Genomic DNA, 1,153,433 nt, shown 5'->3' with positions numbered 1-1,153,433 from the left:
TCTGAACAATGGCGGGCAAGGGATCTAGCACTCTGGACAGAGGCAGGGAGATCTAGTACTCTGGCCAATGGTGTGCATGGGATCCTGCACTCTGGGCAAATGCAGTGAAGGGGTCCAGTACTCTGGACAATGTCAGGGAAGGGATCTATTGCTCTGGACAATGGAAGGGAATGGATCTAGCACTCTGGGCAATGGTGAGCAAGGAATCTAGCACTCTGGAAAATGTCAGGGAAGGGATCTGGTACTCTGGACAGTGCTGGGCAAGGGATCTAGAACTCTGAACAATGTCAGGGAAGGGATCTAGTACTCTGGGCAATGGTGGGTAAGGGATCTACCACTCTGGGCAATGGTGGGCAAGGGAACCAGTACTCTGGGCAATGGCAGGGAAGGGATCTAGTACTCTGGACAATGGCATGCAAGGGATCTAAAACTCTGAACAATGTCATGGAAGGGATCTAGTACTCTGAACTTTAGTGGGCAAGGGTTCTAGCACTCCAGACAATGAAGAGCAAGTGATCAGGCACACTGAACTAAGGTGGGCAAGGGGTCTAGCACTCTGGACTAAGGCAGGGGGATCTAGTACTCTGGACAACGGTGTCCATGGGATCTAGCATTCGGGGCAAATGCAGTGAAGGGGTCTAGTACTCTGGACAATGTCAGGGAAGGGATCTAGTACTCTGGATAATGGCAGTGAAGGGAGTTGGCCCTCTGGACAATGCTGGTCAAGGGATCTAGTGCTTTAGTTAAAGGCAGGGGGATCTAGTACTCTGGACAATGGTGTGCATGTGATCTAGCACTCTGGGCAAATGCAGTGAAGGGGTCTAGTACTCTGGAGAATGTCAGGGAAGGGATCTGGCACTCGGGACAATGACAGGGAAGGGATCTAGCAATCTGAACAATGGAAGGGAAGGGATCTAGCACTCTGGACAATGGTGAGCAGGGAATCTAGCACTCTGGACAATGTCAGGGAAAGGATCTGGTACTATGGACAATAGCAGGGAAGGGATCTGATACTCTGGACAATGGCAGGCAAGGGATCTTGCACTCTGGACAGTGCTGGGCGAGGGATCTTGAACTCTGAACAATGTCAGGGAAGGGATCTAGTGCTCTGAATAATGTCAGGGAAGGGATCTAGTACTCCAGGCAATGGCAGGGGATGGATCAAGTACTCTGGGCAATGTCAGGTTAGGGATCAGGTATGCTGGACAATATCACAGAACGGAGCTAGTACTCTGGAAAATGGTTGGTAAGCCATCAAACACTCTAGGCAATGGCAGGCAAGGGATCTAGTACTCTGGGCAAATGCAGTGAAGGGGTTTAGTACTCTGGAGAATGTCAGGAAAGGGATCTGGCACTCTGTACAATGGCAGGGAAGGGATATAGAACTCTGGACAATAGCGGGCAAGTAGTCTAGCACTCTGGACAATGTCAGGGAAGGGATCTGGTACTCTGGACAGTGCTGGGTGAGGGATCTTGAACTCTGAACAATATCAGGGAAGGGATCTAGTGCTCTTAATAATGTTAGGGAAGGGATCTAGTGCTCCAGGCAATGTCAGGGAAGGGATCTAGTACTCTGGCCAATGGCAGGGAAGGGATCTAGCAATATATACTATGGCAGGGAAGGGATCTAGTACTCTGGATATTGGTATGCAAGGGATCTACATATCTTAACAATGTCATGGAAGGGATCTAGTACTCTGGACAATGGTGGGCAAGAGATCCAGCACTCTAGACAATGGTGGGGAAGGGATCTATCATTCTGGACAATGGTGGGAAGGGATATAGCACTCTGGACAATAGCAGGCAAGGAATCTAGCACTCTGGACAATGTCAAGGAAGGGATCAGGTATTCTGGACAATGGCGGGCATGGTTACTTGCACTCTGGACAATGTCAGTGAAGTGATCTAGTGGTCCAAACAATGTTGGGCACAGGATCTAGCACTCTGGGCAATGTCAGGGAAGGAATCTAGTATGCTGAACAATAGCAGCCACTGGGTCTAGCACTCTGGGCAATGGGAGGCAAGGGATCTAGTATGCTGGATAATGTGTGCAAGGGATATAGTACTCTGGACAATGTAAGGGAAGGGATCTAGTGCTCTGAACAATGTCAGAGAAGGGATCTAGTACTCTGGGCAATGTCAGGGATGGGATCTTGTGCTCTGGACAATGGCAGGTAAGGGATCTTGCACTCTGGACAATGTCATGGAAGGGATCTAGTGCTCCAAACAATGGTGGGCAAGGGATACAGCACTCTGGTCAATGTCAGGGAAGGGGTCTAGTACTATGGACAATGGCATGCAAGGGATCTAGAACTCTGGACAATGTCAAGGAAGGGGTCTGATACTCTGAATAATGGTAGGCAAGGGATCTAGTATACTATGGATAATGTGTGCAAGGGATCTAGTAATCTGCATAATGTAAGGGAAGGGATCTAGTGTTCAGTACTATGTCAGGGAAGGGATCTAGTACTCTGGGCAATGATGTGCAAGTGATCTAGCACTCTGGGCAAATGCAGTGAAGGGGTCTAGTACTCTGGAGAATGTCAGGGAGGGGATCTGGCACTCTGGGCAATGTCAGGGAAGGGATATAGTACTCTGGACAAAGCTGTGCAAGTGATCTAGCACTCTGGGCAAATGCAGTGAAGGGGTCTAGTACTCTGGAGAATGTCAGGGAGGGGATCTGGCACTCTGGACAATGGTGAGCAAGGAATCTAGCACTCTGGACAATGTCAGGGAAGGGATCTGGTACTCTGGACAGTGCTGGGCAAGGGATCTAGAACTCTGAACAATGTCAGGGGAGGGATCTAGTACTCTGGGCAATGGTGGGCAAGGGAACCAGTACTCTGGGCAATGGCAGGGAAGGGATCTAATACTCTGGACAATGGCATGCAAGGGATCTAGAACTCTGAACAATGTCATGGAAGGGATCTAGTACTCTGGGCAATGCTGGGCAAGGGATCTAGTGCTCTAGTTAAAGGCAGGGGGATCTAGTACTCTGGACAATGGTGTGCATGTGATCTAGCACTCTGGGCAAATGCAGTGAAGGGGTCTAGTACTCTGGAGAATGTCAGGGAAGGGATCTGGCACTCTGGACAATGAGAGGGAAGGGATCTTGCAATCTGAACAATGGAAGGGAAGGGATCTAGCACTCTGGACAATGGTGAGCAGGGAATCTAGCACTCTGGACAATGAAGGGAAAGTGATCAGGCACACTGAACTAAGGTGGGCAAGGGATCTAGCACTCTGGACAAAGGCAGGGGGATCTAGTACTCTGGACAATGGTGTGCATGGGATCTAGCATTCTGGGCAAAAGCAGTGAAGGGGTCTAGTACTCTGGACAATGTCAGGGAAGGGATCTAGTACTCTGGACAATGGCAGTGAAGGGAGCTAGCACTCTGGGCAATGCTGGGCAAGGGATCTAGTGCTCTAGTTAAAGGCAGGGGGATCTAGTACTCTGGACAATGGTGTGCATGTGATCTAGCACTCTGGGCAAATGCAGTGATGGGGTCTAGTACTCTGGAGAATGTCAGGGAAGGGATCTGGCACTCTGGACAATGACAGGGAAGGGATCTAGCAATCTGAACAATGGAAGGGAAGGGATCTAGCACTCTGGACAATGATGAGCAGGGAATCTAGCACTCTGGACAATGTCAGGGAAAGGATCTGGTACTCTGGACAATAGCAGGGAAGGGATCTGGTACTCTGGACAATGGCAGGCAAGGGATCTTGCATTCTGGACAATAGCGGGCAAGTAATCTAGCACTCTGGACAATGTCAGGGAAGGGATCTGGTACTCTGGACAGTGCTGGGCGAGGGATCTTGAACTCTGAACAATGTCAGGGAAGGGATCTAGTGTTCTGAATAATGTCTGGGAAGGGATCTAGTACTCCAGGCAATGGCAGGGGATGGATCAAGTACTCTGGGCAATGTCAGGTTAGGGATCAGGTATGCTGGACAATATCACAGAACGGATCTAGTGCTCTGGACAATGGTTGGCAAGCCATCAAACACTCTAAGCAATGGCAGGCAAGGGATCTAGTACTCTGGGCAAATGCAGTGAAGGGGTCTAGTACTCGAAGAATGTCAGGAAAGGGATCTGGCACTCTGTACAATGGCAGGGAAGGGATATAGCACTCTGGACAATAGCGGGCAAGTAATCTAGCACTCTGGACAATGTCAGGGAAGGGATCTGGTACTCTAGCCAATGGCAGGGAAGGGATCTAGCAATTTAGACTATGGCAGGGAAGGGATCTAGTACTCTGGACATTGGTATGCAAGGGATCTACATATCTTGATAATGTCATGGAAGGGATCAAGTACTCTGGACAATGGTGGGCAAGAGATCCAGAACTCCAGACAATGGTGGAGAAGGGATCTATCATTCTGGACAAGAGCGGGCAAGGAATCTAGCACTCTGGACAATGTCAAGGAAGGGATCTGGTATTCTGGACAATGGCGGGCATGGGATCTTGCACTCTGGACAATGTCAGTGAAGGGATCTAGTGCTCCAAACAATAGCAGCCACTGGGTCTAGCACTCTGGGCAATGGCAGGCAAGGGATATAGTATGCTGGATAATGTGTGCAAGGGATATAGTACTCTGGAAAATGTAAGAGAATGGATCTAGTGCTCTGAACAATGTCAGGGAAGGGATCTAGTACTCTGGGCAATGTCAGGGATGGGATCTTGTGCTCCGGACAATGGCGGGCAAGGGATCTTGCACTCTGGTCAATGTCATGGAAGGGATCTAGTACTATGGACAATGGCATGCAAGGGATCTAGAACTCTGGACAATGTCAAGGAAGGGGTCTGATACTCTGAACAATAGTAGGCAAGGGATCTAGTATACTATGGATAATGTGTGCAAGGGATCTAGTAATCTGCATAATGTAAGGGAAGGGATCTAGTGCTCAGAACTATGTCAGGGAAGGGATGTAGTACTCTGGGCAATGCTGTGCAAGTGATCTAGCACTCTGGGCAAATGCAGTGAAGGGGTCTAGTACTCTGGAGAATGTCAGGGAGGGGATCTTTCACTCTGGGCAATGTCAGGGAAGGGATTGGGTACTCTGGACAATGACACAGAAGGGATCTAATACTCTGGACAGTGGTGGGCAAGGGATCTAGCACTCTGGGCAATGGTTGGCATAGGATCTAGCACTCTGGACAATAGCAGAGAAGGGATCTGCCACTCTGGACAATGGCATGGAGGGGATCTAGCAATCTGGACAATGGAAGGGAAGGGATCTAGCACTCTGGACAAAGGTGAGCATGGAATTTAGCACTCTGGACAATGTCAGGGAAGTGATCTGGTACTCTGGACAGTGCTGGGCAAGGGATCTTGCACTCTGGACAATGTCAGGGAAGGGATCTGGTACTCTGGACAATTTCTGTCAAGGGATCTTGTACTCTGGACAGTATCAGGGAAGGGATCTAGTGCTCCAAACAATGGCAGGGAATGGATCACGTACTCTGGGCAATGTCAGGGAAGGGATCTGGTACTCTGGACAATGTCACAGAAGGGATCTAGTGCTCTGGACAATGGTTGGCAAGCCATCTAGCACTCTGGGCAATGGCAGGCAAGGGATCTAGCACTCTGGGTAAATGCAGTGAAGGGGTCCAGTACTCTGGAGAATGTCAGGGAAGGTATCTGGCACTCTGGACAATGCCAGGGAAGGGATCTAGCAATATGGACAATGGTGAAGAAGGGATCTAGCTTTCTAGACAATGATGGGAAGGAATATAGAACTCTGGACAATAGCGGGCAAGGTATCTAGCACTCTGGACAATGTCAGGGAAGGGATCTGGTACTCTGGACAATGGCAGGCAAGGGATCTTGCACTTTGGACAATGTCAGGCAAGGGATCTAGTACTCTGGACAATGCTGTGCAAGTTATCTAGCACTCTGGGCAAATGCAGTGAAGGGGTCTAGTACTCTGGTGAATGTCAGGGAGGGGATCTGGCACTCTGGACAATGGCGGGGAAGGGATCTAGCAATATAGACTATGGCAGGGAAGGGATCTAGTTCTCTGGATATTGGTATGCAAGGGATCTATATATCTTGACAATGTCATGGAAGGGATCTAGTACTCTGGACAATGGTAGGCAAGAGATCCAGCACTCTAGACAATGGTGGGGAAGGGATCTATCATTCTGGACAATGGTGGGAAGGGATATAGCACTCTGGACAATAGCGGGTAAGGAATCTAGCACTCTGGACAATGTCAAGGAAGGGATCTGGTACTCTGGACAATGGCGGGAAAGGGATCTTGAACTCTGAACAATGTCAGGGAAGGGATCTAGTACTCTGGATAATGGCAGGGAAGGGAACTGGAACTCTGGACAATGTCAAGGAAGGGATCTGGTACTCTGGACAGTGCCGGGCAAGGGATGTTGAACTCTGAACAATGTCAAGGAAGGGATCTGGTACTCTGGACAATGCTAGGCAAGGGATCTTGAACTATGAACAATGTCAGAGAAGAGATCCAGTACTCTGGAAACTGGTGTGCAAGGGATCTAGAACTCTGGACAATGTCAGGGATGGGATCTAGTACTCTGGACAATGATAGGGAAGGGATCTGGTACTCTGGTCAATGGTAGGCAAGGGATCCTGCAATCTGTACAATGGCAGGCAAGGGATCTAGTGCTCCAAACAATGGCAAGGGATGGATCAAGTACTCTGGGCAATGTCAGAGAAGTGATCTTGTACTCTGGACAATGTCACAGAAGGGATCTAGTACTCTGGACAATGGTGGGCAAGGGATCTAGCACTCTGGGCAATGGTTGGCATAGGATCTAGCACTCTGGACAATAGCAGGGAAGGGATCTGCCACTCCGTACAATGGCAGGAAGGGACAATGGAAGGGAACCGATCTAGCACTCTGGACAATAATGAGTGAATGAATGAATGAATGAATGAATGAATTTTTATTGTTTGGTTACTCAAAACCATTACATTAAAACCAAGGTACAAAATTGCAAAAGTTAAAAGAACAGAGAGGTCATCTTATTTAAGGAAAGTCTGTGTAATTAACATCTAAATACTTGTGGGCTGAGAGGAGTAATGTCCATAGTCTTACGGCCCAACATGCCTCGGCTAAGTCTCTGGTCGTTTAGCCCAAGATGGCCATCAGCTTTGTGCGAGTCTGTTGAATGAATTTACCAAATGTGGCCATCTGTTTTACTGAGTTCAATGTGTATAATTGATGAACTGCCTCCTTTGCAGTGCGCGTCCCCAGTTGTAGGATGATGGGCCTAAGATAAAGGCTGCGAGCTGTGCGCAGGGCCGGGCAGCAAAATAGGAGGTGGGCCAGAGACTCCCGTTTATATTTACAGAGCCTGCATTCCTTGGTCGCTGAACCTGTCCGTTCAGTGATGTATAATTCTTTAAGGGGCAGGGGATGTAATCTGTATGCTAAAATCCTATGTAAGGCTGGGCGGCCCACTGCCTGTGTGAGATGGTATTTAGAATTATGCACTGTATGCGGCAGACTTTGAGACTCGTGGAGGCCTCTTTTTGCCAGTGACTCCAAATCCGATGCACGAGGACAGATGCGGACTTGTTTTTTAATAGCGTTTTTAATGGCAGAGTAATTAATTAGCTCAGAGTCCCAGTTCTCTGTGGCTAAGTTAAGGAGAACCATGGCCGCGGTAAGGGTCACTGACCAAGGGTTCCCAGGTTCCAGGAAAATGTTTTTTAGGACTGCCTTCAATGTTTTCTCATGTGCCGCTATTGTGTGGTAGAAATATTTGCTCAAGGCAGCCATCTCTTCCAGCTTTTGTTGGTTCAGAGAAAATTATAGTCGCACAAGAGTGTTTCTGGTGCATGCGGGTAGGTGGAATAGTCTCTTATATGCACTACAATCGATTTTTTCCAGGTCCTTGTTTAGTTTTCCAGGGAACGCTTGTTGGGCGTAATTAAGGGCTGGCATTAGTTTTGCCCTTAAGACTCTTTGGATGGCCATCGTAGTAGGGCTGTGTAGGGTGGCTTGTAATTTGCAAAGGGCGTAGATGATAGCTTTCCCTTTGCATTGAATTTTCCTTAGATGAGAACCAGACACCCAAATAGTTGTACTGCTGCGTGCATCCCAGAATCAAGTGACCAAGGCTCTATTTAGCTAGTTTTTCGGATAGTGCCTGAAGATTACAATTTTTGATTTGGATGGGTTGGCCACCAACCTGTTTTTATCATTGTAAATTGCCAGGGCCGACAGCGCCTTTTGTAGGCCTATTTTGGTGTGATCCAAAAGTACCAAGTCATCGGCATATTGCATAAATTGGATTTTGGTACCTCCGATCCTTGGTGTGGCTAAAGCCGCTCCAGTCAAGGCTTGGTCCATGGCTGCTGTGTATAGATTGAACAGCAGCGGTGCTAGAATGCACCCTTGCTTTAAGCCACGGTCCGTTTCAATTTTCTCTGAAGCGGAGTCGCTCGAAAGTTTAATTCTGACCCACGTTCTTTGATACAGAGACTGGATTGCTTTCAGCAAAGCTGGGTTGATGTTCCAGAGTGCCAACTTCTTCCAAAGAATTGCACGGTCTACCCCATCGAACGCTGCAGAGTAGTCTATAAGGCAAGCGAAGAGGGGAAGACTTTTGCGCGAACATGCTTGGTGGTCTAGATAAGAAAGAGCTGTTATGTTGTCCATGGTTGAAGCCCCGGGTCTAAATCCTGTTTGGAAGAGGGGCAAAAGTCCTTCCGTGCTTGCCCAGTTTGCTAGATCCACCAGAGTGGTACTCGCGTAGGCCTTGCCCTCGATGTCCAAGAGGGCAATCATGCGGTAGTTGGACGGGTCTGATTTCAGCCCTTTCTTGTGTGTTGGGTGCAGAAGCGACCCTCTCCAGGAGTCTGGGACATCCCCCAGGAACCAGCATTCAGTGTATAGATGGGTCAGATTCTCAGTCCAAAATTCTATTTTCGCCTTGAACAAGGAGCCCGGGAGGCCGTTGTCTGATGTTTTTTAGGATTTTAGATACTAAGAATTTTCCAGGAGCGGCCATTGTATGGGCAGTGAGATCTAACTCTTCCCTTGCTGCGACGGCTTTATTTAAGTAAGATCTACTTTGATCCTCTTTGTATAAACCTTTAACGTGGGAGACCCAGGTATGTGCGTTGAGGGAGTTCTCTCTGTGGTTTTTTCCTTGAGTTAAGTTGTTTAAATAGCTCCAAAACTCTTGTGATTCACAAGGTCTAGGCAAGTCAAAGATTTTCAGCCATTGTCCCTCGGAATATTCGCATTTCGCGGCACACACTTTCTTTGAATGGCTTTTTGCTGTTTCTTTTAGTAGTTTTTTTTCGGATACTGTGCCGTCTTTCCGGTATGCTTTACGTTTTGCGTTCAGCTGTCTGGCGCTTTCTTTGATTGCCGGAATAAATCCAAGTGTAAGTGGTGGATGCCATCGGTTTATGCTTGCCGTATCTCCTCAAAGTAGAGATGCTAAGTTCCCGGCAGTTCTGTCCCATTCTTCTATTGCGGGTGCTCGGTGGCCAGCCTGGCCAAGTGTTTGTCCATTCGTTGAACTTGGTGATTGATACCGGCCCCCATTTGATTCTTCTAGGTTGCTTTTGCAATTCATCACCATTTGGGGCCCCAATGCATTGTATCCTGTGAGGAGTTTCCACTGTCAAGTTCAGTGTGAGAGTTAATGCGGCATGATCGCTTTCATTTCGCTGGTGCACTATATAGTTTGACATCAAAGGTTGTAATTTATCACTTAATATGATGTAGTCAATCGTTGTTTGATTGTTATATGTGGGGGAAACAAAAACCCCATGTTTGTTCTTTAAGAGAACAGAGTGAGCTGTTGCCAGGTTATAAGATTTTATTAAAACGTTCAATGCGTTGCTGGGCCCAGGGTGGTGGCTTTGTGTCACCATGACCCCTATGTTTTGTGTATTGAGATCCCCAAGGATAATACAGTCCAATACAGGGTATTGTAGTAGCAGGGCTTCTAGCTGGCTTGTTAGCATGAGCAAGTTGTCCTTAGCTATAGACCCATGCGGATTGTAATAAATGTTGATTACCAGTATTGAAAGTGGCCCGTTGATCGAATGAAGGCCTTTCAAAATACCCGCCAAGAACATATTTGATAAGGTTTTTATTTCCATTAATTCAAGGTTCAGTGAGTGCTTGATGTAAATAGATATCCCACCTGAAGGTCTTCCAAATATATTAGTCTTTGTGGCTGGTTTACCGTATTCTGCATACCCTCTTATTAATATGGGTTTTGTCACCCAAGTTTCTTGTATGCAGATTATGTCAGCCTCTTCCAGAAATGTCACTGCAGTTTGGTTTTGAACCAGCTTTGTAATTCCTGCGACGTTCCAGGTCATGATGTTCAATCTGCTGGTAGTCGGTGTCCGGTTTGTTTGATTTTCTTGGCCATTTATCGTCCGATGATGGTTACGGTCCTATCCGATAAACATTCAATTCCAACTTAGTGAAGTTGTTAAAGCAATCAAGGCATCGAAATCAGGCAAAGCCCCGGGCCCCGATGGAGTTCCAATGGACATCTTCCTCCATAACATAGAATTTTGGTCACCGATAATCACCCGGGTTATGTCAGCAGTAACCTCGGTTGGGCTCTTTCAGTCATGGTCGACATCAACTCTCTTACCCATCTTTAAAAAAGGCGACCGCAACGACCCAGCCTGCTACAGGCCAATTTCCCTTCTGGATTCCATGGGCAAAATTGCAGGTTGAGTGCTCCTGGACCGTCTACAATCTTGGGCCCAGGAAAACAACATCATAACCGATCTGCAATACGGTTTCCAGAAGGGGCTTGGGACCGTGGAACAGGCTCTCAATCTAGCCCTCCTGACCGGGAAATATGTCGGCGCCAAAGGAGGTAACATCTTCCTCGTCTATGTTGACCTTAGTGCGGCATTTGACTGCGTCCAACATGGGAACTCTGGGAAATACTCAGCAACCTTGGAGTGGACCCTCCATTAATAGTTTTCCTACGAGAACTCTATTCAAATGCCTCGGGGCGAGTAAGATTTGGTACCAGCGGTGAGTTGTCCCGCTCTTTTCCAATTACAAAGGGAGTAAGACAGGGTTGCGTACTGGCTCCCTTCCTGTTCAACCTTTACACCAATGGACTAGAGCAGGCCATGCTGGAAGGGATGAAACACAAGAAAGAGCAGAACAGGTCGGGGAGTGGTGTATGACTAAACCAGTCACTAAGGGCCAGTAGGGTATGAACGCAAACTAGTGTCGTTGAGAGTTATTGGGAAACAGAACGCTAGAACAATTCCCATCAGACCACCCATTCGGTGGAATTCACGTCATGTGGGAATTGCTGATCAATCCAGAGCACATCCAGCCATATAGTGCCGGTGTAGAACTAGACGTCAGAAAACTAGCATGATGTTTTCCATCAAGTGGACTAACATTAATGTGCAGTGCGAAAATAAAAATAGTGGTGAAGGATAAAATTAACTACACAGATTCAAAGAGAACGGACATATAGAAAGCTGTGTGTCAGAGATTAAAACCACGCCTGGTAGAAAGACTACCTTTTGGCGCCGTGCAAAAAATGGTCAACATGTTTCAGCTCTAGGGGCATTGCCCCAGCTTTCTTCAGGACCTACAAAATAGACCAGCTACTGCAACTATAACTACAATTAGTATGTTAGATGAAAATTTAATTAATTCAACAAAAGTTTACTGTTAGACTGATACATATCTACCAGCAACTTCAAAGTTTGAACGTCCACTGGGGAGGAAGCATGTCTTCTTCCTGTCAACAAACAAAAATTATTGTACAAACAACACCAATATTACAAACACAACCACCTGAATACAAAGAGGCCGTCTAGTCAAGAACACCTGCATGAATAAATGACATTCTGCATATATATACAAGAAGCATAGTAGCTTAATCACTCAGAGGCATTTCCTCGCAGTGATACTCACCCAGCTTTGTGTGGGTGAAGGCCTCACCTCACCCGGCAACCGCTCGGGATTCTGAGGCCCCGCTCTGCGGTGTAGAAAAAAAAAGGGATACAGTGAGCACAAAACTCTACTATTCCCAAGCCAAATGCTCTACACACATAACCCAACAAACTTGTGATATGTAACCCGTCCTCCAGAGAACAACCACCTAGACCATCCCCTGTGACACCTTCAGAAACCGCATGTGCTGCGCTGTCAACATGCTGCTAAATAATCTTATGTTAAAGGTGAGATCACCTCTTATGAACATTAAAAAGTACTCTTTAATATTCAATGCGGTGTAGGATCTCATCACTTGGTCACAAATGTGAACTGCTATAAAACCCAGTCAGAAAAATGATGAACTGGATTAATAAGTATCAAAAGTAATGGGCAACCAAGTCCCCCTTTACTTTATTAAAAAGGCAGTTTATGTAAATAGTTGTACCATCAAGGCTAGATATTATCTAATATTGCCTATAAGTACTAGCAGGAAATGTTTCCCCTGCATGAAAATACTCAGGGAAGAAAAGTGCCTGCGACCTCACCTGTCCGTCGGTGCCCCCATCTGTATGCCAAGCGGTCGTGGAGGTGACTACCAAGACGCCCCTCGCCCTTATATAAACGCTGATCGAGTGGACACGGGGCATAAAGGGCGTGCCCACAATCTCGGAGCAAGCGCGAAGTTAGACACTACTCCTTCGCGCATGCGCGTATAATGAAAAATGCCGAGAGTCACTTGAAATGTAGGCAAACGAGATCGTTTCTAAAAGCGGTGAGGATGTTAGATCACCTATGTTAGATCACCTATGTAAACTACATTATTCTGAGCTCTCTACGTGAAGGCTGTAACATATATGAAAGAGCTGGAATCAACCCCCAAATCCACACGCATGCCCAGAGCGGAAGACGCTGCTCACTCGGGCCTGCGCCTGACAGCAAACAATTTGTTTAACATCAGTGTGAACTGCAAAATATTGCGTGTGTTACAGAGCCTGATGTACTAAAAAAGAAGTACCCATTTCAGGATGTGAGTATGTTCTGCATTATAGTGGTTGGAAACCTGACCAATTCATAATGCTGAGGTAGCTTTAATTCTAGATAAAAATTAAGTTATCCAATTGGCAAAAACTGATGGAGGCGAAGGTACAGGGTATGCCTAGATGTATATTCCAAAGTAGAGACCGACAAACTCAGAGGAGTGTAAGCCCTTTCAGGATACATTCTGTAGTAGAACGTCATTCACCCTAATGGTGGGTTGACACAAAGTTTTGAGCGCAGAATAATATTGCGCAAATGCAGACTAGAAGTGATATTGCTGCCATCAGGTGTCACAGAAGGAGGGGGATAGTGGTAACTAGGAGGACAAGGGCAACGCACACACTTAAGTTGGGTGAGCTAGAGAGATGCAAACCATTATTGTTCGCATTCATATGAATAGACCCGCAACTAAAAAGTTGCTCAAAATACTAAGAAACAAAGGTATGGAGGGTCAAGGGGAATATTTAATGACCTGTCTGCTCGCACCCCTATTGTTAAGACATGAAACACAAGAAAGAGCAGAACAGGTCGGGGAGTGGTGTATGACTAAACCAGTCACTAAGGGCCAGTAGGGTATGAACGCAAACTAGTGTCGTTGAGAGTTATTGGGAAACAGAACGCTAGAACAATTCCCATCAGACCACCCATTCGGTGGAATTCACGTCATGTGGGAATTGCTGATCAATCCAGAGCACATCCAGCCATATAGTGCCGGTGTAGAACTAGACGTCAGAAAACTAGCATGATGTTTTCCATCAAGTGGACTAACATTAATGTGCAGTGCGAAAATAAAAATAGTGGTGAAGGATAAAATTAACTACACAGATTCAAAGAGAACGGACATATAGAAAGCTGTGTGTCAGAGATTAAAACCACGCCTGGTAGAAAGACTACCTTTTGGCGCCGTGCAAAAAATGGTCAACATGTTTCAGCTCTAGGGGCATTGCCCCAGCTTTCTTCAGGACCTACAAAATAGACCAGCTACTGCAACTATAACTACAATTAGTATGTTAGATGAAAATTTAATTAATTCAACAAAAGTTTACTGTTAGACTGATACATATCTACCAGCAACTTCAAAGTTTGAACGTCCACTGGGGAGGAAGCATGTCTTCTTCCTGTCAACAAACAAAAATTATTGTACAAACAACACCAATATTACAAACACAACCACCTGAATACAAAGAGGCCGTCTAGTCAAGAACACCTGCATGAATAAATGACATTCTGCATATATATACAAGAAGCATAGTAGCTTAATCACTCAGAGGCATTTCCTCGCAGTGATACTCACCCAGCTTTGTGTGGGTGAAGGCCTCACCTCACCCGGCAACCGCTCGGGATTCTGAGGCCCCGCTCTGCGGTGTAGAAAAAAAAAAAGGGATACAGTGAGCACAAAACTCTACTATTCCCAAGCCAAATGCTCTACACACATAACCCAACAAACTTGTGATATGTAACCCGTCCTCCAGAGAACAACCACATAGACCATCCCCTGTGACACCTTCAGAAACCGCATGTGCTGCGCTGTCAACATGCTGCTAAATAATCTTATGTTAAAGGTGAGATCACCTCTTATGAACATTAAAAAGTACTCTTTAATATTCAATGCGGTGTAGGATCTCATCACTTGGTCACAAATGTGAACTGCTATAAAACCCAGTCAGAAAAATGATGAACTGGATTAATAAGTATCAAAAGTAATGGGCAACCAAGTCCCCCTTTACTTTATTAAAAAGGCAGTTTATGTAAATAGTTGTACCATCAAGGCTAGATATTATCTAATATTGCCTATAAGTACTAGCAGGAAATGTTTCCCCTGCATGAAAATACTCAGGGAAGAAAAGTGCCTGCGACCTCACCTGTCCGTCGGTGCCCCCATCTGTATGCCAAGCGGTCGTGGAGGTGACTACCAAGACGCCCCTCGCCCTTATATAAACGCTGATCGAGTGGACACGGGGCATAAAGGGCGTGCCCACAATCTCGGAGCAAGCGGCTTGGGAATAGTAGAGTTTTGTGCTCACTGTATCCCTTTTTTTTTCTACACCGCAGAGCGGGGCCTCAGAATCCCGAGCGGTTGCCGGGTGAGGTGAGGCCTTCACCCACACAAAGCTGGGTGAGTATCACTGCGAGGAAATGCCTCTGAGTGATTAAGCTACTATGCTTCTTGTATATATATGCAGAATGTCATTTATTCATGCAGGTGTTCTTGACTAGACGGCCTCTTTGTATTCAGGTGGTTGTGTTTGTAATATTGGTGTTGTTTGTACAATAATTTTTGTTTGTTGACAGGAAGAAGACATGCTTCCTCCCCAGTGGACGTTCAAACTTTGAAGTTGCTGGTAGATATGTATCAGTCTAACAGTAAACTTTTGTTGAATTAATTAAATTTTCATCTAACATACTAATTGTAGTTATAGTTGCAGTAGCTGGTCTATTTTGTAGGTCCTGAAGAAAGCTGGGGCAATGCCCCTAGAGCTGAAACATGTTGACCATTTTTTGCACGGCGCCAAAAGGTAGTCTTTCTACCAGGCGTGGTTTTAATCTCTGACACACAGCTTTCTATATGTCCGTTCTCTTTGAATCTGTGTAGTTAATTTTATCCTTCACCACTATTTTTATTTTCGCACTGCACATTAATGTTAGTCCACTTGATGGAAAACATCATGCTAGTTTTCTGACGTCTAGTTCTACACCGGCACTATATGGCTGGATGTGCTCTGGATTGATCAGCAATTCCCACATGACGTGAATTCCACCGAATGGGTGGTCTGATGGGAATTGTTCTAGCGTTCTGTTTCCCAATAACTCTCAACGACACTAGTTTGCGTTCATACCCTACTGGCCCTTAGTGACTGGTTTAGTCATACACCACTCCCCGACCTGTTCTGCTCTTTCTTGTGTTTCATGTCTTAACAATAGGGGTGCGAGCAGACAGGTCATTAAATATTCCCCTTGACCCTCCATACCTTTGTTTCTTAGCATGCTGGAAGGGAGCCAGGATCTACCCCAGATAAACCACCGTCCGATACCCACACTGTTATATGCCGATGAGTCAGTCATCTTAGCCCGTACTTTGAATCAACTTCAGATCCAAATAGACAAATACGGCAGCTTCATGGACTCACTTGGCCTCAAAATAAACATAAAGAAAACTTTTACTATGTACATTGGCCCCAGGGTCAAAAACCATAGACCGATAACTGTGGACAAGACGAAACTGGAAAAAACCTCAATTTACCCCTATCTGGGAATTCTGGTGGATGACACGTTAACCTGGCGTCAAGCCATTGCCGCCAGAAACCTTCATTTTCGACGTGCAACATCGGCCCTGATCTCTTTTTTGAGAAAATTGGGGAAACCCACGCCACCTGAACTCTTGAAAATATATTACGCCAAGTGCCATAGTGTGGCCACCTACGGAGCAGGCGTATGGGGATATGGCCACATAGACCACCTTCAAGTAACTGAGAATGGCTTTATTAAATACGTTCTAGCCCTCCCGCAAAGTTCCCCGATCCTCGCTTCGCACTGTGAGCTCGGTATGGAATATATTTCTGACACTATTCGCTCTCAACCCATCCTACTGTGGCAACGTATATGGACTAGACCTGAATGTCACTTGACACGCTCCCTTATCACAGACTGTTTAGCCTTATGTAACTGGCATAAGATTCCATGGTTGACTTATGTATGGAACTTTTTCAACGACCTTGGTTGCACCTCTTACTTTGAAGATCCTGCTACAATCGAAGACATCTCCAGGAAACGCCTAAAATCATTGTGTTTGACACACCTGAGAGAGCTCCGAAATCAAGTTGAGATCATAAAACCATCAAACGAACAAATCTGTGCAATACAACTTATCAAAGGCATGCAACCATACCTGTCCTGCTTTTTGTCTAATCATGAGAAATTCTTACTAACAAGATTTCGTTTTAATACTTTTTTTCGCTTAGTCTCTTTTCCGGAACCTCAAAACTGGTCTCGTAACTTGATGAACTGTCCGTGTGATGGAATCTCCCCACAGACAACGATCCACGTTACATTGTTTTGCAAATATTACAAACTTCCACGCAAAACATGGATCATTCCGCTACTTCGAACCAGTGGCCATAGACAGTGCTATTCTGCATTTCTTTTTTTGCAGTCTTTAAACACACCACATGAAGCTAAATTCATAGTGACTTTCCTTAAAGCAACCATTACACTACGCCAAAAACTATATCTTTTTAAACTTATGTTTGTGACGAAAATTTTTCTATGTACTTTTTATGATTATACAATTGATAATCGAATAAAAGTTATTGAACTGAACTGAACTGTAAATAGATATCCCACCTGAAGGTCTTCCAAATATATTAGTCTTTGTGGCTGGTTTACCGTATTCTGCATACCCTCTTATTGATATGGGTTTTGTCACCCAAGTTTCTTGTATGCAGATTATGTCAGCCTCTTCCAGAAATGTCACTGCAGTTTGGTTTTGAACCAGCTTTGTAATTCCTGCGACGTTCCAGGTCATGATGTTCAATCTGCTGGTAGTCGGTGTCCGGTTTGTTTGATTTTCTTGGCCATTTATCGTCCGATGATGGTTACGGTCCTTGTTTTCAGGAGGATGAATGTTAGGAGCTGGGATTTAAAGCTTTGCGGCAGCCAAGACCAGTCTTTGCTTGAGCAGGAGCGTTTACCCTGACCCAGATTTGTTGTTATTTTAATGAGGGTTTCATTAGTTAGACCTATGCTCATGCCGCCTTTAGTCCCCTGGATAATGGACCCTACATGTGGTACGCGGTCAAGCGGAGAATTCATGCCTAAGTTCCTCCCAATGGTCCGTTCCTGGGTGTCCGGGCGTTTCTTTGGGTAGCAGATTTTTAAAATCGATGGATATTTTGGTGCAGGCTGAATCTTTATTTTTATGCCCCACCTTTCCAATAGGGTAAAGTTTCTCTTCAGGGCCTCTGCCATGGGTAAGCTGGTAAAGGTTAGCTCTGTGGTCTCATTTGTCTCATTAGGATCTGGAGTAAGGAAGGAAACACTCTCAATGTCCATAGTTTTTATCCCTTCCAGACCAGGAATATGTGCGCAAAGAGTTAAAAGATTGCTGCGATTAAGAATGTCCCACTTGCCCTGTGAGGCGTATTCAGGATACAACAATATTTTCCGGTCCTGGAGAGTTGCGAGAGTTAAATTGTGAGCGGAATGTGCATCCTTCGTGTCTTTGGCCTGCGTGGAGATGGTAGGTGCCGTACCGGGCTGGCCAAGCGGACTTGGCCCTGGTTTGATAAGGCTGTTGTCTGCTGTGATGTCGTCTGAGAGGATGGACTAGGTGGCCTGGGGTTCAAGACCCAATTCCTGGTGGGCTCAGAGTTAGGCTCGAGGATGCCTTGGCGTGCCCTAGGGCCTTGTTCCGACATTGTGAGAGGAGTAATTGTTTTTTGGGTGTCTTGAGGTGCTTGGGTCGCTCCACTCATTATTGTCTTCAATTTTTCGCAAGGCTGATAGCTTTTAAGACAGACTTCACGGTCTCTTGGTGGAGCCTGAGTTACTTCCCCAATTTGTTGTCCTTGTAGATCCTGGGCTTGTTTTTGTTCTTTCAATGCCGAGGCTAGCTGGCGGGCTGCCAGATGGTCCGCTATGCTCAGGCTGGTGTCAAAGTTAATTGCGTGTAAGGCTTCTGGAACTGCCGGGGTTTTTCCTGTCATTTTGGTAGTGGCTAAGGGACAGGTCACATTTTGAATGTCGGTGTGAACGGTGGTCATCTGGTTTTCAGGCAGCAACTATTGCCGGATTGAGCTGTTGGTATAAGATTTATTTTTTCTCTGCTTGTTAAGTTTTCTTAGTTTTTTTCTTATTTTTTCTAGATAGATGAAGAATTTCTGGGCTAACCGGTTTGAGGGTGTGGTAGAGTTCTCGATTGTTATCGCGGCTAAGGCTGGGTTTTGTTCCAGTCACGTTGACCTTCGCCGGGGGCTCAGTGCCCAAGATCTTCTCTTCTTGGAGGCAATCTGTATTGCTGATTTGTGAGTTTATTGTGTCTTTTATATTAAAAGGCACGTTGGTGTTTTGTTGTGCAGGTAAGTTGTTCTGATGCCTACTAACTTCATTCTTGAGATCATCAATTAATGTATTCATTATATTTGGTAATTTTTCTAAGCTGAGCAATATAGGGCTGCAACCACATGTCTCTGAGTTGGCTATTAAGGTTGTGCTGTCCTGGGCTCTATGTATTAAGGAGTTCAAGTGATTCAGTTTGGAATCTATCCCAGAGATTAGCCCCGCGACTGCTTGTAAGATATTGATTTGAGCGTCAAGTTTATCTGCGTGCATTATTGCCGCGTTGCCATTGAGATAAGGGCCTCATTAATCAATGTTAAGTGGTTTGTGATCAATGGAGGCTTCTCGTCCTTATCCGCTCCTCTGCTCCCGGAGCTTGGAAACTGCACCTCTTTGTCTTGTTTCGGGTCGCAGCATTTTGACAGATTTGTGGGCTGGATTTGTGGAATGTCGGAGAGTATAGGTGTATTGGCTCCATTAGCTTCATGGATCCTGTTAGGTTCATAGGCTGTGATCGTTCCATATGTTGTAAGACTCAAATTTGGGTCCTCTGGCTGTTGAGTGGTCAGAATAAATGAACTTGTGTGAGTAAGTCTTGTTGGATCCATGTTTGATGTCAGAAGTTCGGATGGTCTTCCCCCTTGAAGCGTAAATATTTTAGGTGAGAGTGGAATAACTGGCTGCCAAGGAGCTGTAGGGATTGGAGTTTTCCCATCCTCTGTTAACGTATCAATGAATCCGTGGAGTTTTCCCGAGCGTGGAGTGGATAGAAGATTCAAGGCCCACTGGATTCAATTGGTGTGGGTGCTTTGGGGCACATAAATTCTCTTATGTCTCTATTCCCGCCTGTCTCAGTTGTTGTTTTTGTAGCACTGGGGTTAAGCTTGTGGGCCGTGGCATTGTCTGGGCTAGAAGTCTTTCCTAGTGGAAATACTGATGCCGGTGCCGGTGATGCCGGTGATACCGGTATGGCTCCGGTTGCTCCCGTTTGTTCGCCATCCTTGGGCCCTGGCCCTAGGTTAGAGCTCCCTCTTCCAGGTGGATAAAATAGCTTTGCCTTTTGTCTCCTTGCTGATTTGTGAGGGCGGGGCTTCTCCTGGTGTTGAGTCAAATTTGAATTTCTAGTCCTCATGGTTAAGGATGCGCTGTGTACACAGGTAAAAGGGTTAAAGTGGAAACTGGGGTTCGAAGCGCCCGACTGTCTCACCTGGCTGCCTCCAAAACGGCTACTGTTGCCGCTACTCAACTATACAACACTATTTGACCCTTCCTGGCAGTCCTGGCAGCCTTGACAATGGCAATAGGAATTATTACAGAGTATAGTGTGTGGTCTAACTATGTTAGTTCGGTGGCGCTCTAACAAGCACAAACACTAATCGGCACTAATGGCGCACTGGTGAGCTTGATTGATTTTGGGCTATATATATATATATATTTTTTTTATCCAGTTGTTTGTATTCCTTGTTCCTCGTGGCTGCTTGCTGCCGAACAGAGGAATTGTTGTTCTTCTTTTTTTCGCCCAAAAGGCGCGCAGCTCGTTGCTCGTCAATTACTGCTCTCCTTTGAGCACATTCCTGCCCCCCCGTGCTCACCGCACTTTTCCCTCCTTCCCCCAGACAAGGGGTCAAGCGGTGGCGTCTGGTCGGGTCGGGTAAAATTTCGGCTGGCTTTTGAACTGCACTCAAGCGCTTGGTTTTCAGCGCTTCTGATTTTCTGATCTAAGATTTCTTGGTTTGATAAGTGCTTAATGCGCAGGTGGTGAGTGGGTAATGAATAGGTAGAGCGACAGGGGGGAGGGAGGATATTGCGGGGTAGTGCAGTAGGCTGGTGGAGTAGCTCACCTCAGCTGCCTGCACACACCAGCGGCTCTCTGCTCTCGGCTCTCTGCTCACATGGAGTGGCGCTCCTCCTCCGCTGCTCCGCTCCACCATGCATCTGCCCCAGTCCTCCTCCGGCACTCTACCAGGTGCTGCTCCGCTCTACACACTATGCACTACGCGGGACCGGCCCCCAAGGCCGAGGCTGAGGCCAAGCTGAGCCTGTGCTTCTTGCTTCTTGCGTGCTTTTCCCGTGTGGCCGTATTGCCAATTGCCTGTTGTCCTCTGTTGCTGGTGCGGAGGAGTATGCCGACGCCGAGGCCCGTGCCTGATTTCACCTGCACCCGCAGGGTTTGTCGGCTTTGTCGGCTTTTCACGGCTTTCTCGGCGTTCTCGGCGTTCTCGCTGTTCTCGGCTCGCTCAGCACGGTCTTCGCTGCTCTGCTCCTCGCTCCTCCCTCCTCGCTCCTCGCTCCTCCAATCACAAAAAAACACCACAGACAATGTGTGCGCCAGCTGCCGTGAAGACAAGGCAAATTCGACCTGCTCACCAGTATCATTCTAAACACGCCTAAGTGAACTCTGGACAATAGCGAGCAATGAATCTAACCCTCTGGACAATGTCAGGGAAGGGATCTGATACTCTGGACAGCGCCGGGCAAGAGATCGCAAACACTGATCAATGTCGGGAAGGTATCTAATACTCTGGACAATGGCAGGGAAGGGATCTGGTACTCTGGAAACTGGTGTGCAAGGGATCTAGAACTCTAGAAAATGTCAGGAAGGGATCTAGTACTCTGGACAATGGTGGGAATGGGATCTAGCACCCTAGGCAATGGTGGGCAAGGGATCCAGCACTGTGGACAATGGCAGGGAAGGGATCTGTCATCTGGAAAATGGCAGGGAAGGGATCTAGCAATCTGGACAATGGCAGGGAAGGGATCTAGCACTCTGGACAAATGAATGCAAGGGATCTACATATCTGGACAATGTCAGGGAAGGGATCTAATACTCTGGACAATAGTGGGCAAGGGATCTAGCACCCTGGGCAATGGTGGGCAAGGGATCCAGCACTGTGGACAATGGCAGGGAAGGGATCTGGCACTCTGGACAATGGCAGGAAAGGGATCTAGAACTCTGGACAATTGCATGCAAGGGATCTACATATCTGGACAATGTCAGGGAAGAGATCTAGTATTCTAGACAATGGTGGGCAAGGGATCTAGCACTCTGGACAAAGGCAGGGGATCTAGTACTCTGGACAATGGTGTGCATGGGATCCTGCACTCTGGGCTAATGCAGTGAAGGGGTCTAGTACTCTGGACAATGTCAGGGAAGGGATCTATTACTCTGGACAATGGAAGGGAATGTATCTAGCACTCTGGACAATGGTGAGCAAGGAATCTAGCACTCTGGACAATGTCAGGGAAGGGATCTGGTACTCTGAGCAGTGCTGGGCAAGGGATCGAGAACTCTGAACAATGTCAGGGAAGGGATCTAGTACTCTGGGCAATGGTGGGTAAGGGATCTACCACTCTGGGCAATGGTGGGCAAGGGGACCAGCACTCTGGGCAATGGCAGGGAAGGGATCTAGTACTCTGGACAATGGCATGCAAGGGATCTAGAACTCTGAACAATGTCAGGGAAGGGATCTAGTACTCTCGACCTTGGTGGGCAAGGGTTCTAGCACTCTGGACAATGAAGGGCAAGGGATCAGGCACTCTGAGCTAAGGTGGGCAAGGGATATAGCACTCTGGACAAAGGCAGGGGATCTAGTACTCTGGACAATGGTGTGCATGTGATCTAGCACTCTGGGCAAATGCAGTGAAGGGGTCTAGTACTTTGGAGAATGTCAGGGAAGGGATCTAGTACTCTGGACAATGGCAGGGAAGGGAACACGCACTCTGGACAATGGTGGGCAAGGGATCTAGCACTCTAGACATAGGCAGGGGGATCTAGTACTCTGGACAATGGTGTGCATGTGATCTAGCACTCTGGGCAAATGCAGTGAAGGGGTCTAGTACTTTGGAGAATGTCAGGGAAGGGATCAGGCACTCTGGACAATGACAGGGAAGGGATCTAGTAATCTGAACAATGGAAGGGAAGGGATCTAGCACTCTGGACAATGGCGAGCAGGGAATCTAGCACTCTGGACAATGTCAGGGAAAGGATCTGGTAATCTGGAAAATGGCAGGGAAGGGATCTGGTATTCTGGACAATGGCAGGCAATGGATCTTGCACTCTGGACAATGTCAGGGAAGGGATCTAGTGCTCCAAACAATGGCCGGGGATGGATCAAGTACTCTGGGCAATGTCAGGGAAGGGATCAGGTATGCTGGACAATGTCGCAGAAGGGATCTAGTACTCTGGACCATGGTTGGCAAGCTATCAAACACTCTAGGCAATGTCAGGCAAGGGATCTAGTACTCTGGGCAAATGCAGTGAAGGGGTCTAGTACTCTGGAGAATGACAGGGAAGGATCTGGCACTCTGGACAATGACAGGGAAGGGATGTAGCACTCTGGACAATAGCGTGCAAGTAATCTAGCACTCTGGACAATGTCAGGGAAGGGATCTGGTACTCTGGACAGTGCTGGGCAAGGGATCTTGAACTTTGAACAATGTCAGGGAAGGGATCTAGTGCTCTAAACAATGTCAGGGAGGGATCTAGTACTCTAGGCAATGTCAGGGAAGGGATCTGGTTCTCTGGACAATGACAGGAATGGGATCTTGCACTCTGGCCAATGTCAGGGAAGGGCTCTAGTACTCTGACCAATGATGTGCAAGGGATCTAGCAATCTGGGCAATATCAAGGAATGGATCTAGTATGCTGAACAATGACAGCCAGTGGGTCTAGCACTCTGGGCAATGGCAGGCAAGGGATGTAGTACTCTGGATAATGTGTGCAAGGGATCTAGTACTCTGGACAATATAAGGGAAGGGATCTAGTGCTTTTCACAATGTCAGGGAAGGGATCTAGTACTCTTGGCAATGCCAGGGAAGGGATCTGGGACTCTGGACAATGGCGGATGAGGGATCTTGAACTTTGGACAATGCCAGGGAAGGGATCTAGTATGCTAAACAATAGCGGCTAGTGGGTCTAGCACTCTGGGCAATGGCAGGCAAGGGATCAAGTACTCCGGATAACATGTGCAAGGGATTTAGTACTCTGGGCAATGTAAGGGAAGGGATCTAGTTCTCGGAACAATGTCAGGGATGGGATCTATTACTCCGGGCAATGTCAGGGAATAGATCTGTTACTCTGTACAATGACGAGCAAGGGATCTTGCACTTTGGACAATGTCAGGGAAGGGATCTAGTGCTCTAAACAATGTCAGGGAGGGATCTAGTACTCCAGGCAATGTCAGGGAAGGGATATGGTTCTCTGGACAATGACAGGAATGGGATCTTGCACTCTGGCCAATGTCAGGGAAGGGCTCTAGTACTCTGACCAATGACGTGCAAGGGATCTAGCAATCTGGGCAATATCAAGGAATGGATCTAGTATGCTGAACAATGACAGCCAGTGGGTCTAGCACTCTGGGCAATGGCAGGTAAGGGATGTAGTACTCTGAATAATGTGTGCAATGGATCTAGTACTCTGGACAATATAAGGGGAGGGATCTAGTGCTTTGAACAATGTCAGGGAAGGGATCTAGTACTCTTGGCAATGCCAGGGAAGGGATCTGGGACTCTGGACAATGGCGGATGAGGGATCTTGAACTTTGGACAATGCCAGGGAAGGGATCTAGTATGCTGAACAATAGCGTCCAGTGGGTCTAGCACTCTGGGCAATGGCAGGCAAGGGATCAAGTACTCCGGATAACATGTGCAAGGGATTTAGTACTCTGGGCAATGTAAGGGAAGGGATCTAGTTCTCGGAACAATGTAAGGGATGGGATCTAGTACTCCGGGCAATGTCAGGGAATGGATCTGTTACTCTGTACAATGACGAGCAAGGGATCTTGCACTTTGGACAATGTCAGGGAAGGGATCTAGTGCTCTAAACAATGTCAGGGAGGGATCTAGTACACCAGGCAATGTCAGGGAAGGGATCTGGTTCTCTGGACCAGGACAGGAATGGGATCTTGCACTCTGGCCAATGTCAGGGAAGGGCTCTAGTACTCTGACCAATGACGTGCAAGGGATCTAGCAATCTGGGCAATATCAAGGCATGGATCTAGTATGCTGAACAATGACAGCCAGTGGGTCTAGCACTCTGGGCAATGGCAGGCAAGGGATGTAGTACTCTGGATAATGTGTGCAAGGGATCTAGTACTCTGGACAATATAAGGGAAGGGATCTAGTGCTTTGAACAATGTCAGGGAAGGGATCTAGTACTCTTGGCAATGCCAGGGAAGGGATCTGGGACTCTGGACAATGGCGGACGAGGGATCTTGAACTTTGGACAATGCCAGGGAATGGATCTAGTATGCTGAACAATACCGGCCAGTGGGTCTAGCACTCTATGCAATGGCAGGCAAGGGATCAAGTACTCCGGATAACATGTGCAAGGGATTTAGTACTCTGGGCAATGTAAGGGAAGGGATCTAGTTCTCAGAACAATGTCAGGGATGGGATCTAGTACTCCGGGCAATGTCAGGGAATGGATCTGTTACTCTGTACAATGATGAGCAAGGGATCTTGCACTTTGGACAATGTCAGGGAAGGGATCTAGTACTCTGGACAATGGCATGCAAGTGAACTAGTGCTGATAAATGATGGACAAGGGATCTAGCACTCAGGGCAGTGGTGGACAAGGGATCTAGAACTCTGAACAATAGCAGGGAAAGGATCCAGTACTATGGACCATGACAGGCAAGGGATTTAGTACTCTGGACAATGCTGTGCAAGTGATATAACACTGTGGGCAAATGCAGTGAAGGGGTCTCGTACTCTGGAGGATGTCAGGGAGGGGATCTGGCACTCTGGACAATGGTGGGGAAGGGATCTAGCAATATAGACAATGGCAGGGAAGGGATATAGTACTCTGGATATTGGAATTCAAGGGCTCTATATAGCTTGACAATGTCATGGAAGGGATCTGGTACTCTGGACAATGGTGGGCAAGAGATCCAGCACCCTAGACAATGGTGGGAAGGGATCTATCATTCTGGACAATGGTGGGAAGGGATATAGCACTCTGGACAATAGCAGGCAAGGAATCTAGCACTCTGGACAATGTCAATTAAGGGATCTGGTACTCTGGACAGTGCTGGGCAAGGGATCTTGAATGTTGAACAATATCAGGGAAGGGATCTAGTACTCTGGACAATGGCAGGGAAGGGAACTGGTACTCTGGACAATGTCAAGGAAGGGATCTATTACTCTGGACAATGGAAGGGAATGGTGTTGTGTTCTATTTAATTACTATGTCCTATGGTATAACACTGTGTTTACCTCGTGCCACTGTCAGTATCACGAGCCATGCCTTGAGCTTTATGACGTCCCAGTGTTCTATGTTAGAACCTGGCAGGGATGACCGTTGACAGCGGCATTTGCTGCGAGGAACGACTGTAGGAAGACGTACCTTGGTGTCAGGGACTTATGTTAATAAAATACATGGAATTTACTTCTGGCTCAGCTCCTCCCTTACAATTTGGCAACGTTGGGAGCCCTGACACCACCACGAACTACGGCATGCTCCGGGTTCCTTCAACTGCCTATTTTCTCCTAAGGGTCGTCTTCATCGAACCGTTCTGAGGGTTCCCTTGCCATTCTACTGTTTCTTGCCGGCGTGTATATGACCTGCGGTTCCACGATCTGTCTGAGAGCACCCGACCGTCCTACTGTTCCTGCTGGGTGCCTACTTTCGTGTGATTCGCAGTCCGTCTGATGACTTCTGGCCATCCTGCTGTCCCAGGTGAGCACTCACGTGTGAGCTGGTTTAGGATGCAGTGACCTTCACCTGGGACATCGAGGCTTTTTCAGTTGCCTTCGTGCTGCCGTTGAGATCTATTCCTTCTGCCTGTTTTGTCCTTGGTGGATATATATATTCTTTGAGAGGAGTTCTCCTCAGGTAATTCGCCTGCGCTGTTCCTGCCGTTAGCGTTCTCCTCAGTGCTTCTCCCCTGCGGGATGACGTCACTGGAATGCACACGTTAGGGATGCTCTGCAGCCATTTTACTACAGCTTTCGGCAGATTCTCCGCGATTCACACTTACTAGTGACTCGCACACCTTCAACGATCATTTGTAATGGGAAGCACTCCAGCATGTTACTAAACGGTGACACGCACACCTTATACAAATATTTACATATTTTATAATTTGATTCACCCCACTGGCAGCTTTCAGCAGATTCCAAGCGTGCCTTGCCTACCGGTGACATGCGCACCGGAATTGTATATATTTATTTATTTTTAAGATATCCATTTTGATTATTAACGTGAAACAACTGTCTACTGGAGCCCACACAGCTGGAACTTGTGTGTTACTTGACGGTGACACGCACACCTGACTATTCTATACGTGGTTTTTACATGTGTGTCTTTCATTACGGTGACACGCACACCTGTGATTTTTTTTTAAGACCATTCCTTGTCTTCCTGTAACCCATTTTATAGCAAGTGGATTTTCTAGCACCTGTGGTATTCACCCCTATTTCCTTCCCTCTTCCACTGTACTATATTCCTCAACTCCTTCTGGCCACAATTTTTATTAGTCAATTTAATATTCTCCATGGATTCGGGCACCATATTGAACCTTTCACATCCACAGCCTTTCATTCCATCTACAAGTGATGAGGCTATCAAATGGGAAGATTGGCAAGAATATTTTGAAAATTATATCTCAACCATTGAGGAGGAAGAAGAACTCACTCCGGAAAGAAAGAAAAAAATACTCCTCCATTGCTGAGGTGCTAAAGCTATGAAAATTTACAATTGCATCAATAAAAAAAACCAGAGCAGGAGATATATACATAATTGCATTGGACGATTAACTATGTATTTCAAACCTACTATTTCAATTTCTGTTAACAGATACAAATTCTTCCAACGCAAACAGGCTCCTGAAGAATCAGTAGAGGATTTTGTTGCTGCGTTGAAGAATTTGGCACTCACTTGCAGGTTTGGCACATTACATGACAAATTTATTTGTGACCAAATTGTTATGAGATCTTCTAATAAGCATATTCAGGAGAAATTGTGGGTGAATGAAGAATTACAACTAGAAGAGGTCATTGAAATTGTAAAATGTGCAGTATTAACTGGTAGATGTGCCAAAGCTGTTTTGCAAGAAGAGAACTCCACCACTGATGACAAATCCAGCATAGCAAAAATCATTCCTTCTAAAAATTCTTACAATAAACCTTGTTCTAGCAATGTACAAAAGAAAGATACTTGCTCTAAGGCTAAATTGTCAGACGATAAGAAATGTTTCAGATGCGGTAGTAGATACCATTTAGCTAATGACAAAATGTGTCCGGCATTGAAACAAAAATGTTCAAGATGTGGGTTGATTGGGCATTTTTCAGCGGTGTGTAATAGGAAACAGAGAGGTGTGAAGAACTTAAAGATGGTTGTACCAGAGGAACATGATGATGCAGGTTCTGCGGTTGAGGAAGATATGAATTTATTTGTATTGAACATCGATGATACGTCAAACAAAAAGAAGAAACCATTATGTCATTTAAATATTGGAGGTGTGGATCTCTCGATAGTTGCTGATTCGGGGTCTCCCTACACCATTGTGAATGAGAAGATGTGGTTGGATAAATTTGTTCCTGTTATAGGCAGAGAATTATTGAGTTCTGATATATCTCCCAAAACATTCACAGGAGAACCTATTGAAATGCTAGGTTTCAGGGAGTTGCAGTTTCAATTTAAATTACGCCAAACGTTAGGGAAGTTGTATATCTCTAAGGTTGGTACCTCTGTTTTAGGGTGGATCGGCCAAGGTGAGCTAGGGATAATTCTAGATCCTAACAGTCCTGATCCTGTTTTGGTACTGCAAACTGAAGATGAATATAACAGTTTCATTGTAAAAATTTTCTCTGAAGGAATAGGAAAACTTAAAGGATTTGTTCATGAGATTAAGCTCAAAGAAAATGCTGTCCCTTGCATACATAAAACGTTCCAGGTCATGATGTTCAATCTGCTGGTAGTCGGTGTCCGGTTTGTTTGATTTTCTTGGCCATTTATCGTCCGATGATGGTTACGGTCCTATCCGATAAACATTCAATTCCAACTTAGTGAAGTTGTTAAAGCAATCAAGGCATCGAAATCAGGCAAAGCCCCGGGCCCCGATGGAGTTCCAATGGACATCTTCCTCCATAACATAGAATTTTGGTCACCGATAATCACCCGGGTTATGTCAGCAGTAACCTCGGTTGGGCTCTTTCAGTCATGGTCGACATCAACTCTCTTACCCATCTTTAAAAAAGGCGACCGCAACGACCCAGCCTGCTACAGGCCAATTTCCCTTCTGGATTCCATGGGCAAAATTGCAGGTTGAGTGCTCCTGGACCGTCTACAATCTTGGGCCCAGGAAAACAACATCATAACCGATCTGCAATACGGTTTCCAGAAGGGGCTTGGGACCGTGGAACAGGCTCTCAATCTAGCCCTCCTGACCGGGAAATATGTCGGCGCCAAAGGAGGTAACATCTTCCTCGTCTATGTTGACCTTAGTGCGGCATTTGACTGCGTCCAACATGGGAAACTCTGGGAAATACTCAGCAACCTTGGAGTGGACCCTCCATTAATAGTTTTCCTACGAGAACTCTATTCAAATGCCTCGGGGCGAGTAAGATTTGGTACCAGCAGTGAGTTGTCCCGCTCTTTTCCAATTACAAAGGGAGTAAGACAGGGTTGCGTACTGGCTCCCTTCCTGTACAACCTTTACACCAATGGACTAGAGCAGGCCATGCTGGAAGGGAGCCAGGATCTACCCCAGATAAACCACCGTCCGATACCCACACTGTTATATGCCGATGATTCAGTCATCTTAGCCCGTACTTTGAATCAACTTCAGATCCAAATAGACAAATACGGCAGCTTCATGGACTCACTTGGCCTCAAAATAAACATAAAGAAAACTTTTACTATGTACATTGGCCCCAGGGTCAAAAACCATAGACCGATAACTGTGGACAAGACGAAACTGGAAAAAACCTCAATTTACCCCTATCTGGGAATTCTGGTGGATGACACGTTAACCTGGCGTCAAGCCATTGCCGCCAGAAACCTTCATTTTTGACGTGCAACATCGGCCCTGATCTCTTTTTCGAGAAAATTGGGGAAACCCGCGCCACCTGAACTCTTGAAAATATATTACGCCAAGTGCCATAGTGTGGCCACCTACGGAGCAGGCGTATGGGGATATGGCCACATAGACCACCTTCAAGTAACTGAGAATGGCTTTATTAAATACGTTCTAGCCCTCCCGCAAAGTTCCCCGATCCTCGCTTCGCACTGTGAGCTCGGTATGGAATATATTTCTGACACTATTCGCTCTCAACCCATCCTACTGTGGCAACGTATATGGACTAGACCTGAATGTCACTTAACACGCTCCCTTATCACAGACTGTTTAGCCTTATGTAACTGGCATAAGATTCCATGGTTGACTTATGTATGGAACTTTTTCAACGACCTTGGTTGCACCTCTTACTTTGAAGATCCTGCTACAATCGAAGACATCTCCAGGAAACGCCTAAAATCATTGTGTTTGACACACCTGAGAGAGCTCCGAAATCAAGTTGAGATCATAAAACCATCAAACGAACAAATCTGTGCAATACAACTTATCAAAGGCATGCAACCATACCTGTCCTACTTTTTGTCTAATCATGAGAAATTCTTACTAACAAGATTTCGTTTTAATACTTTTTTTCGCTTAGTCTCTTTTCCGGAACCTCAAAACTGGTCTCGTAACTTGATGAACTGTCCGTGTGATGGAATCTCCCCACAGACAATGATCCACGTTACATTGTTTTGCAAATATTACAAACTTCCACGCAAAACATGGATCATTCCGCTACTTCGAACCAGTGGCCATAGACAGTGCTATTCTGCATTTCTTTTTTTGCAGTCTTTAAACACACCACATGAAGCTAAATTCATAGTGACTTTCCTTAAAGCAACCATTACACTACGCCAAAAACTTTTAAATTAATCAGAAACACTTAAATTCTAAACCTTTGTTAAGTATGTTTCTTAACCTTGTATATCTTTTTAAACTTATGTTTGTGCCGAAAATTTTTCTATGTACTTTTTATGATTATACAATTGATAATCGAATAAAAGTTATTGAACTGAACTGAACTGTAAATAGATATCCCACCTGAAGGTCTTCCAAATATATTAGTCTTTGTGGCTGGTTTACCGTATTCTGCATACCCTCTTATTGATATGGGTTTTGTCACCCAAGTTTCTTGTATGCAGATTATGTCAGCCTCTTCCAGAAATGTCACTGCAGTTTGGTTTTGAACCAGCTTTGTAATTCCTGCGACGTTCCAGGTCATGATGTTCAATCTGCTGGTAGTCGGTGTCCGGTTTGATTGATTTTCTTGGCCATTTATCGTCCGATGATGGTTACGGTCCTTGTTTTCAGGAGGATGAATGTTAGGAGCTGGGATTTAAAGCTTTGCGGCAGCCAAGACCAGTCTTTGCTTGAGCAGGAGCGTTTACCCTGACCCAGATTTGTTGTTATTTTAATGAGGGTTTCATTAGTTAGACCTATGCTCATGCCGCCTTTAGTCCCCTGGATAATGGACCCTACATGTGGTACGCGGTCAAGCGGAGAATTCATGCCTAAGTTCCTCCCAATGGTCCGTTCCTGGGTGTCCGGGTGGTTCTTTGGGTAGCAGATTTTTAAAATCAATGGATATTTTGGTGCAGGTTGAATCTTTATTTTTATGCCCCACCTTTCCAATAGGGTAAAGTTTCTCTTCAGGGCCTCTGCCATGGGTAAGCTGGTAAAGGTTAGCTCTGTGGTCTCATTTGTCTCATTAGGATCTGGAGTAAGGAAGGAAACACTCTCAATGTCCATAGTTTGTATCCCTTCCAGACCAGGAATATGTGCGCAAAGAGTTAAAAGATTGCTGCGATTAAGAATGTCCCACTTGCCCTGTGAGGCGTATTCAGGATACAACAATATTTTCCGGTCCTGGAGAGTTGCGAGAGTTAAATTGTGAGCGGAATGTGCATCCTTCATGTCTTTGGCCTGCGTGGAGATGGTAGGTGCCGTACCGGGCTGGCCAAGCGGACTTGGCCCTGGTTTGATAAGGCTGTTGTCTGCTGTGATGTCGTCTGAGAGGATGGACTAGGTGGCCTGGGGTTCAAGACCCAATTCCTGGTGGGCTCAGAGTTAGGCTCGAGGATGCCCTGGGGTGCCCTTGGGCCTTGTTCCGACATTGTGAGAGGAGTAATTGTTTTTTGGGTGTCTTGAGGTGTTTGGGTCGCTCCACTCATTATTGTCTTCAATTTTTCGCAAGGCTGATAGCTTTTAAGACAGACTTCACGGTCTCTTGGTGGAGCCTGAGTTACTTCCCCAATTTGTTGTCCTTGTAGATCCTGGGCTTGTTTTTGTTCTTTCAATGCCGAGGCTAGCTGGCGGGCTGCCAGATGGTCCGCTATGCTCAGGCTGGTGTCAAAGTTAATTGCGTGTAAGGCTTCTGGAACTGCCGGGGTTTTTCCTGTCGTTTTGGTAGTGGCTAAGGGACAGGTCACATTTTGAATGTCGGTGTGAACGGTGGTCATCTGGTTTTCAGGCAGCAACTATTGCCGGATTGAGCTGTTGGTATAAGATTTATTTTTTCTCTGCTTCTTAAGTTTTCTTAGTTTTTTTCTTATTTTTTCTAGATAGATGAAGAATTTCTGGGCTAACCGGTTTGAGGGTGTGGTAGAGTTCTCGATTGTTATCGCGGCTAAGGCTGGGTTTTGTTCCAGTCACGTTGACCTTCGCCGGGGGCTCAGTGCCCAAGATCTTCTCTTCTTGGAGGCAATCTGTATAGCTGATTTGTGAGTTTATTGTGTCTTTTATATTAAAAGGCACGTTGGTGTTTTGTTGTGCAGGTAAGTTGTTCTGATGCCTACTAACTTCATTCTTGAGATCATCAATTAATGTATTCATTATATTTGGTAATTTTTCTAAGCTGAGCAATATAGGGCTGCAACCACATGTCTCTGAGTTGGCTATTAAGGTTGTGCTGTCCTGGGCTCTATGTATTAAGGAGTTCAAGTGATCCAGTTTGGAATCTATCCCAGAGATTAGCCCCGCGACTGCTTGTAAGATATTGATTTGAGCGTCAAGTTTATCTGCGTGCATTATTGCCGCGTTGCCATTGAGATAAGGGCCTCATTAATCAATGTTAAGTGGTTTGTGATCAATGGAGGCTTCTCGTCCTTATCCGCTCCTCTGCTCCCGGAGCTTGGAAACTGCACCTCTTTGTCTTGTTTCGGGTCGCAGCATTTTGACAGATTTGTGGGCTGGATTTGTGAAATGTCGGAGAGTATAGGTGTATTGGCTCCATTAGCTTCATGGATCCTGTTAGGTTCATAGGCTGTGATCGTTCCATATGTTGTAAGACTCAAATTTGGGTCCTCTGGCTGTTGAGTGGTCAGAATAAATGAACTTGTGTGAGTAAGTCTTGTTGGATCCATGTTTGATGTCAGAAGTTCGGATGGTCTTCCCCCTTGAAGCGTAATTATTTTAGGTGAGAGTGGAATAACTGGCTGCCAAGGAGCTGTAGGGATTGGAGTTTTCCCATCCTCTGTTAACGTATCAATGAATCCGTGGAGTTTTCCCGAGCGTGGAGTGGATAGAAGATTCAAGGCCCACTGGATTCAATTGGTGTGGGTGCTTTGGGGCACATAAATTCTCTTATGTCTCTATTCCCGCCTGTCTCAGTTGTTGTTTTTGTAGCACTGGGGTTAAGCTTGTGGGCCGTGGCATTGTCTGGGCTAGAAGTCTTTCCTAGTGGAAATACTGATGCCGGTGCCGGTGATGCCGGTGATACCGGTATGGCTCCGGTTGCTCCCGTTTGTTCGCCATCCTTGGGCCCTGGCCCTAGGTTAGAGCTCCCTCTCCCAGGTGGATAAAATAGCTTTGCCTTTTGTCTCCTTGCTGATTTGTGAGGGCGGGGCTTCTCCTGGTGTTGAGTCAAATTTGAATTTCTAGTCCTCATGGTTAAGGATGCGCTGTGTACACAGGTAAAAGGGTTAAAGTGGAAACTGGGGTTCGAAGCGCCCGACTGTCTCACCTGGCTGCCTCCAAAACGGCTACTGTTGCCGCTACTCAACTATACAACACTATTTGACCCTTCCTGGCAGTCCTGGCAGCCTTGACAATGGCAATAGGAATTATTACAGAGTATAGTGTGTGGTCTAACTATGTTAGTTCGGTGGCGCTCTAACAAGCACAAACACTAATCGGCACTAATGGCGCACTGGTGAGCTTGATTGATTTTGGGCTATATATATATATATTTTTTTTTTATCCAGTTGTTTGTATTCCTTGTTCCTCGTGGCTGCTTGCTGCCGAACAGAGGAATTGTTGTTCTTCTTTTTTTCGCCCAAAAGGTGCGCAGCTCGTCGCTCGTCAATTACTGCTCTCCTTTGAGCACATTCCTGCCCCCCCCGTGCTCACCGCACTTTTCCCTCCTTCCCCCAGACAAGGGGTCAAGCGGTGGCGTCTGGTCGGGTCGGGTAACATTTCGGCTGGCTTTTGAACTGCACTCAAGCGCTTGGTTTTCAGCGCTTCTGATTTTCTGATCTAAGATTTCTTGGTTTGATAAGTGCTTAATGCGCAGGTGGTGAGTGGGTAATGAATAGGTAGAGCGACAGGGGGGAGGGAGGATATTGCGGGGTAGTGCAGTAGGCTGGTGGAGTAGCTCACCTCAGCTGCCTGCACACACCAGCGGCTCTCTGCTCTCGGCTCTCTGCTCACATGGAGTGGCGCTCCTCCTCCGCTGCTCCGCTCCACCATGCATCTGCCCCAGTCCTCCTCCGGCACTCTACCAGGTGCTGCTCCGCTCTACACACTATGCACTACGCGGGACCGGCCCCCAAGGCCGAGGCTGAGGCCAAGCTGAGCCTGTGCTTCTTGCTTCTTGCGTGCTTTTCCCGTGTGGCCGTATTGCCAATTGCCTGTTGTCCTCTGTTGCTGGTGCGGAGGAGTATGCCGACGCCGAGGCCGATGCCTGATTTCACCTGCACCCGCAGGGTTTGTCGGCTTTGTCGGCTTTTCACGGCTTTCTCGGCGTTCTCGGCGTTCTCGCTGTTCTCGGCTCGCTCAGCACGGTCTTCGCTGCTCTGCTCCTCGCTCCTCCCTCCTCGCTCCTCCAATCACAAAAAAACACCACATACAATGTGTGCGCCAGCTGCCGTGAAGACAAGGCAAATTCGACCAGCTCACCAGTATCATTCTAAACACGCCTAAGTGAACTCTGGACAATAGCGAGCAATGAATCTAACCCTCTGGACAATGTCAGGGAAGGGATCTGATACTCTGGACAGCGCCGGGCAAGAGATCGCAAACACTGTTCAATGTCGGGAAGGTATCTAATACTCTGGACAATGGCAGGGAAGGGATCTGGTACTCTGGAAACTGGTGTGCAAGGGATCTAGAACTCTAGAAAATGTCAGGAAGGGATCTAGTACTCTGGACAATGGTGGGAATGGGATCTGGCACCCTAGGCAATGGTGGGCAAGGGATCCAGCACTGTGGACAATGGCAGGGAAGGGATCTGTCATCTGGAAAATGGCAGGGAAGGGATCTAGCAATCTGGACAAGGGCAGGGAAGGGATCTAGCACTCTGGACAAATGAATGCAAGGGATCTACATATCTGGACAATGTCAGGGAAGGGATCTAATACTCTGGACAATAGTGGGCAAGGGATCTAGCACCCTGGGCAATGGTGGGCAAGGGATCCAGCACTGTGGACAATGGCAGGGAAGGGATCTGGCACTCTGGACAATGGCAGGAAAGGGATCTAGAACTCTGGACAATTGCATGCAAGGGATCTACATATCTGGACAATGTCAGGGAAGAGATCTAGTATTCTAGACAATGGTGGGCAAGGGATCAAGCACTCTGGACAAAGGCAGGGGATCTAGTACTCTGGACAATGGTGTGCATGGGATCCTGCACTCTGGGCTAATGCAGTGAAGGGGTCTAGTACTCTGGACAATGTCAGGGAAGGGATCTATTACTCTGGACAATGGAAGGGAATGTATCTAGCACTCTGGACAATGGTGAGCAAGGAATCTAGCACTCTGGACAATGTCAGGGAAGGGATCTGGTACTCTGAGCAGTGCTGGGCAAGGGATCGAGAACTCTGAACAATGTCAGGGAAGGGATCTAGTACTCTGGGCAATGGTGGGTAAGGGATCTACCACTCTGGGCAATGGTGGGCAAGGGAACCAGCACTCTGGGCAAATGCAGTGAAGGGGTCTAGTACTTTGGAGAATGTCAGGGAAGGGATCAGGCACTCTGGACAATGACAGGGAAGGGATCTAGTAATCTGAACAATGGAAGGGAAGGGATCTAGCACTCTGGAAAATGGCGAGCAGGGAATCTAGCACTCTGGACAATGTCAGGGAAAGGATCTGGTAATCTGGAAAATGGCAGGGAAGGGATCTGGTATTCTGGACAATGGCAGGCAATGGATCTTGCACTCTGGACAATGTCAGGGAAGGGATCTAGTGCTCCAAACAATGGCCGGGGATGGATCAAGTACTCTGGGCAATGTCAGGGAAGGGATCAGGTATGCTGGACAATGTCGCAGAAGGGATCTAGTACTCTGGACCATGGTTGGCAAGCTATCAAACACTCTAGGCAATGTCAGGCAAGGGATCTAGTACTCTGGGCAAATGCAGTGAAGGGGTCTAGTACTCTGGAGAATGACAGGGAAGGATCTGGCACTCTGGACAATGACAGGGAAGGGATGTAGCACTCTGGACAATAGCGTGCAAGTAATCTAGCACTCTGGACAATGTCAGGGAAGGGATCTGGTACTCTGGACAGTGCTGGGCAAGGGATCTTGAACTTTGAACAATGTCAGGGAAGGGATCTAGTGCTCTAAACAATGTCAGGGAGGGATCTAGTACTCTAGGCAATGTCAGGGAAGGGATCTGGTTCTCTGGACAATGACAGGAATGGGATCTTGCACTCTGGCCAATGTCAGGGAAGGGCTCTAGTACTCTGACCAATGACATGCAAGGGATCTAGCAATCTGGGCAATATCAAGGAATGGATCTAGTATGCTGAACAATGACAGCCAGTGGGTCTAGCACTCTGGGCAATGGCAGGCAAGGGATGTAGTACTCTGGATAATGTGTGCAAGGGATCTAGTACTCTGGACAATATAAGGGAAGGGATCTAGTGCTTTCAACAATGTCAGGGAAGGGATCTAGTACTCTTGGCAATGCCAGGGAAGGGATCTGGGACTCTGGACAATGGCGGACGAGGGATCTTGAACTTTGGACAATGCCAGGGAAGGGATCTAGTATGCTGAACAATAGCGGCCAGTGGGTCTAGCACTCTGGGCAATGGCAGGCAAGGGATCAAGTACTCCGGATAACATGTGCAAGGGATTTAGTACTCTGGGCAATGTAAGGGAAGGGATCTAGTTCTCGGAACAATGTAAGGGATGGGATCTAGTACTCCGGGCAATGTCAGGGAATGGATCTGTTACTCTGTACAATGACGAGCAAGGGATCTTACACTTTGGACAATGTCAGGTAAGGGATCTAGTGCTCTAAACAATGTCAGGGAGGGATCTAGTATACCAGGCAATGTCAGGGAATGGATCTGTTACTCTGTACAATGACGAGCAAGGGATCTTGCACTTTGGACAATGTCAGGGAAGGGATCTAGTGCTCTAAACAATGTCAGGGAGGGATCTAGTACTCCAGGCAATGTCAGGGAAGGGATCTGGTTCTCTGGACAATGACAGGAATGGGATCTTGCACTCTGGCCAATGTCAGGGAAGGGCTCTAGTACTCTGACCAATGACGTGCAAGGGATCTAGCAATATGGGCAATATCAAGGAATGGATCTAGTATGCTGAACAATGACAGCCAGTGGGTCTAGCACTCTGGGCAATGGCAGGCAAGGGATGTAGTACTCTGAATAATGTGTGCAATGGATCTAGTACTCTGGACAATATAAGGGGAGGGATCTAGTGCTTTGAACAATGTCAGGGAAGGGATCTAGTACTCTTGGCAATGCCAGGGAAGGGATCTGGGACTCTGGACAATGGCGGATGAGGGATCTTGAACTTTGGACAATGCCAGGGAAGGGATCTAGTATGCTGAACAATAGCGGCCAGTGGGTCTAGCACTCTGGGCAATGGCAGGCAAGGGATCAAGTACTCCGGATAACATGTGCAAGGGATTTAGTACTCTGGGCAATGTAAGGGAAGGGATCTAGTTCTCGGAACAATGTAAGGGATGGGATCTTGTACTCCGGGCAATGTCAGGGAATGGATCTGTTACTCTGTACAATGACGAGCAAGGGATCTTGCACTTTGGACAATGTCAGGTAAGGGATCTAGTGCTCTAAACAATGTCAGGGAGGGATCTAGTACACCAGGCAATGTCAGGGAAGGGATCTGGTTCTCTGGACCATGACAGGAATGGGATCTTGCACTCTGGCCAATGTCAGGGAAGGGCTCTAGTACTCTGACCAATGACGTGCAAGGGATCTAGCAATCTGGGCAATATCAAGGAATGGATCTAGTATGCTGAACAATGACAGCCAGTGGGTCTAGCACTCTGGGCAATGGCAGGCAAGGGATGTAGTACTCTGGATAATGTGTGCAAGGGATCTAGTACTCTGGACAATATAAGGGAAGGGATCTAGTGCTTTGAACAATGTCAGGGAAGGGATCTAGTACTCTTGGCAATGCCAGGGAAGGGATCTGGGACTCTGGACAATGGCGGACGAGGGATCTTGAACTTTGGACAATGCCAAGGAAGGGATCTAGTATGCTGAACAATACCGGCCAGTGGGTCTAGCACTCTGGGCAATGGCAGGCAAGGGATCAAGTACTCCGGATAACATGTGCAAGGGATTTAGTACTCTGGGCAATGTAAGGGAAGGGATCTAGTTCTCGGAACAATGTCAGGGATGGGATCTAGTACTCCGGGCAATGTCAGGGAATGGATCTGTTACTCTGTACAATGACGAGCAAGGGATCTTGCACTTTGGACAATGTCAGGGAAGGGATCTAGTACTCTGGACAATGGCATGCAAGTGAACTAATGCTGATAAATGATGGACAAGGGATCTAGCACTCAGGGCAGTGGTGGACAAGGGATCTAGAACTCTGAACAATAGCAGGGAAAGGATCCAGTACTATGGACATGACAGGCAAGGGATTTAGTACTCTGGACAATGCTGTGCAAGTGATATAACACTGTGGGCAAATGCAGTGAAGGGGTCTAGTACTCTGGAGGATGTCAGGGAGGGGATCTGGCACTCTGGACAATGGTGGGGAAGGGATCTAGCAATATAGACAATGGCAGGGAAGGGATCTAGTACTCTGGATATTGGAATTCAAGGGCTCTATATAGCTTGACAATGTCATGGAAGGGATCTGGTACTCTGGACAATGGTGGGCAAGAGATCCAGCACCCTAGACAATGGTGGGAAGGGATCTATCATTCTGGACAATGGTGGGAAGGGATATTGAACTCTGGACAATAGCAGGCAAGGAATCTAGCACTCTGGACAATGTCAATTAAGGGATCTGGTACTCTGGACAGTGCTGGGCAAGGGATCTTGAATGTTGAACAATATCAGGGAAGGGATCTAGTACTCTGGACAATGGCAGGGAAGGGAACTGGTACTCTGGACAATGTCAAGGAAGGGATCTATTACTCTGGACAATGGAAGGGAATGGTGTTGTGTTCTATTTAATTACTATGTCCTATGATATAACACTGTGTTTACCTCGTGCCACTGTCAGTATCACGAGCCATGCCTTGAGCTTTATGACGTCCCAGTGTTCTATGTTAGAACCTGGCAGGGATGACCGTTGACAGCGGCATTTGCTGCGAGGAACGACTGTAGGAAGGCGATACCTTGGTGTCAGGGACTTATGTTAATAAAATACATGGAATTTACTTCTGGCTCAGCTCCTCCCTTACAATTTGGCAACGTTGGGAGCCCTGACACCACCACGAACTACGGCATGCTCCGGGTTCCTTCAACTGCCTATTTTCTCTTAAGGGTCGTCTTCATCGAACCGTTCTGAGGGTTCCCTTGCCATTCTACTGTTTCTTGCCGGCGTGTATATGACCTGCGGTTCCACGATCTGTCTGAGAGCACCCGACCGTCCTACTGTTCCTGCTGGGTGCCTACTTTCGTGTGATTCGCAGTCTGTCTGATGACTTCTGGCCATCCTGCTGTCCCAGGTGAGCACTCACGTGTGAGCTGGTTGAGGATGCAGTGACCTTCACCTGGGACATCGAGGCTTTTTCAGTTGCCTTCATGCTGCCGTTGAGATCTATTCCTTCTGCCTGTTTTGTCCTTGGTGGATATATATATTCTTTGAGAGGAGTTCTCCTCAGGTAATTCGCCTGCGCTGTTCCTGCCGTTAGCGTTCTCCTCAGTGCTTCTCCCCTGCGGGATGACGTCACTGGAATGCACACGTTAGGGATGCTCTGCAGCCATTTTACTACAGCTTTCGGCAGATTCTACGCGATTCACACTTACTAGTGACTCGCACACCTTCAACGATCATTTGTAATGGGAAGCACTCCAGCATGTTACTAAACGGTGACACGCACACCTTATACAAATATTTACATATTTTATAATTTGATTCACCCCACTGGCAGCTTTCAGCAGATTCCAAGCGTGCCTTGCCTACCGGTGACATGCGCACCGGAATTGTATATATTTATTTATTTTTAAGATATCCATTTTGATTATTAACGTGAAACAACTGTCTACTGGAGCCCACACAGCTGGAACTTGTGTGTTACTTGACGGTGACACGCACACCTGACTATTCTATACGTGGTTTTTACATGTGTGTCTTTCATTACGGTGACACGCACATCTGTGATTTTTTTTTAAGACCATTCCTTGTCTTGCTGTAACCCATTTTATAGCAAGTGGATTTTCTAGCACCTGTGGTATTCACCCCTATTTCCTTCCCTCTTCCACTGTACTATATTCCTCAACTCCTTCTGGCCACAATTTTTATTAGTCAATTTAATATTCTCCATGGATTCGGGCACCATATTGAACCTTTCACATCCACAGCCTTTCATTCCATCTACAAGTGATGAGGCTATCAAATGGGAAGATTGGCAAGAATATTTTGAAAATTATATCTCAACCATTGAGGAGGAAGAAGAACTCACTCCGGAAAGAAAGAAAAAATACTCCTCCATTGCTGAGGTGCCTAAGCTATGAAAATTTACAATTGCATCAATAAAAAAAACCAGAGCAGGAGATATATACATAATTGCATTGGACGATTAACTATGTATTTCAAACCTACTATTTCAATTTCTGTTAACAGATACAAATTCTTCCAACGCAAACAGGCTCCTGAAGAATCAGTAGAGGATTTTGTTGCTGCGTTGAAGAATTTGGCACTCACTTGCAGGTTTGGCACATTACATGACAAATTTATTTGTGACCAAATTGTTATGAGATCTTCTAATAAGCATATTCAGGAGAAATTGTGGGTGAATGAAGAATTACAACTAGAAGAGGTCATTGAAATTGTAAAATGTGCAGTATTAACTGGTAGATGTGCCAAAGCTGTTTTGCAAGAAGAGAACTCCACCACTGATGACAAATCCAGCATAGCAAAAATCATTCCTTCTAAAAATTCTTACAATAAACCTTGTTCTAGCAATGTACAAAAGAAAGATACTTGCTCTAAGGCTAAATTGTCAGACGATAAGAAATGTTTCAGATGCGGTAGTAGATACCATTTAGCTAATGACAAAATGTGTCCGGCATTGAAACAAAAATGTTCAAGATGTGGGTTGATTGGGCATTTTTCAGCGGTGTGTAATAGGAAACAGAGAGGTGTGAAGAACTTAAAGATGGTTGTACCAGAGGAACATGATGATGCAGGTTCTGCGGTTGAGGAAGATATGAATTTATTTGTATTGAACATCGATGATACGTCAAACAAAAAGAAGAAACCATTATGTCATTTAAATATTGGAGGTGTGGATCTCTCGATAGTTGCTGATTCGGGGTCTCCCTACACCATTGTGAATGAGAAGATGTGGTTGGATAAATTTGTTCCTGTTATAGGCAGAGAATTATTGAGTTCTGATATATCTCCCAAAACATTCACAGGAGAACCTATTGAAATGCTAGGTTTCAGGGAGTTGCAGTTTCAATTTAAATTACGCCAAACGTTAGGGAAGTTGTATATCTCTAGGGTTGGTACCTCTGTTTTAGGGTGGATCGGCCAAGGTGAGCTAGGGATAATTCTAGATCCTAACAGTCCTGATCCTGTTTTGGTACTGCAAACTGAAGATGAATATAACAGTTTCATTGTAAAAAGGTATCCCAACATTTTCTCTGAAGGAATAGGAAAACTTAAAGGATTTGTTCATGAGATTAAGCTCAAAGAAAATGCTGTCCCTTGCATACATAAATCTAGGAACATCCCTTTTTCTATCATGGGCGAAGTAGAAGAAGAACTTATGAGACTACAAAAGTCTGGTATCATCGAACCTGTAGAGTCTGCCGAGTGGGTTTCCCCCTTGGTCATGGCCAAGAAATCCAATGGCAAACTCCGTCTTTGTGTGGACCTTCGTGACCTAAATAAAAACATCTTGATAGACCAATTTCCCCTGCCAAGAATTAGTGAAATGCTGTCCTACACTAATGATGCCAAGTGGTTCTCCACAATTGATTTAAGATCGGCCTACCACCAAGTAGCGCTTCATCCTAAGTGCAGATGTCTCACCACTTTCGTAACGCCTTTGGGGTGTTTTAGATTTAAGAGAGTACCATTTGGACTAGCCTCGGCTGTGGCTATGTTCCAAAGATTGATGCACACACTCTTTAAAGATGAAAACAATCTCCTCATTTTTCAGGATGATATTATGGTAACGGGCACCAACAGGAAGGAACGTGATGAGAAATTGAACAGAGTTTTGAGTATACTGGATCACCATGGTCTCACTGCAGATGTTCGTAAATGTAAATTTGCCTCCAACGAGGTCACATACTTAGGGCATGAGATTAATAGTAGTGGTATAAAACCCCAAAAAGAGCTCTTATCTGCTATTAGAGATGCCCCCCACCAAAAAACAAGGAGGAAGTTAGAACCTTCCAAGGCCTTTCAGAATTGTATGCAAAGTTTGTACAAAACTTCTCTTCAAAAACTTTTCCTTTAAGAGAACTTATTAAACAAAACAACAAATTTGAATGGAGTACTGCTTGTGAGGAGTCTTTTGAAAGAATTAAAAATGACATCTGTAAAACCCCACCTCTCCAAGGATTCAATCCCTCACTCCACAGCATTGTAACCACTGATGCAAGTGGAACAGGTTTAGGGGCAGTACTTAACCAAATTAAAGAGGAAGGCAAAGAAGTGACTGTAGCTTTTGCCTCTCGTCGATCACAACTACTGAAGGAAGGTACTCTGTGATAGAGCGTGAGGCACTAGGATGCGCCTGGGGTCTAGAGCACTTTAGGCAGTATATATGGGGGGATCAAATTACTCTCAGGAGTGACCATAAACCTTTGATCAAGGTGCTTTCCACCAAAGGTTTACAAAGTGCCTATCCCCGACTTGCACGCATCTCAATGAGAATGCTGGATTTTAATTACAAGGTTGAGTACCTTCCTGGTATAAAGAATCGAGTGGCAGACTGTTTGAGTCGGTTACCTTTAACCAACACTAATGAGCTGACATCAGACATAGAATCATTTTGCATTGCTAACATTATTGATGAGGTACCCTGCATATCACATTCTGATTGGACTTCTGCCATGGAGGGAGATGCCACCCTACTTGAAGTAAAGAAATATATAAGAGCGTGATGGCCTGTAAAAAGAAGTATTCCTAAACAATTGTATACTTTTTGGGAACTCGAGGATGAATTATCCATTGAAGGAGAATTGATACTTAGGAATGGTAAGGTCATTCCCCCTACCTGTTTACGCACTAAACTGTTAGAGATCTGTCATGAAGGCCACCTGGGCATTGGGAAAACCAAAAGTAGAGTTAGGAACTCGTATTGGTGGCCTGGTGTTGATATTGAAATTATAAGGACTGTCAGGAACTGTGTAGCATGTGAGAATTCTGACAAGTCTCAATACACTCTGAGACCACCCCTTCAGCCACTTTCTTGCCCGTCCATGCCATGGGTCAGACTAGGCATTGACATTTGTGGTCCCATTTGGGAACATGGGGAACAATTGTATCTCATTGTCCTAGTGGACCATTTTTCTAAATGGCCTGAAGTGGAAGTTGTTCAGAACGCGGACGATAAGACCATTGTCAGTTTCTTACGGAAATTGTTCCTCGGAGAAGGTCTCCCAATTTGTTTAGTCTCAGACAATGGCCCACAATATGTATCCACCATTTTCAAGACATTCCTTAAAGAAAATGGCATCTCTCATAAGACTACTTCTGTATACCATCCTGCTGGGAAGGGGTCCGTTGAGAGATTTAATCGGGTAAATGTAAATGTGTTTGTATTTATATAGCGCACTTCTACCCAGAGGTCTCGTAGCGCTGTATTCATACTGCTGTGGAACCCATCCTGGCTTTCCAGTGAAATGTCCACTCCTGGGCACCCCCAAGGTGAAGCCAGGCATCCAAGCGCTGCTGGGGCTGTTGTGGAGATTAAGCAAGCTATTGCCCAGAGTCACAGAGTGGGACCCATGATTAGACTAGGCACCGAGGCGAGAATTATTAGGTCTGGGGAAATTGAGTCCAAGAGCCGCCGAGGCGGATCTTGAACCCTGGTCCCGGGCCAGACCTCTGCATCAGGGTCTGCCGCTCTAACCATTGAGCCACGCTTCTCCACGCTTCATTGGGTGATTAAAGGTGTAGTTCAATTAGCCAACCAAAATGACCTCTCATGGAGAAAACAACTTATCCACAATCTATGGGCTTTTCGTGTGACTCCATGTGAGTCCACAGGTACGAGTCCCTTTGTACTTTTAAGTGGTAGAACCCCCATTACAAAAGATAGCGTGGGTTGGGCCACTCCTAAAAGAATTTATTGGACCCCGGGTAAAGTGAAAAATAATCTACTACATTCACAAATGATCAGCAAGAAATACTATGACTCTAAACATGCATGTAAAGAAGCTCACATTCAAGTGGGAGACAAAGTCAGAGTAAAGAATTCCAAGTTCACTAGCAAAGGTCAGAGTCGTTATTCACAACCCATGGAGGTTAGGAAGGTTTTCTGTAACTCAGCCCTCTTAAGTGATGGCAAAACTTGGCATTTTTCATCTTTATCATTGTGTAAGGATGGTGTTGTTGCTCCACCTCGTCATTGCAGTTCTGACAACAAAGATCTTTCCTCTTCTCCAAACTACGATTGGATTCTGGATGGTGATGCTAGTAGGGGTTCTTACCCACAGGGAACAAGTAATGCTCCTTCTGATAGTGAGAGTGCTCCTGGTGGTACACCCATTCTAGGGAACAGTTGTAGTTGCTCGAGTGAGGAATTATCGGGAGTCGATAAAGATAATCAGAGTACCAGTAATACCAACTATGAAATTGATTGTCCTATTGAAGATGATGCAATGTCTCAAATCAGCATGTTTCGGAGTGAACCCAGGGTGAGCAGGTATGGGAGGGGGGTGAAGCCACCAGCTAAATTACAGGATTTCTGAGTGTGATAAGTTCTCTGTCTTTTCCCCCTTCTTATCTGCCGTTTTTGGTACATCCTTTTGTCTTTTTCTATTATTATTGAGAAGGAGATGTGTTGTGTTCTATTTAATTACTATGTCCTATGGTATAACACTGCGTTTACCTCGCGCCACTGTCAGTGTCACGAGCCATGCCCTGAGCTTTATGACGTCCCAGTGTTCTATGTTAGAACCTGGCAAGGATGACCGTTGACAGCGGCAGTTGCTGCAAATAACTGTATGAAGACGTACCTTGGTGTCAGGGACTTATGTGAATAAACTACGTGGAACTTACGTCTGGTTCCACTCCTCCCTTACAAATGGATCTAGCACTCTGAAAAATGGTAAGCAAGGAATCTAGCACTCTGGACAATGTCAGGGAACAGATCTGGTACTCTGGACAGTGCTGGGCAAGGGATCTAGAACTCTGAACAATGTCAGGGAAGGGATCTAGTACTCTGGATAATGTGTGCAAGGGATCTAGTACTCTGGATAATGTAAGGGAAGGGATCTAGTGCTCTGAAAAATGTCAGGGAAGGGATCTGGTACTCTGGACAATGGCGGGCAAGGGATCTTGTACTTTGGACAATGTCAGGCAAGGGATCTAGTACTCTGGACAATGCTGTGCAAGTGATCTAGCACTCTGGGCAAATGCAGTGAAGGGGTCTAGTATTCTGGAGAATGTCAGGGAGGAGATCTGACACTATGGGCAATGTCATGGAAGGGATCTGGTACTCTGGGCAATACCACCGAAGGGATCTAGTACTCTGGACAATGGTGGGTAAGGGATCTAGCACTCTGGACAATGGTCGGCATAGGATATAGCACTCTGGACAATAGCAGGGGAGGGATCTGCCACACTGGACAATGGCATGGAAGGGATCTAGCACTCTGGACAAAGGTGAGCAAGGAATCTAGCACTCTGGACGATGTCAGGGAAGTGATCTGGTACACTGGACAGTGCTGGTCAATGGATCTTGCACACTGGACAATGTCAGGGAAGGGATATAGTACTCTGGACAATTTCGGTCAAGGGATCTTGCATCCTGGACAATATCAGGGAAGGGATCTACAGCCTGATTCATGTAGGTAAATTGCACTCGCAAAGGGCCAGATTCTGAGAATCTGGCCCTTTGCGAGTGCGATTTTTGCATTTGGTATTCATGATACCAAATGCAAAAATCGCTATGTAAGAATTCGCATATTTGCGTGGAATGGCATTTAAGGAATCTCTAATAGAGATTCCTCAAATGCTATTCATGACACAAAACAAAATAGCGATTTTGGACTTTTGGGGCCGCTATTTACCGACAGGTCAGACCTGTCGGTAAATAGCAAAAACTCAGAAAAATGCTTTTAAAAACATTTTTCAAAGTTGCATGTAGCACACACACATGTCCTTTGGACATGTGTGTGCGCAACACCTGTCCAAAAGTGCATTTTAGGGGTGCTACAGGGCGTCCTTTGGACACCCCTGGCACCCTTAAAATCGCTATCTTAGTTGCGAGTAGCAATTTGCTACTCGCAAATCCCCATTCATTCCTATGGGCCTCTTGGCCCATAGGAATGAATGGGGAGTATTTGCGAGTAGCAAATTGCTACTCGCAAATAAAGAACATGTAGGAATCGCTATTTAAGTAGCAATTCCTACATGAATGCCGTTTTGCGTGTCCTCAATAGCGATTCGCTATGATTTGCTATTAGGGACACGCAAAACGGCATGTACATGAATCAGGCTGCTAGTGCTCAAAACAATGGCAGGGAATAGATCAAGTACTCTGGGCAATGTCAGGGAAGGGATCTGGTACTCTGGACAATGTCGCAGAAGGGATCTAGTACTCTGGGCAATGGCAGGCAAGGGATCTAGCACTCTGGGCAAATGCAGTGAAGGGGTCTAGTACTCTGGACAATGGCAGGGAAGGGATCTAGCAATATGGACAACGGTGGGGAAGGGATCTTGTACCCTGAACAATAGCAGAAAGTAGGTCTAGCACTCTGGGCAATGGCTGGCAAGGGATATAGTACTCTGGATAATGCGTGCAAAGGGATCTAGTACTCTGGATAATATAAGGCAAGGGATCTAGTGCTCTGAACAATGCCAGGGAAGGGATCTAGTACTCTGGGCAATGTCAGGGAAGGGATCTGGTACTCTGGACAATGCTGTGCAAGTGATCTAGCACTCCAGGCAAATGCAGTGAAGGGGTCTAGTACTCTGGAGAATGTCAGGGAGGGGATCTGGCACTCTGGACATTGGCTGGGAAGGGATCTAGCAATATAGACTATGGCAGGGAAGGGATCTAGTACTCTGGATATTGGTATGCAAGGGATCTACATATCTTGACAATGCCATGGAAGGGATCTAGTACTCTGGACAATGGTGGGCAAGAGATCCAGCACTCTAGACAATGGTGGGGAAGGGATATAACATTCTGGACAATAGCGGGCAAGGAATCTAGCACTCTGGACAATCTCAAGGAAGGGATCTGGTACTCTGGACAGTGCCGGGCAAGGGATCTTGAATTCTGAACAATGTCAGGGAAGGGATCTAGTACTCTGGACAATGGCAGGGAAGGGAACTGGTACTCTGGACAATGTCAAGGAAGGGATCTGGTACTCTGGACAGTGCCGGGCAAGGGATCTTGACCTCTGAACAATGTCAAGGAAGGGATCTGGTACTCTGGACAGTGCCGAGCAAGGGATCTTGAACTCTGAACAATGTCAGGGAAGGGATCCAGTACTCTGGAAACTGGTGTGCAAGGGATCTAGAACTCTAGACAGTGTCAGGCAAGGGACCCAGTACTCTGGACAATGATAGGGAAGGGATATGGTACTCTGGACAATGTTAGACAAGGGATCCTGCAATCTGGACAATGACAGGCAAGGGATCTAGTGCTCCAACCAATGGCAAGGGATGGATCAAGTACTCTGGGCAATGTCAGAGAGGGGATCTTGTACTCTGGACAATGTCACAGAAGGGATCTGGTACTCTGGACAATGGTGGGCAAGGGATCTAGCACTCTGGGCAATGGTTGGCATAGGATCTAGCACTCTGGACAATAGCAGGGAAGGGATCTGCAACTCTAAGCAATGGCAGGGAGGGGATCTAGCAATCTGGACAATGGAAGGTAAGGGATCTAGCACTCTGGGCAATAGCAAGCAAGGAATCTAGCCCTCTGGACAATGTCAGGGAAGGGATCTGCTACTCTGGACAGAGCCGGGCAAGGGATCTCAAACTCTGATCAATGTCAGGGAAGGTATCTAATACTCAGGAGAATGGCAGGGAAGGGATCTGGTACTCTGGACAATGTCAGGGAAGGGATCCAGTACTCTGAACACTGGTGTGCAAGAGATCTAGAACTCTAGACAATGCCAGGGAAGGGATCTAGTACTCTGGACAAAGGTGGGCAAGGGATCTAGCACCCTGGCCAATGGTGGGCAAGGGATCCAGCACTGTGGACAATGGCAGGGAAGGGATCTGTCATCTGGAAAATGGCAGGGAAGGGATCTAGCAATCTGGACAATGGCAGGGATGGGATCTAGAACTCTGGACAAATGTATGCAAGGGATCTACATATCTGGACAATGTCAGGGAAGGGATCTAGTACTCTGGACAATGGTGGGCAAGGGATCTAGCACCCTGGGCAATGGTAGGCAAGGAATCCAGCACTATGGACAATGGCAGGGAAGGGATCTGGCACTCTGGACAATGGCAGGGAAGGGATCTAGAACTCTGGACAATTGCATGCAAGGGATCTATATATCTGGTTAATGTCAGGGAAGGGGTCTAGTATTCTGGACAATGGTGGGCAAGGGATCTAGCACTCTGGACAGAAGCAGTGGGATCTAGTACTCTGGACAATGGTTTGCATGGGATCCTGCACTCTGGGCAAATGCAGTGAAGGGGTCTAGTACTCTGGATAATGTCAGGGAAGGGATCTATTACTCTGGACAATGGAAGGGAATGGATCTAGCACTCTGGACAATGGTGAGCAAGGAATCTAGCACTCTGGACAATGGCAGGGAAGCGATCTGGTACTCTGGACACTGCTGGTTAAGGGATCTAGAACTCTGAACAATGTCAGGGAAGGTATCTAGTACTCTGGACAATGGAGGGTAAGGGATCTACCACTCTGGGCAATGTTGGGCAAGAGAACCAGCACTCTGGGCAATGGCAGGGAAGGGATCTAGTACTCTGGACAATGGCATGCAAGGGATCTAGAACTCTGAACAATGTCAGGGAAGCGATCTAGTACTCTGGACTTTGGTGGGCAAGGGATCTAGCACTCTGGACAAAGGCATGGGGATCTAGTACTCTGGACAACGGTGTGCATGGGATCTAGCATTCTGGGCAAATGCAGTGAAGGGGTCTAGTTTTCTGGACAATGTCAGGGAAGGGATCTAGTACTCTGGACAATGGCAGGGAAGGGAGCTAGCACTCTGGACAATGGTGTGCAAGGGATCTAGCACTCTAGACAAAGGCAGGGGGATCTAGTACTCTGGACAATGGTGTGCATGTGATCTAGCACTCTGGGCAAATGCAGTGAAGGGGTCTAGTACTCTGGAGAATGTCAGGGAAGGGATCTGGCACTCTGGACAATGACAGGGAAGGGATCTAGCAATCTGAACAATGGAAGGAAAAGGATCTAGCACTCTGGACAATGGTGAGCAGGGAATCTAGCAATTTGGACAATGTCAGGGAAAGGATCTGGTAATCTGGACAATGGCAGGGAAGGGATCCGGTACTCTGGTCAATGGCGGGCAAGGGATCTCACACTCTGGACAATGTCAGGGAAGGGATCTAGTGCTTCAAATAATGGCAGGGGATGGATCAAGTACTCTGGGCAATGTCAGGGAAGGGATCAGGTATGCTGGACAATGTCACAGAAGGGATCTAGTACTCTGGACAATGGTTGGCAAGCCATCAAACACTCTAGGCAATGGCAGGCAAGGGATCTGGTACTCTGGGCAAATGCAGTGAAGGGGTGTAGTACTCTGGACAATAGCGGGCAAGTAATCTAGCACTCTGGACAATGTCAGGGAAGGGATCTGGTACTCTGGACAGTGCTGGGCGAGGGATCTTGAACTCTGAACAATATCAGGGAAGGGATCTAGTGCTCTGTACAATGTCAGGGAATGGATCTAGTACTCCAGGCAATGTCAGGGAAGGGATCTGGTTCTCTGGACAATGACATGAAAGGGATCTTGCACTCTGGCCAATGTCATTGAAGGGATCTAGTTCTCTGACCAATGGCATGCAAGGGATCTAGCAATCTGGGCAATATCAGAGAATGGATCTAGTATGCTGAACAATAACAGCTAGTGGGTCTAGCACTCTGGGCAATGGCAGGCAAGGGATCTAAAACTCTGGATAATGTGTGCAAGGGATCAAGTACTCTGGACAATGCAAGGGAAGGGATCTTGTACTTTGAACAATGTCAGTGAAGTGTTCTAGTACTCTGGGCAATGCCAGGGAAGGGATCTGGTACTCTGGACAATGGCGGGTGAGGGATCTTGCACTTTGGACAGTGCCAGTGAAGGGATCTAGTATGCTGAACAATAGCGGCTAGTGGGTCTAGCACTCTGGGCAATGACAGGCAAGGGATTGAGTACTCCGGATAATGTGTGCAAGGGATCTAGTACTCTGGGCAATGTAAGGGAAGGGATCTAGTTCTCTGAACAATGTCAGGGAAGAGATCGAGTACTCTGGACAATGTCAGGGAATGGATCTGGTACTCTGGACAATAGCAGGTAAGGGATCTTGCACTTTGGACAATGTCAGGGAAGGGATCTAGTACTCTGGACAATAGCGTGCAAGTGATCTAGTACTCTGGTAAATGGTGGGCAAGGGATCTGGCACTCAGGGCAGTGGTGGGCAAGGGATCTAGAATTCTGAACAATGGCAGGGAAGGGATCCAGTACCCTGGACCATGACAGACAAGGGATCTAGTACTCTGGATACTGTGTGCAAGGTATCTAGTACTCAGGATAGTATAAGGGAAGGGATCTAGTGCTCCGAACAATGCCAGGGAAGGGATCTAGTACTCTGGGCAATGTCAGGGAAGGGATCTGGTACCCCGGACAATGGCTGGCAAGGGATTTTGCACTTTGGACAATGTCATGCAAGGGATCTACTACTCTGGACAATGCTGTGCAAGTGATCTAGCACTCTGGGCAAATGCAGTGAAGGGGTCTAGTACTCTGGAGAATGTCAGGGAGGGCATCTGGCACTCTGGACAATGGCGGGGAAGGGATCTAACAATATAGACTATGGCAGGGAAGTGATCTAGTACTCTGGATATTGGTATGCAAGGGCTCTACATATCTTGACAATGTCATGGAAGGGATCTAGTACTCTGGACATTGGTGGGCAAGAGATCCAGCACTCTAGACAATGGCAGGGAAGGGATCTAGAACTCTGGACAATTGCATGCAAGGGACCTAGCACTCTGGACAATGTCAAGGAAGGGATCTGGTACTCTAGACAGTGCCAGGCAAGGGATCTTGAACTCTGAACAATGTCAGGGAAGGGATCTAGTACTCTGGACAATGGCAAGGAAGGGATCTGGTACTCTGGACAATGTCAGGGAAGGGATCTAGTGCTCCAAACAATGGCAGGGAATGGATCTATTACTCTGGGCAATGTCAGGGAAGGTATCTGGTACTCTGGACAATGATGGGCAAGTGATCTTGCAATCTAGACAATGTCAGGGAAGGGATCCACTACTCTTGAAATGGGTGTGCAAGGGATCTAGAACTCTAGACAATGTCAGGGAAGGGATCTGGTACTCTGGACAATGGCAGGCAAGGGTTCCTGCAATCTGGACAATGGTGGGCAAGGGATCTAGTGTTCCAAACAATGGCAGGGGATGGATCAAGTACTCTGGGCAATGTCAGGGAAGGGATCTGGTACTCTGGACAATAACACAGAAGGGATCTGGTACTCTGGACAATGGTGGGCAAGGGATATAGCACTCTGGGCAATGGTTGGCATAGGATCTAGCACTCTGGACAATAGCAGGGAAGGGATCTGCCACTCTGGACAGTGCTGGGCAAGGGATCTTGCACTCTGGACAATGTCAGAGAAGGATTCAAGTACTCTAGACAATGGCAGGGAAGGGTACTAGTGCTCCAAACAATGGCAGGGAATGGATCAAGTACTCTGGACAATGTCAGGGAAGGGATCCGGTACTCTGGACAATGTTACAGAAGGGATCTAGTACTCTGGACAATGGTTTGCAAGCCATCTAGCACTCTGGGCAATGGCAGGCAATGGTTTCTAGCACTCTAGGCAAATGCAGTGAAGGGGTCTAGTACTCTGGAGAATGTGAGGGAAGGTATTTGGCACTCTGGACAATGGCAGGGAAGGATCTAGCAATATAGACAAAGGTGGGGAAGGGATCTAGCATTCTGGACATTGGTGGAAAGGGATATAGCACTCTGGACAATAGCGGGCAAGGAATCTAGCACTCTGGACAATGTCAGGGAAGGGAGCTGGTACTTCAGACAGTGCTGGGCAAGGGATCTTGAATGTTGAACAATATCAGGGAAGTGATCTGGTACTCTGGACAATTTCAGTCAAGGGATCTTGCACTCTGGACAATGTCAGGGAAGGGAACTAGTGCTCCAAACAATGGCAGGGAATGGATCAAGTACTCTGGACAATGTCAGGGAAGGGATCTGGTACTCTGGACAATGTCACAGAAGGGATCTAGTACTCTGGACAATGGTTGGCACGCCATCTAGCACTCTGGGCAATGGCAGGCAATGGTTTCTAGCACTCTAGGCAAATGCAGTGAAGGGGTCTAGTACTCTGGAGAATGTCAGGGAAGGTATTTGGCACTCTGGACAATAGCAGGGAAGGGATCTAGCAATATAGACAAAGGTGGGGAAGGGATCTAGCATTCTGGACAATGGTGGGAAGGGATATAGCACTCTGGACAATAGCGGGCAAGGAATCTAGCACTCTGGACAATGTCAGGGAAGGGATCTGGTACTCCAGACAGTGCTGGGCAAGGGATCTTGAATGTTGAACAATATCAGGGAAGTGATCTAGTACTCTGGACAACAGCAGAGAAGGGATCTGGTAGTCTGGACAATGGTGGGCATGGGAGCTCACACTCTAGACAATGTCAGGGAAGGGATCTAGTGTTCTGAAAAATGTCAGGGAAGGGATCTAGTACTCTGGACAATGTCAGGGAAGGGATCTGGTACTCTGGACAATGGCAGGAAAGGGATCTTGCTCTCTGGTCAATGTCAGGGAAGGGATCTAGTGCTCTGGACAATGGCATGCAAGGGATCTAGAACTCTGGACACTGTCAGGAAAGGGGTCTAGTACTCTAGACGATGGTAGGCAAGGGATCTAGTGCTCTGGGCAATGTCAGGGATGGAATCTAGTATGCTGAACAATGGTAGGCAACGGATCTAGCACTCTGGGCAATGTCAGGGAAGGTATATAGTATGCTGAACAATGGCATCCAGTGAGTCTAGCACTCTGGACAATGACAGGCAAGGGATCTAGTACTCTGGATAATCTGTGCAAGGGATCTAGTACTCTAGACAATGTAAGGGAAGGGATCTAGTGCTCTGAACAATGTCAGGGAATGGATCTAGTACTCTGGACAATGTCAGGGAAGGGATCTGTTGAGGGGAGGTCCCGGCGGGGCAGGGGGAAGGCGCGGGTGGCTGGCAAGGGGGAATACGGGGTCTGATGAGGGGGGGTGGGGGTTGGGGGGCTGTCGTGGAGTGATGACAAGGAGGAGGTGGTAGGGCAGACGGGGGAGGAGGGGGGACATGGGGTAGGGGGGCGGCAGGGTGAGTCAGGGGTCAGGTGAAATGAGCGACCCAGCACACCAGTCTGGCCATTTTAATTGCAGGTGGAAGAGCGCCAAGGAGTTCCCGAATTGGCAGGGCTGAGGGTGGCTCAGCGGTGCCAAGGAGAAGGGAGGGTGGAGCCTCCCGTGGCAAACCTGGTACCGGCGGGGGATCCCGTCATGGCTGGCATAAGAAGGCCTGAGGCGGGCTCGCCGACCCCAGCGCCTACGGGGCACCAGCGGTCTGGGGAGTCTCAGCACTGGAGGGGCGGCGCACGTTTTTCACTTAATGTGTCCGGCAGTGGGCAGTCGGCTCTGCCGATGGGTCAAGGTGTGGAGCTGGTGTTGTGCAAGTGGTAGAGGAGGAGGATAGCCTGGAAGAAGGCAAGTTAAGGGATGGCGAGGGCGGAGGGGGGGCAATAATGTTGTCAATAGTGTTTTGCAGAGGTCACAGGGCCAGCGGTAGCAAACAGCCCGGACATCTTGTTGGCAGCCGAGAGCGGCATCGACGGAAAGGCGTCCCGGAGGTCGGACGGAGGATGCATTGGTGACAGGTACGGGTGAGGCAGCGGCAGCGTGTTTGGTGTCCGTGGGGGTGGGGGGGAGGGGGAGGTGGGGGTTGTGTGGCTTCACAAAGGAAAGTATGTGACGGACAAAGGAGGGGGCGGATGCGGCGCTCCAGGAGCCGCCGTGCGTAGGTGCACAGGAGGGGGCAAAAGGGGCGACCGGGGCTTCAGGCGTGGCGGCGGCGGGCGATGCGGGCGCGGCCAGGTAAGACGGCACTAAGCTAGAGAGTAAAGAGCTAAAAATAAAGAAGCTTTCGTATATGGGGATCACCAAGCCACTGGGGGTGCACTTGATGCTGGCTACGAAGGAACGGATTTGGAAGGGGGAGTATGTAGAGATTCTCAAGTTACTCCATAGGGAAGTGTGGGCAAAGGAGGGTTCAAAGGAGGAGGAGTACAAACTCCAGAAGAGGCCAAAAGTGTCCCTCACAATAGAAAATTGGACAGCTGCTTTTAAAATTTTTGCGAGCGTGTACTGCGAGAAATTTCCAGAGCGGTCAGTGTCCTTGTTTAAATACATGGACGTGGTCAGGACGGCCCAGATCACGGGGGGCGGGTTCGCCTGGGTGCAGTATGATGAGGAATTCAGAGCGAGGATGGCCTGAGACCCGGAGGCGAAATGGGGCGAACTGGATACGGATCTTTGGCAACACACGATGGGATTGGCGGGTTCCGGGAAGACTATTTTTACGGTGAGCGGACTGCCTATAATTTACTAGCCCTTTCAGGGCCGCCCCACCCGAGGAGGGGTGGGGGCAGGGGCGAAAGGCCAGCCCGGCATGGCAGGCCCATGTTGGCACTACAACAAGGGTTTGTGTACGCGGGAGCACTGCCGGTTCTGGCATGAGTGTTCCGGCTGCAGGAAGTATGGACACCCCCTGGTCAGGTGCTGGGACGCGGCGGGCACATCACGAGGGGGGCAGCGAGGGGCAGCCGGTGGTCAGCGAGCGAATACACAGCCGTCGCCAGTTAGGGTAGATCTGCTAGTGGCGGCGCTACGCGATTACCCTGACGGGGGGCCGCCAAACGTTTGCGGGCAGGGTTCCAGGACGGGTTTCGCTTGGGGTACGAGGGTCACAGGCGGCGAAGGTGGGCCGACAACTTGAAGTCCGCCAGGGAACACCCTGAAGTGGTGTGAAACAAACTGGAGAAGGAGGTTTGCGAGGGCTGCATGGTAGGTCCTTTTGAGGATTGGCCGTTAGAGGAGCTCAATGTCTCCCCGATAGGGGTCGTGCCAAAGAAAGAGAGAGGACAGTTTTGGCTGATACAGCACTTGTCCTGGCCCGAAGGGGCCTCAGTGAACGATTTAATCGACGAACAGGAGACTACGGTCTCATATTCCTCCGTTGATGCGGCCATGGCCTTGGTGGTGGCGGCGGGCGCAACGGCGAGGATGGCAAAGTGCGACATTAAGTCGGCTTTCTGGCTGCTCCCAGTCCATCTAGAAGATTGGGCCTTACTGGGAATTCAGTTTGACGGCCGCTGGTACGTGGACAAAGCATTGCCGATGGGCTGCTCAATGTCATGCGCACTTTTCGAATGCTTCAGTACGTTCCTGCAGGGGCTGTTTACGGCATTGACGGGTCACCAAGGAGTTACCCACTACTTGGATGACTTCTTTCCTGTCGGCTCCCCAGTTCTGCGGACTGCCAGGAGGCACTGGACAGGTTTAAAGAGCTAATGGGGGAGCTGGGGGTGCCGCTGGCACCGGAGAAAACAGTGGGGCCAAACACGGCGCTGTCCTTTTTAGGGATCGAACTGGACTGGGTGGCAACGGAGGCCTGGTTACCAGCAGACAAAAAAACAGCACATGCTGGAGTTGCTAGAAGGAATGTTGGCACGACCCAAGGTGGCGATTGTGGAAATTCAAGTGTTGCTGGGCCACCTCAATTTCGCGTGCAGAGTGGTGCGAGTTGGAAGGACTTTTTGTAGGAGGCCGGCCAGGGCCCTGGCGGGACGGCACCCGCTGCATCACCACGTCCGGCTCCCGGCGGGGGTCAAAGAGGATTTGCAGATGTGGCGTTTTTTTCATGCATCATTTCAATGGAATTCCCCTGCAGTTGGAGGAGGCGCTGGTGTGGGGCGTGCAGATCTTCTCGGACGCGACGGGCAGTGACGGGTGCGGGTTGTACTGGCAGGGACGGTGGTGCGCGGAGAAGTGGGGCAGGAGTATCGCCTTCCTAGAGCTTTTTCCCTTGGTGACGTTGTGGGTGGAGGTCCTGGCGCACAGGAGGGTCACTTTTCACATGGACAACATGGCGGTGGTGGAAGTGGTCAATCGGCAGTCGGCAAGAGATGTGCAGGTGGTGAAGCTGCTGCGTGTGTTTGTGCTGGGGTGCTTGCGCTATGACATTGCGTTTCGCGCGGTACATGTGCCCGGGGTCGACAATGACATTGCGGATGCTTTGTCTCGTTCGCAGTGGGGGAAATTCTGTGGCTTAGCCAAGGATGCAGACCGGGAGCCGACCAGCATTCCCCCTCAGATATGGTACGTAGGCAACACCGGATGTTTGCAGCTGGTTCTAGAGTCCTTGGCGGTGTCGACGAAGGTGACGTACTTGACTGCTTGGGGGGACTTCTTGGGGTCCGGGCCGCGGAGGCGGGACGTGACAAAGGAAAGGCAGGAGGATGTGTACTATTCATATTGGATTTGATTGACAAGGGTCTCTCGCGGGTCACGTTTGCAGGGAAATTAGCGGGAATAGCCTTTGTGGGCAAGTTGCTGTGGGGGTATGCGCCGTTGGCGGGAGAACTCGGGTCTCGCATGCTGGAGGGGTGGGCCAGCATGGGTGGGCCTCCCGGGTGCAGGGTCCAACAGCCGTTGTCGCCTGGGTTGCTGGTGCAGGTCATCGATGCTTTGCCGAGTGTGTGTTTCTCCGCTGGGGAGGTCTGTTTGTTTGCGACCCTGATGTCATGGCTGTTTGCAGGTGCCTTTAGGGTTTTGGAGCTGCTGGGGGTGAGGAAGGACACGGGGCTGCATTGGTCGGAGGTGTCGTTCGGGAGGAGTGAGGTCAGCGTGTGGTTGAGGGGTGCGAAGACGGATTAGAGGAGGGAAGGCCATTGGGTTTCCCTGTCGGCGGAGGCATCGGGGGGAGGGGGGTGCCCGGTGAGGTGGGGCTTGCACCTGAGGGCAGCAGAAGGGGCCGATGGGGCAGGTTTTTGACACGCGGACGGCCGTCGGGTGTTGGAGGCTCAGCTCTTGGCAGTTCTGCGTAAGGCATTGGGTACCTGGGGCTGGATGGGAAGCGCTTTGGGACTCATTCTTTCAGAATCGGGGCGGCGTCGAAGGCACATCGTCAGGGGCAGGGGCGAGGGGACATCATACAGTTGGGCAGGTGGTTGTCAGACTGCTATCGGCCGTACATTCGGGAAGCACACAGCATTTGAAGCGCGCGGTGCATATGGGGAACATGGTATTTACTGTTTGTTTCTTTCTTAGGTTCTGTTGCAGGTCCCCTCGCCAGAGAGATGGCGTTCTGGATCGTGGGGCATTCTTTTGTTAGGAGGGCCCAGGTGCAGGCGCAATCCATTTATTTCGGCGACAATTTGGGATTCAACCCGAATGTTTTTTCTATTGTGTGGAAAGGAAAAGGGGGCATGTTGTGGCGGGAACTGGTCTCCACACTCAATTTTATGGTAGTGGGGGGTAGGTGTCCGGATGTCCTGGTGTTGCACTTGGGAGAAAGCAACATGGTGATGGAGACTGGCCTGTTGCTGATGAGGGCCATGATGCGGGATCTGGGGGAGATTAAAAGGAGGTGGGCAGGATGTATGGTGGTGTGGATGCAGTTCGTTCCGCGTCTGGTGTGGAGGGGCGCGGTGCATCCTCAGGCGATTGACAAGGCACGGAGGAAGGTCAATGTGGAGATGGTGAGGTTCTGTAGGCACTTGGGTTTCTCTAGGATTTGGCACAAGGACATAAAGTACAACGCACCGGAACTGTTTAGGGGAGACAGGATACATTTGTCCCATATGGGCATGGATCTGTACCTGCTGGAGCTGCGCAAGGTGTTGGCTCAGTTGTTGGGTGCTCGTTAGAGGCGGGATGGTTTTTGGCAGGTGTTGGGAGGGGAGCGGGGTGGGGTGAGGGTGGGGGGGCAGGATAAGTGGGGAGGCGATGTAGACACCTATCCTCCCAATGTATCCTGGGTGGCGGTGTTGGTTTTGGAAGTTGGCAAAGTTTGGCTGTAGTTTTTTGGTACTTAGCGTAAAGTTGGGGAGTTGGTTTCAGGATCGGGGAAAGGTTTAAACAGGTTGGAGGTTTTACATTGGGGCTCATTAGTTACAGTTGCAGGAAGAAGGATAGGAGGTTAGGTTTCGGGGTCAAGAAGGTCAAAGGTTAGGGGATAGGATTGGGTATTATGGTATTTATGTAATGTATTTGCATTTTATGTATTGTGTTTTTGCAGGGTGGGGGATGTTTTATCATGTGGGGATTGTAGGGGCGAGGGGAAAGAACCCAAGGGGTCAGGTAACTCGATGTTTAGAGAGGTTTAAGTTTTGTAAGGCGAGGAGCCAGTAAATAAAGTTTGTGATGTGCACCTGTTTCAATAAAGCGGCCTTTTACACACACAATACAGTTGTCAGTCTGGCTTGCCCCCCTCCTCCCTCCCAAGGGGGTTTTGGGGGGCAGCCGAGCCTCAAGGTCTGCCCCCCGGGCACATTTGGAGGGGGAGGGGGTTTGGGAGATGGCGACGGCCATTTTAGGAGATTGGGCTGCTTTGGGTTAGCCCAAAAGCAGCCCAAAATTAAAACGTAGCCCAAGGGAATTTAGGGGTTTTTGGCGCCTGCCCAGCCACCATTTTAGGTTTGGTAACATGGTGGCTGGGAGCACGTCAGGAGAGGTTTTTTGTCCCCGCCCACCCTCCCTGGGTTTCAGAGATTTTATTTTGGGAGGTCGATTGAGCTTCATTAGGTTTTTATGGCCTTTTTTGGAACAGGTGCGCAGGAGGTTTTATGAATTGTAGTTGTCGCTTGGAACAGGTGCTGGCGGTGTTGGTTTTGGAAGTTGGCCAAGTTTGGCTGGAGTTTTTTGGCACTTAGCGTAAAGTTGGGGAGTTGGTTTCAGGATCGGGGTAAGGTTTAAACAGGTTGGAGGTTTTACATTGGGGCTCATTAGTTACAGTTGCAGGAAGAAGGATAGGAGGTTAGGTTTGGGGGTCAAGAAGGTCAAAGGTTAGGGGATAGGATTGGGTATTATGGTATTTATGTAATATATTTGCATTTCATGTATTGTGTTTTTGCAGGGTGTGGGATGTTTTATCATGTGGGGATCGTAGGGGCGGGGGGAAGGAACCCAAGGGGTCAGGTAACTCAATGTTTAGAGAGGTTTTAGTTTTGTAAGGCGAGGAGCCAGTAAATAAAGTTTGTGATGTGTACCTGTTTCAATAAAGCGGCCTTTTACACACACAATACAGTTGTCAGTCTGGCTTGCCCCCTTCCTCCCTCCCAAAAGTTACAAGAACTGCACTAAAGCAATAGTCAAAGAGATATTTTACAAATGGTGAGAAGAGAGCCGCTCCTCAGCAAGTTTGGAGTTTTATTTGTCTTTTATTCAAAACTAGACATATAGATGTTATATTCTTAGGCTGCATTTTAATAGTATTAATTTCCTTGTTGCTTACCCTGCACAGGGCATCTGGTTTGCTAATCTACCCAAATGTCCCTATGCCTGTGTTACAAAGAAAAGCATATTGCTCTCTATGTTGTTTTGCAACTTGTATTCTTCACATAGAACGTGATTTCTGGTCCGGGTGCTCTATGCTGTCAATATTAGACGTTTTAAGGCAGATTTTGTCTTTCTGCAAATGTTAGATACTCTCCACATTTGCTATGCAGTGATTAATTGCTTTAGAAGCAATACAGCAATACTTAGCACCCTGGCTTCATTTATCTAAATGCTTGTTCATCAACTTACACCTTCACTCTCCAATCCACTATCATTCATTAGTCTTTCATCGATTCATGCTCTCACTTAGCCATTCATTATTATTTGCAGTCATCAGTTCACTCAACCAACAATTAATCTACTCACCCTTTCATTCATGTACACATCCATCTACTTTTTAACTCTTTCTGGCACTGACCTATTCACATTCTGAACAGCAGCTTATTCTGTTAGGCTACTCCCGGTAATCCGGGCTGTGAGGTGCATTATAAAAGGTGTTTATAAATTCCTTTTTTTGACTATACATGTCATTGACCCTTGTTTTGTTTTCTATAAATCATATGAAATGTACTGAGTCTCCATTTCATAATTACAATACTTTCGTTTTTATAGTAGTAAAACGGCAGTGCACGAGCACAAAACAACAATGTAATTAATCATTCATTTAAATAGGTTAATCTTTCGAATACAAATTTGGTAATTTCAGTGATCAACCAATGTCAAAATGACTTTCAATAATTTACAAACAAAACAAATGTAATGCCATCAACTTCTTCACTTCTGAAAAAGCAACAATATCAGATCCAACATAGCCAACACATTGACATCCCCACCACAATGTACCCTTCATTGTTCCACTATTGAATAGAATTTCTTCACCAAAGTCTATTACATGAACCTCTACTGACCCCTGAGCCAACTCAAGGCTACCTCCTATGAAGATGATATGCTTCCTTTTCTCATCATCAAGTTTCTCCAAGGAAAAGCACTCTTACACTTTCTCCATATTGTCAATGCCGCCATGAGGCAGAACACCTTCCTGGAAAGCCTCAAGATGAAACAATTCTTCCCTGTCTACTAAGGTAACCAACAAAAGACTGAGCTAATTTCACCAAATTCCACCCTGTAAACCAGCTCCCATTCGTCAGCAAAGTCATTGAGAAAACAGTCACCACCCAGATAAAAGACCACGTCAATAAGAACAATCTTGTGTAAGAGTGCAAATCGGGCTTCAGACAGCAGCATAGTACTGAAAGAGCACACTCCAAGTGGTTAAGAACACCGTCCCCCGTTCAACAAAAAGAACCCCTGCCTAAAATTCTTGCTCAATCTCTACAGAGTCTGCAACTCATTTGACTATCAAGTGCTAATTCACACCCTGAAAAGATGAATGCACCTTCTGGACGCTAACTTCCAGTGATTCATATCCTAACTTGGCAACTGTCAGCATCTGTTACAGATAGGAACCAAAAGATCTTAGACACTCACCGTCACCTGAGGAGTTCTCCAGGAATCCTCCTTCTCATCAATGATTTTTGTCCTTCATATGGAACCCCTTTGAACAGTTCTGGTGACAGCAACATAAAGATGCTCTCTATGCCCCTAATCCAGCATCCTGGATGACTGGAAAGATAATATGCTAAAACATCTCTCAAAGAAACCTCAAATAACTTTTGGCCAATTTCTTTTCGACCATTTCTCGTAAAAGTGCTTGAAATGATGATCATTAAGCAATTTCAACCTCGTGTTAATGCCAATAACCTTCTTCATCCATTGCAAGGCAAGTTCAGAGCTGGACAAGTACATACATTGTCATGATGTTAGTTCTAGATGATCTTATATGTAGCATGAATAAGGTAAATATGAACATTGTAATTCTACGAGCCCTACGAGAAGCTTTCAATGCCCTTGACAATGCCATCCTACGTTGCAGATTAAAGTACTTGGGCTGTGACAATTTGTCGGTAATCTGATTTGAGGCATTTCTCATTTGTCGTACACAAACCATTTTCCTTCCACCCTTAACCGCTTAACCGCGTCACGAATTCTGCTGCAGTGCGGCGGCTTTAACGAGTGGGCGAGGCCGTGTCAGCATACGGACGTGCGCAGCAGAAGCCAGGTAGTGCTCGCGATGGCCGTTGGCCAACGGGAGCACGGACGGGGTTAAAATTAAATCTGACTTAACTTGGCATCCTGTGGGGTATCACAGAGTATCAATATTTTCACTGTTACTTTTCAAAATCTATTTGGTGATCCCCCAAACACAACTCTTACATGCTGTGGATATACATTTATATAAATATGCTTATAATATGCAGCTTATGTGTTAGCCTTCAGTGGTCAAATCACCTCTGTTTCTGCTCACTCTTACCCGGCAACCATTCTGATTAGTGTTCATAGCTAAAAGGGCAACAATTTCTTGAAGTTCAAACCATCAAAAACCAAAATATTGATCACCAGGAATGTTATACACAAATGGCAGCCCTCCATCTCAGCCAACAATTTAGGTCCTTGTCTTGAATCTTCTCATGTGGTACTTAATCAGGACATATGCCTAAACTTAGTCCTCACTCTAGATCATCAGGTATCTAAAATAACCATCACCAATTTCTGGCAACTCCAATTTTTGAGAAAGATTTGCCTTATATAGATAACAGACTACATATGTTTAATTTTGCTGTCATTCGTTCTATCTAGCCTAAATTACAGAAATGCCTTTAATTAGGGCTTCCAGATAACCTCTTGCAGCATTTGTGGTCAGTTCAAAATTCAGCTGTGTGTCTGATCACCAATACACTTCATCAAAAAGAACAGCTCTCCAGCTTTTAAATGTTTGCATTGACTTCCCATCAAGAATTGTTTTTAAGACAATGCTAGTGTACATCGGGTCACACATGGTACTTCCTCTCATTTTCTAGCTTCAAAGTTCAGCATTTACCTGCGAGCCAGGTGTTTCAATCCCTTTTTACTAGACATTCTCAAAACTCAGACCAAATGTTACATTCTGGTCACATTATCTTTATTCTTCTTCTCCTTTAAGTGCATGCGACTTGTTATGTTTCCTCATGTATTCTATGCTCTGAACAGAGCTTTGCTCATGTAACATTCTGCTTTGAATTGTCAGTTGTATCCTGATGCTGCTGTACTAAGTCCTTATGCTCTGCTGTTAAATAAATCTCTTTATGGACATACTTTTTACTGGATTATTACAAAATTTGGCGACGAGGCTCATTTACTCCTGCCATTATCAGCAGAGGAGCGGAGTTTGGACCCATTTTATTCATTTTCTACTATCCTGGGAACAGATTTGGATTAATCTACTCTATTCATTTTTTTAACCTTGGAACCGGCTTATCTGCTTTACTACGACGTTTTCAACCTGCTACCTGGATGTGGATGTGGATTTTATTATATTTTAATTTTCTTCGTGATTCTTACCGTGTTGCATCTTTCAAAAGCTGCAAGTCCGCTTTCAAACGGAGCCGCGCTGCCGATACGAACATTCTTCCTGGAATTGCCACACGTCATAAATCTCTGCTGACGTGTTTTCACAAGAGACTCTCCGTCGGAAACAAAACGCTTTGAGTCTGCGTCCTTACGCAAGTGCGTCTGTTGTTGCTTGACAACGGAAGCTTACAAACGGCAGAGAGCGGCATTACGTGTTGCTCATCTCTTAGCAACGACCATTTGCATCGGAAGCATTTATTTCAGCAGCGGCGCTTGCGAGCATTTATATCGGAAATATATTTTCCAACAATGACGCCCACATCGGATGTGAAAATACAAACAAAGTAGTTTTCCTGTTAATTTTGTGCCAACCATCTCGGCATTTTGAAGCTGTTTGCTCTAGAAATGTGCAGAATTGAAACTATGAAAGTGACAATTTGAAGTATTTATAAAAACCTGGGTATTTGAGAGATTTCTATTTATTTATTAAGTTTATTGTTCCTTTCTTTTATTTCAAAACATTGCAAATATTTTCTATAATGCAATTTGACCCTCCATCTAAATTTCTTCAAACCAAGGGTGATCCTCCTGTACCTTGGTCTAGATGGAAGGAAGAATTTTTTAATTACATGCGTGCTATAGATGGGGAGCGCAAGGGTGCTGAGAGGAAGAAGAGTATTCTTTTACACTGCATTGGCTCTGAGGGGCAAGAAATTTTCAGAAATTTACCGCAATTGACAGTTCCTACTGGAAGTGGAGATACTTTGAATGTTTATGTTGAGGCCCTTAATAGACTTGAAAAAAGATTCAAACCTACTGCTAATATTGCTCTGAATCGTTTTAAATTTTATACTAGGGCGCAAAAACAGGATGAGTCTTTTGATGATTTTTTGACTGCGTTAAGGGCATTATCCATACACTGCAATTTTGGAGCAATGACTGATGAGATGATTCGAGACCAAATTATTGTTCATGTTAAGAACAAAAAGATTCAAGATAAGCTGTGGTGCTTGGGTGATCCTAATTTAGAAGAAACAATTGCAATTGCTAAATCTACAGAGTTATCTGAAAAATGGATGAATATTGTTGTCAAACAAAGTTCTTCTTCTAATAAGACTACTACGGAAGAAGAAGTATGCGTTATCAGGCCAAAAGGAGACAACAAAAATGTTCCTTCTGCACAGAGAGGGAATAGAAATTTCTATATGGGGAACAATAAGAAAACAGAATTTAATAGTAATTTGGTTTGTTTTAGATGTGGGAGCAAATCTCATATTGCTTCATTTCAGGGGTGTCCTGCCATTAATAAAGAATGTAATGTTTGTGGGAGGATTGGACATTTTGGCAATGTTTGCAGGGAAAAACGCTTCAATAGTCATTCTCGAGTGGGACAATCACGACCATCTACTAGTAACTTTACTCCTGCAAAAGTCTCCTCTATCACAAATACAGAAGAAGATACATAAGTTTTAGATAAAGGTTATGTTGTTTCTATAGTACGTTCAGGCCGTGTAATGCTTACTTGTAAGAAGTCACCTAAATGTATCTTTGATATCTTTTCTATTCAAGTAGAACTTATGGTGGATTCAGGGTGCCCTTGGACCATTATTACCAAGGAATATTTTAAAGAGAAATTACTTGGTGTATGTGATATGGCAAATATGCAACAACCGGATATTTTTGCAGATGATTTTAATGGTGTCAGGATTGATATAGAAGGGTATTTTAGGGTTCCGTTAATATTCAGGGGCAGAATGGCTCATATCAAATTATACATTGCTATCAAGGGTGTAAATGTTCTTGGGTGGCATGATCAATGGGAGCTTGGCATCACGCTAAATCCACGTGCTAAAGATCCAGTGTCACTATGTAGTGAACAAGATATGTTAAATAGTGAGCACGAGATGATTAGTGTTATCTCTTCTGGTTTTGAAGAAAAGAAAAATATGTCCTTTTGGAGCAAGAAATTTGACAAAGTGTTTTGTGATCAGTTAGGGAAGTTGAAGAATTTCACACATAAAATTGTGCTTAAGGATGGAGCACTTCCAGTTAAACAGAAATTAAGAGGTGTTCCTCTTAATGTGAGAGATGAGTTGAAAGAAATGTTGAATGATTTATTGAGAGAGAATATTATAGAAGCTATTGAGTCCTCTGAATGGGTTTCGCCCATAGTTCTTGTGCGGAAACCTGACCAAAAATTGAGGGTCTGCATTGATTTGAGAGCGCTTAATGCTAACATTGTTATTTACTGTCACCCTCTTCCTAACATTAATGAACTGGTTTCTCTTTTTGATGGTGCGCAAATATTTTCTACTTTAGATCTTAGGTCGGCGTACCATCAAATTGAGCTTGCAGAAGAATCAAAAAAATATACAGCTTTCATTACTCCCATGGGTTTATTCCAGTACAGAAGAATGCCTTTTGGGCTAGCTTCTGCTGCTTCTGTATTTCAGCGAATAATGTTCCAGATTTTCAGGGACCTTGATTGTTTTGGCAAATGTTTTCAAGATGACATATTAATTTTCTCTAAGAATGATCTTGAGCATATAGTGCATTTGGATACAGTCTGTAGAAGGCTTGAACAGTATGGCCTTACTCTTAAAGGACATAAATGCAAATTGTTTCAGAAATCTGTAGAGTATTTGGGCCATACGTTATCGGGGGAAGGTCTTATTCCAAAAAAATCGAATGTTGAGGCCATTCTTAATGCCCCAGCTCCAGTAAATAAGATCAACTTCTTTCCTTTTCAGGAATGTGTGAGTACTATAGTAAATTCGTGGTGAATTTTGCTACTAAAATGGAGCCATTAAGAAAATTACTGAGGCAAAACAATGTATTTAAATGGGAAGATGAACAGGAAAAGGCTTTCATGGAGATTAAAAAAGATATTGTGGAATCGCCAACGTTAAAGCCTTTTAGGATTGGCAGGAAATGCATCATCACCACGGATGCAAGTATGTATGGTTTGGGCTGTGTGTTATCTCAAACGGATGGTATGTTGGAATGGAATGTTGCTTTTTCCTCTAGAACTTTGAATGAGACTGAGCGCAGATATGCGGTCATTGAGCGTGAGTTACTTTCATGTGTGTGGGCTATTGAGCACTATAGAATTTACATTTGGGGTAGCAAATTCATTTTGCGAACAGATCATAAACCTCTTTTGAACATTCTTTCAGCTGACGGGGGCTGGAACTCCACAGCAAGGATCGCACGCCTTGCATCTAGATTACAGGAATACAGTTTCACAGTTGAATACATACCTGGAAAAAAAAATGTTACTGCGGATTGTCTGTCACGACTTCCTTGTATGGATAGTCAGAATAGTGTAAATGGACTTGTAGAGGTTGATTGTGTTTTAAGTCTTTCTGATGTTGTTTCTCCTCATTATCAGGATATTTCTGAAGAATTTTGGTTGAAGTGTCAGAATGAGGATGAAAAACTTGTTTTGCTGAAAAAATTCATTCTAGAAGGTTGGCCTAACAAAGACTGTATCAAGGATGATTTGCTTCCATTTTATAAGGTTATGGAGGAATTAGGTTGTGAAGGCGATTTGATTTTTAAGGCTGGTAAGTGTGTTCCACCTAGTGGGGTACAGGAGTTGATACTGAAACTGACACTGTTGCATCAAGAGTTAAAAATGATGTACGTGTCAGAAGAAAACCTAACTCTTTGCAAGATTATGTTTAACTTTTATTTCCAATGTTTTGTTTTTCTTTTTTTTATATATAAGGGAGATGTGTTACATTCTGGTCACATTATCTTTATTCTTCTTCTCCTTTAAGTGCATGCGACTTGTTATGTTTCCTCATGTATTCTATGTTCTGAACAGAGCTTTGCTCATGTAACATTCTGCTTTGAATTGTCAGTTGTATCCTGATGCTGCTGTACTAAGTCCTAATGCTCTGCTGTTAAATAAATCTCTTTATGGACATACTTTTTACTGGATTATTACACCAAAACATTTGGAGACATAACGTTTTCAGTGGCGGCAGGAAACGAGTGGTATTAGTTTTTTGTTTTTAGCTTTTCGCTCCCTTTCTTCAGCACTAAGCAGCTGTTGTGCCCATACATTTAATAAATACAAATATGCTGATTAACCCCAGCTGTAGCTCAATCCCACCTCAGTCAATGTGTTGTATCTATGTCTTTAATTATGTGCATTCTTTCTTGAGAATGCAGCCATGTCATCTCGGAATTTCATATGCCTGGTCAGTTGTTCTCCAGGTCTTGGATGTAGATGACTTGCCTCCCTGTTGGGCTAATAAACCTCTATCAAATAGTTTCCTGTGTATTGCATCATTACAATACTGGCGACGATGAACCCAGCAGGCGATCATGAACCCAGCGCTACGAGGATTTTCCTGTGACTAAGACTTTCAATTTAAAAAAAAAAAAAAAAAAAAAACTCTTGTTCTCCCTATCTACGTTTTCACGTGCCCTACTGGATTCCTACGTGGTGAATTTCATTGGCAGCACTCAACGGAAGGTACAATTTTGTTATTTTTGTGAAAATTTGGATTATTTATTGAAGTACCCCTACCTCCGTTACTCGGCATCTTTTGAATTCTGCACGAGCTACTCAGATTCTATTAGAGCGAGCCTGAAACGTGCCTGCCATTGTTTAATACGCGTCTTCTTTGCAACGTACATTCGTCATCCTTCAGCCACACGTCACACGCTACGTGTTGCCTTGGTGATAAACAAACGCGTTCCTGTTGTTTAACGCGTAATTCTATCACCTAGCAACCGCGTGTTTGCCGGCGCAACGCTTTTGTTCTGCAGACGCTTATGGAAACGCGTTGAACATTTTCCTAAATACGTTGTTGATACGATTTCACATGCTGTCGTTTCTTCATATTAACTGATGTTACCACGTTCACGTTCACAATTTGGATCGAGGCAAGTCATAACATTTTTGTTTAATGCAGTTTGACCTTTGGATGTTTATACCAAACTGAAGCAATCAAAAAATCTATTTTTAATAGTTGAACTTACCGTTTGGAGATTCCAAGCAATCCAAGCTGTAAAAGCTGTACGCAGTGTGGAGTAGCTGCAGTGAAGACAGTACGCAGTGTGAGCAACTGCAGTAAAGTACCCCAGTAAAGAAGTATTCCTGTGAAGAAATATTCAAGTAAAACAGGCATAGCACACTGAAGAGAAACTGTGGAATCTCTTTTGTTGTTATTTTAACTATTTATTTTGAATTGTTATTTTAGATTGTTGTGTTAGCTTATTTAGTTAACTTATTGTTTTAGTTTATTTAGTTATTTCCTTTCAGCATGTCGTCTTCTACTAGTGGAATGAATCAACCTCCCCAGTTTTTAAGTGAGCAAGGAGAACCTATTTTACCGTAGAAGAAATGGAAACCTATTTTTGACTCTTACTTACTTGCAATTGGTGAAGAGAAGTTTTCTGCTGTCAGGAAACAGGCTGTTTTACTAAACAATCTTGGTATCGAGGGAAGAAATATTTATGACAGTCTAGATCCGATACCTATTGGCAGGGGAGCTGGTGAACCTTCGGATGTGTATGAAATGAGTGTACTTCTTCTTAAAAATCATTTTGGCGCACGCATTAACGTAGTTATGGAGAGACACAAATTTTTCATGCGTGTCCAAGCTAAAAATGAGAGAGTTGGGAACTACGTTGCAGCACTCAAGTCCCTTGCACAAACTTGTGAATTTGAACTTTTAACTGACTCCCTCATTCGAGATCAGCTCGTTCGTTGCACTAATGACCTCAAAATACAAGAGAAATTACTGTCTAAAAATCCCAATTTAAAAGAGGCTATACTTATTGTTGAGAGTGTTGAACATACCTCTACTTGGGTCAAGGAGATCAGGAAGGGTCCTTCTCAGAATGATCCTGTTTCCAGTGTCGGTCATGAGAATCGACAAATTCTTCAACCGGAGTGTAGCGTTGCTGTTGTTAGTAAAGCTTCTCCCAAACAAGAGAAAACCACATTTAAAATTGAAAAGCCTAAACAAAACTATAGTGGTAATAGTTTTAATAGAGAAAATAAGTTCAGATGTCCCAGGTGTGGTAGTGAGAAACATGGACCGAATTATCCAAATTGTTTTGCTAAAAGTACTGTTTGTAGAAATTGTGGGAGGAAGGGTCACTATGCAAGGATGTGTAAGAGTAACAAAGTTAATTGTATCGATGATGATGAAACTTATCCCCAGGAATCCATTCATTGCATTACGGATGATGTTATTAATGGTGTGAGTCAAGTTGATGATGATGTAGTATTTATGCCCTCTTGTAACATTCAAATTGCCAACAAAGTTGTTCCTGTGTTAGCTGACTCTGGTTCTCTGTTTACCCTTATCAGTGACAAGTTTTGGTTTGCAAATTTTGACGGAGACAAAATTAAGCTTATAGCCTCTGATATCAATCCTGTAGGGTATGCCAAACAGAAGATAGAGGTATTAGGATATTCCATCCAAACCATTGCATTCAAAGGCAGGGAAACTGTCGGTAAAGTTTATATTGCAAAAAGGGGAGATAATCTCCTTGGATGGCGTCATCAAAGAAATCTAGGGATCACGTTGAATCCTAATGCACCCGAACAAGTTATGTTAGTATCTGATATGGGGAACTTTTCAGACATTACTGAAAAATTTCCCGAAGTATTTACTGAAGATCTAGGCTTACTCAAAGGATTCAAACACAAAATAATTTTGAAAAGTAATGCTAAGCCTATGGTACATAAGGTTCGGAAAGTGCCCAACCTCATGTTAAAACCTCTGCAAGTTGAGATTGACAGGTTATTGAAACTTGGTGTTGTTGAGGAGATAGAATCCTCAGAATGGCTTGCGCCAATTGTTTTGGCACCTAAGGACTAAGCATGGGCGGATCTAGCGGATCTCGCGTACGCGAACTTGCGGATTTATGGATTCGCAATCCGCGAAGATCCGCGAACTCTAGCGGATTTGCGGATTTTCCCATTTTTTGTGTTGGCGCGCGTTCGCGCCAATTTTGGGACAAGTTCGCAATTGCGAACTTACTTTTCGGCTCGCAACGGCCGCGACTATGTTGTTTCTACGTCTGGTTTATCATCACAGGTTCACAGCACCCTTTGTTTCACCACTGCCACCCTCTGGGACACCCATGCCACCCTCTGGTACATCCTCACTGCCACCCATTAGGTTTATTTATCACTGTAGATTATGGTGGTTGAAAAAAGCAAGCACACCTGCCCTTCTTCAACTGCCATCAATTAATTTGTGTTTCATTAATGTGTCAGTAATTTTGAAAGTTCCAGTCTGGCTGGCACCTGTTTCCTTCCTTATCTGTAATTTGCTTTTTGTTGCAGTGAATTTTTTTTTTCACAGGACCTTTATGGTGTACTTGTAGCTATTCTATGAGCCTGCTGTTTGGGTCATAGCAGGGTCATCGAATAGTTGCAAACTCTGGAGGGGCCCATCAGGAAGCACTACCTTGAATGTTACTAATGTTAAGTTTGAACTTTTGCACCTGCTCATTGCTTTCAGTTTAGCTAAAATCGTTTTTTTCTGCAATTTCGCGCGTTTTTTGGGGCGCGAATCCGTGCGAGATCGATTTCGGAAGCCGCGAATACGTGCGAATACAAAATTACTTTTTTTGCGACGTGTATGTTCGCGTGATCTTGCGCGTGTTCGCGAGGCGCTTCTAGCTATACGTTTGCCAAGTTACCCTATCGGTCGTACACGGGCGCGGCCATCTTGTTGGCGTGACGTAATTCCGTTTCCGCCCGCTATGTGTAATCTCGCAAAGTGTGCTGCTCGCTAGTACAATTTCGCGCGTACTCGCAAGGAAAATCTCGCGCGAACTTACCCACGCGGTCGTGAACGGGCGCGGCCATCTTGTTTCTCATTCATTGCTATGGTTCTGGGCATGCTTTCTCTATCCTCTCTCAATCTCTGCCATCCTTTGCTTGTTTGAAGTTTTTTTGATCTAATTTTACTTATTATCTATCCCTCTATTTTTCTAGCTCTATATTTTTGTGTTTTCTGCAGCTTTTAGTTACTTTTAAACTACTTTTTTAAACTCTTTTCTTTTCTTCTTCACTATTCTATTTCTTGTTTATCATTTAACTCTATTTCTGCCCAGACCATGGTAAAGGGAGCCGGGAAGCACCCTGAGAAGGGGAAGGGTCCCGCACCCCGTGCCCGGCTCCCGTGCGGGCGTTTAAGGGGGGAGCAAGTGGTCCCGAGGGAGATCTTCAGCGCGGAGGAAGTGGCGGCACTGATCTTCCACGTCCAGCGCCGCCTCCCCAAGACGATCCTGGGAGGCGGCAAGATCGCGACTGGCTATGGCATCCGGGAGCGTCGCAAGCGGTGGGAGAAGGTGTGCCGGGCCATGTACAAGATCTCTGGGGTCCGGCGCACATATAACCAGGCCACCCACCGCTGGACCGATGTCATGGACCGGGAGCGGGACTTGCTGGACGCGCTCGGCGTAGAGGTCCCCGGGCTTGGTGAGTAGTAGTAGTAGTACATTTACTACTCTGTTTTATCCTGCTCTGTTATTTGCAAATCTTTGTTCTTTACCAAGAGCAATAATGCTGCCGATTACATTGAGGTAAATTATATTTCAAAATCTTCTATGCATTTCAGGTGCACTGCTCTCCTTCTCAGTAGCCTTGCTTGCTACTATGCTTCTTTGTTTTGTATGTTGTGTTCAGAAGCATTTCATTGGCCTGAGAAATTATGTATGAGTGTAGTGTAAAGAAAAGAACTGCGTAATGCTAGACAGTAAGGGTCATATTTTCAATTACCGGCGCATCCCTGTAAAGTAGCAGGGATGCGGCAGTAATTGTGTGCCATGCCACCACCACCCATTGGCCCAAAACGTCACAGAAGCCTTACGCATCTGTGCCGTAAAGGCAGCGCATTGCTGGAGTTGCGTGCCAACGATGGCGCAGCTCCAGCAATGCTCTGGGGTACCCTATCTCCCCAATGCTGCATCAAGCCGTACGTCGGCTTCAAGCGCGCAGGGTTTGAGTCATGCATCATTGTCCTAAAAGTGACTGATTGGCATCTTGTAGATTTCCCTCAGCCACTTTTAGGATTCGTTCCTGCGCAGGTACGCCCTCCCTTGCGCCGGAACGCCCCCTGATGGCGCAGGGCTTTACAACGTGATGCATCGCCCATATGCCCATATGTGTTTTTTTTTAATATATACGCCGCACCAACACCATGGCGAGTCTTTTGTTCTGCCGCTGCGTCACAAAAGGCACGCAACAATGGAGGAAAATGAGCCGCAACTTCCGCAAGGGACTTCTAAATCAGCCCCAACAGACTGAAGTCCAATCCTTCCTTTAGACACATGGCTATAAGAAGAAATAGTGGCGGTGGTGGCGGGTGGATTGATAGTTTGAGTATTCACTGATCTGCAAGCAGGATGGACTTTGTCTGTCACTTCGCGTGCTGCGCACTGCTGCCTGCAGTGCCAGGCCTAGGCAAACCTCTTTAGTAGTCTGTTTATTGAGTTACATAGGAACTTTCTAAGTCAACGTTCCGCAAATCAGGCAATACGAATAACGTAGTATACCACATGAGATAGATCCCGTGGAATAGTGGTCTATCTATTTGCTATTTTTCCAAAATATTTTGTTATTGTTCTTTTGAAATGTTTGATTTGGTTGAAAAATCTCATCCATGTTTTCTGGTTTTTCTTTCTTTCATGTTGTACATCAGCTCCCCCCAAGGGCAAGAGGACACAGGAGGAGGGTGCTGAGGATGCAGGCCAGGATCGGGCAGGCGAGGGCTCCTTTGCTGGCCCCAGTAAGTTTACATTTTAATAAACAGTACCTATTTTTTCCTAGCGTTCCTCATTCGATTTTTTCTAAATCGTCTTTGATCTTCTTGTAGACTGGATATAAATTCTTATCCTGCATCGAATATGACTCCCTGTGGTATTACTAGACTATTCTTATTAGTCTGTCTGTGTAGCTAACTAAGATTGGACATTTGGCAATTCCATTGGACTCCCATTATATTCAGCAATACCTCTATGCACTGTCTCCTTACTGACTAGATAGTGTGGCAGAGTCATTCAGCTCCTGAAGTCACCGATTATAGATCCCCAATGATCTCTAGATTATCGTACGCAGGACAAGAGAGTAGTACGGAGTCACAGCACAGTCAAGAAGTGTCAGAGGCACTCATGCTTGCAAAAATTCCAAAACCTTTAGCTCATCCACTCTAGTCTAGAGGAACAAAAACCACAGAGTCTATTTAAGTTTAAAAGCTTTATTAAAAGTAAACACATTTATTAAAATCTACTTTGTCATAAAACTATTTAACTGAAAACGGGAAAGTGGTTAGTGCTGACGATTAATTGGACACATTTCTTGTGGTCGAGCCGAGCTCTCACCTTGTTTGAACTTGATCCTGGTCGTGTTCTTAGGAGTCAAGCTTCTGTCTGTTAGGAGAAAAAGTGGTGCGTGTTAAAAATCAAAAGCAAGCATTCATCAGTTGTGCATAAAAGTGCAGCAAGACAACAGCCTTCCCTGGAAAATGGGACATTTTTACTATGGAGTAGACAGTCACAAATTATTACATTGTATTCTGTTTTTTTAACATTTCTCCTAGACCAAATATTATATAGTAGTGAGTGGTGTATTCTAACATTCTTAAATGTACTTTGTAGGTGTAACATCTGGTGACGGGGCCAGCGCGGAGGTGGCTGTGTTGGGCGAGGACTCGGAGGCCTCTGGGGAGGAGGCGGTGCAAGAGCCGGCGGACGGTCCTGTGGGGGATCAAACGGTGGTGGCGGAAACAGGTAAGCTATATATTCCTTACTTATTGAGATTGAAGACTGCATAGTGTGCTTTCTGCACGGGTGTATTACAAATCAACCAGGTAGTAGCCTCCTCGAAATGTACTCCGACTTAGCTGTGAAGTTTTTGGTGAGAAGAATCCCAATAAGTTCTTAGACGAACGTGATGGATGGGATGAACGAAAAGCGAAAGAAGGGTGTAAGTAAGTGGGACGCGAACTTGTATGATGGCTGGCAAAGAAGAACGATATGTGTTTGCTTGGCCCCCGAGGTGGCTGGGAAGGAAAGAATATGGTATGGTGCATGGCTGGGTCAATGATGAAGCAAGGATGGGTGGAAGGACAGCAGCCTGGGTGGGTGAAACAGAAACTGTATGTGTGCGTATACTTTGACTGAATGGATGCCTGGAGCATGGTATTCTCTGACTCTTAGATAGCACATGTGTATCTAGAGAGAGTAGATGGTCACCAGGTGAAGTAAGTGTTACCTTGAAGAGCATGTACCACCGCACCCGCACGTCCGTTCCAGTGCAGGGAAGGCAAGGAAAAGAAATTGTAAATGTGTCCAATACTACCATGAATAGTAGCAGTACTTTGTATTGCGTTTGCAATCACAGCATATATCTGGTTATTACGGTGGACACTCCGTACCTCTCTTAATAACTTTAGTTTTCTTGTAGTACGTCATTCATGTGTGGGTGTATCACTGTTCACTCAATATTAAGCAAAGCACCTAAAGTCATCTCATCTGTCATTAAATACGTCCCATGTGAAGTGATAGATAATCAAATTAGTTAGCTTCTTCATTTTCCTTTTCTAGTACTCATTTGCACTGTAGGGTGAAAGGTAAATTAATTAAGCAGTAGCCCTTGTAACAGAGTATTCTCAGTGCCACCCGTAATAGAAAAGTAATAGCTTCACCACCTGCATGTACTGGACCGGTACAGTAACGCAAGTCTGTCTCACTCATCATGGTGTGCAACTTTTTTTCTCGGGTGCAAGTTCACTGTGCTGTCCATGTCATTCTGCCGGCTTGCATAAGATAACGTACCAATTTCCCTAAACAAGAGAGAAGAAGAAGAATAAGACTGGTGTACTGTCATAGTCGACTGTAATGGAAGTCCATAGTGGTCGTAGAATTTGTTCATTAAACTACCACTAATGTTAGAGCAAGGATGCAGAAGTGGGAGGTTACATAGATACTGTCCTCAATAGTTATGTACTGTGCTTTCAATTTGCTACTTGTACTCTGTGACCCAACTTTCGGCTCAATCACTTTGTGTTATTAATAAGGAGCATTGGTTACAGACTATGTCTTTCTTTCTTCATATAGTTGCTCCTTCCAAATCAACAACAAGGAGGGAGCAGGCTAGATTGGCCCGGCAACGGAGGCTGGAGGCCACTGTCGCCGAATATCGGCTGCTGGTGGCCCTGGAGGAGGAGGAGGACACGCAGTCGAGCGGGGCAACAACGACATCCTCGACTGTGACCACTGCATCCTCCTCCGTGACTAAGCCAGCGGGACCGAGCCGGGCTAAGAAAGACGACCGCCACCGCCAAGCAACCGAAATACCAGCTGCCCCCCACAGGAGCTGCAAGGACCGCCAACGCCGCCTACGAGTCCGCATGTCCAACCTGGAGCAGGAGGTCCTGAGGTATAAGAACTTGGTTAAGGGCCTCCGCTCCGAGCTTGCCACCCTCCGCAAGGAGTATGATGCCCATGCCGCATCATGCACCAGCACCAGCACCCTCCAGTAGTGGAGTGTCCCTTGCCCTTTTTTTATAGACTTTTGGGGGGTGGGATTTGGGAGTTGGGATCGTTTTGGCCTTTGGGACGTTTCAAAGACAATCGTTGGGGTTAGGGTGGGTGAGGGAGATTATTTTGTTAGGGCTAAATAAATATATTTTTAAACTTTATCTGACCATACCTGTTTTTTACTGCTTTTCAGTCTGGTGGGTGGGGGGCGGGGGTGTAACAGTAACTTTGTTTTCCTGAACAGTCGTAGGACTTTAGTAGTACAACCGTCAATCTCTTGTCTACTCCAAAATAATACTCCATTATACTACCTCCCACCAAACGCTTATCTTACCTGTAATTTGTGTTAGAAATTAGGGCTAGGCCCAGGGCTGGCTCCAGGTGAAATGGGGATTAACGTTGTCAATCCTGGGCGGGTGACATTTCCTCATTGCGGTGGTACTAGTGGTGTGACACAGTGGCAGTTGCATGCCTATGGAAAAAAAGAAAACGAAACCTTGTTTGTCCTCCTTACTGTAGCATTACAACGGTTACGGTACGATCGAGAAAATAGCAGGTGACAGTACACTAGAACAGTGCCATAATGTAGCCTAACAAATGGTAAAGTATTTGCTTGCAAGTATAACTAGTACTTGCGTTGAATTTATTTGACATTGGCTACTACTACTAGAAGATATAGTACTGAAGCTGAGTAAGTCTAGAAGATATCCTCGTATTCCTTCACCAGCCTGTTGCTATGACCTTATCCTCCCCAGCAAGTGTGTGGAATTATTGATGTCATTTTAGTCAGACATCAAGCAAAACAACACAGCCCGGGGGAAGAGGGTTAGGGTTTGTAAAATGGATGAGAATGGGGGTTTCTTTTTGGGTAGGTTTTGTTGAGAGAAGAAAAAAAAAGCAGAGCATGGACAAACAATAATTGAAGATACAGACAATCTTTGGTTACAAACTAAAGGTAAGCACATGCAGTCACACTCATAGAATAAAAGACAACAATGGATACTGTATCTGTATTGCGTATGTTGTTGGAGTTGTCCTGTTGAATTTGGTAAGTAAGTTGCATGCAGCAAACAATTCCTCTTATTGGCGGCACTCCTCCATTCCAGCTGACGCTTCGTCCATTAATGTGGTGACCACTGACAGAAGACACCCTGTCCACTGCCTGCCTGGCGGATGTTGACTGAAACCCGGCCTGTAATTATTGAACGGAAAACAGGAAGTGCTATTACAATACCACTGATAAATAAATAAAAGGTATGTACGCTGTGTGGTTCAAAAAGTGACACTTTGATTTCCCTAATAGACAGTACAATATTTTTGAAATTGCGTGCTCTGTCGGAGTCACCTTTTTAAGGATCAATAAGTATGGCCAAAATATTATAGCGGATCTTTCCCCTCAAGGTAGGTGTACTACTGTGTTTTAGAACAAAATTTGACCTTCCCAGCAATGCTCCCACCAAGACCCTTACTAAAGCCAGTCGCAAAAATGTAGAAGAACCCCAATCATATCTCCAAAAACGATGCCTAGCAGAAAAATGGTTACAAAACGTACTTTGAAAGTAACAGTAGGCCCAAATACAGACCGTGGATTGTATTCAAACCACTTGCAAGCAAGCAAAAGTATCCATAGCCAGCATCGCTCCAACAGTGCTCTACAACAACAGAACTGCGTTGCAATAGAACCCCCCGAAACACATGCAATCCTGCTGCTAGGGCTAACCCTAACGAACCCTAACTTACAAAACGTGCCAAAACTGGTGTTTCCTTATGGATTTTGTCCAACAAACTTCTAGCCGGTATTAGACCTTCCCAGGAATGCCACAGGCAAGACCCGCCAACCCACCCGCAAAAAAACACCCGACACAACACCCCCAAACAGCGAAAAAGCTAAATCTCATACTTACAATGTCTCTCGGCCTTCGGTCCAAACGCGGCGCTGTGCAGCTAGGTCATCATCATCATCAATCATCATAACTCCTGTTTTCCACCACGGATTTCCTGAAAAGCAAATGCAATCAAGATTAGACTGTCGCAGCAGTGCTTCGACAGAGACCCCGGCCGCAACCCACCCACGAACAGCAGGAAGCCCCCCAAAACGCTACATTGAGCAAGATGTCAGAAGAAATAGCAAAAAAAAGGCTGTTCCTTATGGATTTTGTCCAAAACACTTCTATCCGGTATTAGACCTTCCCAGGAATGCCCCAGGCAAGACCCGCCAACCCACCCGCAAAAAAACACCCGACAACACCCCCAAACAGCGAAAAAGCTAAATCTCATACTTACAATGTCTCTCGGCCTTCGGTCCAAACGCGGCGCTGTGCAGCTAGGTCATCATCATCATCAATCATCATAACTCCTGTTTTCCACCACGGATTTCCTGAAAAGCAAATGCAATCAAGATTAGACTGTCGCAGCAGTGCTTCGACAGACACCAAAAATTACCCACAAACACCCGGAACCCCGCCAAAGATCACCTCAAAGGCAAGCAAGTCAGCAAAAACGGCAAGAAATTTCCACCTCATTTTTGGTCCAAAACACTTTTGTCCATTATTAGAGCTTCACAGCAATGGGCCCAAATCCGTCAACTCACCCGCAAAGAAGTACAACACCCCCACAAGTGCTGAGTCTTTCTTCATTGGGCGTAATCCAGCACTCTGCTTGGAGGGAAATCGCAGTCTGGAGGAGGAGGATAGAGGAGCATGTTCTTCAGAACTTGTGAACCTGAGGAATGTAGACTGCGGCACCTTCAAATCAATAAGCAAACAAGTGAAGACAGTTCTGATGATGGTCTTGTTTTTGGGATTAGGTGATTAAAGTTTGAATTAAATTAACTGTGCAAAACAAAGAAAGAGAGACACAAAGCACTCAGGAATAAAAGTGAATAAGGACGAAAAAGAAAGTTCTTGATTGATTGTCTCATTTTCAGGGCTCGGTGTCAGGGAATAAGAACAAGATTTCGTCATCATACTCTGCGAATTCAGGCTGGATGAGGTCAGTGGCACCGAACAGAGAAAAAATCCCCTCATCTACGTTGCTGTCCTCCTCGTCTTCATGCGGCGTGCTTTCTCGTACTTTGTAATCTGGTGGTATGAGGTGCTGATTCATCTTGATCATTGTCAGCCGCTCCACATTTTTGGGCGAGAGGCGGCTCCGTTTGGGAGTTACAATGCCACCAGCAGCACTGAAAACACGTTCAGAAGACACACTTGCGAGTGGGCAAGACAAATAGTTTATAGCCAGGTTGAAGAGCTGTGGCCACAATTGTTTTTTGCCATGCCAATACTGCAATGGCTCATCATTAAGGAAGACCTCTGTTGAGTCATTCAGATAGTCCTGCACCATCGACTCAAGGTCATCAACTGTTGCTCCACTTTGCTTACTTTTTGCTGTGCCTGTGACATTTTTTCGAGAACCATACCCCATCAAACTTAGCCAATCCTCCTCCGCAGCCACTGTTAGTGTTGTCATTGTGTGTGGTGCAGATGATCCAGTTGCCGGTGTCTTTAACGGCTGAGAGGTCACTTGTGCCCCAGCCACAGGTGCAGAAGTGGATTCTTGTGACTGCGGATGGCCTGCTGATGCTGATGCTGATGTACTGGCTTCTCCTTCAATAACCTGCCGTTCTTTTTCAAACCTCTTGGCTGACCAGGCTAACCAATGTTTGTACTTTTGAACATCTGCATCAGCAAAAGGAAAGAATGCTTCGCCTGCCAGCGCCTTTTTGTAGCGTGGATCCAGAATAGTAGCACAAATGTAATGCTGATCTGACTTGATGTTTTGAAGACGTTCATCACCACGTAGGCGATCTAATAATTTCTCAGACAAAATGAAATGTTTTTTTTTTTTTCATCTTTTTCAAACTCAGAAGACACCGCCATCAGTTGGTGCTCCAGCATGCACAACAATAGGATAGCTTTTCCCAAATTACAGTCCTCCTGGCTGACTGCACGCGTGAAGAACTCAAAAGGACGAAGCATGTCTGTCAGGCTTTTAACTATGTCCCATTACGCCGCACTCATCCGCAGGTCCTCCTTCTGAGATGTAGCCTCTGTGAAGAAATAGTGATCGAGTACCGTATACTGCTCATACAGACGCTCAAGCATGTAGAAGGTTGAGTTCCAACGTGTTGCCACCTCCTGGATGAGTGCTTTCACTGGCATTCTACGTTGAAGTAGCAGTCTCCGCAGATGCTTCCGGGCCTTAAAAGAATGGCTGAAATGGTTGCACATTTTGCGGCAGGTGGCCATTACCTCGAACGCTGGACTCTGTTTATCACTCAAGAATTTTTGAACTACCAGGTTGATACAGTGCGCCAAACACGGCACTCTAACATGGTCACCCATGAACATGGCCTTAACTACATTGGCGCCATTATCCGTGGAAACATAACCAATCTTGCGTTTTAGGGGGGATAGCATTGTCAAGACCTTTTTGTTAAACTCTTCCAAAAGGTTTTCTGCTGTGTGACTTTTCTCCAAGCCAAACATGGCTAGTGTTGCATGTTTCAGAGCAGCTTTGAAAACTTGGTCCGGGTCAACACCTGCGTTTAGCTTTGCTTTAACACCTGAAAAAGAGACCCAGTGTGCAGTGATGCACATGTAATCATCGCCTGGGCCACTGGTCCACATGTCTGTTGTCAGATGTATTGTGTGAACAGCACTCTTCTGCAAAGCTGCCCCAATCGCCTGCAGCACATCTTCATGTAGTGCTGGAACCGCAACTCTGGCAAAATAGAACCGGCTCGGAACCTTCCATTTAGGGCAGAGCGTTGCCACTAATTCAAGAAAACCTACCGCTTCTACAAAAGAAAAAGGTAGAAGGTCCACAGCTAGCATTTTAGCCAGCTTAGTGTTATACAGACGCGTCAGTGGGTGGTTGCGTTCATATGGCACGTCTGAAGTAAGCATTGTTCTAATGTTGCCCTGGACCAAGCATTTACGGGCTGATAATGACTTCGTTGACCCAATTTTGCTCGCTGGTGAACTTTTGTGCGTTGGTGTCTCACTCGCTCCAACACTCTTAGTGTGCCTCACATTGGGTGTGCTGCTGACAGGGGTACTGGGTGTAAGGGAAGTCTTTGACACGTCTTCTTCCTCCTCGTCATCATCAGATGAAACATCAACGTTTCCTTGAATTTGCCCTTTCTTGATCGCATCTAGGTGCGCAAACCATCTGACAGTGTGCTTTCTCTCAAGATGACCTCTCTGGCCGCCGGTACCATAGTTGGTACCTGACTTACCACGACTAACTGCAAGCTTACAAAGGGTACAAATGGCAAACTTTGGATTTTTTGGACAAACAGTAAAGAAGTCCCAAACTGGGGACTTGAAGTGTCTGTGGGACCTGGAGGAGGCGGCGATACTGGTGGTGGTGGTCATGAAGCTAATGCCAGATGAAGTGGAGGATCTGGATTGCCCAACTTTTGTACGTTTTGCACTTTCACCGCCACTAATTAAGGTCGAGGTTGACGGAGGTCTCTTCTTGCCAGAAAGAAATATGGAAGCGGGACGAGTTGGTGTACTACTTAACTCCAATGATTGTGGTGTTTCCACTGCCTCCTCATCGACAACATCATCATCATCATCACGCTGAGCAGCTCTTCGGGCTAGGGTCAAAATGTCTGTTTGCTGCATGCCCGCTGGGGCTGCAGTGACCTTTATGATGACTGGGTCGTCGTTGGCAGAGTCTTCATCAGCAGCAGTATCCGCCACTTCTTGTTGAGCCTCATCACACTCCATAACTCTGAGACTTTGGACGAGCTTCCTTTTACGCTTAACTACCTTTGTTGGATCATGGTGTGCCTCACTCTCAGACGGCTGTGGTGCTGGTTCCCAAGTTTGATCCGTATCATCAGAAGGAGGTGTGCTTGAAGAGGATGTAGACACCACCCTTGATCTCTTCCTTGCTAGGGGTGCGGAAGACAATGAAGGATCATCAGGAGGAGTGGCTTCCTCAAATGATACCTCGCCTTGATTGTCGATTTCCTGATGTGCCCCTACTTCGGGAGGAACAACTATTGTGGGCACTTGTGACCCTCCATGCACCTCTGCTTGCGCATCTCCTTGCGCTGCCTCTCCTTCCACATGTACTTGGGCTTGTACTTGCACATGTGATTGTTGTTGCGGCTGTGGTTGTTCAACACTCGTCAGATGAGCTACAACAACCTGTGTTGATTGAGGGACATTGCTGCTGCTTTCTTGCGATGAGCCAACATCACTGGTTGATGGTGATTGAAGAACTATACTGGCTGCCTCTGCAGCACTCAAGGGCTTGGACTTCAGTTGGCATGGTGGTGGTGGTGGTGGCACTGAGCCCAATGGAGCGGGGGTGCTGCTGCCAGCTTGGTCCCCAGCAGATCCCGCTGCTGCTGCTGCAGGCATACTTTTTTTTTTTACTCCCAAAAAAAGGGGCGGGCCGCACACCAGTGTCCTTGGTAACTTGCTTCTTCTGCTCCTTACTGGCACCTTTCTTGCTAGAGGAGCTACGGGTTACTTTTTTTGGGGCCATCTTCTTCAGAGCAGGTCAGCAGGCAGCAGTTGCACGAGTTGCAGAGGGTTCTGTGTCCAGACGTGACGTCGCGTGACGTTATGCTGCACACACCGCTGCAGGACTTCTTCCTGGCACTGGTGGTTCTCTTGAGTCTTCTTGTGCACCTAAAAGCAATGGAAGACAGAGGAACATCAGTTCAGTTATACACCCCAAAAAATCGACAAAACACAGAAAAATTAGCACAATCCCATGCCATCCATGATGTTTACATTGAAGACACCCCACAGAAAGACTAGGGACATGCAAGTATGCAACACTCACTACCCCTGGGCATAATGGATGAAAAGTAGGCAAAATAGGTGCAGGCCTCAGACACTGCCTCTCCTCAAAATGGCCCCTTACACCCCAAGCACATGTTGCCTGTTCCAGCCAGCACTCAAGATGGCCACCACCACCACCCACATGGCCAGTCCACATCAACAGTACACCCCCAAAAAACAGAAAAACAGCCAGAAATCACCACAATCCAATGCCATCCATGATGTTTACATTAAAGAGAGTGAGACCACACCACAGGCACACTCAGTCCATGCACCACCACCCGTGGGCAAAAGGCCACACCAGCAGCCCCCCAAAAACGACAAAAAACAATACAATAAGCATAATCCCAGCCCATCCATGGCCTCAATTATGTTTAAATTCAAGAAGACACCCCACAGAAAGACTAGGCCCATGCAACACTCACCACCCCTGGGCAAAGGGCCCCACCAGCAGGCCCAAAAAAACGACAAAAAACAATAAAATCAGCACAATCCCAGGCCATCCATGGCCTCAATGGTGTTTAAATTCAAGAAGACACCCCTCAGAAACACTAGGCCCATGCAACACTCACTACCCCTGGGCATAATGGATGAAAAGTAGGCAAAATAAGTGCAGGCCTCAGACACTGCCTCTCCTCAAAATGGCCCCTTACACCCCAAGCACATGTTGCCTGTACCAGCCAGCACTCAAGATGGCCACCACCACCACCCACATGGCCAGTCCACATCAACAGAACACCCCCAAAAAACAGAAAAACAGCCAGTAATCACCACAATCCAATGCCATCCATGATGTTTACATCAAAGAGAGTGAGACCACACCACAGGCACACTCAGTCCATGCACCACCACCACCCCTGGGCAAGCAAAAGGCCACACCAGCAGCCCCCAAAAACGACAAAAAACAATAAAATAAGCACAATCCCAGCCCATCCATGGCCTCAATTATGTTTAAATTCAAGAAGACACCCCACAGAAAGACTAGGCCCATGCAACACTCACCACCCCTGGGCAAAGGGCCACACCAGCAGGCCCAAAAAAACGACAAAAAACAATAAAATCTGCACAATCCCAGCCCATCCATGGCCTCAATGGTGTTTAAATTCAAGAAGACACCCCTCAGAAACACTAGGCCCATGCAACACTCACTACCCCTGGGCATAAGGGATGAAAAGTAGGCAAAATAAGTGCAGGCCTCAGACACTGCCTCTCCTCAAAATGGCCCCCTTACACCCCAAGCACATGTTGCCTGTACCAGCCAGCACTCAAGATGGCCACCACCACCACCCACATGGCCAGTCCACATCAACAGTACACCCCCAAAAAACAGAAAAACAGCCAGAAATCACCACAATCCAATGCCATCCATGATGTTTACATCAAAGAGAGTGAGACCACACCACAGGCACACTCAGTCCATGCACCACCATCACCCCTGGGCAAGCAAAAGGCCACACCAGCAGCCCCCCAAAAACGACAAAAAACAATAAAATAAGCACAATCCCAGCCCATCCATGGCCTCAATTATGTTTAAATTCAAGAAGACACCCCACAGAAAGACTAGGCCCATGCAACACTCACCACCCCTGGGCAAAGGGCCACACCAGCAGGCCCCAAAAAACGACAAAAAACAATAAAATCTGCACAATCCCAGCCCATCCATGGCCTCAATGGTGTTTAAATTCAAGAAGACACCCCTCAGAAACACTAGGCCCATGCAACACTCACTACCCCTGGGCATAAGGGATGAAAAGTAGGCAAAATAAGTGCAGGCCTCAGACACTGCCTCTCCTCAAAATGGCCCCCTTACACCCCAAGCACATGTTGCCTGTACCAGCCAGCACTCAAGATGGCCACCACCACCACCCACATGGCCAGTCCACATCAACAGTACACCCCCAAAAAACAGAAAAACAGCCAGAAATCACCACAATCCAATGCCATCCATGATGTTTACATCAAAGAGAGTGAGACCACACCACAGGCACACTCAGTCCATGCACCACCACCACCCCTGGGCAAGCAAAAGGCCACACCAGCAGCCCCCCAAAAACGACAAAAAACAATAAAATAAGCACAATCCCAGCCCATCCATGGCCTCAATTATGTTTAAATTCAAGAAGACACCCCACAGAAAGACTAGGCCCATGCAACACTCACCACCCCTGGGCAAAGGGCCACACCAGCAGGCCCAAAAAAACGACAAAAAACAATAAAATCTGCACAATCCCAGCCCATCCATGGCCTCAATGGTGTTTAAATTCAAGAAGACACCCCTCAGAAACACTAGGCCCATGCAACACTCACTACCCCTGGGCATAAGGGATGAAAAGTAGGCAAAATAAGTGCAGGCCTCAGACACTGCCTCTCCTCAAAATGGCCCCCTTACACCCCAACCACATGTTGCCTGTACCAGCCAGCACTCAAGATGGCCACCACCACCACCCACATGGCCAGTCCACATCAACAGTACACCCACAAAAAACAGAAAAACAGCCAGAAATCACCACAATCCAATGCCATCCATGATGTTTACATCAAAGAGAGTGAGACCACACCACAGGCACACTCAGTCCATGCACCACCACCACCCCATGGCAAGCAAAAGGCCACACCAGCAGCCCCCCAAAAACGACAAAAAACAATAAAATAAGCACAATCCCAGCCCATCCATGGCCTCAATTATGTTTAAATTCAAGAAGACACCCCACAGAAAGACTAGGCCCATGCAACACTCACCACCCCTGGGCAAAGGGCCACACCAGCAGGCCCAAAAAAACGACAAAAAACAATAAAATCTGCACAATCCCAGCCCATCCATGGCCTCAATGGTGTTTAAATTCAACAAAACAGTTGTATCATGCACCCATAACCAACCCTGGTCCTACTGGATACTGTGGCTACCCACAATATAATTTATTTAATTTTCTGAAAAAGTTCAAAAATTGTACTTGCAGCAACTGTAATGCCCCAAACAAACTTACTTGTGAAAGTTGATTTCTAATCCAAAAGTGATCCAAAGACAGTCAAAAAGGCCTCAAATCCAAATATCCAGCAGCACCCACAAAAAGTAATCCTTCCAGCTCCAGATCCAAATGAAAGTGACCAGGAGATGGACAAAGCACTGGGAGGAGCCTGCTGGACAGGAACAGGAAGTTGGAGACTGTGGGGCACTTCCTTCCTCCCCCCCCCAAAATGGACTCCTTGCAAAAAAAAAGGCCATGCAAATGTCAACCTGAGGAGTGATTCTGATAAAAATCATAATTTTCTGAAGGTTTATCCTGTTTGCTGGTGATTTTCTTGTGCGAAATTGCAAAATCTCTATTTCGCAAGTGCGAGATTGTTCCTTTCCGCCGCAACTACGTGTTCGCAATTGCGAACTCTCGTGAGGTGTGCTGTGCAAGGTGGCAAGCCGCGAGTACGTATTCGCGGGCGACAAACTCCCGCGGGAACACGCAGCAAGATCTAAAATGGCGCGTCACTCGCAAAGAAAAACAACTCGGCAAACGCTAAAATGACGGAAAGTGAACGCCGTGCACCACGCCGCGCGCCGCAACCAAGCAAAAAATCCGCCGCAAGCGGATTCACGGATTTTCGACAAATTCGCGAGCGTTCGCGGATTGCGAATTTGCCGAAAATCCGAAAAATCCGCGAGCGGAGCGGATTTTACGCCCATGCTTACTAAGGACAAGGGTACCAAAATTAGGATGTGTGTGGACCTCAGGAGTCTAAAGAGTTCAATTTGGGTAGACAGGCAGCCTTTGCCTAATATCAATGAGATTTTGACCAAGTTAGGTGGTGCTACTTTGTTTAGCGTTATGGATTTGTCAGCAGCTTACCACCAGGTTCTTTTGCACGAGGAGTCAAGACATTTGACTTCCTTTGTTACTCCTATAGGTGCATACAGGTTCATCAGAATGCCTTTCGGTTTAGCCAGCGCTGCTGCCTGTTTTCAGAGAATCATAAAAAATGTCCTTTCAGGTATTGATAGTGTCCTCTTTTTCCAGGATGACATTTTGGTCCACGGTGTTGACGTTAGCAGGCATGATGTTATCCTTTTTGCTGTTTTGACCAGACTCAAGGATGCTGGTTTGACTTTGAAACGAGAGAAATGAAAATTTAGGGTCAGATCTGTGTCTTATTTGGGGCACAATATATCTGGTGAGGGCATCAGTCCTAAGATTGACCTTGCAGAGGCCATTCTTCAAGCTCAACCTCCTTCTAACAAGGATCACGTAAAGTCTTTTAATGGATTGTCGGAGTATTATTCCAAGTTTATCCCTAATTTTGCTAGTGTTATGCAACCTATCAGACTTCTCCTCAAGAAGGGTGCTGTTTTTGATTGGAACAAAGAGTGTTCTGTTGCCTTCGATACGGTCAAGTCTGAGATTGCCAAGATGCCAACCTTGGGGCACTTTGATGTACACAAGAAAACCATCTTATCCACAGATGCCAGCTTACGGGGTTTGGGGGCTGTGTTGGCACAACTTGTGGATGGTTCGGAAAAAGTTATAGGTTTCGCATCCCGTTCCTTAAAGGGCGCAGAAGAACGATATTCGGTCATTGAGCGCGAAGCTTTAGCTTGTTTTTGGGCCATCAAACATTTCAGATTCTATTTGTGGGGTTTACCTTTTGTAGTAAGATCTGACCACAAACCCCTTGTGCAGCTTTTCTCTTGTAGGAATGTCGAATGTACAACTCCCAGAATTAAGAGATGGGTTGAAGGACTCATGGAGTAGAATTTCTGTGTTGAGTATTTACCTGGTCCCAAGAATGTTCCCGCTGATTTCCTTTCTAGGCTACCTGTTGATAAGTTAGTCACGTATGATCCAGATTCTTCCACTGTTTCATGGGTAAGAGAGTCTGCTTTAAATGAAGTAGAATGGAAAGGTTGTTTTCCTGATGATCCAGCTAGGAATTTTATTTTGGAAGCAACGGTCAATGGTTGGCCTATTTTGAAGGAAGTACCTGATCCTGCTAAAGGCTATTGGAATGTAAGAGACGAGATGAACATTGTTCAGGGTGAATTGTTTAGAGGCGACAGACTGATTCCCCCTTTTGGTATGAGGGAAAAGATAATCAACCTAGCTCACGAGGGACATCTAGGTCGTAGCCTCACCAAAGCAAGGGTTAGAGAATCCTATTGGTGGCCGGAGTTGGACCGTGAAGTTGAATTTATTGTCAAAGATTGCCACATTTGTGCTGGTAATGACAAATCAAGAAAGGTAAACACCGCACCTCTTTCTCCTGTTGCCGTTCCTGAACGTCCTTGGTCCAAAGTTGCGGTTGATATTATTGGACCTTTTATGAACATTGGACCCTCTGAGAGATTCGTTGTCGTCCTTGTAGATTACACCTCTAAGTGGTTGTCAGCTTCCTGCATGGGAACTGTTTTAAGTAGGAATGTTATTGAGTTTTTAAAGGATGCTTTTACCTGTGAAGGGGTTCCGGACACTTTAGTTTCTGATAATGGTGTCCAGTTCACCTCCCAGGAAATATCTGATTTTCTTAAGGATCTAACTATCACCCATCATAGGACTGCCCTCTATTCTCCACAAGCGAATGGTTTGGTGGAAAGCATGAATAGATTGATCAGGGCGTGTGCCCAGACTGCATTGGAGAGAAAACTTCCTTTGAAACCTATTCTCAGAGAAAAACTGTGGGCGCACAGGAACACTCCCAATAGTGTGACTGGTATTTCACCGTTCGAGAAACTCAAGGGTAGAGTTGCTGGTTCAAAGCTCAATCCTTTATGGTTATCTGTTAAAGATAGAGGCGCTGTACTCAACGATTCCAAGTTAAGAAATTATCAGGATAAATACAAGAGCAGATATGATGTAATGAAAGGTGCGAAAGACCCTTTTTGGAAAGTAGGTGATCTTGTTTTTGTCAAGAAGGGTGTCTGGTCCCCAAAGGATGAGTCAAAGTTCTTTGGACCAAGGCGTATTGTGAAAGTTATGAAGAATGTAGTTATGCTTGCAGGGGGAGATGTCTGGAGCATGTCACGTTTGTCAAGATGTATGGAGGGGGGTAATGGTATTATGGAACCTGCTGCTCCTGTGAGATCAGCCGCTGGTAAATGTATTGTGAAGCCTGTTCCAATGGTTTGCCCATACCCTTCACCTCCTCAAGATGGGTGTACCTTTTCTCGTGGAACGAACTCTAGAATTAAGAGACCTCCTTTGTATCTCCAAGACTACTATTCAGAATAATGTCATTCTCTCTCAGGTCCTTTGTTTATTGTTCCTTTTTTCCTTTTCATTTTCCTGCTTGTTTTATTTCATTATTATTATAAGGGAGATGTGTTGTATCTATGTCTTTAATTATGTGCATTCTTTCTTGAGAATGCAGCCATGTCATCTCGAAATTTCATATGCCTGGTCAGTTGTTCTCCAGGTCTTGGATGTAGATGACTTGCCTCCCTGTTGGGCTAATAAACCTCTATCAAATAGTTTCCTGTGTATTGCATCATTACAATACAATGACATAGAGATAATCAAAGTCTGCCTCCAATACAGCAAATCCTAAATGTCAAAACACTGCCTGGGGCTGTATTCAGCAGCAGTCGGCAGTAGGAGTTCCTGCAGGGCGGTGACCTGGGGAGGAGGAGGGGCAGGGTGGGGGGTAGTAATGTATGGATTACGGAGTTTAACAGGTAAGTAAACATATAAATAAATAAAACAAATTTCGTTACGTGCACTGCATCACCAAATACGATGCAGTGCGCGCAATGAAATTCGTTTTATTTATTTATATGTTTACTTACCTGTTAAACTCCGTGATCCATACATTACTACCCCCCACCCTGCCCCTCCCCACGTCTCCACCCTGCAGGAACTCCTACTGCCGACCGCTGCTGCCTGTATTACATAAAGTGCCCTGGGGGCACATTTGGGCATGTGTGCCCACTTTGTATGACCCCAGGGCACTTTGTTATTACAGAAGGGGGTCACAGACACTTGACACCATGCAAATGAGGGAAACAATTTGCTTCTCCACCTAAGCTTTATTATGGATACAGGTGCAGAGGCAAATATTCTGTCAGGAGGCGGACTGACACTAATCCAGAAAGAAGTGGCACACATTCAGTGCCCCCCTGAGTGCACACCCAAGTGTGATGTGAGGGGGTCCAAGGTACTCCCCAGACACCTCTATGTAAGCAGATGCAGACACTCACTACATCTGCGTTCACAGGCATCTCTGACCCTCTTTGTAAAGCAGATTGAGTTGCCCTCTGCACTGTGAAAGACAGAGTGGTTGCTTGAAATACCCAATCTGCATCTCACTAACATGGGTTCACAGCTGCGTTGGGGACAGCAAATTAATTGTAATTGAGTGCTCAGTCCTTGTTTGCGCCCAGAGCTGCTAGTTAAAGGTGCATCATGAGCAAACAGGCAAAGGGTGTCCCTTGTATAATACGGCACCTAATGTTCAATTCACTAAAGAATCATTTCCTCCAATTTGCCAATAGTGCTCAACATTCTCAGATTCAAACATGGCTCATCAATCTAAATTAGCAGGTTTTGAACCACAATTGATAGAGCAGGTCAAATTACTTTGATTCTCCCTTCACATTGACATCTGATGGTACACCAAGAAAACCCAGTTCCAACTCTCCCTCCTGAAGAAAGTAAGACTTTTTTTCTCCGATGAAGATTACAAAATGAAACCCCACATACTAATACACTCCCTTCTAGAAGTAGGCAATAGGCTGCTCATTGTTCTTCCTGATCTTGGCCCTCCTGAGAAACATACTTCATGCATCAGCACAAAGCTGCATGATTTTTAAGGAGTTCAAACATATCACCCCTACGCTAAAGTTTCTATACTGAACCCCGTGCAACTATAGATCATCTTCAATGCCTGCTACATCACATACAAGCCATCCATAGCAAGACCCCAACCTTCTTAAAGAGAAAATGAAACATATCACAAGGATAATCTAGATTATCAGCATAGTGCCGCTCGAAGCTGCGGACTGTTGTGGGGCTATTCTTGTTTGCTTTCCTGTGGGACTACAACGACCAGGACCCTTTGAATTTCCCACACCTGTGCCTCCTGTAGCTCTGCCTCCCCCGCTACATAGCGGCTCGCGCCCCCTGCTTTGCGGGAGACGCTCGAAGCTGCGGACTGTTGTGGGGCTATTCTTGTTTGCTTTCTGGTGGGACTACAATGACCAGGACCCTTTGAATCTACCGCACCTGTGCCTTCTGTAGCTCCCCCTTCCCGCCGCTACATAGCAGCTCGCTGCCCCCGCTTTGCTGGAGCCGCTCGAAGCCGTGGACTGTTGTGGGGCTATTCTTGTTTGCTTTCCGGTGGGACTAGAATGAACAGCACCCTTTGAATATCCCGCACCTGTGACTCCTGTAGCTCCGCCTTCCCGTGCTACATAGCGGCTCGCAGCCCCCGCTTTGCGGGAGCTGCTCGAAGCTGCGGACTGTTGTGGGGCTATTCTTGTTGGCTTTTACGGTGGGACTACAACGACCAGGACCCTTTGAATCTCCCACACCTGTCCCTCCTGTAGCTCTGCCTTCCCGCGCTACATAGAGGCTCGCGGCCCCCGCTTCGCGGGACGCACGTGGGCGTGTGCCGGGCCCGGCCCAGGCCAAGGGCGGGCCCGTCTGTGCCTGTCAGGGCCAGTAAGGGACAGGGCAGGGCCACCCCCCTTGGTTTTGAGTTCCCCCCTCGAGGATTTGGTTGTAATTTGTGTGGCACAGAGCAATCCCAGGTGTTCATATTAAGTGATCCCCGCCAATACTAGCAAGGAACGATGGAAAAACGAAAGAGTACTGTGGGTACCCTGGATGCTTTCTTGGTTAGAGCTGAATCCCTCCTTACCCACGAGATTGAATTATCGGAACGAAGGCTCTCCCTTGACCCCACAATGTTCCCGCTAACTAGGGAGGAAGAAATTACCAGATCATTAACTCCAAGGGTCATTATCCGACAAAAAAACACTACTCCTAACCGGTCCCCTCAACCTCATCCCCCCACGACCCATCACAGAGAGTCTGAACAACTCCCAACAGTAGGGGCAGGCCCACTAACCCGGAATAAATCAAAATCAAAGAAAGGGACGACAATAAGTGCAAAGAAAACGGGAACAAAGGGGGATAAGGATGGGAGAAAAAAGGAGCATCAAGGCTTAAACCTTATTGGAATACAATCAGTAGAATCTCAAGCAGAGATAGTTGATAGCCACCACTTAGAAACTCCGACTACAAAGGGCCCTCTAAAATGCACCAACGACTCTAACACAGCTATTGAAGAGCTCATCAGAGGTCTTTTAGAAGCACACTCCAAGACCTTGACGACCCTAGTGAGCTCCCTTATCAATGAAAGATTCGCTAGCTTAGAGCAAAAGTTAGACTCACTAAAAGAGGAGCTAGAGTCATTTAAATCACCCATAAAAATCCAAATTTCATCCATGATGTCGGGGATGGTACCTTCACGCGAAAAGAAGGCCTCACGCAGAGCTCTCGGGAGATTATGTCAGCCCCATTAATGGAACCACATGTAGAAATCCCAACAAGCCACGACCCAGTGCCCAGTAAGTTAATGACCATCTCTAGGATGCAGTATAACAACAGACAAGGGCTATCAAATAGGGAAAAATAATTCAACTCCACAACCCGACCAAACCCAGTAAATCTGGATCTACCACCAGCTTCCTCTCCATACGTTTAAATTCTTATGGGGGTTCTGGCCTTAAAACAAGCACAGATTGAATCCTGGTCATCTCTTCGAAATAAAGTAGTAGGTTGGCTGACCAAAAATAAGCGCTTTGACTCCAGCAGTACTAACTAAATACTTATGGTTCGCAGGGTGGGTTGGTCGGGTTCCTCGCCTAAAACAATACAGGGTGATTGCATTGTTGTTAATTTCAGGTCCCCTCGAATGGTCTGTTCTATTCTAAATAACAAAGAGCTTCTCTCCTCACTTGATCCAAGTATTATGGCCCTTCCTCTGGGTTTATTTTACAATCCCCCCAGTAAGTTTTGGGAGAGAAGGGAATGGCTCAGTCATAACTTCAAATAGGTTCAAGCAGTTATCCTCTCTCTCTCAAGGAAATAGACTGACAGCTAACTCGTGGCCATGGGTTTATTTTAGGAGTAAATGAGGTAAACAGTAGGGTCTATTCTCCCATTCTACCTTCTATATCTCCTTTGATAGCAGATAGGGTGGCAAATCATTCATCCATGTTTCTTGACCCTATCTTGATTCCATCAGTACAGGAGCATAGTTTCCCGTTAGTTAAATATCCTATTGATTCCACTCTTCAGGTTCAATCACTAAATGTTCCATCAGAACAGGAACATATTTTCCTGTTAGTTAAATTCCCCATTGATTCCATTCCTCAGGTACAATCCCTAAATGTTAGTCCTATTTCTAGCCCTGGCATCCATCTTGATGTCAATTCAGGAAATGAAAGTAGTGAACACTTAACAGCCCCCTTAGCAGATGCACCCACTATGAGAGGGGTCCCGCTAAAAATTATCTTTTGGAATATTGCCGGCCTTCTTTCAAAGGCCAACTTGGGTGAGTGGCTTATTTTTGCCCGGGACTTTGACATTATATGTCTACAAAAAACTTGGGCTGTCTTACCCGTTCACCTAAATGGCTATAAAACGTTTTTCTCCCCCGCAACACCTTCCCCATCGGGACATGCAAAGGGAGGCCTAGTGGTGTACATTACCAACTTAATCCAAGTCCGGGTAATCACTGCCTTAAAAATCGAGCCTAATTATCAGATCATTTTAATCGCTATAAACAAAATGGACCTCCTTTGTGTTAGTTAACTTTTATAACAATTTAACTCAGCTGCAGCTGATTGTTATTCTAAAGGAAATCCTTACTTTTCTTTTACATTTTGATATTAAACAACAAGGAAAAAACTTATTTTTATTTGGAGAGGCGATTTTAATTTGACTCTTTACCCACATAACGATAACATCATATGTGGCCTTTTAGATGAGAATGATATAAGTATCACTCATTTTACTCATTCCCAAAGCGGGGTCTGTCTAAATGACATGATCTTGAGCCTTCAATTAACCTTGGCTAACGAATTGATATCGCCCATAGTCCCTCTGACATCAATCTTTTATGGAAAAGGTGCATCTACCTGCATCGACTTTATACTCCTAACAAGCACTGCCTCTTCCCTTATTTCAAACTTTAACACCCATGACTGCGTATTTAGTGATCACTTCCCCATATCAGTCACTCTTTTCCTCCCGATGAAAGGAGGAAGGAACAAACAGAGAAATCTTTAAAGGGAGGAAGACATACTTATGGTTAGGTTGAACGGCTATGCCCTAAAGTGGGCAAAAGTCGACCCGTTAAAGGTCACAGAAAAAGTTGTTAAGAACTCCTTGGAAAAAATAAACATCTGTTTGGCAGACCTTTCGTCTCCACAGGAGATTATTGGCAACGTTTTGCTTGTGACCAACTCCATCCAAAAAGCTCTAACTTCTAAATCCAAAGGAGCAAAAAATAATCAGGTTGGCTGGTTTAATTCCACCTGCACCAAAGCCTATTCAAACCTCAAAAAAGCCCTTGACGCACCAGTCAGGGATAAAAAAGAGATTGCTGAACTTAGGAAAACTTATAATAAAGCTATAAGGTTAAGAAAACTAGAATTAAAAGAGGAACTTTGGGCAAAATTACACAAAAGTTGCCGATTAAATAACAGTGCCGCTTTCTTGGAAGTGATAAACACCCCTTTCCTGTCAGGTCCCAGAGATACAAACAAAATAGAGGTAACAATAGATGAACCATCCTGGCTTTCCCATTTTTCCAACATATTTGGGGCTGCAGCTAACTCTATTACAGATCAGTGCCTCCCAGGGACGAACTCTGACAGAACTAGCCCCTTGTCCTTTCCGCTTCCGCTGAACTTCACCCTAAATGAAGTCGAGAAAGCACTAATAGCTAGTAAAGGGGGAAAGGCCCCGGGGTCCGACGGGGTTCCTGTAGACCTCTATAAATTTAATTTAAACCTTTGGGCCCCAATTTCACTAAGGGTATTAGGTACAACCTGTAAAATTGGCCTGTTGGACTCGTGGTCAAAATCCATTCTGATTCCAGTATTCAAAAAGGGCGACGCCTAAATCCAATCTGCTATCGTCCTATTTCCTTACTGGACTCTTTCAGAAAAACTGTGGGCCGTTTCATTTTAGAACGACTACATCTATGGTCCAAAGATAATAAGATCATATCCGATATTCAATATGGATTTAGGGAAGGTTTGGGCACTGTCGAGCAAGTTTTAATTCTGTCCCTAATTAAGGGTAAATATGTGGATGCAAAAAGTGGGAGTCTTCATCTGGCCGACGTAGATCTTACAGCAGCGTTCGACTGCGTGGGCCACTCGAAGTTATGGACCATTTTAACAGCAATGGGAGTTGATCAACAGCTGGTAATATTTCTTCGAGAAATGTATTCAAATGCCACTGCTAGAGTGAGATTTGGCACGGGGTGTGCTGACAGAATCATTTAGGGTGGAGCGGGGAGTCAGACAGGGTTGTGTCCTGGCCCCTTTCCTTTTCATCTTGTACACAAATGGCTTAGAAGAAGCCATGTTGGAGGGGGCAAAGGACCTACCCTTAATTCAGCATCGTCAGATTCCCGCTCTCCTCTACGAGGATGACGCGGTGATCATCGCCCACACCCCTGTTGAACTTCAGCGTTCACTGTCCCGATACAATCTATTCATGTCTAATCTAGATCTAAAAATTAACATCAGAAAAACTTTTATTATGAACTGTGGTCATAAACGAAGAAAAGGGAGGACTATCTATATTAACAATTCTATCGTACAACATACCCCCACTTATCCATACCTTGGAGTACTAATAGATGAAAAGGGCACCTGGAAAAAAGCAATCGAGGCTAGAAAATTGCAGTTCTTAAAATCAACCATGGCCTTGGTAAAATGTACTCAGAGATTGGGAAGAAGAGCGCCTGAGGAACTGATTCGCATTTACCAGGCTAAATGTATCAGCACTGCTATCTATGGGGCTGGGGTGTGGGGCTACGTTCAGGCAGAATCCCTTCAAAAAGTGAAAAACAGCTTTCTGAGGTTCCTTATTGCGGTTCCCCAGAGCACTTCAACGTTTAGTTGCCATTTAGAGTTGGGCCTGCCCTATATTACTGACATCATAAAGGCTGAGCCTATGCTCTTATGGCTACAATACACAATTAACAGAGGGTCCAAGGGGAAAAGAAGGATTAGAGACCAAGTAGTATCCTATCCCCCAACCTTAGTATGAAATAACACAAATGGGTACTACTGGTCTGATAGAATGCAGCCAAAAAACTGGGTCCGTAGTAGCTAAACGTGTACTGTAACACCTGGATGTGTTGTTATGCAGAGAAAGGAAAGAAACCCATCAGCCCACCCAATGGCGGAGCATCATTATCTGGGATTTTAGAACTGGTATCTGATAGGTATCTCACTCGGTATTATCGTGAGATGTCCTAATATAGATTCACCAGTGATGGAAAGGCCATGAATATACATTCAGTGGTGCTGAAAAATAGTTTGCAGTGATAAGTTGAATGTGAAAGTAAATCATAAGTTAAAGGTTAAGATTGACTATTATGATGCCGAAGAAAAATGTATTAAGGGGTCATCATAATGCCAAGGTTAAAAACAGCCTGTTGATAGAATGAAAAAATGGTAACTATCGTCTGTTGTCTAAGGAGGTCCACATGTTTCAGCCAAATGAGGTCGACAGATAGACCGATGGCTTTCTTCAGGACCAAATTGTACACTACGGCAAAAAAAGGGAGTGAAGAAAAAGTAAACAAAATAATAATACGTCCTACCATGTATCAAATTCCAATATGTAGGAGTAATATCTCTGGAAATGGATTCTTTCCCAAAATTTCTTGGGACTAGACCTCACCTCTCTTGGCAACCGCTTAGGTGATGAGGCCCCACTTTGTCCGTCAGTACCCCAAGCTAATCCTAAACTGAGGGGGAGCTGAAAAAATCCATCGGTCTATCTGTCGACCTCATTTGGCTGAAACATGTCGACCTGCTTAGTCAACAGACGATAGTTACCATTTTTTCATACTATCAACACGCTGTTTTTAACCTTGGCATTATGATGAACCCTTAATAAATTTGTCTTCGGCGTCATAATAGTCAATCTTAACCTTTCACTTATGATTTACTTTCACATTCAACTTATCACTGCAAACTATTTTTCAGCACCACTGAATGTACATTCATGGCCTTTCCATCACTGGTGGATCTATATTAGGACATCTCAAGATAATACCGAGTGAGATACCTATCAGATACCAGTTCTAAAATCCCAGATGATGATGCTCCGCCATTGGGTGGGCTGATGGGTTTCTTTCCTTTCTCTGCATAACAACACATCCAGGTGTTACAGTACACGTTTAGCTACTACGGACCCAGTTTTCTGGCTGCATTCTATCAGACCAGTAGTACCCATTTGTGTTATTTTATACTCTTATGGCACCATCTGTGGACATCGGATAAGCTGGTCTTCTCTCAAAGCATTGTGAGGGATTCTCTTCTGCTGGAAAATGTTACAAAGATTGTCTGGCTTCGTTATGTTAAGGGGTTCCTCTATGATATGGGCCTAGAGAATTTCTATCTTAATCCACTAGACATGGATCAGATCTCTAGGAAAGCGTTAAAAATTCAATGTTTAACCCATCTGGCGGAGCTTCGTTTGCCTGTCGAAGCCAGCAAATCTTCGGCTCAGCATGCTTTATTGATCCAAACTTCCATGCTAATTCAGCCTTATTTAACCTGGAACCTAAGCAGTTACGACAGATTCCTGCTGACCCGGTTTAGGCTAAATACTTTTTTCCGGTTAGCCACATTTCCTAATGTAACAACTGGTCGCAGCAGCCTTGTCAATGCCCCTGTGACGCCATCTCTTCCCATTCCACTTTACATTTGACCCTTTTTTGTAAATGTTATTTAGAACCTAGAAAGAGATATCTTGTTTCAATTTTAAAAAGTCTTGGTTTACATCAGTGTTGCCCGCCCTTTTGGTTCTCCAACTTCTTGAGTCTGAATCCTTAGCCCTAAACATTGCCAGGTTTTTAGAATTTTGTATTCGACACAGAAGGAACCTATAATTGAAGTCTGGAGTTTCTTTTTTCCCTTTTTAAGTCCTTTACTGTATATTTTAATTAAATGGCATTTTAACGTAAATACGTAATGTTCTTTTTCCTTGATGAATGTATTGAGATTTTATGTATGTACTTTTATGTTTTTTTATGAATCGAAACCAAATAAAGTAATTATTACATTACATTACAATACAAGGATAATCTAGATGATCAGCCTAGTATATGAGAGCAAAATCTGACCCTTAAACTCAACTGGGTCCAGGGTAGGTAGAACACTTCAACAAAATATAGACATGAGCTTCTCTTTTGTAATATAATAAAAGTGTTTTATTTTCATAAATTGCAGTGTTTTGCAAATACGTTGATATTAGTGCAGACAGAACAGTGCTCAAATAAAGCACATATATACAATTGAACATAAAAGCACTTATTCTCCTTAGGTTGTCATATCCTTTGTAATCATGGAGAACTAGCCTATATCTGAACAGATTTTGATGTAAAGCAAATAAGATTACAAACTAATGCAAGTTGTCAACTTTTCAAGCCAATGTTTACTCAACAGCTCTGATCAGGACTTATGCCATCTTTCTAACTACAGACCTGTGAATTGAATAAAAAGAGGGCCCTTCGTTCTACATATAGAATATGTCTCATTGATTGATTGTCATGGGTGAAGCACAGAGAATTCACAGACCTCTAGTCACCTATATAACAACATTTTACTCAAAGTACAGTGTCGGGTAATTCAGTTTCTCCATTGTCATCAATATTCACATCTCCATGTAAAAAATCACCAAGTACATATCTGTGAGTGTAATGCATCCAAGTATCTCTATATAGTGTTGAATACTCTATCACTCACTTTCTCCTACCCATAACGGATGCAATAATCTCAAATTAACTGTCAATCTGCACACATTCAGTGTCTTCAAAATATGTCCACTGCATGTGTTCTTTTGTTACTGAAAAATAGAATAAATCACTTGCTATAGTATATCCTTCCACACCTCACATTGGGCCCGATTCACAAAGGTAAAGTTAGACCTAAGTCTAACTTTACTACTTTTCGCTATTCACAAAGGTAAGTTACAACTAGTAAAGTTAGGCCCCGATTCACAAAAGTAAACTTATACCAAAAGTCTAAGTTTATGACATTTGGTATTCACAAAGGTAAACTTAGACCAAAAGTCTAAGTTTATGACTTTTGGTATTCACAAAGGTAAGTTTCGAGTAGTATCTCTACCTCTGCACTGAGGCGGCATTTCAGCAAACTCCGCCCTGATTGAGTACGAAACAGATACTACTCGAAATTACCTTTGTGAATGCCAAAAGTTGTAATCTTAAAAAATTTTAGTCTAAGTTTACCTTTGTGAATTCCGAAAGTTATAAACTGAGACTTTTGGTCTAAGTTAGACTTTTGTGAATTGCTCCTAACACTTTTCGTCTAACTTTATCTTTACAAATACCAAAAAGTAGTGAAGTTAGACTTTTTGTCTTACTTTACCTTTGTGAATCCCAAAAAGTAGTAAAATTAGACTTTTATCTAACTTTACCTTTGAGAATACAAAAAAAAAGTAAAGTTAGACTTTTGGTCTAAGTTAGACTTTTGGTCTAACTTTACCTTTAGGAATCGGGCCCAGTGTTTTCTTTATTAATATTTGCTACGATAGTAACATAAGCTGAAATGCACTTGTCAAGTTTCATGCAAATTTTGACTCCCATTTGGGGGTGAACAGCAATCACGTGCTACTTGGCACGAAAATGTATACATTGAATCCACACTGGCATTTCACAAGAACAGTGCTGGGCAAGGAGTTAGGCTCACTTGGATCAGTGTATGACACTAGACCACTCACCTCAAATGCCAAGTAGCTATGTTTATGGTCTAAAATAATTTGTGTAATACTCTAGGTGGGAGAGATCTCAACCACAATAAGGTGTCTACTAACTAGATATGCATATCATTGGTCAGTAGGAGAGGTGTATGTAGCAGTATTACAGTGCTAAAGAAGGGTTTATGTGTGGCGCATGTGCATGTTTTGTATGTCCGAGTCGGGCTGTAATAGCTCTAGAACATTCAGATTTTATCTGTCCAATCCATTAATAAAACAGACAAATATTATTTATGCTTGGGTGTACCTCGTTCTGCTACACTGTAACAGCAACCTCGCTTGAATAGGTAGTACATTATTCTGCTACACCGAAGCAACGAACCTGCATGTGGAATGAGAGGTATTGTACTTTGTGGTACATCCATATTTTTTTGTAAGGGATCTATCCATTTACATTACCTAGTAGAGAGTATTGAAATAATGTTACATCCTCTTGAATCAAGTTTTATTACTTTCACCACTTGCCGTTTAATATCATCGTCGGTATGTCTGGCTTCCAAGTAGTGTTTTACCAGTGAATTACCTTCCACCTTATATCTTATGCAGTTTCGATGCTGTCATATCCTCTGTTCAACATTCGTTGTTGTTTGCCCCACATACATTAAGTTTCAGGACCAGTTGATGACATAATGTATATTCTTGGTTTACAATTTGAGCATGCAATACATTATATTTCTGCATACCAACTTCTAAGACATATGTTTTAATACTAAATGTATACACCAGGCATTTCCCAGACTTAAAGTGAATTGTAAAAGGTTAAAGGAGGTAGGTCCAAGCTCGTTGTGAAACCCTGTAGACCCACACCATATAATCCTCCGCACTCATGTTTCATTTGAATGCAAAAGGGGGGTGGGCTGTTATTAGTCTCCTCTATCAGGTTCCTCACAATCTTTTGGATGAGGTTACTCATAATATTAAATGAGGTCATTATTACTGTGAGAAATTGGGTTATTAGTTGACTAGGCATTAGCCCTGGTCAAGCACCAGCTACAATCCCTGGCAGTGTGAATCACAAAAGACACAAATTAACCTGTGCTTATCCCTGGGTAGTTCATCACAAAAAGCAGTCACACTTAACTTAGAGGCAAAGTGTAAAGTATTTATGTAGCACACAAACAGTAATAAAGTGGCAAAACAACACAAGAAAAATCTCACACCCACTTATACAAATAGAGTCAATTGTATTAATTTATTTGACAACAAAACAGCAGACATCCAATCAGTAGGAACAGAGTTATGATTTTTTAAACGTTTTTAGTAAATACTAGTGATTAAAAGATCAAAGTACCATCCACAGACTTCTAGTCAAGTGTAATTAAAAACAAGACAAGAAATGCCTATCTGTCCCCAATCAAAAGTTAGTACGTATTAAATGTAATACAGCAATCAATGTTATCTTTTGGAGCAAGTAGGTCTCAAGTAGTGAAAAGCTAATTTAGCACTTGTTCAATACCAGCACATAAAAAATACAAATACATGCCCAATCGTATATTTACAATGCACCCTGCCCGATCGGTTACCTAGGGTCTACCTTAGGTGGTGACGTATATGTAATAAAAGGGGAGTGTAAGGCTTGGTAAAAGGCTTATATCGTCAAGTCAAATTGGCCGTTTAAAACTGCATTCAGATTGCAATGACAGGCCTAGGAAATGTTTAAATTGGCTACTCAAGTGCGTGGCACAAAACATGCTGCAGGTCCACCAGTTGCATTTAATTAAGAGACCCTGGGTATTTGGTATATTACCCTATAAGGGACTTATTAGTAAACTAAATATTTAGTATAAAACAGCCTTTTCAAGTTTAGGGGAGTGAGCACGATTACTTTAGCACTGTCCATTGGGCCAACAAATATAAATTTGATGTACAAAATGGAGGGAAACTGCGCAAAACATTTGGGAGAAGACCACCCTAAGGCTGACTTGTTTAACAATGGCTATCCATTCATTTTGGGCCTTCTTAATCTTCGGGTGTCAATAGAGATTCTCAGGAGATGTACCAAGCACAATTGAGCACCTCAGGCACATTCCTTCAAGGATATCGTCCCCGTCTATTAGCTAAATTGATATGACTTTTGCCTCTCAGAAATAATCATATGTGTAGATGCTTTAATATCTAATCTGGAGAAATCTCTGAGGATATATGAATGCTGCGTTGAATGAAAGAAAAGAAAATACTCTCCGACATTAGGATTTGTTTAATTTTCAAATATATTATCACATGAAGATTTGAGTAACTGGGTCTTGAAAATATCATTAATTTAAGGTCAGGAAATGCTGAAGTAATTTACCCCATGCTTCCATAGTGAACCCAGAAGTGACTGTTCCTTAAACCTCCTCTTACCCGTTGACCCGGAAATCATTATTGCTAACTGCAAAATAAGCAATAACTCACCATGTTGGACCTGTTCTCTTAAAGACATTCATTTTTTTTTAGGACTTGCATCCAGTAATGGGGGCTGACACAGAATTTTCTCTATTGTGGCTACCCAATCAGAATCTTTTGGGAAACAAACTAAGCTTCAGATTGACCCAAAATGGAGGATGTGGAAGAAAGCTCCCTCGTCCAATCAGATGTAATTATCTTTCTAGATGTTGGTCCACTAATTATCTGTGAAACTGAGTTTCTGGACAATGGGCCACCCAATACAATTCTAGAACACGAATGTCTCGTAAATTACTGAATGGATTCACAACAAACCAAGCAAAGACACTCATTCCAAGTTTGGTGTAATACCATTCAACCAAAGGAAGCTAAAATGGCAAAAGCGTGTGAGAGAGCGTGTGTGTGTGTGTAAATGTTTTTTAATGCTATTGTTGAATGCTGAGAGGAGACAGACAAAATCTGGCCAATCTTTCAGCACTGGTGCAGATGGGTGAACCACCCCATTATGTCTCTGTGTATTGCAAACAATTCCTGCATCATCATGATGGATTCAGCTCACTAGGTATTAAATAACATCAATGTTCACTTCATTTTGTAGACATAGGAACTTGTCTCTCTGCTTCACCAAACCATTTTAACAACAACACAAAATAAATTAAAAGTCGTTTTCATAATCTCCAGAGTTATGTACCGTTTTAGAATTTGTTTTAATTGCATTGCAAATGCCACCTTCCATGTTAGTACCATAGTTCTCCTAAACTGACTTGAAAACATGATGCGTATTGTCTCACTGATTACTTTCCAGAATCAGATGAGAGGAAAAAACAAGACTGTATTCCCAAAGCACACCCATTGAGCATCAATTTAACCCTGTGCATTCTTGTTTTTGCCATTGCTTCTCATACGCACATTAGTCAAATCGGCAAAGTTGCAGGATTTCATAGCTGTTTAGTACCATTGTTGGGGGCAGGTAGGGCAAAATGACTCACTCGAGGCTTCGTCTCTCATTAATAATAGTCGCTCCCTACACTTAATACTAGTGCTATGGTGGTCAATAGCATATTAATTTGAACATCTGCATAGATAATATATTTATGACGTGACAGTGAAAATACATGCAGCTTAATTAAGCATGTCATTTGGCTCACGTGCAATATTAAACACATACTCAAACATTTATTAATAAAAGGCAAAATTCAAATCCCATTTTTTTTTATCAAAGTACACCGGAGACTCTCCATTTCATTTTCACTCCATCATACAATGACATTGTGTTCTGCATCTGCTTTAATACTTGTTTTTTACCTAGTGCTCAAATAAATATAGCATGGCATAAACAATGCAGGCAGATGCACAGTGACCATTGTTAATTCGATGAATATTGTAGACGGAGGGGAGGAGCAGCATGACCCAGCCAAGGCTTCCTCTCTTGTGAGTCATAACCCCTGCCTAGATTCACCATTGGTAATAAATAGTCTAGTGTGTGTGTGTGTGTGTGTGTGTCAGCCGCGGCCCTGTGCTGGTAAGAGTTGTGGGGCGGTGGGGCTGGGTTGGGGGGAGATTCGACAGACGACAACGAGGGAAAATTAAATAAATAATTAATTCTCCCTTCTCGCCCTCTGTCGAAATCCAACCCACCCGGTCCAGCCACCGCGCCACCGCTTCTACCTGTACGGCCGCGACTGGCGTGTGTGTGTGCCTGTGTGGTTTGTGTGTGTGTGTGTGTGTGTGTGCATGGGTGGGTGTGTGTGTGTGTGTGTGTCACCCATTACTGTAAAACTGACCAATTTCCATTAAGCTGCAGGTTTGATGGAGTGTTAAACCACCTAATACTGAATCATGGTGTATACTTCTGTGAATTAGCCTCCTCCTCACTGCAGTATTTTTTGGTATGTGAGCGCTGGCCAGTCTAATGAAATCAACAATATAATTGGCCTGAACTAAAGTTTGTCAGATGGGTACTCCACCACACATGTGACAAATATCTCCCTGGCCTTATTACAAGAACATTTGTGACAGAGTAGTAATCAACCAAACTCGAAATCAGGCCCAAAAACATTGTGATATTTTGTTTTTTCATTTCATCTTGACTGCACAGCATTGATTCCATATCATTAAAATGAAAGATGGCTTTTTTCACTGTATGTTTTTTGTTATCGCTTTTTTTCCTTTAATCTAAAGTTGATTGGCTTTTCGGCTCTTTTCTCTCTGACAGGAATGCTAGCCTAAGACGCCTCGACAAACGTGAGCTTTAAAACAAACTAGTAACAACAAAGAAGGAGTACCCCCTAAGGGAGAGGAAAACAGCAATTAGCTATTTCTAGGTTAGCACAATGTGCCCCAAACCGTTTGTCGGACAGTACTAGTCCTTTAAGAAGATCCCTCACTCACCAACTAGGTTGGTCTGAACAGATGTTGATGTAAAGCAAATCAGGTTACAAACTAATGCAAGTTGTCAACTTTTCAAGCCAATGTTTACTCAACAGGTCTGATCAGGACTTATGCCATCTTTATATCTACAGACCTGTGAAATGATTAAAAAGAGGGCCCTTCGTTCTAGATATAGAGGATGTCTCATTGATTGATTGTCATGGGTGAAGCACAGAGAATTCACATACCTCTAGTCAAATACATAACAACATTTTACTCAAGGTACAGTGTCGGGTAATTCAATTTCTCCATTGTCATCAATATTCACATCTCCATGTAACAAATCACCATATAAATATCTGTGAGTGTAATGAATCCTAGTATCTCTATATAGTATTGAATACTCTATCACTCACTTTCTCCTACCCATAACGGATGCAATAATCTCAAATTAATTGCCAATCAGCACACATTCAGAGTTTTTAAAATATATCCACCGCATGTGTTCTTTTGTAACTGAAAAATAGAATAAACCACTTGTTATAGTATATCCTTACACACCTCACATTGGTCCCGATTCACAAAGGTAAGTTAGACCAAAGTCTAACTTTACTACTTGTAGCTATTCACAAAGGTAAGTTACAACTAATAAAGTTAGGGCCTGATTCACAAAAGTAAACTTAGACCAAAAGTGTAAGTTTATGACATTTGCTGTTCACAAAGGTAAACTTACACCAAAAGTTTAAGTTTATGACTTTTGTTATTCACAAAGGTAAGTTAAGAGTAGTATCTCTACCTAGGCACTCGGGCGGCGTTTCAACAAGCTCCGCCCCGATTGCGGACGAAACAGATACTACTCGTAAATTACCTTTGTGAATGCCAACAGTTGTAAACTTAGACTTTTAGTCTAAGTTTACCTTTGTGAATACTGAAAGTTATAAACTTAGACTTTTGGTCTAAGTTAGACTTTTGTGAATTGCTCCTAACACTTTTGGTCTAACTTTACCTTTGCGAATACCAAAAAGTAGTGAAGTTAGACTTTCTGTCTTACTTTACCTTTGTGAATACCAAAAAGTATTAAAATTAGACTTTTGTCTAACTGTACCTTTGTGAATACCAAAAAGTTGTAAAGTTAGACTTTTGGTCTAACTTTACCTTTGTGAATCGAACCCATTGTTTTCTTTATTATTATTTACTACAATAGTAGTATAAGCTGAAATGCACTTGTTAAGTTTCATGCAAATAGTGAGTCACATTTGGGAGTGAACAGCAATCGTGCTACTTGGCATGAAAATGAATACATTGAATCCACTGGCATTTCACAAGAACAGTGCTGGGCGAGTAGTTAGGCTCACTTGGATCAGTGTATGATGCTAAACCACTCACCTCAAATGCCAAGTAGCCATGTTTATGGTCTAAAATCATTTGTAATACTCTAGGTGGGAGAGAGCTCAACCACAATAAGGTGTCTACCAACTGGATCTGCATATCATTGGTCAGTAGGAGAGGTGTATGTAGTAGTATAACAGTGCTAATGAAGGGTGTTTGTGTGGAACATGTGCATGTTTTGTATGTCCGAGTCTGATTGTAATATCTCTAGAACATTTGGATTTTATCTGTCCAATCCATTAATAAAACAGATAAATATTACTTATGTATAGGTGTACCTCATTGAATAGGTAGTACATTATTCTGCTACACAGAAACAACAAATCTGCATGTGGATTGAGACGTATTGTACTTTGTGGTATATCCATATTTTTTTGTAAGGAATCCATCCATTTAAATTCCCTAGTAGAGAGTATTGAAATAATGTTACATCCTCTTGAATCAAGTTTTATTACTTTCACCACTTGCCATTTAATATTATCGTCAGTATGTCTGGCTTCCAAATAGTGTTTTATCAGTGGATCACCTTCTACCTTATATCTTATGCAGTTTAGATGCTGGCATATCCTCTGTTCAACAATCTGTGTTGTTTGCCCCACATACATTAAGTTGCAAGAACAGTTGATGACACAAATTATATTCATGGTTTTACAATTTGAGCGAGCAATACATTTTATTTCTGCATACCAACTTACACACCGGGCATTTCCCAGACTTAAAGTGAATTGTTAAAGGTTAAAGGAGGTAGGTCTCAGATCGTTGTGATACCCTGTGGACCCAAACCCTATAATCCTCGGCACTCATGTTTCATTTGAATGCAAAAGGGGTGGGCTGTTATTAGTCCCCTCTATCAGTTACCTCACAATATTTCGGATGGAGTTACTCATAATAATAAATGTGGTCATTATTACTGTGAGAAATTGGGTTAATAGTTGACTGGGTATTAGCCCTGGTCAAGCACCGGCTACAATCCCTGGCAGTGTGAAACACAAAAGACACAAAATTAACCTGTGCTTATCCCTGGGTAGCTCGGCACAAAAAGCAGTCATGCACAACTTAGAGGAAATGTGCAAAGTATTTATGTAACACACAGACAGTAATAAAGTGGCAAAACAACACAAGAAAAATTTCACACCAACTTATACATATAGAGTCAATTTCAATTTTAATTCACGTTTATTTGGACCATTGGTCCACAAACAATACATATATTAGTAAAAATACATCTAAAAGAACATTTAGAGTCAATTTTATTAAATTATTTGACAACAAAACAGCAGAAATCCAATCAGTAGGAACAGAGTTATGAATTTTTAAAGTTTTAAGTAAATACCAGTGGCTAAAAGATCAAAGTACCATCCGCAGACTTCTAGTCAATTGTAATTTAAAACAAGACATGAAATGCCTATCTGTCCCCAATCAAAAGTTAGTACTTAGTAAATGTAATAAGGCAATCAATGTTATCTTTTGGAGCAAGTAGGCCTGAAATAATGAAAAATTAATTTAGGGCTTGTTCAATACCAGCACATAAAAAATAAAAATGCATGCCCAATCGTCTATTTACAGTGCACCCTGCCCAATGGGTTACCTAGGGTCTACCTTAGGGGTGACGTATATGTAATAAAAGGGGAGTGTAAGGCTTGGTAAAAGGGTTAAATCGCCATGTCAAATTGGCTGTTTAAAACTGCATTCAGACTGCAATGACCGGCCTAGGACATGTTTAAATTGGCTATTCAAGTGCGTGGCACAAATTGTGCTGCAGGTCCACCAGTTGCCTTTAATTAAGAGACCCTGGGTATTTGCTATATTACCCACGATGGGACTTATAAGTAAATTAAATATTTAGTATAAAACAGCCTTTCCAAGTTTAGGGGAGTGAGAACAGTTACTTTAGCACTGGCTATAAGGCCAACAAATATGAATTTTAGAACAACATGGAGGGAAACAGCAAAATCATTTGGGAGAAGACCATCCTAAGGCTAACAATTGCTATCTGTTCATTTTGGGCCTTCTTAATCTTTGGGTGTCAATAGAGATTCTCAGGATATGTACCAAGCACAATTGAGCACCTGAGGCAAATTCCTTCTAGGACATCCTCCCCTTCTATTAGCTAAATTGATATGACTTTTGCCTCTCAGAAATAATCATATGTGTAGATGCTTTAATGTCTAATCTGGAGAAATCTCTGAGGATATATGAATGCTGCGTTGAATGAAAGAAAAGAAAATACACTCCGACATTAGGATTTGTTTAATTTTCAAATATATTATCACATGAAGATTTGAGTAACTGGGTCTTGAAAATATAATTAATTTAAGGTCAGGAAATGCTGAAGTAATTTACCCCATGCTTCCATAGTGAACCCAGAAGTGACTGTTCCTTAAACGTCCACTTACCTGTTGACCCGGAAATCATTATTGCTAACTGCAAAATAAGCAATAACTCACCATGTTGGACCTGTTCTCTTAAAGACTTTCATTTTTTTTTTAGGACTTACATCCAGTAATGGGGGCTGACACAGAATTTTCTCTATTGTGGCTACCCAATCAGAATCTTTTGGGAAACAAACTAAGCTTCAGATTGACCCAAAATGGAGGATGTGGAAGAAAGCTCCCTCGTCCAATCAGATGTAATTATCTTTCTAGATGTTGGTCCACTAATTATCTGTGAAACTGAGTTTCTGGACAATGGGCCACCCAATACAATTCTAGAACACGAATGTCTCGTAAATTACTGAATGGATTCACAACAAACCAAGCAAAGACACTCATTCCAAGTTTGGTGTAATACCATTCAACCTAAGGAAGCTAAAATGGCAAAAGCGTGTGAGAGAGCGTGTGTGTGTGTAAATGTTTTTTAATGCTATTGTTGAATGCTGACAGGAGACAGACAAAATCTGGCCAATCTTTCAGCACTGGTGCAGATGGGTGAACCACCCCATTATGTCTCTGTGTATTGCAAACAATTCCTGCATCATCATGATGGATTCAGCTCACTAGGTATTAAATAACATCAATGTTCACTTCATTTTGTAGACATAGGAACTTGTCTCTCTGCTTCACCAAACCATTTTAACAACAACACAAAATAAATTAAAAGTCGTTTTCATAATCTCCAGAGTTATGTACCGTTTTAGAATTTGTTTTAATTGCATTGCAAATGCCACCTTCCATGTTAGTACCATAGTTCTCCTAAACTGACCTGAAAACATGATGCGTATTGTCTCACTGATTAATTTCCAGAATCAGATGAGAGGAAAAACAAGACTGTATTCCCAAAGCACACCCATTGAGCATCAATTTAACCCTGTGCATTCTTGTTTTTGCCATTGCTTCTCAAACGCACATTAGTCAAATCGGCAAAGTTGCAGGATTTCATAGCTGTTTAGTACCATTGTTGGGGGCAGGTAGGGCAAAATGACTCACTCGAGGCTTCGTTTCTCATTAATAATAGTCGCTCCCTACACTTAATTCTAGTGCTATGGTGGTCAATAGCATATTAATTTGAACATCTGAATAGATAATATATTTATGATATGACAGTGAAAATAAATGCAGCTTAATTAAGCATGTCATTTGGCTCACGTGTAATATTAAACACATACTCAAACATTTATTAATAAAAGGCAAAATTCAAATCCCATTTTTTTTAATCAAAGTACACTGGAGATTCTCCGCTTCATTTTCACTCCGTCATACAATGACATTGTGTTCTGCATCTGCTTTAATACTTGTTTTTTATCTAGTGTTCAAAAAAGAACAGCATGGCATAAACAATACAGGCAGATGCACAGTGACCATTGTTACTTGGATGAATATTGTAGAGGGAGGGGAGGAGCAGCATGACCCAGTCAAGGCTTCCTCTCTTGTGAGTCATAACCCCTGCCTAGATTCACCATTGGTAATAAATAGTCTAGTGTGTGTGTGTGTGTGTGTGTCAGCCGCGGCCCTGTGCTGGTAAGAGTTGTGGGGCGGTGGGGCTGGGTTGGGGGGAGATTCGACAGACGACAACGAGGGAAAATTAAATAAATAATGAATTCTCCCTTCTCGCCATCTGTCGAAATCCAACCCACCCGGTCCAGCCACCGTGCCACCGCTTCTACCTGTACGGCCGCGATTGGCGTGTGTGTGTGCCTGTGTGGTTTGTGTGTGTGTGTGTGTGTGGTGTGTGTGTGTGTGCATGGGTGTGTGTGTGTGTGTGTGTGTGTCACCCATTACTGTAAAACTGACCAATTTCCATTAAGCTGCAGGTTTGATGGAGTGTTAAACCACCTAATACTGAATCATGGTGTATACTTCAGTGAATTAGCCTCCTCCTCACTTCAGTATTTTTTGGTATGTGAGCGCTGGCCATTCTAACGAAATCAACAATATAATTGGCCTGAACTAAAGTTTGTCAGATGGATACTCCACCACACATGTGACAAATATCTCCCTGGCCTTATTACAAGAACATTTGTGACAGAGTAGTAATCAAGCAAACTCGAAATCAGGCCCAAAAACATTGTGATATTTAGTTTTTTCATTTCATCTTGACTGCACAGCATTGAATCCATATCATTAAAATGAAAGATGGCTTTTTTCACTGTATGTTTTTTGTTATCGCTTTTTTTCCTTTAATCTAAAGTTGATTGGCTTTTCGGCTCTTTTCTCTCTGACAGAAATGCTACCCTAAGACGCCTCGACAAACGTGAGCTTTAAAACAAACTCACTAACTTACTCTACTGATCCAAAACGATGTTGAACCTTTTATCTAGGCATGGGTTCTACTTCCAGCAGCATTAGTTTACAAATTATTATTAATATTTTTTTTTTTTGCAGAGTTTTATATAGCGCGAACTAGACCCGAACTGAATCAGGTATCAGAGCGCTTTACATATTTTCCAGTTACGTCACATGATTCAAAGACTGAACGTGTAAAACAATTGCCAAATTTCATGGATTCATCAAAGAATGCCTCAGCTATTGAAAATAAACACTTTTGAACCTAAAAAAACCCTTTTAACTGTGCCCAACTTGACGGATTTGAATGAAACTATCAAGAGTAACCTAAACAAGATGGCTGCCAAGGGCCATGCAGATCTGTGAAACTGTACCAAAGTTACTAGCAAATTAATGATTTTATGACCCCACTCTTTGTTTTACAACGTTGCCCACCCTTGTCCGATCTGAATTACTAAGATTCTTACCTGGTGCTTAGATTAGGCACCTGCAACATTCCAAACAGATTCAATGAACTGCACCAAAGTGATTAGCAAATTAATTGCCCCTGTTCCCCCATTAACTGTGTCCCCCCAGTGATGAAGGAGCACAAAAAGTCCCCTACCTTCAGAAGATTTAACATGCTGAAAGTCTGACAGAATTTCACTTGGATTGATAACAAAATGCCACTATTATTAGCAAATGAATAATTGTTTTACCTTTATCGACACCCACCACCCCCTCAACAAACATGCACAAATTTAAACCTGCTAAGTGGAAGTAAATCATGTCAAGTCTGACAACCATTGCAGAAATTCAGCAAAAAGTTCTAAATACAAATCTTTTGTAATGTAAGTCGCTATGTTAGATTTACATCTGCAGAGTCTAAACTTTCCTACCTTGGAGACAATAAATCCGTCTCTGTATGCAAGCAGCTGCTCTGGATACTGGAGGTCGTCTGAGGAGTCCATGCCATCCCTTTACACGCTGGCACTTGGCTGACCTTTTTATACAACGAATAAGCGCTACTTCATTACTCATTGGCCAGGACTGGGAATGAAAAGCTCAAGATGTTCTCGTAATGCCCGGGGCTTGAGACAAACCCTGTCTAGTTTTAACAGAGCCAGACATGAGCCTGCTCCACAAATAAAATATGTTTATTAAAAACACAGCAAGGGGCAGATTTATGAGTTCTGGTGCATCTCTGCAAATCAGCAGGGATGCGCCAGAACTGATGCGTCACGCAATTCCCCCCTTGCGGCACCACAGATGCGCCACATTTACAATGCAGGAAGGGCAGATGCGTGACGCATCTTGTGGTGTACGGGTGGCGCATTGGTGGAGTAGCGTCGCAAGTGCGACACAACTCCTGCAATGTACAGAGGCCACCCATACATAACGTGTTGCGTCACTCCTTACGACTGCTTCAAGCAGGCGTAAGGATTTGACCCAGCAGCGTCGTAAAACTGACTCAGTGAAATCTCTTAGATTTCACTGCGTCAGTTTTACGGGGCTTTCCTACGAGGGAACGCCCACCCTGCGACAGAACGCCCACATGAAACCTGACGCAGGTTTCATGTGGCGCAGGGCTTTACAACGTGACGCATCTGCCTAGATGCATCACGTTGTAAATAGGTTACAGGGATGCGCCACATTTCCGCGCCGTTGCGTGATGCAATGGCGGCGTAAACGTGGAGCAAGTCCGACATAAATCTGCCCCCAAGTATTTATTTTCTCCTGGATTCAGTGACCTTTTAAGTGCAAATAACTGGATCCCTGTTTTACCATCATGCTCTGTCAGAATACCACTGATGGAAGTTGTTGTGCGAGTTGGCAAACTGTGAGGGACAAGGTGAAAGGAACGTTTGGAGGCATAAGCCAAATGGTCACTTGTCAAGGACCTCACTTTTCAAGGAGTCCTTTTGAGTAGGGGTGCATCACGTATCTCCTTCTGCCTGCTGTGACCTCCTGCCAGCAGTGCCATTTTAAGGATTTCTGATGTTCTTGGTAGGACCTATTTTTGGGGCACCATGATCGAACTTTTTTAATGTATTACCCATTTTCAGCTCATTTAAGCCTCAATGATGTGCACAATATTGCATTTTATGTTAAACTTTTTTAGAAACTGAGGCATGCAAAATGGCTGATGACTAAAGATGTCCTACTTCCCGAATTCAGAAAGTACCAAACGAGAGCTTGAACACGCAAAAATAATGTAATTTCTTGTTGTGCCTGGACCCTGATTTTTTGGGTTTACAGCACCAATATTTTGAGAGAAGCTAGGATGTTCCTTAAATTATAGGTAAGGGACAGTAAGGGCCAGTCGGTGGATGTTATTTAGACTAGTGCATAATAATAAAATAAGACATTTGATCATAGTGCCAGGAACTTTTCCTTAAATTGTCAGTTATTTGTATTCATGAGTAAAATGTCCCTATCCTAGCGGTGTTGACAGAAGGTGTGTTCACAAGTGCCGAAAAAATAAAAGTAATTGGCTAAAAGGATCGAATGCACACAACTTATCGATGCAATGATAGTTGTAATCTGGGGTGGGGGTAAAAAACCCCAGATATTCTTGCTACAAAACCACATCCCATACATACCTCTCAAAAACACCTTCAGGCACATGCCCTTTAAATAAGTAGATGTTTTGGTTTCTTTACACCTACTCTTTCATACATCTACTCTTTCAAGTAGATTGGTTGGCTTCTACTGGGGCTGTAGTCATTGCAAGTGTAGCGAGTCAATGACATTTCTGGATGTCCCAAAAGCAGTACAAATATGACTTTGGACTCTGCAGAATATTCCTTCTCACTTCCGTTACAGCGGACTTTAGTGCGTGTCTGGAATCTGTAGGCCTTAGGAAAGTAAAACTAGCACATGGGCTCCCTATCCCCATAAGAGAATAATGGAATACACACTTTAAAGCACACTGACTTTCCCTGGCATGTTTCTTCCCACTGTATAAAGCCTATTCCTTGTCACCACCTCATTCTGTATAAGTCGGTATAAGTCCTGCCACATCATTCACTTTGTAGCTGCTCCTGGACTGCGCCCGCCAGGAATCTCTCCTGCGCAGCACTTACACGTGTGAACACGCTTGTACACCTGTGTCTGCATGTCCCTTACTCCAGCTGATGCGCAGTGGCCTGGTCAAGCCAGGGTGACACCAGTAAAATCCCCATGCAGTCTCTTTCATCCTGAGTTCACTGTGGGTGAGTCCGAACTTATGAGGCGCTCCCACAGTAAAAGCTCAACAATTAGGTGCTCAAAACGTGAAAAATCTGAGTGGTCCATAGTGTCAGAACCACCTTCTAACACCATTAATCTGGCTCAGCCTAAAAAAAAACAGCTAACACACCCCAATGACACATCCCCATGGCTAGTAAAAAATACAAATCCCAGGTCAACCCACCTGACGTGAATACTCCATTCTGACCCACCAATATAGCTGAGCAAGAGCGCAATCCCTGTGCTGTTCCTGTGCCCACGAGCTTCTGTATCTTCATCTGCTGCTCTGATCGGTCTCTGACCTTATATACACACAAGAGGCATGTTCACTCGCATGGTGAAACCAGCCCCTTCCCTGACAAGAATCCTCAGTACAACTCCACAACTGAAGGGTCCAACCCCACAGCACAAAGGAGAGGCAAATCAGCACATATCACACCCTCACAACCACACACACACCACACACATCACCGCCACCACCTTCAATTAATCAATCAATCAATCAATCAATCAATCAAATACATTGTAAAGCACACTAGATATCCGCAAGGGTTTCAAGGCGCTGGAGGGAGGGGAGGAGGGGGGTGCTGCTGCTATTGGTCGAACAGCCAGTCTTGAGTTGTCTCCTGAAGGTTAGAAGGTCTTCCGTTTGTCGTAGGATGAGAGGGAGGGTGTTCCAGGTCTAGGCGGCGTGATGGGAGAAGGATTTGCCTCCAGCTGTGGTTTTACAGATGCGTGGGAATGTAGCCAGGGAGAGGTCTGTGGAGCGGAGTTTCCTGTTGGGTACGTAAAAGGAGAGTCGACTGTTGAGATAGGCTGGGCCGGTCTTGTGGAGTGCCTTGTGTGCGTGGATCAGGAGCTTGAAGGAGATTCTTTTGTCGACAGGGAGAAAGTGCAGGTTCCTCAGGTGGGGGGTGATGTGGTCCCGGCACGGGACGTTGAGGATCAGGCGTGCAGATGGGAGAAGGATTTGCCTCCAGCTGTGGTTTTACAGATGCGTGGGACGGTAGCCAGGGAGAGGTCTGTGGAGCGGAGTTTCCTGTTGGGTATGTAAAAGGAGAGTCGACTGTTGAGATAGGCTGGGCCGGTCTTGTGGAGTGCCTTGTGTGCGTGGATCAGGAGCTTGAAGGAAATTCTTTTGTCGACAGGGAGAAAGTGCAGGTTCCTCAGGTGGGGGGTGATGTGGTCCCGGCACGGGACGTTGAGGATCAGGCGTGCAGAGGCATTCTGGATTCTTTGCAGTCTGTTGATGAGCTTGGTCGGGGCTCCGGCGTATAGGGCATTTCCGTAGTCGAGCCTGCTGCTGACTAGGGCCTGTGTGACTGTTTTACTTGTGTCTGTCGGGATCCAACTGTAGATCTTGCGGAGCATGCGGAGCGTATTGAAATAAGTGGAGGAGACAGCGTTGACTTGTTTCGTCATGGTGAGTTTCGAGTCGAGGATGACTCCCAGATTGCGTGTGTGGGTGGTGGGTGTGGGGGGTGTCCCCAGTGATGCGGGCCACCAGGCGTCGTCCCATGCTGAGGGGTTGGGCCCGAGGCTGAGGATCTCTGTCTTGTCTGTTTTCAGTTTGAGCCGGCTATGCTCCATCCATTCGGCGGCGGCCTTCATTCCTTGGTGGAGGTTGGATTTGGCGGTGAGGGGGTCCTTGGTGAGGGAGAGGATCAGTTGTGTGTCATCAACGTAGGAGATTATGTTGAGGTCATGCTGTCAGGCGATGTATGCGAGAGGCGCCATGTAGACGTTGAACAGCGTCGGGCTGAGGGAGGATCACTGCGGTACACCGCAAATGATCTTGAAGGCTTGGGATCGGAATGGGGGAGGCGGATTCTCTGGGTTCTGCCGGAGAGGAAGGAGGAGGTCCACTCCAAGGCCTTGTCTCGGATCCCTGCATCGTGGAGTCGTGTGTGTAGTGTGCTGTGGCAGACGGCGTCGAAGGTGGTGGAGAGGTCTAGGAGGATGAAGGCCGCCGTCTCGCCGTTGTCCAACAGGATCCTGATGTCGTCTGTGGCAGCGATGAGGGCAGTCTCAGTGCTGTGGTTGCTGTGGAAACCTGACTGGGAAGGGTCCAGGATGCTGTTGTCTTCGAGGTAGCGGGTGAGCTGGATGTTGACTGTCTTCTCGATGACCTTAGCTGGGAACGGAAGCAAGGAGATGGACCGGAAGTTTTTCAGTTTGCTCGGGTCCGCCCTGGGTTTCTTCAATAGGGCGTTGATCTCTGCGTGTTTCCAGCACTCAGGGAAGGTCGCGGTCTCGAAGGAGAGGTTGATGATGTAGCGTAGGTGGGGGGGAAATGGAGCTGCCGGCTTTGTTGAAGATGTGGTGTGGAAAAGGGTCAGACGGCGAGCGGGATGTCTTTGGCATTGGAGCTGCGGTTGGAGAGTTCATTCACGCCGTTGAAAAGCTCCTTGCTTTGGTGTGCGTTGTTGTTGAGGGGGTCTGTGAAGGAGGTCCTCTTGGCAGTCCTGATGAGGTGGTGGTGGTTGCGAATGGCGTCTTTGTGGGCTGCGCGGCTGCCGAGCGACTTCTTGCTGTGCCATATGTTCTCCATCTTCCGGCAGGTGCGCTTAGGCGCTAGGAGTTCTGGGGTGAACCAGTTTGCTCTTTTGCTGGTTTCTTTGAGGGTTTGTTTTTTCAGCGAGGCTAAGGTTTTGGCGCAGTCATCCATCCATCGTCTGAGGGTGCGTGCGCCATCGTTGGGGTTGGAGGGGTTGGTCAGTGGGTTGAGTGCGAGTTTTGTCTGTAATTCTACTTCGGTGATTTTGCCCCAGCAGCGGCGGGGGATCTGTAGGGTGCGGTGATGTGCGACTTGTTTCTGGAAGGTGAAGTGAATGTAGTGGTGGTCGGTCCAGGTGGGTTCCGAGACGTGGCTGAAGGAGACGTGTGGGCTTGAGGAGAAGATGGCTTTGAGCGTGTGTCCGGCAATGTGGGTCGGCGTCGTGACGAGCTGTTCCAGTCTGAGGTTGGCGAGCTTGTCTATCAGCGTGGAGGAGTTGCTGTCGTTGTTGTTCTCCAGATGGAAGTTCAGGTCTCCTAGGAGGATGTAGTTGGTGGAGGTCAGTGCGTGCATGCTGATGAAGTGAGCGATGGTGTCGGGGTCCGGGTGGTCTGTAGACAAGGGTGCCTTTTAGGGTTGTCTTGGGGTCTGTGTGGATCTGGAAGTGCATGTGTTTGGCAGTGCTGAGAGTGTCATCAGTGTTTGTTGAGTCCCTGATGGTCTTCTTGTGGACGATGGCGATTCCTTCTCTGACTCATTTAGTGCGGTCTCTCCGGGCGATCTTGTATCCGTGGGGATGGCTATTGCGATGTCTGGGGAGGAGGCTTCGTTCATTCAGGTCTCGGTCAGGAAGGCGACGTCTGGAGATGCGGTGTCGAGTAGGTCCCAGAGCTTGACGGCGTGTTTGCGTGCGGAGTGGGTGTTAATCAGGATGCAATGGAGCTGGTTGTGTTTTGTCGTGGCTGGTGTGTCTGCGTCTTAGATGCAGGAGAAGCTGCAGTTCTGGCAGGCCCTGCAGCAGGCGGAGGTTCGTCCTGGGTTGAGAGCGATGAGGGTGCTGGCGTCGCATCAGAGGTGGTCATAACGGCTGGTGCGGGGGCCAAGGGTTCTGGCGCTTGGCGTGGTCCAGGCGCGGACGGGCGCAGACAGGCTTGCTTAGGCGCGCCTTTGGCGTGCCAGCGGCGTGCCCGCTACGCGCAGCCGTGCAACGGCCACCATTTTATGGGGAGGTGGGAGGGAGGAGCAGCTGGGAGGTGGGAGGCGGGTGGCAGGGGTAAGCGAATGGGCACGGGCGGGGCTGCAGGGGCAGCAGCGGCAGGTATGTGGGAAGCCAGCACTACAACCCCCACCAGTCCCTTGTCCCACAGCTCAGCAGGATGGAACATTCCCCACACCCACAACCATGTGGCAGGCATTGCATTGCTCTCTTCAAACTTACAGGTAGATAGCCATCTCATGCTCTCTTGTCCCCCCATGAGCAGGATGGAACACTCCCCCATCTAAGAGCCATGTGTAACCTATTCCCTGCCTGTGCTCCACTTCAGAGGGAGGTAGCCATATTAACAGGGAGGGGTGTTTGTGGTTGGGAAGGCAGCACTACAACTCCCATCAGGCCCCCTTGTCCCACAGTTCAGCAGGGTGGAGTACTCCCTACACCCACAACCATGTAGCAGCTATTACATTGCTCTCTTCAAACTTACAGGTAGGTAGCCATATTAATAGGAAGGGTGTTTGTGTGCAGGAAGCCAGCACTACAACTCCCACTAGGCACCCTTGTCCCACAGCCCAGCAGGAAGGTACACCCCTCCCACTCATTGTCAGTGAAATTTCTCTCCCACCCTTGCAGCTCCACCATTAAGTGAGGCCTCTCCCGAGCCCCTGCCCTCTCGAGTGTTGGTGTCCAAGGCCCTCCTGCACCTGCAGGTTATACCTGCGCCTCTTCCCTGGTGGTCAAGCGGACAACTGTCTCCTTTCTCTCGCTCCACTTTTCCTCGCCGTTTTCACTCGTTTTTACCCACATTTCAATCTCCCCCTTTCACTCCCCTTCTAGCTCTTTCCTCCACTTTTCTTGCACCTTTTCTGCTTTATTCCACTTTTATTCCTCTCTTTTCCCTTTTCTGCCTGTGGTTTCCATGGCTGCTGCCCCCAAGGCCTCACCCTCCCAGCACAACAGTCCAATCCAGTTCCCCTACCCGCACCCGCCTCCCAGCTGTCCAGCCCTCCCCGACCCCTACTTAATGGTGGCAGCTGTGCGCCAAAGGCAAGCCTGCCTGCCCAACGCTACGAACAAGTGGCACTCTACGCACTCAACCCAGGCTGCAATAGCAAATTCAAGCTAGCATCACAAGCCGACACCCATGGACCCTTCAGCTGTCATCACTGCCAGCACACCTACAGCACCGCCAGGAACATGAACCCAGCACAACCCACCCACAAGAAAACACCTGAACCGAAGACCCTACAATGCATCCTCCTCAACGTCAGATCACAACCACAAAACACGACACCAAAATCTGGGACCACCTCGACAGCATCACCCCAGATGTAGCCTTCTTCACAGAATCCTGGACCAACACCACCTCAGGACCAGACATCGCCATCCCCATTCTCCTAGGATACAAGATCTCCAGGAAGGACCGCCCCGCCAGCCCTCGAGGAGGAATCGCCATTGTGCACAAATCCACCCTCCGCCTGAGCACATTCCCAGACAAGCCCTTAGACCTGATGGAACACCTGCACTTCAAGATACTGGCCAGCCCTACCACCACCTTCCGAGGAACCCTCATCTACCAACCCCCTGGACCCCAGAGACCATTTGCCAACTCCATCACGGACATCATCTCCCCGCATGCCATCGCATCCACCAACTACACCCTGCTGGGAGACATCAACTTCCACATCGACAACCAACTAGACCCCAACACCACATCCCTCCTGGACAACCTCCACAACATTGGACTTTGCCAGATCGTGAACGGACCCATGCACCCACAAACCCTCTTCACAACAGGAAACTCTATCACTTTCAGCCACACCACAGAACTGCCGTGGACAGACAATCGATGCATCCACTTCACCTTCAGAACACCCAACATCCACAGGCACCAGCACCCGCTCCCATGAAGCAACCGAACCTAAATCACTGATGACCAACTCACCTCCTCACTCAGCAACTCCACCCTGACCACTGGAAAAAACGACGCCCCCAACACCGCCGCCCGAACTCTACACAGATGGATCACCGACAGCGTCAACACCATAGCCCCCCTCAATAAGAACAACAACGCACACGCCAAGAAGGCCAGATGGTTTACCCCCGAACCTGCACCTCCCCTCCCACAATACAAACCTGCAATGAGCAGAAAGAGGCAAAAGAGAGATCAGAAACAAGCCAGAAGAGGCAAAATCGAGGTCAGAAATGAGCAGATACAGGCAAAATAAAGGCCAGAAACTACCAGAAAGAGGCAAAAGATACATCAGAAATAAGCCAAAAGAGCCAAAATAGAGGTCAGAAATGAGTACATAGAGGAAAAATAAAGACCAGCAATGAGCAGAAAGAGGGAAAATAGAGATCAGAAATTAGGAGAAAGAGGCAAAATAGTGTCCATCCGTGAGCAGAAAGAGGTAAAATAGAGGACAGAAACAAGCCGAAAGCGGAAAAACAGAGAATATAAACAAACAGATGAGGAAAAATAAAGCTCAGCAACGAACAGAAAGAGGCAAAATATCACTCGGAAAAGAGCAAAAAGAGGTACAATTGATGTCAGAACCTGCCAGAAAGATCAAATACAGGCTGCCAACGAGCAGAAAGAGGCAAAATAAAGATCAGAATCGAGCAGAATGAGGCAAAATAGACGTAAGAAACTAGCAGTAAAAGGCTAAATAAAGGCCAGAAACTAGCACAAAGATGCCACAAAGAGGTCAGAAATAAGCAGAATTAGGCAAAATAAAGGCCAGCAATAACCGGAAAGGCAAGATAGAGATCATAAACAATCCAAAGGAGGCAAAATAGAGGCCAGCAACAAGCAGAAAGAAGCAAAAAAAGGGCAACAACAAGCAGAATGAGACAAAAATAGAGGTCACACACAAGTAGTAAGAGGCAAAATAGGGGTTAGAAATTAGAAGAAAGAGATAAAATAGATGTCAGAACCTAGCAGAAAGAGGCAAAATAAAGGCTGGCAATCAGCAGGAAGAGGCAAAATAGAATATCAGAAACTAGCAGAAAGAGACAAAATAGAATATCAGAAACAAGCAGAAAGAGGCGAAATTAAAGGCCACAAACATGCAGAAAGGGCCAAATAAAGGTTAGCAATCAGCAGAAAGGCAAAATAAAGATCAGAAACAAACAGAAAGAGGCAAAACAAAGGCCAGCAAAGAGCTTAAAATATGCTAAATAAAGATCAGACACATGCAGCGAATTTTAAACTAAAGGTCAGAAATAAGCAGAAAGAGGCAAAACTAAGATCAGATATGAGCAGAATGAGGCAAGATAAAAGTCTGCAATGAGTCGGAGGCAAAATAGAGACCTGTAGCAAGTAGAAATAGGGAAAATAAAGGCCAGCAATGACAACAGATATTATCAGAAAAAGGCAAAATAGAGGTCAGAAATTAGCAGAGGAGGCCAAATGAAGGCTAGAGGCGAGCAGAAAAAGGCAAAATAGAGGTCATAAACGAGCCGAAAGAGGCAAAATAAAGGCAAGAAGTGAGCAGAATGGTGAAAAATAAAGGTCAGAAATGAGCAGGAAGAGGAAAAATAAAGGCCAGCAACAAGCATGAAGACAAAATAGGGATCAGAAAGATGCAGAAACAAGCAAAATAAAGGCCAGCAACAAGCAAAAAGAGGCAAAATAGAGATCAATGATGAACAAAAAGAGGTAAAATAGAGGTCAGAAACAAGCAGATAGAGGCAAATTTGTGGTCAGCAACGAGCACAAAGAGGTACAATAGAGGCCAGCAATGAGCAGAAAGAGGCAAAATAGAGATCAAAAACAAGTAAAAAGAGGCAAAATAAAGGTCATAAACTAGCGGAAAGTGGCAAAATAAAGGTTAGCAACCAGTAGAAGAGGCAAAATAGAGATCAGAAATGAGGAGAAAGAGACAAAATAGTGGTCAGCAAAAAGAAGAATGAGGTATAATAGAGGACTGCAAAGAACAGACAGAAGCAAAAACAGAGACCAGAAACAAGTAGAATGAGGCAAAAATAGAGGTCAGAAACAAGCACTAAGAGGTAAAATAGAGGTTTAGAAACTAGCAGAAAGAGTCCAAATAAAGGCCTGCAACAAGGAGAAAGAGGCAGAATAGCAGTACTTAATTTGTGCCGGAGCTTTCCGGTGCTTAGCACTGGCACTTATTGCTCAGGGCCGGGTCTATGACACACCTGCGAAGTAGGGGTGAGGAGGAAAAACAAGGCTGGAAAATCAGCTGCAGAACCGACTGCGAAAAAGACAAACAAGCAACCCATGTATGTGGTGGTTGTATGTTAATACAACGAATTCCGTTGCAACGCATGCCTTTACCACGCATGCGTTACAACGGAATACTATTTCAACGAATAACCTTTTCCCCTCTTTGTTCGTGATGACGTCATACGTCGTTAAGAGGAAACGGGTTTCTTTCCGTTTCCTCTTAAACTACGCCGAGTGACTTTAGGTGAGTTTCTTTTTTTGGGGGGGGAGACCCCCCCAAGCCCCCTTTTTAAATGTTAACCTTTACCACACATGCCTTTACTACGTACCTCGTAGTAAAGGTATGCGTGGTAAAGGCTTTCGTGGTAACCACGCATGCGTTGTAATGCATGCGTGGTTAATGTATTCGTGGAAACGGACGCGTTGTAGTGGCCGTTTCCCGTATGTGGTAAGCAATACATTCTGACATGCTGGCATCTGTCACGATGTGGTAGGCTAAAAGAAACAATGGAAAGAGATACCCCGGGGAAAGCGATGTTAGAAAGCAACGCATTCGTTGAAAGGTGACTCTGGAACTTGGGGACGTGGGTTTGAGCCGCTTCGCGCCATTTGAATTCCAACATGCAGTGAAGAAAGGGCTGCTCGCTGCTGAAGGTGACCGTGTCCTTTGAAAATGAGTGATCAGCAGCATTTTTCCGGCCTTCTGCAAAACTCGTGCTCGGATGCGCTGGGCATGGACTGCCATTTTCGAAAGAGCTCCAATGTGTGCCAGCTTCCAGCAACTGCACACCTTGAACGGTTTACAACCTTTACAACGCAACTTTTACCACGCAGTGCCTTTACGCCGCAACTTTTACACCGCAAACCATTACAACGCATTGCGCTGGGGGGGCGCTCTAGGATAGGGAATACGTTTAATTTACTGTCCAACACCTTCCCTAGTGTCCACGGGGACTGGAGTTGGAATAGTAAATTAAACTATTCACTATCCAGCACCCCAAAGCGCTATGCGTTGTAAAGGTATTTGTTGTAAATACCGCGTTGTAAAGGCATGCGTGGTAAAAGTATGCGTTGTAACGTCATACATTCCCTTGAACAGTGGGACAATTTTTTAATGTTCAGTAAACAGAGTCACGGCTATGTACTGTTTGTGTAATTATCATAACAAGCTAGACTACAGTCCGTGCCTTTGAGACACACTGCTTCTCAGTCCCAGCACTTTTCCTTCAGTGTAAACACTGCCCCTAACCAGATTCTGCTGCAGTGCCCACAATAATGGTGCTGTTAACGGTCGCCTTTTTACTCGGGCACGGTTGTGAAGCATCAGGATACAGAAGGGCAAAACACAGTTCGATTGGGTCCTCTGCAAAATGGGGCAAAAGGACCACAGGGTTCCAATTAACTGATGTAAAACTGCTAGCAATGAGAACTCAGTAACACACTTAGCAGATATGGAACTGCCTCGAGGCAGTCAGTGTCCTTTCCTCAATGTGAAACGCCCCTAATACTTGTGAGCCTGAAGAGGGTCGTGTTTAGGATCCTACACAATTGGCATCTTTAATTTCTGTGTGCCCCATTACTTTGCCAGCTGTGGTTACCCTTCTGCGGATCCCGGGCACTCATAATAGGTTCCCACCAGCCTCATGTTTTCATCCAGTTGCACATACATCTCAGGACAGGCATGGGTGAGGACCCTCCCAAGGCGAGGCCCTTGAAAACCCCTTCGCCACCTCTCAATCTGGCCTCATGCATTTAACACCCTCCCGGGAGAAAAAAAAGGGCATGGGGATAGAAAATGCCAATTTTTCACCAACTGGGCTTGATAAAAATAAACACAAACAGCTGTTAATTCATACACGGGTAAAGTGTTGGTGTCATCACAGTGATAATGTGGAAGAATTCTCACAAAGTGAGTCCCTCAGTATAAACGAGGAGTGTCTTAGAACAACGTTGCTTTCAATGTCATATCCCTGAAATCACCATACGTTTGCTGTGCAAACTAATTAAAAAGGATATATATTTGAACTTTGAGTATCATATACTTTCGAAACTTGTAAAGTAAATGCCAACTCACATGGCGTGGTGGCAAAGTGTGTCACACGATATATATATTGGCACTTCACACTGTCTCTCGGTGAAGAGCTGAGATCATCATCACACAGTAAACCCATCCCTGGTTAATCAGTATTCCCTGCAAGTTAGGTGATATTCCACACAAATAGGCAATATTTTTTCTCATATGTGCGGTAAAAATCACCACTGGCGAGTCACTGATTAATAGGGCTGGTATTGGTCGTCCGACTCCTGTGTGTGCGTAACCCTTTTTGGGTTTCGCCTGCCGAAGGCTGCGCTCTGCGCAGCTCTTCAGCGCAGGTGAAATCCTATGTCGTCAATAAGGACTCCTGGAACGTCCCCCGGCTCTCATTGGTTAGCTCCATAAATGGAGGCTAGCCATTGGGTGCCGGATCTGTCCATCAAGGCTGGACCAGATTCGGGGGCGTTCCGGAGATTTTTTCACAGGGCGGAGTTACGTTTTTTGCCGTTCCCTCCCCTTTCACTGAAAGTGAATTCAGATGCGCTGTCCATTCCCGCCCCCTCCGTGTGCCTTTCCGCCCCCCTTGCTGTCCTGTGCACGTTTCCCGCCGTCCGTGTCCTCTCCCGCCCCCTCCCGCCGTCCGTGTCCACTCCCGCCCCCTCCCGCCCCCTCCCGCCGTCTGTGTCTTCTCCCGCCCCCTCCCGCCCCCTCCCGCCGTCCGTGTCTTCTCCCGCCCCCTCCCGCCGTTCGTGTCCTATCCCGCCCCCTCCCGCCCCCTCCCGCCGTCCGTGGATCGGCAAGGCACGGGCGCTGTGGCCGTGTGACCCATCGCCAGGTAGGTCGACGCCGCAGCTTGGGTGGGCGTCTGTGGGGGCGGCGGATGTCCTTTGCCGGGCGGGGGTCGCCCCTCTCCTCTGAAGCCGAGCCGCGTTGCATCCACCCGGACATCTGTGGCCGGGCGGCTCCGCTTCCGTCGCCGTTGTTTACTTCCAGTTGGCTCCGGAGTAAAAGTCCCGTCCCAGGCTCGGAGTCGGGGTCCCGGGTCAGCAGCTTCACTTTGGGCTGTTTTCGTCGACTTCTGACTTGTAAATGTTTGAATAGCACGTTATGTAAAGATAGCTCTGCCAGTAAAGCATCTGTCGCTCAGATCTGTGTGCCACCCAGTGAGCACAGGCCACGTTCAAATCTTAGCAGAGCCTGCTAAGCCGCGTTTCGGGTTGACCAAATGTGTTCCGTTGTGTTTGTGTAAAAAAAAATGACACCTGTTTGATAGAAAAGTGCTAAACGGAAAGTCTGTGGGTACAAGTACTGCGTAAGAATAGCGTTTTCCGTGTTTTGCATTGCTGCCAGTTTTCCTATGTGAGTATTTGAATGAAGCTTTGTCGGAAGTAGAATAGTTCTTTCCATTTTGTAATAAACATCAAAAATTATTTTTTTGTTTGGTGTAATGGTCTAGAAAAATGACTTGGAACAGCTTAAAACCTAAAATATACCGGGTCACAGTTATGCTATGGGATTTGCTCCATCTCGGGTCTCGAGACCCAAAAGGCCCCTAGCTAATTCGGAATAAATAAGTCTCCTTTAAGAGACAATCGCATCCCATAGCATGTATTGCTGCATTCAATCTCTGATTCTACCAGCTGAACTGAACCAGAGGTACGGGAAGCGACAGGTCAGTGAGATCCAGATGCAGTCTATGGCTCTGTCAAAGGCACACTGCTAGATGCCGGGCCAGATTCAGTATTGTTCACTGCAGAATCTGCCTATCTGACCTGGCATCACCATGTGCACGAGTGATGATACTGGATGGCAGTGCTACCCTTCAGTCGTGTGCCAGCAACTGAAGAGACAGCTAACTACGCCAATAATGGGTCTTAGAGAATGGGCCTTTATTATCTATTGCAGGAAAGTGCGCATGTGGTAGCTAACATCTCCTGTGACTGGCGCAGAAAACGTGGGGGTGGCACACAGTCTCTTCAACACCACAAGACTGAAATTCATCAAGAACATACTGTTTAATCTCACCTGATTTGTGTAACAAATGTAAGATCTTGTGTGGGGGATTTTTCAGGAGTCCCAGGGCGGGAGGAGTAGGGGTGTGTGACTGAGCTCAGATTTTGACAACGTTGCTTAGCCTTACTATAGATCTAAACACCGAGCGCCAAGTACAACGCTGTAGAGCATGGCCCCCAGGCTGCAGAAGTTGTGTAGTCCAAAGTTTAGGTGGTGTGGGGCTATACTCTAGACTTCATAAGTATCAAATTACTGTCCACGCAGTACTTTAGTTTATGAAAACGTTTTGTAATACTACTTTGCACACAACTCAAAATACTACACCATAATATACAGAGGGCATTTAAAGTTGGTGCTGGTGGATAAAAAAATACCTGTGGTAATTTTTGAGCCAGTGTTTAGTCGTAAAGTCTATTAGGTTATTAAAGAGTCTATTGGTAGAAAGCAGCTTGCTGTGCATTGTTGCTCACAGATTTGCGTTTGAATGCTGCCACCGTCCCCCTTCTGTTTGATGTAGAATGGCACAATACCTGGCTGTCCGTGCTGTCATGTAGGCATGGAGTGCCTGCCAACATAGCTGATCTGTGGTGAATGTGCATACTGCATGTCCTACCATGCAGGGCTGTTAGTCGTTGCCTCAGTTGAGATCGTGCTTCAAAAAGAGCCGAGCTGGCAACCTAGGGTAAGTCAGAGCAGTACCAGCACAGAGGAGGTTGCTTAGTGGCAGTGGTGCTCTCTTTCCTGGCGATGCTGCTGTTGAGTTCTTCCTTGGGTCTAGTCTTGAACCCTCGCCAACACCTCCGCCCCCTACACACACCTAAACAAGCTAGCTGCTCACCCCTGATTGGAGTGGTGCACATTTCTCAGAGGTTGGTGATCTTATTTTGGTACTTGCAACTGTTCGCTTATCTTGGGGCAGTTGGATCTTAGTGCTTTGAATGCTTCTTGGTGCTGTATGATACAGTTGAATGCCTTTCTCTAAGGATTTTGCGACAGCCTGTGGTGTCTATGTAGCTGCTTCTGTGGTGGAGACACGTCCGGACCTCCCCCTTGGCACAAGAATGCAGGTCTTACTCCATATTGTAGTGAGAACGCTAATCTGCCTCACTTGGTCTTCTACGCAGCCTGTGTCATTTAGAGCGGCTCCTTCCTTGTGCAAGGGAACCTCCAGTGTCCTGTAAGCAGTAGGCTAGCTCTGACTAAAAGTGGGGTCCATTCGGCAGCAGCCCCTCCTGGAATACTGATCAGTTTTCCCCAGGTTATAAGTACTAGTCCAGAGGATGCAAGATAGGAGGAGGCTGGGCAGTGATTCCACAGGACAAGATTCTAGGAAATGACATGGAGAATTTCTCTAGCTTCAAAGGGACCTGCTTTCTCTTCTCCTTAATACTCTTCAGTCTGATCCATTACAAAGATCCTTCGGAATATGCAAGAAGAGTCCTGCACTTCACACTTGAAAGCCTGGGCCCTTCCTACACTCCTACCTAAATCCCACTTTGATTTTATAGCATACGTAAAAGAAAACCCAGCACTTAGGATATCACAAAAGTCTAGCATGCCTTTAATGCAAAAATATTCTACTACCATTCAAAATAAGGAAGCCAGTTGCTGTTTTAACAGGCCAGAGCTTCACCCATAATCAGTAGGCGCATGTAATTCTAAATTCCATGTATTATGATTACATTTATAAAAAAAAATCTCCATATAATTCAATGGAATTGGGGACATGACACTACTAGATAGTTGCTAATAAACAGGCGCCAAGATCACCTTAGAAGAATGCGTGTGTGTGTGTGTGTGTGTGTGTGGGTCTGTGTGTTTTTGTCTGGCATTTGCCAGATATTAAACTATTGGCATTGTAAATGACAATGCCATTTATTTATCTGTTTTCAAAACCAGTACATAAATACAAATTTTGTCATTTACAATGCCAATAGCTTAAACTTTTCAAAAGGCGAAACCATTGCATTGAAAATGCTTGTTTAATTTGCTGCTACACGGCCAAGCCCGCCTTATCATGAGGAACTGGCACACACACGCTGCCAGAAACTGCCTGGGCTGGGACACGTCCATCAATCATAGTAGGAAGCCCGTCTCTCATTGGCCAGAGTGGGGCCAATGCAGAGATTAGTATCCCCACTGTTTGCCCGCCCCTTCGCCCCAGCATATTGCGCAGGTACTAGCCAGTTATTTCAAAGACGAAGAAACTGAAAGCAGCGTTTCTGACTCGTGACTCAAGCATTGCAGAAGCAGGCCTCAGATTAATAATGGCGGCGCATTAAGTAATGATGTTGCCTTACCTAAGCCACTGGAAATCAGAATGGTATGCAAGTAGTACGAGTTGCTAGTAAACTCCAAGTTTGCAAACTACAAAACATTAACTTATATTTGGAAATAAATGTACTCACATATAGCTTTACATTGTGTCAAGCGAGTTCATCTGGCCCAGAGTTGCGGGGAGTGTGCAAAATGTAAAAAGTGAGTTTGTGGATGTTCACAATCGTTTGCAAGAACATTCCTAACCTGAATCTGATCATAGATTGACTTATGATCGGTGGGCTTTACAGGAAGTGTGTCTGCATAGTAAAAATATTTTGTCTGTGGAAGAAAGTGTGTAGGTTTAAATACACGTTTGCTAAGCATTAATACATATGTGAATAAACACCAGTTGTGCTCTTATGCATAAGAGTACTATCGCAGCCTTCCCGAAATACTCCTGGAACTATTTGAGAATTCAAATAAATAATCAAATCTACTCCAAACGAAGGTGTAAACCTATGAAAGTAGATTTAATTTTTGTTAATGCAAATTAGCCCAAAAATTTGTCTATGGCCAATCTGCTCACAACGGGCCCGATTCACCGAACTAACTTAAGACAAAATCTAAAACGTACTACTTTTGGTATTCACAGAAGTTAGGATTTTGTCGGATTTTGTCTTAAATTTGTCTTAAGACAAACTTAAGACAGACTTAAGACAGATTTAAGACAAACTTAAGACAGACTTAAGACAGACTTAAGTTAGGATTTTGTCTTAAGTGTGTCTTAAGTCTGTCATAAGTCTGTCTTAAGTTTGTCTTAAGTTTGTCTTACCTCTGTCTTAATTCTGTCTTAAGTCTGTCTTAAGTTTGTTTTAAGACAAACTTAAGACAAAATCCTAACTTCTGTGAATACCAAACTTAATAAGTTTAGGATTTTGTCTTAAGTTAGTTCTGTGAATCAGGCCCAAAGTGTTTATCTCTAAGGCAGATTTTGTCCTCTGCATTTACTAACAATACTAGACACTGATGAGATATTTATTTATTTATGAACTCAAAATCACTCTTCGGACCAGGGAGACCAAAAGACAAGATTCAAGTCCTGGCCCTTCCATTTTCACAAACATTTCTTAGATGAATGCTCTAGCCCACTTAGCTCGGCTATTCCTGGGCTACGTCAGTGGTTGCTTGGTAGATGGTTCTGAGTTCTGAGTGTAGGTTGACTTCTTTGCAGGAAACTTGCACGATTACAGGTACAAGGCTGAGGCTATTCTCATCATTGCCTAGTCCCACAAAATAGACCTTCAACTCATCCTAACAGGAGATGTAAAAAGGTGTATTTTTATGCCTCCTTTATTGAGTTATTTAGATGGGGCGTCACAGTCATCTACAGCTACAGCTGTCAGCATATAAAAACAAATACAAAAATAATATATACACATAACACTGACAGCAGCAGTTTCAAGTGTCGCTCCAACCTAGTGCACCTCCTCTCAAACAAGCCTCCATTTGATTCCCAGAACTGCTGCCTGACTGGTGTTAAATATTGCTGAGAGTTTTCCCGCTCATGACACACCGTGACCAGCCCAAACCATGACATCTAGGGCCTGACATGCACTTTTAAAGGGATTTAGGCACTAGATAGACCCTTGATTTCAATGTACGGTCCCTTGAGCTGTCCCTGTTATTTATGAACACACCAAGATATATCAAGTGGAAGATGTAGACTTTCCACTCTGAGGGTCAGTGGTAGTTGGGCCCTCCAAACCCTACTCAGCCCCAGGGGGTCACTGGTGCACCTGCTCTGAAATCCACCCCCACCCCCCTCCAAAAAGAACTTTTGTTTTTGAAAACTCATAAACTTCCTTGTTCATCCAGTAGTTTCAGGCAGCAATACAAATGTTGATTTAACTAATGTTCCTACTGGTGAAAGATTGGAATTGTATTTAGTGGCAGTTTTTGCTCATCATAAAGCAGCGTTGATGGTTAATGTGCTTGCTGCAAAGAGTGTGTACTATGTAGACCCCAGAACTGAGTGTGGGTGAACTATGAGTAGCACTATAAAATATGGAATGCATGTCAGAGAGAGGTTATGGAGAGAGGAGGAGCACTGTTGGAGAGTGGTAATGAAGGAGTTCATGGAGATGATGTTATAGGGGGGCGCCAAGAGAGACTGTAACACCCGGTGCCACCAGCGTAAAAGCTGGACCTCCTTATAATTACAGACCGCATGCCACCCGTAAAGCTGAGAGCAATACCCCACTTGACTCCATTCAGCAAACTGTTACAGTCTGGACCTTGCACGTCAAATAGGACAAAAGATCAGCTGCAAGGCACCTTCTGAAAGCCACAGCTAGAATGATCTTAAATTGAGATGTAAACCTATGGGGAACTGGGACTATAGCGTTTATTGAGCAGCCACTCAACGAAGACCCACATGAAGTGCTGAAATCCAGTAAAACAAAGAGATAGACCTTTCAAGTGGGGATATGGGATAGCTTGTAATCCTGACGTAAAAACGTAAAAAGGCCTCTCCTTTTCAACACTGGCTCTCTTACAGTCCTTTGGTATAGGTACTGTAGAACACCCACTACTTGCTACTCTCCTGCTGCTTCACTTTAGCCATCATATATCATATTGTTTCTGCCTATGGTCCACTAAATGAACCCTTGACAATGGTACCTGTGCTATTCTTCTGGTACTTGAGACCTCCATCCAGGCATTTGCAAATTCCACTTGCATTCCCACACATGTGTTGCACTCATCTCCTTGAGATAGTGATAGCACTATTTTCTGAAGCTTACCGGAGGAACAAAATTGTACTACGAGAGACGCTATCTAATAGGTTACTGCTTAACATGGTGGAACCGGGGTTTGATTTTGCACGGCATCACTAATATTGTGGTTGTCTCGTATCGGTGATGGCATTGGAACAGGAGTAGCCAGCGACTATTACTGGTGTACTTTACTGATTGGATTTGAAGAAGAGGAGAGATTTATTTCTCCTGTTGAATGGTCTGCGACTGCGCATCACAATAGGTGTGGTCAGCCACCTATATTGTATAGGTAAATTCCATCGTTTGAACTTGAAGGAAAGGAACGATAATATCTTTATTGGACGTTTACCACTGTCAATTTCTGGTTATTCATTACTGCCAACTTTATTGGTTCGACACCCAAGGCAGTGGGACTAATCTTTTGCCTCCAAACTGGATACCAATATTGGGCCATCAATTTATTAGGAGATCTGTTAACTTACATTCTAATTGTGGTGTGACCAGATTTGGCCCTCATTTGGTTCCAGATTTCTGTAGCACGTCATTTGGTCCTGTTTCTTGTGATATGCGCTAGTTTTATGCTTTGAAAAAATCTTTTGTAAGATGAAACACGTGTCGGCAAGTCGTGTGCTGGGCATTTTATAATGTAGAAACCGATTTTGGAATACAGGCTAATGAACAGCAAGATCATTATTTGTTCTGGATTTTCTACTTTGGAATAGTGTTGTTGACAATGTCCCTATTGCTGAATCTATGAGAGTGTACAAACACATGGACGCTATTTGAATAGATATGACTTAATAATTGATATCAGGTGTGCTGGTAAAACCCCACAATTTTCCTTGTATTGTTGCACATCAAGGTGTGCGAATAACACCTTTAGGTAGTAGGTGTTTTGGGCGAACTCAGCACCCACACTAAATACTCCAGAAAACTAGATACTTATATTGCACGCTTTTACTGTTTTACATCACAATTGGGTAAAGAATGTGCAGACGTTTCCCAGTTAGGGAACACTACTACCTAGTTCTACTTATCTTTTGCATTACTTTCTGAAACTTAGCCTGCCTTGTGTAATGTAACTGTTGGTACTCATTGAAAGCGCTCCAGTACCTTCGGGTTGGAATCGAGTTTTAGTTTCCAAAAAGGTTTTCTCCATTTGACCCTCATCTGAGCAATTGCATCTCATGCGAAGAAATTCGCCGTAGGGGATACTTCTGTTTAATTGTGGAGGATGGAAACTAGTCCCTTGTAAGATGCTGTTTGTTGAGGTGGGTTCCCTTTATGTTATGTTATGTTATGTTATTTCGGTTCTTCTATAGCGCAACAGCTACTCCAGAAGGAGTGTCCCGGCGCTTTGGCGAAGGAAGCCCTCAAGGCGGCAACACAACACAACAGCTGAGGAAAGTGGCAAGCCTATCTGGTAAAGAGCCAAGTTTTTAAAGCCTTTCTAAAGGACATAAGACAGGGAATCTGTCTGAGAAAAAGCGGAAGCTCATTCCAAGCACGAGGAGCCAAATGATGAAAAGAGCGACCGCCCTGTCTAGCTCGTTTAATGGCCGGGACTACCATTTTAGACAGGGAGGCAGACCGTAAGGCTCTGTTGGGTTTATACAGAGCCAGACGTTTCCTAATATATCTGGGACCGATGGCGTGAAGAGCTTTAAAGGTCAACGTCAGGCTCTTAAACTGAACTCTCTTGGTTATGGGAAGCCAATGCAGCTCTTTAAGCAGCACGAAGGCACTTGCACGTCTAGGGAGCCCGTAGATGGCACGGGCAGCTGAATTTTGGACTACTTGAAGCCGCCTCACCAGGTATTTGGGAAGCCCTAGATAGAGGGCGTTCGCGTAGTCCAATCTGGACCCTACAAGTGCCTGAACAATGATCCGTCTGTGTTTGATAGATATCAGGGGCAAAAATGTTCTAAGCATCCAGAGGATGCCGAAGCATTTCCCCGAAAGGCTAGATATTTGGGGCCCATAAGAAAGATCATTATCAATAATGATTCCCAAGTTTTTGGCTTTTGCGCTTGCCTTAACAGGTGGAAACAAATCCTGAGGCCACCAGCTTTTCCAGACTGGCTCAGAAACAAATCCAAAAAAAAGCAGCTCCGATTTATCGGAGTTGCATTTTAGACCATGCTCCCTGAACCAGCCGAAAACCGCCTCTAAACAGCTTCTGATGCGGCTCCCATCAAACACCTCGTTCTTGTTATGGTTAACAAGAGTTGGGTGTCGTCGGCATAGGACACGATCTGGGCGCCGAAGGACTCCGCTACCTCTGCAAGGGGGGCCAAAAAGATGTTGAAAAGCAGGGGGCTAAGAATAGACCCCTGAGGGACCCCTACTTCCCGAGGTGCTATAACTGCGGAATGAGGAGGCGCCCAGATCGTTTGTCGGCGGTCGGCTAAGAAGGATTTAAGCCAGTTCCACACCGTCCCCCGAAGACCACATTCCCAGAGACGTATTAGGAGGGTTTCATGGGGAACGGTGTCGAACGCCGCCGACAGGTCCAACATGACCAACATGGCCTTTCCTCCCGCATCCAACACCTCTCTGATGGCGACAGTGACTTCCAGCAACGCGGTCTCCGTGCTGTAGTTTGCACGAAAACCGGATTGGGTGTTGTGCAACAGATCGTTCTCTTCGATGAAGTCAGAGATCGCTCTGTGCACATGTCTTTCTGCCACCTTCGCCAAGGCAGGAAGGAGAGATATAGGCCGATAATTGGCATGAACAGTGGAGTCTAAAGCTGGGTTTTTTAGGAGTGGCAGAATAAGCGCACACTTCCACGCCGGGGGAACCACGCCAGAAGACAGAGAGGAATTAAGAATGGAGTTAATGAGACCATTTAAGGCTGGGGCTATTTTCTTGAGACAGGAGACCGGGCAAGGGTCCAAAGGTGAACCAGACTTCAGCCCGGTAAGAAGGACTAACGAAGAATCAAGACTTATCGGGGGAAATTCCCAGAGAGTGGGAGCCACAGCTAGGTTGGGGAGGGAAAGAGCACCCGATAGATCCACCTTAGTACCATTGGAGTAACTGGCCAAGGAATCTTGAATAGTCGTTATTTTTTTGACAAAATAGTGTGCCAGTTCAGTCAACCAAGATTTTGAATGGGATTGAGCCAGGGTACTCAGGGACGGCGCAGTAAAGTCCTTAACAATTTTGAAGATTTCCCTGCATGTGTTTCCCGCGTCGTCAATACGACGTTCCAGATGAAGTTTTTTTTCATTCCATATCAATTTGTGGTAGGATCTAGTCAAAGTTTTAAGTTTGGCTTTAGCCGAAGGGTTGTAGTCCTTCCGCCAAACTCTTTCGGCTCTCTTGCAATTTTGGCGAGCTTCCCTAAGCTGAGAAGTGAACCAAGGAGCAGAAGGCCTCTTATTTCCCACCTTGTCCATTTTCTCAGGAACCAGAGCTGCCAATCTTGCCGTGAGCCAGTCGATAAAATAGACTAGATCATCTTCTACGTTACCCGATAAAATACAGGGTGCAGCTTCCATCGCCTGTAGTAGACTCTCATTTGAGAGAAGATGAAAAGGTCGGGACGCACGCTTGGAAGGACTAGTAAGTTTCCTTCTGGGGGGTGAAACACAGGAGAGGAAAAAAGTAATCAGATAATGATCTGACCACAACACCGGCTGCGGCGCTTGAGAATCAATAGGACTTTAGACTTTAGTTTTCAGTTCCTCATTCTCAATGTACACAGTTACATCTAAAAATTTAATTTCTTTGTTACTGATGTTATATATAAATTGTAGGCCGATCTCATTGCTGTTCAGAATGTTCATATTTTCAACAAATTCCCTCTGGCTGCCACTCCAGATGAGGAATAAGTCATCTATGAATCTTAGCCAGATCTCCGTTTTGGCAGTGTACTCTTCATTTTCGTCTCTCCAAGCTACCCGTTTTTCCCACCACCTCATGGTGAGGTTGGCGTAGCTTGGAGAGAACGAAACTCCAATTGCGGTTCCGCACATCTGGGAGTAGATCTAGCCATTGAAGATAAATATGTTATTGTAAAGCCACAGTTCAACCATCTCTAGAAGCATCCTTGTGTGTTTTAATTGATGGATGTTTCGTTGTATTAGGAAATATCCCAAGGCTTGTAATCCCACCTCATGTCTGATCGAGGTATATAAAGAAACTACATCAATTGTAGCTAAAAAGAACCCCTTTTGCCAACCAGTGTTGGAAAGGATTCTTAAAAAATCTCCTGTATCTTGTATTTACGAGGTTAGGTTTGTGACAATCGGTGCCAAAAAGTAATCCACATAATCCGATAAATTCTTGTACAGAGAATTACAACTTAACATGATAGGTCTTGCTGGAGGATTAATTAATGTCTTGTGTACCTTCGGCAGAAAGTACATCGTAGGCATCAATGGGCTATCATTTTTCAAGAATGTAGCTTCTTCATCTGTGAGTAGCCCTTCATTTTTTTTTCCCATTTTTTTTATTAAGGTTTTACATATCACGCCCCCCGGGGGGGGGTAAGGCAGAAGGTGATTACACATTATTACACACATTAGAGGGTTACATTGCAATGAGGAGAAGTACATTTAGCAAACTGCTAGGGATACATAGTCCCAACCTCGCCTGATTGTGCTGCATATGATGGATCTGTCTGCATGTAGAGTGGAGGTTTAGGTGTCTTGTACTAGGGCCCTCGACTTCGATACCATGACACTGCGCGTCAATGGATGCGTGTGTGGGTCTAGTCCCCGCGTGTGTCGTTGTAACTTGTAATCTCGTGATCAATTCTGGTGAGGGTAATGTGCGCCCGTCTCGAAACCGCCGGCCTGTAACTTGAAGAAAAACACGGAACCATGGGGGGAAACTTTTCCTAGTGTAGCATATGGTGTTGGACTTGTGCGGTACGCTAGTCGGGGTCAGTGGGCATAGTGCGCCAGCGGGCGGTAAGTTTAGCCGGGGTCAGCGCCTCCCAACTGTGTCAGGGGCTCTATAGTCGGTCCGTCTCGTTGTGCGTGTGTGCGGGGGGCTCAGGTGTCAGGCAATTGAGTGGGGTGTCGCGGGGAGGCCTGGATGTGTGGGGGCGATGGACCTGGTGCAACTTCTGGGGTTGTTTCGTGTTTTTAATTGGATGAGCAACTGTGCCCATTCTAGAGAGATGGGGTTCTTTTGTATTGCCTTGACTTCCTCGTCCCACAAGAGCTCTTCCTCTGCCGCCCCCCATTTGTTCACAGCTCCTATCCAGGCTACTTCCGGGGGGCCCAAAGGGGCCCTCCAGTGCATTACAATAGCTCTTTTTGCCAGTAGTAGGGCAAAGGATGCAAATTTTTACTGTAGTTTATCCGATTTCTTCCAATGATAGGTTACCAATGCGCTAACTTCCCAGGAGTCTATTTGCGGGAGGTTAACTAATGTGCGAAGGGTTTGATGTATCATGGTCCAGTATGGGCCGAGGGAGGGGCAGTCCCAAAATATATGTTTAAAGTGCGCTGCGGGCATATTGCATCGCGGGCAATGGAATGGTATGTCCGGGAAGTAACGTTGCAGTTTATCTGGTGTGATGTAGGCCCGGTGAAGAATGTTGAATTGAATATTCTTAAATCTCGTGTTTCTGGAGACCTTTTTGGTATACTCCAGGACGCGTTTCCATTCCGAGTCATGGAACACCCTGCCTATGTCGTCCTCCCAAGCCTGTCTCAGGGTGTCTAAAGAGACGTTTGTTAGTTCCCTTATGGCTTTATAGTGGCACGTTACGAGATGTCTGCTAGATCCCATACGAAGAATGGTATGAAGTACCGGGTGTGTTGGCGGTTCCCCGTTTCTCAGGTCCCAGTGTTGTTGAGTATTCTCTAGGAGTTGTCTATACGTGAGAAATTGGTCCCGTGGGAGGTCATACCACTCGACCATCTGGTCATAGGTGCGCAGTTGACCATCCTGGATCAGCTCCGCTACCTCAGTTACGTCATGTTCAGTCCAGGTTTGTAAGCTCCTGGTGGTGAAGTAGTGTTCCCCGCGAGGGAGACCTACCAACGGTAATAATGGGGAGTAGAGCAGCATGTCCTTAGAGAGTCGGTGAATACGCATCATACATTTACGTGCTATGGATACTTGGAGCGGGTGGGTGCGGGACGGCCTAGTACCCGGCAGTAGCAGACGCCTAATGACCGGAAGAGGTATCTTACCGGCTACCGTTGTGGTTTCCACTACAAAGCGCTCCGCCGTCCAGTGGGACAACCACTGTAGCTGCGCCGCCAAGAAGTATGATTCGAAGGACGGGGCCCCCAGGCCTCCCTCTGTGGTGGGCAACTGCAGTTTACAGAGCGCTACTCTATGCCGGCCAGTGCCCCATATGAGTGTTGTGAGCAATGTATCCAGTTCTCTAAAAAAGGACCTGGGTGGAATCACCGGGAGATTGGAGAAATGGTAAAGCCAATCCAATCCAAAAATTCTTTATTTCGGTCTTTTTAGACCATAAAAGATACATAAAAGGTACATTAAAACAGCACGTAAAAACGATTACATTAGTATAATACAATAATTAAAAACAAAGCCAAATTGTTACAGACATGATAAAGATAGCAAATAATTCATAGTTAGGAAAAGCATTTCAAATCCTGATTAAGAGCACAATTCATACTTTTAAGAAACAGATTCATATTGTCAACATTTGTGCCTTTAACAGTTTTTTCCTAATCAACCACATAGCCATAATGCATTTTTTGGATTGTAAAAAGCGTTCAGTTAGGGTGCCGTTGTTAGTTGCGGTCAGGATAAGTTCTAGGCTTTTTTCCTTGTGAATTTGGACTAGACGTTTACGAGAAACCCTCTGGCATCCTTGTTCTGGAGCCTCCCAAAGCTCAGGCAAATCTAAGCGATAGAATTCCTTCTTGACAAATGCCAGCCAGGGAATTCTGTCCGGCTTGTTCAGATCCATTACATGGGTAAGTTCACTCCTGTATTGTGTAAGCTCACTGGTGGACCAGAGCCTATGCCAGGATCTTAATGGCTTGGACTCTAGCTCAGCAGCGATGGACGGTAAACCCATGTCCAATCTTAAGGGAAGCAAAGGAGTGCCACGTGGGAGGTGCCAGCAGACGTCTAAGAAAAGTGTTTTCCACTAGCGCGAGATCTTTCCCCGCTTTATGCCCCCACAGCTCGCTGCCATAAGATGCTGCCGCTTTTGCTTGTGTCTTAAACATTTCCAGTGCAGGACTTATGGGTTTGAAGGTGGAAGTATTTACGACCTTCAAAATTGCACCAGATAGTTGCGACAACTTTAGCCTAGATCTGGCTATTTGGGGGTCCCAGGATAAATTCTCATGCAGTGTTACCCCCAGATATTGGAAAGTTGTAACCCTTTCCAAAATGGCTGAGCCCAGAGTGGGATTGGGTCTGGCTTTTGGGGATGGATTAAAGATCATGAACTTGGTCTTCTCTGAGTTGATCTCTAGACCGTGTTGACTACAGAAAAGACAGAATCCATCTAAAATCCGTTGGATCCCCATTGGGGATTTGGAAAGCAGGAGCGTGTCGTCAGCAAACATAATAGCTGGCACCCTCCTGCCTGCCAAAAACGGGGCGTCATTGTCCTCAACATTATCAAGATGGGATATAACGCTGTTAACAAAGAGGCAAAACAGGGTCGGCGCCAAGACGCAGCCCTGCCTTACCCCTCTGAGAACAGGAAACTTTGAAGACAATGCGCCATCCCTCCCACACCTGACCTGCGCATAATTGCCATCATGGAGTCTAATTATGGCATGGAGCAGCTGGGATGGAACACCCAACTCCTTTAGGACCTCCCATAGTTTTTTCCACGGGACCAGGTCGAAGGCTGACCTCAGATCCACGAACACCATGTAAAGTCTCCCGCCCTCAATCCTCACCGTTTTCCAATACAGGAGGATGAGGCGGAAGATCTGTTCTTTCTGAAGCCAGCCTGGAGGGGACTCAGGATTTCATTTACCTCCATCCATTCGAGGAGATGGTCCAGAAGGAGCCGAGAGAAGAGTTTTTGGGGGACATCTATGAGGCTGATCGGCCTGTAGTTGGCTGGGAGGAGAGGAGAGCCCTTTTTGTAAATTGGCACTATCTCTGCTCCCAGCCAAGTACAGGGGATTTTCATACCTCCCAGAATGGCATTAAAGATAATAAGGAGGTACGGGGCCCAGATTTCAGGTTGATGTCTAAAAAGGTCACCAGGCAATCTGTCCAAACCCGGGGCCTTCCCCATTGCCAGTCTCTCTACTGCACTGACCACCTCTCCGAGTGAAAATTCCAAGCCAACTGCAGGGGTGGATGTATCATCACAGGCCACTACATGGGCGGGCTGATGAGTATCCTGATACAATTTGCCATAATGGGCTTCCCAGGCAGATGGTGCAATATTAGGCTCCACTGCGGGTTTAGCATCTCCCGTGCCATTATTTACCAGGGACCAGAATTTTTTCGAGTCCCTGGTTTCCAATGCAGAGGAGAGATCCCGCCAGTGGTTCCAATCCCACTCCGACTTTGCCAGAGCCAAGGCTTCCTTATAGCTACGTCTAAGATTGGCGACCTTGCCCTTATCTGTTCCTGCTTTAATTGTGGCAATTAGCTCTGTCTTCACCTTTTTACAGGAGGAATTGTACCATGTTGGAGTTCGGGTCTGTTTTCGCCGAGGTACTACCGCTGGATGAAAAACCTTAGCTAGAGATCCCACAAGGTTTGCATGTATATGGCCAAGTTGGTCGCCAAAATCAGATGATCTAGGTTGATTAATTAGTTCATGTATTTCTGCAAACCTTGGGAGCGCTATATCAAAGATCTTTCTTATATTTTCCTCTGAGCTAATTATTTTCGCCCATTTTACCCTTCTCCTATTAGAACTAAGAACCAGATTTCCTGGGTCGTCACTGGGATTGGTAGATAGAGACTCAGGAGCGGGAGCAGGATGTTTCATATCTAACATGAGTGCATTATGGTCGCTATCTATTCTCAAGGAAACTCTGAAGTCCTGGACCTTTGACCATAAGCTAATATCAACAAGGATATAATCCAGCCTGGATTCATGATCCCTCCTGTTAAAGGTACACACAGAGGGGCTGTCTGACGCAGTACGACCATTACAGGCCCTCAATGCGTAATTCAAAGTGAGGGACATGATTTGCAACGCAAGGGGTGACCAGGATTTGGGGTGGGGAGATGAGCAGGGTGGAACACCCCAGAAATCATCTTCGGAGGTAAGGGCACCCTCCTTTAGACCTTCAAGAGGCTCGAAATGACAATTAAAATCTCCCCCCATCACAATTTTGTATTCGCTTGGCAGTGAGCCCAGAAAGGATGAGAGGTCTTCCAGAGTGGGCGATTCCTTAGCTGCACTGACTGGACGGGAGTATACATTTATAATCGCGAATTTAACTGCGTTGGGCCAACTAAGAAGTACACATTGGATGTCCCGCGAGAACATAGAAACGTTTTCCGCAACACATCCAATGTGACTAGCCACCCAAATCGCCAGACCCCCCGAAGGTCTCCCCCTTCCGCTCCAGCTTGCCTTAATTTCAAAAACTGTGAAACCCACTCTAGTCACATGGTCCCTTGACAACGTCTCCTGGAAGAGGCAGATGTCGCTGGAGCCTACAAGAAGATCCCATTCTGCCCCATGAATTTTGTTTGCGATACCTGCCACATTCCAAGAGAGGATCTTTAGGGTTTCAGTCACATGTTTGGAAAGGGGCCCCTCAGTTGTTCCAGATACAGTGCCCATGGCAAGGTATGCGGGCAACCGTTCATGTAATTCCATGTTGCGGTCAGCAGTAGATGTTGTAATTGAGACACCTGGGGCCGGGGGAATTAGGATGGTGCCCAATTGGCTCAATGGTAGTGTACCTTCAAGGCCCCTGGGGCTAGGGGATTTCAGACTACCATCTTGGAATGAGCCCAAGTCTCTGATAGCGATGTCAGCTGCCCCGATTCCAATCCCCTGGTCAGCAGATTCAGCTGCGGTGACCTGGGAGGACTGAGCGGGAGAACCCCTTCGGAGTCAATCCACCTCATCAAGGCAATTGAATCTGTTGGAATGTACATAATTTACAGTGACAGGATGAGCGTTATACCTGGGCCTATATCTGGTCCCATCCACAGCAAAACCCACCCGAGTCCAGCCATCGTCCCTCCTCATAGGTGGCTTACTTAAGTTAGGATAGAAATATGAGAGAGGGACCAGCTCAATGGATGAGTTACCCACATTTCCCAGCCAATTACATACATAGGTGACAACCTGGGGGCTCTTGAAGCTAACAATTATACAGTCCCCATCGCTTTTCTTGGCAGTATAGCCCACCCACGAGACCCTTCTAACCATAAGAACATCGCCTTTTAGATTGGATGGTAGTGGCCTTTGGATGTTTAGCCAGCTAATTACCTTGTTACGTAATGAATCATAAGACTCAGTGACGCCGCTGGCCTGCTCTGGGACCCCCATTAATATCACAGTATAACTCGCCGCCTCGGGGGGCAGGTTAACTACCTTATGCCTGGATTTGGGGTTAACCTGCTGGTTAGAAGTGAGGACTGGTGCTTTCGGTAGTTTACCCTGAGTAGATGGACTGGCCGGGGCTGTTTGCATAGGTCTCCTGGTGGGAGGAATGGGGGGCACTGACCTGGGAAGTGGTATAGGAGCGGTTTGAGGGACAGGAACTGTACTCATGTTACTAAGATCCCCCTTAGTGGTAGAAGGAGGTATTGGAGCAAGAACCATACTAATTTGGGGGCGGTGTTGAGATCCACCAACACCCCCATACAATCCCTCTGGGCTTACTTCTGTCCCCGGGTGTCCACTATTGCCCACACTTAATTTCTCAATCGCTAGAAGTCTCGATTCTATTGAATCCAGTTTAAGAAAAAGAGGATCCAAAAGAATTTTGAAGGCAGCGGTAAGTGAGGCAGTGAGAAGATCTCTGGAGTTAGGGATAGCCCCACCAAAAATAAATGGCTGAGTGAGCACAGGTACAGATGTAGTGGGTGAAATACTTGACAATACCCTGCCATTTTCCGAGCTTTGAGAGTCTGGTACACCCAAGTTTTCTTCCAAAGTTGGTGTGATGGAATCAATTTGAGCCCTTTTGGCGCCTTTACCCGATCTGGTTATTTTCCTTTTCGCTATAGGGTCCTCTTTGTGACCCGTATGCACCAAGATATTTTCAGCCCCACCCTGCTTTCCCATCAATGTAGGCTCCACAACGGGGGAGAGCTCTATATCACTAATAATGAGCGATGTGTCTCTATCCCTTGGCAATGCTACCGGTGTCCGTAATTGTTGTAGAACAGACTCAATGGTTTGATCTATACTGTCTAATAAGGATATGTGGGTAGCATCAAGCAAGAGCGGTGTACTAGTATTTGTTGATGGACCTGGCGATAACAAGCAAGAATCTCCTGCGCCCTCTTCATTCAGGCCATCAAGCACAGACATACCCTTACCCTTACTGGTTACAGAATTAGTTTTCAGGAGAAATTTATCCAAGGTACCTGACAATGCTGATACAGCCTTACTTCTAGTTTCCCTGCTGGCCATTGTGTAGCAACCTGCAATGGTACAACCGACACAAACAATGCACCTGGCCGGGGAGATGGGGCGTTAGGGAGGGGGCCCGACCCGGTCTCTGCCGTTCTCTAACGGCCTCAAACGGCCCGCCCTTTGCCCGGGCTTAGCCCGGCGCCAGCCCGCGCGCGTCCCGCGATGCGCGTCCCGCGATGCGCGTCCCGCGATGCGCGTCAAAGGGCGTAGTTCTATAGCCAATGGACTGTGAGGGCGTGGCCAGCCGGGAAGAGTCACCAGGTGCGGCGTGTCAGCAGCCGCTTGGATTCCTGGGACTCGCAGTCCCGCTGGTGCGCCGATGGTATACTTTGCGCCCTTTCAGGTCCCCCCGCAGCCTCCTGACAGATGAGGGCCAAGTCCAGGGCAGAACAGCTTCGTCCCAACTTCGAGCGGCAATGGTAAAGCAGTCTGGGTAGCATTATCATTTTCGCCAGCGCCACCCGGCCTATGGGCGCTAGGGGCAGAGTTTTTCGGAAGGCCACCGCCGATCATAGACCCGCCAGCACCTTGTGGTGATTGCCTTCGTATAAGTCTATCGGGGATTGATACAGTCATACTCCCAGGTATCGGGGGCTGCTCCTTTCCAATGTAGCGATTGTGTGCCCAGCGTTACCACATGTGGTGCCAAGTGGGGGTGGAGTGAGTAGACAGTCGACTTTTCCCAATTGACTTTGAGTCCAGAGATAGTGCCAAAGGCTTGCAGGGTGTCCCATATTGGGGTAAGATCCTCTGTGACGTCACGGACGTAGATCAGTAGGTCATCAGCATATAGGGAGACACAGTGCGTTGTCTCCACTATTGGTATCCCCCAGGTTTTACCTTCTCTGCGTAGCTGTATGGCCAATGGTTTGACCGCCAGTGCGAACAGAAGAGGAGAGAGTGGGCATCCCTGCCTGGTACCTCTCTCGATAGGGAAGGGGTCAGAAATTAGTTTACCAATTCTCACCCTAGTGGTGAGCCCCTTGTATAGGAGCCGTGTGTATGCCAACAGGGTCTGGCCATATTGCAGGGACTGGAGGACCGCGAACAGATGTGACCACCACAGTGTGTTGAACGCCTTTTCTATGTCGAATATCAGGCATGCTACTCGGGGGCACCTGTCGCGCACACTGTCCTGGATGTGGAAAAGCCTCCATAAATTGTGTGAGGTGCTGTGTCTGGGCACGAATCCGCACTGGTCGGGGTGAATTAGTGTGGGTATGAGTGGACTGTAACGGTCGACTAGTATTTTGCCCAGGATTTTACAATCCGCGTTGTGGAGCGTGATGGGTCTGTATGAGGAAGGGATGTGGGGTCTCGTGGGGTTTTAAAAACGTTACCATAATGGATTCCCGAAACAATGTGGGTAGGCTCCCCGTTGTCAGGGCCTCCTTGAGTGTGAGTGCAAGGCGGGGCACTAACTGGGCTTGAAATTTTCTATAGTATTCTAGTGGGAACCCATCCATCCCCGGTGACTTCTTGCGAGCGAGGGACCCTATGGCATGTTTGATAAATCTCGTTGGTCTTCTGGGGATATGGTGGGAAGTCTGTGCTTGCCTAGGAATCGTTGTAACGCATCCTGTGGCGCTGGCGCAGGGTCGCGGTAAATTTCTGTGTAGTAGGTGCGAAATGTGTTAAGGATACCAGGTTGGGAGTAGTGTATCTGGCCATCTATGAGCTACGTGATGGGTTGCGAAGCTGTGTCTTGTTTGGCCATCCATGCTAGTAGGGCACCCGCCCTGTTGCCCTCCCTGTGTGTGTGGGTTGCATATTTGCGGAAGTTATATTTCCGCAGGTCCCGGAGTGTCACTGCATAAGTCTGCTTTGCCGCTCCTATTCATTCTGGGGAGACCCCGCCTTGGTTCGAGGCTTGGGATATCTCGGCCAGTGCCAGCTCCGCGTCGCTCAATGCCTTTTCTAATGTCCTTCTCACCCCCACTACCTGTTGGATGCAGTGTCCGCGTGCTGTAACTTTGTACGCGTCCCATTCTAAGCCTCTAGTGGAAGCAGAGCCCGCGTTGCGTTGGAAATGTGCCTCGATGAAGTCCCTGTGAGTGTGGCAAAAAACCTGATCAGTAAGGCACTCCTGTGGGAGTCGCCATGTGGGGACCGGTGGGCGGGGTGGTCGCCAGCGCAAGGTTACCATCCCTGATTGTAGGTACTAGGCGGGGAGTCGCATGTGCAGAAATTTGACACCGCGTGAAGATATCCCGCGCCGTCTCAACCCAGGGAGAGAGCACTTTTCTCTCGATATGTATTTTTTGTTCCTGTGAATTTCAGTGAGCTGCCACGGGGAATAACCGTGAGTAACACTGTCATGAAAATTTCCTTTTCACACTATCAGCCTGATGTACGGGCCGTTTTGCGTGGCCCTAATAGCGAATCATAGCGACTCGCTATTGAGGACACGCAAAACGGCATTCATGTAGGAATTGCTAAATCAATAGCGATTCCTACATGTTCTCTATTTGCGAGTAGCAATTTGCTACTCGCAAAAAAAGGAATAACTCCCCATTCATTCCTATGGGCCAAAAGGCCCATAGGAATGAATGGGGAGTATCCCTTATTTGCGAGTAGCAATTTGCTACTCGCAAATCAGATAGCGATTTTAAGGGTGCCAGGGGTGTCCAAAGGACACCCTGTAGCACCCCTAAAATGCACATTTGAACAGGTGTTGCGCACACACATGTCCAAAGGACATGTGTGTGTGCAACATGCAACTTAGAAAAATGCTTTTAAAAGCATTTTTCTATGTTTTTGCTATTTACCGAGAGGTCTGACCTCTCGGTAAATAGCGGCCCAATTTTGCTAAATCGCAATTTTTGCAAGTGTCATGAATAGCATTTAAGGAATCTCTAATAGAGATTCCTTAAATGCTAATCCTCGCATATTTGCTAATTCCTCATTAGCGATTTTTGCATTTGGGATTGTGAATCCCAAATGCCAAAATTGCACTCGCAAAAGGCAAGATTCTGAGAATCTTGCCCTTTGCGAGTGCAATTTTGCTTCATGAATCAGGCTGTAAGAGCCTCACGGGAGGGTACGACTTAGCGCGCGCACACCACCGGAGTGCCATCTGTAAAGGTCCTGACGAATGCTGAGCGATTTTGCGTAACTAACAGCAGAAACATGTTGACCGACTATTTTACTTAAGGACACAGGTTTCCTAATATAGAACCTAGTTTTGTCCGTTTACACTGTTTTTAATCTCAATACGGGTTGGCCTTTATTAAAAATGTTGTATAGGCCTCAATCTTGTATTTTTTAACTTTGCACTCACAGTTATACTCACATTTCAGTTAGAGCACTGTTACACACATCACCATCCCGCTCCGCTGTAATTCAGGCGTTGTAGCACGCTGGTGGGGCACTCGGCCACCCCGGCGGGGACCCAATGATGGAGCATGTCACCAACTAGTGGTGAGTGAGGGTCCTTTTACAAAGAGAAAGACTTGTCTTTCTCTTTTCCTTTAAACACACAAGGGCAAAGGTTGCCCATTGTGGGTGTTTCCTTAAGCTGGTTCACCTTTTTATGGTGGGGGGCAAAATAGATTAACACATATTTAAATATATTTTCTTTCTCACTGAGTCACTCCTAAGTTGTTTATGATATACTGACAGGGGTATAGGAGTGTCCACTCATGCCCTCTCTCTCTTGTTGATATTTTTTGTATATTGAGCATAGGAAACTGTCTAAGCGCACCCTAAGGTCGTGAGGGATAGAGTGGAAGGAATATAATCTGGTCGTTGGGTGTCGCAACCTCCAGACGTCAATTAGTGCCCCAATTAGTGACCCAGTTGTGGAAACGCTCTATTTGTTTGTGTGCTGGGGAGCTTCGTGGGGGGGTGTGACCTGTCAAGGAGCAGATCCAACACACAGTCGTAGTCTCCTCCCAGGAGCCAGGGGATCTCAGTATAGCGGGCCAAGATTCCAGTCAGTTCCTCCCAAAATCGGTCCTGCTCTGTGTTCGGGGCATAGATGCTACCAAGCAATATCGGTTGACCCTATAGTAGGCCACTAATGAAGGCATACCGACCACAATTGTCTACCAAATGGGTGTGTTCTTTGAAAGGCACCCCAGGTCTAATCCATACCAGCGCGCCTCTCGCGAAGGCTGAATATTTAGTGGCACATACGATTCCCTGCCATTTCCGGTGGAGACGGCCTATCTCTTGATTTGTCAAGTGAGTCTCCTGGAGAAGGGCCACTTGTGCCTGTTGTCGTTTTATGTAGGCATATATGGAGTATTGTTTGGTGGCTGTGTGCATCTCCCTGACGTTTAACGTTATGACTTTAAGATCTGAGTGTGGTGACAAGGATGACATGATATGGTTGCGTCATGCAAGGAGCTTGTGGGCTCCCCATTTCCATCCCCCATCCCCCGAGCCCCCCCTCGGTCCTCCCGCCCCCCGTCGACCCAAAAACCCCTGCTCAGATTCTACATAGCTGTGTCCGCTGGTTGCAATATTACTAGGAAAATGATAACGTTCGGGGGGAATAAAGTTCAACTTTGGGAAACAATCCCAACTAGCGGGACCTATAGCGCGGGGTAATATGTCCAAACTGCAGTACATGGAAGTTTGTTAGTCCGTTACTGAGGGGGTGGTGGCCAGGTTTCTTCTCTGGCGCTGCTGGCTCCACAACCAAAATGTGTTTGGTTTAGAAAATGGCTCCATAGGTCACCAGGGTGCTGTCAGATATTTCCGGAGGAGTGCGATGTCGACCCGGTTGCGCTCTGGATTCAGCCGTCTGACTCGATCTCAGTCCTGTTGACCTGGGCCGGTCTGGCCTTACGAGGATGGACTGTCTCGGGTCTGGTCACTGTGGTGGGTGTCTTCCGTATATCCGTCCTTTGTTACATCAGAAAGTCGGAAGTCTGGGGTGTCACCCTCGGGGGTGTTTGAGATCCTTCTCGGGAGATCCAGGCGTCGCTGGTTTCTTCTTCTGAGCTGAACAAGTGTGGTCCGTTGTCTAAGTCCGATGTTTCCTCAGGTGGGCCGAGCGCAGCCACTGCTTTGAGTGCTTTTCTTTGTTCCGCCAGGATCTGAGTGAGGTCCGGGGAGCTTTTCCCCGGCGGGGTGGAGTGAGTGCTGAGTTGCGTTAGGGTGACTCTGTGCCTCTGGCCACGGGGCCATCGCTCTGGTGGACTGTGTTGCGAGTTCGCCGGTGTCGGGTAACGCAGAGTGTGCTGTTCTACCCAGGTGTCTGCTGCTCTCGGGTCGGTAAAGAAGTGTGTGGCGCCCTCGTGGATTATCTTGAGTTTGGCTGGGAACAGGAGGGCATACTGGATGTTTTTGTGTCGAAGTGTTCGTTTCACCGCTTGGAAAGTGGCTCTCTGCTGTTGCACCGCCCGGGAGTAGTCGGGGAAGAGCATGACATGCTTATCCTCCACTTGTATTTTACCGTGTGTTCTGGTCGCACTTAGGATTGCTTCCCTATCTCGGAAGTGGAGAAGTTTTAACAGGAACGGTCTCGGGGGAGACCCGGCTTTGGCTTGCGTGCTGGGACTCTGTGCGCCTATTCCACAGAGAAGAAGGGGGTCAGGTCCGTGGACGGCGTAAAGATGTTGATCCAGTCAGTGATGAATTGTATGGGGTCGGCCCCCTCAGCCCCCTCCGGTAAGTTCATGACTCGGATGTTGCTCCTACGAGAGCACCCTTCCAAGTCGTCCGTCTTGTGTTCCAGGGTCTTGAGTCTAGATTGGAGATCAGCAATTTCGCAGTGATGTTGTCGCATCTGTGGGTGCAGCGTTTGTAGCTCCTGTTCTCCCTGGGACACTTTATCAGCCAATTTTCTATGGTCGTGCCGGAGAAGATTAAGGTCCGTAGCTAAAGAGTCAAATTTCTGCTCCATTTCCACCCTGGAGTTCTCTATTGCTGCGAGCACTTGGTCTAGTTTTCTAGATGTGAGGTCCTTTGTGTCCTGTTCGTCTCGCTGTGCTGTCTGGGTAGGCGCTTGTCATTGTGATTTCTGTGGGTCCGTGCCTGGCAGAGTTGGCGCCGTCCGGCGACCCATTTCAATGGGTGAAGGGGCCCCTTGGGAGATGTCCCTGTGGTGGCGGTCACCTGCTGGGGCCGAGCGTCAGGATGTTTAGGGCCGGGTGTACTTTGCTGTTGCTCGACTTTGCTCCTGGCGTCAAGTTATTAGGACCCTGCAGATGAAGGGAGGGGGGTAGCCCGGCAGCGGGGGCGCTCTGAGATCCGTGGAGCCGGGGGCCGATGATGTTCCGCCTCCGTGCATGGTGGGCCAACGGCAGTGGCGGTGTGGCTGCCCCGGGGACTCAGTGGGGGTTGTCACAATTCTCAGATCCCTCAACCCCTCTGCGGCTCGTGGTCTTCCAGCTGGTAGCCTCTTGCGGTAGCCCAGCTGTCTGGTGCTGTCTGGCGCTTGTGTTGTACGGAGAGCGGGGGGCCAAGAAGACACAGTCCATGTCTCCTCTGGGCACCATTTAGGACCCACGTTGACGTCGGGGTGGCTCACTTTCCGTCCGCACCCTGTAGGCCGAAGTTGTAGGGGGGCGAGGGACTCCTCCAGTGGGGGACGGTCGCGCAGGCCGTCTGGACCTTGCACAGCTTACGGACTAGCAGTGCCTATGGTGCCTGCTCATCTCTCCCGGCAGTCCGCCTCCTCACCCGTTGATTATCTGCAGGTGCATCGCCGGGGGATCCGTTGTCCCCGTCCCTGGGAAACGCTGCACCAGTTTCCCGGGTCAGGAGCAGCTTCCGATGATGCAGACGGGAGCCCCTTATCTGTGCAGTATCCCGGGGCAGAATAGGTTTTTATTAGGGCCAGCAGCCTGTGCCTCACTAGCGGCAGCGTTGCCTGCATGGAGGGTCGTTGGAGTGAGTGACCCGCTCGGCTGGGGATGGGCCTCCCCCAAGCACCGGCCGTCCCCACTCTGCTCCTCTCGCTCACACTGCAAGCCCTCGGCGGCTCCTCACCTCCTCTCAGCCGAGCCTTTCTTCAGCAGCTACCATGCATACGCCGGCATCTCGGCAGGGCTCATCAGTCGCTTTGGTGTTCTTGGTGTGCTCGGCGCTCTATCGCTGCCATTGCAGCCTGCGGCTGACATTTTGCCCGGTGAGCGCCCGGGGAGCTCATCGTGGCGTCTCAGGCTCGCTCTGGGTCGCTATTCACATCAGTGAGCACCTCCGGTCCGGCTATGGGGGTTCCGACAGCGATATCTGCCCGTCGATCTGTGGCTACACCATGGGGGATCTCGTGTCAGGCCTTTGAGGTGGGCCGGCTGCGGGAGCTTCAGGAAGATCTGTCCGCCATCTAAGGCGGCTAAGCCACCCTGTGAGTAGCCCTTCATTGTGGCAATCTTTAATTCTTCTTTCCAAGTCTATGGTAAGATCATTGATCAGATTTCCAGCCATTTTCATGTAGTTATTTTTATCATCAAGTTGTCTCATGGCCTCTTTTATGTAGTCCGATTTATTCTGAATGACTAAATTGCCGCCCTTGTCTGCGAGCTTTATAATCAGTTTGTCATTGTTCATGAGTGTGTCGATTGCTTATCTTTCTTTCTGGCTTCGATTTTCTTTCGTGTTGTGGTGGTCTGTTCTTTGTACTGTTTCTAGATCACTTACCATCAAATCATGGAATATATCGATCTTATTTCCCGGACTTAGCGTCGGGTAAAACTTAGACTTGGGCTTGAAACCACTTGGTTCCCTGGCCTTCATGGTCATGTCCAGTTTTTCCATAGTTTGGGATTCTGTAATTTCCTCATTTTCTGTTGATAGCCACTGTATAGCTGTCAGGGCAGATGAGTCCTTCAATGTCAGTTCTGATCTTCCTGGTGTATCTTTTGCTTTTATGGTTTTCCTATTGTCATTTTTGCTGAAGAATTTAGCCAGTTTCAACTTTTTGACAAATTTGTATATTTCAATTTGAGTGTCTACATGTTTGTGGTGCTGTTCCGGACAAAATGTTACTCCTTTATTTAAGACGGTCATGGAGATTGAGTTCATAGTCTGACAGATGTATTATTAGATTCTGTTTGGCTTTCTTTGTTTTTGAGACTCTCACTTCTTCAATCGGTTTCGCAAAGGGTAGCTTTTTACTTGTGCCACCCCCTCTTTGTGTTTTTCTCCTTCTTTCGAACTTGATTGATAGTCTCTGCCTTTGCCTCTCCCTCGACCTCGCCCATGTCCTTGATTTCTTAGTGTTTTTTAATCGATATACATCAATTTCATCTCGTCTAAAAAAGACAACTGTCCGATTCTCACACTCCTCTCCTCTTCACTGAGATCTGGCTCTGATTCACTTGTCACTGTTATGTTTGTTTCTGTTCTTTTCATCTTGCCCATGTGATCCTTGAGAATCTCAAACCTTCTTGCAAATGTATATAAGGCTCCCGTAGCATAGTCTACCTCATCCCTTCTAAATTTCCGTTGTTTGCGCTGTTCCACTACATTCGCGTGTCTGTCCAGGTTCTTTTCCATGTCCTTTCTCAATTGTTTGCATTCCTCTTCTTTATTAAGATCAGCAATTTGTAACTCAATATTGCCTATGGTTGTATGCAGTTCCTCAATATCTTTTTTCGCATACTTGATAATAATTAGTACCATATTCCTGGAACACTCCATATTGTTTTTACCCCACTCTTCCAACATTTCGGGCTTGCTATGGAAAGGTACCCAGACAAATTGGTGAACAGCCATTTGACATCAACAAAATCTGAGAAAACAAACTGGTTACCGAATCAACAAACTGGATTGGTGCATTGCAATAAATGCAAAGCATGTAAATGTGGAATGTATATGAAAGAGGTAAAGGATTTCGTGGGAAGAACATTCAAAATCACAGAGAGAATAACCTGTGAATCAATGTATGTGGTCTATATAATTGTGTGCTACTGCGGGCTTTGGTACATATGGAGTACCATTTGCCCCTTGAAAAAGAGATTACTGGAACATCTACGCGCTATTCAGAATGAAGACACAAACTATGCCATTGTGAAACATCTAAAAACCCACGAAGACAAGGATAGAAAAGACATCAAATACCTTGGCTTGAAAACAGTAGCCAAGAATGAACTAGGAGGTAACAGAACTCTGAAACTGCAGAGACTAGAATCACGGATGATTATAAGGTTCAGGACTATGATTCCCTTTGGGATGAATGGGGACGAAGAATTGTACAGTAATTTCTAAAGTACCAGAAGGATGAAAAGAATACATGTAAATACTGTAGATAGCGATGATTCCAGAAGACCATCATAAGGGACAAACAAATAATAAGAGCACTGAGCTATATATAATTTGAAGCAGCAACACAGGGATATGAAACAACCAAAAAAGATGCACTGAGCAGTAATATGTTGAAAGAATCAATTCATCAAGGGAGTGACATTCCAGAATGCTGAGGAATGTCAACGTTCCATTGTTGTTAATAAAGTTGGAACTATGTTGAATAATTATAAAAGGCCAAAAATCAAATTGTGATTAACGCAAAATGGAATCATTTGGGACATAAGTAATGAACCATCAAATGTTAAAAGCTACTAACCAAACAGAACTGATGAAGTAATCAGCCCTTTTTAGGTCTCGCACCAGCGACACAGGGCGAAGCCCTGTCGCAGCGAGACCTATAGTCGGCGGCCCTGCTTTCAAGGAGACAAGAGATGGGCACAGGCAGCATGCCTGAATCGGATCAGGTCGCGCGCGCATTCACCATCTCCTATCTCCCTTGAAAGCCTCATGCACTTCTTGCATACACACACAGCCACACCCCCTGCTTTTGCTTCGCACAAGCACGCACACACACACACATGAGCGCACACACAGAGAGACACACGCACGCACACGCACACACGAGCGCACACACAGAGACACACGCACGCACACACTCGAGCGCACATACACACACACGCACACAAGCACACACATACAGAGACACACACCACACCACCCACCCCCTCGCCCCTGCTGCCACCCCCCAGTACAACTAAGTCCCACTCACCGCATCGGCGCCACTCCGGACTTCTGCAGCCTCCGTGGGGGTCTCCCTCGGGCATGGGATCCCCGCGTCACCACTGCTCCTCTGGTTATTCTTTCTCTTTCCTAGGGCGGGTGCTGGTCGTTCCAGGCTTTACACGTCCTCTTTCTCTGTTCATAGAGGCGGCGATTGCGTCTTCTGTCCGCTATTTGAGCATGTGACACAAACGGAGGAGGTAGGGCTACACTATTGAGCCGCTATTTGAGCACGTGACCTGGCAGGCGTGGTATTGCATTGAGTGACAGTTACCAGAGGGTCGCGCGCACCCCCTATGTGCACAACTCGAATGGAGCGAGACCGGCGGCGTCAGAAGCTGCGACCGGAGTGAGAGGCCGACAGCGGCCCGAACCGCCTGCCATGGAGCCCACCCGTGTCGGGCCCTGAGGAAGCTGAAGAGGAGGTTAGGTTCGCAGGGAGGGAGGGCGTTCAGTTGTCCAGGATGTTTTTTGGTTTTTTTGCGCCCCACCTGTGATACCCCATCATGATCTAGGGGTCGGGAATGTAAGTAGGAGAAAGGAGCGGACAGTGGCATTTAGCCTACCCACTTCCGAGACTCACTCTCGTGGCCCGTCATCACAAATCTAATGCCCCCGGCCGAGGCGAGCTAGTTGAGGACGAATGATATCCGGACTACGCGGGGCGCTCGCCAACGAGTAGAAAGGTGGGATAGGGTGGGGGGTCGCAGTCGTTTCAGGGCGGTGTGGCAGAGGGCAGGCCTTGATACTGGTACGCTGGCGCAGAAAAAGAGCGGTGTGGGGGAGGAGGTAACAATGGTTATAGAGTATAATGGAGGGGTACTCCAGGGAATATGATTGTGGATGGACAGAGAAAATGGGAGATGCCTCTTGGCCTGAAAGGTGAGAGGCACCGGGGCGGCTGAGGAGAGCAGACCTTGAGTGGCGAAAGGCGGTGCTGCATAGAGAACTAGCGCAAGATTAAATAAAGGAACTCTTATGCCACTTGTGTAGCGTTTGTGATGCTAAAGGCTTGCCTCGAAACGCTCAGTATGACCAAATTTTTTAAGCCGGGACAGAGCATAGACAAAGGCGTAGGACTACAATTTGCCTGCGATTATTGTCACAGTAACACAATAACAAAACCTACTGGTTGAGGACTTCCAGTGACGTATGGATATGGTTACCAGATAGAAACACAAAGCGCCAGTTCATGATTTTTCTTTTAGATACTTTTATAGTCTGCTAGTTTAGTCCAGTTGGTTTTAAGTATGAGCAAACTGAGTTTGGCTGTAACATTTGCAGTAGGTACACCGCTAAACGTATTAGCATATTGTAAGCTAACAAAACTGTTCCAGCATGTGTGTGCGCTACAGTTTCATATTTGAATAGTGCTTTTCTTAACATTAGAATGGACTAGCTTTGGGCAAACCTGGGAGTCATGGCATATCACTGCAGAAATCAAGTTCATTTTAATTTTGTCTGTTCCGCACTTGGCTTTGATCTGCTGACTGTTGAAATAGCACACATTTGGAGTGAAACTTTGTAGAGTAACAACTTTTTGGCCTCGGTTGGAAATAATAGTTGACTAGTGTAATGAAGGAGGCAGAGCACAGCCGGAGACCGTGTGCAGGCCATGGGTCACGTAGGAGCAGCGATGAGGTGAATGGATAACCCTCGCACTGTGCCCATTCCGTGGGAGAGATCCCCTCCCAAACCCGCCTCCCTGGTATCCCAAAAAAATTAGCCAACAAGTGTTGTAGATGTTGTGGTCGTTGTTGGTCGCAGTTTTTATTAGGAAGAAACATGGAATGGTTATCTGATCATGATTAGCATGATATGAATTGCCATATGTTGCTCATAAATCATATATGTCATCATCATATTGTGCAGATTATATTGTGGTACATTCACTTCGTAAATGGCCCGCCAAAACAGTTCCTTTGTTAGTCCTTGGTAGTCCTCTTTGTCATGTTACTTCTGGGACCCCCATTTGGTTGGTCACCCACTCCCTCCGCGTGTAGGGAGGGGTAGCTTCTTCCCGAAGTTAGGCCCCCAACTCACTATCTTTTGTGCCCTGCGTCTGGACTGCGAGCGCTGTCTCCTTTTGCTACTCTTCTCCTTGGCCCAGCCACCTCACCCTGCCGTGCGGCATCCAAAAGTGAGTGGCCCTCCTTCTAGACACCGCTCTACCGGTTTGTCTCCTTAGCCAACCATTGTACCAATTTCCGCTAACGCTTTTGTTGCTGTCCAGCACTGCGACACTGCATATTCTTAGGTGTGGGCCCAAAATCAGCTACGGTGCGCCACTCTCCCCGCTCCACGAGGTTAGGAGCTACCTGGGAGAGAGGTGGCTTATACCCCCCTCCCCCTACCCCTTGCCCTAACTGTTGCTCAGGTGCTGAACCCCCATTGGGGGGTTCATACCTAGCCCTGTCACCCCATTGGCTGGGGTTTGGCGCCACCTGGCACTACTGCGAGGGGGGGTTGCTTCTCTTGGGGCTTCTGGGTGCTTTTGGGCACCCAGAACCGGTTCTCCCACTGGGGCTCGGTGTGGGTTATGGCACAGGCCCCTGAGCCGCCCCCCTTCGGGGGGGGAGCGACAGCCTCTGCAATACACAGGATCTGTCAGTCAAATGTTGAGTCTCCCCTGCACCATATAACAATGACCACAAAATATAATTTATGATTTGTCCCTACACACATGAACTGGCAGAGCTCAGACGTCTGTAAATAGGTCACAGCGGGTGGTGGATTGAAGTCTTCCTGTGAAAAGGACACATGCTATATTTCCGCTTTCTTCAAGAGAAAACTTCCCCGTATTAATGACTTTCCACAGTTAGTTGAGGAGCTGGGCTATGGGGTGGGGATGAGGGAGTGTGGGAGTAGGGGCAGGGCGGGAGATGCTGAAACTTCTTGCAGGCAGAGGTACTGCTGTCATGGGAAGTTCTCACCGATATTCTCGGTTACATGATCATTCCCATCGTATAGGCTGTTCATGCTAGATGCTGGGCACACACATCTGCTAGTGAATATAGCTGTCAAGACAGCCCGGTGGGTAAATGTACCTGACGCAAAGAAGCCTGGTGTGTGTGCTGTGTTTTTCGATTGTCAGCAAGACACTCAGTGAATTAATGTGCCTGCAATGGAGATCTGTGTGTAATCATCCAGCAGGTTCACTAAGACAGCTCAGTGGGTTAACGTATCTGTCACAATCATTTGTGTGTAGCCCTCAAGTCACAGATTCAAAATCCAGGAAGGCACCTTGGAGGGATAATGTGCCTGTCAGCAGTGCTTACTTTGTAAACTAATACGTTTTTTTACGCGCTTTCTCAGAAGCTTTTCTCACAGGCTTGCGGCAGGTGCTGTTAAAGATCGGGGTATAGGATAACATGGCGGCATGGTCTTGATTCCACCAGTGGCGTAACGAAACTTGAGGGGGCCCCCCTGCAAACTACATGGAAGGGGCCCCCCTCCCATTCTCCGTGCCAGTTTAGAGCTCTCAGGCCAGCGACCCGCCATACTGCAGGGGATGCGGGGCTATTGTTACGCCACTGTCACCAATCCAGCCGTTATAAGTAACACTGGATGGTGGAGTTAAAGGTTGGGCTTAGTCTGCCAGCAGGCTATCATAGGTGGTGGTTCATTCATTACAGGGTCCCTGCCATCGTTAGACCGGGGACGTTTGCCCATTTTTAGGTGGGTTTCCTGATGCAGATTCCTGTCAATATATACAACATCGGGCCCACTCACCGTTCAGTTTTGACAAAAGTGCATCCACTGCTCCTTCTTGTTTCCATCTTAAAACATTAGACAATGCGACAATGCAGTATTTCAAAAGCAGATGTAACTACAAAGAGCACATTTTGATAATACATTATTGCTAGTAGACAATAGCAATCTCAAGAAGCATTCCATAGCTTCATTCCATCACATTCTCTCTCTCTCTCTCTCTCTCTCTCTCTCTCTCTCAGTGAGTCAGTCTCTCTCTCTCTCTGTCACTGTCATTCAGTCTCTCTCAGTCAGTCAGTCTGTCAGTCAGTCAGTCTGTCAGTCTCTCTCTCTTTCTCTGTCAGTCTGTCAGTCAGTCGGTCTCTCTCTCTCTCTCTGTCTCTCTCTGTCAGTCTCTCTATCTCTCTCTTTCTGTCAGTCTGTCAGTCAGTCAGTCTCCCTCTCTCAATCAGTCAGTCTCTCTCTCTCTCTCAGTCAGGTTCTCAGCCATTCAGTCTCTCGGCCAGTCAGTATTCAGTCTCTGAGTCAGTCAGTCTCTACTCTCTCTCTACTCTTCTCTCTCTCTCTCTCTCTCTCCATTCTCTCTCTCAACTCTGCCCACTCTATCTCCACTGTCTCTCTCCCCACTCTCTCTCCACTGTCTCTCCACTGTCTCTTTCTCCACTGTCTCTCTCTCCATTTTCTCTCTCTCTACTCTCTCTTTCTCTACTCTCTCTCCTCTCTCTCTCTCCACTCTCTGTCCACTGTCTCCATCCACTGTCTCCCTCCACTCTCTCTCTTTCTCCCTTCTCTCTCTACTCTCTCTCCACTCTCTCTCTCTTTCCACTCTCTCTCTCCACTCTCTGTCCTCACTCTCTCCACTCTCTCTCCACTCTCTCCCCACTCTCTCTCTCCACTCTCTCTCTCCACTCACTCTCTCTCTCCACTCACTCTCTCTCTCTCCACTCTCCCTCTTCTCTCTCTCTCTCTCTCTCTACTCTCTCTCCACTCCCTCTCTCTCCAATCTCTCCACTCTCTCTCTCTCCACTCTCTCTCTCTCCCCTCTCTCTCTCTCCACTCTCTCTCTCCACTCTCTCTCGCTCACTCTCTCCACTGTCCCTCTATGCTCCCTCCACTCTCTCTCTCTCTCTACTGTCTATCTCCACTCTCTCTCCACTCCCTCTCTCTCTCTACTCTCTCTCCACTCTGTCTCTCTCCACTGTCTCTCTCCACTGTCTCTCTCCACCCTCTCTACTCTCTCTCCACTCTCTCTCCACTCTCTCTGCACTCTCTCTCCACTCTCTCCACTCTCCCTCTCCACTCTCTCTCCACTGCTCCCTCCACTATTACTCCACTCTCTCTCCACTCTCTCTCTACTCTCTCTCTCTCTACTCTCTTTCTCTACTCTCTCTCTCCACTGTCTCTCTCTCCACTGTCTCTCTCTCCACTGTCTCTCCACTGTCTCCCTCCACTCTCTCTCTCCACTCTCTCTCCACTCTCTCTCCACTGTCTCTGTCGCCACTCTCTCTCTCCACCCTCTCTTTCTCTCTACTCTCTCTCTCTACTCTCTCTCGCCACTGGCTCTCTCTCCACTGGCTCTCTCTCCACTCTCTCTCTCACTCCACTATCTGTCCACTCTCTCCCACTCTCACTCACAAAGTAGTGTGCATTGCCATGGGAGTCCGCAGAAATGTTTCCAGGGGCGGCACATCTTTAACTTCATCACCATCCCCCTTGCACCCTTCTTCCCTCTGCCTTGCACCCTTCTCGCCCTCCCCCTTGCACCCTTCTCCCCCTCTCCCCCTCTCCCTTGCACCCTTCTCCCCCTCCGCCTTGCACCCTTTTCTACCTTGCACCATTCTCTCCTCTGCCTTGCACCATTCTACCCTCTGCCTTGCACCCTTCTCCCCTCTGCCTTGCACCCTTCTCCTCTCTGCCTTGCACCCTTCTCCTCTCTGCCTTGCACCCTTCTCTCCTCTGCCTTGCACCCTTCTCTCCTCTGCCTTGCACCCTTCTCCCCCTCTGCCTTGCACCCTTCTCTACCTTGCACACTTCTCTCCTCTGCCTTGCACCCTTCTCCCCACTGCCTTCCACCCTTCTCCTCTCTACCTTGCACCCTTCTCCCCTCTGCCTTGCACGCTTCTACCCTCTGCCTTGCACCATTCTCCCCTCTGCCTTGCACCCTTCTCCTCTCTGCCTTGAACCCTTCTCCCCTCTGCCTTGCACCCTTCCCTACCTTGCACCCTTCTCCCCTCTACCTTGCACCCATCTCCCCTCTGCCTTGCACCCTTCTCCCCTCTACCTTGCACCCTTCTCCCCTCTGCCTTGCACCCATCTCCTCTCTGCCTTGCACCCTTCTCCTCTCTGCCTTGCACCCTTCTCCTCTCTGCCTTGCACCCTTCTCTCCTCTGCCTTGCACCCTTCTCTCCTCTGCCTTGCACCCTTCTCCCCCTCCGCCTTGCACCCTTCTCTACCTTGCACCCTTCTCTACCTTGCACCCTTCTCTCCTCTGCCTTGCACCCATCTCCCCACTGCCTTCCACCCTTCCCCTCTCTACCTTGCACCCTTCTCCCCTCTGCCTTGCACCCTTCTCCCCTCTGCCTTGCACCCTTCTCCTCTCTGCCTTGAACCCTTCTCCCCTCTGCCTTGCACCCTTCCCTACCTTGCACCCTTCTCCCCTCTGCCTTACACCCTTCTCCCCTCTGCCGTGCACCCTTCTCCTCTCTACCTTGAACCCTTCTCCCCTCTGCCTTGCACCCTTCCCTACCTTGCACCCTTTTCCCCTCTACCTTGCACCCTTCTCCCCTCTGCCTTGCACCCTTCTCCCCTCTGCCTTGCACCCTTCTCCTCTCTGCCTTGCACCCTTCTCCTCTCTGCCTTGCACCCTTCTCCTCTCTGCCTTGCACCCTTCTCTCCTCTGCCTTGCACCCTTCTCTCCTCTGCCTTGCACCCTTCTCCCCCTCCGCCTTGCACCCTTCTCTACCTTGCACCCTTCTCTCCTCTGCCTTGCACCCTTCTCCCCACTGCCTTCCACCCTTCTCCTGTCTACCTTGCACCCTTCTCCCCTCTGCCTTGCACCCTTCTCGCCTCTGCCTTGCACCCTTCTCCTCTCTGCCTTGAACCCTTCTCCCCTCTGCCTTGCACCCTTCCCTACCTTGCACCCTTCTCCCCTCTGCCTTGCACCCGTCTCCTCTCTGCCTTGCACCCTTCTCCTCTCTGCCTTGAACCCTTCTCCCCTCCGCCTTGCACCCTTCCCTACCTTGCACCCTTCTCCCCTCTGCCTTGCACCCTTCTCCCCTCTGCCTTGCACCCTTCTCCCCTCTACCTTGCACCCTACTCCACCCCTGCCTTACACCCATTTCTATCTTGCACCATTCTCCCGACATTTTTATTGCTGCCTGAAATCTGGTCGCACAAGGAACTCTGCATCAAATGCTTTTACATTCTAAGTTATTGCTAAACACTGCGCCCCACCTTCCAAGTTGGCGCCCAGGGCGGCCGCACTGGTCGCACTGACCTAAAACCAGTCCTGACTTTAAAAGAGAGTTGAAATCTTTTCTGTTCCAACGTCACTTCCTCTGGGGACCCGTTTCAAAATTCCGGGTTCTTTCCACAATGTACTTATTCTACAGGTACTACATCTGTTGGGAGGAACACTCTGCATTTCTGTATATAAATAGCTTTTCTTGCCAGTTATATATATACTTTTTGTACAATTCATACAATTAATTCGTTTTGTAATGCCTTTGTATATTCAGCATACATTTTCCTCTCTTATAAAAGCGCTCTGCCACTCGCTGCGTTAAGTCCAAGTTATAAAATCGCAAATAAATGAATATATCTGACTGAGAATACAGTCAAAGTAGTTGCCTGCCAGTGGCGGTGGAATTGAATCAAGTTCCTGAGGGATATGTGTGTGTGTGGGGGGGTGGGGGTCCTTGCACTGAAGAGCTGGCGATAAAGCCTGCATTACTCTCTGATTGGAGTGAGTACCTTAGGTGAATGTACAAGCAGGCACTCAGGAGTGAGGGATGTGCCAGTGACAGTCCAAGGGGCGGGGGAAGGGGGGATGACCCCAGTGTGTTCCAGGCAGAAATGACAGCGCCAAACCAAAAGGAGGTGTTTTTAATACTGTTTGCATGACATCACCCTCTGCAGGGAGAGGGGCTGACTCCTCCCTCTTGAAAGAGATGGCCAGAGAAGAAAGTCATCCCCTCCTGGACGGGTACAACTACCATCTACATACCAAATAGAGCACATATTGAATTATCTGCGAGTGCCTCACTGATATTTGATGATTCTGCAAGTCAGTAGTGCTCGTTTTACCTACTTCACTCGAAACTGTCACTTACAAGGGTTAGGCATGGAACTCTGCAGCAGGCACTTTAGCAGCTGAGCTATCTTTCTTTAATCTCCTAGCCGCTATACTGAATACTGATTCATAATAGATCTGGGAGAGGGAGTGCTCTTGTCCGTTTCCTGTGTGTGCTTTGTCATTCCCAGTGCCTCCTGCTCTCCGGGGCCCCTACCCCATCCTCTTCCCGGCCTCGAGCGCTCTGACTGAAGAGAAACAATTTAATTTGATACATTGTTTCTCTTCAGTCAGCGGGAGGGGCTCAGAGCAGGCTGCAGACGGCCTGCACCTGCTTTGGAGGGAGAGAGGCTTGCTTCAGCGCAAGCCTCTCTCACTGAATAGCTGAGGGGGGCCGGGGGGGCCCCCTTAATTATCTGTAGATAGTGGGTCCCCCCCGCACTGTGGGGCCTGCGGGGGCATTTGTTAAGCCCCTGGATTCCACCTCATGCCTCTCGCTCCTATAGAGATCTGTCGCTTGAGATTGGTAGCTTTCAGATAATCAGATAGTGCCACTGGAATTATCTGATTTTGTGACTGCCACGTTTTTTGCTTGATTATGAATGTGCTCCATAATCCATCAACATCACATGCTGCATTTTTTACCCCCCCAAAAAAGTTTTGGTTAAAAAAATGAATAAAAACACAACAACGTGTGTTGCTGCAATTGGCAAAAGTTGACAGGTCCCTGTTGCTTATTCTGCATGTAGGTGTTAAACTGGTACTAATGATGTGAAGCTTGTTCCCAGACAGAGTTAACCTGTGCCAAAATGAAAAATAGGGTTAGTTATACTATCACAAAATGTGCAGCAATGCACCGCATAATTAGCATTTTCTTACTGCAGAATTTAGTCAATCACGCTGCATAATTTGGCCCTTGAATGCGAGATAGTTCTAGTAGCCCTGGTCCCAGGCTTAATTTCTAGATTCTAGTCAGCTCAGTAGGTGGATGTGGATGTTGCGGAGACCAGAGTGGGCTGAAAACCACAGCTGCAGATCTGAGTAACATATCTCAGTGGGTTTATGCTCATGCAACAGAATCTCCAACCAATCTGCAAGCCACAAGTTGGAATCTAATGTTGAAGTTTCAAATAATGCTTCTGCTGCTAAGAGCCATGTGTAATCTGCAGCTCGTATAATGTTAATCCTTTTAAAATAGTGCATTTGTATTTGCAGTAGAATAGAAAGTGTGACCTCAGAAGCGCAACACCCATTGGGCTCACGGGGCTTCAGCCACCCCCCCCCCCCGTCGTGTGTGTCAGCATAGCCTGACACGTCTTCGCGGGCTGACGACCGTCTGATTGCAGCCGCACCCGAGTAACTAACAGGTCTTTAAAAGACCATTAATTGTAAATGAGGGTTTTGTTGTGTGTTCACGCCTTCTTACAGCCACTCTGTCTGTGGTTGGAAGAATTAGCCCCCCCCCCCGAAAAAAAATTCAGCCCCACCCCGAAATTTGGCTCTAGTTGCCCGCCTGCTTCAAGTCGTGTTTACATCCGAGTGAGAAATGTCAGTGGGTTAATGCAACTATTGCGGCGGTTTTGTTGTGACCAAACTGCGAGCCACATGGTAAATCTTAGCTAGGTAACTCAGCGGACTAATACCCCTGCGACTGAGATCTGCCTTGCAAAAACAGGCAACAGAGCTTTGGAACCTTTCAGACCATACGCCTTTCATCCCGACAAAGTCCTTTAAAAAGCGCACAAATGTATGCTAATAACACATGCTAGTTACAAAGGTCTAAATAATAGAATTACATTTTTAAAAAGAAGGGGTTCCTAAAGCGCGGAGGGAAGAAAACGTACCTGGTGAGAGTCGGGATGTCACCGGATGTGCTCTCCAAGATTATATGAGAAATATTTTGAATAAAGAATAAAAATGCGTGTGTGCAAAGCCGGGGCAAAACCTTTTAACAAGTGCTGAAAAGTTTGGGACTGATTCACCCTTTCCCTCCGCACATAGACAGAAGCAGAAACAGAACATCTGAACAGTGCTGTACACAGCAGCTTATTGGCATGACAAGTCAGGCAAGCATTGCCAAGGTTGCATGGAATACATCCACAGAATATAAATTATATTTTATTTATTAGACTGACATGCCAAATTCCAGATTTTTTCACGTCCTGTGTACTGGTAAAGTGAGGTTGTGAAAGGCAGTCACGCTCCTGGGGTCTGATGGAGCGAGGTTCAGAATAATATTTTGTTCTCACTCGCAAAGTTAAACTTCGATAATATAACTGTATGAATCAGAGTATGTTGAAATTTACTAATCAACCTCGTTTAAAATGCATTACACGACACAAGGGATTAACATATGTGCTCTATGTTGCAACTGCAAGTTCTTAAAAAATAATAAACTAACTTTGTCTATTGTCTTTGTCAGTTTTAAATGTGGCTGTTTAATTAATAGCATTAGCTTATTTGTGTGTGCTTATGTTATGTCTTTTCGTCTTTATGTGGCATTGGCTCATGGAGGATTCTTTGCAGCCTAAAAGAAGAAAAGTAAATATAAATGCTGCTCTATGTGCTTCAGCATTAGCTAGGTAACATTGATTAATGGGTTAATAATTAGCAAAGGGGGTGGGAAACAGAATACGTTTTAATTCTTTAATTAATTATTATCTTGTGTTTGTTTCAATATTAGTTTTCGAATGGGCCTAAGAAATGGCTGGCAGTGCTGGAAAGAATGAGAAAACTTGACCAGAGTGAAGGTTTCTCTCATGCGCAGAAAAGAAGAGCTTTTTGCTGAACAAACAACATTTAATGCAGAAGTCGTTTTGGTCGAGTTGAATATGTTCTTGGAGAAAAATCCAAGGACAGGATAGTTCGAATTGCCTGCCAAGATTAGGAAGTAAAGTTTTGTGCCTGAGCGAATGTAACATTTTCGAGGAAGCCAAAAGGATGGAGAATCTAAGAACAATAGGGGCTTATGATGAGGCCCGGACTTGGTCAGGAGAGAATAACCTATTGGTGGACTGACAGGGCTCAGCCAATGGCAAGTTTGGATTTTCAGAAAAGAATGCAAGAATTAGTTACTTTAGCTAGTCAGAAAGGTATAAAAATGGCCCCCATGGGCAGGAGGGCGCTTCTCGCTTTCCGAATCCTGAAGGGCGTGATGTGCTGACGGACATTTGGCGCACGTAAGGATAATAGGCCTTAATGACTATTTCTTTTTAGATGAAGCGAGTTTTAGACAGGGAAAATAGAACTTAGGGTTTGGAAAACTGATTATTTGCCTTAATTCATGCTAATTGATGTTTCTTTGAAATGTCAGTCTAATATGCCTATTTCACATTAATGTTGCTTAATTGCCAATAAAATAATGATTTAATAAAGATCCTTTTTCTTTGAAGAATAAAATTAATAAATTAGATTTTGAAACAACAAGCTGGTCTTGTTTATTCATGGTCTAGTTACCATCAGTTGATCCATTTACCTAAGTGACTTAATTAAAATATTGTTTGCATAAAAACCATGGTAAGAGATGATAAACTGCAGATGTATATAAATGTGTAAATAGCTTATGAATAGGTTCTGTTTAATTAGGTCACATGATTCAGCTGCCCAAAATTTGTCTCGGTAGTTTATGGGCCTTATGAGAGATTTATAATTAATGGTGAGTATCATGGTGAAGGGTAGCGTTGTTGAGACAGATTTTCTATAGGGGCGCTGCATCAATTTCTTGGTAGCAGAGGATGGTTACTATGGTAACAGACATGCTACATGGTAGTTACATAGGATCGATGTTTAACATATGTTAAGTTTGTCAAGTTGTTATATGTAGTTGAAAGGTTTTTTCCAGCAGTGTGAAAATTCCTGGTTTTGTACCCGTACAAGAGTAGTGTAACAGGTGAAGTTGCACAGTGCATTTGTTCTGTTTCAAAATAGTGGTATTGACATATATCACTAGTGTTGTGGACGTACAGCACAAGTTTAGGGACTCTAGGTGTGCTAGGTAGAATGTACAGTGAGGATTGTCTATGAAATCGTAGCTTTTGAGTATAGGGACTTGGAGCCTGTTTTAAAACTCACTGTGAAAAGAGTAGTAGAATTTATCCAAGTTTGAGTGAAAGGTAAGGAAGCGTCGTCTATCTTACTGGCGAGTGTGGGTATTCAATGGTTGGTTAAAGTCCTACCAAGATTCATGTATGCATGGTTAGGTTTTCTTCCGTTTGAAAGTGCGAAAATGATTTTGTAATTACGTTTGAGTTAAACTTTGAATTGTCACTTTATGTGCATTTAGAGAGAAACAAGTTCGTTATTACCTGTTAGAAGGGTAGAGTAGTCTTACTTTATCAACGAATGAATATTCTGTGAGAATAGCGTCGTCTATTCCACGCAAAGAATACTTGAATGATTGTAAAAACGATCACTTTATTTTAGCGAAACAGACAAATGGTTTGTTTTCCTGTAGTTATTAACTGAATTTCATTGAAAAGTTTTGTTTAAAATGGCGCTGTGAAAATATTTTGTGAAGCAGGTGTGAGCTCTAGCAGCGAGAGACGAGAAGCTGCAGCGGCAGTGTACGTCACAGGGTCCGCGCTGTGATTGGCTAACATACGTCACAGCAAGCGTGCTGATTGGTTCACATGACTAAGACGAGCTGATAGCTGATTGGCTTATTCTGAAAGCAGTGATTCTATTGGTTGAGCAAGGTGGTGACGTAGCTTAACCTGATTGGCTTGTTGGTGAGTTTCGCGCACGGATTGGTTGGGTTTTCGGAACCACAAGAAAACACTTACGATCGTTTAGAAATAAGTGGATTTGATTAAAAGCATGAGTTATTACTACAAGAAATAGGAAAAGAAGCTTTCATGGCTTCAGAAATTGAAAAATAGAGGAGGAGCTTCGCGCGCAACCGTTATGGCCGCGTGAGCACAGGGCTCCCAGACCTTCGCCACTTCCTGTACTTATCCTGAATACTATCCTGGTTATGATGACGGGTCATTGAAGATGCAACCCAGCTGATATAATAGCTGTTTTCAGAAATCGATTTGGACTCCGGAAACCGATCTTACGATACTCTGAACTTTTGTGGCATGCTCCACGGAACTGCCCCGGGCTCTAGTCAATGGCCTGCCCGGGCAGTACTTGAACAACATCGGCCTGCCTGATCCGGCTCTCTACCCAGGTCTTAGCTTTCGGTTTTGCTTTTGGCCTTGGGCCCTCTCCCGCCTCGGTCCCGCTCCTGATACCCATGGCGTAATCAACTCTGCAACTTCGCTCCAGTATTGTGATCTAATGTCACTGGTCGTCGTATGGCAAGTTGTGACCTGTTCTTCTAGCGACCCCTTTGGGTGCACTGAACGGAGCCATTTTCACCAGGTCTCAAGGACCCATCGGGGGCGCAGCTTCCAAGATGGTCGGCAAACCGGAGATCGAGATTCGAAAGACCAAGTCCGTCCACCGTGGGGGTACCATACAATCGAACGTTATGGACCGATGCACACATCCTAAGGGATCCCCCGGTGGTGTGAGTAAGTCCCTGGGAGATGCGGGAGATGACTCGACGGCGGGGGACGATTTGACCTAACGTGATGTCATGGGCGCCATTGCCAGCATGAAGACCTCTATTGGCCAACAATATGAGACTTTGGCCCAAAAACTTGACACTGTGGCAATCAATGTCAACCTGATCAGGGCGGATTTAGCTAAGACCAATGAAAAAGTTAAATCTCTGGATTTTAAGACCTCCAGCCTCATGACTGATGTCTCCGACCTACAAACGGAGGTCCGCAATCTACGGTCCTCCAATGATTTGTTTTCTCGCCGACTGGAGGATTTTGAAAGTCGAGCAAGACGAAACAACGTTCGTATTGCCGGTGTCCCTGAAAAACCAGAAAGCCCAACTGTTGATTAACACTGGGCGAAGAACTACGCTCCGTTCGCGGAGCTTGCGGAGTTTCGGCAACTCCGCGTTCCGCGGAGAACGCGTAGCTGTCAATTACTCCGCGATCCGGTGCGTAGCGTAGTTCTCGCGCGCTGAATAACATTATCGCGTGCGCGGCAATGGCTTACCTTGGTTCTGCGTTCGCTTTTTCCCGGTCGCGTGTGCCACTATGTTTGTAAACCCTCCCGCACAATCCTGTGCGACTGTGCGAACGCGATAACGTCATTTGGATGCGCGATAGCGTCATAAGGACGCGCGAGGATGCTTGTTGGTAAGATCGAGTTGCCGAACACGCAGAAACTGCAATCTTGCACAGAATAACTCGCGAGCATGTTAAAACCATAATAAATTACCATTTTGGTTAGCAAAAAAAGTGAAAAACCCCTTAAAGTTGTACCTTTGGCTGTATTTTTTGGGGGGAAGGAGTCCTCTTTTTGTTTCTACTCTTTTTTGAAGAGTAAGGAGGAAGGGCCCTTGAGTTTACAACTTCCTGTTCCTGTCCACCAGGCTCCTCCCAGTGCTTTGTCCATGTGGTGCTCACTTTCATTTGGATTTTGAGCTGGAAGGATCACTTTCTGTGTGTGTTGGCTGCATTACTGCTTTTTCTTGGATTTATTGAGGACTTTTGGATTTGGAATTCTCTTTTTCAAGTAAGTTTGAGTAATGTATGAGTGAGTATGATGTAGACTTGTTTTTGTTTGATTTGAGATTTTTTTTAACTACAGTATTCAATCCTGGATTTAAATTATTGATAAAGGCCTGTACTTTTATGAGGTCCCAACTTGTATTTTTTTTTTATTTCATCCAGGCTACATAGAGAGGTACCCATGGGTCCAATCATGCTTCTGTGGTCTGTGTTTAAATTTGTATTCCAGTTTGTAAACAAACATCATGGATGGCATTGGATTATGGTCATTATGCAATAGCAATGTCTGTTGTGGAATTTCTGTTTGTGTAATTTAAATGTTTTTATTTTTTTTAAGCCAATAGCTGACCCTAGTACTCCATGTAGTTAGTGTGTAGGCATGCTTGAGTTCATTGTATTAACTTTCTGTGGTTGGCCTGGCCATGTGTTGGCGGCCATTTTATGTTTCCAGCCACTTTGCTCTTGCCATAGGCCTCCAACCTTGTGGCCTACTCTGCCAGTAGGCCAGAGGTACTACTCATAGGGTCATGAAAGTTAATCAACTGTTTTTGTGGTGTACCCTTAATTTTAAAATCATGGATGGCTGGGATTGATTTAGAAAATCTTATTTTTATGTGTGGGGTATTTCAGGTTTTGGGTGTGTTTAACTAATCTGTCAATTTCTGCCATTAGGTAACCCTAGGAATACAGCTTGGGTAGTTTTGGTAACTTCGCACAGTGTGAGAACGTGACCTTACATTTTTTGTCTTGTTCGCGCGCTCAATGTACTTGCTCGGGAACGCGATAACGACGTTTTATTCAATTCGCGCTGCCGAACACGCCGATTTTGCAATCTCGCGAACAATATGTCCCGAGTTGCATAAAAGTTTCTCGAAAATGTTTAATGTGTTTCTTGTGCTACAAAAAGTCCTCATTTATGTTGTCATTTGGTTGTAGTTTTCTCTTTTTGGAGCATGGACCACTTCCAGTTTCTGTCCTCTATGTAATGATTTCTTGTTTATGGGTGGGGTGACCAATTTGGGCGGTGGTGTGTCCATTTTGTGAAGCAAAGCATTGTCCCTTTGCCATAGGCATTTATTGTCTGTCTTCTCTTTCTTTTCATGTTGTTGTGGGTGGCCAGGCCATGTGGTGGGGACCATTTTGTGTGTACTTCCTTTGTGATGATTTTGCCATGTTGTTGTTGGTGGCCAGGCCATGTGGTGGCGGCCATTTTGTGTATGCTTCCTTTGTGATTTTGCCATGTTGTTGTTGGTGGCCAGGCCATGTGGTGGAGGCCATTTTGTGTATACATCCTTTGTGATTTTTCCATGTTGTTGTTGGTGGCCAGGCCCTATGGTGGCGGCCATTTTGTGTGTACTTCCTTTGTGCTTTTGCCATAGGCATCCAAGGTTTTTGACTATTCTGGTAGTAGGGCAGAGGTACTACTACTCATAGCCATAGGTGCATTAAAGTTAATCAACTCTTTTTGTGGTGTATCTTTAATTTGTACATCGTGTATGGCTTTGGATTGCTTCAAATTTTTTTTTTATGTGGGTACTTTTCAGCTTTTGGGTGTGTGTAACTAATATGGCACTCCCTGCCAGTAGGTAACCTTAGGAATACAGCTCGCGTACTTTTGGTAACTTCGCACAGTGTGGACACGCGACATTACATTTTTTGTCTTGTTCGCGCGCTCAATGTACTTGCTCGGGAACGCGATAACGACGTTTTATTCCATTCGCGCTGCCGAACACGCCGATTTTGCAATCTCGCGAACAATATGTCCCGAGTTGCATAAAAGTTTCTCGAAAATTTTGAATGTGTTTCTTGTGCACCCAAAAAAACGTAAGTTGTCATTTGGTTGTAGTTTTTGGAGCATGGAACAATTCCTGTGTCTGTCTTCTGGGTGGGCTGACCACGTGGGCAGCGGTGCAGCTACTTTGTGAAGCAAAGCAAAGCATTGTCCCTTTCCCATAGGCATTTATTGTCTGTCTTCTCTTTTCTCTTTCTTTTCATGTTGCTGTGGGTGGTCAGGCCATGTGGTGGCGGCCATTTTGTAGGTACTTCCTTTGTGCATTTATCATTGGCCTCCCAGCTTTTGGTCTGATCTGACAGTAGGCCAGAGTCCCAGAGGTAGTAGTTAGCGGGGGTGCTTTATGTAGCTGTTTCCATTCGGTCTATTCAATTAACATCATTAGGGCATGTGTGTATGGCATTGCATTCCCAAATGTGTTGTCTGGGCAGGGGTGTAGGTAACTTTTTGTGTGTTTAATAATTTTATGCCTTTGGATGTGTTTTTGCGGTGTAGGTTTACAACCTCTTAGCCATGGGGTATTTTTATTCCTTGCATTAACCTGTCATGTGTAGCAGGCATCCTCTTTTTTCTGTCCATATTGGTATATATATAGGCCTGCTTGACTTTATTGGTTCTTTCTGGACTTCATGTGGCTGGGAGCTGTGGTGCTGGTAGTATTAGTCTTCTGTTTTGTCTTTTATACATTGGCCTGTGTGTCTTTCAATTGTTAATGTTGGCTTACTGCTTGTTTGACTGATGTTGTTCTGCCTTCTTTGCTTGTAGGTGCACAAAAAAAGACTGAGGAGGTGCTGGTTGTTTCCATCCATCGCCCGTTCTACTGCCAGACGGACGTCCTTCAGTTGTACGCCACGTGTGGTGTGTGACTCATCTGACCAGACATCTCTGCAATTTCGCTGCTGTGTGCTGACATCAGAAGAAGATGGGCCCTAAGAAAGCAGGTACCAGGTCCTCCACCACCAAGAAAGTTGCTGAGAAGAAGGAACAGAAGAAGGAAGTGTCACTTAAGTCTGGTATGGACCCCAAAACCTTTTTTGGGACCCCAAAAGTCAATTTCTGCCATTAGGTAACCCTAGGAATACAGCTTGGGTAGTTTTGGTAACTTCGCACAGTGTGAGAACGTGACCTTACATTTTTTGTCTTGTTCGCGCGCTCAATGTACTTGCTCGGGAACGCGATAACGACGTTTTATTCAATTCGCGCTGCCGAACACGCCGATTTTGCAATCTCGCGAACAATATGTCCCGAGTTGCATAAAAGTTTCTCGAAAATGTTTAATGTGTTTCTTGTGCTACAAAAAGTCCTCATTTATGTTGTCATTTGGTTGTAGTTTTCTCTTTTTGGAGCATGGACCACTTCCAGTTTCTCTCCTCTATGTAATGATTTCTTGTTTATGGGTGGGGTGACCAATTTGGGCGGTGGTGGGTCCATTTTGTGAAGCAAAGCATTGTCCCTTTGCCATAGGCATTTATTGTCTGTCTTCTCTTTCTTTTCATGTTGTTGTGGGTGGCCAGGCCATGTGGTGGGGGCCATTTTGTGTGTACTTCCTTTGTGATGATTTTGCCATGTTGTTGTTGGTGGCCAGGCCATGTGGTGGCGGCTATTTTGTGTATGCTTCCTTTGTGATTTTGCCATGTTGTTGTTGGTGGCCAGGCCATGTGGTGGAGGCCATTTTGTGTATACATCCTTTGTGATTTTTCCATGTTGTTGTTGGTGGCCAGGCCCTATGGTGGCGGCCATTTTGTGTGTACTTCCTTTGTGCTTTTGCCATAGGCATCCAAGGTTTTTGACTATTCTGGTAGTAGGGCAGAGGTACTACTACTCATAGCCATAGGTGCATTAAAGTTAATCAACTCTTTTTGTGGTGTATCTTTAATTTGTACATCGTGTATGGCTTTGGATTGCTTCAAATTTTTTTTCTATGTGGGTACTTTTCAGCTTTTGGGTGTGTGTAACTAATATGGCCCTCCCTGCCAGTAGGTAACCTTAGGAATACAGCTCGCGTACTTTTGGTAACTTCGCACAGTGTGGACACGCGACATTACATTTTTTGTCTTGTTCGCGCGCTCAATGTACTTGCTCGGGAACGCGATAATGACGTTTTATTCCATTCGCGCTGCCGAACACGCCGATTTTGCAATCTCGCGAACAATATGTCCCGAGTTGCATAAAAGTTTCTCGAAAATTTTGAATGTGTTTCTTGTGCACCCAAAAAAACTTAAGTTGTCATTTGGTTGTAGTTTTTGGAGCATGGAACAATTCCTGTGTCTGTCTTCTGGGTGGGCTGACCACGTGGGCAGCGGTGCAGCTACTTTGTGAAGCAAAGCAAAGCATTGTCCCTTTCCCATAGGCATTTATTGTCTGTCTTCTCTTTTCTCTTTCTTTTCATGTTGCTGTGGGTGGTCAGGCCATGTGGTGGCGGCCATTTTGTAGGTACTTCCTTTGTGCATTTATCATTGGCCTCCCAGCTTTTGGTCTGATCTGACAGTAGGCCAGAGTCCCAGAGGTAGTAGTTAGCGGGGGTGCTTTATGTAGCTGTTTCCATTCGGTCTATTCAATTAACATCATTAGGGCATGTGTGTATGGCATTGCATTCCCAAATGTGTTGTCTGGGCAGGGGTGTAGGTAACTTTTTGTGTGTTTAATAATTTTATGCCTTTGGATGTGTTTTTGCGGTGTAGGTTTACAACCTCTTAGCCATGGGGTATTTTTATTCCTTGCATTAACCTGTCATGTGTAGCAGGCATCCTCTTTTTTCTGTCCATATTGGTATATATATAGGCCTGCTTGACTTTATTGGTTCTTTCTGGACTTCATGTGGCTGGGAGCTGTGGTGCTGGTAGTATTAGTCTTCTGTTTTGTCTTTTATACATTGGCCTGTGTGTCTTTCAATTGTTAATGTTGGCTTACTGCTTGTTTGACTGATGTTGTTCTGCCTTCTTTGCTTGTAGGTGCACAAAAAAAGACTGAGGAGGTGCTGGTTGTTTCCATCCATCGCCCGTTCTACTGCCAGACGGACGTCCTTCAGTTGTACGCCACGTGTGGTGTGTGACTCATCTGACCAGACATCTCTGCAATTTCGCTGCTGTGTGCTGACATCAGAAGAAGATGGGCCCTAAGAAAGCAGGTACCAGGTCCTCCACCACCAAGAAAGTTGCTGAGAAGAAGGAACAGAAGAAGGAAGTGTCACTTAAGTCTGGTATGGACCCCAAAACCTTTTTTGGGACCCCAAAAGGTACGCCTGCAGCAGCGGTGTCCGGGGTGCAAGCTGGGACCAGCACATCCGCATTAGTGGGGCAAGCCACCAACCCAGGGCCAAGCACATGATGAGGGTCGAAGAGGTAGCCAGCCTAATGTTTGGAAGCAGTGATACTGAGCCTGAACGAAACTTATCGCTGTCTCAAAGTAGTACACAATCCACGCAAGATGGAAGTGCTCAACAACCACCGCCAGCAGTAGATGTTCAACAACCACAACCACCACCCACAATAGGAGTTGTTCAACCACAACCACTTCCCGCAACAGTTGTTGAAAAACCACAACCACCGCCCGCAATTGGAGTTGTTCAACAACAACAACAACCAAATCCCACAATAGTAGTTGTTGAAGAACCACAGCCCGCAATAGTACTTCCTCAAGAACAACAACTACCATCTCTGCACGCAATAGTAGTAGTTGTTCCTCCCGAAGTCGGGGCAGTTCAGGAAGTAGAGTCTCATTCTGAGCAAGAAGAAGAGGAAGCCACTTCTGGAGGTGATCTATTGTCTTTCAATTCACCAAGGGAAAGGAGGGTTAGTGCATCGAGTTCTTCGCCAAGCATCCCTTCCGATGACCTTGATAAGGATTGGCAGCCACAACTATCTGAGCATTCAAAGGAGAGACATCCCAAGACCAGGCTAGGAAAAAGGAAGTTTCCAGCAAGGCTTGAACTTATGGAGGCCGATGTAGGTGAGCAGGATACTGCTGGTGATAAAGACGGGTCTGACACTGTCATCATCACGAGTGTTATTCCTGGTGCAGAGGATGTAGAGACCAACATTTTCACCCTATCCAGAAAGGCTGTGATTAGTGATGAGCAGGTAGCACGCATAACTCCTACACACTCAACACCCAAAGTAACACCAGCTCCCATTTTTTCATCAGCGAAGGCCCGGCAGCATCCGACATCCAGCACAAGCGCCACTTCAACAGAAGGAGGTAGTGGCAGTACTAGGACTGAGCTGTCACATAGGGAAATTCAACAAAAATCCTCCAGTCCATCCGGCATTGGAAGTGGGTCCTCCTCTTCCTATGGCAGGAGACAAAAGTTTACCTCCCCAGTGTGGGACTTCTTTATGGTTCACCCAGGTCAGGAGAACATTGCTATATGCACCATTTGTCATGTCAATGTTAGTCGTGGTAAGATTGGTACAAACTATGGTACTGGAGGCCAAACGACCCATTTGAAAAAAACACACTTAATCAGGTGGGAGAACCACCTTGCAAGCTTAAAAAATGTAAGCACTGGTGTTGGTGGGGATACAGTACTACAAGGTCCACTCATGGTTGACCAGGAGGTAGAAGAAGAGGGAGACGATGACCTTCTATCTGGGAGTGGTACACAAATGAGCCCTGTCGCCAGCACTGGAGTGGTAAAGTCCACATCCTCCGCATCAGCAACTTCTCAGTGGCACCAGAGTCAGCCGGAGACACCAAGGAGTGCAAAGTCTGCGATGCAAGGTGGTCCGTCTAGCATAACTGAAAGAAATACAAAGCAGCGTACCATTACTAGCATGTTTAGGCAGGAGGGAACGTACGAGCGGAACCACCCAATAGCACGTTTGTACAATGCGAAACTTGCAAAAATGTTGGCACTGGACCTTCTCCCATTTTCATTTGTTGAGGCTGTGGGATTTCGGGAATTAGTGGCAACCCTCTGCCCAAAATGGAACGTTCCCAGTCGCTACTATTTTGCCAGAGTTGCTGTTCCAGCACTACACCACGACGTGCTGGAATTGATTGGGAAAGCCTTGCAACAGAGTGTTGTCCATTGTATCCACCTGACAACAGACATGTGGAGCAGTTGCGATGCTACAGATTACATGTGCATCACCGCACACTGGATCTCTTTTGCAGGTGTTAAAGACAAGTTAACTTCAGGCCTTGACGTTGCTGGGATTTTTAATGATACTCGCAGACATGCAACTGTAGCCATGTTTGCTATGGAGAAAAGTCATACTGCTGAAAACCTTCTGTCTGAGTTTAACAGCAAGGTCTTTGAATGGCTGCAACCAAGAGGCCTTAAGATTGGTTTTGTTGCCACCGACAATGGCAGTAATGTAGTGAAGGCAATGAGAGAAGGACATTATTTCAGGGTACCCTGTTTGGCACACTGCATTAACTTAGTCGTGCAAGACTTTCTGAAAACTGAAGCCAAAGTCAGCAACATACTGACCATCTGCAGAAGAATATGCACGCATTTTAACCATTCTTTTAAAGCACGGAAGCTGCTACGGGTCATTCAGCGTGAGCATAAATTGCCAGTCAAAGCACTGATCCAGGAGGTCCCAACACGTTGGAACTCTACTTATTTCATGCTTGAGCGTCTCTTTGAGCAGTACATACCACTGAATGCTTATGTCATGTCAAGAAGATTAGGGGATCCTACTGTTAATCTTAAAGCCCTGACCGTTGAGATGTGGCAGTGGGACCTCATTAAATGCTTCACAGAGATGCTACTACCTTTTGAGGTCTTCACACGTGCAGTTAGCAGGGAGGACTGTACTATGGGCCAAGCCATCCCATTGTTGTACATGCTTGAGCAACAGCTGAAGGAGGTCTGTGAAACATACGAAGAAAAAGTTGATGCATATACCTTGGCCAAGGCCTTAGCCAACCGCTTATCTCTAAATGCAAGGCTTCAAATGATTGTGTCAGGTCAACATTACATAACTGCAACAATGTTGGATCCACGGTACAAATTATTTGTCAGCAGTAGCGCAGTAATTGCTTTTTCAGATGGGGATGTTGCCAAGTACAAAACTTCCATAGCTGCAGAAGCTAATGATTTAGAAACTGAACAGCTGTTACTTAAAGGCCTGCCAGTGCCAGCCCAGGCCAGTCAAAGTACTCCAGGCCATCCTCCTGAGGCAAGTTCTTCAGAGCATGAGAGCAGTGCGTCTGCTTCCCAGCAGGCACCAACAGTACCAAAAGCAGCACCTACACGATCTGATTCAGCAGACACAACCAAAAGCATAACTGCTTTTTTTCTACAGAAAGGGATGGGTAAGTCCGTTGCTGTTGCAAAGGGGAAAGAGGACCAGCAAAGCCGAGCCCCAATGAACACTGAGCGGATGGTTCAGGCCTATCTGGATGACACAACCGAGGTGTTCATGGAGCAAAGCCCATTGGTCTATTGGTATGAAAGAAGGAGACAGTGGCCAGTGCTGAGCAGGCTGGCGATAAAGTATCTGGCTTGTCCTGTAGCCAGTGTCTCTTCTGAGCGGGTTTTCAGTGCTGCTGGTGCCATTGTGACAGCGAAAAGGACCAGTCTCTCCCCCAAAAGCGTGGAGAGGCTGACAATGATAAAAATGAATCAACACTTCATACCACCAGACTATAAAGTACGTGAATCAGAGCAGGATGAAGAAAGCGAGTCCGAAGACATCATCACTACTGGGTTACATGACCTACTTCTGTCCGAACCCCCAGAGTTTGAGGACGAGCTCCTCTTCCCTGACAACTAGGCTTTTAAATTGTTACTTTCTCCCTTCCTTTATTTGTGTTATTTTCTTATTAACAATGGCTTTCTGGTGCAAAACTGCAAATAAAAACCACAACCAAATCCATCCCCACCACTGATTCTTTTTATGTACCTACTGGAGTTGCACGCCTGTGCATTTATTTTCACTGTATCTTTTTATTTACCTACTGGAGTTGCACGCCTGTGCATTTGTTGACTGCACTCCTCAGAGTCTTGCTCCATCTTCTTGACTCCCACTCAAGTCAATACAATTCCATCTTGCCAGCCATACATTGGATGTTGTAGATGGAGTATAGTACAATAATGTAGCCTCTAACAGTCCCTCCATAACAAGTGAACCGTACAGTCATGACTACAGCCATCCTCTATTTCATTTGAAATCTGCAACTCATCACTGTCTTACTCTTAAGGCTACCACCTCTGTCTGCAGGCATTCGTAGACGACTCTTCAGTGTCAAAAGGAGCAGGCATCCACAACTGAAGTCAACTTGTTGTGACTCGTCATTACTTTTAAAAGGCTCGGCAGCATCTGTGATCAATCATCTGACAGTGAAAGACAAGAGCAAGACAGGTATATTAAATGAATGATGCTATGCATTGCATTGGATGTTTTGCTGACTCTGAGCAAATGTGCATGGAATTGAAGTATACTAGTAACTTCAGACTCACGTGATAGCCAATTTTTCCATGTTATTTAATAATATAAATTATTTACGCACTTGTGTTCCACTTCCTACTACTGCAGGTGCAGTCAGGACTTAATTTATCGTAGTCACTCACTACAGACTGAGTTGCTGTTGCTGTTGGACTAGACATGCCACACCTGATAATGATGGTGACACCACCGTATCTTTGCACGCTGTCAGGCAGTTGGATCTGAGCTGATTGATGTACGATGTTTCTTGGAGTGGAATACAAGGTAAATACAAATAAGAGGCACAGCACAGTAGACCCAGGCTACTACATGTGTGTGCACTGTGCAGTGGTAGAGTACAATAGTGGTATGATTGATGACTGAGAATGACGCATTGATTTTGTTGATTAATTTTGAAAATGCTAGGTTGCTTTTTTATGCCCCTTTCTCTGGCTCCGTCAATTTTTTAGGGAAATGCAGTTTGTGTTACGGGCGACCCTGTGTCGTGGGTCTGTTCTGTGCTGGCTCCTGTCTTTTCTTGTACTTCTAGATTAATAATGATGTGCAACTAGTAGACTTATACATATTGTATCGAAGCCGCCTCAGTCTGAAAGTCCTCTCTTACGACTACTCCGCTTGTATTATTTTTTTGATCTTCACTGTATTACAAATACAATTTGTTTAGGTCATTCACATTCTTTTGTATTTGCCTTTTCTTTTTCAATCCACACAGGCTGGACGTTTTTCACCCACTGCTATTATACTATGAGCATCAACTCACCCTTACCACTAATCCTCATCATCAAGCAATTGGATGGCGGGAAACCAAGAATGATATTCAACGTGTCCTTTTCCTACGTTTATTCCTTACATTCATTGGCTAGTGGATCATCAACATCATAAATCATCGTCTTCATTGTTTTGCTTTTGTTGTCTCCATGCATACTGTTTTTCTTTCTCAAACCTTTCCCAAAACCCCCGTACCCATCCATTCAACAAACCCTAACCCTCTTCCCACGGGCTGCATGGTTTCATTGAGGTGTGATGTTTGTTACATTAAATATACACCAACAATTTGATCACGCGCTTGCTGGGGCAGATGTGGTGAAAGCAACAATAGTGAAATTTCAACAAGGCATGGCCAGGATCTTCTTCTGCTTCCCAACTCAAGCTCTGTGTATAATGCCAAATAATTTACCATTACCATCAAACAACGAATACATCTAATGAATTGGCGTCATTGTTTGGGTTTAAGTTTACAGCATTATGATTTAGAAAAGTTTGACGTTGACGTGAGTACTACAACTACAGTTGAACTTCTTATCTTCTCTTGCACTTAGTTTCCAGTCCCCAAAACCGTTGTTTTGTTTCAGTTTAGCAGTTGCAATATTGTTTTGGGTCAGTCGTGTAATGTACTGTACTTAATACTTATACTACCCCCACATTGTCTATCACGCAAATGACTGCCTCTTTCTTTTTGTCTCAAAATGCTACTGGCAGGGTCTGTCTACTACTACTATCACAGAAGTTCAGAACCACAGATTCTTCTCCATTGTCTTGGGAAACAAATGCAGCCCTTGCAGTGCCACACTTCATCATCAATCATCATCAGCAATCACAGGTAAGATAAGTTTGCTGTGAGGTGTATAACGCAAGACAGACTGGTAGTTCTTCTAATACTACAAATATAACTCGGTGAGGGTTGACCGCATCTATCTGTCTGCATGTTAAAGATGTGGCCAATATATTTTTTTATTCGAAAGCACTGTCCGCTGACCTGCATGGCCAATTAAACCTTGCGATGTTGCACAACGTACATTATTTGGTGAAACAGTCCCCCCTCCACCCCCCCCAACAAACACAAATGAACTTCAAATGTTTTCTTTTGAAAATAACTTTGTGTCTCATTTATTTTACCATAATATAAAGAAAGATGATACAAAAATAAAATATATATGAAATCTTACCCCACAGCTGTCCCTACCCTCCCCTAACCCCAACCAAATTTCCAAGTTCAATGTAAACCCCAACACCCAATTCCCACCCACCAACAAAAGGATTGAAAAAGGGGCAAACAAACAGGGTCCATCTCAAAGCCGGCGGGCTTTCAAGTGTTTGTCCACAATGAGCTTCACCCGCTCCTCTATTTCATCTTCGAGCCTCGCTACCCGGAGGAGAATCTTTTTTTGAAATTCACGGCACCTACATTGGCATGCATGTTGTGGGGGGGCAGCCGATGATGAAAAAATCCGGCGGCGGGCGGCTGCCTGACCACGGCGACGTACTCCTGCAGGCTTGGGGGCCGGGGCATTGGAAGAGGCAGCAGCTGCTGCCGCCGCATCCTCCTCCTCCTCCTCGGCCTGAGCCACCAGCCGGCGGTAGGCCTCAACGATGGCCTGCAGTTTCCGCTGCCGGGCCCAGACTGCCAACTCCTTTCTTGTTGGTTTTGAAGGAGTAACTATAAAGAAAGAGACAGAATTGTTGTAATCCAAAATCCCAGCAAATCAAGAACACAAAATGTATTCAACACATAGTGGCACAGTAGCACTAGCAAGCAAGCTGAGTACAAAAAATTGTGTTGCATCTATCTTGAACATTCTACGGCCTATATAATTAATTTGTTGGACTTTTTGGCACGGCATTATGCCTGCCCTAGTAGCATGGGTGTACTTCAACGGTCACACACATACGAACACCTGTCTTTTTCATATCTCGTTTTATATCATATACTCTGCTTCCGGGAACAGTCTCAAACTAACATTAATTAACAGGGGCCAGCTAGTAGTAAATGTCTAGTAGAGACTATCATTCTTTATATCGCGCAACAAACCTTAGGTGGTTTGTGTTTCACCAGCAACGACCCATGCATCCAGTTGTCCCCTCCTTCCCTTGCCTTTGGGTTTGACCAAAACACCGCTGCTGAGACTATCCTACCCACCGATATTGGGTGTGTCTCCCAACCACGCAGGCAGCTGTGTTTTCCCCTTTCCATGCTTCCACAACAACCCATGCATCCGACTGCTATCAGCCACCTGCATTGCTGATTCCAAAGTATCCTTCTATATTAGATGATTGGTGCTTTTTCCTTGCTCCTTTCATCATACTTAAAATCGACTTCCTTAGTGTTATTAATCCATCGCGCTCATGTTGTGGATAAGACTTTTAGTCTGCCACCAACCTTTCACAGCTGAGTTGTAGTCAGATAGAAGAGGCCTGTTATTTTATCAATTCTCGCCGGTGGTAATGCTAAGCATGGTAAATTTGGTAATGACAAATAAAGGTGGCGTCATATATTGTCCAGTACAACTGCAAGTTCATTATAAATCTCAGAGTACAGTGAGGAAGTTTTCCCCTCCCACCAAGTAATGCGGATCACTATTGAATGTAACTTACCATCGCCTACCGCTGTTGGCTCCTCCCCCACTGCTGCTGGTGCTGGTGTAGGTGCCTCTGGTCCTGTCCCCTCCGGGATCGCCTCTGCTGACGCTGCGCCGCTGTCCCCGTCGGCACTGGTGGATGGTACCGGTTCTGCACCTATAAAAATAGGTACACCTTTTTAGATGGATGCACAGCCCCCATTGTACTTGTTCACCAAGAATGGAGTTCTGCAAAACAGTTAAGCACAACGTAATCAGTAGTAGTCCACATTGCATAGTACAGCAGAGTCACTACTCATATTAGCATTCATTTGTTATGGTATGGTACCCAAGCTCATCTCATCTCTACTGCTACTCTAGTCCTTGGAAATTTGAACTGAACCATGTAACCTTTGTACATCAATGTATACAGTTTTGCGCATGCTACCTCGCAGCTTGTTGCGCAGTACGAGAAGACGCCTTTGAGGCCACATGATTGTTCCATGCATACACCTGAAGAGGTTGGGAAATAAAAAGGCCCGTATTTACTTTTTGTATGTGGATTATGGAATCGAGTTTGCTTACAGGTTACACCTTTTTTTTAGCATGACTGCAAAAAACTTGCATAAATGTATTTCATACTGTCTAACGTGCACCACTTTTGTCATTATTTTTCGGCAGATGAGAACATTTCCTTCTACGAAGCAGAGATTTCCAGAGCTTACCAAAAAGAGGCATATGTAACCAGTATACGTTCAATGGTGAGGCGTCTCCGACATTTCCCACATTTCCAAAGTATCCTTCTATATTAGATGATTGGTGCTTTTTCCTTGCTCCTTTCATCATACTTAAAATCGATCTCCTTAGTTTTGTTAATCCATCGCGGTCATGTTGTGGATAAGACTTTTAGTCTGCCACCAACCTTTCACAGCTGAGTTGTAGTCAGATAGAAGAGGCCTGTTATTTTATCAATTCTCGCCGGTGGTAATGCTAAGCATGGTAAATTTGGTAATGACAAATAAAGGTGGCCTCATATATTGTCCAGTACAACTTCAAGTTCATTATAAATCTCAGAGTACAGTGAGGAAGTTTTCCCCTCCCACCAAGTAATGCGGATCACTATTGAATGTAACTTACCATCGCCCACCGCTGTTGGCTCCTCCCCCACTGCTGCTGGTGCTGGTGTAGGTGCCTCTGGTCCTGTCCACTCCGGGATCGCCTCTGCTGACGCTGCGCCGCTGTCCCCGTCGGCACTGGTGGATGGTACCGGTTCTGCACCTATACAAATAGGTACACCTTTTTAGATGGATGCACAGCCCCCATTGTAATTGTTCACCAAGAATGGAGTTCTGCAAAACAGTTAAGTACAACGTAATCAGTAGTAGTCCACATTGCATAGTACAGCAGAGTCACTACACATATTAGCATTCATTTGTTATGGTATGGTACCCAAGCTCATCTCATCTCTACTGCTACTCTAGTCCTTGGAAATTTGAACTGAACCATGTAACCTTTGTACATCAATGTATACAGTTTTGCGCATGCTACCTCGCAGCTTGTTGCGCAGTACGAGAAGACGCCTTTTGAGGCCACATGATTGTTCAATGCATACACCTGAAGAGGTTGGAAAATAAAAAGGCCCGTATTTACTTTTTGTATGTGGATTGTGGAATCGAGTTTGCTTACAGGTTACACCTTTTTTTTAGCATGACTGCAAAAAACTTGCATAAATGTATTTCATACTGTCTAACGTGCACCACTTTTGCCATTATTTTTCAGCAGATGAGAAGATTTCCTTCTACGAAGCAGAGATTTCCAGAGCTTACCAAAAAGAGGCATATGTAACCAGTATACGTTCAATGGTGAGGGGTCTCCGACATTTCCCACATTTCCCTATCGTGCACTAGTAGCTGTACAAATGTAGATTACTTTATTCAGCCTTTTTTAACTCTGGATTTTTTCTGGTGGGCCCCTTGATGTATTTCATGGAACAACTTAAAAACATTGATGTTACTTACTTATTTCTAACAAAATAAAGCTTTTGAAGTACCACATTGACTCTGAACTATATTTTCAGTGTCTGTTGTCTTGTAGACTTACACGAGTGAGTGAGCAAAAGGGGGTTACTTAGGTTATGGATTGTGTAATAAAAGCATTGGGCATCTTGGTATTGGGGTTCAGGAGTGGGATAATTGAATAATTGACCAATGACTGAGCCCATATAGGTTGTCGTTCAGTGAATTGTGGGTTCCTCAGAGTTCTGTGACTGAGGTGTAAGTAAGGTCCAACCTGCCTATCACCAACATCCAATTTTCTGGTGCATGCATAGTTATGTATGTGACTGCATAGAAGAATACCCACAAGAGTAGTAGTGGTATACTAACGTTTACAAAATACTAGACCAACATCTGGATGTATACTTGGTTGGTGTCAATTGGCAAAGCAGAGACATTACAGAGGAAAAAGCATAAGACAGGAGTGGACCCTGTGCCTACAGCTATTCTATCACAGATTTTTTAAAAAGATTACTACCTTAACTAAAGAGTGGGCAACAGGGCAAGCTTACCTACAGACAGTCTAATACTAGTAGTAGCACAGAGAGTCATAGCAGAGGCTCTTTGAAAGAACAGAAAGGCAGGGATACCCAAAATTTTGAAAACATAATGAAAATCAAAAAAGCATTTGTCAAAATGTATTTAGGAAGGAAATGTCATTAATCGGTTGGAAAAAAAAGCTCCGTTAGAAAGTTAGGGAAATATCATTGTTCCAAAAGAAAGCACTGTTGGACTTACTGGGGACAGCAGCAGGATCCTCAGTAGAGGAGCTCTGTGCCTGTGGTTCACCCGCCGACTCGGTCCCAGCCTTCTGCTTGCCCCTGGGTTCTGTGGTTCATGTAAGAAATAATAAAGAAAGAGAAAAACATCGAGTGCTGTGAAACATAGACATCATTTCAAAAACCACTGCTAGAATATTAAAAGAAACAAACATTGATCTACCAAATGACTACTGCCTTGCAGGATTCACTGACTGTATACTTGGAGAAAACAAATCAAATGTTCCATAAACATTCTGATTGCAGATTACTAAGTAACACAGAGGCAGTAACACCTGAACAACACCACCGATTCAAGAATGGGGTAATCAATTATCTGTAAGTAGGCATTTCTTTTTTATTTTTCCCAGCAAAATGCATAGATCACAAGGAGGAGACATGCTTAACTTTGTGCATACACGAAATTGTACGTTTGTTGCATCATATTTTGTTCTGCTACTGACTGAATGCTACTGCTGCTAAGCCTACCCACTCACTAAACAAACTACATCAGTTCTATGGAGGGCTGAGGCAGGGGCAGCTCTAGGCTCATGGTGGTCCTGGGCAGGGAGCGTAGGTAGGGGGCCCCGGAAGAGGAGGTCGGGGCGGAGCACGGAGGCCAGTGAAGTGGGGGGAGTCAGGGTGTTTGGAAGTGGAACAGAGCCGGAGGCACCAAATCCCTGCCAGAGGATTATTAAATTAAGGATATATATTGGTGTGGTGGCCCCTGGCGTTTGGTGGCCCTGTGCAGTTGCACAGCTTGCATATGCGAAAGCCGGCCCTGGCTGAGGTAAGAAGAACAAAGTAACTTTAGCATTCATTGCCAGAGGAGGATTCATGCAGAAGAGAAGGCCGTGAAAAAAATGATACAATATGCAAACTACGTACAATTATCCATCCACCGCTATTTCACTGACGGACAAAGGAAGGACAAGACTCTATTATTAGCATTAACTAACTTCAGTTCTCTACAACAAAGAAAATCTCACATCAATAAACAGCAAAAGCTAGCGGCAAGTTGAAACAACACGCAAGAGTCAGTGAAGAAGAGCAGCACAGACCAGTGTCATACAATTACAGTAGATATAACGGAATACATCGGAAATGTAACTAGGAGCACCAGTCATCGCGTTACTTATTCAGCCAAGATTTGGAAAGATACAAAAACAATACTTATACTACGATATATATATATATATATATATATATATATATATATATATACACTTTTTTTTTTTGGGTAGCCACTCACCAAGACCCACGACATCGACACCAAGCAGGTCCAACAGGTCCTGCTCCCGGTCCAAAATGTCTGCCCAGCGGTAGGTCAGCTGATGGTGGGTACGCCGGATACCGGAGCAGCGGAAGACTGCCCGGCGCACCTTCGCCCACCGCCGGAGACGCTCTTCAATCTGGTAGACGGAGCCGGGCCTGCCGCCTGCTGCCAAGGTCAAGGGGAGGTGGCGCTAGAGAAAAAAGACCAGGGCAGCCACCTCCTCCTCCTCCCCAAAAAGTTGGCGGGCCGTCACCCCTGAGGGGCGCATTCTGCCGCAAGGCAGCCGGGTTTTTTTGGGCACAGGCGCCTTGCCCTTTGAGCCGCCGATGCTGCTGGCGCCCGTCACCATGGTTCTGGGTGGAGGGGAGAAGAAAAGTTCAAGACAAAAAGGTAGGGGAAAGAAGAAGCAAGGTAAAAGAAGGAAGTAAAATAAAACAATAGAAAAGTTGAAAAAAAGTTGTAAAAGTAGAAATAAAATGAAAAATATAAACCTAGGCACAGAGAGAGATAGGTAATAACTAAAGAAAGATTGAAAAAGTGGGTAAAAAGACCAGGATTGAAGAGATATGAGCTAGATGCTAAAGTAGGCCCAAAACCATAGCCAGAGTGTGAAATCCAAGATGGCTGCGCCCGTCGCGACCGCGTTGGTAGGTTTGCGCGATATTTAGCGCGATCACGTACTTTTGTAGTGCGAACGAGAAGATGAGTTCCCGAACATGTCTTGCACAACCCAAACACGTGACTTGTGACCCGGAACAGGAAATAAGGGAACGCAAGCGGGCGGGACAAACCTCTTGGGTAACTTAGCGCGCTAGCCATCCCGAGCATGCAGGCAGCGCCCGAACACGCGCACCGCGCTCCCGAAGACGAAAAACGGTGCACGAACGGGTCTAGCAAGCAACTACGCATGTCCGCGGAGCTACGCGTAGGTCGCGGAGTGCAAGTGCGTCTTCGCGTAGCTCCGCGGAGTGCGGCTCCGCAAACTACACCCAGGGTTAATTCTGGGTAACAAAACCTGGTGGTAGGCAGTCGAGTCACCCCATCCTGAATTCCCCTGGGTGTCTACTTTTCAAAAATGTATAGGTTTGCTAGGTTTCCCTAGGTGCTGGCAGAGCTAGGGCTCAAAAACAAAAGATAGTCTCTTTGTCCAAAAAGCACAAGATTTCACTGTGAAATTGAGGTGCAACCACGTTGCGTTTTGCGCTGTTTTATGTCGCAGCCACTATGCCTAACAACGCAAGTGAGGTACCATTTTTTTCGGGAGACCTGGGAGAATGCTGGTTGGGTGGAAATTTGTTGATCCACGCAGATTCCAGAACTTTCCACCACAGAAATGTGAGGAAAATGTGTTTTTTTTGTCAAATTTTAAGGTTTGCAAGGGATTCTGGGTAACAAAACCTGGGGCTAGGCAGACGAGTCACCCCATCCTGAATTTCCCTGGGTGTCTAGTTTTCAAAAATTTATAGGTTTGCTAGGTTTCCCCAGGTGCTGGCAGAGCTAGGGCTCAAAAACAAAAGGTAGTCTTTTTGTCCAAATAGGACAAGATTTCACTGGGAAATTGAGGTGCGACCATGTTGCGTTTTGCGCTGTTTCATGTCGCAGCCACTATGCCTACCCACGCAAGTGAGGTACCATTTTTTTCGGGAGACCTTGGGGAACGCTGGGTGGGTGGAAATTTGTTGATCCATGCAGATTCCAGAACTTTCCACCACAGAAATGTGAGGAAAATGTGTTTTTTGTGTCAAATTTTTAGGTTTGCAAGGGATTCTGGGTAACAAAACCTGGTGGTAGGCAGTCGAGTCACCCCATCCTGAATTTCCCTGAGTGTCTACTTTTTAAAAATGTATAGGTTTGCTACGTTTCCCTAGGTGCTGGCAGAGCTAGGGCTCAAAAACAAAAGGTAGTCTGTTTGTCCAAAAAGCACAAGATTTCACTGGGAAATTGAGGTGCCACCACGTTGCGTTTTGCACTGTTTCGTGTCGCAGCCACTATGCCTACCCACGCAAGTGAGGTACCATTTTTTTCGGGAGACCTGGGGGAACGCTGGGTGGGTAGAAATTTGTTGATCCACGCAGATTCCAGAACTTTCCACCACAGAAATGTGAGGAAAATGTGTTTTTTTCTCAAATTTTTAGCTTTGCAAGGGATTCTGGGTAACAAAACCTGGGGGTAGGCAGACGAGTCACACATCCTGAATTCCCCTGGGTGTCTAGTTTTCAAAAATGTATAGGTTTGCTAGGTTTCCCTAGGTGCTGGCAGAGCTAGTGCTCAAAAACAAAAGGTAGTCTGTTTGTCCAAAAAGCACAAGATTTCACTGGGAAATTGAGGTGCCACAACGTTGCGTTTTGCGCTGTTTCGTGTCGCAGCCACTATGCCTACCCACGCAAGTGAGGTACCATTTTTTTCGGGAGACCTGGGGGAATGCTGGGTGGGTGTAAATTTGTTGATCCACGCAGATTCCAGAACTTTCCACCACAGAAATGTGAGGAAAATGTGTTTTTTTGACAAATTGTTAGCTTTGCAAGGGATTATGGGTAACAAAACCTGGTGGTAGGCAGTCGAGTCGCCCCATCCTAAATTCCCCTGGGTATCTACTTTTCAAAAATGTATAGGTTTGCTAGGTTTCCGTAGGTGCTGGCAGAGCTAGGACTCAAAAACAAAAGGTAGTCTCTTTGTCCAAAAAGCACAAGATTTCACTGGGAAATTGAGGTGCGACCACGTTGCATTTTGCGCTGTTTCATGTCACAGCCACTATGCCTACCCACGCAAGAGAGGTACCATTTTTTTTGGGAAACCCGGGGGAACACTGGGTGGGTGGAAATTTGTTGATCCACGCAGATTCCATTACTTTCCACCACAGAAATGTGAGGAAAATTTGTTTTTTTTGACAAATTGTTAGCTTCGCATGGGATTCTGGGTAACAAAACATGGTGGTAGGCAGTCGTGTCACCCCATCCTGAATTCCCCTTGGTGTCTATTTTTCAAAAATGTATAGGTTTGCTAGGTTTCCCTAGGTGATGGCAGAGCTAGGGCTCAAAAACAAAAGGTAGTCTCTTTGTCCAAATAGCACAAGATTTCACTGGGAAATTGAGGTGCGACCACGTTGCGTTTTGCACTTTTTCGTGTCGCAGCCACTATGCCTACCCACGCAAGTGAGGTACCATTTTTTTCGGGAGACCTGGGGGAACGCTGGGTGGGTAGAAATTTGTTGATCCACGCAGATTCCAGAACTTTCCACCACAGAAATGTGAGGAAAATGTGTTTTTTTCTCAAATTTTTAGCTTTGCAAGGGATTCTGGGTAACAAAACCTGGGGGTAGGCAGACGAGTCACACATCCTGAATTCCCCTGGGTGTCTAGTTTTAAAAAATGTATAGGTTTGCTAGGTTTCCCTAGGTGCTGGCAGAGCTAGTGCTCAAAAACAAAAGGTAGTCTGTTTGTCCAAAAAGCACAAGATTTCACTGGGAAATTGAGGTGCCACAACGTTGCGTTTTGCGCTGTTTCGTGTCGCAGCCACTATGCCTACCCACGCAAGTGAGGTACCATTTTTTTCGGGAGACCTGGGGGAATGCTGGGTGGGTGGAAATTTGTTGATCCACGCAGATTCCAGAACTTTCCACCACAGAAATGTGAGGAAAATGTGTTTTTTTGACAAATTGTTAGCTTTGCAAGGGATTATGGGTAACAAAACCTGGTGGTAGGCAGTCGAGTCGCCCCATCCTAAATTCCCCTGGGTATCTACTTTTCAAAAATGTATAGGTTTGCTAGGTTTCCGTAGGTGCTGGCAGAGCTAGGACTCAAAAACAAAAGGTAGTCTCTTTGTCCAAAAAGCACAAGATTTCACTGGGAAATTGAGGTGCGACCACGTTGCGTTTTGCGCTGTTTCATGTCACAGCCACTATGCCTACCCACGCAAGAGAGGTACCATTTTTTTTGGGAAACCCGGGGGAACACTGGGTGGGTGGAAATTTGTTGATCCACGCAGATTCCATTACTTTCCACCACAGAAATGTGAGGAAAATTTGTTTTTTTTGACAAATTGTTAGCTTCGCATGGGATTCTGGGTAACAAAACATGGTGGTAGGCAGTCGTGTCACCCCATCCTGAATTCCCCTTGGTGTCTATTTTTCAAAAATGTATAGGTTTGCTAGGTTTCCCTAGGTGATGGCAGAGCTAGGGCTCAAAAACAAAAGGTAGTCTCTTTGTCCAAATAGCACAAGATTTCACTGGGAAATTGAGGTGCGACCACGTTGCGTTTTGCACTTTTTCGTGTTGCAGCCACTATGCCTACCCACGCAAGTGAGGTACCATTTTTTTTGGGAGACCTGGGGGAACGCCAGGTGGGTGGAAATTTGTTGTTCCACGCAGATTCCAGAACTTTCAACCACAGAAATGTGAGGAAAATGTGTTTTTTTTCTCAAATTGTTAGCTTTGCAAGGGATTCTGGGTAACAAAACCTGCGGGTAAGCAGACGAGTCACCCCATTCTGGATTCCCCTGTGTGTCTAGTTTTCATAAATGTATAGGTTTGCTAGGTTTCCCTAGGTGCTGGCAGAGCTAGGGCTCAAAAACAAAAGGTAGTCTCTTTGTCCAGAAAGCACAAGATTTCACTGGGAAATTAAGGTGCGACGACGTTGCGTTTTGCGCTGTTTCGTGTCGCAGCCACTATGCCTACCCACGCAAGTGAGGTACAATTTTTTTGGGGAGACCTGGGGAAACCCTGGGTGGGTGGAATTTTGTTGATCCACGCAGATTCCAGAACTTTCCACCACAGAAATGTGAGGAAATTATTTTTTTTGGGTCAAATTTTTAGGTTTGCAAGGGATTCTGGGTAACAAAACCTGGGGGTAGGAAGACGAGTCACCCCATCCTGAATTCCCCTGGGTGTCTATTTTTCAAAAATGTATAGGTTTGCTAGGTTTCCCTAGGTGCTGGCAGAGCTAGGGCTCAAAAACAAAAGGTAGTCTTTTTGTCCAAAAAGGGCAAGATTTCACTGGGAAATTGAGGTGCGACCATGTTGCGTTTTGCGCTGTTTCATGTCGCAGCCACTATGTCTACCCACGCAAGTGAGGTACCATTTTTTTCGGGAGACCTGGGGGAAAGCTGAGTGGGTGGAAATTTGTTGATCCACGCAGATTCCAGAACTGTCCACCACAGAAATGTGAGGAAAATGTGTTTATTTTGACAAATTGTTAGCTTCGCAAGGGATTCTGGGTAACAAAACCTGGATGTATGCAGTCGTGTCACCCCATCCTGAATTTCCCTGGGTGTCTATTTTTCAAAAATGTATAGATTTGCTATGTTTCCCTAGGTGCTGGCAGAGCTAGGGCTCAAAACCAAAAGGTAGTCTCTTTGTCCAAAAAGCACAAGATTTCACTGGGAAATTGAGGTGCGACCACGTTGCGTTTTGTGCTGTTTCGTGTCGCAGCCACTATGCCTACCCACGCAAGTGAGGTACCATTTTTTTCGGGAGACCTGGGGAAACGCGGGGTGGGTGGAAATTTGTTGATCCACGCAGATTCCAGAACTTTCCACCACAGAAATGTGAGGAAAATGTGTTTTTTGTGTCAAATTTTTAGGTTTGCAAGGGATTCTGGGTAACAAAACCTGCGGGTAAGCAGACGAGTCACCCATCCTGAATTCCCCTGGGTGTTTAGTTTTCAAAAATGTATAGGTTTGCTAGGTTTCCCTAGGTGCTGGCAGAGCTAGTGCTCAAAAACAAAAGGTAGTCTCTTTGTCCAAAAAGCGCAAGATTTCACTGTGAAATTGAGGTGCGACCACGTTGCGTTTTACGCTGTTTCATGTCGCAGCCACTATGCCTACCCACGCAAGTGAGGTACCATTTTTTTCGGTAGACCTGGGGGAATGCTGGGTGGGTGGAAATTTGTTGATTCACGCAGATTCCAGAACTTTCCACCACAGAAATGTGAGGAAAATGTGTTTTTGTGACAAATTGTTAGCTTTGCAAGGGATTATGGGTAACAAAACCTGGTGGTAGGAAGTCGAGTCGCCCCATCCTAAATTCCCTGGGTATCTACTTTTCAAAAATGTATAGGTTTGCTAGGTTTCCATAGGTGCTGGCAGAGCTAGGACTCAAAAACAAAAGGTAGTCTCTTTGTCCAAAAAGCACAAGATTTCACTGGGAAATTGCGGTGCGACCACGTTGCGTTTTGCGCTGTTTCGTGTCACAGCCACTATGCCTACCCACGCAAGAGAGGTACCATTTTTTTGGGGAGACCCGGGGGAACGCCAGGTGGGTGGAAATTTGTTGATCCACAAAGATTCCAGAACTTTCAACCACAGAAATGTGAGGAAAATGTGTTTTTTTTCTCAAATTGTTAGCTTTGCAAGGGATTTCGGGTAACAAAACCTGGGGGTAGGCAGACGAGTCACCCCATTCTGGATTCCCCTGGGTGTCTAGTTTTCATAAATGTATAGGTTTGCTAGGTTTCCCTAGGTGCTGGCAGAGCTAGGGCTCAAAAACAAAAGGTAGTCTCTTTGTCCAAAAAGCGCAGGATTTCACTGTGAAATTGAGGTGCGACTACGTTGCGTTTTGCGCTGTTTCATGTCGCAGCCACTATGCCTACCCACGCAAGTGAGGTACCATTTCTTTGGGGAGACCTAGGGGAACGCTGGGTGGGTGGAAATTTGTTGATCCATGCAGATTTCAGAACTTTCCACCACAGAAATATGAGGAAAATGTGGTTTTTTTGACAAACTGTTAGCTTTGCAAGGGATTCTGGGTAACAAAACCTGGTGGTAGGCAGTTGAGTCACCCCATCCTGAATTTCCCCGGTGTCTACTTTTCAGAAATGTATAGGTTTGCTAGGTTTCCCTAGGTGCTGGCAGAGCTAGGACTCAAAAACAAAAGGTAGTCTCTTTGTCCAAAAAGCACAAGATTTCACTGGGAAATTAAGGTGCGACGACGTTGCGTTTTGCGCTGTTTTGTGTCGCAGCCACTATGCCTACCCACGCAAGTGAGGTACAATTTTTTGGGGTAGACCTGGGGAAACACTGGGTGGGTGGAATTTTGTTGATCCACGCAGATTCCAGAACTTTCCACCACAGAAATGTGAGGAAAATTTGTTTTTTTTGGTCAAATGTTTAGGTTTGCAAGGGATTCTGGGTAACAAAACCTGGGGGTAGGCAGACGAGTCACCCCATCCTGAATTCCCCTGGGTGTCTATTTTTCAAAAATGTATAGGTTTGCTAGGTTTCCCTAGGTGCTGGCAGAGCTAGGGCTCAAAAACAAAAGGTAGTCTTTTTGTCCAAAAGGGCAAGATTTCACTGGGAAATTGAGGTGCGACCATGTTGCGTTTTGCGCTGTTTCATGTCGCAGCCACTATGTCTACCCACGCAAGTGACGTACCATTTTTTTCGGGAGACCTGGGGGAACGCTGAGTGGGTGGAAATTTGTTGATCCACGCAGATTCCAGAACTTTCCACCACAGAAATGTGAGGAAAATATGTTTATTTTGACAAATTGTTAGCTTCACAAGGGATTCTGGGTAACAAAACCTGGATGTATGCAGTCGTGTCACCCCATCCTGAATTTCCCTGGGTGTCTATTTTTCAAAAATGTATAGATTTGCTAGGTTTCCCTAGGTGCTGGCAGAGCTAGGGCTCAAAAACAAAAGGTAGTCTCTTTGTCCAAAAAGCACAAGATTTCACTGGGAAATTGAGGTGCGACCACGTTGCGTTTTGCGCTGTTTCGTGTCGCAGCCACTATGCCTACCCACGCAAGTGAGGTACAATTTTTTTCGGGAGACCTGGAGAAACGCGGGGTGGGTGGAAATTTGTTGATCCACGCAGATTCCAGAACTTTCCACCACAGAAATGTGAGGAAAATGTGGTTTTTTTGACAAATTGTTAGCTTTGCAAGGGATTCTGGGTAACAAAACCTGGTGGTAGGCAGTCGAGTCACCCCATCCTGAATTCCCCAGGGTGTCTAGTTTTCATAAATGTATAGGTTTGCTAGGTTTCCCTAGGTGCTGGCAGAGCTAGGACTCAAAAACAAAAGGTAGTCTCTTTGTCCAAAAAGCACAAGATTTCACTGGGAAATTAAGGTGCGACGACGTTGCGTTTTGCGCTGTTTCGTGTCGCAGCCACTATGCCTACCCACGCAAGTGAGGTACAATTTTTTTGGGGAGACCTTGGGAAACACTGGGTGGGTGGAAATTTGTTGATCCACGCAGATTCCAGAACTTTCCACCACAGAAATGTGAGGAAAATTAGTTTTTTTGTCAAATTTTTAGGTTTGCAAGGGATTCTGGGTAACAAAACCTGGGGGTAGGCAGACGAGTCACCCCATCCTGAATTCCCCTGGGTGTCTATTTTTCAAAAATGTATCGGTTTGCTAGGTTTCCCTAGGTGCTGGCAGAGCTAGGGCTCAAAAACAAAAGGTAGTCTTTTTGTCCAAAAAGGGCAAGATTTCACTGGGAAATTGAGGTGCGACCATGTTGCGCTTTGCGCTGTTTCATGTCGCAGCCACTATGTCTACCCACGCAAGTGAGGTACCATTTTTTTTGAGAGACCTGAGGGAACGCTGAGTGGGTGGAAATTTGTTGATCCACGCAGATTCCAGAACTTTCCACCACAGAAATGTGAGTTAAATGTGTTTATTTTGACAAATTGTTAGCTTCGCAAGGGATTCTGGGTAACAAAACCTGGATGTATGCAGTCGTGTCACCCCATCCTGAATTTCCCTGGGTGTCTATTTTTCAAAAATGTATAGATTTGCTAGGTTTCCCTAGGTGCTGGCAGAGCTAGGGCTCAAAAACAAAAGGTAGTCTCTTTGTCCAAAAAGCACAAGATTTCACTGGGAAATTGAGGTGCGACCATGTTGCGTTTTGCGCTGTTTCGTGTCGCAGCCACTATGCCTACCCACGCAAGTGAGGTACCATTTTTTTCGGGAGACCTGCCGGAACACTGGGTGGGTTGAAATTTGTTGATCCACGCAGATTCCAGAACTTTCCACCACAGAAATGTGAGGAAAATGTGTTTTTTTTGTCAAATTCTTAGCTTTGCAAGGGATTCTGGGTAACAAAACCTGGTGGTAGACAGTCGAGTCACCCCATCCTGAATTTCCCTGGGTGTCTAGTTTTCAAAAATGTATAGGTTTGCTAGGTTTCCCTAGGTGCTGGCAGAGCTAGGGCTCAAAAACAAAAGGTAGTCTCTTTCTCCAAAAGGGCAAGATTTCACTGGGAAATTGAGGTGCGACCACGTTGTGTTTTGCGCTGTTTCATGTCGCAGCCACTATGCCTAACCACGCAAGTGAGGTACCATTTTTTTCGGGAGACCTGGGGGAATGCTGGGTGGGTGGAAATTTGTTGATCCACGCCGATTCCAGAACTTTCTACCACAGAAATGTGAGGAAAATGTGTTTTTTTGTCAAATTCTTAGCTTTGCAAGGGATTCTGGGTAACACAACCTGGGGGTAGGCAGACGAGTCAGACCATCCTGAATTCCCCTGGGTGTCTATTTTTCAAACATTTATAGGTTTGCTAGGTTTCCCTAGGTGCTGGCAGAGCTAGGGCTCAAAAACAAAAGGTAGTCTTTTTGTCCAAAAAGGGCAAGATTTCACTGGGAAATTGAGGTGCGACCACGTTGCGTTTTGCGCTGTTTCGTGTCGCAGCCACTATGCCTACCCACGCAAGTGAGGTACCATTTTTTTCGGGAGACCTGCCGGAACACGGTGGGTAGAAATTTGTTGATCCACGCAGATTCCAGAACTTTCCACCACAGAAATGTGAGGAAAATGTTTTTTTTTTGTCAAATTCTTAGCTTTGCAAGGGATTCTGGGTAACAAAACCTGGTGGTAGACAGTCGAGTCACCCCATCCTGAATTTCCCTGGGTGTCTAGTTTTCAAAAATGTATAGGTTTGCTAGGTTTCCCTAGGTGCTGGCAGAGCTAGGGCTCAAAAACAAAAGGTAGTCTTTTTGTCCAAAAAGGGCAAGATTTCACTGGGAAATTGAGGTGCGACCATGTTGCGTTTTGCGCTGTTTCATGTCGCAGCCACTATGTCTACCCACGCAAGTGAGGTACCATTTTTTTCGGGAGACCTGGGGGAACGCTGAGTGGGTGGAAATTTGTTGATCCACGCAGATTCCAGAACTTTCCACCACAGAAATGTGAGGAAAATGTGTTTATTTTGACAAATTGTTAGATTCGCAAGGGATTCTGGGTAACAAAACCTGGATGTATGCAGTCGTGTCACCCCATCCTGAATTTCCCTGGGTGTCTATTTTTCAAAAATGTATAGATTTGCTAGGTTTCCCTAGGTGCTGGCAGAGCTAGGGCTCAAAAACAAAAGGTAGTCTCTTTGTCCAAAAAGCACAAGATTTCACTGGGAAATTGAGGTGCGACCACGTTGCGTTTTGCGCTGTTTCGTGTCGCAGCCACTATGCCTACCCACGCAAGTGAGGTACCATTTTTTTTGGGAGACCTGCCGGAATACTGGGTGGGTCGGAATTTGTTGATCCACGCAGATTACAGAACTTTCTACCACAGAAATGTGAGGAAAATGTGGTTTTTTTGACAAACTGTTAGCTTTGCAAGGGATTCTGGGTAACAAAACCTGGTGGTAGGCAGTCGAGTCACCCCATCCTGAATTTCCCTGGGTGTCTAGTTTTCAAAAATGTATAGGTTTGCTAGGTTTCCCTAGGTGCTGGCAGAGCTAGGGCTCAAAAACAAAAGGTAGTCTTTTTGTCCAAAAAGGGCAAGATTTCACTGGGAAATTGAGGTGCGACCATGTTGCGTTTTGCGCTGTTTCATGTCGCAGCCACTATGTCTACCCACGCAAGTGAGGTACCATTTTTTTCGGGAGACCTGGGGGAACGCTGAGTGGGTGGAAATTTGTTGATCCACGCAGATTCCAGAACTTTCCACCACAGAAATGTGAGGAAAATGTGTTTATTTTGACAAATTGTTAGATTCGCAAGGGATTCTGGGTAACAAAACCTGGATGTATGCAGTCGTGTCACCCCATCCTGAATTTCCCTGGGTGTCTATTTTTCAAAAATGTATAGATTTGCTAGGTTTCCCTAGGTGCTGGCAGAGCTAGGGCTCAAAAACAAAAGGTAGTCTCTTTGTCCAAAAAGCACAAGATTTCACTGGGAAATTGAGGTGCGACCACGTTGCGCTTTGCGCTGTTTCGTGTCGCAGCCACTATGCCTACCCACGCAAGTGAGGTACCATTTTTTTCGGGAGACCTGCCGGAACACTGGGTGGGTCGGAATTTGTTGATCCACGCAGATTCCAGAACTTTCTACCACAGAAATGTGAGGAAAATGTGGTTTTTTTTGACAAACTGTTAGCTTTGCAAGGGATTCTGGGTAACAAAACCTGGTGGTAGGCAGTCGAGTCACCCCATCCTGAATTTCCCTGGGTGTCTACTTTTCAAAAATGTATAGGTTTGCTAGGTTTCCCTAGGTGCTGGTAGAGCTAGTACTCAAAAACAAAAATTAGTCTCTTTGTCCAAAAAGCACAAGATTTCACTGGGAAATTAAGGTGCGACGACGTTGCGTTTTGCGCTGTTTCGTGTCGCAGCCACTATGCCTACCCACGCAAGTGAGGTACAATTTTTTGGGGGAGACCTTGGGAAACACTGGGTGGGTGGAAATTTGTTGATCCACGCAGATTCCAGAACTTTACACCACAGAAATGTGAGGAAAATTAGTTTTTTGTCAAATTGTTAGGTTTGCAAGGGATTCTGGGTAACAAAACCTGGGGGTAGGCAGACGAGTCACCCCATCCTGAATTTCCCTGGGTGTCTATTTTTCAAAAATGTATCGGTTTGCTAGGTTTCCGTAGGTGCTGGCAGAGCTAGGGCTCAAAAACAAAAGGTAGTCTTTTTGTCCAAAAAGGGCAAGATTTCACTGGGAAATTGAGGTGCGACCATGTTGCGTTTTGCGCTGTTTCATGTCGCAGCCACTATGTCTACCCACGCAAGTGAGGTACCATTTTTTTTGAGAGACCTGGGGGAACGCTGGGTGGGTGGAAATTTGTTGATCCACGCAGATTCCAGAACTTTCCACCACAGAAATGTGAGGAAAATGTGTTTATTTTGACAAATTGTTAGCTTCGCAAGGGATTCTGGGTAACAAAACCTGGATGTATGCAGTTGTGTCACCCCATCCTGAATTTCCCTGGGTGTCTATTTTTCAAAAATGTATAGATTTGCTAGGTTTCCCTAGGTGCTGGCAGAGCTAGGGCTCAAAAACAAAAGGTAGTCTCTTTTTTCAAAAAGCACAAGATTTCACTGGGAAATTGAGGTGCGACCACATTGCGTTTTGCACTGTTTCGTGTCGCAGCCACTATGCCTACCCACGCAAGTGAGGTACCATTTTTTTCGGGAGACCTGCCGGAATACTGGGTGGGTCGAAATTTGTTGATCCACGCAGATTCCAGAACTTTCCACCACAGAAATGTGAGGAAAATGTAGTTTTTTTGTCAAATTCTTAGCTTTGCAAGGGATTCTGGGTAACAAAACCTGGTGGTAGACAGTCGAGTCACCCCATCCTGAATTTCCCTGGGTGTCTAGTTTTCAAAAATGTATAGGTTTGCTAGGTTTCCCTAGGTGCTGGCAGAGCTAGGGCTCAAAAACAAAAGGTAGTCTTTTTGTCCAAAAAGGGCAAGATTTCACTGGGAAATTGAGGTGCGACCATGTTGCGTTTTGCGCTGTTTCATGTCGCAGCCACTATGTCTACCCACGCAAGTGAGGTACCATTTTTTTCGAGAGACCTGGGGGAACGCTGGGTGGGTGGAAATATGTTGATCCACGCAGATTCCAGAACTTTCCACCACAGAAATGTGAGGAAAATGTGTTTATTTTGACAAATAGTTAGCTTCGCAAGGGATTCTGGGTAACAAAACCTGGATGTATGCAGTCGTGTCACCCCATCCTGAATTTCCCTGGGTGTCTATTTTTCAAAAATGTATAGATTTGCTAGGTTTCCCTAGGTGCTGGCAGAGCTAGGGCTCAAAAACAAAAGGTAGTCTCTTTTTTCAAAAAGCGCAAGATTTCACTGGGAAATTAAGGTGCGACCACATTGCGTTTTGCACTGTTTCGTGTCGCAGCCACTATGCCTACCCATGCAAGTGAGGTACCATTTTTTTCGGGAGACCTGCCGGAACACTGGGTGGGTCGAAATTTGTTGATCCACGCAGATTCCAGAACTTTCCACCACAGAAATGTGAGGAAAATTTGTTTTTTTTGTCAAATTCTTAGCTTTGCAAGGGATTCTGGGTAACAAAACCTGGTGGTAGACAGTCGAGTCACCCCATCCTGAATTCCCCAGGGTGTCTACTTTTTAAAAATGTATAGGTTTGCTAGGTTTCCATAGGTGCTGGCAGAGCTAGGGCTCAAAAACAAAAGGTAGTCTCTTCGTCCAAAAAGCGCAAGATTTCACTGTGAAATTGAGGTGCGACCACGTTGCGTTTTGCACTGTTTCGTGTCGCAGCCACTATGCCTACCCACGCAAGTGAGGTACCATTTTTTTGGGGAGACCTGGGGGAACGCTGGGTGGGTGGACATTTGTTGATCCACGCAGATTCCAGAACTTTCCACCACAGGAATGTGAGGAAAATGTGTTTTTTTCTCAAATTTCTAGCTTTGCAAGGGAGTCTGGGTAACAAAACCTGGAGGTAGGCAGACGAGTCACCCCATCCTGAATTCCCCAGGGTGTCTACTTTTTAAAAATGTATAGGTTTGCTAGGTTTCCATAGGTGCTGGCAGAGCTAGGGCTCAAAAACAAAAGGTAGTCTCTTTGTCCAAAAAGCACAAGATTTCACTAGGAAATTGAGGTGCGACCACGTTGCGTTTTGCGCTGTTTCGTGTCGCAGCCACTATGCCTACCCACGCAAGTGAGGTACCATTTTTTTCGGGAGACCTGCCGGAACACTGGGTGGGTCGAAATTTGTTGATCCACGCAGATTCCAGAACTTTCCACCACAGAAATGTGAGGAAAATTTGTTTTTTTTGTCAAATTCTTAGCTTTGCAAGGGATTCTGGGTAACAAAACCTGGTGGTAGACAAACGAGTCACCCCATCCTGAATTTCCCTGGGTGTCTAGTTTTCAAAAATGTATAGGTTTGCTAGGTTTCCCTAGGTGCTGGCAGAGCTAGGGCTCAAAAACAAAAGGTAGTCTCTTTCTCCAAAAGGGCAAGATTTCACTGGGAAATTGAGGTGCGACCACGTTGTGTTTTGCGCTGTTTCTTGTCGCAGCCACTATGCCTACCCACGCAAGTGAGGTACCATTTTTTTGGGGAGACCTGGGGGGACGCTGGGTGGGTGAATATTTGTTGATCCACGCAGATTCCAGAACTTTCCACCACAGAAATGTGAGGAAAATGTGTTTTTTTTCTCAAATTTCTAGCTTTGCAAGGGAGTCTGGGTAACAAAACCTGGAGGTAGGCAGATGAGTCACCCCATCCTGAATTCCCCAGGGTGTCTACTTTTTAAAAATGTATAGGTTTGCTAGGTTTCCATAGGTGCTGGCAGAGCTAGGGCTCAAAAACAAAAGGTAGTCTCTTCGTCCAAAAAGCGCAAGATTTCACTGTGAAATTGAGGTGCGACCACGTTGCGTTTTGCACTGTTTCGTGTCGCAGCCACTATGCCTACCCACGCAAGTGAGGTACCATTTTTTGGGGGAGACCTGGGGGAACGCTGGGTGGGTGGAAATTTGTTGATCCACGCAGATTCCAGAACTTTCCACCACAGGAATGTGAGGAAAATGTGTTTTTTTCTCAAATTTCTAGCTTTGCAAGGGAGTCTGGGTAACAAAACCTGGAGGTAGGCAGACGAGTCACCCCATCCTGAATTCCCCAGGGTGTCTACTTTTTAAAAATGTATAGGTTTGCTAGGTTTCCATAGGTGCTGGCAGAGCTAGGGCTCAAAAACAAAAGGTAGTCTCTTTGTCCAAAAAGCACAAGATTTCACTAGGAAATTGAGGTGCGACCACGTTGCGTTTTACGCTGTTTCGTGTCGCAGCCACTATGCCTACCCACGCAAGTGAGGTACCATTTTTTTCGGGAGACGTGCCGGAACACTGGGTGGGTCGAAATTTGTTGATCCACGCAGATTCCAGAACTTTCCACCACAGAAATGTGAGGAAAATGTGTTTTTTTTCTCAAATTCTTAGCTTTGCAAGGGATTCTGGGTAACAAAACCTGGTGGTAGACAGTCGAGTCACCCCATCCTGAATTTCCCTGGGTGTCTAGTTTTCAAAAATGTATAGGTTTGCTAGATTTCCCTAGGTGCTGGCAGAGCTAGGGCTCAAAAACAAAAGGTAGTCTCTTTCTCCAAAAGGGCAAGATTTCACTGGGAAATTGAGGTGCGACCACGTTGTGTTTTGCGCTGTTTCATGTCTCAGCCACTATGCCTAACCACGCAAGTGAGGTACCATTTTTTTCGGGAGACCTGGGGGAACGCTGGGTGGGTGAAAATTTGTTGATCCACGCCGATTCCAGAACTTTCTACCACAGAAATGTGAGGAAAATGTGTTTTTTTTGTCAAATTCTTAGCTTTGCAAGGGATTCTGGGTAACACAACCTGGGGGTAGGCAGACGAGTCACACCATCCAGAATTCCCCTGGGTGTCTATTTTTCAAAAATGTATAGGTTTGCTAGGTTTCCCTAGGTGCTGGCAGAGCTAGGGCTCAAAAACAAAAGGTAGTCTCTTCGTTCAAAAAGCGCAAGATTTCACTGTGAAATTGAGGTGCGACCACGTTGCGTTTTGCACTGTTTCGTGTCGCAGCCACTATGCCTACCCACGCAAGTGAGGTACCATTTTTTTTGGGAGACCTGGGGGAACGCTGGGTGGGTGGAAATTTGTTGATCCACGCAGATTCCAGAACTTTCTACCACAGAAATGTGAGGAAAATGTGGTTTTTTTGACAAACTGTTAGCTTTGAAAGGGATTCTGGGTAACAAAACCTGGTGGTAGGCAGTCGAGTCACCCCATCCTGAATTTCCCTGGGTGTCTACTTTTCAAAAATGTATAGATTTGCTAGGTTTCCCTAGGTGCTGACAGAGCTAGGACTCAAAAACAAAAGGTAGTCTCTTTGTCCAAAAAGCACAAGATTTCACTGGGAAATTAAGGTGCGACGACGTTGCGTTTTGCGCTGTTTCGTGTCGCAGCCACTATGCCTACCCACGCAAGTGAGGTACAATTTTTTGCGGGAGACCTGGGGGAACGCTGGGTGGGTGGAAATTTGTTGATCCACGCCGATTCCAGAACTTTCCACCACAGAAATGTGAGGAAAATGTGTTTTTTTGTCAAATTCTTAGCTTTGCAAGGGATTCTGGGTAACAAAACCTGGTGGTAGACAGTCGAGTCACCCCATCCTGAATTTCCCTGGGTGTCTAGTTTTCAAAAATGTATAGGTTTGCTAGGTTTCCCTAGGTGCTGGCAGAGCTAGGGCTCAAAAACAAAAGGTAGTCTCTTTCTCCAAAAGGGCAAGATTTCACTGGGAAATTGAGGTGCGACCACGTTGTGTTTTGCGCTGTTTCATGTCGCAGCTACTATGTCTAACCACGCAAGTGAGGTACCATTTTTTTGGGGAGACCTGGGGGAACGCTGGGTGGGTGGACATTTGTTGATCCACGCAGATTCCAGAACTTTCCACCACAGGAATGTGAGGAAAATGTGTTTTTTTCTCAAATTTCTAGCTTTGCAAGGGAGTCTGGGTAACAAAACCTGGAGGTAGGCAGACGAGTCACCCCATCCTGAATTCCCCAGGGTGTCTACTTTTTAAAAATGTATAGGTTTGCTAGGTTTCCATAGGTGCTGGCAGAGCTAGGGCTCAAAAACAAAAGGTAGTCTCTTTGTCCAAAAAGCACAAGATTTCACTAGGAAATTGAGGTGCGACCACGTTGCGTTTTGCGCTGTTTCGTGTCGCAGCCACTATGCCTACCCACGCAAGTGAGGTACCATTTTTTTCGGGAGACCTGCCGGAACACTGGGTGGGTCGAAATTTGTTGATCCACGCAGATTCCAGAACTTTCCACCACAGAAATGTGAGGAAAATTTGTTTTTTTTGTCAAATTCTTAGCTTTGCAAGGGATTCTGGGTAACAAAACCTGGTGGTAGACAGTCGAGTCACCCCATCCTGAATTTCCCTGGGTGTCTAGTTTTCAAAAATGTATAGGTTTGCTAGGTTTCCCTAGGTGCTGGCAGAGCTAGGGCTCAAAAACAAAAGGTAGTCTCTTTCTCCAAAAGGGCAAGATTTCACTGGGAAATTGAGGTGCGACCACGTTGTGTTTTGCGCTGTTTCTTGTCGCAGCCACTATGCCTACCCACGCAAGTGAGGTACCATTTTTTTGGGGAGACCTGGGGGGACGCTGGGTGGGTGAATATTTGTTGATCCACGCAGATTCCAGAACTTTCCACCACAGAAATGTGAGGAAAATGTGTTTTTTTTCTCAAATTTCTAGCTTTGCAAGGGAGTCTGGGTAACAAAACCTGGAGGTAGGCAGATGAGTCACCCCATCCTGAATTCCCCAGGGTGTCTACTTTTTAAAAATGTATAGGTTTGCTAGGTTTCCATAGGTGCTGGCAGAGCTAGGGCTCAAAAACAAAAGGTAGTCTCTTCGTCCAAAAAGCGCAAGATTTCACTGTGAAATTGAGGTGCGACCACGTTGCGTTTTGCACTGTTTCGTGTCGCAGCCACTATGCCTACCCACGCAAGTGAGGTACCATTTTTTGGGGGAGACCTGGGGGAACGCTGGGTGGGTGGAAATTTGTTGATCCACGCAGATTCCAGAACTTTCCACCACAGGAATGTGAGGAAAATGTGTTTTTTTCTCAAATTTCTAGCTTTGCAAGGGAGTCTGGGTAACAAAACCTGGAGGTAGGCAGACGAGTCACCCCATCCTGAATTCCCCAGGGTGTCTACTTTTTAAAAATGTATAGGTTTGCTAGGTTTCCATAGGTGCTGGCAGAGCTAGGGCTCAAAAACAAAAGGTAGTCTCTTTGTCCAAAAAGCACAAGATTTCACTAGGAAATTGAGGTGCGACCACGTTGCGTTTTGCGCTGTTTCGTGTCGCAGCCACTATGCCTACCCACGCAAGTGAGGTACCATTTTTTTCGGGAGACGTGCCGGAACACTGGGTGGGTCGAAATTTGTTGATCCACGCAGATTCCAGAACTTTCCACCACAGAAATGTGAGGAAAATGTGTTTTTTTTCTCAAATTCTTAGCTTTGCAAGGGATTCTGGGTAACAAAACCTGGTGGTAGACAGTCGAGTCACCCCATCCTGAATTTCCCTGGGTGTCTAGTTTTCAAAAATGTATAGGTTTGCTAGATTTCCCTAGGTGCTGGCAGAGCTAGGGCTCAAAAACAAAAGGTAGTCTCTTTCTCCAAAAGGGCAAGATTTCACTGGGAAATTGAGGTGCGACCACGTTGTGTTTTGCGCTGTTTCATGTCTCAGCCACTATGCCTAACCACGCAAGTGAGGTACCATTTTTTTCGGGAGACCTGGGGGAACGCTGGGTGGGTGAAAATTTGTTGATCCACGCCGATTCCAGAACTTTCTACCACAGAAATGTGAGGAAAATGTGTTTTTTTTGTCAAATTCTTAGCTTTGCAAGGGATTCTGGGTAACACAACCTGGGGGTAGGCAGACGAGTCACACCATCCAGAATTCCCCTGGGTGTCTATTTTTCAAAAATGTATAGGTTTGCTAGGTTTCCCTAGGTGCTGGCAGAGCTAGGGCTCAAAAACAAAAGGTAGTCTCTTCGTTCAAAAAGCGCAAGATTTCACTGTGAAATTGAGGTGCGACCACGTTGCGTTTTGCACTGTTTCGTGTCGCAGCCACTATGCCTACCCACGCAAGTGAGGTACCATTTTTTTTGGGAGACCTGGGGGAACGCTGGGTGGGTGGAAATTTGTTGATCCACGCAGATTCCAGAACTTTCTACCACAGAAATGTGAGGAAAATGTGGTTTTTTTGACAAACTGTTAGCTTTGAAAGGGATTCTGGGTAACAAAACCTGGTGGTAGGCAGTCGAGTCACCCCATCCTGAATTTCCCTGGGTGTCTACTTTTCAAAAATGTATAGATTTGCTAGGTTTCCCTAGGTGCTGACAGAGCTAGGACTCAAAAACAAAAGGTAGTCTCTTTGTCCAAAAAGCACAAGATTTCACTGGGAAATTAAGGTGCGACGACGTTGCGTTTTGCGCTGTTTCGTGTCGCAGCCACTATGCCTACCCACGCAAGTGAGGTACAATTTTTTGCGGGAGACCTGGGAGAACGCTGGGTGGGTGGAAATTTGTTGATCCACGCCGATTCCAGAACTTTCCACCACAGAAATGTGAGGAAAATGTGTTTTTTTGTCAAATTCTTAGCTTTGCAAGGGATTCTGGGTAACAAAACCTGGTGGTAGACAGTCGAGTCACCCCATCCTGAATTTCCCTGGGTGTCTAGTTTTCAAAAATGTATAGGTTTGCTAGGTTTCCCTAGGTGCTGGCAGAGCTAGGGCTCAAAAACAAAAGGTAGTCTCTTTCTCCAAAAGGGCAAGATTTCACTGGGAAATTGAGGTGCGACCACGTTGTGTTTTGCGCTGTTTCATGTCGCAGCTACTATGCCTAACCACGCAAGTGAGGTACCATTTTTTTTGGGAGACCTGGGGGAACGCTGGGTGGGTGGAAATTCGTTGATCCACGCCGATTCCAGAACTTTCTACCACAGAAATGTGAGGAAAATGTGTTTTTTTGTCAAAATCTTAGCTTTGCAAGGGATTCTGGGTAACACAACCTGGGGGTAGGCAGACGAGTCACACCATCCTGAATTCCCCTGGGTGTCTATTTTTCAAAAATGTATAGGTTTGCTAGGTTTCCCTAGGTGCTGGCAGAGCTAGGGCTCAAAAACAAAAGGTAGTCTTTTTGTCCAAAAAGGGCAAGATTTCACTGGGAAATTGAGGTGCGACCACGTTGCGTTTTGCGCTGTTTCGTGTCGCAGCCACTATGCCCACCCATGCAAGTGAAATACAATTTTTTTGGGGAGACCTAGGGGAACGCTGGGTGGGTGGAAATTTGTTGATCCACGCAGATTCCAGAACTTTCCACCACAGAAAATGTGAGGAAAATGTGTTTTATGGACAAATTGTTAGCTTTGCAAGGGATTCTGGGTAACAAAACCTGGTGGTAGGCAGTCGAGTCACCCCATCCTGAATTCCCCTGGGTGTCTACTTTTCAAAAATGTATAGGTTTGCTAGGTTTCCCTAGGTGCTGGCAGAGGTAGGACTCAAAAACAAAAGGTAGTCTCTTTGTCCAAAAAGCACAAGATTTCACTGGGAAACTGAGGTGCGACCACGTTGCGTTTTGCGCTGTTTCGTGTCGCAGCCACTATACCCACCCATGCAAGTGAGGTACCATTTTTTTGGGGAGACCTGGGTGAACGCCGGGTGGGTGGAAATTTGTTGATCCACGCAGATTCCAGAACTTTCCCCCACAGAAATGTGAGGAAAATGTGTTTTTTTTCTCAAATTTTAAGCTTTGCAAGGGATTCTGGGTAACAAAACCTGGGGGTAGGCAGACGAGTCACCCCATTCTGAATTTTCCTGGGTGTCTAGTTTTCAAAAATGTATAGGTTTGCTAGGTTTCCCTAGGTGCTGGCAGAGCTAGGGCTCAAAAACAAAAGGTAGTCTCTTTGTCCAAAAAGCGCAGGATTTCACTGTGAAATTGAGGTGCGACCATGTTGCGTTTTGCGCTGTTTCATGTCGCAGCCACTCTGCCTACCCACGCAAGTGAGGTACCATTTTTTTGGGGAGACCTAGGGGAACGCTGGGTGGGTGGAAATTTGTTGATCCACGCAGATTCCAGAACTTTCCACCACAGAAATGTGAGGAAAATTTGGTTTTTTCGACAAACTGTTAGCTTTGCAAGGGGTTCTGGGTAACACAACCTGGTGGTAGGCAGTCGAGTCACCCCATCCTGAATTTCCCTGGGTGTCTACTTTTCAAAAATGTATAGGTTTGCTAGGTTTCCCTATGTGCTGGCAGAGCTAGGACTCAAAAACAAAAGGTAGTCTCTTTGTCCAAAAAGCACAAGATTTCACTGGGAAATTAAGGTGCGATGACGTTGCGTTTTGCGCTGTTTCGTTTCGCAGTCACTATGCCTACCCACGCAAGTGAGGTACAATTTTTTTGGGGAGACCTGGGGAAACACTGGGTGGGTGGAAATTTGTTGATCCACGCAGATTCCAGAACTTTCCACCACAGAAATGTGTGGAAAATTTGTTTTTTTGTCAAATGTTTAGGTTTGCAAGGGATTCTGGGTAACAAAACCTGGGGGTAGGCAGACGAGTCACCCCATCCTGAATTTTCCTGGGTGTCTATTTTTAAAAAATGTATAGGTTTGCTAGGTTTCCCTAGGTGCTGGCAGAGCTAGGGCTCAAAAACAAAAGGTAGTCTTTTTGTCCAAAAAGGGCAAGATTTCACTGGGAAATTGAGGTGCGACCATGTTGCGTTTTGCGCTGTTTCATGTCGCAGCCACTATGTCTACCCACGCAAGTGAGGTACCATTTTTTTCCGAGAGACCTGGGGGAACGCTGGGTGGGTGGAAATATGTTGATCCACGCAGATTCCAGAACTTTCCACCACAGAAATGTGAGGAAAATGTGTTTATTTTGACAAATTGTTAGCTTCACAAGGGATTATGGGTAATAAAACCTGGATGTATGCAGTCGTGTCACCCCATCCTGAATTTCCCTGGGTGTCTATTTTTCAAAAATGTATAGATTTGCTAGGTTTCCCTAGGTGCTGGCAGAGCTAGGGCTCAAAAACAAAAGGTAGTCTCTTTGTCCAAAAAGCACAAGATTTCACTAGGAAATTGAGGTGCGACCACGTTGCGTTTTGCGCTGTTTCGTGTCGCAGCCACTATGCCTACCCACGCAAGTGAGGCACCATTTTTTGCGGGAGACCTGCCGGAACACTGGGTGGGTCGAAATTTGTTGATCCACGCAGATTCCAGAACTTTCCACCACAGAAATGTGAGGAAAATGTGTTTTTTTTGTCAAATTCTTAGCTTTGCAAGGGATTCTGGGTAACAAAACCTGGTGGTAGACAGTCGAGTCACCCCATCCTGAATTTCCCTGGGTGTCTAGTTTTCAAAAATGTATAGGTTTGCTAGGTTTCCCTAGGTGCTGGCAGAGCTAGAGCTCAAAAACAAAAGGTAGTCTCTTTCTCCAAAAGGGCAAGATTTCACTGGGAAATTGAGGTGCGACCACGTTGTGTTTTGCGCTGTTTCATGTCTCAGCCACTATGCCTAACCACGCAAGTGAGGTACCATTTTTTTCGGGAGACCTGGGGGAACGCTGGGTGGGTGGAAATTTGTTGATCCACGCCGATTCCAGAACTTTCTACCACAGAAATGTGAGGAAAATGTGTTTTTTTTGTCAAATTCTTAGCTTTGCAAGGGATTCTGGGTAACACAACCTGGGGGTAGGCAGACGAGTCACACCATCCTGAATTCCCCTGGGTGTCTATTTTTCAAAAATGTATAGGTTTGCTAGGTTTCCCTAGGTGCTGGCAGAGCTAGGGCTCAAAAACAAAAGGTAGTCTTTTTGTCCAGAAAGGGCAAGATTTCACTGGGAAATTGAGGTGCGACCACGTTGCGTTTTGCGCTGTTTTGTGTCGCAGCCACTATGTCTACCCATGCAAGTGAGGTACCAATTTTTTTTGGGAGACCTGGGGGAACGCTTGGTGGGTAGAAATTTGTTGATCCACGCAGATTCCAGAACTTTCCACCACAGAAATATGAGGAAAATGTGTTTTTTTTGACAAATTGTTAGCTTCGCAAGGGATTCTGGGTAACAAAACCTGGATGTATGCAGTCGTGTCACCCCATCCTGAATTTCCCTGGGTGTCTATTTTTCAAAAATGCATAGGTTTGCTAGGTTTCCCTAGGTGCTGGCAGAGCTAGGGCTCAAAAACAAAAGGTAGTCTCTTTGTCCAAAAAGCACAAGATTTCACTGGGAAATTGAGGTGCGACCACGTTGCGTTTTGCGCTGTTTCGTGTCGCAGCCACTATGCCTACCCACGCAAGTGAGGTACCATTTTTTTGGGGAGACCTGGGGGGACGCTGGGTGGGTGAATATTTGTTTATCCACGTAGATTCCAGAACTTTCCACCACAGAAATGTGAGGAAAATGTGGTTTTTTTCTCAAATTTCTAGCTTTGCAAGGGAGTCTGGGTAACAAAACCTGGAGGTAGGCAGACGAGTCACCCCATCCTGAATTCCCCAGGGTGTCTACTTTTTAAAAATGTATAGGTTTGCTAGGTTTCCATAGGTGCTGGCAGAGCTAGGGCTCAAAAACAAAAGGTAGTCTCTTCGTCCAAAAAGCGCAAGATTTCACTGTGAAATTGAGGTACGACCACGTTGCGTTTTGCACTGTTTCGTGTCGCAGCCACTATGCCTACCCACGCAAATGAGGTACCATTTTTTTGGGGAGACCTGGGGGAACGCTGGGTGGGTGGAAATTTGTTGATCCACGCAGATTCCAGAACTTTCCACCACAGAAATTTGAGGAAAATGTGTTTTTCTTCTCAAATTTCTAGCTTTGCAAGGGAGTCTGGGTAACAAAACCTGGAGGTAGGGAGACGAGTCACCCCATCCTGAATTCCCCAGGGTGTCTACTTTTTAAAAATGTATAGGTTTGCTAGGTTTCCATAGGTGCTGGCCGAGCTAGGGCTCAAAAACAAAAGGTAGTCTCTTCGTCCAAAAAGTGCAAGATTTCACTGTGAAATTGAGGTGCGACCACATTGCGTTTTGCACTGTTTCGTGTCGCAGCCACTATGCCTAACCACGCAAGTGAGGTACCGATTTTTTTGGGAGACCTTGGGGAACGCTGGGTGGGTGGAAATTTGTTGATCCACGCAGATTCCAGAACTTTCCACCACAGAAATGTGAGGAAAATGTGTTTTCTTTCTCAAATTTCTAGCTTTGCAAGGGAGTCTGGGTAACAAAACCTGGAGGTAGGCAGACGAGTCACCCCATCCTGAATTCCCCAGGGTGTCTACTTTTTAAAAATGTATAGGTTTGCTAGGTTTCCATAGGTGCTGGCAGAGCTAGGGCTCAAAAACTAAAGGTAGTCTCTTCGTCCAAAAAGCGCAAGATTTCACTGTGAAATTGAGGTGCGACCACGTTGCGTTTTGCGCTGTTTCATGTCGCAGCCACTATGCCTACCCACGCAAGTGAGGTACCATTTTTTTCGGGAGACCTGGGGAAACGCGGGGTGGGTGGAAATTTGTTGATCCACGCAGATTCCAGAACTTTCCACCACAGAAATATGAGGAAAATGTGTTTTTTTTGACAAATTGTTAGCTTTGCAAGGGATTCTGGGTAACAAAACCTGGTGGTAGGCAGTCGAGTCACCCCATCCTGAATTCCCCAGGGTGTCTACTTTTCAAAAATGTATAGGTTTGCTAGGTTTCCCTAGGTGCTGGCAGAGCTAGGACTCAAAAACAAAAGGTAGTCTCTTTGTCCAAAAAGCACAAGATTTCGCTGGGAAATTGAGGTGCGACCACGTTGCGTTTTGCGCTGTTTCGTGTCGCAGCCACTATGCCTACCCACGCAAGTGAGGTACCATTTTTTTCGGGAGACCTGCCAGAACACTGGGTGGGTCGAAATTTGTTGATCCACGCAGATTCCAGCACTTTCCACCACAGAAATGTGAGGAAAATGTGTTTTTTTTGGTCAAATTCTTAGCTTTGCAAGGGATTCTGGGTAACAAAACCTGGTGGTAGACAGTCGAGTCACCCCATCCTGAATTTCCCTGGGTGTCTTGTTTTCAAAAATGTATAGGTTTGCTAGGTTTCCCTAGGTGCTGGCAGAGCTAGGGCTCAAAAACAAAAGGTAGTCTCTTTCTCCAAAAAGGGCAAGATTTCACTGGGAAATTGAGGTGCGACCACGTTGTGTTTTGCGCTGTTTCATGTCGGAGCCACTATGCCTAACCACGCAAGTGAGGTACCATTTTTTTCGGGAGACCTGGGGGAACGCTGGGTGAGTGGAAATTTGTTGATCCACGCCGATTCCAGAACTTTCTACCACAGAAATGTGAGGAAAATGTGTTTTTTTGTCAAATTCTTAGATTTGCAAGGGATTCTGGGTAACACAACCTGGGGGTAGGCAGACGAGTCACCCCATTCTGAATTCCCCTGGGTGTCTAGTTTTCAAAAATGTATAGGTTTGCTAGGTTTCCCTAGGTGCTGGCAGAGCTAGGGCTCAAACACAAAAGGTAGTCTTTTTGTCCAAAAAGGTCAAGATTTCACTGGGAAATTGAGGTGCGACCACGGTGCGTTTTGCGCTGTTTCGTGTCGCAGCCACTATGCCTACCCACGCAAGTGAGGTACCATTTTTTTGGGGAGACCTAGGGGAACGCTGGGTGGGTGGAAATTTGTTGATCCACGCAGATTCCAGAACTTTCCACCACAGAAATGTGAGGAAAATGTGTTTTTTTGGACAAATTGTTAGCTTTGCAAGAGATTCTGGGTAACAAAACCTGGTGGTAGGCAGTCGAGTCACCTCATCCTGAATTCCCCTGGGTGTCTACTTTTCAAAAATTATAGGTTTGCTAGGTTTCCCTAGGTGCTGGCAGAGCTAGGACTCAAAAACAAAAGGTAGTCTCTTTGTCCAAAAAGCACAAGATTTCACTGGGAAATTGAGGTGCGACCACGTTGCGTTTTGCGCTGTTTGTGTCGCAGCCACTATGCCTACCCACACAAGTGAGGTACCATTTTTTTTGGGAGACCTGGGGAAACACTGGGTGCATCGAAATTTGTTGATCCACGCAGATTCCAGAACTTTCCACCACAGAAATGTGAGGAAAATGTGTTTTTTTGGTCAAATTGTTAGGTTTGCAAGGGATTCTGGGTAACAAAACCTGGGGGTAGGCAGACGAGTCACCCCATCCTGAATACCCCTGGGTGTCTACCTTTCATAAATGTATAGGTTTGCCAGGTTTCCCTAGGTGCCGGCAGAGCTAGGGTGCAAAAACTACAGGTAGGCACTTTGCCATAAAAGGGTCAATTTGTAACTGCAAAATTGAGGTGTGACCACTTTGCATTTTGCGCCGTTTCCTGTCGCAGGCACAAGGCCGACCCACACAAGTGAGGTACCGTTTTTATTGGGAGACTTGGGGTAATTCAGATTTGTAAATCAACTGTTATTACCAATTGAGCTTTCATGCATTTTCAATGAAAGACATTGTGCAAAAAAAAATCTTTTTGAAAAATGACCAATAATTCTCATGCTAGTATGAGTATTCCCAATTTTGAAAATGTGCAATTATATACTGTTTCTGAACTCTATAATTTGTACCCAATTCAGAAATACATAGGTGTCTTTCATACATATTTTTCCATGTATACATTTTCCAAGACAAAGTGCTCTATACCCAGTAAATGAAAAAATACCATTGCAAGTTGCTGCTCAGTTTTTAGATCTGGGTTCATCGGGTTCTTGGTGAAACTACAAGTCCTATATATCCCCACAACCAGGAAGGTCTAACAGATGTAACGGTATATTGCTTTCCAAGAGTTGTCAAAATTAGAAAAAGTTATAGGTGAAAACGTTGAGACAAAAGGCTGTTTTTTTCAACAAATTTTCAATTATTCCAATATTTAACTGTTAGTTTCTCTAAAGAAACCTTCATGGATTTAGACAAATGACCCCTTTCTGAATTTTAGAATTTTGTCTACTTTTCGAAAATGTACAGCTTTTCAGGATCCATTATTGCTTTCAAACTCATTTCTACCATTAACTGGAAGGAGGTGGAAAGCTCTAAAAATAGCAAAAATAGGCTATGTCCCAGAAAAATGCCAAAACTGTGTGAAAAATGTCGGTTCTCTGACAAAAGACTGTCATTCCCTAAAAGCTGTGAAAATGGAGATTTCAGCCCCATAAACCCTTTTTTGATAACATTTTCAGGGAAAAACTTAGAGGCTTTCATTTGCAGCCCTTTTTTCCCATTTTTCTGAAAAAAACTAAAATTTCACTATATTTTGGTTAATTTCTGGGACCCCTCCAAGGGAATCCACAAACCCTGGGCGCCTTTAGAATCCACATGATGTTGGAAGAAAAGGACGCAAATTTGGCGTGGATACCTTATGTGGTCAAAAAGTTACAGGGGCCTAAGTGCGCACTACCCCAAAACGCCAAAAAAAGGCTTAGCACAGGAGGGAAAAAGGCCTAGCAGCGAAGGGGTTAAATAAATAAAAGGTCTTAGTATATTCCCTGCGTATTATGGGGCAGATTTACAAGCCTCTTGTGCCACTATTGCGTCACTTTTAACATGAGAAAAGTGACGCATAAGTGGCGCAGGGGGCTTGTAAATCTTCCCCTACATGTTTAACTTGTTTCGCACTTGGCTATGCGTAATGAGACGTTGTCACAGCAATACTATTATGCATTCAAAATATAATAAAAACAATTACAACACAAAATTTGTAAAACATCGAAACATGCTCAATGTATGAATGAGTATGTGGCACAATAATGGCACACGTTCAAGTAGATCTAAATTTACAGACACGAAAACTAAATTTAATGACCCAGTTAAGAATACATGTTCAAGCATGTTGAAGGTTAAACCATAATATGTTACGGAGTCAAACTTACCGTACTTGGTGATCCATCTATTCATGTAAAAGGTTAACTCGTAGTCAACTCACTGAATAAAAAGGTCAGAGATGTGCCAGTGTGTCACCAGACAACATGAGTTCATCAGAGGATCTGCAATATCCCAGGCAACTACTTGAATACAGAGATGGATTTCTTGTTTCTAAGGTATGAAACTCATGTTTGTGTAGAAATAATTCAGACATAACGATTTATCATATACATGATTCCAAATTGAAGTGCATTAGAAAGTAGATGATTAATCAGCACAGCAAAATGTACAATATCTTTAAGACCAGCAACTGAGAACTATAAACGCAGGGAACTCAAAAGTGTATGAGATTGAATAGGTAAGTAGAATAATGTTTTTTTTCTTCACATTATTTGTTTATGTCGACTGATCTAGGCACTAGTCCTAAAAAATGGTATGTGCATTGATGATAGCATGAGTGATCTAGTTTGTGATGTTATCAATGTAGCCATATATTTAAGGATGTAATCGGGAATTTATAATATAGTAATTGGTTTAGACCAGTTGTTTAAAGTGTTTACTTTGTTTTGAATTCCTGCCTCGAGGAAGGAAAAAAATCACAGAATTCATATAACCTGGCTGAACGAACTATATAATAAATGAAGCTTGGAACTAAAGTGAGATATCTTATTGAGTGATACATTGGAGCAAAGATTGTGGGCCTCATTTATGAAAAGTGACGCATTGCTGCATGAAAACAGCGATGAGTCACTTTTCATTGCACCCTCCTTGCAATATTCTAGATGCGTCATATTTATAGTATGACGCATCATGTCGCAAGGAGTAACAGATACGCCAGTATTTCTAATGTATCTGTAGGCGCAAAAATGGCGCATTGCTGGAGTGTGTCACAAAAGTGACGCAACTCCAGCAATGGGTCATTTCAGATGGGCAAGTCTCATTTCAAATGTGCCTGCGTCAGTCTTATGCCTGCTTTGAGGCAGGCGTAAGATATTGACGTATTTGCGTCCTAGAAGTGGTGCAGTGAAATCTCATATATTGCACTGCTGACTTCTACAAGGCTTACTTGCATCAATACGCCCCCCTTGCATACATTATACCTGACGCAGGTATAATGTGGTGCAAGGGTTTACAAAGTGACGCATCTACCTAGATGCGTCACTTTGTAAATATGACGCAGCATTGCACAGTTTTTACGCCGCTGGTGCGTCACAAAAAGCGATGCACCGGCAATGCAAAGTGACGCAATGGTTCATAAATAAGCCACTTTGTGTCTCCTTTGCCCCTTCCAGTTAATTGCTGATGTGATAAAAAAAAACGTCAGTGTGACGCTGGTGTCGCATTGCAGTGAACTGTGACCACTTGACAGATTCTCCTTCATCCAATGTTTACTGCACGTATAAAAGGTGCTGCAGAATCCCCAGATAACATTTGAGGGGTTAAGTAGGTGACTAAGACATTAAGGGATATTTGAAGAATTCTTTTTACTGTAGGCTTGCTGTTTGTTTTAAAACAGAGGGTCAAGTGGCAGCCAACTTCATAAAACAAAATGCTGCTAATTCTTCTAACTTTGAAACCTGTCTTTACCTTTTATTTCTCTGACTGAAAAATGAGTGTGTTTTAAAACTTAAAAGTTAAACTCCGACACCTCTATATCTGGGTCTTATTGTCCAGGGGAACAAATGTTTCCAATCTCAGGTTTTATTTACCTGTTTAGCGTGAGGTATAAATGAGCATCGTTGTGCTTCCTTTAACTTTGGCACGCTCGTCAATTTTTCAGTTTATTCTTTGCTGTAATACTTTTTCAGGTATGGTATTCATTCAACTTACCTTCAGAACACACAAAATGTTTCAGTGTTGCCAACAGAATCTTTAACACACAGTACCATAGTACCATTATTAGCCATCAACTGCTGGGTAAGATTGGTCTCTTGGTCATTCAATTCCATCCGTTAAGAGCTTGAATCCTTTGTTAGCAGCGTGTCCAGGGTGTGTCCAGGGCCGGACTGGGAACCAAAACCGGCCCTGGCAAAGTGGCCCAACCCCCTTGGGGGTGCCGCCGAGCTCTTTTCTAGGGCCGGTTTTCGGCTGATTTTGTTACAGGGCCGATTTTGCGGCGCACCGGGGGATTGCCCTGTGCCCGCTACGGCCAGTCAGGCCCTGAGCATGTCAGAGACATAACAGTTCTTACCAAACTCTGGGGTATATATATCAAGAGTTTTGCATCACCCTTGTGCCACTCACGGGGGCCACAGGGTGATGCAAAAGACATGCAAGACCACCTTCTGTGGCCCTGCATTGCTTGTTAAATCTGGAGAAACGCAAAGCAGTGCAAGCCATTGCCTTATGTTACTCTGCCCAGGGAGGTGTTCTATGACTGAGTGTGTTTTTTCTCACAAATCCATGCGTGGATTCTAAAGCATTCCTCGATTCAAGAATACTGGTAGACCTGGGAAAGCCTCAGGGTGCCATGCGTTCCAGAGGAAGTGCAACATGGAGAAATATCTAGATTTCTCCTTGTTTTTCCTCTTTCTGTGTGTGCTGAATTCTGCAGCACACATAGAAAGAGAAAAACGCCTTACAGGATTGTTTTTGTGCAGGAAGGTGTCCGTTCCTGTGAAAAAACAATCCTGCCTGTAATGCAGGCTCCCTTGCCCCATGGTGCAAGGGTACCTGCGTTAGCGCTAGGCAGCAGTTTGTTCACCAGCACAAAGCAGGGAGCAGGAATGCTCCATTTCGTGATATATATGATGCATTCTGGTCCTCTATATTGCTGCATTGCATGCAATAATGATAAATAGGGGCCCTCTCTGTTTACCAATATCTGTAATGAAAAATAAAATACATGTTCAAATAAGTTAGGTTAGAAGGAGTGTGGGAGCACCGTGCCTCACATCCCAGAATTCAATTTTCCCCAGTGCACTATGGTAAATGTGGTACAAGTTTATGTTTACTTCAGTTGGTCTGTAGTTTTTCACCTTTGTCGTTGCAGCCAGTGCTGTATATCTCTAGACACATGTTTCTAGATTTAGTCCTTCATCAGTAGAAAGCAGCAGGTTTTTATCAGGGTGTTAGTAATGGTGGTCTCAAGTTAGCAATGGTTGCCACCTTTATCCAAGTAGGGACCCTTCTTCCCTGTCAGGGTAAGGGAGAAATACTTCTAAAATAACTCCTGCTCACCCCCTTGATAGCTTGGCATGAGCAGACAGGCTTATCTCAGAGGCAGTGTGTAAATCGTGTGTGCAAACATACTGTAATACAGTGAAAACACTACAAATGGACACCACACCAGTTTAGAAAAATACATAATCTTTTTCTAAACCAAACAAGACCAAAGAAACAAAAATCCACAATACAGTAATCAAAATGTAATCTTTCGAAGGAAAAAATAGTTCTGTCCATAGCAAACTATAGATGCAACACTTTCAACACAAAGTACCTTGGATGCATCAACATCATAAACAAAAACAGCTGCAGGGATGGGGAGGTGTTGGTTCTTTAGGCACAGGGAAGGTGATGCATTGGTTCCTTACTCCAGAGGAGGTGATGCGTCGGTTCCTTACTGACATGCTGGGGAAATGATACATCAGTTCCTTACTGAAGGGGATGTGATGTGTCGGTTTCTTATTGCGTGGGGAGGGTGTGCGTTGGTTCCTTACTGTGGCCCCGGCATTGATGTAGACTTGCCACCCTGGTGCGATGCGTGGGGATCGGGATGCATCGGTTTGCGATGCGACTGCAGCAACAGTGCTGCATTGATCTCACCAGCTGCGGTCCTACGATGCGTAAGTTCCTGCAGCCGCACAGCAGGGCTGCGTCGATATTAGTGCGGTGATCTCGGACTACGGAGATCAGTGCATGGGATTCTGTGTGCGGCGATTTCTCCAGCCGCGGACAGGTGCTGCTTAGTTTTTTTCAGCAGCACAACAGTGATGCGTCAGAAATGGGTATGGATGCCTTGCACTTCTTGCAGTTGCGTCTCTTTTCAAGTTCCCAACAGCAGGAACAACCTCCAGAGGCCCACCTCATCATCAGGCACCTCTTGGCAGGTCAGAACTCCCAGCAAGGAAGTTATGGGAAGCTTTTGGTGAAGTCTTTGTGTCTCTGAGACTTCAGAATGGGAGGCAAGGTCTACTCCAAGCCCTTGGAGAGCTTCTTAAAATAGAGTGCACAGAAAATAGCAAAGTATTGGTCCTCTCCTTGGCAGAAAAGCCACTGCAGGGTAAACCCAGACAGCACACAGCAAAGGAGCAGTACTTCTCCTTCAGTGTTCCCAGCTTCTCTCCTTGGCAGAGATTCCTCTTGAGCCCAGAAGTATTCTAAAGTTCTGCGGCCTGGGACCCCATATTTATCAGCATTGGCTAGGGTGCAGTTGGGACAGTTAATCAAAGTGCTTCTCACTATGTGATCTGTTCAACTAAGTATCTGCTCAGCAATACGTTTGCCTCAGTTTCACAGTGTTAATGATAGGGTTTTCAGGATCCTTCATGTCAGCGGTTACACTCGGCATTCCATCATATTCTACATTGCTTCAAATATACTGATTTTTTAAAGAAAGAAGTGTGATCCTGGCACCTTGCCTGAATGCAAGAATTGGGAAACCGTAGTTATAGACCATGGCATGACGTAGGCCACAAAACTGATAATGTGGCTTCAGCCTCTGGAACAAGTTTCAAGTTTATTTATTTTTGTGTGATTAATTAAAATCATACAAAAAAATAGCTAAAGTACCAACAAGTTAAAAAAAGTTATAAAACAATCAATCATTTCGGTTTATGTCCAAAAACATGATTATATAAAATACATATTAGCACAATCCAATAGTAAATCAAATGAAAAGCTCCAACTTTTTCCCTACAGCACATAGAAATTTCACAAATGCAGAATTCTTTCATAAGTCTTCAGAATTTAAACATGCTATCAGGGCTTGCCTACATGTCCTTACTCCACGAATATTGAGCAGTCTCTTAAGGGTACGTTTTCTTTCACATTCCAAATCCAGGCAAAGACACAATAAATGTTTAATGTTTTCTTGTCCAGATTTACAGATCCTGCATAATTTGTCATTTGTCTTCCATGTAAGTGACTTACCGCTATATGTATCAACAAACCATTTTGCATTTCCTAAATAGCGAATTTTAAGGAATCGCTATTTAGGAAATGCAAAACGGTATGTATGTACAAAATCGCTTTCCAATAGCGATTCCTTAGCATTCCTTAATTTGAGATTAGCAAATTGTCAATCGCAAATTACCCCTTCATTTCCATGGGCCAGGAGGCCCATAGGAATGAAAGTGCAATTTGCAATTAGCAATTTGCTGATCGCAAATTAGGGATGTTTCCAAGGGTGCAGGGGTGTCTCAAGAACACCCTGCTGCACCCCTGAAAAAGACATTTGGGGGCATATGGCGCACATACATGCCCTAAGGGCATGTATGGGCGTCATATGGCACCTTTGTTTTTTATCAAAAAAGATTTTTGATAAGAATTCGCAAATTACCACCAACTAGAAGTTGGTGGTAATTTGCTAATCCTTAATGGCATTTTTTGCATTTTATTTGTTTGATACATTGCATTTAAGGAATCGCAAAATTTGCAATTCCTTGAGTGCAATCGCAAAATAAGGATTAGCAAATTTTGCTATTCCTTATTTTGCATCAAACTAGTTTGATACATTCCATTTGTCTAATTAGCATTCGCAAAGGCCGAAATTCGCAGAATTTCGGCCTTTGCGAATGCTAAATAGCTTGATACATATAGCGGATAATCCGGGCAAACAACCAAATCTAACATTGATAACGATGCGTTTGTTTTTCTTAGACCATGATGTTTCCAGATATTCTTGCACCTTTTTTCCCTTAAACCATTTATGATTGGCCATGCATGATTTCTTTTTACAAGAATATCGTTATCTTTTATCAAGGAGAGATGGTTAGTAAGTTTATTAATTGTTTTTTTGAAGCTTTCCTGTATGATTGTGTTGTTCCAAATCGATGTTATGCCGAATTCTTCTATCAATGTATTTAGATAGGACCAGACATGTAATTTTCTGTTATATTTTACTTCATGCCACAATAGCCGAGACATTTCCTTATCTTGCTCATTTTTATTTTATTCCATACTTTAAGTGCTTACCCTTTCCTTGCATATAGCTGAATATTTAGTCCAAATTCCAACCTCACCTGTGCTTGTGATGCATTCTTTGGCAGGGAGAATAACATTTTGTAAGTTTTAGCCACCGCACTATTAATGATCTCCGCATCTTTCCCGTTTATTGCCTCGCTACCGTATGTTAAAGTTGATAGTAGTTTTGCAGCGATTACGTTTAAAAAAGGGGGATAAGACAAATCACTTATAGCTTTCTGAATAGTCCTCAATGCCGCAGCAAGGGTATTTGCTTTCCTTGTGATATCCAATTTTTGTGGTAGGAAGTTTGTATTGTCATTAAAAATAACACCAAGATATTTATAGGAAACAATTTGTTCTAATTCATTGTCTTCCAAGAACCATTTATATTTATGTTTAAGTCGCATGTTTTTTGTAATAACCAGTACTTTGGTCTTAGCTTCATTTATTACCATAACATTTGTCTTTGAATTCTTTAAAATGCCATTGATTAATCGTTGCAATCCAATTTTGGTATGACTTAAGAGTATACCATCATCTGCATACAAGAAGTTGGATATCTGATTGTCTGCTAACTTTGGAGGATGTGCATTAATTTCATTCAAAACCGTAGAAAGCTAAAATAAAGCTAAAAATAAATTAAAAGTAAGAGGGCCAGGACGCACCCTTGTTTAAGTCCGCTAGACGTGGGGATTTTGTTTGTTAGTGTGCGTCCATCGCCAATCCTCACCCTGACCAAAGTCAGGAACAGTAATCTGCATCCTTGGTCACCAAGAAGCACCTTTCTGTACAGCATATAGAGGCTTTATTTCATTTATTTAGGCTTTTATTTCATTTCCGCAATTGCTTCTCCTAGGCACACAGTTGTACCGATGGCATAATATATCTACTACAGTAGGCTTTCCTGTGGTTTATCATTTCCTAAAACTCTGCATTCTTGATGGACTACTTTTCATGGAAAAGTACTTTAGATGTCCATTGCTTCTGATGTGGCTCAATATATCATGAAATGGCAAGTTTCAAAATTACACTAACCAGGCAAACAATATTTCATTGTCGCTATTGGAAAATCATTTGAAAAATAATCACAGTGTTTTTGTGGAAGCTACCAGTTCTATCTGTTTTCAAGTTTTGGAGTATTTGTTCTCATTGGAAAGGGGCAGAATACCCAATCTGGATAGGTCTTGTACCATCAACAACAGAATTATGCAATGTTTTCCACCTTCCTGGTGCCAATACCAGAAAGAGTGTGGGAGACCGAAAGAGAGTGAGCAGTGAGAAAGACTCCCCTTCGAGCCACAATCAATTTTCTAGTGGTACCAAACTATTTCGTCATGAGCAACCAAGAAGCAAAGGACTGCAACTGCACTCAGATTGGAACCTTTTCTTAATTCACATATTTGGGGGGACCAATGTCTGGTTGAGGTTGAACTAGAACCTTTTGACTTTATGGAAGTCCCCAAAGCATAATATGAATTTGTGTTCAGACACCACAGCTGCCCACGCCTGTCAATAATACATGCCATTGTAAGGTGAGAACAGTGATTAAGAGCATACTTGTCTCCTGTGACAACCGTTAGTGGTCAATTGTCACTAGTTAGCTCTCGCAATTTTTTTTGCACAATGAGATTATTTTGCCGAAGACTGGCCACTTTATAAATCGCAATATTACAATATTATATTGCACCCTATTTTTGCAATATATTGTTGAGATGTGTTCCAAAATCCACTAGTGGATACCACATCTTTCAAAGGCTTTACTGATGCTGGGCATCATTGCATTTGGGACACTTGGTTTTTAAGTAGCTCTTGGATTATTCCCAACACTTAATACTTTAGTGAGGCGAGGAAGCTAACCAGCACCCTGACTCTAAAAACTATTCCAGCACCACGGTAGATGCATGCATGTGTGTGTGTGTCTATGTGTGGTAGTTTGTATATTCATTTATGGTACCAAAACAACTCTGATATGGTTTATATTGCAGTACTGGGACATTGATGTGCCTTACACAACACATCACAATACTGCAACATGGCCCATGAGTGAGACATCCAGAGAGGTCTTTGTGCTGTCCATGTTCACTACTGTCATGCACTGACACTTAGGCAGGGCTCTACTAATGAACATATATTTTGACCTACAACTTAAACAGCTATCTCTCTACTGAGACATCAAGAGTTCATTAAAAAAAACTTCACCATCCACTGATATCCCAGTTCTGAAAAAGTTGCAGTGCTGGACTGGTATGCAGCACTGGTATATCAGTGCTGAAACGTTTACATGGCTTGCATGTTGCACCACAATTTTGTAATGTGCGTAATCCACTATGTAAGCGAGCTGGCTGTTTCATAATGCATATAATATGCATATAGGTTCCTGTACTTTTCATATTCTGTTCCTTTAAATCACTCTATTTTCCAGTAATTCCTTCTTCTTCTGAATAACTGATGGCATAGTAAATAAAAACAGTGAAAAGGCAATACCAAATTTACTGACAGAGAATAACAATAGAATGAGAGTGGCATCAGCTCTCAAACTTTCATTCACCCATTCACACAGCTCAGTGTATATTTAGCACTCGCTGCAGAGATCAGTATGTATGTATCCTACATACTACTCATTCCTGAGCTATACATATTCTATGCGCAATGGAAGTTTTGTTCGTACTGCTCTCACGATGCTGTACCAGTTCTGGAAGGAAGAGAAGCTTGCACTGTTGCCTTGTAAAATACACCTATTCTGTAAAAGAGCGTCATGTGCACTGCTGCTGCCTTGCTACACATTTTCCACCAGGAAGAGAAGCGTGCACTGTTGCCCCTGGTCTGTTCTTGCTCTAGGAAGAAGAGAAGCTTCCCTTTCTGATTCCTTGGCCTAGTGATACTGTAGTGCCGCCATTAAAAAAGCAGACAGCTCCTCACAACAGCCAAAGCAAAGTACTATACCAAAGCCACTTATGAAGCCTCCAACAGAAGCAGAATCATCTTGAAGCCATTCAAGCACTGCATCAATACTCTGCCTGACCCTCCAGTCCCACATTCCATATACAAGTGCAGTGGACCACCCTACCCATAGTCTGGTAGTAAAAGATAGACATAATTAGGGTCCGAGTAGCCCTCAACCTCCTGGGCCTCACTGTCACTGCAACTGCTGCACTATATCGTAGCTGTGCCACAGGCAGAGGGTGGACAGAGGGCCTTTAAAGCATACAGAAACACATCATATCGCTAATGGGAGGTATTTACTCCTATTTAAAAACTGGGGAGACCCATAATAAGATCCCCTTGGGTGTTTGGCACCTAAGTAAATGCACAGCCCCTACAATCTAACACCGCCTTAGAAAAGGCAAATAGCAAAGAAGCAGAATGTGTCTGCAGACACACTGGCTCCTATTTCTGTGACTGACTGGCCACACAGACAGCACCTTTGTGCCATGCACTTGAACAGCTCCAACACAGATTGGCAGTGGACAGAGTACAATCATTCTAGACTGAAGAGCAATAGTCCTAAATCTCTCTGTCTCAGGTTAAGGTGGCGGGAGTGCTTATCTATAAATAGTGTGAGGTGCTGTCTGCTCATGTCCATCCTCGAATTTTGACCAGTGGATATTGTTTACTGTTGACTATGATTTTACAGTCCTAGTATTGTCTGACACATGGGGTGGCTCAGCGATAGGGGTACATATGAGGCAATCTGCTTCTTTACAAGTAAGCAAACAAAACATTTCAGACTTAAATTTGCAAATAATTGCAAGTTATGGTCTGTCATGACAGCGCAGCTCTCTGCAAAACTATTGTTACCAAGCTGTTAACATCTATCTATCTATCTATCTATCTATCTATCTATCTATCTATCTATCTATCTATCTATCTATCTATCTATCTATCTATCTATCTATCTATCTATCTATCTATCTATCTATCTATCTATCTATCTATCTATCTATCTATCTATCTATCTATCTATCTATCTATCTATCTATCTATCTATCTATCTATCTATCTATCTATCTATCTATACATATATATAAATATATATATTGGGCGCCAGCTCCACACCACAGCAGTAATACGCTTTCACCTGTTGCTGTTGGCTATTTGGTGTATCATTCCCCTTTTAAGGGGCGCCAAGAATGTAATACACAAGGGACAGGAGTTGGCCTAATGGCTAGGGCAGTCAACCTTGAATCTGGGGAACCTGGTTCTAGTCTCGACAATGACGCAGAATATCCTGTGATTCTGGGCACATCACTTAATCTCCCCGTGCCTAACAAAAATAAATGTGTCCTCATGTAACACAACTAGTGCTATGTAAGTTGCTCCGATACCAGGTCAAGTTTGCGCTATATAAAAATCAGTACAAAAAAAAGGGACTATTTTACATTTAATTTTACACTAAGTCATCAAACATCAACATTTTCTATCTAACAGACACACTGTGTACAAAAAGCATTTTCTTCTACTGCAGCAGACTTTCAAAAACATTTTAGTTTGGATTCCAAAGGCAAGTCAGACCTATTGGCCTTGCCAATGCTTGTGTATACCATGTTTCATGCACAAATTTGTTTTTTCTAAGTACTGCAAAAATAACTTGTTTTGATAAAGCAATTTATGATGCACTTATGCCACTTCTTAACGTTGTATTTATAATGTTTATTATTTATTATTTACAAGCCCCTTGCACTGCTGGTGAGTCACTATTTTTGATGCACCAGCAGCATAGTGTGATGGCCCATAGGCCACACAAAGCCACCCTGCATGGCTTTTCATGGCCTTGAATAAATTGCCTTCTTTCACACATTACTCTGTGTGAAAGGGGCGTTCCATGGGTGTTGCTGTGGATGTTCCCACATAACAACCATGGATTTTGATGCATTCCCATATTTACAAGTTTTTGTAAACCTGGGAATGTGTCAGAACCGTATGCCTCCGTAGGGGAGGTGTAAGAGTGGCACAACAACAATAAATACCTTTATTTCTCCTCATTTTCTGCTCTTTCTAAGTGTGCTACATCCTGCAGCACACATATAAAGAGGAAATCGCCATGCACAACTGTTTTTCTTCAGGAAGGTGTCCCTTCCTGCACAAAAACAATCATCCCTGCAACGCAGGCACCCATGGTGCAAAGGTGCCTGCGTTGGTTCATGGCAGATCATTGTGTGCCAGCCCAGAGGAAAGCACAGGTATGTGTCGTATTGCTGTAAATATGATGCCTCTCTGTGCTTTTAAATTGATGCACATCAGCACAGCAAGATGGCTTGCAGCGCTACACTGCTTCATTTCCTAGTAAATGAGGCCCTAAGTTTAGAACAAAAGTCCAACTCTAATACTTTCAGCATTTACAAAGGAACTTACGAGTAGTATCCTTTTGACTTTTGAGGTTCCACACTTGGGGCGGAATCTCCGCACTTGGTGCAGAGACTCCGCCTTTGGGACAGAACATAATACAATGAAAGAAGAGGGCATTTATTGGTGAATGCCCCAACACATAGGTCTAGATATACACATCATGAGATGTATGGCATCTAGTTGTACAGTCAACACAGCACTAAATATCTCAATTCAAATAGAAAAGAGCCACATGCAGGCACTGGTCTCGTACATATGTGTATGTTTAGGGAGGTATAGGACGGGTAAATATGTTGGCAAAAATAAATATTCATACAACAGTCTAGAAATATCATGTAAGACCCACCAATACCAGAAGCCTATATCTGTGACTCTTCAAATAGCACCCGGAACATCACAAGTTATAATAATAAAACATTCCTATTACAGTTTCACATTTAACTATTAATTATGTGTCATGTAATGTCTTCCACAAAATAGCCCAAATGTAAATGTAGTACATAAGTCAAAACCTTTGATAAAACCTCAGATTTCAGACTACGCCACACACCTGTGTCAGAGTTTACCATCCCCCCGCCCAGCTGTACATTGTTAGCCCAACAGCCAAACCCAGTCTGGCTGCATACTTAAGATCAGAGCTAACACACACAAACCCTTTAAGATCTTATAACATGTTGCTGAATGTGATTGTTGGTTTGCCACTTATGATGCAACTGAATTATATAAGGTGAAGGATGAGGAGAGCAGAGAGGATCCTCAGACAAGGGATTAACCTCTTTGGGATGTCCAGTCAAGATTTCACCTCCATATTCTGTTTTTCCCCTGATGCCATCTTGGGCATGGCTTCAGAGTGGGTCTTGACCCTGAAACATGCTGCTCCTATGCCATTCCAACTTATGTTAAGATCCTAGCAGCTCTCCATTTCTTTGCTACTGGGTCTTTTTCAGAGGGTGAATAAGTCCCAATGCTTGCATCAGGTACTGAGGTGCCTAAATAGGAGAGTGCATCTCTACATATTTATGCCACATACGTTGGCTGGAAGGCAAAGGGTCGCAAGGGATTTCAACCTCTGATCTTGCTTACCAGATGTTAGACCTGACAGCCTTAGAGTAGTCTTACCCCCAATGTTTTGCCTAGCTCGTCCACTTTTCTGGCCTAATTTTTGCTGGCTTTAGGACTCTCTGCACTTTACCACTGCTAACCAGTGCTAAGGTGCTTGTGCTCTCTCCCCTAAACATGGTAACATTGGCTCATCTCCAATTGGCATATTTAATTTACTTATAAGTCACTAGTAAAATGCACTACATGTGCCCATGGACTGCAAATGTAATGCTACTAGTGGGACTGGGGCACTTATTGTGCCATCCGCTTAAGTAGCCATCTAACCTAGGCTCAGGCCTGCCATTGTAGAGCCTGTGTGTGCAGTTTGCACTGCCATTTCGATCTGACAAGATAAACCTCGTGCCAGGCCATAACCCTCCCTTTTTGTACATATAGGTAAGTGCGGGCAGTCAACTGGTGTGGACCCCCTCTTTTCAGCCATACCCTGAGCAGGTCTTTTGTTGTTTCTCGGTGGCATGAACTGATGTCCCCTGTAGAGCGGTGCCTGGGATAGTGCCTCTGGGACAGTGCCACAGGTGTGCATGCCTGGAATAGTGGGTGGCAGTGCATGCCCGTACAACACCTAGGTCTCCTTCTTACAGTCAGTGTGCATGTCAGGGTGGCATAAACACTCACCAACACATCAAGAACAGAGCAGTTTCTCTGGCTCCCACAGCAGTGATACGGGGGCTCTGCATAGATCCCACATGGGACTAAAATCATGGAGCCACTCTCAGCTTGAGCCTCCAGGGATGAAAGGAGAGGGAGTGGCCATTCCAGAGGATGAGGTGGGGCTAGCGCCAGAACTCTAGTCTCACCTGCGACTACTGCTGCGCAGGTAAGGGGATACCCCACTGTATGCGAGTTACCCACCCCTTCTCACTCCGCGTCACACATTGACTATGCGTCTACCCTTCCTGCACCCATTTCAGGAGGCAGGTAATTACTGGTGATTACAAGGATCTATACTGATGCAGCATGGTGGAGCGGTGTGTCACTGAGCCCAGACCATGTTGGCAGTGGTGGCAGGCGCAGCAGAAGTGGGATCCTGTTGGCTGTGGCCTCTGCTGCTTCCGGGGAAGAGCAACCTCGATTAGCTGCACTGCAGAGGACAGCGGGTAGCAGTGCAGTATTCTGTAGGAGACAGGAACCCATATGGAGGTAGGGGATGTGGTGGCCAGTGAAATCTTTTTTTTAATGTTTTTTCAATACTAACTAAGGCATTATGTAAACTGAATACAGTGAGTGGGGCGTCGCAGGACTCTGCGGAATTCCACAGAGTTTCATTGCAACTCTGCAGAATTCTGCTTAGTGCAGCTCCGTGAACTCCACCAATCCTTACATATAGGTCACCCCTAAACTAGGCCCTGTGCATTTCACTGGGCAAGGTGCAATGTATTTAAAAGGCAGGAGGAGTACTTTACTGTTTTACGTGTCCTGGTAGTGAAAAGTCTAATTTGTTTTTCACTACTGCAAGGGCTATCTCTCCTATAGGATACAATTGGGATTACCTTATTACATTTTTAAGTGTATTTCCCAAATGCGAAGAGATAGACTTTTCAAATTTGGTGTCTCTGGAATCACAACTTTTGGTGAAGTCATATTTTAAATTGCAATTCTGAAAATGCCACTTTTAGTAAGTTAAAAGGTCAGATGATGGAGGGAACGCTGAAAAAATCAAACATTCACTCCCAGTCACTGATCTGGGTTCAATCTATCTTTTTTTCGCTTATCATGCTACCCCAGTTTGGGCCTAGCCATACGCAAATCAATCTTGACCCTGCTCTCCATGGGAATAGTCCAGCCCGAACTCAGGAAGTTGGCATTTCTTTCTTTAGCCATTTGGTGCCTGCTGCCTGTTTCTGATGCACAACTGGAAATGATGACAGTTGAGCTGTGTGTATTCCTCCTAGACAGACACAGACAATGGGAGCGCAGGTGTGACTTGTTGGGCCATCCTGGCAGGATGGGAGGGAGGTGCTTGGCCCAGCCTCACTTACATCTGAATAGGCTGTGCCTTGTCTCCATGCAAAGAGCTGAATACCCCCTGTTTTGAGTCTACAGTCAGGGATAACCTCTGTACATTTTAAAAAACAGTCTTTGAAGTCACCCCCACTTCAACGGCACAGCTAGGTATCAATACTAGGCCTGGGGTTAGTTTGCGGAGTTTTGCTACGTGGAACTCTGCAAAGTTACAAAAAAACTCTACGAAGTTTCACGAGTGGCGGAGTGCAGTGCGTACTGCAGTTTGTGCTGGTATTCCTGCCGCTCGGGTAGAAATTCTACTTGAACGGCAACTTGCACTCGCAAACTTACCGTTCGTGATCGCGACAGGTAAGTTCGCATTCGTGAGCGGGGAACAAACTCCGCTGCAAATCACGAAGCAGAGTTTTCTGCACTTTGCGAGCTCCGTGGATTGCAGAAAACTCTGCAAACTCCGCGAACGGAGTGAATTTCAAAGCCCAGGCCTAAATAAGTATTGGACCTTGGACACCACCACTTCAGTACACTTCTCGACCTGTGAAGACTCTGCCAGGAAGAAAGCAACTGCTGTGCCGCTGAAGGACTGCCACTCTGCTGTACTGCTCCTTTGTTGTACTCCTGCATTGCCATGCTGCCCTGCTACCTGCTGTTCCCCTGCCTAGGTGTGAAGGACTGGACCTGCATCACTTGAACTCAGAGTGACTGCAATGGCTAGTTGACTGGCCTTCTAATATGACGTCCCAGGGACATAAAAGACTTCCAACTTACCTGCTTCTGTACTTGAACATCTGTGAGTCTGCCCTTCAAAGTGGTGCCAGCACAAACCTGGACCCATGGAAATGAGGACTAAGGTGCTTGCTTCAGCGAAAACTATGCATCCTCTATCGAAACAATGCATCGGCGCTGTTGTGTGGGTCAGAACTGGTGCATCTCCCCTGTCGCGTGGATTGGAACTGGTGCATTACTCCAGTTACATGGTTTGGAGCCAATGAATCACACCTGTTGCCTGACCAGAACTGTGCATCACCTCTGCTGCATGAATCCACCATGACAAATCTTCTTTTGAACCACCACTGCACAAGGTCCCCGAATCTCTATCGACGCCATCTTCAACGATGGCATAAAACTGGCACATCGCAGCCCTACGATCATCAGAGCTGACGCATCGTTGATGCTGCATGGAGAAGGACTGGCGCATCATCACCACTGCATGGATCAGCACTGACATATTGTTTCAGCTGCACCCACATCTTTGACATTGACGCAGCCAGGATCAAGGTACTTTTGCCACTGGATCCATGTATCCAGCCCGTGCTCCATCGCAGTAAGCCTGAACTTTTGACTTGTACTAGCCCGACACGACCAGATTTCCCAAATAAGTGCTTATTTATTCTAAGCTCTATTTCACAGTTTGTTCTTGAAAAAAATCATATTTCAAGTTCTGCTTATGTGATGTTTGTTTTTGTCTTCTTTTAGAGTACTATTTTTGTAACTTGGTGTAAAATCATTGTGTGTGGTGCTTCTACTGTTTGAAGTGTGGCTCAAATACTTTACACATTCTCTCTAAGTTAAGCCTCACTGCTCTGAGCCATGCTACCGGAGGGTGAGCACAGGTTAATGTAGGGTTGCCTGCTTCTTTCCCTGAGTAGAATTGTGGTTGCTGTCTGATTTGGGCTCATACCCAAGTCAATCAACAACTCCATTTCTTACACTACGTGTGGTAGGTGCATTGATTGCACGCATGTGGCACTTTAGCCACGTCACCACAATGCACACATCTTCTGCAACAGACACTGATTGCAAACCATCAGTGTGCAAGATGTGTCTGATATCAGTAGCTGCTTTACTGATGTGCATGCAGTGTTCCTAGGCAGTACAAATGACAGCTACATATTCTTCAGGTCTCCTCTTGCCCAGTGGCTGGCAGCAGGAGATTTTTGCAATATGTGTCTTCTGAGGAAGTACTCAAGCACCAGCCAAATATACACACCCATTATAAATTAAACATTATTTTGACACGCATGACCCTGACAGACCCTGTAAGTAGCATATCATACAAATATATGAACTCTACAGATGCCAGGGGGACATGTACAAATATTTCCGAATTTTCCTCCTCAAGTGGTGCTGCTTACGCATGCTCCTCTCATTGCGTCACACCATACAGACGTGCAATCACTGTAACTTAGCATAGGTACAATAGGACACATATACATACACAAGCCATCACAGAGGTCACTTTTGGTCTCCTAAAGTTGTGATTCAGATGTCTTGACGATACGAGGGGGGCTGCTGTACTCCCCTGAAGTTGTATGCAAGATAATAGTAGCCTGTTGTGTCTTGAACATCATTGCATTGCGTAATATCTTACACATACTTCTAGACCCTCACCTACCTCTGAAACCAGGGAGCTGGGCAATTGTCAGAGGGCAGGGTATGCAGGTGCATGACCAGCTAGTTGCAACTTTTTTCTCTTGAGCAACCAGTTGTGTTAAGGCCTCTATGTGGTTTCACAGTCTGTTGTCAATGATGAGTGGAGCCATTTAACTCTCTAGCCGTACATTCCATCTGGAGACTACTCTGTAAGCATTAGATAATGTGTGTAAACAACAGTTGTTGTCAAGAGTCAGAAGATAAGTCATGCAATACATTTCTTGCACATGTTAGTGATTAGTGTGGACAAGGTCTCAAAGAACTCTATTGGCTTTGAGGAGTAAATAGCACTGTATGTGTGAGACCTCTCCAGACAGTGGACATCTGACAACTTTGTTAGCACCAAGTGTCACAATGATTTATGTCTATGCTTAGTCAGTGAGGATTGGCATTGCCTACAACATGCAAACCTGCTTACAATTAGAAGTCAACTTTAGACGTTTGGGTTACCCATACTGCAGACATTCACATTATCCCCATTGTTTATATGTGACCTGCTGTGTGGCACACTGTGCTTTAGACAAAGGCCCTTACAAACATATGTGACAGGAGGGTGACAGGCAGTGTTGGAAACTTTTTTGTCTGCTTACTGGCCATGGTTTGGAAAAATAATAAACAAAATGTAACACATAATATACTGGTAATTACAATAGGATTTCCATGTCGGTGTTTGAGACATAGTAGTTGTGGTGCTGACATAGTGAGGCTGGGAACGTTCAAAACTTTGTTGGGCATGATCTACTGTTTACCCATGTTATATGATGATAGCTAGCAAGACGCCATAGTAATATACTACACACTCCTTCTATCTCAATGTTGCATATTGTATGTACTTAAACATTACTGATTGCATCTGTGTGGAGCTCTATTTAGGATTTGTAACATTAAACATATAAATGTACAGGTATTGAAAATCCTTTCTATTTGTGCATGGTGCTACTCATGTGGCAGTTTAGCTATATGTAGGTCATACATACACCATGCTTCCAGTGTACCTGTGTAATGACCCGGATTGTCCATGCTCAGAAAGAGACTCCTTCATGCTTTCAACTAAACAGTAAGTCATTTTGGATTGTGTGTGTTATGCTGAATATATCACATACATACACACATCCAATGACCACCTATTATTACATGTAATTGTCTTATGGATACTTTCAGTACCATGTGCGATACTTGGTAAGGAGGGACTGACACTGTTTAACATGTTAATGGTTGCCTGCATCTTCCTGTATTCAACTTCCGATATTTTCCTTCTTCTATGTGACTTCCTGTGTCCTGTTTTTTTATGACCTTTCACTTTATCTGAGTAATGGCTGCAATCATTATAAGGTCCAGTCATGAGTGGAGCTATTGGAATGCTGTTTTATGAAGGCATTCTGGAACTTGTAGTGTTCAAAACACAAATGGGTAGATTTCCATTAAAATTATTTTTTTTTGTACAAAAATGTGCTTGCATAATCATGATTAGTGAATAAAAGGCCTTCCAATTGCTGTATGCTACAGTGAAAAATGGCTTGGACAATGTTTATGTTTGGTATGTGAGAGTTTGTGTGTTGCATGTTATATCTTGCATGCGTTTTGTGTGATTTTTTCCATGACAACTTAATTGTTGTAAAATGAAGCAAAGGCCGACATTGTGCCACTTGTCTCACTCAAAAGATATACATATCCAAGGTGTTCTAAATACACACACATTCTCAATAGTCTCACATACGCCATTTCAAATAACTAGGTAGCTGTATGAAGAAAGCGCATATGATTTGCAGTGTACCACACAAACAAAGCAGTCTTGTTATGCAGAATTTGGCCCTTGCCATTTAGAGTGTCTGATGTTGCCATGCAATATGCAAATATTAGAAATCATATCTTTGCAGATGGTATATCCAAGGTCTTGTTTGCATAGTTGTTAGACCTGGCACTTTTGGCAGGTTTATCCCCAAACGTTTTGCCTTTTGTTGTCTATTTTATTTGTCCCTGTTTTGTGTTGGCTATAGGAATCTGGGAACTTTACCACTGCTGATCGGTGCTAAAGTGCATATGCTCTCTGTGTAGATTGTGAATATGATTGGTTATCCATGATTGACAAATGAGAATTACTGAAAGTCCCTAGTAAAGTGCACTGAGTGTGCCAGGGCCTGTACATGGAATGCTACTAGTGGGCTTGCAGCACTGGCTGTACCACCCACATGAGTAGCCCTGTAAATGTGTGTCAGACCTACCCCTGTAATGTCTTTGTGCGCAAATTTAAACTGATATGTTGACCTGGCTAGTGCACCCCTTTGCCAGGCCCAGACCTTCCCATTCCATACATGTAAGACATGTACCCCCATGGGCAGAGTGCAGTGTATGTGGAAGGTAGGACATGTACTGGTGTGTGTTACAAGTCCTAATAGTCAAATGCTGTGTATTTAATTTTTCACTATTGAAAGGATGTCTATCCCCTAGGCTATCATCGGAGATGCACTATAACATTTTACATGTGTAACTTTCAATTGGGACAGGATCGAAAAATGGAGTTTAGTATATCTGAACTCAGAATTTGATAACACAACTTTTGGTAAAGGTTGCTTTTAAATCGTGGGTTTGAAAATGCCATCATTTGTTTGCTGCAACACTTTTTGCCCTAAGTGGGATGGGTATGCCCAGAAGTGGGTCCCTTGCTCACTGTGCCACTGGATGATTCAAGCTAGCCTGACTGAATAAGGGTGACATACCCTGAAACTGGTCCCAGAATGATTGCTTCTGGTTCAGGGAGGACCTGCCTCTGCAGTTCGGTCTGGACTGTTCCCATGGGGCACAGGGTCAAGAGTGATTTGCATATGACTGGGTCCAAACTGGGGTGGCGTAGTTGGCAACAGAATGATGGATTTAACCTAGATCTTTTGACTGTGGAGAATGTTTGCATTGTCAGCATTCCGTCCATCATTTGCTTGCAGTAACACTTTTCACCCTAAGTAGGATGGGTATGCCCAGACGTGGGTCCCTTGCTCACTGTGCCACTGGATTCAAGTTAGCCTGGCTGAAGAAGGGTGACATACCCTGAAACCATTCCCAGGATGCTTGTTTCCGGTCCAGGGAAGACCTGACCTGGCCTGGCAGTTCGGTCTGGACTGTTCCCATGGGGCACAGAATCAAGACTGATTTGCATATGGCTGGGTCCAAACTGTGGTGGCGTAGTGGGCAAAAGAACAATGGATTTAACACAGATCTTTTGACTGGGAGAGAATGTTTGTATTGTCAGCATTCGATCCATCATTTGTTTGCTGTAACACTTTTCGCCCTAAGGTTGATGGGTATGTCCAGACGTGGGTCCCTTACTCACTGTGCCACTGGATTCAAGCTAGACTGGCTAAAGAAGGGTGGCATACCCTGAAACCGGCTCCAGGATGCTTGTTTCCTGTCCAGGGAGGACCTGGCCTGGCATTTTAGTCTGGACTATTTCCATGGGGCACAGGGTTGTAGTGATAGAGATATGTGCACTCACTGGCGTGGTTTTGACCATTCCCCGACCCCATCTTAGTATATTTTGCTATTATTTGCATATGTGTGATGCTTACTTTATTTCCGAGTTTACCTCACCTATTGGCAGAGCTTACCTATTTGCTTTGGCATGATCGTATGCCTTCTTTCTACGGCCTTTGCTCTTTTTCGGCCTAGAGGCCTATACATGAGAGACGCCATATTCTTTTCTGACACGATCGTTCTGAGCCGCTTGTAGGTGAAAGACCATGTTTTAGTTTCAACGTGTTATTCGCTAGTTATGAACCAGAGAGGACCAGTTCTTATCGAAGGAATGTGCTCACTTCGCGCCGAGGTCATAACAAAGGCTTAGCTACCCTGAGGAGTGGCCTTGGTACCAGGTGGCACAGGAATTCAATGGGAACCATAGGAGGAGTTTGCTCGAAGCTTCAATGAGAAACTGCGTTCTAAATTAGTGAAGGGAGAGATTTACTGGTCTGACATTCTGACATTTGCTTGCTGCCGAGATCTTGCTAAGAAGTCATGGCGGTCTGGTGAAGCAGCGTGGTGCAGATGTGTACCTACGACTGTGGGACAAAGAGTCCTGACTGGACCAGAGGGAAAGAGAGGAACAAATCCTTATTCAACTACGAGAATGGCTAAGATTATGGTGAGGTGTTCCAAGTTGACCTATTGTATCTAAACATATGCTTACTTTTCAGCTTTTATGTGTATGAATGTTTTGGTGATCGTGATAATGTTTAGTTATTTCTTTTCTTGTCATCCTATTATCATGTAATATAGAGACCCCGATGTGCATTAGAATCATTTGTCTGTTTTTCTTTGAAAGGGGGTGGGTGGACTCTTCTTAGCCAGGTGCTGTCGTACAGAAGGATGGTGAAATTCCCTTCTCATATGCAACTGATGACAGGAAGGTGTGCTGCTTCTAATCAGGTAATAACTACAAATGCAATCTTTATCTCATACATTCTGTAAGGGAAGGTTGGGCCCCTTGTCCATGTAAGGGAAATCGGCTCCCAACAGGCATGTCCAAATTATAGGTGTTGCTCCCTCGCAGAATTGCGTTGTGTCGCCGGGAGGCGTTGTTTCGCCGGAAGACGTTTTGTCGCATAATTGCGTTGTTTTTGTGCTGAGTGCGTGTTGTTGTCGCCGGGAGGTGTTGTTTCTTGCCGTGCAGCGGCAAGTTGTTTGTATTGTTGTACATATCCCCCGAGACTATGGCTCCAGATTTTCAGTACTTTTAGTTGTATGCGTGTGGACATTTGTAATATTCCTTTCTCAGGTTGGTATTTTATGTGTCTATGTGTGATGATTTTATGATTCCTGAGGAGGGCTGTGGTAAGTAGTGACTTGGTTTAGCTTTGTGAGTAGCAGGAGTTCCAAATTGTGTCAGAACCCAATTCACTACAAGGGTCAAGACTGATTTGCATATGGCTGGGTCCAAACTGGGGTGGCATAGTGGACAAAAGAACAATGGATTTAACCCAGATCTTTTGAGTGGGGGAGAATGTTTGCATTGTCAGCATTCCGTCCATCATTTGTTTGCTGTAACTCTTTTCGCCCTAAGTGGGATGGGTATGCCCAGACGTGGGTCCCTTGCTCACTGTGGCACTAGATTCAAGCTAGCCTGGCTGAAGAAGGGTGACATACCCTGAAACCAATCCCACGATGCTTGTTTCCGGTCCAGGGAGGACCTGGCCTGGCAGTTCGGTCTGGACTGTTTCCATAGGGCACAGGGTCAAGACTGATTTGCATATGGCTGGGTCTAAACTGGGCTGGCATAGTGGGCAACAGAACAATGGATTTAACCCAGATCTTTTGAGTGGGGGAGCATGTTTGCATTGTCAGCATTCCGTCCATCATTTGTTTGCTGTAACCCTTTTCACCCTAAGTGGGATGGGTATGCCCAGACGTGGATCCCTTGCTCACTGTGGCACTAGATTCAAGCTAGCCTGGCTGAAGAAGGGTGACATACCCTGAAACCGGTCCCACGAGGCTTGTTTCCGGTCCAGGGAGGACCTGGCCTGGCAGTTCGGTCTGGACTGTTCTCATGGGGCACAGGGTCAAGACTGATTTGCACATGGCTGGGTCCAAACTGGGGTGGAGTAGTGGGCAAAAGAACAATAGCTTTAACCTATATATTTTGACTGGGGGAGAATGTTTGCATTGTCTGCATTCCGTCCGTCATATGTTTGCTCTAACACTTCTAGAAAGTGGGCATTTTCTTATTTAACCATGCAGTATACCTCTGCTTGGTTGTGTATTCAGTGTCTGATTTTGGAGTGACAGGAGCTGGAGATGTGCATTTACTCTAGACAGTAACAACAGGGTTGTGGTGTACCCTGCCTTGCCTGGGTGACTCATCGCTGGGCTGAGTAGACCTGGTCTGCATTTAGAGTGGTCAGAGGAGTTTGGTTTTACCTTAATAGGCCTTGTCTCCTTTGCACAATGCTGTCTCCACCCCCTGTGGTCATGCTGGAACAGGAAGACAGGATTGGTTTGGACTGAGCTCAGAGAACCTTGCCACAAAGAGAACAATGACAAAAGGGGGTATAAGTTTGAGACCTTAAACCCTGAGATTTTAGATTACTTCAAATAACAAGAGCACCCTGCCAAGAAGAAGAGTGGAAGAGCTGCGTGAGGAGCACTGCCTATTTTGTGTGAGGAGTGGGTTGTCCTGCAGTTGCTGCTTTTGTCTGTGGTGGAGGAAAATGACTGACTTGTTTTGCCCTGCTGAGGTATCCTGCTTGTGAAGAATCTCCAGGGTCTTGTGTGTGCTTGCCTCCTGTTGGAAGTCTCAGGGAGATAAAAGACTTCAAAAGATTCACTGCTGCATCTAAAAGGAACCTGCCTGGATGGAGGGCAGTGAGCACTGTGTGAGGAGCACTGCCCCTGCTGTGTGTGGGATGAGCTGGCCTGCAGTGGTTGCTCCTGTCTGGAGCAAGAGAAAGGACTGGACTGTTCTTTCCCAAACAGCGCATGGTGAGCACTGTAGTCATCAGCTTGACAATGGAAGTGCAGGTGAAAGCTTCATTTCAAAATGTGGGAGGAGTGCTTTCAGCTCTGCTCCCTGATCAGCACGTGTTGAGAGAGATGTTTTAAAGACTCCCATTGCTGGTTCCCTTTCTGCTGGTGTATGGTATACTGTGTGTATTAAACTACAGCAGGGGCTCTGCTGAAGTGGACCCATGCTGTGCAAAACAGGCATGAGGAGCATTTGCCTGAAGTCAGCCAGAACGGCTGTGCCGAGAAAGGAAGCCTGGTGCGGCCCCTGCAGGTTGCCATGGCAACCAATGAGCTGCAACATAAACCACCACACCAGGAAGGAATCGGTTCCTTGCGGGCTCCAATCAGCTGCCTCCCACCTTGGGAGAAGAGGAGGCAGGTGAGCAGTCAGCAACCCAGGACAGCAGCTAGAGACCCGGCAAGGTCTCCTCACCGGCAGAGACAGTTTATCTCACAGCAGCAGCCTGGTGCAAGTGCCGGCTGCTGGATTCTAGTTCACCACTGGGAAGACCATGTGAGGTCAGTGTAAGGAGGGAAGGGCAGGCCGAGGCTTCGGCAATTGCCCTCCTTTGTTTGGGGATTTAGGTCCCAGAGATCACTTGCAGCTGCATGGCACGATCACAGGCAGCTGCTTCTTGGCAAACCTTTGAAGGCACAAGATAAGCAGAATCCTATAACAGGACAGGGTGGCACTGGCAACCCTTGACGGAGGCCCCGATTCTGTTTGTACTGCTGGGGAATTACTGTGCAGCCCCAACAAGAAGCACAGAAGCGCTGTGGCTGCATGTTTAAAGTACAAAGTTATGCTTGGGACATATTGTTATCTGGTGATCCATGTGTCCTTTAACTGCATTTTTTTGGGTTTGATGCTCTAAATGTGAACCCACTTGAAAACATGTTCATGCTACAGGAGCTGCATAAATGTGCACAATGATGGTGTAAGGTGTTGTAATGCCTAATATGTTCATAAGGGTTTATAACATGTATTCACGGCAGTGCACTGCAAGGGATATTATGACAATTGCCTTATGGCAAAGTGATTTGTGATCTATGCCTTATTATGATACTTGCTTAGTCGGCAAAGTGATTTAAGTGATTGTGGTCTATGTGTTTTATGTATAATACAAAGGATATTTTTATATAACCTTATGTGGAGTCTCTTTTTGTGGTGTATTTTGTGTGTCACTGGTGTGTGAGTGTGGTGCAGAAAAGCTTTACACATTGCCCCTGGAATAGGCCAGACTGCTCTGTCAAGCTACCAAGGAGGTGAGCGGGTGTTGTCTTGGGTGTGTAACTCCCTTACCCTGACTAGAGTGGCGGATCCTGCTTGGCTGAGGTGCAAACCCTTGCCAACCAGAAACCCCATTTCTAACAATAGGTATAACAAATGTAGCCTGTATGGTGTGTTTGGCTATACTACACGTAATACTGAAGAGACGACGCTGAAAGGGACACCACCAGCCAGGGGCAAGATGAATGTGTGTCTGCCCCTAGCCCACATGAACTAAATTTGGACATGGTGTTTCCTGAGCAGGCCCAAAACCATCTGGGCCTGCCGCTGACCTCCCCCTAACCTTGAGGCCCCCATTCCATGGGGGACTTCAGCTGCACCCCTTGCCACTAGGCCCCTTCTAAGTGCCTGCCCAAAAGTGCAGAGGGAGATATCTGCCCCTGACACCCCACACCCATGATGTTCCACCAAAACCCCTCCATGTGTTGAAACTTCTGTGGCTGTATCCCAGGAAGAAATGGTGTAAGTTGAAGATGTCCAGACTGTGGGCTCTTTCAGGACTTCTAGGAGGATAGGAATGCAATACGGATGTTCTGAGAGTCATAGTCCAGACGTTTTGAGAACCTCACAGCCTCCACTGCCTCATAGGTTGCAACGATATTGTCTGCTTTGGGCTAACAACCCACCAAGACCACTTTTTTGTGTCCCCAGGTACGTCTTCCCTCTCTATTTACCCTGCTACCCCTCATACCTCTTGTGTCATCCAGATTCATGGGGTTTCTGGTCCTGCATCAGCCAGCGAGTCCACAAGTATGAAGGATTTGAACATTGTCATTAAGGAGGACAGTGAGGATGGCAAGTGACTGTGTCCCCCAATGCTTGGACACTTGTTGCAGAAGCACGAGTGGCATTGTGGGTGACATTTATTTTTTACTTTGACCATGGACTCTTCTGTTGGGACAATGTTTTGACTGAGGACTTCGTTTCATTTTCCCCTACAGGGACAGGTTCTTCTGACGCTTCTTGACGTGTTTTAGTTATGTTGCCCAACCCCCACCAAGTTCTGTTGCCCATTCTGTATGACGATTTTATTTTGCTTCCTTTCTCCCTTTCCAATGGATAGTATTTATTTGAAATGTATTTTAAGAACTGACATTCTTTACATAAAATAGTGTTTGCACCATCTCTACTAAACTGTCTTACTCTCACACATTTAAAGTCACATATATGTCCTACAACCAAAGTAACCATTTGCTCATCAACAAATAATAATACACTCAGGCTTGAAGTATTTATTGTGAAATATTTTCAAATCACATATTCACAGTGTTCATAGGGGATCTCTCTTGTGACGTCTTAAATGTGGTGGTGAAGATTTGTATGAATACATGTGTAAACCTTTTGGGTAGGTGTGGTGAACCTGCCTGTGTAGGTGGGGGATGTGCTTTGACAGGGGGTGAGGGTCCCTGTACAGTTGGTGGGTGTGCCTGTACAGGGGTTAGGGTGGCTGTATGGAGGGAAGGGTACCTGTATGGGGGTGCAGGTGCCTGACCAGAGAGAAGGTGCCTATACAGGGGGGTTGTCTGTACAACTATGGAAGGTGCTTGTGCAAATCGGAGATATGCCTGCTATACAGGTAGGGTACGTGCCTGTACAGGTGGTGAATGAGCGCATGCACAGGGGCATGTGCATGGGGTTGCCTGTGTATGTGAGGGGGTTCCTGTACAGGTGGTAGCACAGGCTGCTGGGTAGAGGTGGGTTGCTGGTAGGTGTGTTGGGTTCCCTCCATGTGTTGCACATGAAGGAAGACATTTTCAAAATGCCCTCCAGCATCTTCATGGCCAAGACATGGGTCTAGCACTTTCTTCCCTAGAGATTGATGTTAGGTCATGCTGCATCCCTGACATGTCTTGGCGAGATTTCTCAATCCTGTCGAAGACACCCAGAAGTACAAGACAGAGTAGACCCTATTACACAAATGTCCTGCCTCTCATAAACCTGTTGTTGGAAAACATCTTCCTCCTTCTGGCTAAAATGAATATCTGCTGGCCCCCTCCTCATGGGATGCCCCTTGATATGACCATCAGGTCCACCAGCACGAGGAGGGGGGCATGTGAGAGACTGTGGGGCTGAGATTCATGCATAGATGATACCTGCTCCTCAACAAGGGTGTTAGGTCCTTCAATGCTTGAGAGAAGGTCTGGGATGCACTGTCATGGGAGGAGTGTGTAGGGCAATACATTGATCTTGGACGCGCGGGCTGTGAGAAGGTGATGGTTCAGTTAGGTGAGGTGAATGTTGTGCTGGTACGAGTCAGCTAACCAGCCACAGAGTTCAAGTCCTGCTGGGCAAGGCAATCCTCAGAAGGGAACTGGGATGTACAATGCTGACCAGTCCTGATGTTGCCTTCAGGCCAGTGGGTCAACAGTGCACTCCTCCTCATTGTGATCCTTCTCTGCAACCAGCACTTGCTAATTTTGTTCTTCCTCCTCCTCCTCATCTTGAGCAGGGCTGGCCCCTGACATTTCTGCTTGGAGGATTGGGCTCTCTCCTCAGATTTCCCCCAGTCCTCCAATTGTGTATTGGTTCAGCTTCATCAAGCGACTCATATTCCTCAGTACCTGAAAGAAAACAAGATAAGTATTTGCAATACTATATTGTGCTACAACACGAGGGTTATAATATTTTTTCTTTGCATCTATCCGAAGTTCTACTCATGATTTGGTTAGTGTAAAGCGCCATGTGACAGCTCATACTGTAGCACTGAAGTATTCAATGAAGATGTGCAATGCAAAATCACACTCACCAGCTCCAGCCACATCTCTGTGTCGTATTGAGATCCCTGTGATGTCAACATCTGAACCTGGCCCCTTGCTTGTATGGCAGAAGACATGGCCCTTGTTCCAGCAGCTTCAGAAGTTAGTGACAACTTAATTCATATTCATCATGAATTATAAGTTACGATGCAAAATGAATATAAGCATCACTTATTATGTTGGGAACATATCACACAACATCTTTGGATGCTTAGAAAAAGTTACAATATCTGCAAATTTATTTTCACAATGATTTGGTATTGTGAATTTTTGGGAATATAAAGGTTTACAACACTCAGTGGCACACATACATGACAGATGAATGTTAATTGGTCTGACTTCTGTAGCCAGAGTGTCCCCCACATCCCTGGATGAGATACATTGGATGACTGAGGTACTCCTGACAGCAGCTGTGATGACACAAACATATCCATATTGCTCTACAAAGGAGGATGTTTATGTTTTGACTTGTATGTGTCATTAATACACTTTCAATGAGCAATCGCAATGGAGCGCACACCGCTAGCCCCTCCTCCGGATCGCCCCTTGGGAATCTGGTACATGAAGTTCTTGAGTGGTTCATCCATGTGGGTGCAAGTAGGTACTTGTAAAACTGATGATCTCTAGACCCGATACATGTCCCGGGTTTTTGGATATCGCCCGAGACATGGCTCGGGTTTCGGGATAACTTCCCTCATCAGTAGTGAAAATAGTTAGGGGTGGAAGAGAAGGCCGCCAAACAACCGTCAATGGCCTCGATGCCCGAACCGGCATGCAGGTGCGTCGTCCAGGAGCCCGTCGGCTCAAAGCTCAAGGGAACAAATTTGTATAAGCAATCGCAATGGAGCGCACACCGCTAGCCCCTCCTCCGGATCGCCCCTCGGGAATCTGGTACATGGAGTTCTTGAGTGGTTCACCCATGTGGGTGCAAGTAGGTACTTGTAAAACTGATGATCTCTAGACCTGATACATGTCCCGGGTTTTTGGATATCGCCCGAGACATGGCTCGGGTTTCGGGATAACTTCCCTCATCAGTAGAGAAAATAGTTAGGGGTGGAAGAGAAGGCCGCCAAACAACCGTCAATGGCCTCGATGCCCGAACCGGCACGCAGGTGCGTCGTCCAGGAGCCCGTCGGCTCAAAGCTCAAGGGAGCCAATTTGTATAAGCAATTGCAATGGAGCGCACACCGCTAGCCCCTCCTCCGGATCGCCCCTTGGGAATCTGGTACATGGAGTTCTTGAGGGGTTCACCCATGTGGGTGCAAGTAGGTACTTGTAAAACTGATGATCTCTAGACCCGATACATGTCCTGGGTTTTTAGATATCGCCTGAGACATGGCTCGGGTTTCGGGATAACTTCCCTCATCAGTAGAGAAAATAGTTAGGGGTGGAAGAGAAGGCCTCCAAACAACCGTCAATGGCCTCGATGCCCGAACTGGCACGCAGGTGTGTCGTGCAGGAGCCCGTTGGCTCAAAGCTCAAGGGAGCCAATTTGTATAAGCAATCGCAATGGAGCGCACACCGCTAGCCCCTCCTCCGGATCGCCCCTCTGGAATCTGGTACATGGAGTTCTTGAGTGGTTCACCCATGTGGGTGCAAGTAGGTACTTGTAAAACTGATGATCTCTAGACCCGATACATGTCCCGGGTTTTTGGATATCGCCCGAGACATGGCTCTGGTTTCGGGATAACTTCCCTCATCAGTAGAGAAAATAGTTAGGGGTGGAAGAGAAGGCCGCCAAACAACCGTCAATGGCCTTAATGCACGAACCGGCACGCAGGTGCGTCGTCCAGGAGCCCGTCGGCTCAAAGCTCAAGGGAGCCAATTCGTATAAGCAATCGCAATGGAGCGCACACCGCTAGCCCCTCCTCCAAGTCACCCCTCGGGAATCTGGTACATGGAGTTCTTGAGTGGTTCACCCATGTGGGTGCAAGTAGGTACTTGTAAAACTGATGATCTCTAGACCCGATACATGTCCCGGGTTTTTGGATATCGCCCGAGACATGGCTCGGGTTTTGGGATAACTTCCCTCATCAGTAGAGAAAATAGTTAGGGGTGGAAGAGAAGGCCGCCAAACAACCGTCAATGGCCTCGATGCCCAAACCGGCACGCAGGTGCGTCGTCCAGGAGCCCGTCGGCTCAAAGCTCAAGGGAGCCAATTTGTATAAGAAATCGCAATGGAGCGCACACCGCTAGCCCCTCCTCCGGATCGCCCCTCGGGAATCTGGTACATGGAGTTCTTTGGTGGTTCACTCATGTGGGTGCAAGTAGGTACTTGTAAAACTGATGATCTCTGGCGTAGGTCTTTAAGACAGTAAATTGTATAAATGAACAAAATGCTGCCATTTAGACTGTGCAGTATTCATCGGCTATACCAGCCACTGTTGGAACATTTTGTATTGTTTGAGACCAAATGTGGTTGGAAGAGCCTGTTGTCTTCCTATGAATCTAAAACTGTCCAAATATACACTTTACTTAACGTTTCATTTACCATGTAAATATGATGGCAAACAAAACTGTTGCAGAATATACTGAAGACAAAAATTGTTTCTAAGATCGTGGTTATCGGTCCCAGTTCATGAGAGATAACTGGATGCAGGAACAGCTTGGCAAGTAAAATCTGAGGCCACATTTGAATATCAAAAAACTGCAAGCCTAGATGATATTGTATTGTTAATATCGCTTTTCATGAAAACAGAGTACCCTTTTTGATTATTCGGTCTTTGTTGTTGAGTGATGAAACACTTTAGTTGGGTATATGGCCTTCCAAATAAATTCAAGTGACCACAAAAAAAAAAAAATAGATGACTGTCTCTGAGTTTGTAGTATCAAGATTACTTGCAAATTTCAGGTTTCCAAACCGTACATGCAAGAATATCACCTCAAATAATCAATTTGCCTCCTACAGTCACTGCTCAATAGACGCATTTCCATATTTCATAATCACCAACATTTTTAAAATAATTTTTGTTACTTTATAGATGTATTTATTGCATTTCCTTCACAGGCAATGTTCACTGCCTGTGAACTGGGCATCTTTGACCTGTTGCAGGAATGCGGTGGCCCCCTGTCCTCTACAGCCATTGCCGAACGTTTGCATGCCAGTGTCGATGGAATGGAAAGGTTACTCTGTGCATGTGTGGGATTAAAGCTCCTGGAATTTGAGATGAAAAAGTCAGAAGGTAACGTCATAAATATCCGAGCATTTTTATAAAAAGATAATTGTGATACCATTGGATTAAAGATAAATAAATAGCACAGAAGAAATAAAATATTTAACATGTTAACATAAAGTAAGACGTTTATGGTCATGCTTGGTGTGGGATTAGACCCAGGGTCTGACAGAAGGCCAGGCAGTCCCTTCGCCCACCCCCATCGCAGGTGCCCTATACTGGAGATCACTGCATCCAACCTCCACTACCAGCCATCCATTCAGTAAAAAAAGCATATACATATATATATATTCACTGAAAAAACCATAGGTTATAGACCATATATAGTTAGGAATTAGCATTTACAAAACCTTGAAAATTCACTGAAAAAACCATAGGTTATAGACCATATATAGTTAGGAATTAGCATTTAAAAAACCTTATTTTACTCACACAAAACCATTGAAATTCCATATATAGTTAGTTGCACTAACTATATATCGCGCACCCGCAATCCACTGCTGATCATGTCACATATTACATCATTCATGACATGGTCAGTGACATCACTGATGACATCACTGATGACATCTCAAATGACATCACTGATGACATCACTGATGACATCTCAAATGACATCACTGATGACATCACTGATGACAACATCCAGTGACTGTATTTTTCTGTAAAGTTAAAATATGTCTTGAGTGGATGTATAAGTGTCTGGATGAAGGATTTAGTAGGTGCATGACTGACTGTATGAGTGAGTGATTAAATGTGTCTCACTGAGTGCATGGGTTAGTGACTAAACTGTCTTAATTTGTGCATCATTATGTCTGTTGTTCTGAAAACTGCTGCATGTGTTGTTCAGTAGCTATATGAGTAACTATATGGGTTATTGATTGGTTGCCCAAGTATTTGTATGGGAGACTGAGTGTGTGTGTGGGTGGCTGGGAGGTGTATGACTCTGTGCATAGATGTGTGAGCAGTTGATTCACTAGATGTATGGGTTCAAAAGTGCATGTGGAAACAGCTGTATGGGCGGTTGACTGTGTGCATCAGTGTATTGGTGAGTGAATGGATATCTCAGTGCTACATGTCAAAGTAAGTACATATGTAAAACACAGTACATGTGAGACTTGACATATATAAATAACTGTGCATAAGAGCCAGTGAATGTGTGAGTGGCTGTATGCATCATTGTGAACTTGTATCCGGGATTGTATAAGAGAGTAAATATGTTTTAGTATATGTTTGAATAAGTAAGGTGTGTATAACTGTATAGTTGGGAAAATGGAGGTGTGATTGATTGTTTGCATGACTGACTAGGTGTGTGTGTAACTTCATGGATGAATGACAATCTGTGAGTCTGTGTTTACACTGAGTGTATCTAAGGTTATATTAGAGTCTGAAGAGGTTCATCGTATTATCACATGAATGATGTCATCAGTGATGTGATCAGTAATGTCAAATGAGATGTCATCAGTGATGTCATCAGTGATGTCATTTGAGATGTCATCAGTGATGTCATCAGTGATGTCATTTGAGATGTCATCAGTGATGTCATCAGTGATGTCATTTGAGATGTCATCAGTGATGTCATCAGTGATGTCACTGACCATGTCATGAATGATGTAATATGTGACATGATCAGCAGTGGATTGCGGGTGCGCGATATATAGTTAGTGCAACTAACTATATATGGAATTTCAATGGTTTTGTGTGAGTAAAATAAGGTTTTTTAAATGCTAATTCCTAACTATATATGGTCTATAACCTATGGTTTTTTCAGTGAATTTTCAAGGTTTTGTAAATGCTAATTCCTAACTATATATGGTCTATAACCTATGGTTTTTTCAGTGAATTTCAATGGTTTTTTAATAGCAAATATCATAAGCTGTCGAATGTCAAGTACGTGGTAAGTAAAAACATTTTCGTGTTTATGCACACTGATCTGCTTTGAATGCTGCCCCCCCCTCATTTCTATTAGGAGTACTCTCTCTTTGCAGATAGTGAAGGGTAGTTAACGCAGGCCTTTGCCCCCGTTGTAATCCGTCGTGCCTGCTTCTCTCTCCATTTCATTGATTGTTCTCTTTGGTTCATTCTCTATTTACAAACAAGCACAGAGTCGCAATACTCTGTTTAGTCTTTGCAGATAGCGAAAAATCGTGTAAAAAAACAAAAGGAATCGAGCAAAATCAGTAGGCCACTAATGGGATCTCTTTTTGACCTGGCTAAAATAGAAACATTAGGAACAACCTGTTGAAAATAGCACTGTGTATGTACATAAGCGGCGTTCATTTGTGTTCACAGTACCCCTTGTTGATTGTTTGAATCGAGCATTGAATTGTTCGAAGTTGGTTCTCTTAAGGATCTTCTCTGCCTGCAAACGAGGAAGAATAGGAATATTCTCTCTCCCTTTGCAGATAGTGAAAGGTAGGTAACGCAAACCTTTAACACGTCGTGCCTATTTCGTTCCTCATTGATTGATTGTTTGCCCGAACATTGACTGTTTGGGAATTGGTTCTTTTTGGAGGTATTCCCTGTTTGCAAATTAACGTAGGAAAATCTTTGCAAGTAGTGAAAGGGTAGGTAATGCGGACCTTTGTCCCCCGTTGTAATCTGTCATGCCTATCTACTCCCCACTGATTGATGCACCTGTTTCACCCGGACCATTTTCTAGAGATAGGTCATCTGGCCCGACCAGAGAGCCCCCCCAGTGAAAAGGACATATGCAATAATAACGAAGTGATCACTGTATCCTGTTAACAGAAACTTTAGCATGAAACAACCTGGAAAGAAAGGAATAGGAAAACGAAAATCAGTAGGCCACTGATGAACTTTTTATTAAATAACAAACAAAGAAACGATAACAATACGTAATGATAAAACCTATTATTGTCCTAGAAACAAGAAACGTTAGAAGTAAGCCCGTAATAAGAAACCTGAAAACAGTAAGAGAAACCAAGTGTGACATTGCAACGGCCACAAGGCAACGAGGCTTCATCGCCCCTCACTGCCCCAAAACGTGTCTGTCCCACCGCCTGCCACGCCCAAATAACGGCAAACTGGGAAAGATACAAGTCAGCAGACATCCGCCCCATTCTGGAAACTTTATCGGGATTGTACTTGATTGAGTGTGATGTCACAAACATTTGTGCGGATCTAGATTGTGTTAAGGAATACAATAGGTTAAGAAGAGAGTATGCGCCACATTTGCCTCAATATCCTTTGTTTGAGAAACAGGTTTCCGGCTACGCCCAGCCGGAAGCAACACATATAAGGCGGGTCCTGCTGCCAACCGTCGGCCAGGAGATCATCACGTAGGGTGTAGCCGGAGGAGAGGCCGAGGCCAGCGGGACCCGGCCAGGGGGATTGCTATGACCACCCTGGAAAGTTGCAGGGGGGGGAATGTCCGTGTCCTCGACCCTCCCCTCTCTCTCCCAGTCCGGCCACCATCAACCAGAGGCCGAGGCCGACGGGATCCGGCCGCGGTGGCGGTAACCCTGGAGAATTGCAGGTTAGACCCTCTCTCTCCCAGTCTGGGCCAGCATCCATGGAGGGCCTGGGAGTGGAGAGGCCACTGCACGAAAGGCCCAGGAGAGGCACCACACGCCAAGGCCTGCCCCACCGGATGAGCCAAGGAACCCGTTCATGGGGCAAGAGCAAAGGGCGTCCGGCCGCCATCCACCGGAGGTCCGGCCCAAAGACGGACGAGACATTTCTTCTTTCTTTTATAATGGCTGCGACAACACTGGGGGGGGATGTCTTGCACATGCCTCCGACCCCCCCCCCCCTCGTCCTCATCGCCTGGTCCGGCCATAACAAATGTCAAGCGAGACGCCGTGGGGTGTACTGGGTGGGAGAGACGGTGCGAACAGGCCTCTCCCGCCTCCCCAGGTGGAGGCTTCCCAGCTGCACCTTCAGCGCTCCAGGCGCCCGGAAAAGGGTTCTTCCACTGTGGCGATGCTGCAACGTCTCGCCCGGCAGGGTGGAGCCCGTCCGCTCATTTGACCCCGCGATCGCCAGTAGCTACCGAACTCTCAAAATGGCGGTCGACCTGGCAAGAGCGGGCCCAGCATGAAGAAATGGCCCGGTCACTGGTTGACTCCACCACCGCAGTCCTCCACAACCTTGAAGATTCTAGAGGAGCCGCGGGAGTCCCGACCCCCGCAGACACCCCCGATGGGGAATGACTGCCATGATCGCCCGTGGAGTGACGAAACTGTAGCCGCGGGACGTCGGCGCTCCCATGCTGGCGCCAGCCTCAGTTTGAATGACTAGAAACCTGCAGACCTCAGTTCCGGTGAAAGCACAGTGTGACCCGGTAGGAAAAATTGTTGCACCCCCTCCCCTTTTTGACTGATGGTTCAAACCACCGATCCTTTCCTTTGCCCTTTTAACGGAACTTTGGACTGCCTCCCCCCCCCACCCGCGGCGCCCCACGCCGTTATTTGCTGGGCGGCAACTTACTAGACATCACCTTCGTGCCATCCAGATTTCAGCGCGTTCTGCTGCCTTGGAACTATTCGCACAACAGACCGCTACTGACAACCCACCCCCCGGGACGCCCCACGCCGGATACCCAAATCAGTGCGGCACCCAGGCAACATCTTCTGAATTTTCATAATTTGAAAGAACTAGTAACATGTCCTCATCAGGAATTTCCTCTTCAATCATCTCATCAGGAATCTCCTCATGAAAAGTCTGCAATGATGATTCTTGTAACTCTATGGTCTCCAAACATTCGATAAATTCGCCATCAAGAGATTGATCAAAAAAATCATTCAAGTCATCTCCTCCTTGTGAGAATATTTCATTATTGGTGCTGTCAATTTCATTAAATGTAGTGGATAATTCAAAAGAAATTGCCACGGTCTCTTCATTGTTTAAATGTTTTTACTGTTTTTGTTTTGTTGTATATATTTATAAGTTATTAAAGTTTTATATTCCTACTACTTTGTTGGAGTGCTATATATTTTTAATGTGACACATAATTTTAAAAACTTTGATGTACAAAGAGTCATCCCTGGAATCTTCCGCTTCAGGCTCGGTCCCCTCCCCAATCACAATACAGGATGGTTTTCAGATAGTAGGAACGCGTGTGGTTTGACGGATCTCATCGGGTGTGGGCCTTGATCTACTATAACTCCTTTGAAGAGGGGTGATTCTTTACAGCTGGGGCCATAAACTACATCTGCAGGGCTAGCTGATAGCCTGGACAATCGGACACAGAGGAAGAGGAGTGTCAGAGGGTGCGGTAGTGAATAGGGCGAAAGGGAGGTGTCGGGCGGGCACAGAGTGTGATTCTCAGGGAAGAGCAGCGCAGATGGGGGGAGGTTTATTGCCGATGCATAAGACAGAGAGCGGGGGTGACCAGTGCCTGGGGAAGATGCTTGCGAGGGTGGGGAGCCATGCTACAGATCAACAGCGTGCAGAGAGTGGGTCTGGTCAAGGCATCTAAAATGGCTGCCGTGCACGACAAAAGTGTGGCATTTCAAAAAAGGCAAGATGGCGCAGACAATGTTTTTCAACACTTCCTCATTTCCTTTGAATCGAACGTTAACAGACGTTGGTGCATATTACCAAAGTTAAGCGATATTTATCGCTAACGATGCTTAGCAACAAATTTTTTACCGCTAAGCATCATCAGAAATTATCGCAGATAAACCTTGCTATTATCAAGGTTTATCGCAAATGCGATAAAAAACGGCCGCAAAGCATGAATATCGCCAAAAAGTCAGCGATATTCATGCATTACCGAGCTAATGCTCTTAGCCATGTTATCCACCTCCCATTGGATAACATGGCTAAGAACTGCTCAGGGCAGGTGTTAGTTTTTGGAGATATTCGCGCTTAGCGCGAATATCTCCAAAAGTTGGTAATAGGAGATAGATATCTTGCATGTTGTAATGCAAGTTATTGTGGTATATGGAACTCATACCATAATCTCTCAGGAAAACAGAAACTGATCCTTTTGGGACCGCCTGAGAAGGCCTAGGGGTGAGGGGTACTCTACTTTGCCCCCTTTTCACGTTCCGAACTATTTTATTTTACCCTCTTCTGTAATTACACAAAATGGCAGCGATAAGATGCATCAGAAACAGACAGTGAGAGAAAGGAGGCCGGAGATGAAGAAGAGATGTCAAATACACATTGGAGATAATATAGTGGGAGAAGGAAAGTAAATATGAGTAAACTTACCATGTAACATAAAAATGTTGCACTCTATACTATAAGTCTCATTTTATACTACAATCACTTCGCTACAACCTCATAAATTAAAAATAAAAATGAATAATGTCTCAAACAATTTTTGATTTCTAAATATAAATTTATTCTCCTGAATTTTCAAAATTTGAAAGAACTAGTAACATTTCCTCATCAGGAATTTCCTCTTCAATCATCTCATCAGGAATCTCCTCATGAAAAGTCTGCAATGATGATTCTTGTAACTCTATGGTCTCCAAACATTCGATAAATTCGCCATCAAGAGATTGATCAAAAAAATCAATCAAGTCATCTCCTCCTTGTGAGAATATTTCATTGTTGGTGCTGTCAATTTCAATAAATGTAGTGGATAATTCAAAAGAAATTGCCACGGTCTCTTCATTGTGAGCCATTTTATTTTGTAATTGCTTGCTGTAAATTGCAGAAAAAAATAATCACTTTCATTTATCGTTTTTAGTAATACATAATATAAAACTAACTTTATCAAGTATTTAGTATAACAGAAGGACTGTAAATAAATAACAGAAAACATTTTTCAAATTATCTTAAAGTGTACAACATAGTTCCCCTTACAAATTAACAACTCACCTTTTTAAAAGTAGGAGAAGTGTTAGTACTGTGTAAATCAAACACCAGAAATTGAGCACCAAAAATTCCTCACAAATATACCTCAGACAGTAGTATCACAAAATGGCTGTGGTTTCCTCTCATTTTAGATATATACATAACCAATTAACTTTCATCACACACAAATACAAAACCAAAGTAACATTTTAGTTGGTTCTAAATTTCAACACTTTCAAATGTGTTTTCCCCATGCAATTTTCCATAGGACATTTAGATACGTCTACAGCCTGAATGGCTGAACGGAATTACACCAAACTTGGCAAAATGGTACATCAAACCTAAGAGGTCAGGGAGGATCTACTATGCCCCCTTATGGTCATTTGCCCCTTCGCTTTGGCCTCCTCTTGTCTCTCGATCCTACCGAGAGACAAGATGGCAGCCGCTACGGACTGTTTGGAATGTTTACAGACGCCGGAGAACCAATCAGCTTCGCAAAGCTCCGTAACGCGAAAAGTACGCGAAGCGGAGCGCTGTTACAGATATATATCTTTTTTTGAACGTTAATTTCTCAAAATCCACTGGAGCACATATATTGAGACCTAGCAAAGGCACATCGGGCTACCAGTCCCTAATATTTTGCCAAGTTTCGTGCAAATCCATTCAGCCGTTCGATTATTATTATTATTATTTTTTTTGCCCCGCGGGGCCCTTTTAAAACCTCCACATCAAACCTAGGGGGTCAGGGAGGATCTACTATGCCCCCTTATGGTCATTTGCCCCTTCGCTTTGGCCTCCTCTTGTCTCTCGATCCTACCGAGAGACAAGATGGCGGCCGCTACGGACTGTTTGGAATGTTTACAGACGCCGGAGAACCAATCAGCTACGCTTCACAAAGCTCCGCAGCGCGAAAAGTACGCGAACTGGAGCGCTGCCCGGTCCGCTGTTACAGATATATATCTTTTTTTGAACGTTAATTTCTCAAAATCCACTGCAGCACATATATTGAGACCTAGCAAAGGCACATCGGGCTACCAGTCCCTACAATTTTGCCAAGTTTCGTGCAAATCCATTCAGCCGTTCGGGCTAAAAGTGAGGCCAACCGCCCTATGGAAAACTCAATGTTAAAAACACGTTTTGGGACCCCCCTTTTTTCTCAGCCCCCCCTTGACAAACCCCCCCCAAATTTTCAGTGGCTGCTCAGGAACAAAATGTTCCATTTTCCTGAAAATTTCAGCCAATTCCGTCCACAAACGCCAAAGTTATTAGACATAGAATTTTCAAAAATCCCATAGGGAAAAAATCCTAACTATATATACCTACTGGCGACCGCCAGTAGGTAATATATATATATATATATATATATAGTCACTGAAAAAAACATAGGTTTCAAGCATGGTATAGTTAGGAATTATCATTTAAAAAACCTTAGAAATTCACTGACCATAGGTTTCAGGGGTGTTATAGTTAGCTTGACATTTCACTCATAAAAAAACCAACGAAATTCCTCTGTTATAGTTAGTTCTGTTAACTATAACTCGCGCGCCCGCAATGCACTGCTGATGATGTCACATATTACATCATTCATGACATGGTCAGTGACATCACGGATGACATCACTGATGACATCTCAAATGACATAACTGATGACTTCACTGATTACATCATCCACGTGACAATCTGATACACTTCTTCATACACTAGTATAACCTTTCAGCACTCACTGTAAAATACAGATCACCATATTTGAAACCATTGGCACACCAATACCAGTTACGACATACCCACTCACTGATTCCTAAGTTCATACATGCAGTCACTAATTAATGGAACACTATCAAATGCACTTATACACATATATAAACATTGACACATCAGCAGTCATCTTATTGGGTTATGCAGTCATCATACTCATTCATGAAAAAATTAATCACACTCACATTTACTCACTTACACAATTATACACACCACACCTCATTTATTTAAACACATAGTAACAAATAGTTAACATGTTAAAAAACTCTCCATTACAATTATACACTTCCGAGTATCCATGCACGTTATAAATGCTGGTTAACATACATAACATATAGTTACTCTCACAATCACTGACTCTTACACATACTTATTTAAATACACCAACTCTCACATATAATGCCTTTTATTTTTTTACTTTGTCCAAGATGTACAACTAAGACATATATTTGGTCACCAACACACACAAAAAATACACTCAGTCACCCAAACAACTGATCCACATGCACTCTTAAACCTATACATGTAGTCAATCAACCATTCACACATCGTTGCATAGAGTTACACACAACCCATCCAACCACATACACAAACTCAGTGCCCCATACAAATACTCACCCAACTAATCAATTACTAATATACACACTCATGTAGTTAGTGACCAACTGATGCAGCATGTTATACAACAACAGAGACAGTGATGCAGACATTCACATAGTTTAGTTACTAATCCATGTATTAAGTGAGACACTTTAATTGCTCACTTAAACAGACAGTCAAACAGCTACCAAATCTTCCATCCAGACAGTTATATATCCCCTCAATCTTCAATACAGATTGGTATATATATAATACATATTTGAATTTCAAACTAAACCACATTCACTGGATGATGTCATCAGTGATGTCATCTTTTTAAAAAAAAATATTTTTATTGGAATAAAAGGTGCTTTGAAAGGACATAGTAATTAATTAGATACTGGCAAACAAAACTAGGGCTCGCACCCAGCATAAAATTTATACCAATATACACAGAATAAGCATTAACAATCAAAAAGATAAATACAGTTGATAATAAAAGCACGATGATAAAAAACAATTCCCATGGGCCGACCAAACTGAACATCTAAGGTATAACATAATCATACTACCGCCTATATCACATTCTTGCTTCTCTCCACTCTGTAATTGGGGCCCAAATACGTCTTCCCATCTCCCGTTTTTTTGCCCCCTTCAGTTCATATAAACTGGACTCAATATTATGAATACCCAATAATCTAGATAGCCACATCTGGAAGCAGGGAGCGGTAACATCTTTCCAGCCCGCACAGATTAAAATCCGAAGCACTGCAACTGACATAAAAACTAGGGCCTCCACGTCCATCCCAAGATTCAGGTTAGAGTCCGTGCCCAATAGCATCAGGGTAGGGGATAGGTCGATCTTATGACCTAGCAGCCCCTCCCAAAATTTCATTATCTCGTCCTTTATTGGGACCAACCGATTACAGTGAAAAAACATATGCAATATATCAGCTTGGCCGAGGTTACATATAGGGCAGCTGTCTTCTTCCCTTACACCCCAGGCAAATAACTTTGTCGACGTATGCTAAAGGTTAAAGATTGTTTTGTAGTGCTGAGCCCGGAGGTTGGAAGCCCGAAATATCTTTTTATTCATGCAGAGAGCAAGATCCGGGTCGACATCGGGATTTCCCAGTTTAGTTGCCCACTTACACTCCGTCTTCTCTATATCATCCTCGATCCTCTCTACTAGAAGATTATACACTACTTTGATCCTCTTTCAGCCTCTAGCTAGTACCTCGACCAAAGGGAGATCCACCGTGGGGGATAGCTTTGGTCTTAAAGCTTTAAGGGTTTGAGCTATTTGACTATAAAGAAGCCAATTGTTGGCTGGAATACCAAATCTGCCCTGCAGAACATCAAACCCAAGTATCCTGTCCCCCTCCATAATATCCCCAAGGGTCTTAACCCCCAATCCCTTCCAGACATGAAGATTCCTATCGGCTCTCAGCTGAGGGAAAAGACTAGAGTTACTCAGATGTAGGTAAGAGTTCAGCTTAGGGGCATTAAAAAATTTCAGGATAGATTTCCAGACCAGCCACACCCCAAATACGGTCTTAAGTCGAGCCTTTTTGTAAAATCTCCATTCCACTTCACACAGCAGTAGACCAGTTGCCTTTCCCCCAACAGCATCTTAAAAATCGGGGGGGGGGCACTGTGCCACTGGACTTTCCACCCCGGTGCCCGGATCACATTGAAAGAAAATAGTCATTTGAATCAAGAGCCAAGACCAGTGATACAATCTTAAATTCGGGAGTGCCATCCCACCCCTTTCCCTTGGTAACGACATAAGGTTGGTGGAGCGCCTAACCTTACCATATTGCCAGATGAATCTTATAAATACGGACTCCAAATCTTTCCTTATTTTTTCATCAATAAATAAGGGAATAGCCCGAAACAAATACAGTATTCCGGGAAACATTACCATTTTTAGTGCGTTAACCCTCCCTACCAGTGAAAGATGCAGCACATCTATTCTTTTTAGTTCAGCTTCTATAGATTTGATAAGGGGGGATCAATTTCCTCCACGATTCTATCCACTGACGCATTAATTTTCACCCCTAAATACATGGCGGAATCCACGAATCTGGAATCAGATTTAGCAATATTTTTCGAGCATATTGTCTGAGTTTTAGATTCATTTAGTAGGTACCCAGAACCGGAGCCAAAGACTTTTGCCATCTGAGCCAGAATAGGAAGCGAATGCTGTGGGTTGGTAGTAATCACGGCCAAATCATCGGCATACGCAAAGATTTTATTCGAATGGCCATTAAATATCACAGGGGTTATCCCAGGGCATTCTAAAATTTCCTGGATGAAAGGATCAATAAACAGGGAAAAAAGTATGGGGGAGCAGTGACAGCCCTGGCGAGTCCCTCTCTTGATGTTGATTTTATCCGATTTCTCGCCCATTACCGTCACTATTGCTACCGGATCTAAGTACATAGCTTTAAGAGCTCTGATAATTTTCTCACCAAAGCCTCTCCACGCCAGAATACCCCAGAGAAAGCTCCAAGCAACGCGGTCAAACGCTTTCTCTGCTTCGAGCAGGATCATGGCCATTCCCCGCCCGCGGCAGCCTGGGCATCAAACAATGTTATTGCTCTGCATGTGTGGTCTGTCGTACCCCGACCGGGGACAAACCCATGCTGCCATGGGGATACAAGACCGCCAATAACCCTGCCCAACCTTTTAGCCCATATCTTAGAGTATAATTTTGTGTCCACGTTGATCAACGATATTGGGCGATAGGACCCTGGTTTCTCCCTCGGTTTCCCCTTTTTATGGAAGATTATAATATTGGTTTCCTTCCAGGAATCCGGGACCACCCCTGAATACATAACCCCATTAAACAGATCTACCAGGAGAGGAGTAATCTCGGATTCCATGGCTCTGTAGACCTCCAGGGGGATCCCGTCTGGACCAGATGCCTTACATGGGGCTAATTCCCGCAATGCAGCTATGACCTCACTTTGTGTAATATCTTTGTCAAGTTCTTCTCTGGCTGCATCATCCAAGCAAGGGCACCTGTCCACAAGTTCCTCCCCCTGATTTCTACCGGGATCTTCCGAGTCAGAGCCTCTGGTAAAAATTCTCAAAAACCCTCAATATGTCCTTCACTTCAGTATACTCATTCCCGCCCTCCTCTATACGTGAAATTGCATTCTTGGCTTTTTCTTGCCTTAGCCGAAGAGCTAAAGCTCTCCCAGGTTGCTCCCCTCTTTCATATCTTTTGGCCCTAGAGGATTGGAATTCGCCAATCGCCTTCTGGGTTACCTCCTTCTATAGTGCTGCCTTGAAACGCCAATAATACGTTTTGGCTTTCCTTGCTATCCCCCCCCAGGGCAATATCCTTAACATGCCGTTCTTCCGCTATGCCTAGGTTCCCCATTAATTTCCCCACTTCACACCTGTCTTCTCTTCTAAGCCTGGCTGAACAGCTTATAATCTCTCCCCTTAAAGCAGCTTTAAATGCCTCCCAGACCCCATTCCGGGAAGTGCTATATCTGTTTGCTGCAAAAAATTCATCCACCCATTTAGTGAGATGTTCTGTAAACCTATTATCTACTAATAGTCTTCTTTCAAAGGTCCAAGTTGTCCTTTTCCTTTCCACCCTTCCCAAATCATACGTTATTACCAAGGGGTTGTGGTCCGAAATTAGTCTCGGGAGTTTTGTGATACCCACTTTATTAATCTCGGAAGATGATATAAAAACATAATCCAGCTTCGTGTATCTCTGAGCGGAGTTTGAGAAATATGTAGAGCCATGATTCTGAGGTTCTTTAGCGCCCCAAACATCCTGTAACCCATGCGAGCTAATAAGAGCATTTACTGCCCGAAATACTCTGGGTTTCCGCCCTGCATAACGTGCTGTGTTACCCCAATCCACTGAGATGTTAAAATCTCCCGCTACTACTAGAGGGGTTGGCCAGCTAACTAGCTCTGCCTCAAGATGGTAAAAATCTCCGGGTCATCTTTATTTGAACCATAAATTACACTGAGCGTAAAACCCAATTCCAATTCAGCTATTACCCATCTTCCGTTGCTATCCGCTTTAACTTTTCTCATTTTTCCCAACGATGTTCGTTCTATGATAGCAACCCCCCTAATGGTTGAGGTTTGCGTTGAGCATGTCACCAGCCCGAAACCATTAAGGAGCAGCAAATTCCTCTTGGCCCATGGGAGGTGGGTCTCTTGGAGGCACAGAACATCTATTCTGTTATACTTCACGAGATACGCCAATCTCTGTCTTTTCTTCCAGTCATTCATGCCCCCCACGTTGATTGTGCAGAATCTAATGTTTGCCATTCTGCTGAGCAAAGCCACCTACAGCAAAACACTGATACTCAACCATCCTCTTATTACTCAATCTTATACCTTGTCCGATAATGCACCCTTTCTCCTTTTTTCCAAGTCAGTGATGTCATCAGTGATGTAATTTGAGATGTCATCAGTGATGTCACTGACCATGTCATGAATGATGTAATATGTGACATCATCAGCAGTGCATTGCGGGTGCTCGAGTTATAGTTAGCAGAACTAACTATAACAGAGGAATTCCAATCATTATTTATGAGTGAAATGTCCAGCTAACTATAACACCCCTGAAATCTATGTTTTTTTCAGTGAATTTCTAAAGTTTTTTTAAATGATAATTCCTAACTATAACCTGCTTGAAACCTACGGTTATTACATTGAATTTCAAAGGTATTTCAAATGACAATTTTTAAATATATTAATTGTTATATTTAGTTTTTTATACTGATTTACTACACTTTTTTAAACTATTTATTTTTAGATATTTTATTTTTTAAATTACATTATAATAACATTATACATTACATTACAAAATATACTTTCTCAGAATGAATTACTTTAGTTTAAATACCTTGCAAATAAGCAATAGACTTTTAAGTACAGTAGTTACAGTTGTTGCAATCGGCAACACAATTTCAAACACAATGCAACATTGAGCTCAAAGGGAATTTCTAGTTAAATGCAATTAGCTACTTTATAGATTACTTTTCTAACCACAGGACTGCATCCTAGATCCAGTCCTGGGACATCTCCTGTAAACAGTTGAGTAAAATCGTTTTGGTTAAAGTGGTGATTTTTAACGAACATTATTGCATTTTAAAAGTTGACTCTTAGAAACTTTTTCACATAGAATCACCAATGTTATCCTATGGGAGGAAATTCACTTAGCAAGTAAGTAGTGTTATCATTACTTTTTCTTACTCAGTGGTGAATCCTGGATCTAGCACTGGTGCATCTCCTGTAAACAGTTAAAGAATACGTTTAAGTTATACAGGTGGTTTTTAAGGAATATTTGTAGTTTGAGAAAATCGACACTTAGAAACTATTCTTGTGAAAACCAGTCAATGGATTCCTATGGAAAGAAATACAAGTTACTGGTAAGTACGCTTAGAATTACTTTTCAGGGTAAGTGCTGGGCTAAAAGATGCAGCACTGGGTTCTCTCCTGATAATAGGTGAGAAAATCGGAATTCGTTGTACGAATGATTTTAGGTGAATATTTTAAAGTTCAAAAACTCCACACTTACAAAAATTTCCAAGTGAAACCAGTCAATGTTAGCCTATGTAAGGAAATTCAAGTTACTGGTAAGTACGGTTAAAATACCTTTTTAGGATCAGCACTGTGGTTTCTCCTGATAAAAGGTGAGTAAATCAGAATTTGTAGTTTGGCTGATTTTAGAGGAATATTTGCAAGTTCCAAAACTCCAAACTTAGAAGAATTTCCAAGTGAAACCAGTCAATGTTAGCCTATGGAAGGAATTTCAAGTTACTGGTCAGTACGGTTAGAATTACTTTTCAAGATCAGTACTGGGCTCAACGATGCAGCACTGAGGTCTCTCCTGATAACAGGTGAGTAAATCGTAATTCGTAGTTCGGCTGATTTTACTTCGGTCCAGTACATATAGAGCCTCTTTCCTACACCATCCCCTCCCTTTACCACTGTGCAAACACGCCCTGTGGCACTTTTAAGTTGGTGATTTATTTTAATACTCGTATAATAGAAGAGAGAGAACGATTTAAAAGAAAAAGGAAGAGCAAATTCGTATGAGGATATAAAATGAAACTAAAACTGTTTAACAAATTTCACTTTTACAAAAACACGTGCGTAAGTTAAACGGAGGAAATGTGAGCACGTGTTAACTGAAAAACGTGACAAAAAAATGGGAGGAGCACTAAATTGGTTCCATAGTGACTTCAATAACCAAAACGTATATAAACCACACCCGTAGGCTGATTACTTTAGTTTTTGTGATTTAATTATGGATGACCAAACTACGAGCAAGATAAAGTTTACGATCGTCGGATTCATCTTCAGTTTATCTTCCATTTCCTCAGAGGGAACATAAAGTTAATGTATATATTGTAATATATAAAACATCATGTCCCCTCCAGAGGAGTTGGATGTATGTCGACGGAAGGAGGAAATAATTTTAAAGAGAGGTAAATTAATAGTATATGTTTATGCTTTATATATTTTTCTAATGCAAGTATATCATTATGATTTCTAAATGTAGTGTGTAAAAGTATAATGGTGCTTTAGAAATGAAATGCAGTAACAACAGTTCATGTATTATTGTCGCGAATTGAATATACTACGAAGACGTATAAAAAAGAAAGTTTGAAATATGTATAAATAAAAAAAAAAAGATCAAGTAATTCCCTTTTTCTTCTACAGTGAAAATGGGTCTATCAGTATGTATATGGTGTAGTACTGTGACGTATTTTCACTCATGAAGAACTGGAGGTTTTTTGTTGCAAGCAGTAAACATGAAAAAAATATTAATGTCAATTATCAAATAATAAAAAAATGCTTTTTAAGTCACATTGTTTTCATTAACAGTAATTGATAAGAAATGTACAACACAAAAAAAAGAAAGATGAAGTAGTGAGGGAGTGTTTGTAGTAGCACTTCTATTCTACTTTATCTGAAAGTAAATCATGCCCTCTTATATTAATAAGAATTTGAGCAACAGTTTAAATAATATTTCTATGGCGCGTAGTCGACCCAAAACAATACCAGCAAATATTTATTAGCACTGTATTTACAGTACAGTTTTTTAAGCACGCTTAGATCACATCATGTCTCTTCAATAACAGGATGTGGACGCGACTCAGAGGCTCGAACACTGATTTCCAGCACCTAGTTCGACAGTGTACCCGAATGACCACATACGTATATTCATTGGCTGCCCTTCATGTGCCAAAAAACTGCATCCTAAAGCTTTCATAGCCCTGTATTAATACAGCTACAACACTCCACTGAATGTACAACAAACATTCATATTCGCAGAAATAAGTCATGTCCACCATCTTTTATGTGTGCAACTATAGATGAATATAGGGTCAGTGATACCCCGTACCTTTCATGTTGAGCATGCTGTGGTACTTTACAGATATAATGACACATTTGCGTTTAAGGCCCGGGTGACGTCAGCACTACAACACGGACACCCGGATCAGTTGATTTCCATTATAGCTCACGACGGAACCACGCCCATAGCTCCGGAATAATGGTTCACAGCCTTGCGCAGCACTGGCATACGCCAGTCTAGCCAACTCCGCTTATGGTTCCAGGAAACCACAACAAATTTAACGAAACTGTCCTAACGCTAAAGCTAATTTTAATGCTGTCCTAGTAAATATGCACCCAATATCACAAGAAATACAGCGAAATTTCATGTTCGCAAGTGAAAACCTTGTTAATATAAGACTGTGCACCTAACATATCAATCCACCTTGCATATTAAACATGTTTAAGTCTACTTCAGAACAGATGTTAGGATCCGACATAAACCGCAATTAGCAAGAGTTTTCCTATCGGTCCTCAAATCCAGGGCCGCCTTGTAAAAACAATTCTATTGTTATACCTCTCTCTTCCTTTTATTATTCTTATAGAAAGAACTACCTTGCCACTGAGAACGCTTATATTGCAACTCACTGGAGATACAAAGCGAGCACTTAGCAAATTGGCTACTAACATGCATTAAATCATCCTAGCGTCACCTAGTAAATGGGGCGATATAATTTTCACCGCATTTTTGGCTTTTAAAAAAAAAAAGCGGCGAAATGGCACTTCTTAATATGCCCTCAAGCTTGCTATGACACAGCGGGAACCTCGACTCCCACCCTGCCATAGCAAACAGCAGTGTCAGGGGGTAGACACCCAGAGATACAGCAGGAGCCGCTCCTTGGGGGTGGTGTTCCCCAAGGCTTTCAACTGCTCCAGAATAGAGACCAGGCGGCCCCTCTCCCAAAATATAAAAAGCCCCGGGGCTTAAACGGACCTTTGAGCTCCCTCACCAAGTTATTTTGTAACACCGAGCAATGGCGGTCCCCAGGCTACAGGGCCCCTCTAGACCCCATCAAATGTAATATTCTAGACCCCGGGACTTGGCCCTCCCAGGTAGCTCATTTTTAAACAACCACGGGAGCCCAAGCTTCGTTTTTCTTTCACGGTATATCCATGTACCCAACGTACATTTCTCAGGTTATTTTTTTTAAAAAGAAAATTTTTGGGGGGGCCCTAGGGATTTCTGTGGGACCCCCTGAGCAGGTCTAGTGGGTCAAAATATTTCTTACCTGCCCCTTTATACATTTTGAACACTAATTCCACTAATTTCTAGAGCCTCGCTTCTAATGAGGCACAAAATGGTTGCCAACACTTCCTGGTTTCGATTGTTGACAACCACTTGACAGCCAATCAGCATTAAGCGCATGATCAGGACGGTGCGCTTCGTGTCCGCGCAAGATACGCTCATCCACCGAGGCCATAGATATATATGTACTTTTACTTTTAATTTTCTCAGAAACTACTGAACGTATTTACACCATTTAAGCAAAAGGCACGAGTCTGAACCGAGGACCACCTCTTTGCCTAATTTAGTATAATTCCATTCAACTGTTCCGGCTGCTTGAACGATTCCTACTGAAAATTGCATGGGAAAAACAAGTTTTGGGACCCCCCTTTTTTCTCTGGCCCGCTTTAAATGCAATATTTTAGACCTCGGGATTTCTCCTTCCTAGGTAGCTAATTTTTAAATAAGCACAGGAGCCCGTGCTTTTTTTCATATTTTTTACAGCGCATCCATGCACCCAGCGCACATTTCTCAATTAAAAAGGTCTAGAGGGTCAAAATATTTCTTACCTGCCCCCTTTATACGTTTTAAACACTTGTTCCACTAATTTCTAGATCCTCGCTTCTACAGAGGCACAAAATGGCTGCCAACACTTCCGGATTTCGAATGTTGACAACCACTTGACAGCCAATCAGCATTCAGCGCGTGATCGGGACAGTGGGCTTATAATCCGCGCATCCACCGAGGCCATAGATTTATATGTACTTTTAATTCTAATTTTCTCAGCAACTACTGAACAGATTTACACCATATTAGCAAAAGGCACAAGTCTGAACCAAGGACTACAACGTTGTCAAATTTGGTGCAATTTCGTTCAGCCATTCAGGCTGTAGCCGCAATGAACGGTACCTAGGGAAAATTGCATGGGTAAAACACGTTTTGGGACCCCCGTTTTTTCTCAGTCCCCACTTCACAAATCACCCCAAGACTTTCAGGATAGGACCGGACCGGAGCGCCCCACCAGTTTTGAAAATTTCACGAAGATTCGTCAACCGGTGCCAAAGTTATTCCAAATAAAATGTTGCGAATTTCCTATGGAAACTAGGTCCTAACTATAACTGAGTAAAGAAAATCAAAGAACCCTGCCCATCTTATATTGCTGTGGTCCGTCTAGAGGATCCTTCAGTTAAAAAATCAGGTGATAATTGACAATATCAGAGCCAAACGCACATATATTTCATTGGAATTATTTTATTTGTATTTCATTTTTAGAAAAAATAGATTTTTTAGCATTCTATATATGTATGTACACAGGTGTATCCTTTTTAGATTCAAAATATTCAATATAAACAAAAGATACACCTAACATATATTAAAAAAGACAGACATATAATTTCAATATCTATATCTATAAAAGTCCCTTACCCCAATATACAACATTCTCGCTGAACATTCATAATGTCTACACTATCTAGCATACACATTCATACAGATAACCATACTTCAAGAATATCAAGGGTACATCAATTCCTGAGGGCGCAGTCAGAGTAGATAAATAACATTAGCGTCACCGAATTGAGAAAGCAGGGCAGACCGAGGATAAGCGCAGTTATCCACAAGTTGATGTTATGCTGCCGCAAGCTTAGAATACGCCGAAGCGCGTTTCAGTGTAGGGCCAAATTATGGCCACACCTTCATCAGGGCAGCAGGTTGGGGGACAAAAACACCGAATTAACAATGGCTTATCATCACTCTACGGGGGAGCTGGGCATACCATGGTTGACGTTCTATACAACTTCTTATTTCCTATTCCCACTGTAGGCTTTTCAGAGGAATGTGCTCTTATGTTCCTATGTTGGTACGGTCACGTGTTACGCTTCTTATCTCTCCGAAGGGTGGAATGAATCCGGGGGACTCAGAGAGCTCAGATATGCAGGGAAACTCCGCATTGAATGGTTTTTGATAAAGGAATCTTAAAACTGTCAGGTGTCCCCGACTAGGTTCGACCTATCGTTTCTATTGTTTCCTGCGTGGAGGTCTAGTGGAACTCGTACTGCCGGTTTCGCAATATGTGGAGGAAAAAAGTTCAACAGGGGGGCGAATAGCGTCAAGGATATGACCACTGTAGAATGTGGTAAGCAGGTATAAACACCCGGCAGAGGCGATAGTCAGAGATAAGGAGCAGTTTATCGAGATTCCCGCAGCACGTTCTGCCACAACGTCCCAACGTCCCTAACTATAACTACCTACTGGCGACCGCCAGTAGGTAATACACACACACACACATATATATATAAATATATATATATATATATATATATATATATATATATATATATATATATATATATATATATATATATATATATATATATATATATATTACCTACTGGCGGTCGCCAGTAGGTATATATAGTTAGGATTTTTTCTCTATGGGTTTTTTGAAAATTCTATGTCTAATAACTTTGGCGTTTGTGGACGGAATTGGCTGAAATTTTCAGGAAAATGGCACATTTTGTTTCTGAGCAGCCCTTGAAAATTTGGGGGGGGTTCGTCAAGGGGGGGCCGAGAAAAAAGGGGGGTCCCAAAACGTGTTTTTAACATTGAGTTTTCCATAGGGCGGTTGGCCTCACTTTTAGCCCGAACGGCTGAATGGATTTGCACGAAACTTGGCAAAATTGTAGGGACTGGTAGCCCGATGTGCCTTTTGTAGGTCTCAATATATGTGCTCCAGTGGATTTTGAGAAATTAACGTTTAAAAAAAGATATATATCTGTAACAGCGGACCGGTTAGCGCTCTGGTTCGCGGACTTTTCGCGCAACGGAGCTTTGTGAAGCGAAGCTGATTGGTTCTCCGGCGTCTGTCAACATTCCAAACAGTCCGTAGCGGCCGCCATCTTGTCTCTCGGTAGGATCGAGAGACAAGAGGAGGTCAAAACAAAGGGGGAAATAACTATAAGGGGGAATAGTAGATCCTCGCTGACCCCCTAGGTTTGATGTGGAGGTTTTAAAAGGGCCCCGCGGGGCAAAAAAAAATAATAAAAATAATAATTGAACGGCTGAATGGATTTGCACGAAACTTGGCAAAATATTAGGGACTGGTAGCCCGATGTGCCTTTGCTAGGTCTCAATATATGTGCTCCAGTGGATTTTGAGAAATTAACGTTCAAAAAAAGATATATATCTGTAACAGCGCTCCGCTTCGCGTACTTTTCGCGTTACGGAGCTTTGCGAAGCGAAGCTGATTGGCTCTCCGGTGTCTGTAAACATTCCAAACAGTCCGTAGCGGGTTTTTTGAAAATTCTATGTCTAATAACTTTGGCGTTTGTGGACGGAATTGGCTGAAATTTTCAGGAAAATGGCACATTTTGTTTCTGAGCAGCCCTTGAAAATTTGGGGGGGGTTCGTCAAGGGGGGGCCGAGAAAAAAGGGGGGTCCCAAAACGTGTTTTTAACATTGAGTTTTCCATAGGGCGGTTGGCCTCACTTTTAGCCCGAACGGCTGAATGGATTTGCACGAAACTTGGCAAAATTGTAGGGACTGGTAGCCCGATGTGCCTTTTGTAGGTCTCAATATATGTGCTCCAGTGGATTTTGAGAAATTAACGTTTAAAAAAAGATATATATCTGTAACAGCGGACCGGTTAGCGCTCTGGTTCGCGGACTTTTCGCGCAACGGAGCTTTGTGAAGCGAAGCTGATTGGTTCTCCGGCGTCTGTCAACATTCCAAACAGTCCGTAGCGGCCGCCATCTTGTCTCTCGGTAGGATCGAGAGACAAGAGGAGGTCAAAACAAAGGGGGAAATAACTATAAGGGGGAATAGTAGATCCTCGCTGACCCCCTAGGTTTGATGTGGAGGTTTTAAAAGGGCCCCGCGGGGCAAAAAAAAATAATAAAAATAATAATTGAACGGCTGAATGGATTTGCACGAAACTTGGCAAAATATTAGGGACTGGTAGCCCGATGTGCCTTTGCTAGGTCTCAATATATGTGCTCCAGTGGATTTTGAGAAATTAACGTTCAAAAAAAGATATATATCTGTAACAGCGCTCCGCTTCGCGTACTTTTCGCGTTACGGAGCTTTGCGAAGCTGATTGGTTCTCCGGCGTCTGTCAACATTCCAAACAGTCCGTAGCGGCCGCCATCTTGTCTCTCGGTAGGATTGAGAGACAAGAGGAGGCCAAAGCGAAGGGGGAAATGACCATAAGGGGGCATAGTAGATCCTTCCTGACCTCTTAGGTTTGATGTACCATTTTGCCAAGTTTGGTGTAATTCCGTTCAGCCATTCAGGCTGTAGACGTATGTAAATGTCCTATGGAAAATTGCATGGGGAAAACACATTTGAAAGTGTTGAAATTTAGAACCAATTAAAATGTTACTTTGGTTTTGTATTTGTGTGTGATGAAAGTTAATTGGTTATGTATATATGTCAAATGAGAGGAAACCACAGCCATTTTGTGATACTACTGTCTGAGGTACATTTGTGAGGAATTTTTGGTGGTGAATTTCTGGTGTTTGATTTACACAGTACTAACACTTCTGCTACTTTTAAAAAGGTGAGTTGTTAATTTGTAAGGGGAACTATGTTGTACACTTGAAGATAATTTGAAAAATGTTTTCTGTTATTTATTTGCAGTCCTTCTGTTATACTAAATACTTGATGAAGTTAGTTTTATATTATGTATTACTAAAAACGATAAATGAAAGTGATTATTTTTTTCTGCAATTTACAGCAAGCAATTTCAAAATAAAATGGCTCACAATGAAGAGACCGTGGCAATTTCTTTTGAATTGTCCACTACATTGATTGAAATTGAGAGCACCAATAATGAAATATTGTCACAAGGAGGACATGACTTGTATGATTCCATTAGATTGATTGAAATGGACAGCACCAAGAATGAAATATTGTCACAAGGAGATGACTTGAATGATTCCACTACATTGATTGAAATTGAGAGCACCAATAATGAAATATTGTCACAAGGAGGAGATGGCTTGTATGATTCCATTAGATTGATTGAAATGGACAGGACCAATAATGAAATATTGTCACAAGGAGGAGATGACTTGAATGATTCCACTACATTGATTGAAATTGAGAGCACCAATAATGAAATATTGTCACGAGGAGATGACTTGAATGATTCCACTACATTGATTGAAATGGACAGCACCAATAATGAAATATTGTCAGAAGGAGGAGATGACTTGAATGATTTTTTTGATCAATCTCTTGATGGCGAATTTATCGAGTGTTTGGAGACCATAGAGTTACAAGAATCATCATTGCAGACTTTTAATGAGGAGATTCCAGATGAGATGATTGAAGAGGAAATTACTGATGAGGACATGTTACTAGTTGTTTCAAATTTAGAAAATTCTGAAGAATAAATTTATATTTAGAAATCAAAAATTGTTTGAGACATTATTTATTTTTATTTTTAATTTATGAGGTTGTAGCGAAGTGATTGTAGTATAAAATGAGACTTATAGTATAGAGTGCAACATTTTTATGTTACATGGTAAGTTTACTCATATTTACTTCCCTTCTGCCACTATATTATCTCCAATGTGTATTTGACATGTCTTCTTCATCTCCGGCCTCCTTTCTCTCACTGTGTGTCTCCGATGCATCTTATCGCTGGTATTTTGTGTAATTACAGAAGAGAGTAAAATAAAATAGTTCGGAACGTGAAAAGGGGGCAAAGTAGAGTACTCCTCACCCCCTAGGCCTTTTTAGGCGGTCCCAAAAGGATCAGTTTCTGCTTTCCTGAGAGATTATGGTATGAGTTCCATATACCACAATAACTTGCATTACAACATGCAAGATATCTATCTCCTATTACCAACTTTTGGAGATATTCGCGCTAAGCGCGAATATCTCCAAAAAGTAACACCTGCCCTGAGCAGTTCTTAGCCATGTTATCCAATGGGAGGTGGATAACATGGCTAAGAGTATTAGCTCGGTAATGCATGAATATCGCTGAGTTTTTAGCGATATTCATGCATTGCGGCCGTTTATTATCGCATTTGCGATAAACCTTGATAATAGTAAGGTTTATCTTCGATAATTTCTGACGATGCTTAGTGGTAAAAAATTGGTTGGTAAGCATCGTTAGCGATAAATATCGCTTAACTTTGGTAATATGCCCCAACGTCTGTTAACGTTCGATTCGAAGGAAATGAGGAAGTGTTGAAAAACATTGTCTGCGCCATCTTGCCTTTTTTGAAATGCCACACTTTTGTCGTGCACGGCAGCCATTTTAGATGTCTTGACCAGACCCACTCTCTGCACGCTGTCGATTCGTAGCATGGCTCCTCACCCTCGTAAGCATCTCCCCCAGGCACTGGTCACCACCGCTCTCTGTCTTATGCATGGGCAATAAACCTCCCCCCATCTGCGCTGCTCTTCCCTGAGAATCACACTGTGCCCGCCCGACACCTCCCTTTCGCCCTATTCACTACCGCACCCTGTGACACTCCTCTTCCTCTGTGTCCGATTGTCCAGGCTATCAGCTAGCCCTGCAGATGTAGTTTATGGCCCCAGCTGTAAAGAATCACCCCTCTTCAAAGGAGTTATAGTAGATCAAGGCCCACACCCGATGAGATCCGTCACACCACACGTGTTCCTACTATCTGAAAACTATCCTGTATTGTGATTGGGGAGGGGACCGAGCCTGAAGCGGAAGATTCCAGGAATGACTCTTTGTACATCAAAGTTTTTACAATTATGTGTCACATAAAAAATATATAGCACTCCAACAAAGTAGTAGGAATATAAAACTTTAATAACATATAAATATATACAACAAAACAAAAACAGTAAAAACATTTAAACAACGAAGAGACCGTGGCAATTTCTTTTGAATTATCCAATAGATTTATTGAAATTGACAGCACCAATAATCAAATATTCTTGTCAGTAGCGGTCTGTTGTGCGAATAGTTCCAAGGCAGCAGAACGCGCTGAAATCTGGATGTCACGAAGGTGATGTCTAGCAAGTTGCCGCCCAGCAAATAACGGCGTGGGGCGCCGCGGGGGTGAGTGAGTCCAGTAGGCACCACAGCTATTCTTACCGGCATTGCAGAATTACTGCTGGGGACAATGCCTGTGCTGGAGCAGGGTCACAGCAGAAACAAAAAGGATTCTGTTGAAGATGTTGTTGGTTTTCAATTTGAAAACAGTTCTGGTGTCAACTGCTATGCTAATGTAGTGGTTAATGTTTTGTTTTCTCTAGAAAATGTAAAAGAGGGGGAGGCAGTCCAAAGTTCCGTTAAAAGGGCAAAGGAAAGGATCGGTGGTTTGAACTATCAGTCAAAAAGGGGAGGGGGTGCAACAATTTTTCCTACCGGGTCACACTGTGCTTTCACCGGAAGTGAGGTCTGCAGGATTCTAGTAATTCAAAGTGAGGCTGGCGCCGACGTCCCGCGGATACAGTTTCGTCACTCCACGGGTGATCATGGCAGTCATTCCCCATCGGGGGTGGGAGACTCCCGCGGCTCCTCTAGAATCTTCAAGGTCGTGGAGGACTACGGTGGTGGAGTCAACCAGTGACCGGGCCATTTCTTTATGCTGGGCCCGCTCTTGCCAGGTCGACCGCCATTTTGAGAGTTCGGTAGCTACTGGCGATCGCGGGGTCAAATGAGCGGACGGGCTCCACCCTGCCGGGCGAGACGTTGCAGCATGGCCACAGTGGAAGAACTCTTTTCCGGGCGCCTGGACCGCTGAGGGTGCAGCTGGGAAGCCTCCACTGGGGAGGCGGGAGAGGCCTGTTCGCACCGTCTCTCCCTCCCAGTGCACCGCACGGCGTCTCGCTTGAGATTTGTTATGGTCGGACCAGGCGATGAGGACGAGGGGGGGGTCGGAGGCATGTGCAAGACATCCCCCCCCAGTGTTGTCGCAGCCATTATAAAAGAAAGAAGTGTCCCGTCCGTCTTCGGGCCGGGCTTCCGGTGGATGTCGGCCGGACGCCCCTGGCTCTGGCCCCATGAACGGGTTTCTTGGTTTATCGGCTGCAGCCGGATTCCGTCGGCCTCGGCCCCCCGACCGTTGGTGGCCGGACCGGAAGAGCATGTGGCGGGACTACCTGCAACTCTCAAGGGCCACCGCGGCCGGACTGGGAGAGAGAGGGGAGGGTCGAGGAGACATTCCCCCCCCCTGCAACTGTTCAGCGTTGTAAAGGCAATCCCCTGGCCGGGTCCCGCTGGTCTCGGCCTCTCCTCCGGCTACACCCTACGTTAGGATCTCCTGGCCGAGGCGTGGCAGCAGGACCTGCCTTATATGGGCTGCTCCCGGCTGGGCGTAGCCGGAACCCTGCCCCACCTTGGAAGTTTCCAGAGTGGGGGCGGATGTTCTACTGACTTGCATTTTCCCTAGTCTATCGATTTTTTTGGCGTGGCAGGCGGTGGGACAGCGAGGGGTGATTTGGTTTCTGTTACTGTTTTTCTGGTCTCTCACCACTGGCATATTTTAACGTTTTCTTGTTTCTAGGACATTAATAGGTTTTATCATTACGTTATGTTATCGTTTCTTTGTTCGTTGTTTAATAAAAGTTCATGTTCATCAGTGGCCTACTGATTTTCGTTTTCCTATTCTTTTCTTTCCAGGTTGTTTCATGCTAAAGTTTCTGTTAACAGGATACAGTGATCACTTCGTTATTATTGCATATGTCCTTTTCACTAGGGGTGCTCTCTGGTCGGGCCAGATGACGTATGTCTAGTAAATGGTCCGGGTGAAACAGGTGCATCAATCAGTGGGGAGTAGATAGGCATGACAGATTACAACGGGGGAGAAAGGTCCGCATTACGTACCCTTTCACTACTTGCAAAGATTTTCCTACGTTTATTTGCAAACAGGGAATACCTCCAAAAAGAACTAATTCCCAAACAGTCAATGTTCGGACAATCAATCAATCAATGAGGAATGAAATAGGTACGACGTGTTAAAGGCTTGCGTTACCTACCCTTCACTATCTGCAAAGGGAGAGAGAATATTCCTATTCTTCCTCGTTTGCAGGCAGAGAAGATCCTTAAGAGAATTAACATCGAACAATTCAATGCTCGATTGAAACAATCAACAAGGGGTACTGTGAACACAAATGAACGCCGCTTATGTACATACGCATTGCTATTTTCAACAGGTTGTTCCTAATGTTTCTATTTTAGCGAGGTCAAAAAGAGATCCCATTAGTGGCCTACTGATTTTGCTCGATTCCTTTTGTTTTTTTACACGATTTTTCGCTATCTGCAAAGACTAAACAGAGTATTGCGACTCTGTGCTTGTTTGTAAATAGAGAATGAACCAAAGAGAACAATCAATCAAATGGAGAGAGAAGCAGGCACGACGGATTACAAAGGGGGAAAGGGCTGCGTTAACTACCCTTCACTATCTGCAAAGAGAGAGTACTCCTAATAGAAATGAGGGGTGGGGGGCAGCAATCAAAGTAGATCAGTGTGCATAAACACGAAAAAAAAAATTCTTACCACGTACTTGACATTCGACAGCTTATGATATTTGCTATTAAAAAACCATTGAAATTCACTGAAAAAACCATAGGTTATAGACCATATATAGTTAGGAATTAGCATTTACAAAACCTTGAAAATTCACTGAAAAAACCATAGGTTATAGACCATATATAGTTAGGAATTAGCATTTAAAAAACCTTATTTTACTCACACAAAACCATTGAAATTCCATATATAGTTAGTTGCACTAACTATATATTGCGCACCCGCAATCCACTGCTGATGATGTCACATATTACATCATTCATGACATGGTCAGTGACATCACTGATGACATCACTGATGACATCTCAAATGACATCACTGATGACATCTCATTTGACATCAATGACCACATCACTGATGATATCATTCATGTGACAATACAATGCATCTCCTCACATTTTAATATAACCTCTGTTTCACCCAGTGTTAAAAACAGAGTATAATTTTTGAAACCATTGACACACCAATACTAGTTACTACATACGTACTCACTGATTCCTACGTCTACACACACATTCACTCATTCACCCATACAATCATTCATACATACAATCACTCATGTTTACAACACAATCATATGCACTCATACACCTATACAGACACTCACACTCTGCCACTCATCCATGGAGTTACTCACACACCTAGTCAGTCCTGTAAAGAATCAATCACACTTCCATTTTCTACTCTATACAGTTAAACATAGAGCACCTTACGTTTTCAACCATATACTAACACATACTTACTCTCTTATACAATCATTGATACAAGTACACATTGATCTGTACAGAGTCACACACCTCCCATCCAGCCACACACACACTCAGTCTCCCATGCAAATACTTGGGCAATCAATCAATAACCCATATAGTTACTCATATAGCTACTGATCAACACATGCAGCAGTTTACAGAACAACAGACATAATGATGCACAAATTAAGACAGTTTAGTCACTAACCCATGCACTCAGTGAGACACATTTAATCACTCACTCATACATTCAGTCATGCACCTACTAAATCCTTCGTCCAGACACTTATACATCCACTCATTCTTCAATATGTAAGACATATTTTAACTTTACAGAAACATAGTCACTGGATGTTGTCATCAGTGATGTCACTGACCATGTCATGAATGATGTAATATGTGACATCATCAGCAGTGGATTGCGGGTGCGCAATATATAGTTAGTGCAACTAACTATATATGGAATTTCAATGGTTTTGTGTGAGTAAAATAAGGTTTTTTAAATGCTAATTCCTAACTATATATGGTCTATAACCTATGGTTTTTTCAGTGAATTTTCAAGGTTTTGTAAATGCTAATTCCTAACTATATATGGTCTATAACCTATGGTTTTTTCAGTGAATATATATATATATATATATATATATATATATATATATATATATATATATATATATATATATATATATATATATATATTTTGCTGCTTCTGCTTGCCCAACATGTAAGAAGCACTCGTGCAGTGGCGCTAAGGATCAAGCCCTTTAATAGGTAATGACAGCAACCGGCATACAGATTCCTTTCACAGCCGTCCTGCTTCTGTCGACTGACGCATTTCAAAGTCCAATGACTACTTCCTCAGAGGCTAATTGGTTGAGGAAAGTCCTCATTCTGGTCTCGTCCTCTCCTAAACTCTTCAGGCGACAGAAGCGGGACGGCTGTGAAAGAAATCTGTATGTCTGTTTGCCGTATATGCCTATTAAATGGCTTGTACCTTAGTGCCGCTGCACGAGTGCTCCTTACATGTTGGGCAACCAGGAGCAGCAATATATATATATGTATATATATATTTATATATATATATATATATATATATATATATATATATATATATATATATCCGCCATAGGATGAGATTGAACTCTCCGTTGTTTGTGCAGCACAATAAAGCGCTTCCTAATCCGTTCCTCAGCTGTGGCCTTACTCGTTCTTTGAAGGAGTGGAGTTGATATATATATATATATATATATATATATATATATCTAACCCAAATCCCATCCCAAAAGAACAGATCCGACCCATGCTCGGTGGCTTAAGTTCAATTTTAATTAAAAGAGGCTCTGTTGCTGGAATAGCAAAAAGCTAGGGCAGACGCGTTTCAGCCTTGCGGCTTTATTCAGTGCCGCTTCACTATAGATGACATAACGCCGTGTTGACTCGTGATTTTAAAGTCAGAATGATCTTCTCTGATTGGCCCAACCTCCTCGGCTTTCACCTCCGCCTCTCCCACAATAATCCATGTCGGAGTTTTCATGTCTCCCACTGAGGCTGCAGATACAGTGAGCTGCTTTATCCAACACCTAGTGATGTTCCAAACAAAGTTTGGCGGTGGCAGGCATTCTTCTCCGATAATCATGGCTGGGGCAGTGATGTAAAAATGCAGCTTGAGTCACCTTCACGCAGCGGACCATTACAGACCGCCGCATGCTTTCTCCCCACACAGTCTCGAACTTACGTGAGTATATATGACCATCCGGGGGGGTGCCGCGTTGTCTCTTTGAGAAACCACACCACACTGTTCACAAGTATACGCGGTGCTCCTGAACGAAAGGCGTGCCGGAAAAACGGTACTTGCGGACCAATGACATCTCCAAACCAAATCCAATCCCAAAAGAACAGGTCCGACACATGCTCGGTGGCTTAAGTTCTCTTTTAATTAAAAGAGGCTCTGTTGCTGGAATAGCGAAACGCTGGGGCAGACACGTTTCAGCCTTGCGGCTTTCTTCAGTGACCGCTTCACTATAGATGACATAACGCCGTAGGGGCTTGTGATTTTAAAGTCAGAATGATCTTCTCTGATTGGCCCAATATAATTCACTGCAAAAACCATAGGTTTCAAGTAGGTTATAGTTAGGAATTCTCATTTAAAAAGCCATTGAAATTCACTGAAAAAACCATAGGTTTCCAGCAGGTAATAGTTAGGAATTAGCATTTAAAAAACCTTAGAAATTCACTGAAAAAAACATAGGTTTTACAGGTGTTAGTCGACAATGGATCATACTTATATTTACTCAGCTACACACTTATGCAAACACCACTTCATTTATTCATATAGATAGTAAATTATTCTTAGTGTGCTATAAAATCAGTATTACAAGTATACAGTTATCCATACAGTCACTCATGCAATCACTGAGTCTTATGTAGACTTATTTATATACAACAAATATCACATACACAACCTTTTAATATTCTAGTTTGTTGGACATGTACCATTGAGAGATATATTTGCTCATCAGCACATCCATACACATATTCACTCACCCAAACAACTATTATAACATGTAGTCTTAACATCATATATCTGCTGAATCAACTATTGACACATCTTTGGGCAGTCACACACCCCCCACCGAACCACACACAGATTTACTCTCCCATACAAAAAATCTGTTAACTAATCAATAACTAATATAGACATTCACGTAGCTAGTAACCAAATGGTTCAGCAGTTCATACAACTGAGAAAGTAAATTAGATATTCACACAGTTTAGTCACTATTCAATATTTTTAGTGAGACACTAGAAATTAGTCAAGTAAACTGTCAATCACACTGCTACTAAATTGTCCTTCCAAACACTTATACATCCACTCATTCTTCAATGCAGATTGCTATATATATAAAACAAATTTAAATATGGAGCCAAACCACATTCAGTGGATGATGTTATCAGTGATGTCATTTGAAATGTCATCAGTGATGTCATCAGTGATTTCACTGACCATCTCATGAATGTTGTAATATGTGACATCATCACCAGTGGATTGCGGGCGGAGAGTTACAGTTAGTACAACTAACAATAACGGAGGAATTTCAATGGTTTTGTATGAGTGAAATGTCCAGCTAACTAGAACACCCCTAAAACCTATGTTTTTTTCAGTGAATTTCTAAGGTTTTTTAAATGCTAATTCCTAACTATAATCTGCTTGAAACCTATGCTTTTTTCAGTAAATTTCAATGTGTTTTTGAATGATAATTCCAAAGTATAATCTGCCTGAAACCCAAGGTTTTTTGCAGTGATTTTGAAAGGTTTATTCAATAACAATGTTTAAATCTTGTTATAATTATAATTGTTATATTTATTTATTTGATACTGATTTACAAATTTAATTTAAATATATTCATTTTTAGATATGTTATTTTTGAGATTACATTACACATTTTTAATATATATATATATTTTCTAAATTTAATATATATATATTTTTAAATATTTTTATAATATTTCCTGTTTTCTTTTTTTTTTTACAATTTTCTGAGCAGTCCCACACCCAAAGCGCACCCCTCTCCATTGCTGCGCAGAAGGTAGCCACCATTTTACAATTGTTCTGTAGGATGCGCGTAGGGTGTGCGATGGGTACATATTTTCATGCGCGATTTCTATGCGACCCGTACGTGACTTCAAGCGCATACACAACATATACGTATCCCGCCACACCGCGCGCGTGCATTTCCGCATCACGTCATGTACTTGTTCAACGCAGTGAGCACGCGACTGCCGTGAAATTTTTCGATATATATATATATATATATATATATATATATTACCTACTGGCGGTCGCCAGTAGGTATATATAGTTAGGATTTTTTCTCTATGGGTTTTTTGAAAATTCTATGTCTAATAACTTTGGCGTTTCTGGACGGAATTGGCTGAAATTTTCAGGAAAATGGCACATTTTGTTTCTGAGCAGCCCTTGAAAATTTGGGGGGGGTTCGTCCAGTGGGGGCCGAGAAAAAAGGGGGGTCCCAAAACGTGTTTTTAACATTGAGTTTTCCATAGGGCGGTTGGCCTCACTTTTAGCCCGAACGGCTGAATGGATTTGCACGAAACTTGGCAAAATTGTAGGGACTGGTAGCCCGATGTGCCTTTTGTAGGTCTCAATATATGTGCTCCAGTGGATTTTGAGAAATTAACGTTTAAAAAAAGATATATATCTGTAACAGCGGACCGGGCAGCGCACTGGTTCGCGGACTTTTCGGGCAACGGAGCTTTGTGAAGCGAAGCTGATTGGTTCTCCGGCGTCTGTCAACATTCCAAACAGTCCGTAGCGGCCGCCATCTTGTCTCTCGGTAGGATCGAGAGACAAGAGGAGGTCAAAACAAAGGGGGAAATAACTATAAGGGGGCATAGTAGATCCTCGCTGACCCCCTAGGTTTGATGTGGAGGTTTTAAAAGGGCCCCGCGGGGCAAAAAAAAATAATAATAATAATAATCGAACGGCTGAATGGATTTGCACGAAACTTGGCAAAATTGTAGGGACTGGTAGCCCGATGTGCCTTTGCTAGGTCTCAATATATGTGCTTCAGTGGATTTTGAGAAATTAACGTTCAAAAAAAGATATATATCTGTAACAGCGCACCGCTTCGCGTACTTTTCGCGTTACGGAGCTTTGCGAAGCGAAGCTGATTGGCTCTCCGGTGTCTGTAAACATTCCAAACAGTACGTAGCGGCCGCCATCTTGTCTCTCGGTAGGATCGAGAGACAAGAGGAGGCCAAAGCGAAGGGGCAAATGACCATAAGGGGGCATAGTAGATCCTCGCTGACCCCCTAGGTTTGATGTGGAGGTTTTAAAAGGGCCCCGCGGGGCAAAAAAAAAAAATAATAATAATAATCGAACGGCTGAATGGATTTGCACGAAACTTGGTAAAATATTAGGGACTGGTAGCCCGATGTGCCTTTGCTATGTCTCAATATATGTGTTTCAGTGCATTTTGAGAAATTAACGTTCAAAAACAAGATATATATCTGTAACAGCGCTCCGCTTCGCGGAGATAAAATTATATCTGTATTACCTAGCTGTTGCTAACACCAGTTAGCGACGGCTAGTAGGAGATAGCGACCATCTTGGGTCCCACTTTGCATGTGAGTGATATTTATCACTAATGACATGCAAAGTGGGCATGCCAAGATGTTAGCGACTGGAAACAGTCGCTAACATCGCTATCTCCTATTATCAACTTTTGGAAATATTCGAGATAAGCGCGAATATCTCCAAAAAGTAACAGCTGCCCTGAGCAGTTCTTAGCCATGTTATCCAATGGGAGGTGGATAACATGGCTAAGAGCATTAGCTCGGTAATGCATGAATATCGCGGAGTTTTCAGCGATATTAATGCATTGCGCTCGTTTTTTATCGTATTTGCGATAAACCTTGATAATAGCAAGGTTTATCTGCGATAATTTCTGACGGTAAAAAAATCTTTGCAATGCATCGTTAGGGATAAATATCGCTTAACTTTGGTAATATGCCCCAACGTCTGTTAACGTTCGATTCGAAGGAAATCAGGAATTGTTGAAAAACATTGTGTGCGCCATCTTGTCTTTTTTCAAATGCCACACTTTTGTCGTGCACGGCAGCCATTTTAGATGCCTTGACCAGACCCACTCTGTGCACGCTGTCGATACTTAGCATGGCTCCCCACCCTCGCAAGCATCTCACCCAGGCAGTGGTCACCCCCGCTCTCTGTCTTATGCATGGGTAATAAACCTCCCCCCATCTGCGCTGCTCTTCCCTGAGAATCACACCCTGTGCCCGCCCGACACCTCCCTTTCGCCCTATTCACTACCGCACCCTCTGACACTCCTTTTCCTCTGTGTCCGATTGTCCAGGCCGGTCCTAGGCTATCAGCTAGCCCTGCAGATGTAGTTTATGGCCACAGCTGTAAAGAATCACCCCTCTTCAAAGGAGTTATAGTAGATCAAGGCCCACACTCGATGAGATCCGTCACAGCAGAAGCGTTGCTATTATCTGAAAACCATCCTGTATTGTGATTGGGGAGGGGACCGAGCGTGAAGCGGAAGATTCCAGGGATGACTCTTTGTACATCAAAGTTTTTACAATTATGTGTCACATTAAAAATATATAGCAGTCCGACAAAGTAGTAAGATTATAAAACTTTAATAATTTATAAATATATACAAGAAAACAAAAATAGTAATAACATATAAACATTTTTAGAGAAAAACAACGAAGTAGCGGTCGGCTGTGCGAATAGTCCCAACGCAGCACAACGTCCAGATTTCCGGCGTGGGGCGTCGCGGGGGGTGGGTCATCAGTAGCAAACTGTTGTGCGAATAGTTCCAAGGCAGCAGAACGCGCCGAAATCTAGATGACACGAAAGTGATGTCTAGTAAGTTGCCACCCAGCAAATAACGGCGTGGGGCGTCGCGGGGGGTGGGTCATCAGTAGCAACCTGTTGTGCGAATAGTTCCAAGGCAGCAGAACGATGGCACCAAGGTGATGTCCAGTAAGTTGCCGCACTGGTTTTGGTATCCTACAATGCTGCTCCGAATAACGGCGTGGAGCGCCCCGGGGGAGGCGGCGTGAACGGGCCTCTCCAGGTGGAGTCTCATCTGTTTTAGTGGGGCGCCCCTTTACCGTTTCAGTTGCCATTCCGTCCGCTTTTGGTCCACTGTGTCAAAATCCGCCATTCAGCTGAGTTGCGCCCACTCTTGCGGTGCAGCGATAGGCGGCTGCCACAGGACTCTCAAAATGGCGGCAGGCTCTTTCCTTTTTGGGCGTGGTCCACTGAAATGGCCTGGGACACCTTGGAAATCGGACGCTTGTCTGCTAGGTCTTGGACCCCATTCTCGAAAGCGTCCCCTCCGCCTTGAGAATTCATCAAAAGTTTTGGGAGCCCCGACTCCTGCAGGCTTCTGGTGGGGAGCGGCTGCCATGATTGCTCGCGGAATGACCACGACGGAGCTACGAGATGGTGGTGCTCTCATGCTGACGCCAGTTTAGTCTGAAACATCCAGAAACAAGGTGGGGCTTTCATCGTTTGGGGGAAAAAAAAAGTTTTCATCCAATGAAAAGTGTTGTTTTTAGGTCATATGATCAAGCCTTCCATCATTCGGAAACCAAAAGTAAAATGAACCAATGAAAAGTTTTATAAACAAGTCACATGACCTGTTATGCGGCATAGGGTATAAAATGCGGAGAAAATACGTTGGCACGTGAGGCGGCGTCAGTAGCGGACCGATGTGCGAATAGGCCGAAGGCAATACAACGCGCCAAGATCCGGATGGCACCGAGGTGGTGTCATAGTTGAGAGTTCTGAGCAGCGGTTGTAACACTGTCTGAAGCTTATTTGCAGCTGCTGCAGCTTCACTACGCGCCAAGATCCGGATGGCACCGAGGTGGTGTGTAGCAAGTTGCCGCACTGGTGTGGCCATCCTACAATGCTGAAAGTCGGCGTGGGGCGCCCCGTTGGCCTGTGAGTTTGCGTCAGTAGCGGACCGATGTGCGAATAGGCCGAAGGCAGCACAACGCGCCAAGATCCGGATGGCACCGAGGTGGTGTCTAGTAAGTTGTCGCACTTCTGTGGCCATCCTACAATGTTGAAAGTCGGCGTGGGGCGCCCCGTTGGCCTGTGAGATGGCGTCAGTAGCGGACCGATGTGCGAATAGGCCGAAGGCAGCACAACAATATTTTCTGACTGACACCACAAGGCGCTGAGATGCCAAGATCCGGATGGCACCGAGGTGATGTCTAAGTTGCGGACTGATGTGCGAATGGGGCCAAAGGCAGCGTAACAATATTTTTTGTATGGAAGATACCACTAGGCGTTGAGATGCCAAGATTCGGATGGCACTGAGGTGATGTCTAGCAAGTTGGTGTGGTCATCCTACAATGCTGAAACTCGGCGTGGGTCGCCCCATTAGCCTGTGAGATGGCGTCAGTAGCGGACCGATGTGCGAATAGGCCGAAGGCAGCACAACGCGCCAAGATCCGGATGTCACCGTGGTGGTTTCATAGTTGAGAGGCACTTCATCTGCAGTGGGGCGCCGAGATCCGGATGGCACTGAGGTGATGTCTAGCAAGTTGCTGTACTGGTGTGGTCATCCTACAATGCTGAAACTCGGCGTGGGTCGCCCCATTAGCCTGTGAGATGGCGTCAGTAGCGGACCGATGTGCGAATAGGCCGAAGGCAGCACAACGCGCCAAGATCCGGATGTCACCGTGGTGGTTTCATAGTTGAGAGGCACTTCATCTGCAGTGGGGCGCCGAGATCCGGATGGCACCGAGGTGATGTCTAGCAAGTTGCTGTACTGGTGTGGTCATCCTACAATGCTGAAACTCGGCGTGGGTCGCCCCATTAGCCTGTGAGATGGCGTCAGTAGCGGACCGATGTGCGAATAGGCCGAAGGCAGCACAACGCGCCAAGATCCGGATGTCACCGTGGTGGTTTCATAGTTGAGAGGCACTTCATCTGCAGTGGGGCGCCGAGATCCGGATGGCACCGAGGTGATGTCTAGCAAGTTGCTGTACTTGTGTGGTCATCCTACAATGCTGAAACTCGGCGTGGGTCGCCCCATTAGCCTGTGAGATGGCTGTTCTTTGGATTTGGGCCTGGTCCACCAAAATGGCCCTGGGACACCTTAGAACTCGGACCCTCGATTTTTTTTTCCTTTGCTGTACATGCAAAAAAAGGTAAATGCCCGGTACGTTACACGCTTCATCTGCCACGATGAACTCTCCAGAGGAACCGAAAAAAAATATAGTTGTGGTAACTATACCATGCATCGTCATATGGAGAGGTGGCACCAATTAATTATAGTGCTGCTTAAAAGAGAGATTTGGAGGAGAACCCCTGACCTGCTAGTACATTCATCAAAGAAGTGGCACTGAGAGCTTCAGAGGCAAGGGAAACGGTCCCAAAAATTTAGAAGAACTTTGGAAAGATTAAAATGACATGTTTAGATTGTGGCAAATTAATTTCATGTGGACAGATGAGTGTTACTCTAATAAATACAGCATATGAACATCATCATAGTCGATGGTTGGTAGAGACATTTTGACTATATCCTGGACCTGCCCGTCCTCGCCCAAAATGGCGCCAGAATAAATGGGACTCGTAACTCCTTGTTGTGTACTGGTTGCAGAACCTTGAAATCACGAGATACGTATGCAGTTTTGAAGCACATGGCGGGCGGGGACGAGAATTGATTGAATATTTCGACATCCCTATTGATATTAAGTTCTGATGTGTTATTGATTACTGTACTGTTGAAAGTTCGAATTAACGTCACCCATGGTACTTGCCCGCAAATGTATATCTAGATAATTTTATTGTAACTGGCCCTGTCGTATTTTAATTATAAAATGTACGTCCACCGATTCCGTAACTGTTAGACACCTTAGTTCTTGCAACCTAATGGCCCGCCCTTTATGTTCCTCTACAGTGTAAATGTCTATTCATCATATACGATTACAGTTTGCTCTGTGGCAGGCCCACGTGGTTATAGGCTCGTATTTGTATAATGAAATTTTCTCAATAAAGGTTTTTAAAAGAAAACATGGTAGTAGTATATACATTGGTAAAGTTTTTAATAATAGTGACTGTTTTAGAATCATTAAAAGGCAAGTGAAATAAAGCAGACCAATTACATGAAGGGTAAAAGGTATAATACGAAGGAACGCAGTAAAGATAAATGGTCAAGGGCTGTTGTGTTTTCTATTCCTGCAACATAAAGTGATCGATAAGAATCTCATATTCAGGCGTATCGGCGACTAAGACAGCAGGTCGACCCTCTTTTGCTCAACGGCTCCGTCATGGGACGAAGAAACGCTCTTTTTCTCGAAAAAAGAATATATTTTACTTGCAGGACAGTTGTAAAATTTCCGGGAAAGTACATTAGCCTGGAACATTATAACATATATTTAAGAAAAAATAATGTTCGGAAGTAATGAAAAGCGTAATTTTTAGGTCATATGACCAAGCCTTTCATCATTACAATAAGAAAAGTAAAATGAACCAATGAAAAGTTTTATTAACAAGTCACATGACTTGTTATGCTTACGTTACGCGCTGCGCGCCCCGGATGACTTCCGGATGCGCTAACGCGGCGCGTCATATGACGCATTACGCGACAACGCAGGTACAGAATATAGTCAAAATGTCTCCACCAACCAGCGGTCGGAACACAACCCCTTTCAGCAGGCTAAATAGTTCTGTTAAATGACAACAGAAGGGACAGGCAACAAGAACCATCAGTCAAAGAGGGGAGAGCTAGTTCTTCTCTACCGGGTTACATTGGGGCGCTACCGGAACTGATCGAATTGGTAGTCTACAGTGTTTCTGGATGTTTCAGACTGAAGCTGGGGTTAGCATGAGAGCAGCACCATTTCGTAGCTCCGTCGTGTTCATTCCGCAACCAATCATGGCAGCCGTTCTTTATCGTTATTTTGGGCGGGGTGGGTGGCGGAGCCGAGCTGTTTTGCAGCCATCATTGTGTGGAGTTCAGTTCATCTCACTAGTTTTGTATTTGTCATGAGGGGTTGTTCCTAATGTTTCTATTTTAACGAGGTCAAAAAGAGATCCCATTAGTGGCCTACTGATTTTGCTCGATTCCTTTTCTTTTTTTTTTTACACGATTTTTCGTTATCTGCAAAGACTAAACAGAGTATTGCGACTCTGTGTTTGTTTGTAAATAGAGAATGAACCAAAGAGAACTAATTCTAAAACAGTAAATACTTGGATAACAATCAATCAAATGGAGAGAGAAGCAGGCACGACGGATTACAATGGGGGCAAAGACCTGCGTTAACTACCTTTCACTATCTGCTAAGAGAGAGTACTCCTAATAGAAATGAGGGGGGGGGGGCACCATTCAAAGCAGATCAGTGTGCATAAACACGAAAATGTTTTCACTTACCACGTACTTGACATTCGACAGCTTATGATATTTGCTATTAAAAAACCATTGAAATTCACTGAAAAAACCATAGGTTATAGACCATATATAGTTAGGAATTAGCATTTACAAAACCTTGAAAATTCACTGAAAAAACCATAGGTTATAGACCATATATAGTTAGGAATTAGCATTTAAAAAACCTTATTTTACTCACACAAAACCATTGAAATTCCATATATAGTTAGTTGCACTAACTATATATCGCGCACCTGCAATCCACTGCTGATCATGTCACATATTACATCATTCATGACATGGTCAGTGACATCACTGATGACATCACTGATGACATCTCAAATGACATCACTGATGACATCACTGATGACATCTCATTTGACATCATTCTTGTGCTAATACGATAAACCTCTTCAGACTCTAATATAACCTTAGATACACTCAGTGTATACAGACACTCACACACTTCCACTCATCCATGGAGTTACTCACACACCCAGTCAGTCATGCAAAGAAACAATCTCATCTCCATTTCTTCAACTATACAGTTAAACAAACCTTACTTATTGAAACATATACTAACACATATTTACTCTCTTATACAATCCCTGATACAAGTTCACAATGATCGATACAACCACTCACTCATTCGGTGGCTCTCATGCACAGTTATTTATATATGCCAACTCTCACATGTACTGTGTTTTACATATGTACTTACTATGACATGTAGCATTGAGATATCCATTCACTCATCAATACACTCATGCACACAGTCAACTGCCCATGTAGCTGTTTCCACATGCACTCTTGAACTCATACACCTAGTGAATAAACTGTTCACACATCTATGCATAGAGTCACACACCTTCCAGCCACCCCCACACAAACTCAATCTCCCATAGAAATACTTGGGCAAGCAATTAATAACACATATAGCCTCTCGTATAGCTAATGATCAACACATGCAGCAGTTTACAGAACAACAGACATAATGATGCACAAATTAAGACAGTTTAGTCACTAACCCATGCATTCAGTGAGACACATTTAATCACTCACTCATACAGTCAGTCACGCACCTACTAAATCCTTCATCCAGACACTTATACATCCACTCATTCTTCAATATGTAAGATATATTTTAACTTTACAGAAACATACAGTCACTGGATGTTGTCATCAGTGATGTCATCAGTGATGTCATTTGAGATGTCATCAGTGATGTCATCAGTGATGTCACTGACCATGTCATGAATGATGTAATATGTGACATGATCAGCAGTGGATTGCAGGTGCGCGATATATAGTTAGTGCAACTAACTATATATGGAATTTCAATGGTTTTGTGTGAGTAAAATAAGGTTTTTTAAATGCTAATTCCTAACTATATATGGTCTATAACCTATGGTTTTTTCAGTGAATTTTCAAGGTTTTGTAAATGCTAATTCCTAACTATATATGGTCTATAACCTATGGTTTTTTCAGTGAATATATATATATATGTATTTAATATAAATATTAAGTGGAAAAAAATAATATTCCTTTAGTTTTATTAAACATTTATTACTTCTAAATGCGATTTGGAGCAGTCGCGCTAGATGCGTGCTGCGTGTACGCACCCAATGCAGATCCTCTGTGACCAAAAAAAGAGATTCCATTGGTTTATAACACTTACTGTTCTAACTATTGAAGAACCCCACCCATTTCAATTACTCTTCTTAGACCTTCCTTACGAGAAGACCTATCCTGAGAAGAACGTCACTTTTTGTTCATTGAAAACCTGAACAAAAATGGCTACACCACTGCAAGAATCATCTGATTCTGATGATTTTATTACTCAACAATTTGTACCAGAACCTCACCCTCCCAAAATATACACATCCATCTTATGGACATTTTTTACTTTTCCAGAGGGGCAAAAGAAATGTAATGCCTCCAAAGTAACATGCAAGATTTGCCAGGCAATATTGTCCAGAGGAGATCCAAAAAAGAAGTACTCCTGTGGCACTGCTAGCATGCGCAAGCACCTCCAATCCATGCATCCTGCTAACTATGCTCGAGAAGAATGTAGAAGACTGCGCCAAATTGTACCTCCACCACCGGCAATACCAAGTACCTCTGCAGCATCACCTTCAACATCACGACCAGACATGCGTCCCAAATTTGTGAAAGTTAGAATGCACTGCATCAAGTGCAATCGTTTAATTTGTTATGGGGAGCAATCAGTAGACCTATTTTGCAGAGCAATTGATAGCCATCAATGCTAGGTTTTTTTTATTCCCTCAAAGTTCATAGTTTTCTAAAAAAAAAAAAAAAAAAAAAGTTTGAAAAATCAGACAAAAATATAAAATTACTAAAAACAAGAAAAAAAGTTATTTTTAGAACTAACTACTTTGGTTAAAGAAAGAGCTACATTTGTATGCTAGTGTGTGAAAGTTTACATAAATGTATGCATACTGCATAATTGAGTAAAGAATGCATTTGTCATATATGGTGAATGTATATGCAGAACTATAAGGAAGTGCTGTACCATGACACTGTAAGCTCTTCCGAAGGACAGAGATGCAACATATGTACATAAATATGTTGGAAGTCTGTCTTCCCACTGCACTGCTGCTTAAACTGCAGGCATGTGGTGATACACGCACCCTTGCACCATGGTGCAACAATATCTGTGTTGTGTGGAGTTTGCTTTTGTGCAGTAAGACACACCTTCCTGCACAAAAACAATCAGTGAAGGCATTTGTCTCCTACAATGTATGCTGTGCATTGTAGCGTATATTGTAAGAAAAATATGAGGAGAAATGAAAAAAATTCTACGCCAGATTTAAAATCTCTCTGCGCTACCAGTATGTTACTTTTTGTTTTTGTTTTTTAATTCTTTTTATTCACAATTTTTCATTATATACACATCCCCTCCCCCCCACCCCCAAGACCAAGATCATACCTTAAGCGAGAAAGACTTATTACAATCATAAATCAGAAATTAATCCATTATAGTTCATTAGACACATAAGGAGGCAGCAAGAAAATCAGAGTTGTGACCCAAATATACATTACAGTAGTTATACGGTTTTAAAAACAAATAGAAGGGCACAAAAAAATAGAGAAAAATGCAACAGGAGGGAAAAGAATACGAGACCATAATAAATGAATGGCAACCTATGTATGTCTCTGAATCCACTGCAGCAATGGTGCCCAGATCAACATACCCCTTCTTCTTTTGTTGGAGCCTTTATTTTTATAAATTGCCACCTCGAGACTGCAGGTCGCAAGTAGCCTGGCCCTCCATTGTTGGAAAGCAGGGGGAATATAATTGAGCCAGCATGAGGCGATACAGAGTCGCAAGAGTCGCAAGATTGCCATACCCACAAAAATCAGCCCCTGTATGTTTATCGGGCGCCCACTATTTGCTACACCCAACACAATTTCCTCTGTTGAGACATCCACTCTTATTTGGCACACTTCTGATAAAAATTCAGATATATATCTGATCAGGATCTTAAGGGTGTTACACGTGGCAAACATATGTATAATATCAGCCCCGAACAATGCACACTGTGGGCACGTAGTTCCCTTCCCAGTCCCCCATTTGGCGATTTTATTTGGTGAATAATATAGGGAATTTTTTTTTATAGCATTGTGCTTGTAGTTTTATAGACATTAACGATGTTTGGGCTAATTCATAGGCTTGGCAGAGGATTGTAGGCTGAACTCCCAGCTTGACTTGCCAAACAGAAGACTGTTTGTCCATATCATCTGGAAAGACTGAGTTCAGGGATTCGTATATTTCCCCAATCCTGGGTGTGTTTTTTTTACAAAGATTATCAATAAATTGATTATTCTGGAAGTTGCACCGCCCGCCACATTTCTTTGATTGGCTTAAAGCCACCTGGTACATAAAACCAGCCCAACTGCCCCACTCCGGCCAAGACCCATCTATTTATGCAGCTATCATTGAAAATTTTGGGTAGATCATTATTAAGGCTCACTGGAGTATAATATGAGTATCGCCTGAGCCCCAAGAGCTTCCGCACATTACACCAAACTTTGTAAACCCCCGCAATAGTTTTGAACTTAACTTTTTTTAAATAACTATCATTGACGTGCCACCAAAAGCAGCCAGCGCATTCTTCTCCCAGTATGTTTTCTTGAGGGGTCGGGATCGTTTGACTGATAGCATCATGAGAAATCAGTTTAACACAATATTTTAATACAGTGGCCCAATAGTATAGTTTAAAATTAGGCAGAGATAGCCCTCCTCTTTCCTTTGATAGCACAATCCATCTAATGGCACGTCAGGGTTTCTTGTATCCCCAGATAAAACTTGAAAACTTGGAATCTATAGTTCTAAAAACTTGGGGAGAGAACTCGAGACATATAGTCCGGAAAAAATATAAAAATCGGGGCAAAAAAAGCATCTTAATCACATTACATCTACCACCAATAGTCAGATGTAGATTATTCAGTCGGACCAGTTCTTTCTTGGTACGTGATATTAGCGGGTTCATATTTTAATAACTATATTTTCTATTTTAGCACTTATGCTAACACCTAAATATACGGCCTCCTCTGTCACTCTTGAGTCTCTCATCGAAATGTTGTTGTTGAGAACAATCTCAGTTTTGCAAGAATTTAGTTTGTAACCTGACACCAGCCCAAACCGATGCCCCTCTTCTTTTATCACAGATATTGCTCTATTGGGGTCGTTGGTGACAAGCGCGATATCATCGGCGTATGCTAAGATTTTGGTGTTATGATTACGTATTTGAATTGGTGGTATTGATCCAAGCTTATCCAGCCACCGGATGAATGGGTCAATGTATATCGTGAAAAGAAGAGGGGAGCAAGGGCACCCCTGCCTGGTCCCCCTAGAAAACGCAAAATTCTCTGATAAGAGCCCATTAACCAAAACTCTAGCGCTTGGCTTGTCGTATAACCTTTGAGTAGCCATGATAAATCTATTAGTAATTCCACAATGAGACATTGCAGCCCATAAAAATCTCCAGGAGACCCTATCAAACACCTTCTACGCGTCGAGCAGGATAAGCGCCATTGGGTCTCCTGTTAACTCTGTATAGTCGAATAGAGAGATTACCCTTTGTACATGGTCAATTGTTGACCTACCTGGTATAAACGCTTGATAATTTGACACTATTTTGTTTATATTTAGTGCAAGTCTAGCTGCTAAGAGTTTAGAATACATTTTAGAATCCCCGTTGATCAGAGTAATAGGGCGGTATGATCCTAATTCGAGAGGGTTTTTATTATTTTTCAAGAAAACCACGATCTTAGCTTCTGACCATGAGGTGGACGGGGTCCCCCCCTGAAATATATGAATAAAGAGTTCTACAATTATTGTTTGTAGTTGGTCTATACATTTCGTATAGAACTCTGTCGGGATCCCGTCCAGCCCTGCTGCCTTTCCACTGGATAATGAGTTTAGAGAGAGGAGGATCTCCTCCCAGTGAGGCACATCATCCAGCATATCTTGATCTTCCTTCTCAAATCTAGTCCCTGGGATTACATCTAGATATGAATCAGGGTCCCCCAGCTCCACTGCTGGTTCTGTATATAGGTCTTGATAACATTTCTGAAACGATGCCCTTATTTCTGATGGTTCAGATCTTAAACCTAATCTAGGATCCTGGATTTCTTTTATAGTACTAGCTTATATCTCTTCTCTTGTACCAACTGCCAGCTGATGCCCAACCTGTTCACTTAGCTCATATACTTTCTCTCTATATAATCGATGCTTTGGTGATGGCTTTTTCAACAAATATTTCTGAAATGAGGTTCCTAGCGACGGCTACCTGAGCCAAGACGTTATCTAGCACCTGGTCCTGTTGTACTGCTTTAATCAGGTCCTCTTCGGCTTTACCCAGATTGTGTTCTAGTGCTGTCAGATGGAATGTTCCTTCCTTGTTTGACCTAATTGAGAATTGCAGTGTCTCACCCCTTATGCCCGCCTTCAGGGCGTCACAAACAACCGCAATAGGTGTGCTACCCAGGTTGTCCCTTATAAAACCTGGAATCCACCCCCTCATATGTTGACAGTAGTTTTCACTCCTCAATAAAGCCCTCTCGAATGTCCAAGTCTTAATCGTATGATTATTCTGAGTGCATAGTAAGCTTAATATCAGTGGATTATGGTCCGATAATACACGTGGGAGCTTTTCTATCGTACACATAGATTTCAGTGAGTTTGACATTAACATATAGTCTAAACGTGCATGTCGGGAGTGCGGATATGAATAAAACGTAAATCCAGGATCCCATGTATCATTATGTTGCCAACCATCTATTAGGCTGTGTACTATGCACATATCTTTTAACGCTTGGAAGACTCTTGGTTTTCTACCATGATATTTATATTCAGGACCAATTGTCCAATCCCCTGGAAGATGTAGGTTGAGATCCCACATACAATTAGGGGTAGTGGCCAGTGTGTTAGTTCGTTAGAAATATCAGTCAGCATCTCTGGTTCATCGCAGACACTACCATAGATGGTGCAGAGTGTCATCTTATTTAACCCATTATTGTACTGGCACTCCGCAATTGCCCATCTGCCGAATTTATCAGCCAGCACTCTGCTGAATTGGAGCCCCCCATCTTTTGCTAAGATCGCCACCCCCTTAGTTCGGACACCCTGTGTAGAAGCAATGATAAGTTTATACACCAACGTTTTAAGCAAATATTGCTGAGAGCCTTCAATATGTGTCTCTTGCATACAAACAATGTAAGCTGCCATTGATTGCAGCCCCACTGCGACCTTCTGCCTTTTCTTGATATCGTTAAGGCCACAGATATTAAGTGAGACACTTTTTAGCTTGGACATGCTAGCATTAGAGCTGTTGCCAGTTGCCTAGTGCCTAGTCCCTGCCTTATTCTCCTGGTCATTACATTTGTTTCCTTGTGCTACCAAACAATGTTTTTTCCACCCCTCCTATACTCGAGATCTCTTGGATTTGACCCCCCTTCAGCTCACCCCACCAGCCCCTCCAATATATAAGCCGCCAGGCTCAATCCTGAGCCTGTGCGATGACGTCTAACCAACCTCACCCATTCTCCGCAACCCTTTTACCTCCAGTTTCGGCTAACAATATTCATGCACCCCATATGGATGAAAGAGCACGCAGAAAAGGGGAGAGAAGAAGAAAGAAAAAAAAAAGAGGTAGGCTTAACAAAAGTGCCCCCTAAAAAAAAAAGCAAGGAGAAAGGAAAAATATCATAGAAGAAGTATACATCATTATTAATGTATTTTCCATTGTCATCATATAACCATCATATAAACCTATTACCTATTAAGCCATACAAAGGAACAACCCAAAAGAGAAATATTTTTTCTTTTTTTTCCCCTTCCCCTCCCTCCCTCCCTTCCCCCCACTCCTTCTTTTTCTCCTTCCTTCTCTCATCCCCCCACATCAGCCATTGTTCCCAGTACTGCTCCCAGTGCCCCTAGTTGGACCCGCAATAATATCTTTCAGTGCCTATTCCGCCTGTATCTCTGAGGTAAAAAATTAAGTTTGTCCCTGTGATACCACTTTCAATTTGGCTGGGTTCTGAAGAAAAGCAAGGGCCCGAGCTTTCTGGAAAGGTGTAATCAGCTGTCGTAGCCTCCATCGCCTTTCGACTGTAGCATGAGCGAAATCTGGTTTTGCAAAAAATGTGAAAGTTTCCCAGGACCTTTTTTTGTTCGGACGAGCTAGGTCATATATTGCTTGTCTGAGTAGGAAGTTTCCGAAAAATATCAGGATGACTCTAGGAAAATTCTGCTCCGAGCGTGGTTTTTTAGGTGGTGAGAGCGGAAATCTATGTACGCGCTGAATTTCTCTGTCCCAGTCCCATTGCACCAGCTCGGGGAATGCGTTCTTGAAGAGCTTGATGGTGAAGGCTCGTATGTCATTCCCCTCCCTATTTTCGGGGATCCCGAGAATTCAGAGGTTATTCCGACGCTGGCTATTTTCCGCCTCTTCCAGTTTCCACATGATATCTGTCACTGTGTGGCCATGTGCCGTTACCTGAGTTTTAAGGGCATCGACTGTGGTTTCCAGTACCTCCGTTCGGGTCTCCACCATGCTCATTCTCTCCATGATCTCGGCGCATGTCTTACAGATTTTCCTGTATGTTTTTTACCAGCCATGCGGGCGATTCTGTTCTTGGATTTCACCTCGCTCTGGAAAGTATTTAGAGAGTGCAGAATTGTGACTAATGAGGGTTCAGGTTCAGCTGGTTGTACGGATCCCCTCTGTGCGGGCGCACCTTCCTGGGATCTCCTGATCAGACTGGTCGGGCCATGACCCCCCAACTGGGAGAGTGGTTGAGTGTCCAAGTGATCCCATCCAAGGTCCTGCTCCTCCTCTGTATCTGTCAGCTGATCACGTTTCCTCCCTTCCGAAGCCCCTTTTTGATTTCCTCCGGGTTTTGCTCTAATACTGGCTTTTATATTTGTTCCAGGCTATCCCACTAAGGGCTCTGAAGGTTCCAGGTGTGCTATATGTTTATTAAAAATACTATACAGGCGGAGGCTGCAGCTTTCTGATTTTAAGTTGAATTTTTGGGCAGCGTTTGCTGGCCTTTTGTGTACTCTAGTTACTCAAGCAGAACTGGACTCCTCTGATTGTGGTTTCCTTCTGGCTTGAAGTTCTGAAAGTAGTTTTTTTTTGACAGAATAACAGATTCTAAATATTACAAGCGGGTAAGGTTTACGTTTCTAAGAGATGCGGTAAATATCTGGCAGGAAATCTGTGTCAAATACTCCCTAAAGCTAATACGTAGGAATACACCACTATTGGGCAACCCAGCGTTTCTGTGGGTCTTTCACAGTCCCATCTGTAAAACTTGGTCTAAATTAGGCTTGATGACCGTGGGGCAGCTTTTTGATTTGAATGGCTTCTGCTCTTTTGCTGGGTTTCAAGCTGCGTTTAAACTTTCTCATCATAACCTCTTAAAATATTTATAGTTGAGGGACATCATGTCAAATATTCCTAAAACTAGTCAGAAATCTCTGATTAGTAAGTCCTATGAAGGGTTTTGCGAGCATAGGCGTGATGATAGATGCAAAATGGAGCAAAGTACTTTCATGAGAGGTGTTACTGTCAGATATACATAGGGCCTTGGAGATGGTGGAGGGTTCTGTGTATTCTGTAAATCTGACATTGCTACAATTTAAGACCATTTGCATGATACACTACATACCAGAGAAATATATGAGGTGGAGTGCAAATCTTAATATGAATAAAGCTAGCTGTCCCAAGTGACATTCTCCATATGCTATATGCATACCCTACTCGTAAGAAGTTTTGGGAAGGAGTGACTCAACTGATTACATCATGCTAAGGATATGACATTCAGTTTACCCCAAGGAGATAATGTTAGGATATAGAATGGAATATGATACTGGGATAAGACGGCTGCTGTCTATAATAATTGTTTCTGCTGGGCTTAGCATTACTAGATCTTGGGTGTCAGCAGGCTTCTCATGAGTTAACGAATGGTGGGCAATTATCTGGCTAACATACAGCTTGGAACAGGTCCTGGATAGAGCATGGGGTGCTCGCTCGCTTATGAAATTTGAAAGAGCATGGGTGAGATTCAATTGGAAGCTATACATTATTTAGTAGCACATATGATTCCTGCACAGACTTTATGATTTTATTCTTTTTGTACTATAGCCCTTGTTTGGCCCTAAATCTGCAAACATTTGGAGCTGTTTATTCTTGTGCTGTTTATTGATTTTTTACTTGCTTGGGATTTCTTTTCCTTTCGGTACTTTCTTCCCTATTTTTGTTTGCTGTAGGTCTATCCCAGAAGGAAATACTAGTATTAAATATTTGGTGCTACCCATTGTTGGTCAAAGAGGCAGTCTCACCTGGTACTTTTCCTTTCCTCTCTGCAGTACTGCATTTGTGATCTGATTAATTCTGACTCAATAAAAATAACAAAAAAAAAAATACAGCCTTCCCTCCCAGCTCATTGAGTTTGTTTTAAACTACCCCTTCACTCCTGCTTCTTCTTTGAGGTTGCAGAATCCTCCCAAAGGCTGCAGAACAGCTCCTCCAGAAAGAAGCTTGTGCGTTCACCTTTTCACTTGGACTTTTGGTCCTTGCTTTTCTGCGCCTGCCGTTTGTTAGGGTGTTTGTTGGACCTTTGAGGATCTGACATAGCATTTTTGGATCTTGTGAGCATTTTCTTAAGCGAATGGTGCCATTTGGTCCTCGCCCAGAAAATTCTTATGCAGTGCATATGTGAGTAGGCCCATGCACATGAATTGTGCGGAATCTGTAATGTGCAGTGTTCAATCACTAGCTCCACTCTGGTTTTTCTCTGAGGCAAACTGATTGCTTGGGTTTATAGGCTGTGGATTTTGTTGGTACCCAGGCATGCTCATGCAACCAACAGTCTAGCAAAATAATTTATTGTCTGTGTTCTCACTCGAGGCTGAAGTAGGGAGTTTTCCCCTGTGCTGAGATGGTCAAATGAGCCGCAAATACTGGGAAGTGTCTGTCTTTCAGTAGCAAAGTCCCAATTTCAAGACCTATGTTAACTTTCTCTTTAGGCCAGATCTTCCCAATTGGCGGTCTCTCCCCTTAGTTCGCAATGCTGTCCGCATGTCTTGGGCTATTTTGCTTTGTCTCTAGAGCCACACTGCTTTTAGAGAAAAGAGCCACCTTTGGGCAGGACTAGCTTCTTTGATCAACAAGGCTGTGTGTGGGGTCACCGTAATTGCGGAGGAATAGTCACACTTGCCTTCCAACCTCTGGCTGGCCTTAAGGATCCAGAGCCTCCAGCACTTGGTGGATCAACACCCTTGTTCCATATCGCCTTCTGGGGTTGTTTTATAGGCTCCTTCATGGCCAACCTGCTTACCATGAGTGATCTGCTCCATCTTCTCAGACTGTGGCCTACCAAAATCCGCCCACAGCTTCCACCGGGCCTCAGCAACCTTACTGAGTTCTAAACCCTCACTTAGGCTCAGTCAAGATGTGGGGCCTCTTTGGCGGATCACAGCATTGTCTGACATTTCAGGCTAGCATTTTACTCTTCAGCCAACAGTTGCACCCTCCAAGTTCCGCTGTCTACTCCCTACCGCTTGATAATATAGCCCTGCTGAAGGTCATTTGAGGGCACTGGATCATGGCTTTCGCACCACTATGAATCCTGAACTAAGCGACTCGATTCCCCCTAATTTCCTGGCCAAAGATTTGCTTTGCTCCCCTCACCTCTGCTTTTGGATCAGATGAAGAAGGTATTCAAAGGCTGCCAAGAGCTATAAGTACCAGGATTGCCAATGATTTAATTGAGCGTGGTGGTAAGAGAAGAGAGAGGAGACCCATCTGTCTGCTCTCTTGGCCACGCCCCTCTGAACAATTTTATTAACCTCCCTCACCACCATGTGGACATAATGTTGGCAAATAGTGCTTATTAGCATTGCTTCCTAACCTTTATTTTTTTGATAATATGGTGGCCTATCAGCTTCCACACAGAATAACTGCTCAGCCCTGCCCAAAAATAACCCCAACTACGGACTCAGCCAATATGAGTTTTTTTAATATGCCATTTCATTTCAGATTCCAGTGCTCATAGAATGCCTCATGCTCTCTACTGTCACAATGCAGTAAATAGCGGCATCAATTAGACTACTTCTACACCATATAGAGAAAAGGGTCTGTCCGTCTCCTCAGTTGTGAACCTTCTACATCATTTAAATTGTACTGCCTGCCAAGTGAATCTGGAAACACTGCATTATCAGCAACCCAGAGAGAAAGACATCAGTACAGAGTAAGGGTCGCTACCCACATTTATCACTGCTACTCACTGTAATGGTCTGGGGTCTAGGCAGTGCAATTTAAAATATAAAAGAAAAGACTGTAGGGGCCAAAGTGTTTTTGGCAACCTGCCCCTGACAATACTGAATGCCAATTCAGTATTGTCTCCTTAACTGGTCTCTCCCACAGCACGCGGACGACATTTGGCTTTCCCTAACTTCTCATTCCTGGGACCTGATGTTCCTAACCGAGACCTGGATTAAATATACTTCCAACCCAGATATTACCCTGGCGATTCCCCTGGACTATCACTTTGTCGGGATCAGTCGGCCAGGCACAAAAGTAGGAGGAGGGATCGCCATAATATTGCGGCCCCAATAGAAGATAACTTCTAGGAAATTAGCAAACACTGGCCCTATTGAAGCTATGTACTTCAGTATTTCAGACTCAACTAATCTGATCCTTGTGGGAGCACTGATTTACAACCCTCCAGGCACACAGCCTTCCTATCTCACGGAGTTATTAGTGACCCTAGCAGACTTATCCTTGAGACTCCCTCACTTTACCATCCTAGGCGACTTTAACCTACATGTTGATGACATGTCTTGTTCGAAAGCGAGATCTCTGGTGGAAACTCTGGCTGAGATAAACCTGGACCAGAGAGTACACGGTCCCACTCACCATGCGGGTCACACCCTGGACCTTGTATTCACTTATCTGTCTGTCCTTACTACATTGCCACTGCTGCCCCTGACCTGGTCGGACCACTTTTTAATCCCTTTTAATCTGACTACCCCCCTCCTCTGGCCACTTGCAGTAGGGCAGAGAACCTGGGTAGAAAGTGGTATAAAGTCACCTGAGACACGCTCGAACCCACGCTGGACAACCTGAATTGGCAACCTTCGGACGACTTGAACGCCGATGTTGAGAAGTTCAACATTTACCTCTCCACAGCTATAGACACCGTTGCCCCCTTACAACCTCTTTCATCGGCCCGAACAAAACCCTCTGCCCCCTGGATCTCTCAGACTCTGTGTGAAGAAAGAAGCAAATGTAAGAAGCTTGAACGTCTATGGCGACTCACCTATGACCCTCCTGCTAAGGTCATATACAGAGCTGCTTTAAAAAAATTCCACAAACTTAAACAGGCCACCATGAAAGAATACTTTGCCAATAAAATTAACGCTGCGGACAATTCGGCCAAAACTCTATATCAAATTGTAAAGGACTTCACTAAACAGACAGCCCTTACTTGCCTTACAAAACCTAGTCAAGAACTCTGGGGTGGCCTTTCTGACTTCTTCCACAATACAATTATTGACATTTTATCCTCCTTTAATCCTACTGAGGGGTCTGATGAGGGGACTCTACCCCAGTACTCTACCCCCTCTAGCGGAAAGATGTTCTGTGCCTTCAAAGCAATCCCACTGGATACTGCCTTACTGAAAATTCAGCGGAGTAAATCAGGTTCTCCTCTTGACCCGGTTCCCACCCAGACGCTCACTACCCTGGCTCCAGTTGTCGTTCAACCGCTAATTGCAATCTGGAATCGCTCCCTTTCCTCTGGCCACTTCCCTACAGTATGGAAACAGGCCGTGCTGATCCCCATCCTAAAAAAGGCAGAGGCTGATCCGTCAGTATACAGTAACTACCGGCCCATATCTCCCCTCCCCAAACCTGCCAAGATATTGGAAAAAGTTGTGCAAGAACAGCTGGCCGACTATTTGGAGTCCAGAAATCTCCTTCATGATTCACAATCCGGATTTAGATCCGGGTATAGTACGGAGACGTATAGGGAGAGCGTGGACAGAGGCGAGGTAGCATGTTGGTGCTCCTCGATCTGTCCGCGGCTTTCGACACTGTCTCTCACTCCATACTACTGGATAGACTCCATAATATAGGGATATGAGACACTCCCTTGGCCTGGATAAAATCATTACTAACTGATAGAACGCAACAGGTGTGGTGTCGACCATATCTATCCAAAGATAAAAAAAACCTTAGTTGTGGAGTCCCCCTTTTCTTCAATGTTTATCTGTCACCTCTGGCGAGGGTCGTAGAGGCCTATGGAGTCAGAGTGGTATCTTATGCTGATGATACACAGCTAATGTTTTAATTCAGAGACCACTCTGACAACAGACTCTCTAACCTCAACGCCTGCCTCTCTAACATTGTATCATGGATGACTTCGAATACCCAGAAGTTAAACACTGATAAAACTGAGGTGCTGTTCTTCAACCAAAAATCCCCATTGCTGCCATCTATGTGATGGCCGTCCGAGCTGAACCCTTCCCCGCCTCCCGTTAAAGCTGCTCGCAATCTGGGCTTTCAAATTGACAACGAGTTACCATGCAAAACCCAAATCCATAAAGTCACCTCTGCCTGCTTTGTTAAATTGTGCATGATAAAAAAGATCTCCCCCTACCTGCCCATGGATTCTTTGAGGACTATTGTGCATGCCCTCATTACCTCCCATCTAGACTACTCTAACAGTCTATACATAGGAGCTCCAGCGTATCTTCTACACCGGTTGCAGATTGTTCAGAATGCTGCGGCCAGGCTGATATGTAACATCCCCTATAGCCACTCTATCTCCCCTCACTTAAAGAACCTTCACTGGCTCCCGATATCTTCTCGCATCCAGTTTAAAACCCTGGTTCTGACTTTCAGGGCTCTGAATGGAAAGGGACCAGGGTATCTTAGACGTAGGCTGAAGCAAGTCCACTCATTTCGAGCTCTCAGATCCAACCACCTCCGTCTCTTGCTCCCCCCCGCTTCCATCAATCAAGGAAAGGAGGCAGAGCTTTTGCGTTGGTCACTGCAAAGCTATGGAATTCCTTTCCGTTAAACCTACGACTGATCGAATCAGAATGACAGTTCAGGTGTAAACTGAAGACATGGCTGTTCTCCAGCTACTAGCTCCTTATGGTCTCTGCCGCTGCTGTCCTCAGCGCCGGGACACCCCCGTTGGGGGTAGCCGTGCGCTTAATAAATCTCATAAATAAATAAAAAATAAATAAATATTAAGGTTGTCTAGTTTTGATTCCATCTAATATCACTTAGTTGTGGGTTGTTTTTTATTACCACTTTCCACCTTTCTCACTGTTTTCTGATTTTTCTTTACCCTCCTGTCTCCTTTGTTTAATCTTTCTCCCTTATCTCCCTTTATCTCTTTTGATCTGGGTTTAAGGGCCTGGTTATGACTTCAGCGGTGCAACCGCCAGCCTACTGCGGGAGTGAGACCAGGTACCCTGCCAAGCAGCTGGCTTTCCCGCCCGCCATATTGCGACCTTACCACTGGACTAGGTGGTCAAACGATGAAGGACCAAGCTGGATTGCAATACAGCCCACACCGCACACTGCTGGACACACCTGGACTGGGCTATCAACCAGCTGGGGCATGTTTTTCAAGATCAAAATGCTTGCTATAGGCACAGCACCGTCCAACCCGACAGCATTGATGCTTTTCATATATGCACCAGTGTCATGTTCTGAGAGCACATACATCCTTGGGTCATCGTTTGACCATTTTAATCCCCTTATTGATTGCTTTGTGCCTGGCATAGTCTCTGCCACTGGTAAGGCAAGTTATGATCTGAGTGGTGGTAGAAATGCCTGTACTGCCAGCATTCACCGCTCCCACCGCTCCTGCTGCTGTCTCCCTGTGGCACCAATGTCGGCAGGGATGGCAGCACTGGTACTCTTCATATATGCACCAGTGTCATGTCCCGAGAGCACATACATCCTTAGGTCATCGTTTGACCATTTTAATTCCCTTATCGATGCTTTGCACATGACATAGTCCCTGCCAGTGGTAAGGCAAGTTATGATCTGGGTGGTGGTAGAAATGCCTGTACTGCCATTCACCGCTCCCACCTCTCCTGCTGCTTTCTCCCTGTGGCAGCAATGTCGGCGGGGATGGCAGTTGCACAACGGTCCTCCCGCCTGCTTCATAATCTGTAGTTGTACCCCACAGAAGTGGGTAGGAAAACTGCCAGAAAGAGATGGCGGTCACCCGGACCACCAGGGAGGTAAGCAGGCCCTCAGTCTGATACAGGTAACCGAAGAAGATCCCTTTTATTAGCAAGAGCAATTGGACTGACAATGCTCTATCAAGTCTATGAGGAGGACAGTGTTGGGTAAATTTTATGTAGAGTGACTGGAGTGATCACAAGTCTATTTTAGATAGAGAAAAATGTTTGGATGGATTAGCTGCTCTGAAGGATTTCCATGTTTTAGTCCAAATTATGTTCCAAATGGGAGCTGAAAAAGAAGTTTGCAGTTCAGTTTCCTATTGCAGTTCCACCTCTGTTTTTCGGCCAGCTCTCAGGGGGAGAGGTTAGAATCTTACATATTTGGGATGTCCAAGGGGATGTTTATAATAGAGGAAGGAAACATGGAAGGACCTGAGGAGTTGGGATAGGATTATGTGGGAGTGGGAGAAGTTGGCCTGGCATATGCTGTCCACTATTGTAGTGAGCACCTTGCACCAGTCCAAACAACCCTTACTGATGATAGGTTTAAGACAACCTTTATTGAAAGCTATCCTAGTGGAGCTCTGGAGAGCAGCCTTCAGGTTAAGTCTTGAAAGAGTGTAAAGCAGCTTGGTTTACCAGATTATAACCTCTTGAATGTCTAAAGGAAAAGAGAACCACACAAGGTTTACATATATAAAATATATGTATTTATTTCTAAAAACTCTCTAGTAATCCCTTTATGAGATTACAGAGCAAAGTACACAATGTCAATGAAATAGCACATCAGTAAATATATACACTGGGCCCCAGGGGGGTACCAAACCATATATTAAGAAAGTGGTATTAAAACCATGACTTGACTAGACACAAGGCAGAGAGCCTGTGAAATCGCTGGAACCACAATGAACCACCCAAGGTAGGAACCCAGGGGACCCACGGGGGACTCGTGCAGTATGAGAACACAGCCATGAGATGCCATTAGCTTCTATGGGGAAAGTCGCGGTTAGAATTTTAAAGATTAAGGATACTTAGGAGAGGACTTTGAGCAAACCCCTTTAGACTTAAGGGGTTCTAGGGCCAATACCCATGGGTGTACCGGAGTACTCGAGTTAACTCACTCAGGGAAGCCGGTGCATAGGTGTCTTTTGGTGTTGGGAATCGTTGTTGATTTCAATGGCGAACTGCTGCAAAGTGCTGCTGTCGTCGAGAAGAAAAGTGTCCGGTGTGATCCAAGCCTGGATTGAAGATGTGAGGAACCTGAAAGCAGGGGGGACAGAGTCTGGGTCACTTGCCAGTGACCAGGGGCACAATAGATGAATGCCCATCAATGTCGGGTGAATCAGGTGTGAAGCTTGACTCTGCAGCCATGCGGACTAGGAGGCGTCGACGATGACCAAGAGCTGGATTGGAGCTGTCCCCCAAAGGATGTTGAGTGCTGCTGTGTCAGTGCCCGGATTGGACCCAACAAGCCTTGGCAACAGCAACCCACGCAGGAAGAGAAAAGATGATTCGGTGCGGACCAGCCATGTCCGGGGGACTCACCAAGTGGTGAAGAGTCAGGGCACATCTGGAGCAACCGGGGAAGCCCAAGGAAAGTCAAAGTTGCCTTCTCAGGGACCCACCTGTCAACTGGCCAGGGATCTGTGGTAAATAAATAATTAATTACCGGTACTATTTTTGACTAAATTAACAATAACAGATAGCTCAATAAATAAGAGGCAGGATCCGATGTATCCGAGTTTGAACAGGCTTTATTCAGGCAAAAGGGAAGGGACTGAAACGGGACAGCCTGAAATAAATAGGAAGGAAGGAAGGCAGCTGCACCATTTCATTAACAGTGCAGTGTATATATAGTAAGACATTTCAAATACATTATATACAGTAGGCGTAACTTATGACAAGCGTAAGATAAGAACACATGGGCGGAAACAGAAGGCGTGCACAGGGCGTGTACTGAGACATGTGATGTGAACGTCACAGAAGTGTCATAAAGTGGGCGGAAACATGGAGGGGGCTACTTGAGAGCAGCTGGGACCTTTAACCTAGTGGTGCGCGCAAACGGGCAATGACGTGTTACTAGGGAGAACTGGGGGCTATGACTTCTGCACTAGAAGAGGAGACTAAAGTCTGCGGTGTCAGGACGACATGTACCTATAGCATATCTGGTATCTCGTGTTTGGAGTACATGTTGATAGAATCTAAAAGTTATCAGGACAAAGGTTACTTGACACTTAGGCTGGTGCATACATCTATTCTACATGTATTGCGTGTGATATGAATCTTCTATGAATATTAATACAGTAATTCTCTTGCATGGAGACAGAAAGACTAGACTATAGCTGAAACTGTTTATGCGGTTCAGTAGCTTAGGAATGCAGAAGACGAGAGGCTGGACTGATAACTAGAAGCATAACATATTCTTGGCAAACAGGCAGGCAGAGCCAGGCCGGGCACTGCGCTGCTTGGCAGGAAGTAAGTGAAGGGTCAGGGATGCAGGTGGGGGCTGCATCGCTCCTCGGAGTGGGTTCAGGAGACTGGAGCTTGAATCTGGTGTCCGGGCCCCTTTTGAGGCCTAGAAAACGGGGACATTGCGGTGAATTAACGTGCACACTGTAAAACGTGGGCAACATAGGCCTAATACTCGTTGCTTTCACGAGAACTGGATACTGGCATACTAGAGTTGGACACAACTATAATTGCGTCTTTAATCGATCATAGGGGGATATATGCATATCGATCATGCACATATAACATAGAATGGGGAACACGTAGGCACATATAACAAGGCAAAATATAATTTTCCACATTCCCTCCTTGTGACCTACGTTTCCATCAGGAAACATCAATATTCATGATACCATCTATCTGTTCATATAGCATCATTTGCTCGTCTCGAATTGTCTTGGAACGGGACTTAGGACTAGGAATACAAGAGGTAGCACACAAGCCACAAATCGCAGGGCCACATTGTAAACAGAGGCAGCAACTGAATATGATCATTACTGCTATACCCAGGAATGACAATACTTTCCATCCCCAGGCAGATATGATACTCCAGAGCCAACCGGACCATGTCCAGGTGCCTGGATTCTGGTGTAACTGATGGGCAATTTTATGAAGTCTGGTTATAGCTGAATAAACAGACGGCGCGTTATTTGGAATGAAAATGCAGCAACTAGATCCGATGACTCTACATGCTCCTCCTCTATCGGCCAGTATGACGTCAAGAACGAGACGATTTTGGAGCACGACAAATCTAATGGCAGATTGCTCTTCAGTTAAATTACCTAGAGCGGAAGTAGTCTCATTCACTACTGCTTCAAGGGTTCTGGTTAACCTACGTATTAACTTACTATTCTGGACAGGACCTATAAAGAAAAAGAAACCTTTATTGAAGTCTTGATATTGTTCTAGAGCAGTTTCAGTTTGATCGACAATTGGGGACTCAGTCTCCCTTCTATGTCTAACGTGTACTAGATGTGTGTTTCTGTGATAATCAGATGGGGCTAGAAAAACTGGTGGCAGTAGGAAGGCAATATAACATGTTCCATCCCAATCAAGGGGCAGACGAACATATGCGGTCTGACCACAAACAAAATAAGAATGACGTGAGGCTTTGAAAATGGATTTCCCACTGTCACTATACTCGACCATAGTAGTACAATCACTATGTCCTACATGTGCGGAACCATTCTTTCTGACACATAATTCGCCTTTGACTGGTAGAACTGAAATAGCAGGCAAATCTGGAGTAGTCTCGGACTGAACATTCAGAACCATGAAATTCGAGAAATAATTACCTAAATCATATACTTCATTTTCTAGATCTAACCCTATTCTATGGAAAAAACCTTCCTTGTCTGGGAAACATGTTCGATTCAGAAGGGACATATCATTTGAGGATGACGTTAACGTGGACCATGCTCCACACGAACCATTATGTGAAAACGGATAAGGAAAGAGTGGCAGAACTCCCTTCGGTGTCTGGAAAGGGGGGAGTCGACCACACACCCAACAATTAGTGGCATTGCTGGTCTGGTGTGAATAGTGCAGCATTCGGATAAAAGTATTATTACGCATAGCAAGACGATAGGATAACTCGTGAGGAGGCAGGTCACTAAATGTGTGCTCTACTGTAACATTAGAAAACATATGTACATGTGAAATAGGAAAACATAAATGTAACGCATAACTTATGCATGTAACCATAAGGCTTAAAAATAATAGAAAGAACAGAGTAACTATACATCGACTGCAAAGATTCTTTTGATAGCGTAATCTCTTAGAGTTTTGACTAACTCTCTCACTGTGTGGGTCTGTCTTATACATGTCAGGAACCTGTCTAACCGTTTCACCCGAGAGGGACTTAGACAATTAAACTGGCTGACTTACTAGACCTCAACTTGGATTTATACTCCTGCTGCGGAGTTTTCTCTATCAGGGGAAGTTTAGATTCAGTTTCTGGGCAGTCCTTGAGAACGGGGCAGTCCTTAAGAAAAGTTTTAGTTTTAAGTCCATGGAATTTCTTGACGTGGCTGGCGTGTAGCCACCCTTTTCGGTTTTCAATCTTCACTGCAGTCCGGGTGGTGAGGAGAACGAGGCGGGGCTGCTTCCAGCGGGGCTCCAGCGGACTTGAACGATCAAAATTTCTCACAAGGACGAAGTCACCTGGAACGACCTCGTGCGGTTTCACTTCGGTGTTGTCTGGGAATGCAGCGGCAACCTGTGAACGACAAGATTGTAGTGCAGACATCAAGGAGGCAAGGTAATCTGTCAGCATATTACTGTCAACATCAGTTATGGTATGGGGTCTAGGTGTACCCCACATATTCGGGGGACGTCCAAACACTATCTCATACGGGGACAGACCTGAACGGGAGTGAGCGACCATTCTCATATAGAAAAGGGCGACTGGCAGTACTACTATCCAATCTACACCTTTCTCTGCACATACTTTGGCGATGCGGATTTTCAGAGTCTGGTTATGTCTCTCTACGAGACCGGCTGCTTCAGGATGGCGTACACAATGGAACTTCCACTGGTACCCTAACAGAAGGGAAACTTGTTTCATGAGCTCGGATGAGAATGGCTGGCCGTTATCTGAATACACGACCCTAGGTAATCCATAGCGGGGAAAATACTCACGAACCAACTGCCTGGCAGTGGTCGCAGCTGTGTAATCTGGAACTGGATATGCTTTTGTCCACCTGGACAAAGCGCATACAACTACAAGGACATACTTGAAACCTCGACATCGCTCCATCTGAATATAATCCATCTGGAGGACTTCAAAAGGGTGGTCAGGAGGATGGAATCCACCTTGTTCCACCGGGACACCTTTACCTGGATTGAACTGACAACAGATCATGCAGGGACGTACTTTCTGTTTGGCTGCTGTTCGTAAATGTTTGTTGAACCAGATGTTCTGGATACTGTCTAACATGGCTTTTTCTCCTAAGTGTGCTGGACTATGTGCGGTGTTAATAACCATAGAGTCGGGGAGAAACCATGTGGCTTTTCCCTTCGTCAACCATCCTTGATCTGTCTGGACCCCTCCTTGTTCAGACCAATTCTTGATTTCTTCTGGAGTGGCATGTAACTGTATGTCTATTGCATCTTGTGTAGGGTCCTTAACTGTCATACAAGTAGTCTGATCTGGAATGTGTGTCGGTGTCGTGTTAACTGGAATGTCTGGAGTCTGGGCTGTAAATTTGGCTGTTCGATCTGCTAGATCGTTACCCTGGGAAATGATATCAGTGACTTTCGTATGTACTTTGCACTTCATGATAGCGATAGCTGTCGGTAAATGTATTGCTTCTAACAGAGCTTGAATGAGGGGGCCATGCTGAATCTTGGTTCCATGAGAGGTCATGAAACCCCTTTCCTGCCAGAGCACTCCAAAGTCGTGTACGACTCCGAATGCATAACGTGAATCTGTGTATATGTTTACTTTCAGGTTCTTGGCACGTATGCAGGCTCGGGTCAGAGCGACTAGCTCTGCTGCTTGAGCAGACAGGGTGTCAATACGATGTGTTTCTATAACTTCGGTGTCAGTAGTCACTGCATACGCGGCTACTAGTTCTCCTGTACTAGTTCTCATACATGAACCATCCACATAAAGTGTCAGGTCGGGATCAGGTAATGCAATGTCTGTCAGGTCTTGTCTTGGCTTTGTCATGGTGTTAACAACTTCCACACAGTCATGTGTGGCAGGATTTGAAGTAACTGACGGTAACAGTGTAGCTGGATTTAAAATGTTGCAGCGTCTGATTTCTATGTGTGGTTGGAACAGTGTCAATTCATAACCTGTTAAACGTGCAATTGTCAAGTGCTGAGTCTGAGTTCGGTTTAAAAGAACTTCCACGGAGTGTGGAACTTGTACTGTCAGGGAGTGTCCTAACACTATGGAATCACTTTGTCTGATAGCTAGTGCTGTGGCTGCAACTGACTTGAGGCACGCAGGCAGCGCCTGGGCCACCGGATCTAATGTGCTAGAAAAATAAGCACAGGGCTTGTATTGTCCTGCTTGATCTTGTGTGAGAACAGATAATGCAGTACCATCACGTTCTGTAACAAAAAGTGTGAAAGGCTTACTATAGTTCGGTGTTGCTAGAACAGGTGCATTACATAAAGCTTTGTTTAACTCATTGAAAACAAGTGTATGTTCCTGGGTCCAAGGGAGGACAGTCGATACGGCTGCCTCCTGTGTCGTTAACTGTATCAGTGGTTTGGCTAGAAATGCGTACTGAGGAATCCATTGTCTGCAGTAAGAAGTGAGGCCGATAAAAGCTCGTACCTCCTTCTGAGTCTTGGGCTGTGGAAGACGTGCTATTAACTGGATACGGTCAGGTGTCAACTGCCTACCCCTCTTGGACAGTAAGTGTCCTAAGTAGACCACTTGCTGGACACAGAATTGCAATTTGGAAGGGGACACCTTGTGCCCCATCTCGGCCAGGAAATATAGAACTGTAAGTGATGCACGTTCGCAGTCACGTTCAGAACGGGCTGTGATCAGTAGATCATCGACATACTGGAGCAGGGCAGTGTCAGTTGGCATGTGAATATTGTCTAGTTGTCTTTTAAGGGCTTGACTGTAAATACTAGGACTTTCTGTGAAACCTTGAGGAGCTCGTGTGAATTTATAGCTTCTTCCATTTAAACAGAATCCGAAAAGGAATTGGCTGTCAGGATGAATGGGGACACTGAAAAATGCGTTCTTGAGATCGATAACTGTAAAGAACGTGGCTTCAGAATCAATGGCTGTCAAAAGTGAGGAAATATCAGGGACCACTGGGTACTGGGGTATGATACATTTATTAAGTTCTCGAAGGTCAATCACTAATCGATAAACTGGAGGTGCATTTGGATCAGTACGTTTCAGGACTGGAATGATAGGAGAATTACATACATTGGAGTCAGTTTCTACAACCACTCCTTGAACAATAAGCTCGTCAATAATTTTGGATAAGGCTGCTACAGCCTCAGGTGGCAATTTGTACTGTCGGATTCGTGGTAATACAACACCTGGCTTCAGGGTAACACGATGGGGTGTGATATGCATACAACCTACATCAGTTGGACCTTGCGCCCATAAATGCTGTGGTACATTCAATAATCTTGGATCAAAATCACGTAATACATAATGACCTTTAAAATCACGGAGAAACAGTCGCACCCCTTCTGGGGAGCAGCATATGACTGCTCCTAATTCTTTAAGAGTCTTTATGCCTAACAGATTCTCTGGACAAGATTTCGTGAGTAACAGATCTGTAGTTCGGGACAATGGACCGACTTCTAGAGCAACTGGTTTCGATATTTCATTAACAATAGGTTTTCCTGAAAATCCAAGGGAAACATTTCTAGAGCCTGAGAGTGGAGCCCCTGGAACCTCGTCATGACTGATGGTAGTCCTACTTGTCCCTGTATCAATCAGAAACTTTCTGTCTTTCCCTAATACTTGACTGTGTACATAGGGACCCTCTTGATCTACAGGAATCTCGATGAGAGGCAAGCCTACCTCCCTCTCTAGGCTGTTTCATGAATACGGCTGATAATCTGGATACTCTGACTGTGCATACTGGTACATCTGCTGTGTAACGTGTTGTGTTGCAGCGATATGCTGCGGTACTGTAGCTGACTGTTGTGCATTCTGTGGTGGCTGGGAAGTCTGTGAAACTTGTTCTTGTCTAGGCGGACGTGGTCTCTCTTTAGTTTTACCAGTAGCTATGTTGTGTTTCAGAACTGCACATTCGTTTATAAAATGACCTGGCTGTTTACAGTAATTGCATGTCCCTTTAACAGGAGCTGCAGGATGACTGGCTTGATTCGTACCCCTCTTCTGACTGTCTTGTGGAACAGATTGTGCAACTAATACTTTCATTTTCGTGTCTTTCATACGCCTCTTTTCGTGTTCCTGCTCTTCCCTGTTTCTGTTCTGGTGATACTGGAGCATCTGGAGCATCTGTGACGGAGTATTAGCTTGCCAGGTACTTTCGACTTTCAGTACTCGATTTTTAACTTGTGGACTTGAATTCTCGACTAGTTTGGTGACAAAAAGATGAGGATACGACTCACTACTTGTTTTCAGACCACTATTAATAATAAAACATTTCTCAAATCTAGAATAAAAATCACTAGTATCTTCGTCTTGTTTCTGTTTACAGGCTGAGATGGCATCCCAATCTTCCTTTTTCGTGGCTAGTAATCTTGGCAAGACTTGTATCAGTAACTCAGGCAATGCTTTAGCTTTATCCCCAAGACCGGTACCTGGTACTCGTGTATTATCTTCAGCTTCTAATGCTGTCCAATCTATCTTTTTCTCTCCCACCTCCCATTCTTTTTCTTTTAATTTTTCATATATGCCCGCAGGCAACAGGACCTTTAACATTTTAATGAGGTCAGGATACGTGTATTCTCCCATACGGAGCATGTCCTTTAATTCACGGTTAAACCCTGCTGGATCTTTATCGTGACAGGGAATTAACTTTTTCATTTCTAAGAGCTCTATTTTCGTGATAGGGGTGTAAACAAATACTCGTTCTAGACTACCATCTTCTCCCTTGACTGGATGTACTTCTCGTAACGGATTCTGTCTGTCTATGTAGAATGATTTTCTTTCTGGGGGTGAGACGGAAACATAATGTGGATTCAGAAAAGTTCGGTATTTGTGGCGCTGTTCTAGAATGACACTAATTAAATCGGTACCTAGACCTTTCCATCTGTATTGGAGTAACTCGTTCAATATATCATGTAGAGGACCTGGATCAGAATGTTGTTCCTCATACAGTGTAATGAGGTGCTGAATCATATACATACCCACCAGACGTTGCTCGGCTGGGGGCAGTTTCAGAAACATTTGTGCCACTATTTCGTCTGGAAATGTGGTAGAATCACTAGTCCATCGGACTGCTGATCGGGCTAGTTCTTGTTCATGCATTGTACTAAGCTCGCTATACCCTATTCGTGATTTCAGAATGTGATCGGTAGCTTGGAATACTTGCTCAAGAGAACACTGTTCTGGTACTGGGGGAGGAAAAACTTTCTTGTAATCTAGGCGTGAATGTCGGTCGGAAAGTCTAGTTCTACCTACATACGCTATTCTGGAGGGATTCTCGCTGTCTACCTCTTCAGTGGAAGAGTCATTCTCTTTCTCGGTTGCTCTCTTTGCTTCTCGTTCCTTGTGTATACGTATTATTTCCTTACGAATTTTCTTATACATACTCTCTATACAACCTTGTGTCTTGTGTTTTCCATCGGCTATATTGTCACTCCACCTAGTCAGGACTTTCAGTTCTTCTTGATCTTTTCCTGGATAATCTTGCTCTCTTACTAAACTATTAATCAGGAACTTTAAAATCATGAGCTGAGTCTCGACTTTTCTTTGAACCATGGCTTCGTGAATACTTCCTGGATTCTCTCCTGTACGGATAAAACGATATATTCTGTCTAGATGTTCCTTCATATCGGGCAGGGTGATCAAAAAGCTGGCCACCCGTCTTAAACGTACTGAATATAAGATCATGTGATCTTCGCCTGGAACTGGATCATATATACAGTCAGTAAGAAGTCGCTTGAGATCTGTGTATGTCGCCACTTTTGGCGTACGCTGTAACGCTACGTCATGCAGCGTCAGACGTTTCGGTTGAGGCGGGGTGCGAGGAGAACCTCCCCCCGTGGCTCCTAAACTAGAATCGTCGGTGAATACTGTACGGGCTGGTAGAGTGACTGGCAAAGCGGGTACATTTACTGTGGGCTGGTCCGGGGGTGCTGGAACATGAACTTGACCCCCGGGAACAGTAGTTGGCGGAACAGGAATTACATTATTAACGGGAGCAGGCGGAACAGGCGGAATAGGATTTGCATATGCTGGGACTGTGTCGTCCAAATAGGACGAAAGAAAAATTTCAGCTGCGGTCGGTTTGTGACGTAGCTTAATCGGGACCATTGGTGGCGGTAAATTACAGGGTGCTTCCGGGGTTGCTTTTGGCAAGCCCTCGGCAAGAAGAGGATACATACCCTTAATAAGGGCATTTCTCTGTCTGTCTGACTGTTCTGCTCTAACTCGTTCACCTTCTTCGATTAATTCCCTTTCTTGGGCTTTTTCTGCGGATTCCCTACTTAATTCTGTTTTTCTGAATTCTTTTTCGGTTCTTTTATGAGATTCTTTGCGCCATAACTCGATGGCATCTTTCTGGGACTGTCTGGCTTTCTTTTTCCATAACGCTTCTTCTACTCGCATGATGCACTCGGCATCCCATGTACCTGATACGGGCCATCTATATTTCTCTTCTAGTTCCTTGGTATAGTCCGCCCATAAGTCTAGATATATTATGGCATCTAAGCCATGCTTGTGATACATAAAATGTCCTGGACTGTCCCCAGGAGGGACAGGAACTGCTTCTTCGAGTAACCCTTTTCTGGTCTTTAACTGACGTAATTTCGAGAACAGAGGCATTTCCAGGATCTTACTTGCGAACACAATACACAATAATCACAGCAATAGAATAGCAAACAAATCTCTCATACCACGACATAAAAATACATTAATAACAGTTCGAACAGAATACTACCTGATACACTGAAAACAGAACACATGAATTTCTCGAGAACAGACTTACTAGAATTACTGGATGCACTGCTAAAACAGTACAGAACATACCGGTCCCATAAAGAGACACGTCTTGACCCGTATCCACCTAGGTGAATACTTCGGACTGGATCTGTGTACCCAAACCCAACGGACCAGGAACAAACTAATGATCCTGTCTAGATACTTCCCCCGCGACGGTACTCACCGGGAAGCAGAAACTGGAAGGCCTCGGACTGGACTGGACTGCTACGACGTCGGACTACGAACTTCGGAAACTTCGGTTACAGGTGGGCCTCCGGATACTTCGGACCTTGTTCTCTCGGCTTGGGCTCTGGTCGAGACGAACCGCATTCCACACCGCTTCGTCTGGATGTTGGACTGGAGTCTCCGTCTCCTCCGTGGGCCTGAGGGAGACCTGAAGCAGAAATATCTGCCGGTGCGCAGTAGAGTTCCGTCACGGCTGCAGAGGGTCAGGGGACCTGCGTGGCATCGCCAGCACGTGAGGAAGGGGCTCGTCCCTATTCGGGCGCCATTATGTGGTAAATAAATAATTAATTACCGGTACTATTTTTGACTAAATTAACAATAACAGATAGCTCAATAAATAAGAGGCAGGATCCGATGTATCCGAGTTTGAACAGGCTTTATTCAGGCAAAAGGGAAGGGACTGGAACGGGACAGCCTGAAATAAATAGGAAGGAAGGAAGGCAGCTGCACCATTTCATTAACAGTGCAGTGTATATATAGTAAGACATTTCAAATACATTACATACAGTAGGCGTAACTTATGACAAGCGTAAGATAAGAACACATGGGCGGAAACAGAAGGCGTGCACAGGGCGTGTACTGAGACATGTGATGTGAACGTCACAGAAGTGTCATAAAGTGGGCGGAAACATGGAGGGGGCTACTTGAGAGCAGCTGGGACCTTTAACCTAGTGGTGCGCGCAAACGGGCAATGACGTGTTACTAGGGAGAACTGGGGGCTATGACTTCTGCACTAGAAGAGGAGACTAAAGTCTGCGGTGTCAGGACGACATGTACCTATAGCATATCTGGTATCTCGTGTTTGGAGTACATGTTGATAGAATCTAAAAGTTATCAGGACAAAGGTTACTTGACACTAAGGCTGGTGCATACATCTATTCTACATGTATTGCGTGTGCTATGAATCTTCTATGAATATTAATACAGTAATTCTCTTGCATGGAGACAGAAAGACTAGACTATAGCTGAAACTGTTTATGCGGTTCAGTAGCTTAGGAATGCAGAAGACGAGAGGCTGGACTGATAACTAGAAGCATAACATATTCTTGGCAAACAGGCAGGCAGAGCCAGGCCGGGCACTGCGCTGCTTGGCAGGAAGTAAGTGAAGGGTCAGGGATGCAGGTGGGGGCTGCATCGCTCCTCGGAGTGGGTTCAGGAGACTGGAGCTTGAATCTGGTGTCCGGGCCCCTTTTGAGGCCTAGAAAACGGGGACAATGCGGTGAATTAACGTGCACACTGTAAAACGTGGGCAACATAGGCCTAATACTCGTTGCTTTCACGAGAACTGGATACTGGCATACTAGAGTTGGACACAACTATAATTGCGTCTTTAATCGATCATAGGGGGATATATGCATATCGATCATGCACATATAACATAGGATGGGGAACACGTAGGCACATATAACAAGGCAAAATATAATTTTCCACAGATCGCAAAGGTACCTTGAGTGAAAACACAAAGGGCCGACTCACGGAACACTCGTGGAGTGTAGGTCAGCAATTTTCAGTGGAAAGGGTGCTTGGGTCTGGGCTACAAATAACCCAATGCACAGCCTCAAGGCACGTCGAGAAGCTGATGCACTTGCAAATGTGCACGTGTCCAGGGGTTCCGGTTCCACTGTACTCGTGAGGGCTGCAGGTCTCAGCTTTGCTGGGGACTCAGGTCGGCCTCGTAGAAGTCTGAAAATCCACCTCCTGTGTTGCAAATACTTCGAAGTCCAGCAGGAGCTTCGGAGGTGCAAACCGGTCAGATGCGTCTTTGGTGCCTGACATGCAGGGGAGTAACTCCTTTACTCCAAGGGAGATTCTTCAGTCATCCAGCGTCGTGCAGATCGTCGAAGTTCCAGGATTCAGTATCAGAGTTTCGTCTAGGTGTAATCTAAAGTCAGGGGTTCTTCTCTTATACCCAAGGAAGGCGTTGGACAAACTCTGTGGACCCACCTATGGGAGGGTTTGGAAAGAGGGGTGGCTACACCCATTTCCTCTGTCCAGTTTCACCGGTTTTAACTGGGCTATGCACAGGGACACCAAATGTGCCCCCAGTGCAGACTTCAAAGCACTCTTGAGTGCTCCCACCCAGCCCAAATACACTAGAGACTGTGTGGGAGGTGGTGACCCCTCCCTGTGACAGGAAACCTATTGTCTAGGCCTCCCCTGCTGCAGTTTTGTCCAGCAGCAGTAGGCCATATGCGTGTGTGGCTGCAGCACCCATTTTGTGATGCCAGGGCTCTTTTAAACTGGTACCCGATGTACCGGTGCGTACATGTATTTCTCTCTAGAAGGGTGAAATCATACCCCCGCCGCCAGAACTGGTGGAGGGGGTATGATACCAAAGTGTTTAACACCAAACACGACATGTTTCCTTGCAGTTAGCATTTACCGCGAGATTATAATGCACTTAAGAGTATATTTTCAGGCTGCATCACAGAACAGCCCCGGAGAATGGATTCTGAAGGCTGCAGAGGGGCCCTGCTCATGCATGGGCACCCTCTCACACAAAACCCAGCACCCTGCCTTTAGGATTGGGAAGGCCTGCCATAGGGATGACTGATAGGTTTATATGTGTAGTGATTTAAGGTAGATATAGGTAAACTATATCTAAGTAAGGGGTGCATGCACCACCTTACCCAGGCTGCAGTAGCAGTCATGTGGTTTCATTTTGGAAGGCTTTCCATCGGTGGCATAATACATGCTGCAGCCCCTGGTAGGCCTCTGGGGTACCTATGACCTTGGTACCTAAGGTACCTTATACTAGGGACTCATAAGGGTACCCCAGTAACCAAACTGGTGTGTACCCAAAGTACATGGTATCATTTTAAAGAGGAAGCAGCTAGGCTGGTGTCCAGGATAGCAGGGTCCCAGCTAGACTAAAGCCAAAAACAGTGAAATGCCAGCAAAAAGTGGGGGTAAACAAAAGAAGCAGATCCTACTTTCCTACAGGGAGTTTATCATACGTAGATTGAATCACAGAAATTAAACAACACATATTTAGCCTAATACAAGTAAAAGAAAGGAGCATGTTTGTGCTCCTATACAAGGAAGACAGGAATCATTATGAAAGAGTTGATAAATCCATTTAAGCCCTTTTCGGTGCCAAGTTTTCCAAAAGATGGGCTTTATGATAAAATGTTTATTATGCAAAATTAATGAATATGGAAATTGTTCAGTAGAAAACAGATGAACATGAAAAATAGGTTGAAGTAGCTTACCTGCATTTTTTAATATATGGAGAGACAAGGATACAGGGTTGTGAGTAAAGGACAAAAAGTCTAGAAAGGAAAAGGGGTTGAGAATTTTTTTTTTTCAATATCATAAAGGAAGAACTTCAGTCAGGGTAAAGGATGCTTGTTTAAGAAAAAATGCCTTATGAAACGACCAAAAGATTTTTTGCTATTCCATAAAAACTTGGATAAAATAGAATATATTTTCCTAAAATGGAAACTGGGAATATTTTTAGGGGTATTAGAAAGATAAATAATTGATGGAAACCATTATCATTTTTATCGTGTCTAAACAACCTCATCGGGATAAAATCTGACGTGAGAGCTCAGACAGTTGTAAGGACCTCTTTTATGTTAAGGGATACAGTAGCGTTTATTGAAGCAGTAAACCACAGACCAAGATATTTAATTTTATCATTATTCCAATGAAAGGAAGAAGAATATGAAATCTGCATGAAAACAGAACCTGTTTAAGGGGAGAATCTCACTCTTTTCAGCATTTAAATTGTATCCTGAAACAGCAGCAAAATGTGTGACCTTATTCAGGAAGGCTGGCAACGAGGAATGTGGATGTGAAAGAAAAAGCAAAATGTCACCCGCATAAACTGAACATTTTAAGTAGTTCTCTCCGTATAGAATACTCTTAATCTCAGAATCTGAACCAATTGTTGATAAAAAGGGCTCTGGGGCATGAACAAATAATAAGGGAGTAAGAGGATACCCCTACCAAACCCCTCCATGAAGTGCAAAGGATGGAGAAATAAGGCCATTAACTGTGACAGATGCTTTGGGAGCAGAATATTATAACAAAACTAAATTAATGCATTTAGCACCAATGCCAAATTAAGAAAGAGTAGGCAAAATAAAGGGCCGCCTAACTCGATCAAATGCTTTTTTGGCATTGAAGGAAATAGCCACTAAAGAACGATTATATGATTTGGATTTACTTAAAGGATTAAACAATAATCTGGTGTTATCTGAAATATGCCTACCTATAATAAGACCTGATTGTTCCCTTTCTATCACTTTAGGTAGTATAGAATCCAGAAGAAGGGCAAGGATTTTTGCAAAAATGTTAAAATACAATTTAACAAAGGAAATGAGTCTATAATTCTCTACATGGACAAAACAAATTTAAATCTTGGAAGGAACCCCAGTGAATTTAGAAGAAACTAAATGAGAAAAGAGCAGATGTAATTTGGGTTTAAGAAGTTTGGAAAAGTGCGTACACAATTCATTGGTGAAACCGTCAGGCCCTGGGGCCTTCCCCCTCTTGATGGAGTGAATAGCACTGAGAATGTCACCATCACAAAAATCATCGTCTAACAAAGTGAAATTGTTAGAAATGGAATCCCCACCTGGCTGAGGGTCGCACCCCAGTCCAGTAGGAACCCCACTCCCATGTCAGGAAGGGCGGGCCCTTCCCCAGTACTGCCTGCTCCCCTGGGTAGGACGGTAGCTAGGGCAGGCAGGCTTGTAGCGTGCCAAGCATTTCGAACTGTACTTGGTAGTAGAAGAGACCACTTACAAAATAGACACAACACAGAGGTCTAGTAAAATACTGGCTTCTTTATATACTTTCTTGTTAGTGATGTAACCATACAATCTGTACAGCACCTCACGGCAGGGCCGTGGCTCTATTGTCAAAGTTTGTGGCGCACCCGTGGTGCGGCCCGGAGTATATTTCGTACTCGGGGTCTGTCCTCAAAGTTCGTGGCGCACCAGCAGTGCGGGTAGGAGTACCCGGGTTACTCGTGGTTGAAGTCTCACAGTTTGTGGCGCCCTCAGCAGTGCGGGCGGGAGTGCGGAACGCACTCGATGTTGTTGCTGGTCAGTACAGGTGAACACAGATGTGAGCCGCGACAGCGTCAGCAGGGCTCGTAGAGATGGTGGAGGCTTGGAGCCGCGACAGCGTCGGCAGGACTCAGGTGATGGTAAAGTCTGGGAGCCGCGACAGCGTCAGCAGGGCTCGGGAGATGGTGCAAGTGTGGAGCCGCTACAGCGTCAGCAGGGCTCAGATGATGGTGCAAGCGGGGAGCCACGACAGCGTCAGCCGACTCAGATGATGTTGCAAGCGTAGAGCCGCGACAGCGTCAGCCGGCTCAGAGGATGATGCAAGCGTGGAGCCGCGACAGCGTAAGCCGGCTCAGATGATGGTGCAAGCGTTGAGCCGCGACAGTGTCAGCAGGACTCAGATGATGGTGCAAGCGTGGAGCCGCGACAGCGTCAGCAGGGCTCAGATGATGGTGCAAGCGTTGAGCCGCGTCAGCGTCAGCAGGACTCAGATGATGGGGCAAGCGTGGAGCCGCGACAGCGTCAGCCGGCTCAGATGATAGTGCAAGCGTTGAGCCGTGACAGCGTCAGCAGGACTCCGATGATGGTGCAAGCGTGGAGCCACGACAGCATCAGCAGGGCTCAGATGATGGCGAAGACTTGGAGCCGTGACAGCGTCAGCAGGGCTTAGTGGATGCGAAGGACTTGGAGCCACGACAGCGTCAGCAGGGCTCAGTGGATGCGAAGGTCTTGGAGCCGCGACAGCGTCAGCAGGGCTCAGATGATGGCGAAGACTTGGAGCCGCGACAGCGTCAGCAGGGCTTAGTGGATGCGAAGGACTTGGAGCCACGACAGCGTCAGCAGGGCTCAGTGGATGCGAAGGTCTTGGAGCCGCGACAGCGTCAGCAGGGCTCAGTGGATGCGAAGGACTTGGAGCCGCGACAGGGTCAGCAGGGGTCAGTGGATGCGAAGTCTTGGAGCCGCGACAGCGTCAGCAGGGCTCAGTGGATGCGAAGTCTTGGAGCCGCGACAGCGTCAGCAGGGCTCAGTGGATGCGAAGTCTTGGAGCCGCGACAGCGTCAGCAGGGCTCGGGAGGCGAAGACACACTCGTCGTACCTTAGGAGGCTCCCGGGGGCACCTCTTCGGAGGTTCCCCAAGCAGATCTGCTTCTCTAGTTCCAGCGTCCTTCTTTTATAGCTGAAAATGTCTTTGATCTCCTTTCATGTAGGCCGAGGGTTTCCTTCCCCTGTGCCTGGTTGTGGGTGGTTCCCGTCATGGGCCACCTCCTCCTTTGAAGCAGGAAGGCAGGGTCGTCAGCCGCTCAGCAGGAAGCGGCGTCGGCATTGTGGAGGTCAGGACGCAGCCCCGAAACTACTCCTCCCCTCTAATCTAAAAGGCAGACAGCAGATACCAGTTGGCGGAGTTTCCCCAGGCCCTGTCACTGTCTCCAGATAGGGGAATACACTTCCTAGCAGTATCGTCCAGCAAGATTGCCTGGAGAACAGTCCCGGGCCAGAAGTCCTATTTCTAGACCTAGGAGGTGGAGAGCACTCTTCCTAACGAGCGTATCACGTAATTCTGATTTTAGGGATGTCAGTCTCATATCTGTCCTATGTTCCCTGGGTCAGATAAATAATAAGGGGGATGGATCGAAAAGCTACTACAGCCAAGATGGCTGCCAAACACTACGAGGTCATGCCACCCACACCTGGGCAGGGCCTACCCTCTATTAACAATGCGCTTGGCCTAAGGGTCGATCATAGGGGTGCCGGGTAGGTTGGAAAGGGAGCCCAACTAGGCCTGAGAACAGGGTAATTGTGTCGCAACATTCAGGGGTTAGCGTCAGGAATAGGTCCAGGTCCAACACGACCCCCTTCCAGCCAAACACAGGGGGGACCAATCACTACCAGGACGGGCTTTCCTGTGGTGGGCGATAGAACGTGGGACCTGGCCCACAACAGTCTACTCCAGTCCTAGTCCCCATGTAAGCAGTATTCTCCCTGGGGGACATCATCAGGACACTACCTAATCCTTGTTTGCATAGAGAGGTATCTCCCCCCATCCATAGTACACATACAGCTACTACCGGGGCGTGGCCGCTTCCACTCCCGGTCAAACAGGACAACCAACTAAGGGGCCCAATGGCCGCTATCAGGGGGGAGAGCCAGTCCTCCCACTGGCTAGTCTTCTCTACTGTGACACCTAATCCTTGATCGCATAGAGGGGCATCTCCCCTCATCCATAGTACACGCACAGCTAGCACCGGGGAGTGGCCTCTTCCACTCCCGGTCAAACAAGACAACCAACTAAGGGGCCCAATGGCCGCTAACAGGGGCGAGAGCCAGTCCTCCTACCTGCTAGTCTTCTCTACTGCTGGGGGGGTTAGAGAGTGGGGGGCAGTAGCCCCAGGTGCTGGGCATCTTCTTTCCACTCCCATTCCTGTTTGGTCAGATATGACCGCCTGGCACCAACCAACTAGTCTTAGGCCCTCATCCAGCAGCCCTTTAGGAGGTGGAGGTGGGCGGTCCCACACTCTTGTCCCTTTCTCTAGGGCGTTCTGTACCCTCTCACTGGGAGAGGTGCCCCTCGAACCTACTTCACTCATTAGTCCGGTATCTTCCTCTTTCAATAAAACCATTAACTGGTTACTGGGTGTCCAAACCTCCCTGTCCAACTATGGGCAGAGGCGAGGCCTCCCTCCCTCTGCACCCCCTTCCAGATGCTGGTACTCTCCCAATCGGAGTGGGACTCAAAAAAATATTTGCTGCTGCCGGGCGTTCCCTGAGGACAGGGAACTCGTTTTCTAACAGTGTTGGGCAAGGCTCTGGAACAACAGTACTTAAGCTATGCTCGTCCATGTTTATCTCGGGTTTTTCTTCTGGGCTACCCTTTACCCCCCTGGGTAGGGTTTCTCTTATCTCTTCTATACTGCTACCCCGATATGGGCTGGACAGTTCCTTGTTGTTTTTTACTACACTCTCTTCTGGGTTGACCTTACTTTCTGGTACCAGGCCCGTAACCATGGGTGAACCCCTCTCTCGGGGCCCTTCCTGGGGAGTCGCTCGGGTGCCCCTATCCCTTGAACCATCATCTCTTGGGTCAGTCCCTGACTCCTTCTTAAATATCCTGTATCCTACAGGAGCTGTCTTATTCTCTCGTTTTCTCTGGGGCATTTGGCGCCCCGCCCTCAAGTGTAGGGATCTACCTCTCGGTGGGTGTACCTCATCCCCTGTTCTGTTTGCTACGGGGCTGTGGCCTTCAATTGGACTGAGCTTCCCCTTTAGTTCTGTATTGAACGAAAGTCCACTGTGGCCCTCTGGGCTGAATCCGTCCTCGAGTTCAGTGTCTAGGAATAAAATGTTGCGGCCGCCAGCTGGGTCATAGTTTACTACAAAGTTCGCACACATAGAGATATTTCTGCTGCCGTCAACTGGGCGGGACTCTTCTTTCAGTGCCGTGTGGGCCTGTGGAGCTTGGTTGCGGCTGGCTGAAGCGTACAACCTCTCACCCTCAGCGTGCGGAGAGGTGCCACCGCGGCTTTTCTGCGCCTGCCGTTTGTTAGGGTGTTTGTTGGACCTTTGAGGATCTGACATAGCATTTTTGGATCTTGTGAGCATTTTCTTAAGCGAATGGTGCCATTTGGTCCTCGCCCAGAAAATTCTTATGCAGTGCATATGTGAGTAGGCCCATGCACATGAATTGTGCGGAATCTGTAATGTGCAGTGTTCAATCACTAGCTCCACTCTGGTTTTTCTCTGAGGCAAACTGATTGCTTGGGTTTATAGGCTGTGGATTTTGTTGGTACCCAGGCATGCTAATGCAACCAACAGTCTAGCAAAATAATTTATTTTCTGTGTTCTCACTCGAGGCTGAAGTAGGGAGTTTTCCCCTGTGCTGAGATGGTCAAATGAGCCGCAAATACTGGGAAGTGTCTGTCTTTCAGTAGCAAAGTCCCAATTTCAAGACCTATGTTAACTTTCTCTTTAGGCCAGATCTTCCCAATTGGCGGTCTCTCCCCTTAGTTCGCAATGCTGTCCGCATGTCTTGGGCTATTTTGCTTTGTCTCTAGAGCCACACTGCTTTTAGAGAAAAGAGCCACCTTTGGGCAGGACTAGCTTCTTTGATCAACAAGGCTGTGTGTGGGGTCACCGTAATTGCGGAGGAATAGTCACACTTGCCTTCCAACCTCTGGCTGGCCTTAAGGATCCAGAGCCTCCAGCACTTGGTGGATCAACACCCTTGTTCCATATCGCCTTCTGGGGTTGTTTTATAGGCTCCTTCATGGCCAACCTGCTTACCATGAGTGATCTGCTCCATCTTCTCAGACTGTGGCCTACCAAAATCCGCCCACAGCTTCCACCGGGCCTCAGCAACCTTACTGAGTTCTAAACCCTCACTTAGGCTCAGTCAAGATGTGGGGCCTCTTTGGCGGATCACAGCATTGTCTGACATATCAGGCTAGCATTTTACTCTTCAGCCAACAGTTGCACCCTCCAAGTTCCGCTGTCTACTCCCTACCGCTTGATAATATAGCCCTGCTGAAGGTCATTTGAGGGCACTGGATCATGGCTTTCGCACCACTATGAATCCTGAACTAAGCGATTCGATTCCCCCTAATTTCCTGGCCATAGATTTGCTTTGCTCCCCTCACCTCTGCTTTTGGATCAGATGAAGAAGGTATTCAAAGGCTGCCAAGAGCTATAAGTACCAGGATTGCCAATGATTTAATTGAGCGTGGTGGTAAGAGAAGAGAGAGGAGACCCATCTGTCTGCTCTCTTGGCCATGCCCCTCTGAACAATTTTATTAACCTCCCTCACCACCATGTGGACATAATGTTGGCAAATAGTGCTTATTAGCATTGCTTCCTAACCTTTATTTTTTGATAATATGGTGGCCTATCAGCTTCCACACAGAATAACTGCTCAGCCCTGCCCAAAAATAACCCCAACTACGGACTCAGCCAATATGAGTTTTTTTAATATGCCATTTCATTTCAGATTCCAGTGCTCATAGAATGCCTCATGCTCTCTACTGTCACAATGCAGTAAATAGCGGCATCAATTAGACTACTTCTACACCATATAGAGAAAAGGGTCTGTCCGTCTCCTCAGTTGTGAACCTTCTACATCATTTAAATTGTACTGCCTGCCAAGTGAATCTGGAAACACTGCATTATCAGCAACCCAGAGAGAAAGACATCAGTACAGAGTAAGGGTCGCTACCCACATTTATCACTGCTACTCACTGTAATGGTCTGGGGTCTAGGCAGTGCAATTTAAAATATAAAATAAAAGACTGTAGGGGCCAAAGTGTTTTTGGCAACCTGCCCCTGACAATACTGAATGCCAATTCAGTATTGTCTCCTTAACTGGTCTCTCCCACGGCACGCGGACGACATTTGGCTTTCCCTAACTTCTCATTCCTGGGACCTGATGTTCCTAACCGAGACCTGGATTAAATATACTTCCAACCCAGATATTACCCTGGCGATTCCCCTGGACTATCACTTTGTCGGGATCAGTCGGCCAGGCACAAAAGTAGGAGGAGGGATCGCCATAATATTGCGGCCCCAATAGAAGATAACTTCTAGGAAATTAGCAAACACTGGCCCTATTGAAGCTATGTACTTCAGTATTTCAGACTCAACTAATCTGATCCTTGTGGGAGCACTGATTTACAACCCTCCAGGCACACAGCCTTCCTATCTCACGGAGTTATTAGTGACCCTAGCAGACTTATCCTTGAGACACCCTCACTTTACCATCCTAGGCGACTTTAACCTACATGTTGATGACATGTCTTGTTCGAAAGCGAGATCTCTGGTGGAAACTCTGGCTGAGATAAACCTGGACCAGAGAGTACACGGTCCCACTCACCATGCGGGTCACACCCTGGACCTTGTATTCACTCATCTGTCTGTCCTTACTACATTGCCACTGCTGCCCCTGACCTGGTCGGACCACTTTTTAATCCCTTTTAATCTGACTACCCCCCTCCTCTGGCCACTTGCAGTAGGGCAGAGAACCTGGGTAGAAAGTGGTATAAAGTCACCTGAGACACGCTCGAACCCACGCTGGACAACCTGAATTGGCAACCTTCGGACGACTTGAACGCCGATGTTGAGAAGTTCAACATTTACCTCTCCACAGCTATAGACACCGTTGCCCCCTTACAACCTCTTTCATCGGCCCGAACAAAACCCTCTGCCCCCCGGTTCTCTCAGACTCTGTGTGAAGAAAGAAGCAAATGTAAGAAGCTTGAACGTCTATGGCGACTCACCTATGACCCTCCTGCTAAGGTCATATACAGAGCTGCTTTAAAAAAATTCCACAAACTTAAACAGGCCACCATGAAAGAATACTTTGCCAATAAAATTAACGCTGCGGACAATTCGGCCAAAACTCTATATCAAATTGTAAAGGACTTCACTAAACGGACAGCCCTTACTTGCCTTACAAAACCTAGTCAAGAACTCTGGGGTGGCCTTTCTGACTTCTTCCACAATACAATTATTGACATTTTATCCTCCTTTAATCCTACTGAGGGGTCTGATGAGGGGACTCTACCCCAGTACTCTACCCCCTCTAGCGGAAAGATGTTCTGTGCCTTCAAAGCAATCCCACTGGATACTGCCTTACTGAAAATTCAGCGGAGTAAATCAGGTTCTCCTCTTGACCCGGTTCCCACCCAGGTGCTCACTACCCTGGCTCCAGTTGTCGTTCAACCGCTAATTGCAATCTGGAATCGCTCCCTTTCCTCTGGCCACTTCCCTACAGTATGGAAACAGGCCGTGCTGATCCCCATCCTAAAAAAGGCAGAGGCTGATCCGTCAGTATACAGTAACTACCGGCCCATATCTCCCCTCCCCAAACCTGCCAAGATATTGGAAAAAGTTGTGCAAGAACAGCTGGCCGACTATTTGGAGTCCAGAAATCTCCTTCATGATTCACAATCCGGATTTAGATCCGGGTATAGTACGGAGACGATTAGGGAGAGCGTGGACAGAGGCGAGGTAGCATGTTGGTGCTCCTCGATCTGTCCGCGGCTTTCGACACTGTCTCTCACTCCATACTACTGGATAGACTCCATAATATAGGGATATGAGACACTCCCTTGGCCTGGATAAAATCATTACTAACTGATAGAACGCAACAGGTGTGGTGTCGACCATATCTATCCAAAGATAAAAAAAACCTTAGTTGTGGAGTCCCCCTTTTCTTCAATGTTTATCTGTCACCTCTGGCGAGGGTCGTAGAGGCCTATGGAGTCAGAGTGGTATCTTATGCTGATGATACACAGCTAATGTTTTAATTCAGAGACCACTCTGACAACAGACTCTCTAACCTCAACGCCTGCCTCTCTAACATTGTATCATGGATGACTTCGAATACCCAGAAGTTAAACACTGATAAAACTGAGGTGCTGTTCTTCAACCAAAAATCCCCATTGCTGCCATCTATGTGATGGCCATCCGAGCTGAACCCTTCCCCGTCTCCCGTTAAAGCTGCTCGCAATCTGGGCTTTCAAATTGACAACTAGTTACCATGCAAAACCCAAATCCATAAAGTCACCTCTGCCTGCTTTGGTAAATTGTGCATGATAAAAAAGATCTCCCCCTACCTGCCCATGGATTCTTTGAGGACTATTGTGCATGCCCTCATTACCTCCCATCTAGACTACTCTAACAGTCTATACATAGGAGCTCCAGCGTATCTTCTACACCGGTTGCAGATTGTTCAGAATGCTGTGGCCAGGCTGATATGTAACATCCCCTATCGCCACTCTATCTCCCCTCACTTAAAGAACCTTCACTGGCTCCCGATATCTTCTCGCATCCAGTTTAAAGCCCTGGTTCTGACTTTCAGGGCTCTGAATGGAAAGGGACCAGGGTATCTTAGACGTAGGCTGAAGCAAGTCCACTCATTTCGAGCTCTCAGATCCAACCACCTCCGTCTCTTGCTCCCCCCCGCTTCCATCAATCAAGGAAAGGAGGCAGAGCTTTTGCGTTGGTCACTGCAAAGCTATGGAATTCCTTTCCGTTAAACCTACGACTGATCGAATCAGAATGACAGTTCAGGTGTAAACTGAAGACATGGCTGTTCTCCAGCTACTAGCTCCTTATGGTCTCTGCCGCTGCTGTCCTCAGCGCCGGGACACCCCCGTTGGGGGTAGCCGTGCGCTTAATAAATCTCATAAATAAATAAAAAATAAATAAATATTAAGGTTGTCTAGTTTTGATTCCATCTAATATCACTTAGTTGTGGGTTGTTTTTTATTACCACTTTCCACCTTTCTCACTGTTTTCTGATTTTTCTTTACCCTCCTGTCTCCTTTGTTTAATCTTTCTCCCTTATCTCCCTTTATCTCTTTTGATCTGGGTTTAAGGGCCTGGTTATGACTTCAGCGGTGCAACCGCCAGCCTACTGCGGGAGTGAGACCAGGTACCCTGCCAAGCAGCTGGCTTTCCCGCCCGCCATATTGCGACCTTACCACTGGACTAGGTGGTCAAACAATGAAGGACCAAGCTGGATTGCAATACAGCCCACACCGCACACTGCTGGACACACCTGGACTGGGCTATCAACCAGCTGGGGCATGTTTTTCAAGATCAAAATGCTTGCTATAGGCACAGCACCGTCCAACCCGACAGCATTGATGCTTTTAATATATGCACCAGTGTCATGTTCTGAGAGCACATACATCCTTGGGTCATTGTTTGACCATTTTAATCCCCTTATTGATTGCTTTGCGCCTGGCATAGTCTCTGCCACTGGTAAGGCAAGTTATGATCTGAGTGGTGGTAGAAATGCCTGTACTGCCATTCACCGCTCCCACCTCTCCTGCTGCTTTCTCCCTGTGGCAGCAATGTCGGCGGGGATGGCAGTTGCACAACGGTCCCCCCGCCTGCTTCATAATCTGTAGTTGTACCACACAGAAGTGGGTAGGAAAACTGTCAGAAAGAGATGGCGGTCACCCGGACCACCAGGGAGGTAAGCAGGACCTCAGTCTGATACAGGTAACCGAAGAAGATCCCTTTTATTAGCAAGAGCAATTGGACTGACAATGCTCTATCAAGTCTATGAGGAGGACAGTGTTGGGTAAATTTTATGTAGAGTGACTGGAGTGATCACAAGTCTATTTTAGATAGAGAAAAATGTTTGGATGGATTAGCTGCTCTGAAGGATTTCCATGTTTTAGTCCAAATTATGTTCCAAATGGGAGCTGAAAAAGAAGTTTGCAGTTCAGTTTCCTATTGCAGTTCCACCTCTGTTTTTCGGCCAGCTCTCAGGGGGAGAGGTTAGAATCTTACATATTTGGGATGTCGAAGGGGATGTTTATAATAGAGGAAGGAAACATGGAAGGACCTGAGGAGTTGGGATAGGATTATGTGGGAGTGGGAGAAGTTGGCCTGGCATATGCTGTCCACTATTCTAGTGAGCACCTTGCACCAGTCCAAACAACCCTTACTGATGATAGGTTTAAGACAACCTTTATTGAAAGCTATCCTAGTGGAGCTCTGGAGAGCAGCCTTCAGGTTAAGTCTTGAAAGAGTGTAAAGCAGCTTGGTTTACCAGATTATAACCTCTTGAATGTCTAAAGGAAAAGAGAACCACACAAGGTTTACATATATAAAATATATGTATTTATTTCTAAAAACTCTCTAGTAATCCCTTTATGAGATTACAGAGCAAAGTACACAATGTCAATGAAATAGCACTTCAGTAAATATATACACTGGGCCCCAGGGGGGTACCAAACCATATATTAAGAAAGTGGTATTAAAACCATGACTTGACTAGACACAAGGCAGAGAGCCTGTGAAATCGCTGGAACCACAATGAACCACCCAAGGTAGGAACCCAGGGGACCCACGGGGGACTCGTGCAGTATGAGAACACAGCCATGAGATGCCATTAGCTTCTATGGGGAAAGTCGCGGTTGGAATTTTAAAGATTAAGGATACTTAGGAGAGGACTTTGAGCAAACCCCTTTAGACTTAAGGCGTTCTAGGGCCAATACCCATGGGTGTACCGGAGTACTCGAGTTAACTCACTCAGGGAAGCCGGTGCATAGGTGTCTTTTGGTGTTGGGAATCGTTGTTGATTTCAATGGCGAACTGCTGCAAAGTGCTGCTGTCGTCGAGAAGAAAAGTGTCCGTTGTGATCCAAGCCTGGATTGAAGATGTGAGGAACCTGAAAGCAGGGGTGACAGAGTCTGGGTCACTTGCCAGTGACCAGGGGCACAATAGATGAATGCCCATCAATGTCGGGTGAATCAGGTGTGAAGCTTGACTCTGCAGCCATGCGGACCAGGAGGCGTCGACGATGACCAAGAGCTGGATTGGAGCTGTCCCCCAAAGGATGTTGAGTGCTGCTGTGTCAGTGCCCGGATTGGACCCAACAAGCCTTGGCAACAGCAACCCACGCAGGAAGAGAAAAGATGATTCGGTGCGGACCAGCCATGTCCGGGGGACTCACCAAGTGGTGAAGAGTCAGGGCACATCTGGAGCAACCGGGGAAGCCCAAGGAAAGTCAAAGTTGCCTTCTCAGGGACCCACCTGTCAACTGGCCAGGGACCGCAAAGGTACCTTGAGTGAAAACACAAAGGGCCGGTTCACGGAACACTCGTGGAGTGTAGGTCAGCAATCTTCAGTGGAAAGGGTGCTTGGGTCTGGGCTACAAATAACCCAATGCACAGCCTCAAGGCACGTCGAGAAGCTGATGCACTTGCAAATGTGCACGTGTCCAGGGGTTCCGGTTCCACTGTACTCGTGAGGGCTGCAGGTCTCAGCTTTGCTGGGGACTCAGCTCGGCCTCGGAGAAGTCTGAAAATCCACCTCCTGTGTTGCAAATACTTCGAAGTCCGGCAGGAGCTTCGGAGATGCAAACCGGTCAGATGCGTCTTTGGTGCCTGACATGCAGGGGAGTAACTCCTTTACTCCAAGGGAGATTCTTCAGTCATCCAGCGTCGTGCAGATCATCGAAGTTCCAGGATTCAGTATCAGAGTTTCGTCTAGGTGTAATCTAAAGTCAGGGGTTCTTCTCTTATACCCAAGGAAGGCGTTGGACAAACTCTGTGGACCCACCTATGGGAGGGTTTGGAAAGAGGGGTGGCTACACCCATTTCCTCTGTCCAGTTTCACCGGTTTTAACTGGGCTATGCACAGGGACACCAAATGTGCCCCCAGTGCAGACTTCAAAGCACTCTTGAGTGCTCCCACCCAGCCCAAATACACTAGAGACTGTGTGGGAGGTGGTGACCCCTCCCTGTGACAGGAAACCTATTGTCTAGGCCTCCCCTGCTGCAGTTTTGTCCAGCAGCAGTAGGCCAGACGCGTGTGTGGCTGCAGCACCCATTTTGTGATGCCAGGGCTCTTTTAAACTGGTACCCGATGTACCGGTGCGTACATGTATTTCTCTCTAGAAGGGTGAAATCATACCGCCGCCGCCAGAACTGGTGGAGGGGGTATGATACCAAAGTGTTTAACACCAAACACAACATGTTTCCTTGCAGTTAGCATTTACCGCGAGATTATAATGCACTTAAGAGTATATTTTCAGGCTGCATCACAGAACAGCCCCGGAGAATGGATTCTGAAGGCTGCAGAGGGGCCCTGCTCATGCATGGGCACCCTCTCACACAAAACCCAGCACCCTGCCTTTAGGATTGGGAAGGCCTGCCATAGGGATGACTGATAGGTTTATATGTGTAGTGATTTAAGGTAGATATAGGTAAACTATATCTAAGTAAGGGGTGCATGCACCACCTTACCCAGGCTGCAGTAGCAGTCATGTGGTTTCATTTTGGAAGGCTTTCCATCGGTGGCATAATACATGCTGCAGCCCCTGGTAGGCCTCTGGGGTACCTATGACCTTGGTACCTAAGGTACCTTATACTAGGGACTCATAAGGGTACCCCAGTAACCAAACTGGTGTGTACCCAAAGTACATGGTATCATTTTAAAGAGGAAGCAGCTAGGCTGGTGTCCAGGATAGCAGGGTCCCAGCTAGACTAAAGCCAAAAACAGTGAAATGCCAGCAAAAAGTGGGGGTAAACAAAAGAAGCAGATCCTACTTTCCTACAGGGAGTTTATCATATGTAGATTGAATCACAGAAATTAAACAACACATATTTAGCCTAATACAAGTAAAAGAAAGGAGCATGTTTGTGCTCCTATACAAGGAAGACAGGAATCATTATGAAAGAGTTGATTAATACATTTAAGCCCTTTTCGGTGCCAAGTTTTCCAAAAGATGGGCTTTATGATAAAATGTTTATTATGCAAAATTAATGAATATAGAAATTGTTCAGTAGAAAACAGATGAACATGAAAAATAGGTTGAAGTAGCTTACCTGCATTTTTTAATATATGGAGAGACAAGGATACAGGGTTGTGAGTAAAGGACAAAAAGTCTAGAAAGGAAAAGGGGTTGAGAATTTTTTTTTTCAATATCATAAAGGAAGAACTTCAGTCAGGGTAAAGGATGCTTGTTTAAGAAAAAATGCCTTATGAAACGACCAAAAGATTTTTTGCTATTCCATAAAAACTTGGATAAAATAGAATATATTTTCCTAAAATGGAAACTGGGAATATTTTTAGGGGTATTAGAAAGATAAATAATTGATGGAAACCATTATCATTTTTATCGTGTCTAAACAACCTCATCGGGATAAAATCTGACGTGAGAGCTCAGACAGTTGTAAGGACCTCTTTTATGTTAAGGGATACAGTAGCGTTTATTGAAGCAGTAAACCACAGACCAAGATATTTAATTTTATCATTATTCCAATGAAAGGAAGAAGAATATGAAATCTGCATGAAAACAGAACCTGTTTAAGGGGAGAATCTCACTCTTTTCAGCATTTAAATTGTATCCTGAAACAGCAGCAAAATGTGTGACCTTATTCAGGAAGGCTGGCAACGAGGAATGTGGATGTGAAAGAAAAAGCAAAATGTCACCTGCATAAACTGAACATTTTAAGTAGTTCTCTCCGTATAGAATACTCTTAATCTCAGAATCTGAACCAATTGTTGATAAAAAGGGCTCTGGGGCATGAACAAATAATAAGGGAGTAAGAGGATACCCCTACCAAACCCCTCCATGAAGTGCAAAGGATGGAGAAATAAGGCCATTAACTGTGACAGATGCTTTGGGAGCAGAATATTATAACAAAACTAAATTAATGCATTTAGCACCAATGCCAAATTAAGAAAGAGTAGGCAAAATAAAGGGCCGCCTAACTCGATCAAATGCTTTTTTGGCATTGAAGGAAATAGCCACTAAAGAACGATTATATGATTTGGATTTACTTAAAGGATTAAACAATAATCTGGTGTTATCTGAAATATGCCTACCTATAATAAGACCTGATTGTTCCCTTTCTATCACTTTAGGTAGTATAGAATCCAGAAGAAGGGCAAGGATTTTTGCAAAAATGTTAAAATACAATTTAACAAAGGAAATGAGTCTATAATTCTCTACATGGACAAAACAAATTTAAATCTTGGAAGGAACCCCAGTGAATTTAGAAGAAACTAAATGAGAAAAGAGCAGATGTAATTTGGGTTTAAGAAGTTTGGAAAAGTGCGTACACAATTCATTGGTGAAACCGTCAGGCCCTGGGGCCTTCCCCCTCTTGATGGAGTGAATAGCACTGAGAATGTCACCATCACAAAAATCATCGTCTAACAAAGTGAAATTGTTAGAAATGGAATCCCCACCTGGCTGAGGGTCGCACCCCAGTCCAGTAGGAACCCCACTCCCATGTCAGGAAGGGCGGGCCCTTCCCCAATACTGCCTGCTCCCCTGGGTAGGACGGTAGCTAGGGCAGGCAGGCTTGTAGCGTGCCAAGCATTTCGAACTGTACTTGGTAGTAGAAGAGACCACTTACAAAATAGACACAACACAGAGGTCTAGTAAAATACTGGCTTCTTTATATACTTTCTTGTTAGTGATGTAACCATAGAATCTGTACAGCACCTCACGGCAGGGCCGTGGCTCTATTGTCAAAGTTTGTGGCGCACCCGTGGTGCGGCCCGGAGTATATTTCGTACTCGGGGTCTGTCCTCAAAGTTCGTGGCGCACCAGCAGTGCGGGTAGGAGTACCCGGGTTACTCGTGGTTGAAGTCTCACAGTTTGTGGCGCCCTCAGCAGTGCGGGCGGGAGTGCGGAACGCACTCGATGTTGTTGCTGGTCAGTACAGGTGAACACAGATGTGAGCCGCGACAGCGTCAGCAGGGCTCGTAGAGATGGTGGAGGCTTGGAGCCGCGACAGCGTCGGCAGGACTCAGGTGATGGTAAAGTCTGGGAGCCGCGACAGCGTCAGCAGGGCTCGGGAGATGGTGCAAGTGTGGAGCCGCTACAGCGTCAGCAGGGCTCAGATGATGGTGCAAGCGGGGAGCCGCGACAGCGTCAGCCGACTCAGATGATGTTGCAAGCGTAGAGCCGCGACAGCATCAGCCGGCTCAGAGGATGATGCAAGCGTGGAGCCGCGACAGCCTAAGCCGGCTCAGATGATGGTGCAAGCGTTGAGCCGCGACAGCGTCAGCAGGACTCAGATGATGGTGCAAGCGTGGAGCCGCGACAGCGTCAGCAGGGCTCAGATGATGGTGCAAGCGTTGAGCCGCGTCAGCGTCAGCAGGACTCAGATGATGGGGCAAGCGTGGAGCCGCGACAGCGTCAGCCGGCTCAGATGATAGTGCAAGCGTTGAGCCGTGACAGCGTCAGCAGGACTCCGATGATGGTGCAAGCGTGGAGCCACGACAGCATCAGCAGGGCTCAGATGATGGCGAAGACTTGGAGCCGCGACAGCGTCAGCAGGGCTTAGTGGATGCGAAGGACTTGGAGCCACGACAGCGTCAGCAGGGCTCAGTGGATGCGAAGGTCTTGGAGCCGCGACAGCGTCAGCAGGGCTCAGATGATGGCGAAGACTTGGAGCCGCGACAGCGTCAGCAGGGCTTAGTGGATGCGAAGGACTTGGAGCCACGACAGCGTCAGCAGGGCTCAGTGGATGCGAAGGTCTTGGAGCCGCGACAGCGTCAGCAGGGCTCAGTGGATGCGAAGGACTTGGAGCCGCGACAGGGTCAGCAGGGCTCAGTGGATGCGAAGTCTTGGAGCCGCGACAGCGTCAGCAGGGCTCAGTGGATGCGAAGTCTTGGAGCCGCGACAGCGTCAGCAGGGCTCAGTGGATGCGAAGTCTTGGAGCCGCGACAGCGTCAGCAGGGCTCGGGAGGCGAAGACACACTCGTCGTACCTTAGGAGGCTCCCGGGGGCACCTCTTCGAAGGTTCCCCAAGCAGATCTGCTTCTCTAGTTCCAGCGTCCTTCTTTTATAGCTGAAAATGTCTTTGATCTCCTTTCATGTAGGCCGAGGGTTTCCTTCCCCTGTGCCTGGTTGTGGGTGGTTCCCGTCATGGGCCACCTCCTCCTTTGAAGCAGGAAGGCAGGGTCGTCAGCCGCTCAGCAGGAAGCGGCGTCGGCATTGTGGAGGTCAGGACGCAGCCCCGAAACTACTCCTCCCCTCTAATCTAAAAGGCAGACAGCAGATACCAGTTGGCGGAGTTTCCCCAGGCCCTGTCACTGTCTCCAGATAGGGGAATACACTTCCTAGCAGTATCGTCTAGCAAGATTGCCTGGAGAACAGTCCCGGGCCAGAAGTCCTATTTCTAGACCTAGGAGGTGGAGAGCACTCTTCCTAACGAGCGTATCACGTAATGTCATGTATTCCTATAGGTTCTGAATCGATCCCCCTATTCCTGACCCTATTCTGGTTAAACTAACTATCAAGTTAACTAACAGTCAGCCCATGAGGCAAGAAAAGCCCCCATGATGCAGATACCGTTATCTGACGCAGTCACACTACGGCACAGGAACGTGTTATCTGATTAGGTAATAACGCTTGAGATCTAATTAGACAAGCGACATTCCTCCAGCCCCTGATAAGGCATACGACGTTCTCATAACAAATCAAACCTATGACAACCTGGAAAATCCGTGCGGCCATTGTTTTGATTTCACAGAGAACTTCAGTAAAAGAATGTGCTAACGAGCAAGTCGTATGACATCTTTATTGACGCATCTATGTCCATCCTTACGTCAATCTCGGCACCTTTAAGGTATAAATATTGCCGATCTTGCCCTATGCAAACACACGCGTGGTGACGAGACGGAGCAGCCATACTTGCCGAAGCCAAGAGCAGAGCAGACCCCGCTGGCAGCAGCCCCGCCTTCCTGACGCGCTGAGAGATGCGCTGCTATCTCCTACCGAGAGACCCAGCACCGGCGTTTTCGGGCAGCCCTCGCAGGCAGCCTGGAATATCGAGACCAGAGAAAGAGATACCATTCCTCATTCGTCCTAACTTCCAGGTACAGAACTGAATAACCCCTCACAGAGAATTCTTTAGCTATTCACTTGGCAAAAACAAACTTAACTTAAACTGTAACTTTCTATTCCCGCCCACGCATTAGACTTAGGTCAGGTACACGGGGTAGGCGTATTTAGAAACACCAGTTGAGTACGTTTAGTCAAATGTATATGTGTATGTAAATATATTTTAATCATTTTAAATATCATATGGCTTAGAAACCATATCAATGTTTTTACAGTATTATTTTATACTATTGCTTTTAATGTATGCACTTTACTTAACTATAAGTATTGCAATAATATCGATCCATTTCTCTTGTACGAGAAAAGAGACTGATCAATAAATAACACCTTTTTATTGAACACGCCCGTCTCTTCCTTTTCTCTACAATCTGATGAGACTAAGAATGCACGTACTGACTGAGTAAAATAATTGCCTTGTGCTCACACGACTCTGGAGATACACTCTTGATTAAGGGAGAGCAAAGTTGTCATGTTCTATGGTTGTCAGAAACTAAATCCCTTCTTGTCTAATCAGGGGAGTTAATTCTTTCCTGAACATTCGAGAAAGTTTCTAGCGAACTCTGAGCTACGCTGGCAAACCCAAAACTTAAGTCTAGTATCGACAGTAGTAGACCTAGTTAACGTCTGGCCTAGGCCTTTACTGCTGTAGGTATTATTCCAATGCGCAGAGCCTATTGGGAAGATAGGAACTACACTACATGGCGCCCAACGTGTTTGGAAAGGGCGATAAAACTAACGTAAGACATTTAGAGTAACTCAGTCGTGCTTTCTCACTCAGACCCCTTTTCCCAAATACTCCAAAGACGTCTGGAGTGGGTGAAAGGTAATATCCTCCAAAACCTTGCAGGAGGGAACTCCTATGTAAGGTTCTTGGTTTAGTCAACGTTGAAGGATACACTGTTCCAAAAATATTGTGCATCTAATCTTTGTTCCATAAGAAACCTGATCTGCAAAAAAAAAAAATAACCTTATTGACAGTAAAATGTCTGACAATGAGGATGAAAGACAGGCAGTTAGATTAGCAGCTGAAATAGCAGCAGCTGATACTGCAGCACTAGATGCGGACGGGGATATAATACTCATCCCGGTCGCCAAAAGGAAATCTATAACCTTAAAACTTATAGAAAATGGACTGACACCTAGAGGTGGCACAGTCATATTCGTAATTGAGGCACACGAATATCGGCAGACAGAGGTATACTATACATGGATACATTTTCCAGCAGCAAATGCTGTAACAAAGTACTTCCACTATTACAAAATAGAGGTTCCACCCGACATTTACACTCCTTTCGAGGAGGTGGAAGTACCACTCAAATTCCAAGAGCATTTGCTCTTATTTGATGGCGCCCTAATACATAACAATCACATTACAAGGCTCGGTCCTTTAGGTAGACCAGGAGCAACGTGGCCGGTCTTAGCCGGATACACACCACACCCAGACATCGAAGGGATGTCTACTGGAGAGCTGTTAATACAGCTAAAACAATTACTAAAAATTCATAGACAATTAGTCCAGTATGTAATGCGGACTTCAACAATTCAGCCAGCGATTAAACTTCCACAGCTGACCCCTCACCAGGGGAACACAAATAAAATCACACCACAGAACATCCAATCCTGCCTAGGTAAGGTTCCGGCTAAACGAGAACAGATACCATTCTGGTTGGCACAGAAAATCACCCAAATAGAGGCGGTGTTTCCTGACACCACCCCGCTAGAAAAACACAGGATTCTGACTATATGTCTCCCAATGGGAATCGCACCACACATAGAGGACTGTGATACTTGGGGTACAGTCTTTGCTTCAATCTACACAAAAACGCACGGTGTTCCATCCATTTCGGTAATACCAGATGTGCTAAAACAAATTCAAGATGAATACGGTCCAGAACCAGCTTTAACTCTTGGTATGAAATTACTGAAAGACTTCAAGCAGGTCTCCGCTATATTATTAGCCAATATAAAAGGTGAAGCAGCAAACGTGGCGATCCGCCAGAGGTGAAAAGAGACTGATATAGCAGACCAACCAGCTGAAATTGCCAGAATCATAGAAAAATCCTATGAAGAACTAGGTAGAGATAGTTTAGGTGGAATACCAGTAAAACCGCAACTGACTGAAAGTCCAGAAAAAATATTTTTTAATAATAATTCACCAAAAAAGAACTGGGATGGAAACAAACAATCCAATCCTAAAGAAAAGAAATTCCAGTCCCGAGGAAGGTCTCCTAGGCGAAGGGAGAAATCTCCGAACCAGAGACACAGGTCACCCCAGAGTGACCCCTCTGGGAAAAGATATAACCTTAGAAATAGGGATAATATTAAAAAACCTGATAGATATCAAGACATTGATACACGTCCCTCTCAATCTTTTCAGACTTCCTCGCAGAAATCGGAAAGAAGAGGACGATCAGAACAAAGAGAAGAGCACGCCAAGTCCAAAGACAAGGAACCTGCTCAACAAAAAAAGAAATTACAATTTCCAAAAAAGAAGGTAGCCAGTATCAAGGTAGTTAACAATGCCGAGAATACTGAGGACACAACTGAAAAACGGAGAGTGGGCTCAGACAATGCTAGACAGCGCAGCAGAAGTGAGCATAGCTCGCAAAGTCCTTATGAATCATCTGGAGACAGTGGACACGAATGAATATCTTCAAGTGGAAACTGCAGACACCAGAGTTAGCAAACCCCACAAGATATACGAGATAACATTACGTATAGAGGGAGATAAGACTAGGAAAATAAGGGGACTATTTTGCGATAACCTCTCCAAGGGCTATGATATCCTTCTAGCTGAAAAAGACTGGCCACCAGAGTTTGTCAGGGAGTGCCCTCATGGCGAAGAAGTAATTATGCCTGCCTTCTCGAATCAAATCCCGATTCATAAAAAATACACACTTGCTAGAAAGTGGGCAGTGGCCTTAGCACCTGCTTTATATAAAAATCATGTAGGATGGGATGAGGACTCCCCTCCTCACAAAATCCAGTTAAAATCACAACCTACTGCACAAAGGCAGTACCCAATTAAACAAGAAGCTAAAAAACAGGTAAATGAAATACTAGATCAACTAGAATACCAGGGGGTGATTGAAACTTGCACCTCACAAATGAACAACCCTTTGTTTCCGGTCTCCAAACCAGACAATTCATATCGTCTAGTTTTGGATTACCGACACCTTAACACATGTTGCAAAACCTTTGCAGTGCAAAACTCACACAGTGCTGCACTAATGAATAACATAGAGCGCAAAAAATACAAAACAACCTTGGACATCTCCAATGGATTCTTTTGTCAAAACATAGCACCAGAGAGCAGATATTTAACTGCATTCTCAGTAAATGGCACTCAAAAACAATTCTGTCGGTTAGCCCAGGGGTACAAGAACAGCCCGGGGGTATTCTCAGCGAGAGTAACAGAATTACTACAACTATATGATGATGAAGCATTATCTTATGTCGATGACATTTACTTAACAGATGATGACTTGGAGACTCACTTGAAAAGAGTGAACACCATAATACTTGGGTTCGCAGCAAAGGGTTACAAATTCAACTTTAAAAAATCCAGAATTGCCCATTTAACGGTCTTATACGTAGGATATGAATTATCAAGTATAGCCTGGTTGACAATTTTCTAAATAACTAGAAGAATTAAAAAATCTAAAATATGAAAAGACGTATCCTCTGCCAATCGACATTCTGCCTCTACGACATTACGCCTGTGTAATCTATACAGACGGACATGCTCAACCCTCCGTTTGGGGAGAACAAGCATACAACCCCACATGTGAGATTACAAAAGAAGTGTGGCGCGGAGGAAAATTAAAACCTCTATTAACAAAATCACACTCAGTAGAAACTAATTCAGAAAAACAAACTGAAATAATCGCATTGAAAATGGCGCTAGATAATGCGGATCGCGAATTCCCGACACTTATAGTGTCAGATTCATATTACTGCGTCAAATCATATAACAGCGATTTGCAGGCATGGATTCAAAACGGTTACAAAGATGACACAGATGCACCAATAAAGCAGAAACTGCTCTGGGAACAAATAGCTCTTTTACAAAAAGAACTACCAAAGACTCACGTGACACACTCACTGAGTCATCAGCGTGATGGCGTTCACGTTGTAGGGAATTCGTTGGCTGAAACAGCCACAGCGGCAGCCACTAAATCGGCTCCCGTAGTTCGAAAAAAGCGTACATTAAAAAACATTTACGGTGAAACAGTGCTGGCAGTGAAAACGTCATCAAAAGGCGACTGCTCAGCGTTACCGATCAACTATCCACTCAATTATACATACATAATCGATGCAAACTCCGTCCCTTTTGCTCGAATCCCTGGAGTGGGGGATAGAGTGATTCCAAACATGGACAGGAGAAGCTTGTTAATCGCAGACGCACATATGGGCGAGGGTCTCAGACACCTTAACCTGAAAGATTCTCTGGAAGAATTACAATCACGGTACTGGTGGCCAGGCATGAGCCTGCATCACACCATGTTTGTAAAAAACTGCCCAAACTGCAACAGAGATCGCAGTGGGGAGAGAAACAGTTTAATACCTCGTCGTATCAAGGCAGATAATATCACCAATAAAAAGCAGGGCTTGCGATTAACATATACAGGCTAGTTTCCACTTATAATGTCGATCCTCAGCACTCGGCTGACGTCCGGACTGTTATACAAAGATTTGCGAGTCTAAATGGCATATACGCTAAGAGCATGCTACGTTCGACCATTGTTTTCACTCAAGCCCTCCGGCCGGGGGGGAAACATGGCCAAATGAGCACAGCCCAGCGGGAATCTTCTCACTTCCTTCCTGGGGGTATGGGATGGTGTAAAGAAAAAACCAAGGCAGAAAGCAATCTATAATGGAAAGGATATTAGGTTCGGGAGCTGGGTGGGTCAAACATTTAATAAGTGTCCAACGTAGTCTAAATAACTTGCCAAGAAATTCTCTGAAGGGATTCAGTCCGTACGAATTATTATTTGGAACTAGAATGATTATCTCTGACCTCGACAGTCAGACTTCAGTGGTTAAAGAAAAAAGCTTTGATGTCAAAGACCGTTTGGCTATTTTGCAGGACTTAAACAAAACAAGAAAAGACCTGAGCAACATACAGTTGAAACAACAGCCAACAACCACTGAAGAATCACCACCTGTCCCAGCAAGACTTGTCTGGATTCCAAAAGTCGGGGATCTAGTCAGGGAGAAGATCGCGGTAAAGAAGGAATTTGGGCCTTCTTACAGAAAAGCAGTTCCTGTCTTGTCTGTCAACGGGACAAGATCAGTTGTACTACCGCCACTTGCTGGTAAAAAGGAGAACCGAGTTGTATCAATCGACCTGGTAAAACCACAACATGTGGCCGATAACAAACAGTAGGCCAAGTGGACTCCCAATAAGTAGCAGAACACCAAGGTTTGCTACCAGTACAGAGGTCCTAACAAAGAGGCTCATCACATTCGAAACGCCTACAGAAGAACAACAAGGACTATGCAACAATGCAATAGAACTCAGACCTCTGAAAACCCAAATAAAAACATTTAGCAGAGACACACCAATCTATAATGAAGTACCAAGTGAAAATGCAAGCAACAAAAATCCTGAAGCAATTGGAACAATTGACAGAACTGCATCCGGCTACTTCATCAACTTCGATGATTCCTCTGAAAGCCTCAGTGAATCAAAGACACAGCCATCATCAAAATCCTTTAAAGACAAAGCTAAGGAACTTTTGAAACAACTGAAAGAAACATACCTGATTTCTCCATGGATTGAATTTTGGGTGGGTTTTGGTGCATTTATCCTCATACTTTGGCTCATCATGGTATTAACTTTGGGACGCTTCATTGAGGGAAAATATGCTAAAATGGACACAGCAAGTCAGAACATCAACTTGGTCCTCAAACCACACACATCTTCACACGTCGAGAAAAGAGAACTTTCTTCAGCCAACTTCACAGCCAATCCTATACCTGGTGGGGTAGCCTGGGACAACACTGACTATGAAATTTATGGTCCGGTCGAGATCCTGAAATATCCACACCAAATCAAGATCTCCTTGAGTGACTTTGCAAAACCAAACTCATTTGCTGATGATTGGGACTTCGAAAGCATTAAAAACATGATGTCTGACTTAGTAATGTCTGCTAAATTTACAAAACATGATTATTTGCAAGGTTCTACAAATTATGATAGTATGTATTGCTATAACCACTATGGTAACCATTTTTTACATAAATCTGCACAACCTAGAAATGTTTTAAATTATAATCAATGGGAACATTGTGCAACACCTCCAAAAGGGAGCTCAAGAACCGTTTACGACAAATATTCATATTTTTCAGGTTTTAACACAAGTAATGCTGAAACATTCTATTTTAAATTGTCAAACAAGACAGGGATGAAAACCATGATAACCAACACAAAATTGATATATTCAGATTCATTCTTTGAAAAAATGAATACTTTTGGATTTGATTATTGGGACAAAAATGTTGAATTGAAAAGTGTTTGGGGTACAAAAGAATGGCAAGTACAGGGTTCAGAAGCTTTGTTTAGAGCTTGCATGATCCCAGAACAAATGATATTTTTAAATGACACTGTTCAACAAACCACCTGTCTTGGCCTAGCCAAAATCAAAGATTTAAATAAACCGTCTATTCCAAAGCCAATAATGTTTAGCAATAGCTCTGATACAGATGAAGAGATAGACGTAAACCATATATTAAACCAAAACAGAACACATCCTGATTGGAAACAATCGTTGATCTGGCCCACAGATACAAATAACTGTCAAGACAGATTCCTGAATAAAACACAGGGGTTCAAAATGACCAGGCCAGACCCTAGATATCCCCAAAGACATCACCCAGGGATAATAACAACCTACAGTGTGGGCAAATTATGCCTTCAGTGGCTACAAACTTCCACACTGCCTGAAATTAAGCAACACCTAACTTTACTTACTGATGGTGCTGACTTGCGTGATTTCATAATGGGACCACGCAAACAGCGTCAAAAGCGTTTCATAGCAGCCTCTGTATATGCAGCATACAATGAGGCCTGGAAGGTTAATCAAATTGAAACAGCAGAGAGAATACGGGAAATTCACCGTATTAATTTGGAAAAATCACTTTCTGTAGTGGACAATGGGTTAATGACTCTGTCCTCCAGAATTTTTTCATTGGACAGCATTGTGTCTTCAGCAATCGATATATTATCGCAAGACTTACTGTTATTACAACATGGTCAGTCACAATTGCGTTCTATTGTACAGCTTGGCTGGACGTTACAAAATCTGCGTTCAGGCTATGTGCCTTGGCGTTTAATCAACACAACGTCACTATTCCAAATCTTTAACCTTACTGATAGACAAATCGGTATGGCGCAAAAGGGTGCTGATTATACAATCTTGAGCATTGAAAAACTAGAAAGATTACCAATGACAATGTCAGAACTACCTGTCAGTGAATGGATAATCCACGGAATCATAAATATTCCAATCTCAACCTTCAGGTTTCAATACTGCCAAAAATATATACAGGCTGGCATGTACGAGAAATTGGGGAAGGGGTACCTAAAAACAACTTGGAACCTGCCCTATTCACATGCATGTGTCAGTAATAAAGGACAGAAAGTGTTTCTTAGTGGCAACAATTGTGCTATGTCACTAAGCGGCACGCTTCGGTGTAACGGAATTAGTTTGCATGGAGCCTGTGAAGGTAATTCATACAACCTTTCATGTCACCAGCAAGGCACACCTGCAACTGAAATAGAACCATTCTTTCAAAGACTCTATAATGGGAGTTACATTCTTATTGTAGACCGCAAATGTTGTAGTCTTATGCCCGGGACTCCTTATCTAGTCACTACGACTGTGAAGGTCAAGTGCTGTGGACGTTCTTTGTTCCCCAGCTCCTTTCCAGACAGGGAGGCAAGGGCATGGCCCAGTTTGAAAATTACTTCTATTCGAATAGATACTTTAAGCAGAATGAAAACAGTGCTTCTTCAGACGCCTACAAGGCTCACGTCATCAAATGAAACGTATGATCTACAAGTCGCAAGGACGACTGCAGAGATACATACATTATTATCGACTAATTCCCCCGTACATTTCGCGGAAATCCTGAGCGAAATCTTAAATATTTCTGATACCACTGGGGTCTCAAAGGTATTTAAGACAGTATTTTCGATGGCATTAACACCATTCAAAGCCATACTGGGTATTTTTCCAGATTTCGTCCATTCGATTTTTGGCGGACTTCCCCTGATCCTGGGACTAATTGCAGGAATCCTATTCTTAGTCCTTATTTTTCGTTATGGCAACCCATGTCACAGATCAAACTCTCGCGACAATGGAAGAAACAATCCTAGCCATTGGATACCGGGACCGGATATCAAAAATCCTGGGACTCTCCCGGCTTAGAGACCTGAACATGACTTGGTTTCTATCATTTCGACCAATGTATTGCGACTTATATAGCGCACGTATCACCCGAAGGTATCAAGGCGCTTGCTTAGGGAACCCGTCCTGGTATTCCCCTGTGAGATACCCCGGCTGGGTATCCACAAGGTGAAAGCCAGGCATCCCGCCGCGAGGGGCCGTAGTGGAGATTAAGCAAGCTATTGCCCAGAGTCGCAGAGTGTGACCCCATGAGTCGAGTAGGCACCGGAGCGAGAATTGTCAAGTCCGTGGAATTTTGAGCCCGAGACCCGCCGAGGCGGGGAATCGAACCCTGGTCCACGGCTGAGCTCAGCTTCCGGGTCTGCCGCCTCTAACCACTGAGCCACGCTTCTCCCAATGTGGCAAAGATGTGTTTTACCTGTATTAAGGTGTCTGCTATGCGGAGAAGAATGCGTGTTAGACACCTGTCTGACGCTACAATCGGATGCGCCAGTGGATGCAGATACATTGTTGGTTCCTACCAAGGTTCACGCTTTGTGCTGCCCTCAAAGGCTGCCAATCCTGATGACGGCATTCGTGGAATCTTCACCACTACGATTGAAGAGTAGTGAAGTTCGAGATGAAAGCAGCATCGATCAGGTACGACCTTCTGTCAGCAATGCGAATCAGAATGTCAATGGAGACAATCATGCGCACGAATGCATGGTTACACCTATTTCCGACTTAGTGGAACTTTCCCATGAAGCTGTTGATAGTTTTTTCGAAAGCCTTAATGATATGATGTTCTCTCCAGAACAGAAATAGAGACTTTTGAGCAAGCTCGCACACGGCGTTCCTTGAATTCGGCCTTCAACTTTAAAAATAAAGTCACATGAACAATTTTTCCCACCAGTTCACGGACAACAATTTTTTAGCAGCCCCAAATTATTTTTTACAAAATTTTCGGGACACTTATCTTCTGCTTAAAGTAAGACACTATTCCTAGAGAACTAAGATTTCTATTTTTAGATACTTTATAACCTTTAGTTGACCGCTGGTATGTTCACAAATATTTTATTATGTGATGAAATGGTCTCGAACTTTCTTTCTGTATAGCCATATTAAGAGCCATTTCATGTGTATTTCTCATATACCAATTAAGCAATAATGTCTACAAATGCGTGTTTACTTTAGCGTTTAATTCATAGCTTGAGTGCATACGATACATATGACTGCAATTTTTCAGTATATTTGAACGTTTCAAAATGCATTTATGTATTTTGGGGTGGTAAGGTATACACTATACTCTATAGTATGTTGTACTATGTTATACTATGCATAGATTAGTAAATATGACCATAGTTAGCGTGGAGTGGGTGTCATGTATTCCTATAGGTTCTGAATCGATCCCCCTATTCCTGACCCTATTCTGGTTAAACTAACTATCAAGTTAACTAACAGTCAGCCCATGAGGCAAGAAAAGCCCCCATGATGCAGATACCGTTATCTGACGCAGTCACACTACGGCACAGGAACGTGTTATCTGATTAGGTAATAACGCTTGAGATCTAATTAGACAAGCGACATTCCTCCAGCCCCTGATAAGGCATACGACGTTCTCATAACAAATCAAACCTATGACAACCTGGAAAATCCGTGCGGCCATTGTTTTGATTTCACAGAGAACTTCAGTAAAAGAATGTGCTAACGAGCAAGTCGTATGACATCTTTATTGACGCATCTATGTCCATCCTTACGTCAATCTCGCCAACTTTAAGGTATAAATATTGCCGATCTTGCCCTATGCAAACACACGCGTGGTGACGAGACGGAGCAGCCATACTTGCCGAAGCCAAGAGCAGAGCAGACCCCGCTGGCAGCAGCCCCGCCTTCCTGACGCGCTGAGAGACGCGCTGCTATCTCCTACCGAGAGACCCAGCACCGGCGTTTTCGGGCAGCCCTCGCAGGCAGCCTGGAATATCGAGACCAGAGAAAGAGATACCATTCCTCATTCATCCTAACTTCCAGGTACAGAACTGAATAACCCCTCACAGAGAATTCTTTAGCTATTCACTTGGCAAAAACAAACTTAACTTAAACTGTAACTTTCTATTCCCGCCCACGCATTAGACTTAGGTCAGGTACACGGGGTAGGCGTATTTAGAAACACCAGTTGAGTACGTTTAGTCAAATGTATATGTGTATGTAAATATATTTTAATCATTTTAAACATCATATGGCTTAGAAACCATATCAATGTTTTTACAGTATTATTTTATACTATTGCTTTTAATGTATGCACTTTACTTAACTATAAGTATTGCAATAATATCGATCCATTTCTCTTGTACGAGAAAAGAGACTGATCAATAAATAACACCTTTTTATTGAACACGCCCGTCTCTTCCTTTTCTCTACAATCTGATGAGACTAAGAATGCACGTACTGACTGAGTAAAATAATTGCCTTGTGCTCACACGACTCTGGAGATACACTCTTGATTAGGGGAGAGCAAAGTTGTCATGTTCTATGGTTGTCAGAAACTAAATCCCTTCTTGTCTAATCAGGGGAGTTAATTCTTTCCTGAACATTCGAGAAAGTTTCTAGCGAACTCTGAGCTACGCTGGCAAACCCAAAACTTAAGTCTAGTATCGACAGTAGTAGACCTAGTTAACGTCTGGCCTAGGCCTTTACTGCTGTAGGTATTATTCCAATGCGCAGAGCCTATTGGGAAGATAGGAACTACACTACAGTAATTCTGATTTTAGGGATGTCAGTCTCATATCTGTCCTATGTTCCCTGGGTCAGATAAATAATAAGGGGGATGGATCGAAAAGCTGCTACAGCCAAGATGGCTGCCAAACACTACGAGGTCATGCCACCCACACCTGGGCAGGGCCTACCCTCTATTAACAATGCGCTTGGCCTAAGGGTCGATCATAGGGGTGCCGGGTAGGTTGGAAAGGGAGCCCAACTAGGCCTGAGAACAGGGTAATTGTGTCGCAACATTCAGGGGTTAGCGTCGGGAATAGGTCCCGGTCCAACACGACCCCCTTCCAGCCAAACACAGGGGGGACCAATCACTACCAGGACGGGCTTTCCTGTGGTGGGCGATAGAACGTGGGACCTGGCCCACAACAGTCTACTCCAGTCCTAGTCCCCATGTAAGCAGTATTCTCCCTGGGGGACATCATCAGGACACTACCTAATCCTTGTTTGCATAGAGAGGTATCTCCCCCCCATCCATAGTACACATACAGCTACTACCGGGCGTGGCCGCTTCCAATCCCGGTCAAACAGGACAACCAACTAAGGGGCCCAATGGCCGCTATCAGGGGGGAGAGCCAGTCCTCCCACTGGCTAGTCTTCTCTACTGTGACACCTAATCCTTGATCGCATAGAGGGGCATCTCCCCTCATCCATAGTACACGCACAGCTAGCACCGGGGAGTGGCCTCTTCCACTCCCGGTCAAACAAGACAACCAACTAAGGGGCCCAATGGCCGCTAACAGGGGCGAGAGCCAGTCCTCCTACCTGCTAGTCTTCTCTACTGCTGGGGGGGTTAGAGAGTGGGGGGCAGTAGCCCCAGGTGCTGGGCATCTTCTTTCCACTCCCATTCCTGTTTGGTCAGATATGACCGCCTGGCACCAACCAACTAGTCTTAGGCCCTCATCCAGCAGCCCTTTAGGAGGTGGAGGTGGGCGGTCCCACACTCTTGTCCCTTTCTCTAGGGCGTTCTGTACCCTCTCACTGGGAGAGGTGCCCCTCGAACCTACTTCACTCATTAGTCCGGTATCTTCCTCTTGCAATAAAACCATTAACTGGGTGTCCAAACCTCCCTGTCCAACTATGGGCAGAGGCGAGGCCTCCCTCCCTCTGCACCCCCTTCCAGATGCTGGTACTCTCCCAATCGGAGTGGGACTCAAAAAACTATTTGCTGCTGCCGGGCGTTCCCTGAGGACAGGGAACTCGTTTTCTAACAGTGTTGGGCAAGGCTCTGGAACAACAGTACTTAAGCTATGCTCGTCCATGTTTATCTCGGGTTTTTCTTCTGGGCTACCCTTCACCCCCCTGGGTAGGGTTTCTCTTATCTCTTCTATACTGCTACCCCGATATGGGCTGGACAGTTCCTTGTTGTTTTTTACTACACTCTCTTCTGGGTTGACCTTACTTTCTGGTACCAGGCCCGTAACCATGGGTGAACCCCTCTCTCGGGGCCCTTCCTGGGGAGTCGCTCGGGTGCCCCTATCCCTTGAACCATCATCTCTTGGGTCAGTCCCTGACTCCTTCTTAAATATCCTGTATCCTACAGGAGCTGTCTTATTCTCTCGTTTTCTCTGGGGCATTTGGCGCCCCGCCCTCAAGTGTAGGGATCTACCTCTCGGTGGGTGTACCTCATCCCCTGTTCTGTTTGCTACGGGGCTGTGGCCTTCAATTGGACTGAGCTTCCCCTTTAGTTCTGTATTGAACGAAAGTCCGCTGTGGCCCTCTGGGCTGAATCCGTCCTCGAGTTCAGTGTCTAGGAATAAAATTTTGCGGCCGCCAGCTGGGTCATAGTTTACTACAAAGTTCGCACACATGGAGATATTTCTGCTGCCGTCAACTGGGCGGGACTCTTCTTTCAGTGCCGTGTGGGCCTGTGGAGCTTGGTTGCGGCTGGCTGAAGCGTACAACCTCTCACCCTCAGCGTGTGGAGAGGTGCCACCGCGGCGGGCTGCTGCGGCATACAAGCTCTCCGCCTCAGCAGTTAAAAATGTGCACTCGATTTTCCACACAGCACAACGAGGGGAACATTTGCTGTCTTCTGCTGCTTGGGGCTCGGTCTCCCCATCGGCCATGCTAATGGGGGGAGTTACAGAAGTTATGTTTTGTCAGGCGGCGCGCCCACCAGGCCTCCTGCCTTTGTTGTTCCCGATCTAGTTCTTCCATTTCTAATTCATGCGCAATTTTCATCTGCTCTGTTTTCCTCTGAGATTCCTCCTTTAGTTTTTGGAGGCGTTTGTCTCTTTCCAAGCTTAGTTTGATCATCGAGATCTGGTGTTCTCTCTCTCTGTCCTCCCATTCTGCCGGGGACAGGCCTCTGGCTGGAGGATCACTGATGCCGGGTGGGGAAGAGTCCCTCCTCCCCTCTGAGCCCAGGCGCCCATGCAAGTTGTCTGTAAAATGTTCTTGGAATCCGTCTTTCTCACACGCACCCATGCTAGATGCCATGGACTCGGTGAGTCCCCTGGTCAGCGAGTGTTCGCTGTTCCTCATGACCTCAAAAGCGGGCATCTCGGGAAAAAAGTCTAACAACATCACGCGTGGTAGTTTGGAGTTCGTGCTTACTTGGTCATAGTTGCTGTTTCCTTGTTCATGGAATCCTAAAGGCACGTCCGTCTCTTCGAAGTCGGAAGTTCGTATCCTAACCGCTGCCACCAGTGTTAGAAATGGAATCCCCACCTGGCTGAGGGTCGCACCCCAGTCCAGTAGGAACCCCACTCCCACGTCAGGAAGGGCAGGGCCCTTCCCCAGTACTGCCTGCTCCCCTGGGTAGGACGGTAGCTAGGGCAGGCAGGCTTGTAGCGTGCCAAGCATTTCCGACTGTACTTGGTAGTAGAAGAGACCACTTACAAAATAGACACAACACAGACGTCTAGTAAAATACTGGCTTCATTATATACTTTCTTATTAGTGATGTAACCATACAATCCGTACAGCACCTCACGGCAGGGCTGTGGCTCTATTGTCAAAGTTTGTGGCGCACCCGTGGTGCGGCCCAGAGTATACTTCGTACTCGGGGGTCTGTCCTCAAAGTTCGTGGCGCACCAGCAGTGCGGGCAGGAGTACCCGGGTTACTCGTGGTTGAAGTCTCACAGTTTGTGGCGCCCTCAGCAGTGCGGGCGGGAGTGCGGAACGCACTCGATGTTGTTGCTGGTCAGTACAGGTGAACACAGACGTGAGCCGCGACAGCGTCAGCAGGGCTCGTAGAGATGGTGGAGGCTTGGAGCCGCGACAGCGTCGGCAGGACTCAGGTGATGGTGAAGTCTGGGAGCCGCGACAGCCTCAGCAGGGCTCGGGAGATGGTGCAAGCGTGGAGCCACGACAGCGTCAGCAGGGCTCAGATGATGGTGCAAGCGTGGAGCCGCGACTGCGTCAGCCGGCTCAGAGGATGGTGCAAGCGTGGAGCTGCGACAGCGTCAGCCAGCTCAAATGATGGTGCAAGCGTTGAGCCGCGACAGCGTTGACAGGACTCAGGTGATGGTGAAGTCTGGGAGCCGCGACAGCGTCAGCAGGGCTCGGGAGATGGTGCAAGCGTGGAGCCACGACAGCGTCAGCAGGGCTCAGATGATGTTGCAAGCGTAGAGCCGCGACAGCGTCAGCCGGCTCAGAGGATGGTGCAAGCGTGGAGCTGCGACAGCGTCAGCCGGCTCAAATGATGGTGCAAGCGTTGAGCCGCGACAGCGTCAGCAGGACTCAGATGATGGTGCAAGCGTGGAGCCGCGACAGCGTCAGCAGGGCTCAGATGATGGTGCAAGCGTTGAGCCGCGACAGCGTCAGCAGGACTCAGATGATGGGGCAAGCGTGGAGCCGCGACAGCGTCAGCTGGCTCAGATGATAGTGCAAGCGTTGAGCCGCGACAGCGTCAGCAGGACTCCGATGATGGTGCAAGCATGGAGCCGCGACAGCGTCAGCAGGGCTCAGATGATGGTGCAGACTTGGAGCCGCGACAGCGTCAGCAGGGCTCAGATGATGGCGAAGACTTGGAGCCGCGACAGCGTCAGCAGGGCTCAGTGGATGCGAAGGACTTGGAGCGCGACAGCATCAGCAGGGCTCAGTGGATGCGAAGGTCTTGGAGCCGCGACAGCGTCAGCGGGGCTCAGTGGATGCAAAGGACTTGGAGCCGCGACAGGGTCAGCAGGGCTCGGTGGATGCGAAGTTTTGGAGCCGCGACAGCGTCAGCAGGGCTCAGTGGATGCGAAGTCTTGGAGCCGTGACAGCATCAGCAGGGCTCAGTGGATGCGAAGTCTTGGAGCTGTGACAGTGTCAGCAGGGCTCGGGAGGCGAAGACACACTCGTCGTACCTTAGGAGGCTCCCGGGGGCACCTCTTCGGAGGTTCCCCTAGCAGATCTGCTTCTCTATTTCCAGCGTCCTTCTTTTATAGCTAAAAATGTCTTTGATCTCCTTTCATGTAGGCCGGGGGTTTCCTACCCCTGTGCCTGGTTGGGGGTGGCTCCCCGTCATGGGCCACCACCTCCTTTGAAGCAGGAAGGCAGGGTCGTCAGCCGCTCAGCAGGAAGCGACATCAGCATTGTGGAGGTCAGGACGCAGCCCCGAAACTACTCCCCCCCTCTAATCTAAAAGGCAGACAGCAGATACCAGTTGGCGGAGTTTCCCCAGGCCCTGTCACTGTCTCCAGATAGGGGAATACACATCCTAGCAGTATCGTCCAGCAAGATTGATTGGAGAACAGTCCCGGGCCAGAAGTCCTATTTCTAAACCTAGGAGGTGGAGAGCACTCTTCCTAATGAGCGTATCACGTAATTCTGATTTTAGGGATGTCAGTCTCATATCTGTCCTATGTTCCCTGGGTCAGATAAATAATAAGGGGGATGGATCGAAAAGCTACTACAGCCAAGATGGCTGCCAAACACTACGAGGTCATGCCACCCACACCTGGGCAGGGCCTACCCTCTATTAACAATGCGCTTGGCCTAAGGGTCGACCATAGGGGTGCCGGGTAGGTTGGAAAGGGAGCCCAAGTAGGCCTGAGAACAGGGTAATTGTGTCGCAACATTCAGGGGTTAGCGTCGGGAATAGGGCCAGGTCCAACAGAAATCTATAGTAGGATCGAAAGGTTTACTGATAGAGGATAAATACCGAAGTATGTCATCTTGATTAGCATGGGATTCTGGAGTGTGTAAAGTTCAGAAAGGTCCATAAACTCAGAAAGAATACTTCATTTTTGTGAACAGCATGGTTAGAGGAGGTCCAGATAGATTCAAGTTTGGTACAATCTTTTTTGATTTTGAGGTAATTAACAGGATGTTTACCAGCTTTATTTTCTGCTCCGCAATATTTGGCACTAGATTTTCTACAGAGATATGACTTGGCATTGTCTGTAGAAAATGTATTAAAAGCAAATTTAGATTTAATTAACTCCTCCAGGCAAGTTTTAGAGTTTGAGAGATAATAAGAGTTTTCTCGTTTTTAACTACGATTCATAATTAGATTCAAATTGTTGGAGGATAACTTCATTTTATTAACTTCGAAGGATATGATTAAATCTCTAGAAGCAGCTTTAATAGCATCCAAGATAGCCTGACGGGAGACTTCAGGAGTCTCATTCTCAAGAAAAAGGATATTTGCAAATAGTTCAAACTTTAAGCTAAACATAGGATCTAGAAGAAGGAAGCTATGAAATCTCCAACATCTGGTACCAGAAGTAGGTGGAAGAAGATCTAAATCTAGACTCACAGAGGAATGATCATGAATTAAAATGGAACCACTATTTTATTGTTTAATGTGTTGTGCAAGAGAAGAAACAAACAAATGATCAATTCAGGACTGGGATAGTGTGCAGGGGGAAACAGGTGTATTGGAAATGCATTTGTGACAGGGTAAATTTAGATTTAGAGCGTTGGTCAATAAATGGGACAATAACCAAATACAATCAGCACGAACAATTAAATAATCATCAATTAAACAACATCAATTTAGATAATATTTAAACTCCTGCGCACTCAAAGTCAGTTCTAACATCAATGTGAAAATTATTAAATTAGTACGAAAAAGAAAAGAAAAGAAATTCTTGTCCAACGACGTGTTCTTGGAGGTTCGTGTGTCTCTCCTTTTATTCGGTCCCCACAATTAGACAATTATATAAACAGCCAGCCGACACGTGTTTCGTTGTGGTACTGAAAATACACAGACACCAACAACTCTTCAGGGCTCGAAGGCTGAATAATCCATGCCAATGCCAATTTCCGGTGATAATTCCAACCCGGAAGGGTAACTTAATTCGGAGTAATCAAACAAATGTCTTGACACCGGAAAACTTCAATCAAGTGATTTAAGAAAGGTTCCTGTTTATTTCCAGAATTCAAAGTAATCACGTTTATCCTTATAAATCCCAAAGTGGTTCGAATATCCACACAAACACCAAATTGGCTTCACTTCCGGGTTGTGGATGCCAGAAGCGCGAGGGCGATTGAGCCAAAGGAACACGCGATACATGTACCCGTGTTCACCAATTCGGTGTTTGTGTGGATATGGGGACCGAATAAAAGGAGAGACACACGAACCTCCAAGAACACGTCGTTGGACAAGAATTTCTTTTCTTTTCTTTTTCGTACTAATTTAATAATTTTCACATTGATGTTAGAACTGACTTTGAGTGCGTAGGAGTTTGTATAATTTTGTGTCTTAGGGTGCGATTTTTGTTGCACTTGAATTGAGGGGTTCGGTTAGGGTCTCCCCTCCCTGCTTGCACCATTACTCTAGAGAAATACGCAGTACGTTCACTCTGCTAGTGCGCCTACATAACCCATACATTTAAAACCCTCCCTCTTGATAGATAATCAATTTAGATAATATCTGAGGCCAAAAAGATTTATAAGAAGTATTGGGTGCATATACAATTAAAAATCGTTATAGGCATTTTATTAATAATCATGCATAAACCAATCTTCCATTAGAACCAGATTCCTGGGAATGAGCTTAAATATCTAAGGGTTTATGAAATAGGATAGCCACTTCAATGCGCTTCCCTAAACCAAAGCAAAGCAAAGCAAATATGTGATCCCCCACTGTTGTTTTTAGTTTAAAAATGTATTGGTCAAGTACATTTGTTTCTTTCAATAAAATAATATAATATTTTAGCTTGGAAATATGAGTTAAACCCCTCTGACATTTTATAGGAGACCATACATTTTTAACATTCCAAGAAACAATTTTTAAAACCATTTAAAAGTAAGAACAATCGTATAACCTTGGATATATAGTGATAACAAAGAGTTAATAATAGGAAATAAAAATCTACATAAGTCAAAAAGTAAGCAATGAAATAATAGCACAAAGTGATAGAGTGATAAACGTTTGATGTAGTTGAGAAAAGGAATAAAAAGTAGGAAAAGAAAGAAGATAAAGAGTTGAAAGATGAGAGAGAGAAAAAAGTAGACATATAACATAGTGGAGAAAATAACAAGTGGACATACCTATACTACAAACTAAAAGATGAGGGTAGTGGTACCATGAACTGAGGATAACAAAACAAAACTCAGATTGGCCAACAAAGGAGGGGGACAAAACCATGAAAACAGATATTTGTGAAATCTTTGATGAAACATGGAACAAAACCTAAAAAAAAAACAACACAAGTATGATGAAAAAGAATTCGAACATGTATAGCATAGAAAACATGCAACCTAACATATACTAACAAATAGAATACAGATGACTGAAAAATGATGAACAACATTCTGAAATCTTGAATCAAGTGACAGAAAACTTGGAAGTGACCATGGCCTCTCTTCTGCAATTAGCAATACATTTTTGCAAAAGGGCAGGGTCTTCATTAGTAGTGGTTTTATTGTTATAAGTTACTTTGAATTAACACGAATGAAATAAACCAAATCTGGCACTGAGGGAATGTAGATATGGTCGAATATTGAGAAACTTTATCCTTCTATTTGCAGTTGCCTTGGCAAAATCCTGTGCGAAAAACAGATTCAATTTGGACCACTAAATGCTAGCTTTGGCTTCTTTGATGACTTTGAGAAGATCTAGATGTTCTAAAAAGTAAAAGATTACCACCAGGTGTCTGTGATGTTGAGGCAGCATGAGGAGAATGAACAAGTCTATGAGACTTTTGTATGTCTAAAATAGGGGAAGTAGTTTTATGTGCCCGGGTTAGGCCCCTGTAGAGAAGCTGCTCATTTCTTACATTGTCCTCTTTTTCACAATAACATTTCTGCTGTGACCTTTTGTACATATGTTGGATTAGTTTCTCTGAAACTACTTCTGTTCATACATCTGGCTTCGCATAACATTATCACAATGTCTCAAACAGCAAGTACAAGGCCTCTAAGCACAAATGTACAAATTACATTTTATCTTCATACACGGACGACAAGGCTATCCACATATCCATAACACTGCTAATCTATACATACATCACAAGGATGCTTAATATTATAAATAATCAGCATGTGATAGAATTAGCAGAAGGGACACTTGAGCTGACACCAAGAGTCCCTGCATGCTGTAACTTCACCACACAGCTGTCTGATATTTCTGTGATGGGAGTCCAATTTGTGAGCAAGACAGGGTCCTAAATTCTCTCCCACCAGGTAATGGGGTTGGATCGTCCCTTGGGAGATTCTTGGCTTCACACCTACACTCACTCTAGGTACACAAAGAGTAGAGTCTGCATAGTAGGAGTACGCCTGAGTACTATCTTGTTTAATATGCCTTCATATATACACTGTTTTAGCACCATGGTAGAACTATATCTACTATTTACTCTTTTGGTGCTTCTAATCACTTTCATCTGCTTCTGTCTACTGAATATAGTAGCACATGTATTTTATACAAGAATAACGTTGGTTCAATAAATATATTGAAAAAGCCCCAGTGTGTATGCTCTGTATACTTCTCCGAGAACAAAACAGCACAAGCCACCAAGGGCCATATATAGGTGGCCAAATACCGGTCGGTAACACCGAAAATGGCTCGTTTTCGGCATTACCGACCGGTATTTAGCCATGTGAAATGTACGTAATACCGATTGAATCGATAATAACGAATCGGTAAAAAATTACCGATTCCTTATTTACCCATTGGAAAATACCGAAACAATGAATACCGAATCGGAATTAACGAATTGATAAAAAACCCAGAAATGCGATGTAGCAAACCTCGTTATTACCGGATATGACCAAAATCGGTAATAACTAATCTGTATTTACCACTTTTCAAGAGCAGGTGGTAATCAGGTGCAGTGCATAAAAACAGGCCCAAAATGCATCTGTGTGAACACAATGGCGGCCCTCTACCTCATACCAAGGTGGCTACGCTTGAGAGCAGCAGGAGTGAGGAGCTGGAGACGTGAAGAGTGGGTGTACAGACTACGCATCACATTTTTCCAATTGACAGAACCTGAAATCCATGAAAGATACAGACTGCACCCAGATACCATCCTTGACCTAATACGGGACCTAAAACCCTCTCTGGAGGTATGTAACCATTACAACGAAACCTTTACAACGGACTACTTTTACAACGCAACTTTTACAACGCAGGAACCATTGCAACGAACTACCATTACAACGCTTTTTTTACAACGCAATACTTTTACAACGCGATACCTTTACAACGTAAGTATTGGTAAGTATATTATTATAGTAAAAATGTTATAAGTTTGGGTTTTTGGGTAAAGGGGTATTTTTAGGGTTCAGGGTCAGTTTTGGGTTTTTGGGTAAAGGGGTATTTCTAGGGTTCAGGGTGAGTTTTGGGTTTTTGGGTAAAGGGGTATTTTTAGGGTTCAGGGTCAGTTTTGGGTTTTTGGGTAAAGGGGTATTTTTAGGGTTCAGGGTCAGTTTGGGGTTTTTGGGTAAAGGGGTATTTTTAGGGTTCAGGGTCAGTTTGGGGTTTTTGGGTAAAGGGGTATTTTTAGGGTTCAGGGTCAGTTTTGGGTGTTTGAGTAAAGGGGTATTTTTAGGGTTCAGGGTCAGTTTTGGGTTTTTGGGTAAAGGGGTATTTTTAGGGTTCAGGGTCAGTTTTGGGTTTTTGTGTAAAGGGGTATTTTTAGGGTTCAGTGTCAGTTTTGGGTTTTTGGGTAAAGGGGTATTTTTAGGGTTCAGGGTCAGTTTTGGGTTTTTGGGTAAAGGGGTATTTTTAGGGTTCAGGGTCAGTTTTGGGTTTTTGTGTAAAGGGGTATTTTTAGGGTTCAGGGTCAGTTTTGGGTTTTTGGGTAAAGGGGTATTTTTAGGGTTCCGGGTCAGTTTTGGGTTTTTGGGTAAAGGGGTATTTTTAGGGTTCAGGGTCAGTTTTAAGTTTTTGGGTAAAGGGGTATTTTTAGGGTTCAGGGTCAGTTTTGGGTTTTTGGGTAAAGGGGTATTTTTAGGGTTCAGGGCTAAGTTTGGGTTTTTGGGTAAAGGGGTATTTTTAGGGTTCAGGGTCAGGTTTGGATTTTGGGGTACATGGATACAGGGTAAAAATAAATTAAAAATAATATTAAATTAAAATAAATTATATTAAATGCAATTAATTAAATTAAAAACAATATTATATACTTACCAATACTTACGTTGTAAAGGTATTGCGTTGTAAAAGTATTGCGTTGTAAAAAAATGTGTTGTAATGGTAATTCGTTGTAATGGTTCATGCGTTGTAAAAATAGCGTTGTAAAGGTATGCGTTGTTAAAGTATGCGTTATAACGTCATACATCCCTCTCTGGAGCATCAGACACCAAGGGCCCACGCAATCCCCACCCAAGTCCAGGTACTCTGCTGCCTGCACCTCCTTGCATCAGAAAGTTTCCAGGGTGTGATAGCTGCAGTGTGTGGTGTTTCACAGAGCTGTCTATCCCGATTCTTCAACACCTTCCTGGATGCCATGATGGACAGAAAGGAACATAACATCACCTTCCCCATTACACAGGCGGAGCTGCAGAGGACCAAGCTGGAGTTCTACAACTTGCGCAGTTCCCACACGTAATTGGCTGCATCGATGGGACCCATATACCCATCTGCCCACCTGCAGCCAGTGAATACATCAACAGAAACCGCAAATCCACCCACTCCATCAATGTGCAGGTGATATGTAATGCCAAGTACATTATAACTGACATCGTGGCAAAATTCCCCGGGAGTAGCCATGACTCGTACATCTTCCGGAACAGTGGCATCCATACACGTCTGCTTGCTGGTGAATTTGGAGACGGATACATACTAGGTAAGTCAATGTGACACACCCTGATGTACACCCTGGCTCAAGCAGTTGGTCACACAAATTAATGCCACTTACTTCTGTACATAGGTGACAGCGCATATGCCCTCCGGCCTTATCTACTCACACCATATCTCAACCCAACCAACCCAAGGGAGAGGAGATACAATGTGTCACATAGGAGCACACGCAACGTGGTGGAGTGCACATTTGGATTGCTGAAAAGCAGATTCCGTTGCCTCCACAAAACTGGAGGTGCACGTCTGTACAGCCCCATCAAATGTTGCAAGATAATTGCTACATGTGCAATGCTACACAATCTGGCCACGAAAAAAGGAACAGCAGTGGAACTAACTGACTCAGAGGACGAGGACGAGGACAACCCTCAGCCAGAGCCCTGCGCAGCTGGTGTTGCAATTGAACATGATGGGAGACAGAGACGGGCAGAGATTACGTCAAACTATTTCTGAGTGAGTAACGACACAGAGCCAGTAACAGTTACATGTTAAGGTGTTTATTAGGCACACCTCCAGTATTGTGATCAATGTCCAATTGGACATGGGTTACATCACCCATCACATGCATGGTAACAGCCATAGGTCTCTACTTCCTGCGTCCACGTGCTGCACATGCACGTTCCCTATCGACACTGTCTGGTGTGTTGGACTGTTCCTGTGCATCCACGTTGCGTTCACTATGCCTCCTGCACTCGGTGGGTGCGGGCGTAATGCTACCGCGGCTGGTAGCCTCCTCACTGCCCCCCCCTTCCATTTTGGCCGCCTTAGCATTTTGCAGGAGCTCTAAAGCTGAGGTCATAGACACCATCCCCTGGCCACATCCCTGCTGCAATGCGCCATCTCCTCCTGCATGGCGATGGACCTGCGACACATCAGTGATGTTGCAGTGGGCAGCCAGTTCACGGACTTGGTATAGGCCTGGAGCCTCTGCCTCTCCCTGCGCCTGCCAAGACGGTCCTGCTCCAGCTGGCTGCAGAGTTTGTCCACAGAGGTTGCCACTCTCTCCATTCCCGCACACAAGTTATCTTCCAAAGCACTGATGCCCTTTTCCATCCCTTGCATGTGTTTGTTGATGTGTGCCACCTCCCTGTGTATTGATGTCATCTCCCTCCATTGCAGGCGCTGGACCTTCAGCATGTTGCCTTCCAGTCCAGCAAACACACTTTCACCCTGCTCGGATGCGTCTGGACTGTCCGGCCTTGCCCTGCGGCGTCTTGATGAAATGTGGGCACCCTCGGATGGAGTACCAGCCCTCTCCCTGTTGGAACTATCTTCTATTGGACTTTGTTCGCCCACTGTGCCCTCCTCCTCCGACTCCTCCATCTGCTGGAGTGTGGCGACGGCATGCCTCCTGCCTGACTGTGGTGGTGGGGGTGTTGGTGATTGTCGCAGTGGGGACTGTGTGAGAGGGGATTGCGGCCTTCCCTGGCGCTGTGGTGATGGCTGTGGTGGAGGACTAGATGGCTGTGATGGCGCCGAGCTTGTGGTCCCTGCAGGCATGCTGACATCTTCATTTTGCCTCCCCTCCGGCCTGGCTGACTTAGCTCTGCTGCCCTCTGCTGCACTGCGAGATGACTCGCCTGTAATGACACAAATGTAGATATACTCACTGCTCTGTCTGCAATGGAATTACATTAAACATCATGCCTACAGAGCACAGTGGTTGTCCTGACGTAGCCAATTACTTTAACATGCTATTGTGTTTGCTAGCCTGACTGTCCTATACATGAGTTCCCTCTGACTACATCACCCATAATGCATTGCAGGTAATCAGTAAGACATGGGGTGGAGTGGGAGCCCCTATGCCACTATGGGGATTGGGGTTGGGGAGGGGGTAGCACAGCATGCTGGGCATGCTTCTTACCTTGTTTTCTTGCTGCTCTGGCAGAGCTGTCTATGTCTCCCACGCCACTCACACTCTCCGGCTGGATGGTGGACTCCACCATCAGTTCCAGTGGTGTTGGTGCTGGGGCTCGGTTTTTACCTCCGCCTGTTTTGCCAGCCTGCCTCTGTCTCTCTGCCATCCTTAGTTTAGCAGTCTTCCTGAGGTCATACCACCTCTTCCTGATGTCTTCTATGGTGCGCTGGGTCACACCTATGGCATTGATTTTGTCCCGAATGCCACTCCATATTTGCCTCTTCTATGCCTCAGGCACTTGGTGGGACTGGACTCCAAAAAGCTTCTGGTGCTCTTGGCTGACATCCTGGATCAGTACCTCCAGCTCCTTGTCACTGAACTTCAGTTTTCTTTTCCTGTCACCTCCCTCCTTCTCCCTGTCCTGGCTTGCCATTTCAATGCTTGTTATGTTGTTTTTCAGTCTTGCTTGTAGCTGTGTTGCTGCTGGCTCCTCAGCTCACCTGCCTGCCTGCCTGCCTCACAGCGAGCTCCAGGTCCTGTGCACCTGGCTGGGTGTGGCCACTTCCTGTTTGGGAGGTAATTGGGTGATACAGGATTGGCTGATTCAACAAATTTGGATTTTTTGAATTACCGATTCGGTATTTACCGAATCGGTAATGGATTCTGTAACACCGAATTGGTATTTGACTTTAGTTTTTTTTTTTTACTGATTCGTTCACATTCGGTATTTAATACAGAATTTTAACGAATCGGTAAAGTTTAACGAATTTTTATCTACATCGCGTTTACCAAATTCTTAATACCGATTCAGTAAATTTCGGGATTAAGGATTCGGTATTCTTGATTTACCTACATATGGCCCTAAGTGAGACATTCTGATCTGTTACCATGATCCCCAAGGGGTCAGGATTGTCATGTTCAGTGTTTTCCAGAAACCATTTTCTCCCTGGTAGGGTTATAGGGGCTTATGCTGGCACTGTGAGCTAGCTGGTCTGTAAGCCAGCATATCCTGCTTGGGTGATTGAAATTAGTCTGAGCACCTCACCCTAAGTTTATGTTGCCCAACAAATGTGGAGATCCTATAGATTGGTGGGAACTACACAACAGTAGGTAGGTCTAAGACTTTGGAGAGAAATGTTTGGAAAAAGAAAGTAGGATCAGGACCCTCTATTCTCTCAGCCAGACCATAAATGTACCAATTGTTCCTCCTATTTCGAGTTTTCCATATCTTTAGCAAAATGTCAGTTTGCAATGCCTGTACTGTTAGCGTAGTGTCTTAAGGAACACCAACTCTTTGCTCTATCTGAGTAACTCTATAATGAACAGAAGACCATTTGTCATCACGGATGTTAGTGTCTTCCATGTAATTTTAGAGTGTGCAAATGTCCTCGAGTATGAGTTCTATTGAGATTGTAGTGTTGTCTTTTATGTGAAGGGAGGGTTCTTTTTAGCTCTCTTATTTGTTGAGGTATTAGAACATGTTGGTAACTTAGAAGACACCTATGTGCAGGGATGATGCAAGAAGAGAGAAGAAGAGCCTTGACATACACCCCCAGAGTTCTCCATCATAACCTCCAGTACAGATATCGGGTTGAGAGTCACAATTTTAGTAATAGCTCTCAGTGCTTTACTAGTGTTACGTTGCCAGTGTCTGGTTCTCCCATTTATATATATCTGAATGAGTCAATGTCTGACAGAGAACACAATAATCAGCAGACAGAGAGGGTCAATTAATAGTGTCTCTTCTTACTTCAGGGCATATCATTTGAGAAATACGTGTCTGTTAGTAACTATAAATACCTCTTATCTTCAAAGATTGAAAGCATTCTGAGGTAGAAGGGCACCAAGAGCAGCGTCAGGAAGGCCCGTAAGGAAAAACAAAATGCGGGTGCGACTTAGTTGTCAGAGCGCCCAACGTATTTAGCCAAAACATCTAATATCCACGGCAGATAAAGATGTGTTTCAACAAACTTTCAGCTGCAGGAATGCTTCCCCAACATTGTTTAAAGTATTAGCTTTGTCAAACAGCTCCAAGCGCAACACGGTCAGCCTCCTTGCTGCTGCTTTAACAGAGCACAGGCAAAAGAGGCCATCCCGCACCAAGCCACACCCCTAAGTTTTGCCCCTTCGATTGGTGAAAAAGGGCTCATTGACTCACCCACTCATTGAGATGTGCTCATACTCCTCCAACACACGCGACTTGTCTATCTTCCCTACTGACAGTTCCAGCATGGTCTCACCTTCAGGAGCCAGGTACAGTCACTACAGTGTTGAGCGACAGTGGAACCATGTATTTGTATGCAACCTGCCTTCGTATTCATAACTATATAACAATGTGTTTAAAACTTTCTTTAAAATCCATTCACTCATTAGCAATGGTTGTGATTAAAATGTGGCATATGACACATTAAAAAGATCCAAGGAAACTTAAAGTAGCTTTTCATGAAGAGTTTAATGCATGAATCAGAGTTGAAGCACAGCACATCATAACAGGTTCAGGTACAGGTATCATAAAATCAGTTGGCCTGGAATCTGGAACCCAGGATGTAAGATGCAGGCACGCATCATACATTCCAGGCAGCAGATCCAGACAGGGAAAGGCAATGGGACAGAACAAGGCAGAAAGAAAATACTACAGAATGCAACACATCTTACCCCTAAAAAAAAACATTAATCCAGATATCTGCTGGGAACACACTTTTGCCTATTGGAAACTTTAACTCTAGAGGCAACTGAGGAATCTAGATGAACAGAACTGGGAGAGGGTAAAAGAGGAAAAACATCAGGTCTCCTCAGGCAAATACCCTGAGTGGAGGAAGGAGAGAAACGTACATTTTCAGGATTGCAAAACTTAGCTACTCTGCGGACGTTCCATACCCTACCGTCTTGCGTGGCAACGCTATTTTTAAAGACTTTAACTATTTTGATAGGAGGGTAAAACTTAGAAAGACCCTTGACGAGAAAGCCAGGCTTTCTAATTCGTACCCAATCCCCCACCACAAAGTCATTATCTTTAGCTTTCATTTTGGAATCAAACAAGGTTTTCATTTGTAGTTGTTTGTTTTCAACCCGTTTGGCCACAGCAGAAAGGTCACAAACAGAGTTATTTACATCAAGTTTTACATCAAGTTTTTTAATCCACCAGGGACATATATCAGAAGGAGGCTCCCTACCCTTAAGGAGCTTGAAGGGACTAACACCGGTAACAGAGTGGGGGGTGATACGATATGTCCACAATCTTTTCCTCACAACATCCACCCAGTTATCATCCGAAGACTGCACAACATTCAAACAATCCTTAAGAACACGGTTAAAGCGTTCAACTTGGCCGTTTTCCCTAGGCTCATAGAGAGAGGTGGTGTAATGTTTGATACCACAAGCACTGAGGAATTTCTCAAAATCATCTGACACAAGTTGAACACCATTATCGGTGACACAGGTTTCAGGAAATCCTTCCCTGGCAAAGACTTCCTTAAGGAAAAGAATGACCGATTGAGAAGAAACAGAACTGACAAACTTGACTTCGGGCCACTTGGAGTGGTAGTCCACCAGAACTAAAGCATACCGAGCATTAAAAGGCAACTGTTTAAATGGACCAGATATATCAAAACCCACTTTCTGCCAGGGAAAGGTGGGCCAAGACACAGGCTTGAGAGGAGCAGAGGTCACATGAAGCATCTTATCACTGTTAACGCAATGCGAACAGTCTCTCACCAGCCTATCCACCATTTTGTCCACTCCCGGCCACCAAAAGCTCTCCCTAATTAGACGTTTCATCGATGACATGCCGATGTGACTCTGGTGAGCGAGAAGAAGAATCTTCTCTTGTAAGGATTGAGGTGGAATTAATTTACCAGACTTGAAGAGTAAACCAGAAAACACTTCAATTTCCGAAGAAACCTGGCAAAAAGGAGCTATATCTGGAGAAATACCCTTATGGGGTGGCCAACCATTCCTGACAAAATCAAACAGATGTTGGCAAACCACATCCTTGCCAAGTTCAAGAAACCATTCATCTTCCGACAATGAAATAAACTCCTTGGAAACACAATCTCCAACAGAGGCAACCACATCGAGGTCAATATCCATCTTTGGAGACTCCTCACAAGGAAACCTTGAAAGAAAATCAGCAGTCACATTACATTTACCAGGAACATACACAATTTCGAAATCATACTCTTGAAGGCGTGAGGACAAACGAGCTATACGCGCAGTGGAGTTCCATCCACCTCCAGGAGATAAAATCCCAACTAAGGGTTTATGGTCGGTACGTAGTACAAAACGATTTCCCCAAACATAATTCCTGAAGTGCTCAACAGCCCAAATGCAGGCCAGAAGTTCCTTTTCAATTACGGAGTACCTTCTCTCCGTGGGAGACAAAGTCCTCGAGGAGAAGGCAACACACCACTCATCCTTACCTGATGACTGACTTAACACACTACCAATGCCATAAAGGCTGGCGTCAACAGTAATAATGCACTTTTTATTGACACAAAAGGACTTTAAAGTAGGAGCATTAACAATTTCCTCTTTGATTTGTTTAAAAGCTTGTTCCTGTTTCTCTGACCAAATGAATTTAGCTGAACTCCTAGTAAGTTCTCTGAGAGGTTCCATTTTGTTCGCAAAATTTTTGATAAATTTGCTATAATACTCGCAAAGTCCTGCAAAAGAAAGTAACTTTTCCTTGTTGTCTGGGGAAGGAGCCTTAACAATAGCATCCACAAGGTTTTTTTTTGGTACAACTCCATCCCCTGAAAGCGAATGGCCCAAATAGTCTACTGTCTTACAAAAAAACTTGCACTTACTAGCTTTGATGGTCAAACCAAACTTCTCCAACCTGGAACAAACCTCCCTAAGGTGACCATCATGCTCAGAGATATTTTTAGAAAAGACAAGAATATCATCTTGAAAGCATTTGACGTAGACATTCAGATCCCTGAAAATGTGATACATTGCCCTCTGGAAAACAGAAGCGGCTGACGCTAAGCCGAAAGGCATTCTTCTAAACTGAAACACACCATGGGGAGTGATGAAGGCGGTGAAATGTTTTGAGTCTTCCGTGAGCTCTATCTGGTGGTATGCAGACCTAAGGTCTAAAGTGGAGAACACACAGGCACCATCAAGCATACATAACATTTCATTTATGTTAGGTAACGGGTGACAATCTGTAACCAAACATTTATTTAACGCTCTCAGGTCTACACACAACCTAATAGTTTTGTCGGGTTTAATCGCCAAAACAATAGGCGAAACCCATTCGGAGGATTCTACCTCTTCAATAACACCATCTTTAACCATGTTGTCAAGCATGACTCTGAGTTCCTCTCTGACACTGATGGGAACGCCCCTCAACTTCTGCTTCAGAGGCACAGTATTAGGTTTGACTATGATTTTATGCATAAAACCAGTCAATTTCCCAAGTTTCTCGGAAAAGACATTGGGAAAGGCGATAGATATCTCTTTAGACATGGATGCTAGATCATAGTCCCCATCAGTTATAGCAAGAACACATACAGGATCCTTTAACCTAGGATTTAACGAGATCCCCAACTTAGCTTGGTCCCGCCAACCTAGAACATTCACACCTTTGGACGCTACATACATCTTGATGATAGCTGAATTATTTTTAACAATAATGGGGACTTCTTTAAAACCAATAAAACTGATCTTGGAAGTATCAAAATTGTAGGCATCGATATCAGGTTCACACAAAGAATTCACATCAATTAAGTTACCAAATGACTCCACACAGTAATCATGAGTGATTATGGTCCACGGTGAACAGGAGTCTACCATAAGTTCAAGAGTTTTACCTAGTATGTTCACTGAACTCTTAGGAGGAGGCAAAGTATCTGCAAGTGTCACGTCGAACGAAGATTGTATGGAAATTACAATACCAGACTCTCTGACTAGCAGATCGTCACTCTCTCTCTCCGCAACATAAGACACATTACTATTAGCACGTCTGGGAGTGGCATAGGAAGGTTTCTTGTAATCATTAACTGGCTTAATCGAAGTCTTACAATATTTAGAAAAATGTCCAGTGCGATTACACTTATTACATTGTCTATTCAGAGCAGGACACTGTGGAAAAGAAGCTATGTGATCCGGACTTCCACACCTAAAACAATAAAATTGTTTACCTTTGCCCTCGTATTTGTTAGAACTTTGAGTTTTAACATTCACAGTGCTAACCTCACCAGTGGATGTGGACGGGGCAGATTGAACAGAGGCTTTGTCTAAAGATTTGATCCATTTGTCGGACTGTTCTAATGCTTTAGCTGTACTAATGGCAGTTTCTAAACTAGGATCCCCTAAAATCCATAACTGCTCCTGTACTTTTTTGCTTTTCACATGCACCACTATTTGGTCTCTAATCATTTCGTCGGTTATAAGACCAAAATTGCAATGGAGAGAAAGTGCACGTAAAGCAGTTAAGAAATCATCAAAGCACTCATTCTCATCTTGTACTCTGGTATAAAACTTGAACCTGTTTAAGGCTACACTGGTTACTGGTTTAAACCTTCCCTCTATTCTGTGTACAGCCTCATCATAAACATTAGAATCCCCACCAGATCTCACAGGAGGTAAAGTTCTAAAGACAAGTTGTCCTTCTGAGCCAAGACAATGTAAGAAAATGTTCTTTTTCCTTTCCGCTGACATCCTTTCGCCATCCATGGCTTTAAGGTAAGTAAAGAATTCCTCTTTCCACCTAGTCCAGGGGATGGGTGGATCTCCTTTGGTTTGCAAAAACTTTGAAGGTGGGTCAAATTGCATAGTGGCTAGAGAAAGTAAGGGTACTTCCTCCAATCTTTAACTAATGAAAAAAAATTATCACCAAATAATAATAGACACAAAACGAATAACGTAAATAGGGCTTAACAATAGTTCTTTAAGTGGTACAGTCACCAGTTCGAAGAGAAGAGAGAAATCCTTTCCTTTGAATTGAATGAAAATGCGGCAAAAGTACTTGAAACTGAAATCAAAACGATAATAAAGATAAATCTGTTATTATTTTCCCATCCGGCGTATATATACAGTTTTATTTTACCTTCCGGCGAGTAGAAACGTTTAGGAAGCCTCGACAATGATTCTTATGCGTTGCCGTGTATTCCGTTGTTATGGCAACCAAGATGGCGCTGAGGCGTGCAGCGTGAAGGCAGGAAGAACGCGTCACGTGATCACGCAGCGCGTGATGATGACGCAGCGCGTGTAACGAAGAAGCCTCACAGCGCGCGTCTGCAGAGGAAGTCTCGCGCAAGCAAAGCCTCGCGCATGGAGAAATGTCGAAAAAGGCTTGAAATTGAATAAAAGCAGTTTTATACTTCACCGGATCGCCGGAGCAGAAGCGCAGGAAACATCCGGAGGAGCGCTGAATAAAACGGTAGAAGCGATGCTTTTTGAAGAATCTTTGTAGTTTTCTGTTTTCAGTTGGTAAAACGAAAAGTTTTAAAAATAGGTAGGAAAACACTGGTAGCTCGTAAATTTTCGTAGTTTCGATGTAGAAGCATTAACCAGTGCTGTCAAGAAGAAAAGGCTGATGAATATGTATTACAGGTTTCTTCCTTAGTACGTAGTTTCAAAATGAATAATTCTGCTCCTGTGCTCCAAGGATGGTGGCAGAAATAGTAGGGTTTACCTCGTCGCCAGTAAAAAGATCCAAGGAAACTTAAAGTAGCTTTTCATGAAGAGTTTAATGCATGAATCAGAGTTGAAGCACAGCACATCATAACAGGTTCAGGTACAGGTATCATAAAATCAGTTGGCCTGGAATCTGGAACCCAGGATGTAAGATGCAGGCACGCATCATACATTCCAGGCAGCAGATCCAGACAGGGAAAGGCAATGGGACAGAACAAGGCAGAAAGAAAATACTACAGAATGCAACACACATATTTCCTTATAATGCCTCGAGAGGGAAATCTTAAGCCCATGGTTAATTGCATTATTATCTTATTCCGTTGTCTTCAATGCTACATGCTGGAAGTGCTTGCAAAACACAGATTGCCACACATTTTCTAAAAAATTCCCAATGTTCCATGCTCACTGTATTTTAAAGGCACAATTTCCTACTAATTATCAGAAGTTTCTGTAAAGGTAGAATAAAACTAACACTTTAAAAAAATACCACAAATTAATGTGGACTCTTTAAAATGCTACTGTACATTGTTGTGTTTTAAAGCATTTTTAGAGAGGATTACTTCCTCTTTCCAACCACAACAACCCTATCATATTGTAGATGTTGTTTGGACAATGTCCCGAAAAGATCCACTCCTGGCTATTGACTTGTCGAAACCCCAGATGGGTTTTCTGTGTGATTGTGAAACTTGTGATTTTAGCTGTAGAGTGGCGGATTTGTGTGTCTATATGCCATACGGAGCTTATTGTATTGAAAATGCGTTCACCAATAAGTAGTTTACAGTTAAAAAGCACAAGCTACTGTGTTATCAGGACTGGCAAAGGTTATTACTTTTGGATATTTTTGCAGCCTTCGTACAGCCAGTTTCAGCTGTCTGTCACAGTCAGCACTGAATACAATATTTCCTACGGTGTACTTTGTGGCACCATCTCGGAAATAAATGGGTGGTTTTCAACTCTATCTCAGTTCCCTGCTTTATTGCACGACTTTCCTCCCTATTCTTGTCTTTGTCCATCCCTGGAGCATTTCTTCTGTATCCTTGATTTTAATGGGACAATGTGTAAACTTCCACTACTGACATCATGGAACTGCTTTTCTTTTTATGTTAACTTTCCTTTCTTATCTAGCACTCCATGGGAGGGCTTGTACTGCTCCTTCCTCCTGTGTTTTTTGCAGTGAGAAAGCACCTGTACTCTTTCCTGCGATCCAGCCGCCTTCTCCACCTTGTATCTAGCCTCTCATTGTCCCAATTAGTACTCATTTGCAGCCTGTTGCAGCGTCACATTGAGTCACATAACATTGTGGCTATCTTGAAAGCAAGAAAACATTGTTTTCTACATTTTCAAGATGGATGCAGGGTTGGATTGTTCTGTTGTGTCACACAATTTGGTGAATATTTTGAAAGTAAACAAAACAACTCTTTCTATACTTTTAAGAGGGCCAGTCATGTACCGAAGACAGCGCATTATGGAAGCATTTGGTATTGGCAATGCCAATAGTTGTGACCGCAGATCATTGGCAAAGTGAGACTGATTGGCTTTGCCATGGGTGTTTTAAAGGTCGCCACTAAAGTTCCTGGAACTGCATTTGAACCTCTTGAATCTTTCTTTGATGCAGCCATAAGGGCACCGGCTTCACTCTCCAGTTTCTCACACTAGCTCCAAATATAAAGTTACAGTTTGGACAGGCAATGTTTTCACGGGGCAAGATAGAAAAATGATTATTGTTTGCCACTGCATTGGGCATAATCAAATGGTTAAGCCTCTCCTTTTTCTCATTAATCACATTGGTCGGTCCTAAAGCTGCAGCAGCTTTATGTAAGAAAATGGCTAATCTAAGGATGACTTGGTTGCCAACATTGAGACCCAGTGGATATGGTTCATCTGAGTCAAGATTGCCTTTTTCAGAGCAAGTCACAGGGGCCAAATATTTCGGACTGAGAGCAGGCTGCTTAGATTGATGTGTTAAAAATTCCTCCGCAACTCAGTAAGCTGAACACTGCTTTTACCTTTGTCTCTTTGAACAATAAAGGTAAGGACCCCCTTCAGACAGTCTCTTGTTCAATCTAGGCTGGACGTAATTAGGATAGAGTCATTCAAGGCAGGCAGTAGTACTCCATTTTTATCATCACTCTCTCCCCGTTTACAGTTAGTGCCTTGGCCACCACTGTGTTGAAGCTGGAAAAGGCCTGCGGGTCAGAGTGCCTCTTGTTTGGTAATAGTTGTCAGAGTCATCTAGCCCTCCCCCCGTAGAAACCATTATAAAGCCAATTGATTGTGTCTGGATATGAATATACATCCACTTGACTGGAGTAGGAAGGATCCTTTGTGCTTGTCTGTCCTGGACCAAACCTGCTCTTTCAAAGAGCTAATAAATACTTTAACAAAGACTAGTGTCAGGGATTCATTTAGTTTCAGTACAGACCCAGTAGCTCAGTTTAGCAGCCTGGCATTTCACATGGTGCCCCACAGAGTGGCAGAGCTAACTAGCATTCAACATTTAACCTCCACAAGTTGGGTGGCCACAGGGCAATATTTTCGTGGAGCAATCGTAATGATCAATTTAAAGATCAAACCTATGATTCTAGGGATGAATTGAAAATTGCTGGGTACATTTAAGGTTTGTGTATATGTATATGTATGTGCAGGCAATTATGTATTTGTTTTTTTAAACAACTGTACAATAATACTTATAATTTAAAAAATATCAAATAATTTTGTATAAAGAAAAAAACGAAATAAAGATTTACATTTTTGTAATCAAATGAGTTGGATGACAGTTGCATTGGGTTTGTGGTCGCTTTTTAGCCACTCTGGCCACATTAAAAAAATATAGGTCAGTTCAGAGGTTTTTCTTGTCAGTGTTTTGCTTCCCCTCCTCTTAGACCTTTAATTAGGGGGTCCTTTCTCTTTTAGACTTTTTTGCCTGACCAGAACCAGAGATTCAAGTTTTAGGCATCCCCCAGACTGGCAATCCGTCTAAGTTACATATAAGCCTATCATAATGTTAGCCGCACAGATGCTCTCCCAACATATATGTGGTCTAACTGCAGCTGTGAGCAGGGGGACACTGAGTGACTTAGTGAGAACTCTGGATTTCTTTTTGTGGTTGGGGTCAAAGGATATTGGTGCATGGTTCTACAGGTGGGCTAGGAGAAACAACTTCCCTGATACTTATGAATAACAAATGAGGGACCATAACCCTATGTTAGCTGCCTCCATGATTTTACCAAACCAAATGAGTCCACGCCACTGCCTTCCCACAGTTGTCTAATTACTGGATAACACCTGAAGAACAACTGCAGATGGTGGGCTGGTTTTCACTAAGTTGATTGGCTCAAACAGGTGGCATGCTGCTAGAGTAGCCAATGATGCAGGGAACTCCAGCAGGAGAGGAGGGGGAAGGAGGATAGTGACACCTTCCCACAAGAATCTTGTGGCGGTAACATTGCCTAAGTATACTATACTAGAAACGAGGCACTCTGCCAGCTAGAAGAAGGCCCACTCGGTTCTGATGGGGGTAACACCTGCCTCATATGTTTCAAAGACGTATTTGACATGTTTTGGCCTCTGGGGCTGAAGTACAAACTGTTGCAGATCAAAAGAGATCAAAAATGCATTGTGTTATGGAATTAATGTTTTTCCATTTGTTTTAGTCATCAACATACAAACTATTGTCATTACTGAATCATACACTTGTTGCAATTGCAATTTCATGCCAATACAATGCTTATATATATATATATATATTCACTGAAAAAAACATAGGTTTCACACCAGTTATAGTTAGGAATTAGCATTTGAAAAAGCTATTAAATTCACTGAAAAAACCATAGGTTTCACACCAGTTATAGTTAGCTGGACGTTTTACTCACATAAAACCATTGAAATTCCCACGTTATAGTTAGTTGGACTCACTATAACTTGCGCGTGCAATGCACTGCTGATGACGTCACATATTACATCACTCATGACATGGTCAGTGACATCACTCATGACATCACTGATGACACCATCCAGTGAATGTGTCTTTCTGAAAAATAAATATGTGTTATATATGTATATGTAAAAGTTGATGGAAGAATAAATGTTTGAATAAGTGTTTACATGGATGTTTTTAAAAAAAAAAAATTGATTGGTTAACTGGTTTTATTAAGTGTATCTTAGTGAATACATATATTAGAGAGTAATGTTTAAATATTTAAATATATGAATTAGTGTTTCAGTTTGTGTATAAGTGGCTGCATGGGTTGGTGAGTAGCTACATGTGTATGTATATGGGTTATTAGATGTTTTTCTTAGTATCAGTATGAGTGTTTGTATGGTTTGGTGGGGGTATTACTTAGCACATAGATGCATGAATGACTGACTCTCTTTGTATGTGATTTGAAGGCAGCATATGTGCAGGACTGTATGGGTGGATGAGTGTGTACATGTGTGTGTTAGTGAGTGAATGACTGTCTCACTAGTGTCTTTATCAGTAACTACATATGTTTTAATCTAGTATATGTGAATATTGATGTATGCGAGTATATGTGAGAGTGAGGGATTGTAAGAGTTCCTGTTTAAATTAGTATGTGTTTCTATAAGTGATTGTTTAAGAGAGTGGTAGTGTGTGTTTAGCTGTATATGCAAATAAATGGATGTTTAATAGTTTATTTGCATGTGTGAGTATGTGTGAGAGTATCTTTTGGATGACTGTCGGTGTGTAACAGGATGTATAGGTGTATCACTACATATGATGAGTGAGTATATGTATGAGTGACTATATAGAACTGTTGATGAATGAGTGGATGTGTATATAGATGGTGGAATTATTGAATTGGTTGTTGTAACTGGTATGGGTATCTCCATTTTTTTGAAAATTTTAGTTTCTATTTTTGAATATGTGATTCAAGGGTTACATTACAGTGAAATGAGGTCTGTCACTCTGTCACAAGGATGGTGTCATTTTTTAAAACGAATTTTATATTGTATAATTATGTAATATTTATTTTTTTGCCCCGGAGCGCTCCCGGGGCGCGTACCGATGCGCTCACCGGTAAGCGCAGGGCTACGGCGCGCCCCGGGGCGCGTACCGGTGAGCGTCCCGTTAGCGTTATTCCCGTGAACGAAAACAACATTGTGACGTATCGCGTAGCCGCGTGATGCGTCCTATGACGCATTGCGTAAGCACACCCGGAAGCGCCCGGACGTATACGATCGCGCAACGTCCTCCTGACGCGCTTACGCTACGCGCCCCCGGGCGCGCCCCGGGGCGCGTAGCGTAAGCGCGTCGGGTCATGTGATCTGAAAATAACACTTTTCATTGGTGCAGATCAGTTTTGGTTTCCAAATGATGAAAGCCCGGATCATGTGACTTGAAAATAACACTTTTCATTGGTCCAGAACAGTTTTGTTTTCCAAATGATGAAAGCTCCCACCTTTTTTCCTTATTCTGACTTTGTCTTTTGACTGAGGAAGACCTGTTTAGAGATCTGTCTCTAATCTTTTGTACTTTCAAATGGCTACAGTAGCAGCAGCAGCTGGAGCATCTGCACCACCACCACCACCACCACCACCAAGAGGACCACCACGACATCACATTGGTGGTCAAGAAGAAGAAGAGGAGGACGAGGACGAGGAGGGGAGAAGGACATTCCTCCCAGAAGACAATACCCCGTATAGGCCAAAGGAGCACATTGTATGGGAGTTTTTTTCCATCCCAGAGGGCAAGAAGAAAGTGAATGCGCCAAAGGTGACTTGCCGAATCTGTGGCATGGAACTTTCAAGGAGGAACCCTAATAGGAAATATTCATTTGGTAATTACACCATGATTCGGCATATGCAGTGCAAGCATCCCAACAACTATGCTGCTGCAGAGGTGAGAGAACTGGCCAGTAACCCTCCCCAATCTTCACCCAGCACCTCCAAAAGAAAGCAACCTACTCCATCGGGACCAGACACAAGTGAGACGATGCCAATCATACAACCACGGTTTGGTGAATTCAGGGTCACTTGTATTTTTTGTGGTAAGACCATCAGCCATGGTGAGCAGAGCGTAAAGCTCATCGTCCTTGCTGGTGACAACCACAATTGCCCCAAAAAAACCTAATTTTTTCCTGATTTTTTTTTTGCTCCAGTTGAGCCGTTTACAATTCCCTGTTTTTTGTTTCTCCCCATAAAAAATAAAAAAAATATAAAACTGTTCTGAAAAACCAAAAAAGTAAAAAAATTCAAAAAAACAATAAAAATATAAAACAACAAAAAGAATAAAAAAACAGTTCTTTTTAGAACTACCTCCAATTTATAAAAAAAATGCTATATTTTTTAAAAACTCTGTCATTCTTTTTTCTCCAGGGTACGCGCACCAGGGCGCGCACCATAAAAAAAGAAAAAAAATAATGAAGGAGTGAGCATGAGGGAAGGGGACAGAGAGAGTGATGTTAAGAGAAAGAGAGCTAGAGGGAGCAACACAGATGGACTGTGTATTACATAGTAAGACAGAGAGAAGGTATAATAGAGTGTAAGTGAGAAAACAAAATGATTAAGGGAGCGAAAGAAGGGAAGAGAGAGGAAGAAAACTAAAGCAGAGGTACTGGGAGAATGTGAGTGGGTGTTGAAAGTAAAGGGAAGGACAGTAAAGGATGGGGAATGAGGGGTAGTGACGGAACCGGAGTAAAGGAACAACGGTGATGGAGGGTTAGAAAAGAGCAGTGACTGTAAGTAAAGAGGGGTTAAAGAGGGTGGATAAAAGTGAATAAAGGTAAGACATGGGGAGTGACAAAGAGAAAAGAGAGAGAGAGTAAATGAAGGAGTGACTAAAAGTTAGTGAGTGAAGCTGCAAAGACAGGTAAGTGAGGGAGTGTGGGTGAGTTGTAGGGAGTGAGCATGACGAAAGAGTATAAACAGAATGAGGGGACAGAGACAGCGACGATAAGAGAGACAGATTGAGGGAACGGAAATGAGGAACTGTGAGAACAGACGGACTGAGAGAAGGAGTGACAGGAGTAAAGTAAATGATTAAGGGAAAGGGAATGAGTGAGGGAGCAAAGGAAGGCAACAGAGGGTAAGGGAAGTAAAGCAGGGGGACTGATAGAAGTTGAATGTGGGAGGGGAGTTAGGGAAAGGGGAGTAAACATGGAGGATAAGAATAAGTGAGGGAAGCGGAGTAAAGAAACATGAGTGAGGTAGGGTGAGAAAATAGTAGTGAGGTTAAAGCAAAGGGCGATGACAAACTACATTTTTTAGTCACACTTACCATATAATTAATGTAACTTTAATTACATTTTTTTATTACACTTTGTATCTGTGAAATAGAGAAGAAAAAATAAGTTATAATTAGTAAAATATGGTTAAAAATCATAACAGTGTATTTAGAAATAAAGTAAGAGTGAAGGACACAGAAAGGGAAATAAAGTAAGGTAGAATGACAAAAAAAGGGAAAAAGAAATAGAAGGAGAGCAACTTACTAAGAGTAAGGCATATAGATTCACTGACAGAGAGGAAGAGAAGAAGAGAGAAATGAACTGAAGGTAAGAAAGATACTAAAAGAATATGAGTTAGCAAAACTAAATCAGGAAACAGGAGTAAGTAAAAAGCTAATGACTGAGAGCGAAAGGTGTCTAATTAGGGATGCTTTAGAAGAATGAGGAATTGAAGATAACTGAGGGTAAGTGAAGGAGAGTCATAGAGTGAAGGGTTGAAGGGAGAGAGGATAATATAGAAGGATTGAGGGAAAAGGAGTGAGGAAGTTAGTAGACAGAGAGACTAACAGAAGTATTGAGTGTAGTGGAGTACAATGAGTGAGGAAAATGAATGAGTAAGGGAGCAAAAAAAGGAAAGAGAGGAGAAGAGGACTAAAACAGTGGTACTGAGAGAAAGTGATTCGGTGATGAAAGTAAAGAGAAGGACACTGAAAGATAGGAAATAAGGGGTAGTAATGGAACCGGACTGAAAGCTGAAAAGTGGTGCAAGGGAGAGAGGGGATGCAGACAGTTGAAATGGAAATGAGGGGTTGTGAAAGAAGTTGAGTAAACGAATGGGTGTGAAACAGAGTGAGAGAAAGGCAGTGTGAGTGAGTAAAGAGAGCTGAAAGAGAGAGGAAAAAGCAAAATGAGTGTGAGACAATGGGAATACAATATACATTACACAATACAAACTATAGAATAATTTGTACAACATGTTAGATAGTTTATTTTTGCTGTTCTCAGAACATATTGAATTTCACTAAAAACAGTGAGTTCAAACTATTCATCATATAACAGCGGGAAAAAAAACACAATCAAAAAGATTGTGTTTAAAAAAAAACATATAAACTTACAAATCACATATGTACACTAATCTTTGATTCACTTACTTTTCCTTTAGGCCAAATAGTACATCATGAAGGTCCTTTACGTTGGAAGGTACTCTGCTGTTCTCTAAAAAATCCATTTCATCGACTCTCTAGAAAAAAAGCTCTAAGAACATCTGAAATATGTTTTAATGTTTTCATATACTCCTTCTGTTCAGTCATGACTCTTTGCTCATTCCTTCACCTTTCCTTAAGGCCAAATAGTGTCAGATGTATCAGTATATTTTGAAATTACTTAAAACAAACTCTAAAATTACCGTTTTCCCGACGTTCTGAAAGAAAGGCTCAAACAACATTTTCACAATATTTAAATATTCATAATTCAATCTCTGGCTCTCTCATGTTGAACATTTCCTATAATACTTATATCAGTTACTATGCGATCCAATTACCATACCTTTATGAGAACTATAATGTTTATATTATCTTCATCACTTTTACTCACAATATAATTTTAAACAGCAGACTAACTTTTATTAACTGCTCCCGTCTTCATGGGGCAATTACCTTTACTTAAATTTTGGTTCTAAAAACACTAGGTATGAATTTTTTAAGTCAAAAGGCAAACGTTGTTTGAAAGTCAAATGAGTGTCATTGCAGTGGGTCCAACCTTTACGACTTTTTAAATAGCATGTGCAATGCCCTGATGTTGTTGAAGGACTGTCATGATAAATAATAGCTACAGTTGCAAAAGTTCTTCCTGAAATTGATAACTGAGAAGCCACAACATTTTTAATAGAAGTTGACAATTTACTTCCATCAGGTCTACATCATTGGAACATTAAAATGACATATTTACCATAAGTTTGTAAAAATAATGTGGACAGCATTGCAGACTTACATTGGGTACACATCATATTGTGATCAGCTGCTTTAACTAGATTATTAAAAGACACTGATTTGCAGTCTGGTAAAGTCAAATATATAAATCTTTCAGTGTCTTTTCTAGTACTACTTGATAAACTACAGTTGTCGCAGTCATGCTGCCATTGATAAGAAAGGCTAAAAAGATTTTTTATATCTACACCTTCATCTTCTAATACATCAAACATATACATTAAAAATTCCTGACAATCCTGCTGAATATTCTGTGAAAATTGATTTTGACCAGAACATATGTCTAGAAGATTTCGAATTTCTGAAACACTTTCTATTTTTGCTCTATCACTGCTACATTTGTCAAACACAGAATTCAATAAACAGCAGAATGTTTCATCCCGATTTTCAACAATCTGTTCTTGTAAATTTTGAAGAAAAAAAACAACATTAACCACTACATTAGCATAGCAGTTGACACCAGAACTGTTTTCAAACTGAAATCCAACAACATCTTCAACAGAATCCTTTTTCTTTCTGCTTACAATTACAGTTTCATCTACTTTTTGTCTTTTTGCTACTACCTCACTGCAATTATTCTCATTTCTTCTTTTTCGGCCTACCACACGTTTTTCAAACAGAGGATATTGAGGCAAATGTGGAGCATACTCTCTTCTTAACCTATTGTATTCTTTAACACAATCTAGATCAGCACAAATCTTTGTTTCATCACACTCAATCAAGTACAATCCTGATAAAGTTCTGACTCGTGATAATGCCACATATGCCATACCCTCTTTAAACACAGAACTTCCAATGTTCACCAAAGCACTATCTACACTTAAACCTTGAGATTCATGAATTGTCACCGCATATGCCAAACAAACAGGAAACTGTTTTCGGCGAACATATAAGTCTTTCACAAACAAAAATCTAGCTGAACAACGACAAATTTGTTCTATTTCGTCAATGCCATCAAATTTAATTTTTAAAATTTCAATTCCATCTCTATTTTTGTAATTCACAAAATCAACAACATGACCCATTGCTCCATTTACCAGACCTCTTTCAACATTTAAATTCCTTCTCAAAATGATACGACAATTTAAACACACATTCAGAGTCTTTTCAAAACCAGCAGTTTTAGATATACTCTTCTCTAATGAATCCAATTTTGATTTCAAATTTTCAGACAAAATAATTGTTGCTCCCATATGCTCTATTTTATCTATAGCTTCCAGTTTCACAGTCTCTTCATTTTCTAACTTTAACATTTTGTTGTTGAACATGGAACATTCTTTCATAGTTGGCATCAAACATATCCCATTTAATTTTCTTAAAAATATCCTCTGGAAGAATGTTTTCATCTGGATACAAGTTTGAAATTAATCGTGCATGTAAAGCTTCCTTACTAAGCGTGGGCGGATTTTACGGATTGGCAATCCGCGAACTTGCGTATTTATGGATTGGCAATCCGCAAAATCCGCGAACTCCCGCGAATTTGCGGATTTTTTTTCTTTTGTTCGCAAGGGTTTCTGCCAGTTTGCGAGGTTTGTGTACCAGTTCGCAATTGCGAACTTACTTGTCGGCTCGCAACGGCCGCGACTATGTTGTTTCTACGTCTGGTTCATCATCACAGGTTTGCGAAGTTACCCTAGCGGTCGTACATGGGCGCGGCCATCTTGTTTGCGTGACGTAATTCCGTTTCCGGGCGCTATGTGTAATCTCGCAAAGTGTGCGGCTGGCTAGTACAATTTCGCATTTGCTCGCGAGGAAAATCTCGCACGAACTTACCCACGCGGTCGTGAACGGGCGCGGCCATCTTGTTTCTCATTCATTCCTATGGTTCTGGGCATGCTTTCTGAATCTGTATCCTCTCTGAATCTCTGCCATCCTTTGCTTGTTTGAATTTTTTTTAATCTATTTTACTTATTATCTATCCCTCTATGTTTCTAGCTCTATATTTTTGTGTTTTCTGCTACTTTTTGTTAATTTTAAACTACTTTTTTAAACTCTTTTTTTTTCTTCTTCCCTATTCTATTTCTTCTTTATTATTTAGCTTCCTTTCTGCCCAGACCATGGTAAAGGGAGACGGGAAGCAGCCCGCGAAGGGGAAGGGTCCCGCACCCCGTGCCCGGCTCCCGTGCGGGCGTTTGAGGGGGGAGAATGTCGCACCCCGGGAGATCTTCAGCGCGGAGGAGGTGGCCGCACTAGTTTTTTATGTTCAGCGCCGCCTCCCCAGGACCATCATGGCAGGTGGCAAGATCGCTAGCGGTTACGGGCTCCGGGAGCGCCGGAAGCGGTGGGAGAAGGTGTGCCGGTCCATGTACCAACAATCTCGGGTCCGGCGCACCTACAACCAAGTCACCCACCGTTGGACGGATATCCTGGACCGGGAACACGATCTGCTGGACCTGCTCGGCCTTGAGATCCCCGGGCTTGGTGAGTAGTAGTAGCTATTTCTTTACTACTCTGTTTTCTCCTGCTCTGTGTGTTATTATTTTGCAAATTTTTGTTTTTTACCAAGAGCAATAATGCTGCTGATTACATTGTAGGTAAATTATATTTCAAAATCTTCTGTGCATTTCAGGTGCACTGCTCTCCTTCTCAGTAGCGCTGCTACTATGCTTATTTGTTTTCGATTTTGTGTTCATTTCATTGGCCTGTGAAATTATGCATGAGTGTAGTTTAAAGAACTGTGTAATGCTAGACACTAAGGGTCAGATATTTAATTACCGGCGCATCCCTGCAAAGTAGCAGGGATGCGCCATGTGCCCAAAACGTCACCGAAGCGTTACGCTTCTGTGCCGTAAAGGCGGCGCATTGCTGGAGTTGCGTCGCAACGATGGTGCAGCTCCAGCAATGCTCTGGGGTGCTCTATCTCCCCAATACTGCGTCAAGCCGTACGTCTGCTTCAAGCAGGCGCAGGGTTTGAGTCACGCATCATTGTCCTCAAAGTGACCGATTAAAATCTTGTAGATGTCACTCAGCCACTTTTAGGATGAGTTCCTGCGCAGGAACGCCCCCCCTTGCGCCAGAACGCCCCCTGATGGCGCAGGGCTTTACAACGTGATGCATCTCCCATATGCGTCACGTTGTTAATATACGCCGCACCATGGTGCCTCTTTTGTCCTGCCGCTGCATCACAAAAGTCACGCAACAATGGAGCAAAAGAGCCGCAAGGGGCTTCTAAATCAGCCCCTACAGACTCAAGTTTAGTCCTTCTTTTGTACACATGGCGATAAGAAGAAATAGTGGTGGAGGATTGATAGTTTGAGTATTTTAATGACTGGTTAATGTAGTAGGAAACGTTTTAGTGTTGTCGCTGATCTGCAATCACGATGGACTTTGTCTGTCACTTTGCGTGCTGCGGACTGCTGCCTGCCAGTCCTAGGCGAACCTTTTTAGTAGTTTGTTTAGTGAGTTACATAAGAACTTTCCAAGTCGACGGTCCGCAAATCAAGCAATACTAATAACGTAGTAGACCACATGGGATCGGTCAATATATCCCGTGGAATTGTTGTCTATTTGCTATTTCGCCAAAATATTTTGTTATTGTTCTTTTGAAATGTTTGATTTTGTTGACAACAATCATCCATGATTTCATGTCTTTCTTTCTTTTATGTTGTACATCAGCTCCCCCCAGGGGCAAGAGGACAGAGGAGGAGGTGGTTGCTGCTGCTGCTGTAGAAGGCCAGGATCGGCCAGGCGAGGGCTCCTTTGCTGGCCCCAGTAAGTTTTCATTTTAATATAGAGTACCTATTTTTTCCTAGCGTTCCTCATTCGATTTTTTCTAAATCGTCTTTGATCGTCTTGTAGACTGTATCTAAATTCTTATCCTGCCTCGACTATGACTCCCTGTGGTATTATTAGATTATTCTTATTAGTCTGTCTATGTAGCTAACTAAGATTGCACATTTGGCAATTCCATTGGACTCCCATTCTAGTCAGCAATAGCTCTATGCACTGAGCCTTTCCTGGAAAAAGGAACATTTTTACTTTAGATTAGACAGTCACAAATTATTACATTGTTTTCTGTTTTTTTCACATTTCTTTATTCCTAGACCAAATATTATATAGTAGTGAGTGGTGTATTCTAACAATCTTAAATGTACTTTGTAGGTGGAACATCTGGTGGCGGGGCCAGCGCGGAGGTGGTGGTACTGGATGAGGAGGACACTTCTGGGGAGGAGGCGGTGCAAGTGCCGGACGACACCAATGTGCCTATGAGGGTTCACACGGTGGTGGCGGGCAGAGGTAAGCTATATATTCCTTACTTATTGAGATTGAAGACTGCAGAGTGTGCTTTCTGAACGGGTGTATTATAAATCAACCAGGTAGTAGCCTCCTCTAAATGTACTTCGACTTAGCTGTGAAGTTTTTGGCAAGAAGAATCCCAATCAGATCTGAGATGAACTTGATGGATGGGATGAACGAAAAGAGAAAGAAGGGTGTAAGTAAGTGTGGAAGGACGAGAAATTTAATGATGACTGGCAAAGAAGAATGATATGTGTTTGCTTGGTCCCCGAGGTGGCTGGGAAGGAAAGAATATGGTATGGTGCATGGCTGGGTGAATGATGAAGCAAGGATGGGTGGAAGGAGAACAGCCTTGGTGGGTGAAACAGAAACTGTATGTGTGCATATACTTTGAATGGATGGATGCCTGGATCATGGTACTATCTGACTCTTAGATAGCATATGTGTATCTAGAGAGAGTAGATGGTCACTGGATGAACAAAGTGTTACTTTGAAGATCATGTAACACCGCACCCGCACGTCCGTTCCAGTGTAGGAAAGGCAAGGAAAAAAAGTTGTAATTTTGTCCAAATACTACCATGAATTGTAGCAGTAGTTTGTATTGCCACTGCAAGCACAGCATATATCCGGTTATTATGGTGGACACTCCCTACCTCTCTTAATAATTTTAGTTGAGTAGTAGTACGTCATTCATGTGTGGGTGTATCACTGTTCACTCAATAAAAAGCAAAGCACCTAAAGTCATCCCATATGTAATCAAATACATCTCATGTGAAGTGATAGATAATCAGATTATTTAGTTTCTTCTTTTTCCTTCTCTAGTACTCATTTGCACTGTAGGGTGAAAGTTAAATTAATTAAGCAGTAGCCCTTTTAACAGAGTATTCTCAGTGCCACCTGTAATAGAAAAATATGAGCTTCACCACCTGCATGTACTGTACCGGTACAGTAACGCAAGTCTGTCTCACTCATCGTAGGGTGCGTCTCTTTTTCTCGGGTGCAAGTTCACTGCGCTAGCATTATGCCGGCTTGCAGAAGATAACGTACCAATTTTCCTAAACAAGAGAGAAGAAGAAGAATAAGACTGGTGTACTGTCATAGTCGACTGTAATGGAAGTCCAGAGTGCTCGTAGAATTTGTTCCTTAAACTCCCACTAATGTTAGAGCAAGGATGAAGAAGTGGGAGGTTAGATAGATTCTGGCCTCAATAGTTATGTACTGTGCTTTCAAGTTGCTAGTTGTACTGTGACACAACTTTCTGCTCAATCATTTTGTGTTAATCTTAAGAGCATTGGTTACAGACTATGTCTTTCTTTCTTTACATAGTTGCTCCTTCCAAATCCAACAAACCATCAAGGAAGGAGCAGGCTTGAATGGCCCGGCAACGGAGGCTGGATGCCACTGTCGCAGAATATCGGCGGCTGCTGGCCCTGGAGGAGGAGGACACGCAGTCTACTAGTACATCTACTGCGACAGCTGCATCCTCCTCCGGGCCCACACGGGCAGCCAGGCAGCGCAGTGCTCCAGCGGTACGGAGCCGGGCTACCAAAGCCAACCGCCACCGCCGAGCAGCAAAGACATCAGCTGCCCCCCACAGGAGTTGCAAGGCACGCCAGCGCCGCTTATGCCTCAGAGTGTCCTACCTGGAGCAGGAGGTCTTAACTTATAAGAACTTGGTGGAGGGCCTCCGCTCCGACCATGCCACCCTCTGCAAGGAGTATGATGCCCTGGCCGCTACAGTGAACAGCATCCTGCCGTAGTGTCCCTTGCCCCTTTTTTAGAAACTTTTGGGGGGTGGGAATTGGGAGTTGGGTTCTTTTTGGGACTTTTGAAGGAGAATCGTTGGGGTTAGGGAGGGTCTTGCGGGAGATAATTTTGTTAGGGCTACAGAAATATACTTTTTGAAACTTTATCTGAGCATACCTGTTTTTTACTGCTTTTGAGTCTGGTGGGTGGGGGTTTAACAGTAAGTTTGTTTTCCTGAAACTTAAGTCTGTGTCATTTTCTTCCTTTAAATGTCAATGGCTAAATGTTTTCAACACTAAGTGCCTCTCACAGAGTAAGTCATCCCCCCTTTCCCACCATGGATTTTCTTCAAATCACTTGCAACCAAAATTACACATTCCCACGAGTGCTCTAAGACCCCAGAACTCAGTTGCAAAAATCAAGGACACCCCGAAACACATGCAATCCTGCTGCTAGGGCTAACCCTAACGAACCCTAAGTTACAAAAAGTGCCAAAAGGCTTTTCCTCATGGATGTTGTCAAAACCAGTTTTATCCGGTATTAGACCTTCCCAGCAATGGCCCCAGAGCCGTCAACCTAGGCGAAAACAAGTAGAAGACCCCCAAACAGCCAAAAAGCAAAAGTACAAAAATGTGGACTTAGTCACTTTCCTGAAAATTTCCAAAATCACTCAGTGCGCGTTCTGCAGCTAGGCCCTAACTCCCCTCTGCCTTCATGGATTTCCTTCAAACCTCTTGCTATCAAAAGTATCCATACCCAGCGTTGCTCCCAGGCCCCGAAACCCACCCACAAACACCAGGAAGCCCCCCAAACAGGCCCCCGAAAACGCTACATTGAGCGAAATGTCAGAAAATGCAAAAACTTTTTCCTCATGGATGTTGTCCAAACCAGTTTTATCCGGTATTAGACCTTCCCAGCAATGGCCCCAGAGCCGTCAACCCAGGCGAAAACAAGTAGAAGACCCCCAAACAGCCAAAAAGCAAAAGTACAAAAATGTGGACTTAGTCACTTTCCTGAAAATTTCCAAAATCACTAAGTGCGCGCTGTGCAGCTAGGCCCTATCTCCCCTCTGACTTCATGGATTTCCTTCAAACCTCTTGCTATCAAAAGTATCCATACCCAGCGTTGCTCCCAGACCCCGAAACCCACCCACAAACACCAGGAAGCCCCCCAAACAGGCCCCCAAAAACGCTACATTGAGCGAAATGTAAGAAAATGTAAAAACCTTTTCCTCATGGATGTTGTCCAAACCAGTTTTATCCGGTATTAGACCTTCCCAGCAATGGCCCCAGAGCCGTCAACCTAGGCGAAAACAAGTAGAAGACGCCCAAACCGCCAAAAAGCAAAAGTACAAAAATGTGGACTTAGTCACTTTCCTGAAAATTTCCAAAATCACTCAGTGCGCGTTCTGCAGCTAGGCCCTAACTCCCCTCTGCCTTCACGGATTTCCTTCAAACCTCTTGCTATCAAAAGTATCCATACCCAGCATTGCTCCCAGACCCCGAAACCCACCCACAAACACCAGGAAGCCCCCCAAAAAGGCCCCTGAAAACGCTACATTGAGCGAAATGTCAGAAAATGTAAAAACCTTTTCCTCATGGATGTTGTCCAAACCAGTTTTATCCGGTATTAGACCTTCCCAGCAGTGGCCCGAGAGCCGTCAACCCAGGCGAAAACAAGTAGAAGACCCCCAAACAGCCAAAAAGCTAAAGTACAGGTGATTAAAGTTTTAATTATATTAACTGTGCAAAACAAAGAAAGACAGAAACACAGGAATAAAAGTGAATAAGTACGAAAAAGAAAATTTCTGATTCATTGGCTCATTTTCAGGGCTCGGTGTCAGAGAAGAAGAGTTCGTCCTCATACTCTGCAAATTCAGACAGGAGTAGGTCAGTGTCACCTAACACAGAAGAAATTCCCTCATCTAAGTTGCTGTCCTCCTCGTCTTCTTCCGTCGTGCAATCTGGTACTTTGTAATCTGGTGGTATAAGGTGCTCATTCATCTTGATCATTGTTAACCTCTCCACATTTTTGGGCGAGAGGCGGGTCCGTTTGCAAGTTACAATGCACCAGCAGCACTGAAAACACGTTCAGAAGACACACTTGCAAGTGGGCAAGACAAGTAATGTATAGCCAGGTTGGTGATCTCTGGCCACAATTCTTTTTTCCCATGCCAATACGCCAATGGGTCAGCATTAACATAGACCTCTGTTGAGTCATTCAGATAGTCCTGCACCATCGACTCAAGGTTCTCCACGTTTCCTCCACTTTGCTTACTTTTTGCTTGGACCTTTTGAGAACCAAACCCAAGCTCAGCTAGCCAATCCTCTTCATCACTCGATATTTCTGTTGTGTCTGGTGCAGATGATCCGGTTGCCGGTGTCTTTAACGGCTGAGAGGTCACTTCTGCCACAGCCACAGGTGCAGAAGTGGAGTCTTTTGACTGGGGATGGCCTGCTGTTGCTGATGTACTGCCTCGTCCTTGAATTTGCTGCCATTCTCTTTCAAACCTCATGGCTGACAAGGCTAGCCATTGTTTGTACTTTGTAACATCTTCATCACCAAAAGGAAATAATGCACTGCCTGCCAGCGCCTTTTTGTAGCGTGGATGCGGAATAGTAGCACAAATGTAATGCTGTTCTGAGTGGATATTTTGAAGACGTTCATCGCCAAGTAGGCGCTCTAATAATTTCTCCGCCAAAACAAAAGCTTCTTGCTTTTCTTCATCTTTTTGAAACTTAGAAGACACCGCCTTCAGTTTGTGCTCCAGCATGCGCAACAATGGGATAGCTTTTCCTATATTACAGTCCTCCCTGCTGACTGCACGCGTGAAGACCTCAAAAGGACGAAGCATGTCTGTCAGGCTTTTAACTAGCTTCCATTGCTCCGCATCTAGCCTCAGGTCCTTCTGAGCTGTACCCAGTGTTAAGAAATACTGATCGAGTACCGTAAACTGCTCATACAGACGCTCAAGCATGTAGAAGGTTGAGTTCCAACGTGTTGGCACCTCCTGGATGAGTGCTTTCACTGGCATTCGACGTTCATGTAGCGGGCGCCTCAGATGCTTCCGGGCCTTAAAAGAATGGCTGAAATGGTTGCACATTTTTCGACAGGTGACCACTAACTCGCATGCTGGACTGTCTTTATCCAACAACCAGGTTTATACAGTGCGCCAAACACGGCACTCTGAAATAGTTACCCAGATCCATGGCCTTAACTACATTGGCGCCATTATCCATGGAAACATAACCAATCTCGCGATTTTTTGGGGGACAGCCAGTCAAAGACCTTTGTGTTAAACTCATTCAAAATGTTTTCTGCTGTATGACGTTTCTCCAAGCCAAACATGGCTAGTGTTGCATGTTTCCGAACAGCTTTAAAAACTTGGTCCAGGTCAGCACCTGCGTTTAGCTTTGCTTTAACCCCTGAAAAAGAGACCCAGTGTGCAGTGATGCACATGTAATCAGTGCCTGCGCCACTGGTCCACATGTCTGTTGTCAGATGTATAGTGTGAACAGCACTCTTCTGCAAAGCTGCCCCAATCACCTTCAGCACATCTTCATGTAGTGCTGGAACCGCAACTCGGGCAAAATAAAACCGGCTAGGAACCTTCCATTTAGGGCAGAGCACTGCCACTAATTCTAGAAAACCAACCCCTTCTACAAAAGAAAAAGGGAGAAGATCCAGCGCTAGCATTTTAGCCAGCTTAGTGTTATACAGACGCGCCGTTGAGTGGTTGCGTTCATATGGCGCGTCTGAAAACAACATGGTTCTAATGTTGCCCTGGACCATTTTACGGGATGATGATGATGACTTCTTCGACCCAGTTACGCTCGCTGATTAACTTTTTCGCATTGGTGTCTCACTCTGTCCCACACTCTTAGTGTGGCTCACAGGGGGTGTGCTGACAGGGGTACTGGGTGTAAGTGAAGGGTGTGACGCTTCTTCCTCCTCGTCATCATCAGATGGAACATCAACGTTTTCTCGACTTGCAATTCGGGCTTTCTTGATCTCCTCTAGGTGCGCAAGCCATTGGACAGTGTGCTGCCTCTCAAGATGACCTCTCTGGCCTCCAGTCCCATAGTTGGTACCAAGCTTACCACGACTAACTGCAAGCTTACAAATGCTACAAATGGCTCGGTTTTCCTTTTTTGTGCAAATACTAAAGAAGTCCCAAACTGCGGACTTGAAATGTCTGGGGGGGCCAGAGGAGGCGATACTGGTGGTGCTCATGCTGCTAATGCCAGATGAAGTGGAGGATGCGTATTGCTGAACTTTACTATGTTGTGCACTTTGCCCACCACTAATTGAGGTCGAGGTGGATGGAGGTCCCTTCTGGCGAGGAAGAAATATGGAAGCGGTAGGTGGTGGTGTATTAGTTAACTTCAATGATTGTGGTGTTCCCATTGCCTCCTCGTCGACTTCATCATCACGCTCAGCAGCTTGTCGGGCTAGGGTCAAAATGTCTGTTTGCTGCATGCTCGCTGGGGCTTCAGTGACGTTAGTGATGACTGCGTTGTCGTCGTGAGAGTCTTCAGCAGCAGGAGTATACGCCACTTCTTGTTGAGCGTCATCACACTCCATAACTATGAGAGTTTCGACGACCTTCCTTTTACGCTTAGCTACCTTTGTCAGATCATGGTGTGCCTCAGCCTCACTCTCAGACGGCAGTGGTGCTGGTTCCCAAGTAAGATCCATATCATCAGAAGGAGGTGGGCTTGAAGAAGATGCAGACACCACCACCCTCGATCTTTTCCTTGCTCGGGATATGGAAGACAATGAATGATCATCAGGAGGATTGGCTTCCTCGAATGATACCTCGGCTTGATTGTCGATTTCCAGATGCGCCCCTACTTCGGGAGGAACAACTATTGTGGGCACTTGTGCCGCTCCATGCACCTCTGCTTGCTCCTCTCCTTGCGCCGCCTCTCCTTCCACATGTACTTGGGCTTGTACTTGCACATGTGGTTGTTGTTGCGGCTGTGGTTGTTCAACACTCGTCAGATGAGTTACAACAACCTGTGTTGATTGAGGGACATTGCTGCTACTTTCTTGCGATGTGCCAACATCACTGGTCGATGGTGATTGAACAAGTAGACTGGCTGCCTCTGCAGCACTCAAGGGCTTGGACTTAAGTTGGCGTGGGGGTGGTGGCACTGAGCCCAATGGAGCGGGGGTGCTGCTCCCAGCTTGGTCCCCAGCAGATCCCGCTGCTGCTGCAGGCGTACTTTTTTTTTATTCCCAAAAAATGTGGCGGGCGGCACACCAGTTTGCTTGGTAACTTGCTTCTTCTGCTCCTTTCTGGCATCTTTCTTGCTAGAGGAGCTACGGGGAACTTTTTTGGGGGCCATCTTCTTCAGATGTCACTCAGAACAGCAGGCCGCAGTTGCACAAGTTGCAGAGTTGTCTGTGGCCACACGTGACGTTGTGCTGCATAAGCATGGGCGGATTTTGCGAATTGGCAAACCGCGAACTTGCGTATTTACGGATTCGCAATCCGCAAAATCCGCGAACTCTCGCGAATTTGCGGATTTTTTTTTTTGTGTTCGCAAGGGTTTCTGCCAGTTCGCGAGGGTTGTGTACCAGTTCGCAATTGCAAACTTACTTGTCGGCTCACAACGGCCGCGACTATGTTGTTTCTACGTCTGGTTTATCATCACAGGTTCACAGCACCCTCTGTTTTGCCACTGCCACCCTCTGGTACACCCATGCCACCCTCTGGTACATCACTGCCACCCTCTGGTTGGTTTATCACTGTAGATTATGGGGGTGAAAAAAGCAAGCACACCTGCCCTGCTACAACTGACATGAATTAATTTGGGGTTGATTAATGTGTCACTGAATTTAAACTTCCAGTCTGGCTGGCACCTGCTTCCTTATCTGTAATTTGCTTTCTGTTGGAGTGCAATTTTTTTTCACAGGACCTTTGTGGCCTACTTGTAGCTATTCTATGAGCCTGCTGTGAGGGTCAGAGCAGGGTCATAGAATTGTTGCAAGTAGGCAACTGAACTCTGAAGGGGCCCCTCAGGAAGCACTACAGGGAAATGTTACTAATGATAAGATTGAACTTTTGCACCTGCTGAGTGCTTTCAGTTTTGCAAAAATCCAAATATTCAGCAGCATCCACAAAAAGTAACCCTTCCAGGTCAAGATCCAAATCAAAGTGACCAGCACATGAAGAAAGCACTGGGAGGAGCCTGCTGGACAGGAACAGGAAGTTGGAGACTGTGGCACACTTCCTTCCTCCCACCCCCCCCCCAAAATGGACTCCTTGCAAAGAAAAAGTGCAGGCAAATGTCAACCTGAGGAATTATTCTGATAAAAATCATAATTTTCAAGGTTTATGCTGCCTGCTGGTGGATTTCTTGTGCGAAATTGCAAATTTTGCAATCTCGCAATTGCGAGATTGTCGCTGCCCGCCGCATCTACGTGTTCGCAAGTGTTTACTCCCGCGAAATTGTATAGTATTCTAGTTGGCAAGTGTGACCAAGCAAAAAATTCGCTTTGCATGGATTTTACGAATTTTCAGCAAGTTCGCGAGAGTTCGCGGATTGCGAATTTGCCCAAAATCCGCAAGCGGAACGGATTTTACGCCCATGCTTAGTGCTGCACACACCGCAGCAGGACTTCTTCCTGGCACTGGTGGTTCTCTTGTGCACCTAAAAGCAATGGAAGACAGAGGAACATCAGTTATACAACCCAAAAAATCGACAAAAACCACAAAATTCAGCACAATCCCAACCCACCCATGCCCTCAATGATGTTTAAATTCAAGAAGACACCCCACAGAAAGACTAGGCCCATGCACCACTCACTACCCCTGGGCATAATGGATGAAAGTTATGCAAAATGGGTGCACCCCAAGCACATGTTGCCTGTACCAGCACTCGAGATGGCCAAGACCACCAACATGGCCAGTCCACATCAACAGTACATCCCAAAAAAAACGAAAAACACACAAAAATCACCACAATCCAATGCCATCCAGGATGTTTACATTAAAGAGAGTGAGAGCCCACTGGCAGACTCAGTCCATGCACCACTCACTACCCCTGGGCAAAAGGCCCCACCAGCAGCCCCAAAAAATCGACAAAAACCACAAAATTCAGCACAATCCCAGCCCACCCATGGCCTCAATGATGTTTAAATTCAAGAACACACCCCACAGAAAGACTAGGCCCATGCACCACTCACTACCCCTGGGCATAATGGATGAAAGCTAGGCAAAATGGGTGCACCCCAAGCACAGGTTGCCTGTACCAGCACTCAAGATGGCCACCACCACCCACATGGCCAGTCCACATCAACAGTACACCCCAAAAAAAACGAAAAACACACAAAAATCACCACAATCCAATGCCATCCAGGATGTTTACATTAAAGAGAGTGAGAGCCCACAGGCAGACTCAGTCCATGCACCACTCACTACCCCTGGGCAAAAGGCCCCACCAGCAGCCCCAAAAAATCGACAAAAACCACAAAATTCAGCACAATCCCAGCCCACCCATGGCCTCAATGATGTTTAAATTCAAGAAGACACCCCACAGAAAGACTAGGCCCATGCACCACTCACTATCCCTGGGCATAATGGATGAAAGCTAGGCAAAATGGGTGCACCCCAAGCACATGTTGCCTGTACCAGCACTCAAGATGGCCACCACCACCCACATGGCCAGTCCACATCAACAGTACACCCCAAAAAAAACGAAAAACACACAAAAATCACCACATTCCAATGCCATCCAGGATGTTTACATTAAAGAGAGTGGGAGCCCACAGGCAGACTCAGTCCATGCACCACTCACTACCCCTGGGCAAAAGGCCCCACCAGCAGCCCCGAAAAATCGACAAAAACCACAAAATTCAGCGCAATCCCAGCCCACCCATGGCCTCAATAATGTTTAAATTCAAGAAGACACCCCACAGAAAGACTAGGCCCATGCACCACTCACTACCCCTGGGCATAATGGATGAAAGCTAGGCAAAATGGGTGCAGGTCTCAGACACTGCCTGTCTTCAAAATGGCCCCTTGCACCCCAAGCACATGTGGAGGGGCTGCCTGTACAAGCACTCAAAATAGCCACCACCACCCACATGGCCAGTCCACATCAACAGAACACCCCCAAAAAAACGAAAAACACACAAAAATCACCACAATCCAATGCCATCCAGGATGTTTACATTAAAGAGACCCCACAGGCAGACTGAGTCCATGCACCACTCACTACCCCTGGGCAATAGGTCACAACAGCAGCCCCAAAAAAATCGACACAAAATTCAGCACAATCCAAGCCCATCCATGGCCTCAATGATGTTTAAATTCAACAAAACAGTTGTATCATGCACCCATAACAAACCCTGGTCCTACTGGATACTGTGGCTACCCACAATATATTTTATTTAATGTTCTGAAAAAGTTCAAAAATTGTAGTTGCAGTAACTGTAATGCCCCAAACAAACTTACTTGTGAAAGTTGATTTCTAATCCAAAAGTGATCCAAAGAAAGTCAAAAAGGCCTTAAATCCAAATATCCAGCAGCATCCACAAAGAGTAATCCTTCCAGGTCAAGGTCCAAATGAAAGTGACCAGCACATGAAGAAAGCACTGGGAGGAGCCTGCTGTACAGGAACAGGAAGTTGGAGACTGTGGTGCACTTCCTTCCAAAATGGACTTTTTGCTAAAAAAAGTGCAGGCAAATGTCAACCTGAGGAGTGATTCTGATAAAAATCATCATTTTCTGAAGGTTTATGCTGTTTGCTGGTGGATTTTTTGTGCGAAATTGCAAAATCTGTATTTTGCGAGTGCGAGATTGTTGCTGCCCGACGCACCTACGTGTTCGCAATTGCGAACTCTCGCGATGCGTGCTGTGCAAGGTGGCAAGGCGCGATGACGTAATCGCGGTCGACAAACTCCCGCGGGATCCCGCAGCAAGATCCAAAATGGCGCAGCACTAGCAAAATATCGAGAAAAACTCGGCAAACGCTGAATGACGGTAAGTGAACGCCGCTCGCCGCAAAATTGTATCACCAAGAAAAAAAATCCGCCGCGTGCGAATTTACGGATTTTCGGCAAATTCGCTAGAGTTCGCGGATTGCGAATTTGCCGAAAATCCGCAAATTCCGCGAGCGGAACGGATTTTACGCCCATGCTTATTCCTTACCATGCTCACTTAGTTTTCTGATTGTTACATCTTGTAGAATATTTTTATAATCTTCATCCTTTGCCTGTCGCATATTTTGAAGTAGTTCTGCATATTTGAAATTTAACCATATATTAACGTTTCCAATGCTTCCTAGGCACTTCCTGGTATCTTCATGGGTGACCATTTTAAACACAGGTTGTCCTTTCACTGGAGTCAACTGCAGTAGATCTCCAAAAACAATAATGTGTTTTCCTCCGAATAAGACATCATAGTCTGTTCTAAGAATTTCTTGCATTCTCAAATGCACAAAAGCAAGAATTAGATTTGAGACCATGCTTACCTCATCAATGATAAGAAGTTTCATTTTCTTCAGGACTCTGGAAACTTCAGAACAAGCATCTCCAGATAGCTTGTGGTATTGTAATTTGTTATCATGCTCAACTGGTAGCATCAGTAAACGATGTAAAGTAATCCCTTTAATGTTATGTGCTGCAAGCCCAGTTGGAGCAGTAAAAACACAAGACAACGCTGATTCAGTCCTTTTCTGCAAATAAGTTGCAATTGCTTTAATCAGAAAACTTTTTCCAGTTCCAGATTCTCCACTCACATACAGTCGGACAGTCTTAAATGATGTACATGAGCACTCTTTTTTCTCATGACTGAATCCATGTTCAACCTGTTCTGTGACTTCGTCATATATCTGTTTCTGCTCAATGTTTAGTTGTTTCACCAAATCTTCTAAGCTAATTACATCCTCTTCAGCTTGTTCCATAGCTCTTTCCACCTCATCCATGGCAGTGGCAGCCTCATTTTGAATAATTGGTCCTCCTAGTGGATCCTTACTCAATGAAGTAGAACTCTGACTGTCTTGAGAACTGTCTCTCGCAATCTCTGCAGCCATTGTTGCTTCTTGCTCTATTTCTTCGTTCAACATTTGCAGATAATTTGGAAAAACAGGACATTCTATGGTATCCTTGGTTGCATTAAAAGAGTCTTCGTAACAGAAAAAATCTCCAAGTAGTTCCTCTTCTGTACGCCATGGTTTAAAGAGTTGCAAAAGAGCCAAATAGTAAAATTTCCTTTTGTCTGGATTTTCGCAACTCAATTTTCGATGATTAATCAAATGACCTTTTCTCTGTTTCACTAGACATCCTTCACATCCAATGACAGCATATATTCCATTATTGATATCTTCTCTGATGTTCCCCTTATAAATATATCTTTGCAGAACTTCATAGAGACAAGCGTTCTCAAGGTAAGGACTTCTATTTGGATAGTATGTATCCAACATGTTTGTCTTCAAAATATCTGTACTTTCTGGTTCTTTCTCCGCCAAATACTCTATTTCTTCTACAGATTTCAAAACTCGGTTTCGTGTTGCAGCAAGACATAGACTCACCCAAATGATGGTTCTAGATTTGGCATATTGACTTGCTGATAACAATCGATCAGAACATTCATATGCTCCAATTTCTCGATGTGACACCATCTTTAGACTGTAACTGTATAATTTCTTGCTTAGACTCTTTTCATGTGAAATATCCTCCCACATTTCCTTCAGTTCTGTCTTTTCTTTTTTTGTGATGTAAGACGTCACATATTGAGCCACAGCAATAAAGTTGTCAGCAACGAACTGAATATCCATGTTAGCATTCCACATGGACAAAATCACTGGGTTGTAGTCGTTGATGTACTTGGACTTTTCGTTTCTTTTTAAATTGTATGTATTTTTTTGGGTGATTTCCTCGTCACAGTATGTCGCAGAGAAAACATCAAATTATTTACTCTTCCTTTAGAAATCACTGCTCGTGGAAACCCGAAACGACATTTTGTGTAGAACTTGTCCTTGTTTCTGAATTTTCGACGACAGTACTTTCCACAACGATGGGATTGAAAGCGTAAAACTTGTTGCCTTAAACTGTTTTCTTCGGTAGTTTTCGGAACAGCACATGTTGAATACTCTTCAATGAAGCTCATCACTGTCTCATCCGAATCTGTTCCAAATTTGGGTGCATCTTTAATCCACAACAACATATGTATGTGAGGAACACCTCTCGCTTGATACTCCTTTCTCCAAAAGAAATCCAAAACCTCTCCAAGGGGAGGATTTTTTTTGTTGGTAATGAAAAACATCATAGCTTCAAATCTATGATTAAAATATCTGCATACATTCACTGGATCCAAAGAACACAGTTCTCCAGGTGTTTTGAATTCTATATTTTGTATATTTGCATTTGCCTCGCGTATAAATTGAAGTTAGTCGTCCCATGCATACTCGGCACAGCTAAGAGTGAGGAACCATGTAGGAGTTCCTAAGTTTCTTAGCATACATTTCAATTCCCCATGACGACGGTACCAATATTCGTTTGTACCACGCTGACATGCCATGAGATTGATTAGATGAGATTCCAAAATATTATCTTGCAGATTGACTTTCTCCATAAAGTCCCTCGCCGAAACATTTTGCAGATGTGCTCCACTTTTCAGTATATGGTTTACTGCATAAGAAAGCCCAGACAAGTCACTTTCATACAGTAGATGTAACAAATATGAAATACATTGACGAAACCTAGGATCTTCAGCATATCATCTTAAAGTCCGGTATTCAGATGCAGGAATTTGAAGTGCTCGATCATCATATCGTCCACCTCGACCTGTTGGAAATAAATGTGGAAAACAACGAGCTTCCAAACTTTCTTCCCATACACTAATGGGACTTCCTTTTGCTGATTTCATTTGAAACAAGTCAATTGCATTCCCCATTACTTCTTTGGAATGCAAAGGATGAACAGCATAATGTTCATATATTTCTTCACTTGTAGACACATCAATTTTTTCAATTTGGCGAGCTGAAAAATCACTGTCTTCATCTGCAGCTGTTTCCTCTGCTCCAACACATACATCTTTATAGTACTCATTGTTTTTGACCAAATACATCGTTGCCTTTTTGACTTTCCTAATATCCACTAAATCTTGACAGACTTTCTTACTCTTTGTCGGAACCCCATTAACTAGAATAACCAGAGTTTCCTCTTCCACTTTCTCTACACCAATTGTATCAATATTTTTCTTGAAATCTAGAGGCAAATAAACAACTGTTCCCTTTAATCCTCTCTGTAAATCAATTGCTTGAAAAGGATGGACATATTGAATCAAAATAGACTCATATGTATTTAAATCCATCAATTCAGGAGGAATGTCTACCAACTCAAGACTATTATGAACAGCTCTATCAGGCATTCTGTTTTGATTTAATTTATTATAACAATATTTACAAATACGCTGATCAGAACTCAAATCAAAAGAATTCTCCACCCACAAATAAGTTGCAAAATCCTTCCACTCATAATTATTTATCTTTTCACTTTTTACATATAAATCAACTAATCTAGTTTGATGCTTATAATGAGTTCGTCGACAACACACACAAGTAAAATTAGGCCTTTCACTTGATTTCACCTTAAACCTGGTAATTTCCTGGTCAAACTTTTCTGTACTTGAAATCTGTACATTGTCTTCCACATTACCTTGTATTACTGTGTCAATTTCTACACTGTCCTCTTTTTCACAAAAATAACGAATCTCAATTTCTTCACAAATCTTCTTCACATCTAATTCAGTTCCATGCAAAAGAGCACTATTTAACTGTTTAAGCTTAAGTGCTGGACTTTTTGCATAATACAACCTTCTCACTAATTTCCTCATTTTGTTATGATGCACTGCTAACATCCTAAAATGATGAAAAACACTCTGACAGACTTTTCTAGAAAGACAAGCCAGTAAATGACCTTGCAAACCTGTGTTTTCTCTCACTCTGCAAGGATCTAAGTTTTGCAACATATTCATTTTCTGTTTTAGACTTTTCTTACTATATGTACGTAAGAAATTACGAAGCACATCGATTGAATCCTGTCGCACACTACAAATACTACTACACATCCAAGTGTACACTGGACCCTTAGTACGTCTCCCTAAAACTTCATCAGCTAACACCTCTTCTGCTTCTCTAGGCACAAGTTTCTCTTTTTCAATCGGACAACCGTCTTTCACCTCATATGCTCGACCACTGGTGTCACCTGCATGCACCAAATCATTCTCCTGGAAGTAACTCTCCTCATTAAAAAATGGCTCACAACTTGAACTATGCATCCATTCTCCAGAAAAAACTTTACAAAAATTAGTCCGATTATTTACTCTTTTGCATCTACTCTTTGATTTGAAAACATCAATTGTCTTGTTAAGTGTCCTAATTCTATTGATTACTAAAATAAATAATTTTTCCTTAACTTCAAAAGCCTGATCAACAATCTTCTCTACAATTTTCTTTTTCTTATAAAAAGCAGCTCTCTGTTTACCTTTTTTTAATATTTTTTAACAAATTTAAAACCACCCTATTGCGAAACATTCGTTTACGAATGTCCCTAAATTGATTTTGCCTTCTATTCCTATACATATTATTGTCTCCTGCTGCAGTAGTAAAATTTTTTGGGGATCTCTCCTTCCTCTTCAAATTTGCTCTCTCCTTCTGTACATTCACATGTATATTATAATTTTTTTGGGATCTACATATGTTCCGAAAAAAAGACTTAGTTGTCTTACCAGGAGCTTTTCTCGCGTTTTTTGAAGTATTTGTTGTAGGAGACTGCTTTAATTCCGTTGCTGTTTTTGATTTTTTCCGCTTAGCATCTTTCCGTCTCCTCTGCCTTGAGGGCATATTTCCTTACTATTGAAATCTTGATTTCAATCTGTGGTAAACAAATAAAAAAAAAACTCATTATAGACCACTATTACCAAACAACAAAGCAATGACAATAAGCAAACAATATAAACACTATAATGCTTATACATATGACCTTATCTCTGTTTTTTTAAATGTTATTCTAAAAAAATATTTTGGGCACATGAATTGGTTTTACATTATTGACAAGGATTAGATAGTACCTGCATGATTAAAAAAAAATATTAGCACATTTCACAATCATATCACGTGTGTTTCCTCAGATTAGTAAGCAGATTGTACACATGAGGTAAGGCCTGTCCTGGGGAGCATAGGTGGTGAGGCCGGTGTCTAAGAGTGCACTGGACTGCACTTCATGAAGCCTATTCCCGACTGCACTCTTAGACACAGCCCTCACCTCTTTTCCACCCCTGGACAGACCTCTCTCCCACTACACTCTTCAACACAGGCATCACCTCCTATGCACCCCTGGACAATCCTCACCTCATCTGCAACCTTGAATAGACCTCAACTCATCTGCACCATTAGACAGGCCTCAGTTCATCTACAGCCCTGGACACGCCTCATCTCATCTGCACCCTGTTACCATCAATTATACTCAATGTATTGAGGCCTGTCCAAGGGGCACAGATTAGATAATGCTTGTCTAAGGGTCAGAGGAGGTAAGTCCTCCCCATTGCACTCATGGACACAGGCCTCAACTCCTTTGCGCCCCTGGACATGCCTCACCTCATCTGCACAATCCACTTCCTAATTTGAGGAAACACAGGTAACATACATTTCCTCTCTCTTGCAAACATTCCTACCAAGCATTACGAAAAAAATGACACAAACCAACAGCAAAGAAGCTCAGTGTCCTTCCTAATCTGAGGTAACACAGGTGACATGATTGTGAAAAGTTCAAATATTTTTATGTAATCATGCACACACTATTTATTCCTTCTCAAAAATGTAAAAGCCATTGATTTGCCCCAAAATCGTTTTTTGAATAACATTTTAGAAACAGAGCACAGGTCCTATGTACAAGCATTCCATTTCAGTACTGAAAACTCACTATTTTACAAAATACATTTCCTCTCTTTTGCAAACATTCCTACCAAGCATTACCAAAAAAATGACACAAACCAACAGCAAAGAGGCTCAGTCTGCTTCCTAATCTGAGGTAACATAGGTGACATGATTGTGAAAGGTTCAAATATTTTTATGTAATCATGAACACACTATTTATTCCTTCTCAAAAATGTAAAAGCCATTGATTTGCCCCAAAATCATTTTTTGAATAACATTTTAGAAACAGAGCGCAGGTCCTATGTACAAGCATTCCATTTCAGTACTGAAAACTCACTATTTTACAAAATACATTTCCTCTCTATTGCAAACATTCCTACCAAGCATTACCAAAAAAATGACACAAACCAACAGCAAAGAAGCTCAGTCTGCTTCCTAATCTGAGGTAACACAGGTGACATGATTATGAAAGTTTTAAATATTTTTATGTAATCATGCACACACTATTTATTCCTTCTCAAAAATGTAAAAACCATTGATTTGCCCCAAAATCGTTTTTTGAATAACATTTTAGAAACAGAGCGCAGGTCTTATGTACAAGCATTCCATTTCAGTACTGAAAACTCACTATTTTACAAAATACATTTCCTCTCTATTGCAAACATTCCTATCAAGCTTAACCAAAAAAATGACACAAACCAACAGCAAAGAAGCTCAGTCTGCTTCCTAATCTAAGGTAACACAGCTAACCAGATTGTGAAAGGTTCAAATATTTTTATGTAATCATGCACACACTATTTATTCCTTCTCAAAAATGTAAAAGCCATTAATTTGCGCCAAAATCGTTTTTTGAATAACATTTTAGAAACAGAGCGCAGGTCCTATGTACAAGCATTCCATTTCAGTACTGAAAACTCACTATTTTACAAAATACATTTCCTATCTTTTGCAAACATTCCTACCAAGCATTACCAAAAAAATGACACAAACCAACAGCAAAGAAGCTCAGTCTGCTTCCTAATCTGAGGTAACACAGGTGACTTGATTGTGAAAGGTTCAAATATTTTTATGTAATCATGCACACACTATTTATTCCTTCTCAAAAATGTAAAAGCCATTGATTTGCCCCAAAATCGTTTTTTGAATAACATTTTAGAAACAGAGCGCAGGTCCTATGTACAAGCATTCCATTTCAGTACTGAAAACTCACTATTTTACAAAATACATTTCCTCTCTATTGCAAACATTCCTACCAAGCATTACTAAAAAAATTACACAAACTAACAGCAAAGAAGCTCAGTCTGCTTCCTAATCTGAGGTAACACAGGTGACATGATTGTGAAAGGTTCAAATATTTTTATGTAATCATGCACACACTATTTATTCCTTCTCAAAAACTGTAAAAGCCATTCATTTGCCCCAAAATCGTTTTTTGAATAACATTTTAGAAACAGAGCACAGGTCCTATATACAAGCATTCAATTTCACTACTGAAACCCATTGATTTGCCCTAAAATCGTTTTTTCAATAACATTTTAGAAACAGAGCGCAGGTCCTATGTACAAGCATTCCATTTCAGTACTGAAAACTCACTATTTTACAAAATACATTTCCTCTCTATTGCAAACATTCCTACCAAGCATTACCAAAAAAATGATACAAACCAACAGCAAAGAAGCTCAGTCTGCTTCCTAATCTGAGGTAACACAGGTGACATGATTGTGAATCGTTTTTTCAATAACATTTTAGAAACAGAGCGCAGGTCCTATGTACAAGCATTCCATTTCAGTAATGAAAACTTACTATTTTACAAAATACATTTCCTCTATATTGCAAACATTCCTACCAAGCATTACCAAAACAATTACACAAACCAACAGCAACGAAGCTCAGTCTGCTTCCTAATCTGAGGTAACACCGGTGACATGATTGTGAAAGGTTCAAATATTTTTATGTAATCATGCACACACTATTTATTCCTTCTCAAAAACTGTAAAAGCCATTGATTTGCCCCAAAATCGTTTTTTTGAATAACATTTTAGAAACAGAGCGCAGGTCCTATGTACAAGCATTCCATTTCAGTTCTGAAAACTCACTATTTTACAAAATACATTTCCTCTCTATTGCAAACATTCCTACCAAGCATTACCCAAAAAATGACACAAACGAACAGCAAAGAAGCTCAGTCTGCTTCATAATCTGGGGTAACACAGGTGACATGATTGTGAAAGGTTCAAATATTTTTATGTAATCACGCACACACTATTTATTCCTTCTCAAAAATGTAAAAGCCATTGATTTGCCCCAAAATCGTTTTTTAAATAACATTTTATAAACAGAGCGCAGGTCCTATGTACAAGCATTCAATTTCACTACTAAAACCTCACTATTTTACAAAATACAAATCCTCTATCTTGCAAATATTGATACAATGCATTTTCAAAAAGCATCACACGAACCAACAGCCAAGAAGCTCAATGTGCGTCCTAATCTGAACTCTCTATCTATATTGAATGAATCATAACTCACCTTTACAAATGCTTTGGGAGATTGAGAACAGTGTCAGATACACACACCAATATTTCTTTAGCAGAGCAAAAGGTATGTACTCCAGGCACTGCAACCATGAATGGCACAGAAAACCTCTAATTCTACACACATATCCCTCATGTTAACCAATTAAAACTCTTCCCTCTCTATTTTCAAACCAACACCCTTCCCCCCTCAGCCCTTTCTACCTGTTACCATAGCAACTCCCTCCTCACTGAGCTCTCAGGGTTAAAAGTTTATTCTACAATGTTGCAAATGAACTCAGCAAGGATGTTTTACCTCTCAATACACCAGCTTATCAGGTGCAATCTTTCTTTTAATTACTTTTTCTTAACCATTCAAATTACTTCTTTCACAGAACAGAACAATGCACCCTAACTTTCAGTTTTCAACTATCTGAATCCACCAATCATTGCTTGTGCTTCAAGAGCACTGAAACTCCAAAGTTTTTTTTGCAAACTCCTACTAATCCAACTGCCATTTCATTCCTACACTACATCTGACTGCACCAGAACCTTCTCTCACCATGTACTCTGTCTGGATTATTGGACATAGCTATATTCACTGGGCTCAAAGGTATGCAGCTATCAGAAATTTTCACAACCTTGATTTACCAAATGTGCACATAAAGTGGATTGGCCAAAGAGGATTGAGATGTCATCAATTGATACCATTGGTGAAAACCTTTTACCATCTGCCACACCCTGACCTCATAATTTTGCACTGTGGTGGAAATGACCTAGGCACTTTGACTGGGGTAGGTCTGGAGATGCTTTTAAAAGACACCTTTGGGCAATTGATGACACTTTTTCCACAAACTACCTTGGTATATTCCAATATATGCCAAAGACAGAAATGGAAGTGGTCCAACCAATTTTGTCCACAATTTGAGAAAGCACGGAAACATGTGAATAAATCTGTTTCTGCTTACATGAGAGACTATGGAATGGGTTCAATATACAACAATAACTTGCGTTACAACATGCAAGATATCTACAGAGGAGATGGTGTGCACTTCTCAGATGAGGGGAATAGAATATTCCTCCTGAATTTAAGACTGTGCATTGGAACCTACTTGTAGGTACCTAAATCAGCCCAAGAACCCAAAAGCTCTTTTCAGGACTACCCTACATCTGATCACTCAAAATGACTATTTTACTCTACTTTTTTTTACTAATTTTCACCAAAGTACGCTCCCCTGTACGCTTCCCGGTGCGCGTACCGGGCGCTCCCCCCGCGAAAAATTGAATTTTTTTTTTTTGTGGCCTATATGAGCCTCCTAAGCCCCCCTCAGAAAACCTAGGGGGTCAGGGGGTGCCTACCGTGCCCCCTTATACCCATTCCCAACGTTGTTTGTCCTCCATCTTGTGTCTCAAATCTACCGAAACACAAGATGGAGGACTCCCGTTGCGCTGCCGGTGCGCGTACCGGGGCGCGCACCGGGAAGCGCTCCCAAAATTTTTTTAAAGTTCATTTACATAAAAACCACTGGAGACACTTTCACCAAATATAGAATAGGCCCTACTACATACCAGTCCCTACCATTTTCCCAAATTTGGTGGAATTCCATTGTGCCATTTGAGCTGTAGCACTGTCTAAATATCCTGAGGTAAATTACATGACAAAAACACATATGAAGTGTTAGAATTTACAACCAATTAAAATGTTACTTTCATTTTCTACTTTTTTTTCCTGACATTTGATTGGTTATGTACATGAATATAAATGAAAAATGAGAGGGAAACACGGCCATTTTGACTACAACTACCTGAGGTACATCTTTAAAGAATTTTCTCCATTTATCTTCATCACCTTTTAATAAGGTAAGTTGTTAATTTGTAAGGGGCACTTTAAGTTAATTTGTAAAAACTTTTTCTGATAGTTATTTACTGTCCCTCTGTTATAGTTATAGATTGAGATAGGCTTCTCTGTTATAGTTATAGATTGAGTTATGCTTCTCTGGTATAATTATGAAATTACTTAGGCTTCTTCACATACACTTTATTGATATTTCTACTTCCTGCCTGATACCATACACTGCCCAAAGATAACTTTACTGTTAAAAACTCAGAAGTACCTGTCTAAACTTAAACCCAACACTGCCCTAACTCTACTGATATATTTATTTTTAACGCAATTTACAGCAAGAAAATGGAAGGAGAAGCAAACAAAATTAATATTTCTTTCGAAATTCTTCTGGAGAACAATCCTGAGGAAGACTTTGACTTCATGGATCAGTCTCTGGACGAAGAATACATTTTTATTTAATAATTAAAAATTGTTCAAGACATTATTCTTTTTTATATGTAATTCATGAAATAGTACCAAAATGAATATAATATAAAGTGAGACTTATAGTATACTGTGCTACTTTTTGGTGTTACATAGTAATTTTGCTCCTAGTTACTTCCTTTCTCCCACTATATTATCTCCAATGTGTATTTGACATCTCTTTTTCATCTCCTGCCTCCATGTTGTTTCTGCTTTCCTGACAGACTATGGTATGGATTCCATATACCACAATAACTTCTGTAACAACATGCAAATTATCTACAGAGAAGACGGTGTACATTGAATTTAAGACTCTTTATTGGTACCTACATGCTGGTACTTAAATCACTCACACAACACAACAACTCTATGCAAAGCTACCCTACCTCTAAGCACTTAAAATTATTATTTTACTGTTTCACTGGGTTTTCCCCATGGTACGCTCCCCCGTACGCTCCCCGGTGCGCGTACCGGGCGCTCCCCCAGCGAAAATCGATATTTTTTTTTTTGGCCCCGCGAGGCCCTTTTATGGCCCCACATCAAACCTAGGGGGTCAGGGGGGGTCTACCCTGCCCCCTTATGGTCATTTCCCCCTTTGTTTTTGCCACCTCTTGTGTCTCGATCCTACCGAAACACAAGATGGCGGCGGCTCCGGACTGTTTGGAATGTTGACAGACACCCGAGAGCCAATCAGCTTTCCGCGCGCGAACTCGCATTACTCGCGTTACGCGCCTGGTGCGCTCCCCGGTGCGCGTACCGGGGCGCGCTTATAGATATATATATTTTTTTAACCTAAATTACACAAAATCCTCTGGAGCACATATCTTGAGACATAGCAAAGGCACATCGGGCTACCAGTCCCTACAATTTTGCCAAGTTTGGTGGGAATCCATTCAGCCGTTCGGCTAAAAGTGAGTCCAACCGCCCAATGGAAATTAACATGGGGAAAACACGTTTTGGGACCCCCCTTTTATCTCGGCCCCCGCTTCATGAATCCCCCCCAAACTTTCAGGGAAGGAGCGGAGCTGAACTGGCCACCTAATTCGAGAAATTTGCGACAATTCGTCCACCGGCGCCAAAGTTATTCCCAATAGAATGTTGCGGATTACCTATGGAAACTAGGTCCTAACTATAACTACCTACTGGCGACCGCCAGTAGGTAATATATATATATGTATATATATATATCGATATCCAGTTTGCGGTAAATGCTGGTGTGCTGCCAAATCGCTGGTGGTGCTCTCAAAGTGGCGCTACCGCTAGCGCTCAGAATGTATGAAAAATAGTTCCCCAATCGGTTCAGATTAAGAAACAAGCACACTTCATCGTGGGGGTTCTCTTGTTTAATGTGCAAGTTTCAACAGACCCATGGACATAACAAAACTGTTATGTCCATGGGTCTGTTGAAACTTGCACAATAAACAAGAGAACCCCCACGATGAAGTGTGCTTGTTTCTCAATCTGAACCGATTGGGGAACTATATTTCATATATATATATATATATATATATATATATATATATATATATATATATATATATATATATTACCTACTGGCGGTCGCCAGTAGGTATATATAGTTAGGATTTTTTCTCTATGGGTTTTTTGAAAATTCTATGTCTAATAACTTTGGCGTTTGTGGACGGAATCGGCTGAAATTTTCAGGAAAATGGCACATTTTGTTTCTGAGCAGCCCTTGAAAATTTGGGGGGGGTTCGTCCAGTGGGGGCCGAGAAAAAAGGGGGGTCCCAAAACGTGTTTTTAACATTGAGTTTTCCATAGGGCGGTTGGCCTCACTTTTAGCCCGAACGGCTGAATGGATTTGCACGAAACTTGGCAAAATTGTAGGGACTGGTAGCCCGATGTGCCTTTTGTAGGTCTCAATATATGTGCTCCAGTGGATTTTGAGAAATTAACGTTTAAAAAAAGATATATATCTGTAACAGCGGACCGGTTAGCGCTCTGGTTCGCGGACTTTTCGCGCAACGGAGCTTTGTGAAGCGAAGCTGATTGGTTCTCCGGCGTCTGTCAACATTCCAAACAGTCCGTAGCGGCCGCCATCTTGTCTCTCGGTAGGATCGAGAGACAAGAGGAGGTCAAAACAAAGGGGGAAATAACTATAAGGGGGCATAGTAGATCCTCGCTGACCCCCTAGGTTTGATGTGGAGGTTTTAAAAGGGCCCCGCGGGGCAAAAAAAAACCAAAATAATAATAATCGAACGGCTGAATGGATTTGCACGAAACTTGGCAAAATATTAGGGACTGGTAGCCCGATGTGCCTTTGCTAGGTCTCAATATATGTGCTCCAGTGGATTTTGAGAAATTAACGTTGAAAAAAAGATATATATCTGTAACAGCGCTCCGCTTCGCGTACTTTTCGCGTTACGGAGCTTTGCGAAGCTGATTGGTTCTCCGGCGTCTGTCAACATTCCAAACAGTCCGTAGCGGCCGCCATCTTGTCCCTCGGTAGGATTGAGAGACAAGAGGAGGCCAAAGCGAAGGGGGAAATGACCATAAGGGGGCATAGTAGATCCTTCCTGACCTCTTAGGTTTGATGTACCATTTTGCCAAGTTTGGTGTAATTCCGTTCAGCCATTCAGGCTGTAGACGTATGTAAATGTCCTATGGAAAATTGCATGGGGAAAACACATTTGAAAGTGTTGAAATTTAGAACCAATTAAAATGTTACTTTGGTTTTGTATTTGTGTGTGATGAAAGTTAATTGGTTATGTATATATGTCAAATGAGAGGAAACCACAGCCATTTTGTGATACTACTGTCTGAGGTACATTTGTGAGGAATTTTTGGTGGTGAATTTCTGGTGTTTGATTTACACAGTACTAACACTTCTGCTACTTTTAAAAAGGTGAGTTGTTAATTTGTAAGGGGAACTATGTTGTACACTTGAAGATAATTTGAAAAATGTTTTCTGTTATTTATTTGCTGTCCTTCTGTTATACTAAATACTTGATGAAGTTAGTTTTATATTATGTATTACTAAAAACGATAAATGAAAGTGATTATTTTTTTCTGCAATTTACAGCAAGCAATTTCAAAATAAAATGGCTCACAATGAAGAGACCGTGGCAATTTCTTTTGAATTGTCCACTACATTGATTGAAATTGAGAGCACCAATAATGAAATATTGTCACAAGGAGGACATGACTTGTATGATTCCATTAGATTGATTGAAATGGACAGCACCAAGAATGAAATATTGTCACAAGGAGATGACTTGAATGATTCCACTACATTGATTGAAATTGAGAGCACCAATAATGAAATATTGTCACAAGGAGGAGATGGCTTGTATGATTCCATTAGATTGATTGAAATGGACAGCACCAATAATGAAATATTGTCACAAGGAGGAGATGACTTGAATGATTCCACTACATTGATTGAAATTGAGAGCACCAATAATGAAATATTGTCACGAGGAGATGACTTGAATGATTCCACTACATTGATTGAAATTGACAGCACCAATAATGAAATATTGTCAGAAGGAGGAGATGACTTGAATGATTTTTTTGATCAATCTCTTGATGGCGAATTTATCGAGTGTTTGGAGACCATAGAGTTACAAGAATCATCATTGCAGACTTTTAATGAGGAGATTCCAGATGAGATGATTGAAGAGGAAATTACTGATGAGGACATGTTAGTAGTTGTTTCAAATTTAGAAAATTCTGAAGAATAAATTTATATTTAGAAATCAAAAATTGTTTGAGACATTATTTATTTTTATTTTTAATTTATGAGGTTGTAGCGAAGTGATTGTAGTATAAAATGAGACTTATAGTATAGAGTGCAACATTTTTATGTTACATGGTAAGTTTACTCATATTTACTTCCCTTCTGCCACTATATTATCTCCAATGTGTATTTGACATGTCTTCTTCATCTCCGGCCTCCTTTCTCTCACTGTGTGTCTCCGATGCATCTTATCGCTGCTATTTTGTGTAATTACAGAAGAGAGTAAAATAAAATAGTTCGGAACGTGAAAAGGGGGCAAAGTAGAGTACTCCTCACCCCCTAGGCCTTTTTAGGCGGTTCCAAAAGGATCAGTTTCTGCTTTCCTGAGAGATTATGGTATGAGTTCCATATACCACAATAACTTGCATTACAACATGCAAGATATCTATCTCCTATTACCAACTTTTGGAGATATTCGCGCTAAGCGCGAATATCTCCAAAAAGTAACACCTGCCCTGAGCAGTTCTTAGCCATGTTATCCAATGGGAGGTGGATAACATGGCTAAGAGCATTAGCTCGGTAATGCATGAATATCGCTGAGTTTTTAGCGATATTCATGCATTGCGGCCGTTTATTATCGCATTTGCGATAAACCTTGATAATAGTAAGGTTTATCTTCGATAATTTCTGACGATGCTTAGTGGTAAAAAATTGGTTGGTAAGCATCGTTAGCGATAAATATCGCTTAACTTTGGTAATATGCCCCAACGTCTGTTAACGTTCGATTCGAAGGAAATGAGGAAGTGTTGAAAAACATTGTCTGCGCCATCTTGCCTTTTTTGAAATGCCACACTTTTGTCGTGCACGGCAGCCATTTTAGATGTCTTGACCAGACCCACTCTCTGCACGCTGTCGATTCGTAGCATGGCTCCTCACCCTCGTAAGCATCTCCCCCAGGCACTGGTCACCACCGCTCTCTGTCTTATGCATGGGCAATAAACCTTCCCCCATCTGCGCTGCTCTTCCCTGAGAATCACACTCTGTGCCCGCCCGACACCTCCCTTTCGCCCTATTCACTACCGCACCCTCTGACACTCCTCTTCCTCTGTGTCCGAATGTCCAGGCCGGTCCTAGGCTATCAGCTAGCCCTGCAGATGTAGTTTATGGCCCCAGCTGTAAAGAATCACCCCTCTTCAAAGGAGTTATAGTAGATCAAGGCCCACACCCGATGTGATCCGTCACAGCACACGCGTTCCTACTATCTGAAAACCATCCTGTATTGTGATTGGGGAGAGGACCGAGCCTGAAGCGGAAGATTCCAGGAATGACTCTTTGTACATCAAAGTTTTTACAATTATGTGTCACATTAAAAATATATAGCACTCCAACAAAGTAGTAGGAATATAAAACTTTAATAACATATAAATATATACAACAAAACAAAAACAGTAAAAACATTTAAACAACGAAGAGACCGTGGCAATTTCTTTTTAATTATCCAATAGATTTATTGAAATTGACAGGACCAATAATGAAATATTCTTGTCAGTAGCGGTCTGTTGTGCGAATAGTTCCAAGGCAGCAGAACGCGCTGAAATCTAGATGGCACGAAAGTGATGTCTAGCAAGTTGCCGACCAGCAAATAACGGCGTGGGGCGCCGCGGGGGTGAGTGAGTCCAGTAGGCACCACAGCTATTCTTACCGGCATTGCAGAATTACTGCTGGGGACAATGCCTGTGCTGTAGCAGGGTCACAGCAGAAACAAAAAGGATTCTGTTGAAGATGTTGTTGGTTTTCAATTTGAAAACAGTTCTGGTGTCAACTGCTATGCTAATGTAGTGGTTAATGTTTTGTTTTCTCTAGAAAATGTAAAAGAGGGGGAGGCAGTCCAAAGTTCCGTTAAAAGGGCAAAGGAAAGGATCGGTGGTTTGAACTATCAGTCAAAAAGGGGAGGGGGTGCAATAATTTTTCCTACCGGGTCACACTGTGCTTTCACCGGAAGTGAGGTCTGCAGGATTGTAGTAATTCAAAGTGAGGCTGGCGCCAGCATGGGAGCGCCGACGTCCCGCGGATACAGTTTCGTCACTCCACGGGCGATCATGGCAGTCATTCCCCATCGGGGGTCGGAGACTCCCGCGGCTCCTCTAGAATCTTCAAGGTCGTGGAGGACTACGGTGGTGGAGTCAACCAGTGACCGGGCCATTTCTTTATGTTGGGCCCGCTCTTGCCAGGTCGACCGCCATTTTGAGAGTTCGGCAGCTACCGGCGATCGCGGGGTCACATGAGCGGACGGGCTCCACCCTGCCGGGCGAGACGTTGCAGCATGGCCACAGTGGAAGAACCGTTATCTAGGTCGTTCCGAAACTGTGCAGCACTGGAGTTGTTAGGATGCCACCGCCTGGAGCGCTGAGGGTGCAGCTGGGAAGCCTCCACCTGGGGAGGCGGGAGAGGCCTGTTCGCACCGTCTCTCCCTCCCAGTGCACCCCACGGCGTCTCGCTTGAGATTTGTTATGGCCGGACCAGGCGATGAGGACGAGGGGGGGGTCGGAGGCATGTGCAAGACATCCCCCTCCAGTGTTGTCGCAGCCATTATAAAAGAAAGAAGTGTCCCGTCCGTCTTCGGGCCGGGCTTCCGGTGGATGTCGGCCGGACGCCCCTGGCTCTGGCCCCATGAACGGGTTTCTTGGTTTATCGGCTGCAGCCGGATCCCGTCGGCCTCGGCCCCCCGACCGTTGGTGGTCGGACCGGAAGAGCATGTGGCGGGACTACCTGCAACTCTCAAGGGCCACCGCGGCCGGACTGGGAGAGAGAGGGGAGGGTCGAGGAGACATTCCCCCCCCCTGCAACTGTTCAGCGTTGTAAAGGCAATCCCCTGGCCGGGTCCCGCTGGTCTCGGCCTCTCCTCCGGCTACACCCTACGTTAGGATCTCCTGGCCGAGGCGTGGCAGCAGAACCTGCCTTATATGGGCTGCTCCCGGCTGGGCGTAGCCGGAACCCTGCCCCACCTTGGAAGTTTCCAGAGTGGGGGTGGATGTTCTACTCCCTAGTCTATCGATTTTTTTGGCGTGGCAGGCGGTGGGACAGCGAGGGGTGATTTGGTTTCTCTTACTGTTTTTCTGGTCTCTCACCACTGGCATATTTTAACGTTTTCTTGTTTCTAGGACATTAATAGGTTTTATCATTACGTTATGTTATCGTTTCTTTGTTCGTTGTTTAATAAAAGTTCATGTTCATCAGTGGCCTACTGATTTTCGTTTTCCTATTTTTTTCTTTCCAGGTTGTTTCATGGTAAAGTTTCTGTTAACAGGATACAGTGATCACTTCGTTATTATTGCATATGTCCTTTTCACTAGGGGTGCTCTCTGGTCGGGCCAGATGACGTATCTCTAGTAAATGGTCCGGGTGAAAAAGGTGCATCAATCAGTGGGGAGTAGATAGGCATGACAGATTACAACGGGGGAGAACGGTCCGCATTACGTACCCTTTCACTACTTGCAAAGATTTTCCTACGTTTATTTGCAAACAGGGAATACCTCCAAAAAGAACTAATTCCCAAACAGTCAATGTTCGGACAATCAATCAATCAATGAGGAATGAAATAGGTACGACGTGTTAAAGGCTTGCGTTACCTACCCTTCACTATCTGCAAAGGGAGATAGAATATTCCTATTCTTCCTCGTTTGCAGGTAGAGAAGATCGTTAAGAGAATTAACTTCGAACAATTCAATGCTCGATTGAAACAATCAACAAGGGGTACTGTGAACACAAATGAACGCCGCTTATATACATACGCATTGCTATTTTCAACAGGTTGTTCCTAATGTTTCTATTTTAGCGAGGTCAAAAGAGATCCCATTAGTGGCCTACTGATTTTGCTCGATTCCTTTTGTTTTTTTACACGATTTTTCGCTATCTGCAAAGACTAAACAGAGTATTGCGACTCTGTGCTTGTTTGTAAATAGAGAATGAACCAAAGAGAACAATCAATCAAATGGAGAGAGAAGCAGGCACGACGGATTACAAAGGGGGAAAGGGCTGCGTTAACTACCCTTCACTATCTGCAAAGAGAGAGTACTCCTAATAGAAATGAGGGGTGGGGGGCAGCAATCAAAGCAGATCAGTGTGCATAAACACGAAAAAAAAAATTCTTACCACGTACTTGACATTCGACAGCTTATGATATTTGCTATTAAAAAACCATTGAAATTCACTGAAAAAACCATAGGTTATAGACCATATATAGTTAGGAATTAGCATTTACAAAACCTTGAAAATTCACTGAAAAAACCATAGGTTATAGACCATATATAGTTAGGAATTAGCATTTAAAAAACCTTATTTTACTCACACAAAACCATTGAAATTCCATATATAGTTAGTTGCACTAACTATATATTGCGCACCCGCAATCCACTGCTGATGATGTCACATATTACATCATTCATGACATGGTCAGTGACATCACTGATGACATCACTGATGACATCTCAAATGACATCACTGATGACATCTCACTTGACATCAATGATCACATCACTGATGATATCATTCATGTGACAATACAATGCATCTCCTCACATTTTAATATAACCTCTGTTTCACCCAGTGTTAAAAACAGAGTATAATTTTTGAAACCATTGACACACCAATACTAGTTACTACATACGTACTCACTGATTCCTACGTCTACACACACATTCACTCATTCACCCATACAATCATTCATACATACAATCACTCATGTTTACAACACAATCATATGCACTCATACACCTATACAGACACTCACACTCTGCCACTCATCCATGGAGTTACTCACACACCTAGTCAGTCCTGTAAAGAATCAATCACACTTCCATTTTCTACTCTATACAGTTAAACATAGAGCACCTTACGTTTTCAACCATATACTAACACATACTTACTCTCTTATACAATCATTGATACAAGTACACATTGATCTGTACAGAGTCACACACCTCCCATCCAGCCACACACACACTCAGTCTCCCATGCAAATACTTGGGCAATCAATCAATAACCCATATAGTTACTCATATAGCTACTGATCAACACATGCAGCAGTTTACAGAACAACAGACATAATGATGCACAAATTAAGACAGTTTAGTCACTAACCCATGCACTCAGTGAGACACATTTAATCACTCACTCATACATTCAGTCATGCACCTACTAAATCCTTCGTCCAGACACTTATACATCCACTCATTCTTCAATATGTAAGACATATTTTAACTTTACAGAAACATAGTCACTGGATGTTGTCATCAGTGATGTCATTTGAGATGTCATCAGTGATGTCATCAGTGATGTCACTGACCATGTCATGAATGATGTAATATGTGACATCATCAGCAGTGGATTGCGGGTGCGCAATATATAGTTAGTGCAACTAACTATATATGGAATTTCAATGGTTTTGTGTGAGTAAAATAAGGTTTTTTAAATGCTAATTCCTAACTATATATGGTCTATAACCTATGGTTTTTTCAGTGAATATATATATAGATAGATCCAGTCCTGAATCATCCATTCAATCAAAAGCAGGCACCGACACCGTGGGATTTTTCAAATCAAAGGTAATATAATCTCAAGACAACGAATAGACGCGTTTCGGCAGACGGGTCCGCCTTGTTCACTACATCTTTATATATATATATATATATATATATATATATATATATATATATATATATATATATATATATATATATATATATCACAACATAAGTCCTGTATCAGCAGGCACAGACCTCACACTTTCTCCCAAGGCAGAAATCATCGACCTTCACACAAATGTACGTGGAAAAGCAGTGCGCAATTTATTTTCGGCATAAATTAACTGGGACAAGTGCCCTCCATTACGCGTTTCGCTCCTCGTGGGAGCTTGGTCATATATTACCTAATGGCAGTTGCCAGTTGGTTTTTATAGTTAGGACCTATTATCCATAGGAAATCCGCAACATTCTGTTTGAAATAACTTTGGCACCGGTTGATGGATCTTCGCAACATTTTCAAAACTGGTGAGGCGCTCCAGCCCGCTCCTATCCTGAAAGTCTCAGGGTGATTCGTGAAGCGGGGGCAGAGAAAAAGGGGGGTCCCAAAACGTGTTTTCCCCATGCAATTTTCCATAGAAACCGTTCATCGCAGCTACAGCCCGAACTGCTGAACGGTATTACACCAAAGTTGGCAGAAAGGTAGACCTTGGTTCAGACTCATGCCTTTTGCTTACATGGTGTAAATCCGTTTAGTAGTTTTTGAGAAAATCACAATTAAAATCACATATATATCTATGGCCGCGTAGGATCCGCGCACCCTGCCGAGAACAAGCTGCATTCTAATTGGCTGTCAACACTCCAAATCAGGAAGTGTTGGCAGCCATCTTGTGCCTCGGTAGAACCGAGGCACAAGAAACCTAAATCAAAAACGCGAAAAGGTGGCAGGGTAGAAACACCCTGACCCCCTAGGCCTGCACAGGGGGTCCCCACAATTTTTTTTTTTAAATCAGAAAAATCTGCGCAGGGTGCCGCGCTTCGATGCTAATTAGCCCCGGGGACCGCCATCCCCAGGGCAAAAGCATGTATACCCCGGCGCTCGAAGTTATTGGGATTGCGTGGGGCACACTCCCCCCTGAGCCCCGGGGACCGCCACCCCCTGGGGCTCGACTTCATTGAGTTTGCGGGCCGCGCAGCCCCCCTCCTGGAGTCTTGTCATGGCCCTGGGGACCCCCACCCCCAGGGCCAGGTCCTGCAGTGTCCCGGGGTGCCCACCCCCGGGACACTGCTATTTACAATGACAGGGCGGGAAACCTGCTCTCGCTTCAATGAAGCAAAGCAGATTGCTATTCCACATGGGGAGCAGCATGTTAGCTGCTCCCCATGTGGAAAAGCAATGCCGGCTCCCGCAGGAGGTGAGGAGCCGGCTGGGACCGTGGGGGGATTGGGGACCCTCCACGGTCCCCAACTAAGAGGGCCAGTCCCGGGGGATGGGGTCCCCAGGGCTAAAAGTGGTCTGGGAGGAGGGCCACGCGGTCCCCCTCCCCAAATAATATGGAAAAAAAGAGGCAGAACGGCCCCGGGAAATGGGGTCCCTGGGGCCATAATAGGCCTGAGGAGGGGGGCCACGTGGCCCCCTCCAAAAATGTAAAAAAAAAAACAAAGGCCAGGCCTTGAGGGATGGGGTCCCCGGGGGCAGACATGGCCCGGGAGGTGTGCCACGCGGCCCCCTCCGAAATTATAAATAACATTTTTTTTAAAGAGAAAGGCCGGCCCCGGGGGATGGGGTCCCCGGGGCCATACATGGCCAAAGGAGGGGGGCAAAGCAGCCCCCTTCCAAACATTAAAAAAAAAGTGGCCGTGCCCCGGGGATGGAATCCCCGGGGCAATTATGGCCTTGGGAGGGGGGCCACGCTGCCCCCTTCCTGAATTTGAGATTTAAAAATATAAATTAGGGGGCAGGCCCTGGGGGATGGGGTCCCCATGGCCAAAAAACGAGAAAAAGAAGGGGGGCTACACCCCCCCTTCTTAAACAAAAAAAAGAAGACCAACATCGTGCCGGAGGCCATACCCCCTTCTTGCAGCACCCTGCAAACGCGCTCCCGAATTTCCCTTGAATACTGGGGGTCCCTGGGGGCCAACTAGCCCACCAGGAATCTTCAGGATGCGCCAGGGGGCTGTGTTGCAGAGAGGTGTTCTGAGGCCACACCTCTTTTTACACCTCTCTACAATTCAGCTCTGTGGCACTTACTAGAGGTAGCTGGTGGGCTAGTTGCCCCCCAGGGACCCTCAGTTTTCGAGAGGAATTAATCCCCCAACTTAAAATGCGCCACAGGTGTGTTTGCACAGTGGAGAAGGGATGGGCGGGCCCTGAATTCATATATATGCAAACACACCCTGTGGCGCCCATTAAGTTGGGGAATTAATTTTTTGTCAATCATAAGGGTCCCTGGGGGCCAACTAGCCCACCAGGTACCTCCAATAAGCGTCACAGAGCTGCGTTGCAGAGTGTTGTAAAAAGGGGGAATGGCCTCTGAACACCTCTCTGCAACGCAGCCCCCTGGTGCATTCTGGAGGTACCTAGTGGGCTAGTTGGCCCCCAGGGACCCACAGGATTGAGAAGGAATTAATTATCTAAGCCTAAAACGCGCCACAGGGCATGTTTGCAGACATGGCACCTCAGGCCCCGCCCCCTTCCTTTGCCCGTGGCACATTTTAAGTTGGAGAATTGATTCTCTTTCAATACTGAGGGGCCCTGATGGCCAAATAGCCCAACAGGTGTCTCCAGTATGCGCCAGAGAGCTGTGTTGCAGACAGGTGTTCAGAGGCCACGCCCCTTTTTACACCTCTCTGCAACACATCTCCATGACGCTTATTGGAGGTACCTGGTGGGCTTGTTTGACCTTAGGGACCCTTAGGATTGAAGGGTCTTAATCTCTCAACTTAGAACAACCACAGGGCACGTTTACACAGTGGTGAAGGGAGGGGACGGGGCCTGAGGGGATGTGTGGAAACATGCCCTGTGGTGAGTTTTAAGTTGTGAAAAAATTCCCCTTCAATCCTGAGGGACCATGGGGACCAAGTACCCCACCAGGTGCTTCCTGGAAGCACCACTGAGCTGCGTTGCAGAGAGGTGGTGCAGGCCGTGCCCCTTTTTACATCTCCCTGCTACGCAGCTCTGTGGCACTTACTGGATGTACCTAGTGTGCTAGTTGGACTCTAGGGACCCTCAGGATTGAAGGGAATTAATTCCCCAACTTAAAACGCACCAGAGGGCGTCTTTGCACAGTGGTAAAGGGAGGGGATGGTGTAGGAAAGTGGCTCTATATATATTGGACTGAAGTAAAATCAGCCAAACTACAAAATCTGGTTTACTCACCTGTTATCAGGAGAAACCTCAGTGCTGCATCTTTTAGCCCAGTACTGGTTCTGAAAAGTAATTCTAACCGTACTTACCAGTAACTTGAATTTTCTTCCATAGGCTAACATTGACTGGTTTCACTTGGAAATTCTTCCAAGTGTGGAGTTTTGGAACTTACAAGTATTCCTCTAAAATCATCCGAACAACAAATTCCAATTTACTGACCTGTTATCAGGAGAGAACCCAGAGCTGCATCTTTTAGCCCAGTACAGATTCCGGAAAAGTAATTCTAACCGTATTTACCAGTAACTTATGTTTCCTTCCATAGGAATCCATTGTCTGGTTTTCACCAGAAAAGTTTCTAAGTGTTGATTTTCACAAACTACAAATATTCCTTAAAAATCGCCTGTATGTCTTAAACGCATCCATTCAACTGTTTACAGGAGATGCACTAATGTTGGACCCAGGATCCACCACTGAGTAAGAAAAAGTAACAATAACACTACTAACCTGCTAAGTGAATTTCCTCCCAAAGGATAACATTGGAGATTCTATGTGAAAAGGTTTCTAAGTGTCAACTTTTAAAATACAATAATATTCCTTAAAAATCACTACTGTAACCAAAACACTTTTACTCAACTGTTTACAGGAGATGTCCCAGGACTGAATCTAGGATCCAGTCCTGTGGTTAGAAAAGTAGTCCATAAAGTAACTAATTGCATTTAACTAGAAATTTGCATTGAGCTCACTGTCGCATTGTGTTTGAAATTGTGTTGCCCAGTACAACAAGTGTAACTACTGTACTTAAAAAGTCTATTGCCTATTTGCAAAGTATTTAAACTAAAGTAATTCATTCTGAGAAAGTATATTTTGTAATGTAATGTATAATGTAGTTAAAATGTAATTTAAAAAATAAAATATCTAAAAATAGTTAAAAAATGTAGTAAATCAGTATAAAAATATATATATATAACAAATAATACATTTAAAAATTGTCAAAACCTTTGAAATTCACTGAAAAAAACATAGGTTTCAGGCATGTTATAGTTAGGAATTAGCATTTAAAAAACCTGAGAAATTCACTGAAAAAAATAGGTTTTAGGGGTGTTATAGTTCGCAGGACATTTCACTCGTACAAAACCATTGAAATTCTTCTGTTATAGTTAGTTGTACTTACTATAACTAGCGCACCCGCAATCCACGGCTGATCATATATCATCATTCATGACATGGTCAGTGACATCACTGATGACATCACTGATGAGATCTCAAATGACATCACTGATGACATCATTCATGTGACAATCTGATACATCTCATCATACACTAGTATACCCTCTCAACACTCAATATAAAATATGGAGTACCATACTTCAAACCATTGACACTCCAATACAAGTTTCTAAAAACCCACTCAGTGATTCCTACATCTGCACACACATCTACACACCTACCTATAAATTCACTCATACATGCTAACAAAGATCAATAGAACACTATTAAAGATACTTATACACCTACATCGACATTACACACCAGCACACATCCTATTCACTTATTCAGTCATCCAACTCACTTATGGAAACAATTGATCATACTTACATTTACTAAGCTGCACACTTATACAAACACCACTTTATGTATTTATATAGATAGTAACTCATACTTAGTGTGTTATAAAATCACTATTACAAGTATACAGTTTTCAATACAGTCACTCATACAATCACCGAGTCTTATGTATACTTATTTATATACAACAACTGTCACATACACTGCCTTTTATATTTCTACTTTGTTGGATATGTATAATTGAGAAATATATTTACTCATCACCAAACCCATAAAGAGATTCACTCACCCAAACAACTGTTTCCACATGCAGCCTTAACCTCATATACCTACTAAATCAACTATTTACACATCTTTGGACAGTCAAATACCTCCCACCCAACCACACACACATTCACTATCCCATATAAATACTCACTTAACTAATTAATAACTAATATAGACTTTCACATAGCTAGTAACCAACGTATGTAGTAGTTTACACAACAAGAGATAGAGTGATACAGACATTCACACAGTTTAATCACTATCCCATATATTTGGTGAGACACTTTAAATTAGTCACTTAGACAGTCAATCACAGTGCTACTAAATGCTCCATCCAGACACTTATACATCCACTCAGTCTTCAATGCAGATTGCTATATAAATATATATATATATATATATTACCTACTGGCGGTCGCCAGTAGGTATATATAGTTAGGATTTTTTCTCTATGGGTTTTTTGAAAATTCTATGTCTAATAACTTTGGCGTTTGTGGACGGAATTGGCTGAAATTTTCAGGAAAAGGGCACATTTTGTTTCTGAGCAGCCCTTGAAAATTTGGGGGGGGTTCGTCAAGGGGGGGCCGAGAAAAAAGGGGGGTCCCAAAACGTGTTTTTAACATTGAGTTTTCCATAGGGCGGTTGGCCTCACTTTTAGCCCGAACGGCTGAATGGATTTGCACGAAACTTGGCAAAATTGTAGGGACTGGTAGCCCGATGTGCCTTTTGTAGGTCTCAATATATGTGCTCCAGTGGATTTTGAGAAATTAACGTTTAAAAAAAGATATATATCTGTAACAGCGGACCGGGCAGCGCTCTGGTTCGCGGACTTTTCGCGCAACGGAGCTTTGTGAAGCGAAGCTGATTGGTTCTCCGGCGTCTGTCAACATTCCAAACAGTCCGTAGCGGCCGCCATCTTGTCTCTCGGTAGGATCGAGAGACAAGAGGAGGTCAAAACAAAGGGGGAAATAACTATAAGGGGGCATAGTAGATCCTCGCTGACCCCCTAGGTTTGATGTGGAGGTTTTAAAAGGGCCCCGCGGGGCAAAAAAAAAACAAAATAATAATAATCGAACGGCTGAATGGATTTGCACGAAACTTGGCAAAATATTAGGGACTGGTAGCCCGATGTGCCTTTGCTAGGTCTCAATATATGTGCTCCAGTGGATTTTGAGAAATTAACGTTCAAAAAAAGATATATATCTGTAACAGCGCTCCGCTTCGCGTACTTTTCGCGTTACGGAGCTTTGCGAAGCTGATTGGTTCTCCGGCGTCTGTCAACATTCCAAACAGTCCGTAGCGGCCGCCATCTTGTCCCTCGGTAGGATTGAGAGACAAGAGGAGGCCAAAGCGAAGGGGGAAATGACCATAAGGGGGCATAGTAGATCCTTCCTGACCTCTTAGGTTTGATGTACCATTTTGCCAAGTTTGGTGTAATTCCGTTCAGCCATTCAGGCTGTAGACGTATGTAAATGTCCTATGGAAAATTGCATGGGGAAAACACATTTGAAAGTGTTGAAATTTAGAACCAATTAAAATGTTACTTTGGTTTTGTATTTGTGTGTGATGAAAGTTAATTGGTTATGTATATATGTCAAATGAGAGGAAACCACAGCCATTTTGTGATACTACTGTCTGAGGTACATTTGTGAGGAATTTTTGGTGGTGAATTTCTGGTGTTTGATTTACACAGTACTAACACTTCTGCTACTTTTAAAAAGGTGAGTTGTTAATTTGTAAGGGGAACTATGTTGTACACTTGAAGATAATTTGAAAAATGTTTTCTGTTATTTATTTGCAGTCCTTCTGTTATACTAAATACTTGATAAAGTTAGTTTTATATTATGTATTACTAAAAACGATAAATGAAAGTGATTATTTTTTTCTGCAATTTACAGCAAGCAATTTCAAAATAAAATGGCTCACAATGAAGAGACCGTGGCAATTTCTTTTGAATTGTCCAACACATTGATTGAAATTGAGAGCACCAATAATGAAATATTGTCACAAGGAGGACATGACTTGTATGATTCCATTAGATTGATTGAAATGGACAGCACCAAGAATGAAATATTGTCACAAGGAGATGACTTGAATGATTCCACTACATTGATTGAAATTGAGAGCACCAATAATGAAATATTGTCACAAGGAGGAGATGGCTTGTATGATTCCATTAGATTGATTGAAATGGACAGCACCAATAATGAAATATTGTCACAAGGAGGAGATGACTTGAATGATTCCACTACATTGATTGAAATTGAGAGCACCAATAATGAAATATTGTCACGAGGAGATGACTTGAATGATTCCACTACATTGATTGAAATTGACAGCACCAATAATGAAATATTGTCACAAGGAGGAGATGACTTGAATGATTTTTTTGATCAATCTCTTGATGGCGAATTTATCGAGTGTTTGGAGACCATAGAGTTACAAGAATCATCATTGGAGACTTTTAATGAGGACATTGCTGATGAGGACATGTTACTAGTTCTTTCAAATTTAGAAAATTCTGAAGAATAAATTTATATTTAGAATTCAAAAATTGTTTGAGACATTATTCATTTTTATTTTTAATTTATGAGGTTGTAGCGAAGTGATTGTAGTATAAAATGAGACTTATAGTATAGAGTGCAACATTTTTATGTTACATGGTAAGTTTACTCATATTTACTTCCCTTCTGCCACTATATTATCTCCAATGTGTATTTGACATGTCTTCTTCATCTCCGGCCTCCTTTCTCTCACTGTGTGTCTCCGATGCATCTTATCGCTGCTATTTTGTGTAATTACAGAAGAGAGTAAAATAAAATAGTTCGGAACGTGAAAAGGGGGCAAAGTAGAGTACTCCTCACCCCCTAGGCCTTTTTAGGCGGTCCCAAAAGGATCAGTTTCTGCTTTCCTGAGAGATTATGGTATGAGTTCCATATACCACAATAACTTGCATTACAACATGCAAGATATCTATCTCCTATTACCAACTTTTGGAGATATTCGCGCTAAGCGCGAATATCTCCAAAAAGTAACACCTGCCCTGAGCAGTTCTTAGCCATGTTATCCAATGGGAGGTGGATAACATGGCTAAGAGCATTAGCTCGGTAATGCATGAATATCGCTGAGTTTTTAGCGATATTCCTGCATTGCGGCCGTTTATTATCGCATTTGCGATAAACCTTGATAATAGTAAGGTTTATCTTCGATAATTTCTGACGATGCTTAGTGGTAAAAAATTGGTTGGTAAGCATCGTTAGCGATAAATATCGCTTAACTTTGGTAATATGCCCCAACGTCTGTTAACGTTCGATTCGAAGGAAATGAGGAAGTGTTGAAAAACATTGTCTGCGCCATCTTGCCTTTTTTGAAATGCCACACTTTTGTTGTGCACGGCAGCCATTTTAGATGTCTTGACCAGACCCACTCTCTGCACGCTGTCGATTCGTAGCATGGCTCCTCACCCACGCAAGCATCTTCCCTAGGCACTGGTCACCACCGCTCTCTGTCTTATGCATGGGCAATAAACCTCCCCCCATCTGCGCTGCTCTTCCCTGAGAATCACACTCTGTGCCCGCCCGACACCTCCCTTTCGCCCTATTCACTACCGCACCCTCTGACACTCCTCTTTCTCTGTGTCCGATTGTCCAGGCTATCAGCTAGCCCTGCAGATGTAGTTTATGGCCCCAGCTGTAAAGAATCACCCCTCTTCAAAGGAGTTATAGTAGATCAAGGCCCACACCCGATGAGATCCGTCACACCACACGTGTTCCTACTATCTGAAAACCATCCTGTATTGTGATTGGGGAGGGGACCGAGCCTGAAGCGGAAGATTCCAGGAATGACTCTTTGTACATCAAAGTTTTTACAATTATGTGTCACATTAAAAATATATAGCACTCCAACAAAGTAGTAGGAATATAAAACTTTAATAACATATAAATATATACAACAAAACAAAAACAGTAAAAACATTTAAACAACGAAGAGACCGTGGCAATTTCTTTTTAATTATCCAATAGATTTATTGAAATTGACAGCACCAATAATGAAATATTCTTGTCAGTAGCGGTCTGTTGTGCGAATAGTTCCAAGGCAGCAGAACGCGCTGAAATCTAGATGGCACGAAAGTGATGTCTAGTAAGTTGCCGCCCAGCAAAAAACGGCGTGGGGCGCCGCGGGGGTGAGTGAGTCCAGTAGGCACCACAGCTATTCTTACCGGCATTGCAGAATTACTGCTGGGGACAATGCCTGTGCTGTAGCAGGGTCACAGCAGAAACAAAAAGGATTCTGTTGTTGGTTTTCAATTTGAAAACAGTTCTGGTGTCAACTGCTATGCTAATGTAGTGGTTAATGTTTTGTTTTCTCTAGAAAATGTAAAAGAGGGGGAGGCAGTCCAAAGTTCCGTTAAAAGGGCAAAGGAAAGGATCGGTGGTTTGAACTATCAGTCAAAAAGGGGAGGGGGTGCAATAATTTTTCCTACCGGGTCACACTGTGCTTTCACCGGAAGTGAGGTCTGCAGGATGCTAGTAATTCAAAGTGAGGCTGGCGCCAGCATGGGAGCGCCGACGTCCCGCGGATACAGTTTCGTCACTCCACGGGCGATCATGGCAGTCATTCCCCATCGGGGGTCGGAGACTCCCGCGGCTCCTCTAGAATCTTCAAGGTCGTGGAGGACTACGGTGGTGGAGTCAACCAGTGACCGGGCCATTTCTTTATGCTGGGCCCGCTCTTGCCAGGTCGACCGCCATTTTGAGAGTTCGGCAGCTACCGGCGATCGCGGGGTCACATGAGCGGACGGGCTCCACCCTGCCGGGCGAGACGTTGCAGCATGGCCACAGTGGAAGAACCGTTTTCCGGGCGCCTGGAGCGCTGAGGGTGCAGCTGGGAAGTCTCCACCTGGGGAGGCGGGAGAGGCCTGTTCGCACCGTCTCTCCCTCCCAGTGCACCCCACGGCGTCTCGCTTGAGATTTGTTATGGCCGGACCAGGCGATGAGGACGAGGGGGGGGTCGGAGGCATGTGCAAGACATCCCCCCCCAGTGTTGTCGCAGCCATTATAAAAGAAAGAAGTGTCCCGTCCGTCTTCGGGCCGGGCTTCCGGTGGATGTCGGCCGGACGCCCCTGGCTCTGGCCCCATGAACGGGTTTCTTGGTTTATCGGCTGCAGCCGGATCCCGTCGGCCTCGGCCCCCCGACCGTTGGTGGTCGGACCGGAAGAGCATGTGGCGGGACTACCTGCAACTCTGTATTTAACACTGGGTGTAACAGAGGTTATATTAAAGTGTGAGGAGATGCATTGTATTGTCACATGAATGATATCATCAGTGATGTGGTCATTGATGTCAAATGAGATGTCATCAGTGATGTCATCAGTGATGTCATTTGAGATGTCATCAGTGATGTCATCAGTGATGTCACTGACCATGTCATGAATGATGTAATATGTGACATCATCAGCAGTGGATTGCGGGTGCGCGATATATAGTTAGTGCAACTAACTATATATGGAATTTCAATGGTTTTGTGTGAGTAAAATAAGGTTTTCTAAATGCTAATTCCTAACTATATATGGTCTATAACCTATGGTTTTTTCAGTGAATATATATATATATATATATATATATAAATATATATAAATATATATCATACTTATTTAAATATTGAACAAAACCACATTCACTGGATGACATCATCAGAGATATCATTTGAGATGTCATCAGTGAAGTCATCAGTGATGTCACTGACCATGTCATGCATGATGTAATATGTGACATCATCAACAGTGGATTGCGAGCGCCCGAGTTATAGTTTTGTATGAGTAAAATGTCCAGCTAACTATACCACCCCTCATACCTATGGGGTTTTCAGTGAATTTCTAAGGTTTTTTTAAATGCTAATTCCTAACTATAACATGTCTGAAACCTATGGTTTTTTCAGTGAATATATATATATATATGTGTGTGTGTGTGTATGTGCGTGGGCGCGCATGTGTGTGCGTGTGTGAGTGTGTGTGTAAAAAGAATAACCCTTCAGGCTAGCACACATACACATGCACTCCCAACACACACTCAGGCTTTGAAACACAAACACTTACTTGGGGCAGGCCAATGACTTTTGACTCCCCTATACATCAACAGCATGCTAGAGGCAGACCCATGTGCTTCCACCCAATTTGAAGCTGGAATATGATTGAAGGAACCAAGTTAAATCTATTTTCCCATTCCACCTTCTGATAGGCTTCTGTGATTGATACACCTTGAAGCTCCACTATCTGACAAGCTGCACTCCGTGAAGCTAGCTTAGCACGTCAGTTATGTGTTGTGTATGTGAGAGGCAGGGCTGTAACAGCCCCTGACTTACACTGAGAACATTTGTTTTCATATAAAAACGGTACATGCAAAGCAGTAGTGGCACAAGGAAGCAGTGGGTCGACACCCTGGTGTCCCCTAGGGACAGTCACTATTGCTCTTCTTTTCTGGTCTCCGATGCTGCACTCAGCATTCTCCTCTACGCTTCATCTCCTGGCTGCATCAAGATATACCGCAGAACTCTATCTGTTAGAGAGGCAGGGAGGTCAGCATCTCCTTTGTTGATTGTCAAACAAATAGGACATTCTGAGAAGAAGGAGCACAGTTGTGTTCCTATCACTTCTTCAAGTAACTTAGCTCAGTCTCCTCCTTCTCATGATTTCTTAAAGTTTTAGATCTACAAAGAGATCAACAGTAAGCTAGTACAAAAGAGTTAAAACATAATACTTTAAAATTAGGAACATTTATAGCAATGATTTTTGTAAATTAATACTTTTTTAAAAAACTTTTTCAAAATGTTAGCATTTGGGGGCATATCATTTCATTGACTGGGCTGTATAACAACTGTGGGGCAGCTCTAGCTGATTCTATGCCATATTTCATAAAAAGAGGTTTTAAATTGCAGCATGGGAGCATTTTAAAACAGGAGTATGTTGAAGAAACATCTTGAAAGTCAGCACGTCACCCACAGAGAAGGGCAGCTAAGGACAGAGATCAAGCTGGACTGTTATAGATTACAACACATGAGCTAAAGCCAGCTGGCAATCTCACATTTCTCTGGAATGCAGGACAGACACTCCCACCACGGGAGGGAGTGCTTGGTGGACTCAACAAGATTGACACAGTTCAACGGAAATAGAAGTTAAAACCCAGACAGTATTTAATCTACACGTGCTATAGCAGGAGAAAATAGGCATTTTCTCATGCATTGTCCATGCACCCCAAAACATCACATAACACACTTACTGAATCTATCTGAAAAGGAAAAAGACTTCATATGACAAATGGCATCATCTGTCTGAGTACATTTATGTTTAAGTACATCTGTTTGTGTCAAAGCTGAAAAGTGGTCCTGTGCAGTTTGGTTCATTGGTGACTTATTGTGTAATAACATCAGGAACAAAATGTGATGTTTGAAAAACCATGGATCATCCTTAACCAGCGTGAATTACTCAGGGAATATTTTAATTCCCTCATTTTTAGGTTGCCCACTGCACATTGTTTAGATAAATGCAACTTAGTCTTGTTATAAGGGCATTTCAGCCGCATTTGGCATAGTGATTTCTTTCTTTCTTTCATTCTTTCTTTCTTTCTTTCTTTCTTTCTTTCCTTCTTTCTTTCTTTCTTTCTTTCTTTCTTTCTTTCTCACCCAATCTTTGTTTTATTGTAAAGTTCTTAAACTCTTGCTGTGGTTGTCACCTATATTTACAAAAAAAGCTAATTTTGTCTATACAAGCACACAAGGGAAACATTTTACTCCAATGAACACGTTAGTAAAAAAAAAATTATTACATATTAACTACTAACACAAAGGAAAAACTAACGACCTTGTATTTAGATTGCATATTGGGACCTGTGGCAAGGGCCGGACTGGCCGTAGCGGGCACCGGGTGTTTCCCTGGTGGGCTGGAATGGTGGGGGTTGGTTTTGGACCGTTGGGGGCTGGTTTTGTTACTGGGAGCCGGTTTTGCAGCAACACTGCAAAATCGGCCCCCTGTAACAAAAGCGCAGCAGCAGTGTTTCCCACCAGCGTCCTCCCTCCCACCCCCTTGGAGGGCGATCAGACATAATTGCCAGGGCTGGTTTGCAGTCCTAGCCCGGCCCCGCCTGTGGCACAGTGGCTTAAAGCTCTACGTCGGGGCCCTTTGTCGAGAAAAGCAAAACATATAACAACGTAAATGCTTAAATCAATCTTAGCCAAAAGGAATTCATCTGAGGACATTTCATGTTAGCGTCTTTGACACTGTAATTGGTGGCTGTGTAAGAGGGTAAGAGTTCCGTAAAGGAATTTTTGTCCAGTGTGCTGAGTGAATGCTGTAATTCAAACAGGACTCAGAGGCTCTGAGCTTGTGGGTGGCTGAGGTGTTAATTACTCTTGCTACTCAACTACATACGTTGACATCTGTTTCTTATTGTTATTTGTCATGAGATATCAATAAATGGGATTCATTACTTTTTTCTCATTATCATTGCAGCATTTTACAAGAACACTGATCTTTCTGCTATCTACCTCACAAAGTCCAGCCCAAAGTCCTTGCTTCCCATGATGATCTACTATTCACATACGGTATACAAATATTCCAACAACTTGACGGAAGCAGTGAGGTAGGAGAAACATTTCTTTTCCGTTATTTGTCAATTTTTCATTTGTTGTAACCTATATTCTGCGAAATACCGTCCCTTTAAAGAAACAACTATTGACCGTTTTTTTCTTAGATTCAAAATCAATTTCAATGAGGAAAATCTTTGTCAGGGAATACACGGCTGCCATGTTTCAGGCGCTTATGTGTGACATTTTCATGCTTTCCTCATGACAAAGAATACTATGCCTGACATAATGAGTAGGGGTGGGTGGTACATTCTGCTCTACAGGCTGAGTTTGCGGAGTTCTAGCCACTCTGCGTTACGCTTGTAATGTGGAATTCTGGCCAAACTCAGCCAACCACCGAGTGGCCTCGTTTTTCCTCATGCACAGCTTGCCAACAGTAAGTTGGTAAGAGCGAGAAACCTTTTTTGGGTGCTAAGAGGACACCCAGTGAGATGTTCTCAACCCCGATGGACAGGACCGTTTGCAATGAGAAATCTGCTGCTTGAGTAGAATATCTACTCAGATGCAGCAAAGAAGCAGCACCCACTGGCGTACCACGTAAAGCTGTTCCTGCTGATTTTGCAGTGCAGAAAAAGCTCCCAGACTAAAAATCAGCACCAGCAACACAACATGCCGATTTCTGCCTGCTTGCGGAACTCCATGGAATCTCACAGAATTTTCATGTAACTCCACGGATTTCCACGGAGGGAAACTTCATGAATTGCGTCCATCCCTAATTATTAGTGACACTGTATCAAAACTTTGTCACTGACCCACTCTTAGTAATAAAAAACAGGTAAGAATCACTTTTGTTTTACACATTGTTCAATTCACAACTTTCATGACTGTATCCCTTATATATGTATAGGAAAAATATTGTTTTTCTTTATCTTTTAGTATGTATGCACACTCTGTAAACACTGACCACTGCATTATGTACAAATATCAAATTTATTGCACTTGATGTACATGAAGTGAAAAATATTGTAAACAATGTTACATTACATTAAGTTAAAAAATCACTTTTTAAAATCCGATACAACCTATTATATTTCACACTTCATCACAAATCCATCTCAAAATAGTTTTCTTCTAATAATGGTAATGGATGACAATAACCCTATAGTCATATAAAAACAGTTATAACAAATTCATATAAAAATAGAAATCTTTGTTACAGGTTGTCTACGCAAGCGTTTCAATGGTTATTTATAATGATTCACTCCACCTTCTTCAGGACAAATAATTTATTTAAAAGGCATACGTTTAGCTTGAAAAAAGGGTCTTCCTTTCTGTACCCTTTATCTCTTTAGTTATATCCTCACTTGAGTATGGTAATGGTTATTAGTTCTCTTCAATATATGGTGATGACATTTATATAGTGCTACCTCCAAATACTCATTGACCCTCCTAGTAGTTTAAGACGGAACATTACTAATGTTCAATTTTCTGTCTGTAGATTAACTGTCAGACCTCATGTTCTCAATGCTGGGGTATGGTTTGTAAATCATCATAATTGCTTCTCTATTTATGATTTACAGGAGGCCACACTCCACTTGCTTCCTCATTTTGTTGGCTCACTTTATTGAGGGAATCTTTGTCAGTCTATTCCCTCTCAATAACTTTCTTTCATTTTTTGACCTTAGTGTCCCGTCTTTGTAATCAGGTTTCTAGGATTAGTAATGTCATCCAGTCATAGCAGAAGTGTTCCCAGAGGCATAAATATGGTCTTTAGGAAATTGATTGTCTTAGTAGCTCGAATCCCAAACAGCACTCACTGACTAAATTGTGACCTCTGACCACATCAAGAGCACCCTGCTAGCAATAATTCCCTAATGGTCCCTGCCAACATCACTTATCTAATATAAATTCGATCATTGTCCCTTTCTTGACAGATACCCCACAATCTGAGTGCTTTAGTGTCAGTAATAACTCGCCATTGCCCAATTTTGGGAGCAAAAAACAGCAATATAATCAGTGCTGATGTACATACATATGTAGTATGTGCTGCACTCGGAAAACACATAATTTCATAATGAATACATAGCAAAAGGTTCTTTTGTCACTACTGTGTCCCCATAGGCTATGCATTGGTTCGAATGAGTCCCTGTGGCAATCATCCACTGCATTATAGTAGTAGAATTCCTGCATCTATGAGGGAAGCTAGCCAGAGTAAAAGTGACAGAGTATACAAAAGAAACACGGTTCACACCTGACAAGAGCAAATTTGAAGTTTTTAGGAAAGGAAGACTTTATTGAGAGTACTTCGGATCACAAGGGATGAACAATTTGCTTTGTTCATTTACATTTATTTAACAAAAGGAATTGTGTGGATACAATAAAGGAAAGCTAAACATGTTCACACACAATTGCCAATTCTATTCTTTTCAGTTCATAGATGTTGTTGCGAGCCAGTGGGAAACGAACTCAAGGTTGTTGATCTTATTAATGAGGTTTTTAAGATTTCTTTATCCCTTTTATTGTATGTTGCCTCAGTCATCAATACATCTGAACATAATTGCAAAGAACATTTTAGCAACGTTTATGATATTTGGCATCATATGCCAGCTCTGGAGTTGTATCATGATGTCCTCCACAGCTCCAGCGCAGGGCAGATCGCTGTTTTCAGCCTGTTTGTATGCACCAATGTAAAGTCAATTCAATACAATCTGATATTCCTCCAAGTTAGAGGGAGACTGCGTAGACCTAAGTGCCAGACAGCCAACTTTGAAACTGAGTGAACACTAGGTTTGGGTCCCTGCACTGGCTCACAACCCTGTGATTCACGCACATCAGTGAATCTTTCCCCAAAACATTGATCTTAAATTGCAGAGAATGCCCTGGGCCAAGTCCACAATATGAATTGCAGTCTTCAATGTCCCTCCGATAGGGCTTGGGTCCCATAGGTGCACACATATGATACTGTAGTGCATGGTCAAGATCAACTGCATTACTTCGCTTCGGTTTGTCGATTGAATTCACAGCAACATAACAAATTTCAGACTACTCTAATTGGGTACATGGACTTTGAGGAGTGCCATCAGGCCCCCCCTTCTCCAATGTATCCACCTTGTGGCAGGGCTTGGTCACAAGGGTATATATAAAGGGGTCCTGCGTTCGCTAGTGACCGGAGGCCGAACAGTAGTACAATGTGTCTGTGGTCCCTCATGCGAGCATGCCAGGACCCGACACTCACATCCAGTACAGCCCGCCACACTGGCGATAAAGAGCAAACAAACCCTCGCCCCTGTTTACAGCCGTCTTCCCTCCCTCTGCTGTGGAACTCGATGTCCGGGGCTGCTGCAGCCGAATATATGACGTTACAACGAATTCCGTTGCAACGCATGCCTTTACCACGCATGCGTTACAACGGAATTCGTTTACCACGCATTACATTTACCACAATTACTAGCGTGGTGACGTCATACGTCGTTAAGAGAAAGCGGAAGTTTATTTTCCGTTTTCTCTTAAACGACGCTGATACCCGACGTGACTTCAGGTGAGTTTCTTTTTTGGGGGGGAGACCCCCCCAAGCCCCCCTTTTTTTTCTTTTTACCTTTACCACATATACCTTTATTACAAACCTCGTAGTAAAGGTATGCGTGGTAAAGGCTTTCGTGTTAACCACGCATGCGTTGTACTGCATGCGTGGTTAACGATTTCGTTGTAAAGGCTTCGTTGTAATGGCCGTTTCCCGCTGCAGCCCTCTCAGCCACCTTACCTCCTCCTTCTGACGCGGCATTCCTCCCAACTCGGAAAGTCAAGTGCCAGCCACCTCTTGTTTTCAGTGCACCAGTGCTTGATGGTGAGTGGGACAGCCTCGTCTGTGAGCTCAGTCCACCCCATCTCCGCAGGCCAGCTCCATTCATAGTCTGCATCACGTGCGCGCTGCCTTGGGGGCCGGGCCTCAGCTTGAAGTGGCTCTTACTGTTTCAGGTCTCTAGACGTGCCCACTGTCCCTGCATGTCGCGGGCTGACCAAACTCGCCTCATTGACAACCCCGAGTGCAGGGACCTCAGCTGAAGACCACCCTGCTGCTGAAGACAAGCACCCTTTATGCTGCCTCACTGCCCACATGTCATTTGCTGGTGTGTTGCCCTGAAGGAGAGGTCTCAAGGCTGCTGTCCAATCACAGGTACATTAGAAATACATCATGAGGATACAAATTTAGAGAGAGAGGTACAAGTATTCATATAAAAACAACATGTTTCTCTTTTTGTCATTTTCACAGATTACACCGTGGTTTTATGCCCTGATGAAAATCCCCAGAGCAAACAGGGGATTGGAAACGCGTCAGCCCTTCCTTTTAGCACCCATGAGGGAAACTCATTGTGTTTGAACTCTGTAGAGGGTGGTGCATATACAGATATATTCCCACAGAGACTCATATGATGTTTTTCCCCAAAGGTAGCTGGTCTTTAAGAAGCCAAATTTAAGGCATAGTGAACCAGCTTGAGGAAAATGTTGTATACTGGTGTAATTGCTTTCAATTATGATTGTATATGTTTGACGTTTTGTTTTTGATATTGTTTCAATTCTAACGATCACGATTTTGTTTTTGTAAAATTGCACTGTTTTAAGAGCTGCGTACCTTTTTGTATGGCATATCTAAAAAGTGTACACGTGTTATAGAAATGTCAGTGAATAACGCTAAATTGTCTAGCAGGAGACAGTGACGAATTGCACTGCCCCCGAGTCTGCTGAAATAAATAGCAGCTTTAGAAATCAACGGCCTGGTTATCCTTTCCTTTTGTAACTTTACCACGTCCTACCAGGCCCTCTAGTTAGACATAACCCCCCCATTTAATAACTAATTTAGAGCGGGTACATACTTGCGAGGGTGGAGCGAAAAGTAAGCTCTAATCCAAGTCTTTTGATTTACACTTTTAGGCTGACAGAAAGTCTAGCCTAATACTAAGTATGGCAGAGAAGGATACACTCTCATTCACAGAGTCACACATTAAAAATGTAATTTCCACCCCCTCTCCCTTTCCTCTATATCCTTAAGCACAACAACTAAACACCACAATGAGTCCGAAAAACTCATTCGCTTGAACAAAAAACACATCAGAACCGAACTACACAGGCACTTTTTGCTGTAACACCTGAAAGCAGGTACAATCCCTTGGGGCCTTCAAATTAAAAACGTACCAGGGATTTTCACTGAAGATCCAGACTATAAGAAAGGATTTAGCTTTATAAGTACTAAATGTAGTCGCGATCTCATGGTCCACACCATCGAAACAGCGCAAAGAATTTGCGAAAAAGAAATTGAAGAACTTGAAAATCTGACCCAAACGATCAAAAACAATCATAGTGTATCAGAAGGAAAAGCATTGCTGGAAAAGATCAATAAAGAGATACGGACATTTAAAGACAATATGATTACTTTCAAGACCACCAACTTTGAAAAAGACACTAAATCTTTCAACATCGAGACAGCATATCCCTACCTTAAGGACGACTATTATACACAAGCAGACTCACGGAGGGCTCTCACTCAGTATCAAGGGAGATCAAAGAACTGATTCACGACATTTTCAGAATCTTCCTCCTCAGATTCATCCAGATATATTAATCCAAGAGAAGGACGCTCAAAAAGGCAGAATAGTTTTTAAGTGCAGAGCGACCCAAGAAACAGAGTACATTTCAAACAACCGCAGCCACAATGGGAAATGAGGACTCGCAAAAACTTTTACAAGAGCTTAAACCAACAACAATAGTAAATCTATCATCCAAGCAATTGTCCAGCATTGAGGAGTCAGTTTTGGAACTAGGTATTAAATTTGTTCCAACCGCAAGTACAGATATGCTAATTTGAAGATTGAAGCCTTTGAATTTTTCAGAAGAATTCGCCTAAAAGCGTTCTTCCATGGGAAAGAAACTTGTGGCAGCATTGAACCATCTGGCTTATGCAAAAAATCGAACCTCAACTAACCGGCCCACACCATCCCTAAACAAATATTGGCCTTTGAACAAGCAGTTCTGTCCTGTATTACCCAAATGGAAAATAAGAAACCATTTATGAAAGGAAATGTGTCACAAAACAACAAATTGAAGCCATCAGAGACCTCCACAAAGATGACTCTGTAATCATAAAGCCCGCCGATAAGGGCGGTGCCCTGGTTTTATGGCCTAAAGAAATATACATAAAAGAGGCAGAAAGCAAAATACTGAACACAGAATGGTATCGACATTTGAAAGAAGATCCAAAAAGAGAGATTGAGGAGAGATTAATATCAAACTTAAATAGGGATTGAAACAAGAGATTCTTGGCCCAAAATAATTTTTAGTTTCTGAATAAATCACATCCAAAGATTCCAGGTATTTATTTCCTCCCCAAAATTCATAAAAATTTGAATCATCCTCCTGGAAGACTGATCGTATCAGGCTGTGAGTCAGTACTGGAGCCCATTGCAAAATACGTAGATGTGTTCCTAAAAGCATGTATAGAGCACATGCCCTCTTTTATAAGAGACACCACCGACTTCATCAACAAGATTGAAGGACAACCATTTGACGGCTGCAATCAATGGCTAGTCTCTTTCGATGTAACATCTCTATACACTCAGATCCACCAGAACGAAGCTCTTAAAACCATTGACCACTTTTTGGACACACGTGAAAAGCCTCACAGAGTCCCTACGGAGTTCATATTAGATCTAGCCAGAATAGCGCTTAAGAAAAACTACTTTAAGTTCAAAGATTCCTTCTATATGCAATGCAACGGCACCGCAATGGGATGTCCCTTCACTCCGGAAATGGCCGTATTGTTCATGGCGTTATTCGAAGACAAGTTCATCATCAACCACAATCCATTTGTTGAGAACATCTCACAATGGTATAGATATATATATGATGTCTGGTGCCTGTGGAGTGGAACAGAAGAACATCTGCTACAGTTTTTTTTAATGCTTAACCATGAGACATCAAGACATCAAGTTCACCATCTCAAAAAGTAGGTCCTCATTAACATTTTTAATGTGGAAGTCATTGTGCAAGATCAGGGACTAATGACAACACTAAATCGAAAAGCCACAGACAGAAACACCGTACTCCATTACAAAAGTTTCCACCCTAGGAGTCTAAAAGACAATTTGCCCTATGGGCAACTGTTACGAATCCACAGGAATTGTGTGCAAAAAGAGGATTTCATGATCAATGCAGAAGTTTTTTGCAATCAAGTTAAAGACAGGGGGTACCCCAGAAAAATGCTGAAGCATGCAATCAAGAGAGCATGGTACACCCCTCGAGATACCCTACTATCAAAAAAAGAAAAAAGACCTATAGAAAAACCTGTGTGTGTCTCTACCTTTGGCCCACATACAAACAGATTTTGCCAGATGATCTTAAAAAATTGGCACTTATTGAATCAGCTGGATTACCCATGGAAACACAGCTATTTGTGATGAAGAAAAATGAGCGCATCGGTCAAAGAATTATCAGAGCGGAGGGGCGTGGCTTGGACGGCAGTGGGAATGGCCGCCTAACCTGGAGCTCCGCACGACAGGAGAGCGACACCGATCCCTTCCCCATCGATACCAACACGCGCTGCAACCGCTGCCCGCAGACTTTGCTGCCTAATGTCATGGGGCACCCTCCGGAGTCCTGATCGGGGGTGGCCGACTCATATTTGAGGACGTAAACAGTCTTTTGGCTCTCCTCCACGCGCCGACATCGATGTGGGCCAAAATGGCGCCTCGGAGTCTGAAAGGTGCCGCCTGACAGAGAGTAGTGCCGTTGCGCGCTACTTTAACGATTCCAGACCGAAGCACACGAGGGAACATGGGCCGCTCCACAGCCACACGGATCTCCTTTAGCAAGGTGAGGATTATCACCTATCTGCCCGCATCGTCGTTCTGACCAGCGCGTCCTGCCTGACCCTAAGATGGCGGCTCCTCAGTAACACGAGCGCCTTCAACGAGCACCTAGGGCGCAGACAAGCGTGGCGAAAGAAGGAGATGTGATCAACCTCCTCTCCCTGTCACTGTAGGAGGCGATCTATCCAGCGCTTGGCCATATATATCGACTGGGTCATTCCCCCACTGCCTATCTCCAATTGAGGTGTCTCCTATACAGCCAAACACAGGGATAGTAGAGAGAGCACCTCATTGGCCCTGTTTGCCCTGTTTACCCTATCAAACCGGCAGAACCAAGTCAGGAGGCAGAATCCTCACCCCACATAGACCCAGGAACGGCAATTTACCTCACCGAAGCCAGCATGCGAAATATGTTCTCGAGTGTTGCTACTGCTATTATTGCCACGTGGAGTGTGCTCCATAAGCTCTTCCTTTTTTGTTAAGGTCACTAACCAACTCAAATCCAGCACTAACGAAGACAACAATCTTCCCACGTTACGGTGCTTCTGGTGGCTGACACGTACCACTTTTGGAGTCGTGTGGCTTTAGGCTCCTGCCCACCGAACCCTACCAACGCTCTGGCCACTGACCTATGCTCTATCGTACTCGGCATCTGGTCCCTCTTGAATCAAGCTCCTGATACACAAGGTCAACTGGGTTAATAGTGCCAAACACAATGGCGAACAGAGAAGACAGGAACAATCCTAAAAAGGTGAAACCAGAACCTCTGATCTCCGACTCACCCATCAAAAGCAAGGCAGACATGGCGGCTACGATGGAGATGATATTGAGGAAATTATCAGACCTGACGGATATCTCCAAGTCAACCAAAGCTAACACAGACTCAATGCAACTCGAATTGACCGCGATTAGAGCCGACATGAGCGCTTTAAACTCAGGACTGGGAGCCGCAGAACAACGGATTAGCGATGTGGAAGATCTGTCGCAACTATCATCATCCAGAATCCAGCGCCTGGAAAGTACCACCGACGCCCTCAGACGCCATAACGCGGAGTTGGAGGACCGCAACAGAAGGGGCAACGTTAGAATTTTCGGAATACCGGAAAACGCTGAGAAAGATGCTGATTCTTGCGTGGCTTTTCTAGAATCATGGATCCCCATGATTACCAAAACTGAGTTCCAACATGGCCTCGAACTGGACAGGTCTCATAGGATCCCTACCTTCATGAGTAAGCATGCTAAAGGGCCCAGACCAATGATCTGCAAACCGCTCAGATTTCAGCATGCTGAACTGATTTTCCAATATGAAAGGAAGAATCACTCCATTACCTGGGAAGGCCACAAGATCATCTTCACGCAGGACTTCTCCAAAGACACGGTGGATGTACGCAAGGGCTTCCTGGACCTCCGTCCCAAACTCAGATCCAAGAACATCCCCTTCTCATTCGCTGGACCAGCCAAGTTCAGAATTATGATAAATGGCCGTCCAAAATTCTTCACAGACCCGAGAGACCTGGCACATCATCTCGAGGAATGCCCGACTCAAGAAATGGACCAATCATCCGGACTTTCCAACAAAAGAAAGACCACTTCTCCGAGTCAACAAGATGCAGCCAGCTAATTTGATCCATTGCCTTTTGTCACTGCTCCAGTGGTCCTACAGCGGCTACCTCGATAGAACCTTCCTCCGTAGAACTACACTCGGCTCTTGGCACGCGTCCCTAAACACTTCATGCCAAGCTCATCGATTCCTCAGTACCGTGAGTTTTGTATAAGTGTCCTCTGTGGCCCTCGCAGTGACTTCCTTAATGTATGAATGCGTACGATTCTGATTAAGTTGTCTCACACAGCTTGTTACAATTAGTACAATGTGTACAACAATGCAAATTGCTCATTTCCAGGTAGCGCTTCCACTACTTAACTACTGATGGGGTGTAGCTCATCCAAACTGGTACACCATGGGCGTATTACTAGATAGACTATTGATCTTGAACAATTCTCAGTTGAAAATTTCTCTGCCTACTTACTTTAGACCAGGCCAAGCCTTCTTATGACCTGTTTATTCGTAATTTTGCTAAGAATGTACTCTGTGTCATTTTATTGTTGGTTATGCTAACCGGATGAGTTCATTTTGGGATTGTTAATATGTACCCATTACTGTTATTGTTACTCCTGTTGTGCGTAGCGTGGTACTGTCGTCGTACTCCCTACGTACGTATTTGGGGGGGAGGGAGGGGGGAGAGGGAGGGGTCAACTGGAAGAAGGGGAAAAGAGAGAGTATATAGAAGCGGGCGCTTGTCAGAGTTTCAGTAGGTTCCTCCTCATTCTGTTTAGCATCCTGTTCTTTATGATGATGTTTACTTTTCACAGAGATACCATGCACGACTCACCACACCAAGACCAATATATCCTTTGTTATTCCCACACCCCTTGCTGTAGGCTTGCATCTCAACTCTCCTACTTTTACGTCTTATTAATACAGATTGCATCGAAACTTATCCGATTTAGTCAGAGAAGGGTGCTCGAATCTGTCACCACAGCGATAAATTATATCACGATGGCTAACTCCAACTCAATCAAGGACGATCTTAACGTAATATCACTAAATGTCAAAGGACTTAACCATCCGGTGAAAAGGCGGAAAGTGTTCGACTATCTGGCAAAAACAAAAGGGGACATCGTCCTTCTGCAGGAAACCAAGCTATCTGAAGATGACTTGCGATTCCTGAACATCCATTGGTCGTCCCATGTCCTGTCCTCTCCTGCGCCTCAAAAGAAGGGTGGAGTAATAACACTGCTGTCTAAAAAAGCCAATCTGACACTGCTATCACACACTCACGACACGGAAGGCAGGTTACTAGTGACTCATCTACGCAGGGAGGATGATCCCATTCACGTAGTGAACATATATGGCCCGAACTCCGATGATCCCACATTCTGGGACTTTGTCTCTCGATCCATCGAACATATCCCTCAAGATGAACTACTTATAGTGGGGGGCGATTTCAACCTGCCCCTTGACCCATTACTAGACAGACAATCCAATTGTTCATTCCAACCATCACGGTCACATGAGGCCCTTTTACGCCTCTGTGAGCGCTACGGCCTCAAATATTCTTGGCGTCTCCAGAACCCCGATGGGAGAGACTACACCTTTTACTCTGCTCCACATAACTCTTACTCACGAATTGATTTTATCTTGTTATCCACCTCATTCGCACACCTGATTGAAGAAACTGGTATTGCCCCTAAACTGGTGTCCGACCATGCTTGTATTCACACCAAACTTGCAGGCTCCCGCTCGATTCGCCCACCCAGAAGATGGCGTTTTAATGATGAAATTCTAACCAACCCAGAAGACAAACTCAGGATAGCGGACGCCATTGAGGAGTACTTACTCCTAAACAATACCGCTAATACCAAGCCTAACACTCTATGGGATGCTCTTAAGGCCACAATACGTGGAGTCATTATAAATATTAGAGCTAAAACCAATAAAAAACTAAACAAGGACCTGGAACAATTGGAAATAGATATCAAAACCCTGGAAGACCAGCACAAGTCCAACCCCCAAGATCTCAAACCCCTCGACCTCCTTACTAAAAAGAAATATGAATATAATGCCATAACTAGTAAAAGAGCGGGCGTCTGGATTAATTGCTTCAAAGCCCTAAAGCTATGCGAAGGAAATAAAGCAGGTAAATTGCTAGCTTCATATCTTAAACATAAACAAAAGCTGTCGACCATTTCATCAATAAAAGACGACGCGAACATTACCCACACCAATCAGGCTAAAATCCTAGATACATTTAAATCCTTCTACGAAGAGCTCTACAAAAACGAAAAGCCGCTGGACATAGCAGCTTGTACCGACTATCTTGAATCTCTCGAGCTTCCTAAACTATCAGAAGCTGACAAACTAAGACTAGGTTCCACCATCAGTAAAACAGAGATCACAGAGACCATCAAATCTCTAAAAAATAACAAAGCCCCCGGCCCAGATGGCTTTACTGCATCCTTCTATAAAGCCTTTGAAACCCAACTTACCCCTACACTCCACACTGCTCTCAACTCTATGGCATCCAGTGGATGTATCTCATCTTCAATGAGTGAGGCTAACATAATCGTGATACCTAAAGAAGGGAAAGACCCTCTCCACACCAAGAACTACCGCCCCATCTCGTTGATAAATCTTGATTGCAAGATTTATGCCAAGATCCTGGCAAACCGCCTAAACGCTATACTTCCAACATTAAGAAGCCCATCGCAAGTTGGCTTCCTGAAACACAGGATGTTGAATGACAATACCAGACTTCTGTGTCATATACTAGAGAAAGCTAACAACTGCCAATCTCCGATGGTCGCGATCACCCTGGACGCTGAAAAGGACTTCGATAAGGTATCATGGTCTTTTCTTCAACAATGTATGCGTTAATTCAACCTCGGACAATCCTTCATCACAATGGTGATGGCCCTTTATTCCTCCCCTTAGGCCCGCATAGCAATCAATGGCACCCTCTCCAACCCATTTCGTCTCTACCAAGGCACCAGACAGGGCTGCCCACTTTCACCGGCGCTCTTCCTTTTGGCCCTTGAACCACTTCTAACTGACATCAAAAGGAATGAGGACATTCAGGGAGTCTCCTTTGGAGATACTCAGATAAAATTAGCAGCATATGCTGACGATATACTGATCGCGACAGAAAACCCGGCCAAATCAATCGAGGGTCTCATGACATCAATCAGCAAATATTCGAACTTGTCGGTATACAAACTAAACAGAGACAAATCCGAGGTTAAACCATTAAACATCTTCACCACCAAAGACGTTCTTGGTAACTCGGGTCTAGCTTGGCAAACAGGTGCAATAAAATATTTAGGTATAGAGTTCATCGATAAATTATTGAGCACCATTAAACACAACGAAACGCTGACTCTGACAAAAGTTAAAAGAATCCTTGATGGTTGGTCCCCACGATTTATTACCTGGTGGGGAAGGGTTGAATCTATAAAAATGATGATATCGCCACTAATCAACTACCTGAGCACTATGCTACCCCTCTCCTTCTCCAAAGAATTCCTCTCCAAACTTGATAAAATGAACCACTGAATAATCCTACTTGGATTGAGAAGGGTATACACTTCCCACACCAGCTACTTGATGGGTCCTCGCCACGCACTTTCAGCGAGCTACAAAATAAATTCCAACCTCAGAGCATAGATTTCTATTACTTCTTACACCTCAAAGTGGCTCTCTCCAAAGCAGACCTAACCGATATCACCCCCTCCCTCCCTGGCTATCTTCACGCAATTAATAGACTGGGTCACCAGGTGTCCAGGATATACAAACTGATCCGCCCACAGAGCACCAAACTGACAACATCCACACAGTCCTTCTGGGATTCATACTCTTCCACACCAACCACGGAAGCAGACTGGGCCAGAGTATGGGAGTCTACCACACGAAACAAAATCAGCCCTACACTATCCCAAACTAAATTCTGGCTTCTTCATAAAGCTTTCTGGACCCCTAAGAGACTCTTCTTGCACAACATCAAAGAAGATGACTCCTGCTGGAACTGTATGGCGGAGGGTGGGGACCTTGAACATCTAATATTCAAATGCCCGTGTGTCTCGGTCTACTGGGATAGAATATTCGAATTCATTGCCAAAGTGCTAAATGTTTCGCTCCCGAGAGAATTTGCAACCTTAGTCCTGGGCTTCACCAAGGCTGACACCCTCGATGAAAATGACAAAACCCTACTTGACTTGCTCTTGACAGCGGCGGTTAAAATCATACTGAATAACTGGAAAGACACCGGCAAAGTCTCTTTCCCCCACTGGCTCAACTGGGTCTCGAACCTCAGAGGAGCCGACAATATAGCGCTTGCCGCTACACCCTGGTGTCCCCCCTATAGGAAAATATGGACCTCGTTAGATGCTCATTTCGACTTATTCAAACCACCATGATTGTCTGTTGCATACATACACCCTGCCCGTTGGAACGCCTTCAACAACCACCGGCTTAATTGTGGTTCTACGCTATGTCTTTGTGTGCACTGCCTATTTAAACAATCTACTGACCTCACTAAATTTGTGTTATCTTGCACCCCTATGGACGTGTAACTTGTAAAGGTACTGATGCAATGCCTGTTTCTTTTTCCTTATGGTGATGTTGTTGTTGTTTTTTGCTTTGATTTCTTTTAATTTACCCCTCCTCTGTTCCTGGTATAACTGATTATGTTGCTACTGGAACCATGTCTGATAATATGCACATTATTGTAATGCTCAACAATCTCTCTCAATAAAAAAGTTTTGTGAAATAAAAAAAATAAAAAAGAATTATCAGAGCGGATCTACCCCCGACAGACAAAAACGGATGTGGGAGCCCTATGGAACATGCAACCCATTGAGGGTCACCACAAATGTGGCAATTGCTCAGCTTGTGATTCCACCATTGAAGGACAGGAGATTACACACGACTCTATCATACGGACATATCAAGAGTTCACGAATTGCAAAACAAAAAACCATTCAGTGACCCTGTCAAAAACTATACAACGGGAAAACAAACCAACAGATTAATCAAAGAATAGTGCAACATCTGTCTCAAATTAAAAAACAAATTCTGACAGCTCCAATGGTGTCATATTTTGTAGAATGCAATCACTCCGAGAAAGATTTTACATATACTGTGCTATCCAGAATCAAGCAACCACCAAGAGGAGGCAATGTGGAAACCCTCCTGCTGGAAAGGGAAGCATACTGAATCTTGAAATGTAACTTCATCGAACACTGCCTTAATGAGATGTCAGAATTAAATCAAGTGATAAACCAATAATGACTCATGAGTAGGAATCATAAAAACACACAGATTGGCTCGGTCATATATTGGTAACTGCAAATAAAAGCATGAAATAAGGAAATACTTCAACTCGCATAAATCCCTGAAAAGACCACATAGTGAAGGCCTGGGGACGGGTTTCAAATACCACACAGAAGCAGAGTCAGCACAAGCGTAACCGACGTGGGGAGCTCCCGTGTATGTCAGTTACAGAAGGAAAGAAAATGTGAGCTTACTCATTGAAGGTTGGTCTATTAACAGTCCGGTTGGCAAACTAATTTCAAAGCCAGGTGTATTTTCGTTATAGTGTACCGAAAGAAAAGGAAAATTAAGACCCCAGTGAGGCAGAAATCATTAGCCCGAAGTAAGTGAACGGTCACGCTAAGAAAAATATGTTAAATTCGTGTCTTCCTCGCTTTAAACTTTCCCGGTGACATGATGTTTTTATTTTCAGAAATGCGCTAAGATATCCTTAAAATCAACGCAGGAGTCCCCTGCTCCAGGAAATGAAAGCAAGGCTAGTGTTATACAAAAAGTAAGCCTATGCTGCATTTTTCAAGCGGTTCTTTAAAGATTAGGACAAACATGAAAATATCTAAAACAAATGCACGCTTTTCTTACAGAGCATACAGCACCCACGTTATCAGAAAATAACAATCAGAACATAAGCGCACTTGTACCAGACACTCAAAATATAAAAGTGGGACATTCTCCAAAAAAGAAGTAAGATAAAGCGATGAACGAGGCATGTAGGGGCATATTATCAAGGGATTTCTCTCTGCTTTTTTGGCTTTAAAAGCCAAGAAAGCGGAGATAAAATGATCTCGCTATTAACTAGCTGTCGCTAACACCAGTTAGCGACAGCTAGTAGGAGATAGCGACCATCTTGGGCCCCGCTTTGCATATCAGAGAAATGTATCACTAATGACATGCAAAGTGGGCGTGCCAAGATGTTAGCGACTGGAAACAGTCGCTAACATCGCTATCTCCTATTACCAACTTTTGGAGATATTCGCGCTAAGCGCGAATATCTCCAAAAGTTAACACCTGCCCTGAGCAGTTCTTAGCCATGTTATCCAATGGGAGGTGGATAACATGGTTAAGAGCATTTGCTCGGTAATGCATGAATATTGCTGACTTTTCAGCGATATTTATGCATTTCGGACGATTTTTATCGCTTAGGAGATAAACCTTGATAATATCAAGGCTCCTAAGCGATAAAAATCATCGCTACACGGCGATAACTTTATTGCCGCTAAGCCAACCTAGCGATAGTTATCGCTAGTTGTTGGTAATATGCCCCGTAATGTTTTAAAGTCATTACCGCAGATACTTATTGATTGAATCTTACCACTTAGGTCACAACGCCAGAAAAACCTAGCCCATGTCAAGCAGCCCACAGATTTCAACTATACCGACACACAGGTATATTAGAAATACATCATGAGGATACAAATTTAGAGAGAGAGGAACAAGTATTCATATAAAAACAACACTTTTCTCTTTTTTTTATTTTCACAGATTACACCATTTGATAACTCATGCAGGAAGGAGGCAACAGTTTCACTCCGGCAGTGCAAACCTCCAACGCAGTCCAGGGTTCTTTTTAGGATAGACGTTGTCCTCATGCTTCCACAGTGCCATGCTCTCACAGCGTTGGAGTGTCTCTATCACCATGAGACCACAACCGTGACACTGGCTGTCCCTTAAGCCGTACCTCTCAGAAGTGTCGTTGCTCCAAACCTCCACATCAATGGTAGAACCACCCCCTCTGCAAGCCCAGGTACCACCCTTGCCCTACTCTCACGCCTCTATCACCCCTCTGCCTCCCTTCAGCCAGCTTGCCAACCCTGCAATGGCTGCACATCGGTGGAGACTGTGGCTTGGATGGCTAAACCACTACTTCTGTGGCATGAGGGAAAATGACTACACCATAAAATGCTAGCTGCTGATGCACTTTGGGGGAGATTAACTCTAAGAACTCTTTGAGACTCTCCTGAACACAGGGAAAGATGACGACTATGACGTTGCTATAGCCACGCTCAACAGGCACTTCAACCCGCAGATGAACGCCGACTATGACCTTTTCAAACTGTGCCAAGCCAAACAGACAAACCCTGAGTCAGTAGATATGTTCTACGCCAGGCTACGGAAGCTTGCATTCACATGCGTGGCCATCGATCAACGCGAGGATATTCGCACTTAGATAACCCAAGGGTGTAGGTCAGTCACACTCTGACGCCTCATAGTCCGCCAGCCAAGAATATCCTTGGATGAAATTCGAATCCTTGAATGTTCACATGAACTCTCCAACAGCTGGGCAGAAGAGATGGGAGTGGCCTGTATTCGGAGCACCATCTCCAATCTCGGTCCTGAGGGTGACTGGCATCAAGGAAGAGAGAGTAGATGTGGTCCAGCAACACCCGGCCCGCCTCAGGAATGGGGTGTATCAGGAAAACAATACGACATTATATACTCCTCAACCCTTAGAGCCTAGAGGAGAAACATGTCTTAGGTTCCCCATGGGGCAGGCCCACTAGAGGCATCATAGGGGTATACTCTGGGGTCCTTGGCATTTTGGTCAGACATCTTTTCCAGATTTGTAAGGCTGAATTTTGCAATATCGAGCAATATGGGACCGGAAATGTTGGACCCAACAGCTTTGCCAGCAGTAAGCTAGGGTAAGCGCTGGGTACCATTAACCCCTTCGACGCTCATGACGAGCTGGGCTCGTCATGAGGTAGCCTCCCAGCACGCTCATGACGAGCCCAGCTCGTCATGAATAATGGGTTTTTAAAAAACTCAGCGCAGCAGGGGAAAATGCTCCGCAACGATGCGGTTAAATAGGTGCACTCCTGATTCATTCCTTTCAGCCATTGCAACAGTGATTGCATTTGGGTAACTAACATAAAGGTCGAAATTCGGTACCTCCAGCCCTCCTTTAGTCATAGGGCCTTGTAATGTCTTCAATGACACTCTCTGTTGCCCATCTCCCCACACCAGATGCCGTAGTAGGCAGTTCAATGGGTGGAACCACCCAGGGGAAATCAGGACTGGGAGATTGATGAAGAAATAAAGAAGTCGGGCAGCATAACCATTTTAGATATGGAAATCCTAGCCATCATAGGCAGTTGCAGGGTGCTCCAAAAAAGAACACAGATCCATGGGACCAAATTGCTCTATTCAGATTTCCCTCCCTCAGATCCTCCGTAGAGTGGAAGATATGAATGCTCAGAAATTTGAATGGTTGAGGGGTCCAAATAATTTCAGCTCTCAGGGCTGCAAGCCTAGGTATAGGACCCACCACTGGGAATAAATGCGTCTTTGCTTTATTAACCCGGAGGTCCGATATGTGTTTAAACCTCTCCAGGAGCTGCATTTTTGAGACCACCCTCTTCACCGCTTTCCCCAGGTAAATCAGCAGGTCATCGACATCAAGAGAAATAATATGAACTCGCTCATCCTTCCTGAGGCCAATCCCTTCACTACCCTAATGGACCCTCTCAGCCAGCTGTTCAATTGCTAGGGCAAACAGGAGGGGGGGGAGAGAAGGCATCCTTGCCAAGTTCTACCGGATATCATATATTGATTAGATATCGTTTTGTCCATCCTGACTCTCGCCGTGGGTGATGCATAGAGGATCTGTACGCACGTCATCCAGCCACTCCCAAGGCCCATACGCAGCATTGTTTTGAGCAAGTATTCCCAGCAGACCATGTCAAAGGCCTTTTCCAAGTCAATTGAGAGTACTGCTGTCTGCTGCATGAGGGGCACTTTTGAGTGATAAAGGACAGAATAGAGTCTGCACAGATTGTAAGAGATACTATGGGTGGGAATAATGCCATTCTGGTCTGGGTAGATAAGAGATTTCATGGGAGAGAGCAGCCTGCTCGCCATTACCTTACTAAGAATTGTTTAATCGGAATTAAGCATAGAGAGGGGCCTAAAATCTACCACCCGGGCACCTAGCTCCTTACTTTGAGGTAGGGAAATCACAAGCACACTCTGGGTAGTTTCGGGAAGCTTGCCAAGTCTGAGAGAGTCCACTTATAAAGTCACTAGTTATAGCGCTAGGCTGACCGCATATTTCTTGTAAAAGTCAGCAGAGAGGCCATCAGGTCCATGTGTTTTACCAGGCGCCATAGTTACAATGGCTGCACAGACTTCCTGCAAAGTCACCTGGCCCCCCAATTCTCCCTGTGTCTGTCTGTCTACTGTTTGAAGTGGCAGGGGGTCCAGGAAGTCTTAGATAAATGTCTGAGGGACCCCTATAGGGGCAGAATACAGTCTCATAATATTCTTGGAATAAAGTGATAATTTCATCAAAATTATAAACTAGGTCACCCGTTTCTGCCTGCAGTTGTGTGATCGGTGGACCACTGGACTCAGGTTTGATCAGCCATGCCAGGAAATAACCAGCCCAACCCTTCCCTCCTCTTTCTGTATTCTGTCCAGATGTTTCTTATATGTGAGGCATCTCAATCTTGTTAGCACTTTATTGTAGCTCGCATGCATTTCCTGCAATCTTACAAAGGAATTTGGGTCAATACCCTGAACATTATCCAGTTAACATAGCTTACCCTCTAGGTCTAGTATTTCTCACCACAGCTTTCATAACCACACATCTCCCCACACAACAAGACAGAGACCTCCTAGATCTCCTTCTGACCGCAGCAGTCAAGTTGGTCCTGGCCAACTGGAAAGATACCGCTAAAACATCATATAGGTGCTGGTTTAACAGGGTGACATACCTCAGAGGAGCAGATAGCACTGCCCTGCAAAACTCACCCTGGAAAACACCATCTAGGGGGATATGGAAATCACTCGACATCTTCCTCGAAGCATATGATCCACCCTGAATCCACCAGGGCTCCCTTCGGTGGAGCAACTCACACAAACGTTGACACCAACCCAGCCTAGGCTCAGAGCGAAACATCACTTCTTGCACACTATCTCTCTCTTCTTCTATTTTCTTCCTACACTATTCGATCCCTAATTTACCCTTGACGGACAATACAGAGGGCTCCAGATGGATGAGCTTAAAACAGCAATTTGCACTGTTTGTAACACCAATTAAGCTTTTATGTAATTTCTTTTTGCAACAGCATGTAACGATCACCTGGAACTCTTAATTGCAAAGCGAATGTACCTGTTTTGTGGAAAAATAATAAAAATACCTTGAAATTCAAAAAAAAATTGAGCCAACGATAAGATAAAACTAATAACATTTGAGATAGTGTGTAACTTAAAATCCCCTAATACTTGTGCAAAACAACAACAGCAAATACAAACATATCATATTGATAAAAAATGCAACCTTATGGCCCATGACCAACCTAAGAATTTTGCTACTGCTATGGTAATAGGAGCTGAAGTATTGGTGCATAGAATTATTTCAGCTTCTTCACTCCTTCTGGTGCCTAGCAATTTACTGATGGGCACCAGCGATGCACGTTGAGGGGCAGCATAGGCTGGACAAACAAACAGCAAATGTGCCAGCGACTCCATATGGGCCTTGGCATATAGGACACTTGTTATCACATTATTTGGCTCATCTGGCAGTGAAAGCCCTTAGAGGCAATGAGCCCACCCTAAACTGGAAATACAACTTTCCATCGTGTGGTTTAGTTATTGTATCTCAGTATGGTTCTAATCTCGTGATCAAGTTTACTTCCAAAAAAATTACTGTAAGTGATGATGACTCGCTGGTTCTCAGGGTTTTGTGCATAACCATCGCCCAGTATTTCTCTTTTAGGATCTTTTTTAGGGGAAAGCGAGCAGTGGTTGGATCTTCCCATAATGTTTTCAGGGCAAATCTTATTAGGATATCTCTAATTTCTCATAACCATTTGATTTTGTGGAAGTTATCAGCCTTTATCTTATCCATAAAGCCCGCAGTATATGGTTTCAATTCTGGTGTAGTCCATAATCTACGCCAGTATAGTAAAGGGCGTAATTTTGCAACATCAGCCAAAGGCTTTTTCCCAAGATCGTAAAGTAGGGGACAAACTGGAGAACTTTGGGGGAGGTTGGTGATATGGCAGCCGCCAGCACCTCCACTTGAAACCCGGGGCCGAGACGTGAAGCTGCAGTGAGCCGCGACTCCGTACTCACAAAAAAAACTGTTTTGGGCAACGGAACGATTGGGGAAATATCTGGATGGATGCGGGCGTGCACAGATGCTGGCAGACCTGAGAACTGGCCCCTGCAAGCCGCGATCGCTTCCCTGGAATGCGCTCATGGTTGAGGCGAAAATGGCGGCGTAAGCTCCGATGCGGAGAGAGCTCTTGCAGATGCCCCCTTGGATGGCTTGCTGCGGGCGCCCGAATGAGCGGAGCAGAGGCAGAATCGAGGTGAGCGGCGACACGGGGTTGATTGTGGCTGCTGCGAGGCTTTAATATTCAACTGTGCCTCGTTAGCCCCGCGCGCCTGACCTTAAGATGGCGGCCCGATAGCCCGAGGGGAACACCGCATGGATGGCTTGGGTGAGGGTGTCTTCTGAACCTCTGGGGTGCAGGATCTTTCAACTACTCGGGTGCTGGAGTCATAACACACCTCCCCTACTTCCCAGGCTTTACTGACAATGTGATCCTGTACTCCCAAGGCCCTTCGGTGAGCATCAACATCTGGGGATCACATATTGTCCTCTCCTTGCACGCACTGCATAATCCACCTCTGGAGAGACCGCCACAGTACCTTTACCTTCCGGTACGCAGGTGTTGACAACGTTTACTACCGAGCACCAGCCGTCTGACCCTACATATCCCTGACACGAGGCCTTCCATATTCACGTGCCGCGACGGTCTGCAGCCTTGAATTTAGTGCTAATCTACCTTCGCAGTCCCAAACGCTCTGGGGGCTGATCCATATGCCGCCTAAGTAGGCGACGGACTAGTCTTTTACCGCATGCGTGCGGGCGGAATTCCGCTCGTACGCTGAGATTTTTTAAACCGCATGTTACGTGACGAGCTGGGCTCGTCATCAGCGTGCCAGGAGGCTACCTCATGACGAGCCCAGCTCGTCATCAGCGTCGAAGGGGTTAAACAAGGTCTCGGACTTCTTACCGAATTCTGAAAAACGATCTACACTTCGATGAGACACAGGCGCAGCAACAATGATCGCCTGAACATGCTCAAGGACTACAAAGCCGAACTGCGCAGTAACATCAGTCGCGGCATCAAATTCTCAATGGATCATCTACGTTTGGCCTGGTCGGAGCAGTGTCATCCCTGCAGCAATGATGTGGATTCGGTGGGCACCAGGGTCCTTGACCTCGTGGCGCAATACCAGGACCGCGATCTATAGCCCACCAGATCCATCGGAACCTCCTGCCGAACTACCTTTCTGCCTTCACATGTCCTGGCCCTAATCCCCACCCTGTTTATCGCTTCGCTCTACTCCTCTCCACTTTCCTGTTGCTGACCTCTGCCTTCACCTGTCCTGGCCCTTAGTCCCCACCCTGTCTATCTGTGAATTTTCCCCTCGTCATTTGAGATCTAGCTACTTTGTCTGATGCCCGATGGAGCTACCTAGTTTAGCTATAGGGGAGACATGTCGGGGATTCCCTCCTCGGACGTCACCTACCCAGTCGGTCTTCAGCCAAACTTCCTTTCGTCTCTCCTATCGTCTCTTCGCGCATCCTCCCTCTATTTTTGTCTCTCCTTCTCCCCTCTCCCAATGTATTGAGACTGAACTATTTTGTCGAATGCCCGATGGAGCTACCTGGTTTAGCTATAGGGGAGATGGACCGTGGACTCTCTCCTTGGTCGTCACCTACCCAGTCGGCCGTTAGACAGACCTCATTTCGTCTCTCCCTGTTGTCTCTTCCCCTATCCCCCTTTCTCTCCTTCCACGCCCCCTCCCCTCTACGCTCCATTTATTTTGCCCTCCATGTTCCTTTAATTGCTTTTCCAATTGAGACCGACCTATTTGACCAATGCCCGGTGGAGCTACCTGATAGCTATAGAGGAGATGGGTTTTGGGACTTCCCCTCGACTGTCACCTACCCGGCCGGACTTTGGACAGACTTTCCTTTCGTCTTTCTGCCGTATCTCCCTCCTATCCCTTTACCCTTCCCCCCTTCCCCTCTACACTTCAATTATCTCGTCTTCTATGTCTCTTGCAATTGTTTGTCTAGCAACTGATGTAAATTGGAACTGATGTAATCTTGTAATTGTAATTTTTGTGGAACCTCATGTAAAGCGCTCTGATACCTCTGGGTCTAACCAGCGCTATATAAAACTCTTGAATAAATTAATAAATAAAAAAATACGTAGGAACCTATTTTCGGCTGTGGTAAGTTTTATCAAGTTTTTACACCCCCATAGTTCTGCTCCACAGAGGGCTGAGCTAACCGCTTTCATGTTATATACCTGGAGCACCGGGCTAAAGGGTTTTGTGAGTGAGGTATTATACTCAAAGTGTAACACTCCTGACAATTGTCGATGCTTTAGTGTTGCCAGGTCAATTTGTTGATTCCATTTTAGATCACTCTGGATGTTAACCCCCAGATAAGTGAACGCTTTAACTTGTTCCTATGGACAATTGTTCATTAAAATACTACCTTTAAAAGCTCTATATTGGCTAAAAGACATAAATTGCATTATAAACACATTGACTTACAGACCCCACGCGGAGCAGAACTCCTCGAAAATTAACAGGCCCGCTGAAGACCACTTGGGGTCTTTGAAATAATCAATGTATCATCCGCGAACATTAAAATAGGGATTTCTTCACCTGCTAATGACGGGGTATCAGTAATGATAAATTCCATGTGATTCACTATTCTGTTAAAAAATAAGGAGAATAGGGTAGGTGCCATAACGCAGCCCTGGAAAAGGACTGGTAACCATGCCCTGGGAGCCCCATCGGATTTTAGCATAATTATCCACATGCAATCTCATAATGAGTATCAGCAGTTGAGGCGGCATCTCCAGTTCCTGCAAAATCACCAATAATTTAGAACGGGGAACAAGATCAAATGTTGACTTCAGGTCAACAAAGGCAGCATACAGGTTGCCTTTCTCCAGGACCACTGTCTTCCATTGGAACAAAACAAAGTGAAACACCTGGTTGATGGTGCTAGTGTATGCCCGGAAGCCAGCCTGAAGGGGGAATAAAATACTATGCTTGTCTATCCACTCCTGGATCTTATTAGGAATTAATCTCCCCAATACCTTTTGCAGGGATCTATTAAACTAATGGGCCTGTAGTTACCTGGCTGGGATTTTTCACCCTTTTTGTAAACAAGGATCATTTTTGACCCTTTCCACTAATCAGGTATTGGGGCGTCTTTAGTAACAGCATTAATCAGCAATAAAATGTACCTACTCCACCTTATTTTGTCAAAAACGTATCATATCTGCAGGAACCCCATCTGGACCAGGGACTCTGCCACCTACTACAGATCCAAGTGCTACATTAACGTCAGTACTACAGAAAGCCTCATCCGAATACAGCACTTGAATATGTTCATTCGAGTTTGACTCAATGGGACTACGAGCGTATTGGGTTTGAAATGTTTGACCCAATCTTCCTGCGTCATGTGATTGTGTGGGTGTTCAAGCTGCCCTCCTCTGTCCCACTTTACTATATTCCAAAATAACTTACTATCACTCGGGGTACAAGCCTCCTTGAGGTCCTGCCATCTTTTCTAGTCTCAGGTTTGCTTGGTCTTTTTCGGGGTACTCCTATATACCTGTCTAGCTACTCGCACTGCGGCGGGCTCACCTACTTTAATAGCATTCCCTAGTGATTCTCTAGCCTGTCTACATTCCTTCTTGAACCAGCAGCATACTTTCTGATTTATTGTTTTTTTAGGATTACATTGCTTAACAAAATATGTGCACAGATGGGCAAAGAATTTGTTGTGAGTCTAAGCTCAGAGACTTCAGTGGTAGCCATACTAATCTCTAGCTCAATTAGAGCACAATACATTTCCTTGGAAATGCTAGCTATAGATTCTGGCTTTTCTACAATCCTTGTCCATTTTAGGTGCCTCGTATCATTAGTGGGGGCAACAGCGCAAGAAAGCAATTCGCTCCCATTATGTAAGGATATCTTTTGCCGCCATGATCCTAAAGCCACACACAGGGGGTTGTGGTCACTCTCTATCCAATCCCTCACAACCATGTCACCAAGGGTGTGCCATAGTCTCAGGCTAATTGATATGTAGTCTATACGACTGGCACTAGATCCATTATTAAATGTATTTGCCCCTAGTCTGTCTGATGGGGTCCTTCCATTTGCCGGCCACAACCCCTTTTCTGGACGATGGATGGCCACATCTGTCCTTTTTTTATGGGTGCACGCCTCAGCCTTGGGATACCCCACTGTGCGTCTTCTTCTTCTGTGAGATGCCATTCCTCATTAGCAAGTTGAATTAAAATTACCCGCAATAATGACTTTAGTATCTACTGAGTATAGATCAAGGAGATCATCGAGATTTCTGACTTTCTCGTATAGCTGGTTTTTGTTTTAGATTGCAGAATCTATTAGTAGGGAGAGGGCCAGAATATTTGTTGTTGTCCCTGTGTTTTTTTTGGAAGCCAGTCTGGTCAATGGGGATTATGTTTTTCTTTGAAGCCCAAGCAGCTAGTTCTTCTAGTAAGAGCCCCGAGAAATACTTAGCATCTATGTCAATAAGGGCAATGAGCCTATAGTTTTTTGCTTCGCTCCTGTTGCCTTTTTTGTAGATCGGGGCAATAATTGATCCCAACCAAGAACTCGGGATTTGTTCGGCCACCGGATTTTCGTGAAGATTGGGAGCATTTGCTCAGCCCAGTAGTTTGAATCTTCCTTGTAAAGGGTGGGCGGAATTTCGTTTGGCTCCGGGGGCCCCTCTTTCCGGCCTTTTGCGATTCTCCCCTTAATCTGTGTTGTTGAACCTGGGAACCTGGGAAGTTCGTGTCCTCGGCTGGTGGCTTTTTGCCATTCGTTTTCTCCTCCCAAATTGCTGGGTGTTGTGTTATTTTCTCAGTTTCATTATTGAAATGGTTGGTTAGATGTTTTACCCAGGTCTCCTCCGTGATATGGGAGTTTATTCCAGGGGCTTTAGGATTCTCTATATTGTTAACGGTGTTCCAGAATCTCACGCTGTTGTTGCTTCTTGCGTCGTAAAGCAGTTTCGCCCATGTTTTGTCAGTAGAGTCCTGTTTTTTTCGCCACAGGATCTTATTCTTGTTGGCCTTTAACGACCGCAGTTCAGTCAATAGGTTTTCGTCACCCCTGTTTTTCCGCAGTCCACGGAGTGTTCTATTGATTGCTGTTTTTATTTGCAATAATTTCGAGGATCGAGGTGTCTGGGGCTGAGTTTTTGGATTGCTTGTCCGCCTGGGGTTTTGATCTTTTAGCCTCGTAGGCACATTGATTTCTTGTGAGGAGTTGCTCTTTGTGTTAGCTAGACCAAAGGTTTTCAGAAAGGTTTCCCAGGTGGTTATGTTGTTATCATTGCATGGCTTAGACCTTTCCCAGCAGATCTTAGCGTCTTTTGCGAATTTTTCTGGGTCGCTTATTTTGCATTGTATTCTTTTGCACTTTGCCGTGAGCGTTAACTTTTGCATGTCAGTTGGAATTGTTAGTGCTGTCCCCTGTGCTGTCAGTGTCAGTTCTTGTGGGAGATGGTCGCTGCAGTCAGATGTGCCAATTTTGAAATCATGTACTAATGGAAAAAGTGAGTAAGATAGAAAGGTGTAGTCTATCGCTGTGCTTGAGTTGAAGTTGTGGAAGGTTGCGGCTTGGGGCCATCCACCGGAGATCGGCCATTAATCGAAATGAGGCCCAGGTTTATTAGGTCGTTTAGTAGCTTGGTGGATAAGGTTGTTTCTTCTCCCCAAGGGCACTCGTCCAGTAAAGGGATCCCCCTTTGGTGTAGTTGATCTTCTATTGGGTGGTTGTTTCCTTTACTTTTTGAAAGGAACATGTTAAAATCGCCTGAATGATGGATGCCATAGAGATGCTGGCGATGATGGCATAGGTGGGCACTGGGACTCCAGTCCCACCAGGGCTCGTGATGGATGAAGGCAGTGTCCCCAGAACAACGTGTCAGCAGATGGCAAAACACACAAATAAAAAACCATATAGAAATATGATAAAATTCAAAAAGATAGAAAAATATTTTAATGTAAAAAAATACTGAAAATTAACTACAAACATAAATTCATAAAAGTTTAAAAACAACATTTTAAAAACAAATAACTGTCTTTAAAATAAATTAATTATAATCAAAATAATATTTATTAAGGATTTTTAAATAAATTACTTCACACCATATTCCCCTATAAACACAAAAACAACTCCTACAGATTTGAAACTATTAACATATTTACCAATTAAATATGTATAATTAAAAAACAATTAAGAATTATTTATTAATAAATAAATAACCACAAACAACACTATAAAATGGAAATATAAAAACACACTAAAATTGAGAGGCTTGCTGGCCACTCCGACTTTTATTCTGGGCTGCAAACCTTTCAAACTAAAATTGGTTTCTGTTGTACCAAACCTAATATTGAATTGCCAACATGTTTCATTGCTGGCTTGTGTCGCAACTTCATCAGGGCTTACAGGGGTTCATCCTTTCACTCATTCCATGGTGTTTTTCAGTTCAACACCTGCAGTGGTAGACAATGACGTGTGAATAACATTAAAATTCGCTGTACAGACCAGACACAGTGATAACAAATACACGTAGTGACACTTGGATCACTTAAAACACATTTACCTTGAGGTGGCGAAGTTACAACATACCCGCACACCTCCTGTCAGGGTATCCGTGTCAGCTGATCACGTTTCCCTGCGAAACCCACCGTACTGCTGGGATTCTATTTGGGTATGTAAAAGAAAGGAAAAGGAATTTCTCATATCTATAGAGAGAGAATATGTGTCCTATAGCTGTGTAGTACGCTACATTAATGTATGTATGCGTTCATAAAGAACAATTTGCCCGGGTATTCTGTCCCAGAGTCTTAATAAACTAATCCGGATCATACATTCATTGTTTGTGTTTTAATTTTTTATTGAAATATTCAAAGAAAGATACAAATATGATAACCAAGCAGAAAAAATATCATAGTGAGTGAATGAAAATATAAGTGATAATAAATCTTACGTAGAATATAGCAAATAAGAGGAAATAAATAATAACATATATTCCATAATCCAATATAAGGTAACAGTAGAAAGAGTGATGGACAAAGCATGCTATCAAAAAAAAGGTAAATAAAAAGGGAGAAAAATAAATAAATAAATAATCAAGGAGGAGAGTACCAGAGTAACAATGGCGAGGAGGGGATGAAGTAGGAGAAAGGGAGGGGAAAGGATAGTTATAGTAAAGTAATAGAAAAGGAACCACTGAAGGAATAGAATTAAGTAGAGACAGTATGTGGAGGAGAAGAGGGAATAGATGTAGATGTAGAGTCATCATCTACCGTGGTTTCCAAGAAAGGGGACCAAATTTGGAAAAAAATGGAAGCCTGATCCTGAAGATTATAAATTGTGCGTTCGTGTAAAGCCGTTTGCATCATTGCCACCAACCATTCTTCCTAAGAGGGAGCTGAGGGAGATTTCCAGTGACGTAGGATACAAATTTTGGCTGTGGCCAAAGCAGTATGGAGAAGACGAATTTGTGGTTTGGAAAGCCTTGGGAAACCTCGAAAATCGTGTAGAATAATGGTGGCGGGCATAAAAGGTAATGGTAACGACATTGTAGTAGTCAATGCCTTCCCCACAAAAAGCCAAAAAGATCTTGTACGGGGACATTCGCAAACGATATGTGTTATGTCACAGCCAGAAGCAGAACATCTCCAGCAAAAAGTATGAGATAACAACTTAGCTTGATGTAACTTAACAGGAGACCAATGCCATTCATGGAGAATTTTGAAGATACAGAATTTAAGACGAGCTTCCCTAACACCTTTATGTAATCCTTCTAAAATGTTATACCATTGAATATTGGAGTACACAATTGATAAACGGGATTGCCATTTCATCTGAAGAGCATGTGAGAGAGGCTGTGAGAAGAGAAGATGCAGAAACGTTTTATAAAGACCAGAAGTCTCACCTTTAAGATTTCCCCACAACTGTAAATTGGACAAAATGGGAGATACTGAAAGCAGTTCTGGGGGAGAGCCTAAGTGTTTTGTGATACATTGTTGAAGTTGGATATATTTAGAGGATTGCAAACGTGGTAGATGAAATTCCTCACAAATTTAGGAAAAAGATTTAAAGGTTCCATCATGAAAAAGTTGATCAATAGAATAGATGCCAGTCTCTTTCCATAAAGGCCAGGACAAGGTACGGCCACCAATACGAATAGCTGAATTATGCCATAGGGGAGCGTTTATGTGAATTCGCAAGTTAGATTTTAGTATGCGATGACCTCTCTGCCAAGATTTAAGCATTGCAGAGAAAATAGGGTTTTTAGGATCAGAAGAACTAGTCCCTGTACCGTATAAAAGGGATAAACCTAAATCTTGAGCCTAAAGGTGGCGTTCAAGTGGAACCCATTGAGGGATATCTTTAGATTTGGGCAGAAAAGATGAGAGTTGAGAGATATGAAGGGCAAGTGAATAATGCTCATTGGATGGAAGACCCAAACCCCCATGTAGCTGATGGGCCTTTAATTTGGCCAAGGCAAGACGTGGCTTAACCGTACCCCAAATAAAGAGTTTTATTTTGGAGTCAATAGATCGAAGAGTAGTTAGGGGAATATGAAGAGGAAGCATACCTAGAACATACAGAAATCGTGGTAAAGTAACCATCTTAACCGTTTGAACTCTCCCCCAAAGAGATAGTCCCAGAGCTTTCCATTTATCAAAGTCTCTTTGCATTTGTGTAAATAAAGGAGTCAAATTATCCGTGACCATATTATCTAAACCTCTATTAATTAATATTCCTAGGTATTTAAGATGGGATGGTTGCCAATGAAAAGGGAAGCCAGAAATTGCTGTCTTCGTAGTACCAATTGACATGGGTAACGCTTCACTTTTATCCCAATTTATTTTATAACCTGAGAAAGAGGAGAAATCATTGATAATTTGAAGGAGAGCGGGAAGAGAATGGGGAAGGTCAGTAAGAGTAAGAAGAATGTCATCAGCATACAAGTAAATTTTAGAATGGCCAATTGGAAGAGGGACACCTACAACTTCTTTAGATTGTCGTATTGCCGCAGCCAGAGGTTCCATCGCTAAGAGGAAAAGAAGAGGGGATAACGGGCAACCTTGATGAGTGCCTCGTCGAATAGGAAAAGGGGTAGATAAGAAACCACCACGGTTAACTTGAGCTAATGGACTATCATAAAGCAAACGCACTTTATCAATAAATTGATCACCCAAGCCAAACCTTTGCATGATTGTAAAAAGGTATTCCCATTCAATGCGATCAAATGCTTTTTCAGCATCAAGGGAAAGAATCAAAGCGTCTTCTGTAAGATGTTTAGCTGACCACAAGGCATGAGATAAAGTGCGGAGATGATTCTGAGATGAACGACCCAGAACGAAAACCATTTGTCAATTATGAATTAAGGAAGGTAAAACTTTACGAAGACCGGATGCGAGAATACTAGCTAGTATTTTAATATCAGAGTTCAAGAGAGATATAGGCCGATAACTGCCACACAGTAAAGGATCTTTGCCAGGTTTTGGTAAGACAGCTATAATTGCTTTGTTAGAAAGAGATCCTAAAGAGGATTCCTCATCAGCTTCTAGAAAGTATCGATCATATTCTGACCAGTCCATCTATAAAATTCAGGAGGGAAACCATCCTCTCCTGGGGCCTTATGATACGGCAAGGCAGTTATAGCTGAAGAAATCTCATCTCTTGTAATAATACCATCAAGTAGAGCTCTACCTTCATCCGAAAGTCTTGGAAGGTGAATTTTATCTTAAAAGTTGGACATTTTAGGTTTATCTATATGATCACTTGGGAAGTAAAGAGATCTATAGAAGGAAGCAAATTCTTCAACTATTTCTTGTGGCCTAGTAAGTATGATGCCATGACTGGATTTTATAGCTGGAATCGCCATAGCAGCCTCCCTCTGACGCAATTGAGCAGCCAATAGCCGACCAGCTTTTTCCCCCTGTTCGTAATGTCTCCCTTTCATTTTTTGCAAGGCGTATTTGGCCGTAGAAGTGAAAAGATTATTAAGAGACATTCGTGCCTGTTCCAATAACTTACGATTCTGGAGGGTAGGATTTGAAATATACAAATGGGAAAAATTTTGAATGTCTCGTTCAAATTCTGCTTGTTTGGCAGCATTGTTTTTGTTAATAAGAGCAGCATCGCGCATTAATTGACCTCTGATGGTCGCTTTAGCTGCTGCCCAGACCGTTCTCTTAGAAGAAATTGAATCCTCGTTAGTAGTGAGATAATCTTGGAGGTGCGATTGTAAAAGAAGTTTACCTGCAGGTGTCTTATATTTGTTTATGCTCATTCTCCATGGTTTGCGTCCTGGGCTAGAGAGACCTAAATGGAGGGACAAAAGAACAGGAGAGTGATCGGATATGGCTGCTTCTAAAATTCTCGAATCTGTAACCAACTGAACTGCCTTTTGTGAAAGAAGGAAATAGTCTAGACGAGAAAATGTGCCATGGATGGAAGAAAAGAATGTGTACTCTTTATCTTGTGGATGACTAAGCCTCCAGTGATCAACGAGACCATTGTCGACGAGAATATTGTGTAAAATGTCTCTATCAGAAGCGTTAACATTATCAAGTCGGCCTGTTTTGTCGAGGACAGGATCTGGAACCAAATTCCAATCACCTCCAATGAGGAATTGAGAAGCATTGATTTCTGTGAGAAGACGATTCAGTCTAAGGAAAAATTGTTTTTTGGCACCAAGCGGAGCGTATATAGAACCAAGACAGATGAAAGAGTTTCCAATTTTCAATTTAACAAAAACATATCGACCCTCTGGATCAGACCATGTCTTGGAAATTGTGAAGGGAAGTGACTTCCGAATAAGGATGGCGACACCACATTTACGAACAGGAGTAGGGTTGGTGGGATCAGTTTTGGAAATACTACTAAGAATAACTTTTCCAACCCAGTCTCTACTGAGTTTAGTAGATTCAAAATCATCCAAATGTGTTTCTTGCAGTAAAGCAATGTCCACATGTTTAGAGTGTAAATATGAGAGAACTTTTTTCCTTTTAATATAGTGGGTGAGACCATGAACATTCCAGGAAATCACTGATAGAGGGTGAATAGGAGACATAATAGAAGAATTCAAGAACAAAATAGAGAAAAAGAGAGGAAATAAGTATACAGGGGAAAATGGATAAAGGTGTTACTCTGGATAGCAAAAGACAGTAGGGCCGATTAAGATGGCGGATGGACCTGAGTCCGTCTGCCACCATAGAGTAGGAGGGACCGTCCGCAGGGGCTGCGGAGGTCCCTCCGTGCAGATTAGGATGTGACCGCCAGGGTGGCGGTCACATCCTCAATATTTAACATTGCGGCGGGTACAGCTTCAAGCTGCACCCGCCGCAATGTTAAAAAAAGCATGCACGGCATTTGCGTGCACAAAGCAGCAGGCACCGCGTGGTGCCCGCCGCTTTGTCCACGCAAATGCAGGGGGGTACCATAGGTACCCCCATGTGCACCCCCCAGCCCCCCGTCACCAAGGGGACCCGCAACGGGCCCCCGAAGGCAATTTCCGTATGCTTTTCCACGGCGGAAAAGCCGCCGTGGAAAAGCATATGTTTTACGCTATCCTAATATGCCTGGCGGTGTCTGACAGACACCGCCAGCCATGTTAGGGCTTTTCCGCCGCGGTCGAAAGGTGACTGCGGCGGAAAAGCAGCGGACGGATTTTGAGACCCACCGCCATCCTAATTTGGCGGTGGGTCTTTTAGGCATCCGCGGCGGATTTCCCGCATCCTCCGGGCCGGTGGTGGCTTCCGCCGGCCCGGAGGATGTGGGAAATCCGCCATCCTAATCAGCCCTAAAGTGTGTAAAAGTCTAAGAAACTAATAAAAGAGAAAGAAAAAAGGGAAAAGAAGAAAAAGAAAGAAAATAAAAGGATGAGAGAAGTTTTAGAAAAGCAAAGTAAATATCCTATATAGAAAAAATAAAAGATAGAGGAAATGGAGAAAATAAGATATAAAGAAGAAGAAGGAACCGAGACTGTTAACCGCGGGTCTGGGCGCACTAAAGCAACACCGTGGGACAGGACCCCATCTGAGGTGAGAAGGATACGGATCAAATGACTATAGGATAATATGGAAGATATGAAAAATGTCAAAATGTAAAATATTCAATGTAACATTATCAGAACCATAATAAACTTGAACATATTACAATGCAATATAAAGCCATGAAATAGGAATATTGACATCTTCAATATGATATAACTATGATAAAAGATTAAGAGAGTATTGCAATAACTGAAGACAAAAGTGCGAAAAAGGAAGAAAGTCATAGTATATAACATAAGGAATGTGGAAAGAACATCCATGAATTAATGATGGTAAAAGAGTGAGATAAATAATCGAGAGACAAACAAAAGTTATAGAGGCATAAAAGACAAAATACAAGAAGAAAGAATAAATTGTATGATAGAATATATAAAGCAAGAGGAAGGAGGAAAATGAGAAAGAAATAAAGACATGTAGAATAAAACATTAGAACATAGAAATGAAGGAGAGAACAAAGCTTACCTACAAACCCATACAAGTAAATAGCAATACCGACTACAACCTTTAAATAACTAAGAATATTAAATATGTAATGTCAAATTAAGTAATACTCATATCTCCAAAGGGAGGAGATCAACAATGCAAAAAAGATATGCAACATGTTAATCACTATAGCCTAAACATGCAAATGCTAAGTAAAAAGTACGTAATAACATTAGATCAGATACTGCAATGTTGGAAAGGAAGCATAAGTGACTACATTATATGATTAAAAATACAGCAAAGCATCAAAATAAACAATTGAACAGAAAAGAATCAGTCAGTCAGCATCTGAAGGTGTTTTAAGAGGTGATCTAGACTTGTCTCTGCGGTTCCTTAGTAAGAGTAGAAATAGAGTGCAAAGCTGAAACCCTATCATCCTGAGAACGATGAAGACGGTTTAGGTCTCTACCACGCTGCCTGGAAGAACTAGCATTGCGTGGACGATGCGTTGACATATGTGAGGAAGTAGAAGAAGACGATTGAGACTGCTCACAATGCGAAGATTGCGTATCCATGTCGTGAGATTTGATGTCATCCAAAAATTGTTGCAGAAGTACAGGGTCATAGAATTCTTTGGATTCTCCATTTCTGGTAGTACGAAAGCGCGCAGGTTCAAACAAGCCATATTTGATGTCTAGTTGACGTAATTGAGGCAGCATGGAAAGGAATGCCTTCCGGCGCTCATTCGTTTCTTTAGAAAAATCTGCAGCTATATGAATAGTATGACCCTGAAAAAGAAAAGGACCTCTTGAGCGAGCTGCAAGCAAAATTTGTCGAGTTTGTTCATGCTTAAGAAAACAAGCAATAATTGGTCGTGAGCGCACAGAGGGACCTGTACGTGGAGGAACAATTCTGTGAGCGCGTTGTATTTCAAGAGGAGGAACAAAGGAAATACCAGTCATTAGTGGAAGAGTGTCGCAGAGGAACAATTTCATGTCATTCCTTTCAATGTTCTCCGGAAACCCAAAAAAACGGACATTGTCTCTTCGACTGCGGTCTTCCAGAACGATGATTTTGCTGTGGAGAAATAGAAGGCCCTGATCCGCAGTTTGAACAGTATCCAAACGACTCTCCATGGCTAGTATTTTAGAGTCAAGACTTTCAAGTCTAGTATGAAAAGTGGTGAGATCTGCCCTGATCGATTTAGTTTATACAGCCAAAGATGTGATTGTGATATCTAACCCGTCTAATCGACGATTAACCCCAGAGATCTCCTGCAATATTCTTTGCATGGTATCGGACAATGACTGATCAACGTGAGGTGACGAAGTTTAGGAGACATTTGCTGGTGGAGACAAATTCCCTTTCGTTGACAAATTGTTAGTGTGTTTCACAACATCAGTAAATAATGGTTGTTTAGGGGGTTTATTACCGTTCCTGGTGTTAGACATTGTCAGTTTGTGCTTGACAGATGATTTACAGAAGCGAATTGATGTGGTAACGTTATATGAAGCAATGATGAGAGTAACTTCGTAATGGATAACAGGAAGCAAGAAGAATAATACAATATAAATTGCATTGTCACAGACAGAACTGAGTATATAGCATGTATGAAAACAAAAGTTAAATTCTATGCAAAAAAGATGTTGAGGATGGGGTATACACCACCAAAGAAAAAGTCAACAATCACTCAGTACTGAAACAAGTAATTATGTCTAGACTGCGGCAATTCACTGAGGAAAGGCCTGTAATAAGAGATGGGTTAGTGCCAAAATCAGATATCACATAACGCGTTGTGCGCCATAGAGCATCATGAGAACAGAACAGTATATACAGCAAAATTATAGCAGGAGGTAACACGTTTAGGACTAATGAGGAGAGCTGTAGGAATCCTACATGAATAAGGAAACGTTGTCACAACATTAAAAAGAGGCGCAATGTGAGCATGAATGCACTCGTGTGAGGCGTGGAAATGTAGGACAAGCGTTTTGTGACAAAATATCTCATGAGAGCAATACACATAATAGAGTTATCCTCTGCATAAGACCATATCGCAAAATAACATGCTGGAGTCATTTAAAATGGAATGCATAACATATAAAACAGTACAAAAAAAAAATGGCCCTGAGGAGAATATAAGCAAACTTCCAGCAGAAAAATTAATTGTGCTGCATTGAAGTCATGAGGAAACTGTCCTTGGCGCAATATGGGAGGAAAAAGCAGCATAAATAATAGCACCTGCCTTTGTCCATAAAAAAGCCATGCAGAGGAGAGTCAAAGCGAGTGATATTGGAAAACACCACTTAATATATAAGGAATGAGGCTCCAGTGCAAAGAAGGGCACTTTATAGAGGAAAATGTCAGTTGGTGTCTTTTATACATATTGTCATTATCGTTCTCTTGTGAGGAAAAGAAATCTCGCCGGTAATGTAAATAAAAGCCTCTCTCTATTGTAGCAGTAGGAGGCACTTCAGTACAGGAACCTGCGCAATGATTAAGGAGGCGCGGCCCGGTAAAGCGAGAAGGCGCGGCCCTATAGTAGAAAAGGCGCGGCCCTGTGATGCGAGGGGGCGCGGCCTCGTTCGACGCGCAGGTCCCGAAGTGTGTCAGCAAAGCGGCGGTTATCTCACCGGTGTGTAGGGATGAAGAAGCATCACCGCGCTGTAGGAAATAAAGCCACCAGGACAGTCCACATGCCCTCCGGTGACAGCTGGCCACGAAAAGAAGAGTCCGGCGGCACAGGTAAGTGAGAGTCGCTCATATGGGGTCCGTCCCACAACAGAGCTCGACTCTCAGGTGGCCATCTTCCTGCGTGGCCAGACCACACACCCCCATACATTCATTGTTAGCATAATTGACAAAGTCATGGCGTCACCTTGGGAATACAACTCTCCCGCGTCTGGATATGGATTGTAAACACGGGTGGCCTCATACAACCCCAACCAAAATCCACTTGCGTGTTCCCACATGGGTATACCAAATCAAACCAGCGTTCGTCAGCCTCTATAATGAACCTTACCGCTGCCGCGTCCCACCGGCGTTTAGGAGCTCCGACTCCGAACGCTGAATTCCGCGATCATTTAAACGGCCCTTCTCGTCACTCCCTCCAATCACGTCCCATACTGCACAGCACACGGAGGAGAGGCGGACTTGGGCGTAATGGCGGAGGCCATCTTGAATTGTGATCAACCACATTATAACGTCTTTGATGTGAAGAGGGATCTAATCAGTCTCAAACAAATTTCCAACCAATTTGAAATCCCTCACTATTTATCAGCCATAATTTTCGACACCACTGAAGTTTAACGAAAAAAATAATATTCTTCTGTAATCGCCAACACCGCATGAGAGGCCCGTGGGGCAAAGAGTAAGTAAATATAGCAGACTTCAAACCGTACTGTGTCAGTGCCATCCATATCATATCCTAATGCCGGCAGCCATTGTTAAGAGGCAAGGTTTCTCAAAAATCATCATCAATCCTGATTCAAAACAGATCTTACAGCATCAGGAAATGGTCCCATCGAGAGGAGTGGTATAAGCCAAGGGGCAAGAAGGAAAAATTTATAAAAAATTACCTAGGCCCACTATGGCATCCATGACATTCAACAAGAAATTACTGAATGTCACTCAACTTACTATGTTGACTGTTCTGGAGCTCCCAGGGGATCAGTATCTACTGACCTTATTCCATTCGATAAGGTCGTTTAGCCCCTCCTTGTCTGCCTTTTCAGAATAGATCGATCTAGCCTCCTTTCTAGCCAGTATGCTTTCAATATTGTGTGACTCACCCATCACCCTCTCCAAAACCACCCATCTGAGGTTCCTAGGTTCGTGTTTTTTCTCATTAAAGTGTTGGACAAGGCGTGTGGAGAGTTTTTTGGTTTTGATTGTACTTAGGTTTTCCTGAATGCGTACCTTCACCTTACGTGATGTCAGCCCAATGCAGTGCAAGCCGCAACTACAAGTCAGTCTGTAAATCACATGCGAGGTGTTGCAATTACTAAATCGCCGGATGTGCCAGATGCTCCCATCAGTTAAAATGACCTCCTTGGTAGCGTGGGTAAGAGTGCAAACAGAACAATTGGCACAGGGATAGTGACCAACCGGAAAGGAACTTGCCACTGGAACAGTGGGATTACGAGTATGGACCAGCTTGTCCTTTAGATTGCGGGCTCTCTTAAAGGCAAAGCGTGGAGGTGGCCTTTTATCTGAAGATGTACTCAATAAGGGCCAATGTTTTCTTATGATCTGCCTTGTCTGGGTAGACAAGGGATCGAAGTTCGTGATCACAGGTATACAATCCTGCTTTACTTTCGCATTCCTTTCCAATAAAGCTTCACGGGCAGTGTTGAGGGCCCTCTTGCGAGCTCTTTTTACTATCTTCATAGGGTATTCCCTCCCTGCCAGTTTGTTCACCAACTCCTCAGATTGTTCCAGAAAAGTTTTGGTGTCAGAACAATTACGCCGATAACGTAAGAACTGGCCTACAGGGAGATTGTCCCTGAGGGCTCGAGGTTGGAACGACCGGTAAAAGAGAAGGGAGTTCCTGTCTGTGGGCTTGTGGTGTACACTCGTGACCAATCCACTTCCTTCAGCTTTGATATCCACATCTAGGTACACAGCGGTGGTTTTGCTGATGGACAACGTGAAGCGGAGGTTATCATCCACCTGGTTAAGCCATGTCAGAAAACTGGACAGATGGTCCTCTGCACCTGTCCAGATACAGATGACATCGTCAATGCATCTCTTCCACAGGGAGATGTTATCCCTGTATGGATTGGAGGAATGGTGGACCACATTTCCCTCAAACTGACCAACAACAATGCAGGCCAGGCTCGGGCATGTCCCAGACACTTGTAAGTAAAGTTGGTTCTTGTATTCGAAGAAATTTCTTGTTAGATCTAGCTCTATGCATTGCATGACAAAGGAGGGTGGGGTATCGTAGAACCACTCGAGATCCCCCAGAGCCCACGCTGCTGCCACCAGCGTGGCGTCCTGGGGGATGCTGGTGTAAAGCGACTCGATGTCTATGGTCACCAAGAACTGGGACCCAGGGTCGAATTCGACATCTTTGAGAATGTTCAAGATGTCGGTCGTGTCTTGTACAAATGATTCTTGGGTAATGACAGCCTCCCTCAAGAAGAAATCAGCGAATTTAGAGAGAGGTTCCAAAACTGATTGGATGCCCGAGACTATGGGACGTCCCGGGGGAGGGCACTGGGGCTTATGAATTTTTGGCAAGATGTAAAATGCCGGTATCCGTGATTTTCTGTTGACAATAAAATCAGCCTCTTTAGGTGTAATCCACTTTTTCTTTAAAGCGTCCGCGACCATTTTCGTGATCACATCCAACAACTCAGATGTTGGATCTCTCATAAGGAGATGGTAATTGGTACGAATCCCCAACAATCTTAGTACTTCAGCCTCATAATCACATGTATTGAGGACAACGACTGCTCCCCCCTTGTCAGCCTGTTTTATTGTAACCAATTGGTTATCTTGCAATGATCTAACGGCTGCCCAATCGTCCTTGCTCATATGGTATATATGATGTTGGTGGTACGTTTCTTCCAGAATCCTAATGTCATGGAGTACACGCTGTTCAAAGACAGCCACTTCAGGGCCAAGGGATGAGGTGGGAGTGCACAAACTAGAGGGGCGATGGAGATTGGTATCAAACAAAGAAGGACCAATTATTTCTTTGTCCACAAAAAATTAGTGGAGTTTGATTTTCCTCATCATTTCAGAGAGTTCCTTCTACACACAAAGCTGTCATGTTTGGGGGTCGGAACAATACCGAGTCCTTTATTAAGGACTCTGACTTCGGCAGGTGTAAGGACGTGGCTAGATAAATTAACAACGATGTCAGTTGCGCTCTCGCCTTCAATGTTAGACCCTTGATTTAGGTCTCAAACGTTCTGCCCCTGCTGCGTGTTACACGTGGGGAATGTGTTTGCCATGATTGAACCTGGGCCCTGCCTCTGCCTCTTCCTCTCTGAGCAGGAGCCCTGCCTCCCCCTCGTGTGCCTCTCTGGGTTTGCTCTAAAAAAGCTCTCAGTAATACACCCAAATCCTCATAGGATCTTGTTTCTGGTGCATAGTTAACCCTCCTTTGATTTGGTGCACTTGAATTGCTGGCAACTTCCCCCTCCTCACTACTGGTGTTATCGAACGCCCAGTTTCTTGGTGTCCGCCTCTGCTGCCTTGGACCCCCCCCCCCGATAGAAATTCTGACCTCTTCTTTGATGGTTAAACGGCTGATTTTGGACTGGAGGTGTATCGTAATATTGGTCCTCAACATAGGGGAAAGCTACCTAAGCTACCTAAGTTTTTCTTCAGGTCCTTGATTTTCTGACTGACCATATAATTTTTATATTCCAAAAGTTCACCCTGAATCCTGTCCAATTGATCCTTTGCATCTGTTAGTGCAGTATCGGTCTTTAATTTCTCTTTCAGATCTAGAATCTCCTTAAGCAGATCTTCACTAAGCCTTTTGGCTGTGTTTATGATCAATATTAGCCAGTCCCTGGTGCACTTATTGGCTATGAAACTCCAGTCCAGATGAAATTGTCTATCCTCTAAAAAGATTTTTGGTTCCAATCTCACTAGTAAGCTAGGTGGTGATGCTCCTGCTCGTAAATATTCAGTCATGAGCGCCCCATGCAGGGCCACTCGTATCTGACATTTCGTAAGATTGGACAGTTTATCCCACCCCTCTCTTGCTGTGTAGTTATTTGTTATAGGGGCATCCGGCAGTAATGAGGGGCAAGAAAGTATCAGGGCTATCTGTTCATCTGAAAATGCTAAGCAATTCATTACTAATCAATATACAACCCAACAAAAAAGCCCTGATTGAATGCGTTCTCAATGTATTGTATTTTAAAGTCACCAACGCCACTCCCATGTACAGCAAATACAGGAAATAAAACTTTCTCAGAACAATAAAAACTCTCACGGCTGTGCCGCCGTACACAAAACCTCACTCTACTTGGAGCACAGGGGGAAGAAGGAGGAGGCCGCCCCCCACTCAAAACCTATATAAACAACAAAGGACTCCTCCATAAGGACACACGTTTCTTTATATACGAGACATCTTGGGATTGCCAATTTTCTTTCATTCCCTATTTATATGAATTTCATTTATTTATGTATGTCACAGTGTCAAATTTATAAATAAAAAAACACACGTCAACTGCCACCTACACACTCCACTTTCCATGCAATGACAAAATGTGAGGAGAGAGAGAGAGCACCTCACGGAAGAACTGCCACAAGGGGTTGCTGGCTAGTGATTACCAGTTTACCCACTTATCATCATTGGTAACTCTCTCTCACTCGTGAAAGGAAGAGAAAAGAAAAGGAAGTGAAATCAACAGATAATTTCAATATTCAGGAGAAATAAATAATAACTCCCGCTCGTACACAAATCAACACAAACACCCCTAGTGAAAAAACAAAAGTGTAGTTTTCACCACTAAAATTGAGAGGCTTGCTGGCCACTCCGACTTTTATTTTGGGCTGCAAACCTTTCAAACTAAAATTGGTTTCTGTTGTACCAAACCTAATATTGAATTGCCAACATGTTTCGTTGCTGGCTTGTGTCGCAACTTCATCAGGGCTTACAGGGGTTCATCCTTTCACTCATTCCACGGTGTTTTTCAGTTCAACACCTGCAGTGGTAGACAATGACGTGTGAATAACATTAAAATTCGCTGTACAGACCAGACACAGTGATAACAAATACACGTAGTGACACTTGGATCATTTAAAATACATTTGCCTCGAGGTGGCGAAGTTACAACATACCCGCACACCTCCTGTCAGGGTATCCGTGTCAGCTGATCACGTTTCCCTGCGAAACCCACCGTACTGCTGGGATTCTATTTGGGTATGTAAAAGAAAAGAAAAGGAATTGCTCATATCTATAGAGAGAGAATATATGTCCTATAGCTGTGTAGTACGCTACATTAATGTATGTATGCATTCATAAAGAACAATTTGCCCGCATATTCTGTCCCAGAGTCTTAATAAACTAATCCGGGTCATACATTCATTGTTAGCATAATTGACAAAGTCCTGGCGTCACCTTGGGAATACAACTCTCCCGCGTCTGGTTATGGATTGTAAACACGGGTGGCCTCATACAACCCCAACCAAAATCCACTCGCGTGTTCCCACATGGGTATACCAAATCAAACCAGCGTTCGTCAGCCTCTATAATGAACCTTACCGCTGCCGCGTCCCACAGGCGTTTAGGAGCTCCGACTCCGAACGCTGAATTCCGCGAAAATTTATACGGCCCTTCTCGTCACTCCCTGTTAGATCTCTCATATGGAGATGAACCCCTGTAAGCCCTGATGAAGTTGCGACACAAGCCAGCAACAAAACATGTTGGCAATTCAATATTAGGTTTGGTACAACAGAAACGAATTTTAGTTTGAAAGGTTTGCAGCCCAGAATAAAAGTCGGAGTGGCCAGCAAGCCTCTCAATTTTAGTGGTGAAAACTACACTTTTGATTTTTCACTAGGGGTGTTTGTGTTGATATGCGTACGAGTGGGAGTAATTATTTATGTCTCCTGAATAGTGAAATTATCTGTTGATTTCACTTCCTTTTCTTTTCTCTTCCTTTCACGAGTGAGCGAGTTACCAATGATGATAAGTGGGTAAACTGGTAATCACTAGACAGCAACCCCGTGTGGCGGTTCTTCTGTGAGGTGCTCTCTCTCTCTCCTCACATTTTGACATTGCATGGAAAGTGGGGTGTGTAGGTAGCAGTTGACGTGTGGTTTTTTTATTTATAAATTTGACACTGTGACATATATGAATAAATGAAATTCATATAAATAGGGAATGAAAGAAAATTGGCAATCCCAAGATGTCACGTATATAAAGAAACGTGTGTCCTTAAGGAGGAGTCCTTTGTTGTTTATATAGGTTTTGAGTGAGGGGCGGCCTCCTCCTTCTTTCCCCCTGTGCTCCAAGTAGAGTGAGGTTTTGTGTACGGCGGCCCAGCCGTGAGAGTTTTTATTGTTCTGAGAAAGTTTTATTTCCCGTATTTGCTGTACATGGGAGTGGGGCTGGTGACGTTAAAACACAATACATTGAGAACCCATTCAATCAGGGCTTTTTTGTTGGGTTGTATATTGATTAGTAATGAATTGCTTAGCATTTTCAGATGAGCAGATAGCCCTGATACTTTCTGGCCCCTCATTACTGCCTGATGCCCCTTTAACAAATAACTCCACAGCAAGAGAGGAGTGGGATAAACTGTCCAATCTTAAGAAACGTCAGATACGAGTGGCCCTGCATGGGGCGCTCATGACTAAATATTTACGAGCAGGAGCATCACCACCTAGCTAACTAGTGAGATTGGAACCAAAAATCTTTTTAGAGGATAGACAATTTCGTCTGGACTGGAGTTTCATAGCCAATAAGTGCACCAGGGACAGTCTAATATTGATCATAAACACAGCCAAAAGGATTAGTGAAGATCTGCTTAAGGAGATTCTAGGTCTGGAAGAAAAATTAAAGAACGATACTGCACTAACAAATGCAAAGGATCAATTGGACAGGATTCAGGGTGAACTTTTGGAATATAAAAATTATATGGTCAGTCAGAAAATCAAGGGCCTGAAGAAAAACTTTGATCGGTTCTCACACGAATGGGCTTTCCCCTATATTGAGGACCAATATTACGATACACCTCCAGTCCAAAATCAGCAGTTTAACCATCAAAGAAGAGGTCAGAATTTCTATAGGGGGGTCCAAGGCAGCAGAAGCGGACACCAAGAAACTGGGCATTCGATAACACCCGTAGTGAGGAGGAAGAAGTTGCCAGCAATTCAAGTGCACCAAATCAAAGCAGGGTTAACTTTGCACCAGAAACAAGATCCGATGAGGATTTGGGTGTATTACTGAGTGCTTTTTTAGGGCAAACCCAGAGAGGCACACGAGGGGGAGGTGGGGCTCCTGCTCAGAGAGGAAGAGGCAGAGGCAGGGCCCAGGTTCAATCATGGCAAAATCATTCCCCACGTGTAACACGCAGCAGGGGCAGAACGTTGCAGACCTAAATCAAGGGTCTAACATTGAAGGCGAGAGCCCAACTGACATTGTTGTTAATTTATCTAGCCACGTCCTTACACCTGCCGAAGTCAGAGTCCTTAATAAAGGACTCGGTTTTGTTCCGACCCCCAAACATGACAGCTTTGTGTGTAGAATGAAACTCTCTGGGATGATGAGGAAAATCAAACTCCACAAATTCTTTGTGGACAAAGAAAGAATTGCTAATTTTTTGTTTGATAGCAATCTCCATCGTCCCTCTAGTTTTTGCCCTCCCACCTCATCCCTTGGCCCTGAAGTGGCTGTCTTTGAACAGCATGTACTCCATGACATTAGGATTCTGGAAGAAACGAACCACCAACATCATATATCCAATATGAGCAAGGACGATTGGGCAGCCGTTAGATCATTGCAAGATAACCATTTGGTTACAATAAAACAGGCTGACAAGGGGGGAGCAGTCGATGTCCTCAATACATGTGATTATGAGGCTGAAGTACTAAGATTGTTGGGGATTCGTACCAATTACCATCCCCTTATGAGAGATCCAACATCTGAGTTGTTGGATGTGATCACGAAAATGGTCGCGGACGCTTTGTTTTAGAGAAAAAGTGGATTACACCTAAAGAGGTTGATTTTATTGTCAACAGAAAATCACGGATATCGGCATTTTACATCTTTCCAAAAATTCATAAGCCCCAGCGCCCTCCCCTGGACGTCCCATAGTCTCGGGCATCCAATCAGTTTTGGAACCTCTCTCTCAATTCGCTGATTTCTTCTTGAGGGAGGCTGTCATTACCCAAGAATCATTTGTACAAGACACGACCGACATCTTGAACATTCTCAAAGATGTCGAATTCGACCCTGGGTCCCAGTTCTTGGTGACCATAGACATCGAGCCGCTTTACACCAGCATCCCCCTGGACGCCATGCTGGTGGCAGCAGCGCGGGCTCTGGGGGATCTCGAGTGGTTCTACGATTCCCCACCCTCCTTTGTCATGCAATGCATAGAGCTAGCTCTAACAAGAAATTTCTTCGAGTACAAGAACCAACTGTACTTACAAGAGTCTGGGACATCGATGGGGGCCACATTTTCCCCGAGCCTGGCCTGCATTTTTGTGGGTCATTTTGAGGGAAATGTGGTCCACCATTCCTCCAATCCATACAGGGATAACATCTCCCTGTGGAAGAGATACATTGACGATATCCTCTGTATTTGGACAGGTACAGAGTACCGTCTGTCCAGTTTTCTGACATGGCTTAACCAGGTGGATGATAACCTCCGCTTCACGTGGTCTATCAGCAAAACCACCGCTGTGTACCTAGATGTGGATATCAAAGCTGAAGGAAGTGGATTGGTCACGAGTGTACACCACAAGCCCACAGACAGGAACTCCCTTCTCCATTACCGGTCATTCCACCCTCGAGCCCTCAGGGACAATCTTTCAGTAGGCCAGTTCTTACGTTATTGGCGTAATTGTTCTGACACCGAAACCTTTCTGGAACAATCTGAGGAGTTGGTAAACAAACTGGCAGGAAGGGAATACCCTATGAAGATAGTCAAAAGAGCTCGCAAGAGGGCCCTCAACACTCCCCGTGAAGCTTTATTGGAAAGGAATGCGAAAGTAAAGCAGGATTGTATACCGGTGATCACGACCTTCGATCCCTTGTCTACCCAGACAAGGCAGATCGTAAGAAAACATTGGCCCTTATTGAGTACATCTTCAGATAAAATGCAACCTCCACGCTTTGCCTTTAAGAGAGCCCGCAATCTAAAGGACAAGCTGGTCCATACTCGTAATCCCACTGTTCCAGTGGCGAGTCCCTTTCTGGTTGGTCACTATCCCTGTGCCAATTGTTCTGTTTGCACTCTTACCCATGCTACCAAGGAGGTAATTTTAACTGATGGGAGCACCTGGCACCTCCGGCAATTTAGTAATTGCAACACCTCGCAACTGATTTACAGACTGACTTGTAGTTGCGGCTTGCACTACATTGGGCTGACATCACGTAAGGTGAAGGTTCGCATTCAGAAACACCTAAGTACAATCAAAGCCAAAAAACTCTCCACACGCCTTGTACAACACTTTAATGAGAAAAAACACGAACCTAGGGACCTCAGATGGGTGGTTTTGGAGAGGGTGATGGGTGAGTCACACATTATTGAAAGCATACTGGCTAGAAAGGAGGCTAGATGGATCTATTCTGAGAAGGCAGACAAGGAGGGGCTAAACGACCTTATCGAATGGAATAAGGTCAGTAGATACTGATCCCCTGAGAGCTCCAGAACAGTCAACATAGTAAGTTGAGTGACCTTCAGTAATTTCTTGTTGGATGTCATAGTGGGCCTAGGCAATTTTTTATTAATTTTTCCTTCTTGCCCCTTGGCTTATACCACTCCTCTCGATGGGACCATTTCCTGATGCTGTAAGATCTGTTTTGAACCAGGATTGATGATGATTTTTGAGAAACCTTGCCTCTTATCATTGGCTGCCGGCATTAGGATATGATATGGATGGCACTGACACAGTACGGTTTGAAGTCTGCTATATTTACTTACTCTTTGCCCCATGGGACTCTCATGCGGTGTTGCCGATTACGGAAGAATATTATTTTTTTCTGTAAACTTCAGTGGTGCCGAAAATTATGGCTGATAAATAGTGAGGGATTTGAAATTGGTTGGAAATTTGTTTGAGACTGATTAGATCCCTCTTGACATCAAATACGTTATAATGTGGTTGATCACACTTCAAGATGGCTGCCGCCATTAAGCCCAAGTCCGCCTCTCCTCCGCACGCTGTGCAGTATGGGACGCGATTGGAGGGAGTGACGAGAAGGGCCGTTTAAATTGTCGCGGAATTCAGCGTTCGGAGTCGGAGCTCCTAAACGCCAGTGGGACGCGGCAGCGGTAAGGTTCATTATAGAGGCTGACGAACGCTGGTTTGATTTAGTATACCCATGTGGGAACACGCGAGTGGATTTTGGTTGGGGTTGTATGAGGCCACCCGTGTTTACAATCCATATCCAGACGCGGGAGAGTTGTATTCCCAATGTGACGCCAGGACTTTGTCAATAATGCGAACAATGAATGTATGACCCGGATTAGTTTATTAAGACTCTGGGACAGAATATCCGGGCAAATTGTTCTTTATGAACGCATACATACATTAATGTAGCGTACTACTCAGCTATAGGACATATATTCTCTCTCTATAGATATGAGCAATTCCTTTTCTTTTCTTTTACATACCCAAATAGAATCCCAGCAGTACGGTGGGTTTTGCAGGGAAACGTGATCAGCTGACACGGATACCCTGACAGGAGGTGTGCGGGTATGTTGTAACTTCACCACCTCGAGGTAAATGTGTTTTAAATGATCCAAGTATCACTACGTGTATTTGTTATCACTGTGTCTGGTCTGTACAGTGAATTTTAATGTTATTCACAGTCATTGTCTACCACTGCAGGTGTTGAACTGAAAAACACCGTGGAATGAGTGACAGGATGAACCCCTGTAAGCCCTGATGAAGTTGCGACACAAGCCAGCAACGAAACATGTTGGCAATTCAATATTAGGTTTGGTACATCAGAAACCAATTTTAGTTTGAGAGGTTTGCAGCCCAGAATAAAAATCGGAGTGGTCAGCAAGCCTCTCAATTTTAGTGGTGAAAACTACACTTTTAATTTTTCACTAGGGTGTTTGTGTTGATTTGTGTACTAGTGGGAGTTAATATTTATGTCTCCTGAATAGTGAAATTATCTGTTGATTTCACTTCCTTTTCTTTTCTCTTCCTTTCGCGAGTGAGAGAGAGTTACCAATGATGATAAGTGGGTAAACTGGTAATCACTAGCCAGCAACCCCTTGTGGCAGTTCTTCCGTGAGGTGCTCTCTCTCTCTCCTCACATTTTGTCATTGCATGGAAAGTGGGGTGTGTAGGTGGCAGTTGAAGTGTGGTTTTTTATTTATACATTTGACACTGTGACATATATGAATAAATGAAATTCATATAAATAGGGAATGAAAGAAAATTGGCAATCCCAAAATGTCACGTATATAAAGAAACGTGTGTCCTTAAGGAGGAGTCCTTTGTTGTTTATATAGGTTTTGAGTGGGGGGTGGCCTCCTCCTTCTTTCCCCCTGTGCTCCAAGTAGAGTGATGTCACAGTCAGCACCATATTGGTGCAGTATACCCGGTGAGAGTAGACTCAAAAAGAATCCATTAAAGCCTAAATGGCATCTAAATATATTTGATAAAAGATACTCAATTAAATATAACATTTTCAAATATAAAACAGGCTAAGTACAAAATAACCGGAAGTAAGCAGGTATTGATCCTGATGGGGACCACACCACCTATCATATCCAAAAGTACCACAAATATGTCCTTATACAGTGTTGATAATCATATCCGAATGTGGGATTTTTTACTGACATCAGTAAAAACATGATTTAGAACACATCAAATCACTATTCTCTTTTAAACATCGGCATGCGGGTGCTGATGAAAATCAGTGTTTGTCCCAGTGATTAAACATTATCCGTTTTTCCATGGGATATAAAACTCATATTGGTAATTGTTGTGAGTGACAGCACATGGTACTGTGCCACTCTAGGCACAAGCCAACCTTATCCACATCAATGCTGACCCTTTTCCTTATGTGGACAATTTATCTAGAACTGCTAGCCAATGCCCTCCACCCCCAGAACAGACACAAACAGACCTAACCAATTTTAGTCTTATTAGGCTTCATCAGTGAGTTACAGCTTGAATTTTATGATACAGCAAGCAAAGGACCCACATTGGGCATACCCATGGCCACTTAGGGCATTATAAAACACAAAGAAGATGATTGGTGGAATACTTGCAAATAGTCTAAACCAGAAGCAATCAATCTGAGTAGCATTCCAAACCATAATTCTTCACCCACTGTGCCATTCTAGACCGAGCCTGAAATATGCCAATCAGTGATGACTCTTTTCCTCATGGGAGCAATTTATCCAGAACTGTCCATCAAGGTCCTTTATAGGAGGGAACAGAAGCAACCCCAGACCAGCATTCGCCTTCTTAGCCTCATCAGTCAGGTGAAACTTGATTCCCATGGCATGGCAAGCAAGGGACCCACATGTGGACATGCCCATGGCCACTTAAGGCATTACATCAAACAAGTAAAATGTATTGGGAGAAATGCTATTTTGGTTCTAAGATGGTTTCATCAATTGCTCTTGTTTGGCCTTTCTTTGCATTGGTGTTTTATTAAACCTAGCTGAGTATTTAATTTGACCTGAATCCTTGAATCTAGTATGGTTTGGTGTGAAGATGGAGGAGACTTCAGGCTACTTAAACCGCACTACATGTTCATGATCTTTCAAAGATAAACAACAGTGGGATTTATGGTAACTGTACAGTTTTCAGGGTGTGGGGCTTCCCTGCAACTAGGAATTTACTTGTTGGGGAAAGGCAGATTGGGAAGGGTATTGAATCCTTAATTAAAAGTCTAGATCACGGCTAATGGTTGGCAGCTGGTTAGGCATTGCACCTGTACATTGCAGGAATGCACGTCATATTCCTCCATAAGGCAACTACAGCCATGCAGGTGGTACACCTGTTCCTGGTGATAGGAATTCTGTCTGAGAGGAAAGAATGAGTTGTGTGTTGTTGGCGTAGGAGTAGGACATCCATATTGTCGGTTCACGTACTCATTGAAGAGGGTTGGACCGAGTAAAATGAATTGAGTTGAACACTTACTTAGGACTCTATAGAACTATTTCCCAGCGGTAGTGGCATAATATTTCTAACTACCCTCTAATGGGACACACATGTCACTGTTGTATGTATTGTTTTGGGGCTGGTTGAAGACCTCTACTTCAGAGTTTTTTCAGTTCAGTTCAGTTAAGTGTTGGTTCCATGCCTAGCCTGTGTACCCTACAGGAGGCTTTAAGGCACATATCAAGAAAGTTTCTCTCTCAAACACTATGGGGTACTGAAGTCCACCAGATCTCCTCTCAAAATAACTGCAACTCTGGGGGCATAGAGACCTAGCATACATTATTGGGAAAATCTAAGATACGCATGGATCTAAATGTCAAATTGTCAGATTTAAAGGATGAATCAGACAGTGAGATTTAATAGTTGGACAAATACACTACTGCTAGAATTTTTGATGAGAGAGGACAACTGGACAGAACATTGGCGGGATCATTGCATCCACCCCTGGCAAAGGATAATACACTTTAACAATAGTATAGATGGGGCTAATCAGAATAGTATGTGAGCCTATGTCCTGTATTCGAAAAAGAAGACACCACAATCCGGTAGCTATCAAAATGCCAAGTGGGTAATGGTTATACAGCTGCATCCACCCCCAGGGTCACTGTTCTAGCTTGGCACAAGGAACTTTATTTTCCTGATGACCTATTGTATTTCTCATGTTGACACTGCAGTTGGGTGTCAATCAAGAGTTGGATTGAATCTTAGATATTGGAAAGTAAGTACATAACAGGTCCTACAAAAATAGTAATATATGATTCGCGTAAAGAGACAGGCAATTCATCTGACCTCAAAAGTGCAAGTCCTTACACAAATACTGTTACTTATTGCAGAAACTAGGAGCTCCATGGGCAAGGCAAAAAGCTGTGGCAAGAGCAGACAGCCCCAGCCTGTCTCTCTCAGTAACCCGAACAGTGCATAAAAGGCACACTTTACCCTTGCAGGAGTGTCTGACTTAGCATATAGCAAAGCAATCCTGCTCAGGATCCTTCCCAGTCCCCTCTACCTCAACGTTGCAAGTATGACATTCTACTCTATCAAAACACATGATTTCTCATCCTTCAAAATATCCAACAATACTGAATAATCTACAGACACAGCTGATGGATCAAGGAGAAGAAAGTGTGAAAGGCTGTGTGTGGAGCTGGCAGAAATGAACACTGCCTCGTTTGAGGGGACTAAACCCGACATTTTTGGAAGAGATCTATCAGCTATAATCTTTGCCAAAATATTATTATCAATAGTAGTACATGACAAAGAGCTATATGACCTACAGCTAGACTCTACGTGCCAGATTGTAGCAATGCCTCAATGGGTATTTTGTCGGTGATGTCATGGGAGAATGCTGGCAAACCACGCTTCACCATGCATCACTAATAAGAGAGAGGCCAATAAGAAAATATTTTCCTTAAATAAATCGGCTCGCAGTCCATCTTTGCTGAGGTGTGCCGAGCAGGCATGCTTTTAAACAGGGTCAGACTGACTTTTAGGGCAATCAGGCAGAGCCAGATGGTCTAGTCTGACAGGTCAGTGTGAGGGTTACGTTTTTGGCTGTTTCCGGGCCTGTTTTGCCTTTGAATTCTCTGATAGTAACACAAACATTGCAGCAACGCATCAAGAACAAATGTGTGCAGTCTCCCATACATTTCAAAATTCCCAAACAGTGTGTCTTTACAAGTTCAAAACTGCCATGATTTGTAAATGTGGGCCAATTTTGTTTAACTATCTAATTTGCTAATGAAGCTGATTTTATTTTGACCGTAGTAGTACACATCCCTGGTGGGAGACGTGGGATAAAATAATTTAGAGGGAAGTCAGTTAGGGCCTAATTATGAGTTCGGCAGTCCATGGAACCATCAAACCTGTGGTGGCTGTCCAAAAGTTGTATTACGACTGCAGCGATGGGATTGCCACAGGATCGCTGCTATCGTCGGGATTCTTGAACCCGTGACGGTGATGCAGCAGTCAGAGGCCACAATATGCTGGTGGCGCAGCTGCTGCACCGCCAAGTATATTATGAGTTTAGCCACTGCCCTCCTTTTCATGGCAGTGAGCCTGCCATGAAAAGGGTGGTAGTGAGGAAACTATGAGTGCCCTATGGCGCTCCCTGTTGCCTCGGTGCATGGAGGTGCATGCAGGGCAACACATGGTGTGCCTTACTGTCTTTCTGCACGCCCAGTTCCTGCACAACATGGACTTCTCCGTTCATGCCGTGCAGGAATGTGTTTGTGGCGGTCACACAGTGCTGCCTTATTAAGGGTCACATGTGAGCATTTGAAAGGCCCTGTTGTGGGGCAGCCCCTGCAGGACCACCCCACCTCTATTCCAATCGCAATACGGTGGGCGGTCTGCATACAGGTTTAGTGGTGTGGCAGTGGGGCGCTGGCATGGCTGCTCGCTGCCACACTGCCAAACTCGTAATTATGTCCTTAGTATTTTTTTACATTTTGCAGTCTAGGACTTACCCTAGGGTGAGATACTGGTTGTTCCTGGGCCAGAGGGGATACATATATGCTGATGGAACAGATCTCCTAGAGCAGAAGAAAAAAGGGATTCACATTAAACTGAATTCTAAGGGGATTTTGGAGTATAATATGTGTATGTCTAAAATAAACACCTTCCATTCAATCTGTATTGATTTATCAGACCGTCTTTGTCTAACTCCATTTTAATCAATCACAGTTTTTTTACTGGCACCTCTACCAGGGAAAGAGAAACATTACGACTACTGCGGTCCTATATACTGTCGTAGCTGTGGTGGCAGTGTGGGCACTGGCACACCGGGAGTCTGACTACCATAGTACGAGTTTGGCAGTCGAACCACCAAAGGGTTGCTGCAACAGGCAGTGGCGCAGCGGTCTGAGGCCCACTACATGCTTGGTGGTGCCGCAGCACGACTGCCAAGCATATTATAAGTTTCCTCACTGCCACAGTTTTTATAGAAGTAAGACAGCCATGAAAATTGTGGCAGTGGGGGAAAGAACCTCCGGCCGCCGCAGGGCCAGGAGATCCATGCAGGGGGCAAATGGTGATAACCTCTGTATGCATGCACCCCGGTTCCTGCACGGCATGTACTTAACAGTCCATGCCATGCAGAAGTGCGCTGCGGCAGTCCCACAACACTGGCATTCCAAGGCTCATATACGCACCTTTAAAACGCATTGCAATGAGCAAGCTGCAGCTGTACCGCTTGTCCTGTATTCCAATCAAATATGGCAGACTGTCTCAGTACGGGTTTGGCTGTCTTAGAGCAGGGCACTGGCTTGGTGGTCCACTCCAAGGCCGCCAAACTCATAATCAGGCCCTACGTTTGACTGCTAATTGTAGGCACAAATCTTATTATTCATCAAGCTTCTTCCAAGATGTCAGCTATCTGATTTTTCAACACCCCGGGTAGAATCAATGTATTTTGCCTGCATACAATACCCTCCACGATTTTAAGTTAATTCCTTACACACCAAAACTGTTTTACATGATCTGGTAACAAACTGAAGCAAAATCATAAGTTCATATTTATCAGCAAGTGTGGGAGCTTTTTTCACTGCTTATACTAAGTTGAATGTAGGCTTAATGCTATTCGTAGACAATGTATGCCCAGGTGAATGAATGACACTTAGAATCCACCCTCGTAAGATAGGCAAAAAAAGAATGTGGTATGTGTGGTTTGACCTGTGGGGGGTTGTGTATGGACCAGCATATCCTTGAGGTTCCTGCCTCTTTTGTGAGCGAACAAAGGTTTCCCTAAGTGGAGATCACCACAAGTCAGGGTTCGCATATAGGTCTAGCGTCTGGGTCTCTTGAACTCTTTTTTCCAGTAGTGTCTCTCTGTTGTTATTGCACGCCCTTTTCATAGCCCTGTCTAGGATGGGTGCCGGGTACAACTCTCTCATCAAAAGTACCTGACCTATATGCGTAACAACCTACAACGCCCATTCAGATTTGATTCTAAAATTGTGAACAAACATTGGCGAACCCTGACTTGTGGTGATCTCCACTTAGAGAAACCCATGTTCGCTTACAAAAGAGGCAGGAACCTCAAGGATATGCTGGTCCATACACGACCCCGTGCACCTCACATGCCAGGTATATTTTAACACTCACTTATCCATTCACTTCTGACCCTACCACTCACTACCCTCACACACAAACACATAGTGATTACATCAGCGCTCCTGCTTATTCGTTGGTTAGTAGCACGCCGTTTTCCATAGAGGGACGCGAAGACCCCTATGATGAAGCATGACACCAAGGGCCCTTTTGGTGTGTGAGGGGTATTGAAAAAACACTATGTGCTTCCCACAAATGTAGGAAACACATGCAACTCTAGACCCTGTTTTCTTTTTTCGCCTATCTTACGAGGGTGGATTCTATTTGTTCCTTAACTATAACTGGGGAGACTGAATCCGCCCCCAGTGTCCATGTGGACACGCTCTCTCCGCTCCCTCCTTTGATTTGTGTGGAATGACTGACACTACCAGCATTTGCCATTTTTCTTTTTTTGCTTATTAGGACTCTCATCTTTAGCTTCTCTAGCAGTCTACGTAATATGAAATCATGACTCTAACGAGTTTTACTATTCAAGAGGATGTCACCTTGAAGACAACACATTCAGAGAGGGCCATCCAGGATGCTCTGAATTATCAGTTGGAATGCAGTGACATTCTGTGGAATCAATATTCTATGAATGAGGATAGCTTTCTAGAATTAGGGGCATGGCTGGCAGTCCATGGCAGAGGATGATTTCCTCTTTACTCTTACAGAACGCCTGCTATCTCAGCGTGCTTGAAACCCACAAGGTACACTGATTCCCTTTGTCTCGGCATGTGAAGCTGATGAGACCCCTCCCCCCCTGGCTAAGCAGCGGCCTTGAAGGCTGGGATTTGCTCCATTTGTCCTGGGGAGAGCTCAACGATTCGGCAAGATCCAGGATGACAGACACATCAGACTGACTGGGCTCCGGCAGCCCATGATGCCGGCTGGGCCCCATTAAGGCTCCGTGGCAGAGGGTACCTGTGTGGAGGAGCATGACTGCTTGCTGCCTGGCTCTTCCCTCTCCTGCAACTGAGCCTTGGTATGTAAACACGGGACTGAGTGTACTGCAGAGGAAAGCCACCAGGAGGGGATCTGAATCAGAGTGGACTACAGCTCAAACATCCAAGAGAACATCTTTCACCAAAGTAAGAACCAGAGGGGGGGGGGGTGGTGGAGTGAAGCCTGGCTGATGGCTTTGAGATGGTATATTTAAATGTCACTGGGGGTATCACAGAGGATAATCTCAGCCTGGCCTAAAGATCCCAGATGTGTTTTGAATGTGATATAATTACTGGCCTACTTCAACAGTGACAGATGAATGAGCATTAAATAGCAGCTTTACAGGACACCTTGTCAAAGTGACTGAATGGTGGTCCCCTGCTGGGTCATGTACCTCAGGTTAAAGGCTATGACCATTGCCGGGACTATGTGATGCCCCCAGTACACACCATTGCTACCATAGAGCTGCTGAAGAACCCTGGCCTCCTTGACACCATTATTATGCACTGTAATCACTGTAAGAAATGAATGAGGCAACAACAACTTGTTCTTTCTCCTGGTGGGACTCTAACAGTTGGAGGTACATCTAGTCACTAAAAGAGCGATGTTTATGAGGCACTCAAAGGAAACTAAAGAGACAGCAGGTTCCGGATTGATGTGCTCCAGTTTTTAGGAGCGGTCACAAGCTAAAGAGGTATCACCAAGTAGATATACCACTGGGCTGAGTCTCGTTCTTCAGAAAAACAAAACAAAATTCTGGTGGCAGAAGAAGCTCCCCATGAGGTGCTGAAGGCCCCAGAGGCTTAGACTGATACTGTTGCAATTGGCATAACCCATATTTGCAAAGCACAAACTAATCACCTCTAAGGGTCTCAAGGCCCTGGGGGCCGTCAGAGAGATTAAGCGATCTATTGCCCAAAGGCGTAGGGTGCTGGGCTGACCTTCCACCGGTGCCAGGATTCGAACCGTGAGCCCCGTGCTCCGGGGTCAACCACCCTGGCCACTGCACCACATCTCTCCCTTATGGGCCTTTTTATAGCAGGGAACCTAGGGGTCACACTTAGAGGCAGAGGGGCAGCTCTGGCTTATGAAAACCCTGAAACTAGATCATTGCAAGAATTGTGGTAATTAAAATGCTAATGTTTTGAAGGCCACCCTCAATTTTAGTAATCTGCCTATTTGGCTAACAATGCCATTGGTTGAGGGGCTTAAAGATGACTCCAAGGGACTTCATCTGGACTGGGGATACCACAGGGTAAATTTAAAAACACTTAACTGATTCTGAAGGGGGAGGGGGCATTCCCTAATCTGGAGCTGTTTTACTTAGCAGCCCAGATCTTATGGTTACCCTGGTGATTAGAGAGTAAGCCTTCCCATGAGTTAAGACAGATGGGTCTTGAGACAGCAGCGGGTAAACTAATGGCAAGATTTTTAGGCCAAATTAGATCTGCTTCCATAAACATTCTGACAGTCATTGCTTTGAAGTGCTGGACCTCTGTGAATGTAAGATGGTGTCCACTCCACTTTATGTACCCAAAATACCTCCGCTGAGATTCTAAAAGTAAGTCATGTTATAAGGCCCAAGAGCCGGCCCGATAGTCGGAATATGGTTTAGCTAAAACAGTAGATTTATATTATTCAACCAAATAAATAAAATAATGAACAACTAGAGCAGTGACTTTCTATATTAATGGCACATGTGAGGTGCTCCTGAACAACGGAACTCGATTAGGAGCAGTAGAACTGAAAGCATTTTCTATGGGAGAGATTGCATTAAAAGGACACTATGAAGGATATACTTTTCTCGTGGAAGTTATGGCTAACGCTTAGGAGAGCTAAAATGAAGGCACTGTTTTTTAAATTCTGATCCATATGTGAAAAAGCTCTGATATGGTTAGTGACAACCCAGTGTTTCACTTTATTGAATTCTAATGTTCTATATTCATTAGAAAATTAGCATCATATTGCTGGAATATGATGGCCTGATTTATGAAGGCCTGCAACACTTTTACGCCGCTGTTGCATCACTTTTTGTTACGCTGCGGCAACGTAAATAATGCGCAACGTTGTGCCATATTTACAAAGTGGCGCATCTAAGCCGATACGTCACTTTGTAAAGGCCTGCACTACATTATACCTTTGTTAGGTATAATATATGCAGGGTGGGCATTCCCCCACAATAAAGAGTCGCTGAAGTGGCTCAGACAAATCTATGACAATTCACTGCGGCACTTCTAGGACTCTACTGCGTCAATATTGTACGCCAGCCTCACAGCAGGTGTAAGACTGGCGCTGGCCTATTCACATGGGCTTGCCCCATGTGAAAGGACACATTGCTAGACTTGCGTCTGTTTTCAGCCACACCCCAGCAATGTGCCATTTTTGTGCCTTCAGATACGTCAGAAATACTGATGTATCTGTAACTACTTGCGACATGGAGCACCATACATTAAATATGGTGCATCCATTCTGTCACAAGGAGGGTGCGGTGAAAACTGTTGCATCGTTGTTTTCACGCGGCGATGCAACAGTTTTCAAAAATCTGGCCCTGAGCTTTTTAATATAAATCCTTTCCTAAGGAGAAGTCTAATGCACTGAGCTCTGAAGAGTTTATTCAGGTAGGATACCAGCTGCTTCAAAAATCTGTGAAGGGAAGTAAGGGACTTTAGACATTATTGTTTTCAATGAGCTAAAACAGTTTATGAGATTACTAAATAAGTACCATTTTACATCTGTTTCCCCCAGACTATCTATCCTCTCAGCTGCTTAAGAGCGGCTTGATGTAAAAAAAAACAACAAAAAAAACTTTTGGTTGACAAAAGAGTTTTTTTAATCTTCTATTTAAAACATGGCAATAGATTTCGTATTGGTGCAGGAAGATATGTGCAGAAAGATCTCATGTAGAATAAACAAGTTTGTGCTCTAAAGATCCCCTCCAAGTCAGTTCCTTCTTAGGCTTTTGATTTTCTTTTTACTGCTCTCACATCCTTTTGTCAGTGGTTGCATTGCCTGCCATTGATGTGCCCTGCCTTCAAAATAATGATATTGTCAGTTAAATATAAAGACATATTAACATGCCTAACAACACAAACACATACGAAAATAATTGCTTTCATGAATTATTTATTTCAGGAGCAGAGACAAAATATTTTCATCTATATATTTAGCTGCCTGTATAAGATAGTTATTAATTCTAAAGCTGTCTTCTTCAGCATCATGTCTCCAAGTTTAGGCTCATTCTGTGAGCAAGGCGAACAATCTAGGTCTTTATTAAAACCCTGTGATCCTCAGAGGCATTTGACAGGGGAAGAAGACGGAGTGATATACGGGTTTATTCTGTAATGAGGCTTTTTTGGTGTTTTTTTCTTTGTTAACAGTTTTATATAGCTCGAACTCGACCCGAAGGTATTGGATTGCTTTACATAAGCTCAAGTTATGTTACACAAGGACATATTAATATTTGGGAGGCAGATGGAGAATAAGTGATTTGCCCAGATTCACAGGATGTTGAGCCAACGCTCGACTCGGGGCCTCATTACGATGGCGGTGAGACTGCCACTGTCAGGCTGTCGGTGGCGGTCCCACCGCCATCAGACCCTGCAGGACAGCCTGTCGCATTATGAAGTAGGGTGGGCGGAGAGACCTACCGCTATGCATCCAACGGGCTCAAGGACCCCGCTGGACCGTTGGACGGTCTGCAATCCCTACAACAGTGGCGGTACCTTATCAGGCACCACAGTAGGGATTACAATGTCCCCTTCCACCAGCCGTTTCATGGCGGTTGATCTGCCATGAAAGGCAGACAGAAAGCCTTTATCCCTGCCCTTCCGATATGTGCCCTGTGTCCTCCTACATATCCCTGCACCATATGGCAGGCACCGCATGTTGCCTGCCGCATAGTGCAGGGATATGCCAGATGTATGTGCTATGGCTTTCCTTTGTGGATATTGACAGACTCTGTCCAAATCAAAATGCAGTTTAATGCTATCTAATTTGCAATGCTAAATAATGTTCATTGAATGAAATACTTGGAGTAGGACTTCACATTTGATTTTCGTTGCAATTTAATTGATTACTTTCTGTAAATGCTGAATTATTAGTATGTGTTCACTATTCACGTTGTCTTTTTGAGGGTTTTAGCCCAATCAGAACACTTAGAGCAAGCCCATTGATTTGAAAAGGAGAGACATTAGATAATTGATGTTAAGTTTGTATGAATTTTGCACTATTTGTATAGCGCAAACTTTAGCTGTTAACGGTACGAGAGCAAAGGGGTACAACTCGTGTCTTGCAAGGTGCCATCTTAAAAATTAACATACATCAGAGGAGTTAATGAGGGGCATATTATCAAGGACCAGTGTTAAAATTATCGCCATTTTATCGGCAGGAAACTGCCGATAAAATGGCGATAATGGGCTTGATAATACGCCCTTGTTAATTCCCATAGAAGCCCATGTTCTTGTGTTAACATGAAAATGTACTAATTGAATTCTAAATGTTCCTCGTTTTGTTATTTGGCTGTAGAATTTTTTTTTTTTTTTTTTTTTGAAGAGCAAGACTTTATTAGCATTGTACAATAATGTTACATAGAAATGCCTCCAAATGGGAAGGCCAGAAACGGTATTCAGTACAGTGATGTAAACATTCAGGAGCTGCAGACCATTCTGGTCACATGTTACAGTCAGTATATGGGGCATTAAGAACATTCCGAGAAACAATTTCATTTTTCCATACATAACTTTCGCTTGCATTTTGTATTTTGAAAAAACAAAACGAGGAACTAAACATATGGCTCAACATTGACCGACATATTCATAGTCATTGAGTACCGAGGCACGTGGCTGCTGGCAAATGTAGAATCCGTGTACATCACCCCCCGCCACCCTCTAGTGTGCCCACCCCCCTACAACTGCCCCCAACACCATGCAATCTGGGCAGGCCCCTCGCCTGTAACATGATTCCCTCCCCCATAATCAGTCTGTGTCAGTGTCGTCATCAGAGCTCTCACTATCACTCTCTGGCAAAGGCTCACAGATGTCCCCTCTGTAGGAGTTCCAAGGCAGCCAAACTCCATTCCACTTACGAGGATTATCCCTCGTCTTATATACTGCCCTTTCCGTTATCATGAGCGTGTCCATGTTCCTGAGCCATTGCGCCAGCGTGGGTAGCTCAGCCACACCCCACTTTTGCGCAATGTCGCGTTTGGCCACCATGCAGCCTATCGTAACCCACATTTTACCATAGTGTGTCAAATCGGTAGGACCCCAGACATTCAGCAAGCACACCCTGGGATTTTGAGGTACATTTGAATTCAGTGTCTGTGCGATGGTACGGAGCACCCACCGCCAATAGCTCGATATGTACGTGCAGCCCCAAAGTGTATGCAAGAGCGTGCCCTCCCCCCCGCATCTCCGCAGACAGAGTGGGTCGTCCGCCCTCTGCAGTTTGTGCAACGCCACCCGAGTATAGTAGATTCTATGAAGGACTTTCAGTTGTATGAGGCGGAACCTAGCCGAAATACCGGCTTCACGCGGGGACGACAGAGCTGCATTCCATTCGGAGTCATCGAAATCCCCAAGGTCTTCCACCCATTTGCCCTTAAGTTTACCTAGTGGCTCAGGTAAGTTATTAAGCAGTTTCCGGTAGGTTAGGGAAGTTGCACCCTCCAGCACACAGTCCGTGAGTAGGCGGTCTTCCAACGGGGAGGACTCCGGAGGCGTGGTGTCAGGCGGGATCGCTGCCATGAGTGCGTGTCTGATTTGTATGTATCTGAATCTTTCCGTGTCCCTTAATTCATATTGTTGTTGGAGGGAAAGGAATGGGATCACCCCCTCCCCGGACCACATGTCCCCCACAGTCGATATCCCAATGGCGTCCCACTGATCGAATCCCTTAGAACGCCTCAGATGGCCCAGTGCTTTAGTGTCCCACAATGGTGTTAGTTTTGTGATTACCCCCGCCCAGTGTAGTTTCGATTGTGCTTTATACCATAGTTGTACCGTGTGTTTGGTGGGCCCCAACAGTTTCGCCGCAATGCCCTTGTGGTACAGAGGAGCCAACATGCTGTTAGAGCCCAGCTGGGCCCGGTCCGCCTTAAAGGCTGGGTCATCCTGCGGTGCGTATATCCATTTATTTGGCTGTAGAATTGAAGTTTTTGATTTGTGAAGATTTTTTCCTAACCCCCCCCTGTTTTCCTTTTTTTCTTCAAACACCACATTTTTGATGTGTAAAAAACTGTATATATGAGTATGTATGCGAAAAACTAATGAATGAGTGTAAGAGTGTGTCAATTTTAGAAAACACAAAACCTTTCCCTCTCCTGTGGATTTAATATGTGACGGTTTTTGATAAATTGATAAAAAGAAAAAATTTGAATTTTTGACTAATTACCAGAAATAAATGGATTAATTCAATTGAATGTTTTTTTCTGATGAAACAGTTTAATTCTTTTCGTCATGGTGTTGTTTTGATAAGTAATTTTGCAGTACTGGCATATTGTGGTTGTTACTTAAATCTAAGGCTTGGCCTTACTGCAGATAAGCCAAACCCTTTATTGGTTTTCGCTTGTGTTAACATGGGCTTCTATGGGAATTATCAAGGGCGCTGTGCCGAAGAAGGAGGACAGTCTGCTTGGTGCCAGATCATTGGACCATTGGAAATCCTAGAACCTGACGGTCGTAACATTAAGAGATGTTAATTGCAGTATGACTAAATGATACGACTAGATCCCATGATTGGATTGTATCGCTGACCCTACAACAGCTTTGTTCCTTTGTATTGCTACGTAACCACAGATACGGTGGTCACCTTTGGCACAGCTTCATATGTATTGTTGAACAGCCTGATTACAGGTGGATGTATAAAAGAGTTATAATCGACATCTGACAACAGTGCAAATGACTAAGCAGCTTTGTCTTTCCTATTTTTAACCAAGAATAAGAATAGTCCCTAGTGACTAGAGAGAAAAAAAAACATCCTGAAGAAGGTGCAACATCCATATAAACACCGAAACGCTGCGTCGACTCTTTGTTTTTTTTAATAAAAGTTTCTTTATGAATTGCATATTGTGTTATTTATGTACTGATCATAGGGCTATGCCTTGTGCCTTTTTTTAATAAATAATAAATCCTGATATTTTTAACTAAAACTGTTGATTGAGTATATTGTAACTTACAGTGCTTCACTGACGTTGTTTTTGTGTATTCCATACCACATGGTATTTTGATGAATGTTTTTAAATCACTTGATTACCTACTCTTTAGGTAATGGTTTCTTACTGCCTCCTATATGTCTACTATAGCAGACGGTAATGTCATACTAGAGATATTTTATATCTTGTAATCAGGACTCACTTGAGTATGATCATTTACTCAGACACCATAAGGAACGAAGACATCATTCGAGTACTAGAGAACAATTGGGACCCTTTCCGTCCAAATGTGTTGCTTTATTAAATATGACCTGAAATGACAGTATTACGAAATCGAAGGCTAGATAAAAATGGCAAAGTGATTATCTGGTTATTATTTTTTCACAGGGAGGGGACGCATCAGCACCAAAGGGTTTCTGGAATATCATCGAAAGTTTTTGAAGCGGTTTACAGGTAATGTTAACTGTATTTTGTTTACCATTGAAAGAGGAAGATTTGTAATGTATTTGCAAAGCCAAACAGAGCAAACGTGAGTTGTGGATACAGTTAATTTCGTTTGGTGAACTTTGTACCAAATGTATACGATTTTCAAATTATTAATATTGCTTACTTTAAAATTGATGCAAATCTCTACTTCTTTGGCACATTCCAGTGCTTTGTGTATGAGGACAAACATATAACAGCATGGAAATAAAGATCATTTAGTTTTAGAGCCTCATCGTCAGATGGTAATATCTCATCACTTACGTATGCGTCATAAGCCAAACTCAAAGGTGCATACCAAGGGCGAAGGGCAATTATCTCAATAATAATGCCCTCTAAAATCCGAATTAGGGCATGTGCTCCAGGAGCAACAGCGAATCAGGAACATTCTGTGTCCTATTATTAGGTCATTAATAAGCATTGTTTTGTATTATGCACCTTGAGAAGAGCCAAGAAGCAGCAAAAAAGCCGTGCGAGTCACATTCTGGTCAATTGGTGACATTTTATTATATCACAAGGTTCAGAGTGGTGGATGGTAGGCTTTTATTACTAGAAGCTGGATGATTCGTTTCTAAAGTGCCTTTTTATCTGTAAACTCTCGCAAATCGAGCAGCATTGAGCAACTTAATGTGGCTTAACGCTGCCTTATAAAAAAGGCCCCCTTTTGAGCTATACTTAGCGTGAAAGGACAAGGCAATAAGTGTTGTGGAGAGGGTTCCACCGCAACACCCATTGATTTTGATGCTGCTCCTTATTTACAATGGTGGCGTAAATAGGAGGCAGCGCCAAAATTAAGACCAGGGTAAACCTGGTCAGTTCAGTTCAGTTCTTTAGCTTTATTCGATTTTTTTTTTAAATCATAAAAGCATACATTTAAAAACACTCATGACAAGAATTACATACAAATACACAAAATAGAAGGAAGATAAAACATTAGTCCATGTTGCATAAATAAGTTCCTTTGTTTCATAGTAGAATTCATGTTTTTCCATACCCATGGCCAATGAACATTGTGACCGGATAGTTCAAGGTGGAGAAGTCATGGCCACACAGTGTACGCGTATTTCTGCCCTTTGGGTACACTGACTCTGCCCTTAATTTTAGTCTAGGCTTATATGCCCTGCTTGGGTAGAAGTCTTGTAGGTCCCAGATGGATATAGGGCCAACACCTTCACGGGGGTACAAAGTTCGCAGGTAAGGAACGACTGAGCTGCTTTTAAATTTTATTAGAACGAGGTCCCCGTCAATATCTTTCTGTAGGGGGCCTAGCCAGCCCACCCTTCTAACTGACTTGATAGTACCATCTAGACCAAGGGGCAAAGGCCTGTTTTTAGTTAGCCAATATATGACTTTGTTAAGTAAGTCTTGTTCCCGCTCAGTTTTTCCATGTTTGATTTCGGGAACTCCTGCAAGAACACACACAAAGGGTGCAGCCTCCGGGGGTAGCTGTATGTGAGTAGTATTCCTATTTGGCTCTACTTTTGAAACAGTATATTGTAAAGGACCCGGTTTGTGATTAGCTTTAGGTACATCGGGGAGTGAAGGGATAGGGACTAGGGGACAAGTTTGACTGTTACTTTTGGTACCAAGTGAGCTCGGACAAATTGATGTTAAAGAAATTTCAGTGCGGGTTTGGCTGGCCTTTAAACATTTCTCTATTCCCAACAGCCTATCCTCTAGGGTGGTAATTTTAACAATCAGTGGAGAGATGAGTGAGCCGACCATTTGTTCAATCTGAGCCAGAAAGTTCTAATTGAGAGAGGTTATCCATTGGTCTATTTTTTCTTCCGATTTTTGGAGGGGGTTAGTTGCAGTCAGTGGGGAGTTAAAACATAATTTTTGCTGTTTTGATTTATTCCCTATGTGCTTATCCCCATCCCACTTCCTTTTACTAGACAAGGACTGCGAAGAGACCGTGTTTGGTGTATTAACATTTTTGGGTTGGGCCCGGGGGCTGGCAATTGGGGTAGACATACTGGTTTGATCAACGAGGCAAGGGGAGGAACTTTTAATTTCATTTCTGGGTTCCACGGTGGCATACCTTGTTTTGCAGAGGGAATTTAGTTCATCCAGGAGCGAGAGGTGTTGCGTTATGCCATTGGTTGGGTCAAGCGATTGGTTAATAGATGTACTAGTCTTGACAGTTTCAATCAAATTGACGGTGGACGGAGATGGCCTGCTTGGAACTTGTGTCCCTGGATGCAAGTCTCTATGGCTGATAGATCTATTGGTCACCCCCTTGTGTGTCATGATGGGGTTTGCGATTGTTAGGCTATCACAAGGTTATGACAAGGTCTCAAGAAAGTCTGAGGATATTAGAATGTTCTCAGCTAAAGTTCAGTTTGTAATCCCTTGCCAAAATGGACATAAAGTTATTACCTTAGCAGTGAAATGGAGTCAGGGGGAGTGGCCCCGTCCCGTTCCCCTCGTGCCTCTGAGGGCCACAGAGGGCCCGCCCTTTGCCCGGGCTTAGACCGCGCGCGAGCCCGCTACGCGAGGGCTGTCCTTCTTTTTCTATCCCCTCCGGGGGCGGAAGTAGCAGCAGAGGAGTCTGGGGGATGTAGTTTCCCCACCCCACGGCAGCCACTATCCTGTAGTTCTGCGGCGGCGGGGGAGAAGCATCAAGGATTCCCAAATGTCCTGTGGGCAGCAGTGAGCAGGTAGGGGTGATTCTCCCCCCAAAACGAGTCTTCTACCCCCCACAACAAGTGTTCAAAGGAGCGCCCCTGGTCTAAAACAGGCAAAAGGAGTAGAAATGCATTCTTTCTCCTCGTTTTTGCTGTTTCCACGTGTTCTGCATTATGTGGCACACATAGAAATAACAAAACACCATTGATTGTTTATGTGCAACTAACTCCATGCTCCGCCACTTGTCTCGTAAATATGCCCCTATGTGTTCTCCAACTATATTAGTAGAGAACATGCCAACAAAGGTAATTATAGATTTATATAAAGATATATTCAACTCCGGACCTTCAGAACTGTAACAGTATTTCTACAAGATGTGTGGGATAATCCACTTTACTCATTCACCTTCGCCTGAGCAGGCGAAACGGAGAGTAATACGCTTTTTTTAATTCTGACCTATCCAGCTTCTTTAAAACAAACAAAAACTCAAATGGACTGTGTGAAGTTTTTTCTACAAGCTCACAAATGTGATTTTGTATGAAACGAGCATCATAGCCTTTAGAAAATGCAAGGACGTGCATATTTGTTAAGACATGTTAAAATACTTCGAGGTTAGGTATGATGTACGCAAGCGTCACCCCCCTGATGCCAAAGCCACAAAGGTGAGAAATAGAATGGTACTAAAATGAATTTATTACCATTTTATTTTTCCCTTTCCCCAGCCAGCTTTGTTTGGGGGCAGGGCCACTGCTGCTGACTGTCAGCAGGGAGTGGTGCTCACTCCACCAGCTTAGAGTGCGCATGTCATTTTGGAAGGCTGTCTTGCGACGGGCAGCCTGACCTGCACACTTTAAACCACTCCACCCAGCTGTGTTAGACAGTAGGGTGGAAAGCGGCACAGGTCCACAGTGCCTGCAGGAGCCCCGTGGCAGCCTGCAGCCTGCTATAGCCAATCCTGGCACTGCTCTCATGCTGCTTAACATTATCAGCAGCATGTGAGCTGCATCTGGATGGGTATGGAGACTTCAATTGCAGCAGAGACCACCAGCACTGAGGGGCTGAAGCACGAGGATGACCAAAGAAGGCAAGCCAGTGGAGAGGGCAAGTACATTTTTAAAAATTTTATTTAGCCTCAACGCCAGATCGCTGTTGTTTTTTTGTTATAAACACAGTTTATGATAAGCCATTACTGACAGCTTTGTCATTGTCCTCACGTTGGCCAGTGGCTGGTTGGCTGCCTACCAAATATTTAGGGTACCAGCTGCCACTGGGACACTTTCTGATATATGAGTCATGTAGTAAGTCATTGTAGCATAGATGGGGTAAAGAAAAGGGAATTGCCATACTTTCTCATTCATACTTCCACAATTCCTGTTCGATTATATTGTGTGCACACATGTTTGTCTTGTTGTAGTATGTGTGCAGTTTTGTTGTCATGCTATGCCCTCTTGAATACAATGGATGTTTCTCATGCCATGCTAGTGTATAAACAACAACCAGACAATTCATCAGCCACGAAATCACACGGTCATGAGTTACTGGTTGAGCAGTGACTCAACATGCCATTCTTTTGTTAGATGGGCAAAAGGAAACTTTTATGGGAAGTAATTTGGGCTAACAGGCTAACCCTTACATTCTCAGGCTGAGCTGCACATGCTAGAGAGCCATAGGCAGCATTCTAACATTTACTGATACTACCTTCCCTAAAGTCTTCCCACCCCAACATTCCCACCCTACCCTTCTCTAGAACAATGACCTTAGCCAATGTTATAACTTAGCTGGCTCTGTTCATTCCTCTATCTTCTCCATCAGTTTCTCCAACTATGATCTGTTTGATAGTAATGAAAGATGTAGTCTATCATGCAGAAACAAAACCATGCATTCATATAACAATCTCACTGTGCTCAATCACCTTGATACCCTTGACCTTATAAAAAATGTAAATGTTTCTATTGATCTCCTTATGTGACCTGTTTATGTTCACCAGGGTCCAAGCCCCTCGCCACACTCTTTTTTTGTAGGATCTGTTTTTACGTTTTTCCTGGTACAGTTACATAACAAGTGGAGGCACATTCAGAGTACAAGGGTATTAATATCTAACTAACCGTCAGTTCAGGAGACTTGTGGGAACATACTTTGTAACTGGTCTGGTGCATGTCTCCCTGCAGATCTAGAATGTGCTGATATATACATGACTGCACAAGGCCGTGAGGCACCCTCCAAAGTAAATAATCAGTATGCAATCTCATAGATCACTGCATTTCATGGCAATAGCATCAAATATATTTACATTATAGAACAGAGATGAACATCATGGGTAAAGAGATGGCGTAATGGGTTGGGAGGCAAGGGGAAAACAGAAAAATGTTAGCTAATTCTCAATGCAATTCCAAGTTTCCCCTGGGTGAGTTGTCTTCTTCTTCGTGATAATCCTATATTCATGCCCCTCTCCACACTCTTCTGGGCAACAACTGCGTCCAGTAGTACACCATTACTTACTATCATCCCTGTAGAATTCTTTTTCATCATTTTCAACAACTGCAGGACTATGGACTGTAGCTGGTACCTGTAACACCTCCTCATTCAGTCTTGGCCATTTTGCTGTCAACTCTCACTTTGTCATCATGAACAAGACCCACTTCTTGCTACCCATGTCATACTTATGTACCAGCTGTTATCCAAAAAACTGCTTACCCTTTTGATCCCAGGTCAACCTCACAAGTGAATGTCTACATATTCAAATCTTTCTATTCCTACCCTTCCTTTCCTCCAAGCCAGCAAGATGAAAGCACAGTCGTTAGGTGCCCTATAAATCTCAGATAACCCCACATGCAATCACTTTTCCACTTGCCCAGTGCTTTCATTCTGTTAGTGCTCACGCCCACCAAAATGTCTTAGTCGCTGCCCCTCTCCTGAATGAATGGGTTCCCAACTGCTTCTCATTCCACCTTGTTTGTGCCTGGCACTTCCTCATTACTTCCAGCACTTATATACTCATCACCTAGGCTCCATCTGCATCCTCCAATAGTGGCCCGAGGGCCTTCTTCTTAAAACTCAATAAACCTTTTAACTTTTGCACTGGTCAAATACCCTTTTCCTCCAACTTTCTATGCCAAACTGTTGGGCATATTTATGAGAGCTTTGCATCAGGGTTTCACCACGCAACATAGTAAATGCACGACACAAACCTCTAAGTCATATATATGAAGCCACCAAAGCCAAATTGTGTAGCTTTAATTGCCTTAAAAAATATGGAGTAATGCAACGCAGGGCAAATCATACTCTGTTCCAGGGAGGCTTTCCATGGGCATTTTGGTGGATGTTTCCACACAAATCCCATGATTTGTTACGCATTCCCAAATTTACCAAACCTGTTAAACCTGGCGATGCGCCAAAAAGTTATGCCTCCCCAGGTGAGGCATAATGTAATCAAGTCAGTTGATCTTCCTTGGTCTGTTGCTTTAGTGAATCTTCAATGCCCTTCTTCTTTGTAGGTCGTCAGGACCACATTGGCACAGTTGACCCACTTCAGCTCGGGCTAGGTGGCTTGGGTGCTAATCCACTGGAGCTCCTGAGTCTTTGGTGAAGTGCAGGCAGCCCTCCCAGGCTTTGGAGGATCAGCAGCTTGCAGGGCGAGACAACTATGGTGCAATTGTTGAGAGTATGTGAACAGGCCAGTAAGGCCGGTGCAGAGGCACCTGCTTCTTCTGAAGTTCTTTCTTTCACAGCTCTTTGGCCCTTCTTCTTCTTTTGTCTGCAAGATCTGATTTACTGGTGCCCGGGCTCCCCTAAATACTGAAGCTAGGGGCATTTAGGGGAGTATAGAGTAGTAGCCAATGGGCTACTTACCCCTGGGGTCGCCATTCCCCCTACACGAACACATCCTGGGGAAGGTGGGCATAACCCTGTCCCAGAAGTCCCAAATTTGCCATCACCAAGATGGTAATTTCTGAAAAGTTGCATCCACTTCAGGTAGCCCAGTTCAGGTGTGGTACTCGCCTGAGGGTGGCCACACATTATTGGCTTAGCTAATTTTCCTGCCTGGTGCCCTAGGGCTCTGGACAAAGGGTGGTGGTTTCCTCTTCTGTGAGAGAAGACAAATTTGCATACTAAAAGCAGTGGGTCTCTTTGAAGCTCCCCGATATTGGAATGCTAATTCAAAGGGCGTCCTGTGGATGGATGTGGAAGGCACCCCCTGTTCAAGCAGGCTTCGTTTATGGCCCCTGGAGAGCAAAGGCCCTCACCCTTGGGGTCAGAAACTCATCTCTGGTGGCAGACTGGTTAGAACCAGTCTGCTGGCACACAAGCGGCTGGCAAGTTTTCAGGTGGCGCATCTGTGTGCATGTATTATTTAATCTCACACTGGCATCAGCGCAGGTTGATTAATATGAGCCATTGGATACCAACTATCCCATGTTTCAGTGAAATCATTATATAGCTGGGAAGCTCATTTCCACCAGTGGCCAGCGCATGCATGTAAAAATTGCTTCCCTGTTCACTTGTACTGGCAGCCACGCAACTGACCGGCACAGGACCATACCTGCTTGTGTGGTAATGCCCTCACATGTAATATAGTGCAGCTTGCCATAGGGTGTAAGGCTGTGGTATGGGTAACTTACCTATACTGCATGCAGTGTTGGTATGCATGACTCACAGGCTGTGTGCCATGTGGTGTTATCACGTTTACCTGCAACAAGACATGCAGCCTGTAGTGGCAGTTTGCATGAACTCGGTGCAGGAGCCCTTTGGATGGCACAGTTCATGCTGTTGCCACTAGGAACCTTCTTTAGTACCTGCAGCCCTAGGTACCAGGGGTAGCATTTAATTTCAGACAGTAGCAAGGCATTGTCAATTGCAGGAAACAATTGTATGGTTTTGTAAAAGAGATTTGGAACTGGGGGCCAGGTTACTAGGAACCCATTGCACAACCAGTTAAAATCCCATCAAATACCAGGCAAAAAGTGGGAGTGACAATGTCAAAAAATGACACTTTCCTACACTACTCCCTCCCAAAGGATGAGACAAACCTTTCCGAAGAGAGTCTTCATCTTTTAAGTGGAAGAACCTGGAAAGGTAATCTGCATTGGCATGCTCAGTCCCAGGTTGGTGTTCCACTGTAAAGTCTATACCCTGTAGGGAGTTGGACCGCCTTAACAGATTGGGTTTTCAGCTTTCATGTGCAAGAGCCATTTGAAAGGCATGTTGTCAGTTTGAACAAGGAAGTGAGAGCCAAACAAGTATAGCCTCAACTTCTTCATGGATCAAACCACAGCAATGGCGTCCCTCTCAATGACCCTCCAACACTGCTCTCTTTGAAGTAACCTCCTGCTAATGAAAGCAACAGGTTGGTCATGTCCACCATCATTGGTTTGGGCTAGGACCACTCCTTTCCTATGTTCAGAGTCATTTGTATCCACTATGAACTGCTTCGAATAATCTGGAGCTTTTAGAACGGTTGCTAAGCACATTGCTTCCTTCAGAGTGTCAAAAGCCTTTTGACAGCTCACTATCCAGTTTTCTATCTTTGGCATTTTCTCGAGGTTAGTTCTGTGAGGGGAGCCACAATTGACCCATACCCCTTCACAAACCTCCTGCAATATCAAGTCAAGTCAAGGAACGCCTTGAGTATGGGTGGTTGTAGCTGCCCAGTCCACAATTGGTTAGATTTTGGTTCTTAGCATTGAACCTGGCCTCTACCTACCAGGTGGCCCAAGGATCTAACTGAGCCCTGATCTATCTGGCATTTGCTTGCCTTGATAGTGAGGTCTGCATTACGTAGAACATCCAGGACCTGACCAAGGGGAATGAGGTGATCCTGCCAAGTTCAATGAATCTCAATTCCAGAATTTAGCTTATATCAGATTTGATGCCCCCTTTGACATGGTCAGACTGCATGCAGGTTTTATTTTTGACAGGTAGGCTGTCTCTGGTGTCCATGTCATGTAACCACATGCCTGTCTGACCAGGGGTTGAAGAGAGGAACTCAGCATATCAGGGCAGTACTTGCCTGCAGTTGGCCTCCTGTTGGGCAGACAGCTTATGTGAGAGAGGAGGTGAGGGAGGGATTCACTTCCGTTCTCCTGATTCTCATCAGTGACCATCCGCGTGGCCACTTCTTCCCTGTTGTGATAGGGTTTACAGCAGTTTACATGGATGACCCTTTTTGGGTTCCAGCAAGTGCCAAGGTCCACCAGATAGGTGACCTACCCTCTTCTTTCTAGGATAGGGTTGGTCCCACTCCCCTTGTTCTGGAGGCCCCTAGGAGCCACTGGCTCCAAAACCCACACCTTCCACCCTGGTTGTTTCATCATACCAGAGCTTCTAAAGCTGTTGGCTGGCCTCACGGTTTAAGGATGCCTTTTCCATGTATTCAGCCATTGTGAAATGAAGGCTAAGCACATAGTCCACTATGTCTTTCTTAGATGTTTTGAGAGGTCTCTCATAGCCTTCCTTCACTAGACACAAAGGTCCCCATACAGGATGACTTTATGTCAAATAAAAATTCCCTTTGGGCACATTAAGTGAAAAGACATCAACTTATCTAAGACAAAAATTAGACAACAAATATTCAAACATCAAAACTAAGAGCAAAGCATAAGCTACAGAATCATGAGAAAACGGTCAGTTCGAATAGCACAGTTTATTCATACATAAAATTGGTTAAAAAACAAATTAAAATTACATAAAACTTGGGAACACAGAGAATATATCAGAGGAAAAGAATCAAGTACATCAATACATCTAATCAAATTCCTAAACCTATAAAAGGGAGGTACACAAAATTCCTAGATCAAATATAAGTAGTACTATTCCCTTAATTACGACGCGTTTCGACGGACAGTTAGTATATCGCCGTCTTCATCAGGAAATATTGACTGTCTTCCCAAGATATCTCGTGTCATGATCTAATCATCAGAGTAGGAAACTTGTGCCTCCTATCTCTTAAGTGGAATAAAATTCTCACTTTGGACTGATTAAACGGAAAACTGCTCGGCAGATCTTGGTTACTTCTTTAAAGCACCACTCCAAACTGAGACGAGTTGTTGTTAGGTAAACAGCAGAATGGTTGTTAAAAATCCAGAGTATACGCGGTACAGTACTTGGATCACAGCTTTGTTGAAAACGTCCATATACTTTGACGTAATTGTAAATGCAACCAATATTTAATATGTGTATATCGAGGAGTATGCACGTTGGCGTATTTCGTTTTTTTTTCAATTTAGTTCCTCCTTACACGGCCTCTTAAATAGTATTGCTGCTAGCGTCCCGCGAGTCAATCCGCTCGTCTCCAACTGGAAGCACTTCTCTGTATGAAAAACTCAGGCATGATATACAATTGACTTCTGAGTTTTTCAGGGAGTCCCATGATCATTCCTTTTATGGTTTTTTTGAATCTCTCAACTAAACTATGTGTTTGTGGGTGAAATGGGGTGCCGTACTTATAAGCCACTCCACATTCAGCCCACATGTGTTTCAGGTAGCCATACATGAAGTTTATACCTGTAGTCTGATGCCACTTCCTTAGTGAAACTCATCCTGGTAAAGATCTCAATGAGGGACTGAGTCTCTACAGAATCAATAGCAGTCCTAAGTAGTATTGCTTCAGGGTATCTTGTGGCTTGATCCACCACCACCAGTATAAATCTGTTCCCTGAGGCTGTTGGAGATTCGAGTGAGCCAACATCATCAACCCCTACCCTTTCAAAGGAAACCCCAACCACTGGAAGTGGAATTAAGGAGTCATTTGGGCGGCCACCTGCTTTGCCACTAGCTTGGCAGGAGGCACAGGAGTTGCACTCCGTCACCTTCTTGGACATACCTGGCCAGTAGAAGTGGGTAACTAATCTACTCCAAGTTTTGAACTAGCTAAGCTGCCCAGCTAAGGGGGATATCATGAGCCAAAGTGAGTAAGAACTCTCTATACATCTGAAGTACTACCACTCTCCCAGTGGCACCAGCTTTGGGGTCTATGGCCTTAGTGTAGAGGACTCCCTACTCCCAATAGGTTTGATGGAGCCACTGACATCTCATGTTTCCCGATCAGTCGCTGACTGTCTCAGGCATTCAAGAGTGGGACAGATCCTCTGTATCTGGCAGAGATCTTACATAGATGGCCCCCATGGGCCCAGGTTCTCTGCTGTGAAGGCCCAAATTCTTGTGGTTCAGTACCACTTGGGGCTGACAGATCTTTTCGCTGAGGAGACGGCCTGAGTTGGTCTGTTCAGAAGTTGGTTTCCCCAACCTCTTGCCTTTTCTCTTGGAGAGTTGGGCAATTATTCCAGACTCCAACTTCTTTGTCTCTTCCACTGTGTTGCACTGTGCTCTGGTTCTCATACACACCCCTTCTGTGTTCACACAGAATAGCTGAGTGGGTTTTTCTTTTGACCTCAGCCCATGCTGAGGACTCCAGATCACTGCCAAACAGACATCTTACAGGAATTAAAGAGGATATCACCACCTTCTTGCGGCCATTAACCCTTCCCCAGTCTAAGGACTCCACCGCCATGGGATGGACCTTAGTCTGATTATCAGAGTTGAGGACTGTGATTGTCTCACCAGTCAAGTACTGTCCTGGGGATATCAGTATTTTGTCACCATAGTGACAATAATTGCACCTCTGTCCCTCAGTGCTTCAACTCTGATCTCACTTATATGAGACTGTTTTCCATATGTTTCTAGGTTAATGGGCCAGACAGCCCGGGCAGCTACATCTGCCCCCCCTTCAGAGTCAAAAGTTTCTTTGGTGAGCTCCATTACATGGTCAGGGCTCACTTAGGATCCCATCTGGAGACTTACCACTACATTGACTGCATGTGCACTGGGGGACTCTTTGTATTGGAACATCTGCATCTTTACTTCTATTTCTCCTTAGGTACAGCCAGTACTCCCAGTACTCCCAGTGTTGCTTTTGGTAGGATTGCTGTTGGGGTCACCGTCAACATCAACACCTCAGGATCCTGTAGGGCCTCAGGTTAGGTTAGCTCCTGGGGAGGACCTGCCTCAGACATGGTATTTACTTTTTAGGAAGCTACAAAAAATTCTGAGTACTTTCTCAAGGCCTAAATAACTTGAATATGTTTTACGTTCTAAATAGTTTCACTGTGGTACATAACACTAGGCCCAACAAATAGGTTTTAAACAGTTTAGAGGGGCGTGGCCAAGATGGCGACCGGGAAGGACGTTCCTGTGTGAGGCTCCCGGCCTGAATCCCCTACCCTGACCACCTAACAGCCTTTACCCCCTGCAGGCGCCCTACAAATCGTGGGCGCTTGTTGCCTGGGGCACAGACAGAAGAATCCCGCTGTCTCCCGGGCCGGTGGTGTCCCGCGACTGCCCTGAACGGGACTTCTCTTGTGCGAGACCCAGCCCGCCATTTCGCAGAGCAGAAGAAGCGGCCGTTGCTGGTGGCGGCCGAGGTCCTCCCGAGCAGGGCGAACGGATTTGGGTGTAGCGACCGGCGGGAGGACACTGGCGGGGCTGTGAACAGGTGCCCGGCTTCCGCGTGACTCCCCGGCCATAGTGGGTGCGTCCGCGAGTGGGTCGCGCTGACGCCGGCCCGCGGAACCAATCGAGCCCCCGGCTGCTGGGCCTGTACCCGGGGCCCTGCCGCTCCCTGTGTTAATCTGCTGGACGAGCTAGGTGACAGCTGCTGGGAGTGGCGGAGTGTCCCAACCGAGGCGGTGAGTGGAGTCTGACACCGCGGCTGGCCAGGAGCTTCAGGGGGAGTACCGGTGCCTTGTGACCCTTCGGCCGCCAGGGGCAGTGGCTACGGTGGCTTGCGGCTAATCGAACCCCTGGCTGTCGGGCCCGGCCCGGATCCGATCCCCGGAGCGGCTACGGTCTCCAGGACGAGGGCGTCCTGTCTGTGGGGGCGACGCGGAGACCTGAACAGCGGCACGGAGCGACGCCCGGTGAGTGGGGACTGGTCTGAACCGGGGCGCTGCCCGCTGTATGTTACCCAAGCCCCAGGCCTGCAGGCCCTGCGCTGCGGCTGCAGGGGGGCACGTTGGAACCCCCCGAGCGCTCGCATTGTGACACTGCAATACTGATGGCCTGACATCCTGGTGCCCGCCCCAGCTTGCGACTGCTGCCTAGAGCTTACCTACTTGCGCCGCGTGGCACAACACGGACACCTAGCGGCGGCGGCGACCGCGGCGTGGCACCTGGGCATAGTGGAGAGGCAAGCTCGGGAGAAGTCGGCTGACTCCCAAGGGAACAGGCTAAGGCTCCGCTTGACACTGTGCCGTGGGTACCGACACTGTGCACTGGCACGGAACGACAAACAAGGAACCATACACTGACCCCAACATCCAGATTCACTGGTTGGCGTACGGCGCGACACTGTGGCATTACCCCCCCCCCCCCCACAGAGGGAAGGATTTCGAAACCCCTACGGACGCCTTCATGAGCGAGATGGCCACGGGGGAGCGGGGCGCACAATCCGGGACATGCTAGGGGAAAGTGCCCCCAAAGGAGACAAAAGCCCTCGGTGGCCCCGAAGGTCACAGCAGGCCAGGACGATGAAGGCGCCCCCATCACTAAATCCTTCCTGGAGACTCTTTTCAACACCCTGAGGGAGGACTTCCAAGCTTTGAAGCAGGATGTGGCTGGGGAGGTCAGAGAAATGCGCAGAAATGTGGATGGCCTAGGAGAGCGAGTGGCCGCGGTGGAAGAAGCTGACCTGTCCAAAGGTGAGGAACTAGTGCAACTGCAACAAGAATTGGTGCGCCTCAAAGAGCAGCAGGTGGACCTCCAGGCTCACGCAGAAGACCTGGAAAACAGGTCTCGAAGAAATAACATACGGGTCCGGGGCGTACCACTCAAAATGGAGGGAACGAATGTCACTCTCTTCCTGCAGGGCCTCTTCAGGGACGTTTTGGATGAGGGAGAAGATATTGAGGTACGCATCGACAGGGCACATAGGGTAGGCCTGGCACGGCGTGCATCTGCCCCCCCCACCAGACATTCTGGCATTCCTCCCAGACTTCCAGCTGAAGGAGCGCATCTTACTGGCGGCTCGCAGGAAACAGCCCATCCAATATCAAGGCCAATCTGTGTCACTGTTTCAAGACCTCTCGGCCATAACCCTGCAGAAAAGGAAGTCTTTCAAGCAAGTCACTGCCTTCCTGTGGGACAAAGGAGTCCCATACTCGTGGGGCCACCCATTCTGGATAATCTTTAAATGGAACGGGACCTTGCAGCAGCTTAGATCCCTACACGACACATGTGCGATATTGGGGATCACCATGGACGACGATGCCGAGGAAGGGGTTGCCGGGAGTAGGTCCTCACCCAGGTCTCCATCACGGAACTCGGATGATGGGTGGCACCGAGTAAAACACCGGAAAGGGCCCAAGAGGTCCCTGAGGCCGGATCCCCAGCAAGTGGCACAGGAGCAGGCGACGGCTATCCAGGAGGTATCCAAGGACACGGCAACGGCTGAATGATACGGCAAGATACGGAAGGCGCTCTGTGACATTGGCCTTTGCCATCCTTATGCATGGGGGATCATTCGCTTCAGGATGAGCGTGTCAGGGGGGGAGGGAGGGGGCTGAGGGGATCGCCATCACCACACACTCCGCATGGAGAAGACTCTGTGGGCCTGAACTGTACTTGGATAGGCCTAGGACTATGGTAACCTTGAAGTTTCAGTTGTTGTTGGGATTGGGGGAGGGGGGTAGAAAGGGGAGACCGGGAGGGGACCACGGTTTGGGTGAGGGGCTGGTCCTGCGGGAGGGGGGGTAAAGTGGGGGATGTGGGGATGTTTGCTGGGGGGTTGCTGGGGTGGGGGTATGGGGGTGGGGCAGGGGGAGGGACTCAGTGTGCCAGGGGGTTCTGTGAGATTATACTACTTTTTACTTCACAATCAGAAATTCCAGGGGTGTGTGCTTCTGCTGCTGAAGCCAGGTTTGCTTTGCTACGCTTCTACAAAGCTTGGGGCGTGCTTGACTCCTGGGGATGGCGTCTAGTTTAAAGGTGCTAACCCTTAATGTGAAGGGTCTGAATAACCTGATTAAACGTAGGGCTGTGCTTTCATATCTGGAAAACTCTGAGGCAGACGTATGCCTCTTCTACCCAAAGACTGGCACAGGATGCGCTCACGCTCTTTTCCCCAACAGTTTTTTTCCGCACTCCCCACAAAGAGAGCAGGGGTGGCCATTCTAGTTTCCAGGCGCTTCCGCGGCAGTATAGGCGACAGGGTGGGGGAGATCAAGGGTAGATTTCTAGCATACACCTTCCATTTGGGGAACCAGAACTTCACGATTGTCTCCCTTTACGCCCCGAACTCAGTGCAGGAAGCTTTCTTGAAAAACACGATCTCGGAATCGCTCCAGTCCCCCACCTCTCTCCTGCTCATTGGGGGCGACCTTAACATTGTAATGGATACAAATGCGGACAGATCGGGTCATCGATATGGGGACACCGGCGCCATAACTGCTGCTGGGGTAGATTGGCTAACGGAGAGGGGGCTGGTGGACCTGTGGAGAGTCACTCATCCCAACACATCACACTTCACATTTTATTCACATGTCCATCGCACATTCGCCAGACTGGACCATTACTTAGGTTCTAATGAGCTCCTAGCCATTCTTAAAGACGTAAGCATCGTCCCGGCGGCGCTATCTGATCACGATGCCGTGGAACTGACACTGCAGGTTCCCGCGTCCGCCCGGACCCCCGGGGCATGGCGGTTGAGGGAAACCCTCCTGCAACGGTCGGAGGTTACCGAGCAAATCCGCACCTGCCTCACTGGTTATTTAATTGTTAATGATGTTCCTGGAACTTCGCTACCCGCTCTATGGGGGGCCTTGAAGGCCGTGGTCCGTGGCGAACTTATTGCCATTGCAGCTGCAGAGGCCAAAGACCGCAAAGCGAAAAAGGATGATCTCACTGCCCAGGTCTCTGAATTGGAAAGAGTCCATAGCCGCACGGGCGCCCCGCGGATCTGGAGGCAACTTAAAGCCACCAGGGCCCAGCTGGCCAGCTTGGACACGGATCACGCTGAATTCGCCGCATTGCGTCTACGTCACTCGTATTACACAGGAGGCAACAGAACGGGCCGCCTACTGGCCAGCACCCTGAAGGCGAAGACTCAGCGTGCCAAAATCATTAGCCTTACAGGCGATGATGGCCTGGACATCACAGTCGACCCCCAAATCGCAGACTCATTTAGGACATTTTATGCCGCCCTGTATAAGGCCGACTCGGTTTCGCAAGAGGATGTTCGTACGTACCTAGAATCAGCAAACGTCACGGAATTGTCTCAGTACAACGCGGATGCCCTAGACGCCCCCATTCGCGTGGACGAGGTACTCGCCGCCATTTCTCGCCTTCGCCCTCTTAAATCCCCGGGACCAGACGGCTTTTCAGCCGGTTTCTATAACATTTTCGGTCAAACGCTTGCCCCAATCCTCACCCGGCTTTTTAACTCCTTCGAAGGTCCGAGCTCCACCCCTCCGGCCATGCTCGCAGCGGAGATAGTTGTGCTGCCCAAACCGGGTAAAAAACCCACGTGCTGCTCAGCGTTTCGGCCTATATCCCTACTCAACCTGGATCTGAAAATCTTCACAGGCGTCCTTGCTGCACGCCTAGGCCCGTGCCTGCCCGGGATCCTGGAACCTGACCAGTCAGGCTTTGTTCCAAACCGCCAATGTAGCGACAATACTAAGCGAATACTTCATTTGATTGACAAAGTTCACTTCCATGGCTCTGACTCTGCATTACTCGTGATCGACACGGAGAAAGCGTTCGATCGGGTGGATTGGACCTACCTCCAACAGGTCCTGCAACGCTTCCGGGTTGGGGATCGGTTCCAGGCCTGGATTGCGAGCTGCTATCACCGTCCTCAGGCTAAAGTCCGCTTAGGGGGTCTACGCTCGGGCCCCTTTGAGATTCAACGGGGCACTAGACAGGGGTGCCCTTTATCCCCCCTCCTGTTTGCCCTGTATGTAGAACCTCTGGTGCAAAGAATCCGTGATAACCCTGCCATTCAGGGCATGTCCTTCGGCCGGGAATCTCATGTGGTAGGCTTATATGCCGACGACATCATAGCGGCTCTAGATCATCCGGATCGCTCAATCCCCACCCTCTTGACAGAGTTGGAGTCCTTCGGGGTGGTATCCGGGTTTAGGATTAACAAGGGGAAGTCCCTCATCCTGTGTCTGGGCAGCAACGCCCACCGACAACTACCTCTACCTACCCACAGGGGGGGATTGTCATCGACGGAGTGCCTGCCATACCTGGGGGTTACCCTTACAGCGACCACGGAGTCTACGTTGGCTCGCAATTACGCGTCCCTATCGTCCTGGATTCAGACAGACCTCACGCGCTGGTCCAGACAGCTCCTCTCGCTGCTGGGATGCATCGCGGCAGTGCAGATGTCGGCCCTGCCTAAAATACTATACATGTTTCAGACTCTCCCGGTGCTCCCTCTGGCTGGTACCATCGCGGCTCTGCAGGTTGCCTTCCACCACTTCATATGGGGGGCAAACGAGCGCACTTACACAAGCAACTGTCGTACAGAAGCACAAACGAAGGAGGCCTAGGGGTCCCAAATCTGTTTCAATACTTTCAAGCTGCACAGCTTCGATACCTGGTGGAATGGTACAGACCAGAATCGGAGAAGCGCTGGCTCTTTCAGGATAGAGCAATGGCCCGCACATCCCTCTGGAAAATCCCGTTTATGCCCCGGCAGCACAGACCACGCTATCTCTTGCGCTCCCCCATCACTCGCACGGTCATGCGGATCTGGGACACGGTGGCGATCAAGAAAGGGTTTACCACATTCCCTTCTCCGCTCACCCCCGTTCTAGACAATCCTGACTTCCCACCTGGTAACGACACCCGGGCGTTTCCGCAATGGCGCGGCATCAGCTGCCTCTCTGCCGGCCATTTCTTTCATCTGAAGGGCTTCCTTACCCTGCAGGACATGATTCAGGGCTACGACGTCGTCTCCCCACACTTATTTCAATATTTCCAAATAAGGCACTTGCTCACACACCCAGACGTCGCTCCCCTAGTTGGCAGGCCCATGACGGTCTTTGAAAAGTGGTTAGTGACAAAGGACTCGGACAAACACCTTATTACAGAACTTTATAAAATGCTCACACCACCGGCCCCTTCAGGCAAGACAGCAGGTCAAAGGAGATGGGAGGCAGAAATGGGGCGAACCCTATCACCCAAGGAGTGGAGCTCTGTGTACTACAGGGCCTCTCACACCACCCGCAACACTGCAGGCAGGGAGGCGGCGACAAAATTGGCCATTTACTGGCATCTCACTCCAGCCCGGCTCCATAAAGGCAACCCCACACGTAGTGCGTTGTGCTGGAGAGGTTGCGGGGAAACAGGCACTCTAACTCACCTCCTCTGGTAGTGCCGGGAGGTCCAGGAATATTGGAAGGCAGTCCTGGACGATATAGACTCCACATTTGACACTGAAATCCCTAGATTCCCAGCCTATACCATCCTGGGTCTACCCAACGCACTCACCTTTCCCCTCAAATCCCCTAGAGGCCGCCAAATGGGGATTGCTATGCAGGCTGCCACACAGCATGTTCTATCCCTCTGGGGTTCCACCACCAGGCCCACTCACACTGGGTGGTTACATAAAATATGGTTCACCCTGGGGATGGAACGCATCCACGCCACGCTCACGCACTCCACAGCTGCCTTTCGAAAAGGTGTGGCTTCCACTACTCTCTTTATTATCCAAAGAATTCAATGAGGTCACGTGCCCTAGATACCTCCGCATACTACGACTCACTGAACGCACACATGCCTCCCCGAGCTCATCTGGGTGATTACACCCTTTGCTATCTGATCACAGCCTTGTCGGTTTCTTGTGTTTGGCACACTGGGTGGGGCGGGACAAGGGAGGGGGATGGGAGTTGGGGCGGGAGTTTTGGTTGGATGTTTTTTCACTCATGCCATTTGATTACCCCATCGCGAGAGATATTCGCAAACCTGGCATCACACTATTGAGCCGAGCACTGCCTGTCATCTGTTTGATATATGGAAGATATGTGCATACCTGTTTTGATGACTTCTCTTGTCTGACTTGCCTTTTGTACGCTGTCAATAAAACAAATTTAAAACTAAACAGTTTAGAAACAATTGGAAAAAATGTTTTAGCATAAAGACAATTTTCCTTAGTGGGATCACTCAGTAACCATGTGGTATAGCAGATGTCAAGTCTTGTACACCCTCAATACAGCTCAAACCCATCTATGTCCAAGGCATAAGAAAATATCTCAACTATCAATGTCATTAGGTCATCCTGTAAACACAATGTCACGCTGTTTGAATCTTCCAGGAATCTCAGCCGCATCTGTAGATCTCGCTTCACTCTCTTAGTTATTTCTCACACTGTGGTGGGCTTCTGTCTGCAAAAAGCTCTACCAGGGAAACCCACCATTTTTCTGCCACTCACTTCTTTCAATAGTCTCATCAATGCATCCAAATTGTCTGCTGGTAGAGTTGACACCATTTGAACAGTAATTGAATATCTAGGAGCATCAGGTACATGCAAAGACCCTTCGTCTTCTTAGTAGCTAGTGGTATACCAAACTCCTCATCAACTCAGTTTGGTGTCCTTATCATTCTGCCACATTCTCTGTCCACTTCCACCATATCTACCATCAAACTGTGTTCCAGGTAGGTCCCCATGTCCATGTTCATGCCTCGCCATCAAATCCACAAATGAGCAAATTCTTTTGAATCCTGCACAAGCTACTGACTATCCCTTTGGCATTGCTTCCCAATGTAAAACTGTTGTTCGAACTCAATGCCCTACTATTGAAAAATGTAAAGGTGAACTGGTTAAAGCTAGAACATTAACTAGATATATGCTTTACCTATCTTTGTGCCCTTCCCTCTTCTTATCACCAGGTCAATTGCCTCATCAATGTTGGCATAATGTCTTGAGCCATCAATAGGTTCCAAAAAAAAGTAATTCACCAATGCTCTCTCACCAAGAGTGGTGTTTGATGAGCTGGAGTTTGACTTAAAGTCCTAAAGTTAGAATTTGTATGAGTTTAGGAGTAGTAAAGTTAGGAGTCCTAAATTTGCTACTTCTGAATGCCTTTTGTGAATACCGAAAGTCGTAAAGTTAGGATTTTGGCTCAGATTACTTTTGTGAATCGGGCCCTGTGATATCAGCTACGATAAAAAGGATGTGGCTTGCTAAATGGGATTGCATTCCAGCCTTACTCCATCTCTTCTGTCAAATTCTCTTCAGGCACACAATATTGCTCATCTGCCCTTTCTCAGTACCCTGTAAGAAAACCTACATTCATTTGCAAACCTTTCCCACTGTTCCATGGCTTATTCCTCAACAGAGGTTTATAGCAACTAAAACTACATGACCTTTGGCGCAGCTATCATAATTGCCCTTGACCACCATACCTCTGTTCTTGCCTTTCTTCCCTTTGAATCTGGCCTTGGCCCCCAGAGTACTTCAAGAAAGGGTGTCTTCTCACACAGTTGGAACATTAGTGTCTAAACAACATGGGAACCAGTGACATGCCCTCTTGTTGAAATTCCAACATGTTCTCACTGCCCCCAGCCCCTGTGGTGGGAAACCTATGAAAAGGCATGGAGGGCAGTAGCAAACTGCTTGCTGTGTGAATAGTCAGTAGTGTCCTGGTTGGCATCATGAATTGTAGCCAGAGCTCATTAGAAAAGTCTCCACGTGAGCTGGTGGGAGTAACACTTTGGCTAGGTTGAAATTTTTCATTATACCAAAACCATATGAAGTCCCGAAAACGAATACTCGTCATTTGTATAACATCCATTTGCTTCCACAGAACTACACTAACCTCTTGTAACTTTTCACATCTAATATTTGTGTATATGGTGAAGAGTGTCATCCAAGTATCCATATTATTTGGCACTGTGCAGTGCTTGGCAATCTCCCTCTCCTCAGCTTTAGGCGCTTCCTTACTGTTGGTCTCTCTATGCATCAATCTGGAAATGCCTCTGTATTCATTTGCCATGTATAGCAAGTGTTGAAGCTCTCTCCACCGGTGTCTTCTCCTCTTCTTCCTCTCATGTCCCATTGTCTCAACACCCACTATTTTTGCACTATTGTCCCACTGTCTCCATGTCATCCTGTACATCCCATATCATGCTCTTGCTCCCTCTGTCATTGCTACTCCCACAACCCCCATTGCATGTTGTCCTGCTGTTACACCCTCATATCTATCTGTCTGCACCTCATTGAATGGGACACTCTCTTTTGTGATAGAAACCTGGCTAATGACTCAAACCATTCTCTCTGTATACCGAGGAACTTTACAACCAGCTTCTCATGTGCCTCTCCCAATAGACACACATTCCTCCTAAATTGACTTCCAATTACGCCCAAACTCACATTCTTGCTCCACCCCTCCTCTGCCTCCAGGTCTCATACGTAGTGGGCCTCTTCTCTCTCTTTCTGCCCTTCTCTCCTCCACTCTACCATCAGACCACTATCTTTTTTCGTTTTTCTCATCTCCTGTGTTAGGGCCAGGGATGCTGCCTTTACCTGGTTTCCCCCTTGCCATTTCTTAATCAAATTCTGCTCTATTTCACCTGCTGCTTTTTTTTACTTCTACCCCTGAACTCACCTGGCCCCACCATCATCTGGTATCACTACTCTCTCTCATGTAACCACCATACTCTACACCAGCCCATGAACCTTTGACCAAACTCTCCGCTTCTATCCCCAACTCTTTCTCACACACCATGCCACAGCTGTGTTGTTACGCCCTATTGCACTGCCCAATTCTGTGTACCATCCCTTCTTTAGACCAGGTAGCAGCCCTATGCTCCACTGTCCTTCTGCCGAACCCTTGGTCTTCCATCTCTTCACTGTCCTTATTTTTGCTCCTTAAGCCTGGGCCTGGGATGCTTGACTGAAACCACCCCCTGCCATTACCTGACTGTCCTCTACACCTCTTTCTTTGGTTAAGTCGTGTATGCACTGCACGCCCCTGACCTTGCCGCTCCTTTTCCGACGTGCTGCCATGCCCAGGTCCTGCTGCAGAAGGGCTATTCCAGAACCCCTTGCTCCCCCAGTCTAACACTCCTTCACAGTAGAGAATGCCCAGGGGCCCTGTCTTCACTTGCTCTACTTTCTCCTTATGCTTCTGACTTTCTCTGTTATTCACTAACTTCTATCGCTTGACATTCTACCAGCAGCCCAATGCTGTGAGCTGATGTTGCCTAGAGATGATTTAGACCACTCAATGCCCATCCAGAGGGCCCATTGCACCAAAGGTTGTGCCCCTGAGCTGCCCAACCTGTGCTGTGTCCTCACCTCCTAGCCCGTCATTCTGCATCTTTAGATGCATCTTCTATTACCTAGCTCACAGGTACATCAAATGTCTCACAGAACAAGCTCACCTCTCGCCTACCTTTGCCTTTTACAGTGGGAATTGACTTGGACCTTTTTTCCTCCACCTGTACAGGGGTCTTTTCTGCATACGTTGCCAACCCCCGTGGCTGTTCCAAGGAGTGGCAAACTGCCCTGTTTTTCCACCAAACTCCTTCCTGTATTTGAGTGGGGCATGCTACAGGCTAGGATTGAAGCCCGCACACTATCAAATGCTAACCTTCAAGATCTGGCACCTTCCCCTGCTGCAACACAGGAACTTATGATGGCCTTCAGAAATCTCCACACCGCCTCAAAATGGCTAGGGTACGCTCCATTTCCTCCTGAGATTAAGTGCATACACTGGCCAACTATATACACCAGTGCCCTAACGACAAGTAATCCAGCAGGCACTAGGGGAACTATGATGTCACACTCAGCTGCTAATATTATTCTGCACTGCCTCGCCCTCTCCCAAATGAACCGGGACAATTTTGCACTCATTGCCTCTCCTGATGGAGCCCAAAATGGGAAATGCAAAGTTCTATGAAACTGAGCTTTTAGCTCTTATGGAAGAAGCGTTAACTAATTAAGCCCAACGTTTTGGTGGAACAGCTCATTAAATGTCCCTGTAAGTGAAAGTGGCAAGTTGGGATATTTTCAAAACTTTTAAAAAACAAATATTCATAAGTTAGAACTACAAATGTGAGCCCTAATATGAATAAAATATGTGCTACATCATCTACGGTGATGGAAAAGGTATGGCATGAGTCACTGGATATCACCTGCCTTACATAAACTTGGTCTTCCCCCAACTCTGGCCCTGGCATGGCTTTTGCCATCCCCACTGGCTTCAAGAATATTTGAAATGATCACTTAGGTCAAATTGGTGGAGGAGTTAACAGTATCTTCCAGGACACTTATGCTATTGCGCCACTTTCCAGCAGCTCCTTTCCATCTGCTGAATTTCTTATCTGTACCATTTCTCTTTGACTCCTATCTCTTTCACAGTGGACCTATGCTCCCGACCTTCAAATCACTATGCCACCTTTTGTGAGGATTTTGGCAACTACCCCTCACTTATCATATTGGCATCCAAATTCTTTTTTTTTATATAGATTTTAACATCTGGATGGAAACCTATCAGAATCCCTGGTCATAGGTTTTCTGGATAACTGCCAGACTCTTGATCTTGCACTCAAAGTACATCAGACCACACACATGCTGATAGACACCTATTGGACCTCATCATTACTTCCTGTGAAAATATTATCGTTTCACATTGTTTTCCTTTCGATTTAACTGATCATTCAGTAATCACAGGTCTGACTCCCATATCTTCTATCAATAATGCCCCTACACGACTGATAGAAATGGGGGTCTCTAGTTGGCAATGGTTTGCACCTTTGTCCAAGTAGGGACCCCTCCTTCTAGACAGGATAAGGGGGATACACTACTGAATAACCCCTGAACACCCCACTGGTAGCTTGGCATAAGCAGTCACGCTTATCTCGGAGGCAGTGTGTAAAGCATTTGCACATTACCACAGTAATACAGTGAAAACACTACAAAAGGACACACACCAGTTTAGACAAACATCCAATATTTTTCTGTATCCCAAACAAGACCACAACAACAAAAATACAGCACACAATACATAAAAATATGCACTTTGTAAGAATAATTTAAAAACACAGTTCCTTGAAGTGGGTAGCTCTGTCCGGTGCTACCGTGGTGCTGTAAACAATAGAATCCAACAGTTCCGTCTGACTGCATCGGTCACAGGCATCAACAGACTCGTAAACAGTATGTTTTGCGTTGCGGCCGACAGGTTAGTGTGGGCCGGTCGTGGCAACTGTCATGGTTGTGATGTGTAGCACAGCAGTGTGGCGTGCAGTGCCCTCTAGTCACGGTGCAGGCAGGGTCTCGGTGATGGTCATCCAGCGATGTGGAGAAGAGCCACGGAGGGGATCGGGTGTGCATCAACAAAACAATCTGGGGTATATAATCGCATCTATAGACTCGCCTCCCAGCAGTACCAAGTCTCCCATTCTCTCCATTATTTAGGGGTGAAGATAAAGAGAAACCCGATAGGCTGCTGGAGGATAGTGTTCCCTGGGCAGGCAGTGGGGATTACTGGGTCTGTACTGGGTCTGATCCCTGGTCACTCAGCACTTGTCTATCCAGTGACTGCCAAAAATGGCAGGAGGGAAAGGAAATAAAGTCGCAGTGCAAAATAAACTGAATAAATACGCTTGGACTAACACCAGAGATGACCAAGATGCCGTCACCCGGAGGTTCAAGATGAGAAGCAATCCCCCAGACGCAACAAGACTTAATGCTACAAGATATTATGGCAGCAATTGCTGAGGTACGCACTTCTCTGGAATCCCGTCTGGACACAGAGAACATTGAGGTCTCCCTCATAAGGACTGACCTTCAAAAAATGAACAGCAGAGTTAAGGAGGTGGAAGAAGCCACTACAGAACTCAATAAAGATACCTCCCTGCTCAAACAACAAGTGATGCAAATGTAAAACAAGCAAACCAAAATGGAAGTGCAACTAGATGAATACGAAGGAAGGGCGCGAAGAAATAATGGGCGCATCCTGGGTGTCCCAGAACGCGCAGAAAGCCATGCAGTGGATCTTTTTGTTGAGGACTTAATAGTATTTGCAACCAAAGGGACTCTCAAACTACTTCTCCATTGAATGGGCTCATCGAGTCCCAGGGGGGAGGCCTAAGCCGGGAGCTCCCCCTCGACCGATACTATCCAAAGTCTTTAATTTCAGAGATTGTGACGCCATACTTCAAGCGGCGCGTGCTAGGCCACCATTCAAACTAGAAGGTGGTGCGGGCTCCTTTTTTTCCTGACTTTACTATGAAAGTTCAAAATCAACAACATAGTTTTTTAACGGTCAAAAAGGCGTTGCGAGAAAAAGACGTGAAGTATGCCATGATTTTCCCAACGAAACTTCAATTAGAATTGGATGGCAAAGCATGAGTCACCTGAGGAAGCATGGGGCTGGCTAGAGGTCTGGTGTTGAGTAGAGAAACCTCACAGGGAGAGGCACGTGGGACCACAGAATAACAGAACAGACCACCTCAATTGGCCGTGGAGCCAATAAAGAGACGGATTCGACATTGCGAAGCTGAAAAAGCAACGTTTTTGGTTATAGCAGGGACCATGCAAGCCAGAGCTAAGTGACTCTGATGGGGTTACGTAGTACCTGTAGGACACTTCAGGGGAATCTTCAATGCAGCAGTTTGCCTTATTATACTCAAGTACGCACTCACAGACCTGGGGGGATGGACAGTAAGTGCATAATGGTTTCAGAATAAATGATGGTTCTGGGGTCCACCCACATAATACAGTTCATCTATTGAAATAGTTAGATTTAGGTGGGTTAAGGGGCTGTAAACCAGGCACCTTTCAAATAGGAGGAGGGGCGACAGGCACTCTGCCTTTTTGGAGATTGGGTAGTTCAAAATCCACTGGCAGGGGGGCAGAGAGGGGTGAATTGTTGGATAGGAGGGGGGTATGTTTTTTTTAATGTATCCAAGTCATAAGGTTTGAAACACTGGAATCAGGCACACGTAGCATCTCCACACTTGAAGGAAATGGGGTCATGTTCTTACTTAACATCTGTATGCCTAACTGTTATTCAATGTATAGAGTTGCGCAGGAAATATTGATTATTGAAGTCCGTGGCCCGTATGGTCTGCCCTTGCGTTCATATAGAACCTATCTACTAAACCCATAATGGGAAGATTTGTAGAAAGATCACTCTCTATCCTCACCTGGAATGTCAACGGGTTGAGGGATAAAATAAAACGGGATATTGTGTTATAATATCTTAAAACAAAAGCCCCTGATCTGGTCCTGTTACAGGAAACATATCTAGTGGGGAAAACGTGTAAAGCCCTGACGTGTTGGGGGTATAAACTCCTAGTTCACGTAGGATATACCTTGGGCTCTAGGGGAACAGGAATTTTAGTCCAAACAAATCTCGCACTCATTACGATGCAAACATGGGTGGATCCCCAAGGTAGATTTGCTGTTCTGGAGGCAAGTTGGGCGCTTCACGTAATATCAGTATATCTTCTACTAGCGCTAGGTAAGGAGGCGCTCACAGACCTAGGGAAAATTATGGTAGATCCCCAATAGAAACCCTTATTCTGGGTGAATATTTTAATATGACACTTGAAGACCATAGAGATAGACAACCAATGGGCCCCCAGATGCGCCCAGCACACATATGTCAGAGTTCACTAGAGCCTTGGGACCCACTGATGTATGGCAATACTTTCACCCAGACCTGACCCACTTCACCTATTAATCAAATGCTCACAAAAGCCTATTTTTTAATTTTTAGTGTTTTATAGAGTGCGAACTGGATCCGAGAGGGTATCAGAGCGCTTTAGAAGGTTTACAAAAATAAATTTTCAGAATTGAACAAAAATGCTTAGAAATACAGCAGTATACAAAACTATTGGAGAGGGGGCAGGGGTGCTGGACAGATAGGGGAAAGAGGGACACGTACGAGTGGCTACAATTACAGTTAGTCAGTGTAAAATCCCACAGTTTCTTGGTGGAGTGAGTAGGTGATAGTTTTAGATTAGTCAGGCTTTCTGTGGTGGTTGAAGGCAGAGATTAGGTGAGGAATTTTCCCATGAGGATAGTTTTGGCCTCCTTTTTGAAGCGTGCCAGAGAAGGTATTCTTCTGATGGCGGGTGGGAGAGAGTTCCAAATTCTTGGTGCGGCCCCGGAGAAGGCCAGGTTGGAGCAAGAGGTCTCTGGCGGAACGGGAAATTCCTGCTTCCTCCAGAGACCACTAGTTTCTGAGCAAGATAAGCAGGGGAGTATGCGTATAGAGCTTTGTGTTTAATGAAAGCCAGTTTCAGCTGTATTCTGGCCTCTAAGGGGCGCCAGTTTAAAGCTTTCAGATGTGGAGAGATGTGGTCTAATTTCCTAGTGCCGGTAAGTAGTCTGGCAGCCGCAATGAGGCAGGCTTTTAAAGGTACCAGGGATATCTTGGATAAACCTGAGAAGGTGGAGCAGCCATATTCCAGCCTAAGATGACCAGTGCTTGGACTGCCATTTTTAGGTCGGGAACATCGATGAAGAGTTTCAGCTTCCTTAGGTTGTAGCTCAGGTGGAACCTGGCTGATTTAGCCATCGAGTTAATGTGGTTCTGCATGTTCAGGTTGCATTCGAGGATTATTCCCAGAGATTTGGCTGAGTCCACGATGGTCAGTGGGCAGTTTAAGGCTGTAATGGCCTTGATCCACATCTGAATCTCCGGGTTTGCTTTTGTGGGGGAGATTAGGAGAAATTCTGTTTTCTTTGCGTTGAGTTTGAGTTGTTTAGAGGCAAGCCATTGGATGGTTCGTTTCAGGGCCTCATTCAGGGAGAGGATTTCCTCGAGCGATGACATTTTTATGTATATTTGGGTGTCGTCCGCGTACATATGGTAGGAGATGTTAGCTGTGCGAAGTACTTCGGTAAGCGGCTCTAAGTAGAGATTAAAGAGGGTGGGGGACAGGGTTGATCCTTGAGGGACTCCAACCATGATCGGGTAGGGAGCTGATAGGTTGACGTTAATTAGGAATTTCTGTGATCGGTTGTGGAGGAAGGACCTGAACCATTCTAAAACAGAGCCATCCAAGCCCATCCTGAGTTTGAGACGTTCGAGTAATTTTTCATGGTTGACCATGTCGAAGATCGAGGATAGATCTAGGAGGATTAGAAGGCAGGTTTTGCCTTGGTCTAGGGCTTGGAGGGCGTCGTCCAGGATATGAAACATGGTAGTTTCAGTGCTGTGCCCCGGTCTGAATCCAGAGTGGAAGTCATTGAGTAGGTGGAAGGTGTTGATGTGTTGACAAAGTTACTGTTGAACACACTTCTCCAACACTTTGGCTAACAGAGGGATATTGGAGGTAGGTCTGAAGTTGTCAGGGGAGGCTGGGTCCAGCAATGTTTTTTTTAAAATGGGGAGGACTTGGCCAGCTTTCCGAGAGTCAGGAATGGATCCTTGTTAGAGAGAGGCGTTGATTATTGCAGTCCAGCTAGAAACAATGGATTGTGTTTCAGCAGCAAGGCAGTTAGAAGGTAGGTAGTCATTAAAGTGATTAATCGGGTTTAAGGTAGAGAGGATTTTGGAGATGGAGTCTTCGCCATAGTACTTGAAGTCGGTCCAGCGTGCTTGATTTTTAGGTGAGGCCAGTATGGGTGGCGCAGACAGAGGGGGCAGTATAGGAAGGGGTTTAGAATATGTAGCTGCACTGAGTTCATTTCCTAAGGCTGTGATTTTATCAGCGAAGAATGAGGAAAACTTCTCAGATGATATTAAAGACTTAGAAGTGTCTTTTGATGTTTTAGCCAGCTTATTTGATTGGTGTTTGACCATTTCAAAGAGCATGCGGGGTCTATTCTTGGCATTCCCCAGTTCTGATCTGAAGTATTCTTTTTTCAATTTGAGGATGTTCTTGTTGTAGGTGTTTCTCGCCGGGCGGAGAAGTTTTAGATGCGCAGCAGAGGGGTGCTGTCTCCAAATGCTTTACGATTGCCGTTGAGATCTCCTCTCTATGTTGATGGATCCAGTGAACCAGGGGTTTCTGTCTTTGATTTGTGTTCTTTTTAGTTTTGGTAGGGCAAAATAATCCTGAATGTTCGATATAGTCGCTGAATAATGATCATTGAGGTCACTGACTGTAGTTATATGCGAGGGGGGTAGATTTACAAGGAGCCTCCAAGTTGCTGTGGTCAAGGTTCTTGGTGTCCCTGATCCAGCATTTTGGAATCACTGGTTGTGGTGCCTTTGTCTTGTGGGTCCCGGGTAAAAGGAAGGCAATGTCGTGGTGGTCAGACCAGTCACAAGGATCTATGGAGATGAGCTTGACTGAAGATTCCTTAGAGATAATCCAGTCCAGGGTGGCCCCTTTTGAGTGAGTTGGCAGTGAGCAGGCTTGATTGGTTAGGAAATCTTTGATGGCGTTGACGTGAGGATCCTTGGAATCGTTCCAGTGCAGGTTGAAATCACCCAGAAAAATCTCTTATGCGTTGGAGTAAATCTTAGTTGCGATGATTTCCAAGAGGTGATCGGTGAAAGAGTCATTTAAGCCTGGAGGGTGATAAAAGATGTGCAAATTGCACAGTTGAATTGAGATGCTGCATTGAGATGCTGCAAATGGAGAGGGCGAGGTATTCGCAGGAGTCAGTGGTGTCCGTCGAGAGTTCAGTGACAAGGAGGTTAAATCGGTGATGTAGGCGATGCCTCCTCCTTTCCTGCTGGCTTGTCTGTCCAGTCTAGCAATGTTGTAGTTGGGAGGGACTAGTAGGTCCAGGCAAGGAGATGAATAGTCATTGAGCCACGATTCTATTAGTATTGCTATTTGTTCAGGATAAATCAGCAATATCGGCGGCATGCTTAACTGCCAATCGGCAGTTGATTAAAAGACCAGATAGGGGGTATCGGGGGGAGTGTCAGGGATCTGGGTGGACAGGAGTACAGGTGCAAGGTAGCTTTTAACAACACTTCTGTTACGGTGAGTAGCTGCTCTGTTGGGGTTGATGGTGACCGTGCCGATGGCATGATCGGGACTCACAACTAGTTGACAAGGGGTGACTTGGACAGAGTTGTGGTCTTGGAGGATGGCTAGGATTTTGTTTTCCGTGAGGTCTAGTGGAGTAGAGGTGGCAGTGGTAGGGTTGTAAGAGAGGGCGAGAGCTCCGGATCCCTCCTCTGAAAGGTGGCAGGTGAAGGTGTCTCAAGGGTAGCGGTAGTGGGTGCTTGGGAGGCTCTGTGACGTCAGGGGTAGATATCAGTGGGTCTTTCAGGTTAACAAGGGAAAGTTCGGCAAGGTGAAGGAGGTTCATTAGGTCCAAAATTGAGATATGGATGCTCTGAGTTAGTTTGGCGGCTCTGGAGTGCAGAGTTTTGAGATCAATATAAGAGGGAGGTGCTAGAGGGCAAAGAGGCAGAGGTTCAGGAGCAGCACCGGCGGCATGCTTGGGTGGAAAGGGAGAAAGGTTGGCTCGAGCTGAATCAGGGGTCTTTGGAGGGATTGCAATCTCACGATTTGGGTGGATGGCTTGCGGGGAGGTGGTCGGAGGTCTCAGGGAGACTCTGTTGGAGGTGCTGGGGGAAGTGCTATAAAGGTTAGAGTGATCAGTGTTGAGAACCCTTAGGGGGCTGGCTCATTCTGAATCAGGGGACTTTGGGAATGTACGAGTCTCCCGGTCAGTGTGAGGAGCTAGATGGGGGAGATCAAAGGTGTAGTAGGGATTCTGTAGTCAGGGTCAGGAGACATGCTGGAGAGAATAGGATGAGCTGTATTGGAAGCCCTTGGAGGGGGGATATGTGGGTGGCTAGGCATGCTAGGCTGGCCTGACGTTGGTCATAGGTGCGGGTGTTAGTTACACTGTCAGTGTCATGCACACGGTTTCTGAGGAGGGTAAAAAGGTCTGCGAATTTATTGAGGTTATTGGTTGAGGCTTGGACCAGAACGATGCCGTTTTTGTAGAGGGTGATAGTGAGGTCGGCTCGCAGGGTAGAGGAGGACGCTATTGTGAGCTTGATGCCATAAGGAATGTTCCTGGTTGATCGGACATTAATAAGGTGCGCAAAGTTTTGCACCAGGAGGCGGTTCTTCTGGAGTAGACGATAAGGTCATTAATGACTATGCTGTAGTCTGCGCTGTAGCACAGGTCGGATATCAGCGTCTCAGGGTGGCTTTTTAGGGGGGCATGCTTGAATGATTTGGCAGCGGTTTGGGGGATTTTGGGGGGTAGACCAGGGCGTAAGATTTTTCCCCAGTCACGGTCAGGCCAGGACCTGACATGTTGGCTAGGGTAGGGCACTATAAGAATAAAAGGGACAAGTAGGCAGCAGAGGGGATGGGTCTCCAGGTACCAAGGCGAGATGAAGCTAAAATGACTGGAACTGGTCTCTCCTGTGTATTATTCAGCAGTCACCAAGGCGGGCGGCAACTCGGGCACGCTTGATGATTCGAATGTACGAGTAGTGTAGAAGTCTTCAAAGGATCTGATATTAGAGAGGGTCTTAAAAGTGGGCAGCAAAAGTCAGGAATGCCACTCTCCATATACAAGGAAAGAAGAACGTTAGGTTGTGAGCACTATGTTGTTGTAGCACCACAATTTAAAAGTCAAGCGGGCCGTCAAGGAGCAAGAATAATATTGTGATGTTGCTCTCAATATATAAAAAGGATGGCTAAAACAGGGTGTAATCAAATAAAGTTGTGTGGCACCTCCATCTTAAAGTCAGGCACTGTAGGGCGAACGAGAATGTCTTCTCCCGGCGCCATTTTGGAGTCAGGCAATGATCGGCAATGGCTATCTAAAGGAGCTGTACTCAGACCTAGATGATAAACACACTCTCCAGGGCTGCAAAAGTATTCATTTATAAATGCTTGCAAAAGATGCCTCACATGTGGTCTGGTAAGATATCAGGATCAGTGTTAAATGCCCCGTATTTTTTTAGAGCGCCGCCATTTTGGGTGCTGTGGATTTTTGGCCAGCAAACTCTAAACGGTTAAAATTGCCCCAGGAACGATAGAAGTGCCTGGCACACCTTGAAACCAGCATAGGTGGAAGGGCTCCGCCGTGAGACAAAGGGTCCCAGACGACACGACCAAGACAGGCCATTAGGCGGGATCGCAGCTGAGGGCGACGTAAGGGGACCTTGCAAAAGGGTCATCCACCTACTGCCATAAACACCAGCCATCCAGGAAATGCAGGTCCTCACTCACGAGTTTCCATCTTTTGGGCGAGCGTCGGGCAGGACCGTGAAGAAAACGGCGGCAGCGGCATCAGGGGCCTGGCACTGCAAGACGCGGGTGAAACAGCGCAAGGCCACCCGGGCTCCAGACCAGGATGAACTGCCAGCCGAAGGGACCGGCGTCAGCAGTGGGTAGAGTCAGTGCCCAGATCTTCGAAGCGGGTCCACAGGGTGGCAGCACTTGCAGTCTCCGCTGGGGGACAAGAAGTTGCTCTAAGTGCCCGGTCACCGCAGCCCCCCAACAATCATCAGGCGTACTGAGGCTAGCAGGTGTTGTCAGGGGGGCTCACCCCGGAATGGACACTGGGGGCTCGCTCTGAGATGACTGGCTCTCTCAGGGATGACTCGGAGATGGATGGTGGGGGCTCACTCTGGGATGACCCAGCTCCAAGCGGCGGACCGATGCGATGAGCAGCGACGGAGTCCAGTCGGTGTCAGGAATGGACCCAGGTCACCCGCATCGGGCGTTCCAGCAGGTATGAAAAATGTCCGATCCTGCTTTCACGGTTTGTGAGGTTTTAAGTTCCAGGGGCAGGTGGGGGGGATGGCCTATCCCGTATAGAATATATTTTGACACACGTAGCAGATGTTGGCAATTTTCAGAACCCACTCTACCTACCATAAGACATCTCTGATCATTCTCCGGTGTGGGTAGAGCTTACATATTATAATCAGACACAGCTTAACACAATAGTTATTAACCCCTGGCTGCTCAAAATTCCGGATATAAAAGAGAGCCGACTAACCCATTCGGAACACTATTTTCATGAAAATGTTGGTTCAGTGGACACGGCACAAATAATATGGGTGGCCTTTAAGATATTCCTAAAGGGGCAGGCACTGGTGCTCAAAGTGGGTTACAATAAAAATCAGCAGGTGCACCTAGTACAGCTTGAGAGCGAACCCTAGCAGCTCGAAACAGGGCACACACAATCACCTAGCGAAGCCACTGCACATCAACTATTCATTAAGCAATTAGAATATAAAACCCTGGCTGGAGAGCGGGTACGGGCCCGATTGCTTGACACACAGCACAGGCTTTATGAACTGGGAGACAGAGCTGGCAAGATGCTGGCATGGTTGGAAAAAAGAGAACAGGAAGAGCGCAGGGTACCTAGATTAACACTTAGTAATATGCACATCTCTCAGACCCGCAAGCTATTGCGTATCCATTTGCAGATCACCTGGAGATGGTCTATACCTCCTCGGCTACTGCTAAGGTGGAGGGCTCCCGCCAATTGCTAGCTGAAATACATATGCCTAACCTGTCCACTGAAGACAGAGTTATACTGCAGGAGGATCTCACAGACGATGAAATCCGCCTGGCAATAAATAGTATACAATCGGGGAAGGCAATGAGACCCAACGGTGTCCCAATTGAATTCCTAAAAACAACGGCCTCACATGTCGCGCCTCACCCAAGAGAAATGTATAATGAAAGTTACAAAAAAGGAGACCAGCCAGAGGACCATAGGTTGGCTTCTATTGTGGTTATTCGTGAGCCTGGGAAACCCAATGACAATTGCGGATCCTATAGGCCGATTTCGTTAATTAACGTGGAAGCGAAAATACTTGCAAAACTCCTGGCGTCTTGCCTTATTTTGTGTATCCCCTCATTGGTTCATGCGGTCCAGTTGGGCTTTGTGCCAGGCCGGAATGCTGCATTAAATATCCGCTGCCTTCATAATGTTCTGGGTTGCAAACAATTAACAGAAGAGGATGCAGTGGTATTGTCCCCGGACGCCAAAATGGGCTTTGACTCCATAGAATGGCCATATCTTTTTGAGGTTCTTCAGCGCCTAGAGTTTGGCCCGAAATTTACAAATTGGATTAAACTGCTTTATACGGACCCAAAAGGCCAGGACAGAGTCAACAACCGCCCGTCCAGGACATTCTCCCTGGGAAGAAGTAGAAGACAGCTTTGCCCCTATCCCCCTTGATGTTCTCACTAATGTTAAAACCACTGGCCTCATGGGTAAGGGAGACCCACTGATTAGAGGGATGAAATGGGCAGAAGGACAAGAAGATAGGATAATAAACTGCTTTATATGGACCTAAAGGGCCAGGTCAGAGTCAACAACGGCCCATTCAAGACATTCTCACTGGGAAGAGGTACAAGACAAGGTTGCCCCCTATCCCTCTTGATTTTCTCACTAATGTTGAAACCACTGGCCTCATGGGTAAGGGGAGACCCACTGATTAGAGGATTGAAATGGGCAGAAGGACAAGAAGATAGGTTATCTCTCTACCCCGATGATATCCTGCTATATCTGGCGTCCCCTTATAAATCCGTGCACAGAATCTTAAATATTTTCACGACTTTCTGCAAATATTCTTGTTACTCAATTAACTGGTCTAAATCTGTCATTTTTGCCATTCAGGGACCAGTTCCATAACTTCCCACAGGTTGCAATGTGGCGATAGCTACTAAGGGATTCGAATACCTTGGAATTTATATTACCCCAGATCCTCAGATCTTTTATGACAAAAACCTAGCCGTCCCTCTGGAGAGACTGCGTTTGACGTCAAACATTGGAGGTCACTGCCCCTCTCTGTACTGGGTCGTGCTGCCCTATTTAAGATGCGGTGTTGGATCTAGCCCTGATCTCTTGACTGGGTGAGAGTACTCTGCTTAATTCAGAGACTCTGTCCATCACCACCCCTTGTTGTAAATATTTTTGTCCACCCTAAGAGTGGAAGGGTATACTCAGATGTGAGTCCCTTGCTCATTGCACCATCAGGATTCAAGCAAGCCGGGCCGAAGACGGCTGTAATGCCAGAAACCGGTCCCAGGAAGCTTGTTTCCTTCCCAGTGTAAGAATTGGCTTTTGTAGTCTGGTCTGCCCTGTTCCCATGATGCACTGGGCCAGGGACAGACTAATTTGCATACAGCCAGGTTCTGAAACTGGGATGGTGCAATGAGCTAAAAAACGGTGTTGGATCTAGCCCTGATCTCTTGACTGGGTGAGAGTACTCTGCTTAATTCAGAGACTCTGTCCATCACCACCCCTTGTTGTAAATATTCTATTTAAGATGCTGGCTCTCCCTCGTTTTTTCTACATCCTTCAAAATTGCCCATACACGGTCCCCTACTCCTACTTTAGGAACATAGAGCGTGAGGTTAGAACTCTACTGTGGGACAGAGGAGCGCCCCGGATAGCATTGCATAAATTAAACAAGGTTTGGTACGATGGAGGTATTGCAATCCCAGATATGCAATTAAATTATTGGGCCTCTCAGTTGGTAGTGGTGAATCTCTGGAAGTATTGTTTCCTGATAGACCAGGCATCTCTGTTGGACAAATATCAAATGGGCAGGGATGGCTGCCTGGGAGCCTGTTGTATTCTCTTATTTCACATCTTCCCTTTAAGTAGAACATTCTATATCTGCTGATGTCACCTTGCAACTTAATGTTCTAGTGTTCTCTTATTGTCAGTTGCTCCTGAGCCTTTAATGGGAACACCAGCTTTTCTCTGTACTTCCAATAAAGTACTTTAACTACTTCAACAGCTTCATTGATTCAACAACTTCGATTACAACATATGGCGACGATTGGCTCGTGGGGCAAACAAAGTACAGAGTGAGTAATTCACAGAAAACTCGACTGGTGAGAAAAGAACCAGAAAAAAAAAAGAACACGTGCAGAAAAGGAATATTCTCTCGTCAGTGAAAGAAATTTGGTAGCGGTCCTCATCTCTCAACAAGGCCTTTGAAAGAAACCACATTCTTAAGAAGAAAGACAAGAGCTTTCCAACAACCATCTCGCGGTGAGCATTTTAATTGACTGGTATTGTGACTGTTATATTTTTTGGTTTGTAAATTACAACCCCTTTTGTATTGCTTTGTTCGCCCTAAGTGTGGCAGGGTATGCTCAGATGTGAGTCCCTTGTTCACTTGGCCACTGGATTCAAGATAGCCTGGCTGATGAGGATTATGAATCCGAAACCGGTCCCAGGATGCTTGTTTCCGGTCCAGGGAAGACATGGCTTGGCAGTTCGGGCTGGACTGTTCCCACAAGGCACAGGGTCAGACTGATTTGCATATAGCCATGTCTGAACTGGGGTGGATGAGTGAACTAAAGAATGGTGATGGATTAAACCCAGATCAGTTGACTGGGGGTGAATGTTTGATTTGTTCAAACGCTCCGTCCATCATCCCCTTTTGTATCGCTTTGTTCGCCCTAAGTGTGGCAGGGTATGCTCAGACGTGAGTCCCTTGTTCACTTGGCCACTGGATTCAAGATAGCCTGGCTGATGAGGATTATGAATCCAAAACCGGTCCCAGGATGCTTGTTTCCGGTCCAGGGAAGACATGGCTTGGCAGTTCGGGCTGGACTGTTCCCACAAGGCACAGGGTCAGACTGATTTGCATATAGCCATGTCTGAACTGGGGTGGCTGAGTGAACTAAAGAATGGTGATGGATTAAACCCAGATCAGTTGACTGGGGGTGAGTGTTTGATTTGTTCAAACGCTCCGTCCATCATCCCCTTTTGTATCGCTTTGTAAATTACAAACTCCATATTGATATCAGCGTCAGTACGAAGTCACCGTGAGATTAGTACTCAAAAGTGAATACTTGATCTATATTCATCAACCAGACGAAAGTCAACATGTATTTTTTTTTAAAGTAAACTTACTCACGAGCTCCGACCGTCTCAGCTACTGGTAGCCAGCATACATTGCTTCCCTCTCCTCGTTCTAACACGCATGCGCAGGATGACTGGCGTGTACCACGTCTGATACACGTTGCCTACGTAAGAACGTACGAGCAGCCATCTTGGATACAACTTCTCGTTACTTAGCAACCAGACGAGTCGGATGAAACAACGTGAGGTAGGAAATTGTTTTTTTTTAGTAGAAAATTCATCGCACTTTTCGCATTCACTACTTTAAAGTGGATGGAGTACATTTGGAAGTTATACCTGAAGTGATAGTTTATTGAATCTATCTCAAGTAATTGGAAGTGCTCCTGTGTGCCGTGTCCTGGTTCACTTTTGTTTTATTCACGCCTCATTTTATTGGATTACCACAACCAGAAAGCTCACTGTGGAATACACTTTTATTTGAAGTTTGTGAAATTTATTTATTAATCAATAAAAAAAAAAAATCCATCGGAGAACACTATGGAGTACCCAAGTGTAATAGCACCGCCTGTTTCTTCAACAAAGTGGAGAACCACCCATAGAGTGGGATGATTGGATTGATATTTTTGAAAACTATATAGAAGCTCTTGACGGTAAAGACTTTAGTGCCACAAGAAAGAAAGCCTTGCTCTTAAGTGTGCTTGGGAAAGAAGGTCAGCATGCTTTCAAATATTTACCACTGGGTTTGAGCCAAGATGGTAGAGCTATTAACAATGTTTATACTGAGGCAAAGGGGAGAATGAAAAAACAATATTCTAAAGAAGTGAATATTGTTATGGCAAGGCACAAGTTCTACACTCAACCACAGCGAACAGAAGAATCTATTGACCAGTTTATTACTAGATTACGAGAGCTGTCTTTAAAATGTAATTTCGGAGAAACGAGAGACGAAATGATAAGGCATCAGATGATCGTTTAATGTAAGAACAAGAAAATGCAGGAGAAACTTCGGGCGGCAAAAAATCCAACTCTACAAGCAGCAATTGACATTTCCAAGGTTGTTGAGGAATCCACTGCGTGTATGAAAGAGATGGAAAAGAAAGAGACTTTCAGGGAGAGTGGGCATGGGTCAGTTTCACGTATAGCACAAACTGAAGTTGCTGCATTGAACAGAAAGGGGTTTGAGGCAAATGAGAAAATTGAAAAAAGAAGTTCCGGAGGATACAACAGTGGGGAGAGAGGGAGATATCAAATGAGGATGTGTAGCAGGTGTGGTAGCACCTATCATGGTGCAGATTATAAGCGTTGCTTTGCCATTGATAAGGAGTGCAGGAAGTGTGGGAAGAAGGGTCACTTCTCTAGGATGTGCAAAATGTCAAATAGTGACAAAGTAGCGATTGTTGAAGTAAGGCGTGAGATGAATGTGCAAGAGAATGTGGAAGGTGTAGATAAAATATTGTGTTTAGAAGAAGCAAATGCTTTACGAATGGAACCAGGTAGGAGAAATAGACCTAAAGCTAACTTCAACATCAACGGGAAAGAGGTTGAACTCATGGTTGACCCGGGTTCGTTTTGGACAATAGTTCCTGAATCCTTGTTCAAGGAGAAATGGGTGGGAACTGCTTTGTTACCTAAGGACATTAATCCTTGTGGATACCAAGGGGAGAGTATTGAGTTTTTGGGTTCCATGGAGGCTGAGATTAGGTTTCAGGGACAATCTGCCAAAGGGAAAGTGTACGTGGCTCGTTCTGGGCCGGCAATTTTGGGTTGGGGTCATCAATATGACCTTCACATTGTCATTGATCCCAGAGCAACACAGCAGGTGATGGTTGTTACTGAAATGACTACTGAGATGATAGTTGAAAGCATGTCAGACTTGTTTGCTGAATGTATAGGTGAATTGAGAGGATATGTACACAAGATTGTACTCAGGGAGAATGCAGTTCCAATGCAACACAAAGTGAGGAAAGTGCCTTTTATAGCTAGACAAGAGGTCAAGAAAATGTTAGGTGATATGATTGAGCACGGTGTGATTGAACAGATTGAGATCTCACCTTGGGTTTCGCCAGTTGTGATTACGACCAAATCCGATGGCAAGTTTAGGTTCTGTGTGGACCTTCGCACACTTAACCAGAATATTGTTGTAGACAATTTTCCACTTCCTAATATCAACAAATTAATCTTGTCATTAAAGGGTGGTAGGTTTCTCTCAAAACTAGACCTACGGAGTGCGTACCATCAGATAAAGTTGCACAAGGACTCAAAGGCATTGACTGCATTTATCACTACTGAGGGAGTTTACCCGCATGCCCTTTGGTCTCGCGTCTGCAGCGGGGGTTTTTCAGAGGATGATGGGATCGGTTTTAAAAGGAATAAGTAACGTAGTGTATTTTCAGGATGATGTTCTCTTGTTCGGAGAGACGTTGGAACAGCACAATCAAATTTTGAAGGAGGTTCTGATCAGGATGGAGCAGTCAGGTCTGACCTTAAGGAAAGAAAAGTGTAAATTTGCTGTAGAGGAAGTGGAGTATCTGGGTTACACTCTCTCTGCATCTGGTGTACGGCCTAAGAGGGATCTTTTAGAGTCAATAAGAAAGGCACCTGCACCGTGTGACAAGGATCAATTAAGATCATTTCTTGGTCTTATTGAATACTATGCCAAGTTCGTAGAGAATTTTGCAGCAAGGACTGATAAGATCAAATTGTTACTAAGGAAGGGGTGTAAGTTTGTGTGGGCTGATGAGCAGGCTGATTGTTTTGTTAATCTCAAGAAGGCAATATGTGATGCAAAAATCCTAACTCCATTTGATACTAAGTTGAAGTCGGTGTTGACCGTTGATGCCAGCGCTGTTGGTATTGGTGCGGTGTTGGCGCAGGAACATGACACAGGTTTGAAGACAGTAGCTTTTGCGTCAAGAACACTTACCAGTTCAGAAAGAAATTATTCTATTATAGAACGTGAGGCGTTAGCGGCCGCATGGGGTTGCGAGTACTTCAGAATGTACTTGTGGGGGTTTGAGTTTAAGCTGCTGACAGACCATAAACCGTTACTCAAATTGCTTTCCCCGGGTGGTGCAGGAAAAGGGTCAGCGAGGTTGGCTCGATTAGCTGCTAGACTTCAAGAATTTGTGTATAGAGTGGAGTATATTCCTGGGTGGAAAAATTCTCAGGTTGACGGCTTATCTAGGCTTCCTTTACCTTGGGAGGTTGTAGACAAGTTGGGGGTTGAGGCTATGCAATCTGAAGGATCTGTAGCAGCCATTGATGAACTAGTGGATTTGTGTACTGGCGCTATTAACAAGAGCAAATGGAATGTCTGTATGACCAATGATGAGGTGTTGAGGTGTGTGAAGGATTTAATTGTGAAGGGTTCTAGGAGAGAGAGTACCCTACCTTTAGGTGTTCACCCCTATCTGAAGATTTTAGAAGACCTATCCATATTGGATGTTGAGGGAAATGTCATCATGAAGGATGATAAGTTCATTCCTCCTCACGAATTAAGATTCGTCTTGTTTAAGTTGGCACATGAGGGACACCTAGGACAATCACTTACTAAGAGGAGAATCAGAGAGTTCTTTGGTGGCCAGGAATGGACCGGCAGGTTTCTGAGTGGGTTGAGAAGTGTGTAGAGTGTTTTGAGAGCGAGAAAAGATTGAGAGTGGGAAGCCAGAGTAATATTGGGGAGATTGATAATCCAGATGTGCCCTGGCATACCGTTTGCCTTGACTTCATTGGCCCATTTAATTCTTTGAGTCAAGACATGAAATTTGGGTTTGTTATGATTGATGTCACTTCCAAGTGGTTGGTAGTGAAATTCACTAAAGAGATAACGACAAAATCCACAATTCTCTTATTGTCTGAGGTCTTCAGGGAGGAGGGTTACCCTGTTAGACTCGTTACTGACAATGGAACCCAATTAGTCTCTGAGGATATGGTCAACTTTCTGGATGCTTGTGGTATTGTTCATACCAGGACCTCCCTGTACAATCCACAAGGGAATGGTATCGTTGAGAGGGCCAACAGAATGGTGAAGGGCGCTATCCAAATGGCCATAAGTTCTGGTGGGTGTGTAAGAGACATGGTTAACGTTAGTTTGGGCGTATAGGACAACGGAGAATGCTGTTACCAATAGAGTTCCGTTTGACATGATGAGGGGACGGATGGCCGGTACCAAACTTGTTCCAGCTTGGTTGAAAGAGTGCATTGGGTTGGCGGATTTGAGTAGTGGTTCATCTAAGGTTTGTGATGGGTTGAATGAAGGAAAATTAGCAGCAAATGATTGGGTGAAAGTTAAACCTGGTCGTGTAAGTCAAGGCCTTACCAAATTTAGAGGTCCTTTCAAGATTAAATCAATCCATGACAAATTTGTGACACTTTACAATGGAGAACATTGGAATTTAAGGAGGGTTACTCTCTACAAGAAGGCAAACAATGTCAATTCCGAAAATCTGCAGTCACATCCCAGTCTACAGTCACATCCAGTTCCAGAACGATTGGAAGAAGATGGAGACTTCTCTGGTGGTGACGCTTACATATTGCCTCAAAGAGTCAGGAGGCAAACCAGTTATCTTCAGGATTTTGTCTGTCATTAGTGCAGTTGTGGAAAGTGGGGGCATTAATGCAGTTGTAGAAAGTGTGGGCATATGTTCTGTGTGTTTTTGTTTTATTTTCTCTTTTATTTTTATGTAGAAGGAAGGAGGATATGTTTTATTCTCTTATTTCACATCTTCCCTTTAAGTAGAACATTCTATATCTGCTGATGTCACCTTGCAACTTAATGCTCTAGTGTTCTCTTATTGTCAGTTGCTCCTGAGCCTTTAATAGGAACACCAGCTTTTCTCTGTACTTCCAATAAAGTACTTTAACTACTTCAACAGCTTCATTGATTCAACAACTTCGATTACAACAGAGCCCTCTACTCAAAGGCCTGGAAAGGTCGATACCTGGGCATAAAGGCCTATACGGTGGAGATCTGGCCCCAAGCTAATGGACGTCTTGGCTGGTCAGAAGTACTGACTCGGGCCACTCCATTATAGTCCACCCAAAAACTAGGACTACTGTGTAACCAGCCCTGTTTTGATAGATGGGAATCTCCACAATAGGTCACCTAGTGAAAAGTGGGAAAATACTAACGTTTTGCGGAACTAAGGGAGAAATATGAACTAGCTCAGGGGGAGGTCTTCCACTACCTTCAGGTCTGTCATGCCCTTAAGGCAGCACTCTCAGAAATAGTAAACATACTGGAGTCATCCCCTCTAGAAGACTGATTGCTTTCTGAACCTATATTGGAGAAAGCCCTATCATTAACACATTGGAAACTATGTAATAACTTGCCGTATCCATTTCATACTCTTAGAGAATGGTGGCAATCCAATATAGGGCACATCGAAGATGACGAATGGCAAACGGCACTGATGTTCCCAAGAGAATAGGTATCCCTCTTTGGCTGCCTCTTATTCAATCAAAAATCCTGCATAGAACTTATCTTACTCGGGTTACATTAGAAAAAAATAGGGAGTAGTCTTTGCTGGCATCATCAAGAGGCAACATTTTACCACACCATATGGGAGTATCCCCACGTACAGACACTATAGGAAAAGGAAATAAGACACATGCAGAGAGCACTTGGAAAAGAGATTACCTTAACACCACAATTAGGGCTTCTTAATATATGGGAGGCGACAGACCTTATAGAGGTGCAGCAACAAATGACCACTCTGAGATACACGCTAGTGAAACGTGCAATTGCAATGAAGGGGGGTGGTTGAGGGGCCATCCTCAAAAAGTTGGGCAAAGGAATTAGACAAATGTATGATAGCAGAAAAGGAGGAGTTCAAGTCCAGAGGTAGTCCTAAGAAGTGGGATACAAAATGGAGCAAATGGAACACCTACCGGGGTGAATTGTGTACCTCGCCTATCAAGGAGATAGAGATGAGAAAGAATAGTGGAGATAATATAGGAGTAAGTGGCTGATTTAATAATGAGTCCTTGTTATATATACAAATGATGAAACTGTGCTGAAATACAAGCATATACACTATCTGATACTAATAGGTTTTTCAAACCAATAAACACATTTTGAAAATTTAGTGTAAATCTGTTCAGCGCTTCAATCTGTAGACATGAGCAACATTTTCTAATAGGAGCTAAAATGGGAAAACACATCCTAATTCATCCACTTAATGGTTTCCCCCTGCTCAATCTCTATAAAATGTAATATGTCAAACCTCAGCCAGCTAAACTCATGGATTCCCTGATTTCATTCTGATCCGTCCACGTGTTAAAAGTTATACACAAATCAAAAATATATATTTTCACTTAAAACTGCCACTTTGTACTATGCTAAAGATACTTTTACTTATTTTTTTTATTATTTATTAGTTGTTGCCCTCAAAGTAATGTCTCATGTGATGTACTGACTCGCAATATAAATATAGCAAAACTAATCTGTAATGGAATGACTCCCGCTACTACCTATGGTGTTAGGATTCCTAGTGTGCAGCCCGCAATGTAAAGGTATTACAGCGAAAAAAGCATGTAGAGACACATACACTCTCAAACAAATTGTGAGACACACACAAACACAAAAGTATAAAGGGAAAGATACTCAAGTCCACAATCAAACACAAATATATACAAAGAAGCAGAAAAGCACAGCTACACTAACTCTGCCGCCCTTATACAAACATGCATGTAAATGAAAATTAAAAAAATGTAAATAGGTAAGGAGAGCAAGAGTTTAACTGAATACAAATACTGCCATAAACAATATAAAAAACAGAGCCAGACACACAGAGACACATTTGTAGATATTTACACAAGGTAACATTCCTAGAACGATACAGCTACATTGAAACAGAGTACAGGAGAGGAAGAAAATCATTGCACACAGACAAACTCATGGATATACTCTTGCACATTCAGCGTGGAAATATAATTAAATATCAGTGAATAAAATCTAGTAAAGCAAGTACAGATAAAATGCACACATTTAATTATAAACATACTAGGTTAAAACTCCACTAAGCTGCATTTATGAATATCCAACCAACTCCATACATTATAAGAACCAAGTTTTAAAATACAGGAACAAAATTACATAATAGTTCATATTGATTATTATAAAAAGAATACCCAGCTGTACAATCTACACCAAAAAAAGAGACCTGGTCACGATCTAATATTGGGATTACAGAGGTAAAACAAAAAACAACATACTACAAAGACTATTTCAAATTTCAATGTGCAATCAAATAATGTGTAATTTTGACGTTTATAGAGATTGTGCGTATCCAAAGCTGGTGAGGATAGCAATACGCAGTGCAGAAAAAAAGGACGTCTTCTTCTGTTTTTGTCACTAGGACACATGCTGGACACTTATCTGAAGCTTGCTCTCTGGCCCAATCACCAAAAGTCCTTAGTGGAGGCTCAGGGGATGCAGGTAAGAGCGGAGGGGTACCTGGGTGGGGAGGAGTCGACAGATGACAGAATAGGGAAAATAAAAAATAAGACAGGAGACATTCCTTTCCTGAGGGAATCACCATCCATAGGTAAGAGTGGTGGGTTGTGGTCTCTATCTGGATGGGAGACAATTCCCATATCACCGAGTAGTGGCCAGAATCCTACGTCTAGCAAGATGTCATTGATAATACAGCTACTGGTTCCCCTTTTAAAAGTAGGTTGCCTGTCTGGTTCGGAATGAGGCTGCCCATTACAGGCCCTTAGGCACCTTCCAAACACTAGGGAATCTAGCTTAAGGGCGGTGCTTTTTTGCTCCTCTATCAATGCATTCATTGAAGGAGATGGCCCAAATGAAACATTAAAATCCCCTGTAACCACAATTTTAGCCTGTTTTTGATAAGCACCTACTAGGTTGTCTAACATAGTCAAAACTAACAAGTCAACGCCAGAGGAAACCAATCCTGCATAAACATTAAATACAATCAGCTTTAAACCGGCAGGAAATGTAAGCTGAAGCCCCTTTATATCAGGCAAATCAATTGTTAGCTGCTTATGAGTACAGGCAATCTCATTTCTCATCAAAATGATTAAACCTCCTATCGCTCTCCCAGCTTTTTCCAGAGGGTTGGCTTAAAGACTATGGGGCGGATTACGATCTCGTTAGGACGGGTGCCAAACAGGATTTGGAAACAGTAAATCCGATTCGGAGCCCATGTTTCTGATTGAATCGTCCCCCTTTCCGAACGACCAAGTATGATGCAAGGAAACCATCCACGCTGACCGAATTGGTTCTGAACCCGAATCAGTCAGTCCGACTCGTTCGTAGCCAAATCATGCAGCTCAATGGGGATGGTTTCCGAACGAGCGAGTACGATGGCCTAATCTGACAGCTCTACCGACTCGGTTTTGCTGAGATGAAACAGCTGTGGGAAACGAACTTTGGGGGGCCTTATCAGGCCCCCCTTTCATCCAGGGCCTTCCAAATTGGTTGCAGGGGGGTACCCATGGGTCCCCTCTTTCCATACATGTACAGTGTGGCGGGCACCATAGGGTGCTCGTCATTGGGTACACACTTTTCCCCGCCAACCCCTTTTTCAATTGGAGCCTGTGTTTCCTTTGGGTACACAGGTGCCCATTGAATTCAATTGGAGTCCGACCGAACCGAGTCCGTACACGTACAGATACATTGTACTCGTTTGGTGGGGCTCTCGGAGTACGATTCATATGGAAAGCATTCCTAACCCGAGTAAGGAGGAATGCTTTCCTAACGAGATCATAATTGTCCCTTTATGTGGAATAACCATTATTATCCGTTTTATCCACTACCCATGTCTCCTGAAAAACACAAATATCATTTTTCCCATTAAATGTGAACCAGTCGGGGTCAGAAAGTTTAGAGTTAATCCCTGCTAGGTTCCAGGACATCAAAGACAAGCCATCATATACAGGAGGATCAGTTTTGTTTTCAGGATTGTCCGATCATGGCAAGGGCTGAAAAATGCAATTCGAAGTAGGTAAGGTCACTCTTTGTTCTATTTCTCGGGCCTGTATCAACAGGGTGACAGAATTGCTGAGAGTACTTAGTGGCTCACCATACAGCTGCCTTTGAACCTGCCTGAGACAGAGCTGTGTTCGTTATTGACTTAAATGTTTAAAGATTTTCTCCCGCACAGTTGAAGTGACCCCTTCCTTTTCAGACCCATTAACCTTCCCCTTAGGACTTAGTCATTTCAATAAGCTTTCTTTAGCACTTAGTTAATCAATCATTTCCAATGCATCATAGCGATTTGAGGCAGGTATGGCAAAATTCCCACTAAATCTTTGGTTGCCATTATAAAGGGATATGTTGGTTGCCAAGTAATTTGGGCAGGTATGATCTCTGTAGGTATGAAACCTAGGTTCATAAATGTACACTAGGGGCAAGAGGTTAATATTTGAATGTCCTTGTTTCTGCTGTATGTCGTCACACAAACATTTCCTCACCCTGTTAGGGTCTCTTAAATTAATGTTAATGCAATCCACTGGCTGATCCGGCCTTCTCTTCCTAATCTACCCACTTTGCATGAAAAAAGCATGTTGTGTGCTAATGAGAGTGGGAAATTCCTGTTTCCGCAAGCCAATCCAAGCATTTGTTTGTTAGTTCATTACATGTTTCTGTCTGGCCTCCTCGCAGTTTGTGGACACTAGACAATATTAGTACAATGGGCAGGACTCAGGCGGCAAATCAATGACCATTGACTTCTGGTGAGAATCGCGTGCTATAGTTTCTGGGTGCTCGTTGTTGCTTTGCTTCTGCCATATTTGAGCCTTCCGCTGGTTCTCAGCTGTAAGCTGACTAGACGATGCTTCTTCCACTTTAGTAGAATGGTAAAGAGGTGGTAGGGGTGCGGTTCTTGCAAATGAACGTCAGGGCTTGTGATAGGCTCATTAGAGTTTCAAGATGCATCATCCCTGTAATGTAGGGATTAAAGTAGTTATTGAGACTTGCTCTATAATTTCAAGGCGTGCCAAAATTGGTGTTGATTCGGTATTCAGAATGGCCTTAACCGTATCAGCTATCTCAGTTACCAGTTGCCAGGCCTGCTTGATTATAGGCCATATCCATAACAGCTGTGACTGGTGCTGGCAGTTACTGACTGGCCAGGAGCAGGGATGTCAGATAAAGAAGCTGCCTGCATGAATTGTTTTTGATATTTACTACGAACAACTCGTCTTCCTTTTTTCTCCGAGTGTTTTGGGTCAGTTCAGCAGGCTTGTGGGTTAGCCGAACTGTTTGAAGCACCAATTAATGTAGCAGTGGTCCCAACTACCACACTTGATCTCCCATCTGCAATGTTAGTATATATATATATATATATATATATATAACAAACACCACTTCATCAAATGAAGGATTGGAGTCGCACTTCACGTGATTCTCGCACATTTCTTTATTAATTTATGCTCTGGCAATCCTGACGCGTTTCGTTGGTTCTCCAACTTCTTCAGAGGTCTGCCGCACACTTTTTCCTGCCACCATTCACTACCACAATTGCCAATGTCCTTTATTATCCCTCCGTGGGTTGTCCCTCTGGTGGGTGGGTACATCACGGCATGCTGGAACTCGTAGTGTTTGTAGGCAGGTACTTTAAAACCCTCCGGTGGGTGGTGCAAATGATTTAACCTGCAATATATCTGTGTTGTAGAATCTTCGTGCCCTGTAACATCTCATTTTAAAAGATGACACTGGAGTCATACCGAAGCCCAGTCTGCGGCAGCAGCCACTTCCCCTATGCCGTTTTCATGAGTCTCCACCTGTCGTTCTTTTCGGGGAAGTACGGCGTTCTCGCTGACTGTGCGTGATTCCCGCGGCCGAATCAAGCCACTTTATAGAATAAACACCACTTCATCAAATGAAGGATTGGAGTCGCACTTCACGTGATTCTCGCACATTTCTTTATTAATTTATGCTCTGGCAATCCTGACGCGCTTCGGTGAATATATATATATATACATATATATATATATATATATATATATATATATATATATTCATTGAAAAAAACATAGGTTTCACACCAGTTATAGTTAGCTGAACATTTTACTCATACAAAACCATTGAAATTCCCACGCTATAGTTAGTTGGACTCACTATAACTCGCGCGCCCGCAATCCACTGCTGATGATGTCACATATTACATCATTCATGACATGGTCAGTGACATCACTGATGATATCTCAAATGACATCACTGATGACATCTCAAATGACATCACTGATGACATCTCAACTGACATCACTGATCACAACACTGATGACATCATTCATGTGATAATACGATGCACCTCCTCAAACTCTAATATAGCCTTTGATACACCCAGTGTCAAATACAGACTCCCATTCTTGAAACCATTGACACACCAATACCAGTTACCACATACGCACTCACTGATTCCTAGGTCTACACACACAACCACTCATTCACCCATACAATCACTCATACATACAGTCACTCATCAATACAACACTATCATATGCACTCATACACCTATGCAGACTCTCACAAACTGCCACTCATCCATGGAGTTACTCACACACCTAGTCAGTCATGCAAAGAATCAATCACACTCCCATTTCCACATCTATACAGTTATACAGACAACACCTTAATTATACAAACATATACTAGCACATACTTACTCTCTTATACAATCATTGATTCAAGTACACATTGATCCATACAGCCACTCGCACAATCACTGACTCTCATGTATAGTCATTTATATATGCCAATTCTCACATGCACTGTGTTTTACATATGTACTTACTTGGACATGTAGCACTGAGATATCCATTCACTCACCAACACAGCCATGCACACAGTCAACCGCCCATACAGCTGTTTCCTCATGCACTCTTGAACCCATACACCTAGTGAATCAACTGCTCACACATCTATGCACAGAGTCACACACCTCCCAGCCACCCACACACACACTAAGTCTCCCCTACAAATACTTGGGCAACCAATCAATAAATCATATAGCCACTCATATAGCTACTGATCAACACATGCAGCAGCTTACACAACAACAGACATACTGATGCACACATTCAGACAGTTTAGTCACAAACCCATGCATTCAGTAAGACACATTTAATCACTCACCCATACAGTCAGTCACGCACCAACTAAATCCTTCATCCAGACACTTATACACCCACTCATTCTTGAATATGTAAAACATATTTAAACTTTACAGAAACACACAGTCACTGGATAATGTCATCAGTGATGTCATCAGTGATGTAATTTGAGATGTCATCAGTGATGTCATTAGTGATGTCATTTGAGATGTCATCAGTGATGTCACTGACCATGTCATGAATGATGTAATATCTGACATCATCAGCAGTGGATTGCGGGCACGCGAGTTATAGTGAGTCCAACTAACTATAACGTGGGAATTTCAATGGTTTTGTATGAGTAAAATGTTCAGCTAACTATAACTGGTGTGAAACCTATGTTTTTTTCAGTGAATTTCAAAGGTTTTTTAAATGCTAATTCCTAACTATAACGAGTGTTAAACCTATGGTTTTTTCAGTGAATTTCAAAGGGTTTTTAAATGTTAATTCCTCACCTATGAGTTTGAAACCTACGCTTTTTAAAGTGAATTATTAATTTTTTTAATAGCTATTTTTATAGCTATTAATTATTATATTTTTTTAATTATTCAAATATTCTATATTTTTGTAATATTAATTTTTCAATGTATTTTTCCTATGTTTTTTAAATTTTTTTTAACTCCGGAGCGCTCAGGGTGCGCGCACCCATACACGTAGCGTGAGCGCTATTCCCGCAAGCGAAAAAATATATAATTATGTATTTAAAGTAAATAATAATGCAAGACATTCAGTGGCATACTCATAAAAGTAGTATTTTTGATTTTAAATAACCGTATTTTAACTTTAAACGCATTTCCGAAAATCTAGCAAAACGTCATTCAGACACGCCGCGTAAGCGCCCCCTGAAGCGCCTCTGTAAGCGCCTACGTACGTGCCGCGTAAGCGCCCCCGTAGCACCCCGGAGCGCGCAGCGTAAGAGCGCGTCAAGCCATGTGACCTAAAATCAACACATTTGATTGGTTAATAACAATTTTTTTTCACAACTATGGAAAGTCCCCACCCATTTCCCTCACTACCTCTTTGCAATTGCTGAAAGAACACCTCTTGTCTATTGATCTTAATACCACCTCTTTTTTTGGAAAAATGTCTGCTTCCAGGGACTCCTCCTCAGACTCTGACCTTGAATTCCTGCCTGAGGACCAACCCCAGAGAAAAGTAAAAGAACACTTCATCTGAAAGTTCTTCACTTTCCCAGAGGGGGAAAAAAATGTAATGCACCTAAAGTTACCTGCCGGATTTGTGACACAACTTTGTCACGTGGTGATCCCACCCGCAAATATAGCTTTAGGAATGCCACCTTGATCCGGCATGTAGAGAGGAGGCACCCAAATAATTTCGCACGGGAGAGCACCAGGGACCTGGCACGCAATCCCCCAAGAGATGGCGGCAGCACCTCCACCGGAGCAGCAACACCTTCCGGATGAGCAGCAGTACATTTAATCCCCAATATACAGCCGGTCTTCGGAGGTTTAAAAATCGTCTGCAAAGATTGTGACAAACTGCTCTGCTACGGGAAGCAGAGCATTGAACTTATTGCTCACAGAAAGGAGGAACACCGCTGCTCCACCCAGCACTAATTTTTCCCTTTTTTTGCTCCTGTTGAGCAGTTTTGGATTCCCTGGTTTTGTTTTTGTTCCCCCAAAAAAACAAAAAAAGTTTAAAATCGTTCTGAAAAAGTATAAAAAAAATATAAAATCAAAAAAAGAAGAGAAAAAAAGTTCTTTTTAGAACTACCTCCAATTCTCCAAAAAGAGCTATATTCGTTATATATTCTGTCATTCTTTTTTTCAATGAATGTGCACTGCAAAAATGAATGGATAAAATGACTGAATGAAAGGGAGAACATTACTGAGGGAACAAATGACAGAAGGGGAGTGAGTGTGGGTGAGTTTATGACAGTGAGGGATGGAAGGTGAGTGAGGGTGAGTGAAGAGGGAGTGACAGAGTGAGGGGATGGAGGGAGTGAGGGTAAGACAGAGGGAGTGAGGGAAGAGGAGTGAGGAAGTGACAGGACAGAAGGAGTGAGAGAAAGAGTCAGTGAAGTGGAGTACAGTGAGAGAGGAAAGGAGAATGAGTGAGGGAGCGAAGGAAAAGAAGAGAGGGGAAGAGAAGTGAAGCAGGGGGACTGAAAGAAGTTGAGTGTGGGAGGGGAGTGAGGGGAAGGGGAGTGAACATGGGGAATAACCATAAGTGAGGGAAACGGAGTGAGGGAACGGGGGTGAGGGAGGGTAAGAGAACAGCAGTAAGGTTGAGGAAAGGGTGGTGATAGAGGGTGGATAAAGGCAAGTGACAAGTGAATGTGAGACAAGGGGAGTGAGGGAGTGAGGAGACAGAGGGAGTGAAGGAAAGAGTGAGAGAAGGGGACTGAGTGAGGGAGCAAAGAAAGGTAAGTGAGGGAGTGTGGGAGAGTTAAAGGGAGTGAGCATGAGGGAAGGGGACTTAGAGAGTGAGGGGACGGAGGGAGTGAGGCTAAGAGAGAGGGAGTGAGGGTGTGAGAGGGCAGAGGGAGTGAGAGAAGGAGTGAGTGAAGTGGAGTAAGGTAAGTGAGGGAAGGGGAATGAGTGAGGGAGCGAAGGAAGGGAATAGAGGGGAAGAGGACTAAAGCAGAGGTAGTGAGAGAAGGTGAGTGGGGGATAAAAGTAAAGGGAAGGAGAGTGAAGGATGGGGAATGAGGGACAGTGAGGGAACCGGAGTAAGGGAACGGGGGTGAGGGAGGGTGAGAGAAGGGCAGTGAGTGTGAGTGAAAGAGGGTAGATAAAAGTGAGTGAGGGTAAGATAAAGGGAGTGAGGGAGTGAGGGGACAGAGGGAGTGAAGGAAGGAGTGACAGAAAGGGACTGAGTGAGGGAGCAAAGAAAGGTAAGTGAGGGAGTGTGGGTGAGTTATAGGGAGTGAGCGTGATGGAAGAAGAGTGAGAGAGTGAGGGGACGGAGAGAGTGAGGCTAAGAGAAAGGGAGTGAGGGAAGGGGAGTGAGGAAGTGAGAGGACAGAGGGAGTGAGAGAAGGAGTGAGTGAAGTGGAGTAAGGTGAGTGATGGAATGGGAATGAGTGAGGGAGCGAAGGAAGGGAAGAGAGGGGATGGCAATTAAAGCAGGGGGACTGAAAGAAGTTGAGTGTGGGAGGGGAGTGAGGGAAAGGGGAGTAAACATGGGGAATAAGAATAAGTGAGGGAAGCGGAGTAAGGGAACAGGGGTGAGGGAGGGTGAGAGAAGAGTAGTGAGGTTAAGGAAAAGAGTGATGAGAAACTACATTTTGTTTGTCAATCTTTCCTTATAAGTAATGTAAACTTAATTACATATTTTTACTAAATTTAATATCTGTGGAAGAGGAAAAAAATAAGTTATAATTTTTATAATATATGTTTCAAAATACAAGAGACAAGGCAGGAGATTAAAAGTCATAAAAGGGTACTAAGAGATAAAGTAGGAGTGAAGGACACCGAAAGGGAAAGAAAGGAACGGTGAAGGACAGAGAGAGGGAAAAAGAAATAGAGGGAGAGCAAATTACTTAGAGGATAATGAGGTGGATAGATTCAGTGACACAGAGGAAGAGAGGGAGAGAGAAATGAACTGAAGGTGAGTAAGATACTAAAGGAATGTGAGTTAGCAAAACTAAATGAGGAAAGTGGAGTAAGGAAAGGGGAGTGAGTGAGAGGGAAGGGGGAGTGAGTGAGGGTGCATTCACGACAATGAGGGATAGAAGGTGAGTGAGGGTGAGTGAGAGGCATGAGAGAGTGAGGGGACAAAGGGAGTGAGGGTAACAGAGAGGGAGAGAGGGAAGAGGAGTGAGGAAGTGAGAAGACAGAGGGAGTGAGAGAAGGAGTGAGTAAAGTGGAGTAAGGTGAGTGAGGTAAGGGGAATTACTGAGGGAGCAAAGGTAGGAAAGAAGGGGAAGGAGAGTGAAGCAGAGGGACTGGGAAAAGGTGAGTGCGGGAGGAGAGTGAGGGGAAGGGGAGTTAAGGATGGGGAATGAGATAAGTGAGGGAAGTGGGGTAAGGGAACGGGGGTGAGGGAGGGTGAGAGAAGGGCAGTGAGGTTGAGGAAAGAGGGGTGATAGAGGGTGGATAAAGGCGAGTGAGCATAAGACAAGGGGAGTGAGGGAGTGAGGACATAGAGGTAGTGAAGGAAGGAGTGAGGGAAGGGGACTAAGTGAGGGAGCATAGAAAGGTAAGTGAGGGAGTGTTGGTGAGTTAAAGGGAGTTAGTGTGAGGGAAGGGGGAGTGACAAAGTGAGGGGATGGAGGGAGTGAGGGTAAGAGAGAGGGAGTGAGGGAAGGGGAGTGAGGATGTGAGAGGACAGAGGGAGTGAGAGAAGGAGTGAGTGAAGTGGAGTAAGGTGAGTGAGGGAAGGGGAATTACTGAGGGAGCAAAGGAAGGAAAGAAGGGGAAGGGGAGTGAAGCAGAGGGACTGAGAGCTGGAAAGTGGTGGAGGGGAGCGAGGGGAAGGGGAGTGAAGGAATGGGGAATTAGGGGTAGTGAGGGAAGTAGAGTAAGGGAACGGGGTGAAGGAGGGTGAGAGAAGGGCAGTGAGGGTGAATAAAGAGGGTTAATAGAGGGTGGATAAAGGTGAATGAGCGTGACACAAGGGGAGTATAATATATATTTCACAATACAAAATACAAAATAACTTGTACAACATGTTATATGGTTTATTTTTGCTGTTCTCAGAATATATTGAATTTCACTAAAAACAGTGAGTTAAATACTACTCATCATATATGACAGCGGGAAAAAAAACACAATCAAAAAGATTGTGTTTAAAAAACCCATACAACTTTTCAATAAATAATGTAAAACTTAGAAAAAACATATCTTAAATGTTTTCTTCCAAACAAAATTTTCTTACGTACATATCAACAATCACAAATTAATAAAACATTAGTATGTCATTATTATACTCTCAAAGTAACGTAATATAGAAACACAAATTACCAACATTTGCCCGAAATACTCATTTTTGATTCACTTACTTTTCCACGAGGCCAAATAGTATATGAAAAGCCCTTTTTTTAGAAATTACTTAATCGTACTTTTAAACTTCCATTTACCTGAATGAAAAGCTCCAACATCTATTCGATCATCTAACAATAGTTATATTTCCACCTCTGGCTCACTCATGATCAATATTTCCTATAATATTGCTATCACTCACTATGTGATACACTTACACTACCTCTTTGAGAACTACAAGTTTTTTATTATCTTGATTACTCTCACTCACAAAGTAATTTTGAACAGCAGACTAACTTGTATTAACTGCTCTAATCTTCCTAGGCCAATTACTTTTCCTAATATTTGGGTTGTAAGAATACTAGGTAAGAATTTTGTAAGTCATAAGGCAAACGTTGTTTGAAAGTCAATTGAGTATAGTTACAATAAGTCCAGCCTTTTTGACGTTTTAAATAAGCTGTGTAATGTCCTTATGTTGTAGAAGGACCATCATGGAAAATAATTGCTGCAGTTACAAAGGTTCTTCCCGAAATTGATAATTGAGAAGCCACAATTTTTTTTATTAAAGTTGTCAATTTAGTTCCATCAGGTCTACATCGTTGGAACATTAAAATTACATACTGTCCATATCTTTGTATAAATAATGTTGATAACATTGCAGTTACATTGGGTACAGACCATGTTTTGATTTGCTTCTCTAACGAGATTATTGAAAGACACTGATTTGGAGTCTGGTAAAGCCAAATATATAAATCTTTCAGTGTCTATTGTAGTACTACTTGAAAAGGAACAATTGTCGCAGTCATGCTGCCATTTATAAGAAAGGCCAAAAAGATTTTCAACATCTATACCTTCATCTTGCAATACAACAAGTATATACATTAGAAATTCCTGACAATCTTGCTGAATATTCTGTGAAAATTGATTTAGACCAGAACATATGTCTAAAACATTTCGAATATCAGAAACACTTTCTATTTTTGTTTTATCACTGATACATTTCTCAAACACAGTATTCAACAAACAACAAAATCTTTGATCCCGATTTTCTACAATCTGCTCTTGTAAAGTTTGGAGAAAAAAAACAACATTAACCACTACATTAGCATAGCAGTTGACACCAGAACTGTTTTCAAACTGAAATCCAACAACATCTTCAACAGAATCCTTTTCCTTTCTGCTAACAATTACTGGTTCATCTAGTTTTTTTTCTTTTTGCTACTACCTCGCTACAGTTTTTCTCATTTCTTCTTTTTCGGCCTACCACATGCTTTTCAAATAAAGGATATTGAGGTAAATTTGGAGCATATTCTCTTCTTAACCTATTATATTCTTTTACACAATATAGATCTGCACTAATCTTTGTCTCGTCAAAATCAATCAAGTATAATCCAGATAAAGTTCTGACTCGAGCTAAAGCAACATATGCCATACCCTCCTTGAACACAGAACTTCCAACATTCACCAAAGCACTATCTACACTTAAACCTTGAGATTTATGAATAGTTACCGCATATGCCAAACAAACAGGAAACTGTTTTCGGCGACCATATAAATCTTTCACAAGCAAAAATCGAGCAGAACAACGACTCAAGTCAAAGTCAAAATGACCTTTATTCGGATATTACATTATCCATAAAAGTGTGCACGTAATTGCATACATGGTCAAATGCAAGGATCACCATTAAACCAACAACAATATATACATAGGAAATATATTTAGCAGCATATGTTGAACACGTATTTTCTAAAGAGCATAGAGCGTACATCCTAGTTATTGAACTGTCTAGATAAAGAGCATAGTGTAATAATAACCAAGGATCAGAGGGTGAATTATTATCTATGTCTCCATATTTCCTACAATGCTGACACATGAAGAATCGTTCACATATTTACAAATAACAGCACAGGTTTTAGAGTGCCGATGTGCAAAAATGCAAAAATCCTAACGTGCCAGTGTGCAAAAATACAAAGAAACCTCCTTCCAATCTTATTAAAATGGCATGGCAATGTATACATAAAGCTGATCTAGCAGCATTATATTGAACACCAATTTCCTAAAGTGCATAGGGCATACATCCTAGTTGTAGGACTATCTTAATAAAGTGCATCGTGTAATAGCAACCAGAGATCAAGAAATTAATTATTATCTATATCTCCATATTACTACAATACTGGCAAGAAAAAAGGGGTTCATATATTTACAAATAGCAGCATCGGTTTATAACGTGCAAATGTGCGAATGTGCAAAGAAACATCCTTCCAATCAGTTAGGATGACATAGTTCATATAAGAATTAATTCATAGAAGTGCGAGATCGTACGGCCATTTTTAAAAAGGTTCACACACGAAATATTAATCCATCATCTTTAAGCAGTAAAACAGATTTATATGCCACATTAAAATCATTTATGCCTTTGGCTCTGAAAAATGGTATCAGGAGGGGCTTACTGTATTTTTGATAGTAGGAACAAAAGAACAAGAAATGCATTAATGTTTGCTTTCCAGCGTTCTGACATGGGCAAACCAAACTCTCAATGTTGCAATGTTAGCCCAGGGGAAAACACAATAGATACATTATGGATCCTGCTCTCAGGCGAGACAAAAGGCTGCGCTCCCAGCATGTAATTTCTTTGAGGAGGTAGCCAGCTGGTGTGGGTGAAGGAGATACAATATCACCTTCTATTTGGATATAGCGCTTTACAGAGGATTTCATTGATTCTGCATTGTATCTAGATGGACTGCTACCAGGCTTGCCTGAACTTGGGCAAGCCATGGGATTTTAATACCCTGATCACATTTTAGGCAGTCAGCCAGAATTTCTCTTGTCAGTGAGGCTTCGGGGTTTTTCCAAACCTTAATCCAGAACAGCACAGAACGTGCCTTAATGTAGTCCTCCAAATAGAACAGTTTCAGTTTGTTATGGCTTATAAAGGTGGAAGATGAAATTGGTAACCCCAAGAGCCTTCTGCAGAATCTATTTTCCTCTGCCTTGGTGTTTTTTAGATTTGAATATCCCCAGATTTCGGCCCCTTATGTCATAACAGGGACACATTGTGTCTTATAGATCTTTAACAGGGGCTGGACCACCTCAGATCTCTTAGGCTTGGTGAGAGAAAGCACTGAGTTTATGGCCTTGATAAATTTAGTCCGACCATTTGCCAGATGGGGGGCCCATGAGCCGTTATCAGAGAATTGTAAACCCAGATAGGGGAAAGTGCGAGTGCATAACAATGATCCCTGATCTAAAACAATCTTATTAAAGTGCCGTTTTTTGGGGCCACAACACATTAAAAACGATTTTTTTAAATTAGTATTAAGATCAAGATTGTACATAAAATCCACAAATCCCCTCACTAAAATCCTCAGGGCGTTCGGTGTACGACCCATTAAAACTGCATCATCTGCATAGTTTAGGGAAGGGAGTTTGGTGCCATTTATTATAGTGACATCGGAACTTAAAATAGACAGGGCGTTATGAAGTTCATTAATGTATAAAATAAATAAAAGAGGGGCAAGAACGCACCCTTGTCTGATGCCTCTGCCAACCGTTATGTCACCTGACACTACTCCAATTTGTAAAGAAGGGGGACCCCTACTAATGATGCATTCACTACTTGTAGGGAAACATATAAGAACTTTTTTGCAAAACAGTATGTAGTGAGCTATATTAATAAGCCAATCAACCCAAGGACAATGTCTAACTAACTACATAATTATTGTGACATGTAATGAGAACTAATAAAAACAACACTTATTGTTATAGTATAAATTGATTTTTTTGTTTTATTTCAATCTTATTTATCATTTTTGTTGAACATATTTTCTATATAAATATACATATATTGGTTTAAAAGTCTGTGATAAACATATTTGTTTTCAAAAATAAAAAATAGAGAAATGAAAAGTGAACAACACAAATGAATCCGATGTTAAATGGGGCTAGTGGAGTTAGCAAAGCGGTGGATGGAAACTCTACGCGCGTTTCGGCATTTGCCTTCTTCAGGAGTCCGTCATTTGCAGTGGGACATTTAGACACAACACTGAAAAAACAATTAAAGACATGTCACAAACTAAAGTACTAATAGGTTTGTATACTCATTTTATACATAGTATATCAACCTTGGGTCTAGGTCAAGTTTTAATCATAACTCATTTGATATAATGTTGCTATTTGGATTTGACACATAACATAGCAGCTGTATATACATAGCATGAGTATTATATTGGATCACATATTTTTTTAGATTGCCTCACTATTCTATACTTCTATACAATTTACATCAATTCATTCTACGTTTATCATCTATTATGCTAAAAAGGAAGAAGAAGTTCAATAAATGTAAGAGATAGCAGAGATGGAGAAAGAGAAGAGAAAATTAAAAAGGAAAATAGAGAAAAGAGGAGAAGAGTCAGGCATTGATGTCTCAGAGAGGCCATATTAAAGTATTTACATTTTGTTATGCCGTTCTTATCTCTAAATAGATGTAAATGAACATATGAGCCTTCAAAAGGAAGTTAGGTCAAAAAGTACCGTTGTGTTATCTACTTACATAGAAATGTGAAGGCACACTATTTTCGTGGTGATATTCGAACTAGACTGTTCAGTTAGGGGTTATCATTTCCATTACTTTACATGTTTGAGAAAAAAGGGAAAACATTTTTTTATTATTCCTTCTGGCTGTCTTTTAGTATGTACAACTAAGACCGACATAGGAGTTTACAGTTTTTTTGAAAATATTTTCTATATACCTTATTATCTTGTGATTATTATTTGTGCGTTTCTTGGGAGGCTTGCTGACAAATCGACGTTGATAAATAGAAGCTGGGCGCTACAACGAACAAAAAATTATATATTTATATACTTATTTATAAAGGAAGGAAAACAGAGAGAACAGGGGTGTCTACACATAGAAATTATTAAGACGAATAAATTGTTATCCTATCGTGATTACCTTATCTTTGGTTAGTTGCAGCTTGATATTATGCGATCTCTATAAAGAGTGAGGATTACACTTTGCTGAAGTCTACAGCGACTATTATGTCCAATGATTGATATAGTATTGACAACTGTAAAGATGAAAATATTTATTGTTAGACAGGGATCAATATATGTGTGGCGTTACTATCAATACGGCAGGCTATTGGTCCTATGTACCCTATTGCCATAAAAGTAGACAAATTGTATTTACCTATTATAAATGAAGGTAAAACTTGATAGGTAACTGAAGGGTTCCAAACCTCACCCGATCTATGGATAACTGTTGAGAACAAGCAAGATAGAGAGCAAATAATTAAAGCTGCAATTTGAGTCAAAATTAGGTGATGTCGTGTATTGAGGCTAGATCACGATACGTACCTTAACTACCAAAAACGACGTTTGTAATCAGGATGCTCGGTTTTGTTAATATATAGACCGGAAGCACTGGTAGTCTTTGGATTTAAATAAATACGAGACAAAGGAAAACAAAGAAACAAAGGGGAAGAAGTATAAGTCTGATTGCGCTTTACTTTTGTTGGGCTATATCAATGCTGAAAGCTACATTCACTCGCACGACATACCTTTAAGTCAGCAAGACGCCTTGTTGTAATGGGAGTCAGATCATGTCCGTCGTCGTGGCCGTACCGAGGGAAAGGATGCCCTGTCTTCTTGTTGTTTATATATCCCCTGTATAGTTAAATGGAACCCGGTGTGGTTGCTAATAGAGAGGGCGTATAGCTGGGCGCGGAATACTTCCGCATACAGAGGGTGTCACAGATTGTAGACAGGGCCAATGGGAACGCACTAGTAGTTCAATGATGGAACTACTGAGGACGAGCAAATATAAATATCGCGAGATGGTTACGCACGTCATAGATTATCGTCAGGACCAATAAGGACGCGCTAGTAGTTCAGTAATGGAACTACTATGGGCGAGAAATTCTAAATATCGCGAGATGGTTCCGCACTCGAGGTGCATAGTAAGTTACTGTAATAAATCTACTTAAGTCCAAGGTCAAATTCCAATTTAAAATGACGCGCGATGATTACAGTCCCGAATTTCTACAATAGCCTATGAGCACATCATTGTGATTTAATGGTAGAACTGCTTGAAAACGTGAATCGAAGAACATTTAGTATTACAGCCCTGTTCCCATGGCAATAATGCAACACATTGTGTTTCTAGTGATCAATCGACACCATAGAGTAATTTTAAACTAGAAATTAAATGATTGGGTAAAACGATAAAGTAGCCAAAACACTATCGAAATTGCCCAGATAAACGGAAAATGCTAATTTTACAAATATGTAGTAATACTAGCCATTGTTCTGTGATGGCTAAGTAATATGGGGCACCTAAATATTCAAACTAACTGGATATTTGTCAGTCTCAGAAAGAACGAGTATAGTATATCATTTCTTAAATTATTACCACCCATTATTTCTCATGTGATACTTCCTGACTTATAAGTCACCTAACAGGATTCTATATTAGATTATTGCCTGTTCCCAGGGAATATCTAAATTCAGACCCTTAGTTGTTGTTTCAAGAGAGAAAATCCAGTATACTTCTCTCTTTCTACAGATCTTATCTGGGCATAAGCCTGTTCTGGGGTTTACATTTTCCAGGATATACCACCTTATATCCTCCGCTGAGTGTCCATATTCCACAAAATGCGCCACCAGTGGGGCGTTGATTTTCTTTGTGCGCACTGCAGATTTGTGTTCTGTTATTCTTTTGTTAATTGCTCTAGAGGTTTCACCTACATATCCTTTCTGACATGGGCATAGTATTAAATATACTACGTTTTGTGTTTTACAATTTGTCATAGTTTTGCTTGGGATGGTTATGTTATTAAATACAAGGTCTTTCCCTTCTATAGCTTGTGGGCAAATTTTGCAGTTTCCGCATTTGCAATTACCTGTAACTGGATTTTCACTGGTTATGCTTCTTTGTATGAATGACTTTTTCTCTGGTATTCTTGATCTTACAATTAGATCTTTTAAATTTTTATTCCTTTTGTAGGCGAAAACAGGTTTCGGTATGTTTTCTTGTTTGGACTTATTCACATTGAGGAGATGCCAGTTAGAGCATGTAATTTGTCGTAACTTGTCATTAAGCATCGAGTGTCTGGTGACAAACACTAATTTATCATTTTGTTTTGTACTTTTTTCTTGGAGAATGGATTGACGATCAAAAAATCGTGCTCTTTTAAATGATTCCCGGACAAGCCTGTGCGGGTAGCCACGATCTTCGAATTTCTTCTTCATGACTATAGAGCGTTCGTCATAATCCTGTAGTTTAGTACAATTGCGCCGTAATCTTAAAAATTGGCTGAAAGGGATGCTATTTTTTTGTGTGGCAGGGTGGAAACTTTTGTAATGGAGCAGGGTGTTGCGGGCCGTGGGCTTCACAAATAGGTCCACAAAAAGTTGGCCTTGGTCGTGCTTAATGGTTATGTCCAGAAATTCCATATCGATGTTGCTAATATGGGATGTAAACCTGAGGTTGGTGTCACATGCATTCAGCCATAGCAAAAATTCGTTAAGAATATCCTCATTCTCGTCCCATATAAAAATCACGTCATCGATATATCTCGACCAGTGAAGAATCGTCTCAAAAAATGGAGAGATCTCATTAAAAATATGAATATTTTCGAATTGCGCCATATAAATATTCGCAATCGTAGGTGCGCAAGATGTGCCCATACTCACTCCTTTGGTTTGTTTATATAGGTTTCCGCTGAATTCAAACACGTTCTCCTCTAGAACAATCTTAAGGCAGTCTAAGATGAAGATCTTGATGCAATCGACTACATATGTGTCAATGAACCATTCTGTTGCAGAAATTGCGCCATCAATGACACTACTCCATCCATACTTACTCTTACTCTGGCTTTTAGGTCTCTATGCAGGTATGCCAGAAAATGTACCAGGTTATTATCGAGGCCGTAGTCCAGTAGGCGTTGCCAGAGTTTGGACCTGTTGACAAAGTCGAAAGCGGACGAAAGGTCCATAAAAGCCAGGTACAGTGGACTGTGTCTGGCGATGGTATGTTTTCCTATAATTAGGTTCAAATTCAAGCACTGTTCCACTGTACCCAGGTGACTCCGGAAACCTAACTGGCATTTATTTTTAAAATATTTTCTTCTCCTGCCCATGCCCTGATTTTATTAAATAAAACTCTTCCCAATATTTTTAGGGTATTGTCAATTAAAGAGATCGGCCTATAACAGCTAGGATCCGATCTTGATCCTTTTTTAAAAATAGGTACAATTACAGAAGTTGACCATGGTTTAGGAATATCAGTTGTGGTTAAGTTATTAAAAACATTTAATAATAAGGGGGCCCAGAATTCCTGCTCTGCCTTTATGAGGTCTATTGGTAGGCCATCCGGGCCTGGGGCTTTATTGTCCATACTCTGGGATATTGCCTCCTCTACCTCGCCTATAGTTATTGAAATTTTGCAAGGACGCATAACAGACAAGGAATTATCACAATATAATGGGGGGTCGTATATTTTGGAGAAATGGGTAACCCATGCTTCATTAGAGATGTTACAATCAAGGGGTGTGGAGGGATTCCCAAAAGTTCTTAGGGATTTGGTAGCAGACCAAAAGATAGTTGTACTTTTGGTATTAGCTGCGCAAGCCAGCTTATCCAACTGTTCTTTCAAGACAGTATCGCACCTGGTTGTTAGGGCCCTCTTATAGTTTGTCCTTAGGGTGCATATAAGCATCGGATCTCTACTATCTGCTGTCAGAGCCGCTCTCAACTCCTATTGGCTCTGGAGCAGATATTATCAAACCATTTTGGGTCGGGGTTACGGGTGCCCACTGGTCTGGAGATCAAGTTTTTTATGCCTTCACATAGTTCTGTAAATGCAATGACTACTGAGGGATTGGGGTCTGATAAGACCAGACACGTTTTCCATAAAGTGGGGTATGTTTTTACCATCTTAACAAAAAGTTCTTTATAATCCAAACCTCTCCATTTGACTCTCAATGTGTCGGAGGAGAGGAGTAAATCACTCGCTCCTGGTTCTCTCCTAAAATTTTCGCCACATGCTACCTTTAATAGAACAATTATAGGGTTGTGGTCTCCATAGGAAGACCGCTTTACCTCTGCCCCTAGGAGATCATTTTGTAACCAGGGTGATAGAAAAACATAGTCAATAACTGACCCTCGTCCTAATCCTCTATAGGTGGGCGTTGGGTTCTCATTGTTATTAATTGGGGCGATATCCATAACATTTAGGAGGCTTGAGTTAATTAAATGGTTAATCAGCTCATATCCCCTTTGGCATGGGTTGTGGGTGTTTTGATCACAGGGGAATCCATTGGGGCCTCTTCCGATCCTTGCGTTAAATTCACCCCCCAAGAAAATGCCCGCCAAATTATATTTCCCTAATAGGTTATCTTGATCCATAATAAAATTAAAAAGTTGAACAAAATTGGGATTCGGAATTGTTGAAAAATCATTATTATAGAAATTAATAAAACAAATAGAGGGACCTTGTGTATAGATTAGAGCTTGGAAATTGGTGTGACCTGTTGGGATTAATTTTATTCTGTCTCCTAAAGCAATTCTGATCCATATTGATAGTCCCCCTATCGGTCTACCATGGCTGGGGGTGGCGGGGATGGTGTCAAAACATTCATATACCTCGAGATATAGCTCTTTAAGAGCCCAAGTCTCTTGGAACAAGAGGACGTCATATTCCCTAATCGCATCCACCCACTCTGATAATTGTAACTTTGAGGCCAAGCCTGCCACATTCCAGCTCAAGACCTTCAATATGGATTCGTATATCTCGGCTTTACAAGGGATGGACGCTTCATGGCTAACAGGGACAGACATGTCCGTGTTCCCACACACCAGCGAATTATTGAAAATAGGTGACTTAGATGGTCAGTCAAGTGTATCCAGATCAGAGAGGGCCAGGTATTGATTTGTGAGGTGAGGGAGACTAGGGACTGATTGGTGCAACAGTGGCCATTTATAAAAGAACCCCAAGGGCAAAGCACAGATGTTAGTTTCGCCGGAGTCACTGATTTCCTTAACTTCAAGTATTGATCTAGCAATCCTCGGGTGTAAAAAATGAATGACAATGCTGTCCCCTTTGATGGTTTTTGGTGCGTGGCCTACCCAGCCCACCCTGCGGACCATTAGGATTTCACTCATGTCAGGCCTTTTGAACCTTTTGTGTTTAGCCAACCAACCCATACATTTGTTTCTAAGCTGGACCCATGACTCGGATTTAGTTCTCTGTAGGGGAGGAACCCCTGCAAGGAATAAGACATATGGGCAAGATGGAGGTGGCAGGTTCAAAATATCTTTATTGGGTTCATCAGGCACTTTGTCCATGAACACAGCTATCTTGGCATTATCTGTCGTCCTGCTATGAGCATGGTTTATGTTAGTATTGTGTGATGAGCCGGGCATATGGGTGTATTACAATCAGTGGAGACTGATACAAATTTTCTGATTTGGATTGGTGGGGGTACTGGTGCAGGCAGTGATGTCCCTGAAGGCTTGGATGCTACAATTTTGGATGCTAAAGGTGGAGGGAGAGTCAATTGTTTCCCTGGCATATGGTTTTTACAGGGGTTAACAGAGTTGGTAAGTTCGTTAGCTTCCTTGTTAAGCAGGGTAGGTTTCGAGGTTAAACTTTCCAGGTGCTCTAATCGTTTCCACAACTTATCAAAACTTGAGTCTATCAGTCCTTTGATGCGATTACAGACTGTGTCAACAATAATGTCGATGGCTGTGCCCCCCAATGTAAAGTCAGAAAAGCCAGTTTGTGTGGATTGTGTTTCTTTAGAATTACATTGTGAATCCTCCCCTGTTACTATAATTGGGGCAGTGATATCACTGCATCCATTGCCAGTTGGAACTTGTTCCATAGAGGGTTCAGGATTGATGGTAAGATCGGTGCAGGTGGAATTGCCCTTAAACCATCTATTTAAAGTTGCTCGTTGGGGTTTCAAACGGGGTGGCTGTATTCTTTTGGGGTTAGGGCAGGGTTGTTTGGATGCCTTTCTCTTCTTTTTGGTACCACATATTTCCGGGTCAGGCGTGGTGGGTACATTCACCATAAGTGAATCATCAATTTGGCTTGAGTCAGCTTCAGCATTGACAACCGGGCTAGTCAATTCTGGGCCTACCAGTTCCAGAGAGTTGTCTCCTGTTGCAATTTGGGGTGGATGTACAGTAGCCATATGCGACAAAGATCGAGCTGTGCTATTATCTAGGCTGTCAAGAAGGTTTGTGCCTGGTGGTTTGGTGGGACCCACGGACAGTCTTTTTTTTGCCATTTGAATTTCGTTACTCACCAGGGTCATAGCATGCTCCAATGCGGTATCAATAGCATTTAAGTTAGTAACAGTGGCTATGGCACCGTTCTTTCCCATTGTATATTACAGGTCAGTACCGAGAAGAGATATAAGTATGAAGGCACTCACCAACCGTGTATTGAGAAGATAAAATGTCAGGGATATGGCCCAGCCCTGCCTCCTCCTGTCCCGGACGGCCACAGACGGCCCGCCCTCTGCCCGGGCTCAGCCCGGCGCGTCCCACGATGTGGGCGTTGCCTCTCCGCTTTTGATGCTGCCGGGCAGGATGTTGGGCGGAAACCGGAAGTCTTCCGCTTGCACCCTGGGAGCTGTAGTCTCCCCCAATTGCGACCGCGAGGTGATTGGGAGCTATGGTGGGGGAGAAAAGCAGCTTCAGCCCCCCAGGTGATGCCTAGTCCTCAAGTGCCCAGCAGGTAAGGATTCGCTCTGTCCTCGAGCGTAAATGTCCCCCGCTCCACCGGCGTTGCCTCTCCGCTTTTGATGCTGCCTTGCGGGATGTTGGGCGGAAACCGGAAGTCTTTTGCTTGCATCCTGGGAGCTGTAGTCTCCCCCAACTGCAACCGCGAGGTGATTGGGAGCGGTGGCGGGGGAGACAAGCAGCTTCAGCCCCCCAGGTGATGCCTAGTCCTCAAGTGCCCAGCAGGTAAGGATTCGCTCTGTCCTCGAGCGTAAATTACCCAATTGTTGTTCTTCTTCAATTCCATCAAATTTAATTTTCAAAAATTCAATTTTATCTCTATTTCAGTAATTCACAAAATCAACAACATGACCCATTGCTCCATTTACTAAACCTCTTTCCACATCTAAATTCCGTTGTAAATTTATACGACAATTTAAACATGCATATAGACTCTTTTCAAAACCAGCAGTTTTAGATATTGTCTTCTCTAAAGAATCCAATTTTGATTTCAACTTTTCTGACCAAATAATAGTAGCTCCTTCATGCTCTATCTTATCAATAGCTTCCAGTTTTACAATCTCTTGATTTTCTAATTTTAACATTTTGTTGTTGAAGATTGAACATTCTTGCAGAGTTGGCATCAAGCATATCACAGATTTGTTTTCAGCAATTTTCCTATAAATATTCTCTGGGAGAATATTTCCGTTTGGAAACAAATTTGAAAGTAATCGTGCCTGTAAAGCTTCTTTGCCATGTTCACTTACTTTTCCAATTCTTATATCTTGAAGAATATTTTTATAATCTTCACCCTTTGCCTGTCGCATATTTTGAAGCTGTTCTGCATATTTAAAATATAACCATATATTAACATTTCCAATACTCCCTAGGCACTTTCTGGTATCTTCATGCGTAAGCATTTTAAACACTGGTTGTCCTTTCACAGGAGTTAGCTGCAGTAGATCTCCAAAAACAATGATGTGTTTGCCTCCAAATAACACATCATACTCTGTTTTAAGAGTTTTTTGCATTCTTAAATGCACAAAAGAAAGCATTACATTTGATACCATGCTTACCTCATCAATGATAAGAAGTTTCATTTTCTTCAGGACTCGGGAAACTTCACAACAAGCTTCTCCAGATAGCTTGTGGTATTGTAATTTATTATCATGCTCTATTGGCAGCATCACTAAACGATGTAAAGTTATCCCTTTAATGTTATGTGCTGCCAACCCAGTTGGAGCGGTAACAACACAAGAGAGCGATGACTCAGTTCTTTTCTGTAGATAAATTGCAATTCCTTTAATTAGAAAACTTTTTCCAGTTCCTGCTTCTCCACTCACTTACAGTCGGACAGGTTTAAATGACGTACATGAGCACTCTTTTTTCTCATGACATAAACCATGCTCAATCTGTTCTATGACTTCGTCATATATTTGTTTCTGCTCAACGTTTAGTTGTTTTTCCAATTCTTTCAAGTTTACTACATCCTCCTGAGCTTGTTCCATTGCTCTTTCCACCTCATCCATGGCAGTGGCAGCTTCATTTTGGATAATTGGTCCTCCGAGTGGATCCTGACTCAACGAAGTAGAACTCTGACTGTCTTGAGAACTGTCTCTAGCAATCTCTGCTGCAATTGTAGCTTCTTGCTGTATTTCATCGTTCAACATTTGCAGATAATTAGTGAAAGCAGGACATTCTATAGTATTTTTGCTTGCATTGAAAGAATCTTCATAACTGAGAAAATCTCCAAGTAGTTCCTCTTCTGGCCGCCATGGCTTAAAGAGTTGCACAAGAGCTAAATAGTAAAATTCCCTTTTGTCAGCAGATTCGCAACTCAATTTTTGATGATTAATCAAATGTCCTTTTCTTTGTTTCACCAGACATCCTTCACATCCAATTACAGCATATACTCCTTTATTGATATCTTCTGTAATATTCCTCTTAAAAGTATAGCTTTGCAGTACTTCATTGAGACAAACATTGTCAAGATGAGTACTTCTATTTGGATAGTATGTATCCAACATGTTTGTCTTCAAAATATCTGTTCTGTTTGGTTCTTTCTCTGCCAAATACTCAATTTCTTTTACAGATTTCAAAACTCGGTTTCATGTTGCAGCAAGACCTAGACTCACCCAAATAATTGTTCTAGATTTGGCATATAGACTTGCTGATGATAACCGATCTGAACATTCGTATGCTCCAATTTCTCGATGCGACAAGATCTGCAGACTGTAACTGTACAATTTCTTACTTAGGCTCTTTTCATGAGAAATTTCTTCCCACATTTCCTTTAGTTCTGTCTTTTCTGATTTTGTTATGTAAGATGTTGCATATCGAGCCACAGCAATAGAGTTGTTAGCAACATATTGAATATCCATGTTAGCATTCCACATGGACAAAATGACTGGGTTATAGTCATTTATGTATTTGGACTCTTCATTTCTTTTTAAGTTGTATGTATTTTTTGGTGATTTTCTTGTCACAGTATGGCGTAAAGATGACATCAAATTGTTCACTTTTCCTTTCGATGTTACTGGACGTGGAAATGCCAAACGACATTTTGTGTAGAACTTGTCCATAGATTTGTATTTTCGATGACAGTATTTTCCCAAACGATGTGTTTGAAATCGTAACACTTGTTGTCCCAAATTGTTTTCTTCTGTACTTTTTGGTACAGCACATGTAGCATATTGTTAAATAGAACTCATCACTGTCTCATCTGAATCTGTTCCGAATTTGGGGGCATCTTTGATCCATAGCGGCATATGTATGTGAAGAGCACCTCTTGCTTGATACTCCTTTCTTCAAAAGAAATCCAGAACCTCTCCAAGAGGAGGATTTTTTTTGTTTGTGATAAAAGACATCATAGCTTCAAATCTATGATTGAAATACCTGCATACATTAACTGGATCCAAAGAGCACAGTTCTCCAGGTGTCTTGTATTCTATATTTTCTATGTCTGCATTTGCCTCTCGAAGAAATTGAAGTAAGTCTTCCCAAGCATATTCAGCACAGCTAAGAGTAAGGAACCATGTAGGAGTTTCTTACCATACATTTCAGTTCCCCATGACGACGGTACCAATACTCGTTGGTACCACGCTGACATGCCATGAGATTAATTAGTTAAGACCCCAAAATAGTGTCTTGCTGTTGGACTTTATCCATAAAGTCCCTTGCCGAAACATTTTGCAGATGTACTCCACTTTTCAGTATATGGTTCACTGCATAAGAAAGTCCAGACAAGTCACTCTCAAACAGAAGATGAAACAAATATGGAATACATTGGCGAAACCTTGGATCTTCTGCATATAATCTTAAAGTCCGGTATTCAGATGCAGGAATTTGAACAGATCATTCATCATATCGACCACCTTGACCTGTTGGAAATAACTGAGGAAAACAACGAGCTTCCAAGCTTTCTTCCCATACACTAATGGGACTTCCTTTTGCTTCTTTCATTTGGAACAAGTCAATAGCATTCCCCATTACTTCTTTGTAATGCAGAGGATGAACACTATAACGTTCATACATTTCTTCACTTCTAGACACATCTACTTTTTCAATTTGCCCAGCTGAGAAATCACTGTCCTCTTCTACAGTTGTTTCCTCTTCCCCTACATATTCATTTTTGTAGTACTGATTGTTTTTTACCAAATACAACGTTGCCTTTTTGACTTTCCTAACATCCACTAATTCTTGCCAGATTTTCGTACTCTTTGTAGGAACGCCATTAACTAGAATAACCAGAGGTTCCTCTTTCACTTTTTCAACACCAATTGTATCAATATTTTTCTTTAAATATAGAGGCAAACAAACAACTCTTGCCTTTAATCCTCTCTGTAAATCTGAAGGAGGCAATTTCCCTGTCCTAGGCTCCATGCGAACAATAGCCTGAAATGAATGCACACATTGAATAAGAATAGGCTCATAAGTATTTAAATCCATCAATTCAGAAGGAATCTTTACCAACTCAAAATTATTATGTACAGCTCTAGCAGGCATTTTGTTTTCATTTAATTTATTATAACAATATTTACAAATACGCAGATCAGAACCCAAATCAAAACAATTCCCTACCAACAAATAAGTTGCAAAATCCTTCCACTCATTATTATTTTCCTTTTCACTTTTTACATATAAATCAACTAACCTAGTCTGATTCTTATAATGAGTTTGTCGCCAACACACACAAGAAAAATTTGGCCTTTCACTTGAAATGACCTTAAACATTGTAATTTCATGGTCAAAATTTTCTATACTTAAATTCTGTACATTCTCTTCCACATTACCTTCTATTACTGTATCAGTTTCTGCACTGCCCTCTTTTTCACCAAAGTAACTTAACTCAATTTCTTCACAAATGTTGTTCACATCTAATACAGATCCATGCAAAAGAGCACTGTTCAACTTTTTTAACATTAGTGCTGGACTTTTTGCATAATACAACCTTCTCACTAATTTCCTCACTTTAGTATGATGTACTGCTAACATCCTAAAATGATGAAAAACACTCTGACATACTTTTCTAGAAAGACAAGCCAGTGGATGCCCATGCAAACCTGTTTTTTCTCTTACTCTGCAAGGATCTAACTCTTGCAACATTTTAATTTTTTGTTTTAGACTTTCTTAGTATATGTACGTAAGAAATTGCGAAACAAATCAATAGAATCCTGTTGCACACTACAAATACTACTACAATTCCAAGTGTACACTGGAGCGTTAGGATGTCTCCCTAAAACGTCATCAGCTAACATCTCTTCTGCATTTCTAGGCACAATTTTTTCTTTTTCAATCGGACAACCGTCCTTTACCTCATATCCTCGACCACTGGTGTCAACTGCATGCACCAAATCATTATCCTGAAAATAAATCTCTTCATTGAAAAATGGCTCACAACTTGAACTATGCTTCCATTCTCCATAAAAAACATCACAAAAATTAGTCTGATTAATTACTCTTTTCCACTTACTTTTTGATTTCAAAACATTGATTAGATTGCCTAGTGTACGAATTCTATTGATTACTAAAATAAATAAAAAAAATTCATTTCAAAAGCCTGATCAACTATCCTCTCTATACTTTTTTTTTTCTTATATAAATCAGTTTTCCTTTTGCAATTTTTTACATTTTTTAATACATTTAAAACAATTCTGTTATAAAACATTCACCTACGAATGTCAATGAACTGATTTTTATGTCTAATAATATAGACAATATCATCTCCATAAACTTTTTCTACATTTTTGCTGGGATTTTGCTTTTTCTTTGTAGTTGCAGAAACATTTTTTTTCTTTTGTGCATTATCTTGACTTTTTTTACATTGAGTTAATTTCCGTATGAAATGCTTAGTTGCCTTACCAGGAACATTCTTCTTTTTCTCTGTATTTTGTTTTTTACATACATCTTGTAATTGCGTTTTCTTGCAAAAGTAAGTTTTCTTATATTTTTTTTTTTACGACATTTTGTAGGCATTTTGCTTCTTCTTTTTCTTGATAATTACAATCTGTTGCAAAGAAAAAATAACATATTATAGACCACTACTAACATATTACATAGCAATTACAATAACTAAACGATATAAACACTAGTTTACAACATAAGTAATTTTATAGCACAGCAACTGTGTCTCAACAGAGTAGGAAATCATGCAGTGAGTGCTGTTTCTCACTTTATGGCAGTGCAGAACAGGTTCAACATTAATGTCACTCTCTGACTGCACTATCTCTCTCTTTGCGTGTGTCATCTCACTCTCTGCCTGCGCCATCTCTCTCTTTGCGTGTGTCATCTCTCTCTTTGCGTATGTCATCTCACTCTCTGCCTGCACCATCTCTCTCTTTGCATGTGTCAGCTCTCTCTTTGCATGTGTCATCTCACTCTCTGCCTGCTCCATCTCTCTCTTTGCGTATTTCATCTCTCTCTTTGCATGTGACATCTCACTCTCTGCCTGCACCATGTCTATCTTTGCGTGTGTCATCTTACTCTCTGCCTGCACCATCTCCCCTCTGCCTGCATCATGTCTCACTCCACCTACGTTATCTCTCTCTTTGCGTGTGTCATCTCATTCTCTACCTGCACCATCTCTCTCTTTGCATGTCATCTCACTCTTTGCCTGCACCATCTCTCTCTTTGTGTGTGTCATCTCACAGAGAGAGAGATGCCACAGGCACAGGGAACATCTTTCTCCTTACGTGTGTCATCTCACTCTCTGCCTGCACCATCTCTCTCTTTGCGTGTGTCCTCTCACTCTCTACCTGCGTCATCTCTCTCTTTGCGTGTGTCATCTCACTCTCTGCCTGCACCATCTCTCTCTTTGCATGTGTCATCTCTCTCTGCCTGCGCTAGCTCACCCTCTGCCTGCATCATGTCTCTCACCGCCTGCATCATCTCTCTCTTTGTGTGTGTCATCTCACTCTCTGCCTACATCATCTCTCTCTTTGCGTGTGTCATCTTACTCTCTGCCTGCGCCATCTCTCTCTTTGTGTGTGTCATCTCACAGAGAGAGAGATGCCACAGGGAACATCTCTCTCTTTGCGTGTGTTATCTCACTCTCTGCCTGCATCATCTCTCTCTTTGCGTGTGTCATCTCTCTCTGCCTGCAGTATCTCACCCTCTGCCTGCATCATGTCTCTCACCGCCTGCATCATCTCTCTCTTTGTGTGTGTTATCTCACTCTCTGCCAGCATCATCTCTCTCTTTGCGTGTGTCATCTCACTCTTTGCCTGCGCCATCTCTCTCTTTGTGTGTGTCAACTCACAAAGAGAGAGATGCCACAGGCACGGGGAACATCTCTCTCTTTGCGTGTGTCATCTTACTCTGTGCCTGCATCATCTCTCTCTTTGCATGTGTCATCTCACTCTCTGCCTGCACCATCTCTCTATTTGCATGCGTCATCTCTCTCTGCCTGCGCTATCTCACCCTCTGCCTGCATCATATCTCTCACCGCCTGCATCATCTCTCTCTTTGTGTGTGTCATCTCACTCTCTGCCTGCATCATCTCTCTCTTTGCGTGTGTCATGTCACTCTCTGCCTGCGCTATCTCACACGCAAAGAGAGAGATGACACACGCAAAGAGAGAGATGGTGCAGGCTGAGAGTGAGATGACACATGCAAAGAGAGAGATGATGCAGGCGGTGAGTGAGATGACACACGCAAAGAGAGAGAGATGACATAGGTGGTGAGAGACGTGATGCAGACAGTGTTTTGTCTGTGCTCATACCATCTCACCGTCTCTCTACACCATCTTTACAGATTAAAGAAAAACGTGCAAATATAATTCTTTCTTTCACCCAGACACTCTCTGTGATCCTGGTCAAAATAGTCTGACACTTATACTAGAGAAGTAGATGCATTCTGTTAGTTAGGACCTTCTGGGCATGTGAGAAGTGGAGTATGCTAAACATAGTTTGTCTCTAGACAGGCTACTAGGACAGTTAACAGAAAGGTAGGAGAGAACACATGGAAAAGAAAATGGCTGCCAGAAATACAAAATGGCTTCCAGCTCATGCCAACAAATCTGTCTAATATTCAACACATGGGCTGAGTTATCTCTCTTAAAGAAATGACTGTGATAAACGGTTTTAGTAAAATGAGCACTTTTAAAGTTTTTCACCAGGATGTGTGCCTGTGCTCATACTATCTCACTGTCTCTACTGGCAAAAAACAGACCATATATATATACAAGCAAGACATAACATTCCTTTTTTTTTTCAACAGCACAGCCTGGATCTTTATTGCACAGCTTAGAGCCTATTTGTCCATTCGGTGCCCTCTGCCGGAGACCCCGTCCATTCCATCTGTTAGACGGGTCCCCAGGCGGTACTGGAGTAAGCTCAGGCTGGAGGACTTGCATCGGTTCCTGGTGGAAGAGCCGTTAGGCCCTCTGGACAATTTGGAAAAGGGCTATGATCAGTTCTGCAGATGGATTACTAGAGCTCTGGACTCCCTGATTCCCATCACTTTGAGCAAATTGAGCTCTAGAGAGTCGAGCCCTTGGTATAACAGTGCCTTACGCGCTTTGAAGGGTACCTGTAGACGGGCGGAAAGGGCGTGGCGGAAGGCCTATGCGGCCGACATGAAAGCCGCCTATGTGGCCTCCGTTAAGCTCTATCATCGAGCCATTTGCAGAGCCCGTGCGGCGTTTTACGCCCTGGAATTCCGCAATAGCCCAAACCCGTCTAAAACCATCTTTAAAGTGGTGAAAGATCTTTTGGCAAAAAGGACGTCCTCCTTGCCTACTGGTTCCATTGCTCATTGTGAGGCGTTGGCATCCTTTTTCTTGGAAAAGATCCAGGTTATTTACCAGGCCTTCCCTAATACTGGGCCAGCTCTGGGAGGCACTGATGGTGCCCCAGGATATACCATCTTGCATTCCTTCCCTCCACTATCTCCTGAGGGCTTTAATAAACTGGCCCAGCAAATCAAATCTGGCTCCCCTTCGGACCCATTGAAACCAGCTTTCTTCAGAGACCAGTCTTTCTTGGGACGCTCGATGGTTTGTTCCTTAGTCAATCTCTCGTTGGCCTCTGGTGTGGTACCAACTAAATGGAAGCAGGCGGTGGTTTCTCAGATACTGAAGAAGTCTTCTTTGGATCCTTTAAAACCCGAGAACTACCGCCCTATTTCTTTACTCCCCTGACCAACAAAAATCACGGAGGCCCATGTTAATCTGGTCCTTGCTGGCCACCTCACTCGGGCCAATGTGCTGGACCCCACGCAGAACGGCTTCCGTGCTGGGCACAGCACGGAGACGGCCCTTCTTGCTATGGTGGAGCATTTGCGTGCGGTGTTGGATGCGGGTCAGACGGCGGCGCTTGTATTATTAGACCTTAGCGCCGCCTTTGATACCGTCTCTCATCGCATCTTGCTACACCGGTTGGAGGAGATTGGCATAGGGGGGTCTGCTCTGCAGTGGTTCCGCTCCTTTCTTGACAGCCGTTCTTTCTGCGTAGCCATTCCACCTTACCAGTCCAAATTCCATCCTCTGGCCATGGGGGTTCCCCAGGGCTCCTCGCTGAGTCCCACATTATGTAATCTTTACGTGAGACCGCTGGCTGAGGTCGTCAAGCAGTGGGGCCTGACTATGGTGTCATATGCTGACGACACTCAGCTGGCGGTTACTCTCAGCGGGGATGCGGATCTGGATGCCCCTAGGTTTCAGAGTGGACTGAAGGCACTGGCTAACTGGATGACTGCGAACTGTCTCCAGCTTAATGCCAGTAAGACAGAGATCATGGTTGTCGGTAAGTGTGCGGAGCTCTGGGGAGACAGGTGGTGGCCGACGAATTAGGACCATCTCCGACTCCGGTCTCTGAACTGAAAAATCTGGGAGTTTGGTTAGATTCCAGCCTTAACTTTGTTGGCCACACAAAGAAAACTGCGTCCTGCTGCTTTGGTGTGCTGCGGGGCCTTAGACCTGTTCTAAAAAATTTTGATGCCCCTACCAGGCAGCTGGTGGTTCAGGCGACGGTGATCTCCCGGCTTGATTACGCCAGCACCCTCCTGGTGGGGTCTAATCAGGCCAAACTTTCTCGCCTGCAGTGCGTCCAAAATGCGGCTGCCAGAGCTATAGTTGGTTTGCCTAGATTCTGCTCCATCTCTAACACCCTCCGCTCCCTGCACTGGTTGCCGGTGCGGTCGAGAATCCAGTTCAAGGTTTTGTGTCTGGCTTTTAAAATTCTAAAAGGCACTGCCCCCCAGATCTTGTCTAATCTTCTTTCTTTGTATGTTACGTCTCGCTCCCTCCGCTCTCTGGGCCAGGCTCTCGCCATTGTTCCCCGGTTCAAGCTGTGCCGTGCCGGCGGCCGCTCCTTTCGAGTGAGAGCGGCGGCTATTTGGAACTCCCTTCCGGCTGAGATTCGACTCCTGGAGGACCTTCTACAGTTTCGTAGGGCGATTAAGACTTTTCTGTTTTAATTCTGGTTATTTTTGTGCTCCTCTGCCCTGTTGTTAGCGGTGTTGTGTTTCACCTTGTCATGCGCCAGGACGCTCCTTTGCTGGAGCAGCTGTGCGCACAATAAATACCGTTAACATGACATAACATAACATTTGGGAACTAAGAGGCCTGACAGACATGCTGCCTAAGATTCTCTACTAGTACATGTCCTAAAGCCTAACTGACTTCAAGAATACATGTATTCCCATATTTTTAAACACATCAACTAAGCAAATTATTCACCCAGATTCCTTTAAAATCAAGCTTGACTCACAGTGTGATCTTAGACACATGACCAGGATGTTACATGTAATCTACAATGTCTGTCTCTGCATGCACTATGTGTGTCTGTGCTCATACTATCTCACTGTCTCTACTGGCGCAAAAAACAGACCATATATATATAAGCAATACATAACATTCATTATTCATTTCAACAGCACACCCTGGATCTTTATTACACAGCTTAGAGCCTATTTGTGAACTAAGAGGCCTGACAGACATGTGATCCTAGTAAAAAATGTTAAAGCCATACATTTTACGAAAAAACATTTAGCATAGTAAATCGTTTAAGACACAGAGCACAGCCCATATAAATGACCACTACATTACAATGCAGAAACCTGTCTCATTTCCAAAATACATTTCCAATATGCACCATTCGTTTTGTGCCAGCATTACATACAAACATAAGACACAATGCATAAAGAAACAGTACCCTATAAGCAAACAGATTAAAATATAAACACAAAATATAAAACAATACAGTTAGTATGGACCATAGTCAGACATTCTCAACAGTTCATTATGTTATAGTGGGTGAACCTACAATTACATCCAATCTAGTCGATAGGTAGCCTAGATTGCAGCTTCAATATCCTTGAGCGTGTCAGCCATGCACTATTCAAATATTTTGCCACCCCGCATATCATGGCAGTAGATGATGGGTCCATAGAGAGTACTCGTAAGGCCAGTCTGTGGCACCTCAGCCCCAACCCCCTGCATACTGGTTTCAGCCAGATCTTCCGTGCCACTTTATAAGCGGGGCAGGCAAAAAGTAGGTGGGCCACAGACTCCTTAGGGGCCGCACAACCAGGGCACGGTCGCGATGGGCCACCAGAGTTAGACCACCTCGCGGTGAATTCGTACACCGGGAGGGTCCCGTACCTTAGTTTTAAATATAGGGCTCTGTCTAGCGGCTTGGTTATGAGATCAAAAAGGGGTTCCAACTTTCTAGCCCACTTGAACTCCAAGAACCGTTCAGTGAGTGAACCCCCAGCCCCGCTGCGTATTGCCTCGACCTGCACCCAATCCCAATATAACTTCTTGATCACTAATTTGGGCGGAGGCATTTGGGTCTCCCACACATCTCTCAATCCCATTTGGAAAACTAGGTGCCTTACATTATTCAGCCATCCAATCTTGTTGCCAGTATCAAGCAGTATTAGGTCATCCAACCCTTCAGCATATTTGGCAAGCTCCTTAGTCCTTCTTAGACGAACCCAAAAGAGCAGTGGTCGCAACCTCACTAGGTCCTTTAAGGCTCGTCTGCCCAAATCTAGCCGCAAGGGGATCAACGGGGTAGAAACAGGGAGAGCCACCACATCCCTCAGAAACTTATTTTCCGCTGAAGTTAGCTCCGAAACGTTTTCGAACCCCCAAAGTTCGGAGCCATATAATGCAGCCGGGAGTATCTGACCCTCATAAATGGCCATGACCGGTGACACAGGTTTACTGATTGACTCCCGATACTCCCTCAGGGTCACCCCAGATACTCTTTTGTGACCAAGTAACATTTTAGCCAAGTGGTCCTTCCAATTCATTCGACTATTTATCCGCACCCCTAAATAGTCGAAGGAATCGACCAACTCCAGGGGGGCCCCATTGAGCGTGAAATTGTTTTTAAATCTTTTGGAGGGTGAAAAAGCCATCAGCTTGGTTTTCGAGGTATTGATGGTTAGGCCTGTTTCTATGCAAAAGGAGCTAAATCGAAGCAAGAGCTTTTGCAGTCCTACCGGGGATTTGGATATCAGTATAGTATCGTCAGCGAAGAGTAGAGTGGGGATTCTTTCCCCCGCCAGGGATGGAGCATCCGTCTCTTCCCCTCTCAGATGGTCCACCACTCCATTCACAAACAAGGAGAAGAGGGTCGGAGCCATAACACATCCCTGGCGGACACCACTCCTCACGGGGACCCTGTCTGTCAGCTGTCCCTGGGCACCCCATCTGATCCTCGCATAATTCCCCTCATGGAGCCTTGCAATTAGACTCAAGAGTGGACCGGGGAAGCCCATCCTTTCTAAAATCTCCCACAATTTAGCTTGAGGGACCAGGTCAAAAGCTGTCTTGAGATCTATGAAGGCCATATAAAGGCTGCCCTTTTTGATGGTAACTGTCTTCCAATAGATAACAAAAAAACGAAAGACCTGGTCCATCGTACCCACCTTCCGGAGGAATCCAGCTTGGAGGTGGGAGAGGATACTTTCCTCCTCCATCCAATCGCCAACCCTTGAGATGATGACCCTGCCAACCACTTTCTGGATTACATCTATCAAACTGATAGGTCTGTAATTGGCAGGGTCATCTCTTTCCCCCTTCTTATACACAGTGACCACCTCTGCCCCCTTCCAGGAATCTGGCACAGGATGGCCCCTTGCAATCAAATTCATTATAGTGGCAATTAAGTTGGCCCAGGCCGTAGGTTTCGCAATCAAAAGGTCCCCTGGGATCCCATCCGGACCGGCCGCCTTCTTTGGGGTCAAGTGTCTAATAGCCACTGCTACTTCTGAGGCCGTGAATGAATACTCGTCCTCCCCTGTAGGTTCCCCTCCCCCACCGCTAGCTACCATGGGGCTGGTTGAATCTTCAAATCCGCCGTATAAAGCTGAGAAGTGGTTAAACCATTGCTGGCTAGTTATATGGGCTGCTAGTGGTTGGGATCTCCCCTGCCTTGCTCTATTGATTAAGTCCCAAAATAACATCGGGTTCCTCATGCTCACAGCATCTGTTAAGTCCTGCCAATGCTGTTCCTCCCATTCACGTTTAGCCAGCGCTAATACTCTCAAATAATCCTTCCTAGCCGCTCTAACTAGTAATGGATCCTTTGCGAGTAGAGCAGCTGTCAGATTTTTCCTTTTTCCCTTGCACTGGGCCGAATACCAAGGGTTGCTAGAAATGGGGGGTGTATTGTTCAGTCTACGACTTTTCCCTTTTGAGAGGAAATAATGACTCACATGGTCTATTGTGGCTTTGTAAGCTGAATCAAGGGTAATGGAAGGATTTGGGACACTGCCATTCTCCCGGTCCCATACCTCCAGATCCAAATACAGATCCACAACAAGGGATTTGATGGTCCCTAGTTGGTCCTCCTTCAGTTGGGCCTTATCCCATTTCAGTCTACGATTATTGTTATATGGGATAATCTCTTTAGTTAATTTCATGGGGGCACTCAGCCCCCTATCTTTAGGGTTACCCCACTTAAACTTGCTGCACAGAGGATTATGGTCACTATCCTGGGTAGATACCACCTCCATATCAATTAGGTCAGTCGACAAACTAACGTCCATTAGGATGTAATCGATTCTGGACGGACCTGTAAGCCTGTTAAAGGTCATCGCACCTGCCCTGTCAGACAATGTACTACCATTGAGAGCTCTTAGTTTGTGATCCCTAGTAAGGGCATTAATTTGGATTGCCCTTGCAGACCATTTTCGAATGGGGGGTAATGACAAGACTGGGATGGACCATTTAGAGTCTTCTTCCTCAGTGCCTAGGGGGTCATCTCCAAAGAGAGGTTCAAACATACAATTAAAATCCCCTCCCACAATAATTTTGGCTGCAGGAGGACAGTTGGCTAATGCTGTATCTAAGCTTAGTATAGTTGCTGAAGTAGTGTCCCCCGGGGCCCCTCTGGCATACACATTGAATAGTTCGAGCCTGTTCCCCTCAATATGACCCCTAGAGGAGAGATGTAGTATGTCACTACACTCAGAGTCGTGGATGACCACATCCCAGTCCAGATCGATTTTTATCCAGACCGTGAGACCTCCCGCTGGTCTGCCCTTCCCTCTACCTACTGCTGGAGAAGAAAAGGTAGTACAACCCGATGTATTTATTGGTAGCAAACTCCAGGTTTCCTGAAACAGACAAACATCGAACTTCTCGATGAATGTATGCCATTCCGGTATAACCATCTTCCTTTTGAGCCCTGCTACATTCCAAGATAACAGGTTTATTACCCGGCGGTCCTTAGGAACTGTAACAGGGACCCCCTTGCTCCCTCCCCCACCCCCGCCTTGATCGTACAAGTATCCACCACACAGATAGATGGTTTGGAGGGTACAGTGCAACCAACAGTATTATCCATACTCAGAGCTTCCAAGGGGGCCCCGGTAGAACTGTTGCTAACCGCATTTTGAACTACAAGGGTACCCTCCTGACTTGTGTCTTCACGTCCAACTGACCTTAGAGCCTCCACACCTAATTGACCACCTCTCTCCCCCTTAGACTGTAAACTTCAATCGCAGTCTTCCATACCGGAAAGCTGCGAAAACCTATTGCAAGTGTCCAGAGGAGTGAAGGGTCTCAAATGCTACATCCTGCTATCGTGACTCAATTTGTGTCTCTGGGGTACTGTAGTCCAGCCAAACTGATCAGCGACCTGGGCGGGGTACTGCCCGTACGTAGGATAGATGTTACTATATAGTAATGGGGGGTTAGATCTAGAAGGGTAGAACACATTTCGATGGTTGGGGGGAACACAACTGACCTCGGATAGAAATATGTTAGAGCCCGAGGGGTAATGCAATTTTCCCCACTTCCAGTGGGCCAGTTTAGAATGTAGTCTACTGCCCGAGGGTCTCTAAAATTAACTACCACTAGGTCCCCTTCAATATCTTTGCGTCTACTGCCCAGCCAGTTAATCCGCCTAACATGCACTATATCTCCATCAATATTATGTGCTATGGGCCTATATGTCCTCAACCAGTGAATTATTTTATTTTTCAGTTGAGCATAACCCTCCTTCTTGTTCTCTACTAACGGCGGCACCCCAGTCAAAACTACCACAAAGGGCACTGCTTGTGGGGGAATCTCCACTTGTGGCCCCTTAAATACTGGACCTCTAGTGTGTCTACCTTCCCCAAGTTCCTCCCGTTTATTTGCTATGGGGGCCTTCGACGCTACCCTTTGGGGGTCACCACCCGTCCCTACTACTGGAGTGTTTATATGTTTTGGGGGGTGTGGATTTTGAAAGCCCGACTCAACCCTACCATGAGGCTGTGGCTTCTGTTTAGGCGGCTGGGATGAAGCTATTGGGGTATTGGCAGCATTATTGGTAGGTAGCCTAACTGATGATATGGGTTGCACCACCCCGCTCCCCTGGGCTTTGGTTAAGGTAACCATGCTGTTTGTAGCAGTCTCCAGGAGTGTCAATCTGATTTCAACTTTCTTAATGCTCTCATTAATGGGTAGGAGCAAAGATCTCAGTAAGAATTCCAAATTCCCTATTAAAGAAGGGGGAGGTAATGTATTTGGTACTGTATCCCCCGCGATAATATCAGAACCTACAGCATTTGAGTCCATAACGGGCGATGTAACCTCTAGCGGTGGTGCGTCGGGTGGTAACAATACTGGCACCTCCACTATTGCCCTTTCATATGTAGTGGGAGGTTTTGACCCTTTGCCGAAGTCAGAGTGGGGAGTTTTAACTTTGCCTAGCCCTACCCTTAGTTTCCTCCTTCTTTTACTTGGTGGTAGACCATGTATCTGGGCCGCCACTAATTGCTTAGGTTTCGTCTTCCTAGGCTTTGTTGTAACAGTAGTACAACAGAGACTAGGAGTGGGAGAGACAATTACAATATGATCTGAGGGCAAACAAGGGGTGGGGGTACAATCTCGCAGCAAAAGAGGGACACCTTCTTGACTAACAATTTCCCCACTAATATCAGGTGAACCTCCCTCCAGGGCCGTGGTATAAGGAACAATGTCAGTGAGGGATCTATTTTTCAAACTTTCGACTGAGCGTCGCCGCTCCGCCCTTCGCTCAGCCATAGACGATTCCTTATCACCCTCACTCAAAACCTTAGGGAAATATTTGTCTAGTGACCCATTGCGTAGTCTTCCCATCTTCCCAGGTGTTCCCTCTTCAGACGGCATAGCCATTACACTTGCCTGTAACAGGGACCGCAGGTCTACAGGCGTTAGAGGATAGGCCCAGCCCGGCCTACTTTGGCCTACGAGGGCCTCAGAGGGCCCGCCCTTTGCCCGGGCTTAGCCCCGGGCGCTCCCGCGCGCTCCTGCGCAGCGGGGTTCTTATTTCTCTTTTATGGTAGCCTCCAATTGGGAGAGGGGGCGGGGCGGTGAGGGAGAGCAGCCCAGGTGGAACGGGAGCGGGATATCCAGGGACTCCTGGGAAAGCGAGTCCCAACCCTTCTACTAGCAGCCCTCAGCCCCAGTCACACAACCAGCAGCTCCCAGCTCAGTCACACTCCCCCTGGCGATGCGGGACCCGCGAAGCAGGTACCGCGAGTCTTGAAGTAAAAAAACAATCCGTTTGGCAGCAACAGCTAGAACAGGCTCAGAGAAGGTCCCACGAGGCAATGGCGAGCAAGGTATTTAAAGATGATTCTGGTGGGGGTGGGGCGATGAGGGAGAGCAGCCCAGGTGGAACGGGCGTGGGATATCCAGGGACTCCTGGGAAAGCGAGTCCCAACCCTTCTACTCGCAGCCCTCAGCCCCGGTCACACAACCAGTAGCTCCCAGCTCAGTCACACTCCCCCTGGCGATGCGGGACCCGCTAAGCGGGTACCGCGAGTCTTGAAGTAAAAAAACAATCCGTTTGGCAGCAACAGCTAGAACAGGCTCAGAGAAGGTCCCACGAGGCAATGGCGAGCAAGGTATTTAAAGATGATTCTGGTGGGGGCGGGGCGGTGAGGGAGAGCAGCCCAGGTGGAACGGGCGTGGGATATCCAGGGACTCCTGGGAAAGCGAGTCCCAACCCTTCTACTCGCAGCCCTCAGCCCCGGTCACACAACCAGCAGCTCCCAGCTCAGTCACACTCCCCCTGGCGATGCGGGACCCGCGAAGCGGGTACCGCGAGTCTTGAAGTAAAAAAACAATCCATTTGGCAGCAACAGCTAGAACAGGCTCAGAGAAGGTCCCACGAGGCAATGGCGAGCAAGGTATTTAAAGATGATTCTGGTGGGGGCGGGGCGATGAGGGAGAGCAGCCCAGGTGGAACGGGCGCGGGATATCCAGGGACTCCTGGGAAAGCGAGTCCCAACCCTTCTACTCGCAGCCCTCAGCCCCGGTCACACAACCAGTAGCTCCCAGCTCAGTCACACTCCCCCTGGCGATGCGGGACCCGCTAAGCGGGTACCGCGAGTCTTGAAGTAAAAAAACAATCCGTTTGGCAGCAACAGCTAGAACAGGCTCAGAGAAGGTCCCACGAGGCAATGGCGAGCAAGGTATTTAAAGATGATTCTGGTGGGGGCGGGGCGGTGAGGGAGAGCAGCCCAGGTGGAACGGGCGTGGGATATCCAGGGACTCCTGGGAAAGCGAGTCCCAACCCTTCTACTCGCAGCCCTCAGCCCCGGTCACACAACCAGCAGCTCCCAGCTCAGTCACACTCCCCCTGGCGATGCGGGACCCGCGAAGCGGGTACCGCGAGTCTTGAAGTAAAAAAACAATCCATTTGGCAGCAACAGCTAGAACAGGCTCAGAGAAGGTCCCACGAGGCAATGGCGAGCAAGGTATTTAAAGATGATTCTGGTGGGGGCGGGGCGATGAGGGAGAGCAGCCCAGGTGGAACGGGCGCGGGATATCCAGGGACTCCTGGGAAAGCGAGTCCCAACCCTTCTACTCGCAGCTCCCAGCCCCGGTCACACAACCAGCAGCTCCCAGCTCAGTCACACTCCCCCGGGCGATGCGGGACCCGCGAAGCGTGTACCGCGAGTCTTGAAGTAGAAAAACAATCCGTTTGGCAGCAACAGCTAGAACAGGCTCAGAGAAGGTCCCACAAGGCAATGGCGAGCAAGGTATTTAAAGATGACTCTGGTGGGGGTGGGGCGGTGAGGGAGAGCAGCCCAGGTGGAACGGGCGTGGGATATCCAGGGACTCCTGGGAAAGCGAGTCCCAACCCTTCTACTCGCAGCCCTCAGCTCCGGTCACACAACCAGCAGCTCCCAGCTCAGTCACACTCCCCCTGGCGATGCGGGACCCGCGAAGCGGGTACCGCGAGTCTTGAAGTAAAAAAACAATCCGTTTGGCAGCAACAGCTAGAACAGGCTCAGAGAAGGTCCATTGGTTCTACATTTCAACACTTTGAAACTCGCATAATATTAACCCATCCCCCTACTGCTCTTTCTGCCTGTTACCATGGTAACACTCCACACATCACCTAACTGAGCACACAGGTGAAAAGTTCATGATACTATGTTGCAAATGAACCCAGCAAGGGGGTTTGACTTCTCAATATAGCAGCTTATCCTGTGCAATGTTTCTTTCAATGACTTTTTCTCAACCATTAGAATTTCTTCTTTAAAAAAACAGAAGCATGCACCCTAATTTTCAGTGGAGAATTTTAAGAAACCACCAATCATTTCTTCTTTTTCAAGTGCACTGAATTGCAACCACTTTTTTTCATAACTCCTACTTTCAAACTGCCATTTCATTTCCACAACTCATCTGAATACAACCACATCTACCTTCAAGATGCCTAAAGTCTGGATTGTGGGTCATAGCTTTGTTCACTGGAGTGAAAAGTATGCAGCAAACAGAGGTATTCCCAACCTTGATTTACCAAGTGGATATTATGTGGATTGGCCAGAGAGGATTGAGATGTCACCAATTGATACCATTGATAAAATCCTTTATGCATCCACCACACCCTGACCTCATAATTGTGCACTGTGGTGGCAATGACCTGGGCACTTTGACTGGGGTAGGTCTGGAAATGCTTTTAAAGGACACCTTTGGGCAATTGATGTAAATTTTTCCAAAAACTGCCTTGGTATATTCTAATATATGCCAAATGCAAAAATGGAAGTGGTCCAACCAATTTTGTCCACAGATTGAGAAAGCAAGGAAACATGTGAATAAATCTATTTCTGCTTTCCTCAGAGAGATGGTGTATATTTTACAGATGAGGGGAATAGAGCCTTCCTCTTGACTTTTAGACTCAGCATCGGCACCTACTTGTAGGTACTTAAATCACCCACATAACACAACAGCTCTTTTCAGAGCTACCCTACCTCTAAGCACTCTAAATTCTTTTTTTCTCTAATTTTTTCCACTATTTTTCCCCGTGGTGCGCTCTGGGTACGCGTACCTGTAAACGCCCATGTACGCGTACCCTTAGCTTACTGCGCGAAATTTAAAAAAAAATACTTTTTTTTTTGCCCTTCGTGGTCCTTCTAGGCCCCCCTGAGAAAACGTAGGGGGTCAGGGGGTCTCTACCCTTCCCCTTTCAACGTTTTCCCCTTTTATTTTTCACCTCTTGTGTCTCGGTTCTACCGAGACACAAAATGGCGGACTCTCCGGACTGTTTCGAATGTTGACAGACACCCGAGAGCCAATCAGCTTTCCGCTCGCGCACTTCCGTGGTGCGCCGGGTGCGCTTACAAGTACGCGTACCCAAAGCGCTCGAAGCGCGCATATAGATATATATATTTTTTTGAAGTTAATTTTCATAAAAAACATTGGACCGATTTTCACCAAATATAGAAAAGGCACTACTGCGTACCAGTCCCTACCGTTTTACCAAGTTTGGTGTAATTCCGTTCAGCGGTTCGGGCTGTAGCCGTGTCTAATCGTCCTATGAAAATTAACATGGGGAAAACACGTTTTGGGACCCCCCTTTTTTCTCGGCCCCCGCTTCACGAATACTCCCGATACTTTCAGGGAAGGAGCGGAGCGTAACGGGCCATCTTCTTTGAGAAATTCACAAAGATTCGTCCACCGACGCCAAAGTTATTCCCAAAAGAATGTTGCCGATTTCCTATGGAAACTAGGTCCTAACTATAACTAGCTACTGCCGACCGCCAGTAGGTAATATATATATGTATACATGCACACAGTCATAAACACACAAAAATGCTCACAGACCAGGCAAACACATTTAAATACACAGCTACAAAAAGAAAGTGCACTGAAAGGGCAAAGAAACACACAGTACATTGAAAGTAAAACATCCATGGAATTTGTGAAGCACTAATAAGCATCAATGGAGAAAGAAAAGAAAGCATAGATGAATCCATGAATTGAGTATTTCCCAACTGAATACATTTTCATAGATAATATGGTACTCTGATAAGAACCATTCGTGATTCATTAAAGATGTTAAAGAGTGAGGGCCTAGAAAAAAAGAGAAAAATGTTTCAAAATAAATCATTAAGTAGAAGTACAAATGCTCATAAAAAGAAAAAGTAACTATAAGTAAAGAAACATGTATCATACAGATATTCTTGTCATTTCAAGATCCATACATAAGTAAAAGACCTTGATCAGACAGGAGACTATCATGTTTCTCAATTTGAAATAGCATGACTACCAAAAATCACTTTAAAAAAGTTTTACAACTTAGGGGGCAATTGCGATGTCAGACGGACTGGAGTCCGTCTGTAATTGCTCTGGAAATGGAACCGAATGACCTTGTTATAGGTTCCATTACAGCAATTAGGGTTCAGGCACAATCCTATACTTTGCAATGGTGGCATGCAGTCCGGATGGAATGCAGGCTCTCACAGAAAAATGTTAAGGTGTAGTTCATCCCTGCACCCCGAGGCAGGCACCTCAAGGTTCCTCCCACCGGGTTCAGGGATCAACAGGGGGGCACTAGGCCACCATTCGACCGCCATGCACCCTTGGGGACCCTGCTGGGGGGCCCCAAAGCTGTTTTGCAATTCCTTTTTGTGCCAGAAAGGCCAGCACAAAAAGGCAGTGGGAAACTGCCGTCGTAATTCCTCAGCCGGAAATCCTGGGGATTACTGTGGGCCTTCTGAATGATGGACTGGCTCCTTGAGCTTGTCGTAAGCCATTCGGAAGACTGATTGGGATTCCCTTCCAATCGAGCCCATCGAAATGGCTCAGTCAGAGGGGAATCCAAATCGGTGATTACGATGCACCATGACAACATCGTATTAGATGCCCTCCAAGCCACACTAAAGAGAACCCAGTCGACACTTTACAAATTCATAAAAGCCCTACAAAAAGAAAGAAAAGCTAACAACAACTAAGAATTGAACAATCAGTAATCCAAATTGTACCTAAAATAGCCAAACAGACCAGTAGAACGCACAACATGCTGCAATGCAAAGTTAAAATCTTTTTAAACAAGTAAGGAGTACACTACTAAGAGACAGTATCAAATTTCATATTATAAAATACCAAACTACCTAGCAGAAACCAACATACCTTAACAAAGGTAACCATCACCAAATTTAAATATTTTGAAATAAATATTAAACATCTATTTTTTAAATATCAGTCATATTAACATATAGAAAATGACTGATACATAAAAATATGTTTAATAATTAATTAAAAATCAACACATCTCCAAACACAAAGTTCAACATTAGAAGTAGAAATTAATTGAACCAAGTACATGCAACACATAGACATGTACATAAAGCCATTGCAATTGCATAAAATACATCTACATAATAAAATATAACATTTCCCACCCACAGATAGTTAACTAAATAAGTCTCTGAGTTCTGTAGCTGCAAGTCTCCTTCCATATGCATGTTGTCAAAATGTAATCCACCAAAAATAGGAACATCTGTCCAAGAAAAGCCCAAGAAATGAAATAGGTTAAAAGTCATTCGAACAAAGTACACAAACGTCTTAAAAATATATAAAAAGAAACACTCCAGCAAACCCGAAATATATGGGGAAATCCTGGATGGCTTGCTTGAAACCCAAAAAAAATCCATACATCCATAGCATAACTTTGGATCCATAAACCTGTAAAAAAAATTAAAACACACCTGCAAAAAACACTACTTTTAAATACAACATAATCATTACATTACAATATAACTCACTCAAAATATAGCTTAACAGTATCTAACATAACTTGAAACTACTGTCAAACTTTAACTAGTCCTAACACAGAACACTACCACATAAAATTAGGCCTGATGGAACTCGCTGAGTTTTGCTCCATAGAATTCGTGGAGTGCCAAAAAAACTCTGTGAGATTCCTCGGAAACCCAGCAAGTTGGCAGAAGTGCTCATCCTCCCGTTCCCACTTCTTTTTGAACATGCCAGTATCGCAATGTACACTTCAGCGCTGAAAAATCAGTGCAAATGGCAGCACATGGTTCACATGGGTGCCGCCATTTTGTTTTTACATGTTTTCTGTTTTCTGCATGGTGCTTGGCCTGATTTTAAAATACTTTTCAATCTTTCTCCTATACCACTCATCCACCACTCATTTACCTTTTTTTGATCAGCGTGCGTCTTTGTGTTTGTGTATTTCATTTTTTATACTGGTTATGTGACTTTGGTACTTTTTCTGGTTTGCTCTTAAATCCAATGGTATATATTCAGCAAACAAAGATAATGATCCTTCCACCTGTAAATCCAAATGAAAAATGACCAGGAGATGGACAAAGCACTGCTGGACATGAACAGGAAGTTGAATCTTCGTTCTTGTTGAAAAAAAAGTAAAATAAGAAAAGTCTTCTCGCACTAGAAAATAACTTACAGTAGAATTTTACCTGGAAAATATCTTTTCGAGTGGATTTAGCTGCAGTAGGGAATCTGCTTGAGGTGCAGCTGCAGTCATTACCACTCGCTTGTGTCTCAAAATGGCACCGTAGGTGCCTTCATGACCCAAAGCTGTGCTAGCAGTTGGCAAATCTTGTGCAAGCTCACAAGGAACCACGAAGTCTTCTTACTCTTGCCAGCATACACCAAAACAAGTCTTGCGTGTGCCAACAGGAAAAAGCTACCCCACATGTCGGATAGCAGAATTTAGTGGTAACTCCATATTACATGCGAAGAACGGAGTTCCCAAATTACGTCAACTCCACGAGCGGAGTGTATTTTTCCGCAGACATAAAATAACACAAACACATATTTAAACCCTCAAACTAAAAATCAACACTATAGATACTATAAACTAGTTCTACCCACATCCTCCTTACCCCCAAAACTCCATTAAAAGACTTAAAAAAGGCATTACTGTATCCAGTGATCTGAAGCAAGTTACCACAATTTACTCCCAGGAACCCAGACTAAAAATGACAGGAATAGACTACAGAAGTACGCTAAGGAGCAATAAAAAAAACCCAGCTAAATCAAATAAAAAAAAACTATCTCCCTATTAGAAAAATTGTTAAAAAATGTTATATTTTTTTAATGTTCTAAAAATCTAAGAGCTGTAAGTTAATGTTTATTGAAAATGTAATGTTATATGAAGTATACTATAAATCCTATACTATAAATCTTGCTATTAAAGCAACAATTACATTAATATAGTATAGTATATAGTATAAACAACCAAATCTACTGTTTACACTCCACTCCAAGCCATTTAGGGGAAGGTGTTACAACAAAATCTACAATGAATGCTAAACAATGGGGCTGGTAACAGGGATAGACCTGAGGTAAGACCCTGAATGTTTCTTTCTGTCTTCCAAGCAAAATCAATAACTCATTGTAGTGTTTGGGTTTACTTGGCTGTTTTGTTACACTGCCTGAAGCGTACAAGTTAGAAACAGCTCATGAACCCAGCACAAAATAGCCGTTGAATCCAGTATCTAAAATGGCTACTGGTGAGCTTGCAAGTTAGCTACAGCTAATGAGTTGGGTGTGTTTTAGGTGATTTTTCACTGGATTTGTTTTATTTGTTCATGAATTTAGATCCATGGCCCTGGGTTAAGTCACCTTTAGAGATGGCCATCATCTCTGCACAAAAACGAGAGCACCAACTAGGGGTTGCAAGGTGACAAAAAGAAACTCAGAACTAAACCTGCTGATCAAATTTTTGTAAAAACTTTAAAATGTGATTAATTGGATTCACAAGTCAATGCTCTCAAGTTTAAACAAAAGTGATACACCTCTGAAGCACACTCAGCCCACTGCTTGTATCTAAATAAAAATGAGTTTATTTACACCAAAATAAAAAGAGTGTCGCAATCTGAGTAAAGTTCTACTTTTATGCCATGTTCGGTGTAAATCCATCTAGCCATTTAAGCTGCAGAGAGCTGGACAGATCATCACAAAACTTAGCTTGCAGAAACTTAGGTTGCTGAGTAAATTGATTACAACCTGTAATGCAAGACTATCTAAGGAACCAAAAGTTGGTTGCTGCGAGATCGGCGGGGCCTCTTACCCATTGGAAAAAGAGCTGCTCGCTGGGATGGGGCGATACCGTGACCTCTAGGGCGGCGGAGTGAAGTCGGCCTGAAGAAACCAGCAGCGGCGTCCATCCGCGAGATCTCCATCGCGGGAGTCCAGGAATTACCCCGCACCCCTGTACGCAAGTCTGGGGACGTATTGCACCCTCCATCTTCAGCAGCGGTGAGATCACACTGAGGGAATTAACTGCCAACAATGCCTGATGAGCCCTGTGAGCGCCGATGAAGGGAAAGCACTGCCGCAGCGCCAGTGTACACCGATAACTAAGCACCGCAGCTGAGGGGCAGAAAGGGAATCTGGCTCCTCTTAAAATGCTCGCATCCTGACTTCTTGGACTGGTCTATTTTGAGCCGCCGTCTCGTGGGACGTGGCAAAGGCCAGTTTGATTGCATTGAGGGCGGCAGGTCGGCTGCGACCTGGGGTGAGGTCATCCCACCCGCGATTTTGGCGTTTCCCGCAGCCGCCTCCTCTCCCTGCCTCTGTGGCACTTTCTGGCAGTTCCACCGGCCTAATTGAGTGTTGCGCCCACCTATACATGGAATCTCTTCTTGCACTGACTGAGCCAGCATTTGTGTGTGGGCACTGTGGAGCAAATGTCTCCACTGTTTTTGGTGTAAACAGTGGATGTGGCATTGCTGTGGAGAGTACTCCTTCCGACTTCCCTCTCGTGAATTGCATCTTCCTTGTGGGCTGTTGTTTCGGGGGTGCTATCAGCTTGTGGAAAAGTAAATTTTGCCATGTTCTGTGTCCCTACGTGTCCCCCATCTTATGCTATATGTGCATGATTAATATGCATATGTATTCCCTTATGATCGATTAAAGACGCAATTACAGTTGTGTCCAACTCTAGTATGCCAGTTTCCAGTTCTTGTGAAAGCTACGAGTATTAGGCCTATGTAAAGTTACGTTGCCACGTTTCTCAGTGTGCACGTTAATTCAGTAAAAGTCCCCGTTTCTAGGCCTCAAAAGGGCCCGGACTCAGATTCAGCTCCTGTCTCCTGAACCCTCGCTGAGGAGCGATACAGCCCCCACCTGTATCCCTGGCCCTTCACTTACTTCCTGCCTTACAGTGCCCGGCTCGGCCTGGCTCTGCCTGCCAGTCTGCCAAGAGTATGTTATGATTCTAATTATCTGTCCAGCTCTCCTTCTCTGCATTCCTAAGCTACTGAATCGCATCAATAGTTTCCGTCATGGTCTAGCCTTTACGTCTCCATTTGAGAGAAATACTGTATTAATGGTCATTTAATATTCCTCAACACGCACTACATGTAGAATTATGCATGCACCAGTCTTAGAGTCTGTTAGCCTTTACCCTGATAACTTTTGGATTCTATCAACATGTTCTCTAAACATCAGATTCTAGATAGTGTTTAGGTACATGTCGCTCCGACTCTCCAGACTTTAGTCTCTTCTTCTAGTGCAGAAGTCATAGCCCCCAGTTCCTCCTAGTAACACGTCATTGTCAGTTTGCGCGCACCACTAGGTTAGAGGTCCCGGCTCCTTAGGTAGCCCCCTCCATGTTTCCGCCCCTTTTATGACATATTCTGTTACGTTTACATCACATGTCTATGTATACGCCCTGTACACGCCTCTTGTTACACCCACTTTATGCCTTATCTTTCGCGACTGCTACTAACTACGCCCACTGCTACGCCTACTGTATGAACTCTAATGCAACTGTTTTAGTATATATATGTTATGTACTGTTATTAAAGACAGCGCGCTCATCCCAGATCCTGCCCCGGCAGCTGCCGGGCCCTGCCATCCTATTCCCGTGCAGGTTGTCCTGTTGCTGTCCTTTATCCTGTATTAAAACCTGCAAACTCCAGCTACCTCGAATCTTGACTCTTATTTATTGAGCTATCTGTTATTGTATGTCTAGTCAAAAATAGAGGTATTATTTATTTATTTACCACATAATGGCGCTCGAACAGGGACTTGCCCTTTCCCCACGCGCCGGTGAAGCCACGCAAGCCCCCTGATCCTCTGCAGCCGTGACGGAACCATACCGTGCACGTGCAGATATTTCTGCTTCAAGTATCCCTCAGGCCCACGGAGGAGACGGAGGTTGCGGTCCAGCATCCAGACGAGGCAGTGGAGGAACGCGGCGAGTCCCGACCAGAGCCCAAGCCGAGAGTCCAAGGTCCGAGGTATCCGGAGGCCCACCCGTAACTGAAGTCCGAAGTTCGTCCGTCCGTCATCGTAGCAGTCCAGTCCAGTCCGAGGCCTTCCGTTCTTGCTGCCCGGTGAGTACCGTTGCTGGGGTAGTATCTAGACAGGGTCAATTGCATTGTCTCTGGTCCGTGGGTTTGGGTACACAGATCCAACACGAAGTGTCCACTTAGGTGGATGCGGGTCCTGACGTGTCTCTTTATGAGACCGGTAAGTTTCGTACTGTTTTAGCAGTGCATCTAGTTTCTGTTCTAGTCCGTTCTGTTCTCGAGAAATTCATGTATTCTGTTTTCAGTATTCCAGGTAGTATTTTGTCCGAACTGTTATTTTAAATGTCATTCATGTATTTCAATGTCGTGGTATGAATGTGTTGTTCTTCAGTAATTATCGTGTTCATTGTGTATTGTATTGTGTCTAGACTCCAGCCCAGTCATGCCTCTATTCTCCAAGTTACGTCAGTTAAGAACTAGAAAAGGTCTGTTAGAAGAAGCAGTTCCTGTCCCGCCTAGGGACAGTCCAGGTCATTTTATGTATCATAAACATGGCATAAGTGCCATATTATATCTAGATTTATGGGTGGAGTACACCAAACAGTTAGAGGAAAAGTATAGATGGCCTGTATCAGGCACATGGGATGCCGAGTGCATCATGCGAGTAGAAGAAGCATTATGGAAAAAGAAAGCCAGACAGTCACAGAAAGATGCCATCGAGTTATGGCGCAAAGAATCTCATAAAAGAACCGAAAAAGAAATCAGAAAGTCAGAATTAAGTCGAGAATCCTTAGAAAGAGCCCAAGAAAGGGAATTAATCGAAATAGGTGAACGGGTTAAAACCGAACAGTCAGACAGACAGAGAAATGCCCTCATTAAGGGTATGTATCCTCTTCTTGCCGAGGGCTTGCCAAAAGCAACCCCGGAGGCATCCAGTAATTTCCCGCCACCCTTAGTTCCGACCAAGCTACGTCACAAACCGACCGCAGCTGATATTTTTCTCTCATCCTATTTGGACGATACAGTGCCAGAATATGCAAATCCTGTTCCACCAGCTCCTGTAAATAATGTAATTCATGGTCCTCCAGCCACCGGGGCACCTGTTACAGCACCTGTTACGGTACCCCCGGTCCAGCCCGTAGTACAAATTCCCGCCACATCAGTCACTTTGCCAGCACGAAGAGTATCAGTCGACGATTCCAGTTCAGGGGCCGCGGGAGGAGGTCCTCCTGGTACCCCGCCGCCAAATAGACGTCTAGGGGTAGTCGAGTTACATGAACGTGCATTACAGCGTACGCCCAAATATCAGTCCATTGCAGAAATCAGGCGAGCTCTTACTGAATGCTGTTATGATCCAGTCCCAGGCGAGGATAGTATGGTTATATATTCCGTACGTATAAGGCAGGTGTCCGAGTATTTGGTCACCCTACCGAATATGAAAGAAGATCTAGACAGAATGTATCGTTTCATTCGTACAGGACAAGATCCAGAAAGTATTGGTGAAGTCATGTCTCTCAGGAAAGCTGAGATCCAGTTCATGTTATTAAAGTTTCTGATCAATTGTTTAATACGGGAACAAGATTCCCCGATTAAAGATCCGAACGAAATGAAAATTCTGACAAGGTGGAGTGATAATATAGCCGAGGGTAAGCACAAGACACTCAATAGTATAGAGAGTATGTACAAGAAAATACGTAAAGAAATAATAAGGTTACACGAACAACGCAAAGAAGCTCTAGGAAGCGAGAAAGAAAATGACTCTCCTACTGAAGAGGTAGACGACGAGAATCCCGCCAGAATAGCGTATGTAGGTAAATCTAGATTTCCAGACCGACATTTACGCCTAGAACACAAGAAAGTCTTTCATCTTCCAGCACCAGAACAAGGCTCTCTAGAACAAGTATTTCAAGCTACCGATCAAATTCTGAAATCACGAATCGGTTATAGTGAGTTAAGTACCATGCATGAACAAGAACTAGCCCGATCAGCAGTCCGATGGATTACTGATTCTACCACTTTTCCAGACGAAATAGTGGCACAAATGTTTCTGAAACTGCCCCCAGCCGAGCAGCGACTGGTGGGTATGTATATGATCCAGCACCTCATCACTCTGTATGAGGGTCAGCATTCTGATCCAGGTCCGTTACATGATGTCCTGAACGAGTTACTCCAGTATAGATGGAAAGGTTTAGGTACCGATTTAATTAGTGTCATTCTAGAACAGCGCCACAAATATAGAACGTTTTTGAATCCGCATTTTGTTCATGTCTCACCTCCAGAAAGTAAACCGTTTTACATAGACAGACAGCATCCGTTACGAGAAGTACACCCAGTTAGGACAGCGGGTGGTGAAATGCAACGAGTATTTGTTTACACCCCAGTTACCAAGATGGAACTCTTAGAAATGAAGAAGTTAATTCCCTGTCACGACAAAGATCCAGCAGGGTTCCACCGAGAATTAAAAGACATGCTCCGTATGGGAGAATACACGTATCCAGATATTATTAAAATGTTAAAAGTCCTGTTGCCTGCGGGCATATATGAAAAACTCAAAGAAAAAGATTGGGAGGTGGGAGAGAAAAAGATTGATTGGACAGCTCTAGAAGCTGAAGATAAGATACGAGTACCAGGTACCGGTCTTGGAGACAAATGTAAAGAATTACCAGAATTATTGATACAGGTTTTGCCTAGGTTATTAGCCACTAAAAAGGAAGACTGGGATGCAATCTCAGCATGTAGACAGAAACAAGACGAAGACACTAGTGATTTTTATTCCAGATTCGAGAAATGTTTTATCATAAACAGTGGTTTAAAGACGAGTAGCGAGTCATACCCTCATCTTTTTGTTACTAAATTAGTCGAGAATTCAAGTCCACAAGTTAAGAATCGAGTTTTGAAAGTCGAAAGTACATGGCAAGCAAGTACTCCGTCCCAGATGTTACAGATGCTCCAGTATCACCAGAATAGAATCAGAGAAGAGCAAGAACACGAGAGAAGACGTATGAAAGACACGAAAATGAAAGTACTAGTTGCACAATCTGTTCCTCAAGACAGTCAGAAGAGGGGTCCGAATCAAGCCAGTCACCCTGCAGCTCCCGTTAAAGGGACATGCAATTATTGTAAACAGCCAGGTCATTTTATAAACGAGTGTGCAGTTCTGAAACACAACATAGCCACTGGTAAAACTAAAGAAAGACCACGTCCGCCTAGACAAGAACAAGTTTCACAGACTTCTCAGCCACAGAATGCACAACAGACAGTTACAGCACCGCAGCCTATTGCTGCAACACAGCATGTTACACAGCAGATGTACCAGTATGCCCAGACAGAGTATCCAGAGTATCAAGCGTATTCATGAAACAGCCTAGAGAGGGAGGTAGGCTTGCCTCTCATCGAGATTCCTGTAGATCAAGAAGGTCCCTATGTACATAGTCAAGTATTAGGGAAAGACAGAAAGTTTTTGATTGATACAGGGGCAAGTAGGACTACTATCAGTCATGACGAGGTTCCAGGGGCTCCGCTCTCAGGCTCTAGAAATGTTTCCCTTGGATTTTCAGGAAAGCCTATTGTAAACGAGATATCAAAGCCAGTTACTCTAGAAGTTGGTCCATTGTCCCGAACTACTGATCTATTGCTTACGAAGTCATGTCCAGAAAATTTGTTAGGTATTAAGACATTGAAAGAATTAGGTGCAGTCATATGTTGTTCCCCAGAGGGAATACGTTTGTTTTTGCGTGACTTCAAGGGTCACTATGTTTTACGAGATTTTGATCCGAGATTGTCTAATGTTCCGCAGCATCTATGGGCGCAAGGTCCAACTGATGTTGGTTTTATGCAAATCACACCCCATCGTGTGACTCTCAAACAAGGTATAGTGTTACCACGAATCAGACAGTACAGATTGCCACCTGAGGCTGTAGCAGCCTTATCCAAAATTATTGACGAGCTCATGGCTCAAGGAGTAGTTGTAGAAACTGACTCCAATGTATGTAATTCTCCTATCATTCCAGTCATGAAACGTACTGATCCAAATGCACCCCCAGTATATCGATTAGTGATTGACCTTCGAGAACTCAATAAATGTATCATTCCCCAGTATCCAGTTGTTCCAGATATCTCATCTCTATTGACAGCCATTGATTCTGAAGCTACATTTTTCACTGTAATCGACCTCAAAAACGCATTTTTCAGTGTTCCAATTCATCCAGATAGCCAGTACCTTTTCGGTTTTTGTTTAAATGGAAGGAGCTATAAATTCACACGAGCTCCTCAGCTTTCACAGAAAGTCCTAGTATTTACAGTCAAGCACTTAAGAGACAACTAGACAATATTCACATGCCAACTGACACTGCCCTACTCCAATATGTCGATGATCTACTGATCACAGCCCGTTCTGAACGTGCTTGCGAGCGGGCATCACTTACAGTTCTGTATTTCCTAGCCGAGATGGGGCACAAGGTGTCCCCTTCGAAGCTTCAATTCTGTGTCCAGCAAGTGATCTACTTAGGCCACTTACTGTCCAAGAGGGGTAGGCAGTTGACACCTGACCGTATCCAGTTAATAGCGAGTCTTCCTCAGCCCAAGACACAGAAGGAGGTACGAGCTTTTATCGGCCTCACTTCTTATTGCAGACAATGGATTCCTCAGTATGCATTTCTAGCCAAGCCACTGATACAGTTAACGACACAGGAGGCAGCCGTATCGACTGTTCTCCCTTGGACATCTGAACATACACTTAGTTTTAATGAATTAAAGAAAGCCTTATGCCAAGCTCCTGTTCTAGCTACACCGAACTACAGTAAGCCTTTTACACTTTTTGTCACAGAACGTGAAGGTACAGCATTATCTGTTCTTACACAAGATCAAGCCGGACAATACAAGCCCTGTGCTTATTTTTCGAGCACACTAGATCCAGTAGCCCAGGCTCTGCCTGCGTGCCTCAAGTCAGTTGCAGCCACGGCACTAGCTATCAGACAAAGTGATTCCATAGTGTTAGGACATTCCCTGACAGTACAAGTTCCACACTCCGTGGAAGTTCTTTTAAACCGAACACAGACTCAGCACTTGACAATTGCACGTTTAACAGGTTATGAACTGACACTGTTCCAGCCACACATAGAAATCAGACGCTGCAATGTTCTAAATCCTGCTACACTGTTACCGTCAGTTACTTCAAATCCTGCCACACATGACTGTGTGGAAGTAGTTAACACCATGACAAAGCCAAGACAAGATCTGACAGATATTCCACTACCTGATCCCGACCTGACACTTTATGTGGATGGTTCATGTATGAGAACAAGTACAGGAGAACTAGTAGCCGCGTATGCAGTGACTACTGACACTGAAGGTATTGAAACACACCGTATTGACACCCTGTCTGCTCAAGCAGCAGAGCTAGTCGCTCTGACACAAGCCTGCATACATGCCAAGAACCTGAAAGTTAATATTTACACAGATTCACGCTACGCATTCGGAGTCGTACATGACTTTGGAGTGCTCTGGCAAGAGAGAGGTTTCATGACTTCTCATGGAACCAAGATTCAGCATGGTCTCCTTATTCAAGCTCTGTTAGATGCAATACATTTACCGACAGCTATCGCTATCATGAAGTGCAAAGCACATACGAAAGTTACAGACATTATTTCTCAAGGTAAGGATCTAGCAGATCGAACAGCCAAGCTTACAGCACAGACACCAGACATACCAGTTAACAAGACACCGACATCCACTCTAGAACAGACTACTTGTATGACAGTTAAGGACCCTACACAAGATGTCATAGACATACAGTTACATGCTACTCCTGAAGAAATCAAGAAATGGTCCGAACAAGGAGGGGTCCAGACAGATCAGGGATGGTTGACGAAGGGAAAAGCCACATGGTTTCTCCCCGACTCTATGGTTCAAGTCATTATCAATACCGCACATAGTCCTGCACATTTAGGAGAAAAAGCTATGTTAGACAGTATCCAGAACCTTTGGTTCAACAAGCATTTACGAGCTGCAGCCAAGCAGAAAGTCCGTACTTGTATGATATGTTGCCAGTTCAATCCAGGTAAAAGTGTCCCGGTGGAACAAGGTGGGTTCCAGCCCCCTGACCACCCTTTTGAAGTCCTCCAGATGGATTATATTCAGATGGAGCGATGTCGAGGTTTCAAGTATGTCCTTGTAGTTGTATGCGCTTTGTCCAGGTGGACAGAAGCATATCCAGTCCCAGATTATACAGCCGCGACCACTGCCAAGCAGTTGGTTCGTGAATTTTTCTCCCGCTATGGACTCCCTAGGGTCGTGTATTCTGATAACGGCCAGCCATTCTCATCTGAACTCATGAAGCATGTTTCCCTTTTGTTAGGGTACCAGTGGAAGTTCCATTGTGTACGCCATCCAGAAGCAGCCGGTCTCGTAGAGAGACATAATCAAACCTTGAAAACCCGTATTGCCAAGATCTGTCAAGAAAAAGGTGTAGACTGGTTAGTTGCCCTGCCAGTTGCTTTGTTCTATATGCGCATGGTCGCACATTCCAGATCAGGTCTGTCCCCTTATGAGGTCGTATTCGGCCGCCCCCGAACATGTGGGGTACACCTAGACCCCGAAGTATTACAGATGTTTCCAGTAATATGCTGACAGATTACCTAGCTTCCCTGATGTCTACCCTACACTCTTGTCGTTCACAGGTTGCCGCTGCATTTCCCGACAATACTGAAGTCAAGCCACACGAGGTCCTTCCTGGCACCCTGGTCTTAATCAGGAATTTTGATCGTTCAAGTCCGCTGGAGCCTCGCTGGAAGGAGCCGAAGTTAGTCCTTCTGACCACCCGCACGCCGTGAAGTTGGAAGGCAGAAAAGGCTGGGTGCACCTGTCTCACGTCAAGAAATTTCACGCACTAAGAACTAAAACGTTCAGTGATACTTCTACGGACACTTCCGAGTCTAAAAATTGCCCTATTCTCAAGGACTGTCCAGCTATTGACTTTGACTCAAAGCCCTCCCTGTTAGAGAAAACTCCGCAGCAGGAGTATAAACAGAAGCTCCGGTCTAGTAAAATAAGTCAGCCAGTTTAATTGTCTAAGTCCCCCTCGGGTGAAACGGTTAGACAGGTATCTGACATGTATGAGATAGACCCCCATAGTGAGAGAGTTAGTCAAAACTCAATCCGATGTATCGTTTTTCTAAGTTTTATATTGTTTCTAAGTTTGATGGTTACCTGCACAAGTTATGCATTTCATTTATGTTTTCCAATTTCTCATGTAAATAAGTTTTCTAATGCTACAGTAGAGCACACGTTTAGTGATCTGCCTCCTCACGAACTATCCTATCGTCTTGCTATGCGCAACAATACATTTATCCGTATGTTACATTATTCACACCAGACCAGCAATGCCACTAATTGTTGGGTGTGTGGTCGACTCCCCCCTTTCCAGACACCGAAGGGAGTTCTGCCACTGTTTCCTTATCCGTTTTCACATAATGGTTCATGTGGAGCCTGGTCCATGTTAACGTCATCCTCAACAGATATGTCCCTTCTGAACAGTACATGTTTTCCAGACAAGCAAGGTCTTCCCCACAGAACAGGGTTAGATCTAGAAAATGAAGTTTATAATTTAGGTAATTATTCTTCGAATTTTATGGTCCTGAATGTTCAGTCTGATCCTACTCCAGACTTACCTGCTATTTCAGTACTACCAGTCAAAGGCGAATTATGTGTCCGAAAGAATGGTTCCGTACATGTAGGACATAGTGATTGTACTACTATTGTCAAGTATAGTGACAGTGGGAAATCTATTTTCAAAGCTTCACGTCATTCCTATTTTGTTTGTGGTCAGACCGCATATGTTCGTCTGCCCCTCGATTGGGAGGGAACATGTTACATTGCCTTCCTACTGCCACCAGTTTTCCTAGCCCCATCCGATTATCATAGAAACACACATCTAGTACACATTAGACATAGAAGGGAGATCGAGTCCCCAATTGTCGATCAAACTGAAACTGCTCTAGAACAGTATACAGATTTCAATAAAGGTTTCTTTTTCTTTATAGGACCTATCCAGAATAGTAAATTAATACGTAGATTAACCAGAACCCTTGAAGCAGTAGTGAATGAGACTGCCTCTGCTCTAGGTAACTTAACCGAAGAGCAATCTGCTATGAGATTTGTCGTGCTCCAAAATCGTCTCGTTCTTGACGTCATACTGGCCGATAGAGGAGGAGCATGTAGAGTCATCGGATCTAGTTGCTGCATTTTCATTCCTAATAACGCGCCGTCTGTTTATTCAGCTATAACCAGACTTCATAAAATTGCCCATCAGTTACACCAGAATCCAGGCACCTGGACATGGTCCGGTTGGTTTTGGAGTATAATTTCTGCCTGGGGATGGAAAGTATTGTCCTTTCTAGGTATTGCAGTAGCGATCATATTCAGTTGCTGCCTCTGTATACAATGTGGCCCTGCGATTTGCGGCATTTGTGCTACCTCTTGTATTCCTAGTACCAAGTCCCGTCCTAGATCCCGTTCCAAGACAATTCGAGACGAGCAAATGATACTGTATGAAATGATAGATGGTATCATGAATATTGATGTTTCCTGATGGAAACGTAGTGACAAGGAGGGAATGTGGAAAAGTAAATTTTGCCATGTTCTGTGTCCCTACGTGTCCCCCATCTTATGCTATATGTGCATGATTAATATGCATATGTATTCCCTTATGATCGATTAAAGACGCAATTACAGTTGTGTCCAACTCTAGTATGCCAGTTTCCAGTTCTCGTGAAAGCTACGAGTATTAGGCCTATGTAAAGTTACGTTGCCACGTTTCTCAGTGTGCACGTTAATTCAGTAAAAGTCCCCGTTTCTAGGCCTCAAAAGGGCCCGGACTCAGATTCAGCTCCTGTCTCCTGAACCCTCGCTGAGGAGCGATACAGCCCCCACCTGTATCCCTGGCCCTTCACTTACTTCCTGCCTTACAGTGCCCGGCTCGGCCTGGCTCTGCCTGCCAGTCTGCCAAGAGTATGTTATGATTCTAGTTATCTGTCCAGCTCTCCTTCTCTGCATTCCTAAGCTACTGAATCGCATCAATAGTTTCCGTCATGGTCTAGCCTTTACGTCTCCATTTGAGAGAAATACTGTATTAATGGTCATTTAATATTCCTCAACACGCACTACATGTAGAATTATGCATGCACCAGTCTTAGAGTCTGTTAGCCTTTACCCTGATAACTTTTGGATTCTATCAACATGTTCTCTAAACATCAGATACTAGATAGTGTTTAGGTACATGTCGCTCCGACTCTCCAGACTTTAGTCTCTTCTTCTAGCGCAGAAGTCATAGCCCCCAGTTCCTCCTAGTAACACGTCATTGTCAGTTTGCGCGCACCACTAGGTTAGAGGTCCCGGCTCCTTAGGTAGCCCCCTCCATGTTTCCGCCCCTTTTATGACATATTCTGTTACGTTTACATCACATGTCTATGTATACGCCCTGTACACGCCTCTTGTTACACCCACTTTATGCCTTATCTTTCGCGACTGCTACTAACTACGCCCACTGCTACGCCTACTGTATGAACTCTAATGCAACTGTTTTAGTATATATATGTTATGTACTGTTATTAAAGACAGCGCGCTCATCCCAGATCCTGCCCCGGCAGCTGCCGGGCCCTGCCATCCTATTCCCGTGCAGGTTGTCCTGTTCCTGTCCTTTATCCTGTATTAAAACCTGCAAACTCCAGCTACCTCGAATCTTGACTCTTATTTATTGAGCTATCTGTTATTGTATGTCTAGTCAAAAATAGAGGTATTATTTATTTATTTACCACAAGCTCCCATTTTGTTTTTGGCCTAATTTTTTTTAGTTGTTTGTACTGGCTGACCTACCCTCCCCCTCTATGCCTCTCGGATCTGAAGATGGCGCCCCCTTTCCTGAGCTCGACGCTCGGCAGGGCATGGACTTAGAAAGGGGCTTGCCTCTCTACCAACCTATGGTGGCCATCTCGGAATGGGCACTCACTACCTATACTCCCACAGTCACTTATGGTGGCCATTTTCGGGAGGGACACTCAATCACTATATATGACCACCCTGTGCCTAGTTATATGCCCCAATACCACACATTATGAAGTGGTTTTCACATTCCATTTGTTGGTTCTCAAACTACCTGCCGTGCCTGCGTCCCAAGTGTTATTTCCACTCTAGAGACTGCCTCTTTTCATAATGGTCCTACCCTTTCCCATGAAAGCTGAGACATAGCTTTTTTGACTGATGCCCGGTGGAGCTACCTGACGTGCGAAAGGGGAGATGGGCTATGGATTCCCTCCTTGACCATCACCTACCCAGCTGGTCTTTGGGCAAACCCTCCTGACCTTATCTCCCTCCTCCCCTACCCCTCTCTGCTCTACTCCTCTCCTCTTTCCAGCTACTGACCTTTTCCTTCACCTGTCCTTGCCCCCCTGTTTTTCTGTGAACTTTTCCTCGTCAACTGAGACCTAGTTTTTTTGACTGATGCCTGATGGAGCTACCTTGTTTAGCTATAGGGGAGACGAGCCGTGGATTCCCTCCTTGAACGTCACCTATCCAGTTGGTCTTTAGTCAGACTTTCTTTTGTCTCTCCTGGCGTTAGTGCCCTCATTCTACGTCTTCACATTTCCCCTTCCCCACCTCCACTACTTATGTCTCTCCATCTCTCCTCTTTCAATGTATTGCTTATTTTTTGACATAATGTGTAATTGCTATCATATTCTGTTACATTGTGGAACCTAATGTAAAGCGCTCCGATACCTCCAGGACAACCAAGCCTTTTCTCCTATTGTCTATTTTGGGTTTGTGTTCTAAACCCATGTCTTCAAATTTATTAGGATCTGATTGGTTGGTAGCACTTGGAGAAAATTTTTGTGGCCTCTACTACAGGATGCAGGGACTCAGTACTCACATCCTGTTAAATTAAAATGTATGTCAAGTAAGGAGGCAGGGGGATAATGCCTTGACCCCTTTGGTTGAGGTTTGGAGGTGCAACGGCAATCCCCAGGTTTAAAATAAAACACATTTTAATTTAACAGTGGGATTTCACCATGTGGATGGGTTCAAAGCGCTAAACCTACTCACTGACATCCACAAACCCTGGTCAAGAGTTCGAGAATCTCTGCCAAATAAAAAAAATGAATGACAATGCAGTCCCCTTTGATTGTTTTTGGTGCGTGGCCTACCCAGCCCACCCTGCGGACCATTAAGATTTCACTCATGTCAGACCTTTTAAACCTTTTGTGTTTAGCCAACCAACCCATACATTTGTTTCTAAGCTGGGCCCATAACTCGGATTTATTTCTCTGTAGGGGAGGAACCCCTGCAAGGACTAAGACGTATGGGCAAGATGGAGGTGGCAGGTTCAAAATATCTTTATTGGGTTCATCAGGCACCTTGTCCGTGAACGCAGCTATGTTGGCATTATCTGTCGTCCTGCTATGAGCATGGTTTATGTTAGTATCGTGTGATGAGCCGGGGCATATGGGTGTATTACAATCAGTGGAGACTGATACAGATTTTCTGATTTGGATTGGTGGGGGTACTGGTGCAGACAGTGATGTCCCTGAATGCTTGGATGCTACAATTTTGGATGCTAAAGGTGGAGGGAGAGTCAATTGTTTCCCTGGCATATGGTTTTTCCGGGGGTTAACAGAGTTGGTAAGTTTGTTAGCTTCCTTGTTAAGCAGGGTAGGTTTCGAGGTTAAAATTTCCAGGCGGTCTAATCGTTTCCACAACCTATCAAAACTTGAGTCTATCAGTCCTTTGATGCGATTACAGACTGTGTCAACAATAATGTCGATGGCTGTGTCCCCCAATGTAAAGTCAGAAAAGCCAGTTTGTGTGGATTGTGTTTCTTTAGAATTACATTGTGAATCCTCCCCTGTTACTATAATTGGAGCAGTGATATCACTGCATCCATTGCCAGTTGGGACTTGTTCCATAGAGGGTTCAGGATTGATGGTAAGATCGGTGCTGGTGGAATTGCCCTTAAACCATCTATTTAAAGTTGATAGTTGGGGTTTCAAACGGGGTGGCTGTATTCTTTTGGGGTTAGGGCAGGGTTGTTTGGATGCCTTCCTCTTCTTTTTGGTACCACATATTTCCGGGTCAGGCGTGGTGGGTACATTCGCCATAAGTGAATCATCAATTTGGCTTGAGTCAGCTTCAGCATTGACAACCGGGCTAGTCAATTCTGGGCCTACCAGTTCCAGAGAGTTGTCTCCTGTTGCGATTTGGGGTTGGATGCACAGTAGCCATATGCGACAAAGATCGAGCTGTGCTATTATCTAGGCTGTCAAGAAGGTTTGTGCCTGGTGGTTTGGTGGGACCCACGGACAGTTGTTTTTTTGCCATTTGAATTTCGTTACTCACCAGGGTCATAGCATCTTCCAATGTGGTATCAATAGCATTTAAGTTAGTAGCAGTGGCTATGGCACCGTTCTTTCCCATTGTATATTACAGGTCAGTACCGGGAAGAGATATAAGTATGAAGGCACTCACCAACCGTGTGTTGAGAAGATAAAATGTCAGAGATATGGCCCAGCCCTGCCTCCTCCTGTCCTGGACGGCCACAGAAGGCCCGCCCTCTGCCCGGGCTCAGCCCGGCATGTCCCGCGACGCGGGCAATGCCTCTCCGCTTTTGATGCTGCCGGGCGAGATGTTGGGCAGAAACCGGAAGTCTTCCGCTTGCACCCTGGAAGCTGTAGGCTCCCCCAACTGCGACCGCGAGGTGATTGGGAGCGGTGGCGGGGAAAACAAGCTGCTTCAGCCCCCCAGGTGATGCCTAGTCCTCAAGTGCCCAGCAGGTAAGGATTTGCTTTGTCCTCGAGCGTAAATGACCCCGCTTCACCGGCGTTGCCTCTCCGCTTTTGATGCTGCCGGGCGGGATGTTGGGCAGAAACCGGAAGTCTTCCGCTTGCACCCTGGGAGCTGTAGTCTCCCCCAACTGCGAGCACGAGGTGATTGGGAGCAGTGGCGGGGGAGACAAGCAGCTTCAGCCCCCCAGGTGATGCCTAGTTCTCAAGTGCCCAGCAGGTAAGGATTCGCTCTGTCCTCGAGCGCAAATGACCCCGCTCCACCGGCGTTGCCTCTCCGCTTTTGATACTGCCGGGCAGGATGTTGGGCGGAAACCGGAAGTATTCCGCTGTGCACCCTGGGAGCTGTAGTCTCCCCCAACTGCGACCGCGAGGTGATTGGGAGCGGTGGCGGGGGAGACAAGCAGCTTCAGCCCCCCAGGTGATGCCTAGTCCTCAAGTGCCCAGCAGGTAAGGATTCGCTCTGTCCTCGAGCGTAAATGACCCCCGCTCCACCGGCGTTGCCTCTCCGCTTTTGATGCTGCTGGGTGTGATGTTTGGCGGAAACCGGAAGTCTTCCGCTTGCACCCTGGTAGCTGTAGTCTCCCCCAACTGCGACCGCAAGGTGATTGGGAGCGGTGGCGGGGGAGACAAGCAGCTTCAGCCCCCCAGGTGATGCCTAGTCCTCAAGTGCCCAGCAGGTAAGGATTCGCTCTTTCCTCGAGCGTCGATGACCCAATTGTTGTACTTCTTCAATTCCATCAAATTTAATTTTCAAAAATTCAATTTCATCTCTATTTCGGTAATTCACAAAATCAACAACATGACCCATTGCTCCATTTACTAAACCTCTTTCCACATCTAAATTCCGTCGTAAATTTATACGCCAATTTAAACATGCATATAGACACTTTTCAAAACCAGCAGTTTTAGAAATTGTCCTCTCTAAAGAATCCAATTTTGATTTCAACTTTTCTGACAAAATAATAGTAGCTCCTTCATGCTCTATCTTATCAATAGCTTCCAGTTTTACAATCTCTTGATTTTCTAATTTTAACATTTTGTTGTTGAAGATTAAACATTCGTGCAGAGTTGGCATCAAGCATATCACAGATTTGTTTTCAGCAATTTTCCTATAAATATTCTCTGGGAGAATATTTGCGTTTGGAAACAAATTTGAAAGTAATCGTGCCTGTAAAGCTTCTTTGCCATGTTCACTTACTTTTCCAATTCTTATATCTTGAAGAATATTTTTATAATCTTCATCCTTTGCCTGTCGCATATTTTGAAGCAGTTCTGCATATTTAAAATATAACCATATATTAACATTTCCAATACTCCCTAGGCAGTTTCTGGTATCTTCACGCGTAAGCATTTTAAACACTGGTTGTCCTTTCACAGGAGTTAGCTGCAGTAGATCTCCAAAAACAATTATGTGTTTGCCTCCAAATAAGACATCATACTCTGTTTTAAGAATTTGTTGCATTCTTAAATGCACAAAAGCAAGCATTACATTTGATACCATGCATACCTCATCAATGATAAGAAGTTTCATTTTCTTCAGGACTCGGGAAACTTCACAACAAGCTTCTCCAGATAGCTTGTGGTATTGTAATTTATTATCATGCTCTACTGGCAGCATCAATAAACGATGTAAAGTTATCCCTTTAATGTTATGTGCTGCCAACCCAGTTGGAGCGGTAACTACACAAGAGAGCGATGACTCACTTCTTTTCTGTAGATAAGTTGCAATTCCTTTAATTAGAAAGCTTTTTCCAGTTCCTGCTTCTCCACTCACGTACAGTCGGACAGGTTTAAATGACGTACATAAGCACTCTTTTTTCTCATGACATAAACCATGCTCAATCTGTTCTATGACTTCGTCATATATTTGTTTCTGCTCAACGTTTAGTCTTTTTTCCAATTCTTCCAAGTTTACTACATCCTCCTGAGCTTGTTCCATTGATCTTTCCACCTCATCCATGGCAGTGGCAGCTTCGTTTTGGATAATTGGTCCTCCGAGTGGATCCTGACTCAACGAAGCAGAACTCTGACTGTCTTGGGAACTGTCTCTAGCAATCTCTGCTGCAATTGTAGCTTCTTGCTGTATTTCATCGTTCAACATTTGCAGATAATTAGTGAAAGCAGGACATTCTATAGTATTTTTGCTTGCATTGAAAGAATCTTCATAACTGAGAAAATCTCCAAGTAGTTCCTCTTCTGTACGCCATGGCTTAAAGAGTTGCAAAAGAGCTAAATAGTAAAATTCCCTTTTGTCAGCAGATTCGCAACTCAATATTTGATGATTAATCAAATGTCCTTTTCTTTGTTTCACCAGACATCCTCACATCCAATTACAGCATATACTCCTTTATTGATCTCTTCTGTAATATTCCTCTTAAAAGTATAGCTTTGCAGTACTTCATTGAGACAAACATTGTCAAGATGAGTACTTCTATTTGTATAGTATGTATCCAAAATGTTTGTCTTCAGAATATCTGTACTGTTTGGTTCTTTCTCTGCCAAATACTCAATTTCTTGTACAGATTTCAAAACTCGGTTTCATGTTGCAGCAAGACCTAGACTCACCCAAATGATTGTTCTAGATTTGGCATATAGACTTGCTGATGATAACCGATCTGAACATTCGTATGCTCCACTTTCTCGATGCGACAACATCTGCAGACTGTAACTGTACAATTTCTTACTTAGGCTCTTTTCATGAGAAATTTCTTCCCACATTTCCTTTAGTTCTGTCTTTTCTGCTTTTGTTATGTAAGATGTTGCATATCGAGCCACAGCAATAGAATTGTTAGCAACATATTGAATATTCATGTTAGCATTCCACATGGACAAAATGACTGGGTTATAGTCATTTATGTATTTGGACTCTTCATTTCTTTTTAAGTTGTATGTATTTTGTGGTGATTTCTTGTCACAGTATGTCGTAAAGATGACATCAAATTGTTCACTCTTCCTTTCGATGTTACTGGACCTGGAAATGCAAAACGACATTTTGTGTAGAACTTGTCCTTAGATTTGTATTTTTGACGACAGTATTTTCCTCAACGATGTGTTTCAAATCGTAACACTTGTTGTCTTAAATTGTTTTCTTCTGTACTTTTTGGTACAGCACCTGTAGCATATTGTTCAATAGAACTCATCACTGTCTCATCTGAATCTGTTCCGAATTTGGGGGCATCTTTGATCCATAGCAGCATATGTATGTGAGGAGCACCTCTTGCTTGATACTCCTTTCTTCAAAAGAAATCCAGAACCTCTCCAAGAGGAGGATTTTTTTTGTTTGTGATAAAAGATATTCATAGCTTCAAATCTATGATTGAAATACCTGCATACAATAACTGGATCCAAAGAGCAAAGTTCTCCAGGTGTCTTGTATTCTATATTTTCTATGTTTGTTTTTGCCTCTCGAAGAAATTGAAGTAAGTCTTCCCAAGCATACTCAGCAAAGCTAAGAGTAAGGAACCATGTAGGAGTTCCTAAGTTTCTTAGCATACATTTCAGTTCCCCATGACGACGGTACCAATACTCGTTGGTACCACGCTGACATGCCATGAGATTAATCAGCTGAGACCCCAAAATAGTGTCTTGCTGTTGGACTTTATCCATAAAGTCCCTTGCCGAAACATTTTGCAGATGTACTCCACTTTTCAGTATATGGTGCACTGCATAAGAAAGTCCAGACAAGTCACTCTCAAACAGAAGATGAAACAAATATGGAATACATTGGCGAAACCTTGGATCTTCTGCATATAATCTTAAAGTCCGGTATTCAGATGCAGGAATTTGAACAGATCGTTCATCATATCGACCACCTTGACCTGTTGGAAATAACTGAGGAAAACAACGAGCTTCCAAGCTTTCTTCCCATACACTAATGGGACTTCCTTTTGCTTCTTTCATTTGGAACAAGTCAATAGCATTCCCCATTAATTCTTTGTAATGCAGAGGATGAACACTATAATTTTCATAAATTTCTTCACTTCTAGACACATCTACTTTTTCAATTTGCCCAGCTGAGAAATCACTGTCCTCTTCTACAGTTGTTTCCTCTTCCCCTACATATTCATTCTTGTAGGACTGATTGTTTTTTACCAAATAAAACGTTGCCTTTTTGACTTTCCTAACATCCACTAATTCTTGCCAGATTTTCTTACTCTTTGTAGGAACTCCATTAACTAGAATAACCAGAGGTTCTTCTTTCACTTTTTCAACACCAATTGTATCAATATTTTTCTTTAAATGTAGAGGCAAATTAACAACTCTTCCCTTTAATCCTCTCTGTAAATTTGAAGGAGGCAATTTCACTGTCATAGGCTCCATGCGAACAATAGCCTGAAATGGATGCACACATTGAATCAGAATAGACTCATAAGTATTTAAATCCATCAATTCAGAAGGAATGTTTACCAACTCAAGATTATTATGTACAGCTCTAGCAGGCATTTTGTTTTCATTTAATTTATTATAACAATATTTACAAATACGCAGATCAGAACCCAAATCAAAACAATTCTCTACCAACAAATAAATTGCAAAATCCTTCCACTCATTATTATTTTCCTTTTCACTTTTTACATATAAATCAACTAACCTAGTCTGATTCTTATAATGAGTTCGTCGCCAACACACACAAGAAAAATTTTGCCTTTCACTTGAAATGACCTTAAACTTTGTAATTTCATGGTCAAAATGTTCTATGCTTAAATTCTGTACATTCTCTTCCACATTACCTTCTATTATTGTATCAGTTTCTGCACTGCCCTCTTTTTCACCAAAGTAACTTAACTCAATTTCTTCACAAATGTTGTTCACATCTAATACAAATCCATGCAAAAGAGCACTGTTCAACTTTTTGGACATTAGTGCTGGTCTTTTCGCATAATACAACCTTCTCACTAATTTCCTCACTTTAGTACGATGTACTGCTAACATCCTAAAATGATGAAAAACACTCTGACATACTTTTCTAGAAAGACAAGCCAGTGAATGCCCATGCAAACCTGTTTTTTCTCTTACTATGCAAGGATCTAACTCTTGCAACATTTTAATTGTTTGTTTTAGACTTTCTTAGTATATGTACATAAGAAATTGCGAAACAAATCAATTGAATCCTGTCACACACTGCAAATACTACTACAATTCCAAGTGTACACTGGACCCTTAGGATGTCTCCCTAAAATGTCATCAGCTAACACCTCTTCTGCATTTCTAGGCACAGTTTTTTCTTTTTCAATCGGACAACCGTCCTTCACCTCATATCCTCGACCACTGGTGTCAACTGCATGCACCAAATCATTATCCTGAAAATAACTCTCTTCGTTAAAAAATGGCTTACAACTTGAACTATGCTTCCATTCTCAATAAAAAACATCACAAAAATTAGTCCGATTAATTACTCTTTTCCACTTACTTTTTGATTTCAAAACATTGATTACCTTGTCTAGTGTACGAATTCTATTGATTACTAAAATAAATTAAAAAAAATCATTTTAAAAGCCTGATCAACTATCCTCTTCATACTTTTCTTTATCTTATATAAATCAGTTTTCCTTTTGCAATTTTTAAAAAATTTTGATAAATTTAAAACAATTCTGTTATAAAACATTCGCCTACGAATGTCAATGAACTGATTTTTACATCTAATAATATAGACAATATCATCTCCATAAACTTTTTCTACATTTTTGCTGGGATTTTGCTTTTTCTTTGTAGTTGCAGAAACATTTTTTTTGTCTTTTGTGCATTATCTTGACTTTTTTTTTACATTGAGTTAATTTCCGTATGAAATGCTTAGTTGCCTTACCAGGAACATTCTTCTTTTTCTCTGTATTTTGTTTTTTACATACATCTTGTAATTGCGTTTTCTTGGAAAAGTAAGTTTTCTTATATTTTTTTGACGAAATTTTGTAGGCATTTTTCTTCTTCTTTTTCTTGATAATTACAATCTGTTGTAAAGAAAAAATAACATATTATAGACCACTACTAACATACTACATAGCAATTACAATAACTAAATGATATAAACACTAGTTTACAACATAAGTAATTTTATAGCACAGCAACTGTGTCTCACCAGAGTAGGAAATCATGCTGTGAGTTCTGTTTCTCACTTTATGGCAGTGCAGAACAGGTTCAACATTAATGTCACTCTCTGACTGCACTATCTCTCTCTTTGCGTGTGTCATCTCACTCTCTGCCTGTGCCATCTCTCTCTTTGCGTGTGTCATCTCTCTCTTTGCGTATGTCATCTCACTCTCTGCCTGCACCATCTCTCTCTTTGCATGTGTCATCTCTCTCTTTGCATGTGTCATCTCACTCTCTGCCTGCGCCATCTCTCTCTTTGCGTATGTCATCTCTCTCATTGCGTGTGACATCTCACTCTCTGCCTGCACCATGTCTATCTTTGCGTGTGTTATCTTTCTCTCTGCCTGCAGCATCTCCCCTCTGCCTGCATCATGTCTCCCTCCACCTACGTTATCTCTCTCTTTGCGTGTGTCATCTCATTCTCTACCTGCACCATCTCTCTCTTTGCGTGTGTCATCTCACTCTTTGCCTGCGCCATCTCTCTCTTTGTGTGTGTCATCTCACAGAGAGAGAGATACCACAGGCACAGGGAACATCTCTCTCTTTACGTGTGTCATCTCACTCTCTGCCTGCACCATCTCTCTCTTTGTGTGTCATCTCACTCTCTACCTGCGTCATCTCTCTCTTTGCGTGTGTCATCTCACTCTCTGCCTGCACCATCTCTCTCTTTGCATGTGTCATCTCTCTCTGCCTGTGCTATCTCACCCTCTGCCTGCATCATGTCTCTCACCGCCTGCATCATCTCTCTCTTTGTGTGTGTCATCTCACTCTCGGCCTGCATCATCTCTCTCTTTGCGTGTGTCATCTTACTCTCTGCCTGCACCATCTCTCTCTTTGTGTGTGTCATCTCACAGAGAGAGAGATGCCACAGGCACAGGGAACATCTCTCTCTTTGCGTGTGTTATCTCACTCTCTGCCTGCATCATCTCTCTCTTTGCGTGTGTCATCTCTCTCTGCCTGCGGTTTCTCACCCTCTGCCTGCATCATGTCTCTCACCGCTTACATCATCTCTCTCTTTGTGTGTGTTATCTCACTCTCTGCCAGCATCATCTCTTTCTTTGCGTGTGTCATCTCACTCTTTGCCTGCGCCATCTCTCTCTTTGTGTGTGTCATCTCACAAAGAGAGAGATGCCACAGGCACAGGGAACATCTCTCTCTTTGCGTGTGTCATCTTACTCTGTGCCTGCATCATCTCTCTCTTTGCGTGTGTCATCTCACTCTCTGCCTGCACCATCTCTCTCTTTGCATGTGTCATCTCTCTCTGCCTGCGCTATCTCACCCTCTGCCTGCATCATGTCTCTCACTGCCTGCATCATCTCTCTCTTTGTGTGTGTCATCTCACTCTCTGCCTGCATCATCTCTCTCTTTGCGTGTGTCATCTCACTCTCTGCCTGCGCTATCTCACACGCAAAGAGAGAGATGACACACGCAAAGAGAGAGATGGTGCAGGCAGAGAGTGAGATGACACATGCAAAGAGAGAGATGATGCAGGCAGAAAGTGAGATGACACACACAAAGAGAGAGATGATGCAGGCGGTGAGTGAGATGACACACGCAAAGAGAGAGATGACGCAGGTGGTCAGAGACATGATGCAGACAGTGTTTTGTCTGTGCTCATACCATCTCACCGTCTCTCTACACCATCTTTACAGATTAAAGAAAAACGTGCAAATATAATTCTTTCCTTCACCCAGACACTCTCTGTGATCCTGGTCAAAATAGTCTGACACTTATACTAGAGAAGTAGATGCATTCTGTTAGTTAGGCCCTTCTGGGCATGTGAGAAGTGGAGTATGTTAAACATAGTTTGTCTCTAGACAGGCTACTAGGACAGTTAACAGAAAGGTAGGAGAGAGCACCTGGAAAAGAAAATGGCTGCCAGAAATACAAAATGGCTTCCAGCTCATGCCAACAAATCGGTCTAATATTCAACACATGGGCTGAGTTATCTGTCTTAAAGAAATTACTGTGATAAATGGTTTTAGTAAAATGAGCACTTTTAAAGTTTTTCACCAGGATTTTACATGTAATCTACCATGTCTGTGTCTGCTTGCACTATGTGTGCCTGTGCTCATACTATCTCACTGTCTCTACTGGCAAAAAACAGACCATATATATATACAAGCAAGACATAACATTCCCTTTTCATTTCAACAGCACACCCTGGAACTTTATTGCACAGCTTAGAGCCTATTTGGGAACTAAGAGGCCTGACAGACATGCTGCCTAAGATTCTCTACTAGTACATATCCTAAAGCCTAACTGACTTCAAGAATACATGTATTCCCATATTTTTAAACACTTCAACCAAGCAAATTATTCACCCAGATTCCTTTAAAATCAAGCTTGACTCACAGTGTTATCTTAGACACATGACCAGGATGTTACATGTTATCTACAATGTCTGTCTCTGCATGCACTATGTGTGTCTGTGCTCATACTATCTCACTGTCTCTACTGGTAAAAAACAGACCATATATAAGCAAGACATAACATTCCTTATTCATTTCAACAGCACACCCTGGATCTTTATTACACAGCTTAGAGACTATTTGTGAACTAAGAGGCCTGACAGACATGCTGCCTAAGATTCTCTACTAGTACATATCCTAAAGCCTAACTGACTTCAAGAATACATGTATTCCCATATTTTTAAACACATCATCTAAGCAAATTATTCACTCAGATACATTTAAAATCAAGCTTGACTCACAGTGTGATCTTAGACACATGACCAGTATGTTACATGTAATCTACCATGTCTGTCTCTGCCTCCACTATGTGTGTCTGTGCTCATACTATCTCACTGCCTCTACTGGCAAAAAACAGACCATATATATATAGAAGCAAGACATAACATTCCTTATTCATTTCAACAGCACACCCTGGATATTTATTACACAGCTTAGAGCCTATTTGTGAACTAAGAGGCCTGACAGACATGTGATCCTAGTCGAAAATGTTAAAGCCATACATTTTACGGAAAAACATTTAGCATAGTAAATCGTTTAAGACACAGAGCACAGCCCATATAAATGACCACTACATTACAATGCAGAAACCTGACTCATTTCCAAAATACATTTCCAATATGCACCATTCATTTTGTGCCAGCATTACATACAAACATGAGACACAATGCATAAAGAAACAGTACCCTATAAGCAAACAGATGCAAACTGTGAGGAGACATTATAAAAAAAGTGCAAAGATAATTCTTTAATTTACACAGACACTCAGTGTGATCCTAGTTAAAAATGTTAAAAACAATCATTTTACCTAAAAACATGTACACAATAAATCATTTAAAAGATAGAGCACAGCCCATATAAATAAGCACTACATTTCAGTGCAGAAACCTGACTCATTCCCAAAATACATTTCCAATATGCACCATTAATTTTTTTCTAGCCTTACAAAAAACATGAGACACAATGCAAGAATAAAGAAGCCCAATATGCTTGTTAATCTTCCCCATAGTGTATACAGCACTCTATCTATATTAAATGAATCATTACTCACCTTTAAAAATGCTTTTGAAGATTTAGAACAGTGGCAGTCACAAACCAGATTTTCTTATGCAGAATCTCTGAATAATGCTTCTTTCACTGCAGCCTCAGAATAATGGCACAGATTGCCTCTGATTTCAGACCCATTTTCATGTACATAACCAATGAAATTTCTTCCCACACAAATTCAAAACCAAACTAACATTTTAATTGGTTCTACATTTCAACACTTTGAAACTCGCATAATGTTCACCCATCCCCCTACTTCTCTTTCTGCCTGTTACCATGGTAACACTCCACACATCACCTAACTGAGCACACAGGTGAAATGTTCATGATACTATGTTGCAAATGAACCCAGCAAGGGGGTTTGACTTCTCAATATAGCAGCTTATCCTGTGCAATGTTTCTTTCAATGACTTTTTCTCAACCATTAGAATTTCTTCTTTTAAAAAACAGAAGCATGCACCCTAATTTTCAGTGGAGAATTTTAAGAAAACACCAATCATTTCTTCTTTTTCAAGTGCACTGAATCGCAACCACTTTTTTTTCATAACTCCTACTTTCAAACTGCCATTTCATTTCCACAACTCATCTGAATACAACCACATCCAGATGCCTAAAGTCTGGATTGTGGGCCATAGCTTTGTTCACTGGAGTGAAAAGTATGCAGCAAACATAGGTATTCCCAACCTTGATTTACCAAATGTGGATATTATGTGGATTGGCCAGAGAGGATTGAGATGTCACCAATTGATACCATTAGTAAAATCCTTTATGCATCTACCACACCCTGACCTCATAATTGTGCACTGTGGTGGCAATGACCTGGGCACTTTGACTGGGGTAGGTCTGGAAATGCTTTTAAAGGACACCTTTGGGCAATTGATGTACATTTTTCCAAAAACTGCCTTGGTATATTCTAATATATGCCAAAGGCAAAAATGGAAGTGGTCCAACCAATTTTGTCCACAGATTGAGAAAGCAAGGAAACATGTGAATACATCTATTTCTGCTTTCCTCAGAGAGATGCTGTACATTTTACAGATGAGGGGAATAGAGTCTTCCTCCTGAATTTTAGACTCTGCATCGGTACCTACTTTAGGTACTTAAATCACCCACATAACACAACAGCTCTTTTCAGAGCTAGCCTACCTCTAAGCAGTCTAAATTCTTTTTTTACTCTAATTGTTTTCACTACGCGTACCTGTAAACGCCCATGTATGCGCACCCTGAGCTTACTCCGCAAAATTTTTAAAAAAATGTCTTTTCTTGCCCTTTGTGGTCCTTCTAGGCCCCCTGAAAAAACCTAGGGGGTCAGGGGGTCTCTACCCTTCCCCCTGTCAATGTTTTCCCCTTTTATTTTTCACCTCTTGTGTCTCGGTTCTACCGAGACACAAAATGGCGGACTCTCCGGACTGTTTCGAATGTTGACAGACACCCGAGAGCCAATCAGCTTTCCGCTCGCGCACTTCCGTGGCGATTTGGGTGCGCTTACCGGTGCGCGTACCCAAAGCGCTCGAAGCGCGCATATAGATATAGATATGTTTTTTGAAGTTAATTTTCATAAAAAACACTGGAGTGATTTTCACCAAATATAGAAAAGGCACTACTGCGTACCAGTCCCTACAGTTTTACCAAGTTTGGTGTAATTCCGTTCAGCGGTTCGGGCTGTAGCCGTGTCTAATCGTCCTATGGAAATTAACAACGGGAAAACACGTTTTAGGACCCCCCTTTTTTCTCGGCCCCCGCTTCACGAATACCCCCGACACTTTAAGGGAAGGAGCGGAGCGTAATGTGCCATCTTCTTTGAGAAATTCACAAAGATTCGTCCACTGACGCCAAAGATATTCCCAATAGAATGTTGCGGATTTCCCATGGAAACTAGTTCCTAACTATAACTACCTACAGGCGACCGCCAGTAGGTAATATATATATGTATACATGCACACAGTCATAAACACACAAAAATGCTCACAGACCAGGCAAACACATTTAAATACACAGCTACAAAAAGAAAGTGCACGGAAAGGGCAAAGAAACACACAGTACATTGAAAGTAAAACATCCATGGAATTTGTGAAGCACTAATAAGCATCAATGGAGAAAGAAAAGAAAGCATAGATGAATCCATGAATTGAGTATTTCCCAACTGAATACATTTTCATGCATAATATGGTGACTCTGATAAGAACCATTTGTGATTCATTAAAGATGTTAAAGAGTGAGGGCCTAGAAAAAAAGAGAAACATTTTTCAAAATAAATCATTAAGAAGAAGTACAAATGCTCATAAAAAGAAAAAGTAACTATAAGTAAAGAAAATTGTATCATACAGATATTCTTGTCATTTCAAGATCCATACATGAGTAAAAGACCTTGATCAGACAGGATACTATCATGTTTCTCAATTTAAAATAGCATGACTACCAAAAAGTACTTTCAAAAACGTTTTACAACTTAGGGGGCAATTGCGATGTCAGACGGACTGGAGTCCGTCTGAAATTGCTCTGGAAATGGAACCGAATGACCTTGTCATAGGTTCCATTACAGCAATTAGGGTTCAGGCACAATCCTATACTTTGCAATGGTGGCATGCAATCCGGATGGAATGCAGGCTCTCACAGCAAAATGTTAAGGTGTAGTTCATCCCTGCACCCCGGGGCAGGCACCTCAAGGTTCCTCCCACCGGGTTCAGGGATCAACAGGGGGGCACTAGGCCACCATTCGACGGCCATGCAGCCTTGGGGACCCTGCTGCGGGGCCACCAAAGCTGTTTTGCAATGCCTTTTTGTGCCAGAAAGGCCAGCACAAAAAGGCAGTGGGAAACTGCCGTCGTAATTCCTCAGCCGGAAAGAGCAGGCCTGGGGATTACTGTGGGCCTTCTGAATGATGGACTGGCTCCTTGAGCTTGTCGTAAGCCATTCGGAAGACTGATTGGGATTCCCTTCCAATCGAGCCCATCGAAATGGCTCAGTCAGAGGGGAATCCAAATCGGTGACTACGATGCACCATGACAACATCGTATTAGATGCCTTCCAAGCCACACTAAAGAGAACCCAGTGGACACTTTACAAATTCATAAAAGCCCTACAAAAAGAAAGAAAAGCTAACAACAACTAAGAATTGAGCAATCAGTAATCCAAATTGAACCTAAAATAGCCAAACAGACCAGTAGAATGCACAACATGCTGCAATGCAAAGTTAAAATCTTTTTAAACAAGTAAGGAGTACACTACTAAGAGACAGTATCAAATTTCCTATTATAAAATACCAAACTACCTACACAGAAACCAACATACCTTAACAAAGGTAACCATCACCAAATTTAAAATATTTTGAAATAAATATTAAACAACTAGTTTTTTAAATATCAGTCATAATAACATATAGAAAATGACTGATACATAAAAATATGTTTAATAATTAATTAAAAATCAACACATCTCCAAACACAAGTTGAACATTAGAAATAGAAATGAATTGAACCAAGTACATGCAACACATAGACATGTACATAAAGCCATTGCAATTGCATAAAATACATCTACATAATAAAATATAACATTTCCCACCCACAGATAGTTAACTAAATAAGTCTCAGAGTTCTGTAGCTGCAAGTCATATGCATGTTGTCAAAATGTAATCCACCAAAAATAGGAACATCTGTCCAAGAAAAGCCCAAGAAATGAAATAGGTTAAAAGTCATTCAAACAAAGTACACAAATGTCTTAAAAATATATAAAAAGAAACACTCCAGCAAACCCGAAATATATGGGGAACGTCTGGATAAAAATAATGGTTTGCTTGAAACCCAAAAAATCCATACATCCATAGCATAACTTTGGATCCATAAACCTGTAAAAAAAAATTAAAACACACCTGCAAAAAACACTACTTTTAAATACAACATAAACATTACATTACAATATAACTCACTCAAAATATAGCTTAACAGTATCTAGCATAACTTGAAACTACTATAAAACTTTAACTAGTCCTAACACAGACCACTACCACATAAAATTAGGCCTGATGGAACTCGCTGAGTTTTGCTCCATGGAATTCGTGGAGTGCCAAAAAAACTCTGTGAGATTCCTCGGAAACCCAGCAAGTTGGCAGAAGTGCTCATCCTCCCGTTCCCACATCTTTTTGTACATGCCAGTATCGCAATGTGCACTTCAGCGCTGAAAAATCAGTGCAAATGGCAGCACATGGTTCACATGGGTGTCGCCATTTTGTTTCACATGTTTTCTGCATGGTGCTTGGCCTGATTTTAAATCTTTCTCCTATCCCACTCATCAATTTCACTATCCCAGTCAATTTTTGACTACTACTACTACTATCCCACTCATCCACCCCTCATTTACCTTTTTTTGATCAGCGTGCGTCTTTGTGTTTGTGCATTTCATTTTTTTTACTGGTTATGTGACTTTGGTACTTTTTCTGGTTTGCTCTTAAATCCAATGGTATATATTCAGCACACAAAAATAATGATCCTTCCACCTGTAAATCCAAATGACCAGGAGATGGACAAAGCACTGCTGGACATGAACAGGAAGTTGAATCTTCGTTCTTGTTGAAAAAAAAAGTAAAATAAGAAAAGTCTTCTCGCTCTAGAAAATAACTTGCAGTAGAATATTACCTGGAAAACATCTTTTCGAGTAGATTTAGCTGCAGTAGGGAATCTGCTTGAGGTGCAGCTGCAGTAATTACCACTCGCTAGTGGCTGAAAATGGCACCATAGGTGCCTTCATGACCCAAAGCTGTGCTAGCAGTTGGCAAATCTTGTGCAAGCTCACAAGGAACCACAAAGTCTTCTTACTCTTGCCAGCATACACCAAAACAAGTCTTGCGTGTGCCAACAGGAAAAAGCTACCCCACATGTCGGATAGCAGAATTTAGTGGTAACTCCATATTACATGCGAAGAACGGAGTTCCCAAATTACGTCAACTCCACAAGCGGAGTGTATTTTTCCGCAGTCATAAAATAACACAAACACATATTTAAACCCTCAAACTAAAAATCAACACTATAGATACTATAAACTAGTTCTACCCACATCCTCCTTACCCCCAAAACTCAATTAAAAGACTTAAAAAAGGCATTACTGTATATAGTGATCTGAAGCAAGTAACCACAATTTACTCCCAGGAACCCAGACTAAAAATGACAGGAATAGACAACAGAAGTACACTTAGCAGCAACAAAAAAGAACAGCTAAATCAAATTAAAAAAAGACTATCTCCCTATTAGAAAAATTGTTAAAGAATGTTATATTTTTTTAATGTTCTAAAAATCTAAGAACTGTAAGTAAATGTTTATTGAAAATGTAAAGTTATATGAAGTATACTATAAATCCTATACTATAAATCTTGCTATTAAAGCAACAATTACATTAATATAGTCTAGTATATAGTATAAACAACCAAATCTACTGTTTCCACTCCAATCCAAGCCATTTAGGGGAAGGTGTTACAACAAAATCTACAATGAATGCTAAACAATGGGGCTGGTAACAGGGATAGACCTGAGGTAAGGCCCTGAATGTTTCTTTCTGTCTTCCAACCAAATCAAGAACTCATTGTAGTGTTTGGGTTTACTTGGCTGTTTTGTTACACTGCCTGAAGCGTACAAGTTAGAAACAGCTCATGAACCCAGCACAAAATAGCCGTTGAATCCAGTCTCTAAAATAGCTACTGGTGAGCTTGCAAGTTAGCTACAGCTAATAAGTTGGGTGTGTTTTAGGTGATATTTCACTGGATTTGGTTTATTTGTTCATGACTTTATATCCATGGCCCTGGGTTAAGTCACCTTTAGAGATGGCCATCATCTCTGCACAAAAACGAGAGCACCAACTAGGGGTTGCCGCGTGACAAAAAGAAACTCAGAACTAATCCTGCTGATCACATTTTTGTAAAAACTTTAAAATGTGATTAATTGGATTCACAAGTCAATGCTCTCAAGTTTAAACAAAAGTGATACACCTCTGAAGCACACTCAGCCCACTGCTTCTATCTAAAAGAAATGAGTTTATTTACACCAAAATAAAAAACTGTCGCAATCTGAGTAAAGTTCTACTTTTATGCCATGTTCGGTGTAAATTCATCTAGCCATTTAAGCTGAAGAGAGCTGGACAGATCATCACAAAACTTAGCTTGGAGAAACTTAGGTTGCTGAGTAAATTGATTGCAACCTGTAATGCAAGACCATCTAAGGAACCAAAAGTTGGTTGCTGTGAGATCGGCGGGGTGAGTCGGAGGCCTCTTACCCATTGGAAACAGAGCTGCTCGCTGGGATGGGGCGATACCGTGACCTCTAGGGCGGCGGAGTGAAGTCGGCCGAAGAAACCAGCAGCGGCGTCCATCCGCGAGTTCTCCATCGCGGGAGACCAGGAATTACCCCGCACCCCTGTACGCAAGTCTGGGGATGTATTGCACCCTCCATCTTCAGCAGCAGTGAGATCACACTGAGGGAATTACCCGCCAACAATGCCTGATGAGTCCCGCGAGCGCCGATGAAGGGAAAGCACTGCCGCAGCGCCAGTGTACGCCGATAACTAAGCGCCGCAGCTGAGGGGCAGAAAGGGAAGCTGGCTCCTCTTAAAATGCTCGCATCCTGACTTCTTGGACTGGTCTATTTTGAGCCGCCGTCTCGTGGGACGCGGCGAAGCCCAGTTTGATTGCATTGAGGGCGGCAGGTCAGCTGCGGCCTGGGGTGAGGTTGTCCCACCCGCGATTTTGGCGTTTCCCGCGGCCGTCTCCCTCTCCCTGCCTCTGTGGCACTTTCTGGCAGTTCCACCGGCCTAATTGATTGTTGCGCCCACCTATACATGGAATCTCTTCTTGCACTGACTGAACCAGCATTTGTGTGTGGGCACTGTGGAGCAAATGTCTCCAGTGTTTTTGGTGTAAACAGTGGATGTGGCATTGCTGTGGAGAGTACTCCTTCGGACTTCCCTCTCGTGAATTGCATCTTCCTTGTGGGCTGTTGTTTCGGGGGTGCTATCAGCTCCCATTTTGTTTTTGGCCTATTTTTGTTGTTGTTTGTACTGGCTGACCTCCCCCTCTATCCCTCTCGGATCTGAAGATGGCGCCCCCTTTCATGAGCTCGATGCTCGGCAGGGCATGGACTTAGAAAGGGGCTTACCTCTCTACCAACCTATGGCGGCCATCTTGGAATGGGCACTCACTACCTATACTCCCACAATCACTTATGGTGGCCATCTTCGGGTGGGTCACTCAATCACTATATATGACCACCCTGTGCCTTGTTATATGCCCCAATACCACACATTATGAAGTGGTTTTCACATCCCATTTGTTGGTTTTCAAACTGCCTGCCATGCCTGCGTCCCAAGTGTTATTTCCACTCTAGAGACTGCCTCTTTTCATAATAGTCCTACCCTTTCCTATGACAGCTGAGACCTAGCTTTTTTGACTGATGCCCGGTGGAGCTACCTAGCGTGCTAAAGGGGAGATGGGCTATGGATTCCCTCCTCGACCATTACCTACCCAGCTGGTCTTTGGGCAAACCCTCCTGAGTCTCTCCTGACCTTAGCTCCCTCCTCCCCCTACCCCTCTCTGCTCTACTCCTCTCCTCTTTCCAGCTACTGACCTTTGCCCTCAGCTGTCCTTGCACCCCCTGTTTTTCTGTGAACTTTTCCTCGTCAACTGAGACCTAGCTTTTTTGACTGATGCCCGATGGAGCTACCTTGTTTAGCTATAGGGGAGACGAGCCGTGGATTCCCTCCTTGGACGTCACCTACCCAGTCGGTCTTTAGTCAGACTTTCTTTTGTCTCTCCTGGCGTTAGTGCCCTCATCCTACGTCTTCACATTTCCCCTTCCCCACCTCCACTACTTATATCTCTCCATCTCTCCTCTTTCAATGTATTGCTTATTTTTTGACATAATGTGTAATTGTTATCATATTCTGTTACATTGTGGACTTAATGTAAAGCGCTCCGATACCTCCAGGACAACCAAGCTTTTTCTCCTATTGTCTATTTTGGGTTTGTGTTCTAAACCCATGTCTTCAAATTTATTAGGATCTGATTGGTTGGTAGCACTTGGAGAAAAATGTTGTGGCCTCTACTACAGGATGCAGGGACTCATTACTCACATCATGTTAAATTAAAATGTATGTCAAGTAAGGAGGCAGGGGGAGAATGCCTTGACCCCCTTTGGTTGAGGTTTGGAGGTGCAACGGCAATCCTCAGGTTTAAAATAAAACACATTTTAATTTAACAGTGGGATTTCACCATGTGGATGGGTTCAAAGCCCTAAACCTACTCACTGACATCTGCAAACCCCGGTCAAGAGTTCGAGAATCTCTGCCAAATAAAATACTGTGGAATTGTGGACCCAGTGCATGGTTCGTGGACCCCTTGGGAACTCCAACAAGGATCTATGATTTTGCAACAGACTGCAAATTCCACAACAGGGTACACAAGGTTTGGACATAGATTCGCAGGAAACTTGGGATGTCGTATATAATAAAAAAACTCAAAAATTCACTATAAAAAAAAGTTGTGACTCTCATTGTAGTTACATACACCCACCTAATCAACTTCCTATTTAAAAAAAAAATATTCATGAAAATAACAATTAACAAAGTCACTTCCAGACATGAGAAAGCACTCATTATTACCTCACAGATTCCATTCAAAAATCACTTTTTTCACCAGGCCATACTCACGAGACAGGCCTATTTATTGTGATTTTATCTCAGTGCACAGATTCAACAAAGTGCCCTGGTTATAGTTAAATTTGTTTGTTGATAACTACTGCACATGAAAAAACAGCACAGCGTCAACCATACATGCAGGTCTACCAAGTGTAGTGTGCTAATTATTGCTATTGTTATCCATGATTTCCACATGAAGGTTCCATCATGCATACCAGATTCTAAATATGGTAACTCACTGCTTTGATATGGCACTCGTTGATAACAAAACTCATTACCCCTGTTGGTACATCATAAAAGTATTCCAAGCCAGGCTGGGCGGGCTCGTTGAGAGCCTTTCGGTGCAATACTGCTTGTCGGGCTTTGACTGAAAACAGAAGGCACAGCTACAGAAGGGGGAAGGAAGGCTTGAAGGTGTTGGGGGTTGGTTAAGGGTGGCAGGTAAGGTTTTTTGTTTTTTTTTCACATTTGGGTCAGGGAGGAGAGGCTATTATGTATAGCTTTCATATTTCTCCTTTGCTGAAGTTTTAGGGTGACGCAAAACAAAATTATAGATGGGTAAAAAGTGAATCACAGGGATGTTTTTGACCTTGGGATTCTGAGTGACATCATAGAAAACTAGAGCTTTGCTCTTGTTGTCTATCTGATGTTACTCAGAACTCCTCCTTGAAAAACATCCCTGTATTCCACTGGTACCCCTTAATAATGAAATATGTTAGGGGAAGAGAGGTGCATCAATGCTGTTTCTAAAATATTGCTTGGAATAGATGTTTAAAGATGTTTAAGAAAGTGAAAAAAATCATTGAACATGTTGTATTTTAGAGTTTGGACCTTACTGAGTTTAGTGGATAGGATACTTGTCACAAATGTGGCGATCTTTCTTCTGCCATTTTACAAGTGAATTTAAGCGTCTGGCACTTGTAATAGTTTATGTTAGAATATCCACCAAATGTTGACGAGTGTCCCATACATCAAACTCTAAATAAGGCTCTTTATTTTAAACTGGATTGAATTATAAGGGGATACGTGGTGATTTTTTAAGAAAGCCCGATTCTGGTACAATTTGTAATAAAAAATATCAACATAAAATATCAACATGTAACACAGTTCAAACCTAATAGATTTTCCATGTATATAAAGTATGAAGTTGAGAATTCTCTGAACATGTGCATTTCTGTCATATTATCAGGTCGGACGATGAAATGATAACGTTTATGGAGTTCATGAATTCCTTTTCGATGTTGTTTGACAGAGATGTGTTAACAGCCTTCGATCTTTCACCTTTTGATAAGGTGTGCGATTTAGGCGGTAAGTACGAAACATATGATATGTTAATCGCAATGTATTGATAACAGTTTGGTTCACAACTTCTTGTTCATTATTCATATTCCAAAGTACATATCTCTCAAAATGAATGAGGATTTACAGACCCACTAGGTATGCCTCAGCAGAGTTTGACTTTGATATTTGATATTTTTGATATTTGATATTTATTATCATTTATAAAGCGCTAACTTTCGCTCCGGAGGGAGCATCTTGGCGCTGAGCACACAGAAGGTCGTCTATGGGGGGCGTGGATCAAATAGCTGCGAGAACTGAAGAGTCGGACTGAGCATAAATCCAGGTTTTCAAGGATTTCCTAATTAGGCTTTCAGAGGGGGCGTGCCTAAGGCTGGGGGGGAGGCGGTTCCATGCCTTGGCCGCCAGAAAAGAAAAGGTCTTTCCACCCTTGGATTTTAATTTTATACGGGGTTCAGAGATGAAGTTGGCGCCCGATGACCTCAAACAGCGAGTTGGATTGTAGCGCTGGAAGCGCTTAATCAGGTAGGATGGACCCATGCACCTGTTAGCTTTAAATACAGTGACTAAGAGCTTGAACAGGATTCTCTTGTGGAGGGGCAGCCAGTGGAGGGCGTTGAGGGCTGCAGAGGCCGAGGACCTGCGGGGGAGTTTCAAAACAAGCCTGGCTGCTGCATGCTGGACAGTTTGTAGTTTTTTCAGAGAGGACTTCTTGATACCTGCTAGGAGGCCGTTACAATAATCCAGCCGGGAGAGGATAAGCGCCACCGCGACTGATTTCCTGGCACTGATAGGCAAAAAATTAAAAAATTTCTTTAATTGCCTGATCAAACTGAAACAGCGCCCTGCGGTAATGCGCACATGTTCATCGAAGCTGAGGGAAGCATCAAATTGAACACCCAAGTTGCGGGCTGAGGCAACCGCGCTCGGTGGTGCTTCGGAATTATGAGGCCACCAGTCTTTGGGGGAAAAGAATGTGCCTTTACCGAGGGGAATTATTTCTGTTTTGGCGCTGTTGCATTTTAAATGGTGCAGGTTGAGCCAAGAAAAGACTTCTGACAGACAGTTTTGGAATTTGATGGCAGCATCCGGAAGTCTTTTATCGATAGTGACGACAAGCTGGGTGTCATCAGCGTAGGATGTCACGAGAATCCCATGTGATTCAATCAACGTGAGAAGGGGGGCCATATACACATTAAAAAAGAGGGGGCTCAGGATGGAACCCTGTGGTACCCCTGAGGTGATGGATCGTTCACCGGAAACAAAGGGGCCTAAGGTGATCGATTGAGAGCGATTGGACAGGAATGATGTAATCCAAGCAAGTGCGGAGCCCGAGACACCAATCTCACGCATCCTATTAATTAGAATAGTGTGCGAGATGGTGTCGAAGGCCGCGGTTAAGTCGAGCAGGATGAGGACGGCCTGCCTGCCCTCATCCTGCAAGAACTTGATGGTGTCTGACAACTCAATCAAAGCGGTCTCTGTGGAGTGGCCGGAGCGAAAACCGGATTGCTGTGGGTGCAAGATACATTGATTTTCCACAAAATTCTTTAATTCCTCGTGGACTAGTTGCTCGGTGATTTTGCCTAGCGCAGGGAGAAGTGAGATTGGGCGCATATTGGACAAATCAGTAGGGGATTTATTTTGCTTTTTCATGAGGGGCTTGACTGTGGCCTTCTTCCACTCAATAGGAACAATACCGGAGTCAAGGGATTCATTCACAATCGCATTGATTAGAGGGTTGACGGACTCAATAAGGTGGTGCAAGATGACTGGGGGGCAGGAGTCTGTGGGTGCACCTGATTTGCAGGCTAGTATGGCTTTGTGCGTTTGCAATAGGGAGACTGCTGTAAATTGGTTTAGTGAGGGAATAGATGTGTCAGACTCTTGGATTGGAATGGGAGCCGGGGGGAAGTCCTTATGGATATTATTAATTTTCTCCTCAAAGAAATCAGCAATTTGATCACAGAGGGCTTGTGAGGGGGGGATTTCAAGTGCCAGTGCTTTGGGATGAGTAAAAGATTTTACGATATTGAAAATCGTTTGTTGTTTCTGTTTTGCTGAATCTATTGCTAAAGTGAAGAATGCCTTTTTTGCTTTTTTTATATCGGAGAGATATTGCTTTCTCTGGAGAATGTAAGTGGATCTGGACGTTGAATTGTAGGTTTTCCTCCATTCTCTCTCCAAAAGCCTACACTTGAGGTGGCAGTCAGCGAGGGCCGGAGTATACCAGGGGGCATTGGGTTTCTTTTTTCCTCGGACGGGTTTATGGCTGACGGATTTTGCATTTACAGAGATTACTCTCTCAATCCACAGGTGGAAGTTTGTGGAATCTAATGAGGCGTCACCCGTGATGGTAGGGGGGGGTACTGCCGGTTGTGGATTGAGTTTGATGTACTCAGCTACCTTTTTCCAATTAACAGGGAAAGGGGTGTGAGAGAGTTTAATGGGAGGAGGGGGCAAGGTTTTGTTATTGATGGAGAAGGGAATGAGACAGTGATCTGTCCATATTTGTGGCACGGGGGTAGCGGCATCTAAGGAAATCAGATTTGTACAAATGCCGTCCAAGGTGTGCCCGGCACAATGGGTAGGGAGGGAGACTAATTGGGAGAGACCGAAAATCTCCAGTGAATGGCGGAAATTGAGAGTGTGGGGGTCAGTATCAGATTCCAGATGAAGATTGAAGTCTCCAAAAAGAGTGAAGGTGGGGTAATGGATAAGAAAAGCTGCCAGAGTTTCATCAAGGGAGTCCAAGAATGTAGTGGCATTTCCGGGGGGGCGATAGACAAGTGCTCCTGAAAAGGCGGAGGAGGAACTAGTGTGGATAACAAATCCCAGGGATTCGCAGTCCTTAAAGGAGGCCAGGTCAAAAGTGTGGCACTTAAGTGCTTTTTTTACAATAATGGCCAATCCGCCTCCCCGACCAATGGGTCTGTCTCGTCTGAGGATGGTGTAATCAGGGGGGAGAGCGGTGGCAAGATCGGGATTTGAAGCATCGTGCAACCAAGATTCAGTGATGAACAAGGCATCTAGATTGGCTGCTATGATAAGATCATGGATGTCTTGTCCGTGTCGCACTAAGGATCTGGCATTGATAAGGCCACCATTAAAGGAGGCTGTCTTATGCCGAGGACGAGGGAAGGGGGGAGGAATGGGGCTGAAAGGGTTGGAAGATGACCAACCACACTGGCGGCAGAAGTAAGGGCCCCAAAGGTGGTCGGAAAAGGAATGCACATAACAGGAAGGACTAGGAAGGGTGTGGCGCATAGACAGCAGCTCGGAAACGTCGTACCTGAGTGCAGGGGAAGTGGAAACAGCGTGTCCTGCGCCTAGCGCGGTCTTAGCGCGGACGGGCGCAGACGGGCTTGGCTTTGGCGCGGCTTAGGCGCGTATGCGGCGCGCCCGCTGCGCCAGCCCGCTGCGCCGTCTGGGAGGGTTGCACATAATGTAGGAGGAGGAGGGTGGGAGGCCGGCCCGACTTGAGCGCTGACCTCGCCCTCCTCACTAAAGATGGCGCCCACCGCCGAGTGATGGCAAATACAGAGCGGTTGGGCTGAAGAAAGAGGAAAATGAAGGTGAGTAGGGTGTCAGTGTGCCTGATTTCTCAATTCCCCTTCTAGTAGCAGCCCCCAAGTAAAAAATAAGGCGGAATTACAAACATTAAAAAACGCTCCAAATTGTATTTTATAAATGCTAAAAACAATGTCTAACAGTGCGCATACAATCGTGATCTTGTCCTGCCTCGCCAGACGCTCGCAGCCCCCTTTGAACATGTCTGGTTTCTCTAAGAAGCTCCATGTATCTTTGAACAGCTGTTCATAGCGTTTAATGTAAACAGGATTTTTATGTATTAGGTTATTTGTTTCATATTTTATAAAGTGCCTGGAATACCTGTCGGATGATTAGCCACGCTTTATAAATCCTGATTTATTGATTAATATGTTTTAATAATATATGAAAAATAGTAATGACCCATCATTGGATGATGGGAGAGAGTGAAGACAAAGACAATCATATGTCATTCCCGTTGTTCCCACAACAACCTCCCAATGCCACTTAAATGAACCCAGGCCAAGGACTATTTAGACATATCCTTTGCAGACAGTTGTGTATTATTTTTAAACTGAATCTTATTATAGTATTTAAATATTGAAGATATGTACTTATGATGAAATTTACTTTTTTTTAACTGAATAAAATATTTATTGACTGAGTAACTGTGTATTATGGATCACACTCAACACCTAATCTGAGTGATCCAAATCAAGGTTTTACAACAGAAGTAATAGAACAAAACATTCAAAGAAAAAGACAATTATAAATGGAAAATGGAACAAACATAGGTTTAACCATTGCAGTGTAATACAATGAGAGTAAATGGAAACAGCGGTGTCCATAGGAGTCAATGTTATTCAGTGGTAAAAAAGTAAAAAAATCAACAAGTGTATCATTTCCAGTTTTGCGTGAGGAAACTACTCTCTGCCCCTACCAGACACCTGACACTCATGTCACTTCCACCTGATTTCGAAATGGAGGCAGGGATAGTGCCCAGCATTTGGAGGAATAACCACAGCAGCACCCCATAAAATTCCCATTTCAGACTTACCATGCGATTCTGATGTTTTTATTGAACAACTTGTTTGCAACGGCATTATGGAAGAATTTATAATAAACATACCAAATAGCCACAAAAACCTGTCGGTGGGTTCTATTTGCCCAATGACCATACCTTTAAAATAATGTGTGATCCTTCAGTTTCTCTGCACAAGTTAATACTATGTACTATGGTACAGATTACTTAAGCATCAATGAGTATACCACAGAATAACTAGTCATCAGTTACTGCACACAGATTACCCATCAGTTACCATGCCACATAGTACCTTCCCACCAGCAACAGCCCTGCAGAAAGTGACACATTTCCCCCAAAATGCAAAGGGCCCCTGAATTAGAGTTTTTCGGACAAGTTACTTCATCACAACGGTGACGGGTATCCTGTGTGCCTTATTACAATAGCATTAGGATATAATGCACTGGTAATAAGGCAGGTAGGGAATCCTTTACGTTTGTGATGGAGTAACACATCTACCGCACTCTACAGAACTACAAATCAGCCCCCACATCAGTGAATCAATTGAAAATCCAAACCTGGGATAAACCAAGCCACCCTCAAAATATGTTAATTTTGCAAGTGAAAAACACTATACTGGCGCAAAACTCGGAGATATAAGTGAGGCCAAGATCGCAAAGCCTGTGGGAGCACAGCTGTTACTTTTTCAGGGAATTTTGAGAAGCAAAGCCCAAAAGTGACAATGAAAAAGGACCCTTCTCTCAATATCAGTAACAATTCCCCCAGCTCAGAATGGTTCCAGCCCCACCCGAAAAGTCTCCTTTTAATCGTTCATTTATTGAGACAACTTTGGGTGGTTCTGGTAAAAACATTATTCAGACAGCATGGCGTAGGGTCGAACATATGAAGCTAGCAGGCCGACTTGAGATCTGTAAACTGGAATGTGTTCTCGAATATATCCCTAGCAGTGTTTTAAATGGAAAAAAATAAGTGCAGGTACTCTCTAAAAGGAGCGGTGGACGGGGGGGTGGAGTGTGAGGCGGACTAGTAGCAGAGATAGGGGCTGGGCTAGGTTTTCAACCTTTCCATACTTTATATGCAAGAAATCCAAGTGCAAAGTAAAAATATCTGAAGTATCTGTCCTATGATTATGGTCCTAAAAATGATAAGGGTATGTTCAAAACCGTCTCCGAATTTTGCCATATAAGCTTTGCAAGAGTAAATGGAGGCAGCACCAAGTTTGAAGTGAATCAATGGAGCCAAAGGTTTATTCCAAAATTATTTTTTCTTTTTATTTTCTTATTTCTCAAGGTGCACAAGACAGCCAACGCGTTTCGCTCCAGCAGGAGCTTCGTCAGGGCTGAAACAAACGTGAAATATACATATATATTAAAATACACATACCGACAGAAAATACAATCACATTAGACAAAACAAATAATACAGTGCAACATACAATATTCAAGAAAACAACACAAAAAAAGAGAGAATGACACTACATGTACAAGGACTCAATAAATGCAAAAATCACATAACTTAATCAGATTTTACATATGAACAAAAGATATTCTAAAAGTAATTAAGATATCCAAATCTTGAGCCCACATGGGGAGGCAGGCTTGGACAGGAGAGCAAAAAGAAAAGAGAAAAGGAACTTGCGGGGGAAGTCGCAAGGGGAAGGGGGAGATTAAATGGGGCAAAGGAAAATAGAGAATACATTCAAAAAAGTGTTAGGAAAAAGGGGGGGTTATTGGTAGAGAAGTAGTTTATTATAAAATAAAAGGGGTCTAAGCGTAAGCCCGAAATCCCTAAGGTCAAGGCTAACTAGTAACAGATAATCTCAATAGTATACCATGAGATTTCTCACCAGTTGTGATAAGTGATCAGTCTTCCAATAGTGCAGTCAAGTTGAATGAAGAAACACTAATCAGTATAGTAAGACCCGGAACTCGATTTTTTTTTTATATATATATAAACGATTTGTATAAATCACAGAGTTGCAAATTCCACGAAGAAATATACATTGAAAAAACATCAAAGGGTACAAAAAATACTTAGAACGCGATTCAGTTGAGAGTGGGCCCCTAGAGTAGCAGCATTGAGAATAACCCCATGGGTCTTGAACTGTGGAATAGAACCAAAATAACAGTTCTCTCCCCTATTGTGAGTATTCCTAGCCAGGAAAAAAATATCTCACATAGGTCCGTCAAGTAGTAAATAGATTTCATAAACGGACTATCCCAGAGATATGTACGATTTGTATAAATCACAAGATTACAAACTCCATAATAACGAATACAATGAAGAAAAAAACAAAAATGCAAAAAAATGCTTAAAAAACAGTTCAATTAGGAGTGGGTCCCAGAGAAGCAGCATTAAGAGTGACCCATGGGTCTTGATCTGGAGAATAGAACCAAAAATAAAGTAATAGCTCTCTCACCTATTGTAAGTATTCCTAGCCAGGAATAAAAATATAACATAGGGCCGTTGAATAGTAAGTATAGATTTCATAGGCGGACTGTCCCAGAGATATATCTAAGCAAAAAGAGATGAATAAGGAAATCACAAAGAGGGGAACATGCGGCTTCCAAAAGCCTTTTCATTCAATAGCAATTCAAAAGTAACTAATTTTGTATGCGCACAGGTAGTGTTGTTGTAAATCTGCCAATAGCGTCAGGCCTACATGACAATATCCATAAGGTAGTTGTATAAAACTGCTTTGGCTTTATTACAAAAGGAAAAAACACAGCTCTAGATGATAAATTACAGGGGCTAAAAATTACTCACATTAGTATCCTAGGTAGAGGGCATAGAACAACGTTTGAGCAGTCCTTAATAAGCTGCCAAACCGCGAGCTGTAATCAGAGGGTGAATCGACAAAACACGAAACATTATTAATCTGTAACCAATCCTTATAACTATCAACATGTATCTACTATCAAAAGTCTATAACTATGGCAGTCTAACTGCTTATGTAACATATCTGTTGTACCCAAAATTTATGTGTTCCCATGTGCCGAGTAGGCCCCCTCAAATAGTATAACTGCATGCCCAAGATATATCCCCATGAGCATGAAAAAATAAAATTCTGAAAAGATACCATGTGCCCCGTTATAGACGTCACACATAAAAAAGATAACTGACATAAATCATTCTAGCCACTTTGATTAATATCCATATGTCACATGTTAGAAAACCATGCTCCATAGATGTTACACAAACCCGAATTGTTACATAGATTTTTACATGACCCCATATTTAAAAACGCCTCAATACTATGTTAAGAATAGGTCCATAGTCGAAAGAGGCTCCTAAGACCCTAAAGTTAGAGCCAATGTGGACGAGAATAATAACGGTCTCAAGAGTAAAAAATAATAATCCGAGACGAAGCATCACAAGGCGGCTTACCTGCGAGAAAGTATTCAGCACAAAACGGCCCAACGCGGAATCACTCGAACAGTGGCCGCGAAGACGAGACAGCTTTTAAAGAAACCCGCTCCTCGGTCATATGATGCCGGAAACCAATCTTCGAGAACATAGAAGAGGGAAGCATCACGTGAGCTGACCCACCAGTGTAAGAGGCATATAAGTGGAATCATAGCACGGAAAGGTGGCGGCCATGATAAAATGGATTTGACGATGATGAAACCACAATGAGTGCAGGCGATAAACTGCGGAAAATAAATATCGAAAATTGTGAAATAGAAAAGCGGTAAAGGACCTAACTATTGACTGCCAATATAGCGACAAATACAATATAAAAATAAAAAAATATAAAAAATAAACTGAACGAATTAATTCGCAAATATATATGGAGTTTGATCACTAATATTTGTGCAAATAAAGATAAGCGAATAAAACGGGAATTATATAGCAAAAAATAAAAGGTAAAGACATGGAAAGTGACAAACACACGAAATAATAATGAACTACACATGGAAGCAAAAAGATAAGAAATAGAAATAAAAAAACGATTATAAACAAGAAATAAATATAATAAAAGTAAAGAATAAACCAAATTAGATAAACGGCTAGAGTGTCTGTATATAAAAGTGAACCCAATATGATTGGGTTCAGAGATCCAATATGCAAGATAGGTCAGAAGGCGTCCACAAATGAGGCAAAAAAAGTCAAGTAGCAATTATATGAGAGTAACAGGACTTAATAGCGATGTGCCCAATGCGGGCAACATGAAATTTGAATTTAGAGGCCAAAGAAAACATGGAAAACTTGATATTTTGATTTGGAAATCACAGTAGAGAATACATCATACAGGAATGATGTAGCCCTTTAACAGAATTATATCCTCAACTGTATATTTCCTAATCCACCAATTTATATCAATTGGGAATTCCAATTTTGAATCAGAGATACAAAAAACTCGCAGAAAATGGAACAAGGGGTACACTATAGAAAATGGTGAAGCTCATTATCAGAATTATGTCCCTGATTAATTGCTCTCAATCGACAAATCCATTTGGCTTCCGCCCTCCTTAGGGTTAACTCCCTGTTCCCACCTCTTTTATTACAGGGGATGTGCTGGATCGCGTGGAACCAGAAGTTGTCATCATCTAAATGTTCCATATTGTAGTGTCCCATAATTGGATGTCTGATGTCCCTATTAATAATTGCCCAGCGATGCTCTTGGATTCTTAGTTTCAGCGGCCGTATACTGCTACCCACATATATACGACCACAGGGGCATCCCAGGACGTAGACCGTATAGGGAGTATTACAATTACAAAAATGTTTGCTTTTAAACCTTCGATCACTATTGTATGAAAATGAGGTGGTCCTATTCTTACCCATCTCACAGATATTACATGATCCACATGTAAAAAAAACCTGGTGGTTTTGGAGGTAACCAATTCTCCTCACTCGGTGGTGAGATGACATAGCTGGGACACAGTTCATTCCGTAAGGAAACACCCCTCCTGTAAGTAATCAATGGTTTTTCACCTATGTGGTTTTTTATACCCTCAATTCCAATTAGCAAGTGCCAGTTTTTCCTGAAGATATTGAATATTTTGTCACTGCAGGACGTGTACTGGGTGACAAACCTCACTCTGTTAGATTCTTTATCACTTTTGGTGCTCTTGTTCTTATTAGCCAGGGTGGAATCCCTATCTACTGTCTCAATTCTAGAAACCGCTCTATCTATAGTCTTGTGATCATAGCCACGTTTGAGAAATCTGAGTTTAGTATCATTTACATTTTCCCTAAATGTGTCTGGTTCACTACAGGTTCTGCGAACTCTTGTGAGTTCACCAAAAGGAATGTTTTTAATTACTGAACTTGCATGTGCACTAGACGCAAGCAATACAGAGTTGCAGGAAGTTTCCTTCCGATACAGTTTACTGTGAACCCGACCATCTTGTACATAGAATGTGATATCTAAAAAATTGATGCTGCTCCTATTGTATGACATAGTGAACTTAACATTATAGGGATTGTCATTGAGATAGGAAAAATAGTCAGTAAGTTCCCCAGTGGTGCCTGACCACAGACAAATCACATCATCGATGTACTTCCCCCAGAACACAATTTGATTGGTCCAGGGGGAGGCACATCGGGCCCAGGCATGATCCCTCTCGTACCACCCCATAAAGAGGCAGGCGTACGAAGGAGCAAACCTGGAACCCATCACGGTACCACTGGTCTGTTGGTACCAGCGACCGTCAAAAAGAAAAAAAGTCGTTTAGCAGAATGAGATCTATCATTTGCATGACCATCTCATTCTGTGAGTAGAGCTGGGCATCCTCTCTATCTAGGAACGACTGCACCGCCATTCTTCCATACACTCTATCTATACAAGTATAGAGGCTGGTGACATCTAATGTCACAAAACAAAGGTCATCCGACCACTCGAAACCATTGAGTTTCACCAAAATATCCTTGCTATCTCGGATGTACGAGGGTAGACCAAAGACATATTTTTGCAATTTGAGATCAACATAGTGGGAGAGCCCTTCAGTAGGTGAGCCCACCCCTGAAATAATTGGTCTGCCAGGTGGAAACCCCCCACCCTCCTAATGGTTTTTCGGGAGAATGTATATACAAGGAAAAGATGGGTATGACACATGTAAGAATTTGAATTCATCCTCAGTGAGGAGGTGTGAATCCTTCCACTCACACAATCTTTCATTGATGGCATTGGTTACATGTGGTATTGGATTACTTTTTATTTCCCTGTAACTGTGATGGTCATCAAGTTGGCGTTTGATCTCATTGAAATAATCAAACCGGTTCATTACAACCACACTCCCACCCTTGTCGACCTCTCGTATGACAAGATTGGGGTCATCCTTAAGGCGTTTAAGAGCCTGTCTTTCGGAGCGGGTTATGTTTTCTCTAGTTCCAAATTTTGGCTGATTGGAGGTTTCAAGTTTATACAAATCTTCTGTGACCTTTTTATAGAAAATATCTATATTAGAATGGTATCCAAAGGTTGGAATAAATGTTGATTTGGTGTGCAGGCCACTATCATCAGTTATTTCTTGGCTGATGCCCAATTCTGTCATAAGAGCAGGTAAATCAGTCTGTTCATCCTCATCGATGGTCATGAGGCAATGGACAGCACGGATCGAAGCAACAGTATGTTCACTCTCACATATTCTATTGGATGAAATCTCATTACAAACAGCTCTATTAGAAAAGAAATCCTTCAGTTTTAAAAGTCTGGTAAACTTAAAAAGGTCAACATGTACATCAGCAAAATCTCCCAATTGGGTGGGACAAAAATTCAATCCTTTCCTCAGAACTTGTATTTCCATAGTGTCAAGACTTTTATTGGACAAATTTACAATTTTCAGCTCCTGTATACCATCAAGTGAGTTAGATAAGTCATCAACGTTAACTATTTCTTTACTTTTGCAGGCCTGTCGGTTTTTTCTACTACCTTTCCACCTCCTGCCACCCCTCCTAGTCTTGGCTGTTCCCTTTTTTGTTGGAGGCGGCTTGACATTCTTAATTTTGCCAATTCCTTTTGGAATGATGAGGAACCCTCGCCTAAAGGGGCCTCAGACGTAGTGATGGAAGAAGCGACACTACTAGTTGAGGAAATGGAGATATTACTACCTGACTGGTTATCCTCACCATCTTCCCTTTCACCCCTGGTTCTCTTTTTGTCCTCAGCCATGGGGAGATTGTCAAACTTTTTAGCAAAGGTGTAGATTCGACCGTCCTTGTAGTCGCGGTCATCTCTCTTGATCTTTCTCAATTTTTTATCCCTAAGATAAATTTGATGATTATCCATTATTTGTTTCAAAATCGCAAAATTCTTTTCAATAAGATCCTTTTCCCCCATCTCTCCAATCTCTTTTTCTATCAGCTCAATTTCCCCCTGTAGTTTTTCTCCCTTCTCCAGGGAGTGTTTAACCAGAATTTTCATCATTACGCTAGAAGCTCCCTCTAAGTTGCTTTCCCACTCTTTGAGTAAGGTTTCACTCAAGTCCTCAAAAGTGGGAAATATGAGGATTCTGAGTCCCCTAGGGACTTTTCCATTTTCGAGATATTGAGTTAGGGTAACCCCATCCCACCATCTTCCTAACTCTAATTTACGCAGTCTCTCTAATTTCAAAAAAAGACTTTTGAGATTCTTTTTATCAGGTTGATCTGGAGTAGGGGGTACCCTAGCATTGTTGAGTCCGAATATAAGCTTTGCATGCTGTAATTTTTAGAAACCCTTACTTATAATGGGAAAGGAGAACTATGAGTCCCAGCATGCCAAAGCATTACCAGCTAAAATCTTTAACTGTCTGAAAGTCTAAAGCCTTCCATGGAGCATGCTTGTCGCATTGGAGTTAAATATGGTTTCCCATACAAAACAAGCGGATTAAATGCACCAAACCATGTGTTGCCTTTAAAGTGTTTTTTTTTGTTTGAGGGTATTCGTAAAATTGGCGGTGTCATATAGTTACTGCTTATCGATATATTCTGTTAAGTTAGCATGGGCTTATTAAATGTTTAAACGCCATTTTTCCTTTTGCTGCTTCTGCACACGACACTTTATCGTTGATTTAGCTTTCAACCTACAAGAGCGTTGTGATTTACATGAGAATAATATGTTATTGTTCTGATATCAGCTTTGCTTAGTAAACTATGTCTGTACAGAGAGTGCTGAAGCTTCAAGGATAACTCGACACAGAATTGTTGTGAAGTCTGATCTCCGCACCTTCATAGACATAACATAAGTGCAGCTTCTGCCAAATTCAGGCTTTAGGCGCGTTTTATATTGCTTTGCTTAGAGCACACAGACACACTTGATGCTGTTCGCATGCAGAGAGAGCTGGTGTATGCTGATGTGATCTCTTTATTCTAGGATCTTGAGGTATGGGCCCGCCCTGCTAAAACCCAGAGACCTTCTTAGATATTAATAAAATATGCTAGTTAGGGAGGGTGAGAAATAGGTGGTGTTAACCCTTATTCATTACAGCATCTTAGTATGCTGTCACCATTTGCTTTTTATGGACTAGTAACTATGCTGATAACTTTGCTTCTGATAATATGTTTCCTTGTATTATCTAAGATACTGCGTTTGAGAAAACGGCATTAGTAAATAAATATTTCAAATGTGCACGTGTCCTCATTTACTCAACGTTCTGGTTTGAAATGATTGTATAACGAAAGAGTGTTCATGTGTTCCACGTAACCTGAGGTATCGTAAGTTCATGTTCTGGTTTGTCTAAACATTGGGAGTTTGTTATGACCAATAAAACACTGTAGCTAGCCTGGTAAGGGGTTTTGGGTACTGAGGTGTGTTTTGGGTCACCCTAATTCACCGAGGTTCCAAATCTCTATGCACAGTTCTGTGGGAGAACGGAAACCCTGCTACATGGCGCCCAACCATTGGTGGTCTTATATCATGACACTCAAGTAGTATATCATTCAATCCTTAACCCCTTCACTGTCGTTTCCGGAAAACGGTGGTGTCGGAAAACCTACCTATTTTTTTCAATAGGTCTTTTCAAGCTTGAATCTTTCTAAAACGGTTTCTTTGACTTACTACCCAGTTGTGCTACAAAGTTTACATTGTTTTTCTGTAGTTCCGGTGTAATCATGGCACAGGCTGTTGACATCCCGCAGCATAGTCGCATTGCGGTGCGCAACCATTTACAGACTTTCCAAGTCCCGGTGGATGGCTTGGCTGTGATTTTGGTGGTGTGTGCGGATCCGGCGTACCCTTACAAACTGTTTTATTCGTGGGTATCGTTTCCGGCAGTGGACGCAAATTCTGGTGTGTTCCACACCTACACCCCCTCACCTGTACCGGCTGAATATACACTGTACAGGGCACTGGAAATACCTATTGATCATTGGCAGCATCGCGTTTGGTTTGGTGGCGCCCTTCCCCATTCTTTATCCGCTGCGAGGTTAGGTCCTTTGTCCATTCCAGGCACGAATTGGCCTGCATTGGCTGGATTTTCCCCGCACCCGAATCACGGCGCGTGTTTCCCCTAGCGGATATTCGTAGACTACATGTTGTTTCGATTGCCGTGATTCGTGCATTAGTGCAATACATCGGTCGTCATCTCCCAGGTGGTCCCCCTGGGGGTCCGGCTGTTCAAACGGAACATGGCGGTTTAAAGCTTAATCCGGTTATGGTCAATTCGGTTTTTGGTAAGCGCCCCGATGACAAAGATGAGTTCCCTTTCTGGCTTGCCGAGAAGTTTGACCAACTGGAAGCTGTGTTTCCGAATTCTACTCCTGCTGATAAACATCGAATGTTGACAATTACTTTGCCTAAGGATTTAACTCCTGAACTCGTTGACTGTGAAAGTTGGGGAAAAACTTTTGCGGCTGTTTATGCGAGGTGTTTCGGCACCCCATCTATGTCTGTGCTGCCTACGATCGTTAAACGTGTTCAGGATGATCACGGACCGGAAGCAGCGGTTGAATTGGGTATGCGCCTGTGTGGTTCTTTTGAGATTGTAAGCGATCTCATACTCTCCAATATAAAGGGGGATGCAGTGAACTTTCAGGTGTCAAATGCTTTGGCAGCTCTACCCGATGCCGAAAAACCCCGACAGTTAGCGAAGATTATTGTGGCCGCATATAAAACTATTGGTCACACAAGTAAGGGTCTGAAGTATTTTGCAGTTAAGGAGAAGAAACAATCACAAGGACAATCTGCTGAGGCAGATGTCCAGCCCAAGTCCAAAAAACAAAATTGGCCTAAAAAACAGAAACAGGGGAAGCAACAACAGCAGGCTCAGGATTCTTATCCTGCGCCACAAGTTACTGCGCCGACCGAGAGAGTTTATGACTTGCGCGATCGCGCGATGATTAAATCACCTGATTGATTTCAGGTTTCTGATCAACGCTCTCCTCGTTCCTTTCAGGAGTCATCGGCCCCGAAGACCGGTGGAGGAGGAGGCGGAAGGGGACGTGGTGGCCAACAAGGACGTGGCCAGTCCCGCCAGACAGACGGCGCAGGGAAGCAGGAAGACTCTACTCCAAAGAGACCACAGTTTGCGAAAAAGAAAGTCGCAGCCTTAACAGCGCATCGATATGCCACAGATAGTGAGAACGCGGCTTCGGAATCTGACGTGGGCTCTGACCTTGCTGGACAGCGCGGCGGAGATTACCATAGTGAGAGAGGCCCTGCGTCCACTACTGAGGGTGACAGCGACTGATGTCTACGTTGTAATAGAAACAGCCGATCCCCCTGATAGACTTTATGAAATTGTCCTGTTAATAGAAGGTGACATACAACATACCATCAAAGGGGTATTTTGGGAAAATCTTTCGTCTACGTATGATATTTTGCTTTCAGAGGCTGACTGGCCCCCACCTTTTGTGCTCGCGGCGCCGCGAGGGGAGGAGGTGATCCTCCCCAGTTTCGCGAACACTGTCTCGAAAGAGCATGCGCAGCATTTTGCAGAAGAGTGGGCTCGAGCTCTTGCACCGGCTCTGTACCGTAACCAATGTGGTTGGGATAAATTATCCCTGTGCCACGAAATTCCCTTGTGGTCTCAGCCGCAGCCTCAACCACAATATCCCATCCGGCGTGAAGCCAAGGCTTCCGTCGCGGAAATCCTTGAACAATTGGAATATCAGGGAGTTATTGAAACATGTGTGTCACCGATGAATAATCCTCTTTTTACTGTGACCAAGCCTGACGGATCGTACCGTTTGTTATTGGATTACCGGCATTTGAATTCGCATTGCCGTAACTGTGCAGTACAGAATACTCACGGCTCTGCCCTAGTGGATAGTCTAGTGCGTAAGCGTTTTAAAACGACGCTTGACATTTCCAACGGTTTCTATGCCCACAGATTGGATAGCTTTAACTCCCAATGGACCAGTTTTACATGCGCTGGGGTCCAAAAACAATTCCGGCGTCTCCCAATGGGCTATAAGAATAGTCCTGGTATATTTACCGCCCGCATAGTCTCTCTTTTGGAGAGGATCGACCCAGATGCTTGCTCGTATGTGGATGACATTTATCTCACAGACGACGAAATTTGGGAGCATCTGTGTCGTGTCAATTCGATTGTTTGTAACTTTGCAGATATGGGTTACAAATTTAACTTTGCAAAATCGCACATTGCTGAGTACACAGTGTTGTTCCTGAGCTATGAGCTTAACAATGAAGGTAGAGGTTTGGCTCCTTACTTCTTGGAGAAATGCGCACAGTTGCGCGCTCCTACAACACTGAAAAAATTACAGTCTTTACTGGGCTTTTTGAATTTCGGGAGGACATACATTCCGGAATATGCCCAGCGTATCAAGCTTTTGTATGCTTTGATACAACCAATTTTTTCCAAATCATGCTGGCTGCCTGAGCACTCAGCCATCTTGCAATGTTTGCAGGCTGATCTGCTCACTTCTAAATTCTTACTGACTCGTGATAACCACACCAACCTGGTGATAAGAATAATTCCAGGGACAGTGGGTTTCACGTACCTCACTTTTAATGAAGGTGACACAGTACCTATTGCTTACAAGTCACACTTGTACACTTCGGCTGAAATGCGGTTTCCCACTGTGGAAAAGGTTTTAACAGCTGTGCAGATGGCGATTCTTAAGGAACGAGCTCTGTCACAGGGGAAACGCATGTTGGTTGTTACACCCTGTCCTCATTTGGAGGCGGTTACGAGAGCCAGTGTACCGAATTCAAAAGCTTTGCACCCTCAGTGGATTCAATGGGCTGCGTCCTTGACGTCCGCGGATGTCACGTTTATTTTTGATGCCTCATTACGGTCGCAAGAGTACTTGCAGTATGAATTTGTTCATCCTGCTCCTCTAGCTATGCGACCTTTGGAGGACTTCCATTGCATCATTTACACTGATGATTCGGCGCAGGTTGCGCATGGCTCTAAACACGCCTACGTTTCCGCATGCGCCATTGTGGTCGGTGCCATGGTGAACGATGAGTTCCATTCCAAGGAAGTACACACGCTGCCTCTGGGAGACTGCACCGCACAATTGGCTGAGCTTCATGCTCTCTTACTAGCGTTGGAGTACGCAGATCCTAGTGTGACTACTCTTATTGTAAGTGATTCTTACTACTGTGTCCAGTCTTACAATGAAAACTTGTTCTTTTGGATTCAGAATGATTTTCGTGATTCCAAGGGTAGCACAATAAAACACAAGATGATCTGGGTTCGAGTGGCGGAGCTTAAGGCTGCGTTGCCACTCGTTTTTGTAATTCATACTCTCGGCCATCAGCGTGTTGGAGTTCACGCTGTCGGTAACTCGCTTGCTGATGAAGCGGCAAAATCAGCGGTATCTACATACTTAGTTGCAACAGTTACACGGTCCAAAAGTAAGATAGATGATGACATCTTGGCGGCTGTTGCTGCCACTGAGAAGGGAGGTAAACATCCTACGGGGTTCCCTTCGAAGTACACATACCACTTAAGTCCCGAAATGGTTCCTTTTGTGACAATTCCTGATGTTGGGGAACGTTTGATTCCCAACTCGGATCGCAGAGCTAGCTTGATTACAGCGGCGCATGAAGGTGTGGCGTCTGCGCATGCGGGCGTCTCGGCCACTGTAGCTCAATTACAACAACGGTTCTGGTGGTGGGGAATGTACAAACAGGCGCGAGACTATGTCCTTCAATGTGACGTTTGTCAGCAGATTAAACCTTCGACTGCTGCGCGTCCGCCACAGACACAGTTGTACATTTCGAATAAACCACTAGGTTGTGTTTATTTGGATCACTGCGGTCCTTTTTCCTCTGATACTGCGTATAAGTACATCTTAGTAGCAGTTGATTCATGCACACGCTTTGTGTGGGTTTGGCCCCATCGCAGCGCTGATTCACGGACTGTCATTAAGGATTTGCGTATCTTTGTAGGGATTTTTGCCTGTGGTACCTTCCATTCGGATCAGGGTCCGGCTTTCGCCTCTAAGGCGTATAAGGATGCCATGACTTCGATGGGGGTCCAAGTCAAGTTTTCGTCTCCCTACAGACCTGAGGGTAATAGTGTAGTGGAGCGGATGAACCGTGATTTAAAGCAATCTTTGACATCTCGTGTTATAGGCACTGGCAGAAACTGGCTGACCCACCTCTATGGCGTGCAGCGTGCTCTTAATAATCTCCCTCGAAGGTCTCTGGGTGGGCGGGCCCCATACGAAATGCTCTTTGGCATCAAGATGTACGTCCCTGACCTTGACGGTCTAGACTGCGTGGCTCGCGCCACACCCTTTGACGTAGATGAACATTGTAATGTTTTACAGGATCTACAAAAGACCAGAGACAGTCTTGCAAAGGAACATTTGCCCTCCACATCGGATGTTGCGTTGCAGATCCCGGTAGTCGGCTGGCTACCCCAAGTTGGAGAACTGGTTCGAGAGAAGATCGATAACAAGAAAGAATTTGGTCCTTCCTATCGAGCTCCGGTTCCAGTCCTTGGAGTGAAGGGCACGAGAACAGTCATTTTACCACCACTTCCTGGTCGTAAGGAAAACAGGTTTATCTCAATTGACAATGTCAAGATACACAGAGTGGCCGATTCTTCTTAGCATGACACCGGCAGTCTCTTGTCCTTCCATTGTGAGAAATTCTATTTTGGCCACTGCTTCTAGTACTGAACCTGAAGTGGCCATTGAATTGCCTGCAATTTCCAGTCCTCTATTAAGTACTTTGCCCGGTACAGACCATGATGAAATAGACTATACTTACCCCGCTGACTTATCCATGCCTGACCTGCAAACACGTTTGGCCACTGAGTCCAGATTTTCATTTGACACTGTTTCCAATGCTTCGAAAAGACCCTCACGTTTTGCAGTGTATGCCAGCTTATTTAAAAAAAAAAATTTGATACCCCCTTGGACATATATTTGGCTGCTGCTCTTTTCAATTTACCTTTTTATGTCAATTGTTTTTTTTGGGGTTTTTTCCGAATTATAAATGGACATTATGTCGAGGAGAGAACCTGCATTCGTCATCTCAATGGAACTTTGGCACCACTTTCCTCATCACATTCTGCACACAGACTGAAAAGAGACTTGGCATTTGTTAATATCACTGCTTGGCCTGTCTTAGATGGGATTGTGTGGGATGCAGTTAGATTTCAAATTCATGGCCCTACAGAGGTTGTTAATGTCCCAAATGTGCTTAGAGTGAACATGGGGGATGTAGTAAAGCAAAACATACGTTCTGATGATTGGGATGTTCAGGCCGTAGAGTCTTTGTTTTCTGATTTGAAATACTATGCTGCCTTTGATGCTGAGGATTTGTACTTAGAGTCTGCTAATTATGGTGATTTGTTTTGCTTTCAACATTTTGGCAATCACTTCCTACAAAAAACGACTTCCAGAAGGAATGCTGTAATTTATACGCAATGGGAGCATTGCCCCGCTCCTAAACAAGGCAGTTCAAGTACTTTTTTGAAAAAGTACACTTATTTTACTGACTTTAATCAGTCTAATCCCGAGTCCTTTTATTTCAAAATGACACAGAAGCCTATGTCCAAGGTTAGACTTACAGATACCAAATTGTTGTACTCGAAGTCCTTTCTTGATCAGCTGGCTGTTGGCGGCTATGAGTTATGGAGGGAAACTTTTGCTGCAAAAATGTGCTGTACCCACCCACGCATGGGAACGGGGATGTTTCCATCTGGCCGCGCATCCCAACCTTGAAAGCGGAGTTCAATGGCATGAGCAGAATAAGAGCTCTATTGTCCCAAAAAGAAGTGGCCTTGAGTTCGGCTCGAGAAACATTCGTGCTTCACATAGCTAACACCCGTACAGAGGTTCAAGCCCTTTTAAATACTGATTTACCGTTGCATTTCAGCGAACTGGTTCATTCTATCTTTAACGCTTCCTCGACGGGGCTGGCGCACATTCCTGCTTTCTTCCATTCCATTTTTTCTAGCCTGTTTGGTGGATTCCTGGTTTTACTGGCACTGGCGGCAGGCGTCCTGGTAATTTTTTGTTTCTTTAAATATGGATGCCCTTCATGTGCAACAAGCCGCGCAACCCCTCCTGGCACTGTTTCGCAACAGGATGCTTGAATATTATGGCACACTGCCGCTTGCGACTTTAAGCACGGCGTTTGGATTATCGTTTCGATTTTCCTATTTCACCTGTGTCCAGCCTGTATTTCATTGCCTGAGCTGTGACTTTGACTGGGCCATTGATTTGTGTCTCTGCAAGACGGTTTCTCCTGACGTCGATTTTAATCAGCTGATGTGTCCCGTCGTGGCTCACGAGTTGGTTTGTTCTGGCGATAGGATTATGGCCTTGGCATTGATGCATGGACTAATTGGTCCTTGGAACATACTCGCAGCAGCGCAGGATTTCTTGGCACAGAGCTTTCTTGAAAACCCACCGAGTTGTCCTCTGATGGTGATAGAGGCTCCGGTACTAGAAGAGCACGTATGTTCTTTCCCACTTTTGAATTGGATGGCTGAACAGTTTTCGGATGAAGACAGTGATTTCATGTTGGAGGCTGTTGCTGCATATTTTGCATATTCGGTCTTTCCCTAAAAACATTCTTGATTTATGATCATGACAACTTTTTCTTTGCATTTTTCACCTCCCAGACCTATTGACTTGAGTACTGGAGAAACATTACTGACGTTTTGTATTTTTTGAATTTGGCCATGGAATTGTGTTCCGTTTATTTTTAAATTTTACCATTGCTCATCGTTCTTGAACTCTGTTTTTATGTGGAGGCCCTTATCTTATCTTATCTTATCCGTGCTCAGATCATGGGGGGGTGACATATAGTTACTGCTTATCGATATATTCTGTTAAGTTAGCATGGGCTTATTAAATGTTTAAACGCCATTTTTCCTTTTGCTGCTTCTGCACACGACACTTAATTGTTGACTTAGCTTTCAACCTACAAGAGCGTTGTGATTTACATGAGAATAATATGTTATTGCTCTGATATCAGCTTTGCTTAGTAAACTATGTCTGTACAGAGAGTGCTGAAGCTTCAAGGATAACTTGACACAGAATTGTTGTGAAGTCTGATCTCCGCACCTTCATAGACATAACATAAGTGCAGCTTCTGCCAAATTCAGGCTTTAGGCGCGTTTTATATTGCTTTGCTTAGAGCACACAGACACACTTGATGCTGTTCACATGCAGAGAGAGCTGGTGTATGCTGATGTGATCTCTTCATTCTAGGATCTTGAGGTATGGGCCCGCCCTGCTAAAACCCAAAGAGACCTTCTTAGATATTAGTATAATATGCTAGTTAGGGAGGGTGAGAAATAGGTGGTGTTAACCCTTATTCATTACAGCATCTTAGTATGCTGTCGCCATTTGCTTTTTATGGACTAGTAACTATGCTGATAACTTTACTTCTGATAATATGTTTCCTTGTATTATCTGAGATACTGCGTTTGAGAAAACGGCATTAGTAAATAAATATTTCAAATGTGCACGTGTCCTCATTTACTCCACGTTCTGGTTTGAAATGATTGTATAACGAAAGAGTGTTCATGTGTTCCACGTAACCTGAGGTATCGTAAGTTCATGATCTGGTTTGTCTAAACATTGGGAGTTTGTTATGACCAATGAGACACTGTAGCTAGCCTGGTAAGGGGTTTTGGGTACTGAGGTGTGTTTTGGGTCACCCTAATTCACCGAGGTTCCACATCTCTATGCACAGTTCTGTGGGAGTACGGAAACCCTGCTACAGCGGCAAGGGCACGGATTCACATTCATGTAAAAAATGCCTAATTTAAATTGCTGATCAACTAACATTACGGTCATTTAAACCAATGGCATGCTAAAAAGCTGTACTTCCCTAAAGAATGGGCCCCACGCCCTCGTCCATTAGGTTTATGCTGGTCTCTGAACTCCTACTGTGCAGGATCAAAGGGTAAACAAAACACCCTGCAGCCGCACGCTGCTGGAAGAGTGCAGAGAAGCAGGACACGAGCTGCTGCTCTGGCGCTCCTGGACAAACTCAGATCAGCATTGAGAAATCAGAGTTGGATGTGTGAAAAGTGCTGCCAAGGCACGAGAAAATGAAGCGCAACACCTGAGTCAAGGCAAAGCCCCCATGAGTACGGGTACTCTCCTTGTCCTAGGAGAAGTTCCGGTACTCAAGGGGCAAAACTTAAAAAGTGCCGGTACTCTGTACCGGTGAGTACCGGCCCATTTAAAGCACTGATCCCTAGAGGTCCTTGAACTGAGAGACATAAATTGGTCGCTACAAGTTCATCCGAAGTTTCAACACAACATCTGATATGATTGAGTTTACACAACTCACTGGGTGGAGGCGTAAGAAATGTGCCATTGTCACCTGGACATTTATGGCAGCAGTTATTTGAACAGAGACCACTAAGTATCCTGGGGAATCGAAATTCTAAATGTTATCTGAGAATCCAATCTTAGTCTGGAATCGGGTAGGTGGGCTGACAAGTGAGACAGCAAAAGACCCTTGCGAGAAGACTTGTATAGTTGGATTCGTACTCAAGGAAGCAAGAGGGTGAGATGGTGTAAGATATTAACATGAGGGTCTCTGCATGTTTAAAAGAAATGGTCACGTCATTTTCAGAATTGAAACATACTGAAATTAATAACTTTACAAAATGGACTTTTGACTTTGCCAAAGTTAGTTGCCACTAACAATAAAGACGCATATGTACGGTTGGTCGGCAATCTTAAAATTAATTTTCTATTAAAGAATAGGTATTTCAGGTTTGCAGCTCATATTCATACATTGATGTAACCCATCATTTTTTATTTACCATTTTAACATGGCAGATGGCCATATTAAAACGGCAAGTTGAAATGTTAAAAAAAGAGTATTTGCCAAACGTAAGCAAGGTGCCTGTCAATATTGTTCAGCCTCTGGGCCTCATCAAACAAGCACTGGCAAGGGCAATAGGTCTGGTTTATTAGTGAAAGTTTATGTTGTGTCATTAATGGGATACGTCACTTAAGTCATCATTCATGCCTTCTTTCTCCCATCTTTGTACTTATGCATCCATTCATCTATCCACTGACTCATTCCTGAATTCACTCTCTGACACAACCACAATAAAATACACTCAAACTCAACAATATATGCCAGATAAAGTAAAGGAATACACATAGAAAAAACAATCTACTCCCTTCTAAGCATGGCTGGCATATGCTTACAAAAACTAAACTAAACATAGCAGCGGGTATTCACCTTGCAGGGGTATTCTAAATAGTCTATCATGGTTTTAAAGTTCCAGCATGGTTCCCACATTTAGAGTCAACGTGTTGGCCATCTTGGAATGTTAAAACAATGGTACAGCATTTCATGAAGGAATGCTGGCTTAGAAGAAGTGGCCACATGGAATGCAGTGCACAGCAAATGAAGTGTGCATCAAGCAAGTGACCCATGAGCACTGGCTGAACAGCTGTTGTATTTACTTAAGTGACAATAAAATAAAAAGCGAAGAAGCAAATAACTGAAGGGTGGCCCTTTTAGCAATGCCATACCCAAATACTATGCCTTCCCCCTCCAATTTTCTTAGCCTGTTTTTGTTGGCTTTTGAAAGTTCTTTACCACTGCTAACCAATGCTAAAGTGCTTATGCTCCCTCCCTTAAACACTTTGTCACATTGACTTACACCCAATTGCCATTTAATGTACTTGTAAGTCTCTTGTACAGTGGTACTGTGTGTACCCAGGGCCTCTGAATTAAATGCTAATAGTGGGCCTGCAGAACTCATTGTGCCACCCACTTATGTAGCCCTTTAAACACGTCTTAGGCCTGCCATTGCAGCCTGTGTGTGCAGTGTAAACTACAATTTCGACCTGGCAAATAAACCTTTTGCCAGGCAGAAATCTTCCTTTTGAATACATAGATGTCACTCCTATGTCCTGATCAGAGCCTCAGGGACAGAAACGGTTCCATCTACCGTGAACCATTCACCTGGACTGTGTCTGCTGTAATTCCTACACCCCAAGTGGTGCCCCCTCAGTTCTCAACCCTTGGAAGTGGATCTTGAAGTAATATGCCAGCTCAGTTGTTGCCGTGTGGGCAGAATCTATGCAGCGTGACACATCCTCTCACAGCTCCTCTTTGGAACCGCTGCTCCCCAATATATCCCTGACTCAGGACTTTGCAGCGTAGCCTGCAATCTCCTCACAACCGCTAATGCACAGCGTATGCTCAGTTCAGGATTTTGTATTGGAAGCCCCTCATCAATGACAGCTGTGTCAATGAATTAGTACTCCTTTTTGCAGCCCAGCAGCTCCCTCAAAACCACCAGTGTGTAACGCATTTCGATGCAGAACTTTGCATTGTAAGCCCCTCATTAATCGTACCCTCAACGATGACACAGGACCTACCATCACAGTTTTGCAGCTCCTCAAGACCCCCCCTACACAACGTATCCTTCATGCGAGATCTCGCAACGCTCCACAACCAGGATTTAAAGTACTTTGTTCAGCGGGCTTAGACGGGTCCCTGTAAATAGCCCCCACTCCATCACTGTCAGCCTGAACATGTGACTTTGTCCTGGTCTGGTGCAACCAGTCAGCTATAGGTGGTGCTTTGTACTAAACACTACTTTCAGTCAACTGTTTAAAATTGCATATATGGGTTCTACTAATTGCATTTTAATCTTTTAGTGTCAGATAATCTATGAAATTCTACTGTACTTTTCTATATTGATGTGGGATTATTCTTGTATTGTGTTTTCATGGTATTACTGTTTGAAGTGCTGCATAAATACTTTACACATTTCCTCCAGGTTAAGCATAACTGCTTTCTGCCAAGCTACCAGAGGGATAAGCACAGATTAATTTGGGCTTTAGTGGTATTTCATCCAGACAGAGATTGTGTCTGCCGCTTGAGCAGGGTTTTACCCTTCTCAACCAGTGACTCAATGTCCTACAAAAAGGGAAATATAAAAGGAGACATTTAAAAAGTAAAAGACCAGCCAACCAGCTCTTACCCTGAAGCGCACTACTTTTCAGGTAAGGTGCATTTATGATCAAAACATATCATCATCCACATGGAAAGAGTGGCAATGACTGCTGTGGAGGGAACCATTACCCAAGGCAGTAGGCTTTCATGGATAGAAGCAGAGTGTAAATGGCACTCAGACAGACCAATGGCAGAGCACAGCTAACCCATAAACTGGTCATCAACACCAAAGATTTTGAATGCTACCGTAATCTGAGAGATTACATCTACCAAAAAACCTGCCCACAGGTTTTATCACAATGTAATATTAATCCATGCTTTAAAGGCTATTGCATTTAGCACATGTTTTTCACATGTAGTAAGTAAGGAGCATTTACTTTGTCACAACTTTTCATTGTAAACATATGAAACCTGAGGAAGCTTTCATCACTTTTCCCAGTACTAATGGATTAATACAACACACCTCTACTGAAGTGCACATTAACTGGCAACCATCAAGCATACTTTATAAAATTACAAGTATGTACAAAAGTACAGTAGTCAAAATAATACACAACCCCTCTCAGCAGGGCCTGACAAGAATCACCACAGTGAAATTCTACCCCCAGGATTTGTCAGAGTGGGTGACCAACGCCCAAACTCTTGCCTACTATGGTAATGTGTGAGCCTACATGTAACCAAACATCTTTCTACAGCCTGCAACATAATTAGATAACAATGCATTGTTAGAGGCTAGGTCTGCTGTCCTTGTAATAACTTTTCATAATAAACAGACTTAAACAATAAAATGTTGCATAATAGTTCCCAACCAACCAGCCAACAGCTATTATCATTGGCTGGCCACCATTCCTAACTCAAGCCTACTGTAAGGAGCGTACGCTCTCCCACATGTGAACCTTCAGGCATACAATCATAAAATTGCAAATGTATACACAATTACTTTTGGTAAAGCAAAATACTATTCTCTCCTAACAGGGGTTAAGAATGATCCTCACAGAGCAAATCTTCTACCCCCATGGTTTGTCAGACAGTGCAACCAACACAGAAGTCCTCACCTACTACAGTATTCTCTTAGATTAAATGAAGTAAAATACACACTTGTAGGCTTTAAAACAGAGTCATAGCAATCTAACCTCATATGTCTGTTGACTTTAACATATGTTTTTTATAAACAGTATACTAGGCCTACTGCCTTTATCATAGTGTTTCATAATAAATAATCACTCCTATTGCCTTTATCATTGGCTACCCTAACCAAGACCACTGTAAATTCCCAATTATGCAGCCATGGCATTTTCCACATAATTATGGATTGGCCTCACATGCCAAACCGTTCATCAGATGTTGCATAATCTGCAGACTATAACAAAAATACGTGTTGTTTTTAGTTCTAATGGATCAAACATACAAAAAATGCAGCAGCACATGTTGCAGTGCAGTGGAAGGTCCTTCATAAAGGATGACTGGTCATCTGTCTGTTGCTTATTGCTTATATTTGGGTGTTAAATGTGTGCTAATTGGGTGAAAACATAGTCCATTCTTTGCTAATGTGTGTACAGATGACTAAATAATAAAGTAATATATCACAAAATGTTTTGCATTATGTGGCATATTTTTCCTTTACTTTCCACATAATTTAGTCCACCCTTCCAAATAATTTGTTTTTTTCCCAGCCACATAATTCCAGTCACCCTGATTATAGCCAACTCATTAGTGCTGTTCTCAGCATAAGCATTCCACAAGGCAACCATCAGGCATGGAGTAATAAAAGTGCAAATTCATACAACATAACAGTTGGCAACACAAAATACTTTCTCTCCTAAGAGAGCCCAACAAGGATTACTTTACTGCATATGTTCTATTCCCTTCGATTGTTCAGGTGGCTCATCAACACTAAAACTATTGCCTTCTATGGCATCTATAAAATTCCATGTAACACAATTCCTGTCTACAGGCTTTAATACAGTTGAAAACAATCAATGATTTAATACCTATTATCTTTAGCACATGCTTTTCATAATAATTAGGTCAGCCTACTGGCTTTGGCCCTGATTACGAGTCGATAGGAGTGAGAAGAAGCGTTCTCCGGGTCGAGTACAATGGATGTGGGTGAAGGTGGCGAGGGCCAGGGAGGCATATTGCAGGTGTCTGAGGGACTGGTGGAAGGTCAGGCAGTTGTTCAGGTCCCGTATTGTGGAGGACTTTGTAGGCGTGCATGAGCAGCTTGAACTGGCATCTCTTCTTGACAGGGAGCCAGTGTAGGCTACGGAGGAGGGGGTGATGTGGGATTGTGTGGGTAGTTCCAGAATGATTCTTGCTGTTGCATTGTCGATCGTTTGGAGGCGCTTGAGGAAGAGGGTGGTGCTTCCAGCGTAGAGGGCGTTCCCGTAGTCAAGTCAACTGGGGATGAGGGCTTGTGTGTGGGTTCTTCTGGTGTCGGTTGTGATGCATCTGAAGACTTTACGAAGCATTCTGAGGGTGTTGAAGCAGGTGGAAGCAAGTGAGCTGATCTGTGTCTCATGGAGAGCTCATTATTGAGCATGATATTGAGATTGGGAGCGTCTGCTAGTCAAAGGGCTACCAGGAGTCATCCCACGGTAAGCGGGGTCTTCCGAAGAGGAAAATCATCCCTATGATAATTGCCACTGAACTGAACTGAACTGATGAAGTCTATACCCTTTAATATTGGCTTTACACCTTGCTCGAAACTGTCATGTACAAATGCACATTAACTGGCAGTCATCATGCATACAGCTATAAAGTTACAAATATGCAGACAAATACAGCCTGCAAAGCAAAAAGAAGGAAAAAAAATATACAATTCTTATTCAATAGAGCCTAAAATGAACCATCATAGTATAACCCCAGGGTTTGTTAGAGTGGATGGCCAGCCTCAAAATCCTTGCCTACTACAATAACGTGTGAGATTACATGTAATAAAATACCTGTAATACAATGTGATTTAAAAAAAACAACTGTTAAATGCTTACTGACTTTAAAAAATGCTTTTCAGACTAAATAAGCTGGACCAACTGCCTTTATCATAATGTTTCATAATAAGCAGACCAGACCTATGGCATCAGACATAACATTTACCAGTGCACCAATCAGGCCAATAGTTTATCACCATAACCTTCTCAGCCCTACACTACTGAGTCTAAAGCTTTCAACAAGGCAAAAAGGCACACAGTTGTTAAATTAGAAAGGAACACACAATTAAAGTTGGCTAAGCAAAATACTATCTTTCCTAAGAGGGCCTAACAAAGATTCTGACACGGCCAACAACCTATATCTATAGTTTGCCAAACGGGATAACCAACACCAAAACTCTTGCCTACAATGGTAATGTGTGAGATTCCATGTAACAAAATACCTATCTCTAGGAATTAATATGGACTAATAACAATCCACACTTAAATGCCTATTTACTTGACCATATGCTTTTCGCAATAAATATATCAGGCCTAGTGACTTTATCAAATCACTTCATAATAAACAGATCAAGTCCATAGCCAAAAGGATTGACTTGCAACCATAACCAACTCAGTCCTATTGTATCGTGTATAAGCTTAGTCCAGAATCAAATAAAAAAATATGCAATACATGTATTCTTTTTAGTAGAAGTACACAAACTCGCCCTAATCAAACCCTGTACTCAGGGAAACCACATGTGCGGAGCTTAAGCCCCAGTCTCAGTAGTGCTCCCACAGCTCTTTTTAGGTTTCGACTGCAAAAAGCTGCGCAAGCAGCTTTTGCGCAGGAGAAATCTAATGAGAACTGTAGTGTGGGTTTGGGTCGGCCCTCGTCATTCATTGGCTGGCTCCATAAATGGAGCCTAGCCATTGGACGAGGGGCCTGTCCGTCAATGCCGGACCAGATTCGGGGGCGTTCCCGAGATTCTTTGGCTTTTGCCGACGTCACGCGACGTCAGCCGGGAACGCCCCCGAATCTGGTCCGGCCGGGCCGTGCTTGCTGCTGTCCTGCCTTCCTCCGTGTCCGTCCTCCCGCCGTCCCCCCTCCCCCCTCCTCGCTGTCCTGTGCACGTTTCCCGCCGGCCGTCCGTGTCCCCTTCCCCTCCCACAGAAGCAAAACAACCCTTGTGTCCCATTGTCTTTGCAGCATTCCCTCCCCTCCCACAGCAGATCCCCGCCTCCCGAGCCGCAGCTGATCCCCGCTCTCCCCGCCTCCCTCTCCCCTCCCACAGCAGATCCCCGCCTCCCGAGCCGCAGCCGGTCCCGATGCCGTTGTAACACGGCCTCCGCTCTCCCCCTCCCCTCCCACAGCAGATCCCCGCCTCCCGAGCCGCAGCTGATCCCGATGTTTCGGAAGATAGAAATTACGGGATGTCACTGTATTTCGCAAAATGTGTGCAAGCGGAAGAAGTCCAGGTGAGTGCCCGTTCCTGCTTCCCGCTGTCCGTGTGTGGTTCCCGCCCCCCCCCTCCCGTTGTCCGTGTGCGGTTCCCGCCCCCCCCCCCCCTCCCGTTGTCCGTGTGCCTTTCCTGCTCCCTGTAGTCTTTGCCTCGGCAAACTGGAAACAGACACATAAGATCAGGAGTATCGTGTGAAGCTCAACAGTGTGAACGTACTATGTATATGCGCCTGTGTGTTTGTGCACGTGGGTCTGTGCGGGTTTCTTCATGTGTGTATGTTTGTCTGCGCATTGTGTATGTCTGAGTGAGTGTGCCTGTGCGTGTCAGCTCGTCCGTCTGCATGTCTCTGCATATGTGTCTACGTGTTGTTGAGTATCAGTGTGAGAGTGTGTATTGTTTGTGTGTGTCCGCCTGGGTGTGCATATATGTGCGTGTAGGGGAGGGGGCACCCATTGCACGAGGGCTGTCGTGACACCGTCGTGCCCCGAGACGAGTGCACTCTCCCGGGATACATTCAAGTAATTTAAAGGATTTTTAAAGTCCTCCGTGTAGAAGTGCACCTGGCCGTCGGTGCTGGGACAGCGGGGCTTGAACAATAACTGCCACTCGTCACCGAGAGGTTTGTGGGCCTATGGAAATATACAGCTAAATTGATTTATTCTTGCATGCACTAAACTGATCTAGGACAGCAAGTAAGTTCAAATCAATATTCTCAAGGGACTTTTAAATATTTGAGTGCCAAAAAGTCAGAGACAGCCATGGCCAAACGATTCCACAAAAGCAATACGCACAGTGCCCCAGGTTCAATGATTGCTCGCAAACTTAACCGTTCTCCGTGTATATATGGAGCAGTCAAAATAATTACCAAGGTCTAAACGGCAATAATTTAACAAGAAAGATCCTAGATGAAAGCAACATGATCGGACATCAAGGATGTGCTTCTCCAGCAGTCACTGCTGCTTGAAAAAGATTCTGTGAGCTACAGGATTCCTGCTCGGTATTACCGACACCTGCTAAATATACAGGAAATTATTTACTGAATTACGAAACATCTGGGTTAAATCCATCCTCGTTTTTCTGCTCACTTGATCCTCTCCCCACCCCCTAATGCAAACAGTATTGACCCTGTTCCTGATGAGAACATGCGCCCGGCCCATCAGAGCCATAAAGTGCGTGTAAATGATCTCAGAGGCCGGGGCCGAGCCGTGCCGGGGCATAAAGCAGCGGGTTACTGAGTGCTAGACATGGACGAGAGACTACCGCTCCGGGGACAGGGTGTTGCATAAGAGAAGAAGGGCCCATTCCCATTAGGGGGTAGGGGCGCTCGACCAGGAAAGGGAGACCTGTGGGGTAGGGGCTGCTGCATTAGAGAGAGGGGCCCGTTCATGGGGAGAACCACCTTGAGAGGGAGAGCTGCACAAGTGAAGGGAGGCCTGCACGAAAGGGAAAAAGAGACTGCCGCGTGCAGATGAGGGACAGCTGCATTCAGAGACTGACACACGTTTACTGGCGAGATGGACTACATCAGCATGGACCAAGGGCACAGGGAGAGTTGGCACATTCTCCAGGGGCAGGGCTAACTGCGCTGGAGAGAGGGAGGCCTGGAGTGAGATTTCTGCACTAGGGCTCAGGGGATGCAGAGGGGAAGCAGGATGAGGGCGAGGCACCTGGGAGTGGGGCTGGTGCACCCGGAAGAGGGGCGCAGGACACATGCGTCAGGCAGCGAGGCTCCTTCGCCAGGGCGAGAGGTGTACTACCGTGGGGAGCAGGGTGGGGGTGTTCAGTTGCACAAGGGAGATAGACACTGGCACCTGCAGCAGGGAAAGGGGCTCCTGCAAGGGGGGGCTGTGAAGGGCAGCTGCACGAGGAGACAGAAATGGGGCACCCGCAGAAGGAGTGAAGGGCAGCTGCCCCGGGTGAGGGGCACCTGCAGCGGGGTAGGAACACGTGCAGCACGGAGCAGGGCTTCGGATGAGGGAAAGTGACTGACTGGTCGATAAGAGAGCGGGCGCAGCAGGAAGACACCCGCTGGACCAGGGAGACCAGGGCGGCGACACCGCGGCGGAACCAGGGCTGCTGCCTTCAGGACAGGGTGGCTTGCTTTAGCATGAGGGTGGGCACACGTTGCTGCACTGAGTTCATTGGGCATGCAGTTGGCAGCGCTAGGTTGGGTATGGCAGCACCAATGTGGCCCTGCTGACTGGACCAGGGCGAGGACTGACAACGCAATTTCTCTTTTCAACCTGCGCCTCACAACAACCAAGTGCGTCCTTGTAAAAGAAAGCAGTAGAGACCGGGGCCTTTCTTTTAGAGGGGCACTCCTCTTAAAAAAAAAAAAGTTTTCTCAGTCCCGTTTACAATTATGCTGTTTGTTATGAGGTGATGCACAACAGATACTTGAAACTCCACGGGTCTGCAACAGGGCCTCTCCTCTTGATACTCTTCTGCAGGAGTAAATGCACAAGCCAGTTTTCATTGTAGTGCAAAATGATAAGTGAAATAGTTGCAATACAAATCGCATTTGCGAGAGATTAAGCTATTGCCATTGTAAATGACAATGCCATTTATTTATCTGTTTTCAAAACTAACACATAAATAAAACGTTTGTCATTCATAATGCCAATAGCTCAAACTTTTCCAAAGGCGAAACCGTTGCATTGTAAATGCTTGTTTGTTTATTCAATCAGGTCAAACAACAAACTGCGCTGTCAGACCAGACCTAAAAATCCAAGTAGATGAGTGTAGCGGTGAGCCTTCCATAGTGCTCTGAAACACAAAACTGCACTCTGAAGTCTAAAGTTAATGATTGAAGGTGAGGTTACTGGGTCAGCAATATCCCCCAGATCAGGGGTACTCATAGTACGGCCCGCGGGCCGCCAGCGGCCCGGCAAGCCTTCCTTGGTGGCCCGCGGCCTTGCAGACATGTACCAGTTTTTAAAAAAAAAATTTCAAGAGTGTAAGTAAACACTGATGCATCCTGGACTCGGAGAGGCTCTGCTCTACGGGGCCGGGAGATTCCAGCCATAGAGTGGAGCTGCAGGGGCCTCAGAAGAGGTGAAACAGAACAGAGCCTCATTAACATTTTAATGGTCTTTTAAATACCTGTGAAATGCCACGGCGCGGCTGGGCTGTGTGCGCGCCAGGCAAGCTCTCTCATCCCGGGCTGCCACACAGGGGCGGGGAAGGGGGACAATTGTTGGACAATTACAGTGACCAGGACTCAAAGACAAACCCCGTGACGGATTGAACCGAACTTGGAGATCACTCTGTGCAGCTTGTGCTCCCCGAGTAGCATTTGTTTTATCGTCACTGAAGGGATGAAAGTCTGAATCAGCCCAGCCTTATTTGGATTGCCCCTGATCTCTGCTGCAGCGGTCCTGCCAGCTCTCGTGCACCCTCTACATTAGGGTGTTATTTATAATGTGCTGCAGATTTTGGGAAGGCTGGGGAAGGTGGTTCAATGTGTGCAGCAAATAGCTCTTGCTTTTCGTGATATTTCTAATAGAATTATTACACCTTGCCTAGACAGAGATAGGGAGATGGAGATAGAGGGAGAGGGAGAGAGTCAGGAGAGGGCGCAGCAGGGAGAGTAAGGGAAGGGCGATGGAGGGAGAGAGAGGGAGGGAGAGAGAGGGAAAGCCAGGGAAGGGTGAGGGAGGGAGAGAGTCAGGGGAGGGAGAGAGAGAGAGGGAGGGAGGGAGAGTCAGGGAAGGTTGAAGGAGGGAGAGAGTCAGGGGAGGGAGAGAGAGGGAGAGCCGGGGGGCAAGGGAGGGAGAGAGAGGGAGAGTCAGGGGAGGAGACAGAGGGAGAGTGAGGGAAGGGAGAGAGAGAGAGGGAGAGCCAGAGCAGGGCAAGGGAGGAAGAGAGAGGGAGAGCCAGGGCAGGGTGAGGGAGAGAGAGAGTCAGGGGAGGGCGAGGGAGGGAGAGAGAGACAGAGGGAGGGAGAGTGAGGGGAGGACGACGGAGGGAGAAAGTCATGGGAGGGCGAAGGAGGGAGAAAGTCATGGGAGGGCGAAGGAGGGAGAGAGAGGGAGGGAGAGTGTCAAGGAAGGGAGAGAGTCAGGTGAGGGAGGGAGAGATTCAGGGGAGGGAGAGAGTCAGGGGAGGGCGAGGGAGAGAGACAGAGGGAGAGTCAGAGGAGGGCGAGGGAGGGAGAGAGAGGGGGAGGGAGAGAGAGGGAGAGTCAGGGAAGGGAGAGAGAGGGAGAGTCAGGGGAGGGGGAGAGAGGGGGGTAGAAGGAGGGAGGGAGACAGAGGGAGGGAGGGAGACAGAGGGAGGGAGAGAGAGGGAGACAGAGGGTGAGAAGGAGAGAGAGAGAGAGAGGAAGACAGAGAGCGAGAGAGGGTGACGGAGAGAGAAAGGGAGGGAGACCGAGAGGGAGACATAGAGGGGGGGAGACGGAGAGAGGGAGTGAGATGGACAGAGGGAGGGAGATGGAGAGAGGGAGGGAGACGGAGAGAGGGAGGGAGACAGAGGGAGAGTCAGAGGAGGGCGAGGGAGGGGGAGAGTCAGGGGAGGGAGAGAGAGGGAGAGTCAGGGGAGGGGGAGAGAGGGAGAGAGGGAGGTAGAAGGAGGGTGGGAGACAGACAGAGGGAGGGAGAGAGAGGGAGAGAGGGTGAGAAGGAGGGAGAGAGAGAGGAAGACAGAGAGAGAGAGGGAGACGGAGAGAGAAAGGGAGGGAGGGAGACAGAGGGAGGGAGACAGAGGGGGAGAGAGGGAGGGAGACAGAGAGAGAGAGAGGGAGACAGAGAGAGAGAGGGAGACAGAGAGATAGGGAGGGAGACAGAGGGAGGGAGAAAGAGGGAGGGAGAAAGAGGGCGGGAGAAAGAGTGAGGGAGGGAGACAGAGAGAGTGAGGGAGACAGAGAGAGTGAGGGAGAGAGACAGGGTGGGAGGGAGCCAGAGAGAGGGAGGGAGGGAGACAGAGAGAGAGAGGGAGACAGAGAGAGGGAGGGAGAGAGAGAGAGGGACGGAGGGAGAGAGAGAGAGGGAGGGAGAGAGAGTGTGAGGGAGACACAGAGAGTAAGGGAGACAGAGGGAGGGAGACGGAGAGAGGGAGGGAGACGGAGAGAGGGAGGGAGACGGAGAGAGGGAGGGAGACGGAGGGAGGGAGACGGAGAGAGGGAGACGGAGAGAGGGAGGGAGAGAGAGAGGGAGGGAGATAGAGAGGGAGACAGAGAGTAAGGGAGACAGAGGGAGGGAGACAGAGGGAGGGAGAAAGAGGGAGGGAGTAAGAGGGAGGGAGAAAGAGGGAGGGAGAAAGAGTGAGGGAGGGAGACAGAGAGAGTGAGGGAGAGAGACAGGGTGGGAGGGAGCCAGAGAGAGGGAGGGAGGGAGACAGAGAGAGGGAGGGAGAGAGAGAGAGGGACGGAGGGAGAGAGAGAGGGAGGGAGGGAGATGAAAGAGGGAGGGACGGAGACAGAGAGGGAGAGGGAGGGAGGTAGAGAAAGAGAGGGAGGGAGGGGGAGAAAGAGAGAGAAGGAGGGAGGGAGGGAGGCAGAGAGAGAGAGCGAGAGAGATGTGTGCATGCTGGGTCTGGTGGCTCAGTGTACGAAGACATCCACTGCAGGGGCCTGTGTTCAACCTTATGGTCACAGTTTGTTTTTGTTGCTCTAGCCCCGGCCCCCTCTCACTGACCACGGCCCCACCGGTGCGGCCCTTGGCCACAAACCACACTGTAAATTTGGCCCCTGAGAGAAAGTTTGTGAGTACCCATGCCCCAGATGCATCAAGCATCCATTTTGCGATTCCTTATTAGCGAAAAATAAGGAATCGCTAATAAGGAATGGCAAAATGGTATGCAAGAAGAAATCACTTTAAAAATAGCGATTTCTTAAAACTCCTTAATTGTGATTCGTAAATTGCGAGTCGCAATTAAGGAATACCTCCCCTTTCATTCCTATGGGCCTAGAGGCCCATAGGAATGAATGGGAAGAATTTTCAATTTGTGAATCGCAATTAGTGAATCGCAAAATGAGAATGCAATTTCAAGGGTGCAGGGGTGTCCAAAGGACACCCTGTTGCACCCCTGAAATTGATCTGTGCACATATGTTGCGCACACACATGCCCTTAGGGCATGTGTGTGCGCAACATGAAACTTTGAAAAATGCACTTTAGTGCATTTTTCAACGTTTTTGCAAATTACCATGAAGTTGTAGTTCATGGTAATTTGCGAGATTCCTTAAATGCAAGTAATCGCAATTTAGCGAATTCTCAATTTGTGATTTTTGCATTTGGGATGATGCATCGCAAATGCAAAAATACCGGTCGCAAAGGGGCAGATTCTGAGAATCCGCCCCTTTGCGAGCGGTTTTTAGCTTCATGCATCTGGGCCTATGTTCCTTATGACAGCCCTCCTCCCTTCTGTTCTACTACCAAAGGAAAAAACACCGTACAGTATCTAGTTCTCTAAGTCACTTTAACACCATTACAATACCATGTGTGCGCCCTCGAAAGTTCCGTCTCAGACAGCAGAACTCCTGCTGGCTCTGGCAGCTGAACAAATAAATAATGTAAACAGATTTGTGTGAAGGGTAAGCACTTTTTCTGTGGAAGTAAAACTCAAAACATGTGCTCCTGGCTACCAAATACCCTCTCTGTAGAACTCCTGAAAGCCCCCTTTCAGGTTGATCACATTACCTATGGGGACAGCTGTTCTCTCAAGCCAGTGCAGAAAACAACAATTAACATGGGAAGCTGGGTGAGGGTGGAACTGGATGAGGGTGGAACAGGGTGCATCAAGGGGAGTAAAAAGATAGAACACATGTGGGGATAGTGAGGAAAATAGGGTAGGCAGAGCAAAGAAACAGATGCCCTCCCATGGAGTATTTAATAAAACTACTAAAACCATTGGCAAAGCCAATAGGTCTAGCTGTGAAAGTGCTGCGTCGTTAAATTGTATATTTGTGTGTTGGTTTGCATGTGTGATTAATGCATGTGAGACAAAATCATCTGTTGATTTGGTAACATGGATGAATGTACAAGTGGGGTATGGATAGAAATATTTAGGGTGTGAGTGAGTGTATGGATGAAAGGTTGAATCAGCACACAGATAGATGGATGGGTGACTGAATGAATGGATAAATGGGTGAGTGGATGGACTGTTGAATACAGGCTGCAGCCATTTTACAGGCTGCGGCATGCGAGTGTTGTGTGGTAAGTGAAAGGTGCGATGGCTCAGTGTGAGTGATGTGAGTTTAATAAGCTGTGTGAGGGGAATGCTCTATGAAAGAGGTGTTTTTGATGTTAATGTGAGTGATAGGAGTGAGATTAGCTATGTGAGCAGTGTGCGTGACGGAAGTGATGTGGCTGGTATTAGCGGTAGCAGTATATATTTTAACTTTATTGTTTCTGTACATTAAATATTTGTCCAAGCAGAAAAACGTTGTGACAGTTGTGTTAAATGCATTCTTTTGACCATGTCCCTATTGAGCGTACTCAAGTATATGTAAATAATTGCAATATTGTTTTGAGAGCATTCGTTATTGTGAACCTTAGACAAAATTGCTCTTCTAACAAGCTGTAGGGGTGCAGCGGTGGACATAGGTGCTGGAAACAGGGGTGCAGAGAGCTGCTGCACCTCCAAATAACCCTGCCGGAATTCGGAAAGTGAATGAACAGTAAAATTGTCTTTAAATGTTGTTTTCATTTTCTCACAGAGGTAACATTTAGCTTCTTCTTTAAACGTGGAGACTGGTGTTAACTTTTCTTTGACTGCAAAGTGGGAGGATTTGTAATGTGAACTATGAGACAAACCTGCTGTGTGTGAAACAAAAGGCTGTAGGATGTCAATTGTTTTCTATCACACATCAAACTTGAACTGCACAAATAGTTCAAAATATATCAAAATATATCTGCAGTCAGGAAAGCGGAAACCAATATCAAATATTTTTTAAAAATCAAACAAATCAAGACACTTTAGGGGCCATTTCAATGGAAAATGCATTGTCTGTAAATGACGGTGCACTACCCCACCATGGGGCATATTATCAACAAATAGCGATATTTATCACTAAGTAGGGTTAGCGGCAATTTTTTTATCGCTGCGCATCACGGGATTTTATCGCTGAGATAACCTGCTATTAGCAACGTTTATCTCAAAAGCGATAAAAGTCCCGGCGATAGCGGCAAAATCCGTGAATATCGCTGAGAATACAGCGATATTCACGCATTATCGCTAACAGGGTCTTACCCATTATATCCACCGCCCATTGGATATAATCGCTAAGAACTGGTCTGAGCAGGTGTTCGTTTTTGGAGATATTTGCGCTTAGCGCAAATATTTCCATCGCTACGCCTGTGTTGGTAATAGGCGATAGCGATGTTAGCGACTGCTTTCAGTCGCTAACAGGTTGGGTACGCCCACTTTGCATGTCATTAGCGATAAATATTGCTGACATGCAAAGCGGGCCCCAAACCACTTGCTATCGCCTACAAGCTGTCGCTAACTGCTGTTAGCGACAGCTTGCTAATAGGGCGATAGTATTATCGCCGCTTAGCGGCCGAAAACGGTTGCTAAAGCGGTGAAAATTGCCTATCGCCCCCTTTGATAATATGCCCCCATGTTTTAGTAACATGTTTGCGACAGCGTGCTCCACAATACACCACCAGCAACATAGCACACCCTTGCTGAATAGGCGTGGCTCATTTGCTACTCTTGTTCTTTGTGTGATGTTCGAATTGTTCACAATACCAATGACTTCAGTGACATGACGCTGATGGCACCACCCCCACACTGAATTTTTTTCCAGCACCACTTGTGGGGCAGGGGGCTTTTCAGAGAAGAGCAGTTGAAACAGTACATTTTATGTATGCCAAATGAATGAAGTATATTTTTTGCATGTTTACGTGAAACAAATGGTACGAGGAATTTAACACATTATGCTGCTGCTCTGGAAAAGTGAAAACATATAGGCTACTGTTACATTTAAAACATTTTCCGAGAAAAAGACTAGTTTTGCCTGTACAGACCTTCTGTTTTGTTTAACACTGTTTTAGTTAAAAAAAATTAAATGTAGCAATGTAATTATGTTTCAAGCCAGTTAATCAAACCACAGCCTCTGCCCCCTCAACTCTCCTTCTCCAGTTGGTAGTAGGCCACCTTTATTTCACAAAGTGTTTCATGGGGCACTGGGACTTTTGGTGGACCGAAGCTTAGGCCCTGTACAAGAGACAACCCCAGGGATGGTGGGATACTGGGTATTAGAGAGGTGGTAGTCTGTCAAAAAGTGTTCGATTTCACATACACCTTTGCTTCTCTTTCCAAGGACCAAGCAAAGTTGCCTAGTTTCTTGATTTGACTTTGCTCATCCTTATGCTTGGCAATAAAAAAATGACCATGTTTTCCCATTGTGTGCCACTCAAAGGACAAAAACATAAATGTTAGGTACAGAGGTCAGAGTGAGCAGGATTATATACACTCGGATAGAGGATGCTCAAAAACTCTGGGCAGTGAGGGAAAGGGACAGCTTCGAGATGTTAGTACCAGCTAAACAACCCCATATAGGCAGTGTTGACACTATCAGCCTATATACATCTCTCTCCCTCTCTTTTAAAAATGGCTAGGTGTTGAAGTAAAAGAAAAATAAATGTCTAAAATAGTGATTGTTTGCAAGTATAAGTCTATTTCATTAAGAAGAAGAAACCTGGGGTCAACACTGCCCCTGTTGGTTCTCTTTCTTAGGCACAACCTATTTCCACTTTTTGGGGGGCACCAGTTCTAGTAATTAAGACAAGTTGAAAAATTCTAATCAATTATTGGTTTCTTTAATCATCCCACTTCGTTAGGGTATAATCTTAATGTTCTCATATTTTCCAATAATGATGCGTTATTTACTTAGACACATTATGAAAAGGCAATCGTATGGCCTCTCTGTCATGGCATCCCTCTCAGCAGAAGTGTCTGGTTATACAGATCGGCATTGTGATAGTTGTGGTGTACTATTCTCCTTAACAGAACTTACTGGAACTGGAGTACCAGATTAAGCCCAATTTATATGCAAGTATGTCTTGTGGCTTTAAGAAGTACCTTTTGGAAAGCAGATATTACATGGATCGAATAACATTTGTGGTTTTATTTCACATTTTGTTTGTTTATTGATGAACACCACCAATTCTGTAAAGAATGTTGATTAAAAATTAAATTACTAACTGGACACACTGTTGGAGGTGTTATTGCCCCGAAACAAGTTCACAATTCTGTAACCCTTTAGACCTGAGAAGGCTCTGCTGGGAAAGATGACTCAACTTTGGATCGTAAAAGTACTGAAAAGGCACTCCTATATTATACTCACACTGCAGGGTTCGTACAGCACTTACAACACACGCTAGGAAAAGCTCACAGTTGGTAATGAGCCACCTGGATCCGGTATGAATGCCCTCTGACTCCATGCAACCAGTAGGCCAAGCGCTTCCTGAGGGTATAAATAAAATGGACCTGAACCACTCAAGGTTCAGTCCCACCATTGCAATCACTGTGGGTGGGTGTCCATATGTAGCTGCATTTGCCACCCATTCAAACGGGCCAACCACCTCCCGCGAGCTACTCTGCATTGGTAAATAGGCAGTAATGGCCTCCATTGCGTGTGTGCCCGGTCCAGACAATCCTAACTTCTATCTGCTTGCAGCAGCATATGGCAGCCCCACTCGGTACCTCCTGTCAGCCACCTGCACGCACCAGTAAAATGCTGCCTTCTGCTGGGTCCAGATTTGCTCCCTTACCACATGTCCCCGCTGGAGGACAACTCAACATCCCCACGTATACTGAAGGCCTTACTGCAGGCCAAATTCCTGTAGGTCCTAGAGAAGCTGCCTTGCCTACACCATCCCAATTGTGAACAAACCAGTAGTCCTCCTGAGTGCCCCTTGTCTTCCAGACCCAGTAAGAGGTAAGCTAGAGTTGCGAGGCCACTGTTCTCCTCCACTCATGCTTCCGTCTGATCCAGTTATTACCTGACTTTTGGAACAAGACTCAGAAATCATACTTTTCTTGCTGCTACCATCGCCAGCTCCATAATGGTATACAATGCCCCGAATGCCCCTGTGGGACAGGGTACCCCAGCACCTCCTTACGTGATCTCATGTCCGAACGTGCATCCAAAGTTCCCTCAAGCCCTACAGCACTTCAGTGAAATGGTGGACCCAGTGACTGCCGCCCGAGTTGGAAGACCTGAATCAGACACCAAATTAACTACCTCAGGGCCACCTGTGTGACAAATGGCGCTATCAAATGGCCCCTTATAGTTCATTTTCAGGGGAAGAAATCTATAAGCTGTTCAAGCACCTCCATAGTGCAGGTGCAGAGGATCATTATGATATTGTGGTGAGAGCGCTGAATGCTCTCTTTGACCCCAATTAAACCCTAACTTCAATAGGTTCAACCTCAGACAGGACCACCAGCACCAGGGTGAATCCATCTGCATCTTTTATACACATATCCACAAGATGGCAAGCATGTACAGGGGTGAAAATCAGGCCAGAGAAGTATTGGCTCAGATAATACATGGATGCAGTTCTGCCATGCTCTGGTGTCTCATCCTGTGCCAAGCAGGTATCACCCTGGAGAACATTCTCATTTTGGCTGACTCTCATGACCTGTCCGCTCCCCAAGCCAACTCAATGTAAGCAGTGCTGGCGAAGACAGCTGGGCTCTCACTTTCATGGACTCCATCACCAATCAAAATGGGTCATGTTATGCCTTAAGGATCCGCCATCAATGCAATGCCCCAGTGATGCCTACCAGTCCCAGAGCAAGCTGCAGGAACTGTGGGGCAGGAGATCATCCCATGGAGAACAGCATAAGGAAGGCAAGACATGCACCAACTGCATTTCGCACATGTGTGCCACCGTAGAAAGAGGTGTCAACAAACTAGAAGAAATGTGCCCAAAACCCAGCCGTTCGAAGCCTCGCCCTGAACAGTGACTAGAAACACCAACAGGATGCTTGCGTCTTGTGGGATCTTGGAGACAGGGCTGAGACCACCAATGGCTATGAGGACACCTTTCTCATATCCTTCATGAGCCCTACTAGCAGGCTCAACTTCCCACAGCCAGTCTGTGAAGTCCAGATCGCCTGCACAACAATGAAGGCCCTCATTGATACAGGCGTCTGTTATTGTAATGAGTGTGCATCAGCACAATTGTATAGTCCCACGGCCTGTGCTGTTGTAGACTAATGCAAAAATATATTCCATGTCACAGAGGATGGTGGGGAGCGACTGCTGGGGTGTCACACAGCAAAAGACCTCAAACTAGTCTTCTTTGCATACCGCCCAAATTGACCACATTATCATATGCATGCTGCACCTGTCCCAGGTACAGGGATGCCTCAAGGGTACACCAATATAACTCCACATTGACAAGTCCATTAAACTGATGGCTCTCTGACACCAAAGGGTACCATTACACATCAGACTCCTGGTGGAGAAAGAGCTAGAAGAGCTTGAATGCCTGGAAGCGATCAGAAAACTGTCAGGATCCACCCCGTGGGTCTCCCCAAAGGAAATCGCGATGAAGCCTAAGCAATAACCTAAGCCTAAGCAATAACCCTGGGTGAAGTACTTCGCTACGCTTGTGTAGTTTGTGAAGTTTGCGCTACTTCGCACTACGTAAATTGCACGTAGCACAGCGCAAACACGCTTAGCGTAGCGTAGAGGTCCTCCAACGTCAAGTTGGTGACCACGAGCGAGCAAAATGAAATCCGGGAGAGACTTTTTCCTTGTTCGCGATCAGCAACATCAAGTTGCCGATCGCGAGCGTGGAAAATAAACCTCCCCGCAAGATTATTAATGGAGGTCAGGTTTCTGATTGCGAGTGGTCATATATGCTTGCGACCGCTCACGATGAGAAACTGCCAGTCCGCGTTGAGAAAGCTGCCGCTCAAGTAGAAATCTACTCGAGCGGCAGAAAACGACTGCTTGCACTGTGCAAGATGCGGTTTGCACTGATTGCACAGTGCGGACAAGCATCCGGCACTGTGCAATCAGTGCGAACAGCATTTTGCACAGTGCACTATGCAGTTCGCGTAGCTCACGTAGTACGAAGTGCACTTCGCGTAGTTATGCGTATCGCTACTACACAAACTATGCCCAGGGTTACTAAGCACCCAGGAAAGATTTGGCTCTGCATTGATATTTGCCTACCTAATAGACAAGCCAGTGGTTTTCTAATCTAAACCTTAATACTGGCTATCATCAGCTGTCGCTAGATCGTGAAAGCCCCTATAAAACAATTTTTACGATGAATCTGGGCTTCTGTCATGACAAGCGACCTCACTTTAGGTTCTCATGAGTCCCAGAAGCGTTCCAAAACACCATCAAGGAAACCCTGTCCAGACTACAAGGAGTAATAAATATCAGCAATGAAATCCTCAATTTACTCCACCACCCTTGAGTCACCCCACAGTTGCCTAGTCACAACCTTGCAAAGCATCAATGATCATGGACTTACATTGCTCCAAGAGAAGTACTCATTCTTAGAGCCACATATAGAATTGTTTGGCATCATGTTCACCATTGGCTGCCTGAAATTAGAGCAGATGAAGTCAGAGGCAATCAAGTACGCGCCCATGTCCTGTTCCACCACAGAGGTTTGTAGCTTTCTAGGCACCTACTGTGGGAGGAGGCTGCCTAAACTGGGAACCACTGCAGAGCACCTGAGATGCCTCACTAAATCCCCCTCCAAATAGGAGTTGGGCCGGAAGGAAGGACCAGCCTTTTTTAACATCAGAGAGGCACTGTTGAGTGATGCCACCATGGCTTACTTCCCCACAGACAGGGCTACTGAATTGGTTGCTGATGCCAGCTCCATCGGATTGGGAGCCGTGCTCACTCAGGAACTGGAATCAGAAGGGAGAGCTGGCCTGGAGCTCGCAAGCTGTGTGCTCACAAGCAACAAACCACAAAATACTCAAATTGAGCGGATGCAACCCCTTTCACCTATACCTCCAGGGCAGAGAGCTCATAGTGGTCATGGACCAAAGGCCACTAGTCACAATCTTTGGAAGCAAAGCACCTTACCTGACCCCATGCAACAAAAAAGTGGGCAACACAGTTCCAGCAGGATTCACAGTTGCATACCGTCTTGGAGCAAGATCCCAGCAGATTTTCTCTCATGCCACCCAGTGAAGCAGCCAATCAAACAGCCACCCACAGAACCACCCCTTGATGAGTACATGTGAATCAACATTCACTGTACTTGCCCAAAAGCCCTACCTGCTGAGGAACTAAGCCAGGCCACACAAATAGATATCAACTTGCAGACGGGGATTACTGTCATATACGGAGGGAGTTGTAAGAGATTTCTCCAATTGGCAAACTACTGGCAAGCGACAAGGACCATCTCACCCAGCTATAAAAGGTGCAGAGTGAGCTTAGCTTGTCACTGAATGGCCTGGTTCTGGGGTCACCGCATTTTGACACTGACTGCACTTTGTCAGAGGGTAATCGACCTGGCCAACCAGAAACACAGAGGAAAAACAAAGACAAAGTCCCACTAAGAGGGGAACGTGTGGTTCCTGGGGCTAGATGCCAGTGTTGATGCCACAGTGGCACAATGCAAGGTATACCTCTTAACTCAAGGGATAGGTGGGCCAGCTCCACTGTTCACAGAAGACCCCCTGCTGAGCTCCTTGGACTGAAGTCAGCTTAGACTTCCGAAGCCTCCTACATGGGTGTTTGTCACTTGTGATGGTGGACGGGTACTCCAAATACACTGTGGTGGAGCTGATCGAATCCACAGCATTCAAACAGGCAGGACCATTGTTGCAAAGATATTTGCAACATTTGGCCTCCCAATACAAGTGCACACAGACAATGGTCCCCCTTTTCAAAGGGCAGAATTCAGGGAGTTCTTTGAGCTTCTTGGCATTCGTCATAGAAGATCACCCCCCCCAGTAGCCTCGATCCATTGGGGATGTAGAGAACTTCATGCCAATGCTCAACAAGACCATGCACATAGCAGCCGATGAAGAAGCTGATCTGGAGGGTAACCTCCACATATTCCTAAGGGTGTATTGGAACACCCCACACTGCACAATGAGATGCCCTCCCATTTACGAACTACTAGGGAGACCAGAGTGTGGCACCATCCCCACGAGCCTGGGAAGGCAGGCTGCAACATTTGATCATATTGGAAACCTAAGGAAGAGAAGAGAAAACCAGCAAGCAATATAGCTATCACCGGCAAGTGCTAGCACTCACACTCGCCCCAAGGGATCAAGTATTCATTTGCAATCAAAACACCAATTTGAAACGCCACAGCCCATTTGAAAAAGGACCATGGACTGTCACCGAGGAAGAGGGGACCCTTCCTAGTCTCCATATGTAGAGGTCGAGAAGTGGTGGCCAGAAACGTGTCAAGGTAAAATAAGGTCTCAATCAAAGACATGCAAGGCAGAGATTTGACTAGAGAAAAAATAAGAGAGAGCTGGAGAAACAGCAATAGAGATAGATGGGATCAGTTTGAATGCTCAGTGGTCACACCAGCCACACCAGGAACATTGACACTTGCAACCCCAGCCATGGGCCCAGGAGGGTCGCCAGCAAAGAAACCGCTCAGGCAACTCTTTGAATGAGGAGTCCTCGACAGGGTTGAGAAGCCAGCAGTATGACCTGCACACTAACTCAACTCTAAGCCAGATTCTAAAAGACTTTGTACATTCTACTGAATAATTTGCAGACAGAGTCTCCAACTAATTTTTGGAGGGATTTAATTAGTCACCCAGCTCCCTCATCAATACCCTATGAGGTAATGCAAACTGAAGTCCGAGCATGGCCAGAGGGTATAAATAAACAGGACCTGAACTGCTCAGGGTTCAGTCCCACCACTGCGGTTGTGTGTCCATATGTGGCGGGGCTTGCCATCCTGCAAGTGGGCAGACCAGCTCCTGTGACCCACTCTACACAATGCTAGAATTTTTAGGCGCAGAGAAGCCACTGCTGAAAAAACTCAAAGGTTCACATTCATGGTTCACATTCATGGAGATCTCAAGGCCTGTGAAAACATTCCAGGGGGAGTTGGTGCTATCTGTCTATTCTAAAGCACTGAAAAGACACATTACAATCTGTCCTCTCTCCTCCTACCAAAAAATTCTGCCCTCGCCCATGCAAGAAAATAAACCAATATTGCTGAGCAATGTTAAAAAAGGACTTCACAGATTCTACTAAACTACAAAATTATGTAATTTATTACAGGCAGTGGGTTCAACCACAGCTGCAAATATTTTTTCTTAAATGATAGCTTAATTTGGTCTAAAAAATATCCTTTGATGTATTCATCTCATGATTCATGATTGTGCACCCGCTTTGTGTGCCCACGGAGAACAATGGTATTACACAAGAGGCCACAGATGCTTGTGTGGCCTCTTCTGTAATACTGATAATGCTGGCGTACTTGTACCAACAACACAATCATGATAGAGAGTTCCCTCATTTGACTGGGATCATGGCTGTTAGACCTGTCATCCTTAGGGTGGTCGACCCCCAAACATTTTGCCTTATTACCTCCACTTGTTGCTGGATTTTGTTTTTGTTGGCCATAGGACTATGTGCACTTTATAACAGTAAACCAGTGCTAAAGTGATTGTGCTCATTCACCTAAAATGATTTGATTGGCATAAAACTAATTGGCATATTTAATTTACTTATAACTCCCTTGTAGAGTGGTATACCATATACCCAGGGCCGGTCAATTAAATGCTACCAGTGGAACTACAGCACTTATTGTACTACCCGCTTAAGTGACTCTCCAAAACATGTCTAGGCCTACCATTGCCTACAGCCTGGGTGCAGTGCTGCACTGCCATGTCAACTTGCAATTTGAATCTCCTTGCCAAGACTTAAATTCCCCTTTTATTACATACAAGACACACCTAAGGTAGGCCATAGGTGACCCATAGTGCAGGGTGCTGTGTAATTAAAAGCTTAGACATGTACATTTAGATTTTACATGGCCTGGTAGTGAAAAAAAACCAAATTAGTTTCCACTACTGTGAGGCCTACCCCTCCCATAGGATAACATTTATAAGTTGTAATTCATAATTGGGAGCAGGTAGACACATCATATTTAGTACAGATGAACCCTCTTTAATGGTAAAGTCAGATTTTGCATTACAATTTTGAAAATGCCTCTTTCAGAAAGTTGGCATTTTTCTGTCCGTAGCCCTTTGTACCTACAATCTGTCTTGGGTCATGACTGGGTGTAGCTGACAGACTTTGTGAATTCCTCGCAGACAGTCACACAATAGAGTGATTAGGTGTGCCTCAATGGGCCATCTGCTGGCAGGGTGGGCCGGAGCTCAGCACAGCCTCCTTTACACCTTAGTAGCATGTGCTTTGTATTCTTACAGAGGGCCTAGCAACCCTGTGTTGTCACTGCAGCCAGCTTGGAGCCAGGGGAGTCAGGAAATCCCATGCACTTCAAAGTACCTTTCCAGACTCTTCTCCAACTTTCCAGAAGAAGGGCACAAGGGTATAAAAATAGGACCTTCAGGCCCACTCTTCATTTCTATACTAGACCTGCATAAGGCCTTCAAAGGGCTGACTGCTGCTATGACCTGCTGTGCACTCTACCAGACTCCTGCTGTACCTGGAAGGACTGCTTTGCTTCCTGGATCCTGCCTTGAGTCGTTAGAGTCCAGCCCTACTGTTGAGCCCTACATCCTAACCTGCACTCAGAACTACCAGAAGTGACTCCAGGGCTAGTTTGCTTTCCTTCTATTCAGAGCCACTAGGACATATAAGGCTCCTACCATCTTGAACTCTCACCTTGCCCCAACCCGAATAAGTTCTGGACCCCCAATAGATCTCCCACTAGTCCTGAACCCTTCATCAAGGTGCTTAATGTACCCAGATGGTCAATTTCCAAAAGTGAGGACTTTGGCCAAGAAGTGCTCTGAGAATCAGGAGGAGACAGATTCCAACGTGCTCGTCAATATGCTCAAGGTGCATGACCGGTCGGATTGACTTTACTGCTTCTCCCGTTACGTTCTTCCCCGCAGCAGCAAATCTGTTTCAATGGTCCTTCACCAAAGGGGTATCTGACCTCGTGGATCTGTCTTTGGCTACAGCCACCTGCCTCATCAAGCTGGAGATTTTTGACTTCCATTTCGGTCACTAAGTCCTAACGTAGAAATCTTCACCAAAGCTTCGACCTAAGGCCATCTGACAATGGCACTCCCTCCTCGGGCACCTCCTGTTGCCTTGCCCCACTAAACTTTACCTTCTCAGACATTTTACCTCAAAACTTTTTTTAAGCCCTAAGATAAGCATTGACCTGACCCAATCTACTTCTTGTATCTGACCATGCTCCATTGTGGTCAGCCTTAACATTCGACTTTGACCCAGTCATGCATGACCAGATGTCCACGGTTGGCACTTTTATCCTTTTAGGTGTTAGATTTTATTTAAAACTTTAAAGATTCATAACTCTGGTTCCACTGATAGGACATTTGTCGTTTTGGTGTCAAATAATTTATTACAATTGACGGAATTTTTCTAAATTTGTGTGGGATTTTTCTTGTGTTGTGTTTTCAATTTATTACTGTTTAGTTGAGATTTTACTTGTGTTGAGTTTTTACTTTTTTATTGTGTGTTGCATAAATACTTTACACATTGCCTTTAAGTTAAGCCTGACTGCTTTTTGTGCCAAGCCACCCAGGGTTAAGCATAGGTTTATTTTGTGATTTTTTTATGGTTCAACCTGCAAAGGATTATAGCTGTTTCTTGACCAAGGCTCACACCACAGTCAACCAATAACCCAATGTCTCACAGTGGCCCAATGAAAATAAGGGAGTCTCTTTGCCTCTGTGTCTGTGACTTAATATAGAAGCGGGCGAAGACACAAACAGGCACTTAGGAGGCGCAATCACAGTGCACCATAAAAAGATGGTGCACTGTCAGTGTGCCTCCTAAAGACTGCCCTGTGGAGGGAGGAAAGGAGGTCCTTTGGACCCCCTAGATATCCCACGGCACATGAGTGCATTCACTCACTGCTCCTGCTTGCAGGGGCATCTTTGTACACTCTCTAAAAGTCAAGAAGGTTACCACCTGAATAGTGAAACACAGAGTGGCTGATTAAAGCAGCTGCACTGTATTTCACTGGATGTGCTGCCCTGAAGGCAGCCCCGAGTACTCAGCTGAACTGAAGGTAGTGCATTCATTGGAATCAGGCGCACTGTTCACGTTTGCATCCAGCACACCAGTTTAAAGGTGCTTCATGGCGGAAATATGAATAGGGAACCCGATACATAATACAACCCCTGATGTTACTATTGCACATGTGGTGATACTCAATTATTATACCTCACAAAGACAAAAGGCGGTGTCTTGCCAGGTTTGATGCCTATGATTTGTTCACAAAGATGCCAGCAGAATGTCCCTACTTGGCTGATTGATCTTGCCAGCATTACAATTAAGGACTTTTTGGTAGGCATGGAGGATGCTTTTGGTTTAGTACTGACACAATGGTGGATGAGAATGTCCCAGTAAGATGATTCAAGTTGCCGATTGCAAGATTTATATACTGGTTTACACGTGTAAGAGTAAAAGGCTGGGCCAAAGCCCCCTCATGCCATTCATGAGTGATATATCCAGACCTAGTATTTCTCTTTGTATTCCGGCGAAAACATGCCTGAATTTTCAATGGATAATAAAACTACAATTACCAGAACACAAAACAACTCCCCAAATACTCCTAACCTTTTGCAGGCCCATACTGGATTATATACATCTTTGGTATTGACTGGCAACATTCAAAGTCCACTTGTATAAATGTGAAGGAGTGTAGCACACCATCCACTAGAAATGTAATTGCAATCTTTGCAAATTTGGGCCCATCAATGTTTTAGATTTGACTAGGAAGGCCTGAAAAGTCTGGAAAAGTATCATCAAGCCATCCAGAAAGTCTGGATCGTTGACTGTGCGGAAGGATTTATAACTCCTCTAAATCCTCAAAGGAATTTAATAGTATCCTCAATTCCTTTTTAAAACCTGTCACTTCACGAGCAGACCCTCCTCCCTCAGAGGCCCGCTATGAGCTATTTTCCAACCATTTCCATGGGAAAGCAAGGCTTATCTACGCTGCTTATAGGGCCATCAGACCATAAAAATAGGTCCAACGTGAAGACCGCACCCAACTGATCTGAGGGTGAACCTTACGATTTTTGAGTCGCCTGCCATTGAACTAATTTAATACTAAATTCACCCTCCCACTGTATCAGAGCACTTTTTGGTAAGTATCTGGTATGTAACGGGGAGGGTCAAATAATATGAATCTGTAGATTGGAATTTGACATGTCTTTTTGGATTTGCTATGTACATCTCACTTGTGATTGGTGGTGGTATACACTCATAGTGATTTGAGTATAACTCATTGTGCCCTGAGTAGGTAGGGGGTAAATGAGTTTTTATATGTGTGTGGTTTTCTTTTTCTGGGATCTATGTAGGACTTCTACTATTTTTCTGGTACCCTTGAGGGTCAAAGCAATGGTAAATAATGATAGTTTGGTGGTCCAGAGATGTGTAAATAATAGTGCATCATTTTTTATATTTATTGTGGGCATCGTTTGTTTATCTTTTGTTTATATCTGTCCTTTTAGGTGGTTTTTTTCCCGTGGTTGAGTAGACGCCCCTCTTAATATCTGGCTGGTCCTGAAGATGGTAATTTCAAAGAGGGGGTGGTGATGGACAAAGTATCTGAGTTAATCAGAACACTCCTACCCAGTCAACAGATCAGGGCTTGATCCATCACCGTTTTTTAGCTCACTGCACCATCCCAGTTCAGAACCTGGCTATATGCAAATTAGTCTGTCCCTGGCCCAGTGCATCATGGGAACAGGGCAGACCAAACTACCAAGCCAATTCTTCACTGGAAAGGAAACAAGCTTCCGGGGACCGGTTTCTGGCATTACAGCCGTCTTCGGCCCGGCTTGCTTGAATCCTGATGGTGCAGTGAGCAAGGGACTCATGTCTGAGCATACCCTTCCACACTTGTGGTGGCCAAAATAATTTCAAAGAGGGGGTGGTGATGGACAAAGTATCTGAGTTAATCAGAACACTCCTACCCAGTCAACAGATCAGGGCTTGATCCATCACCGTTTTTTAGCTCACTGCACCATCCCAGTTCAGAACCTGACTATATGCAAATTAGTCTGTCCCTGGCCCAGTGCATCATGGGAACAGGGCAGACCAAACTACCAAGCCAATTCTTCACTGGAAAGGAAACAAGCTTCCGGGGACCGGTTTCTGGCATTACAGCCGTCTTCGGCCCGGCTTGCTTGAATCCTGATGGTGCAGTGAGCAAGGGACTCATGTCTGAGCATACCCTTCCACACTTGTGGTGGCCAAAATAATTTCAAAGAGGGGGTGGTGATGGACAAAGTATCTGAGTTAATCAGAACACTCCTACCCAGTCAACAGATCAGGGCTTGATCCATCACCGTTTTTTAGCTCACTGCACCATCCCAGTTCAGAACCTGGCTATATGCAAATTAGTCTGTCCCTGGCCCAGTGCATCATGGGAACAGGGCAGACCAAACTACCAAGCCAATTCTTCACTGGAAAGGAAACAAGCTTCCGGGGACCGGTTTCTGGCATTACAGCCGTCTTCGGCCCGGCTTGCTTGAATCCTGATGGTGCAGTGAGCAAGGGACTCATGTCTGAGCATACCCGTCTACACTTGTGGTGGCCAAAATAATTTCAAAGAGGGGGTGGTGATGGACAAAGTATCTGAGTTAATCAGAACACTCCTACCCAGTCAACAGATCAGGGCTTGATCCATCACCGTTTTTTTAGCTCACTGCACCATCCCAGTTCAGAACATGGCTATATGCAAATTAGTCTGTCCCTGGCCCAGTGCATCATGGGAACAGGGCAGACCAAACTACCAAGCCAATTCTTCACTGGAAAGGAAACAAGCTTCCGGGGACCGGTTTCTGGCATTACAGCCGTCTTCGGCCCGGCTTGCTTGAATCCTGATGGTGCAGTGAGCAAGAGACTCATGTCTGAGCATACCCTTCCACACTTGTGGTGGCCAAAATAATTTCAAAGAGGGGGTGGTGATGGACAAAGTATCTGAGTTAATCAGAACACTCCTACCCAGTCAACAGATCAGGGCTTGATCCATCACCGTTTTTTAGCTCACTGCACCATCCCAGTTCAGAACCTGGCTATATGCAAATTAGTCTGTCCCCGGCCCAGTACATCATGGGAACAGGGCAGACCAAACTACCAAGCCAATTCTTCACTGGAAAGGAAACAAGCTTCCGGGGACCGGTTTCTGGCATTACAGCCGTCTTCCGCCCGGCTTGCTTGAATCCTGAAGGTGCAGTGAGCAAGGGACTCATGTCTGAGCATACCCTTCCACACTTGTGGTGGCCAAAATAATTTCAAAGAGGGGGTGGTGATGGACAAAATATCTGAGTTAATCAGAACACTCCTACCCAGTCAACAGATCAGGGCTTGATCCATCACCGTTTTTTAGCTCACTGCACCATCCCAGTTCAGAACCTGGCTATATGCAAATTAGTCTGTCCCTGGCCCAGTGCATCATGGGAACAGGGCAGACCAAACTACCAAGCCAATTCTTCACTGGAAAGGAAACAAGCTTCCGGGGACCGGTTTCTGGCATTACAGCCGTCTTCGGCCCGGCTTGCTTGAATCCTGATGGTGCAGTGAGCAAGGGACTCATGTCTGAGCATACCCTTCCACACTTGTGGTGGCCAAAATAATTTCAAAGAGGGGGTGGTGATGGACAAAGTATCTGAGTTAATCAGAACACTCCTACCCAGTCAACAGATCAGGGCTTGATCCATCACCGTTTTTTAGCTCACTGCACCATCCCAGTTCAGAACCTGGCTATATGCAAATTAGTCTGTCCCTGGCCCAGTGCATCATGGGAACAGGGCAGACCAAACTACCAAGCCAATTCTTCACTGGAAAGGAAACAAGCTTCCGGGGACCGGTTTCTGGCATTACAGCCGTCTTCGGCCCGGCTTGATTGAATCCTGATGGTGCAGTGAGCAAGGGACTCATGTCTGAGCATTCCCTTCCACACTTGTGGTGGCCAAAATAATTTCAAAGAGGGGGTGGTGATGGACAAAGTATCTGAGTTAATCAGAACACTCCTACCCAGTCAACAGATCAGGGCTTGATCCATCACCGTTTTTTAGCTCACTGCACCATCCCAGTTCAGAACCTGGCTATATGCAAATTAGTCTGTCCCTGGCCCAGTGCATCATGGGAACAGGGCAGACCAAACTACCAAGCCAATTCTTCACTGGAAAGGAAACAAGCTTCCGGGGACCGGTTTCTGGCATTACAGCCGTCTTCGGCCCGGCTTGCTTGAATCCTGATGGTGCAGTGAGCAAGGGACTCATGTCTGAGCATACCCTTCCACACTTGTGGTGGCCAAAATAATTTCAAAGAGGGGGTGGTGATGGACAAAGTATCTGAGTTAATCAGAACACTCCTACCCAGTCAACAGATCAGGGCTTGATCCATCACCGTTTTTTAGCTCACTGCACCATCCCAGTTCAGAACCTGGCTATATGCAAATTAGTCTGTCCCTGGCCCAGTGCATCATGGGAACAGGGCAGACCAAACTACCAAGCCAATTCTTCACTGGAAAGGAAACAAGCTTCCGGGGACCAGTTTCTGGCATTACAGCCGTCTTCGGCCCGGCTTGCTTGAATCCTGATGGTGCAGTGAGCAAGGGACTCATGTCTGAGCATACCCTTCCACACTTGTGGTGGCCAAAATAATTTCAAAGAGGGGGTGGTGATGGACAAAGCGTGGAAGGGTATACTCAGATGTGAGTCCCTTGCTCATTGCACCATCAGGATTCAAGCAAGCCGGGCCAAGGACGGCTGAAATGCCAGAAACCGGTCCCCGGAAGCTTGTTTCCTTCCCAGTATAAGAATTGGCTTGGTAGTTTGGTTTGCCCTGTTCCCATTATGCACTGGGACAGGAACAGACTAATTTGCATGTAGCCAGGTTCTGAGCTGGGATGGTGCAATGAGCTAAAAACGGTGATGGATCAAGCCCTGATCTTTGGACTGGGTAAGAGTGGTCTGCTTAATTCAGACACTCTGTTCATCACCACCCCCTTTTCTGAATCATTTTGTCCACCATAAGCGTGGAAGGGTATACTCAGATGTGAGTCCCTTGCTCATTGCACCATCAGGATTCAAGCAAGCCGGGCCGACGACGGCTGAAATGCCAGAAACCGGTCCCCGGAAGCTTGTTTCCTTCCCAGTATAAGAATTGGCTTGGTAGTTTGGTTTGCCCTGTTCCCATTATGCACTGGGACAGGAACAGACTAATTTGCATGTAGCCAGGTTCTGAGCTGGGATGGTGCAGTGAGCTAAAAACGGTGATGGATCAAGCCCTGATCTTTGGACTGGGTAAGAGTGGTCTGCTTAATTCAGACACTCTGTTCATCACCACCCCCTTTTCTGAATCATTTTGTCCACCATAAGCGTGGAAGGGTATACTCAGATGTGAGTCCCTTGCTCATTGCACCATCAGGATTCAAGCAAGCCGGGCCGACGACGGCTGAAATGCCAGAAACCGGTCCCCGGAAGCTTGTTTCCTTCCCAGTATAAGAATTGGCTTGGTAGTTTGGTTTGCCCTGTTCCCATTATGCACTGGGACAGGAACAGACTAATTTGCATGTAGCCAGGTTCTGAGCTGGGATGGTGCAGTGAGCTAAAAACGGTGATGGATCAAGCCCTGATCTTTGGACTGGGTAAGAGTGGTCTGCTTAATTCAGACACTCTGTTCATCACCACCCCCTTTTCTGAATCATTTTGTCCACCATAAGCGTGGAAGGGTATACTCAGATGTGAGTCCCTTGCTCATTGCACTATCAGGATTCAAGCAAGCCGGGCCGACGACGGCTGAAATGCCAGAAACCGGTCCCCGGAAGCTTGTTTCCTTCCCAGTATAAGAATTGGCTTGGTAGTTTGGTTTGCCCTGTTCCCATTATGCACTGGGACAGGAACAGACTAATTTGCATGTAGCCAGGTTCTGAGCTGGGATGGTGCAGTGAGCTAAAAACGGTGATGGATCAAGCCCTGATCTTTGGACTGGGTAAGAGTGGTCTGCTTAATTCAGACACTCTGTTCATCACCACCCCCTTTTCTGAATCATTTTGTCCACCATAAGCGTGGAAGGGTATACTCAGATGTGAGTCCCTTGCTCATTGCACCATCAGGATTCAAGCAAGCCGGGCCGACGACGGCTGAAATGCCAGAAACCGGTCCCCGGAAGCTTGTTTCCTTCCCAGTATAAGAATTGGCTTGGTAGTTTGGTTTGCCCTGTTCCCATTATGCACTGGGACAGGAACAGACTAATTTGCATGTAGCCAGGTTCTGAGCTGGGATGGTGCAGTGAGCTAAAAACGGTGATGGATCAAGCCCTGATCTTTGGACTGGGTAAGAGTGGTCTGCTTAATTCAGACACTCTGTTCATCACCACCCCCTTTTCTGAATCATTTTGTCCACCATAAGCGTGGAAGGGTATACTCAGATGTGAGTCCCTTGCTCATTGCACCATCAGGATTCAAGCAAGCCGGGCCGACGACGGCTGAAATGCCAGAAACCGGTCCCCGGAAGCTTGTTTCCTTCCCAGTATAAGAATTGGCTTGGTAGTTTGGTTTGCCCTGTTCCCATTATGCACTGGGACAGGAACAGACTAATTTGCATGTAGCCAGGTTCTGAGCTGGGATGGTGCAGTGAGCTAAAAACGGTGATGGATCAAGCCCTGATCTTTGGACTGGGTAAGAGTGGTCTGCTTAATTCAGACACTCTGTTCATCACCACCCCCTTTTCTGAATAATTTTGTCCACCATAAGCATGGAAGGGTATACTCAGATGTGAGTCCCTTGCTCATTGCACCATCAGGATTCAAGCAAGCCGGGCCGACGACGGCTGAAATGCCAGAAACCGGTCCCCGGAAGCTTGTTTCCTTCCCAGTGTAAGAATTGGCTTGGTAGTTTGGTTTGCCCTGTTCCCATTATGCACTGGGACAGGAACAGACTAATTTGCATGTAGCCAGGTTCTGAGCTGGGATGGTGCAGTGAGCTAAAAACGGTGATGGATCAAGCCCTGATCTTTGGACTGGGTAAGAGTGGTCTGCTTAATTCAGACACTCTGTTCATCACCACCCCCTTTTCTGAATCATTTTTTCCACCATAAGCGTGGAAGGGTATACTCAGATGTGAGTCCCTTGCTCATTGCACCATCAGGATTCAAGCAAGCCGGGCCGACGACGGCTGAAATGCCAGAAACCGGTCCCCGGAAGCTTGTTTCCTTCCCAGTATAAGAATTGGCTTGGTAGTTTGGTTTGCCCTGTTCCCATTATGCACTGGGACAGGAACAGACTAATTTGCATGTAGCCAGGTTCTGAGCTGGGATGGTGCAGTGAGCTAAAAACGGTGATGGATCAAGCCCTGATCTTTGGACTGGGTAAGAGTGGTCTGCTTAATTCAGACACTCTGTTCATCACCACCCCCTTTTCTGAATCATTTTGTCCATCATAAGCGTGGAAGGGTATACTCAGATGTGAGTCCCTTGCTCATTGCACCATCAGGATTCAAGCAAGCCGGGCCGACGACGGCTGAAATGCCAGAAACCGGTTGTTATCCGGATACGTCCTCAGGATCAGCGTGATGCAAAGATAGGCCACCTCCTGCTCTATCCAAACCTTGAATGCTACAATAGCCAAAGGTTAAGGAAGGAGCAGACGGGGGCAATAAAGCCCGCGGGGAAGGGGAGGGAACAGCAGGGAGGGAGATCTGAAACGACAAAGAAACGAATAATAAGAACCCCTTCTTCTGTTGTGTTTCATGCACAATAACCAAAACAAGAAAGACTATATACTCTGACCATTTATCCATATACCTGTAAATAATAATGAACACCAGGTCTCATGGGAAGATAAGTCTCTTCACCCTTATCCACTTCAGTATAAATATCTATAGGGACCACACCAACCACACCTGTGAACACAAACACACTGTCTTGATTACATTCACATACCGTGATTGAATGAACCAATATATATATATATATATGGTGTACGTACCCCCTTCTCATTAGACAACACGTATATAGGGCTTCTTGATGTGGGGTGTAGCCAAGATTAAGGTCTGCGTATACAACACAAAAAGCTGGGTTAGAGTCACCCTGAAGAAACGCTATAACACAGTACCTTGTGGATTCTCTGGCATGAGGCACTATGAACTGAACAATAAACGTTCTGTCACCCACTTGACTTATTTCAATCTGTTCTCCAGAGTGATTCCAAAGAAAATACCCCAGCCGGGGAATCAAGGCGTTAAGATTCCTAACACCTGACAGGATGGTTACCAAGCCTGATAACGTCGGTGGGCATTTGTAGAGATTTCGTCCTCCGCATGAGCCAGGAAAAGCGGCTCCCCAACGGAGGGCAAAAGGAGCAACAGCCCACTTGTAAGTGGAGACCACAGCAAGCGCTCCAACAACGAGCAGAGATGATACACACACTGTGGTGTCTGCAGAGATTCCTTGCGCTCTCCAAGGCAACAGAGGCGCATAACACGCAGCGAAAACAAAAAGGGTTTGCAGACTTCACCCTTCACGAAACAAATCAATCGTCCTCCGCATGAGCCAAGACGGCTCCCCAACGGAGGGCAATTCGAGGAAGTAGCAAAAGAATCAGACAGCCGTCTGATCGCAGCAACAGATATGAGTGAGGCACTTTGGCAGGACAACAAAACAGGAACCTCCAACAGGCAAGTCACAACAATCCAGGTAGGTCCAAGAATATCCGACGCCCTCTGCTGGTTGCAGGTCTCCTTTATAACTTCCTGCTTCCTTTTGGAATTCTGGGAGATGTAGTCCCATGCACTTCAGCTGCGCTCAGCGGGAGTATGACAGTACATCCCCCTCCTCACAAAGAGCGCCGCAAGGGGCCAGGACGCATCGGATACTTCCTGTGAAACCGAGCCACCAGACGAGGCGCATGCACCCCAGAAGCCGGCTCCCACGTGTTGTCCTCCGGACCGTATCCCTTCCAGGAGACCAAATAACGAAGACCACGACCATGCCACCTGGAGTCCACGATGTCTTCCACCTCATACTCAAAACCACCCATAACAGCCAAAGGCGGAGGAAGACGACGCACAGAGGAAACAGACGGTTTCAGCAATGACACGTGGAACACAGGATGCATCCGCAGGTGCCTCGGGAGTCTCAGCCTCACCGCCACCGGATTGATGCAACGTTCAATAGGATAAGGTCCGATGTAGCGAGGGTTGAACACGCTATGTTTGCGAAATCTGATATTCCGAGTAGACAGCCACACCAGATCACCCGCTTGATACAACGGCCCAGGACGGCGATGTTTATCCGCAGTGCGTTTATACGCTGCCTTGGAAGCAACGAGATTACCCTGCGCCCGTGCCAGAGTCTCCTTGATGTGGACTACCCTTCTAGCCGCCTCGGGCACCTTCTCCTCACACACAGGATGGAGGAAAGGAAGGAATCGAGAATGACGACCATAAGTACAGTAGAATGGGGACACCTGAGTGGAGCTATGAGTAGCGTTGTTATATGCCACTTCCGCCAACCATAGATAGTCCACCCAATTCTCCTTTCCTTGATCCACATAGCATCTCAGGAATTGTTTCAATGTCTGATTTAGACGTTCCGTCTGTCCATCCATCTGCGGATGGAAGCTGGTGGACAGCGCCGTCTGGATATGCAAAGACGAACACCAGGTCTTCCAAAACTGCGCTGTGAACTGAGCGCCTCTGTCCGAAACGATGACAGACGGCAACCCATGCAAACGCACCACATGTACCATCAGCAGATGAGCAACTTGTCCTGCGGTAGGGACTTGAGGGCAAGCGATGAAATGACCCAGTTTCGTCAGATAGTCAATCACCACCATGATGGCGGTACACCCCTGGTCTCTAGGAAGGCCCACCACAAAATCCATAGAAATCCGATCCCAAGGCACACGAGGCGTGGGTAATGGCTGGAGGAGCCCCGCCGGGCGACGATGATCAGCCTTGACCGTCGCACAGACCACACATTTGGACACCCAGTCTGCTACGTCCTTCCTTAATGATGGCCACCAACACCTCCGATTGATGTATTCCACAGTTTTTTCCACCCCTAGATGACCCGCACTGGGGGAACAGTGGCACCATTCGTACACCTGCTTCTGAAGAGGCAATGTAGGGATCAAAAGCCGTCCTTTATGCACCGGAAAGCCATCCAGCATCTTCCATTCGATGTGGCTCCGCAACCAGGACCTCCAATAGAACGTATTCACCCCTTTCCGTACCCCTTCCAAAAAGGCATCGGGCTGAAGGACACACAATCTCTGTGCTGGCGTGATTATGGCCCGTTCCTCTCTTGTTTCCAGATCCCGTAAAGAGGATTGCCGAGTCAAAGCGTCTGCCTTTCTGTTGGCCACCCCGGGTCTGTACGTGATAGCGAAATGGAACTCAGAAAAGAAAAGCATCCACCGAAGTTGTCTGGGAGTGAGATGTCTGGCAGCGGTCATAAACTGTAGGTTGCGGTGGTCTGTATATACCGTGACAAGATGTTTCGCCCCCATCAACCAATGTCTCCATTCCGTGAATGCCACCTTTATCGCAAGCAGTTCTTTCTCGGCGATACAATAATTGCACTCTGCCCCATTCAGTTTCTTAGACATGTATGCCACAGGATGCAGCTGGCCCGTTTGATCGTGTCTCTGAGACAACACTGCACCCAACGCTACACTCGAGGCATCCGCCTCCACAATGAAAGGCTTCTCCGGGTTCGGATGAGCGAGCACTGGAGCAGAAACGAACGCCTCCTTCAGAATTTCAAACGCTTCCTGGGCAGCTGGATCCCACACAAAAGGTTGTGCCTTTCGTAGCAAGCGAGTGATGGGGCTCACTATTCTGGAGAATTGGTGAATAAAGCGCCTGTAGAAATTGGCGAAGCCTATGAAGCATTGCACATCTTTCGCATTCCTGGGAACAGGCCACTCCTTGACAGCCTTGATCTTTCTCTCTGCCATTTCCTGTCCCTGGGGGCTGAGCATGACACCCAAGAACTCAACGGTGGACACATGAAAGTCACACTTGCTCAATTTGCAATACAGATTGTTTTCTCTCAAGATGGATAACACTCTTTGCACGTGACGTACATGAGCCTCCTCCGACTCCGAGTAGATGAGAATGTCATCAATGTACACAATGACGTATCGGTCCAATATCTCCCTCAAAACATCGTTCAAAAAATATTGGAACGCCGCAGGAGCGTTGCAAAGTCCGAACGGCATTACCGTGTACTCGAAGAGCCCATACCTGGTTTTAAAAGCGGTCTTCCATTCGTCCCCCTTCCTCATTCTTACCAGATGATAAGCACCCTTTAGATCTAGCTTGGTGTAGATGACTGCGGTCTTGACTTGTTCTAGTAACACGCTGATCAATGGAAGGGGGTACCGGTTCTTTACTGTCACGGCATTCAAGGCCCTAAAGTCTATGCACGCTCTCAGTTCCCCGTTGGCCTTCGGGATGAAGAAAAGGGGTGATGCTGCAGGGGACATGGATGGACGTATGAACCCCAGCGCCAACAACTTATCCAGATACTCTCTCAGATGCGCGTTTTCTGTTTCAGTCAGTGCATACAACCTTCCACAAGGAACAACCGCCCCGGGGACCAGATCTATTTGACAATCATATTGCCTATGTGGGGGGAGCGTCTCTGCTTGCACTTCATCAAACACGCTCGCATACTCTTGGTATACCTCAGGCAAACACACCTCTTTTTCCACGGCAGTAGCCACGAATTCGATACAGGCTAATGCCGACAATGGTCTTTCAGTCCTTTCATAACAGTTGTCTTTACAATACTGGGACTCTAGCGTGATGGTGCCACCCGCCCAATCAATAACCGGATTATGCTTCTTAAGCCATGGAATACCCAGGATAACACCATATTGAGGGGCCTTGATGATACTGAACTGAATGTGCTCTCTATGATCCCCGTATCTCATTTCCATCTCACAGGTATGATGTCCAACAGGACCTAAATCCAGCCGTCTCCCATCCACTGCATACACCACGTCCTGAGTCTTTCGGGGAATCAACACTATACCGGCTCTCTTTGCTTCAGACAAGTCCATGAACATCCCCGTAGCACCCGAATCTATCATGGCGTGCACCGGGGTCCACCTGGTCTGTACCATCAGCAACACCTCAATAAACAAATGCTGCGCTCCTACGATATTCTTATACAGTGAAGGGATATAGGCCTGACTCCAAGGAACCCCTTCGTCCACCCCAGAGCCTTCTAGTTTTCCGCCGGTTTTTCAACCGCGGAAGAAACACCCTTGAAATTGCGGAATCTGGACGTCTTAGGTTTCACCGGACATTCTCTTACGAAATGTCCCTTCTTTCCACAATATAAACATAACCCATGCTTACGCCTCAATTCCTTCTCAGAGGTGGAAAGAGCTGCCCGAACAGCCCCCACATCCATGGGTTCAGCCGCATGCGTTGTATCCTTGTCCACCGGCTTTGAAGCCCCGGATAAAGGGACTGTTCTCCCCTGCAACCTAGTATCCCCCTTGCGATCCCTCATTCTATGGTCAAGACGCAAAACAAGATTGATAAGATCTTCACAAGTGGCTGGCTGAGGGTCTATTTGAGCGATAATGTCCTTCATCTCTTCCTTTAAACCTTGATGAAACAGAGAGGCTTGTTTGGCATCAGGCCACTTTGTCTCTGTAACCAATCTCCGAAACGAGTTTAAGTACGTCAACACGTCCTGATTCCCTTGACGCAACTGCAACAACTCTCTATCCGCAGCATATGAGTCCGCCCTCCGGTCGAAAACCTTAATGAACTCATCCTTAAATGCTTCCCAATCATGAATAACCGGGTCGTCTCTTTGGAGCAATGGCACTGCCCATTGGGCCGCATCCCCGGCCAAGTATGAAATTAAGAAAGCCACCTTGGCTTGATTAGTGGGGAAGGAGCGAGGTTTGCATGTGAAATGCAACATCACCTGAGATAAGAAAACCTGAACTGACCCTGCATCGCCCTTGAACCGTTCCGGATTAGCCAGGGGAACCGTAGCAGGCATTTCCACTACTACTGGGCTGGATGCAGCGGGACTAGAAGTCCCCGCATTGAATGGATTTCTCTGGAGCGCATCTACTCTATTGCGCAGTTCCGTGGTTTCTTGTCTGGAAGATAGCAGTTCGGACTGCACCACTACAAGGGCCGCTAACACGTCATCTAACGTAGCCATCTCTCACACCCGCTGAACAGGAGGACGTGAATACGTGGGTCGGATATTCTGTTATCCGGATACGTCCTCAGGATCAGCGTGATGCAAAGATAGGCCACCTCCTGCTCTATCCAAACCTTGAATGCTACAATAGCCAAAGGTTAAGGAAGGAGCAGACGGGGGCAATAAAGCCCGCGGGGAAGGGGAGGGAACAGCAGGGAGGGAGATCTGAAACGACAAAGAAACGAATAATAAGAACCCCTTCTTCTGTTGTGTTTCATGCACAATAACCAAAACAAGAAAGACTATATACTCTGACCATTTATCCATATACCTGTAAATAATAATGAACACCAGGTCTCATGGGAAGATAAGTCTCTTCACCCTTATCCACTTCAGTATAAATATCTATAGGGACCACACCAACCACACCTGTGAACACAAACACACTGTCTTGATTACATTCACATACCGTGATTGAATGAACCAATATATATATATATATATGGTGTACGTACCCCCTTCTCATTAGACAACACGTATATAGGGCTTCTTGATGTGGGGTGTAGCCAAGATTAAGGTCTGCGTATACAACACAAAATGCTGGGTTAGAGTCACCCTGAAGAAACGCTATAACACAGTACCTTGTGGATTCTCTGGCATGAGGCACTATGAACTGAACAATAAACGTTCTGTCACCCACTTGACTTATTTCAATCTGTTCTCCAGAGTGATTCCAAAGAAAATACCCCAGCCGGGGAATCAAGGCGTTAAGATTCCTAACACCTGACAGGATGGTTACCAAGCCTGATAACGTCGGTGGGCATTTGTAGAGATTTCGTCCTCCGCATGAGCCAGGAAAAGCGGCTCCCCAACGGAGGGCAAAAGGAGCAACAGCCCACTTGTAAGTGGAGACCACAGCAAGCGCTCCAACAACGAGCAGAGATGATACACACACTGTGGTGTCTGCAGAGATTCCTTGCGCTCTCCAAGGCAACAGAGGCGCATAACACGCAGCGAAAACAAAAAGGGTTTGCAGACTTCACCCTTCACGAAACAAATCAATCGTCCTCCGCATGAGCCAAGACGGCTCCCCATCGGAGGGCAATTCGAGGAAGTAGCAAAAGAATCAGACAGCCGTCTTATCGCAGCAACAGATATGTGCGAGGCACTTTGGCAGGACAACAAAACAGGAACCTCCAACAGGCAAGTCACAACAATCCAGGTAGGTCCAAGAATATCCGACGCCCTCTGCTGGTTGCAGGTCTCCTTTATAACTTCCTGCTTCCTTTTGGAATTCTGGGAGATGTAGTCCCATGCACTTCAGCGGCGCTCAGCGGGAGTATGACACCGGTCCCCGGAAGCTTGTTTCCTTCCCAGTATAAGAATTGGCTTGGTAGTTTGGTTTGCCCTGTTCCCATTATGCACTGGGACAGGAACAGACTAATTTGCATGTAGCCAGGTTCTGAGCTGGGATGGTGCAGTGAGCTAAAAACGGTGATGGATCAAGCCCTGATCTTTGGACTGGGTAAGAGTGGTCTGCTTAATTCAGACACTCTGTTCATCATCACCCCCTTTTCTGAATCATTTTGTCCACCATAAGCGTGGAAGGGTATACTCAGATGTGAGTCCCTTGCTCATTGCACCATCAGGATTCAAGCAAGCCGGGCCGACGACGGCTGAAATGCCAGAAACCGGTCCCCGGAAGCTTGTTTCCTTCCCAGTATAAGAATTGGCTTGGTAGTTTGGTTTGCCCTGTTCCCATTATGCACTGGGACAGGAACAGACTAATTTGCATGTAGCCAGGTTCTGAGCTGGGATGGTGCAGTGAGCTAAAAACGGTGATGGATCAAGCCCTGATCTTTGGACTGGGTAAGAGTGGTCTGCTTAATTCAGACACTCTGTTCATCACCACCCCCTTTTCTGAATCATTTTGTCCACCATAAGCGTGAAAGGGTATACTCAGATGTGAGTCCCTTGCTCATTGCACCATCAGGATTCAAGCAAGCCGGGCCGACGACGGCTGAAATGCCAGAAACCGGTCCCCGGAAGCTTGTTTCCTTCCCAGTATAAGAATTGGCTTGGTAGTTTGGTTTGCCCTGTTCCCATTATGCACTGGGACAGGAACAGACTAATTTGCATGTAGCCAGGTTCTGAGCTGGGATGGTGCAGTGAGCTAAAAACGGTGATGGATCCAGCCCTGATCTTTGGACTGGGTTAGAGTGGTCTGCTTAATTCAGACACTCTGTTCATCACCACCCCCTTTTCTGAATCATTTTGTCCACCATAAGCGTGGAAGGGTATACTCAGATGTGGGTCCCTTGCTCATTGCACCATCAGGATTCAAGCAAGCCGGGCCGACGACGGCTGAAATGCCAGAAACCGGTCCCCGGAAGCTTGTTTCCTTCCCAGTATAAGAATTGGCTTGGTAGTTTGGTTTGCCCTGTTCCCATTATGCACTGGGACAGGAACAGACTAATTTGCATGTAGCCAGGTTCTGCGCTGGGATGGTGCAGTGAGCTAAAAACGGTGATGGATCAAGCCCTGATCTTTGGACTGGGTAAGAGTGGTCTGCTTATTTCAGACACTCTGTTCATCACCACCCCCTTTTCTGAATCATTTTGTCCACCATAAGCGTGGAAGGGTATACTCAGATGTGAGTCCCTTGCTCATTGCACCATCAGGATTCAAGCAAGCCGGGCCGACGACGGCTGAAATGCCAGAAACCGGTCCCCGGAAGCTTGTTTCCTTCCCAGTATAAGACTTGGCTTGGTAGTTTGGTTTGCCCTGTTACCATTATGCACTGGGACAGGAACAGACTCATTTGCATGTAGCCAGGTTCTGAGCTGGGATGGTGCAGTGAGCTAAAAACGGTGATGGATCAAGCCCTGATCTTTGGACTGGGTAAGAGTGGTCTGCTTAATTCAGACACTCTGTTCATCACCACCCCCTTTTCTGAATCATTCGGTCCTGAAGATGGTGGCATGTCATCCCTGTTTTAGCCACCGAAACGCGTCGACCATAGCCTGGTCAAGATCCTGCCTTGTGCAGTTGTTGGACATAGTCAACTAAAACTACTACATCACTCTGTAGCAGATCCTCCCAGATTGACTGGATGTGTGTTGGGGGTAGTGAGACTGTTGTATGAAAGTTGTTGTGTGAACTTGGTGTGTGTCTCTCTTCTCAGGGTTGTAAGTTGTTGTGTTTATAATGCTCTTTGGTTTTGTATATGTGTATTTTGATTTTTAATAATTTGTATAGCAGTGTCTTACAATTGTGAAAAAAAGAAAAACCTTTTATATAAAAAAGAGAATAAGATGATAAAAGTATTTTTGATAAAATAAATTAATTAAAAGGATATTTTTGTGAACTGGTTGTGTTTCTGAATAGTTCTTGGATGTCTTACACTTGGAATTGAAATGATGGTAATGTAAAATACTGTAGGTCGGAGGGAAATTCTTTGCTTTGATGTTTCTGTACTTCCCCTCGACTCCCTGACCTCTTTTTGCTCTTTCAGAGGGGGTCCCCTCTATTTTGCAAACCTTACCCATTCCCACAGCTTGGAAAGGATACAATTTTAACCATAGCAAAAACTTTTAAATCAGGCTCTCCACTTGACCCTGCACCCCTAGACATCTTCCTGAAAGGGAGTTGATGTCATTCTGACAGCACTCCCTGACATAGACAGCTCATCCCTAGATAGGTATAAAGTGCCAGGTGCATGGGTGCATGCCATCATAAAACCTTTTTTAAAGAATCCTTTGTTGGACCCAGAGTTGTTCGAAAATTAAAGGCCTATCTCCCTTCTCACTGGTGTTAGTAAAATTCAAGAAAAGGTGACAAATAGCCATCTCTCTGTGTTTCTGGAATCCAACAATAAACTACACCCTTTCAAATGGTAATTCGACCAGGATGTAGTACTTAAACAGGAATCCTGGATCCATGCAGGAACTTAAAAAGGTCCTTGATCAAGGTGGTTTAGCTGTGCTCATTCTACTTAACTTAAATACAGAATTTCATACGATCTCCTACCCCACCCTAAGTTGTAGACTAAAAGAGGTCAGTAGCACAGGAAGTGCATTAAAATTGCTATCATTGTTTTTAAACAATAGAAGTTTTTAAGTTGGTGTTGGCCCATTTCTCTCCACGAGCCACCACTTAAAATGTAGGATGCCCTTGGTACCTCCCTTAGCCCCACCATTTTTAATCTGTGCATCCACCTCTTGTCAGACATCTCCCTAGGTATCACCATGGTGTCTTACATGGAAACACACAGATCATTGTCTCCCTCACACCCAACACAGGCTCCGTCTCACGAAAACTAAACTCTTGTTTAAAGCAGGTTACCAACTAGATGACTGTTAGATTTTTTAATTTAAACTGGGACAAAACAGAGGTTTTGCTGGTTGGCAACAACTTGTCACTCTGGGACCAGCTAACCTGGCCATCTTCCTTAATGGACCATTCATCCCCCAACTCAGAGCAAAAAGTCTGTGTGTCACATTGGAGAGTAAACTTATTATGCCTCTGCAAGCAAAGAGACTGGAATCCAGATGATTTGGCCTCCTTAGAGCACTTAGGAAGACGCTAATATGGCTACCAGTTGCAGTCCGCAGAACAGTGGTTGAAGGTTTAATACTATCCTGCCTTCATTACAGTAACTCCCTCCATATAGGTAGCCCGCTCTCTGTTATTAAAAAACTGCCAGTTTTTCAAAACACTGCAGCACAAATATTATTGGGCATTCCCAAGTTTCAATTGGCCGCCCGAGCTTTTTCTGCGCTCCAGTGACTGCCAATAAGCATGAGAATTTACTTTAAAGCACTGTGTATTGCTCACTGTGAAAGGCACAAATAAGATACTTGGACCTCCCATCACCTTATCAGCCCTTACTGTGCCCACAGAGAGCTCAGATCACGTAGCCAGAGTTTCCTCTCTGTCCCCAGAGTAAAGCTAGCCAGATGCGAGGGCCGCTCTTTTGCCCATCTTGCCCCCAAATTCTGGAATACTTTGCTGCTAAGTCTCAGCCAAAACTACAATCTATTTAGTTTTAGGAAACAACTTTAAACCTGTCTGTTTGCCTAAGCTGGTTCCCACGACCTCATTTCTGCCATCTAGTTACATATTTTTCTATTGCAGGTGAACACATGCTTTAAAGAGGAGTTTCTGCATGGAAGTTGGGAATCTTTAACCATTGAAATAATTGTTTCTGTTTCTGCTTAACTATGCCCTGCTTGTGGTCTTTCTCCAATTTTGGATTCTTGGCTATAAGTGTGGGAGGGGCCAGATAAGGGAACTTTCAAAGCATTTAAGAAAATGTTATCAAATGACTTAAATGTATTAGATTTCTAGTACCTGTTGCTGTTATTAAATAAGCTGTGAAGTAGTAAGCCTTCCAGCAAAGAATCAATCAATCAAGAATTTGTAGAGCGCACTATTTACCCGTGAGGGTCTCAAGGCGCTGGGGGAAAAAAGGAGGGGGTGCTACTGGTCACACAGCCAGGCCTTGAGAAGCCTCCTGAAGGTCAGCAGGTCTTGGGTCTGTCGTAGGCTCAGTGGGAGAGTGCTCCAGGTCTTGGTGGCGAGGTGCGAGAAGGATCTGCCACTTTGTGGTTGTTCTTCGGATGGGAGGGACGGTGGCGAGGGAGAGGTCGGCCGAACGGAGCTGGCGGTTGGGGATGTAGAAGAAAAGTCATCTGTTGAGGTAGGCTAGGCTGGTCTTGTTGAGTGCCTTGTGTGCATGTATGAGGAGCTTGAAGGAAATCCTCTTTTTGACGGGGAGCCAGTGCAGGTTTCTCAGGTGGGGGCTGATGTGGCTGTGGCATGGTACGTCGAGGATCAGGCGTGCAGAGGCATTTTGAATGTGTTGCAGTCGTTTGATGAGCTTGGCCGGGGCTCCCACATAGAGGACGATTCCATAGTCGACTCTGCTACTGACGAGGGCCTGGGTGACTGTTCTTGTATCCGTCGGGATCCATTTGTAGATCTTGCGGCGCATGCGGAGGGTGTTGAAACAGGAGGAGGAGACTGCGTTGACTTGCTTGGTCATGGAGAGTGTTGAGTCGAAGATGACTCCCAGGTTGCGTGCGTGTTCGGTGGGTGTCGGAGCTGCCCCCAGTGCCACCAGGAGTCATCCCAGGCTGAAGGGTTGGAGCAGAGGATGAGGACCTCCGTCTATCTGTGTTCAGTTTCAATCGGCTGATCTTCATCCAGTCGGTGACGGCCTTCATACCTTTGTGGAGGTTGGATTTGGCAGTGAGGGGTTCCTTGGTGAGGGAGAGGATCAGTTCAGTGTCGTCGGAGTCGGAGATTATGTTGAGGTCGTGCTGTCGGGCGACTTGTGCGAGCAGGGCCATGTAGATGTTGAACAGTTTCGGGCTGAGCGATGATCCCTGGGATACGCCATAGATGATCTTGGAAGCTTCGGATCGGAATGGGGGAATGTGGACGCTCTGGGTTCTGCCGGAGAGGAAGGAGGTTGTCCATTCCAGGGCCTTGTCTCAGATCCCTGCGTCATGGAGGCATGTACGTAGTGTGCGGTGGCAGACAGTGTCGAAGGCGGAGGAGAGGTCCAGGACGATGTGGGCCGCGGTCTCACCATTGTCCATCAGAGTCCTGATGTCGTCGGTAGCGGCGATGAGTGCAATCTCGGTGTTTTGGTTGCTGCGGAACCATGACTGGGAGGGGTCCAGGATGCTGTTTTCTTCGAGGTATCGGGCTAGCTGTCTGTTGACGATCTTCTCGATGACCTTGGCTGGGAACGGAAGCAGGGACATTAGCCGGAAGTTCTTGAGGTCTCTCAGGTCCGCCTTGGGTTTTTTGAGTAGGGCGTTGATCTCAGCGTGTTTCCAGCTCTCTGGGATGGTCGCGGTCTCGAAGGAGAGATTGATGACATTGCGTAGGTGGGATGCGATGGAGCTGCTGGCTTTGTTGAAGATGTGGTGCGGGAGTGGGTCTGACTGGGAGCCAGAGTGGATTGTGCTCATGGTCTTGATGGTGTCATCGATGTTCACTTTGGCCCAGGCTGGCAGGGGGTCATGGTCGATGGTGTGTGGAGAGTCTGGCGTGTCAATGTATGTTGGGGCTGTCTGGGCATTGAAGCTGTCGTGGATGTCAGTGATCTTGCGGTGGAGGAAGGTGGTGAGGAATCGCACAAGGCTTGCGACGGCAGGCTGTCGCTGGTGCTGGAACTGGGGTTGGAGAGTTCCTTTACGATGTTGAAGAGCTCCTTGCTGTTGTGTGCATTGTTGTCGAGGTGGTCTTTGAAGGAGGTCCTCTTGGCAGACCTGATGAGGTGATGGTGTTTGCGGATGGCGTCTTTGTGGGCTGCGAGGCTGTCCGGTGTCTTTTCATTGTGCCGTTTCGTCTCTAGTTTCTGGCAGGTTCGCTTGGAGGCTAGGAGTTCTGTGGTGAACCAGCTAGATCTCTTGCTGGTGTCTTTGTGGGTGGGTTTCTACAGCGGGGCGAGGTTGTTGGTGCAGTCATCGATCCAGTGTCTGAGGTTGCGGGCAGTGTTGTCGATGTTGGAGGTGTCGGTGGGTGGGCTGAGCGAGGATTGCGTGTAATTGGTCTTCGGTGATTTTGCTCCAGCAGTGGTGGGGATCTGTTAGGTGTGATGGTGCGTGGTGGGTTTCTGGAAGGTGAAGTGGATGCAGTGGTGGTCGGTTCAGAGGAGTATGGTGGTATGGCTGAAGGAGACGTGGGAGCTTGAGGAGAAGACGGGGTTGAGCGTGTGGCCAGCGGAATGGGTAGGCGTTGTGACAAGCTGTCTCAGTCTGAGATTGGTGAGGTTGTCGATCAGAGTGGTGGAGTTGCTGTCGTTGTAGTTCTCAAGGTGAATGTTCAGGTCTCCGAGGAGGATGTAGTCGGTGGAAGTCAGGGCGTGCATGCTGATGAAGTCGTCGATGGAGTCGCTGAACTGGGGTCGGGGTCCGGGGGGTCTGTAGACGAGGGTGCATCTGAGGGTGTTGGTGTCTGTGTGGATCTGGAAATGCATGTGTTCGGCGGGGCTGAGAGTGTCATCGGTGCTGGTCGGGACCCTGATGCTGTTCTTGTGGACGATGGCGATTACTCCTCCGACTCCATTGGTGCGGTCTATGCGGGTGATCTTGTAGCTGTCTAGGATGGCTATGGCCATGTCGGGTGCGGAGGAGTCATTCATCCAGGTCTCTCTCAGGAAGGCGAAGTCCGGGATGATGTGTCGAGCAGGTCCTAGAGCTCGACGGCGTGTTTGCGTGTGGAGCGGGTGAGAGAAGCCTGCTTCCTGGACTGGCAAATTCAATCTCTTTGAGCTAATCCTGAGATTGTATTTATTCCAGTTAAATGTGTTAATCAGTGTGCATTTGAAATTGACTGAAATATGATTAAAATAGTTGTTTGTTTTGTTTTTCACGAACTACCCCAGAATTATGTATTTATTTACATGGTAGTTCTATTGTCTCAAACCTTCTCCATGCAGAGTGCTGTTCAACATAAAGATACATTTACAGTCAGTCGTGAATGGAGGGGTAGTTGGCTTGGAGGAAGCACTGACAGAATATCGACGTCAACAATATCGACGTCAAAAATATCGGAACCGAAATATCAATGTCAAGAATATTAGTAAAATCAAAGTTTTTGCTATCGATATTACTAACTTCGATATTAACAAAAACAATATTTCTTACCTTCAGGTCAAAATTCTGGTCGTCGATATTCTTGATTCTGATATTGTGTCCCTACGATATTTCCAACTCGATATTATTGTAGGTCAAAATTAAAAACTCGATATTTAGACTATTTACCGGCTTGGAGAACGCCGGTACTTTGTCATAATGTAGTGTACTTTAAAGTGGTGTGAGTTCAGATACGTAGGAGGATTTTCCCCCATCCCCCAATGCCTTAAAACTCCCAGTAGCAAAAATGATTGAGTTTTTTATATTTTTCTCAATGTAGGTTTTCTATTATTTTATTAAGCAGGTGCCTCCTGTTGGATAGGCATATTGTTTTATTTTGATACCTGGGTATTGATGTACTTTCAGTGCTGCTAAGTAAACTGTGTTTTTTATTTCATGGACATAATTCCTGAATCTGTCTGCCACCCTTATTGAACATTTTCCATAGTTCACTGAAAATGGCCATAAGGCAGACTAATCACTCAGTTAAACATTTCTTTATCTACAGAATAAGGTGAGCCGTCAAAATATCAAAATGTTAATATCGACCTACACTAATATTGAGTTTTTAATATCGTAGGGACAGAATATCGAAGTCAAGGATATCGTTGACCAGAATATCGACAGCAAGGTAAGTAATATTGGTTTATTAAATATCGAAGTAAGTAATATTGAAGTAAATAATATCATTAGCAAAAATATAGTTGTAAATATTATCAATTTTCTTTAGTGTTATGTATTTAGTATGTATTTTATATATGTTTAATTTTTTTTGTTTTTTCATTATTTTTAAATATATGTATTAAATGTTTAGAAAATAGTATTTTTGTAAACTTTTTTTGCATTTTAGTGTTAGAGTGGGTTGTGGGTTCATAGGGGAATAGGGTGGGAAGTAGTTTAATATAATTAATTAATTAATATGTATTTATGTATTGTTATTGATTGTTAATGTATTGGTAATTAATTATTAATAGGTAATTAGTTTTTATTAATTGGTTAATTTATAATTATATTAATTATAATCAATGTATATTAATGTTTAGTTATTGTTATTGTTAATTACTTAATTGTAAATTAATTAACTAGTAATTATTTTTTATTATTTGATTAATTGATAATTAAATTAATTATGTTATTTTTAATGCGTAGCGGGTTGTGGGTGTATAGGGCAATAGGGTGGGAAGTAATTTAAATATAATTAATCAATTAATATCTTTTTATTTATTGTTATTCATTATTAATTTATTGTTAATTAATTATTAATTGGTAATTACTTTTTATTGGTTAATTTTAAATTATATTAATTATAATTAATTCATAATTACTTTTTATTTTTTGTTCTTGTTAACTAAATTTTTGTTAATTAATTATTAAGTGGTAATTATTTCTTATTAATTTATTAATTGATAATTAAATTAATTGTGTTATTTTTTATGTGTAGCGCATTGTGTGGTCATAGGGGAATAGGGTGGGAAGTAAATTAATGTTATTTACGTAAATATTAATTTAATTTAATAGGTATTTATTAATATTTCTTTGCTAAATAATCATTAATATGTTAGGTATTTCATAAAAAATATTTAATTGATATGTATGTTAATTTAACTCCTACGCTATCCAACACTTTCCCTACTGTTGCACTCACTATGTGATTGATACAGCTCAAGAAGTCAAAAATCAGAATCAGGGTAACAAAAACTGTACAGCAACTTTATACACAAGCCAAATCTTGTATCCATGGCCAGTGTGCACATGTAGCTGACACATGATAAATACAAACTATGCCTGGGGCCAATGCCACTGAGGCAGACCCATGCTGAACCCACATAGAATGGACACAGTGTTGAATGACCCACATGATTAGGAGGCCAGGGTGTTGTAGGGGACTGTAGTGGGCACACTGGTCCGTGGGTCTAGAAATTGCTGACTGTCTCATAATTAACCGTCTTGGCACTATGCATATCTCGCAAATGATGTACATCATGTCTGAGAACGCAACATGGGTCATGCATGCTGCTAGGGTGTGCAGTTTAAACCTCACACTCCTATGTTGAGACTCATCATCAGTGCAAACAAATATGAAGACCAAACACAGTGCACAGGTCAGGCAAGGTACCAACACATGTCACAGACCTCCCTCCCACATGATGCGCTAACCAATGTGCAGTCTAATTACCTTGCACCCTAGAAGAACACGTGCAAAATTAAAAAAACACAAACCAGGTGACACATGTGGAGAAGGGGAAGGGATGAAAAACAGCATCAGCTGAATATGGGGAATTGAAACTACAATGAACAAATAGCCTGTCTGACCAGACTCCCCAACTGTGGGAGTGTTTCCAGGCTTCAGAGCACCTCAATTAGCAGGTGACACACAACACTAAAAACAGACATGTACCTACCCCCTCCTTGCTGCTGTCTCTCCTGCAACTGCATATGGAGGTCTGGAAAGACCACTTCCAGGACTCGGAGCATGTGGGGGGTGAGGTGACGGCTTCCACCATGCTGGCGTGGAGGTGAGAGCTTCCGCTGGACCCGGGCGATACACCAGATCCAGCACTGGATGTCCTGCCACCTCTTCCTGATGTTGCTCAGCCGCCGGCGAGGGCCCCCCACAGACCTGACAGCCCTGACAACGTCCAACCAGATCTCCCCCTTCTCGTAGGCAGTTACCTGTCTGGAAGACAAAGTGAAACCGCATCACTACACCTGCTCCATGTCCCAGAGACACACACTTGCACCACATTGATGATGTGTACAGGGCATAGGATGCTGACAGGACTTGCATCATTGTCCATGTGAATTTGGCCTGTGGGCAAACCCCAATGTACTACATGCCTTTGAAAGGCAACAGATGGCATAAGGGGTGCAACACACTCACTGATCATGGCACACACTGTACAACACATGCAACTGCAGGGTGTGGGACAGCACGTGACATGCTGTCACATATCCCACTCCACCTAAGAACCCTCAGCAGTCCACACATACACACCCTGGCACAGATCACTCACCTGTCAGTGTCAACAGTATATACAACCCTCACTTTGCACATGTCCCTCTTGACTAAGAGGTGCCACAGGTGTTGGGCTAACTGTGCAAGTCAGGCACACAACACTGCATACTTGTCACATCAGATGGCTACAGCTGCTGCATGTGCAGCTGTGGTGCAAAACATCACATACACACTCGCCCTGGTGACAAGGAACATTCACAATCTTCAATGTCCATGAGTTTAAACACAGCATTTGTACAATATCACCACAGGTCCACAAAAGTCATAAACATCAGTGAGTACATTCAGCTGTCGCTCTGGGGGGAACACTGTTACACCTCAGTAAATTAGGGGGGAAAACCTGCAAGGTGTGGCACAGCAGAATGTGTAATTGACTATGCATTGAATGTCACAGTTAGCATAATGCAAGTGAGGAGTGAACACACATGCTCTGCATGGGAGACACCACAATGTACACACCCGGCACTCACTCCAAACCACATTGCATGTCTTTTCCACCAATACACAATGGCTGTTGTGACACTCACATGGTCAGCCAATGTACTAGTTGAAGAAACGGGGAGATATGTTGACACACTGAGACTCCACATGTCCGGCAGTCAGCCGCATTTTTGGGTGTCTGCAGTATACGTAGCAAGCCTAATGTGAGACACACGGATGAGCATTTTGCATAGTCAAAATGGGAGGTGATCAGTGCATACACCACCATTTTCTGGGGTACATTGTGCAGATAGCTAATAGATCAGTAGATGTTTTAAATTTTGCCTAAACAAGCGGCACCCACCTCTTGTACCTGTGTGGGATGGGATAGCTTATTGTCCCATCTGACTCGCAGATCCCTGACCAAGTCCTTGTGTGCCGGAGCAATGGCCAGTTACTCTGGCCAACAAAGATTGGAAGACAGGGCAGAAGGTTGGTTTAAGAGTATAGAACCTAGGTGTTATCTGGATTAAGTTTCAAGAAATTGTGGTCCATCCAGTCTGCAAATTTGAGACAATTTTGGAGATGGTCAAAAATTACTGCTCAGACTGGATTTTAGGTGATTAGAAGCTGAAGATCCTCAGCATATGATATTATTTCGACTTCAGACATGGCAATCGATTCAGCCAGTGGAGTTAAGTAAATATTAATAAATCTGCGGGCTCAGAGCAGAGTCCTGGGGCACACCCCACTTCTGTGGTTTGACTGGGGAGTAGAATGGTTAGGTGCAGACCTTTTGTGTGCGGTCAGATAGTTAGGGCAATATCCAGTTCAGCACTGAGGCCCCCACACCTATGGTCTTCATGCGGTTCAGAAGAATGGGATGGTCGATGGTGTCAAATGCTGTAGACATGTCTAACAGCACCAACGCCGCCTTGGAACCTCCATCGACCTCCCAGCGTATAGAGTCTGCCATTTCAATGAGGGCCAACTGTGTACTATAGCCGGGATGGAAGCTGGATTGCCAGTCGTGAAGGAGGCTATTATCTTCAACAAAGGGCATCAGTTGCTGCCAGGAAAATTTCACAGAAATCTTGGTCAGAACTGATAAATAGAGTTTGGTTTATGATTGGAAGGTTATTCAGGATCTGCGTTGCCTTTACTTAAGATGGGCAGGAGGAAAGTGTGTCTCCACGCATCCGGATTTGAGCCCAATCTGAGGTAAAGGTTCCAAATGACGTTTAAATGGTGATTGTGAATCTTTGCAAGGATGTTGTATTGCTTTGCGGGCAAGGGGCCAGTAGGGGAACTGGATTAACACATCTGCTAATCGAGCTGAGAGGCTTCCCCATAAATTGTGTCAAAATCTGAGACCACTGAGCTGGGACACCACTTTACTGATTGCTCCTCAGACATTGGACTACTACATCAGCACGCAGGCCCGCACTTCCACAGAATACATGGGTCAAGGGTAGAGCAACTCCTGGCTGGAGGACAAGCACGCCACCATCCTCCATTGGTACATCAATGTTTGCATCCAGTTCTCTAAATCAACACCATCACTACCTCATGCTGCAAGTCCCTCCACATGCTGGAAATGATCTTCAGATAGATCCACTGCTAGTCAGGACAGACAGCCACCCAGGTCCACAACACCAGCCGGCTCAACTACAGCAACAACCTCTAAACAGGAACAAGAGCCAGACTCCAGGAGTACTTGTGCACATCCATCCTCAACATCCCCTGCCACAGCCACATGACCGTCCACCTAAGATACCTACAATAGTCCCACTGTCAACTGCAGGATCACCCAAATACTCCTCAGCCACACTCAGTAGGCACTCCACAACCACAGCCCAAAAAACAAATATTGACGTCTCCCATCCAACACCCCGTTGCCTGAAGTCCGTCCAGCCACCCTTGCCCTGGGCAACGTTCATCACATCCACAGTACAACTGCATGCAGGTGATAGTTCTCCCACATCAACAAACAGACCTGGAACTCCCTCCCAGGACACTGACACATTACCCATGACCTGTACACCTTCGTGAGACTCTTCTGTAACTGTCTGTCAGAGCAGTATGGCAAGCCCCCCCCGCCCCCCTCAGCAGATAGTAACCATCACGGGTGAGTATTTCCCTCCATGTATGTAGTTGATCATACATTGTGACCTATGTGTGTCCACAACCGGACTCAGATCCCAGTATATGGATGGCTTGAGTTTGTTGCACACTCTGGCATACTTTGACATATCCCCACACGTATGTTGTTGACTGTGGGAAAAAAACTTCAACATCAATACGTATTGTGTTTGTTATATTTATTTCTCCATCTTGTGAGTGAAATGTGAGTAGGTGGTAGGTGCTGTACAAAAATGCTGGAAATCCAAAGTTCACAGAGGGAGATGTGATGCCTTGCAGTTTGAGTCAACAGAGTCCAGACCACAGTGCTTGGCATCATTGGTCACACTGCGACAAGCAAGTCCATGTGGGAGAGTCAGACAGTCAATAAGGTGATGCTGTTTCACACAAAGGCAAGATACCAGACCAGGTGACCTGGGAGATGCACATGGCCCTCTGCCTCTCAAGGTCTTTTACTTGGACGACCCACCTTCTTTGGGGGGCCCTCATATACAGGCCTTGACGATGCCTGGGACACTCCGTCTGATGATTCCACCTCCTCCTCCCGCCCTGTGCCTGTTGGCAGTCTTTGCCTCGATGTTTTTGGCCTGGTGACACAGGGAGGGTGCTGCATGTTGTCAGCGATCCGACGGAGTGAATGGCTTATGTCCCTCTGCACCGCCAAGAGCTCAGCCAGTCTTGCCTCCATCTGTCCTTGGTGTCGTCGTTGACTGGTGTGTTGCTTGGCCTGCTGGTTGTTTAATTTGACAAGGGCCCCCACTCCCTGGCTGAACTCCCTGGTGTCCCGCCGGTATTCCTCCATGATGTTTCTCAGTTCAGATATACCGGGCCCTGCAGCTTGCTGGTCAGGTTCTCGCCTCCGCCTTGTGCCACTCCCACCACCCCTGCCCACACGAGCCTGGCCTGCTGTTGTGGGCACATCGGGTCGACGGGACCCCTGAGGGTTGACAGTGGTGGTGTTGTCTGCCACCTCCTGGGTGCCCGGCGAACCTTTACCCTCATTGTCAGACTGGCTCAGTTGTGGATTGTGGGCAGGGCTCCGAGCTGTCTGCTGGGATGTGGCAGGAATGGGTGTGGTGGTTGGCGCAGATGCCCCTGATCCAGCTGCTGCATGGGTTTGGGATCCAGAGGTGCCAGGTTGGTCGGGGTCATCCATGGAGTGGTGAGAGGTGTCGTTGTTGGTGGGATCAGGGTCCTGTGGAGCCTGGGACTGTGATCCATCTCCCCCCTGGTTGGGAGTAGATAGCGCACGTTGCCCTGTGGGTGTGAGAGACAGACGATGTTAATGCCATTTAATGCAAAATCAAATTTTCATATACATTGTCGTTATCACTGTTACACCTGCTTTGGATTTTTCTCAATGTTCACTTGTGGTGTCAGATTGATCTGTGTTCAGGAGTCATTGACATGTGAGGGTCTATTTACAATGACTGGCACAGCCAGGCATATCAGCAGGGATTTGCCAGTCATTGTGCACCACAGCTATACCAGCATGGATGCAACACATTAACACTGTGTATCACCATAGTATGATAACAGAACAGCTGCGTCACGCATCTGTGCCATGGAAGTGGCACATTGCTGGAGTTGTGTCGCTGGTGCAACACAGATCCAGCAATGCTCTGTGTGGCCCTATCTGCACAATGCTGTGTCAATCCTTACGTCTGCTTCAGGCATGCACAGGGTTTTGAGGCAGCATGCGCATAAAAGTGACTCAGTGAAATGTTTAAGATTTCACTCAGCCACTTTTGGGAGGTGTTGCTGCGGCGTGACAGGCAGCCACCGCCCACCACACCACGACCACACTACGACCAGTACACCTACTTCTGGCGCAGGGCTTTAGAACGGGTCTTATCTCCCAGATGCATCACCTTGTCAATACCGGGCATCATGGCGCTAATATTTGTGCGTCCGCTGAGTCACAAAGTTGTAGCTACGGTGATATAAGCGCAAGGGACTTGTAAATCAGCACCGTGTATTTTTTCCTTGAATGCTTGATCAGATCTGTATTTTTTGTGTTACATGACGATTGTGACAGTGGGGCACTCCATTGCCTGTCCCAGGTGGCTAAGTTTATGTAAGGGGTGTGTGTGAGAGGCCGTGCTGGTAGTTGGAGTGTGAGTTAGAACTGGGCCTTACTCGTGGCGTGGCTGTCCCTCCATGGAGCATGCTGCCATGACAGTGGTTGTGAGTTCCTGTGCAAGATATCTGACCTTGTTGTCCTGATGCTAATGTTTGCAATGGTCACAGGAGGGCCTTGTGCTGAGCATGGGTGTGTACCTGGGCCATATGGGATGAGCGCAATTGGGCATGTGCTTACACAGTATTGTTGATAGGGGTGGCCACATTTTTAGCTTTTTCACCATCCCCCTTGCACCCTCCTACCATCCCCCTTACACCCTTCTCACCCTCCCCCTTGCAGCCTTCTGGTCCTCCCCCTTGCACCCTTCTGGCCCTACCCCTTGCACCCACCTCCATACTGTTGGCCACTGCTAGGAGTCATATCCACCCACCCCCATTCTATTGGGTAGTGCTGGGAGTCCTCTGCACCCACCCCTCATATGTTTGGACACTGCTGGGAGTCCCCTGCACCCACCCCCATTCTGTTGGGCAGTGCTGGGAGTCCTCTGCACCCACCCCTCATATGTCTGGACACTACTGGGAGTCCTCTGCACCCACCCCCATTCTGTTGGGCAGTGCTGGGAGTCCTCTGCACCCGCCCCTCATATGTCTGGCCACTGCTGGGAGTCCCCCTATGTTACATGAGTTGTTTGTATACTCACCAGGCTCCACGACTCCTTCAATTCCATGTACTCCCACCTGTGGTAGCAGGGCCATGACCTTCTCCTCCCAGGGCTGGTACTGTACTGGTCTGCGTTGACCACCACCTCCAGTGTACTGGCTCTGGGCGTAGTCCTCATCCATCTTCCGCTTCACCATCCTCCGCAGATCGTACCACCTGTTCTGGCAATCCCTCCTGGTGCGCCTGATGGGTGCAACAGCATTGACCCTATTGACGATCCTCTCCCACAGCCGTGTTTTGTCAGCTATGCTGGTCTGTCTGACCAATGCGCCAAACAGCTGTGGCTCAACTCTGATGACTTCATCTGCAAGGACCTCCATCTCCTGGTTTATGAACTTTGGATTCTTCTGTGCAGACATGTTGTGGGGTAAATGTGATTGGGGGGGTGACGGTGTGTATGGATGGGGGGTATGGGTCTGAATGTGAAGGGGGTGTGTGGGTCTGAATATGATTGGGGTATGTGTGAAGGTGGATGTGTGCAGTTGTTGGTGTGTTGTCAGTCTCTGTAGGTAAATGGGTATGTTGCAAAGGATGCTGGTTTGTGTGCATTTGGCCTTTTTTTTTGGTCCATATGTGGGTGTAGCTTAGTTTGAATTTTTGGTGGGTGTGTTATAAGGGGTGGGTCTGAGTTGGGCCCTCTGTTTGCCAGTTTGGATCTGGCAAGGACATTGATTTGCAATGGTTTGTACACAGGAGACATGTTTTGTGGTGTTGTGCGACTCGTTTGCACCCTCCTTGTGCTGTTTTAGTGCTACGCGTGCGCTTCATTGAGGGGGGGGTGTTTCGTAATTTATTGTGTAGCTCTCTCATACGCAACGTTTTTACAGGGTACGCGTGCACTTCGTTGAGGGGGGTTTGTTTCGTTATTTATTGTGTAGCTCTCTCATACGCAGTTAAACAAACAAATGGTTCTGTTGGGTAGGCCAAATTGCTTTGAGAAATGCTAGTACATGTAAGTAAAGCAAAACAATGAGAACTCTCTGATACACAAATGCTGTTGAGAAATCAATGCTCAAGCATAAAAAATAAAATCAATGATATAGCCAGGTATTGAATTCATAAGTGTTTATGTTTAGAATTCAATTTTGTTTATGCTGAATTACTTCATTCAGTGACAAAACAACTAGTACAAAGTAAGACCATCAAACATAGATACAGTTCAGTGACAGTTGGTGAAAGAAGTGCTCAAGTGCTACAATATATATATACAGTGAAAATGAATAAATACAATTATATACACAGATGATCGGTAGGCCAACAATTAATTGAACTCCAAGGAATCCTAGTGCATTGTAGAGGAATCATGGAGTGTTCTGACCTAATTGAGCGTCGACGTTTCGACCCTGGTGCGCACCAGTTGGTGGTCGTGTCGGGTCTTTATCAAGACAGGAAGCGGACAGTGACAGTATGGATCAGGAATAATAACTTGCCTGATGTGCTGCCACTCAATTGCCGGTCATATCCGTCGTGGAAGCGATCGGAAATCACTTGGTCCGAATCCGGTGATTATTAGTGGAGTGACTCATATGCAACGTTTTTACGGGGTACGCGTGCGCTTCATTGAGGGGGGTTTGTTTCGTACTTTATTGTGTAGCTCTCTCACACGCGCGTTTTTATGTGGTACGTGTGCGCTTCGTTGAGGGGGTTCGTTTGGTACATTATTGTGTAGCTCGCTCATACGCGATGTTTTTTACGGGGTACGTGTGCGCTTCGTTGAAGGGGGTTTGTTTAGTACATTATTGTGTAGCTCGCTCATACGCAACGTTTTTTACGTGGTACGCGTGCGCTACTTAGAGGGGGGATTAGTTTTGTATTTGATTGTGCGGCTCGCTCATACGTGATGTTTTCCGTACAAATCACAGTTCATACACGATGATGTTTTCCCGTACGAATCGCGTTCTCGGTCCCCGGTCCGGATCGTACTTGGCGGGTCGTACAGCATGTTTACAAATCCTACGGTTCACTTCCCGAGTCCATATCGTACGGATCATCACTTGTTTTTCGTACGGTTTGTAAACATTCAGATGTATTTTTGGAAAACGGATTGTACTACGCGATTTGGACGGATTTGTACGATTCGTATGGAAACGGCTACAAATACGATACGTCGGACGGTTTTCTTTCCCGAATCAGAATCGGCCCCTATATGTATTAGTTATTATTTTTTAAATATGTTTTAATATTTATATCTATATTTTTTAAACTATATGTTTTATTTACTTATTTTTACATTATTATTAAAACATTTAAGAAACAATATTTTTAACATCGATATTTTTGACAACGATAATTTTTTTGTTGCTATTTTTGTATTTACATTTATATAGAAGGACTTCAATATTTTTGTCTTCGATATTTTTGTGTCGATAATTTTGTAGGTTGATATTTTGTCTGTCTATTTTGTCAGACATTCCAGAATAATCCCTCTTTGGGGTTTACACTGCACATCTTGTAAAGATTCTAAAGATTGTTTGTTTTAATTATGAGCAACAATAATGTACCAATCAACTGCCAAGACTCTGTCCCCTGTACCCCCTTGACTCAACCATCTGGTGGGGATAAATTCCTCCCTCTGTTCCTAGCCTACACCCCCAAATACAGAACACGAGAAGCAGTGCACTGCTCTGCTGTGCACGGTACTGGGATCCCATGGGTTGTAGAGCAGCAGGAATTACAGAAGCAGAGTGGGGTACATGGCCTCCAGAAAAGTCAGTTGTATCATGTCAGAGCCCTCAGCTCTGAGGGAAAAGAGGAGTAGGCATACTGCACTGTCAGACTAAAGTTTCAGCATTCAGCTTCTTAGAACAGTGCTTTGAAGACAATGCTAGAAGTGTGCCATAGTTGTTGGAGTAGAGAGAAGAAACATGACTGAAACTGGCAATTTCTGGGAGAGATGTGAGAAGGGGAGGGCAGCAGTAAGAGCAGATTATTTACTATAGAAAAAGTAAACATCCATGTAATGCTTTCCTATATGTGTTGAACATTTTGCGGCTTATTACGAAATTGGTTGGAATTGCCTCCGACCAACACCACCTCAGACTTGGAATGGACGGACCCAGGTTGGCGGTTCCGTCCGCCTGATTACGATGCAGCTGAGCAATGTTCAGTCACATACTCACTTTTCTCTATGGGAGCTGGCGTGCCAGCCATAAACCGTCCATAATACAGGCTCCTATAGAAAAAGGGAGGGTTGTTTGTAAAGCCCTGCACACTGTGGCAGACACCCCATGGTGCCTGCCACACAGTGCAGTGATTTACTGGGGGGTACCCTCTCGACCACCAACTGTAGGCCGCAGGGTAAAGGGGACCCTGCTAGGAGCCCCCAAAGTTGCTTTCTGACAGCCTTTTCATGCCATAAAGGCCGGCACAGAAAGGCTGTGGGAAACCTACATTGTAATCCTGACAGCAGAAACGCAGTCCATGGGGGATTATGGTGCGGTTCCGACTGGCTGGCAGACTCCGAGAGCTGGTCAGAGCCGAGTCGGAATGACCAGCCGGTTTATGTTCCAACCACCAACATCGTAATCATGCGGATGGATCGGAAACTTATTGTGTCGGTCGGAAAAGCTTCCTTCTAGCGGTCGGAAGCTTTCCGACGGACATCGTAATCGGCCCCTATGTGTTATTTTGTAAGTTTTGTGCCTTGTTTAGTGTATAGAGGTAAACAAACCACAACATAAAGGGTCCGAGGGAATTTTATAGACTCAACATGGATTAAATCCCCCTATTCCATTTATCACAAAAACATATATATAATCCATGGTCTATGATGCTAGCTGCTTATCTAAATATGTGAATTATTGATATAGAACACAGTGTGCAGAGCTTACACACTAGGTGTTACCAAAGGGGATCAAAAGAAAATCCAAAAAGGAGGAAAATTCAAGTTACAAGAGGAAAAGCCCAAATCAGGATTATTGGAATCCCATCACACACCAAAGTGATCGTTGTCATCATTTGGGTTTCCAACCAACCTCCCATCAAACCTCTTGTTCATAGCGGAATACTGGGTGAATTGTATCCTCCATTCTGTCTTTCAGAGGAAAGGAGAGAGAGTAGAAGAAGGTTAGGAATTATATCTGACCCGTATGGATATTTCCAATACAAAGAAGTGCTGTGCAAAAAATAAAGTGCGTAATTAAAATAGGATTTGCAAGAGAAAGAGAACTGTATCTTTTCTAAAACATCAATTGTATTCCTAAATAAAAGCAGTACAGAAAAAATAGCAGTTCAAAGAATTCACTGCTTCTAAACGGTCCACATGTTTCAGCCTATTGGACAACTGTCCATGGCTTTCTTCAGGACCTTACCATATATCTCTTTGCTACTGCAATATTTATAAACTTGAAAAACAATTTATAATATAGATATGCATGCAAATAGGGCTCAATGTAGCCCTTGATGTTTTATGCTGATCCTCTGTATCTACAAGATGTATAGGACACCCGTAGAGTACGAGGACTAGACCTCACCCCACCCGGCAGCAGCTCCAGTCAATGAGTCCCCGCTCTGTCCGTCGTTGCCTTGTGCTTGGACTAAGCTGGAATGGAAGCCTCTATTCCAGCCTAGTCCAAGCACGAGGGTCTGGAGAAAGCCATGGACAGTTGTCCAATAGGCTGAAACATGTCGACCGTTTAGAAGCAATGAATTCTTTGAACTGCTATTGTTTCTGCACTGGTTTTATTTAGAAATGCAATTGATGTTTTAGAAAAGATAAAGTTCTCTTTCTCTTGCAAATCCTATTTTAATTACGCACTTTATTTTCTGCACTGCACTTCTTTCTATTGGAAATATCCCAATGGGTCAGATACAATATCTGACCTTCTGCTATGCTCTCTCCTTTCCCCTGAAAGACCCAATGGAGGATACAGTTCACCCAGTATTCCTCTATAAACAAGACATTTAATGGGAGGTTGGTTGGAAACCCAAATGATGACAACAATCACTTTGGTGTGTGATGGGATTCCAATAATCCTGATTCGGGCTTTTCCTCTTGTAAATTGAATTTTCCTCCTTTTTGGATTTTCTTTTGATCCCCTTTGGTAACACCTAGTGTGAAAGCTCTGCACACTGTGTTCTATATCAATAAATCACATATTTAGATAAGTAGTGTATAGAGGTGACATGAGGGCTTTCAGACATATGTCTGTCTGAATAGCCTCACCTAAAAAAAGTTCCCTCTAGTATGTAGTAGAAGGATACAAGTAATTTAATCAGAATACTATGAGACCGAAACCTGGGTGGGGCAAGCTCAGGAATAGAGAGGAAACCCACAGAATCAAGGGAAGAGCAGACAACTGAAATAGACAACAAGTTCATCGAATCATGAACAAGGGGATGACTGGATGCACATTATAAAAATAGGTCTGCCTACAGACAGCTCTAGCTGTCCGTAGCCAAGACCTAAAAAAAGGGCTCCTGTTCCAACGCACTAATGACTCTTACCCCTGTTGTACACGGACGTAAAATACTATGCCAGTTATAGCTCTCTGTGGCCAAAATCTAAAAAAGTTCCCCGTTCCAACCGAGCCCACTATTGACCTATACCCCTGTTGTTCATAGACATAAAATACTACGCCAAAGGACTTCTGGAGGACTTGATGTACTGGGTACATGAAAAACAAAATCTGCCATTGTTCGAGATAGGTAATCTGTCTACATGTGCTGCTTCAAATATTATTTCACCAAAACACATTTTACCCCAGTTCCATAGACCTTCTTGATGCATTTAATTGAGTCACTAGAGATCTTCTGTGGATCAAGTCAAATAATTGCATTTTGCCCCCACTACTGCTGAGAGCCATCCACGTTTTTATTCTGGCAAATGGGGCTGCATCAAATGAGATCAGCCTAGACCCCTATCTCCTAATATCAGCTCAAATAAAGGATTAAAACAGGAATGTGTGTCAACACATTTATTATTTAACCTATACGTAAAAGACATGGGCATATATTTGTGCATGGGTAACAGTCACTGAGTACATTAACGAGTAGGTTGGTGGTGGCTTTACAGTATGCTAAGGACACTATCATTTTGACTAGTATACCAGTGGCCTCTATAGGCTACGAGACCCTGGAGAAATACTTCAAAGCTAATATTCTGGAGGTTAATATTGCCAAACCAAAGAAAAATGCTATTTGGGCACAAAGTAATAAAGACCGGCCCAATTGTGCCTTATCAAAAGAGTTATTAAAATTAACTTTGCGTCCACCCTATCATGTGGAAATCAATTCTTCCAGAAAAACTGTGACATTGGCTGGACTTTAGCCAATTGAGAATATAAGGGAAACTCTTCCATCTCCCCAAATCAATCCAAGAGTTGAAAGCGAAACTTGAGTTCCAGCTTATCAAGCAATCATATGGGACGGGGGCACTCTAAAAAAAAAAGCGATTATATGTTAGTAACAGTTGTTACTAACAATAATCTTAAACTTAGTGGAAGGGCAGGGGTATCTTAATAATAAGCAATAGAACATTGACACAAATATTTTATAAATTCACATTTTCAAATGTATAGAGTGTACCTGCAATCCTGCAGTTTAATCAATACCTTCAGGAAGTTGAGCATATAAATTAATGTAGTAGAGTTACAAAAGCTTCATATGTCTGATTAACACGGACTTGTACCTTTTAAAATGAGACCCGAGTGCCCAAAAATTAGTACGTTCAATATCCAGCAAGAGGACACGTTCCTTGTAGTACATGGAAGCGCAAATATTTCTCCGAGTTGAAATCTTCAAATTTCAACCTCGTCATAATCAATGTTCATTGCCTCATCTTCCACATGAAAACATGAATTTCGCACCTCGACGGCAGTGTAAGTGGCAGCCCTGGACTCCTCTGGCAGAATTTCACAAGATCCCAGTCCTCGCTGTGGCTTTAATTTGTGAAATAATTCAAACTGATTAATGCTTCTACATTCCTGAAACTTCATTCCTCTCTGTCAATTTGTTAAATGTATATTTGACTTTGGGATAGTGCAAGGCTTTTAATGCAATTCAGAAAAGTAAGGCCCTCCCCAAATACAAATTACAACTTGGTTATGCAACTTCCCGTCGGTTTCACCTAAATGCTGTCACCCCCACTTCTTCGCTATAGGGAGCTAATTGTATTTCAAGTGGTGAGTGAGGGCCTGAACGTTCCTGTCCATTCTCCTGAGATGATCACTTCGGTGTTAGGATCTTTGTTTGTCATACTTCCTGAAATAGACATATAATATACAAAAAAGGAAACCTAACAGTTTACTACCTATTTTAATATTTCTGCTATCCTGTCATTTTCGTCCAGCTGTGAATTTTAAAATCATGGTTGGTAATCATTAATATTAATTTATTGTATGAAGACATTAAAATAAAATGGTACTGTTAATTTCGATATTTTTTTCCCTGCGGCTGAGACTTAGGAGAGATGTTTTTGCATTTTAGTAGTCAGAGTAACCTTTTCTAGGTTTTGGGAAATGATTGGGAAATGATTGTTTCCATCAGACAACTTGAAATTATTTAAAGTTAACGCTAACCTTTCTAATCTATTTTGCTTTCTGTTACAAGGCTGCTCCGGAGCACTAGCCAAGCTGTGGGCTTCAATGTATCCGAATTCTACAATCACAGTCTTTGATTTACCTGAAGTGATAAATGCTGCAAAAAAGCAATTAATACCAGCAGAAGATAATCGAATCTTGTTCCATGAAGGTAGGTTGCTTTCTATATGGTTCTAACGTAGGTCATAAAATACATGTTGTTTTAATCAACGAAATCTTTTTTTGAGTTTAATAAGCTTTATTGAAATAAAAAGATTAATGCAGTAAATAAAGGTCAAAAACATAATTGTATGCCAAATAATGGATAAGCAAAATATAGTAAACAATTAAACATAGTAGTAAGCTGTTTATGTTTTTAGGGATATTATGGGAAAAAGAAAAAAAAGAGGAAACAAAGGAGGGAGAGAAAGGAGGGGGAAAAAGATAAAGTTTATAAACTATAAATAAGAAGTAAATGTGTGCTCCAAAAAAAGGAAAAACATAAGAAATAATGCACCAGTATTACTGTTTAAAAATAAAATCTGTAAGAATCAAGAAGAAGGATAGAAAAGAGAGGAAAAAAATCAAGGGAGTTGGACATTTTCAGAACGGTGATGAGAAACAACATTAATTGAAATCTTATTTAAATGATAAGATAACGGTAACCAAAAAACATCTCTATTTAATGTGGATTACATTGGGAGGCATAAGCAACATCTAACCTATGATATTGGCAGAGAATATTCCACCAGGATTTAATTGAAAGTTTTGACAAACATTTCCAGTTTAACGCAATTTGTTAAAATGCTAAAGCTAACATAATATCAAACAATCCTCTTTCACAGGGGGGTAGAATGATGGATTCTGGTAAATGTCCCATAAAGAGAAGGAGATTGGACATGGGAACGGTGAGCTTAAAAATGATGGATAAACTAGCCCATATTTGTGACCAAAAAGAAATTACATAGGGGCATGAAAAAAGGATATGTGAGAGGTTTGTAGGTGAAAAATCGCAAGACCAACATTACTGATCATCAGTGTGGGTGAAATTAGCTATGGAAGTAGGAGTGAAATATAGTCTGTGATAGAGAAAAAAACATTGATTGAGTGGTTGAGGCGGACCTCTAAATCTTCAATGACCTAGCCCATGTCTTATTCTACTCCTCAGTAGTACATTGAAATACTAAATTAAGGAAGCTTTAGGACATAAAGCCAACATTTTGAGAAGTGGATCTTGTATAGGCGGAGACATATCAGAGGGAAGGGAATAAAACATATGAAGAAATATTTCCATAAGAATTAAAAATCTGAGTAAAAAAGAACGGGGACATTTGAATGCACTTTGAAAATTAGGAAAAGAACAGGGAGAGGTACCATCAAACAAATCTCTGACCCAGATAATTCCCTCAGTTCTCCACTAAGACCAAAATATAGGCCTGTTGTTGATGGTAATGAGTTTGTTATGCCAAAGAGGAGAGTTTAGAAAATCATTTGTGGAGCGAGATTTTGGCTCAAAGTGAGGTTTTAACAATGAGTGGGTATGTTTAAAGAGTGGAAGAGAAGTAAGGGTACTTTCAGCAGTAAAAGAAAGAACTTCAGTGGTCGAGAAAGGAGTAAATAAACAGTGTTCGATACTGACCCATAAAGGAGTAAAAGGAGATAGTTCTGTACGGAGCCAATGAGAAGTGAGGCTTGACCATTAACGATGGTTGAAGCATAGGGAGCAGAATATAGAAGAGAAACAAAAGAAATGAATTTAGCACCAAAACCATGCCATTGAATGGACTTAAATAGGAAGGACCATTCTACCCTGTCAAAGGCTTTTTCAGCTTCAATATAGATAGCCGCGAGAAGGAGGGAGCTTTATTTAGAACATTAAAAAATTAGCGAGCGTTATCAGAGCTTAATCTACCTTTGACAAAACCACATTGTTCCGGAGCTATTAAATTAGGTAAAAAAGTTTCAAGGCTTAATGCTAATAATTTGGCAAAGATCTTATATTCAACATTTACCAAGGAGACGGGACGATAATTTTTACAAAATTTAGGATCTTTACCATCTTTATGAATAAGACAAATAGAAGCCTCCAAAAAGTACCATAAGCTGAGCCAGTAGAACAGAAGTGCTGAAAAAGATTAAAAAGTTTTGGGAGTAACAGATTGGAAAAGTGAAGATAACATTCTACCGAGAAGCCATCCAGACCAGGAGATTTACCTTTCTTTCAAAGAGGAAGAGATTTCTTGGAGTGAAAGATCAGTATCCAAAGAAGAGAAATCTAAATCTGAAGAAGGAGGAGGAGGAATAGTATCTAGAAAATCTTCAATGTGCTAGATGGTTGGGGGTGTCTCAGGAGTGTATAAGTGACTGTAAAACGTAGTAAATTCATCTAAGATATCCTTGTCTTTCGAGAGGTGTTTACCATTTGCAGATTGAATAAAGTCAATGAGTGTTCTTTCTTTTCTAGATTTTAGGTAATTGACAAGAAGTGTTCCAACTTTGTTTCGACCTCCATAATAACTATCGCTGCTGCGGAGTAGAGTAAAGGATATATTATCTGTTGAAATTTTATTAAAATTCATTTTTGCTCGAATAAGTTCTTGAAGAGTGGAATCTGATCAAAAAGTATAAAATCGATGTTCTAAATGCTTGATGGAGGCTAATAAGGCTTTATGTTTGGTGGAAGTTTGCTTCTTTTTCTTATAGACAAAATCTATAATGAAACCCAGGGCAGTAGCTTTAAAACTATCCCATTTCGATACTGGGGACACTGAATCATCCTCATTTATTGAACAAAATTCTTCAGCGAAAGATTTGAAGGAATAGGAGAAGACAGGATCCTGCAAAAGGTAATAGTCAAATCTCCATCTGGAAGATTTGGAACTAGGAGGAAGCAAATCGAAATCACAACCACTGGAGGATCAGATTATAAGAATGGGTTTGATCGAAGACAAAACAAGATTCTGGGCCAAGGCCTTAGACAAGAATATATAGTCAATTCTGGACAAAGAACCATGTGGTGGAGAGAAAAAGGAGAATTCTGATAGGTCTGGATTACATAGACTCCAGGCGTCAATAAGATGAGTCTGTTTAATAGTATTGAGAAATTGTTTGTGGGTTTTATGAGGGATAAAACGAACCTGGGATTTGTGATCGATAACAGGATCCATAATTTGATTACAGTCACCACCCAATATAAAAAAATCACCTTTATATTGGAAAAACATGTCTGTGATGGTGGACCAAAAAGTGGGATCAGGTTGCGTAGGGTCATAAAGGTTAAAAACAGTAAGAGTGATATTGTTAATTAATAACTTGACCAGAATCCATCTGCCCTCAGAATCGGTATCTTGTGTTACAACAGAGCACTTCAACTTTTTATGGCATAAAATAACAACACCATTTTTTTTGTGTTTGTGGGGCATATCAAAACCGAGCCAACCCAATTCCTCTTAAGTTTGAGAGCTTCAGCCTCAGATAGATGAGTTTCTTGTAATAGATCTAAGTCAGGGTTATAGGAGGCTAAATGTGAGATAATTATTTACCTCTTTATAAGATTGTTAAAATCCTTTACATTCCATGTAATAACTCTGAATATAAAGGAATAACATCATATATACAGTAGTACAATTTGAAGATACATAAGAACATTATAGCAGGATTGAGCATAAAGAGAATAGAGAAGAAATGTAAAAGTGATCGAGCCATTGGATGTGAAAAATAGACATAGTGGAGAAATAGTGGAAGAAGGAGCAAAGAGGAGAAAAAAGTTAACAAGAGAGACAAAAAGTAAATGGAAGATAAGAGAACAGCAAACTTTTGTGAAATCTGTAGGTAAGAGGGATGCATAAAACAATAAGGAAAAAGAGAGAAAAGATAAAGAATGGAGGAACAAGTAGAGAAAGAAGAAAGAAGAGTTTACTAGTCAAATAATAAGGAGAGAAAAAGGAAGGGGGAAAATGAAAGATAGAGGAAAGTAAAGTGAAGACAGTACATAGCCAAAAAGGATAACTGAAAAAACATACCTGAGGGGAACAAAGGGAGATACAGTGGGGCGAGGACGACACATTACAAGATGGACCGCCCAAATCTAAGACATCTAGATAGCATTGGGACGGGTCAGGAAAAGGATAAGAACCAGACATAAACAAACCTGTAGAGGAATATAAAAATACAGTTTACAATGGATAAAGCAAATAGTGGTAATAAATGCTGTGTAATTATGTTCACAGATTTATTATCACTATTTTAGAAATGCCACTTTTAGAAGTGCGCATTTATGTGTGGTATGTCTTTGTGCCTGCCTGTTGTGTATTGCATGTCTGGTTCTGAAGTGACAGGGGCTGGGGAGGTGCAGTGGCTCCAGAGGGGCTGGGTAAGTCAGCACTATGCTGAATAGGCCCATCTGCATTTGGAGTGGTGGGAGGAGTAGCACCTGGTCCTGAATAAGACAGGGCCTGCCTCACACAATGCTGGCTCCCCCCCCTGTGGTGTGTCTGGGGCCAGGACCAACACTAACAAAGGAGGGTGTTGTGCACATGTGTAGGTGCCCCAGAACTGGTTTGGACTGGGCACAGAGACCTGTGCAAGGGGAGAACAAAGACGTTGCCCTGGCAGAGAAGTAACAGTGCAGGATGGGCACAGTTTTGTTGTCCTCCTAAATTTAAAAAACAGCACAGGGTGAGTGCTGCAGGTTCTGGCACCCTGCCCTGGAGTACAGAGAGGGCACTGCAGGTTGCCATGGAGCACTTGGGCTGCATTTCCTCAGTGTGGCGTTTGCCGCTGGTTGCGAGGCTGCCCCAAACTAAGGAGTTCCCTGGCAGTGCAGAGCAACAGGGAGACCGGAGCAAGCAGGCAGAAGTCAGGCGGGACGAGCCTGACGGTGGGCAGGGCCTCGCGCCCTCAGGAGAAAGGAAGTTGTGTTCGGGCAGGAAGCTAGGAGAAGGAATCCTGGTTGTAGGCAGGGCTCCCGTGCTCGAGGAGAGACCCGTGTGCTGCCGAGATGGAGGAGAAGCTGTGATGAGTGGAGCCTGGAGGGGAGCACTGTTCCCTGCGAAAGGAGCCCCGGAGATTGGGGCCCCCAAAGCATATTGTTGGTGCCTGCTTACACCAGTTGCCCCAGAGGACACCATGTGAGTGCCTTGAAGATCGGGGCACCACTATTCCCATGTAGCCCGGCCCCTTTGTCCGGCCCTGAAGGGTCATTAGCCAACCTCCCTTAGGTGCAGAAAGCGCACCAAGAACATTCCGGCAACTGTCCCCCTCTGAGTGCAGCTGCGCCGCATGGTCGCGGGCAGCTGCATGCTTCCAAGGTATCGTGCCAATTTGGGTCTTTGGTGACTTTGTGGGGCAAGCCCAGGACGGGGCGCCCCACTCCAGAAAGTACTGACTTGGGGCAGTAATTAGGCTCAGAGAGCGGGATGGGGCCTCAACAGAGACCCCCGAGCTTGAGTGGAGGAGGAATCTTCCGCCAAACCACTGCGCAGTGAAAATGGTGCACGCAGAAGTGTAGTGACTGCTGATTGGGGGTGCCAGTGGGCTCCCGGGGGTATTGTTGCCTGTGAGCAGTGATATTTACGCCCATGAGGGGCTAATGAGCTGTGTGCACCTTATCAGTGTTCTGAGGCTAATTCAGGATGTGTATGCCTTATGATTCATGCATAATGTATTTGTGCTAAGTAGAGTGCCCTATCGCCAGTAGTTACTGATTATTCTCATCAACTGTGATGGTTATGCCTAAGAGGGGCCTGATGTATTTATGATGTTTGTGCTCATGATTCATGTGCAAAGTGTTCATGCTACGTACAGTGCCCTATTGCCAGTAGTTACTGGTTGTTCTCACTAACTGTGATATGTCAGTTATGACAGTGGCCCGTTTGGCCCTTTAGTGTATATAATCCCTGTAAAAGTAAGTCCTAGTGCTGGGTGGCACTGTGTACATATGTGGTTATGCTCAGATGTATTTTATGGGCAATACAAAGGACATTTTTATATACCCTTTTGTGGAGTTTCTTTTGTGGTGTGCCTAGTGTGTAGCTGCTGTGTGACTGTGTTGCGCAAATGCTTTACACCTTGCCTCTGGGATAAGCCTGACTGCTCTGCCAAGCTACCAAGGGGGTGAGCAGGGGTTTTCTTCGGTGTGTAACTCCCTTGCCTTGACTAGAGTGGTGGTTTCTGCCTGTCTAAGGTGCTTGCCCTAGCCAACCTGAAATCCCATTTGTAACAGAGACGATGATTAATTGGTCTCCCTTGCATTAGTACATTTGAAAATGTTCAGATTAATGATAGTGAGCTGGTACACTCCAACTATCGATGATAGTGAAGTCAGGCTGTGATTTAAAATGGGAAGCTGTTGAAGTTGCAGATGAATACAACATCAAAAGCTGAGCGAAAGGTGCAGCAGTTGGCTCAATTTGTGAAGTGAAACTGAATGCATCAAAAAATTATGAGGTTGTCAGGCAAATTGAATTCGGAGCTCTGTCAGCACAAGCGCATACTTAGCTCAGAAACACTTCTCTGAGATACAATACACAAGATGTGTGGCATTGAGATTCAGATGGATAGGGTGTGTTCGAGTTCATGCTGTTCTTGATCACTTCAGAAAAACAAAAATAAAAAATGTGCACCTTATGATGGGAGTGGTTGTTAATGTTCCACGAATCAGGCTTAAAAACAAAGAACTCAAGCCGGCAGCAGTTCCAAAAAATAGACTAAGTCTTGACTTGAAGCTAGATCCAATAGTTTTAAAATACATAATCAATTAATTATATGCACATGTTCACACATCTTAGATAAGGTATCCGACCTCTCCTTCAATAGTAGGATCACTTGTTGATGAAGTTAAAAAAACAGTTGGAAAATCGTACCCTGAATGATCCTCTCTTTGTCCTAACAACTTGGGAGTCAGAATACCTAGTGTGAGCATGAAGCAGCAACAACCCCAGAGAGATGTGATCCTCGCTAATACTAGGATGCCAGAGGAGTCTGTTGGGGAGCCAGAGGTTTGTATGGGCTTAGCCACCCGAATCTATGAATTTCATGCTCTTCAGGGAAATGAGAAAATGGAGACAATCCAGGTTTTTAATTCCTTATGTTCAAGCTCAGGAGATAGCTTCAGTGATGTTCCCCCACTATCTAAAAGGGCAAGAAAGAAGTTGCAGAAAGCTCGGAATAAGGCCAAGAAGTCAGTCGTTCCAGTAATCTCAGTAGTAAAATGCAGGGGCTGTCATCAAATTTTTAATCAAGCTAATCGGAAATACCAAGACAAGGACTGTGCCCAAAAGGGTACGGAATCTCCTTCTGACTTATTGAAGCATCTGAACCCCGAATTGAGAGTGAGGTTCAGGTATCTGTAAATGGTAGTAAAAATGAAGTCTTTGTTGCCACCGGTATAATAATGCCTGAAACAGTGGCATTAAAAATGGAGATGCGATTAGGTATGACAGCAAGCCCCAGATTTTGAGTGGGTGCCACCGCCTGTCGTTGCCACTAGTTAGGGGACTCCAAGCCCCAGATTTCTCTGCTCTCCCAGGAGGGAGGAGCAAGCTTGCAACCTCGCGCTTCAAAGCGCCACAACCCCCAAAGTGCAGGACGCTGCCACCGCCCGTTGTTGCCACTAGTTGGGGGACTCCAAGCCCCAGAATTCTCTGCTCTCCCTGAAGGGAAGAGCAAGCCTGCATCCTCTTGCTTCAAAAGCATCCACGACCACTGCAGCGAGGGACGCGCGCGAGTAGGGCCCGGGCAAAGCCCAGGCCAAGGGCGGACCCGTCCTTGCCTGTCATTGACTGGAAGAGGCAGGGCAGGGTCATCCCCCCTTTCTTCTCGCCTGAGGATTGTAGACCTTACAGTGGACTAGTACAGGCGTGGTGAGATATTGTGTTAATTTGTGTATTCATCCTGCTGTCCACGTAAGCACAGGCTCTATGTATAACTCAGTTGTAAACTCCAATTATAGTAATCGTCTTGAGCTTGTGTGTCAACACTGGTTGAGTGTTATTCAGACATTGTATAGATCTGTATTACTCACCTGAGCACTATTACATAGGCCTGGCTTGCTTTCTCTTGTTATTAGCCAGAAGCACAGAACGATGGGGAAGAGAAAATCGATGGAGGGAAGTGGAAGTGGTGGTGGTGGTGGTAATGGCCCTGATGATAAAGGAAAAAAGGCCAGGAAGTCACAGAAACATCCAGGCAGTAACTGTGTCTTAGATCAAATAGATACCCTAATTAGTGAATGTGAAAACATCCTAGAGGTTGATCTAACTATGCACTATAGCCCTGACAAATCCCCTCACGGTCTTCCCCCCTACCAACCCAAGATCTAGCAGCCACCCCACCATCCCAGCAATATTTCACAAACCGCATAGAAAAGGTGTCCCAGTATCCAGCACGAAGGTAAAACTAGAACCAGTGAGGGCTCGCCAATCTCCCATCAATCCCCTTGGAAATAATCCTCAACAGTCGGGACCTGACATCTCTTGTGTCAACAGGTTCTTACCCCTGTCAGAACTGCCTGACGAGGACGGGGAAGATAGACCCCAGCCACCTTCCACTTGTAGTATAGGGATAGACTTAACGCCTAGTCCAGAATCTCAGGAAACACACCAACTCATTAACACTCTCAGACTTGAAATAGGGACTATGAGATCTATGATCGAGAGCCTTACTTTCCTCATTAATCTTCTATTGCAAAAGGATTCTCCGTGGCTCTGGCCACAGAGCCTTAATCCTAAAACAGGACACCTCTCACTGCCCTGCCAGGTTAATCATACTGAACGCAAGGCAGTTACCCATGGTAAGGGTTCCTGTCCCGCAGGTCCCATCCTGTCCCACCTTTCAGCCCGCCTCATAAGCCAGCATCACTCTTCCCGATGGCTAAGCATCCAACCAACTCTAGACTTACCCATTAAAATGTCCGCCAAAACAGAGCAATAACACAGGACCAAACATCCTATACCAAACTTACCTCCTCACTTCAGGCACAACACCCCTTACGTAGTGTACAACATAGGCCGACCTATTCAAATATTCCTAATCCGCTCAAAGCCCCCAAAATCTACACGGTTAATGTGCCCAAGCTTGATTCTAGAAATGTGGTTGAAAATGCAGACTCCCTGACTAATAAAGCCATTTATTGTATTTGCCATGCTGTTCAGTTATTCAGGATGATATCATTAGGGCTCTGAGGTTTTCTTTTCCAGACCAACCGCTAGATCATGTTGAGCTTACCCTGAACGGGGCTGGCCTGGCAGAAAAACTTCTTGCCCTGGAACTCCGACCTGTCCGCCTGAAACTTCTTCCATACAATTTAGGCGATTTTCACCTGACAGACAATGTAGACAACCTGCTGTGCAAACATCTACTCCTCTAGCAAGATGCTCTTCACTCGAGGTTATTGATTGACTATAGACTGAACCCCAACTGCACATGGGATCCCACATTGCTCCTCTAATTCACACAGTCTCTATCTCTAGTAACCTGACTCCAGTCACTGATGCTGATATGGTGCCTAGAAACACACTGGCAACACCTCTCCTGCACAAAGGAAAGCGGGAATACTAGAGGCAAGTTACCCAATATGTTGGATAGGCAAACGGCATCCTGCCTTACTTTATCCAAGTAAGTTGTTATATCATGGAACATCGCAGGGCTGAGGACAAAGGTCACATCTCCTGACTGGAATACCTACATTGAGTTTCATGATATTTGCCTTTTTCAGGAAAATTGATCGGTGGAACCCCTTTATTTTATAGGTTATATAAACTACCATATTTAATCCGCCAGCTGGGGAAAAGGCCGACCCTCAGGGGGATTGATATTCTGTGTTCACCAAGCAATTGGCTACAATACCCAGGTGCTTCAGACTCAGAGTAAGGACATCCTTGCAATTAGGCTGAATAGGGGTCCGAAAGGAAATATTGACATTTACAATGTCTATACGAGAGGTTTAAGTGGGGGGAAAAAGTCAGAAGTTTTAGCGGCTGTCGACGAACTTCTAGACCTGCACTCCTGGGATTTCCAAGTCTTAATTGTGGGAGACTTTAATTCGACCTTCAAGCCCCTTGACACCAAGGAGCAAGATCTCACAGGAGAGGAAGACACCCAGTGGGGTATTCCAAAACTGGAACCTCCACCCATAAAAAAATGGACAAACGCAGCAATCCAAATGAATTCCATTTGTCTGGAAAAAGGACTATAGGCGGTAAATGGAAGATCCCCTTCAGACCAACATGGGGCAAACACATTCAACATCGGTCAAAGTGCTGGTGGCATAGACTATCTTCTAGTTAACCTGTGGCTATGAAATGTTTTTGGGGACATGATTGTGAGGGAGCGGGTAGAAGGTGATAAGAACCCGTTATGCGTGACCTTAGATCTTTTACCAGAGAGGGCAGCGAGCTGTCCATCCGTGTCGTGGTTTCCACAAATCAAAACCAAAGGGGATGATGGATGGAGTGTTGAACATTGCAAGCACTCACCCCAGTCAACTGATCTGGGTTTAACCATTCTTTAGCTCACTCCGCTACCCCAGTTCAAACATGGCCATATGCAAATCAGTCTGACCCTGTGCCTCATGGGAACAGTCCAGACCGAACTGCCAAGCCATGTCTTCCCTGGACTGGAAACAAGCATCCTGGGACCGATTTATGGCTAATCAGCCGTCATCAGCCAGGCTAGCTTGAATCCAGTGGCAAATTACATGAGACGATTAAAACAGGTAAGGATATTAGTGAAGCCAGAACTCCAAGCTACTATTTCTAATGACAACAATGGCGCCATAGCTGAGCTATAGGCTTGCTCTGCCAACCCAGAGTCTCTCAAACTCACAACTGCCATTCATAACAATTTCTTTGCTCATCTATGGTCCCACTTTGTTACACATCATAAGCCTAAGAGTATTCATCAAAAGAAAACAAGCCATTGGTTTAATGAGGAATGCAGAATGGCCTGTAGGTCTTTATGTGATGCAATTAAAGCAGGGTATCCTGATAAAGTACGGTCATTTAGACAAACATACAGGAAGGCCCAGTAAATGGCTAAGAAAGCATGGGATCAAAGTAGATGGTACGACCTCAGACTGGCATGTGCCAGTTATAACTCCAAACAGTTTTGGGAATGGAGTAAAATGGGATCGGGGAGGCCTGCCACAACTGCCACAAAATTATGTAGCCAGGATCAATTCAAACCCCAATATGCCCATAGCACAGCTGATGGAGAACTGGTTGAGCATTCATATTTGTTTTATGAAGATGCACCTTTTGCTGGGGCTGATGTCATCACCACTCTAGGAACAGTAACGGGCGGAAGAGCACCGGGTCTAGATGGTATATTCCTCCACAATAAGTCTAGATGGTGTTGGTTTTTGCTTTGCTGGCCAGCCAATGCAATCGCCCAAGGTGCACCAGTCCGTGACTCCTGGAGAGGGGCTGAGATTATCTCCGTTTTTAAAAAAGGGTACAAATCCCACCCAGGCAACTATAGGCCTATCGTCCTAATAGACTCCTCACAAAAAATAATGGGGCGGTTAGTTTTAAATAAGGTCCACAATTAGCTAGACGAGCAGGGCATCTTATCCCTGCTGTAGGCTGGCTTTCGGGCACACATCAGTACTATTGACCAAGTGTTCTGATTCATCTTATTATATTGGAGGACAGTAGATCTAGGCAAGGGCAGCTTGTACGCTGCCTTTGTCGACCTTAAGTCAGCTTTTGACCTTGTTTCCCTTAGAAAATTATGGGCAGTATTGCAAGACCTGGGGATGTCCCCTGAATTGCTCTCCCTTATTGCTAGACTTCATGAGGACAATTTTGCCCAAATTCGATGGGGCACCCAGGGTAATGTCACCAATCCCTTTCCCATAGAGAAAGGTGTGCACCAAGGCTGTGTCATGGCACCCAAGTTATTCCTCTGTTTTTCAACAGTATCGCAAAGTTCTTGGAGTCTACTCCCACTGATGCCCCAGTCCTAGCAGGTGTGAAAATCCCTATTTTAATGTTCGGGGATGACACGTGATTTATCGTAATAACCCAGAGCGGTGTTCAGTGAGCTTTGTTGCTTTTTGAGGAGTTTTGCCTCATACAGGGATTGGAAATTAATGTGTCAAAATTAAAATGTATGTATTTTAATCCACACAGCGCATTTAGAGGAGGAATACTGAATAACCATCCCCTGGAACAAGTTAATGCTTTCACATATCTGGGGGTTACAATGCAGAATGATTTGAGGTGGAATCACCAGCTTGACAAGGTTACGTTGAAGCACCTATCTGGAGCTTTACAAATTGAGTTTAACACCTCTCTTACAAAACTAATTAGTCCGGTGCTGCAAATATACAATATGAAAGTGATCAGCTCTGCCTTATACGAGGCAGAGCTTTGGGGACAAGAGAATCTGTCTAAACTAACTGTAGCAGAAAATAGGTTTTATCGTAAAATCACCAGTCTCCCTCAAAGCACCCCAGTGCATCCACTGAAGGTAGAAAAGCACTGGTCGAAATAGCGAGATTGTGCCCTATACTGTATTGGCGAAGAATCTGGTGTACTCCAGAATTGGCAATTTATGCTACAGGCCTAAAAGTCTTCATTAAAAATTAAATGGTTATGGGAGGTTAGACCCTTCCTAGTAAGCATCGGCATGTCTACACTGTGGGAAAATCCTTCATGTGCCCTGTTCCCCTCCAAGGAGATTCTAAAACAAAAATACTGGGATCTGGTGACTCAAAACATATATAGAAACAGTGACACGTCTTCCCTCATGGTAGGAGTTTTAGAAATTAAACCCTCCCCAAGCCTGGAGCAGTATTGGGATACAATAACTAAACCACACGATCAGAAGTTATACTTCCAATTTAGGGTGGGCCCACTACCGATAAGATCCTATACAGCAAGGTAGATCACCCTAGGGAACAGAACGTGCCCTGTTTGTCAGGCCCAACTGGAGTCACTGGCCCACCTATTGTTTATCTGCCCAGCTTATGAAGCCCCTCGTCGAGCGTGGCTCACGCCAATCTGCAGATCATTGGGTACCAGAAGAAGTGGTGACGCGCAAAGAATATTGCGTACAGACACATCCTCCCCCATTGCCATTGCAGTAGCAAAATTCTTGAGATGGTCTTGGGCTATAAGATCGCAGTCACTCCATGCACATTAAAGGGTTCTATTTGCCAATTCTAATTTGCACAGGTACATATGACATATGTGAATATGTGTAATCGCTCATGATTCAACCCCTGTACCCCAGTTATATGTAATATTATTAATTGTAATTGCTTTTTATAAGTTTTAGTTTTTACAAGTCGTTTTAAATAGTTTTATTGTGTTTATTATTCCTGATCTCAGTTTTTAAGCACCCTAAAAATGGTTTTATCTGTGTTTTTGTATTAAGTCCTATGAAATACATTTAGGGGTCGATTCCGATCCGGTAAAAAGCGCTCCGAATTGCCGTTCGGAGCGTTTTTCCCATACAAATCATACCCTGCAACGTCGCCCGTACGTACGACGAAGCACGATCCGTACCGGGAGCTGGATTCCGTATGAATCGTACAGGGACCGTACAAATGAAATCCCCGTACGAATCTTCCTTGGAACCCACTGTACGCGACATCTGCACGGTTCGCGGCTGCTTTTTCTGAACCGGCAAGTACGATTCGTGTTGGGTACGCACCGTATGACCCTTTTTCTACGGGAGCTGAAAACAGCCGTAAAAGCAGAGTTCGCCCCGAAACAGGTACCGAACGGCCCCTCCCGGGTACGGTGCGAACCCCCATGATCGCAGGGGTATGGTGCGTACCCCTGCGATCACTGGGTGTACATGTACGCTGGGTGTACGGTGCATACCCCATGTCCGCTGGGTGTACGGTGCGTACCCCCCATGATCGCAGGGGTACGGTGCGTACCCCTGCGATCATGGAGGGGTACGCACCGTTCGGTGTGTATATGAATGTGCGCTTTTCCATACGAATCGCCCTTACCTGACGGGGACCGTACGAATCGCGTCCTGATACCCCAGTCCGGATCGTACTCAGCGAGTAGTACAGTGTGTGTACGAGTCGTACGGAAACAGCTCCGGCTGCGGATCGTACGGACGGGAATTTTACCGGATCGGAATCGACCCCTTAGTATGTATTGTGATTTTAAGACATAAAAGTCTAATAAAGCTTGTTGAAATGGGAATTGGAGTGAGTGTAAGCCGACCCATGGATATTCAGGTAGAGAAATAAATTGTCATCCACACCCGCAGATTGAATTGCAAGTATATAAAGGAACTATGCTCCAGTCCCAAGATCAAGTAGTCCACATAACTCACAGGTTAAGTCCAGCCGATAAGATAAAGCCCAGTGTCACCCAGAGTCTAACGCCCCTAAAAGAATCTAAAAATATAAACCTAGCTAAAGATAGCAAACCAGGCCCACTAAGATCTCTATGCACTATACAGGATAATAATATCCATAACAGGGGAAAATTAGTACTGCATCCTCTATGTGAATCTCGGTGCACTCATGACAGTCTTAATCGGAGTTTAATTTTGGAAATAATCTCAACCATTCCTGATTTATCATTTATTATAACCGCTGATCTGTTGTCTGTGCAGTTCAAACAAATACAAACTAACTCTCTTTGTGAGTCCACCGTAGCAACTTGGATCACCAATGAAATTGTGACTAAAATCTTAGATTTAAGTGTGTATTTTATGGGATGTGGTATTAACCCCCTCCATGCTCATGACGAGCTCAGCTCATCATGCAGTACAGTGCTCCTGTGCTCATGACGAGCTGAGCTCGTCATGACCATATCTGTTTTTATTGCTGTCCAGCACAGCAGAGGAATATGTGCAGCATCGATGTGGTTAAGGTTGAGAATTGGACCCTGTGAAAATATCCCCTAATTTTAGAGGTATTGGCCCATTAGGTGGAAAAAGAAAGAATGAAGGTCGAAAGTAATAAGCTAAATCCAGTACTTAGAGGTGCAACAGGTCCAACAGATAATCAAATTTGCAGTACAGGCCTGCCGATTACTTATACTCAAACGGGAGGTCGTATCTGTGAATGGTTACCCAAAAATTAATGTGCTAGTGGAGGATTGGTTTTGGCTTCCAGCTACTCTTGCAGATGTGCATCAATGAGATGAAAATTGAATGTTATTAGCTTCAGATGCTAAAGATGTGCAATTAAGACTATGTTCATGGAATGTGCATGGGCTGACCCATCTACTGTCTGACCCAAATACAATTTTATTTTTAAATTCATTTACAATTTTAGTATTCCAAGAAACATGGAAAGAACAAGCGACACCCCTGCCTGGGTTTAATGAGTATAATCTCTCGGCAGCGCACACTAATAAATCAAGCCATGCAAAGTGTAGGCTCTTGTGCTACATTGCGGTTGACCTAAAACTTAGTAGTAGAAGTGGTGGATTTTGATTTGGACTGGTTACAATGTCTTGTGTTACATAACAAATAATTTTGTCTAGACTACGCAGTTGTATGTCTTGCGGGATATCCCGCAAGTACATTAATAATCCGGCACCTAAAAGCCGGTTTTATAGTCTCTGGTGATTTTAATCTGCGCTTGATTTACTTTCATTCCGTAAATGGTAAGTAATGGAATTGAGTGTGTTGTGACATATGTTCCAGACTGGGGCTAATTTGTTAAAATAATATTCTAGGCTCATTCCATCATTTAAATATTCTAAACATGGATCAATTATTGACTATGCGTTTATTTCAGAAAAATTAAGATCAAAATTGTCTAAATATACGGTAACCCTTCGACTAGAAAATGATCATAATCCTCAGATAATAACATTGAACTCTTTAGTGAAGTGCATCCCTAGATTTAACAAGCTTCCCAACATGGCCCACTCTTCATATAATCTGAAGAGGATAGTTTGGCATAGGACAAACAAGAGAAAACAATACGAGCTGCTAAAACACTAATAAAGGAAGGTGATCAATGTGAGTTGGGGGCTGTCAATATGATTAATAAATGGAACAATATAACATCATCCCTGGTGGGGAAATTTGCAGTTCAGCAGCATACAAAATCAAATAATCTATTAAAATGTTCGGACAAATGGTTCAGTTCTAAGCTATTTAAGTTAGAAGAATTACTTAATAGAGCTCTACGGGGGGCTCACTCCCACAGATTCCACAAATCCTATTCTGTCTATAAGGGAAATATGATGGCACTGAGAAAATTTTATAAACAAGAAGTTTGGAAGACTAAATCTAACTAACAAACAGGGCTTTGGAACAGCTTATTATCGGCCCCCAAACAAAACAATGCAAAAAGGTCCTGGGCAGTAATCAATGAGCTTGAAAGGGGAGGCAGCAGGACAATCTGTGTAAACATATTGGAAACTGCTTAGGTACATTTTATTACTAAACTGTATGGCACAGTGGATCCAGCTGTAAATCAACGAGATAGGTGTTTTGGTTATGGCAAAAATAGTACACCAAGTACTGATATGGAAAGTGATATGTGCCAGGGCATGAATAATATTGTGAAACTTAGTGCTACCAGTTTTGATATGATGATTTACCTTGAATGTATAAGTTGTAATGAAATAACTACTCTTCTACGTGGCCTTTGTACAAATGGTGCTCTCAGTCCTAACGGATTGCCGAATGCCTTGCTCTGTGCCAATATTGAAATGTGGGCTGAAATTTTAAGCACATTTTTTAACAAAGTATTGGTCCTGGAAACTGTGCTGGCATCATGGCAAGGTAGTATACTGCAGCCTATTTATAAAAGCTGTCCGATTGATAATCCCTACTATCTGTTTGCTAGTTTCATTAACTGATGTTGATGCTAAGTTTTTTGCCTCAAGTTTGCTGAGAGAATTGGAATTAAGAGCAACGCAGCAAGGCATAATTCCGCTCAGTCAAACTGTTTTTTGGAAGGGCCAATCTACCACTACCAACCTGTTGGCACTTACTTTATTTGCGGAGCGGGCTGTCTTAAAAAAAAAAACATTTATATATATGCCCTTTACAGATTTAAATTGCAAAAAACAAAGTTGATGGACAGAATGTAGAACAATGTCATACATTCACCCCAGTACAAGGATCTGGGCCTAAATCCATCGTTTTTTTGCACTCCACACCACCCTGTGTTAGACTCTGGCTATATGCAAATCAGCTCTGACCCTGTGCCTCATGGGAACAGTCCAGTCCGAACTACCAAGCTATGTCTTTCCCAGACCGGAATCAAGCAACCAAGGACCGGTGTCTGGCTATCAGCCTTCATTCAGCCTGGATAGCTTGACTCCAGTGGTGTGGAGAGCCTGGGACTCACGTCTGAGCATACCCAGCCCACTCGGGGTGAAAATTGCAAAAAACACAGTTGATGGACAGAATGTAGAATAATGTCATACATTCACCCCAGTACAAGGATCTGGGCCTAAATCCATCGTTTTTTTGCACCCCACACCACCCTGGGTTAGACACTGGCTGTATGCAAATCAGCTCTGACCCTGTGCCTCATGGGAACAGTCCAGTCCAAACTACTAAGCCATGTCATTCCCAGACCAGAATCAAGCATCCAAGGACCGGTTTCTGGCTATCAGCCTTCATTCAGCCTGGATAGCTTGACTCCAGTGGTGTGGAGAGCCTGGGACTCACGTCTGAGCATACCCAGCCCACTCGGGGTGAAAATTGCAAAAAACACAGTTGATGGACAGAATGTAGAACAATGTCATACATTCACCCCAGTACGAGGATCTGGGCCTAAATAAATTGTTTTTTTGCACTCCACACCACCCTGGGTTAGACACTGGCTTTATGCAAATCAGCTCTGACCCTGTGCCTCATGGGAACAGTCCAGTCCGAACTACAAAGCCGTGTCTTTCCCAGACCGGAATCAAGCATCCAAGGACCGGTTTCTGGCTATCAGCCTTCATTCAGCCTGGATAGCTTGACTCCAGTGGTGTGGAGAGCCTGGGACTCACGTCTGAGCATACCCAGCCCACTCGGGGTGAAAATTGCAAAAAAACACAGTTGATGGACAGAATGTAGAACAATGTCATACATTCACCCCAGTACAAGGATCTGGGTCTAAATCCATCGTTTTTTTGCACTCCACACCACCCTGGGTTAGACACTGGCTATATGCAAATCAGCTCTGACCCTGTGCCTCATGGGAACAGTCCAGTCCGAACTACCAAGCCATGTCTTTCCCAGACCGGAATCAAGCATCCAAGGACCGGTTTCTGGCTATCAGCCTTCATTCAGCCTGGATAGCTTGACTCCAGTGGTGTGGAGAGCCTGGGACTCACGTCTGAGCATACCCAGCCCACTCGGGGGGAAAATTGCAAAAAACACAGTTGATGGACAGAATGTAGAACAATGTCATACATTCACCCCAGTACAAGGATCTGGGCCTAAATCCATCTTTTTTTTGCACTCCACACCACCCTGGGTTAGACACTGGCTATATGCAAATCAGCTCTGACCCTGTGCCTCATGGGAACAGTCCAGTCCGAACTACCAAGCCATGTCTTTCCCAGACCGGAATCAAGCATCCAAGGACCGGTTTCTGGCTATCAGCCTTCATTCAGCCTGGATAGCTTGACTCCAGTGGTGTGGAGAGCCTGGGACTCACGTCTGAGCATACCCAACCCACTCGGGGTGAAAATTGCAAAAAACACAGTTGATGGACAGAATGTAGAACAATGTCATACATTCACCCCAGTACAAGGATCTGGGCCTAAATCCATCGTTTTTTTGCACTCCACACCACCCTGGGTTAGACACTGGCTATATGCAAATCAGCTCTGACCCTGTGCCTCATGGGAACAGTCCAGTCCGAACTACAAAGCCATGTCTTTCGCAGACCGGAATCAAGCATCCAAGGACCGGTTTCTGGCTATCAGCCTTCATCCAGCCTGGATAGCTTGACTCCAGTGGTGTGGAGAGCCTGGGACTCACGTCTGAGCATACCCAGCCCACTCGGGGTGAAAATTGCAAAAAACACAGTTGATGGACAGAATGTAGAACAATGTCATACATTCACCCCAGTACAAGGATCTGGGCCTAAATCCATCTTTTTTTTGCACTCCACACCACCCTGGGTTAGACACTGGCTATATGCAAATCAGCTCTGACCCTGTGCCTCATGGGAACAGTCCAGTCCGAACTACCAAGCCATGTCTTTCCCAGACCGGAATCAAGCATCCAAGGACCGGTTTCTGGCTATCAGCCTTCATTCAGCCTGGATAGCTTGACTCCAGTGGTGTGGAGAGCCTGGGACTCACGTCTGAGCATACCCAACCCACTCGGGGTGAAAATTGCAAAAAACACAGTTGATGGACAGAATGTAGAACAATGTCATACATTCACCCCAGTACAAGGATCTGGGCCTAAATCCATCGTTTTTTTGCACTCCACACCACCCTGGGTTAGACTCTGGCTATATGCAAATCAGCTCTGACCCTGTGCCTCATGGGAACAGTCCAGTCCGAACTACAAAGCCATGTCTTTCGCAGACCGGAATCAAGCATCCAAGGACCGGTTTCTGGCTATCAGCCTTCATCCAGCCTGGATAGCTTGACTCCAGTGGTGTGGAGAGCCTGGGACTAACGTCTGAGCATACCCAGCCCACTCGGGGTGAAAATTGCAAAAAACACAGTTGATGGACAGAATGTAGAACAATGTCATACATTCACCCCAGTACAAGGATCTGGGCCTAAATCCATCGTTTTTTTGCACTCCACACCACCCTGGGTTAGACACTGGCTATATGCAAATCAGCTCTGACCCTGTGCCTCATGGGAACAGTCCAGTCCGAACTACCAAGCCATGTCTTTCCCAGACCGGAATCAAGCATCCAAGGACCGGTTTCTGGCTATCAGCCTTCATTCAGCCTGGATAGCTTGACTCCAGTGGTGTGGAGAGCCTGGGACTCACGTCTGAGCAAACCCAGCCCACTCGGGGTGAAAATTGCAAAAAACACAGTTGATGGACAGAATGTAGAACAATGTCATACATTCACCCCAGTACAAGGATCTGGGCCTAAATCCATTGTTTTTTTGCACTCCTCACCACCCTGGGTTAGACACTGGCTATATGCAAATCAGCTCTGACCCTGTGCCTCATGGGAACAGTCCAGTCCGAACTACCAAGCCATGTCTTCCCCAGACCGGAATCAAGCATCCAAGGACCGGTTTCTGGCTATCAGCCTTCATTCAGCCTGGATAGCTTGACTCCAGTGGTGTGGAGAGCCTGGGACTCACATCTGAGCATACCCAGCCCACTCGGGGTGAAAATTGCAAAAAACACAGTTGATGGACAGAATGTAGAACAATGTCATACATTCACCCCAGTACAAGGATCTGGGCCTAAATCCATCGTTTTTTTGCACTCCACACCACCCTGGGTTAGACACTGGCTATATGCAAATCAGCTCTGACCCTGTGCCTCATGGGAACAGTCCAGTCCGAACTACCAAGCCATGTCTTTCCCAGACCGGAATCAAGCATCCAAGGACCGGTTTCTGGCTATCAGCCTTCATTCAGCCTGGATAGCTTGACTCCAGTGGTGTGGAGAGCCTGGGACTCACGTCTGAGCATACCCAGCCCACTCGGGGTGAAAATTGCAAAAAACACAGTTGATGGACAGAATGTTGAACAATGTCATACATTCACCCCAGTACAAGGATCTGGGCCTAAATCCATCGTTTTTTTGCGCTCCACACCACCCTGGGTTAGACACTGGCTATATGCAAATCAGCTCTGACCCTGTGCCTCATGGGAACAGTCCAGTCCGAACTACCAAACCATGTCTTTCCCAGACCGGAATCAAGCATCCAAGGACCGGTTTCTGGCTATCAGCCTTCATTCAGCCTGGATAGCTTGACTCCAGTGGTGTGGAGAGCCTGGGACTCACGTCTGAGCATACCCAGCCCACTCGGGGTGAAAATTGCAAAAAACACAGTTGATGGACAGAATGTAGAACAATGTCATACATTCACCCCAGTACAAGGATCTGGGCCTAAATCCATCGTTTTTTTGCACTCCACACCACCCTGGGTTAGACACTGGCTATATGCAAATCAGCTCTGACCCTGTGCCTCATGGGAACAGTCCAGTCCGAACTACCAAGCCATGTCTTTCCCAGACCGGAATCAAGCATCCAAGGACCGGTTTCTGGCTATCAGCCTTCATTCAGCCTGGATAGCTTGACTCCAGTGGTGTGGAGAGCCTGGGACTCACGTCTGAGCATACCCAACCCACTCGGGGTGAAAATTGCAAAAAACACAGTTGATGGACAGAATGTAGAACAATGTCATACATTCACCCCAGTACAAGGATCTGGGCCTAAATCCATCGTTTTTTTGCATTCCACACCACCCTGGGTTAGACACTGGCTATATGCAAATCAGCTCTGACCCTGTGCCTCATGGGAACAGTCCAGTCCTAACTACCAAGCCATGTCTTTCCCAGACCGGAATCAAGCATCCAAGGACCGGTTTCTGGCTATCAGCCTTCATTCAGCCTGGATAGCTTGACTTCAGTGGTGTGGAGAGCCTGGGACTCACTTCTGAGCATACCCAGCCAACTCGGGGTGAAAATTGCAAAAAACACAGTTGATGGACAGAATGTAGAACAATGTCATACATTCACCCCAGTACAAGGATCTGGGCCTAAATCCATCGTTTTTTTGCACTCCACACCACCCTGGGTTAGACACTGGCTATATGTAAATCAGCTCTGACCCTGTGCCTCATGGGAACAGTCCAGTCCGAACTACCAAGCCATGTCTTTTCCAGACCAGAATCAAGCATCCAAGGACCGGTTTCTGGCTATCAGCCTTCATTCAGCCTGGATAGCTTGACTCCAGTGGTGTGGAGAGCCTGGGACTCACGTCTGAGCATACCCAGCCCACTCGGGGTGAAAATTGCAAAAAAAACAGTTGATGGACAGAATGTAGAACAATGTCATACATTCACCCCAGTACAAGGATCTGGGCCTAAATCCATCGTTTTTTTGCACTCCACACCACCCTGGGTTAGACACTGGCTATATGCAAATCAGCTCTGACCCTGTGCCTCATGGGAACAGTCCAGTCCGAACTACCAAGCCATTTCTTTCCCAGACCGGAATCAAGCATCCAAGGACCGGTTTCTGGCTATCAGCCTTCATTCAGCCTGGATAGCTTGACTCCAGTGGTGTGGAGAGCCTGGGACTCACTTCTGAGCATACCCAGCCAACTCGGGGTGAAAATTGCAAAAAACACAGTTGATGGACAGAATGTAGAACAATGTCATACATTCACCCCAGTACAAGGATCTGGGCCTAAATCCATCGTTTTTTTGCACTCCACACCACCCTGGGTTAGACACTGGCTATATGCAAATCAGCTCTGACCCTGTGCCTCATGGGAACAGTCCAGTCCGAACTACCAAGCCATGTCTTTTCCAGACCAGAATCAAGCATCCAAGGACCGGTTTCTGGCTATCAGCCTTCATTCAGCCTGGATAGCTTGACTCCAGTGGTGTGGAGAGCCTGGGACTCACGTCTGAGCATACCCAGCCCACTCGGGGTGAAAATTGCAAAAAAAACAGTTGATGGACAGAATGTAGAACAATGTCATACATTCACCCCAGTACAAGGATCTGGGCCTAAATCCATCGTTTTTTTGCACTCCACACCACCCTGGGTTAGACACTGGCTATATGCAAATCAGCTCTGACCCTGTGCCTCATGGGAACAGTCCAGTCCGAACTACCAAGCCATTTCTTTCCCAGACCGGAATCAAGCATCCAAGGACCGGTTTCTGGCTATCAGCCTTCATTCAGCCTGGATAGCTTGACTCCAGTGGTGTGGAGAGCCTGGGACTCACGTCTGAGCATACCCAGCCCACTCGGGGTGAAAATTGCAAAAAACACAGTTGATGGACAGAATGTAGAACAATGTCATACATTCACCCCAGTACAAGGATCTGGGCCTAAATCCATCGTTTTTTTGCACTCCACACCACCCTGGGTTAGACACTGGCTATATGCAAATCAGCTCTGACCCTGTGCCTCATGGGAACAGTCCAGTCGGAACTACCAAGCCATGTCTTTCCCAGACCGGAATCAAGCATCCAAGGACCGGTTTCTGGCTATCAGCCTTCATTCAGCCTGGATAGCTTGACTCCAGTGGTGTGGAGAGTCTGGGACTCACGTCTGAGCATACCCAGCCCATTCGGGGTGAAAATTGCAAAAAACACAGTTGATGGACAGAATGTAGAACAATGTCATACATTCACCCCAGTACAAGGATCTGGGCCTAAATCCATCGTTTTTTTGCACTCCACACCACCCTGGGTTAGACACTGGCTATATGCAAATCAGCTCTGACCCTGTGCCTCATGGGAACAGTCCAGTCTGAACTACCAAGCCATGTCTTTCCCAGACCGGAATCAAGCATCCAAGGACCGGTTTCTGGCTATCAGCCTTCATTCAGCCTGGATAGCTTGACTCCAGTGGTGTGGAGAGCCTGGGACTCACGTCTGAGAATACCCAGCCCACTCGGGGTGAAAATTGCAAAAAACACAGTTGATGGACAGAATGTAGAACAATGTCATACATTCACCCCAGTACAAGGATCTGGGCCTAAATCCATCGTTTTTTTGCACTCCACACCACCCTGTGTTAGACACTGGCTATATGCAAATCAGCTCTGACCCTGTGCCTCATGGGAACAGTCCAGTCCGAACTACCAAGCCATGTCTTTCCCAGACCGGAATCAAGCATCCAAGGACCGGTTTCTGGCTATCAGCCTTCATTCAGCCTGGATAGCTTGACTCCAGTGGTGTGGAGAGCCTGGGACTCACGTCTGAGCATACCCAACCCACTCGGGGTGAAAATTGCAAAAAACACAGTTGATGGACAGAATGTAGAACAATGTCATACATTCACCCCAGTACAAGGATCTGGGCCTAAATCCATCGTTTTTTTGCACTCCACACCACCCTGGGTTAGACACTGGCTATATGCAAATCAGCTCTGACCCTGTGCCTCATGGGAACAGTCCAGTCCGAACTACCAAGCCATGTCTTTCCCAGACCGGAATCAAGCATCCAAGGACCGGTTTCTGGCTATCAGCCTTCATTCAGCCTGGATAGCTTGACTCCAGTGGTGTGGAGAGCCTGGGACTCACGTCTGAGCATACCCAGCCCACTCGGGATGAAAATTGCAAAAAACACAGTTGATGGACAGAATGTAGAACAATGTCATACATTCACCCCAGTACAAGGATCTGGGCCTAAATCCATCGTTTTTTTGCACTCCACACCACCCTGGGTTAGACACTGGCTATATGCAAATCAGCTCTGACCCTGTGCCTCATGGGAACAGTCCAGTCCGAACTACCAAGCCATGTCTTTTCCAGACCAGAATCAAGCATCCAAGGACCGGTTTCTGGCTATCAGCCTTCATTCAGCCTGGATAGCTTGACTCCAGTGGTGTGGAGAGCCTGGGACTCACGTCTGAGCATACCCAGCCCACTCGGGGTGAAAATTGCAAAAAACACAGTTGATGGACAGAATGTAGAACAATGTCATACATTCACCCCAGTACAAGGATCTGGGCCTAAATCCATCATTTTTTTGCACTCCACACCACCCTGGGTTAGACACTGGCTATATGCAAATCAGCTCTGACCCTGTGCCTCATGGGAACAGTCCAGTCCGAACTACCAAGCCGTGTCTTTTCCAGACCGGAATCAAGCATCCAAGGACCGGTTTCTGGCTATCAGCCTTCATTCAGCCTGGATAGCTTGACTCCAGTGGTGTGGAGAGCCTGGGACTCACGTCTGAGCAAACCTAGCCCACTCGGGGTGAAAATTGCAAAAAACACAGTTGATGGACAGAATGTAGAACAATGTCATACATTCACCTCAGTACAAGGATCTGGGCCTAAATCCATCGTTTTTTTGCACTCCACACCACCCTGGGTTAGACACTGGCTATATGCAAATCAGCTCTGACCCTGTGCCTCATGGGAACAGTCCAGTCCGAACTACCAAGCCATGTCTTTCCCAGACCGGAATCAAGCATCCAAGGACCGGTTTCTGGCTATCAGCCTTCATTCAGCCTGGATAGCTTGACTCCAGTGGTGTGGAGAGCCTGGGACTCACGTCTGAGCATACCCAACCCACTCGGGGTGAAAATTGCAAAAAACACAGTTGATGGACAGAATGTAGAACAATGTCATACATTCACCCCAGTACAAGGATCTGGGCCTAAATCCATCGTTTTTTTGCACTCCACACCACCCTGGGTTAGACACTGGCTATATGCAAATCAGCTCTGACCCTGTGCCTCATGGGAACAGTCCAGTCCGAACTACAAAGCCATGTCTTTCGCAGACCGGAATCAAGCATCCAAGGACCGGTTTCTGGCTATCAGCCTTCATTCAGCCTGGATAGCTTGACTCCAGTGGTGTGGAGAGCCTGGGACTCACGTCTGAGCATACCCAGCCCACTCGGGGTGAAAATTGCAAAAAACACAGTTGATGGACAGAATGTAGAACAATGTCATACATTCACCCCAGTACAAGGATCTGGGCCTAAATCCATCGTTTTTTTGCACTCCACACCACCCTGGGTTAGACACTGGCTATATGCAAATCAGCTCTGACCCTGTGCCTCATGGGAACAGTCCAGTCTGAACTACCAAGCCATGTCTTTCCCAGACCGGAATCAAGCATCCAAGGACGGGTTTCTGGCTATCAGCCTTCATTCAGCCTGGATAGCTTGACTCCAGTGGTGTGGAGAGCCTGGGACTCACGTCTGAGCATACCCAACCCACTCGGGGTGAAAATTGCAAAAAGCACAGTTGATGGACAGAATGTAGAACAATGTCATACATTCACCCCAGTACAAGGATCTGGGGCTAAATCCATCGTTTTTTTGCACTCCACACCACCCTGGGTTAGACACTGGCTATATGCAAATCAGCTCTGACCCTGTGCCTCATGGGAACAGTCCAGTCCGAACTACAAAGCCATGTCTTTCGCAGACCGGAATCAAGCATCCAAGGACCGGTTTCTGGCTATCAGCCTTCATTCAGCCTGGATAGCTTGACTCCGGTGGTGTGGAGAGCCTGGGACTCACGTCTGAGCATACCCAGCCCACTCGGGGTGAAAATTGCAAAAAACACAGTTGATGGACAGAATGTAGAACAATGTCATACATTCACCCCAGTACAAGGATCTGGGCCTAAATCCATCGTTTTTTTGCACTCCACACCACCCTGGGTTAGACACTGGCTATATGCAAATCAGCTCTGACCCTGTGCCTCATGGGAACAGTCCAGTCCGAACTACCAAGCCATGTCTTTCCCAGACCGGAATCAAGCATCCAAGGACCGGTTTCTGGCTATCAGCATTCATTCAGCCTGGATAGCTTGGCTCCAGTGGTGTGGAGAGCCTGGGACTCACGTCTGAGCAAACCCAGCCCACTCGGGGTGAAAATTGCAAAAAACACAGTTGATGGACAGAATGTAGAACAATGTCATACATTCACCCCAGTACAAGGATCTGGGCCTAAATCCATTGTTTTTTTGCACTCCTCACCACCCTGGGTTAGACACTGGCTATATGCAAATCAGCTCTGACCCTGTGCCTCATGGGAACAGTCCAGTCCGATCTACAAAGCCATGTCTTTTGCAGACCGGAATCAAGCATCCAAGGACCTGTTTCTGGCTATCAGCCTTCATCCAGCCTGGATAGCTTGACTCCAGTGGTGTGGAGAGCCTGGGACTCACGTCTGAGCATACCCAGCCCACTCGGGGTGAAAATTGCAAAAAACACAGTTGATGGACAGAATGTAGAACAATGTCATACATTCACCCCAGTACAAGGATCTGGGCCTAAATCCATCGTTTTTTTGCACTCCACACCACCCTGGGTTAGACACTGGCTATATGCAAATCAGCTCTGACCCTGTGCCTCATGGGAACAGTCCAGTCCGAACTACAAAGCCATGTCTTTCGCAGACCGGAATCAAGCATCCAAGGACCGGTTTCTGGCTATCAGCCTTCATTCAGCCTGGATAGCTTGACTCCAGTGGTGTGGAGAGCCTGGGACTCACGTCTGAGCATACCCAGCCCACTCGGGGTGAAAATTGCAAAAAACACAGTTGATGGACAGAATGTAGAACAATGTCATACATTCACCTCAGTACAAGGATCTGGGCCTAAATCCATCGTTTTTTTGCACTCCACACCACCCTGGGTTTGACACTGGCTATATTCAAATCAGCTCTGACCCTGTGCCTCATGGGAACAGTCCAGTCCGAACTACCAAGCCATGTCTTTTCCAGACCAGAATCAAGCATCCAAGGACCGGTTTCTGGCTATCAGCCTTCATTCAGCCTGGATAGCTTGACTCCAGTGGTGTGGAGAGCCTGGGACTCACGTCTGAGCATACCCAGCCCACTCGGGGTGAAAATTGCAAAAAACACAGTTGATGGACAGAATGTAGAACAATGCCATACATTCACCCCAGTACAAGGATCTGGGCCTAAATCCATCGTTTTTTTGCACTCCACACCACCCTGGGTTAGACACTGGCTATATGCAAATCAGCTCTGACCCTGTGCCTCATGGGAACAGTCCAGTCCGAACTACCAAGCCATGTCTTTCCCAGACCGGAATCAAGCATCCAAGGACCGGTTTCTGGCAATCAGCCTTCATTCAGCCTGGATAGCTTGACTCCAGTGGTGTGGAGAGCCTGGGACTCACGTCTGAGCATACCCAGCCCACTCGGGGTGAAAATTGCAAAAAACACAGTTGATGGACAGAATGTAGAACAATGTCATACATTCACCCCAGTACAAGGATCTGGGCCTAAATCCATCGTTTTTTTGCACTCCACACCACCCTGGGTTAGACACTGGCTATATGCAAATCAGCTCTGACCCTGTGCCTCATGGGAACAGTCCAGTCCGAACTACCAAGCCATGTCTTTCCCAGACCGGAATCAAGCATCCAAGGACCGGTTTCTGGCTATCAGCCTTTATTCAGCCTGGATAGCTTGACTCCAGTGGTGTGGAGAGCCTGGGATTCACGTCTGAGCATACCCAGCCCACTGGGGGTGAAAATTGCAAAAAACACAGTTGATGGACAGAATGTAGAACAATGTCATACATTCACCCCAGTACAAGGATCTGGGCCTAAATCCATCGTTTTTTTGCACTCCACACCACCCTGGGTTAGACACTGGCTATATGCAAATCAGCTCTGACCCTGTGCCTCATGGGAACAGTCCAGTCTGAACTACCAAGCCATGTCTTTCCCAGACCGGAATCAAGCATCCAAGGACCGGTTTCTGGCTATCAGCCTTCATTCAGCCTGGATAGCTTGACTCCAGTGGTGTGGAGAGCCTGGGACTCACGTCTGAGAATACCCAGCCCACTCGGGGTGAAAATTGCAAAAAACACAGTTGATGGACAGAATGTAGAACAATGTCATACATTCACCCCAGTACAAGGATCTGGGCCTAAATCCATCGTTTTTTTGCACTCCACAACACCCTGGGTTAGACACTGGCTATATGCAAATCAGCTCTGACCCTGTGCCTCATGGGAACAGTCCAATCCGAACTACCAAGCCATGTCTTTCCCAGACCGGAATCAAGCATCCAAGGACGGGTTTCTGGCTATCAGCCTTCATTAAGCCTGGATAGCTTGACTCCAGTGGTGTGGAGAGCCTGGGACTCACGTCTGAGCATACCCAACCCACTCGGGGTGAAAATTGCAAAAAGCACAGTTGATGGACAGAATGTAGAACAATGTCATACATTCACCCCAGTACAAGGATCTGGGCCTAAATCCATCTTTTTTTGCACTCCACACCACCCTGGGTTAGACACTGGCTATATGCAAATCAGCTCTGACCCTGTGCCTCATGGGAACAGTCCAGTCCGAACTACCAAGCCATGTCTTTCCCAGACCGGAATCAAGCATCCAAGGACCGGTTTCTGGCTATCAGCCTTCATTCAGCCTGGATAGCTTGACTCCAGTGGTGTGGAGAGCCTGGGACTCACGTCTGAGCATACCCAGCCCACTCGGGGTGAAAATTGCAAAAAACACAGTTGATGGACAGAATGTAGAACAATGTCATACATTCACCTCAGTACAAGGATCTGGGCCTAAATCCATCGTTTTTTTGCACTCCACACCACCCTGGGTTAGACACTGGCTATATTCAAATCAGCTCTGACCCTGTGCCTCATGGGAACAGTCCAGTCCGAACTACCAAGCCATGTCTTTTCCAGACCAGAATCAAGCATCCAAGGACCGGTTTCTGGCTATCAGCCTTCATTCAGCCTGGATAGCTTGACTCCAGTGGTGTGGAGAGCCTGGGACTCACGTCTGAGCATACCCAGCCCACTCGGGGTGAAAATTGCAAAAAACACAGTTGATGGACAGAATGTAGGACAATGCCATACATTCACCCCAGTACAAGGATCTGGGCCTAAATCCATCGTTTTTTTGCACTCCCAACCACCCTGGGTTAGACACTGGCTATATGCAAATCAGCTCTGACCCTGTGCCTCATGGGAACAGTCCAGTCCGAACTACCAAGCCATGTCTTTCCCAGACCGGAATCAAGCATCCAAGGACCGGTTTCTGGCTATCAGCCTTCATTCAGCCTGGATAGCTTGACTCCAGTGGTGTGGAGAGCCTGGGATTCACGTCTGAGCATACCCAACCCACTCGGGGTGAAAATTGCAAAAAACACAGTTGATGGACAGAATGTAGAACAATGTCATACATTCACCCCAGTACAAGGATCTGGGCCTAAATCCATCGTTTTTTTGCACTCCACACCACCCTGGGTTAGACACTGGCTATATGCAAATCAGCTCTGACCCTGTGCCTCATGGGAACAGTCCAGTCCGAACTACAAAGCCATGTCTTTCGCAGACCGGAATCAAGCATCCAATGACCGGTTTCTGGCTATCAGCCTTCATTCAGCCTGGATAGCTTGACTCCAGTGGTGTGGAGAGCCTGGGACTCACGTCTGAGCATACCCAGCCCACTCGGGGTGAAAATTGCAAAAAACACAGTTGATGGACAGAATGTAGAACAATGTCATACATTCACCCCAGTACAAGGATCTGGGCCTAAATCCATCGTTTTTTTGCACTCCACACCACCCTGGGTTAAACACTGGCTATATGCAAATCAGCTCTGACCCTGTGCCTCATGGGAACAGTCCAGTCCGAACTACCAAGCCATGTCTTTCCCAGACCGGAATCAAGCATCCAAGGACCGGTTTCTGGCTATCAGCCTTCATTCAGCCTGGATAGCTTGGCTCCAGTGGTGTGGAGAGCCTGGGACTCACGTCTGAGCAAACCCAGCCCACTCGGGGTGAAAATTGCAAAAAACACAGTTGATGGACAGAATGTAGAACAATGTCATACATTCACCCCAGTACAAGGATCTGGGCCTAAATCCATTGTTTTTTTGCACTCCTCACCACCCTGGGTTAGACACTGGCTATATGCAAATCAGCTCTGACCCTGTGCCTCATGGGAACAGTCCAGTCCGATCTACAAAGCCATGTCTTTTGCAGACCGGAATCAAGCATCCAAGGACCGGTTTCTGGCTATCAGCCTTCATCCAGCCTGGATAGCTTGACTCCAGTGGTGTGGAGAGCCTGGGACTCACGTCTGAGCATACCCAGCCCACTCGGGGTGAAAATTGCAAAAAACACAGTTGATGGACAGAATGTAGAACAATGTCATACATTCACCCCAGTACAAGGATCTGGGCCTAAATCCATCGTTTTTTTGCACTCCACAACACCCTGGGTTAGACACTGGCTATATGCAAATCAGCTCTGACCCTGTGCCTCATGGGAACAGTCCAATCCGAACTACCAAGCCATGTCTTTCCCAGACCGGAATCAAGCATCCAAGGACGGGTTTCTGGCTATCAGCCTTCATTAAGCCTGGATAGCTTGACTCCAGTGGTGTGGAGAGCCTGGGACTCACGTCTGAGCATATCCAACCCACTCGGGGTGAAAATTGCAAAAAGCACAGTTGATGGACAGAATGTAGAACAATGTCATACATTCACCCCAGTACAAGGATCTGGGCCTAAATCCATCGTTTTTTTGCACTCCACACCACCCTGGGTTAGACACTGGCTATATGCAAATCAGCTCTGACCCTGTGCCTCATGGGAACAGTCCAGTCCGAACTACCAAGCCATGTCTTTCCCAGACCGGAATCAAGCATCCAAGGACCGGTTTCTGGCTATCAGCCTTCATTCAGCCTGGATAGCTTGACTCCAGTGGTGTGGAGAGCCTGGGACTCACGTCTGAGCATACCCAGCCCACTCGGGGTGAAAATTGCAAAAAACACAGTTGATGGACAGAATGTAGAACAATGTCATACATTCACCTCAGTACAAGGATCTGGGCCTAAATCCATCGTTTTTTTGCACTCCACACCACCCTGGGTTAGACACTGGCTATATTCAAATCAGCTCTGACCCTGTGCCTCATGGGAACAGTCCAGTCCGAACTACCAAGCCATGTCTTTTCCAGACCAGAATCAAGCATCCAAGGACCGGTTTCTGGCTATCAGCCTTCATTCAGCCTGGATAGCTTGACTCCAGTGGTGTGGAGAGCCTGGGACTCACGTCTGAGCATACCCAGCCCACTCGGGGTGAAAATTGCAAAAAACACAGTTGATGGACAGAATGTAGGACAATGCCATACATTCACCCCAGTACAAGGATCTGGGCCTAAATCCATCGTTTTTTTGCACTCCCAACCACCCTGGGTTAGACACTGGCTATATGCAAATCAGCTCTGACCCTGTGCCTCATGGGAACAGTCCAGTCCGAACTACCAAGCCATGTCTTTCCCAGACCGGAATCAAGCATCCAAGGACCGGTTTCTGGCTATCAGCCTTCATTCAGCCTGGATAGCTTGACTCCAGTGGTGTGGAGAGCCTGGGATTCACGTCTGAGCATACCCAACCCACTCGGGGTGAAAATTGCAAAAAACACAGTTGATGGACAGAATGTAGAACAATGTCATACATTCACCCCAGTACAAGGATCTGGGCCTAAATCCATCGTTTTTTTGCACTCCACACCACCCTGGGTTAGACACTGGCTATATGCAAATCAGCTCTGACCCTGTGCCTCATGGGAACAGTCCAGTCCGAACTACAAAGCCATGTCTTTCGCAGACCGGAATCAAGCATCCAATGACCGGTTTCTGGCTATCAGCCTTCATTCAGCCTGGATAGCTTGACTCCAGTGGTGTGGAGAGCCTGGGACTCACGTCTGAGCATACCCAGCCCACTCGGGGTGAAAATTGCAAAAAACACAGTTGATGGACAGAATGTAGAACAATGTCATACATTCACCCCAGTACAAGGATCTGGGCCTAAATCCATCGTTTTTTTGCACTCCACACCACCCTGGGTTAAACACTGGCTATATGCAAATCAGCTCTGACCCTGTGCCTCATGGGAACAGTCCAGTCCGAACTACCAAGCCATGTCTTTCCCAGACCGGAATCAAGCATCCAAGGACCGGTTTCTGGCTATCAGCCTTCATTCAGCCTGGATAGCTTGGCTCCAGTGGTGTGGAGAGCCTGGGACTCACGTCTGAGCAAACCCAGCCCACTCGGGGTGAAAATTGCAAAAAACACAGTTGATGGACAGAATGTAGAACAATGTCATACATTCACCCCAGTACAAGGATCTGGGCCTAAATCCATTGTTTTTTTGCACTCCTCACCACCCTGGGTTAGACACTGGCTATATGCAAATCAGCTCTGACCCTGTGCCTCATGGGAACAGTCCAGTCCGATCTACAAAGCCATGTCTTTTGCAGACCGGAATCAAGCATCCAAGGACCGGTTTCTGGCTATCAGCCTTCATCCAGCCTGGATAGCTTGACTCCAGTGGTGTGGAGAGCCTGGGACTCACGTCTGAGCATACCCAGCCCACTCGGGGTGAAAATTGCAAAAAACACAGTTGGTGGACAGAATGTAGAACAATGTCATACATTCACCCCAGTACAAGGATCTGGGCCTAAATCCATCGTTTTTTTGCACTCCACACCACCCTTGGTTAGACACTGGCTATATGCAAATCAGCTCTGACCCTGTGCCTCATGGGAACAGTCCAGTCCGAACTACCAAGCCATGTCTTTCCCAGACCGGAATCAAGCATCCAAGGACCGGTTTCTGGCTATCAGCCTTCATTCAGCCTGGATAGCTTGACTCCAGTGGTGTGGAGAGCCTGGGACTCACGTCTGAGCATACCCAGCCCACTCGGGGTGAAATTGCAAAAAACACAGTTGATGGACAGAATGTAGAACAATGTCATACATTCACCCCAGTACAAGGATCTGGGCCTAAATCCATCGTTTTTTTGCACTCCACACCACCCTGGGTTAGACACTGGCTATATGCAAATCAGCTCTGACCCTGTGCCTCATGGGAACAGTCCAGTCCGAACTACCAAGCCATGTCTTTCCCAGACCGGAATCAAGCATCCAAGGACCGGTTTCTGGCTATCAGCCTTCATTCAGCCTGGATAGCTTGACTCCAGTGGTGTGGAGAGCCTGGGACTCACGTCTGAGCATACCCAGCCCACTCGGGGTGAAAATTGCAAAAAACACAGTTGATGGACAGAATGTTGAACAATGTCATACATTCACCCCAGTACAAGGATCTGGGCCTAAATCCATCGTTTTTTTGCGCTCCACACCACCCTGGGTTAGACACTGGCTATATGCAAATCAGCTCTGACCCTGTGCCTCATGGGAACAGTCCAGTCCGAACTACCAAGCCATGTCTTTCCCAGACCGGAATCAAGCATCCAAGGACCGGTTTCTGGCTATCAGCCTTCATTAAGCCTGGATAGCTTGACTCCAGTGGTGTGGAGAGCCTGGGACTCACGTCTGAGCAAACCCAGCCCACTCGGGGTGAAAATTGCAAAAAACACAGTTGATGGACAGAATGTAGAACAATGTCATACATTCACCCCAGTACAAGGATCTGGGCCTAAATCCATTGTTTTTTTGCACTTCTCACCACCCTGGGTTAGACACTGGCTATATGCAAATCAGCTCTGACCCTGTGCCTCATGGGAACAGTCCAGTCCGAACTACCAAGCCATGTCTTTCCCAGACCGGAATCAAGCATCCAAGGACCGGTTTCTGGCTATCAGCCTTCATTCAGCCTGGATAGCTTGACTCCAGTGGTGTGGAGAGCCTGGGACTCACGTTTGAGCATACCCAGCCCACTCGGGGTGAAAATTGCAAAAAACACAGTTGATGGACAGAATGTAGAACAATGTCATACATTCACCCCAGTACAAGGATCTGGGCCTAAATCCGTCGTTTTTTTGCACTCCACACCACCCTGGGTTAGACACTGGCTATATGCAAATCAGCTCTGACCCTGTGCCTCATGGGAACAGTCCAGTCCGAACTACCAAGCCATGTCTTTCCCAGACCGGAATCAAGCATCCAAGGACCGGTTTCTGGCTATCAGCCTTCATTCAGCCTGGATAGCTTGACTCCAGTGGTGTGGAGAGCCTGGGACTCACGTCTGAGCATACCCAACCCACTCGGGGTGAAAATTGCAAAAAACACAGTTGATGGACAGAATGTAGAAGAATGTCATACATTCACCCCAGTACAAGGATCTGGGCCTAAATCCATCGTTTTTTTGCACTCCACACCACCCTGGGTTAGACACTGGCTATATGCAAATCAGCTCTGACCCTGTGCCTCATGGGAACAGTCCAGTCCGAACTACCAAGCCATGTCTTTCCCAGACCGGAATCAAGCATCCAAGGGCCGGTTTCTGGCTATCAGCCTTCATTCAGCCTGGATAGCTTGACTCCAGTGGTGTGGAGAGCCTGGGACTCACGTCTGAGCATACCCAGCCCACTCGGGGTGAAAATTGCAAAAAACACAGTTGATGGACAGAATGTAGAACAATGTCATACATTCACCCCAGTACAAGGATCTGAGCCTAAATCCATCGTTTTTTTGCACTCCACACCACCCTGGGTTAGACACTGGCTATATGCAAATCACCTCTGACCCTGTGCCTCATGGGAACAGTCCAGTCCGAACTACCAAGCCATGTCTTTTCCAGACCAGAATCAAGCATCCAAGGACCGGTTTCTGGCTATCAGCCTTCATTCAGCCTGGATAGCTTGACTCCAGTGGTGTGGAGAGCCTGGGACTCACGTCTGAGCATACCCAGCTCACTCGGGGTGAAAATTGCAAAAAACACAGTTGATGGACAGAATGTAGAACAATGCCATACATTCACCCCAGTACAAGGATCTGGGCCTAAATCCATCGTTTTTTTGCACTCCACACCACCCTGGGTTAGACACTGGCTATATGCAAATCAGCTCTGACCCTGTGCCTCATGGGAACAGTCCAGTCCGAACTACCAAGCCATGTCTTTCCCAGACCGGAATCAAGCATCCAAGGACCGGTTTCTGGCTATCAGCCTTCATTCAGCCTGGATAGCTTGACTCCAGTGGTGTGGAGAGCCTGGGACTCACGTCTGAGCATACCCAGCCCACTCGGGGTGAAAATTGCAAAAAACACAGTTGATGGACAGAATGTAGAACAATGTCATACATTCACCGCAGTACAAGGATATGGGCCTAAATCCATCGTTTTTTTGCACTCCACACCACCCTGGGTTAGACACTGGCTATATGCAAATCAGCTCTGACCCTGTGCCTCATGGGAACAGTCCAGTCGGAACTACCAAGCCATGTCTTTCCCAGACCGGAATCAAGCATCCAAGGACCGGTTTCTGGCTATCAGCCTTTATTCAGCCTGGATAGCTTGACTCCAGTGGTGTGGAGAGCCTGGGACTCACGTCTGAGCATACCCAGCCCACTGGGGGTGAAAATTGCAAAAAACACAGTTGATGGACAGAATGTAGAACAATGTCATACATTCACCCCAGTACAAGGATCTGGGCCTAAATCCATCGTTTTTTTGCACTCCACACCACCCTGGGTTAGACACTGGCTATATGCAAATCAGCTCTGACCCTGTGCCTCATGGGAACAGTCCAGTCTGAACTACCAAGCCATGTCTTTCCCAGACCGGAATCAAGCATCCAAGGACCGGTTTCTGGCTATCAGCCTTCATTCAGCCTGGATAGCTTGACTCCAGTGGTGTGGAGAGCCTGGGACTCACGTCTGAGAATACCCAGCCCACTCGGGGTGAAAATTGCAAAAAACACAGTTGATGGACAGAATGTAGAACAATGTCATACATTCACCCCAGTACAAGGATCTGGGCCTAAATCCATCGTTTTTTTGCACTCCACAACACCCTGGGTTAGACACTGGCTATATGCAAATCAGCTCTGACCCTGTGCCTCATGGGAACAGTCCAATCCGAACTACCAAGCCATGTCTTTCCCAGACCGGAATCAAGCATCCAAGGACCGGTTTCTGGCTATCAGCCTTCATTAAGCCTGGATAGCTTGACTCCAGTGGTGTGGAGAGCCTGGGACTCACGTCTGAGCATACCCAACCCACTCGGGGTGAAAATTGCAAAAAGCACAGTTGATGGACAGAATGTAGAACAATGTCATACATTCACCCCAGTACAAGGATCTGGGCCTAAATCCATCGTTTTTTTGCACTCCACACCACCCTGGGTTAGACACTGGCTATATGCAAATCAGCTCTGACCCTGTGCCTCATGGGAACAGTCCAGTCCGAACTACCAAGCCATGTCTTTCCCAGACCGGAATCAAGCATCCAAGGACCGGTTTCTGGCTATCAGCCTTCATTCAGCCTGGATAGCTTGACTCCAGTGGTGTGGAGAGCCTGGGACTCACGTCTGAGCATACCCAGCCCACTCGGGGTGAAAATTGCAAAAAACACAGTTGATGGACAGAATGTAGAACAATGTCATACATTCACCCCAGTACAAGGATCTGGGCCTAAATCCATCGTTTTTTTGCACTCCACACCACCCTGGGTTAGACACTGGCTATATTCAAATCAGCTCTGACCCTGTGCCTCATGGGAACAGTCCAGTCCGAACTACCAAGCCATGTCTTTTCCAGACCAGAATCAAGCATCCAAGGACCGGTTTCTGGCTATCAGCCTTCATTCAGCCTGGATAGCTTGACTCCAGTGGTGTGGAGAGCCTGGGACTCACGTCTGAGCATACCCAGCCCACTCGGGGTGAAAATTGCAAAAAACACAGTTGATGGACAGAATGTAGAACAATGCCATACATTCACCCCAGTACAAGGATCTGGGCCTAAATCCATCGTTTTTTTGCACTCCACACCACCCTGGGTTAGACACTGGCTATATGCAAATCAGCTCTGACCCTGTGCCTCATGGGAACAGTCCAGTCCGAACTACCAAGCCATGTCTTTCCCAGACCGGAATCAAGCATCCAAGGACCGGTTTCTGGCTATCAGCCTTCATTCAGCCTGGATAGCTTGACTCCAGTGGTGTGGAGAGCCTGGGACTCACGTCTGAGCATACCCAGCCCACTCGGGGTGAAAATTGCAAAAAACACAGTTGATGGACAGAATGTAGAACAATGTCATACATTCACCCCAGTACAAGGATCTGGGCCTAAATCCATCGTTTTTTTGCACTCCACACCACCCTGGGTTAGACACTGGCTATATGCAAATCAGCTCTGACCCTGTGCCTCATGGGAACAGTCCAGTCGGAACTACCAAGCCATGTCTTTCCCAGACCGGAATCAAGCATCCAAGGACCGGTTTCTGGCTATCAGCCTTTATTCAGCCTGGATAGCTTGACTCCAGTGGTGTGGAGAGCCTGGGACTCACGTCTGAGCATACCCAGCCCACTGGGGGTGAAAATTGCAAAAAACACAGTTGATGGACAGAATGTAGAACAATGTCATACATTCACCCCAGTACAAGGATCTGGGCCTAAATCCATCGTTTTTTTGCACTCCACACCACCCTGGGTTAGACACTGGCTATATGCAAATCAGCTCTGACCCTGTGCCTCATGGGAACAGTCCAGTCTGAACTACCAAGCCATGTCTTTCCCAGACCGGAATCAAGCATCCAAGGACCGGTTTCTGGCTATCAGCCTTCATTCAGCCTGGATAGCTTGACTCCAGTGGTGTGGAGAGCCTGGGACTCACGTCTGAGAATACCCAGCCCACTCGGGGTGAAAATTGCAAAAAACACAGTTGATGGACAGAATGTAGAACAATGTCATACATTCACCCCAGTACAAGGATCTGGGCCTAAATCCATCGTTTTTTTGCACTCCACAACACCCTGGGTTAGACACTGGCTATATGCAAATCAGCTCTGACCCTGTGCCTCATGGGAACAGTCCAATCCGAACTACCAAGCCATGTCCTTCCCAGACCGGAATCAAGCATCCAAGGACCGGTTTCTGGCTATCAGCCTTCATTAAGCCTGGATAGCTTGACTCCAGTGGTGTGGAGAGCCTGGGACTCACGTCTGAGCATACCCAACCCACTCGGGGTGAAAATTGCAAAAAGCACAGTTGATGGACAGAATGTAGAACAATGCCATACATTCACCCCAGTACAAGGATCTGGGCCTAAATCCATCGTTTTTTTGCACTCCACACCACCCTGGGTTAGACACTGGCTATATGCAAATCAGCTCTGACCCTGTGCCTCATGGGAACAGTCCAGTCCGAACTACCAAGCCATGTCTTTCCCAGACCGGAATCAAGCATCCAAGGACCGGTTTCTGGCTATCAGCCTTCATTCAGCCTGGATAGCTTGACTCCAGTGGTGTGGAGAGCCTGGGACTCACGTCTGAGCATACCCAGCCCACTCGGGGTGAAAATTGCAAAAAACACAGTTGATGGACAGAATGTAGAACAATGTCATACATTCACCCCAGTACAAGGATCTGGGCCTAAATCCATCGTTTTTTTGCACTCCACACCACCCTGGGTTAGACACTGGCTATATTCAAATCAGCTCTGACCCTGTGCCTCATGGGAACAGTCCAGTCCGAACTACCAAGCCATGTCTTTTCCAGACCAGAATCAAGCATCCAAGGACCGGTTTCTGGCTATCAGCCTTCATTCAGCCTGGATAGCTTGACTCCAGTGGTGTGGAGAGCCTGGGACTCACGTCTGAGCATACCCAGCCCACTCGGGGTGAAAATTGCAAAAAACACAGTTGATGGACAGAATGTAGAACAATGTCATACATTCACCCCAGTACAAGGATCTGGGCCTAAATCCATCATTTTTTTGCACTCCACACCACCCTGGGTTAGACACTGGCTATATGCAAATCAGCTCTGACCCTGTGCCTCATGGGAACAGTCCAGTCCGAACTACCAAGCCATGTCTTTCCCAGACCGGAATCAAGCATCCAAGGACCGGTTTCTGGCTATCAGCCTTCATTCAGCCTGGATAGCTTGACTCCAGTGGTGTGGAGAGCCTGGGACTCACGTCTGAGCATACCCAACCCACTCGGGGTGAAAATTGCAAAAAACACAGTTGATGGACAGAATGTAGAACAATGTCATACATTCACCCCAGTACAAGGATCTGGGCCTAAATCCATCGTTTTTTTGCACTCCACACCACCCTGGGTTAGACACTGGCTATATGCAAATCAGCTCTGACCCTGTGCCTCATGGGAACAGTCCAGTCCGAACTACAAAGCCATGTCTTTCGCAGACCGGAATCAAGCATCCAAGGACCGGTTTCTGGCTATCAGCCTTCATTCAGCCTGGATAGCTTGACTCCAGTGGTGTGGAGAGCCTGGGACTCACGTCTGAGCATACCCAGCCCACTCGGGGTGAAAATTGCAAAAAACACAGTTGATGGACAGAATGTAGAACAATGTCATACATTCACCCCAGTACAAGGATCTGGGCCTAAATCCATCGTTTTTTTGCACTCCACACCACCCTGGGTTAGACACTGGCTATATGCAAATCAGCTCTGACCCTGTGCCTCATGGGAACAGTCCAGTCCGAACTACCAAGCCATGTCTTTCCCAGACCGGAATCAAGCATCCAAGGACCGGTTTCTGGCTATCAGCCTTCATTCAGCCTGGATAGCTTGGCTCCAGTGGTGTGGAGAGCCTGGGACTCACGTCTGAGCAAACCCAGCCCACTCGGGGTGAAAATTGCAAAAAACACAGTTGATGGACAGAATGTAGAACAATGTCATACATTCACCCCAGTACAAGGATCTGGGCCTAAATCCATTGTTTTTTTGCACTCCTCACCACCCTGGGTTAGACACTGGCTATATGCAAATCAGCTCTGACCCTGTGCCTCATGGGAACAGTCCAGTCCGAACTACCAAGCCATGTCTTTCCCAGACCGGAATCAAGCATCCAAGGACCGGTTTCTGGCTATCAGCCTTCATTCAGCCTGGATAGCTTGACTCCAGTGGTGTGGAGAGCCTGGGACTCACGTCTGAGCATACCCAGCCCACTCGGGGTGAAAATTGCAAAAAACACAGTTGATGGACAGAATGTAGAACAATGTCATACATTCACCCCAGTACAAGGATCTGGGCCTAAATCCATCGTTTTTTTGCACTCCACACCACCCTGGGTTAGACACTGGCTATATGCAAATCAGCTCTGACCCTGTGCCTCATGGGAACAGTCCAGTCCGATCTACAAAGCCATGTCTTTTGCAGACCGGAATCAAGCATCCAAGGACCGGTTTCTGGCTATCAGCCTTCATCCAGCCTGGATAGCTTGACTCCAGTGGTGTGGAGAGCCTGGGACTCACGTCTGAGCATACCCAGCCCACTCGGGGTGAAAATTGCAAAAAACACAGTTGGTGGACAGAATGTAGAACAATGTCATACATTCACCCCAGTACAAGGATCTGGGCCTAAATCCATCGTTTTTTTGCACTCCACACCACCCTTGGTTAGACACTGGCTATATGCAAATCAGCTCTGACCCTTTCCCTCATGGGAACAGTCCAGTCCGAACTACCAAGCCATGTCTTTCCCAGACCGGAATCAAGCATCCAAGGACCGGTTTCTGGCTATCAGCCTTCATTCAGCCTGGATAGCTTGACTCCAGTGGTGTGGAGAGCCTGGGACTCACGTCTGAGCATACCCAGCCCACTCGGGGTGAAATTGCAAAAAACACAGTTGATGGACAGAATGTAGAACAATGTCATACATTCACCCCAGTACAAGGATCTGGGCCTAAATCCATCGTTTTTTTGCACTCCACACCACCCTGGGTTAGACACTGGCTATATGCAAATCAGCTCTGACCCTGTGCCTCATGGGAACAGTCCAGTCCGAACTACCAAGCCATGTCTTTCCCAGACCGGAATCAAGCATCCAAGGACCGGTTTCTGGCTATCAGCCTTCATTCAGCCTGGATAGCTTGACTCCAGTGGTGTGGAGAGCCTGGGACTCACGTCTGAGCATACCCAGCCCACTCGGGGTGAAAATTGCAAAAAACACAGTTGATGGACAGAATGTTGAACAATGTCATACATTCACCCCAGTACAAGGATCTGGGCCTAAATCCATCGTTTTTTTGCACTCCACACCACCCTGGGTTAGACACTGGCTATATGCAAATCAGCTCTGACCCTGTGCCTCATGGGAACAGTCCAGTCCGAACTACCAAGCCATGTCTTTCCCAGACCGGAATCAAGCATCCAAGGACCGGTTTCTGGCTATCAGCCTTCATTAAGCCTGGATAGCTTGACTCCAGTGGTGTGGAGAGCCTGGGACTCACATCTGAGCAAACCCAGCCCACTCGGGGTGAAAATTGCAAAAAACACAGTTGATGGACAGAATGTAGAACAATGTCATACATTCACCCCAGTACAAGGATCTGGGCCTAAATCCATTGTTTTTTTGCACTTCTCACCACCCTGGGTTAGACACTGGCTATATGCAAATCAGCTCTGACCCTGTGCCTCATGGGAACAGTCCAGTCCGAACTACCAAGCCATGTCTTTCCCAGACCGGAATCAAGCATCCAAGGACCGGTTTCTGGCTATCATCCTTCATTCAGCCTGGATAGCTTGACTCCAGTGGTGTGGAGAGCCTGGGACTCACGTCTGAGCATACCCAGCCCACTCGGGGTGAAAATTGCAAAAAACACAGTTGATGGACAGAATGTAGAACAATGTCATACATTCACCCCAGTACAAGGATCTGGGCCTAAATCCATCGTTTTTTTGCACTCCACAACACCCTGGGTTAGACACTGGCTATATGCAAATCAGCTCTGACCCTGTGCCTCATGGGAACAGTCCAATCCGAACTACCAAGCCATGTCTTTCCCAGACCGGAATCAAGCATCCAAGGACCGGTTTCTGGCTATCAGCCTTCATTAAGCCTGGATAGCTTGACTCCAGTGGTGTGGAGAGCCTGGGACTCACGTCTGAGCATACCCAACCCACTCGGGGTGAAAATTGCAAAAAGCACAGTTGATGGACAGAATGTAGAACAATGTCATACATTCACCCCAGTACAAGGATCTGGGCCTAAATCCATCGTTTTTTTGCACTCCACACCACCCTGGGTTAGACACTGGCTATATGCAAATCAGCTCTGACCCTGTGCCTCATGGGAACAGTCCAGTCCGAACTACCAAGCCATGTCTTTCCCAGACCGGAATCAAGCATCCAAGGACCGGTTTCTGGCTATCAGCCTTCATTAAGCCTGGATAGCTTGACTCCAGTGGTGTGGAGAGCCTGGGACTCACATCTGAGCAAACCCAGCCCACTCGGGGTGAAAATTGCAAAAAACACAGTTGATGGACAGAATGTAGAACAATGTCATACATTCACCCCAGTACAAGGATCTGGGCCTAAATCCATTGTTTTTTTGCACTTCTCACCACCCTGGGTTAGACACTGGCTATATGCAAATCAGCTCTGACCCTGTGCCTCATGGGAACAGTCCAGTCCGAACTACCAAGCCATGTCTTTCCCAGACCGGAATCAAGCATCCAAGGACCGGTTTCTGGCTATCAGCCTTCATTCAGCCTGGATAGCTTGACTCCAGTGGTGTGGAGAGCCTGGGACTCACGTCTGAGCATACCCAGCCCACTCGGGGTGAAAATTGCAAAAAACACAGTTGATGGACAGAATGTAGAACAATGTCATACATTCACCCCAGTACAAGGATCTGGGCCTAAATCCGTCGTTTTTTTGCACTCCACACCACCCTGGGTTAGACACTGGCTATATGCAAATCAGCTCTGACCCTGTGCCTCATGGGAACAGTCCAGTCCGAACTACCAAGCCATGTCTTTCCCAGACCGGAATCAAGCATCCAAGGACCGGTTTCTGGCTATCAGCCTTCATTCAGCCTGGATAGCTTGACTCCAGTGGTGTGGAGAGCCTGGGACTCACGTCTGAGCATACCCAACCCACTCGGGGTGAAAATTGCAAAAAACACAGTTGATGGACAGAATGTAGAAGAATGTCATACATTCACCCCAGTACAAGGATCTGGGCCTAAATCCATCGTTTTTTTGCACTCCACACCACCCTGGGTTAGACACTGGCTATATGCAAATCAGCTCTGACCCTGTGCCTCATGGGAACAGTCCAGTCCGAACTACCAAGCCATGTCTTTCCCAGACCGGAATCAAGCATCCAAGGGCCGGTTTCTGGCTATCAGCCTTCATTCAGCCTGGATAGCTTGACTCCAGTGGTGTGGAGAGCCTGGGACTCACGTCTGAGCATACCCAGCCCACTCGGGGTGAAAATTGCAAAAAACACAGTTGATGGACAGAATGTAGAACAATGTCATACATTCACCCCAGTACAAGGATCTGAGCCTAAATGCATCGTTTTTTTGCACTCCACACCACCCTGGGTTAGACACTGGCTATATGCAAATCACCTCTGACCCTGTGCCTCATGGGAACAGTCCAGTCCGAACTACCAAGCCATGTCTTTTCCAGACCAGAATCAAGCATCCAAGGACCGGTTTCTGGCTATCAGCCTTCATTCAGCCTGGATAGCTTGACTCCAGTGGTGTGGAGAGCCTGGGACTCACGTCTGAGCATACCCAGCCCACTCGGGGTGAAAATTGCAAAAAACACAGTTGATGGACAGAATGTAGAACAATGCCATACATTCACCCCAGTACAAGGATCTGGGCCTAAATCCATCGTTTTTTTGCACTCCACACCACCCTGGGTTAGACACTGGCTATATGCAAATCAGCTCTGACCCTGTGCCTCATGGGAACAGTCCAGTCCGAACTACCAAGCCATGTCTTTCCCAGACCGGAATCAAGCATCCAAGGACCGGTTTCTGGCTATCAGCCTTCATTCAGCCTGGATAGCTTGACTCCAGTGGTGTGGAGAGCCTGGGACTCACGTCTGAGCATACCCAGCCCACTCGGGGTGAAAATTGCAAAAAACACAGTTGATGGACAGAATGTAGAACAATGTCATACATTCACCCCAGTACAAGGATCTGGGCCTAAATTCATCGTTTTTTTGCACTCCACACCACCCTGGGTTAGACACTGGCTATATGCAAATCAGCTCTGACCCTGTGCCTCATGGGAACAGTCCAGTCCGAACTACCAAGCCATGTCTTTCCCAGACCGGAATCAAGCATCCAAGGACCGGTTTCTGGCTATCAGCCTTCATTCAGCCTGGATAGCTTGACTCCAGTGGTGTGGAGAGCCTGGGACTCACGTCTGAGAATACCCAGCCCACTCGGGGTGAAAATTGCAAAAAACACAGTTGATGGACAGAATGTAGAAGAATGTCATACATTCACCCCAGTACAAGGATCTGGGCCTAAATCCATCGTTTTTTTGCACTCCACACCACCCTGGGTTAGACACTGGCTATATGCAAATCATCTCTGACCCTGTGCCTCATGGGAACAGTCCAGTCCGAACTACCAAGCCATGTCTTTCCCAGACCGGAATCAAGCATCCAAGGGCCGGTTTCTGGCTATCAGCCTTCATTCAGCCTGGATAGCTTGACTCCAGTGGTGTGGAGAGCCTTTTAACTCACGTCTGAGCATACCCAGCCCACTCGGGGTGAAAATTGCAAAAAACACAGTTGATGGACAGAATGTAGAACAATGTCATACATTCACCCCAGTACAAGGATCTGAGCCTAAATCCATCGTTTTTTTGCACTCCACACCACCCTGGGTTAGACACTGGCTATATGCAAATCACCTCTGACCCTGTGCCTCATGGGAACAGTCCAGTCCGAACTACCAAGCCATGTCTTTTCCAGACCAGAATCAAGCATCCAAGGACCGGTTTCTGGCTATCAGCCTTCATTTAGCCTGGATAGCTTGACTCCAGTGGTGTGGAGAGCCTGGGACTCACGTCTGAGCATACCCAGCCCACTCGGGGTGAAAATTGCAAAAAACACAGTTGATGGACAGAATGTAGAACAATGCCATACATTCACCCCAGTACAAGGATCTGGGCCTAAATCCATCGTTTTTTTGCACTCCACACCACCCTGGGTTAGACACTGGCTATATGCAAATCAGCTCTGACCCTGTGCCTCATGGGAACAGTCCAGTCCGAACTACCAAGCCATGTCTTTCCCAGACCGGAATCAAGCATCCAAGGACCGGTTTCTGGCTATCAGCCTTCATTCAGCCTGGATAGCTTGACTCCAGTGGTGTGGAGAGCCTGGGACTCACGTCTGAGCATACCCAGCCCACTCGGGGTGAAAATTGCAAAAAACACAGTTGATGGACAGAATGTAGAACAATGTCATACATTCACCCCAGTACAAGGATCTGGGCCTAAATTCATCGTTTTTTTGCACTCCACACCACCCTGGGTTAGACACTGGCTATATGCAAATCAGCTCTGACCCTGTGCCTCATGGGACCAGTCCAGTCGGAACTACCAAGCCATGTCTTTCCCAGACCGGAATCAAGCATCCAAGGACCGGTTTCTGGCTATCAGCCTTTATTCAGCCTGGATAGCTTGACTCCAGTGGTGTGGAGAGCCTGGGACTCACGTCTGAGCATACCCAGCCCACTGGGGGTGAAAATTGCAAAAAACACAGTTGATATGACAGAATGTAGAACAATGTCATACATTCACCCCAGTACAAGGATCTGGGCCTAAATCCATCGTTTTTTTGCACTCCACACCACCCTGGGTTAGACACTGGCTATATGCAAATCAGCTCTGACCCTGTGCCTCATGGGAACAGTCCAGTCTGAACTACCAAGCCATGTCTTTCCCAGACCGGAATCAAGCATCCAAGGACCGGTTTCTGGCTATCAGCCTTCATTCAGCTTGGATAGCTTGACTCCAGTGGTGTGGAGAGCCTGGGACTCACGTCTGAGAATGCCCAGCCCACTCGGGGTGAAAATTGCAAAAAACACAGTTGATGGACAGAATGTAGAACAATGTCATACATTCACCCCAGTACAAGGATCTGGGCCTAAATCCATCGTTTTTTTGCACTCCACAACACCCTGGGTTAGACACTGGCTATATGCAAATCAGCTCTGACCCTGTGCCTCATGGGAACAGTCCAATCCGAACTACCAAGCCATGTCTTTCCCAGACCGGAATCAAGCATCCAAGGACCGGTTTCTGGCTATCAGCCTTCATTAAGCCTGGATAGCTATACTCCAGTGGTGTGGAGAGCCTGGGACTCACGTCTGAGCATACCCAACCCACTCGGGGTGAAAATTGCAAAAAGCACAGTTGATGGACAGAATGTAGAACAATGTCATACATTCACCCCAGTACAAGGATCTGGGCCTAAATCCATCGTTTTTTTGCACTCCACACCACCCTGGGTTAGACACTGGCTATATGCAAATCAGCTCTGACCCTGTGCCTCATGGGAACAGTCCAGTCCGAACTACCAAGCCATGTCTTTCCCAGACCGGAATCAAGCATCCAAGGACCGGTTTCTGGCTATCAGCCTTCATTCAGCCTGGATAGCTTGACTCCAGTGGTGTGGAGAGCCTGGGACTCACGTCTGAGCATACCCAGCCCACTCGGGGTGAAAATTGCAAAAAACACAGTTGATGGACAGAATGTAGAACAATGTCATACATTCACCCCAGTACAAGGATCTGGGCCTAAATCCATCGTTTTTTTGCACTCCACACCACCCTGGGTTAGACACTGGCTATATTCAAATCAGCTCTGACCCTGTGCCTCATGGGAACAGTCCAGTCCGAACTACCAAGCCATGTCTTTTCCAGACCAGAATCAAGCATCCAAGGACCGGTTTCTGGCTATCAGCCTTCATTCAGCCTGGATAGCTTGACTCCAGTGGTGTGGAGAGCCTGGAACTCTCGTCTGAGCATACCCAGCCCACTCGGGGTGAAAATTGCAAAAAACACAGTTGATGGACAGAATGTAGAACAATGTCATACATTCACCCCAGTACAAGGATCTTGGCCTAAATCCATCGTTTTTTTGCACTCCACACCACCCTGGGTTAGACACTGGCTATATGCAAATCAGCTCTGACCCTGTGCCTCATGGGAACAGTCCAGTCCGAACTACCAAGCCATGTCTTTTCCAGACCGGAATCAAGCATCCAAGGACCGGTTTCTGGCTATCAGCCTTCATTCAGCCTGGATAGCTTGACTCCAGTGGTGTGGAGAGCCTGGGACTCACGTCTGAGCAAACCCAGCCCACTCGGGGTGAAAATTGCAAAAAACACAGTTGATGTACAGAATGTAGAACAATGTCATACATTCACCTCAGTACAAGGATCTGGGCCTAAATCCATCGTTTTTTTGCACTCCACACCACCCTGGGTTAGACACTGGCTATATGCAAATCAGCTCTGACCCTGTGCCTCATGGGAACAGTCCAGTCCGAACTACCAAGCCATGTCTTTTCCAGACCAGAATCAAGCATCCAAGGACCGGTTTCTGGCTATCAGCCTTCATTCAGCCTGGATAGCTTGACTCCAGTGGTGTGGAGAGCCTGGAACTCTCGTCTGAGCATACCCAGCCCACTCGGGGTGAAAATTGCAAAAAACACAGTTGATGGACAGAATGTAGAACAATGTCATACATTCACCCCAGTACAAGGATCTGGGCCTAAATCCATCGTTTTTTGCACTCCACACCACCCTGGGTTAGACACTGGCTATATGCAAATCAGCCCTGACCCTGTGCCTCATGGGAACAGTCCAGTCCGAACTACCAAGCCATGTCTTTTCCAGACCGGAATCAAGCATCCAAGGACCGGTTTCTGGCTATCAGCCTTCATTCAGCCTGGATAGCTTGACTCCAGTGGTGTGGAGAGCCTGGGACTCACGTCTGAGCAAACCCAGCCCACTCGGGGTGAAAATTGCAAAAAACACAGTTGATGGACAGAATGTAGAACAATGTCATACATTCACCTCAGTACAAGGATCTGGGCCTAAATTCATCGTTTTTTTGCACTCCACACCACCCTGGGTTAGACACTGGCTATATGCAAATCAGCTCTGACCCTGTGCCTCATGGGAACAGTCCAGTCCGATCTACAAAGCCATGTCTTTTGCAGACCGGAATCAAGCATCCAAGGACCGGTTTCTGGCTATCAGCCTTCATCCAGCCTGGATAGCTTGACTCCAGTGGTGTGGAGAGCCTGGGACTCACGTCTGAGCATACCCAGCCCACTCGGTGTGAAAATTGCAAAAAACACAGTTGATGGACAGAATGTTGAACAATGTCATACATTCACCCCAGTACAAGGATCTGGGCCTAAATCCCTCGTTTTTTTGCGCTCCACACCACCCTGGGTTAGACACTGGCTATATGCAAATCAGCTCTGACCCTGTGCCTCATGGAAACAGTCCAGTCCGAACTACCAAGCCATGTCTTTCCCAGACCGGAATCAAGCATCCAAGGACCGGTTTCTGGCTATCAGCCTTCATTAAGCCTGGATAGCTTGACTCCAGTGGTGTGGAGAGCCTGGGACTCACATCTGAGCAAACCCAGCCCACTCGGGGTGAAAATTGCAAAAAACACAGTTGATGGACAGAATGTAGAACAATGTCATACATTCACCCCAGTACAAGGATCTGGGCCTAAATCCATTGTTTTTTTGCACTTCTCACCACCCTGGGTTAGACACTGGCTATATGCAAATCAGCTCTGACCCTGTGCCTCATGGGAACAGTCCAGTCCGAACTACCAAGCCATGTCTTTCCCAGACCGGAATCAAGCATCCAAGGACCGGTTTCTGGCTATCAGCCTTCATTCAGCCTGGATAGCTTGACTCCAGTGGTGTGGAGAGCCTGGGACTCACGTCTGAGCATACCCAGCACACTCGGGGTGAAAATTGCAAAAAACACAGTTGATGGACAGAATGTAGAACAATGTCATACATTCACCCCAGTACAAGGATCTGGGCCTAAATCCATCGTTTTTTTGCACTCCACACCACCCTGGGTTAGACACTGGCTATATGCAAATCAGCTCTGACCCTGTGCCTCATGGGAACAGTCCAGTCCGAACTACCAAGCCATGTCTTTCCCAGACCGGAATCAAGCATCCAAGGACCGGTTTCTGGCTATCAGCCTTCATTCAGCCTGGATAGCTTGACTCCAGTGGTGTGGAGAGCCTGGGACTCACGTCTGAGCATACCCAACCCACTCGGGGTGAAAATTGCAAAAAACACAGTTGATGGACAGAATGTAGAAGAATGTCATACATTCACCCCAGTACAAGGATCTGGGCCTAAATCCATCGTTTTTTTTGCACTCCACACCACCCTGGGTTAGACACTGGCTATATGCAAATCAGCTCTGACCCTGTGCCTCATGGGAACAGTCCAGTCCGAACTACCAAGCCATGTCTTTCCCAGACCGGAATCAAGCATCCAAGGGCCGGTTTCTGGCTATCAGCCTTCATTCAGCCTGGATAGCTTGACTCCAGTGGTGTGGAGAGCCTGGGACTCACGTCTGAGCATACCCAGCCCACTCGGGGTGAAAATTGCAAAAAACACAGTTGATGGACAGAATGTAGAACAATGTCATACATTCACCCCAGTACAAGGATCTGAGCCTAAATCCATCGTTTTTTTGCACTCCACACCACCCTGGGTTAGACACTGGCTATATGCAAATCACCTCTGACCCTGTGCCTCATGGGAACAGTCCAGTCCGAACTACCAAGCCATGTCTTTTCCAGACCAGAATCAAGCATCCAAGGACCGGTTTCTGGCTATCAGCCTTCATTCAGCCTGGATAGCTTGACTCCAGTGGTGTGGAGAGCCTGGGACTCACGTCTGAGCATACCCAGCCCACTCGGGGTGAAAATTGCAAAAAACACAGTTGATGGACAGAATGTAGAACAATGCCATACATTCACCCCAGTACAAGGATCTGGGCCTAAATCCATCGTTTTTTTGCACTCCACACCACCCTGGGTTAGACACTGGCTATATGCAAATCAGCTCTGACCCTGTGCCTCATGGGAACAGTCCAGTCCGAACTACCAAGCCATGTCTTTCCCAGACCGGAATCAAGCATCCAAGGACCGGTTTCTGGCTATCAGCCTTCATTCAGCCTGGATAGCTTGACTCCAGTGGTGTGGAGAGCCTGGGACTCACGTCTGAGCATACCCAGCCCACTCGGGGTGAAAATTGCAAAAAACACAGTTGATGGACAGAATGTAGAACAATGTCATACATTCACCCCAGTACAAGGATCTGGGCCTAAATCCATCGTTTTTTTGCACTCCACACCACCCTGGGTTAGACACTGGCTATATGCAAATCAGCTCTGACCCTGTGCCTCATGGGAACAGTCCAGTCGGAACTACCAAGCCATGTCTTTCCCAGACCGGAATCAAGCATCCAAGGACCGGTTTCTGGCTATCAGCCTTTATTCAGCCTGGATAGCTTGACTCCAGTGGTGTGGAGAGCCTGGGACTCACGTCTGAGCATACCCAGCCCACTGGGGGTGAAAATTGCAAAAAACACAGTTGATGGACAGAATGTAGAACAATGTCATACATTCACCCCAGTACAAGGATCTGGGCCTAAATCCATCGGTTTTTTGCACTCCACACCACCCTGGGTTAGACACTGGCTATATGCAAATCAGCTCTGACCCTGTGCCTCATGGGAACAGTCCAGTCTGAACTACCAAGCCATGTCTTTCCCAGACTGGAATCAAGCATCCAAGGACCGGTTTCTGGCTATCAGCCTTCATTCAGCCTGGATAGCTTGACTCCAGTGGTGTGGAGAGCCTGGGACTCACGTCTGAGAATACCCAGCCCACTCGGGGTGAAAATTGCAAAAAACACAGTTGATGGACAGAATGTAGAACAATGTCATACATTCACCCCAGTACAAGGATCTGGGCCTAAATCCATTGTTTTTTTGCACTCCACAACACCCTGGGTTAGACACTGGCTATATGCAAATCAGCTCTGACCCTGTGCCTCATGGGAACAGTCCAATCCGAACTACCAAGCCATGTCTTTCCCAGACCGGAATCAAGCATCCAAGGACCGGTTTCTGGCTATCAGCCTTCATTAAGCCTGGATAGCTTGACTCCAGTGGTGTGGAGAGCCTGGGACTCACGTCTGAGCATACCCAACCCACTCGGGGTGAAAATTGCAAAAAGCACAGTTGATGGACAGAATGTAGAACAATGTCATACATTCACCCCAGTACAAGGATCTGGGCCTAAATCCATCGTTTTTTTGCACTCCACACCACCCTGGGTTAGACACTGGCTATATGCAAATCAGCTCTGACCCTGTGCCTCATGGGAACAGTCCAGTCCGAACTACCAAGCCATGTCTTTCCCAGACCGGAATCAAGCATCCAAGGACCGGTTTCTGGCTATCAGCCTTCATTCAGCCTGGATAGCTTGACTCCAGTGGTGTGGAGAGCCTGGGACTCACGTCTGAGCATACCCAGCCCACTCGGGGTGAAATTTGCAAAAAACACAGTTGATGGACAGAATGTAGAACAATGTCATACATTCACCCCAGTACAAGGATCCGGGCCTAAATCCATCGTTTTTTTGCACTCCACACCACCCTGGGTTAGACACTGGCTATATTCAAATCAGCTCTGACCCTGTGCCTCATGGGAACAGTCCAGTCCGAACTACCAAGCCATGTCTTTTCCAGACCAGAATCAAGCATCCAAGGACCGGTTTCTGGCTATCAGCCTTCATTCAGCCTGGATAGCTTGACTCCAGTGGTGTGGAGAGCCTGGAACTCTCGTCTGAGCATACCCAGCCCACTCGGGGTGAAAATTGCAAAAAACACAGTTGATGGACAGAATGTAGAACAATGTCATACATTCACCCCAGTACAAGGATCTGGGCCTAAATCCATCGTTTTTTTGCACTCCACACCACCCTGGGTTAGACACTGGCTATATGCAAATCAGCTCTGACCCTGTGCCTCATGGGAACAGTCCAGTCCGAACTACCAAGCCATGTCTTTCCCAGACCGGAATCAAGCATCCAAGGACCGGTTTCTGGCTATCAGCCTTCATTCAGCCTGGATAGCTTGACTCCAGTGGTGTGGAGAGCCTGGGACTCACGTCTGAGCATACCCAGCCCACTCGGGGTGAAAATTGCAAAAAACACAGTTGATGGACAGAATGTAGAACAATGTCATACATTCACCCCAGTACAAGGATCTGGGCCTAAATCCATCGTTTTTTTGCACTCCACACCACCCTGGGTTAGACACTGGCTATAGGCAAATCAGCTCTGACCCTGTGCCTCATGGGAACAGTCCAGTCCGAACTACCAAGCCATGTCTTTCCCAGACCGGAATCAAGCATCCAAGGACCGGTTTCTGGCTATCAGCCTTCATTCAGCCTGGATAGCTTGACTCCAGTGGTGTGGAGAGCCTGGGACTCACGTCTGAGCATACCCAGCCCACTCGGGGTGAAAATTGCAAAAAACACCGTTGATGGACAGAATGTAGAACAATGTCATACATTCACCCCAGTACAAGGATCTGGGCCTAAATCCATTGTTTTTTTGCGCTCCACACCACCCTGGGTTAGACACTGGCTATATGCAAATCAGCTCTGACCCTGTGCCTCATGGGAACAGTCCAGTCCGAACTACCAAGCCATGTCTTTCCCAGACCGGAATCAAGCATCCAAGGACCGGTTTCTGGCTATCAGCCTTCATTAAGCCTGGATAGCTTGACTCCAGTGGTGTGGAGAGCCTGGGACTCACGTCTGAGCAAACCCAGCCCACTCGGGGTGAAAATTGCAAAAAACACAGTTGATGGACAGAATGTAGAACAATGTCATACATTCACCCCAGTACAAGGATCTGGGCCTAAATCCATTGTTTTTTTGCACTTCTCACCACCCTGGGTTAGACACTGGCTATATGCAAATCAGTTCTGACCCTGTGCCTCATGGGAACAGTCCAGTCCGAACTACCAAGCCATGTCTTTCCCAGACCGGAATCAAGCATCCAAGGACCGGTTTCTGGCTATCAGCCTTCATTCAGCCTGGTAAGCTTGACTCCAGTGGTGTGGAGAGCCTGGGACTCACGTCTGAGCATACCCAGCCCACTCGGGGTGAAAATTGCAAAAAACACAGTTGATGGACAGAATGTAGAACAATGTCATACATTCACCCCAGTACAAGGATCTGGGCCTAAATCCATCGTTTTTTTGCACTCCACACCACCATGGGTTAGACACTGGCTATATGCAAATCAGCTCTGACCCTGTGCCTCATGGGAACAGTCCAGTCCGAACTACCAAGCCATGTCTTTCCCAGACCGGAATCAAGCATCCAAGGACCGGTTTCTGGCTATCAGCCTTCATTCAGCCTGGATAGCTTGACTCCAGTGGTGTGGAGAGCCTGGGACTCACGTCTGAGCATACCCAACCCACTTGGGGTGAAAATTGCAAAAAACACAGTTGATGGACAGAATGTAGAACAATGTCATACATTCACCCCAGTACAAGGATCTGGGCCTAAATCCATCGTTTTTTTGCACTCCACACCACCCTGGGTTAGACACTGGCTATATGCAAATCAGCTCTGACCCTGTGCCTCATGGGAACAGTCCAGTCCGAACTACCAAGCCATGTCTTTCCCAGACCGGAATCAAGCATCCAAGGACCGGTTTCTGGCTATCAGCCTTCATTCAGCCTGGATAGCTTGACTCCAGTGGTGTGGAGAGCCTGGGACTCACGTCTGAGCAAACCCAGCCCACTCGGGGTGAAAATTGCAAAAAACACAGTTGATGGACAGAATGTAGAACAATGTCATACATTCACCCCAGTACAAGGATCTGGGCCTAAATCCATTGTTTTTTTGCACTCCACACCACCCTGGGTTAGACACTGGCTATATGCAAATCAGCTCTGACCCTGTGCCTCATGGGAACAGTCCAGTCCGAACTACCAAGCCATGTCTTTCCCAGACCGGAATCAAGCATCCAAGGACCGGTTTCTGGCTATCAGCCTTCATTCAGCCTGGTAAGCTTGACTCCAGTGGTGTGGAGAGCCTGGGACTCACGTCTGAGCATACCCAGCCCACTCGGGGTGAAAATTGCAAAAAACACAGTTGATGGACAGAATGTAGAACAATGTCATACATTCACCCCAGTACAAGGATCTGGGCCTAAATCCATCGTTTTTTTGCACTCCACACCACCCTGGGTTAGACACTGGCTATATGCAAATCAGCTCTGACCCTGTGCCTCATGGGAACAGTCCAGTCCGAACTACCAAGCCATGTCTTTCCCAGACCGGAATCAAGCATCCAAGGACCGGTTTCTGGCTATCAGCCTTCATTCAGCCTGGATAGCTTGACTCCAGTGGTGTGGAGAGCCTGGGACTCACGTCTGAGCATACCCAACCCACTCGGGGTGAAAATTGCAAAAAACACAGTTGATGGACAGAATGTAGAACAATGTCATACATTCACCCCAGTACAAGGATCTGGGCCTAAATCCATCGTTTTTTTGCACTCCACACCACCCTGGGTTAGACACTGGCTATATGCAAATCAGCTCTGACCCTGTGCCTCATGGGAACAGTCCAGTCCGAACTACCAAGCCATGTCTTTCCCAGACCGGAATCAAGCATCCAAGGACCGGTTTCTGGCTATCAGCCTTCATTCAGCCTGGATAGCTTGACTCCAGTGGTGTGGAGAGCCTGGGACTCACGTCTGAGCATACCCAGCCCACTCGGGGTGAAAATTGCAAAAAACACAGTTGATGGACAGAATGTAGAACAATGTCATACATTCACCCCAGTACAAGGATCTGGGCCTAAATCCATCGTTTTTTTGCACTCCACACCACCCTGGGTTAGACACTGGCTATATGCAAATCAGCTCTGACCCTGTGCCTCATGGGAACAGTCCAGTCCAAACTACCAAGCCATGTCTTTTCCAGACCAGAATCAAGCATCCAAGGACCGGTTTCTGGCTATCAGCCTTCATTCAGCCTGGATAGCTTGACTCCAGTGGTGTGGAGAGCCTGGGACTCACGTCTGAGCATACCCAGCCCACTTGGGGTGAAAATTGCAAAAAACACAGTTGATGGACAGAATGTAGAACAATGTCATACATTCACCCCAGTACAAGGATCTGGTCCTAAATCCATCGTTTTTTTGCACTCCACACCACTCTGGGTTAGACACTGGCTATATACAAATCAGTTCTGACCCTGTGCCTCATGGGAACAGTCCAGTCCGAACTACCAAGCCATGTCTTTCCCAGACCGGAATCAAGCATCCAAGGACCGGTTTCTCGCTATCAGCCTTCATTCAGCCTGGATAGCTTGACTCCAGTGGTGTGGAGAGCCTGGGACTCACGTCTGAGCAAACCCAGCCCACTCGGGGTGAAAATTGCAAAAAACACAGTTGATGGACAGAATGTAGAACAATGTCATACATTCACCCCAGTACAAGGATCTGGGCCTAAATCCATTGTTTTTTTGCACTCCTCACCACCCTGGGTTAGACACTGGCTATATGCAAATCAGCTCTGCCCCTGTGCCTCATGGGAACAGTCCAGTCCGAACTACCAAGCCATGTCTTTCCCAGACCGGAATCAAGCATCCAAGGACCGGTTTCTGGCTATCAGCCTTCATTCAGCCTGGATAGCTTGACTCCAGTGGTGTGGAGAGCCTGGGACTCACGTCTGAGCATACCCAGCCCACTCGGGCTGAAAATTGCAAAAAACACAGTTGATGGACAGAATGTAGAACAATGTCATACATTCACCCCAGTACAAGGATCTGGGCCTAAATCCATCGTTTTTTTGCACTCCACACCACCCTGGGTTAGACACTGGCTATATGCAAATCAGCTCTGACCCTGTGCCTCATGGGAACAGTCCAGTCGGAACTACCAAGCATGTCTTTCCCAGACCGGAATCAAGCATCCAAGGACCGGTTTCTGGCTATCAGCCTTCATTCAGCCTGGATAGCTTGACTCCAGTGGTGTGGAGAGCCTGGGACTCACGTCTGAGCATACCCAGCCCACTCGGGGTGAAAATTGCAAAAAACACAGTTGATGGACAGAATGTAGAACAATGTCATACATTCACCCCAGTACAAGGATCTGGGCCTAAATCCATCGTTTTTTTGCACTCCACACCACCCTGGGTTAGACACTGGCTATATGCAAATCAGCTCTGACCCTGTGCCTCATGGGAACAGTCCAGTCCGAACTACCAAGCCATGTCTTTCCCAGACCGGAATCAAGCATCCAAGGACCGGTTTCTGGCTATCAGCCTTCATTCAGCCTGGATAGCTTGACTCCAGTGGTGTGGAGAGCCTGGGACTCACGTCTGAGCATACCCAACCCACTCGGGGTGAAAATTGCAAAAAACACAGTTGATGGACAGAATGTAGAACAATGTCATACATTCACCCCAGTACAAGGATCTGGGCCTAAATCCATCGTTTTTTTGCACTCCACACCACCCTGGGTTAGACACTGGCTATATGCAAATCAGCTCTGACCCTGTGCCTCATGGGAACAGTCCAGTCCGAACTACCAAGCCATGTCTTTCCCAGACCGGAATCAAGCATCCAAGGACCGGTTTCTGGCTATCAGCCTTCATTCAGCCTGGATAGCTTGACTCCAGTGGTGTGGAGAGCCTGGGACTCACGTCTGAGCATACCCAGCCCACTCGGGGTGAAAATTGCAAAAAACACAGTTGATGGACAGAATGTAGAACAATGTCATACATTCACCCCAGTACAAGGATCTGGGCCTAAATCCATCGTTTTTTTGCACTCCACACCACCCTGGGTTAGACACTGGCTATATGCAAATCAGCTCTGACCCTGTGCCTCATGGGAACAGTCCAGTCCGAACTACCAAGCCATGTCTTTTCCAGACCAGAATCAACCATCCAAGGACCTGTTTCTGGCTATCAGCCTTCATTCAGCCTGGATAGCTTGACTCCAGTGGTGTGGAGAGCCTGGGACTCACGTCTGAGCATACCCAGACCACTCGGGGTGAAAATTGCAAAAAACACAGTTGATGGACAGAATGTAGAACAATGTCATACATTCACCCCAGTACAAGGATCTGGGCCTAAATCCATCGTTTTTTTGCACTCCACACCACCCTGGGTTAGACACTGGCTATATGCAAATCAGCTCTGACCCTGTGCCTCATGGGAACAGTCCAGTCCGAACTACCAAGCCATGTCTTTTCCAGACCGGAATCAAGCATCCAAGGACCGGTTTCTGGCTATCAGCCTTCATTCAGCCTGGATAGCTTGACTCCAGTGGTGTGGAGAGCCTGGGACTCACGTCTGAGCAAACCCAGCCCACTCGGGGTGAAAATTGCAAAAAACACAGTTGATGGACAGACTGTAGAACAATGTCATACATTCACCCCAGTACAAGGATCTGGGCCTAAATCCATTGTTTTTTTGCACTCCTCACCACCCTGGGTTAGACACTGGCTATATGCAAATCAGCTCTGACCCTGTGCCTCATGGGAACAGTCCAGTCCGAACTACCAAGCCATGTCTTTCCCAGACCGGAATCAAGCATCCAAGGACCTGTTTCTGGCTATCAGCCTTCATTCAGCCTGGATAGCTTGACTCCAGTGGTGTGGAGAGCCTGGGACTCACGTCTGAGCATACCCAGCCCACTCTGGGTGAAAATTGCAAAAAACACAGTTGATGGACAGAATGTAGAACAATGTCATACATTCACCCCAGTACAAGGATCTGGGCCTAAATCCATCGTTTTTTTGCACTCCACACCACCCTGGGTTAGACACTGGCTATATGCAAATCAGCTCTGACCCTGTGCCTCATGGGAACAGTCCAGTCGGAACCACCAAGCCATGTCTTTCCCAGACCGGAATCAAGCATCCAAGGACCGGTTTCTAGCTATCAGCCTTCATTCAGCCTGGATAGCTTGACTCCAGTGGTGTGGAGAGCCTGGGACTCACGTCTGAGCATACCCAGCCCACTCGGGGTGAAAATTGCAAAAAACACAGTTGATGGACAGAATGTAGAACAATGTCATACATTCACCCCAGTACAAGGATCTGGGCCTAAATCCATCGTTTCTTTGCACTCCACACCACCCTGGGTTAGACACTGGCTATATGCAAATCAGCTCTGACCCTGTGCCTCATGGGAACAGTCCAGTCCGAACTACCAAGCCATGTCTTTCCCAGACCGGAATCAAGCATCCAAGGACCGGTTTCTGGCTATCAGCCTTCATTCAGCCTGGATAGCTTGACTCCAGTGGTGTGGAGAGCCTGGGACTCACGTCTGAGCATACCCAACCCACTCGGGGTGAAAATTGCAAAAAACACAGTTGATGGACAGAATGTAGAACAATGTCATACATTCACCCCAGTACAAGGATCTGGGCCTAAATCCATCGTTTTTTTGCACTCCACACCACCCTGGGTTAGACACTGGCTATATGCAAATCAGCTCTGACCCTGTGCCTCATGGGAACAGTCCAGTCCGAACTACCAAGCCATGTCTTTCCCAGACCGGAATCAAGCATCCAAGGACCGGTTTCTGGCTATCAGCCTTGATTCAGCCTGGATAGCTTGACTCCAGTGGTGTGGAGAGCCTGGGACTCACGTCTGAGCATACCCAGCCCACTCGGGGTGAAAATTGCAAAAAACACAGTTGATGGACAGAATGTAGAACAATGTCATACATTCACCCCAGTACAAGGATCTGGGCCTAAATCCATCATTTTTTTGCACTCCACACCACCCTGGGTTAGACACTGGCTATATGCAAATCAGCTCTGACCCTGTGCCTCATGGGAACAGTCCAGTCCGAACTACCAAGCCATGTCTTTTCCAGACCGGAATCAAGCATCCAAGGACCGGTTTCTGGCTATCAGCCTTCATTCAGCCTGGATAGCTTGACTCCAGTGGTGTGGAGAGCCTGGGACTCACGTCTGAGCATACCCAGCCCACTCGGGGTGAAAATTGCAAAAAACACAGTTGATGGACAGAATGTAGAACAATGCCATACATTCACCCCAGTACAAGGATCTGGGCCTAAATCCATCGTTTTTTTGCACTCCACACCACCCTGGATTAGACACTGGCTATATGCAAATCAGCTCTGACCCTGTGCCTCATGGGAACAGTCCAGTCCGAACTACCAAGCCATGTCTTTCCCAGACCGGAATCAAGCATCCAAGGACCGGTTTCTGGCTATCAGCCTTCATTCAGCCTGGATAGCTTGACTCCAGTGGTGTGGAGAGCCTGGGACTCACGTCTGAGCAAACCCAGCCCACTCGGGGTGAAAATTGCAAAAAACACAGTTGATGGACAGAATGTAGAACAATGTCATACATTCACCCCAGTACAAGGATCTGGGCCTAAATCCATCGTTTTTTTGCACTCCACACCACCCTGGGTTAGACACTGGCTATATGCAAATCAGCTCTGACCCTGTGCCTCATGGGAACAGTCCAGTCCGAACTACCAAGCCATGTCTTTCCCAGACCGGAATCAAGCATCCAAGGACCGGTTTCTGGCTATCAGCCTTCATTCAGCCTGGATAGCTTGACTCCAGTGGTGTGGAGAGCCTGGGACTCACGTCTGGGCATACCCAGCCCACTCGGGGTGAAAATTGCAAAAAACACAGTTGATGGACAGAATGTAGAACAATGTCATACATTCACCCCAGTACAAGGATCTGGGCCTAAATCCATCGTTTTTTTGCACTCCACACCACCCTGGGTTAGACACTGGCTATATGCAAATCAGCTCTGACCCTGTGCCTCATGGGAACAGTCCAGTCCGAACTACCAAGCCATGTCTTTCCCAGACCGGAATCAAGCATCCAAGGACCGGTTTCTGGCTATCAGCCTTCATTCAGCCTGGATAGCTTGACTCCAGTGGTGTGGAGAGCCTGGGACTCACGTCTGAGCAAACCCAGCCCACACGGGGTGAAAATTGCAAAAAACACAGTTGATGGACAGAATGTAGAACAATGTCATACATTCACCCCAGTACAAGGATCTGGGCCTAAATCCATTGTTTTTTTGCACTCCTCACCACCCTGGGTTAGACACTGGCTATATGCAAATCAGCTCTGACCCTGTGCCTCATGGGAACATTCCAGCTTACAGATTTAAAGGCAGCTTTTAATTCAGTGCCTCGAAATTTATTATGGAAAAAACTGGTTGGTTGGGATATTCCGGGAAAACTGTAAAAGACTATAATTCTTTTGTTCAAGTCAGACTGGGGGATGGCAGCTCTTTATCAAAGAAAATTAGAACATATATGGCTTAAAGCAAGATTGTGTTCTTGCTGCTTCTTGCCGCCTTATTAACTCATTCTTATCAAATCTTTTGCAGCACTTGGACTCTGTTAATTCCCATTCTCCAAGGTTGAGTGAGGTGCAAATTAGCCAACTTCAATATGCTGATGATACTATCCTTCTGTGCAAAACCCCTACTGCCCTTCAAAGACTCATAAATGCTTTTGATGATTACGTAGAAAAAAATGGCCTTGAACTGATTGTTAAAAAACACTAAAATTATGAAAAGGTGGACTAGCAAAACAGAAGTTTAATTTATGGCGAGCCAGTGTGGGCTAATTGAAGTTGGTAAAACATACAAATATTTAGACCAGCTCACTAAGAAATGCGGAGGGGCAAGATGGCGGTCATCTGAGACCGCAGTGCGGGTCGCTCAGTGCTCTCAGCCGGAACAAAACTGGACCCCCAAATGTGGTAGAGTCTGCCACATGGACTGTTACTGAGAGGCTATCTCGCATGATACCGGCGAAAAGACGTGCAACCTGGACTGGCTTACGACCCACTGAAGTTCAGTCTCGACCTTGTTTTCACGCATAATGGTCCCAGATACCTCTTTCAAAGAACAGATAGCGCAAGCGAAGAATCGAATTCCTGCGCTAGCCACGGCAATAGGACTCGCTCTCATACAATACTACTGCCAACTCAATAAAAGACATCAAGGCTGCTGCCTGTCCTACCTGCGTAGCTCTGTGGATTCGGAGCCGAAGCCGGAGCCGGGTGACTGCTTCGAGGATATGGCACCGAAGAACGCTGCCTCGGTGGCGGCTGCAGCAAAGACGAGGGCGGCAAAGCTCGCTCTCCGTGAGAAGATGGAGGCATCCGTAAGAGGCGGCGCGGCGAAGAGTCCAGCTGTTGTGGGGACCCAAGAGAGGACGCCCGGCAAGTCGAACGCAGTAGCTGGTGCCCCCCGGAAAGGCGGACAGAATGCTCCCTCGGTGGTAGAGCTCCTCCGCAAGACTCCCGGGAAACTCCTTCCGGGTCAAGGTACACAGAGTCAGTCAGGAGCTCAGCACACGCTTCAGACGCCACCTGCAGAAGCTGGATCGGCTGGAATACCCGAAACTGAAACTTCCATACACGGAGGAGCGCAGACAGAAGGAGAGGGTGCGCAGGACAACACGGTGAGCTGTGTCAATGTGGAGAGTGAGGAGAGTATGGACAGATCGAGAAAAAAAGCATTGGCAACAACAAATGTGCAGATTAGTGCAAATGGGCAGTCTGACTCAATGATAACAGCCCCCTCATCTATGGAAACTAATTTGCCTAGCACCTCTCCCTTGGTTGTAGCTATTGGGATTGCCGAAGGCACCCCCGGGGGCATAAATGATATATTAGCCACATCAACAACACAACCAGAACTGCGGGAAGTGTCTGAGGAAGTGGCTGTAGCTTTCACACAGCCTAATATATCCTCCACGGCTATTACAAGCGCTGATACTCCTCAAAATATAGCAAATGCAATCCCTGTTATTCCTATAATTCCTGCTGAACCTGGAACTCAAAGTCTGGAGCACATACACCCAGACCCAGTTGCAGTTATTTCCATGGAGGCCCAGACCAATCTTTGGTCAGAAAATCAGGGTACTCCACAGGTGGAACAAAGGACAATTCTCCCTGAAGATTTATGTAATCAAAGCGACGATGATACAGACAGGGACAAAGATAGGGATAAGGATAAGGAAAGGGATAAGGACCCAAGTGACTTCTATTCTTTTTCGGATGAGCTGGGTTGGTCAACAGGCACAGGCTCAAATTTAAGCGACTCTAGTGATGACGAAACTAGTATTAAGGCTGTGAAAACTGCTCAAAAAGTCTTATTAAGACACAGAAGGAGCCAACACGATACAGCTGAGCTGACATGGGACTACGCATCCACAAGCAGTATACCGCCGGTAGCAACATCAGTAAATCTACACGGTTCAACCCAGCAGCCGGAATCAGGGTCCACAATAGATAAGTCTGCCCCTACGATTGAGACTGTGCTGCTGGCCATCGCGGCACATCGAGAAGAGACCTCTCACGATGGGCGGAAGGCACAAGCAGAGCTACGGAAGGTCCAGGGAGTGGTCCGCAAGCTTTCAAGGAAAATTACCTCATTCAATGACCGTATGGCTGAGATGGAGATGGAGACGAGAGTGGTTGGTAATGAGTCCGAGATTGCTACAAACCGTGAGCAGATCGACACTCATGAGAAGGGGCTCTCCGACATGATGTGGACGCTCGAGGACATGGAGAACCGCCTACGTAGAAATAATCTGTGGGTTCTGGGTGTCCCTGAAGGAGCAGAGGGGGGCGATGCTCGCTCCTTTATGGTTAAACTACTACAAGACTCCCTACCAGAACTCTCTGCTTGGAATTGGGACCTAGAGGTGCAGCGAGCACATCGAGTACCTCTCCCCATGCGAAATACCCCGAAACCCGGTGCATATCCGAGAGCTCTACTAGTATATTTTGGTAATTTTATACTGAGACAAGCAGTATGGGAGAAAGCGAGGCCAGAGGCAAAAAAATCTAGCGGTCACATAACTTATTTCGTACATCCTGATTTTTGTCATACCACAGTTGAGCGGAGGTGGCGTCTGCGCCAACTCATAAAACCTTTCCAAGATAAAAAGCTTCAGGCGTACTTAAATAATCCTGCTAGATTGAAAGTAATTAATGGTGACCAAACAAAGTTTTTTACCTCTGAGGTTCAGGCAAAAGAGTATTTGGATAGCCTCACATGAGATGATAAAGAGGGGATAAAAGTGTGTGTAACTGTTCTCTTTATTCTTTTCTCTTTATTTTAGGATTTCTCACTTATGGGTCTGGGTCTTTTTGTTGATTGATAATTATTTACTGAGAGCACTAGAGCGACAGTGCACGTTCATCACCACAGACTCTAATGGAGTCTTACTGCCTTTTTTTTTGGAGGGTGGGGGGGTCAAGGGTTAAGGGGTGGGGGTGGGGGGGGACGCAGCAGGGGGAAAATGTTTAAAAAAGGCAATCATGAATGTAGAAGCAGAATCAGAAAAATAAACTGTAGTGTTAACGTAGAGTATAGAGTATGGCTAGGGTAAAACTTTGCTCCTGGAATGTGGCCGGCCTCAATGATAGGGCGAAAAGGGAACAAATGTGTGGGATAGTTACTCAGAATGCATTCGATATTATATGTCTCCAAGAGACTCATATCCCTTGGGCTGAAAAGGGAATATTAAGGGTCCCTGGATTCAATTTGCTGGGATGTACATCTCACACCTCAAGGACTAGAGGAGTTGCTATATTTGCTAAGCCATTTTTGGGAGAAGCCAAACGAGTAGCTGCTGATTCCATGGGTAGGTGGGTTATCGTGGAACTTAAGTTTGGGATCACAAAATGTTCTATTTATGCCCCTAACGAAGAGGACCCCTCTATATTTAATGATCTTGGGACGGAACTTTCATCTTGGTCTCATGTACTTATATTTTGTGGAGATTTCAATATTTCCTTGCCAAAAACGGATTTAGTATATAATCAAGCTCAAAATAAATATGTTGGCCGCAAGCCTAAAGTTTATAGCGCTCTCTCCCAACTAAAAGAAAGTTTAGGCTTGTCCGATATATGGGAACTGAAGCAGCCACAAGACCCAGGGTACACGTACTTCTCATTTCCCCACAACAAGTACGTTCGTATTGATTATATTTGGACGTCTAGTAATCGGGCAAGCCAGGCAGGAATTTTCAAATTACCAAAGATTACCAAAGATTATAGCAGACCACAATCCCTTAGTACTTTCTGTTGGTATAGATAATATGGTTAGACCTCGTACAAGCTGGACCTTTGATCGAAAACTGCTAGTCAATAGGGGATATAACGAGCATATTAAGGTATGGACGCAAGGATTTTTGGACTGCAATCGATATAGCTCTTCTAGAAATACGGTCTGGGATTGTTTCAAAGCGTCAATACGGGGTGAGACAATTAGCTACGTAGTTAGGCAGAGGAAAGAGAGTGCAATTCTAAATGATCTTCAGCTTCAAAAGCTAGCTAGAACAGAAGAGAAGCATACCGCTATAATTGCTCAGGGTGGAGGGGGTGGAGAGGGGGCTTCAATTCTGAGAGAAATGACGATTCTCAAAGCAGAGATAAATAATAAATTTACTCAAAGGGCTGCTGAGACTTATTAATCCCATCGCAACAAGATTTACGAAACAGGAGAGAGGGTGGGGAAGCAGCTTGCACTCAGTACACGGAAAAAACAATCTCTCAATTCAATTGTCTGCATTGACTCAGAAGGTCAAGAATTTACAACACCTGAAACAATATTAGAAGTGTTTAAAAAGTTTTATGAGAAACTGTATAAAAATGTGGACTCTTCTGACCCCGATACAATTAAAAATGAAGTGGTTAGATGGGCTGCCGAATCTGAGAATACTTTGGGGGTTGATACGGTTACTAGGCAAGATTTAGACAGAGATATAACCATGAGTGAAGTACAGATTGCTCTGGTGGAATTAGCTGCGGGCAAGGCAGCAGGCCCGGACAAAATTCCACTAGAGCTTTATAAGATTCTGGGTGATATCATAACTCCTCTACTCCTTGACTTATTTATAGGAATACAATTCAGCGGTATTCCCCCTAGATCATGGTTGGAAACGAATATTGTGTTTTTTCCAAAAAAAGATAAACCTCCTAAACTGCCCTCATCCTATCGCCCTATCTCTCTTATCAACTCAGACTCGAAGTTATACTCAAAGATTTTGGCTAATCGGCTCAGGGGGACTATCGAGCGTCTGGTCTCTCCGTGGCAGCACTGCTTCATCCCGGGCAAGGGCACTACGGACCACACTAGACGGGTCATTGCCCTCTTTGATGCCATGGCTGTCACGGGGGGCCGGATGTCGGTGGTCCTCCTGGATGCCGAGAAGGCCTTTGATCGGGTCTCATGGGCTTTCTTGTGGGCAGTTTTAGAACAAAATAATATGGGACCAAGTTTTTTGAAGTCTTTAAAAGCAATGTATTTTTCACCGAAGGCCAGAGTTTTGGCGATGGGTCAGGAGTCGAGCCTCTTTGATATATCCCGGGGGACTAGGCAGGGATGCCCATGTTCCCCTATTCTCTTCGCCCTTTATATAAATCCTCTCATTATGAAATTGTTAAATGCGGAGGCAATTAGACCAATTACTCTGGGTCCATTTGACACCAAAATATTAGCTTATGCTGATGACGTGGCGGTAGTAACATCACACCCCAAGGAGGCCATAATTGAAATCGAACAGATTACTCAAGCATTTGGACAAGTCTCAGGGTATTCCTTAAATAGGGACAAAACGATGGTTATATGTACCCAAAATACTCAATTTATAGATTCTAGGAAAGTAGAAAGTGCGGTATATCTTGGAGTCCGTATATCCTCCAAAACTGACGAGATTATCAAAATAAACTATAATCCTCTTATACAAAAAATCACAACAGATTTAAAGCGGATAGATGGCATACACCTTTCAATTATCGGAAGAGGCAATTTTCTCAAGATGAACATTCTACCCCGGGTTTTCTATTTGTTCTGGGCGATCCCGTTATTGGTGGATGATAAAACTATTAAGATCCTCGAATCCCAGATGAGCACGTTTATATGGGGATATGGGAAGATAAGGAGATCTATCCGCTATCTTTCTTTCCCAGTTATAAGAGGGGGCCTCGCTATTCCTAATTTGGGATTTTATATGCTGGCAGCTCTGCTTCAGCAGATGAAGCCTCTATTCTATATAAAATCTTTGGGAAGTGAAGTAGGGGAGAGTTATATTCCCTCAATATTTGAATTGATTATCGGGGATAAGGCGAGAGGTCTCCTAGTAAGACAACTTGAACCCTCATATTTCAAAAAAGTGAAATTTAAGATTATATTGAGTGTGTGGGGTATTTGGAAGAAAATTAGAAGACATCTGAGTATTACCAAACATAATAGGTACACCTCGTTATGGCACTCTACTTTATTACCACCATCTATATACGATGTGATTGCTAGGATATGGGAAACTTGTGGAGTTTTGACTCTTGGTGATTTTTTATTGCTTCCTGCTGATCAAAGATTTCAACAGCTACAACTTAAATTTTCTTTTCCCAGCAATAGTGTATTCAAATATATTCAAATTAATACGATCCTAGACCTAAAAAGTGCAGATATCTCACTAGAGAATATCCCTCTATTTGACTGTCTATTAAGACCTTCAACCAGGATTGGCACGATCTATGATATTTTAATTGACAGTCAACTGGATGATGTTGCTGCTGTTGAGCAGGGTTGGTCTAGGAAACTAAACAACCCGAATGTTGATATCGATAACGTACTTATAATGTCTACAAAATTGTTTATGTCTTCTAATTTAAAAGCACAGTTGTACAAGACTATGTATGATTTATATTTTACACCTGCCAAACTATACTCTTGGGGGAAAAGAGCTAACTCAGAATGCCCTAGATGCGGAAAAAATTCGGCACATTTAATCCACATGCTTTATGAGTGTGAAAAATTATTAGTCTTGAAAAATATGATAATGGGATTCTGGCAGGAAGTGTTCGGACATCCAGTGGCCGAATCCCCCACCTTGTACATTTTGGTCTATGATAATACACTTTCACATTCCACTGAAGAAGAAATATTGCTCTTTTTGGGGACAGCTGTGTATCGTATTATACTAACAGCCCGCTGGAAAGACACAGATCCCCCTAATTTTCAGGTATGGTTATCAAGACTCTTGGGTATCTACAATCAAGAGAATGGGATCTTTGCCTGTAAAGGGCTGAGGGCTAAAGCTCGGGGTATTAAGATTTGGAAATCAATTGAGAATTGGAGCAATGATATTAGAATCGCTAACTAGATTCTGCTGACCAATGTAAATAATATCGTGGCTTTTCTCTTTCTGATATTTTTTGCTCTCTATATTAATTTCTGTTTTATTCTACTTTTTGTTAATTTGTTTGTAGACTAAAACGTTGTTTTGTATGTTTGTTTCTGCAATTTATGAACTGCCAAATAAAAATGTTGGAAAAAATATATATATTTAGGGGTGGTATTTGATAATAGAGTCTCTTTTAAGTACAGTTTTAAAGATCTAAGGGCAAAAACTGTGACTTTAATTCATGCTTTTAAATGTTTGCAAAAATCATTGAATTGTCAATCCTATGAACATATTCTTAAAGTCATGAAAGCAAAGCTACAGCCAACCCTTTCATATGGCTCGCCCCTTACCAGAGGGAAAGATGCAAAGCTCCTGGATTTATTAGTAGTCAAGGCTTATAAAGCAACTTTTGGGATTCCCAGGTCAGTAGGTCAAGCTGAAATAAGACTGGAGTTTGGTCTCCAAAGACAGTATTTGGTGTCACAAGAAGCTTATTTGAAATGTATGTACTTTATGCTTTCCTCCGCCCCTGCTTTCCTAGCGAACACCTGCTGGCTAGAAATAATGAAATCTGCCTATGCTCCTAATTGGGAATCCCATATTTCAACTTGCCTAAAGGATATTTGCCTGCAAATTGGGCGTCACAAATTGAAAATGCCCAATTATACATTAATCCTAAAAAAAACAAATTAAAACTGAATCCCATAAGAAGGATAAAAACGTGTTTGCAGCAAGAAATAATGCATGGTATGTGATTAACTCATACCAGTCATTACGCATCCATCCATACCTGACTGCTCATTGCTGAGCAAAATTAAAAAATACATTTTTAAACTTACGAATGGGAATAAACCCAACAAAGGTGGGCACACCGCCTTGGATTTAGTAGTGGCCTGATATTAATTGCAGACTTCGTGGAAGGCCATGTGAATCTTTACTGCATATAGTATGCGTGCATCCTAAATCACGTAAAATTCACCATATCCTCTTGAAACCCCAATTTTTTAAGATTGGGATTAGATCAGCTCGCCAGGCCCTTATTATTTCCTTATCTTGTGAGTCGATTCTGTTGCTATGCCAATTGATAACATTTTTACTTGCTGCCAAAAAATGTTTGGTATTAACTGTTTAAGATGTATTAGAATTATATTCCTCGGCCTCAAGAGAAATCTTGAATGTATTTTTATCCTGCCCATTTGCACTGTACGGTCTTTTGTAGAATTTAGTGTTCATGCTGCTAGGATAATAATTAGAACTGTAATAACTGAGGTTATCCTGTTATAGTAATTATTGATGCACTTTCATAGTCTTGTTTGCACAATGGAACTACCGTTTATTGCACATTTGCACTTTAATATGCAATTTTCTAGTCTAGCCCATGTCTGACAGATTTAATAATTTTGTGTATGATGCTTGAAAAACGTAATCGGCTTTATTGCATAATTAAGAATGTATTTATAAATTGTTATAATATTCGTGGTACAGTTTTTAAAAAAAGCATCTCACAATCAATTTAATTATTGGCTGGTTCCTATATATGTTAATGTTTTTATATATTGTCCGATTGTGAAGATATGTTAATTGCAATGATTTTTGCTAATCAAGCAATAAAGATCTTATTATTATTATTAAAATATACATAGAGTTCCAGTTGTGTTCGAGACATGGAACACAATGTGCAATAGACCAGCAATATGAATCATTAAATTAGTTTGCAAAAGTCACTGGGCTTTATTCGCAAATATAAACTTACACTTTTGTGTAAGTTTACTACTTTTCTTTATTCACAAAGGTAAACTTAGACCAAAAGTGTAACTTTACTAGTAGTAACTTACCATTGTTAATGCCAAAAAGTAGTAAAGTTAGACATTTGATCTAATTTTACCTTTGTGAATACCTAAAAGTGGCAAACTCACACTAAAGTGGAAGTTTACTTTTGTGAATCCGGCCCATTAAATCTAAGGTGAACAGTGGGCTGTTTGAAGAGCAGGTGCCTTGGTCACAGTGGCCAGTTATACCTCTTTCTGAGTTATGAGAAAAATAACCCCCTCATTTTCTTCATTTCTAAAAGCAGGCTGGTGGCAGGCAGCTTGGGCAGTGTCAGCATAATAGACCATGTAAGATAGACAGGAAGAGCAGTAGCAGCACAATGGAGCATGGAGGGCAGGAGGGTGCGGTTAGGGACCCGCACATGGACAACGGAGGACGGGGTGAGTGGGGCAGGAACAGCAAGCTGACCATGCAGGGCAAGCGGGTGGGGCAATGGATCCACAATTCACCATGGAGGGTAGGAGTCAAGGGATGGGGGCATGCATACAAAACAAAGGTGGGAGGGGGTTAGAAGTAGGGGCAGCAAGTTGACCATGCTGGGCAGGTGAGAGGGGCAGTGGCAGCACAATTCACTATGCATGGTAGGTGGACAGGCTAGTAACAGTATAATGAACCATGGTGAGGGAGGGGGCAGGGGCACGTACAAACGACCGTGAAAAGCATAAGAGAGAGCGTATGGGCTGAATTCAGACAACAGAAGGCATGGCTGAGGGGAAAGGGCAGCAAGCAGATCACATAGGGAATTCTGGATAGGTAGTGGAAGCAAAACAGATCATGGGAGGCAGGAGAAAGAGAGAGCACAATGGACCACAGAGAGGAGGAGGAAGGGGATAGGGGTAGGGACTCAGACAATGGAAGCCAGGGGGAAAGGGACAGTGGCAGCAAACAGACAATGCTGGGTAAGCAGGGAAAGCAGTGGCAGCACAAGGGCCCATGCAGGGCAGCCAGAAGGGGCAAAGGCAGCTCAATAAATGAGGGCAAGAGGTATGGGCTCAGACAACAGAGGGTGGGGAGGGGGCAGAGAGGGCAATCTAATCATGAAGGGTACACATAGGGGCACTGGCAACACATCAGACCATGCAGAACAGGAGGATGGAGGGAGGTGGCAGGGGCATGAACTCCTACAACAGAGGACGGGGCAGAGGTGAGGAGGGGCAGCAAGATAAGCACAGAGTGCAATAGGAAGGGGCAGTGGCTGTGCAAAAGACTAATGAGGGTGTGGGGAAAGGGGCTGAACACAGACTCAGACAATGGAGAGTAGGAATGAAGGGGTTCATGGCAGAAAACTGGCCACAGGGGCAATGTCTGCATGGGCAGGAGCCAGCACAATAGACAATCGAGGGCAGGAGAAAGTGAGCAGGGACACACACATACAGAATGCAAGGGAGGGAAGGAGGAGGGCAGGAGCGGGTTCAGAAAACTGACCTTGTAGGGCAGCTGGGCAGAGGCAGCACAACAGAACATGGAGGGCAAGTGAGAGGGGTCAGGGGCATGCACACAGAGAGCGGAGGGTAAGTGAGCCAGCAAGCTGACCCAGAGGTCAGACAGGAGGGGCCTGGGGAACACAGGGAAAATGGAGAATAGGCAAGAGATAGGCAGGAGCAGCAAACTGACCTCAGTAGGCAGGAGGTGAGGGCAGGGGCAAGCAGATGGAGATCAAAGGGCAAATAGCAGGTGAGTAGGGGATGATCATGTAGGGCAAGCTGTGGTGGGTTGGTCATCATCAGGGAGTTAGCCTGTGCCATTCCTCTGATGTGAATGGCCAAAGGTTGTGTGCAGTAGAGGTGTTGGCTGAATATATTAAAAAACACTATAAATCCACTGAAAAAAATCAAAGGTTAAATAGATGTTTCAATCAAGTATGGCACTATGATCTTCCCTAACATAAAAAATCCCAGGAAAACAAAGGTTAAAGTGATGTTATAATTAGGTATGGTAATAAGACATTAGCTTACATTAAATTGCATTAAAAAACTCTGGGTATTCATTTAGAAAACTAGGGTTAAAGTGACTTTATAGTTAGGTGTTGAGATGCATTAAAAATAAATGTTTCAACACAAAAAAATACACTGACATTTGTCTGTGATCGTTCAGTTAGCTAACTATAACTTGCTCCCCCACCATGACATGTTAAATGACCACTCTTGTTTTTTTCAGTGAAAATGTCTCTCTCAAAGCAAAAAAGGGTATTAGAACTAACAGGCATGCACTCAGGACTGCAAATCCACCATGTTTATTATCAGAAAGCCATACAAAAGGGGGTGATGGATGGAGCGCTTGAACAAATCAAACACTCACCCCCAGTCAACTGATCTGGGTTTAATCCATCACCATTCTTTAGTTCACTCAGCCACCCCAGTTCAGACATGGCTATATGCAAATCAGTCTGACCCTGTGCCTTATGGGAACAGTCCAGCCCGAACTGCCAAGCCATGTCTTCCCTGGACCGGAAACAAGCATCCTGGGACCGGTTTCGGATTCATAATCCTCATCAGCCAGGCTATCTTGAATCCAGTGGCCAAGTGAACAAGGGACTCACGTCTGAGTATACCCTGCCACACTTAGGGCGAACAAAGCGATACAAAAGGGGATGATGGATGGAGCGCTTGAACAAATCAAACACTCACCCCCAGTCAACTGATCTGGGTTTAATCCATCACCATTCTTTAGTTCACTCAGCCACCCCAGTTCAGACATGGCTATATGCAAATCAGTCTGACCCTGTGCCTTATGGGAACAGTCCAGCCCGAACTGCCAAGCCATGTCTTCCCTGGACCGGAAACAAGCATCCTGGGACCGGTTTCGGATTCATAATCCTCATCAGCCAGGCTATCTTGAATCCAGTGGCCAAGTGAACAAGGGACTCACGTCTGAGTATACCCTGCCACACTTAGGGCGAACAAAGCGATACAAAAGGGGATGATGGATGGAGCGCTTGAACAAATCAAACACTCACCCCCAGTCAACTGATCTGGGTTTAATCCATCACCATTCTTTAGTTCACTCAGCCACCCCAGTTCAGACATGGCTATATGCAAATCAGTCTGACCCTGTGCCTTATGGGAACAGTCCAGCCCGAACTGCCAAGCCATGTCTTCCCTGGACCGGAAACAAGCATCCTGGGACCGGTTTCGGATTCATAATCCTCATCAGCCAGGCTATCTTGAATCCAGTGGCCAAGTGAACAAGGGACTCACGTCTGAGTATACCCTGCCACACTTAGGGCGAACAAAGCGATACAAAAGGGGATGATGGATGGAGCGCTTGAACAAATCAAACACTCACCCCCAGTCAACTGATCTGGGTTTAATCCATCACCATTCTTTAGTTCACTCAGCCACCCCAGTTCAGACATGGCTATATGCAAATCAGTCTGACCCTGTGCCTTATGGGAACAGTCCAGCCCGAACTGCCAAGCCATGTCTTCCCTGGACCGGAAACAAGCATCCTGGGACCGGTTTCGGATTCATAATCCTCATCAGCCAGGCTATCTTGAATCCAGTGGCCAAGTGAACAAGGGACTCACGTCTGAGTATACCCTGCCACACTTAGGGCGAACAAAGCGATACAAAAGGGGATGATGGATGGAGCGCTTGAACAAATCAAACACTCACCCCCAGTCAACTGATCTGGGTTTAATCCATCACCATTCTTTAGTTCACTCAGCCACCCCAGTTCAGACATGGCTATATGCAAATCAGTCTGACTCTGTGCCTTATGGGAACAGTCCAGCCCGAACTGCCAAGCCATGTCTTCCCTGGACCGGAAACAAGCATCCTGGGACCGGTTTCGGATTCATAATCCTCATCAGCCAGGCTATCTTGAATCCAGTGGCCAAGTGAACAAGGGACTCACGTCTGAGTATACCCTGCCACACTTAGGGCGAACAAAGCGATACAAAAGGGGATGATGGATGGAGCGCTTGAACAAATCAAACACTCACCCCCAGTCAACTGATCTGGGTTTAATCCATCACCATTCTTTAGTTCACTCAGCCACCCCAGTTCAGACATGGCTATATGCAAATCAGTCTGACCCTGTGCCTTATGGGAACAGTCCAGCCCGAACTGCCAAGCCATGTCTTCCCTGGACCGGAAACAAGCATCCTGGGACCGGTTTCGGATTCATAATCCCCATCAGCCAGGCTATCTTGAATCCAGTGGCCAAGTGAACAAGGGACTCACGTCTGAGTATACCCTGCCACACTTAGGGCGAACAAAGCGATACAAAAGGGGGATGATGGATGGAGCGCTTGAACAAATCAAACACTCACCCCCAGTCAACTGATCTGGGTTTAATCCATCACCATTCTTTAGTTCACTCAGCCACCCCAGTTCAGACATGGCTATATGCAAATCAGTCTGACCCTGTGCCTTATGGGAACAGTCCAGCCCGAACTGCCAAGCCATGTCTTCCCTGGACCGGAAACAAGCATCCTGGGACCGGTTTCGGATTCATAATCCTCATCAGCCAGGGCTGAAGACGGCTGAAATGCCAGAAACCGGTCCTCGGAAGCTTGTTTCCGGTCCAGGGAAGGCATGGCTTGGCAGTTCGGGCTGGACTGTTCCCATGAGGCACAGGGTCAGACTGATCTGGATATGGCCATGTCTGAACTGGGGTGGCAGAGTGGGCTAAAGAACGGTGATGGATTAAACCCAGATCTGTTGACTGGGTGTGAGTGTTTGATTGGTTCAGATGCTCCGTCCATCACCACCCCCTTTTCTACCACTTTATTATCAGAAAGCCAGCACAGCTCAGCGAGACATTTTGGCCAGATGGCTCAGTGTACAAATGACAAACACCAGATAAAAACAAGGACTATTTACACAGTCAGCGGAAAATCAAAAGAGAGTGGGATCATGTGTTCTGGCGGAAACCCTTCAGGAAAAATCAGTGGGACCCTCAACAGCTATTAGCGAAAAATTGTATATGCTTTGCCACTGATGTACTAGTAGTTGGTAGCATCATCTTCAGGTCTTTTTACCTCCACCAGGAGGTAATCTCTCTGATCGAAGAGATTACTTGGGATCCACATCAGAATGACTAATTTAAAACAATTACCGCTTATCCAGAAGCACATTTGTTATTAAAAACATAGCTAGGGTAAAGTTAAAAAAGAAAGCAGATTTGCGTTTCGGATATTTAATGTTTCCATCACATCACATAGCCAAAACAGGTCTACATGTTTCAGCCCATCTGTGCCTTCAATGGGTCTGTGTCTTTCGACAGGACTGATAGAATCTGGGGATTCTTTTGTTTCCCACGTCAGGTGGAACACTGTTCCCTAGCTTTACTATGGTCTGGGTCAACTTTTCCCAGGTTTAGAGAAGCCACCGTTCTCTGCTGAATTGAAAAAACTGAAAAAGAATGAAACAGACAGTGTAGACAATTCTGTCTTGATTCAGTACATACATATATTTACATAGGGACTTGCATTGTGCTCCTGATGAGTGCTTGTCAGTTCATAGAGAGTATCATCATAATTTCTATACCTAATGTTCATATTCAACCTATTAGTTTATTCATGCATTGTCTTTTCTCCTAATTTCTGTTTCCCCCTTTTTTGTGCGTGTTGGGTGGAGCATCTCTTTAAAACTTATCGTAAGATGTGATCTGATAGGCCAGAATATTTTTAATAAATCGCCAATAACGGCGGCAGAGAACAGCTAATATCTAATTTCATAAAAGTGTATGGTTTTTCTTTTGAGGATCACGTGTTATTTGTTCCTCCAGGCTGTAATCATGTGCAGTTTAATTAAAAGATTCTCAAAAAGGCACATTTGTCAGTCAAGAGCTTCTCAGGATAAATGTTGCATAATGTCCATGTATACAAAGCAATTGTAGTGATTATGCAATAATTTTACATCAACATACTCTATGGAGTCTTATCCCCATGCTTTAGGAAGTCGGTGTTTCTGTCAGGTCAAATTGTTAAAAAATACAGTTAATATGCTATTGTAAATGTAAATGTAAATGTAAATGTATAGGCATTTATATAGCGCACTACTTACCCGTAGGGTCCCAAGGCGCTTCGACCGCTGCGAAACCCTTCCTGGCTTCCCTGGGAGATGGCCCCTTAATGGGTATCTCCAGGGTGAGACCAGGCATCCCCGGCGGTCTGGTGGGGCCGTTAGTGAAGATGAGGCAAGCTAATGCCCAGAGTTGCCGAGTGTGATCGCTGATCAGAGTGGGCACCGAGGCGAGAGAATTATCGAGTCCGCTGACCCTGGTCCAGAAACCTGCCGCGCCGGGAATCGAACCCTGGTCCCGGGCCGTCCTCTGCTCTCGGGTCTGCCGCCTCTAACCAGTGAGCCACACTACTTCACTATTCAATGCATGGGTTTTATAAAACATATACAATTTCAATTTTGTAAAACTCTAACGTTTTTTAGTTTTATTAAAAATACCTCTTTATTTGTTTAAGTGGGCCCAGTAGATCTGAGGGGAGACTGTGTCTCTGTCCTCCTTCAAAGAGAGAGGGGAATAAGTACAGATTACTATCAAGGCAATACATTTTCAATTGAACTCATCCGCATAATTGACCTCATTTGCTGTAGGGTGATTCTTTTTACTCTTAACGGTATTAGTCAAAGACCACTGTTCTATGTTGGTATAATTACCCATGGCTACTGCCAACTCTGCTGTTACTACTTTCCGGGCCCACAGATTCTTTAGGGGAATCTTAAAGCTTCTCAAAATGTTTTCATAGTGCCATGATTATCTGGTAACCTCATTCCAAGGAATTTGGTCATTAAGCCAGTTGGAAAAGGTCCACAGACAGTAAATCCATTGTTGTTCCTTTTGCAGTAGATTCTTTTCTGCATTGATGTCAGAATAATCTGAGGCTCCAGTACAACTTATTTAATATCATTTGCACAATGTCCCACAGAAAGGAAATGGTTACTCTTTTTTGTGGTGGATTGTTTGCACCTGATGTTACTTCTAAGCTCACAGATATGGGTTTTGACCTTTTTTCAGGTCATTCCAACATAGTACAAATTGCAGGGACATGTACTCATGTATATCAAATGGGAGTTGATACAGTTAGTATGTCTCCTTAATGTCCACTTGATATCACACAGTCCTCAATGGGTGCCATACTGGAAAAGGTTTCTAAACATTGTAAGTATGTGGCAAATACAGTTTAATGGTATGCTGGCTGTAAATATTATCATCTCATAATTTTTTATGTTTACATATGTTTGTTAAATTGTCATGTATTTAAACAGGCAATAATATCATCTCATCACATCCGTCATTCAGCAAATAATAATTAGATAATCATAAATCTCAATTCTCAAAATATCATAGTTTATTACAAAACCTAATGTAAGTCAGTGGTTATCTATGATGGACAATTCATTGCAGCTGCCTACGATCATAGCATCCAGCCCATGTGGACATAAGCCACAACATTTCTTATCCCAATCAAGAATCCAAATGAAAGTAATCATGGAAGTAAAGCACAAGTGAGTTTTCGACAGAGACCTCGCACCCCAGGGTCCAAATACCCCCAAGGGTGGCAGTGCCCCGCTCTACCAGTGCTGATTCATTGATTGATTGATTGATTGATTGAGGAGGCGACAATTGACATAAAAATTGCCTTTTGAAAAAGCACATCAAATAACAAAAAAAATAATACATCACTGTGTTCCAAAGACAGTTGTAGATGGAAGAGTAGGGTAGGGGTCCCAGTTGGGACCACCTTTCATGACTCAGAATAGAGAGTCCCTTCCTTTCCTCCACGTGAAAAAAATAAAAGAACATAAACTCCAATAAAAAATGTGATTAACACTTGCAAGCCAAAAAGGACACCATTATTAGCCTGCAGTATTATTCATTCTTATGTAGATTGATCTATACTAACCTAGCCCACTGCACCAAAGACTCATCCCAAAAGAATTAACAGCTCCTCTGTGAGTTCAAACTTTTCTTTTTTTTTTTATAGCCACAAACTGTGAGTTCAACCCAAAAGGGTATTTGGTATTCAAATCAATAATAAGATAACATTACGTCCTTCTTAGCTTAAGATGTCTGTCTCCTCTTTGGGATCCACCTCTATTTTCTCTATACCACAGAATTTTAGAAAGTTTCTAATACTGAAATGGAACTGTTCAAAATGTCTAGCCACTGGATAATGTTTATCATGATTCTCTATTTCATGCATGTGTTCCATCACCCTCTTGTGTACCAGATGAATTGAGCTTCCCACATATTTTAGGCTGCTTGGGCATTGTTAAACATAGATCACAAAATTAGTTTAAAAAAGTTATGAATTGTGAAATTTCCCTAAGTTCCTTAGAAAATGGCACATCAAAGCTTTTTGGTGTTGTTGGAACTCAAATAAGCTTTACTTTTACCACAGGTAAAAAATTCCTTTCAAATACATATTGATCCTATTTGCCTTGGTCGTAATGTAATTTTTTACTAGGGTATCTCATAGTGACCGACTTCTGTGATATGTAATTGCAGGTTTGTTACTAACTATACCGTCACTGAGATTGTCGCATTTTAGCAAATTCCAATTCCTAGTCAAAATTCTGTTTACCAATCTGGAGCCCCTATTATAAATAGTAATCATCCTCAGGGATGTACCATCGTCAGATTTGTCTACCTTATTGGAATCAAACAAAGTTTGAGATGTAGATTGGTCACTCATTCTATGCATGGCTTTGTTGAGTACCAACTCTGCATATCTTTGTTCCTGAAATCTTTCTATCATGTTTGCCTGTTGCTTTAAAACATCCTCTTCCTTACTTCAATTCTGTTTGGCATTTATTAGCTCACCATATAAGATACTCCATTTGAGAGGACTCTGGTCGCTACTGAAGGCATTGTGTAGGCCATTGCAAGCAGTTGGTTTCCTCTGCAACTTGGACAACAACTTGTTGCCTGGCACCTCAACAACTATATCTAGAAATACAATAGTCTCTTTATGATATTATAGGTCATTTCCAGATTTAGGTTGTTATTATTCAAACGATCTACATAATTCTTGGCATCATCCTTACTACCTTGCCAAATAATCAACAAATAGTTGATAAATCTGACCCAGAGTACCACCTTCACAATGCCCTGGGCAAACTCTGGTACCATGGACATCTGCTCCTCCCACCAGCCCTTAATCAGGTCAGCATAGCATGGAGCAAAGCAGGTGCCCATGACAGTAGCCTTAGTCGGTCTATAGAGAGTACCATTAAAAAGAAAAATGTTGTTGTTCAGCCAATACAGCATCATATCCAGCAGCATATTAGTATGGGCAAAATAATACATGGTTCTTGCTCTCTAGATATGTTCACAAGCCTTCACCCCTTCCTTGTATTGTATATTAGTATACAGAGAGCCTAACTCAAGTATCATAAATCAGAAGTTCTCTTCACAATTAATATCCTAAATGCTCTTAAGGGAAACCTTGGTGTCTTGGGATCTTCAATATGCGACGGTAAATTATTCACAAAAAGTCTTAGAAAGTTATGGATGTAGCGTGATGTATTTTCTAAAAGGCTATCTCTGAAAGGAAGAATAGGTCTTCTAGGAGGATGATCTAGGGATTTGTGCACCTTAAGCAGCAATAAGTTGATATTGTGCAAGAAGATGTCTCTGTTTTGTACCATGGCCAAATTCAATTGCATTCCATTATGCAGTTTGCATGGACTTTACAAACATGTACACCTCCTCATTATTTGCCCCTTTTAATTTGACTGATAAACAGCAATTTATGTCTATGAAAGATGCAACTTTTTCTATGTTACATATTGAAAAGTTAGAACCTTTGCCATTTTCTGTGGCCGAAACAAACTCTGCTGTGTGGCTCGTCCATGGGTTAATAACATTAACTTTTCCTTTATTCAAATTCAAAGCTTGCATGAAGTACTGTACAATTGGCATGTATGAACCTCTGGGCACCGCTTATCTCCATGAAACTTGGTCACTACCATTTACCTATAGGTGCCTAAGGGAGGGAAAAGAGGTTTCTTTGAATGGTGAAGATTGCACAACAACACCTGATCACTCGTTAGTGTGTAGGAATATCCAATAGCATGGCTCGTGTAATCAAAATGCACCTAATTAGGCCTGTGTCTTAAAGGGTACTCCGACACCGGCTATCACACCCACATTCACATTACTAGAAAATGGTAGCTATTTACTTTTAAGTAATGAAGATTGTTGTGGGATGCTGGCTGGAACTCCTTACATCGTTACTGTCTCCCAATGTGTAGTTTGTTGTAAAAATGTAATTTTTCCTCCTCCACATGGGAATCTGGATGTTTCCATCTGGCCATTGATTCCGACCTTGAAAGCAGAGTTCAACAAGATGAGTCGAATAAGAGCTCTTTTGTCCCACAAAGAAGTCGCCCTTACATCTGCCTGTGAAACATTTGTCCTTCACGTGGCAAATACCCGCACAGAAGTGCATGCGTTATTAAATATGGATCTTCCCCTGCATTTCGGGGAGTTAATTTACAGACAGGGCTGGCTCACTTTTTTAAAGTTGTTGGTAGTGGCCTTGTAACGTCCTTTCAAACTATATTCTTTGGGTTCCTGGCATTTTTTCATTCAATTTTTTCCAGCCTCTTTGGTGGATTTCCCTTAATGCTCGCTCTGGATGCCGGAATGCTTCTACTAATTTGTTATTAGTTATACATGGATGCACATCCTGTGTTACAAGACAATCTGCCTCGGCTGCTGCTGCACCGCAACCGAATGCTTGATTACTATGGAGCACTGCTTCTGGCTACATTGAGTGCAGCTTATGGATTATCGTTTCGATTTTCCTTTTTCACATGCGTCCAGCCTGTCTTTCATTGCCTGGGCTGTGATTTCTAATGGGCTCTGGATTTGTGTCTCTGCAGTACGGTGTCCCCCAACGCAGATTATGATCAACTGATGAGCCCCCTAGTTGCTCATGAATTGCTTTGTTCTGGCGGCGGGATTATGGCCTTTGTAGCGATGCATGGAGTCCTGGGATGTTGGAATGTTTTTGCAGCGGCGCATAAATTCTTGGCACGCAGTTACATTGAATTGAACCTGAGTTGTCCTCCGATGGTAGTAGAGGCTTCGGTTATTGAGGAACATGTATGTTCATTCCCGTTACTAAATTGGATGGCTGAAATGTTTTTGGATGAGAACAATGACTTCCTGTTGGAGGCTGCTGCAACGTACTATGCATATACACTGTTGTAGTGAGTGCAGATCCTTTTCTCTCTCTTTCACAACTTATGTCATATGCTGAAGATCGGATTTATTTTTATTATTATTTTTTTACCCGCCTATTGGCTTTACTGTGCCCACAAGTGATAACTAAATTGGAAATGTTTCATGATTCGGAGTTTGCTCCTGTTTTTCCATTGTAGCGAATTTGAATTTGATTCTATCTCTCGAACTTGAACTCTGCATTCCTGATTTGCCCCCATTACTTGTCCGTGCTCCGATCAAGGGAGAGTGTAGTGGGGCTGAGCCTTGCATTCACACAGTGTTAAGTTAGCATGAGCTTATTAGAAGTTTAAACGCCATTTTACCTTTTGCTGTCTTTTGCACACAGCACACACTTTAACTATTGTTTAGAGGGATCACTGACTAAATATCGAGGGACATAATATAGACTACCCAAAATATAGATTCCAAAATATCGACAGACAAAATATCGAATTCCTATCTACAAACAGGTAAGTACCAAAATATCGTTTATATATATATATATACTTTGTAAAAATATCGAATTTCTTAAAAATAAGGTAAAATTAAAAGAATATAAAAAATAAATAGCTAAAATATACTTAAAAAATAATTAAATTACCTTAAAATTATTAAATAACTAATTTAACTTATAAAACAAAATATACAATCATACCTGTTAAAAGATATATATATATTAACATAATATGAATAAACAATACACAATATTATTACCGTAGGATAGCGTAGGGGTAAATATTACTATTCCCACTCCAGAGAGTGCAACAGTAGGGAAAGCGTTGGATAGCGTAGGGGTAAAAATTACTATTCCCACTCCAAAGAGTGCAACAGTAGGGAAAGCGTTGGATAGCGTAGGGGTAAAAATTACTATTCCCACTCCAAAGAGTGTATCAGTAGGGAAAGCGTTGGATATCATAGGGGTAAATTTTACTATTCCCACTCTAGTGAAAATAAATTAATATAATTCACATAATTATCAATTAATCAATTAATAAAAATTAATTATCAATTAAGAATTAATAAATTATCAATTAAAAATAAATTAACAGTTTATTCAAAATAAATACCAATAAATTAATTAACATATTTAATTAATTATAATTAAATTACTTACCACCCTATTCCCCTATAAACCCACAACCCGCTACAGAAAATAAATTAATTTAATTCACATAATTATCAATTAATCAATTAATAAAAAATAATTATCAATTAAGAATTAATTATTTTCCAATTGAAAATTAATTAACAATTTATTCTAAATAAATACCAATTAATTAATTAACATATTTAATTAAATATAATGAAATTACTTCCCACCCTATTCCCCTATAAACCCACAACCCGCTACAGAAAATAAATAAATGTAATTCACATAATTATCAATTAATCAATTGACAAAAATGAATTATCAATTATGAATTAATTAATTACCAATTAAAAATTAATTAACAATATATTCTAAATAAATACCATTTAACATATTTAATTAATTATAATTAAATTACTTCCCACCCTATTCCCCTATAAACCCACAACCCGCTACAGAATTAAATTACACAAAAATTAAATAACATAAAATTAATTACTTAAAATAAATTACAAAAATATATACACTTTTCACAGATATACTATCATACACAACACTTTAAAAAATTCGATATTATTACAAATTGGATATTTTTATTAAACTATATTATGTACTTCGATATTTTGACTGTCTATATTTTTAAAATCGATATTACATTACTTACCTTCAAAACGATATTTTTGATGCCTATATTCTGTCCATTCGATATTTTGTCCCTTCTATATTTTGGAGTCGATATTTAGGTTAGTCTATATTTTGGAATCGATATTTTGACCATTTACCGTTTAGAGTTAGGCTGAGTGTTTTGCTTCACATGAGAATAACTTGTTTATTTACATTGCTAGACTTGGTTCGTAAGCTTAGTCTGAACAGTGAGTGCCGAGGCCTTCAAGGTTATCTCAACACTGTAGTTGTTGTTCGAACTGATCAGTGCACTTTCTAGCCATAACATATATGCAGCTGTGGACAACTCACATACTGGCGCCTTTAATAATGCGCTGTGTAGGCATGATTGAAAGCACTTGGAGAACATTCGTATGCTGAGAGCTTGTGCAGAACTCGATGTCATTCACTCCTGCTAATTTTAGAGGTATGGGGTCGCCTATGCAAGCCTAATAGACCTTCTTTAGTTATAAAATAACCTGCTAGTAAGGGAGGGTGAAATATAGGTATATATTTAACCTGTTTCCATTTAGCATTATTAAATGCTTTCTCCCTTTGTATTTTATGAAATCATAACTATGCTGACAATCTTATTTCTTATCATATGCCTGCTTGTATTAGCTAAGATGCTGCACCTGAGATCACAGTGGTATAAAAGGGGGTGGTGATGGACGGAGCATCTGACCCAATCAAACACTCACACCCAGTCAACAGATCTGGGTTTAATCCATCACCGTTCTTTAACCCACTCTGCCACCCCAGTTCAGACATGGCCATATGCAAATCAGTCTGACCCTGTGCCTCATGGGAACATTCCAGCCCGAACTGCCAAGTCATGCCTTCCCTGGACCGGAAACAAGCTTCCGGGGACCGGTTTCTGGCATTTCAGCCATCTTCAGCTTAATCCAGTGGCAAAGTGAGCAAAGGAATCACGTCTGAGCATACCCTGCCAACTTATGGCGAACAAAGTGGTACAAAAGGTGAGGTGAGGTGAATTCTGACCCTGGGTCATAATGGTCGTGGTTCTGTTACGAATTTGGTACCAGCGAACCATAAACAGTGAGCTCAGCAAGCATGAGCGTTTCCGTCATGTTACATTGATGGATTCACTGTGTATTTGACGATTTCGTTCTGAAACACTTGGGTTCCATTTTGTGCATGGCAGCCATTTTGTGGTTGCCCTCACATAGGCCTATGACTGTGTCTGAACAAGTCTCCGGGACACGTACACCCTAGCTTGAGTTTGTGCTGACTCCTGTTTGACGTGAAGTGAACTGACCCTGCTGCCTGAAGCTGACCTTGCCAAACCAGTTCTTGCCCTTTAGCTGGTCAAGATAGAGATCAAAGAGCAGGACATTGCTGATTTTATGGTACACGCACACACCTTTCTATCTTGCTTCTCATCTGTTTCTGTTCCTTCTTTACGGCCTATTTACGATGGGGATGTGCCCGTTTTTATTATGGGTCCGTTCGACCTGTCTGATGAAGAATGTTAAGTTTAACCAATGATTGATTTTGGGCTGGACAAACTGAAAAATGGGCTTGTCATCATGCTCCTGCTTTTGTCGTGGAAACATGTGAGTGGTCAAACTGTAAATAAGGAATGTTTGCCTGAAGCACAATTTTTTGTATAAAAAGAGATGGCTTGCTTTGTAAAGTTGAGCAGTCTCCTGAGAACATACACCGTGTTGTACTTCTAGGATCTCTGTTACTGGCTGCAGCCAATAAATTTGATCTTTGACGTCACCAAGAAGTACCCCGTGTCTCTGTATTCTAAGACAGGTGGACCCGGAGACTTTGGGCGTTTCCTCTGGCGCCGCAGGGTCTTAAATAACCCGGTTCTTCAATTGGCGCCCAACGCGGGGCGACTTCAGCGGTACCGGTCCAAGCCTGAAGATCGTGAGGAGCTTCGTGTGAAAATTCTGGAGGAAGGCCTGCCACTTCATCGACCCCTGTATGTCGTCGTGGTCCGAAAGTCTTTGCTGCGAGGTTCCCTGCTTTCCGACGGCTACGAAGGACTGCTGCCCTGACTGTCGCCCTGTCTTGGAGCCTTTGATGATTTGTAGAGCGAGACGATAGGCGGGTCTTCTGGCGACGTCATCGATACCTCAGTTAAGTATGAGTGGAGCGTCTTCTGGTCCTTAGTTTTTGGGTATCCCTTGGGATCTTTGATTTGGGACCTGCAAGCTCCAAAACCGAGGGACTCGTGTATTTACGAGACTATCGTGTTTGATATTCCCTTGAAGTTTGAAGCTAGACTAGTGAGCGAAGATGCCTGGTCTTAGCAGACTTGGAAAGTTATTTTGTTGTGGTTGTAATAGGGATTCCCGATTGGAGGATTCGTGTCCGGTTCCTCCGATTGGAACTCCAACCTATGAGCTCTATTTGAAACATGGCGTGTGCCCCATCACGTATAATGAAGTGTGGATTCGCTACACTAGAAAGGACGGTGTCCTAAAGTGGCCCCAATATGGTAGTTATGACACGGAGATTTTAGATAATTTAGAAGTTAAACTCTTCAAGAAGAAAGCCCGGCCGGCGATGTTTGACTCTTTTTGCCTCTGGCGAAAGGAAGCCAAACAGAAAGAAATTAAATTAGCGAAGAGAAATAAAAGAGAGAAGGGTATTTCGATAATGCAGGCTGCTATACAGTTTAAAGATAACGAAGAAGAACAAGCGAGTGAGCAGTTGCACAGGCAACGTAAAATGGCGATTGATAAGTGTTATCCAGCTTTGCCACCCCATCAGCAAGATGCGACGAAGGAACTTGAGAAGGATCCTTTGATGTCCCATTTGTTGAGGTCGCCACCCCCCCTCAACCGCGTTTTCCTATAGGCCCTAATCAGTGTGCCTATTGTAAAGAAGAGGGCCATTTTAAAAATAGTTGCCCGGTTCTGTTACAGCGCACGAATGGTGTTTCTGGTGTGAGAGGTCGAGGTGTTCAGCAAGCTTCTAGAGGTAGGGGACGTGGTGTGTTCCCCCAGAATGCGCGTTCCTTTCCTCCACAAAATTCAATGAGTTGTTTTGATCAGCAAAATGGTGCGTCTGGTAGGACGACTCAGTACTATGCTGACGACTACTATGTCGAAGGTGATAATATGGACGGTATTGATTGCTAGGACAGCCATAGACAAAGAGAGGGACTTGTTTCAGTTCCAGTAGATCAGAGTGGACCTTATGTTGAAGTGATTACATGAGGTGTGTCAGAGCCTTTTCTGTTGGATACTGGTGCTGCGAAGAGTTCTATCATGCACTCTAAACTCCCTGGCGCACCTTTGTCTGGCTTAACAAATGTTTCAGTAGGTTTTTCTGGCGCGCCATTTAGAAACCCGATTTCTAGTCCTTTGTCTCTTTCTGTTGGACCTTGTGAATTTGAAGCACCCCTTATTCTGACGACAGGTTGTGGTGAGAACTTGTTGGGATTGGATCTGTTGAAAAGGTTGTATGCGACGTTGTATTGTTCTCCTTTGGGAGTACAGCTTACATTGGGTAAGAATGTGATCTCTCCGATGTATTTGTCGAAGGATCAACTTCCGATAGAATTGTCTTCTCTCCCTGATACTCTTTGGGCTACCGGGCCTAATGATGTGGGTATTTTGGAGATTCCACCTTACGTTGTAACGCTTAAAGCAAATGTTAAATTGCCACGCATTCCCCAATATCGGATTTCTAGTGATGGTGAAAGAGCGTTGTTAGCGATCGTCTATGATCTAATTGAGAAAGATGTGATTGAAGAGACGAGAGGAAATGTGTGCAACAGTCCTGTTTTGCCTGTCTTGAAATGCACTGACTCTTCTCAGCCACCCATTTACAGGTTTGTGATCGATCTTAGAGAGGTTAACAAAATCGTCGTGCCACAGTTTCCAGTTGTCCTGGATATTACTGCTTTGTTGACTTTGATTCCTGCTTCAGCTACTTGGTTTTCAGTCATCGACTTGAAAAATGCTTTCTTCAGTATTCCAATTGCTGAGGAGAGTAGAGATATTTTTGGCCTCTCCTTAGGAGGCCGAAGCTTCCGGTTTAAAAGAGCTGCTCAAGGCTATTGTGAGAGTCCTTCTATCTATAGCCAGGCTTTGAAATGTCAACTTGATACTCTTGTGTTGCCTGCTGGTGCTGCTCTTATTCAGTATGTGGACGATCTGTTAGTGGCCGCTGATGACGAGAAAACTTGTAAAGAAACTACTCTTTCTTTGTTGCGACATTTGTCGGACTTGCATCATAAAGTGTCACCTTCCAAGTTGCAGTATTGTTGCCAAGAGGTGACCTACTTAGGTCAACTCTTGTCAAAGGAGGGAAGAAGTTTGACCCCAGAACGAATTCAAGCGATTGCGCGAATGACTGTACCAAGCACACAGAGAGAAGTGCGTGCTTTCTTGGGTATCACGTCATATTGCAGACAATGGATACCGAATTTTTCTCTGCTGGCCAAACCTCTGTTTGCATTGACTTGTAAAGATACACCGAATCCCCTCCCGTGGTCTGACGATTGTCAGAAAAGTTTTTCGGAATTACGTGATGCATTGTGTTCGGCTCCTGTGTTGGGTACCCCAGACTATAGCAAGCCGTTTACATTGTATGTGCACGAGAGAGAGGGATGTGCGTTGTTAGTGTTGACACAATCTTTTGGGGACAAGCAGCGTCCATGCGTGTATTTCTCGTCGACGTTGGATCCGGTAACTAGAGCGTTGCCGAGTCGTTTGAGAGCCACAGCGGCAGCAGCTGTTTCCATTCGACAGTCTGCTGGTTTGGTGATGGATAATACGTTGATTGTGATGGTTCCACATGCAGTGGATACCTTGTTAAACAGGACCAAGACACAGCACTTAACTAGTGCTCGATTGTCAGGTTATGAGTTGACACTCTTAGCGAGCCATGTGCACATAAAGAGATGCAACACGTTGAATACAGCTACGTTGTTGCCGATTTCAGTGGAGACAGATGCTTCTGAACAGCATGATTGTTTTCTTAGGACAGAGGAGGAAACGAAAGGGAGAATAGACCTTAGGGACACTCCTCTTTCAAAGTGTGATGGTACCTTATGGGTAGATGGTTCGTGCTTCAAGCTCCCGAATGGTGATACGACTGTGGCATATGCTGTTACGACTTTGCATATGATTGTTGAAACTACACGTATCCCACATAACTCAGCTCAAGCAGCAGAGCTGATTGCATTGACAAGAGCGTGTGTGTTGTCAAAAGGGAAGTGAGTGACTGTGTACACTGATAGCCAGTATGCGTTTGGTGTGGCTCATAGTTTTGGACGATTGTGGAAAGAGCGTGGGTTTCTGACTTCGCATGGAACTAAGATTCAGCATGGTCAGTTGGTAAATGAACTCCTTGAGTCACTTACTTTGCTGTTGCAAGTCGCGATCGTGAAATGCAGTGCACATAAGAAGGTTACCGATGACGTTGGTCGTGGTAATGCGTTTGCAGATGAAGTTGCGAAGGAAACGGCAAGGGATGTGATGAGTCGAATGTATGTTGAGGGACCGGCGAGATGGGTTCTGGATAGAGGAATGTGTGAAGATACGATAGAGAGTGTGAAGTCAATTCAAGCTGAAGCTACAGAGAAAGAGTTGAGCGTATGGAGAGAGAGTACGGGTAAATTGGATTCGAATGGTTGTTGGGTTGAGTTGTCAGAGCATCAGCGATGGTTGTTACCCGATGCGTACGTGCTGGCAGTGGTCACAATGGCGCATAGAATGGCTCATATCAGTACGAAAGGAATTTGTAAGTTGTTGGCTCCAGTATGGCAACATGCTGGAATTCCTAAGTGTGCAGAGAATGTGGTCAAAAATTGTATGGTTTGTCTGATGTACAATCCTGGCAAGGGAACTCCAACTCCAGCTGGTCATTTTGCACCTCCGACGTATCCGTTCGAGGTTTTGCAGGTAGATTTCATCCACATGGAGAGGTGCAACAATTTGAAATATGTACTCGTGGTTGTTTGTGCCTTTTCCAAGATGGGTAGAAGCATGTCCCCTGAAAGATAATACTGCCTTGTCCACAGCTAAAGCCCTTGTTAAGGGTCTGGAGTGACAATGGGAGTGAATTTGTGGGTCAAGTGATGAAGAGAGTATGTGATGGTTTAGGAATTCGTCAAAAATTCCATGCTGCAAATCACCCCCAATCAGCTGGTTTAGTTGAGTGCTATAATAGCACCCTTAAGTTGTAATTGGCCAAGATACACGCGAGCTCTGGTCGTAAATGGCCTGATGCTTTGCCATTAGCACTTCTGTCAACAAGGATGACTGTACATTCTCGAGTGGGACTTAGTCCCTATGAAATAGTTTTTGGTCGCCCGGCAAACATATGGGGAGTGCCGAGGCCGACGAAATTCAGCAAGATTGAACACCCTGTATTGCTTGACTATCTGTATGATTTGACAGCTAAATTGCGTGTATTACACCACCAGGTTCATGACACATTGCCTCGGGCTTCTGAAGATCCAGGACACGCCATCGATCCTGGCTCCTGGGTTTTCGTGAAGAATTTTCAGCGGACAAAGAACGATCAGCCCCGTTGGACTGGTCCCTACTTGGTGCTATTGTCTACGCGATCTGCAGTACGAGTGCAAGGGAAGAAGAACTGGATCCACGGCATGCATTGTAAGAGGGTTCCTTTGCCTCTGCCGTACGACCAGTGGGTCCAGGAGGGCATTCCTGATTCAGAAACTGACACTGGGCCTCGTTTTCTGCCTTTTAGCGATGCACGTTTAATTGGGACGAGTTCTGAGCGTGAAAGCGACAATCTTCTGCAAGAAGCTGTGCCACCGTCAGTTCGACTGGACACTACTGAGCCTGAACTTTTATTCCGTGACCAGACATTGCCCGATAAAGGCCATTATAATTTACGACCAAGAGTCATGGGACAAATAAAATAAGACATTTCCCTTTTTGCTATTTTTGAAATTCAGCTCTCCCATCTGAGAAACTGTTTTGGCCGATTTTTGTTTTTCGAACCGCCATCCGGGTTCAGCTGTAGGGTCGCGGTGCAAAGACTTGGGAGTGCAAGCCGAAGACATAAGGTCGACGGTTCTGGTTGGTCCTAGGGCGTTCCCTGGACTGACTGACGCATTCCTTAGCACGGAAGACCCAACCGCCGCGAGCAGCACGGTTAGAGGATGGAGTTTTTCGAGATGGAGAGACCTGTTGAAGAAATTAGTTTTAAGAGCAAAATGTGCCGAATTATGAGTAGAAAGTGTTTTTTGATATTATGTCTTTTCCTGTTACTTAGCTTGATGATGTTCTTGATGGGATATATTATATTCTCTTTTCAAGTGACGTTTGCACCCACTACACAGCCCATACCTTCTTCTACTGTTTCTTTGCATTCCTTTCATCCTCTGCCTGAACATGAGTCCATTAGGAGATTGGAATTCATTAATAACTCCTTTGTTCAGCTTCTGCACCAACACCAGCTAGTAGTGAACACGACAAATTGTTGGGTGTGTGGCCTTATGCCCCATACTACCGATAAAGGTATTCCTTACCTGGTCCTGCCATTCAGCTATAATGGTTCCGTGTGGGCATACAGAACGATGTTCATCTATGCTCGTGAAGTCTACCCCCTACGTTCTGTGAAAGACAATCCAAAGAATAGTGCTCTAGTTACGGGAATAGTCGATATGATTCAAGGAGCTAGTTCCTATGAGACTATCCCGAGAGATGAGACACTAGCGTATATTGGATGGAACGTGACCGGATATGGAGCTAGTCTGAGTAAGAACCAGCAAGCGAAAAGATCCTCTCCGATTTGGATTGTACCCCATCAGGGTCATTACTGTCTGCAAGGTAATGGCAAGAATCCGAGAGCTCAGTTAGGGAAGAGTATCTGCACTGAGACATATGTTTTTGCGTCCCAGACTTCCCCATCGTTCCTAGCAGCTAAGGGTACCTATTTCATCTGTTATGATAGAGAATACACATGGTTGCCCCCTGATTTCTCGGGCACATGTTTTGTCTCGTTCCTGTTGCCTCCTACGTATACAGCTGCGGCAGATTACCACAAGACGAGAATTGTTAGAGGTGTCTTCAGTAAGGAAGATACTGCAGGACAAGAATTGGGAGATTTTCTGAAGGGTTTTCTGCCGTTTTGGGGACCTATGGTTAACAGCAGGAACATACGGCAATTGACGAGAGTGGTTGAGTCCACCATAGTTGAAACTGCCGGTGCCCTTAGTAACTTGACTGCTAAGCTCCAGTCGGATCGCCTTATGACTCTTCAGAACAGGGTTGCGTTAGATGTCATACTTGCAGATAGAGGAGGGGTATGTAAATTGATTCAATCGAGCTGCTGCGTTTTTATTCCAGACAACGCTCCGACAGTGTACCAAGCCATATTCAAGCTACATAAGATCTCCGAGTCTGTGCATGTGGACGAAGGAGATTGGTCGTTGATGGGATGGTTTTGGGGATTGTTATCCACTTGGGGATGGAAGATTCTGATGATCATTGGGATGGTATTAGCTATCCTTTTCCTGTTCTGTCTTTGCGTACAGTGTGTTCCTGCTATATGTGGCCTTTGTGCTACTTTGTGCTCGAGGAGACCTGTCCAGAGAGAGTTAATAAGTACTAGGATGATGCTACAGCAACATCTTGATGATCTGATGAGTATAGACCTGGATTCAGATTGACGTGAGTTTAGGTTATTGCCTATGTAAGGGCAAAAGGAGGGTCTGAGGTTCCGTGAATTCTGACCCTGGGTCATAATGGTCGTGGTTTTGTTACGAATTTGGTAACAGCGAACCGTAAACAGTGAGCTCAGCAAGCATGAGTGTTTCCGTCATGTTACATTGATGGATTCACTGTGTATTTGACGATTTCATTCTGAAACCCTTGGGTTCCATTTTGTGGATGGCAGCCATTTTGTGGTTGCCCTCACATAGGCCTATGACTGTGTCTGAACAAGTCTCTGGGAAACGTACACCCTAGCTTGAGTTTGTGCTGACTCCTGTTTGACCTGAAGTGCACTGACCCTGCTGCCTGAAGCTGACCTTGCCAAACCAGTTCTTGCCCTTTAGCTGGTCGAGATAGAGATCAAAGAGCAGGACATTGCTGATTTTATGGTACACGCACACACCTTTCTATCTTGCTTCTCATCTGTTTCTGTTCCTTCTTTATGGCCTATTTACGATGGGGATGTGCCCATTTTTATTATGGGTCCGTTCGACCTGTCTGATGAAGAATGTTAAGTTTAACCAATGATTGATTTTGAGCTGGACAAACTGAAAAATGGGCTTGTCATCATGCTCCTGCTTTTGTCGTGGAAACATGTGAGTGGTCAAACTGTAAATAAGGAATGTTTGCCTGAAGCACAATTTTTTGTATAAAAAGGGATGGCTTGCTTTGTAAAGTTGAGCAGTCTCCTGAGAACATACACCGTGTTGTACTTCTAGGATCTCTGTTACTGGCTGCAGCCAATAAATTTGATCTTGGACGTCACCAAGAAGTACCCCGTGTCTCTGTATTCTAAGACAGGTGGACCCGGAGGCTTTGGGCGTTTCCCCTGGCGCCGCCGGGTCTTAAATAACCCGGTTCTTCAAAGGGGGTGGTGATGGATGGAGCATCTGAACCAAACAAACACTCACACCAAGTCAACAGATCTGAGTTTAATCCATCACCGTTCTTTAGCCCACTCTGCCACCCCAGTTCAGACATGGCCATATTCAAATCAGTCTGACCCTGTGCCTCATGGAAACCGTCCAGCCCGAACTGCCAAGTCATGCCTTCCCTGGACCGGAAACAAGCTTCCGGTGACCGGTTTCTGGCATTTCAGCCGTCCTCAGCCCGGCTTGCTTGAATCCAGTGGCAAAGTGAGCAAGGGGCTCACGTCTGAGCATACCCTGCCAACTTATGGCAATCAAAGTGGTACAAAAGGGGGTGGTGATGGACAGAGCATCTGAACCAATCAAACACTCACACCCAGTCAACAGATCTGGATTTAATCCATCACCGTTCTTTAGCCCACTCTGCCACCCCAGTTCAGACATGGCCATATGAAAATCAGTCTGACCCTGTGCCTCATGGGAACAGTCCAGCCCGAACTGCCAAGTCATGCCTTCCCTGGACGGGAGCAAGCTTCTGGGGACCGGTTTCTGGCATTTCAGCCGTCTTCAGCCCGGCTTGCTTGAATACAGTGGCAAAGTGAGCAAGGGACTCACGTCTGAGCATACCCTGCCAACTTATGGCGAACAAAGTGGTACAAAAGGGGGTGATGATGGACAGAGCATATGAACCAATCAAACACTCACACCCAGTCAACAGATCTGGGTTTAATCCATCGCCGTTCTTTAGCCCACTCTGCCACCCCAGTTCAGACATGGCCATATGCAAATCAGTCTGACCCTGTGCCTCATGGGAACAGTCCAGCCCGAACTGCCAAGTCATGCCTTCCCTGGACCGGAAACAAGCTTCCGGGGACCAGTTTCTGGCATTTCAGCCGTCTTCAGCCCGGCTTGCTTGAATCCAGTGGCAAAGTGAGCAAGTGACTCACGTCTGAGCATACCCTGCCCACTTATGGCGAACAAAGTGGTACAAAAGGGGGTAGTGACAAGATCACGGCATTAACACCTTAGCCGCGGTAGGATTTACCGCGGTGCACTGAGTATTTTTTAAACCCGGGTTACATGACGAGCTCAGCTCGTCATGCGTGTACGAGAGGTGTACCTCATGAACAGCTGAGCTCGTCATGAGCGTAGAATGGGTTAAAATAAATATTTTAAACGTGCACATGTCTCCCTTTACTCCCTGTTCTGGACTGGTATGAGAGTATAACGAAAGAAAGCTCATGTTTTCCACCTTACCTGAGGTAACCTAAGTCACATGTTCTGGGTTGTCTAATCATTAGTTACTTTGCTATAGGACGAAGAGCTGATGAGACGCTGATGCTAGTCTGGTAGGGGATTTTGGGTACTAAGGTGAGTTTTTGGCACACCCTAATTCACTGAGGTCCTGAGTCTCTGTGCACAGTTCTGTGTCTGAGCAGAATCCCTGCAACAGGGGCATAAAAGAGCAGGTGCCAAACAGAAACGCCAAGGCACTCTAACGGCTGTAAGAAACCACTTGCCCCTGAAATACCCAAGAATGAGAAGCATTTTTTTGAGTTGTATACATCGCAAACTACGATAGCCTTGAATACGATAAAATGAAAAAAGAGTATCTATAGCTTTCTTGAGAAATAAATCCTTGAAAACTGAAAGATATCTTCAAATTAGATCTTGGCTCATGAGAATGAATGGATTAACTCTCTCCTTTGAGTTATAATTAGAACTTTAATGAATCAATAAAGAATTAAGCTGCAGAAGAGACCACAGGACAAAACAATTGACCCTGGCTTCAAATGATAATAAGGATATTCTTAATGGGGATTAATACATATGTGACCAATGAGACACAATGCCACATATTAGATCATATATATGTCCAAGCTTGGCACAGTAACACTCACAGCTACACATACACACACACACACACACACACATATATATATATATATATATATATATATATATATATATATATATATATATATATATAGATATATATATCACACTCCGCTCCTTCAAAGAACGAGTAAGGCCACAGCTGAGGAACGATTTGGAAGCGTTTTATTAGGCTGCACAAACAACGGAGAGTATATTCTCTTCCTATGGCGGATGCATTTTGGCATTCTTCGCCTCTTCAGCGCCAGGTGCATGTGCTTGTGTGAACAGGTGTGAGTGAGGAAGATATGTCCTGCCTTCTCACCTACAGACCGCAGCTCCTCCCACTTCGTTGACCTCACGGTGCATACACCTCTTGTAGTCCGCTTGATGTTCGGCGCCTACAAGGTCCAGCATGCCACAGCAGTGCATAGGTAGGTATCGCAGGAGTGAAGTGGAAAGGGGAACAATTGCTGCATAGTCTGCGGTAATAATTCAATGTCCAAAAGTACATGAGCGCAGCTGCGCTTCCTCCAGTCCCCATACCGCTTTAACCGCCGCAGCTCAGGAATCCTTTCTGGCGGGGGCAAGTCAAGGAAATCCGACCGGCCTGACGTGATGCACAATGACATCCTCACCGTCATACTCCTTTCTTTGCTGCGTGGTGGACTCTGTAGGTTCCGGTACCCCGGAGAAAAGCAAAACTGCAAGCAGTGTTCCAGCATTAACAGAGTCTCTTGACAAAGCGGGAGCCTTAGAAGCGCATCACTGGAAACTGCGCCAGAATAAATCACACTCCGCTCCTTCAAAGAACGAGTAAGGCCACAGCTGAGGAACGATTTGGAAGCGTTTTATTAGGCTGCACAAACAACAGAGAGTATATTCTCTTCCTATGGCAGATGCATTTCGGCGTATACATATATACTGAAAAATCCATAGGTTTTAGGGGTGTTATAGTTAGCTGGACATTTCACTCGTACAAAACCATTAAAATTCCTCCGTTATAGTTAGTTGTACTAACTATAACTTGCACGCCCGCAATCCACTGCTGATGATGTCACATATTACATCATTCATTACATGGTCAGTGACATTACTGATGACATCACTGATAACATCTCAGATGACATCACTGATGACATCACTGATGAAATCATCCTGTGAATGTGTTTTTTTTATATTTAAATAAGTATTATATAAATAGCAATCTGCATTGAAGACTGAGTGGATGTATAAGTGTCTTGATGGAGGATTTAGCAGCACTGTGATTGTTTTTCTTAGTGACTAATTTAAAGTGTCTCACTAAATATATGGGATAGTGATTAAACTGTGTGAATACCTGTATCACTCTATCTCTTGTTGTGTAAACTACTATATAAGTTGGTTACTAGCTATGTGAAAGTCTATATTAGTTACTAATTAATTAAGTGAGTATTTGTATGCGATAGTGAATGTTTGTGTGGTTAGGTGGGAGGTGTGTGACTGTCCAAAGATGTGTAAATAGTTGATTTAGTAGGTATATGAGGTTAAGGCTGTATGTGGAAACAGTTGTTTGGGTGAGTGAATCTCTTTATGGGTGTGGTGATGAGTAAATATATTTCTCAATGATACATGTCCATGTGACAGTTGTTGTATATAAATAAGTATACATAAGACTCAGTGATTGTATGAGTGACCCCTCGTGTGAATATGTGAGCATAAGATGGGCCAGGACCCACTGTTTCTGGTAGAAGATTGTTTTTCCTCAGATTTGCAAGTTGAGGAGAACTACTCTGCCCTCTGTACAAAATCACTTTGGCTCTGGACTCATTAACCCCTTTAAAAAAACATCAGAAGAGGGGTAGACCATCGGCCCTGTGGTTTAATGAGAGTTTGAAAAATCTGAAACTTGACTGTAAACACACTGAGAGGAGATGGAGACATGGTTATCAGGATGAGGATAAGGTCACCTGGAAAATCAAGATGGTGGGCTATAAGAAGGCAATTAACAAGGCCAAGGCGGAACATTTCTTCGCTCTGATCCTCAATGCTCCTAATAGTTCTAGAAGTATTTTTAACATCTTGAACAGCCTGACCAACCCAGAGTGTTCTAAGAACGTGATACTCCCCTCTCAAGAACTGTGCGAGAACCTGGCCAGGTTCTTTCATGATAAAATTAAAAACATCATTGATGATTTGGGTGGGATTTATCCTTAATCTGAGGTGGGAGATACCATGACTTCGGGCACTGAGGACATGGTGGTAACAGGTGCGGAGGCAGCGGTTGTTAGTTTAGAAGGTGGACCTGCCAATCACCTATCCAAGTTTCTGCCCCTTGAGGCGGAGGACTTTTATGGATTAGCGTGTGGTATTCATTCTGGGTCCCCCCTAGATCCAATGCCCTATAAAATCTGGAAAGAGTTTAAAGCAGAGTTGTTTCCGACACTCCGTCAGATCTGTTATCAGTCACTAACAGACGGAGTGGTTTCATTTCAGTGAAAGCAAGCTGTTGTGACACCCCTGTTAAAGAAGCCTTCCCTCGACCCGGAGTGCCCTAAAAACTATAGGCCCATCTCTCTCTTGCCTTTTCCTGCTAAAATTGTGGAAGTAGTGGTGAGTAGCACTCTTTCCAAATATTTGGAACAACATAATTTACGGGAGGAGGTCCAGTTTGGATTTCAGCCATCCCATGGCACCCATTCGGCCTTGGTGACTGTAATAGATGAACTTCGGAGGCGGGCAGACAGGGGTCAGGTGGCAGTACTTATTCTGCTTGACCTGTCTGCTGCCTTCGACACGGTCAATCATGGAATCTTGCTGAGAAGGTTGAGAGAGGTGGGGGTGACGGGCTGTGCTCTGAGATGGTTCCAGTCTTTTTTACTGGACAGACAGCAAGCAGTGTCCCTCTCCTCTTATCAATCTGCTTTTACTAAAATCACGCATGGCGTACCGCACGGCTCGACCATCAGCCCCATTCTATTTAATATCTATATGAAAGCCCTAATTGCGGTCATCAAACAACATATTATTAATATTGTAAATAATGCTGATGACATGCAGCTGATCCTCTCTCTTGAGGGAGATCAGTCAACTTCATTGGAAGTGTTTCATAGCTGCCTGCGGGACACAGTGTTTTGGCTGAAGGAAAATACGTTGCAATTTAAAGCTGACCAGACAGAGGTCCTCTACTGTGCTACAGAAAGGGTTCCCTCCGGACTGCCTTGTAATTTTTGGCCCATCGACACCCCGACCGTCATTCAGCCTGTAAAGACCGTTCGTAATCTGGGCGTTATATTTGATAGTAAACTTCTATGGAAGCGCAGGTGAGGAAAACAGTGGGTTGTTGTTTGGCCATTATTAGACCTTTGCGGCAGATTTTCCCTCTGCTGCCCCCCTTGGCGCATGCGCTAATAGCAGGCAGTACTAGTTTTAGCAGATTAGATTACTGCAATGCCTTGTTACTTGAATCCCTGAAATTCCTTCTTGACAGGCTGCAGAGGATTCAGTCAACGGCAGCCAAATTAGTGCTAGGCTGGTCCAGAAGGTCCTCTTCTTCCTTGGCCTTGACTGAGCTGCATTGGTTCCCACTGAGAGAGAGGCCTAGATGTATCAAGCCTTTTGCGAATCGCAAAGGCCGAAATTCGCAGAATTTCGACCTTTGCGAGTCACAAACGGTCTTTTTGCATGTTTTGGCATGCATCAACATTTTGCAAATTAAGGAATCGCAAAAATTTGCGATTCCTTATTTTGCCATAGCATTTAAGGAATCACAATTTTTGCGATTCCTTAACTGCTATGTATGTAGCATTTTTCAATTGCGAATTTTGGTTAAGAAATTGCAAATTAACACCAACTTGTAGTTGATGTTAATTTGCGAATTCTTTAAAAAATGCACAATTTGGCATTTTTTAAGGTGGCATGTGACGCACATACATGCCCTATGGACGGATTGGTGTCACTACAACGCATGCTTTTACATCGCATGCCTTTACAACGCGGTTTTTACATCGCATACCATTACAACGCATAATGCTTTTAGGCGCTGGATAGTGAATTATTTAATTTACTATTCCAACTCCAGTCCCCGTGGATAGCAGGGAAGGTGTTGGATAGTATATTAAATACATTCCCTATCCTAGAGCGCCCCCCAGCGCATTGCGTTGTAATGGTTTGCGTTGTAATGGTTGCGATGTAATGGTAGTGCGTTGTAAAAAATTTGTTGTAAGTGATGTTCCCCCCTATGGACACACATGTACATTTCAGGGGTGCAGCAGGGTGTCTTTGAGACACCCCTGCACCCTTGAAATAATTCTCAATTTGCGATTAGCAAATTGCGAATTCGCACTTTGAGAATTATTTCACAATCATTCCTATGGGCCTCCTGGACCATAGGATTGCATGGGAAATTATTCCTTAATTGCGAATTCGCAAAATGTGAATTCGCAAAAAAGGAAGATTAAGAAATCGCTGAAAAATAGCAATTTTTTACATACATCCCATTTTGCGATTTCTAAATAGCGATTCCTTAAAAATCGCTATTTAGAAATCGCAAAAGGGAACAATGATACATCTGCCCCAGAGACTTCAGTTCAAGTCTCTTTGTTTAGTGTTTAAAGCCCTGTATGGGCTGGAGCCCGTTTCCTTCCAAAGAAAATTCAAATGGTATGTCCCTACGAGAACTCTGCGCTCCTCAGAGGTGAAGCTAGTAAAGATACCTAGATTTAGGAAAGTTAGATCAGGTGGCAGATCCTTTGGGGTTTCAGTTGCGAAGCTTTGGAATGCTCTGCCTCTGGAACTTAGACAAGTCAGTGACCTCCTCCCGTTTAGAAGGAGACTAAAAGCATGGTTGTTTCCGAAGATTTAGGCGGTTGTCTGCAGTGCGGCCTAATACTTGTTGGGACTCTAAATTGCCAGCGCCAGGATGCCTGCTAGGCGACAGTGCGCTTTAGAAATATAATAAATAAATATTGAAAACTGTATACTTTTAATAGTGATTTTATAGCACACTAAGTATGAGTTACTATCTATATGAATAAATGAAGTGGTGTTTGTATAAGTGTGTAGCTTAGTAAATGTAACGTATGATCAATTGTTTGCATAAGTGAGCAGGATGACTGCATAAGTGAATAGGATGTGTGCTGGTGTGTAATGTAGATGTAGGAGTATAAGTATATTTAATAGTGTTCTATTGATCTTTGTTAGCATGTATGAGTGAATCTATAGGTAAGTGTTTAGATGTGTGTGTAGATGTAGGAATCACTGAGTGGGTTTTTAGAAACTTACATAGGTGTGTCAACGGTTTCAAATATGGTACTCCATGTTATAATGAGTGTTGAAAGGTTATAATAGTGTATGATGAGATATATCAGATTGTCACATGGATGATGTCATCAGTGATGTCATCAGTGATGTCATTTGAGATGCCATCAGTGATGTCATCAGTGATGTCACTGACTATGTCATGAATGAAGTAATATGTGACATCATCAGTAGTGGATTGTGGGCGCGTGAGTTATAGTTAGTACAACTAACTATAACGGAGGGATTTCAATGGTTTTGTACAAGTGAAATGTTCAGCGAACTATAACACCCTTAAAACCTATGTTTTTTCAGTGAATTTCTAAGGTTTTTTAAATACTAATCCCTTAACTATAACATGTCTGAAACCTATGGTTTTTTCAGTGAATTTCAAAGGTTTTTTAAATGACAATTCCTAACTATAACAGGCCTGAAACTTATGGTTTTTTCAGTGAATTTCAAAGGTTTTTTATGACAATTTTTAAATGTATTAATTGTTATATTTATTTTTTTTATAATGATTTACTACTTTTTTAAGCTATTTATTTTTAGATATTTTATTTTTTAAATTACATTATAATTACATTATACATTACATTACAAAATATATTTTCTCAGAATGAATTACTTTAGTTTAAATTCTTTGCAAATAGGCAATAGACTTTTTAAGTACAGTAGTTACAATTGTTGCAATGGACAACACAATTTCAAACAGAATCCAACATTAAGCTCAATAGGAATTTCTAGTTAAATGCAATTAATTACTTTATGGATTACTTTTCTAACCACAGTACTGGATCCTACATTCAGTCCTGGGACATCCCCTGTAAACAGTTGAGTAAAAGCGTTTTGGTTACAGTAGTGATTTTTAAGGACTATTATTGTATTTTAAAAGTTGAAACTTAGAAACTTTTTCACATAGAATTACCAATGTAATCAAAAGGGTGGAAATTCACTTAGCAGGTAAGTAGTGTTATCGTTACTTTTTTTTACTCAGTGGTGGATCCTGGATCCAGCACTGGTGTATCTCCTGTAAACAGTTGAAAGAATGCGTTTAAGTCAAACAGGTGATTTTTAAGGAATATTTGTAGTTTGTGAAAATAGACACTTAAAAACTTTTCTGGTGAAAACGAGACAATGGATTCCTAAGGAAGGAAATACAAGTTACTGGTAAGTACGGTTAGAATTACTTTTCAGGGTCAGTGCTGGGCTTAAAGATGCAGAACTGGGTTCTTTCCTGATAACAGGTGAGTAAATCGGAATTCGTTGATCGGATGATTTTATGTGAATATTTTAAAGTTCCAAAACTCCACACACACAAGAATTTCCAAGTGAAACCAGTCAATGTTAGCCTATGGAAGGAAATTCAAGTTACTGGTAAGTATGGTTAGAATTGCTTTTCAGGATCAGTACTGGGCTCAAAGATGCAGCACTGAGGTCTCTTCTGATAACAGGTGAGTAAATCGGAATTCGTAGTTCGGCTGATTTTAGAGGATTATTTTCAAATTCCAAAACTCCACACTTCGAAGAATTTCCAAGTGAAACCAGTCAATGTTAGCCCGAGGAAGGAAATTCACTTAGCAGGTAAGTAGTGTTATCATTACTTTTTCTTATTCAGTGGTGGATCCTAGATCCAGCACTGGTGCATCTCCTGTAAACAGTTAAAAGAATACGTTTAAGTCATACAGACGATTTTTAAGGAATATTTGTAGTTTGTGAAAATAGACACTTAGAGACTTTTCTGGTGAAAACCAGACAATGGATTCCTATGAAAGGAAATACACGTTATTAGTAAGTATGGTTAGAATTACTTTTCCGGGTCAGTGCTGGGCTAAAAGATGCAGCACAGGGTTCTCTCCTGATAACAGGTGAGTAAATTGACATTCATAGTTCGGCTGATTTTAGAGGAATATTTTAAAGTTGCAAAACTCCACACTTAGAATAATTTCCAAGTGCAACCCCTCAATGTTAGCCTATTAAAGGAAAGGAAAAGTTACTGGTAAGTACGGTTAGAATTACTTTTCAGGATCAGTACTGGCTCAAAGATACAGCACTGAGGTCTCTCCTGATAACAGGTGAGTAAATCAGAATTCGTAGTTCGGCTGATTTTACTTCGGTCCAGTATATATAGAGCCACTTTCTTACACCATCCCCTCCCTTCACCACTGTGCAAACATACCCTGTGGCGCGTTTTAAGTAGGGAGATTAAGTCCCCTTGAATCCTGAGGGTCCCTAGGGTCAAAGTAGCCTACTAGGTACCTCAAATAGGCACCACAGAGCTGCGTTGCAGAGAGGTGTAAAAAGGGGCATGGCCTCTGAACACCTGTCTGCAACGCAGCTCCCTGGCGCATAGTGAAGATACCTGTTGGGCTATTTGGAGCTCGGGGACCCTCAGTATTGAAAGATAATTAATTCCCAACTTAACACACGCCACGGGGAGCGTTTCCACAGTGGTGAAGGAAGGGGTCGAGGCCTGAGGTGATATGTCTGCTTACACACCCTGTGGCGCGTTTTAAGTTAGAGAATTAATTCCTCCTCAATCTTGTGGGATCCTGGGGGACAACTAGCCCTCCAGGTACCTCTAGTATGCTCCAGGGGGCTGCATTGCACAGAGGTGTTCAGCGGCCATGCCCTTTTTTACAACACTCTCCAATACAGCTCCGTGGTGCTTACTGAAGATACCTGGTGGGCTAGTTGGCCCCCAGGGACCCTCTGGATTGATAAGGAATTAATTCCCCAACTGCGCCACAGGGTGTGTTTGCACACATGTGAACTCAGGCCCCGCCCCCTCCCTTCACCACTGTGCAAACGCACCCCGTGGTGCGTTTTAAATTGCGGGATTAATTCCTTGTCAATTCTGATGGTCCTTGGGGCCAACTAGCCCTCCAGGTAGCTTCAGTAAGCGCCATAGAGCTGCATTGCAGAGAGGTGTAAAAAGGGCAGTGGCCTCAGATTACCTCTCTGCAACGCAGCACCCTGGCGCATACTGGAGGTTCCTCGTGGGCTAGATGGCCCCCAGGGACTCCCAGTATTCAAGGGGAATTTGTTCCCCCTCTGCAAACGCACCAGGGGGCTCGTTTGCAGAGTGGTTTAAGGAGAGGGCGTGGCCTCCGGCGCAATCCCATTTTTTTTAAAGAAGGGGAGCTGTGTGGCCCCCCTTCTTTTTCTAATTTATTGGCCCTGGGGACCCCATCCCCAGAGCCTGCCCCCATTTAAAAACAAAATGTAAAAGACAGGAAGGGGGCCGCATGGCCCCTCTCCTGAGGCCATAATCTGCCCTGGGGACCCCATTCCCCGGGGCATGGGCCTTTTTTTATTATTAATTTTTGGAGGGGGGCTGCCTTGCCCCCCTCCTGTGGCCACTTATGGCCCCGGGGACCCCATCCCCCGGGGCCGGCCTTAGTATTTTTTAAATGTATTTCTTTTTTTTCAATTTGGGGAGGGGGGCCACGAGGCCTCCCTCCCGGGCCACTAATAGCCCCGGGGACCCCATCCCCTGGGGCTGGCCCTCTCCGTCGGGGACCGTGGGGGTCCCCAATCCCCCCACAGTCCCAGCTGGCTCCTCACGTCCTTCAGGAGCCAGCATTGCTTTTCCACATGGGGAGCAGCTAACATGCTGCTCCCCATGTGGAAAAGCAATCTGCTTTGCTATTTAAAAGAGAGAGCAGGTTTCCTGCTCTCTCTTCCAAATAGCAAAGCAGTTTTCAAAGACAGGGTGGGAGCCGCAAGGTACCCGCACTGTCATTGCAAACAGCATTGTCCCAGGGGTGGGCACCCCGGGACACTGCAGGAGCCGGCCCTGGGGGTGGTGGTCCCCAGGGCCTTGACCAGGCTCCAGGAGGGGGGCCACGCGGTGCCCCTCCCACATTTTACAAAGCCCCCAGGGTGGTGGTCCCTGGGGTTGGGGGTTCCATCACGGACCCCCCAATTTGAATAATTAGTGCCCCAGGGAGGTGGCGGTCCCCGAGGTGTGTGGGGGGCTTGAGCCCCCACACAGGGTATTTTTTTTAAAAATAAAGCCCCGGTGGGTGGCGGTCCCCGGGGCCGCGGGAGGGCCATGAGCCCCCGCTATTCGTTTTTTAAAGCCCGGGGTGGCGGTCCCTGAGGCTGGGGGGCTTGAGAGCCCTTCCACACCAAATTTTAAAAAGCCCCGGGGGTGGCGGTCCCCAGGGCTGGAGGGCCAGAGAGCCCCCCACCCAATTTAAAGAAGCCCCGCGGGGATGGCGGTCCCCGGGGCAGTGTGGGGGGATTGGGCCCACCCACACCGTTTTTCATCATGCCCCCTGGATTTGGCCCCCCCGGGGGCTAATTAGAATTGAAGCATGGGAGCTGCGCTTCGTTTTTTTTTTGATCGTCAGGTTCTGCGCATCCTGCTCGGATTTTGCCAATTTTCTTTTGAAATAAAATGTTTTTGGGGCCTTAGGGGTCCTTGTGGGACTCCCTGAACAGGCCTAGGGGGTCAGGGTCTTTCTACCCTGCCCCCTTTTTGCATTTTGCATATTTTTTTATAGGTTTCTTGTGCCCCGGTTCTACCGAGGCACAAGATGGCTGCCACCACTTACTGATTTGGAGTGTTGACAGCTATATAGAATACAGCTCGTGCACGGCAGGTGCCATAGATATATACGTACTTTTAAATGTGATTTTCTCAGGAACTACTGAACGGATTCACACCATTTAACCAAAAGGCAGGAGTCTGAACTAAGGACTACCTCTGCCAAATTTGGTGTAATTCCGTTCAGCAGTTCGGGCTGTAGCCGCGATGAAAGGTTCCTATGGAAAATTGCATGGGGAAACCCCGTTTTGGGACCCCCCCCTTTTTTCTCGGCCCCCGCTTGACGAATCACCCCGAGACTTTCAGTATAGTAGTGGACAGGAGCTGGCCATTAGTTTTGAAAATGATTCGTCAACCAGCGCTTAAGTGATTCCGAATAGAATGTTGCGGATTTCCTATGGAAAATAGATCCTAACAATAACTATCTACTGGCGACCACCAGTAGATAATATATATATATATATATATATATATATATATATATATATATATATATATATATATATATATATATATATATATATATTTATTTTATTTTTTTTTAAACAATGTGGTCTGCTCACAGGATCACCGTGAGCAAGGCCGTCAGGCTGAAACGCGTTGGTGTTAGACTGGGCACTGAAATAAACCGATAAAAAGAAGTTGGTGTGTGCGGCGTCCTTTGTGCAACATTTTTTTTAAAAAAAATAAATAAATATATATATATATATATATATATATATATAACTGCTTCCAGCCTCCCTGTAATTTACTCGTCGTCCTCTGAGGAAGAGGGACTATACTCTCGAAACGCGTCAGGACTTTGACGAAACAGGACTCATCGTTTCCCCGTCCTTGTACAGCTATCCAAGCATTCTGCTCATTAAAGCTACTCTGAACCATCCCCGCGAGTGTGCAGTGATTTCTTCACGTGAGCGGCATATATATATATATATATATATATGTATATATATATATATACATATTACCTTATATATAGTTAGGATTTTTTCCCTATGGGATTTTTGAAAATTCTATGTCTAATAACTTTGGCGTTTGTGGACGGAATTGGCTGAAATTTTCTGGAAAATGGAACATTTTGTTTCTGAGCAGCCCCTGAAAATTTGGGGGGGGTTCGTCCAGGGGGGGCCGAGAAAAAAGGGGGGTCCCAAAACGTGTTTTTAACATTGAGTTTTCCATAGGGCGGTTAGCCTCACTTTTAGCCCGAACGGCTGAATGGATTTGCACGAAACTTGGCTAAATTGTAGGGACTGGTAGCCCGATGTGCCTTTTGTAGGTCTCAATATATGTGCTGCAGTGGATTTTGAGAAATTAACGTTCAAAAAAAGATATATATCTGTAAGCGCGCTCCGGGCAGCGCCCCGGTTCGCGGACCTTAAGCGTACCAAAACTTCGCGTAGCGAAGCTGATTGGCTCTCCGGTGTCTGTCAACATTCTAAACAGTCCGGAGCGGCCGCCATCTTGTCTCTCGGTAGGATCGAGAGACAAGAGGAGGCCAAAACAAAGGGGGAAATAACCATAAGGGGGCATAGTAGATCCTCGCTGACCCCCTAGGTTTAATGTGGAGGTTTTAAAAGGGCCCCGAGGTGCAAAAAAAAATAATTTTTTTTTTGTTTTTTTGCGTGGGTAGCGCCCGGTACGCGAACCGGGAAGCGTTCTGGGGAGCGTACTACAATGAAAAATGGATGATAGACTTTTCAAATGCTGTATGTTAATTGATTGTTGGATTTGTTGATTATTTTTTATTTTCTTTATCTTCCCAGGGAGCGACCCGGTACGCGAACCGTTGAGCGCCTCGGTTCGCGGACCTTAAGCGTTCCGGGAGTCCACCATTTTGTGTTTCAGTCAAATTAAGATACAAGATGGAGGGCAAATAATGTTCAGAATGGGTAGAAGGGGGCACGGTAGAGTTATCTTGACCCCCTAGGTTTTCTGAGGGTGGCTGAGGAGGCTTATATGTGCGAAAAAAAAACATATTTTTAAAAAAAATTCGCGAGGTTAGCTCCCGGTACGCGTACCGGGTAGCGCCCCAGGGAGCGTACTTTGTTGAAAATTAGTGAAAAAAGTTAGAGTAAAATAATAATTGTGAGTGATTAGATGTAGGGTAGCTCTGAGAAGAGCTTTTGGGTTTATGGTACATTTAGGTACTTATAAGTAGGTACCAATGCACATTCTTAAATTCAGAGTGAAAACTCTGTTGCCCTCATCTGAGAAGTGAACTCCATCTCCTCTGTAGATATCTTGCATGTAGTAACGCAAGTTATTGTTGTACAGGGAGCCCATTCCATGGTCTCTCATGTAAGCTGAAACAGATTTGTTTACATGCTTCCTCGACTTCTCAATTTGTGGACAAAATTGGTTTGACCACCTCCATTTCTGTCTTTGGCATATATTTGAATATACCAAGGCAGTCTGAGGAAAAAGTGCCATTAATTGCTCAAAGATGTCCTTTAAAAGCATTTCCAGACCTACACCAGTCAAAGTGCCCAAATCATTACCTCCACAGTGCACAATTAACAGGTCAGGTTTTGGCAAATGCATAAAGGTTTTCACCAATGGTATCAATTGGTGACATTTTAATCCTCTGTGGCCAAACCACTTAATTTCCACATCTTGTAAATTGAGGTTAGGTAAATTCCTGCTTTCAACGTACCTTTGAGCCCAGTGAATATAACTATGACCAACAATCCAGACAGAAAACATGGTGAGAGAAGGTTCTCCTGCAGTCAGATGAAGTGTGGCAATGAAATGGCAGTTGAAAAAATGAGAGTGTAAAATGAAGAAAAAAACTGTGGAGTTTCTGTGTTCATGAAGCAGTAACAGTGATTGGTGGATTTTGATTGATGAAAACAGAAAGTTAGGGTGCACAGATGTGTTCTTTGAAAGATGTATTTTGAGTGGTCAATAAAAAATCATTAAATGAAAGAATGCACTGGATATGCAGGTGCACTGAGAGTTCAGAGTTCAATTGCAACATTGTTGTGTGAACTTGCAAACACCAGAGGTAATCCAGGAGGTGGTTGCTATGGAAAATAGGCAGAAAGGGCAGAGGGGGAAGGGTTTTCATTTGAAAAAAAGTGAGGGAAGAGTTTTGATTGGGTGACATGAGAAATATGTGTGAAGAATTACAGCATTTCTGTGCTTTTGATAGCTGCAGACTCTGGAGTGCATACCTTTTGCTCTGCTGAAGACAAATTGGTGTGTTTCTGAGACTGTTTTCAAACTCAAAGTATTTGCTAAGGTGAGAAAATATTTCTTTAATTTAGATAGAGAATAGTGTGCTTTAAGGAGAAAATTATGATTTATGTGGCGCAAATTGCTTGTAAATATGCTCTCACATGTGTATGGAAAATTTTGATTTTGAATGTTTGTGTTACATAGCCATGTTAAAAGTGACCCAACCATGCTGGAAAGGCAATCAAAAAATGCTTTCATGTGTTTTAATGACATTTTAAGTCATTTTCCCATGTGCAGTGTTTAGAAATTATGATTTGAAAATCGTTTTTGGGGAAAAGGAATTGTTTTTAAATTCATGACAAGGACATAATGGTGTATGCTTCTTTATAAGGCAATTGACTGTCCCTGATGTTATTTTTCTCATTTTAGTGTAAGACCTTTCTCTGTGGCGCAAATTGCTTGTAAATATGCTTCCACATGTGCATGGAAAATTTTGATTTTGAATGTTTGTGTTACATAGCCATGTTAAAAGTGACCCAACCATGCTCGAAAGGCAATCAAAAAACGCTTTCATGTGTTTTAATGACATTTTAAGTCATTTTCTCATGTGCAGTGTTTTGAAATTATGATTTGAAAATCGTTTTTGGGGAAAAGGAATTGTTTTTAAATTCATGACAAGGACATAATGGTGTACGGTTCTTTATAAGGCAATTGACTGTCCCTGATGTTATTTTTCTCATTTTAGTGTAAGACATTTCTCTGTGGCGCAAATTGCTTGTAAATATGCTCCCACATGTGCATGGAAAATTTAGATTTTGAATGTTTGTCTTACATAGCCATGTTAAGAGTGACCCTACCATGCAGGAAAGCCAATCAAAAAACGCTTTTATGTGTCTTAAGGACAATTTAAGTAATTTTCCCATGTGTAGTGTTTTGAAGTTATGATTTGAAAATCGTTGTTGAGGTAAAGGAATGTTGTTAAAATTTATGTGCGCCATATGCCCCCAAATTTCTTTTTTAGGGGTGCAGCAGGGTGTTCTTGAGACACCCCTGCACCTTTGGAATAAATTCCTAATTTGTGATGAGCAAATTGTTAATCGCAAATTGCACCTTCATTTATATGAGCCTCCTAGCCCATGGAAATGAATGGGTAATTTGCAATTAGCAATTTTCTCATCGCAAATTTGGAATGGTAAAGAATCGCTATTTATTCCTTAAAAATCGCTTCTTTGGAAATGCAAAATAGTTATATGATACATATGGCGGTTGATGTCTAACAAGATAAGAAGCTTATGGATTCATTTATGGTGACTGGCGCAATGAAGTAGACATCACTTACTTCATTGGTAGAGCTTTACATGTATTATCTCCTCTATATTCTTCATCAAGCGTAACTTTAATCTGCAATCCTGAGTAGGCCTCACTTTAAACAAACCTCTGGATAGGCTACATCTTATTGTTATCCTGTATTAATCATTTAAAATGCTAGGGACAGATTTATGATAGGTGTATGCCTCTTTTGCGCCACTTAGAAAACATTGTCCATGGGGAAATGACTTAAAATGTCCTTAAGACACATGAATGTGTTATTTTAAAACGTTTGCAATTTTTTTGGGTCACTTTTAACATGGCTCTGTGACTCAAACAGTCAAAATCTAAATTCGCAATGCACAGGTGGGAGCATATTTAGAAGGAATGTGCTCCATGGGGAAAGGTCTTATAATGTAATATGGGAAAAATGACATCAGAGACACTGAAATGGCTTATAGAGAAGCATACACCATTATGTCCTTGTCATAAATTTGCAAACCATTACTTTTCCCCAAAAACGATTTTCAAATCATATTTTGAAAACACTGCACATGTGGAAATGACTTAAAATGTCAATAATTCAAAATTTGCGATTCCTTAAATGCAATGTATCAAACAAAAAATATGTAAAAAATGATATTAAGGATTTGGAAACTACCACCAACTTCTAGTTTGTGGTAATTTGCGAATTCTTTTCAAAAAGCATTTTTTTCTAAAAAACAAAAGGTCCCATATGACGCCCATACATGCCCTTAGGGCATGTAGGTGTGCCATATGCTCCCAAATTTCTTTTTCAGGGGTGCAGCAGGGTGTTCTTGAGATACCCCTGCACGCTTGAAAAAAATCCTATTTTGTGATGAGCTAATTGCTAATCACAAATTGCAACCTTCATTCCTATGAGCCTCCTAGCCCATGGAAATGAATGGGTAACTTGCAATTAGCAATTTGCTCATCGCAAATTAGGAATGGTAAAGAATCGCTATTTATTCCTTAAAATTCGCTATTTAGAAAATGTAAAATATTTTGATGATACATATGGCAGTTCATCTGTAACAAGATAAGAAGCTTAGGGATAGATTTATGATGACTGGCGCACCACCCATGGTGTGCTGCATTTACAATGCGGCGCAGCATGGGGCAAAAACGGCACAGATGCGTGACGCATCTGTGCCGTAAAGGTGGCGCATTGCTGGAGTTGTATCGCAAGTGCGATGCAGCTCCAGCAAGGCTCAGGGGTGCCCCATCTCCACAATGCTGCGTCAAGACCTATGCCACCTTCAAGCAGGCGCAGGGTTTTGACGCAGCTTTCTCCTATCTGATTGTAAATGCGGCACACCATGGGTGGCAGAGCAGTGGTGCACGTTAACTGGTGCATGCCTGGGGATGTGCCATTTAATTTAAATCTGCCCCTTTACATTTAAGTATGTGCAGGGGACACAGAGTCGGTGAGGCTTATCCAAGGTTAAGAAGAGATGAGTCCTGTTCAGTGAAAAATTAGACATAGGCTTCACCTGCTCAGCATTGCTGGACATGGCTAAATAATAGCTGCTAAATGTTAATCTTGTTAAACAATTTTACTATTATAATCTCTGAGATTTGTCTCTTACTCTGCAACATCTCATTGTTGTTATCTTTCTTTAAAGATAAAGACAACCTCAACATGAGCGACAATCTGCAATCAGTTGATTTTGACCTCATCATTGAACTTGTAATTGAAACATCAGTGGATGTTGATCCTTTGGATGATTTAAATCCTGAGGATGAAGAAGAGCGTGATGAGGATGCAGATTTGTCCGAATTATATGATATAGGATGGGAAGCTGACCTGCTTGAGCCTTTGGAAATATAAACATTTATTTTTAAAATTTATAATTAATAAAAAGTAAAAAGGTAAACCGTTTAATTTAAAAATAAAGACACCTTCAAAAACAGGTTATGTGTAGTGTCTTCAATAAAATATTAAAATATGCTCATAAAATTAGATCAGATTCACATATAAAATAGCATAGGTAACATAAATATAAATGTCATTTCTTTTCTGGTATTTCTGTATTGTAAAATTGCCAATGACTAAAAAATCTTCAAATTAAAATGTCAAGTAGTGTGTTAAGTTTTTGATCACTGTTACTGATTTACTGTTTGGTAATAATGTTTAATAACATTTTTTATTATATTTTTCCACAGATTCAACTGCAGATCATTTCAAGATTTCACCATGCCTACAATACAAAGACAGATAAAGGCTGCAAAACGTCAAAGACAGCAGGTGAAAAAAAAAACGCAGCAGTCCTCTAACAAAAAGATTTCTCAAGCCACGAAGAAAGCACCGGGTAAGAGCTCTAAATATTTCATAAGAAATATTTGTATTAAAAAAAATATTACTACAGAAAATGTTTCAGTCCATAAAACGAGAAGGAAATCAAATGGAAAGAAAAGGACAATGAAAAATGTTACTGCTAGAGCAAGAGATAAATCTGTGCATGATAGTAGAAGGAAACAACAGTTTAGGGAGATTCGTAAACGAATGTTCCGCAACAGGATAATTGGCAATTTGTTAAAAAATATTAAGAAAGGTCAACAGAAACTAGTTTTTTATAAGAGAAAAAAAAAAGTTGAGAAAGTTATTGATCAGGCATTTGAAATTAAACGTAAGTTATTTATTTTGATAATCAATAGAATTAGGAAGCTAAACAAGGCAATTTTTGATTTCAAAAGAAATAGTAGATGGAAGAGAATAGTTAATCGTAGTAATTTTTGTGAAGTTTTTTCTGGAGAATGGATGCATAGTTCAAGCTGTGAGGCATTTTTTAATGAGGAGAGTTATTTCCAGGATAATGATTTGGTGCATGCAGTTGACACCAGTGGTCGTGCTTATGAAGTGAAAGATGGTTGTCCAGTTGAAAAAGAAAAACTTGTGACAACAGAGGCAGAAGAGGTGTTAGGTAATGAGGTTTTAGGAAGACGTGCTAAGGGTCCTGTGTACACCTGGAAGTGTAGTAGTATTTGCAGTGTGCGACAGGATTCCATCAATTTGCTTTGTGATTTTGTACGGTCATTTAACAAAAAAAGTTTGAAGCAGAAAATGATGTTGTTGCAAGAATTAGATCCTTGCAGAGTAAGAGAAGTGACAGGTTTGCATGGTCATTCACTGGCTTGTCTTTCCAGGAGAGTATGCCAGAGTGTTTTTCATCATTTCAGGATGCTAGCAGTGCATCATAATAAAGTGAGGAAATTAGTTAGAATGTTGTATTATGCTAAGAGTCAAGCAATTATGCTGAAACAATTATGCGCTGCTCTTTTGCATGGTTCTGAAATAGATGTGAAGAATATATGTGAAGAAATTGAGTTTTGTTACTTTGGAAGTAAAGAGAAGAATGTTGAAATTGAGCAAGAAGTAGAGGGTCATGTGGAAGATAGTGTACAGGTTTCCAGTACAGATAATTTCCAGAGGGAAATTGCGACGTTTGAGGTGAAATCAAGTGAGAGGCCTAATTTCACTTGTGTGTGTTGTCGACGCACTTATTATAAGAATCAGACTAAGTTAGTGGATTTATATGCAAAAAGTGAAAGGGAAAATAATAGTGAATGGAAGGATTTTGCAACATACTTGATGGTAGAAAATTGTTTTGATTTGGGATTGGATCAACGTGTGTGTACTTATTGTTGTAACAAATTAAAACAAAACCAGATGCCTGCTAGAGCAGTTCATAATAATCTGGAATTGGTTGAGATTCCTTCTGAATTGAAGGACTTAAATACTTATGAATCTATTTTGATTCAAAGTATCCATCCCTTTCAGGCTATTGTAAGAATGGAGCCAAAGACAGGGAAATTGCCTCCATCAGATTTACAGAGAGGATTAAAGGGAAGAGTTGTTTATTTGCCTCTAGATTTCAAGAAAAACATTAACACAATTGGAGTAGAAAAAGTGGAAGAGGAACCTCTGGTTATCTTAGTTAATGGGGTTCCGACAAAGAATAAGAAAATATGGCAAGATTTAGTAGATGTTAGGAAAGTCAAAAAGGCAACATTGTATTTGAAAAAAAATAATAAATACTATAAGAATGTATATGTTGCAGAAGAGGAAGTAAGTGAGGAAGAGGATAGCGATTTGTGTGCTGGTCAAATTGAGAAAGTAGAACCCTCTACTAGTGAAGAAATATATGAACATTATAGTGTTCATCCTTTGCATTCCAAGGAAGTCATGGGGAATGCTATTGAGTTGTTTCAAATGAAACAAGCCAAAGGGAGTCCCATTAGTGTTTGGGAGGAAAGTTTGGAAGCTCGGTGTTTCCCACAGCTTTTTCCAACAGGTCAGGGAGGAAGATATGATGAGCGACCTCATCAAATTCCTGCTTCTGAATACCGGACTTTGCGATTGTATGCAGGAGATGCTAGGTTTCGACAATGCATTCCTTATTTGTTTCATCTCCTGTTTGAAAGCGATCTGTCTGGACTGTCATATGCAGTGAACCACATCTTGAAAAGTGGTATACACATGCAAAACATCTCGGCAAGTGACTTTATGGATAAAGTCAATGTCCAAGATAGTATTTTGGATTCTCACCTGATTAATCTCATGGCGTGTCAGCGTGGTACTAATGAGTACTGGTACCGTCGTCATGGTGATTTAAAATGTATGCTGAGGAACTTAGGTACTCCCACATGGTTCCTCACTCTGAGCTGTGCCGAGTATGGCTGGGAAGACTTACTTGAATTTCTACGAGAGGCAAATGCTAACGTAGATAACATCGAATTCAAGACACCCGGAGAACTGTGCTCTTTGGATCCAGTCAATGTATGTAGGTACTTCAATCATAGATTTGAAGCTATGATGTCTTTCATCATGAATAAGAAGAATCCACCTCTTGGAGAGGTGTTGGATTTCTTCTGGAGAAAGGAGTACCAAGCAAGAGGTGCTCCTCATATACATATGTTGCTGTGGATCAAGGATGCACCTAAATTTGGAACGGATCCAGAAGACTCAGTGATGAGTTTCATCCAACAGTATTCTACGTGTGCTGTTCCAAACGCAAAGGAGAAGAAAAGCCTAAGAGAAAAAGTTCTGCGTTTCCAAAGCCATCGATGTGGAAAGTACTGCCGTCGTAAATTCCGAAACAAAGACAAGTTCTACACCAAATGTCGTTTCGGCTTTCCACGACCGGTGATTTCTAAAGGAAGAGTAAACAGTTTGATGTCTTCGTTGCGACACAATGTCATGAAGAAATCACCTAAAAACACTTACAATTTGAAGAGGAACGAAGAGTCCAAGTACATCAACGACTACAACCCGGTGATTTTGTCCATGTGGAATGCTAACATGGATATACAGTTTGTGGCTGATAACTGTATGGCTGTGGCTCGGTATGTGACGTCTTACATCACCAAAAAAGAGAAGACAGAATTGAAGGATATGTGGGAGGACATTTCCCATGAAAAGAGCCTCAGCAAGAAGTTGTACAGTTTCAGTCTGAAGATGTTGTCGCATCGAGAAATCAGAGCGTACGAATGTTCTGACCGGTTGTCTTCAGTAAGTCTCTATGCCAAGTCCAGGAGTATCGTTTGGGCGAGTCTTGGTCTTGCTGCAACGCGTAATCGAGTTCTCAAACCTGTGCGGGAAATTGAGTATTTGGCGGAAAAGGAGCCAAACAGTACCGACATTTTGAAGACAAACATGTTGGATACATATTATCCAAATCGAAGCAGTCACCTCGAGAATGTTTGTCTGTATGAGGTTCTGCAAAATTACATATTCAAGAGGAACATCAAAGAAGATACTGAGAAAGGAGTGTATGCTGTAATAGGAAGTGAGGGATGTCTGGTCAAGCAAAGAAAATGCCACTTGGTAAACCATCGAAAATTGAGTGGCGAATCTCCTGAAAAAAAGGAGTTTTTCTATTTAGCACTTTTGCAACTTTTCAAGCCTTGGCGTGCAGAAGAGGAACTGCTTGGAGATTTTCTCTGTTACGAAGACTCTTTCAATGCCGCCAAGGAGACCATAGAATGTCCTGCTTTTCCCAAATATGTAGAAATGTTGAATGCGGAAATTGAGCAGGAAGCAACAATTGCAGCCGAGATTGCCAGAGACAGTTCTCAGGACAGTCAGAGTTCTGCTTCATTGAGTCAGGATCCACTAGGAGGACCAGTTATCGAAAATGAAGCTGCCACTGCTATGAATGAAGTGGAAAGAGCCATGGCACATGCTCAAGAGGATGCGGTTAACTTAGAAGAGTTGGAAAGGCAACTCAACGTTGAGCAGAGGAAAATATATGACGAAGTTACCATGCAAATTGATCATGGATTAAGTCATGATAAGAAAGAGTGCTCATGTACGTCGTTGAAGCCTGTCCGACTGTACGTGAGTGGAGAAGCGGGAACTGGAAAGAGTTTCCTCATTAAAGCAATTTCATGCTATTTGCAGGAAAAGACAGAGTCATCGCTGTCTTGTGTTGTCACTGCTCCAACTGGACTGGCAGCACATAATATTAAAGGGATTACTTTACATCGTTTACTGATGCTGCCAGTGGAGCATGACAACAAATTAGAATATCACAAGCTATCTGGAGATGCTTGTTTTGAAGTTTCAAGAATCTTGAGGAAAATGAAACTTCTTATCATTGACGAAGTAAGCATGGTTTCCAATGTCATGCTTGCCTTTGTGCATTTGAGGATGCAAGAAGTTCTCAAAACAGAGTATGATGTGTTATTTGGTGGCAAACACATCATTGTTTTCGGAGATCTTCTGCAGCTGACACCAGTGAAAGGGCAACCTGTGTTCAAAATGCTCACGCATGAAGATACCAGGAAGTGCCTAGGCAGCATTGGCAACGTCAATATATGGTTAAACTTCAATTATGCTGAACTGCATGAAAATATGCGTCAGGCGAAGGATGAAGTTTACAAGACTATTCTACAAGATGTTAGAATTGGAAAAGTGACCGAGCATGGGAAAGAAGCTTTACATGCACGATTACTGTCAAATTTATATCCAGAACAAGATGTTGTGCCTGAGAATATTTTTCAGAAAATTACTGAGAAGAAATCTGGAATATGTTTGATGCCAACTCTTGCAGAATGTGCCAAATTTAACAACAAAATGTTGCATTTAGAAAAGCAAGAGATTGTGAAACTGGAAGCTATTGATAGAGTAGAGCATATGGGATCAACAATTATTTTGTCTGAGAATCTGAAAACAAAATTGGATTCATTAGAGAAGAGTATATCTAAAACTGCAGGTTTTGAAAAGACTCTGAATGTGTGCTTGAACTGCCGTATAATTTTAAGAAGGAATTTACATGTTGAAAGAGGTCTGGTAAATGGATCAATGGGTAATGTTGTTGATTTTGTAAAATACAGAAATAGAGATGGAATTGAATTTTTAAAAATTAAATTTGATGGCATTGAGGAAGTACAGCTAATTGCTCGTTGTTCTGCTAGATTTTTGCTTGTAAAAGACTTATATGTTCGCCGTAAGCAGTTTCCTGTTTGCTTGGCATATGCGGTGACAATCCATAAATCGCAAGGTTTAAGTGTAGACAGTGCATTGGTGAATATTGGCAGTTCTGTGTTCAAGGAGGGTATGGCATATGTGGCATTGTCACGAGTTAGAACTTTATCGGGATTGTACTTGATTGAGTGTGATGTCACAAACATTTGTGCGGATCTAGATTGTGTTAAGGAATACAATAGGTTAAGAAGAGAGTATGCGCCACATTTGCCTCAGTTTCCTTTGTTTGAGAAACGTGTGGTAGGCCGGAAACGAAGAAATGAGAACAATACTGGGGAGGTTGTAGCAAAAAGACAAAAAGTCAATGAACCTAAAATTACAAGCAGAAACAAAAAGGATTCTGTTGAAGATGTTGTTGGTTTTCAGTTTGAAAACAGTTCTGGTGTCAACTGCTATGCTAATGTAATAATTAATGTTTTGTTTTCTCTAAAAAATGTAAAAGAAGAGATTGTGGTCAATTCTGATCAAAGATTTTGCAGTTTGTTAAATTCTGTGTTAGAGAAATGTACCACTGATAGAAGAAACATAGAAAGTGTGTCTGAAATTCGAAATCTGTTAGACAGATGTTCAGGCCAAACACAATTCTCTCAAAATATTCAGCAAGATTGTCAGGAGTTTTTAATGTATATGCTTGATGTATTACATGCTGAAGGTGTAGATGTAGATCAGCTGTTTGGGCTTTCTTATCAATGGCAGCATGACTGCGAGAACTGTATGGTATCAAGTACTACTAGTGTAGACTCAGAAAGATTTATATATTTAACTTTGCCAGACAGTAAATCAGTCTCCTTTAATAAGCTAGTAAAAGCTGCTAATCACAACATGGAGTGTAGCCAATGTAAATCTGAAATGACGTCCACATTATTTATACGAACATATGGCCAGTACGTCATTTTAATGTTCCAACGGTGTAGGCCTGATGGAACAAAATTGACAACTTTAATAAAAAAATTTGTAGCTTCGCAGTTGTCAATATCAGGAAGGACTTTTGTAACTACAGCAATTATATATCATGACGGCCCTTCAATAACATCAGGACATTACACAGCTTATTTAAAGTCTAGAAATGGCTGGTCATTCTGCAATGATTCTGTTTTAATTTTCAAAAAAAAAATTCCGTATGACCTTAAAAACTCTTACCTGGTGTTTTTAAAACCAAAATTTTAGGGAGATAATTTCGGGATGTGTTCTGTGGAATTTCAAGAAGTTCTAATGGCTTCTACACTATTTGGCCTTGAGGATAAGTGTAGTTCAGAGACATAACTTCTAACCACAAGACTGGACATCATGGAGAAATAAGTGCACTTTGAATGAGTTCAGAAAAACTGTTTCTTTTTATAAGCTAATTGAAGCAGCCAATCAAAACATGGAGTAGAGGGAATGTAAGTCTGCAATGCTGTCTACTGTTTTACATTGCTTTGTGATTAAAAGTGATGTAGAGAATTAAATATTTGTAGTAGTCATAGAGGTAGTGTAAGTCTGCTTGTAGCAGTGTCATAGGAAAAGTAGAACATGACTGAGCAAGAAGGGGAAGATATTACTATTCCAGGATTGTGAAAATGATCTTCAACATTTTAATTCTGAAAGTTGCGGAAATGTGAAAAGACGGGATTGGCTAACAAGAAATCCAAGAGTTATACATGGCTCTGACAAGATTTGGCCTTGTGGAATCTTGTGGTAGAGAGCAAGAAGTCATTTATTGTATGTAACATGTTTTTAAAAACGATGGAGATTTTCTTTCAGAAAGTGGCGGGCTGAAAGTAATAACAGCACAAAAGAGTGTAAGCTGTTCATAGGACATCCTTGGACGTCATGGAAAGTAAGTTAACTTTAAGGAGTTCTGATTTTTGATTTCTGATGTTGTATGGGTTTTTTAAACACAATCATTTTGATTGTGTTTTTTTTTCCCCGCTGTTACATGATGAATACCTTCAAGTCACTGTTTTTAGTGAATTTTGATACATTCTGAGAACAGCAAAAATAAACCATTTAACATGTATAATTAATTCTGTACTGTTTGCATTTATGATGTATATGTAGAACTGTGTAGGAGGCATGGAGAAGGTGAGGCTTCTGTAAGTGTCAAAGTTGTTGCATGCAGTGCTGCACTTCTGCGTATTCTTTCATATGCTACACTACATCTGCACAATGAGATACCTAAGCAAAGGAAACACAAGTGATGTGATTGTGAAATGAGCAAAATAAATTGCATGTATTTCAATTACATCACCTGTGTTTCCTATCATTACGAATCACATTGTGCAGATCAAGTTTAGGTCTGTCCAGGGAAACATAGGAGGTTTGGACTTTGTTGAAGATTGCAGTGGACATGACTCACTTCATTGGTAGACCTTCACATGTATTATGTCCTCTATTCTCTTCAACAACTCGAAATTTTATCTGCAACCCTGAGTAGGCCTCACCTGAAACAAAACTCTGGATAGTAGACATCTTATTGGCATCCTGAAGCAATTATTTAAAATTTTAGTGTCTTGCAACACTTTTCTGAAACAACAGCAATGCAAAATATGCACCATGTTTTAAGATAGACCTCACTTCATCTGCATCAAGATAGTGTTAGTTTAAAATGTATATCTTTAGGACTGTGTAGCTTCTGTAAGTGTCAAAGTTGTTGAAAAACTGTTTGTCCTTCAATCTTTGCCCTTGTCTTTTGTAATTTTTTAATACATGTTTTTATATTTTTCTAATGTTTGTTCTCTCTTTCACAGATTGAAAGTATAAAAACAAAAAGTGAGTAATTTAACGACAATTATAAGGTAAATATTTTGTACTCTTTTCGTTACATTTCTATCACATTGAACTACTATTAGTTCCACTGCTTCATTTCTTTAATCCTCAGTTTCCTGCCTTTGCTACTTCCCTCATTCCTTTCTCTATTACCTACTTACTCAACTCCTTCCACTCTTTTTCTCAGACCATCTCTTCTCATAGTTCCTCACTCTTGTTCACTCACTCCATCTCTATTACTCTTAGTGTCTTTGACTGATCACTGTATCACTATTTGTTCATAATGCTTTCTCTGTGTAGTTGAAGCACACTAAGTGGCATATTATGAATACAGCCAATAAAATTATTGCTCTTTTTATTGGCAGAAAACTGGTGCAAAAGCGGCTTTAGCGGCAGTTTTCTGCCGCAAAAGCAGCTTTAGCGACACATTTCTGCCGATAAAAGCTGCAAAACTTTTATTGCCTATGTTGATAATATGCCCCTATGTTATTTACATTAGGGCTATATTGTCCAGTATAACAATCAAAATTGCTCTCCAAAGACACCAGGCAAAGCAGACGCTCCCTCAAACAGATCACCAAGCGCAATTTACCCTACTTACAGCCTAGCCTGTTCTCTGTCGAGACTTTAGCAATCTTTAGAGCACAAGATAAGATCTTTTCACATGGAAGAGTCAGACGTATTGCAATTCTACTTAAGAAACAAGCATTGGCATAGACAATAGGTCTCACCTTTGGGACCTTATACGTGTTTAGCCATGCAACAGTTGATGTTGCTGCACCAAGGATATTATGCTGCATAACTAAATACTTAGAAGGTCCCAAAGGCGAGACCTATTGGCTATGCCAATGCTTGTTTTTCTTTCACTTCGTTATCTATTTTGTTTTTCACAATTATACCCTCTTCTGTCTTTTCTTCGGTAAATAGATCTATTAAACAGTATCTCTTCTTTACTCCCTATAGCTGTCTTTCTTTTAACATCACTCTCTGTTTACTTTCCTTATACTTACACTTTTTTTTTTTTTTTTTAATTTTTTGGGTTAGCTCCCGGTCCGCGTACCGGGAAGCTAACCCGGGAGCGAACCAAAAGAAATAGAGTTTGCCAGAGTGCTAAACATTGTATCAATTTTTTTTGAAAGGGAAGGTAGTTCTGAAAAGAACTTTTTTTTTAATATTTTTGTTTTATATTTTTTTTGTATTTTTTGAACATTTTTTGTTTTTTTTGTATTTTTTGAACGATTTTATATTTTTTTTGGTTTTTTTGGGGGGGGGAAACAACAAAAAACAGGCGTTGAAAAGGGCTCAACAGGAGCAAAAAAAAATTACTGGGGGCGGTTAGGGCAATCATGGTGTTCATATGCAAGGTTGAGTGCATTGATGCTCATGTTGCCACAAGCTAATAATGCACGACAGCGCATACATAAATGTATCATATGCCCAAAATTTGGTTGGATATTTGGCACAGTTTCCCGTGCCTCCTCTGGTGTTAAAGAAACCGATGTTGTTGGTCTCGCCACAGGAGTTGGTCTAGGATTGTCCATCATATCCCTTAATTCCGCCCGGCTGTAATTTAGGGGATGTTTCCTCGTCATGTGCCTATGCATGGTGTGATTACCATAACTGTATTTTTTGTCCGTCCCTCTGGACAATTGTTCCTTGCATATGAGGCATGTTGCGTACCTGGCATTGACCTTTTTTTGGCCAGGAGGGATGGAAAAAAACTGCCAGATGAAACTGGCTTTCTTTCTTGAAACCCGGGGCAACTCTTCCAGGAATTGTGGTTGTTCTCCCTCCTCATCCATTTCTTCATCTTCCTCCTCAGTGTTGGTAACCACCTGGGGAGGTGGTCCTCTCTTCCCATGAGGAGGTGGAGGTGGTGGTGGGGGTGCACCAGCTGCAGCAATCAATGAAGCCATTTTCACACAACCAAAATAGGTCTTCCAAGAAGCAAAATAGGTCTTCCTTTCACAATAATGAAAGTCAGAGTGAGGAAAAAAGGAGGGGTTTTCATCATTTGGAAAAAACAATACTTCTCAACCAATGAAAAGTGTTATTTTTAGGTCACCTGACCTAGCCTTCCATAATTATGAAACTAAAAGTGAAATGAACCAATGAAAAGTTTTATTAACAAGTCACATGACCTCTAACGCTCATGTTACACGCTGCGGAACGCTCCCCGGTTAGCTTCCGGTTCGCTGCGCTTCGCGCCTCGGTCCGCGCCCCGGGACACTTCCGGGTGCGCTAACGCGATACGTCACAAGACGCATTTCGCGGCAACGCGATACGTCGCGCTTTCGCGCCGCGGATCGCTTCCGGGGAGTTGCGTTTCGCGCCTCGGTCCGCGCCCCGGGGCACTTCCGGGTGCGCTAACGCAGTACGTCATAAGACGCATTACGCGGCAACGCGATACCGTCACTATGTTGATTTCTTACCGGTTCGCGGACCGGATCGCGGAATCAAATTGAGCTAACGGGAAGCTTCCCGGTTCGCGGACCGGGAGCGAAACAAAAAAAATATTAAAAAAAATTATTAATAAACATATAAAATATATTTTTGGATTTAAAGAAGAATACATTTTACAGCTATAGATATTAGCTTTTAAAAAACCAATGAAATTCATTGAAAAACCATAGGTTATAGACCATATATAGTTAGGAATTAGCATTTACAAAACCTTGGAAATTCACTGAAAAAACCATAGGTTATAGACCATATATAGTTAGGAATTAGCATTTAAAAAACCTTATTTTACTCACACAAAACCATTGAAATTCCATATATAGTTAGTTGTACTAACTATATATCGCGCACCCGCAATCCACTGCTGATCATGTCACATATTACATCATTCATGACATGGTCAGTGACATCACTGATGACATCACTGATGACATCTCAAATGACATCACTGATGACATCACTGATGACATCTCAAATGACATCACTGATGACATCACTGATGACATCTCATTTGACATTACTGATCACATCACTGATGACATCATTCATGTGATAATACGATGAACCTCTTCAGACTGTAATATAACCTTAGATACACTCAGTGTAAACAGACACTCACAGACTGTCACTCATCCATGGAGTTACTTACACACCTAGTCAGTCATGCAAAGAATCAATCACACCTCCATTTTCACAACTATACAGTTATACACACCTTACTTATTCAAACATATTTACTCACTTATACAATCCTGGATACAAGTGCACAATGATCCATACAGCCACTCACACATTCACTGGCTCTTATGCACAGTTATTTATATATGTCAACTCTCACATGTACTGTATTTTACATATGTACTTACTTTGACATGTAGCACTGAGATATCTATTCACTCACCAATACAGTCATGCACACAGTCAACCGCCCATACAGCTGTTTCCACATGCAGTTTTGAACCCATACATCTATGCACAGAGTCATACACCTCCCAGCCACCCACATACACACTCAGTCTCCCATACAAATGCTTGGGCAACCAATCAATAACCCATATAGTTACTCATATAGCTACTGATCAACACATGCAGCAGTTTACAGAACAACAGACATAATGATGCACAAATTAAGACAGTTTAGTCACTAACCCATGCACTCAGTGAGACACATTTAACCACTCACTCATACAGTCAGTCATGCACCTACTAAATCCTTCATCCAGACACTTATACATCCACTCATTCTTAAATATGTAAGACATATTTTAACTTTACAGAAACATACAGTCACTGGATGTTGTCATCAGTGATGTCATTTGAGATGTCATCAGTGATGTCATCAGTGATGTCACTGACCATGTCATGAATGATGTAATATGTGACATGATCAGCAGTGGATTGCGGGTGCGCGATATATAGTTAGTACAACTAACTATATATGGAATTTCAATGGTTTTGTGTGAGTAAAATAAGGTTTTTTAAATGCTAATTCCTAACTATATATGGTCTATAACCTATGGTTTTTTCAGTGAATATATATATATATATATATATATAAATAGGTATATATATATATATATATATATATATATATATTACCTACTGGCGGTCGCCAGTAGGTATATATAGTTAGGATTTTTTCTCTATGGGTTTTTTGAAAATTCTATGTCTAATAACTTTGGCGTTTGTGGACGGAATTGGCTGAAATTTTCAGGAAAATGGCACATTTTTTTTCTGAGCAGCCCCTGAAAATTGGGGGGGGGTTCGTCCAGGGGGGGTCGAGAAAAAAGGGGGGTCCCAAAACGTGTTTTTAACATTGAGTTTTCCATAGGGCGGTTGGCCTCACTTTTAGCCCGAACGGCTGAATGGATTTGCACGAAACTTGGCAAAATTGTAGGGACTGGTAGCCCGATGTGCCTTTTGTAGGTCTCAATATATGTGCTACAGTGGATTTTGAGAAATTAACGTTTAAAAAAAGATATATATCTGTAACAGCGGACCGGGCAGCGCTCCAGGACGCGTACTTTTCGCGCAACGGAGCTTTGTGAAGCGAAGCTGATTGGTTCTCCGGCGTCTGTCAACATTCCAAACAGTCCGTAGCGGCCGCCATCTTGTCTCTCGGTAGGATCGAGAGACAAGAGGAGGCCAAAGCGAAGGGGCAAATGACCATAAGGGGGAATAGTAGATCCTCGCTGACCCCCTAGGTTTGATGTGGAGGTTTTAAAAGGGCCCCGCGGGGCAAAAAAATTAAATAATAATAATCGAACGGCTGAATGGATTTGCACGAAACTTGGCAAAAATGTAGGGACTGGTAGCCCGATGTGCCTTTGCTAGGTCTCAATATATGTGCTTCAGTGGATTTTGAGAAATTAACGTTCAAAAAAAGATATATATCTGTAACAGCGCACCGCTTCACGTACTTTTCGCGTTACGGAGCTTTGCGAAGCGAAGCTGATTGGCTCTCCGGTGTCTGTAAACATTCCAAACAGTACGTAGCGGCCGCCATCTTGTCTCTCGGTAGGATCGAGAGACAAGAGGAGGCCAAAGCGAAGGGGCAAATGACCATAAGGGGGCATAGTAGATCCTCGCTGACCCCCTAGGTTTGATGTGGAGGTTTTAAAAGGGCCCCGCGGGGCAAAAAAAAAAAATAATAATAATAATCGAACGGCTGAATGGATTTGCACGAAACTTGGTAAAATATTAGGGACTGGTAGCCCGATGTGCCTTTGCTAGGTCTCAATATATGTGCTTCAGTGCATTTTGAGAAATTAACGTTCAAAAACAAGATATATATCTGTAACAGCGCTCCGCTTTGCGGAGATAAAATTATATCTGTATTACCTAGCTGTTGCTAACACCAGTTAGCGACGGCTAGTAGGAGATAGCGACCATCTTGGGCCCCACTTTGCATGTGAGTGATATTTATCACTAATGACATGCAAAGTGGGCATGCCAAGATGTTAGCGACTGGAAACAGTCGCTAACATCGCTATCTCCTATTATCAACTTTTGGAAATATTCGAGATAAGCGCGAATATCTCCAAAAAGTAACAGCTGCCCTGAGCAGTTCTTAGCCATGTTATGCAATGGGAGGTGGATAACATGGCTAAGAGCATTAGCTCGGTAATGCATGAATATCGCTGAGTTTTCAGCGATATTAATGCATTGCGGTCGTTTTTTATCGTATTTGCGATAAACCTTGATAATAGCAAGGTTTATCTGCGATAATTTCTGACGGTAAAAAAATCTTTGCAATGCATCGTTAGGGATAAATATCGCTTAACTTTGGTAATATGCCCCAACGTCTGTTAACGTTCGATTCGAAGGAAATCCGGAAGTGTTGAAAAACATTGTCTGCGCCATCTTGTCTTTTTTCAAATGCCACACTTTTGTCGTGCACGGCAGCCATTTTAGATGCCTTGACCAGACCCACTCTGTGCACGCTGTCGATCCTTAGCATGGCTCCCCACCCTCGCAAGCATCTCACCCAGGCAGTGGTCACCCCCGCTCTCTGTCTTATGCATGGGTAATAAACCTCCCCCCATCTGCGCTGCTCTTCCCTGAGAATCACACCCTGTGCCCGCCCGACACCTCCCTTTCGCCCTATTCACTACCGCACCCTCTGACACTACTTTTCCTCTGTGTCCGATTGTCCAGGCCGGTCCTAGGCTATCAGCTAGCCCTGCAGATGTAGTTTATGGCCACAGCTGTAAAGAATCACCCCTCTTCAAAGGAGTTATAGTAGATCAAGGCCCACACTCGATGAGATCCGTCACAGCAGAAGCGTTGCTGTTATCTGAAAACCATCCTGTATTGTGATTGGGGAGGGGACCGAGCGTGAAGCGGAAGATTCCAGGGATGACTCTTTGTACATCAAAGTTTTTACAATTATGTGTCACATTAAAAATATATAGCACTCCGACAAAGTAGTAAGATTATAAAACTTTAATAATTTATAAATATATACAAGAAAACAAAAATAGTAATAACATATAAACATTTTTAGGGAAAAACAACGAAGTAGCGGTTGGCTGTGCGGATAGTCCCAACGCAGCACAACGTCCAGATTTCCGGCGTGGGGCGTCGCGGGGGGTGGGTCATCAGTAGCAAACTGTTGTGCGAATAGTTCCAAGGCAGCAGAACGCGCCGAAATCTAGATGACACGAAAGTGATGTCTAGTAAGTTGGCACCCAGCAAATAACGGCGTGGGGCGTCGCGGGGGGTGGGTCATCAGTAGCAAACTGTTGTGCGAATAGTTCCAAGGCAGCAGAACGATGGCACCAAGGTGATGTCCAGTAAGTTGCCGCACTGGTTTTGGTGCCTACAATGCTGCTCCGAATAACGGCGTGGGGCGCCCCGGGGGAGGCGGCGTGAACGGGCCTCTCCAGGTGGAGTGTCATCTGTTGTAGTGGGGCGCCCCTTTACCGTTTCAGTTGCCATTCCGTCCGTTTTTGGTCCACTGTGTCAAAAGCTGCAATTCAGCTGAGTTGCGCCCACTCTTGCGGTGCAGCGATAGGCGGCTGTCACAGGACTCTCAAAATGGCGGCAGGCTCTTTCCTTTTTGGGCCTGGTCCACTGAAATGGCCCTGGGACACCTTGGAAATCGGACGCTTGTCTGCTAGGTCTTGGACCCCATTCTCGAAAGCGTCCCCTCCGCCTTGAGAATTCATCAAAAGTTTTGGGGGCCCGACTCCTGCAGGCTTCTGGTGGGGAGCGGCTGCCATGATTGCTCGCGGAATGACCACGACGGAGCTACGAGATGGTGGTGCTCTCATGCTGACGCCAGTTTAGTCTGAAACATCCAGAAACAAGGTGGGGCTTTCATCGTTTGGGGAAAAAAAAAAAGTTTTCATCCAATGAAAAGTGTTGTTTTTAGGTCATATGATCAAGCCTTCCATCATTAGGAAACCAAAAGTAAAATGAACCAATGAAAAGTTTTATAAACAAGTCACATGACCTGTTATGTGGCATAGGGTATAAAATGCGGAGAAAATACGTTGGCACGTGAGGCGGCGTCAGTAGCGGACCGATGTGCGAATAGGCCGAAGGCAATACAACGCGCCAAGATCCGGATGGCACCGAGGTGGTGTCCAGCAAGTTGCAGCACTGGTGTGGCCATCCTACAATGCTGAAAGTCGGCGTGGGGCGCCCCGTTGGCCTGTGAGTTTGCGTCAGTAGCGGACCGATGTGCGAATAGGCCGAAGGCAGCACAACGCGCCAAGATCCGGATGGCACCGAGGTGGTGTCTAGTAAGTTGCCGCACTGGTGTGGCCATCCAACAATGCTGAAAGTCGGCGTGGGGCGCCCCGTTGGCCTGTGAGATGGCGTCAGTAGCGGACCGATGTGCGAATAGGCCGAAGGCAGCACAACGCGCCAAGATCCGGATGGCACCGAGGTGGTGTCTAGTAAGTTGTCGCACTTCTGTGGCCATCCTACAATGTTGAAAGTCGGCGTGGGGCGCCCCGTTGGCCTGTGAGATGGCGTCAGTAGCGGACCGATGTGCGAATGGGGCCAAAGGCAGCGCAACAATATTTTCTGACTGACACCACAAGGCGCTGAGATGCCAAGATCCGGATGGCACCGAGGTGATGTCTAAGTTGCGGACTGATGTGCGAATGGGGCCAAAGGCAGCGTAACAATATTTTTTGTATGGAAGATACCACTAGGCGTTGAGATGCCAAGATTCGGATGGCACCGAGGTGATGTCTAGCAAGTTGCTGTACTGGTGTGGTCATCCTACAATGCTGAAACTCGGCGTGGGTCGCCCCATTAGCCTGTGAGATGGCGTCAGTAGCGGACCGATGTGCGAATAGGCCGAAGGCAGCACAACGCGCCAAGATCCGGATGTCACCATGGTGGTTTCATAGTTGAGAGGCACTTCATCTGCAGTGGGGCGCCGAGATCCGGATGGCACCGAGGTGATGTCTAGCAAGTTGCTGTACTGGTGTGGTCATTCTACAATGCTGAAAGTCGGCGTGGGGCGCCCCATTAGCCTGTGAGATGGCGTCAGTAGCGGACTGATGTGCGAATGGGGCCAAAGGCAGCGCAACAATATTTTCTGAAGAGAAGACACCAAAAGGTGCTGACATTCCAAGATCCGGATGGCACCGAGGTGGTGTCTAGCAAGCTATGCAGTTGAGTTGTGTGCGCACTTGCGGCGAATAGGTCGAAGGCAGCATAACAATGTTTTTTGAATAGAAGACACCACAAGGCGTTGAGATTCGGTTACCACCGAGGTGATGTCTAGCAAGTTGCCGCACTGGTGTGGCCATCCTACAATACTGCTCCGAATAACGGCGTGGGGTGCCCGAAGGGGGGGGGAGCCGGCGTGAATGGGCCTTCCTAGGTGGAGGCTCGTCTGCTGTAGTGGGGCGCCCCTTTACCGTTTCAGTTGCCATTCAGCTGAGTTTCGGCTGCTCTTGATGCTACAGCAACAGGCGGCTGCAAGAGGACTCTCAAAATGGCAGCCTGTTCTTTGGATTTGGGCCTGGTCCACTAAAATGGCCCTGGGACACCTTAGAACTCGGACGCTCGATTTTTTTTTCCTTTCCTGTACATGCAAAAAAAGGTAAATGCCCGGTACGTTACACGCTTCATCTGCCACGATGAACTCTCCAGAGGAACCGAAAAAAAATATAGTTGTGGTAACTATACCATGCATCGTCATATGGAGAGGTGGCACCAATTAATTATAGTGCTGCATAAAAGAGAGATTTGGAGGAGAACCCCTGACCTGCTAGTACATTCATCAAAGAAGTGGCACTGAGAGCTTCAGAGGCAAGGGAAACGGTCCCAAATATTTAGAAGAACTTTGGAAAGATTAAAATGACATGTTTAGATTGTGGCAAATAAATTTCATGTGGACAGATGAGTGTTACTCTAATAAATACAGCATATGAACATCATCATAGTCGATGGTTGGTAGAGACATTTTGACTATATCCTGGACCTGCCCGTCCTCGCCCAAAATGGCGCCGGAATAAATGGGACTCGTAACTCCTTGTTGTGTACTGGTTGCAGAACCTTGAAATCACGAGATACGTATGCAGTTTTGAAGCACATGGCGGGCGGGGACGAGAATTGATTGACTATTTCGACATCCCTATTGATATTAAGTTCTGATGTGTTATTGATTACTGTACTGTTGAAAGTTCGAATTAACGTCACCCATGGTACTTGCCCGCAAATGTATATCTAGATAATTTTATTGTAACTGGCCCTGTCGTATTTTAATTATAAAATGTACGTCCACCGATTCCGTAACTGTTAGACACCTTAGTTCTTGCAACCTAATGGCCCGCCCGTTACGTTCCTCTACAGTGTAAATGTCTATTCGTCATATACGATTACAGTTTGCTCTGTGGCAGGCCCACGTGGTTATAGGCTCGTATTTGTATAATGAAATTTTCACAATAAAGGTTTTTAAAAGAAAACATGGTAGTAGTATATACATTGGTAAAGTTTTTAATAATAGTGACTGTTTTAGAATCATTAAAAGGCAAGTGAAATAAAGCAGACCAATTACATGAAGGGTAAAAGGTATAATACGAAGGAACGCAGTAAAGATAAATGGTCAAGGGCTGTTGTGTTTTCTATTCCTGCAACATAAAGTGATCGATAAGAATCTCATATTCAGGCGTATCGGCGACTAAGACAGCAGGTCGACCCTCTTTTGCTCAACGGCTCCGTCATGGGACGAAGAAACGCTCTTTTTCTCGAAAAAAGAATATATTTTACTTGCAGGACAGTTGTAAAATTTCCGGGAAAGTACATTAGCCTGGAACATTATAACATATATTTAAGAAAAAATAATGTTCGGAAGTAATGAAAAGCGTAATTTTTAGGTCATATGACCAAGCCTTTCATCATTACAATAAGAAAAGTAAAATGAACCAATGAAAAGTTTTATTAACAAGTCACATGACTTGTTATGCTTACGTTACGCGCTGCGTGCCCCGGATGACTTCCGGATGCGCTAACGCGGCGCGTCATATGACGCATTACGCGACAACGCAGGTACAGAATATAGTCAAAATGTCTCCACCAACCAGCGGTCGGAACACAACCCCTTTCAGCAGGCTAAATAGTTCTGTTAAATGACAACAGAAGGGACAGGCAACAAGAACCATCAGTCAAAGAGGGGAGGGCTAGTTCTTCTCTACCGGGTTACATTGGGGCGCTACCGGAACTGATCGAATTGGTAGTCTACAGTGTTTCTGGATGTTTCAGACTGAATCTGGGGTTAGCATGAGAGCAGCACCATTTCGTAGCTCCGTCGTGGTCATTCCGCAACCAGTCATGGCAGCCGTTCTTTATCGTTATTTTGGGCGGGGTGGGTGGCGGAGCCGAGCTGTTTTGCAGCCATCATTGTGTGGAGTTCAGTTCATCTCACTAGTTTTGTATTTGTCATGAGGGGTTGTTCCTAATGTTTCTATTTTAGCGAGGTCAAAAAGAGATCCCATTAGTGGCCTACTGATTTTGCTCGATTCCTTTTCTTTTTTTTTACACGATTTTTCGTTATCTGCAAAGACTAAACAGAGTATTGCGACTCTGTGTTTGTTTGTAAATAGAGAATGAACCAAAGAGAACTAATTCTAAAACAGTAAATACTTGGATAACAATCAATCAAATGGAGAGAGAAGCAGGCACGACGGATTACAACGGGGGCAAAGGCCTGCGTTAACTACCTTTCACTATCTGCAAAGAGAGAGTACTCCTAATAGAAATGAGGGGGGGGGCACCATTCAAAGCAGATCAGTGTGCATAAACACGAAAATGTTTTCACTCACCACGTACTTGACATTCAACAGCTTATGATATTTGCTATTAAAAAACCATTGAAATTCACTGAAAAAACCATAGGTTATAGACCATATATAGTTAGGAATTAGCATTTACAAAACCTTGAAAATTCACTGAAAAAACCATAGGTTATAGACCATATATAGTTAGGAATTAGCATTTAAAAAACCTTATTTTACTCACACAAAACCATTGAAATTCCATATATAGTTAGTTGCACTAACTATATATCGCGCACCCGCAATCCACTGCTGATCATGTCACATATTACATCATTCATGACATGGTCAGTGACATCACTGATGACATCACTGATGACATCTCAAATGACATCACTGATGACATCACTGATGACATCTCATTTGACATCATTCTTGTGCTAATACGATAAACCTCTTCAGACTCTAATATAACCTTAGATACACTCAGTGTATACAGACACTCACACACTGCCACTCATCCATGGAGTTACTCACACACCCAGTCAGTCATGCAAAGAAACAATCTCACCTCCATTTCTTCAACTATACAGTTAAACACACCTTACTTATTGAAACATATACTAACACATATTTACTCTCTTATACGATCCCTGATACAAGTTCACAATGATCGATACAACCACTCACTCATTCAGTGGCTCTCATGCACAGTTATTTATATATGCCAACTCTCACATGTACTGTGTTTTACATATGTACTTACTATGACATGTAGCATTGAGATATCCATTCACTCATCAATACACTCATGCACACAGTCAACTGCCCATGTAGCTGTTTCCACATGCACTCTTGAACTCATACACCTAGTGAATAAACTGCTCACACATCTATGCATAGAGTCACACACCTTCCAGCCACCCCCACACAAACTCAATCTCCCATAGAAATACTTGGGCAACCAATTAATAACACATATAGCCTCTCGTATAGCTAATGATCAACACATGCAGCAGTTTACAGAACAACAGACATAATGATGCACAAATTAAGACAGTTTAGTCACTAACCCATGCATTCAGTGAGACACATTTAATCACTCACTCATACAGTCAGTCACGCACCTACTAAATCCTTCATCCAGACACTTATACATCCACTCATTCTTCAATATGTAAGACATATTTTAACTTTACAGAAACATACAGTCACTGGATGTTGTCATCAGTGATGTCATCAGTGATGTCATTTGAGATGTCATCAGTGATGTCATCAGTGATGTCACTGACCATGTCATGAATGATGTAATATGTGACATGATCAGCAGTGGATTGCGGGTGCGCGATATATAGTTAGTGCAACTAACTATATATGGAATTTCAATGGTTTTGTGTGAGTAAAATAAGGTTTTTTAAATGCTAATTCCTAACTATATATGGTCTATAACCTATGGTTTTTTCAGTGAATATATATATATATATATATTTGTACAGGCTTGCTCACTAACAACTTAAATAAATTGTCATGACCATTTTAACTGTAAACATTGCGTGACACGTGCAAACTACTAACCATAGAAAGTGAAGACATACTCGTAGTTTTGAATCACTTTTTCGAACAAGGTTAGATTTCATAAAACCCTTATCAAAACCATATGCAGGTACTGTGTATCATAGTTAAAATCGTTATTAATATAAACCCATTTTATTTTATTTGCATATTCCCTTTCAGTAAATTATCCGCGAACAGTGTGCCTTTTTCCGACCAAGGTTAAAATTAATAAAACCTTTATCAAAACCATATGCTGCCCCGGGGTCCGAAACCTCCCAGGGCTTTTTGTTTAAATAAATAATCCTGTGAGGTGGGCTTGAGTCCCCCCACACGCCCGGGATCAGCCACCTCCCCAGGGGTCTTAATATTAAAATGTGGGGATCCGTGATGGACTCCCAAGCCCCGGGGACCACCACCTCCCCGGGGACCACCACCTCCCCGGGGCTTTGTAGATGTAGGGAGGGGGGGCCAGGCGGCCCCCCCTCCTGGAGCTCTTCATGGCCTTGGGGGCTGCCGCCCCCCAGGGCCGGCTTCTGCAGTGTTCCGGGGTGCCCACCTCGGGACACTGCTGTTTGCTATGGCAGGTTGGGAGCCTCGCAGCTCCCGCCCTGCCATAGCAAACTCTGCTTTGGTATTTGGAAGAGAGAGCAGGAAACCTGCTCTCTCTTCCAAATACGCAGATTGCTATTCCACATGGGGAGCTGCATCTTAGCAGCTCCCCATGTGGAAAAACAATGCCGGCTCCCGCAGGAGCTGGCGGGACCATGGGGGGCTTGGGGACCCCTCCACGGTCCCCAACAGAGAGGGCTGGCCCCGGGGGAAGAGTTCCCCGGGAGCATAAGTGGCCCGGGAGAGGGGCCACGCGGCCCCCCTCCACCATTTAAAAAAATGTTTTAAAAAAAGGAAAGGCCAGCGCCGGGGGATGGGGGCCCGGGGCCTTAAATGGCCTCAGGAGGGGGACCACGTAGGCCCCTTCCAAATTTGTTTTATTAAAAAAATATTGGGTGAGGCCCTGGGGATGGGGTCCCCAGGCCAGTAAAATTGGAAAAGAAGGGGGGGCACATAGCCCCCCTTCTTAAAAAAGAAAAAGGAAAAAAAAGACTGGCATCGCGCTGGAGACCCCACCCCCTCCCTACATCACTCTGCAAACATGCCCCCTGGCGCGTTTGGAGATGGGGAACTAATTCCCCTTGAATATTTTAGGACCCTGGGGGCCAACTAGCCCATCAAGAACCTCCAGTATGTGCCAGGGAGCTGTGTTGCAGATAGGTGTTCTAAGGCCATGCCCCTTTTTACACCTCTCTGCAATCCATCTCTGTGGCGCTTAATGGAGGTACCTGTTGGGCTAGTTGCACCCCAGGGACCCTCAGGACTCAAGGGAAGTTAATTCCCCAACTTAAAATGCACCACGAGGGGGCGGGCTTGAGGTGACATGTGTGCAAACACACCCTGTGGCGTGTTTTAAGTTGAGGAATTAATTCCTCTTCAATCCTGAGGGTCCCTGGGGGTCATCTAGTCCACCAGGTACCTCCAGTAAGCTCCATGGAGCTGCGTTGCAGAGTGTTGTAAAAATGGGCGTGGCCTCAAAACTCAGAACACCTCTCTGCAACGCAGCTCTATGGCGCATACCTGGTCTACCTGGTTGGCTAGTTGGCCCCCAGGGACCCTCAGGATTGAAGAGGAATTAATTCCCCAACTTTAAAAGCGCCACAGGGTGTGTTTGCAAACATGTCATCTCAGGCCCCGCCCCCTTCCTTCAGCATTGTGCAAACGCGCCCCCTGGCAAGTTGAGCATTGGGGATTTAATTCCCCTTCAATACTGAGGGTCCCTGAGGGCCAAAAAGCCCACCAGGTACCTCCAGTATGCGCCAGGGAGCTGAGTTGCAGAGAGGTGTTCAGAGACCATGCCCCTTTTTGCACCTCTCTGCAACGCAGCTCTGTGGCGCTTACTGGAGATACCTAGTGGGCTAGTTTGACCCTAGGGACCCTCAGGATTCAAGGGGACTTAATTTCCTAACTTAAAACTGCCACAGGGCGGGTTTACACAGTGGGGAAGTGAGGGGATGGGGCCTGAGGTGACGTGTGCAAACATGCCCTGCGCCGCGTTTTAAGTTGGGGACATAATTCCCGTTCAGTCCTGAGGGACCCTGGGGGCCAACTAGCCCACCAGGTGCTTCAAGTAAGTGCCACTGAGCTGCATTGCAGAGAGGTGGTGCAGGCTGTGCCCCTTTTTACACCTCTCCGCAATGGCACTTACTGGAGGTACCTAGTGGGCTAATTTGACAGCAGGGACCCTCAGGATTCAAGGGGACTTACCCTCCTAACTTAAAATGTCCACAGGGCGTGTTTACACAGTGGGGAAGGGAGGAGATGGGGCCTGAGGTGACGTGTGCAAATACTCCCTGTGGTGCGTTTTAAGTTGGGGTAATAATTCCCCTTCAATTCTGAGGGCTCCTGGGAGCCAACTAGCCCACTAAGTACTTCCAGTAAGTGCCATTGCGCTGCATTGCAGAGAGGTGGTCCAGGCTGTGCCCCTTTTTACACCTCTGTGCAATGCAGGACTGTGGCGCTTATTGGAGGTACCTAGTGGGCTAGATGGACCCCAGGGACCCTCAGGATTCAAGGGGACTTAATCTACCAACTTAAAATGGCCACAGGGCGTGTTTATACAGTGGGGAAGGAAGGGGACGGGGCCTGAGGTGACTTGTGCAGACACTCCCTGTGGCACGTTTTAAGTTGGGGAAATAATTCCCCTTCAATTCGGAGGGCCCCTGGGGGCCAACTAGCCCACCAGTTGCTTCCAGTAAGCGCCACTGTGCTGCGTTGCAGAGAGGTAGTCCAGGCCGTGCCACTTTTTAAACCTTTCTGCAACAGCTGTTACTGGAGGTACCTAGTGGGCTAGTTTGATCCTAGGGACTCTCAGGATTCCAGGGGACTTAATCTCCCAACTTAAAATGACCACAGGGCATGTTTACACAGTGGGGAAGGGAGGGGACGGGGCCTGAGGTGATGTGTGCTAACACGCCCTGTGACGCGTTTTAAATTGGGATATAATTCCCCTTCAATCCTGAGGGACCCTGGGGGCCAACTAGCCCACCAGGTGCTTCCAGTAAGCGCCATTGCGCTGCATTGCAGAGAGGTGGTGCAGGCTGTGCCCCTTTTTACACCTCTCTGCAATGGCGCTTACTGGAGGTACCTAGTGGGCTAATTTGGCCCTAGGGACCCTCAGGGTTCAAGGGGACTTAATCTCCCAACTTAAAATGGCCACAGGGCGTGTTTACACAGTGGGGAAGGGAGGGGACGGGGCCTGAGGTGACGTGTGCAAACACGCCCGTGGTGCGTTTTAAGTTGGGGAAATAATTCCCCTTCAATTCTGGGGCCCCTGGGGGCCAACTAGCCCACCAGGTGCTTCCAGTAACAGCTACTGCGCTGTGTTGCAGAGAGGTGGTCAAGGCTGTGCCCCTTTTTACACCTCTGTGCAATGCAGGACTGTGGCGCTTATTGGAGGTACCTAGTGGGCTAGTTGGACCCCAGGGACCCTCGAGATTCAAGGGTAAGTAAGTAAGTAAGTAAGTAAGTAAAGTATTTATTTGTTGATTAATTAAAATCATTACAAACAAGGAAAGATAAAACAACTGGATTAAACAAGCATATACTATACACAGTGCTATTAGCATCATAAAGAGATTCAAGGGGACTTAATTCCCAACTTAAAACATGCCAAAGGGCGTGTTTGCACACATGTCACCTCGGGCCCCCCCTCCGTTCACCAGTGTGCAAATGCAGCCCGTGGTGCGTTTTAAGAGGTAGTTTTAATCCCCCTGCCCTATTATATACTAGGGGATTACAGAGGAGGTCATGCTAATTACAGGGGTATCCCAACGCATAGTATTCTATAGTGTATGTAGGTGTTTTAACTGTATTCTAAGTGTATTTTACCACAGCACTGGCACTAGGACTGGTTAGTCAGAGTCAGTTACCACTAGAACCCATCTGAAAAATTTGAGGGTACAGGATGATTTTGCAACAAGGCCTCTTTTATCTCCTCTGTTTGTTCTTTCTGCACGTCTTCCTTCTTCCTGCACTTTTCTTCGTTTTTGAGGACTTCTGTTGCTTCTTTCTGCATTTCTTTTGCTTCTTTCTGTGTGTTTTTTCTTCTCTCTCTACATGTCGTACCTCTTTAGGCATTGGTTGAAACTAGCATTTAAAAAACCTTAGAAATTCACTGAAAAAAACATAGGTTTCAGGCACGTTATAGTTACAAATTAGCATTTAAAAAACCTTTGAAATTCACTGAAAAAACATAGGTTTCAGGGGCGTTATAGTTAGGTGGGAATTTCACTCGTACAAAACCATTGAAATTCCCCCGTTATAGTTAGTACAGCTAACTATAACTATAACTCTCTGAAAGACTGGCACTTCAATCGGCGCACACAGAAACCGGGACTGCAGCACGCTGATACGTGTGACGAGTTTTGTTTACCCCAGATTACCAGCAACCTTCACAACGCTGCAAACGGTGAGTGTGACTGCCGTTCTTCACTTGGTCAAGCCAGATCTAAGATTGTTTAATTAACTGAGGGGCAAGCGGAAGAGAAGCAAGCCACGATTACCAGGGCGGGGCTGCACTCGTGTTCAGAAGTAGCGCGCAGACATACACAGTTCGTGTCTGGTCATTTAAGTTATCATCTATTCAAAATGGCTTCAAACAGAAACACGAAAAGGATTGAAGCGGCGAATAAAATGTTTTCAGGACAAAGCTCCGGGGCGCCTGTTAATCATACCAGCCAAATAACAGCTGCAGGAGGGGCACAAAGTAAGCAGGAATTATGGAATAAACTCTGGAAACTTTTGAAAAGCGAACAGAACAAATGGTGGGAGGCAACGACTCTTCAAAAATACATTGAAGCCAATAGAGTACCACGGGGCCTTCGTATTTATACATCTCCCACCTTCAATGAGCCCGACCCAGATCTAGTGGAGGAGTGGGCCAACAACAGCCATGATTGATCTTTGATAATGCTCAAATTACTTGTCAAATATGCCACTAAAGAATGTGACAAGCTAACAACAGAAATTGATGAAATCACAGTTAAACTGAAAACACTATATGACAACATTAATGAATTTGACACTGAGATGGCGAAAATGGAGGTGAAACTCGAAAGAATTGAGAAAGACATCCCTGAGAAGAAAGAAAAGAAATTCACAAGAGACCGAGTTGATTATGAACGCGGTCAAGTACTAACATTTGCGAGGAAATATGATCACCTGCGAATGGGGCCACTACTAAAACCACTATAGTAGCGAGCATTGAGGCAGAATGAGATAGTCCCACCACGGGCGAACAGCATGATAAAAGAAATGAGGCACCCAGTGAAGCTCAACAACCGAGGAGTCCAGTATTACTCAGCCCAAAAGAACAAATTTTAATGGAACTCGCTTTGGTAGCGCAAGGAAGGTTAGCCGCCCAGAGCACAGCCAACGTTGGAGGACAAAGAGGACAAGGTCAAGGAGGCAGAGGCACAAGAAAACCAAATGTGATAACCAGAAATGATTTATCAATCCCAGTGGGATCCAGAACGAGGGGCCAGAGGAAAGAAAAATGAAGGACTTAAAGACAATCATCAACTTGTCAAACCGAGAACTCAGTTAAGATGAAACTGAGGTATTGTCTCTTGGCTTATCTTTCTGTCCATATACCTCATTTGACTATACCCAAAGCAGAATTGATTTGTTTTATTTCACACGTAAACTTAGACTTCGCAAATGGCTTGCCACCAAGGTCAATACTGATACAGGGGAAGTCGTAAGAGAACTCAGTAACATTGCTGTTGAAGATGCTGAGATGCTGCATCTGTTACATGACCTAGGCGGCAACCCCAACATCATTGACAATCCTATTTTAAATCTGATTAATGAAAATATCGGATTTGATTTGAATTCTCAGAGTGGCTTTAAGCCTAAATCTGTCTTCCTTCCCCAGATCACCAACGAAGCAATTGACATTTTTGAGAAAGGTGTTATAAAAGAGTTTGAGAAAATGTCAAAAAAGTCCTGGTTTGCTAGAGCTAACCTTACCAAAGCACAATTTGATGCTATTGATAAACTGAGCAAGGATAACACCATTATTATCAAAAAGTCAGACAAAGGGGGGAATATTGTTGTCTTACCGCGAGAGATGTACATTAATGAGGGTCTCTCTCAGCTGAGTGATACCAGTAAATATGAAATGAGTAACAGACAAACATATAATGCCAGCACAACCAAATCAGGAACAAATCTTAGATTGGAAAGAGAGGGGCCTGATTGAGATTGATGAATTTAATTTTCTCAAGTGCAAACATCCTAAGATACCGGCCCTTTATTTACTCCCTAAAATGCATAAGAGCATGGCAAACCTGCCAGGCAGGCCCATTGTTTCCTCTAGGGGTAGCTGTTGGGAAAGTACGTCAAGATAGGTTGACTTTTTCTTGCAACATCTGGTGCGAGAATTACCATCCTATCTTAAAGACTCTGGAGATTTTTTACGCAATATAGAGGGCGTAGGATGGAAACCCGAGTGGCTTTTAATGACACTTGATGTCAATAGCCTCTACACCTGTATTCCCCACCAATTAGGGATTGAGGCTTGCAGACACTTTTTAAGAAACCGGTCCATATCGTATCTGTTTCATATGGAGATGTTATTGGACATGGCATTTTTGTGTTTAACAAAAAACGTTTTCATATTTAATGGAGATGTGTACCACCACCTCCTTGTGACTGCAATGGGAACCTGCTTTGCCTCCAGCTTTGCCGGGTTGCACCTGGGCTGGTGGGAGGAGCAGGTGGTCTGGCAGTCCCCACAGTACTGCACATAGGTCATCAAATGGCTTCGGTACATTGATGACATTTTTGTCATCTGGGATGGAGCTGCTGAAGAGGCTTTAAGGTTTGTGGAGTTCCTAAACACCAACACCTTTAATCTTTCGTTCACTAGTCACATTAATTACACCATGGTTGACTTCCTTGATCTTAAAATAAGAGTTGATGGTGATGTCTTGACAACCACTTTGTTTAGAAAAGAGACTGGGGGCAATAGCCTCCTTCATGCCCAAAGCTGTCACCCGAGCAAACTCATAAATTCCATACCCATTGGCGAATTTCTTCGTGCAAAATGCAATTGCTCAAAGGATGAGGACTATGCTCGAGAGGTGTTTATCATGGCTGAACGTTTCAGACAGAGAGGTTACAACAATAAATGCATTGCCTCAGCTATCAAGTCGGTCAATGCAAGAGATAGAAAAAGCCTTATCATTCAAAAAGACAATACAGATCCATCTGAACAAGTAACTTCCAGGTTTATTACAGATTATTTTCAACAAGCCGGGAATGTTAAAAAAGCCATTGGTAAATTTTGGGATGTCCTGAAATTAGATAAAGACCTAGTGAAGGGAATTAGTGAACACCCCCAAATCACCTACCGTAGACCAAGATCTTTAAAAGATATGATTTGTACTACACTTATTCCTGTTGCAGCTAAGAAAAATCCTGTTTGAGGTTTTTTTGTGTGTGGGAAGTGCAAGGCCTGCAGATACAGCAAGAATGTCAGAGAGGTCAAACTCTCTAAAAATTGTGAAACATTTTAAATTCTCAAACATGTCACATGTCAAACTGATCATGCAGTGTACGCATTGAAATGCCTATGCCAACTATTTTACATTGGCAGCACAATACACCCAGCAAAAAAGAGAGTGCTTGAACACTTGCGAGCTATTGCTAAGGGTGACAAACAATATCCTATTGCCAGACACTTTGCTACACATTACAAAAGTAATACCTGCTTACTGTCATTTTGCGTTCTGGAAGCTGTCCCCAGTAGAGAGAGGGGGGTAGACAGAATACAAGAACTCAGGAGGTTAGAATCCAAACTTATCATCAAGTACCATACCATGCAACCCGAGGGTCATAATCTTGATGAAGAACTGGCTGTACACCTTGGCTAAGGATACATCCACTTCCAGACAATTAAACTTTCCCCGCTTCTTCATTTGATTTTAAATGTTGTATGTGAGATGTATGTTTTTTTAGACAGAAATTACACAGTTACTTAGTCACATGTTATTTCCTTCCTTTACTTTTACAGATCTCTGGGAAGCCCTCATAGGAGAGTTCATTCACATGGTTTTTGCAATTGAATGAATCATGCTTTACTTAATAGCCATATCAATCAATATGGATGTGACCGTCAGCGATATTACCCAAGCCAGGGCACTTTTCAATGAGAAGGATTTTGGCTCGGATGGTTCCACCATTAAGAGCTAACCAACTAGCGCTCCACTTATGTATAGCTTAATAGTAATAGGCGATGAAAGAGTCTCCGTGTTTATTACATTCAGATTTGGTTTTTGAGGCTACTATTTTCCCAATTACTCACAAGATTACAATTGGCGCTCCATTAACTTTTTGAACTAATGATGCTTTATTGAATGTCATGGTTTATAATGCACAAAGTAGTATGTATTTTTGACTATGCCACTATTCATTTTGCTCGTTTTGGTTTAATTATGTTTTCACCTTTCGACCATTATTTTTTCCCCAACTGTGTGCAACATTAAATTAAAAGGAAAGAATATACTTTTATTTTCCTTTATTTCACTGCCGTAGTTGTGTGATGTAGCTCCGTAATCTAGAACTTCAGCGAGGCTGTTGTTTATGTTTATGTGTATGACGTGAATACCATGTGACCTGTACTTAAGGATTTCGAAACAATGCACTCGCACTCGTGAGAAAGAAGGCTTGCCCTTCGAAACGCGTTGAGTGGAGTGAATTTGAAATAAAACACCCTTTCTTGAACTTGATGGCCCGGACAGTCCTTTCTTTTACCTGAAGAGGCGAAGTGCTGGATATATATATAGCTGGTGGAAGAATGGGCTGGTAATAGCCATAACTGTTCGACAATAATGCTGGGCCTCCTTGTAAAATATGCACGAAAAAGCTGTGATACTCTTGCCATTGAGATCGAGGAATTAACAAAAAAACTTAAAGAATGTTCTACTCCTGAAGAGTTTCTGTTCGATATGAGCAAACTGGAAACAAACCTAGAGAAAATTGAAGAGGAAACTAAAACAAAGAAACAGCAAAAGTTCTATAGAGATCAAGTTGACTACGAAAAAGGACAAATACTGACATTGGCGAAAAGATATGACCATTTGCGCAAACAAAGAACAGAAACAGGAACACAGCAAAAGAAAAAAGTGCGGATCATGAGCCCTGAATCAACTGATGCTGGAAAAGAAAGCAATCAAAGTGAGAATGGTGAAAGTGATAATTATGAGAGTGATGGATCAGTTTTATCCCAAAATCAGGGAGTAAAAAACAAAATTTTAACCGAATTCACATTACTGGCACAAGGAAGAATGTCAAATCAACAAAAACAAAGTGCCAGAAATTACAGAGGACGTGGGCGAGGCGCGAGAGGAGGAAGAAACAACACAGCAATGTCAACAAGGGAGGTCGACAGCCCAGTGGGAAAGAGGACAAGGGGCCAACAGAAATCAAAATGAAGAATGTGATCAATAAGAAAACTGTTGTCAATCTTTCAGGTCGGAACTTAAACCCGGAAGAGATTGATGTCCTTTTTCATTGGGTCTTTCATTCTGTCCTACTGCCCATTTTAATTATACTCAAAGTCGGATTGACCTGTTTAAATTTACTAGAAAGTTAAAACTAAAAAAAATGGTTTGCCACCAAGGTGTCCACTGAGAGAGTGACTAGACCACCCACAACAAGCCTTCTGAGTATTAATGACATTCCACTACTACATGACACTCATTTACTGAAAGATGACACAGAATGCAATGATGACCCTTATCTCAATTTAATTATTGATGATATTCGATTAGATCAGAGTCAGACAAGTGGTTTCAGACCAAAATCCATATTTAACCCACAAATTAGTAATGATGCGATAGAGGTATTTGAGAAGGGGGTAATGCAAGAATTTGATAAAATACGCAGGAAGCAGAAATTTGAGAGATGCAATTTAAGTAAAGCACACACAAAGGCTATTGAATCCCTTAAAAATTATAACAACATCATAGTGAAAAAATCGGACAAAGGTGGTAATGTAGTGGTACTTTTTCAAGGAGATGTATCTTCGTGAAGGACATTACCAGATGCACAACAAAGAAAACTATGAAATATCTAGTAAAGCAAAATACGAACAGGCAATTAAGGAATATCAAAAACAATCAGGAGAATGGAAGGATCAAGCATTACTGGAAAAAGAGGAATATGAGTTCCTCCACTGTAAATACCCTAAACTCCCGGCCTTCTATCTACTCCCCAAACTCTACAAGAATGCCAGCAACCCCCCTGGGAGACCGATTGTGTCATCAAGGGGGAGCTGTTTAGAAAATACTTCACGCTACATTGACTTCTATCTGCAGTCACTTGTACAACAACTTCCATCATTTATTAAGGACTTGTGTGACTTTTTAAGACTGATTGACAACATTGAGTGGGAAAGTAATTATATGTTGCTGACTCTGGATGTGAGGAGTCTATACACATGCATCCCTCATGAGGCAGGGAATAAGGCGTGCCGTCATTTTTTAAAAACAAGGTCTATCTCATATCTTTTCCACGCGGAAATGATCATCGATATGATGTATAAGTGCCTAACACCTGACAAGACAGTATACCGTCAAATACTTGGGACTGCGATGGGGACTTGTTTTGCTCCTAGTTTCGCGGGATAGTATCTCGGTTGGTGGGAGGAGCAGGTCGCCATCGCAGTCCCCCTATACAAGGAATGTGTAGTTAGATGGGCCAGATACATTGATGACATTTTTGTCATCTGGAAGGGAGACACAGACCAAGCCAATCTGTTTGTGGAATTAATTAACAACAACACCCTGAATCTAAAGTTCACCAGTAAGATTGATAAGGAGAGAATTGAGTTCCTAGATTTGAGATTGTAAGTGATTTACCAGAAACTAGAAAGCAGATTATATCGTAAGGATAACGCTGGCAATAGCTTACTCCATGCAGAAAGCTGCCATCCGATGAGCTTGATACGTAATATTCCTCTAGTATAACTACTACGAGCGAAAAGAAATTGCAGCAACATGGAAAGCTTTGAAAGAGAAAAAGAAATCATGATTTTAAGATTCCTTGAGAGAGGGTACTGTCAAAAAGATATTACGAAAGCATGCGCTGAGACCGAGAATAGATAACGTCAAGATCTTCTCAAAAGAGAAACAGGGCGAAGTGAAGAAAAAGAGAGGGAAATGAAGATCAGATTCATCACTACTTACTCCAATCAGGCTTATGAGGTGAGAGAAAGCTTACAAAAATACTGGCCAACTCTTAGGACAGATAAGGATTTGGCCAAAGTTGTAGAATGCTACCCACAGGTGACCTATAGTAAAGCCAAATCATTGAAAGACATTCTATGTCCGAGTACGATCTCGCAAACACCTAAAATGACTAACACGGTTTGTGGCTTTTTTACCTGTCAAAAATGTAATGCTTGCAAATACAGCAAAAACTGCAAACAGGTAAAACTCTCCCCGAACAGCAAACCATATCTGATCAAAAAACATGTAAGCTGTAAAACTGAATACGCAGTGTATGCCCTAAAATGCCCATGCAATAAGTTCTATATTGGCAGTACCATCCATCCGGCCAAAAAGAGGGTCCTAGAACATCTGAGGGCAATTATAAGGGAAGACAAACAGTACCCTATAGCTAGACACTTCAAGGAAGTACATAAGCAAAATACAAGTCTTCTCTCTTTCTGTGTTCTAGACACAATCCCCCTGAGAGAACGAGGCGGTAATAGGTTACTGGAGCTAAGACGCCTTGAATCTAGGCTGATAATAGAGCATCAAACCACACAATCTTTAGGGCACAACATTGATGAGGAACTGTCAGTGCACCTGGGTTAGATGGTATTAACAGTGACACCTCTTGTTAGCCTTTGAAAGAATTTTTAAAGAACAGTATACTTGAGTCTGAAGTGTTTATTAAGCTGAACCGCTATGTAAAGTTTTGTATAGTGTATGTTTTCTTTTTATGGTATAGAATATTTTTAGTGACTCTATTTTTATTGTATGTGTCTTTTACAGGCCGGCGAGCACATGAAATCTGGGACGACAAGCTCTGAACTCAATCTATTGATAGAAGCAATGCAGCGTTAAAATAAACATCCGTTAGGCAAAAAGGGTGGTAAAAGCTTTACCCCCTGGGTTCTCATCTTTTCTCTGTTCAAAAAAGTTCTCCCTTTATTTTGGTTTATACCTATATAATATTCCCTCCTAGCATAGCCTGGTTTATGATTGGTTTTGAATATAATTTTGTTTTACAACTATGCGCACTGGCAGTATTCTGGGTTAGGGCCTTAGATAGGTAAGTATTAGGGTTCATATTTTTTACCTACCTATTACTACTTTATTAAAGTGGTAATAGGTCAAGACAATTATTTATAAGTTTCTGTATTTTTTTTAAAGAAAAATTAAGAAGTACTGCAGTAATACAAAAAGAGAACTGTGGTACTTAAAAAAATTAAATATGTGAAAAAGTTAAGAATACACTGTACTACACTATATTTCACAAATATAGAGGCCGAATATGAAGTCGGGTGGAATTGCTTCTTCCCGACACCGTATCTTAAACTGGACCGACTGACCTCTGGTCGGTGGTCCCGACTGCCTGATTTGGATGCCGTAAACGTGCTGTAGTACAGACTCCCATAGGAAAATGTGAGGTGATGTTAATCCATGCACCCTGTGGCAGGCACCGGCTGGCCTTGGCCCCAACCGGAGGCCTCAACAAGAAGGGGGCACTGATGGGGGCCCCCAAACACACTTTCTGAAGTGGTTTCTATGTTGGAAAGCCAGGCATGAAACCATGCCAAAAACCATGCATCTTAATCCCAAAGGGATGACCAGTTGGTTTCAATTTCGACTGGCTGATGCATAATGAGCTGGTCGGAATTGAAACTGATGATGGGGGTCAGAAAGCCTCTGACCAAAGTTTGGAGGCTCTCTGACCTCCATTGTAATTCGGCCCTTAGTGTCCTACAGTGTATTTTACATTTTTTGCCAATTTAATTTTTTTCGATATGCCTAAAAAGTGCTGTGGTAATACCTCCAAATGAATGTGCTACTTAAAAAAAATAAAAAGAAAAAACTAATTTGTTAAAAAATGTAAATGCACTATACTACATTATTTTTCACTAATATAGTGCAGTACATTTTTAATTTTTCTTATTTGTAGGTGCTAGTGCAGTTCTCCGGAAATTGTTTTTTAAAATATATAGAAAAATAGAAATACATGTAATTATATATTACCACGTATAAATAAAGTGATAATAGGTAGGGAGCAGCAATAAAACTAACTATATACCTATATCTAAGACCCTAACCTACAACATAGCCAAAGTGTTTTATAAAGACAGCCATTATATACTGCCTTGTTATCGGCATGTAACATGCTTTACCTCAAACTTAGCGCAGTATACCACAGCTAAATATATAACTAAATATATGAAGACTTAGGACTATTTACATCTACCACAAAAAATTATAACAATACATAAAATATATTCCTGCCACTGCATGCCACTCCACTCTACAACACTCCAGTGTTTAATACTTCACTCTACATCACTCTATTGTACAATATTACACTCTGTGCCACTCCACTGGATGTCAATCGAGTCAACACAACTGCACTGTACTCCACTACACTACACCACTCCCCTCTATGCTATTTTACTGTATGCACCTCCACTCTACGCCACTCCACTCTACACTATTCAACTCAATGCCACTTCACTCTACGCCACTCCACTGTATGCCACTCTACTATATGCTATTCCACAGTATACAACTCCACTAAATGCCACTCAAAGCTCCGCTATTCTACACCATTCTACTCCACTGTACGCCACTCTACTGTATGCCTTGCTACAGTATGCCACTCTACGTTATAACATTCCACTATATGCCTTTCCACTGTACACAACTCCACTATATGCCACTCCACTCTGACATTCCACTCTATGCCACTCCACTCTATGCTACCCCACTATACATCTCTCCACTATCCAAAATTCGACTCTATGCCACACTGCTCCATGCCACTACATTCTATGCTATTCAGCTGTATGGCACTCCTCTCTATGCCGTTCCACTCTGCACCACTCCACTCTACTCTATCACACTGTACACCACTGCACTCTACCCCACTCTACTCTACCTCACACCACTATACAATACACCAATATATGCTACTCCACCCTACGCCACTCTAGACTTTGTCACTACAGTCTGTGCTACTCCACTGTATGTCACTTCATCTATGCTACTCCACTTTACGCAATTCAACTATACACAACCCACTCTATCACACTCCACTCTAAACTATTTGACTCTATGCCACTCCACTCACTCTGCGCCACTCCACTCTCTGCTATTCAACTACAGGCCACTCCATTCTACCCCACTCCACTCTATGCTAATCCACTGTATGATATTTCACTGTGTCCCACTCCACTTTATGCCACCCACTTCTATACCACTGCATTGCACACCATCCACCATACGCTACTCCATTGCAATCTTTTAGACTCTACACTACTCCGCTGTACACCACTCCACTCTACTACACTCTACTCTACGTAACTCCACTCTATAGACTCTACTACACTCTGTACCTTTATACCACACAGTACTTTACCCTGTGCCCCTATACTACACTGTACAACCCTCTAGTCCACTCTATGCCACTACATTCCACTGTGCAATACTCAACTCCACTCTATGACACTTACCAACAATCTACGGCAAACAACTCTACTGTACTGTACATGACCACACCAATGTATGACAGTTTACTAGATTCTATGCTATGCCTTTCCACTGTACTGCATTCCACACCACTCTAGTGTACAACATTTCATTGCACTCTGTAACACTTTACTTCACTGTATGGTATGCCACTCCACTCTACTCCACTCATTGACACTACACTCTGTGGCATCACACTGTATGACACTATCCTCCCTTCTACTGTACGACACTCCACATAACAACTTTCCACATGACGACACTGGACTCTAAAGATTTCAAACATATTTTTGTTAAATAAAACTCAGTAGCTACACTATATTAACTGTAACTCACCACTCTATCATGTACTCTGTTCTTACAAATGATGTGATTGGTGATATATTAAGTGTTGTAAATGCTATGTTTTCACATGGTATAAGTTGTGTAATATAAAAGGGTATAAGCAGTGCATGTAGAAGATACACGGTGTAGTTAATGTAGTTTAGCTACCAAGTTTAATACACTGGGTATGGAGTTGCACGAGTTATAAGAATTTGAGTTGTATAAATTATACATTTAAGGTATAACTATAACTTTAGAAATTCTAATACTCTAGTTGTTTACGTTTGATTTGCATAGGAAGAATAAATAAAATTTTCCTAACTATGTCTAAAGTTTAACCTTTGCTTTGTCATTGAATCGTTTATTTCGTGCTTGAGCAAGTAGGATAGAGGTGCTTTGAGGATCTGGTGCAGTCACAGGTGTGGGGCCTTTGGCTGCAGCTTTAGCTGCCCAGTCTGCCAGAGCGTTACCTCTGGAGACAAAGTCCTGTCCATTAGTGTGAGCTGCAGATTTCTTTCTTTCTCTCTTTCAATCTTTATTCGGTTTAAAAAACCTTGTAAGATACAGACATTCAATCATAAAACATCATGTTACAATATAATACATAATGAAACACTAACAGAGGGTAAAAATATCAACACCTTTCCTTTGCATAAAATACCTAAAATCAGTTCACAACAGCTAGCTCAGTAGGAAGTGTAAGAGCCTCAGTTAATTCTTCCAATAGTTGTTTGTGACAGAGGCGTCCCATCTGATTTAAGAAATCCGCGCCTCTTCCAGCGCAAGATACTTGAATGTGTAGTCGTTGTGACATATGCAGAGTCTGAGTAAACAGTGATGCGGTCATCAGTACCATGGTTCAAAGCAGCAATTAGTGCCACTAGCTCGGCAGCTTGGGCTGAGTAATGTGGAGGTAATGCAATCTGTTGTACAATGTCTAGGGAATCAGAGGACTCGTGTGGCTGGGCCCTAACCACTGCGGCTACTGTGTATCTGATTCCTGTCTCCTGGTCAATGGTGGATGACCCATCAACAAAATATACGGTGCTGTCTGGAAAGGGGTCCTCCTTTGATGCTCCTGACTCATCTGGAGAGTATGTGGCACAATCATGGGTGTCATCGTCTGAGGCTGCAATAGGATGGGCAAAGAACGTGACAGGATTGACTGTGTGACATTTGACAACTTTCAGGGAAGGCAGTGACAGTATGACTTCATAACCTGACACTCTTTGTGTTGTTAATGTTGTCTTTGCTTTCTAAATTATAGCAAAGACGGTGTGCTCAGTGTACAGTGTCAACCGGGATCCCATGACAATGGGAGTGCTTTTCTCTACAGCAAAAGCTGCGGCGGCAGAGCTTGTTCGCAGGGCTAATGACTTTTCTTGACAGAGTCTAGCATGTCGCTGAAATAGGCGATGAGCTTATGGCCCATGGGGTATTTTTGCGTAAGTACAGCAGTCATGACCTGACCATTGCAGTGAGTGAACAGGTAGAATTCATTTGTGTAGTCAGGTGAGCCTAACACTGGTGCGTTTGTTATTTCTCCTTTTAACTGCTTGAAGGATGCTGTCATTTCAGGTGTCCAGTCTATTTTGTTGCGTCTATCTTTGACTTCTTTAACTGCTTTCAACAAAGGGGCAATTATTGTTGAGAAATCAAAGACCCACTGGCGAACATAGTTCGCTAATCCTAGGAACTTCTGCATGTCTTTGACTGTTTGAGGCTCAGGGGTGCCTTTTATTGCCTCAACTATGTCTGGCGTAACTCGTCTTCCTGATGCTGACAGTAACTGGCCACGGTAGTGTACCTCTTTTTGGCAGTACTGAAGCTTGTTTTTGTCCACTTTGTAACCTCTGTGTGCTAACGTAGTAAGCAGAGAGGTGGTGTCTTTTCTGCACTGCTGTTGTGTGGAGCTGCAGAGCAAAATGTCATCGACATATTGCAGCAAGGTACTGTCACATTGGACATTTGATAAGTCTTCTTTGACAACTCTTTTCAAGACACTAGGGGACTTGCAATACTCTTGAGCTAACCTGATATACGTTGTTTGCACCCCTTTATATGAGAAGGACAATAGGTACTGACTGTCTGGATGAAGGGGGATGCTGAAAAAGGCATTTTTCAGGCCGATCACGGAAAAGTACTGTGCTTCCGGGGGAACATTTGTGAGGATGACAGAAGGGTCTGGGACAATGGGAAACTCTGGTACCACTATGTTGTTAATTGCGCACAGGTCATGTACTAGACGCCATTGATAGGTCTTGGCCTTACTCCCCGGAAAAATGCAGGTATTGCAGGAAGCGGTACAGGGGTATATGACTCCCTGATCCAGCAAGGCCTGTATGATAGTACAATACCCTCCTCTGCTTCCTTAGATACTGGATACTGTTTCATTCTGGGTAAGATTGCGCCTAGTTTCAGAGTTATCTTAAATGGGGTGGCAGAGTGAATAAGGCCCACATCATTTGGGCCGGTGGTCCACAAATGTGCCGGGACTTGAGCCAAATCTGCCTCACGCACGGAATCATATTTTGGCTTGGCAGCGGGTGTTCTCTTTTCCACTGTTACTGAGAGGGGTACCTCATTCGTGTAAATGATCTCTGTTTTGTAATACTCATCAGGATTGCCAAAGAGTTGCTCATCTGAAATGCTTCTCATCAGTTGTCCAGGCTCAATAAAAATGACACAGGCCCAGGTGCACATGTGGTCGTCACCTTCTAGGAATGCCCTGTATGTGGTTGTTATTTCAAGAGCATATATGCCTGGGATCATACTTCTGTTTGGTATTTGGGAGTCTTAGGATTGTGGATGAAAGAGAAACTCTTTTGGGAGCTGGACAGTGCGATTGTGCAGTTCTGGTGTGTTTGCTACAATGATTTGTACCGCAGTAGAGAACGCTTGTTCATCCACTGGGCGGGCTCTTATTTGATCTTTCAAGGAGGAGTCAATAGTGAGAGCCATCATCCTAGCCAAGGGTGTGCCCTTGGGTGTCAATGAGAAAGCTATATGTTCTGTTATTTATCGTGACCAGAATGGTGGGGTCATCTTCACCGCTCATGGTGCATGATAAAACCAGGCACACAAGAGTTGTCTGTGGGCTGTCATAGCTAGTGTATCTTCCTGCTTGGTATTGTTGGATGGTGCCTTGTCTGAACGTATTGTTGGGGGTGATCACCACACCACCTTGGGGTGCAGTAATTGGCGCGTGGGGCATCACTTGGTAGGCGGGTGTCTGCTGTTGCTGCTGCATGGGAGCTTGCATCTGCTGGGGCGACTGTTGAGTTTGGGCAATCAAGGGTGCTTGGAGCTGCACTTGCTGCATGCTTTCCTGTGGGGCATGTTGGGCGTAGGTGTACAGCATCTGGGGTTGCTGTGGATATATTTGTTGTTGCTGGAGTCGTGGGGGTGCTAGTTGGGCGGGACCCCTAGATTACTGGCCTTGGTCTTGCAGTCTAGAGCGGCACTCTCTCTGTATGTGGCCTACTTTGTGGCAATAAAAACAAGTGTATTGTCCTGGCTGCAGTTAGACCCTTTGCTGTCCCATTCCATTACCTCTTCCCTGCGTGCCTGTGTTTCTGTTGGCATTGTTCCTGTTATTGTTGAAAATACTGTTGTTGGTCGTTATTGTACGCAGGGGGTGCTGCTATGTATTGTACAGGGGGCTGCTGTTGCACATACTGTATGGCAGGCTGTGGTTGGGCCTGTACATATGGTATGGCCTATTGGGGCTGGGTCTGCACGTATTGTATGGCTGGCTGTGTTTGCATTTGCTGGGGGGCAAGCTGGGTGTTAGTTGTTTGTGTGTTCAGGGCATTCTGGGGGAATGTAGTGACTGCCGACATCTGACTGACTGGTGCAGCTAACATGACTGTGTCTGGGGTGTCTTTTCTCTAATTAAGTTTCTGTTGCACACATTTTGCAGCTGCATTCTATATAGCTAGCTGTCTACTCTTTTTCTGGTCTTGTCTCTTTTTGCAGAAATGGAAAATGTGATCCTGAATCTCAGGCCAAGGTTTTGCTTCCATGGCTACTACTCCCTCTAATTTTTCCTGAACATCCTCTGGTAGTCCTCTCTTAACCATGAGGTAGAAAAGTCTGCTATTCCCTCCTGTTGCGTTCCATTTGTCTCCTAACTCCTGATGCCATTTTTCCTTCATCCTGGAGATAAAGTTGATTGGATCCTCACTCGCTTGCATTGTCAGTGACATGAGGGATCCAATGTCGGGACATCCGGATACTTTATCCGCAATTTGGTCCAGACTGCTGGTCTTATTTTATTAAATAGTTCCACATCATACTGCGTGTCATTCATAGTTATTAACCCATTTCTGACATTTTTGAAGATGTTTTCCGTTTCCCCTCCAATGATGGAGATGAGCAAACTTTTCATATCAACTATCCTCACGTTGTTACCTGTAGTATTCTTTTCCAGGGCTGCTATCCATTTGCCAGCACCCTCCGCGAGGGGGGGAGGAGCTTCTTGATGTTTTCTTTGTCTGCTTAGGACCATGGATTATAAACAGGTGGGTCAGTGGCTTTTTTATACAAGAGTGGCATCTGATGTGTCACTCCTGTGTCTAGATCTTTTGGCCGAGTGAGGTCATGTTGTCTGGCATATTTCTGCCAAATCTTTAGACTGGCCAGCATGTAGGCATAATCCCAATCTTCATCTCCTGCACCCTGTAGGATGCATTCTACTGCTGTCGCCATATGCTGTGGCTCAAAGGACCCTTCTCTTGGCCATGGGAGCATCTGCGGGGCCAGGGACTCTGTCCAACCTGCCAAGTCGTCTGTGAAGGGGTTGACAGCATAATCTGAACCTTCACCTAGTATCACTATCTCGTTGGGCGTTAGACCATTATTTCGCGGGGCATATGATCTGCTGAGAAACATGCCGTTATACTTCCTAGCTCGGGTGTTGCACATGGAAGCGGTGCCAGAGACATCATACATGATGTCATCCGGACATCCATGCGTCCCTTATACTCTGAGGCTGTCTATTTCTGTTACCCTGGTCCTCCTTCTCCCGCCTGTATCACCTGAATTTCGGAATTCTTGGCGTTGTTGGTGGAATGGGTTTGTCGTGTTTGTGGCGCATGTTTGGTTGAACGGATCCACCATGGCTGTGGTAGATATTGGGGCAAACGGATCTATCATAGGTTCAGTGTTCCGTGGCGGTGGCTCTGGTTGTGTGAAGCGGACCTGAGCTGCCGTGGCAGTTGTATGTGTTTGTTCCAATGCCGCTGTCTGGAGCCAAGGGGAACGTCCATTATGGCACAGTCCTCTATTCCCCTCGGTGTCCCCAAAAGGATCTGTCTTTGCTGTGGGTGGTGTTGGGGTGTTTATTGCTGCTTGGGCATTTGACGGTCCAAGGCTGGTATTTCCGAGTGTCTCAGTTATTCTGTCCTTTATTTGTTCTATCTTTAATGACACGCGTCAAATTGAATGAAGTATATCGTCCCTAGCGGGGCTTGGTGACGTCACTCTATTGAATATGTCTGTATGGGCATTTTCATTCGGGCTACTCTCTAAGCTTTTGTTAATGTCTGTGGTAGTTCTCCAATTGTCATAATGGACTGGGTCAAGTACCGGGGGGGGGGGAGGCCCTGTTCCCTGTCCCCATGGTGTTGTTGAACAGTCAAGAATGAGAGTAGTGGGTGGTCGGTGTTTGTGCTGCAAAAAGGCAACCGATCTTGGGAGGCTATCTCCCGCTCCTGGAGTTGTGGGACCTTTGTATCACGGATGGTGTTGGGATGAGGGAGTAACTGGTGCAATGAGGCAAATGAGTGGTGAGACGATGATACGTGTGAATTGTTTGATGATGCAACAGAGTCAGTGTCTGAACCTTCGTTTTCTTCCTCGGCTAATGGGACAGTCATGAGAGTGGGAGTCAGCTTTAGCGTCAATTGTGCGTCTATCTGTCCTAGTAATCCTGGCACTATGGCATGTATTGTTGGGCTGCTACTGGTGGTGCAGACATGGGAATGGCAGATGCTGGCAATGTGGCAGGTATTGTTGAACCACTGCTGGTGTTAGGTGGTGCCGGGGGGGATGTACTGCATTCACCAGTGGGTAGAGGGGTGTCTGATAGGGCAGGTAAATTATCTGGGAGTTGGTTGTATCCAACAGCTGTTATTATTTGTGGTAGGGTGTAGATCTGGTGCTTTGGCTGGGGTGGTCGATATTGCGGTGTACATGCCACTGGCCTGATATGGTGGAGGAGCCGAAGGGGCGGTGACCCTTGTAACAGTGTGTTCTCGCACATCGTCTTTAGAGATACGTCAGAGATCTAAGGTAACCTTCCTTTTTTGTAACTTGGTGCCAGAGTACTTGGTGTCTAGGAAGGTGGTGACATGCTCTAAGATTGTTTTATCAAAACTTCCTTCGGAGGGCCACGGATAAATCATGCCTTTGGTAAGTTTGTGAAGTTCTCTACAATGTTTGAGTATGCGTTGTTCCTGGCCTCCGAACATTTTCAGGACGTGCTGTAGAGGTGTAGCCATAATGAGATATGTTTCCGCGTAAATGCAAGAGAGAAAAAGGGCTTCATTGTAAACCACACCCTGCCTTTCTAGTGACTGTAGTTAAGGTCAGGTTTTCAAGTTCACCTCCTACACCCTCAAGGACACGGTCATATATATCATTTTGTAACTCGTGGTTCTGTGTAGGAGTGCAACCAGGGAACTGGAGCTGGCCGCCAAAGCAGGCGTCAGCTATTTTAGACTGGAGTGGGTTTCTGGGCCAGAAGCTTGATAAAATTGTTGGGCCTTCCCAACTTTCAAGTTGTAAGATAAAATATATGTGAAAGCCAATAGTTGTTTTATATGCAGTAGAACTTAGTATCCTATTCATAGGGACATTAGTATGCATGCGGTACACTGTAAGCATGTGAGGAGAAATGTTATTACTTGCAAGGAAAGATAGGAGCACCCTGCCTGTATGTATCTCACCTAGTTGTTGGGAAAGTTGGGATATAGGTATTTTATAAGTTCATCTCCTACCTCATCAAAAATAATAAGGGTGAGTATTAGTCTTAAATTCAATTCTTCAGGTCCCCAGTATATTCCCTCAGGGGAGAAATCAGGGAATTCAAGATTGTGACGGGCAAAGGCGATGATAATTTTACTCTGCAGTGGGTTTCGTGGCCAGGAGGAAGTGAATATTGTGGGTATTTCTAAGCTTGGGGATAGTAGACGGATCCGTATGTAGATCCAATCTGGTGTTTTGTGCACCGAAGTGCCAAATATTCTTTTCTCATATACTGCCTGAAGAGTCTGCATGGGGCTCTCTGGTGGGGAAGGGTAAGTGGTGCAGAAGTGTAGCAGGAAATACTATTTATTACTGCGTTTCAAGGTACTAGTTTTGGACTCAAGGGATTATGAAAATGCTGGTGCGATAGATAGCGTGATCTGTCTGGTATGACCGTAGTCAATGCCGTGTGCCTGAAATATTGTGAGAAGGACAGTACTGGTTAGGGGCGTGACGTGGATAAAACAAGAGGGGTGGCCATTAGAGAGGCCCACAACGTGATGGTTCATCAGGTATACCGTGATATTGTTGTGGGAGTTGTTGGTCATTCCCTTATATTGAGTTGGAGCAATGGGGCGGCCTCGCAAGATCAGGCAGGGATGCGGAGTCTGCGGAGTCTTGTGAATAGTCGTGCAAAAGTGCCCTCAAAAGGGGTGCTGGATGATCTTGAGAATGTGGGTGGGAAAAATAGGAATCAGAGGCGGAGAGTGTGGGGGAATCGGGGGCTTCAAAAGGTGGGACGGAGGCTGCCTCAGATGAAGCCACTGATTGTATGGAATCGAATGAAGATTCCTCGTCAGTGACAAAAATGGGGGAGGTAGCAGAATGGTCAGGATAACCTAGGTGTTTAAAAAGAGTGGAGTGGGGAACAGATAGGGTGGAGGAGTTAGAGGATTGATCAGGGTAAAGCAGGTGGGGGCAAGTCGTGTCTGGAGATGGCATGGTGAGGGATATATCTGGGAGGGTATCAAATAGGTCGGTTAAGGAAAGTGCAGAGATGCGAACCTGGGTGTTTTGGGTGAAGGTGACCCCTAAAATTGCCCAAGCTTTGGATAGAATATTTCGGAGTTCGTCATCAAGGGGAGTTAACTCGCGAATAGTGGTATTATGGACAGCCTCAGGAGTGCTGTGCACGAAATGGATGGTGCAATTGATAATGCGTGGTGGGGCGTTGGACAACACGGAAGCGTGGGGGATATTGAACATCGCTGGTATAGGAGGTGCAAAGAGGAAGACAAGGGAGTAGGAGAAATACTTGTCCCCCCTTTTGGCTATCAGTTGCAGTGGCAAATGATAGACAAAAATGTTTGGGAGGTAAGTGGCAATGGGGTGCAAGGGGAGTGAGGGTGTGTAAAGGGGGAGCTACCTAGCAGGGTTGTAATAAAGAAAGGGAGAGGCTAGTCATCATACAACCCAGACAGCAGTGAAATGGAATGATGGTGAGGACACTGGGCAATGGTGGGAGGCGGTGCAGGACAAGGGCAAAGAGGTGGCAAGGGGGAAGGAGGCGCTATGTTAACTGAAGCACAAGGAGGCAACTTCAAAGCACAATTTGGCACAGAGCAAGGCAACGGACAGAAAACATGGAACAAAAACAAATAATAAGCAAGACAAATAATTTGAAAGTAAATAATGATGATATAAAAAAGATGCATCCTGAAAAAATGAAAGTACAGTAAAAAAGACCTAGATGTTAAATCTCGATAGACAGGGTGGAGCACCAGGAAAGAAGTTAAGAGCCAAAGTGCACCACAAAGGAGCTTGAGCGCCAAAACCTGGGACTGGGAAGTGTTGTCAGAAAAGCAGGGGCACAGGGGAGAAAATTAAAAAGAAGAAACAAAGAAAGAGAGAGGGAGCGAGAGAGAGAGAAAGGAGCTAACTATGTACAGAGAAGGTGAGGGGAGAGGTATTTGTAATGATAAAGAGGAGAAAGGTGGATGAGAAACGGAGAAAAAAAGATATTTGTGGTAGCGCAGGGCTGTGAGTCAGGGAGGGGACGGTGGTTAGTCTGCAGTGTCAGTGTGTGTGGCCACGCAGCTGTGCCAGCCGTGCTGGAGAGTGATAGTGGGTGGATTCTGCAAAGACCACAAGTGACTTCCTCTTTCTGTGTCTGCGCAGAACGAAATGACAAAGCCCGACGGTGAGAGAGAATAAAAAGTTTAAGGAAAGACAAAATAGTGACACCCAATCCTTGCAGAAAAAGGTCCTGAGGAGAAGAGAGGAAAAAAGGAAAAAATGTGAAGGAATGAGCTCCAAAAGGGTAAGGACAAAGCGGGCACATGGTGCCAGTCCTCACGGAGGAAAGAGTGGGGGACGAGCCTGTGTGGGAAGGCACAGGCAGGAAACAGGTGGCAGAAGGTGAAGAAAAGAACATCAGGGGGAGAGGAAAAGATAGACAATGGTGAATCGGAGTGAAAAAGCTGTGTAGCCAGAAAAAAAGGGGAATATATATAAATAGTACAGACAACAGAATATATGGGCAGCGGGGGGGTATTCAAACCCCGCAATACAATGTAATGGAAAAAGACATTATTCAATGTAAGAGCAACCCACAATCCACAATAGAAAGCAACAAACCATATCCCACAATAGAAAACCATAGCGCCTAGGCACCAAAGGACACACGAACAATGCAGTGCAATCTCAGAAGAACCAGAGGGGACTCAAACTCCGACCGAACCACAGGGAACTCAAACCCCGACTTACCTCAGACTTGAACCGGAGGGCAAAAAGCCTACAAACCCTAGAACCATCCCCCAGACTTGAACCGGAGGGGTGAACATGAAACATGAACCCACAAGACCTGAAGCACAGGATGTGTACAACCACAAGACCTGAAGCACAGGATGTTTACAAGAGAAACCCGACACTTGTATGTAACAAAAAACGACATATCGTGACCACACAAAGAGGTAGAAAGAGAGAGAGAGAGAGAGAAAGAGGGTGTTAATCGTGACCAGAGAGACTGCTACAGTGGGTCAGGGAATCATCCAGACACCTCGAAAGAGTCTGCCTCACACCCTCATAGCAAAGACCAAGGAAACTCAAGGAGAGAAAAATCAAAAATCCTTGGCTTACCCGTGGTCTGCAATGGGTGGAGACAGGACCCTCGGAGGCAGTTCGTGGAAGTGTTTCAGATACACCGCAGGCAAGAACAGTCATGGTACGATGAATTCGTAGGTTGCCAGATGACAAAGGGAACTAAAATGCCCTTTGGGTGTGGTCACCTGTGATCACAAGCCACTGAAGCACCTTTTCACTGAGGAACAAGGAAGAAAGATATGAGATGACAAATAATCATATTGAAGTGGCACTTTTATTTGTTAAATCACATGCTTATCAATAAATGCATATCATTTCATATAACTAAGCAAAAACCATTAAGAAACCTGACTTCACTGCATCAGGGATAAAACGCAAGCTCATTTTCAAAATGCTCAGAGGTCTAGAAACCAGGTTGGAATATGAATGTATTATTAATTAAAATCAGTTAGAGACTCAAGGATACAAAGCACTTTTTATGAAATTCTAGTGCCTAGAGGCAAACTTTTCTAAAGAGAACTAGCCATGCAAGGTTAACATTTCAAGAAACCCTAAATGCAAGGAATTGGGTGTGGATGCAAAGTACTGAGAATATCAAAGATGTAAAAAAGGCAAAAAGGTACTCTAGATTGAGAGGTACCACCTGAGAGAAAGGCTTTGAAGTCCCAAATCAGATAAACGGCCGGACAGAGAACCCACGCATGTGTTGGACACAGCAGCAGAGTTCTGATTTCTAATTGAGGTGTTGGATCTCTTATACCTGTAAAATGCAGAACTGTAACACTGCTCTGACAAACTTTCTGGTGCAGGTGGCTGACCGCATGTCCTAGGACATGGAAATCATCAGGTGGTTGAGCGGGTGGTTGGCCATGCTTGACCGCAAAATATAAACAAAGAACATCTTGTCAAGTACATATCTCTAAAAATATATGTGATAGTGGAACATATAGCAGGTGCTACTATTGCACGATACGGCTGTGGTTTCCCTTGAGCAAGTTATCTTTCAAAATATTAATGTAGCAATGGTCCAAGATGTACCATCTTGTACCAGCTGGTCCTGTGTACGTGTGTGTGGGCGTTGGTCTCGCAACTGTGGAAAATGACTGTACTTTGTGGTTGCCCAAGCTACCTGGTGTGTTTTAGCACAACAGAAATGCAAGTTTGAAATCAGGGCCTAGTGGATTTTATTACCAAAAAATGGTAACCTGAGGCAGTGGCCTATGGTTAGGCCTATATGCAGGGGGTTCAAGGAATGGGTGGGCTGTCACTTACTGAATGTGTATGTTGAAAAATGGTCAGTTTAGCATATTTTCAGATTTCCATTTGCAGGGCCCACGTGAGACCTTCATTCTATTAAGGTCGAGCAAAAATGCTATGTTGGGCCATCAGACGGTAAAATGTGATCCTGCATCAATACACTATTCCCAGCATTACCCCTACACTACATAAACACCACTGCACTACCCTAAACCCTAAAACACTATCCGCAGCATGACCCCCTACACTACACAAACACCACTGCACTACCCTAAACCCTAAAACACTACCCCCAGCATGGCCCCCTACACTACCCAAACACCACTGTACTACCCTGAAACATGACCCCCTACACTACACAAACACCACTGCACTACCCTAAACCCTAAAACACTACCCCCAGCACCACCCCCTACACTACCCAAACACCACTGGACTATCCCAAACCCTAAAACACGACCCCCCTATACTACACAAACACCACTGTACTACCCTAAACCCTAAAACACTACCCCCTACACTGCACAAACACCACTGCACAACCCTAAACACTGAAACACTACCCCCAGCACAACCCCCTACATTACACAAAAAACACTGCACTGCCCTAAAACCTTAAACACTACCCCCAGCATGACCCACTAAACTATCCAAACACCACGGCACTGCCCTAAACCCAAAAATCTACCCCCAGCACGACCTCTTACACTACCCAAACACTACTGCACTGTCCTAAACCCAAAAAACACTACCCCCAGCACTAGCCCCTATGTGAGAATTTAGCCTGGCATATTATGTCCACTATTCTAGTGGGCACCTTGTACCAGTCTAATAGACCCTTATTGATGGTGGTTAGAAAATCAACCTTATAGACAAGCTATCCCAGTGGTAGCATGGACCAGCAGTCTTAGGCTAAGACTTCAGAGAGCATGTGAAGTAAGGTATATATCAAATATATATGTATTTATTCTAAAGACAACCCATCTGCACTCTTTATGAGGTCAGAGATCGAAGTACATCATAAGTTACTTAATTAGCATACGATAAGTTGCACAAATACAGTTATGCCCTAGGGGCCTCACAACACTGTAAATACCAAGGGCCCCCTGCTATCAGAATGGATAGTTCTTAGGGCAGGGACAAGGACTGTGTGTAAATAGCAACTCAAAATACATACAAAACTATAGGACACAATGGACACCTATAGGACATAGGGAAAGGTGAATTCAAGGAAACCAGTGCAAGATTAATAAATCTGATTCATTTAATAACAATCATATTAAAAGGTTTTTAATTATTGAATGTGTGTATATGACAGTATGACAGTCGATGTCTACCTTTTAATATGATTGTTATTAAATGAATCAGATTTATTAATCTTGTACTGGTTTCCTTGAATTCACCTTTCCCTATGTCCTATAGGTGTCCATTGAGTCCTATAGTTTTGTATGTATTTTGAGTTGCTATTTACACACAGCTAGGGGCCTCACAAACCATATACTAAAGAAGTGGTATAAGAACCACATGAGAGTTAGTCAGTAGGCCTAGGGCCTGTAGAATCGATGGGGATACACTAAACAACCAAAGGTTAGGAAGTAGGAGGCCCACAGGAGACGCGTGCAGTGTCTAAACACATTCACGAGTTACCATTGACTTAAAATGGGAAATTAAGAATTTACAAAAATACTGTTTAAGGACACTACTGGATGGACTACGGTAAAACCCCTTTAGACTAGGACAATTCGAGAGTCATGACCCACGGGAGCAGCATAGTACTTGTGTTACCTCACCCAGGGAAGCCGGGTGCATAGGTGCCTTTTGGTATCGGGTTTCGTCGATGCTTTCAATGGAGATCTGCAAAGAAGTGCTGCAGGCGGCCAGAGGAAGAGTGTCCGGGTGGATCCAAGGGTGGATCGAGGAACTGAAGAACCTGAAAGCAGAGGGGCCAGAGTCTGGGTCACTAGCCAGTGACCAGGAAGGAACCAGGAAGGAACCAGGTGATGTTGTGATGATCTCAGGTGAAGAGGTGCAGCTTGTCTCTGCAGCCACGAGGTCTAGGAGGCATTGACCATGACCAGGAGCTGGATACAAGCTGACCCATGATGGCTCTAGTTGACTGCGGAGTTGGTATCCGGATTGGAACCAACAAGCCTTGGCAACCGCAACCCACACAGGATAACAAGATTGGCTCTGTTGCAGACCAGCAAGGTGTGTGGCACTTCTCCTTTGAAGGGAAGCTGAAGCAAGCCAGGAGCAACTAGGAAAGCAGTTTAGTTTAAAAAGAAATCTTCAGGGGGCTTACTAGCCAACAGGCAAGGAACCAGGAAGACACGTCAAGCTGAAATGCAGGAGCAGGCCCCACGCGGCACTCGTGGAGTGTGGAGGACTAAGGTTTGGTGCAAATGGTGCTCGGGACTGGGACTTCTCATATCCCAATGCACAATTGCAAGGGTACCTTGGTCTTTGAGCAGTTAGCAAAATGCAGGATGTCCAGGGTGTCTGGTCCCACGTCTCTTGTGTCTGCCATGGGTCTCAGCTTTGCTGTGGATGTGGGTCAGTGTTGGAGAAGTCTGAGAGTCTAGTTCTTGTGTCGCTGAGCCTTCGGTTCTGGCAGGAGCGTCGACAAAGCAGACCAGCAAGTTACTTGTGATGCCTGTTTGCACAGGGGGGTCACTCCTTCACCACAAGGGAGATGTCTTCCGTCTTCTAGTCAGGATAGAATGTCGAAGGTCCAAGAGTTCTGTATCAAAGTTTCTTTCCAAGATAATCTAAAGTCCTGGGGACACAGCTCCTATACTTATACTAAGCTAAGGGGCTGCCTAGGTCCCTCCTCTGGGTGGACCTGAGAAGGGAGTGGTTACACCCCTTTCCCTTTGTTCAATTTCACGCCAGAGCTGGGGCTGGAGTGCCCCAGCAACTGGTTTGAAACGGGCTATGCGTGGAGCACCTTGTATGCCCCAGGCAATGTCTAGATGCATTCACTGAATGCAGCCCTCCCTGCCCCAATACACATAACCCCTGTCTGGGAAGGGTGCTGGCATCTCCCTGGACAGGAAACCTATTGTCCAGGCCACCCTTGCTGGAGTTTCCCCCAGCACCAGGTGGGCAGACTCGTGTCTGTGGCAACAGCATCCATTTTGTGATGCTGAGGCTCTGTTTAACTTTAACCGGGTAAAGCAGTAACATACATGTCTTTACCCTCTAGAAGAGTGGAATGCTACCCCCGCCACAAGAATTTCTGTGTGGGGGGTAGTATTCCAAAGTGTTTGACACCTTACATGACATGTTTTGATAAAGTCAAACCAAAGTTAGCATTAACCGCGAGGATTAAAATACACTTAAGAGTATATGGTATGGCTATATCATAGAACAGCTATAAGGAGATGGTTCCAAAATCTGCAGAGGGGCTCAGTTCATGCTGAGGCACCCTCTCACATAAAACCAAGCACTCTGCCTCCAGGATTGTCGAGGCCTACCATAGGAGTGACTTATAGGTGTATATGTGTCTATATATAAAGGTAGATATAGGTATACTATATCTAAGCAAGGGGTGATTACACCACCTTACCCAAGCTGAGTGATCAGCCTGTGGTGTCAGTTTGGAGGGCCAGCCAGGGGTAGCATAATACATGCTGCAGCCCCTGGTAGGCCTTGGATGCACCTATGCCCTGGGTACATATGGTACACTATACAGGCGCTCACAGAGATGACCCAATACACAATCTGGTATGTACCTAAAGTACATGGTATCAATTTAGAGAGAGAACAGCTGGGCTGTGGGTCTGAATAGCAGGCCCACAGCCACATTAAAGTCGAAAAACCAGAGTATCACAGCAAAAAGTAGGGGTGACCATAGGAAGCAGACCCTACTCTCCTACACCCCCCCCCCCACGCAGGGACATTAAACTAACCTTGGCCAGTTGAGTCTTCATGTTCTAAGTGGAACTATCTGGAGAGTTCATCTGCATTGGCATGGTCAGTCCCAGGTCTATGTTCCACTGTACAGTCCATCCCCTGTAGGAAAATGGACCACCTAAGCAGTTTGGTATTTTCACCCTTCATCTGATTTAGCCACAAGAAGGGCTTATGGTCTCTCTGAATCCTGAAGTGAGTACCAAACAGGTATGGCCTCAGCTTCTATAGTGCCCAAACCACAGCAAAGGCCTCCCTCTCAATAGCTGACCAAGGTTTCTCTCTAGGGGTCAGCCTTCTGCTAATAAAAGCTACTGGCTGATCTTGACCATCATTATTCAGTTGTGAAAGAACAGCCCCTACACCCAACTCAGAAGCATCTTTTGAACAAGGAGTAGTCTGGACTTTGCAGAATAGGAGCAGTGCACATGGCCTGCTTCCGGTCATCAAATGCCTTTTGACAGCTTACTGTCCACTGAACTTTCTTTGGCATTTTCTTGGAAGTTAAGTCATTAAGGGGTGTCACTATGGAACCATACCCCTTGACAAATTTCCTGTAGTACCCAGTCAGGCCCAAGAAAGCTCTGACCTGTGTCTGGGTGGTGGAAGCAGTCCAGTCTGTTATGGTCTGGATCTTGCTCTCCAATGGTTGAACCTGACCTCCACCTACAAGGTGGCCCAGGTATACAACCTTGCTCTGCCCTATCTGGCACTTGGTAGACGTGATAGTTAGGCCTGCCTTTTGCAGGGCCTCCAAAACATTCTTCAGGTGGATCAGGTGATCTTCCCAAGTGGAGCTAAAGACAGCAATGTCATCAAGATAAGCTGCACAGTAGTTATCCAGACCTGAGAGGCATTGGTTCACCAACCTTTGGAATGTGGCAGGTGCATTCTTCAAGCCAAAGGGCATTACCACAAATTGATAATGTCCTCCTGGAGTTGAAAATGCTGTTTTGGCTTTTGCATCATCAGCTAGTCTGATCTGCCAGTAGCCAGCTGTCAAGTCAAATGTACTCAAAAACTGCCAATCTGTCAATGATTTCATCTGCCCTTGGTATTGGGTGGGCATCTGTCCTAGTGACAGCATTGAGGCCTCTGTAATCGACGCAAAACCTAATTTCTCTCTTACCATCTTGGGTGTGAGGTTTGGGCACCAGGACTACTGGACTGGCCCATGGGCTCTCTGAGGGCTCAATGACTCCCAACTCCAACATCTTTTGGACCTATGTCCTGAAACTGTCCCTGACATGATCAGGTTGCCTGTAGATTTTACTCTTAACAGGCAGACTGTCCCCAGTGTCCACTTCATGAATACACCAGGTAGTCTGACTTGGAGTCAGAGAAAACATATGTCTGTAGGACTGTAGAACTTGTCTGCAATCCTGTTGCTGTTGGTCAGTGAGGCTGCCTGCCAAGGCTATACCATCAACTGAACCATCATCAGGGTTCTGAGAAGCAGGTCTGGGAGAGGGTCACTCTCCTCCTCCTGTCCCTCATCTGTAGCCATGAGCAAGCCCATGTCTGCCCTGTCAACATATGGTTTCAATCTGTTGACATGAAGCACCCTGTGGGGGCTCCTGGGAGTTGAAAGATCAACCAAATAGGTTACTTCTCCCTTTTGCTCAACAATAGTGTGGGGTCCAGACCATTTGTCTTGGAGAGCTACTGGGGCCACTGGCTCCAACATCCACACTTTGGCTGGTAAACAGTCAGCACAGCCTTTTGGTCATGCCAGGCCTTTTGCAATTTTTGGCTAGCCTCAAGGTTTTTGGATGCCTTTTTCATGCACTCAGCCATCCTGGAGCGGAGACCAAGTACATAGTCCACAATGTCTTGTTTGGGAGGTTTGAGAGGTAACTCCCATCCCTCCTTCACCAGACAAAGGGGTTCTCTCACAGGATGCCCAAACAGAAGTTCAACAGGGCTGTAGCCAACCCCCTTCTGTGGGACCTCTCTGTAAGCAAACAAAAGGCAGGGCAGTAGGATGTCCCATCTCCGCCTAAGCTTTTCAGGTAAACCCTTAATCATGCCCTTTAAGGTCTTGTTGAATCTCTCCACCAGACCATTGCACTGTGGATGATAGGGTGTGGTGAACTTGTAGTTCACTCCACACTCCTTCCACATAGCAGTCAAATATCCAGACATAAAGTTTGCACCTCTGTCTGAGACAACCTCCTTTGGAAAACCCACTCTTGAGAAAACTCCCAGGAGGGCTCGTGCCACAACAGGTCCTGTTGTGGTCCTTAGGGGAATAGCTTCTGGGTATCTGGTGGCATGATCCGCTACTACCAGAATAAACCTGTGCCCAGAGGCTGTTTGGGGGTCCATTGGTCCAACGATGTCAATCCCTACTCTTTCAAAGGGAACCCCCACCACAGGTAGTGGTATTAGGGGGGCCTTTGTAGTACCACCTGACTTGCTACTGGCTTGGCAGGTGGCACAGGAGCAACAAAACTCCTTGGTGTCTTCTGACATGTGGGGCCAGTGAAAGTGAGGGACAAGCCTGTCTCAAGTCTTGTTCTGGCCAAGATGTCCTGCTAAGGGAATATCATGGGCTAGTGTGAGAAGGAAGCCCCTGAATGCCAAAGGTATGACCTACCTCCTAGAAGCACCAGGCTTGGGGTCTCTAGCCTCTGAATACAGGAGCCCATCATCCCAATAGACTTTGTGGGTCCCACTAGCATTCCCAGCAGCCTCAGCGGCAGCTTGCTGTCTGAGGGGTTCAAGAGAAGGGCAGTCTAACTGCGCCTTCCTCAGATCTGCCCTGGAGGGTCCCCCTGTCCCAAGAAACTCAACCACAGTTTCCTTCTGGGTCTCACAATCAGCTTCCTGTGAAGTCTGACTCTCTTCCTGAGGCAAGGGGGAAATCACTGCCTTAACCCTACTGCTTTTCCTCCTGGTAGGCAACTGGTCCATTATTTCAGGATGCAGGGCCTGTTCGGTGTTGCAATTTTTGACCTGTGACCTGGTCACAGCAAGGACATGTGCTGATATACCTAACATCTCTGCATGAGTCCTATACTCCACTTCAGACCAGACTGAAGATTCTAGGTCATTGCCAAGCAAACATTCTACAGGGAGGTCTGAACTAACAACAACTCTTTTGAGGCCAGTTACCTCTCCCCAGGAGAAATTAACAATTGCCATACTATAGGTGGTAGTGACATTGCTTGCATTGGTCACTAGGTAATTGTCACCTAGTATTGTCTGTCCAGGGTCCACAGAGCTGGGTGTCACCATTGTGACACTAGTACTAACAAGGGGGATTGATTCTGTTAAGGACTGGTCAGAGGCTGGAATCAACAATCATAGATGCACAAAACAAATTACCTCTGACACCATAAATTAAAAAAGCATTACTTGTCCCAAACGATTTTTTAATTAACGTTGGGGTGTGTGTATCACTGTTTTTCTTATTTTTCTTTTTTTTGTAATTGCAAAACAACAATGCCCATCAAATTGGACCCCGTTTTTGTAAAAATATACAGTTAAGCAGAAAAATCTCACTTTTTAAAAAAAAAACACAGTGTGTCCATTAGATATATACAGTGAAAGAAACAATTGGATAGTGTCATGTACATTCAAAAAGTGGGATAATTATATACACATTTGTTCGAAAGGTACATAAACAGAAAACGGAACTTAATGTCCACAATAGAAGTCCTATTGGTTTGTACAGCAGGGCAGTATACTCTGTTTTACTGTCCTCAAGATGTTTTTCTTTCTCTTGCCAATTGAGAGGTCTTGGGGGATTGTCTCAGAGCACGAAACAGTGGAACCTTTCGTTTGGGGAAAGGTAAGGTCCAATTGTGGACCTGATTTCAATTCGGCTCAGCTGAGAGCCTCTCTAAAAAGGGCCAACGCGTTTCGACCTTCTGTGTGGCACGTTTTTGGTGAAGGTCTTCGTCAAGGAAAATAGGTTTTCCGCACCAGGACTTGTGTACCTACATGGATTAAAGCAGACAAAAAGCCAATGTCGGGATCAGTATCATGGTTTTGTCTAGGGTTTCTACTTTCTGGGAAACTTGATCATCGGTGTTAGGGAGCAAACACATACCTTATTGTTTCATGTGGGGCCACCTGAGGTTCGCTGGAGGAGTCTGGGTTATTTCTTTGGTTGACGTGTACTGAGGGAAGAAGAAGCAGGTCAGTATCCTTGTATCCTGTTCGTATACCTAATGGAAAGTGATCAACAGGAAAAAGGGGGTCGGAGATGGTCTTGTCACTCTGTGGGGACATTGTATTGGTCTGAGTAGGGACGGTGGCATGCTATCTATTGTTACAAGCGGGATCATGCATCTGGTGATGGTAATGGAAAGTGACCCCGTGTGGCTAGGGCATGGTCTATCTTGTGTGGTGTGCGCCCAGGGTGTGCTCATTTGTTGCGCCTCCACCAAACCTGAAGTTCAATGCATACATCGTTATTCTTCGCTGTTATGGACATACCTCATTGTCACTCTTGCTTTTCTTTTTCGGGTATTCAGCTTAGGCGGAGTCTTGTTCACCGTCTCACTGTTTCTGGTACTCGTCCAAATACTGCCGAGCCTACCAGCACATCCCGTATCTCTCTGGTTGTTCCTTTCGTCAATAAAGTTTTGTGGCTTATGTCGTCCCTTTTTGACTTCCCGGATAGGTTTCTCGTTGTCTCCGCCTCCTTACCTGGCTTGTCTCTTCATCGGCCATCTTGGAATCAGGCAGTTGCTCGATGTGTCTTGGCACAGGTTCGATCCTCCTGTCTGCTCCACAATATGACAGAGGGGAGTGTTTGTTTGCCCTTATTGTCATCAGAATTTAACGAAAGGGTAATGGATGATGTATTAGAGGTGGGAAAAACAAAAAAGTCATCAGGTATTATTCAAGGTCAAAGCTTGGCACCCTGGTGCTTATAAACAAAACTCAGTGAGTTTTTTTTTTTTTAATTCGCAGTATTATCTCAGTCTGTTCGGGTGAACACTGGCAACGTACCCCAAAATTTACTGCATTACAGGTTATATTATATGGCTTATTTCGCTCATTTCATTCAAGCCATTGTCAAACGTGTTGAGGAACAAGATGGTTTTGGCCTCTAATCTTGTCAAAAGTGTATCCACATTTTGTCCCTTTGCGTGTTTCAGTACTGTCCATTTCAAGTCTTCAACACCATGATTATTTTCAATAAATTGTGGCACCGGTGGTGCACTTAAGATACCACATCTTAATTTATGGTGTCAGAGGTAATTTGTTTTGTCCACCATTGTGACACTAGCACGTGTGTCCCTGTAGGCCTGAGCCACTTTGTTATTAATCAAAGGAGTCTGTCTGTACTTGCCCAAGTTACTGGGGCTCACAGTAGAGGACATAGCCATGTCCACATCACAGACAAGAACAGTTTGAGTTGGTATTCTGACTAGGCCAGAATCCATCTCAGTTCCCAGGGTTAACCCTACTACACCCTTCTGTTGAGAACCACCACTATTAGCTGTACTAGGGGGAACAGTTGCCTTAGGGGCAATGGTGGTTGGAGCTACCTCCTTCTTGGTGCATTCACTGGTCCAGTGAGTATTTACCTTACATACTTTGCACCATGGTTTCTTAGGACCTTCTTTCTTTTTTGCAGGTTGGGAACCCCAACCATTAGAAGCTTTTTGGGGACCTTGAGAAGACTTCTGGTCTTTTGCTTTGTCCCCACCCTTTTGGGCTTGCTTCTTCTGATCACCACCTTGGTTCTGTACCTTCTGCTTCACCCTGATTCTGACCCATTTGTCTGCCTTCTTACCCAATTCTTGGGGAGAGTTCAGATCAGAGTCAACCAGGTGCTGATGCAATAACTGGTTCTGACAGTTGTTAAGAATTTGTTCTCTCATGATCAAATTATACAATCCTGTATAGTCATTAACCTTACTGCCCAGTAACCAGCCTTCCAGAGCCTTAGTAGCACAATCTACAACGTCAGTCCAGTCCTGAGTCTGTGTCTTCTGGGTATCTCTGAACAGCAACCTGTACTGCTCAGTGGTTAAGACAAACCCATCTATCAGAGCACTCTTCAGGACATTGTAGTTGTCAGCATCCTGTTCACTAACTGTCAGGAGCTTATCTCTATTTGCAGATATGGAGGGATGCACACCTGTTTTAAACCGTTTTGTTATATTCTTCATTTTCGTCATTCCTTCAGCGTAGTTGCGTGCAGATTGGCTGTTAGGCATGCCCTACTGCCACTAGTTAAGAAACTTGTAAAGGAGGAGGGACTTCATAGCCCCTAAACCAAATGCACAGCTTTGTGCCGCTATATAGCGTGCACATTTAATTCAAAATCTTTTATCCTTTGTTTTTTTAGTTATCCAACTTTCAACGATATTTTAACTCATTTTTAACAAATATTATTACAATCCAATTCATCAAAAGGTCCAACAATCGGGATGTGGTGCCAATTTTCAGCTTTCTTGCATTCAGACAGTGCCAATCCAGGCCTCTTTGAAAGAATACGAGTAGTGCAAAAAGTCCATCACAAGCAGTCTTTTATTATTCTAGTTAAAAACCCAATGCATTTCGGGCCACTTCTGGCCCTTCTTCGGGGGTCACTACAAATAAATAACAACATAAACAAATTATTAGCACTTCTCATCCTGAATAAATAAAGATGCAACATGCTTTCATCAATTAACTCGCTCCGTTGTTGCTAAAACAAAAACATTTCCCCATGGTGCGTAGTCCCATTTCGTCTTTCTCTCATTCAGTTAAGGCATCATGCATTTAAACCAACATTTCCAATATTGCTCATACTAATTCATGTTATCCCAGTGTTCCTCCGTCCCTTCCGTTGTAAACCACACTATAACCCTCTAATCACATCGCGCTACCTTCAAGTCATCAACGGTGTTTACATACAGTCTATAAACGATTTTCGATTTTCGAAATGTAATAATGACAGAGAGTGATTAATATAGTACCGCACTTGTTCAAAAGTTTATAGACTGTATGTAAACACCGTTGATGACTTGAAGGTAGCGCGATGTGATTAGAGGGTTATAGTGTGGTTTACAACGGAAGGGACGGAGGAACACTGGGATAACATGAATTAGTATGAGCAATATTGGAAATGTTGGTTTAAATGCATGATGCCTTAACTGAAAGAGAGAAAGACGAAATGGGACTACGCACCATGGGGAAATGTTTTTGTTTTAGCAACAACGGAGCGAGTTAATTGATGAAAGCATGTTGCATCTTTATTTATTCAGGATGAGAAGTGCTAATAATTTGTTTATGTTGTTATTTATTTGTAGTGACCCCCGAAGAAGGGCCAGAAGTGGCCCGAAATGCATTGGGTTTTTAACTAGAATAATAAAAGACTGCTTGTGATGGACTTTTTGCACTACTCGTATTCTTTCAAAGAGGCCTGGATTGGCACTGTCTGAATGCAAGAAAGCTGAAAATTGGCACCACATCCCGATTGTTGGACCTTTTGATGAATTGGATTGTAATAATATTTGTAAAAAATGAGTTAAAATATCGTTGAAAGTTGGATAACTAAAAAAACAAAGGATAAAAGATTTTGAATTAAATGTGCACGCTATATAGCGGCACAAAGCTGTGCATTTGGTTTAGGGGCTATGAAGTCCCTCCTCCTTTACAGGAGCTTATCTCTGCCTTTGTCTGCAAAGGAGAGCCCCCAGATTACTGCCCACTGCTCCTTGGGGACCTTTTGCACTTTGCAGGCCCTTTTCAAAGCAGTTATCCATTTGTGGATGTCATCCCCAACCTGATAGGGAGGGACAATCTTGTTCAGGTTTCTATGGTCATGAGACCTTTCCCTAGCTCTATGTACTGTGCTGCCACCAGTGGGCTCTAACCCACACAACTTTTTCTCCCTCTCAAGAGCTAGGGTCTCTTTGGCAAGGGCAATTTCTTGCCTCTTAATCCTAAGCTTTACTTCCTTCATTCTAGTTTTGTACTCTCTCCTTTCAGGGGAAGTCATCCTCTTTACAGCAGAGGCACTGGATCCTACTGAGGAATCGGAATGCTCAGAACCACTGGAGTGGGATATGTGCCTTCCGTTTCCTGTGTTAGCCTACTGGAGTGAGTGGAAGGGGGCCTCCCTTGGCCCTCTCCACCTACAGGTAGTCTTACGTTGCCCAGGGGAGCCTCATCAGCTGTATCCTGGTCATCATCCTCATCAGAGACCAATGGATCATCTCCAGTGGTATTGTCCTCTGCTGAAAGATGGCTCCCTCTCCACTACCATGGTTACCTGGGTCTGATGCATTCTCTACATCATGAGCCACTAAGATATCTACCAGGTGGTTAAAGGTTGGACGATTTCCTTGTCTCAACTTTCTGACTGCACACAGGCTTCTCAACTCATGAAAAGTGAATGAGTCATACTTAGAAGGCACCCTCTGGGTTTCTTCTTGAAGAGGTCCACTAGGGCCTGCTTCCAAGAGCATTTTCCAGTGAGGTGTGGTGTGTGCACCTACCTACACTAAATGGTTTCCTACTAGAACCTCTCTAGGAGTTGTAGTCAGGGTGTGCTAAGCCCTTCCACCTACAACTGCTAAGTTCAGTAGAACTTACAGTATTATAAGAACTTGATTTATATGTACCTACAGGTACCTTAATGTGATCTTTCTAATGATATTTCAAGATTATATGGTAAAACAACAGCAAGCTCTTATCCCATCCGCTGCACACCAATGTGAGAAGTTAGCCTGGCATATGATGTCCACTATTCTAGTGGGCACCTTGTACCAGTCTAATCAACCCTTATTGATGGTGGTTGGAAAGTCAACCTTATAGACAAGCTATCCTAGTGGTAGCATGGACCAGCAGTCTTAGGCTAAGACTTCAGAGAGCATGTGAAGCAAGCTGTTTTACCAATTATAATCCATTGAATACCAAATGAAAGGACACAACACAAGGTATATATCAAATATATATGTATTTATTCTAAACACAACCCCTCTGCACTCTTTATGAGGTCAGAGATCGAAGTACATCACAAGTTCATTAATTAGCATACGATAAGTTGCACAAATACAGTTATGCCCTAGGGGCCTCACAAACCATATACTAAAGAAGTGGTATATGAACCACATGAGAGTTAGTCAGTAGGCCTAGGACCTGTAGAATCGCTGGGGATAGATTAAACAACCAAAGGTTAGGAAGTAGGAGGCCCACAGGAGACGCGTGCACCGTCTAAACACAGTCGCGAGTTACCATTGACTTATAATGGGAAACGAAGAAGATACAAAGTTACTGTTTAAGGACACTTCCAGATGGACTACGGTAAAACCCCTTTAGACTAGGATACTTCGAGAGTCAAGACCCACAGGAGCACTGGAGTACTTGTGTTACCTCACCCAGGGAAGCCGGGTGCATAGGTGCCTTTTGGTGTCTGGTTTCGTCGATGCTTTCAATGGAGATCTGCAAAGAAGTGCTGCAGGCGGCCAGAGGAAGAGTGTCCGGATGGATCCGAGGGTGGATCGAGGAACTGAGGAACCTGAAAGCAGAGGGGACAGTCTGGGTCACTAGCCAGTGACAAGGAAGGAACCAGGAAGGAACCAGGCGATAACACGATGATCTCAGGTGAAGAGGTGAAGCTTGTCTCTGCAGCCACGAGGTCCAGGAGGCATCGACAATGACCAGGAGCTGGATACGAGCTGTCCCACAATGGATCTAGTTGACTGCGGAGTCGGTATGCAGATTGGACCCAACAAGCCTTAGCAACCGCAACCCACACAGGATGACGAGATTGGCTCTGTTGCAGACCAGCAAGGTCTGTGGCACTTCTCATTTGAAGGGAAGCTGGAGCAAGCCTGGAGCAACCAGAAAAGAGGTTTAGTTCAAAAAGAAAGACTTCAGGGGGCTCACTAGCCAACGGGCAAGGAACCGGGAAGACATGTCGAGCTGAAATGCAGGAGCAGGCACCACGCGGCACTCGTGGAGTGTGTAGGGCTGAGCTTCAGTGCTTTCGGTCTGGGGCTTCTTGTACCTCAATGCACAACTGCGAGAGTACCTTGGTCATCAAGCAGTTAGCAAAATGCAGGATGTCCAGGGTGTCCAGTCCCACGTCTCTCCTGTCCGCCACGGGTCTCAGCTTTGCTGTGGATGTGGGTCGGAATTGGAGAACTCTGAGAGTCCAGTCCCTGTGTCGCTGAGTCTTCGGGTTCCGGCGGGAGCGTCGACAAATCAGAATGGCAAGTTACTGGTGGTGCCTGTTTGCACAGGGTGATCACTCCTTGACCACAAGGGAGATGTCTTCCGTCTTCCAGTCAGGATAGAATGTTGAAGGTCCAAGAGTTCTGTATCAAAGTTTCTTTCCAGGATAATCTAAAGTCCTGGGGACACAGCTCCTATACTTATACTAAGCTAAGGGGCTGGATTACCTGCCTAGGTCCCTCCTATGGGTGGACCTGAGAAGGGGGTGGTTACACCCCTTTCCCTTTGTCCAGTTTCACGCCATAGCTGGGGCTGGAGTGCCCCAGCAACTGGTTTGAACCGGGCTATGCATGGAGCACCTTGTGTGCCCCAGGCAATGTCTAGATGCATTCACTGAATGCAGCCCTCCCTGCCCCAATACACATAACCCCTGTCTGGGGAGGTGCTGGCATCTCCCTAGACAGGAAACCTATTGTCCAGGCTGCCGTTGCCGGAGTTTCCCCCAGCACCAGGTGGTCAGACTCATGTCTGTGGCAGCAGCATCCATTTTGTGATGCTGAGGCTCTGTTTAACTTTAACCGGGTAAAGCAGTAACATACATGTCTTTTCCCTCTAGATGGATGGAATGCTACCGCTGCCACCAGAATTGGCGGGGGGTAGTATTTCAAAGTGTTTGACACCTTACACAACATGTTTTGATAAAGCCAGACCAAAGTTAGCATATACCGCGAGGATTATAATGCACTTAAGAGTATATGGTATGGCTATATCATAGAACAGCTATAAGGAGATGGTTCCAAAAGCTGCAGAGGGGATCAGCTCATGCTGGGACACCCTCTCACATAAAACCAAGCACTCCACCTCCAGGATTGTCGAGGCCTACCATAGGAGTGACTTATAGGTGTATATGTGTCTATATAAAGGTAAATATAGGTACTCTATATCTAAGTAAGGGTTGATTACACCACCTTACCCAAGCTGAGTGATCAGCCTGTGGTGTCAGTTTGGAGGGCCATCCAGGGGTGGCATAATACATGTTGCAGCCCCTGGTAGGCCTTGGATGCACCTATGCCCTGGGTACCTATGGTACACTATACAGGGGTAGTTCCACTGTGCCCCTTACAGTCTCTATCTCCCCTCCCACCTTTTTAACCAAGGGAATGAGTCACGCTAATAAAAATCCTTGTGAATTGGTTCACCTTTTTTAATATCACCTTCCCCACATGACTACACCCCATAATTCCCCCTCACACGCACACAACCGTTGGCTTGAACTAAAGATCTCCGACAAAGAGCGCCTTTGAGGCGCCCGTCAGGCATTGCAGCGCCAGCCTGACGAGGAGCAAGAGGCCAATGATGAAGCCTGACATCTAGCTCGCTGGGTGTGTGAGGCCTCTGAGTTCTAACAAGGGTGCCTTCCGCTCCCTGACTCCACCCGTTCGGTTTGCACACTCCGTCCTCTCTCTCCCTCCCCTAGTTTTCCGTCTCTAGACACTCTCGGGGAACTTTGTACCCTCTGTGCTTCACACTATACAGGGGCTCACAGAGGTGACCCAATACCCAATCTGGTATGTACCTAAAGTACATGGTATCAATTTAGAGAGAGAACAGCTGGGCTGTGGGTCTGATTTGCAGGCCCACAGCCACATTAAAGTCGAAAAACCAGAGATTCACAGCAAAGAGTGGGGGTGACCATAGGAAGCAGATCCTACTCTCCTACACCCTACACTACACAAACACCACTGCCCTAAACCCTAAAACACTACCCCCAGCACTACCCCCCACTACACAAACACCACTGCACTGCCCTAAACCCTAAAACACTACACCCAGCATGACCCCCTTTACTACCCAAACACTACGGCACTGCCCTGAACCCAAAAACACTACCCCCAGCATGACCTCCTACACTACCCAAACACTACTGCACTGCCCTAAACCCTAAAACACTACCCCCAACACTACCCCCTACACTACCCAAACACTACTGTACTGCCCTAAACCCTAAAACACTACCCCCAACACTACCCCCTACACTACACAAATACCACTGCACTCCCTAAACCCTAAAACACTACCCCCAGCACAACCCCCTATACTACACCAACACCACTGTACTGCCCTAAACCCTAAAACACTACCCCAAGCACGACCCACGTACATTACCTAAAAATACTGCACTACCCTAAACACTAAAACACTACTCCAGCAAGACCCCCTACGCTACACAAACACCACTGCACTGCTGTAAGCCCTAAATCTACCCACAGCATGACCCCCTACACTACACAAACACCACTGCACGACCCTAAACCCTAAAACACTACCCCCACACGACCCCCTACACTACACAAACACCACTGTGCTACCCTAAACCCTAAAGCACTAACCTGTTATACTACCCAAACACCACTGCAGTACCCTAAACCCTAAAACACTACCCCCATCACAATCCCCTACACTACCCAAACACCACTGCACTACCCTAAACCCTAAGACACCACCCCAGCATGACCTTCTACACTACACAAACACCAATGCACTACCCTTAACCATAGAAAAGTAACCCCCACCCCATGCCCAATCCCCCTTATGTCTCACTCCTCGTGGTTCCTCTCTCCTCGTGGTTACTGCTTCACATCGTCTCGGGGCGATGCATGTGGGGTTGAGGGAACGGAACAGCCTCTGTTTCCTTACAACAATGTGGATCAGCTAAATTTTTTTAGAACGCATGGTTGTTTACCATACATACATTTACAACTACATTTATTGGAAAGGCATGCGTGGTAAATGGCCATGTGTTGTAAAAAAAATTCATATGAATGACTTTGCGATGTACAACGCATGCTTGGCAATGCATGCGTTGTAATGGTATCGCGAAGTAAAATAGTCGCTGTAACGGCTGTTAACCGATCGAAGCTGGCCCCTGTTCTTCAGTGAGTCGTTTATTTGATATATTAGGAGGAAGGAATGTGTGTTTTTTTACCGAAAAGTGCATTCCCCGCTGTTGTATTGTGAAAATGTCCATGTGGCCTGGTTTCACTTCCAATGAGAGAGTGGAAGAGTCTGTTTAGATCTAAAGGAGTTCTGTTGTTGGACGGGGCCGGTGCGACATGTCATCAGAAAACACAGCTAATGGAAAGCGTCCTCTCCTAAGTGTGGAGCAGTGCCATGAGAGGTTAACGAGTGTGCACCACCACAGTATAACTGTACTGCGTGACCCATGTGCCGCCTCCAAGGTACGGGAGGCAGAAGCGGCATCCATCACAGGTCCTCTTAAAGACTGTTGTAGCACTAATTCTACATTTTGGAACTAGGGTATTTTAACCTTGTTGTTCCTGCCAGATACAAAGAGAAGATCCTGTGTTATTCAGTGCCCTCATTACCTTTTTTGTGGGTAGTGGTGCTTGTCACTTCGCTGCCACGCCGGTGCACATGACTGGGCTCCCCACCTTGTGTGCCATCTGCAGGGCCTCTGCCCTTGGATCACTGGTTTCGGTTTCTGGAGTGGCAACATAAACAGTTGCTCCCAAAGGACTAGCCTGAACACTAGGTGAATATCCCCTGCGCCAGCATTCTGCGGAAATTCTTTTCTAGCTCTCCCAGATCGACAAGGACGTCATAATAATAATACGGTTCCACTTGGGATACCATATGACGTCATCGGAGCCATAAGAGGACCTCGTCAGCGTGCTGACGTCAGTTCCATCCATTTTTTCCGTGCCACCGAGGCAAACAGGCAGACCGACATATTTTCACATGTATACATAGTATACTAAATATATATATATATATATAAATATATATATAAGCAAAACTAAGGCAACGGCACCACCAGGGACTGGACCCTGGTTCTGGGCCCCAACAAACTTTAAAATTAGTTATGTACGGGGATCATGCAAAAGGTAAGAAACATGCAGAATAACTTTCAAGCATCACCTATTGAAGGACATCAAACAGCAGAACTGTGAAAAAACTACAGGAACCATAATGCTTTCAATGTAAGTCTATTGTGACGCCCACCAGAGGGTAATTATTTTAAACAGCAAATATGGCTTCCCTCATGTTTCCCCAGTCTCTTGGATGCTCGTGGCTTTTTCCCCTTTGAAAAAGGTCTAGGAAGACCGAAATACATCATGGATTTCATCATTGCCAGTGCAGCCTTGAAAAAACAAATTAAATCTGTGCATCCCTTCACGATGTGTGCGGCTCATTTTCTTCTCGTCGAGAGGAGTTTTGGCTATATATATATATATTACCTACTGGCGGTCGCCAGTAGGTATATATAGTTAGGATTTTTTCTCTATGGGATTTTTGAAAATTCTATGTCTAATAACTTTGGCGTTTGTGGACGGAATTGGCTGAAATTTTCAGGAAAATGGAACATTTTGTTTCTGAGCAGCCCCTGAAAATTTGGGGGGGGTTCGTCAAGGGGGGGCCGAGAAAAAAGGGGGGTCCCAAAACGTGTTTTTAACATTGAGTTTTCCATAGGGCGGTTGGCCTCACTTTTAGCCCGAACGGCTGAATGGATTTGCACGAAACTTGGCAAAATTGTAGGGACTGGTAGCCCGATGTGCCTTTGCTAGGTCTCAATATATGTGCTCCAGTGGATTTTGAGAAATTAACGTTCAAAAAAAGATATATATCTGTAACAGCGGACCAGGCAGAGCTCCAGTTCGCGTACTTTTCGCGTTACGGAGCTTTGTGAAGCGAAGCTGATTGGTTCTCCGGCGTCTGTAAACATTCCAAACAGTCCGTAGCGGCCGCCATCTTGTCTCTCGGTAGGTTCGAGAGACAAGAGGAGGCCAAAGCGAAGGGGCAAATGACCGTAAGGGGGCATAGTAGATCCTCCCTAACCCCCTAGGTTTGATGTGAAGGTTTTAAAAGGGCCCCGCGGGGCAAAAAAAAATAATAATAATAATAATCGAACGGCTGAATGGATTTGCACGAAACTTGGCAAAATATTAGGGACTGGTAGCCCGATGTGCCTTTGCTAGGTCTCAATATATGTGCTCCAGTGGATTTTGAGAAATTAACGTTCAAAAAAAGATTTATATCTGTAACAGCGCTCCGCTTCGCGTACTTTTCGCGTTACGGAGCTTTGCGAAGCTGATTGGTTCTACGGCGTCTGTAAACATTCCAAACAGTCCGTAGCGGCCGCCATCTTGTCTCTCGGTAGGATCGAGAGACAAGAGGAGGCCAAAGCGAAGGGGCAAATGACCATAAGGGGGCATAGTAGATCCTCCCTGACCTCTTAGGTTTGATGTACCATTTTGCCAAGTTTGGTGTAATTCCGTTCAGCCATTCAGGCTGTAGACGTATCTAAATGTCCTATGGAAAATTGCATGGGGAAAACACATTTGAAAGTGTTGAAATTTAGAACCAATTAAAATGTTACTTTGGTTTTGTATTTGTGTGTGATGAAAGTTAATTGGTTATGTATATATCTAAAATGAGAGGAAACCACAGCCATTTTGTGATACTACTGTCTGAGGTACATTTGTGAGGAATTTTTGGTGCTCAATTTCTGGTGTTTGGTTTACACAGTACTAACACTTCTCCTACTTTTAAAAAGGTGAGTTGTTAATTTGTAAGGGGAACTATGTTGTACACTTTAAGATAATTTGAAAAATGTTTTCTGTTATTTATTTACAGTCCTTCTGTTATACTAAATACTTGATAAAGTTAGTTTTATATTATGTATTACTAAAAACGATAAATGAAAGTGATTATTTTTTTCTGCAATTTACAGCAAGCAATTTCAAAATAAAATGGCTCACAATGAAGAGACCGTGGCAATTTCTTTTGAATTATCCACTACATTTATTGAAATTGACAGCACCAATAATGAAGTATTCTCACAAGGAGGAGATGACTTGAATGATTTTTTTGATCAATCTCTTGATGGCGAATTTATCGAATGTTTGGAGACCATAGAGTTACAAGAATCATCATTGCAGACTTTTCATGAGGAGATTCCTGATGAGATGATTGAAGAGGAAATTCAAAATTCAGAAGAATACATTTATATTTAGAAATCAAAAATTGGTTGAGACATTATTCATTTTTATTTTTAATTTATGAGGTTGTAGCGAAGTGATTGTAGTATAAAATGAGACTTATAGTATAGAGTGCAACATTTTTATGTTACATGGTAAGTTTACTCATATTTACTTCCCTTCTCCCACTATATTATCTCCAATGTGTATTTGACATCTCTTCTTCATCTCCGGCCTCCTTTCTCTCACTGTCTGTCTCTGATGCATCTTATCGCTGCCATTTTGTGTAATTATAGAAGAGAGTAAAATAAAATAGTTCGGAACGTGAAAAGGGGGCAAAGTAGAGTACCCCTCACCCCCTAGGCCTTCTCAGGCGGTCCCAAAAGGATCAGTTTCTGTTTTCCTGAGAGATTATGGTATGAGTTCCATATACCACAATAACTTGCATTACAACATGCAAGATATCTATCTCCTATTACCAACTTTTGGAGATATTCGCGCCAAGCGCGAATATCTCCAAAAACTAACACCTGCCCTGAGCAGTTCTTAGCCATGTTATCCAATGGGAGGTGGATAACATGGCTAAGAGCATTAGCTCGGTAATGCATGAATATCGCGGACTTTTTAGCGATATTCATGCATTGCGGCCGTTTTTTATCGCATTTGCGATAAACCTTGATAATAGCAAGGTTTATCTGCGATAATTTCTGACGATGCTTAGCGGTAAAAAATTCGTTGCTAAGCATCGTTAGCGATAAATATCGCTTAACTTTGGTAATATGCACCAACGTCTGTTAACGTTCGATTCGAAGGAAATGAGGAAGTGTTGAAAAACATTGTCTGCGCCATCTTGCCTTTTTTTAAATGCCACACTTTTGTCGTGCACGGCAGCCATTTTAGATGCCTTGACCAGACCCACTCTCTGCACGCTGTTGATCCGTAGTATGGCTCCCCACCCTCGCAAGCATCTTCCCCAGGCACTGGTCACCCCCGCTCTCTGTCTTATGCATCGGCAATAAACCTCCCCCCATCTGCGCTGCTCTTCCCTGAGAATCACACTCTGTGCCCGCCCGACACCTCCCTTTCGCCCTATTCACTACCTCTGACACTCCTCTTCCTCTGTGTCCGATTGTCCAGGCTATCAGCTAGCCCTGCAGATGTAGTTTATGGCCCCAGCTGTAAAGAATCACCCCTCTTCAAAGGAGTTATAGTAGATCAAGGCCCACACCCGATGAGATCCGTCAAACCACACGCGTTCCTACTATCTGAAAACCATCCTGTATTGTGATTGGGGAGGGGACCGAGCCTGAAGCGGAAGATTCCAGGGATGACGCTTTGTACATCAAAGTTTTTACAATTATGTGTCACATTAAAAATATATAGCACTCCAACAAAGTAGTAGGAATATAAAACTTTAATAACATAAATATATACAACAAAACAAAAACAGTAAAAACATTTAAACAATGAAGAGACCGTGGCAATTTCTTTTGAATTATCCACTACATTTAATGAAATTATCTCTTGATGGCGAATTTATCGAATGTTTGGAGACCATAGAGTTACAAGAATCATCATTGCAGAGTTTTCATGAGGAGATTCCTGATGAGATGATTGAAGAGGAAATTCCTGATGAGGACATGTTACTAGTTCTTTCAAATTATGAAAATTCAGAAGATGTTGCCTGGGGGTGGGTCGTCAGTAGCGGTCTGTTGTGCGAATAGTTGCAAGGCAGCAGAACGCGCTGAAATCTAGATGGCACGAAGGTGATGTCTAGTAAGTTGCCGCCCAGCAAATAACGGCGTGGGGCGCCGCGGGGGGGGGGGGCAGTCCAAAGTTCCGTTAAAAGGGCAAAGGAAAGGATCGGTGGTTTGAACCATCAGTCAAAAAGGGGAGGGGGTGCAACAATTTTTCCTACCGGGTCACACCGTGCTTTCACCGGAACTGAGGTCTGCAGGATTCTAGTCATTCAAACTGAGGCTGGCACCAGCATGGGAGCGCCGACGTCCCGCGGCTACAGGTTCGTCACTCCACGGGCGATCATGGCAGTCATTCCCCATCGGGGGTGTCTGCGGGGGTCGGGGACTCCCGCGGCTCCTCTAGAATCTTCAAGGTCGTGGAGGACTACGGTGGTGGAGTCAACCAGTGACCGGGCCATTTCTTTATGCTGGGCCCGCTCTTGCCAGGTCGACCGCCATTTTGAGAGTTCGGTAGCTACTGGCGATCGCGGGGTCAAATGAGCGGACGGGCTCCACCCTGCCGGGCGAGACGTTGCAGCATCGCCACAGTGGAAGAACCCTTTTCCGGGCGCCTGGAGCGCTGAGGGTGCAGCTGGGAAGCCTCCACCTGGGGAGGCGGGAGAGGCCTGTTCGCATCGTCTCTCCCACCCAGTGCACCCCACGGCGTCTCGCTTGACATTTGTTATGGCCGGACCAGGCGATGAGGACGAGGGGGGGGGGGTCGGAGGCATGTGCAAGACATCCCCCCCCAGTGTTGTCGCAGCCATTATAAAAGAAAGAAGAAATGTCCCGTCCGTCTTTGGGCCGGACCTCCGGTGGATGGCGGCCGGACGCCCTTTGCTCTGGCCCCATGAACGGGTTCCTTGGCTCATCGGCTGCAGCCGGATCCCGTCGGCCCCAGCCCCCGGCCGTTGGTGGCCGGACCGGGAGAGAGAGTGGGGGGACAACCTGCAACTCTCAAGTGCCACCGCGGCCGGACTGGGAGAGAGAGGGGAGGGTCGAGGACATAGACATTCCCCCCCCTGCAACTCTCCAGTGTTGTCAATCCCCTGGCCGGGTCCCGCTGGCCTCGGCCTTTCCTCCGGCTACACCCTACGTGATGATCTTCTGCCGACGGTTGGCAGCAGGACCCGCCTTATATGTGTTGCTTCCGGCTGGGCGTAGCCGGAAACCTGTTGCACTTTGGAAGTTTCCAGAATGGGGCGGATGTCTGCTGACTTGTATCTTTCCCAGTTTGCCGTTATTTGGCCGTGGCAGGCGGTGGGACAGACACGTTTTGGGGCAGTGAGGGGCGATGAAGCCTCGTTGCCTTGTGGCCGTTGCAATGTCACACTTGGTTTCTCTTACTGTTTTCAGGTTTCTTATTACGGGCTTACTTCTAACGTTTCTTGTTTCTAGGACAATAATAGGTTTTATCATTACGTATTGTTATCGTTTCTTTGTTTGTTATTTAATAAAAAGTTCATTAGTGGCCTACTGATTTTCGTTTTCCTATTCCTTTCTTTCCAGGTTGTTTCATGCTAAAGTTTCTGTTAACAGGATACAGTGATCACTTCGTTATTATTGCATATGTCCTTTTCACTAGGGGTGCTCTCTGGTCGGGCCAGATGACCTATCTCTAGTAAATGGTCCGGGTGAAACAGGTGCATCAATCAGTGGGGAGTAGATAGGCATGACAGATTACAACGGGGGAGAAAGGTCCGCATTACCTACCCTTTCACTACTTGCAAAGATTTTCCTACGTTTATTTGCAAACAGGGAATACCTCCAAAAAGAACCAATTCCCAAACAGTCAATGTTCGGGCAAACAATCAATCAATGAGGAACGAAATAGGCACGACGTGTTAAAGGTTTGCGTTACCTACCCTTCACTATCTGCAAAGGGAGAGAGAATATTCCTATTCTTCCTCGTTTGCAGGCAGAGAAGATCCTTAAGAGAACCAACTTCGAACAATTCAATGCTCGATTCAAACAATCAACAAGGGGTACTGTGAACACAAATGAACGCCGCTTATGTACATACACATTGCTATTTTCAACAGGTTGTTCCTAATGTTTCTATTTTAGCGAGGTCAAAAAGAGATCCCATTAGTGGCCTACTGATTTTGCTTGATTCCTTTTGTTTTTTTACACCATTTTTCGCTATCTGCAAAGACTAAACAGAGTATTGCGACTCTGTGCTTGTTTGTAAATAGAGAATGAACCAAAGAGAACAATCAATCAAATGGAGAGAGAAGCAGGCACGACGGATTACAACGGGGGCAAAGGCCTGCGTTAACTACCCTTCACTATCTGCAAAGAGAGAGTACTCCTAATAGAAATGAGGGGGGGGGGCAGCATTCAAAGCAGATCAGTGTGCATAAACACGAAAATGTTTTTACTTACCACGTACTTGACATTCGACAGCTTATGATATTTGCTATTAAAAAACCATTGAAATTCACTGAAAAAACCATAGGTTATAGACCATATATAGTTAGGAATTAGCATTTACAAAACCTTGAAAATTCACTGAAAAAACCATAGGTTATAGACCATATATAGTTAGGAATTAGCATTTACAAAACCTTGAAAATTCACTGAAAAAACCATAGGTTATAGACCATATATCGTTAGGAATTAGCATTTAAAAAACCTTATTTTACTCACACAAAACCATTGAAATTCCATATATAGTTAGTTGCACTAACTATATATCGCGCACCCGCAATCCACTGCTGATGATGTCACATATTACATCATTCATGACATGGTCAGTGACATCACTGATGACATCACTGATGACATCTCAAATGACATCACTGATGACATCACTGATGACATCTCATTTGACATCAATGACCACATCACTGATGATATCATTCATGTGACAATACAATGCATCTCCTCACACTTTAATATAACCTCTGTTACACCCAGTGTTAAATACAGAGTATAATTTTTGAAACCATTGACACACCAATACTAGTTACTACATACGCACTCACTGATTCCTACGTCTACACACACATTCACTCATTCACCCATACAATCATTCATACATACAATCACTCATCTTTACAACACTATCATATGCACTCATACACCTATACAGACACTCACACTCTGCCACTCATCCATGGAGTTACTCACACACCTAGTCAGTCCTGTGGAGAATCAATCACACTTCCATTTTCTATTTTTTCCATTTTCCATTTAAACATAGAGTACCTTACATTTTCAAACATATACTAACACATACTTACTCTCTTATACAATCATTGATACAAGTACACATTGATCTGCACAGAGTCACACATCTCCCAGCCAGCCACACACACACTCAGTCTCCCATACAAATACTTGGACAATCAATCAATAACCCATATAGTTACTCATATAGCTACTGATCAACACATGCAGCAGTTTACAGAACAACAGACATAATGATGCACAAATTAAGACAGTTTAGTCACTAACCCATGCACTCAGTGAGACACATTTAATCACTCACTCATACAGTCAGTCACGCACCTAAATCCTTCATCCACACACTTATACATCTACTCATTCTTCAATATGTAAAACATATTTAAACTTTACAGAAACACACAGTCAATGGATGATGTCATCAGTGATGTCATCAGTGATGTCATTTGAGATGTCATCAGTGATGTCATCAGTGATGTCACTGACCATGTCATGAATGATGTAATATGTGACATCATCAGCAGTGGATTGCGGGTGCGCGATATATAGTTAGTGCAACTAACTATATATGGAATTTCAATGGTTTTGTGTGAGTAAAATAAGGTTTTTTAAATGCTAATTCCTAACGATATATGGTCTATAACCTATGGTTTTTTCAGTGAATTTTCAAGGTTTTGTAAATGCTAATTCCTAACTATATATGGTCTATAACCTATGGTTTTTTCAGTGAATTTTCAAGGTTTTGTAAATGCTAATTCCTAACTATATATGGTCTATAACCTATGGTTTTTTCAGTGAATATATATATATATATATACAAATGCATAACCAATAAAAGCATAAAAAAATAGCAACAGATCAAGCATTTCTCACTATTAAAACATAAGCATGTTTAAGACATATTAAAAACATTCTTGCCAAACAGTCAAAGCATCTTTGTGGTAGAAACAGGTGGACAACGGGGAGGCAGGTGGGACAGTGAGGAAACCACAGGCAGGTACTGTATCCACCATAAAAAGCGTTATTGAAGGTAAGTAACTTGTTCTTCTGATGGATACTTCTGCCTTTGGATTCCTCAACTTTTGAATAGAATCCCCAAGCCGTACCTCACCTGTAGCAGGGTGTCCACCTGACTAGATCAAAAAATCTTGCAAAACAGATCGAGCAAAATTGCCTTCCCTCCTAACCTCTGAATCCAATAATAATCAAATCATTTTAGTTGAAATTATATTGAAAATAATACTTTAAAAATACTTATATTAATAGATTTAAACAAACACTTAACCCCTTCACTGTGGGGGTTATTCCCCCGCTGTGCTGGGGGGGCGCGCACAGCGCCCACAAGCTCCGGTGCTCATGACGAGCTGAGCTTGTCACAGGTGCATTGGCTCCCGTGGAATGCTCAGCACAGCGGGGGAATTCTCCCCGCACCTTAACGTTACACGGCTCATGACGAGCTGAGCTCATCATGAGCACCGGAGCGCCGTGGCTCATGACAAGCTCAGTTCGTCATGAGCACTGAAGGTGTTAAAGGAAAACTTTTATTTATACGTAATTTAAAGATATTTCATACTTTACAAATTACTCAGAAGTCGCGACCCCAGCGCAACTTTTCAAAATGGCTACCGGAATGCGCTCAACCATTGTTGTTGTTTTGCGCCTGTGACGTGTTGTAAATATGTTAGGTAGGCAGCAAAACACATCTTCAGGTTATTAGGATATATTTATTAAGATAGTATAAGATAAGATAGAGCAGTAAACCTCACAGCTGACCAGACCATCAACTGCCAAGGCTGGAATCTTCAATCACAGATAGAACACTCTTAGATAGTATGGGAGACTGGTAAGACAAGAACACTAAGAAAGGACTACAGACACCAAGTAGTCATATTGAAGTAAGTATAAATATACAATACATCTTCTCCCCTTACAAACAAAACACAAATGAAAGACTCAAACAAATGGTAAGAGTTAAAGCATGGAGAAACACAAAGAAGGAAACATATAACACTTCCAGAACTCGAAAAAAGCGAATCAGGATCAAGATGATAATGATGATGACCACATTCTCCCCTTCGATTGACCAAACATGAAGAGCCAGTCTACTCTCTACAATCCGTAATTGTGGCCAGCAAAAATGGGAATGGACAGTTTACTTTCTCCATATCAGTGTTTGTCCGTCACGGCTTCACGCTCCTTGTTGAAGATAGAACTGATCAACAAAAGTCTCCAATTCTTAAACAGTTCTGGAAAAATGTTCCCGTAGAAAAAAAAAAAATTGGAGCTAGTTCTCTTACAGTCCAAAATGAAATTTTAAACCAGGTGTCTAGGTTCTTGTTCTTTTCCTCGGGTTATGGGCCTCTAGTTGTGGTTCGGGCCTCTAAGTTACCGTTAAATTTTATTCCTTTTGTGGACAAACTGTCTCAGTACTGTGGGTTAAAAGCCTGGTTCTAAACGCGGAACATTTATCCTGGTTCAAAGAACCACCTCGTCACAACTTTGTCGTGGTACTGGAGCTCTTGTCCTTCACGAACCTTGCTTGTGAACTCTGCCGGTCCTGTGACTCCCTTTGTCCACTCCCGGTACTGATTGCGGGACTTTTGTCCTCCTCCGGTCCTGGGACGTCCTTTGTCCACTCCCGGTACTGATTGTGGGACTTTTGTCCTCCTCCAGTCCTGGGACGTCCTTTGTCCTCTCCCGGTTCTAACTCTGGGACCTTTGTCCCCTTCCGGTCCTGGGACATCCATAGTCCTCTCCCGGTACTGACACTGGAACCTTTGTCCCCTTCCAGTCCTGGGATCTTTGTCCTCTCCCGGTACTGATACTGGGACATCCTTTGTCCCCCTCTAGTTCTGCTGGTCTTGAGACTTGTATTGTCCTTTCCCTGTTCCTGGTTCTGTCATTCCTGGGACATGGGACCTCTCCGGTTCCCGGTTCAAGACTCACTCTCTCAGTCCTTAGTTTTCCCTGAAATAGGGTTTGACTCGGAAAAGTTTCTCACCAGGTGAATTTTTAAATAGGAATTACCACTTCCCAATTTCCAATTTGGATTCCATCTCCTGAAATTTACAGTCTTTCAATACCTTTGAACAGTTGTAACTCTTCTTCTGACTTTACGTCTGAATTTTTAATATGTAACTCTGCCTCACTTGTCATTGAGCTGCTCTTTGCCAAACACTTGAATTAAAAGAATTACCCTCTGCAAAAATTGATGGTGGCTGCCAAGCAAGCTTTTCCGGTTTATTTTTGCAATGCAGAATCTACAAAATACACCTTTTAGCACTTCTTTACTGTGTATGTACTTATGTTTCATTTCTTGACTTGAGCCTTCTCACTTTTATTCCAAATCCTTTAGTTTTGTTGAGGATTGCAAAAAGAACTCTACTTTGTGACGATAGAATTCTTGATTATGAGAACGAAGCACAAAAACAGTATTTCAAATGTCCACAAGGTGGCAGTGTTCTCACAGATTTACCCAGTTACTGTGAAATAACACATTACGAGAAGTTGCAAACTACATTGTAGGTGAGAATGCAACCCTCAGTTTCTCCCAAAACACAAACGAGTATTCTTCGAGTTTTCACTTCAAGACACAGGCCATAGATTACAAATTTATCGGCTGTGTGTAGAGACAGGTCCTTTATAACTGAGACCCATCAGCATTGCGATTTTAGAAACTACATCTGTCTCAAAATGCACACACATTCCAAACTATCATTAAAACGTCTGGTAGCGCATCACATAGATACCGCTTGCGCCTCCCTTACCTCACGATTCCCTGGCAAAGTATCTAGTGACAGCAGTCTGAAGTAATTGGTTAGAGAGCACTATGCGTCGCACCGGATAGAGGCCGAGTTGGCAAGTCGGCAGCGCGGATTTGTTCCTGTAACTATGGGAACCAAACTTCAATGTGGGAATCAAACATAAAAAAAATGGCTGACCTGCGTAGTGTAGTGACGTTATTGTCTCATCATGACGTTTCACGTAGATCTGCACTCGGACAGCACACTGGTAAACAACGCACCTACGCTGGGACGCAGAGCACGCAGCCCCTCTGTCGGGACCCATGAAGATTCTCATAAGTCATCATATTGATCCAGCGCCCCATAGAAAATATGTCATAGCAGCACTACCCTTCTCTATAATACTCACCATTAATCATAAATCACTCACAAGGCCCATAAACTAATAATGACATATTTCGAGCAACTGAATCATGTGGCCTAATTAATAAAACCTTATTTACAAACCATATATACATTTATATACAACTGTGGAATATTGACTTTACCATAGATTTATAATCCTTCATTTAATTAAGCCACACAGGCGATAAGATCAGCTGATGGTAACTAAGTTCTTTAAATAACAAGGCCAGCTTGTATTTTCAAAAAACTTATTTATTAACTATTTATTCAAAGGAAAGTGCATTTTTATTAGAATCTTTTTATTTAAGCAGCATTGGTTTGAGGAATTGCAAATTAGTCAAGCAGTTTTCAAGCAGAATCAAATAGCATTTTTAAAGAAGAATAAACAGTTTTCCATCACCTAAACCCTATTTCCCTGTCTAAAACTCACTTCACCTAAAATAAAATTGTAAAGTCTTTTAGCCCTGTTAATTCTTACGTGCTCCAAAGAAGTCCGTCAGAACGACACGCCCATCTGGATTTGGAAAGCGAGAGGCGCCCTCCTTCCAAAGAGGTCAGTTTTTATACCTTTCCTAACTAACTAATCTAAGTAAAAGTATACTTTTCTCATTTGAGCAAAATGCTGATTGGCTGTCAAAAGACAGGCCACATTAAATCATCACATTTTTGAAGCCCAGTTTCAACTCTTTCTTAGTGTCTATTGTCCCTTATTCTCGTGTCACGTAGCTTCCTTCAGCTTGCAACATTTGAAATAATTGTCCGTGACTTCCTTAGCTTGTCAATCTCTCTGCCGGTTCCTGGCACGAAAAGTTCACTTATTTAATCAAGTTTGTATTTTCTTCTTTTCAAACACAGCAGAAATTTTCCACACTGGGCTCTTGCTTTCACTGAGCAGGATTTTGCCAACTGCATAATAAGACATACTAGGCCTCAAGCGTCTTTCTTTGCAACTAGTATATAAACAAACACAAAAGAATAATTAATGCAAGAATTAGAAGTCATTCTGTTACCCACCCACCTTTGCTAAATAATTAACCCATTAATCTATGTTACCTAGCAGAAGCAAACAAAGCAACAAAACAGACTTGTGCAACGTTTAAAAAGAAAGACAAAACATGAGCACACAGAAATAAGCACATGCCATTATTTAAACAGTCGCATTTAATTCTGACATCACGATAGACAAGATTAATTTATTATTTCTCACATGCATGCACTTTGCACATAATGCACATGTATGAGCACACATTTTAGTTTCCCGCGTGTATTGGTCTGCAAGTTTATTCTAGGTTGGTTAGTATTCTTCACTGCACACATTATTAATATTATTATTGATTATGGAAGTTTAACTTTGCGAACTGAAATAAATATATTTCTAAATCTCTCTCCATCAACTCCCTCATCTGGTGATTTTTTAAATCACCAAACCACAACCAAAATTTAACAAAATGTTATCCCATAGATGAACATGTTTGGTTTTCACTGTGTTAGTATTTCTAAAGACTTGTCTCATCAGTTTGTCTGCAATTCTCATATTGAGTTCTACGAAACTCTTCCAGTTCTATCTCTTTCTCTTGTTCCTTTCTGATCTTGTAAATTCTCCTCTTTTCCCTCAGGTATTTCTTTCTCTTGTGTAACATGCAACTGATCTTCAACAACAGTATCACAAAAACGACAACTACTAAAGGTGTCAGTATTTTGCCAAGAATTGAACCACCAATCTCTTGAAACCAGGTTTTGATTGCTTGAAATCTTTTGGACAGACGTTCTGAAAAATCATCCTTTTCTAGGGGAACAATATCTGAATGCATCTCAGTGATATTTTTAATATACATCTCAATACCCTGGCTCTCATTTGGGATATAAGTACAGCAGTGTTGGACATGTAAAATGCCACAAACTCCACCCTCTTTTGCTAGCAAAATGTCTAACGCAAGACGATTCTGCATTACCATAGTCCGAATTGCAATAAGCTTCGTATCTACTAATTGGAAACCTCCAGCTGTGTCAGTTGACAATCTGTCAACAATTGTGGACAATTTTCTGATTCTTCCAGCATTCAGGGTTATACCCACTAAAGGTATCACTGCTTCAAAGATGTTTCCCAAAATTTCTGAAAAACTTTCTCTTTTGTATCTGTTCAAATGTCTGCTGATTTCAAATGAACCTTCTGCATTTCTGTCAACATGGAATATTTTTGGAAAAACGAATCCTACAAAACATGTCCCATACCAGTGGTCGGGAATGTTGTAGTAAGCTTTATCTCCACAAACAAAATAAATCCCAGGAAAAATTGGATCTTTGCCACCTTTGAATCCCCAACCCCCCATGATTTGATATGTGTCCTCACAATGACTTGCACCCACAAAATAGTTGTCAAATAAAGTATTATCTCTCCTAATGCAAAATTTACCACTAATTGGTTTATCTATGTGAATAGCAGCATTTTCAAAAGATTTGCCATTTAGTTTTTCATCTTCTTTTTGCCAGAACTTGGATTTGGTTTGTTTAAGCATTTCATTTCTTTTATAAATCGCTCTTCTCTCCTCAACTAAATTCAGGAAGGACTTTTCATCATTTCTCAATTTACATGTCAAATTATTTCTGAAAGCATACTCATAGGTAAATTCATTTGTCATGATAAAGAATTCCCTCATCTGTTTGGCTTGCTTGTGTTCATTCAAGCTTTTCTCAATTTTCACGTTTGCAAAAATCTCATCATAATTTGAATAGTAATATTCTAAACGACCAGTTTGATAAAACAGACTAGCTATCACACTGCAGGTTATGCCATAAGTAAGAGGAAGCACATTATAGGTAACTCCCTCTGAAACAAAAGCAGGCAATTTCACACAAATGTAACAGTCTTTCACCTCCATGACCTTTACATATTCAGCCAGGAGTCTTGAAAAAGTATTGCTAGAAAAATCACCAACAGATCTATCCTGATGAATCTCAGGATTATGATCAATAACTCTGTTAGTTTTGCCTGTTGCACTATGTTTGTCTTGTTTAACAGAAGCTTTTCTTGTCATATTGATTTTGTACATCTCCTTGTCAATTCCAAAAGGGAAAATGACAGCTAAAACTAACCAAAGCAGAAATATTACGACCACACAAATCAAAGACATCTTACAGCATCTCCTGAAGATGGAACATCTTGAACTATTATTTACAAAAACGTAAGGCATTTTCACAAAGTTTGCAAAGAAAACAAAAATAAAATTTAAAAATTTCTAATTTTCCTAAAATTCTAACACCCCCCTTTTTAAATTCTTTTTTTTTCCAAACCCTCAACTTTCTAACAACTTTTCTTCGACCTTGTGTCACAATTGTTTTTCAGCTAACACAAATTCTTCGACCTTGTGTCACCTAACACAATTTCTTCAGCCTTATGCCAAAAATGGAAACCCTAAATTTTAAACAGAAAATACTTCAATCGTTGTCTCTATTGTCATCTATTTCTTCCTGACTGCTACTGTTTATTTCCACTACAGGTGGAATGATGATATAAGTCCATTCAGGTGACTTATATTTCTGATTTGATTTCAAATTTCTTTTTGTTCTTCTATTTATGACTTCTATTTTCTTTCCTTGTTCAATTTTCTTTTCAGGATCTTTTTGACTTGATATCTCGTTGATCTGTTCCTTTGATCTGTGTACCAACTTGAATTTCAGGCCTTCATTTTCTTCTGGCCAATTATCACCTTTTCTTGGTCATTTCTTCTTTGGCTCAGACACATTACACTCTGTTCTCCAAGCTCTTTTTCTGAAATTTCTTATTTGAGAATCTTCATCACTCTCATCAGTTTCATTGTCAGAAATTTGAATTCTAGATTCAGGTACTTCTTTACTCGGCAGCTTCACTCCGTTAGGAACATCATCCTTATAACTAGTACTTGGTAATTCGTCTTCTTCTTCTTCTTCAATTACCTTCAACTTCCCAGATTCAGAATTCCTGTTCCTGCTTTTAGAGCTTCTTTTCTGATTTTCAATACTCTCCTGATCTTGATTCACTTTTCGGTTAGACTCTTCTTCTGCTTCTTTTTATAGCAGATCTTCATCATTTTCTGAGTCTAATGTCACAACTTCCAAATCTTTTTCATTCAAGGCTTGTTTTCCATTCAAACTCTCCAGATGTTGACCTTCCTGTCGATCTTCAGAATCTGGATTTCTTTCAGGTTCTTCTTCAGAATCTGAATCAGCAGTGGTGTCACTCTCTTCATCAGAATTTTCAGGTGTAGGTACACGAATAGTGTGACTTGCATGTATCCACCGCTTTAGATCTTTGCACTTCACTGCATTTGTTGTAACAAGAATAACCTGTCTTGCTTTCTGCCACCTGGGTACTAGACAGTTTCTTCTTCGATGAACCTTTGTCCTGACCCAGTCACCTGGCAACAGATCATGTGCTTGCTCTTTTTCTCTTGTTTGCACTTGAGTTCCCACCTGATTAGACACAGAAGTCACGACATCAGACAATTTCCTGCAATACTCTAAAATGACGCTATCATTAATAGTCATCAATTTCCCTACAGGAATAAAAGCCTGTCTCATAACTCTGCCAATGACAATGTCATGTGGACTTAAACCTGTCTTTTTATCAGGTGTACTTCTCAGAGTCATCAAAACAAGTGGAAGGGCATCTGTCCACTTCATACCTGTAGCTAGGCACATTTTTCCAATTCTGTTCTTTATAGTACCATTCACTTGCTCCACAACACCTGAAGTTTCTGGTCTATATGCACAATGGAGCTTTTGTTCTATGTTCAAAGCTTCACAAATCAATTTTAACAATCTGTTTTCAAAATGCCTTCCGCAATCACTTTCCACAGTCACCGGGAAACCGTACCTTGGTATAATCTCCCTTAAAAGCAATTTTGCAACAGTAATTGAATCATTGTGACATGTAGGAAATGCTTCAACCCATCTTGAAAACAGACAGATTATTACAAGAACATATCGCAGCTTATTATGAGGTGGCATTTCAATGAAATCCATTTGTAGCCTGGTAAAAGGACCACCCTCCCGTCCTATGGTTCCCATGCTCACAACTGGTTTTCTGTTGGGGTTCATTTGTTGGCAAACCAAACGCCGTTGACAGAGAGACTCTGCAATAATTCTGAACTTTGGATTGAACCAAGTGTCTCTGAAAAGTCTGACCATAGAATCTCTTCCAATATGTGCCTGACCATGATACATCCTAGCCATGTCAGCACTCATGCTATTTGGTAAAACTGTTCTGCCATCTTTGTAAGTCCAAACTCCGTCCTCATCTCGCTGCCTACATTCTGCTTTCAACCATGTATTTTTCTCCTCATCACTTGCTTCATCCTGTAAATCCTGTACATCTTTAGCTCCCTGCCATGTTTCAACTACTGATGTTAGCATGAGTGAATTCAAAATATGTTCATCATTCTTTTCCCGATTAATTGCAAAATTGTTTCTCGCACAATATTTTGCCATTTCGTCTGCATAGGCATTTCCTTTTGTAATGAAATCCTCACCTTTCTTGTGTGCTGAACATTTTACGACAGCAATCTTTTCTGGTAATTGAATGCCATCAATTAATCTTTTAATCAAATTTGTATTTCTGATGGGAGTACCTGCAGAGGTTAAATAACCTCTTTGTGACCAAAGCTGTCCATAACCATGCACAACTCCGTATCCATACTGGCAGACAGATTATTACAAGAACATATCGCAGCTTATTATGAGGTGGCATTTCAATGAAATCCATTTGTAGCCTGGTAAAAGGACCACCCTCCCGTCCTATGGTTCCCATGCTCACAACTGGTTTTCTGTTGGGGTTCATTTGTTGGCAAACCAAACGCCGTTGACAGAGAGACTCTGCAATAATTCTGAACTTTGGATTGAACCAAGTGTCTCTGAAAAGTCTGACCATAGAATCTCTTCCAATATGTGCCTGACCATGATACATCCTAGCCATGTCAGCACTCATGCTATTTGGTAAAACTGTTCTGCCATCTTTGTAAGTCCAAACTCCGTCCTCATCTCGCTGCCTACATTCTGCTTTCAACCATGTATTTTTCTCCTCATCACTTGCTTCATCCTGTAAATCCTGTACATCTTTAGCTCCCTGCCATGTTTCAACTACTGATGTTAGCATGAGTGAATTCAAAATATGTTCATCATTCTTTTCCCGATTAATTGCAAAATTGTTTCTCGCACAATATTTTGCCATTTCGTCTGCATAGGCATTTCCTTTTGTAATGAAATCCTCACCTTTCTTGTGTGCTGAACATTTTACGACAGCAATCTTTTCTGGTAATTGAATGCCATCAATTAATCTTTTAATCAAATTTGTATTTCTGATGGGAGTACCTGCAGAGGTTAAATAACCTCTTTGTGACCAAAGCTGTCCATAACCATGCACAACTCCGTATCCATACTGGCTGTCAGTTATTATGGTGATTTTCAAATTTATTGCATTTTCACAAGCACGTATCAAAGCAATCAATTCTGCTACTTGAGCTGAACGATCTCCTTCGAGACATGATGCTTCAATCACCGTAGCAACTGTACAGAATATGCTGCTCTCAAAAAACCCTCTTCTGTTCTTAGACAAGAGCCATCAACAAAGTAGACAAAGTCAGATATAGGCAAAGGAACATCTTTAATGTCCTGCCTAGGCTTTGTGCAGTATTCCAAGACATCTAAGCACTCATGGTCGATGTCATTTTCATTTCTGATTTCAGTTTCGATACCATCAGGCAATAGTGTAGAAGGGTTTAAATTAACACACCTTGCTATTGAAACATTATCTGATCCCAGAATAATCTTTTCATATTTGGTAAGCCTGTTACTTGTTAGGTGCTGTGTTTTACTTCTGGTAAGCAGAATTTCAACTGAATGAGGTACATAAACTTTTACAGGAAATCCCATAATGATTCCTTCACTTTGCTCAAGACTCACACTAGTTGCTGCTACTGCTTTTAAGAAGCCTGGTAATGCTTTTGCAACAGGATCAAGTACTGCTGAGAAATTTGGTTTTCTCAGTTTTCCATGTCTCTGAATTAACACGGACAATGCACATCCTTCTCTCTCACTGCAATACAGCTCAAAATTCTTTTCATAATCTGGCATGCCTAAAGCAGGTGCTTCACACAAGCTTCTTTTTAGCTTCTCAAAAGCTTCCATTTCAATTTCTGTGAGAACAATTGGATCTTTTATATCTGATTTTGTCAGTCTCTGCAGTGGTTTTGCAATTACCGAAAATCCACTAATCCATTGACGACAATAGCCAACCATCCCTAAAAACATCCTGACCTGTCTCTGTGTTTTTGGAGGTTGCATTCCCTGAATCATTTTGATTCTCTCAATTGTTACTTGTCTGATTCCTTTTGCAATTCTGTGACCAAGGTATTTTACCTCTTGCTTGCAAAACTGTAATTTTGCAGGTGACACTTTATGTCCCTCATCTGCCAAATGATTCAAAAGAGTGATCGTGTCTGTGACACAATTATCTCGTGTTTTTACTGCAACGAGTAAATCATCAATATATTGGATCAATGTCGATTTTCCTGGCAAATTTAAATTCTCCAAAGATTTCTTTAACAACTGATTAAAGATAGAAGGACTCTCTGTATACCCTTGTGGAATACGACACCATGCTAATGTGCGACCTTGGAATCTGAACGCAAAGATTTGCCGGCTGTCTGGATGCAATGGAACAGTAAAGAACGCATTGCAGAGGTCAATCACAGTATACCATTCTGCATCATGCGGAATTTGGTAAAGAATCACTGCTGGGTTTGGAGCAACTGGACAACATGGAACAACTATCTGGTTAACCCTTCTTAGATCTTGAACTATTCTGTACGTTCCGTTTGGCTTTTTGATCCCCATAATCGGTGAATTACAAGGACTACTTTCAATTTCTTTTAGAACACCTTGCTTTATGAATTTTTCAATTACAGGAATGACACCTTCAATTGTTTCAGTTTTCATTTTGTACTGAGGAATGTTTGGAAATTCAATTCCTTGTTTCACTGTGATTTTTACAGGATCAACATGTCTCATCAAGCCCATCTCATTCCCTGTCAAATCCCAAATTTCAGTTTTGACTGTCTTTTTCAATTCTTCTGGAAGATTATCTTTGTCAAAAACAGGGAACAATTTACTTTCCTCTGCTTCGACCATCAACATTGTTAATTTGTAAAGCCCATCTTCCTCAAAAGTTTGTAGTTCAATACCCTCCGGTGAGCAATATATTTTGCAGTTCATCTTGCATAGGATGTCTCTTCCTAGCAAGTTTACAGGACTGCTATTGCAAACTATAAATCTGTGTTTGTATTTGAATTTGCCAATTTCTACCTTCAAAGGCTCTGTCAAATCTGTTTTAATTTGCTGATTAGCTACGCCAACTACTTGGATGGTGTCACCAGAGAGAGGCAGGTTTTCAATTTCCACTGATCTAACAGTAGAACGGGTAGCACCAGTGTCCACAAGAAAAGTGATTTCTACATCATTCACTTTACCATTTACAAATGGTCCAGACTGGTCAACCTCAAGTGTGGCTCCAAGTACACACTCTTCCTCCTCTCTCAGGCACCGTCATAAGTAATCTTCTGAATCATTTCCTCCATTTTCTGTCATCAAAAACTGTCCGGAAACACTTGGCACATTCACTCTTTTTGGTCTGATTACCTGATCACCTCCGCTGAATCCTGTATCCGAATTATATCTTTGACCACCTCCGCAGTTAGGGAGAGGAGGCTGTGGAAATTGACTCTGCTGATTTGCTAACTGTCGCTGTAGCTGTTGCTGCAGATTCAACTCATTTAGTTGTCGCTGTATCTGTTGCTGCAGATTCAACTCATTCTGCATCTGTGGATTTAATGATGCATTTTTAAAATTTCTGGGCGGATTTTTACACTCACGCTTCCAGTGTCCAATTTCGCCACAATTAAAACAAGGCAACTTCTGTTTCAGCTCCTCAACATTAACATTAAATTTGGGCTTGTTATAATTCCCTTAAAAATTTCCTTGACCCTGATTCTGATTAAAATTTACATTTTTATTCTCTAGGTTTGCAATCTGCTGTTCAGCTACCTTCACCTGTGCCCACATTGCCTTTTCCTTTAATTTCTTTTGTCTGGATTCAATTTCATCACAGCAATATTTTGCTTTTCTCAATATGTCGTCAACCGAGTTAGATTGCCAACCAACAATATTATTTCTAATCATCTCACCAATTTCAGGTCTAAGACCATAAACGAATCTGTAAATAAAGTGGCTCATGTCCTTTTCCTTTAATTTTTCATAGCCACTGTACTGTTTGAAAACCAACAGTAACCTTTCATAAAATGAATGAACAGATTCCTTTGGCTCCTGATTTGTTCTGTCAATTTTAACCCAATCAACTTCTTTTGGAGGAATCTTTTCTTTCAACCAGAAATTACCTTGTCATATAATCCCATGACTTCTGATGATGGAGCACCTGTCACTTTATCTCGAGCTGGTTTAACTTTTGGCCAACTTACAGCAATTTTACATTCTGTCCAAAGATCTGATGGGACAACAATGTCAAAGAATCCATCAAGATCAATCCACAGAACTTTTGACACTTTAATGAACCTTTCCACCCGTCGATACCATTCTGCGGGTTTTTCTCTTAGCCTAGGAAAATCATTTGTAAACAACAAAATGTCTTTTCTTGACCAGGGAACATGAACATAACCACCACCTGCTATTTCTCTCATTGGGTACTGATTAGCCATTCCTTTCTCTTGGGCCACTTCACTCTCCATTTGCTCAAGTCACCCAATTTTTTAATGTACACAATCAAATCTTTTATATGCATAATTCTTCCCATTGCATTGAAATTATCAATGTCATTTTCAGTGAAATCCAATCTGTAATGTTTTCCCAAATTCTTCTGCCTGCTCAAATCAATTTCTAATTCTGCAGCCAATTCTCCTAATTGATCATATTTGTTTTTTGTTTTCCACTGTACACTTTTACAAATAAACAACAATTCATCATCTTGATAATGCTTCAAACTGTCAGGACCAATTGTGCCAATAATTAATTCCTCTAAATCTGCTTTTAATCTCGCGACATCGAGTTTTGAGGATGAATCAGATTTTTCAACACTCTTTTCTGGGGATTCAATATCTGACTCTGCTCCCATTGGTGTTCTGCATAATGAACCTGGATTAAAACTTAAATCAGGCATCATCGTTTTCTCTCGATGAATTTCAGTTAATTCTGAGTAAAATTTTTCAGCCACTTTCTGAATTTCTGCATTTAATGGAATTGTTAAACCCGACTGTTTCATTTCTAATTGATCAAAAACAGGCTGAACAGGACCAATAGTTACTGGAACTGTTACTGCTTCCATGCCTTTAGTTAACTGTCGAATGAATTCTTCTTTTGATCGTAAATATTCTGAAGTATTTGGAGCTTCCTCATCTCTGCCAGCACCCATTAAACTTCTGGAAGGAGTCTCATTTTTAGAAACAGGAGTTTCAGATAAATTTCGACTTTCACCAAATACACTAGAATTATTTCTTGTTTCTAACCTTTCAGGAGTTTTAAAAGATTCAGAATTATTCGGGTATAATCTGGGTGATTCTTCGTTTAATGGAGGTGAACTTGGTGTGGTTCCTGTAGAAACCATCGGAGTAGACCATGAACAAGCTGGTTTTAAGGGAGTCTGTTTTTTATTTGTCATATAATTTTCTTCTAAAACTGGATCTTCTAAATCACTTTCTTCAATGTTATTTTTCTTTTGGGTATTCTTTTGACCTGGTATCTCAGTAATCATTTCTCTCACTGAGTAAAGACCATCACACATGTCTGCCTGTCTCCAGCGACGCATTCTATCCTCATGAGTTTCTCTTTTAAAATTTGATGATTTTGGAGGTCTTTTTATACCACAGCTTTCTCGTTGTAATTCAAACATCTCATCTTCCCATTCAACTAAAGCTTCAAATTGAGTAGGTCTTGGTCTCGGCACAAGAGCCATCATTTTTTCTCTCAAGTTTTTCAAAATTCTCATATTAAATGAGCCATCTTCCGGCCAAGCTAAAACACCGTCATTTTTGGTATAATCCATCCATACATCAAACCAAAGGCAAGTTTGATAACCATATTCTCCTTCCATATAGGCTGCCGGTGTTTTGTATTTATGAAGTAACTTTCCACCTCGAGTCATAATTTTCTTATCGGGTGAAAGTAAATTTTTTTAATTTCTGAAGCAATGTAAGCTTCTTTTCCTCTTTTTTGTAATAATAACTCAGGTTTTAATCATATTCGTTTAATTTAAAATGATCGTAAATATTTCCTGGTTGTTCCGCTAAACTAACCAATCCGTGCGCGAAACACACCAACAAACCAATCAGGTTGAACTACGTCACCACCTTGCTCAACCAATAAAATTGTTTGCTTTTTGAAGAACTAATCAACTAAAAGCTCGTCAAAATCACGTGAGCCAATCAGTGCGCTAGCTGTGACGTATGTTAGCCAATCACAGCACGGACCTGTGATGTACACAGCCACTGCAGCTTCTCTTGTCTCACTCTTAGCGCTCACCCCTCCTTCACAAAAACTTTTCACAGCGCCTATTTTAAGAAAACTTTTCAATGAATTTCAATTAATAACAATAGAAAGAACAAACCATTTGTCTGTTTCGCTAAATAAAGTGATAGCTTTTTACAAACATACAAGTATTCTTTTTACGTGGAATAGACAACGCTATTCTCACAGAATATACATTCGTTGATAAAGTAAGACTACTCTACCCTTCAATCAGGTAATAATGAACTCATTTCTCTCTGAATGCACATAAAGTAGCAATTCAAAGTTTGACTCAAACAGAATTACAAAATCATTCACACACTTTCAAACGGAAAGTTTCCCAAATCATACATGCATGAAATCTTGGCAGGACTTTAACCAGCCATAGAAATCCACATGCAGTGAGCTAAAAAACGGTGATGGATCAAGCCCTGATCTTTTGACTGGGTATGAGTGTTCTGTTTAACTCAGATGCTCTGTCCATCACCACCCCCTTTTCTGAATCGTTTTGGCCACTATAGGAGTGGCAGGGTATGCTCAGATGTGAGTCCCTTGCTCACTGCACCATTAGGATTCAAGCAAGCCGGGCCGAAGATGGCTGCAATGCCAGAAACCGGTCCCCGGAAGCTTGTTTCCTTTCCAGTAAAGAATTGGCTTGGTAGTTTGGTCTGCCCTGTTCCCATGATGCACTGGGCCAGGGACAGACTAATTTGCATGTAGCCAGGTTCTGAACCGGGATGGTGCAGTGAGCTAAAAAACGGTGATGGATCAAGCCCTGATCTTTTGACTGGGTATGAGTGTTCTGTTTAACTCAGATGCTCTGTCCATCACCACCCCCTTTTCTGAATCGTTTTGGCCACTATAGGAGTAGCAGGGTATGCTCAGATGTGAGTCCCTTGCTCACTGCACCATTAGGATTCAAGCAAGCCGGGCCGAAGACGGCTGCAATGCCAGAAACCGGTCCCCGGAAGCTTGTTTCTTTTCCAGTAAAGAATTGGCTTGGTAGTTTGGTCTGCCCTGTTCCCATGATGCACTGGGCCAGGGACAGACTAATTTGCATGTAGCCAGGTTCTGAACTGGGATGGTGCAGTGAGCTAAAAAACGGTGATGGATCAAGCCCTGATCTTTTGACTGGGTATGAGTGTTCTGTTTAACTCAGATGCTCTGTCCATCACCACCCCCTTTTCTGACTCCTTCCAAAGAGGTCAGTTTTTATACCTTTCCTAACTAACTATCCTAAGTAATAGTATACTTTTCTCATTTGAGCAAAACGTTGATTGGCTGTCAAAAGACAGGCCACATTAAATCATCACATTTTTGAAGCCCAGTTTCAACTCTTTCTTAGAGTCTATTGTCCCTTATTCTCGTGTCACGTAGCTTCCTTCAGCTTGCAACATTTGAAATAATTGTCTGTGACTTCCTTAGCTTGTCAATCTCTCTGCCGGTTCCTGACCTTGGTCAAGCCGACCAAGGCACGAAAAGTTCACTTATTTAATCAAGTTTGTATTTTCTTCTTTTTAAACACAGCAGACATTTTTCACACTGGGCTCTTGCTTTCACTGAGCAGGATTTTGCCAACTGCATAATAAGACGTACTAGGCCTCAAGCCTCTTTCTTTGCAACTAGTATATAAACAAACACAAAAGAATAATTAATGCAAGAATTAGAAGTCATTCTGTTACCCACCCACCTTTGCTAAATAATTAACCCATTAATGTATGTTACCTAGCAGAAGCAAACAAAGCAACAAACGGGACTTGTGCAACGTTTAAAACGAAAGACAAAACATGAGCACACAGAAATAAGCACATGCCATTATTTAAACAGTCACATTTAATTCTGACATCACGATAGACAAGATTAATTTATTATTTCTCACATGCAAGCACTTTGCACATAATGCACATGTATGAGCACACATATTAGTTTCCCGCGTGTATTGGTCTGCAAGTTTATTCTAGGTTGGTTAGTATTCTTCACTGCACACATTATTAATATTATTATTGATTATGGAAGTTTAACTTTGCGAGCTGGAATAAATATATTTCTAAATCTCGCTCCATCAATATCACCAGTGACTGCCCATCAGAAAGATCTCTCTGCGCACCGACATGAAAGGAGCCAATGCAACGCAGAATCGCTCACGTTTGAATAAGCATAACCGTCCCTTGGTGCTGAAAGACTGACTGCCCTCTTTTGAAATGAGTTCAATAACGGCTGGCCTCCTTGCTTGTAAATTGCCCGTTTTTGGCAGCAGATGTGGCGAGAGTCATCAGGAATGCTACGTACTTCAGACTGATCTGCTCCCTTTTGGCTTCAATCGCTTCATCAAACTCACCACAAGGACCAACGTGAGTAACCGGTTTCTTATTTTTTCTTGTAATTTCCGTTTCTGGCAGCAGTGGATTCATGGGCTAACAATTACTTTCTTTCTGTTTCCTTTGCTTAACTTGTTCAGGCAGCAACTGGGGAATACTTGTTTCAGATTTTACAGAGTTAACAGCTCCTTTTCCTCAAGGAGGTTTTCTTTGAAGTGACAGTTACTTCACCTCAAGCTTCTTACTGCATTGGCACAAAGTCTTGTTTAAGATTGTTTGTGACATGCAGCTAGGTTCTTCTTCTTTCTTACTTGCGGCAGATTTCTCGTGGTTCTCGTGTTTCATAGGTTTTAGTTGCTTTCCTTCTTGTTACAGGTCGCAGTTAGGTGGGTTCTTCTTAGTGAGGTCTTGCCCATGCTGCGCTGTTGTTCTTGGTCTTCCCGCCGGTCTGCTCCTCTGGTCTGGTCAGCTTCAGATGTTGACAAAATGTTGTAAATATGTTAGGTAGGCAGCAAAACACATCTTCAGGTTATTAAGATATATTTATTAAGATAGTATAAGATAAGATAGCAGAGCAGTAAACCTCACAGCTGACCAGACCATCAACTGCCAAGGCTAGAATCTTCACATCACAGATAGAACACTCTTAGATAGTATGGGAGACTGGTAAGACAAGAACACTAGGAAAGGACTACAGACACCAAGTAGTCATATTGAAGTAAGTATAAATATACAACATGATGCAACAGGCGCACGGCGTAAAGGTCATGTGACCTTAGTTTAATAAAGTGGTCACGCATGCACGTGCGCCAGTAAGGCTATGGCGGCGAGACCAGTAAGCACTACCTCTGGCTCCCAAGTGTTTATTTCATTCTTCAGGCCTCCCACTAGTTGCCCCCTCATGTGTTGGTGCCTGCCCCTGTACCGGGCCGGCACGCGACACAACAACTGGCATTGAGGGTGGGCGTGCCCTTGCCGTGCTTGGAGTCTCAGAGTGGCGGGCGCGAGCACTGCCATCGGCTCGCGGCGCCCATGCCCCAGTGTGCGGCGTGCTGCACCCCAGCGATCGGTCGGAGTGCCTGGAACCAGGCGCGTCTGCAGAGGCGGCCCCGGTGCACTATCAAGGGCCCACAAAGGTGAGAAGGTGCGATGCTGCTCCCCGTCCTGGCTGCCGCAAGTGTGATCTCGGCTACCCGGCCACGTGGAACCACGCCCAGTGTGGGAGCACTAGTCTCTGCAGTGGCCTCAGTTTGCTGCGAGGCTCTCAAAGGGCTCTACTGCCTTCCCCACCCCCGCACAACCTGAACTGAGAGTTGAGGTACACCCTGCTGGGGCAGAGACCCCCGTGCAACGCATGGGGGAGAAGAGAGAGGCCTATAGCACAGGCCTGGTTGAGAGCTGTTTGTGAGAGTGGAGGAGGTCACCATAGGGAAGTAACCTCCCTGCTCCTACCTGAGACGTGAAGGGCCTTTGCCACAGGCCAACCAGAAAGCTGTGGGTCCTGGCAGTCTGGGAGGCTGACAAGCACCAGTATAGCCGTCACCCCCAAGTCAGTACAATACAGGAGGCCGAGTGGAAAGTCATCCCATATATATAGTAGGGAGCAAGCATCCCCAAGCCCGGGTGGACTGACACCCTAGTGCAGCTGTGATCAGGAGAGACAGCGAGCCCATAAGGAGCCTTCAGAGACAGCACACACATCGGTCAAGGTGCAAATCATGTCCACGATACCCTCCCATTGAGCCCTTCATAGTGGAGGGGTCACCCTCATCACTTGCACCCAAGTGGAAAGACTGGGTGGACCGCCTACTCATATTCTTCGAGGCCACTAAGGTCCACAAGGACCAGAAGAGAGCCATGTTACTTTATCTGGGGGGCAAGGAAAGGACATCCATAACATCGCCAAGACACTGGTAGAGGTCACGCCCAAGAATCACCACACACTGATAAATGCCCTCAATGGACATTTCGAACCGATGGCCAAGCAAGACTACAAAAGGTTCATATTTAGGCAAGCACGTCAACTCCCCAAAGAATCGCTGGACACCTACCACGCCAGACTCAAAAACCTAGCATCCACGTGCGGGTTCCTCGATGAAACGGAGGAGATTAGGGGACAAGTAATTCAGGGCTGCGAGTATGCCAAGCTCCGTGAATGGATACTCGAAGAGTCCGGAAAGTTCCTCGCCAACATATTGACCCTGAGGCACACCAAGGAATTGTCAAAAGCACGGGCCGCACACATGGAGGCGGCCTTCCAGTCGCCTGTAAAGGCCTTACCGGTGAATGCCGTGACGACCAAACCCCCGACAAGGTGGGTCAAGAAGGGACCCGGAACGTCGACCTCAGGGCAAGCCAAAACCTGCGGATACTGCAGAGGACCACCCCATCAGGTAGCTGAGTACCCCGCTGAGTACCCCGCCAAAGGCAAGAGATGCTCTGGTTACGGACGATTCAAACACTTTGAGAAAGTCTGCAAGTCCAAGAGATATCGCAAGCCCCGACAAGTGGTCAATGCCCTGCCAGAAGGAGAGAGAGGACCAAGTGACATGGACGACGATGAGGAGGAAGAGCGGGTAGTACACAAAGTACACATGATCGGCACCACAACCTGGAAAGCACGACGTCTACCCCAGTGCAGCATTCGCGTGGGCTCACAAGACGTCATGGCAGTAGTCGACACCGGCGCCACCATCAATATCATGGCCTCTGCCCTCCACCAAACCACAAATCCAATGCCAGTTCTCTACCCCTCGGCAATCACAGTACTCGCCTATGGTCAAGACACACCGCATAAGCTACGAGGCCGGTTCAGAACATCCATGTCACATGGTGTCCAGTCCATCACCACCAACGTCTATGTCACCGAGGACAGACAAGGTACGCTACTGGGGTGCCGAGCCGCTGAAGATCTAGGCATGGTGACGTTTGCCTTCGGGGTACACCAGGAGTCTATCCAGCATCTTCAACATAATTCTCAGAAGTCTTCAAACGAATCGGAAGATTTAAGGGTAAAGAGGTCCATCTCCATATCGACCCCACAGTCCAACCGGTGGCTTTGCGGCATCGGCGGATAGCCTTTCACCTGCGCCCCCTGGTAGAGGAAGAGCTCAAGAAGCTGGAGGCAGCTGGCATAATCGAGAAAGTAACCGGTCCCACTCCGTGGGTCTCTCCGATTGTTGTCACCCAAAAGTCTAAACAGCAGGGCGCGGTGAGGATCTGTGTGGACATGAGGCTACCCAATGCCGCTATTAAGAGGGAGCGCCACATTACCCTCACAATAGACAACCTCATTGGGGAGATGGCCGGAGCCTGCTGGTTTTCCAAGTTAGATCTGAGGTCCGGCTACCATCAGCTGGTGCTAGATGAGGCGTCCCGCAATATCACAACGTTCTCAACTCATGTGGGGCTCCGGAGATATACCCGGTTGAGCTTCGGGTATCCAGTGCGGCCAAAGTCTTTCAGAATATCATACAGGAACTAATCACGGACATCCCTCGTGTTATCAACATCAGTGATGACATTATGATACATGCAAAGACCATTCTGGAACACAACACCCGCCTCACTCAAGTGCTTCATCGACTGCGAGATGCTGGACTCACCCTTCATGGGGAGAAATGTTAATTCTTAAAGAGGAAGTTACAGTTCTTTGGCTACACATTCTCTACGGAAAGAGTTAATCCAGACCCTGAATAGGTCAGAGATATCAAAGATGCTGTCGCCCCCACTAATGTTACCGAAGTCCTCAGTTTCCCCGGTATGGTGATTTATTGTGGGAGGTTCATTCGAGATCTTGAAAACCTGACCCAACCCTTGAGGGAGCTCACCAAAGACTCCACCCCCTGGAAGTGGGGCCCAGATCAAGCCAAAGCCTTCGAGGAAATCAAAGAAGCACTTTCAGAGGCAACCACGCTTGCCTTTTTCGATCCAAGAAAGCTGACACTGGTAGCGGTGGATGCCGGTCCCATGGGACTAGGGGCCGTGCTGTTGTAAAGAGGACACCAGGATGAGGATTGGGCCCCTGTGGCATTTTCCAGCCGATCTCTCACTGAAACGGATCAGTGGTATTCCCAAATCTAGAAGGAAGCCATTGCATCCACTGGGGGTGTCGCCATTTTCACCTTTATGTCTATTTGTTGTGGTAGCAACTGATCACAAGCAACTCGTAGCCGAGTATGTCTGGTGCCTCACCGCTCGTTCCTTCCCTTTTCCCCTCTCCATGGAGAGTCTCAGAGATGCAACAATCAAAGACGATTGCCTACTACGGGCCAAGGCATCTCTACAGAGTGGCAACTGGCACAAGGCTAAGGAAGAATGGAAGATCCTAACGACTGACGCACAGCGCATCATGTGCACTATCAAGGGCCCACGAAGGTGAGAAGGTGCGATGCTGCTCCCCGTCCTGCCTGCCGCAAGTGTGATCTCGGCCACCCGACCACGTGGAACCACGCCCAGTGTGGGAGCACTAGTCTCTGCAGTGGCCTCAGTTTGCTGCGAGGCTCTCAAAGGGCTCTACCGCCTTCCCCACCCCCGCACAGCCTGAACTGAGAGTTGAGGTACACCCTGCTGGGGCAGAGACCCCCGTGCAACGCATGGGGGAGAAGAGAGAGGCCTATAGCACAGGCCTGGTTGAGAGCTGTTTGTGAGAGTGGAGGAGGTCACCATAGGGAAGCAACCTCCCTGCTCCTACCTGAGAAGTGAAGGGCCTTTGCCACAGGCCAACCAGAAAGCTGTGGGTCCTGGCAGTCTGGGAGGCTGACAAGCACCAGTATAGCCGTCACCCCCAAGTCAGTACAACACAGGAGGCCGAGTGGAAAGTCATCCCATATATATAGCAGGGAGCAAGCATCACCAAGCCCGGGTGAACTGACACCCTAGTGCAGCTGTGATCAGGAGAGACAGCGAGCCCACAAGGGAGCCTTCAGAGACAGCACACACATCGGTCAAGGTGCAAATCATGTCCACGATACCCTCCCATTGAGCCCTTCATAGTGGAGGGGTCACCCTCATCACTTGCACCCAAGTGGAAAGACTGGGTGGACCGCCTACTCATATTCTTCGAGGCCACTAAGGTCCACAAGGACCAGAAGAGAGACATGTTACTTTATCTGGGGGGCAAGGAAAGGACATCCGTAACATCGCCAAGACACTGGTAGAGGCCACGCCCAAGAATCACCACACACTGATAAATGCCCTCAATGGACATTTCGAACCGATGGCCAAGCAAGACTACAAAAGGTTCATATTTAGGCAAGCACGTCAACTCCCCAAAGAATCGCTGGACACCTACCACGCCAGACTCAAAAACCTAGCATCCACGTGCGGGTTCCTCGATGAAACGGAGGAGATTAGGGGACAAGTAATTCAGGGCTGCGCGTATGCCAAGCTCCGTGAATGGATACTCGAAGAGTCCGGAAAGTTCCTCGCCAACATATTGACCCTGAGGCACACCAAGGAATTGTCAAAAGCACGGGCCGCACACATGGAGGCGGCCTTCCAGACACCTGTAAATGCCTTACCGGTGAATGCCGTGACGACCAAACCCCCAACAAGGTGGGTCAAGAAGGGACCCGGAACGTCGACCTCAGGGCAAGCCAAAACCTGCGGATACTGCAGAGGACCACCCCATCAGGTAGCTGAGTACCCCGCTGAGTACCCCACCAAAGGCAAGAGATGCTCTGGTTACGGACGATTCAAACACTTTGAGAAAGTCTGCAAGTCCAAGAGATATCGCAAGCCCCGACAAGTGGTCAATGCCCTGCCAGAAGGAGAGAGAGGACCAAGTGACATGGACGACGATGAGGAGGACGAGCGGGTAGTGCACAAAGTACACATGATCGGCACCACAACCTGGAAAGCACGACGTCTACCCCAGTGCAGCATTCGAGTGGGCTCACAAGACGTCATGGCAGTAGTCGACACCGGCGCCACCATCAATATCATGACCTCTGCCCTCCACCAAACCACAAATCCAATGCCAGTTCTCTACCCCTCGGCAATCACAGTACCTTCCTATGGTCAAGACACACCCCATAAGCTACGAGGCCGGTTCAGAACATCCATATCACATGGTGTCCAGTCCATCACCACCAACGTCTATGTCACAGAGGACAGACAAGGTACGCTACTGGGGTGCCGAGCCGCTGAAGATCTAGGCGTGGTGACGTTTGCCTTCGGGGTACACCAGGAGTCTATCCAGCATCTTCAACAGAATTCTCAGAAGTCTTCAAACGAATCGGAAGATTTAAGGGTAAAGAGGTCCATCTCCATATTGACCCCACAGTCCAACCGGTGGCTTTGCGGCATCGGCGGATAGCCTTTCACCTGCGCCCCCTGGTAGAGGAAGAGCTCAAGAAGCTGGAGGCAGCTGGCATAATCGAGAAAGTAACCGGTCCCACTCCGTGGGTCTCTCCGATTGTTGTCACCCAAAAGTCTAAACAGCCGGGCGCGGTGAGGATCTGTGTGGACATGAGGCTACCCAATGCCGCTATTAAGAGGGAGCGCACATTACCCTCACAATAGACAACCTCATTGGGGAGATGGCCGGAGCCTGCTGGTTTTCCAAGTTAGATCTGAGGTCCGGCTACCATCAGCTGGTGCTAGATGAGGCGTCCCGCAATATCACAAAGTTCTCAACTCATGAGATATACCCGGTTGAGCTTCGGGTATCCAGTGCGGCCAAAGTCTTTCAGAATATCATACAGGAACTAATCACGGATATCCCTCGTGTTATCAACGTCAGTGATGACATTATGATACATGCAAAGACCATTCTGGAACACAACATCCGCCTCACTCAAGTGCTTTATCGACTGCGAGATGCTGGACTCACCCTTCATGGGGAGAAATGTTAATTCTTAAAGAGGAAGTTACAGTTCTTTGGCTACACATTCTCTACGGAAAGAGTCAATCCAGACCCTGAATAGGTCAGAGATATCAAAGATGCTGTCGCCCCCACTAATGTTACCGAAGTCCTCAGTTTCCTCTGTATGGTGATTTATTGTGGGAGGTTCATTCGAGATCTTGAAAACCTGACCCAACCCTTGAGGGAGCTCACCAAAGACTCCACCCCCTGGAAGTGGGGCCCAGATCAAGCCAAAGCCTTCGAGGAAATCAAAGAAGCACTTTCAGAGGCAACCACGCTTGCCTTTTTCGATCCAAGAAAGCTGACACTGGTAGCGGTGGATGCCGGTCCCATGGGACTAGGGGCCGTGCTGTTGTAAAGAGGACACCAGGATGAGGATTGGGCCCCTGTGGCTTTTTCCAGCCGATCTCTCACTGAAACGGATCAGTGGTATTCCCAAATCTAGAAGGACGCCATTGCCATCCACTGGGGGTGTCGCCATTTTCACCTTTATGTCTATTTGTCGTGGTAGCAACTGATCACAAGCAACTCGCAGCCGAGTATGTCTGGTGCATCACAGCTCGTTCCTGCCCTCTTCCCCTCTCCATGGAGAGTCTCAGAGATGCAACAATCAAAGACGATTGCCTACTACGGGCCAAGGTATCTCTACAGAGTGGCAACTGGCACAAGGCTAAGGAAGAATGGAAGATCCTAACGACTGACGCACAGCGCATCATGGACAGCTTATACCACGTTAGAGACAAGCTCACTAAAGACGCCATGGGATGCCCGCTAAGGGTCCACCGGCTGGTGATTCCAACATCATTAACTGCTCAAGTTGTTCAGCTTGCTCACAGTGGGCATCATGGCATGGTCAAGACCAAGTCCAAACTCAGAACCAAGGTGTGGTTCCCACTGATGTACGAACTTGTGGAGGCCACTGTCCGGTCATGCGCTGCCTGCCAAGTGACGCCCCGGCCTGCTCCGATCATTGTGGAACCAAGGCCGAAATCCCCATGGTCCTGTGTTAGCTTAGACTTTGGTAGCCTTCCTGACGGCTGCCACACGTTTGTGGCTATCGATGATCACTCCAAATACCCGGAGGTCGAAATCATATCAGCGCCTAGTGCTACGGAGGTGATCCCAAAGCTTGAAAAAATCATGGCCACTCACATTCTCATACATGAACTGAGGACAGATAACAGACCTCCTTTCCAAGGGCAAGAAGTAGAGAGATTCATGTGGACTTTAAATAAGGTGATCCGGATTGCTCACGACAAGGGACAGTCCAGAGAGCTAGCCATCTTCACTTTCCTAAGAATCTATCGCCAGACACCTGACACCACGACGGGCGTAGCGCCAGCACATCTTCTCATGGGCCGAGTAGTCACGTACTCGATCCCTCACCACCCCCAGTGGCGGCCTGAGACACATGGTGATAATCTAATTGATGCCAGACGCCGCCAGGCGCATGCCCAAGTCAGTCACAGGCGAGGGGCAACTTTCCCCAGCTTAAAAAAGGGGATGTGGTGTTGCTCAAGAATCGAATTACCAGCAGCAAGTTTCGCTTGCCATATGAAAAGGATCCGTGGACTGTGGTCAGTGTCAAAGGAACCCAGATCATCGCCACTCGAGAAAGAGAGACTGTAGCCCAAAATGCGTCACATTTCAAGAAGTACCAGTCAGAGGTGTCTGTGTCATCCCCGACCCGGCATGAGATTGGTCCCAACATCATGTCATCAGAGGATGTCAACTCAAGCAGGGCGGCAGACATGTCTCCCATAGACCGGGTCGACTCAGTGTAAAGGGGCAGCTGGTGAATCGCTGGAGAAGAGTTGCAGTCATCCAAAAACCAGGCCAGGTGAAAATATACCTGAAGCTGGAGCCCGGGATACCCAGAGCCGGGGCCTGTCTCAACACCGACTGCGGGGAAATCCAGCACCTTCTTGCCGACTGAAGGACTACTTCACGAAAGACTGTTCTTGATTGTACCTGCAGAACATTTTGTTATTTAACTTGACAAGTTATGGGTCAAACAGGAGGGTTAATTGCTAATGTTGCTTTGATGTTTGTTGGGGAGGAATGTTGTGTTGCGCCTGTGATGCAACAGGCACACGGCGTAAAGGTCATGTGACCTTAGTTTAATAAAGTGGTCGCGCACGCACGTACGCCAGTAGGGCTATGGCGGCGAGACCAGTAAGCACTACCTCTGGCTCCCGAGTGCTTATTTCATGCCTCAGGCCTCCCTCTAGTTGCCCCCTCGTGTGTCGGCACCTGCTCTTGTCCCGGGCCGTCACGCGACACAACATTCTTGTAGGGTGCGCGAAGGGTGTGCAACTTCTGTATAATATTTTTTTAAAGAATGAATATAGTTTTCCTAACTAAAAATGATTCATAATTTGTTTTAAATAATTATATATGCATATATATATATATATATATATATATATATATCACCAACACTCTTCCTGACGAAAGAATTTTAGCCGCACACGTCGTGATCACAATGCAGGTTTATTTAAACGCTCCTTTTTCTTTTCCTAACGCATTTCAGCCCACCCTGGGCCTTCGTCAGAGGAGAAGGAGCACGGCTTGAAACATCGCGCAGCTGTGATTGAACTGACAGCGCCCTCTTCGCTCATTTAAGTTTATAATTATATATATATATTACCTACTGGCGGTCGCCAGTAGGTAGTTATAGTTAGGATTGTTTTCCATAGGAAATCCGCAACATTCTATTGGGAATAACTTTGGCGCCGGTAGACGAAGTTTCGCAAATTTCTCAAAGAAGATGGCCCGCTCCGCTCTGCTCCTTCTCTGAAAGTTTGGGGGGGATTTGTCAAGCGGGGGCCGAGATATTTGGGGGGTCCCAAAACGTGTTTTCCCCATGTTAATTTCCATAGGGCGGTTGGACTCACTTTTAGCCCGAACAGCTGAATGGATTTACACCAAACTTGGCAAAATTGTAGGGACTGGTAGCCCGATGTGCCTTTGCTATGTCTCAAGATATGTGCTCCAGTGGATTTTGAGTAATTTAGGTTAAAAAAAAAATATATATCTATAAGCGCGCCCCGGTACGCGCACCGGGGCGCGTACCAACGCGTTACGCGAGTTCGCGAGCGGAAAGCTGATTGGCTCTCGGTTGTCTGTCAACATTCCAAACAGTCCGGAGCGGCCACCATCTTGTGTCTCGGTAGGATCGAGACACAGGAGGTGGCAAAAACAAAGGGGGAAATTACCAAAAGGGGGTAGGGTAGACCACCCCCTGACCCCCTAGGTTTGATGTGGGGCCATAAAAGGGCCCCGCGGGGCAAAACAAAAAAAGCGTACCCTGGAGAAAAAAGAATGACAGAGTTTTTTAAAAATGTAGCATTTTTTTTATAAATTAGAGGTAGTTCTAACTTTCTTTTTGTTGTTTTATATTTTTTTTATTGTTTTTTTGAACATTTTTTACTTTTTTGGCTTTTATGAAGAATTTTATATTTTTTGTATTTTTTATGGGGACAAACAAAAAACAGGGAATTGTAAACGGCTCAACTGGAGCAAAAAAAACAGGAACAAATTAAGGTTTCTTTGGGCACTTGTGGTTGTCACCTGCAAGGTTAATGAGATTAATACTTTGCTCACCATAGGTTATTGTTTTTCCACAAAATACACAAACGATTTTGTATCTACCAAACTTGGGTTGTATGTTTGGGATCATCTCCCTTGCCTCTGGACCCGATGGAGTGGGTTCTTGGCTTGTTGAGGGTCTGGAAGACGATTGTGGAAGGTTTCTGCATTGTTCTCTCACCTCTGCTGCAGAATAGTTATTGGGGTGCAATCGTTGCATGTGGCGAATCATTGTGTGATTCCCAAATGAATATTTTTTGGCAGGGTTCCCCCCTGGATAGTACAGCGCCACAGTTGAGACAGGTCACCTTTGCAGCGTTTACTTTTTTGGAACCCCTTGGGATTTTAAAAAACTCCCATATAAAGTGCTCCCTAGGTTTGTATGGGGGCTTGTCTTCAGGCAGGAACTGCCTTCTCTCTTCCTCCTCTTCCTCCTCCTCCTCCTCTTCTTCTTCACCACCAATGTGGTGTTGTGGTGGTCCTTGTGGTGGTGGTGGTGGTGGTGGTGGTGGTGGTGCAGATGCTTCAGCTGCTGAAAGTTCTGTAGCCATATCTCTATGAAAAAAGCAGGTCTTCCTCACTCAAACAACAAAGTGAGAATGAGGAAAAAAGGTGGGGGCTTTCATCATTTGGAAAACAAAACTGTTCTGAACCAATGAAAAGTGTTATTTTCAGGTCACATGACCCGACGCGCTTACGCTACGCGCCCCGGTACGCGCCCGGGGGCGCGCCCGGCAGCGCTTACGTTGCGCGATCGTATGCGCTCGGGCGCTTCTGGGTGCGCTTATGCCGTGCTTCATAAGATGCATCACGTGGCTACGCGATACGTCACGATGATGTTTTCATTCGCGGCAATGGCGCTAACGGGACGCACACCAGTACGCGCACCGGGGCGCGCCTGAACACAGCGCTTACCCGTGCGCTCACCGGTACGCGCACCGGGAGCGCACCAAAGCAAAAAAAAAGGAAAAATATACATTAAAAAAATAGTATTACATAAATATACAATATAGGATTTATTATAAAAAATATTATATTTCATAGGTGTAGAAATTAGTTATTAAAAAACCTATGAAATTCACTGAAAAAAACATAGGTTTGAGGCCCTATATATAGTTAGGAATTAGCATTTACAAAACCTATGAAATTCACTGAAAAAACCATAGGTTTCACACCAGTTATAGTTAGGAATTAGCATTTAAAAAACCTATGAAATTCACTGAAAAAACCATAGGTTTCACACCAGTTATAGTTAGGAATTAGCATTTAAAAAACCTATTAAATTCACTGAAAAAACCATAGGTTTCACACCAGTTATAGTTAGCTGGAAATTTTACTCGCATAAAACCATTGAAATTCCCACGTTATAGTTAGTTGGACTCACTATAACTTGCGCGTGCAATGCACTGCTGATGACGTCACATATTACATCACTCATGACATGGTCAGTGACATCACTCATGACATCACTGATGACACCATCCTTGTGACAGAGTGACAGACCTCCTTTCACTGTAATGTAACCCTTGAAACACATATTCAATAATAGAAACTAAAATGTTTAAAAAAATGGAGATACCCATACCACTTACAACAACCAATTCAATAATTCCACCATCTATATACACATCCACTCATTCACCAACAGTTCTATATAGCCACACATACATATACTCACTCATCATATGTAATGATACACCTATACATCCTGTTACACACCGACAGTCATCCAAAAGATACTCTCACACATACTCACACATGCAAATTAACTATTGAACATCTATTTATTTCCATATACAGCTATACACACACTACCACCTTACTTCTAAGGAAACTTACACATATTTACTCTCTTAAACAATCACTTATAGAAACACATACTTATTTAAACAGGAACTCTTACAATCTCTCACTCTCACATATACTCACTTATATACATCAATATTCACATATACTAGATTAAAACATATGTAGTTACTTATAAAGACACTAGTGAGACAGTCATTCACTCACTAACACACACACATATACACACTCATCCACCCATACAGTCCTGCACATATGCTGTCTTCAAAACACATAGAGTCAGTCATTCATGCATCTATGTGCTAAGTAATACCCCCACCAAACCATACAAACACTCATACTGATACTAAGAAAAACATCTAATAACCCATATACATACACATGTAGCTACTCACCAACCCATGCAGCCACTTATACACAAAGTGAAACACTAATACATATATTTAAATAATTACACATTACTCACTAATATATGTATTCACTAAGATATACTTAATAAACCAGTTAACCAATCTTTTTTTTTTTAAACATCCATTTACACACTTATTTAAACATTTATTCTACCATCAACTTTTACATATACATATATAAAACATATTTATTTTTCAGAAAGACACACATTCACTGGATGGTGTCATCAGTGATGTCATGAGTGATGTCACTGACCATGTCATGAGTGATGTAATATGTGATGTCATCAGCAGTGCATTGCACGCGCAAGTTATAGTGAGTCCAACTAACTATAACGTGGGAATTTCAATGGTTTTATGCGAGTAAAATTTCCAGCTAACTATAACTGGTGTGAAACCTATGGTTTTTTCAGTGAATATATATATATATATATATATATATATAAATGCAAAAAAGAAGGAGAGAACTCTGGGTAGGTCTCAGTTTAGGTGGAAAGCAGCTCCTGTTAGAGCACTCTCAACACCAGCGACACTCTAGATCTGCTCACCTCAAATGTCTGTTTTTCTATCAAAGTTTTTAAGCATAGGATTAGCTCAGTGCTATCCACGCCGAGATAGAAAATGACAAAGTCTTTTGCCATTTAAACAGCAAAGCCTTTAAGCATAGGACTAGTACAGTGCAGTCCTTGCCGAGCTGTAAAATAACAAAAGCTTCTACATCACCAAATGTGATGCAGTGCGCGCAATGAAATTTGTTTTATTTATTTAAATGTTTACTTAACTGTAAAACTCCGTAATCCATACATTACTACCCGCCACCCTGCCCCTCCCCCTGCCCACATCACCGCCCTGCAGTAACTCCTACTCCCGACCGCTACTAATCACTAACATATATTGTAACCTGTGTGGTAACAGCATTTGGATCATGACAGAAAGCTCTGACACAACCTTTCTATTCTCTAGGTAGTGACTACAATAGGAGAATATGTATTAGACCTAGAATCTGTTCTATTTGCTATGGGCCTGTGGCTTTAGAAAGAAACTTGTGCATACACATATCTGTATCTGTTGGCCATAAGGTTGTCCTGTCAGATCCAAACAGTGTTATCTTCTAGGCTCCATTCTAAACCATCTCATTCAATTCAGTAGGGTTTACATTCCATTCCTAATTGGAAAAATGTGTCAAACTAATTTTCGCAACTGATAGTGCCTTCAAATATAAAAGAGAAGTGAAAATCATGCAAGTAGTTCGTTTTACAGTTTCATTTAAAAAGAAAAGGAATCACACACGTTCTCAAAAGGGTATCAATTCCCTGACTTTTTTTCATCTTTAGCTCCCCAAACACATTTTTTATTAATATACAAACCACAAGCCAACGAACTAAAAGAAATTGCATCTCTCTTAACGTTCCATAGTGTGAGGACTGGTGCACATATACCCCAGCACCAGCCATTGCATGGTGCTGCTGCAGAACAGAAATACCTATAGAAACTATTTAGAGAGTTGCACTCAATGATACAGAGTTAAGAAATGACCAGTCTATGTGAAAAATATGTCTTTATTAACCTTTTGTTACTTCATTGTCATGAAAGGAAAAACCACATTCAAAGCGTTTCCTTCATATACTGAAGTTCTTCAGGAATATAAACACATACAAAACTAACTATAATGATACAATACCAACATATAAACACACATTAAAAACAATTCTCTTGGAGGAAAACCTCCTACCCAAGAAAGGTAATACCTAAAACCCAAAAAGGCAAGCAGTGACACATATATACAAACAAATGCATATCAATTACTGTGCAATCCATCAGTACCCCATGTACTCTGGCCTTATTACACATTTTCACTTGTGATTGTAATACCAAATATATTAAACCAAACAAATATATATTAGGAAAGAGGAACCAAAAAAGAACATTGGAACACACAGTATTATCATAAATATAATATAAGACAACAAAACATTGTACCCTTGATAACAGTTATTTTTTCTCTATTTTCTTCCAATTAATTTTGCCACCGATTATGGACAGTCTTTGAGAACAATGGAGCGGTGCACTCCCAAGTCAATAAAGCGTCAATAAGGAAGCTTGATCAGTGTCTTCGTTGCAAAAATATATCAATCTTTATTTTAGGCAATCCTTGGGATTTATGCAAAACATCAGCCAACGCGTGTCGTTCAAAGGTTGAACTTCGTCAGGCTGAAAGAAGTGTAAAATGAATAACATAAATACATTGATTGGTGAAACATGAAATACATAATAAACCAACCGGACAATTACCCTATACTTATACATTACATAACATTGGAGAAGATTAAATGGTGCATGAAGGAAGAAACATATAACACATAAAACAAGGCTCATGACAAACATAACTGTCACACTAAACATCACATCATATCTACTTATTATTTACAAACCACTGGGAAAAAACACAGACAAAATTACACAAACACACGTAACTCATAAGAGTTGATACAATCTGTGTAACCAAAAGCGTTAACACCACTATAATTGCAAATACATAATTAATCCTTTGATTTGAATGTGATTGTGTTTTAAGTTGTTGTAATTTTGCACACATGATTGAACATGTTATTATTGTATTGAGGTGATCCAGGTTGATGGGGGCAGAGATTTTAATGCGACCTAAGGTATACGGGACATTCATCTGTATAAAAACTAATATGACCTCAATCCATAAATGAATGGAACTGTTGGGTAAGACAATAAGCACACACATGACTTGGCAGGGAGCAATAGGTCTACAATAAGGATTAGATTTAAAAGAATCTTTATCACATCGGATGATAAAGATGACAAAAAGCATGTCGCCTAATATTTAAGAAAACTGATGGGTATCTTGCTCAGTGCAAAAAAGCGCGAACCGTGAAAAAAGAGAAGAAAGACCTCGCAGACCATAGAGGCATTCAAACAGTCGCAGGAGATGTGCCTGTAATTAATTAAAACAATCATGATCAGACCTCTCTATGTATAAAAACAGAACAACTCTGTTAAAAGAGGAGTCAGAATACGGGAATGGTTGGGATGTTGCCACAATTAGCCTGTCTTGGAAAAACTGATGTTCACAAATAGAGATATATCCAATAATGTTGACAGATCAAGTAACTTTAGACTCGCAAGTGTTCCAGATCGTGAAAAGAGAATCACAAGATGTGTGTAAAAGTCAGAACAGTACATACCAAGAATAGCAGAAGATGTATTTGGCGAGTATGAAGCTTGTAAGAGGAGGTTCCGTGGGCCCAATCCAGTCCGGGTTCTGGTATGTGGTGCTATCAAGTATGCTCAGTCAGGTAGCTGCATGCAATGTGTGGGCCTCCATGATAAGGGCCAAATAAAGTATTCCTGGGGAGGGAGTGGATCATAATTAGGGGGTGCACTGTGAAGTCTGTGCATCTGGGCAAACACCTGCTCTGAAGACTGTCACTAATGAAAGATGTCATATGCTGAGAATTTGAATCTAATGAATAACTGTAAGCCATGGAAATTGGGTGCCTACAGTTAAGCGTAACGGTGAAAAATGCCCTGGGAGTATCCTAAAGAAAGATGATCCCCATAAACAGGGATGTGCCATCCTAGGGTGTGTTAGAAAAGGTTTGGTGCAATGTAACCCTAATGGAGTTAATGAATACATACGGAAGGATTGACAGAGGTATGTTGGTATGAACTCTAAGAACAGGACCTAACCCAGGGACGACACAATGTAAACATTGAAATGTGCTGAGGGAAAACCCAAGTCCGACATCAAAAAGATAACCAAGGGCAAAGTCATCACCTCGCCAGGGCAATTGATATCAATTAGTGCGGTGAAAAAACACAAATGAAAAGCAGCAGTATGAGAGGCCCTTGTTATAGCCTGTCAGTTCAAAAGGGGCACAGAGCGAACGCTGAACAAGGGCTATCTCAGGAAAAAAACACCCTCCCTGAATGCAGGCAGGGGCAACAAAAGTTGTACAGCGCAGAGACGCTTACCTGCAGTCTCCTGAAGGGCGTCTCAGCTAATGGAACAGCATCCGTGAAGTGGCTCAAGAAGCCCGTATATAAGGTATATCGGTAGTGCACCAAAACAGGCATTCAAAAGAATGACTAGGTTGGCATAAAGCCAACATGAAATACTCAGGTTCCACTCCCAGTCTTGCGTGTCAGGGACGTTAGTGCCGCTGGATGAGCTGAAGAGCCGGCCCGTGCTGTGTTGCTATGGCAACACGGATGCTGTTCCATTCGCGAAGAGTGACCAAAGACTGAGGGCCAGATGTAGGTAAATCCTTGTTTCCGACTCTTAAATACCGACCCATACCGAATCACTATTTCAGAATCGGAAAACGGGATGTAGATAAAAAATCGGCAACATTTACCAATTCGGTATCACTCGGAATTCAAAATCGGTATTTACCGATTCGGTATTTTCTGAATCGGTAAATACCGATTCGGTAATACCCATTCATTCCTATGGTCCTTCTGGCCCATAGGAATGAATGGGATTTACCAAATCGGGATTTACCGATTCGAAAAATACCGAATCGTTAAATACCGTATCGGGAATTTGAAAAAAAAGACATGTGAGCCTGTAAACCAATCAGGAACACCCACCACACCCCACAACAAAGGTACGGAGGAACCACCCAATCAGATTCAAGCACCCCTCCCAGTACCTGGGAGTGGCCACACCCATGCAGGTGCAGAACAACTAACCAGTTGGAGAGCAGGAGGAAAGACAGAGGAGCTGGCTTACCTGAGCATACCTGAGCAGCAGAATGGAGACCCAGGATGGCCAGAAGGATACAGCAGAGCGCAGGAGGAAGATCAAATTCCGCCCAGCAGAACTGCAGGTGCTAGTTGTGGAGGTGGTTAAACACCACACCCACATTTTTGGAAAAGAGTCTCTGCATGTTGCAGAGTCTGTGAAACGTACTACCTGGCTTGACATCCAAGCCAAGGTCAATGCCATTGGGGTCACCCACAGGGATATAGATGACCACAAAAAAAAGATGGTACGATCAGCGTATCATCACTAAGTAAAACATTGCTGCACAGAAAAGAAGCTGCAGCCACAGGTGGAGGAAAAAACAGATCACCACTACTGACAGACCTGGAGGAGCTGGTTGAATCCACCCTGGAGCCGGAAAGTATCCATGGCACTGGGGACGCTGACAGCTCTGCCAGAGCTGCAAGGAAACAAGGTAAGAAACATGAACATTAATCCCATCCCATTTCCCTGTCCCCCTTCCCCACTGTGTGTGCCTGCATCACACTCCAGAACAGGTTTTACTTATGTCCAGCAATGCATCATGGGAGACGTAGTCATAGGTAAATACATCAATGCAGTCACCATAGAATTCAGCAAGGCATGCCACACACTACTTCCAGAAGCTGATGAAGACCAGGCAAATGTGTGATAGAAATGTGATTTCATCATGACACACAGGTGAACTACACCACTGACCTAATGTCCATATCTGTCCACAGGAGAGTCATCGCGCAAGACAGCACAGGAGAGGGCACCGACAACAGAGAGGAGGGAGAAGACAAGAGAAAGAGCAGGTCACAGCGCTGTTCAGCAAGGGAAAACCACAGCGCAGGCAGCCACTACACCTGAGCGACCCACCACACCCCAGCCCCAGTCACCTCTGTTGTTTGTGACTCAAGAGTCAGAACCAGCAGCACTTTCCCCCACACCAACATCAGTCACCTGTGCAGGGAAGGGCAAGGAGGCTTGATGTGCCCCCTCTGACATGCTAACCAATCCACCTGTGTCAGACAATGCTGGGCAGCAGACTACTTCAAGAGCTGTGCGGTTCAATGTCCGAGGCCGAAGGGCACGGGAGAGAGGTGAAGGCCAGGATGGTGAGGGGGTCTTCTGCGCTCTTGAGGCCAACATGGTGAAGGTACAGCACCCGCAGGCAAAGGCAATGTTGGCAGTTCACAGGCAGGTGCGCAGTATGAATTGCAAGATGGCAAACATTGACCAGGGAATAGGCAACATGACAGTGAGCATGCAGGCGTTGGCAAAGGGAATGACAGACATGACCCAGTGCATGAGTGCTCTATGCAACAAATTAGATAGGGACCACTCAGAGAGGCGCAGAGATCGTCTGTGTTAGCGGCAACAGACAAAGGCATTGAACTGCTTTGCCACTGCAACCTCCCTGCTGTGCCGCCGTTCCGTTGCTATGCAGGATGCAATTGTGCCCTGTTGCACCGATTTGTCAAGGGGGATGGGTAGAGTCACCTCTGCCATGGAGCTGATGCTCACGCAACAGACAGCCACTGCTTGAGACACAGGTGGGGGGGAAACGGATGAATCCACCTGCAGGAGTGACTCTAGCACTGCTGTCGCTGAAATGCGTAGGAGTAGCAGGCGCCAATTTGCAATTTTCACCCCGAGTGGGCTGGGTATGCTCAGACGTGAGTCCCAGGCTCTCCACACCACTGGAGTCAAGCTATCCAGGCTGATGAAGGCTGATAGCCAGAAACCGGTCCTTGGATGCTAGATTACGGGCTGGGAAAGACATGGCTTGGTAGTTCGGACTGGACTGTTCCCATGAGGCACAGGGTCAGAGCTGATTTGCATATAGCCAGTGTCTAACCCAGGGTGGTGTGGAGTGCAAACAAACGATGGATTTAGGCCCAGATCCTTGTACTGGGGTGAATGTATGACATTGTTCTACATTCTGTCCATCAACTGTATTTTTTGCAATTTTCACCCCGAGTGGGCTGGGTATGCTCAGACGTGAGTCCCAGGCTCTCCACACCACTGGAGTCAAGCTATCCAGGCTGATGAAGGCTGATAGCCAGAAACCGGTCCTTGGATGCTTGATTCCGGTCTGGGAAAGACATGGCTTGGTAGTTCGGACTGGACTGTTCCCATGAGGCACAGGGTCAGAGCTGATTTGCATATAGCCAGTATCTAACCCAGGGTGGTGTGGAGTGTAAAAAAACGATGGATTTAGGCCCAGATCCTTGTACTGGGGTGAATGTATGACATTGTTCTACATTCTGTCCATCAACTGTATTTTTTGCAATTTTCACCCCGAGTGGGCTGGGTATGCTCAGACGTGAGTCCCAGGCTCTCCACACCACTGGAGTCAAGCTATCCAGGCTGATGAAGGCTGATAGCCAGAAACCGGTCCTTGGATGCTTGATTCCGGTCTGGGAAAGACATGGCTTGGTAGTTCGGACTGGACTGTTCCCATGAGGCACAGGGTCAGAGCTGATTTGCATATAGCCAGTGTCTAACCCAGGGTGGTGTGGAGTGCAAAAAAACAATGGATTTAGGCCCAGATCCTTGTACTGGGGTGAATGTATGACATTGTTCTACATTCTGTCCATCAACTGTATTTTTTGCAATTTTCACCCCGAGTGGGCTGGGTATGCTCAGACGTGAGTCCCAGGCTCTCCACACCACTGGAGTCAAGCTATCCAGGCTGATGAAGGCTGATAGCCAGAAACCGATCCTTGGATGCTTGATTCCGGTCTGGGAAAGACATGGCTTGGTAGTTCGGACTGGACTGTTCCCATGAGGCACAGGGTCAGAACTGATTTGCATATAGCCAGTGTCTAACCCAGGGTGGAGTGGAGTGCAAAAAAACGATGGATTTAGGCCCAGATCCTTGTACTGGGGTGAATGTATGACATTGTTCTACATTCTGTCCATCAACTGTATTTTTTGCAATTTTCACCCCAAGTGGGCTGGGTATGCTTAGACGTGAGTCCCAGGCTCTCCACACCACTGGAGTCAAGCTATCCAGGCTGATGAAGGCTGATAGCCAGAAACCGGTCCTTGGATGCTTGATTCCGGTCTGGGAAAGACATGGCTTGGTAGTTCGGACTGGACTGTTCCCATGAGGCACAGGGTCAGAGCTGATTTGCATATAGCCAGTGTCTAACCCAGGGTGGTGTGGAGTGCAAAAAAACGATGGATTTAGGCCCAGATCCTTGTACTGGGGTGAATGTATGACATTGTTCTACATTCTGTCCATCAACTGTATTTTTTGCAATTTTCACCCCGAGTGGGATGGGTATGCTCAGACGTGAGTCCCAGGCTCTCCACACCACTGGAGTCAAGCTATCCAGGCTGATGAAGGCTGATAGCCAGAAACCGGTCCTTGGATGCTTGATTCCGGCCTGGGAAAGACATGGCTTGGTAGTTCGGACTGGACTGTTCCCATGAGGCACAGGGTCAGAGCTGATTTGCATATAGCCAGTGTCTAACCCAGGGTGGTGTGGAGTGCAAAAAAACAATGGATTTAGGCCCAGATCCTTGTACTGGGGTGAATGTATGACATTGTTCTACATTCTGTCCATCAACTGTATTTTTTGCAATTTTCACCCCGAGTGGGCTGGGTATGCTCAGACGTGAGTCCCAGGCTCTCCACACCACTGGAGTCAAGCTATCCAGGCTGATGAAGGCTGATAGCCAGAATCCGGTCCTTGGATGCTTGATTCCGGTCTGGGAAAGACATGGCTTGGTAGTTCGGACTGGACTGTTCCCATGAGGCACAGGGTCAGAGCTGATTTGCATATAGCCAGTGTCTAACCCAGGGTGGTGTGGAGTGCAAAAAAACGATGGATTTAGGCCCAGATCCTTGTACTGGGGTGAATGTATGACATTGTTCTACATTCTGTCCATCAACTGTATTTTTTGCAATTTTCACCCCGAGTGGGCTGGGTATGCTCAGACGTGAGTCCCAGGCTCTCCACACCACTGGAGTCAAGCTATCCAGGCTGATGAAGGCTGATAGCCAGAAACCGGTCCTTGGATGCTTGATTCCGGTCTGGGAAAGACAGGGCTTGGTAGTTCGGACTGGACTGTTCCCATGAGCCACAGGGTCAGAGCTGATTTGCATATAGCCAGTGTCTAACCCAGGGTGGTGTGGAGTGCAAAAAAACGATGGATTTAGGCCCAGATCCTTGTACTGGGGTGAATGTATGACATTGTTCTACATTCTGTCCATCGACTGTATTTTTTGCAATTTTCACCCCGAGTGGGCTGAGTATGCTCAGACGTGAGTCCCAGGCTCTCCACACCACTGGAGTCAAGCTATCCAGGCTGATGAAGGCTGATAGCCAGAAACCGGTCCTTGGATGCTTGATTCCGGTCTGGGAAAGACATGGCTTGGTAGTTCGGACTGGACTGTTCCCATGAGGCACAGGGTCAGAGCTGATTTGCATATAGCCAGTGTCTAACCCAGGGTGGTGTGGAGTGCAAAAAAACGATGGATTTAGGCCCAGATCCTTGTACTGGGGTGAATGTATGACATTGTTCTACATTCTCTCCATCAACTGTATTTTTTGCAATCTGCTGAGCCAGGCACCACCGAAAGCTTCGAGAACCAGCCTCATGCATACCGCACTGTACTGCGTGGACACAAACATTGAAAATGCCCTCAACCCACAGGACAGGTCACGGTGAGGTTAACTGTGACCACCCAGTCATGATAATAGACATTGTAATACCATGGTGTGGTATAATTCGAATGCCGTAGTGACAATTAAACTATGTACCTCATATACTAAGCCTGTCTGTGTCTCATTACTTACTTAGAAATATTGGCATGTGATCTCTGCCCGCCTCAGTCTCCCATCTGTTGCTGGTGCTGCTCCTGTTTCATAGGGCTATGCCTGTTCTGTGTCCACATGATGTGTAATCTCCACCTCTGTGCCTTCCTTGGTGGCAAGATTGTGCAACATGACACAGGTCGCTATAATTTTGCAGCACAGGATTGGAGTATACTGGCGTGCACCTCCGCTCTTGTGGAGGCACCGAAACCTGCTCTTGAGGAGTCCAAATGTGCGTTCCACAACGTTGCGAGTAGATCTGTGAGCCACATTGTAACGCCTCTCACTCCTGGTAGATGGATTGAGGTAGGGGGTGAGCACAAAGAACCGCAGGGCATATGCGCTATCGCCTAGGTGGAATAGAGAATGCCATTAGTTACATACTCATGATACATTCATCTGCTATTACTGTCAGGGTGTGTCAAAGTCATTTACCTAGCAGGTATCCGTCCCCAAAATCTCCAGCGACTAGGCGTGTGTATAGCCCACTGTTCTGGAATATGTACGAGTCATGAGTACTCCCAGGGAATTTAGCCACAATGTCTGTAATGATGTTGCCAGTGTTGCATATCACCTGCACATTGATGGAGTGCGTTGACTTCCGGTTCCTTTATATGTGTTCTGTGGCTGCAGGTGGGCAGAGTGGAATGTGGGTGCCATCTATGCAGCCTATCACATATGGGAAGTGTGCCAGTTGATATAAATCTGTCTTGGTCTTTGCAAGTTCCGCAGGTGTGTCAGGGAAACAAATATTATGATGCATACTCTGCATCATGGCCTCAAGGAACTTCCTAAAGAAACGGGACAGGCAGCTCTGGAACCCACCACCTCCTGCAGCAATCACACTTTGATAACTCCCTGAGGCAAGCAGGTGTAGGCTACACAGTACCTGCACATGGGGTGGGATGCCGTGCGCCCTTGGTGTTGGGTGCTCCAGGAGTGGGTGCAGGTCCCTGATCAGGTCCAGGATGGTTTGGGGGTGTAGCCTGTACCTTTGCAGTATCTCTGGCTCAGTCAGTTGGAAAAGTGCTATCCTCTACCTGTACCTTATCCATTCCCTCTCTCCTGCAGCCTGTAGCCGTAGCCGCCTTGCTATGGTGTAGAAAGCCGCCATTCTGGTTACACTGTTGCATTTTGGGGCCTTATTTTATAGCCTGCACCCGGTTACCACCAGCTTTCAATCCATGGCAAATACCAACTCTTAAATACCGGATTTCATTGAATTTGGTATTTTTTTGGTTTCCTACATCTCCATTGGCATTTTTTACCATTTCTTATTTACCGATTCGGTAAATATGAATTCAGTAACTGAGGATTCGGTATATTCCGATTCGGGAAAATACTGACTCATATTTTCCGAATCTGTAATATTTTGACTCCTACACCTCATTTTCTACATACCGGTCGGTAGCGGCCGAAATTACCGATTTTCGTCCGTTAGTGACCGGTATTGGGCTACCTACATCTGGCCCTGAAAGCGTAGTCACGAGGATAATAATAAGTAGAAAGAGCACATATAAGACTGAACGCCGAAAGTTCCCCACTTGTGAACTAAAAATAGTCATACAAAAAAGCATAATGACCAAAAGAAAAAAGAAAAGAATAAACAAGAGGTGATGTGATAAAAACTGAGAAATATCAATGGAGAAAATAAAAAGCAACTCTGAAAAGTATGTGTCCATTAACCAGCGTAAAAGAACTGGACCTAGGTATCGATTCCACACGATCCAGAGGGGAAAAAGGAAAAATAAAAAGAGGTGATGTGGTAAAAAATAATGAAATGGAATGGACGAAATAAAAAAGGCAAGCTCTGGGTTGAAAATGCTCAGTGACCGACGTAAAAGAGCTCAACACAGGTAAAGATAACACACGGTCCAGGGGGGGAAAACCTGCCTGAACGTCACCAGGCGACGAATAAAAAATTATCTATGACAGCGCCAAGTGGCCGAGAGGTTGAACTTGTGGTGCTGTTAGCAAATCAAAGCACCGTGCCTAGGTGTGACCAAGTGCCGAATAAAGAATGATTGTTGATTGCGTGTAGTGGCCGGCGGCTCTTCAGCCCATCTAGCGGTACTGATGTCACTGACACGCAGGACTGGGAGTGGAACCTGAGCATTTCATGTTGGCTTTATGCCAACGAAGGGGCTCATTAGTAAAGTCCGCCCGCAATAGCCTCAGGAAACGGGACCGCCTTCAATGCATGCTGCGGTCCCACACCTACAATTAGGATGCGCCCACCACATTTTTGCCCATCATAACTGTGCTTGGGGTGGATGGGATGCAACCACCACTGAATCGTTCAGCATGATATGCTCTTTGTGTCCAAGGCATTTGCTTGGTCCTCCCCCTAGGTTAGGAGGGCCCCAAAATCATTACCTCTCTCATTGCCTGATATTTCAATTTCAAAGTTCACTTTTGTGAATTGGTTATATGCGTTTTTACATGCAAAGTTGCTTTATCAAAGCATTTGTGGGTGCAGTTTAGAAGCTAACTCCGCTACGTGGAGGAGCGGATTTTTTGCCTGACTATGTGTTTTTCATGGAATGCGTAGTTAACAAATCTCTGCAAACTCCAAGAGCGGAGAAGAGTTCATTGCCCAGGGTTAGTAATCATTATATATATATATATATATATATATATATTAAAAAATACTGAGAAATAAATGCTATTTTTTACACTACTTTTTAATAATTAATCATGTTGAAAACAGAAAAATAACAAGAAAATGTCACTTTCATATTACAAAATACTGAAAACTTTTTCATACAAATTATATAATGTCATGGAAAATATATGTACATTAACACTGTACTGCATGTAAAATGTTGCATCTTTTGAACTAAAAGAAAAACATTATTTATTTTGTTATTTTTTTTGGGTTAAAAACTTTTATTGAGCAATCAGAGAAGAGTTACAAAGATGGGCCTACAACCACACGGGCTGGCCGCTAACAGCAAAGCACAACGTAAGAAGCATACGATCTCTCCCGTGGTCAGACATAAGTCAAACTCCAACTGTTACTCAAATTATCGGATACGACACAACAATTTTCCCTTTTATACATATAAAAACAACGAACTACAAAAAGGCGAATGCATACTAATCAAAGTCAGCCCAGAAGGCGGAGGGGAAACTAACAATCAGGAACACAAAAGCACAATCAATGGGACTTGGCAAGGTGGGGGGGGGGGGCCGCGGGGAGGATAGGAAAATCACAGAACAGCATGAGAGATTTCGGGAACATCAGCCTAGGGAGACAGGGTAACATCGGGTGCGTCAACAAAGGGAGGAGTACAAATATTCCCACGATAGTCGTTCCACTGACCCCAAATCTTCGTCCACGCCCTGGGCCTGCCCCTAGCTACATAGACGGTCTTCTCGCGGAACATGGACCAATCCATGTTATCCTCCCACACCGAAGCATCGGGAGGTTTAGAGGCGCCCCAGAGTTGCGCAATGTCCCGCTTTGCGACCATGTATCCCAAGGTCGCCCATCTAGTTTGGGCCACAGAATAGTCGGTGGGTTCCCACACGTTCAACAGACACCGTCGGGCCTCAGGCCGCAGGGCAATTCCAGTCACAACAGTCATCACCGCAAGCACATCAGTCCAGTAGGCCGCCACCGCAGGGCACTCCCAAATAATATGCAGAAATGTAGCACTCATCCCACAACCACGTTTGCATAAACCATCCGGGGAAAAACCCATCACTACCAGACGCGGACCAGTTACATACACCCGGTGGAGGATCTTAAGCTGAACCAAGCGGAGACGGGCGGGGATGGCGACCTCTTTCGGAGAAGAGAGTGCCGATTGCCAATCTTCGTCATTCAAGTCCAGCCCGTCACCGACCCAAACCTCCCTAAGTCGGACCAGTAAGTCAGCGCGATTATTAATCAGTTTCTTGTAAATCAGGGAGATAGTGCTATCGGGAAGGTGGTCGTCCAGTATGCGATCCTCGAGGGGGGAGGACTCGGGCAGGGTCACACCATGAGTCAGAACAGAGGCCAGAGCATGTCGGACCTGCAGATATCGAAAGAATTCTCTATCACTCAAGTCATATTTGGCCTGAAGGGCCTCGAAGGACTTAACTTCACCCTTTACACAGACATCACCCACTTTACATATTCCAATCATATCCCAGCGGTCAAAGCCCTTAGTAGACCAGAGACATCCCAAACGTTCGGAAGCATAAAGCGGAGTAGCCATTGTCAGTCGATTCTCCCATCCCAGACTCACATTCGCGGTGCGCCACACACTGACTGCGATCCTGGACGGGCCCGTAAGATGGCGCCCGGCCGATCTGGAATAAAGCGCTCTATTAAAATCCCCTCCCGGCAGCTGGAGTCTATCCATCTCGAAGGCCGGATCCCGACCCGGGGAATACATTGCATGATTAATGGCAGACAGCTGGGTAGCCCAATAATATCTTTTGATATCAGGGAGCGCCATGCCCCCGTCATACCAAGGGATGCTAAGTTTCGCAAGGGCAATACGCGGGCGCCCGTCCCAAATTAGGTGCCTTTGGAGACTCTCAATCTCTCGAAAATAGGTTGCGGGAATGTCGTCATAGGAATTCTGAAGGGCGTATAAGAATCGTGGCAAAGACATCATTTTAAAAAGGGCCGCCCTGCCCAGAGGAGACAGGGGTAGCTTACGCCAGCGGGCCACATCCAGTCGCAGTCTATGAAGCGGGGGGAGGAGATTACGCTCGAACCGGAGTGAAGAATCCAGAGTAATAAAAATCCCCAAATATTTGAAGCCAGACTGGACAACCTGAATAGGAAATCTATCCGGCAATGGGGGCAGAGCACCCGAGAGAACATACACACAGGACTTAGCCCAATTAATAACTAGACCAGAGTTAGCACCAAACGAAGTGAGAACGTCAAATAAGACGTTTAAAGATTTGCGTGGGGAAGTAAGGTAGAGAAGAATGTCATCCGCGTAAAGCGAGACGCGGTCCTCAAAATCTGGTGACCAACGGATCCCTTTGAGGGAAGGTTTCCATCGAAGCCATGCAGCTAACGGCTCCAAGGCAAGCGCAAAAAGCAACGGAGACAAGGGGCACCCCTGTCGGGTCCCCCTACCAAGACAAAAGGGGACAGAAACTCAACCATTAACCACAACCTGTGCCAAGGGCTCGGCATATAACAATTTCACCCAACCAATAAACCCAGGCCCGAAACCAAATTTCTCAAGAGCCGCCCAAAGATAGGGCCATTCTACTGTATCAAAGGCCATCGAGGCATCCAGCGAAGCCAAAATGGCTGGCTCCGTCAGAAGCCCCGCCCTCGCAATGGCTCCGTGGAGACGACGTAGGTTAAGAGCCGTGTTGCGATGCGGGATAAATCCGGATTGATCCGGATGAATCAAGCTGCTGATAACCGTCAGGAAGCGGGTAGCCAGGAGCTTAGCCAGAACCTTGGGTTCGACATTCAACAGGGAAATGGGCCTATAAGACGAACAGAGGTCCCGGGGCTTACCTTCTTTGGGAATAACAACGATCGTAGCCAGACGCTGATCATATGGGAGAATACCCCGATCCCAGGACTCCAAAAACATGGTACGAAGATAGGGCGCCATCTTATCAGGACGTAGCTTATACAACTCAATTGGCAATCCATTCGGGCCCAAAGCCTTGCCCGAACGGAGTGAGCAAATGGCAGTCGCTATCTCGTCCGTAGAGAAAGGGGACTCCAAAGAGACTCGGTCTAAATCGGAGACACAGGGCAGAGCTATATCGCGCAACAAGAGGCGAGAGTCATCAACATCACGTTCAGACACAGGGGAATAAACCACACGAAAATAGTCCGCAAAACATTCCACAATCCCAACCGGGTCAGTCACTCTCACACCATTCAAAGTCTGAATCACTGGTACCACACGATTCGCCCTCTCCTTCTTGTCCAACCACGCCAGCAATTTACCCGCTTTGTCCCCCACATCATACAAACGACCCTGTTGCTCCCGAAACATCATTTTAGCCACGTCCGTAACCAGAGACCTATAAGCAAATTGTTTCAGACCCAGGGCGTGGAGTTTACCAGGAGTAACATTCGACTCCAGGTCAGCCTCTATCTCAACAATTTCCCTCTCAAGGTCCACCACCTCCCGATTCCTCGCCTTCTTGGATTCAGCAATAAGGGAAAGGGCCTGCCCACGGATCACTGTCTTAAATGCCTCCCATAGGGACACTGCAGAGGAGACAGACCCCTCGTTGTCTAGAAAGTAATTGTCCAACGACTTGATCAAGAGACCACGGGTCTCGGGGGAGGTGAGGTAACATGGATTGATAGGAGCCACCCGGCCCGCCGCCTCCACCCCCATCTCAAAACAAAGCCAGAGCGGAGAATGGTCCGAGATGCCCCGGGGGAGGTGTCTAATCTCCCGAACAGCCGGCGACTGCGCCGCAGGCATCAGGAAATAATCCAGTCTAGACAGACTCCCATGGGCCCCGGAATGGAAAGTGTATTGAAGCTGAGTAGGGTGCATGAGTCTCCAACAATCCACCAAACCAAAAGTATCCAGAAACCCACCCAGCCATTGTTGGGCCGAAGGAGTGTCCCTAGGGGGGTGACGATCATGTAGACCTGAGAACACAGAATTAAAGTCCCCTGCTATGAAGAGAGTACTATCAGGGAGGCTCAACAACACTCGACCCAAATCGGAAAAGGTAGAGGTCTGTAGACCGGGGGGCACATAAACGGCAAACAGGGAAAGGGTCCGACCCTCATAGCGTCCCACGAGGACGACGTAACGCCCTCGATCATCAAGGATCACATCATCAATTGCGAGGGGGAGGGAAGCCCGAACAAGGATACCCACCCCCCTGGAACCGGTGGTAAACCCCGAATGTGCGACGAGGCGATAGCCCCACCTATTCATTGCACGACATGTATTGCCCACCAGATGGGTCTCTTGTAGAAAAACAATATCAGGAGACAAACGTCGTAGACATCGCAACACCACACCCCGCTTTATACGATCCCCCAGACCATTGACATTCCACGAAATAAACCTCAACCCGCTACCCCCCATCCCACACGGTAATGCCGAAACCCCGCCCCAATGAGCATGACACAGAAAACATCATTAGCAAAATAAAATCGCCTTGTGAAAACAAAACATAAACTTCAAACTTCCCAGCAACCCACCCCCCAACGAACAAGAAAACACCCCCCACCCTGCACCCCTGCAAGAAGCTAAAGAGCCACCCCAACATGCAGTGTGCCTGTCGCCCAAGAACCCCCATTCTACATAAAGACCCCGGAGGAGGAAAGGCCCTGTCCCACCCGCCACCCCGATCAAGACAAATAACGAGGAGAACACACAGAAAATAGAGGCACTTAGGCATAAAATCCCAGAAGAAGTTACGCTGCAAGGAAACCCGGGCATAGACAAGTAGTTCAGCTCTCTATACCACCCTCGGCACCACCCGGGTGTTCAGCAGGCTCAGTCCCAGGAGGTCGGTCCGGCAGAGAGTCTAGTCAGTCATTCACTGACTCAGGCCGATCAAAGAAAAAGGTCCGGTCATTGTACTCAACTCGCAGCCTGGTCGGAAAAAGCATAGCGTAGCGCAGTCCCATGTCCCGGAGACGCTTCTTGACTCCACGGAAGCCCATACGCTGTTTCTGCACCAATTGAGAAAAGTCCGGGTAGAAGTTCACCGTGGCATTCTCAAAGGCCACCGGGCCCTTCACACGCGATGCCTGCAGGATAGCGTCCCGGTCCCTATAGTGAAAAAGTTTCGCAACAATAGGCCTCGGCGGGGCGCCCGGCTTGCCCTGACCTCCCGGAACACGATGGGCACGTTCCACTGCGAAGAATTTACTCAACCCAGACGGAGAGAGGTAGTTCTGTATCAGGTCCTCGACCAGGAGATCAACAGAATGCGGGTCCGGATTTTCCGGAACGCCAACCACACGCACGTTACAACGACGTGCCCTGTTTTCAAAGTCCTCCAAGCGCCGGGTCATGAAATCGTTCACCCTTCGGAGATTGCCAATCTCCGTCTGTATCTCCGAGACGTCGGCCGTGAGGCTGGATGACTTGATATCCAATGACTTCACCTTCTCATTGGTTTTAGATAGGTCGGCCCGAATCAAGTTCACATCAATGACCACGGTGTTGATTTTGTGGGCCAAAGCTTCATACTGTTGGCCTAATGTTTCCTTCATGCCAGAAATGGCGCCCATGATGTCCTGCAAGGACGGCTCCATCGACGAGTCCACAGGGTGGTCAACTGCACTCGGGCCAGGCAAGGCGGCTCCAGGGGACCCCTTCGAATGGGTGTACCGGTCCATAACGTTAGACTGGACCGGGCCCCCACGCAGGGGCGTTTTGGTCTTTCGTGTCTCTCGGTCCCCTCTGCCCGCCATGCTGGAGACAGCGTCACCAGGGACACACTCGACCCGATGGGAATGGCCGCAGGAGAGTAGGGCGCCGATACCAAAAGGGCAGGGACGAGGGTACCACTAGGTGTGAACCAGCCCGGAAGGACAATAAGCTAGCCAAAGGCACAACACGAGTCTCGTGCACTGGACCCAGCAAGGGCCAGACTCCTCTGCCAGATGTCTCAGTCTGATGCAGAAACGAAACCAAAACTTAAGAGGGGGACCCACGAGTCGAATCCCCCTGCCGCTGTTGTTCAACTCAGAGTCGGCCACAGTGCCTCACCCAGACCCGGGCGCACCTCGAGGGCGGACCCCGAAAGTTTGAGTCGTCGTATCTTCGGCGCCCCTGGTCCAAATCAAATTCCAAAAACCACAGGAAGATCAGCCCGGTGTCCTCTATACAAATCCTCGTGAAGAATCAGGATATGTTCAGGATATCATGCCGGGAGTGGCGGGGGTCCGGAGAGCGCTGTGCTCACGCGGCCATCACGGATGCCCGCCAAGCTCCTCCTCCAAGAAAAACATTATTAAATTATGTCACAAAACATTGGGATGATTATTTTTTGCATAATTTAATTAAAACATTTTCTTTAATAAAGATGTGTTTACAAAATATGTATAACTAAAATATAAATAACATAATACAAATAAATACATTAAAAATCCTTTAGAACAAAAATTGCATGCAAACTACAAAACTAAAAATATTGACTTATTGCAACACTATGAAAGTCAAGCTTGTTGTTCCCAATTCAATCTTAGGGCCTGATTACAAGTTTGCCAGTCTTGGAGTGGGCTGTCATGCCAGCATCACGCTCCATGACCGCAAAACTTGTATTCAGTTCTCCCACTGGATTGCGAGTTGTAATCCTGGCGGGCGGTCCTGCTCCACGTCGCATGGCAGTAATTTTCTAAAGCTCATAGGAGAGCCTTTGGAAAGGCACAGCTGTAGGAGCACTGTAGCCCATTCCTATCTTACCAGAAATGCACAATGTTGTGCATTTCTGTCAGTGCAGGAAAAGGTGGTGCAAAAATACAGGAAGCACAACATGTGCCCCCTGCATGCACTCCCATGGACAGAGGAAAAAGGGAAGTTTTCTCACTGCCACCCTTTTCATGGTGGGCTCCCCACCATGAAAAGGTTCCCAGTGAGGAAACTCGTAGTAGGCTTGGCGGTGCCGCAGGGGCAATGCCAGCATATTAAAGCGTCACACCACATGGGATCAGAGATCTCCGTCTGTTGCATCGGTCCTGCGGTGGTCCCACCTCCATAGTTGTAATACAGTGGGTGTACCGCTAGTCTGGGGGTCCAGAGACGGTCATCTAGGGTTCGGCAGTCCCATGAACTGCCAAACTTGTAATTAAGGCCTTAGCCATATTGGGGAAAGTGCTGGACTTTGGAAAGGTCAGATTTATGATTCCCTGCAAACATAGGTACTCTGGGGAAAGTGTTGAACTTTGGGTAGGTCAGGCTTACTATTCCCACTCCAAACATGCCCACAATGGGGAACGTGATGCACTTTGGAATAGTCAAATTAAGATTCCCACTCCCAGAAAAATGCCTAAAACCAATGTTAACATTTAAAAAGTAGCATTCCCAAAGCAAATATAAAATAAAAATATGACTTAAGAATAAAAGAGGACACAAAAAACACAGATTACAAATGCAAACCAAAAGATAATGAAATATAATGAAAATATATACTAACTCACACCTAAAGCAATATTTATTTCATTAAAAAAATTAAAAAAATTTTTTTAAATAAAAACTCTCTCTCGAAATAAATGGCAACAAATTGGAAAGAAATATTAAAATAGAACAAAAATAGGAATCTATACTAGCAAACTAAATATTGTTTTACAACATTGGTTATGCATTCAAAATGTATTTCTTTAAGAGAAAATTAGATAGAAACCTATTATTAAATATCAATGAAAATTAAATCAAATAATCATGTTACATTTATTACAACAAATCTAAAATAGAATTTAAATAGTTTCCCCTAATTAAGTGAAACAAAACACACAATTAGCTAAAAGTAAATATAATAATCTATAAAAGCAAAACATAATCCACTATAAACACCATACCTACAATTTTTAAATTATATTATGTTATCTAAGAACAACTTTTATACTATTTTATGTTATTGTTTACTAGAAATATAAAAAGTAACAAGTAAAAAAAACAAATTACTCCCAACACTATACCCTTACATACCCTGCATACCATGCATACAGTTATATCACAAAATGTAACCTATTCGATGCGTCGTACATCCCCTGGCCATTTGACGTCACGGTGGGCGTGTGCGTTGCCGTCTGATCTGCGCAAACGTCAAATTCCTCCGCACCGTGGCGCAATTTGCGCCGCAGCGAAGCGAATAACACAATAAATAAGAAAATAACAAAAATATTTTACAACAATAAAAACATAATAAATATACATAACATTATTTAAAAAGATAATTTAAAAATTATATTCTTACTAGTGATATTCAATGCCACACTATTCTTACCATCACAAAGTTTTAGACATGATGGGGACTGTTCACATAGAATTCTGTAGCACATTTAGTAGTATTAACATGGTCCCACTATTTACTTATCAATGTGCAGCATTCTCTGCCTTCCCTCTCCTGCCTTATGTTTACAAAGTTCTCTGCCCCCGCAGTGAAGATCTGCACACATGTCAGTATACATTTTAGTTATAAACGTAGGAGGGATTGTGGAATATTTATGACCAAAGGTGGGTTTAAGGGAAGAGTAAGGAGGGGTTAGAAAGAATTACGGAGGTGTTTGAGGAGGGACAAACCCCCACCCACAAAAGAGTAAGCCCATTGCTATTCACAAAGTGCCCTTTAGAGTTATCATAGCTAGAAAGGACCTTAAACAGTTGTGAATGTACGCTGGCCCAGAGTTGGAGTACGTCCAGCACCACATATGGCCAACCACGCATACTGAAGGACCATCCCATGGAAAACTATAAAGGTACTGACTGTAAAATAAAACCCAATGGCAGCTAATGTTAAAATAAATTATTTAAATTATATAAATTATAAATGCATTTTTATTTATTGCTAGCAAAAACTGTCTCTGAATATATCATAATTATTATCTAATGTTAAAATGTGTTAACAATGTTTTTTAAATGTAAAACATCATGTAATAATAATATTAATTACAAAGAATGACATTGATTTTAACTAATTAAATACATCACTTTTTTAAACAAATTTCTTTCAGATATTTGTCTTTCTCCCCCAGGAAAGGGAGTCATCATGTAAAACAAGCTATAGTTTGCATACCATCATCACTAGCATTTCAACAGTATGTTACAGCAATCCATTGTTTGGCATACCTGTGTACACTTGTTACATTGTAATTTCTCTTTGGTGAATACATCACTTTTAATACCTTTTAATCCATAATTAAAATATATAAATGTTTTACTTTAGGTGTGAATTTATTTAAACTACAAAACATATATTTTATTTAAATGTAATATTTTCGAAATAAGTACATTTTGAATTTAAAATGCATTTATTAACGCTGCAATGTTTTAAGATATTGTCCTAAATTTAAAGTAAATATTTAAACTGAATTACCATTAACATTTAACATAATTAGTTTTTTCAAATTTTTAAAAGCTTATACTAAATTTGCCACCTTTTCCGTATACTTTATCATAGGAAGATCTCTGTTCGTTATGCCACAACAATCCATTAGAAAGTGACAATTGGATAGTTTCCATTATTAAATGATTTATCCTTTCAACTAAATCATTAGCTTGATACCTGAAAAGAGCAATTCTCTCATGCTTGATCCCAAATTTGCACAACAATTCTTTCATTTCCTTTGACACCGGTTGACCACCGTTGTCCGATACAAAGATTTTTGGAATTCCCTCATTCAAGAACACCCTTTCCATTAATGCAATTACTTTTCACTTACTCACACATCATTTGGAATGATAATCAACTAGAACGATCAGAAACCTGCTACGTGACCCAAGTTTAGCGATGGGACCCAAAATATCAATCGCAGCTCTTTCCCATTGATGCTTGGGAAATGACACACAAGCTAAAGGGGGTTGTCTAATCACCTTAGTCTTATCAGCCTGGGCACAGGCATGGCATTCTTTTACTAAATCCTCTATGTCACCATCCATACCAAGCCACCAATATGACTGTCACACCCTCCTCAAATTTCTCCCTTGATGCCCCCACTGAGCAATGCTCACAATTTTCCTCCTCAGTCCAACCGGTGGCACAATCTGGCATCTTCTCAGTAATTTTCCATCATAGATTCTTAGCTCCTCCTCTACATGGCAGAAACTCCTAAAGAGAACATCTTCAATGAGGTTCTCACTCCATCCTTCTGATACACACCTTACTACACACTATAAAATATTGTCATTTAGCATAGCATCCCTCCATTCCTGTATGTTAAAAGCAGCCTCTCCATTGCTGCCCTGGAACACTTCTCCAATAACATCATCCACATCTACATCAATTATTTCTATAGGCATCCTTGACAGATAATCAGCTACGACATTTCTAAATCCTCTAACATACTCAACCACAAAGTTATATTCAAGTAATGACAGCATCCACCAGGAAATCCTGGGAGTGACACTACCCTCTAGGCCTCTCCCTCCTTTAAATAAATTCACTGAAGGTTTAATATGTGTATAAACTCTGAATGGTAAACCCCAAACAGAATATCTAAAATTCTTTATTCCCCAACTACATGCTAGGGCTTCCTTTTCGATAACCGAGTATGATAATTCTGCATCACACAATCTTCTGGATGCATGTTTTTTTCATCCCCATCACATATTTGAGTTAGAACTGCACCAATCCCAATGGCACTGGCATCAGTAGTAATGTAAGTTTTGTCCTTAACATTAAAATAACCAAGGGTGGGAGCTCCTACAATACAATTCTTTATCTTGTTGAATGCACAGTCATCAGTCCACTCAATTGAGACCCCTTTCTTCATTTGTACCCTCAAAGGTTCAACAATTTCTGTAAATCCCTTCACAAAATCACAGAAATGACTTTAACTGGTCCTTATTGCAAGGAGTTGGAGCATCCTTGATGGCTGGAAGAATACTTTTATTAGGTTTGACACCATCTTTAGATATCTCATGTCCCAGTTACATTACAGAATTCTTTTTTAATTGAAACTTTTCTCTTTTTATGGTAAGCCCATTACTTCTCATTCCTTTCAGAACCTCTTCCATCACCATATCATGGTGTGCATCATCTTTACCCACAACTAACACATCATCCTGAAAACACAAGACATCAGACATGCCATCAAAAATTCTTTGCATTACCCTATGAAACACCGCAGAGGCAGATGCTAGGCCGCATGGCATCCTGCAATAGTGAAATGCTCCCATTGGTGTAACAAATGAAGCGAGGTTTCTTGATTTTTCTTCCAGGTCATTCTAATGATATGCAGCAGACATATCGATTACACTAAAAAGGACACCACCACCCACACTTGTCAACAACTCAGAAATAATGTGCAGAGGTTGCCTATCAACCAAAATGTTCTTGTTTAGGTCGCGCAAGTCCACACATAAGTAGATCTTCCCCCATCCTATGGTGCGACTACGATGGGGGCCAACCACTCAGAGGTTTCGATAGGCTCTATAATACCTTGTGCAAGCAATTTTGTGAGCTCATCTTGCAATGTAACTCTCATCAAATATGATAAATATCTCACCTTATGTACAAATGGGGATTGCATTTTTTTTAATAATCTTATGTGAAAAATTCTTAAGTTTACCCAAATTATCAGAAAAGACTTCTGAATATTTGTCCATTAAATTTGTCTGATACGTGGTTTTGATATCATGTACCATTGTGGACATGACCGGTACATCGGCATTAGGATTTCAAATTATATTCAAATCTTTTTGGTGGCATCAATCCAATAAGTTGGACACTTACTTGGTTAGGTATACTCGACATATTCTTTTTTTCCACTAAATGAGATTGTCATCCACTTTAGTCCTAAAATATCCATTTTTTCCCTCCATAACCAACACCCTTGATATCAGACTTGATCCAGGATTCAACATTGCATTCCTCTTTCCATATCTTAAAATACATATCCTTTGATATCAGGTTACAAACTTCTTGAATCAACGAGCTTCAAAACATCATGCTTATCTACATTCATGATACTGTGAGGTTTGTCTAATGCACACTTACTCTCTTTAACAATATCCCACTCCAAGACAGCGTGGTCATGGTATAACTCTGATGAGGTTTGAGGAATATCAAAGTCATCAATACATAACAACAACTCTTGGACATTCTCACATGTGTCATCTACCTCTTGTATCTGACCAAATCGAGGCTTGGTTCTGCAGACCTACATAATACGTTCCTAGCCATACATTTGAGCCTGGAAGCTATATGTCCGGGGGCTCCACAATGTAGCATTTAACGACCCTTGCGGGAGCAGCAGGGTCTGCATCAGGGTTATTATTAGGGTTATTGCTAAACTTGTTGATAGGAGTTTTAACATGAGGTTTCACTACTTTAGTTTCATCTATACATGAGTGGATTTCACCCCCTTAAGTGACTTGCTCTTTTTTTCTGTGGAGTTGCTACATGAGTTGTTACAATTTTCCATTTCTCTTATCCACAAATCAGTATGCCCTAATCCTTTGGCAATTTGAATCGCTTCATCTAATGTTTGATCCTTAATAAGAAGCTTTCCATGTATTCTCTTGTTATTAGTACACCTGACTATTTGGTCATGAATAAGAAAGTCTGCCAAACCCTCAAAAGAGCAGGTAAGTGAAAGACCTCTCAAAGCAGCAACATGAGTCGCAATATCTTCATCTATTTTCTGTGTACGGCAAAAATCTTATGTCTTTCTAACACAACATTCACTTTTGTAGTAAAACGTAAATCTAGCATTAGCATAGTAATTTCATAAACATTGCTTGGTTGACCATCACCCATTCCTAAAGAGAGTTCAGGGAGATTTTCATACAGGCGGCGTCCTTCAATACCCAAATGATGAAGTAGGATGGCTTGCCTACGCACAGGACCATACTTATCTGCACCAGTTGCGAAAATGTACTTTAAGAATAATTTGTTACAAACTTTCCAAAGAATAGCTAGGTCAACTGGAGTGGGAAGAAAAGATGGTGGTGCAGACAACCCCTGGTCACCCATAATAATCAAAAATTTACAATAATAGTCCCACCTGCAAGGAAGCAAATGTTATATGAAACAACAAACTAATATAATAACCCAAAATAAAAAAATAAAAATAACAAACCAAATTGTTGTTGTCTTCTTGTTAGTTGTCTTGTAAAAATGTTCCTAAATGTAAGTGGAATGACAGTAGTGACACATAAACGTTAGAGAAATAGTTGTGCTGATTTTGAAAATGAGGAAAATCTTTCTCCTTGATCGTTGTCTTGTAAAATGTCGCTACAGAGTCTCACGATAACACGATGAACAGTACTGGATTGTTTAAATAAAGACGACGCATGTATAACGTGGCGCTGTCATTGAAAACAGAGGGAATCCAACTGTTTAAGATGGCCGCCCAGACGTGTAGTTCACGTTATTCTTTCTAAGGGAAGTTGGGCATGAGGATGCGTGCACACGGACGCGAGGAAAAAGTCAGCACGAGGAGCAAATCAGCATGGATACCGTAGCAGGGAAACCGCACGAGTCTCAAAGCTGCCTCAAAGTCACGCGGTAAGCAGCGTTCTAAGGCATTGAATGTTATTTACATTCAAGCAAAAGCGGTTATCTCCGTGGCATTTCGCACCCCAATGATCACCAAGGAAATGAGGCAGAATCTCCAGCGTGGTACAGAAAAGTCTCTAATATGTAATAACATAAAATTTCCTCAATGCAACTCCATCGCATCATAGAAATCTCTCCACAACTTAGTCGTTAAGCACACACCAGAGGAGCAGAGTAAGGCAACGCAACACTGAGGCAAAGACGATAGGAATTAGCATTACATCCACATCACGAAATTAAGCAATATAGCAGACAGCTAGAAAGAAGCTCAATGTCTTAAGTTGATAAGTTGAAAAGTCAATATTAAGCAGCAACTAGCTAGCCAAAAATGTGCATGTACTCACCAGTCATGCAGAAGTCAATTAATAGACAAAGTGAATTGCTGTAGAATCTCATAATGGGTTCTTTTGTCTTTAGTAGAAATCCTTTGGAAATGGATTAATCCAGGGGTGGAGGTACCAGTACAGGTTATCTGCCCACTGGGCAGATTAGATCAACTCGTCGCCAATGTAAAGATCCACTTCGAAGCAATTGAAGAGGAAAAGTAATTTTTATTGTAGAGTAAGCGTAGGTAGCTCCAGGTCAGCTTCACAGCTACAAGTAACTCAATGCTTTTTAAGGAGTAACATTCCAGCATAGCAACAAGCTTAACATTCCATTGTATGTGGAACAACTCCACAGATGGCTTCTTCTAAGTGTGACTTGGAAGGAACAGACCAACCATCAACTGCATTATTTGTCTTTTGTTCTTGAGAAATGATTTTGTTGGAAACATTCCACCATGGAAATTGAAACTAGGGTTGACATCTGTGTCCTGACCACCATTGGGGTTAGTGTTATTTAATGCTTTCAATAGTATGGGGCTTCAATTAAAATATAATAATGTATGATTACTTCTGTTAAAGAAATGTTTGCTAAATGTATATGTTTTTTAATTCCATGTGCAAATTCTATGTTTGATGCATATTCTGTACTAAGGTTCCATTTTTGGAGGTGCCTCCATATTCTCCAGGATAAACAGTAACAGCATGCCTGAGTATAGCAGTGTGTGGGTATATTTTTAGTATATCAGAAATCCTTGTATGTTTAAAATCTACAATGCATTTTTTAGGGCTATAGCTCTCAGCTTTTTAAAAATGTATGATCATCTCATTCTCAGTTGTTCTTTGTTAGGATTTGTGCATACACCACCATGATATGTGTGTTTTGGTATTGCCAATGTATTGCAAATATTAGATTGACTAGAGAAGGGCACAACTCAAATGGGCTATCTATCATCCATGTGTTACTTTGTTTTAAGGTTAGTAAATTGTCAGTGGCATACAAAATAATTCTTCTGCCATTGTTGTGGTTGGCATATAGCAAGAAGGCGTGCTTTTTGTGTGTGGTTAGAAATTGTTGAGCTTTGTCTATTTCATCATCGCTTTTAGGTGCTACTGTTTTTTTGCAAGATGTTCTTCCTGTTCTAGCATAAATCTTTTTAGGTTTGATATGCAAGGCAGTTTACACGTTGGGTGTTAAGAAATGTTTGAAAAAATATTTTTTAGTAACCTTCATATTGGCTCTTGTGAGCATGTGCTGAATTCCTTTGGGTCCAGTAAGGCATTACTAATCCCTATGATTATGTTACTTAGAATTTTAAGCACTATAATTTTTAGTAGTAGCCGTTTTATAGTATGTATTTAAGTAATATTTGGTTCATTTCATGTGTGCTTTGCACTGGTGGTACTCATCTTTCTATAAGTATTTCCTGTAACAACTTGGATTGGCATCTGTGTCCTGATCAGTGCAGATGCTCAACCCAACTGTTACAGATTAGACTGAAACATATGAGTTAAGATATTTATTCCAGGTTATGCGGCACAGCAACAAACTGCATCAAGCTGGCAGGCAGGAACAGTGCAACTCACCTGGTGCCTAGCAGCAGTGGACATTCTAAATAGAATAGGAATGCAAGTGAATGATGCAGGGAATTTAAAGGGACATAAGTAAAATGAATATGTACAAGGCAGAATGTAACACATCTCCTTTCTTAACAAAAGAAAAGAAAGAACAAAAATCAAAAGAAAGGAAAAGAAAGAAAGTGATCTGCCAAAAGAACAGAACATTCAGGTTGTATAGTCAGCTAATCTTCTAGGAGGACATCTGGAGCGAACAGACATCTTAACTCTAGAAGAAACATCACCATTGGAATTTTACTGTACATCAGGCACAGTGGAATTTGGCAAAGAAGGACAATTGGTAGAACCTTGCAAAGAAGGACATTTAGCAACACGTTTGATGTTCCAAAACTTACCATCTTGAGTAATGACACTGTTACTAAAAACTTTAACAACTTTCATAGGTTTACCAAATTTGTTTGAACATTTAGTGAGAAAACCAGGTTTCCTAATCCTGACCCAATCACCAATGCAAAAATTAGATTGCTTCACCTTCCACTTGTTGTCATAGCATTCTTTGACTTTGGCTTGTTTGCACTCCACTCTTTCTACAACATCTTTGATCAGATTGTCAGAAAACGATTTACTGGAACACTTGTCTTTAAACCACCAAGGGCAAATAGAAGAAGCTGGGTTACGTCCTTTTAATAAACGGAACGGACTAACTTCTGCTGTAGAATGTGGAGTTATTCTGTAAGACCAAAGTTTCTCTCTCAATAAATTTCTCCAGGAAGAACCCATCTTAATAACGTCAGAAACAAAACCCTTCAAGACTCTGTTGAAACATTTAACTAAACCATTCTCATGAGATTCATAGACAGACACTGTACAATGTTTAATATTTTGTAGTTTGAGGAAATTTTCCATCTCCAAAGAGGTAAGTTGCACCCCATTATCTGTTACCAGAACAGAAGGACACCCTTCTCTGGAAAACACCTCCTTGAAAAACTCAATCACCATGCTAGTGGAAACTGAAGAAACAAACTTAACCTCCGGCCACTTAGAGTGGTAATCAACCAATACAAGAGCATAACGGGAGTCAAGAGGAAGACACATGAAGGGACCTGAAATGTCGAAAGCAATTTTCTTCCAAGGTTCATTAGGCCAATTCGAAGTTTTCAAAGGAGGAACATTAACCCTCAACATCTTCTCACTTCCCATACAAACATCACATTCCCTTACTTTGCGATCTGCCATTCTATCAATACCCGGCCACCAAAAATAATTTCTAATAAGGCGCTTCATGGCAGACATTCCAGGATGCATTTTATGAGCAATATCTAAAATCACATTTTGCATTTCAAAAGGAGGCACACATTTCCCAGACTTGAAAACCAAGCCATTTTCTAATTCCAGCTCATCAACAACAGAAAACATAGGAATGGCACTTTCCATTAAATTCTTTTTATCAGGCCAACCCTCTAGAATGTACTTCTTAATAGTCTGTAGAGTGACATCATGATCATCCGCCAGATTCCAAGCTTGCTCAGAAATGTCTTCAAAAGAACCTGAAATGACATCTTGTAAACAAGTAACAACTTCTTTCTCAAAAGAACTCTCATCACTAGATGATTTACAAGGCATGCAAGACATGAAGTCTGCAATGACATTTTTCTTTCCTGGCACAAACTCTGCTGTAAAACAATACTCCTGAAATCTTGAAGTCAATCTAGCTATACGAGCAGTAGAACTCCATCCACCACCCGTAGACAGAATGTTTACCAAGGGTTTATGGTCAGTTCTCAAAAGAAACTTACTACCCCATATGTAATTGCGAAAATGTTCAATGGCCCATACACAGGCTAACAGTTCCTTTTCTATAACCGCATACCTTCTTTCCGTCTCATTCAAAGTCCGTGAAGCAAAACAAACATTCCACTCTTCCTTACCCGGAATTTTAGACAAAACAGAACCTAATCCATACATACTTGCATCCACAGTGATGATACACATTTTGTTCAAACAAAATGGTCTAAGAGTGGGAGCTTGTAAGATATCAGTTTTTATGAGATCAAACGCTCGTTGTTGTTCCTGTTCCCAAACAAAAACGGCATTATGTCTGAGAAGTTTTCTTAACGGCTCCATCTTGGATGCAAAATTGTATACAAATTTGCTATAGTGTTCGCACATACCTGCGAAAGAAAGCAATTGTTCCTTATTTTCCGGAGCAGGAGCATTAGTGATGCCATCAACATTTGATTTTTTAGGAACCTCCCCATCACCTGACAGTGTGTGTCCCAAGTACTCAACAGAACGTTGAAACATCTTACATTTGCTGAGTTTAAGTGTGAGACCATTTTCTCTCAACTTTTCACACACACGCCTTAAATGTTTCAAATGATCATCATCATTATTTGAAAAAATCAAAATGTCATCTTGAAAGCATCTAACAAAATCATCCAAATCTCTAAAAATATTGAACATGACTCTTTGAAATACAGATGCCGCCGATGCTAAACCAAACGGCATTCTGGTGTACTGATACAATCCTTGGGGCGTGATAAAAGCTGTTAGGCATTTCGACTCTTCAGTTAGGGGAACCTGATGGTAGGCTGATCTTAGGTCTAGGGTTGAAAACACTTTTGCCCCTTCCAACATTGATACAACTTCATTTATATTAGGAAGTGGATGACAATCCACAATAATACCTGCATTAAGAGCCCGAAGGTCCACACACATTCTCAAACTTTTATCGGGTTTCCTCACTAAAACAATGGGAGAAACCCGTTCTGCAGATTCAATAGGCTCAATAATGCTCTCTGCAACTAAATCATTTAGCATTTTCTTAAGTTCCTCCCTAACATTTATGGGTATACTTCTTAGTTTTTGTTTGATAGGAATAACACCATTTTAAGCTTGATTTTATGTGAGTAGTCCTTGATCTTGCCCAAGGTATCAGAGAATATATCTTTGAATTCTTCTTTAATTAATGCTTCTAACATATTTAAGTCAACTTCTTTTACCGCTGCAAAATTAACTTCATCCAAATCACTACCCAACATCACTGGTTCTTTGGCACGAGGATTGAGAGTAATGCCAAACTTCCACTGGTCTCTCCATCCCAGTACATTGATACCTTTGATGGCTATATATAATTTGACACTCAAACATTTAGTTTTAAAAGTAAGATCCACCACAAAGAAACCTAAGATATCGATCTTATCCTCATTAAAACTCACAGCACAAATGTCGGATGGAAAAATATCTTTCAGACTAAGGATAAAACTCAGTCGTAAATCAAAATAGTCCTTTGTGATAATGGTCCAGGGAGAACCTAAGTCGGCCATGAGTTCTAACTTGATATTTAAAACTACCACCTCACATAATGTTTTTTTTATACAGTTGCAATCATTAGGATCATTTACATTTGAAACACCCTCCATCAAATATACTACGAAACCCTTCTTGTCTTCACAGTGATTCCCATTACATTCACATTTACACACTTTGGGAATTTCCTCCAAAACTGATGCTACTTTGGTTTGAGAGTTAGGAACAAATTTCTTTACATCTCTACACATGTTTCAAAAATGTCCTGACCTACCACACTTCCTACACTCTCTGTTGATGGCAGGACATCCACCATATGAAGCCAAATGTGATCTACTTCCACATCTAAAACATATAAAAGATTTTTCAAATCTTCTGACATTGCTCTGTGGATTTATCTTATTAGAGTTGGAATTATAATTAGGATGTGCACTTCCATTGCTAAAAGATTCCGTACGTTTTACCAAACATACTTCATCCACAGAGTCAGACTTATGTTCAGTGTGTTTCTTAATTGTACTCATCCATTTTTCAGACTGTTCTAATGACTTTGCAATAGCAATAGCTTCAGATAACTTTGGATCACCTAATTCCCACAAGCGTTCTTGTGTTTTCTTATTTTTTACGTGAACAATAATTTGGTCTCTTAACATTTCGTCACACATATTACCAAAATTACAGCGTATGGATAATGACCTTAGAGCAGTAATAAATTCATCAAATGACTCTGTATCCAGTTGTGCTCTGGTATAAAATGTATACCTGTTTAACACTATATTTGTAACAGGTTTAAACCTCTTCTCCAATCTTAATAAAGCTTCTTTATAAACATTAGTGCCCTCACCCTCTCCTACAGAGGGAGGAATTTGTGGCAAAGCCCTAAACACCATTTGGTCCTCAGACCCTAAACAATGTAAAAGAATGCTTTTCTTTCTCTATGCACCCATGCGTTCGCCATATATGGCTTTCCTGTAATTTATAAACTCTTCCTTCCAGCGTGTCCATGGCAAAGGAGGATCCCCTTTATGCTGTAGAAATTTGTCCGGAGGATCAAATTGCATAGCCATAAGTTCAGTCTTTTGAGAATTTTTTTTTAAAAACTAATACAGTAAAGATAAGAAAATCAAAATAATGAAATTAAAACCAATGGAATATATATATAGAAAGACCAAAAATATGTAACGATGAAATATTCCAGGATTGTTAATTAATAAAAAGGATTATTTCCATCCAAGTCATTCATGTGTTGAATTTTATAAGTTAATGTCTCACCTGGCTTCAGCATGTAAAATAAAACGATATTTTGTGTGTTTAAACAAGAATAAATCACTTCTGAAAATAATATACAAATCAGCGTATCTAAAATAAAGTAAATCCGCCGTATATGGATCCTTCGTGACAGGCTTTCACTCGGTGCCAGGTTGTCATGGAGATCGAGTAAACAAAATGGCCGCCACGTTGGTTTCAATGACGTTAGACGTCACGTAGCGTCGCGTCAATTTCCTTGTAGACGGCAATGTTTACTCTCGCGGGTAGAGAATGCTGAGAAGCCGTCTCGTGGAAAGATGCAGGCGCACGCTAACAAGATGATCTCACTCGCGAGCCCATTTCAAAAGTAAGCTTCCAAAACTGATGAAAAAGCTTAAAATTTGTCTCCGCGGTAGTGAAGTAGTTTTAAATCCCAAATTTTCAGGAGAACGAAGCAGGATGACCATTCTTGTGCTACTTGGCTATTCGACGGACCTGTGGTCTCCCTTGGTGAGCTAGAGACCCACGCCTCGCGGAACCCGCTGCGCGGGTCCCGCATCGCCCTGAGGCGCCGACGAGCATTGCAAGGGCTGCATTTGTATCTTCCATCTGGGGCTAAGGGCTGCGAGGGCTGCGAGCAGGAGGGGCTGGACTCAGTTTCCCAAGAGTCCCAGCCTACCTCGCGCCCGCAACACCTGGGGCCGCTCTCCCTCATCGCCCCGCCCCCAACAGGCTGTAGAAAGCGAACGGACTTTCCCCTCTCCGTGGGACACCATTCTTTGTGCTACTTGGCTATTCGACGGACCTGTGGTCTCCCTTGGTGAGCTAGAGACCCACGCCTCGCGGAACCCGCTGCGCGGGTCCCGCATCGCCCTGAGGCGCCGACGAGCATTGCAAGGGCTGCATTTGTATCTTCCATCTGGGGCTAAGGGCTGCGAGGGCTGCGAGGGCTGCGAGCAGGAGGGGCTGGACTCAGTTTCCCAAGAGTCCCAGCCTACCTCGCGCCCGCAACACCTGGGGCCGCTCTCCCTCATCGCCCCGCCCCCTAACAGCCATCCAATCGTCAGTGAAGATATAAGTGGGAATACTAAGACCGCTGCGCGGGAGCGTCCCGGGAGAAGCCCGGGACAAGGGCGGGACCGTCTGTGGCCGTCCGGGGCCGCAGGAGGCCGGGCCGGGCCCCCCCTCTTGATCCCCATCTAGCGCCACTCCTAAGGATATGCCTACGCCCCCACCACGGGAAACTCCCTCCAGGGATGGTGCCTCCAGCTCCGGGACACTGGACAATTATTTCAAATCCAACAAAGGCGAAGCGGACCCGGAAGGTTCACTTGAGAAACGCAGGGCGGAGCGTAGGCGCTCCATTGAATCCTTGAAAACCAGGCCTTTGCTAGATACCATCCCCCATCCCACCACCCAAGAGACAGGTGCGCTATCTACTAGCTTAGACACCTCATCAATAGAGGATTTTCCTGCTTTACTAAGGGAAGCTTCTTCGACTCAAGGGACATCATCTGACCAAATCATAGAGTCAGCCCCCCTAGAGATCTCCCATACCCCCGTCGACTTGGTAACTCAAACCCAACCAGTATCAATGGCCAATAAGATCAAACCTAAATTAAGTGTCATGGTAGAGATACACAGGCCCCCACCCAGTAAACGGGCTCGGAAATCAGCGGGGGGACAGGGTAAATCCAAAATATCGCACTTGGATTTTGGTAAGAGAAACACTAACACCATCACATCGAAGAAGAACACCGAGATAGCCCCACCATCTAAGCTCTTAAATCCTAGCATAATTGCGACTATCAAAGAGCCAGAGGCTGATATACCGAACCCTAATCACCCATTCTTTGCCAAGGGGAGCATCGAATTCTTACTCCGCTCCCTCCTGCAGCCCATCACTGAAACACTAAAAAAAGTTGAGATTAGGCTTACTTTATTAGAAACTTCTCTTACCACCCTGAATTCTCTAGTAAGTAAGCAGACAAAGTTAGCGGAAACTCACCCCCTGGGTGGGGAACCCTCTAAAATAGAAACCGTAGCTAACGTTACCAAAGCACTCCCAAAAAGTACACCACCGGCTGCCCCCTTGCAACCTCTCATGTCTGTTCAACTCCAAGCACGGCATAATAACTCTAGTAACAGATTTATTGATCCGGCGGCTCTAGCCCCGTATAGTTCACAATTTGAGCCCACCGGAACAAACCGAGACCGCATTAATGACCCCCCACTCACGCCCGCTTGCCCAACTCCCAGACCACGAAGGCCAGATCTCCCACCCGAGACCAATAGATTAACAGTGGTCTTAGCTGGTGCCCCTCATCTAAGATCAGGAGAATATGAGGACTATCAATCTCTTAAGAAAAAGGTAATCAAGTGGTTAAACTGGAACCGACCCCTGCCGCCTCACTATAATAACGAAATCATCATGGTGAGGAGGGTTCCATGGCTAGGGAAGACCAGGAAAACCATAGTGGGGGACTGCATCATGGTAACCTTTAAAGACCCGGGCACGGTTCGACACATTTGTGAAGGAATGAACCGATCCCTTGATTCCACGATACAAACCCTCCAAGTATCCTTTTTCTTTCCCCCAATTCCTAGGCACCAGGCTCATACATATGATAAATGGACTAGGGTTGACTACAGACGCAACCACAAAGGCTATGTCCAACGCCCGTACCACCAACTACCGGATACACCGTTCTGCGATTTTAATCGCTTTAATTGTTTGAATGAGCTGGACGGGGTTGACTGACTTACCGCACATAAGTCTGCGCTAGGGGAATTGGGCTTCTGTGGCCCCTCGGATCCTCCGATGAGGTGCCCTGTTTCAATTTCTGGCCCATTGAATGACCTATCCACCCCAGAGCATGGCCACATTGAACTCGCCAATTCTACCACTGATGGAGTAATTGCTGTAGAGGGAACAACTGTGGTCCCCTCCCCAGCGGGCGAGGGGGAGTTGAGCTCCACGGAGCCACACGTATTTTTTGCTGCCCCAGCCGCAGGACCTGTATTATAAGTGGAGCATGGTCTTACTCCCTCTATCCCCCTTGCCATGACATCCCCAATTACTGAACATTTGAGGATAATCTCTTGGAATATCGCGGGCCTAGCAAACAAATTGGAAGAGCCTGCCTGGGGAAAGTACATAGAAACTGGTGACATATGTATGTTTCAGGAAACCTGGGCCAGAGAGAACCATGAGCATCCGGGGTATGCATCCTTTTTTATTCCAGCCAGGTGGGAAGGCAAAGGCCGACCCTCGGGGGGTCTTGTGACATGGATTGCTGCCCACCTGGGCTGTGTGGCGACTCGGCTCCCATGCACCTCCGATGACATCCTCGCGGTCTTATTAACATGGCCAAACAAAGTTAGCCTCCTGCTGTTTAATATCTATTCTAGGCCAACGGGAAAGGCAAAAGAATCACCGACTTTTAATGAACTTTCGAACTTTTTAGCGGAACTGTCGACTGATTCTTACTACGTGGTGGGCGGAGATTTTAACTCCCACTTTGAGCCACTTCCCGGCCTCCAGGCAGGATTTTTTTCAGAAGAAGAGGATAGCTGGGCAATACCAGGGGCTGACGTGACACCTCCGAAAGCCTGGACCCCGCTAGCGTTACAAATCACTGCCCTCACGCTAAGGTACGGTCTCAGAGCGTGTAATGGGCGAACCATTTCGGACACACCAGGCAAAATTACCTATAATCGCCAGGGAAGGGAGTCACATCTAGACTATATTCTGGTCCAACTAGCGAGGTGGCCATTAGTACAGGATTTCAGGGTTATTGACAGGACGGACAGTGACCACAATGCTCTCGAGTTAGATCTCGCCCACCCAGAACCGCAGGGTCTAGTGACCCATGAGGAAGGGAACCATCCCACACTCCTTATAGACAATACTAGGAGAAGAATTAGGTGGGAGCATATGGTCACAAATAAGGATAAAATCCCACTGCTTTATGCAGAGATTATTCCCATCCTGGAAACTGTGGGGGCCCTTGATAGTGTGGCAAACCAAAAAGATATAAGGAGTAAACTGTTTGACGCCCATAAAGAACTTATAAAAGTGGCGGCACCCCATTTGACACGTAAAACACAAAAGTCAAGAGTGCGGCCCCCAGGCAAAACACAATGGTATAATACAGCCTGTAGACGGGCCAAAACAGAACTCCTTGGAGTCATTAAGGAGGGCACAGGAGGGGAACGCCTTAAACAATACAGACAAGCCTATAAGAAGCTTCTCACACAAGCCAAAATTGAATGGGAGGAAAATCAGTGGGAAGAACTTACAAAGGCCCTAGCAGTACAAGATCAACGAATCTTCTGGAGAATGGTGAATGGGGGATCGGGGAGTCTTCACTCGGCAGTGGAGCCCAATATAGCGCCGGGAGTGTGGCAGGGCCACTTCCAGTCGCTATATAGCGCTGAACCTGGAGAAACTCCTGTGCTAATTGAACCAGTGAGACAGGGCTTTCAAGCTGACCAAGTAACTTTAAGCGAGGTAATAGCTGCTATTTCAGGCCTGGCTCCGGGGAAGGCGCCTGGGCTAGATGGTCTCCCGGGAGATCTGTACAAGCAGGAGCCCACCGTTTGGGCACCCTATCTCGTAACCCTTTTTAATGGTGTCCTCGGTGGGATGGAAATCCCCAGTACTTGGCTGGGGGCCGAGGTGGTCCCGATTTTCAAAAAAGGATCCCCTCTGCTCCCAGCCAATTACAGACCAATTAGCCTGATAGATGTAGCACAGAAGCTGTTCGGCAGGGTTCTCCTGAACAGGCTTCAGGAATGGACTGAGGAGGTGGGCGCCCTCAGTCCATACCAGGCAGGCTTTAGGAAAGGGGTATCGACTGTGGACCAGGTCTTTAGATTAAGCCTGATCTACTGGAGGACAGTAAGGTTCGAGGGCGGTAGTCTGTACACGATTTTCGTGGACTTAAGAGCCGCCTTCGACCTTGTGCCCAGGGGTAAACTATGGGTTATCTTAGCAGGGATGGGCGTCCCACCAGATATCCTATTGACCCTCCAGAGGCTGCATCAAAATAACTATGCCCAGGTGAGGTGTGGGAGGTCGGGGGAGCTGACTGACAGATTCCCCGTGGGCAGAGGGGTGAGACAGGGCTGTGTGCTGGCGCCGACCCTGTTTTGCCTCTTTGTCAACGGGGTAATCGCCCATCTAAATGCCACCGACTACACAGATGCCCCTAAATTGAATGGCAACAGTGTACCCGCAATAATGTTTGCGGACGATACACTGTTGGTATCCAAAACACCCATGGGCATTCAAAAGATACTTGATGCTTTTGTGGCCTTCTGCCAGGATAGAGGGTTGGAAATCAATGCCACAAAAACCAAATATATGGTATTGAACCCAAACATCAAACAGCGTCCAAACCCCCTACTGGGAGCAGTACGTCTGGAAAGAGTAGCCACGTTCGAATATCTTGGCGTGACTCTCAACGAAAATATGACCTGGGAGAGTCATCAAACTAGGGCTAACCTTAAGTTAGTACAAACCACCGGGGGTATTTCCCGGATGATGACTGGTTCAACCTACCGCCCTTTGGGGGCCCTAATTCAGATATACAAGGCACAGGCAAGGGGGGCTATTTTGTACGGGGCTGAATTGTGGGGACACATTCCATGCCGGAATTTGTCATGTACAGAAAACAGGTTTTTAAGGCAAATCACCGCTCTTCCCCTCAGCACACCGCTTCTCCCCCTGAGGCTTGATTTAGGGCTGCGGCCACTTGCCGATGAGATAAGCTTAAGACCCATTGCCTTCTGGCGCAGGCTATGGAGTAGCGATAATCTCACAGATTATAGGGCGGAACTGGTTGAATTACTAAAACATCCTAAGGCGCTCACTATCCCCTGGGTTCAAAACATCCAGTCAGTTTGCACAGAAGTGGGGCTCCCTGAATTGTGGACTGAACCAGCTGATATAGCACCAAGAATCTCCAGGAGTGCTCTGGCGAAGCTGTACCATGAACACAAAAGGGCAAGGGCTATAGCTACCCAGACGGAGGGGTCCCTCTCCTCTAAATTCTTGCAAACCAAGGATCTCTACACATTTGAGAAAGTTTTGGACCCTGTTTATCCCATTTTCTCTAGAAAGCTATTCCTTCAATGGAGATACAGCACACTCCCATTACGGTCATTTTGTAGCACTTGGTCTAATGTCCCTTCTATTAAGTTCTGTCCTCTTTGTGTCGACAAAGAGGAGAATGATTTGCATGTGATCTTTTTCTGCCCAGCATATAAGGCAGCAAGAAAGTACTGGCTGTTGCCACTGATTAAGAATTTGGGTGGCAGGGAATATGGACCGATGTACAGGATTTTGAAAAGTGATGTTTCCGGCCCAACTGTTTTTGCACTCTCCAAATTCTTCACGAATGTTTGGCACACGCGCAGTCGTCTTTTAAAAATTGCTGGGTAGATTGTAGAATTGTTACTTTTTAATAATCACTTGCAATCTCTGCTTATGGTTTTAATTGCATACATTGATGTATTTTATGATTGTGTCGGATTTATGTGATTTTACTGTATATGTATCTTTTATGACCAAATGGTCGAAATAAAGATTTCTAAAGTAAAAGATTCGCCAAATTCAAACACGGCTGCAAAATTACTTCAGATGAAAATCGTAGTTCCCAAAATAGTAGAAGATTTCTTTTAAAATCGGATTTTACTTCACGCCTGTGCCGCTGAGATGTTGATGGAGTATTTAATCTTCTTTGTTGACCCTCGTCGCCAAAATATGTTACAGATTAGACTGAAACATATGAGTTAAGATATTTATTCCAGGTTATGCGGCACAGCAACACACTGCATCAAGCTGGCAGGCAGGAACAGTGCAACTCACCTGGTGCCTAGCAGCAGTGGACATTCTAAATAGAATAGGAATGCAAGTGAATGATGCAGGGAATTTAAAGGGACATAAGTAAAATGAATATGTACAAGGCAGAATGTAACACCAACTATCTTCAAAATTAATCTTCTATTGAGGCTAGATCTATTTAATGCTTTTAATGTTAGTAGCATTCAATTGAAATATCATAATGCTTAGTTACTTCTGTTAAAGGGATGTATGATAAAGGTGTTTTTTATTTAATCACATGCGCAAATTCTAAGTTAGATGTGTATTCTATACTAAGGTTGCATTTTTGGAGGTGCTTCCATTTTTCTTCAGTAAAATGATAATAGCACCCCTGAATTGCAGTGTGTAGTTATGTTTTTAGTATACTGGAAATCATTGTGTGTTCAGAATCTACAATCATTTTTTAGGGCTATAGCTGTAAACTTGTTCTTCTCACGTGTTAATGTCTCTTTGTCAGTTTTAGTTTGTCAGAATATGTGCATACCCCATCAGGATTTTTGTGTTTTGTTATTTGGCATGTATTGTGCATATTAGATTGAGTAGTGAAGGGCACAACTTAATTGTGGCATCTGGCATCCATATGTTGCATTGTGTTGAGGTTTGTAAATTGTTAGTGGAATAAGTTATAATTTGTCTGTCATTATTGTGGTTGACATACAGCAAGAAGGAAGACTTTTTATGTGTGGTTGGTAAATGTTGAGATTTGTCTATTTCTTCATCTCTTTCAAGTGCTACTGGTGATTCACAAGATGTTCTATGTGTTCTAGCATTAATCTTTTTAGATTTGATATGCAAAGCTCTTGACCTGTCGCCTGTTCAGGAATGTTAATCATGATTGTATTCTCTGGTATCTTTCTTGTTGCCTCATGTAAGCATGTGCTGACTTCCTTTGGGTCCAGTAAGACATTACTCACTTCTATGAATATGTTGCCTAACATTTTCAGCAATATAATTTTTCATATTTGCCCTGCTGTGGCATGTGCTTAAGTAACAGTTGGTCCATTTGTTGTGTTCTTTTCACTGGTGGTGCACTCCCTATAATAAGAATTCCTTATAACTTAATAAAAGTTTTACTTTTCAGGGTTTGATGTATGTTGCTGCTTCTGGCATTTTATCTGTGAGTTTTAGAATATAAAAACTATACATTAAATATATTAAAATATATTATGTATTTTAATGTTTCATGTTTGCTTATACATTTCAAGGTTATAGCTGCAAATTTCTACTCACATTTTGGATGCCTTCTTTACTTTGCTTTCTCTTTAGGTTTCTGTTTTGGACGGCTGTTTGCTTCTGATCATGAAGACAGTTTGTATTTTATTCAGTCTGTTGAGAGGAATAGATATATCATTTGTATTGGTTAAATAAGTAGTATTTTTTTGTTGTGATTTTGTTAGTTTTAATATAGTTTTAAATTCTGTCCATAAATTATTTTTACTTTATATGTAAACTTTGTGCTCTATTTCTAATACTTATGTTTTGAGTTTGTCTTTCTTGGAATTGTAATTTTTAAATGTCACTGGCTTGATTTTTTTTTCTTTTCCTGCATTTACTTTCATGTAGTCGAAATACCCATGGTTTGGATATGTAAATGATTTGAAAAGTTACATTATGTTTATAACTTAGTGTGTTTAGTATTCTTTTAAAGTGTAACGCTCTTCTTATGTGGAGCTTCTATTTGATAGAATGGCACTTTCCTGCTGTGGTTGATCTTTCGGTGTATTTTAGAATGCATTTTGTTGTTTGTTTTTATGTCCTTTTTCATTCTGTTTTTAATTGGCAAATAATTGACACTTAATTGCATGGGTTCTTTGGGGTGTAGTCTTTTTTTTTAGCATTTACGATGTCCCACAGACATCGTAATCAGCCCTAAAAACGTTTGCTTTCAATGTATGTTTTTTATTGTTGAAATAAAGGGTAACAATATTTTGGTTATCAATGTTTTTTATGATATTCTTACGTTTAAAAAAAAATTCTTCATGTAGTGTTATACAGACTAGTACAGTAGTGCTTTTAACTGAACTGTAGATTATTTAATCTATAAACAGTTTGTCTTGCAGGGCTGATTAAGAAACATCTTTTCTGCCCGTGTTCTGCAAATAATACTCTAATAATTCTTATGCTGAATGGCAACAGAAGTGCAATTTACACCAATTTATTTTCTGAACTGAACTTTATGGCTTACTGGATGTCAAGAAACAGTATATAGCTTTATTCAGATAAAACTAAGATGATGGCTAATTCACCCTGTATCTGTTCTTCTGGATGGTAGCCTGACTGCCTCAACCAATGTCCATCACCTATGAAGACCATTACAAATTAGGTCTGGGTGCAATGTAAATTACACTAGTGTAATCCATGTAATTTATGGAATTTTGTGATACACCTGCAATGTGAAATTCCTCAAATTATGCCATTATGCCACGTGGCAAACCTATAGCGATGGAACAATACAGTCAACTGGAACATGAGCAGCTTCTGTTTGCAGCACATGTCCATTTGGTGCTGTTGTTTAGCACAATATACGTACTCCTGTCAACAAATGACACATTGATGCATTTCACACTAAAATATACCAATACATTCCAGATTTGTTTTTCGTGTTCTGCCTCATCCCCATCCATGTCTATACTTAAAGAGAGGAAGTTATATTACCTCTACACTTCCCTATCCCTGTACTTAATTCAGAGGAGACTCAAACTTCTTGAACAATTCTTATATACATTTAGCTAAAAAAAAGTTTTCCGTGGGCTAAGCCCCAAAAACGGGAGCACCACACAAAATACCTCATGGTGATTTCTATCTGCATGCACAGACTACAGTTACTCAAATTCCTTACTTAGCAGGGTATTCTATTACCTTTTCTTAGGGTTTTGTGCTAGCTTGCAGGGCTCCTGTATGTTGGCAATCCGGATCCTTACTTCAGAACGCATTACACGTGTTGGTTTGGTTATGAATGGAGGGCTGTATTGCATCTGATGTTTTGTTGTTCACCGTGGCTCTGCCGCCCTTGAGCTACTTGAGCATGAAGCATGCATAAACTACTGGTGGTATTGATCTTGGGTGAGTGTTTTACATACCTTATCTTTTTGGCTGTTTGAAAAAGGGGAAGCATGCTGCCAAACATTTCTGTGAGGACTCTTTGTCTGGGAAAGTATCTACTGATAAGACCTAAGGATGCCATGGGCTCTCACAGGTCCAACTACCTAACTGTTAGAAACAGCGTTTCTGGTTAGCTAGGGTATGCACCTAAGCCAGGCAGACCCCACCACTCTAGTCAGGTTAAGGAAGATACACACCCAAGATAACCCCTGTTCACCCCTTTAATAGCTTGGCAGAGAAGTCAGGTTCTTACCAGAGGCAGTGTGTAAAGTTTTTGTGCAACACACACCATTGACACAATAAATTCAACACAAAAGACTCTACACAGTAGTATATAAAAATACGTATCTGAATTGTATATAAACATAGACCAAAACAGCCAATAATCACTTTGCCAACCAGGCCATTGTCAGATCATCAGAGTTAGTGCAATAAACTAAAAACATCATAAAAACCTCATCACCGTACATATTATGCGGATCCTGAAATGATACTCGCATAATCACAACATATATCTTCACATTAGGGCATGAATATGATGCAGTTTATGACAAGTTATATTTGTCACCACATGTCGACAAAACATCATGAAAGACCACATTACTGTACATATATATGCGGACACATGATATTGCTCTTGTTATCCTAACCAGCTTAAGGTATAAGAAAGCATATACCAATATAAGAGAATGAAATGCAGCAGAAAGGTAGGATAGTGCTCCTGCACTCTTCTGTTATGTTATACGGTAATAAACAGAAGGATACACTGCACAGCAGCACCTGCACACCTATTACCATAAGAACAGCAGTTACGGTTAGCTCCAATGAGGAAAGTCACCTCAGGCAGTGTTGTTCTGAAGTCTTTACCCTCCAGAAGGCAGAAACCACAATGCCCTTAAGTACGTACCACCAAGGAGAGAGGCACACCCACACCCCTCTGGGCACTGCGGAGAGCCGTTGCTAGGTCCCCCGCCTTAAGCAGCACAAGGCGACTGTCTGCAATCATGAGGTGCAGCTGCCAAAATAAAGGTGTTTTATCAACAAAGAACTGGTGGGCCATAGAATTAAGCACTGTGAGCCACAGCTACCCTCCTCGAGGCCCCCAGGGGAACAAGGCTGGTGTGTCATCGTCAGGCCGACAGGACCTGTCCACTGGAGCGGCCGCTATGGGCGCTTTCCTGTGCTGGTCAATGTGTCAGGAAGAACGGCGTTGGCTTGTGAATCAAAGCTGGAGCTATTGTCACCATTGCACCCCCCATCACCTCGGAAACGGGTCAGGCCGGGGGTATGGAGGAAGCAACGTACTGAGTCCACAGGCTGCGCCAGAGCATACCACCACGCTCCATCAGCACGAAGTGCCTACCCTGTAGAATGCTGTAGGGAGGTCACTCCCAGTACCACTGTTGATCGAGCGAGTCCATCCTCAGGGCACTCAAGGCAAATAGAACCCTTGTCCATGCACTGGTAGGAGCACTTAATGGTTTGCGAACAGAAAAAGCGCCTCACACTTGTGGTTCCCAAACAGGCAGGGAAAGTGTAGCGCTCACTATGCGCTGGCAGGACACAGGGCAAGCCACAAGCTCTAGAGAGCACTGGGGTCACAAGAGCAGTGAGACCAGGCAGAAGGCCAGCATATCAGATAGTTGCAGAGTGGCAATCTCTCTAGCAGCCAAGCAGGCCTGTAGGTCAGCACAACAAAGTAAAGTCCAAGTGACGGTCTTTCCTGGCAGCACAATAGTCCCTGACAATGTACAGCATGTAGAGCCAGCAGCATCTAGTTACAAGTCTGGCTCACTGTTTAAAAACATGGGATCAGAGCCCCTTTACTTATATTCAAAATTTGTTAGATGTGGAGGTAACTTCAAACAAACTTTAGAAGTGCACAGCACCCCCTTTCAGTCCCCAGCCCTGGTACCAGAGACCGTCTAAGGGGGTGGAAACAGCACTGTGAGAGGACAGGCACAGCTCTATTCAGATGTCAGTGACAACTCCTCCCACTTCTCTAACTCAGGAAGACCCATCAGGATATGCAGGGAACACCTTATCCCCCTTTGTGTGACTGCTAAAGTGAATGCACAAACAGGCCCCTGTCCGTCTAAGCAGACGGTGATTGGAGTCAGGCTGCAAAGCACAAAGAGTCATAAGCACATAGAAATGCCCCCTTTCAAAAAGGTATATTTCTAAAATAGCAATCCACCTTCACCAATGAGCATGATTTATCACCACTATTCCAAAACATACCAAACATGGCAATACTACTCCTTTCAGATCAGAACATATATCTATCAGGGAATTCAGTGGCAGAGGACTGAGACAGGTTTGAAAGGCTACTTCTATAGGTAGTGCAAGGAGTGCTGCAGGGCCTTTAGTAGCATTTAAATTACAGGCCCTGGCTATATTGGACACCACTGTTCAGGGGACTTACATGTAAATTAAATATGCCAAACAGGTGTAGACCAATCATACCAAGTTTATAGAAGAGAAATAATATGCATTTTAGCACTGACGAGCAGTGGCAAAGTACCCAGAGTCCTAAAGTCAGCAAAAACAGATCAGAAAAAATACAGGAGGAAGGCGAATTGCTTACTATGGAGAGAGAAGGAAAGCAGGACTTGTTAGGATCTTCTGTCTCGTCTCTTTCTTCCTAGATGTATGTGAAAACCTCTCTGACCTGCTTGATCCTAGGCATTGGTTGTTGCACTAGTAGTGCTTGTCTCTTGTTCTAGGCTACTAGCCTACTTAACTCCTGGGGAATCCTTCTGATCTTTTGGGGGTTCCCAGCACCATCTTCATTCATGTGTTTTTGTCTGTCCTGTCCCCAGGTCTGTGTCTTTGTTCCCTGTAGTGACCAGGTACCTTATTCCATGGATAGTAAGAAATAGACAAAGCCACCAAGCATCATTTCCTTACCAAGATGTGGCTGTATGTCAGAATATCGTGAACAGTAACATGATCAGTCATAAGAATCATGTCTGAAATATCATACATAAATATATCATCCCAGTGGGTACACATTTTCTACTATTAACTCTATTGTGATGAACTTATTGTAAATGACATGTATGTCACATTGATGGAAATTAGGTTATTGGTAGGGGCAAATGTGGGTCTGCCACTGGCAAAAAGGTCACTAACACATGATAGGACTCAGCACAGATCTTAGAAAATTATTCCTATGCTCAACTTTTGGCAACTTGGCTGTGAGCAGTAAATAATTAAGACACAACACATAATAAATATCCAGCACTAATTCATAGAAATAGGAAATATTTTTAATCTTTAAAATGACACCAAAATGACAACAATCCAATGTAGGGAACCGGAGATATGAATTTTAAAAGATTTAATCCAATATAGCACTTAGAAGATTATAGCACCATATTGCGATACCTGCTCGCGATAGACCGGGGCACAGCCAAAGTTTCAGGCCAGGCACGATGGAGCCCTGAGCGGCTACAGCCCCGGCAGGTCCTGGTCTCATTTTCTACCTTCACATTTAGAAACTTTTCTCGAGCTGTTTCTCCTGGGGTCTCTCGATGCTCCTCATGTAGCCGGATCGGGTGAGGGTTCACCGGCTTCAGATTTTCTCTAGTCCCGGTCAATCTTTGGAAGTGGGTGCTATGGAGGTTTTAGCGGGACGAACTTGGTTGGCTTGGCCGGCTCGCGGTTGAAGGCAGACCGCCTGGCTGGCCAGATTGAGTCGGTCCTTCTATGGAGTTTATTTTCAAAGTTGGTCCAAACTTCTTGAACTTCTTCCTGAAGTTCCTCAAGGGGTCCCAAAGTGTCTCAAACTTACTCCAAGGGCCTGGAAGATGCAAGATGGTCCTTGAAAGTTGAGGACTTCAGTTCCCACAATCCACTGGTACAAACCCTTATAAATCCACTGATGGGTCTCCAAGGTGTAGATTTAGTTGGTGATGTTCCAGTAGTGATTCTTTTAAGCTGTAGCTTTCAGGTAGTCCACTCTTTAGTTCTTTTCCAGCAAGATAATCCACAGGGCTGTAGTTTCAGATGGTGCAGTCTTCAGAGGTCAGGCCTTAGAGTTCCTTGCACAGCAAGATCTTCTCAGCAGGGCACTTCTTGCTTCATTCAGTTTCAAGCAGCAGATCTGGAGGGATCTGCCCCTCTAAGATACTTATTCAAAATTCTCTGGGTCAAGCAACAGGTCACTTCTGACCAATGAGAGCAGGGTAACTCCTCATAGTTATGACCACATCCTATAGAGTGCTGCATTATTTTGCCCTCGAGTGCATCAAATCTCCCAAATCCATAATGGCTGATTTTCTAGCAAGGAGGTAAGAGCTGGCTAAACACACCCCCGGGGATGGCTTATTTCCATAGACTCTCCCCCTACCATCTGCACATACCTTCCTTAAGCCTAGCCCTGACTCTGGTTCAAGAGTGTAAAAGTGTAACTGACACCCAGTCCTCCCCTCTGCCTTTGAAGAGCATGGTTTACGACTCCAGCCCCTGGCCTGGCATTCCTATGGACCAGCACTCTGCCCTCCCAGCAGAGTTGGTAACCCAAGGGGCTCTTTATCACCTCTTCAAAGCAGCCTGGCTAATCCACTTAACTCTGACCAATCAGGGCATACCACTGGAAGGTTGAATTTGGACTCACAAACAAGAAAGTCTTATAACTTCTTGTATGTACACTTTAGGACACATACAACAATATGATATTGTTGGATTAACTAATACCATTCTGGGAAGTCTTTGATAGATCAGGCTAGTCCTCTCCAATCAATAGTTATTAATCAATAACTTCCTACCATGTTAACCTGTTGGCCATGGGATTCGCAATGGTAGAAATGACTTGGGCCTGTTTTCTAGCACCAGGGCTTATAAAAATATATTTATTAAGTATTTCCCTAGTTTCTACAGGACCCCCACCCCCTGTGCAACTAGGAGAGACTTTAGGGGTTCTGAATCTGAAGAAATATTGCACATCATCCTTACCCAATCCTTCTAGCACCAAAGTCGAATTTGAGCAGCTCTTTAATACAATGTGGGGAGTGAAATGTAAAATTTCACTTTACCCAGGCATATAAAAACTCATTTTAGAAGGGTGTACCTTATAGATAACTGATCCCCTGCCCCCCCCCCGGAGTACCTAGGTTAGACCATGGGGGTCCCTAATATGCCAAAACATTGTAGGTTTTCCATTTTGAAGTGCCCCTACTACCAAAGTTGACTTTGGGCACAATTTACTTTTTAAAAGCAGTCCTGACACCCAGGGCTGTTTTCAAACTGGCCTCAGGCTTCAGCAGTGCACACATGCAAGTGCAGAAAAAGCTGCTGTCGTCTAAACGGCCATGCCCCAGGGTACTGGGGACTTCTAGGTAGTTTCAATCCCCTGCCCTATTATATACTAGGGGCTGATGGGGTAGGTCATGCCAATTACAGGGGTACTCCACCATACCATAGTATACCCTAGTGTATGTTAGGTGTTTTAACTGTATTCTAATTTGTTCCTTTCAGCTTAGCACTGGCCCTGGCCCTGGTTAGGCAGAGCCCTGGGTCAGTCAAAATCAGTTATTAGCAGCATCAGTCAGCAAAATGTTGGGGGGTGCCCAGGGCACAGGATGACTCCGCAACATACATGTCTGGTAATAATATTCACCACAAAATGTATCCAATGGATGATTTAACTTTCCATGATCTGTTTTGGCAATATGCTCTCAAACACAGCAGGTCCTGGAGGATGCTTTATCAGTGAATCCAGTTGATAATAAGATGGAATGGACATTCCTCAAGTCTTATTCTTCCTGAGTCTTTTTTCGATACAATTCATGCTACTGCTATCATTTCTGGTGCTTTTGTTGAAGGTCTGCGCCACAATTGGATCAGTGATTGAAAGGTGTAGCATCTTCAGAATTTGGTGCTGCTTATGTTTTTCTTTGTTTGCAGTCTGTTGGTCATTAGCTGGATACCCTTCTGCAAAACCTATTTAAGAGTAAAAAGGTATTTGCTTCCCGTTTAAAAACAATTCCAATGACTTGCAGGCCTTATGGATTTCTTCAGGAGATCCATCTACAAGTGTCATCATCATACTTTAACATGGTGAGAGCTGGTAGTAGGTACTTCTAGGGCATGAAATGTGGTCATGTTTCAAAGACTGAGGCAGTCACTCTTTCCAATCCTAGTTCCACACCTTGGTGCACTAAAATTTCCCTGACAGAAAGGCTTTCTTTTTGCATTTCGAACATGTCAGTCCTTCCCTGGCTCTTGACTTGTCTCTTGAGGGTGAGGCAGGAGATGGTTCTTGTGGCCCTCTTTTGGTGATGGGAAGCATGGTTTGCTGCATGTTCACATGAACTTAGTTCTAAATTGCTTATATTTATGTTGCTGTTGACTCTTTGGCCTTCCCTCTTATTGTTGTCTCGTCAGATGATGTGTTTCTCAGTGTGGCAGTTACAAGAATTGTCCTAGAGTGTCTGGACTTTCAGGATGTGGTAACGTGTGCTGTTCAGACTTTCAGGCACCTGTCCACTTGGAATGCATACAACCATAATTTGATTTTTCTCAAACGTGGTGCTCAGAGAGGGGTGTTGTTCTTTGGGAATATGACCTGATGCTGCAAATACTTCAAGATGGATTTGTCTCCTGCTACGCTGAAGGTTCAATAAATTATGATCAGAGCCTATAAGTAATTCTGTGAGATACCGGGAATAACTGCTCTGTTGTGGGGACTCACTGTGCCTGCTACCACTGCCCCATGGAGGAGGGGCCAATGCTCAGTCCTGCACCGCATACTCTTAAGTGACTGTCATCTCCTGCAGTGCGGATGCCAGGTATCACTGCCGTGTTGAGTGGACTCACTGTCCCAGCTGCCCCTGTAGTGTAGTTTCTGTATTCCCAATAGGCTCTGCGAATTGAAAAAATATATCCTATAGATTATACGTAGGACTGAGGTCAACTAGGTCTCTATCGAATATACTAAACTTAATTGTGAGTGCCAGCTAGCTCAGAGGTCACTAGAAACGTTCTCGAATTCACAAGAAGGGGATAGTTTCTGACAACCGCATAAACATGACAACTTTGTTTCCCAAGAATAAGAAATATATCTCTAGAGTTGCGAAAACAATAGATAAGTATATCAGTCAGTCAATCATGCATGCTTCGTTTCTACAGAGTTGCAGAGAAATAGAGAGACAGGCGTTTTCAATAAAAGGTTTATTGAACAGTCTTCTTTCTCATGCAAGAGAAGTGAACTGCTACAATCGTTATGCAGACTGCAAAGTATAATGCGTACAGCAAGAACAATATTATAAAATAATGCTGTAAGAGCATTGTATGGTTTCTAAACCATATCAAAATACATACATACACACATAGACTAAAATACTCAACTGGTTTTTATAAAATACTCCTACCCCAATGTACCTAACCTAAGTCTAGTAAGAAGTGTGAAGTATAGGTTTTAGTTTTCTTTGTCAAGAATCTATCCAAGATTTCTCTAGGTTCTAATCAGCTCCATACCGTAGTTAGAATGAAGGAGGTCTAGTATCTTTGTCTCGGGACTTGATTTTCCAACACCCCGCAAGGGGAGCTTGGAAACACAGGAGCTGGATTCTCGGCAGGAGAAGGGACAGCTTCCTGATCAGTGCGACAGCTGGAGAGTCGGCTCCCTTCTGCACTTGCTGTAGTGAGCTGCGCCGGGCAAGTAGATAGTCGAACTGCTCCGAACCACCGTAGTTTGCTATAGCAAGTGAAGGCATAATTATACCTTGAAGGTGTCTAGGAATGCCATAGTTTGACGTAAAGTCGGGCATAATTAACGTCAGGAAAGAACCCCTAGGGAATAGTTGTTCTTTGCAAAGTACATGAGTTCTTGGACAAATCAATATTCAAGCAAGGGGAAGTTTCCTAACTGCTTAAGCAGATTTTCCAAGAAATCGTTGTGACGTTTGGTACGGGTAGAAGTATCCATGCCTGTATTTGGCTTGCATGGGCTATGTCTAAATAAGGGCTTGATTTATATGCCTATATAAGGGCAATGTGAATTGTACCTATATAAGGGCATGAATCGTGGAAATTCACTCGGAGCCTAAAACACCACACAACACCACTGCCCCGAGGAGGAGGGACCAGTGCTAAATCCTGCACCTCGCGCTCTTCAGAGCCATCATCTCCCCCAGAGCGGGACACCAATAATCACTGCTGTGTTGTGGGGACTCTCTGTACCAGCTGCCTCTGCCCCAAAGAGGAGGAGCCACGCAGTCTTAAGCGCCCCTCATCTCACATGACACAGAATGCTACGACTCACTGCCATGTTGTGGGGATTCATTGTCTCTGCTGCCAATGCCCCTAGGAGAAGAGGCGCAAAATGCTCAATCCTAGGCTGCAGACCAAGGGCAGGCTCGTCCTGCGCACATCGGGGACAGGAAGAGGTGGGCAGGGCCACCTCCCTTGGTTGTGGAACCAAGCATCTGGTGTAGTTAGGTCTCAGCTTTGCTCTGCCTTATATCTAAGGTACTTTTACTTTCCTGCCCTGAAACCATCTCTCAGACTCTTTGTCTTCTGATCTGACTTCCTCTAGTTTGTATGCGATAAAAACAAGGGGACAAAAGTTAAATAGTGGTGACTGGTGAGGCTGGAAGTAACCTCCGTTTTCAGGGCTAATATTTCCTAGGGGCATCTTGGAGTACCTTGGGACCCGTGGGACTTTTTCAACTGTAACACTGTTAATTAGTGGAACTGGTTTTGTGTATCATAAGGGTTAGTTGTCATTCTCACTGATTATCAATAGGCAAAAAGTAAGTCCCTTCCCAAGAAAATGCCCACCAGCGCCATTTTACACTGATGCTATGGATAGAATTAACGTTTTATCACTGAATGGCAAGTAATTGCTCATAGTCCCTCTCCCTTTCCACTTGCTAATCCTGTCACCCCAACTCAGTACCATTAGACCTTTCTCCTATACCTCCCCAGAAACCATTTAAAAAAATTCCACCGATGTTTAGTAAACACCAATGGAGCAGTAGGAAAGGGGTAGAAGGTGGGATTATAGAGCCGCCTGCCTGCACTCGTGAGCAGCTTTTAAGTTGTAGATGGGATAGACCAAGTTGAAAGTCACAAGAGATATGCTGCACTCTCAGTAGTGGAAAATAGAGCAAAGGGGTGTGAAAATTCGGGTTTGGATGCTACAAGCAATGAAGGCCTGTCCTATTTCCACAGTCTAACAGATTATATTGAGTGGATTGTGGAGGAGGTAGCAGCGTTAAGAAAGGCGGTTGGGGATTTGTAAAGGAGGGTGAGTGAAGAATGGGCCCAGAAAGCAGCATTTCAGGCAAAAGTGCCAGTAATAGATCATGAGGGCCCCTTACCTGCAAATGTCCAGCATAATGCTTGTTTTGGTTCCCTAATATCATATGACCGCGATGTAGTGGTCACCAACAGTCAGCAGACCTACCCAGTTTCCACCGAGCAGCACAGTCAATATTCCCTAATTACATACGATGCCCCATTGACCACAGTGGTAGGTCAGTTTTATATCGAGGACCTCCCCAGGGCAGGAAAGTGGGAAGAAAGCCCAATAGAGGTGCAGTGGAGTTTGATGAGGGATGTTCCCGTACCCCTAGTCTTCTTCACACATTTGTAAGAGGGGTAGTTAAAGATGGTTTCTATACCAGAACTTGTGCCCAGACAGAAGAGACTGTAATCTACCTTGTACAAGTCCCAAACTCCCTAGTGGCAAAGGAGAAGATCACGAATCGCTTTAAAATAAGGTAATCTTTTGTCTTACAGATACACAACATTGTTACTCTATTATAAGGTAAGACATTAAGCAGGTGGAAAGAATACCTCTACTAGGGATCCCGAATGATGTGGTGAAAGTCAGTTTCTTCCAGAGAGCCATAGTAGATGGCCTAATGGCGATTGACTCTTGCACTATCCCATTTGCTAATACGTCCATTATTATTAAACATAGACTGGCCTTAGAGGAGTGCCCCAGTCTAAACGGCCCTTCACAGAAAGGAGGGCATACTGTAAAAGGGGGTACAGTTGGTGGCCATGGATGACTACAGTTAGGAGGATTGTAGTGCTTAGAGGGTGTTGAAATTACTTCTAGCCCTGCTTGGGGGAACCATTAGCTAAGTGACCTCCTTTGCTGTGGTCTACGGCCAAACACCAGGATGTGTGGGCCCCCAAAATACCATGGTTTAGTAGGTTTAGTAGGTTGTGTTGACAGCAGTAAGGGACACCACTTTGGAATATAGACCAGACCCAAATTTAATCATTGTACCCCATAAGCAGCTAACTGTCTTGGTATAGAATGTTTCTGGGATCGCTAGGATGCTTATAAAACCTGAATGGGGCAATTTTGTGAATTCTCACAATGTGATCTTATTCCAAGAAATGTAGAGCTTGACCACTCCCTACCGGTGTTAGGTATTCGTCTTATGGTATTTTCGCAATCATGCAAGGGAAAGGAAGACCTTAGGGTGGCTTAGTGATTTGGGTGAAAATTGCAAAGTGAAAATAGTCCCTGTTGATTCCCTGGAAATTGTGGAAATAGATTTCATTTTGCGCTCAGGGCCAAAAATCGGAATTTTTTATATATAATAGAGTGGGCCTCGGCACAAAGGAAACCAATACCATAGGCATTTTAAACAATGTCGTCACTGAATACACAGGAAACGCCCCTCTAATGATAGCTGGGGAATTTAATTGTTCTTTTGAGTCCCTTGCCTCTACGCCATTAGATTTGACTGAGGAGTAGGATAGCTTTTGGAAAATCCCTCAGCCAGAACTCCCAACTGTTAGATGGACCAAGAGAGGAGGATAAGTGTCTGCCCTTACGCTACAGCATGATATGAGGGCCACAAACGGCAGGTCCAAATCAAATCCCAATGTAGGAATTACTTTTTTAAAAACCTGGCTATGCTAGTAGAATTTACTATTGCCTGGTCGACCATAGTCTGTGGCCCATTGTGTCTGATATGAAAGCAGTCAAAAGCTCTGACAGCAAGCACAATGCTTTGGGTCTTTCTTTAATTAATTATGATGAGTGGGAGTCCAACACTAGGGGTCAGAGCAACTTGGGCAAGCTATCCCATAGTAATAATCTGAGAATGATTAGGTGGGATTTGGTGGAGCAAAACCCTGAGGCCCTGGAAGCTGTTAGGTCTAAAAAGCTTGAGGAGGTGGTGGTGTTGTCCAAACTCACCAGAGTGGATGTAATAAAGTAGTTAAGCAACCAAGATGAGGTACTGCATATTCATATCAAGGAAATATTGAGTCAAACAAAAGAAAGGAGGAAATGTAATGCTAAACGAGGTGGGAAAAGGCGGGCCACGGTGGCTGAGTGGTACGACCTGGAATGCTGGAAGGCCAAGGCAGAGCTCTTACATGTAGTGAATTCCAAGCTTCACCCACATATGCTGGAATGTAGAGCCAGATATATACAGGCATTAGATCACTCCAAGAAACAGTGGAAATGTTTGTTATTCTCTTCTCAAAATAGTGCCATGGTCAACAAGTTCATTTGAAAGAAAGCCACCCTTTGCCGAAACAGACCAAAGTCAGCCCTAGAGTTTACTATACAGCCATAAGAGTGGATGAGAAGAATGTATTTTTATGGGAAAATCTCCATTTGGCACTGTAGAAGTTCTTGAAATGTCACTACTAGAAACCCAGGCAGCTATTATTTCCTGTATCCCATAATCAACATGAAAAACCCACTGCCTGAAAGGATTTTTTGAAAAAAAGCTGTATATCAAGGATAGAGTGCATAAACAACAATGTCACATCCCCCCCAGGGAGGAACTACGGTGTGCTAGAGGCCAAGAAGGTTATGTTATGTTATGTTATGTTAATATAACGTTTAAAGTGCACAAATACCTGGAGGTGTCTTGGCACTGAGCTTGACCCTAAGCCCTGAAGTTTGTTCAGATGTTTCTGTATCTCAAGATAGAGGCCATTGCAATAGTCTAATTTAGATAGGACTAATGTAGTTACAACCATCCTCCTGGAGTCAGGGGGAATGTAGGGCAAGACCTTCTTCAGTTTTCTTATCAGGTAGAAGGTAGCCGACACTGTGGCATTGTTATTTGGGGAGATGGTGAGTTTACTATGCATCAGGACCCAAGGTTCTTTGCCTTTTCTACTGCTTTTGGTAACTCCCTGATTTCAGCCGGCCACCATAGTCCTTCCCATCTTGGTTGGAGATTACCAAAGATTACCACTTCAGTTTTGTCCGAATTCAATTTGAGGCAATGCCTTCCCATCCAACTGCTGATTTCCCTCATGCAGTTTTGGAACTGCATTGCAGGGGATGCTTGATTTTTATGAGTCGCAATCGCAATCTGAGTGTCGTCTGCATATGATGTTAAGTTGAAACCGAAGTGTTGGATTAAAGAAGCCAGTTCGACACATAAATCTTAAAAAAGGATGGGCTCAGCAACGAACCCTGAGGAACCCCACACGGAGCACATAAGGAGTCAATTTAAACTGGTCCAGGGTCACAGTCTGTCTTCTGTTCTTTGAGAAAGATGATATTAAAGACCAAGCCTGATCCTTAACCCCCAATTTTTCCAGGCGCTGTAGCAGTGTGTCATGAAGGTAAAACATACTGAAGGGCACTAACGACCTGAGACCATATTTATTGAAATAATTATATCAAATTTATTATAACAGTTCTCAAGGTAGAAAAGACATGATTTCATATACATTTAATAAATATTCTATAATATACAATGCGATCATGAAAACCGAGGCGCAACACTCATACTAGAACCCATTCGTACTCTCAAACAAATTCATACTCATTCATTCGCACATACACAGAAATCATACGTGGCCCACTGTCTCAGAGCATCCATTGATCTGCCCCAAAGAGTATTTAACACTGTAACAAATATCCAAGAACACAATATGCTATGTGGTTTAAATATGGTAACATACAATCACCCTTTCACTGTATCTTTTCATTGGGTGAAAATGAGTTATTAACAAGATTTGTGTTGAAACTTCTATTGATGTCACAGCTAAATAATGTTGAGGGAGACATGAAGACCAGAGGGCCCCAGCGCCGACACGCTTTTTGGTGTCCGAACCAAACTAGTGGGTCTCACCTTCTACAGGGCGCAGAAGAAATGTATTGCAGGGCGAAAGAATGGGGGCACCTGTGAAACCTGAATTTACATCAATTCAGTCTATCATTAAAAAAATCCAGGAATATTCAGATATAGTGTAGGGTAAAGGGTGTCCCGGGGTATGATAGAGACGGAAATCAGTCAGGTTATTGCAAAAGAGGGATAATCTGCAGATGGAAGCCACCAAGGCTAATAGTATCCAGGGGGTGATGAAGATGGCCACACCGTAAGGGCCTGATAAGGGGGGAAATCCCCTCTGATGGAACCAATTCACACTATCTGGAGGTTCCCTTACAGATTCACGGGATGCTTAAATGGGAAGCGCAAGAGTTATAGTTAGCTGGACATTTCACTCATACAAAACCATTGAAATTGCTCCTATATAGTTAGATGTACTAACTATATTTCGCGCACCCGCAATCCACTGCTGATGATGTCACATATTACATCATTCATGACACAGTCAGTGACATCACTGATGACATCTCACATGACATCACTGATGACATCGTCCAGTGAATGTGGTTTGCTTCGTTATTTAAATATGCCTTATATATATAGGAATTTGCATTGAAGAATGAGTGGATATATATATAAATAAATATTTGGATGGAGGATTTAGTAGCAGTGTAATTGACTGTTTACTTGACCAATTTATAATGTCTCACTAAATATAGTGGATAGTGACTAAACTGTGTGAATATCTGTATCACTTTGTCAGTTGTTGTGTAAACTGATTCTACAGTTGGTTACTAGCTATGTGAAAGTCTATATTAGTTATTGATTAGTTAACTGAGTATTTGTATGGGAGTGTGAAAGTGTGTGTGGTTCGGTGGGGGGGGGTGTGACTGTCCAAAGATGTGTGAATAGTTGATTCAGTAGATATATGAAGTTACAACTACATGTTCTAACAGTTTGGGTGAGTGAATCTCTTTATGGGTGTGGTGATGAGCAAATATATTTTTCAATGGTACATGTCCAACAAACTAGAAAAATAAAAGGCAGTGTATGTGTCAGTTGTTGTATATAAATAAGTATACATAAGACTCAATGATTGTGTGAGTGACTGTATGGATAATTGTATACTTGTAATAATGAATTTATAATTCACTAAGTATGACTTACTATCTAAATGAATAGATGAAGTGGTGTTTGTATAAGTATTTTGCTAAGTAAATATGTAAGTATGATCCACTGTTTGCATAAGTGAGTAGGATGACTTCATATGTGAATAGGATGTGTGCTGTTGTTTAATGTCGATATAGGTGTATAAGTATTTTTGATAGTCTTCTATTGTTCATTGACAGCATGTATGAGTGAATCTACAGGTAAGTGATTAGATGTGTGTATACATCTATGAATCACTGAGTGGATTTTTAAATACTTGTATTGCTGTGACAATGGATTCAAATATGATACTCTGTATTTTACAAAGAGTGATGAAAAATGTTAATAGTGTATGAAAAGGTGTATGTGATTGTCAAGTGGATGATGTCATCAGTGATGTCATTTTAGATGTCATCAGTGATGTCACTGACCATGTCATGAATGATCTAATATGTGACATCATCAGCAGTGAATTGCGGATGCGCGAAATATAGTTCGTACAACTAACTATATAGGAGCAATTTCAATGGTTTTGTATGAGTGAAATGTCCAGCTAACTATAACACCCCTAAAACTTATAGTTTTTTCAGTGAATTTCAAAGGTTTTTTAAAAGCTAATTCCTAACTATATAAGGCCTGAATCCTATGTTTTTTTCAGTGAATTTCAAAGGTTATTTAAATGATAATTCCTAACTATATAAGGCCTGAAACCTATGTTTTTTTCAGTGAATTTGCAAGGTTTTTTAAATGCTAATTCCTAACTATATAATGCCTTAAACCTATGTTTTTTTCTGTGAATTTGCAAGGTTTTTTAAATGCTAATTCCTAACTATATAAGGCCTGAAACCTATGGTTTTTTCATTGAATTTCGAAGGTTTTTTAAATGACAATTTTTAAATGTATTAATTGTTATTTTTCTTATACTGATTTACTACATTTTTGCAGGCAGGTGTTCAGAGGGCACGCCCCCTTTTTACAACGTTCTGCAGCGCAACCCCTGGCGCGTTTGCAGAGGTGGAATTAATTCCCCTTGCATAATGGGGGTCCCCGGGGGACAACTAGCCCACCAGGAGCCTCCAGTATAAGCCAGGGAGCTGCATTACAGAGAGGTGTAATGAGGCCACACCCTTTTTTACACCTCTCTGCAACGCAGCCCCTGTGCACGTTTGCAGAGGGGGAACTAATTCCCCTTGCATACTGCGGGTCCCTGGGGGCCAACTAGCCCACCTGGAACCTGCAGTATGCGCCAGGGGGCTGCATTGCAGAGAGGTGTAATGAGGCCACACCCTTTTTTACACCCCTCTGCAGCGCAACCCCTGGCGTGTTTGCAGAATAGGAACTAATTCCCCTTGCATACTGGGGGTCCCTGGGGGCCAACTAGCCCACCTGGAACCTGCAGTATGCGCCAGGGGGCTGCATTGCAGAGAGGTGTAATGAGGCCACACCCTTTTTTACACCCCTCTGCAGCGCAACCCCTGGCGTGTTTGCAGAATAGGAACTAATTCCCCTTGCATACTGGGGGTCCCTGGGGGCCAAGTAGCCCACCAGGAGCCTCCAGTATGCGCCAAGGGGCTGCGTTGCTTTGCCCTGGGGCAGTGTGGGGGGGATTGTGGACCCTCACACTTCTTTATCACTATGCCGCCGCGATTTGGTCCCCCCGGGGGGTATTTTTTGAAAAAAACAGACCAGGTTTTTTTTTTTAAATGTGGGCCTTTTTTGTCCTTGGGGGCCACCTGGGCAGGCCTAGGGGGTCATGGTGTATCTACCCTGCCCCCTTTTTGTGTTCTTCACGTTTGTTTTTCTGCTTTCTTGTGCCTTGGTCTATCTACACGCAAGCATATACACATATATATATATGCATATATATGCATTTATATATATGTATGTATATATTACCTACTGGCGGTCGCCAGTAGGTATATATAGTTAGGATTTTTTTGAATAGGGATTTCTGAAAATTCTATGTTGAATAACTTTGGCGTTGATGGACGGAATTGGCTGAAATTTTCAGGAAAATTGCACATTTTGTTTCTGAGCGTCCCCTTAAAGTTTGGGGGGGTTTCGTCAAGCGGGGGCCGAGAAAAAAGGGGGTTCCCAAAACGTGTTTTTAACATTGAGTTTTCCATAGGGCGGTTGGACTCACTTTTAGCTCGAACGGCTGAATGGATTTCCACAAAACTTGGCAAAATTGTAGGGACTGGTAGCCCGATGTGCCTTTGCTATGTCTCAAGATATATGCTCCAGTGGTTTTTACGAAAATTAACTTTGAAAAATATATATTGGGCTACATTGGGCTATATATATATGTTAGAGCCCAAATGTAGCCCAATGTAGCCCAAAGATGGCCACCAGAGACAAAAAAAAACAAATGTAGCCCAAATATCAGCCAGATGTAGCCCAACTATAGCCCAGTGACAGAATGTCCCAGAGTGTTCTAAAGAACAACTAGAGCGCTAACAGTCTTACTTATGACAAAAGTATGGCACACCTGAAGTCATCTTGATTGGAATAAAGTGTTAACACTTAAAACATTTAATTTGCAAAGGAACAAAATGAGGGGGTTCATTTTGCCATAGAAATTATGATTAGTGCTGAAGAAAGAAAAATTAGGGCACATTTTGAGTGACTTCTCAAATCCTCTTATATTTCATAAAAAAAAAAATATATATATATATATATATATATATATATATATATATATATATATATATATATATATTTTTTTTTTTGTAAATATTTTTTTTTGCCCAGGTATCGTAGAGAAAAGGAACGAGAGTGCATGGATAACCACCTGAATTCGAATTAGTTTAATGTTGCTTGAGGTATTTTAGGATAGAAGTGGCATGCACGTTTTATCGGAGCAGATGACGGGTCTGATCGGCGTGCATTTGTGTTGCTTTCTTGAGTCTGCCGAGAGATGTGAGCGTGGCGTGGATATGACCAATTAAAAATTCATGATGAGACATGTTCACTGGAAATTAAACTGCAAGCACAGGCTGCGCCCGCGAGGCTGGGACGCGCTGTGATTAAACGTGAGCTGGGAGCTAGGGCAGCTGGACAGGTGCCTCTACACCTCACAGCGAGGTAGGTACCACTTTATGGCAACTGTACATTTTTTCAAGCAGCATCAAATTAACGCAATATTCGTTTTTCAAACGAGTATTTAATGATTGCAAAATTATGTGTATGAAGCGTGCGTGAGTGCACTTATGTGCACTTGAAACTTAACAACACCCACTCATTGGCTCTTAATCTCGTCTGCTTAAATAACGCAATTGGAAATATCCAATTGGTATAACTTTCGATTTTGTTTGTGCCAGATTCCAGGCTGTTATTTCTTTCACTTTCTTTTGCGCATTATTGTATCGACGATCGTCGCTTTCACCTACCTTCACATTAAATATTGTGGAATCAGATATATAAATAATGGGTTATATTAGGCGTATATGTGTTCTTTTGGGGGTAAGTTGTGTGTAGCAGTGCACGGTGTATTTATGTTTCGTCTACAGATGGGCTGGTCTTGAGGTGAGATCGGGTCTCCTGCTGAGGGAGCGAGGGTCGTGCTCGTGACCCGCCAAATGAGGGTCTCAGAGGAAGTAGTCTACAGTGAAAATGACTCTCTATCTATCTATCTATCTATCTATCTATCTATCTATCTATCTATCTATCTATCTATCTATCTATCTATCTATCTATCTATCTATCTATCTATCTATCTATCTATCCATCTATCTATCTATCTATCTCTATCTATCTATTCACTAGAGAACAAGTACACCACCACTACAGATGCTATACAACTTATTTAAGGTAACAGAATATTTTCAATATGTGCTTCTATTCCTAGCGCCTTGAGACCCTTGCGGGTAAGTAGGTGCACTTTACCAACCCTGATTGATTGATTGATTGATTGATTTAAACCGTAAATCTTCCCCTGTCAGTGGGTGGAGTAAGGACCCTGGAGAACGCCGCATTTATCCCCAAAAAGGTGTTATTCTGACCATGAAATAAGGAACGAATAGCGTGCGGCTATTATTGTATCTGTAATTGTATGGCTTTCAGTAATTCCCTCTGCCTTGACGTGTAAAACGAATGTTTGCTTCTATAGCGCACACCCCAGGGAGAGTTCTCTCCAGGCGCTTGAAGGATCGTTGCCGCGCGGTGTCCGAGGCTGGAGTTTACTTCGGGGTTTGACATGGAGGTGGGTGATTGGTCTGCTGGTCTGATTTGGGAAATACCGAAACGGTCATTAATCTTAAGTGAAGGCAGTGTGCAAGCAGAGAGGGCAGTGTGCAAGCAGAGAAGGCAGCGTGCAAGCAGAGAGGGCAGTGTGCAAGCAGAGAAGGCAGTGTGCAAGCAGAGAAGGCAGTGTGCAAGCAGTGAAGGCAGTGTGCAAGCAGAGAAGGCAGTGTGCAAGCAGAGAAGGCAGTGTGCAAGCAGAGAGGGCAGTGTGCAAGCAGAGAGAGCAGTGTGCAAGCAGAGAAGGCAGTGTGCAAGCAGAGAAGGCAGTGTGCAAGCAGAGAGAGCAGTGTGCAAGCAGAGAGGGCAGTGTGAAAGCAGTGAAGGCAGTATGAAAGCAGTGAAGGCAGTGTGCAAGCAGAGAGAGCAGTGTGCAAGCAGAGAGGGCAGTGTGCAAGCAGAGAAGGCAGTGTGCAAGGAGAGAAGGCAGTGTGCAAGCAGAGAAGGCTGTGCTGTGTGCAAGCAGAGAAGGCAGTGTGCAAGCAGAGAAGGCAGTGTGCAAGCAGAGAGAGCAGTGTGCAAGCAGAGAGGGCAGTGTGGAAGCAGTGAAGGCAGTGTGCAAGCAGAGAGGGCAGTGTGCAAGCAGAGAAGGCAGTGTGCAAGCAGAGAGTGCAATGTACAAGCAGAGAGGGCAGTGTGCAAGCAGAGAGTGCAGTGTATAAGCAGAGAGTGCAGTGTATAAGCAGAGAGGGCAGTGTGCAAGCAGAGAGTGCAGTGTATAAGCAGAGAGTGCCGTGTATAAGCAGAGAGGGCAGTGTGCAAGCAGAAAGGGCAGTGTGCAAGCAGAGAGGGCATTGTGAAAGCAGTGAAGGCAGTATGAAAGCAGTGAAGGCAGTGTGCAAGCAGAGAGAGCAGTGTGCAAGCAGAGAGGGCAGTGTGCAAGCAGAGAAGGCAGTGTGCAAGGAGAGAAGGCAGTGTGCAAGCAGAGAAGGCTGTGTGCAAGCAGAGAAGGCAGTGTGCAAGCAGAGAAGGCAGTGTGCAAGCAGAGAGAGCAGTGTTCAAGCAGAGAGGGCAGTGTGGAAGCAGTGAAGGCAGTGTGCAAGCAGAGAGGGCAGTGTGCAAGCAGAGAAGGCAGTGTGCAAGCAGAGAGTGCAATGTACAAGCAGAGAGGGCAGTGTGCAAGCAGAGAGTGCAGTGTATAAGCAGAGAGGGTAGTGTGCAAGCAGAGAGTGCAGTGTATAAGCAGAGAGTGCAGTGTATAAGCAGAGAGGGCAGTGTGCAAGCAGAGAGTGCAGTGTATAAGCAGAGAGTGCCGTGTATAAGCAGAGAGGGCAGTGTGCAAGCAGAAAGGGCAGTCTGCAAGCAGAGAGGGCATTGTGCAAGCAGAGAGGGCAGTCTAGAAGCAGCCATGGCAGTGTGCAAGCAGCCAGGGCAGGGTACAAGCAGAGGGTGCAGAGAGCAGTGTGCAAGCATAGAGGGCACTGCGTGTGCAGATGGGGCAGAGAGAGACATGCCGCAAAAACAATAATAAATGCAATGCCAAATCTGAAAATGGATACCACTGTTTGCAATTCAAAAGTGATAACCCGGTTGGGCTCCGTCCTACCTGCATTTCATCCCAATTTATATGTAATACTGGATCAGGGTCATGTGACCCAGTCCTGTCAGTCATGCCGCGAGCCTGGGCCCCGTGCCCCGCAGCACGTGCACGGACCCCCTGGCGGGAGGCACAGGCCCGCTTGTGTCGACCTGTTTGTTTTCCTCCCCGGCTGACGGCTCAATCCCGGCCCGGCCGGGGCTGTCATTGAAACACCCCCGGCCCCATGTCCCCGGCGCTTCCCCCCTTCCACAAAGGGCCGGGCATGGGGGCAGACCGGGGCCCCGTCCCTTCCTTTCAGGCCACAGAGTGCTGCTTCCCCAACAAGCATGGCTCCCTTTGTGCACATGTGCAGTCTGTGGACGGGGCCTGTGCGTAGGGGGGGGGCATTGCACCCAGGGCCGCCCGCACCGCGGCGCTGCACCTGCTCGGCCCCCGTGTTCGGCCTCAGTACTCACGGGTACCCCCCCACACTACCCCCCCCACACACACACACACCTAGCTTCGCTGCCGCACACGTGGAACCCGAGCACGCCACTTGTTCGGTTACAAATGCAGTGTGTGAATAGACACGAGCTGGGCCCAAAGAGGCGCCGAGGAGTGCACACCGAGCATCCTCACAACACCCCGCCCTCTTCGCTGTGTCTGTGTGACCAGCTCCCTCTGGGGACCAAGAATCGAAGTTTACACGCACTCACCAACACACACGTGTACCCACAGCCTCTCGCCCCATACACGAGGAAGGTTGAAAAGCTGAGTCTCGAACCTGGGACCTGGGGGTACGCACAGAATTGCAAGTGCCTGAAAGAAGTGCACGTGGTAACCAACTGGAGATACCTTAGCGGTGAGCACTCAACCCACCGAGCTGTCTCGCCGAGTGTGTTATTTTGCTAATGTGCACATTTCCCACTATATCAAATATACTTTCTCGTATGGGTTAACAACCCTCTCCTCACTCACCGCTCACTAGCATGAGGTTGGGACCCCCCCGCCCCTATTGGCGAAGGTGACATGTGAGTGGGAGAGGGTAACCCTGCTTCGAAATAGACGGACTGGCTGCGCGGAGATCACTTGCTTTAGCCCCGCAGGTCGATCTCCACGCAGCATTGTGCGTGACTCGCACGTGCGCCAGCAGGAGTCTCTGTTCATTAAAAAACGCTCGGGTTTAATTTTTCGAGTAATTGCGTAAAAGTGTCACCGTTGGTTCAAAGAGTGAAGCAGCTGCTTCGGCTGTAGGCAACTTTCCGAGCAACATGATACACCCACGCGCGCCCGCGCACACCCACCGCTCACACCCGCACCGCCTACACAGGCACACTCATTACTCACACACGCACACTCAAGCGTGCACTAATAACCACACTCACATGCACGCAGCACTATACCCCTTTATACACAACCACTCTAGCACCCACCTCTCGTGTGAGCTTGTTACAAATACACTCACACACAGATCACCCACACTTTCATGTACCAACACACACACCACCCTCACGCACAGGCACACGTACGCACACTCATCACTCACAGAAAAGCAAACACTAATGCACACGACAGTTGTACAGGCAACTATTGGCTCGCAAACTCTGATACACCACGCATGCACACAAACACACACACACCACAGGGTGCAACGCTGGCCCCTACATCTCCCATGGTGCAGACGGCTCTGCAATGCAGGGGACCCCATTATCAACGTAAACTCCATGCATATGGTCCCTCACAGCATTCTGTGGGTGGGGAGGGGGGTCATCTTCGTTTCAACCGCGTCACACACTGATGACCTACAGATTCACATACCCTCACTTACCATACGCGTACAAATACACTCACACACACACAACTCACTCTGTCTCACACGCCACTCGCGTGTTTACAGTGTACACACAGTTTATTATGCTCAGCTACGCGTGCACTCGCACACTCAGAAAAACGATTCCCTTATAAACGTGCACCAATTCGGAAATATTTCAACCTCACCAGACGAAACGAATGTGTGTGTTTGTGTGTGTGTGTGTGTGTGTGTGTGTGTATATATATATATATATATAGTGTGTGTGTGTGTGTATGTATGTATATATATATATATAAATATATGTGTTTGTGTGTATATATATATATATATATATATATATATCACTGAAAAAACCATAGGTTATAGACCATATATAGTTAGGAATTAGCATTTACAAAACCTTATTTTACTCACACAAAACCATTAAAATTCGCATATATAGTTAGTTGCACTAACTATATATCGCGCACCCGCAATCCACTGCTGATCATGTCACATATTACATCATTCATGACATGGTCAGTGACATCACTGATGGCATCACTGAGGACATCTCAAATGACATCACTGATGACATCACTGATGACAACATCCAGTGACTGTATGTTTCTGTAAAGTTAAAATATGTCTTACATATTGAAGAATGAGTGGATGTATAAGTGTCTGTATGAAGGATTTAGTAGGTGCATGACTGACTGTAAGAGTGAGTGATTAAATGTGTCTCACTGAGTGCATGGGTTAGTGACTAAACTGTCTTAATTTGTACATCATTATGTCTGTTGTTCTGTAAACTGCTGCATGTGTTGATCAGTAGCTATATGAGTAACTATATGGGTTATTCATTGGTTGCCCAAGTATTTGTATGGGAGACTGAGTGTGTGTGTGGGTGGCTGGGAGGTGTATGACTCTGTGCATAGATGTGTGAGCAGTTGATTCACTAGATGTATGGGTTCAAAAGTGCATGTGGAAACAGCTGTATGGGCGGTTGACTGTGTGCATGAGTGTATTGGTGAGTGAATGGATATCTCAGTGCTACATGTCAAAGTAAGTACATATGTCAAACACAGTACATGTGAGAGTTGACATATATAAATAACTGTGCATAAGAGCCAGTGAATGTGTGAGTGGCTGTATGGATCATTGTGAACTTGTATCAGGGATTGTATAAGAGAGTAAATATGTGTTAGTATATGTTTGAATAAGTAAGGTGTGTATAACTGTATAGTTGAGGAAATGGAGGTGTGATTGATTCTTTGCATGACTGACTAGGTGTGTGAGTAACTCCATGGATGAGTGACAGTCTGTGAGTGTCTGTTTACACTGAGTGTATCTAAGGTTATATTAGAGTCTGAAGAGGTTCATCGTATTATCACATGAATGATGTCATCAGTGATGTGATCAGTAATGTCAAATGAGATGTCATCAGTGATGTCATCAGTGATGTCATTTGAGATGTCATCAGTGATGTCATCAGTGATGTCATTTGAGATGTCATCAGTGATGTCATCAGTGATGTAATTTGAGATGTCATCAGTGATGTCATCAGTGATGTCATTTGAGATGTCATCAGTGATGTCATCAGTGATGTCACTGACCATGTCATGAATTATGTAATATGTGACATGATCAGCAGTGGATTGCGGGTGCGCGATATATAGTTAGTGCAACTAACTATATATGCGAATTTCAATGGTTTTGTGTGAGTAAAATAAGGTTTTGTAAATGCTAATTCCTAACTATATATGGTCTATAACCTATGGTTTTTTCAGTGAATATATATATACATACATATATAAACATATATAATCTGCATATCTATATAAATACAAATATAAATGCATGCATACATATACATATATGCATACATATGCATGTTATTTACATGAAAGTTTGAAAAACACTATTAAAAGCAAAGCTAAAAAAGCCACCTCATTACAAACAGAATGGCTTTAACTTAAACGAGGACGAGATCTATTGCATTTTCAATTCTTGTTTACTTTGGTTCCATCAAGAAGGCATTCAGATGTGTCACACATTTGCCATAAATTCTGAATGTTAGCACTCTAGTTGCTCATTATATCACTGTAGTAAAGCTACTGCTCACCAGGGAAGTCTGCTGCTGGTATTCAAAGTGCATGTTTCAGTCTGCATGTCAGAATTTTTGTAATGAAATAGAAGAGGATTTGAGCACTAATCATACTTTCTATGGCAAAATGAACCCCCTCATTTTGTTCCTTTTTAAATTAAATGTTTTCAGACTTACCACTTCATTCCAATCAAGATGGCTTTCTGGTGTGCCATACTTTTGTCATAAGTAAGACTGTTAGCATTCTAGTTGTTCTTTAGAACACTCTGGGAGATTCTGTCATTGGGCTACATCTGGGTGATATTTGGGCTCTTTTGTCTCTGGTGGCCATCTTGGGAGACTGCATGTCAGAATTTTTTAATGAAATAGAAGAGGATTTGAAAAGTCACTCAAAATGTGCCCTAATTTTTCTTTCTGCAGCTCTAATCATACTTTCTATAAAATATACCCCCTCATTTTGTTCCTTTTTAAATTAAATGTTTTAAGAGTTACCACTTTATTCCACCCAAGATGGCTTCAGGTGTGCCATACCTTTGTAATAAGTAGGACTGTTAGCGCTCTAGTTGTTCTTTAGAACACTCTGGGAAGCTGCAGTAGAACACAAAGGAATCAACTGACAGTCTCTGTCCTTGTTGGATGTACATGTTTTACTGAGAATGTCAGACTTCATTCTCACATGACTGAGAAAGATAATGTGAATTTACAGAACATATGCTTTCAGTTTAGCTTATAGATCCCCTTCCAAACCACTGTGGGAAAAGCAAGAGGTAATAGTTTTCTTTCAAACATGATTCATGATATCCCAGCAGAAGGCTTTTTCACATGGTAAAATCACCTTAGAGCACACCACAATTCCTAAAATGAGTATGGTACCATCAACAAATGATTTATAATGTAACTAAAGTCCTAAAACCTTCTATTAACTGCAATGCTTTTTATTGCGGTGCAATATGTATATTGGTCCCAAGATGGCTGCCAACACTTCTTGGATGAAGAATTTGAATTTTGAAAAAAAAAAAATGTTTGCCTTGGGGGTCCTTGTGGGACCCCCTGAGCAGGCCTAGGGGGTCAGGGTGCTTCTACCCTGCCCCCTTTTTTAGTTCTACATATTTGTTTTTCAGCTTTCCTGTGCCTCAATCTACCGTGGTACAAGATGGCTGCCAACAATTTCTGTTTTGGAGTGTTGACAGACATTGGCAGCCAATCAGAATGCAGTTCGTACTCGGGAAGGTTCAGAGTACAGTAAGCTTATAGTAAGCTTACAGTAAGCTTATATAGATATATATGTGTTTTTGAAGTTAATTTTCATAAACACCACTGGAGCAATTTTCACCAAATATAGAAAAGGCAATTCTGCGTACCAGTCCCTACAATTTTGCAAAGTTTGGTGTAATTCCATTCAGCGGTTCGAGCTGTAGCCTTGTCTATGCATCCTATGGAAATTAACATGGGGAAAACACATTTTGAGACCCCCCTTTTTTCTTGGCCCTCGCATGACGAATCCCCTCGAAACTTCCAGGGAAGAAGCGGAGCGGAGCTGGCCTAAATGTTTGAAAATTACACGCAAATTCCTCAACCAGCGCCAAAGTTATTCCCAATAGAATGTTGCGGATTTCCTTTGGTAGCTAGGTCCTAACTATATATACCTACTGGCTATCGCCAGTAGGTAATATATATATATATATATCACAATGTACTCTGCTTCTCGTTCCCATTTCACCGTAACACCACCATATATATATGATAAATAAGAAGAATAGAACCTCAAATGTTGATTATAATCATGCATACGTGTCAAAATGTATGCCTAAGTCATATTTTCATTTTAGGAGACTTCTTTGAAGATCCATTTCCAGAAGCTGATTTATACATCTTTGGTCGGGTCTTCCATGACTGGAATGATGACAAGTGCCTGCAACTTTTATCAAAAGTTTATAATTCCTGCAAACCAGGTACTATATTTTTCCTTTCAATTCCATGTATAAATTAAAAGTTATAACATGCAATTGAAAAGGCATGAACGAAAAACAAATGTAGGACATTGATCTAGTTTAGGCTATGTTTGTTGAAGATAATGAGAATGTACTGGGTGTCATTTTAGCAAATGTACCAACCATGACCACCAAAGGATGACAGTGTATGAATCATTGTTCCACCATAAAGCTCACTAAAAATGCCATATGACTATAATATTGTGGTCAAATACCAAAAGCACAAAACTGTGTGGCCAAATCATGGAGGGTAAGCATATTATAGTATGCTGCTATATCAAAGTTTAAAATATTGTTCACTTTAATGGTGTTTCCTATTATTATATTATTGGATTGCTTTATGTTTTTGTTTTATTATTTATGCTATTGTGAAATTAATTTTATTGTATTATTAATGTCAGGTAGCTATGCATTTATTACCTGTTCGGTTTTGTGGGGTGTTGGGTGGGACATGCTTTTTTAAGTATGTATTCATTTGATGAACAACTTGTTAATTTGTTATATATGTTAATTGTAATTTAATTGTTCACATTTGTAATACGTTTTTTAGTTAACTATTAATCTTTTATTTTGTGTTATTGGATTCATACTGGGGATTGGGTGGGCATTTTTTAATAATAATACATTTATTATTTTTAATTGGTTAATTTCTTGATTTTGTTATAGCTTTTCATTTTCAAATTTTTTATTTTACTTTTTTTAATGTATCGAATTGTAAGTTCAAGTTAGATTTTTGGGTGGGAATATTGACTAGGGAGAGATTGTTGAGTTTTAAATTTAAAAATTAGATGTAGTGTAAATGGAAGTGAGCAAATCTTTTAAGTATAATACTTTAATCAAAATGTTAAACCCTCAATATGTATATTATGCAAAGAAGTTGTTTAGTTTTAAACATAAAAAAATAGTTTTATAAATAATTACTTTATGGCAGATTATTTTTAAAACTTTATTTGTACGTTTCAAATATAATACAAAAAAAATCAAAGGGCTACATACATTTCATATCAAAACTGACTATGGTATGGTTCAGGCAAAATATTTTTTTTTATAACACAGCATGTATATAAGAAACAATTTATAGCAGACATGGGTGGGACCTGAATCATAATAAAGACAATGTCTTCCAGCAGTGCATGCATGGTGTGTAAGCATGTAGCGTCTGACCCTAATCTCAGTGTGTGAGGGATTAATGTGAGTCGTCATCTATGGATAACAAATATTCCTTAAGAGGTTACCAGATATCATTGGGCCTTGAGGAAGGGGGTTGCAGCGAGGCAGGCTTCACTAGTGGAGTCACAATATACCATGCTATCGAGCCATGCCTTTAAAGTGGGGCGGGTCCCGCTTCCTCAGTGCATCACCACTTCTCTTTTGGTTAACAGTAGTGTTATAGCTGTGTACCTACAAACTGGTTTAGCGATATCCACTACATAGCCCAGTAGTGCCATAAGGTGATCTGAGTGTAGTGTGATGTGGGTCATTAAGGAGAGGCAGTCGAATATCACACTCCAGTAGGCCCCAATAAGCGGGAAAATCCATTTAAGGCTTTGAGTGTGTTGCATTTCGGGCAGTTGAAGATCCTGGCGGGGTCTATTTTAGCAAGAGTAGAAGGGGTTATATAGGCCCAGTGTAGGAACTTAAATTGTAGTTGTTTGTGTCGATGGTTTGGGGAAACAAACCCAATCTGTGCCCAACATTAATACCATTATTTGTCAGTTAGTTCCCGACCCAAGTCTCTCCCCCATCGTACCCTGGTCTTCTCATCATGAGAAGGCTGTAGCGACATGCAGGCCTTAAAAGTTTGGAGATCAATCTCCCCCCAAGTTTGATATCAATAGGGTCAATGGGGAAACGTTGTCAGGAGCAATGGGAAATGAGGGAATACAGGCACAGAAAGTGGCATGTAGGCGGCACATGAGAAAAAGATCCATATGTGTTGCCTAGGAGAATCGAACATCATCAGTGTGGGAAAGTGTATGACTATTAGGGAAGAGATCTCCCATCATGTATACGTACATTTTCAGAACATGTATTGCACCACAGGTTCAATGGTAAGAGGGATCCATGTATTGTTCAGGCCTGAAAGAAGTGAATAATTTAGGGGGCCTGTTCCAAATAGGCAGGTACGTTTCTTCCATGCCCAGCATGTGGTGGAAAGTGTCTGTATATCTTGTGGGTCAAGTTTGATTCCTCCCGGTATTACAGCAGATAGCAGAATGTCCTCCGCTTGGTCTTTTTCAGGTACGGAAAAAGAAAGTCTAGCATCTGAGTAAAAATAGTGGGAGGCAAACTGCCTCTGCGATGCTAGATAAAACATTTGAAAGTCAGGAACACCAAAGCCACCTCTGTCATAAGGGAGTACAAGTGTGTATCCCATCGGATATGTGGCAGCCGATCCCCCCATTTAAGTCGCAGCAAAAGACCCCAAAGTGTGTGAAAAAATGAGTTAGGCAGGGGGATTGGGATGTTAAAAACCAGATACAAAAAATGTGGAAGCACATTTTAATTATTGCTATCTCACCCGCCATGGAAAGGGGGAGTCTGATCCCATCTTTCAACCTGTACCATGTGTTTATCGACGACCAGCCCATAATTCTGACAGATCACCTGCTCTTTATCCCCGTGATGTATTATACCAAGATATTTAGTGATCTTGTCACACCACTAGATATGGAATTCAGACAGTGTTGCTGAGGTGGAGTCGGTTAGTGGAAACAGTTCAGATTTCACCCAGTTGATATGGAGGCCTGAAAATCCCCCAAACCTGATAATCTTCCATAATAATAGGAGCAAGACTGTGGGTGGGTTGGCGAAGGAATAGAAAGATATCATCTGTGTACATGGAGTTGAGGAGAGGGCCATGTTTGAAACAGAGGCCACTGTGCAAATGTTTTTCTTGCAAGTGGCACACTAACGGGTCCATGGCAATGATGAAAAGTAAGGGCAACAGTGGGCATCCCTGTTGTTTACCCCTAACATTTTGAACTAATGTGTAATTGAACTATTCACCCAGACCCAGGCCATTTGTTGGGAGTATAGGAGCTTGATCAGTGCTATGAAGCCTCTAAAGTTCTGCAGTGCTGCCCAAAGGAATGGCAACTCCAAGGAGTCATAGCTTTTTCGGCATCAAGCTGGGCGATAGGTGCGGGGACCTCTACTGAAACTCTGGTAATGACGGCTAATACCTTGCAAAGGCTGTAAGATATAGATCTGTGAGGGGCAAACACTGATTAGATCGGGGAGATGATCTGGTCCAGAAGTAATGCCAGCCATATGGATATCATTTTAGCTAAGATTTTATTAGCAACATTTATTAAAGATAGGGGTCTATAGGAGGTACACAAATGTGGGTTTGTGCCATGTTTTAATATAAGTGTAATTACTGCTTCACATAATGTGGGTGGCAGCCCTCTGGCCTCCAGGGCCTCAGCATGCATATACAAAAGATGTAGAATGAGAATGGACTTATATGTTTTATAAAAAATACCCAAGACAACCTCCAGGACTTTGAGTTGTCTAGTGAATCGATAGCTTGCGCAGCTTCCTCAGCTGAGAAGGGCTCACTTAAAAATTGATGCTGCGCATCTGTGATCCATGGCATTGTGACCTCATTCAGGTATTTAGCTCCGGTAACCTTATCCCCCACAAGTTTAGTGGGGTGCAACCATTCATAATAAATGAACACCGAGTGCAACGGTCTTAGTGACCCTGCTATTATTGTCTAGTATTAATTCTGGTATATAATCAGGGCCTCGGTGCGGATGGAGGAGGAACGCCGGAGTACGTCCTGGGTGTTCACCCTCTCACTATCTGTGGGCTCAGGCACATTTCCCCAAGTAGTTCACTTCCCTTTCTGCCAGGGCACAAAATGTATTCATCAATACTGATTTCAGGTGTAAATTGGTACTTCCAGGTGGCTGCACGCTGAACCTATCCAAGAACTTCAGCTCATACTCCACACATTTAGTACTATTGCGGGTGTCGCGGGGGACAACTGCATGCTTCGAGATAAATTTATCCTGAATGTATGCTTTGAAAGCGTCCCATTAAGTGGCCTGTCATGACAGCGATCATCTGTTTAAGTCAAAGTATTCCAATCTGGCATCTCTAAACAACGCATCGATCTCTAAACTCAGAGTGAAACACTGCATCCGTAAGAGCACTATCTTTTCTCAAGACCACAGCCAAACTGAAAATTAAGAGTTTGTTTAGGTCTGTCCGTCCCCAGCAGAATGGTGTTGGCATCGAATCTGCTCATGATGGATGAGAGATTGTGAAAGAAGGCAGGATCGTACACATTAGTGACACACACATTCACAATGAGTAGTATGTGGTCAGATAAGCTCCCAGTAAGAACCAAGTATCAACCTTATCTACGTGACTAGCATGGAAATAAAAGGAGACACTGGGGGGATAAGGGTGCAAACTCCCCTTGAATAGGTACTGTAGCCAGAGAAGTGCCTGTGCAACCCCCAGGATTTGGCAAACACAGGAAAATATTTTGGCGGAAGGTGTGTCTCTTGGAGGAAGGTGATTTTTACCCCGTGACTATTAAGGTATGCCAGCACCTGCTTACTTTTTCGAGAATTGTTTAAGCCCTGAATGTTCTATGTCAGACATGTGATCTCAGCTAGTGGGCCCTGCCCTGTCATTGCATCTACTGTAATAAAGGGTGTAATGGCATGGTAGCAGTGTTTACATGTGTAGGTGTTTATAAGTGTGAGTCAGGAAGGAGAAAGAAACAGCACAAACAATCCCCAATATGAATAATCACCCACCTCCTACCACCCACACAGGGCATCCCTTGCTCAGTGAATCCCTGAAGAATCAAGAAACTAACACAAATCCCAATAAACATATTAGTAGATCCCATGGGGGGCAACGCTCAGCCCATCAGAGCCCTGTGAAAAGTAACTGCTAGGGAAATGGTTAAACACAGACAGCTATTGAGTCAGTCCAAGCCAGAACAAACAAGGCAGGGTATGCAGGATATACCCAAGCAGCCATCCAAGTAAAGTTGTGAGTTCAGAGGCAGAGAGTTAGCCAGGAGGGAAGTGATCCGCTTCTTGAGAGTTCTGCATGGTATCCAACATACGGTCAGGAGTGGACTGCAGGGATACCGTGTTACTGGGCTTCAGTGACTTGCAAAAGTGAACGCCTCCCACAGAGTCAAAGATTCGTACCTTACCCTCGACATCCACCCTGAGCCTAGCTGGGTATAGCATTCCATATTTTAAGTTTTTTTGCAGAGTAGTGGTTTGACATCTTTACATTTGTAATGTGCCTCCTGCACCATCAGTGTTAAAATGGGGTACAAAGAAATGGCAGAGCCTTACTACTGCAGGGAGCCCTGCTCCCGAGCCAATCTGAGTGCTGTATCCCTGTCTCTACAATTCAATAAGTGTGTGATTATGGAACTAGAGGGTGCCCCATTGTGGGGGCCTAGGACCCAGCAATCTGTGCGCACTCTCCCCACAAAAGTATCTGTAAAGTTTTAACACTCAAATAAATCAATAAGGAGCCGCTCTGCAAAATGGTCTGGACGTCCCATATGTGTAGACCCTGCAATACCTTTAATGTAAATATTGTTCCTGAATGATCTTGCTACAAGATCTTCCTTCTTAATGGGGACAGTCTTGAGGAGTCGCTCTATTTTGTCTAGATGTTTCGTGAGGAATGTGGTGCCATCTTCTAAAACCACTATCCGCTGCTCCACTCCATCCAGGCGAGTCCTGTTGAGCCACATTTTCCTTATGACGCCTGCTGCATGTTCCTCGGCATTGTACTCAGATCCTCTCTCCTATGTGTCAGATGTAGATTTGGGCCTGTTGGACTGCCTGGTCCTTTCAAACGGGAGTTTTCGCTGTTTAGGGCCCCCCTTACCCATATTGATGATTAGGCATGAAATTAGGGAACAGACACCGACAAATAACGTACGACCATGGCAGAGACACAAATGTGTACATTTTACTGCAGCGTTCAGACGCTGCAGAAAAATGAGTGGCTCATAAGTGGCACATCCAATTCCCTATTATGATCGCAGATCTCCACCAAATCTCAGGGCCCGCCAGGTTGAGTAGCAGAGGAGTCAGGCAAATCTTCCGCCCACGGCATGCACTGATGGGGAGGGACGGTCACAGCAATAGTGCTGTGGGTGAAGATCCATGCAGCGGTAGTCAGACAAAATATCGAAAACAAAATATCGACATACAATAATATCGATGTTTTAATATCGATGGTATAGTATATCGATGTGCCATAATATCGACAGACAGAATATCGAGATTAAGGTATGTATGTTAGTAATATCGAAATTTTGTTGTTTAGTGTTATGTATTTTATTATGTTGTTTATATGTTTGCTAAATATGTTTAGAAATGTATGTTTGAAAATTAGTAATTATGTTAACATTTTGCGTTTTAGTATTAGAGCGGGTTGTGGGTTTATAGGGGAATAGGGTGGGAAGTAATTTAATAATAATTAAATAATTTATATATATTTTTAAATATTTTTAAATTAATAATTAATTTGTAATTAATTGAAACTAATTAGTTAATTACATTAATTAGATTTAATGTGGTAATATATTTAATTTAGTGTTATTGTTAATTATTAATTATTTGGTAATTAATTAATATTAATTAGTTAATTAAATTATTTAGATTTAATGTGCTAAGATATATAATGTATTGTTATTGTTAATTAAAAATTAATTGGTAATTAATTAATGTTAATTAGTTAATTACATTAATTAGATTTATTTTTGGGTAAAGGGGTATTTTTATGGTTCAGGGTCAGTTTTGGGTTTTTGGATAAAGGGGTATTTTTAGGGTTCAGGGTCAGTTTTTTGTTTTTGGGTAAAGGGGTATTTTTAGGGTTCAGGGTCAGTTTTGGGTTTTTGGGTAAAGGGGTATTTTTAGGCTTCAGGGTCAGTTTTTAGTTTTTGGGTAAAGGGGTATTTTTAGGGTTCAGGGTTAGTTTTTAGTTTTTGGGTAAAGGGGTATTTTTAGGGCACAGGGTCAGTTTTTTGTTTTTGGGTAGAGGTTTTTTTTAGGGTTCAGGGTCAGTTTGGGGTTTTTGGGTAAAGGGGTATTTTTAGGGTTCAGGGTCAGTTTTTAGTTTTTGGGTAAAGGGGTATTTTTAGGGTTCTGGGTCAGTTTTTAGTTTTTGGGTAAAGGGGTATTTTTAGGGCACAGGGTCAGTTGTTAGTTTTTGGGTAAAGGGGTATTTTTAGGGTTCAGGGTCAGTTTTTAGTTTTTGAGTAAAGGGGTATTTTTAGAGTTCTGGGTCAGTTTTTAGTTTTTGGGTAAAGGGGTATTTTTAGGGTTCAGGGTCAGTTTTTAGTTTTTGGGTAAAGGGGTATTTTTAGGGTTCAGGGTCAGTTTTTAGTTTTTGGGTAAAGGGGTATTTTTAGGGTTCAGGGTCAGTTTTTAGTTTTTGGGTAAAGGGGTATTTTTAGGGTTCAGGGTCAGTTTTTAGTTTTTGGGTAAAGGGGTATTTTTAGGGCACAGGGTCAGTTTTTAGTTTTTGGGTAAACGGGTATTTTTAGGGTTCAGGGTCAGTTTTTAGTTTTTTGGTAAAGGGGTATTTTTAGGGTTCAGGGTCAGTTTTGGGTTTTTGGGGTACAGGGGTACAGTGTAAAAATTTACGTAAAATTAAATTTAAATTAAATTAAATTATATTATATTTATTTTAATTAATTTACATAAAAAATTATTATATACTTACCAATACTTATGTTGTAATGGTATGCGTTGTAAAAGTATCTGCGTTGTAAAAACATGCGTTAATATTTGTAAAATTATATGTATTTTTACATTAATTTTACATTATTATTAATACATTTTTAAAAACAATATTTTTTATTTCTATATTTTTGTACAACGATATTATTTTTTCGATATTTTTGTACTTACCATTATGTAGATATAACTTCGATATTTTTGATTTCGATATTTTTGTGTCGATATTTTTGTATCTCGATAATGTGTCTTTCGATAATATGTCAGTGATCCCCATGCAGCATCCACCCTCCTCGACTATCGTATCGTAGGCCCAACCTTCAGGACAGCAGTCAACATCCGCATAGGGATCAGGCCACCCACCAGAACTGCCATGTAGCACTGATTCACACTCACATCCAGTAGCGATCTCAATGGAAGTCCGGAGACACCATGGTAGGGATCATAGTCCCAAGCTCCATCTCCTCAGGGCCTGCACCTTCGGCTCGTGGCTGCTCAGGCTCACCACACAGCATCTCTAACAGAAGCTGGCCTCCGATCACAAGGAGCAGCGAACGTCTGTCCCCGCTAGCAGATGGTGCTTGCTGTTGCAAAGTGGGTTGTGACAGGCCCAGCAGGGCGCAATCACCCCGTCATCAGGCTCACGTACAGCCTCTGTTGCAGCAGGGCCTCTGAGGAGAGCTGGGCCATGTCTGTGCCACTACTCTTCCGTCACCACCACCGCCCACATCATGGTGCAAAGCACATTGTTGATCACCGCATGGGATATGCAGGTGGTGTTGATGACTGCATGGGACATGCAGATGGGTTCTGGCTATGAGGGATGCAAATAGATAAGTTTACGCCTGTGGAACCGCCATTGTAAGCTTATCGATGTTGTAGAACATTTTAGGACCCTAGTGTAATTTTCCCGATTCATGCCCTTATATAGGTATAAATCACCATGTCCATATATAGGCATAGAAATCATAACCATATTTAGATATAGCTCATGCAGTCCAAATACAGCATGACTGCTTCAACTAGTTCCGAAAATCCACAACGATTTCTTGGAAAACTCGGCTTCAGCAGCTAGGGACTTCCCCTTTCTTGAATATTGATTTATCCAAGAACTCATGGAGTTTTCAAAGAACTGAGACTCTTTGATGACGTTATTATGTCCACTTTTACGTCAATCTCGGCAACTTCAAGGTATAAATATGCCCACACTTGCCTTAGCAAACACACAGTGGTTTGGAGCAGTTTGACTATCTACTTGCCCGATGCATCCTGCTACAGCAAGTGCCGCAGGAAGCCGACCCTCCAGCAGACGCACTGAGAGAGACGCTGTCTTTTCTTTGGCCAAGAAATCCAGCTCCAGTGTTTCCAAGCTACCCTTGCGGATTGTTGGGAAATCAGGTCCTGAGACTGACCTCCTTCATTCTAAAACCAAGGTACGGAGCTGATTAGACCCTAAGAGAAATCTTGGATAGATTCTTGGCAAAAAGAATACTAGATTTATGCTACATCTCACTTACTTCTTCCCTCGTACTAGACTCAGGTTAGGTACATCGGGTAGGCGTATTTTAGAAGCACCATTTGAGTACTTTTTAGCCTTTGTTATTTATGGATGTATTTATCTATGGTCTAGGGACCATACAATACTTTTACAGTATTATTTTATCCGACTCTTCTTACTGTACGCATTTTACTTTTCAACAAGTCTTACTATTGTAGCAGTTCATTTCTTCTGCATGAGAAAGAAGACTGTTCAATAAATACTATTATTGAAAAAGCCTGTCTCTCTATTTCTCTGCACAACTGGTGAAACAAAGCATGCACGAATGACTGAGTAAAATATCTATCTATTGTTTCCACGACTCTGAAGATCAGTTTTATCTTGGGGAAACAAAGTTGTCATGTTTATGCGGTTGTCAGAAACTAAATCCCTTCTTGTGAATTCAAGAAAGTTTCTAGTGACCTCTGAGCCAGCTGGCACTCACAATTAAGTCTAATATATTCGATAGCGACCTAGTAAACATAAGTCCTACGTCACATCTATAGGATATATTATTCCAATGCGCAGAGTCTATTGGGAATATAGGAACTACACTACATTGAGGCCAGAGCTACAGCGTTGTGCAGCCATCTTGGATGCCAGCGTGGTAATGCCCAACTTTATGGCATAGATAATCTTTGCAATGTATGTGAGCTTTATCGGTGAGTTTGAGCAATAATTTTTTTTATTACATTGAATAATATTTTTTAGCTTAATATTACAGTCTATTTACATTTTTTAATGACTTCTTGAAATGTTTTTTTATATTTGAAAGAACTATAGTTTCTTTTTGTTTTTTTAAATATTTTTAAGGAGTTAAATACATTGTTTCAGAGTAGAGAATGTGACCATCAAATAAATACTCTTTCATCAATGATTGTCAGGCTGGAGTTAGAATAATACATCTGACTACTCCCTCGCCAAAATATTCACTCTCCCAAAAGTGTGTTTGACTGGAGTTAGAATAATAAATCTGATTTGTCTCCCTCTAATTTATGCACTTACAATAATGTATCTTAGATTTGAAATAAATTAGTAAGTCTGACCCGTAATTTATACCGTTTTCCCAATGCTTGCTTAGACTGTATTTAGAATTGTAAATCTGATTCCTCCCAAACACACCTACTTTCCCTAGTATCAATTGGACTAGAGTTAAAATAATAAAATCTCCTCCACCAATGTATATACTTTCTATTATGATTGTCAGCCTGATGACAGAGTAGTAAATCTGACCCCCACCTCATGTATAACTTCTCCAGTGCTTGTTGGTATTAGAACTGTAAATCTGTCACCCCACCCAATCCAATAATACATTTTATTCAATCTATCGAGATAGACCGTAAAAGTACAGAAAAATAAAAAGTTACAATACAATACAAGGTGAAAAAAGTGATTTCCATTACAGTTACAATTGAAAATGGAGCCCAATTAAGATTTCAGTTAGCAATCTGCTTTCCATTTTGAACTACCCAGATACCACTTTAAATCATCATTTAAAAGTAAGAAACCACATTATATACTTAGTACAATATAGCTCCTCAACACCGGCCAAATTAAATTCCAACATAAAAAACAATCCTTGTCATTGACCAGGGCAAACAAATAAAATGGTCACAACCTGAATCTGAGGACACTGGCAGATAGACTAATTGCAGCTTGAGCTGATCCTAACTGCACACCTCAAAAAACTAGGAACATATAACAAGGAGTTGCTGGTAAGCATTTGCAAAAAGATACATCTGGTCTGACCTCTCTAAAGTTGCACTACTTTAAAACGGGATAAGATTTTCAAGGAAACTCATAAAAACTGCAAAACATAAAAAAAGCATCCTGTCCTGTAGAGACTTCCCGTCGCATCCACAGGGGGGAAGACTCTGGCCCCTATATGCCCAACCCGTATGGGCTAGGAGATAATGAAACAGGTCCATACGGAACCTAGTCAGTAAAAATCTGTTGTGTGACCTTTTCACTATAGGAGCTAGGGCTCAGTTGATGGAACAGTTTTCAGCTGGAAATACACATGCACACTAGGTTTCTTCAACTCTTCTTCTTCCCTATCCATCTAACATTTTTCTTTAACCACTTGGATGCTAAGGTACACCCACCTCTTCCCATTGACTTTCCATTGAAATCAATGGAAACTCCATGACGAGTTACCCTTGTCATTAGCACTGAAGGGGTTAAAGTTCTCCTTCACCCAACTCTGGTCTCTATGATACATATTCTCAGAGTTGGTGAATAAATTGACCCTTGCTAGGTCCGCAAAATAGTCCCTCACATACTTAAACTAGGGAATGCAGTGATGGTAGTCCAGGGATAGGCAATCAATTAAAATATCCTTACTTAAGGCGATCCCCTTCGTAAGCCACAGGTTCATACACATTGATAAGGGCCGATAAGACAATAGATCAGAAAGAAAAGTCATCCCCAGTTCTTTGTGGACTATGATAGAGGGAATACACTGCGGTAGGCATAAAAGACTTTCTAAAAGGGTGTTTTCAACAACCTGGAGTTCCTCATGCTGCATGTGTCCCCAGATCTCACTGCTAAAGGACACCTTAGAGATGCACTTGTCCTTATAAATCTTTAAGATGGTCCGATGGGCCTATTGCCCAGCCTAGATGCAAAGTTAAAAATTACTAAGTTGGCCTTGACAAAGTATCCTTTTTTCCTACTAATAAGGGGACGCCAAGTCATGGAGGCGCCTATGATTACTTCCAGATTTGAGAAAATGTATGTCTTGGGGACCAGCGTTGAGCCCACCACTAAGGAGTAGTGTTTAGTGGGGCATAAACCTACTTGAAATACAAATGATTTGTTGTTATATACTCACAAATCCAGGTCCTCCATAAACTGGACAAATGAATTCAATAGTTTTTTTTTTTAGTCCTCATTACGCAACAGATTAAAGTTAGGAGATTATCAGGGTCCTTTCTCTTAATCCAACCTTTCTTTGTTTATTTGTGGATCTGGGGCCACATCCTTCCGGCGTTTCAGAGAAAATGAGCCCCTTACTTCCATATACTTTTAAGAAGAAGGATTATTTTATTCAGTGGGGGTTGAGCTAGCCATTATGGCTACTCTTACAAGCCTTCATCTGATGTTGTTGCATTCATGTAATCATTGGACTTGGTAAGATTAAACAGGTATATACTAAGACATTGACAGGACTCAACCAAATCAAACCTTATGAAACTCTTCCCATATCTCCCAGAATTTAAATTTCTTAGAAAATAGCTTCTTTTTTCTATCCAAATTATGCACCTTTAAAACTGAAGCTAGCCATTCACTGGAAGTTGGTGGGATAGGGTTAATGCATTTTATGCAGACCTCCCTCCTTGCCAGGAGGATCAGCATAAAAATGAGTTTTTCCTGGGCTTTAGTTATTATTCTTAAAGCATTTATGCCCATCACCCCAAAAATAATTAGGTCTATACTTACAGTTAGTTGTCTTCCCATTACCCCATCTAAGGTGTTACCCACATCCTTCCAGAAATGATCGACACTGGGACACTGCCAGAACATATGCAGGTCGTCGGCCTTCTGTAAACCACATTTTGGGCAGCTCCTCACTGTGGACCCGTTCAGTTTGGATAATCTTTGCGGAGTCCAGTAGGCTCTATGGATGGTGAGTAAATGATTTCTTTTAAGAGCAGCAGAAGTTACAATCGACCAGCATTTGCTCATAGATACTTGCCATATATTATTCGTATCCAGCGTCGGCAGATCTTTCCCCCAGATACTCTCTGGAATTCGGAAGTCCTCCTCCCCTGCTGAAATTAGGGCCCAGTACCAGAAGGATACTTCTTTCAAGAGCGGCTTCTTGTTCAGCATCTTTACTTCTAGGGAGATGTTACCTTTTCTGGTTTCTTTGAGTGACTTAGTCCAGTTCAGAAGTTGATAGTATTTAAATTTCGATAAGTGGAATTCATACATTCTGACAGTATTTCCCAATCAAGAAGCTCATTCTGAAACAAGAGTTGCCCCCACTCCAGTAATCCTGCTGATTTCAGGGGTGTCGCTAAGCTGTCCTTGAGGCATTCCGGTGTTGTCTGGGAGTCCCAAATCGGTGCCTTGTTGCTATAAAAGGGGATATCCAGTGTGGATCTAACACAGTACCACAACCTAGCGGCTGACTTCAGGGTCTTCAATTACATTTTTTTTTTAATTTCGGGTGGCCGAATTTATACAGAAAATGGCTAGTGTTATTTGTTAGTTTCTGAAGAAATATTGGGTAGTTTTCGTAAGGGCCCAGCAACATCCTACTAGATTTGAATTGGAAGGCCCTGCAATATTCCAAGAGGTCTGGACTAGCCAGACCTCCCTGCTCCTTTTTTCTCCTAATTTTATGCCAGGCGATTCTTGGTCTTTTAGAGGACCAAATAAAACTAGATAGATCTCCCTGAATCTTTTTTATGGTTTCTCTTTTAAACTCCAAAGGGATAGAGCTAAAGATAAAAGTGAATTTCGGCAAGATTGACATTTTTATAATATTCGATTTACCCAGGAATGTTAATCGTAACCCACTCCATACTTTCAACAGCCTTTTTACCTCAACTTCTATTCTATGAATATTAGTTTGGGTTACTTTGTCGAGGTCCTTTACGAGGTCAATACCCAAATATCTTATTTTTTCCTTGCAAAAAGGGGATGTAAATTCCTCATTCCAGCTCATAGTTTCGGTTTTAGTTGGATTTATCCGATAACCAGATAATTTCCCAAAACTAATCAGAGTCTCCTATGTTGCTTTAAGGGCCTCCTTTAAATCCGAAGTTAAAATCATGAGGTCATCAGCATAAAGAGCTACTTTCTTATGCTACCCTTGATATTGAAAGGGGGAGATTGAGGGGAGGTTTCTAAGGCATTCTGCCACCGGCTCAATATAAAAATTAAAGAGCAGGGGAGAGAGGGGGCATCCCTGGCGAGTTCCTCTGCCTATCTGAATGTTTTCTATTAGATTGCCGTTAATTAATATTTTTGCTTTGGGAGAGTTATAGATGTTTTCTACCATTTTTAAAATGTTTTCCCCTAGATTGAATTTCTTTAGGACCTCGCTTAAATATCTCCAGTTAACTCTATCGAACGCTTTAGCAGCGTCAATTGTAATTATCGATAGAAAGAGTTTCTCAGTAATGGCAATATCTATTGCTCCAATCAGCTCATGGGTAAGCTCTTGAAGGTGTCTTCCTGCCACAAAGCCCTTTTGGTTAGAGTTTATCAGTACCCCCGCGATTTTCCCCAATCTTTTGGCCATGATTTGAGTGAAGATCTTATAATCACAGTTTAAAATGGATATTGGGTGGTAGGACTCGCATTTTCTCGGATTTTTACCTGGTTTTAAAAGAATGGAAATGATTGCATCATTCCATGTCTCTGGGATTTTACCATTATCCAAAAAGATTTTATTGAAGAGGGCTGTTAAATGAGGGACCAGTGTGTCTTTTAATTTCAAATAGAAGTCATTTGGGAGGGCGTCAGGCCCTGCCGCCTTGCCTCTTTTTAAGTTTCTTATAACTTCATCTACCTCTTGAGTTGTTATTTCGCTATTTAGAATGTCTTTCTCTTCGGAGGATAGAGTGGGGATGTTTTGTGCGTCTAGAAAATGTGTTATTTCTTCGACTTTCGGGTTACAATCCTCTGTATATAGGTTTGGAAAAAAGGCAGAGAATTCCTGTTTTATTACCACCTCCTCAGATCCATTTTGGGAAATGTCGATTGGATCTGTACTGCCAATTTTATTTCTCGCTTGGTCTGTTTTGATCTTCCAGGCAAGCATTTTCCTGCAGCCCTCTCCATATTCGTAGTGGGCGAGTTTACTACACTCCCATCTCTCTCTAATTTTAACCTCTAGTATAGTCATTAAACTTTCTTTTTGTTTTAACCTTTCGTTTTCTAGTTCTTGACCTCTCAGGGATGAGATATCTGAGGATATCTGCCGATCCAAAGTTTTTATATTATCTTCAATATTCTGGATCTCTCTTTTAACCTCGCTTGACTTATGTATAGTCAGACCACAGATCTTGCCCCTTATTACAGCTTTATACGCCTCCCATACCATTTGAGGTGGGGCACTTCCGTTGTTATCTTCAAAATATAGCTCTGTCTCTTGCTTGAGTTGGTCAATAATTAAGGGGTCTAAGAGAGCTGAACTGTCCAACGTCCATCTCGGTATTGTTTTTTTTTTTTAAAACTTTATTGTGCAATAGAATAAAGATACAAGTATGGGCCTCCACCCTCACGGGCCGGCTGCTAGAACATGGAGCATAGTATGCAAACAGCTGAAATGGTGGTGAGGTACCCAGAAGCCAAGCAAACACAGGATCCGCATCGTGGCACACAGGATATACACAGGATAGTAATATTTTCTGAAATTTAGAAAAAAAAAAAAAATTTAAAAAAGGAACCAAAAAAAACCACACAAACTACAAGGCGAAGGGCGTAGTGAACAAATTCGAGCCCTAATGGGGGGGGACTCACAGAGCAGGAGAAAGAAATTAAATGGAACTAGTCAGGGTGGGGGGGGGAACGTGGGGAGGTCAAAAAACAAGAAAAGAATGGGTATGTCAGGGAATGTCAGCTCATGGAGATAGGGGAGCATCCGGGAGTTCCTCGAGAGGGGGCGTACAAATTTTCCCGCGATAGGCGTTCCACTGACTCCATACCCTTGTCCATGCCCTCGGTCTGCCCCTGGCCGAATACACCGTCTTCTCTCTAAACATACACCAGTCCATATTCTTCTTCCATACTGACACGGTGGGGGGCCGTTGGGAACCCCACAGCTGCGCAATATCCCGTTTCGCAATCATGTTCCCAAGGGCCGCCCACTGAGCCTGGGCCACGTTGTAATCAGTAGGCTCCCACACATTCTATAAAGATCTCCGAGCCTCAGGGAGCAAGGCGACCCCCGTGACACCTTCCATCACCGCGTGCACACTCGTCCAATATGCAGCCACCTCCCGACATTCCCAAATGATATGGAGGAATGTAGCACTCAACCCACATCCACGCTTGCACAACCCGTCCGAAGAGAATCCCATTGCAACCAGACGAGGGCCAGTGACATACACTCGGTGTAGAATCTTAAGCTGGACGAGGCTGAGACGGGCGGGAATGGCGACCTCCTTCGGAGAGGACAACGCTGATTGCCAGTCTTCGTCGTCCAATTCCAGCCCATCACCGGTCCAAGCCTCTCTAAGACGGACAAGGAGATCCGCCCGACTATTGATCAATTTCTTGTAGATTAGGGAAATCGTGCTATCGGGTAAATGGCCATCAAGTATACGGTCCTCAAAGGGAGAGGACTCGGGAACATCGGTGTCGGAAGCGAGGACTGACGTCAGGGCGTGACGGACCTGTGCATATCTGAAGAACTCCCTTTCACTCAGTTCATACTCATTCTGAAGCACATTAAAGGACTTCACCGCTCCCTTCACCCAAAGGTCACCCACTTTACTGATACCGATCATATCCCACCTTTCAAACCCTTTAGTCGTCCAGAGACATCCCAATCGCTCAGACGTATACAGTGGGGTCGCCAAAGTCATTCGATCATTCCATCCCATGGCCACATTGACTGCCCGCCACACACTCACAGCAATCTTGGTGGGTCCCGTAAGGTTCCCTCGGCCGCCCTGGAGTAGAGCGCTCTATTAAAGTCCCCACCCGGCAGCTGATACTTATCCATCTCAAAAGCCGGAGTCAGGCCGGGTGAGTACATTGCGTGGTTAATCGTGGACAACTGTGAAGCCCAGTAATACCGTCTGATATCCGGGAGTGCCATGCCCCCGTCATACCAGGGGATGGTGAGTTTCGCGGGGGCAATGCGTGCACGTCCGTCCCAAACAAGTCGTCTCTGCAGACCTTCCACCTCCCGAAAATAGCTTGCAGGGATAGTATCAAAAGAATTCTGGAGTGCATAAAGAAACCGGGGCAGGGACATCATTTTAAAGAGAGCGGCCCTGCCAAGCGGTGACAAAGGCAGTCTACGCCATCGAGCCACGTCCAACCTCAGCCTACGGAGAGTAGGAAGAAGATTGTTTTCATAGCGGGCCACCGGGTCGAGTGTAACAAAGATCCCCAAGTACTTGAAGCCAGTTTCCGAAATCTGGATGGGAAATCTGCGGGGCAACGTCGGCGGGTCACCGGAATTCACATATATACAGGACTTAGCCCAGTTTATAACCAGGCCAGAGTTCTTACCGAATGAGGTGAGGACGTCAAACAGGACATTTAAAGATTAACGCGGGGAAGTGAGGTACAAAAGGATGTCGTCGGCGAACAGGGAGACACGATCTTCAAAATCGGGGGACCACTTAATACCCTTGATAGACGGTTCCCACCGGAGCCACGCAGCGAGCGGCTCCAGCGCAAGAGCGAAAAGCAAAGGGGACAGCGGGCATCCCTGTCTAGTGCCCCTGCCGAGGATGAAAGGTTCGGAAACTTTGCCATTTACCACCACCTGGGCCAGCGGATCCTTGTATAACAATTTCACCCACCCGACGAATTCCGGGCCGAAACCAAACTTCTCGAGGGCGGCCCAAAGGTAGGGCCACTATATCGTGTCGAAGGCCATCGAGGCGTCCAAAGAGGCCAAGATGGCCGATTCCGAAAGAAGCCGCGCCCTCGCGAGGGCACCGTGCAAACGCCGCAGGTTGAGGGCCGTATTCCGGTGCGGGATAAAACCGGATTGGTCCGGATGAATCAGATCACTGATCACAGTAAGCAGGCGAGTGGCAAGGACCTTGGCAAGAACCTTGGGTTCGGCATTTAGCAAGGAGATGGGCCTGTACGAAGCGCAGAGGTCCCGAGGTTTACCCTCTTTAGGAATTACTACTATCGTAGCCAGACGCTGATCATAAGAGAGGGCGCCAAGATCACGTGACTCCCTGAACATATCACGAAGATAAGGCGCGACCTTGTCCGGCCGCAATTTATACAGCTCGATAGGCAGGCCGTTCGGGCCCATAGCCTTGCCCGACCGGAGAGATCGAATTGCGGTCGCGATCTCATCAGCCGACAACAGGGCCTCCATATACACCCGCTCCTCCTCGGAGAGGCGGGGGAGCGCAATGTCTCGTAATAGGAAGTGGGAGTCCTCCTCATCCCTGTCGGACACCGGGGAGTACACAGCACGGAAATAACCAGCAAAACAGTCCACAATCTCACTCGGGTCAGTCACACTCACACCATCCGAGGTCTGAACAACAGGGACAACACGATTCGCTCTTTCCTTCTTGTCTAACCAGGCAATCAATTTACCCGCCTTATCCCCAACATCATAGAGTCTACCCTGCTGTTCCCTGTACTTCATCTTGGCAGCATCGGTAACAAGGGACTTATAATCAAGCTGTTTCAGACCAAGAGCATGGAGCCCCTCACGGGTAACACCTAATTCCAACTCGGCCTCCAGATCCAATATTTCGGCCTCCAGATCCGCCACCTCCAGATTCCTAGCCTTCTTAGTGTCAGCGATGAGGGACAGGGCCTGCCCTCGGATGACAGTCTTGAAGGCCTCCCACAGGGACACAGAGGAGGAAACCGACCCCACATTATCCAGGAAGTAGTGGTCCAGAGATTTGATCAACTGGCTGCGGGTTTTGGGAGTACGCAAGTACCAAGGATTGATAGGGGCGACCCGCCCCACAGCATCCACCCCCATGTCAAAACAGAGCCAAAGCGGAGAGTGGTCCGAAATGCCCCGGGCCAAGTGTCTGATCTCCCGGACCAAGGAAGACTGAACAGCGGGCATGAGGAAGTCGTCAATTCTAGATAGACTCCCATGTGCCCTGGAGTGAAAGGTGTATTGGTGCTGTGTGGGATGCATGAGTCTCCAGCAGTCTACGAGACCAAAGTTATCCAAGAACCCACCAAGCCATGACTGGGACGAAGGAATGTCTCTGGGAGGGTGACGGTCAAACAAGCCCGAAAACACAGAGTTAAAATCACCACCCATGAGAAGGACACAGTCAGGGAGCCCCTGCAACACACGGCCAACATCCGAAAAGGTGGAGGTATGGAGGCCCGGGGGGACGTAAACAGTAAGCAGCGAAAGGGTCTTACCCTCACATCTACCCGTGAGGGCGGCGTAAAGCCCCCTATCATCAAGGATTACATCATCAATCTCGAGAGGGAGAGAGGACCGAATCAGGATACCAACCCCCCTAGAGCCCGTAGTAAACCCAGAGTGTGCAACCAGGCGGTAGCCCCACCTATTCATAGCACGACAAGGGTTACCCACCAGATGTGTCTCTTGCAAAAATACCACATCAGGAGACAATCGTCGCAGGTACTGCAACACAACCCCCCGCTTGATACGATCTCCCAAACCATTGACATTCCAAGATATTACCCTCAACCCACTACCCCCCATCCCAACTGTTAATGCAGGAGCCTCCCCACAAAGAGCAGGACATTTGAAACGAGAAAGAAATCAATACGTCGCCTTGAAAAAAAGGAACACTACTACAAACACCCCTCCCCGCCCCCCCACCAACACCCGTTACAGCTCCCCCCTCCCTGCACCCCTGCAATAGACTAAGAAGCCACCCCAACATGCAGTGTGCCTGTCGCCCAAACAACCCCACTCTACAAAAAGACCCCGGAGGAGGAAAGGGCCCCGTCCCACCCGCCACCCAAAAGGGAACATCAATAAAACATCATAGACACAGTTACGGAACCCAAATAGAGAATGTCCTGTATCCGGAGCTCAGGGGCCGAAGCATAGCGCACATCAAGACACACCACCCTCGGCGCCACCAGGGTGCTCAGTCCGGTCAGTATGGACGGTCCGGTCCGGCAGAGAGTCCAGCCAGTCGCTCACGTTTTCCGGTCGGTCGAAGAAGAATGTCCGTTCCTCGTACTCCACACGCAGCCTAGTAGGAAAAAGCATGGCGTATTTCAGTCCTAAGTCCCGGAGACGTCTCTTAACTCCACGGAAGCCCATCCTTTGTCTCTGGACCTGCTGGGTGTAGTCGGGGTAGAAATTCACAGTAGCGTTCTCAAAAGTCACCGGGCCTTTCACCCTTGAGGCCTGTACGATAATGTCTCGATCCCTGAAATGAAAAAGCTTGGCTACGATGGGCCTCGGTGGGGCACCCGGTTTGGGCTGTCCACCCGGAACACGATGGGCACGTTCCACCGCGAAGAACTTGCTCAAACCAGACGGAGAAAGATAGTTCTGGACCAGGTCCTCAACCAGGAGATCGACAGAGTGAGCCTCAGGATTTTCCGGCACACCTATGACACGAACGTTACCGCGTCGCGCCCTGTTCTCAAAATCCTCCAGGCGATGGGACATAAGATCGTTAGCCGATCTAAGATTGCCAAGTTCCGTCTGGAGCTCCGACACGTCAGTCGTGAGGCTAGTCGTCTTGAGATCCAACGACTTCACCCTCTTGTTGGTCTTAGACAGATCGGCCCGAATCAGGTTCACATCGATGGCCACTGTGTCGATTTTATGAGCCAGAGCTTCGTAGTGCTGGCCGATGGTCTCTTTCATGTTGGAAATGGCACCCATGACGTCCTGCAGGGACAAATCCATAGATGCGGCCGGAGGGTCCCCGGCGTCACCCGGGGTGTGACCGGTGGCTCCAGGGGAGGTCTTAGACTGGGTGTACCGGTCCATAATGTTAGACTGAACCGGTCCCCCACGAAGGGGAGTCTTGGTGTTCCGTCTCTCTGCATCTCCCCTGGCAGTCATGTTAGAGGATGAGCCCCAGAGGGACCCTCGCGACCTGGTGAGAATGGCCGCAGGCGAACAGGGCACCACCGAGCAAAAGGCACTCGTCAAAGAGGCTTAAGATGAGACACGGCCGAACCTGGTCCAAGTCGATGTAAGGTCTCTCGCACACCGCTCAGAGACTGGACAAAGCGCCGTTCAAATGAGGCCGTCCCACGACCAGTGCAGAGTCAGAAACGAAACTGAAAGTTGGGCTAGGGCACCTGGGACGAACCCCACAGCCGTTGTTGTTCAACTCGGACCCGGCATTACACGCCACCAAGTCCCCGGCTCGCCCCAGGGTGGGCCTCAAAAACCCGTGTCGACGTATGTTCGGTTCCCCGGGTCCAAATTAAATTCTGAAACAAATAATGAGATCAGCCCAGGTTCCTCTTCAATAATCCTTCCACAAATTCAGGATATTGTCAGGATATTATGCCAGGAGCGGCGGGGGTCCGGAGAGCTCTGTGCTCACGCGGCCATCTCAGTTGCCCGCGTAGCTCCTCCCAATCTTCTCGGTATTGTTATATCATCTTTTAGTTTTAACGTAATTTGGACGGCAGAATGGTCAGAGAGATGAGCGGGAAGATGAATTACAGTTTGAGTATTCTCTAGTAACCCTTGATCTATTAGAAAATAATCGATCCTAGATTGTAGTCCAAGTTTCTTATTTTTAAAGGTAAATTTGTCTTGCTTAACACCCTTCCCTTTCCATATGTCGAATAGGCTTAGGTCCCTTTTATACACTCCCAATCACTCTCTCATTTTTGGCAGACTTGCCTGTTTACCTCTAGGGTACCGGTCCACTTTTGGGTCTAGAGTGATATTAAAGTCTCCGCCCAAAATCACTGGAGATGTTGCCGAAATCAATTGGGAGTATAAAGACTGGAGTGTGATAGGATCTTCTATGTTTGGTCCATAGTAACCAACCATCTTAAATGCATCGCTGAGTATGCTGACATTGGCTATCGCCCATCTCCCCTTTGGGTCTGATTCAGACAATGTTATTCTTGCTTTTAGGGATTTTTTAAAGAGGATGGCCACACCTTTTATAACACACTCGTGGTTGGTGCATATGTAGGAGTCAACCCAGTAAAGAGTTTTCATTATCTCTTCCCATTCTTTCTTTAATAAACGTGTTTCCTGTAGGATTAAAATCTCGCTATCAATAGATTTCAAGTATTCAAAAATTTTCCATCGCCTGCTCTTAGTTCTTAGCCCGTTAACATTCCAGGAAGTTATTTTTATATATTTAAGATTTTTTCCCATCTCTTCCTGGCTTTAGCCGGCTTTCACCATTATTAACCCGGGCTCTACTTATCCCCTTTCCTTTGAGATCAACATTTTGCTGAGGACATTTTTTTGTATTTTTCCCTACTTTGCTCCCATCTCCCGTGTGCCCCCCCCCCTTTTTTCACTCTAGTGTGTACATTAAACCAAGGGAAATTGTGCAGAATAAAAAGAAAGAAAAGAAAAAAGAAGACACGGGGAGAACCCTCCTACCCTGGGGAAGCCTCCCTTTCCTTTGGGCCTTAATTCTGGCCCTCTTCGAGCCCCGAGCCTGAGTAGATAAGTTCTGTGAGAGTGCTACTGCTACTGTTTCATCACTAGTGGTTACATTTATGCGTGTATCTAAGAATGTGAATGTATCTGGATCTGGTCGCGCATCTGTTCTAGAAGTGTTTCGACTTCCTGAGGATCTCTGATGTTATACATCTTATTCCTCCACATGATTCTGAGGGAGGCCGGGAACTTCATTTGGACAGTTGCCCCAAGTGCTTTCAGTTCTGTTAGATGCTTCTTGACCTGGGTTGTTTGCCTTTCCACCGAGTATCACAACAGTGATACCTACTTCTTCTCCATGAGTATACTTAGCATAAGGAGGAACCTCTTTTGATGCGATGGACTGTGGTGGTAAATAAGTAGAAGATAAAGATGGGCAAGGGCAAATGGGAGCGCTGTGAGATACTGACTCCGGTGGGGGTAGGCACTGGGCCGAATGGCTTCTAATGTCGTGCACCTGCATTCTATGACTCACTAAAGTCAATGGGGCAGATGGAGCAGATAGAATCAAGGGCTTGCACCTGCTACCCGTGAGTCTACTTGACAAGACAAGTTCAAGGTAGAAAGACACCTTTTCAAAACTGATAAGCGTTTATTGATAGGGTCTAGTTTAAGGTCCAGAACAGCGGTGATAGTGACCACGAAGGGCTCTAGCATATCAGTTATGTCCAATTTATTTAGAACCAAGGTAGCAGAAGTACCGGGTTTCACCCCATTGCTCTTGCGTCGTTTAGCGCTGCTCCCGATTGAGGGACACTTCCTTTTTGGTCTTGCTCCCTTCCCTGTCTCGAGGTGCTGTGCGGGTAAAACAGATACAGTTGCAGCTGCCCCCGGCCTAATGATTCAGAGGTGCCTTGAATGAAATAGGAGCTGGTTCCAGTACACCAAAGCAGTATGTGGTGGGTCATAGTCAGCAATGGTGGCTGGATGGACTAAATTTGCAGTAAAGGGGCCATTGGGGACCTGGTTTGCTGGAGAGCGGGAGAGACGGCGGGCTACCAGCTAAATCTCTTTGTCCAGGACTCCCAAAGCTCTTAATAGAAAGTTGTCCATAGTTGATGCAGTGTTCTAGGGGGGTTTTGCCAGGCCTTCTGCTTGCCTGCTCTTCCCCTTAGCAATGACCTAGATGAGTTCTGGCTGATTACTTTACACTATATATTATTGCCACTTGTGATCCCTATAGCTGGCTTAGCTTCTTGAAAGCTTGAAGGCTTGAATCATAAGGGAGTCACTCGAGAGTCCGATGGATGCAAAAAATCAAAACATCTGCATAGGCAACAGCAGGGAAAATCAGTTAGTTGGAAAGCCCCCCAGCTGAGGCAAAAGGTGACTGTGCTTGAACAGACCCACAATGGAATGAAATGGCAACCAGGTAGCCTGGAGTAAATGGATACGATGTCAGATCCCTGCCTGCCTCAACTCTGCGTCCTGACGGTCCAAATTTTCCTTTTTGTGGTCCTTCAGCAGCTCAAGGGGCTTTCAGGAAGTCACTCAAACAAAGACCAAGGGGGGTGGCCCAGCCCAGCCTCCTCCAGGCTCTGACGGGCACAGGCTGGCCCGGGCTACACCCGGGTGCAGCAGGTGCATTTCCCGTACCTCTGGACCGGGGTTTGAATTCATGTGCCTCCAGGCACAAGGCTGATTTCACTGCGGGACCAGGGAAACTGGGAGATGGATTTCTACCTTGACCCGGTCCCTGTCTCACTGCTCATGTTGGTTTAGTGTGCTTTGGCGATTCTGGCTCCTCCGCATACACATTCCCACCGCTGCGGGACCATGGTATGGAAACAGGAATAAAGAGTCCTCCCCTGACGCAGTCCCTGCCTCACTGCTCACATTGGTTTGGTATGCTTTGCCGTTTCTGGCTCCACTGTGTACACCGCACCCTTTCCCCCCAAATGTATGCAATTTCCCCTACACTTTTTATGCTGGAGTTTGAATAGTAAATCATACTTACCCAATGCATTTACATTCTCTAGTGTTGATAGATGGAGATAGAATTGTAAATAATCTAAACCCCATGAATGCATTTTCCCAGTGTTTGTGAAATTGGAGTTAGAATAGTAAACCCTTTCAATTTATGCATTTTCAAGAATATTTGTTAGTCTGTACTTAGAGTTGCAAATGTAACCCATCCAAACAAACACTTTCCCCAATGTTTGTTAGATGTCAGTTATAATACTAAATGATAAAATGCAACTCCCTTGAATGTACGTACATTTGACAATATTAGTTAGGCTGGAGTTGTAAAAGTAACTCTGACCTGCATACACAGGTATCTACTTTCCTTAATGTTTGTTAGACTGGAGTTTGAATAGTAAGTCTGACATTCACCCCCAATATTGACCCTTTCCTCAAAGTTAAGTAGACTTGAGTGACAGTCTTAAACTACACCATATATGCACTTTTCCCCAAGTTGTTAAAAAAAAATCATTTTATGGATCTGCGGTTCCGTCGCGAATCCTCAGACAAATAAGATTTTATCTGGTTATATTGCACACATTCACTACTAAAACAGCTACACCTTTAATACAAACATAAGTGATTGCAATTTCTGTAGCTATGTCGCTACCTGTGAGTGGGTATGTGAATGGCTATGTGAGCGACAATAGGGATGTTTAAGTGACAAAATGGGTGTCTGAGTGGCTGTGCAAGTGGATTTTGGAGTTGTGGTATGGATGTGTGTATGGATGTGTGTGTGTGTGTGAGTGGGTGTCGGAATGGCTGTGTGAATAGGTATATGAGTGGCTTTGTGGGTAGTTTTCTGTGTCTCAAAATGGGTGTGTGAGTGGCTGTATGGGTATTTGAGTGGATGAATGGTTGTATGGGTGTGTGAGCAGTTGTGTAGATATGTAAGTGGGTGTTTGAGTATTGGAGTGAGTGTGTGAGTCAGTAGTGGGTCTGTGAGTGGGTGTATGTATTTTTAAATTTGCCCAAATCCTGGCAGATCTCCAGATCTTCACGCAAAACAAATTGGGACAAGTTCTTGCCCGGGTGTGCTTCACATACCTTTCCATGAGTCCCATGGCGTCCTGGTACCTCTACCCTGACTCTCCTATAATTGTTACATTTTATTTTCCCCCTCTGAGCCGTGTCCCAATGAACAAAATAGCAGCCGCAACTATCCTCTCAGGTTGTGACCAGCCAATCACAGCATTGCTGTTGGCACGTGGATCTTTGAATCTGCATAGCTCCATGGAGGATCAATGGTAGCTCTGCATCTCTAGTTATGCATAAATCATTTTACTTTAATAACTCCAAGACTACTGAACAGATTTACACCAATTTACAAAAAGCACTCTTTCTGGACCAAGATCTAGCTTTCTGCCAATGTGGTGTGATTCTGACTAGTGGTTCAGCCTGTAGGTGTGTCTAAAAATTGCGTAGGCAAAACGTGTTTCAGGATCTTCCTTTTTCTCAGCCCCCGCTTAACGGAAACTTTTCTTTTAAAAATGTTGTGAAGGTTCATCAAAAGACGCCAAAGTTATTAGAAAAACAAAAAATGGCTTTCCTTTGGAAAGTAGGTCATAACTACAACTCTGACTGTGGACCATCAGTAGTGTGTGTGTGAGTGTGTGCGTGTGTGTGTGTGTGTGTGTGTGTGTGTGTGTGTATATATATATATATATATATAGACACACACTCATATATATATATATATATATTCACTGAAAAAACCATAGGTTATAGACCATATATAGTTAGGAATTAGCATTTACAAAACCTTATTTTACTCACACAAAACCATTGAAATTCGCATATATAGTTAGTTGCACTAACTATATATCGCGCACCCGCAATCCACTGCTGATCATGTCACATATTACATCATTCATGACATGGTCAGTGACATCACTGAAGACATCACTGATGACATCTCAAATGACATCACTGATGACATCTCAAATGACATCACTGATGACATCACTGATGACATCTCAAATGACATCACCAATGACATCACTGATGACATCACTGATGACATATCAAATGACATCACTGATGACATCACTGATGACATCACTGATGACATCTCAAATGACATCACTGATGACATCACTGATGACATCTCATTTGACATTACTGATCACATCACTGATGACATCATTCATGTGATAATACGATGAACCTCTTCAGACTCTAATATAACCTTAGATACACTCAGTGTAAACAGACACTCACAGACTGTCACTCATCCATGGAGTTACTCACACACCTAGTCAGTCATGCAAAGAATCAATCACACCTCCATTTCCTCAACTATACAGTTATACACACCTTACTTATTCAAACATATACTAACACATATTTACTCTCTTATACAATCCCTGATACAAGTTCACAATGATCCATACAGCCACTCACACATTCACTGGCTCTTATGCACAGTTATTTATATATGTCAACTCTCACATGTACTGTGTTTTACATATGTACTTACTTTGACATGTAGCACTGAGATATCCATTCACTCACCAATACACTCATGCACACAGTCAACCGCCCATACAGCTGTTTCCACATGCACTTTTGAACCCATACATCTAGTGAATCAACTGCTCACACATCTATGCACAGAGTCATACACCTCCCAGCCACCCACACACACACTCAGTCTCCCATACAAATACTTGGGCAACCAATCAATAACCCATATAGTTACTCATATAGCTACTGATCAACACATGCAGCAGTTTACAGAACAACAGACATAATGATGCACAAATTAAGACAGTTTAGTCACTAACCCATGCACTCAGTGAGACACATTTAATCACTCACTCATACAGTCAGTCATGCACCTACTAAATCCTTCATCCAGACACTTATACATCCACTCATTCTTCAATATGTAAGACATATTTTAACTTTACAGAAACATACAGTCACTGGATGTTGTCATCAGTGATGTCATCAGTGATGTCATTTGAGATGTCATCAGTGATGTCATCAGTGATGTCACTGACCATGTCATGAATGATGTAATATGTGACATGATCAGCAGTGGATTGCGGGTGCGAGATATATAGTTGGTGCAACTAACTATATATGCGAATTTCAATGGTTTTGTGTGAGTAAAATAAGGTTTTGTAAATGCTAATTCCTAACTATATATGGTCTATAACCTATGGTTTTTTCAGTGAATTTTCAAGGTTTTGTAAATGCTAATTCCTAACTATATATGGTCAATAACCTATGGTTTTTTCAGTGAATTTCAATGTTTTTTTAATAGCAAATATCAAAAGCTGTAAAATGTATTCTTCTTTTAAAGGAAAAATATATTTTATATGTATTTAATATAATTTTTTTATGTATATAAATTTTTTGAGGGAACTAATTTATCAACTATCATGCTGAAGAAGAGTGTGGGGGAAAAAAAACAAAGAGGAGGACTAAGAGGAAAGAACAATCAGTTCAAAAATACAATTGCTTTAAAGCATGAAGTGCTTTTCCACACATTTACATTTAAATAACCCATATTAGAACATACAAAATATCTACAGAGGAGACGGTGTACATTGAATTTTAGACTCTTCATTGGTACCTACATGTTGGTACTTACATCACCCACACAACACAACAACTCTATTCAGAGCTACCCTACCTCAAAGCACTCTAAAATATTCTTTTAATATTTCCCTTGGTTTTCCCCTTGTTACGCTTTCCGGAACGCTACCCGGTGCGCGGACCGGGCGCTAACCGTGCGAAAATTTGAAAAAAAAAGGTTTTTTTTTTTTACATATATGGGCCTCCTCAGCCACCCTCAGAAAACCTAGGGGGTCAGGATATGTCTCCCGTGCCCCCTTATACCCATTCCCAACATTGTTTATCCTCCATCTTGTGACTAAATTCGTCCGAAACACAAGATGGTGGACTCCCGTTACGCTACCGGTGAGCTACCCGGTTCCCGTATCGGGTAGCGCTTCCAGCGCGAAAAATAAAAAAAAAATTATTTTATTTTTTTGCCCCGCGGGGCCCTTTAATAGCCCCCACATCAATCCTAGGGGGTCAGGAGGGGTCTACCTTGCCCCCTTTCATTCATTTCCCCCTTCGTTTATTTCCACCTCTTGTCTCTCGATCCTACCGAGAGACAAGATGGCGGCCGCTCCGGACTGTTTAGAATGTTGACAGTCACCAGAGAGCCAATCCGCTTCTCCTCGCGAAGTTCCGTTACGCGTCTGGTACGCGAACCGGGGCGCTAACTGGGACGCTGTCACAGATATATATATTTTTTGGAACGTTAATTTCTCAAAATCCACTGGAGCTCATATCTTGAGACCTAGCAAAGGCACATCGGGCAAACAGTCTCTACATTTTTGCCAAGTTTCATAGAAATCCATTCAGTCGTTCGAGCTAAAAGTGAGTCCAACCGCCCTATGGAAAACTCAATGTTAAAAACACGTTTTGGGACCCCCCTTTTTTCTCGGCCCCCACTTGACGAAACCCCCCCAAACTTTCAGGGGACGCTCAGAAACAAAATGTGCCATTTTCCTGAAAATTTCAGCCAATTCCGCCCATCAACGCCAAAGTTATTCAACATAGAATTTTCAGAAATCCCTATTCAAAAAAATCCTAACTATATATACCTACTGGCGACCGCCAGTAGGTAATATATATATATATATATATATATATATATATATATATATATATATATATATATATATATATATATATTACCTACTGGCGGTCGCCAGTAGGTATATATAGTTAGGATTTTTTCTCTATGGGTTTTTTGAAAATTCTATGTCTAATAACTTTGGCGTTTGTGGACGGAATTGGCTGAAATTTTCAGGAAAATGGCACATTTTGTTTCTGAGCAGCCCTTGAAAATTTGGGGGGGGTTCGTCAAGGGGGGGCCGAGAAAAAAGGGGGGTCCCAAAACGTGTTTTTAACATTGAGTTTTCCATAGGGCGGTTGGCCTCACTTTTAGCCCGAACGGCTGAATGGATTTGCACGAAACTTGGCAAAATTGTAGGGACTGGTAGCCCGATGTGCCTTTTGTAGGTCTCAATATATGTGCTCCAGTGGATTTTGAGAAATTAACGTTTAAAAAAAGATATATATCTGTAACAGCGGACCGGGCAGCGTCCTAGGACGCGTACTTTTCGCGCAACGGAGCTTTGTGAAGCGAAGCTGATTGGTTCTCCGGCGTCTGTCAACATTCCAAACAGTCCGTAGCGGCCGCCATCTTGTCTCTCGGTAGGATCGAGAGACAAGAGGAGGCCAAAGCGAAGGGGCAAATGACCATAAGGGGGAATAGTAGATCCTCGCTGACCCCCTAGGTTTGATGTGGAGGTTTTAAAAGGGCCCCGCGGGGCAAAAAAAAATAATAATAATAATAATCGAACACCTGAATGGATTTGCACGAAACTTGGCAAAATATTAGGGACTGGTAGCCCGATGTGCCTTTGCTAGGTCTCAATATATGTGCTCCAGTGGATTTTGAGAAATTAACGTTCAAAAAAAGATATATATCTGTAACAGCGCTCCGCTTCGCGTACTTTTCGCGTTACGGAGCTTTGCGAAGCTGATTGGTTCTCCGGCGTCTGTCAACATTCCAAACAGTCCGTAGCGGCCGCCATCTTGTGTCTCGGTAGGATTGAGAGACAAGAGGAGGCCAAAGCGAAGGGGGAAATGACCATAAGGGGGCATAGTAGATCCTTCCTGACCTCTTAGGTTTGATGTACCATTTTGCCAAGTTTGGTGTAATTCCGTTCAGCCATTCAGGCTGTAGACGTATGTAAATGTCCTATGGAAAATTGCATGGGGAAAACACATTTGAAAGTGTTGAAATTTAGAACCAATTAAAATGTTACTTTGGTTTTGTATTTGTGTGTGATGAAAGTTAATTGGTTATGTATATATGTCAAATGAGAGGAAACCACAGCCATTTTGTGATACTACTGTCTGAGGTACATTTGTGAGGAATTTTTGGTGGTGAATTTCTGGTGTTTGATTTACACAGTACTAACACTTCTGCTAATTTTAAAAAGGTGAGTTGTTAATTTGTAAGGGGAACTATGTTGTACACTTGAAGATAATTTGAAAAATGTTTTCTGTTATTTATTTGCAGTCCTTCTGTTATACTAAATACTTGATGAAGTTAGTTTTATATTATGTATTACTAAAAACGATAAATGAAAGTGATTATTTTTTTCTGCAATTTACAGCAAGCAATTTCAAAATAAAATGGCTCACAATGAAGAGACCGTGGCAATTTCTTTTGAATTGTCCACTACATTGATTGAAATTGAGAGCACCAATAATGAAATATTGTCACAAGGAGGACATGACTTGTATGATTCCATTAGATTGATTGAAATGGACAGCACCAAGAATGAAATATTGTCACAAGGAGATGACTTGAATGATTCCACTACATTGATTGAAATTGAGAGCACCAATAATGAAATATTGTCACAAGGAGGAGATGGCTTGTATGATTCCATTAGATTGATTGAAATGGACAGGACCAATAATGAAATATTGTCACAAGGAGGAGATGACTTGAATGATTCCACTACATTGATTGAAATTGAGAGCACCAATAATGAAATATTGTCACGAGGAGATGACTTGAATGATTCCACTACATTGATTGAAATGGACAGCACCAATAATGAAATATTGTCAGAAGGAGGAGATGACTTGAATGATTTTTTTGATCAATCTCTTGATGGCGAATTTATCGAGTGTTTGGAGACCATAGAGTTACAAGAATCATCATTGCAGACTTTTAATGAGGAGATTCCAGATGAGATGATTGAAGAGGAAATTACTGATGAGGACATGTTACTAGTTGTTTCAAATTTAGAAAATTTTGAAGAATAAATTTATATTTAGAAATCAAAAATTGTTTGAGACATTATTTATTTTTATTTTTAATTTATGAGGTTGTAGCGAAGTGATTGTAGTATAAAATGAGACTTATAGTATAGAGTGCAACATTTTTATGTTACATGGTAAGTTTACTCATATTTACTTCCCTTCTGCCACTATATTATCTCCAATGTGTATTTGACATGTCTTCTTCATCTCCGGCCTCCTTTCTCTCACTGTGTGTCTCCGATGCATCTTATCGCTGGTATTTTGTGTAATTACAGAAGAGAGTAAAATAAAATAGTTCGGAACGTGAAAAGGGGGCAAAGTAGAGTACTCCTCACCCCCTAGGCCTTTTTAGGCGGTCCCAAAAGGATCAGTTTCTGCTTTCCTGAGAGATTATGGTATGAGTTCCATATACCACAATAACTTGCATTACAACATGCAAGATATCTATCTCCTATTACCAACTTTTGGAGATATTCGCGCTAAGCGCGAATATCTCCAAAAAGTAACACCTGCCCTGAGCAGTTCTTAGCCATGTTATCCAATGGGAGGTGGATAACATGGCTAAGAGTATTAGCTCGGTAATGCATGAATATCGCTGAGTTTTTAGCGATATTCATGCATTGCGGCCGTTTATTATCGCATTTGCGATAAACCTTGATAATAGTAAGGTTTATCTTCGATAATTTCTGACGATGCTTAGTGGTAAAAAATTGGTTGGTAAGCATCGTTAGCGATAAATATCGCTTAACTTTGGTAATATGCCCCAACGTCTGTTAACGTTCGATTCGAAGGAAATGAGGAAGTGTTGAAAAACATTGTCTGCGCCATCTTGCCTTTTTTGAAATGCCACACTTTTGTCGTGCACGGCAGCCATTTTAGATGTCTTGACCAGACCCACTCTCTGCACGCTGTCGATTCGTAGCATGGCTCCTCACCCTCGCAAGCATCTTCCCCAGGCACTGGTCACCCCCGCTCTCTGTCTTATGCATGGGCAATAAACCTCCCCCCATCTGCGCTGCTCTTCCCTGAGAATCACACTGTGCCCGCCCGACACCTCCCTTTCGCCCTATTCACTACCGCACCCTGTGACACTCCTCTTCCTCTGTGTCCGATTGTCCAGGCTATCAGCTAGCCCTGCAGATGTAGTTTATGGCCCCAGCTGTAAAGAATCACCCCTCTTCAAAGGAGTTATAGTAGATCAAGGCCCACACCCGATGAGATCCGTCACACCACACGTGTTCCTACTATCTGAAAACTATCCTGTATTGTGATTGGGGAGGGGACCGAGCCTGAAGCGGAAGATTCCAGGAATGACTCTTTGTACATCAAAGTTTTTACAATTATGTGTCACATAAAAAATATATAGCACTCCAACAAAGTAGTAGGAATATAAAACTTTAATAACATATAAATATATACAACAAAACAAAAACAGTAATAGATTTATTGAAATTGACAGCACCAATAATGAAATATTCTTGTCAGTAGCGGTCTGTTGTGCGAATAGTTCCAAGGCAGCAGAACGCGCTGAAATCTGGATGTCACGAAGGTGATGTCTAGCAAGTTGCCGCCCAGCAAATAACGGCGTGGGGCGCCGCGGGGGTGAGTGAGTCCAGTAGGCACCACAGCTATTCTTACCGGCATTGCAGAATTACTGCTGGGGACAATGCCTGTGCTGGAGCAGGGTCACAGCAGAAACAAAAAGGATTCTGTTGAAGATGTTGTTGGTTTTCAATTTGAAAACAGTTCTGGTGTCAACTGCTATGCTAATGTAGTGGTTAATGTTTTGTTTTCTCTAGAAAATGTAAAAGAGGGGGAGGCAGTCCAAAGTTCCGTTAAAAGGGCAAAGGAAAGGATCGGTGGTTTGAACTATCAGTCAAAAAGGGGAGGGGGTGCAACAATTTTTCCTACCGGGTCACACTGTGCTTTCACCGGAAGTGAGGTCTGCAGGATTCTAGTAATTCAAAGTGAGGCTGGCGCCGACGTCCCGCGGATACAGTTTCGTCACTCCACGGGTGATCATGGCAGTCATTCCCCATCGGGGGTGGGAGACTCCCGCGGCTCCTCTAGAATCTTCAAGGTCGTGGAGGACTACGGTGGTGGAGTCAACCAGTGACCGGGCCATTTCTTTATGCTGGGCCCGCTCTTGCCAGGTCGACCGCCATTTTGAGAGTTCGGTAGCTACTGGCGATCGCGGGGTCAAATGAACGGACGGGCTCCACCCTGCCGGGCGAGACGTTGCAGCATGGCCACAGTGGAAGAACTCTTTTCCGGGCGCCTGGACCGCTGAGGGTGCAGCTGGGAAGCCTACACTGGGGAGGCGGGAGAGGCCTGTTCGCACCGTCTCTCCCTCCCAGTGCACCCCACGGCGTCTCGCTTGAGATTTGTTATGGCCGGACCAGGCGATGAGGACGAGGGGGGGGTCGGAGGCATGTGCAAGACATCCCCCCCCAGTGTTGTCGCAGCCATTATAAAAGAAAGAAGTGTCCCGTCCGTCTTCGGGCCGGGCTTCCGGTGGATGTCGGCCGGACGCCCCTGGCTCTGGCCCCATGAACGGGTTTCTTGGTTTATCGGCTGCAGCCGGATTCCGTCGGCCTCGGCCCCCCGACCGTTGGTGGCCGGACCGGAAGAGCATGTGGCGGGACTACCTGCAACTCTCAAGGGCCACCGCGGCCGGACTGGGAGAGAGAGGGGAGGGTCGAGGAGACATTCCCCCCCCCTGCAACTGTTCAGCGTTGTAAAGGCAATCCCCTGGCCGGGTCCCGCTGGCCTCGGCCTCTCCTCCGGCTACACCCTACGTTAGGATCTCCTGGCCGAGGCGTGGCAGCAGGACCTGCCTTATATGGGCTGCTCCCGGCTGGGCGTAGCCGGAACCCTGCCCCACCTTGGAAGTTTCCAGAGTGGGGGCGGATGTTCTACTGACTTGCATTTTCCCTAGTCTATCGATTTTTTTGGCGTGGCAGGCGGTGGGACAGCGAGGGGTGATTTGGTTTCTCTTACTGTTTTTCTGGTCTCTCACCACTGGCATATTTTAACGTTTTCTTGTTTCTAGGACATTAATAGGTTTTATCATTACGTTATGTTATCGTTTCTTTGTTCGTTGTTTAATAAAAGTTCATGTTCATCAGTGGCCTACTGATTTTCGTTTTCCTATTCTTTTCTTTCCAGGTTGTTTCATGCTAAAGTTTCTGTTAACAGGATACAGTGATCACTTCGTTATTATTGCATATGTCCTTTTCACTAGGGGTGCTCTCTGGTCGGGCCAGATGACGTATGTCTAGTAAATGGTCCGGGTGAAACAGGTGCATCAATCAGTGGGGATAGGCATGATAGATTACAACGGGGGAGAAAGGTCCGCATTACGTACCCTTTCACTACTTGCAAAGATTTTCCTACGTTTATTTGCAAACAGGGAATACCTCCAAAAAGAACTAATTCCCAAACAGTCAATGTTCGGACAATCAATCAATCAATGAGGAATGAAATAGGTACGACGTGTTAAAGGCTTGCGTTACCTACCCTTCACTATCTGCAAAGGGAGAGAGAATATTCCTATTCTTCCTCGTTTGCAGGTAGAGAAGATCCTTAAGAGAATTAACATCGAACAATTCAATGCTCGATTGAAACAATCAACAAGGGGTACTGTGAACACAAATGAACGCCGCTTATGTACATACGCATTGCTATTTTCAACAGGTTGTTCCTAATGTTTCTATTTTAGCGAGGTCAAAAAGAGATCCCATTAGTGGCCTACTGATTTTGCTCGATTCCTTTTGTTTTTTTACACGATTTTTCGCTATCTGCAAAGACTAAACAGAGTATTGCGACTCTGTGCTTGTTTGTAAATAGAGAATGAACCAAAGAGAACAATCAATCAAATGGAGAGAGAAGCAGGCACGACGGATTACAAAGGGGGAAAGGGCTGCGTTAACTACCCTTCACTATCTGCAAAGAGAGAGTACTCCTAATAGAAATGAGGGGTGGGGGGCAGCAATCAAAGCAGATCAGTGTGCATAAACACGAAAAAAAAAATTCTTACCACGTACTTGACATTCGACAGCTTATGATATTTGCTATTAAAAAACCATTGAAATTCACTGAAAAAACCATAGGTTATAGACCATATATAGTTAGGAATTAGCATTTACAAAACCTTGAAAATTCACTGAAAAAACCATAGGTTATAGACCATATATAGTTAGGAATTAGCATTTAAAAAACCTTATTTTACTCACACAAAACCATTGAAATTCCATATATAGTTAGTTGCACTAACTATATATTGCGCACCCGCAATCCACTGCTGATGATGTCACATATTACATCATTCATGACATGGTCAGTGACATCACTGATGACATCACTGATGACATCTCAAATGACATCACTGATGACATCTCATTTGACATCAATGACCACATCACTGATGATATCATTCATGTGACAATACAATGCATCTCCTCACATTTTAATATAACCTCTGTTTCACCCAGTGTTAAAAACAGAGTATAATTTTTGAAACCATTGACACACCAATACTAGTTACTACATACGTACTCACTGATTCCTACGTCTACACACACATTCACTCATTCACCCATACAATCATTCATACATACAATCACTCATGTTTACAACACAATCATATGCACTCATACACCTATACAGACACTCACACTCTGCCACTCATCCATGGAGTTACTCACACACCTAGTCAGTCCTGTAAAGAATCAATCACACTTCCATTTTCTACTCTATACAGTTAAACATAGAGCACCTTACGTTTTCAACCATATACTAACACATACTTACTCTCTTATACAATCATTGATACAAGTACACATTGATCTGTACAGAGTCACACACCTCCCATCCAGCCACACACACACTCAGTCTGCCATGCAAATACTTGGGCAATCAATCAATAACCCATATAGTTACTCATATAGCTACTGATCAACACATGCAGCAGTTTACAGAACAACAGACATAATGATGCACAAATTAAGACAGTTTAGTCACTAACCCATGCACTCAGTGAGACACATTTAATCACTCACTCATACATTCAGTCATGCACCTACTAAATCCTTCGTCCAGACACTTATACATCCACTCATTCTTCAATATGTAAGACATATTTTAACTTTACAGAAACATAGTCACTGGATGTTGTCATCAGTGATGTCACTGACCATGTCATGAATGATGTAATATGTGACATCATCAGCAGTGGATTGCGGGTGCGCAATATATAGTTAGTGCAACTAACTATATATGGAATTTCAATGGTTTTGTGTGAGTAAAATAAGGTTTTTTAAATGCTAATTCCTAACTATATATGGTCTATAACCTATGGTTTTTTCAGTGAATATATATATATATATATATATATATATACCCACTGGGGTTTAACATTGTCTTCACCTGCAACGCTTTGTGCAAACTCACGAGAGGAATACTTGGGTGCACTACTGAAACCATAAAGCTCTGCGAGGAGCCAACGCCCACAGGGGCGGGAGTCAGGTTGAAATAAAAGTGCACAACGCTGCCTCGCGTTGTTTTGACATTCCATGCCTATGAAGAAGTGCTAGCAAGCACGAAACGCGTCGGCGATTTGGGAACAATCTTCATGCAGGGTGTTACACTATGCTGAGCTGTTACTTCCTTGAATAAACGGAATGAGAAAACCTGCCTTTGTGTGGCTTCTCCAAGGGGGCAACTCTTTCGTGTGTGATGTAATTACGGCTGGTCCGGCCGTGGAGAAGCCCCGCTGCAGCAAAGCAGTCCAGTGATGTTATCGAAAGAAGGCACTGCGGTTGGAAAGGAGGGCGTTTTGGAAGGTTTATAATAACAGTGCAGTGGAAGTGGAACAGTTTGCATACCCACTGGGGTTTAACATTGTCTTCACCTGCAACGCTTTGTGCAAACTCACGAGAGGAATACTTGGGTGCAATACTGAAACCATAAAGCTCTGCGAGGAGCCAACGCCCACAGGGGCGGGAGTCAGGTTGAAATAAAAGTGCACAACGCTGCCTCGCGTTGTTTTGACATTCCATGCCTATGAAGAAGTGCTAGCAAGCACGAAACGCGTCGGCGATTTGGGAACAATCTTCATGCAGGGTGTTACACTATGCTGAGCTGTTACTTCCTTGAATAAACGGAATGAGAAAACCTGCCTTTGTGTGGCTTCTCCAAGGGGCAACTCTTTCGTGTGTGATGTAATTACGGCTGGTCCGGACGTGGAGAAGCCCCGCTGCAGCAAAGCAGTCCAGTGGTGTTATCGAAAGAAGGCACTGCGGTTGGAAAGGAGGGCGTTTTGGAAGGTTTATAATAACAGTGCAGTGGAAGTGGAACAGTTTGCATACCCACTGGGGTTTAACATTGTCTTCACCTGCAACGCTTTGTGCAAACTCACGAGAGGAATACTTGGGTGCACTACTGAAACCATAAAGCTCTGCGAGGAGCCAACGCCCACAGGGGCGGGAGTCAGGTTGAAATAAAAGTGCACAACGCTGCCTCGCGTTGTTTTGACATTCCATGCCTATGAAGAAGTGCTAGCAAGCACGAAACGCGTCGGCGATTTGGGAACAATCTTCATGCAGGGTGTTACACTATGCTGAGCTGTTACTTCCTTGAATAAACGGAATGAGAAAACCTGCCTTTGTGTGGCTTCTCCAAGGGGGCAACTCTTTCGTGTGTGATGTAATTACGGCTGGTCCGGCCGTGGAGAAGCCCCGCTGCAGCAAAGCAGTCCAGTGGTGTTATCGAAAGAAGGCACTGCGGTTGGAAAGGAGGGCGTTTTGGAAGGTTTATAATAACAGTGCAGTGGAAGTGGAACAGTTTGCATACCCACTGGGGTTTAACATTGTCTTCACCTGCAACGCTTTGTGCAAACTCACGAGAGGAATACTTGGGTGCACTACTGAAACCATAAAGCTCTGCGAGGAGCCAACGCCCACAGGGGCGGGAGTCAGGTTGAAATAAAAGTGCACAACGCTGCCTCGCGTTGTTTTGACATTCCATGCCTATGAAGAAGTGCTAGCAAGCACGAAACGCGTCGGCGATTTGGGAACAATCTTCATGCAGGGTGTTACACTATTCTGAGCTGTTACTTCCTTGAATAAACGGAATGAGAAAACCTGCCTTTGTGTGGCTTCTCCAAGGGGGCAACTCTTTCGTGTGCGATATATATATATATATAACATTTCTATGGCAAAATGAAACCCCTCATTTTGTTCCTTTTCAAATTAAATGTATTAAGTGTTACCACTTTATTCCAATCAAGATGACTTCAGGTGTGCCATACTTTTGTCATAAGTAAGACTGTTAGCGTTCTAGTTGTTCTTTAGAACACTCTGGGACATTCTGTCATTGGGCTATAGTTGGGCTACATCTGGCAGATATTTGGGCTACATTTGGGCTCTTTTGTCTCTGGTGGCCATCTTGGGAAACTGCATATCAGAATTTTTTAATGAAATATAAGAGGATTTGAGAAGTCACTCAAAATGTGCCCTAATTTTTCTTTCTTCAGCACTAATCATAATTTCTATGGCAAAATGAACCCCCTCATTTTGTTCCTTTGCAAATTAAATGTTTTAAGTGTTAACACTTTATTCCAATCAAGATGACTTCAGGTGTGCCATACTTTTGTCCTAAGTAAGACTGTTAGCGCTCTAGTTGTTCTTTAGAACACTCTGGGACATTCTGTCACTGGGCTATAGTTGGGCTACATCTGGCTGATATTTGGGCTACATTTGTTTTTTTTTGTCTCTGGTGGCCATCTTTGGGCTACATTGGGCTACATTGGGCTACATTGGGCTACATTTGGGCTCTAACATATATATAGCCCAATGTAGCCCAATATATATTTTTCAAAGTTAATTTTCGTAAAAACCACTGGAGCATATATCTTGAGACATAGCAAAGGCACATCGGGCTACCAGTCCCTACAATTTTGCCAAGTTTTGTGGAAATCCATTCAGCCGTTCGAGCTAAAAGTGAGTCCAACCGCCCTATGGAAAACTCAATGTTAAAAACACGTTTTGGGACCCCCCTTTTTTCTCGGCCCCCGCTTAACGAAACCCCCCCCAAACTTTCAGGGGACGCTCAGAAACACAATGTGCCATTTTCCTGAAAATTTCAGCCAATTCCGTCCATCACGCCAAAGTTATTCAACATAGAATTTTCAGAAATCCCTATTCAAAAAAATCCTAACTATATATACCTACTGGCGACTGCCAGTAGGTAATATATATATATATATATATATATATATATATATATATATATATATATATATATATATACACATATATACATATATATCAAGAACTTCGTCTCCACATCCAACATCCAGGACAGACGAAAAAACAGACCCAGGTAGAGAGTTTGCAAAAAGTGTATTCCATCAAAGAGCTGTGCACGGCCATGACGCGTTTCTGGCCCAGAAAGCCCTTGATCACATGACGCTGGTCAGAAATGCCCATACATTTAAAGTGCAACAGTGCATACCACGTGACCCACGGGCCAATGGACAAAAAAAACAGATGTTGATTCATTACTTAAAATGTTGCTAAAATCAATGTCAATACACTCACAATAGGCAATTAACAAATCTAAAACATCAGAGAGCAGTGCAAAGAAATGTAGTAGTGCAAACTGGAAATACATGTGCAAGCTGCGCCAGGGTTCTGCAAATAATTCTGCAAACACATATAATAGTGCAAATTCGAAATACTTGTGCATAATACGCCAAGAATGTGCAAAGCTTACAGTCTTAACCATATCCATAAATGCATGACACAACTTTTTTTGGTTGTCAAACAATAACCACATATGTACACTTATATCAAAATCATAATGATATCAAGTGCATATTGGTTACAATCTATGGCCACTGCGAGCAATATAAGTATAAGGAACCGGTAGCAGTTTGTTCTTACAATCTATGTAGATATCAGAAGCAAATTATGCTAAATGGCTACTGATCCCGTTCGCCAGTGCCAGGGTTATCTGCAATATGATCATCTAATAGTATACCTGAATGCACTAGTACCATCCTGGGAGTTTAGATGTAATTTCATAATACTCTTAGTGAGGTACCACAAACGATTATAAGTGGACGTCCAGAACAGATGTATGGTCAACCCAGCCAGAGAGCAGCTTGCTGGTCAATCCCCAGTAACTATGGCCTATGAGAAATAAGCAATGCATAATACGTCTATAATCTACACAGCAACTGGTGATTACTTAATAGTTTCATTGGTCTTGCTCCAATATACCCACTCATTGATTTGATTCACTAATATGATATTATGAGCGGGAATCGAGTATGTTGAGCCCCTGTGGGCAAAATGCGGTGCAAGAATAAACGATATGTCCAATTTGCCCATAAACTGGTCACTAATTCATAATACAATGTGTGTGTAAATATCCTAACAAAAGAAAAGGAGTGAAGTGCAAGTGGGTCACAGGGATCATCCATCCTGTAGAAAATGTGAAATACAAAATACCTAGAAAAAAACACTCTCACGTACAGCCGACTCATTAAGTACGGAGAATAGATCTTAAATGAAAGCTGCTACATAGAATATGGAAACATGAAAATGTATGGACCCTGAGCTGCTAAAGGAAGTACGCTGTAGGCAGGTGTACATATCCTCACTTGAGTTTAATCCATTCGGTGTCTTGGAATCAAACTCCAAGATGAACCTCGTTTCGAGTCTTCTGAACTGCGCCCCCCCCGCGGCGCAGTTGTGGAACCATGTCCACCACAAAAAAACTAAAAAACTCCAGGCTACTTCGATGGGCCTCCTTAAAGTGCCTAGCAACCGGATAGGCCGCATCGCAGTTGTTGATTGCCCGCATGTGCTGGAGTATACGTTTGTGAACCTGCAACTTGGTACTACCAACATATTGCAGGCCACACGTACACTCCAGCACACACACCGTGAACTCAGACTTGCATGTCGATTTCTTAGATATGGGCACTGGTACGTCATTAAAAGGAGTAATGTATGACATTTTATTCCTGCCCAGCTTACAGGTTTTGCAGGAAGCACATTTGATGAACCCCTTAGTGGTTTGCAACCAGGAACTATTGGTGAAAACTTCTGGACTGCTCTTGACGAGCATGTCGCTCATGGAACGTGCCCTGCGAAATGTGATTTCGGGAGTTTTTTGTACTGTACCATCAATAACTGGATTCCCCTGCACAATCGGCACATTTTTATGAATGATCCTACGCAGTTGTTTGTGTTGCCGACTGTATGTAGTTATTAATCTAGGTTGATCAGTTGTTAAACAAGGTGCACTGGGCAGTTTTGCTGCGTTCTGAACTAGTGCACCCATGCGAGGTAGCAAGTTAACTTTCTTAATGGCTACGTCTAGCATGTTTGCCGAGTAGCCCCTAGCTGCAAATCTGTCCTTGCTTTTAAGTTGGGCCTGTGTACACTCAAAGTCAGTACTGCAGATACGTCTGATGCGCAGCATCTCCCCCTAAGGAATGCTGCGGATCAGGTGATCCGGATGGTGGCTGGTGGCATGTAAAACCGTATTTCCCGCTGTGGGTTTACAGTGTAATCTGGTCTCTAGCTTGTTGTCCTTGACGTATACTTCTACATCTAAGAAGTTCACGGCGGTCCTGCTCATATCTCCTGTGAATTTAAGATTGAGATTATTCACATTGATCTCTTCAATGAATCCACAGCCTCTCCAGATGATAAACAAATCATCTATGTAGCGATACCATGCTCCAATATGGTTGGCTATAGTATGGTCAAATTTGGTTCTGAGGACTTGCTCCTCCCACAGCCCCATGTGCAAACAGGCGGAGCTGGGGGAGAAGTAAGCCCCCATTGCCACGCCCCTCATCTGCTGGAAAACGTGACTCTGAAATAGAAAGTAGATATTGTTCAAACATCTTTGAATCATATCTATCAGCATCTTATTGTGATTCTACATATGAGCAGGTTTGGTCCGTAAGTAGTGTTCCACTGCTCGGACTCCATCCAGATGGTGTATGCTGGTATACAGTGCAGCTACATCTAGAGTTATTAATAGAAAGTCTTCTTGCCACTTATAGTTTGAATTTTCCTTAGAAAATCCCCCGTGTCCTATAAGTAGGATGGCAGACTTTTGGACATGTTCTTGGAGAAAAAAATCATTATAACGTGAGGTATTCTCAAGATGCTGTTTTTGGCGAGATGATATTTCTCCCAGGTGGTTTGTCCGGATCCTTATGCACTTTTGGTATTAAGTAGAAGACGGGCATAACAGGGTGGTTGGTCTTCAAAAACTTAAATTCATCGCTACTGAGCAACCCCGCACTTTTCCGCGAGAGCAATTTGGTGTTAAAGTTGTTCCAGGCTGATTTCACAGTTGGCTAATCACAGCGTCTATAGCTTTGTTGATCGTTGAGGTGTTGCAATGCCTCTTCCATGTACATGGACCTGGGCCAGAGGACAATGTTGCCCCCTTTATCGGATTGGCGTATCACCACATTGTTATTGCTCTGCAATTTTTTCAATAGGCTCCTATAGCAATTATTCCGATTGTGTTGTTTGTATTGGGTCTGCAGAGTGACAGTATGCAGTTTCTTGATTTGTGCTGTCACCAATTCATTGAACACATCGATGTTATCATGCATTTAGATGGGATTAAAAGTAGATTTAGGTTTAAATCCTGTGAACCCTGGTAATTTCAATCTTGGCTGCTCAGCACTGTCTGAAGTAATTCCATCTATCGTGCCTTCCCTGTGTAGATCTTGTAAGTCTCAGAGCAATTCATATTCGCCAACAGTGACAGTAGATGGACTAGAGCTGAACGCAATCATTAGTTCTTGTGCCATGCGATTCTTGCTTTTGTTGAGTAAATAGAATTTCCGCAGTTTTAATTTGTGGGTGTATTTAAACAAGTCTATACGAGTGTGAGCATAATTGAAATTGTTGGGCGGACAATACGATAGACCTAGAGATAGTGTTCTAATTTCATTGGGAGTTAGGCGCATGTCAGTCAGGTTGATTATAGAGAGAGATTCGCTAGTAGGATCCTTCATCTGCGCTTCCATTTCCTCTGTGATTTTTTGTTGTTGGGAAATGGCTTGCCTGCACTGTCTGATTTTGTGGCATTGTCTGCGTTCCCGGCGTTTGGCATTAGATTTTTGTCTTGCCTTTGATTGGGGGCACGAGATCTTAGAGTTTGCCTGCGATCTTGGTGTAGGCAGTCCACCTCTTGAGCCAGCGAGAATTTTATAAACCCCAATCGCGAACTTGAAGTAGCTTGTTCACTGTCCGACTCACTGCCCGGGACTGAACTCAAATCAGACATAGAAGTGGACGATTGAATTGCCCCATTTTCATCAGATGACATTGGCTGCAATTGTGTTGTCAATTTTGTTTGCTTTAAAGAATCATATTTTTTTGCAAACGTAAATATGCGTCCATTTTGGTAGTCAAGTTTATCTCTCTGGAATTTGAAAGCTTTGTGCTTCCTAATGATGTATTCTTCTTTCGCTAGTCTCCAAAGCATCTCTTCCCGGTATTTCTTTTCTAGATCAGCATCACCCAATTTGGTAATCTGCTCATTTCATTCAGTGATTTAATCTGTAAAGCAGCTCTATCGCTTTCAGCATATTTCACTAGTAATCTCAACAGTCGGCAAGATGAATCAAGGTTGCATTTGGCCCATTCAGATAACATATTAGGGTCTGGCTGTCGCCAGTAGGTAGTTATAGTTAGGACCTAGTTTCCATAGGAAGAGCACTTTTTGTTTTGCTTATAAGTTTGACATCGTTTGATGAATCTTCATGAAATGTTTCAAACTTATTCTGTGTTCATATCAGCTCCTATGTTGAAAGTTTGGGGGTGATTCATCAAGGGGGGGCTTAGAAAAAAGGGGGTTCCCAAAACGTGTTTTCTCCATGTTAATTTCATGGGAAGCTTTAGACATGGCTACAGGTCGAACGGGTGAACGGAATTACCCCAAATCGGCAGGGAGAAGGGTCTTGGTTTAGAAAGCACGCTTTTGTTTATTTGATGTAAATCTGTTCAGTAGTTTTTGAGAAATATTGGAATTTACAGACATCGATATTTCGGAATTCTGCTATCTGGCTGAGGCGTTCCAAGCACAAGCTTGCTGCTTAATGGTTGCGAACGCTGCGAGCGGTTGCAACTAGGAAGTGTTGGCCACCATTTTGTGATTCTGTTGAAGCGAGTAAGGGTAAAAAAAGGGCGAAAAAAGTAGGAAAGGAGGGTAGGAGCACTGTAAGCTCTGTGGGGGAGTGTGAACGAAGTAGTCACTCCTACCGGTCTGAAAGTGCGGTGTTGCTCAGAGTGACATGGTGCTGAGATGATATGCTGCTACACTCGGGTATGAAACCGAGAGCCTAAACTGTGAGCTCATTGTTGTAAAGTCATGTGCTCTGGTCTTTGTAGCATACGTGTGCAAGTAGTGTTAGTACGCGTTTATACCATACAGGGAGTGGGGAGCGAATTACTGACCACTATCGTGGGTTTATACTATACCGGAAGCGAGAAGCGAAGTACTCACGCTACCGGTGTGAAGACTCAGGGATCAAACTGAGCTGATAGCTGTAAAGTGATGGGCTCTGGCTGCTGTGTTATAAGTGTTCAAGTAGTGTTGTTAGGCATTTATACTATGCACGGAGTGGGAAGTGAACTTCTGACCGCTACCGTGCGTTTATACTATACTGAAAGCGAAGTACTCACGCCTACCGGTGTGAAGACCCTGGGATCAAACCGATCTCATTGCTGTAAAGTGATGGGCTCTGAAAACTGTAGGATACTAGCCGCAGTAGTATAACTGTGTAAGTAGTGTTATTAAGCGTTTATAGTATATAGGGAGTGGGTAGCAAACTACTTTCTCCTACTGGTCTGAAGACTCGGGGATTAAAGCATGAGCCTAATCGGGAGCTCATTGCTGTAAAGTGATGTGCTCTGGGTGCTGTAGTATACCTGTGGAAGTAGTGTTAGTTTGCGTTTATATAATACAGGGAGTGGGAAGCAAACTACTTACCCCAACCTGTCTGAAGACTCCTGGATGAAAGCATGTGCTCTGTTTAGTATTCCAATGTAAGACACAGTAGAATGTTAGTATGTAATTCTACTAGAATGTAAGTATGTAATGTTAGAATGTAGGGCTGTCATGAGGGGAATCTTGGGGAGTTTGTACACGGTGCTGGAGAAGACGGTTGCCTTGCTGTCTGCTCCTGTTGTGGCTGTTTAAGGTGTCTTTTTTTCCTGCAATAACTCTACTTATCGGATCCACTGCTGTTTGCCTCTTCACTACATAAATTTGGCAACGAGGGAAAGAAGGTAAAAAGAAGGCAGCACTCACCAATACTTCAAAGTTGATTGCGTTGTGCTGAAGACCTGTTTTCTTTGTGTAGCTGTTTCTACTCCTCCCAGGGTCGTCGGCTCATTGAACTATGTAATCCCACCTCTGGTAGGAGTTATATTTTTAAATGTTGCGCTTCCTCTGCCTCTTCACTACACTCTGGTCGCTGTACTACACCTATGTAAGTAGTGTTAGTATGCGTTTATAGTAACCAATGCATCATAGTACTAGAAAGCAGGACCTCCCAGGCACAGCTCATACAATGTCCCGGGGTGTGCAGTCGCGGGACATTTATGTTTGCTATGAGAGGGCGGGTGCATGCCTTCCACCCTGTGATAGAAAATCCTTGTTTGACTAGTTGAAGCGAGAGGAGGAATGGAGAAGAAAAAAAAGTGGGGTCTCACTCGTTGATTTAAATTAGGCTCCTGGTGGGTAATGTTCCGTGGCTAATCCTAATATTATATTGTAGGGTCTCTGTAGGACTGGGGATCTTAATGTCACATGTAAATTAGGCGCGGAAGGGCACAGAGACATTTCATAGCATAGGGGATCGCTACCTTCTTGGGTATTGTTTACTAATTGTTCAGGGGGCTTTGAGGCCAACTGAAGTCCGGGGATCAACACTCTCCGGGGCTTTACTTAAATATGCAGGGTGGGCCTCGGCAGTCCCTAAAGTCACGGTGGTGCTAGGCAGTGCCTTATTGGTTCTGTAATCACATGGGCAGTACTCATGGTGTTATAAAGTGATACTCGCATAGAACCCTTGCAGTTGTAGAATTAAGCAGGCTTCATTTATGTAATAGTTTATTGGTTTATATTTGGTAGGTAAACCGCAAAATTAAAAATGTTTTCTCTCTAAACCTCCTATAAACAGATGATTTTCACAATAAACTACAGACAAGTGTTGTTAGAAAATGAAAACCTATACACTCACTTTATTTATTGGAGAAAAAAATAATATTTATTAAAACAACACAAATAAATGTAAACACAAGTTTTTTAGAACAAACAACCTGTATAATATGAAATACATGGGTGGAACTCCTCGGGAAGCAGCGTACAAAACCTGAAAGATAAAAATTAAACATAAGTATGTGTGCCATATGGAAGCAGAAAAGAAAGGTCCAATTGAAAGGAAGATAGTATGAATGGGAGGGAGAGGGAGTGGGTGGAAGGGAGAAGGGGAGGGAGAGTCAAAAGAACAGAGGGATGAGGAGACAGAGCATCGGCCTATTTCACCCAGCCCTCAGTGTTTACGTCCCATCACCTCTTTGTCTAGGACGCTGGGGTCCATGAGAAAGAGTGTGGTCAAGCAAGTCCTTAAAATGAAACATGAATGAGGCCAGAGATAACATTATTAGCTATGGGAACATTGCTTGCCTGCACCTGTGCACCCAGGGTGCTGCACCTCAGCACCTTAACCCACACTGTGCTCAATTGTAGGTCCTGCACACCGAGGCTTCACTGCTCACCTGTCACCATTGGTGTGTCCAACAACCTGTTGGTGCAAACTCCGAGTCCGGGGTACCTTTGTAGGGTGGGAGAGCATGTCTCCGCTCAGGGACGGTGTCTTGATGCCATGATGGAAGGCGTCTGAATGCCCAGGGCATCATGACAGGGTGAGCACCCACTCCGCCCATTTTCGTCAGTTCAGTGTCTGAAAAGGGAGAAATAATTTAATGGTGGAAACGTCTGGAGGTAAATGAAGGTTTATTTCAAGCTTAATAGAAAACACCAGTTGAGTGCATCCTTCGTTTTTAAAGTATGATCTACCAACTGTTAGTGGTAATCGTGGTTCACAGAGGAGTTGGAGTGCATGGCAATACACAAGGTTAAATAATAATATGTTATAACAAGGATTCACATACAAAGGAACAGAGCACATGTTAGAAGCATAATGTGCGCATGTAATGTAGTGGCGGAAGCATGTGTGCATCCACCAACCTTCACTATGAGTTTTATAACACAAGCTATCATTTGACACACTGGACACCTAAGCAACTTCATAGTCTGTGAGGTAGGATGCAATGCAGTCCAGCAGAGTGAGATAAGTAAGTGAGGAACTTACCTGCTCCTCTGGTGAGCAATAGAGCTGGCCATACAGGAAAAGGACCTCATCCACCAGCTGTTCAAGCTCCTCTGTAGAGAAGGCAGCGGCCCTCACCCCTTTTGCACAGACCATGATAGCTCCCAGAAATGGCAAACAGCAGGTAAAGTTGAAGAGGTGTAGCTCACAGCAGTGTCAGTAATCAAGCGATGCGTTTAAATCCACTCACAAAAAGGGGGGAGAGGACTACTGCCTACCTCAACCTCCCATTCTATCACCGTCACACAAAAGAGAGGTAGGAGTGAAAGATGTAACTGTATAGTCTTGTGCAAGTGGCATGTGCTCAGTCCAAAAAAAACTGCCCTGGTGAATTCAACCCACCACGACGAACATTAAAGCCACATAGGCTGGCTTCTGCATGCAAGGACAGAACCATTGACCTGCGACTGTCATATTCATCAATGTTAGCCAATGGCCATATACGCCATAGCTGACACCACTTACCTCGCATTCAACTTCTGCCGGTACCATACAAATTTTAAATGTGCAAGAAGTGACATCAGGCAGCTGCCATTTTGGTGCTAGAGAATAGCGCATACCTCATTTGTTTTGGCAGTTAATTGGTCTACAGAGGGTGTAGACCAATGCTCCAGAAATATCAGTTCATACACATTATTGTACAGCATCATTCTGATGAGCACACCGCATCCACTGTAGTATGACCACGGCGATGATGTAAATAATGCGTTGTAAATATGCATATGTGGGACAGGACAGTAGATGACACAATTGGAGTATGTAAAATGTGTATCTTGCTGGAATGCACACATGTGGAGGGCACACAGATCATTTAATGGGAAACAATGATGTCAGTCAGTAAATATGTGGATGGATGTGTAATCCTTACATATGCAGTTCTGTTGTTGCGCATGATGAATTTTGGTCTCCCCACATACATTGCTGAGGACACTGTGATTCTAGTCGAAATATGTGTATACCACCCATAAAGATAGTTTTCAATAGAGGCTAGATTCTAGTGTAGTAGTGGGCCTCAGCAAGGCCTACCAGTGCTAGGGGTTCGCCCTTCTCTGCACAGAGTCCTCAGACCATAGAATAGAAGTTGGCACAGAAACTGGAATAGAAAGTGCAAAGTTTATTAAACCTCATGAGGTGGAACTACATTCACACAACACCCTTCGGTAGTGTATGAAGTAGCACCCCGGAAGGAGCTTGGTCCTTTTATACCCACACAGGGGTTCAAATGAAGGCGGTACAAGTACAAAATGCTGGTTTTAGGTACATATATGGTCATATAGAAAATGCACAGTCAACAAGTGGACGAAGCTAACAGTGGCTGTTTTTGGCAAACACATCCTGACAGTTACATTCTAGTGACAGCTGCAAAGACAGCTGCAAGATCAACCGAGCATGTGCGAAGGTGGAAGATGCTAAATATATCTCATCTCTAGGCAGATGTCAAGAGCAGTTAACAGAAAGGTAGGACAGAGCACATGGTGAACACGAGGTAGCACATGGCATACAAAATGGCTGACAGAAATACAAAATGGATTCCACAAAACGGGCAAGATAGCCTCTAAATACAGAATGGCCTCTGCTAACGCTAACCCGATCGCTGCCAATTTACAACAGAGGACCCTTTTAGCGTTAGCTGAAGACATTCGTTTATCTGGGGTAATCTAGATATGCATCCTGTACATCGATGCTCATTAGTTCAGTGATCTCTTTATTTAGCATTTGTTGGGCTTTCATTTCTGCAATATTTCTTTTGGTAGGTGTACAAGCAGTAATGCAAGTAGAGCAAAGCATGGGACCACATTGTATACATACACAGCATGTAAATAGTATCACCAATAGTATACATAGAACAGTCAGTAGCTTCCAGCCCCAAGTGATAAAGAGTGTCCATATCCAGTTCGAAAATGTCCATGTACCAGTCTCTGGGTGAATTTCTGCAGCAATCTTATGCAGTTTAGAGATTGCATCATATACTGAAGGCGAGTGATCCGGAATGAAGACACAACCAGCTGCTGCCAATGATGCGGCATGCACCACCTCGATCAGCCAGAATCACATCTAATACCATGCGATTCTGGAGTGCCACAATCCTCGCAACCTGTACCTCCTCTGTAATGTTTCCAAGTGACACAGCTTCCACAACACGAGTCGCTCGCATTATCTTTCTGCTGTTCAATGCAGCACCCACAAAGAAGAACAATCCTAAGTTAAATTTGACGTATTGTTGTAGAGCAGTGTCAGTTTGATCGACTTCGTCCATACTTATTGTTCTCTTATTTCAGTTCTTAGAGATATCATTATAAAGTTTATAGTCTCTGTGATAAGATGCAGGTGCCAGAAACACAGGGGGCAATAGAAAGGATACATAGCAAATCCCTGACCACCCAACAGGTAGTTGATAATATCCCTTATCGCCAAACACAAAGTAAGTATTATGCGAGGCTGTAAAACTGCTATTATTGGCACCTTCAATAGTCAGTACCACTGTACACTCACTCCTTCCTACTGGAAGTCTCCCAACACTACTAATACACAAATCTGCTTTAGCTCTAGTAACAGAAATCACAAATAGTCCATTGTTCTTAATAGCTCTCATATTCGTGAAGACATATGGTGTCAAAATATTGTCAGGTTGATACTCTTCCCATTCCCATTTAGTCCCTTTAGCTTGTGGATAACCTTCTTTATCTTGGCAGCATACTTTATTAAGGTGGAAGCTAATACCACCTACTGAAGGCTTTCCAGATGCAAACAAAAGCACATACCAAGCTTGACAAAAACCATTGTGAGAGAAGGGAAGAGGAATGAAAGGTGTTCCTCCCTTCTTCTGGTGGGCAGGAATCATCCCACAGTTGGTGGTATTCGTGGCATTATGTGTATGATGCAACATCTGGATGAAGGTATTATTGAGGTAGGATTGTCGCTGCTTCTGCTCATGGTAGGGAAGTGTAAAGTATTGGTGTTCCACTGGTACTGGAGTAGTGGCAACAAAAAGCTGTTGAGCAGGGGCCACCTTCTCAATGTACCACGTAATTGCTGCCATAGCCACCATAGCACCAACAAACCCTACAGCACAAATTATTCTTTTGTTATGCATTATAGCAACAGCAATAATCGATCTTTCTGCAAACTCGTTGAAACAGTCGTTGGAGCTCTTATCCCTGGGCAGCCGCTGATTTCTTCATCGAGGGTCAAGACGGCTATCCTACACTACGCAGGACTGATCCCCCCTTGCCACATCAGCGTTCTGTTTCACTAACCCTGGGCAGTAGCTCAACCAGTCTTTTTCAGTAAAGCAGAATCTTTCCTTGGTCTCAGTTGATATCTGGATTCTCCAGCTATCATGTGGTCCGGGAAGACTCCTTCAGATTTGTCAGGTGATATAGCTTGGCCTTTCTCCGTTTCCAGGATCTCTCGATGGTCGGTCAACACAGCAGGTTCCACCAAGGTAGGCGACACACGTTTGCAGTGTGTGCTATGGATCCAATCCTTTCTGTTTGTCACTCTAACTGCAGTCCTCATCGCAAGGAGCACTTGCTCTGGTCCTTGCCACCTCGGCTCCAAGCTGTTCGATCTGTCGAAGACCTTTATCATAACCTGGTCACCAGGTCGGAGTTCGTGGGCCTCACCTGTAGATCTCGAACCTGTTGATGAATAGAGATCAAACTGTCGGTTTGTGTTCATCAGAACACAAGGTACATCATGTATGGGACGTGGCTTAGGAACTCCCCAAATGTTCATCGGTCTCCCAAATACCACCTCATAGGGCGTAAGGCCGGATCGTGAATGTGGCACTGATCTTATGGACAACAATGCCAAGGGTAGTGCATCCTGCCACTTCAAAGACGTCGAAGCCAGTATTTTTGCCAACTTTAGTTTCAAAGTAGCGTTGTACCTCTCCACTAATCCTGCTGATTGTGGGTGGAAGACTGCATGGAATTTCTGCTTGATCCCTAATCCTTTCAGGACATTCTCAACAACTTGCCCAATGAAATGAGGTCCGTTGTCACTCCACAAAAGTTTACAAACACCGTATCTAGGGAAAAACTCCTTAAGAAGCACCTTCGCTGTAGTGAGAGCTGTATTATCCTTTGTAGGGTATGCTTCTATCCATTCACTGAAGGCACATACCACCACTAGGATGTATTTCAGATTATTACAGCGTTCAAGTTGGATGTAATCCATCTGCAAAACTTCAAAAGGTGCAGTCGGTGTAGCAAACCCTCCTGTTGGAGTTTGTGTTCCTTTTCCAAGATTATACTGCCAACAGATCAAACAAGACTGTACTACTCTTTTAGCTGTGCTGGCAATTTCAGGATGCTCCCAAACTTGCGTAAGCAATTTCGTTATTGCTAGAGCTACAACATGTGCCAGCCCATGTGCCATTTGAACCATAGGTTGTAAATAGGCTGCAGGCAATTTCCATCTATCCATGTCGTTGGTGCGCCAACAGCCCTCATCGTCCAATATTCCTTCTTTAGATCATTGCTCAAGTTCTGCTACAGAAGCTGATCTCCGTGCATCTAGTACTTCTTCTCTAACATCAACCCATCGCTCAGCTTGAGACTTCACTACATACATGGAAGTAGTGCTTCGTTGCATTGCAGTCTCACGAGCTACGCGATCAGAAAAAGCATTACCTTGTCCTATCTTGTCAGTCACTTTCTTGTGTGCACTACACTTCACAATCGCTATCTTCTTCAGATATGTCAGTGCAGTCAAAAGGTTATGCACTAATCTCCATGCATTATCTGCATCCCGTGGGATGTAAGAAAGCCTCTTTCCTTCCAAAGCAGGCCAAAATCATGGGCCACTCCAAAAGCATAGCGGCTGTCTGTATAGATGTTCACACGCAAGTCAATGCTAAGTTCACACGCTCGTGTCAGAGCTATTAGTTCAGCTGCTTGAGCTGACTTCTGTGGTATGCGAGCTGTTTCCACTACTGTCTGAAGTGTCGTAATTGCATATGCAGCTGAGGTCGTACCATCTGGCAACTTCAAACAGGATCCATCAGCCCACAGTTCCCCATCTACATCTGAAAGGGGTGTATCTTGCAAATCGATGTGACCCTTTGTCTGTTCCTCAGTAAGGAATATACAATCGTGAGGCCCCTTTGACTGGGACTGAGTCGCAGGATATGGCAACAAAGTGGCTGGGTTCAGTGTCGCGCATCTCTTCAAGGTAATATGAGGTGCTAACAGTGTCAATTTGTATCCTGTCAAACGGGCACTAGTTAAGTGTTGTGTCTTGGTCTTATTCAAAAGGGCATCTACTGCATGGAGTACTAACACCAACAGTTTGTGTGACAAAACTATCCCTTCACTCTGACGTATGGACACAGCTGTTGCTGCAACTGAACGAAAACACCCAGGCAATGCACGAGCAACAGGATCAAGGACGGCTGAAAAATATGCACAGGGACGCTGCTTGTCTCCGTGTGTCTGTACTAGAACTGACAATGCACATCCATCTTTCTCGTGTACATAGAGTGTAAAAGGCTTCATGTAATCTGGAGTGCCTAACACTGGTGCAGAACAAAGAGCTTGATGTAACTGTCGAAAAGCATTCTCACATTGAGTTGTCCATGGAAGGGGCATTGGAGTATCTTTCGTCAAAAGTGCAAGCAAGGGTTTGACAATGTGAGAAAACCCTAATATCCATTGCCTGCAAAACGAGGTCAAACTAATGAATGCACGGACATCTTTCTGAGTGGAAGGTACTGGTGTATCTAAAATTGCTTGAATGCAATCTGATGTAAGTGCACGGCCCTCCTTAGACAGAAGGTGACCTAAGTAGGTTACCTTCGGTCTACAATATTGCAATTTCTTTTGTGACACTTTATGATGGTGTGTAGCAAGAAAAGAAAGCAAAGACAAAGTACACTCTTCACATAGTTCAGGCGTATTGGCTGCCAACAAGATGTCATTGACATATTGAATGAGAGCCACCCCTTTAGGTAAGACGAAAGAATCAAGTTGTCTTTTCAGTGCTTGGCTATAGATACTAGGACCCTCAGTGTACCCTTGAGGAATTCTACAAAATCTGTATGATCAATTATTTAGAGTGAAACCAAACAAATATCTGCTATCAGGATGAATAGGGATCGAGAAGAAAGCATTCTTCAAATCAATCACGCTAAATGTAGTCGCTGTCGGGGGAACCAAAGTAAGTGTGTCGTTATGTCAGAAACCACTGGGTATTGTGGTACTACAATCTTGTTAACTTCTCGCAAATCAATAATGAATCTGTAAATCCTCGTATCAGTATCCTTTTCCAAAATGGGCAGAATAGGACTATTACAAACATTGTAAGGGACTTCCTCCACAACCCCCACTTTAATCAAATCATGAACAATATGTATAAGTGCTTCTTCGCCTTCCTGAGAAATGTTATATTGAGGCAATCGTGGCAGTGAAGCACCCTCCTTGACACTAATATGCACTGGTGGGATAACCATCTGTCCTACATCTGTGTCTGAAGTAGCCCACAGAGTACTAGGGAGTGAAGCTAATGCAGTATCCTCTTTAACAAGACAAGATCTCTCAATTGTGGGGTAGTTGTAATTCAAGATAACACGTACTCCTTCAGGAAAACATTGTATCGTAGCCCTGAAATACTTGAGCATATCAAGACCCACAATATTGTCTGGTGTGTTCAGAGAAAGCAAAAATGGACATGGAGCAGTAAACTTATCAACATGGAATGCAAGTGGTTGTGACAATGGGCTAAGGGAAGGTGTTCCATCGAACCCTATCGATGTAATGGTTAACCCAGACAGGGGAGCCCTTGGAACCAATTGTTTAGAGAAGGTGCTACGAGTAGCTCCTGAATCAACCAGAAACTGATCAGTAGAACCCAAAACATGTGCTGTAACATAGGGAGCCCTCTGATCTACTGGAACTTCAACTGATTCCTTACCCCATACTAGGCAATCCTATGCATAAGCAGAATCTTGAAAATCAGACGGCACATAGTCGGACATTTGATATTGGTTTCTTCTATCAAAGTGTTAAACCCATCTTGCCCACATGTATTAGCATCAAACCTAGCGTGATCATTCGTGCTTCCTCTAGGCCCTGAATATCCCGAAAGACTTCTCATTTGTCCCCGACCACGTGGACACTGCTGAGCACGCAGCACTGGACAATCAGAAATCCAGTGTCCAAATTTCATGCAGTATGCACACTGGTCAACAGATAAATTTGAACGAGTATAGGAAGGAAAGAACGAACCATAAGATCCACGTCAACCTCTATCATTACCTCTAGAAGGCGGACCATAAGCCTGAGCCAACATAACTTTAGTTTTCAACTCTTTAGTCTTTTTATCCTCATTACCCTTCGCTTCTAATTCCTGGCGTTCATAATACTGAACAACAACGGGAGAGAAAGGGTAACTCCACCACAAAGGTGGGGAGGGAACTCCTGGTCCCCTAGATTAGATATATAACAACAAATGGAGGAGTGCCCTCTTGGAGGTTGCTTACAACCCCAAAATTATTTAAGGTGCTATTCTTGTACCCCTAATTAGGGACAGCCTTTGTCCTTAGAAGACCCCTCACTCACCAACCTAGTTGGTGACATGCTTCATCATCGGGGTCCATCCCAGACAGCCGAATGCCATCTGGGTGTGCTGTGACACCTGACTACAGTGGAGCTGGTTTCTGTAATTTTATATGTGCAATTAACTGTAAGTGAGTGTGTTTAAAAATTGCCCAATACTACCCACTCATGGATTTTATTCCAGAGTGATTGGACAATGTTAAAAACAGTGGGACACCTTTGCCTGGTTAGGAAGGCTGTTGGTGTCAAAAGAAGACGTGTGCTAAGATGAAATGAAAAAAAGGGTAAAATGGTCTACATGTCACAACCTATGTGTAATTGTGAGGTTTTCGTCGGGACCAGGGTGGTGGGATCTGGGTGGTGTACACGCCCTAAGGTGTACCCTGCCCTAGATTCCTTGGTGTACAAATCACAAAATATGATTCGATCAAAAGGTGTTCTTCTCCTTGAATCTGGAAAAAAACCTGTAAAGAAATAAAGGAGAAAGGGGGTGGGGGGGAATTTGGGGTCGTTTTTCTAGGAGAATCAAGTAAACATTGCGAGTAGTTGTGATACTTGCATTCTCTTTGCACCTTGTGACAAAGCTTTCACGGTATCAGCTATGACTCAAGACTCTTCCCAGTCAAACGTGCTGAATAATGTGAAAAAGGAGGCAGTCGTACCTTTCGCAACGGTGTGCTTATGCGTAATCATGTTGTAGTTTTTTCAGTCATACATGCTTTTAGTTCTCTCAAGCTAGCGTGCTTGTTGTTGGACATCGGTCCGTGGAAAATAGAAGTGGAGAAATCACACACACTCCTATTGTGTCATGGTAAGTGAGTAGTAGCAAAGCTACTTTTTTTAAAAATGCGCGGTATCTGCAAAATCATACACGCGATTGTGGTAAGTTTAAAACATAGCGTACTAAATATACAGAACACACACGTAACATACAGAACATATACTTACTCAAACAGGGTTACATGCTCAAAGGAGTGAAAAGATGCTTGTGTTAGCTTCCTTACTTTAAGCGCTTGAATTTCGAGCCTCATGGGTTCCGGACCCGCCGTGGTGCAGTCCATGATCTAAATGGTTTGGGGAAATCGGTAGATTTTGAGCCCCTGAAAATGGCGTCGTGGGCTGATTGTAGAGTATGGCAGGTTGTGGTATGCGCACTTACTTGTGGTAATTGGCACAGAGGCGGTATACCTGAGCGGTCTTTATCGGGAACCCTGCGGATATGGGATGCCGTCCGGCACCGTGAATTTAAGCGAGATACTTCCAGGTTTGCGGGCCCGCCCATGTCACGTGGGACCTGGTTGCTATGGGGACCACGCATGGCGTTCGTGACCTCAAGGATCTTGCGCTCCTTAGGGGGTCGTGCTAAATATCAGGTTATGGATGCATAAAAAGAGTTTGTTCTCAGCATGCAAAAGAGGCATAATTACAACAAAAATAATGGCGGTGATACTGTGCATACACCAGAGATTTTCACGAACATATATGTGCTTGTATGCAAACAGCATAAAAATATCAGGTTTTGGATGCATAAAAAAGGGGAGAGTTCTTAGCATGCAAAAGAGGTATAATCCCAACGAAAATCATGACGGTGATACTGTGTATACACCAGAGATTTTCAGGAGCATATATGTGCTTGTATGCACACAGCATATAGGGAAAAACAATAAATTAGGCTTGAAATAAAACCTAATACCGACAGTTTTGAATGCCTGGGGACTACCAAACATTACAGGCCACTACAAGTGCGGGAATTGCAGTGTGTGCCACCTCACCACGAATACAAAAACTCTGCAATAGCACCAATGTGGTGTATCGAATAGCGTGCCCCTGCAACCTGCAGTACATAGGGATGACGAGCAGGAAAATAAAACGCATATGAATGAATGAAAAGCGTTTTATAACGCGCAAACTTAGCCCCTGAGGGCATCAAGGCGCGATAACAGACAAACAGAAAGTCCAAGCTACCAAGTGAAGACCATTATGGCCACCGAAGGCAAGGCCTCTAGTAAGCCTGAGAGAAAAGCCAGATCTTTAGAGATTTCCTAAAGATCTACAGGGAGGCCTGACTGGAGAGTTCGGGAGGGAGAGAGTTCCACAGTTTTGGAGCTAAGGTGGAAAAGGCTCTACCACCCCATTTTGCTTTCACAACTCTGGGGACCGAGAGCAAATTCTTAGATGACGAGCGAAGGGTTCTTCTGGGAGTATAAACACACAGAAGGGACCTGATACCCTCTGAGCCTGACTCGTGAACAGCACCATGAGCCAGACACAGAAGTTTGAAAGAAATCCTAGAGGGAATCGGAAGCCAGTGAAGATCCCTTCTGGCCAGAGTTGCCGAGGCTAGTCTAGGGAGGTTCAAGACCATCCTGGCCGCAGCGTTCTGCACCATCTGAAGACGGTGGATGGAGCTCTTGTTAATGCCACTATAAAGGGCGTTGCAGTAATCTAACCTCGATGAAACAAAAGCCACTTTTGCTTGTTTTCGGGCTGCATGGGATAGATAGGGAGTAATCTTCCTCAACGTTCTTATGATGGCACAGCAGGTGGACACCGTTCTATTTACCTGAGCATCGAATGACAGAGCGGGATCAATTAGAACTCCAAGGTTCCTGGCCGAGACGGAGGGAAGAGGACATGATGGAGCAAGGATTCGCATGTTACTCGACTTGCTTGTACTCATGAACCTCGAATAATGTTAATAGTCTAATCAATATGTTTGTCTTATTAATATTGCACATTTTACACTACACGGGGTGTCCCAGTGACGCTTGCCTATGTGTTTACTAAACAGTAATAACGCTTGCCACTAAAAAATGGCCGCTGCTTCGCCGGAATTTAGTCTGCGCATGCGTCGGTCATAATCACGTGACGTGACGCACTTGCAGTTCGGGTGGGAAATGGTTGCTCATGCGCAATACTGCTAAAATGGCCGCTTTGTTTTCTCATATGCTCCGTGCTTGCAAAGCTGCTTTCGCAAAGTTGTTCGTTCCGCACTTATCCTAATGCTATAGTTATTATAAAATAAGGGGTATAGTGTAGCTATTCATGGTATACAGTGTATTCAATTTTTCTGTATTTCTAAATTGTTTTCGCTTACTTTTCATGTACTGCATTCTTTGGGGCCTGAGGAACACTCGTGACTCCATCTTGAAAAGCCTTTCTGGTACTCGTCACGTGATGAGGGAAAGAACCTCATGATGCAGTGGAGCCCAGCCAGCTGGCAGCCAAAGCCAAGATGCTCCTGGGAACCTGAACTGTGACCAAGCTGCAGAAGCCGACTTGTACCTAAAACTGTTACAATTGTATTTCACTACTGTATACTCTATTGTATTCTGTAAATCTAGTGTCATGGGAAGCTAAAACTTAAGGGGTGGGTACGAGAACTGAATATTAAGTCTGGGAAAGTCAAAATCTTAGGTAAATGGTGACCTAATCCCCTCCTTTGTCCAATCAGAACTTGGGGACCCTTTCACTTGCAACATTAGTGGGTGGTACACTGACCCGAAAACAGTATAACTAGCATAGGTTTAGCTAGAGAAATTGTCCGACTTGTCCGAATAGCTGACCTGTCACTGACCCAACAAACTCTATAGGTGATTGATACAAACTCAATCGGGGTTTGGAAACCTTAAGTGCTGGCTGAGCACTTTGTTGGAGAATTCGATAACCCAATCGGGGTTATTGGCAGACTCCTTGCAGAGAGGGAGTAGCGCAGGCGTTGCATCCGAAGCTACAGGTGTTGGCCGTACCCTTAGACGAATCCGGTCCTGATCCAAATCCTGGGGTTATCCTGTCCTGACTGTCCATGAGCCGTACCTGTTCGCCTACCGGCAACCTAAGTCCTTGAGGGTCCTGCCCCCGTTTTTCCCAACTGACCCGTGGCCAGGGTTAGTTCTACAATCTGTCCTAGGTAAATATAATCCATGTGGGTGTCCGTCATTCTAAACTCTTTCCTATTGTCTTGAACGAAGTATACATTTACATATGTCATTTAACCTTCTCTCCTTAAATGAGATTTCTCATGTTTTATTGTTTATTAGCGTGTTCCACTTTTTACCTACCTTTAGTAAATGCTAAAACTGTTTGCATATATGTTTGTTCCATTCCTACCCTTACTATAGAGAATAAGCATATCTGGATAAATCAAATAGTCTGAGTCTCATTTCCTCTGAATCGTTAGTGAGTTTCGAAAGTCTACTTTGATTAGTATGTTCCCTTTCTTTACCCGCCTTCAGTGAAGTTGTGAAGTTCTGTTTATCTAAAATAGCGTGTTCCTTATTTTCCCTTCCTTTATTTTTCATGATTCTAAATGTTTCTTACTCTCATACATAGATACAATTGTTATGATTCTCGTGATAGATAGTTTGATTGGGGTGAACCTTTGGCTCATGACACTAGAAGATAATAATGATTAGATAAAGGTTTTGAAAACTTCCCAAGTGTGTGGTTATTTAAGAGTACGAAAACATTATTCAACTGTATCTGGTATTTTTGTTTTGCTTTCTTATTTTTCACAGCTAGCTCACTGATCCATTGTGATCATAGGTACCCGTAACAGTGGAGTGGTAAGTAGGGTACATTGGTAATTCAATAGGAAGGAACAGGAATACTGGTAGTAGAGTGTAAGGTTACCCAATTAATAAATATGGAAAATTGAATTTATGGGCCCAACGCGTATATGGTAACCGGGTGACCTGCGCGCTCTATCAGTATTTTTCTGGTAGCAGAGCTATGGTTAGGGACTAGTTAAAGATAGGTAGATAGGTTAATATGCTGCTAAAATTTATTTTGCTGCTAAAAGATTGATCAATCGTACTGCTTTGAAATTGCTTTGAAATGTTTTGAAATGTTTGAACATTTTCTCTGAAATGCTGCTATATTTTATATGTAATTAACAACTCGTTAGTAATTGTTATATGTTGTCTGGAATCCCTGGGGCAGAATAGCGAGTGGTGAGGAGAATCCACTTCGCACTGAGGTCAGTGGCTCGAGGAAAATTAGTGCATGGTTAGGCAGAACTGGAAGCGCTAATTAGGGTTTCTGTATGAATAGTTGAATGAATGATAGCAACGAGTTTGCTAATGAAACTTCAGTTGTGATATAACCTAGTAAGGGTCACAAGAGAAAGGAGTAGTAGGTTCATCGGAGCTTGAGTGATAGCGAAAGAGTTCACTAGTGAAACTTTAGGCTTAGTATATATCCCGAAAAGAGTGGATGAGTCGAAGAAGTAGCAGGTTCTCTAATGCTTGAGTGAAGGGTAGGCAGAAGAGATCTATCCGTAGTGTATGAAAAGTAGACAGAAGAGGTTTACTTGCAGTAAAACAAATCTTTCCTTTCTAGACACTCGAGTACAGTGGCGAATGTTTTACGTTGTAAATTAAATAAAGCACTTGCACTTTATGAAAAGTAGACAGAAGAGGTTTCCTTGCAGTAAAACAAATCTTTCCTTTCTAGACACTCGAGTACAGTGGCAAATGTTTTACGTTGTAAATTAAATAAAGCACTTGCACTTTAAGAAAGAAATCCCTTGTGAAGGAGGGAGTCAGTTGCTCAGCTGCTCTGACGTCACTCTGTGCCACGCTGGTATTGGTAGAGACAGCGGGTGAGTAGCGGAGCTGGTATTGTAAAGGAGGGGTGAGCGCAGAAGCGTGAGAACTTGTCTCACGAAAAGGCCGCGCACCCATTGGTCAGAAAATTTTGCAACCACCGTGTTGATTGGTTGTTGAGCAATAAAAGACGCATTTGGATTGAGAGTGATTTTGTAAACAAGGTCGCTAGTGAAAAGGTATATGTGGCATTCGTATACTCCGGAGACTAGACCAGATCCAAGATGTCTAGGGTTTGGAAAAGATCAGTGGAAAGGTCGTAACTACAACATTATGCACGGAGAAAAGAGGAAAATTACTTTAGTAAGCAAGATGAAAAATTATTTCAAGAGAGACAAGCCTATCAAACCTAGAGAAGGAGTTGTCATCCCACCACCTAATACTCCCGCATCTTTCATGATGTTTGATAAAGGGTACCACTCTTGTGCATGGTTGGAAAATTGGGTGGAATACACGAAGAATGACGGAATTTTGGCATTTCCGTTGGATGGTACATTTAATAGCAGGATTCTATTCAATTTGAGAACCCGAATGAATGATTTGCATCCCAGACCCAGATTGACACAGTACGAAGCCTTAGAGGAATGGGAGATAGAGGCCTTTGAGAGAGACAAGCCCCGAATGGATAAAGGCTTAACCAAATGGTATCCTAAAGTGAAACAAGAAACCCGAGAGAAAAGAATGAAACAATGGAGACAGAATATGATAGTAGAAGGACTGTACCCTATGATGGCACTAGGAGAACCAATGGGAGAGAAAAGGACAGAGAAAACAAAACATTTGATGACCAGTGGGGATTCAGATGACGATTATTTGGAGGAATTGTTAATGAAGAATCCACCTCCTTATAATGAAGGACCCAGATCCTCAAGTGTAGGGGATGCTTGCCTAAGACCCCCTTACCAGGAGGGATCTAGACCTGTAAGTGTAAGAGGCAGCTGTCAAATACCTCCTTATCAGGAGGTGCCGAGACCTTTAAGCACAGGGAATCCATTCTTGAAACCTAATTATGGTGAGGGACCAAGTATGACACATCCAGCTGCCCCGACTTATGCCCCGACCCTGACTCCGCAAATAGTACATGAAACTAACCTGGAAAGAGTACTGCAGGAAAGAGAGCGAGAGGCTATAGTTAAACAGAGAACACAATTAATTCAGAAAATTTCCCAACTAAATACAAGTCCTGAAGCCTTGACAATTCCAGTAACTATTGGACCAGCTGTTCCTTTGTATGGGGATAAACAGGGGTGTCCAAATACTCCAATTATTACCCTAGCTGTAGTGCAGCCGAGAAAAAAGCCCTTAATTGTAGATGACCAAGAAAGTGAATGTGAGTCTGTGAGTTTCTTGATGGATTTACCGATAAGGGAACCAGAAAGGGTTTTACGGAGGAAGAATACTCCTTTCAATTCAGGAGAAGTACAGATTGAGTCAGCTTCTGGTACTAGAAGTGCCACCGTAGTGACACCTGGAGAAATCGAGAGATGGAGTCGAGAATTAGAGAAACTAAATCCTCAGTCGAAACCTTTAGATATTTACAAATTAAGAATAGAATTGGAAGAATTGATGGCTGGAAATGTGGGGTTAGACAGACTAAATACTTTTTACGAGGAAGAATTGCTGTTTATCTGTAAGAGTATCACCCGTAATACCAGAGTGTTCCATGAAAAATTAATGGACACCGCGGCTAGTATGGGAATAGATATTGGGAAATCTAAAGCGTTGCAAAAACCCTACAGAGCAGAGTTCTCAGACAAAGATTTAGAAAATATGAATGTGTCAGGGAAAAAGGTACAGATCAGAGAATTATTAAACCTATTGCAAAAATGGGGAGAATTAAAAAAATGGAAAGCCAGATGGGCAAAGAAAAAGGAGGAAATTAGATCAAAACAGATGGCTTCCGAGTATGTCTTAAAAGAAGCAGACAAGGCAGAAAAATTATATCCTATGCGAGAAGTGCCAGGTGGAAAGTATGTGCATGTTCCATGGTCCCGACAGGATATTGTGTCCTTTACCAATGACTTCCCGAAATTACGAGAAAAACCTGTAGATTGGTACAGACAGGTAGAAAGGTTTGTGAAGGTACAAAAATGCCTTTGGAAAGATCTGGATGGTTTCTTTGATATTGTGGTCCCCGTAGATTTGTGGACGGAATGCAAAATTGCTATTGATTGGCCTAGTGAGGAATTCCCGAGGGACCCTAACACAGGGGCTCCTTCTGCTGATGTAATGAAAAAGTACAATCAGGTAGTGTTGCATCTGAAGGGAAAAGTGCCTGCAAAAGAAACGGATTGGACCCGAATAGATAGAACTACCCAGTATAGAGATGAAACTGTGCATTCCTATTATGAACGACTGTTACAGGTGTTCAAAATGTACAGCGGCCTAGATAACATTGAGATGAAGGACATGACTCATTTCATTTACAGGTTTGTATCAGGCTTAAGACCTGAAATTTCACAATGGATCAAAGACAATAAAATCTGTTGGCAGTCTAAATCAATGGATGAGGTTCTAAAATACGCCAAATATTGTGAGGATGAGATGGCTGACAAACGAAAAGCATTGAAGGAAAAGGTCATGTGGGCACAAGTAAAATTAGCAGAACAACAAGAAAAGCAGTTAAGTAAGATGAATAGTAATACCCAAAATCAAGGTTCTGGGGGTGGAGGAAAGCCCAGAGTAAAAATGAGCCGAGAGGAGGCCAAAAAGAAGTTCCCCTGTCACGGGTGCGGACAGATAGGGCACTGGAGAGACGAGTGTCCACATTTACAGAATGGTAACGTCCAAATGAATGATTTAAATCCACAGACGCAGAATGAGAAACCAAGAAAGACTCAGCAACAGGTAAAACAGAATCAGTTGCCCCGTGCACCTAGACAGAATTTTAGGAGCAAAGCACAGCAGGGTGAAGACACCGAGGTTTGGGAAGGAAAGGAGGATAGAAATGCAGCAACTTCGCAATTTTTGTTGAATGATACCTTCCTCTGTGATGAACCTTACTGACGGTGCCTGAGGGGGGAGAACGAGGAGTGCGTACTTGGCGCCTCCTTGCCGGTGGACCAGTCAGGGCCATACATTGAAGGAAAGGTTGAAGGAAATAATTTCACCTTTCTGTTGGACACTGGGGCTACCCGTTCTACTGTGAAAACAGCAGACGTTCCAAACCAACCCCTCTCGGGAGAAGCGATCCAAGTAGTGGGCGTATCTGATAAATTGATTAGTACCCCAGTTACCGAGCCCATGGAGATTACAATAGGGAATTTCAAAGAAATGCACAGATTTGTTGTCTGTGATTCCAGTCCTGTAAACCTATTGGGACGTGATTTGCTGTGTAAAATGAATTGTACCATCTTTTGCACACCAAAGGGCGTTGAAATTCAAACCCCAGACGAAGATGGAATATACAAATTAATGCTAATAAGACCTGACTCAGAAATTAAAAGACTGACAATACAAGACTTACCTGAAGAACTCCAACAGACAGTGAAACCAGAAGTATGGGATTTTACTGGAAAAGATGCAGGATTAATGGCAAATGTTGACCCAATTAAAATAGCCATAAAAGAAGATGCAGTTTACCCAAATACTAAAAAATAGAAAATGAGTGCAGAAGTGAAAGCAGGAGTTGCCATTGAAATAAAAAGATTGCTAGAAGCAAACATCATACAAGAAGTGTTGAGTAATCCTTGTAACTCGCCCATAATCGGAATCAAGAAACCTAGTGGGAAGTACAGGGTAGTGCAGGACCTGCGAAAGGTAAATAAAATAGTTATTCCTTGCTGTCCTATTGTTCCGAACCCTGCAGTGATTTTGTATCAAATTCCATGGAATGCTGAATGGTTCACCGTTATTGACTTATGTCACGCATTCTTTTCAATCCCATTGCATCCAGACAGCAAATTTCTTTTCTCATTTGAATTCGACAGTCACGTGTACGTCTGGGATCGCGTCCCTCAGGGGTATACAGAAAGCCCCTCAATTTTCAATCAGATTCTGAAAAAGTTCCTTGAATCCTTTGTTCTACCTGGAGAATCAGTTTTGGTGCAAAATATAGACGACCTCTTGGTGGCGTCTAAAAGTCAGAAAGACTGTGTTGTTGACACCATTGCCTTACTTAACCACTTAGGTGAAGGAGGACATAAAGTATCACCTGACAAACTACAGTTCTGTACCTCTTCAGTAAAATATCTGGGGCACCAGATAGAGAAAGGTATCAGGAAAGTTAATTCAGAAAGAATTAGAATAATTTGAAACATGCATTTACCCAATACTCAGAAAGAGATCAGAATGTTCCTTGGAGTTGTAGGATACTGCAGACAGTGGATTGTGGGATTTGCAGTCCTAGCAAAACCTTTGATAAAAATGACAAAGAAAGGAGCAAAAGACCCAGTGGAATGGAATGAGGAAAGCATGACAGCTTTTACAAAATTACGAGAATGTCTGTGTACAGCTCCCGCATTAGGAATGCCTGATTACTCGAAAGAATTTGCACTGTTTTGTGATACACGAGACAATTGTGCACTGTCAGTCCTTACTCAAGAGCATGGTTTGACTAGACCTCCAGTAGCATATTTCTCTGCTACTTTGGATCCAGTGGCTGTTGGATTACCTGGATGTCTGAAAGCAGTAGCTGCAACTTGCATGAGGCTTGAACAGAGTGAATCCATCATTATGGGACATCTTGTAACTGTGTATGTTCCACATGCAGTTGTAATCCTACTGACCAGAACTAAAACCCAGTATCTCACACCTAGTCGGCTGACTAGGTATGAGAGAATCCTTGTGGGTGCAGCAAATGTAACCATTACTCGGTGTACATACTGAATCCAGCTACCCTATTACCAAATTCACTGATTGCAGAAGCAAAGGGAGAGGTCGAGCATGACTGCATTGACCTGACTGAGTTTGGTACCAAACCACGCCCAGATATCAAGGAAATGCCCCTGCCTGTAGAAGATTTCGAGCTGTTTGTAGATGGCTCATGTCTGAGACATGAGGATGGAGGCCTAAGTGCTGCCTATGCTGTAGTTACAATATCACGTGCCGTAGAAGCATCCTATCTATTTGGAGTAAAGTCTGCACAAGTAGCCAAATTGATTGCATTGGCAAAAGCCTCTAAATTTGGGAAAAATAAAAGAGTAACCATATATACTGATAGCCAGTATGGTTATGGGGTTGTGCATGACTTCAGCCAATTATGGCTGCAAAGAGAGTTCCTGACTTCTTCAGGTACTCCTATCAGAAATGGATAAGTGGTACAGGAATTACTGGAAGCAATCCAGTTACCAAAAGAATTGGCAGTGGTCAAGTGTGCTGCTCACAAATCTGGCGATGACAATGTGACAGCAGGTAATCGATATGCTGACCAACTGGCCCAACATTGTGCAAGACATAGAATGTCAGTCAATATCAAATCAAAGCGGAAACAGCTGCCAACTTATGGTGTTTGAAAATGTACAAACATGGGAGGAACTGAGAGATTTACAGAATGCAGCAGGACCAAAGGAAAAGAGAAGATGGAGAAATTTTGGTTGTCAACAGAGGAACGAGGAAGGTGTCATTGTTTGCTCTGATGGTATGCCTGTATTGCCTGATAGCTTGCTTGCTCCTATGGCCCGGCTAATACATGGAGATGCGCACATTGGTAGGGATGCCATGGTCCGTCTCTTCAGACAGACATGGTTCAATTCAAAATTCAGGAAAGTAGCAGAGGCACTCTGCCAGAGGTGCTTGACATGTCAGCAATACAATCCTGGGAAGAAAACAGTAGTTTTACCGGGTAAAATTGGGAAAGCAGAAGGTCCTTTTATAAGGTTACAAATTGACTTTATCCAGTTACCCCCTTGTAAAGGAATGAGGTACGTCCTTGTTATTGTTTGCCTATTTTCAAAATGGGTAGAGACTTATCCTGCAAAGAAAAATGATGCCATCACTGTAGCCAAATTGTTATTGCGAGAAATAATACCTAGGTACGGTTTTCCAGTCACAATTGAATCAGACAGAGGTGGGCATTTTCAGAATGAAATAATGGGTCAAATCTGTGAAGCATTCAAAATTACTCAAAAACTGCACTGTGCATATCGCCCAGAGGCTTCTGGAGTGGTGGAACAACTGAATGGCACTATCAAGTCGAGACTAGGAAAGATGTGTGAATCTACTGGCATGAACTGGATAGACGCTTTACCACTTGTCCTAATGGGAATCAGAAGTATTCCAGACCGAAAGACAGGCCTGAGTCCCCATGAGATCCTGATGGGAAGAGTAATGCGACACGCATGGGTACCAGGACACAAACTGATAAGCATTTCTGATGATTTGGTACTAGAGTACTAGAGTACTAGAGTACTGCAAGCAACTGGGTGACCAAGTGTGTTCTATCTCTCACCAGATTGGGGAAGACGCCGTCGCCAGGCCAGCAACTCCAGTCCATAATCTGAATCCGGGTCATTGGGTGGTACTACAGAAACACACCCGATCAAGTTGCCTTGCACCGAAGTGGGGAAAACCAAGACAAGTAATTCTGGTAACCACAACAGCGGGGAAGTGTGCAGGTGTGCCAAAGTGGATCCATGCCAGCCATATGAAAAAGGTAACCGAAGACGAAGAAACTGACGCTGAAGGTTGTCCAGCTGAGGGGTCTCCAGATGTTGGTCCTGAAGTAGCTGATGACGAACAACCGAGCACCAGTCAAGATGAATGGAACCCAGTAATCGACCTAACATTCGATCCAATAAGAACCAGAAGCCAAACCTACTCAGATAGAGAGTGGGATAGTGAGGAGGAGACACGAATAGAAGGAGATAATCAGATCATCGAAATCCATGTCAAATCTGATGAGGAGGAAGGTCATATAGGGACAGAACAGGTTATCGATACACCTCCAAGAACTCCTGAGACTGAAAAGGGACAGATAGAAATTATGGCAAAAGTTCAAGCGGAAGAAAATCAAAGGTTCGAAGTGCTTGAACAGGATCAGATAGAAATAGACGAATGTGTTCAGGACACAGAAATTGAAACGTCCAAAAGTCAAATCCAGCATACACCTGAACAAGGCCAGCTTAGCAAATAGGCTGAAGAAACTGAAACAAGGCCTGGGACTAGTCAGACAGAAAGGGAAGAAGAAGACGTTGAAGCAGAAGTGCCACAACTGAACGAAAATAAAAGAGCATTAGAAGAAAGCCAAACAACAGTGCCAGTTAAAAGATTCAAGAAGAAGAATAGAGAACCAAGGTACATCAAAAGACTGAGACTAAGACTGAAAACCGTAGAGGAGAAGCTTGAGCAAAGGAAACAAGGTTCCAGTAAAACAGAGCAAACTGAAGAAAATTCTAAGCGAAGAAGTGCCCGAATTAAAAGACTGAACAATAAGTATCAGGATCCTGAATGGACTTACCTGGTGTTAGAGGAATTCGAGGATCTTGATATAAGTGACGAAAGTGATGAAGAATTGACTGCTGACCAGTCTACAGAAGAAGAAGAACCAACCTGAAGTTGCCCTGTGTAAGCAACCTGTGAAAAGTTACAAAGAGGGGTTGGAAAGCTTCTTTTGAGCGAAAATGTCTGATTCCAATGTGAATGGAAGACCTAGACGCAATTGATGTAAAACATGCTGCAAAGTATGTGTATGTAGTGTAGCTTTAGTATTAATATTATGGATAGGACTAACAATTACTATTCCTTATATGATGAGTAAAGATACTAATGTTGACTCTACAAAGACTGTGACAAAGGACACGGAAGAGCTGCAAACGGAAAATACACCACAAAGTGTAGAAGGACATGAGAAAGCACTTAGCATTAGACAAACTAAAATGGACTTAGAAGCACCAGATGAGGAAGGACTACATTATCACAGAATCAAGAACAGGACTCATTTAAACGTATTCGCAAAACTTTTAGTACATTATGTAGAAGCCATGGAAATAGAAGACTGCTATGTTTGCATGAAGCTACCTACTTCTGTAGCTGAGGGAGTGACCTACCATCACTTGCCACTAACATATGGGATTTCCTGTAGTATTTTAGCTAGCTTGTTCTATAAAAGAGGACCGTTACAGTACTATTACTCTAACTCAGACGTGATATTTTCTGAACTTCCTATACGTGGAAATCTGAACCCTGTACATACAAAAAGTGATGTAACTCGTTATATGGGAGAATATTTTCTGACTATAGGTACCATAGACTTGGGTGAAGCACATAGAGATAACTTGACCTGTTCATTACATGAACAAGAGAAAATGTTTTTAAACATGGCAGAGAAAAGAAGAGAAAGTTTCCAAAGAAAGGCGAATGATAACAGACAGAAAACTCCTAAGTGGGCTGAAAACATGGGAAGCACCTCAAATGGTGGAGCTAATCCTGCTTTGTTGCTGGATTTCGAAAGAAAAGGGAAACTCTGTCTTCACAGAGAAAAGATTAGTTATTATAATAACATTTTCATTGGTTCCAGTCAATGTGAACACAATTATAAGGTAATTGGAGGTTGGGGTTTCAAAAATGGGTCAGAACCTGTGTTTCCCGGAATTTATTACATATGTGGAAACAAGGCTTATTTCAAATTGCCGGCTCACTGGTATGGAAGCTGCTATTTTGGAATTGTCTTCCCAAAAATATACCATGTGAATGAAATTGCTGGAAGCAATGAAAACACTAATGAATTAGTGCGTAGTAAAAGAGAAAGCGTAGGAGAAATACTAGGTGATATCTTTAGTGCATTGATACCAGCAGTGGGAGTGACTCTGAACACACACATAATTTGCAAATTGTCAACAGTAGTGGATCGGTTATCTACTGACACTGCTGCAGGTTTCCTGATGGTCAATACCGAAATGGTTGCGATCAGATCTATGGTTTTACAGAACAGACTTGCTCTTGACACCTTATTAGCAAAAGAGGGCGGAGTCTGTAGAATGTTGAAAGCGCAACATTGTTGCACTTACATACCTGACAAAAGTGTCGAAATCAAAAGGTATGTGAGGAACATTACAAATTTGGAAAAAGAGCTCAAACCACTGGAGGTTGACAGTGCCTGGAAGAGACTAACTGATGGTCTCTCCTCTGTAGGTCATTGGTTTTCTAACATAGGTAAAAATCTAGTGAGTAAAATACTGATGCCAATAGCAGGTATAGGTTTAATTGTGCTAATTGTCGTAATCTGCTGCAAATGCCGAAAACACAAAAAGAAATATGCTTTGAATAAAAGAGGAATGAAATGGAATGTGGATGAACTAGAATTGGAGGACCTGAATAATCAAATTTACAAAAGGGTGAAGAATTCTCACCCTAACAAAGAAGTAAAAGAAAAATTGAATCAAATGTTTGAAGAAATAGAATTGGGAAAGCTGTGAGAAGTTGGCATCTGGTTCCATTAATAGTGATGATAGTAAATATCATCAAAGAGGGGATTGATGGAGCAAGGATTCGCACGTTACGTGACTTGCTTGTACTCATGAACCTCGAATAATGTTAATAATCTAATCAATATGTTTGTCTTACTAATATTGCACATTTTACACTACACGGGGTGTCCCAGTGATGCTTGCCTATGTGTTTACTAAACAGTAATAACGCTTGCCACTAAAAAATGGCCGCTGATTCGCGGGAATTTAGTCTGCGCATGCGTCGGTCATAATCACGTGACGTGACGCACTTGCAGTTCGGGTGGGAAATGGTTGCTCATGCGCAATACTGCTAAAATGGCCGCTTTGTTTTCTCATATGCTCCGTGCTTGCAAAGCTGCTTTCGCAAAGTTGTTCGTTCCGCACTTATCCTAATGCTATAGTTATTATAAAGTAAGGGGTATAGTGTAGCTATTCATGGTATACAGTGTATTCAATTTTTCTGTATTTCTAAATTGTTTTCGCTTACTTTTCATGTACTGCATTCTTTGGGGCCTGAGGAACACTCGTGACTCCATCTTGAAAAGCCTTTCTGGTACTCGTCACGTGATGAGGGAAAGAACCTCATGATGCAGTGGAGCCCAGCCAGCTGGCAGCCAAAGCCAAGATGCTCCTGGGAACCTGAACTGTGACCAAGCTGCATAAGCCGACTTGTACCTAAAACTGTTACAATTGTATTTCACTACTGTATACTCTATTGTATTCTGTAAATCTAGTGTCATGGGAAGTTAAAACTTAAGGGGTGGGTACGAGAGCTGAATATTAAGTCTGGGAAAGTCAAAATCTTAGGTAAATGGTGACCTAATCCCCTCCTTTGTCCAATCAGAACTTGGGGACCCTTTCACTTGCAACATTAGTGGGTGGTACACTGACCCGAAAACAGTATAACTAGCCTAGGTTTAGCTAGAGAAATTGTCCGACTTGTCCAAATAGCTGACCTGTCACTGACCCAACGAACTCTATAGGTGATTGATACAGAGAGCTGCGGAGCACTCTGTCCGTAATTTCCAAAAACTCAATCGGGGTTTGGAAACCTTAAGTGCTGGCGGAGCACTTTGTTGGAGAATTCGATAGCCCAATCGGGTTTATTGGCAGATTCCTTGCCGAGAGGGAGTAGCGCAGGCGTTGCATCCGAAGCTGCAGGTGTTGGCCGTACCCTTAGACGAATCCGGTCCTGATCCAAATCCTGGGGTTATCCTGTCCTGACTGTCCATGAGCCGTACCTGTTCGCCTACCGGCAACCTAAGTCCTTGAGGGTCCTGTCCCCGTTTTTCCCAACTGACCCGTGGCCAGGGTTAGTTCTACAATCTGTCCTAGGTAAATATAATCCATGTGGGTGTCCGTCATTCTAAACTCTTTCCTATTGTCTTGAAGGAAGTATACATTTACATATGTCATTTAACCTTCTCTCCTTAAATGAGATTTTTCATGTTTAATTGTTTATTAGCGTGTTCCGCTTTTTACCTACCTTCAGTAAATGCTAAAACTGTTTGCATATATGTTTGTTCCATTCCTACCCTTCCTATAGAGAATAAGCATGTCTGGATAAATCAAATAGTCTGAGTCTCATTTCCTCTGAATCGTTAGTGAGTTTCGAAAGTCTACTTTGATTAGTATGTTCCCTTTCTTTACCCGCCTTCAGTGAAGTTGTGAAGTTCTGTTTATCTAAAATAGCGTGTTCCTTATTTTCCCTTCCTTTATTTTTCATGATTCTACATGTTTCTTACTCTCATACATAGATATACAATTGTTATGATTCTCGTGATAGATAGTTTGATTGGGGTGAACCTTTGGCTCATGACACTAGAACATAATAATGATTAGATAAAGGTTTTGAAAACTTCCCAAGTGTGTGGTTATTTAAGAGTACGAAAATATTATTCAACTGTATCTGGTATTTTTGTTTTGCTTACTTATTTTTCACCTAGCTCCCTGATCCATTGTGATCATAGGTACCCGTAACAGTGGAGTGGTAAGTAGGGTACATTGGAAATACAATAGGAAGGAACAGGAATACTGGTAGTAGAGTGTAAGGTTACCCGATTAATAAATATGGAAAATTGAATTTATGGGCCCAATGCGTATATGGTAAATTTGTGAGTCGGGTGACCTGCGCGCTCTATCAGACATTCCCCCAGGGAAGAAGGCCACCAGTCCTTTGACCATAGGTCCCGACTACCACCAAAGACCATGATCTCTGTTTTGTCCCCATTTAATTTTAACAAATTTTGCACCATCCATTTGGAGACTGCCTCCATACATGCTCTAAACTTAAGAGCTGAGTCGCTTGCCGACTGGGTGATAGAGACCAGGATCTGTGTATCGTCGGCGTACGATAGTACTTCAAGGCCGAAGGATCTCACCACCTTAGCAAGTGGGGTAACATAGAGATTAAATAACAAAGGGCTCAATGAAGAGCCCTGTTGTACCCCACATTGCACTTCTTGAGAGGCGGAGAGGAAATTGCCCAGCTTAACTCTCTGCTCCCTAAGATGTAGAAAGGAGGAGAGTAGACTGAGAGCGGTGCCCTCTACCCCGATATCCTTAAGCCTGGAGATCAGAATTGACGGGGACAGGGTGTCAAAAGCTGCTGTGAGATCTAACAACACAAGCAGAGTAGAATGTCCCTTGTCGACCTCCAGACGGATATTATTAATCACAACCGTAAGGGCAGACTCCGTGCTGTGTGCAGCTCGGAACCCGTGTTGAGAGATATCCAATATATTTGAACTCTCGATAAAAGCAGAAAGATTACGATTGATATGGGCCTCAAGAATCTTGGCTGGAGCTGGAAGTAGGGAGATGGGACGAAAGTTTTTTTACACTCCCGGGTCGAGAGAGGGCTTTGTGAGCAATGGTTTGACGACAGCCGTCTTCCAGGAGGAGGGGAAAATCCCCTCACTGATGGCCATGTTCAAAACCTCTAGTAACGGAGGGAGGACAACCCCTCTACAGGTCTTTAAGATTCTTAAGGGGCAGGGGTCTAGGGGCGAGTATGACTTGGTGGCATCAAGAAGATGGTTAAGATCTTCTAAGGTCAGGAGAGGGAAGCCGGTGAGACCCGGTTTGGAATAAGCTTTGGTGGTCTCAATATGGGGAGAAGAGATCATAGGAAGAGAAAGTACTGGATTAGCATCCAACTCCTGATTACAAATCTCAAGAGAGTTGTAAATATCGGCAATTTTGGAGTGGAAGAAGCCTGCAATATTATCGCAGAGCTCCTGTGTTTCAATAATGGGATCGGCAACTCTAGGAGCCGATAGAGAGTCAATTATTTTAAACATATCTCGTGATGATTTTAAGGAGGCAGTACGATTGGTAAAATGACTTATTTTTTCCTCAACAATAGCCTTCTTATAATCTCTCAATAGAGATTTGTGTCGGGCTTTTCCCCGAGGGTCAGGGTGTGCATGCCAAGATCTCTCCTGTTGTCTACACTTCTGATGGAGAAGTCTTAGACGGTCAGAGAACCAAGGCTGAGAAGGGCTCCTTCGTGCTGAATAATAACGCTTAGCCGGAGCTAAGATGTCTATAGCGTTGGCTAAGGCGTTAGAAAGACCCAGTGCAGCTGTATTGGGATCAGATAAAGGGAGAGAGCTGAAAGCATCCATGAATTGGGCAATGGTGTCGTCATTGATCGCTCCGTAATTTCTTCTGGTTTCCCAAATGTTACTCTTGGAGGTATTTGAAGATGTAGAGTTAATTTTAAGATGAAAAGGAACTGCTCTATGGTCAGACCAAGAGAGAAGGATGGGAGAACCAGTTGTTAGTCTGGCATCATTAGTAAAAATGCCATCCAACGTATGGCCAGCGGAGTACGTGGGGCCCTGGACCAATTGGTGCAACCCACATGCGGCAAGACCATCTATTAATGTCGTCGTATCCTTGGTGTCAGTGGCCTCTAAGTGGAAGTTAAAATCACCCAGAATACTGAAATTAGGCTTGTCAACAAACGGCTCAATGAGTTTGAGAATATTTTGTTGAAAAGTAGTTCTAGGACCCAGAGGTCTGTAACAAAGAATCCCAGAAAAGGAGGCAGAAGGGAGAAAATTAATAGAGAAATGCATTGTCTCAAAATTATCGGAGGGAGAGGAGAGGGGCTCAGTGCGGCAAGAAAAGGTATTTCTGAATAGGATTCCCAATCCCCCGCCTCTGCACCCAGTCCTGTCCATCCTGGTTAAATTATAGCCATCAGGGACTGCCTCCACCAAATCAGGGCCTGAAGACTCAGAGCCCCACGTTTCAGTTATAAAGACCCAGGGGGGATTTTTTTGGGAGACAAAATCATTGAATGCTACGTTGTTTCGGGCTAGCGACCTAGCATTTATGAGCAGGCCAGCCACTTTTATTAAAATAGCTTCGGGCATACATTTCCCGGAGTTAACCTGCTTTCTGATAGGGTGTCGGGAACGTGTTGATTTAAAAGCCACTGTACAGCATTGAATATTACCAAGGTTTTCAGGAAGGATCGCAAAATGACATGTTCTGAGCAGAGGTCTAAGTTACAGAAGCGTGGATCGAGAGTACAACTCACGGCCTGCTTGGAGAGTAAAACGTGGCCCAGCCGCTGCTGGCACGTCCTCAGCGTGGACGGGCACAGACGGGCTTAACTTTGGCGCAACTTCGGCGCACACCCGCTGCGCGCGTCCGCTATGCGCGGAGAGAATCATCCCGGTTAAATATGTCAGGTCCCGAGTCAGTCGCCCCACCTGACCAACACCAGCCAATGGGCGCGGGGACCAAGCTGTCTGCCGACGTGCCCTCCACGCAAACGGGAAAACCCGCGGTGGAACGGGGCACAGGCAGGGAAGGCAGCAAACACTGAAGGAACTACACAGTACGAATTAGAACAGGTAAAGTGCAAATGATACGGTTAAAAGCAGGTCAAGTGCAAATGTTTGTAAAACACGGCGAAAATTTAAGTTTTAAAATATAGTTTCTAAAATAGCAGCAGGGGTATATCAAGTAGCAGCAAGTATTTTCTGAGTTAATGTAAACAGCCAGGCATAGTAGTCATGCACTGGTAGCAAAGAAGTACAATTAGGTGCAAAAAATCCCTAACCAAGCTAACAGAACATTTTCTAATGTCCAACCATACCCCGAGTGACCTCAGCTGGACTGTCATTGAACAGATAAGTACTGGGGAAAGACTACAACAAAGACTTTTCGAAAAGGAACAATGGTAGATTTATAGGCTTTCCACACATAAACTGGGTCTCAATGATAATATTCCCTGGAATGCAGTTCTCCCAAGATAATACCAGCTAGACCAACACCGGTTTGGTCACCTTGCAGTGGTATTTGCAGACTCTTGAGTATGAATGGCTATGGAGCCCTGGTCCCCCCTCGTTTTACTTCTTCCTCTGCAGTAGTCATGTATGCTTGGACACAGTGGCATGACTGGCATCATGTCGTCAGTAACACGCCCACACAGAGACCGAGTGGAGCACGCTGTACGACCTGGCACAAATGCGTGAACCTCGTACCCCCCTGTCTGGAGCTTTCTTTCAATCCTAATTTATTGTTTTCCCTAAAGGCTGTATGCATACAAGCACATATATGCGCCTAAAAATCTCTGGTGTATACACAGTATCACCGTCATGATTTTCGTTGGGATTATACCTCTTTTGCATGCTAAGAACTATCCCCTTTTTTATGCATCCAAAACCTGATATTTATATGCTGTTTGCATACAAGCACATATATGCTCGTGAAAATCTCTGGTGTATGCACAGTATCACCGCGATGATTTTCGTTGTAATTATGCCTCTTTTGCATGCTGTGAACAATCTCTTTTTATGCATCCATAACCTGATATTTAGCGCGAACCCCTAAGGAGCGCAAGATCCTTGACGTCACGAACGCCATGCGCGGTCCCCATAGCAACCAGGTCCCACGTGACATGGGCGGGCCCGCAAACCCGGAAGTATCTCGCTTATAATTCACGGAGCCGGACGGCATCCCATATCCACGGGGTTCCCGATACAGACCGCTCAGGTATACCTCCTCTGTGCCAATTACCACAAGTGAGTGTGCATACCGCGACCTGCCATACTCTACAATCAGCCCACGATGCCATTTTCAGGGGCTCAAAATCTTCCGATTTCCCCAAACCATTTAGATCGTGGACTGCACCACGGCGGGTCCGGAACCCATGAAGCTCGAAATTCGAGCGCTTAAAGTAAGGAAGCTAACACAAGCATCTTTTCACTCCTTTGAGCATGTAACCCTGTTTGAGTAACTATATGTTCTGTATGTTACGTGTGTGTTCTGTATATTTAGTACGCTATGTTTTAAACTTACCACAATCGCGTGTATGATTTTGCAGATACCGCGCATTTTTTAATACACGTAGCTTTGCTACTACTCACTTACCATGACACAATAGGAGTGTGTGTGATTTCTCCACTTCTATTTTCCATGGACCGATGTCCAACAACAAGCACGCTAGCTTGAGAGAACTACAAGCATGTATGACTTAAAAAACTACAACAGGATTACACATAAGCACGCCATTGCGAAAGGTACGACTGCCTCCTTTTTCTCATTATTCAGCACGTTTGACTGGGAAGAGTCTTGAGTCATAGCTGATACCGTGAAAGCTTTGTCACAAGGTGCAAAGAGAATGCAAGTATCTCAACTACTCGCAATGTTTACTTGATTCTCCTAGAAAAACGACCCCCAAATTCCCCCCCCCCTTTTCCTTTATTTCTTTACAGGTTTTTTTCCAGATTCAAGGAGAAGAACACCTTTTGATCGAATCACATTTTGTGATTTGTACACCAAGGAATCTAGGGCAGGGTACACCTTAGGGCGTGTACACCACCCAGATCCCACCACCCTGGTCCTGACGAAAACCTCACAATTACACATAGGTTGAAACATGTAGACCATTTTACCCTTTTTTCATTTCATCTTAGCACACGTCTTCTTTTGACACCAACAGCCTACCTAACCAGGCAAAGGTGTCCCACTGTTTTTAACATTGTCCAATCACTACGGAATAAAATCCATGAGTGGGTAGTATTGGTAAATTTTAAACACACTCACTTACAGTTAATTGCACATATATAAATTACAGAAACCAGCTCCACTGTAGTCAGCTGTCGCAGCACATCCAGATGGCATTCGGCTGTCTGGGTGGGACCCCGATGATGAAGCATGTCACCAACTAGGTTGGTGAGTGAGGGGTCTTCTAAGGAAAAAGGCTGTCCCTAATTAGGGGTACAAGAATAGCACCTTAAATAATTTTGGGGTTGTAAGCAACCTCCAAGAGGGCACTCCTCCATTTGTTGTTATATGTTCATAATACTGAGCCATAGTCAAAAGAGAAACCAAACAAGAGGTAGTCCATGAACTCTCACTGGCCTTTAGGTGACTAGCTATTCCTGGCAAAAGGTTTGCGACATATTTATCGACAAACAGATGCCTACCCGTGTCATCTGTCAATGACTGCCCACTAAAATTGTGGAATGCCTCCTCAAAGTATGTAAAGAAATATGAAACCGATTCATCTGCCTTTTGCTTACACAACGCTAATACAGTCCAATCTATCTTTTTATTACTTGCTCCCTTTCCTGCCAATTCTTCATGTCATCTAAAATTTCAGAGGCAGAAGCAGTATTACAGGCGACTTTGCGACCAGCAGATTTAAGCTCAGCAGAACGCGCAGTGGGCAACATAGAACGAGTTTCTCACGCTTTATCCTGATCTGTGTAAGATTCCTCATCGGACTTATGAGGAGCGGAATGGAAAATATACGGAGGTGGAATACGATCTAATAACAAGAAATTATCTTGTGGTTTATTAAGGATAGGATAAAGGGGTTGCCTAACAGCATATTGGCCAGTTACCTGTAAATGGCTCTCCCTATCCTCTCTCTCTTTTAGTTCTTTCGTTTCCTTGTTTTTTAACTCTACTGCTTTCGCATAAATGTTCTTTTGCTGTTCTTTTTCAATCAAGGCTTGCTCATGCTTCATTCGTTCACACACTTCTTTCTCCTACATTCGCACACAGTCAAACATATCTTGCCTAGTCTTTCGCTTAAACATACATTGTTCCCCATACTGAATCTTTTGCAAATCAAATGACCCAACGCAACTCAGGCTTCTCACGAGTATATTTATTCCATAACATGCTGTATGTTATAGAAGAAATACCATACTTAACATACATGTCCCTGTTAGGCGTCCCCTCTGGGGGGGGCCGGTTGTGCTTCATCGAGTCTCAAACTGATACCTCTACAAAAGCAACACATCCTACGAAGTGTGCTGGAAACAGGCATGCCAAAAATAGTGCAAAATATGCACTATTATAATCAAAGTAGCGCTTAAGGTACTCTTCGTACGTTGCGTCGTTCAAACAAATTCAATTAGAGAAAAATCTCCTCATTACCTGCCTATATAAATTGCAATTTGGCCAATCCTTCAAATCAAAAGCCACAGTAATTGTTACTAAACTTATTTTGCTTGGGCCTGGGCACTACCAAGCAAACCCTACATTTGTCTCTGATCCTAGATGAATATGTCAAGGCCAGAAGAGAGGCCATACACATGGCTTTTATGGACCTCTCATGTGCCTTTGACTTAGTAAACAGAGACATATTATGAGGACATCATGGGGCAGGGGTTGATTCCCCCTTATTGCATATTTTAATAAGTCCTCACCAAGATACTCACATGAAGTTTTGTTATGCTCAACGTGGAGATCACACGTCGCCCTGTTCAAGTCATTCAAGGCATTAGAAATTGGACACTTTTTTATTTTTAGCCTACATCAATGCCCTGGACACCATTTTCGCTTCTTCCACACGTGATTTCCCTAAAATTGGCTCCCGCTTATTCCCCGTACTATTGTACACAGACAACACAGTTTTAATTGCACACACAGCAAACAGGCTACAACTACTTTAGATGGATTTAATCATTTTATTCATGGGCTGAAGCTTAAAATGAATCATAAAAAATCCTACGTCATGACCTGTGGCCCAAAAATATACCCGGTTAAAAACAATGTTTGCTGGGGAAACCCCAGTTTTAAAGACAAAGGATTTTAATTACCTAGGTCTCAAGTTTAATGAGAATATGCAATGGGAAAGATTAATAATTAAGAGGTCCCAGTGAATTGTGTCCTTGTACACCAGGAAACAAGGACACAAGTGCCTTAAATGAATAATTATGCTTTATAAAAGCAAAACCCTTAGCGCGGGTACAGATGGGGGGGGTGTCTGAGGGCACACAACAGGGGGCAGAGAAAAATAGACTCCTAAATCTACCCCAAGTTTCATAAGTCATAACAATCTAAGGGTAGGCTTTTAAGAAGATACGGTAGGCTTTGCTCCTATTCAACTGTGGATCAAAATTTGATCCACTCCTGCATTGGGCTTTACAGGCAGAGGGGCAGATTTACAAGCCCTTTACGCCTTTTTTACGCCACCGTTGCATCACTGTTGTGATGCAGCGGCGGCGCAAAAGATGTGCCATGGTGCTGGGTTTTTACAACGTGACGCATCTGGGAGATGCGTCACTTTGTAAAGCCCTGCGCCAGAAGGAGGTGTTCCTGCGCAGGGGGGGCCTTCCAGCACAGGAACACCTCCTAAAAGTGGCTGAGTGAAATCTACAAGATTTCACTCAGTCAGTTTTGTGCCCATGCTGCATCAAAACTCTGCGCCTGCTTGAAGCAGGCATAAGGATTGACGCAGCATTGGACAGATAGGGCCCCCCAGAGCATTGCTGGAGCCGCGTCGCGCTTGTTCACCAGTAATTAAATACCATGCAATTCCGATGTGTTGTAGTAACCAACAAAAGCATTTTTTTGCATCAACATTCAAGAATTTATTTTAGGTCATAGTCCATCCATTTCTTATAGCACACAGAAAAATAGCATTGATCAATGTATCTTCACAATGCTTATTCTTTTCAAATCGCTATCAAATCATCTTCACAGCCAGCCAACATATCTTTCGGGGCCATCCCGCTTTTTCAATGTCAAATTCTCAGTTTTGTTCTCAAGTCATGATAATACACATGTAACTCTTAAAAGTTTTGAATTTTCTTGTCATATTAATCTGTGTCTGTGATACAATCAATGGAAAGCCTTGCAGCAAGACAGGCTTTTGATTTCTATCAGTGATCAAAAACTTTCATAAATGTATATATATAGTACCCAGTGGCAGCTGACACTGTGTAGTTATAGTTAGGACCGAGTTTCCATAAGAAATCGATTTGTTGTTTTTCTAATAACTTTGGCGCCATTTAACAAATCTTCATAAAGCTCTAAAAAAAAATTTGTTCATCCACTTCAGCTCTTTCCTGGAAAGTTTCAAAGTCATCTGTCAAGCAGGGGTAAACAAAAAGTGGACGTCACAAAACAGGTTTTCGCCAAAAACTTTTATAAATATATATATATATAGTACCCAGTGGCAGCTGCCACTGTGTAGTTATAGTTAGGACTGAGTTTCCATAAGAAATTGATTTGCTGTTTTCCTAATATCTTTGGCGCCATTTAACAAATCTTCATAAAGCTCTAAAAAAATATTAGTTCATCCACTTCAGCTCCTTCCTGGAAAGTTTCAAGGTCATCTGTCAAGCGGGTGTCGAATAAAAGTGGATTTCACAAAACACGTTTTCGCCATGCAACTTCCCATTGGAACTTTAGACAATGCTCTAGACAAAATGACTGAATGGAATTGCACAGAATTATATCAAGATTTGGAAGAAAGCTAAATCTTCACCCAGAAAGTGTGCCTTTGTGATATAGTGTAAATCTGTAATATAGTTTTTGTGAAATTAAGGTATTTAACGTAACGGATTGCAACACGTTTTTTTCTGGCTAATTTCAGTTAAGCAGTCGACTTCTTCCTATATGACTTTATAAAACAAACGAGAAAGTCAGTCCGAGCTATGAGCATCATTGATTATGTATGAGAGGAGAGAATTACAGTCATGTGGAACCGGGCTGTGGTGGCTGGGGTTTTGCTTCATATTGACAAAAAATACAGGGCTCCAAAGGATTCCCCCACTTACCTCACAAGACATCCCAAGCCAAATACTGTGATTTTAAAAGCAGGGCAAGGTTGCTCCAAACAACATTCCACCGCCTCTATGCCATCAGACATAGAGAGCAGGGGCTTGGACAATATAGACAAGAGGTTCTCTACCATGTATGCCATCACTGTTTGTGAAACAAATTCTCTGGTGATTCTGAGTCACTGCGATCTGCAGATGTGGTTGGATATCAGCACCCTCATCTACCTGGTACCTGAGGAAAAGAAATCTGAATCAAGAAAAGTCTTGCAGGAAGGTAACTGCACCTCATCTGAGATAATCAACTGTGTATTGGGCATCACCTCCACTGGTTTTAGTCAACTGGCAGGGGCAGCAGTCTTAAGACGGTAGGGATGGCTCCAAGCTACATCCTTCAGGCCGGTAGTGTAGTCCAAGATCCTGGATATGGCCTACAATGGGGAATTCCTATTTGGAAAACACATTGGCGATGCTCTGTTGGCCATCAAAAGAGACACAGATATGGCCAGATCTCTTTGCACCCTTCTGTTCAGAAAATTGCAATTTTGGGGGCTGCGTGGAAGAGGGTTTTCAACCTACAGAGGAGGATATCAGAGTTTCAAACAGTAGAAGCCTTTCCAGTCTCAATACAGGACTGTTTACCAGCAACAGCCGTACTGCCTACTGCCCACAGCAGCATATACAAAACCAGGCATTCGCCAAAAGCAAGGGCGTTTTAGGAGTGTTCCTTCCAAATTGCTATTCGGTTACCTATGTATCAATGGTTTGTGAACATAATTCTGGTCACATTCCATTAAATAGTGACTGACTCTTAATTTGAAGTGCTAACTAATTCACAAGTGGAAATGGATCCCCTTTGAACTCCTTCCCATTTAGGAATATCAATGATGGTTTCAAGGGGAGAGGGCAGGGGTCCAGGGGATAGCCACTGTCTGCTCTCACTAGAGTTTTACAAAATGAAAATGTTTTTTTAAAAGTATCCCCAGTTCCATTATGTGGTCTCTTTAAAAAAATAGTAAAATCACAGGAACGGTTGTCTGCTATCCCTTCCAGGCCAACATCCCTGTGGTAGCAGTCAACCTCAGGGGTTGCAAATTGGCTGACTAGTTTTAAATGTACTCCAGCTCAGACCAGTAACAAGTTCAGCTCCACATATGGCCAACCACTGGTACTGAAACACTCTCCCGTAGAAAAAAGTGGAGGAAGGGTAGAGGAGGTTGGCTTAGTGTATGGTGCACACTTATTTAAGTGAAGCACCCTGCACAAATCCAGACAACCCTTATGGGGACTTTTGTGGTCTTATACAACCTTAGAAAGCTCTCGAAGTGGTAGTTGTGGGGAGCAGCCTTAAGCCTTAGTCCAGAAGGAGTGTACGGCAACTTGTTTTACAAGTACTAATCAAACAGTGAGGGTTAAACAAAAAAGGACCACACAGTGTAGTTGAAAAAATAGTTCTTTATTATAAACACTCACTAACACATTGACATAGCTCCTACCCGGAGATATAAACACAATACACACAATATTTCAAAAGGAGAACAGGTAAGTAGCACAAATACACAGTGGTCTCCAGGGGAAGACCAAACCATATACTAATAAAGTGGAATGCGAACTGCAACTAAAGTCGAGACTGGTCCCAAAAGACTTAGAAGAGCCAGGGATCCAAGGAACCACCCAAGGTAAATATCCACGAACCTCACAGAGGCCGTGTGCAGAGTGGAAACACAACTGCGCACTCAATGCAAGTGAATGAGGAAGTTGTGATTGCAGTTTTGCAGAAGACGGACCTTTCCCAGAGGAACCTGAAGAAACCTCGTGGAAGATAGAAGTTTGGAGAGTCAACCCACCTGTGGATGCCACAGGAACCAGGATACCATAGCTGTGATGTGACGTCGGAAACCGCCGTAGACCACAATTGAGGATTTGAGAAAATATGCCACTGGTGAAGAAGGTGAAAGAATCCGGTGGAATCCAAGGGTGGATTTTTGAAGAGGAGTATCTGCAAGCAGATGGGACAAAGTCTATGCCACTCGGGAGTGACCAGTAGGCAGAGAAGACCAATGACCACCAATGACAAAGATGTAGGAGAATTTGATAGTGACATTGTCGTTGCAGCTGTGAATGGCAATCAACACTGTGGAATACCAGGAGCTGTTCAGGAGCTGTTCACAAGCCGCCCCATGTCTGAAGTCGAAAGCTAGGGGATTGTGTCCAGCGGGAGCACCAACAAGCCTTGGCAGCAACAACAGACAAAGTAGTAGGTGCAGTGTTGAGACCAGAAAGGTCCAAGGGACTCACCAAGTGCAGGAGAGTTAGAGCAGGCCCCGAGCATGCAGGGAGGCCCACTGGAGCCAAAGAATACCCTCAAGGGGACCCACATGCTGGAGGCACAGGAGTCACAAGAGGACCTCGAGCAGATCACAATGATGCACACCCATGGTGCAGAGGATGTAGTGAGGACAATGATCTTAGTAGCAAGAGATGCTGGAGGCTGGAGCTTCTTGGAGCCCGTAGATCTCTGAAGAAGAAAGTCTACGAGCCTTGGCAACGGCAAGTCAATGTGGTGCACAGGGGTACTGCTCCAGCGGTTCTGACAAGGGATACTGGCTTCAAACTTGCTGCGAAGACTGTTCAGGCCTCAAGAGAGTTGCAGAACTACCACCTGCATTGTTGAACCTTTTGTAGTCTGTGGGAGTACAGTAGAAGCAGACCTGTCACTTTGTTGTGGTGCTTGCAGATGCAAGGGAGTGACTCCTCCACCCCAAGGGAGATTCCTTTGGGTGTCTTTGATGCCCACAGCCCTGGAGAAGAACCTGGATGGAGCACAGGCACAGACAACGCACAAGACTGACAGGACTATGAGACTAGGAGCAGTAGGAGTCTTCCTGATGCAGTCTTGGTTCCCAAAGTGAAGTTCAATGAAGTCCAAAGTGCCCAGATGATTGAAGATGAAGTGGTTTCAGATCTGAAACTTGTCCCACGATGAATCTGAAGAGCTGCCAAAAGGTAAGCCATTATGTACCCAAAGGAATGGGTTGGGACAATTCAGGGATCCCTCCCAGAGGAGGGGCTAGATCTTTTGTCCAGTTTCATGCCAAAGAGGGAGCCAACAGTTCCCTGTACTGGTTCCAACTGGAATATGTAAGGAGGGCACCAAATGTGCCCTTTAAAGCAGTCTGGTGGCGCTGTAAAGAGCCCCCAACCCAGCCCAATACACTAAGTCCTGTCTGGAAAGTGATCACACCTCCTTGTGACAGGAAACCTATTGTTCTACCTTCCCCTGCTCAAGCCTGGCTCAGCAGCAGGAGGGCAGAATTGTGTATGTGGTCAGCAGTAGCACTAGCTTGCTGTTAGATCCTGAAAGGCTGGTACCGGGAATACAGGGGGGCTCGCTAGGGGAGCCCCCAGTACATGGGAGCATACTTCAACACTGGAATTGTTGTTGGGGTAGGATTCCAACATATTTGATAACAAACATGACTGGTTTCGATGCAGCTAATATATAGTTAGGCATCTTGTAAATAACTTAATATCCACTATTTGTATAAAATGTTGTCCACACTTACAAAGCCTGGAGAATCGACTCTTGGCTTTGTAGGGTGTGTCTTGCTCACGCAGGTCACCCTCACACTTATAACCAAGCACGTTGTCTTCAGGATTGGAAGACCGACCTTAGGGGTGACTTATAGCTGTTAGGTGCAGTGACCTCAGATATAACAAAACTTATATCTGTTGTAAGGGGTGCTTGTACCAACTCACACAGGCTGCAATGGCAGGCCTGTAGTCACAGTTTGAGTGGTCTCTCATGGGTGGCACAATACATGCTGCAGTCCATGGGAGACCTCTGTTGTACCTATGCCCTGGGTACCTTAGTACCATATACTAGGGACTTAGATGGGTACACAAGTAGCCAATTAGGAAGGTACAAAAGTTCTTGCCATAGTCAAATTTAGGGAGAGAGCACAGTGACTGGGGTCCTGGTTAGCAGGATCCCAGTCAGACTCGACAGAAAATAGAATGGCACCAGCAAAATGTGGGGGTGACCATGAAAGCAGATCCTACCTTCCTACAGACTTTCAATATAACCCTGTAGGAAATAGCATTCAAGAAAATTATTTCAATTTAAAAAATATGCATATATCTAAAGTAAAAAATTATATCTAAGTAGAAAATAAACATTTTTATAAAATATTTTATTATATATTTTTATTTATAACTAAATGAAAAATGAGTTACATAACATAATTAAATTAATGGTAATTAACTATATTCATATCATTTAGTAATTGTTGTTACATAAATGAATATGTAAACCTTTTACTTGAGCATTTAATAATAGATTTTTTAAAAATAATGTTAGTTAAAATGTATATTTTAAAATAAATTGGGTATTTAATCAAAACCAAATTAATAGTTCTATAGCATTTTTTAAATTGTATCCTATAGTTAAAGTAAATATATTACATAAATGTATATTAATAATTAACATAAACATATTTTCACTCATTGTCTTTAAAGCATAATAAACTTGTTAAACTTGACCTATACTTTACCATAGGGAGATCTCCACATTGGAAAGTTACTACTTGTAATGTACACTTGTACATTTAGCTCCACCACCTTTTTCAAGGGTGGAGACATTTAAGTCTACACTTTGTAGTAAATGTATGCTCTGAAACGGTGAATAGTCAGAAATATTACATTTACATTTACCACAATATGTAAGAGTAAATTTGAGCCTCAATGTAGCCACCTGTAGATTTGCCTTTATGATTAGACCCTGTAGACTTTTGCCACGTTTACCACATACTTGGCATAACACTCCACAAAATCTAGGACGAATATTAAATCATCTTTACATCTTATTGATGCCTCCCCTATTGCATCTAACAGCTCATTTTTCAGCTTCATGCCCCCAAGATTACTCTATGATCTAAATACTTTACTCTGCATACTACATACCAACATTCTCCTTAATGTATTGTCTTGTTCTGCCTTGAATTTCTGCATTGCAAAATATTACCTTGGAAAAACAAACTATTATCCAGATTTTTAATGATGCAAACATAGGTGTTTGAAAGAAGCAAGCCCAAAGGACATTCTTGTATAAAGGAATTTCCAGTTGAACAAAATAATTATGTTAAACTTCCACTCATCCGATGCAACCCTACCTGATGGCACGCAAGTGACAGATTGATGACTGAAATTAGGCTATACCATTTGGTCCCACAAGTAGCTTATTTATTTTTGGTAGGGGAAACCTGTCAACCTGTATATTATTTTTTAAGTCCCTTAGATCCACACATGAGACTACTTTACATTATGAATGTTTCACTATGACAAATGGAGTGACTCAATCCGATGACATGATTCCTGAATTTAAAAGTTTCTTCAGTTCACCTGCTGTTCACCTTCAACTTCCCCCCTGATTGAAATAGGAACCCTTCCAACCTTGTGAGTGATAGGTTTAGCATGAACATTTTAAAATGACAGGATACAAAACTCCCTCAAGATGCCCAATGATTCCAGAAGATACATTACGGAACACTTCTGGAATTTTCTCAGTAGTTTAGGCACTTTTTCCAACTACTTATACTTACTCTGGGTTATTAGGGTTCAAAATAATGTCAAGGGTTCTCTGACCAACTCATTCTAATGCTGAATGTGTCTTTTCTGCAAATCACAGTTTACTGATTACCTTTCTACCAGTATCACTATTGTTAACACATTTGACTTTAATATATAGACTCTTCGGTTTGAAAACCATTGTAAAGTGCCCTAAAGTATAGCAACTAGGAGAATTTTTAAACTATGCATGGCATTTTTGTTGTTGATAACATGGTCACTGCTATTCAGAGCCACCAGGATTTTGTGGCTTCGATTACCAATTTTTGCGGCACAAATATAGGCAAAAATGTGGACCTTCTGTGGCATTTTTGCGGCACTTTGTTTTGCTATTCTTTAAAGCACCAAACACTGTGATCTTATTTTTATAAGTTATATTACAATATGAATGTTTACACCAAGGCATTATGTACAGTATTCATGCTGCTGGGTCTATATACTGTTTGTTTCATGTAGTATTTACGTTCACATTACTTTCACCTTAAGCGCTGTGCCGTCATCACTTATGGATTTGTATATACTTTATTGAGAATAAAATCGAAACTCTTTCCATTGAGATGACATATGTGCATTTTGTTGATTTGCATTTGAGACAATTTATTTTTGTCAAGGTCTACATATATGACATGAACCTGTAAATAAACAAGACCCACAAAACCTGTATGCTTTTTTCTTTACATTTTATTATTGGCCATGATTTGAAATTCTGCTGAGCAGTCGAAATCAACACTGATATTGGCTGCTTATTATAATGTAAAAACAATAATGCCCAGATGGCTTGCTCTGAGAGGGAGCAATGTCTCGCTGCCAAATTAATTTTGAAAATACTGTTGCTCCATTCAGCATCTGTAGAACTGGTCACAAAGACCTTGTACACAGCTGCCAGCTGTGAAAGGACAGGAATGCAGTAAGCCAACCCACGTCAAAAGAGGCCAGTGTCAATCACCCCTGAAACCGATATCTGTACTGCTCTGGACCTACATGTTCAAAGTAGAGGCAACGCTCCTGACAAGTAACTTTGCTCAAACCAGGGTTAGACAAATATACACTCTTGGAGAAAAAGCACAGTGACCCGCACAAGGGAAATTATACACAGATTATAATTTTTGCCAAATAATGCAACAGTATTTTTCAGACATATATCATAAGCACTTTTCCAACAAAAAAGGTGAAGTCCAAATCTTGAAAGTTGTGTTAGGAGCCTTTTTATTCAAGAAAGTCGGATATTTCAATAAAATTGCTAGCTGCCAACGCGTTACGTCACCAACGTGACTTCTTCAGGGCTAGAAGCAATTTGTACATAAAACAAAGAATTACACATAGAGAATATTTACAGAATAAAAACAGTACAAACAGATATTCTATATATAATTTAAAAAGATGGTGGTTGTGCTAAGCCTAGTACAACTAACCAATAAGCGTTGTGTTCCATAAGTTCCATATTTTCTATTAAGTTCTATAGTTATTATAGATTCGTCTAACAGATCCAAATTTACAATTATTGGACTTCACACATTCGAAAATTGATAAACAAAAATGACATCTGCTCATCTTTTCATATTCGATCTAGCACACAGATTAGGTAAGAGGCTAATCCAGGGAGGAAAGTCAGCCTCAAATTACCTTCTAATTTTGCTGCTAAAGTTTGAATACTGTCTATTATAGTTTGATTGAAAACTATAAAAAATTAGGTATGGCTAAAAAGTTACTAAGTTTATCTGGGACGTATCATAAATCCACATTCCTTGCTAAGTCGGTTTCATATCATTATAATATGGAATAAATTCCACTAAAACCACACATTTTTTGACATTTAGAAACATTGAGTCATACCTCTAAAATTAGAAGAACTGTAATGGATAGAGCTTGCATCATTCGAAACAGAGATACACCAAAGAAAAAGACCTATGAAATGTCGAGATCACATATTAGGTTACCACATTTTCTTGCAAATGGTATATATTGAATAAATACATACAGATGACACTTACACCAAAAATAGTGTTTCCTAATCCCCCTCGTATTCGATACGGTTTTCAGGTTTGTTCAATATTTTATGGCAGTTTTCAATGTTTGTCATCAGTATCACAAAGATCTAGAAAATACGCAAGATTACTAAGTAACAATTTGCCCTATTTGTTGTATCATACTAAAATATTAGACAAAAGCCTAAAGGTTCTACTTACATTGTCAAGGGTAATGAGGTGTATCCCCAATGGTGTCTCCCTCTTTTACATATGTGATTTTTGAGGTTTCATTGGACCCATCATGGTTATTTCAGTAAATAGCGGGCATCTATAACAATGTATATAAATCTTCATTCAAAATGCATTCTATTTGGTACATGTTGATAGATCTACTTATTTATTGTGACTGTCCCATGAACCGGAGTGATATTCTAGCTGCACCGTTGTCTAACATTTCTTTTTTATGTAACAGTATTGTGCAAATCTAGTTTTAACACGATCGACAAAAACTTGTTGTTGCATGTACATTTTAGGTACACGACACTTAGTTGTCCCCTTCATATATACATGCGAAAAAAATGTAACAGCCTTACACTAATGGTACATAAACTAGGTACCAGCATAGATAAGATGTGGTGGCTATATTGGTCCCACTAATTTGACAAATTTTTAAAGTGCTGTTGTTTATCTAATGGAATATTTTTAAGTAACTCTAGTCTGCTACAGAATTTACAAAGTCCAAAGGTATTGTAAAAGACCACATTTAGGTTATAAGTCATACTTCATTGACAGACTGCTGTTTACCGGCTGTCCCATGTAAAGAGTCAGATCGAACCTGAAATTTATCGATCGAGTTGCCTGAGGACCCTCATGATTCTAACAAAATAACAGTGTTACATAAGAGATTCCCGCAGTACTTACTTTTAGCGTGCCGCCGACGTTTCGTATAGGGTCCTTTCCCAATGAGTCAAGGAACCCTTGTGCGAGCGTCTATAAATACCCGTATTTCCGCCCCCAATTGAGCATTTCAAAGCAGCTGTGCTTAATTGTTTTTACCGCGCAACGTTGACATTTGAACTCGAGTAGTTCAAAGCACTTGCATGGTCATGGGAAACGAAGTCCACATTACAGCTCAATGTCTCATTTTTTTCATTTTTATATATCGTTGCTATGCAACCGACATCTGGCGTCATTCCCGACGTACAAATCGTGATGGGAAATGTAGTTTTTTACAACCTCAACCTGTATTTAAGACTATCACCTCCTTCGTAATGTTATGGGCGGAAACGATAGCGACTCCTGGGGAATGTAGTGCTGACATTTAGCTGATGATCGTTAATGCACGTTCTAGCTATATTGTTTGTGGGGGAATGCCGGCGCCATTGTCCAATGTCCACCCGACAGTGTTGAAACCGTCTCTACTGGTCAATGGTAGTTTAAAATCTTGGAATACAGGGTGACCGTTCTGTAGTACGCATCAATTTGATGGTAATGGGACAGTATATAAGCACATTGTCCATTCATATATAGCGATTACATTTAAAATTTTCAGATGGGGACATTCATTCTGTAGATTGTTACACAGAAAAAAGGAGCTAGGTCGTATTGTCAATGTATTTTAACATATTTAAATTTGATTAAATCCCAAAGTAATAGTTTGTTTGATCACAAATTAACATAATTATACTCACAAATACATTTGTTAAAGCATTGACACACACAATGAAACATGCCCTTATTTGTGTCAAAAATGTAACAGATGGCCAGTGTCAGACACATTAACAGTCTCAGGCAGGTTTACAGAAAGTGATGAAATTCATTATTAAAATTTAACCCTTCGGAGACAGCCCTCAAACGACATATCCATTTCGCCTCTGTTTGTCTAAGTCTGACCATTCTATCTCCTCCTCTATTCCCTGCATGAACATGATCTATAGCATGAAACTGAATTTCAGTCTGGGTGGGATGTGTCTCTGCTATATGTTGGGCTATGGGAGAGCGGTCATCTCTCTTTTTAATGTCCCTGACATGTTCTTGTATTCTTAGTTTGAGCAGTCTACTACTGCTTCCCACATATATCTTCCCACAATGACATTGCAGTAAGTATATGCAGAAAGTAGTGTTACAGTTCATGAAAGAGAATATGTGATATTCTTTTGATCGTTTGTATTGGAATTTAGTACATCTATTAATTCCAAATTGACAGACATTACATTTCCCACATGTATGGAAACCCACTGGACCTGTCGGCATCCATATACATGGATTGGATTTTCGTTCTTCAACGTGACTAGGACATAACATATTTCTAATTGTTTTGCCTTTACGATAGACAACTTTGGGTCGCACAGAAATGGCATTAGCTGGCATTGTGTCACATTGTAAAAGACCCCAATGTCGTCTCAGAATGTTATAAATATGGCCACTGAACATGCCATATTCTGTTATGAATGCAACTTGCTCATTGAATTCCTCTTTCTTTCTGTTTTGTTTAGATACTAAGGTTTCGGCTCTAACGAGTTTTTTGGCTCTCCTTTCTGCTTTGTTTAGGCACGTTTCTGAGTATCCTCTTGTCTTAAAGTTGTTTTGTATGTCTTTTATGGTTCTGTTAAAGTTTTACTCCTGACTACAATTTCTTCGTGCACGGACCATTTCTCCATATGGAATGGCTGAAATGGTCGTGCTGGAGTGACAACTATCGGCATGCAGCACACTGTTGCAGGCTGTGATTTTTGTATGCATGTCACTCTGGATTTTATTGCCAACCACATACAACTTCAAATCCAAGTATACAATCTCAGTTTTGGAGCTGTTAGTCGTTAATTTGACGTTGAAATTGTTTTCATTTAAATAATTGAAATATTCTGCAAACGCTATTTCACTGCCCTTCCATATTAACAGGATATCGTCAATATACCTGGCGTAAAATAAGATGTTATCGAGCCAGGGGCCTGCACCTCGTCCCCAAGCATGTTCCTGTTCGTATAACCCCATAAAGAGGTTCACGTACGACGGTGCCAGTCTAGAACCCATGGCCGTACCTTGTAGTTGTAAGAACCATTTATTTCCATGCAAGAATGCATTCTGTGTCAAGACCAGATTAGCCATTTGCAAAAGCATCTCAGAATGTTGCAAATGGCTTGCATTTCTTTTGTGTAGATAATGGGTTAATGCCCGAGTCCCCTGTTCAATTTCTATACAGGTATATAAACTCTCTACATCCATAGTAATGAATGTGAGAGTACCCGGTTCTCATTGAAAATCCTCTAGCTTGCAAAGTAATTCCCTACTATCTTTGATGAATGAAGGTAAATTTTTCACAAAAGGTTGTAAATGGGTATCTACATATTCGGCCAGGTGTTCTGTAGCCCTCCATTCCCAGATATAATTGGGCGGCCGGGCGGGAATGTCCCACCTTTATGGACTTTAGGGAGTATGTAGATACAGGGATGTCGCGACTTGTGTGGTTGTAAGTATCTGTGTTCAGTCTCCGATATTAGACCTGATTCTTTCCACTCTACCAGGTGGGCATTGATGTTGTTTTCAATTTGAGTTGTGGAATTAGACGTCAAATGCCTATAACAATGTTGTTGGCCAAGTTGTCTATCTATTTCGCCAAAGTAATCACCATAGTCCATTAGGACTATGTTGCCCCCTTTGTCCGCTTCCCGGATCACCAGATCGGGATCCTCTTTTAGTTGTTTCAGAATGGATTTCTCGTGCTTGGTAAGATTGTATTGATGCTTACACTTCGATTGAGGGCCATGGGTTTCTTCTAACTTATACAGGTCTTGAGTGACTCTAACAGTGAACTCATCTATTGCAGAAGAGCCACTTGTAGGTGGTACAAATTTGGATGTGGGTCTTAATCCACTATCTAACGTGGTGTCTTCTACTATATCAAGATCACGTGCAAAATCAACCAAATTTCCTACTTCTGAGTCATTGTCTAAAGTAGCAATAGTGTGTGATAACTGAATATCAGCAATAGTTAGATCTGAATTACATACATGACCACTAGATGAATTACACACAGTCTGACGTTCTGCAAAGTAAGTTTTTAATTTTAGTTTACGGGCAAACTTGTAAAGATCTACATGTACATTTTCCAATGCCGGTGTTTCAGTCACACAAAAGTTTAGGCCTTTACATAGTATTGCATTCTCTTCTTGAGTCAGTATTCTAGAAGACAAATGAATCACATTTAGCTCATTAGCATTATTCATTTCAACATTACTGCCCACCTGGTGGTTCACATTCTCATTTGTCGTTAATTCTGGGCATTCGTGTTCCTTGCTTTTACTCCTGCCCTTGTGTTTTTTGCCACCCCGCCTGACTCGCTTCCTTGGTTTTTCTTTTTGTTGCCCAGCCTGAAGCGCTGTACTTCCTGTAAAAAAGCCGAATTTTGTCCGCTTGCTCCTGTGCTGGTACTAGGTTCCTCACTCTCTATACTCTCTATTGAGGAAATTGATGTAGAGCTAGAAGAGATGCTTGGTTCTTTGCTGGGCTTATTTGGAATCTGTGCTGGTTTGGTTGTTAAATCATCATACTTTCTAGCGAAAGTGAATATTCGGCCTCTATCGTAGTCTCTTTGATCTCGTTCTATTTTTTGAAGTTTTTTGTCTTTGAGATACATTTGGTATTTATTCAATTCTATTTTAAGAATAGCCTGATTCTTTTGAATAACCTCAGTAAGCTTAGTCTCATTGATTTCTTTTTCTAGAGTCATTATGTCCTCTCTAATTTTTTTGACTTTGGGATCAGCATTTCTTATCAAAATGTCCATCATTTTGTATGAGGCATCATAGAGGCCCTCCTCCCATTCTACTAGATGGTCTGTTTCTAGATCTTCGTAATTAGGAAAAATGAGGATTCGTAGTCCTCTCGGTATTCTTCGATTTTCCAGGTATTTTTTGAGGGTGGCCCCATCCCACCATTTGGCGAGTTCAGATTTTTTAAGCCTCTCTAACCTTATGAACTTATTCTTTAGGCCTTCAGCTTTAGAAGTTTTAGATTCTGTGGATGTTATCCCATTATTAGATTTATTAAATAAACCCCCTAGGAGTTCCTCCCTGTTATCATCAAAGTCCATTATGTAAGGGTTAATTGTTTTCTTTATCTGACTAAGGGCAGTGCAAGGTAAGCTCTCAATTACTTAAAAAACACTGCAATACTGGGGTCAGAGCTATCTTCTACCTGCACACTATTCCACTATATCTAGTCTATTATCAAATGCTCAAAACCCTGTGCGTATTGGTCGAGGGTGTGACCCGTAAACACCCTCTAAGTAGTGATGCAAAACATCACATGCAATGAGAAAAAGCACAGTGACCCGCACAAGGGAAATTATACACAGATTATAATTTTTGCCAAATAATGCAACAGTATTTTTCAGACATATATCATAAGCACTTTTCCAACAAAAAAGGCTAAGTCCAAATCTTGAAAGTTGTGTTAGGAGCCTTTTTATTCAAGAAAGTCGGATATTTCAAAAAATTGCTAGCTGCCAACGCGTTTCGTCTCCAACGTGACTTCTTCAGGGCTAGAAGCAATTTGTACATAAAACAAAGAATTACACATAGAGAATATTTATAGAATACAAAACAGTACAAACAGATATTCTATATACAATTTAAAAAGATGGTGGTTGTGCTAAGCCTAGTACAACTAACCAATAAGCGTTGTGTTCCATAAGTTCCATATTTTCTATTAAGTTCTATAGTTATTATAGATTCGTCTAACAGATCCAAACTTACAATTATTGGACTTCACACATTCGAAAATTGATAAACAAAAATGACATCTGCTCATCTTTTCATATTCGATCTAGCACACCGATTAGGTAAGAGGCTAACACAGGGAGGAAAGTCAGCCTCAAATTACCTTCTAATTTTGCTGCTAAAGTTTGAATACTGTCTATTATAGTTTGATTGAAAACTATAAAAAATTAGGTATGTCTAAAAAGTTACTAAGTTTATCTGGGACGTATCATAAATCCACATTCCTTGCTAAGTCGGTTTCATATCATTATAATATGGAATAAATTCCACTAAAACCACACATTTTTTGACATTTAGAAACATTGAGTCATACCTCTAAAATTAGAAGAACTGTAATGGATAGAGCTTGCATCATTTGAAACAGAGATACACCAAAGAAAAAGACCTATGAAATGTCGAGATCACATATTAGGTTACCACATTTTCTTGCAAATGGTATATATTGAATAAATACATACAGATGACACTTACACCAAAAATAGTGTTTCCTAATCCCCCTCGTATTCGATACGGTTTTCAGGTTTGTTCAATATTTTATGGCAGTTTTCAATGTTTGTCATCAGTATCACAAAGATCTAGAAAATACGCAAGATTACTAAGTAACAATTTACCCTATTTGTTGTATCATACTAAAATATTAGACAAAAGCCTAAAGGTTCTACTTACATTGTCAAGGGTAATGAGGTGTATCCCCAATGGTGTCTCTCTCTTTTACATATGTGATTTTTGAGGTTTCATTGGACCCATCATGGTTATTTCAGTAAATAGCGGGCATCTATAACAATGTATATAAATCTTCATTCAAAATGCATTCTATTTGGTACATGTTGATAGATCTACTTATTTATTGTGACTGTCCCATGAACCGGAGTGATATTCTAGCTGCACCGTTGTCTAACATTTCTTTTTTATGTAACAGTATTGTGCAAATCTAGTTTTAACACGATCGACAAAAACTTGTTGATGCATGTACATTTTAGGTACACGACACTTAGTTGTCCCCTTCATATATACACGCGAAAAAAATGTAACAGCCTTACACTAATGGTACATAAACTAGGTACCAGCATAGATAAGATGTGGTGGCTATATTGGTCCCACTAATTTGACAAATTTTTAAAGTGCTGTTGTTTATCTAATGGAATATTTTTAAGTAACTCTAGTCTGCTACAGAATTTACAAAGTCCAAAGGTATTGCAAAAAGACCACATTTAGGTTATAAGTCATACTTCATTGACAGACTGCTGTTTACCGGCTGTCCCATGTAAAGAGTCGGATCGAACCTGAAATGTATCGATCGAGTTGCCTGAGGACCCACATGATTCTAACAAAATAACAGTGTTACATAAGAGATTCCCGCAGTACTTACTTTTAGCGTGCCGCCGACGTTTCGTATAGGGTCCTTTCCCAATGAGTCAAGGAACCCTTGTGCGAGCGTCTATAAATACCCGTATTTCCGCCCCCAATTGAGCATTTCAAAGCAGCTGTGCTTAATTGTTTTTACCGTGCAACGTTGACATTTGAACTCGAGTAGTTCAAAGCACTTGCATGGTCATGGGAAACGAAGTCCACATTACAGCTCAATGTCTCATTTTTTTCATTTTTATATATCGTTGCTATGCAACCGACATCTGGCGTCATTCCCGACGTACCAATCGTGATGGGAAATGTAGTTTTTTACAACCTCAACCTGTATTTAAGACTATCACCTCCTTCATAATGTTATGGGCGGAAACGATAGCGACTCCTGGGGAATGTAGTGCTGACATTTAGCTGATGATCGTTAATGCACGTTCTAGCTATATTGTTTGTGGGGGAATGCCGGCGCCATTGTCCAATGTCCACCCGACAGTGTTGAAACCGTCTCTACTGGTCAATGGTAGTTTAAAATCTTGGAATACAGGGTGACCGTTCTGTAGTACGCATCAATTTGATGGTAATGGGACAACATTGTCCATTCATATATAGCGATTACATTAAAATTTTCAGATGGGGACATTAATTCTGTAGATTGTTACACAGAAAAAAGGAGCTAGGTCGTATTGTCAATGTATTTTAACATATTTAAATTTGATTAAATCCCAAAGTAATAGTTTGTTTGATCACAAATTAACATAATTATACTCACAAATACATTTGTTAAAGCATTGACACACACAATGAAACATGCCCTTATTTGTGTCAAAAATGTAACAGATGGCCAGTGTCAGACACATTAACAGTCTCAGGCAGGTTTACAGAAAGTGATGAAATTCATTATTAAAATTTAACCGTTCAGAGACAGCCCTCAAACGACATATCCATTTCGCCTCTGTTTGTCTAAGTCCCTGCATGAACATGATCTATAGCATGAAACTGAATTTCAGTCTGGGTGGGATGTGTCTCTGCTATATGTTGGGCTATGGGAGAGCGGTCATCTCTCTTTTTAATGTCCCTGACATGTTCTTGTATTCTTATTTTGAGCAGTCTACTACTGCTTCCCACATATATCTTCCCACAATGACATTGCAGTAAGTATATGCAGAAAGTAGTGTTACAGTTCATGAAAGAGAATATGTGATATTCTTTTGATCGATTGTATTGGAATTTAGTACATCTATTAATTCCAAATTGACAGACATTACATTTCCCACATGTATGGAAACCCACTGGACCTGTCAGCATCCATATACATGGATTGGATTTTCGTTCTTCAACGTGACTAGGACATAACATATTTCTAATTGTTTTGCCTTTACGATAGACAACTTTGGGTCGCACAGAAATGGCATTAGCTGGCACTGTGTCACATTGTAAAAGACCCCAATGTCGTCTCAGAATGTTACAAATATGGCCACTGAACATGCCATATTCTGTTATGAATGCAACTTTGTGGGCTTGCACGCTTTGAGTCCTGACTGTTTGGAGGCTGTAACACCAGCTTCCGTTAATCCTTGTGCAGTGCTTCCGCTTTTTTAAACAACAATTGAACACTGCGCAACATTCTCCAGCCCTCCGCTGCAATAGATTCACTACCCAACTAAGTCAGCACCGACTGCCTTAATTAATTACCTCACCAGCACTTCCATTCAGGAATTTGAACAAAGCGGAGCGTTTCCTTCACCCTCTTTATAATATGTGGGGGCACCAGGAGACCTGACCGGGTGAAGGCCTCAACGCCGGCTTCCTGCATAATATTTCTTTTGCCTACCGTATTGCCAATCACCTTACCGCGTTTTTGTGTTATAAATAAATTTGAAATACACCTGAACACAGCGAAATGTTTTCCAGACCTTTGGTGTAACATGCCCAGTGCCCAGCCAAGTTACACCGGCTTCCTGAATTCTTTCATAGCGCTTCCACTTTAACACCTTATATGATCAATACGAAGCAATTTCTTCACTCTTTTTGCACTATGTCTATTTTACAGCCAAATCTGAAGGCTCACCCCGATGTACTGACCCGCCGACCACTCATGTGGTATTTAGCCCTTAACCCTTAGGTGAGTCCGGCGTTGATTAGTTCATGACTATGTGTGCCACCTAGGTTTGATAGTACACATTGAGTGTTAGGTGTTGTCACTCACACAATCAAGGTTCGTGATGCCTTTCTGAGCCAACTTGATGTTTACGTAGTTGCCTGCTGTTTTTATAACTTTTTTTATATTCTGTGCTTCCTCACTGATATAGTTTTAGAGTGTGTGTGCACACCACACTGCACGCTGAAACCACCTGGCATGGAGAGGTAGTGACAATTCCCCACACTGCCCCATGCATGCCTCATTATATTCACATTCTGGCGTTGGCAATCCTTGCTGCTTTAATGAGAAATGTACCACTAATTGTGTAATTGCTTTCTTTCTCATTTTCTAGGCATAGGACTTCCCATTGAGGTAAACTGCATACCTATACCACACCATATACATGACACTAGCATGTTATTGAGTTATATTTTCTTCTTTACTTTTCACGTTCTAAGGTCCTGATGAATCGCAGGATACTAATCCAATTGCGAGAAACATGTTGACCACTTATTGTTTTTCAGAGCTCTACATAGGTCACTCTACCTAACGAGGTGACACTGAGTGAGCTCGTTTTCACGATTTTAACTGCAATAGGGGGACCACCAGAATAAAATAGTTTCCGGTACCTCTTACTGCATTTTAACCTTCACCCTGGGCGCAGTTGCCTCTCCGCCCACACACCCACACTTCACCATAGGGCAGTTGGATACAAAAGATCTCCGCCAAAGTGCCCCTCTTTGAGGTGTGCCCGTCGGGGATTGCACCGCCCCCCCGACGAGGAGCAACCGCCGATGATGAAGCATGACATCCTTCGGGGTGTGTGAGGCAAATACATCCAACAAAAGGGATGCCCACAGGTGTTACATATACACCTCTGGTCACGCCAGTTCTTGCACAGCCCTCTGTAGTCTTCCTATTCTCTTCCCACTCCTTGCAGGAACAGTTCAGCCCCCCGTTTTGTTAGTGATGAATGCAACTTGCTCATTGAATTCCTCTTTCTTTCTGTTTTGTTTAGATACTAAGGTTTCGGCTCTAACGAGTTTTTTGGCTCTCCTTTCAGCTTTGTTTAGGCACGTTTCTGAGTATCCTCTTGTCTTAAAGTTGTTTTGTATGTCTTTTATGGTTCTGTTACAGTTTTCCTCCTGACTACAATTTCTTCGTGCACGGACCATTTCTCCATATGGAATGGCTGAAATGGTCGTGCTGGAGTGACAACTATCGGCATGCAGCACACTGTTGCAGGCTGTGATCTTTTTATGCATGTCACTCTGGATTTTATTGCCAACCACATACAACTTCAAATCCAAGTATACAATCTCAGTTTTGGAGCTGTTAGTCGTTAATTTGACGTTGAAATTGTTTTCATTTAAATAATTGAAATATTCTGCAAACGCTATTTCATTGCCCTTCCATATTAACAGGATATCGTCAATATACCTGGCGTAAAATAAGATGTTATCGAGCCAGGGGCCTGCACCTCGTCCCCAAGCATGTTCCTGTTCGTATAACCCCATAAAGAGGTTCGCGTACGACGGTGCCAGTCTAGAACCCATGGCCGTACCTTGTAGTTGTAAGAACCATTTATTTCCATGCAAGAATGCATTCTGTGTCAAGACCAGATTAGCCATTTGCAAAAGCATCTCAGAATGTTGCAAATGGCTTGCATTTCTTTTGTGTAGATAATGGGTTGATGCCCGAGTCCCCTGTGCAATTTCTGTACAGGTATATAAACTCTCTACATCCATAGTAATGAATGTGAGAGTAACGAGTTCCCATTGAAAATCCTCTAGCTTGCAAAGTAATTCCCTACTATCTTTGATGAATGAAGGTAAATTTTTCACAAAAGGTTGTAAATGGGTATCTACATATTCGGCCAGGTGTTCTGTAGGCCCTCCATTCCCAGATATAATTGGGCGGCCGGGCGGGAATGTCCCACCTTTATGGACTTTAGGCAGTATGTAGATACAGGGATGTCGCGACTTGTGTGGTTGTAAGTATCTGTGTTCAGTCTCCGATATTAGACCTGATTCTTTCCACTCTACCAGGTGGGCATTGATGTTGTTTTCAATTTGAGTTGTGGGATTAGATGTCAAATGCCTATAACAATGTTGTTGGCCAAGTTGTCTATCTATTTCGCCAAAGTAATCACCATAGTCCATTAGGACTATGTTGCCCCCTTTGTCCGCTTCCCGGATCACCAGATCGGGATCCTCTTTTAGTTGTTTCAGAATGGATTTCTCGTGCTTGGTAAGATTGTATTGATGCTTACACTTCGATTGAGGGCCATGGGTTTCTTCTAACTTATACAGGTCTTGAGTGACTCTAACAGTGAACTCATCTATTGCAGAAGAGCCACTTGTAGGTGGTACAAATTTGGATGTGGGTCTTAATCCACTGTCTAATGTGGTGTCTTCTACTATATCAAGATCATGTGCAAAATCAACCAAATTTCCTACTTCTGAGTCATTGTCTAAAGTAGCAATAGTGTGTGATAACTGAATATCAGCAATAGTTAGATCTGAATTACATACATGACCACTAGATGAATTACACACAGTCTGACGTTCTGCAAAGTAAGTTTTTAATTTTAGTTTACGGGCAAACTTGTAAAGATCTACATGTACATTTTCCAATGCCGGTGTTTCAGTCACACAAAAGTTCAGGCCTTTACATAGTATTGCATTGTCTTCTTGAGTCAGTATTCTAGAAGACAAATTAATCACATTTAGCTCATTAGCATTATTCATTTCAACATTACTGCCCACCTGGTGGTTCACATTCTCATTTGTCGTTAATTCTGGGCATTCGTGTTCCTTGCTTTTACTCCTGCCCTTGTGTTTTTTGCCACCCCGCCTGACTCGCTTCCTTGGTTTTTCTTTTTGTTGCCCAGCCTGAAGCGCTGTACTTCCTGTAAAAAAGCCGAATTGTGTCCGCTTGCTCCTGTGCGGTAAACAGCAGTCTGTCAATGAAGTATGACTTATAACCTAAATGTGGTCTTTTGCAATACCTTTGGACTTTGTAAATTCTGTAGCAGACTAGAGTTACTTAAAAATATTCCATTAGATAAACAAAAGCACTTTAAAAATTTGTCAAATTAGTGGGACCAATAGAGCCACCACATCTTATCTATGCTAGTACCTAGTTTATGTACCATTAGTGTAAGGCTGTTACATTTTTTTCGCGTGTATATATGAAGGGGACAACTAAGTGTTGTGTACCTAAAATGTACATGCATCAACAAGTTTTTGTCGATCGTGTTAAAACTAGATTTGCACAATACTGTTACATAAAAAAGAAATGTTAGACAACGGTGCAGCTAGAATATCACTCCGGTTCATGGGACAGTCACAATAAATAAGTAGATCTATCAACATGTACCAAATAGAATGCATTTTGAATGAAGATTTATATACATTGTTATAGATGCCCGCTATTTACTGAAATAACCATGATGGGTCCAATGAAACCTCAAAAATCACATATGTAAAAGAGAGAGACACCATTGGGGATACACCTCATTACCCTTGACAATGTAAGTAGAACCTTTAGGCTTTTGTCTAATATTTTAGTATGATACAACAAATAGGGCAAATTGTTACTTAGTAATCTTGCGTATTTTCTAGATCTTTGTGATACTGATGACAAACATTGAAAACTGCCATAAAATATTGAACAAACCTGAAACCCGTATCGAATACGAGGGGGATTAGGAAACACTATTTTTGGTGTAAGTGTCATCTGTATGTATTTATTCAATAAATACCATTTGCAAGAAAATGTGGTAACCTAATATGTGATCTCGACATCTCATAGGTCTTTTTCTTTGGTGTATCTCTGTTTCGAATGATGCAAGCTCTATCCATTACAGTTCTTCTAATTTTAGAGGTATGACTCAATGTTTCTAAATGTCAAAAAATGTGTGGTTTTAGTGGAATTTATTCCATATTATAATGATATGAAACCGACTTAGCAAGGAATGTGGATTTATGATACGTCCCAGATAAACTTAGTAACTTTTTAGCCATACCTAATTTTTTATAGTTTTCAATCAAACTATAATAGACAGTATTCAAACTTTAGCAGCAAAATTAGAAGGTAATTTGAGGCTGACTTTCCTCCCTGGGTTAGCCTCTTACCTAATCTGTGTGCTAGATCGAATATGAAAAGATGAGCAGATGTCATTTTTGTTTATCAATTTTAGAATGTGTGAAGTCCAATAATTGTAAATTTGGATCTGTTAGACGAATCTATAATAACTATAGAACTTAATAGAAATATGGAACTTATGGAACACAACGCTTATTGGTTAGTTGTACTAGGCTTAGCACAACCACCATCTTTTTAAATTGTATATAGAATATCTGTTTGTACTGTTTTTTATTCTGTAAATATTCTCTATGTGTAATTCTTTGTTTTATGTACAAATTGCTTCTAGCCCTGAAGAAGTCACGTTGGTGACGAAACGCGTTGGCAGCTAGCAATTTTTTGAAATATCGGACTTTCTTGAATAAAAAGGCTCCTAACACAAATTTCAAGATTTGGACTTCACCTTTTTTGTTGGAAAAGTGCTTATGATATATGTCTGAAAAATACTGTTGCATTATTTGGCAAAAATTATAATCTGTGTATAATTTCCCTTGTGCGGGTCACTGTGCTTTTTCTCATTGCATGTGATGTTTTGCATCACTACTTAGAGGGTGTTTACGGGTCACACCCTCGACCAATACGCACAGGGTTTTGAGCATTTGATAATAGACTAGATATAGTGGAATAGTGTGCAGGTAGAAGATAGCTCTGACCCCAGTCTTGCAGTGTTTTTTAAGTAATTGAGAGCTTACCTTGCACTGCCCTTAGTCAGATAAAGAAAACAATTAATCCTTACATAATGGACTTTGATGATAACAGGGAGGAACTCCTAGGGGGTTTATTTAATAAATCTAATAATGGGATAACATCCACAGAATCTAAAACTTCTAAAGCTGAAGGCCTAAAGAATAAGTTCATAAGGTTAGAGAGGCTTAAAAAATCTGAACTCGCCAAATGGTGGGATGGGGCCACCCTCAAAAAATACCTGGAAAATCGAAGAATACCGAGAGGACTACGAATCCTCATTTTTCCTAATTACGAAGATCTAGAAACAGACCGTCTAGTAGAATGGGAGGAGGGCCTCTATGATGCCTCATACAAAATGATGGACATTTTGATAAGAAATGCTGATCGCAAAGTCAAAAAAATTAGAGAGGACATAATGACTCTAGAAAAAGAAATCAATGAGACTAAGCTTACTGAGGTTATTCAAAAGAATCAGGCTATTCTTAAAATAGAATTGAATAAATACCAAATGTATCTCAAAGACAAAAAACTTCAAAAAATAGAACGAGATCAAAGAGACTACGATAGAGGCCGAATATTCACTTTCGCTAGAAAGTATGATGATTTAACAACCAAACCAGCACAGATTCCAAATAAGCCCAGCAAAGAACCAAGCATCTCTTCTAGCTCTACATCAATTTCCTCAATAGAGAGTATAGAGAGTGAGGAACCTAGTACCAGCACAGGAGCAAGTGGACAAAATTCGGCTTTTTTACAGGAAGTACAGCGCTTCAGGCTGGGCAACAAAAAGAAAATCCAAGGAAGCGAGTCAGGCGGGGTGGCAAAAAACACAAGGGCAGGAGTAAAAGCAAGAAACATGAATGCCCAGAATTAACGACAAATGAGAATGTGAACCACCAGGTGGGCAGTAATGTTGAAATGAATAATGCTAATGAGCTAAATGTGATTCATTTGTCTTCTAGAATACTGACTCAAGAAGAGAATGCAATACTATGTAAAGGCCTGAACTTTTGTGTGACTGAAACACCGGCATTGGAAAATGTACATGTAGATCTTTAAAAGTTTGCCCGTAAACTAAAATTAAAAACTTACTTTGCAGAACGTCAGACTGTGTGTAATTCATCTAGTGGTCATGTATGTAATTCAGATCTAACTATTGCTGATATTCAGTTATCACACACTATTGCTACTTTAGACAATGACTCAGAAATAGGAAATTTGGTTGATTTTGCACGTGATCTTGATATAGTAGAAGACACCACATTAGACAGTGGATTAAGACCCACATCCAAATTTGTACCACCTACAAGTGGCTCTTCTGCAATAGATGAGTTCACTGTTAGAGTCACTCAAGACCTGTATAAGTTAGAAGAAACCCATGGCCCTCAATCGAAGTGTAAGCATCAATACAATCTTACCAAGCACGAGAAATCCATTCTGAAACAACTAAAAGAGGATCCCGATCTGGTGATCCGGGAAGCGGACAAAGGGGGCAACATAGTCCTAATGGACTATGGTGATTACTTTGGCGAAATAGATAGACAACTTGCCAACAACATTGTTATAGGCATTTGACATCTAATTCCATAACTCAAATTGAAAACAACATCAATGCCAACCTGGTAGAGTGGAAAGAATCAGGTCTAATATCGGAGATTGAACACAGATACTTACAACCACACAAGTCGCGACATCCCTGTATCTACATACTCCCTAAAGTCCATAAAGGTGGGACATTCCCGCCCGGCCGCCCAATTATATCTGGGAATGGAGGGCCTACAGAACACCTGGCCGAATATGTAGATACCCATTTACAACCTTTTGTGAAAAATGTACCTTCATTCATCAAAGATAGTAGGGAATTACTTTGCAAGCAAGAGGATTTTCAATGGGAACCGGGTACTCTCACATTCATTACTATGGATGTAGAGAGTTTATATACCTGTATATTAATTGAACAGGGGACTCGGGCATTAACCCATTATCTACACAAAAGAAATGCAAGCCATTTGCAACATTCTGAGATGCTTTTGCAAATGGCTAATCTGGTCTTGACACAGAATGCATTCTTGCATGGAAATAAATGGTTCTTACAGCTACAAGGTACGGCCATGGGTTCTAGACTGGCACCGTCGTACGCGAACCTCTTTATGGGGTTATACGAACAGGAACATGCTTGGGGACGAGGTGCAGGCCCCAGGCTCGATAACATCTTATTTTACGCCAGGTATATTGACGATATCCTGTTAATATGGAAGGGCAGTGAAATAGCGTTTGCAGAATATTTCAATTATTTAAATGAAAACAATTTCAACGTCAAATTAACGACTAACAGCTCCAAAACTGAGATTGTATACTTGGATTTGAAGTTGTATGTGGTTGGCAATAAAATCCAGAGTGACATGCATAAAAAGATCACAGCCTGCAACAGTGTGCTGCATGCCGATAGTTGTCACTCCAGCACGACCATTTCAGCCATTCCATATGGAGAAATGGTCCGTGCACGAAGAAATTGTAGTCAGGAGGAAAACTTTAACAGAACCATAAAAGACATACAAAACAACTTTAAGGCAAGAGGATACTCAGAAACGTGCCTAAACAAAGCTGAAAGGAGAGCCAAAAAACTCGTTAGAGCCGAAACCTTAGTATCTAAACAAAACAGAAAGAAAGAGGAATTCAATGAGCAAGTTGCATTCATAACAGAATATGGCATGTTCAGTGGCCATATTTATTACATTCTGAGATGACATTGGGGTCTTTTACAATGTGACACAGTGCCAGCTAATGCCATTTCTGTGCGACCCAAAGTTGTCTATCGTAAAGGCAAAACAATTAGAAATATGTTATGTCCTAGTCACGTTGAAGAACGAAAATCCAATCCATGTATATGGATGCCGACCGGTCCTGTGGGTTTCCATACATGTGGGAAATGTAATGTCTGTCAATTTGGAATTAATAGATGTACTAAATTCCAATACAATCGATCAAAAGAATATCACATATTCTCTTTCATGAACTATAACACTACTTTCTGCATATACTTACTGCAATGTCATTGTGGGAAGATATATGTGGGAAGCAGTAGTAGACTGCTCAAAATAAGAATACAAGAACATGTCAGGGACATTAAAAAGAGAGATGACCGCTCTCCCATAGCCCAACATATAGCAGAGACACATCCCACCCAGACTGAAATTCAGTTTCATGCTATAGATCATGTTCATGCAGGGAATTGAGGAGGAGATAGAATGGTCAGACTTAGACAAACAGAGGCGAAATGGATATGTCGATTGAGGGCTGTCTCTGAAGGGTTAAATTTTAATAATGAATTTCATCACTTTCTGTAAACCTGCCTGAGACTGTTAATGTGTCTGACACTGGCCATCTGTTACATTTTTGACACAAATAAGGGCATGTTTCATTGTGTGTGTCAATGCTTTAACAAATGTATTTGTGAGTATAATTATGTTAATTTGTGATCAAACAAACTATTACTTTGGGATTTAATCAAATTTAAATATGTTAAAATACATTGACAATACGACCTAGCTCCTTTTTTCTGTGTAACAATCTGCAGAATTAATATCCCCATCTGAAAATTTTAAATGTAATCGCTATATATGAATGGACAATGTGCTTATATAGTGTCCCATTACCATCAAATTGATGCGTACTACAGAACGGTCACCCTGTATTCCAAGATTTTAAACTACCATTGACCAGTAGAGACGGTTTCAACACTGTCGGGTGGACATTGGACAATGGCGCAGGCATTCCCCCACAAACAATATAGCTAGAACGTGCATTAACGATCATCAGCTAAATGTCAGCACTACATTCCCCAGGAGTCGCTATCGTTTCCGCCCATAACATTACGAAGGAGGTGATAGTCTTAAATACAGGTTGAGGTTGTAAAAAACTACATTTCCCATCACGATTTGTACCTCGGGAATGACGCCAGATGTCGGTTGCATAGCAAAGATATATAAAAATGAAAAAAATGAGACATTGAGCTGTAATGTGGACTTCGTTTCCCATGACCATGCAAGTGCTTTGAACTACTCGAGTTCAAATGTCAACGTTGCGCGGTAAAAACAATTAAGCACAGCTGCTTTGTAATGCTCAATTGGGGGCGGAAATACGGGTATTTATAGACGCTCGCACAAGGGTTCCTTGACTCATTGGGAAAGGACCCTATACGAAACGTCGGCGGCACGCTAAAAGTAAGTACTGCGGGAATCTCTTATGTAACACTGTTATTTTGTTAGAATCATGTGGGTCCTCAGGCAACTCGATCGATAAATTTCAGGTTTGATCCGACTCTTTACATGGGACAGCCGGTAAACAGCAGTCTGTCAATGAAGTATGACTTATAACCTAAATGTGGTCTTTTGCAATACCTTTGGACTTTGTAAATTCTGTAGCAGACTAGAGTTACTTAAAAATATTCCATTAGATAAACAACAGCACTTTAAAAATTTGTCAAATTAGTGGGACCAATATAGCCACCACATCTTATCTATGCTGGTACCTAGTTTATGTACCATTAGTGTAAGGCTGTTACATTTTTTTCGCGTGTATATATGAAGGGGACAACTGAGTGTCGTGTACCTAAAATGTACATGCATCAACAAGTTTTTGTCGATCGTGTTAAAACTAGATTTGCACAATACTGTTACATAAAAAAGAAATGTTAGACAACGGTGCAGCTAGAATATCACTCCGGTTCATGGGACAGTCACAATAAATAAGTAGATCTATCAACATGTACCAAATAGAATGCATTTTGAATGAAGATTTATATACATTGTTATAGATGCCCGCTATTTACTGAAATAACCATGATGGGTCCAATGAAACCTCAAAAATCACATATGTAAAAGAGAGAGACACCATTGGGGATACACCTCATTACCCTTGACAATGTAAGTAGAACCTTTAGGCTTTTGTCTAATATTTTAGTATGATACAACAAATAGGGCAAATTGTTACTTAGTAATCTTGCGTATTTTCTAGATCTTTGTGATACTGATGACAAACATTGAAAACTGCCTTAAAATATTGAACAAACCTGAAAACCGTATCGAATACGAGGGGGATTAGGAAACACTATTTTTGGTGTAAGTGTCATCTGTATGTATTTATTCAATATATACCATTTGCAAGAAAATGTGGTAACCTAATATGTGATCTCGACATTTCATAGGTCTTTTTCTTTGGTGTATCTCTGTTTCGAATGATGCAAGCTCTATCCATTACAGTTCTTCTAATTTTAGAGGTATGACTCAATGTTTCTAAATGTCAAAAAATGTGTGGTTTTAGTGGAATGTATTCCATATTATAATGATATGAAACCGACTTAGCAAGGAATGTGGATTTATGATACGTCCCAGATAAACTTAGTAACTTTTTAGCCATACCTAATTTTTTATAGTTTTCAATCAAACTATAATAGTCAGTATTCAAACTTTAGCAGCAAAATTAGAAGGTAATTTGAGGCTGACTTTCCTCCCTGGGTTAGCCTCTTACCTAATCTGTGTGCTAGATCGAATATGAAAAGATGAGCAGATGTCATTTTTGTTTATCAATTTTCGAATGTGTGAAGTCCAATAATTGTACATTTGGATCTGTTAGACGAATCTATAATAACTATAGAACTTAATAGAAAATATGGAACTTATGGAACACAACGCTTATTGGTTAGTTGTACTAGGCTTAGCACAACCACCATCTTTTTAAATTGTATATAGAATATCTGTTTGTACTGTTTTTATTCTGTAAATATTCTCTATGTGTAATTCTTTGTTTTATGTACAAATTGCTTCTAGCCCTGAAGAAGTCACGTTGGTGACGAAACGGGTTGGCAGCCAACAATTTTTTGAAATATCCGACTTTCTTGAATAAAAAGGCTCCTAACACAACTTTCAAGATTTGGACTTCACCTTTTTTGTTGGAAAAGTGCTTATGATATATGTCTGAAAAATACTGTTGCATTATTTGGCAAAAATTGTAATCTGTGTATAATTTCCCTTGTGCGGGTCACTGTGCTTTTTCTCATTGCATGTGATGTTTTGCATCACTACTTAGAGGGTGTTTACGGGTCACACCCTCGACCACTACGCACAGGGTTTTGAGCATTTGATAATAGACTAGATATAGTGGAATAGTGTGCAGGTAGAAGATAGCTCTGACCCCAGTCTTGCAGTGTTTTTTAAATATACACTCTTGTCCTTGGGTAGGATGAAGAGTCGTGCAGGATTGAAAAGGCTTACTTGTTTCAAGAATCTACTGCCTGATTGGCCTTCCCCCTGGTACTTGCCCACCTTTTCAAGGTAATTTTCAAATACTTCATTGAGCAGGACTGTTACCTGTTTTTTCTGTGGCAAAGGCAATGAGCCCCTGCAGTAGTCTCTAGAAACGGTTGCAGTGACTCCAGAGTGAGGGATGAATTGTTTGAGAGGTTTATGTGGAGGTCCTGTATATAATCATACACCTTTATTGTCACTGGAGTCTAACTCCGAAATAAGTCCATCAGACTTACAATGTTTTGATATTTTTCTGCCACAAAGTTCAGTTGAAATGTAATACCGTTTTTGTTGTGACTGTTCAGAATCCTCTGCAGATTTTCAAGGGAAACTGGGGGAGATTTGCTGAGTTGCATCTCAGACTCCACTAACCCAGCACAGGCATCGAAGTGCTTGCAGCAGTACTGCACAGCAGCACACTAAGAATTCCAGCAGGAACTGTAAGCGTCAGGTACCATTAGTGGTTTCATCTCATAGTTCTCTGAAAGGTGTTGTAGGTACCTTTCTGTTCTGCTACAAGCCATGTAGGAGATTCATGAGACGTACAGCAGGAAAGAATTTAGCAAGTTTGTAAAAAAAGATTTCTCAATATAGTACTGTTTGCCTTGAGCATGTATGAGACATTGACTGTGTTAAAAGAAATACCATTCTGAAAGGCTATGTTGTAATCTGTGGGCACCCTTACAACTGCTTGCACTATAACCCCTTGGTTGCACTGCGAGAGGAACACTGAGTCTGTAAGGTGGGTGTGGATTTGATAGCCAACCTGTGAAGAGACCACTGCAAAAAAAACATTCAACACACATCAACCTTTGACATCAGGTTTTTTTACCAAATATAACACTGATCTTGCAATTGTTTTTTCAGATCATCCTCAGCTCCTACATATCTCTCTTAGAGATAATGTTCTTGAAGCTGATGACTTCAAGGTATCGCTCCACTATTCCATACTACTCATAGAAAAACTTGTGCAACACAGGGTGGTAATTTTTGTGCAGTTGAATGTTCAGTGCTGTGCCGACTTTAACACACTCACTTATTATTTCCTGGTTTGAAGCACTGGCAGCTGTACACTATGTGAAAAGTTAGTTCACAGTTGTCTGATGGGCATGCTTTGATGAACAGTGAGGGACTGAAGCATCTGTGTAGTGCTTTAAGTGTTTTGGGGATAACAGACGCATATCCATTGAGTGATTTTGGACATGGTCCACTGCCACATTGCACACATAGCAAAACAGCAATCCACCGCCCAGTGGCGTCACTAGGTGGGTGCGGGGGGTGCGGTCCGCACCGGGTGACACCATTAAAATGGGTGACACCGTGGTCCCCGTGTCAACAATAATCCTGGCCGGCGGCCGGGTAAGGTTTGACTGACAGTAATATTATTTTGCGTTTTGGTTTCACGGAGTCCGTGACACCAAAATGCAAAATAATATTTCTGTCTGTCGAAATTTACCCGGCCGCCGGCCAGGATTATTGTCCCAATTAGGCTACCACTTCAGCATCCGGACGTCAATGACGTTCGAAACGTCACTCACGTCGTGACGTGGCTCCGACCTGACTTTAAAAAAAAATCCAAATGCTTCTTTACAAGTAACAGCGCGGGCTGCTAATGCTTTTCAGAAGCCCGGCCTCCTGGCTCATCGTGCCAGGCAACGAGGGCTCCTGTTTCCTGCCCTTGGCAGTCGGAGCACAGAGCAGCCAGCATATTATTCTGGGAGGCGGAATGCTGAAGCAGAGGCAGCGCTGCCCATGCCTGTCTCCACAGTGATGTATGGCTTTCTCCGAGCCCTGCCTCTCCTAACGCTCCTGGGGGAGACATTCAGAGGGCCCCTTCCCCAACCCTTCCTGCAGTAGCCAATCCTCGAGCCCCAAAAAGTTTATTTATTACTTTTTATATAGCGCGGACTTTACCCGAAGGCATCAGAGCGGTTCACAATAGGAACTCTAATAATGATACATGATGATTAGAAAATAACAAGTGAACAAATTACAAAGCAAACGTTAAGTTACATGAGGTAAAAGTGACAATTGTGAGCAAACAAAATACATGAGGTTGGTAGCAAACGGTGCAATACAGGAGGAAAAAGTTATATGTGCAGGTTACAAGAGAAAACAGTACAATTAGAGGTGTAATACTGCATAATATGGCAGACACTCAAGCACAAGAACAAACGTTACGTAGGCAATGGAGGCACTTGTGCAAGTATCTAAAGCAAACAAAATGTGAGAGGTAGCAAAAAGTGGCGTGCTAAACACTCCAAGGCCTCAAAAATCTTACCCAACCTATCACCAAGAAAGGGGAGGATGGATTTCGCCCCTGAGATTCTTGCGATGCGGGCAAGAGGAATCATTTCAGGAAAACCAAAGGAAAAGAAGTCCCTGCAGGCTGAACTCTGGCTAACCGACCCAGGGAAGTGAACCAGGGTTTTGCAGCGCCAGGTGCACACTTGTCTTCCTCTGCAGCTGGTACGTGGCACCCCCATTCTTCTCTTCGCTTTGTTTGAGAGTATGCCCTTTGACGATTACAACCTGTGCTCCTTGTGTCTGAGCGTGCAATATATCCAGTAAACTGCTTTGGTCTGTAGTTGCGCTATTGTATGCAAGTGTAATGTACTGCTCACTGACTATGAGTTGCACGTGGGTGTAATGTTTCCATAAGTTACTGTGCGCATCTTTGAGTTCGTGCAGACGTAACATGCTATGCCCGGAAACAGTGTAGCCCTGAAAGGGCATGTAGGGTTCTTGTGCTGCCAGTAAACCTGTGTCTACCTTGGCAAGGGTAGACTGGTGCCATGCTTAGTGTGTGTGTCTGGTACTGTCCAGGACATGTGTGTAGCTGCACATGACACGCGGGTGCCATGTGCATTTTAGTCCCTGTGTAAGTCATGAGGGGGTGACACCATGAGTTACCCGCACTGGGTAACACCAACCCTAGTGACGCCACTGCCACCGCCAGCATGCATCACATCACTATAGTCTCTGTCCCGATCTGCTGCTCTTATCTGGGTAGCCAGATTTGATTGAAGCTTTACAATATTCACAGGCTGCATAAACATCTCCATCCTTCTTTTGGTGTGGCAGCTCATTGCTCACTAGGAAGCCGAAAGAACTTTAAGACAAGTGGCGCACTTGTCAGCCTACTAAGGCAAGTATGAGTTATATTTGGAGGTTGTGGTGCAACACTTCACTCACCTGGAAATATATTTGGTGTTAGCTTATGTAATCCAAAGGAAGCAGAACATTTTTAAAATGCACTAAACTCTGAAGCCCTTACAAATAACAGCAAAAAAAAGAAAACTTATTGAAACAAAACTACAATAGAAAACATCAGTCCTCAAGCAGAGTTGTGCAAACACAGTGTTAAAACAGCATGGTCAGTAGCAAAGAAATGAAAATGTGAAACCTTTTGAGGCAAAGTTGCATAAATGGAGTTTAAATACATACAAGAAGGCAGACATTCTTTGCATTGAGATGGCACTCTTGTTTATTCCCTCTAGTTAAGTTTCAAACGTCTTTCGGGTGGGGGGTGCAGTCACTGGACAGGCCTGAAAATATATTTGGTGCTATTTGATGTGTTCTAGAGGGAAAACAGGCCACACAATTGTTGAACAAAAATATAAGAAAAGTTTGGGTAACCTTTATTTCCAAATGCGCCAAACTCTGTTCTAAAGCACTTTCAATTAAAGAAAATAAAGGAAACCTCCTTGAAATAAACCCACAATGAAAAACTAAAGTGCACAAGTGGATTTGAGCAAACACAGTGTTAAAACAGCATGGTCAGTTACAAAGAAAGGAAAACTTGAAACCTTTTTAAGCAAGTTAAAATTCATACAGGAAGGAAGAAGTCCTTTGCAGTGAGATGACACACTTGTTTGGCCCTTCTCAAAATGTTTGAGCCATCTGTAGAGGATTGAGCTGGGTTGGGCCAACAAAAAAAAACGTATGGCAAAGCGTATATCAAAAAGCAACCACGTCTACTCTAAAGTATCTGCATCTAAAAAGAAAAAAACACAAAGGCACCTGAAAGGGAACCACAATGGAATAGTTCAAATTTTTTCAAATGAGGTTGCATGGATGCTGAGAAAGGACTTAAAAGGGCAGGATGAGCCACCTACAAAGTAAGGGAAACCTAAAACCTTTTGAAACAAATTTGTACAAGTATGGATTAAATATAGGTGCACATAAGCCTAGTCTTTTGCAGACTGGCTAAAAAAGAGTGAAGCTCTTACAGCACGACTCTTGGATATAACATGCAGGTATACTACCACCTAAATTCTTATTAGAAATTAACTTTAGAACTATGATAGGATAGAATTTATAATCATATATGTTGTTCTATTGAATATTTCAGATTGCATATTGGTGTGCACTGATGGTCCAGCAAAATAGGATACCTTTTGAAAATTGGGGGCCGAATTATCCCTGCAGAGGACTCCTTTTAAACATGCCCACGAGGGGTCCAAGGATGGTAGTTCATACATAGGTAATACACCACCCCCATGTCTGGAGATGAATAGAGATTTGGGATCTACTAATGGGGAGTATAATGTAAGCCCATTGTCTTGCAGATGGTTGCCGCTTCTCAAGATTGTATCTTGAAGAATTAAGTAGAGCGACCTTTACTTGGCGTTCGATGAATTTATGGTATGTTTTGAATATTTTATGATTGTGAACAGGTGTGAATGTGACTGTCATGCGAGGGTGACTATTGCATGAATTTGGATGCTCATGACGCAGAGTTTCCAGTGGTTATCAAAACAACTACCAAAATACCAATGCTGAAATATGACAAACGTGGGAGGACTGGGTTTGCCAGTAAGATTATAAGACATGGGGCATTATGGTTTTGATACAAGGACTCCCTGTACTATTGTTAGAATTGTATAAATCATTATGCATTGAAGAAGATAATGTCATGAAGAAAATAAGTGGAAAATTGTTCAAAATATAATGTGTAACATGATTTTTTCATTGATGTTTTTATCTAGACATAGGAAAACATATTTGACTGTGAAAGAGACACACATTGAAAATAGTCTTGACAAAAGTGGTGCCCACAGAGCAATTAACCGAAACGCGTCGACGCAATTACTCGAAGTTAAATTCAAGGAACTACTGGGTCAGCATTTGTTTACTTAACTCTGACCTAGTTTTTTTTGTTTACATTTTTTTATTAGGGTTTTCTGCATGTTCAGGATAGGTCACAATACAATCAACAAGGATGCGATCATTGCATGACAATACAATTCTGATACAATGACGACAGGATAACTTATGTCTCCTGGGCACGTCCGTCATGTAGGGAATTCCTGATTCCGTCAGTAGGCTATCGTGTAGGTGAATGCCATGTCTTTGTGCACCTGATTCCGTGGTGTGTGTGATCTTGGGATTGCAAGTATCCATTATCAGGTGTGTCGTCGCGACGTGTCAGGTATCTCACAGGGGCGCTATGTGTGTGGTATTGGTTGCGTGCATGGGCCGGGGCCTCGAGGCAGGCTATCAGTTTGGGTCTGCGCCGGTGTTGGGGCGTCTTGGGCTGACGTATCATGCTTAAACTGTATCAGTAGTTGTGCCCATTCCATAGATATAGGGTGTTTGCGCATCCCTTTGACCTCTTCATCTCTTAGGACCTCCTACTCCGCCGGGCCCCACTTATTGACGGCTCCCACCCGGGCCTCCTCCGGTGGCCCAGCCGGGGCTCTCCATTGCATGGCTATATTTCGGTTGGCCAGGAGAATGGCCAGGGATGCGAATCGCCATTGTAGTTTCTCGGATTTCTTCCTCTTATATATGCCTAGGGTGCAGGCTTCTGACCTAGTTGATAAGATTCTAATGAATTAACATCCTGATGAGTAAGGTTAACATCACAGGGTTTGGTCTCTTTTTATGTTTATTTGTGAACATTTTGTATATGTTTTTATTGAGCAGGACATGGTTTAATGTATAAATTGTAACAATACTTTTTACTGTTTTTATCATATATCAAAAATACATTTGTATTTTGAGCTACTTAGGTTTTGAGATGATTTCATGACTAAGAAGTATGTGCATTCATAACCATTGGATTTGCTTTGTGATGACTGTGAGTAGAATTATGTGGTTAAGTGTGAATGAGTGAACCTAACTGCGGTGTTATTGAGTAACTCCAAGGGATATACGATTTTGTTGTAAAAAAGAATAAGATCAGGCACCTGTGCTTAAAGGGAAGATGCATTGCTGTACAGCAATCCAATGAGATTAGGGAAAAGGGAGAGTAAAGGTGTGCATGGAAAATCCGAAAGTTGCTTCGAACCACAATAACAAACAACAAGAATGAACCTTGAAACCCAGAGGCTATGCAAAACCCCTGGCTCTAAGGAATGAAAAACATGAAACAGTTCGGAACAGACCCAACATTGTGAATTTAAAACAGACCAGTCCATTGAGAAGAAAAAAACAAAACCATGCCAATTCCAGGTATTGAAAAAATAAAAGTAAAACAAAAAAAGGGAAACACATTAAACTGGAATGCAGTGGACTTATCAGAACTCAAGATGTAAAATAGATAAAACCTGATTGCATGGGTTCAACCTCTTGCCCCAAAAAAGAATATAAAGTAAATAAAAATAAATTGTATATGGAATGCCTTTTGGCCAAATGGTATAAATCATATGTACTCAAAAAAACCAAAGAGTGTATTCATTCAGTTAAAAGAAAAACCTTTAATAATACACAGAACTCCAATGCAAAACCATGAGATTACGTTGGCTACTTCTGTGAAACGAGACCCATCTCCACACTTGCAAGGATTGCCTAGCCTAGACATGATGCAAACTGTGCGGGGACACCCACATTCCTCCAACCCATTGAAAGTAAGACTTTAGAAATAGGGCTCCAGCCCTCAAGGCCATGTGCTTTAGCATATGCATTTTTTTTATCTCTACAGAAGTGTACAAAACCCAAGACTTACCTAAGTTTGTTTCAGCAGTTAGCATATATTGTAGTTACCAGACAGACCAATGGCTGTAGAACCAACAGATCATTTCCTCTTATACTTTACAAGAGAACAAAACACTTCCCCACCGTGCTAGCCTTAAAAACCACAGCTCCCCACACTGCCACCCACCCCGAAACACTACCCGTCTGCTTCTGCCAAAATTACACCTTCTACCCTGCCACTCGACCACAACAAACTGGCCACTACTATACCACCGTTCCTGCTGGCAAACACCAGCCTCTACCACCACCACTTGATTCTGAAACAACTGAAGCCCACATCCCTGCACTTGCACTGGGGTGACGGGTCCAGGGGGGCATTTCTTTAAGTTTCGAGCCAACCACCCACGGGGCACATGGTAGACCCAGGGTGACATTTATTTTGATCAAGTTTCAGTCCCGCCACCCACTGGGCATGCGGTGGGCCCAAAACGTGATAATAAATTGATACCCGCTGGGACAGCCGCATGTTCCTGGGTGGCGGACCCAAAATTTGATAAAAATATAAGCCCCCTGGGCCCACCGCATGCCCCGTGGGTGGGGGGCCCTAAACTTGAAAACAATTATTGCCTCCTGGGCCCACCACATGACCTATGAGTGGTGGGCCCTAAACTTGATAAAAAGTGGATGCCACCTGGGCCAACTGCATGCCCCGTGGGTGGCAGGCCCTCAACTTGATAAAAAAGAATGCCCCCTGGGCCCACCAACCAAGGGATAACATACCTGTTGGTGTTCCCCAGTCTCCAAGGTGCAGGCTCCTCTCATCCTCATCTGGTCTGGTCCTGACGCCAGGTGGGAGTCCTCGTGACAGCCCTCCAACACAACACAGAGAATGAACTGCAGGCAGGTGAGGGGTAAATAAACAAACAACACCTCACCTGCCTGCTGTGAAACACTCCTTCGATTGGCCCAGTGGAGAACTACTGGACCAATGCAAGAAAGTACGCAATGTTCAATTTTCATGGATACTTTTGGAAAATGTGCAAACTTGCTCCAAAAATGTTCATTTTACAATTTGTTTCTGTAAATTGTGAAATCTTGGAGGCTCTTGCTTTAGCTTTGTGCATCACTATTGCAATCTTTTTCTTAAACCTTTCTCACATCGTTGTTTGTGATTTTATTCTTAAACCTTTTTACCAGCATTGTTTTCACTCATTCCACTAAAAAATTATTTCTGTGGCTTACTACCAGAAACAGCACAAACAGTCTAATGTATTTTTGCATTCTCAATTGCTGCTCTTGCCCACCTTCCAAATAACTGAAGTTTGTGCACAATCGCAATAACGTAAAGCCATGGAGAATTTACCTTGCGAAGTGCAGTGGCCATGTCCCTTTTCAACCCAGTTTCACAGAAAGAACTACTGGTGACTATATTCAAAGTGAGACCCTCAAATTATCTTTTCAATGCTATCCCTGATCCATCAGTAAAAACCTTGACAAACAACTACTTCAGTTTTTCTCCTATCTGGCCAGCTCCTCTCTTCAACAGGGTATGTTCCCAGACTGTCTAAAAGTAGGCCAAATCTCTCCCATTGAAAAAGCAATCACTGTACCATCGATGAGCGTAGCAACTTTCGCCCAGTCTTCACTCTTTCCTTCTTAGGTGAGGTGAGTGAAAGCTGTGTTGCATCCCAACTGTTTGTCTCACATGCAGGTAAACACTCCCCTCAACCGTTTTCAGTCTGGCTTCAGACAGGACTACAGCACTGAGATTTCAGTTTTGCAGATTGTGGACGATACTCTACACAACCTTGACACAGGAGATTCATGCCTTCTTGTTAGCCACAATCCCTCAACTACATTTGACACAGTCAAACTTGGTGCTCTGATAAACACCCTGAAAAATTAAAAATTGGCATTGAATGTGTAGCCCTTGGCTGGGTTACTTCTAATCTGATAAATCGCTCTCAATGAATGAAAATTGGGAGCTCTGTCTATAAGGTAGTCAGCCTCCAACAAGGGGTTCCCCAAGTCTCAATCCTTTCTCCGATCCTATTCCACCTCTATCTTGAATATCTTTCTGAGACCTTTAGGAACTCTGGGATTCTCTTTCACCTCTACAAAAATACTGAAATATACTTGAAGGTCTCATCCCCAGAAGCCATAACCCTCCTATCTAACACCTTGACAAGAATTCATGCGCAGATGTCAATTCATCACCTTAAACTAAACCCTGCAAAAACAAAATTACTGCTTATATCTCCCAAGAAAGCCAACCTAGCAGCAAGAATTGATGGAATTCATCATTGACTTGAAGAGGCAACTCTCCATTGTTCAGAATACCAAGTTACGTGGTTTGAATCACTGACAGAATATCGACGTCAAAAATAACGACGTCCTCCCTACATTATGGTAAGTACAAAAATATCTAAAAAAAATATCATTGTTAAAAATATCGGTTTTTTATGTTTAAAAATAATGTAAAATAAAGTTCATAATAATTATATTTAAAATGAACATAGTTAAAAATATGTTTAAAATTATAATACATATAATAAAAAATAAACATATACATATAAAATATAATAAATATACTTAATAATATTTACAAATAATCAAATAATTATTGTAATAACTTATAAAGTGTTTAAAAAAATTATAAATACATGCATACACATACAACAATAATATAAATAAAAACAGAAAAATATATATAACATATTAAAAAAACAAAAAGTTTAATAAATTATACACTACATTAACTAAAACAGTAAATATTGGATAGCGTAGGGGTACAAATTACTATTCCCACTCCAGAGAGTGCAAAAGTTGGGAAAGTGTTGGATAGCGTAGGGGTAAAAATTACTATTCCAACTCCAGAGAGTGCAACAGTAGGGAAAGTGTTGGATAGTGAAGGGGTAAAAACTACTATTCCAACTCCAGAGAGTGCAACAGTAGGAAAAGTGTTGGATACTGTAGGGGTAAAAACTACTATTCCAACTCCAGAAAGTGCAATAGTAGGGAAAGTGTTGGATAGCATAGGAGTAAAAATTACTATTCCCATTCTAGAAAGTGCAACAGTAGGGAAAGTGTTGGATGGCGTAGGGGTAACAATTACTATTCCCACTTCACAGAGTGAGACAGTAGGGAAAGTTTTGGATAGCATAGGGGTAAAAATAACTTACAAATAATTAAAACACGTTTTTTAAAATAAATAAGGATTTAATTATTAAATACCAAATTATTGAACAATACCAATAAACAATTCATAAAACATAATTACCGCAATAAATAATAAATAATTAAATTAATCATAAATACGAATACATAATTATTAAAAATGTATTACCAAATAATAATTAAATAACAACGAATTAATTTTTAATACCCAAAAACTATTATTATTATAAAAGTTTTTAGCAATCAATAATTAACAATAAATGATTGATAAATACCGATAAATAATCAATAATAAAAAGTAATTACCAATTATTATTAATGAACAATAAATACATTTTTTAAACCAAAAATATAAATCATTAAAAATGTATTACCAATTATTAATTAATTAACAATAAATTAATTATCAATGCCCAACAATAAAATAAATAATTACTTAATTAGAATTAAATGACTTCCTACCCTATTCCCCTATAAACTCACAACACACTTCAATAATAAATGAATACACTTAATATAATAACCAATTATTCAATGAAACAAATTAATTACCAATTAATAATTATTTAACATAAAAATATTTATCAATACCAATAAATAAATAAAATTGCTTAATTACAATTAAATTACTTCCCACCCTATTCCCCTATAAACCCATAACCCGCTACAGAACTAAAACGCAAAATTTACTTAAAAGTAATTACTAATTCCTAAAATTTTAAATTATTTTCCTATAATTAAATTAATTCCCACTCAATTTCCCTATAAACCCACAACACACTACAGTACTAAAACACATAATTGACTTAAAAAATATTACTAACTTCTAAAAATGTTACACATATATTCTAAAACTAGTACAATAATTAACAAAAAATATAAACACAAACATATAAAATACATAATAAAATACAGAACACTAGTATAAATGTCGATATTTGTAACATCTATATTTTTGCTATTGATATTACTAACTTCGATATTAACAAAAATTATATTTCTTACCATCAGGTCGATATTCTGTCTGTCGATATTTTTGATTTTGATATTCTGTCCCTACGATATTTACAACTCGATATTACTGTGGGGTGAAATAAAAAACTCGAGATTTAGACTGTGTCCACTTGGTTCACCCTCAACAGACAGCGCAACCGAGTCATATGTCATGCCACCAACCATATATTATTGTTAAGGGTTTTAATGGTTCCTTAAACATTTATCACAGTCATACATCTTCATTTTTTACTCTCTTTCTGTGTTTACTCTGGGGAATTCCTTCTGAATAAAGTATTCATTGCTACCTTGTATCATAGTTGTAATCCCAGGCAGCAACAGGGAAGGAAACAGACAAGACAATTTCCTGAGTAGCTGAGAATTATTTCCTATTTATGCTGCCACCTTCACCCTAGTGTTGTACCCATACACTTTAGATAAACCTGTTACAGCTAGTTGAAATGTTCACAGAGTTATGCTCATGAGAGGAAGAAGAAGAAACAAAGTGTTCCCCATATGTCCTATTACCCCTCATACCTTCCAAGCCACCAACCTGTTATGGTATGTCGGACAAATGGCCATACTTGCCTGTAGCTGCAAGCCTCTCCTCAGACCTTGGTCTCTGGGACCGCAGAGTCTCCTTTCACCTGGTTCCTGGGTCTGAGCGCTCTATAGGGGGAGCTTGTTTGCTCCTGCGCCTCAGCCACTGGAACCACTCTTCATTGCAACCTGAGACTGGTCTTAAATCTCCATCAGTATCTGGTAGGAATAACACTGCTCTTAAACTACTTCCCGAAACATCAGTCTGTAGTCTTTCTTAAAATCTGGGCAAATTAACACAGAGTGAACAATAAAATGATTCTCTTTTGTGTGAAACTATCACATTGTTCCTACTCCAGTATGTGATTTTCATCAGGTACTTCCCTTTGAGTAAATCCGTTAGTGGACTGGCTATGTCAACAAATTCTAGTACAAATCTCCCATAATACCCCACCAAACCTAAGAAAAATCCTATTTCTTTTTTGTAGTTGATGTAGGAATAGCCGTGATTGCTTCGATTTTATCCACAAATGATCTTATCATTCCTGTTTGTATGCACTATCCCAGGCACCTGATTAGATCAGTAGTCACCTAACTTTTAGTGATGTTGACCTTCATTCCTGCCTCAGTAGGAGCTCTGGGTATTCTTGCTAAATGAGTTATATGTGCTTCCCAAGTGGCAATGAATATTATATATCATCTAAATACGTTGTTGCATACTGTTGATGGGTTTTCAAAATCTGGTCAATCAATCTTTCAAAAGTGCACCGTACCCCATGTAGTCCAAATGGTAAAACCATAAACTGATACAAGCTGAAGGAGTTCTGAATGTAATATTTTCTGTAGCCTCTGCCGCGAGGGTAATCTGCCAATTCCTATTCATTAAAGCAATAGTAGACATACATTTTGCTTCCCCCAGACACTCAACGAATGAATCAGTTCTTTGCATTGGATATGTATCAAATTTAGAAACCTTATTCACTTGTCTAAAGTCAGTGCGAAACCTGATGCTCCCATCACCGTTAGACACTAAAATAATAGAGAACACCAGGCATTATTATTTTGTCTCTCAACATTTTCGTTACCTCTCTCTCTACTGCATCCCTCCTAGCTTCAGGTATTCTACATGACAGTAACTACTGTCCTATCCTCTGTTATAATGCCATGGTGAATTAAATTGGTCCTTCCTGATTTATCTGAAAATGCAGTTGGATATTCTGCAAACAAATATCTCAATTTTTCATTCTGCCTTGTTATGTTGTTCCCCTTAGGAATGAAGCAAGCTTCATTTTTTTCTTCTTACATAGGATTAAAAGATATTTCTAGGGGGTTTGCATTTGTTATATATTAGTCTGCCTAACTGTATTTCCTATAGCTTTTTCCATCTCTTAAGAAGGTTTGCATGACAAATGTGTCCTTCTCTTGACTTGTGGGGTGCTGCTACTCAATAACTGACAGGTGTAACTTCTTATTTGATGCTATAAGTCCTTTGCCATTTGGCTAATAGTTTGTTATCATTTGTGGGCAAAAAGATAAGTACTTGATCCAATTGTCCAAACTCCCAGACCTTTGCTTGTTTATCATACAAAATCTTTTGTTTCCCTTGTATCTTGTCTAAATTCTCTTGTACCTTTTCCCCTCACAGATTTGTTTGTCTTTTTCAGCTTCACAATATTCACTAAGAGATTCTGCCCTTCTTATTCCTCTTCCTCTCAATGCTCTGCCAGCATATACAGGAGTGTATGGCTGTCTCCCGAAAACCAATTCAAAAGGAGTAAACCCTGTGGAATATGGACTATGTCTTTGAATGTCAAATAGTATTAGTGATATTTTATGACCCCAGTCTTTCCCTGACTCATCAATAGCTTTCCTCCATAAGAATTTGATCATTTGCTTATTAATTTTCACTAAGCCATCTGTTTAGAGTGATAAACATGTGTTCATATTTGCTGGATGTTCTTCATCTTGCAAATAAATCTGAGCCATCAATTTGGACATAGAGGTGGTCCTTATCTCTGTTATAACTCTTTTGAGAACCCCACTCATGAAAAGAGCTTCATCATTGCTTGGGCAATTGTTTCTGTGGCCATGCTTGTCAGGGTAATGGCCTGCAGGTATCTGATGGCATAATATATCAATACCAATAGATATTGATTACCCAGAGTGGATGGAACAAAGAGCCTACCAAATCCATCCCTACTGATTCAAAAGGTAATAATGATAGTGGGAACAAAGGAGCCCTGGTCACTTCAAGTGGATAAGTAAGCTGACGGTATTCTCAAGCAGCATAAAATCTCCATATATGCATGTACGCATCAGGCCAATGGATTTGCTCCAACAAGAATTCTTCTGTGCTCTCGCCACCATAATGACCACCCATTTCTTGACAGTGGGTGAGATTTAAAACCTGTATCCAGAAGGATGTGGGAACCACCAACTGAATGACCTTCTTTTCCTCACACTTTACCCCTCAATATAACAAATCCTTTTTAATCAGTGAATAAGGTCCTAACTAATTCCTCTACACAGATTGTTGTCTTTTTTTGTACTGCCCTGAAACTACAAGAATGTTTCCAAGTCAAATCTGTAGAAAGGGATTGAGGATTTTTCAGGGGTGGGTGGAACTCTTGGAGTGTTACTCTGCAGAATTCCAAAGTGACATGAAAACTGAGCAATATTCTGTGGAGTTCCATGAACGAACTGAATTAGGCACTTTGCGCTGATTTTTAGTGCCAGCAGCTCATTCCATGCTGAAGAATCAGAGCAAATGGCACACCGTGGTGCACCAGAGGTAGATGCTTCTCAAGCTGATTTTGCTGCCCTTTGGTCAGATTTTCAACTTAAGCAGCAGGTTTCCGACCGCAAATGGTCGCAACCTCCCATGAGTGCCCTCTTTGAGGAAATCTCGCCTGGTGCTCTCCTAGCGACTGAAAATCATGCTCGGTAATGCCAAGTCTTGTCCATGCTTGCCAACGTACTGTTGGCAGGCCATGAGTTTTAAAATAACTTCACCACAGCAGTTGGGGGAATTTGGGCAGAACTCCATTTTACATGCTTAGGTGTCTATTAGGATGGCGGGCGGACTAAAGTCCGCCTGCCACCCTAGAATGCTGGGACCGGCCGCCAGTGGTGCGGCAGTCCTGCACCGTCAATTAGGATGCCACAGACACGGTGGTATTGGCATCCCTCATCCACAACATTGTGATGGGCGGTGCTCACAGCACGGCCTGACTCAATGCTGTGGATGCACCTTGTGCATTGGCATGCACAAGGTGACAGGCACCGCGTGGTGCATGCCACCTTGTCCATGCCGATGTAATGTACCCCTATGTGCCCCCCCACCCACCTCAACACTCCAGGGGCCCGCAACAGACCCCCACATGCAGAAACCGCATGCCTTGCTGCCATGGAAAGGCACATCTCCGCTTGCATTTTAACATGGATGGCGGTGTCTTGCAGACACTGCCACCATATTGAGCCCCTTTTCTGCCCGGTCGACTCATCGACGGGCGGAAAACCGGCGGACGGACTTTCTGTCCACCGGGGTTCCCCCGCCATTGTAATATAGCACTGGGGAAATGGTAGGCGGGCGGTGAGTAATGGCAGGCGGATCGCCACCGCCATACGGGTGGTGGCGATCTGCGTGATATTCTAATAGACCCCTTAATGTGGAGTGGCCAAAACTCCACCAACTCTACTGGTGGAGCAAAATGTATTGCCCACCCCTAATTCCCATCATAATTACAAACACCTACATCCACGTTTTTCTCTTCCATTTCTCATTTTTTTGTTTTCTTGTATCACACTGCAGATGCCTCAATTTTGCAATTTTCTAACCATTTTAAACCTGCATTAGAGGGTACCTGCTCCTCAAGAAATTGATGAAAACCTGTGTGGTTTGTGGCTCAGATGAGATCTTAAATTAGATCCAGAATCACTTCTGCTTCTGTGGGTTGCTCTTTCCCACCTACTATCATGCTTACACTAGCAGTGGGATACACCTTTTTGTCCACATGCACAAAAATAATCAAAGTTCTCCGTCCTTCCTCTATCTGGTTTTCTAAAACCCATTTGTGATTTATGACAGTAAGGTGACAACCAGAGTCTATTATGGCTATGACCGGATGGTTATTTATTACAGTATTCTTTTTGTAGGCAGCTGAACTTGAGTACATGCACAAGACCTTCCACCTTGTATATCTTATTTCCATAGGGGAGGCAGCTGGAAGAAGCTTTTAAGGGCAGTTTCTGGTCATATGCCCCTATTTTGCACAATTCTAACATTAAGGTTCCTGCATAGCTGCTCCTAAAGTAGGCTTATTTGTGAACAGCAAGTCATAAACTACATTTTTAGAGCAGTTTCACCTGATTTCCTGCAGAAGAATTTTTTAATAAGTTTATCCTAACTTCTGGAGACCGATGATAAGCATATGGAGAAGGTATTCGCGCGCTGCATTGCGCTTTGCGCCTCACTGTGCCTCGCTACTATTTTAATTAACCTGGTATCTATTTGAGTTCATTTTTGTTGCATTTTCCCCTGGTTTTAACGGGACTCATTCTACCCCCCCTTACCTGCACTTTAATCGGCTCCTCACCGCTGTTTAGGCGGGTCCGGTTCCTGGGGTGGGATTCTCTTTGGGCGCCATCTTGGAGTGGTGTTCACTCTTTGGGTGCCATCTTGGAGTGGTGTGCACTCTTTGGGCGCCATCTTGGAGTGGTGTGCACTCTTTGGGCGCCATCTTGGAGTGGTGTTCACTCTCCGGGGTTGTCACTGATGAGCGTTCTAGCGCTCCAGCTGAGTGGAGGGACGCCTATTTAAGGCGACCTGCCCTGTGGTCTTCCCTGAGAAGGTATTCGCGTGCTGCATTGCGCTTTGCGCCTCACTGTGCCTCGCTACTATTTTAATTAACCTGGTATCTATTTGAGTCCATTTTTGTTGCATTTTTCCCAGGTTTTAACGAGACTCATTCTACCCCCCCTTACCTGCACTTTAATCGGCTCCTCACCGCTGTTTAGGCGAGTCCGGTTCCTGGGGTGGGATTCTCTTTGGGCGCCATCTTGGAGTGGTGTTCAATCTTTGGGCGCCATCTTGGAGTGGTGTTCACTCTTTGGGCGCCATCTTGGAGTGGTGTGCACTCTTTGGGCGCCATCTTGGAGTGGTGTTCACTCTCCGGGGCTGTCACTGATGAGCGTTCTAGTGCTCCAGCTGAGTGGAGGGACGCCTATTTAAGGCGACCTGCCCTGTGGTCTTCCCTGAGAAGGTATTCGCGCGCTGCATTGCGCTTTGCGCCTCACTGTGCCTCGCTACTATTTTAATTAACCTGGTATCTATTTGAGTCCATTTTTGTTGCATTTTCCCCTGGTTTTAACGGGACTCATTCTACCCCCCCTTACCTGCACTTTAATCGGCTCCTCTCCGCTGTTTAGGCGGGTCCGGTTCCTGGGGTGGGATTCTCTTTGGGCGCCATCTTGGAGTGGTGTTCACTCTTTGGGCGCCATCTTGGAGTGGTGTTCACTCTTTGGGCGCCATCTTGGAGTGGTGTGCACTCTTTGGGCGCCATTTTGGAGTGGTGTTCACTCTCCGGGGCTGTCACTGATGAGCGTTCTAGCGCTCCAGCTGAGTGGAGGGACGCCTATTTAAGGTGACCTGCCCTGTGGTCTTCCCTGAGAAGGTATTCGCGCGCTGCATTGCGCTTTGCGCCTCACTGTGCCTCGCTACTATTTTAATTAACCTGGTATCTATTTGAGTTCATTTTTGTTGCATTTTCCCCTGGTTTTAACAGGACTCATTCTACCCCCCCTTACCTGCACTTTAATCGGCTCCTCACCGCTGTTTAGGCGGGTCCGGTTCCTGGGGTGGGATTCTCTTTGGGCGCCATCTTGGAGTGGTGTTCACTCTTTGGGCGCCATCTTGGAGTGGTGTTCACTCTTTGGGCACCATCTTGGAGTGGTGTGCACTCTTTGGGCGCCATCTTGGAGTGGTGTGCACTCTCCGGGGCTGTCACTGATGAGCGTTCTAGCGTTCCAGCTGAGTGGAGGGACGCCTATTTAAAGCTCCCTTCAATGCGCAGCGGTATCGCGCAGCGGGCACGCCTTAGTCGCACCAGAGTCCTGCCCGTCTGCGCCCGTCAGCGCTAAGGCATCGCGGGTCGTGGCAGGACTCTATGCCCCTTCCTACCATTATGCCATCACCTATAATTAGGTACCAAAGGGAAGAGCTGTTGGCCATTCGGGGATTGTGCACTGTCTGTGATCTCCCCCCAGTGGCCCGACTTGTGGCCCCTATGGTTGCACCTGTGGCGTTTGGGCATTGGACACTCCGTCGCGCATTCGTTCCTTGAATTTACCATCTGGGCAGAAACACATGCCACGGAAGCGGGATCTTGACATCTGGAATTTGAATGTCAGGTCACTGGTAAAACATTATCAGGAGATATATGATCTTAAAACAGAGGCACCTGACGTGCCTTTTATGACCGAAACGTGGCTGCAGGACTCGGACTCCTCCATACTGAACCTCGCTTTTCCCCCTGACTATGCTATCTTTACGCTTAATCGGGGTACGAGAGGAGGGGGAATTGCGATGGCTGTTAAGTTGTCTTACCCATGTGAATGGAAAGCCCTTAAACTTCCCGGATGTGAATGTGCTCTGTTTAAAATTTCGTTTAATCATCACTTCACCTTTTTGGGCCTTTTAATTTACCACCCTCCGGGCTGCGATGCTGCCTTTAGGGCTGCTCTCCCGGATCTAATTAGTACGGAGGCACTAGGATGAGCGAATTTTAATGTCCTTGGTGACCTCAATCTCCATTTGGACTGTTTATCTTTGCCCGCTATTCGGAGTTTTTCTGCCGATCTAGAGGCCTTGCAGTTTTCCCAGCTGGTGACCTCTCCTACTCATCGAGATGGCCACATACTTGACCCATTTTTTACCAACTTAGAGGGTATTAGAGTACTTTGTCCCATTCAGATGATTTGGACCGATCATATGCTGGTGAAGATGGTTGTCCCTATGTCCGATCCTCCTTTTATATCTAAGGATAAAAAAATCCTTTAACGCCGTTGGAATAAATTAAAACTGGAAGACTTTTATCATTTTTTGGAGAAAGCGCCCCTGGGCCCGGTCATTAATGTCGATGATGGGTACGACGCTTTCTGTGTGTGGATTTCTCGCGCTCTGGACTTTTTGATCCCTTTGGTATGGTCTAAACAGGGCTCTAAAGAGCATAGCCCTTGGTATGACGATACCTTAGCGTCCCTTAAAAGAGCCTGTAGGCAGGCTGAACGGCTTTGGAGAAAATCGTTTGACCCTGAGCTTAAGGCCCGCTACTTTGCTAAAACTAAGATCTACCACAGAGCGGTATGCAGAGCCCGTGCAGCTTATTATGCTCAGGAGTTTCTGAATAGCCCTAACCCCTCGAAACTTATATTCAAGGTTTTAAAGGACTTAGTGGCTAGGAGGACAACGGCTGTAGAAATATGTTCAGATTCTCATTGTGAGGGTCTGGCCTCTTTTTTTCTCGAGAAGGTGCAAGACATATATCGAACCTTCCCTATGGTCTCGTCCAATTTAGTGCGAGACAGGTGTATCGTGAGAGATAGTGAGTGTCTCGACACCCTGCCTTCCATAACAAGTGAGGCTTTTGACCACTTGAGTTTAAAAATTAAATCGGGCTCTCCTGCAGATCTGCTTAAACCGGCTCAGCTTAGGACTATGCTGCCGCTATGCAGCACTCCGGTGTTGTCTTTAATCAACCTGTCATTATCCTCAGGTGTAGTGCCTACTAGGTGGAAGCAGGCCATAGTCACACCCATATTGAAGAAGGCTACCCTCGATCCTCTCAAACCTGAGAACTACCGCCCGATCTCCTTGCTTCCCTGGGCCACAAAAGTTGCTGAGGCCCATGTGAACGGTATCCTGGCAGACTATCTTACCAGAGCTAACATCTTAGACCCAACTCAGAATGGGTTCCGTGCAGGCCACAGCATGGAGACGGCCCTACTTTCCATGGTCGAACATCTGCGATCTGTGCTTGATGCGGGTCGGACAGCGGCACTATTATTATTAGATCTGAGTGCCTCGTTCGACACTGTATCGCACAGGATCTTACTTCAGCGACTGGAGGAAGTAGGAGTCAAGGGCTCTGCCCTATGCTGGTTTCGATCCTTTCTTACGGACAGGTCGTTCCAGGTTGCGATTCCACCTGGCAAGTCTAAACCGTACCCGTTGTCTCTGGGGGTCCCATAGGGGTCTTCGTTGAGCCCCACTCTTTTTAATCTTTACGTGAGACTGCTGGCTGCGGTCGTTAGGCAATGGGGCCTGACGATGGTCTCATATGCTGATGACACGCAGCTGGCGGTCACGTTGAGTGGGGACTCTGATGTGGAGGCCCTCAGGTTCCGGGACGGCTTACGGGCAGTGGCCAATTGGATGAACTCTAACTGTCTCCAGTTGAACACCAAGAAGACAGAGGTCATGGTGGTAGGCAAGCAAGTGGGGTTGTGGGGCGACGACTGGTGGCCTTCTGAACTGGGTGTGACCCCCTCTCCGTTATCGGAGATAAAAAATCTTGGGGTTTGGCTTGATCCAACACTTAGTTTTATCTGCCATACCAAGAGGGTGGCGGCCTCTTGCTATGGCGTTATTAGAGGACTAAGGCCTATAATGAGATTCTTTGATGCCCCCACCAGACAGCTGGTGGTTCAGGCATCAGTACTGTCTCGACTGGACTACGCCAGCTCGCTCTTGGCCGGGATAAATCAGGCTGAACTCATTCGGCTGCAGCGAGTTCAAAACGCTGCGGCCAGAATAGTGGTAGGTTTGCCTAGACGGTGCTCGGTCTCCAAGACGATGCACTCGCTTCATTGGCTCCCTGTAACTCAGAGGATTAAATTCAAGGTTCTCTGCCTGGCATTTAAAATCCTCAAAGGTATGTCTCCCCAAATTCTGGCGAATCTTCTAATTCCTTATGTCCCTTTGCGGACTCTGAGATCTTTGGGCCAGAACTTGGCAGTGGTTCCACGCTTCAGGCTGAGTAGAACTGGCGGCCGCTCCTTTCGAGTACTGGCAGCGAAGTGGTGGAACCTCCTCCCTTCTGAGACTCGGGCAATTGATGACCTTCTCCAGTTTAGACGCGCTATCAAAACCTTATTGTTTGTCTAAATTTAGGTTCTTCTCTGCGCCAGACTGATGTTGTGTTGTGTTTGCCTTCTCATAGCGCCAGGACGCCCCTTTGCTGGGGCAGCTGTTGCGCTGTACAAATAATAATAACATAACATAACATAACATATGCCAGTTCTATGGCCACATTGGCTGTCAGGTTGGGGTATTGACAGATCCAAATTCGAGTGCAATATATTAAAGCCTCCAGGTACTGTTCTACAAAAATGTTTTGTACGTTATCCTCTATAGTTAATGAAGTTGGTTGTAACTACATGTTTCCAAATTCATGAATTCTACCACATAAGGCCCTGGGATTATCTCTAGTAACGCATTTTTCCTTCCTGAATTTGGTTCTATAGATATCAGCATCATTCACCAATCTTTCGAGGACAGCTTTCTTAACATCCAGATGCAGCATACCACATGAGGGATTAGCTGGCTGATAAGTGGTCTGCAATTCCCAAATTGAGAGTAAGATATTATCCCCACATTTCTGGTGGCCATGCGGCAGTGGTGGTCACTTCATCAAAATTAGTAAAGAAAAAATCAGGATCCTCACTTTCCTGATATTTCAATAGCACAGCACTAGGCCCTTTTGGGTGTACTAGGGCATTATCATTCACATATATCAATTAGAGAATTGCAGTATCCTGTACTTGTTGGTTGGAGAACAATATAGTGGCTTGTCTTTTCAGGATGGCTAGTATGTTTTCCGGATCCCTTTGAGTGACTTGAGTCTGCTGTCCCACTATTAGCTGTAGATGCCTTTGTCCCACAGCTAATTGCTTAATCATATCTTCCATAAACACAGGCTGTGTGTGTCATGATTATGAATACAGGGAGAATTCCATGTCTGACACCACTTAAATCCTCTTGTGCAATCACACAAGCTAGATATTATTAGTACCTTAAACATTTATTACAGTTATACATCTTCATTTGTGTCTCTCCTTTCCTTGCCTGCTCTGGGGAATTTATTTTGTACCCGATATTCCTAGCTCCCTTGTATCATGGCTGTTAGTCCAAGCAGCACCTGGAAAGGAGCCATCCCCTCAAAGAAACAGACAAAACAATATCTTAAATAACTAAAAAGTCTTCCCTATTTAATACTATAAACTTCATGCAGGGGTTTTCCCCAGAAACTTTATATTAACCCCTCACAGCTAGTTGACATTTTCACACAATAGTGCGCGTGCAAGAAAAAAGGGGAAACAAACAGTTCCCAATTTCTCCCATTACCACTCATAGCCCCATGCCACCAGCCTATTATGGTCTGAGAAACAAATTAGCCATACTTGCCGGTAGCCATGACCCTCTCCTGGGGCTGTGGCATCTGGGACCTCAGCGTCTCCTTCCTCCAAGTCGCTGAGTCTGAGTGCCCTGCAGTAGGAGCCAATTTCATCCTGCACCTCGGCCACTGGAAACACTTTCTTGTGACTCGTTTTGTCCTGGTTCATCACTCACCGCCAAACCGTCTTCTTCCCTGTGGCTCCTGTTCTGTTCCACTTTGCCTTCCGCTCCTCTCCATAATCCTTCATCTCTTCCTTTTGTGGTTCTCCTCCCACCTCCTTCTGCTTAGCCACTTCCTGGTTTCCCAAAACTAGAGTGCATACCTGCCATACCATTTAGTCCTCTTATGTCTCCATTTTTAATCTTCTGCACTTCCATTTGACTCCCTGTCACAGACTGGTTCCAAGTAAAACTGATTTGGGGGTCAGCCAGTTCCTCCCATAGCTGGGTCTAAAATCAGTTTTACAGACATTGGTTGTCTCCATACTTCACTGCAGAATCTCACTCCTCTCAGGCATCCCTGAAGTTTACCTAGGTCATCTCAGAGCAGTTCTATATGCTGCAGCCCACTTTATTATTGGTCACAAATATTTGACCACATCGCTCCTATCCTGGTATCCTTCAATGGTGTCCTGCAGAGTAAGAGCCAAATTTAAAACTGCTTGCATCACACAAGGCACTACACTCCTCCAGGGCCGGACTGGGAACTGAAACCGGCCCTGGCAAATTGCTCGGCCGGCCCCCCCTGGGGGACCTGCGGGGCTGAGGGGGTGAGGCCGAGCTGTTTGCAAGGGCCGGTTTCAGCCGATTTTGTTACCGGGGCTGATATTGCCGGCCCCCAGTAACAAAATCGGCCCCCATGAACCCAAAACCGGCCCCCACCCTAGCGGCCCGCCTGGGAAACGACCAGTGCCTGCTATGGCCAGTCCGGCCCTGCACTCCTCGCCAGCTTACCTAACTGCAAATTAGAAAAATGTTGGAGCAAAAAGAGGTTCAAGTAAAGTTCAAGCCCTTTTCCTGAAACCACCCATCGTCAAATAAGACTATTACATGAACCAGTCATTCTCGGGCAGTGGCACACGAACTCGGAACTTCCTCCCTCTGACCTTCCGTACGACCACATCATGACACCTTCAAAAAGGAGTTCAAGCCTCTTCTCCTTGAAAGGCACGTAGGTTAAATCCTTTATCTCCCTCTCACTCTTGTATTCCTTCATCTAATTTTTCTTATGATGCTTCTCTAATGGACTCTTGCATTGATTGTTGGTAAATGTACTCTTGTTAAGCACTCAGATGCCTCCATGCCATGTATAATAACAATAATACTAATAATAATAATATTAATAATACTACTACTACTAATAATAATAATAATAATAATAATGACAATATCTTCATGAGCATCATTGCTGTTTGCCCAAATGTTGTCTTGCACAGATGAATTGTTTGTGTGCATATTTTGGTCTGTCACAAATTCATCGTGAAGGTTACAAAAACAGTGATTCAAGGATAGACTACTCAAAGCTGACACGTAGTCACCAAACGATTACATACCTTTATATTTTTATTTTTTAAAACTGAACCTGTTAATTGTGAATAATTTTTCTGAAGATCATCAAAAGCATTGCTAAATATTTCAGTTTCATCAGTTCCTCTAATTGTTTTCTACACCTGAATAGACTGCCTTAAAACGTGAGGACCCAAAACATGCAAGAAAATCTATTTCTTTTTGTCCACTGTGAAATGCTCTTCTTCATCTAAAAATAATTCTTCTGGTCCTGCCATTTTATTGCCAGTTCTCCAGAGGCAGAAAGTAATAATAATGGCATTGTTCAAGTAAATAAGAGTGCAGCACACATGCTGAAAATTTAGGAGAATAAGGACAGAAGAAGAGGAATAAGGACCAAAGTTTTAAGATCTACTCAACATGACAAAGTTAAACAATATACAAAAGTGGCCAGATGTATCAAGGTTTTGCGATGCCCATGCAAGAGGGCGCAAGGATGATGCAAAATCTAAGTGAGATTTATCAAGCCATGCAAGGTCATCTTGTATGGTCCTGCACGGCTTGATAAATCTAGAGTAACAGTAGGCAGCACAAATTGCTGCCTTGCGTTACTCTGCGGTAGGGAGACGTTCCATTGGTGGAGCGTGGGTGTACCCAAGCATCCACCCATGGACTTAGGTGCATTCCCAGATTTAGTATTTGTGGTAGACCAGGGTAGTGTCAAACTGTTACACCTCACCTGGAGAGGTGTAACAAGGAGAAATGTCTATATTTCTCCCTCTTTTTTACTCTTTCTGTGTGCTGCTGTGCTGCATTCTGCAGCACACATAGAAAGAGTAAATTGCCTCTCAGTATTCTTTTTGTGAAGAAATGTATCCCTTTCTGCACAAAAACCATCCTGCCTACAATGCTGGCACCTTTGCACCATGACACAAGGGTGCCTGCAATGGCACCTGCAGTAGCACTAAGCAACTAAAAGTGCACCAGTGCAAGGAAAGGGCAGGACTGTGCCGTATAATGGTAAATATGGTGTATCCCTACCCTTTCACGCACCACAGCAAGGTGACTTGCTGCGTTGTGCTGTGTGAAAGAAGGATAAATCTGGTCCAAGGTACCTAAGCAGTTGAGATGATGATGCATCTCAGTACATTTTAGTACTGAAAATGAGTACAGAGTAAAGCTTTGGAAACATAAAGTACCTTCTTTAAGAGTGTTGTCCCTGTAACCGATGAGGCACCATGGGGTCCCTGTTGCCATTGAGAATCAACAGTGAAACTGCTTTTGAGTTTGATGTGCGGTGGTAAGTCTGCCGGCATGGCTGAATACTTTACTCCGGCCATACCGAATGTCCTCCCGCCACCAAATTTTGATTTGTCCACCAGCCCTGCAGACAACTCTAAACATTGGAAGGAACAGCTGTCATATCAGTTCCTGTTTATGTATTAAATGTTTGATGAATGGTACGGTAAAAATGATGGTACCGTCTGTCAAACTTTTAACATATTCAACAAAATAAAATTCCAAGGATAGATTTTGTTTTTAAAAAACTAAAACGAATGGCCCCCACATAGTTGGAGTTTTCCCTCATGATATTGGGGGGAGCATTTAAATGTTTTTACTGTCCATTACGGGCATGTTTTTCAAGGTGGTATATGAAAATAAAAACTGCCCATTTGACTGCCCACTCTTAGGCGCCTATTAGGATGGCGGACGGACCTGCGTCCGTCCGCCACCCCCGAGGTGGAGGGACCGTCTGCAGGGGCAGCGGCGGTCCTTTCGGTGGAATTAGGATGTGACCGCCACCCTGGCGGTCACATCCCTTATATTTAACATTGCGGCGGGTGCTGCTTTAAGCAGCACCCGGCGCAAAGTTAAATATGCATGCTGTGCATTTGCATGCACAAAGCGGCAGGCACCACGCGGTGCCTGCCGCATTATGCATGCAAATGCAGGGGGGTTCCATAGGTACCCCCCATGTGCACCCCCCACCCCCCTTCACCCTGGTGGCCCGCAACGGGCACCGAAAGAAAAGACCGTATGCCTTTGCCGCCACAGAAAGGCATGTCCTGAAGCTCATCCTAATATGGCTGGCGGTGTCTGATAGACACCGCCACCATATTAGAGCTTTTCCGCCACGGTCGGAAGGCGACCGCAGCGGAAAAGCGGTGGACGGTCTTCCCGTCCGCCGATGACCCCCCAGACATCCTAATGTGGCGGGGGGTCTTTTCATTTACCTCAGCAGTGAATCCGCATCCTCCAGTCCGGCAGTGGCTTCCGCTGGCCCGGAGGATGCGGATTCACTGCAATCCTAATCGACCCCTTAATTGGGCAGGTGGTTAAATGGCTAAAACTCTGATGGCCGTTACTCCATCTGGGTATCAGAGCAGTATGTCAGCAATGGAGACAGAGTAGCCTCTATTGCTAAAATATTCAAGGTCCACTCATTTGTACATCAGGCGGGCGAACCTTCAGATTAGCAGAGTGTGTCATTTGTGATGGAGTACTCTTTCTGCCAAACTGTAAATCAGCCCTGTACTAACGTTGAAATATGATGTAGTTGAGTAGTCATCAAAAAACAGAAATGTGCTTTACCAAGGCTGGTAGCAGAATGAGTTATCTACGGTGTGCTTGTCACCGAGTACAAGCCATACAAGGAACCTTCTGCAATACCACCTGTGTCATTGTGGTTTCAGTGTGATCTGTTTAGCGTGTACCAGTCACTGAGTGCAGGTAACACAAGGCCTTGCTCCATCCACATTGCCAAATTCTAAGGTATCTTGGAGGGAAATTCCCCCAGGAATGATTCACTGGAAATTATGTTGAGTTAAATTACAGTTTAAGGAAGTTTATTCCAAACACCCACCCCAGCAGTGCTCAGTTCGTCAGCCAGCACACAGCTTTAAATGACTTCCATCTCTTCCTCAGGATTTCAATAGAATTCATGAAATTATTACACACTGATGCAACATTTTCTGCCCTGAAGCTGAAAGTTTAGACCCTACAACCTCATTTTGAAACTTTATTATTGTACACTTCTATGCTCAAATGTTTTAAATGTGTTTAAAATACATAACTGTGGTGCAGTGCTCACATGACTGAATACGTTCAGTTAGCGATCAAAAACATTTATATGTATAAGTAAATACATGTTTACAACTGCAACTTTTTACTTATCCTAGTTGTACACACAATACCGTGGCACGGAGCCATTATTAAAAAGTTGTACAACTGTAATAAGCATGACATTTCATCATTATGTATGAATTCTTTGTTTTTGTTTACTTTTTGATATACTAATCCCACAACACAAATACTTTATAATTCATTCACAGTTCTTGAACTATAATGGTGCACAGCATATTGATTAAGAGAAATCTAACAGATATTTTATATTGATTATTAACAGGTGGTGGCGTGATGCTGATTGAATCCTTCCTCAACGAAGACAAAATGGGGCCTTTGCCAACCCAGTTATTTTCTTTAAAAATGTTGCTGATGACTGAAGGCAAAGAGAGGACCACGTCAGAATATAAGACACTTCTGATGGCAGCCGGGTTTAGGGATATTGAAGCCAGAAATACTGGCAAGTTCTATGCTGCAATTTTAGGGCTAAAGTAAAATGCTCTGTTATTGTTCTGTCAACAAAAAAGAAAAAACTGATGGTGTAATTTACTTGTTTTCTTTTCCTCCCACCGTTATCCTTTCCTCCACTCCTTTTTCCCATCCTATTCCGCCCCTCTTGGAACCTTCCACCCATCCATTGTTCTTTTACTGTTCTACAGAACGTTGATGTGAACATTCTAAGGCAAGCTCCTGTCGAACTGTCTTTGTTCTGGGCAATGGATGTCGATTAAATAAATGTTCTTGACTTTAACTTGTTTCTTCATCGTTATTTCAACTGGCTCTTGGGCAATGGATAATTAAGTAGCTCTAATGTAGGTTATAATAAAAATATTAATATCAGAACAGCGTCTGAATCATACTGAATATATAACATAAGGGGTAGAACAGCATTCAGGTATCAATATTTACGACAGACATACTTGAAATGCAAAGCATAACAAGCAAGAGACAGACCTCACCTACATATTCCATAAATGTATACACTTGCTACGAAAAAAATGTAACCAACATAAAAGCCAATAAAAACAACGAGAAGCCATAGGACTGTTCCTCAAAGTTCATCAAAAAGATAAACATGATTGCCGTTTCCACAAAGTTGGACTCTTCCAATATAAAGTCGATGTTCTTGGTTCGTTTAACAAATCGCCAGACGAACATCGTGGATCATGAAATTCTTCTAATACTTTTGCTGATGTCATAAGCCAAAAACACAAATGAGGAATGCATCAGCAGTGTTTACTTAACCATATCCCTCGAAATAAATATCTTCATAACTTGTTACTCTAGCTGCGTCTATCTTGAGGAAGTGAGCCAGCCAGTAGCCATAAGGACATTGCAAACTAGTTTTATAATTATCATATGTATGTTTGCTTTTCGCAGTCCAAAATGGAATCTCATCTCGTTTTGTGGGCGCTCTGCCCAAGACCCAGTTAATAGTCTGTGGGCTAATTGTCTGCAATGCAGAATGCACTTGTTGTGCAGGCCCAGGCTCAAATGCTCCCATAGCAGTGGACTGTAGAGCATGTTGTTGAAGTCACAAAAAAATAGTCACTATCTGGTTTAGCAGGTATCTCACTTCTACAACGGTCAGATTTGATATGTTTGGATACAGTGTATACCTAGCAATATGAGCCAGATAGTCACTTCATTCATAAGGAACCCAGTCACATATTTGGAACTACATGGGATAGTTACCCAAACCATGCTTGTTTTTTTTTTATATCCTAGAAGGATTTCTAAGTCGCGATAGGGTTCATAATTAGGGTTGCAGCAGATCTGTTTTTATGAAAAAGTTTCTGTATGGGATCTACAGCACTAAACTCCACCCGCAAGTAAAATATTTCATGTTGGTATGTAACATGTGCATTACAACAAAAGTTGTATTAGGGAAACCCCGAGAAAAGAGATGTTGTGTACCTGGAGCCCTGAAATGGGGAATACCCTTTTATAAATGATGTTCCTGATGAAGCTACACCAGAAGGGAAGCACATATCTGTACTGAAGAAAATATCTAATTTTACAACAGATGTCTCTGCTGATATTAAAAATTGTTTCTATCGACTTTGTCATCTAGAATTATTCAAATGTCTAGAAGAATATGCCATGCTCAGAGCTCCAAGGTTATGTTTTCTGGACCGGCTAGAATAGTTCCTTAAAACATGCTTTCTAGACCCGTCTGGTACTAATGATATTGTCACTGTGCCAACCCGAGACAAAAAGCCAGATGGACTACAACCAATTCACAACCTACCATACACTACTTGAGTGAGATGCACTTTAGATAGTGATCAATCCTATGAGATATTACAGAGATAATTAGTGGAACCCAAAACCTCGTTCTTCAAGCAAGGGACACTCAAGAACACTAGGAAACCAGGGAAATATTTCAAAGATTTACTTAGAGTTCTTTCCTAGTGCACCCAATATGACTTGTAACTATTATAAAAATTAACAAAATAGTGACTGTGATATTTACCAACCGATTGAATTGGAGATGTACATTTTGGATACATCATAAAGTAGATGCGGGCGGAACTCGCAGAGTTACTCTCTGCAGAATTCAGCAGAGTTGCATAAAAACTCTGGGACATTCCGTGGAGTTCTGCAGAAGGCTGGACATCGGTATGTTGTGCTGCTGTAGTGTAGCTCCTATTTTCCCAATAGGCTCTGCGCATTGGAATAGTGCCTACAGCAGTAAAGGCCTAGGCCAGACGTTAACTAGGTCTACTACTGTCGATACTAGACTTAATTTTTGGGTTTGCCAGCTAAGCTCAGAGTTCGCTAGAAACTTTCTCGAATGTTCAAGGAAGGATTAACTCCCCTGATTAGACAAGAAGGGATTTAGTTTCTGACAACCATAGAACATGACAACTTTGCTCTCCCCTAATCAAGAGTCAATCTCGAGAGTCGTGTGAGCACAAGGCAATTATTTTACTCAGTCAGTACGTGCATTCTTAGTCTCATCAGAATGTAGAGAAAAGGAAGAGACGGGCGTGTTCAATAAAAGATGTTATTTATTGATCAGTCTCTTTTCTCGTACAAGAGAAATGGATCGATATTATTGCAATACTTGTAGTTAAGTAAAGTGCATACATTAGAAGCAATAGTATAAAATAATACTGTAAAAACATTGATATGGTTTCTGAGCCATATGATGTTTAAAATGAATAAAATATAGTTACATATACATTTGACTAAACGTACTCAACTGGTGTTTCTAAATACGCCTACCCCGTGTACCTGACCTAAGTCTAATGCGTGGGCGGGAATAGAAAGTTACAGTTTAGTTTAAGTTTGTTTTTGCCAAGTGAATAACTAAAGAATTCTCTAGGAGGGGTTATTCAGTTCTGTACCTGGAATTTAGGATGAATGAGGAATGGTATCTCTTTCTCTGCTCTCGATATTCCAGGCTGCCTGCGAGGGCTGCCCAGAAGCGCCGGTGCTGGGTCTCTCGGCTTGAGATAGCAGCGCGTCTCTCAGCGCGTCAGGAAGGCGGGGCTGCTGCCTGCGGGGTCTGCTTCTGCTCTCGGCTTCGGCAAGTATGGCTGCTCCGTCTTGTCACCACGCGTGTGTTTGCATAGGGCAAGGTCGGCAATATTTATACCTTAAAGGTGCCGGGATTGACGTAAGGATGGACATAGGTACGTCAATAAAGATGTCATACGACTTGCTCGTTAGCACATTCTTTACTAAAGTTCTCTGTGAAATCAAAACAATGGCCGCACGGATTATCCAGGTTGTCATAGGTTTGATTTGTTATGAGAACGTCGTATGCCTTATCAGGGGCTGGAGGAATATCGCTTGTCTAATTAGATCTCAAGCGTTATGACCTAATCAGATAACACGTTCCTGTGCCGTAGTGTGACTGCGTCAGATAACGGTATCTGCATCATGGGGAATTTCTTGCCTCATGGGCTGACTGTTAGTTAACTAGCTAGGTAGCTTAACCAGAATAGGGTCAGGAATAGGGGGATCGATTCAGAACCTATAGAAATACACGACACCCACTCCACGCTAACTATGGTCATATCTACTAATCTATGCATAGTATAACATAGTACAACATACTATAGAGTATAGTGTATACCTTACCACCCCAAAATACATAAATGCATTTCGAAATTTTCAAATATACTGAAAAAATTGCAGTCATATATATTGTATGCACTTAAGCTATGAATTAAATGCAAAAGTAAACACGCATTGTTATGCATTATTGCTTGTTGGTATATGAGAAATACACATGAAATGGCTCTTAATATGGCTATACAGAAAAAAGTCGAAACCATTTCATCACATAAAATCTATTGCGAACATACCAGCGGGCAGCTAAAGTCTATAAAGTCTATAAAGTATCTAAAATAGAAATCTTAGTTCTCTAGGAATAGTCTCTTACTTTAAGCAGAAAATCAGTGTCCCGGGAAAAAATATATAGAAAAATATTTTAGGGGCTTGCTGAAAAAAGTGGCTGTCCGTGAACTGGATTGTAATTGTACATGTGACTTTATGTTTAAAGTTGAAGGCCGAATTCAAGGAACGCCGTGTGCGAGTTTACTCAAAAGTCTCTATTTCTGTTCCGGAGAGAACATCATATCATTCAGGCTTTCGAAAAAACTGTCAACAGCTTCATGGGAAAGTTCCTCTAAGTCGGAAATAGGGGTAACCATGCATTCATGCGCATGATTGTCTCCATTGACATTCTGATTTGCATTGCTGACAGAAGGTCGTACCTGTTCGATGCTGCTTTCATCTTGAACTTCACTACTCTTCAATCGCAGTGGTGAAGATTCCAGGAATGCCGTCATCAGAATTGGCAGCCTTTGAGGGCAGCACAGTGCGTGAACCTTGGTAGGAACCAACAGTGTATCTGCATCCACCGGCGCATCCGATTGTAGCGTCAGACAGGTGTCTAACACGCATTCTTCTCCGCATAGCAGACACCTTAGTACAGGTAAAACACACCTTTGCCACATTGGTCGAAATGATAGAAACCAAGTCATGTTTAGGTCTCTAAGCCGGGATAGTCCCAGGATTTTTGATATCCGGTCCCGGTATCCAATGGCTAGGATCGTATCTTCCATTGTCGCGAGAGTTTGATCTGTGACATGGGTTGCCATAACGAAAAATAAGGACTAGGAATAGGATTCCTGCAATTAGTCCTAGGATCAGGGGAAGTCCGCCAAAAATCGAATGGACGAAGTCTGGAAAAATACCCAGTATGGCTTTAAATGGTGTTAATGCCATCGAAAATACTGTCTTAAATACCTTTGAGACCCCTGTGGTATCAGAAATATTTAAGATTTCGCTCAGGATTTCCGCGAAATGTACGGGGGAATTAGTTGATAATAATGTATGTATCTCTGCAGTCGTCCTTGCGACTTGTAGATCATACGTTTCTTTAGAGGACGTGAGCCTTGTAGGCGTCTGAAGAAGCACTGTTTTCATTCTGCTTAAAGTGTCTATTCGAATAGAAGTAATTTTCAGACCGGGCCATGCCCTTGCCTCCCTGTCTGGAAAGGAGCTGGGAAACAAAGAACGTCCACAGCACTTGACCTTCGCCGTCGTAGTGACGAGATAAGGAGTCCCGGGCATAAGACTACAGCATCTGCGGTCTACAATAAGAATGTAACTCCCATTATAGAGTCTTTGAAAGAATGGTTCTATTTCAGTTGCAGGTGCGCCTTGCTGGTGACATGAAAGGTTGTATGAATTCCCTTCACAGGCTCCGTGCAAACTAATACCGTTACACAGAAGCGTGCCGCTTAGTGACATAGCACAATTGTTGCCACTAAGAAACACTTTCTGTCCTTTGTTACTGACACATGCATGTGAATAGGGCAGGTTCCATGTTGTTTTAAGGTACCCCTTTCCCAATTTCTCGTACATGCCAGCCTGTATATATTTTTGGCAGTATTGAAACCTGAAGGTTGAGATTGGAATATTTATGATTCCGTGGATTATCCATTCACTGACAGGTCGTTCTGACATTGTCAACGGTAATCTTTCTAGTTTTTCAATGCTCAAGATTGTATAATCAGCACCCTTCTGCGCCATACCGATCTGTCTATCAGTAAGGTTAAAGATTTGGAATAGTGACGTTGTGTTGATTAAACGCCAAGGCACATAGCCTGAACGCAGATTTTGTAACGTCCAGCCAAGCTGTACAATAGAACGCAATTGTGACTGACCATGTTGTAATAACAGTAAGTCTTGCGATAATATATCGATTGCTGAAGACACAATGCTGTCCAATGAAAAAATTCTGGAGGACAGAGTCATTAACCCATTGTCCACTACAGAAAGTGATTTTTCCAAATTAATACGGTCAATTTCCCGTATTCTTTCTGCTGTCTCAATTTGAGTAACCTTCCAGGCCTCATTGTATGCTGCATATACAGAGGCTGCTATGAAACGCTTATGACGCTGTTTGCGTGGTCCCAGTATGAAATCACGCAAGTCAGCACCATCAGTAAGTAAAGTTAGGTGTTGCTTAATTTCAGGCAGTGTGGAAGTTTGTAGCCATTGAAGGCATAATTTGCCCACACTGTAGGTTGTTATTATCCCTGGGTGATGTCTTTGGGGATATCTAGGGTCTGGCCTGTTCATTTTGAAACCCTGTGTTTTATTCAGGAATCTATCTTGACAGTTATTTGTATCTGTGGGCCAGATCAACCATTGTTTCCAATCAGGATGTGTTCTGTTTTGGTTAAGTATATGGTTCATGTCTATTTCTTCATCTGTATCAGAGTTATTGCTAAACATTGTTGGCTTTGGAATAGACAGGTTATTTAAATCTTTGATTTTGGCTAAGCCAAGACAGGTGGTTTGTTGAACGGTGTCATTTAAAAATATCATTTGTTCTGGGATCATGCAGGCTCTAAACAAGGCTTCTAAACCCTGTACTTGCCATTCTTTTGTGCCCCAAACACTTTTCAAATCAACATGTTTGTCCCAATAATCAAATCCAAAAGTATTCATTTTTTCAAAGAAAGAATCTGAATATATCAATTTTGTGTTGGTTATCATGGTTTTCATCCCTGTCTTGTTTGACAATTTGTAATAAAATGTTTCAGCATTAGTTATGTTAAAACCTGAAAAATATGAATATTTGCCATACACGGTTCTAGAGCTCCCTTTTGGAGGTGTAGCACAATGTTCCCATTGATTATAATTTAAAACATTTCTAGGTTGTGCAGATTTATGCAAGAAATGGTTACCATAATGGTTATAGCAATACATGCTGTCATAATTTGTAGAACCCTGCAAATAATCATGTTTTGTAAATTTAGCAGACATTACTAAGTCAGACATCATATTGTTTATACTTTCAAAGTCCCAATCATCAGCAAATGAGTTTGGTTTAGCAAAGTCACTCAAGGAGATCTTGATTTGGTGTGGATATTTCAGGATCTCGACCGGACCATAAATTTCATAGTCAGTGTTGTCCCAGGCTACCCCACCAGATATTGGAATTGCTGTGAAGTTGGCTGAAGAAAGTTCTGAAGAAAGTTCTCTTTTCTCGACGTGTGAAGATGTGTGTGGTTTGAGGACCAAGTTGATGTTCTGACTTGCTGTGTCCATTTTAGCATATTTTCCCTCAATGAAGCGTCCCAAGGTAAATACCATGATGAGCCAAAGTATGAGGATAAATGCACCAAAACCCACCCAAAATTCAATCCATGGAGAAACTAGATATGTTTCTTTCAGTTGTTTCAAAAATTCCTTAGCTTTGTTTTTAAAGGATTTTGATGATGGCTGTGTCTTTTGTTCGCTGAAGCCGTCAGAGGAATCATCGAAGTTGATGAAGTAACCGGATGCAGTTCTGTCAATTGTTCCAATTGGTTCAGGATTTTTGTTTCTCGCATTTTCACTTGGTACTTCTGTATAGGTTGGTGTGTCTCTGCTAAATGTCTTTATTTGGGTTTTCAGAGGTCTAAGTTCTATTGCATTGTTGCATAGTCCTTGTTGTTCTTCCGTAGGCGTTTCGAATGTGATGAGCCTCTTTGATAGGACCTCTGTACTGGTAGCAAACCTTGGTGTTCTGCTACTTATTGGGAGTCCACTTGGCCTACTGTTTGTTATCGGCCACATGTTGTGGTTTTACCAGGTCGATGGATACAACTCGGTTCTCCTTTTTTCCAGCAAGTGGCGGTAGTACAACTGATCTTGTCCCGTTGACAGACAAGACAGGAACTGCTTTTCTGTAAGAAGGCCCAAATTCCTTCTTTACCGCGATCTTCTCCCTGACTAGATCCCCGACTTTTGGAATCCAGACAGGTCTTGCTGGGACAGGTGGTGATTCTTCAGTGGTCGTTGGCTGTTCTTTCAACTGTATGTTGCTCAGGTCTTTTCTTGTTTTGTTTAAGTCCTGCAAAATAGCCAAACGGTCTTTGACATCAAAGCTTTTTTCTGTTACCACTGAAGTCTGACTATCAAGGTCAGAGATCAACATCCTAGTTCCGAATAATAATTCGTACGGACTGAATCCCTTCAGAGAATTTCTTGGCAAGTTATTAAGACTACGTTGGACACTTATTAGATGTTTGACCCACCCAGCTCCCGAACCTAATACCTTTGCCGTTATAGATTGCTTTATGTCACGGTTTTTTCTTTCAACAATTCCGTTCCCCTCAGGGTGAAATGGACAAGAGTACCGCAATTGCACGCCCATGCTGACCATGGCCTCCTTATAAGCCCGAGAGCTAAAAGCAGGACCATTGTCCGAATGCAGAATGCCAATTGCGTATGTGCCGATAAAGACTCGCAAATCTTTTATAACAGTTCTGGCGTCAGCCGTTCGCTGGGGCCACATCCATATGAATCTCGTGCATGAGTCCACTGCGACCAAGATATATTTATAGTTACCATCCCTTTGTAAGGGACCGCAGTGGTCTAGATAAACACAGGCTAATGGTTTATCCGAGATTAGAAGGGGCGTCTGTGCTGGACGTCTCACAGTTGATACTTTCATTTTTTGACATATTTCACATGCTAGAACATAGTTCCTTGTTTGTCTTCTCATTTGTGGCCACCAGTATCTCTGTTTTAATAATGATACAGTGGCTGAGACGCCAGCATGGGTAGAAGCAAGCCCTTCGTGTGCCGCTATTATCAGTCCTAACCTATGTTCCATGTTTGGAATTGCCCTATCCCCCACTCCAGGGATTCGAGCAAAAGGAACATTGTTTGTATCAGTTATGTATGAGTATTTTACTGGAAAGCCTTTAGGGAGTGGTTCTATCGAATCCTTTTCTGAAGCGCTGACAGCTTGTAATATTTCGCTGTCTATTTTTGTTTTTGACCGGGTGACGGCAGCTACGGAAGCCGTTTGCACAGCTGCCTTCGCGGCCTCATCAGCCAATGAATTCCCTGCAACGTGAACGCCATCACGTTGATGACTCAGTGTATGTATCACGTGAGTCTTTGGTAGTTCTTTTTGTAAAAGAGCTACTTGTTCCCAGAGCATTTTATGCTTGATTGTGCCACCTTTCGCATCCTTGAAACCATTCTGAAGCCAGATCTGCAAGTATTCATTATAAGATTGAACGCAATAATACGAATCGCACACTATGAGCGTGGGGAATTCTCGATCGGTATTTTCAAGCGCCATCTTGAATGCTAGTAATTCAGCTCGCTGAGCTGTACAATCTCCTAGAGATTGTGTTTTAGTGAGGGTTGGTTTAAATTTCCCTTCGTGCCAACGACCTTTAACAATCGCGCACGCAGCACTGTAAGCTTGTTTACCCCCTACTGCGGGTTGTGCTGATCCGTCTGTATATATTATACAGCCGTAGTCATCTAGAGGCAGAATTTCGGTTGGCGGAGGACATTCAAATTCATATTGGAGAAATTCTTGTGTTTTTAAATAAGGATCAAATTCGTACATCACGTCTGTTGCAGCAAGAGAGTTAGCCCATTGTATCCATCTTGGATGGAGTGCTTTAGCATTTGGAATGCTTGCCTTTGTTACCGCCTCTAAGGCTGGTATTGGTGTCACGATTATTATTCGTTTACCTTGTGCCAGGGCTCGTTCTTTTGCTATAGCTGTCTGTGTTGCTGTAAGAATTTTTTCCGTTGGGCTAAATTTCATTTCAGCCTTAGTGTACAAGTGTGATTTGAATGCAATTGGTACCTTATCTCCCTCATTAGAGGTCAGGTATGTGAATCCGCATCTCCCTGGGATGACTCGGATCACAAGGTTGCGTGTATTATCACGGGTTTCTAATTTTGTTTTAATTAGCATGTCTGTTTGTAAGGATCTCAAAATTTCTGTGTGTGCTTGAGTCCAACTGGATCTTTTAAAATCTGGTTTAATTAGATCGTAAAGGGGTTTGACCCTTTCTGCGTAATTTGCAATATATGTTCTTCCGAAATTTAGGAAGCCTAGAATTGACTGTAGGTTTTTTAGTGTTTTAGGAGCTTGGATTACGGCACATTTCTCTAGGAAATTGTCTGCCAGGCTTTTGCCTTCACTTGATAACTCATATCCTAAGAATAGGACCGTCAGATGGGCAATTCTGGACTTTTTGAAGTTGAATTTGTAACCCTCTGCAGCGAAACCAAGTATTATGGTGTTCACTCTTTTCAAGTGAGTTTCCAAGTCATCATCTGTTAAGTAAATGTCATCGACATAAGATAATGCTTCATCATCATATAGTTGTAGTAATTCTGTTACTCTTGCTGAGAATACCCCCGGGCTGTTCTTGTACCCCTGGGCTAACCGACAGAATTGTTTTTGAGTGCCATTTACTGAAAATGCAGTTAAATATCTGCTCTCTGGTGCTATGTTTTGACAAAAGAATCCGTTGGAGATGTCCAAGGTTGTTTTGTATTTTTTGCGCACTATGTTATTCATTAGTGCAGCACTGTGTGAGTTTTGCACTGCAAAAGTTTTGCAACATGTGTTAAGGTGTCGGTAATCCAAAACTAGACGGTACGAATTGTCTGGTTTGGAGACCGGAAACAAAGGATTGTTCATTTGTGAGGTGCAAGTTTCAATCACCCCTTGGTATTCTAGCTGATCTAGTATTTCATTTACTTGTTTTTTAGCTTCTTGCTTAATTGGGTACTGCCTTTGTGCAGTAGGTTGTGATTTTAACTGGACTTTGTGAGGAGGAGAATCCTCATCCCATCCTACATGATTTTTATATAAAGCAGGTGCTAAGGCCACTGCCCACTTTCTAGCAAGTGTATATTTTTTATGAATCGGTATCTGATTCGAGAAGGCAGGCATAATTACTTCTTCGCCATGAGGGCACTCCCTGACAAACTCTGGTGGCCAGTCTTTTTCAGCTAGAAGGATGTCATAGCCCTTGGATAGGTTATCCCAAAATAGTCCCCTTATTTTCCTAGTCTTATCTCCCTCTATACGTAATGTTATCTCGTATATTTTGTGGGGCTTGCTAACTCTGGTATCTGCAGTTTCCACTTGAAGGTATTCATTCGTGTCCACTGTCTCCAGATGATTCATAAGGACTTTGCGAGCTATGCTCACCTCTGCTGCGCTGTCTAGCATTGTCTGAGCCCATTCTCCGTTTTTCAGTTGTGTCCTCAGTATTCTCGGCATTGTTAACTACCTTGATACTGGCTACCTTCTTTTTTGGAAATTGTGATTTCTTTTTCAGTTGAGCAGGTTCCTTGTCTTTGGACTTGGCGTGCTCTTCTGATCGTCCTCTTCTTTCCGATTTCTGCGAGGAATTCTGAAAAGATTGAGAGGGACGCGTATCAATGTCTTGATATCTATCAGGTTTTTTAATATTATCCCTATTTCTAAGGTTATATCTATTCCCAGAGGGTTCACTCTGAGGTGACCTTTGTCTCGGGTTTGGAGATTTCTCTCTTCGCCTAGGAGACCTTCCTCTGGACTGGAATTTCTTTTCTTTAGGATTGGATTGTTTATTTCCATCCCAGTTCTTTTTTGGTGAATTATTATTAAAAAATATTTTTCCTGGACTTGTAGTCAGTTGCGGTTTTACTGGTATTCCACCTAGACTATCTCTGCCTAGTTCTTCATAGGATTTTTCTATGATTCTGGCAATTTCAGCTGGTTGGTCTGCTATATCTGTCTCTTTTAACCTCTGGCGGATCGCCACGTTTGCTGCTTCACCCTTTATGTTGGCTAGTAATATAGCCGAGACCTGCTTGAAGTCTTTCAGTAATTTCATACCAAGAGTTAAAGCAGGTTCTGGACCGTATTCATCTTGAATTTGTTTTAGCACATCTGGTATCACCGAAATGGATGGAACACCGTGCGTTTTTGTATAGATGGAAGCAAAGACTGTACCCCAAGTGTCACAGTCCTCAATGTGTGGTGCGATTCCCATTGGGAGACAAATAGTCAGAATCCTGTGTTTTTCTAATGGGGTGGTGTCAGGAAACACCGCCTCTATTTGGGTAATTTTCTGTGCCAACCAGAATGGTATTTGTTCCCGTTTAGCTGGAACTTTACCTAGGCAGGATTGGATGTTCTGTGGTGTAATTTTATTTGTGTTCCCCTGGTGAGGGGTCAGCTGTGGAAGTTTAATCGCTGGCTGAATTGTTGAAGTCCGCATTACATACTGAACTAATTGTCTATGAATTTTTAGTAGTTGTTTTAGCTGTATTAATAGCTCTGCTGCAGGCATTCTTTCGATGTCTGGATGTGGTGTGTATCCGGCTAGGACCGGCCACGTTGCTCCTGGTCTTCCTAAAGGACCGAGCCTTGTAATGTGATTGTTATGTATTAGGGCGCCATCAAATAAGAGCAAATGCTCTTGGAATTTGAGTGGTACTTCCACCTCCTCGAAAGGAGTGTACTCATTAGGAGGTTCCTCTACTTTGTAATAGTGGAAGTACTTTGTTACAGCATTTGCTGCTGGAAAATTTATCCATGTATAGTATACCTCTGTCTGCCGATATTCGTGTGCCTCGATTACGAATATGACTGTGCCACCTCTAGGTGTCAGTCCATTTTCTATAAGTTTGAGAGTTATAGCTCTCCTTTTGGCGACCTGGATGAGTATTATATCCGGGTCTGCATCGAGTGCTGTAGTATCAGCTGCTGCTATTTCAGTAGCTAATCTAATTGCCTCTCTTTCTCCATCACTGTCTCCCATTTTACAGACAGGATGGTATTATGTCTATTTGCAGATCAGGTTTCTTTATGGAAACAGAGATTAGATGCACAATATTTTGGAACTGTTTATCCTTCAACGTTGACTAGACCAAGAACCATACATAGGAGTTCCCTCCTGCGAGGTTTTGGAGGATATAATAACCTTTCACCCACTCCAGACGTCTTTGGAGTATTTGGGAAAAGGGGTCTGAGTGAGAAAGCACGACTGAGTTACTCTAAATGTCTTACGTTAGTTTTATCGCCCTTTCCAAACGCGTTGGGCGCCATGTAGTGTAGCTCCTATTTTCCCAATAGGCTCTGCGCATTGGAATAGTGCCTACAGCATTAAAGGCCTAGGCCAGACGTTAACTAGGTCTACTACTGTCGATACTAGACTTAATTTTTGGGTTTGCCAGCTAAGCTCAGAGTTCGCTAGAAACTTTCTCGAATGTTCAAGGAAGGATTAACTCCCCTGATTAGACAAGAAGGGATTTGGTTTCTGACAACCATAGAACATGACAACTTTGCTCTCCCCTAATCAAGAGTCAATCTCGAGAGTCGTGTGAGCACAAGGCAATTATTTTACTCAGTCAGTACGTGCATTCTTAGTCTCATCAGAATGTAGAGAAAAGGAAGAGACGGGCGTGTTCAATAAAAGATGTTATTTATTGATCAGTCTCTTTTCTCGTACAAGAGAAATGGATCGATATTATTGCAATACTTGTAGTTAAGTAAAGTGCATACATTAGAAGCAATAGTATAAAATAATACTGTAAAAACATTGATATGGTTTCTGAGCCATATGATGTTTAAAATGAATAAAATATAGTTACATATACATATACATTTGACTAAACGTACTCAACTGGTGTTTCTAAATACGCCTACCCCGTGTACCTGACCTAAGTCTAATGCGTGGGCGGGAATAGAAAGTTACAGTTTAGTTTAAGTTTGTTTTTGCCAAGTGAATAACTAAAGAATTCTCTAGGAGGGGTTATTCAGTTCTGTACCTGGAATTTAGGATGAATGAGGAATGGTATCTCTTTCTCTGCTCTCGATATTCCAGGCTGCCTGCGAGGGCTGCCCAGAAGCGCCGGTGCTGGGTCTCTCGGCTTGAGATAGCAGCGCGTCTCTCAGCGCGTCAGGAAGGCGGGGCTGCTGCCTGCGGGGTCTGCTTCTGCTCTCGGCTTCGGCAAGTATGGCTGCTCCGTCTTGTCACCACGCGTGTGTTTGCATAGGGCAAGGTCGGCAATATTTATACCTTAAAGGTGCCGGGATTGACGTAAGGATGGACATAGGTACGTCAATAAAGATGTCATACGACTTGCTCGTTAGCACATTCTTTACTAAAGTTCTCTGTGAAATCAAAACAATGGCCGCACGGATTATCCAGGTTGTCATAGGTTTGATTTGTTATGAGAACGTCGTATGCCTTATCAGGGGCTGGAGGAATATCGCTTGTCTAATTAGATCTCAAGCGTTATGACCTAATCAGATAACACGTTCCTGTGCCGTAGTGTGACTGCGTCAGATAACGGTATCTGCATCATGGGGAATTTCTTGCCTCATGGGCTGACTGTTAGTTAACTAGCTAGGTAGCTTAACCAGAATAGGGTCAGGAATAGGGGGATCGATTCAGAACCTATAGAAATACACGACACTGCTCGCGCTGATTTTTAGTGCCAGGAGCTTGTTCCGTGCTACAAAATCAGCACAAATGGAATCACACAGCATGCCAGAAGGCACTGCACCTTTGCTGCTGCTCAAATAGATTTTCTACTTAAGCTGCAGCTTTCTCAACCCAAACGGTCACGACTGCCCGCTTTGAGAAAATCTGGCCAGGTGCCGTTCTAGCACCCAAAACTCACGCTAGGTGATCCAAATTGTCACTCACTTGCTTGCCAACTTAATGTTGGCAATCCGCGTGTGGGAAAAAAAACTCGGCCATGCAGCAGTTGGTAAAGTTTTCCTGGAACTCCATGTTACAAGTGCAACGTAGAGTAGGCAGAATTCTGTGAAATCTGCCAACAGAGCGGAATTTATTGGCCACACTGATCATAAAGTTTTCTTTGTGGGTGGATGGATGAATAGATCGATATATGAAGAGAAGGATAAAGAGATGGTTAGAGAGGATAGATGAGAGAAAGATGAGAGAGCGAATGAAGAAAAGAATGGTAGAGTTAATGGACAGGAAAATGGATGAGAGGGAGGAACGACAACTGGATGGATGGATGGAAAGACAGTTTGATGGAAGAATAGATGGGTGGATGACTAGATGTGGAGGACATTTCTGTCACTAGTATCTAAGAAGATCATGGTAGAGCTGTGGGGTGAGAAACAAATGAAAGAAAGGAGCAAAAATGGAATGAAGGAATTTATGAATGTTTAGATGGAAGGACAGAAGGCTGGGTTGAAGGATGGATGGAGAGATTAATGAAGAGGATGGATGAGAGAACGATGTATGGAAGAATGAATGCAGAGTAGAATGTATGAAAGGAAGGAAGGACATATTGATATTTATAGGAGGATGAACATATAGGTGGGTGAAAAGATGGAGAGGAGAAAGGATGAATAGATGGACAATTGTGAAGGATAGGTGGAACAAGGGAAGGATGCAGAGGAGGAAGAGTAGAAAGGAACGATGAATGAAGAGTAAGAAGGATGGAGCGGTGCATGGGTGAACAGAGAGTGAAAAGAATGGATGGGTGAATAAAAGGAAGCATGGATGGGTGGAGAGAAGAATTAATCTTAACATGCTAACATGTCTTCCAAGGCACAAAATAAATCTGGTCATCCACTCATCTCCCTTGGTGGAAGTTTGTTGCCCTAGCAGAATTAGGGTACAGATCAAGGGAAATTAAACATGAGCTGAAGAGAGGAGAGATTCATGGATTTAAAAATGTCTATCATCATGGAAAACAATGCTAAGATGAATGAAATATGCATTCAAATTCTCAAAGTAAATACTCATCATAGAAGAGACATTTTTTTCTGCTGATGAGTATTCCTAGAATTAGAATTTGAAACATTATTTAAGTGATGGGGGAGCTGTTCACAAGGCTGAATAATAATATTAGACATATTTTTAATGGAAAATAATGAGGATTCAAGGACCAACCTCCTAGCAGAAATCGTGCTGACTGAAAGAGTAAATGTAGTCAAAATTAATTCAGAGCATGTTTTACCATCCCTATCTATGCGTGATTAGTCACTAATGGTCTGAGCTTTTATTAAACCGTTTATAAACTGCAGCCTTATATTCAACGTCACATGAAGTTTTCACACTGATGAAGCAAGGATTTGCATATAAGCAACTTGCTGGATGAATCCTCATATAATCATAATAAAGTATTAATACATGTCTGTTATATTAATTTACACGAATTTCGTACACAATGTAGATGCAGGGGAAGCTTGCCTATGTGTCTACTAACAAATAACTAAATAAGACTAAAATGGCTGATAAAAAATGCGGTAAAGGAATTGCGCTTGCGCCAACTGCATGATGTCAAAACGCTTGGAGGGAAAGCTTTGCTTCTGCGCACTAATGTGGAAGATGGCCGCTTCTGAACAGGAAACACCCATTACAACTATGGTAATTTGACCCGGTGCCATCGCGAAGCAATTTTGACATCGCAAGAGTCTTTGCATCACATGCATTTGCAACGCTTGCTATAACTGCGCAATGACATTTACATCGCATGCCATTAGAACGCATGGTTACCCATGATTACAAAGCAAAAAGATGAATGCCAAGGAAAGATGACATAATATTTTGAGCCCTAATAATATGACGATTAAAATGAATATTGCCACGGAAAGATGACATAATATTTTGAGCACTAATTAAAAAGATTATTGCCACAGATCGATGACATAATATTTTGAGCCATAATTATATGAGGAAGATGAAATAATATTGCCTCGTAGGAACGCGCAAAGATTATTGTCACGGAAAGATGACATAATATTTTGAGCAATAATGATATGAGGAAGATGACATAATATTGCCTCATAGGAAGATTGACATGGAACCAGGCACGGAGCTACGGAACATGATGACATAATATTGCGTAATACATGATTACAACACATAATAATATTTTGTAATATTTACATAATATTGCCTCACACACGGACCCACCGCACATTTTTATGAAATATTGACCTAATTATCTGAATATTGCCTCACTGCTTTCATTACTCATTCATTAGGTCACGGAGCCACGCATTAGTTCATGGATTCCTAAAAAAATATATTGATATCATTGTTATAACAATACACCACTGAATTGTAAAAGAACAAGATCCCTTGTAGATTACAGATTAACATTTTAGAAATCAGATCAGTACTGCATCTGTTAAAGTGGAGTAATATGTGCAGTGTCTATACATTTATGTAACATGGACAGGAATGAAGTTAAAAATTAAAAATAAATGACTAAGATGCAAAATAATGATAATATGGTAATAATCAAATATTTGTTCAGGTTCATTGTTTTAGCAATATGATGTATTTTATACCATTCTGAAATCATAAGGGTGGCATCTTAAAGTACTAGTAGCCATTTAGGTGTCGTAGTATTGGAATTGTTCATATCAAAAGAAAAAAAATTGGGTCTCTAAATACCAGCATCTGAGTCAAAGATTATCTTAGTGTTAAAAGCTAAACAAGACATTCATCAAGGGGAATGTCATGGGTTTGAATCCCGACCTTGCAACAAATGCAAAAGTAATTTATGTTCCAAGCACATTTTTTAATTTTGGGATATATAATATCAAATAAAGACAGGGGCTATAAATTGTGTTAGAACAATTGTAGTCTTGATTTAATGCATAAGAGCGCTTAAAGAACAATAGCAAGGATAGGTCGCTTTTTCAATGAGATATCCAGATCCAAAGAAAGAGAGTAACATTTTCTCGTCACCCCTGGTGTAGTAGTCATGGTGTTGTTCACATAAGAGGAAAAGATTTGTGTCTTCAAATACACGAAACTGAATATCAAATTACGATAGCATTAAGCTCAAAACAAGACAACTATCAAGGGAAAAGCCATGGTTTCATAACCCGACCTGGCAACAAATGTAATTGTTTTTTAATGTAAAATTTTAATTTTGCATGAAATATTATCATATTGAGACAGGGGCCATGATTTGTGGTAATAACAAACCGTGAGTCTTGATTTAAAAGCAGTAGAGTGCATAAATACCAGTAGCAAGGGTAGGTCGTTTTTCCAATAAGATATCCATATGTAAAGAAATCAATCAATCATGCCATTTGTATAGCGCACTACTCATCCGGGAGGGTCTCAAGGCGCTTGGGGGGAGGGGTGTGCTACTGCTCGAACAGCCAGGTCTTGAGTTGTTTCCTGAAGGCGAGATGGTCCTGGGTCAGCCGAAGGTGGATGGGGAGGGAGTTCCAAGTCTTGGCAGCCAGGTAAGAGAAGGATCTTCCTCCGGCGGTGGCTCTTCGGATGCGTGGTACGGCTGCGAGGGCGAGGCTGGTGGACCGTAGCTGGCGGGTGGGCGTGTAGAAGGTCAGGCGGTCGTTGAGGTACTTGGGGCCCAGGTCGTGGAGAGACTTGTGTGCGTGGGTGAGGAGCCGGAACGTGATCCTCTTGTCGACGGGGAGCCAGTGCAGGTTCCTCAGGTGGCTGGAGATGTGGCTGCGTCGGGGGACATCCAGGATGAGTCGGGCGGAGGCGTTCTGGATGCGCTGGAGTCTTTTCTGTAGCTTGGCTGTGGTTCCGGCGTAGAGGGCGTTTCCGTAGTCCAGTCGGCTGGTGACGAGTGCCTGGGTGACAGTCTTCCTGGTCTCGGTCGGGATCCAGCGGAAGATCTTGCGAAGCATACGCAGGGTGTTGAAGCACGATGAGGAGACGGCGTTGACTTGTCTGGTCATCGAGAGGGAGCGGTCCTGGATGAAGCCCAGGTTGCTTGCGTGGTCGGTTGGCTTGGGTGCGGTGCCAGGGCTGGGGGCCACCAGGAGTCGTCCCAGGCGGAAGGCGAAGATCCCAGGATGAGGACTTCCGTCTTGTCCGAGTTCAGTTTCAGGCGGCTGTCCTTCATCCACTCGGCAACGTCTTTCATCCCTTCGTGTAGGCAGGTTCTGGCGGTGTTGGGGTCTCTGGTGAGGGAGAGGATCAGCTGGGTGTCGTCGGCGTAAGAGATGATGTTGAGGTTGTGCTGGCATGCGATGGCTGCGAGAGGTTTCATGTAGATGTTGAAGAGGGTGGGGCTGAGTGAAGATCCTTGTGGGACGCCGCAGATGACTTTGGTGGCCTCGTAGCGAAACGGGGGGAGGTGGACTCTTTGTGTTCTTACGGCGAGGAACGAGATGATCCACTCCAGTGCCTTCTCTTGGATACCGATGTTGCTGAGGCGCTGGACTAGGGTGCGGTGGCAGACCGTGTCGAACGCAGCGGAGAGGTCCAGGAGGATGAGGGCCACTGTTTCCCCCTTGTCGAGCAGGGTCCGGATGTCGTCGGTGGCTGCGATGAGGGCGGTCTCGGTGCTGTGGTTGGCTCTGAAGCCGGACTGCGAGGGGTTGAGGGATCCGTTTGTCTCGAGGAAGGCGGTCAGCTGTCTGTTGACGATCTTCTCGATGATGACTTTAGCAGGAAAAGGGAGGAGCGAGATGGGGCGGAAGTTTTTGAGATTGGTGGGGTCCGCTGTAGGTTTCTTCAGGAGGGCGCTGATCTCGGCGTGCTTCCAGCTCTCCGGGAAGGTGGCGGTGTTGAAGGAGGCGTTGATGATGTTCCGGAGTTGGGGTGCGATGGTGGAGTCGGCCTTGTTGAAGACGTGGTGTGGGCAGGGGTCGGTCGGTGATCCGGAGTGGATGGTGCTCATCGTGCGGGCTGTGTCTTCGGTGGTCACCGTGGTCCAGGTGCGAAGGGTGGCGGTGGGGGGCGTTGGTTCGACGGTTGGGTGCGTGGGTGGGGCGCCGAAGCTGTTGTGGATGTCGGCGATCTTGCGGTGGAAGAACGAGGCGAGGGAGTCGCAGAGGTCTTGTGACGGAGTGATGTCGTTGGTGCCGGTGCTGGGGTTGGAGAACTCCTTGACGATAGTGACGAGCTCTTTACTGTCGTGGGCGTTGTTGTCCAGTCGTTCCTTCAGGGATTTCTTCTTGGTGGTGCGGATGAGCTGGTGGTGCTTGCGGGTAGCGTGTTTGAGGGCGGTCATGTTGTCAGTGGTCCGGTCGAGGAGCCAGGCTTTCTCGAGGGTGCAGCAGGTCTTCTTGGAGTCCTTGAGGTCGTCGGTGAACCAGGATGCCTTCTTGCTTCTGGGTCTGCTGGGAGGGTTCTTTAGTGGCGCGAGGACGTCGGGGCAGGCGGTCAGCCACTGTGTGAAGTTGCGGGCTGCTTCGTTGGGGTCCGTTGTGTTGGCGGGTGGGCTCTGGCTGAGGGAGGTGGTGAGCTGGTCTGCGGTGATCTTGCTCCAATTCCTGTGAGGTTACCTGTTGTGGGTGGTGGTGGGTCATGGATCTTTTGAAGCTGAAGTGGACGCAGCTGTGGTCGGTCCAGTGGAGTCCGGTGGCGTGGCTGAAGGTGATGTACTTGCTGGAAGAGAAGACGGGATCAAGCATGTGGCCGGCGTAGTGGGTGGGGGTGTTGACCAGTTGCTTGAGTCCGAGGTTGGCGAGGTTTTCCAGCAGGGCGGTGGTGTTGCGGTCCTTGTTGTTCTCCAGGTGGAAGTTGAGGTCCCCGAGGAGGATGTAGTCGGTGGAGGGGAGGGCGTGCGGGCTGATGAAGTCTGTGATGTCTTTGCTGAATTGTGTGTGTGGTCCCGGGGGTCTGTAGACGAGGGTGCCTCTGAGGGTCATCTTAGGGTCGGTGTGAATCTGAAGTGGAGATGTTCGGCTGCGGCGAAGGAGTCGTTGGCGTCGGTTGTGATGCGGATGGTGTTCCTGTGGACGATGGCGATGCCACCTCCGGTCTGGTTGATGCGGTCCCTCCTGATGATCTTGTACCCGTCCGGGATGGCGATGGCGATGTCGGGTGCAGAGGAGGCGTTCATCCAGGTTTCCGTGAGGAAGGCGACGTCTGGTGATGTAGCGTCGAGGAGGTTCCAGAGTTCCACGACTTGTCTGTGGACGGAGCGGGTATTGATCAGGATGCACTTAAGGTGGTTGCTGCTGGTGTTTGTCTTGGCGGGTGCGGGGCAGGTTCGGAGGCAGGTGAACTTGCAGGTGCAGCAGGTGAAGGGTCCATGGGTGCATCTCGGGGTGGCTCGGCAGCAGGCGTGGGTCCGGCCGGCATTGAGTGCGTTGAGAGTGGCGGTGTCGTAGGTCAGTCGGGTCGTCTTGCCTCGGCGGGGAGGGCCAGGGGTCCTGGCGCTGGGCGCGGGCCAGGCGTGGACGGGTGCAGACGGGCTTACCTTTGGCGCACCTTCCGCGCTCAATTGGCGCTCCCGCTGCGCGGTCGCTCTGGGGGCGTCATAAGTAAGGAGCCGGGAGGGAGGAGCAGCTGGGTGGCGGGAGCGGGGCGGCGAATGGAATCACAGGGGGGCGGGCCGCAGGGAGGCAGTGGCGGGAAATTCCAAGAAGCAGCGGGCAGCGGGAAATTCCCAGGAGCAGCGGGAAATTCCCAGGACCAGCGGGCAGCGAGCGAAGGAATCTGCATGCAGGAGGCGGCAAAGGCAGGCAGGAGCGGCAGCAGTGAGTGGGGCGACCAAGCCCTTTGGAGGGCTGAGCGAGTATCATTTTCGCACCACCCCATGTGCAGTTAATCAAGGGTATGGAAATATTTAAAGAGCAGGGGGATGTGGGCCCAAATCACACCAAACTTAATGGACGAGATCGACAGGTGGTCACCAGCCGATTCTAGGTGAGAAACAGTGTAGGACGAATTAGTGTCCTGGGCATGAATTATTAAAGTAGGCTCGAACGAGGGAGCCGGTAGAAGGAGAACAGTGGGAAACACCCATTACAATAATGGTAATTTGACGCTGTGCCATAGCAACGCAACTTTCACATTGCAGGAGTCACTACCCCACCCTAAAACCCCTGGTTTTCAGACATCCCGGCCCAGGGAGTTAATGAAGTCCGAAAAAAAAACGTTGTAACAGAAGGCGATTTGATCAACTGCGTTGTAATGGCACAAAACGGCAGAGACACTACAATCGCGTGGCAACAACATGCGCAGTAAATGCGTGGGATGTAATTGCTTTTATGATGTCACAACAGCGTGGTGATTGATTGCATTGTTCCGGTTTGTGATGTATCATCATACATCCTTTCAGAACTCACATGCTAAGCACCTGCTCTGGTTAAAACTAAACTGTGTTTTATACTAAGTGCTAATGCATAAAGAATTATTTTGAATAAATGGGATTAAAGTTTACATAATTGGTATACAGTGAAACCATTGTATTTTAATCTAACATTTTATCATTTTGACTTCTCTGTTAGTTCGTAATGGGCCTAAATTGAGAGACGAGGTTTAAACCCACGAGGGTAATGTGTGCAGTCGCAGTAGACAGCAACCCTGGATTTGTGATCTCAAGTCTTGGAACATGATCAAGGACGATATTTTCTCATAGGCAGAATATGACGGAACATCCTGAAGACTCAATGAACAAATGTATAAATGATATACAATGTTTTATTTTAATATGAGAAACGGATGGGAATAAAACTTAGGTGAAACAATTTATATGAGCGGGAACATCAGACAATGCTCTTTAGAAATGCAATGAATTTAGTATGATGTGATGATCATTCCCTTGGCTTGTCCAATCAGAATCACAATTTTCATCAGTTTGAAACATTTGGGGGTGTAACTTGCCACCAGAAGGTATAATTGGGATAGTTAGCAAAATGAAATAAGCGGATCGCTGTGAGAACGCTGAGAGATGGAGATGCTGTCTGATTGCTGATCAATTTACCTGAAAGCAGACTTAGAATTTTACAAATAGAATTTAGGAACGAGACTGAGGAAGAGGACCGAGGAGGCGAGAGAACTAGGAACGAGGTGCGGAAGATAGTTGCGGAGGGAAACTAGTATCTGAGAGGGGTTTGACGCTGGCATTGAATCCAGAAGAGGTGACCTGTCCTGTCAAAATCCCGTTGTGAACCTGTCACCTGTTGATTCGTGGGGTCCAAAATCTTGGCCAGAGGGATCTGATCTCACACCATCCTAGGTAAATATAATTGTATTGTGTCAATGTGCCTTTTCTCTCTGTCCTCTCTTCCTGAGGTACACGTCATTAAAACGGTAACTGGACATAATATCGACTACATAATATCGAATGGACAAAATATCGACGGAAAAATATCGACATTAACAAAATATCGACTATAGGAATATCGTTGAAAAAAATATCGACTGCAAAAATGACCCAAAAATATCGAATACAAAAATATCGACTTAAAAATATCGACTAGACAAAATATCGAAATATAGTGAAAGTAAAAAATATCGAGAAAATGTTAGAAAATATTAATTTTATAAAATAATATATATATAATATATAAATAAATAGTACCAAATGTTTAGGAGCGGGTTGTGGGTTTATAGGGGAATAGGGTGGGAAGTAATTTAATAATAATTAATTAGTTAATATATGTGTGGTAATTGTTTTAATTAGATTTTAATTGGTAATTAATTAATATTAATTAGTTAATTGTTTAATTGATTAATTAGCATATAATTTAATTGATTAATTGATTAATTATTTATTAATAATTAATATTTTAAAAAAAAAATGTATATGATTTTCATTGATACATTGGTTATTAATTAATAATAATTAGTGATTTATTGTATTAAGAATTAGTATATTATTTACATTTATTAATTGCTAACACATTAATTATAATTAGTTAATGATGTAATTAATATATTGCATATCATTTAAATAAATTAATTGGTAATTAATTTATAATAATGACTTAATTACATTAATTGTATACATTTAAATGTAATGTGTTAATTAATGTTGATGTTAATTAATTAATTGGAATTAAACAATATTAATTAATCTAAATTATTATTATAGCTAATGTGATAATATATTTTATAATAGTTTTTTGAAAAATATTTGTTTTTTTTATATATTTATGTTTAATGTTGTGTTCATTATTATTTATAGTGTTCTGGCTTAGTTTCATAGTTTTTGTTATAGGTTAATTGTTTAGGGTTCTGGGTAATTTTGGTAGTCGTGAGTGAAGGTGTATTTAGTGGGATTTGGGAAATTTTTAAGTTTGTGGGTAAATGGGTATTTTTGAGGTTGAGGGTCAGTTTTCTGTTCTTGTGTAAAGGGCTATTTGTAGAGTTCAGGGTCAGTTTTCAGTTTGTGGGTAAAGGGGTATTTGTAGGGGTCAGGGTCAGTTTTCAGTTTGTGGGTAAAGGAGTTTTTTGGAGGTTCAGGGTTAGTTTTCAGGTTGTGGGTGTAGGGGTATTTGTAGGGTTCAGGGTCAGTTTTCAGTTTGTGGGTAAAGGGGTATTTGTAGGGTTCTGGGTCAGTTTTCAGTTTGTGGGAAAAGGAGTATTTGTAGGGTTCAGGGTCAGTTTTCAGTTTGTGGGTAAAGGGGTATTTGTAGGGTTCAGGGTCAGTTTTCAGTTTGTGGGAAAAGGAGTATTTGTAGGGTTCAGGGTCAGTTTTCAGTTTGTGGGTGAAGGGCTATTTGTAGGGTTCAGGGTCAGTTTTCAGTTTGTGGGTAAAGGGGTATTTGTAGTGTTCAGGGTTAGTTTTCAGTTTGTGGGTAAAGGGGTATTTGTAGGGTTCTGGGTCAGTTTTCAGTTTGTTGGGAAAGGAGTATTTGTAGGGTTCAAGGTCAGTTTTCAGTTTGTGGGTGTAGGGGTATTTGTAGGGTTCAGGGTCAGTTTTCAGTTTGTTGGGAAAGGAGTATTTGTAGGGTTCAGGGTCAGTTTTCAGTTTGTGGTTGTAGGGGTATTTGTAGGGTTCAGGGTCAGTTTTCAGTTTGTGGGTAAAGGGGTATTTGTAGAGTTCAGGGTCAGTTTTCAGTTTGTTGGGAAAGGAGTATTTGTAGGGTTCAGGGTCAGTTTTCAGTTTGTTGGGAAAGGAGTATTTGTAGGGTTCAGGGTCAGTTTTTAGTTTGTGGGTAAAGGGGTATTTGTAGGGTTCAGGGTCAGTTTTCAGTTTGTGGGTAAAGGAGTATTTGTAGGGTTCTGGGTCAGTTTTTAGTTTGTGGGTAAAGGGGTATTTGTAGGGTTCAGGGTCAGTTTTCAGTTTGTGGGTAAAGGGGTATTTGTAGGGTTCAGGGTCAGTTTTCAGTTTGTGGGTAAAGGGGTATTTGTAGGGTTCAGGGTCAGTTTTCAGTTTGTTGATAAAGGGGTATTTGTAGTGTTCTGGGTCAGTTTTGGCCTTTAGGGTCAAGGGGTCTTTTTAGTGTTTTGGGACAGTTTTGGGTATTTTAGAGTGCTGATGTATAGTTTAACTTAACAGTGATACATTAAATTTATTACACGAAAATAGATATTATTATAACTTTACATTAGTACACTTTATTTAGATAAAAACTATTTATGTATTAGCATGTTTCCAGACAGTAGCTAGAGTGGAGTTGGAATTCTAATTATTAATTGGTTGGTGTCCAGCACCATCAGTAATATTACCAACACTGGAGTTGGATTAATAAAAATACATTGGTTAGTCTCCACCACATTTTATGGTATTACCTTGAGTGTAGTAGGAATAGTAAAATAATTTTTGCTAGTGTCCTGCAGCTTCTATGATTTTAGATTGACTGGAGTAGTAACAATACATATAAAATTGGTCAGTGTGCAGCACATTTGTATACATTTGTTCATTACTGTATTTTAATAATAAAAAATTATGCAACATAGATGTTTTCAAATTAGTTTATTAAACAATTTTTTATTTTTTTATTGTGTACTACAATAAAATCAAAAACAAATATAACATCACATTTTTTTTTACTTTTATTATTCACACAATAACATCTTTACATTTATATACATGTGGTCAATGTAAACAATAATTTGGATTACTAGATTCTTTCAGTAAATTTTACATATTCCCATCAGTCATTTACAATTTAAAGTATTTATATAGAAATACATTAAACAATGATTTGTTATATATTTCTTAAATTAATATTTAATAATGTTAATATTAAATATTAATATAATAAAATATATAATACATATTTCTTTTTAACAAGTAACATGACTATTATTACATTTCTTAGGATAAATTGAAAAACCAAAATAAATTTTCTTGGTGTATATTTCACACAATGTTGTTTTTACATAAAACATATAAATCGCTTTGGTTGTAAAGTTTATAATTGTATAGGGAAACAATATGTTTAATTATAATATCTGGTATTTATCAAATATTAGTAAAGCAATTATATAATTTTGTTATAATTAGAAATAATTATATAATCTTTTTTTAATAATTAATAAAAATAATAATTATTTTAATAATTATTATTATTATTAATTAATAAACATAAACATTCATTGATTATTAACAAAAATATATATATTCACAGATAAAATAGAGACTTTTTTAAGGGCATTCTTTATAGACTAAATGGTTCTACTTGTTATATTAATAACAATAAATAAGTTATATTATTTATCATTATTAATTATTCCCATAAACATTTATAATGTTTTATAAAAATTATACACAAAATTATTCATATAAATATACAGAATAACTAAATATTTACATCTTTTATTCAAAGTTTTACATAATTATTTTATATTATTAATATATAATACATATTATATATTAATTTATATTAAATATATTATTTTTTGTTAATAAAGGAAAATTGTCATGAGTATAGTGTATTAATGTGTTACATTATACATGTGTATGTATTATATATTTTTTATTTCACATTGTTTATTCTATTATCCTTTTACACAAATGGGTTAAGGGGACTACTTTTTTACCGCGTAAGGTTATTGCGCTCCATTCAGGACTGGAGAAGCTCGCGGTTGGGAGTTGCTTCGCGTGGAGAGAGGTAAGGTTATTTTTTAATACAAATTATAAGTAAGTGGTCATGTTTGAGGGTGTAATCAAACTCTGTAGTGTTTTTTGGTGTATGTATTATTAGTTTAAGTAGCGTTTGGGTGAAAAGTCTGTGTTATAGATGTGTCGTGCTTTTTTTCCTTCAAGTCTAATTTTAAGTGTTCGGAAATGTCTTCTTACATGGTTAATGTTAATTGTTAGTATATTTACAAATGTGAAGGGGGTATTTGTGGGTGGCTTTCGTTATGTATGTTATTTTACAGGTTTCGGTTCCTCGCATGAAAACTACATGGAAGGAAGCGTGTTTTTTAACGGAGAAACAAATGTTTAAGTTATTATGCTTATATTTTGACTTTTATCTCCTATTTTTCGTGTTTGCCTGGAGCGGTTTTTTCACTTTTTAAACCTTTTTCGGGTTTTTTGGAGGGTTTCGAATCGGATTGATACTTTGATATGCGTGACCGTTTTTTTAAAATTGTGTGTATATAACTTTAAATCCTAACGTGTACACACTACTGTTTTCGGGATTTCCTGGAGCGTTTTTTTACGTTTTACAATTTATTTTCGGGTTTTTGAGGGTTTCCCATATTGGAATAGTAAGATATTGGATTGGATTGTATGGATTGATTTTTCCTTGATTGCGTCTCTCAATTCCAAAAAATTTAAGTATTTATTTTACAATTTTGATTGGGTGGGAAATGTCGATTTCTAATGTTATGTGTATGTTATAAAAAATTATAAACATTGCATATTTGTTACGAATTTTTTTACATATTTTTTAAAAGTTTTTCAAACAAATATGTTTTATTTATAATTCATTATATATGTTTATGACATGTGATTTTTATTAGTATTGTAAGAAGACATTCGTATATTTACTTGACATTTTTATAGAAGACTTTTTGCTATTATTGCCAGGTATTCTAAACCTCTAGTTGTAGGGTATAATGTGACTTGACTTTGAAGTAGTCGGAACATTTGTTGGGTTTGTTTAGTGAGTTTGGGCCCTATTTGTGACACTGATTGTTCCATTCTTAGTTCCTGATAGCTTTGTTCTTTTTTCAAAGCTTCAAGAAGGTTGTGGAATGTGGGTTTGCCTCTGTTTGTAGTTGCTTGGAAAGCATTATGCCACCCTTCAACACTGTTGTTGGTTTTCGCCTCTTGGTTTAAAGTACTGAGATAGACATTCCACCAAGGGATTTGGAATTTGGGCTGGCGTCGATGTCCTGATCTGTGCAACCTTCCCACCCAAGTGTCTTCAAAATAGTCTAGCAATGGTGTTAGCTTATCCTCATTCCTCTTATAATATGCGCTGTCAATTAATAAATTGTAATGTTCAGCAACATCTGTAACAGGGACGTAGGCCAGGGCTATTAACTTTTTAACTTGATAGGCAAAGGTGCTATCTGTAGAGTATAGTACACTTAAAGTAGATTTTTGGAGATGCCTCCATATACTCTGATTAAAATGATAATAGCAACCCTGGATTGCTGTGTGGGGAAATGTTCTCAAAATGCTATTTATCATAGCTAATTCGAAATCAATAATTATTTTTTTGGGAAAATAATTATTGATTTCCGTTTTGAGAACATTTAAAATTTCGGTGTAGGTTGTTTGCTGTTTGTTGGGTAGCAAACAGTAAATGAAAGGTATGTTAGAATGATGGTATAAACCGTGGATGGAATACAGTTGGTAAAAAGGTTTTGGGCAGGGTTTAAATGTTCCATCCATCATCCATTGGGGACACTGTTGGATTTTTCGTAAATTACTTGCAGTTGCAAACATAATTATTCTGTTTGTACTGCTTTCATTATCAAAAAGAATAAATTTATCTTTATTGTGTGTGATGGCCATTTCGGGTGAAATAATAATTTCTTCAAAACAAGTTGGGTTGGGTTGGGTTGTGCTAGTGAGTCGTTTGGTGCGTGCAATTGTGCGTTTCAGGGAATCAATAGAGGGTAGTTGCCCTGAAGCATGGTTAGGGATTTTTACCAGTTCTTCTTTAAGTATTTGGGTGGTGGGTTTGTCACTTTGTGTGCTAGCACTTTTAATACTTTCTAAGGCATCTCTAATTTCAATTTCGGTGACATTTGGGGGATGATTATGTTCTCTAGTAAATAGCACATTAGTTTCCTTGGTAGTGGCCCTCCCATAACATTTGTTGGAGTAATATTGTGTACACTTCCAAAAAACCTTTCTACCACTTTGTCTTTCCTGATTATACACATAACCCATGTAGCATAATAGCAATTTATTTTTCTGAGACATGACAAATTCTGCACCTTCAGTCATTTTGATTTACTTGTTCTAGGAAAGAGTAGAAAGAAACAAAATCAGTACACATTTTTTTACTTATGTGGTGCTAACATCATTAGTGATGCATTTATACTTACAGTTAATCAAAGTAGTAGTCACAGAAGCAGAAATGTCTTTTGAATGATGTTCTTGTATGTATGTCTTTATTTGCTGTTGGTATGAAAATATAGAAAAACAACGTTAATGTTTATATATAACAAATGTATTTCCTACTCAAAAGCAGTTGTCATTTTTGTCTACTAGTGCATTTGATGTAAACATTACATATACTTACTTGTTTAAATAGTAGAATAGTAGTAATTGCTGGAGTTCATCAATTTAGTACAGGTATGATCTGTAGAGTAGATAGAAGAAATAAAAGCAAAATATTATAATTTTAATACTGAACCGTTTGGAAATGTAACAGATTTAAACGTATACTAACTTCTAAATATGTCGTTTTCTTTGTTGTAGGTAGAATAGCTGTATGATGTATTCAGAATATCTGTAGAGGAAATATAAAATAGATAAGATGTTGTTAAGAACATAGACTGTGTTATTTTCGGCAGTTTTAGAGAAATGATAAATATACTTACATTTTTTACAAGGCGATTCTTCTATATTGGTATATTTTGTGTAGGATGTTTTCATATGATATGTAGAATAGATGTATGATGTTTTCTGAATATCTGTAGAGGCAATTTAAAATAAATAACATGGTGTTAAGAATATAGTTAGCGTTTTTTGTGCCAACATTTTAGCAAATAACAATTATACTTACATTTTTCTGAAGGGTATTTTTGTGTTTTGTTATAGTTGATCTTGGATTTTTCAAATGATCTATAGGGAAGATGTAAAAAGCAAGATATGTTGTTTAAAAATGTGCATTAATGAAATTGGCCGTTTTATAACAAACACATCTATACTTACATGTGTAATTAGGTTAGTTTTATCGTTTTTGCTGTATAAATAGCACCATTTCTGTATATCTGTAAATATAATGTCAATGAAAAATAAATACTCTTGTAAATTAGTGTTTAAACAAAGCAGTTGGTGTGTAACAGAGAATTATTATATACTTACTATCTGATTTTGCACATGAAGAAATATGACCATGTAATAGGAATTGTGTTGGAGTAGTTTCTATCAGAAAAGTAGGAAGACATGAAAATAAAATAAGTTTAAGAGTTAGGAGATGTAAGGAAAATAGTGCACTTCTAATGTAGTTTTCTACTAAAATGCTGTGTTACTTACTTGATTAATTAGCTAGTAAGCTGGATCTTTAAAGATGTGTATTCTGCAACAAAATCTTCAAAGTGTTGGCATCTACTTTCCAGATAGGTAGCAGCAACAAATGGTAGAATGCATGTAGCCCTTTTATAGTATATGTGTTATGTGTGCTTTGATTTGATTGGTTTTAGGATGTAAGGAAGCATAGTATAGGCTAGTTTGAATTTTTTTAAGTTAATTGGAGTGTTTGTTGATGTGAGAATGGTGGTATGTGGTTGTTCCCGCATTAAAGCAGGTTCGTGTTTAAATGAAATATATTTATATGTGAAAATAAGTAATGAAAATGTTAGTTAAATGCAAAGAATAATAGAAAATGATAAAATGCATGTAATAGAATGTATAGTAAATGTGGATTAATAGTAATTTTATGTAAGAAACAGGTATTATATGTGAAAAGTTTTTTTTACTGAGAAATGACTTTTATTGATGATAAAGATGATATTTTAGAAAGAAAAGTGTGCAAACATGAACTCGATATTATTTTTTTAACGATATTGTGGTAGTCTATATTTTTGTTGTCGATATTTTTGTAGTGTTAGGGCTAATTTCATGTCCAACGATATAATTGTAGTCGATATTTTTTTAAGCGATATTTATGTATTCGATATAGTTAGTACTCGATATTTTTTACTCGATATTTTTGTAGTTTGTGTAATAAGTATAGTAAGTCGATATTTTTGTTGTCGATAATTTGTCAACGATATTTTGGTAAGTCGATAATGTGTCCGTCGATAATATTTCAGTGATCCCATTAAAACCTATAGACTAATTTAAGCGACTGAATTGTACCTTTTCAGAATAACACTGTAATTTATACTTGGTTCACTAAATATTTCAGATACATTTTTAAACTTAAACTGAGTCTGTGGTTATTCAATTAAGTAAATAGGTAAATGCTTTAATTTTGTTAATTGCCAACTCTAACTCAACTAATAGATCAATGAGTAAGGAAGGGCTTAGTAAATAAATAAGTTAAAATTATTTAGGCAAACGGACATATAGAAAAGCCCTAAATTGATTCCCGGTGGGGTTTCATTACCAGGATACTGTAAGTGAGAGTGGCTAATGGGCCCGAATGTGTGTGATTTAGTGATACTTGTCCGCAGGTTTGTATCCCGCTGTATCAACACCATTCTTTTTATATGAACAATTATTTAGAACAACAATTGCCCATATATTTTGTTGATCATTAATCCAATAGATTACTTTACTAAAAATTCACTGAATTCATTTTATATTGACAATTTTATTAATTTCCATTTACCTTAGTATAAATTCAATTGTTTCAATATGGTGCCTAGATTTGTAGTTGCGAATGGCATCAGATCACTGACGCTAGCGTATACTGCAATATAAATCCCTTTGTAATGGTGGTGATTGTGAATGCCATTCCCACATGAGAGCACTGTGAGAGAATCACCAAGGGGATATTGCTCACCTGAGGTGAGCACATTTCAATATAGAGTGACTTTTTAAAACAGAAATAGCTAGATAGAATTTCTGGCATACGTCTATTTAGTTATATTTTAAGGTCTGGCCTGAGACAGTGCCTGTCACTTGAGAGACATTTTTTTACTTACAAGGGGCCTTGAGCTCGCCCATTGCTTACCATTGTTTGACTTCATCATCACTCTCATTTCTTTGCTTCTCATTGGTCAGCATGTGCCAGCTTCACTTTCTCTTTGTGGGCCCATTTCACAAAGGTATAGTTAGACCAAAAGTCCAACTTTACATCTTTTCGGTGTTCTCAAAGGTAAGTTACGAGTAGTATCTTTACGAGTAATGAGTTTCTGCTCTTGGGGTGGAATCTCCACACTTGGGGTGGAATCTCTGCACTTAGGGCGGTATCCCGCCCCGAGTTTAGCTATTCTGACCCGAGTGTGAAACCCTATGTGCAAAGATTCTGCCCAAGTGCAGAAACTCCACTTTCGTGGAGATACTACTCGTAACTTACCTTTGTGAATACTGAAAAGTAGTAAAGTTAGACTTTTGGTCTAAATTTACCTTTGTGAATCAGCCCCGTGTGTGTGTCTCTTCCTGGTAGCATGGTCTCAGTACTACTTCCTTTTGGTGCCCAGTGTCCTTCCACTGCTCGCAAGCTTTTGAAGGTAGTTTGAAAAAAAAATGTGCAGCACTCCATAACAGTGCATGTTCAGGCAATCTCCTCCTCTCCACCTACTTCGCTTTACTGCTTGCCCTCTTCCACCCGCCTGTCCCTCTCTGTGATTTACGGAAAGAGGTGTGGGGAGAAATCAAAGAGTTACCCTTTAGAGACTAGTCCCATTTTACATAAACCAAGCACATAATTTGAGGCATGTGGCAACCACGCTTGCACATAGGGTAGTTTTGTCATTGTTAGAGTCAAACAGAAGATCAGCATATAGAGAGACTGTGTGCCCCAGAGGCAACCACGAAGCCATAGAGCAGCCACTGGTTCTCCACCTACTAAACGATAGGTACAATTTTACAACCTCAAAGACATTCATGCGCCCCTGCCTTTTGCTGACAAGTGGGGACATAATGTGTGGACCATTGAGACAGAACTGGCTTTTTAACAAGCAGCACTTTGTCTCCACAAATGTGTAGTTGATAATTGCAAATGTACAATCAAGACTACAAGTCCTACACTGCAATGTGCTGATGATGGACATTGCAAGCAAGCTGATGCATGCTGGGGATGGGCTGGCAAGGCAAAAACACTCTGTGGTTTCACTGGGAGCAGGACTCTGTTTCTAGTGGTACAATGCATTTTGGAGGAGCCCATAAACATATCCATCTCAATATAACTCATTTCTTTTTTTTGTTAAATAATTTTAATTGAGGAGAAATAGCGCAAGAATACAAAAAGAATACACATTTGGTTCCTATAAAATAAGAAGTATACATGCATGTAGAGCAAAACAACAGCATAATAGGTGGTAGGAAGCAAATTATATAAACCTTAAAACTGCTAAATTCTAAATATACTACTATGAAGCATAAATATACAAAAAGAATAGAACCGTAAGAGAAAACATTTGAATTAGTGCAGAAAGAACCTACGTGAAATAAGAAAAGAGAAGCGTATTCAGGTAAAATAATATAAAGACGTTTTTATGAAGAAGAAAAGAAAAAAGGAGAGAAAGAGGAGAGCAAAGAAAAAGAAGATATAAATAGTACTAAAAAACCTATAAAGAAGGAGAACCAGATGATAAAAAGGTAGTGAATGGTAACCATAGTAAATCAGTCTTAATACGTTGTTGAATTGAAGCATGAGGCACCAAAGTGATTCTATGTTCATCACATATTAAATTCCACCAAAGTAAAAAAGATAACTTAGAATTGTCTTTCCAGCAAGTTAAAATAACCTTAAAAGATATAGCAATAAATAGATCAAATAAAAATGATTTGGGGAATATGAGATCAAAATGAGGGGACAAAGTTCCTAAAAATACATTGTGAATGGAAAACGGAATGTTTAGGAAAAAATCAATACACATCTTGAGCAAACAGCTTTCCAAAAATCATGTACCTTGGGACAATAAAACAGTAAATGCATTAAAGAACCTTCAGCAGTAAGACATGACCAACACGATGAAGATACTGATTGGTTAAACTTATGTAAAATAAGATGAGTAATAACAACACAATTATAAATAAAATATAAGGATTGGGTAATATTTACACCTTTGGATGTTTTAAAGAGTTTTTGCCAACATTCGTCCCACTGATATACAGAGAGCATTTGAGAGAGATCCCATTCCCATTCTAGTTCAATATTTGATTTAACTCCTAAATGAATAGGAGTAGCTAACGATTTATAAACAAAAGAGGCACTGGAAATAGTGTCAGATGGAATTTGGTATAAGGCAGTGTCAGGAGTGAGGGAGGTAGAAATTGGAGGAGAATTAAAGCTCTGTAAACAATCCTGAAGTATTGGTGCTATAATGTTATATTGGTGAAAGAAAGAATCAGGAAGATTAAAAATCACTTTCAATTGATGAAAAGATAAAATCACATTATTAACAATCAATTGGTGAACATAAAAAATACCCTTTTCTTTCCAATGTTTGTAGTAGAATGATTTATGACGGAATTTAATGTGCTTGTTATACCAAATTGAGGAGGTAAGGAAAAGACGATACTTGTCAAAATTCTTAAAGAAAAGTGAGTGCAATAGAAAATAAGAATATGTCATAATTGGGTATTTGGAGATAAACGTACAATTAGTCATATGAACAATATCCTTATCAGAGAATGAACATTCAACATTGATCCAAGAAGGTTTAGGTAAATCTAGGTAGTTTTTAGACAAAGCATAAAATTGACGAATCAGAAAAGCATTGTGATATAGTTTAAAGTCAGGGAATCTAGCACCTCCCTCAGTCTTGAGGCGAAGCAATTTGGACAAGGCAATATGTGCATGCTTATTATTCCAAAGATACTTTATACATAAAGAATTAACATGATTAAAATAATATTTGGGGATTTAAATGGTAACATTGACAATAAGAACAATACTTGGGGGACAATCATCATTTTAAGTGTATCAAGTCTGCCCCACCATGAGAGAAATAGAGGAGACCAATAATTTAACAAATTGGCAATTTTAAGTTTTAAAGCAGTAAAATTATGAGATAGTGTATCACGTATGTTGGAGGAAAACCATGTGCCAAGATATTTAATTTTTTGAGGACACCATGTAAAATTGGTAGAGTCAAACATGTGTTTATAACATGAAGAGTTTAAGGGCAAAATCTTAGTCTTGGAAAAATTTAATTTATAACCTGAGACATTAGAGAATAAGGAGATCTCATGTAAAAAAGGGTGTAAAGAAGAAGTAGGATTGGACATATAGATAAGAATGTCATCTGCAAAAGCAGAGAGTTTGATTTGGTGTGACTTGATGTTAAGCCAGTGATAAGAGTGTTACACCTAATGCGTTCAAGAAAGGGTTCAAAACAAAGTAGAAAAAGAAGTGGGGAAAGAGAATAGACGAGTACCTCTTTTTAGAGAAAAATATGGGGAAAAAAGACCATTAACAAAAACACAAGCTTTTGGGTTTGTATATAATAATTTAAAATAGGAAATAAACTTAGGCCCAAACCTTTGTAGAGTGTGTATCATAAAATCCCAATTAATTTGATCAAATGCTTTTTCTGCATCTAAAGATAATGCGGCTAAGGGAGAGGGATATTTTTACTCAGAGAAATAATATTAGAAAACATTCTGGCATTATCAGAGGCTAAACGTCCTTTAACAAAACCAGATTGGTCTGGGTTTACAAGAGAAGGGATAACTTTCTCGAGACGAGAAGCTAAGATCTTTGCAAAAATGTTACAATCATATTTGATTGAAGAGATAGGGCAAAAATGTTTGCAATAGAAAGGGTCTTTGTCTGGCTCAGGTATGACAATAATCATGGCTTCTAGAAAAGAGCCACAGGCCTTGGAGTTCAAAATAAAGGAGTTAAAAAGTTCAAGTAATTTAGGAGCAAAAATTGAAGAGAAGGCTAAAAATAACTCGGCTGAAAAACCATCAGGACCAGGAGCCTTCAATTTTTTCAAGGATTTCAAAGCGTCAGTTAATTCTTGTAGAGATATATCCTCCTCAAGAGGTGTAAAAATAGTTGGGAGAATTTTAGGTCTGGGGATATCTCGAAAGAAGGAGGTAAAATTCTCTTCAGTAGGTTTAGTAGTTTCTGTGTATAACAGGTTATAATATGATTGAAATGTATTAATAATATCAGAATCAGATGAGAGGAGTGTATTATTCGTTTCTGCATGAATAGGGCCAATTACTGTACGTTCTGATTTGATTTTTAGATAATTTTATAGCATTTTCCCTGCTTTCTTTTGACCACCATGATATTTCGATTTAACCTTAAGAAGGGTATTACAAGCATCCACAGTAGCTAATTTATTCAGGGAGGATTTGACTTAAGTTAATTCTTGTAATGAAGAAGAGGTTTTGGATGTGTGATAAGTATGTTTTAAGCTGTGATAGAGTTTCTTTATATTTAGTATACGTTAGTTTCTTTTTCTTAGAGGAAAAAGCAATAGTGAACGCCCTAAAGGATGATTTAAAAGCATCCCAATTATTGTGTAAGGTGGCATCTCTAGAGTCATTAATAACAAAAAATTCATTAATAAAGGTAGTTGCTTCTGAAATAAAGGACCTATCTGATAAAAAGTTGTTATTAAAACGCCATCGTCCTTGTTTATAAATGGTGATAGATAAGTCAATAGTAGTGAATACAGGTGCATGTCAGAAATAAAAGTAGAACCAATTTCTGATGAGTGGAGGCATGGTAGTAATGCTTTGGAAATAAGAATGTAATCAATATGTGATCTAGTGTGGTGTACAGTAGAGAAAAAAGTGAATTCAGAATCATCAGGATTACATGTTTTCCAAGTGTCAAATAGGGGACGAGATGACAAAGCAAATTGGAAAGAGTTGGGGTTTTGTCTGGTTTAAATTTGCATTTGGATTGTCTATCTGAAAAAGGATCAAGGCAAATATTAAAATCACCACCCACCACTAAGTTAGCATTAGACAAAGACAATATTTTTAACTTTATGGATCAGGCTTAACAGGCCCATAAATGTTGAAAAAAGTAATTTGTTTTTTGTTAATTATAGCATCAACCAACACCCAACGGCTATCTGAAGACACAATTTGGGCATTAATAGATTGGTGAAACAATATAGCAACACCACCATGATGATCAATAGCAGGAGAAAAAACTATTTGATTGACCCATTGGCATTTGAGTTTAAGAGATTCAACATTGTTACAATGGGTTTCCTGTAAAAAAGCAACCTGAGTGTTAAGCTTAGCTAATTGAGACAATACCTTTTGACGCTTGACAGGATGCCCCAGACCACGAACATTCTACGAGACCACCTTAACCATGAGGAAGGACTAGGAAATGAATAAGGGAACAGGAGTACGAAACTGCATAAACAACAAAGACAAAAAATGGAATGACAATGCTGAATATGTGATGCCACGAACCTAGCATCATATAAAAGACAACAAAAAACAAGTTAAAAAGATTATAAGAAAGGAAAGAAGAAAGAAGTGGGAGAAAGAAAAAAGAAGAAGACAGAATAAGAAAAAGTAAACAGATCAAGGAATAGAGTCCAGATCTGTGGAGAAAAGAATGACCGAGTAAAGAAGGGCATAGTGACACCGAAGGACACGAATAATGGTGATATAAAACAGATGAAATGAGAACTTCATAAGTAAAAAGACAGCAATTATTAATCATAGAAATTTAACAAACTTTCAGAACCATATCAACAATCTTGTAATATAATAAACAATCAAATACTGGTATCCATTCCATGAGTAGAGATATTTTGAGGCAAAAGTTTACGTTTTTCAGGATCATCAAATGAGCGTTACAGTCCTTCATGTGTAATTTTACAAAGGCATGGATGAAGAATACCATAATTAATGTTGAGTTGTCTCATCTGGGGACGAAGGGCAAGCAATTATTTGCGTCGAGCATTCGTTGCGTTGGAAACATCTTGGGATATGAAGATATTATGGCCTGACCAGATGAGACGGAGTTTAAGCTTTACTACCTTCAGAACACGCATGAGTTCAGTAAATTCCAAGAACAGCATAATGATTCCATGTGGTTTGTTTGAAGAAGGTAGAGCGCGACCAAGACGATGTGCTCTTTGTATATTAAGGGTAGATGAAGATGACGGAAGATCTAAAGAGACCATATCAAGACCTTCAATATTTTCCGGAAGTCCGTAAAGGCGCAGATTATTTCTACGATTGTGATTTTCAAGATCCTCCGCGTGAAGTTTTAACTTGTGTATTTCTTGCTCAAGAATTGGAATCTTTGAAGAAGTATCCTGTAGATCACTGACCCGCTGCTCAAGTTCCAGAACCTTTCCCTCCATTACGAACTATCTCTTTTCAATTTGTTTTAACTTCTCATCAGTAGTGGACATGAAGGCTTGAAGGCCACGTACCTCATCTAATATCGAGTCCAGAACTGGATTTTGTGAGGGGAGAACAGGGGATGGCGGGTCATTTTTTTTTCTTTTCTCTTTAGCACCTGAGGAAGAAGATCTAGTAATATGAAGGTCGCTAGCCTTCGTGGAATGTTGAAGAAATCTACTTATGAACGTCGAATGGATATATCTCAAAAAGTCTAGTATATAGAAAAAGTGACATATCTTTGAGGAGAAAGTTATACTATCAAAGAGTGTAGCATGAGATATATATTTATAGTATAACTATTAACCGCTTCCGTGCGGCGCCGATTCCGCCCCTGTGCTGGACATTCCAGAACAGGGCGCGGTCGTGACGGAACCGTTCCATCATCAGCACAGCTCAGCCGTGACTGATGACGGAACGGTTCCGTCACAAGCATGGAAGGGGTTAAGTCATAGGAAATCAAGGATCTCAAAAAATATCGAATGAAGTATTCAATGCCACAAAAAGAGAGCACATTTGTGAAAAAATCAGTGTCCAAAAGTTATTCTAGGAGAACAAACAGAGGAGACACCATTTAGGCTCAGAAATATGACAAGCAGGCATGAAAGAAGAGTATGAGCACCACAACGGTAGAAGATGAGAGCATTAAGCGTTTCCTGTGAAAAAAACTAGTAATCAGGTTTCTTCTGTTGTGAAACACCACCTCAGATCACTCATGCATCATTGCTCAAACACCAGCTTGCTGCAAACTTGCCTTTGTTTCCATGTGTGGAAGTGTTGACTGAAAAGTTAAGTGGGAAGTAAATAATTATATATATATCCTTATGAAGAGATATAATAATGTCTCTTTAAGTTTTAGACAGCAGAAAAATACATTGTGGCAGTTTTTGCATTCCTGTTATTACATCATATCCATCACGAAAACATGTTTCCTACACCGTGAAATAATCATGTGTTCACGTTGTGGTGAATAAGAACTACCAACAACAGCTGGGAAAGAATGTCCAATTCCTTGCAGCCAATTCAACCTTGCCTCCAGAACTGATGAAGTGATTACTGTGCTTCAGACATGCAAACCTCCGAAAAAACGACATGAGAAGTGCTCTGCTATCCTACTACCTGGACACTATATCACTATGTCACACTCAACAACATTGCCAAGTAGCATTATACCTTGAAGAGACAAGGTTCAGATCCAAGTTGTTGCCACATATAAACATTGAAGCTCAGACGCGAGAGTTCAAACATAACTGGTGGAAAGCTGGGAGCGCGGGCGCCGCGATATATTTCGGGCGCCGGTGACTCGCTGAGGCGAAATCATCCCGCCGCGGCACAGGAGCCCGCACAACGTAGAAGGATACTTCAGGAGCAGCACCGTGACTCACCGCATCTTAAAATAGCCTTGTCCGCCGGCCTGAGACAGGAACAGGAGTTAGGAGAGGTTCAATACACAAAAGGCGTCCCGCGTCGGTGCGGAGCCTACACCATGTAGGCCATTTCGCTTTGGCGTGCAAGCCACACCCCAATATAACTAATTTCAATATAACTAATTTCTATATTATTTATTCTTCTATAAGGTACATCTAGGATTAACATGACCTTGCATCTTTTCATGGCTCATTGTTCAAATATTATCAGGGAATTATGTCATCGGTGAAATACCCCATTTCTTAGGCTGCCTTTTTTTAATATTTCCCTTTGACTGTTTCACATTCTACTTAACATAGACTTTTGGAAAACTTTATATTTGGGGGGGGGCAATAGGAGATCCTAAAAACCTAAACAAACTCTTTCACACATACCCACTCAGGGTCAAGCTGGCATCCCAAATGTTAACACAAGCTACACCCACCACCTATTCCCACCACCACACATCCATCACCCACCACCTTTCCACCAGCACCCTACTATCACCAACACTAACTTACTACCAACACTCTACTACCCCACTATTACCACCACTAATGTATCATCACTGCCACCCTACCTCCACCACCCTACTGCTACTCTACCACCATACCAACACTAAACCTCGACCACCCTACCACCACCACCGTAGCAGAACCACCAACTGCTTTACTAACATCTTTTCATCACCACCGTTCACTACTGCACCACAGTACCACCACCCTGCCACCACCTTATCACCATCACCTTCTGACCACCATGCTACCACCACCACCACACCACCCAACCACCACCATCCTACCCTGAATACTCTACTAGGAGGAGAGGAGACAAAGCACGTCCTAACTCTTCGCCATCTTGGCCATGCCCCCGTAGCATTTAATTTACGGGACATGGGTACGCCTAGTGCACTTTATTAGGGACTTACTAATAGATCAAATAGTCCAATCATGGATAAACCAATCATTAATACAATTTAGACAGAGAGCATATGCACTTTAGCAGTGGTTAAAGGTGGTAAAGTGCAAGGAGTCCTAAAGCCAACAGAAACAGGAGGAAGAAGGCAAAAAGTTTGAGGATAACCATGCAAAAGGGCCAGGTCCAACTGTTTTTTTGTTTTATAGTACGTTAAGGAGGAATTTAATGTTGACAGCTCTGGGGGTGTTTTACCTGGCTTGCCTAGTGGTTCATAAAGTTGTGGTTTGTCCCAAGGTCACCTGACCGCGGAATATTATAAACTGGCAAGGATGTGTAATGGCAGTTCTGCACCAAGCCTAAGAGAGTGCATATGCCAGAGTTATTCACTGTGGCTTGCTTAAGTCCTACCTCACAGAGAGGGGGAACTTGCTGAGCCCTCATTGTCCTGCTTACGGTCTCTGGACACAGGCAGTAGGGAACACAACAGTGCTCATGTAATATGCGTTTGACTGCAGTCAATATATATAATGTTAATCTTTTGTAGGGGTGTTCGATTCTAAACTTCGACTCAATACCCTGTGATTCTAAGCAAATCACTAAATCTCCCTGTTCCTAATTAAAATACATAAGTCCTTATCTAATGTAACTGATGCTCATGTAAAGTTCTCCAAAACATTTGGGTCTAGCTTGCGCTATATAAAACTGCAAACAAATGAACTGGCGCTATTGTACTTATGTTTACAGTGGGAAAAATATCGACCCCCCACTGATATCAATGCTTAAGCCCCTTAAAAGCTCCTCAAATGCAGTCAGTGCACCTAGTAGTTATTGTTTTATATGCATTGTGTGGGTTTGTTAGAACTTTCAAGGCCCCTAGTAATTGCCGCCCTGCATGACTTTCTCTAAAATACTATTTCATCCCTCCCCCCAACCACAATGCTATTCTTCCAGTGAATCTCAAGGTGACTGGAGGAAGCTGGCTCTGTATACACCATACCAAAGTAAGTTATAGTGTGCACAGGATACAGTGGATCCTCATAGGCATATAGAGGCTAAAATAGATAATATTAAAACCTCAATTTGTGGTTGTGTGGTCGAGCAGTTAGGCTTATCAGGGGGCTGTGTTAAGCATTTATTGTACAAACTCAGGCAAGACATGATTGCACACACTCAAAGACTGAATCCAAACCAATTTTTTTGTATACAAAAATTATTTTTTTACGCAGTTGCATGTAAGTAACAGTTTTCAAAGTAGTAATACTTTTAAAAATGCAGTAGGAATAGTTATGCAAGGCAGTAAAAATGCTCTACAGTGTTGCAAATACTTTTGTGTTGTCAATCAGGACAGTAGTACTTTGCAATAAAAGTAAAGAACCTTTAGAATGTAATAGGACGAGAATGCAATGCAATCCTATGGGAAGAAGGCAGTTATATGCATTAATCGAACAGGTAAGTACACAACTTACTCTTCCAGTCTTCAAGGGCTTAGACCAACACTGGACAGGGTTAAGTTTAAGGTAGGTACTGCACCACAAGCTGTACTGGGGCGGCCCGATTCAGAGATCACTGAGCCCAATGTTAGTCAATGTAGACTGGGGGCACCCAAAAAGGTGCAGGATGCTGGATCAATGCCGTGGCAGTTGATACCAACAATGATATTTACCCTGTTGGTCAGCGGAGAGCGATGATGATAGGTAGGATTCAGTAGATTGCCAACTCCATTACTGTCGTGGTCATCGTCAGCAAGTTACTGTAGATCGAATGGAGTCACGGTCGTGGGGATGGAAATGGAGACGCGCAGGTGATGGAGAAGTTCTACCATTATCGGACTGTTAAGTAGGGGCAGTGGTAATCCAGGCAGTGCAGGAAGAGGACGACAGGGCCACTTGCAGTAGGGTATGGGCTCTCAGGAATGGAGCTGGTGTGGAAGCCGTTCGGCTGCGGTTTCTTGGAGGCCTAGCAAGGTTTCTAGAAGGACAGCAGGTCCAGTTGTTGAACTGGTTATAGGTGGCGGGGTTCTTTACGGGCTCTGTCTGCAGTGGTTCAGTTCACGGTCTGATGTCAGTCCTCTTCAGTCTTCTTCTTTGGCCCATTGAATCTGAGGATCAAGGCACAGGGGTGCCCCTAAATACTGAATTTATGGGTGTTACAGGTACTGGCAGATGACAGTCAATGGGATATTGCCCTTAGGGTGACTTCACCCTTGGAATATCCCCTCCCTTTGGGGAAGAAGCATCCACCTAAACTGATTGAGTTGAATCCTTCCATTCAAGATGGAGGATTTCCTAAGGATGGGTCACCTCGGTCCAGGGCACCTTAGGGGTGGTCCTGGCAGAGAGGGGACATAGCTCTCCTGACTTCTAATTTCCCACCGACCGTGCCGGCAAAAGTGGGGCTTGGTCAAGTGGGTGGTTATCTCCACTAGCTGAAGAGGCCCTGTCTGGCATATCAAAGGGCAGGAAGTCTTTGAGGCTCATCGCCCTGAATAATGTTCCTGCTTGGGGGTAGGTGTGAAGTATCACCACCCCAAGCAGCCTTTTTCCCTGACTGACGAGAGCACAAGAGCTCCCACCTCCGGGGGTCGGAAACATGTCTGTGTGTGACAGGCTGGTGCAGACCAGTCTGCTGGACACAAGGGAGTTGGTCGTTTTTCTGGGGGCATCTCTAAGGTGCCCTCTGAGTGCATTTTGTAATATATCCAACACTGGCATCACTGTGGGTTTATTATACTGATGAGTTTAATCCCAAACTCCTTAGCATTCAGTAAAGCCTTCATGGAGCTATGGAGTTCGTAATGACAACCTTTCAGCCCATGTACTCAATATGGCTCCACTGCACTTACAATGTCTGTGAATGGCACATACACTGTAGGGTTAGATTGCTCATATAGCCTCGCCCTCACCTGTGGTATAGTGTACCCTGCCTTAGAACTGTAAGGCCTGCTAAAGGGGTGCCAAACCTATGCCACAGGCAGTGGCTGTGGGTATGGACCACAGGGATGTATGCCATGTCGACTCTTAAGTTTTGTCAGCGGCAAAACACACAGTCTGCAATGGCAATGTGTATGTGTTTGGTGAGGAGTTTCTGAGGGTGGCACAATACATGCTGCAGTCGTTCGAGACCCTCCCTGGTCACAAGGCCCTTGGTAACCCTGGTATCTTTTACAAGGGACTTACATGTGAACCAGAGGTGTGCCAATTGTGGAAACAAAGGTACAGTTTTGGAAAAGAACACAGGCACTGGGAACCTGATTGGCAGGGACACAGTGCACACTCAGTCAAAGTGCATCAGATATCAGACAAGAAGGGCGGGTAACCATGCAAAAAGAAGTGTTTCCGACAGCGACAAATCTCATATTATTGAATACATTTTGTTTGCCAGGTGTAGCGCGATGTGACCCACTCATTA

At 44.0% G+C, this 1,153,433-nt stretch overlaps 1 protein-coding gene across 1 annotated transcript; it reads left to right on the top strand.

The window, feature by feature from the left end:
- Positions 1-211,964: 211,964 nt before the first annotated feature.
- Positions 211,965-1,109,791, top strand: LOC144771759 (acetylserotonin O-methyltransferase-like). Its single transcript, XM_078656055.1, has 8 exons — positions 211,965-212,036; positions 242,393-242,567; positions 419,594-419,723; positions 481,390-481,455; positions 605,416-605,534; positions 691,646-691,786; positions 972,795-972,917; positions 1,109,392-1,109,791. Exons 1-8 carry the CDS (start codon positions 211,965-211,967, stop codon positions 1,109,601-1,109,603), a joined length of 1,038 nt encoding a protein of 345 aa, XP_078512181.1. The 3' UTR covers positions 1,109,604-1,109,791.
- The last annotated feature ends 43,642 nt before the right edge of the window (positions 1,109,792-1,153,433 follow it).

Source organism: Lissotriton helveticus, chromosome 8 (genome assembly GCF_964261635.1).
Source record: "Lissotriton helveticus chromosome 8, aLisHel1.1, whole genome shotgun sequence".
NCBI classification, from domain to species: Eukaryota; Metazoa; Chordata; class Amphibia; order Caudata; family Salamandridae; genus Lissotriton; species Lissotriton helveticus.
Note: the sequence above shows the minus strand (reverse complement) of the source record. Positions and strands in the feature narration are given on the sequence as shown.

Excerpts from the sequence above, each read along its gene's own strand:
- LOC144771759 (XM_078656055.1), top strand. The coding sequence starts at position 211,965 with ATGAGTTCATCAGAGGATCTGCAATATCCCAGGCAACTACTTGAATAC. Across the intron at positions 242,568-419,593 it reads TGAGATGAAAAAGTCAGAAG|CATTTTACAAGAACACTGAT; the intron begins GTAACGTCATAA and ends TTATCATTGCAG. Across the intron at positions 605,535-691,645 it reads TAAGGTGTGCGATTTAGGCG|GCTGCTCCGGAGCACTAGCC; the intron begins GTAAGTACGAAA and ends TTCTGTTACAAG.